General features: G+C 40.4%; 209 protein-coding genes, 46 long non-coding RNA genes, 6 other non-coding genes and 1 pseudogene across 450 annotated transcripts in view; 136 read left to right on the top strand and 126 right to left on the bottom strand.

Moving 5' to 3' along the window:
• The window catches only part of LOC124313220 (1-acylglycerol-3-phosphate O-acyltransferase ABHD5-like), a 1,977-nt gene extending 1,485 nt beyond the window's left edge, over window positions 1-492 (bottom strand). For both annotated transcript variants that reach the window (XM_046778028.1, XM_046778029.1), the window contains exons 1-2: window positions 255-492; window positions 1-188 (exon numbers count right to left, since the gene is read on the bottom strand). The exon at window positions 1-188 is cut by the window's left edge and continues 25 nt beyond it. In XM_046778028.1, coding sequence (XP_046633984.1) covers window positions 1-188; window positions 255-297 — 231 coding nt within the window. In that variant the 5' untranslated portion in view covers window positions 298-492. The remainder of the gene's footprint in view (window positions 189-254) is intronic.
• Window positions 493-1,049: 557 nt separating this feature from the next.
• On the bottom strand, window positions 1,050-4,989 carry LOC124313227 (carboxy-terminal domain RNA polymerase II polypeptide A small phosphatase 1-like). 2 transcript variants are annotated; one of them, XM_046778039.1, is made up of 6 exons: window positions 4,695-4,989; window positions 4,231-4,368; window positions 3,959-4,161; window positions 3,422-3,757; window positions 3,128-3,359; window positions 1,050-3,067 (listed from the first exon to the last, which is right to left on the bottom strand). In XM_046778039.1, exons 1-5 carry the CDS (start codon window positions 4,765-4,767, stop codon window positions 3,165-3,167), a joined length of 945 nt encoding a protein of 314 aa, XP_046633995.1. In that variant the 5' UTR covers window positions 4,768-4,989; the 3' UTR covers window positions 1,050-3,067; window positions 3,128-3,164. The 2 variants fall into 2 exon arrangements, with proteins under 2 accessions (XP_046633995.1, XP_046633994.1); XM_046778038.1 differs by having other exon boundaries at window positions 1,050-3,359.
• A 126-nt stretch (window positions 4,990-5,115) lies between these two features.
• LOC124313029 (integrator complex subunit 14-like) lies at window positions 5,116-7,291 on the top strand. The gene is made up of 8 exons (XM_046777695.1): window positions 5,116-5,401; window positions 5,461-5,631; window positions 5,721-5,984; window positions 6,046-6,156; window positions 6,222-6,485; window positions 6,541-6,652; window positions 6,718-6,941; window positions 7,013-7,291. The coding sequence occupies exons 1-8, from the start codon at window positions 5,240-5,242 to the stop codon at window positions 7,229-7,231; spliced, it is 1,527 nt and encodes a 508-aa protein (XP_046633651.1). The 5' UTR covers window positions 5,116-5,239; the 3' UTR covers window positions 7,232-7,291.
• Window positions 7,292-7,353: 62 nt separating this feature from the next.
• Window positions 7,354-10,073, bottom strand: LOC124313106 (dual specificity mitogen-activated protein kinase kinase 1-like). 3 transcript variants are annotated; one of them, XM_046777840.1, is made up of 8 exons: window positions 9,680-10,073; window positions 9,390-9,624; window positions 9,206-9,318; window positions 9,035-9,146; window positions 8,791-8,967; window positions 8,602-8,715; window positions 8,269-8,475; window positions 7,354-8,207 (listed from the first exon to the last, which is right to left on the bottom strand). In XM_046777840.1, exons 1-8 carry the CDS (start codon window positions 9,844-9,846, stop codon window positions 8,100-8,102), a joined length of 1,233 nt encoding a protein of 410 aa, XP_046633796.1. In that variant the 5' UTR covers window positions 9,847-10,073; the 3' UTR covers window positions 7,354-8,099. The 3 variants fall into 3 exon arrangements, with proteins under 3 accessions (XP_046633796.1, XP_046633795.1, XP_046633794.1); XM_046777839.1 differs by having other exon boundaries at window positions 8,269-8,453; window positions 8,517-8,715; window positions 9,390-9,621; XM_046777838.1 differs by having other exon boundaries at window positions 8,269-8,453; window positions 8,517-8,715; window positions 9,680-10,071.
• A 162-nt stretch (window positions 10,074-10,235) lies between these two features.
• LOC124313393 (60S ribosomal protein L17-like) lies at window positions 10,236-11,531 on the top strand. Its single transcript, XM_046778306.1, has 5 exons — window positions 10,236-10,344; window positions 10,476-10,558; window positions 10,627-10,761; window positions 10,944-11,081; window positions 11,262-11,531. Exons 2-5 carry the CDS (start codon window positions 10,478-10,480, stop codon window positions 11,463-11,465), a joined length of 558 nt encoding a protein of 185 aa, XP_046634262.1. The 5' UTR covers window positions 10,236-10,344; window positions 10,476-10,477; the 3' UTR covers window positions 11,466-11,531.
• On the bottom strand, window positions 11,291-16,948 carry LOC124312794 (alsin-like). Its single transcript, XM_046777259.1, has 9 exons — window positions 15,214-16,948; window positions 14,344-15,140; window positions 14,075-14,283; window positions 13,791-14,013; window positions 13,537-13,723; window positions 12,591-13,476; window positions 12,311-12,521; window positions 11,720-12,249; window positions 11,291-11,659 (listed from the first exon to the last, which is right to left on the bottom strand). Exons 1-9 carry the CDS (start codon window positions 16,851-16,853, stop codon window positions 11,615-11,617), a joined length of 4,728 nt encoding a protein of 1,575 aa, XP_046633215.1. The 5' UTR covers window positions 16,854-16,948; the 3' UTR covers window positions 11,291-11,614.
• A 330-nt stretch (window positions 16,949-17,278) lies between these two features.
• Window positions 17,279-23,515, bottom strand: LOC124312819 (serine/threonine-protein kinase MARK2-like). 3 transcript variants are annotated; one of them, XM_046777298.1, is made up of 9 exons: window positions 23,412-23,515; window positions 22,142-22,507; window positions 21,765-22,063; window positions 21,199-21,480; window positions 20,680-21,135; window positions 20,432-20,610; window positions 19,389-20,368; window positions 18,675-19,324; window positions 17,279-18,611 (listed from the first exon to the last, which is right to left on the bottom strand). In XM_046777298.1, the coding sequence occupies exons 2-9, from the start codon at window positions 22,284-22,286 to the stop codon at window positions 18,168-18,170; spliced, it is 3,435 nt and encodes a 1,144-aa protein (XP_046633254.1). In that variant the 5' UTR covers window positions 22,287-22,507; window positions 23,412-23,515; the 3' UTR covers window positions 17,279-18,167. The 3 variants fall into 3 exon arrangements, with proteins under 3 accessions (XP_046633254.1, XP_046633255.1, XP_046633253.1); XM_046777299.1 differs by having other exon boundaries at window positions 20,432-20,607; XM_046777297.1 differs by having other exon boundaries at window positions 20,432-20,613; window positions 23,412-23,514.
• Window positions 23,516-23,710: 195 nt separating this feature from the next.
• LOC124313480 (programmed cell death protein 5-like) lies at window positions 23,711-24,631 on the top strand. 2 transcript variants are annotated; one of them, XM_046778430.1, is made up of 5 exons: window positions 23,769-23,865; window positions 23,929-23,942; window positions 24,020-24,109; window positions 24,165-24,258; window positions 24,316-24,631. In XM_046778430.1, exons 3-5 carry the CDS (start codon window positions 24,020-24,022, stop codon window positions 24,522-24,524), a joined length of 393 nt encoding a protein of 130 aa, XP_046634386.1. In that variant the 5' UTR covers window positions 23,769-23,865; window positions 23,929-23,942; the 3' UTR covers window positions 24,525-24,631. The 2 variants fall into 2 exon arrangements, with proteins under 2 accessions (XP_046634385.1, XP_046634386.1); XM_046778429.1 differs by lacking the exon at window positions 23,929-23,942 and having other exon boundaries at window positions 23,711-23,865.
• A 65-nt stretch (window positions 24,632-24,696) lies between these two features.
• LOC124313052 (E3 ubiquitin-protein ligase MYLIP-like) lies at window positions 24,697-27,198 on the bottom strand. The gene is made up of 8 exons (XM_046777743.1): window positions 26,771-27,198; window positions 26,467-26,693; window positions 26,147-26,399; window positions 25,889-26,085; window positions 25,560-25,816; window positions 25,323-25,483; window positions 25,027-25,249; window positions 24,697-24,964 (listed from the first exon to the last, which is right to left on the bottom strand). The coding sequence occupies exons 1-8, from the start codon at window positions 26,870-26,872 to the stop codon at window positions 24,927-24,929; spliced, it is 1,458 nt and encodes a 485-aa protein (XP_046633699.1). The 5' UTR covers window positions 26,873-27,198; the 3' UTR covers window positions 24,697-24,926.
• A 983-nt stretch (window positions 27,199-28,181) lies between these two features.
• On the top strand, window positions 28,182-32,119 carry LOC124312872 (arf-GAP with Rho-GAP domain, ANK repeat and PH domain-containing protein 3-like). The gene is made up of 7 exons (XM_046777405.1): window positions 28,182-30,305; window positions 30,381-30,588; window positions 30,671-30,913; window positions 30,991-31,107; window positions 31,177-31,259; window positions 31,320-31,364; window positions 31,432-32,119. Exons 1-7 carry the CDS (start codon window positions 28,510-28,512, stop codon window positions 31,547-31,549), a joined length of 2,610 nt encoding a protein of 869 aa, XP_046633361.1. The 5' UTR covers window positions 28,182-28,509; the 3' UTR covers window positions 31,550-32,119.
• Window positions 32,120-32,146: 27 nt separating this feature from the next.
• LOC124312951 (E3 ubiquitin-protein ligase RFWD3-like) lies at window positions 32,147-34,753 on the bottom strand. The gene is made up of 7 exons (XM_046777559.1): window positions 34,280-34,753; window positions 34,088-34,218; window positions 33,830-34,024; window positions 33,013-33,767; window positions 32,748-32,937; window positions 32,524-32,680; window positions 32,147-32,454 (listed from the first exon to the last, which is right to left on the bottom strand). Exons 1-7 carry the CDS (start codon window positions 34,545-34,547, stop codon window positions 32,261-32,263), a joined length of 1,890 nt encoding a protein of 629 aa, XP_046633515.1. The 5' UTR covers window positions 34,548-34,753; the 3' UTR covers window positions 32,147-32,260.
• A 493-nt stretch (window positions 34,754-35,246) lies between these two features.
• Window positions 35,247-38,684, top strand: LOC124312880 (nose resistant to fluoxetine protein 6-like). The gene is made up of 10 exons (XM_046777419.1): window positions 35,247-35,634; window positions 36,016-36,493; window positions 36,563-36,857; window positions 36,931-37,231; window positions 37,321-37,355; window positions 37,417-37,610; window positions 37,675-37,813; window positions 37,874-38,069; window positions 38,134-38,394; window positions 38,457-38,684. The coding sequence occupies exons 1-10, from the start codon at window positions 35,310-35,312 to the stop codon at window positions 38,531-38,533; spliced, it is 2,301 nt and encodes a 766-aa protein (XP_046633375.1). The 5' UTR covers window positions 35,247-35,309; the 3' UTR covers window positions 38,534-38,684.
• A 230-nt stretch (window positions 38,685-38,914) lies between these two features.
• LOC124312893 (nose resistant to fluoxetine protein 6-like) lies at window positions 38,915-47,538 on the top strand. 2 transcript variants are annotated; one of them, XM_046777439.1, is made up of 13 exons: window positions 38,973-39,183; window positions 39,372-39,472; window positions 39,684-39,895; window positions 40,099-40,673; window positions 41,112-41,592; window positions 41,654-41,954; window positions 42,025-42,325; window positions 42,400-42,434; window positions 42,507-42,700; window positions 42,762-42,906; window positions 42,986-43,181; window positions 43,247-43,507; window positions 43,567-43,953. In XM_046777439.1, exons 4-13 carry the CDS (start codon window positions 40,358-40,360, stop codon window positions 43,614-43,616), a joined length of 2,280 nt encoding a protein of 759 aa, XP_046633395.1. In that variant the 5' UTR covers window positions 38,973-39,183; window positions 39,372-39,472; window positions 39,684-39,895; window positions 40,099-40,357; the 3' UTR covers window positions 43,617-43,953. The 2 variants fall into 2 exon arrangements, with proteins under 2 accessions (XP_046633396.1, XP_046633395.1); XM_046777440.1 differs by lacking the exons at window positions 42,986-43,181; window positions 43,247-43,507; window positions 43,567-43,953 and adding exons at window positions 46,759-46,957; window positions 47,025-47,538 and having other exon boundaries at window positions 38,915-39,183.
• On the top strand, window positions 44,235-54,703 carry LOC124312876 (nose resistant to fluoxetine protein 6-like). 4 transcript variants are annotated; one of them, XM_046777411.1, is made up of 13 exons: window positions 49,892-49,946; window positions 50,015-50,353; window positions 50,422-51,089; window positions 51,154-51,252; window positions 51,613-51,888; window positions 51,980-52,493; window positions 52,566-52,866; window positions 52,944-53,244; window positions 53,329-53,363; window positions 53,459-53,637; window positions 53,732-53,840; window positions 53,907-54,105; window positions 54,172-54,703. In XM_046777411.1, exons 3-13 carry the CDS (start codon window positions 50,960-50,962, stop codon window positions 54,459-54,461), a joined length of 2,433 nt encoding a protein of 810 aa, XP_046633367.1. In that variant the 5' UTR covers window positions 49,892-49,946; window positions 50,015-50,353; window positions 50,422-50,959; the 3' UTR covers window positions 54,462-54,703. The 4 variants fall into 4 exon arrangements, with proteins under 4 accessions (XP_046633369.1, XP_046633367.1, XP_046633366.1 ...); XM_046777410.1 differs by having other exon boundaries at window positions 51,142-51,252; XM_046777412.1 differs by lacking the exons at window positions 49,892-49,946; window positions 50,015-50,353 and having other exon boundaries at window positions 51,022-51,089; window positions 51,131-51,252.
• On the bottom strand, window positions 47,895-48,026 carry Trnai-uau. Its single transcript has 2 exons — window positions 47,989-48,026; window positions 47,895-47,930 (listed from the first exon to the last, which is right to left on the bottom strand). It is a non-coding gene; the product is annotated as a tRNA-Ile (tRNA).
• A 629-nt stretch (window positions 54,704-55,332) lies between the features above and the next one.
• On the top strand, window positions 55,333-134,279 carry LOC124313621. 2 transcript variants are annotated; one of them, XR_006910898.1, is made up of 6 exons: window positions 55,333-55,492; window positions 55,593-55,758; window positions 55,844-55,987; window positions 132,962-133,268; window positions 134,019-134,133; window positions 134,168-134,247. It is a non-coding gene; the product is annotated as an uncharacterized LOC124313621 (long non-coding RNA). The 2 variants fall into 2 exon arrangements; XR_006910897.1 differs by lacking the exons at window positions 55,333-55,492; window positions 55,593-55,758; window positions 55,844-55,987 and adding exons at window positions 132,225-132,328; window positions 132,431-132,605; window positions 132,691-132,842 and having other exon boundaries at window positions 134,019-134,279.
• LOC124313609 lies at window positions 58,197-59,644 on the bottom strand. Its single transcript, XR_006910876.1, has 3 exons — window positions 59,333-59,644; window positions 58,952-59,231; window positions 58,197-58,847 (listed from the first exon to the last, which is right to left on the bottom strand). It is a non-coding gene; the product is annotated as an uncharacterized LOC124313609 (long non-coding RNA).
• On the bottom strand, window positions 59,651-60,270 carry LOC124313683. Its single transcript, XR_006910986.1, has 3 exons — window positions 60,084-60,270; window positions 59,953-60,022; window positions 59,651-59,871 (listed from the first exon to the last, which is right to left on the bottom strand). It is a non-coding gene; the product is annotated as an uncharacterized LOC124313683 (long non-coding RNA).
• Window positions 61,770-61,841, top strand: Trnam-cau. Its single transcript has one exon. It is a non-coding gene; the product is annotated as a tRNA-Met (tRNA).
• LOC124313217 (inactive hydroxysteroid dehydrogenase-like protein 1) lies at window positions 61,937-63,884 on the bottom strand. Of its 3 annotated transcripts, none has more exons than XM_046778023.1 (6): window positions 63,661-63,884; window positions 63,230-63,597; window positions 63,061-63,171; window positions 62,783-63,003; window positions 62,494-62,721; window positions 61,937-62,423 (listed from the first exon to the last, which is right to left on the bottom strand). In XM_046778023.1, exons 2-6 carry the CDS (start codon window positions 63,564-63,566, stop codon window positions 62,325-62,327), a joined length of 996 nt encoding a protein of 331 aa, XP_046633979.1. In that variant the 5' UTR covers window positions 63,567-63,597; window positions 63,661-63,884; the 3' UTR covers window positions 61,937-62,324. The 3 variants fall into 3 exon arrangements, with proteins under 3 accessions (XP_046633979.1, XP_046633977.1, XP_046633978.1); XM_046778021.1 differs by having other exon boundaries at window positions 63,685-63,884; XM_046778022.1 differs by having other exon boundaries at window positions 63,696-63,884.
• Window positions 64,093-65,797, top strand: LOC124313310 (dysbindin protein homolog). Its single transcript, XM_046778167.1, has 6 exons — window positions 64,093-64,459; window positions 64,531-64,702; window positions 64,774-64,906; window positions 64,975-65,130; window positions 65,201-65,341; window positions 65,398-65,797. Exons 1-6 carry the CDS (start codon window positions 64,401-64,403, stop codon window positions 65,487-65,489), a joined length of 753 nt encoding a protein of 250 aa, XP_046634123.1. The 5' UTR covers window positions 64,093-64,400; the 3' UTR covers window positions 65,490-65,797.
• On the bottom strand, window positions 65,525-69,497 carry LOC124312941 (zinc finger protein 62 homolog). 2 transcript variants are annotated; one of them, XM_046777541.1, is made up of 10 exons: window positions 69,362-69,497; window positions 68,378-68,621; window positions 68,127-68,307; window positions 67,824-68,061; window positions 67,409-67,737; window positions 67,011-67,332; window positions 66,674-66,953; window positions 66,513-66,604; window positions 66,185-66,441; window positions 65,525-66,114 (listed from the first exon to the last, which is right to left on the bottom strand). In XM_046777541.1, the coding sequence occupies exons 2-10, from the start codon at window positions 68,605-68,607 to the stop codon at window positions 66,061-66,063; spliced, it is 1,983 nt and encodes a 660-aa protein (XP_046633497.1). In that variant the 5' UTR covers window positions 68,608-68,621; window positions 69,362-69,497; the 3' UTR covers window positions 65,525-66,060. The 2 variants fall into 2 exon arrangements, with proteins under 2 accessions (XP_046633497.1, XP_046633496.1); XM_046777540.1 differs by lacking the exon at window positions 69,362-69,497 and adding an exon at window positions 68,983-69,140.
• On the top strand, window positions 69,510-71,099 carry LOC124313099 (RNA-binding region-containing protein 3-like). Its single transcript, XM_046777828.1, has 4 exons — window positions 69,510-69,679; window positions 69,755-70,560; window positions 70,621-70,774; window positions 70,849-71,099. Exons 1-4 carry the CDS (start codon window positions 69,510-69,512, stop codon window positions 71,027-71,029), a joined length of 1,311 nt encoding a protein of 436 aa, XP_046633784.1. The 3' UTR covers window positions 71,030-71,099.
• On the bottom strand, window positions 71,030-73,698 carry LOC124312975 (negative elongation factor D-like). Its single transcript, XM_046777601.1, has 11 exons — window positions 73,560-73,698; window positions 73,352-73,467; window positions 73,072-73,291; window positions 72,891-72,998; window positions 72,654-72,806; window positions 72,453-72,583; window positions 72,191-72,378; window positions 71,955-72,115; window positions 71,459-71,899; window positions 71,270-71,399; window positions 71,030-71,199 (listed from the first exon to the last, which is right to left on the bottom strand). The coding sequence occupies exons 1-11, from the start codon at window positions 73,629-73,631 to the stop codon at window positions 71,165-71,167; spliced, it is 1,755 nt and encodes a 584-aa protein (XP_046633557.1). The 5' UTR covers window positions 73,632-73,698; the 3' UTR covers window positions 71,030-71,164.
• On the top strand, window positions 73,747-74,724 carry LOC124313340 (39S ribosomal protein L22, mitochondrial-like). The gene is made up of 3 exons (XM_046778221.1): window positions 73,747-73,865; window positions 73,929-74,169; window positions 74,232-74,724. Exons 2-3 carry the CDS (start codon window positions 73,933-73,935, stop codon window positions 74,667-74,669), a joined length of 675 nt encoding a protein of 224 aa, XP_046634177.1. The 5' UTR covers window positions 73,747-73,865; window positions 73,929-73,932; the 3' UTR covers window positions 74,670-74,724.
• On the bottom strand, window positions 75,070-81,087 carry LOC124313575. 4 transcript variants are annotated; one of them, XR_006910815.1, is made up of 13 exons: window positions 80,922-81,087; window positions 80,736-80,855; window positions 80,540-80,673; window positions 80,433-80,476; window positions 80,171-80,371; window positions 79,858-80,102; window positions 79,708-79,790; window positions 77,975-78,059; window positions 77,784-77,899; window positions 77,607-77,720; window positions 76,388-76,471; window positions 75,310-76,318; window positions 75,070-75,202 (listed from the first exon to the last, which is right to left on the bottom strand). It is a non-coding gene; the product is annotated as an uncharacterized LOC124313575 (long non-coding RNA). The 4 variants fall into 4 exon arrangements; XR_006910814.1 differs by lacking the exon at window positions 75,070-75,202 and having other exon boundaries at window positions 76,189-76,318; window positions 80,433-80,479; XR_006910812.1 differs by lacking the exon at window positions 75,070-75,202 and having other exon boundaries at window positions 76,189-76,318; window positions 80,178-80,371; window positions 80,922-81,086.
• Window positions 76,196-80,962, top strand: LOC124313146 (nicotinamidase-like). 2 transcript variants are annotated; one of them, XR_006910679.1, is made up of 10 exons: window positions 76,196-76,362; window positions 77,786-77,915; window positions 77,984-78,040; window positions 78,993-79,085; window positions 79,156-79,302; window positions 79,540-79,668; window positions 79,726-79,894; window positions 79,956-80,098; window positions 80,185-80,392; window positions 80,731-80,962. XR_006910679.1 is itself a non-coding variant. In XM_046777899.1 (9 exons), exons 1-9 carry the CDS (start codon window positions 76,196-76,198, stop codon window positions 80,338-80,340), a joined length of 1,191 nt encoding a protein of 396 aa, XP_046633855.1. In that variant the 3' UTR covers window positions 80,341-80,962. The 2 variants fall into 2 exon arrangements, 1 of the variants encoding a protein (XP_046633855.1); XM_046777899.1 differs by having other exon boundaries at window positions 80,185-80,962.
• On the top strand, window positions 81,506-84,415 carry LOC124313197 (ribose-phosphate pyrophosphokinase 1). 2 transcript variants are annotated; one of them, XM_046777988.1, is made up of 8 exons: window positions 81,506-81,608; window positions 81,681-81,881; window positions 81,951-82,134; window positions 82,381-82,395; window positions 82,866-83,089; window positions 83,152-83,325; window positions 83,394-83,553; window positions 83,618-84,415. In XM_046777988.1, the coding sequence occupies exons 1-8, from the start codon at window positions 81,577-81,579 to the stop codon at window positions 83,708-83,710; spliced, it is 1,083 nt and encodes a 360-aa protein (XP_046633944.1). In that variant the 5' UTR covers window positions 81,506-81,576; the 3' UTR covers window positions 83,711-84,415. The 2 variants fall into 2 exon arrangements, with proteins under 2 accessions (XP_046633944.1, XP_046633945.1); XM_046777989.1 differs by lacking the exon at window positions 82,381-82,395.
• LOC124312999 (protein Red-like) lies at window positions 83,866-86,713 on the bottom strand. The gene is made up of 9 exons (XM_046777647.1): window positions 86,587-86,713; window positions 86,489-86,519; window positions 86,244-86,414; window positions 86,024-86,185; window positions 85,684-85,956; window positions 85,060-85,618; window positions 84,838-84,993; window positions 84,518-84,768; window positions 83,866-84,455 (listed from the first exon to the last, which is right to left on the bottom strand). The coding sequence occupies exons 1-9, from the start codon at window positions 86,594-86,596 to the stop codon at window positions 84,425-84,427; spliced, it is 1,644 nt and encodes a 547-aa protein (XP_046633603.1). The 5' UTR covers window positions 86,597-86,713; the 3' UTR covers window positions 83,866-84,424.
• Window positions 86,787-91,960, bottom strand: LOC124312808 (flocculation protein FLO11-like). The gene is made up of 7 exons (XM_046777278.1): window positions 91,757-91,960; window positions 90,709-91,674; window positions 89,209-90,600; window positions 87,645-89,141; window positions 87,325-87,580; window positions 87,097-87,266; window positions 86,787-87,032 (listed from the first exon to the last, which is right to left on the bottom strand). The coding sequence occupies exons 2-7, from the start codon at window positions 91,651-91,653 to the stop codon at window positions 86,952-86,954; spliced, it is 4,341 nt and encodes a 1,446-aa protein (XP_046633234.1). The 5' UTR covers window positions 91,654-91,674; window positions 91,757-91,960; the 3' UTR covers window positions 86,787-86,951.
• LOC124313006 (mitochondrial RNA pseudouridine synthase Rpusd4-like) lies at window positions 92,205-94,222 on the bottom strand. Its single transcript, XM_046777664.1, has 5 exons — window positions 93,290-94,222; window positions 93,079-93,234; window positions 92,900-93,019; window positions 92,682-92,830; window positions 92,205-92,607 (listed from the first exon to the last, which is right to left on the bottom strand). Exons 1-5 carry the CDS (start codon window positions 94,110-94,112, stop codon window positions 92,260-92,262), a joined length of 1,596 nt encoding a protein of 531 aa, XP_046633620.1. The 5' UTR covers window positions 94,113-94,222; the 3' UTR covers window positions 92,205-92,259.
• Window positions 94,475-94,548, bottom strand: Trnav-aac. Its single transcript has one exon. It is a non-coding gene; the product is annotated as a tRNA-Val (tRNA).
• Window positions 94,789-94,862, top strand: Trnav-aac. Its single transcript has one exon. It is a non-coding gene; the product is annotated as a tRNA-Val (tRNA).
• Trnav-aac lies at window positions 94,940-95,013 on the top strand. Its single transcript has one exon. It is a non-coding gene; the product is annotated as a tRNA-Val (tRNA).
• On the bottom strand, window positions 95,604-96,489 carry LOC124313455. The gene is made up of 4 exons (XM_046778397.1): window positions 96,358-96,489; window positions 96,243-96,294; window positions 95,921-96,160; window positions 95,604-95,797 (listed from the first exon to the last, which is right to left on the bottom strand). The coding sequence occupies exons 1-4, from the start codon at window positions 96,400-96,402 to the stop codon at window positions 95,694-95,696; spliced, it is 441 nt and encodes a 146-aa protein (XP_046634353.1). The 5' UTR covers window positions 96,403-96,489; the 3' UTR covers window positions 95,604-95,693.
• Window positions 96,664-97,859, bottom strand: LOC124313419. Its single transcript, XM_046778338.1, has 4 exons — window positions 97,650-97,859; window positions 97,508-97,574; window positions 97,188-97,442; window positions 96,664-97,113 (listed from the first exon to the last, which is right to left on the bottom strand). The coding sequence occupies exons 1-4, from the start codon at window positions 97,728-97,730 to the stop codon at window positions 96,998-97,000; spliced, it is 519 nt and encodes a 172-aa protein (XP_046634294.1). The 5' UTR covers window positions 97,731-97,859; the 3' UTR covers window positions 96,664-96,997.
• LOC124313656 lies at window positions 98,153-99,303 on the top strand. The gene is made up of 3 exons (XR_006910958.1): window positions 98,153-98,342; window positions 98,449-98,579; window positions 98,650-99,303. It is a non-coding gene; the product is annotated as an uncharacterized LOC124313656 (long non-coding RNA).
• Window positions 99,013-99,084, top strand: Trnaa-cgc. The gene has a single exon. It is a non-coding gene; the product is annotated as a tRNA-Ala (tRNA).
• LOC124313380 lies at window positions 99,414-103,848 on the bottom strand. 4 transcript variants are annotated; one of them, XR_006910690.1, is made up of 10 exons: window positions 103,559-103,848; window positions 102,167-103,496; window positions 101,899-101,976; window positions 101,521-101,814; window positions 101,353-101,441; window positions 101,018-101,274; window positions 100,137-100,944; window positions 99,977-100,073; window positions 99,646-99,903; window positions 99,414-99,572 (listed from the first exon to the last, which is right to left on the bottom strand). XR_006910690.1 is itself a non-coding variant. In XM_046778292.1 (8 exons), the coding sequence occupies exons 5-8, from the start codon at window positions 100,278-100,280 to the stop codon at window positions 99,481-99,483; spliced, it is 591 nt and encodes a 196-aa protein (XP_046634248.1). In that variant the 5' UTR covers window positions 100,281-100,944; window positions 101,018-101,274; window positions 101,353-101,441; window positions 101,521-103,496; window positions 103,559-103,833; the 3' UTR covers window positions 99,414-99,480. The 4 variants fall into 4 exon arrangements, 1 of the variants encoding a protein (XP_046634248.1); XR_006910689.1 differs by having other exon boundaries at window positions 101,521-101,811; XR_006910688.1 differs by having other exon boundaries at window positions 101,521-101,976.
• LOC124313432 lies at window positions 104,733-107,868 on the bottom strand. 2 transcript variants are annotated; one of them, XM_046778356.1, is made up of 4 exons: window positions 107,727-107,868; window positions 107,424-107,622; window positions 105,068-105,160; window positions 104,733-104,981 (listed from the first exon to the last, which is right to left on the bottom strand). In XM_046778356.1, the coding sequence occupies exons 1-4, from the start codon at window positions 107,796-107,798 to the stop codon at window positions 104,860-104,862; spliced, it is 486 nt and encodes a 161-aa protein (XP_046634312.1). In that variant the 5' UTR covers window positions 107,799-107,868; the 3' UTR covers window positions 104,733-104,859. The 2 variants fall into 2 exon arrangements, with proteins under 2 accessions (XP_046634312.1, XP_046634311.1); XM_046778355.1 differs by lacking the exons at window positions 107,424-107,622; window positions 107,727-107,868 and adding an exon at window positions 105,466-105,724 and having other exon boundaries at window positions 105,068-105,365.
• On the top strand, window positions 109,981-110,870 carry LOC124313413. Its single transcript, XM_046778334.1, has 4 exons — window positions 109,981-110,172; window positions 110,251-110,320; window positions 110,399-110,638; window positions 110,716-110,870. The coding sequence occupies exons 1-4, from the start codon at window positions 110,095-110,097 to the stop codon at window positions 110,856-110,858; spliced, it is 531 nt and encodes a 176-aa protein (XP_046634290.1). The 5' UTR covers window positions 109,981-110,094; the 3' UTR covers window positions 110,859-110,870.
• LOC124313378 lies at window positions 111,311-112,346 on the top strand. The gene is made up of 4 exons (XM_046778286.1): window positions 111,311-111,459; window positions 111,519-111,585; window positions 111,647-111,901; window positions 111,971-112,346. The coding sequence occupies exons 1-4, from the start codon at window positions 111,319-111,321 to the stop codon at window positions 112,102-112,104; spliced, it is 597 nt and encodes a 198-aa protein (XP_046634242.1). The 5' UTR covers window positions 111,311-111,318; the 3' UTR covers window positions 112,105-112,346.
• On the top strand, window positions 112,733-113,628 carry LOC124313429. The gene is made up of 4 exons (XM_046778351.1): window positions 112,733-112,919; window positions 112,994-113,057; window positions 113,118-113,369; window positions 113,439-113,628. The coding sequence occupies exons 1-4, from the start codon at window positions 112,842-112,844 to the stop codon at window positions 113,549-113,551; spliced, it is 507 nt and encodes a 168-aa protein (XP_046634307.1). The 5' UTR covers window positions 112,733-112,841; the 3' UTR covers window positions 113,552-113,628.
• On the top strand, window positions 114,154-115,512 carry LOC124313420. The gene is made up of 4 exons (XM_046778339.1): window positions 114,154-114,472; window positions 114,534-114,603; window positions 114,710-114,961; window positions 115,038-115,512. Exons 1-4 carry the CDS (start codon window positions 114,398-114,400, stop codon window positions 115,157-115,159), a joined length of 519 nt encoding a protein of 172 aa, XP_046634295.1. The 5' UTR covers window positions 114,154-114,397; the 3' UTR covers window positions 115,160-115,512.
• Window positions 115,690-116,734, top strand: LOC124313405. The gene is made up of 4 exons (XM_046778325.1): window positions 115,690-115,844; window positions 115,917-115,980; window positions 116,051-116,302; window positions 116,364-116,734. The coding sequence occupies exons 1-4, from the start codon at window positions 115,761-115,763 to the stop codon at window positions 116,507-116,509; spliced, it is 546 nt and encodes a 181-aa protein (XP_046634281.1). The 5' UTR covers window positions 115,690-115,760; the 3' UTR covers window positions 116,510-116,734.
• On the top strand, window positions 116,979-118,453 carry LOC124313387. 2 transcript variants are annotated; one of them, XM_046778300.1, is made up of 5 exons: window positions 116,979-117,269; window positions 117,335-117,480; window positions 117,588-117,678; window positions 117,736-117,972; window positions 118,050-118,453. In XM_046778300.1, exons 2-5 carry the CDS (start codon window positions 117,400-117,402, stop codon window positions 118,214-118,216), a joined length of 576 nt encoding a protein of 191 aa, XP_046634256.1. In that variant the 5' UTR covers window positions 116,979-117,269; window positions 117,335-117,399; the 3' UTR covers window positions 118,217-118,453. The 2 variants fall into 2 exon arrangements, with proteins under 2 accessions (XP_046634256.1, XP_046634257.1); XM_046778301.1 differs by having other exon boundaries at window positions 117,331-117,480; window positions 117,588-117,663; window positions 118,050-118,452.
• Window positions 119,965-121,285, top strand: LOC124313334. The gene is made up of 5 exons (XM_046778213.1): window positions 119,965-120,102; window positions 120,212-120,320; window positions 120,385-120,472; window positions 120,554-120,808; window positions 120,897-121,285. The coding sequence occupies exons 2-5, from the start codon at window positions 120,243-120,245 to the stop codon at window positions 121,181-121,183; spliced, it is 708 nt and encodes a 235-aa protein (XP_046634169.1). The 5' UTR covers window positions 119,965-120,102; window positions 120,212-120,242; the 3' UTR covers window positions 121,184-121,285.
• Window positions 121,645-123,163, top strand: LOC124313373. 2 transcript variants are annotated; one of them, XM_046778277.1, is made up of 6 exons: window positions 121,650-121,820; window positions 121,894-122,005; window positions 122,103-122,181; window positions 122,276-122,554; window positions 122,690-122,797; window positions 122,912-123,163. In XM_046778277.1, exons 2-6 carry the CDS (start codon window positions 121,928-121,930, stop codon window positions 122,971-122,973), a joined length of 606 nt encoding a protein of 201 aa, XP_046634233.1. In that variant the 5' UTR covers window positions 121,650-121,820; window positions 121,894-121,927; the 3' UTR covers window positions 122,974-123,163. The 2 variants fall into 2 exon arrangements, with proteins under 2 accessions (XP_046634234.1, XP_046634233.1); XM_046778278.1 differs by lacking the exon at window positions 122,690-122,797 and having other exon boundaries at window positions 121,645-122,005.
• LOC124313379 lies at window positions 123,452-124,877 on the top strand. Of its 4 annotated transcripts, XM_046778289.1 has the most exons (6): window positions 123,452-123,576; window positions 123,867-123,986; window positions 124,062-124,134; window positions 124,203-124,460; window positions 124,559-124,769; window positions 124,850-124,877. In XM_046778289.1, exons 2-5 carry the CDS (start codon window positions 123,909-123,911, stop codon window positions 124,741-124,743), a joined length of 594 nt encoding a protein of 197 aa, XP_046634245.1. In that variant the 5' UTR covers window positions 123,452-123,576; window positions 123,867-123,908; the 3' UTR covers window positions 124,744-124,769; window positions 124,850-124,877. The 4 variants fall into 4 exon arrangements, with proteins under 4 accessions (XP_046634245.1, XP_046634244.1, XP_046634247.1 ...); XM_046778288.1 differs by having other exon boundaries at window positions 124,559-124,877; XM_046778291.1 differs by having other exon boundaries at window positions 123,570-123,681; window positions 124,559-124,877.
• LOC124313434 lies at window positions 125,770-126,728 on the top strand. Its single transcript, XM_046778358.1, has 4 exons — window positions 125,770-125,922; window positions 126,006-126,078; window positions 126,141-126,386; window positions 126,465-126,728. Exons 1-4 carry the CDS (start codon window positions 125,842-125,844, stop codon window positions 126,557-126,559), a joined length of 495 nt encoding a protein of 164 aa, XP_046634314.1. The 5' UTR covers window positions 125,770-125,841; the 3' UTR covers window positions 126,560-126,728.
• LOC124312958 (acyl-CoA dehydrogenase family member 11-like) lies at window positions 126,972-131,715 on the top strand. Of its 4 annotated transcripts, XR_006910656.1 has the most exons (15): window positions 126,972-127,280; window positions 127,345-127,409; window positions 127,469-127,545; window positions 127,637-127,833; window positions 127,921-128,020; window positions 128,097-128,263; window positions 128,334-128,566; window positions 128,639-128,943; window positions 129,016-129,044; window positions 129,114-129,670; window positions 129,767-129,836; window positions 130,651-130,933; window positions 131,016-131,082; window positions 131,163-131,396; window positions 131,503-131,715. XR_006910656.1 is itself a non-coding variant. In XM_046777566.1 (10 exons), exons 1-10 carry the CDS (start codon window positions 127,065-127,067, stop codon window positions 129,588-129,590), a joined length of 1,866 nt encoding a protein of 621 aa, XP_046633522.1. In that variant the 5' UTR covers window positions 126,972-127,064; the 3' UTR covers window positions 129,591-129,749. The 4 variants fall into 4 exon arrangements, 2 of the variants coding, with proteins under 2 accessions (XP_046633522.1, XP_046633524.1); XR_006910655.1 differs by lacking the exons at window positions 130,651-130,933; window positions 131,016-131,082; window positions 131,163-131,396; window positions 131,503-131,715 and having other exon boundaries at window positions 129,767-130,071; XM_046777566.1 differs by lacking the exons at window positions 129,767-129,836; window positions 130,651-130,933; window positions 131,016-131,082; window positions 131,163-131,396; window positions 131,503-131,715 and having other exon boundaries at window positions 129,114-129,749.
• A 680-nt stretch (window positions 134,280-134,959) lies between the features above and the next one.
• On the bottom strand, window positions 134,960-136,996 carry LOC124313615. Of its 3 annotated transcripts, XR_006910886.1 has the most exons (5): window positions 136,809-136,996; window positions 136,243-136,700; window positions 136,064-136,147; window positions 135,871-136,005; window positions 134,960-135,767 (listed from the first exon to the last, which is right to left on the bottom strand). It is a non-coding gene; the product is annotated as an uncharacterized LOC124313615 (long non-coding RNA). The 3 variants fall into 3 exon arrangements; XR_006910885.1 differs by lacking the exons at window positions 134,960-135,767; window positions 135,871-136,005 and having other exon boundaries at window positions 136,012-136,147; XR_006910887.1 differs by lacking the exons at window positions 134,960-135,767; window positions 135,871-136,005 and having other exon boundaries at window positions 136,012-136,143.
• Window positions 136,997-137,852: 856 nt separating this feature from the next.
• LOC124313066 lies at window positions 137,853-141,642 on the bottom strand. The gene is made up of 8 exons (XM_046777780.1): window positions 141,134-141,642; window positions 141,006-141,069; window positions 140,677-140,934; window positions 139,605-140,609; window positions 139,412-139,545; window positions 139,090-139,351; window positions 138,448-139,017; window positions 137,853-138,381 (listed from the first exon to the last, which is right to left on the bottom strand). Exons 4-8 carry the CDS (start codon window positions 139,737-139,739, stop codon window positions 138,073-138,075), a joined length of 1,410 nt encoding a protein of 469 aa, XP_046633736.1. The 5' UTR covers window positions 139,740-140,609; window positions 140,677-140,934; window positions 141,006-141,069; window positions 141,134-141,642; the 3' UTR covers window positions 137,853-138,072.
• Window positions 141,643-141,730: 88 nt separating this feature from the next.
• On the bottom strand, window positions 141,731-150,670 carry LOC124312779 (pre-mRNA-processing-splicing factor 8). The gene is made up of 10 exons (XM_046777219.1): window positions 150,559-150,670; window positions 150,103-150,356; window positions 149,708-150,040; window positions 149,028-149,646; window positions 148,667-148,859; window positions 148,283-148,600; window positions 147,352-148,047; window positions 146,378-147,085; window positions 144,131-146,142; window positions 141,731-144,053 (listed from the first exon to the last, which is right to left on the bottom strand). Exons 2-10 carry the CDS (start codon window positions 150,326-150,328, stop codon window positions 141,947-141,949), a joined length of 7,212 nt encoding a protein of 2,403 aa, XP_046633175.1. The 5' UTR covers window positions 150,329-150,356; window positions 150,559-150,670; the 3' UTR covers window positions 141,731-141,946.
• Window positions 150,671-150,770: 100 nt separating this feature from the next.
• On the top strand, window positions 150,771-151,795 carry LOC124313450. Its single transcript, XM_046778389.1, has 3 exons — window positions 150,771-150,993; window positions 151,079-151,235; window positions 151,315-151,795. Exons 1-3 carry the CDS (start codon window positions 150,988-150,990, stop codon window positions 151,605-151,607), a joined length of 456 nt encoding a protein of 151 aa, XP_046634345.1. The 5' UTR covers window positions 150,771-150,987; the 3' UTR covers window positions 151,608-151,795.
• Window positions 151,796-152,144: 349 nt separating this feature from the next.
• On the top strand, window positions 152,145-158,718 carry LOC124313022 (caspase-8-like). 3 transcript variants are annotated; one of them, XR_006910665.1, is made up of 10 exons: window positions 152,145-152,360; window positions 152,433-153,194; window positions 153,253-153,598; window positions 153,675-153,791; window positions 153,865-154,026; window positions 154,100-155,046; window positions 155,123-155,285; window positions 155,365-156,332; window positions 156,425-156,593; window positions 156,670-157,106. XR_006910665.1 is itself a non-coding variant. In XM_046777687.1 (7 exons), the coding sequence occupies exons 2-6, from the start codon at window positions 152,436-152,438 to the stop codon at window positions 154,258-154,260; spliced, it is 1,545 nt and encodes a 514-aa protein (XP_046633643.1). In that variant the 5' UTR covers window positions 152,145-152,360; window positions 152,430-152,435; the 3' UTR covers window positions 154,261-154,278; window positions 158,490-158,718. The 3 variants fall into 3 exon arrangements, 1 of the variants encoding a protein (XP_046633643.1); XR_006910664.1 differs by having other exon boundaries at window positions 152,430-153,194; XM_046777687.1 differs by lacking the exons at window positions 155,123-155,285; window positions 155,365-156,332; window positions 156,425-156,593; window positions 156,670-157,106 and adding an exon at window positions 158,490-158,718 and having other exon boundaries at window positions 152,430-153,194; window positions 154,100-154,278.
• Window positions 155,041-155,669, top strand: LOC124313787 (protein C19orf12 homolog). Its single transcript, XM_046778597.1, has 3 exons — window positions 155,041-155,046; window positions 155,123-155,285; window positions 155,365-155,669. The coding sequence occupies exons 1-3, from the start codon at window positions 155,041-155,043 to the stop codon at window positions 155,667-155,669; spliced, it is 474 nt and encodes a 157-aa protein (XP_046634553.1).
• Window positions 157,392-158,718, top strand: LOC124313444 (protein C19orf12 homolog). The gene is made up of 3 exons (XM_046778374.1): window positions 157,392-157,547; window positions 157,626-157,788; window positions 157,869-158,718. Exons 1-3 carry the CDS (start codon window positions 157,527-157,529, stop codon window positions 158,156-158,158), a joined length of 474 nt encoding a protein of 157 aa, XP_046634330.1. The 5' UTR covers window positions 157,392-157,526; the 3' UTR covers window positions 158,159-158,718.
• Window positions 158,541-159,722, bottom strand: LOC124313431. The gene is made up of 4 exons (XM_046778354.1): window positions 159,279-159,722; window positions 159,146-159,209; window positions 158,832-159,086; window positions 158,541-158,756 (listed from the first exon to the last, which is right to left on the bottom strand). Exons 1-4 carry the CDS (start codon window positions 159,354-159,356, stop codon window positions 158,650-158,652), a joined length of 504 nt encoding a protein of 167 aa, XP_046634310.1. The 5' UTR covers window positions 159,357-159,722; the 3' UTR covers window positions 158,541-158,649.
• Window positions 159,723-160,018: 296 nt separating this feature from the next.
• On the top strand, window positions 160,019-160,798 carry LOC124313436 (28S ribosomal protein S24, mitochondrial-like). Its single transcript, XM_046778360.1, has 3 exons — window positions 160,019-160,145; window positions 160,204-160,390; window positions 160,458-160,798. The coding sequence occupies exons 1-3, from the start codon at window positions 160,131-160,133 to the stop codon at window positions 160,745-160,747; spliced, it is 492 nt and encodes a 163-aa protein (XP_046634316.1). The 5' UTR covers window positions 160,019-160,130; the 3' UTR covers window positions 160,748-160,798.
• Window positions 160,799-162,394: 1,596 nt separating this feature from the next.
• On the bottom strand, window positions 162,395-174,446 carry LOC124312987 (CCR4-NOT transcription complex subunit 6-like). 2 transcript variants are annotated; one of them, XM_046777621.1, is made up of 10 exons: window positions 174,334-174,433; window positions 174,234-174,279; window positions 173,882-174,007; window positions 173,457-173,819; window positions 165,463-165,531; window positions 165,218-165,375; window positions 164,971-165,125; window positions 164,568-164,838; window positions 164,041-164,482; window positions 162,395-163,937 (listed from the first exon to the last, which is right to left on the bottom strand). In XM_046777621.1, the coding sequence occupies exons 1-10, from the start codon at window positions 174,337-174,339 to the stop codon at window positions 163,855-163,857; spliced, it is 1,719 nt and encodes a 572-aa protein (XP_046633577.1). In that variant the 5' UTR covers window positions 174,340-174,433; the 3' UTR covers window positions 162,395-163,854. The 2 variants fall into 2 exon arrangements, with proteins under 2 accessions (XP_046633577.1, XP_046633578.1); XM_046777622.1 differs by lacking the exon at window positions 174,234-174,279 and having other exon boundaries at window positions 174,334-174,446.
• A 374-nt stretch (window positions 174,447-174,820) lies between these two features.
• LOC124313384 lies at window positions 174,821-175,771 on the top strand. Its single transcript, XM_046778296.1, has 3 exons — window positions 174,821-175,018; window positions 175,089-175,214; window positions 175,285-175,771. The coding sequence occupies exons 1-3, from the start codon at window positions 174,871-174,873 to the stop codon at window positions 175,593-175,595; spliced, it is 585 nt and encodes a 194-aa protein (XP_046634252.1). The 5' UTR covers window positions 174,821-174,870; the 3' UTR covers window positions 175,596-175,771.
• On the bottom strand, window positions 175,707-177,689 carry LOC124313324. Of its 2 annotated transcripts, none has more exons than XM_046778195.1 (9): window positions 177,486-177,689; window positions 177,333-177,414; window positions 177,198-177,244; window positions 176,994-177,102; window positions 176,846-176,901; window positions 176,734-176,769; window positions 176,503-176,671; window positions 176,354-176,427; window positions 175,707-176,278 (listed from the first exon to the last, which is right to left on the bottom strand). In XM_046778195.1, exons 1-9 carry the CDS (start codon window positions 177,552-177,554, stop codon window positions 176,189-176,191), a joined length of 732 nt encoding a protein of 243 aa, XP_046634151.1. In that variant the 5' UTR covers window positions 177,555-177,689; the 3' UTR covers window positions 175,707-176,188. The 2 variants fall into 2 exon arrangements, with proteins under 2 accessions (XP_046634151.1, XP_046634152.1); XM_046778196.1 differs by having other exon boundaries at window positions 176,846-176,889.
• Window positions 177,690-178,669: 980 nt separating this feature from the next.
• On the bottom strand, window positions 178,670-180,652 carry LOC124313331. Its single transcript, XM_046778208.1, has 11 exons — window positions 180,544-180,652; window positions 180,421-180,473; window positions 180,258-180,360; window positions 180,105-180,186; window positions 179,970-180,016; window positions 179,766-179,874; window positions 179,618-179,673; window positions 179,506-179,541; window positions 179,269-179,437; window positions 179,119-179,192; window positions 178,670-179,038 (listed from the first exon to the last, which is right to left on the bottom strand). The coding sequence occupies exons 3-11, from the start codon at window positions 180,309-180,311 to the stop codon at window positions 178,949-178,951; spliced, it is 717 nt and encodes a 238-aa protein (XP_046634164.1). The 5' UTR covers window positions 180,312-180,360; window positions 180,421-180,473; window positions 180,544-180,652; the 3' UTR covers window positions 178,670-178,948.
• A 791-nt stretch (window positions 180,653-181,443) lies between these two features.
• Window positions 181,444-183,238, bottom strand: LOC124313325. Of its 2 annotated transcripts, none has more exons than XM_046778197.1 (9): window positions 183,033-183,238; window positions 182,880-182,961; window positions 182,745-182,791; window positions 182,540-182,648; window positions 182,392-182,447; window positions 182,280-182,315; window positions 182,043-182,211; window positions 181,893-181,966; window positions 181,444-181,812 (listed from the first exon to the last, which is right to left on the bottom strand). In XM_046778197.1, the coding sequence occupies exons 1-9, from the start codon at window positions 183,099-183,101 to the stop codon at window positions 181,723-181,725; spliced, it is 732 nt and encodes a 243-aa protein (XP_046634153.1). In that variant the 5' UTR covers window positions 183,102-183,238; the 3' UTR covers window positions 181,444-181,722. The 2 variants fall into 2 exon arrangements, with proteins under 2 accessions (XP_046634153.1, XP_046634154.1); XM_046778198.1 differs by having other exon boundaries at window positions 182,392-182,435.
• Window positions 183,239-184,040: 802 nt separating this feature from the next.
• Window positions 184,041-188,963, bottom strand: LOC124313333. 2 transcript variants are annotated; one of them, XM_046778212.1, is made up of 10 exons: window positions 188,493-188,963; window positions 188,208-188,418; window positions 188,052-188,133; window positions 187,931-187,977; window positions 187,745-187,859; window positions 187,602-187,645; window positions 184,867-184,902; window positions 184,636-184,804; window positions 184,487-184,560; window positions 184,041-184,412 (listed from the first exon to the last, which is right to left on the bottom strand). In XM_046778212.1, the coding sequence occupies exons 2-10, from the start codon at window positions 188,259-188,261 to the stop codon at window positions 184,323-184,325; spliced, it is 711 nt and encodes a 236-aa protein (XP_046634168.1). In that variant the 5' UTR covers window positions 188,262-188,418; window positions 188,493-188,963; the 3' UTR covers window positions 184,041-184,322. The 2 variants fall into 2 exon arrangements, with proteins under 2 accessions (XP_046634168.1, XP_046634166.1); XM_046778210.1 differs by lacking the exons at window positions 184,041-184,412; window positions 184,487-184,560; window positions 184,636-184,804; window positions 184,867-184,902 and adding exons at window positions 186,831-187,024; window positions 187,099-187,172; window positions 187,248-187,416; window positions 187,487-187,522 and having other exon boundaries at window positions 188,493-188,931.
• Window positions 188,964-189,610: 647 nt separating this feature from the next.
• On the bottom strand, window positions 189,611-198,685 carry LOC124312971. Its single transcript, XM_046777591.1, has 5 exons — window positions 198,581-198,685; window positions 192,351-192,479; window positions 191,876-192,243; window positions 191,041-191,785; window positions 189,611-190,964 (listed from the first exon to the last, which is right to left on the bottom strand). Exons 4-5 carry the CDS (start codon window positions 191,779-191,781, stop codon window positions 189,951-189,953), a joined length of 1,755 nt encoding a protein of 584 aa, XP_046633547.1. The 5' UTR covers window positions 191,782-191,785; window positions 191,876-192,243; window positions 192,351-192,479; window positions 198,581-198,685; the 3' UTR covers window positions 189,611-189,950.
• LOC124313112 lies at window positions 192,366-194,177 on the top strand. Its single transcript, XM_046777847.1, has 5 exons — window positions 192,366-192,943; window positions 193,013-193,218; window positions 193,285-193,530; window positions 193,597-193,826; window positions 193,920-194,177. Exons 1-5 carry the CDS (start codon window positions 192,525-192,527, stop codon window positions 194,091-194,093), a joined length of 1,275 nt encoding a protein of 424 aa, XP_046633803.1. The 5' UTR covers window positions 192,366-192,524; the 3' UTR covers window positions 194,094-194,177.
• A 517-nt stretch (window positions 198,686-199,202) lies between the features above and the next one.
• On the bottom strand, window positions 199,203-200,749 carry LOC124313306. The gene is made up of 9 exons (XM_046778161.1): window positions 200,654-200,749; window positions 200,485-200,587; window positions 200,379-200,419; window positions 200,220-200,306; window positions 200,107-200,142; window positions 199,854-200,034; window positions 199,659-199,747; window positions 199,487-199,567; window positions 199,203-199,420 (listed from the first exon to the last, which is right to left on the bottom strand). Exons 1-9 carry the CDS (start codon window positions 200,741-200,743, stop codon window positions 199,355-199,357), a joined length of 774 nt encoding a protein of 257 aa, XP_046634117.1. The 5' UTR covers window positions 200,744-200,749; the 3' UTR covers window positions 199,203-199,354.
• A 505-nt stretch (window positions 200,750-201,254) lies between these two features.
• Window positions 201,255-202,865, bottom strand: LOC124313319. Of its 2 annotated transcripts, none has more exons than XM_046778186.1 (9): window positions 202,742-202,865; window positions 202,562-202,670; window positions 202,459-202,499; window positions 202,285-202,377; window positions 202,178-202,213; window positions 201,901-202,087; window positions 201,751-201,839; window positions 201,565-201,660; window positions 201,255-201,478 (listed from the first exon to the last, which is right to left on the bottom strand). In XM_046778186.1, exons 1-9 carry the CDS (start codon window positions 202,781-202,783, stop codon window positions 201,431-201,433), a joined length of 741 nt encoding a protein of 246 aa, XP_046634142.1. In that variant the 5' UTR covers window positions 202,784-202,865; the 3' UTR covers window positions 201,255-201,430. The 2 variants fall into 2 exon arrangements, with proteins under 2 accessions (XP_046634142.1, XP_046634143.1); XM_046778187.1 differs by having other exon boundaries at window positions 201,910-202,087; window positions 202,742-202,863.
• A 786-nt stretch (window positions 202,866-203,651) lies between these two features.
• Window positions 203,652-205,082, bottom strand: LOC124313336. Its single transcript, XM_046778216.1, has 9 exons — window positions 204,970-205,082; window positions 204,799-204,907; window positions 204,688-204,728; window positions 204,533-204,620; window positions 204,360-204,454; window positions 204,258-204,293; window positions 204,009-204,186; window positions 203,876-203,943; window positions 203,652-203,804 (listed from the first exon to the last, which is right to left on the bottom strand). The coding sequence occupies exons 1-9, from the start codon at window positions 205,015-205,017 to the stop codon at window positions 203,772-203,774; spliced, it is 696 nt and encodes a 231-aa protein (XP_046634172.1). The 5' UTR covers window positions 205,018-205,082; the 3' UTR covers window positions 203,652-203,771.
• A 62-nt stretch (window positions 205,083-205,144) lies between these two features.
• On the bottom strand, window positions 205,145-206,439 carry LOC124313371 (myotubularin-related protein DDB_G0290005-like). Its single transcript, XM_046778275.1, has 5 exons — window positions 206,332-206,439; window positions 206,184-206,261; window positions 206,021-206,113; window positions 205,762-205,945; window positions 205,145-205,679 (listed from the first exon to the last, which is right to left on the bottom strand). Exons 1-5 carry the CDS (start codon window positions 206,371-206,373, stop codon window positions 205,468-205,470), a joined length of 609 nt encoding a protein of 202 aa, XP_046634231.1. The 5' UTR covers window positions 206,374-206,439; the 3' UTR covers window positions 205,145-205,467.
• A 725-nt stretch (window positions 206,440-207,164) lies between these two features.
• Window positions 207,165-209,112, top strand: LOC124313234 (serine/threonine-protein kinase/endoribonuclease IRE2-like). Of its 4 annotated transcripts, none has more exons than XM_046778045.1 (4): window positions 207,165-207,272; window positions 207,522-207,841; window positions 207,933-208,423; window positions 208,506-209,112. In XM_046778045.1, exons 2-4 carry the CDS (start codon window positions 207,573-207,575, stop codon window positions 208,670-208,672), a joined length of 927 nt encoding a protein of 308 aa, XP_046634001.1. In that variant the 5' UTR covers window positions 207,165-207,272; window positions 207,522-207,572; the 3' UTR covers window positions 208,673-209,112. The 4 variants fall into 4 exon arrangements, with proteins under 4 accessions (XP_046634001.1, XP_046634004.1, XP_046634003.1 ...); XM_046778048.1 differs by having other exon boundaries at window positions 207,933-208,430; XM_046778047.1 differs by having other exon boundaries at window positions 207,169-207,272; window positions 207,531-207,841.
• Window positions 209,113-209,612: 500 nt separating this feature from the next.
• LOC124313075 (1,4-beta-D-glucan cellobiohydrolase B-like) lies at window positions 209,613-211,555 on the top strand. Its single transcript, XM_046777791.1, has 6 exons — window positions 209,613-209,873; window positions 209,963-210,195; window positions 210,270-210,360; window positions 210,423-210,736; window positions 210,798-211,014; window positions 211,079-211,555. The coding sequence occupies exons 1-6, from the start codon at window positions 209,688-209,690 to the stop codon at window positions 211,430-211,432; spliced, it is 1,395 nt and encodes a 464-aa protein (XP_046633747.1). The 5' UTR covers window positions 209,613-209,687; the 3' UTR covers window positions 211,433-211,555.
• A 1,500-nt stretch (window positions 211,556-213,055) lies between these two features.
• LOC124313526 (unconventional myosin-XV-like) lies at window positions 213,056-213,605 on the bottom strand. Its single transcript, XM_046778494.1, has 2 exons — window positions 213,509-213,605; window positions 213,056-213,445 (listed from the first exon to the last, which is right to left on the bottom strand). The coding sequence occupies exons 1-2, from the start codon at window positions 213,521-213,523 to the stop codon at window positions 213,200-213,202; spliced, it is 261 nt and encodes an 86-aa protein (XP_046634450.1). The 5' UTR covers window positions 213,524-213,605; the 3' UTR covers window positions 213,056-213,199.
• A 1,022-nt stretch (window positions 213,606-214,627) lies between these two features.
• On the bottom strand, window positions 214,628-215,706 carry LOC124313305 (extensin-2-like). Its single transcript, XM_046778160.1, has 2 exons — window positions 215,599-215,706; window positions 214,628-215,517 (listed from the first exon to the last, which is right to left on the bottom strand). Exons 1-2 carry the CDS (start codon window positions 215,611-215,613, stop codon window positions 214,759-214,761), a joined length of 774 nt encoding a protein of 257 aa, XP_046634116.1. The 5' UTR covers window positions 215,614-215,706; the 3' UTR covers window positions 214,628-214,758.
• Window positions 215,707-217,826: 2,120 nt separating this feature from the next.
• On the bottom strand, window positions 217,827-218,605 carry LOC124313386 (putative eggshell protein). Its single transcript, XM_046778299.1, has 2 exons — window positions 218,491-218,605; window positions 217,827-218,386 (listed from the first exon to the last, which is right to left on the bottom strand). The coding sequence occupies exons 1-2, from the start codon at window positions 218,503-218,505 to the stop codon at window positions 217,997-217,999; spliced, it is 405 nt and encodes a 134-aa protein (XP_046634255.1). The 5' UTR covers window positions 218,506-218,605; the 3' UTR covers window positions 217,827-217,996.
• On the top strand, window positions 218,600-236,900 carry LOC124313662. 2 transcript variants are annotated; one of them, XR_006910964.1, is made up of 5 exons: window positions 218,600-218,610; window positions 236,176-236,302; window positions 236,515-236,607; window positions 236,700-236,788; window positions 236,848-236,900. It is a non-coding gene; the product is annotated as an uncharacterized LOC124313662 (long non-coding RNA). The 2 variants fall into 2 exon arrangements; XR_006910965.1 differs by having other exon boundaries at window positions 236,680-236,788.
• On the top strand, window positions 219,349-221,840 carry LOC124313093 (monocarboxylate transporter 14-like). Of its 2 annotated transcripts, none has more exons than XM_046777815.1 (8): window positions 219,349-219,477; window positions 219,925-220,067; window positions 220,134-220,247; window positions 220,333-220,476; window positions 220,552-221,047; window positions 221,107-221,336; window positions 221,409-221,509; window positions 221,571-221,840. In XM_046777815.1, the coding sequence occupies exons 2-8, from the start codon at window positions 219,953-219,955 to the stop codon at window positions 221,694-221,696; spliced, it is 1,326 nt and encodes a 441-aa protein (XP_046633771.1). In that variant the 5' UTR covers window positions 219,349-219,477; window positions 219,925-219,952; the 3' UTR covers window positions 221,697-221,840. The 2 variants fall into 2 exon arrangements, with proteins under 2 accessions (XP_046633771.1, XP_046633772.1); XM_046777816.1 differs by lacking the exon at window positions 219,349-219,477 and adding an exon at window positions 219,495-219,799.
• LOC124313435 (extensin-2-like) lies at window positions 221,883-222,576 on the bottom strand. The gene is made up of 2 exons (XM_046778359.1): window positions 222,470-222,576; window positions 221,883-222,379 (listed from the first exon to the last, which is right to left on the bottom strand). The coding sequence occupies exons 1-2, from the start codon at window positions 222,482-222,484 to the stop codon at window positions 221,903-221,905; spliced, it is 492 nt and encodes a 163-aa protein (XP_046634315.1). The 5' UTR covers window positions 222,485-222,576; the 3' UTR covers window positions 221,883-221,902.
• Window positions 223,326-224,106, bottom strand: LOC124313476 (extensin-3-like). Its single transcript, XM_046778424.1, has 2 exons — window positions 223,971-224,106; window positions 223,326-223,888 (listed from the first exon to the last, which is right to left on the bottom strand). The coding sequence occupies exons 1-2, from the start codon at window positions 223,983-223,985 to the stop codon at window positions 223,508-223,510; spliced, it is 396 nt and encodes a 131-aa protein (XP_046634380.1). The 5' UTR covers window positions 223,986-224,106; the 3' UTR covers window positions 223,326-223,507.
• On the top strand, window positions 224,352-226,829 carry LOC124313652. Its single transcript, XR_006910954.1, has 7 exons — window positions 224,352-224,414; window positions 224,564-224,641; window positions 225,209-225,263; window positions 225,329-225,588; window positions 225,792-225,934; window positions 226,042-226,427; window positions 226,538-226,829. It is a non-coding gene; the product is annotated as an uncharacterized LOC124313652 (long non-coding RNA).
• On the bottom strand, window positions 234,107-236,129 carry LOC124313625. Of its 3 annotated transcripts, none has more exons than XR_006910907.1 (5): window positions 236,009-236,129; window positions 235,740-235,913; window positions 235,505-235,654; window positions 235,122-235,424; window positions 234,107-234,291 (listed from the first exon to the last, which is right to left on the bottom strand). It is a non-coding gene; the product is annotated as an uncharacterized LOC124313625 (long non-coding RNA). The 3 variants fall into 3 exon arrangements; XR_006910905.1 differs by having other exon boundaries at window positions 235,511-235,654; XR_006910906.1 differs by having other exon boundaries at window positions 234,107-234,282; window positions 235,511-235,654.
• A 908-nt stretch (window positions 236,901-237,808) lies between the features above and the next one.
• On the bottom strand, window positions 237,809-242,963 carry LOC124313584. The gene is made up of 11 exons (XR_006910824.1): window positions 242,776-242,963; window positions 239,883-240,128; window positions 239,717-239,807; window positions 239,553-239,648; window positions 239,059-239,146; window positions 238,798-238,849; window positions 238,609-238,742; window positions 238,467-238,508; window positions 238,267-238,392; window positions 238,099-238,203; window positions 237,809-237,974 (listed from the first exon to the last, which is right to left on the bottom strand). It is a non-coding gene; the product is annotated as an uncharacterized LOC124313584 (long non-coding RNA).
• LOC124313502 lies at window positions 240,393-241,041 on the bottom strand. Its single transcript, XM_046778461.1, has 2 exons — window positions 240,951-241,041; window positions 240,393-240,876 (listed from the first exon to the last, which is right to left on the bottom strand). The coding sequence occupies exons 1-2, from the start codon at window positions 240,963-240,965 to the stop codon at window positions 240,559-240,561; spliced, it is 333 nt and encodes a 110-aa protein (XP_046634417.1). The 5' UTR covers window positions 240,966-241,041; the 3' UTR covers window positions 240,393-240,558.
• LOC124313500 lies at window positions 241,282-241,914 on the top strand. Its single transcript, XM_046778459.1, has 2 exons — window positions 241,282-241,372; window positions 241,450-241,914. Exons 1-2 carry the CDS (start codon window positions 241,358-241,360, stop codon window positions 241,777-241,779), a joined length of 345 nt encoding a protein of 114 aa, XP_046634415.1. The 5' UTR covers window positions 241,282-241,357; the 3' UTR covers window positions 241,780-241,914.
• On the top strand, window positions 242,883-243,636 carry LOC124313466 (DNA translocase FtsK-like). Its single transcript, XM_046778409.1, has 2 exons — window positions 242,883-242,980; window positions 243,061-243,636. Exons 1-2 carry the CDS (start codon window positions 242,966-242,968, stop codon window positions 243,463-243,465), a joined length of 420 nt encoding a protein of 139 aa, XP_046634365.1. The 5' UTR covers window positions 242,883-242,965; the 3' UTR covers window positions 243,466-243,636.
• Window positions 243,637-244,155: 519 nt separating this feature from the next.
• LOC124312818 lies at window positions 244,156-248,861 on the bottom strand. Its single transcript, XM_046777295.1, has 10 exons — window positions 248,371-248,861; window positions 247,819-248,306; window positions 247,559-247,711; window positions 247,060-247,354; window positions 246,451-246,923; window positions 246,008-246,341; window positions 245,465-245,943; window positions 244,991-245,366; window positions 244,422-244,897; window positions 244,156-244,335 (listed from the first exon to the last, which is right to left on the bottom strand). The coding sequence occupies exons 1-10, from the start codon at window positions 248,667-248,669 to the stop codon at window positions 244,190-244,192; spliced, it is 3,519 nt and encodes a 1,172-aa protein (XP_046633251.1). The 5' UTR covers window positions 248,670-248,861; the 3' UTR covers window positions 244,156-244,189.
• A 1,320-nt stretch (window positions 248,862-250,181) lies between these two features.
• On the bottom strand, window positions 250,182-250,911 carry LOC124313478. Its single transcript, XM_046778426.1, has 2 exons — window positions 250,799-250,911; window positions 250,182-250,731 (listed from the first exon to the last, which is right to left on the bottom strand). Exons 1-2 carry the CDS (start codon window positions 250,811-250,813, stop codon window positions 250,351-250,353), a joined length of 396 nt encoding a protein of 131 aa, XP_046634382.1. The 5' UTR covers window positions 250,814-250,911; the 3' UTR covers window positions 250,182-250,350.
• Window positions 250,912-252,522: 1,611 nt separating this feature from the next.
• LOC124312973 (zinc finger and BTB domain-containing protein 14-like) lies at window positions 252,523-257,221 on the bottom strand. The gene is made up of 4 exons (XM_046777594.1): window positions 256,881-257,221; window positions 255,176-255,998; window positions 255,013-255,111; window positions 252,523-254,950 (listed from the first exon to the last, which is right to left on the bottom strand). Exons 2-4 carry the CDS (start codon window positions 255,716-255,718, stop codon window positions 253,814-253,816), a joined length of 1,779 nt encoding a protein of 592 aa, XP_046633550.1. The 5' UTR covers window positions 255,719-255,998; window positions 256,881-257,221; the 3' UTR covers window positions 252,523-253,813.
• A 6,824-nt stretch (window positions 257,222-264,045) lies between these two features.
• On the bottom strand, window positions 264,046-264,790 carry LOC124313469 (mediator of RNA polymerase II transcription subunit 21-like). Its single transcript, XM_046778412.1, has 3 exons — window positions 264,652-264,790; window positions 264,363-264,575; window positions 264,046-264,285 (listed from the first exon to the last, which is right to left on the bottom strand). The coding sequence occupies exons 1-3, from the start codon at window positions 264,691-264,693 to the stop codon at window positions 264,124-264,126; spliced, it is 417 nt and encodes a 138-aa protein (XP_046634368.1). The 5' UTR covers window positions 264,694-264,790; the 3' UTR covers window positions 264,046-264,123.
• On the bottom strand, window positions 264,779-266,391 carry LOC124313256 (nudix hydrolase 8-like). The gene is made up of 5 exons (XM_046778085.1): window positions 265,923-266,391; window positions 265,763-265,854; window positions 265,489-265,699; window positions 265,205-265,431; window positions 264,779-265,136 (listed from the first exon to the last, which is right to left on the bottom strand). The coding sequence occupies exons 1-5, from the start codon at window positions 266,089-266,091 to the stop codon at window positions 264,957-264,959; spliced, it is 879 nt and encodes a 292-aa protein (XP_046634041.1). The 5' UTR covers window positions 266,092-266,391; the 3' UTR covers window positions 264,779-264,956.
• A 7,138-nt stretch (window positions 266,392-273,529) lies between these two features.
• LOC124313055 (uncharacterized protein DDB_G0271670-like) lies at window positions 273,530-280,531 on the top strand. The gene is made up of 2 exons (XM_046777747.1): window positions 273,530-273,979; window positions 276,669-280,531. The coding sequence occupies exons 1-2, from the start codon at window positions 273,781-273,783 to the stop codon at window positions 277,919-277,921; spliced, it is 1,452 nt and encodes a 483-aa protein (XP_046633703.1). The 5' UTR covers window positions 273,530-273,780; the 3' UTR covers window positions 277,922-280,531.
• A 1,845-nt stretch (window positions 280,532-282,376) lies between these two features.
• LOC124312912 (neprilysin-4-like) lies at window positions 282,377-286,348 on the bottom strand. The gene is made up of 16 exons (XM_046777472.1): window positions 285,612-286,348; window positions 285,449-285,543; window positions 285,207-285,371; window positions 285,055-285,138; window positions 284,575-284,981; window positions 284,402-284,515; window positions 284,159-284,300; window positions 283,981-284,098; window positions 283,820-283,916; window positions 283,573-283,749; window positions 283,395-283,501; window positions 283,267-283,325; window positions 283,158-283,209; window positions 283,025-283,092; window positions 282,837-282,964; window positions 282,377-282,765 (listed from the first exon to the last, which is right to left on the bottom strand). The coding sequence occupies exons 1-16, from the start codon at window positions 285,620-285,622 to the stop codon at window positions 282,427-282,429; spliced, it is 2,163 nt and encodes a 720-aa protein (XP_046633428.1). The 5' UTR covers window positions 285,623-286,348; the 3' UTR covers window positions 282,377-282,426.
• Window positions 286,349-286,493: 145 nt separating this feature from the next.
• Window positions 286,494-290,309, bottom strand: LOC124313786 (neprilysin-1-like). The gene is made up of 15 exons (XM_046778596.1): window positions 289,587-290,309; window positions 289,304-289,468; window positions 289,152-289,235; window positions 288,681-289,084; window positions 288,500-288,613; window positions 288,286-288,427; window positions 288,101-288,218; window positions 287,940-288,036; window positions 287,693-287,869; window positions 287,516-287,622; window positions 287,389-287,447; window positions 287,271-287,322; window positions 287,140-287,207; window positions 286,951-287,078; window positions 286,494-286,881 (listed from the first exon to the last, which is right to left on the bottom strand). The coding sequence occupies exons 1-15, from the start codon at window positions 289,741-289,743 to the stop codon at window positions 286,543-286,545; spliced, it is 2,211 nt and encodes a 736-aa protein (XP_046634552.1). The 5' UTR covers window positions 289,744-290,309; the 3' UTR covers window positions 286,494-286,542.
• A 151-nt stretch (window positions 290,310-290,460) lies between these two features.
• On the bottom strand, window positions 290,461-294,596 carry LOC124312901 (neprilysin-4-like). 2 transcript variants are annotated; one of them, XM_046777456.1, is made up of 16 exons: window positions 294,174-294,596; window positions 293,575-293,666; window positions 293,319-293,483; window positions 293,166-293,249; window positions 292,699-293,102; window positions 292,524-292,643; window positions 292,314-292,455; window positions 292,131-292,248; window positions 291,960-292,056; window positions 291,712-291,888; window positions 291,538-291,644; window positions 291,408-291,466; window positions 291,286-291,337; window positions 291,150-291,217; window positions 290,963-291,090; window positions 290,461-290,869 (listed from the first exon to the last, which is right to left on the bottom strand). In XM_046777456.1, the coding sequence occupies exons 1-16, from the start codon at window positions 294,272-294,274 to the stop codon at window positions 290,531-290,533; spliced, it is 2,253 nt and encodes a 750-aa protein (XP_046633412.1). In that variant the 5' UTR covers window positions 294,275-294,596; the 3' UTR covers window positions 290,461-290,530. The 2 variants fall into 2 exon arrangements, with proteins under 2 accessions (XP_046633412.1, XP_046633413.1); XM_046777457.1 differs by lacking the exon at window positions 294,174-294,596 and adding an exon at window positions 293,755-293,865.
• Window positions 294,597-298,546: 3,950 nt separating this feature from the next.
• LOC124312904 (inactive serine protease scarface-like) lies at window positions 298,547-301,660 on the top strand. Its single transcript, XM_046777461.1, has 9 exons — window positions 298,547-298,674; window positions 298,740-298,958; window positions 299,028-299,355; window positions 299,434-299,605; window positions 299,675-300,255; window positions 300,332-300,485; window positions 300,557-301,104; window positions 301,176-301,329; window positions 301,397-301,660. Exons 2-9 carry the CDS (start codon window positions 298,760-298,762, stop codon window positions 301,487-301,489), a joined length of 2,229 nt encoding a protein of 742 aa, XP_046633417.1. The 5' UTR covers window positions 298,547-298,674; window positions 298,740-298,759; the 3' UTR covers window positions 301,490-301,660.
• Window positions 301,661-302,543: 883 nt separating this feature from the next.
• LOC124312806 lies at window positions 302,544-307,872 on the bottom strand. The gene is made up of 9 exons (XM_046777275.1): window positions 307,422-307,872; window positions 307,072-307,327; window positions 306,635-307,012; window positions 306,444-306,569; window positions 306,151-306,377; window positions 305,296-306,085; window positions 305,114-305,227; window positions 304,815-305,042; window positions 302,544-304,710 (listed from the first exon to the last, which is right to left on the bottom strand). Exons 1-9 carry the CDS (start codon window positions 307,661-307,663, stop codon window positions 302,644-302,646), a joined length of 4,428 nt encoding a protein of 1,475 aa, XP_046633231.1. The 5' UTR covers window positions 307,664-307,872; the 3' UTR covers window positions 302,544-302,643.
• Window positions 307,873-310,608: 2,736 nt separating this feature from the next.
• LOC124312829 lies at window positions 310,609-320,609 on the top strand. The gene is made up of 16 exons (XM_046777319.1): window positions 310,609-310,826; window positions 312,300-312,642; window positions 313,716-314,119; window positions 314,752-314,838; window positions 315,073-315,300; window positions 315,801-315,907; window positions 317,173-317,718; window positions 317,785-317,979; window positions 318,056-318,145; window positions 318,237-318,450; window positions 318,598-318,746; window positions 318,832-318,918; window positions 318,992-319,449; window positions 319,526-319,637; window positions 319,719-319,853; window positions 319,921-320,609. The coding sequence occupies exons 2-16, from the start codon at window positions 312,353-312,355 to the stop codon at window positions 320,062-320,064; spliced, it is 3,246 nt and encodes a 1,081-aa protein (XP_046633275.1). The 5' UTR covers window positions 310,609-310,826; window positions 312,300-312,352; the 3' UTR covers window positions 320,065-320,609.
• Window positions 320,389-323,728, bottom strand: LOC124312962 (histone-arginine methyltransferase CARMER-like). 6 transcript variants are annotated; one of them, XM_046777574.1, is made up of 12 exons: window positions 323,475-323,728; window positions 323,222-323,347; window positions 322,957-323,159; window positions 322,785-322,901; window positions 322,545-322,719; window positions 322,398-322,488; window positions 322,159-322,331; window positions 321,861-322,083; window positions 321,590-321,798; window positions 321,388-321,522; window positions 321,082-321,167; window positions 320,389-321,005 (listed from the first exon to the last, which is right to left on the bottom strand). In XM_046777574.1, exons 1-12 carry the CDS (start codon window positions 323,608-323,610, stop codon window positions 320,868-320,870), a joined length of 1,812 nt encoding a protein of 603 aa, XP_046633530.1. In that variant the 5' UTR covers window positions 323,611-323,728; the 3' UTR covers window positions 320,389-320,867. The 6 variants fall into 6 exon arrangements, with proteins under 6 accessions (XP_046633530.1, XP_046633533.1, XP_046633532.1 ...); XM_046777577.1 differs by having other exon boundaries at window positions 321,623-321,798; XM_046777576.1 differs by having other exon boundaries at window positions 321,418-321,522; window positions 323,475-323,727.
• A 216-nt stretch (window positions 323,729-323,944) lies between these two features.
• Window positions 323,945-325,724, top strand: LOC124313222 (WD repeat-containing protein 82-like). The gene is made up of 8 exons (XM_046778030.1): window positions 323,945-324,261; window positions 324,326-324,423; window positions 324,486-324,552; window positions 324,614-324,830; window positions 324,894-325,049; window positions 325,112-325,231; window positions 325,295-325,387; window positions 325,460-325,724. The coding sequence occupies exons 1-8, from the start codon at window positions 324,083-324,085 to the stop codon at window positions 325,490-325,492; spliced, it is 963 nt and encodes a 320-aa protein (XP_046633986.1). The 5' UTR covers window positions 323,945-324,082; the 3' UTR covers window positions 325,493-325,724.
• Window positions 325,725-326,113: 389 nt separating this feature from the next.
• LOC124313298 (isopentenyl-diphosphate Delta-isomerase 1-like) lies at window positions 326,114-327,614 on the top strand. Of its 3 annotated transcripts, none has more exons than XM_046778154.1 (3): window positions 326,114-326,222; window positions 326,780-327,018; window positions 327,077-327,614. In XM_046778154.1, exons 1-3 carry the CDS (start codon window positions 326,173-326,175, stop codon window positions 327,529-327,531), a joined length of 744 nt encoding a protein of 247 aa, XP_046634110.1. In that variant the 5' UTR covers window positions 326,114-326,172; the 3' UTR covers window positions 327,532-327,614. The 3 variants fall into 3 exon arrangements, with proteins under 3 accessions (XP_046634110.1, XP_046634111.1, XP_046634109.1); XM_046778155.1 differs by lacking the exon at window positions 326,114-326,222 and adding an exon at window positions 326,521-326,615; XM_046778153.1 differs by lacking the exon at window positions 326,114-326,222 and having other exon boundaries at window positions 326,532-327,018.
• LOC124313108 (cleavage stimulation factor subunit 1-like) lies at window positions 327,600-329,600 on the bottom strand. The gene is made up of 9 exons (XM_046777842.1): window positions 329,409-329,600; window positions 329,200-329,327; window positions 328,935-329,140; window positions 328,648-328,875; window positions 328,421-328,581; window positions 328,213-328,363; window positions 328,036-328,129; window positions 327,839-327,970; window positions 327,600-327,776 (listed from the first exon to the last, which is right to left on the bottom strand). The coding sequence occupies exons 1-9, from the start codon at window positions 329,489-329,491 to the stop codon at window positions 327,667-327,669; spliced, it is 1,293 nt and encodes a 430-aa protein (XP_046633798.1). The 5' UTR covers window positions 329,492-329,600; the 3' UTR covers window positions 327,600-327,666.
• Window positions 329,601-329,674: 74 nt separating this feature from the next.
• LOC124312993 (protein cueball-like) lies at window positions 329,675-333,504 on the top strand. Of its 2 annotated transcripts, none has more exons than XM_046777631.1 (7): window positions 329,675-329,979; window positions 330,782-331,006; window positions 331,074-331,275; window positions 331,339-331,609; window positions 331,675-332,039; window positions 332,099-332,414; window positions 332,960-333,504. In XM_046777631.1, the coding sequence occupies exons 1-7, from the start codon at window positions 329,736-329,738 to the stop codon at window positions 332,969-332,971; spliced, it is 1,635 nt and encodes a 544-aa protein (XP_046633587.1). In that variant the 5' UTR covers window positions 329,675-329,735; the 3' UTR covers window positions 332,972-333,504. The 2 variants fall into 2 exon arrangements, with proteins under 2 accessions (XP_046633587.1, XP_046633586.1); XM_046777630.1 differs by having other exon boundaries at window positions 329,676-329,979; window positions 332,512-333,504.
• A 1,127-nt stretch (window positions 333,505-334,631) lies between these two features.
• Window positions 334,632-339,736, top strand: LOC124312811 (ATP-dependent translocase ABCB1-like). 2 transcript variants are annotated; one of them, XM_046777282.1, is made up of 8 exons: window positions 334,632-334,733; window positions 334,893-335,319; window positions 335,387-335,431; window positions 335,498-335,624; window positions 335,888-335,988; window positions 336,061-336,165; window positions 336,249-337,446; window positions 337,510-339,736. In XM_046777282.1, exons 1-8 carry the CDS (start codon window positions 334,637-334,639, stop codon window positions 339,607-339,609), a joined length of 4,200 nt encoding a protein of 1,399 aa, XP_046633238.1. In that variant the 5' UTR covers window positions 334,632-334,636; the 3' UTR covers window positions 339,610-339,736. The 2 variants fall into 2 exon arrangements, with proteins under 2 accessions (XP_046633238.1, XP_046633239.1); XM_046777283.1 differs by having other exon boundaries at window positions 334,663-334,733; window positions 334,841-335,319.
• On the bottom strand, window positions 334,648-353,619 carry LOC124313540. Of its 2 annotated transcripts, XR_006910729.1 has the most exons (5): window positions 353,060-353,619; window positions 352,492-352,616; window positions 351,958-352,198; window positions 351,724-351,899; window positions 334,648-334,658 (listed from the first exon to the last, which is right to left on the bottom strand). It is a non-coding gene; the product is annotated as an uncharacterized LOC124313540 (long non-coding RNA). The 2 variants fall into 2 exon arrangements; XR_006910728.1 differs by lacking the exon at window positions 334,648-334,658 and having other exon boundaries at window positions 351,589-351,899; window positions 353,060-353,607.
• On the top strand, window positions 340,608-344,787 carry LOC124312873 (DNA topoisomerase 3-beta-1-like). Its single transcript, XM_046777406.1, has 22 exons — window positions 340,608-340,812; window positions 340,882-340,970; window positions 341,035-341,088; window positions 341,152-341,517; window positions 341,582-341,621; window positions 341,687-341,710; window positions 341,771-341,954; window positions 342,025-342,116; window positions 342,173-342,222; window positions 342,283-342,409; window positions 342,513-342,571; window positions 342,631-342,708; window positions 342,773-342,955; window positions 343,014-343,103; window positions 343,174-343,293; window positions 343,370-343,420; window positions 343,503-343,671; window positions 343,748-343,763; window positions 343,838-344,044; window positions 344,120-344,275; window positions 344,343-344,448; window positions 344,518-344,787. Exons 1-22 carry the CDS (start codon window positions 340,716-340,718, stop codon window positions 344,725-344,727), a joined length of 2,568 nt encoding a protein of 855 aa, XP_046633362.1. The 5' UTR covers window positions 340,608-340,715; the 3' UTR covers window positions 344,728-344,787.
• LOC124313474 (pollen-specific leucine-rich repeat extensin-like protein 1) lies at window positions 346,570-347,318 on the bottom strand. The gene is made up of 2 exons (XM_046778420.1): window positions 347,200-347,318; window positions 346,570-347,133 (listed from the first exon to the last, which is right to left on the bottom strand). Exons 1-2 carry the CDS (start codon window positions 347,251-347,253, stop codon window positions 346,789-346,791), a joined length of 399 nt encoding a protein of 132 aa, XP_046634376.1. The 5' UTR covers window positions 347,254-347,318; the 3' UTR covers window positions 346,570-346,788.
• On the top strand, window positions 347,962-351,210 carry LOC124313538. Of its 16 annotated transcripts, none has more exons than XR_006910716.1 (10): window positions 347,962-347,976; window positions 348,118-348,216; window positions 348,287-348,684; window positions 349,489-349,585; window positions 349,642-349,756; window positions 349,823-349,939; window positions 350,005-350,101; window positions 350,230-350,460; window positions 350,521-350,642; window positions 350,866-351,210. It is a non-coding gene; the product is annotated as an uncharacterized LOC124313538 (long non-coding RNA). The 16 variants fall into 16 exon arrangements; XR_006910721.1 differs by lacking the exon at window positions 347,962-347,976 and having other exon boundaries at window positions 348,202-348,216; window positions 348,287-348,445; window positions 348,541-348,684; XR_006910720.1 differs by lacking the exon at window positions 347,962-347,976 and having other exon boundaries at window positions 348,202-348,216; window positions 348,287-348,445; window positions 348,503-348,684.
• An 864-nt stretch (window positions 353,620-354,483) lies between the features above and the next one.
• Window positions 354,484-354,955, bottom strand: LOC124313661. The gene is made up of 2 exons (XR_006910963.1): window positions 354,614-354,955; window positions 354,484-354,546 (listed from the first exon to the last, which is right to left on the bottom strand). It is a non-coding gene; the product is annotated as an uncharacterized LOC124313661 (long non-coding RNA).
• Window positions 354,956-356,461: 1,506 nt separating this feature from the next.
• LOC124312888 (proteoglycan 4-like) lies at window positions 356,462-377,113 on the bottom strand. Of its 2 annotated transcripts, XM_046777428.1 has the most exons (8): window positions 376,937-377,113; window positions 376,340-376,486; window positions 359,605-359,865; window positions 359,395-359,530; window positions 358,634-359,327; window positions 358,418-358,561; window positions 357,495-358,330; window positions 356,462-357,424 (listed from the first exon to the last, which is right to left on the bottom strand). In XM_046777428.1, exons 4-8 carry the CDS (start codon window positions 359,512-359,514, stop codon window positions 356,885-356,887), a joined length of 2,334 nt encoding a protein of 777 aa, XP_046633384.1. In that variant the 5' UTR covers window positions 359,515-359,530; window positions 359,605-359,865; window positions 376,340-376,486; window positions 376,937-377,113; the 3' UTR covers window positions 356,462-356,884. The 2 variants fall into 2 exon arrangements, with proteins under 2 accessions (XP_046633384.1, XP_046633386.1); XM_046777430.1 differs by lacking the exons at window positions 376,340-376,486; window positions 376,937-377,113 and adding an exon at window positions 360,318-360,403.
• LOC124313281 lies at window positions 361,048-363,781 on the top strand. Of its 2 annotated transcripts, XM_046778124.1 has the most exons (4): window positions 361,048-361,140; window positions 361,219-362,664; window positions 362,723-362,971; window positions 363,068-363,781. In XM_046778124.1, the coding sequence occupies exons 1-2, from the start codon at window positions 361,117-361,119 to the stop codon at window positions 362,014-362,016; spliced, it is 822 nt and encodes a 273-aa protein (XP_046634080.1). In that variant the 5' UTR covers window positions 361,048-361,116; the 3' UTR covers window positions 362,017-362,664; window positions 362,723-362,971; window positions 363,068-363,781. The 2 variants fall into 2 exon arrangements, with proteins under 2 accessions (XP_046634080.1, XP_046634079.1); XM_046778123.1 differs by having other exon boundaries at window positions 361,219-362,971.
• Window positions 364,336-365,931, top strand: LOC124313341. Its single transcript, XM_046778222.1, has 2 exons — window positions 364,336-365,069; window positions 365,154-365,931. Exons 1-2 carry the CDS (start codon window positions 365,001-365,003, stop codon window positions 365,757-365,759), a joined length of 675 nt encoding a protein of 224 aa, XP_046634178.1. The 5' UTR covers window positions 364,336-365,000; the 3' UTR covers window positions 365,760-365,931.
• On the top strand, window positions 366,629-369,167 carry LOC124312908. 2 transcript variants are annotated; one of them, XM_046777466.1, is made up of 3 exons: window positions 366,629-366,738; window positions 366,832-367,937; window positions 367,968-369,167. In XM_046777466.1, the coding sequence occupies exons 1-3, from the start codon at window positions 366,715-366,717 to the stop codon at window positions 368,992-368,994; spliced, it is 2,157 nt and encodes a 718-aa protein (XP_046633422.1). In that variant the 5' UTR covers window positions 366,629-366,714; the 3' UTR covers window positions 368,995-369,167. The 2 variants fall into 2 exon arrangements, with proteins under 2 accessions (XP_046633422.1, XP_046633421.1); XM_046777465.1 differs by having other exon boundaries at window positions 366,832-369,167.
• On the top strand, window positions 370,204-371,392 carry LOC124313289. Its single transcript, XM_046778138.1, has 2 exons — window positions 370,204-370,271; window positions 370,354-371,392. Exons 1-2 carry the CDS (start codon window positions 370,248-370,250, stop codon window positions 371,137-371,139), a joined length of 810 nt encoding a protein of 269 aa, XP_046634094.1. The 5' UTR covers window positions 370,204-370,247; the 3' UTR covers window positions 371,140-371,392.
• Window positions 373,291-374,892, top strand: LOC124313785 (repetitive proline-rich cell wall protein 1-like). The gene is made up of 3 exons (XM_046778595.1): window positions 373,291-373,409; window positions 373,516-374,548; window positions 374,753-374,892. Exons 1-3 carry the CDS (start codon window positions 373,380-373,382, stop codon window positions 374,890-374,892), a joined length of 1,203 nt encoding a protein of 400 aa, XP_046634551.1. The 5' UTR covers window positions 373,291-373,379.
• Window positions 377,114-377,973: 860 nt separating the features above from the next.
• On the bottom strand, window positions 377,974-378,731 carry LOC124313506. Its single transcript, XM_046778467.1, has 3 exons — window positions 378,642-378,731; window positions 378,487-378,556; window positions 377,974-378,386 (listed from the first exon to the last, which is right to left on the bottom strand). Exons 1-3 carry the CDS (start codon window positions 378,651-378,653, stop codon window positions 378,148-378,150), a joined length of 321 nt encoding a protein of 106 aa, XP_046634423.1. The 5' UTR covers window positions 378,654-378,731; the 3' UTR covers window positions 377,974-378,147.
• A 4,350-nt stretch (window positions 378,732-383,081) lies between these two features.
• On the top strand, window positions 383,082-387,549 carry LOC124313784. Its single transcript, XM_046778594.1, has 6 exons — window positions 383,082-383,200; window positions 383,393-383,474; window positions 383,538-383,600; window positions 383,860-384,070; window positions 387,246-387,337; window positions 387,401-387,549. The coding sequence occupies exons 1-6, from the start codon at window positions 383,180-383,182 to the stop codon at window positions 387,547-387,549; spliced, it is 618 nt and encodes a 205-aa protein (XP_046634550.1). The 5' UTR covers window positions 383,082-383,179.
• A 1,783-nt stretch (window positions 387,550-389,332) lies between these two features.
• On the top strand, window positions 389,333-390,208 carry LOC124313508 (keratin-associated protein 19-2-like). Its single transcript, XM_046778469.1, has 3 exons — window positions 389,333-389,486; window positions 389,568-389,812; window positions 389,895-390,208. The coding sequence occupies exons 1-3, from the start codon at window positions 389,433-389,435 to the stop codon at window positions 389,911-389,913; spliced, it is 318 nt and encodes a 105-aa protein (XP_046634425.1). The 5' UTR covers window positions 389,333-389,432; the 3' UTR covers window positions 389,914-390,208.
• Window positions 390,209-390,446: 238 nt separating this feature from the next.
• Window positions 390,447-392,235, top strand: LOC124313498. Its single transcript, XM_046778457.1, has 2 exons — window positions 390,447-390,650; window positions 390,733-392,235. Exons 1-2 carry the CDS (start codon window positions 390,618-390,620, stop codon window positions 391,051-391,053), a joined length of 354 nt encoding a protein of 117 aa, XP_046634413.1. The 5' UTR covers window positions 390,447-390,617; the 3' UTR covers window positions 391,054-392,235.
• A 179-nt stretch (window positions 392,236-392,414) lies between these two features.
• Window positions 392,415-396,020, bottom strand: LOC124312899 (sodium/hydrogen exchanger 2-like). The gene is made up of 13 exons (XM_046777452.1): window positions 395,338-396,020; window positions 395,105-395,281; window positions 394,781-395,044; window positions 394,518-394,714; window positions 394,193-394,449; window positions 393,910-394,127; window positions 393,634-393,836; window positions 393,484-393,573; window positions 393,352-393,422; window positions 393,005-393,235; window positions 392,823-392,934; window positions 392,634-392,766; window positions 392,415-392,571 (listed from the first exon to the last, which is right to left on the bottom strand). Exons 1-13 carry the CDS (start codon window positions 395,543-395,545, stop codon window positions 392,477-392,479), a joined length of 2,256 nt encoding a protein of 751 aa, XP_046633408.1. The 5' UTR covers window positions 395,546-396,020; the 3' UTR covers window positions 392,415-392,476.
• Window positions 396,021-398,161: 2,141 nt separating this feature from the next.
• Window positions 398,162-399,016, top strand: LOC124313570. The gene is made up of 4 exons (XR_006910802.1): window positions 398,162-398,238; window positions 398,440-398,521; window positions 398,588-398,745; window positions 398,862-399,016. It is a non-coding gene; the product is annotated as an uncharacterized LOC124313570 (long non-coding RNA).
• Window positions 399,017-399,108: 92 nt separating this feature from the next.
• Window positions 399,109-401,646, bottom strand: LOC124313685. The gene is made up of 3 exons (XR_006910989.1): window positions 401,511-401,646; window positions 400,746-400,815; window positions 399,109-400,654 (listed from the first exon to the last, which is right to left on the bottom strand). It is a non-coding gene; the product is annotated as an uncharacterized LOC124313685 (long non-coding RNA).
• Window positions 401,647-407,483: 5,837 nt separating this feature from the next.
• LOC124313060 lies at window positions 407,484-409,633 on the top strand. The gene is made up of 2 exons (XM_046777762.1): window positions 407,484-407,639; window positions 407,763-409,633. Exons 1-2 carry the CDS (start codon window positions 407,637-407,639, stop codon window positions 409,197-409,199), a joined length of 1,440 nt encoding a protein of 479 aa, XP_046633718.1. The 5' UTR covers window positions 407,484-407,636; the 3' UTR covers window positions 409,200-409,633.
• Window positions 409,634-417,697: 8,064 nt separating this feature from the next.
• On the top strand, window positions 417,698-436,963 carry LOC124313087. 3 transcript variants are annotated; one of them, XM_046777807.1, is made up of 9 exons: window positions 417,698-417,811; window positions 417,888-419,666; window positions 420,258-420,332; window positions 430,013-430,377; window positions 431,814-432,104; window positions 432,202-432,298; window positions 435,395-435,570; window positions 435,685-435,850; window positions 436,740-436,963. In XM_046777807.1, exons 4-9 carry the CDS (start codon window positions 430,030-430,032, stop codon window positions 436,925-436,927), a joined length of 1,266 nt encoding a protein of 421 aa, XP_046633763.1. In that variant the 5' UTR covers window positions 417,698-417,811; window positions 417,888-419,666; window positions 420,258-420,332; window positions 430,013-430,029; the 3' UTR covers window positions 436,928-436,963. The 3 variants fall into 3 exon arrangements, with proteins under 3 accessions (XP_046633763.1, XP_046633764.1, XP_046633762.1); XM_046777808.1 differs by lacking the exons at window positions 417,698-417,811; window positions 417,888-419,666 and having other exon boundaries at window positions 420,245-420,332; XM_046777806.1 differs by lacking the exons at window positions 417,698-417,811; window positions 417,888-419,666; window positions 420,258-420,332 and adding an exon at window positions 422,288-422,607.
• Window positions 423,726-445,499, bottom strand: LOC124313713. Its single transcript, XR_006911018.1, has 3 exons — window positions 445,309-445,499; window positions 431,040-431,052; window positions 423,726-423,737 (listed from the first exon to the last, which is right to left on the bottom strand). It is a non-coding gene; the product is annotated as an uncharacterized LOC124313713 (long non-coding RNA).
• LOC124313086 (glucose-6-phosphate exchanger SLC37A2-like) lies at window positions 437,778-440,039 on the bottom strand. The gene is made up of 3 exons (XM_046777805.1): window positions 439,881-440,039; window positions 438,596-439,735; window positions 437,778-438,497 (listed from the first exon to the last, which is right to left on the bottom strand). The coding sequence occupies exons 2-3, from the start codon at window positions 439,725-439,727 to the stop codon at window positions 438,283-438,285; spliced, it is 1,347 nt and encodes a 448-aa protein (XP_046633761.1). The 5' UTR covers window positions 439,728-439,735; window positions 439,881-440,039; the 3' UTR covers window positions 437,778-438,282.
• LOC124313115 (leucine-rich repeat-containing protein 28-like) lies at window positions 440,089-445,375 on the top strand. Of its 6 annotated transcripts, none has more exons than XM_046777853.1 (8): window positions 440,089-440,181; window positions 440,281-440,417; window positions 440,482-441,615; window positions 443,486-443,536; window positions 444,274-444,376; window positions 444,531-444,760; window positions 444,833-444,955; window positions 445,195-445,375. In XM_046777853.1, exons 2-3 carry the CDS (start codon window positions 440,283-440,285, stop codon window positions 441,607-441,609), a joined length of 1,263 nt encoding a protein of 420 aa, XP_046633809.1. In that variant the 5' UTR covers window positions 440,089-440,181; window positions 440,281-440,282; the 3' UTR covers window positions 441,610-441,615; window positions 443,486-443,536; window positions 444,274-444,376; window positions 444,531-444,760; window positions 444,833-444,955; window positions 445,195-445,375. The 6 variants fall into 6 exon arrangements, 3 of the variants coding, with proteins under 3 accessions (XP_046633809.1, XP_046633807.1, XP_046633808.1); XM_046777851.1 differs by having other exon boundaries at window positions 444,531-444,766; XM_046777852.1 differs by having other exon boundaries at window positions 444,480-444,766.
• A 120-nt stretch (window positions 445,500-445,619) lies between the features above and the next one.
• Window positions 445,620-446,760, bottom strand: LOC124313561. Its single transcript, XR_006910783.1, has 3 exons — window positions 446,660-446,760; window positions 446,000-446,244; window positions 445,620-445,933 (listed from the first exon to the last, which is right to left on the bottom strand). It is a non-coding gene; the product is annotated as an uncharacterized LOC124313561 (long non-coding RNA).
• Window positions 446,761-448,154: 1,394 nt separating this feature from the next.
• LOC124312846 lies at window positions 448,155-451,949 on the bottom strand. Of its 2 annotated transcripts, none has more exons than XM_046777347.1 (6): window positions 451,840-451,949; window positions 451,573-451,706; window positions 451,090-451,493; window positions 449,441-451,011; window positions 448,617-449,379; window positions 448,155-448,542 (listed from the first exon to the last, which is right to left on the bottom strand). In XM_046777347.1, the coding sequence occupies exons 2-6, from the start codon at window positions 451,699-451,701 to the stop codon at window positions 448,371-448,373; spliced, it is 3,039 nt and encodes a 1,012-aa protein (XP_046633303.1). In that variant the 5' UTR covers window positions 451,702-451,706; window positions 451,840-451,949; the 3' UTR covers window positions 448,155-448,370. The 2 variants fall into 2 exon arrangements, with proteins under 2 accessions (XP_046633303.1, XP_046633304.1); XM_046777348.1 differs by having other exon boundaries at window positions 451,814-451,942.
• A 284-nt stretch (window positions 451,950-452,233) lies between these two features.
• LOC124312913 lies at window positions 452,234-455,982 on the bottom strand. The gene is made up of 4 exons (XM_046777473.1): window positions 455,600-455,982; window positions 455,129-455,531; window positions 453,473-455,067; window positions 452,234-453,412 (listed from the first exon to the last, which is right to left on the bottom strand). Exons 2-4 carry the CDS (start codon window positions 455,203-455,205, stop codon window positions 452,937-452,939), a joined length of 2,148 nt encoding a protein of 715 aa, XP_046633429.1. The 5' UTR covers window positions 455,206-455,531; window positions 455,600-455,982; the 3' UTR covers window positions 452,234-452,936.
• A 556-nt stretch (window positions 455,983-456,538) lies between these two features.
• LOC124313053 lies at window positions 456,539-460,434 on the bottom strand. Of its 3 annotated transcripts, XM_046777746.1 has the most exons (7): window positions 460,312-460,434; window positions 460,079-460,244; window positions 459,573-459,976; window positions 457,961-459,501; window positions 457,169-457,889; window positions 456,788-457,099; window positions 456,539-456,722 (listed from the first exon to the last, which is right to left on the bottom strand). In XM_046777746.1, the coding sequence occupies exons 4-6, from the start codon at window positions 458,427-458,429 to the stop codon at window positions 456,832-456,834; spliced, it is 1,458 nt and encodes a 485-aa protein (XP_046633702.1). In that variant the 5' UTR covers window positions 458,430-459,501; window positions 459,573-459,976; window positions 460,079-460,244; window positions 460,312-460,434; the 3' UTR covers window positions 456,539-456,722; window positions 456,788-456,831. The 3 variants fall into 3 exon arrangements, with proteins under 3 accessions (XP_046633702.1, XP_046633701.1, XP_046633700.1); XM_046777745.1 differs by having other exon boundaries at window positions 456,540-457,099; window positions 460,079-460,247; XM_046777744.1 differs by having other exon boundaries at window positions 456,540-457,099.
• A 419-nt stretch (window positions 460,435-460,853) lies between these two features.
• Window positions 460,854-462,333, top strand: LOC124313328 (salivary glue protein Sgs-3-like). 2 transcript variants are annotated; one of them, XM_046778205.1, is made up of 5 exons: window positions 460,854-460,998; window positions 461,057-461,139; window positions 461,231-461,555; window positions 461,629-461,795; window positions 461,883-462,333. In XM_046778205.1, exons 2-5 carry the CDS (start codon window positions 461,083-461,085, stop codon window positions 462,054-462,056), a joined length of 723 nt encoding a protein of 240 aa, XP_046634161.1. In that variant the 5' UTR covers window positions 460,854-460,998; window positions 461,057-461,082; the 3' UTR covers window positions 462,057-462,333. The 2 variants fall into 2 exon arrangements, with proteins under 2 accessions (XP_046634161.1, XP_046634162.1); XM_046778206.1 differs by having other exon boundaries at window positions 460,857-460,998; window positions 461,082-461,139.
• Window positions 462,334-462,905: 572 nt separating this feature from the next.
• Window positions 462,906-468,410, top strand: LOC124312801. Its single transcript, XM_046777269.1, has 9 exons — window positions 462,906-463,306; window positions 463,403-463,643; window positions 463,712-464,083; window positions 464,160-464,303; window positions 464,365-464,591; window positions 464,650-465,442; window positions 465,562-465,675; window positions 465,745-465,981; window positions 466,145-468,410. The coding sequence occupies exons 1-9, from the start codon at window positions 463,053-463,055 to the stop codon at window positions 468,377-468,379; spliced, it is 4,617 nt and encodes a 1,538-aa protein (XP_046633225.1). The 5' UTR covers window positions 462,906-463,052; the 3' UTR covers window positions 468,380-468,410.
• A 1,610-nt stretch (window positions 468,411-470,020) lies between these two features.
• On the top strand, window positions 470,021-475,475 carry LOC124313782. Its single transcript, XM_046778592.1, has 10 exons — window positions 470,021-470,355; window positions 470,450-470,690; window positions 470,752-471,123; window positions 471,205-471,348; window positions 471,414-471,637; window positions 471,700-472,492; window positions 472,627-472,740; window positions 472,824-473,060; window positions 473,181-475,400; window positions 475,452-475,475. Exons 1-10 carry the CDS (start codon window positions 470,102-470,104, stop codon window positions 475,473-475,475), a joined length of 4,623 nt encoding a protein of 1,540 aa, XP_046634548.1. The 5' UTR covers window positions 470,021-470,101.
• A 5,766-nt stretch (window positions 475,476-481,241) lies between these two features.
• On the bottom strand, window positions 481,242-482,432 carry LOC124313693. The gene is made up of 3 exons (XR_006910997.1): window positions 482,349-482,432; window positions 482,121-482,276; window positions 481,242-481,692 (listed from the first exon to the last, which is right to left on the bottom strand). It is a non-coding gene; the product is annotated as an uncharacterized LOC124313693 (long non-coding RNA).
• LOC124312929 (serine-rich adhesin for platelets-like) lies at window positions 481,750-484,569 on the top strand. The gene is made up of 6 exons (XM_046777512.1): window positions 481,750-482,055; window positions 482,138-482,963; window positions 483,031-483,159; window positions 483,228-483,921; window positions 483,994-484,182; window positions 484,253-484,569. The coding sequence occupies exons 1-6, from the start codon at window positions 481,972-481,974 to the stop codon at window positions 484,395-484,397; spliced, it is 2,067 nt and encodes a 688-aa protein (XP_046633468.1). The 5' UTR covers window positions 481,750-481,971; the 3' UTR covers window positions 484,398-484,569.
• Window positions 484,570-485,129: 560 nt separating this feature from the next.
• Window positions 485,130-492,294, top strand: LOC124313039. The gene is made up of 7 exons (XM_046777709.1): window positions 485,130-485,267; window positions 485,320-485,680; window positions 485,743-485,900; window positions 485,963-486,164; window positions 486,235-486,465; window positions 486,533-487,006; window positions 492,216-492,294. Exons 1-6 carry the CDS (start codon window positions 485,181-485,183, stop codon window positions 487,000-487,002), a joined length of 1,509 nt encoding a protein of 502 aa, XP_046633665.1. The 5' UTR covers window positions 485,130-485,180; the 3' UTR covers window positions 487,003-487,006; window positions 492,216-492,294.
• On the top strand, window positions 487,651-491,793 carry LOC124313781. Its single transcript, XM_046778591.1, has 8 exons — window positions 487,651-487,791; window positions 487,871-488,693; window positions 488,760-488,888; window positions 488,961-489,603; window positions 489,674-489,832; window positions 489,915-490,033; window positions 491,359-491,504; window positions 491,560-491,793. The coding sequence occupies exons 1-8, from the start codon at window positions 487,738-487,740 to the stop codon at window positions 491,791-491,793; spliced, it is 2,307 nt and encodes a 768-aa protein (XP_046634547.1). The 5' UTR covers window positions 487,651-487,737.
• Window positions 492,295-493,326: 1,032 nt separating the features above from the next.
• LOC124313056 lies at window positions 493,327-495,370 on the top strand. The gene is made up of 5 exons (XM_046777749.1): window positions 493,327-494,020; window positions 494,088-494,216; window positions 494,285-494,756; window positions 494,829-494,999; window positions 495,080-495,370. Exons 1-5 carry the CDS (start codon window positions 493,513-493,515, stop codon window positions 495,246-495,248), a joined length of 1,449 nt encoding a protein of 482 aa, XP_046633705.1. The 5' UTR covers window positions 493,327-493,512; the 3' UTR covers window positions 495,249-495,370.
• Window positions 495,371-498,220: 2,850 nt separating this feature from the next.
• Window positions 498,221-502,290, bottom strand: LOC124312950. Its single transcript, XM_046777558.1, has 9 exons — window positions 502,116-502,290; window positions 501,941-502,009; window positions 500,339-500,507; window positions 500,112-500,266; window positions 499,843-500,047; window positions 499,498-499,752; window positions 499,241-499,426; window positions 498,970-499,155; window positions 498,221-498,905 (listed from the first exon to the last, which is right to left on the bottom strand). The coding sequence occupies exons 1-9, from the start codon at window positions 502,251-502,253 to the stop codon at window positions 498,364-498,366; spliced, it is 1,905 nt and encodes a 634-aa protein (XP_046633514.1). The 5' UTR covers window positions 502,254-502,290; the 3' UTR covers window positions 498,221-498,363.
• A 544-nt stretch (window positions 502,291-502,834) lies between these two features.
• On the bottom strand, window positions 502,835-504,970 carry LOC124313779. The gene is made up of 7 exons (XM_046778590.1): window positions 504,961-504,970; window positions 504,738-504,892; window positions 504,445-504,646; window positions 504,110-504,364; window positions 503,847-504,032; window positions 503,573-503,761; window positions 502,835-503,484 (listed from the first exon to the last, which is right to left on the bottom strand). Exons 1-7 carry the CDS (start codon window positions 504,968-504,970, stop codon window positions 502,925-502,927), a joined length of 1,557 nt encoding a protein of 518 aa, XP_046634546.1. The 3' UTR covers window positions 502,835-502,924.
• Window positions 504,971-518,084: 13,114 nt separating this feature from the next.
• On the bottom strand, window positions 518,085-518,716 carry LOC124313471. The gene is made up of 2 exons (XM_046778415.1): window positions 518,637-518,716; window positions 518,085-518,568 (listed from the first exon to the last, which is right to left on the bottom strand). Exons 1-2 carry the CDS (start codon window positions 518,655-518,657, stop codon window positions 518,176-518,178), a joined length of 414 nt encoding a protein of 137 aa, XP_046634371.1. The 5' UTR covers window positions 518,658-518,716; the 3' UTR covers window positions 518,085-518,175.
• An 848-nt stretch (window positions 518,717-519,564) lies between these two features.
• LOC124313433 lies at window positions 519,565-520,290 on the bottom strand. The gene is made up of 2 exons (XM_046778357.1): window positions 520,144-520,290; window positions 519,565-520,078 (listed from the first exon to the last, which is right to left on the bottom strand). Exons 1-2 carry the CDS (start codon window positions 520,222-520,224, stop codon window positions 519,662-519,664), a joined length of 498 nt encoding a protein of 165 aa, XP_046634313.1. The 5' UTR covers window positions 520,225-520,290; the 3' UTR covers window positions 519,565-519,661.
• Window positions 520,291-520,574: 284 nt separating this feature from the next.
• LOC124313696 lies at window positions 520,575-523,581 on the top strand. Of its 2 annotated transcripts, none has more exons than XR_006911000.1 (4): window positions 520,575-520,711; window positions 522,795-522,865; window positions 522,930-523,060; window positions 523,247-523,581. It is a non-coding gene; the product is annotated as an uncharacterized LOC124313696 (long non-coding RNA). The 2 variants fall into 2 exon arrangements; XR_006911001.1 differs by lacking the exon at window positions 520,575-520,711 and adding an exon at window positions 522,590-522,720.
• A 44-nt stretch (window positions 523,582-523,625) lies between these two features.
• Window positions 523,626-527,756, bottom strand: LOC124313456. Of its 3 annotated transcripts, XR_006910692.1 has the most exons (4): window positions 527,635-527,756; window positions 527,097-527,562; window positions 524,199-527,019; window positions 523,626-524,134 (listed from the first exon to the last, which is right to left on the bottom strand). XR_006910692.1 is itself a non-coding variant. In XM_046778398.1 (2 exons), exons 1-2 carry the CDS (start codon window positions 524,217-524,219, stop codon window positions 523,718-523,720), a joined length of 438 nt encoding a protein of 145 aa, XP_046634354.1. In that variant the 5' UTR covers window positions 524,220-524,345; the 3' UTR covers window positions 523,626-523,717. The 3 variants fall into 3 exon arrangements, 1 of the variants encoding a protein (XP_046634354.1); XR_006910693.1 differs by having other exon boundaries at window positions 524,199-527,574; window positions 527,635-527,705; XM_046778398.1 differs by lacking the exons at window positions 527,097-527,562; window positions 527,635-527,756 and having other exon boundaries at window positions 524,199-524,345.
• A 428-nt stretch (window positions 527,757-528,184) lies between these two features.
• LOC124313585 lies at window positions 528,185-536,159 on the top strand. 11 transcript variants are annotated; one of them, XR_006910834.1, is made up of 12 exons: window positions 528,185-528,774; window positions 528,852-528,978; window positions 529,039-529,124; window positions 529,226-529,394; window positions 533,471-533,614; window positions 533,688-534,149; window positions 534,225-534,373; window positions 534,467-534,762; window positions 534,988-535,136; window positions 535,220-535,421; window positions 535,484-535,550; window positions 535,649-536,159. It is a non-coding gene; the product is annotated as an uncharacterized LOC124313585 (long non-coding RNA). The 11 variants fall into 11 exon arrangements; XR_006910833.1 differs by having other exon boundaries at window positions 534,984-535,136; XR_006910832.1 differs by having other exon boundaries at window positions 534,467-534,845; window positions 534,984-535,136.
• Window positions 536,065-537,529, bottom strand: LOC124313617. Of its 3 annotated transcripts, XR_006910890.1 has the most exons (6): window positions 537,385-537,529; window positions 537,063-537,317; window positions 536,898-536,976; window positions 536,767-536,838; window positions 536,664-536,705; window positions 536,065-536,359 (listed from the first exon to the last, which is right to left on the bottom strand). It is a non-coding gene; the product is annotated as an uncharacterized LOC124313617 (long non-coding RNA). The 3 variants fall into 3 exon arrangements; XR_006910888.1 differs by having other exon boundaries at window positions 536,065-536,705; XR_006910889.1 differs by having other exon boundaries at window positions 536,065-536,705; window positions 537,415-537,515.
• An 8-nt stretch (window positions 537,530-537,537) lies between these two features.
• Window positions 537,538-538,201, top strand: LOC124313655. The gene is made up of 3 exons (XR_006910957.1): window positions 537,538-537,694; window positions 537,790-537,964; window positions 538,059-538,201. It is a non-coding gene; the product is annotated as an uncharacterized LOC124313655 (long non-coding RNA).
• A 1,882-nt stretch (window positions 538,202-540,083) lies between these two features.
• On the bottom strand, window positions 540,084-542,451 carry LOC124313595. 2 transcript variants are annotated; one of them, XR_006910852.1, is made up of 4 exons: window positions 542,190-542,451; window positions 541,623-542,077; window positions 541,245-541,524; window positions 540,084-541,146 (listed from the first exon to the last, which is right to left on the bottom strand). It is a non-coding gene; the product is annotated as an uncharacterized LOC124313595 (long non-coding RNA). The 2 variants fall into 2 exon arrangements; XR_006910853.1 differs by having other exon boundaries at window positions 541,245-541,520.
• Window position 542,452: 1 nt separating this feature from the next.
• LOC124313096 (F-box-like/WD repeat-containing protein TBL1Y) lies at window positions 542,453-545,111 on the bottom strand. Of its 3 annotated transcripts, none has more exons than XR_006910669.1 (10): window positions 544,965-545,111; window positions 544,626-544,828; window positions 544,353-544,550; window positions 544,060-544,287; window positions 543,907-543,981; window positions 543,667-543,824; window positions 543,404-543,608; window positions 543,112-543,267; window positions 542,555-542,674; window positions 542,453-542,493 (listed from the first exon to the last, which is right to left on the bottom strand). XR_006910669.1 is itself a non-coding variant. In XM_046777820.1 (9 exons), exons 1-9 carry the CDS (start codon window positions 544,981-544,983, stop codon window positions 542,963-542,965), a joined length of 1,317 nt encoding a protein of 438 aa, XP_046633776.1. In that variant the 5' UTR covers window positions 544,984-545,111; the 3' UTR covers window positions 542,729-542,962. The 3 variants fall into 3 exon arrangements, 1 of the variants encoding a protein (XP_046633776.1); XR_006910670.1 differs by having other exon boundaries at window positions 542,555-542,668; XM_046777820.1 differs by lacking the exons at window positions 542,453-542,493; window positions 542,555-542,674 and adding an exon at window positions 542,729-543,037.
• A 310-nt stretch (window positions 545,112-545,421) lies between these two features.
• On the bottom strand, window positions 545,422-548,172 carry LOC124312965. The gene is made up of 7 exons (XM_046777582.1): window positions 547,995-548,172; window positions 547,714-547,928; window positions 546,813-547,629; window positions 546,607-546,741; window positions 546,042-546,540; window positions 545,788-545,976; window positions 545,422-545,698 (listed from the first exon to the last, which is right to left on the bottom strand). Exons 2-7 carry the CDS (start codon window positions 547,768-547,770, stop codon window positions 545,584-545,586), a joined length of 1,812 nt encoding a protein of 603 aa, XP_046633538.1. The 5' UTR covers window positions 547,771-547,928; window positions 547,995-548,172; the 3' UTR covers window positions 545,422-545,583.
• A 141-nt stretch (window positions 548,173-548,313) lies between these two features.
• Window positions 548,314-551,419, top strand: LOC124312953. Its single transcript, XM_046777562.1, has 6 exons — window positions 548,314-548,478; window positions 548,547-549,444; window positions 549,512-549,637; window positions 549,701-550,220; window positions 550,301-550,378; window positions 550,439-551,419. The coding sequence occupies exons 1-6, from the start codon at window positions 548,437-548,439 to the stop codon at window positions 550,659-550,661; spliced, it is 1,887 nt and encodes a 628-aa protein (XP_046633518.1). The 5' UTR covers window positions 548,314-548,436; the 3' UTR covers window positions 550,662-551,419.
• On the bottom strand, window positions 551,188-554,664 carry LOC124312865. 2 transcript variants are annotated; one of them, XM_046777394.1, is made up of 4 exons: window positions 554,525-554,664; window positions 554,215-554,404; window positions 553,852-554,152; window positions 551,188-553,779 (listed from the first exon to the last, which is right to left on the bottom strand). In XM_046777394.1, the coding sequence occupies exons 2-4, from the start codon at window positions 554,371-554,373 to the stop codon at window positions 551,489-551,491; spliced, it is 2,751 nt and encodes a 916-aa protein (XP_046633350.1). In that variant the 5' UTR covers window positions 554,374-554,404; window positions 554,525-554,664; the 3' UTR covers window positions 551,188-551,488. The 2 variants fall into 2 exon arrangements, with proteins under 2 accessions (XP_046633350.1, XP_046633349.1); XM_046777393.1 differs by having other exon boundaries at window positions 554,215-554,376.
• A 286-nt stretch (window positions 554,665-554,950) lies between these two features.
• On the bottom strand, window positions 554,951-572,641 carry LOC124312805 (serine-rich adhesin for platelets-like). 2 transcript variants are annotated; one of them, XM_046777273.1, is made up of 10 exons: window positions 572,522-572,641; window positions 565,300-566,689; window positions 559,799-559,905; window positions 559,649-559,718; window positions 558,846-559,079; window positions 557,429-558,746; window positions 557,234-557,362; window positions 556,150-557,156; window positions 556,000-556,084; window positions 554,951-555,604 (listed from the first exon to the last, which is right to left on the bottom strand). In XM_046777273.1, exons 1-10 carry the CDS (start codon window positions 572,602-572,604, stop codon window positions 555,513-555,515), a joined length of 4,515 nt encoding a protein of 1,504 aa, XP_046633229.1. In that variant the 5' UTR covers window positions 572,605-572,641; the 3' UTR covers window positions 554,951-555,512. The 2 variants fall into 2 exon arrangements, with proteins under 2 accessions (XP_046633229.1, XP_046633230.1); XM_046777274.1 differs by lacking the exon at window positions 572,522-572,641 and adding an exon at window positions 570,649-571,336.
• Window positions 572,642-573,746: 1,105 nt separating this feature from the next.
• LOC124312974 lies at window positions 573,747-592,347 on the top strand. 6 transcript variants are annotated; one of them, XM_046777600.1, is made up of 10 exons: window positions 573,747-573,835; window positions 573,922-574,133; window positions 574,219-574,505; window positions 574,584-574,902; window positions 574,974-575,103; window positions 575,171-575,247; window positions 575,310-575,621; window positions 575,690-576,480; window positions 576,539-576,833; window positions 576,901-577,251. In XM_046777600.1, exons 2-8 carry the CDS (start codon window positions 574,032-574,034, stop codon window positions 576,116-576,118), a joined length of 1,656 nt encoding a protein of 551 aa, XP_046633556.1. In that variant the 5' UTR covers window positions 573,747-573,835; window positions 573,922-574,031; the 3' UTR covers window positions 576,119-576,480; window positions 576,539-576,833; window positions 576,901-577,251. The 6 variants fall into 6 exon arrangements, with proteins under 6 accessions (XP_046633556.1, XP_046633552.1, XP_046633555.1 ...); XM_046777596.1 differs by lacking the exons at window positions 573,747-573,835; window positions 576,901-577,251 and adding an exon at window positions 592,263-592,347 and having other exon boundaries at window positions 573,877-574,133; window positions 576,539-576,696; XM_046777599.1 differs by lacking the exons at window positions 573,747-573,835; window positions 576,539-576,833; window positions 576,901-577,251 and adding exons at window positions 586,101-586,398; window positions 586,472-586,714 and having other exon boundaries at window positions 573,877-574,133.
• LOC124313778 lies at window positions 576,405-888,166 on the top strand. Its single transcript, XM_046778589.1, has 17 exons — window positions 576,405-576,430; window positions 576,522-576,833; window positions 576,901-577,370; window positions 577,434-577,565; window positions 577,637-577,847; window positions 577,914-578,419; window positions 858,340-858,480; window positions 883,666-883,880; window positions 883,968-884,153; window positions 884,552-884,773; window positions 884,845-884,919; window positions 884,978-885,129; window positions 885,820-885,991; window positions 886,055-886,177; window positions 886,328-887,478; window positions 887,549-888,009; window positions 888,074-888,166. Exons 1-15 carry the CDS (start codon window positions 576,405-576,407, stop codon window positions 886,358-886,360), a joined length of 2,976 nt encoding a protein of 991 aa, XP_046634545.1. The 3' UTR covers window positions 886,361-887,478; window positions 887,549-888,009; window positions 888,074-888,166.
• LOC124313074 lies at window positions 583,289-585,088 on the top strand. Its single transcript, XM_046777789.1, has 6 exons — window positions 583,289-583,545; window positions 583,631-583,917; window positions 583,989-584,307; window positions 584,379-584,508; window positions 584,576-584,652; window positions 584,715-585,088. The coding sequence occupies exons 1-6, from the start codon at window positions 583,318-583,320 to the stop codon at window positions 585,069-585,071; spliced, it is 1,398 nt and encodes a 465-aa protein (XP_046633745.1). The 5' UTR covers window positions 583,289-583,317; the 3' UTR covers window positions 585,072-585,088.
• On the top strand, window positions 589,612-847,981 carry LOC124313335 (F-box-like/WD repeat-containing protein TBL1X). Of its 2 annotated transcripts, none has more exons than XM_046778215.1 (5): window positions 589,612-589,694; window positions 846,229-846,377; window positions 847,137-847,305; window positions 847,383-847,499; window positions 847,691-847,981. In XM_046778215.1, the coding sequence occupies exons 1-5, from the start codon at window positions 589,635-589,637 to the stop codon at window positions 847,721-847,723; spliced, it is 528 nt and encodes a 175-aa protein (XP_046634171.1). In that variant the 5' UTR covers window positions 589,612-589,634; the 3' UTR covers window positions 847,724-847,981. The 2 variants fall into 2 exon arrangements, with proteins under 2 accessions (XP_046634171.1, XP_046634170.1); XM_046778214.1 differs by lacking the exon at window positions 589,612-589,694 and adding an exon at window positions 846,093-846,164 and having other exon boundaries at window positions 847,383-847,512.
• On the bottom strand, window positions 591,253-595,296 carry LOC124312969 (MAGUK p55 subfamily member 7-like). Of its 4 annotated transcripts, none has more exons than XM_046777587.1 (11): window positions 595,110-595,296; window positions 594,707-595,035; window positions 594,494-594,628; window positions 594,378-594,401; window positions 594,086-594,253; window positions 593,878-594,000; window positions 593,690-593,763; window positions 593,501-593,625; window positions 592,669-592,932; window positions 592,372-592,574; window positions 591,253-592,306 (listed from the first exon to the last, which is right to left on the bottom strand). In XM_046777587.1, exons 1-11 carry the CDS (start codon window positions 595,129-595,131, stop codon window positions 591,989-591,991), a joined length of 1,785 nt encoding a protein of 594 aa, XP_046633543.1. In that variant the 5' UTR covers window positions 595,132-595,296; the 3' UTR covers window positions 591,253-591,988. The 4 variants fall into 4 exon arrangements, with proteins under 4 accessions (XP_046633543.1, XP_046633545.1, XP_046633544.1 ...); XM_046777589.1 differs by having other exon boundaries at window positions 592,669-592,845; XM_046777588.1 differs by lacking the exon at window positions 594,378-594,401 and having other exon boundaries at window positions 595,110-595,295.
• On the top strand, window positions 595,456-597,174 carry LOC124313267 (uncharacterized RNA-binding protein C365.04c-like). 2 transcript variants are annotated; one of them, XM_046778099.1, is made up of 4 exons: window positions 595,456-595,568; window positions 595,636-596,328; window positions 596,387-596,605; window positions 596,895-597,174. In XM_046778099.1, the coding sequence occupies exons 2-3, from the start codon at window positions 595,684-595,686 to the stop codon at window positions 596,591-596,593; spliced, it is 852 nt and encodes a 283-aa protein (XP_046634055.1). In that variant the 5' UTR covers window positions 595,456-595,568; window positions 595,636-595,683; the 3' UTR covers window positions 596,594-596,605; window positions 596,895-597,174. The 2 variants fall into 2 exon arrangements, with proteins under 2 accessions (XP_046634055.1, XP_046634054.1); XM_046778098.1 differs by lacking the exon at window positions 596,895-597,174 and adding an exon at window positions 596,834-596,866.
• Window positions 596,853-597,751, bottom strand: LOC124313464 (28S ribosomal protein S14, mitochondrial-like). The gene is made up of 3 exons (XM_046778406.1): window positions 597,580-597,751; window positions 597,360-597,521; window positions 596,853-597,098 (listed from the first exon to the last, which is right to left on the bottom strand). Exons 1-3 carry the CDS (start codon window positions 597,658-597,660, stop codon window positions 596,916-596,918), a joined length of 426 nt encoding a protein of 141 aa, XP_046634362.1. The 5' UTR covers window positions 597,661-597,751; the 3' UTR covers window positions 596,853-596,915.
• LOC124313076 (elongation factor 1-alpha-like) lies at window positions 598,017-601,157 on the top strand. The gene is made up of 7 exons (XM_046777792.1): window positions 598,017-598,117; window positions 598,875-599,061; window positions 599,119-599,298; window positions 599,362-599,710; window positions 599,774-600,013; window positions 600,071-600,489; window positions 600,560-601,157. Exons 2-7 carry the CDS (start codon window positions 598,918-598,920, stop codon window positions 600,617-600,619), a joined length of 1,392 nt encoding a protein of 463 aa, XP_046633748.1. The 5' UTR covers window positions 598,017-598,117; window positions 598,875-598,917; the 3' UTR covers window positions 600,620-601,157.
• LOC124313445 (heme transporter hrg-1-like) lies at window positions 600,730-602,313 on the bottom strand. Its single transcript, XM_046778375.1, has 5 exons — window positions 601,865-602,313; window positions 601,704-601,798; window positions 601,566-601,644; window positions 601,463-601,505; window positions 600,730-601,407 (listed from the first exon to the last, which is right to left on the bottom strand). The coding sequence occupies exons 1-5, from the start codon at window positions 602,010-602,012 to the stop codon at window positions 601,302-601,304; spliced, it is 471 nt and encodes a 156-aa protein (XP_046634331.1). The 5' UTR covers window positions 602,013-602,313; the 3' UTR covers window positions 600,730-601,301.
• Window positions 603,169-607,161, top strand: LOC124312981 (mucin-5AC-like). 4 transcript variants are annotated; one of them, XM_046777609.1, is made up of 11 exons: window positions 603,169-603,571; window positions 603,667-603,967; window positions 604,035-604,135; window positions 604,774-605,185; window positions 605,260-605,428; window positions 605,499-605,677; window positions 605,788-605,956; window positions 606,019-606,182; window positions 606,256-606,418; window positions 606,501-606,664; window positions 606,739-607,161. In XM_046777609.1, the coding sequence occupies exons 2-11, from the start codon at window positions 603,914-603,916 to the stop codon at window positions 606,889-606,891; spliced, it is 1,728 nt and encodes a 575-aa protein (XP_046633565.1). In that variant the 5' UTR covers window positions 603,169-603,571; window positions 603,667-603,913; the 3' UTR covers window positions 606,892-607,161. The 4 variants fall into 4 exon arrangements, with proteins under 4 accessions (XP_046633565.1, XP_046633567.1, XP_046633564.1 ...); XM_046777611.1 differs by having other exon boundaries at window positions 603,236-603,571; window positions 604,035-604,070; window positions 604,913-605,185; XM_046777608.1 differs by lacking the exons at window positions 603,169-603,571; window positions 603,667-603,967; window positions 604,035-604,135 and adding exons at window positions 604,359-604,512; window positions 604,580-604,683.
• On the top strand, window positions 607,296-612,921 carry LOC124312845 (eukaryotic translation initiation factor 4G-like). Of its 4 annotated transcripts, none has more exons than XM_046777345.1 (22): window positions 607,296-607,580; window positions 607,646-607,764; window positions 607,824-607,933; window positions 607,997-608,089; window positions 608,159-608,204; window positions 608,341-608,452; window positions 608,526-608,692; window positions 608,751-608,888; window positions 608,970-609,179; window positions 609,248-609,282; window positions 609,343-609,529; window positions 609,600-610,023; window positions 610,169-610,273; window positions 610,333-610,430; window positions 610,484-610,656; window positions 610,728-610,932; window positions 611,034-611,135; window positions 611,198-611,374; window positions 611,445-611,517; window positions 611,592-611,732; window positions 611,808-611,897; window positions 612,796-612,921. In XM_046777345.1, exons 1-22 carry the CDS (start codon window positions 607,460-607,462, stop codon window positions 612,903-612,905), a joined length of 3,036 nt encoding a protein of 1,011 aa, XP_046633301.1. In that variant the 5' UTR covers window positions 607,296-607,459; the 3' UTR covers window positions 612,906-612,921. The 4 variants fall into 4 exon arrangements, with proteins under 4 accessions (XP_046633301.1, XP_046633300.1, XP_046633299.1 ...); XM_046777344.1 differs by having other exon boundaries at window positions 607,297-607,580; window positions 608,523-608,692; window positions 609,251-609,282; XM_046777343.1 differs by having other exon boundaries at window positions 607,297-607,580; window positions 608,523-608,692.
• LOC124313020 lies at window positions 613,076-615,096 on the top strand. Its single transcript, XM_046777685.1, has 7 exons — window positions 613,076-613,204; window positions 613,275-613,365; window positions 613,435-613,799; window positions 613,861-614,073; window positions 614,136-614,435; window positions 614,501-614,680; window positions 614,741-615,096. Exons 1-7 carry the CDS (start codon window positions 613,097-613,099, stop codon window positions 615,029-615,031), a joined length of 1,548 nt encoding a protein of 515 aa, XP_046633641.1. The 5' UTR covers window positions 613,076-613,096; the 3' UTR covers window positions 615,032-615,096.
• LOC124312946 (eukaryotic translation initiation factor 4 gamma 3-like) lies at window positions 616,426-619,805 on the top strand. Its single transcript, XM_046777550.1, has 16 exons — window positions 616,426-616,660; window positions 616,725-616,843; window positions 616,915-617,024; window positions 617,091-617,183; window positions 617,240-617,297; window positions 617,411-617,459; window positions 617,528-617,658; window positions 617,749-617,808; window positions 617,878-618,015; window positions 618,081-618,218; window positions 618,278-618,484; window positions 618,542-618,621; window positions 618,676-618,850; window positions 618,915-619,182; window positions 619,283-619,344; window positions 619,411-619,805. The coding sequence occupies exons 1-16, from the start codon at window positions 616,549-616,551 to the stop codon at window positions 619,552-619,554; spliced, it is 1,944 nt and encodes a 647-aa protein (XP_046633506.1). The 5' UTR covers window positions 616,426-616,548; the 3' UTR covers window positions 619,555-619,805.
• LOC124312821 lies at window positions 620,595-629,044 on the top strand. 9 transcript variants are annotated; one of them, XM_046777308.1, is made up of 16 exons: window positions 620,608-620,740; window positions 624,096-624,232; window positions 624,492-624,796; window positions 624,863-625,080; window positions 625,150-625,395; window positions 625,460-625,573; window positions 625,630-626,902; window positions 627,000-627,049; window positions 627,111-627,325; window positions 627,401-627,562; window positions 627,622-627,822; window positions 627,887-627,961; window positions 628,020-628,168; window positions 628,329-628,497; window positions 628,625-628,744; window positions 628,832-629,044. In XM_046777308.1, exons 3-16 carry the CDS (start codon window positions 624,492-624,494, stop codon window positions 628,868-628,870), a joined length of 3,336 nt encoding a protein of 1,111 aa, XP_046633264.1. In that variant the 5' UTR covers window positions 620,608-620,740; window positions 624,096-624,232; the 3' UTR covers window positions 628,871-629,044. The 9 variants fall into 9 exon arrangements, with proteins under 9 accessions (XP_046633261.1, XP_046633260.1, XP_046633259.1 ...); XM_046777306.1 differs by lacking the exon at window positions 620,608-620,740 and adding an exon at window positions 623,938-624,036; XM_046777309.1 differs by lacking the exon at window positions 620,608-620,740 and adding an exon at window positions 623,951-623,987.
• LOC124312936 lies at window positions 629,338-633,177 on the top strand. Of its 2 annotated transcripts, none has more exons than XM_046777528.1 (13): window positions 629,338-629,477; window positions 630,083-630,387; window positions 630,447-630,661; window positions 630,724-630,969; window positions 631,034-631,150; window positions 631,347-631,561; window positions 631,629-631,787; window positions 631,992-632,195; window positions 632,261-632,335; window positions 632,396-632,538; window positions 632,595-632,760; window positions 632,872-632,985; window positions 633,064-633,177. In XM_046777528.1, exons 2-13 carry the CDS (start codon window positions 630,083-630,085, stop codon window positions 633,115-633,117), a joined length of 2,013 nt encoding a protein of 670 aa, XP_046633484.1. In that variant the 5' UTR covers window positions 629,338-629,477; the 3' UTR covers window positions 633,118-633,177. The 2 variants fall into 2 exon arrangements, with proteins under 2 accessions (XP_046633484.1, XP_046633485.1); XM_046777529.1 differs by having other exon boundaries at window positions 632,872-633,008.
• LOC124313323 (CD63 antigen-like) lies at window positions 636,430-638,527 on the top strand. Its single transcript, XM_046778194.1, has 4 exons — window positions 636,430-636,632; window positions 637,251-637,439; window positions 637,512-637,688; window positions 637,760-638,527. Exons 1-4 carry the CDS (start codon window positions 636,573-636,575, stop codon window positions 638,063-638,065), a joined length of 732 nt encoding a protein of 243 aa, XP_046634150.1. The 5' UTR covers window positions 636,430-636,572; the 3' UTR covers window positions 638,066-638,527.
• On the bottom strand, window positions 638,927-640,499 carry LOC124313350 (ubiquitin-conjugating enzyme E2 E1-like). Of its 3 annotated transcripts, none has more exons than XM_046778233.1 (5): window positions 640,333-640,499; window positions 639,701-639,961; window positions 639,585-639,635; window positions 639,384-639,516; window positions 638,927-639,305 (listed from the first exon to the last, which is right to left on the bottom strand). In XM_046778233.1, the coding sequence occupies exons 2-5, from the start codon at window positions 639,922-639,924 to the stop codon at window positions 639,060-639,062; spliced, it is 654 nt and encodes a 217-aa protein (XP_046634189.1). In that variant the 5' UTR covers window positions 639,925-639,961; window positions 640,333-640,499; the 3' UTR covers window positions 638,927-639,059. The 3 variants fall into 3 exon arrangements, with proteins under 3 accessions (XP_046634189.1, XP_046634188.1, XP_046634190.1); XM_046778232.1 differs by having other exon boundaries at window positions 639,701-639,964; window positions 640,333-640,497; XM_046778234.1 differs by lacking the exon at window positions 640,333-640,499 and adding an exon at window positions 640,249-640,264 and having other exon boundaries at window positions 639,701-639,964.
• Window positions 640,658-642,890, top strand: LOC124313172 (cyclin-dependent kinase 10-like). The gene is made up of 10 exons (XM_046777951.1): window positions 640,658-640,764; window positions 640,834-640,953; window positions 641,258-641,330; window positions 641,397-641,571; window positions 641,634-641,736; window positions 641,800-641,899; window positions 641,963-642,112; window positions 642,176-642,472; window positions 642,537-642,661; window positions 642,749-642,890. The coding sequence occupies exons 2-10, from the start codon at window positions 640,861-640,863 to the stop codon at window positions 642,779-642,781; spliced, it is 1,149 nt and encodes a 382-aa protein (XP_046633907.1). The 5' UTR covers window positions 640,658-640,764; window positions 640,834-640,860; the 3' UTR covers window positions 642,782-642,890.
• On the bottom strand, window positions 642,813-643,449 carry LOC124313441 (39S ribosomal protein L42, mitochondrial-like). The gene is made up of 2 exons (XM_046778372.1): window positions 643,206-643,449; window positions 642,813-643,093 (listed from the first exon to the last, which is right to left on the bottom strand). The coding sequence occupies exons 1-2, from the start codon at window positions 643,397-643,399 to the stop codon at window positions 642,871-642,873; spliced, it is 417 nt and encodes a 138-aa protein (XP_046634328.1). The 5' UTR covers window positions 643,400-643,449; the 3' UTR covers window positions 642,813-642,870.
• Window positions 643,518-644,892, top strand: LOC124313353 (solute carrier family 66 member 3-like). The gene is made up of 4 exons (XM_046778238.1): window positions 643,518-643,767; window positions 643,875-644,097; window positions 644,169-644,289; window positions 644,355-644,892. Exons 1-4 carry the CDS (start codon window positions 643,616-643,618, stop codon window positions 644,495-644,497), a joined length of 639 nt encoding a protein of 212 aa, XP_046634194.1. The 5' UTR covers window positions 643,518-643,615; the 3' UTR covers window positions 644,498-644,892.
• On the bottom strand, window positions 644,594-647,248 carry LOC124313186 (thioredoxin domain-containing protein 3-like). Of its 3 annotated transcripts, XM_046777974.1 has the most exons (9): window positions 647,105-647,119; window positions 646,991-647,045; window positions 646,441-646,548; window positions 646,262-646,365; window positions 646,118-646,189; window positions 645,934-646,050; window positions 645,813-645,870; window positions 645,487-645,748; window positions 644,594-645,421 (listed from the first exon to the last, which is right to left on the bottom strand). In XM_046777974.1, the coding sequence occupies exons 3-9, from the start codon at window positions 646,538-646,540 to the stop codon at window positions 645,040-645,042; spliced, it is 1,095 nt and encodes a 364-aa protein (XP_046633930.1). In that variant the 5' UTR covers window positions 646,541-646,548; window positions 646,991-647,045; window positions 647,105-647,119; the 3' UTR covers window positions 644,594-645,039. The 3 variants fall into 3 exon arrangements, with proteins under 3 accessions (XP_046633930.1, XP_046633929.1, XP_046633928.1); XM_046777973.1 differs by lacking the exon at window positions 646,991-647,045 and having other exon boundaries at window positions 647,105-647,248; XM_046777972.1 differs by lacking the exons at window positions 646,991-647,045; window positions 647,105-647,119 and having other exon boundaries at window positions 646,441-646,982.
• LOC124313343 (pleckstrin homology domain-containing family A member 3-like) lies at window positions 647,657-649,076 on the top strand. Its single transcript, XM_046778226.1, has 5 exons — window positions 647,657-647,859; window positions 648,071-648,187; window positions 648,253-648,414; window positions 648,478-648,611; window positions 648,674-649,076. Exons 1-5 carry the CDS (start codon window positions 647,820-647,822, stop codon window positions 648,890-648,892), a joined length of 672 nt encoding a protein of 223 aa, XP_046634182.1. The 5' UTR covers window positions 647,657-647,819; the 3' UTR covers window positions 648,893-649,076.
• Window positions 649,546-652,221, top strand: LOC124313215. The gene is made up of 8 exons (XM_046778018.1): window positions 649,546-650,313; window positions 650,390-650,721; window positions 650,800-650,903; window positions 650,975-651,046; window positions 651,112-651,228; window positions 651,290-651,347; window positions 651,412-651,667; window positions 651,736-652,221. Exons 2-8 carry the CDS (start codon window positions 650,589-650,591, stop codon window positions 651,998-652,000), a joined length of 1,005 nt encoding a protein of 334 aa, XP_046633974.1. The 5' UTR covers window positions 649,546-650,313; window positions 650,390-650,588; the 3' UTR covers window positions 652,001-652,221.
• Window positions 653,304-664,096, top strand: LOC124312810 (insulin-like peptide receptor). 2 transcript variants are annotated; one of them, XM_046777281.1, is made up of 21 exons: window positions 653,304-653,649; window positions 653,751-654,040; window positions 654,123-654,257; window positions 654,320-654,419; window positions 654,482-654,681; window positions 654,860-654,988; window positions 655,088-655,166; window positions 655,233-655,521; window positions 655,586-655,990; window positions 656,056-656,246; window positions 656,324-656,494; window positions 656,557-656,698; window positions 656,762-657,102; window positions 657,170-657,312; window positions 657,373-657,534; window positions 657,603-657,759; window positions 657,823-658,033; window positions 658,104-658,275; window positions 658,335-658,494; window positions 663,326-663,645; window positions 663,709-664,096. In XM_046777281.1, exons 1-21 carry the CDS (start codon window positions 653,436-653,438, stop codon window positions 663,913-663,915), a joined length of 4,218 nt encoding a protein of 1,405 aa, XP_046633237.1. In that variant the 5' UTR covers window positions 653,304-653,435; the 3' UTR covers window positions 663,916-664,096. The 2 variants fall into 2 exon arrangements, with proteins under 2 accessions (XP_046633237.1, XP_046633236.1); XM_046777280.1 differs by lacking the exons at window positions 663,326-663,645; window positions 663,709-664,096 and adding an exon at window positions 658,877-659,264 and having other exon boundaries at window positions 658,335-658,814.
• Window positions 660,153-662,277, bottom strand: LOC124313565. Of its 3 annotated transcripts, none has more exons than XR_006910796.1 (7): window positions 662,143-662,277; window positions 661,888-662,078; window positions 661,688-661,813; window positions 661,367-661,624; window positions 660,808-661,288; window positions 660,584-660,735; window positions 660,153-660,521 (listed from the first exon to the last, which is right to left on the bottom strand). It is a non-coding gene; the product is annotated as an uncharacterized LOC124313565 (long non-coding RNA). The 3 variants fall into 3 exon arrangements; XR_006910797.1 differs by having other exon boundaries at window positions 660,590-660,735; XR_006910795.1 differs by lacking the exon at window positions 660,153-660,521 and having other exon boundaries at window positions 660,553-660,735.
• On the bottom strand, window positions 664,985-667,109 carry LOC124313564. Of its 3 annotated transcripts, none has more exons than XR_006910793.1 (7): window positions 666,975-667,109; window positions 666,720-666,910; window positions 666,520-666,645; window positions 666,199-666,456; window positions 665,640-666,120; window positions 665,416-665,567; window positions 664,985-665,353 (listed from the first exon to the last, which is right to left on the bottom strand). It is a non-coding gene; the product is annotated as an uncharacterized LOC124313564 (long non-coding RNA). The 3 variants fall into 3 exon arrangements; XR_006910794.1 differs by having other exon boundaries at window positions 665,422-665,567; XR_006910792.1 differs by lacking the exon at window positions 664,985-665,353 and having other exon boundaries at window positions 665,385-665,567.
• LOC124313593 lies at window positions 668,021-673,022 on the top strand. The gene is made up of 2 exons (XR_006910849.1): window positions 668,021-668,157; window positions 672,990-673,022. It is a non-coding gene; the product is annotated as an uncharacterized LOC124313593 (long non-coding RNA).
• LOC124313421 (insulin-like growth factor 1 receptor) lies at window positions 668,164-668,928 on the top strand. The gene is made up of 2 exons (XM_046778341.1): window positions 668,164-668,477; window positions 668,541-668,928. Exons 1-2 carry the CDS (start codon window positions 668,169-668,171, stop codon window positions 668,745-668,747), a joined length of 516 nt encoding a protein of 171 aa, XP_046634297.1. The 5' UTR covers window positions 668,164-668,168; the 3' UTR covers window positions 668,748-668,928.
• Window positions 669,817-671,941, bottom strand: LOC124313563. 3 transcript variants are annotated; one of them, XR_006910790.1, is made up of 7 exons: window positions 671,807-671,941; window positions 671,552-671,742; window positions 671,352-671,477; window positions 671,031-671,288; window positions 670,472-670,952; window positions 670,248-670,399; window positions 669,817-670,185 (listed from the first exon to the last, which is right to left on the bottom strand). It is a non-coding gene; the product is annotated as an uncharacterized LOC124313563 (long non-coding RNA). The 3 variants fall into 3 exon arrangements; XR_006910791.1 differs by having other exon boundaries at window positions 670,254-670,399; XR_006910789.1 differs by lacking the exon at window positions 669,817-670,185 and having other exon boundaries at window positions 670,217-670,399.
• Window positions 674,908-678,219, bottom strand: LOC124312870. Its single transcript, XM_046777404.1, has 3 exons — window positions 678,051-678,219; window positions 676,395-677,989; window positions 674,908-676,333 (listed from the first exon to the last, which is right to left on the bottom strand). The coding sequence occupies exons 1-3, from the start codon at window positions 678,077-678,079 to the stop codon at window positions 675,273-675,275; spliced, it is 2,685 nt and encodes an 894-aa protein (XP_046633360.1). The 5' UTR covers window positions 678,080-678,219; the 3' UTR covers window positions 674,908-675,272.
• LOC124313168 lies at window positions 679,626-681,708 on the bottom strand. Its single transcript, XM_046777948.1, has 2 exons — window positions 680,827-681,708; window positions 679,626-680,748 (listed from the first exon to the last, which is right to left on the bottom strand). The coding sequence occupies exons 1-2, from the start codon at window positions 680,860-680,862 to the stop codon at window positions 679,627-679,629; spliced, it is 1,158 nt and encodes a 385-aa protein (XP_046633904.1). The 5' UTR covers window positions 680,863-681,708; the 3' UTR covers window position 679,626.
• LOC124312881 (mucin-5AC-like) lies at window positions 681,851-685,021 on the bottom strand. Its single transcript, XM_046777420.1, has 2 exons — window positions 684,688-685,021; window positions 681,851-684,610 (listed from the first exon to the last, which is right to left on the bottom strand). The coding sequence occupies exons 1-2, from the start codon at window positions 684,712-684,714 to the stop codon at window positions 682,241-682,243; spliced, it is 2,397 nt and encodes a 798-aa protein (XP_046633376.1). The 5' UTR covers window positions 684,715-685,021; the 3' UTR covers window positions 681,851-682,240.
• On the bottom strand, window positions 688,846-689,803 carry LOC124313370. The gene is made up of 2 exons (XM_046778273.1): window positions 689,696-689,803; window positions 688,846-689,618 (listed from the first exon to the last, which is right to left on the bottom strand). Exons 1-2 carry the CDS (start codon window positions 689,717-689,719, stop codon window positions 689,034-689,036), a joined length of 609 nt encoding a protein of 202 aa, XP_046634229.1. The 5' UTR covers window positions 689,720-689,803; the 3' UTR covers window positions 688,846-689,033.
• On the top strand, window positions 693,698-695,066 carry LOC124313392 (probable basic-leucine zipper transcription factor J). The gene is made up of 2 exons (XM_046778304.1): window positions 693,698-693,800; window positions 693,907-695,066. Exons 1-2 carry the CDS (start codon window positions 693,780-693,782, stop codon window positions 694,447-694,449), a joined length of 564 nt encoding a protein of 187 aa, XP_046634260.1. The 5' UTR covers window positions 693,698-693,779; the 3' UTR covers window positions 694,450-695,066.
• Window positions 696,650-698,031, top strand: LOC124313404. Of its 2 annotated transcripts, none has more exons than XM_046778323.1 (3): window positions 696,650-696,756; window positions 696,916-697,440; window positions 697,684-698,031. In XM_046778323.1, the coding sequence occupies exons 1-2, from the start codon at window positions 696,736-696,738 to the stop codon at window positions 697,438-697,440; spliced, it is 546 nt and encodes a 181-aa protein (XP_046634279.1). In that variant the 5' UTR covers window positions 696,650-696,735; the 3' UTR covers window positions 697,684-698,031. The 2 variants fall into 2 exon arrangements, with proteins under 2 accessions (XP_046634279.1, XP_046634280.1); XM_046778324.1 differs by having other exon boundaries at window positions 697,502-697,737.
• Window positions 701,619-702,389, top strand: LOC124313507. Its single transcript, XM_046778468.1, has 3 exons — window positions 701,619-701,724; window positions 701,804-702,135; window positions 702,242-702,389. Exons 1-2 carry the CDS (start codon window positions 701,704-701,706, stop codon window positions 702,098-702,100), a joined length of 318 nt encoding a protein of 105 aa, XP_046634424.1. The 5' UTR covers window positions 701,619-701,703; the 3' UTR covers window positions 702,101-702,135; window positions 702,242-702,389.
• Window positions 702,395-703,407, bottom strand: LOC124313390. The gene is made up of 3 exons (XM_046778302.1): window positions 703,298-703,407; window positions 703,050-703,143; window positions 702,395-702,917 (listed from the first exon to the last, which is right to left on the bottom strand). The coding sequence occupies exons 1-3, from the start codon at window positions 703,328-703,330 to the stop codon at window positions 702,475-702,477; spliced, it is 570 nt and encodes a 189-aa protein (XP_046634258.1). The 5' UTR covers window positions 703,331-703,407; the 3' UTR covers window positions 702,395-702,474.
• LOC124313712 lies at window positions 718,019-718,298 on the bottom strand. Its single transcript, XR_006911017.1, has 2 exons — window positions 718,252-718,298; window positions 718,019-718,179 (listed from the first exon to the last, which is right to left on the bottom strand). It is a non-coding gene; the product is annotated as an uncharacterized LOC124313712 (long non-coding RNA).
• On the top strand, window positions 720,595-721,715 carry LOC124313669. The gene is made up of 3 exons (XR_006910971.1): window positions 720,595-720,834; window positions 721,048-721,321; window positions 721,396-721,715. It is a non-coding gene; the product is annotated as an uncharacterized LOC124313669 (long non-coding RNA).
• Window positions 721,913-728,199, top strand: LOC124312890 (nose resistant to fluoxetine protein 6-like). 4 transcript variants are annotated; one of them, XM_046777436.1, is made up of 16 exons: window positions 721,913-722,100; window positions 722,276-722,407; window positions 722,611-722,811; window positions 722,873-722,966; window positions 723,452-723,648; window positions 724,449-724,721; window positions 724,945-725,425; window positions 725,486-725,780; window positions 725,844-726,144; window positions 726,216-726,250; window positions 726,321-726,514; window positions 726,598-726,736; window positions 726,799-726,994; window positions 727,057-727,317; window positions 727,378-727,947; window positions 728,060-728,199. In XM_046777436.1, the coding sequence occupies exons 5-15, from the start codon at window positions 723,609-723,611 to the stop codon at window positions 727,452-727,454; spliced, it is 2,292 nt and encodes a 763-aa protein (XP_046633392.1). In that variant the 5' UTR covers window positions 721,913-722,100; window positions 722,276-722,407; window positions 722,611-722,811; window positions 722,873-722,966; window positions 723,452-723,608; the 3' UTR covers window positions 727,455-727,947; window positions 728,060-728,199. The 4 variants fall into 4 exon arrangements, with proteins under 4 accessions (XP_046633392.1, XP_046633393.1, XP_046633391.1 ...); XM_046777437.1 differs by lacking the exon at window positions 722,873-722,966; XM_046777435.1 differs by lacking the exons at window positions 721,913-722,100; window positions 722,276-722,407; window positions 722,611-722,811; window positions 722,873-722,966 and adding an exon at window positions 723,002-723,254.
• Window positions 725,024-730,906, bottom strand: LOC124313682. Its single transcript, XR_006910985.1, has 2 exons — window positions 730,773-730,906; window positions 725,024-725,153 (listed from the first exon to the last, which is right to left on the bottom strand). It is a non-coding gene; the product is annotated as an uncharacterized LOC124313682 (long non-coding RNA).
• LOC124313627 lies at window positions 729,120-730,747 on the top strand. Its single transcript, XR_006910909.1, has 3 exons — window positions 729,120-729,336; window positions 730,124-730,396; window positions 730,570-730,747. It is a non-coding gene; the product is annotated as an uncharacterized LOC124313627 (long non-coding RNA).
• LOC124313014 (contactin-associated protein-like 2) lies at window positions 732,974-742,215 on the bottom strand. Of its 2 annotated transcripts, none has more exons than XM_046777674.1 (9): window positions 742,050-742,215; window positions 741,920-741,961; window positions 741,752-741,826; window positions 741,443-741,674; window positions 741,226-741,380; window positions 740,968-741,169; window positions 740,650-740,901; window positions 740,090-740,573; window positions 732,974-733,356 (listed from the first exon to the last, which is right to left on the bottom strand). In XM_046777674.1, exons 1-8 carry the CDS (start codon window positions 742,170-742,172, stop codon window positions 740,095-740,097), a joined length of 1,560 nt encoding a protein of 519 aa, XP_046633630.1. In that variant the 5' UTR covers window positions 742,173-742,215; the 3' UTR covers window positions 732,974-733,356; window positions 740,090-740,094. The 2 variants fall into 2 exon arrangements, with proteins under 2 accessions (XP_046633630.1, XP_046633631.1); XM_046777675.1 differs by lacking the exon at window positions 732,974-733,356 and adding an exon at window positions 735,109-735,614 and having other exon boundaries at window positions 740,479-740,573; window positions 742,050-742,213.
• Window positions 733,355-735,088, bottom strand: LOC124313129 (annotated as a pseudogene).
• On the bottom strand, window positions 735,822-737,944 carry LOC124313051. 2 transcript variants are annotated; one of them, XM_046777741.1, is made up of 6 exons: window positions 737,658-737,944; window positions 737,215-737,316; window positions 737,069-737,155; window positions 736,837-736,986; window positions 736,643-736,771; window positions 735,822-736,579 (listed from the first exon to the last, which is right to left on the bottom strand). In XM_046777741.1, exons 1-6 carry the CDS (start codon window positions 737,923-737,925, stop codon window positions 735,849-735,851), a joined length of 1,467 nt encoding a protein of 488 aa, XP_046633697.1. In that variant the 5' UTR covers window positions 737,926-737,944; the 3' UTR covers window positions 735,822-735,848. The 2 variants fall into 2 exon arrangements, with proteins under 2 accessions (XP_046633697.1, XP_046633698.1); XM_046777742.1 differs by lacking the exon at window positions 737,658-737,944 and having other exon boundaries at window positions 737,215-737,537.
• Window positions 742,815-746,240, top strand: LOC124312957 (phosphoenolpyruvate carboxykinase, cytosolic [GTP]-like). The gene is made up of 14 exons (XM_046777565.1): window positions 742,815-742,906; window positions 743,039-743,151; window positions 743,222-743,367; window positions 743,446-743,658; window positions 743,721-743,951; window positions 744,020-744,152; window positions 744,234-744,366; window positions 744,427-744,487; window positions 744,547-744,566; window positions 744,632-744,732; window positions 744,858-744,961; window positions 745,284-745,632; window positions 745,698-745,821; window positions 745,887-746,240. Exons 2-14 carry the CDS (start codon window positions 743,086-743,088, stop codon window positions 746,072-746,074), a joined length of 1,869 nt encoding a protein of 622 aa, XP_046633521.1. The 5' UTR covers window positions 742,815-742,906; window positions 743,039-743,085; the 3' UTR covers window positions 746,075-746,240.
• LOC124313037 lies at window positions 746,379-748,413 on the bottom strand. Its single transcript, XM_046777708.1, has 7 exons — window positions 748,233-748,413; window positions 748,077-748,151; window positions 747,770-748,001; window positions 747,551-747,705; window positions 747,288-747,489; window positions 746,970-747,221; window positions 746,379-746,902 (listed from the first exon to the last, which is right to left on the bottom strand). The coding sequence occupies exons 1-7, from the start codon at window positions 748,353-748,355 to the stop codon at window positions 746,430-746,432; spliced, it is 1,512 nt and encodes a 503-aa protein (XP_046633664.1). The 5' UTR covers window positions 748,356-748,413; the 3' UTR covers window positions 746,379-746,429.
• On the top strand, window positions 749,353-753,215 carry LOC124312854 (puromycin-sensitive aminopeptidase-like). The gene is made up of 10 exons (XM_046777363.1): window positions 749,353-749,769; window positions 749,902-750,143; window positions 750,208-750,358; window positions 750,423-750,720; window positions 750,786-750,934; window positions 751,004-751,273; window positions 751,347-752,007; window positions 752,073-752,425; window positions 752,484-752,717; window positions 752,784-753,215. Exons 1-10 carry the CDS (start codon window positions 749,449-749,451, stop codon window positions 752,907-752,909), a joined length of 2,805 nt encoding a protein of 934 aa, XP_046633319.1. The 5' UTR covers window positions 749,353-749,448; the 3' UTR covers window positions 752,910-753,215.
• LOC124312955 lies at window positions 753,578-756,546 on the top strand. The gene is made up of 7 exons (XM_046777564.1): window positions 753,578-753,679; window positions 753,818-753,935; window positions 754,093-754,391; window positions 754,521-755,082; window positions 755,152-755,465; window positions 755,585-755,928; window positions 756,015-756,546. Exons 1-7 carry the CDS (start codon window positions 753,629-753,631, stop codon window positions 756,205-756,207), a joined length of 1,881 nt encoding a protein of 626 aa, XP_046633520.1. The 5' UTR covers window positions 753,578-753,628; the 3' UTR covers window positions 756,208-756,546.
• On the top strand, window positions 757,005-766,887 carry LOC124312834 (protein MTSS 2-like). Of its 3 annotated transcripts, XM_046777327.1 has the most exons (18): window positions 757,005-757,616; window positions 757,986-758,047; window positions 758,455-758,528; window positions 760,398-760,482; window positions 761,215-761,306; window positions 761,453-761,679; window positions 762,035-762,121; window positions 762,181-762,288; window positions 762,354-762,509; window positions 762,591-762,797; window positions 762,922-763,038; window positions 763,175-763,409; window positions 763,472-763,783; window positions 764,250-764,399; window positions 764,599-764,733; window positions 764,832-764,975; window positions 765,051-765,616; window positions 765,694-766,887. In XM_046777327.1, the coding sequence occupies exons 1-18, from the start codon at window positions 757,539-757,541 to the stop codon at window positions 765,985-765,987; spliced, it is 3,129 nt and encodes a 1,042-aa protein (XP_046633283.1). In that variant the 5' UTR covers window positions 757,005-757,538; the 3' UTR covers window positions 765,988-766,887. The 3 variants fall into 3 exon arrangements, with proteins under 3 accessions (XP_046633283.1, XP_046633285.1, XP_046633284.1); XM_046777329.1 differs by lacking the exon at window positions 764,599-764,733; XM_046777328.1 differs by lacking the exon at window positions 762,922-763,038 and having other exon boundaries at window positions 757,007-757,616.
• LOC124313122 (sex determination protein fruitless-like) lies at window positions 766,971-769,057 on the bottom strand. Of its 2 annotated transcripts, XM_046777861.1 has the most exons (6): window positions 768,721-769,057; window positions 768,555-768,638; window positions 768,098-768,491; window positions 767,715-768,035; window positions 767,517-767,657; window positions 766,971-767,455 (listed from the first exon to the last, which is right to left on the bottom strand). In XM_046777861.1, exons 2-6 carry the CDS (start codon window positions 768,564-768,566, stop codon window positions 767,073-767,075), a joined length of 1,251 nt encoding a protein of 416 aa, XP_046633817.1. In that variant the 5' UTR covers window positions 768,567-768,638; window positions 768,721-769,057; the 3' UTR covers window positions 766,971-767,072. The 2 variants fall into 2 exon arrangements, with proteins under 2 accessions (XP_046633817.1, XP_046633818.1); XM_046777862.1 differs by lacking the exon at window positions 768,721-769,057 and having other exon boundaries at window positions 768,555-768,657.
• Window positions 769,571-774,577, top strand: LOC124313541. 4 transcript variants are annotated; one of them, XR_006910730.1, is made up of 13 exons: window positions 769,571-769,683; window positions 769,750-769,900; window positions 769,972-770,188; window positions 770,295-770,600; window positions 770,684-771,017; window positions 771,091-771,574; window positions 772,667-772,763; window positions 772,924-772,927; window positions 772,994-773,110; window positions 773,176-773,264; window positions 773,389-773,656; window positions 773,717-773,838; window positions 774,059-774,577. It is a non-coding gene; the product is annotated as an uncharacterized LOC124313541 (long non-coding RNA). The 4 variants fall into 4 exon arrangements; XR_006910733.1 differs by lacking the exons at window positions 769,571-769,683; window positions 769,750-769,900; window positions 769,972-770,188; ... (2 more) ...; window positions 771,091-771,574; window positions 772,924-772,927 and adding an exon at window positions 771,768-771,782; XR_006910732.1 differs by lacking the exons at window positions 769,571-769,683; window positions 769,750-769,900; window positions 769,972-770,188; ... (2 more) ...; window positions 771,091-771,574; window positions 772,924-772,927 and adding an exon at window positions 772,546-772,560.
• On the bottom strand, window positions 773,706-774,052 carry LOC124313711. Its single transcript, XR_006911016.1, has 2 exons — window positions 773,924-774,052; window positions 773,706-773,866 (listed from the first exon to the last, which is right to left on the bottom strand). It is a non-coding gene; the product is annotated as an uncharacterized LOC124313711 (long non-coding RNA).
• Window positions 774,857-776,397, bottom strand: LOC124313544. The gene is made up of 4 exons (XR_006910738.1): window positions 776,252-776,397; window positions 775,692-775,814; window positions 775,157-775,397; window positions 774,857-775,095 (listed from the first exon to the last, which is right to left on the bottom strand). It is a non-coding gene; the product is annotated as an uncharacterized LOC124313544 (long non-coding RNA).
• Window positions 777,293-784,200, bottom strand: LOC124312786 (myosin-8-like). Of its 4 annotated transcripts, none has more exons than XM_046777240.1 (12): window positions 783,923-784,194; window positions 783,633-783,851; window positions 783,486-783,559; window positions 783,035-783,418; window positions 782,784-782,953; window positions 782,569-782,724; window positions 782,158-782,483; window positions 781,585-782,099; window positions 781,304-781,511; window positions 780,189-781,235; window positions 778,462-780,117; window positions 777,293-778,387 (listed from the first exon to the last, which is right to left on the bottom strand). In XM_046777240.1, the coding sequence occupies exons 2-12, from the start codon at window positions 783,789-783,791 to the stop codon at window positions 777,371-777,373; spliced, it is 5,712 nt and encodes a 1,903-aa protein (XP_046633196.1). In that variant the 5' UTR covers window positions 783,792-783,851; window positions 783,923-784,194; the 3' UTR covers window positions 777,293-777,370. The 4 variants fall into 4 exon arrangements, with proteins under 4 accessions (XP_046633196.1, XP_046633194.1, XP_046633195.1 ...); XM_046777238.1 differs by having other exon boundaries at window positions 782,158-782,495; window positions 783,923-784,193; XM_046777239.1 differs by having other exon boundaries at window positions 782,158-782,495; window positions 783,933-784,193.
• Window positions 784,866-789,142, bottom strand: LOC124313142 (SEC14-like protein 2). Of its 9 annotated transcripts, none has more exons than XM_046777888.1 (16): window positions 789,080-789,142; window positions 788,881-789,011; window positions 788,679-788,802; window positions 788,428-788,603; window positions 787,697-787,810; window positions 787,396-787,586; window positions 786,761-786,830; window positions 786,651-786,694; window positions 786,524-786,576; window positions 786,357-786,424; window positions 786,091-786,300; window positions 785,944-786,024; window positions 785,660-785,868; window positions 785,455-785,600; window positions 785,240-785,388; window positions 784,866-785,175 (listed from the first exon to the last, which is right to left on the bottom strand). In XM_046777888.1, the coding sequence occupies exons 6-16, from the start codon at window positions 787,441-787,443 to the stop codon at window positions 785,057-785,059; spliced, it is 1,197 nt and encodes a 398-aa protein (XP_046633844.1). In that variant the 5' UTR covers window positions 787,444-787,586; window positions 787,697-787,810; window positions 788,428-788,603; window positions 788,679-788,802; window positions 788,881-789,011; window positions 789,080-789,142; the 3' UTR covers window positions 784,866-785,056. The 9 variants fall into 9 exon arrangements, with proteins under 9 accessions (XP_046633844.1, XP_046633845.1, XP_046633847.1 ...); XM_046777889.1 differs by adding an exon at window positions 788,341-788,353 and having other exon boundaries at window positions 788,881-789,128; XM_046777891.1 differs by having other exon boundaries at window positions 788,881-789,005; window positions 789,080-789,098.
• On the top strand, window positions 789,429-791,115 carry LOC124313073 (probable serine hydrolase). The gene is made up of 4 exons (XM_046777788.1): window positions 789,429-789,969; window positions 790,044-790,175; window positions 790,247-790,689; window positions 790,751-791,115. The coding sequence occupies exons 1-4, from the start codon at window positions 789,429-789,431 to the stop codon at window positions 791,033-791,035; spliced, it is 1,401 nt and encodes a 466-aa protein (XP_046633744.1). The 3' UTR covers window positions 791,036-791,115.
• Window positions 791,310-793,283, bottom strand: LOC124313082 (28S ribosomal protein S5, mitochondrial-like). The gene is made up of 8 exons (XM_046777799.1): window positions 793,030-793,283; window positions 792,837-792,962; window positions 792,548-792,775; window positions 792,446-792,480; window positions 792,187-792,382; window positions 791,903-792,105; window positions 791,670-791,810; window positions 791,310-791,604 (listed from the first exon to the last, which is right to left on the bottom strand). Exons 1-8 carry the CDS (start codon window positions 793,232-793,234, stop codon window positions 791,383-791,385), a joined length of 1,356 nt encoding a protein of 451 aa, XP_046633755.1. The 5' UTR covers window positions 793,235-793,283; the 3' UTR covers window positions 791,310-791,382.
• LOC124313573 lies at window positions 793,897-795,910 on the bottom strand. The gene is made up of 2 exons (XR_006910809.1): window positions 795,631-795,910; window positions 793,897-795,552 (listed from the first exon to the last, which is right to left on the bottom strand). It is a non-coding gene; the product is annotated as an uncharacterized LOC124313573 (long non-coding RNA).
• On the bottom strand, window positions 796,048-796,419 carry LOC124313650. Its single transcript, XR_006910952.1, has 3 exons — window positions 796,320-796,419; window positions 796,162-796,258; window positions 796,048-796,082 (listed from the first exon to the last, which is right to left on the bottom strand). It is a non-coding gene; the product is annotated as an uncharacterized LOC124313650 (long non-coding RNA).
• LOC124313090 (F-box-like/WD repeat-containing protein TBL1XR1-A) lies at window positions 799,320-803,851 on the top strand. Its single transcript, XM_046777812.1, has 11 exons — window positions 799,320-799,382; window positions 799,433-800,069; window positions 800,144-800,619; window positions 800,691-801,596; window positions 801,669-801,880; window positions 802,000-802,164; window positions 802,354-802,710; window positions 802,832-802,950; window positions 803,082-803,247; window positions 803,355-803,468; window positions 803,542-803,851. The coding sequence occupies exons 4-11, from the start codon at window positions 801,566-801,568 to the stop codon at window positions 803,707-803,709; spliced, it is 1,332 nt and encodes a 443-aa protein (XP_046633768.1). The 5' UTR covers window positions 799,320-799,382; window positions 799,433-800,069; window positions 800,144-800,619; window positions 800,691-801,565; the 3' UTR covers window positions 803,710-803,851.
• Window positions 802,008-817,214, bottom strand: LOC124313671. 2 transcript variants are annotated; one of them, XR_006910973.1, is made up of 3 exons: window positions 817,072-817,214; window positions 815,831-815,945; window positions 802,008-802,095 (listed from the first exon to the last, which is right to left on the bottom strand). It is a non-coding gene; the product is annotated as an uncharacterized LOC124313671 (long non-coding RNA). The 2 variants fall into 2 exon arrangements; XR_006910974.1 differs by lacking the exon at window positions 802,008-802,095 and adding an exon at window positions 812,663-812,789.
• LOC124313084 (F-box-like/WD repeat-containing protein TBL1X) lies at window positions 807,881-810,473 on the top strand. 2 transcript variants are annotated; one of them, XM_046777801.1, is made up of 9 exons: window positions 807,881-807,985; window positions 808,061-808,146; window positions 808,208-808,419; window positions 808,540-808,704; window positions 808,866-809,240; window positions 809,354-809,472; window positions 809,568-809,733; window positions 809,825-809,938; window positions 810,019-810,473. In XM_046777801.1, the coding sequence occupies exons 2-9, from the start codon at window positions 808,116-808,118 to the stop codon at window positions 810,184-810,186; spliced, it is 1,350 nt and encodes a 449-aa protein (XP_046633757.1). In that variant the 5' UTR covers window positions 807,881-807,985; window positions 808,061-808,115; the 3' UTR covers window positions 810,187-810,473. The 2 variants fall into 2 exon arrangements, with proteins under 2 accessions (XP_046633757.1, XP_046633759.1); XM_046777803.1 differs by having other exon boundaries at window positions 807,893-807,985; window positions 808,044-808,146.
• LOC124313088 (vegetative incompatibility protein HET-E-1-like) lies at window positions 811,994-814,740 on the top strand. Its single transcript, XM_046777809.1, has 8 exons — window positions 811,994-812,239; window positions 812,301-812,512; window positions 812,642-812,806; window positions 813,232-813,582; window positions 813,685-813,818; window positions 813,951-814,110; window positions 814,229-814,342; window positions 814,417-814,740. Exons 1-8 carry the CDS (start codon window positions 812,209-812,211, stop codon window positions 814,582-814,584), a joined length of 1,335 nt encoding a protein of 444 aa, XP_046633765.1. The 5' UTR covers window positions 811,994-812,208; the 3' UTR covers window positions 814,585-814,740.
• LOC124313091 (F-box-like/WD repeat-containing protein TBL1XR1) lies at window positions 818,165-820,858 on the top strand. Its single transcript, XM_046777813.1, has 8 exons — window positions 818,165-818,346; window positions 818,410-818,621; window positions 818,737-818,901; window positions 819,068-819,424; window positions 819,527-819,645; window positions 819,764-819,929; window positions 820,054-820,167; window positions 820,256-820,858. The coding sequence occupies exons 1-8, from the start codon at window positions 818,316-818,318 to the stop codon at window positions 820,421-820,423; spliced, it is 1,332 nt and encodes a 443-aa protein (XP_046633769.1). The 5' UTR covers window positions 818,165-818,315; the 3' UTR covers window positions 820,424-820,858.
• LOC124313079 (notchless protein homolog 1-like) lies at window positions 821,695-832,667 on the top strand. Of its 3 annotated transcripts, none has more exons than XM_046777796.1 (9): window positions 830,150-830,312; window positions 830,371-830,489; window positions 830,588-830,811; window positions 830,879-831,043; window positions 831,195-831,548; window positions 831,646-831,764; window positions 831,932-832,100; window positions 832,269-832,382; window positions 832,448-832,667. In XM_046777796.1, exons 2-9 carry the CDS (start codon window positions 830,417-830,419, stop codon window positions 832,613-832,615), a joined length of 1,386 nt encoding a protein of 461 aa, XP_046633752.1. In that variant the 5' UTR covers window positions 830,150-830,312; window positions 830,371-830,416; the 3' UTR covers window positions 832,616-832,667. The 3 variants fall into 3 exon arrangements, with proteins under 3 accessions (XP_046633753.1, XP_046633752.1, XP_046633751.1); XM_046777795.1 differs by having other exon boundaries at window positions 830,150-830,320; window positions 830,368-830,489; XM_046777797.1 differs by lacking the exons at window positions 830,150-830,312; window positions 830,371-830,489; window positions 830,588-830,811; ... (1 more) ...; window positions 831,195-831,548; window positions 831,646-831,764 and adding exons at window positions 821,695-821,895; window positions 821,960-822,171; window positions 822,305-822,469; window positions 822,634-822,984; window positions 823,097-823,215.
• Window positions 824,057-826,308, top strand: LOC124313092 (F-box-like/WD repeat-containing protein TBL1XR1). The gene is made up of 8 exons (XM_046777814.1): window positions 824,057-824,468; window positions 824,530-824,741; window positions 824,826-824,990; window positions 825,065-825,397; window positions 825,479-825,618; window positions 825,682-825,850; window positions 825,912-826,025; window positions 826,106-826,308. Exons 1-8 carry the CDS (start codon window positions 824,438-824,440, stop codon window positions 826,268-826,270), a joined length of 1,329 nt encoding a protein of 442 aa, XP_046633770.1. The 5' UTR covers window positions 824,057-824,437; the 3' UTR covers window positions 826,271-826,308.
• Window positions 827,657-828,662, top strand: LOC124313400. The gene is made up of 4 exons (XM_046778319.1): window positions 827,657-827,880; window positions 827,943-827,991; window positions 828,061-828,200; window positions 828,335-828,662. Exons 1-4 carry the CDS (start codon window positions 827,755-827,757, stop codon window positions 828,569-828,571), a joined length of 552 nt encoding a protein of 183 aa, XP_046634275.1. The 5' UTR covers window positions 827,657-827,754; the 3' UTR covers window positions 828,572-828,662.
• On the top strand, window positions 835,324-838,770 carry LOC124312909. The gene is made up of 10 exons (XM_046777467.1): window positions 835,324-835,619; window positions 835,704-836,179; window positions 836,243-836,368; window positions 836,543-836,766; window positions 836,873-837,037; window positions 837,257-837,622; window positions 837,735-837,853; window positions 838,028-838,196; window positions 838,387-838,500; window positions 838,583-838,770. The coding sequence occupies exons 1-10, from the start codon at window positions 835,372-835,374 to the stop codon at window positions 838,748-838,750; spliced, it is 2,175 nt and encodes a 724-aa protein (XP_046633423.1). The 5' UTR covers window positions 835,324-835,371; the 3' UTR covers window positions 838,751-838,770.
• On the top strand, window positions 852,811-854,110 carry LOC124313670. Its single transcript, XR_006910972.1, has 5 exons — window positions 852,811-853,027; window positions 853,100-853,302; window positions 853,394-853,555; window positions 853,650-853,985; window positions 854,063-854,110. It is a non-coding gene; the product is annotated as an uncharacterized LOC124313670 (long non-coding RNA).
• On the top strand, window positions 854,111-855,003 carry LOC124313640. The gene is made up of 4 exons (XR_006910939.1): window positions 854,111-854,191; window positions 854,289-854,460; window positions 854,522-854,635; window positions 854,709-855,003. It is a non-coding gene; the product is annotated as an uncharacterized LOC124313640 (long non-coding RNA).
• On the top strand, window positions 855,838-894,534 carry LOC124313226 (syntaxin-18-like). Of its 2 annotated transcripts, none has more exons than XM_046778037.1 (2): window positions 855,838-855,887; window positions 893,539-894,534. In XM_046778037.1, the coding sequence occupies exon 2, from the start codon at window positions 893,551-893,553 to the stop codon at window positions 894,499-894,501; it is 951 nt and encodes a 316-aa protein (XP_046633993.1). In that variant the 5' UTR covers window positions 855,838-855,887; window positions 893,539-893,550; the 3' UTR covers window positions 894,502-894,534. The 2 variants fall into 2 exon arrangements, with proteins under 2 accessions (XP_046633993.1, XP_046633992.1); XM_046778036.1 differs by lacking the exon at window positions 855,838-855,887 and adding an exon at window positions 893,360-893,474.
• Window positions 855,900-857,262, bottom strand: LOC124313714. Its single transcript, XR_006911019.1, has 2 exons — window positions 856,345-857,262; window positions 855,900-856,111 (listed from the first exon to the last, which is right to left on the bottom strand). It is a non-coding gene; the product is annotated as an uncharacterized LOC124313714 (long non-coding RNA).
• Window positions 859,491-861,147, top strand: LOC124313339 (F-box-like/WD repeat-containing protein TBL1XR1). Its single transcript, XM_046778220.1, has 6 exons — window positions 859,491-859,814; window positions 859,885-859,959; window positions 860,022-860,170; window positions 860,494-860,662; window positions 860,742-860,858; window positions 861,037-861,147. The coding sequence occupies exons 1-6, from the start codon at window positions 859,680-859,682 to the stop codon at window positions 861,070-861,072; spliced, it is 681 nt and encodes a 226-aa protein (XP_046634176.1). The 5' UTR covers window positions 859,491-859,679; the 3' UTR covers window positions 861,073-861,147.
• On the top strand, window positions 866,766-867,924 carry LOC124313344 (WD40 repeat-containing protein HOS15-like). The gene is made up of 5 exons (XM_046778227.1): window positions 866,766-866,878; window positions 866,960-867,099; window positions 867,189-867,360; window positions 867,422-867,535; window positions 867,616-867,924. Exons 1-5 carry the CDS (start codon window positions 866,798-866,800, stop codon window positions 867,778-867,780), a joined length of 672 nt encoding a protein of 223 aa, XP_046634183.1. The 5' UTR covers window positions 866,766-866,797; the 3' UTR covers window positions 867,781-867,924.
• On the top strand, window positions 868,550-871,884 carry LOC124313201 (serine/threonine-protein kinase/endoribonuclease IRE1-like). Of its 2 annotated transcripts, XM_046777996.1 has the most exons (5): window positions 868,550-868,801; window positions 868,870-869,339; window positions 869,402-869,521; window positions 871,265-871,483; window positions 871,548-871,884. In XM_046777996.1, exons 1-4 carry the CDS (start codon window positions 868,551-868,553, stop codon window positions 871,270-871,272), a joined length of 849 nt encoding a protein of 282 aa, XP_046633952.1. In that variant the 5' UTR covers window position 868,550; the 3' UTR covers window positions 871,273-871,483; window positions 871,548-871,884. The 2 variants fall into 2 exon arrangements, with proteins under 2 accessions (XP_046633952.1, XP_046633951.1); XM_046777995.1 differs by lacking the exons at window positions 871,265-871,483; window positions 871,548-871,884 and having other exon boundaries at window positions 869,402-869,852.
• LOC124313501 lies at window positions 873,511-874,199 on the top strand. The gene is made up of 3 exons (XM_046778460.1): window positions 873,511-873,691; window positions 873,868-873,923; window positions 873,993-874,199. The coding sequence occupies exons 1-3, from the start codon at window positions 873,571-873,573 to the stop codon at window positions 874,158-874,160; spliced, it is 345 nt and encodes a 114-aa protein (XP_046634416.1). The 5' UTR covers window positions 873,511-873,570; the 3' UTR covers window positions 874,161-874,199.
• LOC124313777 (mitogen-activated protein kinase 5-like) lies at window positions 887,243-888,951 on the top strand. Its single transcript, XM_046778588.1, has 3 exons — window positions 887,243-887,478; window positions 887,549-888,009; window positions 888,074-888,951. The coding sequence occupies exons 1-3, from the start codon at window positions 887,243-887,245 to the stop codon at window positions 888,949-888,951; spliced, it is 1,575 nt and encodes a 524-aa protein (XP_046634544.1).
• LOC124313098 (WD40 repeat-containing protein HOS15-like) lies at window positions 890,041-892,207 on the top strand. The gene is made up of 8 exons (XM_046777827.1): window positions 890,041-890,245; window positions 890,318-890,520; window positions 890,601-890,762; window positions 890,843-891,178; window positions 891,255-891,385; window positions 891,483-891,654; window positions 891,716-891,829; window positions 891,903-892,207. Exons 1-8 carry the CDS (start codon window positions 890,215-890,217, stop codon window positions 892,065-892,067), a joined length of 1,314 nt encoding a protein of 437 aa, XP_046633783.1. The 5' UTR covers window positions 890,041-890,214; the 3' UTR covers window positions 892,068-892,207.
• Window positions 894,533-895,648, bottom strand: LOC124313303 (heme oxygenase-like). Its single transcript, XM_046778159.1, has 2 exons — window positions 895,398-895,648; window positions 894,533-895,334 (listed from the first exon to the last, which is right to left on the bottom strand). Exons 1-2 carry the CDS (start codon window positions 895,498-895,500, stop codon window positions 894,661-894,663), a joined length of 777 nt encoding a protein of 258 aa, XP_046634115.1. The 5' UTR covers window positions 895,501-895,648; the 3' UTR covers window positions 894,533-894,660.
• A 94-nt stretch (window positions 895,649-895,742) lies between these two features.
• LOC124313329 (ubiquitin-conjugating enzyme E2 R2-like) lies at window positions 895,743-897,964 on the bottom strand. Its single transcript, XM_046778207.1, has 6 exons — window positions 897,381-897,964; window positions 897,223-897,309; window positions 897,063-897,160; window positions 896,707-896,848; window positions 896,554-896,641; window positions 895,743-896,492 (listed from the first exon to the last, which is right to left on the bottom strand). The coding sequence occupies exons 1-6, from the start codon at window positions 897,555-897,557 to the stop codon at window positions 896,368-896,370; spliced, it is 717 nt and encodes a 238-aa protein (XP_046634163.1). The 5' UTR covers window positions 897,558-897,964; the 3' UTR covers window positions 895,743-896,367.
• A 158-nt stretch (window positions 897,965-898,122) lies between these two features.
• On the bottom strand, window positions 898,123-907,713 carry LOC124312869 (long-chain-fatty-acid--CoA ligase ACSBG2-like). Of its 4 annotated transcripts, none has more exons than XM_046777403.1 (20): window positions 907,323-907,713; window positions 903,939-904,022; window positions 903,149-903,308; window positions 902,754-903,077; window positions 902,544-902,671; window positions 902,391-902,479; window positions 901,740-901,921; window positions 901,448-901,602; window positions 901,154-901,349; window positions 900,927-901,028; window positions 900,673-900,819; window positions 900,520-900,588; window positions 900,262-900,398; window positions 900,157-900,201; window positions 899,923-900,088; window positions 899,669-899,806; window positions 899,434-899,583; window positions 899,160-899,300; window positions 898,786-899,092; window positions 898,123-898,713 (listed from the first exon to the last, which is right to left on the bottom strand). In XM_046777403.1, exons 3-20 carry the CDS (start codon window positions 903,299-903,301, stop codon window positions 898,640-898,642), a joined length of 2,703 nt encoding a protein of 900 aa, XP_046633359.1. In that variant the 5' UTR covers window positions 903,302-903,308; window positions 903,939-904,022; window positions 907,323-907,713; the 3' UTR covers window positions 898,123-898,639. The 4 variants fall into 4 exon arrangements, with proteins under 4 accessions (XP_046633359.1, XP_046633358.1, XP_046633357.1 ...); XM_046777402.1 differs by having other exon boundaries at window positions 903,149-903,303; XM_046777401.1 differs by lacking the exon at window positions 907,323-907,713 and adding an exon at window positions 904,349-904,521.
• A 297-nt stretch (window positions 907,714-908,010) lies between these two features.
• LOC124312937 lies at window positions 908,011-912,940 on the top strand. The gene is made up of 4 exons (XM_046777531.1): window positions 908,011-908,396; window positions 909,758-910,205; window positions 910,968-911,416; window positions 911,531-912,940. The coding sequence occupies exons 1-4, from the start codon at window positions 908,344-908,346 to the stop codon at window positions 912,591-912,593; spliced, it is 2,013 nt and encodes a 670-aa protein (XP_046633487.1). The 5' UTR covers window positions 908,011-908,343; the 3' UTR covers window positions 912,594-912,940.
• Window positions 912,941-912,950: 10 nt separating this feature from the next.
• Window positions 912,951-927,703, bottom strand: LOC124312856. Of its 2 annotated transcripts, none has more exons than XM_046777365.1 (14): window positions 927,098-927,703; window positions 926,559-927,028; window positions 926,365-926,493; window positions 926,071-926,293; window positions 925,511-926,001; window positions 925,319-925,438; window positions 925,020-925,246; window positions 924,750-924,914; window positions 923,950-924,174; window positions 923,802-923,879; window positions 923,584-923,735; window positions 922,719-922,884; window positions 913,507-913,626; window positions 912,951-913,293 (listed from the first exon to the last, which is right to left on the bottom strand). In XM_046777365.1, the coding sequence occupies exons 1-14, from the start codon at window positions 927,382-927,384 to the stop codon at window positions 913,258-913,260; spliced, it is 2,889 nt and encodes a 962-aa protein (XP_046633321.1). In that variant the 5' UTR covers window positions 927,385-927,703; the 3' UTR covers window positions 912,951-913,257. The 2 variants fall into 2 exon arrangements, with proteins under 2 accessions (XP_046633321.1, XP_046633320.1); XM_046777364.1 differs by lacking the exons at window positions 912,951-913,293; window positions 913,507-913,626 and adding exons at window positions 922,065-922,384; window positions 922,533-922,646 and having other exon boundaries at window positions 927,098-927,695.
• LOC124312980 (rho GTPase-activating protein 21-like) lies at window positions 917,341-941,122 on the top strand. The gene is made up of 10 exons (XM_046777607.1): window positions 917,341-917,850; window positions 917,916-918,142; window positions 918,364-918,557; window positions 921,324-921,515; window positions 928,210-928,332; window positions 928,573-928,731; window positions 939,069-939,346; window positions 939,417-939,898; window positions 939,959-940,093; window positions 940,170-941,122. Exons 7-10 carry the CDS (start codon window positions 939,087-939,089, stop codon window positions 941,024-941,026), a joined length of 1,734 nt encoding a protein of 577 aa, XP_046633563.1. The 5' UTR covers window positions 917,341-917,850; window positions 917,916-918,142; window positions 918,364-918,557; window positions 921,324-921,515; window positions 928,210-928,332; window positions 928,573-928,731; window positions 939,069-939,086; the 3' UTR covers window positions 941,027-941,122.
• A 1,299-nt stretch (window positions 941,123-942,421) lies between these two features.
• On the top strand, window positions 942,422-945,632 carry LOC124313776. The gene is made up of 4 exons (XM_046778587.1): window positions 942,422-942,501; window positions 942,643-944,186; window positions 944,264-944,984; window positions 945,050-945,632. The coding sequence occupies exons 1-4, from the start codon at window positions 942,422-942,424 to the stop codon at window positions 945,315-945,317; spliced, it is 2,613 nt and encodes an 870-aa protein (XP_046634543.1). The 3' UTR covers window positions 945,318-945,632.
• A 95-nt stretch (window positions 945,633-945,727) lies between these two features.
• Window positions 945,728-947,537, top strand: LOC124313232 (cell wall protein DAN4-like). The gene is made up of 5 exons (XM_046778043.1): window positions 945,728-945,950; window positions 946,057-946,336; window positions 946,405-946,698; window positions 946,769-946,929; window positions 947,001-947,537. The coding sequence occupies exons 1-5, from the start codon at window positions 945,903-945,905 to the stop codon at window positions 947,148-947,150; spliced, it is 933 nt and encodes a 310-aa protein (XP_046633999.1). The 5' UTR covers window positions 945,728-945,902; the 3' UTR covers window positions 947,151-947,537.
• Window positions 947,538-947,615: 78 nt separating this feature from the next.
• LOC124313361 (vitelline membrane outer layer protein 1 homolog) lies at window positions 947,616-948,628 on the top strand. Its single transcript, XM_046778256.1, has 2 exons — window positions 947,616-947,938; window positions 948,002-948,628. The coding sequence occupies exons 1-2, from the start codon at window positions 947,661-947,663 to the stop codon at window positions 948,354-948,356; spliced, it is 633 nt and encodes a 210-aa protein (XP_046634212.1). The 5' UTR covers window positions 947,616-947,660; the 3' UTR covers window positions 948,357-948,628.
• Window positions 948,629-950,156: 1,528 nt separating this feature from the next.
• On the top strand, window positions 950,157-951,624 carry LOC124313649. 3 transcript variants are annotated; one of them, XR_006910951.1, is made up of 5 exons: window positions 950,157-950,360; window positions 950,708-950,938; window positions 950,996-951,070; window positions 951,170-951,477; window positions 951,538-951,597. It is a non-coding gene; the product is annotated as an uncharacterized LOC124313649 (long non-coding RNA). The 3 variants fall into 3 exon arrangements; XR_006910950.1 differs by having other exon boundaries at window positions 950,708-950,932; window positions 951,170-951,624; XR_006910949.1 differs by having other exon boundaries at window positions 951,170-951,624.
• Window positions 951,625-952,335: 711 nt separating this feature from the next.
• Window positions 952,336-953,029, top strand: LOC124313646. The gene is made up of 4 exons (XR_006910946.1): window positions 952,336-952,452; window positions 952,533-952,646; window positions 952,706-952,810; window positions 952,878-953,029. It is a non-coding gene; the product is annotated as an uncharacterized LOC124313646 (long non-coding RNA).
• Window positions 953,030-958,990: 5,961 nt separating this feature from the next.
• Window positions 958,991-960,726, top strand: LOC124313775. The gene is made up of 6 exons (XM_046778586.1): window positions 958,991-959,348; window positions 959,415-959,621; window positions 959,688-959,854; window positions 959,926-960,180; window positions 960,234-960,405; window positions 960,465-960,726. The coding sequence occupies exons 1-6, from the start codon at window positions 958,991-958,993 to the stop codon at window positions 960,632-960,634; spliced, it is 1,329 nt and encodes a 442-aa protein (XP_046634542.1). The 3' UTR covers window positions 960,635-960,726.
• Window positions 960,727-961,370: 644 nt separating this feature from the next.
• LOC124313618 lies at window positions 961,371-962,439 on the bottom strand. Of its 2 annotated transcripts, none has more exons than XR_006910892.1 (3): window positions 962,375-962,439; window positions 961,877-961,969; window positions 961,371-961,649 (listed from the first exon to the last, which is right to left on the bottom strand). It is a non-coding gene; the product is annotated as an uncharacterized LOC124313618 (long non-coding RNA). The 2 variants fall into 2 exon arrangements; XR_006910891.1 differs by lacking the exon at window positions 962,375-962,439 and adding an exon at window positions 962,178-962,364.
• A 505-nt stretch (window positions 962,440-962,944) lies between these two features.
• Window positions 962,945-965,265, bottom strand: LOC124313160 (SEC14-like protein 2). Its single transcript, XM_046777925.1, has 8 exons — window positions 964,922-965,265; window positions 964,686-964,755; window positions 964,582-964,625; window positions 964,156-964,495; window positions 963,804-964,084; window positions 963,585-963,724; window positions 963,361-963,509; window positions 962,945-963,275 (listed from the first exon to the last, which is right to left on the bottom strand). Exons 1-8 carry the CDS (start codon window positions 964,967-964,969, stop codon window positions 963,172-963,174), a joined length of 1,176 nt encoding a protein of 391 aa, XP_046633881.1. The 5' UTR covers window positions 964,970-965,265; the 3' UTR covers window positions 962,945-963,171.
• A 113-nt stretch (window positions 965,266-965,378) lies between these two features.
• On the bottom strand, window positions 965,379-967,686 carry LOC124313153 (SEC14-like protein 4). 4 transcript variants are annotated; one of them, XM_046777908.1, is made up of 10 exons: window positions 967,615-967,631; window positions 967,524-967,553; window positions 967,216-967,339; window positions 966,947-967,016; window positions 966,827-966,870; window positions 966,421-966,760; window positions 966,074-966,357; window positions 965,872-966,011; window positions 965,647-965,795; window positions 965,379-965,564 (listed from the first exon to the last, which is right to left on the bottom strand). In XM_046777908.1, exons 3-10 carry the CDS (start codon window positions 967,261-967,263, stop codon window positions 965,455-965,457), a joined length of 1,185 nt encoding a protein of 394 aa, XP_046633864.1. In that variant the 5' UTR covers window positions 967,264-967,339; window positions 967,524-967,553; window positions 967,615-967,631; the 3' UTR covers window positions 965,379-965,454. The 4 variants fall into 4 exon arrangements, with proteins under 4 accessions (XP_046633864.1, XP_046633863.1, XP_046633865.1 ...); XM_046777907.1 differs by having other exon boundaries at window positions 967,524-967,680; XM_046777909.1 differs by having other exon boundaries at window positions 966,074-966,354; window positions 967,524-967,680.
• Window positions 967,687-968,533: 847 nt separating this feature from the next.
• LOC124313774 (E3 SUMO-protein ligase ZBED1-like) lies at window positions 968,534-970,846 on the top strand. Its single transcript, XM_046778585.1, has 5 exons — window positions 968,534-968,897; window positions 968,970-969,056; window positions 969,116-969,718; window positions 969,780-970,284; window positions 970,348-970,846. The coding sequence occupies exons 1-5, from the start codon at window positions 968,534-968,536 to the stop codon at window positions 970,844-970,846; spliced, it is 2,058 nt and encodes a 685-aa protein (XP_046634541.1).
• A 703-nt stretch (window positions 970,847-971,549) lies between these two features.
• Window positions 971,550-973,661, top strand: LOC124313206 (hatching enzyme 1.2-like). 2 transcript variants are annotated; one of them, XM_046778006.1, is made up of 10 exons: window positions 971,550-971,882; window positions 971,944-972,041; window positions 972,143-972,239; window positions 972,323-972,446; window positions 972,525-972,727; window positions 972,805-972,882; window positions 972,965-973,074; window positions 973,156-973,219; window positions 973,301-973,444; window positions 973,524-973,661. In XM_046778006.1, exons 1-10 carry the CDS (start codon window positions 971,879-971,881, stop codon window positions 973,640-973,642), a joined length of 1,041 nt encoding a protein of 346 aa, XP_046633962.1. In that variant the 5' UTR covers window positions 971,550-971,878; the 3' UTR covers window positions 973,643-973,661. The 2 variants fall into 2 exon arrangements, with proteins under 2 accessions (XP_046633962.1, XP_046633963.1); XM_046778007.1 differs by having other exon boundaries at window positions 971,556-971,882; window positions 971,944-972,017.
• Window positions 973,662-974,096: 435 nt separating this feature from the next.
• On the top strand, window positions 974,097-979,453 carry LOC124312982. Of its 3 annotated transcripts, none has more exons than XM_046777614.1 (7): window positions 974,097-974,264; window positions 974,325-974,535; window positions 974,612-974,895; window positions 974,979-975,201; window positions 975,281-975,675; window positions 975,742-975,937; window positions 978,824-979,453. In XM_046777614.1, exons 1-7 carry the CDS (start codon window positions 974,178-974,180, stop codon window positions 978,976-978,978), a joined length of 1,551 nt encoding a protein of 516 aa, XP_046633570.1. In that variant the 5' UTR covers window positions 974,097-974,177; the 3' UTR covers window positions 978,979-979,453. The 3 variants fall into 3 exon arrangements, with proteins under 3 accessions (XP_046633570.1, XP_046633569.1, XP_046633568.1); XM_046777613.1 differs by lacking the exon at window positions 978,824-979,453 and adding an exon at window positions 976,052-976,433; XM_046777612.1 differs by lacking the exons at window positions 974,097-974,264; window positions 974,325-974,535; window positions 974,612-974,895; ... (1 more) ...; window positions 975,281-975,675; window positions 975,742-975,937 and adding exons at window positions 976,622-976,806; window positions 976,913-977,126; window positions 977,204-977,484; ... (1 more) ...; window positions 977,877-978,448; window positions 978,515-978,710 and having other exon boundaries at window positions 978,824-979,447.
• Window positions 979,454-981,355: 1,902 nt separating this feature from the next.
• Window positions 981,356-984,140, bottom strand: LOC124313773 (ATP-dependent DNA/RNA helicase DHX36-like). Its single transcript, XM_046778583.1, is given in 8 exon segments — window positions 981,356-981,584; window positions 981,658-981,764; window positions 981,886-982,183; window positions 982,185-982,309; window positions 982,384-982,583; window positions 982,746-983,403; window positions 983,405-984,049; window positions 984,126-984,140. Coding segments are annotated over 7 exon segments (2,259 nt in total). The 5' UTR covers window positions 984,047-984,049; window positions 984,126-984,140.
• A 380-nt stretch (window positions 984,141-984,520) lies between these two features.
• LOC124313579 lies at window positions 984,521-986,749 on the bottom strand. Its single transcript, XR_006910819.1, has 4 exons — window positions 985,985-986,749; window positions 985,178-985,909; window positions 984,959-985,118; window positions 984,521-984,879 (listed from the first exon to the last, which is right to left on the bottom strand). It is a non-coding gene; the product is annotated as an uncharacterized LOC124313579 (long non-coding RNA).
• A 4,190-nt stretch (window positions 986,750-990,939) lies between these two features.
• Window positions 990,940-995,945, bottom strand: LOC124313560. 2 transcript variants are annotated; one of them, XR_006910781.1, is made up of 16 exons: window positions 995,453-995,945; window positions 995,166-995,267; window positions 994,760-994,944; window positions 994,422-994,514; window positions 994,274-994,348; window positions 994,015-994,203; window positions 993,871-993,956; window positions 993,577-993,804; window positions 993,330-993,508; window positions 992,798-993,266; window positions 992,479-992,736; window positions 992,165-992,305; window positions 991,871-991,993; window positions 991,755-991,794; window positions 991,418-991,634; window positions 990,940-991,332 (listed from the first exon to the last, which is right to left on the bottom strand). It is a non-coding gene; the product is annotated as an uncharacterized LOC124313560 (long non-coding RNA). The 2 variants fall into 2 exon arrangements; XR_006910782.1 differs by having other exon boundaries at window positions 993,871-993,952.
• A 555-nt stretch (window positions 995,946-996,500) lies between these two features.
• LOC124313772 lies at window positions 996,501-1,007,319 on the bottom strand. The gene is made up of 3 exons (XM_046778582.1): window positions 1,006,137-1,007,319; window positions 1,005,634-1,006,059; window positions 996,501-1,005,569 (listed from the first exon to the last, which is right to left on the bottom strand). Exons 1-3 carry the CDS (start codon window positions 1,007,317-1,007,319, stop codon window positions 996,772-996,774), a joined length of 10,407 nt encoding a protein of 3,468 aa, XP_046634538.1. The 3' UTR covers window positions 996,501-996,771.
• Window positions 1,007,320-1,008,694: 1,375 nt separating this feature from the next.
• Window positions 1,008,695-1,014,916, bottom strand: LOC124312823 (mucin-22-like). Its single transcript, XM_046777310.1, has 3 exons — window positions 1,014,782-1,014,916; window positions 1,009,681-1,014,640; window positions 1,008,695-1,009,578 (listed from the first exon to the last, which is right to left on the bottom strand). The coding sequence occupies exons 1-2, from the start codon at window positions 1,014,803-1,014,805 to the stop codon at window positions 1,011,269-1,011,271; spliced, it is 3,396 nt and encodes a 1,131-aa protein (XP_046633266.1). The 5' UTR covers window positions 1,014,806-1,014,916; the 3' UTR covers window positions 1,008,695-1,009,578; window positions 1,009,681-1,011,268.
• Window positions 1,014,917-1,015,502: 586 nt separating this feature from the next.
• LOC124313676 lies at window positions 1,015,503-1,029,248 on the top strand. Its single transcript, XR_006910979.1, has 5 exons — window positions 1,015,503-1,015,583; window positions 1,015,737-1,015,838; window positions 1,016,048-1,016,258; window positions 1,028,845-1,028,944; window positions 1,029,173-1,029,248. It is a non-coding gene; the product is annotated as an uncharacterized LOC124313676 (long non-coding RNA).
• Window positions 1,017,741-1,023,804, bottom strand: LOC124312847. Its single transcript, XM_046777349.1, has 3 exons — window positions 1,023,496-1,023,804; window positions 1,018,721-1,023,419; window positions 1,017,741-1,018,649 (listed from the first exon to the last, which is right to left on the bottom strand). The coding sequence occupies exons 1-2, from the start codon at window positions 1,023,517-1,023,519 to the stop codon at window positions 1,020,423-1,020,425; spliced, it is 3,021 nt and encodes a 1,006-aa protein (XP_046633305.1). The 5' UTR covers window positions 1,023,520-1,023,804; the 3' UTR covers window positions 1,017,741-1,018,649; window positions 1,018,721-1,020,422.
• Window positions 1,023,968-1,026,641, bottom strand: LOC124312905. Its single transcript, XM_046777462.1, has 2 exons — window positions 1,026,485-1,026,641; window positions 1,023,968-1,026,401 (listed from the first exon to the last, which is right to left on the bottom strand). The coding sequence occupies exons 1-2, from the start codon at window positions 1,026,506-1,026,508 to the stop codon at window positions 1,024,197-1,024,199; spliced, it is 2,229 nt and encodes a 742-aa protein (XP_046633418.1). The 5' UTR covers window positions 1,026,509-1,026,641; the 3' UTR covers window positions 1,023,968-1,024,196.
• Window positions 1,029,249-1,030,922: 1,674 nt separating the features above from the next.
• On the bottom strand, window positions 1,030,923-1,036,664 carry LOC124313062. 3 transcript variants are annotated; one of them, XM_046777769.1, is made up of 2 exons: window positions 1,036,595-1,036,645; window positions 1,030,923-1,032,381 (listed from the first exon to the last, which is right to left on the bottom strand). In XM_046777769.1, exons 1-2 carry the CDS (start codon window positions 1,036,616-1,036,618, stop codon window positions 1,031,098-1,031,100), a joined length of 1,308 nt encoding a protein of 435 aa, XP_046633725.1. In that variant the 5' UTR covers window positions 1,036,619-1,036,645; the 3' UTR covers window positions 1,030,923-1,031,097. The 3 variants fall into 3 exon arrangements, with proteins under 3 accessions (XP_046633725.1, XP_046633724.1, XP_046633723.1); XM_046777768.1 differs by lacking the exon at window positions 1,036,595-1,036,645 and adding an exon at window positions 1,032,481-1,032,658; XM_046777767.1 differs by lacking the exon at window positions 1,030,923-1,032,381 and adding an exon at window positions 1,034,933-1,036,511 and having other exon boundaries at window positions 1,036,595-1,036,664.
• A 785-nt stretch (window positions 1,036,665-1,037,449) lies between these two features.
• LOC124313065 lies at window positions 1,037,450-1,039,243 on the bottom strand. The gene is made up of 2 exons (XM_046777779.1): window positions 1,039,123-1,039,243; window positions 1,037,450-1,039,023 (listed from the first exon to the last, which is right to left on the bottom strand). The coding sequence occupies exons 1-2, from the start codon at window positions 1,039,144-1,039,146 to the stop codon at window positions 1,037,626-1,037,628; spliced, it is 1,422 nt and encodes a 473-aa protein (XP_046633735.1). The 5' UTR covers window positions 1,039,147-1,039,243; the 3' UTR covers window positions 1,037,450-1,037,625.
• Between the last annotated feature and the right edge of the window lie 433 nt (window positions 1,039,244-1,039,676).

The following is a 1,039,676-nucleotide window of genomic DNA, read 5'->3' as shown; positions in this document are numbered from 1 at the left end:
TCTGTCTTTTGCGAGAGCATCAAAATTGAGACACCACAGCCCAATGCCTGATGTGAAACCATGCACCAATACCAAAGGTGATTTTTTTCCATTCTTGTTCACTATCAAAGTTAATATGAAGTTATCTTCTGTATCTCCTACACACCTCCCAATATTAACTAATATGGTAGAATGTGGAGTCTGGATAGCTGTAAAAAGAATAATAACTTGTGAAACAACAATATAGTTTAGTTATTTTAAAAAAACCTACATACAGTCAATAAGAATTTTTTCAGCTCCCTTAGGATCATAAGACATTATTCATGTGACAGAAATCAACATGAAGAATGAAAGAAAATTTAAGCTTCTTTTCTAATGGTGAAAAACAGTTGTCTAATCTATATACAAGTTAACCCAAATAGTAAAGAATAGTAAACAACAGATGTCTATGGTATGGTCTATGGGTGAGTATAGGGGGAAAACCGAAGCGGCTACACCGCTTTGCTGTATACTACCCTTAGGGTGTGGTCTCGACGCACGAAGCTTAGTGCTAGCTGCTTACACCCTACACCGGTGTATACCATAACGAAAAGCAAAACATAAAAAAAAACAAATCGGAATTATCATTAAGTAATATGGAATTTGGATCTGGTAACGTAGGATAATTAGTAAACAACTTATTGCATAAACAGAAGATAACAAATAAAGATTTTTAAATTATTCACGAGTCATCTAAAATGCCGCCGCCATAAATAGGTCGGCAGGGCAAACCGAATGGAAGAAAAAAGAAAGTCGAAGCTGTTCTCGTAGTGGAAAAAGGAACATTAGCACCATACACACAACATAGACCTGGATCCGGCGTGCTATTAAAAAGATTGGTTGTGTAAGGATGACTTCTGACTATATAATGCCAAAACCTAACAAATGTTACTTTCACGAGATCTGTATTTGAGACTCGTTCTCCATCATTGGAATAGACATTAGAAAAGAGAATAACCCACTCTGCTGGATGAACAGAACACGGAAATCTAGAAAACAAAAGTAATGCGTATTAATAGTAATGAGTGAAGTAATGAGTATATCTTTGTATATTTCGTGGCTACAGAGCAGATGATTAATTTATAATAAGGTATCCATCACACACACACACACACTCGCGCGCACATATGAAAGAAGTAAGGCCAGGTTCAACTTTCTATCGACAGGTTCACGATTTCTAATTAATGATCGTCGCCTAGGATCTTTCTCAGCCTTGGAAAAAAAGAAAACACACCCCTCACCTCTACCTAAACCCGGTGCCCACTACATTCTTCCTTTTTCAAACTAATGCGAGTGCCTGATATGCTGACGACGTCAAGGTAAAACTTTTCTGTTAACCAATCATCAATCGGCTCAATCAATATGTATTGCGTCGTCTTGAGCACAAAAAGATAGAAAAAAGAAGCCGGTGATGATGAGAAATCGCGGGTGCTAATCTAATAACGTAATACATGGATTGGGTGTTGAGAGAGAAAGAGGGGGGTGGTGGTGGATGGGGCAGCGAGTCCATTGATGTAAATTTTAAAAAATATGGATGATGGGCGCAGGTGAAAATTCACTGCTCTTAAATTCTCCACCGCCAGACAGTTTTTTTTTCTTCTTTTGTTTAAGATCTTATATTGGGATTGTATATGGCACACCGGTTTGTTGTTTTATTTGATGCGGTTTAATCTCTTTTTGCCGATTTTTTCAAGAGTGATGCTTTTGAAAGGCCATTTCTGGCCCACACACCTTTAAAGGATTAAATGCGCAAACGGGAAGAGGCACTTGCGGCTGAGATGAGGGGCTAAGGACAAAGGATCGTTTAAAACGACATTATTCTTGGCGTGGAAAAAGTGATACGGATGCTCCAATCAACAGAAACGGCGAAGAAGACACAAAGAAACAAACAAACCAACGGTAACAAAAGTCAAGGCGGAGAGGGGGGGAACAGAAAAATGAATGACATAACACTTTAAAGTAATATTGATGTTTTAGGTTTAGCTGGCGTGAATGGTGGATGTAACCACAAGCGTAAAAAATGGTTATAAAACATTAGCGAGAAATTATAGAAATAATAAACTTTTCAAGGAATCAACACCGGCGGATGAAATAAGTGAAGAGTGAAAGGGCGCGGGGAAAACCAAACTCACGAGACAGACCTCGTTTGTTTTCTTTTTAATAAACATCCATCGAACTTTGGATTACGTCTATACAGATTTAATCCAAGTCCAAGGTGTGTAGGGAATAGGTGAGCAAGAAAGGCGAAAAAATGATAACGGGTCTGAGTTAAGGAATTAGAAATCAATGAGGAAGGACACCTAGAAATGAAAACGGAACACGATTTTCCAATGTTACAAGAATGGATTTCTGAACACGAGTTAGTGATCGGAGCGATGGATAATTTTTCCTCACGGGAAGAACAATTTAATTATTTTTAAGAAAAAAAAAAAACATGATGAAAAAAACAAGGCACTTGACCCCAAAAAGAATTATCCAACGCAACCAATCCAATATAGATCGAAAATCTAAAGTTGGGAGTTTTTCTTATTTACAGCGAATAGTGCAGCTGTAGATTCAAAAGTTATCTACAAAATACAACCAATCAAATTATTATTTTTTTTTTCAGGAAAAAAAGTAGATATCAAAGGTCATTGAAACGATGGTCAGGTGGTTATTTTTAATTTTGTTGTTTACTATCCCCTTGTCTCTGTAAAGCTAGACGTGTGTCGCAGCAAAATCTTGTCGTTTCCAACGCGGGTTGACGGGCGGATAGATAATGAATGATGAAAGAGGCAGGCACTTTTCTCGTACGTGAAACAACCACTCAGTGGACGATGGAAATTACGCTCACAAATAACGCACAACCGTCTCACAAAAAAGTAATGGGGATAACTTGATTTAAATTTTTGGCCAATTGGTGTGGTCCGTTAACATGCACTTGTGTGAAACACGAGTCGACAAAAACTTTACTTCTTCTTTTTAAGTCATTTAGCTGCTTGGGAGAGAAAAAAAAACAAGACAAAAGGCCACACCGAAGGCTCGCGACGAGATTAAAATCACTCACAATCTAGATAAGAGTCGGCGTTACATTAGGTTAGGATTGAAATTTGTAAAAAAAAACCCCTACATTGGATGGATCGTCCGTCTTACGAGAAGGAGATGGGTTAGGGCACATTGATTGGGATCGAGTTCAAATCGACGTTGGGATTGAGCGAATCGCTACGGTTGGTCAGTGCAGCGTGATTCGAATTACGCAAAACTGTGTAGACATTGTCAACCTGGCTGAGTCGCTCAAAAAAGGGGATTAAGTCCAATAGTTCCGAGTCAGACATATCATCAAACCATGAAGCGACTGGTACCTGTAAAAGCCAGTCGATTATAACTACAGATTCGCATTGAAAACACAATAAAATTAACTTACGGCATTGTCAGGATGGAAGATATAAGAAGCAGGCGAATTGTCTATGATAACAACTTTTTGGAGTTCCCTTCCAAGTCGGCTCAAATCTTTTACGTAGTTCCCTCGATGGAAGACGCATGATTCCCGGAAGAGGCGCGATCGGAAGACGCCCCACTGATCTAATAGGTCAGCTACAGGATCAGCATATTTAGCCAAGCTGGCCGTAAACAACACGCATTCATAGAGCTCGCCCATTTTGCGCAGGAATTCATCTACGTGTGGCCGTTTGAGCACATACACTTGGTGGACTGTACCATCAATCTCCACGGGAACGATAAAATCCGCATTGCTTATGGGCTGTTAAATAAAGCAAAAATTAATAAAAGAAGAGAAGGTGGTGGGAGGGGGTCGGGTGGTCGAAACAAAAATAAACAGTTAACTAGCAGCCAAATGCTGGGGGAATGGGTAAACTTCATTCAGGGCAGGCGAATAACTTGGCACCCGTTCAAGAAACGTGTGCCAAGATACAAATCGTCGAAAAACAACGTCTATCCTTACCTTGAAGGAGCTGTGGACCAACGTTTCGTCCAGATCTATCACCATGCACTTTCTTTGACTATCCTGATAGTGAGGCACAGGCAAAAGATACTTTGCTGAAGCTTGCTGTAACAAAGGTGAGCAACGTCCATTTTCTTCTCCACTGTCAGTGTCAAAACCACCTCCGTTACCTGCTCCTCCTCCATTAATAACTAAGTTGCCACCTGAATTTCAAGAACATCAAAACGAAACTAAAAAAATTATCACACTACTTAACATTTTAATGTTTTTACCATTATTAGATGATTTGTTGCTTTGATCAGAGCTGCCTCGCCTCCCCAAGCAACAGAACAAGGACCTCAGGAAACCTCTAGCCGATTTTTTAACGCTACCAGTGGTGCTGCTAGAACCACTGACTGTTTTTACAATAACTGAAAAATCAAACAGCGAGACAATGAATGAATGAATAGGCTTACAATTGGGGTTAAGGCTATAGCTGTGGGGCACAGAGATTTCACTTGTGAGCCTCACCTCCACTCTCAATCCTTCTTTACCTAATACCCCTCCCCTTGATCTTCCCAACCCCTCCCACACCTTATAGGAACACAGAACATACACACACACAAACACAGACATACATGTACACACAGACAACACATGCAGTTTCCCTCCATTCCCGGCTGTCTATTAAGCCGAGTGGAAAGATAACTAGGGTAAAATAAATTCGGCGATCCTTCGAAAATTAAGCATAAATCACCTTTTTCTTGGGCAAAGCTGGTTATCTGATCCTCTTCACGGGTAACCTGGGTGATGATGGACGACGCCTCCATTTCAACTTCGACATTTGTCAATGGCGCCACTCTCTCTACCTCCTCCGTCGAATTTCAAGGCGCGATTCAATTCCATAAAAATTCAGCAACTATGGAATCTATTTTTGTGAAGCACGTCGGACAATCACACAATATTGGGTGATTTTCGCCCGTAACGCGGTTACACACACCAACATTCGGGACGTACACAAAACAGACAACACCAGGCAGTCAGTTTTTCACAGGCTTTCGTTTAACGAAAATGCAAAATGGCGGAGTATAGGGATTTGGTCTCAGAAACTGTACCGCGTAGCGGCTAGATTAAGAACTATATAGTTCCATAGTCGGCCGCTCCGTGGCGTAAATGTCAGGCGCAACATTGCCATAAAATCGTATAACTCAACTATTTGTTGTTTGGTCTGCAGACGACATTAATTTTTAAAATATTAATTGCTGTTGTTGATGGACGAAAATTTGTGTTAAATAACTAAAAATGCCTCTTGCGATCGTATTAGACGTATCGCTTTCCATGTCAAGGGTTGTGAGTACTCCTGAAGAAGAAGAAGAATACCAGAGGAAACATCTAGCCATTCACGGAATTAATGTTTTATTGGACCACCTCAACACTCACTCAAAACTTGAGTTTGTTTCATTGGTTGGTCAACAGTTCTGTAATTGAAGAATGCTGAATTACTAATATTTTGAAATATGTAGGTTGTCTTCTCTTCTATGTATGAGATCCTCAGCTCATTTACAAGAGATTATGATGCAGTTAGAGCCAAACTACAAAATATTGAAGACAGAGATAAGACATATTTAGAAGCTGCACTGCATGGTGTCAGTATACTGATAAATGACGAATGGGGTCAAAACACACCTTGTCATGTATGAAAAATTTCCCTAGTACCACATTATTTTTATCTGGACTTGACTGAGACACAACATGACTATCTTCATCTTTTTTTTTGGTTCAGGTACTCCTCATTACTGATGGAAGTTCCAGTCTCAACATTCTAGGTCTGTCACGTACCCTGCTGAATGGCCAGAGAGGTTCTACCAGACCAGAAGAAGCCTTACCCTTCCTACCCTTCAATTTTCCAGCCAAATTCCATGTCATAGCTATCACAAGTCCAGATGATCCTTCCTTGGCTGTTAGTATGCCAGTCTATCAGAAAATAATTGATCTTTCTGGTGCAGAAGGAAGTGTTTTTGTACCTGAAGGAGGACTCTCTTTAAAGGTTTAAATTGGTGCTAATTTGTGTAAATCAAACAACTTTACTATTTAGCCATTACTTTCAGAGTGTGCAAAACATGTTCACGAAAATTGCCGAACTCCATTACAGTTCATTCGAAGGGACTCTACGGTCAGGATCACTTTCGGATTCCATTTTGTTGTACCCTCCTCCTCGAGTAAGTAACGCAGAAAGCATTTTGCAATGTAATAGTAACGATCAAACTATTTTTAAATTTCAAAGGATCATCATCATATTGGAGACATGGAAGTTATACATTGCAAGATTTCTAAAGATATCACCATATGTGGTTTTGTCGATCTCATTGACGTAGCAAGTCCACCTGCTGTATCCAGACACTTAGTACTTCCCGTACACTCAGCTAACAAGAGTGATGCTTCATTGGTTGAGCTAAAAGCGGAAGGAGAAGGTGAAGACGATCTTTTGGCTACGCCAGAAGAAGGAAAGAATCCTTCTTTCTGTGTCCTACTTCATGGCGCCCTTAAAGTAACTACTATTCTTTATCACCCTTAAAAAAATAATTCCAACCTTTAATTTCAAGGTTGAAAATATGGGTGCTATATGCAATGTAGGAGAAAAGTGGTACGGTCTGCTATACTCTTGGGCAGACAGTAAAAAGAAATCAAATTTGATGTTATCCATCTTTGAACCAGGTAAAACAATCACAGTTTATTCAAGTGAATTTTCGGATCCTACTAAATATGGACTTAATTTAAAGGAACGAAGTGCATACCTTGGTTAGGTGATTTGAGTTTGCTTGGGTCATTCAGTGAAGCAACTTCTCCTGGCAGTTTCACCACTTTCCCCATCAAACCTAATGAAAAGCGCAGCTATGCCCAAAGCTGTGTCGTCTGGGTTCAACCTGGCAATCTTCAAGCTGACATTCAGAAAATCTTGCGCCACGCTAGGAAAATGCCCGATAAGACTCAACACTTTTACAAGGTGATGCCGAATCCACAAAATCTTTTTTAAAACCAAAAACTAGTTAACCTTTTGTTTTTATTAATTTGAAGGAACTCAACCGGCTCAAACGAGCAGCACTCTCCATGGGGTTTGCAGATCTGTTGGAGACTATGGCCGTCATTTTAGATAGAGAGTGTACACTTTTGCCGCATACTGCACATCCAGATTGCGCCATGCAGCTGACTCATGCTTCTGCCCAGCTTCGACTGTCCAGGGACGTTCGCCACAATATCACCGCACTGCGCACTAAATTCACTCACGATGATTGAGACACGTCTCTTTTTCCTTGTTTTTATTTTGATTCATGAAGAAACCTAAATCACACGTAATTCTGTGCATTCATTCTTCGTTTCAAAGCAAAGAAAAGAAAAACAAAAAAAAAACTAAACAATTAGCTCTGGACCATCTTTACTCTGCCGAGTCCAACAGCACACACAATGGCGACAATTTCTTCCACGAGTTGACACAGATTTTTTTTTCTTCTCTTCTATACATTAAAAGAAGGGATAGGAAATAGATAAAGAAAGAAATTGCAACTAATAAACGGCGCGGGCCAGGAAGATTGTAGAAAAAGAAAGAATAGGAGGATAACTTGGAATGTTCGTTTTGGGTGAGTCCACAACGCTCCAAAATCGTCAACAAGAAAATTCCAACCTCCTCATCTTTTCTTTCCAAAGCCTTGACACCAAAGATGAAAAATTCATCTTGATTGTTAACTATGCAGCTTCACGGTTTGACAAAAAGATTGGAGTGTGGCGGGGAAAACAAAGAGTAGATACACATTGGAAGAATGCTGGATCGACTTTGTGCGTATGATCGCGTCGTATGTCACAGCAGCGCACAGAAATTCTATGAATGAAAATTTGGAAAAGAAGAAACAAAACAAACAATACATCCACTTACCCTGTGGTAAATTGGGCGGATGAGTAGACAAGTAAATAGAATCCTCGAAACGAAACAGAAGATTTTCCAGCCCAAGGACTTTGGTGCTACTGTTGGATGGATAGTGTGTGAACGCCAATGTAATCTTCCAAAATATTTTTAGTTAGAAAAAGCACAAGAAGAAAAAAATGGACTTTCTTTTAACAATAAAGTTGTTAAAGTTTATCAGATGGAGAGAAAAAAAAATAAACAAATTTATTCGGGATGTTTAGTGGGTGTGGAAGGCTGTAAATCGATGATCTTGCATACCCAACCAGCTATCTCCACGTTTTCAGAGGTCCATTTTTTTACCCATTCGTGGCCCTAAAAACAGAATAATGATTTACTAATCACATCAGAAAAACAAATAAATTGTGGAACAGACCATTAGTGTACGTAGAGCGGGTCGTTCAGCCGGATTCTTCTTGAGACACCGATCGACAAAATCTTTGAATTCCACAGAGAAAACGCCGGACGGTAGTTTGGGAGGTGGTTCATTGACAATGTAATCCAAAAGCTCAAATATCGCCATCGGCCTAGGACCATTACCGACTCCTCCAGGAAATTGGCCTGCAGTTTCAAGAACGGATCTCTAAGCATTTGAAAGAAATGCGAAAAACAATGGATTATTACTTTGTCGAGGCGATCGACTGCTAGGAGACGGAGTCATGTTCTCAGGATCTTCGCTGAATTTTGCACCAAAAATGTTGGCCAATACCTGTGGATCAGGTGGGGGGATAGGGTACATGCCAATGGCCATTTCAACTAACGACAGCCCAAGAGACCAGACATCACTCTGAATCGAATAGTGTGTTCCTTGTAATCGTTCCGGCTAACAGAAAGATACATTTTAATGGTTTTTCGAAAGTGAAAATGACTTTTCTAAGCTTATTTAAAGACGACGTACCGACATGTAACTTCTCGTTCCTACAAATGAGTTAGCCATGGAGTCAATTAGCTGACCAGACACTCCAAAGTCACAAATTTTGATCTCTCCTCGACTGTTGACCAGAATGTTGCTTGGTTTAACATCGCGATGTATAATTTGATGTTTGTCTCGAAGATAACTCAACCCTTTCAAAACCTAAGCAAAAAAGCTTTTCTTATTCCAATCCCTTTGATAGATTAAGTATTAATTTAGATCATCTTACAGCAATTGTTATCTTCCCTAGATATTGTTCTGGAATACGACCCGCTTTTTTCAGGATCAAGTCTAATGATCCTCCATCCATGTATTCCATGCAAATACTTATTTCACCATCACTACAAAAAATTAAACCAAAGGTAATAAATACAGTTGGGAAAGTTTTAAATTAAGGTACCTGTAGAATGCTCCATAGAAACCAACAATATGAGGTGAATTGCACTCATGAAGCACCTTTAGCTCTCTAATTATTTGCTTCTTAATGGCAGGTTTCACTTCAAGATGTATCAACTAGGGAAACAAAATAAAACACCTGTGTTAAAAAAAAAAACTACTGAAATTTTTTCTGCTGTTAGTATTACCTTTCTGGCCATGATCAATCCAGAAGGACGATGTCTGACTTTGGTGACTACACCCCCATTTCCGGCACCTAGTTCACCAAGCTTATCAAAATCATCATCTGTCAGTTCACCGACTTCTTGCTTTTGTGAGAGAAACTTGTGCAATCTCTGTCGTTGAAGTTCATCAATATCAAGTTCCTCCAGCTGTTTTTGCAAAGCCTCTAATGTTGTGTTTCCCATGGTTGTATTTCCGCTACTGTGAAAAATGTACATCATTGAGGATTACAACTTGGTGTTTATAGTGAACTTACTCAATTCCAGAATGTATAACTACACTACTGGTCTGTGTCATTGATTTGGCAGAGTTAATAGCTGCTGCTATGTTATTACTCCTTCCTGATGTTTCTCCAGGACTGGGGGTGGAGACTGGGTCTGGTTCCACAGGAGGAAGAGTTAAATTGAATTTGTTTTTTGACATTTTGCCTTTCGTTTCCGATGTATGAAATTCGTAAGCTTTACAACTAAAATGAACTCGCTCAGCTTATGATGACAGTAAAAGTTCTTCCAGTTCCTTCTCTATATAAAAAAATGCATCAAAAGAAAACTTATGGGCCGAACTCAAACACGAATAAACAAGTAGGCTGGCTATATCAACAGATCAGAATTGCAAAATTGTTCAGCGAAAAAGTTTTGACAAGAGCCAGCCCTCGGAGAATCCGTAGTTGCAATTTTTAATATTTCAACACACATTTCCTTTATATTTGCAAACTGACATTTATATTATTTTGAAAAATAATAAATATATTTACATTTCACAATTGCAACAATAATTTAAAAATTGTAAAATTAATTATATTCACGAACATTTAAGAACGCACCCTTTGGAAGCGGAATCCACCTATTGGCAGAGAGAGGAGTTAACCTTAGTCCTCTTTCTTGGTTCGGTGTTTCTCTTGTACCCTCAAACACTTCTGAAGTAAGTCAACGAGAGTTCTCTTTCTGTTATCCAAAGATATTTAAAACATCTTTTACTTGTCGTGGTTCTATGCTGATCCATTTAATTACGTTTTTATCGTGTGTTATATTAAACTGTTCAACTTTGTGTAGAAATGGGTCGATATTCGCGTGAACCGGACAACCCGACCAAGTCATGCAAGGCTAGGGGCTCCAACCTCCGCGTTCACTTCAAGGTATTGTTTTATCATATTCTCGCGCTTGTGAAAGTTTCTTAACGTACAACTTGAATTTGATTGAATAGAACACGAGGGAGGCTGCCAACACCATTAAGCGTATGCCTTTGAAGAGAGCTGTTGCTTTCCTCAAGAACGTCATCCAGCATAAGGAGTGTGTTCCATTCCGTCGTTACAACGGAGGTGTCGGCCGGTGTGCTCAGGTTAGCAGCTCATTTCTTTTGTATGTATTAAATTGACCAAATTGTGTGATTATAACTCCAAGCATTCTAGACCAAGTGCTGACAGATTGCAATGTTTCAAGACGGATCTGACATTAAAGAAAGATCCAACGTGTTGCCTTTACACAATTGGGAGTCTAATCTCTATATGTTTTTCTTTGCAGGCTAAACAATGGGGTACCACCCAGGGACGTTGGCCCAAGAAGTCTGCAGAGTTCCTTCTGCAGTTGTTGAAGAATGCTGAGTCCAATGCTGACCTCAAGGGTCTAGATGTTGATCACTTGGTCATCGATCACATTCAGGTACAGGAGTGAATCATGGTGTTAAGTTCTTTTTCAAAATAGTGTGATTATAACCCTAAGCATTCTAGACTACTAGCTGACAGATTGCAATGTTTCAAGACGGATCTGACTTAAATTGAATTGTCAATTCAGTTTTCAAGTTTTAAGAGGAATTGTCTAAAAGTACTTTATGTTTTACAGATTAACCGTGCTCCATACATGCGTCGGCGAACATACCGTGCTCACGGAAGGATCAACCCATACATGAGCAGCCCTTGCCACATGGAAGTCATCCTGGCTGAAAAGGAAGACATTGTTTCCAAAGTCAAGGAGGAGGAAGTTACCAACAAAAAGAAGGTTTCAAAGAAGAAGTTGGCTCGCCAAAAGTTGTCCCAGAGGGAATAAACTTTTCCTGTAAACACTTTGTTAACCCTTTGTGTTGCCTGAAATACAACGTTGGTGACGCTCGAATTAAAATTGTTATTTTTTGTTTACCACGATAATTATATTTATTGCGATTGACAACGAACGCTTAAAATAATTTGATTCTGATTTCAATTAAAGGTCATCTTCTCATGCTGAATGTACTGGTAGGATGCCTAGGAAGATAACATAAATTTTAGTTTAAAAAAAGTATTCAATTAAAGAAAACAAAATACCTCCAGTGTAGTAAACATGACGTCTAGTTCACCATTTTGCACATGCTTATCGATGAAATCTTCTATTAGATGAATCTCTGTGCCGAGATGACGAATTCTCGAACGAACAACGACGAAAAGAAATACCGGGAAGAGATCATCCATGTTCATGACATAATCAGCTCCTAAATGTGCCTGTACCGAACGACTGACTTCTTGGAATGTCTGATGAATGACTTGAAGCTTCTTCCCAGGAGAAAATGTAGTGCTCAGCTGCTGTAGACAATCTACAGCTGTTGGAAAGTGACTTCCTTCCGGAGCAACTTCCTCGATAAAAAACTTGGGATCGACTCCCAGAAAATTCATTAGAGCCGAATCTGATTGTCGATTCCATTTTTGAAGTCGTTCCCAATAAAGATCGTCCAACTTTTGGTTGTGTAGAACGTACAGAGTGTAAAGTGGAGGATAAAGTCGGGGTAAAAGTACGGGCAGAAGTAGAGTATTGGCTGAAACCACGGCCTGCAATTCTTGTGGATGATCGTTCGGCGGTTCTGTGTCATCAACAAAATTTTGAGTATTTTGATTTTTTCTTGTGTGTTTAATTGTACATACCATTTGGAATCAGATGAACAGCACGGTCTTCTGGAAGAGCTGGGAAGAGAAGCCGGACAAAAGCATAAACACGGCTAACAAACGAGTGAACTTCTGAAACTGCATGAGGTAGAAGTCGAGGGTGGGCACCCACTCCGACGTAAGTAGCTCGATAGACATCTCCTATCTGGGCTGCTAATTTTCCTAATGGATGGATCTCTGATTCTAAAGCCTGTAATTGGAGCAAAGTAAAAAAGTTACCAAGTGCACCAATAATAAAACAAGAGAATCAATTCAATACCATATGTAAATAAGTTTCTATCTTGACAAACTCGTCGCCATTAAGCTGATTTCGTCCGTAGTCTGGGATATGCTGAAGAATTTCAGGGATTTCTACGGATACTGGTTGAGCGGAAGCTAATCTTTCGGACTTGATTGACTTAGACGAAATAGACGATCCCTGGCGACGATGGTGCTGTATCTTCGGGCGGATATGATGGTCGTTGGTTGTTCTCTGTTTACATTGATTAAGCACAGCTGCAATCTGGTCCCAAGCACGAAGTGAATCATCGGCTGTCCATTGCGTGCAATTCGGAGAAAGACCAAGAGTTGAGCAGCATTGTTGGAAAATGGCCCCCCATTTTCGTTCGGCTGGAACACCTGATCCGTTTTGTGGCTGAAAATGGCCAATGGACAGTCCGGTAGGTGGACTCAATGGCGATTGTGCAGTTAAAGAATTTTTGGTCAAGGTGGCGTTGATTTTAATTCCATCAGACCAAGAGCCGTGAAAAGTACCCTGAATAATATCACCGTTTGGGAACTGAAGGAGGCCCTTGCCGCCAAGAATACCCACGCCAGCCACTTCACCTTCGTAGCTCGTTCCGTCTTCTAATAACATGACGCACTGCCCAGTCATCTTGTTATTGGTAAAGCTGCCTTCAATGTAGAGACCGTCCAAAGTAACTAGAACAGCTTGACCATGCCTGGCGTCCGCTTGCCACATCCCCATGTACTTTTCACCAGTGACGATGTCGTCCATGACTCCGTAGCCACACTTTTGTCCAGCTTCCCATTGGCCAACGTAGACATGTGCGGCAGAGGTGAGAAAATGACCTCGTTTGAGCGTACCGTGTCCATGCGGTTGGCCGTCTTGAAAGTTTCCTTCGTAAACATCTCCGTTGGCGTATCTGAATTTCAAAGGCAGTTTTTTAATGAATGATCCCTTGTAACTGGAAACCTCGTTATACTTGAGAATGCCGTATCCGTTCATCTTGCCATCCTTCCAGCTGCCTTCATAAGTAGAGCCGTTGGGGCCAAATGATTCTGAAGAACCATATCCGTACTGCTGGTTCTGTCGAAAACTTCCTTTGTAAACTCGGCCGTCTGGCCAGTTTAATTCACCCTCTCCATGCATTTTGCCGCACAACCAAGCCCCTGCCGATGGAAAACGTGTTCATTTCATTCTAGAAAATTTGTAGTCTTTTTGTGTCGCATGACTCACCTTTGTACGTGACATCCTTCAAATGAGGCAACTTGGTAAAAGTATATGAGGCGGACCGTACAAGAGGTGGCGTAGTTCGTCCGCTACTGCTGGATCCTACATCGTCAATTAAAAGCGCATGCCTGATGGCAGATTGAAGAGCTACCAGCCATTCCATCTTGTCACCGGCAGTCGGACAAGCCAGCGTCATGGTCTCTTCCGGCATCGTTAATGAAAGTCCATTCTACAAGAAACCATTCTAAGAATGAGTCAACATTAATGTTTACGAAATATTTGGATGATACCTTGGTCTGGATGTTATCGCTATCTTGCATCGGCTCGACCCAAATAGTGGCCAATGGATATGTGACATGATTAGATGATCCGCTGACGTGGACAAGCACGTCAGTTAAGATAATGAACCAATGCGATGAAAAGCGACCGGAATTAACCAGAGTAATGGGGTGAGTTCGGGATTCACGGAGCAGGCGACGGACTGGAGTTCTCAAAGCATCTAAACCAGAAATATAAATGATTTACTGTATAGACAAATTTTAAATTTAAACGGTAATACCCATTAATTTCGTAGAACAACTATCCCAGAAGGTCTTAGTGAGATCTGCTGTTTGACAATCCTGCATCAAATCGGCAGCAATATTTGAACATTGTTGACTAGCATGTTTATAACAATCGATGTTTTTATCGTTTCGTTGAAGATGACTTTCAATCATTTTCTCCAGTTGTGATGAATAATCTTTGAGTCGCCCTAGAGGCTCGTTCATCAATGTGGTCAGGATATCACTGCCGGCTCGACCGACACTTCCCTGTTGGATATATTCTGGATCTAAAAGTGCATTTTCCGTCTTGTTGAGTGTCAGTGCATGGACGACAGTGGCGTTACAGAGGGCCTGACCGTAACCACGCCAAACGTGCATGAATTCGTTAATCCAACGAACGAGACCAATACTGAGGTTGGCACAATTGTCCGATTCGATCAGCGAGTGAACATTGACGGCCGTGCAGGCCATCAAGTCGCGGTATCGATCGAACAACTCTCGACGGACGGTTGAGGTAGTTGATGTTGATGTTGTTGCGGATTCCAAATGATCAAAAATGCCACGGACGACTTTCAGGCAATTTCTTAAAAATAGCTGTTCTGATAAAACAAACTCGGACCAATGGGGCCAGCAGGGGCAGCTCTGATTGCAGCGCAAACAACAACTAAGTGGTCCGGTAGCCCATACTCGACTCGGTCTACCAGTCGGGCTTTGGGCCGGTAGATTTAATCTCATCAATGTGGACTTTTGAGTGGCCATTGAGAATCCCATAAAAAGCACTTCGCCGTGACTCGTCAGCAATAACGAATGTTCTCTGTAGCCAAAAATAAAAGGAAAATGAGCCAACAATAAATTATAGAGACAATTGGATTGAAACTGATGTATACCTTCCGGCCGCAATATCTCGGATGGTAGTACGGAAAGGTAAGGATACTTCTGTCGGAACTGACATGAAAGATAGGTCTTCACCGGGCTCGACTTGTCCTTTGTTATTAGCTCCCCACGCCAGTACACGCCCATCCAACGTGAGGGCCAATGAATGCCGTGAACCGCAAACCACTTTACAGATGCCTATGCCAAGTAGAGGACGGACAGTTTGGGGGGCTTCACGTGAGACGCAATCTGATAGTCCGAGCTGGCCGACTCCTCCTTGACCCCACGTCCAGACAGACGTAAAAAGTAGTTGCCTTCCCAACGAAACGAGACGATCCGGTTGAAGTCCGGTGGATTTTTCTCGATCTGTCATCCGGACAAGCGTCGAATCGAGGGATAAACTTGACGATCCATTACGTTTCCATCGATGATGACTCTGAAGCGACTGTCGAACGATAAACCGAGGTGTTGCCGGTGCTGCGGGTGAATCCTCACCGCTGCTACTACTGGGCAAAGCGGCTGGTAGACTAAGCGTTTCACTGCCGGCGACTTCGACAGGAGCTGCAGCTGGAACGGATGGAGTTTCCTCTTGGCTGGTCCCGCTCCAATGCCGAGACATGCGGTTGACGGCATCGCCCAAGTTTCGGACTCCTTCCACAACTCGGCTGGCCACCTGTTGAGTCACGTTATTGCCACTTTCTAACGATGACGCCGCTCCTGGACTATTGTTACAGTCATCCGATTCGGACCCGGTGACCCACGATAGCTGCTTCGTTAAAAATTGTTTGGCCGCGTCAAGTTGGGGCGTCGAGTTGAGCAACAAAGCGCTTTGACGGACTAGATGATCTGCCTTGGACCAGCAAACTTGAGCTAGAGAGTTGACATTGTCTTTGAAATCTTCCTGGTTCATTCGTTGAGAGTCGTTGAGATCCAGCGTGTGCAGAGACAGAAGACTTTGCTCTCTACACTCTAGACATGAACCAACCATGCACAATCCATCCAAAGGACCTTCCTTTGATGAGTTTGCTTTGTCCAAGGAATCCCTGCTGCTTTTGCTAGAATTTGCTACACCAGGCTTGCCAATACTATCATCGTTAGAATTTTCACAGTCTTGGATGAGAGCGGTGCTAAAGTTGCTACCACACATAATACTTATGGGTACTTTGTTCTCGAAGGCTGGCAGTTTATCTGGCAGCAATGACTTGCTTTCATCCACTGCCCATACTTTGCCCGAATCTGAGATGAACAACAAGTTTTTTGAATGGGAAGAAACTTCTCTTACAAAGAGTCTTCCTCCGTCTTCTACAACACCATGGGGACAGCAGAGATTTGGTTGCTTGATGGCCAGCTCCTCTACTTTTTCAGGGGTTTCTAATTCAGACCTCAAAACTCTACCCCGATCAGTCACAAAAATGGTGTGTATCGAATTGCATGCAATACCAACCACAGTCTGGCAAGGAAGTGCCAACTCTTGCAATTTCCCACTCAATCCATCTTGTTTGAGAGTCGACAGGTACACTCTGCCGTCTTCAGTCAGAAAGAACACTTGTCCGAGCCTTGACGAGACGGCGGCCGTCATGGCTTGTTCCGGTGCCAAAAGTGCTGCAGCTGGTTCGCCTTCTTCCCAGGCTATCACATTCGCAGATTCACTCATTTTTGGTTTCTTTCCTGGATCGCTACACCAGAGAAGAAACTTTAACACCTACCAACGAAAACAACCGCACCATACAGAGTAATCATAACATCCCCTTTTTGTCAGCTGTGTTTGATAGTAGGACTGAGCCATCTAGCGATAAGATTTCAATTCTCTCTAGATCGCTAATCCGTTTTCAAAGAAAATCATCATGTTTGTTAGGTAGTATATATAATCTGTATTGGTATTTGTCCTTTACAACACACACATTTGGCCAATTATCTTTTTCTTCTTCACAAATACGCCTATGACGGCTTGAGGGATTATGAGGGGAGGGGGATTTTTCGTATGTTGTTTCCCCGCCCGTCTTCCAGTAGTTGTCGATTTTCTTAACCGGAATTGCATGATACTTTTTGAGAATCGGATAAGAATGACCGCAAATGGTAGACGGGAGTTATTAAAGTAATATTTCTCTCTATAATGTCTATAGTGAAGCTAAAACAGAAACACACAACGTTAAGATACTCTACGGCGATGGATATTCCGGGCGAGGTGATATAGGAATAGGAAGGAGACACACACACATTACAGCTTATTATTCTCTATGATGATGAATAGAACAACAAAAATTGGGTTTTGGTTTCGTGGTGTCCACACTAAATTTTTCACTTCAACGTTCTTTTTTTTCTGTTTTTGTTTTTTGATTCATTTAACTTAAAAAAAATCAAGTGGGAATTTGAAAGTTCACTTTTGACTTTGGAGAGGAAAGCATATTTGTCGAAAACTCAATATTTAAAAAAAAGGAGAGAGAGAGAGGAGTTGTACAGAGAGGATGACTTAACGTGTTGGAAGATGGGAGATATTTAGCGTGGATAGATCTCGAGTGTTCCAGCAGTCCGGTAAAGAACGCGCGCACACACGCACACAAAATTTTCAAATTAAAAAAGAAAAACGAACAGACAAGAGATTTTTTCTAAAAAACTTTTTGCACAACCAACAAAATCTGAATTGCAAAATGATTTTGGTTTCTTTTTTGTGTTGTTTTATATCACTGGCATTGGTTCCAGCTGACGAGTGATTGCAATGGAAAGGGGGAGCGCGTGTGAACACATCGAAACACGAAAATTACGTGCGCGACTATATCCATTTTTCTTTCCTCCTCTTTTCTCTTCTTGTTCTGAATTACACCAACAAAATTTTAATCGTACTTTCCTTGACGCTCGTTAGCGGAGTCGATAACTTTCAAACACAATATAAATTCTTATGATATAAACAAAAGCTAGGGAAAGGTGGGCGGGGGCGAAAGGTGGATGACGGCGAGATTTTCTTTTTTTTTTAACACGAGGTACAGTGCTGAGTGACATTGTGCACGACGGCAAGTGGGGATGGAGTGGAACATTCAGCCGACGAAGAACAAGAGGTGACGGTTGAAAGTTTGGCCGGGGTTGGCGAGTGAGTTGGTCCGTTCATGTTGACATCGCTGGGGCTCACAACACCCACATGGATGCCACCTTTACGACCAAATCGTTTCCATAACTCGTACTGGCAATGGGATGCTTCAACTAAAATTCTTTCCTTAACCAAACAGCCCAGTGAACGGGCTTTGTACAGTCGGCTTCGTAGAAAATTCATCGTTTTGCCTCGACCAGCTTCGCTGGCTGCTTCACCTGTTGAATCCGGTTCTGCTGCTCCGGGCTGTTTACCGTCAGCATCCATCGAAACATCTTCACCACTACTTCGGCCACGACTTTTACGTCCGGAAGGGCGTTTATCTGACCTCTGAATGAATAAACCGTTACTTTTTTAATTCCGTAAGGCGAAAAATGAAAGAATATTGATTACCTTGAATGACGAATTGGTTCCTTCACGACGAGAAAAGAGTTGTTTGAGCCGTTTATGTTTCTTGCCACTGGCTGGAGTGGTGCAACTACAACTACAGCCCGTGAGTGGCGGCTCCGGCTCCGTATCCATGACATCATCTTGAATGATGACGGTATCGAGAGATCCTTTCTCGGAAGCTGGATGACTAGTTAATAACGGCGATGGAGGTAAAACGAGCACCAACTCTGGGGATGTATCCAGCGAAACCGTTTCTTCAATCTTCTCCAAATTGCTGCAACTTTTGGCGGCCACTCGGGCTCCCACTGTCGACGGAAGCGGCACTTCCAGGGTGTTGGTAGTGATACGAGGGCTTTCGGGCGATTCGCAGACTTCTGTCAAACAGCTGAGTGATTGTGAGACTCGAAGATGAGTTTCGCTGCCAAGTCCAGGGCTTAGCAGAGAAAAACATGCGTTGGTATATCTCCGTCCGTGGGAGGAACCCACAATGCGATATCGAGACCTGGGATTGCGCTGATCAACGCCATCACTCGTTTGCAAATGTCGCCGTCCTCCTGAGGATCCACCACTTTGATTGCCACTATCGGAATTCTTCGGTGTTTGGGAACTCGATCCAGGTTGAGTATAACTATCCATCGAAGTTGTCCCTCCACCTAAATTAAAGTAGATATTTGACGAAACTTATTCCGCAAATGAAACAAATGATTTAAAATTTACCTCCAGATACTCCAGCACCATCATTTCCACCTCCAGGGCCATCACAACCTGGGTCACTGGAGTCGTCGTGGGAATCCCTCCTCGGTGGAAGTGTCTTGAGTTTCTCCGCTCGTTTCTTCCGCCCCTCATTATCGTCATCACTGGCGTCTGATGACGAACACGACGCCGTGCGAGCTTTGGCTAATTGGCGTCTTTGTTCGTAGCGCCTAACCAAACTAGGGGGAGATGTTGAGGTGCGGACACTGGGGCCTGCGGACGATGCCCGTCCAGACTGAGAAGGCCGATGTCTATGGCCGTTTAATGTCGTTCGAATTCTCAATCCAGGTGATTTGGCCGAAGCAATTGCTGATTCTCCCCTGCTGGTCGATTCGCTATCACTGCAGCTCTCGGCCTCCTCAAAGATTTCGTTGAGGATCAGCTGAGGAGAACTGCGAACTGAATGTAAGACGCGGTTGGGTGAGGGTAAGGTAGAGCGGCTCTTGCTGTTGACCGTCGGTGACATGACGTTGGGAGATGATCCAGGTGAAGATGGGGTAGTTGAAGGTGAGGTTGGAGAGATGGAGGCTGGCGTTGCCCGCCCGGATCCTAATCCGGCTATGATTCCAATCCGTTGGCCAGTCACAGGAGACGTTAGAGGTGAGGTTCGAGGACTTCGTAGGCCCAGGCCAATGTTGGAGGTGGTTGGAAACGGCGCAGGAACTTCCATAAACTGATCGACACTTTTTTGTGGTTCTAGCGGCTTTGAGCTCGTCGCTGTCAACTTTGTAATGGAGACTTGCGGTGTCATCTTTTCGACAAAATCAAGTCGCAATTCCGACGAACGAGTTGGGCCCTTGTTGATGGCTGCTTGAATAGGAGCGGATACGTTGGCCAATAGCCCACGAGCTCTCAAGCTCCCTGCCAAAGAATTATTGGATGCCCTCTGACTAGCTAAAGAGGTATTGGACGTCCGTTGGCTAGCCAATGAGTTGCTAGAAGATCTAAAGAAAAAAAAAAAACGATTTCATTAATATTTTTCGGTAACGCACTCGAATGAACAATACCTTTGGCTTCGTCGACTCGATTCACTGCCACTTCCCCCAGTCGCTTCATCCTCTTCAACGACATCGCTGTACTTGCGCTGACGACCCATACTTGAGGTCTGCATAGCTTCCATTACTGTTCGACTGGTAAAAACTGGTATAGTTTTGTAAGCAATTTTTTCTTCCTGGAATGGCAACTGCCCCTGGAAAAAGTAAGCACTTATTAAGTTGTTCAAAGAAAAGCAACTAAATATGATTCACGGTTATACCTTTGGGTCGGGTTCTAAAGGGGGAGGAGGGGCGGGAGGAGGAGGAGGTTGTCGACGGCTAATCATTTGTGCTTGCTCTTGTCGCTGGGCTCTCAATTTGCGCTCAGCCAACAGAAAATACGTAGCCGTGATATTGTTGTACTCGTCTTTGTCTAGCGCGTCTAGGATTTCCTCCTTGGTGGCGATGTTGCCATTAACCATCTTTTGCAATATGATGGCGTGATCATCTTCTGTGAGGTGCTCACGGGACACCAACGGCAAGTAATGTGCAGGTGGCAAAGCTGCGGCACCATCTTGTAGCCAAGGATCGTTGGCGATCTCTTCAAGGGTTGCGCGGTTAGCCGGATCACGCTGGAGCATTCGACCAATCAGTCGACGACAGCCTTCCGATACGTGAGGTGGAACCGTGTATTTGCAATCCATGATCATGGTCAAGGTTTCGCTGTCATTGGCTTCCTACAAAAAGGGAATTAAAAATCGTAAAAATCCCTTTGGCCAATTTGGGTTTTAATTTATTACCTGGAAAGGCGGATGGCCACAAACCAACATGTAAAGAATGACTCCCAATGACCAGATATCGACTGCGGGCGCATCGTAAGAGTCTCCCAAAAGAATTTCAGGTGCCGAATAAGCCAACGATCCACAAGACGTTTCTAGCTTTTGGCCAGGGTTGTATTTGTTGGAGAAACCGAAATCTGTCAATTTGACCATGCCCAATTTCTCGAAGAAGACCACATTTTCTGGTTTGAGGTCTCGATGAACCACGTGGAGCTGGTGACAGTACGATATGGCGTGCACCACCTACGTGTGACAGAAGAAATACACAAAGTCAGCGGTAATAACTTCCACATATTAGGAGTTTTCATCAATCAAGGCTGTAAATAGATTGCCCTACAAACGCTTAACTCTCCACACAACATTCCAAAGTCTTTGCCAAATTATTTATAGCGTAATCGAACAACGCCAGGCCGGCGGACAGAGAATGGATATTAATAGAAATACGCCCCTCTAGTGTAACGATCCAAGGAGGATCGTAACACGCTTATCGTCTTGGGTCTCTGGCAAATTTGTCAAAAGGCAAATACCTGTCTAAAGTAGTGTCGTGCCGACTCTTGATCGAGCCCGTTTTCATGCCGCATAATGTAATCGTACAGATCCCCACCATCGCCGAGTTCCAGGATGAGATAAAGTTTGGTCTGCGTGTCGATAACTTCGTAGAGACGAACGACATTCGGATGTTGGACCAACTTCATACAGCGCACTTCCTGGAAGAGATGCGCTCGTGATATTTCATCCAACTTGGTCTTGTCAATCACTTTGACGGCCACTTTTTCGCCAGTGAAAACGTGTCGAGCAAGTTTCACGACCGCAAAATGGCCCCGACCTTTCGACAATAAAAAAAGAGGCGATAATTTTATGTAATCCGATTAGAAACACGAACAATGTTGGATAACTAACTAACCAAGGGTTTCCTCCAAGTCGTAGAGTCCGGCGATTTTTCCATCGTAGCTGACGTTCGATAGATGAAAGCCGAAATTATTGCGTTGACCACGACCAGCCGAAGCCCGTCCAGATCCCACCCGCGTGAGTCCCACTGTCTTTTGCATGAGTTTCTCACGTCGTCGTTTAGACGACTAATTCCAACGAGACACTTAATTTTTTTAAACACACCACCAAACTCCTCTTCTAGTCACTTTCTTCTTCTGGTCAGCTCAGATAAAATATGTTTGAGGCGGTGCTTGCGCATCAAATAACATTTTCCTCCTTTTGCCGCTGGTCCTATTTCGATCCAATGACAACCCGGCGGATGAAGCAAGATGATAATAATCTGCAAAGAAGAAGAAAAAGTCTTTCAATCCTATCAGCCGTGGCATAAAAAAATGCCCCCACAAACTAAGTTAATCGGATCGATATTGTGCTCTTTCTCCCATCAATCAACTAGCGAGAAACGCCCCTCTTCTTTATTACTTTTCCTATTTTTTTTTCTTGTCAAATTTTTCTCTGACATCATTCAGCCAACTCAAGAGAGAAAAATGCAATTATGAGCTCTCTTCTCCGTCCCGAGAGTAACTTCTTCTTGGCTGATTAATAATTAACTTGAGCTTTAGAATGAATGTGTTTCCAGAGTGAATGCGTTACTTTTACAAACATGCACACATAGTATTCACAAGAGCTGGTTGTATTTTTCCTCTTGAAGGGGGGGGGGAGTGAGGTATGGCAAAGCTCTTGAAAGACCATTGCACAAGAAGACTGGCTCCTACTGTAAACAGCTTTGCCTATTAATAGCAGATACTACAAGATGTGTGGGCTGTGCTATTCATTGAACAGGATGTCAGTGTTAAGCAGGCAAAGTGTTGACTAAAAGGACGGTGTCATTCTTTTTCATTCCTTGAAGCAGCTCAAGAATGTAAAAGAAAGTCTTACGATTTCCCCAAAACAACGAATACAAAGTTATTCTGGCTTTCATGTAAAATGGATGCTTGCACAGAATTCCTTGTATCTTCATGCACATCTTTCACAAATAATATCACCAACACACGACCGCACATAAAGCTTATTTGATCGTTTGATAAACTGTCACTGATGACAATTTGGAAATGAATGGAATCTTTCTACCTGTCTGGCTTAATATCCTTTCAACCTCTTCTAGAATTTGTGGAACTGAATGAAGAACTTTATCAAGTGGAAATCACCAAACTTGTTAGAAAAAAGAAGAAAAGTATGAAACTTACCCAAATATTGTAGAGACGAAATCAATCAGATTAAAAACACAACACACAGAATTGACCTTCACTGTTCACTTCAGCCAAAAACTGGGCTCCTGTATTGAGAGATGCTGAGTTGCCTATTGGCTTAAACAAACGAACACAGTAATTCAGATTAGAACCCTAACCTAACCAACGTCCACATTTTCTGAATTCTAATCAAAATTACCAAATATTTCCTACTAAGAATAAAACTCGTTTGAATTATTAATAAGATTATTACGTATTAATGAAAAGTGTGTTGAAAAACACGTAAATGACATTTTTGTGAAGCAGACAAAAAAGGCGGTTCTTCCTCTTCCACTCCCTAATGTTTGGCATCCCAGCAGCAGACAATTCACTTTCATTTTGATACCTTATTGGGGTGTCGTGTAATTTATATCCCTCAACTTTTAACCAGAATCGTGAAGATTGGTTCAAGGTACGCCCTATTTTGAATTATTTAGGGATATAGCTTTCTTATTTGCACTCAATTTCCTTTTAGTCAGTCAAAACAACGTAGGACAATATTTCGTCACCGTTCGTCATTCGTCCTTCCTTTTAACCATGCCGGATTCTTCTTTTTTGCTTTCTAGATGGCTGATGATGAACTGCAAGCTATCAGGGCCCAAAGGATGGCTGCAATGCGCCAACAGCAACAACAGAGTCAAGGGGATCCAAGTCAGGTATATTAGTTTGACAGTTCTGCTTGACTCGGAATTACATTTCAACATTCTGCAGGCTGCGCAGAAGCAGGAAGATGAGAGGAAACAGCAAGAGGATATGAAAAATAGCATTTTGTCACAAGTTTTGAATCAGTCTGCCAGAGCAAGATGTAACAACTAACTTATTTTAATTTTTTTGCGTTATTTTATTAATATTTGTTTCACAGTAAACACTATTAGGATTGCCAAACCTGAAAAGGCAGCTATGGTGGAAAACTTGCTAGTGAACATGGCAAGACGAGGACAGATTGGAGGTCAACTTGGAGAAAATGAGCTAAAAGGCCTGCTGGAGCAAGTCAGCCAGCAAACTAAACAAGAAACGACCGTCAAATTTGACCGAAGGCGTGCAGCTCTCGATGACGAAGATGACGATTGATTGAATGCAAAGCTGTAGGTTCTTGAAAATCTCCTTTGTTCTGTATATATATACTTTCATTTTTGATTCTTTGTCAATTGAGTGAAATACACAATCTTGACCCTCTTTTTAAATAGCCCAATGACTTGTTGACACTGAAAAATTGAATCATAGCCAAAGAATTAACAGAAGGTGAAATGTAAAGCATAATTTATCAGCCTCTGGAAAAATTCAAATTGGAAAATACAAAGCCATCACATAAAGTTAGTTGTACAAATACAGAGGTATTTAAAGTAAGTGAAAACAAAAACGGATCAAGCCGCTCTTTTTCCGCCAAATTACGGATCACAGAAGTCACGTAGTTTGCATTGAAGTACGAAATATATCAAAGTTGGGTTAGGGGTAGCGCAAGTAGATAGACCGTTAGACCTCGATTTCGTATTGCTCCAATCGTTTGTTTCCTAACCAAAAAACGTATTACGTCACACATGTGCATATAGATTAAACAAAGAACTAAAAATACCATTGTTCATTGTGAATCCTTCCTTAACGACCGACAAAGGTAAAAAAATAGGCTGCGTATGATTGGCTGGAGCTCGGCACACCGGGCACTGAACGCAACGCTTTGCGCATGAAGAGCAAGCAACGGCGTGTCCGCAAGGACAGAACACTGCCGAAATATCATCATCCATACAAATGCGACAGAGAAGAGCTTCCTGCAGACGACTGAATTGTTCTCTCGTAGTCTATCAATAAAAAAAAAAGATAAATAGTAAAAATGTAATCTAAAATCGTTTAACCCAATGACCGTCTACGTACTTTGCACGAAACGTCAGAGCATGATGTAACTCCTGTAGGAAAACTCAAGGAAGGCGATGACGGAGCAGGAACTTGTGTATCCCCAGCTTGATAAAGGATCCGTCTAGCATTGTCGTAAACTTCCCGACAGGTGCGTTGAATGTCAAAGATATACTTTTTTCCTGCAAGATAACAAATATCGTGGGTTGACATAGGTGAATTGAAAAAAATAAATAAATAACGATTTCGTGGCGCTACCAAGATCTGTGTTTTCGTTGAAGAAAGACGCAATAGTTCCTTTTAAATCTCGTACGAATTGCGACGTCACGGCGCTACGTACAGTTTCGCAACTATAAAATGCATGTTTTTCAGTTATGGACCGATACAGCGCGATTGATGCCTGATAAGTCTCTAACTTGAGTGAGGCGCACTCGACTCCACCGAGGTCATTCCGATGCTTCAATAAAAATCGCACATTATGATTCGTGGCAGCTTGAATTGCACAGAACGGGACGCTATAAGGGAAAAACAGATTTTTTTTGTTTCTATTTCGATCATTTGAATAGCGAATTAAAAAAGAACTATACCTCAAGCGATGTTCGCTTTCAAGACTTGTTATGCATACACCTTGTGGGCTTACTGCTACGGTACTTTGCACCGATTCTCGCATTGATGCACTGTGTTCGGCAAGAATCCAACGTGCCCGAAACGTTTCGGTACCGTAGTCTTTTAATTGGCTGACTTCTTTCAACATCCAATACTCGGCCAAAGTGGAAGACATACCCTAAATTCATAACAACAATGTTGGTAATGGTTCCAAATGATTGCTTTAGGAGGGCAGCAACCTTTAGGGTTTGGTGTTGTTGAAGGATTTTGGCTATCCACTCATCCCTGCTGGCTTGAAATGATTCAAGGTCTTTAACAGTCACATGAGGGAAAAAACTGAGTAAGTAAGACTCTGTTTGGCAGGGCATTCCTGTTGCATCTCCCATTTCCGATTGAGCTACAAGAGCACAAATTCTAACTGTAGCTGCTGGTTCTGTTACTGATAACCTGCCTTCAATCAAATCAACTTTGGCTTGCAGATAGAACTGATGCCTAATTTTCAATCAAATTGTTCAAATGGCTGAACATATTGTATTGTGATAAAAAATATTGGTTTTGCCTTGTGGATTCCTGCAAGATGAGATGAGGTGGAACCCAGAATTTTACTTTCAATCTGAAACGGATGGCTGCAGGCTTACTTCCATCAGTGGAGGTCGGTCTGAAAGGATGAGCATGTATTTCTTGTCGGATTTCATTTCTCAGGTTCAGCCAGATTTCTTCTTTTCTGACTGTTGTGAACTGGAGGCCAAAGTAATCTGATTCAATAATTCCAAGCTTTTGACAGACCTAAAAATATTTTGAAAACAAAATACATAAAACCTCTGATCCAAAATTTTGACATTCAGAAAAGTAATTTGTTTCACCTGACTGAGGCACTCCTGCCCCGTGGCTTTGTGACTGAGTCGTACTTCTATTACCAAATCTGCATTTTTCGTTGCGTTCGGTTGGGATACCAGACACCACATTTTCTACTTCGTTAATCAGATGTGAATTGAAGAAATTTCGCAATGAATTTAAGTTATAAGGAGAAAATAAACATCAAACAGCACGCCTTGGTTTCTCATCGAAAAATAATCAAGAATAGCTTCTTCTGCTTGTTTTTTTAGGTTTTAAGGGAAAAAATGGGAGGGGAAAACAGCTGATACGGTTGCTAGGCCGTTCTCCAACCAATCACCACGGTTTATCCAGCAGATTCGGACCGCCTTAATGAACACAATTTGAAATTGCGTACACGCCCTTTATAAACGTATACACAGTGGGGAAATGGTTGTTGGAGTTATACCACAAAGGAAATGCAAGGAAATCGACAAGCATATATGGACATTACGAACGGAAGGGACTATGGTGCATTACGCAGGTCTTTTGGAAACAATTATTAAAGAAAAAGAAAACTGTTGAAATTTGCATGAAATTTTATTTTTGAATCACGACTTTCTCTAGCAATTTCCCACCTTTCACAGTGCAGATAGAAAGCTATAGGGGGAAACTTCTTGGTCCACTTCCCATTGAGGTGTCGAAAAATAAAAAGGAAGAAAAATATTTGAAGCACAATCAAAATGCCACGAAAATATTTGATCTCAATTCCATGCAGATAAAAAAAAAGGAAAGGGAATTCCCGTAAGCCCAGACTTGGATTGGTAAAAACACAAAATTCCCTTTTCCCTCTACTAATCTTCTTATCAATGATAACGTTAACCTATGAATGTTCCCAGTTCAGTAAATATATGCCAATCAGACACATATTAGTGTCACTGTCGCTACTCTTTTATAAGTATTAGCGTACACGGGGCTTTTATACTTATCTCACAAGAACGTAGACGTGAAAATGCGGAGTACATTATAAGAGTGCGATGTAATAAATCTATTTGTTTTTTTTTAAATGAGAGATACTCGAACCGGGGTTTTTCCCCTTGTTTTACGTGACAAGGGCGTTTTTAACGACACGAGATCTGCTCACTTTCATTGCCGCTCATCGTCTCTAATTTCTTTAGACATATTCATTACATATTCATTACATTTTCAGGATATAACATGTTCGTTGGATTGCTGCTACATACCATTTTAATGAAGAGTATAGCAAGGCGTTTCTCTAAGAATTTCATAATTATTGACACAATGACTTCAAGTGAAACTAAACGAAAAGCTAAAACAGCGTTTATTTGCACGCTGACGGATGTTAAAACAGATACGCGCTGATGCGCATTCTGTAGGTTGCTGCAACACCCACTTTTCTAACGCTTCTTCAGTTCCGCAAGTTTACCATTCTTTGGCAAACAAAAATAAAATGCGCAACCACTATGACAAGGCCGTATTTGATGACCAGAATCCAGAAAGTTGAACCTCGGTTTCAATGTAATATGCGTATCTATGTGTATGAATGCCCTTTGATGAATCACTCCGCTCATCTGTGTGTTGTTGAATCATCATTCCGCTCAGCATTCTCACCAGATGGCATTCGTATTCTTGTAAAAACCAAAACAAAGGTGTGGGTTAGTAACTTCGTACGAAACTTCAGATAAAAAAAGGAATTGTTTCGTGGTTAGTTTTTAACATACTAGTGTGACACCGTGATCAACGTACCTACTTAACTATTTGGCTACAAATGGCCTACGAGCAGGAAGACCTTTACGAGAATGTTGTCTTCCGGAATTCACAAATCGTTTACCCCCCAGATATGGCCAGCAACTTGACTCCAGCTACTGCTGCCGATTCAAGGATGTTTCGGCTAGATTCACGGCAAGAAACCTCCAAGCCAACACGACCTCGCCAAAGCCTTTTAGATGCTTTCGATCCAGTACTCCAGAGAAAATCAATAGCATCATCAAATCGACCAAAGCACTCTGAATTGCTAAAGTTGAGTCATATTGATTTCACAGATGTTTCTGCGCCACCTCCCTTGCCCAAAAGAAATGCCAGCTTCAAGGTTCACCAGTACGACCCTGTGGCAATTGAAAATGGACGAGTTGAATTTGAATTGAAGGTAGAAAAAGTTCCAGCTCGGGTTCTGCCAGATGGTGAGTCATCTGCCACCAGCGAAGAAGAGGAAGAATTCCCTGCTTGCCCATCTGCACCCCGAAATGCAACCCACAAGCAGAAAGTCAAAGGTCTGATGAACAAAGTTACTAACGTAGACTGGTTAACTGGGCTAAAAAGACTTTCCACTAATGTGTCACTGGCATCGAAAGACTCAGATCAGTTGGATTGCAGTAGCATTACTACACAGCAAATGAAACTAGGTTCCACAGATGGCTTAGGCCATGCCGGTATGCTTAGCTGGAGCATAACTGGAAGCAAGAAAGATCCACAGAGTTTGTGGACAGAATTGAAAAACCGTGTTTTGTACGGGTACGCTGCCCAGAGAACCGAAGCCCCGGTCTACGTGATAAATCTGGAAAAACTCGTGTCAATTGGTCTCTCTCGCGCAGAAGATTTACTCTGCTTTGAGCTAGCAAGTTCCAAGGAAAAATCCAAGATCCTCATAACGGTGAATACTGAAAAAGAACGCTTCAAATGGATGGAGTGGATATTAGAGGACGCCTTTGGACATACATTTTCTTCCGAGCTACGGAGATGCTTCACTCGCTGCGGTCGGGTATTCATCAAAGACGGCATTACGGGAGAATGGCAAATAGCTTGGCTACTCATCCAGTCGCACAGCAAAAAGCTCTGGGTTAAGAAAGCGGTCGGTCCAATCATCTGTGAAGATTTACGCAAAGTCCATTCCGTGTCTCAATTGAGCGATGGCGGAGGAAGTCCCTACGCCCTTCAAGTTGGTTCGCCCATAGTTATTCACTGGGCCGACCACACGTGCTACATTCAAAGCGATCTCAAAGCCGAAACGGAAGCCTGGTATCATTTGAGCCGGGCCGTGGCTCTCCAATCCGGTACCGATTTGGGTGATCACCAACTCACGGCTGACGATGTTCCCGTTCTGGTCGAATGCTGCATCAAATTCATCGAAACCTACGGCATGCTCACGGAGGGTATTTACAGAAGAAGTGGAGTACAATCCAAAATCAATCGATTACTGGTCGGACTCCGCTACGATGCCTGGAATGTTCATATTTCGTGTGAGGAATATACCGAACACGATGTTGCCAACGTTCTCAAACGGTTCTTGCGCACATTACCTGAACCGCTGCTCACTAATGAGCTCTATTCCCAGTGGATTGATGGTCTAGCCATGGACAGTCACGAGCATCAGTTGGACCTGTACAAGCACCTAATTAGTGGACTACCCCACGTCAACAGGCGAACATTACGAAAACTATTAGGCCACTTGCACGCCGTGCAAAATAAATGTGAGAAGAATTTAATGTCCGTTAGCAATTTAGCAGCTCTTTGGGGCCCTAACTTGATGACGGTCGAAAGCGCACGTGATCACACTTCAAATTTCAGGTAAACTACATTTGATATTGGCTTACGTGACTTTGTATAGTTGGATTGTAAAAATCGACTTTGTCTCTTTGGCAGCCACACGAACGCTGAAACGGATGTCGTACTTCAGTTGATTCAATACTACCCCTGGCTATTTGACGTTGATCGAGAGAAACTAGCCGTAAACGATCAGATCTCGGAAATGCAAGAAAGGTTGGAACAGGGTGCGTTTGCCAAAAAGACGGCCGGAGATATCCGTACTTGGATATTCAGCGAACTAGTCGACCAGGACGTCGCCGTCGAGGTTAATTCCGCTGCTGATATGTTTTTTTTTTTTTTTTTTTTTACGGTTTGAGCAACGATAAATAACTTTACTTACGCAATAGATTGGACCAAGGGTAAAGGTCTGTGACGTCTTACCTGGATTACGATCTGCCGACTGTAAACCAAGTGGCGCTATCTTGATGGAATCCATTTGCCAGGGTGATCTCAGGAGACCGCTGCACTTCAAAGAATTGTTACTACCAGCTTTACTCAAATGGGCAGACTGGTCTGAGGAGTATCGTAAAGATAACCAACTTGTTTTCGGCCGCCATCCCGTCATAGATAAGCTCTGTATGAACGACAAGGTAAACAAAAAACATTGATAACTCTTTAAAAAAAAAACATGAATTTCAATTTCAACTTTTCCCTTTCTTTTATGCAGATCCTATTATCTAAATCGATGTTCGAAGTTCACTATTCCGGTCCCAAGAGTAAAGGATTCCGGCAATGTCCTTTTGAATTCTGCCAAGCCAGATTTACAATCCTCAAAGATCTTAAGGTTCAATCCCAACTGAATGTTCAAGATAGTTTTGTGATCACTACGTTTAACCACAAAATTCAATTACAGAATCATACGGTACACGGTCGCTGGGATTTAGAGAACATTTTGTGGTACCTCGGAGGTGATTCGAAACGTAACACTCCCACAAGGTATTAACAAATTGTTTTAAACTAGAACTTTGCATTTTAACAAACGATTTCTCTTTCAAGATGGTGCGTTACCTTTATCGAGAGAGATGTTCCTGTTCCCAAAAAGTATGATGATGCATATTTCATTATAAATTACTGTTTTATTTATTCTTCTTTTCTTTTCATTCTAAAGAGGTCACCTATTTCTTGGCCACTGCATGTCTTTCGCAACCGAAAATGATTACTTGACGTTTTTAAAGTCTCTTATCCTGACCGAGTTTGAAGGCGGCATTTCTGGATTCGTCGTTTGAAAAACAAACAAAAAAAAAACGATTTTAGCTCACGCACAATTTTAGTGATCAAACAACAGATACCGATTATTTAGACCACGAAATTTAATCCTTGATTTGAAGAAATTTGCTGAAGGTTGATAATTGTTTTTAAAATTTTTGACACAACTTTTACTTACCAACGTCCAAATCCACATTTTCCTGGCGTTGTTTTTGCAATATTACTTACAAGTGAACTTTCTATTGACTAGAAATTCAGCGCACTCGCGACAAGTCGTCACACGCACATTTGATTTTTGTAATACCTTTTTCTGTGCAATTTTATCTTGCAATCGTTGCCATTTTTACCCAACATTTCACTCGAAGGACGAGTGGGAATTCCAATTCCTTTCCACTTGAAAGTCGGGGCTGAGGTTGTTCCAAAGCTTCTCAAGAATAGTTGGGACCACAAAGTGATTACTTTTTTTTCTTTTAAAAAACCTGCTCTCAAAAGCATTCTATCCTTTTTGGAAAACAATTGTTGTTACATGTTAGTCTTAGAACAATGAAGCAAACAAAAGAATCCTAATACACTTATAATTTTGGATAGAAGTTATAGCCAAAAAAAAAACGAGAAAATTTCCGGATTGGACGTGTTCATATTTACAAAATTTTGTACAAAATCTCAGAGTTTTGGTATAGAAATGACCATAGTGGTAATAATAATTAATGAAAAAGTGAAATATTCCTGGTTTATGTCCACTTGTAGAAACGGGCATTCTTTTCCGACAATGCAGCAACGAAATGGACGCCATTGACGCGGATAGGGAGGAGATCCAAAACGGGATCTGAACAGGGCAGCTTTTGAAGCACTGCCGATGAATTGACGTCCCATAGCGAAATACACTGGGCGGCCTCTTGATGGGCAGCCACCATTAGCTGCTTGCCTGATGCCAATAATTAAAACAAAAATTAATTTGTGGGTCAATTCCGGCGTGAAATAATCAATAATTTACCTTCAGTGGAGCCCGGGGCAGTAAGGAGGCACGAACGGGAGAGCAACTTCTGCTGTGATCCAGCTTGGATGGTCGTAATAGCGTGACTACTGCAAAGGCCGGTGGACGAATCGCTACCCAATGGAGTCCAAGAAGGAGCACAGACGGTATGGCGAGCCTAAATGGACGACCCTTATTACCGCCAGATTCTAATTGAAATGTCAAGAACGAATGTGAATTATTACTTGGGGATGAGCGTTGCTGGGCCTAGACGAGGCCAGAAAATGGCGCGTCTCTGGCTCAATGCAAAGCGATGTGAAGGACCCATCCAAAGGCAGTGTATGTGGAACAAAGCCGTCTGTCCGTGACTCGTGGAAGACACACGACTGCAAACGCTGAACAAAGAGTCCACCTCTGGGAAAAGTGGTCACCGGACTAGCAAAAGAAATTCAAATTCAGTCAATTATCCAGGAACAAAAACAAAAGTACATAAAACGTTAAAAGGTTCACCTGAATGGAAGGTAAGCAAGTCCAGTGACGGGCGACATGCTGTTGGGCTCTGACCAGCACTCAACGGCATCGCCGGATTTGCGCATATCGTAAAGTAAAACTTTGCCAGTGCCAGTTCCAACGAAAAATTGGTATTTGTTGTCGGCATTCCATGCGCAACTCCAAAGAGGTGCATCGCACTGGTAGGAAGTGACTGAGATGTCACTGTGGACGTTTACCAGCTTGGCCGTCTTGTCCAACGAAACAGTCAGAAGCAGGTCGTTCTGTTCCAGGTGGAAGGCCATGTCGCGGATGGGCTTTCGGTGAACGGCGATGTAACCGACAGTGCGAAATCCTCCCAGTGCGTTTACTTTCTTGATACCAGTGCCCGTCAAGTGCGAATTTGTTCCAGCATAAGACACTACGAGCAGAGTTAAATGTTCGCTATAAGACATGACGCGACACTGGCCTTCTTTACAAAGCTCCAGTGTCGAATCCAAAACTAAACGACGGCCTAGTATTCCAGGAGGTTGAGATCCAAATAGAGGACCTGCCCCCGCTAAAGGTAATTCGGCTCCCTGGCCACTGGCTGCTAAACAGGCGCCTGACAAAGCTGCACGGCACTGCTGTAACTCTTGTTGCAATCGTAAAATATCTTGCTCTTTGGCGGTTGTTTGAATTTGAAGTTTGTGATACTCTAACTCTAACCTACGACGGTTTTCTTTCTCCTGCTCTAGAGCTGACAAGGCTCTGTCTCTTTCTGTCGTGTCTATTGCCTGGAAATAAACCATTTGGATATTAGAGTAGAAAACAATTGTTTTTAACAAATTTTAGTTACCTTTAAATTTCTAACATATATAGGCCTAATATCCTTCTTTTGAGCGGACTCATTACACTGTGGACACCTGGCCCCCTTGCCACCAGAATGAACCCAACGTTCTATGCATGCTTGTCCAAACAAATGTCCACATTTTAATGACACAACTCTGTGGGACCCAGAGTTGCTCCAAACATCAAAACATACTGGGCAGACCTAAAACCATATGAATAATGCAGGATAACACAGAAAAAGTACTCCACTTAGCAACAGACTTACTTGTCCATCTTCTTCATCATCTACAGCAGTTTTGTCTTCTTTATCTGGGAGAAAACCGCCAGCAGAATCTGATTTAGATTTCCTTGAAGGAGGCCCACCATCTTCCGTTTCTTCATCATCATTATCTTCATCTAATGAATGAGAAATATAAAAATTATTAATGAGAAAAGGGAGGAAAATTCTTTAGCATACCTCTAGGTCTGCGTCGCCTGCCTCTGATCAAAATAGGGGACAATGGTCCATTACTTTCAGCTAAACTATCACGACTATCCTGATCTGTTTGAGCTTCATTCGTGATTTCCAGTTCTACGGTACCAATTCTGTTTTCAGTAGACGAAGGCTGGACAACAATAACACTTGCTCTTTGGTTACGTTGTTCAAGTGAGGGACCTGCAACTTGGACTTCTTCCGGATCAGCAGTATCTAATCTTACTGCTAATTCGTCGATGTCGCTGGCCATACTTGGAATATTTCAGCACGTTTTCATTAACACATTGGGCACGCACGGTACGAGTAATAAATTAATTGAAAAACGAAAATGGGCGAGTATATGGTCAACTTGAGTTGGTCAACAAAAATCTTCATAAAGAAATTTTATTGACTACAACTCCATCTTTGAAGCAATGGTGAATCAAATTTACATCCGTCACCAGATGGCCCTCGTAACTTTATTGGCTCATTCATTTTGACAGACGAACGCCGCGTCGCCGGATCGATTTTGAAACAAATGCATTTGCTTTCGAGTTTCGACAGAGGAAATTCTTGTTTACATTAGAACTCGACGTAAATGGCACTAAAAATCTATTATCAAAGAAATAAAATGAAAAAGAAATGTTTTCATTTACCTCGACTAGAATAATTTACTGTAAACGACTCTGCCTCGACCAATAAATTCAACACTTCAAACATTGTAGACCACGCGGTGCACCAGCAACTTAGACCATAAGGTATGTGTGATAATTTTTTATTTCATTGTGATCGGTTTGGGATCAAGCGGAAATACCATTGCGCAACGTTTAATCGAGCCATCGAGGAGATATAGTCACAAAGGATAGATAAATCGCCATGTCAATTGTCATTCCAAAGATAAAAAGTTCAAGCTTCCAAAGAGTACAATTGTATGAGACTGCTGATGATATTGATTAAGGGTATAAATACTCTGGACGTGTTCATTAGTCGTCCGTCAAAAATTTCGCAGCTGTTGTCCTTTCAGTTATTCGTTATGGGTTCCTTCTCCTTGCTGTGGAAGATTACCTTTCTTCTACTTTGGGTAGGAGGCCAGTCACAACAATTCATAAATCCGGCGTTAATCATTTCACCGGAGAGTGAACGATCCTTTGAAAAATGGAGGAACATAATTAACCAACAACTTCAGGAAAGTGGGTCCACTTTTGATTTAACGTCAACACTTCACAACGTTTTCGCCGCACTCAAATCTTCTTCATTCCCAACGGCGGTGGCTAAAAATATTAGCCAACAGTGTTTACAAGACAGCCAGTATTATGTCCATAACCTTTACGCCAACCAAAGTCTATGGGCCTTACAAAGTAAGTTGAAAAAGAAACTGCATTAATAATCATGAAATAATATTCAAGACCCATATGTGTAAAAAAATGATGCCATTGCGTGTCCTATGTACTTAATGTTTCATCGTTCATTACGATATCGTTGAATGACATGGCGGATGTGTGTGTGTTAGACCTATCTTATAATTAGTCATGTTAGAAAGGTTGAATTTTATTGATTATTATATTCTCTGTCGTATCAAGAACTGATAATGAAAGATGCAAAAGGTGACTAGAGATTGAACAATGACCTTATTTTCAATTATAAATGACATCTGGTAAACAAGATAACAAGGGATTATCACATCTTGAAATTTGGGACAAACATTGCGCAATCCATTAATATTTATTATTTAAAAACAGTGCAAGAATCTTCAGCGAAACTTCCACCGGGGTTGTTTGGATCACGTAACATTCACGCGGATGGGCTGTTCGATGAATGTCTGGCCGTTCGGGCACCCGGATTTGATGGACAGTACTGCAGCGTTTACTTTCAACCAGTGGCAGTCGATCAGTCAGAAATTCTACCTCCGAGATCATTCAATGAGAACCACGAAGGAAGAAGGAACTTTGTCACCATTTTTCAGCTTTTGGGATTTTTGGGATCGGATCGGGTCGAGCCAAAAGTGTCCGTGGCAGATGCCAGCACTTACATTTATCCTAGTACCACATTCTGCCTGCCATCATCTTGCAGTGCTGCCGACCTCGGTCAAGCGGTCGCCGAGCTCATTGGCAGTTACGTCATCGCCAATTATTCTTTAGTCACCGTGACTGACGAGCAATATTGCTTCAAAGAAAACAGCGATCCGCCGACATTTGATGGAGCCACTATCACCGTCATGTAATCTAACTCAAATGCTTTTAACAAATAACCAGACGAAATTATCAAATTTATTTTTATTGGTAACAGTGTGGTACTGAGTCTTGTCGGTCTTCTTGTTTTGATGGCGACCATTCACGAAGCCTGGCGCATGTACCGCGGGACTGACTTTGATGCCAAACAGGACGGGAAACTCCTAAGCGCATTGCATTGTTTTTCGATCTTAAACAACGGCCGTAAAATCCTGTCTATGAAAGTTGCAGCTTCGAACGACAATTTCGGCTGTATTCACGGCATCCGCTTCTTCTCAACTTGTTGGGTCGTCATAGGCCACACCTTTGGGATTGCTGCAGGCAAGATCATGAATAGAACAGCGGTAACCGAGGTAAAATATTATTGTACCAATAGTTTATTATTAAAATCGATTAAAATAGAAAATTACTCCATTATTTTTTCAGGATTTTAAAACTTTGGGCATGCAAACTATTGGCAACGCCAGCGTTTCGGTGGACACATTTTTCTTGATGAGCGGCTTACTTGTATCGTTTCTTTTGCTCCGTGAATTGGACCGTAACAAAGGCAAATTCAACGTCGGCCTTTACTATTTGCACCGATATCTGAGACTGACGATTGTTTATGCCTTCATCCTTGGCTTCATCGCAACTTTAATCGTCTACTTCGGTATTGGTCCCAACTGGTACGATGTGATTAAGTATTCCAACGCTTGTCGTATCGCTTGGTGGAGACAATTCCTATACAGTACGTTTACATTCGTAAATATAAAATTCATAAATTTAAAATGTTCATTATTTGTAATCTAACACATTGACATAATTTGTTTTCCCTAGTTAACAATTTGTTTCCTTTGAATGCTGATTATGCGGTAATAAGGTCCGAAAACGAATCAATTTTATTCATCTATTAAAAATACGTTTTTCTGGTAGTGCATGGGTCAAACGTGGTACCTGGCGGTTGATATGCAATTGTTCATCGTATCTCCTCTCTTCATTTATCCGCTTTGGCGATCGAGGAAATGGGGACTTGCATGGCTGGCCGCTGTTGCACTCACTTGTCAAGGTGTAATCTTCTTCATTTACGCCAGAGACGATCTCAGTCCTACTCATTGGGTCACGCGAGCGTATGTGCTGTTATCCCAGAACATTCTACTTTTACATAATTAATCAAACATTGTATTTATTAAGTGATGATTTGGCCACTGCAGCCGATTATAATGATCACTATTACGTCAAACCGTGGACAAGAGCGCCAGTTTACCTTGTGGGCATCTGGGCAGGATGGTTCTTGCACGTAACCAAACAGTCCCAGGGTCGATTGGCCAAGGTAAATAATTTGTATTTTAGCAATTTGCCTTTACAGTTAATAATTAATTCATTATTGAAGCCTTTGGTGGTTTTGGGATGGATATTGTCCGCAGCGGTCGGTTTGGCGATCGTATATGGTTTGGCGCCTTATGTCGACCCATCAAAAGTGCCCGAGATCAGTTCACTCCTCAAAATGACTTACGGTCCTCTGCACAGGACGGCCTGGGCTTTCGTTATAACCTGGATTATTGTCGCATGTTCTCGAGGCTATGGAGGTATTATTATTTAATTAGTTCCACCTTATTTTGACCTTCATGTATATATTTTCATTGCGCACAGGTATCGTGAATCGGTTACTATCATGGAAAGGATTCTTACCGCTTGGCCGGGTGACTTATTGCGTCTACCTGATCCACTTTGACTTCCTTGTGGCCTACTACTCTGCCATGCGGAAACGCTTTTACTACACGTTGTTTGAGCAATTCACAGTTTGTTTTGGCCTTCTCGTCATGACTTTTGGAATAGCGTTCCTGGTATCGGTCACGCTAGAAGCATCTTTCCTCAACTTGGAGAAACTTATCTTCTCTTCCAAATCCAAAAGTAACCTAACTATAATATCAAACGTGATCCTTTTAGCAAATTATGTTGTGATTGGATAACAGGTAAACCTCGTGAAGAAATAACCGCTCCTGCCGCTGACGAGAAAACAAATGCTGAGCATAAAAAAATCGAGGCGTGAATGGGATTCTTCCGGAATCAATTTCACTGATGGAATATTTCCGATTTTTATTAACAAGTTATCTGCCTAATGTGAAATATTTAGTTATTTGTATTACGTAACATTTTTTATTCGCATTTCTTTCTGAATAAAAACATTTACTGAAATACTTCATAGCGTGATTTATGCTTCAAATTAAGACACACGTACTTTTTTTAGTTTTATCTTGTCCGGTGAACGGGAACTCATTGTAACTTTGAGAATAACTTATAGATATTAAAATAATTCTGATCCATTCAGCGGATGTGACATCGGCTGAGAAATCCGTTTTTATCGTTTGAGCAGATTGGATTTGGGTAAGGGGCGATTTGATTTCTATCGATATCTTAATCTGGCTAATCCGCTAATTAGAAGGTTTGTATCGTCTGCTTAGTTTTGTTCTGACAACACGTTGCACATGTTGTGCCGTTGTGGGTTGTGTGTGTAACCAGCCATATATGGCCAGCGGCTCGTACTTTATTATCGAACTCAATAACGTTACACGCGTAACAACAAATATATGACAGCAAATAATAACCACATTACAAAAATGTGGTTGTCGTGTCAACTTTGGTCGCGCCTATCTCGTTATAGAATCCGTTAAAACACACCCCATCCATGCTGTTTAACAGGTAAATATTAAACTAACAATGAAAATAGAATGATTGTGAGAGCTTAAATAGAAGAGTTAACCTGATTCTTAGTTGTGAATGTTAGTTCCTTACTAATGTTACTATAGCACTTATCATGTAAGAAGCCCCTTGTCGATGCATATGTTAGTTTGTTTGCAGCACTGTATAATCCTTTCCTTTATACACAGATTACAGGCCTGAGCCAGCCCTCATAACCACAAGATATTCAAGTTTTGCTTGTGCTGGTGTTGTCCTGTCATCAGCAAGAGTCTCAGTGTCATCGCGTTGGGTAATGATTTTCGTTACTTGGATTAACCTGTGACCTGCTAGATATATTTCAATGATGCTTGACTTTGCTAAAATGCAGTGTATTACATGTAAACCTTAAATTTCTCCTGTTTATTAAAAATTAAGGTTTGCCTACTGTCTCATTTTCAACTTTTTCCTACTTGTTGTTTGTGCAAACATTTTTCATTACCTAATTTTTATTTTTTATTTAGATAAACAGCTTCCCATTTGAATGGAGAAACTACTGATTTCGGTCGATCTTTCTTTCCCCTTCCTTAAATCCTCTCTGTCCACATGTACACCAATGTGAGTGTGGGGGTATTCACGAGTCTGAGGTCCCTTTCCCCTATCCCGCCTGATGGATCCAACTCTTCCGCAGATGGAGCACTTGGTGATGCCTGAACTTATTTACCAGACTCTAAAGGTAGGGAAAATTATATTTCTTCTTCCTTTTTAACTATCTTGGGGTCTTTAAATGTAAATCGTTACATAGTATCGGATTGTGATTCTTCAGAAATCAATTTCGTTGACGTGACATTTCCTTTTTTCATCTAAATCTGCCTATAATTTGAAATATTTACCCTACAAATCTTTGTTAATTCACATTTCTTTCTCGATAAGACACAGCATTACCCAAATAAAGACATGCGCAGTGAAACTATTGCGCAGTACAGGTCTGTACCCCATGACGGATAAGAGATAATTTATTTTTCATAGGATTCCACACATCTCAAAGTATGTTCAAAAAGGCGAGATTGGGACAACCCGAAGCTTGCCAATATGAAAACGCTGTTCGTTCAACCGGGGATATGAGCCTGCGCTTACGAATAATCTTGTAGTAGTAGATTGTCGTCCATCTAAACGTACTGAGCTTTACTTTTTCACTATGAACTGGTTTTGGATGACGGGCCTTTTCCTGCTGCTGGCAGGAGCACAATCCCAACTGTTGATGCATCCTGGGCTGAAAATTGCGCAAAGCAGTGAAAGAAACTGGGAAAAGTTGGTAAACCACAGCCAAGAGCAAGTGAATGACACTGGAGACAATGTCGATTTCATTTCGCTGTTACGGAAAATTGTGTACGCGCTCAAATCTTCTTCGTTCCCCACCGCTGTTGCCAAAAACATTAGCCAACAGTGCCTAGAAGACAGCCAATTCTACGTTCGCAACCTCTACGCCAACCGGAGTCTTTGGGCCTTGCAAAGTAAGTTAAATAGAACGTGATAATTAGGCTTAAAAAATTACTTTAAATTAGGCTAGATATTCTTTTCTTTTTTAACGACATGTTATTTAAAGATCTAAACAGGTATTTCTTTTAAAATGCACCACAATTGTTATTACTATTTTATTTATCTTTTAAAGTGACGAAAGGTTATTGAACCCACTATGTTTCATCTACGTTTGTTTGTTACACTATCACTGTGGCTCTTGCTGATATGTAACGAACGGTGATAGAGAAATGATTTTGGCGCAATATTATAGTTCAAATTGAAACAGTCGAACGCTTTTGATAAGTATGCTATCGGTCATTGCTCTTTAGACTGCCTTTAGGCAAAGCTCAGATTACAGATTAAGCATAATTCTTACTATGCCGGATCAATGTATTAACGTAAACATGATAATTGTCGTGGTTGTGAACTAGTGCAAGAATCTACGGGGGATCTACCGCCGGGGTTATTTGGATCATACAATATTCACGCGGATGGGCTGTTTGACGAATGTCTGGCCGTTCGGGCGCCTGGATTCGATGGACAGTACTGCAGCGTCTTCCTTCAACCAGTGGCAGTCGATCAGTCTGAAATTCTTCCACCGTCAGAATCCACCAGTAATGAAGATCAGGAACGGATTAACTTTATCACCATTTTTCAACTTTTGGGATTATTGGGACCGGATCGGGTCGAGCCAAAAGTATCCACAGCAGATGCTTATACTTACACCTTGCCCAGTATCAGCTTCTGCCTGCCATCAACATGCAGTGCTGCCGACCTGGGCCAAGCGGTCGCCGAGCTCATTGGCAGTTACGTCATCGCAAATTCTTCCATCGTGACCGTGACAGATGAGCAATACTGCTTCAAAGAAAGTTACGATCCTCCTAACATCGACGGTCCTGGAATAACCGTAATGTAATTCAACATAAAAACTGTTAAATATGCTGTAAAAGATTATCTAAATTGCTTTGAACAGAGTGGCGTTTAGTCTTGTCGGTCTGCTGGTTTTGTCGGCGACCGTTCACGAAGCTTGGCGAATGTACCGTGGGACCGACGCCAGCAATCAGGACGGAAAACTTTTGAGCGCTTTGCATTGTTTCTCGGCCCTGAGCAACTGCCGTAAAATCCTGTCGATGAAAGTACCGACCGCAGCAGCTTCTAGAGATAATTTCGGTTGCATTCACGGCCTCCGCTTCTTATCAACTTGCTGGGTCGTCTTGGGACATACATGGAGTTACATCAGTTATAAAACGATGAATCCGAAAGCCGTTTTAATGGTTAGAAAGTTGCATACATTTTATTTTACAACATCTAATTGAATTTTTATTTATTTTGAAAATATTGCAGGACGCTTATGGCTGGGGTATGCAGACGATTGCCAACGCATCCGTTTCCGTTGACACATTTCTATTGATGAGCGGTTTACTTGCGTCGTACCTTTTGTTGCGTGAGCTGGACCGCAACAAAGGCAAATTCCACGTCGGCCTTTACTATTTGCATCGATATCTGAGACTGACGATTGTGTACGCTTTCGTTCTTGGATTTATTGCAACTTTACTAACCTACGTCGGTACCGGTCCAAATTGGTACTCCGTGAATCTTTATTCAAACGCTTGTCGTATCGCTTGGTGGAGACAATTTCTCTACAGTAAGTTTTCAATATTTTAAACTGCTGAAACTTTTTTCTAATTTGAATTAATTTGTGCCAATTAATTTTGACAGTTAATAATCTGTTTCCTTTTGACCTTTATTACTCGGTAAGAATTTCATTAAATCCAAATATTCATTTATTGTGATGTCATCTAATTGTTTTCAATTATTCACGACAGTGTATGAACCCTACATGGTACATTGCGGTTGATATGCAATTGTTCATCGTATCTCCTCTCTTCATTTATCCGCTTTGGCGATCGAGGAAATGGGGACTTGCCTGGCTGGCCGCTGTTGTACTCGCCTGTCACGCGTTCATTTTTTACCTCTACGTCAGAGATGACCTGCCTCCTAATTATGTGGCCACACGACCGTACATAAGAAAAACGCAAAACTAAATTTACGAAACTTTCATTTTGTTTTCTCTGTGACAGGGATAGCAATGAATACGAAAGAGTATATAGCTACTTCAATTACTACTACTATAAACCCTGGACAAGAGCACCACCTTATCTGGTTGGCATCTGGGCAGGATGGTTCTTGCACATCACTAAAAATTCTCCTAGTCGGCTGTCGAAAGTATAATTTTCAACCTCACCATTTCATCCAGTATATTTCTTGACATAATTACATCAAAATAACCATTTTCGTAAAACAGATTTCGGTGACCTTGGGATGGATGTTATCTACAGCTGTCGCTCTGGCCATCGTCTACGGTCTGTCGCCGTACGTCAATCAGTCAACAGTGCCCGAGATTAGTTTTGCTGTCAAAATTTCTTACGGACCCTTGCACCGAACGGCCTGGGCTTGTGTCATAGCCTGGATCATCTTCGCGTGCTCACGTGGCTATGGAGGTTTATCATCTTTTATCGTGTCACTATTAATTCAAATATTTGGCATAAGATTATCTTTAACGCAGGTATCGTTAACCATGTACTTTCATGGAAGGGTTTCCTACCACTTGGCCGGTTGACTTATTGCGTCTTCCTCATCCATTATGACTATTTGAACGTGTTCTACTCCGCCATGCGGAAGCAGTATTACTACACCATATTCGGACAGATTTCAATTTACTTTGGCGTCCTTGTCGTCGTTTTTGGACTGGCATTTGTGATTTCCGTCACGTTAGAAGCATCTTTTCTCAACTTGGAGAAGCTTATCTTCTCGTCCAAACCCAAAGGTAAAAAGCCTACGACTTATGTTATTTACGTGTATACTTATAACATGCTGATTTTAAAGATAATAATCCACGGGAAGAAAACTTGGCTGAAGAGAAAAGGAAATGTTGAACATGCCATCGACGTATGTAGTTTTCAGAATTATTTGGGGGAATTAATTGCGTAAATGGTTGTTGGGTTTTGTTGACAAGGGAGAAAAAGATTCAAAGATCAACTTTCCAATAGTAAAAAACATGTTAAGTCCACAAACATCTGCATCATCTTTTCTCATATTGAACTTTGTTAACATTCTGATATCCGCCTACGAACGTAATCAGTAGCAATAGACACAGACTTTTTTAAAATATTGTTGTGTACATCCGCGTCACATTTACGTGCATCGTGGGGTTGGTGTGATAGATGGACAATTGGACGGTCTGATAACAGGTTTTAAAAATATGAGGTCATATTTTCTTTATTATTTAAAAAATAAAAGAACTGTAAAAACCAGCGGTCCGTTTGAAATTGATATGGAAATATTTTTCCCGTCTGGTTACTGATTACGTACCGCCCCCACCGTCCTTGTCCCTAGATGCACTAAGATGTTCTTCCTTTAACTATAGAAATTAAGTTTCGGTTGAAAATATGGTAATTGAATTGAAATTTTCTTGATGATAAGCCGAGTTTCAAATCGGGGTAAGTGGGGGAATCAAAGTAAAATTCAGATCGTTCATTTATCGATAGAAAACTGTTTGTTTTCGATTTTCAATCATTGCGCAGTCCACCAACAATTAGGCTAGATATTGATTTCGAAAGATAATAAAGTTCCAACCTCCAAAGAGACAGCAAACAACCTTCCGAGATTGATTATGTATATCTACATAAACACCGTGTGGCTGCATGAATGTTAGTCGTCGTCGAGTTTTGCTCAACGACCCGAAGCAGTTTACTCATCACTATGAGTACATTGTACACTGTTAGTTTTCTCCTGTTAATATCAGGAAGGCAGTCTCATCAATTCTTTGATCAAGGATCCACCATTTCACCAGACAGCGAACGTCAGACCTCGGAGAATTGGTGGAATGTCATCAACGAACAGCTAGAGGAAAATGGGAAACGTTTCCATTTGATATCCTTAATTAAGAGAATTTTTATAGCGCTGGAATCTTCTTCATTCCCCACCGCTGTTGCCAAAAACATCAATCAAAAGTGCAAAGAAGATAGCCAGCTGTACGTCCGCAGCCTTTACAGCAACAGGACTCTGTGGGCTTTGCAAAGTAAGTTAAAACAATATCGTGAATAAATTAACTGCAGCTCATTCATATAAAGGTTGTTTTTTTAACAATCATCGTAGTGCAAGAGTCAACGGCTAAACTGCCCCCGGGAATGTTTGTTGATGGCACGGAAAATATTCAAGCAGACGGACTGTTCGATGAATGTCTGGCCGTTCGGGCTCCTGAATTCGATGGGCAGTACTGTACCGTTTTCTTTACGTCAGCAGTCGTCAATCAATCGGAAATTCTTCCGCCAGATAAATCCTCACTCCATCTCCAATCCCACGGAGAACGGGCTCTGATCGACAACTTTGTCACCGTTTTTCAGCTCTTGGGATTATTGGTATCGGATCGAATCGAACCTAAAGTGGCCGAGGCAGATGCCAAAATTGGCAATTACCCATCCATCCACCCCAGCACCGCATTCTGTCTGCCATCGTCTTGCAATGCCGCCGACCTCGGCCAAGCGGTTGCTGAACTCGCTGGAAGTTACGTGATAGCCAATCATTCTATCGTGACGATTACCGACGAGCGATATTGCTTCAAAGCCAATAGTGTTCCACCTTCTTTCGATAGTGTCACCATTATCGTCATGTAATATCAAATTTAACAAATAATTTTAATTGACATTGTATAATAACGAATTTCAAATTTTGTTTCAACAGAGAGGCGTTCAGTCTTGTTGGTCTTTTAGTTTTAATGGCGACCGTTCACGAAGCCTGGCGAATGTACCGCGGGACCGATTTCGATGCCAAAAAGGACGGCAAACTCTTGAGGGCGTTGCATTGCTTTTCCGTCTTACACAACGGCCGTAAAATCCTGTCGATGAAAGTGACAGCTTCGTCTTCGGACGATCATTTTGGTTGCATTCCAGGCATCCGCTTCTTTTCAACTTGCTGGGTTGTCATGGGAAACACTTTTTACGTTGTTTCCAATAGGGTTATGAACAAGAATGCTCTAGTTGATGTGAGTTTAACAAATTAAATATTTTTTCATCATCTATAAATAACGAATTTGATTCATATCGCTTTTCAGAAATTCAAAGCAATTGGTATTCAATCTACTGTAAATATCTCTATCTTTAATGACCATTTCTTCTTGATTGGCGGTTTGCTGACAACGTTCCAATTGTGCAGGGAGCTTGACAGTCACAAGGGCAGATTCAACGTCGGCCTTTATTATTTGCACCGATATCTGAGACTGACGATTGTGTACGCTTTCGTTCTTGGATTTATTGCAACTTTAATTGTCTATGTCGCCACCGGACCCAATTGGTACACCGTGCATTTTTATTCAAACGCTTGTCGCCTCGCCTGGTGGAGACAGTTTCTCTACAGTCAGTTCCAAGCTCATTTTTTAAATATCTTAATTCTCTAATCTGATTTTTAATTTCTATGATCATACGAAATGATTCGGACAGTTAACAATTTATTTCCTGTGGATCCCAATTATGTGGTATGTTAAGAAGATTCATATACTATGCAAAAGGCTTCTTTCTCAAAAGATTCGGTAATTATTTTTTTTTTTGGATGGCGCAGTGCATGAGACAATCGTGGTTCCTGGCGGTTTACATGCAGCTCTTAATCGTTTCTCCACTTCTCATTTATCCGCTTTGGCGATGGAAAAAATTGGGACTTGCTTTGTTGGCCTCCGTTGCAATTGGCTGTTACACCACAATCATTTGGGTTTACGCTGAGAAAAATACCGAAACCCACATGTAATTAATTCCTTTAAAAAAATCATGTCCATAATAATTTAATGACATATTTATTTATTTTTTAAAATCTTATTTTCGTGACGAAACTTGAACCGACCATAAAGTAATGACTATCGCTACAAACCATGGATTAGAGCACCTCCCTACCTGGTTGGAATCTTGTCAGGTTGGCTCTTGCACATAACAAAAAATTCTCCCATTCGACCGCCGAAAGTAATTTTTTTTTCATTAACATGTTTTTCACGATCAATTATCACCGTCAAATTCATTTGCGTTCATTTAGCTTTTTGTGGCTATGGGATGGGCAGTGTCCATAGCCGTTGGTGCGGCAGTTATTCATGGCCTGGAGCCTAATGTTGTCGTTCCATCGGGAATCAGCGAGTTTAGTTATGATTTTTTGATGATTTACGGTCCTCTGCATCGGACCGCTTGGGCTTGTGTCATGGCTTGGATCATCATCGCTTGTTCTCGGGGCTATGGAGGTATTGTATTGCTCAATCGTCAATCAGTTCAGAGTTTTTAATGTGATTCTATTTGACGTCCATGCAGGTTTCCTTAACCGGCTCTTATCATGGAAAGGTTTCTTACCACTTAGCCGGTTGACTTATTGCGTGTACCTGATCCATTGGGACTTTCTCAACGTGTATTACGCCGCTGTGCGGAAGCGTTATTATTATAGGTTGTACGAACAGTTCGTCATTCTTTTTGGTATCTTCTTAGTCATGTTTGCACTTGCGTTTGCGATATCCGCTTCAATTGAAGTATCTTTCCTACGTTTGGAGAAACTCATTTTCTCTTCCAAACCCAAAAGGAATTCAGTGCCCGAAACAAACGATTAACACACGCGTCACAGCCTAAAGGAAGTTTATCCTTCCAAACTCTTAGATTATTAAATCAAGGTTCGTCATTACTCTATAGCGGAGCACACACCTTTATGGGGATGGGATGGTTTATGTGGAGTTGAAAAACCATCGCTTTTTAGTCAAAATTTAATTTCAATTATGCGTCAATATTGGAATCAAAAGCACACCCTCATTGAATTTAAATAAACCATTCTATTTTGTTCTTCTTGTTCTTACTTAACCTTAATTTCATGAGACATAGCCATGTTGATTAGGGCGTTAGCTACCAATGTTGAAATGAAAGTTTGAAAGATCGAGTCTGGCTGACGGCTGACGGCTGAAGGAAAATTGCACATGATGAAACGATACTCTCAACTCACGACGGTCTTCTGAAATTCAATGACGTTAAAGGGTATTAGTTCTGAAGCACAACATGTATTTGTCGTAGTGTTCACATACAATTTTGTTAAATAGTTAATAACTAATGGGACTGGGACAAGCACCGTTGCTCATATCTTGCTATTAGGTTAATATACATGGTTAACTTTCAGCCAAATCAAATAACAGTTAAATTAAATTCTCCAGGCGAGGCTCGAACTCGCGACCTCAGCATTTCTTTAATTTCTGTAATCATCGAATGGTGATTAATTGGATATGCGTGACTACTGACATATAAGTACCATGCGCTAACCAACTGCGCCACTGGAGACATGAATTCGAGCACGTATTGTAGTAAATATGACCGCAGTAAGAAGAATGCCATTCAGAATCATGCCTTGTTCTGAATGTTCTGTGCACTATATAAACAGTAAAAATAGTTAAAGACTCAACACCCGGCAAATAAACGCCCTATTAGCCTTCAAATGGAAAATCTCCCAGGGATTTTTAAAAGCAAGTCGCTCCTAGAGCAAAATTCGATCGTGAACGAGTACAAATGATTAAGTGTAGATGGAATTCAGATTTTGCTCGATATATGAAAAGAATTATGAAATAATAAACTTGATCAATTTTTTTAAAATTATTAATCCAAGTTTTTATATAATTATTTATTCCAGATATTCATTTTTGAAAAAAAAATTTGCGTTGCGGCGGCGCGTTGACGTGGATATCCTTAAACTGGCAACATTGTACATTGGCTCTCAGTCACAATTTCTCACGAAAGTTCGTCTGTGTAATTAGTGTTTTCGTGATCTTTGACAGAAGAAGCACATGTTAAAAGGAAATTGTAATAAGCGTTTGACAAAGTAGTTGTAAAGTTTTCTTTGATTTTTCAATCAACCAATTGTCAATGTTTTATCCACTGGTGCCACTGCCCGTCTCTTACAAGTTGTTGAATAAAAAGCAGTCAAATCAAGATGTCTTAACCGCCGCAAGATTCTCGAATTACATTTGTGCAAGAAGCATTAAAGAAGTGAGCCATGTATTGTTTAACTTGTGCTTGGATTTCTAAATCTTTTTGTGATGAATATGAGACTGTTTTTCTGTGTATAATTAGTGTTTCTTTATTTACAGAATCACTTGACTGTATTGCAACAAAAAGATAGCATCTGGACCTTAAATGTTACTGTGTGGCTGTTGAAGTTGCCTGTAATTGTGAAGCACCTCCGAAAGTGAATTGAGTATTCAATGTGAGTTACTCCAGTTACTCCATGTTTCTTTTTTCTTTTGCCTCAAATTGCAGGAATTCCAATCTACATATGTTGATCAACATTAAATGTATCTCCTCATTGAACAGCAAAGTAATGTTTGCTATAAATAGCTACCCAGTGAGAAGAATGTCTACTGTGGACAGGCAGCCTAATTCTTTTCTACTTGTTCCAGGACAATACAACTACAGTTAACATTTACAACTCTTAATTGTTATAAATTTTAACACAGTCTCTAGATGTGAAGTGGAATTTCGACACTGCAAACTCTTCTTCTTCTATCCATTTTTTCCCTTTTTGGCTTGTCCTCCGTGTACATTCTTCGTTTTACTCCTTCCATCTGTGATTATTTGATTGACGCATCCATACCAAGACTGTTTCAGAATTTACGGATATTTGGACGTCAACTGAAGGTATGTTGTGGTTTCCTCTTTTGTTATTTTTTAGTACTGGGGTAGCCTGTAGCCATAAGACATGAATAAGACTGGCTAAAATGGTGGAACAATAAAAAAATAGTTCGAACTTCTTTAAGATATTTTCTGAGAACCGTTAATTCTTTTTCATTAAAATGTTTTTTTGTTCTCCATTTTTATTCTTTTCATTTTAACATTCCATAAGGGCGTACCTTTTGCCTTACTTTACCATGGGCGACCTTTTGCCACTCATTAATTAGTAACTTCCATTTTTGTGGAAACGTTTCAAATGTCGCCCTCCACGTGAAACTTTTCTGTCAATTTTTTTCCCCAGTTTATTTCTTCTTCCTTGAAATGCCATACATTAAAATTACAATAATGTTAGCACATTGTATATGCTGATGACCAATCATCGATTGTGTTGACGAATTTGATAGTAGAAAAAAAGGTATTGCTTTTTCGTTTGATTGAAGCCATTTTCAATTCCGGAGGCAACAGCAAAAAAGGACGTAAACGTCACCTCAGACTGAAAATTCTGCCATTATCAGGGAGAAGATGGAAAATCATAAGGTCAGAATAAATTCTTCTCCTTGTTTTTATATAAATTCTAATCGATCGATTTTTATTATATCGTGCAGAAAATTAAGGATCACGTTTCAGAATTGAACGCGGACCGATTGAGCATCCTGAAATAAGCCATGCATTAAGCAAAACATTTTTTTTTTAAGACTCACACTCTGATCTTTCCATCTGGCTGGATAAGAGAGAGGAAGCGTTGGCAAATGCGGATGATCCAGCCATTCACCTCAAACCGATCGATCGTCAACAGGAAGTCAACAAACTTGTCATGTCAGAAGCTGCCGAGTACAAAAAAAACTTTTGAAAAAAACTGAACAAGACAGGCAGCACTCTAGCCAAGCTACGTCTTGAGGAAGAAGGCGCTAAGTCCACAATATCATCGAATTGCACAACGCCCGGTAAAATTTTGTCAGTGGGTTGATTTTTATTAATCATTAATCACAGTTATGTTTTTATGATTACATAGGTATGCTGCTTTGCGATCAGGTGTTTGCAGAGACGAGTCAATTCTCTGACAAACTGAACGGCATGCTCACCACTTTGACTAATGCTTTCGAACAAGTGCAATCGGCTGAGCCCATCTCTGCCCACTCTGATAAGATCCAGGAAGAGATGCAAGAAAAGGAATCTATTGTTGAAGACTTTAACAAGAGCCGAACCGACGAAACAAATTCAAGAGATGGATTCCGCCTGGGATTACGTCACGACATTGTGTATTCAACGAGAGGATAACCGCAGCAATGTCATGGAAAGGTCCATGGAATACCCTGATATCCTTACGTGTGTTCATCAAGTGGCTGACCAATGCCGAAAAAACTTAAAGCGGTTTCAAACCCGTCTCCCGCGCCATGGAGACTTTTGTCTCTCTGATCATCACAATTGCCTCCAATGGGATTTTCGCTTCAGAAGATGGTGATCGTCAGCCTCAATAAGAATGGGACCCACTCAAAGTACTTCATCCAGAAGGATGTGATCCTTATCAAGAACATCCTCATAAGTGTTCAATGTCGCTTGGAGCGTGTCCTATCAAGATCTACCGAACGAACAAGGAGACTGACCACGCCTACAAAGGGACGAAAGAGTATCACGACTCGTGGCACGAACTGTATTCTTGGTTAGAGGAAGCTGAAAAAGGTATTGTCAATATTGAATTATACCCACCTTACCTAAACTAGTTATTTCGAAGGCACCTCTCAAGGAATGACGAGCCCCAACAGCTCCTTATCTGGTCAGCTTGGAAGCCGCCAAACAATCTTCTCGCCCCTTCATATATCTTTAACACCATTTCTTACAACTGGTGGGTTGATTTCTAAATTCTAAGGTCCGTTTGTTAGTTACTGCTGCATACTTTAAAATTAAAGATCGTTCCTTTATCGATAGAAAACAATATGTTTTATATTTCAATCATTGTTCAGTCCACTATCAATATTGAGCTGAATATAGATTTCGAAAGATAATAAAGTTCTAAACTCCAGAGAGACAGTAAACAACCTTCTGAGATTGATAAGGTATGCGGAAAATACATGCATAAACACCGTGTTGCTGCGTGAATGTTGGAAGTCGTCATTTGAGTTTTGCTCAAATTCCCGACCCCCGAGCAGTTTACTCATCACGATGAGTACATTGTACACTGTTAGTTTTCTCCTGTTAATATCAGGAAGGCAGTCTCATCAATTCTTTGATCAAGGATCCACCATTTCACCAGACAGCGAACGTCAGACCTCGGAGAATTGGTGGAATGTCATCAACGAACAGCTAGAGGAAAATGGGAAACGTTTCCATTTGATATCCTTAATTAAGAGAATTTTTATAGCGCTGGAATCTTCTTCATTCCCCACCGCTGTTGCCAAAAACATCAATCAAAAGTGCAAAGAAGATAGCCAGCTGTACGTGCGCAGCCTTTACAGCAACAGGACTCTGTGGGCTTTGCAAAGTAAGTTAAAACAATATCGTGAATAAATTAACTGCAGCCCATTCATATCGACGAATTATTTAACCGTAAATGTTTTTGAAATAATTATTAGTGCAAGAGTCAACGGCAAAACTACCCCCGGGAATATTTGTGGATGGCACGCCAAATATTCAAGCAGATGGGCTGTTCGATGAATGTCTAGCCGTTCGGGCTCCTGAATTCGACGGGCAGTACTGTACCGTCTTCTTTAGGTCAGCAGTCGTCAATCAATCGGAAATTCTTCCTCCAGATGAATCCTTACTCCATCTCCAATCCCACGGAGAACGGGCTCTGATCGACAACTTTGTCACCGTTTTTCAGCTCTTGGGATTATTGGTGTCGGATCGAATCGAACCTAAAGTGGCCGAGGCAGATGCCAAAATTGCCAGTTACCCACACCTCAACCCCAGCACCGCATTCTGTCTGCCATCGTCTTGCAGTGCCGCCGACCTCGGCCAAGCGGTTGCTGAACTCGCTGGAAGTTACGTGATAGCCAATCATTCTATCGTGACGATTACCGACGAGCGATATTGCTTCAAAGCCAATAATGTTCCACCTTCTTTCGATAGTGTCACCATTATCGTCATGTAATATCAAATTTGAAAACAAATTAAATTAACAAGGCATAATAATGAATTTTGAAAATTTTGTTTCAACAGCGAGGCGTTCAGTCTTGTTGGTCTTTTAGTTGTAATGGCGACTGTTCACGAAGCCTGGCGAATGTACCGCGGGACCGATTTCGATGCCAAACAGGATGGCAAACTCTTGAGAGCGTTGCACTGCTTTTCCGTCTTACACAACGGCCGTAAAATCCTGTCGATGAAGAGGACAGCTTCGTCTTCTGACGATCATTTTGGTTGCATTCCAGGCATCCGCTTCTTCTCAACTTGCTGGGTCGTCTTGGGAAACACTGCTTATATTGTTTCCGATAGGGTTATGAACAGAACTGCTATGGTTTATGTGAGTTTCCACAAATTTAACAAATTAAATATTTTTTCCTTTGCTAAAAGAATAATTTGATTCATATCGCTTTTCAGACAGCCTTACAAATTGGTATTCCAACCGCCGCCAATTTGTCAATTTTTATCGACCATTTCTTCTTGATTGGCGGTTTGCTCACATCGTCCCAATTGCTCCGGGAGCTGGACCGTCACAAGGGCAGATTCAACGTCGGCCTTTATTATTTGCATCGATATCTTAGACTGACGATTGTTTACGCTTTCGTTCTTGGATTTATTGCAACTTTAATTGTCTATGTCGCCACCGGACCCAATTGGTACACCGTGGATTTTTATTCAAACGCTTGTCGCCTCGCCTGGTGGAGACAGTTTCTCTACAGTCAGTTCCAAGCTCATTTTTTAAATATCTTAATTCTCTAATCTGATTTTTAATTTCTATGATCATACGAAATGATTCGGACAGTTAACAATTTATTTCCTGTGGATCCCAATTATGTGGTATGTTAAGAAGATTCATTTATACTATGCACGACTATGCAAATTGCTTGGACTAAAGAGATTATGTAATTATTTTTCAACGTGTGGGATGGTAGTGCATGCGACAAACTTGGTTCCTGGCGGTCTTCATGCAACTCCTAATCGTATCTCCACTTCTCATTTATCCGCTTTGGCGATGGAGGAAATTGGGACTTGCGTGGTTGAGCTCCGTTGCAATTGGCTGTTACACCACGATCTTTTGGGTTTACGCAGAGAAAAATACAGAAACCCAGCTGTAATTATTCCTTTGAAAAAATCAAGTCCATCATAATCTACTGACAAATATTTTTTTATGTATTTTTTTGGCGAAACTTAAACCGACCATATAGTAATGACTATCGTCACAAACCGTGGATTAGAGCACCTACTTACCTGGTTGGAATACTGTCAGGTTGGATCTTGCACATCACAAAATGTTCTCCCATTCGACCATCGAAGGTAAAATATATATTTTTTTTCATTGTCGATATATTATCACCGTAAAATTCATTTGCGTTCATTTAGCTTTTTGTGGCTATGGGATGGGTAGTGTCCATAGCCGTTGGTGCTGCCGTTATTCACGGTATGAAGCCCAATGTTGTCGTTCCATCGGGAATCAACGAGATTAGTTCTGATCTTTTGATGGTGTTCGGTCCTCTGCATCGGACCGCTTGGGCTTGTGTCATGGCTTGGATCATCATCGCTTGTTCCCGGGGCTTTGGCGGTATTATTTGTCCAATCGTCAATTAGTTTAGAGTTTTTAACGTGATTCTATTTGACGTCCATGCAGGTTTCCTTAACCGGCTCTTATCATGGAAAGGTTTCTTACCACTTAGCCGGTTGACTTATTGCGTGTACCTGATCCATTGGGACTTTCTCAACGTGTATTACTCCGCTGTGCGGAAACGTTATTATTTTAGGTTGTACGAACAGTTCATCATTCTATTCGGTATCTTCTTCGTCATTTATGCACTTGCGTTTGCGATATCCGCTTCAATTGAAGTATCTTTCCTACGTTTGGAGAAACTCATTTTCTCTTCCAAACCCAAAAGGAATTCACTGCCGATAACAAACGATTGACACGCGCGTCACAGCCTAAGGATATGCAAAACTTAAGTCTTAGCTATAGTCTTAGAGTAATAAAACAAGGTTCATTTTTCCTACTTTATAGCGGTACACAGACATTTATTGGTAATCGATGGGAAATGGTTGTTTATGGTGATCGAATCGATGGTGATTGTGGAGTTTATGCGTCAATATTGGAATCTAAGCACATCCTCGACATCAAACGTACTACTTGAATAAATAATGTTTACACACAATTGTGGTCTTCATAAATCTAACTTGAAACCTCTGACGTATAGATTCATTTCAGGAAAAATAGTTCACATGAATTACTGACGCTTATTATAATAATAGGGCCATAGGGGCAAGGTTTTGTTGATTAGTTCACAACTAATGGGACTGGATCAAACACGATAAAAAATCTTTGCTCATGTCTTGATATTAGGTTAATATATAAGAATAGCTTTCAGCCTAATCCAGAATTCAAATTCTGGTGGGTAAAGCGTTTTTGTGTGGGTAAAGCAATGCAAATAAAGTATAGTAGCTATGTACTTTGTTTGCAAAAATATTTTGCTTTATTATACTTTACTTTACCCACCCAAAACCCCTCTATTTCCTCGCTACGGTTGGGCTCATTCCCGCTTAGTTACTTAACTAGAATTAAAAAAAGTAAAGTAAATTTTACAATTCAGACGGTTGTCCAGTGTGCCGCTAGATGGTCCAACCAATCTATTTGACATTTTTATTGCATAATCAAGAAATCACGAACAAAATAACAAAGTAAAAAGTAAAAACTTAGCACAAAAAGTCAATTTTTAAAATTAAGGTGTGTGAAGACTCTAATCAGTAGGGATAAAGGAAAATTCACCGAAAAGTCTCCTCTAAATCGATCGCAGCGCCGCAGCGGGAGCCACGAGCATAATCCTCATTGGCTGTATAGGAGATAGTCGTCTTTCTATTCTTAGTCTGTGGCGAAAGTGTGAAGAGATTTGTCAATTTGTCGAATTTTCATGTTTTACTGCCCAAAATCCACTAATTATTTACATGTAAGCATATTGTGATTATTCTAACTACATAGTAGAAAATTTTCTATCACTCACTGTGTACTTGACCAATCGACTAATTTTGTACTTAACTTGGAATCAGGAATTCTAGAAAATGTCCGGAAAATGTACCTGCCGTCTAGTCATCAGATTAAATTTGGACCCTATTTTAAAAAACCAATTGCTCCACTCTTCTGTAACTCACACGCTCAGCTTCATCTGCATCATCCTCTCACATCTTAGACAAAACTGCGAGCTGTTATGCCCAGGTAAGCATAACCTTGCGATTTTAATACCTCAACATCCATCAATGCAATAAAATAATCTAAAAATTCACACCCATTTGTTTTACAGGTTCCTTCTTGCCTGAAAGATGTTTACACCTTTGAACACTTTTGTTGGGGTTGTTGTGTCATGAAATTCTATTGCTGCCATTCCCTGCCTCTCCCACTTCATAGCTACAAGAAACAAGTAATAGGAAGCCTAAAACAGATTGAGGTAAAGGTGTTCTTCTATGTTCTTGCTTAATCATGTATCATGGGCCTCACTGCAATGTTAAAACCTTTTTCTGTTCTTTGTTTAAGAAATTCATAGGTTGTGTGGTATACCATTGGATCCATTGGATTTCGCGAGTCAGCCGCCGATGTAAATCTACAACGCAGTTTCTTTATTGGAATTGTGTGGTCCTGGCACAGAGATCCTTGATGCTGGCCTTTGTCCATTACAGAAGAGTGACTTCTACCAACTCTCTGCTCCATCCTTATCTTCGCTACCCACACTCATCTAGCTTCTCTGCTTATTATGCTGCTTAACAATTTGCTTCACTGACGAGTTAGACCAGTCGCTTCCGTCCGCCTATCACTCTCCAAGGAATCATGCCAAGGTACCCGACGATTGACTTATTTTCTTAGATTATCTACTAGTAATTAGTAGTAGTAATAATCTACTTGCGTCTAAACTCTTGTGTCTGTATAAGAATTCCTAAATCAGTCCCTAGCTATCTTGCGCGCAAACGAAGTGTTACTTTGGCGTTTTTTTTTTCTAACGCTAGATGGCTTTTCGATAATTTTCAGCTGTCAAAACAGTCAGTTTTAGTTACTTTGCACATCTCTTTACACATTTATCGGCAGTTATTGTGTGGAAATGTTTTAGTAGTTACTGACGATAACTATTCCGCCAACAAAGCTCACTTGTTAAATTATCGATTTTTGCTTTTTTTTTCTACTTTCGGTTTTCTCATTTCAGTCAGTAGTTCAGTAAATATTCATTCGAAGCACAAACAAACCACATATTCGTGATCCTCGTTAAATTTGTGGTAAAGTTCATGTTTTTATTTTTACATACGCGTACTTCCGGTTTTGAAAATTTTCCTGAAAGTTCAGGAAAATTCTCGATTTTGGCCAAATTTTGGATTTCGTTTAAATCACATCTAATCGACCTCAAATTTCACGGAGATCACGAATATGTGGTTTAATTTGACGACAGCTCAATGGTTAAGATGCTGTGGTTACTTCCGGTATACTTCCGGAATGTTTTTTAAAAGACTAGCAAGTGAGCTTAGTTATGTATACAGTTCTCAATATTGTTAGGTTGATTTTAAGCAATTTAAAGCGGGCCTTTAAAGTTTATAGCAAAAAAAAACAGACCAATGTACACCTATATGTACTATGTGACTTGATGACTTGATGACTTGATGTATTATGTAACTTTTATTGGCATGTCACTCAGAATTTTGTTGTCTTTATTCAGATGAGACGTCGAGAAGATGGAATTCCGAGACTCGTCATCAACGTGGATCATCGCGACCGGCACCAAGACTCGTCATCAACGTGGATCATCGTATTGTTGGTATTATTTCGTTATGTATTAGTTAACCCGTTGTCTGCCACGCCTTTGTTCTCCCCTAGCTCCTTAGCACGGGCCGCGCTGTTCGGTCTCGTGGTTTCCATGCCGCGGGGTCGGACAGTCGCACCAGACCAAAATTCGCCGTAAGGCGCCTGTTAGGCAATGCACCATAGGGACTTCCCCCTTGTCGATACGGTGATGGATTCTAGAGGTTGTGCATTCCATCTTCTCCTGTCACCGTGTCAGCCCGGACTTGTCAGCAATGGCAAGTCCCTCCTTGGTCATGGATCCTTCTGACGTGGGGCGTAGAGTAGTAGAAAAACAACCTACGGGTTGTATGGCGTGGCAGCCAACGGGTTAACTTAAGTGTATATGTGTATGTATGTGACTGTAAAATGTGGTGGAATTGTGGGAGGAGGTGGGACAATAAAGCAATTCCTTTTAACATGTTTCTGCATTGTGACTTTAATAAGATGATTGCGTATTGACTTACAATTATGCATAAGTATTAAAGGAACTTAGAAAATTTATTGACAGAGTTTGAAGATCTATGTAGAATCAGTTATAATCCATTTGATACGCTAAGTTAAATAAAAATACAACAGTAAGTTTAGAACAAAAACTAACTTTTTCGTAACTTGCCTAAATGAAATTCGTCCAAGCATCAGAGTGTTCTTGTTCAAAGCGACTGAAGCAACAGTCATTCTTCTCATAAAATGAAAATCAGAATACGTTGCAATGTAAAAGTGCTTGGAGGTGTTGAGAAATCTTACAAGCTAATTACTCACATTAAAAGTATATTCATTAGGGATCAATTTCCATTTACAAAGAAAAATTTTGGATTTAGTATAAGTCTTCTTGCAGTGGTGTTGTAACTCGGGGCAAGTAATACTTCGGAGCTTCGGTGTAGTAGGTCGGAGAAGCGTAAATGTGGTATAATACTCGAATGCCTTGGTGTTGCAGTTAATAGGAGCTTCAGTGTAGTAGCTGGGGGCAGCGTAGATTATGATGCAGTTAACTGGAACCTCGGAGTAGTAATTCAGATCAAGGTAGTACGATGGAGAAGCCGCTGTGTAGTAAGTAGGTACTGCATAATACTCGGCCGCCTCAGTTGTGGGTATGTAGCTGGGTGTAGAGTAGTATTCAGGACCTTGGTGTAGTAAGCTGGAGCAGAGTAATACTTGGGCGCCTCGGTGTAGTAAGCTGGAGGAGCATACGTAGTCGCGTAGTACTGGAATTCTCAGGTGGAGTAGTGCTTGGGAGCCTCGGTGTAGTAGGCTGGAGCAGCGTAGGTTGTGGTGTAATACTCCTGTGCCTTAGTGGTGTAGAACCATGTAGAACAGGTGGGCCTCGGTATAGTAACTGGTTGTTGCGTATGTTGTTGTGTTCTTGTGTAGTTAGGCTGCGACGTTGCGGTTTGGTATCCTCCATACCCATGAGACATCGTTACAACAGTGGTCGACTCAGCAATAAACGATAACCAACGGTAGAACTAGAACGACACCACATATAACTATAAAATAAAAACTCAATATTACCATTCAGTTATAAGTGGCATGTTAACAAATTGAAAAAGTAGAATTGATATAAAACTCCATGTAAAAACGGAACATTTACCCATGAATGAGAATCGGAAAAATGCAGTTCATGACAAATAGTAAAGTTGTTGCCAGTTGCCGGGTCGGAGATGCTCACTCGACTGATCTCCATCGCCTTTTCCCTCTCCTTTTTTACGACTTTTTGTCATCCTGTTTCACCTCTTAAGCCTTACGGCTATTACACCGCCTTGATAGTGATGCAACACGTGTAGTTCTCACCCAACCTTGGTGGAGTTCGGTACACCAGTGGTCGACCCGCTATCAACGATGGAACACTCAACAGCAGCACGACGGCAAAACTGAATAAAATTTTAACATTAATTTTCATTTGTAAATTATCAATCAACATTCTAAAAAATGTGGAATGGTTCAAAAGTTAATTTAAAAGCAGCATATTTACGCATGATTGCGAATTGGTTGCACGATCAAGACTGCAATTGGTGACTAATAGAGCACTACAGCTGTTGCCGTGTGTAGTAAGGTGGAGAAGCGTAGGTTGTGGTGTTAAATTTCCTTGGTTGTTTAGAACTTTGGAGCTTCAGTGTAGTAGCTGGAGGCAGCGTAGGCAGCGCAGGTCGTAGTTTAATACTCGGGGACCTTGGTGTAGTCGGAAGCCTCTGGTAGTAGATTGGATCAGAGTAATACTTGTGGGCCTCGGTGTAGTAAACTGGGGCAGCATACGTGGCTGTGTAACATTCGGCCTTCTCAGTGTAGTAGCTGGGGGCCTCGGTGTAGTAACATAGGTGTAGTAACACAGGATCATGACACCCGAATATAGCACACACGAACACAAGGCCATCAACGACGCAATTTGCATCAGGAGCCAGGGCAACAGCAGCCAGCGCATACGGTTCTTCCAAGTGAACAACAGAACAAGAACTGTGGTAAACATCGACAACATCGACCAACCGATCCATAAATAATAATCCAGATTATCGTCTATAAAAATGCCAACAGACACACATAAATCGAGTAATTACCATATCATCAAATCTATAATTACCAAAATTGAGCACTTACCCCTAAGCGAAATAAATCGGAAAAATAAAGTGTTTTCTGTTCTTCCAATGATGACTTCAACTGAAGTTGCCTGCTCAACACTTGTTAAATGATGGCACAGATAATATGCACTAAACTGCTCAGATTTATACCAATGAGAGGACGCCAGCTGCTATGGTACCGGTCCGGAGTGAACAGCCACAACAGCATTCGTCTAATTTGCACAATGTACACCAGGAAGAAACAAAAGCTTGATAGAACAACACTTAACTTTAATTCGTTACAGAGGCAGACAGCCACGTTCCTGATGGACTTGACTGCGCCGAGACTAGCACAAGACCAAGACTGACAGTCTGACTGTCTGAGGCTGAGACAGTGAGACTCTACAATAATCGATCTCTACTTCATTCGATCGATTGTTAAAACCCAAGGTCAGATGAAACTGAAAACAGGTTTTTGAGTGGTTTCGAGGGGCGTTTCTTATGTCATTACGTCTTAATTGAATTTAGATTTTAGAGCCACATTATCGTCAGGCAAACTTAAAGAAAATATATTTACCGGTGTACAGGAACTCGGTGAAAGAGAATGTCTAAACAAAACACATGGATATTTTTACTTAATTTCAGCTTAAAATCTTAAATAATAATAAAAGAAAAAACAGAGTTAGTTATATGATGTGAGCGACGGCGATTCACAACATCATGTCATATGACGCCGTGTCGGCCCGTCGCACGGGAAATTATGCGATTTCATGACATCACCACACCATATAATATAAGTCCTATAACCCACACAGACATACCCTCGCAGTCACAATGCCGCTACAAGGCACATCCTTGAACCCCTAATTATGGGTGACTTGGATGAGGATCGAACTCACGGTGTTATCAACACTTCGCTCTAACCAACCGAGCTACCAAGACATATTCTACAAAGCAAAAATTATCATATGTGTAGACAAATTAAGAAAATCAAATATGTATATAAAAAGAAGGAATTATTTATTTATTTATCTAAAATGAATTGTTATTGTTTGTCTTTTCGGTAATCAACACACCCGCTGGGGGGCTTCTTGTCATAACCGCTGGAACTTTTGTTCGACATAGCCCCCCAGCGGGTGTGTTGATTACTAAAACTGAAATTGACGATTGGGGGGGGGGGGTCTATAAAAACATGAATAACTTACAGAAAAATCGAAAAAATAATATCAACTTAAAGTAGAAGAAACAACAAATTTAATGAGACTAAGATCGTATTTTTAGGTCGGATAGGTTACAAATGGATGGGAGAGATTTAAAAACTTTTCGTTTCCCCACAAGCGCCATGTTAAAACGCGCAAAGAAATGTTCGACGGCTCACCGATTTTTCAAAAGATTTAAATTTTTTTAAAAATACTAAATAACATTGTAATTAAACAAAAATTGGAACTTAAGTTAATCTTGTAATTCTCTTTAAACCTGTTTTTTTTTGTAATTAAAAATTTTTAATAAAAAGACACCATTTAGCGAAAAGTAAATTTTTAAACTCATTTTATTATGTGATCCCTTTATTTTTTCGTGGACGGATTTTACACAGAGTAAGAGAACATTCATATAAATAAAGCTCATTAAAAAAAAAACTTTTACAATTTGTTTTGGGTAGACTCCCCCATTTGGCTCAATTTGACCATACTAGAAAGACTGGGATCCCCTATAACCCTCTAGAAGCGATATTCCTTCAGAAGATGAAGCTGAGGGTGAGTTAACGATGTAAATCAGTTAAAAAATAGTTTTATTATCCGTACTAGAGATCAGTACATTTTATTCAATTTTTATCTTTAAAATGGAAATTATGGACAGAGCAGAGTGGCGCAGCGGAAGCGTGCTGGGCCCATAACCCAGAGGTCCGTGGATCGAAACCACGCTCTGCTAAAACATTTTTATGTAAAAAATTCGATTCGACTTTTATAACTGTCTTCAACATTCTTTTATGTTTGTTAGAAAAGTGAATGGCACGTTTCACAAGGTTATGGTTTAACGGATTTGTATTTTAACATCGGACACTATTGGTGCAAATAGATTCAAGAACGACAAATAAATCTAGATTAGGGAGCATTGGAATGAGCAAAAAATCTGGAAGAATATAAACTTTGCGGAAGAATGTCTCTGTGAGAAGAGACAAAAAGAAGTAGTTGACAGTTGATCGAGTAACAGTAATGTAACAGACCAGTCCACCAAACTAAATGTTTGATTAAGCAATTTCAGTTATATCTTAAACAATTCTATGAAATAAATCGCGATAAATAATTAGCTCACAGCTGAATTCTACATCATTACAGCGACACGCAGACATACGCTCATAAGCACACACATACCGTTCGCGAGTCAATCATAGATCATAAACTGGATGCTTGATTATTTGCGTTTTTTGAGCGCGTCGCGTCGAAGAAACTGTTGCATCATTCCACCGAAGCGGATCCAGAACCAAGTTGGTACAACATTGCAAGAGAAAAGCTGTCGGCAATTTCACAAAATGGTATTATAATTTTTAGAATAGTTCTGCGAGAAATAATAAGAGGCATACCTGTAACTCGTGAGACCAGTACCCAGTTGTCCGGTCACAGATGCCCAAGGTGGATAGGGCGCTTCGAACGAAAGTCTGAGCATTGGGCACCAATACTGATTGGCGGCCAATGAAATCACTAAACTTGGTAAGATTAGTTGCTATGTAGAAAGGGATAAGAGTTTGGACAGTGACCCCTGAATTACGAACTTCATGAGACAGCGCACGAGAGAAATAGTCCACGTAGATCTGTACAAATTTAAATACTTTTAAGTTGAAGTCATTCATGATAAAACAAAGTTGAACTCACTTTGGAAGCCGAATAAATATTCATGTAGGGCAATGGACCGACAGAAGAGCTGGAAGAGAGGTTGACAATCGCTCCACGGCGTCTCTGTAACATCTGAGGCAACACTAGCCAACACATCATGGTTAGAGATCCCATGTTGATGTTCACATGTTGCCAAATGACGTCTGGGCTAAGCTCACATAGCTCCATAGGCATCTCGTACATGACACCAACATTGTTCACTATTTTACAAAAAATGGCGATAAGTAATATTTTTTTCATGAACAAATAAACATTACCAAGCATTCCAATTTCTTTTCCACGAATAGCTTCTGCGATTTTATCAAAAATAGAGCGGCCGCCACTAAAATCTACCTGCACAACTTGTGTTTCAACATGGAATTCAGCCTCTGTAAATCAACAATGAAATAAAATTATTTGTAAATAACACAAAAAAAGTTGAATTACCTATTTCTTGTGCTACTTTTGTGAGTTTGTCAATGCTTCGACTCATCAGGATAATATTCACTCCAAGTCTTGCAAGTTCTCTAGCATATTCTTTTCCAATACCATCAGTCGCTCCTGTGACAATAGCCCATGGTCCATATCTTTCCTTAAAGTTGGAGAGGGAACGTAGTTTGGACAGTAGGAAAATTCGTACAGCACTAAGGAATGCTACAGAGGTATCCACAGCCACCTTGCCCACAACAATCAGACCCACTACAGCTAACATATCTCTTAAACGTTCTGTATTCTTGATAAGTTCTCCTGCCAAAAGGCGGAAGGAATCTGAAGCTACAGCCATCTTCAGAAACTTTTGTATAGACGGAAATACCCTAAAACGATAAAATTTAATTACGACTTTGAAAGGACTATTACCGTTAGGGTGTTTGACATACAAGTATAAATCTCTTAAAACCTACACAAATATTACTTGGTGAAATTGGGATCAGTAGAACAGGTTGACTTTCTCTTGAATAATGAGCACACGAAGTAGTGACCAACTCGTCCGAAATTTAACGGAATGTATCGTGTTTATTTCTTTTTTTTCTTCCACGATACATGAATACTATGTGTATTGGGTCAATTTCGTTTCGCACCTGTCAAGTGTCAACATGAGGTCTCTGGTAACAACCAACAGATGGGTGTGTCATCCTTTAAAACATTAAAATTATCTTGTCATTGATATTATGAATAATAAAATTAAATATTTTAAAGGTAAAATCTAAAATCTAAAATATTATTTAGCATTAGAAAAATTTATTTGATAATCTAAAAATGTTTTCACCAAAGTGGCGGCCCTGCCCTGAGTAATTTCTTAATTTTTTTATTTCGTCTGCTCGTAGTCTCAATTTTCATTTCTTAGTGTTCGCAATAACAAATCAAATCAAGATTTGAAAATAGTTAAATCAGATTTTCCCAAAGTAGTTAATCATATTTTTGTACTAAACAACGTTGAATAGCAAACAAGTTCGTTTAAGTTAACGTTATCAACTGCATGGGAGGATTATTATTACGTTATAGAATTATTCGTTGATTGAGCTGTAGCATGAAATTTTGTCTACAAATTTCTTGTTGGTGTGGTTTTATGGATCAGTGATAAATTGCAGTCAGTGGGTGTGTTGTAAATTGCGTCATTATGCTACCGGCTAATTTACGAGAAAAACTATTTCAGGTCCAGGAAGAATTAGCAAGCAGGTTATTTACTTTAGAAAATTGGTAGTGTAGATGAGAATAATTGTGGAAATTAATGTTTGTTGTATTAACAGTTTGAGAACCTTGGGTTTAACTGAACCAATTTCACCTCTGGTGATTCCATCACGCCATGGAAAACATTTTGAAGGTGTACGGCTGGATGCTGGAGCTGACCTTCTCAACCACTACCAGTTTCAATGGTGTAGAATGAGGGAAGCTTCTGATATAAATTACCATCTAGCAGAGGTAAAACACCAGTAAAATTCACAATTGTTTATCCCTATAGGTAAAAGATAAATGTACAGTTTTAATTTCAGCAAGCTGACAAAGCCATTGCTTCAGTAGAAAGTTACATCAACCAACAACATCACTTGGTGTCTACCTTAACAACCAATCTGAGTTCTGTATCTTTAATGATGATTCAACTTCAGAAAATAACTGAGTCAATGAGTGAGACACACAAAGTTCAGAAAAGTAAATTTTAACAAAATGTTTATATAATTTTCTAAATTGTTTAGGTGTAACAGAAGCAACTTTGAAGAAAACTGAGGAGCATTTGGCCTTGTTAGAAGATATGGTCAAAGATTCTCAGTTAGAATCTGAAATCAAGGAGCATGATAAAAAATTTGTATTGCTGCAAGACCAAAAATTTGCTGAGCTGGAAAGTTTAAAAAGTATATTTGATAATGAAATATTGACATGCTTATATAACAGAAGTATATTTTTAAAAATCAAATTTTTAAGATCACCTAGCAGCGACACACCTCCAAAAAGTTAGAGAGTACGAGTCCAAACAAGTATTGAAAGCCAAAGAAAGACAAGCTATATTTGAACAGGCTTTTGAAACAGAGATCCAGCAGTATAAACAATCTGGAATCATTCCAAGTAACTCGGATTTACAATCGGCTTCGAGTACATTAACTAAGCCTCGTTTCTTGTAGGAATGAGTCAGTCTAATCGACAAACAACTAGCCTTGAAGAAATTGTTGTGGAAGATGATCCGTCTTCCTTGAACCAATTTCTCGACGAGTAGAAGCTAGCAAATAATCAAATACGTTTACTAATATATACATTTAAAGTATAGTCTATTTTTCCACGTTCTTGTGTGAGAAGAAGAAAAAAAAACATCATCCAGGTGAAGAAAACAAACAAACAATCATAATGAAGGCAAACGATGGAAGGGGAAGATACTAAACAACGGAGGATATAGCAGGTTGTGGATACGATTACAAGATGTAAAAATGTCCCCGATTGTTCTTTCCCCGTCCCAAAATTAAACATTCGATAATTATTAGCGACTCCGATAGCCAAAAATAAAGGCGTTTGTCAATTTTCACATGATTCTAAACTAATGACATTTTTTTCTTATAACTAAGAATATCAAGAAAGATGCGAAATAGTTTGAAGGCAAAAGGAAATGTAATAGGGGTGCACAAATAAAAATATTAAATGTAGACAAAAGAATGTTAACGCCTAAAATAATAATAGACTCCACGATCATATTATTTCTAGAAAAAATGGTAATGCATCGCGAAGAGATCTTTCTCTTCGAAAGTGCACGACGATCCTTTCAGATTACCCAGATTTATCCCCTTTTTTACGATTCAGGCATCCGTTTCCTTTCCACACACTTTTAGGTGATAGCGCAAGTTCACCAACTGTTAAATTTTTTATCGAAATTCACATTAGATTAGTTAAAACGCAGTGCAAGTGATTCTATCGACTCACCGTATTAAACTGCTTTTGGCAGTGAGAGCACTCGTGAGGTGTCTGGGGTTCTTCGGTAGTCGAATGTGTCCGCTCGTGAACGTAACGCTCTCTAAAAGTCCGCATTTTTTCTGGGCATGAGCGGCATTGATAATTGAAATCGTTTGAGTGGATAGGCTGATGCAAGAGCAGGGCACTTTTCGATAGAAATGTTCGATCACATCCATCGCACGGAAAGATCGATTCGCGATGTTCCATAACCTTGTGCTCCTTTAAAGCTTTAAGTTTTAAGACGTAAAAATATTGATTTTAATTAACAACGACTTGACTTGTTGAATTTGTGTCAAACCTTTGATATTTGGAAATTCCATTTCACAGACACTGCACGGGATGACGGGAGTCTCTCCTGTGTGGGTGCAACGATGGATATAGAAGGCACTCCTTATAATATAATATTACATTTGTTAGCATGATACTATTTTTGTGCCATATAAATTTCGTTAATATTACCATTTGTGGTAACGCATCGGGCAAAAATCGCACTCTATAACTTGATAATGATAGTTGGCTTTTCGCGCTTTGGGTTCCTTTCTTTTCTTCCCTCCAGCTGGAACTTTTTCTTTACTCGCTTTTGGGTTAGCCGAGTCTCTTTTCCGATTCGTTTTCCCTTTAACATCTTCAAACTCCGCAACCTCCGCTTCGTTTACTGATACATCCCCCCCTTCACCATCGTCGAAACTGGGATCACTATCTACTTTTTCATCTGAACATACATTGGTTTTCGATGAACCTACAAGTGGTAGGTATAGTTTATTGTTGAGTTACAAAGGGTGAGAGTTGATATTACCTGCTAACTTTGCTTTGCTTTTCAATTTAAGTGCAATCTTAGCTTCTTCATCCTCCATTAAGTCAGCATTTTCTTCTTCTTCGACATCGGCCGTAACATCATTTTCGGCGCTTATTGCTTCTTCTTTTTCGGGATCCTGTTTAGGTTCCTGTTCCTCTTCGTCATTTTCTAAATGAATTGCTGTTTTATTAAGAACACCAATCTCGTCAGCCAAGCGGATTGAATCGGCAATCATAGGAGCCACTTCATTGTCACCAATCTCGTTATTGTCACGATGCTTCAACAAATGACGTTGATAGACACCTTGATAAGAAAATAAATCCTAAATGACGAAGAAAAAGATTTTAGAATTCACCAAATAATAATGATTTAGAAAAAACAGCGATTTGAAGGCTTACTTGGCATATCGAGCATTGAAAGGGTTTGTCACGACTATGTATCCGCAAATGGTTTTTAATGTTTCCTCTAGTGAGAAAACGTCGATTACAATGGGGACAGACGTACTTTTTCCGGGCAAATTTAGAGGAAGGCTTCGCTCTTTTAGGCGCGAGTTTTTTAAGAGTTGCAACTGAAACAGGAGCGACTGTTAACGTGCGCGGTTCTTCCAGTTGCCGTCTTTGAAGCCGTTTTAACACCTTCCCCCCACGTCCAAGCTTTCGTCTTCCTACTACCGAAGGTACAGCGACTTCAGGGGAAGGTTCTCCGTTTCCTTCTTCGACAGTCATCTCTAACCAATTAAAGTTCGACAATCGATTATTTGTTTGGTTTTTTTACCACTTCTTAGAAATTTTCTTTCTTGTAACGCAATATTACCGTTCGGAATGTCGTTGACATCGTTGGTTGAATCCAGACCTTGATTCATGGGTGGTTGTGTAAGGCTTTGCACTTGTACGATCAAAGGACGCGGGGAGGTAACGGCTACAATTTTTGGACCTACACCCTTAGCTGGACTTTTCACTGGCGAGCTGTGAAATGTTTGTTGTTGTGGATGTTGATGTGGATGGTGTTGTGGGTGTTGCAGATGGCATATCCCATTAGCTTCAGGCTCATACTTAAAAAAAAGTAATCATCATATTAATTTATACTTTTAAGTAAAAGAAAGAAAGAACTCTTTACCACTGGTGAGGCATCACCATAATCAGTCAATTCATGTATGCTTGCTAAATCATCATCATGCTCTATAGGAGATCCCACTTTGAAATCTCCAATTATCTTTTCCCAGGATGATCCTTGAATCCTAGGTGCAGAAAGTTGTCCTGTGTAGATGTAGCGAATAAGTCCTTGTACCTCATCTAACCTGCATATTTCATGAAAGAGTATGAAAAAAATAAAAAAAATAAACAGAAATTTGATCATTGAAATATTACGTGTAGCCAGCCATGATAACACAAGGATCATCAGTTAAAGGCCAATCCTTAAGAAGATGGCAAAGAACTGGGCTGGCAGCAGCCAAGACACCTTTATTTGCCCGGATCTTTCCTCCATCACAGTGAAGTGTGACATCAGCAAACAATTCCTTTTGAAGACAATCATACAACCCTCTTTCAATGCATAGGCCACGTCCCTTTGCTCGAATTAATACTCTTGTACTCTTCATTCTGCAGAATCAACCTATTGAAAAACATGATAAGATATTAATATGGGATTACACAACTATCTACAAAAAGATTATTGATGAATTCAATAGAAAAAACTGATGCAAACATTGAATATTAACCAACATTAAGTTTTAGAAATCAACACATGTGTAGATTACCAGCCAGAATTCCTAGAAGAAAGGACCTCTAGTATCAAAAACAATTTCCCCGAAAACTCTTTATCGCAAAATGGTCTACATATCTAGCACGTAGACATTTTCGTACGAATAAACTGTATCAATAACATCGTAGTCGTAGATCGTAGATTCATTACAATATCATCGATTATTATTTTTGAAAGTAGAAACGCCCTCCATGTAAATGGAATAACCTACCAAAACGAATTTAATGATCAAATGATGTGTTTTGGGTTTCCAATAGATATGCCACGTTTCAAAATTATATAAAACACCCAGGGTACAGGGCAGTAAGTGCGTGATGGATGAATGTCAATATAACCGGTAAGATTACTACTTGATTCAACGAACGCCTTGTAAAGAACGGGACTCTGAAAAAGCCCTAAACAGCAATAATGGAAAATTTAGAAATTAACAACATCAGCGCCACCAATTCTTTCTAAAGATTATTCTTGTTGCGCTCGGAAATACAAGAGTAAACTGGACTACGAATTCATCTCCTCTTCAACATTTCTATGGTTGCTCTATTGATTTCGGTTATTGCTTCATTCGAAGAAATCATCACACAAGTTTTTACCTCAGCTTGTTGAGTCACGAACATCCGTTTGGAATTACCAAGGGCAAATTGTAAGCACTGATTGAAAAGAAAAAGAGACTCAAAAGAGTTACAATGAAGTAATCAACTAATAGAGAGTGTAAAGTCGTAGTCAAATAGACAAGTAGAAATGGAACCTTGCATTACATTGCCCGATACCCCCGATACACTGATCGTGCGCCGTCTACCGGAATGTCTAACAGAGCGAGATTTGAACGATCTTTTCCGATATTTTGGTGCTCAAGCAGTGAGGAAAGAAAAACCAAAGGGAAGGCAAAGGAACAGCACTATTATTGTCAAGTAAGTTAGATATAAAATACTAATTCAAGTGAAAGAAATAATTTGTTTTCTTCATTCAACTTGATGATGCAAAAGGTTCAATTCACATGAGGATGCATCATTTGCACTAACTCGCTTGCATCAGCTGAAGGTGGTAGGTAAGAGGATTGTTGCAGAATATGCAGACTTCACAATCTTGCCAGACATTCCTCAGATGAACCTACCAGCACCGAAATCAGCTGGCAAGGATAATGGTGTTAAGTATCCTCCTGCCAATGAACAGATAGTGAACAATATTGCAGCAGAACTTCTACGAAATGATGATTTTTATCACAAAGTTTTACAACTCATGAAGAGTATTAACTTACCTCCACCTTTCCTACAAGTGCCAAAAGATCCTGTTGTTATAGTTGAACCATCTGATATTGAAGAAGTAGAAATGGAAGAGTTGTACAAAGAAGATACAGAAGAATCAGAATTGGAAACAGATTCTTCTATACCTGGAGAAAAAGAAGTCATTCCTGATGTAGCTGTCAGACATAAAAAACTTAAACCATTGAAAAGGCCTAACAAGTTGAAAATGCTTATCAACCCATCAACACCAGTGATTCCTGCTAAAGTGAAACCTGCATTGCCAACTGTTCAAACTATTTCAGAAATATTTGAACAGAAAGAAATAAGTTCAGCAAAGAAACTTGAGTTTAAGATATCTTCAGAAGTTCTTCATGCCAAAGGTGATCAGTCAACCGAAGCGCAACAAGGAACAACAGAAAGTTTCGGAACATTTGCTCCGCTTCCTCCGAGCCAAAACGAACAGCAAAGTGAAGCTCTAGAAAATCAGGAAGAAGATTACGAATTTATCTCCAAAAGAAAACTTCAGATAAACAAACTTCAAGATGAGGGTTAGAAATTAGCATGTTAATAAACAATGAACATTTTAAAAAAATCTTTGCACCTTACAGAGATCAAACTTCTTCCTGTCTTCAAGAATTATTCGGCTGGCGCTCCTAGTTCACGACTGTACGTGAAGAACTTGGCTAAAACCGTAAAAGAATCCGACCTGAAGCACATCTATGGCCGTTATGTCTTGTGGACGTCAGAAGAAGAACGAAACATGTAAGAATAAAAACAAAACATAAAACAGTTGATGTTTGAAACAAGTAGCTAAGTAGTTAATCTTTTAAATCCAGGTTCGACATTCGCCTAATGACCGAAGGTAGGATGAAGGGTCAGGCATTCATCACCCTTCCAAATGTAGATCGAGCAAAAGAAGCCCTTAACGATACCAACTGGGTGATGCTTCAAGGCAAACCTCTGGTTGTTCACTTTGCACGCTCAGCACAGGCCAACACTACGGGCAGTACCACTTGATAACCAGCAATTTCAGTCGTTTTATTTTTATGAGCACAGAAAGGATGAAAATAAAACAAATTGGAAGTGATATCCGTGTCGAACGAAACTGTTTGTTTTTATGAGTCGCAACATCCAACAATTGGTAACGCTTTATTAGGAAACCACGACGTAGTTGGCCTTACAGTACACTAGAAAAATGGAATGCCTCATTAAGAATACTTGTAAGGATTCAAATCCCGTCGAAAATGTTATAAATACCTATGAAATCAGAGACGAGGTCACCGTCACCATCGCCACGCATTGTACCAGTAATTTCTTCATTTTCAACCATCGGAAGAAATAGTTGGACGAACTCGGATGTGTAGGGTGGGGCAATCGATTCAAGTACCTTGGGAATCATATTCAAATTATTACAGGAACTTCAAAGCTACGGTGTTTGGCATTTACCTCTGTGACGAAGTACCGAATCAGTGAAATATCCGTGTCACCTCTTTGCCAGCACTGTTTGATGTACTTGACAATAGGGACGACGTAACCACGCGTTAACAAATTGACCATACGATCAAGTAACATTTTACGCATTTCCAGTTGAACGAGAATCTCCAACTCGTCCTGTCTCGACTCGAAAAGTCGTACAAGCAAGTCGAGGATATTTGAGTGGAGCAAAGGATTCACGGCGGCCACTTCATCGAGAAGCGCCAAATGAACAGGGGTGTGTTCGGTGCTCAACTTAAAGTAGGAGGGCTCTAACACAGTCGCTTCTACCCATCGAAATACGCCCATAGAGACCACAGGGAAACGGATGTACTGATACAGAGTTCCAAGCTCAGCTATTAATTCAGTTGATCCTTTTGCTGTCGTGCAAACTTGATGAGCCTTTTCGAGAGCCTAATTAATAAACATTATTTAGCTTATCCGACTGGCATTTTTAACAACAGTATACCTGCATGGTGGCCTTTAGTTCATCTCGGTTGGTGTTTTTCCTTTGATTCTTTTTGTACACTTCAGCCACGCTAGCAGCGTAAGCAAGGAGATAGTTGTATTTTGATTTGTGCTCAGGATTAAGCTTGACCCCAGGCTTAAACAATGAATCGAGGAGCAGCTCTACAAAAATTCATGAATTTAAAAATAAAAATCTTCTAGCCTATACAATCGCACGAAATAAGAATAATATCATACCCATAAACTGAGGTAAACGGATCAACTCCACCGGTGGGGGATCGGTTGCCGAATATAGTTTATACAAATTCGTGATATCGGCTGGATTCAAAGCGTTGCGAGAGAGCATTGAGGATAAAGCTTGACTGGCACGCGGATGCGCTGCTGACCCATTAAGACCCATAATAATGGCAGTGACATTGTGACCCCTGTCCGATGATAAAGCATTTGATGACTTATTGTTTCATCTAAAAAATCGGCCTAGTGGAATTTAAATACTAACGATTGAATCGCGTGACGGGTAATTTCTTGTGATAGTCTTTTGATTGAAGGGCCTCCTTTAGGTTCTTGAGACAAAACATTTAACAGTACTTCACTGTACACGAAAGTATGTTGCCCATGACAAATCATCCGCTGTCAAAATTTGACAGAGCATTAATAACAACTTCCATATTGCAACATTCAAATAATCATGTCTACTTACAGCGCATTCTTGTATGTGTTTTTGCCTGTCGTCATCATTACTTTCTGAGTACTGGCCAACCGAAGTCTTCAAAATTCTTGAAAATACTTCGATTTGCTGAGCTGCAGTTGATATACTCGTAATTTCACCTTGAAATCCTGCATCCGAAATCAACTACGAATTTACAAAAGTAATTCGTCAATTACGAAAATTATACATATTATGAAATAGAAAAATTCTAATTCTTATCAATAATACCTTAATGGTGAAATTCAACATAAGGCAATCAGGATATTCCTCAGCCAGTTTATAAACCAGTGATCTCCAGGTGGGATGTTCAATCATTTCAGTAAGCCAAGCTGGTGTCTGAATAAATAATTGAATGAATGAAAATACTGAAGGAAAATCTTAAGTTTGATATTATATATGTCCATATTACTTCTCCCTCCTCAGTGAAAATAGTATCAGCTTTCTTTGGATCAAACATTTTGATGATCATTTCTTTCAAGTGATTTTCTACCATTGACTGTACATCATTTATAGTTGCCCCAGCTAAGATGAGCCATTCTGCCATTAGATTAGCCATCTGTGCTGAGGCAGAGTAGTTCTGAGAGAGTAGTTCAATGACATGGGCTGGGCTTCCACCAACTGTAAAGTACCTGTAGGAAAAAAACATCAATCTAGCTTCTTTCATCAATAGTGGAAATGACAATAGTAACCTTTTCAGTTGATTGAAAATGCCGGGTTCCATGATGTAGTCCTGTGTTTTGAACGTTTGAAGGCATTCTTCTAAAACTTCTGCAGGATTTTCCATGTACTGGTCCTCATTGTCAGACTACACGAAAATACAAATATTCATTAACCAAAGCACTTAAAGTAAAGTATTATACTGATGTAAAGACAACAACTGAAACATGTAAAACTTACGTCTCCCATCTCAGAATCCCCTCTCATTCCCGAACTTTCTCCCCATTCTTGATTATCGTAGCCGTCATCCATTTTCAAGTCAAATTTTACGGAATCAGTAACTGTTTCATTCGATCAAACCACACGAGTTAAATATCTAATAAACCTGATGTGAAACGAAGGGTTCAAATTATAACAACAAGCGTCACGAGCGCGTCAGGCGGCGTCTGCTTAAAGATTCGTCTGCAATCAGAATTATTATTTTTCTCCCATCCATTTGCACATGTCCAGTCTAACAAAAAACTTCAAAAGAACATATTAAACTAGGTAAATAATAACAATCCTAATGTATTTTCATTTTTGTTCTAATTATTGATATTTTTATTGCAGGAAAATGGAGTTTTTGTTAAGACAATTTCAAAACAGGAACTTGCTTTCCATTTGCAAAAGCTTTCAACCAGCAATTAATCATGCCACTTCTATATCTTTAGTCAATGAAACTTTTGGCAAAGCTTTGCTCCACACAACAAATGTTTCAATGGCACAGCAGCAAAAAGGGCCCCAAAAATGGCCAATCTATAATAAGAAAATGTTTCCTCCACAGTTACCTGGAGAGGAAAGAAGACCAGCAGTAAGTTGAGCATTTCTTTTTTTCAGCAAAAACCAATAAGTTGAACTATTTAAATCTTGCAGTATGTTTGTCACATGAGAACCAACATCAAGTATAGCCCATTTAAGATGTGGTATGTTGCATCAATGATAAGAGGGATGTCCATTGATGAAGCTCTCAAACAACTTAGCTTCGTGAATAAGCTAGGAGCTGTCCATGTAAAAGAAGCCTTGTTGGAGGCCCAGAAGCTTGCTGTGGAGAAACACAATGTTGAGTTTAAAAGTAATTTGTGGGTAGCTGAATCTTTTGCTACCAAGGGACTTGTTTACAAGGGTGTTCGCAGGCATGCCAAAGGAAGAGTTGGAGTAATACATTACTTCCACACTCATTACTTTGTCCGCTTAGAAGAAGGAACACCTCCTCAACATTTCTACTTGGAGACTGTACCTAAAACAACCAAAACATTGTTATCTGAATGGGTTGATGAAATGAGGCAGAGGAGAATCCCTCTCTCATTATAGTTCTCCCAAGTGCTGGTTTCTTATAGTTGAATGAATAAAAACATGTTTAATTCCATTTTCTGGTTAAGTTTCTATCCAAATTTTAACTTTTAGCGTTTCAAGTGCGGGGCACGATTTTCTAGATGTAAAAATCCGTTTGAATAATTTTATGCGAAAAATTATGCTTCATAATTCTTTAAAAAAAAAACTTTTTTTTTAAAACAATTTCAATAATTCCATAAAAAATTTATTTTTGCAAAAAATTTGCTAAATCGTACACTGCCGCGCTAGTCATTATAAAAGAAATGTGTGAAATCGTGACTGTAATGGATGCACCGGAAGTTGCGTTCTACTTTCGTCGTCATTAGTTTTGGGCTGCCGGTGAAAACTGAAAATTCCGTCATATATTTTGTTCAACTTTGGCGTGTATTGATTCGTCCGTTCTGTGCAAGTTCTTTAAAAAAAAACACACAACTCGGTTACAAAAGTAATAGTGTAGTGCTGTGGAGTCGCGCCGCCAGCCGTGAAAATCTTTCTTCTTGTTTAACACCACGCTGTGAGAAACGACAGAGGAGAGCAACTGTTAAAACTGACATCAGGTAAAAGAAAATTAAAAAGCGAGACTATAGTATGCCGCGAAATCTATCCGCAAACTCATTACTTTAAGCCAAATATCACGTAAGAAACTCGTCGTATCAAGTCTCTGCATATCGTCGTCACACATTTTCAAAAGCATAAGATAATTACGATGATGATGCAATCGATTTTGTGGGAGCCAGTCAGCAGTTGTGCAGGACGTGACGACAAAGTTCGGGGTTAGTAGTACTGTTTTGTTGTTGTGTTACCCTTTTCTACGACCCCTGTGAGGCGCTCATATATAATTCAGGCCGTCGAAAGGGTGGGAATCTAAGTCTAACAAAACAAATAGGTGGGGTGTCTGTGTGTGTATATACGTAAGCATTAGTCTTCTTTCTCGAATCCCGTTGATTGCCATCTGGCGAGTCGTGACAGCGTTCGTGTTGTCAAACTGGGCATAGAATGTAAAGGGGGGGGGGGGGAATCGTGCTTGGGGCAATTCAATCACAATAAAGTATATACCATCCGGATGGATGGATAGAAATGTTGGTTACGTTAATATTTCCACGTCCATTTTAAAAACCCAAAAGAATTGAATAGATCTACCGAGGATATGCTAAGCGTCTCCGCCCAACTCGATTTCCCAGTTGATTCGTGAAGTTGGAGTTATTTTATCGCGATTGCAACATTTGATTCAATTATGGCTGTATAATCTCGATAATTTTATGAGGGGATCAACTTTTGTGTGTACACGGGCTTGTCACGGGAAGGAGAACAAGGAAGTCGGGAGAGAAATGGGACTGTTCTGGCGCGCACAGCCTATAATAATATACCTACAACCCTTCTGTGTGCTAGTACGTACAAGACCGCACTGTCCCGTGTGCCACGGTTACCAAAGCAACCCGAAGCTATTTACTCAAGTCGTGGCAAAAAGGTTTTAGCCTTGCCTTGGCTGCCTCTATTCCGCTCGAATGGCCGAACCGTGCAGTAGCAGCAGCAGTGACCTGATCGCCTCAGACGAAGGACAGTTGGCTCAATTGCTGGATCAGGATCAACAACATCCAGCCGTCGACGACACCAACGACGACACTCTTCTAGCAAACATGGAGGCCTGCTTCAAAGCATTCGATAAAGACAGGTGAGTTTATCTAAGTTGCTTCTACCTTGACACCTTTCTATGCGCGTCCAGTCCTTTCAAATATCGACCGTTCGGTCGCAACAACAAGCCTCCCAATTTTTGCCTAAACCTTAAAAAAAGAAAAAAACAAGATTCGATTAGTTAATTGTCTTGCATTAGTCGGTCCGATGAAACGAGCACTCAAAGTGAGCACTCAAACGTACACGAAATGTCACTCTGCTAATATTTGTGATGACACATTTGATAAGCAAAGTTTCATTGACGTTTTGCTATTTTTAGCCACTTGATAGTCGCGGGAAGGATCTAAAGGAGAGAAGAAGAAGAAGAAAAAAAGTGCATTGGGTTTGTTGAAATAGGTGCTGATGGTGAGACTTTGACCTTTGAGCCGTTGTGTGAGCACAGGCATGAAAGAGAGCAAACACCACGTTGGCAAGTTTGTATAGTAGAGGAGGGACCTGTGTGTACGGTATCCTAGCGCGCGCTTAAATTAGCACACTCTGCAGTTTCGTGTCACAAGTCCACTAGACATCCAACCTCCCCTCGTTACGTATTCTATGCAGCCCCCCCCCCCCCCATGTTTACGGAGGTTCCAGAATAGTAGGCGTCATAATAATAAAGTGACGCACAACTAGCAAACCGTGCCTTCAAACAAATCTGCAAACTTCATGTCATTGAGACAGCGCACGATGCGGGACATTGCGGCAGTTTTGTCTGACAAAAATTCGACATATTGAAAGTATTTGCTAAACAATAAAAACAAAAGTCAATGTAGTAAAGTTTTTCGCGAATAGAAAAAAGTAGGAAGAAAATTTGCATAAAGTAATATTTGAATAAGGCCGGTCTTGTCTGTCTTTTGGCAAAAAACAAAAAAAATTGTATATCCGGATAGTTTTATTCTTTTTGTTCTTGGTATAGCAATTTCTAATCACGCGATCCTTCCATATGTATACACATAATACAACGGCGCTTCCTCATCGGCAACTCGGTAGTTGTCGAGCCGTTTGTGTGTAGACCTTGGCGCTCCTCCAACCCACTAGACTTACGTCCTCTTTGAATTTTCCTTTATTTACTACACCAGTGACTTAGTTGATGGTCACGAAACGATGACGTACGCAACTTTATCGATCCCACAGTTCACACAACAATGCCACAACAATGCCTCCCTCTCACTTTCCCCCCCACTGCCTTGCGTTTTGATATCTAAGGTACAAATATAGAATAGATATACTTATCTACGTACGCACCGTCACAATTTACAAGCTGTGAATTGGCCCTTTCCACGGGGTGGTCGTTTTCACTGGATCCGGTCATTTGCGAAGGTCATTTCCCCCCCGCTCGGCCAATGACGTCACCAACACCTTGGGAGAAGAGAATTCTTTAAAACATAAAATTATTTCATTTGTTGTTGTGATGATTATTACAGTGACGGTTTGATGACGTTGTCCGACTTTGCCGCCCTGTGTCGTACTCTATTCCGCAATGAGCAGGGCAAAGCTTACGCCATCGAGGAAAGTCGGCTCCAGGAAATGTTTGACGTCTTTGATCGAAACCAAGTAATTCAATCAAAAAATTCAAAAAGTAGTTGTTTCAAAAATCTAAATTCAAAATTTACCTGTTCCAGGACGGTTATGTGGATTTCCAAGAGTTTGCCTTCTGCTGGAAGCATTGGATCAAGCCCGTAAGTCCTTTTTTGTTTTCTTTGTGTCCGTCCGTTTCCAACAATAACAAATGAAAAATGGTGAAAGTATTATTGGATAGGGAAAAGTTGCTGAAAACATGTGGTAGTAGTTATAGAGCTAGTCGTACGATAAGTCAAACTTTATTACCAAAACGCAAACACTTAATCGATCATAGATAACGGGCCTTGAAAGAGAGAGGGAGTGTTCTAGACAACAGACGGCGTAGAATAAGTAAAGTTGATCGATGAAACGGGCTGAGCTTTTTGTTGTGCAGCGGCACGAGGCACCGGTCGTAAAAGAAAAAACGACCTCGTGTATATTATAGATATTTCGAGAATAGGAACAGTAAGCGCCTGGGAAAAAAAAAAGAAAGGAAATACTATACAGAAATGGGAGAGAAAATGTGTATATATCGGACGGAAAGAAACGCAACTGTGGGGCTAGAGCAACCATCGCGTGTCTTTTCAATTGACCCGGCATGTTTATGCGATGTTGGGAAACACGCGTACTATTGCCAGCCAGCCAGCCATGAGGGGCCGAACATATAGTACACTATATTATAAATAAATACAAAAGCTACTCAATCACAAGTTCTTGGTGTATATATATAAAAGAAAAGGGGGGGGGGAAACAAGCTTTGAAATGGGGAAAAAAAAAGTTTGTTTTTTTCTTTGCCTCTCTGCTGCTGCTGCTGCGGCACACAACACTTCTGCAATATTGTGACACACCGACACGCAATTCAATCACTCATGCCTCCCACCTGCATTTTTCTAGACTCTCCCCCCTCCAATTTCGGGGAAAACGATCGTGATTGATACACCCCTTTTTATTATTATTTCCGTAAATCGGGCTAAGCAATTATTTGTAGAGTGTGGCACTGGGCCTGCGAGATGGGTGTGATCACGAAAATTTCTATTTTAAAGTGAATTTACGTTTGACGGGATTGTTTAGATCGTTCGTCCCGTGAGCGCTTTGATTATCGTCGACGTTCAAAATGATTTCATTACCGGATCTCTGTCCATATCCCAATGCCCAGCTCAGCAGGTAAAACACTTGTTTTTCTAAATAACTCAAATTGTTGACTCGATTTCTAATTCTTTCTCAATAACCGTAGAATGGTCAAGACGTCCTAAAACCTACCAACAAATTGCTGGAAACCGTACCGTTCGAAGTGGTTTTTTACTCCCTCGACTGGCATCCCGACAACCACGTTTCGTTCATCGAGAACGTTGGCAAACGTAAACTTCACTCATCCAGCCAAGTACGTCACTACACACGCAATTACTTTTAATGAGATCTGAAAGTAAACGCCGCAATTTATTTTTTACCGACCCTTACTGCACGAAAGGTGATCGCATGCATGCTCAGACTTTCTGCAGTGGACTATTTATAATTTCTCGATCCATCACACAAATTTGGGGTAGGGGGGGGGGGGAGGATATTAACGCGTTCATCCCTATGATTACCTAAGTTATTACATGCACGTTTTATCGAACAGAAAAAAGCGGAAGAAGCGGTAACGTACGACACGGTAGTCTTCGAAGGGCCTCCCTTGAACGAACAAAAACTATGGCCGAAGCATTGCGTGCAGAATTCGTGGGGAGCTGAGCTCCATCCAGCCATGAAGGTATTTTATTTCTAAGGTACTATTATGAAAGTAACTCACCAATTTATCATCCTGTAGATACTGGAAAATGGAATACTAGTCCACAAAGGAGTTCATCCGGATATCGATTCCTATTCAGCTTTCTGGGATAACAACAAAATGTCAAAAACGGACCTAGGTTCTTTGATGCAAAAAAAGAAAATTACAGACCTGTACGTTTGCGGACTCGCCTACGATGTTTGCGTCGGTAAGCAAATAATTCTTTGAAATGGATATCTGCAATTGCTGACTCGGGAAAACATTTTAAGGCGCGACAGCTAGGGATTCTCTAGAACATGGCTACAGGACGATCCTAATAGATGACGCCAGCCGGGGAATATCTGTCGACGACATTCTCCACACTCGTGACATCATAACCGAGAAGAATGGTCTTGTCGTTCACTCATCACAGGTGACTATTCATAATTACGAAAAAATGTTATATATATTACAATTTAAAAAAAACTTGATTGTTTTAAATTACATTTTACTCATCAGGTGAAGGATATGGTTGAGGGTCGTGACCGAAGGCCGGAACTTGGTTATTTTCAAGCTATGCGTCTACGTCAGATGCTGCCACAGAATGGCGGAATAAGAGATCCCAGTCCAGATGACAATGCCTCACCTCGCGATTCCGTCATCTTTCTGACTTAGCCAGCTCCAATGCAAAAACAATTCCTGAATGCTGGTTTTATACCATAAATAAGTAAAGATCTTCACATTTGATTTCATTCAGATGAACTTACAAAAAGATTTCAATGATTTGTCTCAGCAAGCAATTCAATATGATCTGCTTAAGAATAGTAGTATCAGTTGACACAAGCAATCTAACTGGCCACCTCATATTTCATACCTCTCTTGTTGCAGCTCCCACATTCAACGTTTCTTTTTTCATATTATAACCAACAATTTCAATCACAACTTGTAGACAATTTTGAGGCACAGTAATTATCAATGCATAATCCCTATAACCATTTCTAGTCCGTCCTGTAAAGTGTGAAAAAGTGATATTATTCATCCTCATTGATTGGTTTTCAAATTTAGGTTACATGCAATCTGGTTCATTTTCTTTGGTATCACGTTGGGGGTAAAGTCTGCAGTCTGACACCATTCCGATCCGGTAAAAATGTTGATAGAATGTTTATCAATATTCCCTACCAAGCTGTAGCCTGTGGGTAATACGTTTAGTCATGAATCAATTCCACTGAATTCAGGTTTTGATATATCTTTCGCACGTGGTTTTGGGTGTTGCATAATACAGTTTACTTGAACAGTTTCATGTGGCATTGCGTCATCATCAGTTTTGAGTACACGACCTTGAAGTAGCCATTTCGGAGATAAGGTGGTCAATGAACTATCGAACTCCACAGCCTCAGCCTGTCAAATGCTAGTCTGCTAGACTGGATGTCTGATGAATACAGCAGACGTTTTCCACGTGCTTCTAGCATGTCACGTACTACATATTAGCGGAGTCGATTCTCCCATGAGCCCTTGATTAGAGCATATCTGCAAGGAAATGAGTTAATATGGTTTCTTAATCAGGGATCGCAAAAATGTATCGTTATATCATAAGCTTTTTTGAGTAAAAAAGAATTAAAGGTAGGCCTAAAGAGGCCCGTTTATCAATCTTGCCGCAGGTAGAGCACAGCGTAGCCGCTTCGTCCTTTGAATTTTTAAAGATATTGACATGTCAATTAACTTTAATACATGGTCGAAAATTCATGTGTTATTAAGAAATGTTTTAATACTTTTAAGAAATCACCCTATTAATGGTTAATATAATTTGAGAATCGACACCAATTAAAAACTAGCCTGTTGAGGCATTTTCTCATATTAGCGCCACCACCATTTAGTAGCGCCACCTGGTACCATTTGGTAGCAACCCATCCAATGCCAGGTCCATACAGTGCCGACAGAAATAGGTAATTAAATCAATACATCTTAATAATTTAGAAATTACAAATCGCTCCTATTTTATATTTTAACTTTTGAAGAGCCCGGTGTCTGTTGAAAAATAAGCCCACCGCCCAGTTCTCCCCCAAGTTTTCTGTCGGGAAATATCTAGGCAGAAAGATGCCCAACATTAAGGTCTTCAGCGGCTCCTCTCATCCCGATTTGGCTCAAAAAGTGGTCGACCGTTTGGGCATCGAACTTGGCCGAGTCGTGGCAAAAAAGTTCTCTAACCTCGAGACCAAGTAATTTGTCATTTTTATTTAAATATCACATCTGTCAGTCATCATCATCACATTGTCATTCTTTCAAAGTGTCGAGATCGGAGAGTCTGTTCGAGGAGAAGATGTCTACATTGTCCAGAGTGGATCAGGAGAGATTAACGACAATCTAATGGAGCTACTCATCATGATCAATGCCTGTAAAATTGCATCTGCTTCAAGAGTCACCGCTGTCATCCCATGTTTTCCTTACGCCAGACAGGATAAAAAAGACAAGGTAATATTTAGAACCATAAAGATAGTTGAAAACATAAATTTAGATTCCTGCGTCTTCTTTGGAATGCCCGGCAGCTCAGTTGAAACATTAAATGGGTAGACCAAATTTAAAGTATTAAAAAAAATAACCTTTCTGTGTGTACAACAATTAACAAACTTAACTGCCCTCCCCCTATTTGTTAGTTGTGTTGAATAAGTTGTCCTGCGCCACAGTTTGCTCATAGCTCGTTTGTTGCCAATTTTTCAGGGAGTGCAACACACGGTAAGTGCTCCCCTTTTGGTTTGATCAAAAATAGCTGTCCTGTGTAGTTGCCTGAAATCTGCGCACCGCCTCCTCCCTATCACCTGTCCAAAATACGATCCTTCAAAGCCCTCAAAAAAAGCGTACAGTATCAGCCCTGGCTGCGAATATGGTCACTTCAAGATCTCATGATGGCGATTTGTGCAACTGATGGGATTTCTCGTGTCGATGCTTCTTCAGTAAGGGAAATGATTAGTTGCAAGGTACTTTCTTATCTTTCTTGCTGAAACCTGACGTTTCACAAATCGCCAACGCGCGAAAACACAGCTTTGCGTAAATTATGGGTATAATAATTTCAAGAAGGTCAGTGCCACGTTCCGTCAAAACTTAAATAGTTGTTAGTTGGAATCGTACATAAAGGTTTTCTTTTCGTAGTGTTTATGTCTTTTTCTCTTTTAATCTTTGATTGACTGACTTATTCTGGAGGACAGAGTCGAGCCCCCATCTCAGCCAAGCTGGTGGCTAACATGTTAAGTGTAGCTGGAGCAGATCATATCATTACAATGGATTTACATGCGTCTCAAATTCAAGGATTCTTTGATATCCCCGTCGACAATCTCTATGCTGAACCTGCCGTCTTGAAGTGGATTAAAGAAAACATTCCGGAGTGGCGCAACTGTATTATAGTTTCGCCAGACGCGGGCGGTGCTAAAAGGTAGGCTCTAAAACCACGTTTCTATTTTTAATGTTCTTGCAACGAATTTGTTTGAAAAACAGGGTGACTTCGATTGCCGATCGACTCAACGTTGATTTCGCCTTGATCCACAAGGAGCGAAAGAAGGCTAATGAAGTGGCTGCCATGGTTCTTGTCGGAGACGTCAAAGATCGTGTTGCCATCCTGGTCGACGACATGGCTGACACATGCGGCACAATCTGCCACGCAGCAGACAAGTAAAATAATAGTTTTTTTCAATTAAAGGGGAGTTATTGATTTATTGTCTTAATTTCCGTTTCTACAGACTACTCGAAGCAGGTGCCACGAAAGTGTATGCCATTTTAACACACGGCATCTTCTCTGGCCCTGCCATATCACGCATCAACAACGCCTGTTTCGAGGCGGTAGTTGTCACTAATTCTATACCTCAAGATAGACACATGAAAGAGTGCTCCAAAATCCAGGTAAACTAAATTAGCACTACTCTTTGCATTGGCTCTTTTTTTTTACATTTCATTGTCTTTTTAGGTGATAGACGTTTCGATGATGTTCGCCGAGGCCGTACGACGCACCCACAATGGCGAGTCGGTGTCGTACCTGTTCTCCAACGTCCCCTACTAAATATAGTACAATTAGCGCACCGAACACCTGCGAGCTTCATCACTACAATGATTGTCGCTGTGGCCTCCCTCTCTGGCACCAACCCTCCTTCTCTTTTTGCAGTTTAGATACATTCCACACATTCGATCATTATTTTTCTTCTTTTTTTTCCCGACTTGTCTATGTGTGGCAACCACGATATATATCTATCTATCCGCTACTTTCAAGATGAAATGGAAAACTCCTCCCAAGCAGCCTTTTTTCTTTCCATCCATTTGGCCCGTTGCGATGAGCCCCAACCCCTTCATTCTTCTTGATAGACAAGATTGACAAATAGAGTTGTGCCATAGTTGTCACATGCCCTCTTTCGATGCTCGTTGGTGTGCTTTGTGGTGACTTTCATGTGTGTTTATCCTTTTTCTTTTTATATGGGTTAGTCTTTGACGAACCACTATATACTTTTCTCACTTTCTGTCTTGTTGAATATCTTTTGGCCCACAAAATAGTTTTTGTTTAGAAAAAAAAAATGGAATGAAATTGACTGATGCTCTGGAATTGTTTCACTGCACTTGTGATGAAATATATATGAAGCTAGTGAGGGTACGAAAAACAAATCTTTTCATTCACGATGGGTACCTAAATGAATGCAGTTGATTGGGAACATTAGGAAACATTTTCGCGGTCAATACAGTAGAATTATGTTAATGAAGGAAAAAACAATGATGATGAAAAATATCAATTGCGACGAACAGACTTCTCCGGTTTTCTAAACGAATAAGAAATCATAAATTATATAAGAAAACATTTAAAAATAACTATGAAACTTACTGTGTTTCTCCCGATGGACCTCCTTTACGCTTATGTAGAATAGATTGGATCTTCTGCCATTCTCGATCCAGTTCCGCTTTCTCCGTCTTATCTGTTTTGACAACAGTCTTGTTGCGCGTCTTGCGTCCGTCGGCCATCTTGATACCATACTGATAGGCAGCTTTAGGAAGGGCTTCCTTTTTGTTCATATAATCACCATACTCTTCCGCTGTATCAAAGTCCCATCGACCGACTGGTCCTTTTTTGTTGCCCTGGGAAATAAGTTTACAAAAAGAATCTGTAAAATAAATTTTCAATCAACTTTTCCAATCATTTCTTACCAGGTCCATTTTTGAGTAATCGGCTTCATCGTCCGAGTCTTCAAGAGCGTCGTTCATTTCCTCGAAACCAGGATAGCATTCGGCATATCCTTCAGGTTCAGCGGATAGTTTAGAAAGCATTTTATCTGCCTTCTTGGAAGACCCGCCATCTCGTTTCTGTGAATCAATAGACAATCAATAACTGGTAAAAGATGAAACTCAGTATCATTATTGAAAACTTGCATCAGCTGCTCCTGGTTTTAGCAGGGCACCCAGAGTCCGTTCAGCTTCCAAAACTGCGGCGCTTTTCAAAGCATCCTTGGACTTGTCTCGATCAGCATCTCCGTCTTTATCCTTGCGGGATTTGTCGTCAAAGTAGTCACGCTTGTCACTTCGCCTTTCCCTGTCACGTGAACTACTAGAGGCAGTTTTCTCCTTTGTCGGGGCCACATAAGTCCCGATATTGCTGTAGATGGTGTCCTCTACTATTGTGGATTTGTTGACTTTCAGGCCGGGGATGATTTGCGGGGGTGGCATTTCTTTGTTTTCTTTGGGCTTTTTGAGCTTTTTGCCGATTTTTCCTTGCCGGAGATACGATAAAATTTGCGTCAGCTTATTAATGACAATGTCATTTGTAGACAAAGTGGCTAAGGATTCCAGTCCGGGGCAATCAGCTTTGCTTCTCAACACGGTCGTTGGTATGTCTGACTCGGCATTCTCATCTTCTAACTCGATAAGGTACGCCATTCGACCAGGAAGGAAATGTTCGTTTCGCTCAGGTGGTTTTGATCTGAATACGGCCCTGCATTTTAAAATAAATAAAACAATAAATTAACTCATAATCATTTCAATGATATAAAGTTTTACCTAAAAATGTTTTTCCCAATAATTGTTTTAAACTGGATCTCATCATCACCTTCCTTCTTTTTCTCGACTTCCTTTTCTCCCTCTTTTTTTTCGCCTTCAACAGCTTGTTCGAGCTGTTCGTCATCCTCTTCTTCAAACTGCTCAATTTCACTGCGTACTTTCTGGAGTAGAGCATAATCGAGACCTTTCACCAAGTGAGTGTGTTCCATGTCACCACCCAAAAACTTTGATTCTTGAATCATTTGTTTCCTTCGTTCAGCAGCATCCATTGTTCTGTAAAAGAAATTTGATTCATGTTTATTGTTTGAAGTTTTTCAGTAGAAAAGTATGGCTGTAGTACGATTTTATATCTGGTGCTACAGCACGATAAGCTCCAAGTGTCGCTAACGCATCAGGGCCAGAAGCTTCGCCTCCATCACGTCTTTCTTTAGCACGATCGCGATATTTTTTTGCAAGTTCAGCTAGAATTTCTTCTTCTTCTTTTTTCTCTTTCAAGTATTCACTAAAATTATTCAAAGGTGTTAACAATTAATAATGCATAGTTTGAATAAGTATCCCACCTTTTTTTAGCTCTTTTCTGGTCACTTTTCCCATGTGTTGTTTTACGAACACTACTCTCTCCCCGAACAGACCCCATCCCCAAATTACTTGAAGAACCTGAACCTGATCCAAATCCAGCACGAGGTGTCATCATCAACTTTCGGAAGTCATCGTTTGTCAACCTGGAGGATCTACGGATTAACAAATAAAAACAGTAAGCTCAATTAATTTGGAATATGGTTTAAATGAATGAATCATTTCTTACGCTTCCCCAGGTCCAGCGTCCTGCCCGTCTCCTGGAACGAAATTCAATTTAACGTTATTATACATTATTTCAATAAAGAATTGCATCAATGATCTTACTGTCAGGCATTATTAGGCCGATAGATAGATGAATTCACAATAAGAAAACAAAATTTACAAAAACTTTGCTTGCCAAAGCCAAACTTCGAACTTGTCGAAACAACAGTCAACAGACGAAGCTAACTAACGTCGTCTGCTAAATCTACGGGAATACTAAACAGTAGCTGAAGTAAGAACAAAATAAATAAAAACGCGGGGAGTATGAATTCTGAGCATTACGCCAGTGTATTTTTCACATCATTATTTCTGCGTTTTTGTCATTGGAATTATAACAAAATCAGTACCATGAAACGAAATCATTGTAGTATTCTTTCAAAGCCTACTTAAAAAGTAGAAAAGTTTCACACAGAGAACATATCTTCATATTAGCCATTGACTTTACACAAAGCCTCTAAATTAGGAAGCTGACAATAAGCAACTTCACCGTTGAGTGATCCCCCAACCATCTGAAATAAAATTTCATTACTTCAAGCCTCAGGATTTTCAAAAATAAGTAAACCAAAACAATACCTTGCCATTGACGATTTTCATACATGTGATTGTCTTCAAGGCCTGCCCTGGTAAAGTGATAATTCGAGACGGCTTATGCAATGTATCTATTACTCGAATAACTCCATCCATACAGCCAAGGATGAGATATCGGTTCCCTTCAAAGGACGAACTCACAGCCGCAGAGGGAACTAAAACATTTGAAAATTTTAATTACTTTATCGGAAAATTAACTCTACACGTTCTTACGAGTTTCCGTGATATACATATTATCACTATTTGTGTCGAATTTAAAGAGGTTCTTGTTGGCGTCGCAGCAGAACACAAAGTGCGAGGTACTTGACATACAGTAAAAAGAACTGCTCGGAATGTTTGAGGTCAATGTGAAGAGAGCATCTTCCGTATCCAAGTCATAAACAACGGGGTCCATTCGCCTCGCTGCCACAATGATTGCTCTTTTTCCCCGAACGTTTAGTATCTTCATACAAATGACTTCACCATTCGCCTGCAAAAATAGAAGCTTTTGAAATTGTTCAAACTCGTAACTTATTTTACCGAATCCAACTTACTTTAAACTTGTTTATCCGGATACTATTGATTTTGGGATTATAAGTGAAGATGGTTCCTTCCGTAGTGCCCACATAGAGCTTTGTGATAAATTTGTGGCCCACTGCACACGTCAAAGCATGTTTACAAAATCTTTCGTGGATTAAGGAGCCACTGTCTAATGCAAACTGTCGAATGTGTGCGTCTTCACTGCCCGTGATGAGCGTCAAGTGGTTGAGATAGTCAGTAGTGGACTTGATCGACTTCATCACCTCACCCGACGTGTTCAATGCGACTCCGTACAACCAAGTAACCGGCTTGGTGTGACCCAATATCCGCATGGCGAGCGCATTTGTATTTAAATCGTAAATGTGCACCGTCCCATCTTCTGAAGCCGTGAATGCGCACGGCCCACAGATGTACACGCACCTCACCGACGATTCGTGCGACCTCAATAGAATCGGATTAGATGAATTCGTTCGAGGGGCTGTTGTGGTAGTCGCTGGTGTTGTCTGTTTGGCAGTAGTGGAGGAACTGGTAGATTTTTGCGTTGAAACTGAGGGTGTTGCAGTAGCAGCGGCATCTTTCCCCTGGCTAGGTTCAGTTGTTCGAGCCGATAATCTACCAGCTGCTCCAGAGACTTGAGGATTGACTGGAGGACAAGGTTTTGGGGTAGTGTTTTTACTGCTTGCTTCGTCCCGCTTTGAATAAGTGCGCACATTTTCATTCGGCCGTGAAGTAGTGACTTCCGCTGACTTTTCTGTCGTTTTGGAAGCATTCACAACATTCTTTGGAGTAACAACTTTTGCTTTTTCTGCAACAGTAGCTGACTTTTTCGGCTCTACGGCTTTAGGCTCAACGGCTTTAGGCTCTGCAGGTTTAGGATCCGGTACTTTAGGCTCCGGTACTTTAGGCGATGAAGAAACACTTTGAGATTTAGCTGCTGGAATCTCTTTTGACTGATTGTGAGACTCTGCAGCAAGTGACGATTCGGACGGAGATGTGGCTTTTTTAGACTGATTGGGAAGGATGACGGGCGTCGGCGTCTTCTTCGTACAACTGATTGTTTCCACTGATTGCGCAATAACGGAAGAAATCGTCGAAGTGATCTGGTTAATTTGACTTATTGACAAAGTCTGTGGAAGAGCTGGAGTAAATTGCATAGGCTGGGCAACAGCTTCGTTTGTTTGCACTTGACCAGGCTTTTCCACAGGTGGGATATCAGCAGTACTGTGTAACGGAGAATTGGTTGGCGTGCCCTTTTTCTTCTGTTGTTTGGAGTCATCGCTGGGTATCCGCTTCCGTTTAGTTCCAATCGAAGTCGGAGTAACGGAATCTGAGGGGACAGCCTCCATATCACCAAGTGCTACTTGCACCCCATTCTCTTCCAGCTGATGCATTAGACTGAGTAACTGTGTGGAGGCTGCAGGAGGAACCGGCTGGACGGGTGAGGCTTCTTCACTGGCGACTTCGGGGATCTCTTCGTCCTTTTGGTCAGCGGACTCCATAGTAACAGGAGTCTGAAGAAAACATAAACATACAATTGAATTTCAAATAAAGCAAGGTGACTTCTAAACAGATACATACCTCGACTGGTGCAGGAACAGACTCCAAGGGGCGAGGTACAGTATCATTACCAAAAGAGCTGGATGACATGGCAGATCGTAAAAGATCGAATTGTTGTTGCTTAAGTGCAAGAACTTTGTCCGTTAGAGCTTTACGCTCCAACTGCAACTCTTCAATAGTACGGTCGATCAGTGCAATACGATCTTTGCCTTGCTGTTCTTCGATTTGCAGATCTGTCAACAGAAAATTAAGCGCACTTTTTCCACCGGCCGAATCAACAAATTGGTTCGATGTCCCAGCTCGATCCACTGCCGATGTCGCATTGTCCGAATTGTCCAAATCCACGACTTCTGCTTTTTTATTAGAAGCATTTTGCGTTGATGTCGAATCGGTCTCCAATCTAGTCTTTTCTTTCCTCGGTTTTGTTGGACTCTTTTTCCTATCTTTCTTTTTCTGTTTCTTTGCTTTCCCTTTTTCCCTTTCAGTACTTTGCTCGTTTGCCTGTTTTTCTCTTCTTTCCTTCTTCCTATGGCTTTTGCTTTTCTCCAAGAAACTTTTCTTTCCTGCCGAAACAGTAGTGATTATAGACGGAACGGTACTCGTTGAGGCAGTGCTGGGCTCTTTTGGTGGTGACGGTTGTAGTGTCACAGTCATCGTAGGAATCGAAGTATTATGTGAGAGAGGGACTGGGCAAGGCACTTGACTCGTTGTGGTCGCTTCAGCTACAGGAGTCGGAAGCAGCAACGCTTCCGGAATGCGGGGAACATCTGGAGTAGGATTCGTCAGCAACGCTTCCGGAACGCGGGCAGCATCAGGGGTCAATGCAGCAGCTGGTCTTGAAGCCGCAGATAGCTGAGAATCAAGTTCGCGTTCAACAAAATCAGCTGTATTATCATTGCGATCGGAGATAGATCCCCTTTCAGTTGGTTTGACAGGAAGAGAACTGTTGGCGTCTGGAGAAGTACTAGGAGTTGGCGAAGCTGGTTTATCGTCCAAGTCTAAGTCTATGCACAACGGAGGCACTTTGGGTGGTGGTTCCAGAACTTGAATTTCTTCCTCCTCAGAGTCCGGTTGCTTCGCCGTTTCTTCATCATTTCTCGACAACAGTTCCTTAAACTCGTCCACAAGTTCTTCTGATAAAACGACGGTATTTTCAGTTCTCGATTCGAGCTCGTTCGAACTGACTCGAAAGCGAAGAGATGATAACTGACGAGCTTTGGCCGTCTGATTTTCTTGTACTAGATGGTTAAGCATGTATTGAGAAATAATTGATCGAGGTTGTTCCACTAGCTGTCTGCGCTGCTGATTATCCATCGATCGGATGTACTTGTTCAACCGTTCCTTGGGGATGGTCGTCAACGGTTCACTCTCATGTGTCGAGGATCCACCAGAACTATTTCGAATTCTATTTGCCTAAGAAAAGTAAAAGTTCAATTTAAAATACAGTTTTTAAAAAAACTTTATTTCAATATTCACTACAATAGACTGTAATAAATGGAAGTAAAAATGAATAAACTTTACCTGACTAACTGAATCCAAATTTTCGCTATTACTTGAATTCTGAATGAAGCCAAGACCTTCAAGGGGATTGTTTTGTGTTTCGCCGTTTGCTCCAGAGTTTGAAGTCGAACTTGACTGAGAAGTACGTCGATGAGATCCTGCAGCGACTCTAATCGGGTGTCGAGCACTGGGAGAAGGTTCCGTAGTTGGTACACGAGATTCGCGCACTCTTTGGGGCGACGATGGTACAGGGGGTTCAGCTGGAGAAGAGGTACTTCTCACGGGAGCCTGGTCTTTCGTTGCGTTAATCGACTTCAGTGAAGCTTTTACTTTATTCATTAAATCATTATTAGGAGGCATGAAGCTAGTAGATTTCACAGGTACATTTGGCTTCTCAACTCCCCCAACTGAATCCTGAGTTGTAGCAGCACTAGAGATTTCATTGTTTGATGGATTGCTTGGCACTCTATTTCTAGCTGCAGAAGTCTTATCAGCTGTTTTACTTCTGACACTCTGAGGATTTTGCTTATCTTTTGCAGAATTAGGCTGTTTCGAGGAGGAAGGATCACGGGTACTTGATCCATCTCTGAACCCACTGTGACCACTACTAGATAATTCATTTAGTGGTGTCTGATTTAAGTGAGCAAGGCTGCGTTCTGAAAAGTGGCTAGGTGGAGTAAATGAATTAGGAAATCTGTGTTGAAACTGGTCAAAATCTCCACTTCTTGGGATATGATCTTCAGTATAGTAACCACCACCACGATAATGAGGTGATGGCCACACCTGATGTAAATTGGAATTGGGTTGCCACCCATATCCAGATGATGGTGGAGGGATATTCCAGTTATCCCAGCCACTTCTTAAATCTGGTATTGAAGCATTTTGATTGTAATAAGGCTGCTGATTAGGCCATCTGGGATCTCCAGACCTACCGGACGTTACTTTGCGACCACGGGAACCTGACATAACTTGTCAAAGCTCAGCATCCTGCGCGAGATAAATTGCGAAAATATAGATCTGTGTCAGCACGTTGAATTCCAAACAGTCAAAAATAACATAGTTTACTTACGAGAATGCCCAACGGGTTATAAGTCAAATATCGGAGAGACTACGATTACACGTTTATGGTCTTTTTCACTTGGAAATAATAAGAATAAATAAACAAATGTATAATACAAGAATAAGTTTTTTCCATGTACTCGTTTCACCACTTTTCACGACTTCCAAAAAATCTTCTGCAGTAAACCATTCCTTCCCACCAAAATAAGGCGTTGCCAATAGATCAAACTTGAGAAAAGAGAAAGAATTCAAGATATTCTTCTAAGTTTAAGCATTCTTGTTTGATTTTACTCGAGTATTGATGGCATATTTTATTATCTTTCGTTAAAAAATGTCTGTGAATATTTAGAGGGGAAAATATATATTTTTTCAGAAAAATACATAACTTTCCAGTGTTGCAGTTCATGGCGCAAAGTTTCGAGATTTAAAAAAAGGAACACAAAGACACCGTTTTTTGTTTTGTTTTTTTTATTTTCATTTATTTCAACTAAAAAAGACAATAACTTTAAATCATCATGTTCTCTGTTTAAACAATTTTAGTTTCTTCAATGTATATCGGAAAAACCTGGGCAACGGAGAGTTTATGCAAAGGGGTTGTCCTTCTTGGCCAAATCCAGGAATGGCCATGAAAGCCGCATGAAGATGCATGGGAATATTTCTGGCTTTTGACTGCTTGATCGCTAGAAGATTCAGTATATCTTGTGATAGCTTTTGCGGGGCGAACTTGTCGGCATGTGAATATTTATGATCACCCAATACCGGGCAATCAAGACCTTCGCTCAAATGAACTCGTAGTTGATGCCGGATTCCAGTCTCAGGTTCTAACTCTACAAAAGCGGTGCCTGCATTTGTCGTTTTTACCTAGAACCCAAGAAATAAAATTTCAATAACGAAAAAAGAAAGCATTTGAAATTACACGTAACCTATTCACATACCCTGAAATGAGTAATCGCTTTGAAAGATTTCCCTTTCGCGTTATACTTTGCGCTTTTCAAGGAATCTGGGTTATGCGACAGAACTGGTCTAAGTGCCATACGCTGCCTATCACCTATACTCTTCTCGCACATGGGAATATCAATAGTTCCTAGAAACAAGACGAAATAGCGAATTAATTTAATGACGTCTGGCACTGAGGGCCTCTTCAAATAAATACCTTCTCTGGGACTAGGAATCCCTTTTGTAATGACCATGTATTTTTTTTGTATTTCATGATCAAGAAACAATTTGTTCAATTTATTAGCCACTGTTTGATTTGAAGCTAATAGAAGTATGCCTGAAAAGAGATGTACACGTTTGAAATTGACAGATCATTTGATGTTGTCAATACAGTACCTGTTGTGTCGCGGTCGAGTCGATGAACGGTGTAAAGTTTTTCGACACGCAGGGCTTGACTAAGTCCAGGCAGAAGATTAGTGAGAACAACCTTAGCGTTTCCGTCAGCATCAGTAGTTACTAAACCGTGTGGTTTGTCTATAGCGACAATTCCATCTACAAAGAGAAAGTTAACATCATAAGAAATTATAGATTAATTTTGCTAAATTACCTTTATTGTAGAGCACTGATTTTTTTAACAAGTGGATGATTTCCTCATTTGGCATTTTAAACAAATTGGGAATCATTTCTTCATATATTTGTTTGATGCTTTGGCCACTTTCTGCTGATTCCTCATTAGAATTTTTGGAATTCTCAGCTTCTTTTGCTTGTAGGGTTCTCAAGTAGTTGTAAGCAGATACTTTCCCAACAGGTTCAGCAGGAGCTTGTGATTGACTTGAAGTGTTTTTCTTGCCAAAGTACTGATCATCAATTTGATTTTCTTTAAATTCAAGCTCAGAAGCAGAAGGGGCAGGCAATGTTCGATTACTTTTGTCTGTTTCACCTGAAGAGGGATAGAAATATTGTTGGTCTACAGGGTTTGTATCCACTGGGACATCTGAAGCTTTAGCTTTAAGACTATTTTGTTTGGTGAGAGGAGCTGTATCAGAAGACAACTTGTCACCGAAAAACTGATTGTCAATAAAATTAAATGAATTATCTTTTGATTCCTCTGATGTTTCTGGATCTTTCTTCTCCACTGCTTGATTTTCTTGATCTAATCTAATATGTCCAAATCTGGTTACTCGTATGATATCACAGTCTTCCTCAATAGGCTCGCTCTTTTTAGTTTCAGGAACATATTTAAACTCTATAGTTTTCGAGCTAGGATCAACAACTACTGATCCTTCAATATCCCAAAAAGCCTCTTCATGGCTTTGAAATCCTTGCGAACTTGCAAAAATCTTTTGTAGTCTAAAGGCTGAATGAGACACTCTACTATTCCAGCAGAGAGGGCCTCTCGAAGAAAGGATACGAATTGCCATGAAAGCCATGACGGACAATAAATTCAATTTTCCTGTTGCTGTTTGATTTGTTATTCGTTAATGCTTGACACAACCGCACGACCAAGATTGAACACTAACTCTAACTAACACGAGACCTAGCAGACGATCTGACGAAAAAGAAACAAAATACATGCCATCTATTGGACATGGGGTGTTCTGTTAGGGATTATCAGGATCCTTCATCGAGAAATTTTGGGAAATCTGCATTTTTTTTTATTTTTCTGTATTATTTAGATTAAATAGGCTTAATGTAGTGATGGTAGTTTCATTTTTATAGATTCAAAAAGACAGTATTTGAAATTATTCAACGCAAACCTTGTAGCTCTTTGTGGATAATAACTAAAAAGGTTTGTTCTCATCCAGGTTCGAACTGGAGACCTTCAGTGTGTTAGACTGATGTGATAACCAACTACACCATGAGAACATGAAAATTGTGAGTCAATAGAAATAGTAACCTGGATAAATGGCGATAAGAAAACTTGTATGTAGAGATGACCGGTTCAAGAATTTTTTTCAAATAGAAAATATCATGTGATCTCGTTTTTTGAGTACACATTTAAAACAGCCTGTGTTTTTTTAGAAAGCCAACACAAATGTTGTATTGATTTCGGTTACTAAAATCAGCTCCATCAACTACTTAATATTAATGGCTTTCATTTGACATGTTCTCATGGTGTAGTTGGTTATCACATCAGTCTAACACACTGAAGGTCTCCAGTTCGAACCTGGATGAGAACATTTCTTTTACATTTTCTTCTGCGAAAAAATAGAAGGGTTTCTTTGAATGGTATTAGATAGTTTTACAGGTTTTATAAGTTCTCATGGTGTAGTTGGTTATCACATCAGTCTAACACACTGAAGGTCTCCAGTTCGAACCTGGATGAGAACAAACTTTTGCAATTTTCTACAAAAGTTTTGAATAGCGGATACAATGAATTTCTATTAACTGATGTACTAAATCTTAAACGGGTTCAAATTGTCTGTTATAAAAAACAAACTCAAACAAAATATAAGTAACGCAAACATCCGGCAGGTTTTTACAATTGTTTTTCAAGTACGCAATCATTAACTAAGATCCAGTTTTGTTAACAGTCGTGAACGACGTCAACCAGCAGTCTCCGTTCCCTTCATAAATATGCCAGCAACACCCAACTGGTTTGAAAGACGAGTACGACCGGTAAAATTCATGACACATTGTAAGGTAGGACACTCTTCAAAATTATTTGCTGCATATATACGCATATATAGGTCGGCTGGATGAGTTCTGCCGTGATACTGGCGGAGCAAACAGGATAGAGGATACTTGCAAGAATGGCCATTCAAAAACATTGCTGAACAAGTTAAAGTTATCCAACATAGAGTACCTTTACAGCTTCCAAACATTCGCCAATTTTATTCAGCACTTTTCCTAAGTTAATCTTTGCGACATTTCTCGAGTCGCTGAGCGTCTAAATATTTAAGGATTCAACTAATGAGATGGCAAAGCTCCGACTTTATCTAATGTATTGGGTAATATGATTTCTATCGAGTGACAGCAACAGTTGATAAACTGAACAATCAATAGTTGTATTATAACGGCAGGTCGTCGGGCTGTGCTGGATATTTCTTCGTTCCAAACATCAGTTCATGGTAGTAACTGAAAACTACGAACCAGGTGCGGAATAAAATGACGGCTGTAAATAGATAAGACCAAAACGTTACAAGTTTACAACTTGTGTGTAGGAGCAAAATTCTTATGAAATTATTGTTTTGTAAATACTGGAAATGAGATTCCAAACGGTTGCTTGTTATATTACCTGCGAGTAAAGGGACGCCATACGTAGTGAAAAAGAATTTCTCATTTGTGTTAGGCTGAATTTTTTGAACGACAGCAACCATAAAAAAATAACACCCAAGAGGTATAATGAACAACTCCAAGATGCTAAAGACGATCCAAGGTATAAGGAGCTTCGGAAAGCGATTTGTCACTGCCACGACTACAACGAGAGCCGAGGAAATAATCATCGGGATAACGACCGAACAATTAAACAAAGTTCCTATGAACAATTTGAGAAAAAAAAAGAATTCAGTTTCGGTCCAATGTACACTTAAATCAACACGAAACAATAATATCTCCACCTATATCGGCTCCGATCTGCAACTCGTAACACAAGACACGAACATTTCCCAACTGAAAAAAGTTTAAATGTTTACAAAAACCTCAATACAAGACAAACTTATGTTATTTTTTTACCAATGATACGATCCCAATCACCAAAGAAAGAGTTTGAATTGTCATTCTAGATGAGAAGAAGAAACTTGTCGACCACACGAATTGAGGGTGTTTTCACTGCCCGAGGACCAACAAAAGACTGAGAGATCAGAGATCCTTGTAACCTTGTTCAATATTTTGGGGGAAGGGTACGAAAATGGCCGCCTAACATCAACGGAAGTTGAGGATTAGTGATGACGCCATTTTTTGGTCAAGAAGAAAAGAGAGAGAATAAAGGCAGGTCTGGAAGATTCCAGACAATCAGACCACTATTAACTATTACTACTATTACTAATTTGTTCATTTTATTTTAAATCAAAATACAATAAAGCTACAAAGCTTGAAAAGTCTATTAATAATTTAAGACAACATTACGGGCGAGCCAAAAATAGTGATGAAATATGTGTTCTCCTTGATCGCGTTCTATCTGGAAATAATAAATATACCCGGTCCTCATATAAAGCGCCATCGAGCTGCTCTTGACTACACGGACAGTGCACGAAATAAATAGTAATAATATCTTCATAGGCAATTATAAATAAATAATTCTGTAGTTAAGTTATCAGGTTCCTTTTATCTTCGTTTCAAGTGGTCCGCTCACTTATTCAGTCCTTATTACATCCTATGGGTATTTGATATAACTAATGGAATCAGCGTCTTCTTCGAAAGGCTGGTCTTTCTTTTCCATCAGTTGGTGGTAGTAGCTGTAGACCACCATCCAGTTGTAGATGACAAGCACTAATAGAGAATTATTATTCTTAATAATTATTTGAAATCATTTCTATATAGAAATAACACGAATGTCTACTTACTTGTTCCGATAGTTGCGGCCAGTGCAGCGCTAGCAACTTCAATGCCGGCTAATCCAATCAGCATGAAGCAAAAGATGATGACGGCATGTCCACCTGTGTTGATGATAATCCATCCAATATAGCCGAACCATCCGAGTATCAAAATGGCGCACAGAAAGAGCCAGGGCATGAGGAGTGAAGCGTTGCTATCCTTACTGGCGGCAATTAAAACCAGGATCGTACTGAAAATGGCCAGGGCCATCACAGTGACTAGGTCTAATAAATAAATAAATAAAATTATTATTTTAATAATCATCAATGGACGTTATTATCGAATTTACCTGTTGAAGAAAACAGTCCGCAGAACTCTGAAATGCTCAGATACGTGAGCGCTATGACTTCAGCCAGCTGTTGCGGTAAGTATTGAGGAGAATGTTAGCGATATTAAATAATTCAATTGATTCAAAATTCAGAATACTTTACCAGGTAAACGTTGGCAATGACTTTGGTGCCCGTTTGGAGCGTAAAGGCGCAGCAACAGAATCGGTTCAATTTGCAGCACATGATGAATTGTTAGTGTAGTAGTGACGGATGAATTGTGATTTAATAATGTAAAAAGGAAGAAGCCAGAAAATGAATGTAGAAGACTGGACTCGATCACTGGCTGGATCACACAATCACTGGTGTTCGCCAGCAGCCGGAGACTGGGAAAAAGAACCGTGTGTACAGCCTAGTTTTTTTTTTTGTGTGTTATACATATGATCTGGATATGAAATAATGCCAACAGGTTTGACCTTGTTGTCTGGGTTAACTTTCATTTTTAACGGATCTAGTTAATAAGTCAACAAACAGGTTGGAGTATATGTCAACAGACCTCCTGCTGCTGGCAATCCAAGAAAAAAAACCTTTTTAGAGTACTGATTTATTCATAATTCATCTTGTATGAATATTCGCAAAGATGTACTTTCTACTTTCTGTACAGCAGTCTTATGGAGTCTTCTGTGTGGTAACAACGCATTTCATTCTATCTAGTGTTCTATTTTTTAATTTTGGTAGACATTTATTAAGATTCAGTTTCAAAGTGAGAAAAGATATATGTTTGTTATTCCTGTCTGGTATTAGCGATTCAAACTGCTGACCTAAATAATTCCAATATCATTTTTACAGTGAACAGCGGTACGTAAAATTCCAGTTCTTTTCGGCTCCCCCGGCTGAAGCTTGTTTATAACGTTTACCAGTTTAGCATTGAACTTTATCAGCAAAATACTTGTTCCTAATAAAGACCTAGATAAACGGTTATCTTCGCATTTGCCCTTCTTCCGGATCTCAGCCGCTAATAACCGGATGCTTGATCAGCATTACTCAATACTTTGTCCGGCCGCAAAAAAAAATTGGGAGATTGAAGTACAACAGGTCTGCTTTCCCGTTTGTTAATAAGTTGTTCAATTCAACATTCTTTGTAGCTATCTATTTTTTTAAACAGACTCATATGGCCCTATAATAATCCAGCGGCAATAATCAAATGATTTGAAATAAGTGGAAGGAGGCAGGTGTGGCCGGGAAAAGTTTTTTGAAAATTACAGATTGATTTCATTTTAATTGCGCTACGTGGTTGTTGATGTCCATATGCACACTCTGCCTAACGCCTTTCGAATGTCGGGGCTTCTCGTGCCTTTCCTACTGGCGGCTTTAACGTGTCGGCCGACTTTCTAACTGGAATTGTTTGACACGAATTTTCCAATTTTGGAATTGGATTTTTTTAAATGCCTATTCTTTAGGCAATAGAAAGATCGGATTTTTCATAGCTCTTTAGGTACGATGGGAAAACAGCGATTCATATTTCACCGGGGTTGTAACTCAGTGGTAGAGTGCTCGCTTCGCATGTGAGAAGTCAGGGGTTCAATCCCCCTCAACTCCAATTGTGTTCACTTTTTAAGATCATATTTATTGAACACGATTCAATTAATTTAGATGAACAGAGTTTTTACGTGTCGTTGTGAAGATAATTCGCGATCATATTTAATATCCAGAAGATTATTCACCTCCCATCCTAACCCGTATTTTAATTTCATTATTCTAAACGATTCTAAAATGAACTTAAATGATTTAAAATTCAATCTAATGCAAAATGTTTCCTATTCCCATACCGTAACCAATATCGCCATTTTAATTTTGCCCCAACGCTATTTCGACTTAATTTCCTTCTTAATTTCTCTTTGCAGTTAGTTTTCGCAGCTGACAAGTTCGGACAAGTTCAAATTTGTATTCTTCAAAGATTAGCTCATTTAGTAAATGTAAATTAATATTCTTCGTGTTAGCTCTGGTCGTCCAGAAGCGGCTGCCTATCGTTTATCTTTTGATTCTGATAGAAGCTGTAGATGACCAGCCAAAAGTAGAACCAAATCGCTGCAAAGAACAGATATAAACATAACAAATTTTACTGAAATCTACTTCAAGACAAAATCAATCATGCGATTACCTCCTGAAAGAACACCGGCGAAGATGACTATTATTCCTATGATGTCATCCAAGCCTTCAGTTATTAGCTCAAAAACGGCCAAGTAAATGAAGAACCCAATGACGGCGAGCGACGGCACAATGTTCACCACTAGCCAAGGGACGAGAAGCCTCGGACTGAGATTCTTATAGGCCATAACGAGAACGGGAATCGAGCAAACAATGGCGACGGCCGACGTGACGAAACTTGTCATGGGTATTTTGGAATCATTTGCATTTCCTGTTTAATTAGTACAGATAATTTCAATCAAATTACATCGCTCTGAGATAACCTTGCCAACAAATGAATTTACCTAACGAATTACCCAACAAGAAATAATTCCCATGTCGCGCATTATTCAAACTGGAGATGACAGTTAGAGAATAAATGAGCACTGCCACTCCTCCTAGCTGTGAATGATTTAAATCAGTTTGCAACTTTCAGAAGAACAAGAATAAAGTTTGAATTATTACCATAGACAGGGAACCAACGACTTTGGTTCCGGTTCGGAGTGAGTATCCGCAACAGAACTGATTCAACTGACAGCCGACTATTCCATTTCCGTCTGATTGGAATGCATTATTGTTAGCTTTGACAGAGGTGTAATAAACCGGCATTATTCAGTTCACATCAACAATTTAATGCACACAACACACGTTCGCACAAGGATGGAAAAATGCTGCACTCGACAGCGAAAGTACAAGTCCGAAATACAGTGAAAACAAACACGCAATCTGTTGTCGTCTGTTGTACCACTTGCACTTGGAAATCAATTTTCTCAAATACAGTTTGAACTTTGAAGCATTACTACGACGTCTTTGTTCTCAGTTTCTCACATATAATAATACAGTTCAGGTGTGGGCTGCCTTTTCTAACGTAACAAAACAAATGCAAGCCACTACCCTTTATCTGGAATAGTCAAGGCCGATTTTCTTTTTGAGTGGGAAGTAAAAATGAAATGATTTTACCAAATCCGCCCACTCCTTTACTCTTTTGTTTCTTTTTGAATACAAGTCCGGACGACGACGGGATCGATGAACTTGGTGATTCCACGGTCACATCCTGAAACTGCCAAATCAAAGAGGGAAATTCATTTTCCTTGACGCTTCGGTTATACTTAATATATTAGATTCTCCATTGGCCATAGACTAATGCAAATGCTGAAGAGTTTTAATAAATATTGAATCGAAATTAAGATGCGTTTTTATAGCTGTTATGGTTGTGTTTCTCTCAGTCGTCGATAAAAGCTGTAGACGACTATCCAATAGTAGATTGTAAGAGCTGCAATAAATTAAAAGAGAAGAAGAACAAATGTAACTTAATTCCCTTTCACTGGATAATTCAACACACTCACCAGATCCAAGAAAATTAACAGCAGTGTTGGCGATTATTTCATTGAAAAAATTTTCTTTGCCACTTGAGTTGATTACGGATGCTATTCCGGTGCCGATTGCTATTAACGCAGTTACGATGGCGAAAATGAGCCAAGGTAAAAGTAGCATCGGTCGACTATTCTTATAAGCCGCAATAAGAAGTGGCACGGTGACTAGGATCTTGATGGCGGCAATAACTATGCTAGCTATCTCCATGATCGCCAATGTTTCTGGATTTCTGCAATTCCGATTTCAATAGTCACATCAGATTCTGTATTATTATTAATTAAAGTTATAATAGGCAAATATATCAAACCCAGTTTCCGAGATTGTCGTCTGACTCGTCTGCTCTTCAGGTAAGACTTCGACCAGCACCAACATAACAATAGCTATAATTTCACACACCTAATGAATATTAGCCGTCAGCAAGAATGTTACAGAGGCACGAATCTCTCTAAGTGATAAATAGAATAATAATTGTTACCAAGTAGAGCCATCCAATAATTTTGGTGCCAGTTTGTAGGGAGCAACCACAACAACAATGATTTACTTTCAAGCTCATATTGACGCTGCTGACTTATACAACTTTCAAGTTAAACAAACACTGGGAGTAATAATAAAGAATGGGGAACTGATTATTTTGTAGTAGTGTCAGTGGGTGCTGACTGTTTGATAATGAATTGTCTCGCAAAGCAACCTCAACATCACGAATCCAATCAGAAAGGGTGAAAACCAACCCGAGATCGCGCTATTTGGAATACGCGTATGTCATGACCTACTAAGATAGAGTTAGATGACCGTATATGAATTAGTTGCGAAAAAGTTTCCCTTTCTATTATGTTTTACACGAAGGATTCGGTACCTGTTTACCCACGTAACTACATGCAGGGTCCCAGTCACCAGCAATTCGTTGTTTGTCATTTAATGAATCTTAATGTACCTGTGGAAAGTTGTAATCAGCCAGGTAACAATTAAATTTAAATTCGGCGCAATCATTATTCTTTTTACTGGCAGCAATGATATGAATGATGAACATCCAATCCATTTCCATCCATCCAGAGAAGCGCAATGCAACAACAATTATACGAGACAGGTAACAGGGAAGGAATGATTGAAAAAAAAGAACTTACCGATTTTTGTGTCGAAAATACTGGAATCTGGAAGGAGTTTGATGGTGCATCTGTACAACTCCTTTTGGAAAACATCTTTCTTCCCTTAACACGTTCGGCCGTTCAATTGCTATAATTGTGTTATAACGTGGAATAAGCCACAATTTCTTCGGGCAATAGTTTGTAGTGGGTTAAGGTCATCGCTAGATAATTTCACTTCACTTGAGTCCATTTTCAAACACTGGAATTTTGAAAATAAGACCCTAAACCGCAAAACACGTGGGGGAACTGGTTAGAATGTAGAGCCACTTTTGTTTGGAGTTGACAATTTGGCCAATAATCTTCTGCCAAACTGGTCGCACGAATCTTTTGACTTATTTTAGAAACTGGTAGCGCAACTTTCAGGTCTGGCTCTTAAGAGAAAAGGGAAAAATCCTTAAAGATTGCTATATTCTTTACATGCGCAGCATTTGAATTTTTTGCGATATTTCTTATGACAAATGCAAACATGTCTCGATCCGTATTTTCATACTGGGCCTCTTGCTAATCAGGATCGTTGAAATCGAACTCCCATTCCAATTTTAGATCAATATCAACTTTCTCCCTAGTACAAGTTCGGTCGTTCAATTCTGTAAACGTTCTTATATGATGGGCCTTTAAGTTTTTGGGGGGGTCGGGGATGGCAGTTCCTGTTAAATCCATATTCTATCCTGAGTTTCGTTTTAATGAGAAGGGAAAGACTGAAATGGGGAAAATTTCAAAAGAGGGGCGAGAGTAGGTTCTTTTGATCGTATCCATCAAAGACCAAAGCTTCGTCGAGTTGCTGGACGGATAGCGATGAATGGCTTGCAGTCTGTCCTGAAACCAGAGATTGGGCAAGGAGATCTCGTTGTCCTAGCCAACGTTCGGCTGCAGCACGATCGCTGTCTACTGCTCTGCCCCACGAAGCGTGTTCCAGGAGCAAGGCACCGGCTAGAGTGCGAGCCAGGCCGAAAGCGAAATCGCGGGCGACGTATTCCAACTGATCGAGATTCTTCTGGGCGAAACGAAATCAATTGGGAACGGTATTTCTCCAATTGAGTGCAACACTCGGCTAAGGACGGGTTGGTTGTCGAGTCGAGAACACCTTGGATCCTCTGGTGAAACGCAACCAATACTTGGCCTTCACTTTTGGCCAATGCTCTGAGTACGTCCAAACTCAAAATGTTTGTAGTTCCTTCCCAGATTGGTGATGGGAAGGGATTGGTGAAGTGATTGCAATTCAAAGAGACTTTCTGCTAATATACTTGTAGATGTCTGTAGCTACTCGAGCTCCAAACGTTGAGAGTTCATCCTTGACATTGCTGTAAGCCTAAATCCAGACATTATAGATCTTTAACATCAAGACAAACATTCAAAAGACTGGTAACTTACTTCAATTGGTAAAATTCGTTGTAGATTTCTTTGTAAGAGTGTGTCACCCTTGAAAAAGTTCTCCAAATGCGTGGAGCATCTTGCATGAAATTCCTCTCTTTGGCCTTCGAAAAAGGAATGTGCGTATTATAATTAAGAGAGGTAAAAGATAGGAATCGAGTGTGCAATTTTTACGAAACGGACGACACAATTTTGTTTTGCACATGCGAAAAATCTTGTAAACAAGAAAATAGTAAAAACTATCGAAGAAAATTCAGCAGACGAAATCGATTCTGTTTGAATTTTACCGCTGAAGTCTTTTCCCACTCGTTTACGGTTTTAATTTTGCCAGATTTAAATGTTTTTTAATTATTTTAATTATATTTGAATATTTTTTATATTTATTATAATATTTTTAAAATTAAGAATTACGTTTCTTTGTGTTCATTTTTTATTCTTCATGCCTTTGTTTTAACAATGAAAGGGATTGAAGATAAAACCTGTTTTTAAAAAAATGCTCTCATAAAAATCCTGACAAATCCGAAACGTCAATGAAAATTTTTCGTCCGTGACGAACGGGTTTTTCCTCAAGCAGATAACCCGAGATAACCGCAGATAACTGGGTCGGTGGTCAAATTACTTGGCACAGCAAATTTAGCAATGCGCATTATTACTTGGAAATCCGATAATTTGTTACTAGCTCCAGAGCTATAGCTCTGCTAGCTCTATGGCTCTATGATACTAACACATTCAGACTTACCAATGATTAGACCATGCAAGATCGGACAGACGAAAAAAAGAATCCAAACGAAAACATTTCTAGGATGGGCTCGTTATAATCTTGCATCGAAACAAATAGAAACCACTTCCCTCATTTTCCCCGATCGTCAGCAAATGAAAGTCAATGTCGGTTTTCTTTTGGAGTGGGAAGTAAAATAAAAATGCGTAAAAATGAAATAATTTCACCAAATTCGTCCGCCCGCCCCTCCGTATTTTCTTTCTTTTTTTGTTTGACAATTGAAAATCAATTGGAATCAACGGCCCTGCTTATCTTTCCGCATTCCGGATACGGAAGTCTTTAGTGATTCATGCTGCCACAAGCTAACCATAAAAGAGAAGGGGGAAAATCCTTTTTCTTATCAACTCTCTGATACGAGATACACGCAAAGATATTTCAGAAACAAACGATCGACTATTGATTTCACTACTTGTAATTTGGGATTTCTTAGAGATTACAATCATTGTACCAATAAAAATCAGATGATTTAAAAACAAACAAAAATCTGTTGACTACCCACATTTGGCAGCGTCAAACTATAGTACTAAACATCGTTACTGGAATTGAATTTGGAAAATTTAAATTTGTCTTTTTTTGACGACGATAGCTCTTCTTTCAGCTGTTGGTAGTAGCTATAGACGACCAACCAGAAGTAGATGCCAAGGGCTGCAATAAAATTCACAAAGAAGAAAAAAAGAATAAATTATGTTACAACTTATTCCGCGCCAATTTTAAACTTTCAACATGCGTACCGGATCCGAAGGCAAAAAAGAAGACAATTCCAAAGGTAACCAATTGATTGACTTGCATTCCATATATGGACAAGAATAATCCTAGGCCAATACCTACAAGTATTAATACGGCCTTGCAAATAAGCCAAGGTAACATAAGACTGGGCCTGCTATTCTTATGGGCGGAAAATAAAACCAGGATGGTGACTGCGTTCCAAACAACCAAGCCAACCAGGACACCAATACAAATATTGGTTTCTGGATAGTCGCAGTCAGGCATCATCATTGCAAAACGAAGCATTTGTAAGAATCCACCTATCTGATAAATAATTCGGCAGCAATAATTAAAGTTAAAATCAATTTCACGCACACCATCTCACAGGAAATTATTAGAAAAACGATTGCTAAAAGATTGTTACCAAGCCAAGCCATCCAAGAATTTTGGTACCAGTTTGTAGGGAGGAACCGCAACACCAGTGATTTACTCTTACGCGCATTTTCCGTTATGTTGACTTGTTAAGAAATTTTATAAACTAAAGAAATGACGGGAGTTTGAAACCAAGACCTTGCACCGCCGAATACTTTTGAGAACTGGTTGCCAAGCTGGTTATTGCGTCGTTTATCGGCTTACTATCCGTTTGGCAATGAATTTCCCGGTGGCTCGAATGATGTACTGCTTCCAAAGTCTCAACTGAGTCTCAACCGGTCTCAACAGCAATTCATGGTGTTTTATTAAAATTTCTGATCGCTCTAACCCCTAATATGTCTTAATGAGAATAATGTGTTCTTTATCCGGAGAAAATGTCTAAATAATTTCTAAACACAGATTTGTTAGGCGAAAGTGAAAACATCTTGTAAAGCGAAAGTGCACTTTCCTTCCTACAAGTTCGTTGAACCACCAAATGAGACTGACAGCGTGAGACCCTGAGAGGACTAAAAGTAAACAAGAAAATTCCAGCAGACAAAATCAATTCTGTTTGAATTTTGCCGCTGAAGCCTTTGCTACAGATGCACGCTCAAACACTCACAATCGGAAAATTACGCAATTATTAATTGTCTTAATTGTGCATTCGCGTTTCATCACGTGAAACCACGCATTATTGAATACAACATTCTCATTTCTTTGAGATTCATCTGCTGGTACTGGTACTCGAACTCGATTTCCTCTAGCATATGTAATCAATGTTCCGATTAATAAAATCTACACAACACCTGTTTTCTTTTTTTATGTAATAAAATGCTGGCTCGAGTCGACACTGGATATAAAGGTAAACAAAACCCAAACCTAAATTAAAATTTTCGTTCGTGACGAGTGGGTTTTTCCGGGAACAGATAACTCAGTAGGTCGTCAAATTATAACTAGATTATTGCTTGGCACAGCAAATTTAGCCAACACGCATTATTACTTGGAAATCTGATAATTTTAAAATTTGATACTGCAACAACACACGATAAAATAAAAGAGCCCTTACTAACAAATGCTAATACTAATACTAACAATACATAACTAATACTACAAATACTAACAGATTCAGACTTACCAATTAGACCACGAAAAAAGATTAATACAAATTTTAAAAAACATTTCTAGGATGGGTTCGTTATATTCTTGCGACGAAACAAATGAAAGCCACTCCCCTTTTTATTTTCCGTCAGCAAGCGAAAGTCAAGGTCAGTTTTCTTTTTGGGTGGGAAGTAAAAATGAAATAATTTATCCGAATCGCCCTCTCCCCTCTGTATTTTCTTTCTTCTTTTGTTTATAAGAATTGAAAATCATTATCAACAGTATCTATCAACGGCCCTGTTTATCTATCCGGATTCCGGATAGATCCTTTTTCTTATCAACATTCTGAAATGAGATACGCGGAAGGATATTTCAGAAACAAACATCTGGGTTTCACTTCTTGTATTTTGGGAGATTACAACTCCGTGATTTGCACCAATTAAAATCCAATTGATCAGTTGAAAAACAAACAAACAAACAAAAAACACAAAAATCTGTTCGCTACCCACATTTGGCAGCGTCAAACCAGTCAAACTATACTAAACGTCGTTACTGGAATTGAATTTGGAAAATTGAAATTTGTCTTTTGTTGACGACGATAGCTCTTCTTTCAGCTGTTGGTAGTAGCTATAGACCACCAACCAGAAGTAGATGCCAAGGGCTGCAATAAAATTCACAAAGAAGAAAAAAAGAACAAATCATGTTACAACTTATTCCGCGCCAATTTTAAACTTTCAACATGCGTACCGAATCCGAAGGCAAAAAAGAAGAGGATTTCAATTTCCTTTCCAAAGCTAATAACCCTTTGGCCGGCGTCATCAAGTTGGTATTCCATTATTAAAGATATGGACAAGACTACTTCTAGGCCAATACCTACAAGTATTAATACGGCCTTGCAAATAAGCCAAGGTAATATCAGACTGGGCCTGCTATTCTTATGGGCGGAAAACAAAACCAGGATGTTGACTGCGATCCAAACAACCGAGCCAACCATCGCACCAATTAAAATATTGGTTTCTGGATGGTAAGGCATCATCATTGCAATCCGAAACATAAGCAAGAATCCACCTATCTAATGTATAATTCGGCATCAATAATTAAAGTTAAAATTATTTGTACACACAGCATTATCTCAGGTGAAATCATAAGAAAAACGATTGCTAATAAGATTGTTACCAAGTAAAGCCATCCAAGAATTTTGGTACCAGTTTGTAGAGAGAAACCACATTGATTGACTATTACGCTCATTCTGATGACGATGCTGACTTAAAGAAACTTGATAACTAGGTAATCAAATGACGGGAGTTTGAAAACAAAACCTTGCACCACCGAATACTTTTGAGAACTGATTGCGAACTTGCGATTGTTATCGCCTTACTATCCGTTTGGCAATGAATTTCCAGGTGGCGCGAATTATTTGCTGCGTCCAAAGTTTCAACTGATTCCGAACAGCCAATCATGATGATTAATAAAAATTACTGATCGGTCTGATCCCTATGTCTAAATGAGCATATCCGGAGTTTAAAGAACCTGCCAATGAATAAAAATATGTTACACAATTCGGTATCATTGATTTTTGGAAAAAAAAGTTTTACATTGTGAAACTGATTGCTATATGCAGTAGTATATAGTAGCCCCATGTTTTGACTTGCATGGCATGCTATACATACCAAATTAAGTCATTTTTTTTAAGGCTACGAGTTTCAAACAGGTTTTCATTGCTGAGTTCAATAGTCTCTATTTCTTTTGGCTCATGTACATTTTACTTCATTGGAAACTGGTTAGAAAACGAATAAAAAAAATCTCTCTCGAATCCAGACTCGTCATTTGAAGCTATGGTTTAACCTATTTACTTGTTGCTCAGGTGAAAGCTCGGGTACAGTTACGGACTCTCAGTTTAGTTTGCGGATGGATTTTTTCAGCACTGGTCGTTTCCAGGCCGTATAGAGCTTATAATTATGTGTCGTAAACTTAAAAAGCATTGCACGTGCGAATTCTCACTGAGAATTGGCACCCTAATTGTTGGTGTTCTATCCACGGTAACAAAACCTACCTGAAATCCGGGATTGACACACCCAAGTAACGATCAGATTTCATTTGATTCACTTATTTTCCCACAGTTTTTGGGTGCTATAGGACTCATAGTGGCTTCGTTCGGTCTCACTCAGATTTTGCCATACATTCCAGGTTTGTAGATCTGCTTTAAATGAATTTAAAAAAAATATGTCAAAGAATTTTACCTGTAAATTTCATTCGTCGAATGGCAGGAAACATGAAGTATTTGTGTATTTTCATGTTGGTGGTCATCATTTCGATCAATCTAATAGTTTGCTCGATTCCGCTTGTTGTGGTCGCCATAAAGAAACGTCCTCTGAGGTTCCTGATGCCGTGGCTCGGGATAGGGGCCGCGACATTCCTCATCGGGATTATTACCATTTGCATCTTGTTAAACGTGTTAGTCTACATCGCTCCCACCACCATAATCGGTAAGTCTCTACTAATTTTATAAAATATATTTTAATTAATTGGAATATTTTAATTAAAATTTTAAAAATTTAAATTAGTCTTTTATCAGCTGGATAAATAATTATTCGTCTTTTTGTTTTTGTTTTTCAAATTTTTCTCCTACTTCTATGATTTATTACGACAATACAAATTATTAATAGCCATATGGTTCTGGCTAATTGTCTACAGCTACTACAATGAACTGAAGAAAAACCACGTAGGACCAAGTGTTGAAAGAACAATTTTATGAAGGATAGAAAATGTTACGCTTTTTGTCCACAACGGAATTGTTATGCATTCCCATTTATTATTTTGCCTAACTATATACGAATGTGACTCATGCAGCAATCGGGAGATAAAACAACCACTTTTATGATTCATTTTTTTATCTAAAAAGTATGCTGAATGTAATGCAAGAAATTTGCTGTGATACGAATAAGAAAGTCGCTTTCATTTTGATCGAACTGCCAATGTAATTAAGGGAATTATTACAGAATAAAATCTAACGCGAAACCTCGTTTCCTCTTTTAAAAGTAGCCTAATGATCTAAATACTTTTTAAACCTGTGCTTGTAAAAAAAAATGATTTTAATAGAATATAGAAATTATATGGCTTACGTATTCCTTTCACTAATATCCCTATACTGACCACTCTATACCTTGAGGATCGTATGGAAGTCAAAATTTAAGTTATTTGGGTTTCCCCCTAATTTTAATTGCATTAAATTTTCCACAAATGTTCCTACCATGTTGGTTTTCAAGTCTTGGATTAAAGCGTGCGTAGGTGGTATAAAAACTAAAAAGGAAGTGGTTTTTTCAGTGTGGTAAGAAAAAAATTGGTCAGAGCCGGAGCTGGTAAAACAAATGTGGTTTTGCTATCACACTTACATTTAAAATTTGTGTAGAAAACAATGTAAATTGAGGATAAATATTCCACGCCTTTGTCACTGGCTGTCAGTTGCCGTTTCAATTTGCCACAGTAAAAAGGACAATTTCTGAGTTATTTGGCTACATTGTTAGCGCATCAGTCCTTTGCCAGAATGTGTTTCAAGTTAACTAAATGTTGTTGCGGGTCCTCACTTCAATCCGGAGCTAAAAAGATTGGCACCCTAAATCTGGTAACAAATCGACAGTATTTGATTAAGCATCTTTTTCCATGTAGCTACTAAAAATGCGTGTCACTTATTTCCCAACAGGTTGGCGGAATGACTATAGCAATCATATTATATGATTACATGACAAGTGTGGCATTCAACGGTATACGAGGTATATAATGATTATCTAACAATTAAATTTTCTCAGCTACAAATTTCCTCAGCTAAACCGTGTATAATCTTTGATTAGTTGAAACGTATGTCCAGTTCGGCGTTTCGGTGGGATCGGTTGTGGTGGCCGTTCCTCTTCTGTTTGCTGCCCACCAGAACCGCATCCCTATGCTCCTTCTGCCTTGGCTCATATTGCAGAGCTTTATTTTACCAGTAGCATTGGTATCTTTTATTTACTGTTTATCCATGGGCTACATTTCTGTCGTTAGCCAAAGTCAGGAAATCAGTTTGAGTATCTTTTCCCATATCGTTTCATTAGGTGTGTATAATGATTTATAACGAATATTAGTGCGGTCTGTAATAATTAATTGCATCTTTTTCAATCAATATCAACAGTTGCAAGTATGTACTTCTATAGGGTGATATTCAACTATTTTCATCAGTTGAGGGCAATCAAGAACCAACCGAAAACCATTGAAGAAACTCCGGAACTTAAAATTGCTCATTTGTACGAGAAAGACACGGCATATCTTTTGTGAACCATAACACTTTAAAAGGACGAGTTAATGTTGAATCCACATTAATTATATATAGCTTCATGTTTACCCACTATTCTTCTCTCTATTTCATAATTATGCTTAGTCAATACTTATGCTGAGGCGCTAATTACGTAATCATTGAATAATACAAACGCCAATGTATTTTTAATCCAGTAAAATCTTTGTTTTACTTTAATTTAGACGAGATAGAAATTGATAGAATAAAGTGGGCGATTATTCAAAGTCGCAAATTTAAATAAAGAAAGGGGTGTGGTAAGATTTTAGACCTTGAATCTATCCCTAGGAAAAAGGTCGGTAGAAGGACGGGAGACCATTTGCATATAAGGGTTTGGGACGACGAAAAATTTCCATAAGACAAATTTGCTTACCCTCCCTTTTTTCTTAGAATTTTGAGAAAACAAAAAGTCGGCCATTTCGTACGGCTCTATTCTAGCCCGTCATGGACTTGGTAAGTTTCGCCTTTCTCACGCTAACACGCAACTTAGTTACAAGAACAAACATGAAAATTCACGAATTTGACGAATGCTGTTGCGGTTGTTCACTCAGAACCGGAACGAAAATTATTGGCTTTATTTCCATGGTAAATTAATCGTTCTAACAATTAATTACTCATTTTCTAGCTGTTAAATTTATTCACAGCTCATCGAAATTGGAGTATTCGTTCTGGCTGTGATTAAAATGAAGTACAATTTTAATATCGATAATGGTATAATGTGTTTATTATTCCCTGTATCCTCTTAACTAATTATATTTGATTGCATTTGTAGAAATCGAAGAAATGCTGACAAATGATTCCATCGATCCCATAATTTCTTTGGGAGTCGGCATGGCAGCGGCCGCTTGTGTTCTGATTGCCGCCTGGAAGGATCGCAGGCCGATGCTTCTCGTTCCTTGGCTCGTGCTCGAAGGATCGACGTTGCCTGTCATGATTGGCAACTCGATATATTTTGGAACCCTGTTAACCATCAGAATGGGAACCAGTACTGGAATGGCTTTTCTGGCCGTCAGTCTCCTTGCTACAGGTACTCGTTTAAAAGTTTCCCTTGCAATTTAATTTAAACAAATTTATTTGACTTTATCGAATATTTCAGCAATTTGTTTTTACTTTTGGCTGGTGGTCTTCAATTACTATTTTGAAATGAAGACGAGCAATGACATGATCCCGGACGAGAAAAGCCCACTGATAGATTATGAATATGTAGAGAAGAATGTAATAATAGTCTAAGTGCAGTTTTGCATTAAGTGATATTTGTTCATAGTTAATAGTTGAAATTCAAATGCACATTTGGTGTTTGCATTTCGTAATTTTGTTAAAACTGGTGCAATGCAGATGTTTTTTCCCGTTATCATTGCAGTGGGTGTACAGTTATTTCATTATCTAAATTATAATCTTATCCGTGTTACTCATGTACTATTATTGCTCAAAATGTTGGATTGAATGCAAAGCGAAATAAAAAGTGAATTTTCTGTTATTTTCCAGGAAATTTAGAATGAAATAGCAGAATGATTGCTTTTCTTATTTTAATAGTACCTAAAGTTAAGTTAATTGGACTACCGAAAAACTTAAACAAAAACGAAACTTAAATCTTATTTCAATATTCTAACCCATTCCCAAGAAAAGAAATAAGGCAGGGATCGAAAGGATTTCCAAGGCAACACGTGAATGCAATTACCACCTTTTCTCATCCAAACCCAAGGGTTAGAGACGACAAAAATTGAAACGATGAAATGGTTATTTCTTTTTTCATAAAGACCAACTTCTACAAATAAGAAGATAGATTTTTTTTTAAAATTTAACCTTGAAATGTTTTTCTTTGTGGCCAACAATTTATAATGCGACATTCAATCACCAGTAGACAGCAGTGCTGTGCGGAAGCTGGGCTTGGAAGGACCGATAGTCTACAGAGGACCTGTAAGATCTTCTTCCGTCCAGCTCTGATTTATTTCTCTAGTCATACCGACATGAATTTCAAATTAAGCCAATGCTGTTGCGGATTTTCCCTCCGGGCCGGTACCATAATTATTGGCATCGTCGTTATGGTAAATTAAAATTCGATTTGACTAGTTCTGATAAGTTGAGAGGAAAAATTTAAAGAAATCAAATTTTTATTTAGTTTGCCGCCATAACTGGATTCATCGAGGCAGCAATTAGCATTTCCGGTTTGAGTATTGACGATGGTAAAAAAAATAAAAATTATTTTGGCGATTGCATTATTATTATGTATTCACGAATTGCAGGAGACCATATGCGGTTTTATTTCTACATGGGTCAGATGATCGGTTCCGGTTTCACGATCTTCGCCACGGTTCCCGTTCTGATCGCCGCCTGGAAGAATCGCAAACCAAATTTGCTGTCGCCTTGGCTGGTCATCAAATTTTTGTCCTTGGTTACAGCTGTCATCTACTGGTTTTACTTGGGAATACTGGCCATACTAGCAAACGCAGTTTACTATGGAACAAGTTTCATTTTAGGCGCTTGCATTGGAGGAGGTAAAATACTGTGACGTAATTGTTTGGTATGAAAATTAAGTTATTTTGTTTCTCTTTGAAAAAATGTAGCGATTTGTTCCTACTACTGGCTGGTGGTTTACAGTTACTATCACGAACTTAACAAGGCAGACATGAAGACCCGACCCGAAGAGAAAAATGCGATGCGGTATCACAAATGTTGAAATCAAATTATTGGCAGTAATTATTCTTTCATCAAGTTTGAAAAGCAGAGGTTATAAGATACAAATATGTGTGTTGATGTCTGGTGATTTATTGTATAGTTTTCTTATTACATTAATTTCCTTTCCTTGTTTATTATATAAGCTTAGTTATTGCTGGACAATTGTGATTTCCCGTGTTGTTGTTATTGGGTTCACATAAACACGTTTCAACACCAAAGAGTAGCCTGTTATCTCAGTTCCTTTATAAGCAGGTAAAAACTGTTAAGATTTGAACTTTGAAATGCTATATTTAGCCTAGCAGTTACAGTGATCTATGGGCGATTCCAAAACTCTTTGACGTTTGTGCTTATATTTGTACCATTGACGGAAATCTACAGATATAATCAGGGAATATTTTTATCAAATATAGACATGCGAGTCGACATGCAAGGTGATTTGGCTCACTGAAACTCTTCCACCGAGTTCCTGTACACCGGTAAATACATTTTCTTTAACGTTGCCTGACAATTTTATTTGCTCTAAATTCAATTAAGACGTAATGACATAAGAAACGCCCCTCGAAACCATTTCAAATCTTAGTTCACGTGAAATGGTGAACAAGAAAGTTTTCTTTTGTATCTTTTGTTATGCAAATGAGCCTATTTTCAGTTTCATCTGACCTTGGGTTTTAACAATCGATCGAATGAAGAGAGATCGATTATTGTAGTAGAGTCTCAGGCTCTCATCTCTCAGTTTTGTGTTAGTCTTGGCGCAGTCAAGTCCACCACAGGAACGTGGCTGTCCGCCTCTGTAACGAGTTAAAGTTAAGTGTTGTTCTATCAAGTTTTTGTTTCTTCCTGGTGTACCATGTGCAAATTAGACGAATGCTGTTGTGGCTGTTCACTCCGGACCGGTACCATAGCAGCTGGCGTCCTCTCATTGGTATAAATCTGAGCAGTTTAGTGCATATTATCTGTGCCATCATTTAACAAGTGTTGAGCAGGCAACTTCAGTTGGAGTCATCATTGGAAGAACAGAAAACACCTTATTTTTCCGAATGATTTCGCTTATGGGTAAGTGCTCAATTTTGGTAAATATAGCAGTTATGGTAATATGGTAGGTAATATGGGATGATATGGTAATTACTCGTTTTATGTTTGTCTCTTGGAATTTTTATAGACGATAATCTGGATTATTATTTATGGATCGGTTGGTCGATGTTGTCGATGTTTACCACCGTTCTTGTTCTGTTGTCCACTTGGAAGAACCGTATGCGCTGGCTGCTGTTGCCCTGGCTCGTGATGCAAATTGCGTCGTTGATGGCTTTGTGTTCGGGGGTGCTATATTTGGGTGTCATACTCATAACAGTATATGATCCATTAGTGACCCTTATCTGCATATTTTACGTATGTGTCGGTGGTGTTGTAGCAGGTATACGCTTTCTTCGTTTTATGCGTGAAACTATTGATGAATTTTGACTTTTGTTGTTTCTTCTCCTGCTGGATAGTCGTAGGATTCTACTTCTGGCTGGTGGTCCTTAGTTACTATCGAAAACTGAAGGTTCAGGCGATGATGGAACAACAGGAAACAGGCGAGAAAGGTGCAGAGATCAGTTACATGATTGATTAAGTCATTTTTCTCTCAGTGGCAAATGGAGTATGCGGGTCAAGATTTAGAGGATTGTCTTATGTGTACGTTCTTTATGTGGCAGTGTTCTGCTCTTTTGTAGGTTTTCCGAGAGGGATTGATACTTGATTCACTGCTTTTTCAATTTTGTGCTATACTTGGTTGTGTCTGTGCTCTGTGGTTGCATCACAATCACCGCTGATAATTCTTTACTGATAAAAATTTGAGTTATACGTCAGTTTTGTAAGTGGGAGGAAATTGTTTGCAAGTTTATGGCCGAAAGGCTTATTCAGATTTTGTAGAGTTTTTTTCAGATTTTCCGCGAGTCGAAATGTGATCGTGAATCCAACATAAAAATAGCATCTTCATTCTGAGCGATCATTAAAAATGTTTTATATTATAATATTTTCAAATTAGTTTTAATTCCTACGATGGCGTGAAATCATTATTATAGTCTTTATCGTATAAGATTACGAACGTGAAACACGCCTCTTAAACGGGGGTTAAATACTGCCAACGCGAAAATGAACAGCGTAGTCGCGTATCTGTGGCGATACTGAAACACACGTTATAACTTTCGTCTATAAGCAGCTGGCGCTTAATCATGAAAAAAACAATTAGAATCAATCAATTTTGTTGCAATTGCTCGCTGCAAACCGGTTCAAAGGTGGTTGGAGCTTTGTCTCTGGTAAATATATACAACGGAAAATAACAAAAATTTGACAATCAAACGAATTTTGATTCAATTCAATTTTGGCAGATACTCCAAATAATTGGGCTCGTAGTTTTTCTCATATCGGCTTCAAGCGATGCCTCTGATGTTGGTAATAACATTGAATTGTGCTATACTATAAGAGAATTGCGCTAATATAATCTGCTTGCCTGTATGTATAGAAGGCGGAATAGTCTCTTTTAAATTTATCGGACGCATAATTTCCACCATTTTCATGGTGACCGCAATCATTTTTGTTTTGGTATCTGCTACGAAGAATAACCGGCCGATGCTTTTATTGCCTTGGCTAGTCCTTCAAGTCTTGTCGGTAATTACAGGCATCGTCTCTTCATTATACATTGGCATTTGTCTTTTAATAGCCGTGCCGAACATTACGGGATTGATTTTTATGACTCTCGGTCTCGGTGCATCAAGTATGACTTTTAACTCGAATATTTTGGGTCTGATTTAATTGCCTTCAAACTATTTCTGCAGTAATCGGCATCTACTTTTGGCTGGTGGTTTATAGCTACTATCACGAACTGAAGGCATTAACGAAGAAGCAGCCCAAAGTGGAAGAGAAAACAACCATCGTGATTATTGCTGAATGCGAAAAACAATTGCTCACCACAATAGACTAACTTGTAAGATTTGTCAGCAACGACCGTCTGACCATTACGCAAAGTCCTAGAGCAACAACTTTTTTTAAATTTTCATTTCTGCCATTTTTTTAAAACGTTTGTTCGAAATTCAAATGTGAAATTCTATTGAGCCGCAAGACCGAATGTTCGTCTTCACGGGCCATTAACGACATATCACTATTTTTTTCATTTTTTAAATGAAAATACAATATTAATAAATTTGAATGATAAGATTAGATAAGTCATGAACTCAAGCGGATGCAGACGAACTACAAACAAAGACGCGGTATTTTTCAAAGGTTAAACCAGATAACTCGCAATCGAGTTGCTGTAGCTCGTTGCTCGTGTCGTAATGTAGACGAAATTTCAGATTAATTTAAAAGTGATAAGTGTAGGAAATGTAGGAAAATTTACTTATTTATGACTTTGTTGTGTTTCAATTCCACTGATGCTTGCTTTTGATTTTTAGGTATTTATAGACAGTCTGTCTTGCACATGACCCTACAGGAATGGCGATTCCATCGAGTCTTTTTAACGCTCGTTCAGATTTCGTTCAAGGTAGACACTTAGAATAACATTCGAATAGATTCAAATCTAAAAAACTACCCAAAATTCCCGTTACAGACTAACTATTTTCGTATCATTCAGAGTGTCAGATGAAACTCACCAGGAACTGAATGCAGTTTTGTTTGAATACTGTCAGGAAAAACGTATCGCTCCATTTCATTTGGGAATTTCCACCTTTGCTGTTCAAGATAAGGTATTTAGGTAACGTGATGGGTATTTTACAAGGTGATAATCCATTTTCAATATTTTATAAGCCAGTATGCCAAATTCAACTTCAGTACAGCTACCCGGCTTTAATTTGGCGACACCTGGGCGACACCAAAATGAAATATTGTCGACTCAAACAATTCTGCTGTGGCTGCTCACTCCAAACCGGCACCAAAATAGTCGGTGTCATATGTTTGGTAAGTAATTTACGAATTCAATTTTTTTTTCGGTTTTTTTTTGTACTTTATTATCCTGAAATAATGAACTAAATTGAAATGATGATGTTTTATTTTATTTTTCACAGGTAGTTGGAACTATAGGTTTCATTTTGGGTATAGTTGACAGTATATCGAATGCTGTGGCTGTCAATAAAGTAGCAGGTATTTCTACAACATGTGATTTTACCGAACAATTAATTCACTAAATCATTTTGCTTGATTACGAAATGTCAGGTGCTAATAATATCATTCGAATCGTCGGGTCAGCTTTGACCATTACCACTAGTATTTTCCTATTGATCTCGGCTTGGAACAATCACAAGTCCATGTTCCTTTTGCCGTGGATCATATTAGAAGCGATTACATTTCTTATCGTGATTGGCTACTCGTTATTCTTCGGCATATTTTTATCCATTGCTGGAGGCTATGGAATTGGAATAGGTTACCTGATTGGCTCTGTCGTTGGGGCAGGTATATACGCATGCGACTCAATTATCATTCGGGTAAAATTAGATTAAATATTGTTTGTTCTATTTCCACTTGTCAAGGGCTTTGGCTTTTCTTCTGGTTGGTGGTCTTCAGCTACTACCTGGAACTGAAAGAAGACGCGAAACTACAACAATTCTCAGATCGGAACATGATTGATTATGACTTAGTGGCTTTTAACGACGGAGTGTATCGATCGCACGAGGGCAAAATGTTTTCTCGAGTTTGAAAGTGATTGCGTTATCGATGAGCGCAGCCGTTGCTATCACGTGCCAGAGTGTTCTAGAGCTTATGTTAGTTGTTCCATTAAATGGCAAGTATTTCTTGTCTGTGATACGCTGATAATTAATTAAGTATAGAGATTATAGTGCTCTATCTTAAAATGTAGTGCCTTATTTGTACATGTTCAGTTTGTAAATTTCTATAAAAATCATTTCAATAGACGCTAAAAGACTAGGCTAGACTAGTTCAATTAATCTTTCAGTACAACAGTCACACACGGCCTATCAGTTGAATAAATGATAACAAAAGAAACTGAGAGTAACCTTATTACAGTCGCGTAGCAATGAAGCGCAATCCGTTTTTACGTCAATATCTAGCTTGCTTGGATAAGTTGGAAGTCTGATAACAGTTGCCCGCGGAAGAAGAAAACTTTTAAAAACCGTTATTTTGTTGAGGCAGTTTCATTCAGAACGGATCTCACCTGACACCGAGTCAGTTCGTCGCCATCATCATATACTCATCAGCTAAACTCACCTTCATTCTTCTCTCTTCTTGGGCGTTTGTTTCTCTTTATTAGAAATATGAGTAGCTTTTTGAAAACGTGTTGCTTCTCGCTTCAAACCGGCGCCAAGGTGGTTGGTCTCTTATCTTTGGTACGGACCAACAGAACAGTTTCCATTTCAAGAAAAGATGACACACTTTTTCGTTTAATTTTGCATCATTTCTAGTCTTGTGGTATTGGAGGATTCATTCTTGCTCTGATGACATTTGACAGTGGAAACTTGTCGGCGGATCATTTTGAAAACATGGATGAATGGAATGATCCTAGCACGGGTTAATTCAATGTTTTTTGAGCATCTTTCCGTCTAGTTAAAATAACTTAACGCAAGATTTTTGGAAAATTTTTGAAACAGATTCATTAGATACTCGTTCGCTGCTGCATTCATCCACCCAGATAATCGGTTCAATTCTCACAATGTTTTTCGCTGGTTTGGTTCTGGTCGCCTCCTGGAAGAATCGCATGCCCGGATTACTTTTGCCTTGGTTGATTTTGCATGCGTTGTCGGCGCTTACAGGAATCGGCTTCTCGCTCTACTCCGCCATTTTGCATGCGTTTGAACAAGAGATGACCATGGGAATAGGTTACGCTGCTGCGACTGTTGGTATCGCAGGTAGCTATAAACATTAGTTAAATTTGACTCATCCTCAAGCCAACTCTGTTTCTATTTTTCAATTCGTTGCTGTTCTACAGCAATTGGCAGCTGCTGCTGGTTGGTGATCTTCCGCTACTATTGCGAATTGAGGGAAGTTTTCAAGAAAATTAATACGGAAAATTTTCCTGAAGAATAATGTAGTAACGTTGCATGTGTGTGCGTTATTATAGACTGCTTTGAGCCTTTCGTTTAGCGTTTCACATTTTTCTCTCCCAAATATGAAAAGTTTTAACATCTTTTTAACTGTTGAAGCATGGATGTAACGTGACGTCACCCCCATTTCGCTGACGCGCATTTGCGTGAGCTTATGGGCGTTCCTTGTCCGTGATATCTGATAAGAACACCGATCAGTTTTTTTTTTAAATGTACATCTTATTCAGTTATACACACGTCCTTTATAAATTTCTATGCCAAAAATCACATTTTTAGTAGACGCCATGCCATGGAAACATTTTTCTTCTACGAGGAAAACAAGAAATCAAATTGTTTTTCGCTTTTATTCTCCAAACTAGGGAATGGCCCGAATGGGTTAGGCTGGCCAAAATGCTAGGGCTGTTATCTTCTTGTTTTTGATAACGATTTTTCGGCTTGTTGGCTTCTCAATTGTGTGTTGCAACAAGTCTACCAACATCGCACAAAAAATTGTCGGTTAAACTTTTTTCGAAGCAAATAAACTATGGTAAGAACAAGTATTATTATTATTATTATCATTTTAATTCTGTTTCAGTAAAGATGAAACGTGTTTTTATAGCTACATCTTGTTTTTGTTTTTTTTATTTATTGTTTAGCCATCCGCACAAGTTTCATCTCATCACCAGCATGTACCTCAAGTTAAATAAATTCTTTAGTTGTTTTTCCTTACAAACTGGAACCAAACTGATTGGCCTATTCTCTTTGGTACTTATACAAGTCAAAACTAATTTCTTTCTCCATTTTCACTAAATCATTTTCAACAACTTAGGCGTGCGGATTGCTGGGATTTAAAATGGCTTTTATCGATACGCCCTATTTAAATCCAGTAGATGCTATTATTACTCCCTTCAAAAATGGTAATTGGCCAATATTCAATTCGTACTTTGTCATGTGTATTTTATGATTCTACACGCTCACGTCATTATCAAATCGCATAGAAATAACGACATCACCTTATCTAAACGGTTGGACAATCGTTTCTTCCGTAACTATTGTCGTTACCTTGCCTCTACTGCTTGCGGCCTGGAAGAAAAGCAATGCGGGGTCTCTCTTACCTTGGCTCTTTGCGCATCCGTTTTTAGTGTTTTTAGGTGTTGGCTCCCAGTTATACGGCGGCATTTCGTCCATCATTCGGGCTGACGAGCATCCCATTGACAGCGCCAGTTCCATTGCCGCCAGTGTAATCGCATCAGGTACGCAAACGACATCTATTGAAACCAAAATGATGGAAAAATAATATAGGTCCCTTTCTTCAACGCGCATAAATTTACCTTGTTGCAGGGATCGAATTCTACATGTGTTTGGTGGTCTACAGCTACCGTAAAGAACTAACCGAGCAAAAAGAACGGGAAAAGCAAACAAAACGGTCAAAAACGGACGGGGAAATCACCGATCCTGAAACTTTATTACCGTCGTATGTAAACGTGGCGTTAGAGAAGGGAAGCCCAACGAGTACTAGACGTTCTTCCGATTTTCTAGATCCCGAAAACCATAAAGACAATGATGATAATTCGCAAGAAGTGCACTCATCAGAAGCAACCATTTATTTGAACTTGACAAAAAAATGAACAAAGAAAAAAAAATGATGTAAATACGTAATTAAATGATTCTGAGAATGTCAGTCAAGATATTTAGAATTCCCCCAATACACAAAATAATTAAAAATCAAATCAAATTAAAATCGAATTTCATATAATGTTGTTCTTCGCTAACCTCTCCCGTCCCTTCTCTAACGTTATGGTCGTTAGTTACGAAACAAAAATGACAGAAAATGACAATAGAACAGGGTATATAGGTCCTTCAATTATTCCTATTTCTGTTATAGTTGCTATAAAACGCGTATTGTGTGAAAATAACTGCTTTTAATTTAATCACTAATGCTGTCAGTGACGATTAAAATCCAAACTGATAACTTATGCCTGAACACTTATAGTTTGTCTGTATACTACATATGTCAAAATTTTGTTTCATACTATATCTGAATTCATATCTGATAACGCGTCGTGAGATGAATTTTGTTACGAAATATTTTTCACGCTCGCCAAGCCTGTCTTTTCGAATCATTTATCGTGACGATATACGAATAGTTACAGTACGATATACGAATAGATATATAGTAGTGTTTGGCGATCATAGGTAATAGCAACACTACTTTAATCGGTTGTCTACTTACATGACCGATAAACTTTGTTTTGAAACAAAAACGTGAGGAATATGATGGGAGCTAGCTAGCTGTGTCCAACCTAGTCTAGCTCACGTTCTTTTTCTTCTTCTCCAGGTCTGTTTTTCATTAAGACGTCAGTATACTAATAATGAGTATCACTTTGGAAAGCTTGTTCTACTGTTTCTCACTGCAAACCAGTGTAAAGGTAGTTGGAATCTTCTATTTGGTAAGGCATATAAAAAACTACAGTTTGACACTTTTCCATATGTCAACAAAAGACCAACGAATTCCTGGCCTAATAATCTTCGATATTATGTTCTTAGTTAACTGCCATTGGAGGACTTGTTCTAGCCATACAAACAAAGACATTCTCAAGTGAAAAACCTTTGGATGATGTTGCAGGTCATTAATTCTTTATTTAACTATCTTCTATATATTTTTTAAACATAATATATAAGCTGTCATGATTCAATTGATAATACCTTGAAAATTTTAGAAAGCCCATTATTAGATAATATCACCATCAGTGAGAAAGTCAGTGAACTGGTGAATTCCACCTTGTTAATAACCAGTTCGGTTATCACCATCTCTCTCGCTATTTTCGTTCTGATCGCCGCCTGGAAGAATCGCAAGCACCGGTTCCTTTTGCCTTGGCTGATTTGGAATCCCTTACCGATGATTTTTGGAATTGCCTTCACAATCTACTATGCCGTTAATTGTTGGACTGAAAAAGAGTTTGCCACACTCGGTTTCCTATCGGCAAGTGCTATTGCAGGTACACATTTATTGTGAAGAATTCAAAGGTCTGACTCACGTTTCACACATAACTGCTTTTACTTAATTGCGTCTCGCACATTATTGTGTCATACATAATTATTTCTGTTTCTATTTTGCGATATCCATTCTGCAGCAATTGGCATCTTCTGTTGGATTGTGATCTTGATTTACTATCTCAGATTAAGGAAAATTTACAAAAAGAAAAATACGAGGAAAAATACTAGGGAATATTCTTCCAGCGGTATGCAACTTTGAGTCTGCTTTATGAGTTTAGTGTTTAGTTATATGATCGTTATGGGCTAGGTGTTGTTTCTTTCATTAAGCATTCCTCATTTTTCTCGCTCAAATATTTTAGGTTATAACACTATAACTCCAATGCCCGATGATGCAAACATTCCGGAAAACATTGCCACGTGATTTAATTGTGGGCCGTGATAATTCCCATTTACGTCTCACATCCACCATACCGAGAATTATTCATCATTGGACATTCCGCCAATACATAAAATCACCGAATTTCACCATCGCTGCATGTTCACTGTCGTCCTTCAAAATTTTTCTGTGTACTCATTTCAAAATAAATACATTCGTGTTCTTTTTGTTTAAAGGCAGAAGACATTTTTTGCTCTCCATTGATCTTTACCGAGCGGTAACAAATTGAAGCCCCTTACTGTCATTGCTGTCGTGTATACACATGTATACGTAATGACCATGAAGTTGGACAATGGGCGGGATGGGCGTATCGTACCCACACCCTTTCCTAATATCTTTTTTTAATGATGGAGTAAAACTGGTTAATGGCAGAATAGGTCGGGTTGTTTTACCACATCTTTGAATCGATTTCTTTTGTTTCTCTACATGGTCGTTTATAAATGGGTGGAATTCAAAATGGAAATAATTTTAGTTCAGTCTTGACTTGCTTCTAGGAGAGAGAACACATAGTTTATAGGGGGTATGACAGGTCGCCCCAAACAGCAAACAGTTCAAACAGTGAAAAAGCGTGCGAGTTATTGGTCGAAGGTTAGTCAGCCGTTTCTCCCGCATGTCATGTCTACTCCTCTCCTGATATAGGGCTTATCTTGGGTAATTTAGTCCGGTACATTTTCAGTTGATAGTCACAGTCAGGTACATAAACGATTCAAAAAATTCGACACAGATAAAAATGATAAGAAAAACGCCATTTTCCCCTTCCCTTTCAATTTCGTAAACAATTGGTAAGATCAGTTGTGGTTTTCTTCTTTTACCCTGTTTAAACTCTTATTTTCTAGGAAATAATTTTAATTTGTTTTTTGTTTTGTTTTTTACAACAGACATGAATTATTTAGCTGTTTGCCTAATCAAATTTAATAATCATGGACTGCGCAGTAAGAAGCTATTCTGGATTATTTTCACTGCGGAGCGGAACCATGGCGGTTGGCACTCTATCTATGGTACTATTTACTATCGAAACGAATTTGTTTGTTCATTTAATCATTTGCGTCACGCGAAACATTTTTTAAAATAAGGCGCGAGGAGCTCTAGGCTTCAGTCTGGCCTGTAGAAATAATACGAGCTTCAATGTGGATCCAGCGGACAGTGGTTTGCGTATTTCTATTCAATTCCCTATTATTTTTCCGACTTAACACGCGCGATTAAAAATTTAATAGAAATCAAAGTGACGCTAACTTTGCCCATCATCTGGATAACGCTTTCTGCCATAACCACCGTTGTTACCCTTCCGCTGCTGATTGCCGCGTGGAAGAATCGCAATCCGGAGTATCTCTTACCTTGGCTCGTATTGGAACCTATTTTGACATTTACAGGCATTGGCTTCGCGTCGAAAGATTTCATTTTGTCAACGTTAGTTGGCCAGCAGCATCCCATCGATAGCGCAAGTTCGATTGGCGCTATTCTACTCGTAGCAGGTGCGTACATAAAAATCCAAAATTAAAAATGATCGAAAATAAAGCAGCGCCTTATTATTCGTTTTTCTTTTGATGGCAAATGAATTACTCTGATACAGTGGTCGACTTGTGCAGTGTTTTAGTGGTCTACAGCTACTTTCGCCAATTACAAGGGACACACGGACATTTGTCAAAGCCGGATGATAAAATGCAGAATGTAGTGCACGAAGACCATAGCTACGATCGACATTTCCCGGAGAAAACCCTGCCATATCAGAGCACTGAGCCATTGATTTCACATTAGAAAAAGTGTTTTTGCGGGCACGAAAAATGCTTTCAATTTTCCAGATTCGCAATTTTGTTACGAATTGCTTTTCCTATCACCCAATTTTAGCTTAATATTTGAAACGCTACGATAAATATAATGTTTGACGATAATGCGACCCCTTCTACTGGATCCAGAGCTATCATGTTCACTATTCTATACCCATCCATTTTTTAATCGCAAACGGCTGTTCCGGGCTGTTCTGTTTTTGAATATAAATATACTATTAGCTTAATAATAAATAAATAAATAATAATAATAATAATAAATAATAGCGTAATAATAATAATAAATTATACTATAAATATAATTTGTTAAATTTGACTTGCAATTTCCTGACGCCAAATTGCATCCGTTTTTGAATTTTCGTTGCTCTTCTACAGCAATTGCCATCTTCTTCTGGTTGGTGATCTTGAGCTACTTTTTCGAGTTGAGGGAAGTGAACAGGAAAGATGCAAAAAATCTTCCCTAAGGATTATGTAACGTTGCATAGCGTGAAGTTATTGTCGTTATTAAGGACTGCGTTGTTTCTTTCGTTGAGCGTTCATTTTTCTCACTTGAAATTTTAGGTTGGACTATTTTAATTCTGATATTCCATTTGACTGTGTTATTGATGTTATTCCTTTTATCTATCAAAGGACGGGTATGATATTATATAGTTCTATGCAAATCGTAAAATAGAACATCCCTTAACCAGTTTTACTTTGTTGCTATATATTTCCCAGATTATATTATTAGGTAAGAGTGTAGGTATAGAATACGTCACCCCGTCCCTTCTCCCACGTTTTGGTCAAATTTACGAAACAAAAATGACAATAAAACAGGTGAGGGCAGGGCGGCTTCAATTTTTGGTTTCGGTATGGCAGAAAAAGTCGGGTTGTTTTCCCGCATTATCATTGAATCGGTTTCCTTTGTTTCTGTAGTCGTTAAAATGGGTGGAATTTAAAATTTTTCACTTCATTCTTGTCTTGGCTCGATTGCAGGACGGAGAACGCACATTAGAGTTTGTAGTTTCGCAGAGATAGGATAACCTACGAGGGGAGTCTTCCAAGTCTACGCTCAATCCCAAACAGCAACATGATTTGTAATAAACTGAGTAAATGCTGCTGTTGTATGTCACTCCAAACTGGAACTAAAATTGTAGGAGTCTTTTCCATGGTAACAAACTAACACTTAACTAATTACACTAATAATTTGTGTCAATTTATATTGTATTATTTTTTTATGTTGTACTAAAACAGTTGGGTGGAATTGGTGGCCTTGCTCTCAGTCTGGCTCAAGTGACTTCTTTTATAAACGCCGAATATGTTATTGGTATCGTATTGAACCTGTTGAACCAAAAATTATTGTTTTTAACCCGGATTTTTGTGTTACAGGAGGTGAAATTCTCCCGTCTTCCCTCGATCGGTTGATCGGTTCGCTTGTTGTTATCGCCTTCACCGCTGCTGTACTAGTCGCCGCTTGTAAAAATGGCAAGCCGATGCTCCTTGTTCCCTGGCTCGTATTAAAGTCCATCTCGTTGTTCGTGGCCATTTTCTACTCGTTTTACCTCGGCGTCAACTCTGCGGTGACAGGCGATGATCAAGACATGCCTTACGTTTTTGGCCTCGTTATCGGAATCGGTACGTTTTCAGTTGGCCACGATTCGTGTGTAAAAATTTCCAACTTGTGTTAATAATTCATCTTTGTTTTATTGGCAGTCCTTTATTCGTACTTGTGGTTGGTGGTCTACAGCTACTACCACGAACTAGTGACGGGAATGAAGAAGGAAGCGCCACTCAACGAAAAATGTTGATTGAAAAAAAAAAATTGTAAAAAAATATGAAGATTACTTTTCTTTTCCTATATTTTATTAATTTTCTCTTGCTATTTTTCTTGCATTTCCTTTTTTTTTGCGTTTGTTTTTCTGCCCGCACACGTTCTGATTAAGTCTGAAATCTGAATATATTTATTAGAACAAACTATAGTCTTTTGTCTTTTGTTGGTAGAGTTAGTCAAGTTTCCAAAATAGTAGTGAATTACTCAATTACATGTATGTAATAATTCGGAACCAGTTTTTGTTGCCAGGTTCTCATCACAGTACCGCATTTCCCCTAGTTTTGATAATTTATTCTCTTTCTGGACAATATCTGAAATCTAAATTAAGTTTTTAATATGGTTGCAATTTTGCAAACCTAGAAGAGGGTAATAAGAAAAAGATCAAATCAAACTTTAGCGGCAAATTGAAACGTATAGTCGAGTTCGTCTGCTCTCTGCTGTCACATTATTCACAACTTCAATTTGTCATCAGCACCCATAACATGCTTTCACTTGTGCCTAACAAAATTGCGTCTTTAGTTTCGTACAAATTGCACACTCGATTCCTATCTTTTACCTCTTATAATAATTATAATACGCCCATTCCGTTTTCGAAGGCCAAAGAGGGGAATTTCATACAAGATGCTCCACATCTGGAGAACTCTTTCGAGGGTGACGCACTTTTGCAAAGAAATCTACAACGAATTTTGCCAATTGAAGTAAGTTACCTCAATCTTTTGAATGTTAGTCTTGATGTTAAAGATCTATAATGTCTGGATTTAGGCTTACAGCAATGTCAAGGATGAGCTCTCAACCTTTGGTGCTCGTGTAGCTACAGACATCTACAAGTATAGTTTGTTCGCATAGAGATCACTTTAAATTGATCTACATCTGTGTATGTATATAGGCTGGGCAGAGAGTGTGAACTAAGCCCACCTTATTTGAAGCTTCAAGATGCTTGGGCCAATCCTCAAAACAAAGTTGGTAAATGCAACCAAATTGTCTGCCATATTATTCCTGCATTTCTGAAATATTTTCTCTACTCAATTGTTGAACTTATTCATAATCCACATAGTGACTTGTGAATCGTGGAAAGAACTGAAGAGGATATCTGCTAGAGAGGGACTGATTGCTCTGGCTTATGAGAGGGATCCAAAACACCAAGGATTTAGTCGCCTCATCCAGATGTCCAAAAACTACCTATTTGCCCCTTCATCTGGATTGTATAGCTGTCCATTAGCCATGACAGATGGAGCTGCAAAAACATTGGAGGTAGTTTACTAGATATATGTAAACATGTATGATGCATTTTTAATCAATGGTTGTACCTCCGTCTAAATTGAATCTTTGAAAAACAAGGTTAGTGGGTTAAAAGACCATGGTGAATCCTTTAAAAATTTGACATCACGAGACCCAGAGAAGTTTTGGACATCTGGTCAATGGATGACAGAGAAAAGAGGTATGTCATCAATATTGCTTAAGTCTCATTTTGTAAGATGTATAGAACTTAAAAGACCAATGCTGTAAATTAACAGGTGGATCTGACGTTGCGGGAGGCACTGAAACTCTTGCCATTCAGGATCCAAACAAGGAAAATATGTACAAGCTTTATGGCTACAAGTTCTTTAGTTCTGCAACGGATGCCGATATCGCCTTGACTTTAGCTCGAGTGGTAGATCCTGCTACTGGCAAAATTACTTTGGTATTTTTAAACTTTTTCTTTTGTAATATGGAATAGTCAGTCTAAATATGTTCGTGTTATTTGTCATTAGGGTACCAAAGGATTGTCGTTGTTTCTTGTCTACGTGGACCAGCCAAGCAATTTGCATCTTATGCGCTTGAAACAGAAATTGGGAACGAAACAATTACCCACCGGTGAGCTTTTGCTGGATGGTATGGCTGCGGAGTTGATAAGTCCACCTGGTCGAGGCGTTCCGTCCATTTCTCAAATGCTCAACATCACTCGACTGCACAACGCTTCTGGTTCCGTTTCCGCAATGCGCAGGTCAGTAATGAAGGAAAATTCGCAACAGGCAAAATTGACGTTTACATCTATTTTTAATGTTAATTTCTTTAGGATTATCAGTTTAGCTCGAGATTACAGCAATAGGCGAGTGGCCTTCGGGAAACTTATTCGCAATCACCCACTGCACGTCCGCACCCTTGCCGACATGGAACTGGAATGCCGAGCTGGATTTTCCTTATTTATGGAAGCCGGTCGTTTACTCAGTTTGGAAGAAAATGGAACGCCCACCATCGAACAGCAACAATTACTCCGCCTGCTCCTCCCATTGTTGAAACTGTACACGGGAAAGCAGTGCATGAAAGTCGTGTCGGAAGGGCTGGAATCCTTTGGAGGACAAGGATACATGGAAGATACTGGTAAGATTTAATAATCGATGCATATTACTTCACACAACATCTGAACTGATATTGTTGTTCCCCATTGTTAAGGTATCCCCGTGATTTTACGTGATGCCCAGGTAACGTTTTACACCTTTTAATTATGTTGGTGTGTTAATTTTTTTGTAATCAAAAGATTTTGACGTTAGGTAACACCAATCTGGGAAGGAACTACAAACATTTTGAGTTTGGACGTACTCAGAGCATTGGCCAAAAGTCAAGGCCAAGTGTTGGTTGCGTTTCACCAGAGAATTCAAGGTGTTCTCGACTCGACGACCAACCCGTCCTTAGCCGAGTGTTGCGCTCAATTGGAGAAATACCGTTCCCAATTGATTTCGTTCGCCCAGAAGAATCCCGATCAGTTGGAATACGTCGCCCGTGATTTCGCTTTCGGCCTAGCTCGTACTCTAGCCGGTGCCTTGCTCCTGGAACACGCTTCATGGGGCAGAGCAGTAGACAGCGATCGTGCTGCAGCCGAACGTTGGCTAGGACAACGAGATCTCCTTGCCCAATCTCTGGTTTCAGGACAGACTGCAAGCCATTCATCGCTATCCGTCCAGCAACTCGACGAAGCTTTGGTCTTTGATGGATACGATCAAAAGAACCTACTCTCGCCCCTCTTTTGAACTTTTCCCCATTTCAGTCTTTCCCTTCTCATTAAAACGAAACTCAGGATAGAATATGGTCTGAAACTTATAATGCAATGGTTGGATAAAATTTTTTAATAATTTCTATTTTAGTATCGGATTGGATTATACTTATTTCATTACCTGTTTTCTTTTTGATTTTGTACGTTTTTCAGTTTTATTTTTATAGGAAAGAGAATTTGTTGTGACAGAAAAGGGCAGCATTCGGCACTACAACTTATACAGGTATTTTCAATTGCACGTCAGTTGTTGGCATTCTGCCCAAATCTCTTGTCGGTAAATAGTAACCGGAGGGGAAATTCTTGCGTGCCTTTTTTGGAACTACTACTACAACACCTATAGGTTTTTCCCTTCCTTTTAAAACAATTGTTCCTAATTTCGACTCATTGATATTTTCCTGTTTGGTTAACATTTTGCATTTAACATTTTTCCTAAAAGGCATTCAACTATTTTGTGTCCGCTTTCTTCGTATGCTCTCTTTTCGCGAGTCTTTTTTAAAAAATAGGGCACAGCATTTGAGTCCCGGATGGCAATCGGATACTCTATCCTTGCCTTCGGCCATGGCATATAAAGCCTCAATTCCCGCCGTCTCGGGTTTTTCCCTTTCTTTTCGTAACCGCAAGTATGAGGTTGCGTCACGAAAAGATTGCCAAAGCCAAACAACATCCCGCACTTACACTATTGCCAAATAATCTTTCCTCCAAAATATTCGCGAATATTTTAGAGAACTGATTACATACAAGAGTCTTATTTTCAAATTATTGTCAATATCTATTCTCTACAGCTTGGTGGATTTTATCAAACTATTCGGACTGCTGTTAAGATGAGTCGACTAATACCTGTGCCGATGATGACAACATGAAAGATTTTTAAATTATAATCGAATGAGGTGTATGTCTTAAATGATCCTGTTTAAAGAATGCGTATATTTGAATTGATCACAAGAAATATCGCCGATAAAAATAAATGGCCTGCCTTCAACCTCCCCTTGTAAGTATATTGAAAACAGGTTCACAAGGTTTTTCCCCTTTTCCCATAGAGCCAGAGCTGGATGTGTACTACCTGATAAATAAGAAAAAAGATTCGCACTGCCAGTCTCACAGAAGATTCTTGAATTTCGTGGACAACACTCAATAACCGTGCTGCTCTGCATAATAGCCGGTTCTCCCAAGTTATCCGCAGTTTATTTTGTAAAACTTCCAGTATTTAGATTGAATTTTGAAAACAACGGCACAAAAATGGAGACAAGTGTTGTGGAGCAATCCAGCTTAGACCCAAACCCGCTACAAACTGCTGCCAAACGAATCGTGGTTTATTCCATGGTAGTATAACAATCTTGCCATTATTATTTTTCAGGATTTTTCCTAAACTAAAGACATTCAATCTACTGTCTATTATAAATAGATTTGTGGACTTTTAGGAATTATTTTTAATTTTATTTGGATGTTGACGACTGCTCCATCAACAACTGGTACTGACTTACTTGTGAAGAGATTGTCTCAAATTTTGTTATGGTTTTCATAATACATTGTTTTTATAATTGAATTCCAGAACAGAGTATCTCGATCATTGGGATAGTTACAGCGTTTGTCTTCATCGGTGTCACCATCCTTCTTTATACCGCTGCCTGTCAGGATAACAATCCGATTCTGCTTTTACCATGGCTCATATACCAGGCCCTTTTGTTACCTTTATTAACAGCCTGCTGGTTAATTCTGATTGAGATGGCAATTGACCGCCATGATGTTAGAATATTTGACCTTATAATTATTCTTTTAAGAATACGTACGTAAAAAGCTTAACTCTTAGAATTTGATTTATTTTTATGAAGTGCAAATAACTAATATCATCCTTTTCTCTTCTCATTTCCAATTACGAATACTCGGTACAGTGGTCAACGCCTACTGCACATGGATCATTTTAATCTACTATCGTGCATTGAAAGAAAAGAGGAATTCCAAGAACAACGCACAGCTGGAGAGCCCCGACCCGTGAAATGATAATCTTGTGGTAGATATTTGAATTATCCTATAAAACAAAAGACGCGCTCAAACATTTATTTATTCGCCAAACACATGGAGAAATGGTTATGTTTTAATAAAATAAATAAACATTTATTATAATGAATTATTGTACTGGATTGAAATGCGAATGGGGTCACAGACTTGGAATTTATACGTGTCCACAAGCGACAATATTATAATTTTTATGTTGATAGTCTCAAACCAGCCAATAATTCCTTGTTCCTTTTAGGTTAAAAAAATAAGTGGAAGAACGTATATGAATTTTCGCAATAACGGAGTGTAAAAATATCCAAGGTCATCTTAGCCCAATACCCATTACTACTGCTTGCTTCACGAAAAATAACTAGCGTGTATGTGGGGTATTCCCTCTTTATTTTGAGTCCTGAGACCCTTGGAGATGAACACGTTTCACTGTGATTGGTTCCCTCCCAAACAGGTAGTAGTAGCCCTAGGCTATATTGTACCTGAATATCTGAGCCGTCGGCCGTAGCAGAAGTTGGGACAATTGTCTCGTCTGCATGTAGCATTGACACCATCTAGCGGTTGTTTTTAACAATTCAGACGATTGTCCAGTGTGCCGCTAGATGGTGTTGGTATTGTTTTTTAAAATGGCGAAAATGTGTGAAGAGTTTTGTCATCTTCTGTTTTCTAAATTTCATGTTTTACTGCCCAAAATTAACCAATAATTTGCATGTAAGCTTATTTTGATTTTTCTAACTACATAGTAGAAAATTTTCTATCACTCACTGTGTGCTTGACCAATTAACTAATTGTATACTTTACTTGAAATTCTAGAAAATGTACCTGCCGTCTAGTCATCAGATAAAATTTGGACCCCATTTTAAAAAACCAATTGCTCAACCCTTCTGTGACTCACAAAATCAGCTTCATCTACATCATCCTCTCACATCTTAGACAAAACTGTAAGCTGTTATGCCCAAAAGTTGTGGCATTGCATATACGATTACAAGTAAGCATAACCTTCCGAATTTACTACCTAATCAACCATCAATGCAAAACAATTATCTCAAAATTCACACCCATATTTTTAACAGGTTCCTTCTTTCCTGAAAGATGTTTACATCTTTAAACACTTTTGGTGGGGTTGCTGCATCATGAAATTGTATTGCTGCCATTCCCTGCATCTCCCACTTCATAGCTACAAGAAACAAGCCTTCTACAAAAAAAAAGCCTAGAACAGATTGAGGTAAAGGTGTGCTTCTATGTTCCCACTTTATCATGTAATTAACTTTAAATTCCATCTTGGTCGTGGGTATTTATGGGCCTCACTGCAATGTTAAAACCTTTTTCTGTTCTTTGCTTTAGGAATTCATAGGTTGTGTCATTGTGTGGTATGCCATTGGATCCATCGGATTTCGCGAGTCAGCCGCCGATGTCAATCTACAACGCAGTTTCTTTATTGGAATTGTGTGGTCCTGGCACAGAGATCCTTGATGCTGGCCTTTGTCCATTACAGAAGAGTGACTTCTACCAACTCTCTGCTCCATCCTTATCTTCGCTACCCACACTCATCTAGCTTCTCTGCTTATTATGCTGCTTAACAATTTGCTTCACTGACGAGTTAGACCAGTCGCTTCCGTCCGCCTGTCACTCTCCACGGAATCATGCCCAGGTACCCGAGAATTGACTTATTTTCTTAGATTATCTACTAGTAATTAGTAGTAGTAATAATCTACTTGCGTCAAACTCTTGTGTCTGTATAAGAATTCCTAAATCAGTCCCTAGCTATCTTGCGCGCAAACGAAGTGTTACTTTGGCGTTTTTTTTTTCTAACGCTAGATGGCTTTTCGATAATTTTCAGCTGTCAAAACAGTCAGTTTTAGTTACTTTGCACATCTCTTTAAATATTTATCGGCAGTTATTGTGTGGAAATTTTTTAGTGTTAACTGACGATAACTATTCCGCCAACAAAGCTCACTTGTTAAATTATGGATTTTTGCTTTTTTTTTCTACTTCCGGTTTTGTCATTTCAGTCAGTAGTTCAGTAAATATTCAGTCGACGCACAAACAAACACCATATTCGGGATCCTCGTTAAATTTGTGGTAAAGTTCATGTTGTTATTTTTACGTACGCGTACTTCCGATTTTGACCAAATTTTGGATTTCGTTTAAATCACATCTATTCGACCCCAAATTTCATGGAGATCACGAATATGTGGTTTAATTTGACGACAGCTCAATGGTTAAGGCGCTGCGGTTACTTCCGGTATACTTCCGGAAAATTTTCTTGAGACTAGCAAGTGAGCTTTGTTCTGTGTATAGTTCTATATGTTGCAAGCTTGATTTTACGTTAAAAAAATTGCATCTTTAAATCTTTGAGCTAAAAAACCTGTCACTTAATAAGAATTCTTTTGTCTTTCAGGTAATGCAGATGAGACGTCGCCAAGATGGATTTCTCATCTTTAAATATCGTCAGCGGTCTCCGTTGGATGTTGCCCCTGCTCTGGCATTGGAAAGGGACAATCGTGACCGGCACCGTCATCAACGTGGATCATCGCGACCGGCACCAAGACTCAGACTCGTCATCAACGTGGATCATCGTATTGTTGGTATTATTTCGTTATGTGTTAGTTAACCCGTTGTCTGCCACGCCTTTGTTCTCCCCTAGCTCCTTAGCACGGGCCGCGCTGTTCGGTCTCGTGGTTTCCATGCCGCGGGGTCGGACAGTCGCACCAGCCCAAAATTCGCCGCAAGGCGCCTGTTAGGCAATGCACCATAGGGACTTCCCCCTTGTCGATACGGTGATGGATTCTAGAGGTTGTGCATTCCATCTTCTCCTGTCACCGTGTCAGCCCGGACTTGTCAGCAATGGCAAGTCCCTCCTTCGTCATGGATCCTTCTGACGTGGGGCGTAGAGTAGTAGAAAAACAACCTACGGGTTGTATGGCGTGGCAGCCAACGGGTTAACTTAAGTGTATGCGTGTATATATATGTATGTATGTATGACTTATATGACTGTAAAATGTGGTGGAATTGTGGGTGGAGGTGGGAAAATAAAGCAATTCCTTTTCTAAGTTTTGTGATTGATGTATCTTATAACTTGTAACAAAATAATGTTATCAATATATTTTCAACTCTAAAGTTTAACATGAGTTTAGGCAAGGGACTTGTCATTTCCAGACTTGAACTTCTATGAAAAATTAAAGACTAACTCCTTTATTAAAACCAACTTTAGTTTAAATAGAAGTATTAACTTCAAAAATTTCGAGTAAACATTTAACAGTACGTCTCTTTCGTAAAAGTCTTAAAGGTGTTATGAAAAAACGTAGAAGATAATTTACCATTTAAAAATTTATTTTCTCATTTAAGATCAACGACGGTTCCCAGTGATTAGTAAAATATGACCGACATATCTGAACAAAAAATAAATAAATCAGAAATTTCGGCTCAGCCTCCCTTTAGAAAACCGGAAAAGCGAAGGTTGTGATGTAACATTCAGGTGCCTTAATGGTGTAGTAGCTCGGGGCAGTGGAATACTTCGCAGCTTCGGTACAGTAGGTCGGGGCATCCTAAGTATTGGTGAAATACCCGAGTGCCTTGATTATGCAGTTAACAGGAGCTTCAGTGTAGTAGGTCAGGGTAGCGTAGATTTTTTTGAAGTAAACTGAAACCCCGGAGTAGTATTTCGGATCAACGTAGTTAGTAGTACGATGTAGCAGCCGCTGTGTAGTAAGTAGGCACTGCATAGTACTCGGCCGCCTCAGTTGTGGGGAAGTAGCTGGGTGCAGAGTAGCAATCATTCAGTGTAGTAAGATGGAGAAGATTAATACTCGGGAGCATAGGTGTAGTAAGCTGGGGATGCATACGTAGTCGCGTAGTACTCCGATTCTCAGGTGGTGTAGTGCTTGGGAGCATCGGTGTAGTAGGCTGGAGCAGCGTAGATGATGTATTACTCGGGTGCCTTAGTTGTGTAGTGCAGGTGGGTCTCGGTAGTAGCTGAGATAATATGGAGTAATACTTGTGGACCTCGGTGTAGTAACTGTTTGATGCGTGTGTTATGTAGTTAGGCGGCAACGTTGCGGTTTGGTAGCCTCCATATCCATGAGATATCAGGAACAGTGGTCGAATCAGCAATAAACGATAACCAACGGTAGAACGATGCCATAGATAACTATAAAATGAAAACTTAATATTATTTTCAGTTATAAATGGCTTGTATTAACAAACAGAAGAAGTAGAAAAGAAAACTCGATGTAAAAAGACGGAACAATTACCCATGATAGAGAATTAGAAGAATGCAGTTGGTGACAGATATTGTGCCGCAGTTGTTGCCGGGTCGGTGATGCTCTCTCAGTTGATCGTCGCATTTTCCCTCTCCTTCTTTATGAATTTCTCATTCTGTTTCACTTCTAAAGCCTTACGGCTATTAAACCCACTTGATAGTGATGCAACACGTATAGTCCTCACCCAACCTCGGTGGAGTCTGGTACACTAGTGGTAAACCCGCTATCAACGATAGAACACCCAACAGCAGCACGACGTCAGATCTAACTGAAAATATTTAAACATTTAAATTTATAAATGATTAACCAACAATCTAAGAAACGTGGAATGATTCAAAAGTGAATGTAAAACAGCATATTTACGCATGAGAATTGGTTGCACGATCAAGACTGCACTTGGTGACTAATAGCGCACTACAGTTGTTGCTGTGTGTAGTAAGATGGAGAAGCGTAGATTGGGTTGTTCCATTTCCTTGGTGGTGGATAACTTCGGAGCTTCAGTGTAGTATCTGGGGGCAGCGTAAGTTTCAATTTAATACTCGGGGGCCTTAGTGTAGTCAGAAGCCTCTGGTAGTAGCTGGGAGCAGAGTAATACTTGTGGGCCTCGGTGTAGTAAACTGGGGCAGCATACGTGGCTGTGCAACATTCGGCCTCCTCAGTGTAGTAGTTGGGGGGCTTGGTGTAGTAACTGGTCGTTGCGTTTGATGTTGTTTTGTAGTAAGACGGCGGAGTAGTGATTCGGTAACCGCCATACCTAGGAGACATCGGTACATCACTGGTCGACACAACGATAACCAACAGCAGAACGACGCCATAATTATCTAGACAATAAATAATTTGAAAACATTCAGTTATCAGTGGCATATTAACAAATATAAATACTAAATAGAATTAATTCCACACTCCATGTAAAACAAACGAATATTTACCTTCGATTACGAATGGGAATAATGCAGTTGGTGACAAGTAATACAGTTGTTGTCGGGTCGGAGATACTCTCTTGACTGATCTCTATCGCCTTTTCTCTATCCTTTTATACCACTTTTTCTCACCCTCACCTCTCAAGCCTTGCGGCTATTCTACCTTTTTGATAATGATGAAAAACGTCCCGTTCTCACCCAACCTCTACACCACTGCATGACACGTTTTACATAATGATCTCCATGACCTTCGATTGAAATGCAAACTGGCCTTTCCTTCTGCAGGATGACGTTGCTGGGGATGGGTCTACAAAAACCAATATCAAAATGAAAACCAAATTGCTTAACCTTGCATCTATTGTACCTGCTTGATAATGATGAAACACGGGTCATTCTCACCCAACCTTCTACACCTCCGCATGACACTTTTATGTAATGTTCCTTATGACCTTCAACCAAATTCATAGGAAATGATAATACTATGCTTTTGTTTTAGGTACCTTCTTAGTGTCCATCAGGTCGCGGAGTAGACTATCGATTTGCCATTTTTCCCCAGACACCTTATCATTTGGGTAACTGTGATACAATCATACAATGATTTTGAAAAAAATAGTTGAAAGTTGGCTGCATGCCCCTTTCACATTTCCTTCTGCAAAAATGAGAAACATTTAGGTTATCCAGCACGGAACACGGAGAAGAACACATATTCAGCAAATTGAACACAAAATAAATCTATTCACCTACAAACTTATTGATTAATCTACGAAGAAATATAGCTGTGGCTAAACTTTTGACAACGAACCGCCAGTCCGACATTAGCCCAGAATAACTGACACATCATCATCACATCATCACCACACATCACCCCAATTAAAATACAAAATAGAAAAACCTTTATTTTCAGTTCTTCATACACACGCAAGTAAGGTCGTCTAAAAACCTGACCACGAAAACATGAAATACCATTACACCGTCCAACTTGTCTCTCAACAAACGGCGACACATTTTACGACTGAGTGTTTCGCCTGTGATCAAAACACAAAACAAATAACGAACGTTCCACGCAGTATATTAAGCCAGAGGTTTCTCTGATCTAGCTAGGTAGGGAGGGACGTAAGGTAACGTATAAACAGAAATAAACGGGATAATCTTCCACGCAAACACTTGTATTTGTCAGAGTTCACGCAAGAAGATGGGTAAATCAATAAAAAACACATTTTGGGGCCCATAAACTCTTTAAAAATTACTCGTGAAACGTGAATGACATGTTATTTTAGTAAGTTCCGCATGAATGAATTGTGATATTTTTTTCCGTAGGACTGAGGAGGCTAACATATTCGCAAATCTCGATGCCCCAATGGACGTAACCAATGACAGTTCCCAATTGAATGTTTTCGTTTGGGTCCGGTTCGCAGCACATGACGGTAAACTCCGTCGTATGCTTGACTCGCCACTCTCCCAGTCTGCCAACTTGGCGCATACAAAGCGCACCTTTCCTTTCGGCCAGAAACGAAAAATTGGCTATGTAAGAATAAGGATAGGAAGAAATCCTACCGGCCGTGAAAGACTTCCCACTTGCAGTCTGTGGAGAAAACAAAATACTTTAATTTCTATTCAATTAACACCATACGATGAGATACTTGCTCACCTCGGCTACAGGAGATGTCTTGTAACTTAAAGATGAATCGATCGTGCTCTGGCAGCATTCCAGAAACACCTCACACATACTAGGCGCCGCATCAAAGTCTAGATGGAAGAATATCTTAGGCTGGACATCACCGTCAATGCTTAACTGAACGTAACACAGGTTGGACCCCAGTACTTGTGCCAATGGGTCATCCCCTGTCGGTGCAATAAATCTGGTAGTCGGCAGGACTGCACAAGTTTGTTCCATTTCTTCATCCGCTACATCAACCCAAGTTCCGCAAGAGTGTACGACTATCTTGTTATCGCTGGAATTCAACCGACTAATATATTCGCAAACTCCTAGGCCTTTGTGGACGTAACCAAACACTGTAGTAAGTAGTTCTTGGTTGTCTTCTTCGTCTTTGCAGATTACCGAAAATTCGGAAGAGACGTAAACATCTCCGTCGCACTTCCTCCGCTTCATCCGGTGGCGCATACGCAGGGCACCTTTGGTTTTGGGCAAAGTGGAGCGATCCGCAAGATAAGGTTCCGCGTCCATCTTGCCACAGAAGAAATTATGAGAGTCCTCAGTCTAAATAAGAACAAGGTATAAATCAAGTGTGTTTTAAATTATCATTGGATAAAATAATAGATTGAATTATACTTTGAATATGCGGGATCCTTCGTACGTTTTCCCGTTGATGCCAAGACAGTTATTCATAAACTGAATGCTCATCTTTGGAGCCTGGTCAAAGTCGAGACGAAACACTACCCTTTGCTGGATGAGATATCCGTTGACCATGAATTGCAAGTAACACATGAGGCGTTTATTGCTTTGCATATGGGGCGATGTTGACGAACAAGTGTCGGTTGGCTGGAGTGAATTGTACGATCCTGTTGCACACGCCACTTTCATTTCTTGCTTCCTGAACAAACAAATTGACCATAACTGTAGTTGTTTAAAATCACAAAAAGCGAAAATGTACCTTTGAGCTATCGTCTTTTCAATCCTTGGCATAATGTAAAAGTTGGTCGTCAGGCTTTTCACGCCATCAGTTAATTTTGTATCTTGTCGGCAAAAGGGACACGTGATAGTAGACGTGATTTCTTTCATGGTTCCCTAAACGACGACAAGATTGAAACTGTGTTGAACACGAATACATGGGAAAGTTGGTTTACCTTCAGACAGAAAAAACAACACGAACGAAAACAACACAGAAGTTTGGGTACGCGAATGTCGGAATCGTAATACTCAAAACATATGCCACAATTAAGAAAATCTTCTTCGTCATCACCGCTTATTTTGGAAGCCATTTGTCTGCGACAAGGAACGAAGCAAATCCAATTGTATTTTACTGAAAGACACTGAAAATATGTGACGAGTTTGGTAAAACTAAAACGTTAGCAATAACAGTCGTCCGTCTGATGATACTTTTCGCAGAAACAGTAAGGGAAAAGGATAAGAAGCAAGTCGCAAACACTAACTGAAAATCACACTTTCTATTCGCAATAAAAAAATTAATTAAAATTTACAGCTAACTAGACAGACTAGACTATCTTATAAACGTATGTCGTTGCCTAAGAAAAATCTGAAAAACAATAAATTTAACACACTACACTTGCACTGAGAAACTGTAGGAATTTATTTCCAAGTTGTCTGCATGGCAATTGGGTAAAGGGGGATTATAGCAACACCACACGCTGTTAAGTTTAGTGTGTGTAGCTAAAAAAAAACATTTAAATAGAATTCGGTGCGCTGACTAAATGAAAACAATACCGGAAAAAAAACCTAACTAATGGTTTAACGGCAACCCGACACTGATAAACAACAAACTTTAACAAAAGTCAAAATGAAATACTCTAACGAAACAAACATACAGAAAAACATCGAGGAGAACAATACCTATTCTCGACTTCTTTTCTTTCAGTAATTTCAACAGAAACGCAAGGGAAGACGCATATCAACAAAGCTATTGCTATTATATCTACGTCACTATATTACCGACAAGTACTATGAATCTCAGGCTTCCATTTGGGTCAGCATTTGGTCCACTCTAATAACGCTGTTTTCGCACTCTCGAAATCGCATGACAGTCTTTTCGTCTGGTAGTGGTGGTGGCTTCTTCTTTGCCTTCAGTTGGTGATAGTAGCTGTTTATCACCAACCAGAAGTAAAACCAAATTCCTATTAAAAGAATTTGAGATATACAATTAAGTTGCAATAAGACCAAATAAATTATCAACGTGCTAACCTCCTACAATAAGACCCCATGCGATGAAACCTGTTCCAGAGCAAGTCCCTCCTTCTTTTACTGTTAGCCAATGGTCCTTATAATAGATGACGGAGGCAATCAACATAGGCAACGATAAAGCATTCAATACGAGCCAAGGCACAAGGAGTATCGGCTTGCAATTCTTCCAGGCGGCGACTAACGCAGAGATTGACATAGCGATCACCACTAAAGCTCCAAGAATAATTCCGATAGAAGAAGCTAGTTGTTCGTGAATTCCTTTAAAAAAAAACAAAAAAAAAACAAGTTATTATCTCTACTAAATCATAAATTTGTTTAAAGACCATTACCATTTTGTAAATTCAAACTAGAGACGCTGATTACAGCCAGAAGGAATCCAGTAACTCCGGCCAGCTGCAAAAAGGGAATTAAATCTTCAACTTGGAACATTCTGAATAAGCTGTGTGTTAGAGCATACCAAAGATAATACTCCAATAACTTTGCTTCCTGTTTGAAGTGAACAACCGCAACAGCATTTAGTTAACTTGCAACACAGGCTACTGTTGTTGAACGCAAAAAATAAAGCTACAGAACTGAAATAACGGGGCATGATGATAGCTGTTGGAATACATGCAGGACTACGAAACTGCCCTGCAAGTCTGCAACTGTCCGTGTTAACAAGACCACGTCAAAAAGAGAACTGTCTCAGGAGGCGGTTTTCCTAACCCATTGAAAGGTACAAAATGGGGGATAAAATTTTGTTTTAAGGTAATGGTAATCAATTCAAGGTTGCATCTTACAAAGTAATATTTTTCACCTTTGCATTAAAAGAACTATGGGTGGGGAGAGGAAGGGTTAGAAAATCAAACTGAAATTGATTAAGTATTGCTCTTGGCTAATTTCGGAGTTTTAACTTCTAGGACTTAAACTATTCGTAAGCTAATCAATTCATTAAGTTGTGTGAAGACTTCACAGTGAAGTACAAAAGGATGTTGTCTTGATCGATAATAACTTCAGATCAAGGCAGATATAGAACAGAATGGAATGGAAACAAATTAAACGTTGCAGACGGAAATAAAATGTTTGCTCTATTGTATTCTGTTTAAATCGAATCAAACAGATAGTACATTAAAACATGAAAAAACTTCAAGTTATAAGAATTGGGAAGCAAAACACAAAGCTTGATTTCATGAGTTCCCAAACATATTATTTTCTATTTTCTCCGGCTATGTATTGGGAACGGGCCCCGGATGGAAACGAAAAAAGACCATACAAAAAAAAATTAAGAAAATCAAGCGAACGAGTCATCACGATCTGCTCCGACACTGTCACCTTCCTCGATGGAGGAGAAATTCATGAAATGTGATGGCCGATGAACCTCGTGATAAAACTCCTTTGGATTGGCCAGGTGAAGTTCATACTTCATGTTAGGGTCGTGGCGAACACCCATGAAATTGTAGTTCCACGAGCCCTGGCAAGGGACCATGAAAAAGCCGAGGAATTGATCGGACAACAACATTTGCACTCGCTCGTAATGTGACGGTAGATAACCCTTTGGATTGTTGCCACGATCCGTGTTCTGTTTGCCCCATTCGAAACCGCTGGGCGTCAATTTGTAGGCCATGAGCGAACAAGAGCCAGGTGTGAAACTGCACGTAATGATCACAGTCTTCTCGCCATCCCAATTGGCATTGTCGGCCATCACTTTGGCGTGAGTTGTAATATCCTGTGGCGACAGTTGCGGCAACTCATTGGGTTGAGTGTGCATCCAGCCGAGTGGCTCCAGGTCTTTGAGGTACTCGTGCTGGGGTAGTTGGACGGGCAAGTGAATCGACTGATGGGTACCCCATTGAGGCGGCATCACAATGCAGCGAATCTCCTTCACCTGAGGATTGTCAGGTGGACTGATGCCGTAAAGGTATCCCGCGATCTGCGCTCTCAAGTCGGAAATGGTGACAAACTTCTTCAGCACGTTCTTGGGCAGAATGTAAGTGTAGCCCGTCTCTTTAATGTCGTCCGATGAAACGTAAATGTGATTCGTTCGGAGGTGGAGGTTGGTGGCCGAAATGGCTCGGATTCTCCATTCGGTCTTGGAGCTGAATGTCTGCGTCTCGTAATTGGAAGTGGTGCTCGTGATGATTTCGTCACCATGTTTGTTGACTGTTCGTGTCGTCGTAGCTGTCAGCTGCGTCTGCTCCTTAGTCTGCTTCTCGATTTCGGCAATCTGCTGACGCTGGGCCGAAGGGGCACTGATCTCCATACCGAGAATGATGTCTCGAATTTCAGACTGTGTCAGCGAAGCCACGTTGACGTTGTTCTTCTTGCCGTAATCAGCCAGGATGAGATCCTTGAGTTGCACTTCAACTTTGATCCATTGCTCGTCCGTCAGTGAGGGCCAAATGTGATGGGCTTCGGTGATGGTGGTCTTGTCTGGTTTCAGCACCACCTTGGTTCGGTCGTTATTCACGTGAAGGGCGCGCAGAATAAGGATAAGACGGGAGAATGCCGTGTAACTGGAAATGGTCTTCAGCCAATCGTCGTAGAGGTTGAACAGGACCATCTGGGGTTCGGTCGCCTTCAAAATCAAATCACCAAACTTCTCGACTTTAAGGCAGGCCTGGAAGGGAAGCTGGAGCTCAGAGCCCTTGATGACAATGTTGGGGAAATCCAGCAAATGGACTTCGAGGGGATCCAACATGCCCTTTCGTGTTACGATGATCTGTTTGGGCTGTTCTTCCACGGGCAACGATCGAATAAGGGCGGCAACTTCTTCGGCAGTTTTCCACTTCGCCAGCTGACCCAAACGCTTCTGACCGGCCCATACGGACGTGTGAATAATCTTGAGGAAAAGCTGACCAGTACGAGGATTGAAGATGAAAATGGCTCCGTTAATGGGTTTGGTCGTCAAGTTGCCTTCGAAGGTCTTGTGGATCGTGACACGGTAGACGTTTGTATCGTCGACGAACCAAATGATTTGATTGGAGAACAATTCACCGTAATTCTGCGATGACAAGTAAGGTTCCGTCGGCTCAGAAGAATACAGCTGGAGACCTTTGCGGATACGTTCGCGCAAGACGTAGAGAGCAGGATTGGCCTTCATGATCTTCGCCATGGCTTGTTGGATAAGCGGCTTGGATCCAGGGAACCAATTGCCGTATGCACTGTGCAAATTGTAGGCCAAATCCAGGGCAATCAGGACACCAGTCGGCGACGGATAGATGGACATGTTGTCTGTCGTGTAGTCGAGGAATTTAGCACGAGAATAACGTTCAATGTCGTGGGAATCGTAATCGCCCCAACGCAGCTGGACATCAATCCAGTATTTCTGTGTGGTGGTATTATCCATGACATCACGAGAGTCAGCCAAAAGGGACGGCCGAGAAACGTTCCACTTGTACCTGAAAAACAAAATGAAGAACATGTAACAAATATTACAACAAGAAAAACACAAGACAGAAAAATAAGTTCCACTTACGAGGCGAAGAGAAGGATGTCGGCGCAGGAAGAGTTCATCTTGTAAGATTTACGGGGATGAATAGTTTCTTTCTGCACAGTTTCAATCTCCAAAGCGTCAAGTTCCTGATCAAAAACTTGACAAAGATCCATCACGACGGATTCGTGGATCTTCTGCCACAAATGGGCACGGAAAATTTGAATCAGGGAAATCTTCAACGTCGGGATTTTGCCGTGCATGAAAATGCCAGTCAAATCAAGTTGGACCTGGAAACCAACGTAGACGTTGGCTCGGTTGATGGTTGGCGACCACCACAGAGTGAACCGACGGTTGGGAATTTGATTCAAACCGGAACGCTGGGCATTAGTCAACTTCTTGTACTTCATCGACTCTTCGAAACCGGACGCCTTCTCCCAAAAGAGACCTTCCCAGGTGGGGAAATAGGTTCCTTTGAAGAGAGTGTGCTCAAGGATACCTTCAACACCTCCCAAGGCTTGAATCATGTCGGTACGATAGTTGTTCAGGTTCCAAAGTTTGCCGTCGTGACGCTGATGAGTCCACCAGAAGGGATTCTGTTTCAGCACCTGGTACTGTTTGAATTCTGTGCGCACACGCCATCCTTTGTCGTAAGCCAAAGTGTGTCGATCCTTCTGGAAAAGGGTGTTGATACGAGGAATACCACGATCCCAGCTGTCTTCCAAGTCTTCAAGGGTCAAGCGACGGTTCTGTGCAGAGGCTTCTTGACGTTTGAGTGCATATTCAGCCCAGACTCGCTGGGAATCAATAAACTCGGCTTCCCACGGTTGGATGTAACGATACAAATTGGGGATGAGCTGATCTTCGTCGTGTGACATACCCGATCGGAAATGGGTAATGCCGACGTCCGTTTGCTTGGACCAACGCAAATCAGACTGAGGGATGAGCACGTGACCCATGGACAACATTCCAAGACCGCCCAACTCCTTGGGGGTGTAGAATACGACGGGAGGAAAACGCGAGGGCATTTTTGAATTCAATCCGATCTTGATACGGGTCTGGATTTTGTTCTCGCACTTCACCAGCAAGTCCAGCAATTCCTGGGTATTGACAACCGATTCACGGAAGTAGGTCATGAGACCAATCAGCGCCGTGTTCCATTTGTTGACGATCTTCGTGAAAGTGGTGGACCCGGAAGCCATCAAAATTTGACGGACACGGTTGTGGAACTTTTGCAGCGACTCGTCATCGACGCGCAAGAAACATTGGGCCGTTCGCTCTTTGGTGATCTCATTCTGCAAGTTCCAAACGCCATCGCGATGCGTAAACTCCTCGTGTGTCATACGGCACTTGGGTAAGATGCGGCACTCAAATCCGGCCATGTTGAAGAGCAAGTTGGGGTTATCTTTCGAGTAGACGCTGACAAAGCTACCCTCCCACTGAATGGTGGAAACGGAACGAGGCAACCTGTTCTTGATGTCCCAGAAAACGGCACGGCCAAGATTGACGTCGTGCTTCATGAGACGCATTCGAGCGTCACGCGGCCAACACTTTTTGTTGTTGTAACCCACAATGTTCTCGTTGTTGGGGTCAGGGTGCTCGGTCAGGTAACGTTGGATCAGGTCGCGAGCCTCTTCAGCCGTGAAGCGGAAATACATGTGGACGCGATCGACGTAGCGTGAATAGAGCCGAATGGGGTGAGCGACTTCGGTGGCCACATCTTGAAAAATGAGGAAATCGTTGGGCATCTGCGGCGGACCCGCCATCTCCGATGCACGTTGGAGACCCAGGACGAGGAGATCAAGAACCAGACCAAAGTACTGGGCCACGAAAGAGGCGAACTGAAGACCACGGATGATACCGTACGAGTTGGTATGGTTCATGTCTTTGTAATTGATGACGACGTTGTTCTTGGCTGTCATGTAATCGGCGATGTTGTGATCCACGATTAGACGCAGAAGACGATTGAGCAATGTTAAATCGATCTTTTCGTACAGCTTTTCAAATTTCGTCTCCAGCATAACGTTACATTCGCCATCCGATGTTTCCCAAACATCCTGCAGAAAAGAATAATCTTTATTGTTTGGTCACGATATATCAAATTCTTAAGTTAAGTTAGATTTGAATCAGTGAGTGCGTTGTCCCGCCCAAGTCGTCTAGCAAACGGCCAGCACCAACTCGGGCGTCCGTCCAACACCAGCGGACGGCTTCATGACCCCTGCACAACTCATCATTTCTCCGCCGAATAAACCGTAAAAACTGAACATTTGTAAAATGGACGAACAAATTTACCTGGAGATTGTTAATGCCCTGGCACCACTTGTAAACTAGCAATGGAGGTGGCTCAGCATCAGCCGGTTTGATCCAGGGTGGGAACAAACGACGCTTGTCGGCTTCATACCACAAGTACTGGTCTAGATAAGCGTCCGTGATCTTCTCTAGCGGTTCGACATCGTAGACAGGTACCAAGTGGCTGTAAAGATCCATGAACTCGATACCGACTTCTTTGAAGGCTCGCTGTGTCAACAAGTGACGCTTGATACGAGACAAGGCTTCGTGCGGGTTGTCGTAAGCTTGTTCGATCAAACCGAGCTCTTCACGTTGACTCTGGTTGAGACGCGATTTGACGCTGTAGGCTTCCTTAAGTCGCTCCAACGCCAAGATGAGCAGTTTTGTATCGTGCTTGTAAGACAGCGGAGGGAACTGAATTGGAGCAAAGCGACGCGATTCAAGCCAATGGACAGTTGTGGTGTAGATAGCAACAGCTTCTTCGGGAGAAATGTAAGGACCGTCTTTCAAGTAGTTGTGCTGACGCTCTTGTTCAGCCTTGAGGTAAAGACGGGTCAGACGTCCCAAATTCTTTTTGCACACTGTTTTGTCGACAGTGGCACCACGACGAATACGTTCACGATTGTAATGAGCCGTATTAGTCCACCAGTCAGCCTTCATCTTGACGTAACGAAGAATCATATTTTCAATGGGCGTTGGTAATCCAGGGACCTAGCATAATTAAAAGAACAGAACATTTAAACTATTGAAAAGGTAAGTATCAAATGTCAATAAAAATAATTAAAGATTAAGATCTAGATTTTAATCAGTGAGTGCGTTGTCCCGTCTAGGTCGTCTAGCAAACGGCCAGCACCAACCTAGACGTCCGTCCAACACCAGCGAACGGCTTCATGACCCCTGCACAACTCATCATTTTTGGCTTGACCGTCCCTAGAAAAGTGAAATTACATCCAACGACAATTAAAAGCTGATCTCACCTTCCACGGAATGTTGGCTTTCCAGCATCTCCAGGCCTCAGACAAATGTTGCAAGATGGTACGAGCTTTATTCTGCTTGATACCTTCAGGCATCATATCGAGGATGTCGTGCATGACAGAAGCTCGAAGTTCCAAATCGAAATGGGATTCGACACGCTGCTTGGTGACAGTCTTGGCGATACCTTTTGAGTGACGGCCTTCGAATTGACGAGACAACAAATTGCCCAACCATCTTTCAAGCAATGGGGTAATGCCACGCAAGAAAAAGAGCCAAACGCGCCATCCGGGAGCCCAAATACCGCAGCCGGGACCTTTTCCTACTGGGCCAGTGTTGAAGCGGTAGTAGATAAGATGTTTAAGATCCTTGCACATTCGGATCTGCCTCATCAACTTGTACTTGTAACGGTACATGCCAGTCAATTGACCAACGTGAGCAAAAATATACTGAAGACCATCAGCCAACTGGAAAGCATCGACGTTGTTGAGACGATACTGGACATGGGAGTCGATGATCAGCTTCGTCAAACGCAGGATTTCACGACAAAGATGGAAAGCATTTCCGAAACGTGACTTTTTACGTTCCTTGGTTGTTAGAGTCTTTACGGGTTTCAAGTTGAAATTGTAATCCAAATGTAAGTAGTTGAGGTTCTTCCTGTGAATCAACAAGTTCAACATATTCCATCCTTGGCGACAGACCTGAATTCGTGCAAACAAAGAAATGGGTTAAGTCTTTGGGAAGAGATATAAAAATATGAAATGTGAAGTTAAGAGGATTGTTAATATCAGTAAGTGCGTTGTCCCATCGAAAGTTGGCTAGCAAACGGCCAGACCCGACTTTCAATGTCTACCTAACATGGTATGGGTAATTTCATGACCCCTGCACAACTCATCATTATAAAGGACTCTTAACAGGAAAAAGTTTAATATTTACCTGAAGGCCGACTTCGACCCAATCCAAAGTTGTTTGCTGGAAGAATTTGGTCGACTTGAAGGACCGGAAAAGATAACGCTTGCGCTGGGCTTTCGGTGGTCTATGCTTAAGCGCATTCAAGACGTAGTACTTCAATAGCTTCTGGTATGAAACGCGCACCTTGACCGGTTGTCCGGGTGGGCAGTGTTCACGGTACCAGTTTTTGACCAATGGAACATCCAGTGCACGACGAGTGAATCCCGACCTGCAGTTGAACGGCCTTGGAGCCCACAGCAACGCAATTCCGTTCGCTGTGTTATCCGTATACAAGGGCCATTCCTGTCGAGAGAAATATCGATTAAAATTGCTCTTTTAACTAAAATTTCAGATGATGCAAAAATTTACTTGAAGCAGTGGTGCGGCATATTCTGGTAGTTCAAATTCTTCGCTATCGTCAGGTAGCAAATCTTGCTCAGCCATTTCTGCCAACTTGTTCTCGGTACGGCGATGCGAAATCGGATTGATGAGCGGATCGAAGTAGAAAGCCGGCAAATCGGGATCTTCTGTCTTGATGAACGTCACATTTGGGGTATGATACCTAAAAGAGAAATAATCATTGTAGGGCTCATTACAGTTTATGTAGTAAAGACTAAGAGCTCTTGGTTTTTTATCTACGACTGTTTCAGCCACCAACATCCAAGCATCTTCTGGATATCGGTGTATATCTCAGCCATTAAAGCACAATTTGAAAGCCAGTATTACTCACCAAGATAAATGAACAAAGTTGGGCATGTTGTTGTAGAGATAGGGGAAGGCAATACGATATTCTGTTCGAACAGGTTGCCGGATGATAATCTTGTTGATATCATTAAATTCATTCCAATCCTCATCTTGAGTGTTTCCGTCTTTGACAAGTGGTTCGAATTTAGGTCCACCCGGAATTGCCATATTCAGCGCCTTGGCGGTGAAGAAGGACTTGAGGTCGAAGAGGTAAAAGTAATTGTCATCGACGAGGTCAGTCAACAATTGATTCGCCAAACGGTAGAGTGTCGCCAGTTGAGGCATTTCGAGTTGCCACTTGCGATAGGTAGTGCCATTGACGAATTTGGTATCGACCAAAGGTTTACTATCGTACAGCCAGGAAGCAACTGGTTTGTCTTCGTCCGAGTCCAACTCCATCTGAATGGCTTCCAGGGGTTCTACATCCAAAATATTGTCAGCATAGTCCAACGGAGGTTCTTCATCGTCAAAAGGAGGAAAACGCATTCGTTTGAAGTGTCTACGATCTCGTTTCTCTCGACGCATCATAATCCACATAGTACCCCACTGGGCAATGTAAACAGGTTCAACGACCCACGGAATCTCGTTGACGAAGCTAATGGCACCTAAAACAAATGAATACCATTAGCGTTTATACAACATAATGAAAAGATAAGTGAAACGAACCTGTGATGTGGTAGAGTACTTTAACATCACGGATTTGTTCCCAAGGCATAGGCATGTTCTCCAAGAGCTTGAGAACAGCGTGTGGCATATATTTAAGAGCACCCAGGTACACTCTCTTGTCGTGACGGAACTTTCGGTTGGTCATATCACCATGGTCCCGAATGATTTTACGGACGTGCTCTGGAGGCATATCTTCTTTCTGAGAATCAACAAAGCCAAACTTTCTCTTGTCTGCATAACGTTTGGTTTGCAATTGCTGCCATTTGCGAGCCTTGTCTTGCATTTTTTCTTCTGTCATCTGCTCTTGTTTTGAACTAGTTATTACAGGAGGACCTAATGTAAACAAAAACTGATAAAATACCTTGTTATAATAAATGTTTGTGCTCAATTACTACCTTGTGTTGCCTGAACCTGAGCCTGCACTTGTGCATGGGCTGCTTGAACAGCATGGATCTGAGCAGCTTGAAGTTGAGCAGCTGCAGCTGCCTGAGCCTGCATTTGGACCGCAGCAGCCATTTGGGCTTGCTGTGCCTGTTGCTGGGCTTGCGCCATCATAGCCGCATTTGCCCATGGATTTGGGGGTGTGACACCAGGAATAAAAAATGGTGGGATTCCCGACATCCTGATTTAAGCTTTCTGGGCTATGGCCCTGGTAATTAAAACAATAAAATTAGAACATAATAGCTCCATCATTCAATGCTTACAGTGAGCCATGACATTTACAAGCATGTCCACTCTCATGGCAATAAACTTTTTGTTTAACCTTAAAACATTCACCAGACAGTAACTTTTGAGACACAAACTATCATCAAGAAAACAAAGTTTGAAATAGAATAAACTACAATGCTCACCAATAAAGTTTTAAAAACCTATACACAATCTAGAAACCAGTCGCAATTCCACGTTTCTTATACAATGAAAGCCACGGAAGTGTACGCAGCTTGTACGAAATAGCGCGATGCCGGTTTACTTTAGACAGAGTTGCCGTCGAAAATGGCTTGAATATTTATTTTAATTATTTTTAAATAAGCGGCAACTCTGTTTGTTATTGCATCACACGTTCGAAATTTGTCTTCTGCATTTTCATTTCGAGTTTGTTGCACGGTTTTTCGTGTTTCTTATCATGTTTACAGTTTACACATTGTTATCGTTCGATTCATTAGTAGTGAAATTGTATCGCTACTAAACCAAACTCAGTGCAAATTCTGTCTAATGATCACCATTCTAGTCTGTTTCAAAATATTTTTTGTTTCCAATTTTCGTAACAAATAGCTACTGCCATGGAAGTAAAAAGTTATATTTTCCCCTTTTTAAAGACAATATTAAAGAGGATTTCATTTTTTAAACATGTAAATGTTTTATCTGTTTCAGACTCTTGCAATCAAGTTGATTGAAGGTCTGTTGGAGGAACTGTCGAAGACAAACTCACTTTCGGTTTCCTTAGCTGGACCAATAAGAGATTCGGCCACTGTTGCTTTGCCAACCTTCCTTGGTGGCTTAGCTGGTGGTCCTCTTGGAGCTTTCATTGGTAATTTTCAGTTTGGCAGTGTTTGTATTGGTATCATGTGTTTTTTTACCCATCATTTACTTCTTGTCATCATTTGCAGGAGCTGCCGCAGGCACAGGAATCCTAGGTTTATCACACGCTATGGGATATGGCAATTACAAACCTCTGATGACAGCTTTAAGAGAGGACTTTACGGTGGAAGAGAGGAACAATTTGTATGAAAGACTATGGGGAAGACTGAGTGGATTTGTAGTCTGCCCTTTGAATCAAGCCATGGCTTATTCAGCTCTAACTGCATTGACCAGAACTGTAGAGAATAATCCAGAAGTGATGGAAAATATCAGAAATGAGCTCAAAGAAACCCTCAGCAAAAAGAATATGAGTTTGGCCTGAAAATGACATAATCACTATTTACTGTAGTTTTTAGATGCCCCTTATGATTGAACTGCCCCTATAATTTGTGATATTGCAAGAGCTAAAATCATATTAAATAATGAATTTTTCGACGCACAATTTATGCAACCAACAATTATTGTTTGAGAGTTTTGGCCCATTATTAAATACACTTAGTGCATCACCAATTCAAGGGGAACTATTTTTATAAAGTTTTAGTCTAGTTTGACCTGATGCATATCAACTCAAACTACAGTAATTTTACCTATTATACTCCCTTTAGTTAATAACAAACACCTTTTATTTTTTCCAATCCTCTTATTCCGCAATTCCCAAATTTCTTTCCCTTATCAGAGGACTTCTGAATTGGGTTTTTCCCGAACAGGTTATCTAAACAAATGTCGAAGTTCGGATTTCGTTCATTAGATGGGTCTGCTTTCAGAGGTGATGTCAGTATCCAAGGCGCTAAGGCTACCTATATTATGAAGAAGTTTCCCCGCGAGCAAACTGTTGAGAGAAGTGGCTCAAAAGGCAGTGTACACGGTCACGGTTATCTGTACAGTTCTCAAGGTTATTATCTTTTCGTCTGTTTGATGTTCTGACGTTTGTTAGTGGCCAAGTGCGCAAAACACATGAAAGTAAAATTCCCCGTGCTTAGAAACAAGTAAGATATTCACGTAGTGATTAGTTTGATATAAGAGAGTCCACTCTGGTCATTTTCCTGTTGCATTTTTACATGCAATCTCCAACAAGGTAGTTGTGTGTAGTTATTTTCCAATTTTATAACGAATATTATCCATTTGTTTATACCAATTGATACAGAAGAAAATGTTTGATTCAGTGGAATCCGATGCAACTCTCTTGTTGGATGACTTTCGAAGTCCCCAAGGGAAGATTGCAGACTCGCTCTCTTTAATTGAAAATACCTTAGAATGGTATGACCACATATCTTGTGCTTTTCTACTCTACGAGGACCCTCGCGAAGCCCTAGAAAAGATTTCAACACTGCGAGAAAGTTACAACAATAAAACGGAATGGCGTCAAATTGTTTTGACTCCGCTTTTCCGATCGGACCGGCTAAACAGTGGCAACCTGTCGGAAAAACTCGGCGAAGTCATTTTCCTGGTCAAACATTACGGGCTGTTGAACATGCTGGAAATCGCCGTCAACTCTACAGCCAACATTGATCCTCTGCGACTACAATTGTTTGAGATGATTGACAAAATGGGCGAAGAACAAGCCACATTGTGGGCTGATCAAATGTCTTCTGAGAAGGGATTTCCTAAGAATGATTCCTCCTGGTGTCTGGAAATGCACTGCCTCAGATGGATCGAAGAAGGGCAAATATCCAAAGAACATGATCTTTCAGCCCTTTTGATAGAACCTCCATCCGAGGTTGTCGCCGTTCCAGAAACACCCGAACAAGTTTTACCTTCTCCACTTAAAAGTGCCGTGGAATCAAATTTTCAAGCTCCTGCCATCCCCAAAGCCAATCCGGCCGATTCCAGCACATTTCAAATTTCGCGCGGACTTTGCGTCATCGTCAACCAGATGAGATTTTACGTCAATCCGGAGCTCCGTCACATGGTAAGACTTGAATAAATCAATTAGAAATGGTTAGGTAACACAAATGATTTTGTTTAAGGGAGTGAGGGAGAATCTTGCCTATCGCTACGGATCGGATGCCGATCGAGACAAGTTGTCGGAAACGTTCCGGATGCTGGGCCACGACGTGGAAATTTACGAAAATTTGACCAGAGAAATCCTTTTGAGGACGATGGAGAAGATTTCCAAATACGATTTCAGGCTTTACGACTGTCTCGTCATGTGTTTCTTAACTCACGGCGAACGGGGAATTCTTTTCTCTGCAGATTCCATTCCAATCGAATTAGATCAAATTAAATCGTATTTTAACGGAGCTAATTGTCCCCATCTGTTCGAGAAACCCAAATTGTTTTTCCTGCAAGCCTGTCAAGGGCAAGAAAGTCAAAGTATAAATGATCAAAAAATTTTTTAAAAATTAAATTTAATGAGATGAAATTATAATTGAATTTTTCTAAATGACAGGGCGGATTACTTACGACGAAATTCAAGATGACAGTATTGTTCGACCGTCCATTTCCAATTTTTTCGAAGCGTGGGCTACTGTTCCAGGATTTCTTTCATACCGTTCAACTTACAAAGGTACTAGAACATAATTAAAATTAAAAAGATTTAACCTATACCAAGAGATTTAACTGCTTATACTTTATCACAGGTGCTGTGTTTGTTCGCGAATTGTGCCACGTCCTACAGATGTACGCGCACCTACCCAGTTTCGGATTGTTTGATCTGACAACCAAGGTGAACGACCGCGTGAGTCGATGGGAAACGCCAGGTTTTAAAGTACAAATGCCTTGCATCGTATCCTGTCTGACACGTAAGATGCAAGCTCAGATTGATTGCGATTTATTATTCCGATTTAAAACTTTTTCGATCTGTCAATTTTGAAGGTGGAGTACATTTCAAGCGGGACGAAGATAAGCTCGTTGAAGCTGTCGTCGATCAATTAGAAAGAGAAGTAATGGATCTAGCCATCATGTCAGCTACACGTTACATGTGGAAAACAGATCCTGCTACTCTACAGAAAACCATAAACACATGGAGATCCTAACTTGTGGGACTAAACGCTCTTACAATTAATAATCTATAGAGAATTGTAATCATTTACCGCATTTACCAGTGATTTGATATCACATTCATTCGGTATGTTGATGAACCATCTTGAATAAGTGATTGCTAATGGTCTCGATTTAAATATTTCGTGCACTGTGCGACAACTATGCGTCAAAGCATTTAGTAACACATTTTACGACACCAAATACAAAATAATATTGTATATACATGTGATTAGGTTACACCGTTCGTTAAATTTTGATTTCTCAATTCCGTAAGCGTTAAGTAAACAAAAAAAATTTGAAACTCTTTTAAAATTTCCGTTGGAACGAGTTCGGATTTTGTTGAATCCGCAATCGAGAAACCAGTCGCACAATGAAAGCCACGGAAGTATAAGTTGCTGCTGGAAAAAAGCGCGATGCCGGTTTACTTTTGAGTTTAGACGGAACCAAAGTGCCGTAAAAATAGCTTGATAGCTTGAATATTTATTTGAAAATCATTTTAAAATAATCGACAACAGCTGTTTGTTACCGCATCACATTTTTTTTTTCAAATGTGCTTGCTGCAATGTTTCAGATTCAATTTCAATTTTGGCGCGACTTTTTATTACCTTTGATACCCATTGTTATCTTTCGCAGAATGATTAGATAAAGAGAAGTGGCGTTGTATCCAACTAAGCTTGAACCAAATGCTAGTTTTACATATATTATGCACTATTGTGTCTAGTTCTCTATACCTCACAATATTTTTTGCGACTACCTTTTCAACGAATACTGCCATGAAGGTGTAAACTTATATCACTCCTTTTCGAGACAAGATTTTATGTTATTTACACCCTGTAAATATTTGATACATTCCAGGTTGCCATACAGTTAATACAGTTGATTGAAAATCTGTTGAAGGAATTGATGAAGACAAAAAAAGTTTTAGTTCCTGTAGCTGGAGCACTGACAGATGCAGCCACTGTTGGTTTTACAACCTTAGTTGGTAGCTCAATTGGCGGTCCAGTGGGAGCGGTAGCTGGTATTTGGCAATTTTGGTTTATGTCTTTTTATATTTATTACGTTATAGTAATTGTTTTCTTCATTGTCATCGTTTACAGGAGGCGCAGTAGGAGCAGGGATCCTAGGTGTATCAAGAGCTCTGGGACAATGCAATTACAAACCACTAATGACGGCTTTAACAGAGGACTTAACAGAAGAAGAAAGAAACGATTTGTATGAGAGAATCTGGGAAAAACTGAAGGCGTACGGAAACTGCTCTTTAAATCAGTTAAAGGATTCAGCTCTAATGGATTCAGCTGTAATGAAGTTGAAGAAAACTGTTGAGGAGAATCCAAATTTGATGAAAAATATCGAAAATGAACTTAATGAAACTCTTGGCAAAAAGAAAATGGTTTTAGATTAAAAACGAGAAAAAAATGACTGCAGTTGTTAAATATCCCTAATTGAACTGCTCCTATAATCTGTCATATTACAAGTGAAAAATATTAAAAGTTATGTTTTGTTACTCTACTCGGTTCAAAGCCGAGAATGAAAAATGTTGGAATTCCTGGCATTCAAATTTCAGCTTTTTGGGCTATGGCCCTGACAATTTAAACAAGAAAATAGAACTTGCTGTTCCACTCCATCATCCAAAACCACAATCGAGAAACTAGAGTCGCACAAATATGAAAGCCACGTGAAAAACAAACGCGATGCCTGTTTACTTTTGAGTACAGACGGAACGGAGTTGCCGTGAAATTAGCTTGATCGCTTAAATATTTATTTGAAAATTATTGTTTTTTAAATATAAGCGACAACCCGGTTTATTACTTCATCACATTTTTCAAATGTGTTTGCTGCAGTGATTGTGATTCGCTTTAAGATTTTGGCGTGACTTTAATTTATAGTGATATAGTCATGTTTATTACCTTTGTTACCCATTGTTATCGTTCGTAAAATGATTAGATAAAGAGTAATGGCGTTGTATCCACTAAACCCAAACTTGAAGTGCATAGTATATCATTCCCTATACCTTGAAATAGTTTTGCGACTACCTTTTAAAACAATGGATAATACTGCCACAGAGGTATAGGTTTAAAACTTACATTACTCCTCTTCAAAACAAGATTTAATGTAAATTTACACTTTTCATCCTGTAAATATTTTATTATATTTCAGGTTGCTGTACTAAATTCATTCAAGTTAATTGAAAAGCTGTTGGAGGAATTGCTGAAGACAAATAAAGTCAAAGTTCCTGTAGCTGGAACACTGATAGAAGATATAGCCATTGTTTGTTTCACAACCTGTGTTGGTGGCTTAGTTCATGGTTCATTTGGAGCTACTGTTGGTATTTGGCCATTTGATTTTTTTTTTTTTTCTTTATTATTACATTAATTGTTTCTTCATATTGTCATCGTTTACAGGAAGCGCACTAGGCACAGGAATCCTAGCAACAAAGTATATGCTGAGAAAAGACAAATACAAATCTCTCATGGCAGTTTTAAGAGAGGACTTGACAGAGGAAGAAAGGAACAGTTTGTATGAGAAACTCTGGGAACAATTGAAGGAGTTTTCAACCTACTCTTCGAATCAATTCATGTATCCAGCTGTTAAGGAGTTGAAGAAAACTGTTGAGGAGAATCCTGATTTGATGGAAAACATCGAAAATGAGCTCAGTGAAACTCTTGCCAAAAAGAAAATGATTTTAGATTAAAAACGAGAAAAAAATAACTGCAGTTGTTAAATGTCCCTAATTGAACTGCTCCTATAATCTGTCATATTGCAAGTGAAATCACTAAATCATGTTAAATGAGAAATTTTTCGATGAGTGCAATTCTTAATAAATAATAATTCTATGAAAGTGTTGGCGCATTATAACATTAAATATAGGCTACTTAGTGCATCGAACGGAGTTGAGACGGAAAGAGTTAGTAAACGGAACGGAGTTGTCGTGAAAATAACTTGATGGCTTGAATATTTATTTGAAAATTATTCTTTTTAAAAATAAGCGACAACCCGGTTTATTACTTCATCACATTTTTCAAATGTGTTTGCTGCAGTGATTCAGATTCGCTTTAAGATTTTTGGCGCGACTTTAATGTATAGACATGTTTATTTGTTACCCATTGTTATCGTTCGTAGAATGATTAGATAAAGAGTAATGGCGTTGTATCTACTAAACCTAAAATTTTAAGTGCATTGTATATCACCTTCACCACTCGTGTGTGTGTGCAGTTCTCTATACTAAAAAATAGTTTCGCGACAACCTTTTACAACAGCAATGGATAATGTTGCCAAGGAGGTACGTGTAAAACTTATATTACTCCTTATCGAAACAAGATTCAATGTGATTTACACTCTTTATCCTAAAATATTTTAGATATTTGAGTCTATCATACCGTTAATTGGCAAACTGTTGGAGGCATTGTGTGAGACAGAGAAAATTAAAGTTTGTATCGATGGAGTAAAGATAGATACAGGCATAGCTGTTGCTGGAACTCTTTTGGGTACCGCAGTTGGTGGTCCAGTGGGAGGTGTTGTCGGTATTTGGCCATTTGATTGTTTTTTTTCTTTTTATCTTTATTATTACATTAATTGTTTTCTTTATTGTCATCGTTTACAGGAAGCGCAGTAGGCACCACAATCCTAGCAACAAAGTATAAGCTGGGAAATGACAAATACAAACCTCTCATGACGGTTTTAAGAGAGGACTTAACAGAGAAAGAAAGGAACAGTTTGTATGAGAAACTCTGGAAAAAACTGAATGAGTTTATAATTGGTTCTTTGGGTAAAGTAGTGAGTTCAAATGTAAATGAGTTGAAGATAATTGTTTTGGAGAATCCTAAATTGATGGAAATTTTCAAAAATGTGCTCAAAGAAAATCTTTCCAAAAAGAATATGAGTTTGGCCTAAAATAATCACTGCAGTTGTTAAATGCCCATTCATTTTTCGATGGGTGCAATTGATGCAAGTAGTAATAATTCTTTGAAAGTGTTCGCGCATTATAACATTAAATATAGGCTACTTAGTGCCTCACTAGTTCTAAAGTCAATGTCAAAATTTGAAGGAAGAATTCATTTAGAGCAAAATGAAGATAAACTTGTGGTTGAAGCTATCGACCATCAGTTAGAATGGGAATTAATGGATCTAGCCATCGGCAGCTATAGACGTTCTATGTGGAGAAGATCCTGCTACTACTCTTCAGAAACCGCAAAAACACGGAGATCCTCACTTACGTGAGTTCAAACGCAAGTGTTTCTTAAAATTAATCTATGGAGAATACTGTAGTAATAAATTACCAGTGATCAAATTCATTCGGTATGTATGTGATTAGGTTTATACACCGTTCGTTAAATTTTGATTTCTCAATTCTGTAAGCGATAAGTTAACAAAAAATTGCAAATTCACATGGAAACGAGTTCGGATGTCGTCGCACCTCTGCAGTTTGACTCGTGATGGCTGAGCTCTCTGTAGTAGCACAAAACAATCCACCACAGGTACGTTTCCAAGCCTATGAAAACAAGTCGGAAAATGAATACATACATAATTGCGAGCGCAATTTCTTTTACAATCTCCTGTGTGTTACCAATGAAGCAGGACATGATGAAGACGGTGGAAACACCATGAGAAACATTGGCGGTGAACGCCATGATAAAGCCAGAGATCAAAATGATTGTGTGAATAGATCTCATCAGCATGTCGCCCACGAGCCAAGGTACCAGCAGAATGGATCGACTGTTGCTGAACGCAACGTGGAGAAGCAAAACGCAGCAGGCAATCAGAGCCGAGCTCACAATCACCGTGGAAATGATCACGAAAGCCTCGACGGGGTTTAGCAAATCTAAACGCGAAAATGTGACAGTTTGACAACGTTTTGACGCAAAAGAAATCGTACCATACCGTCATTTAAATTCAGATTGCTCGACTGAATCATGCCGATGACCAATTGGATCAAATAGCCAATCTGCGCAACATTTTTAAGAACCGAAATATAAGATTTGTTTTGAAAAATTTTGTTTTCGACCAAAGTTACCATTGAAAAGAAGGCGATGATTTTAGTCCCCACCTGGAGGGAAAGGCCGCAACAACGTGTTTTCACTCTTCTCGTCATAGCGAACAGCACAAAAATGTGGACGTTTACAACTTTGTTGTTTGTCTCAACTGCGCAATATAAGAATCAACCAGACAACCGCGTATGTAGAAAGCACAAAAACCAGTTGATGCGTATAAAAGTTGTCGGCAAAATATATAGTTGGCGCAAGCGAGGTTTCTTCTGAGTTGCTTTCAAGACTAGTTAACACTGGGATATGAAGCTCAAAAGTGAAACTGCTGCTGTCTCTTTAAAGAGATAGTGTTTGCGTGGGGCGTTGTTAAAAACTTGTGTGACCTGCTAAATGTTTTTTAATCAGGCCAGGGTCGCTGGAGGTAATGTAACAGCCACCCATTACTGGGCCAAAAGGCAAAAATAGGCTTGACCAAAAAGGCTAAATCGTTAACTTGGGAATAAATTTACATTCAATCCGGAGGAAATTCTCGCGCAAGAAAAGAACACGCTGGGCGCTACGGCCATCACAAGCAACTCTCTCTAGGTCAAAATTATACTAACAATGTACAAAGAGTTCGGCAAGGAATCACAATACGAAACAAAAATACGTGATTTCAAAAGATAACTTTGTTCGTATAATTTACCGACTAGATTTTTGGCCGGCTTGGAGGTTTTGGGGAAAATCAGAGTTCTGCAACGCAAGTTATTTCCAAGTTTGGCAAACGCGTTTTACACTGTCAACAACAGTCGAATAAAGAAAACAGCAGACGAATTTGGTTCGAACGCGTTCGTGAATTCTACAGTATTTTATAAATTCAAGTGGAACTTTGATGAAATAAAATGTTGCGAGTTCTGGTATGCCGAATAAAAATGTCAAAAAGAAAATATTTCATAATTTTGTGTTACTCTATAGGTTCAAAGTACCGAAAAAGTAGCGGTAGTGCCTCAGTTACGACAATTCCATGCCAGTGCGGCTTGTTGTAAAGTTCAGTCGGGCAGGTACAAAATATCCCCGAAAAGAGACAAGGCTCTAACTTATGAAATGGCCAACCCACCTCACTTCATTGCTCATAGGAAATCATGGAATTCTTGGGACACAAGTATGTTTTCAAGCAATTCAAATTTCTCACCGAGTGAAATTATAAAATGATTTTTTCCCCCACACAGCTTCGTTACTAGAGGGACAGAGGGCTGCAGAGACCTCAGTTGAAGATGTATTCATTCGTCGCTTTGTGAGTGGGACTTGGCATGATCAGTTCTGCTCTGAGATTATCATCAAACGGCAACACAACCTGATCAGAATAGCTGGCATCATCAAGCAGGGACTAGCTGCCCGAAAAATGTATTTCCTGATCGGCTATACTGAAGAGTTACTCTCCAATTGGCTGCAGTGTCCAGTGAAATTGGAACTGCAAACCGTTGAGAACAAGGAAGCTACCGTTTTCAAATATATCTAGTTTTCTAATGCTGATAGTCATGTGTCTTAAATAAACACAATACAAAATGAAGACTGGGCTTCCATTTTTCAGGCAGATTTAAACTTTCAATCACTCACAGACAACTCTTAAGGAATGCTACAAAAGTGAATTTGTCAGAGACATCCTACCGTTGGCAGTTTGATGGTCACGATGAAAACGAAGCTCTTCTGGATTTATCTGCAAACGTTTCTTCTGGCTCTGAACACTTTCAACATTCAAAGTAACTAAAATACTTTTACCACTTGTAACCACACGTAAAACAACATCAGTTTTTACACATCACATCGCGTGCTTAAAAAGTAAACTCATTTTTCAGAGCAGCCGATATTTCACCAACGAGAAAAATGGCGGTAAAACTGATCCGACGAATGGTGCCAAATTCTAAATTTGTGTTTTTCTTTATTTTGGACATCAAAATAGATTTCACGTGTTTCGATGATGAGATTGATGAAATTGTAAATGAATGGAATGCAAGACACTTAATTTTTTTTCGTTTACTCACATCCGTTTTCCGCTCCATCCCATATTGGCAAAACGGAAACCAAAAAAATTTCGAAAGAGTTCCCCTCCCTTCGTACAGGCCCCATTCTTTTAAAAAAACAAAAAGAAAAAAGACAAGTTTTTCATATTATAGTTATAAGGACGACGAGTGAGAAACTCAATCAATCGATAAAGAAATAGAACACATTGAACGATGCACATATCGCAGGTGATCAACGCTACATTTACAGCCGAGATAGAAAGAAAGAAAGAAACAAAAATTAATTGAACAACACATTCGATTCAAAAAGAAAAAAATTCATGGATGAAATTTTTGTTTTTTTTCCAAAAGATTGCTCGAAGAATAAAGGTGGAGGTTTCGGGAAGTGGTGGTGGGTTTCCAAGGTGGAAAAAAGAAAAGAAATTTCTTTTAAAAAAATATTGCTAAATAAAATCGAAAAAATACGGGAGTGGGGTTAAAGCGGAAGTGAAAATGTCAACAAATGGGATTTCGCTCCTTATTATTGTTTTCCTTGCGGGTAATAAAATAGGATGTGTGTGTGTGGTGCACGTGCCAATCTGGATTTGGTTTTCATTTCACTTTAGTTAAAGTTTTTCTGCAGAGCGTTTGTTGTCGAGATGGGAGGATCGATAGAATTAGTACAAAGATATTGGAGAAAATTGAAATTCTTTTCTTTTCTCGCCGGATGATTAGTGGTGCGTGTGTGTGGCGGTATTCGTGAAGAGAGAGAGAAAGAAAAACAAGGAAACGAATGATGTATACAATCTTCTTCGTCGTCGTCGATCAAGTTCGTTCAACTTTCACAGTTTTGTTTTTGTACAATCGGATTTCTTCTCGGGGAGGAGGAGGATTTCAACGTTGTTGGGCTTCACACACATGCGCAGTGGATGGTCAGAAAAAACGACACACTCGGGCAGCAGGAGAAGAGGCGGACAAAATAAATCCTAAATTTGTTTCAATCAACCCATCCCGTGTCCCCTGTCTTTTAGCCATTTAAAAAGAAAAGCCATCATTCACACACAGACAAATGCACGGACGGGAGAAGAGGAAAAAATAAGAAGAAATGGTTTCTCTTAAAATTAAAAAAAGAAAAGTTGTTATTTTGACACGACGATTCAATAAAGTTTTCTTTCCTGCTGGAAGTTGGGTAATGAATCAGTATTACTCTACTTTTAAGGAAAAGAAATTTAAAATAAAAAAAAATTAAAATCCGCTATCGAAAGAAAATTTTAAGCTAATAGAGAGAAAAATGAATTGGCGGGAAATTTTGAATCGAAGATTAAAGAAAATGTTGGTCCGAGGATCAGATGGGCAACGTGTCAAAACCGATCGGGGCCTTCCACCCACACATACAAAAATGACATTTAGAGAGAGAGAGAGAGGATCGGCGTATAATAGTAGTGTATATATAATTTGTCCATTACTTCTTTTTTTTACTTTTAAACTTTTTTTTTTCAATTTTTTTTATTTTTTTTTATTTAAGTATTTTTGTTTCCAAGTCACGAAGTTTCGGAGAGGGACAGAAAAAAAAGCTTGAGATCCTGAGCTCTGGCTTCAAAGTTACTTTTCTTTTTTTTTTTTTTTAAATCGAATTTGTGATGAAATTTGTAAATGAATACGGTGGTTGTGTGTGTATGGGGGGGGAGGAGAAAGGCGCAAATTAAATTGTTTGCCAAGCACTGATAAAACGAACGCAAAAAGAACTCGATAAACACAAGCCAAAAAATAATAATTTGGGCAGGGAAATTTTGGACCAACTAGACACACACACACACATACACTTGAACTCTACACTTTCTTCTTCTTACTGTTTTTACTGTGTACTGATACGGAACGTTATATAACTCTCGGTCGGTTGTTTCTTTAATTTCGAATTTTTCCTCTTTTTTTCTAAAAAGTTTCCCATGCTGATCCCGGGGAGCTATAGGTCAATTTTAAGTTGATATCTAATAATCTTTTTTTTTTGTTTCGTTTGTTTTTCTATAATAATAATAATAATAAGTATAAGAGCATTCCATCTGCGACCAGGAAGTAGGGGGGGGGGGGTAGGGGAGAATTTTAAATTTAAGTTTTTCGTTACTGATAAAAATTATTGTGGGTTGGGGGAGAAGGGAAGGGAAAAGAAAAAAAAAGAGCTCGGGCTGGGCGACTGAAAAACCATTCATAGATGCACATAGAAGTTTGGTTAGAGAGAGAGAGAGAGAATAGAGCGGAGGAAAGGCTAAAATCAATCAACCAGAAAGAGATAGCAAAAAGAAAAAATGATGACGGGAAGAAGAAGCACATTAAGGAAGTCGTGTGAAAAAGAATCCTGATGATATAAAGATGGAGGAGAAGGGAGTGAACGACGGAGAGAAAAAATTAGCTGGGGGAGAGGAGATTGAAAATGGATACGAGAACCGAACGCGACACCACGAAAATCTTTTTGCAACTATTTAAGAGAAAAGAAAAAAAAAGAAAATAGACAAAAAAAAAATTATAATAAAGGGGGAAAAAATAGTGTTTTTTTTTTGTTTGAGGTCCACCAGTTTATAAGTCAGGTTCTTTTTGTTGTTGTTGTTTGATGATGATGTGACGCTAGGGGCTACCGCCTAGGAATGAAACCGTTCGAGCCCAGACCGGAGTAGGTCGGCGACATTTCCAACTCCACCAGCAACGAGAAATGATCTTTTATCCAAATAAAATTATTTGTTAAAACCCAAAATCAACAAATAAAAAATAAAACAACTAAAAATTCTAAAATAATAATAACAAAAAAATATTTGTGAACCTGATGGAATATCACGGTGAGGACAGCCGAGGACTTTGTTCTCTCTAAACCATTCGGCGTCGACGGGGCCGAGCAGGCCCAACGGCACCATCGTGGTCTTGCTGAAAAAGATGTAGTCGATGAGGCCCTTAAAGTCGTACGTATAGTTGCTGTAGGGCATCACGTCCGTCGTGTAGGCCGTCGACAGCCGGAACGGGTGCGTAAACTCGTTCGTCTTCTCGGAGAAGTTGGCAATGCCCTTCTGGAGGCAGGTCTTGTAGCCGAGCTCCTTGAAATCCGGATGGTTGGCCGAGATGCGCGACGAGTTGAGGAACTCGATGACGCCCGAATCCAGCAGCGAATTGAAATCGCCGCACAGGAGCAGCTGGGTGTGAGACGGATCGGCTTTGTTGTGGCCGGGCCGGAACGAATGGCCCACAGCGTCCTGAGTCAGCTGTTTCAACTGTTTTTTTAAAAAAGGCGAAATTAAATCTTTTTCATCCATCCATCCATCCATCCGGCCAGGAATAGATCTTCTTCGGTCATACTTCGTTCATCAGCATCATCGTCTGCACCAACTTGACGTCGCAGTACTGCGGATCCCAGTGAATGTGAGCCGTGCACACCAGGAGCGGCTGGTGGATTTGCGAAGGGTCCGGCCGGATGCCGTTGCTCCAGGCAGCCTCTTTCGTCTCCAGCAGAGCCGCCAAACCGATGTTGTCCTTGGTCATGACGCGGTTCAACATGTCGTCCGATCCTTCAGCGTTGGCCAGGGCCAATTGGTTGAACTCAATCAGGTGATCGTACACCAATGAAAACCTGTTGCGTAAGTGGGAAAAGCCGCAAAACGAAACAATATATTAATCATTGCGGCTTATCTGGTTGTGTTTGCGATGAGTATGGAGAAATCCCCAAAAATGTGCAACAACAAACCACCAGGTGACTCATTACTTGGCCGTGCGGTAAAAGATGGCGCATCCGTCGACGTAGCGTCTGTCGCTCTCGGCCATCGTTTTGGCGCGTGATTTGGGCGAGAAAATGCCGTCGTATCCGTCACGCTTCAACTCGGGCAGGAAGTAATTGTAAAACTGTTCCGTCTCCACCTCCTATATTTGTGTGCGTGATTAAAATAAATAAAACGAGACCAATGAGTCATTGAGCGTCACACACTACGATTGTTGATGGAATTTAGTCGCACCTGTAGACTGATGATGTCGGCGGAATAATGCCGGATCTCCTCCAGGATACTTTTGCGCCGGTATTCCCATTTGAGCACCCAACTTGGACAGTAGCCGTACATCTGTCTGGTGGCGTACTTGTCGCACAAAACATTATAGCACATCACCGTGAAGATACCTATACAGAAAATGAATTCAAAAAGAAAAGAAATTAATTGTCTTATTCAATAGTCCGTGACATTTACAAATGGATTTGATTATTTACAAGTCGGCTGGTTTCGGTTGGGATGGCCCAGCGGGATCCACGGTCTCATCGGCGGTAGGGGTGCCGTGACTAGAAAGAAAAAGAAAAAGAAAAAAAGAAAATCAATTTCTCAACATCGACAGAAGAACAGTTAAGATAATAATAATCAATTCAGAGAAAAAGAAGAAGAACAAAAAATGTTTTCAATTTTTAATCATGGCTGGATTCGACATTCTTTTTGTTTGTTCGCTTCAAATATGGGCACAGATGATACGGGACCCCGTCAACGATCAAAGTTGAAAACATTCAGTCGATTAATCACAGCGCACAACTTTACCAATAAATCGATATGTAAAAAAAAGAAATCAAAAAGGAATCCGGTCCCGACCATCTCTTCATTTCGCCATTGACACAACAACTACGAGAAAGAGGGGGGGGGGGGAGTAATCGATTTAACCATCTTATCCGCCCACCATAAGCTTGATAAGACTTTGTCGTTGGCAATCAGAAATAGTCCCGTTTCGTATAGTTGGAAAAAAATAAAGAAAAAGAAAACAGGACAGGACCAGTTGGGGAGAGCCAAAACTGGAAATCGACGGGCACAATGGCAAACGCACGCGATTATTCGTCTTCTTTCTTCCCCATCATGGATATTAGAGTCTTCTCTCTCTCTCTCTATTGATGATGTCATGGCCGACTTAGCACCGAAATAGGCAAAACAAAGGGGGTCTGTGACCTTTTGCCAACTAAATAGGTCATCATCTCTTTTTGGGGTCCTCCCCACCACCAACCACCTAAACGACGTCATTCAAACTCGTTAATCTTTCACCGCAAATCGATTGCCCTCCATACTGTTCCATTCCTAATCTTATCTATTGTGTCATCCCAACCGGTAAATAATAATTTCAAAAACTAAATTTTGTCAAACAAAAACCCCCCAAACTTGCACACACATCAAAATTGCATCATTTCCCACCGTCTCCGTGACGGAATTCAGTTACCGCAAAAATATAAAAATAAAAAAGGAATTTTAATTTTAAAAAAAAAACAAAAGAAGAAGGAAAAATCGTTTCACGAAAAATGAGACCGTCACAGATGCGCATTTTGTGTGAAGTCATCGTTGAAGGGAAGTCTCGTTCCAGATTTTTATTTTATTTTGTCAAAAAAAGGTGTGTGTGTGTACGCGCGTATACAGTACTACACGCAATACCGGCTAGAATAGGGTCGGCTATATAGGATTATATAGTCTGTGTGTTTCTGGCCAAACGTTTGGCCCACTGCCAGTGTCCTACATTTTCGCCACATCACCCCATTCGTCCATTTTTCTTTTCGTTCGTGCCGTGTGTGTGTGTGTCTCGTCTGGCGTCCTACTCTTTTACCTACGGCCCCTTTTCCAACTTCACTTCACAAAACCCCGACCGTCATTTGTTGGAATGTTCAACACGGGGGGATGGTGGACAATATAGCCTCAAGGCCGTTCACTTTTCTTTCTTCTTCCTTAGAAAACACGACAATGAATGACGCGTGAATAACCCGTTCAACTCCAACCGAGACCCACAACAATTTCGTCTGACTTATTTTTGAAAAAAGGTTGGACGAAATAAACGAGCGATTCGTGTCAGCATTGCGGTGCGTTATGATGACGCAAAAAAAAAATAAAAACTGTTGTTTTTTTCTGTCGGCCTAAAACAAAAAAGAAAAACGGGTTTTTATTTTAAAAGCGGAAGAAAAAGTGCTGAAATATTTTGGTTGGTGAACGACGTCTCTAACGGGTCGACCGGAAAAAAAAGGGTGGGATGAAGCAGGTAACATCAGGTGAACGAGACCCTTAACTCGACTCGGTCGTCGTCTCATTTCCAACATAAGGAGGGGGTGTAGAAAAAAAAAATAACTCTGACGTGATTCAAAACATTCTTGGGTGGAGAAGAAATGCACCGTTACGAACCGACGACCTTTGATCCCTTTCCCCCGCCCTAAAACCACGTCACAACTTTTTTTTGTTTTTGTTTTTTTCTCTTTCTACATCCCGTGAGGCTGGGCCTCTTTTGCTACTTCACCAGCACCGGGAGATTGACCTCATTTTTCTACCTTCCTATCCATCTCTCTCGTCGGCCCCTTTTTCCTTTTTACACCTCCGATACCACACAGACGGACGACTTGGCTCCAACAAACAAAAAAGAAAAACATAGTTAACGGGTTATGGATACACGTACATATCCTTCTTCCGTCTTGGCCTTAGACAAAACAAGGCCACCAGAGGATTTGTCAATTGAAGGAGAAAAAAACAAAACAGGCGATTGATGATGATAAAGCCACAAAATGAATTAACGACTCTCAACTAAATTGCCTGGGTCTAAAAAAAAAGAAAATTGATTGGCCATACCGGAAAGAAAGCGCCATTTCCGAGTCCGTTACTTTTTTTTTTACCATTTCTCAGCTTTGGAAAATGAAACGGTTGATTGTGACTGATCGGGGGGGAATAAGAAATAAGAGAAAAAGCAGCGGCATTTCGGTTCTTGTCGACAGTTTTCGGTTAGGTCGGAAAAAGGCGAACCGTAACGGCAAAAAAAAAAAAAAATAATAAAAAAAAAAGTAAATATCTAAATAATAAGTCAACCTTCTTAAGTGGTACGACCTCCTTATTTTTTTTTTCTTCTTCTCTACATTTTTTATTTTTCCTTCTTCCCCACACAACGTACGGGAGAGACTAGCAAACATCACGTGAGTGTGTGTCTGTATGCAGCCTTCCTTGCGCTCACGTCTCCCAAAAGCTCTAACGGTTTTTACCCGTTAGGTCTGGTGTCTTCTTCTTCTTCTTCTAGTTTTTTCTAACAGTCCAACAGAGAGACCCCGCCCGCCTACATACTCTCGGGTGTGATGATTATGATGAACAAAACCAAGAGCTCTTTCGTCCCAACCAAACTTCAACATTCAAAACAAACAAAAAAAAAAAAAAAACCTGTCGACATTGATTAGAATTTCCTAACTGTCTCCCGATGGCCCCATTACAAAAAGAGACAGGGCAACCGGCAACAATGAAAAATTCATCCGACGCATTCACAAAGGCGTGAACGTGATTTTTCTTCTTCTTCTAGCTGGAGCGCATCCTCTCCTTCTCTCTGCACTGGTAAATCGTTTCTTTTTTGCGGTTTCTCACCACTATAAAGTCGTACTACTATACCTATTGGTCAACTCTTAAATAGAAGAAGAAGAAGAAGTTTGGTGCCGGTCGAGCGGCGCGTTCTACTGACCGAGCGGCGTCGGTCCGCCAGTTTTGGCACGCGGGAACAAGACGCAGAAATGTCGACCGCTATTATACAAGACAACTTCTCTCTCATTCGTCCGCGTACAAATCCGGATGCAAATTTCCGACACATTTCGTCGACTTACGCACGTACGTACGTAAGACGAGAAATGTAGGTCACCTCCTTTTCCAAATACAAAAACAGATGCGTCAAAAATTGCGGCAATACCCTTTTTCTTCTCTCTCTCTCTCTACTACACCAGGTATGCAGATAGGTTAGACACACACACACACACCCACTCGTGTGTCCTCAATAAATACACACAAAGGGATGACACAGACACACATACGAGAGAGAAAGAGAGACCCCCCTTCGTTCGTTCGTTCACATTTTATTTTTCCAGCTGGAATTCCAGTTGTGTGTTTCCCCGGAATGTGGAGAAGAGAGGCCCGAGATTAAAAAAATACAGTCAACGATTCAAAGAAGAAGAAGAAACTAGGCAGCTCGACCTCCCATCGGCGGTGTAACGGCACCTCAACGATGACCTACAATCCATCCGCCCGGGTTGTTGTTGTGTGTGTGTGTGTCTTTAACATACACACCCGGGGTATCCGACGAAGAAAGATGTTCCGTTTTCGTGTGTGTGCACACGCGCATAAAGCGCCGTGGCGTTTTTAGAATGAAAAAAAAAAGGAGCCCGGTGGTTCAGCTACAACAAGTTAACCGGAGGAGGAGCCTGTTCTACATTTTTCTTTTTCCAAAAAATTACATAACCAAAAAAAAAGAAGTAGAGAATAAAAAACCGTTTGTTTTTTGTTTTTTTTTCGTCTTTAATAGACATCCCCTCGAGGAAACCACCGCAATATTCAGAAAAAAAGGAGAAACGACTCATTTTTTGTTGTGCCGTTGAAAAAAAGAATTAAAACAAAATAAAAAGGAAAAAAAGTAACAGATCAGGCCATCATGTTCTTCCGTTACGCTCGGAATCAAAACGGGTATTTTCCTTGGCGATCGGGGCCGTCTGCGAGCGAGACAACGGGCCACTTTGCGACGTTCAAGTCAACGAGAGAGAAAAAGAACTAAGTACTGTTGTTTTTTGTTTTGTTATTTGTTTTCAACAAGGCGTTTATATATAAGTCATAACGTAACATCTTTTTTCTCTGTATTGGGTTTCCTGCCCGTTTGCCACTCGATTGGGTTACCACCGAATGTTCGTCGAAACGGGCAGGCCAAAAGCAAAAAACAACACGGGGCAGAGAGAGACATTCGAGACTTACAGGCGACAACAACACACACAGAAAAACGAATGAACCAACCAAACAAACAAGAAAAAGGAAAAAAAAACCAAAGGGGCCAAACGATGATGATGTCACCGATATTTAGTTATTTCTTTTTTGATAAAAGTGGGTCAGTCGCAACCGATACGGTTTCCCGAACCAAAAAAAAAAAAACACGCGCAAACAACCGACAATACAACAAAACACACCCGAAAAAAAAAAATTCTTTGAATTTCCAAATATAGTGCTCTTTTGTTTTTCAACGTGTTATTCTCTTTTTTTGTTTATCCTACCCACCCAAAAAATTGCCTCCGGAATATTGAATCATCGTATATCTCTAAACCATCTCCTCTCCTACTCGTCTTTCTTGTTTTTTTAGTCAAGAAAATTAACCAGAAAATTAGAATTAGCAAACAAAAAAGAAAAGAAAATAGGTCAAGATTATTTGAACCCCAAACATATAATAGAAAATCCGATGGAAAAAAAATAATTCGCAACGAAAAATAATTAATTTAAATTCTCTTTCCCGCCACCCAATTCGAAAAAAAAAAAAACGCCAAACAAAAAATGAATAGACGGAATAATAATAGACCACCCCGGGAAAAAAAGAAGCGCGCAAACACCACGACAAAATGACCTAACGGGGGAAATCGGGAGAAGAAGAGACTGAATGTTCGCGACTGTTGTTGTTGCTGTTGTTAAGCAGTTGTTCCGGTCCTGCTACAACTACAACGTCTCCCATCTCTTCTGTTGCTGTTGTGACGTTGTTGTTGTTGTTATTCTGAGTGGCCTGGGCGGTCGAAGAGAAGAAACGGATTTCAATGTCGCGATGGCCGTTAAATGGCGAGGCAATTAGCTGACTGGAAACTTGGAGGTAATGGCCAAGCGGTGGCGGTGGCGAGTCCAGATGTAACTGCAAATCATTGCCCAGTAGATTGTGACGGCGGCGGTCCTCCTCCGGCTGAAAGTGTTGCGGCTGTTGCTGCTGCTGTTGTTGCATCAGTTCCGGCATTCCAGTCAGAAATGAGGACGTCGGCAAATCCAAATAAGGGACGGACGACGGTGACGTCTGAACCTGAAACTGGCCGCCGTGGTTGCGCTGGCGATCCGGTCGCCGGATGACCCGCTGATCGGGCCAGCACGACGACGACGAAGACGACGGCGACGGGTGGCCGCTACTGCTTCCGGACGGCGACCAGACGGGCGATAAGGAATGCCAACAACCCGAGCTCCAAATGTCATCCTCTACGCACGATTGACCCGGCCATAACGGCGGACTTTGAGCGGATGCAACAATACAATTATCCGAGCCTGACGTCGTCGTCGTCGCAGCCCCAGACGAAGAAGAAGAAGAAGTAGTGCTGCTGCTACTACTACTATTACAGCCCGTCTTGGCTGTAGAGAGCAGACTGGTATGCCGGAAGAGTTGGGCCAGCGAATCGCCCTGATTGGAAAGCAAATCGTCCAGTTCGGACAGAGCCGTCGACCCAGTTAAATCCTGCGCTACGATTCCACCACCACCTCCTCCATTGTTGTTGTGATGACCCTTGGTGGCGACCCTCTGGTGGTGGTGGTGGTGGAACAAGAGGGACGAGGACTCTTGACCTGGTTTCTTCCTGCGTTTGCGCGGCTTGATGATCCGCGGCAGACTGGAATCAGAGCCTCCCGACGCCAGACCCTCGTCACTCGTCACGCTACACGTGTCGCTGCTCGACGACGGGCAGCCCGACGACGAGCCAGCGTCCCCGTTCTCTGACGTCATTTCCATTGGGGTCACCACAGTCGACTGTAGTCCGGTCGACTGTTGCGACAACAAGGCGGCCACCGGAAGAGGCGACGGCGGAGTCACTGGAGTGGGCGTCAACATCGTGGGCTGGTGATAAACCAATGGACGTCTGGCAGAGACGGCTGCCATGGATGATGGACCGTGTACGACAACGGGCATGTTGTTGTTTTTCTTGTGAAACGATTGTTGTTGCTGTTGTTGTTGTTGCTGACGTGGGACACGAATCAAAGGTGCTCCTTGCAAATGACTGGAATGGGGCGCGTAACCTTCCATCGCCGTGGCCGGATGCATGATGGGCGCTGGCAGATAGACGGGCGGCGGATGCCAATTTTTATTCACTCCACCACCACCACCACCACCTCCGCCACAGCCGGCCCCGTTGTTTCCTCCGCCGTTTTTCGTCTTGCGGATCGAAGCCGCCATCGACAGGAGTGGAGCTCCCGCCCAATTGCGTGGGTCGTTGATGGGCAATTGGGGGTAATGATGTTGATGATGATGTGAAATCGGTCCGCCATTACTACCACCACCCCCACCTCCACCACTCGACACGTGCTTGTTGTCGCAATCGGCTCCGTTGGAGCTGGACGTCAGCGCAGAGGACGAGTCGTTGTTAGCAACGCTGGGACGCGGTTTGGGTTTGGGTCTGACGGCCGTCGTGATCAGACAAGGGCCCGTGTACCGCTCCACGTCAACCGTGCCCATCTTCATTGGCGAACAAGACACGAGACGACTCAAGCGTTCGCCTCCAAAGCACAAACACGACACACAACTTCTTCTTCTTCTTCTTTTCTTCGACCAGAAAAATCCGCGACGTCTCTCTCAGCACGTGGTCGAGAAAGCCACTCGGCACACACAAAAAAAGAGTCTAACGGGTTAAGTTCGTGGGGCTGCAGCGACGGCAACAGCAGCAGCAAATGAAAAAGAGAGAGATAGAGACCCGTCGCGGTCGACAGCTGAACGGCAACTAAAAAATTTTACAACGGTTTCATCCTTAACGAGTCGCCCAACGGGGCCGAGACCTGCACACAGGTGTGTGTGTGTAGACGTATTTGGGGGCTGTCTATGGGGGGGGCGCTGTCGTCGTTTGGGGTTTGTTCAAAAAAAGAGATATACACCTCGGGGCTATTGGGCACCTACTTCCCTTCGCCGAAACGGTGCCATCTTCAAAGGCCCTTCCTTAGCAACCACCGATTGATTCGCACACCCAACGACTTGGCGGAGAAAACGGGTAGAAAAATATCAAAGAAAAGAAAAGAGACGCATGTTGGTCAATAGCCATCCGCCCGTGAGAGGATTCCAAACGGAAAAAAAAATTTCGGGTTCGATGTGAAAAAAAACAAAAAATTGAATCGTGGAATCGGAGCCGATAATAATTGCGACATCTTCATTTTTCGATTCTTTCTCTGCCTTTTGTTATAAGGAGAAAAAAAAACCCATATCGCTCGGCTCTTGATCTCATTTCTTGCTCAAAGCGATTGAGGTTACGACGTGGCCCGCTGTGTGCGCCCGCCATACCAGCGCCGAGGCCCGTAATTCAAGTCAACCGTTATTGAGATCAAGCGGGCTCTTGCTATCATGATTTGAGTCAGCCTCGGCGTTGGTGGGGACGACGAGAAAAGACAAAAAAACAGCTGGGCCATGGCAAAAATGATAGCGAAATGGCGGAGAAAGTAAGATTTGGCTGTAGTGAGTTGAGTGTGGACTTACTGGGTAGATTGTCCAGCAGGTAGGACAGAATTTTGTCAGTCCCGTTGACCTCGCTGAACAGGGTCATGATATCCGTCGAGAGCGGATTGCCCTTCAAGCCCAGGATCTGCAGCTTGAAGAGTTTGCCCATCTCCAAGGGGAGGGCCCGGATGTAGTTGTTGTGCAGTAAGAGCTCACGCAGGGTCACCAGCTCCCCAATCTCAGGTGGCAGGTTACGAAGCTTGTTGCAAGAGAGGTCCAGCTGGACGAGGCATGTGAGGCGGCAGATCTCTGGTGGGATTCTAGTCAGGTTGTTGTCGTTCAGGTAGAGAGACGTCAGATGCTGCAGCTTCCACAAGTTGGGACTGAGGTTTCGTATAGTACCTGAAAGGGAAAGGAATCGTTAGACTGTGATGCAAAGATGCCTGCCATATGTAAGCTATTACCTGTTATCTCCAACTCCATCCACTGGGATTTTTTCCCTGCATTGACTTCCTCAAGAGGCATAAAGGTGTGTGATCTCCTAGGGTTGCTGGGTTCATACTTGTCTTTGTGGCGAGACATCGTGTTAACTGCAATAGAATGGCAACAGTCAGTTAGCACATCAGACTATGTGTGGATAAATGATGTAATTTCCCGGAATAGCCAACAGATTGAAAGTCCATGTGTGAACACTAATATAAAGGAAAAAAACTACAGTGGTACAAATGAAGTCCTTTTCCAGAAGGAGAGAAGTGAGAGAAATCCCAGTCGGCAAAGAGTGGGAAAAAACTGCGTCTTCGACGAGAACAAACTTACAAGGCGATCCGGGAAATTGAATCATGGTGGTGGACCGACTCGAGTTCTTTTTACAAAGCAATCAATAAACTTGTCAAATGAGTTAATTCAATCAACTGACCGTCATTTAAAAGAAATCAGCCCAGCAAAAAATCAGTAGTTAAATGACGCTGAAAAAACCTCGAATTCTGTCGTCTAGACCAGTCACAATGAATCGTTGATCGTAGTACCAATTTCAGACGTCTACGGGTTCTTGGCGCTGCCCGTTATGATTTCGCGCTTTTACGATTCTCCATCGGATTCAGCAACCTGTAGAAAAATTGAAAGTCTCTCGCTGAATCGAAATCTAATGCGTCACCATCGTTTGGACCGTTCCAATCAAGTTTGCCGAAACTTATAAACAGATTTTGAAATTTGGGGAAACTTTGATTTTATTAAATAGCTCAGAAGACATTTTTGTGACGTCTTTACCTTGTCTATCAAAATGTAATTGTTCTAGACAAGAATTTTTCTTATTTAATATTTATTTTCCAATTTCAATTACTTTCGCTGCTTTCCTGCCATCTACCGATGAAAGTGTCAGCCTTCAATGATGACGTAAGGCGCCTAAGGCTACTGGATACAAGTTTCCCTTTGCTGTCATATTTACGCAAGTTGTATGGCGAATAACAGCGACATAAATAAAACGAGTTTTTTCACAACAATCACAAATGATAATCCAGAACAAACTCCCAAAAGTCTCAAGGATACGATCAAAGCTAAAGTCAATCGGAGAAATCTGTCAGCCGCCCCTTTCTACTTGAATGGTAAAAAACACTTGTTGACATCTTGCATTTCAAATATTTGATGAGAACACAATCATTTGAATTCCTATAGGTGCCATCCAGATCCAAAATGCCAGCAATGTGCATTTGGGGAACAGTGTGTCTATCGGAAACAATTCAAACCAAGAAATTCAGAGACCTTTGGAGTCAAAACCAGATCTCACCCCAGAGATGACAGGTGATATATATGCAGTGACAGATGTTTTTTAACCGAGTCGACACATGATTATGTTATTGAAATTCGATAGCTTTATTTGAAAATGGAGATGAGGTCACCAACCTTCATAGACTAGCTGTTGACTGCCACGTTGGCTCGGGTTGGAGATTCCTTGGCAAAGAGCTTGCAGGATTATCTAATGGGCAGATGGACCAACTTGAAGAGCCTTTCAAAGCTAATCAATATCCTTTCAGAGAGGTTATCTATCAAATGCTGCTAATGTGGGAAGGTCATTGTGACACCAGCCCAACTGTTGGGATGCTGGCCACAGCATTGTGGAAATGTGAAATGTACTCAGCATTTATGTCTCTTTTAGCTGAAGTCAAAGTAAGCCATAAGTAACAAGAGTGATGAATTTAAAAACTGTGTTAACACAGTAATGTCTCATAACTTTCAATTTAAATGGCTTTATTTGCCAATAAAAAATGAATAGACTGGCCTATTCATTTTTTGTATTACCTTGTTGACTGTTGGATTTGTATTCATAAAATCATTAGTTTTTTTTTAGCTATTTGTTTGAACACTAAAATCTTTTCAAATTACATGAGTTTTTTTTTAAGTAACTTGGTCTCAAATAGTTCTTTATTGTGCTGATATTTGATCATTTAGGAGTGTGGATGAAATTAAAGTAATAGTATACCTCCCACCAGTTGTTCCAGTCAGATTTTGCCATTTATTGAATAAATCACTGGAGTTTTTAACTTGCCAAAAAAACAATAGTATCAATATGGATAGAAAAAGGTTGCTGTGCTTTCACCAACGATTGGAGTGGCGAAAAATATAATATATCTCGATATTACTGCAGACACAGCTATACCGATGATTACGTGAACTTAGGGCTACATAAAGCGTATTATATTGATTTCATAGAGGGAAAAAGTGTTCATCAATGAAAGTACTGAATTCATGGATCGCCGTCGCCGACCCCTTGGTTTTTACTGAATAATCTCTTTTGCTATGCTGGTCTGTAGTTCTTGCAAAGCCCAAGCCAGAGTTGAATTGCTGACGGAAGCATCGGAACAGCCCTGATAATTACCGGATATGAATAAAACCGTGTAGCGTGATTGCAAAAAACTTAAATCAACTCTTTAGTATCTTACATTCTTAATTAAGGAGTGTGAGTCACAACCTATAACATGGTTGGCTGTGACCAAGTTGCCAATTACTTCATTGCCTTTCAACAGCGTAAACAGAAAATATTTAGAGAAATCCAAGTGATACGTAGTTAAATGAATTTAGGAAATAATACTTGACTCAATCCATCGAACGAAGACAGGTAAGGAAGGTGTGATTAACTTGGCCGTCATGCACGAAATGAAATCGGCGGCAGCCAACACCTTCTGTTCAGAAGATAGAGAAGTAGTTTTGTAGAATTTTACATATCCGGCCATGTCAAGCTGGCTTGTCATTTCATCCGCCTGGTTGAAATTAAAATCATTACATTCATACATGTTATTTAATTCTGAATTAAATTACTGACCACACCCATTTTCTTTAAGAAACATTCGGAAGAAAGCTGAAACGACACAAGGAGAAACGAACTGCTACATTTGATAAATAATAGCTTCAAACGACCGACAAAAATGTATTACCGTGTCAAACTTTTTTTCTTCCTCTTCGAGTTTTTCTCTGTCCTCTATTTGTTGGGTTACATCAGTGTTGGCGTTTTGCGCATTTTAGTAGCAACGTTGAATTACAATAATTTCCAAGAAAAATAATCAAAGAATATTGATGAAATACCTTTTGAAGCGCCACTTTTGATAGTGGGTTTAGTCATGTTCAATTTCAATTCGGTTTCTTTCTCACAAGACTCGATCATTTTCCACTCTTCTTCTGAAATGCACTTAAACTAGAATCCAAAATTTCAGAGGGTTATTTGTGCAACACTAAGCTAAAACGCAACAAACAAAATGAGGTAAAGTTCTATCGTCCTGTAGCTATTACCAGTAAATGAGGAAATTCGGGACATTCAACTTCAGGCGGCATATCGGCTTATGATGTAACACGGATTCGAAATATTGATAGATAAAGATCAAAATTAATTAAAGGAACTCGGACAGTGTAAGGTACCACTGATACCAGTAAGTGATGTCGGCAATGCGTTTTTCAACAATCCTTCCAGATCTGCTGGACTATTTTCAGGCTGTGGATAGGCCTTCAGCTATATACAAATATACTAATTAAATTGAACTTGATAGTGTTCTCAAGCTCTAATAACAGGAATGGGTTTACCAACGTGAGGTTGAAACAAGCGATGATCGATACTAAAGTAAGAAATAATTTCATTTTTTTAAATTTCATTTTATACTTCCAACTCGGATGAAATAGTTGTTTCCTCGAAAGCTCCGGTTAAACTACTGGTGGCATTTAGATTTATACTGGCATAGATGTGCCGATTAGAGATCAATGAGACTCGTTAAACACGATGATTCATGTCCGATAAGGTGTACACCCATTAATAAAAATCAACATCCGGGTTAAACTGCGAAAACGGAAGGAAGTTAAGAGACTTTTACCTTTTATTGATTGACGTTGCCAGTCACTGTCAGCTTCCAAAGCCATCCATTCTGTTTTCCAACTGTAAATTTGTCAGTCAGTATTCGTCCAACTTTCATAGTTAACTGATGACCTTCATTGCCGTCTCCAGCCTTTCCGCTAACAAAAAGTAGAGGAAGTTCTACGCATCTAAATTCACATAAAGTTCAACGACAGCACAGATTAATACAGAGAAATAAAACGAGTTCTTTCACAACCCACACAAATGATAATCCAGGATAAACCCCCAAAAGTCTCAAGGATACGATCATGTTATTGAAATTCGATAGCTTTATTTGAAAATGGAGATGAGGTCACCAACCTTCATAGACTAGCTGTTGGCTGCCATGTTGGCTCCTGTTGGAGATTCCTTGGCAAAGAGCTTGCAGGATTATCTAATGGGCAGATGGACCAACTTGAAGAGCCTTTCAAAGCTAACCAATATCCTTTCAGAGAGGTTATCTATCAAATGCTGCTAATGTGGGAAGGTCATTGTGACACCAGCCCAACTGTTGGGATGTTGGCCACAGCATTGTGGAAATGTGAAATGTACTCGGCATTTATGTCTCTTGTAGCTGAAGTCAAAGTAAGCCATAAGTAACAAGAGTGATGAATTTAACAGCTGTGTTAACACAGTAATGTCTCAGAACTTCCAATGTAAATGGCTTTATTGGCCTATTAATTTTTGTATTACCTGCTGACTGTTGAATTTGTACTAATAAAATCATAAATTTTTTTAGAGCTCTATTTTTCTTTATTCGCATTGTCTCAAATTAAATTAAATTTTTTTTAAGTAACTTGGTCTTAAAGTTCTTATGAGAACTTTGAGAACAATTTGGAGAACAAAGTGTGTAAAACACGATGAAATTAAAGTAGTAGTATATACCTTCCGCCAGTTGTTCCAGTCAGATTTTGCCATTTATTGAGTAAATCGCTCTGGAGTTTTTTACTTGCCAAAAAAACAACAACAATAGTATCAAATATGGATAGAAAAAGGTTGTGCTTTCACCAACGATTGGAGTGACGAAAAAATAAAATATCTCGTATGGCTACATACGAGCAAATTGTCTAGCGCATTAAATTGAATTCATTAGGGGGAAAAGTTGTCATCAATGAAAGTACTGAATTTATGGATCGCCGTCGCCGATTTCCTTTTTTCTTTACTGAATAATCTCCTTTGTTATGTGGGTCTGTAGATCTTGCAAAAACCAAGCCAGAGTTGAATTGCTGACGGAAGTTTCGGAACAGCCCTGAAAATGACCGGATCGGAATAAAACGGTGTAGCGTAATTGCAATTTGCAAGTAACTAATTAACTCTTTAGCATATTACATTTTTAATCAAGGACTGCATGTCACATCCTATGACATGGTTGGCTGTGACCAAGTTGTCAATTACTTGATTGCCTTTCAAACGTGTAAAAAGAAAATCATATTTAGAGAAATCCAATAAGATATTTAAAATTAATTCAGGAGATAATACTTGACTGAGTCCATCGAACGAAGACAGGTGAGGAAGGTTTGTTCAAGTTGGCTGTCACGCACGAAATAAAATTGGCGCTAGCCAATGTCTTCTGTTCAGAAGATAGAGAAGTAGTTTCGTAGATTTTTACGAATCCGGCCATGTCAAGCTGGCTTGACATTTCATCCGCCTGATCGAAATTAAATTAATTAATCCCATTAATTTAGCTATATGTACTACTAAAGAAAAATTACTGACCAGAGCCATTTTCTTTAAGAAACATTCGGAAAAAAGCTGAAACGACACAAGGAGAAACGAACTGTTACATTTGATAATTAATAGCCTCAAATGACCGACAAAAATGTATTACCGTGCCAAACTTTTTTCCTTCTTTCTCAAATTTTTCTCTGTCCTCTATTTGTTGAGCTACATCAGTGTTGGCGTTTTGCGCATTTTAGTAGCAACGTTGAATTACAATAATTTCCAAGAAAAATAATCAAAGAATATTGATGAAATACCTTTTGAAGCGCCACTTTTGATAGTGGGTTTAGTCATGTTCAATTTCAATTCGGTTTCTTTCTCACAAGACTCGATCATTTTCCACTCTTCTTCTGAAATGCACTTAAACTAGAATCCAAAATTTCAGAGGGTTATTTGTGCAACACTAAGCTAAAACGCAACAAACAAAATGAGGTAAAGTTCTATCGTCCTGTAGCTATTACCAGTAAATGAGGAAATTCGGGACATTCAACTTCAGGCGGCATATCGGCTTATGATGTAACACGGATTCGAAATATTGATAGATAAAGATCAAAATTAATTAAAGGAACTCGGACAGTGTAAGGTACCACTGATACCAGTAAGTGATGTCGGCAATGCGTTTTTCAACAATCCTTCCAGATCTGCTGGACTATTTTCAGGCTGTGGATAGGCCTTCAGCTATATACAAATATACTAATTAAATTGAACTTGATAGTGTTCACAAGCTCTAATAACAGGAATAGGTTTACCAACGTGAAGTTGAGACAAGCGATGATCGATACAAAAGTAAGAAATAATTTCATTTTTTTAAATTTAATTTCGTACTTCCAACTCGGATGAAATAGTTGTTTCCTCGAAAGCTCCGGTTAAACTACTGGTGGCATTTAGATTTATACTGGCATAGATGAGTACCGATTAGAGATCAATGAGACTCGTTAAACACGATGATTCATGTCCGACAAGGTCTACACCCATTAATAAAAATCAACATCCGGGTTAAACTGCGAAAACGGAAGGAAGTTAAGAGACTTTTACCTTTTATTGATTGACGTTGCCAGTCACTGTCAGCTTCCAAAGCCATCCATTCTGTTTTCCAACTGTAAATTTGTCAGTCAGTATTCGTCCAACTTTCATAGTTAACTGATGACCTTCATTGCCGTCTCCAGCCTTTCCGCTAACAAAAAGTAGAGGAAGTTCTACGCATCTAAATTCACATAAAGTTCAACGACAGCACAGATTAATACAGAGAAATAAAACGAGTTCTTTCACAACCCACACAAATGATAATCCAGGATAAACCCCCAAAAGTCTCAAGGATACGATCATGTTATTGAAATTCGATAGCTTTATTTGAAAATGGAGATGAGGTCACCAACCTTCATAGACTAGCTGTTGGCTGCCATGTTGGCTCCTGTTGGAGATTCCTTGGCAAAGAGCTTGCAGGATTATCTAATGGGCAGATGGACCAACTTGAAGAGCCTTTCAAAGCTAACCAATATCCTTTCAGAGAGGTTATCTATCAAATGCTGCTAATGTGGGAAGGTCATTGTGACACCAGCCCAACTGTTGGGATGTTGGCCACAGCATTGTGGAAATGTGAAATGTACTCGGCATTTATGTCTCTTGTAGCTGAAGTCAAAGTAAGCCATAAGTAACAAGAGTGATGAATTTAACAGCTGTGTTAACACAGTAATGTCTCAGAACTTCCAATGTAAATGGCTTTATTGGCCTATTAATTTTTGTATTACCTGCTGACTGTTGAATTTGTACTAATAAAATCATAAATTTTTTTAGAGCTCTATTTTTCTTTATTCGCATTGTCTCAAATTAAATTAAATTTTTTTTAAGTAACTTGGTCTTAAAGTTCTTATGAGAACTTTGAGAACAATTTGGAGAACAAAGTGTGTAAAACACGATGAAATTAAAGTAGTAGTATATACCTTCCGCCAGTTGTTCCAGTCAGATTTTGCCATTTATTGAGTAAATCGCTCTGGAGTTTTTTACTTGCCAAAAAAACAACAACAATAGTATCAAATATGGATAGAAAAAGGTTGTGCTTTCACCAACGATTGGAGTGACGAAAAAATAAAATATCTCGTATGGCTACATACGAGCAAATTGTCTAGCGCATTAAATTGAATTCATTAGGGGGAAAAGTTGTCATCAATGAAAGTACTGAATTTATGGATCGCCGTCGCCGATTTCCTTTTTTCTTTACTGAATAATCTCCTTTGTTATGTGGGTCTGTAGATCTTGCAAAAACCAAGCCAGAGTTGAATTGCTGACGGAAGTTTCGGAACAGCCCTGAAAATGACCGGATCGGAATAAAACGGTGTAGCGTAATTGCAATTTGCAAGTAACTAATTAACTCTTTAGCATATTACATTTTTAATCAAGGACTGCATGTCACATCCTATGACATGGTTGGCTGTGACCAAGTTGTCAATTACTTGATTGCCTTTCAAACGTGTAAAAAGAAAATCATATTTAGAGAAATCCAATAAGATATTTAAAATTAATTCAGGAGATAATACTTGACTGAGTCCATCGAACGAAGACAGGTGAGGAAGGTTTGTTCAAGTTGGCTGTCACGCACGAAATAAAATTGGCGCTAGCCAATGTCTTCTGTTCAGAAGATAGAGAAGTAGTTTCGTAGATTTTTACGAATCCGGCCATGTCAAGCTGGCTTGACATTTCATCCGCCTGATCGAAATTAAATTAATTAATCCCATTAATTTAGCTATATGTACTACTAAAGAAAAATTACTGACCAGAGCCATTTTCTTTAAGAAACATTCGGAAAAAAGCTGAAACGACACAAGGAGAAACGAACTGTTACATTTGATAATTAATAGCCTCAAATGACCGACAAAAATGTATTACCGTGCCAAACTTTTTTCCTTCTTTCTCAAATTTTTCTCTGTCCTCTATTTGTTGAGCTACATCAGTGTTGGCGTTTTGCGCATTTTAGTAGCAACGTTGAATTACAATAATTTCCAAGAAAAATAATCAAAGAATATTGATGAAATACCTTTTGAAGCGCCACTTTTGATAGAGGGTTTAATCATGTTCAATTTCAATTCGGTTTCTTTATCACAAGACTCGATCATTTTCCACTCTTCTTCTGAAATGCACTTAAACTAGAATCCAAAATTTCAGTGGGCTATTTTTTGCAACACAAAGCTAAAACGCATCAAACAAAATGAGGTAAAGTTCTATCGTCCTGTAGCTATTACCAGTAAATGAGGAAATTCGGGACATTCAACTTCAGGCGGCATATCGGCTTTTGATGTAACACGGATTCGAAATATTGATAGATAAAGATCAAAATTAATTAAAGGAACACGGACAGTGTAAGGTACCACTGATACCAGTAAGTGATGTCGGCAATGCGTTTTTCAACAATCCTTCCAGATCTGCTGGACTATTTTCAGGCTGTGGATAGGCCTTCAGCTATATACAAATATACAAATTAAATTGAACTTGATAGTGTTCTCAAGCTCTAATAACAGGAATGGGTTTACCAACGTGAGGTTGAAACAAGCGATGATCGATACTAAAGTAAGAAATAATTTCATTTTTTTAAATTTCATTTTATACTTCCAACTCGGATGAAATAGTTGTTTCCTCGAAAGCTCCGGTTAAACTACTGGTGGCATTTAGATTTATACTGGCATAGATGTGCCGATTAGAGATCAATGAGACTCGTTAAACACGATGATTCATGTCCGATAAGGTGTACACCCATTAATAAAAATCAACATCCGGGTTAAACTGCGAAAACGGAAGGAAGTTAAGAGACTTTTACCTTTTATTGATTGACGTTGCCAGTCACTGTAAGCTTCCAAAGCCATCCATCCTGTTTTCCAACTGTAAATTTGTCAGTCAGTATTCGTCCAACTTTCATAGTTAACTGATGACCTTCATTGCCGTCTCCAGCCTTTCCGCTAACAAAAAGTAGAGGAAGTTCTACGCATTCAAATTCACATAAAGTTCAACGACAGTACAGATTAATACAGAGAAATAAAACGAGTTCTTTCACAACCCACACAAATGGTAATCCAGAATAAACCCCCAGAAGACTCAAGGATACGATCAAAGCTAAATTCAATCGGAGAAATCTTTCAGCCGCCCCTGTCTACATGAATGGCATTGTGGAAATGTGAAATGTACTCAGCATTTATGATTCTTTTAGGTGAAGTCAAAGTATGCAAGAAGTAACAAGAGTGATGAATTTAACAACTGTGTTAACACAGTAATGTCTCATAACTTTCAATTTAAATGGCTTTATTTGCCAATAAAAAATGAATAGACTGGCCTATTCATTTTTTGTATTACCTTGTTGACTGTTGGATTTGTATTAATAAAATCATTAGTTTTTTTTTAGTTATTTGTTTGAACACTAAAATCTTTTCAAATTACATGAGTTTTTTTTTAAGTAACTTGGTCTCAAATAGTTCTTTATTGTGCTGATATTTAATCATTTAGGAGTGTGGATGAAATTAAAGTAATAGTATACCTCCCACCAGTTGTTCCAGTCAGATTTTGCCATTTATTGAGTAAATCACTGGAGTTTTTAACTTGCCAAAAAAACAATAGTATCAATATGGATAGAAAAAGGTTGCTGTGCTTTCACCAACGATTGGAGTGGCGAAAAATATAATATATCTCGATATTACTGCAGACACAGCTATACCGATGATTACATGAACTTAGGGCTACATAAAGCGTATTATATTGATTTCATAGAGGGAAAAAGTGTTCATCAATGAAAGTACTGAATTCATGGATCGCCGTCGCCGACCCCTTGGTTTTTACTGAATAATCTCTTTTGCTATGCTGATCTGTAGTTCTTGCAAAGCCCAAGCCAGAGTTGAATTTCCGACGGATGTATCGGAACAACCCTGAAAATGACCGGATCAGAATAAAACGGTAAGCGTGATTGCAAGAAACTTGAATTAAATCTTTAGTATCTTACATTCTTAATTAAGGAGTGTATGTCACATCCTATAATATGGCTGGCTGTGACCAAGTTGCCAATTACCTCATTGCCTTTCAACAGTTCAAAAAGGAAATATTTAGAGAAATCTAAGTGATACGTAGTTAAATGAATTTAGGAAATAATACTTGACTCAGTCCATCGAACGAAGACAGGTAAGGAAGGTGTGATTAACTTGGCCGTCATGCACGAAATAAAGTCTGCGGTAGCCAATGCCTTTTGTTCAGAAGATAGAGAAGTAGTTTCGTAGTATTTTTCATAACCGGCCATGTCAAGCTGGCCTGTCATTTCATCCGCCTGATTGAAATTAAAATCATTACATTCATACATGCTATTTAATTCTGAATTAAATTACTGACCACACCCATTTTCTTTACTAAACATTCGCAAGCAAACTGAAATGACACAAAGGAGAAACGAGCTGTTACATTTGAGAATCAATAGCTTCAAACGACCGACAAAACTGTCTTACCGTGTCGAATTTTTTGTTTTCCTCTACAAATTTCTCGATGCCCTCTAATTGTTAACCCGTCAGTGTTAGCATTTTGCCCATTTGAGTGAAGTCACGTCGAGTTATAATAAATACCATGAAAAATAATGAAAGAATACGAAATACCTTTTGAAGCGCCACGTTTGAAAGTGGGTTTAGTCATGTTCAATTTCAGTTCAGTTTCTTTCTCACAAACCTCGATCGTTTTCCAGTCTTCTTCTGAAATGCACTTCAACTAGAATCCAAAATTTCAGCGGGTTATTTATGCAACACAACGCTAAAACGCACCAAACAAAATAAGAAAAGTTATATTGTCCTTTACCAGTAAATGAGGAAATTCGGGAGATTCCACTTCGGGTGGCACATCGGCTTTTGATAAAAACCGGATTCGAAATATCAATAATTGATAGATAAAGATCAAAATTAATTGATGGAACTTGGATAGTAAGTTACCAGTTAGTGATGTCGGCACTGCGCTTATCAACAGTCCTCCCAGATCTGCTGGAAGTTTTTCAGGCTGTGGATGGGCCTTCAGCTACACAAATAGAATTAAATTTAACTTGATAGTGTTCTATAAGGCTATGTAACAGGAACGGGTTTACCAACGTGAGGTTGAGACAAGCGATGATCGATGCAAGAGTAAGAAATAATTTCATTTTTTTAAATTTAATTTTATACTTCTTCCAGCTCGGATGAAATAGTTGTTTCCTGGAAGGCTCCGGTTAAACTACTGATGGTATTTAGATTTATACTGGCATTGATGTACCGATTAGTGATCAAAATAAGACTCGTGAAACACGATGATTCATGTCCGATAAGGTCTACACCCATTAATAAAAATCAACATCCGGGTTAAACTGCGAAAACGGAAGGAAGTTAAGACACTTTTACCTTTTATTGATTGACGTTGCCAGTCACTGTCAGCTTCCAAAGCCATCCATCCTGTTTTCCAACTGTAAGTTTGTCAGTCAGTATTCGTCCAACTTTCATCGTTAACTGATGACCTTCCATGCCGTCCCCAGCCTTTCCGCTAACAAAAAGTAGAGGAAGTTCTACGCATTCAAATTCACATAAAGTTCAACGACAGTACAGATTAATACAGAGAAATAAAACGAGTTCTTTCACAACCCACACAAATGATAATCCAGGATAAACCCCCAAAAGTCTCAAGGATACGATCAAAGCTAAATTCAATCGGAGAAATCTTTCAGCCGCCCCTGTCTACATGAATGGCATTGTGGAAATGTGAAATGTACTCAGCATTTATTTCTCTTATAACTAAAGTCAAATTATGCCATAATAAGTGCAAGAATGATGAATTTAACGTGACTGCGCTAAGACTATGTTTTAATGTATCATGACTCCTAATTTGAATAGCTTAATTGATCTATGAATTTTTTTATCAACATGTTGATTGTTGCACGGGAATTAATTAATCAAATCATTTTAATAATTTTAAATTCATTTTTAGTCATTTTTGCTTAGTCACATTTTCTCTAATTACTTAATTTATACAATTTGTTTTCTAGCTGTTTAGGCCACACCCTTTTTCTTGTTTTGATGTTCGACCCTATTTATAGGAATATAAAATATTTTGATACAGTATTAGTAAGAATTTCTCAAGCCAATTGTTCCAGTGGGATTTTGCCATTTATTAAGTAATATAAAACCACTGGATTTTTTTTTTACTTGCGAAAAATTTAAAATGTATAAATGTGGATAAAAAAAGATTTGTCAGGTTGCGCTTCCGCCGACAATTAGAGAACGAAAAATAAAATTCCGTTGCTACTGCTGACACGGCTGTACCGATAACAGGATCTTGGTGCGACATAATTGTTTAGCGTATTAAATTGAATTCATTAGAAACGAAACAGTTAACAATGAAAGTACTGGATTCATGGATCTCCAACCAATTGGCTATCAACCAAAATCTATTTTTACTGAATAATCTCATTTGCTATGCGGGTCTGCAGATTTTGCATAATCCAAGTAAGAGTTGAATTGCTGACGGAAGTATCGGAACAGCCCTGAAAATGACCGGATCAGAATAAAACGGTAAGCGTGATTGCAAGAAACTTGAATTAAATCTTTAGTATCTTACATTCTTAATTAAGGAGTGTATGTCACATCCTATAATATGGCTGGCTGTGACCAAGTTGCCAATTACCTCATTGCCTTTCAACAGTTCAAAAAGGAAATATTTAGAGAAATCTAAGTGATACGTAGTTAAATGAATTTAGGAAATAATACTTGACTCAGTCCATCGAACGAAGACAGGTAAGGAAGGTGTGATTAACTTGGCCGTCATGCACGAAATAAAGTCTGCGGTAGCCAATGCCTTTTGTTCAGAAGATAGAGAAGTAGTTTCGTAGTATTTTTCATAACCGGCCATGTCAAGCTGGCCTGTCATTTCATCCGCCTGATTAAAATTAAAATCATCTAATTAATTTAGCCATACGTAACAAAGAATGCTAAATCAAATTACTGACCAAAATCATTTTCTTTACTAAACATTCGCAAGCAAACTGAAATGACACAAGGGAAAAGGAAGCTGTTACATTTGAGAATCAATAGCTACAAACGACCGACAAAATTGCATATTACCGCGTGGAACTTTTTTTCTTCCTCTTCGAGTTTTTCTCTGTCTTCTAATTGTTTAGCCCGTCATTGTTAGCGATTGGTCCATTTAGCAGTCACATCACGAGTAATCACAATAAAAACCACGACATTTAAATAATACGATATACCTTTTGAAGGGAGACTTCTATTCATTATAGTGTTTCTAGTCATGTTCAATTTCAGTTCGGTTTCTTTCTCACAAGATTCTACCGCTGTCCAATCTTGGTTAGGAATGCACTTCAACTAGAATTGAAAATTTCAATGGATTATTTGGGCAGTACAATGCTGAAGGCGTCAAACAAAAATGTGTATACCAGTAATTGAGGAAATTCGGGAGATTCTATTTCAGGCGGCATATCGTCTTTTGATGTAACAAGGATTCAAAATATTGATAGATAATTAAAATAATAAGTTAAAACTCAAATAGTAAGGTACCAGTAAGTGATATCGGCACTGCGCTCATGAACGATCCCTCCAGAGCTGCAGAACGCTTTTCCGGATGTGGATAGGCCTTCATCTAAAAATAATACAATTAGAAAATAAATGTTAACGTGAGTGTTTTTAAAGGCTATGTAACAGGAAAAGGATTACCGCTGTAAGGTTGAGACACACGATGATCGATACAAGAGTAAGAAATAATTTCATTTTTTAAATTAATTTTAGACTTCCAGCTCGGATGAAAAGTTGTCTACTGGAAAGCGCCGGTTAAACTACTGATGGGGTTTAGATTCATACGGGAATAGATGTACCGTTTAGAGATCAATAAGACTAGTCAAACACGATGAATCATGTCCGATGAGGTCTACAAAATGGAAATAGAAAAAAAAATGGAAATCAACGTCCGGGTTAAACTGTAAAAAACGGAAGGAACTTAACTTTTATTGATCGACATTCATCAAATGACGAAAACGTTGCCAGTCACTGTGAGCTTCCAACACCAACACCATTCATCCTGTATTTCCAACTGTAAATTCGTCACTCATAATTCTCCCAGCTTTCATAGTTGACTAATGACCATACTCCAGCCTTTCCGCTAAACAAAAAATTAAAGGAAGTTCTGCGCAACCAAATTCACACAAGAGTTCAACAACAGCACAGACTAATTAATAAAACTGTTATGGTATATATATTCCTGTAAAAAAGAGAACAGACGGAAGACCGCAGGAACCCACACTGAGAATAATACCCATGGACTTGTTAGCCTTGTAAAAAATTTACTTTTAACGTTTTACCGGTCATATTATTTTCAGGCTACAACCTGCAAGTTTACAGTACTACATCCAACCGTGGACTGACGGTAGACTAACGTGGTTGGGCGTAATATTTATTATCTGTCTTGGCCTTGTAAATTAGGTATTTTACTTTTTTACGAGTACTAGGTACCTCTTTTGCTTTGTAACAGCAGTAAAATCAAAAAAGGGTAAGAAAACATCTGGGGGGAAAACTGGTACAGCAAATACACTACTTTTGAAAGTATCAAACCCAACCCTAATGACCCTAATACGTCTAAAATTTTACAACGTAAAGTCAGGACCACGCCCGGTATTTAATGTCTTTTGCACGGAAGATTTTAATGTAATGAGACGACGACAATGACATAATTTTAACTTGCTGTATTCAGATAACATGTTAGATGTTAGAACTTATTTCAGTTTTTACAGTGCAAAGTCAATTACTCAATTGGCTTTGAAGAGCGTCGAATAACAAGTTGAATAAGAACTTGTGTCATCTGCTTGACATATTCTGCACCACCAAGTCTCTTAAATACGACGGATCGAAATAGAAACGACATCAGGATTTTCCTCTCTGGCAACTCCATCTTGGCGCTGATCCACTCTCACGTTTTCTCTTGAGCGGCGTCTTGACGGCTGCTTCGTTCACCATCAAGCGCTCAGTTTTAGTTCGGACCTGATAGTCAACGAATTGATCTCGCCAGTGTGGGCCAGCAAACAGCACGGACCGCTTGACAAATGACAATAATGAATGTAATTGAGATCTGACCATGGTGACACCCTTTCACATCAAAACGGAAAGATCCAGTCCGTCGTCAGAATAAATCCCGAGCTAAATTCAGTCCAGGTAAAGAATTCGCAAAAGGGGAGAAATTCCGAGAGCTTTGGCTGCTCTTATTTGTGCCTCTGTGAGTAGAAGGGGTCAGTGATATTGGCTGAAGTTCCGTCCATCGATTGAATACAACACACAGCACAAAATGCACAACCACAATGCAATGCAACACTTGTAAATGAACTGACTCCGCAAGTTTAAGAATAAATTCTAAGCATTCAAGAAACTGTCTACTATTTCTGTGGCCATTTTTCCTTTCCTAAATTTAACTTAATTGGCAGGGAAATAGAGAAAGAAGAACGGGAGGAATATTAGAAATATGTTAAAAATCAGACTGGTTCCTATAGGGTAATAGTGCTCATCTATAAAATGAAAAAAGGCGACAAGTCCGCTCAGACAAAGGAACGAAAGCAACTTGTTTTGTCTCATCTTTCGGAAAACTTTGAGACCCCTCGACAACAAAAACTTGCGGAATCTTTCAATCTCTTCAGTTTGATGTGAGCTGCTGCTGGTCCATTTCGTCCATTTATCCAGCAGCCAATGCAGCCAATAATGTGTGAATCTCGTGACTGAATTGTCTCCGATGTTGAATGTATGCAACAAGCTGTTTCTTATCCAATACTTTTTGACGTGGCTTTCAAACCAGGGCACGGTGAAATTGTCCAACGCTTGGAGGGTCACGAAATGATAAAGTCTCGCAATTCCTTGCGATTGGGGATCAGCATTTTGGATCATGTGGTAACAAAGCGACAGACAACTTTGTTTCGAATGATACCACGGCGGTTTTCCAGTGATTACGAGGTTAGCTGGGAGTAAGCTACCACCAGTACGTGTACTGGTGTACCAGTGTATTACTGCTAGCAACACATCGCACACGGAAAGTTGACCCCGGATATCGACCACAAAGGTATAAGGGGTTTTACCAACAGGCACTTCTGGTGTTTTCTTATCTTCAAGGAGTTTTTCGGCCGCTTCCATAGTCACATCCGCCGGATGGATTTTGTTGTATAAAAGAAACTCTTCGTGGATTCGATTGATGGCTTCATTGGTGACGCTGCCGATTTGGTAGGTCGCAGTGGGTAGTCGATTCTCTTCGAGTTCCATGTCCCGTTTTTGATGGAAGACGAGAGATCCAGGTATTCCCTCCGTGACTGTCCTCATTTTGCCACAGTCAGCGACAGCTTCTTCCGACCAGAAGCTGATGTGATACTTGTCCGTCTGCAGAGCGGCGTGACCGTATCGGCTATTTTCGTCGGGAGACCAAATGTAAACAGTCGGCATTTCCTATAATTTTTCAAACAGTCATCAGTCAAAAGTTAATCGGTTCGTCAACCCCAAAGCAAATCAGCAATTTACCTACCGTCTTCACTGTATCAACCCATTCCATTGTCGTACTGCTGCTGGTAACGATCCCGGACGTCAAATGTTTTTTGACCACTTTTTCCAACCACGGCACTTTGTAAAACATTTGAAATGGCAAATCTGTAATCAATTGAACAGGATTCGACGACATGGGACTGGGTTGGTGGCGTCTCAGCCAAACCGTTTGGATGACGTTGAATAGAAGAGAGACGCAACTTTGCTGTCGGTGGTAGAAAGGCTCATTTGCATCCTCCGTCATGTTGCCGCTCATCAACTCAACCGAATTGTACGAGTATTCGGTTTTAGGCAGCAATTTGATTGGTTTTTCTGGTTCTTTAACGTTCCTAGCTTCTTCCGGTGGCAATAACTTGTACTCTCGTCTCTTCTTGCAGAGTTCCTCAACTCTTTCGATTGTCACATCTTCCGGATTGATCCCGTTGTAACGCAGAAATTCTTCAACGACGGAATTGACATCTTCGTTGCTGGCTTCCTCGATCACAATTTCATATTCAATGGGGTCGCAGCCTCTTTCGCAATTACGATCGATACTTTGATGTAAAACGAGACATCCTTTCATATTACCTTCGGTGATTTGCGAGACAGGAATACCATTTTTAATTTGATTGACACCCGGCAATCCCTTTGTCGGCCTAAAGCTGACGTAATATCGGTCCGTTTTGAGGGCGACATGTCCCAATGTGTTGTTTAATGTGGGCCTCCAAAATTGGAGGGACATCATTTACAAAAAAAATGATTCTAGAATTTTTAAATAAGAAGAATAAGAGTATAGCGATTGTGACATTGGAACTATTATGCAAGGAATTAAAATCTAACTAAAAAGTTACCTTTTAGCAGTGGTATAAAGGAGTCTGTAATCGGCAGTAGAGCAAAGGTAACGCAGAACAGAAATAAAACGTCACATGACCAGCAGCAATCTTATCTCCATGAATCCAATCGCCAAATCGGGAATGTTGTAGACGTTTGCCATCGGCGAACGAATTTAATGTCCTTGCATACGTTGGGTTAGGTTAGTTGATTCATTTCTTAACCGTCTAACACTGTTGGTGAAAAGTCAAAGAGTGTCAGCAAGTCTCCAACTGATCAAAAATGGCCGCCAGTATAGAACTGGCAAGAATTGCGTCAATCGGAACATCCGGCCCAAGAGTTTTCTGGAAGGGTGCATGACGCAACAACTGTGCAACTTCACGATATAAATTTCACGTTAATACTGATTAATAATAACATTTTGGCGATCACAAAAAAACAAGTCGTCTGAAATGAATCAGAATAAACTTTGAAATAACCTACCAAAAAGAAAAATGGTTAGAATTCACGCACGAAAACGAACGGTGACTGTTTAGCAGCATGCAGCATGCTGGTTGCACGCGTCTTAGCAGTTCCGCCAGTTAGAGTTGGGCTGCGGCCGTGAGTTGACGTCTGTGCAAAAAAATTGTGAACGGTTGAAAAATTATTGACTGAGAAATGGGTGAGAAGAAGCGAAAACAGGCCAAATCGGCTGATGCAGAGAATAACGAGCTTGGACAAAATTCTCAAAAGGCAGAAATTCAAAAATTTGCGAAACAATGTAAAAACGAGATTTCATATAGAAACTTGTGCCAGTCGATGGCCCTCACTGTTGTTTTTTTCATTCTTCATGTCGGCGGATTGATGTACGAATTTTATTTGATTATTCACCATTACAGCGAGAAAGATTATTGGTATGGCCGGTTCATCTCGCTGTTTGTCGTTATCACTTCATTTTTAATGACTGCTAGAAGTTACTTTTTTTATAATGAAAAAAAAGACACGTACAACGCCAGAAATTGGTTGCCAGACGAAGAGTATACATATTTCAACTGGGCAATCAAGTGGATATTGGGTGCTGTTTGCCTTATTCCTAGGTATGTTATCGATACCAATAACTCACTGAAATATAACATGACACATTTTCTTTTTTAAATGTTCCACAGGTATTTTTTTATAATTAAATTCACCTGGAAATCAATGCAAGCAAAAAAGAGAATGAATGACGCTGCCAACGACATTTATTTCGTCGCCATGATTTGGGAAGGTGCGGAGTTGACTATACTATGCCAGTTTGATTGCTTCGTGAAATCAGCCTCGCAACTTTTGCTAAACCTTTACGTCGCGGAGAAAGATGGATTTAATTTTAAACGTAGGCCTATTTCTTTGTCAAATTTGTAATGGAATTTCAATTGGATTTAATTGTCGTTTTTTTTAGATTATTCGTCTATTTTTTTAATTATATCCGCCACAAGTTTGACATTGTCATTGGTCTCTTATGACCAGAAAATCAGTTTAATGAAGGGAATCGAAGACGACAATGAAAACCAAAAGAACCGATCGAATGGCATCGTCATGGATTTCCAGACGTTTCCTGACAGTGACAATCCTACCATCAATTGCATTAAACAGATAAATTGGAAGAAGAGCTTCATTCTATTCTTCGCTAATTCATTTTCCATAGGTATTTATGTCCCGCTCATTACCTCAAATTAAGAGCATATTTAAAAAATTTTCATTTATATTATAGTTGCGCGATTCACTGCCCTAAGCTTATTTTCGTCCGTCTACGGTTGGTATATTTGGCCGTACTGCCTTTCCCACCTGATCATAACATTCATCTTGCATTGGAAAAAACATTACGGTTTCATGGACTCGTTAAGATTGTCTTTTTTGCACTTATTCGCGTACTTGCATCCACTCCAGACCCAGTTGGACCAAGAGAAACACCCTCGATTCGACCCCGGCTGGTATCTGCCTGTGAGTTAACGTTTCTCCATCATCCATATGTTATTACTAACTAATAGCATAACATCTCTAATCAATGGAATTTTTGGATTGCTCATCGCATAGATCCGCTTCATCGAGAATGTAATCCTCATGACATTGTGGAGTCTAATTTTTCTCTCATCTTCTACCTGGAACGAACCGACATTCCTAGTTCCTTGGATCGTCCAAATTGGGACGAGTGTGTTCAGTTTCGTATTTTTCTATTTCTTGAAAACGGTTCAACAGAAAGAGGCCTAATTAATTTTCTAAAGAAGAATTACCTTTAACGTGTAAAACACCAAAGTTTATGTTTTGTTCTAATAAACATTTGATGATAAAGAATATGTCAAATCTGTAATCATTTCAACAGGATTCGTAATGTGACTATATCCGGATGTGGTTAACAAGTTACAAAAAAATAGTGACAGATTTTTAAAAAGACTCGAAGTCTAAAAGCTATGCAAGAAGCGAGAAAGTTTATCTTAGTAACAGGATCAGAGCCCCGACTCTGGACTGTGTCACCAGCATTATTGACTGGAGGCTAAACACATAAAGGCGGGATTGAAGGTCCTCATGTCTGCACAGTGTCACTATGGCTACAGTTAGCTAAGAGCAGATTGACCATGACCTGAAAATGACCAAAGGGCTAAAAACTATAAAAGGGAAAGACTCGGCGATCGTAGACAGAGATAGACGACGCTTGACAATTTTTCTAATTTTCGTAATATTCTAAGCGATTTCATCGTCAAACAATTAACTGCGAAGCTGCAAAATCCCTCGTCGAAATAAAATACAATTAAAATAAAAAACTGCGCGTTGATAAATACCTGAAACGGGAGGAGTGTTATAATTTGTCGAGCGACACCATCGGCATCAATGAACCTGCACTGCCACCCGTGAAAGATTAAACGCAACAGCAGCACAATCACGAATGCTGCAACCACTTGAAGAGCGCGTCAAATTGAGAACAAGTTGAATAAGAACTTGTGCCATCTGCTTGACAGATTCTGCACCACCAAGTAATAACCCTACGAAAAGAATTCTTTCTTACGAATAAATAATAATTAATTACAAATAATATCCATGGACTCGTATGGAATTTATCTCTTACTGACTACTATCTCCTTTGCTTTGTAACAGTAAAATTTAAAAAAGGATAAGAAAACTAGTCCGGCAAATACACCACTTTTGAAAGTATCAAACCCTACCCTTATACCATCTGAAATTTTGCTATGTAAAGTTTGGACCACGTCCAGGATTTAATGTATTTGACACAGAAGATTTTAATGAAGTAAGACGGTGACAACAATATAATTTTAATTTGCTGTATTCAGATAACATGTACCGGTAGTGGGTTTAGTCGTGTTCAATTTAAATTCGGTTTCTTTCTCACAAGACTCGATCGTTTTCCACTCTTCTTCTGAAATGCACTTCAACTAGAATCCAAAATTTCATCGGGTTATTTGTGCAACACAACGCTTAAGGCTATGTAACCGGAATGAGTTTACCAACGTGAGGTTGAGACAAGCGATATGACCGATGCAAATAATTTAATTTTTTTAAATTTAATTTTATACTTCCAGCTCGGATGAAAAGTTGTTTCCTGGAAAGCTCCGGTTAAACTACTGGTGGCATTTATATTTATACTGGCATAGATGTACCGATTAGAGATCAATAAGACTCGTTAAACACGATGATTCATGTCCGATAAGGTTTAAAAAAATGGAATTACGAAAAAAAAACACTGCAAATCAACGTCCGGGTTGAACAGTGAAAAACGGAAAGAAGTAAAGACAGGTAAAGAGACTTAACTTTTTAAAATAAATTCCATGGAATTTGAGTGCTGCTTGATGACGCTATAAATATTTCCTTAAAAACATTACCGTCTATTTAAAAAAAAAAAACTTTCGACTATACTGTTACCTTCAAACTCTAAACAAATATCTTGATTGAAAACTAAACAGAAGAATTCGAAAATGCAGCAGGAACATACGACCGATTCGTCATATTTTTAAGTAACTAACATTGTTTTTGAAAGGACTTTGGCACTTTGCTGTCATGTGGACTTCTTGCTTTCGGACGATTCAAAACTTTACAACATTATGCGCATCACCGACCAAAGATCAAAGTCTCACTAAACCCAAACGCCCCCAATTTGGAACAAGAAAATTCTCTTTTTTTCGTCAATTTTACTTGAAATAAGGATCATTTGAATGCAATTAAATCATTTTGGCATTTATTCTTTTTTTTTTCCGTACGTTTTTTATGTAAATACGGTTGAGCTAAAAATAGACATAGTTCGATTGCGTTTGGTAGTTCGCCTGATTGTTTCAAGTTACTTACTGTTCCATAGAAAAGATATAAAAGATACAAAATGGTTATTGTAACTGCTAGGACAGGAAAATAGTAACTCAACAACGTTAACGATAAACTTATAAGAAAATGGTTGAATAATCGTATTGAATTTTTGAAAAAGGTAACACATGCCAAAAAGAACAAAGGATAACTCAAACCTGGACAAATATAACAAAATAGTGAAACTACAACAACAATGAATAAAATTTTTACAAATTCCATTAAAAAGTAATGTGTACCCAAGTAAGGGTTTATATATTTGTTTGTCGAAATATGAATATTTTTATTTCTAGTCAACAAATTTTCTTGAACAACTTGTTCAAACCACGGCACTTTGTAAAAGAACTTGCTGTTCTTAAGAGATGTGTCTGAAATCAATTCCGGGGGATTCGAAAAAGTAATCGGTTGATCCGGATGACGTCTCAGCCAAGCCGTTTGGATGAGGTTGAAAGTGAGAGAGACGCAACTTTGCTGTTTGTGGTAGAAAGGCTCATCCTCCTTGTCGCTCACTAACTCGGCCGAAAACGAGTACTCGGTTTTAGGAAGTGAAAATGATAATAGTTGTGCCAAGTCCACTTTTTCCAATCCATTGGATTGAATTATATCCGGTGTCTTTAATTTTGTAAGTTTAAATATTTCGTTGTATTCTTGTCCCTTCTTGTAGAGTAGGGGAGACTGGAGTAAAACGGGACACCGGGTCAAAAGGGACAGTGGGGGGAAAAATAGTAGATGTTAATAAAACTGTAAAAATTTTTAGTATGTTATGTAAATCTGTATAATCTAATTTGGCATGAAATTTGGTTGGTTTTTGTCAATAACTGCATGAGTTATTGACAAAACAAAAAAAACGGTTTTTTTTTAGAAATTTTTGTCTCCGCCATTTTATGTTTGAAGAAACAAATAAACGCTAATGGCATGTAAATTTAATATGGAAATGAAGCTGATTCATTTCTTGATCGTTTAAAACAGAAATTATAATTTTAGATCGATTAGTTTAGACAGTATGAACTTTAAAAAAAAAGTGTCTAAACCGGGAAATCGGGACAGCTGTTTTTGGCTAATTTGGGACAGTTACGGACCAATCAGCGTACAGCATTTTTAAGAGGCTCGATTTCGTTACCTAGCAACGCAGGATGTCCTACTGCTCCATAAGGGTTTTTGTATTTATAAGAAAAAAGGTTCATTAACACAATAATCAATTTGAAACATTTATAAACTCAAAGAGTATATGCAGTGGAACACTTTTTCAATTTTTTTAAATTTTATTGATGAATTTTAAGGCGAAAACGGAGGACGTCCCTCATCACCCACCCCAGTGTCCTCAATTACCCCCCAAAATAGGCCCCTCCCACAAATCTGAGGAAACTTTAAAGGTATTTTATGGGGAAATGGTTCATTATAAAATTATATAAAAAATATGGGGGGTTCATTACAATATGGAATACATAAAAACAAAATTTTAAAGAAATTCAATAATTAGTTTGGAAGATATAGGGGGGAAACAAAAACCGTCCCGTTTTACTCCAGTCTCCCCTACCTCGCTTCTTTCAATTGTCATTTGTTCCGGTTTCCATTCATTGTAATTTAGAAATTCTTCAATAACGGGATCGAGATTTTCGTTGGTGACAGCGACGCTGATGTCATATTCGACGGGGTCACAGTCGCTTTCGCATTCACGGTCGATATTCTTATGATAGACTAAACATGCATTCACACCAGTTATCATTTCCACTAAATGTAAATATTTTGCAATATGTTTGCCGTCCGTTAATCCAGTTTCCGGCCAAATGCTGACGTAATATCTGTCCGTTTTGAGGGCGACATGCCCGACCTCGTCATCAGCTTTGGGCAACCAAATGAAAATTGTTGGCATTTCCATAAGTTGATGTCAACTTTTCAAACAAGATGCTCCTTGTAATATGTCAGCAATGTGAAATGTCGTTAAAAGTTAGAAAACAAAGAAATCAGCTATAAAATTTCTAGTTACTTTTACTTTTCTCTCCATCTTATTTCTTCTATTGTAACTTCTTACGTAGTTTTTTGAACGAAAAGCTATTCTAGAGACTTATCTTAGCATAAGGATCAGAGTCTCGACGCCGGAGGCTAAACACATTAAAAGCGGGATTGAATGTCGTCATGTCTGCACAGTGTCACTATGGCTGCAGTTAGCTAAGAGCAGATCGACCATGACCTTAAAATGACCAAAGGGCTAAAAACTATAAAAGGGAAAGACTCGGCGATCGTAGACAGAGATAGACGACGCTTGACGATTTTTCTAATTTTCGTAATTTTCTAAACGATTTCATCGTCAAACAATTAACTGCGAAGCTGCACAATCCCTCGTCGAAATAAATTACAATTAAAATAAAAAACTGCGCGTTGATAAATACCTGAAAGGGGAGGAGTGTTAATTTGTCGAGCGACACCATCGGCATCAATGAACCTGCACTGCTACTCGTGAAAGATTAAACGCAACAGGCCAACAGCAGCACAATCACGAACGCTGCAACCACTTGAAGAGCGCGTCGAATGACAACAAGTTGAATAAGAACTTGTGCCATCTGCTTGACAGATTCTGCACCACCAAGTAATAACCCTACGAAAAGAATTCTTTCTTACGAATAAATAATAATTAATCAAAAATAATATCCATGGACTCGTTAGCCTTTTACATTTTACCGATAAAATTTTTTTCAGGCTACAATCTGCAAATTTACATCCAACCGTACAAATAGTAGACTAGTGTAGTTGGGCGTATTTTTCAGATTCTTTCTTGGCGTTTGGTATTTTACTTTTTTATGAGTACTAACTACCTCCTTATTCGCTTTGTAACAATAAAATATAAAAAAAAGGGGTAAGAAAACATCTGGGGGAAAAACCAGTACGACAAATCCACTTTTGAAAGTATCAAACCCAACCCTAATGACCCTAATACCGTCTGAAATTTTACAACGTAAAGTTAGAACCACACCCAGGATTTTATGTATTTGACACGGAAGATTTTAATGTAGTAAGACGGCGACAATGACATAATTTTAATTTGCTGTATTCAGATAACATGTAGGCCATAATATTGGCTAAAATAGAACATTTCAACTTTGAATGAAACTTTTCTTGTTTGCAGTCGGTACGTCGGTTATAGATGGCAGAACTAATTTCAGTTTTCACAGTGCAAAGTCAATTGGCTTTGCTTTGCTGTCGGCTGATAGGATTTCGTCGCCGTTGCCATCCTGTAAAAACAAATTCAGTTAATAATTAATATGCTTAAAATGGATGACATAGAAAATAGCAATTACACGAGGTGAATTTTCGTCGAGTGATTTGTCGCTTTCTGGGGCGACAACCAATTTTTTTGAGATGGAATCACTGAAGCAACCCTAGAAAAATGAAGCAACATTTGAAAAATTAATAATTGAATATTGAATTTTTTTAATATTTCGAATTAAGTTCATATTTATTGCAACTTGCGTTTTCAATCAGAGCGTTAGCCACGCAAACCATGATCCTCATTGGATTATTGCGGATATCATATTTCCCCAGGTTATGAAACAGTTGGTCTGTGTTTTGCATAAATAATAAAACATTATTAGAGCACGATTCCGAGCACGATTCAAGCATTCTAAAAAGAATAATAGCAGTAAGAAAATTTAAATTATTATTTACCCACTGTTGTATTCGCAGCCGCCACAAAGGAAGGAGGATCCGGAAGAGTGAAATTGGATTCGACACAGGATTCGAGGCTAGCTAAGCCTAAAACTTGTTGTTCCGCCGTAAGAGAATCGATAGACGAGAGGGTGTTGGCTTTCAGCGAGGCCATGTCAAGAAGGCCAGTAACGTTGTCCAGCTATTCAGAAAAGCGGTTATGTAACTACAAAATAATTAGCGAATGGCTTTAATTGGATAGTGTAAAACTTACTGCTTCCATGTTAACTAAGAGGCATTCAGCGGTCATCTGAATCAAAGAAAACAGAGAGATGACTTAAAAATAAGTCAATGCCAAATCAAGAACAACTACTCTACAGTACTTACTGCGGGTATGTAATCCGGTTGGCGGACACATTCAGCCTCACATTGCAGGTAAAAGTTCTTTCGATAATCTTGCGAAACACAGCTCATCTCCAAAGGTGCAATTGCACATTGCAGTTAAAACAGTAGTTGATTATGAATTCATTTTTCAATTTGACTCACCAGTTCGGACGGTGACAGATTTTGTATTTCACCGGAAACGTCTGAAAAGAAAATGGAAAATTGAGAATGTGACATTAATTACTATGTTTGGAGATAATAGGCCTACCGTCCAGAATGATTGCCGCTGCAATACTAGCAATCAAATCGATAAAGTCGTAATCATCTTGATCTTGATGGTTGCCATGGCCATGCGGGTAAGCCTGGCAAATCTAATTTGTTTTAAATAAGATGTAGAATAAGTGAATTCGAGATAACCTTAGGTGAATCGGACCTACCGAGACTGAACAAGCGATTATTACGATGGCAAGTAAATTCATCTTCAACGTCCCTGCTCGGTACAGTGAATAATAAAACAGCGTTAGCATCCACACTTATATACACTGCCCAATTCTGCTTAATAATGGCCGTCGGTGAATGGGAACTTTATTTGAGATTGAACAATTGTCGCGCCCACTATTATAGCTGTTGTTGCGCACTCATGGTGCATCCTGGTGAACTACTTTCTTTTGATTTCATTCACAAATTTTTTTTTTATTCACCTTGTCAATCCCTTTTAATCGCTTATAATTTTACCTCACGGAAAGTTAAAAAAGAATTATTCTAGCAGAGCGTAGTTTCGATCCTCGGACCTCTGAGTTATGAGCCCAGCACGCTTCCGCTGCGCCACTCTGCTGTGGATGGATATTAAATTTAGTTACTTAAAATAGTAGAATATTCAGAATGCTTAATAAATCTATACAACAGCGGTAAGAATATCTTTGAAAATTACTCAAATTCAATAGTATAGACTTATACAAAATACGAACCAATTGCCGTAACTTATACGTAATGCGGTTTGGTATAATAAAGAAAAGTGACGAAAATCAAATTTTTTTAAATGCTTTATTTTATTTATTCAGATAACATATAATTTTTTTAGTAGCCCGTAATATTGGCTCAATTTATGAAAATTTAAAAGAGTCCGAAGCAAAGTCTAGTTGATTGTTCTGCAATAAATGGCAATACACTTCATCCTATCTCTAGTTTAAACTGGTAGTCAATTGTCTTCCTTTTTACGCATACGAAGAATCACCGTAATCATCGTAATAATCGCCACCATCCTGTAAGACCATCTCAATTATCACTCGAATGAAATAAGTAATGGAAACAGAATCTTGCGTGGCATTAATTAAAAATAAGTTTATACATAATCTGAATTTCCTTCCGATGAAACAAAACTATGCAAGCCGACCGGAGAAGCAACCAAATCAGCTTTCATATCGACAGCCACGCTAGAACAACCCTGAATAGGAAGATAAGTAATAAAGATAGGATAAGTAATAATCAGATTAATTGACATCAAATAAGAAAATGATAAGATTTGATAACTTGCATTTTCGATCAGAGCATAGGCCACGCAAACAATAACTCTCATTGGATTGCTGCGTTGGCTGTACTTTTTCGTGACAGGAGACATTTTTTCTATTTAAAATTATAAATTCCATATGTGATATCTAAGATATTTGAATTATTTTGATGTTACTCATTTCACCCATTGTCATATTTTTAGCAGCCATAGAGAGTGGAAGATCAAGAAGAGTAAAATTGGATTCGACACAGGATTCGAGTTTAGTGGACGCTAATTTCTTTTGCTCCGCTGTGAGAGACGAAATGTCGATGGATTGCATTTTGAGAACAGCCAAGTCTAAAAGACCAGTGACGTTGTCCAACTGTTAAATAAAGGGCGGCCAGCAAGAATTATTAATTGTGGCGAATTCATAGTTTTTACATAATAAATTGATTATTTTGTTTTCTCTTACTGCTTTGATCATGGTCAAAACACATTCAGCGGCCGCCTTTAAAACAGCATAGAAAAGATTTTCAATTAGTTTAATTTTAATTTGAGTTGGTTGGGCTCCCCACTTACTGGTGGTGAATGATCTTGACCCGGTTGTTCGTGCAATTTCACATCACACAGTTCGTGAACTTTCGTTCGATAATCTTGCGGAATACAGCTCATCTTCAAACAAAACAAAATACAGCACTTATGTAAATTGCTGTAAACAGATTATTTGTGAATTTTTTGCCAAATTTGATTCACCAGTTCAGTCGGTTTAAAAGTTTCTGATTCGTTGGAAATATCTTAAGGAAACAAAAATATTTTGGTGAATAGGTCAATGTTATAGAAAAATAATTTGTTTTACCTTTCATCTTGTAAGCTACAATTTTAGCTGCAAGGTCTATAATGTCGTGATGGTGGTGGTGTTCATGATCGTGGTCATGAAGCTTTTCGTGAGGATAAGCCTGACACATCTAAACAAAAATTGACATCCAAATTCGTCAAGAATGATTCGTGAAAGCGTTAGGTTAATTAAAATTCTTACCCAGGCCGAACAAACAATTAGTAGAATGCCTAGTAGATTCATGCTGAAACGTGAAATCTCCGCTGGTCAAAGTGGGATAGAACGAACATCCAACCGGTGCTTTTATACTGCTCTGTTCCATCATTGCAATGTCATTTTTAGTCGATTGTCATATTCGTGAAAACTTTATTCAAATTAATAAATTGACGCGCCCGCTATGGTCATTTTTATTACCTTTTCAGGATTACATCCTGTCGAACTGTATGGCAGCATGTCGAATTTCATTCCTTATTCATTTTCAATTCGTGTCATTTCCTCTTCTGTATCAATTTGACTCTATTATTATGTTAAATGACAATTTTTAGCATCCACGGGCTGACTGCGCCATACTCGTATTTTCTAATTGTAAAAATTGGTAAACGAATCAAAACAAATTTACTCGAATTGGAATTATTACAGGTACTATTACAGTAGCTTTTTCTAAAAAAATCCTTGCATTACGTTATATTCTCTGTGGTGTCCACACGTGTCGTCGTAAACTACACGTCTTACCTTTTGGAGAGGGAGGCCGGGACTGATAACTTTCGTGAAGGTTGAAAGCGAAAAAGAGGGGGAGGGGTTAGGAATTTGAATGTCAAACCAAAAAAATCGACAAATAATAAAAACAAAAATATTTAAATGAGGGAGGTATTTCAGAAGAAACTAAAAAAAAAAATATCTAATAATGTATTTGCATATGGAGGGTGGGGCTGAAAAAATTCACTTCTTTTTACTTTTTAGGGGGGAGATACTTTTTTATTCATGGAGGAAGGGTGATCAAAACCACTTGTCTTTTCTGGACAGCCGATCTAACCTAACCTCTACGTTTTCATTTGTTAAATCGTCGGAATATAATGGAGAACACAAGATAATTTTATATTTCTGCTATAACTCAGTGTCGAATTTATTTGTTTTTATAGCGCATACGGAAAAAGGAACAGAGAACAAAAATGTTATGCAATGTATCGCAAACAAACAATTTCCAGAAGTCAGTTGGGATTATTCGGCCACTTTAATTGAACGGAACTGTTGATTCATAGCAGCCCTTTTGTATGAGAATAAAATATAAAGTTAGAGAGATAGAATAGCGTTTGAAATCGTGTTCAAAAGTCTTACATTTTGCATCATAGACTTGCCAGAGCAGATCATAGCTTTCAATGCAATGGCAACGTTATTTTTATTGGCTGTTGATCAAAAACATTGTTAAAAATAAAGATTGAATGCTTAAATTGTCGTGATAAGAATATACCTTTTTCTGGGATTTTAGAGAGTTCGTCCACTCCATTAATTTGCGGAATCGTCAAGTCGGACTCCATGCAGGATTCTAATGCAGCGGAAGCACTCATTTTCTGAGGCCCGGTCATAGTCGACCTTTCAATGATCCCATTTTTCAAAAATGTTATGTTGGTAAATCCATCCATTCCCATCTTGAAACGATTCAATTAAAATAATCATATAAGATCATACTGTTTTTAGGCTATCCTGCAATATTACTCACCTGACTTATTCCTTCCACAACACATCCAATCGTCATCTAGAAAATAGTTTCAATTAAGTCTTGGTGTTAACACACAAGTTTTAATTTTGACTGGGTACTTACAGGGAATAATAATTCAGCGATTTCGTGTATCTTTTCTGGAGAAATATTTGCTTCATCATTAACTGGTGCTGCTGCCGGGTTCATTAGTCCACAAACTAAAAAATAATTCATTTAAACATATTGCCATTTCTAGTGGAACATACATATAACATAAAAAGTAATTTGCATATTACCCGCTGGATCTCCAGTTTTGTGGATGCAACTTGCTTTCAAAATACACAATTTGACTAAGTGACGTTGTTCAGTCGAAACGCAGTTACTCTTATCGAGATAAAGAATTTTCAGTTAATTAATTTCATTAGTGGAAAATTTTATGCAAGTCTTTTACCAGTTGGGCATGTGTTAGTTCACCAATATTTATAGGAATATCTAAATCGCAATAAAAATGAGTGAAGATTAAATTAAAGTTTTATCGTGAAATGGATTTAAAAAAACCTACGGTCGGTAGTTTTCAAAGCTAAAACAAGTTTGAGGAGATGATTTAATGATTCCTGTTCCACCATTTGAAGGTGATTACCAGACAGGTTAGGTAATTCCACCGAATGAGCCTGCATAAAATGAATTAAATGACGTCATTTGAATAATTTAAACAAATGCACAAAATACTTACGGAAATGAGATAGACGAGGGACAGCACAACAGCAACAATCAGCTTCATTTCTAGAACTGTGTTGGGACAACGACAGAAAGTTTGCAAGAAGATGCGCTCCTTTTATACTGACGACAGGAAAACCCTGGCCTCGAACAAAATGGCATTGGGAAAGTGCAATAAAAAGAAGGACACAAAGCGATACAATCTTGTTTATTGCGAGTAATTGTCGTGCTAACGTGAGTAGACAGAAAATTCGCACATCACTACAAAAAACAGCGTCGTCATCCTCCAACTTTTTCCTGCAGAAGAGGAAGTTTATAACAACATAGTCTCACTCAACAAACAGACAAAGGTCATATTTGGTTTTAATGTCAACATGCAAATATTATTATACTGAAGGCTAAAAATTTAGACGATTGATTGCAATGCTGTAATGTGTTTTAAGTAGATGTGGGCCACTCACTACAGCTCCATTTTCTTCGTTGTTTAATTAGGTAGTAATTATTCAAAACCGACTTATGCAGTCGACTTTTCTCCTTGCTCACGGCTACTGTTATTTCGTTTGGTAGCAGTTGTTGTGGTGCTTGGTGTAGTAGATGGGGTAGTAGTTGGGGTAGTAGTTGGGGTAGTTGTTGGGGTAGTAGTTGGGGTAGTAATGGTGGTAAATTCAGTTGTAGTTGCCATGGAAGTTGTGGAACTTGACGTTAGTGTTGTTGTTTCATCAGATCCTATATGGACCATTAACAAAGTCCAGAAACAAAACACTTTTCAAATTCCAAGGCCATTTGGCGAGTTAAAACGGTTGTTTACCTGTTTCATGAGAATGTTTTCCGCGATGATGATGTCCGTGATGGTGGCCATGGCCGTGTTTGCGTTCGTGTGAATGATGGTGATGGCCGGGCCTTTTGCGGCCATTTTCGTGCGAATGTCTGCCGTGACCACCTTTCCGCTTTTTCGCCATACGCGCCGTCATAACTGTTGGATTTGCACCTTCCTATATAATAATGCAAATGGATTGTGCACACGTTTGCTTATTTGCCATTTGAATAATGAGTTTAGTGTTACTTACATAATCATCTTCTTCACTGTCGAATGCAGCAAAATCAAGAGCCATTTCGGCGAGAGTCAACTTTCGATAAGACGTCGGATCATCAGCATAATCCTAAATCATTTCAGCGACGAAAGAAATGAAATCACCGAATTTTCTTTGACTTATTTAAAAAAACACTCACAATTTTAGCGATGCGGTCTAGCGTGATATCCTGGAAATCGACAGCTGATTTCACTTTCGATCGAGTTAACGGACGAGCCTGTAATTGAATTGATTTTAAGCATAATCAGCAACTGAAAAATTTTCTCAATTTACGTGTTACTAATTACCGAAGCCCAGCAAATGAATAAGAGGGTGTATATCAGTTTCATCGTTCTAGATGTGTTGTGTAGGTGTTGAGTTAGTCAGTCTACTGGCTTCGATTGTAATCAGCGTTCCTTTTATATTAGGGCTTGGGAAATGGTTGATATTCCCACACATAATAAGAGATGATAGCCTCTGGTGCATGTACTCAGGTTAAAGCTCTTTGATGGCTTGGCGTCTTCTGCCGCCCAGGTATATGGGAAGGAGAAATCAAGGACAAAAAGATTATAGGATATAGCTACTATACGACGTTGCGGAAATGAATTTCAATAAAAACTTTTCCAGCCATAATTTCCGCTGTGGAAATCAACAAAAAGTATTCCAAAAATTGTTGATAGTGTGCGGTATGCAGGCGGTAGGTAAACGAAACGGTGAAAATTCAAAATTGTTCCGTCATTTCCCTTTACGTCGCTTACATTTGCCAGTAAAGTCACCAATTAATTGTCATTCAATTATTTTTCCTGGTCACTTTTGTTTCTTAGATGTGTGCCGCCAAGGTTACATTCACTGCAAAAATATTACGATTTTCAAGCGTGTCAGGGAATTAAGTGTCAACAACCTTCAGTGTTTTCTGTTACAAGGAAGATCCGAGAAAACATTTTAAAAACACTCGAAATGTTTATAGCTCTGCCGGCGGTCGATTGCCAATGGTTACGACTCCATGAACTCAAAATCAGACTGCTATGTCGGCCCCACAGGTTGTATTTCTCGTGTGTTGTTTACAGAACAGGATGCATGTGGCTTAGTGGCCAGTGTGGTCACAGGTGACAGCCTTCTGCAGCAAGCATCGGCTTCCTATTTATAATGCCCGTGTTTGTCGTCTGCTACTGTAATCTGTAAAACATGGTAAAACTCCCGCTCGATCTCTCAGTCCCGCCGACTCACGTGTCATATTTTATATAGAAAGGTATTCATGGCTACTTGTCTATATTAATCTTGGATAAATTCTAATATGTAGTCATCGCTTTACTCTGAATAATTCCCATTCCCATGTTTGACAAATAACAGCATACTTTCACTTCCTGACATATCAACTAATTCGTTTCAATATAGCACATATAAAGTGACAAACTTGAGTACTCGGATTATTAACGAGAATAAACTAACAGCAATTTCAAACACTCAGTCTTTGATGTTTACAACTATTATTTTGTAGTTTATTCAGGTAATCCCTACCTAATTGACAGTGTGATAAAAAAGGAAAGAAATGGTTGGAAGAATTTCTTTTGACGGAGCAAAGCTATTAGGCAATGGGCAATTCAGTAACATATATTCTGGCATGTTGGATGGTGTCAAACAAGTGGCTGTCAAACAAGTTTTATTAGAAGATGTCCAACGAAATCTGAGATATCATTGTATTGACGAATCAGATATTTACAAGCAGAGAAACCAAAGGGAAGAAAATGCCCTAATGAAAATACTGGACCACCGAAATGTTATAAAATTGTTTTTGGTAGAAGAGGATGCTCCGTTTAAGTAAGTATAACTTTTGCCACTGATAAATGATTATGATCCTCATCCCTAAATTAATTTTAATTCCATGAATCCAAATCCACCATATATTTAGGAATTTTGCTCTGGAATTATGCTTATGTTCGCTTTATCAGTATTGCAAGGGACAATTTATTAACTGTCCAATGCCGTCGGACGCCACCGTCCTCTTGGACATTGCCGAAGGCCTGTTATATGTTCACTCAAAAGGTCTGGCCCACCGAAATATCGACCCCAAGAACATTCTTATTTCATCGACTCATCCCGTCACCGTCATGTTGGCCGATTTCGGACTTAGCAAGCCAGTACGCATTGGTACTAATTCATTTTCCGTCAGCAGAGACCGACAAAATGCTCAAGGCAATAATCTGTGCTGGATGGCTCCGGAGTTGCTGGATCACCCAGACGACGAAGCTTTCTCTGAGAAGAGAGGCTCCGTCGCCAGCGATATTTTTTCGACCGGTTGTGTTTTCTTCTTTTACTTGAAACCTGGTTGCCATCCGTTCGGAAATGGGTCGATATCTACCGTGAAGAATATTAGTGAAGGAAATCCAGTCAATTTCAATTGTAAGTTTGAATACGAGATTTCGCTAAATAACAGAGATCATAAAAGCTATTAATATGTTATTAACTTGTTGGTTTCAAACAGCATTCCCTGAAGAACAAGGTCGATTTAAAACAATGGTGAAATCGATGATTGCATCCAAGCCTGAAGACCGGATTCGACTTAATGAAGTAGTAAATCAGCTGAAAGAAATTAAATCAGCCGAGGAAGAAGATGACCGATATAATGAACGTCTTGACTGGCTCAATTGAATATTTTTACAAATTTCAGTTAAAACATGATTGTTGTTCCATTACTTCTTATCAGTCCTCTTTTAAATTTAGCGGTATACGTTACTTGTACTCACCTGACAGTACTGGAGTCGATGTGGGAAATACGGTTCATATCTCTAAGCTGATCGGGGTTTATCCCAGCTGTCTTAATACCGCCCAGGTTCGCTAGTCCTCCCCACACAGTTTATTGTGATGAACTACATAAAATGTTGTTTACCTTTGTTGTCCAATAAGCTTTACGCTCACGAGGTGATCACGTTCTCTTATTTGTGAAAGCCTTACATGATGTGTGGTCATGTGACATGCAGCCTTACGCCTAAATTCCATGCTTATGTTCTGTACTAGTGTGTGTGTCTATGTGATAAAAAAATTGATACTGCCAAATACGGTCCGTGAGATATTACATTATTTACAATGCACATTTAAGAGCGTGCCCATATCACATACTCCTGCCGCCCTAAAATTAGCCAGCAAGATTCGTATAAACTTATTGTAAAGACAGTGACGTCTTTGTTGGAGACGTGTTTGTGTAAACATGATAAAAAAGCTGAGCCAAAAGTCAACAACATATTTACCTCTCCACACGCGCAGCTTTTTTAAAACGCATTTGAATTTTACTGAACTTTGTCGAGTGTTCTCTTGTCAAACATTCGATAAAAACTTGTCTTAACTAGGGTTCTTCGTGCTTCTGACAGCCAAGAAATCACGTAATAGCCACCCATAATTTCCCTATCTTAAAAAATTGATCCAACTGTGTACACAGTGGCGAGAGAGTACGTAGCTTCTCGGCGATTGGTCCAATTTCCACTATATTATTACCTTGATAAATAATTGATATTTGCACTGGGCTGTGTCAATAATACTCTGTCCGTTCGTGCAAACAAACGAATTCGAAAACAGTTTGGAATATAAAGGAGCTACCACACTGGGCATCCATTCAGAAGGTGTTTGGTTCTCGCTGCTCGTTTCCAAGCGAATTGCTAAATCAACCGTCATGCGTTCACTCGTATTACTTTCGTGGTGCTTCTGCCTGTTTGCAGCCGTTTCTTCACAGAACGTGGGCACTCAGGCCGCAGAAGAGCCGCTCAACTTGCCCATCTCCGTCTGCACAGCTCCTGGCAATTGCCAGACAGAAGCCGATGCTGTCGTCCTCGACGCCAACTGGCGCTGGGCCCATACGGTAATGTCGAATAGTTGATTTTGTGCTTAATTATTACCAAATAGCTTTATTAATCATGACAATTTTTTTTATTGTGACTAACGAAACAGGTCAGCGGCTACACCAACTGCTACACCGGCAATCTCTGGGACACTTCTCTCTGCCCGACCCCGGAAACTTGCACCACTAACTGCGCAATAGATGGAGTCCCGACGGCCGACTGGTCCGGCACTTATGGCGGTAGCGTCAGTGGTAATAAACTCAGTTTGAAATTCGTCACCCAAGGACCCTACAGCAAGAACGTTGGTTCCAGGACCTACTTGCTCGACTCTTCCAAAAATCGGTAAATTATTAACAATTGTTTCATCATGTTGTAATTTTGGCGGTAAAAAACTAAATTTCAAAAACAAAATTCAGGTACCGCATGTTCCAGCTTTTGAACAGAGAATTCACTTATGACGTCGATGTTTCCTCACTGGATTGCGGATTGAACGGAGCTCTCTATTTCGTAAGTTTCCCCTAAAAATCCTGATTAAAATGAACATATCTTTATTTCCGATTGTCACACAGGTATCCATGGATGCTGATGGAGGAGCGTCCAAATACTCTACCAACAAGGGCGGAGCCAAGTACGGTACCGGCTACTGTGACGCCCAGTGCCCACACGACATCAAATGGATCAACGGATTGGCCAACTCAAAGGACTGGGTCCCCAGCTCCAATGATGCCAACTCCGGCAAGGGATATTATGGTAACTGTTGCGCCGAGCTGGACATTTGGGAGGCTAACAAACAGAGCCAGGCTTTCACTACCCATCCGTGCATCCCCAATGACCAGACCCGATGTGAAGGCGTCGTTTGCGGTGACAACGACTCCGGAGACAGGTTCATCTTATAATTCATCAATCAATTCGTGATAGATTGTTTAATGTAAATGAATTACCAGATACAACGGCATGTGCGACAAGGACGGATGCGATTTCGCTTCGTACCGTTTGAACGACCAAACCTTCTACGGACCCGGAAGCAATTTCAAGTTGGATTCCACCAAGCCTTTCACCGTTGTTTCCCAATTCCTGACCACTGACGGAACTGACAACGGAGATTTCAAGGAATTCCGTCGTTTCTACGTCCAGAATGGAGTGAGGATTGAAAACTCCAAGGTTCGTTTAGGGTCTAGAAAAATCAGTTGATCAATTTATTCACACCTGAATTTTATGTTGACAGGTGAACTTCCCTGGCATCACTGCCTACGATTCAATCACCGACGAGATGTGCGCTGCCACCAAGGGACTGTTTGGTGATTTGGATGACCACAAGAACAAGGGTGGCATGAAACAGATGGGCGAGGCCATGAGAAAGGGCATGGTGCTTGTCATGTCCATCTGGGATGATCACGATGTCAACATGCTCTGGCTGGACAGCAACTACCCGCCCACTGGAGACCCCAGCACGCCCGGAGTCGCCCGTGGCCCGTGCCCGACCACTTCGGGTGTCCCGTCCGAAGTAGAAGTAACCCAAGCCAACGCTGTGGTCAGTTTCGGCAACTTCAAATTCGGACCCATCGGTTCTACTGTCTAAATTTGGAAAAAGTTAGAGAGTTAGAGTTACAGGAGAAAAAAACAATTTTGAAATCGGCTTTCTTTCTATGCATATGAAAAAGAAAATTCCAAATAAAATGAGCATCCACGATTTTATTACTTTAATGGAGTCATAAATGATCCAATAATTTAGTTTCATTTACACGGCAGACGTGAGACGTATTTTAGCTTGACTAAACTTGAAGAACTAAGCTTGATAAACTATCGATAATTTGAGTGTTTTTCCGATCGATTTGACTCAACAATTGACAATTCTCTTTTGTAACAACCTCGTGTAGTAAAAGTTTCACGGAAATTAGTTTTAACATAATTAAACACTTAAAACACTAACTAAACTGAAGCAAAACGACGTGTACGAGGTTTCATTTTTTTATCTAGACCCCCCAAAAAAGGTTTTTCTCTTCATGGGTACCAAATGATGGAAGAAAAAAGTCCTTGCCCACACCTAATTTTTTCTCTGTTCCATTTGATAGTACAAGTACTTGTTTTGGTTTAGTTTTGCACAATTTTTTCCTATTTCGGAACCCAGGCCACAAATGAAAATGAGTTGTTGAATGATGACGATGAGTCAAGAAAGCAGAAGAGAAAGAGAAAAGAAACAAAATGGCCGACTTCCCGCCGAAGGTGTCTCAGTAGTGGGCGACATGTCACTCATGTTCATGTGGTAGCAGAGGTGAGGTACAGACTACAGATAACACAGGTACAGGCTATCTGCGTGACAATTAACAAGGTAGACCATCAGAGGTTAAGTTCATTATGCTCTTCGTACGAAATTGAGTTTTGAGATTAATTGTTTTTATTTTTAAATTTTAGATTGGTGAAAACGCAATGAAGGAAAGATTAGCTCTCAACTTGTTCTCGTTGTAAACGACTGTTTTTTTTCTGCTCAATCCAATCAACAATATCAACTGAAGATGAGTGGTGGAAATTTTTTTTGTGCTCGTCAACTGGTAACGAGTGTGTGGTGACGTCAACCACGCTATGATGTAACGATTCTATCTGCAATCGCTCAGCCAAGCTCCCTCACTGACTCACTGTTGATTCCCTTTCATACGAGGAACTTAAAGTACCTTGGCAATGTTCATCAGTCTCCCCGGAAAGTTGAAGGTTAGTAATTTATCACAACCACTTGGTCTGTCAATCTTATGTCTTCAATGTTGTTCAAGACTCGTGTGCTCCATATCTCATTATATCCAGCAAGGGTATTGGTGGAAACAATTGAAGCCTGACAGAATCAAAATGGACAGGTCGTCTGGTTCTGCGATTCTCTAGTTTTCCGCGTAACCATGATTCTTAATCGTTTGGGGAGCAAGAAGGGTTTCAGGGCTTTTTGGCAGGTTTCACTGAGGGTAGCAGAGTCTGTCAATCACGGCCTTTGGAGATTATATAATCTCCCGCAATCTTGGACTGGGGGCTTCCTGTTTTTTGTGTTTCTTTTTTAGACGAAAACGACATCTCTGGAACAGCAGAGTTTCTGTTTACTTTTTGCAGATGGTAATAGTTGGTATTGATTATTTTTTAAACAACTCCGCAATTCGTCCGTTTTTTAATGGAATTAACTATTTTAGAATGGGGAGAGTTAACTAATTAAACTGGTGCGAGAAACCGTTACATTTTCATTTATTCTTTAATGATAATTTTGAGAAATTGGAAAACAGTTTTGTCGAGGTAATAAATAATCAAAAAGTTAACAATACGACCAGGCAGTGAAGCAATCAATAGATAATAAAGTTGTTCTGCATGTTCTCTAAGGTAACTCGTAAGGATCAGCGTTTTCAACATAAGGTGGATCCGGGTAATGGTAGCTGTTTTCGTGATATTCGTTATCATAAGGATATGTAGGCCCGGTGTAGTAACCCAGACTGCCAATTTGTCTGTCGTATCCGAATTGAGCTAAATCGTCGTAGGACCCGTATCCGTTGTAATCGTCATAGGGGTAGTATGGAGGATTGCCAAATGAAACGGACATGAGACAAACAAGAACCAGAAAAATCTGGGAAAACAAGGAACACTAACGTAACAATTGAAATAGATTTAATTTAAAATTACAACTTACTGCAAATTTAGCCATTGGCGAAAATGTTCTCTGATGAGAAGTTGTTTCCGAACGACTGGTAAAGTTACAACTGGTGGCAATGGGCTCGAAGATTCGGTGTGTATATATATAGGATGAGTGGGCTAGAAAGCGATATTGATAACGACCTCCCAAAGTCGCGTTAATAACTGTGATGTTTACCTTGAGGCTCTAACTGAGGACACAATTATACTTCCATTTCACAACACTTTCCAGGATTGTAACATTTAACTGCTGTGACAAAAATACTCGCCGTAAACAAGAACGATGTGATTAAAGCTAGAAAGTGTCGTGCCATAACTACTAGGGTGGTACAAAAAGATAAAAGAACCTTGAAGCGATGTTTTGTTTATAGGCTATATACTTCAAGGGAAATTGCAAAAAACCCTTCGAAGGAATATCTCAGTCAATGCTCCGTCCTTTTGCACACACAGACAGTGTTTACGGTTCCTTAGTTATATACCCTTATGAGAATTTCATTGGAGGTCTGCTCCTCGACTGAGACAATTGAAGCGGAACAAAGAATTCCGTATTATTTCTCGCTCTATATTTGGCAACCTTAATTCGGTAGTGATACAAATTATTTGCAATTATTCCAACCAGATCTCTATTCTACCGTAACTTCAGCTAAAATTCATCTGAAATTGAATGGGAGCCAACATTATTCTGATGCAATATTTTATTCGGTGTCGAAAAAGTCTCGGAGATTGAATTTTTGGCTAATTTGAGCGAATGATTTCTTTCAACTTTGGAAGAGAAAACATTTTTACTCGTGCGGAATCACTATAGCGTGAGAAACAGTTGTTTCTATTTGTGCTAAAACCAAAGTATAAGGAAAAAAGCTGTGGTATTAATTCCCAGTTTTGATTGTTATAAACTGGCAAATTACATTCACAACGTGAGAATTCAATTTTAAGATTTTCGATAACTGTAGCGAATCGAATAGCTCAGTATTTTCGATCGCCCTAATTGGCAAACAACTTTTCCTATCGTTCCCACCGAGTTCTGGACAACTGACCATGGACCTTCCGGAAAAACCCGTTCAGTTAATTAGTTAAGTGACATTTAAATCAGAAAGGTTTGCCAACTGATTTGAAAAAATTAAAGTCAGATCTTGTATTTGTCATATTACATACAGATGAGTTCGTCGTAGCTTACCCTTACTGATATTTCATAATTATTACGGTGGGGAGTTTGCTTAAATATTATTGATGGCCAGGTTGGTCGATGTTTCAGTAGGAGGCAGCAGAGTAGACTGTACCATAAGATTTGGGTTTCTCGTATTTTTCGTATCCGTAAGACGAAGGGCTGTATTCGTAGCTTTCTGGTTTCTTATTGTAACCGTAAGGCTGCTGGTATTCGTAGCTGGGCTTGGCTTCGTAGCCGTAAGTAGAGGGACGACTGTATTCGTATCTTGACTTTTGGTGCTGGTATCCATAAGAAGGTTGGTATTCGTAGCTAGGCTTCTTGTCGTAACCGTAAGATGGAGGGCTGTATTCGTAGCTAGCTGCCTTACCATAACCATAAGGAGTTTGTTGGTATTCATAGCCAGGTTTCTTGTCGTATCCGTAAGAAGGTGGGCTGTACTCGTAGCTCGGTTTCTTACTATAGCCGTAAGAAGAAGGTTGGTATTCATAGCTATGTTTCTTGTCGTAACCGTAAGACGGGGGACTGTACTCGTAGCTTGGTTTCTTGTCGTAACCATAAGACGGAGGGCTGTACTCGTAGCTAGGTTTCTTGTCGTAACCGTAAGAAGCTGCTTGATAGCCATAGATAGGTTTCCAGGGATAACCGTAGCTTGATTTCTTGTTGTATTCAGTAGAAGGTTGGTAGCTATTGTTGGATTTCTTATCGTAACCGTAAGTGGGTGCCTTGTGGGCCGTATCAGAAATTGAGGAATCATCGTAACTGTAGCTTCCTCTCTTGTAAGAATATTGGTCGCTGGCCGTAGTGGCAACCGTACTGGCTATCATCAGGGAAACCAAAGCAATCTGTAACAGCCATTGAACATTAGAATCATACGAATAAAAATTAATAGCTAATTTTTAAATGAAATTAAATTTTAGACTTACAGTGAATTTGACCATGTTGTGATTATTAATGTTGCTTTGTTTCTAAAACAGGAGCTGTTATGGTCGAATTGCTGGAATGAGCAACTGATGATAGTGGACTAGGAGACTTCAGGTATTTATAGTAGAAAAACCTGTTGGCCGTCCAACCTTGGGTGTAACCGAAGAAACTGACCGTAGACGGGTAAGCCGTTTAGTTGATTATTTTACAACATTGACCGAAAAAAAAAAAATCGTGATTTCGTCTTTCACACTTTTCCCAGCTCTCGCGTGCGGAACTGGCGAGTCCGTGGCAGAAACAAAAAATCGTAAATATCGCACGTAATTGATGTCACGGTATTACAGCAATTATAATTTGTCTATTTACGTGTTTTTGTGTTTGATCGTACGTTATTGTCATTTTTTAGGTTTTACTCCTATATCACACGTGGACACGCCTTAGCACAGATTTTGTCAAGGATGGAATCATTATCAATTTGATGGGGCTCTTGCGTCCTTTGTGGTAATAAGTGTTTTCACACAGTATATTCCAAGTCGTGTTCTTCTCCGCCCATTAATCTGAAGAAATCAAGTTAAAGACCATCACAGTCGAAATTTTAATCTCATGCTTGGCAGACTCCACCTTCATCCTCAGCATTTGTAGGCGTCAATGAGAAAAAAAAAGAACTTCTTATTTTCAATTTCCTAACCCGTTAAAAATTTTTTTATTTAGATTAACAGCATCCTGTTTGAATGGAGAAATTACCAATGTCGGCCAAGTTACGTCTCTCTTTTTCCCATTTCTTTAAATCCCCTCTGTCCTCGTGTACACCCATGTGAGTGTATTCACGAGTCTGAGGCCCTTATTCCACCTGGTGGAGTCAACTCTTCAGTGGATGGACCACTTGTGGATGCCTGGCTGTATTTCCCAGGCTGTAAGGTAGGAAACATTTATCTCTATTCTTCCTTTGTGACTGTTTGGTGGAGTTGGTTTAAATCGTGACGTAGTACTACGGACTACGATAACTCATTTGTAGAACGACTTAAGGCTCGGTTTTGTACCTCACAACTTTGTCTGTGGCTAAACGGTATCATTGTATTACAATCACGCAGAGAATTATTGAATTGTGCACTGATACGAAAGGGCTCGTGTTTAACACAAAGGGAATATTGGAGGGATAAAGTTAGGTCGACAATTTAGATGATCAGTAGCTGGGTGAGTAGTAGCTGCCGTAAGATTTAGGTGTCTCGTATTTGTTGTAGCCATAAGATGGGAGGCTGCGGCTGCCGTATTGAGGGGGGACGTAGTTTGGTTTTCCGCGGTATTCATAAGGAGAAGGTTGGTCGTATTCGTAGCTACCTTTGGGAAATGTCTCACCATAAGGTCCGTAGGTTCCCTTCCAGTTCCCGTTGTACGACGGAGAATTGGCCAAAGTGACAGTCGCGAATAAGACAAGGACTAAGGCAACCTGAAAAATATTCAAACACAAAAGACAAAAGTGCAGCTTAAGCCAATAGATCCATCGTTAAACAAATTCGAATTTGAGATCCCATTATGAACCTACAGTAAATTTCACCATGATGAGATGTTTAATATTTTTGCAAGAGGAGCTCTTATTTTCGTATTGCCGGAATCGGGCGGAATGAGCAACTGATGACAGTAGACAACCGGACGGACGGTATTTATACGAATAAACGGACGGAAAAAATAACAATCGATAAAAAAAACATGGCATTGATGACGATATGCCCTCGTATTAAACGCTATCAAAACTTTTAATCGAAGGACCAAGCAATTCTGTAGAACCACCCGAGCGGTTAATTTCACATGAGATCGAGAAACATTCATAGCGCTTATTTTTTATGACATAGGGTTTAGATAATCGACCGTGAATAGAATCGGTAACATTTCAAGTAAAGCGAATACATCGACCAATTGATTCCCGAGACATTGAATACCATAATTAATACCATTAAATTAATTTTCTATGGTCACAGCTCAGATTTACACCATACACTACACTGTGTGAAATTCTTGTCTAATTAGTACCTGTGAAAAAGAAATTTCTGTGCCTGACTTGATATTTTGTTAATAACTCTACTGCCATATGAGCTGTATAGGGCATTTCACATTTTGTGTATGGAACTTTCCTGCTAGTTCAACTTCATTGCGGACGTTGTAAAATTTCCACGAAAATCCTGCATAATGATTCCTTTGCATTTAAAGTCAAACTTTTTCTAGAGTCGGTTGATTTTATTTTAGAAAAAGTTGTTTTTATTAGTTATTCGTTCGACATTCACAGAAACTTCCAAACTCATCTTATAGTATACACAATAATACATACACTAAATGCTAAAAACATCCTAGGAATTTGAATACGTCAGGGGGGGTCAATTGCTGATGATGGGTCAGTGGAACGATTTAATAGCTTGGTGAGTAGCCGCCGTAAGACTTGGGTTTCTCGTATTTGCTGTAACCGTATGAGGGGGATTCATAGCCGGTGCTGGGCTTGTAATAGGTGACTGGGAAGGGGGCATCATAACCGTAGCTATCTTTCTTGTTGTAGTCGTAAGGGGAAGTGTAGTAATCTTTTTTGCCGGAATAGTAAGGGACGGCCTCGTAGTGGCTTGGCTTCTTGTTGTATCCGTAGTCATCGTGGGAGGCACCATAACCGTAGCTATCTTTCTTGTGGTAGGAGTCAGGGGAAGCATCGTATCCTTTTTTCTCTCCGTAGGACTCGTAGGGACGTTCATAGGAATATGGGCCATCAGCCATGGCGAAGGCTGCGAGAGCGACGAAAACTAAAGCGGTCTGAAAAAATTTCGGAAATTGTGGACAGATACAGAAGATGCACGGCGCCAAATTCAAATTTAAAAAAAAAAAGGAAAGAAAGAAGAAATTTGTTGTTAACTTACAGCGAATTTGGCCATGTCAACTGATTTGTTGTTTTTTTTTGGTGCTAAATAGCTGTGAGCTCTGCTATTGTCGAATTGCTTGAAGGAGCAACTGATAACAGTGGAACTCGCAGACAGCCGGTATTTATATGAGGGAACATGCACGGACCGATGAGCACGCGGCATTGATGACGCCCTCGTCTTAGATTTCATGGCAAAACCTTGAAGAAGGACCGCCTGCCCGGCAATAATACACGGAACGATCTTTTTATTTTTGCCGACCGAGGAAACAATTTAGTTCGTCCAAGGTGCGCGGATTCACGCACCGTAACAAACAACCAAACAACTGTAAACAAATTCGGTGTTACCGTACTAAACTTAAGAAATTTGTAGATTTTCTAAACTTAATTAGCGATAGATTTTTCTCGCAAGGACAGTCATGTGTTTAATGCCCTCACGAAATTAAAGAATGGAATGACACGTGTTCTGCTTAATGAGTTTTCCAACAAAAAAATGACGTCACTCTGGCTTGTATGGAAATCCCACCATAATAATTTGATGGTGACTCTCTTATTGGTCATGGTTCTACCAGACGATTTAGACTGATTTATCGCTTTTTGCCGGACCGGTTTAATAAGACGTTGCCTGATGATGGATGTCTTGTCAAACGTAAAAAGAAGAAACTCGAAGAGAAAGCAAAACATTCTAATCTGACCCCAAATTTTGATTTAAAAAAAATCCTTGAATAGTGTGTATAGAGCGCATGCGCATACCCCGTTCGATTTTCTTTTCACGTAACGACGCAACAACAACAAAAAAAAAATTGAATATACGCTGTGGAGCAGCACATGTGTCTTATTTATCATTTAGATTGCCAAGTTGCGTTCTAGCAGAAGACTTTGTGCTTTTCCGCAGTTCAGATTTTATAGCGACAGTTTTGTTTTGGTTTGTTTTGTTCGCTCGGCTGAGAAGCGCATGCGCGGGAATCCATCAGCAGCATCACCACCGGTATCGAGTTGCTTTTCTGCTGCTGTAGTGTTACTCCGTATCAGTGAATTCGATCGACTAACATCTGTGCTGTCCTGTTTAACGTCTCATCCCCATATAGTCTCTAGATCAGAAAATACAGTAGGACTGGGTGGGCAACATCTTTCGATTGCGTTTTTAGTTCTCTCCAGATTGTTCGGCAGAGAGTTGAGTAATCGTAAATTGCTGCTGTTGGAACTGAAGAAACTGATTTTTTTTACGTCCATGTCTGGCTTTCTAAAATTTGTTGAAACCCAGAAAAAGAAGAAGAGAAAGCAAAAGTGTTGCAAATCTTTCGCCAAAAGTAATCATTTTAGGGGGAAATTATTCTAATTTATAGCCGAATAGATAAACAAAATGGAAAATGGTTGATAGCGGGAAAAGTGTGAGTGTCAATGTGTAATCGGTGGTTTCCAATCGTTTATTTAGGAATCAACACAATAATTAAAGAAGAAGAATGAAAAAAGAAAAATTGTGTGCGATTTCTCCGACCAGCCGGAGTCCAGACATCGATGCTGGATGGGCATGGATTATTGCTGTAGCCGCTCTATTCGCATCGGCGATTTCCTCGGGTAAACTTTTCTGATGTTACAATTTGTCTTTTGCTCTGCAATGATTATCTGTTAATATACTTACAGGCGTCTACTTCACTTTTAGCATGTATTTCCCAATACTTTTGAACGAGTTCCAGGCCTCTCGGGCCGCTACCGCCTGGGTCGGATCGCTCAATAACGGCATCTACATGCTGGCAGGTTATTACCATAGAGAGAAACTTGATCCAGACAACTTTCTTTCAAATCTGTTCAAGGCCGCCTGTTATTATTATTATTACCCTAGGTCCGATAGCCACATTTTCTATACGGCGGATTGGATGCCGATGGACGGTTATGATCGGTGGCATGACATCCATGATCGGACTGGCTTTGAGCAGCGTAGCGCCCAGTCTGACTATGCTCTTTTTCACTTACGGCGGGATTACAGGTATGTAATAAAATCATTGAATTACGCTATCACGAATCTACACAACTAAACTGGATGACTTTATTGTATGTATAGCGTTCGGGCTTTGTTTGAATTACACGTCGTGGATCGTGGCCATTTCGGACAGTTTCAACAAGAAACACGCCATCGCTTTCTCGCTTAGCCAGTCCGGTGTTGGGCTGGGCATTTTCATCTTCGGTCCGCTCTTTAGTTTTCTCATCACCGAATTTGGATGGAGAGGAGCTTTGCTCATCACCGGAGCCTGCACTCTCCAGCTGACGTGTCTGGGCGCTCTGATCTTCCCGTTAAGAAGTCCGAAGGAGATAGAAATCACCAATTTGGAAAGCCATCCGCTAACCAAAGAGGCGAAATGCACGGACGAGGAAATCAAGGAGATATTACATAATCTCAACTCTGAAGTCGCTGCTGTCGTCGATGAACCCACCACCGACTCAAAGTGGAAGAATCACTGCGCTGCTATGCTTCATCTCAGCTGCTTCTTTTGGTCGGTGGCCACGTCCATTCCGTACATTCTACTGGCGGATTACGCCCGTTCTCTCGATCTGATGGAGTAATATTAATTGTTCAGATTTTGAATTTAGCGTTGTAGTAACTCTCTCCCTTTTACAGATATTACATCATCATGCTGAGCACGATGGGGATAGGAGATCTCATATGCCGTTTAGTTATAGGGCCACTCATCACCGTTTGGAAATTAGACGTCACGAAACTGTACGCCATCTCGCAGATAGCCTGCGCCATAACAATTGCTTCCTTTCCAACCGTGGTGAACGGCGTCCAGATGATTATCCAAGGTTTCTTATTCAGCGTGACTTTCGGCTGTCAGTGTTTGTTTCTCGGTAATTTACTACAATGGTCCAATGAATCCGCTTTCGATTTCGTCCCATTCAATTTAATGGTTCTATTTTTAGCTCTCGTTCCGCGCGCGCTTTTCGGAAGTGAAAATTTGAATCGAATCTTTGGCGTCTCCATGTTTTTCGGAGGAATTGGCATTCTTATTGGTCCACCGATCGTAAGTATTTGTTTATTATTTTATTTGAAATTATTGTGTCATTCTTTTTCGTAATTATTAGGCAGGACTTATTGTGGATATCACGCCAGGTCGCTCTTATTGGTTGGCCTTTGTCTTCGCTTCTGTCATGGAACTTTTATCGGCGATCGCCACAATAGGCGCTCTGTTCTTCGCTAATCGAAAATGAAGTCTTTCCAAAAATTGAATAATTTCCGGTTTGTTGAAATTAAGTGAGATTTATTTTTTTTTTCGTTAGTTAATTCGACATTCTCCACATGTTATGGACAATTACAGATTTTTTTCAAAAATAGATACTAGGAATTTTGCGGTCGTGTAAAGGCATTCGGGTCAAATAATTCCGATTATTTTTTACTGGTGGGTCTGGTGATGGAATTAATAGCTTGGGGAGTAGCTGCCGTAAGATTTGGGTTTCTCGTATTTGTCGTAACCGTAAGATGGGGGGCTGTAGTCGTAGCTTGGTTTCTTACCATAGCCGTAAGGAGAAGGTTGGTATTCGTAGCTAGGTTTCTTGTCGTATCCGTAGGAAGGTGGGCTGTAATCGTAGCTTGGTTTCTTATCGTAGCCATAAGAAGAAGGCTGGTATTCGTAGCTAGGTTTCTTGTCGTAACCGTAAGATGGAGGACTGTAGTCGTAGCTTGGTTTCTTGTCGTAGCCGTAAGGAGCAGAGTGATAACCATAGCTAGGTTTGTTATCGTAACCCTTGTCGTATCCCTTTGGGCCCTTGTAGTCCATATCGTACTTGACCGAGTACGAGGATCCGTATGGTGAATATCCTTTGCTTCCACCGTAGGAATAAGGATCGCTGGCCATGGAGACGGCCACCAAAACGACGAGAGCAAACAAGGAACTCTGCAAATGTTTCAAGGATGTGTCACTCATAACTTACAGGTATGTAGTCAAACATAAAATACTCTAGCATTTTAGTAGATAGAAACTTACAGTGAAATTGGCCATTTTGTGTTGTAGTACTGTTTCTATTTCTTCAAGAGAGCTGTTGGTGTTATTGTTGAATTGTTGGAACAAACAACTGATGACAGTAGACTCGGAGACGGTCAGTATTTATAGCAAGTGGAAAAGCCGGTCGGCATATGGCGACAGTGAGAAAGCGCAAATAAGCGGCATTGATAACGCCCTCGTTTTTTTCAGTTTCATAAAATCCTTGGAGAATGATTTACGCGACGTACTATAAAACACGAATCAGTGGTTTTCTAAATTTGTCTCACTGGACAAGTAAAAGCAGCATTTAGATTTGTTTCATTGAGCTTAAGGGCGGGTTTTAACTATAATAACGTTTAGTTGTGACCATTGGAATTCCCCCGGTTCGCTTAAATTTTTCATTGAATTTGTTAACAATTTTGTTACCACACACCACGCCCTGCTATAAGTTGTCGCCGATCAGAATGATCATGGACCGTAAGTCGGAAACAGGAAATTTGATAGCGACGATGGAGTGAAACGGTGATTGGTTAAATAGAGTAACAGGTGCAACACGAAACTTCGCATGTCTCTACCAACATATACTTTCACCTGCTGAAGATAAAAACGAAACCTCATTTTATAGGAAGTTTCTTATACATCCACTGATCTTTTCCTTTTCTAATGTAGCAACTGCAGTTGCTTAAAAGAATAGACTCGCTTCCCGATTTAATTTAAATTACGAATCTCATATTTGAGATTCGCAAATGAATTGTTAATGAAAAATTGGAATCTCGCGATCCTGATTGAAAAACGAAATTGATAATTGCAGGCGAAGGCCAGCGACGTTAGGCAAGACTGAATTAAATGTAGACGGTAATGGGGTTTACTATGCAATTTATTCATTTCCTTGAAATAATCCAACGATAATTGCGCCATGATAGTCAAAGTTAAAGAAAAATATAATAATGCACTTGATCAGAGAAATTCGACGGATTGTTGAAGAGAGAAGAGTTTTTTAAAACGGTGCGGCTTTATGGCTGGCGGTTATAGATATGACTTTCAATAAGCTGAGTAGCTTCCGTAAGATTTGGGTTTCTCATACTTGTTGTCGTATCCTTTAGACTGCACGTAAGATGGTTGAGGGTTGTATGCCTTGGCTTTCATTTGGTACGAGGGTTGAGGTGGATTGTATGCCTTCGTGTTGTAAGTTGGGGCTTGACGATACTCTTTAGGTTTCATGTAGTATGATGGAGTCTCGTAATGTTTCCTCTCGTAAGAAGTTTCGTAAGCCTTGGGCTTCATGTTGTATGATGATGGAGTCTCGTAATGTTTCTTCTCGGGGACATAAGAAGATCCGTAAGGGGCAGGCTGCTCGTAGGGTTTCCCATTGTATCCATTGGCCATTGCAACGGCAGCGAAAGAAACAAGAATCACAGCGATCTGGAGAATATTTGGGGAAACAACAAACTAAATTTAAAATCCTTGCCTGGCTTAATCAATGATAGAATTAAAGTTAACTTACAGTGAATTTGGCCATTGTGGTCTGTCTTTTTCTTGCTGTTGTTTTCAGAAAAGCTGTATTGAATTGCTGAAAGGAGCAAGTGGTAACTACCGACTTGACGTGAGTCGGTATTTATAGGAGAAAAGTATCTAGGCAGAACGGACTGGTGGGTTGGAACACGTCATTGATGTCACATCAATTCACTTTCGTGCTAACCTTGGCCTGGGGGTGTGTGACTAAAATTAGAACCACCCCATATTTAAAGACGAAGTACTTTTTACTTTAAAAAGACCTTAACTGGGTTTGCGGTTCACTGTACAGCGGTATAAAACAAAAGGAGAAAAAATTCGTTATAAATAGAAAATAAATGTGGTTCTAATTGTCAATTGAGAATTGACTGGTTTGCATACAGTCACTTAGCTGAGTTTACAAAGTTGGCGGGGCCTTTTTGCGAAACCCAACAAGGTCTTAATCAATTTTTCCAATCTTGGCACTTTTTTCTACTAATTTTTCTACTTGAACTCATCAACTATTCTCAAATCAACTGATATAATCTACGTCTACTCTATAAACTTTGCATCATTTTTGAAAAAAACCGCGTCATTCCTTTTCAGACACCTAGTAGAGAAATTTCGTACTACTTTATCGTTGTCGTTGTCGTCTGCGTTGTGTTGGAATGTTTGGTTCAAGAAGTGATATTTCTTTAATCTTCTCATGACTTTCTGTTGTAAGGAATATTTTTATCTGTTTAAATAGAGAGGGCACCGAGTAACTGTAATTTTGTCTAAGTATAAACTGTCTAATGTTAGACAGTTCTCTAACCTCGAATCCCCAGACCAGCCCCAGACCCCAATAGGCAATAGCTATTACAGTTGATATTTGGGACCTTGATATATGCACATTCAACGCTTCGTGAAAATGTATTAATCATAAATTATTGCTCAGTTTTTTTTGTTTTTCTTCACTTAGAATTATAGGTAAAATCTTCCACATTTGAGGAATAAATTCATTTATTAATTAATAGATTAACAAAGACCGATAAATCTAGTAGATTAAATCACCTAGTAGTATGCAAATTTAAAAAAAAAAAAAAAACAGAACATCAAACATTATCAACTCTCAGTTGGAATGCTGTATACTTTGGTTTTATTAAATGCATGCATATCAAGGCTTTTTACAAAAGATAGGGCTATTTTTCCAAGTTAACAACTGGTATAGAGTTTTATTTGTTAATTAATAATTTCGCTTTTTTCCCACAGGAAGATCTACGATGCTGTCATTTTTCTAACGTCCAGTTGAAGCCATTCTGAGAAGGTACTTTTCAGCCATTATCTAAAACAAAAGTATTGTACTATCATTTCCTATGAATTTGGTTGAAGGTCATAACTCATAAGGAACGTTACTTAAGTGTCATGCGGTGGTTTAAGGTTGGGTGGGATTTGAGTAAGACACGTGTTCAACATTTTGCTGCAAGGCTTGAGTTGAGAGGTAAGGTTGAAAGAAACTTTTCAATTTCCAATGAATTTGATTGAAGGTCATAAGGAAAATTACGTAAAAGTGTCATGTGGTGGTGTAGAGGTTGGGTGAGAAGAGAATGACACGTGTTTCATCATTATCAAGCAGGTACAATAGCCGCAAGGTTAAGAAATTTGGTTTTCATTTTGATATTGCTCTTTGTAGACCCATCCCCGCAGCAACGTCATCCTGCAGAAGGAAAGGCCAGTTTGCATTTCAATCGAAGGTCATGGAGATCATTACGTAAAACGTGTCATGCAGTGGTGTAGAGGTTGGGTGAGAACGGGACGTTTTTCATCATTATCAAGGAGGTAGAATAGCCGCAAGGCTTGAGAGGTGAGGGTAAGAAAAATTGGTTTAAAAGGAAATAGAAAAGGCAAAAGAGATCAGTCGAAAGAGTATCTCCGACCCGATAACAACTGCAGTACAAAATTTGTCACCAACTGCATTATTCTCATTCGTAATCGAAGGTAAACATTCGTTTGTTGTACATGGAGTGTTGAATCGATTTAATTTTTATTTATGTTTGTTAATATGCCACTGATAACTGAATGTTTTCAAATTATTTATTGTCTAGATAATTATGGCGTCGTTCTGCTGTTGGTTATCGTTGTGTCGACGACTGGCGTACCGATGTCTCCTGGGTATGGCGGATACCAAACCGCAACGCTGCCGTCTAACTACAAAACAAAATCAAACGCAACGACCAGTTACTACACCGAGGCCCCCAACTACTACACTGAGAAGCTAGGCCGAATGTTACACAGCCACGTATGCTGCCCCAGTCAACTACACCGAGGTCCCCAAATAATACTCTGCTCCAAGCTACTACCAGAGGCTGATAGCTACATCAAGGTCCCCGAATATTAAACTACAACCTACGCTGCTCCCAGCTACTACACACCGCAACAACTGTAGTGCTGTATCAGTCATCAACTGCATTCTTCCAATTCTCATTCATGGGTAAATGTTCCGTTTTTACATGGAGTTTTATATCAATTCTACTTTTTCTATGTGTTAACATACCACTTATAACTTATTCTTAATATTAATATTAAGTCTTTATTTTTTAGTTAACTATGGCGTCGTTCTACCGTTTGTTATCGTTTATTGCTATGTCGACCACTACCGATGTCTCATGGGTATGGAGGATACAGAACCGCAACGTCGCCGCCTAACTACATAACAACAAACGCAACAACCAGTTACTACACCGAAGCCCACAAGTACTACTCAGATCCCAGCTGCTATACCGAGGCTCCCGCTTATTACATCATCGAGGCCCACCTGTACTACACCACCAAGGCACCGGAGTATTACACCACAACCTACGCTGTTCCAGCCTACTACACCGAGGTTCCCAAGCACTACACCACCAGAGAATCGGAGTACGCGACTACGTATGCTCCCCCAGCTTACTACACCAAGGCTCCCAAGTATTACTCTGTTCCAGCTTACTACACCGAGGCCCTGAATACTACTCTGCACCCTGCAACTTACCCACAACTGAGGCGGCCGAGTGTTCTGCGGTACCTACTTTCTACACAGCGGCTTCTCCATCGTACTACGTTGATCCGAATTACTACTCCGAGGTTCCAGTTAACTACACCAAAATCTACGCTACCCCCAGCTACTACACTGGAGCTCTTGTTCACTGAAACACCAAGGCACCTGAGTATTATACCACTACTTGTGCTTCTCAGACCTACTACACTGAATCTTTGAAATATTACTCTGCACCGAGTTACAACACCACTACGGCATCTGATTATTACATCCCAACCTATGCTTCTCTAGCCTCTTCGTAACTTGAAATTGAAATTAATGAGAATAAATTTTTTAATGCGAGTAATTATCTTGTAAGACTTTAAACACCTCCAAGCATTTTAACATTGCATCGTATTCTGATTTTCAAGAAGAACGACTGTTGCTTAAGTCGCTTAAAACCAGAACACTCGGATACTTGAACGAATTTCATTTTCTGGTCAAGTTAAGAAAGAGACGTACAACTTAGCGTTTTTTCTTTAACTTACTCTTGTATCTTTATCTAACTTAGCCCTAACAAATGGACTCTATGAAAAATTTTATGTTTACTTCTACATAGTCATTGATCTCCGGACTCTGCCAATAAATTTTCTAAGTCCCTTTAATACTTGTGCATAACATCTGTTATAAATTATTACATTCACAATGAACAACATATTAAAAGGAATTGCTTTATTATCCCACCTCCACCCACAATTCCACCACATTTTACAATCACATACAAGTCATACATACATACACATATACACACATGCACTTAAGTTAACCCGTTGGCTGCCACGCCATACAACCCGTAGGTTGTTTTTCTACTACTCTACGCGCCACGTCAGAAGGATCTATGACCAAGGAGGGACTTGCCATTGCTGACAAGTCCGGGCTGACACGGTGACAGGAGAAGATGAAATGCACAACCTCTAGAATCCATCACCGTATCGACAAGGGGGAAGTCCCTATGGTGCATTGCCTAACAGGCGCCTTGCGGCGAATTTTGGGCTGGTGCGACTGTCCGACCCCGCGGCATGGAAACCACGAGACCAAACAGCGCGGCCCGTGCTAAGGAGCTAGGGGAGAACAAAGGCGTGGCAGCCAACGGGTTAACTAACACATAACGAAATAATACCAACAATACGATGATCCACGTTTATGACGAGTCTGAGTCTCGGTGCCGGTCGCGATGATCCACGTTGATGACGAGTCTCGGAATTCCATCTTCTCGACGTCTCATCTGCATTACCTGAATAAAGACAAAAACATTCTTAGTGACATGCCATTATGCAAATAAAAGTTACATAACAGTCACATAGTACATATTTTTTGCTAAAAACTTTAAAGGACTCTTTAAATTGCTTTAAATCTACCTAACAAAATTGAGAACTGTACAAATAACAAAGCTCACTTGCTAGTAAAAAAAAAAAAATTCCGGAAGTATACCGGAAGTAACCCAGCTCCTCAACCATTGAGCTGACGTCAAATTAAACCACATATTCATGATCTCCATGAAATTTGGGGTCGATTAGATGTGATTAAAACGAAATCCAAAATTTGGCCAAAATCGAGAATTTTCCTGAGACATAGAGCTGTATTTCACGACGGCGTGACAAAGACATATCATTATAAAAGATTAGTAGATGTACGATGAGGAATTTCAATTGACTAGGCGAAGTTAGACGAGAGATGGAACAATGGAAATAGTATACAGAGCGATGAAAAACGAGATATAATACACTACGATGCAACGATGGAGAACAAATTCGTGCGATACATGTCATATAATCACATGCAAAACCATTAAGGAGCTGGAGTATAGGCTTCCTGGTCATCCCCATGTCCGCGGATGTGGCGATGAATAATGGAGACAGATCCCTGGATAGCCATCAGACGGCACTTCCTCCGGAGGCGGCGCCAAGGAGCCGGGGGGATGTTGAGGGCGACAGCAACCGCGTTGTTTGAAGGGAGCCAGGATCCCAAGGCGCCAATAACGAAGGGGAGAGTTAACCCCAGGCAGCTGTATTTCTCTATTTTTCTGGCATGGCCAGCGTCAAGGGACTCAGGAGCGTCGAAGGTGATGGTGAGATCAATTATTGTTGGTGGGTCGGTCGAGAAGATGACTATGTCCGGCCTCAGGGTTGAGCCAGGGAAGACTCTGTTGACAGACGCTGCATGGCCGGCCCTGGTGATGGTTTTCACAATTTCCGCCAGCACAAGGTCGTGTCGGCGGCCAATGGCCGGAAGATTACTGCGGCAATGGCTGGTCACGTGTGAGGTAGTCTCGGCATCGACCTTGCATCTCCTGCACTTGGTGTTGGGAGCAGAGCAACCAGGATTCCCGAGGAGCGGAAGCAGGCCGAGGCGGCTCTTGTGGATGAGATTCCACTCGTTGAATGAGAGGCAGGTCCGATGAGATGAGAGGCGGGCAACGTCGTTAGATGGGTCAAGTAGTAGCCCCCTTGCTACCCTGCCCTGATGCAAGGCATTCGTGAGGGAGATTGTCCAGCGTTTCCGGATGACTGTGCGGAGGCCCCTTACAGCTTTCAGAGAGAGGCAGGAGACGTCGTCGGCGATCACTTTGGTCGATTCATCGCCGGATACATCGATCCTAACCTCAAGTCTTCGTGCTGATTTCCTGGCACGGGACCAGGTATTGGAGCCGCACTTGTAGAAACGGGTGTCATAGAGTCCACCTTCTAACGAGCCAGAGAGGTAGTTAGAAAGAGGCAGCGGATCAGGTGGCTTGCCGTCGAATCCCCTGGAGATGTTTTGGCTGAGCTGGGCTCTGGCAGTGAGGCGGACAACCGGATCGTTGCTATCGAGGAGTTGAGTGGCACGAGCGATGATCCAGATGTCCGAATCTTTTGCCAGTTGAGAGGCACCTAAGCCGCCAGCCCTGCGATCAGAATAGAGGAAGCCGTTATGAGCAGTGTGGGGGACGTTGGCAACGAAACGGAGGAATTCGGCACAGCGAGCATCCATCTCATTGAGAAAACCGCGAAGGACCCTCCCTGTGGCGAGATGATGAGAGAGAGACGGCAGTAGGTGGGCTCTGTAAACCTCCAGTTTTTGCCAAGGCGCCAAGTCAGAATCGGCGACCTTAATCAGCTTGTCGGGCAGATCACAGACGGGTCGAAATGTTAGACGAGTGCCCATGGGGACTCCTAAGTAGCACTCGCTCTCTCCTTCCTCCAAGCAGCGAAGAGAGGTGCCATGAATGTGCAGGAGAGATGAGTTGGTGGCCTTACCCTTGGACAGGGAGAGGAAAGAGCATTTTGCGACGTTGAACCTGAGCCCGAGTTTCGCCGCCACAGCAAGCATGGCGTCAAGAGTAGGCTGAAGCTGATCAGGAGAGGATCCAATGAGGGAGAGGTCATCCGCGTAAGCAGTGGCCTTCAGCAGGGAGCCGAAGAGATTAAAGCCTTGGTTGGTAGGATCCTTGGCGCAGCGGATGAGGGGCTCAGCGGCAAGGTTGAAGATGATGGAGCTTAGTCCATCTCCCTGACGGACACCGGACGTGGGATGAACGGTGACCAGTTCCTTGTTGACAACAAACTGGAAGATGCTGTTGGTGTAGATGTCAGTGAGAATGTCACGGAGCTCTGTCGGGATCGGAAGACTCTGAAAGAGTTGATGGAGGAAATCGTGGGGGAGCGAGCCAAAGGCGTTGGCAAGGTCGAGCCAGCAGATGGTGAGTCGGCTTTTCTTGAGCTTGGCCTGTTCGATGGCCGATTCCAGCAGCATGGTGTGTTCTTGTATTCCATGGACCCCAGGAAGGAAGCCCTTCTGTTCAAATGACAACCAGTCATTGTCGGACGCGACTGCGGTAAGGCGGGATGCTATGGAGCTCGAGAAGAGCTTGTATATGGTGGAAAGCAGCGATATGGGCCTGAAATTGCCGTAGTCGTCAGTAGGGCCCTTCTTGTATACCGGGATGGTGCGAGCCGATTTCCAACAGGCAGGAATGCCGTAGAGCCAGACCGCAGCGTAGAGGAGCTCAAGCAGCCGCCCAAAAGGGTCCAGACGAAGAATGTCTTTGTATTCAACGCCGTCAGCTCCAGGAGAAGTATTGGAGGCCCGTTTGAGCTTGTGTGCGACCTCCTGGCTCGATGGTGGAAGTGAGAGCAAGGAGAGGTCGTCATCGGACAGAGGGGCCCAAGAGCATGCGTCGTACGCCGCTTTCGCTACCATAATGTCCGCTTCCGGAGGGCGAGGCTGCTCATAGGTGGCCTTGAGGAAGAGTGTGGCGGACTCGATGGAGCCAGTGTAGCACTGCGATGTCTCGCCCAGAACCTTGCGTACGGCCCTCTTCGGGTATCTTTTGAAGAGTGCTTGGAGTTTGCTGGCCGCCTCCCATCGCTTGGCATTGTTCTTCTGACGGATTCGCTGTTGTTGCCTGGACTGGTGCCTATGCGTGTTGGACCTTTGAGGTGACGTACGAGGAGGACGAGGAGGTCTAGAGGCCTCACTGCTAGGTGGGTCGTCTTTCGAAGTGCGAGAGTGCCAGTCGGCAGCGAGATCAGATGCGATCGTGTCCAGCTCAGTCCTGGAGGAGCACTCCATGATTATGGGAGCCCAGTGTTCGTAGAAGAGGTTGGCAGGAGTTGGACCGTCTTCTTCGTCAGGCAAGCTGCCGTCCAGATCGTCTACTCCTAGTTCGAGAGAGGGACTGGAAGCGCCGGAGTTCGTGGTAGGCGAAGTCCCGAGAGGAGAGTGAGGCGAAGAAATTGGCTGGTATGGAACGACAGGGCCTTGGTGAGAGACGCATGCTGGCAGATTGATGGTAGGTGGAGCAGGAGCTCGTCTTGTCGCTGGAGGCGTTGGCTGTGGCCTAGCGTGTGAAGGGAAAAGAGCCGGATGTGGTGCATCAATGCCTGCCAGTGGGAAGTTAGCCGAAGGAGCAGGATCCCGACGGGGCCTGCCAAAGCGTGCCGTGGGGGGAGAGCAGCCCGAGTGTGGTGATGGGATCCATGAATCGTCCCTTGTCTTACGAGTAGAGGTGTCATCAGGCGTCTCGTAGTAGGTTGGAGCAGGAGTATGAGCAGGTGTAGTCCTCACAGTATCCAAAGAGGCACGGTTAGTTGCCCCAGCCAGGGCACCATTCCTGCTGGCCTGTTTAGCAGCCGCACGGGCAATGACAGAAGGGTAGCAGCGGTTGGAGCAAAACTTCTTCTTGTCGTTGTGGCAGATGAAGGTATTTCTGCAGGCACTGTTGCCACAGGCTTTCTCCATGTCGACGGATAGACGGATGGCCAGAGGCTGCCCCGATTCAGTGAAGTAGAGTCGGAGTAGAAGAGTCGGTGTAGTAGAGTCGGTGTAGTAGAGTCGGTGAAGTAGAGTCGGTGTAGTAGAATCGGTGTAGTAGAGCCGGTCAGTTGACGCGGGCCAACGAGCCGGACAAACTGACGGATGAAAAAACCACCTGACACTGGCCGGAAGGCGGACAAGCTGGCGGAAAATTAATCAGCTGACGCGGGCCAACGAGCCGGACAAACTGAGCGGAGGTGAAGAGTCAGCTGACGGGCAATGAAGCCGGACAACGATGCTGGAACAACTGGAACGTAGAAACAGCAGACGGAAACAGATGGCGGGCTGAATAGCTGGACACTGACACTGGACACTTGGACACTGGACACTGTGACAGCTGACTGGAAGGGCGTTGACGAAAGACGACGGAGTGAAACAGGATTTTGCGGACGGTCCGGCGGAACCGACCAACGCAATCGGGCGGGAGATAAAAGGAGAAATCACGGACGATCTGGCGAGATCGACCAATGAGTTCAAACAAACGGGGGGAATATCCACGGACGATCTGACGAGATCGACCAATGAACTCTCGTCACACGACACACAGCAATTATTATATTGAACAGGACAAACGGACGATCAAGAATGAAATATAATAATTGTAAATGTTGCTTTCTTCGGGTTGAAGATCTGGACGACTGCGACTGCGACGTAAACTGCCAGCTGGCCAGTTTCTTCGTGGTTATTTTGTACGTCGAATGAATATTTACTGAACTACTGAATAATTTTCTCCCTGCCACATTTCACCCAGAAGCCAATCGCAGATCACAACAGACGAAATTCCCAGGTGATGATGGACGCCAGTCTAACTTCTACTTCACTTCCAATGTCGTCCAAATTCGCCAATGTCGCAGTAGTAGGAGGGGTGGTGTAGTTTGGTCGGTGTAGTAGCTCTGGTGTAGTATGATCGGTGAGTCAGTGGGAGTTATCCCGCTAGGTGTTGGTCTGGTCACTGAGAGAAAAGGCGGCTCCGCCGGCTTGATTAAATGAGAAGAGGAACTGTATAAAACTTGACTTGCCCAATCACTCGTGCCGAAGCAATTAGGCGAGTGCCGAGTAAGCCTAGTGAGCAATTCGTCCAATTGGTTGATCAGTAACTTCCAATTCCCATATGCCAATATGGTTTCTCAATATGAAGTAGCCGTTCAAGGAACGGTGGCTACTGCCATCTAGTGGCGTTGTTGGCGTGCTGGATAGCAGCCATCTGGCGGAGAAGAGAGATGACTCGAGCCGTAGCGTGGTGCGTAGGGACGAGATTAGCATGGAATGTCAAAATAAAGTATATGCAGCAAAGTGAACAAAACTGAGTTCAGATTGAAGAGCACTGCAAGTTTAATGTTGGTGGTGGATTACACAGCACAGAAATCAAGTTTTTCCACTCTAAAAATTCAATCCAGGAGGAGCACCTCTTACACACGTCCGATCGGTTCGACAGCAGACGAACCACAATTCCACCACATTTTACAATCACATACAAGTCATACATACATACACATATACACACATGCACTTAAGTTAACCCGTTGGCTGCCACGCCATACAACCCGTAGGTTGTTTTTCTACTACTCTACGCGCCACGTCAGAAGGATCTATGACCAAGGAGGGACTTGCCATTGCTGACAAGTCCGGGCTGACACGGTGACAGGAGAAGATGAAATGCACAACCTCTAGAATCCATCACCGTATCGACAAGGGGGAAGTCCCTATGGTGCATTGCCTAACAGGCGCCTTGCGGCGAATTTTGGGCTGGTGCGACTGTCCGACCCCGCGGCATGGAAACCACGAGACCAAACAGCGCGGCCCGTGCTAAGGAGCTAGGGGAGAACAAAGGCGTGGCAGCCAACGGGTTAACTAACACATAACGAAATAATACCAACAATACGATGATCCACGTTTATGACGAGTCTGAGTCTCGGTGCCGGTCGCGATGATCCACGTTGATGACGAGTCTCGGAATTCCATCTTCTCGACGTCTCATCTGCATTACCTGAATAAAGACAAAAACATTCTTAGTGACATGCCATTATGCAAATAAAAGTTACATAACAGTCACATAGTACATATTTTTTGCTAAAAACTTTAAAGGACTCTTTAAATTGCTTTAAATCTACCTAACAAAATTGAGAACTGTACAAATAACAAAGCTCACTTGCTAGTAAAAAAAAAAAAATTCCGGAAGTATACCGGAAGTAACCCAGCTCCTCAACCATTGAGCTGACGTCAAATTAAACCACATATTCATGATCTCCATGAAATTTGGGGTCGATTAGATGTGATTAAAACGAAATCCAAAATTTGGCCAAAATCGAGAATTTTCCTGAACTATAGTTCAGGAAAATTCTCAAAACCGGAAGTACGCGTACGTAAAAATCAAAACATGAACTTTACCACAAATTTAACGAGGATCACGAATATGTTGTTTGTTTGTGCGTCGACTGAATATTTACTGAACTACTGACTGAAATGAGAAAACCGGAAGTAGAAAAAAAGCAAATATCGATAATTTAACAAGTGAGCTTTGTTGGCGGAATAGTTATCGTCAGTTACCACTAAAAAATTTCCACACAATAACTGCCGATAAATGTTTAAAGAGATGTGCAAAGTAACTAAAACTGACTGTTTTGACAGCTGAAAATTATCGAAAAGCCATCTAGCGTTAGAAAAAAAACCACGTCTAAGTAACACTTCGTTTGCGCGCAAGATAGCTATGGCTTAATTTTGGAATTATGACACAGACACAGAGTTTAACGCAAGTAGATTATTACTACTACTAGATACTAGTAAATAATCTAAGAAAATAAGTCAATTGCCGGGTACCTGGGCATGATTCCGTGGAGAGTGACAGGCGGACGGAAGCGACTGGTCTAACTCGTCAGTTAAGTACGACAAATTGTTTGGCAGCATAATAATTAAGCAGAGAAGCTAGATGAGTGTGGGTAGCGAAGATAAGGATGGAGAGTTGGTAGAAGTCACTCTTCTGTAATGGACAAAGGCCAGCATCAAGGATCTCTGTGCCAAGACCACACAATTCCAATAAAGAAACTGCGTTGTAGATTGACATCGGCGGCTGACTCGCGAAATCCGATGGATCCAATGGCATACCACACAACCTATGAATTCCTAAAGCAAAGAACAGAAAAAGGTTTTAACATTGCATTGAGGCCCATGATACATGATTAAGCGAGAACATAGAAGAACACCTTTACCTCAAACTGTTGTAGGCTTCCTATTACTCATTTCTTGTAGCTTTGAAGTGGGAGATGCAGGGAATGGCAACAATACAATTTCATGACGCAACAACCCCACCAAAAGTGTTCAAAGGTGTCAACATCTTTCAGGCAAGAAGGAACCTGTTAAACAAATGGGTGTGAATTTTGAGATTATTTTATTGCATTGATGGATGATGAGATTGTAAATTAGGAAGGTTATGCTTACCTGTAACCGTATATGCAATGCCACAACTTTTGGGCATAACAGCTTGCGGTTTTGTCTAAGATGTGAGAGGATGATGCAGATGAAGCTGAGTGTGTGAGTCACAGAAGGGTTGAGCAACTGGTTTTTAAAATGGAGTCCAAATTTAATCTGATGACTAGACGGCAGGTACATTTTCTAGAATTCCAAGTAAAGTACACAATTAGTCGATTGGTCACGTGAGTGATAGACAATTTGTTACTATGTAGTTAGAATAATAACAATAAGCTTACATGTAAATAATTGGTTGATTTTGGGCAGTAAAACATGAAAATTCGAAAACAGAAGATGACAAAACTCTTTATACATTTCGCCATATTAAAAACAATACAAACACCATCTAGCGGCACACTGGACAATCGTGTGAATTGTTAAGAACAACCGCTAGACGAGACACGAGACAGTTGTCAAGCTCCCAAGGAACTGAAATGTGGAACATGGAAAGAATTCGAAAAGTGAAATCAATATTCAGCCTAAGTTAGCAATAATGTTTTTGAAACTGAAAACCTGAAAGACGAATGAACTTGGTATTATTTTAACTTAATGTTCTAATGCATATTTACCAGTCAATTTGTCATCATTTGCCAGACGTAATGACGACCATTGTTGAAGCTAGCCAGGAATTCTAATAAGCTGTCATCAATCGGTTCAATCCTGCAGCTGTAACGCCTATACTAAAAATGAAATCAAGAATTGTAATATCACAGCAATCTTACAATTTTCTGTTCTTGTCTTTCAGATACACGTTTTGTAAATGGCGAATCTCAAATGAATTCAAGAACTGTGAGTTGTCATTTCACTTAATTGACTTTCTTTTCTGATTTTAATAATGGTGAGCTGCAGTTTGATCACATAAACTAAATAACATTTTATGCATCTACAATCAATTGTGTTTGTCCTGAAGTTTTTGTTTGATTTTTATAGGTGATATTCCAGACATACCATATTGCAAGTACTTACCTGAGCAGCTGAGTTCTTCCTTTTTGTGGTTCCTTTCAATTGATTCATTTGAGGTATTACTCGCTGTCACTGCAATCTTGTTTTAAAATTGACATCTAAATCATCTTTTTAGTTTAATCCCTCATTGCTGTTCCAGACCTTAGCCACAAGTGGAATATGCAGAGAATTATCTTTTTTTTACTGTATTCTTAATTAGTCATTTTATTTCATGTCAGGTTAACCCTTGCTACAATTTGAAGAAGTTGACGGTTACAGAAGAGCTTGCTTTCAATCAATATCAATAAATTAGGTAGATGTAGATAACTTACAAGTGCCTCTCTGGGCTCCCTTCTTTTCTGTGGCCCCGTTTCCCTTACTAATAACTAACTAACGCCCGCCGGTGGTCACTCACCCGCTCTGATAACCTGGAGGATGAGGAGGGTTCTGTTCGAACGGGGACTTGGAAGGCGCATGACCTGAGAAAAACTTTTGGATGGTCATGTGTCTAACCAGGAAGTTTAGTATGATTAATCGCTCCTAGTAAAACTGGTCTTGCACACTTTTCTCTTCTTTCTTGTCCAGAGATTTTTTCTGGGCTGCCCCCAGCTCCCAGGAATAATCCCAGATTAAGGTAGACACGTGTGTTAAAATTAAGTTAATTACCTGATTTGATTGACGGTATTTGTGAAATTTAGGTAGTAAAATGCTTCGCAATGTTTTAAAGCAATAGTTATTATTCTTCAAATGAGCAGAGTAATTAAACAATATATTAAATATTTGTCTAATAAAATGTTACGATAACATTACAATAATATATTGATAATGGTAACTATGATTTAGTGTTTTTGATACGATGACAATATTAGGAAAAAAAACGTAAAAACTTTACGTAACAGGTTGATTGGTAACAAGTTGATTGGTGTAAGTGTTTTTTGGTATAAGTTACTATAATTTTTTCGAATTAAATTTAATATTTTTTCAAGATTGAAGGGTTATTATTAATACTAAAAACTTATCATCCCCCTTCCTACTCCTCAATTACCCCATCTCGTTTATTTATTATTTTTTATATGAAAACTCCCTATTTTTTTTAACACTTAAACGGTAATTTGCAATAAAAAATGTCAATTTAACAACATAATGGTTGCAACTTTCGCAACATCACACAATCAAGGAAGAGACAGTTCCACTTGATGCAGTTTTTTACCAGCATAGGCTGCAGCATCATTGTACATTGGACATCAACTACAGGAGCATAACCTATAAACAAAATAAAATAAATTGTCAGCATCAATTGAAATATTATTTGATAAAACAAATTAATACTACTTCTTATTCCTTCAAATGGACTTAACCCAATTATTCAATGAAAAATTTCTATTACTTTTTAGGTAGCAAAGTATCCAGCTCAGGCCACGTGATCAGCAATTTATCTTGGATGGTTATTATCCAAGGTTAGACTTAGAATAACTTAAATTCCCAAATAGTTCTGTAAAAAATAGATGTCTTATACATTTAGAAATCTTAACGAACAAAAAAAAAAACAACACACCCGCTGTGATGTTTATGATGGAAAATGCTGATCACCGCAGATTAATCACGAACACCATATCCGAAATTGACTTGAAAACAAATGGTGGAAATTTGCCACGAACACTCTGACGGACGACTAGACCTACTGCAACAAAATAAACAAACAAATGTAATCATTACAATGTTTTCCAGTTAATAAAAACAAGTCAAAACAATTACCTGTTCCATTACTATTATTTAATGGGTCCGAGCCATCGAAAACTACATGGAAAAAAGACGTGTTTAGTTCGCTTTAAAATAAAGATAGATCTCCGGTAAAACCACATGTCCAGAATAGATGTGGAAAGTAGCAATGTCTTACTCTAGATTTAATGAATATTCAAACATTATTCCTTGCCCATTATGCTGTACATAAGGTGATCGGTAGAGCTAGCAGGACATATTTTCGGCAACATGAGAGATGAGACGCAATTTCAAGTCAAGTGCTCTAAGAAACTAATGTTTTTAATTACATGTTTAGGCAAGAACTAATTTAGTAGCATACTGATACCTGTCTGCTGCTGGAAATTGGTTGCATGTTTTTCATTGAGAAGTGAAAAATGCTGTGAACGGAAGAAATAATATATCACTAACACTATCAACAACAAACATTCCTGAACAAATGCTAAGGGGCAAGAATGGAACGCCGTTGTAGCTGAATGTAGCAAATGATAAAATAAAGGACAACCATGCTTTAGTCCCCATAAAATGGTAACCTTTCTTAGGATGCAACAAGGGGATGCTGACTTGAGAGTTGAGTCTGACATGATACCATACCTTATTTAGTGAGTTGGAGGACAGAATGACAGATTTCTTTGGCAGGACATGGTCTTCTATGTCTTCAAAATTGTTGGTTTTCTCTGAATATCAACCAAAAAATACTAATTAATAAAATACACACAAACATTGGGCAGACACAAAGCAAGTGAAACCATGCAAAAATTTCAACACCATAAAAAGCTGAGAACAGCAAGCACATAACATTGCTTTACCAGAGACTGCAACAAACACCAACCAGAGATTCCAACAAACACCAACCACCATTCAAAGCAAAGTGAAATCTAATTTTTTAATGTTATTAGTGTTAAGTGACACAAGCTTAAATGCTTCAAGCTTAAATTGATGAACATATTGTTCCAGTTAAATAAAGATAAAAACAATATCATCTAACTAATGGACTAGATTGAATGTATAACTAGGAAGATTGACTAGAAAACAATTCACTCAATAAACATCAAATAAAACTACGATTTCAATTGAAATGACCTGTTTGCTATAGTCTTCCCTCACAGGTAATAAGTAGATAAGGTTTACTTCAATTACCATCAACCCTGTACTTAGGTAAGACATTAATAGGAACCACTGTAATTAAGTCACAATAGATACACATTTTCAACAGGACAATAATTGACAGCTAAAATTCCAGTTACCTTATTGTAATCCACAGAGATCAGGCGAACCGTCGACCAGCATCGATCACGTGCTGGCCTGCTGGGGATGGAATGTCCTTCGCGGTTGCCACTGTAATACAGCCACAAGTTTTTAAATAAACATCTTCCATTTGATATATACTTATTTTACAAATAAGACTGTTACCTTATTAGTTTCATGAATAAACTCAACAATTTCAATACATTTTCTTCCAAAGTTTGACGTCACGAACAGCAAATTTGCATTCAACCGTTCGACGTCCTGGAAGTAAATGATCACCAGCAGACGTTCTTTTTCTTTGAATAATCTGTAATCACTACCCCCTATCGGCGAGGACTGAAATATGTGACACCACGCCCTCCACATCCCCCCGAACTCTCGAATTACCACTAGAGCTCAATAACTCAATCCCTAAACACAATCAGTCAATCATATTAAAATTGTGTTACTTGGTTCATTGGTTGGTAAATTTTTTAATAAGATTAAGCTTTTTTACTTGGATGGGCATGAGGCTAAGACTGCTATCTTGAATCCTACTTTAGTTAGGTTTATCTTCCGATGAACAACAGACTGCCAGGTATTTTGAATGTTGCAAAATTGTTGCAAAACTAACGTCCCGGCCTACACTGTCCGAGAAATTTTATTCCTTTTTTAAAAATAATGACTGGTCTGTTGTTTCCCTAAAATGCTATTGTTTATTCACGACTTACATCCAATCATTTTTCTCTTCTGGTAAATCTTTTTCAATGGATACACTTAAAAGACAACAAAACATGAAAGAAATTGATCAAAGAGTTCGACAGTTTGCTCAAGATATATGGCCGTGCGATAACGAGACAATTCAGCCTTGGTAAACATTGCCGTAAGACTTTTGCTGATGGCTACCGTAATTGGATTCCATTTTGGGATAAGACGGCTTGGCATTGTATTGTTTCTTGTTGTAATAAGTTCCCATCTCGCTTTGGTATCCAGCCATATCGTAAGTTGGGTTGTTGTAAGCTTTCTTCTGGGGAACGTAAGACGGCACTTTCGCTTTCATGTAAGGTGCGGGCTTGTGATAAGAAGCGGTCTTATGATAAGGTTGGGCCTTGTATCCACCAGAGTGATATCCATCACCAGCCATGGCGAGGGCCACAAACGAGACGAGAACGAGAGCAGTCTTTAAAAAAGAACATTACAATCCATTACTTCATTTTAATTTCAATTGGACTAAGTCAAATAAAGTGAACTTACAGCGAATTTGGCCATAGTTGGTTATTGCTTGAAGTTGCTGGGAAGAGAGACTGATGGAAATGAAATCGAAACCCGACGGTATTTATAGGAAGTATACGAATAAATTGATTTGACAGAATAATAAGTAACTGGTGGGAAAATAAGCATTGGTGTCGTCCTTGCGGGTGTGTTGAAATCCAATCAACCTTGGCTATCTGGTACAAAGAACCACCTCGGTGTTACGCAATGCCTGTAGTTTATTTTCAACTATGTAGAAAAATTGCAGAATACTCTTTACGTTTGTCAATGGAAACCATTTGTACACATCAATGTCATATATGTTCTAATCTGTCCTTTTCTCCCGCTCGTGTAAGTTTTTCTATAAATATGTCTGAATAAAGTCCTTTCTCAGCAGTCAACTGTTCAACATGGCCAAGTTCGCTGTAAGTTAATCATCAGATATTTTATTCTACATTCGATCTTGGTTACGTGTTACCTAATTTTTTTGTTTTAACTGCAGACCGCAATTGTTCTCGTCTCTCTCATTGCCATAGCCTTGGCCACTGCATATCCTCCTCGCAGAAACAAAAATAATGGTGCTGTCTACCAGCCCGCATCCTACAATGTCCCTAAGAAAGGATACGAGCCATCTTATGTTCAGGAGAAGAAATATTACAGCCCTCCCTCGCCGTACGATATGATGGGATACGCCAGCGAGTCTGTACCTTACTACCAGAAGAAAGGATACAAAGCTCAGCCTTCTTACGTTATGAAAGGATCAAACTACGGCAGCGCTTACAACACTCCTTATCAGAAACCTAAAGCATATGGTGGCTACACATCCTACTGAATTGTCTTGAATTATAATCCACGCCCGCCCACGCCATCAAAACCTATGTTAAACGTCTGCCCAGTAGCTTTTATGTTTTAAAATTATATTTTTAGATATCTATAAGGACGAATACATTATAGGAAAAAAAAACTATAATAATTTCAATCATTATTACCCACTCATACTTGAATTGATGTACATACAATAGCGCAAGTGATTACCCAGGAACCGAAACAAATTCGTCCTGATTTTCCCCTGGTCCCAAGAGCCCCCTAACTAATCGCATTTTACTTGTTGCACATAAGAAATTAAATCCCAACTTTTTTCGAGATTTGGGCTAGTAACGTTTCAAGTTGTAAAGTTACTGAAATCTCCTATTGGTATTTCCTTATGACAAAAAGCTTTTGAAGCAAGAGCTAGTAAGATTACGCCATAAGAGGATATCGGATGACCATAATAGCCTTTCAATCTAACCTTTTATGAAAAAGCTATTAGACCAGACGAGAACATTTGGGGGTGACGAATTTACGCTTACGAAAGCAAAGTATTTCAGAAATAACCGACAGGTACCTAAAAAAGAGAGCACAAAAATAATAATGAAATTGGGGGAGAATGCGGGAGAATGTACGGAGAAACGAACGAACGGGGTTTAATTAAACCGGGGAGAGAAGCACATTTGGTCGCCACCCTTTTGCTAAAAATTAACACAAAACCTTGAAGTGCCCTACTTTAAATTAAGTTTTATTTATAAATATACCAAGAGAAAATGGAACAAGGGAATTTAATCCTGATTTTCGGAAGCTAACGGATAAAATCTTAATACCAAGAGCAAAACTTCTAAAATTATTGAAAAGTAATGGGCCTACTTTTACAAACTCTGTAATTTTTGTGTTGCTGTAAATGTACGTTTAGAACGACGATGATTTCTCAAAGTCGTGAACATTTGTAAACGCTATTATGCTGTAATCGAAGGATTCTCTCGACACTTTTTCAATATTTCAAAATAGTCTGTACCTGTATTGAAAGTGGTCCTTTCTTGATTTCATATTCACCTCGCGGGAGGCCAAGATTTGCATGAATTAAACATCAGCAGCAATTGATTGACATCAATGCCATCCAGGGGTTGGTTCAACTACCTATAAATACAGACTGTAGTCCAGTCCATTTTCATCAGTTGCTCCAACAACAGTAATCCAATAACAACATGGCCAAGTTCGCTGTAAGTTCAATTTCGTTTTTGAATAATAAACTTTTCAAATATTTTAAAAAATTGTGTTTCTTACTTTAATTATGTCATAGACCGCGTTGGTTCTTTTCTCTCTCGCTGCCGTTGCTCTGGCCAATGGTTACAACAAGCCAAAAAGCTACGAGCACAAACCATACGTTCCAGCACCTTCTTACCTTCCCGAGAGGAAACATTACGATACTCCATCGTATGACGTGAAACATAAAGAGTACCACGTCCCAGCTTACAATGTGAAGGCATACACACCACCTCAACCATCGTACCACATGAAAGCCAAGGCATACAACCCTCAACCATCTTACGTTCAGAAAGATTACAACCCTCAGCCTTCTTACGGAGTGCCCAGCTACAACAAACCTCAGCAGCCTTCTTATGGAGTCCCCAGCTACAGTGCACCTAAATCTTCTTATGGAGGTTCCAGCTACGACAAACCTAAAATGCACTACCCAACCTACTGATTCGTTCGACTACGATACGATTCGTTAGACTACCCTCACGACGACGTTTAACAATTCAGATGCTTTGTGTTATCATTTAAGTATATCTATTGAAAATTGCCTATTAACAAAAAAAAATTATTTTAGATGTTTTAACAGATTAATAAAATTTAGCATTACTTACAAACAAAACTCGTCTCTTTTTTAAGGGCTTTATTATGAAATAAAGACCTGTAATTCACTTTAAAGTTATCGATGTGGAAAACGAAAAATTGAGAGTTGACGGTATTGATTGACGAACATGTGAAGATCAACCGATGAGCTCAGCTGAGTGTCTTCGTGACAATGACGAATGTTCATTGCCAACTCTCGGCCTCGTCGAGATGGATTGCTTTAAAGGCTAAACCGGTAAACCCACACTCACAACCCCAACCTTAGCTCCGCCTACTTTTTTGCATTTCCTTAGTTTTCGGGCAAGTCGGTCGTGTCTTCCTTTTTCCTCGTTTGACGATAAAAATGAATTTATATTAGACATTGCCTCATTTAATGCGAAGTCTAATCATTAAAATGAATAGAAAAACAAACAAAAAATGAAATGAAAACTTTATTTTTTGGATCTAAGGATTTCTTTCTAATCGTCATCTTTTTTCGGCTTTTTAACAGGAGGTTGCGTCTGAAAATCAAAAAAATCGAAAAAACAACGAATGGAAGTTCATTTAATCAGGTGTGTTAATAAAAAATAATTTTAGCTGACCTCTCCAGCATCATCTTCGATGGTCCGCGTGCAGATGGACAATTTCTGGACAACATCAGGGAGTTTCGACCGCAGCCCTGTATCGTTCTCTATCATCCCGTTAATGATGTAAAACGCAAAATTTATCCTCGGTAAACCTAAAATTATTTCAGATTTAATTTTTAGATTAAAACAACTCACTTAATTGAATAAAATGCATGAATTATATAACGGTTACACTTACGGTTCAAATTTAGTGGATTTTTAGCCTTAATATTGGTATGAGTATAAAATACATCACCCTCTCCAAACGGATGAACTCCGGGAACTAAGAAAAAGAAAAAGACGCACCCAAGGGCGAATATGTCGCATTTTTGACTCCCTTTAATTTTATTTTCTTGAGAAGCTGTGATTAATTCGGGAGCGAGCCAACGATCAGTTCCTTGCAGTTTGCTCCAGGAGAATGTTTTGCTTCCGGTCACCACGGCTCTGGACAGTCCAAAATCGGCCCATTTGATGACAGCCGGATTGTCGTAAGAAATCAGAATGTTTGCAGGTTTGACATCGCGATGGATCAGACCTTGCGAATGGATGTATTGAAGACCTTGTGCCATTTGAAGGAGAACTTCTTGGTCGGATGGCATAGGAATTATCCGACAGACGTTTAGTTTCCGGCAGTAGTTATCCAAAGAGGTAAGGCATTTCTCAACCGCTAATACCCTAAAATTATAATTTTCAAGTTGATTCGTTATTTTCGAGCAATGAAATCTAAAAATCAAAACATTCGAAAAAGTAAGCCAAGTGCGGACTTACATGAAAGTACTGTTTTCACCGCAATCGATAAATTTTACGATATTGCGATGTTTGAGCTTTTGAAACGAATCTCGTTCTCTATAAACAATCGATTTTTTATCCTGTTCGACCGCATCAATGATTATTCTTTTAACAGCCACTGCGGAACCTTTTGAAAAACCAAGAAAAACCGACGCTTGGCCACCTTCCCCTATCTTGTGAGATCTGGAAAAATGAATTTGGCCGATTTTTTTCAGTTTATCCACAAAAGATATTGCTGGTGGTGGCTGCAATAGTTTCATTTGCTCATTAACTTCTGACAAAGTTGATCGTCGCTCGGGTTCTACTGTTGTCATCCAACGGATTATGGAGAAATAGTCAATTTGTGTCTGCGTTTCTATTTAATGAAAATAGAACATTGTAAGTCAATTTCACAGCTGTGCTGATGTATATATTGAGATCCGAACATGTAAGTGATTTAAATCGATAACTTACCAAAATCATTTTTTGGAATTCCTTTTAAAGTATTGAGGATAATTTCGTTGGTATCCCCAAATAAATGGCAGCCTCTGCTCAGGAAATAGAAGAAAACACTTCCAGCGGAGAAGATGTCACTTTCTTTTGTAAATGGTCTGTCACCAGATTCACTTTCCAGCAATTCAGGGGCTAACCAATACCGTGAACTAAGGAATCCACTAATCACACGTTTCGTTGTGTGACCGTCGTCCAGACATGACGAGGTCAATCCAAAATCTGACAACTTGATTTGCGGATCTTCACTTGACGAAATCAAAATGTTGGTGGGCTTGATTGACCCGTGAACGAGATTTTTCCCATGGATGTACTCCAATGCGCTGATGAGCTGGAAACCAAATTGCTCGTCAGAAGGAATCGGTCCATTATATTTCTTTGGATTGTCTTCTGGAAGGAAAAGTTGGTCCAGAGATGCCACGCACAATTCCATCCCAAAATATCTGAAAGAAACATGGCCAATAAGTCAATAACGGCTTAATGAGGCAATTGCAAACACTCTTATACCTGTGATCGTTATCTTCATCAAAATAAAGGAAACGAATAATATTCGAATGATTCAATTGTTTCAGTTCCTCTAAGGATTTTGTGGTGCAGTCACGTAATGGAACTCGTTTGACGGCCAGTGACGATCCTCCAAACGTTCCAACGTGATAAACAAGGGAAAGGGTTCCTGTACTGCACAACAGATTTTTGCTGTCGTATTGCAGCAATGACAGTCGGATTACTGGTTGAAGGGGTGTCAAGTGATCAATGACCTCCTGTAGAGAAATTCTCTTCTCAGGATTGTATTCAATCATTTGAAGGAGAAAAGGATGGGCGAAATGTTCCTCTGGAATTTCTGTATTTGGATAGGAAACGATGTAGAAAGTAAAAAAACGATTTTTCAACTTTTTCTATGTCCATTTTTGCTTTAGGTTATAAATTGTTGTGTAAAAAAATTAACGAACCATATATGGGACGGTCTTCCAAAATGTTAATAGATATTTCTAACGATTCCCCAAACGGATGCAATCCACGTAACAGAAAGTACATGAAAACGCAGCCAGCCGAAAATATATCACTTTTTACAGATCCACGCCATGGTCGCGTATGGTCGGCATTCTCCTCTGACTGAAGCATTCTCATCTCTTCCGGGGACATCCAACTTTGGTTTCCTCTAAATCCACTAATTGGAAACGTTCTCTTTTCATTTAGTGATTTGCTTAACCCGAAATCTGACCATTTCATTTCAACTGGTTTCGTTAAAGAAATCAGAATAATTTCAGGTTTGATATTTCGGTGTAATATTTTCCTGGAATGGATGTGCTCAAGTCCATTAGCCAACTGGAAAAGAACTTGCTCATCCGTTGGCATCGGTCCTTCGTATTTTCCCTTAATGAAATCCTCAAGTGTAGCAGCACACAACTCCAAAACAATGTACCTGGATCACAGAAAAAAGGAGATCACAGTCTGCAAATTCTAGAGATGACAATAAAATGACCTTATATAATTTCCTCGATATACTCAGTAATAAAAGAAATACATTTTCAATTATTTATATGTTATTAATCATTTACCTGAAATCCCGGTCTTCTTCACAGTGTTTGAACTGTACAATGTTCGGATGATTGAGAAGTTGATGAAACTTTATGGATCTTTCTAAATCATTTTCTCTGAGCTGAGAGCCCATTGGATCTACTCGCTTAACTGCCACTTTTTCGCCTTTGAAGGTTCCAACGAAGACCGTTCCAAAACCTCCCTCACCGATTTTATTCCTCCGATCAAATTGCACGTCACCAATATTCCTCGTTCCAGTTTTGTCGTAATTTTCGTTTTGTTCAACAATAATAACAGGTGAAAGTGATTCTTCTCCTGTATAATAATCCACAGAATGAAAAGCAATCTATCAGTATAGCAATGCTACGTATTCTATTTAGAGAAGAAGAAAAATGAGTATGAAAATTTATTTCCTATTATTAAATATTAACTACGTGCTTTATTTAGCGTTATAAGAAAATTTATTTTTAATCTTTCTATTCACTGCGTAGTAAACTATATAATTTAAAAACGCTTTACCCGACACCGATGAAAAATGAGACCAACTTCTTAAAGTAGTATTAACATGTTTCGCAAATCCTTCAACAATTTTTGAGAAAGATGGTCGCTCTTTAGGGTTTAATTTCACCATTTCTGCAATGAGATCAGTTTTCCACGGCTCCCCGCCATATTCTGTAAATATTATGTATGTACAATGAATCAATAAGCATCCAGAATGTCGAAATTGCCGCATGTATCGACCCTAATAAAAATCGTATAACGCGTATTGTTTTTCTTACTTGTTGCATTGACTGGATTCCCATCCATAATGTTAACTTCAATGTTGAAGCCTTTACCGAAAGGATGCAGACCTCCGTTGAGGTATCGAAAGAAAGTGCATCCAGCGGCGAAAACATCAGTCGCAATTGTACACTCCTTATCTAGAACACGCCCTGTCAAGTTCCTGAGAGCCAGTAACTCTGGGGCCATGTAATATTCGGTCCCTTTTAGTCCACTCGCCAAATCGTAATGAATCCCGTCTTCGTTAAGCGGTTTGGTAAATCCCAAATCGGAAATTTTTAACATAGCCCTTTGTCCTACATTTTTGGGTAAATATACAAGAACATTTTCGGGCTTGATGTCTCGATGGATCATCTTTTTCTCATGAATGAACTTCAAACCACACGCCATCTGATAAAGCCCTTTTATTTCATCAGGCATAAGTCCGTCATATTTTGTCGTGATGAAATCTTCAAGGGTCGCTTGACACATTTCAAAGACGAAGTTTCTATTCGCAAGGAAACATAATTTAAATAAACCAAATATTTTGATGAAAATATATGAGTAAGTACCTGAAATTGTCATCGTCTTCAACAGCGAACAAACGCACGATGCAAGGATGTCGTAACTCTTTCAGCGCAACAACTTCCCGGTCATTTTTAATATCCCTGCATTCCTCTTTAAAATTGATTTCTACTCGTTTGATAGCCGCCTGTTTTACCTCACCAGAGCCTTTTCCCCATGATGTATCCAAATTCGGTTTAAAACGTCCAGCAAAAACCCTTCCGTATGCGCCACGCCCCACTAAATTATCAGCTATTGACTGGTAGTGAAAAGTTTTACCAGACTTGACATACACTTGATCTGCCATGACTGAATGAAACTCAAAGAGTATACTTAACTTTTAATAGCGAAAAGTCAGAAGAAATATTAGTTTAATAGCTGGAGTCTGTGAGGCTAACTGAACACTTGAACAGTACCGCAGACGAATTTTTCTTTTGTAGCCTTAAATTTCAAAGCCAAGCGCTATCACTTATTGTTCCATCACCTTTTGATAACGGACGTTAACTAGTGCCTGTAATATGTTATCTAACGATAGCTGCATTTTGACTTTTCTGTTTTATAGATAAGGTGTAATCGCCCATGAAAGCGCATTACCACGCAGGGCATCATGTTTTCAAACAAGTCAAATAAATTAAATAGTTAAATAAACTTTCGTTTTTCGTCGGAGGGACGTCATTGTCAGTGGAATGATGAAATGCAGCATTTTAACAGATATAAAATAAATAAAATAACCTAAAATAAACAGGTTGAAATTGAAGGATTACATGAACGCAAGTAAAGAACAATTATACTAAATTAATAAACAACACAAAAGAAAAATGGGAAGATATCACCTGGGAATCGGCCCTTTATGAAATTACACAACCTGTAAATTTTATCGCATACATATACCGTAGGTATACTCGACGAGTCGAAATTTGAATATGCAAGTTGTACAACTGTCATGCAGAGCACGAGATAAATCGAAACTTCCGGTCCTTTCGGTTAAAAAACTGACAATAACAGAATTTCTTGCCACTTTTCAAAACACTCCTTTCCTTATTAATTTTGCTTGTATAAGATTAAGTTTGAATTGCGGACCTCTAGCGAACAACGCAGAGTGCGATCAACCAAGGCTGATTGCTGTTCGTGCAAAACTAGGTGCACTATTAACAAACGGTCCACAAGTGATAAATAAATACACCGGAAGAGTAGACTAATCAGAAGTAAACAACAGTAGCTACTAGCTTTAAATACTTGTGGTGGTCACTCATCTAGAACTAAAACACACTCACGAATATCCGCAAAACTTCTTAACCCGAAAGAGAAAGAGCCCGAGAAAGAGTTCCATTTCGTCTGTTGTTGATTGCACAGCAATACTCAAAATATTCGTAACCTTCGATTTTAAGGTGGGCGTTTTTCAGGCCCATCCTTAGTTTACACGGGACCTTTTTGCTTTACCTATTGAAGCAAATTAGGGGTGGTGGAAGTGGGTGGGGGAAGCAAGTGCCAAGTGGTAAGGAGGGGAAGTGTAAGTGGCTTGTCAAATTGGATAAGAAAGGCACAAAAACGCCAATTTTAATGATCAAGATCTAGAAGAAATTAAACATGATGTTAATTTCCATAACTACTTTAGTCTGTCGATAATTACTCCTCACAAATTTTATCGTAATAGAAGGTAGTAGTATCTCTGCGGGATCGATCAAGATCAAATGCCAATTCGAATAATTTGTCCAGCTGATTCAAGGCTCGATTAATATTAAAGCTCGAAGAATTTTGAAATATTTGCGCAATAGTTATTCGGAGTTGTTATCTAATTTCAAAAATTTTGACACATGTGTTTTGTTGTTTCTTGTGCGATTTATTGGTCAAACGGGTTTCAGAATATCATGTCCAATCACTCTTTCCTCAATTTAGATAATCTTAACACTATTATGAAGGACAATCCTTTCGGTTACAATGAATTCTGATGCGTTATTATTACGGCCGTGTTTGCGTGACGATGATGCTTAATAGGACGATTGGTGGTGGCCGTAAGATTTAGGTTGTTCGTACCCATGGGATCCCTTATTATGCTCGTAAGAAGAAGGCTGATGATGATAACCATGTCCCTTATTATCGTAAGCAGCCGGCTGGTAAGGTTGGTGGTTGTATTCTTTCTTCTCGTGGCTGTAAGGCTTAGCTTGGTACTCACCATAGCCTTTATGCTCGTAAGAAGTGGATGGCTGGTAACTGTGTCCGCCCATATTGTAACCATAAGACGGTTGGGGGTTGTATTCCATCTTCTGATGAGCATCCGGCTGGTAGCCATGGCCCTTGTATTCACCACCATGCTGATATTGAGAGTTGGCCAGGGTAACAGCCAGGACAGAAACGAGAACCAAAGCAACCTGAATCAAATAACAAAAATATTTAAAAACATGGAGTTATATAAGATGTAATGAAATTCAAACTTACAGCAAACTTGGCCATGTTGTTGATGTAGTTGTGGATGTTTTTCCAAAAGGAGTTGTTCGTATTTGCTGGAAGGAGCAACTGATGACAATTGACTCGAAGATGGCCAGTATTTATACCCCGAAAATGAAAGGCTAGAAATGAAGTTTGGCATTGATGACGCCCCGTCTAAAAAGATTCCCGAAATCCTTGGGGTAAAAACCGGTAAAAACCATAATAGAAAGGGAGGGTGCTATTTAGAAAACAATTTGCTATTTTCAACTTCCATTTCCTTGCAATTCGCACTTGTTCCAATAGAATAAAAGACTCGGTCGCATTATAAATAGAACCGCCACGGTGATTTCACGCGTGAGCACTTTTCTTTCATTCCTGTCACCTTGTCCTGTTTTTTTACCAAATATAAGCATTGAGCAATGAGACCATCAGGACACAAAAGCCCAGCCCATGAACCCCCTTTGTTATCGGTCGATTGATTTCCTGTACCCCATTTTTCTGGCTGTTACTAGTTGACATTCTCCAACCGACGTCTCCCAGAATTGGGCAAACTTTCAATCTCTGGTCGTCCTATAAATTTATTATGCAAGTTGGGTAATCTGGTGTATAGTCCTTTCAATAGAAATAAGGTAAGAGAATTAGTTTTTTTTTTCAATTTTATTATTAATCTGTTTGAAACCCGACAAACGACAATCAAAGAAAATAAAACGATAAAATGTTGGACGAATCGTCATATAGTTGAAAATTGCTCTTGATTGCTCATCAACAGGCATTCAGACAAACCACACGTCTAAAATGAAAAAAAGACCATAGTCGATCGTGTAAAGAACACTTTTACACACAGCACACACACACACAGATGCACGTTTACAACAAAGAAAATTGAAACACGCCGAATCGAAATTTAATAAAAAAAGGAATTTCCTTCTCCATCAAATGAGAGAACAATTATTTTTCTTTTTCTGAAAATGAATTTCCGAAATAAAAATGAATCCCCCCATAGAACAATTTACCATCAATTAATCAATTAATAAAATGTTCTCTTTTTTTCAAAAATTTTTTGGGATGTATATGTATACAAATATGTCTATAAGCACTGGGTTCGCGGTTTTTCAATTCAAAAATTTCTTGTTTTTTTTTCCTGTACATAAAAAAAATTATAATTTTTCTTTTTTTTTCTTTGCCAAAATAAATCGATTAGAGTGAATTTTGTGTGTTTTTTTAAGGGGGGTCGAAACGGCGTACAAAAATCATTGGGTTATAAGAGCTTAGGTTTAGGTTGCTGTTTTAGACACACTCGTCCATTCGGAGAAACACACACGTCCAAACATACACACACAATCAATGAAAGTTGATTGTGAGAAGTAGAAAAAGAAAAAAAAGAGGGTTGATTGCGCTAGACATGAAAACGTGTGTAAGAGAAGACATATTTCTTTTAGCGGGTTCCTCTTTTTAGAGGCCACCACATTATGCAAAAATTAAGAAAAACACGTTGAAAAACTGGCCAGCCAAATCGCATAAACACGCACACACGAAAAATAGATTTTTCTTTGAAATAATAAAAAAATCGAAATAAAGTAGACGAAAGTGGGGCTATTTGGTGCACATAACTGGGATAATGTTGTTTTTTTTTGCCGAAATCTAAAAATTTACGTATGAAGACGAAACTTTTTCTTTTTTTTTCATATCTAAAAAACGAAGAAACAATTAATTTTTCCATTAAACAATTTTCCAATTTTTTGGGATGGGGTGAAAAAAGCAAAAAAACAAAAATTAAAAAAACAAATTGCAGGCATCGAAGTTTAAAGCTATTCGATTGTGTGATTGGAGGGTCCCGGGTCCGAAAATGTTTTTTAAAATTTTGGTCGTGAGTTTACACAAAATGAATTCAAAAAAAGAGATCTTCTGAACGCAACGGCGTTTTAGCGCCAAAAAATATCTAAACAATAATCTAAACAAATTAAGGGGGAGGGTGACGGGAAATCAATTGGATGACACGAATATAGTAACACACGAAAAAATGCAAAAATTAGAATTGTCACGGGGTCGTTAACAGGCTTCTACAGCGTCTGTGTCGATTAGAATTTTCTTGAACAAAACACACAAAAAGAAAAAATAGATTTCTTTAAGATCTAATCAAAAGTTAAATCGAATATTAAAAAAAAAAGAATCTGTGTTAAAAAATTTGGAGACGAAAAAAAAAATTTTAAAAATAGAATTTTTAGGATTTTTGTTTTAGGAAAGGAATAACCTGAATGGCATCATTGCACACTTGATTCTTTTTTTTTAGGATTGAAAAGATTTTTGCCGAAATTTAAGGAGAGGTTTTGTTTTCACAACGAGACGAGCCTTTGGTAGAAAGTGTGAACATGACCGAGGATCTTTAGCACGCAAAAAGTGAATTTCAAATGAATTTTTGTCGAAAAATTGAACACAATAAAGCCATTTTGCTTGTTTTTTTAGTAAAAAGGGATAAAGGCGGAAACAAAGAATTTTTTAAAAATGGATCCTCCGACACAACGTCTTTTGTAGCGAGTGATGGGGCGCAGGAAACCCGCACACCATTTAAAAGGGGGAGAAAAATAATGAAATCAAAATGATCCAACGATCAAACTTTTTAACGGACCCAAATAGAAATTTTTATAAATTTTTTTAAGAATTGGTCATCTTGCACACGATATTGCACGCGTCCACGCCCGTCAATCGACGATGTAACGAAAAGCTACGATTCAAAGCAGGATTTCCCCAGGTAAATGCTGAAACATTTCAGGGTCTGTCGAAAGAAAAACTATTAAAAGAAAAATTACATCTAAATTTTTTTGCAAATTAGCACACGATGATGATACTCATTTGGCGACGCTTTGAGACATAAAAACAAAAGCTAGACGATGAAGAAGTTGAAAGTGTGTTGAGTGAAGATGGTGGTCGATAATAAATCCGCTGATGTCGGAGGCACTAACTTTTTTCTTGTTGGGAGGATTTGGTCCAAGTTAATTTTTACACAATCAACAACAATTCGGTCGGTCAAGATGATTGTGCCGTCGATGAAACAACTTCGCCCACTTGCTGGGCGAAATTCAGGAGCGTCTCCGAGGCGGATTCAACGCTACTGCGGCTGCTGGAACGATTAGATGTTACGGTGGCAGAAGCTGTACTGCGGGTCGATCGCTGTTGACGGCCGCGAGTCGAATTCGAATTGCCTTGCCGGAAGAGCGACAATTCCTGCAACGCCTGCGGAGTGAGCAAATTGGGGACAGTGGGCGAGGGCAAATCAGACTGTTGTTGTGGCGTCTGTTGTTGAGAAGTGGCCGAAGAAATGGTCAATCCGCGCTGGGAGAGTGACAGGAGTGAAAAGTAGTTCATGTCGCTGTAGGGTAATCCGGGCGAAGGTGTCGTGGTCCGGTTGGAACCGTTAGGCGACTGAGGTGGTCCTGAACGAGCCGGCGCTCCTGGGAAAGCAAACTGACCCATTCCAGTCAACTCCACTGATGTCGGTGTCGGAGTTGAACTGGATGCGGATGAAGTGCTCGGATTGATGTTGAGCGGATCGTCATTCTTCTTGGCTGCGATCTTTTTAGGCCGACCGACAATCATTTTACCGCCTGTATCCCTCAGGCGATGTCGATCCATATGAAGTTTCAATTTATCCTGGCGGGAGAAAGTCTTTTGGCATCTGTGGCACTCGAACGGCCGTTCGCCCGTGTGGACACGGCGATGTCGTTTGAGATGGGCCGAGCGGGCGAATGGGGCCGAGCAAATGTCGCAGCGAAAAGGTTTTTCGCCAGTGTGGGCACGAATGTGGGCTCGCAACTCTGCAGTCCGTTTGCAATCCTTGAAACAGAACGGACAAACGGCCTGGACTACGACACCGGCGCCACCACCTCCACTCTGGTCGGAATCGGCCAGCATGGAAAATGGATACTGATCGGGATGAACAGTTTCATCCTCTTCATCATCATCTTCTTCGTCAACTCCTTGCTGTGATTGGTTGAGTTCTGAAGCTTCGCATTTGACCAGCACTGGGACTGGAGATGCCGCAATCTTCTTGTCAGATTGTTGGCCACTGGGAACTTCATTTTCTTCGTCACTGGCGCCAATCTCGCCGTTACTCAGATCCAGAGGTGTCGGTGGTGTCAATCTTTGGTCCATACATTCGTTTTTCTGATTGTTAAAAATAAATGATTGATGATTGGAACATAGAATTTAATGATTATTTTAATTACCGAATGGTGATTATTGTGTCCGTTGTTCATTGGGCCGTGATCAGTTTCATCAAAATCAGAATCCATTTCTTCGTTTTCTAGATCTTCATCTTTGGTCATCTGTTAGAATTTAAGAAACATTATGTATGATAGTTATAATAATAATTGGAAAACTTTAATTTACGGATTGAGTGGATTTCTTGGCTTTGCCGTTGACTTGTGGTGAGTGTGGAGGACTGTGAAACCCATTGATGGCTTCATCACTATTCCTTCTCTTTCGTTTCTCTGTCTCACTGGGTTTGGTTTCGTCAAATGGCTGGTCTAATTTGTCTGACAGTCCCCTGATTTCCAACAGCCTGGCTGTTTTCAGCAGAGAGGGAAGCCTGGCCTCTGGCACGTGAATCTCCCCACGATAGATGAATTGCAGAATAAAGTCCATTTCCGTGTAAGAGACATCTCTCATGATGATGACTGGGTTCTTGGAACCAGCCTCGTGGAGGACACGTCTGAAGTAAGTGGAGCAAGCAGAGAGCATGACCCTGTGGGCCTTGAGTGAGCCACCTTCGCAGGCTAGGGTCACGTCGACAAAGAGCTGCTGCTCAAGAAGGTTTTCGAAGAGCTGCTGCAAACTCTCCACATGGCTGTTCCATCGAAGGCGAAGGACGCTTTCCTCTTCAGTCGATCCTCCCCCTTCATCCCGGTTGTTACTTGCGGCCTGATGGGCCATGGCGGTTGCCTGATCCTTGTAGCTGGTCCAATGAAGCTGGCCAAGGATCCGGGCTGCATGTGGCGTGAGGGGAATGAACCTCTCTTGTTCCTTTATCTTCTTTCTCTTCTAGTAAGAGACGACAGGAGCACCGAGAAAAGTATATTCCACAGTTCAAAAAATGGAATTAAATCCTCGAATTGAATGATTTCAATGGAAAACGTCGTTTCTATTTTTCAAATGCGTGTCTTTTCGTATTGTTGACGTTGATGGCTACTCCATCTGTGAGAATAAACTGCAACTGCACAATCGAAAAAAGAACGAAATCAATATAAAATAATTCGACACACACACTCGTTCCAACCAAACAAAAAACACACTGTCACACTAAAATAATAAAAACGTGGTAATAACACAACTCATCAGCACTCAAATAAAAAGTTAAGTGCTTCTTAAATTGTAGCGTGAGACGGGAAGTTGACGGCATGGCGTCTTGACCGAAAGTGACCTAGTGGGATCACCGACATGGAAGTTTTAACTCTTTTCCCTCTTTTTAGTATCTACGTAATATTCTTTTTTTGAAAACCACCCCCTTCTCTCTCTCTCTCTCCAACCGACATGACTTTCCAGTTTTCACGTTTCTCCCCTCCCCCTTTCACGACCAACCCCCCCTAGCTTTTTTCTACCACCCACCCACCCCCTTTTTTTCAAAAATCCCCCCCAACGTCTGGCTCCTCCCACTCGGGAGAAAAGAAGGAAGCTCAAATCCCCCCTTCGGGGTAACACACACACAACCAAAAAGGTTTTATGACGAAGGTGGGGGGGGGGGGGGGAAAGAGCCCCACACATTTTAACGACATTTTCTATACAACCTGAACGAGTTCTTTTTTTCCCCATGTGTTTGCATGCGGTAATCTTCTGCAAAGATTTTTTCGGTCATAAAAACACCCTTTTCTGTCTACCTGTTGCTTTCCTGTCATCGTTTGCAGAAAAAATGGCAATTCAGACGAATTTTTAGCCGCCGCTAGATGGCAGCACTTGGTCGAAAAAAACTACCTGCTGCTGGTCAACGACTATGGCAACAACGCTTCCCCCCCCACCAAACGAAATAGATCAAGATAAAACTGGCTTTGAAAAATATAACGACTCGAAAATCAATTAGTTAAAACCGGAATCGACTTACGTTTCAACGTGTAGTAGAAAATATATAATCCCAGAGATAGACAAAAACGCCAACACACACACACACACTCTAGCGGCGTTAAACTCAGAATGGAGGGGTGGATGAAAAATATTTTTTCGAAAAAATGTTGTTGTTTCACGCCGGTAACAAATCCACACGCTTACACACACTAGACACTAGACAAATAGAATTCGCCAACTAACTGAAAAATCAATTTTCAAGTTAACATTTGTGTAAAAGATTGAAAATGTTTTCGAATATAGATGGGGGTGTGTGTGTAGAAGGGGGTTGCAGACAACCGAGGGATGTCCCTGCTGCCCACAGACTGTGAGAGACTCAACGAACGTTCAAACCCGCATCCACACACACACACACACACACGGTTAGGGGTCGCTGCACCCTTCGCCGCCTTGGCAACTCCCCTTCTCTCCCCTACTATACGTAATTTAAACCCCCCCTCGCCCAGCCAGCACACACACACACTCCCCCATCTTTTTTTCTCCCCCCCCCCCTCTCCCTGGAGGGGGAGGAGCTCCCCCTACTTCATATGTGCATTGGTTGATCGAGTACACACACACACGCGTTCCCTAAAAACTTCTTTTCTCTTCTCCCGACCGACCGACGTTTTTTAGAAGAAGTAAAAAAATATTTCATAAAAATAAAAATAAAAGATGGAGGATAGAAGAGGAACCGACCAGGGGGACGACCCCCCTCGAATATGTTGCTCATGTGTGTGTGTGTGTGTATAAAGGGAGGGAGCTGGTGGGGGGTGTGGGAGAGGAGAAAGAAGCTTTTATATATCACATGGTCGTCATGACGACACCCCTCCTCCTCCTCTACAAGAGATAAGGACCGAACGAAGGGCAGCCAACACACACACACTGGGGTAGAGAAACTTTTTAAAAAATAAAAAAATCGTGACTAGTTAAAAAATAAACGAAATATTTTATTTTTGAAAATGAAATTTTTAAAATTTTATTATTTTATTCAGGTGAATTTATTTTAAAAAAATAGATTTTATTTCATATTTTTTTTTTCGGGATGTTTCACGCACGGAGAGAATAGATTTTTGTGATCGGGAGTTACACACACACCAAAAAAAAGGGGGAATGGTATGGAAAGAGAAAGAAAGAAAGAAACGTGAAGCCGAAAAACTCGAAGGGGGGTAAAAAGAAAAAGAAGAAGAAGAGGCGAATAGACGAACAAAGAGGAAAAAGCTGATAAAAACTCTCGGGAGGAAGGAAAGAGATGGGGGGGGGGGGAATAACAAGGGGGAGAGAACGAAAGAAAAAAAAAGGGGGAGTGTGTATGTTATAAATGAACGCGGGACTAAATGGGCGGCAACGGCGGGAGTCCATACTAAAAAAGAACCTTTCACGCTGAATTTGGTTAAGACTTAAAGTTGATGGTCGTAGAATCAACCAACGAGGGGGTCACACGGCGCGCTCCGTGGGTTCCCTTTTGGTATCACGTGACACTCGTACGTCCAGAAGGAGGGAGGGGGGGGGGAGTACGTCGGGGGGTCCCTCCCCATATATAGAAAAACAACATGGCGGATGATGACGGAGGATATGGAAAAAATTCCATTGAATAACAGGTGAATAACTCGTCTCCCCCCCCCAGCAGTCTAATCCCTTTTGTATGTGTGCCCTGTATAGACTTGTGATGTACAGGTGTACCCCACCCTTATGTATAGGGGGGAAATGTACCTATAGGATAATCCCATCATTTCCTCAAAAGAAATAGACCGGCCTGTTGCACTCAAGTTTTATTTGTTTTTTAATTCCATATTTTTTAAAATGTTTAATTTTCTTTTCTTTTTCAAACCCCCTGAAGCGATACAGTGTTGCCGAGCGTGAATTTCGATTCAATTGATTCTCTTGTGTTTGGATTAGATAAGAACTGGGATAATATACTAATCCGGGATTAGTCGGCCTATAAGTTACTCATATTTCTTTAATTTGATAAAAATGGCTGTACATTGAATAGGGTGATGCGAAGGAAGTGGAACAATATGGCGGATATAGCGCAGGTGGGGGAGAACAGGTTATTATGCAAGTATTATACCAACGTCTTCTTCTTCTTATTCCATTTCCTTGGTCGACATCACGAAATAAAAAAAAATTTCTTTCAGAGTGAGAGGAGGGGGTGTGTGCATTAACGCCGCCTGCCATCTCTCCCCCCACATAACTTCCCCCCCTCGAGCAGCTGGTTCAATAATCACTCTCTTCCCCCCCACCACCACCACCACTACACACACACACCACCCCCCGACCGGTCGTTAAAAATTTTTTCTTTTTTCTTCCGTGAAAAGAGGGGTGGATCAAGAGATGGGGTGGGGCCAGACAGACATTATCCTTCTATATGTGAGAGTGGGGTGGGATTGTACTACATGGAGCTAGAGTCTTTCTTATATAATTTTTAAAGTGCCTTATGATTTTGAAACGAAAGATATTTTCCCGCGCTCTATCGCACCGTCTGGTGGCGGTCACTTGAACGATCGTTTCTCCTTTTTTTTCTCCCGACGAACGACCTTGTTCCACTTTTCGGTTGTTTCTCCTTCTTCCCTTTCTCCTCAAAATGAAAGGGGGAGAGAGAGAAAATGAATTTGTGTGAGACAACAAAATGTGTCAAGAAAATAAAAAAAATCACGTTAGGTTTTTCTCGACAGGTTGTTTTTTGGATTTAGCGCGCGCTAAAATTGCCCGCGGCTGCACATGCGCGAAAATGCGCACGGCGCCAGCGCGGGTTTTTTTGAAATTTTCAAAACGAATGAAAGAAAAAATCAAATTGACTTATAGAATTGTGTGTGTGTGAGTCACAGTTGTGTGTGTGTGAATGGGCGGTAACCAAAAACGAGTTTTTTTCTATAGGGGGGCTATTTTGTGTGTGCTCAGAAAAGACGTTTTAGTTCTTTTAAGAAAAAGAAAAATCAAGAGGGGTCACACACACACACACGAAGATTCTCCCCTACGACCCCAAACGTAAAAACGGGTCCAATGTATTTTTTTTTTCCTAATATGTTAAAATTTATTTTTATTTATTTTATTTTTAGAGGGGAAGAAGAAGAACACCAGAGAGAAAAAAGATGGCGGGGCTCAGAAGAAGAAGAAGTTAACAGTGGTGTTAGTTGGTGATGGGGGGAGTCAAATTTTTATTCCCCCCCTCCTTATTTTTCTATGAAGGGGCGACGGGGGGGGGGGGGGATTGACTTTTTGCGCCCTCCGGACAGACATTAGTAAATAAATAGGAGCATTATTATTGTTATATATGACGAATTAAAGCGTGATTAGGCTTTTTTATTCATCATTTTATTTTATTTTTAAATTTAAGCATTTCAAATTTTTTTTTAAAATTAATTCCGAGAAATATTAAATTCTATTTGAATTTAATATATTTAAATCTGAGAATAAAAAAAACGTACCCTCCTCTTTCTTCTCCTCCCTGGATTTTTTTCTTTTTTACATTCCGTAAATAAAAAGAGTCCATCGATCAAACCGTTTTCTTGGTTGTTGTCGTTGTTGTTGTTGAAATTGTTGTTTCCTTTTTTCATTGCGTTTTGATTCACTCTTTAAAGACTCTTATATCTTGGCTATTTCAATTCTAAATCTAAAATATTTAAATTCAAATTTTTGATCAACAAATCTCAAATGTACAAATTCCATCATTTCTAGAGTGTTTACGCTTCTTTTCCTTTGAAAGCGTAACACAATTAAAAGAAAAAAAGGTGATTCCGGAATTTTCATTTAATAAAAATAAAACACGGAATTCTGTGTGTCGGTGCTGTTTACATCATTCAAAACACCGTGAAACTGACTCGAATCATTTCACATTTTCCGAGAGAAAATGAACTTTTTTTCTTCCATCTCGTGTGTGTGTGTGTGTGCGGTCGATATTGTGTATTATGTGGATACATCCTTAACTTTTTGACCGACAAAGGAACTCGGCCGCGTCCCGAAAATTGTTGTTCACTTTATAATAATATTTTTTCCCCTGTGTGTGTTGTTTTCCAAAGTTTTTAAAAATATGTGTGTAGTACGTGTTTGTGTCTGGGGTTCTCTATGTGAGAACCGTGAAGACATAAATTTCATATCCCGACCCCCCTCTCTCACAAACAGAAAAGAACGAACGGAACACATAATGGGGAGCTGGATATAAGTGTGTGGGGGGGGGGGGGAAGGGGGTGAATATAAGGGGGAACATTTTGTTGAGTTCGTTCACCCCTTTTTCTTAAAAAACTTATTTCCATCAAAAAATAGATGTAGTATATATACTTTTTTGAATAATAATATAACAACCCCAAGTCAACGAACCCCTCTTATCCCGTTATACAACATCCCCCCCTTTTTTTATACATTTTTATCGTAATACCCCTCTAGGCCTATTGTCTAATCTATGAAAAACGGCGCATGTGCGACGCCCGCAATCAAAATGGGGAAATATATGGCGGATATCCTCCCGTTTTTCAAACCCAAAACAAGGGGAAAATAATAAATTTTTTCACCAAATTTTGTTAAGGCCTATTATCGATCGCCTGGAACAACCCCTATTGTCATTTCGTTCGAGTTTTTAAAAGTTTCATTAATTTAAAATACAATTAACTTGAATTCGATTAAATATAAAAGGGGTGGATTTCTCTTTTTTATAAATAAATAGGTAAAGGATGGTATAGAATTTGGAATTGGGTCAGTTGGTTACATGAATATCAAATGGAATTTCTTATATGTGGGATATCTCAGACTCTCTCGGGGGGTGGGAGAGAAATCAGAAATAAATAAATAAGAAACGATGAGAGCAAAGAAGGGGTAGTAGTAGAAGATGGTCGAATGTGATAGAGCGTTTTCTTCTTTCAGTTCCATACCCCCGCCAGCAGACAACAACAACAACCAAAAGGGTTAGATAGGGAAATTTCCCATCCTTCTTCTTCTTCTTCTCCCACCACATATGGTCAAAAAAGAAAAAAAAAACGAACGAACGAGAATGATAGTCATGCCGTTCCCCCCTCCTCCCCTCATCTCTCAACTCGTTTCTTCAACTCCATCAACAGTTTCCATCTTATCATTTCAAAATGATTTTTCTTTCTTCTCTTTTCTCCCGTGTGTTCCCAATATTTCCATTCACCTTGAAACAAGAATTTCGGGAGAAAAATAAAATAATCACGCCCGCCAAATTCGAAAACCATTGCGTGCATTTGTCTAAATCACGTTGAGAAATAATGGTTTGGAGTGAACGACAAAATGGAATGAAACCTGTTGTTGGGGAAGGGGGAGAGAAAAAGAAAAAAAGGAAAAGAAACATTTTTCGCTACTATCTACAGGTGTGCATCTAAGCTGTCTACGTCGGTATATACTTGTGAATGTTTTATATACCTGTCCCGAAACAATAAGCCATCTAGCGGCGGTCGTTGCTTTATTTTAAAAGGAAAATACTTTTCTATTTTTTAATGTTTCTTTTTAAAAACTTCTTTCTTTCTTTCTCTTTCAGAACTGAAAATGTCGGCGACAATGTCCGTAAGGGAGAAATTCACGCCCACAAAATGTTGTCCTTCTTCTTCCTCCCCTGAAGCTCTTAGCTCACTCAGCCGGACAGAGAGCTGTGCTTTTTGTGTGAAGAAGAAGAAGAATATAAAGAAAGATACAATGTCTTTCAAAAATTATTTCTTTTTTTTTTAAGTAATAAAAAACCCACCGCGTGTGTATGTACAATAACCAACACGAATATTTTTCAATAAATACACGCAGAAATAAACAAACTTCAAAGAGGCGGGAAATTCAAAAAAAAAATTCTGAAAAATTAAAAATGAAATAGGAAAAGGAATAGGAGGGTATATCTGTACAGTTCCAGGAAGTGGTTTTATTTGTATTTACAGTCGACCGTGCCACACACACACACACTCTACTGTGTTGTTCCCGAAAAAAAGAAAAAGAACAAAAAATTCACGTCCGGAGTGAAATGGAATAAAAATACCTAACCCCTCCGCCTCTCTCAACTTTGGGGTTTTGATAACGAACCCACACACAGACAGACAGACAGACTGGTATATTTATTATTTCGGCCGGAATCTTGTAAAGAAGAAAAAAATATATCGGGAAGACGAGAAGAAAGAAAGAAAGAAAAAAGGAACGAAATTAACATAAAAGTCTCGTATGTGTTAAGAATCTCAGTGGGGGGGGGGGGGGGAAGGAAGGGGTTGGGTGGGTGGGGGGAGTCAGACAGCCCGAAGAAGAAGAACTCGTTTAAGAGTTGGAAAAAAAAAAAGAAGTGAGGGACCTTTGCGAGCTGCACTCTTCCCCCTCTCTTTTCTTCATCCTCCTCCTCCCTTTTAGTATTTTTTGTTTTCTTTAAAGAAAAACATTTAAAAAAGAAGAAGAAGAAGGGGGGATATATACACACACACAGTTGCTGCCCCGAAGCGGTATGCGGCGCTTCTTCTATATAACTAATAAGACTCTATATATTCCCAGTTATCTCATATTTATCCTGAGCAACATTAAAATTTACCCCGGAAAATTCGTGAAATAAGAAAACAAATTTTTCAAACTCACCTGAAACTCTGCCAAACGTAATCTTCTCCTAAGACATAATCGCTGAACGCAGACACTGTTGTTGCATCAAAAAAGGGTTGGGGAGGGAGAGAAAAAAAGGAAGTGGGGAGACTGCACGCCACCCACTTCCAACCCCCTTTATTTTTTCCCCTTCTTACCGAACGACCGGAGATCGCCGAAAGGGGTCGGAGAAGATGGCAGCACTATATTTATACACACGGGAGAATTTTTTCTACTTCTTCTTTTAAAAAATAAAAAGCTAAACAACATTCTATCGTTTTTTCTCCTCCCGCTCCCCCCTCCTCTTTTTTTTTGTTGCACGCCATACCTAAACAAACGGACCGCGTGTTCTTTCTCTTCTTACGAGTGAACAGCAACTTCTCTCTCTCCCCCCTTCTTTCCATTTTGGGTTTTCTAAAGGAAGACAAAAAAGAAGTGGATATATAAAAGGTTGGAATCCTTTTCAAACAGTTTCTTTTACAATCTGTCACCCCATCTTCCTTCCTTCCTGAAATGACTTGCCTCACCTGTGTGTGACAAGAATGTTCACTCAATATGATTTTGAAAAGAACAGATTTAAAATTGATGGTGTGGCGGAAACCAGAAATGAAACGAAATTCTTGCAGAGCAAATTGTTTGTTTCATTTTCTTCTTTTAAATATCAAAAATAGGGAACTAGAGCATAATAATGGTTGGATTTAGGAATTTGGACCTGTGCTCTGCATGGCCAGTTGGGTCTGTGCAATGTCGTGGAGTGCATTCTGAATTTTCTCGAGCATAAGCTCTCCTTCGCTGACAACCTCCCTCAATCGTGCAGCTGCACTTTCATTTTCATTCTCCAGCCTTCTGAGACTTGCAATCTGCAGCGATTGAATTAATTTTAGTCAACTTTGTAGAACATTGCACCGACAGAAAGCTAATAGGACCAAGTTTATACCTGCAGTTCTGAGGTAGAATCTTCACTGGGTAGTGAATCGATTAGGACGTCAATATCTTTGGCGCAGCGGGCAATCAATGTGGCAAAAAGAGAAGCGTGATCTTCTTGTTGTTGTTGAGGTGTTCGATTGCCTGCTCGATCGAAACCTGGGAATGTAGCCGGTGGGGCGGTTTGTTGCAAAATACCGATGGCATTGCAGAAATTATCAGCTTGCTAGAAACAGAGAATTAAACCACGAATTTGAGACCATACACTTGGCAATTTTGTCAATGCAATTAGTTATAAATACCGCATTTATAGCGTCTTGGAGTTGTGTCAAACGATCAGCCATTGTTGATGGAAATGCACAGATGAGAAAAGCAGATGTGCCGGCTATTACGCCACCTAGCGATAAATCTGATAACTTCAATGCCAAATTTAAACATTCATAACCTGTATTTTCAGATTAATTCTACATGATTATGGGAACTGGGCAGTAATTTACCTATCTGCATATCTAATTTGTTATAACAACAATTCAAGCTAAATATAATGCGTTATCTGATTCCGGTAACAGGCACTAAAACAAAATACTAGAACGTAATCCAGAACACATTACAGTTTAAAATTTTGTTTTCCTTCAACTAAGTAAATTTGGCTATTGCTATTAGTCAATTGATGGATAGATTCCAGGCAGTTGATTGCGGAATTATCGCCATCGGCAATCGCCATTAACTGAGTAGCAAAGATTTTCCCAACTTCGAAGGCAAGCGGATGAGTCGCATATTCTTTCAGCTAAAATATTTAAAATTAAATTATACAGACTAGGAATAATTGAAAATGTTGACATTTAGAAAACTAACCGGCATCCAACAAGCGTCGCTGAGCTCACGAGGACACATTTTGATTTCTGTGCTACCTTCAACAGGTCTGAGATAAGTCACGAAATAAATGTCTGAACAGCCGAACCTTGCACTTGGATTCTTCTCTCTTGATTGCAAATGCCGCACGGCAACGAGTGAAACGAACTCTGTCTTAATACCAGTCTCCTCAAACACCTCCCTCTTGACAGCAGTAGCAATACTTTCCCCTGTAAATTAAATAATTGGTAATGATTGAATGTTAATGACAGTCTAAATATACATACCTGGATCTACATAACCACCAGGGAGTTTCCAGTGTGGTCTTTTGTAATACCTTTCCTGAACCACAAGAACCTCATTCTTATCATTGACAACCATGGCTCCAGCGCCTACCATTGTGTGTGCATAACTAGGCACTTGACAAGGTTCGTCAGAAGGCAACCATTTGAGCAACACACTCAACTCTGGGTTTGCGTGATGGAAAGAAAAGCCATTCTAAGAAAATTAATAAGGTAATGCTCATGCAGTTTTGATTAGCAATAATTCTTCTTTGACTACCTGAATTAATACTGGAATCCATTCAGCAGAGGTTGGTTCCACTTCAAACCAGACTCCACGAACTCCAGTGGTGGACCAGACTTGCAGAGATTCTAAAAACAAACAAAACAACCATTACATAAAACAAATGATGTGTTAATATATAAAAATCAATTTGTACCTTTAAGAAGCTGCTCCATTCGGTTCCTTTCTTGTGGCTCTTCGCTCGAGCGCACAATGATTCCGCCGAAAAGATCCTTGGCACCTTGGAATGTCGACATTTTAACAACAATTGATTTCGTCTTGGCCAGAGCGCTGCTCAATAAATGACGAGCAGCAGTAGCATTCATAACACCCGTACAATAAATATGTCATCACGGCCTATCTCTTCATCTATACAAAGAGTCCTTTTTATTCTAGAGGCAGGAGATATCGTCCAACGACATCGTATAATATTTATGTTGACATCGTCTGCACTTTCATGTCCCGTAGAATCCGAGTTGCCACACATTTTCCCTCTCTTTTCCGGCTTCTATTGTAAATCTCTGCCTGTCTTTCCACCAAATAAATGATAAATAAATGATACAGACACTTTACTAGAAGGGCATGAAATACGAATGCCCAAGATTATGTCTATCCATTTTCTGCCAATGTATATAATTTTTCCTCGCACCCAAACGACCTGGTAAGTTGCGAATTTCGACCGCTAGATGGCCAAATTCGTGACAAATCAACACGGGAACGGATGATTATGTTTTTCCTGCCCCTTTATCCCGATTCGTTTGACCGCCTCGCTAGGCAGCCACCACCTCCTACTCACGGTCAAACGCACAAACACGCACGCATACATTTTTTTTTCTTTTTAAAGATACACAAAGTCGTAGTAGTACACTCCCCCCACTCGCTGTACTGTATACACACACACACACTTTCTAAGTTTCTACTGTCAGCCGTTTGGGATTGCTGTGTGGCGCATTTGGCGGCCATGATCATCCATTTTATTTTTCTTCCCCCAAAAAAGCAATTGAAATCGAATCACACACAAACCCCCAGTGATGAAATATAACTTGTCAACTCACTTGTCAAGTATTGAACAAAAAAGGGAACATGAACAAGTCATGCGCCAGAACAAAACAAGAGTTAGTCCATATAATATCATGATCCATCCCATTTAATCCGGATGAGAAGAGATTTGCGTATAACTAAACCATCTGCGCAAACACACAAGTGTGTGGGGAGGGAAGAGAGCTACCGTTTTTATTATTATTATAGTGTGTGTGAGTGTGACCCTTTTTTGGCATTTCCTTCGTTATCAAAAATCCTTTGTTTGGCTTTTTGTACAGACAGGAGCGCCACCGCCACTTGATCCGTCTCTCTCTCCAACTTTTCCTTTATATTTACGAAAACTATTTTGTGTGTGTGTTCGCTTTCCCCCTCTCTGAGCAGCATATGATCGATAATTTAGACCGAGAAAAGGCGCGCGTATATAACACACGACGAGAGTAGGGCAATGTCACGCTGTGCCCACACACACACACAACTCTGACGACCAGAAATTTCGGTGAACGAGACAATTTAATTTGACCAGAGATGAAGAAATACACAGTATAAACCTTGACCTGTTTGAGATGACGTCACTCTAGGGGCTCCACATTTTTTTGTCAAGATTTATTTCCATCACTAAGAAAATATTAGAGAGACACGTGAGTGTGTATGGAATCCGGAATGAATCACTGGGATAATATCGTCCGGCTTTGGGGATGTTATTTTCTGCTGCTGCCCAGGGAAAGGAGCTCATCTTTTTCATTAGTGTAAAGATTAAAGGCTCGTGCGGGAGATAATGATGGTGACATATTGGCTGTGATATTGTATTATTATTAGCATTGCAGGCCAATCCGCACACGATCCCTGACCGGGCGCCAATGAAAACAAGGACCTTGACGCTACACTTGAATAACAAATTCGGACTGTTTAACTCGCTTGTACTTTGCGAATAATTAAATCGATTAAATTTTAATTGAGTCGAGTTTACAGTTTCGATCGATCGGAACAAAGTTCACTTTTTGCAATTTTCCGATCCGTCAATGTCGGGCCTCTATTCGAAAAAAAAGTTGTGAAAATGAACGATCGCCGTTTTTTTTTTGTCTGTGTGTACCGTTGCTTTTATGGTTTTGTGACCTTGCCCGTTGTTTTGTAGGCCACACAGCAGCACTTTGCCTGCAGCAGCGCCCAGTTGGAAAATGCCGGCGGCCATATTGCCTACATTTCGTACACACACACACACAAACTAGTCAACTGCACAGAGGACACAATCTTGAAATTCAATAGTTGGCATGAAACGAATACAGAGACAAACTCTCTACACGGGGATCCTGTCTAAAACAAACCCCAAAATATCAAAGCAACGACTTTCCGTCGTGCAATAAGAAGGTACACACGTCGTCGTCGTCGAGACAACGACGACGAAATTACTTTTTCTTATTTCGGGAGTAACGAGAAAAATCAATCACTACGTTGTTGTTGTTGTTGTTGTTTTGTGTAGATTTAACACAAATAGAAGAAGAAAAGTGGGTTCTGAAATTTTCTGACCCTCATTGGGAGAGTCGATATATTTTTATATTAAAAAAATGCCGGTTGATGTGTAGGAAAAACTTTCACATTCATTTTCTAGCCCGAGGCAATAAATTGGGAACACAAGCAGCGCTACTTGGGAAATTTTCAAAAAATAATAATCGCCAACTTCTTTCTTTTTTCTTACTTGACGATGACTGTTGGGTCCGTTCTACAAGAGGCAGTACAGAATCTTTTATGAAAAACTTTTACTTTCAATGGAAAAAAGAAAAATTAAATATATAAAGAGAAAGGAGATTCAAAGATGGCCGACTTTTTAGAAAACGACCAAAAATGGGCGCGAGAAGAAAGAAAACAAATAAAATGTATTTCTCTCGTCTGCACAGTACACACACACACGATTTTATATTATTTTCTTTTCTTTTACCGTGGAGGAGAACCCCACGGATTAGAGCGAAATTGCCAAGGGATTCGACTAGTAGTGGCTTAGTAGATATATATATAGTGTATACTTTGATACACAAAATGGCCACTTGTCCGAGAACACGTAATACTCGGAATGAAGATGTTTTAATTGCTAGCGAGTAGCGAATCGATTATTTAAAAAATCGAAAAACAACAGTTTGACCTTGCTGCTGCCTTTGTCCTTTTTTCTTTCTTTCTGTTCGCCTCATTCGTCTCGTCCTTTGTGTGGCACCGTTCATCCGTTTCCTGTTACGTTCGTTCCTTGAGCGTTTTCAGCATCTCATTAAAAGGACCCGGGAGCTGAGGGGTGGAGGGGGGGGGGGAGAAAAGTGTTTTTGACGCCCCCGTTCGTCTTAAAGTATCGTGACGTCACGTGCAAACGTCAAGCTGCTGCTTCCCCATCGTTCAATCTGGCACGCTTAGAAGATTGTGCGCGCCGATATTTTATTTATTTATTTTTAAAAAAAGAAAATGGCGAAAGGTCCCTCGGGGCTATTGTGACACGGTCGAAATGCCAAGTGGGTTTTTAAAAAAATTTCTGTTGACCGCCCACTACGTCGAGACTAAAAAACAAACAGTAGCAGACGACGATTTCTTATTAAAATAAATAATGATATTTTATGACTCACTCACTGGATCAAATTCTTTTATTTTAAGACGAAAATAGTAGCAGACGCTTTTTTGGGTGGTGCGTAGCAAAATCAGCTGATCTGGGACGAGCGACCAATTAGCGACAAATCGAGGCCTCGAAATGATGTGATTAACTTAAAAAAAAAAGTTTTCAGTATACTTTAGGGATTTGTGAGAGAAACAGTTAAATCCCTAAAAATAAAAAAGTTTGCTTCTCATCAAATTAAATTCGACGAGATTCCAGAGACAAACCCCAAAAAAGTTTTTCAAGACCCTGCTGAACTAAATATGTCTGGAAAAAAGTTGCTGCTGTTGTTTGTTTGTTGGAATATTATAAAGAATGTGTCGAGAGATCTTTCTCTGCGAATCAATGAAAAAGGAGGGACCCTGGGACCGGTGTGTGTGTGCGTACTACGGCAGAGTTGCTATGGTAACTCCTTCCTTTTGGAATCACCCAAAGGGCGAAATAGATGAAGGAGAAGAAGGTTCTACACACACAAGTGACGCAGAAAAATCCCACGCATCCGCAGCCTCCAGGCAGACCAATTAGCACCTGGTGGGTGGGTGGGTAGTATACGTACATTTTTATTCGGGTGACATACTTTTATTTTTGGCGATGGGGGGATTTTTTTCCCAAAAAATTTCGATACGACTAACCGCGTATTATTTTATTTTATTTCTTAGTCAAAAATAGGTCCGTACAAAATGGCGGGATGACACTGTAACCTAATTCATAAAACGCCAGCCGGTTTTTGTGTGTTTAGTAGAGAGAAACAAATTTTGGCATTGATCAAACGTGACTTTTTCTTCGTCAAGTTCAGTCCCGTTTTTTTAATTGCATTTTCTATTTGATGGATGCGATCAAATGGCCGTCAAACAGAGAGACACTGAAACTATTGCGAATAAAAGAAAAATGGATAATTCTTTTTGGCGTTGTCGGTCGCTCTCTCTCTCTCTCTCTCTCGCCAAATACACTTGACACAGTTCCGAGGACGAGAGAACTCGGCAACTCTGCTGCTGCTGCGTGCAGTTGCGCGGGCGGCCACTTTCATCCGGTTCGGTTGTTGTGTACGGGACATGGCATAGAACAAAACAAACGCAGACTGTATACATAATATAACTGTTATTACAGCAACAACGGCCAGGAATAAAAATATCACAAAAAGGAATTGATAAAATAAAGAAGAAGAAGAAGAAACAGTTATCGAAATTCTTGTATAGAATATTCATCTTTCACGCATACACACACAGACACACAGTAGCCGGCGACGTTTTCGAAGGCCGGCGAACGTGCAACGGTGCCGGCGTGATATTACCCCCCCCCTCCTCCTTTTCTCCTTCTCCTCTCGAAAAAAAAGAACACAACAACAAGGTTAACCCGTTCTTATTCGTGCGGTGGGGATGTTGTTGTTGTTTGATTCTGCAACAACACACGCTTTCTCTTGCGTCAGGTAAGAAAAAAGAAAAAACAAAATTATTTTTATTTTTCTTAAAAAATAAAACTTTTGAACAAAAATTTTTCTTTTTTACACTAGCGTGAGCACGGCGACGCCCTTTCTCCTTGGCAATAACACAAAAATGTGTTTCTAGCTGTTGAACGCCGGACACTATTACTACCCTACTACTACTGTGTCTCTTTAAAAGTTTAAAAAACAAAAGAAGGTCGACTTCCTCAAATGAAAAAAAACCTTTCTCTCTACTAGGCTACTAGCATCCGATTTCTAACGATTTCTAATCGATACGACTTCTGATCGACCCCCAGTTTTATCGAATGCTAATTTTTGGATTCCACACGTGCATCCTTGAAAATCAAAGAAAAATGAGGTAGCCATTTTATTTTTCGGTCGGTGTGAAAATTTACCAGAAATGGACAGTTGAAAGGTCGCAGGTTATTAAGCCGATTTCAACGACGAGATAATCAATCTGTAAGCGCAACATAAAGAGAGATAATTTTATCATACGGGAACCAAAAACTTTTAACACACACACACGCGCCTGTGTGTGTGTTTGGGATTGCTGCGGTTTTCTAGAAAAACCCATGGTGCGGTTTATCAAAATAAATGGGGGACCGAGTTTCTTTTTAAACACTGTTAAACACTCGGCCCCTCCCCATTCTTTCGTCAAATGGTTTCCCCCTAGTGGCTGATTTCCACTAATCATCCTAAACTTTTTTAATTTCGCGATTGATTAAATTGTGAGTGTAGAGACTGGGCATTATCAAGTATCTACCTAGACACACACACCAGATAACAACTCTGTGTGTGTGTATAATACACACCGTGGAGATTATCGATTAGGAGCCCTTGAACCCAATAAACACACACACGTCAAATGGTCTGGTGGGGGGACGACTATGGGGGGGAATTTCTAGATATTTGAAAAAATAAATATTCCACCAAAAAAAGTTCTCTGTCGAGTAATTTTCATTCCAGACAAAGTATTTTGAGCAGCAGGACAAAAGAGAAAAAAATATAAGAGAGGGGAACTAGAACCATCGTGTGTGTCGGTTGAGAAAAGAGAGTGTATAACATGACAGTCTCTCTCCTTCGAAAAAAAACTCCTCACCGGGAGAGCACAGTTGAGGGGGGAGATGCCCTGGGCTAATCACATACACACACACACAAAGAGGAGGAGTGAAGCTGGGGGGGAGCTGACGGTCTACGTGACCTTCTCATACATAAGAAAAGGACGGACTTTGGATTCGATACGACTATATATACGAACTCATCCCTTTTTTCGTGGCTTGTGACCCCCGTCCGTTTCAATCGCTCCTTTAATGCTTTCAGGATTAATTTCTCGACTTTTCGACAAATGAGTTTTCAATCGTGACCAGACACGAACAATGCTCATTTGAAATATTTCGCAAATTCTTATTTCATTAGCTGTTTTTTTTTAATGGATGAAACCTCCCGTAAGTGTGTGTGTGTGAGCCAGCTTGGTGTGTGTGGAAGCCGGGCACCGTTATTAATAACGACCGGAAACTTTCGCCCGGCGTTCAACAGCTGATTCAATGAAAAATTTGTTTAGACTTTGGCTTTTTTCTTCGGTTACTACAAGTCGACAGAGATAGAGAGAAAAGAAAAGAGAAAAAAGGCAACGGCGGAAGAAACTGTTTTCACCCAAACGTAAAAATAGGGACAAGGCGAACGGGAGTCGAGAAATTGAGCATTCGAACTTGTCCAACATTCTTATATTCTCCCAAAAGATTCTAAAGACTTCCGGATACACACCAAAAGAAATTTTTTAATTTTCCAACAAAATATTTAGTGAGGGGAGCAGAGAGAGACAGAGAATTTTGCTGGTCTTCCTTTCTAAAGAAGAAAAAGGGACGATTTGTGTCTCAAGGCGAAAATCAAAACCCGATGGAAAGTGTGTACACAAGAGTTGAAGAGATAGAAAACAAGTTTTGGGTGTGTGTGTGTGTCTGTGTGTGTGTGTACGTGTAAAATGAGAGAGAGAGAGAGAGGGGGCAAGGCCGCCGCGCAGCAACAATGATGACAGCCATCAGTCCTTCTTCTTCTTCCATCTTTTATTTTTCCCCCTTCCACAACTAGGAAATGAAAAAATTCGTTTCAGATAAAAAGATTGAATTTTTGCAGAAAAATCAACCGTCAAAAGATCTGGTCGGCCATTAAAAAAGATAAAAAACAGAAACATTCGGATAATTGGATTCACCGACCATGTCAATCAATTGTGAATAACGTCCAGACTTGTTTTTGTGAATCCTTAGTACAATATTGAAAATCTGATTTGAAAACGTCGTGATCGGACGCCATTACACACACACACACACGGAATTAAAAAAAAAAGAGACACATAATTTCCAAATGAGGTGACCAGATGCCCGGTGAAGCCCTCGGGGCTCTCATTTGACAAGATGTTTAGTTAGCCATTTTGTGATTAATTTAATATCTCACCGGAAAAATAGTGTGTCGAAATAATAATCAAAAGAGATAAGAGTTCATTTTTTCAACGAGTGAAACACACATTGGAAAAAATAAGAAAGAAAAGAAAGGAGAGCTCTGTTGTTTAACGGTGGTGTAGTGGTGGCGCTGCTCACACACACGTAGACAAGTCCTATAGACACTGCGGTCTCTACTCTATTGCACGTCAGTCAGTCAGTCCGCCTCCTTCGGCCAGATCAGTCGCATCTCAAAATTTCGCCCAAAATTTGTTTTTTTCATTCTCTGCGCAACCGATTGTCTTTTGTTTTTTCGTCATCTGTTTCGTTTATTAAACAGAAACCCCCAAAATAAGTTTGAACCCAACGTGAATCGCGTGTCGTGAACTCAGAAATTGTTTTTTTTGTTACTTTTATCTTTTTGATTGTCAAAAGAAAAGATAATTAGACAGTTGATTAAATCAAGTCGCCAATGCCTTTATCAGTCGCAATGCCGTGCGGATTCGAAGAAAATCTGATGGATTTCGAATGCAGTGGTGGTGGTGGAGTGGCGGGAAGTTGGGGGTCTGGCGGCCACACAGTGACGGACTTTGACCATCCCGACCCGCTCCTGATGGTCTCCCTCAACCCAAAAGATCATCACAGCAACGACGGAATAGGAGCAATTGCAGGTCAGTTTTTTTTTTTAAATTAAAAAACCCCCCTCAAACAAATTTCGATTTCCCTTTTTTTCTGTCGGTTGTTTTGTCACGTCTTGGCCCACTTTGAGAGAGAGAAAATGGCGTTGACGAAGAAGAAGAAGAAGAAATGTTTCAAGTGAAATATAACAAACGGAAGGAGAGAAGGAGAAGGGCCGAGGGAAAGTAGGGTGCCCCCTTCTCCACCAGTCGCTCTGGCGGGGGCCGTGGCCAACTAAAAATGAAACACAACCAAACTTGGGTGAAACCAAGTCGCTTGTTGGTGGTGGTTTTGCGTGGTCGATAGGTGGCGACCTTGCCTTATGAAGGCAATCACGTGTGTGTGTGTGTGTAGCAGTGACGTCACTTGACGCGCTCACACACCGGCCATTTTTTTTCGAATTCAATTCAGGTGACACAAATTTTGTTTCTTTTAAGGTCGGATACAAAATCGCACATCGAGGTCAAGGTCGAGCCAATTTTTTTTTCTTTTTCGCAGACGATGATCACGGCCGTTGCAAGAAAATTCGCCATTTGCGGGAAAGTGGGGGGTGCACGTCAAGGTTTTGAGGAAATGGGCAGATCACAAAATGGCGACCGCTACGTGATAAAGATGTGAATGCTATAACTGATTGAGGCCGCTTTGTTGATTTAAAAAAAAACAAGTTCCACCGAAATTCTCCCACAAGTTTCTCCAATAAAAAAAAAAATTCGTGAAAAAAAACGGGAAAATAAAAAACCAAAATAAGTAACACACGCTACACTACCAACGGCACAGCAGACGCACGCAGATGTTTTTAATTTGCGGTTCTCCTCTTCGCTGGTGGTTTCTTCTTTAAAAGGCGAAGGGAAAAAAATGATGTTGCCGAAACCCGTCGAACCTGATATACCGCTACGTTGTCGGCGGGAGTCTGGGTGAAAGTTTACACATTTTTTAATTTAATTTATTTTTTCAAAATGGCGAATCAAAAATATCTAAAATCAATCGTCAAATCAAATGAAATAAAATCTGTAGCCTCAAGACTTGAATTTCGAGTTCCATGCAACAACTAGATCATCCGATAATAATAATAATAATAATATTTTTGTTATCAAGCCAGAAAATAATAATAAGAAGAGAGAGAGATCGTCCTGGTTTCGTTCGTGTCTTCCAGTTTTTTACCTTAAAAAGAAAAAAAATTTTTGCACCTGGCGTTGTGATGATGACACCTGGCGCTGTGCCGACACCCCCCTCTCTCTCCTTGACTTCGTGTGTGGGGTGGAATCTAGGACTAAATAAGCCCCCCCCCCCCCTATTCTACCGAAAATATTATAATTTCATTTCAGTCACCACCTCGTTATATCAGTAAAAAGTTCATTGGCTAGTTCAAGCGTAAACAAAAATGGTGGACAACTTATTGTCGGGTTGAGTACCAACCGCTGCTCGTCTGTTAAACAAAAAAAAAAGAACCAAGGTCAATTACCCCACGATATCCCTCACTCTGTTGTGTGTGTGTGTGAAGGTAGAGAGAGAGACGTGTTTTACCTTTTGTGTCTTTGTGTTGTGTGTAGAGAAAATCTCCCGATCCAGTAGCCCGAGGGCGTTTGGAATCATGCAACCTTATCTGTTTCTCTCTTTTTTTCTTCTTTCCCTAAAGACATTACATGGCTGTTGAGACGCCGTGTGTATAGAGAGAGAGAGAGAAAAAAAGGGGGCGTGAGTCCCGATGGACGAACGACCAAAAAAAAAAAAAATAAGAAGAGATTTGAAGAGTTCCAAGGTCAATCAACCGAGAAAAACCCAAAAAACAATTTAGCATCTTGTCAGAAAAATCAACTCGAATTTCTTTTTTTTTTCAAAAAGAAATTTGATGTTGACGAGAAATTTGCATATTAAATTTCAAATAAAATGATTTGACGTAAAAATAAGATTTTTTCAAGAGTGGGAGGAGTCGAAGGAGAAAAAGGTTGAAAAACCGTGAGCCGGCCGCCCGTCACGGTCAGCCGGAAGTGGCAACAAGAAGAAGAAGAAGAAGTTAGCGTCAACGACCTCTTTTGGGTTTTCTTCTTTTTCTTTTTCAAAAAACAACAACAAAATGAATAACAAGTCGCTTCTTTTGCAGATGGGCGCGCGTGTATCCCCCCTCCAACAAATCTCACGGTCTTATTATTATTTATTATTTCTCTCCCGGAATGATCGGGTTTGACCAGGGCCGCAGACTATAGACGACAAAAAAAAATCACGTTTCCCGTCTTTCACTTAATTGACAGACGTCAAAAACAAAATCGTTTGATCATTTTTTTTTCTTTCCCATCCGTCGAAGTCATCCGCCGTGTAACGTAACACTCGCGACAACAGAGAACAAACTTGAAACCTTTTTATTTGGTCGACCCCTCCTGAAATGTCTGTGACACACACACGGAATCATCACCACAACTTCCGTTTGTCTTTTTTTTTTAAAAAACCGAACAAGTCTAGTGACGTATATTTTTTCCCCAGTTTCCAGAATAATCTCGTGGGGTCCCTCCATCGTCTCTGACGCATCCGGAATGCGTCTCTAGACTACCAGGGGGGGAGACGTACACATATGATTGACTCGACGTGACGTGTTTGTCGAACGAGAAAAGAAAAGAAAATGGCTTTTCTGTTTAACTATCGATTATTAACGTTTGGCTCTTTTCTTTTCTTTTTCTTTTTCAAAAGGATCGAAAACGGATTTGTCGTCTAGTTGGTGTCGGAACAGTAACAGCCGGTCGTCATCCATGAGCGGATTAGCCGGAAGCGGATCATCATCAACACCAGGCAACAACAGTAGTTGTAACACTAGTACAACTATTACCAGCAGCAGCAATAGTAGTACTTGCAACAGCAGCAGCAGCAGCAGCGGATTGAGTTCATCGTCCTACTGCCGCCGGCTGGGCTCGGCGTCCAACAGCAGCCGACGCAGCGCCACATTTCAGCTGTGGAGTCCGCGCTTGAGGCTGCGGGACGAGCGCAAACGCGTCCTGAAATTGTCGCTGGCCAAATTGAGGCGGATCGACGATGCGGAATCGTGTCTCAGACGGTCCGTCTTGCTCAACAACACGTTGAGGCGGTTGCAGCGCGACGCTAGAGACGAGAAATCCGGCGGCGGACAGACCAACAACCACGTCATTTCGTCGGCCGAGAACGACTGCAGCAGTCGACTCCACCAACAACATCCGGCCGTGAGACTGTCGTCGTTGTCGTCGGAAGAAGATAACAACAACCATCAGGCGGAATTGCAGACGATGCGGTCGCTGCTGAGCTGCGACGAGTTGCCGCTGTTGAATTCCGGATCGTCGATGGCCGGCGGAGATTTGTCGATGGTGGAAAACGGTGGAAGCCAATCACGGGGGCCGGCCGGATCCATCAAGCGGCGGCGGACGTCGTCTGACGTCACGGCAGACGATTTGGCTGCCTCGCTGGCCGCCGCCGGATCGTTGTCTTCATCGCTGGACTCGTCGTGCGGCGGATTGAATTTTGGCGATTTGTATCTGCCGCCCACGCCGCGCATGATCTCGTCGCTCGAGGACGAGGAAGAGGCCGCCGAAGCGTGGCAGTGCGTCAAGAGGCCAAAGATCAGCAGCAACAGCACTGCCGGAAGTGACGTCAGTGGGCGGAACCGACCCGCTTTACGTCCGTGTAACTCTTTACCGTCACTGACGACGACAACGTCATCATCATCCACCACCGCAACGAGTTCTTCTTCTTCATCTAATCAAAATAATTCGCCCATTCTCACCGGATATACTTCGTGTTTGACTTCCGGACTCTCCCTCATCAACGGATCCAACTCTTCCTCGTCGTCAGCCGCAGCCGCAGCCGCCGCCGCCGCTGCCGCCCAGCAGTCCACCTACTCGTGCGGCCAGTCTTCGCTCTTTGGAGAACTTCAGTCGGTCGTCTTCCATTCACTCATCACTTCATTAGAATCGTAAAGACAAAATCTTACAAAAAAAAAATTTTTTTTTTCATCCGCCCGGAATTTTTTTTTCATCCGCCCGGAATGAAAAAAAAAATTTTTTCACTCTGTAAAATCGCCGTTGAGTGTCTTTATTGACCGCCATCATCATATGATACCCGTGTCCTTTCTCTCTCTTTACTCTCTATTCTCCCCCTCCTCTTCTTTCCATTCTTCCGGTTATTGATTCCGGTTTCCCCCTTCTCTCTGGCCCTACCCCATTCATTTTACGTTCGAAGAGGGGGGGGGGGAGGAAGGAAAGTAAGTGAGGGGGGGGAGAAGAAGAAGATCATTCGCACTTTTTCTGGTGGAAGGTGTGTATGTGTGTGTGCCATCCATCGTTAAAAAAACAACAAAAACAAGATCCGGAATGTGTGTAGAAACAAAAATGCCAGTTCTTAACGTCGGAATTCCGGAATCCGCGCACACTGTGCCATCATTTTTGTTTTTTAATGACTAGCTCGGAATTCCGGCCATTTCTCTCCATTGATTGGATGTGTTTATCTTCTATCCTTGTAAATATAACACACACACACACATACGTTATTATTCTAATAATCTCTCTTTAAATGAAAATTACAAAAAAAAAATTTAAATTTAAATTTTCTCTCTCATCACACGTGAATAGAAAAGAGACAAATCGATTCTGTGACCATTTTCTAAGCCATTGTACATTAAATAGCGCCGCCGCACTCTTGACCCAATTCAAATTCTTTTTTTTTTCTGTTTTCCTCTTTCGTTTGAAATTTCTTTTTCGTCTCTTCTTATCGACTCACTCTAAAATATTCCAACCGCACGATCCTATAGAATCAATCAAAGGGGAAATGTAATAATTCTAAATTGATGAGAGAGAGAAAAAACCAACAACAACGACCTGTATAGCAAAAGTCACTTTTTTTTTTCAAAAGTTCCCGCCTAATTTTTCTGAAACACAAAATTTTTTTGAATTAGAAAAAAAAAATGTCCTGAATTTTTTTTAAAAATATGTTTATTGATTTCGGGAGTTTATCGCACCGTTCGTCACGGAACAATTCCACGTGCACACGTACACAAAAAAAAAATCGCCATTTTCTTTAAAAAATAAAATAAAAATAAAAAATAAAATAAATTGTTTCACCGGAGGGGGGAGTGGAAAGAGGAGGAAAGGAAATAAGAAGAAAAAAAGGTTCGACCGTCGTAAATTGGCGTGAAAGTTTCGCCCAATTTCCACTACCACCCTCTCACAATTGACACATTGTGTATTTCTATTTGTTATTATTACACGCGGGTTGGGATGAATTATCGTTTGTTTCTTTTGTTTTAATTCCTTCTGGGTAGATACGAAAATTAAAGAAAAAATAAATAAATAATAAAAAAAAAAAAAAAGAATTACCCCACCCCCTCAATTTTGTTTCTCGTCCTTGCGTGTGTGTGTGTAATCATCAGCTGAGTTTGTGTATACTGTTTTTCTCTCTCTCTTCTTTGCTGCGTATATTACCAAATATATAAAAATATATCTACTATAAAAAAAAAATAAGACTTGATGAGACTTTTTTTCTTGATGTGATTATATATTGGCCAAAATGTAGGTCGATATGTTGTTGTTGTTGCTGTTTGTTTGAAACCGACAGACGACCAACGGTACATTTTTGTGTGTTTTTATTTTAAAAAAGGAAAATGAAAAAAAAAAAAAATTGTTCAGTCTCGGCCGGATAAGTTCCCGGTTGTGACCTCCATTGCGTTCGTTCGTGTGTCTTGCGTAAAAGTGGAACGGCTAATCTTCTTTTGATATCGTACCCTCTATACTACTCCTTTTTTTCCTAGAGAGGGGGAAAAAAACTAATGAACACACGACGACACACACGACTTAAATAAATGAAAAAAGAAAAAACCAAAATGGCGCGTTTTTTGAACCAACGGAAAAAAAAAAGTTTTTGAAGTGGTAACAGCCGCTGTGTGCATATATAACGGAAGTTGTGTGTATGCCGTAACGGCTGGTATTTTAAATCATTCTCCCGCGGGAGTTTCTTTTTTTTTCATTCTTGTCTTCCTGTGACGTCACAAGCCAAAACAAATCCAAAAGGAGAGAGGGGGGGGAACTGAGAGAGAGAAAATAAAATAAAATTCAAAATGCCTTGAACACACACACACACACACACAACTGTGCGCGGGAGTGTTTATAAATAGTAAGAGGAGAGTCTTGAGGATCGTCGTCACGCGTTCGTATTTCTCGGGTCGACGATTTATTTTTCCCCCCACCACCACCAAAAACATCGGGTGTAGAATTTGTGTCTCTTTTCTTTACTCTATCGAGTGGTGGTGGTGGTGGCCAGCCCCCAACGGCTAATCGATACGGATATATACATGTGGGGGAAGAGAGAGAAACGACTAGATAGGTTGCCCCCATGTATGGGTGGCGCTCCGGTACTACATCCGCACGAAAGTATTTGATCCATCGCGCAGAAAGAAAAAGAGAAAAAGAAAAAACTTCAAAGGAGATCAAAAATTCTGTGTTCGGTAGGGGAATCATATATGCACATTCTGCGAGCTTCTCTTCTCTCTATATTTAAAAAAAAAAAAAAAAGCTAGAAATATTTTTCTATCTCCAGCTGATGTGGAATTTCACCGACTCCTGGGCTCCTGACTTTGTCTTTGATCTTTCCTCCTCCCTCCTACTTTCGTGCTGCTGCATATGTATATATATATATCCTTTGACGATGTCGTCGTTTACAGCCCCCGGCCCTCTTGTCAATGTGATTACTTGTGATTGTCGGCCATTGAAAGATATATCCCTTTCCATGTTTTGTGTGCGAGGGCTCCTGATGAAAAGGGGGGGAACGTCGTCGTCGTTTCCAGGAGAAGAAATAAAAGGTTTGGGAGAAGTAGATAGAAAACCGGGCGGTGGGTGGGACGATGCGGAACCGATTCATAGAGGGCACGACTTATCGATCCGGAATTGTGTGTGTGTGTGTCGACACACAGCACACAGCTCACATGTATAGAGAAAAGGAGAAGTCTGTGAGAGCAGATCGGCATTCAATGTGTGCATGATTATTGATCATATCGCACACACACACACACACACACTCGGTGGCTTGTTGGCTCCTTAATGACCCTCCTCGCTGCCTTTTATGTCAACACACAAAAGGGATATATTATTACGTAGTATATATATCTAGAAAGTAACCAGCATAATTGAAACGTTCCGGTCAACCACTGACCAACTGAAAGACTTGACTGACTCTTGTTGTTGTGTTATTGTGAAAAGAATCAATGATGTTGTAAAATTCATTTTTTTAAGAAATAACAATAATGAATATATAGCTTTCCTTTTTTCTTTTTATTTATTAGATTTCTTTTTTGAATTTTGTTGAATTTATTTTTTTTTTAAGATAACAAAAAAAAGATCTGTGGAGAGATTATTTGATTTGATCTGGCAACCCGCCTGTCAAAAGCAGACGAAAACTTGACTTGACGAAAAAGTTTCTTTTCTTTTGGCTCTCAAGTTCCCGCGCTAGTTGTCAACAACCCAAGGGTTTTGTGCACGGCCTTGTCTCTCATGCGGAGGTAATCAAGTGGAAAAAGAGGAATTATACCTCTGGGGGAAAAGGAAATCGATCCGTTTCCCTTTTATTTCTCTTGGGGGATTTTCTTTCTACCTGTTTCCTAGGATAGCAAGCAGGTAAGTGGTAGAGGAATTCTTGTTTTCTTTTGTTTTATATTTTGACGTCATTCTTTTTGCTCATTTGACTAATCCTGTTAGAACTTGTGCACGTTGACTTATCAGTTTGTGAAATCTCTCTCGGTCGGATAAAACAGGTATATATTTTGCATGTATTTTTAGGAAATCATCGACACGTTTCGAAACACACTTGTCCCGTTGGAACGTGAGCATTTTCTACTTCCTTGCACACACACACACACACAGGCAAATGGTGTTTCGTGGTTGGGGAGATGTGAGCAGCCAGCAGCTGCCTGTTTATTTGCGTGAACTCATAAAGTGGTGGGGAGAACACACACCATGCTGTCACCAATTTGAAAATCTTGATGCAGAATGAGGCCAATCGTGTTTCACCATGCTTGCTGATTCCAATGAAGACTGTGATGGTTGGGAGGTATTTTATTGGAAAACTGCATTCATCTTCATAATAATACCTCGTTCCTTCCATAAATCTGCAATGCTGTTTTTCAAGGTAAACTGTTGATGAGGGCCAGAGATTATTGGTGTCACATATTTTAGATTCCTAACCTACTTTCATTCTATTTTAGTTCTCCAATGGGACACAGTTTCCACATTATGACCTGCAATCAAAACTCAAGGCATTTGATTGACATTTCCTAGTGGATTTGTTAAAAACATTAAGAAATTCATTCAATGGAATCTGGAACTAGGGCACATTATAATTGAGCTATTGTCAGACAAAAAAAAAGTTGATGGCCAACAATTTAGCAGTGGTTGGTAAAAACAGTAATTTATTCTTTTTCAATTATTCAACAGTGAATTTACCAAAGAATACATTTATTTAGACGATTCATTGGAGTGCCGGCGCCACATTTGAATTCGCGGACAAAGTCTTCATTATTTGACAGCGTTCCTATGACGCGGAAGCGATGCGGACTGTGAGGATCCGTTTCCACCATGTTGCTCAGCCCTTCGGGAGTGTTAACTCCACAGAAGCTGTTGGCATAGGCCAAGAAGAAAACTTGTTCGGGAGTCATATTCTGGAATTGACTGGGATCGCTGCCTCCGTTTGCTGCCACATAGTAGCGGTAAGCCCTGAAAGCTTCTCTGACTCCTCCGTTATCCGCAATATTCTCGCCCTGGGTGTTGATTCCGTTTAACTTGAATTTCCACGAAAGGCAAATTAGATTTATTGAGGCTAAATGTTTAAATTTGAATATCAAGAAGTTACTCTGGTTCCATTGAGGACCGTGTAGTTGGAGTATTGATCTATGAAGCATTTGGATCGCACTTGATATTTTTCCAGCGTTGTCTCCGTCCACCACTGAACCGTATTGCCGTTTTTATCGCTCTGCCGACCTTTTCAAATCAATATCGAATGAGCGTGGGCTATTCTTTTTAAAGTTGATGGCTATTTACCTTGATCATCAAATCCATGAGTGATTTCATGACCAATCATGCTACCCATAGCACCGTAATTTATTGCTCTGTTTAAAATATTTATTTAAAGCATTTTAATTTTTGTATCCTAAGTACTAGGATTTTGACTTACGCTGATCGTCCCTTTGCGAAATTAGGAGCTTGTAGAATCGCAGCTGGAAAAGCTTCAAGTAAATTTTATTAGGCATGTTTTCATTAGGCAATGACATCAATCAACTTACTAATGGAGTTGGTGGTGCTAGCGTAAAAAGCGTTAACAACTGTCGGCTCTTCATCCCATCTAAATATTTTTTGTTCAAATCAATGAACATTACATATTTTTAAAAAATTTGAAATTCAAGATCTTTACTCATTGCGATCAGGTTTGCTGCGAAGAGATGCAAGTTCATTTTTGTTGACCGATGCGTAGACTTGTTGAACGTTGCAGAAATGGCAACCAGTCGATGTTATTGGAATCTATAAATAGATTTCGTTTTTATTTGTTGTTATTATTATACGAACAGTTGAGCATGCGCCGTATGTTTTACCCCGTTATAATAATTTTCAAGGGATTTTTTATTCTTTATCCATGGTGGGTAGCCGACAAATTCGATCATGGCGTCGACTTTGTCTTTGGCTATTGATTTTGTGTCCGAATCCATCCACGTTGCGTCGCTGACAAGAGATTTAAAAGCCGTTTTCAAATTTGCGATCATGGTTTTAATCTGTAAAATTCAATCAGTTCAATATATAAACGGTCCCAGACATTGATTCTTATTAGATTAAGAAAATAACCTCTTCAACGGATTCATCATCAAAAACATTTTGCACGTAAACTGAACCGAGGGCGTAACCCATGAGATCGTTTATGACGTCGACGCATTTACTTGACCTTTTTCCAACCAAAAACATTACTCAGGCTAACTGAATGACGTAATTTTTTTGAGTTTACAAACCTGGAAGTGGATATCAAAATTCCTTCATTTACTTTTTCGAATTCAAATTGTAAATCAGCCATCCGTTGATTGGTGTATGTTGCTAAATTATTGACTATCCGCCAGTGGATGTAATTAGCTGTGAGTGTAAATGATTAGATATGCGTAAACTTTTTGACAACCAACCAAAAACGTGTACCGAGTACTCGTGTAGGTGTTTTATCGAGAAGTTGGATGAGCTGCTTCAAATAATCCGTTTCGACTACAATCAGTTGCTCCGTCTCCGGAATGGTGATGTTAGCCACCGAATAAATGTCGTTGAGGTATTCCAACCAGTTAATCTTTTACACATACAAATGAATTAGGAGTTTAACGTCAATTCCGTGAAATCTTGATGTGTCTGCTTGATCAATTTGCTTGTTAATATTTAGATATGGTGTACCTTTGCTTGAGAACTCGTGGTGTTGCCTTTATCTGTCCAATTTTGAAGCTCAGCCAAAGACATTGGATTGTACATTCGTGTGCTATTTCGACGATTCTCCTCAGGAACTATAATCTGTCAGGAATTGATAATCAATTCAAAAATACTTGTTGAAGAGCATTGATTAATTTTACCATGGCCAATTGTGATTCGAATTGTAAAACGGCATGAGCTTGGGCTTCGATTTCGGCATCGCTAACGTTGGTACGATGCCAATCTCGGACGGTTTTAGCAGATTCAATCATCAGTTCAATGTATGCCGTTGCAATATCGGGTTGGTCCTCTAAATCGACTAGAACTGAACGCGGTAAAATGTTGAGCGACTCCTGGTCGACGTAAATGATATTTCTCTGGGTATTTTGGTTGTCTAAATTGTTGTAAAAGTCGATCAGTAATGCCAAGTTGTAAGTAGTGAAAGCTGATGCGGATGCTTTTTTCCAATTGAAAGTTGACCCGTCCCAATGATCCAATGTCATCGGCCAGCCGCCAAATAACGACAGGTAGTCGGTCAAGGGTTTCAGCCCAATTTTCTCTATAGCAGCTAATATCAAATGCGTTTCCATTAGGAAATCAGTAAAATTTTGCAAATTTTTTGCTTTTTAGTTTTTACAAACCTGTGTTCATACAATCATTGTACATCTCTCGCGAAAACTTTAATGGAATCGGGTCTGTGTCTACGTTTGTCTGCGTCAAAATATCTACATTTTTAAAGTAGAAATTTCGGTAACAAAAGGTTGAAATTCGAAATCAGTGTTTCCCAGTTCACCTTGTAAAATGTTCACTAATTTTCTATTCATCATGTCAAATTGAGACCAGCTCGATTTCGACGCTGGGATTGGATTCTTTTTGATCCAGCCCCCGCAAGCGTACTGGAAAAAGTCTTGACACGGATCAACTGTCGTATCCATGGCTTCGAGAAGCTCATTCGTGGCTGTTGTTATCAATTCAAATTTCAGCCAGTAAAATCTTAAAAAAAAAAACTCTTTTTTAACTCGAATTTGATTGTACCTGTCATGTCGGCATCTTGGGAGTACGCAGGTAGACCATGGCATATGAATGATTCGAGAACAAAAGACGCAATAACAATGTGCAAAAGTGCCAATCTAATTTCAATTTGAAAAACAAAAAATTAATGATCATCCTTTCACTTTTCTCTAAATTGTAACAATACTTGTTGGCCATTTTTTAAGAATTTGCTCGGAGAGTGTTGTGAGGTACCAATGATTATCTCTGCCACCCACTGACTACTAACGCTCGTACTTTTCAAGTCCGAAGTCTGAGCTTTTATAGTTTTGCTTTCGTGTTGAACACACACGCGTTGAAAATGTTGAGAAAATGGTCCGTCATTTCGAATTCCAGATGCATAGAATCAGCGTGAGTCTGGTAGAAACTGGACGACAATCGGAGACGGTACCAGGATTGATTGTATGCAATTGGTTGTTCACTAATAATTCTTCTCTGATTTGGGGGGGCAATAACTTAACTCCGATGCAAGTCATGCCAGTACAAAAAAAAATGCAGAGACGTCGCCGGCTGTCACCTATTCTATTTCATTCAAGGTCGACACAACCTTTTGCCCCACCTGTTTTTATATGGAGTTGCTGATTATTTCCAAATCCAATCTTTTGACAAACACTTGAGAATTTGGTTTTGAATAATTTAGGCGAGTCCATAGGGCATGAAAATGACACGGAAAAACTGGAATGACCCTTGTATCTGGCATGCCCTGATTCAATATTTGTTCACCTGATTTTTTAGCTTAGCCTACGAACGGCGTAGCCTAAAAACACCACAATGCACACTGATGAGAGTCCTTCGTGTGTTATATCGTTATAATGCATCACGCGTTCTCGATCCAGATCGAGACTGAATATTACAAAATTGTCGTTAGTATATTATACACGAATATCTCGTGCGTCAGGTGACCGCCATTGGATTTCACAAGAAATTCGCCAGAAGGTTCGGTTTTTGCCTTGACCACTTTGTTGCGGTTGAACGTTTCAGTGGAAGTATTTTTCAATAATTAAAAAAAAAATAGTTTACATTACTGGGATTACTAAAGAAAACAATCCTTTAATCTATCCAATCATTCAACACCGAATTTACCAAAGAACACATTTATTTAATCGATTCATTGGCGTGCCGGCGCCACATTTGAATTCGCGTACAAAGTCTTCATTATTTGACAGCGTTCCGATGACGCGGAAGCGATGCGGACTGTGAGGATCCGTTTCCACGAGGTTGCCTAACTCTTCGGGAGTATTGACTCCACAGAAACTATTGGCATACGCCAGAAAGAAAACTTGTTCGGAAGTCAGATTTTCAAATTTACTGGAATCGCTGCCTCCGTTTGCTGCCACATAGTAGCGGTAAGCCCTGAAAGCTTCTCTGACTCCTCCATTATCCGCAATATTTTCGCCCTGGGTGTTGATTCCATTTAACTTGAATTTCCAAGAAATTCAAATTAGATTCTGAAACTAAATGTTTACATTTTGATATCAAAAAGTTACTCTGGTTCCATTGAGGACGGTGTAATTCGAGTATTGATCAATGAAGCATTTGGCTCTCACTTGATACTTTTCCAGCGTTTTCTCCGTCCACCACTGAACCGTGTTGCCATTTTTATCGCTCTGCCGACCTTTTTCACATTAATATTGAATTATGTTGTGCTACTTAATTCAAAATTGATAGAGGTTTACCTTGATCATCAAATCCATGAGTGATTTCATGACCAATCATACTACCCAAAGCGCCGTAATTTATTGCCCTGATTCAGATTAATTTTTGAGTATTATTTAAAAAAATAGTAGACCTTTTAAGAAAAGCTTACGCTGATCGTCCCTTTGTGAAATTAGGAGCTTGTAGAATTCCAGCCGGAAAAGCTGCAAGTAAAGTTCATGATTAGAGAAAGTGACGTGTTGATTACTCAATTACATAATTCAACTTACTAATAGAGTTGATGGTGACCGAATAGAAAGCGTTGACAATCGTGGGTTTCTCTTTCCACCTACACATTTTGATAAAATTAATTAGAATTTAATATTGAAGTAACAGTTTGTGATAGTCGATTTTTACCGGTTCCGGTCAGGTTTGTTGCGTAGAGATGCAAGTTCAATTTTGTTGACGTAGGCCGAAACTAGTTGAACGTTACAGAAATGGCAACCAGTCGAGGTTCTCGAAAGCTATATCGATTTATTGGTTGAACATTATTATACAATCGATCATGCGACGCATAACGTTGTATGTTTTTACCCCGTTATAATAATCTTCAAGGGATTTTTTATTCTTTATCCATGGCGGGTAGCCGACAAATTCGATCATGGCGTCGACTTTGTCTTTGGCTATTGATTTTGTGTCCGAATCCATCCACGTTGCGTCGCTGACAAGAGATTTAAAAGCCGTTTTCAAATTTGCGATCATGGTTTTAATCTGTAAAATTCAATCAGTTTTATATTTAAACGGTACCAGACATTAATTCTTATTAGATTAAGAAAATAACCTCTTCAACGGATTCATCATCAAAAACATTTTGCACGTAAACTGAACCGAGGGCGTAACCCATGAGATCGTTTATGACATCGACGCATTTACTTGACCTTTTTTCAACCAATAACATTACTCAGGCTTATTGAATGTTTTTAAATATTTTAGCTTATAAACCTCGAAGTTGATTTCATAACACCTTCAGTAATTTTTGCGAATTCAAATTGTAAATCAGCCATCCGTTGATTAGTGTACGCGGCTAAATTACTGACTATTCGCCAGTGGATGTAATTAGCTGTGAATGTCAATGGTTTAATAAGAGCGAACTTTTGATCGACCAAGCAACCAAAAACGTGTAATACCGAGCACTCGTGTCGGCGTGTTATCGAGAAGTTGGATGAGGTGCTTCAAATAATCCGTTTCGACTACAATCAGTTGCTCCGTCTCTGGAATGGTAATGTTGGCCACCGAATAAATGTCGTTGAGGTATTCCAGCCAATTAATCTTTAGAAATAAAAATATTTAAAGAAAAGAAATTTGAATATCAATCCCATTAAATCGGGATTTGATTGATACCTTTGCTAGAGAACTTGTTGTGTTGACTTTGTTTGTCCAATTTTGAAGTTCCGCCAATGACATTGGATTGTACATTCGTGTGCTATTTCGGCGATTCTCACCTGGAACCGTGATCTGTATGGAATTTACAATGAATCGTTAAAAACAATAAGAAATGGACATTTCTGATATTTATTTTTACCATGGCCAACTGTGATTCGAATTTTAATACTTCATGAGCTTGACCTTCGATTTCGGTGTCACTAACGTCGTTACGAAGCCAATCTCGGGCAGTTTTGGCAGACTCAATCATCAGTTCAATGTATGCCGTTGCAATAACTGGACTCTCGTTTAAGTCAACCAGAATTGAACGCGGTAAAAAGAGCGACTCCTGGTCGACATAAATGACAGTTCTTTGAGTATTGTTGCTGTCCAAATCGTTAAAGAAGTCGACTAGTAATGGCAAGTTAAAAGTAGTGAAAGCTGATGCGGAAGCTTTTTTCCAATCGAAATTTGACTCGTCCCAATGATCTAATGTCATCGGCCAGCCGCCAAATAACGACAGGTAGTCTGTCAAGGGTTTCAGTCCAACTGTCTCGATAGCAGCTTATATCAAATGCGTTAACGTTAGAACTAGTACAATTTTTCAATCTAGTAATTTTTAAAAACAAACCAGTGTCCATACAATCGGCGAACATCTCTCGTGCCAACTTCATAGGAATAGAATCTGCTTTCGATTTGGGTTCTTGTAAAATTCCTTCGTTGTTATAACATTTGTTTTAAATTAAATATTCAAATTGAAAATGACCTGCGACATAATTTTACCTTCTAAAATATGCAGCAAATTTTTATTCGTGATGTCGAACTGCGACCAGCCGGATTCCGATGTCGGAATTGGATTGTCTTTAATCCAACCTCCGCACGCATACTGGAAAAAGTCTTCGCAGGGATTCGCTGTCGGATCCATGGCTTCCGCCAGCTGTAACGCGGCTGATTTTGTTTGAAATATCAGACGAAACATGTTAAGTAAATGATATCAATAGTAATGTGATTACAGAAACGTAAAGCCTATCCAACATGCGAACGTTTTGACGGTGTTGTATTTTACCTTTTGTGTCGACATCCAAAAGGATACCGTCAAATGTCGGCCGACCATCAGACAATGTTAAAAACATGAAAGACGTGATTGTCCAAATGACAAGTTTGCACTTGCTCGCCGTTTGATTTCGCCAAGTTAAAAATGAATCTGTGAATTTGTTTGCCATTTCTGTCGGAACTGTTGAGGATGCCACTGACAATCTCTGCTGTCGACTGACCACTAATGCTCATCAGTCAAGGAACAGTCTAGCATTTATATCAATGTTGACATTTTGAAGGACAGCATCAATCTGTTTTCAGTTCAAATCAGCCCTTGACAAATAACCTCAGAAACGCTTGTCATTTCTCGTTTCCAACTCTGAAGAATTAGTGGGCGTCAGGCAGAAATTGGAAGACAATCGGAGACAGGCGTATCTCTTTGTGTTATTCAATTGAATCGTCACCGTCACACGATCAGCGATGACAACTTACTCTATAATGCACGTCATCCTAGTATATAGGCACTTGATTCAATATATGACGTCATTGGCTGTCACTTATATCAACACCCCTCCTTTGTATAACTAAGACTTGAATTCAAGGGAAAAGGTTTGATAGTTTCCTCGATGCTGAGCCCAATATTAATTGAATTGTTTGTTTACATTAGCATCCGAAACGTCAAAAAAATACGTAATCAAAACAATACCGCCGATAAACACATCAGCCTTTAATGATATACTTATGAAAATTATTTTTTTTTTTTAAATATGAGCCTAATCCCGATCAGACTCATCCTCGAAAATCCTTGAAAATGGTCAATGTTATAGCCACTCACGGATGTTTGTCTATTACGTCGACCTCTGGGTGTTAAACAAATATTGCGTCACTTTGCTACAGAATTTTCAGTTGCAAGTTTAGCGTTGTGATTAGAGCTTTTTTTATTCTTTCAATATCTGTCGTGCAAGTGCGTAAACGTTACCAAAGAACACATTTGTTTAATCGATTCATTGGAGTGCCGGCGCCACATTTGAATTCGCGTACAAAGTCTTCATTATTCGACAGCGTTCCGATGACGCGGAAGCGATGCGGACTGTGCGGATCCGATTCGACGAGGTTTCCCAACTCTTCGGGAGTATTAGTCCCGCAGAAGCTGTTGGCGTAGGCCAGAAAGAAAACTTGTTCGGGTGTCAAGTTTTGAAATTTACTGGAATCAACGCCTCCGTGAGCCGCCACATAGTAGCGGTAAGCCCTGAAAGCTTCTCTGACTCCGCCGTTATCCGCAATATTCTCGCTTTGGGTATTCACTCCGTTCAACTGACATTTTTCAAACGAATTAAATTTTTTTTTTTTTTAAAGAAAGAAAGAAAGAAAGGAAACGTTTAAAAATTTTAAATCGTTTTTGTTTACTCTGGTTCCGTTGAGGACGACGTAGTTGGAGTATTGATCAATAAAACATTTGGCTCGCTCTTGATACTTTTCCAGCGTTTTCTCCGTCCACCATTGAACCGTGTTGCCGTTCTTATCGCTCTGTCGACCTGCATTTCCGTGACAAGATTTATTCGAGCTTACATTTTGAAATATCTCAAATTTTCACCTTGATCGTCGAATCCGTGAGTGATTTCGTGGCCGATCATGCTGCCCATAGCCCCGTAATTGATGGCCCTATTGTTTGTCACGATTTAGCGAATCTCTTTCAAAATTATTTATTGACGAAATCATAAATAACTTACGGAGAGATCCCCTTGGTAAAATATGGAGGCTGTAGAACGGCAGCTGGGAAACCTGCAAAAGCATCACATCGGGTTTCTATTTGATTCGCCCATCATTTCAAAATTCACTTTGATCGCCATACTTATCGAGTTGACAAGTCCAGAGTAGAAAGCGTTAACGGTGGTGGGTTTGTCGCTCCATCTAAATATGTAGTTCAGATCAAATTCAATTTCTGACAATGCAAATAATCTGCAATTGGGAAACGACTTTACTCGGTGCGGCCAACGTTGTCGCGCAAAACTGATAAATCATTCTGGCTTAGGTAGGCATTGACTTGTTGAATGTTGTTGAAATGGAAACCAGTCGAGCTGTTCATAATCTATTGTCAAAAATGGTTTAATTCATTTTTTGGTTTATCGACCAAATGTTTTGTGACTGAATTATACTCCATCGTAGTATTCTTCTAGGGCCGTCTTATTTTTGATCCACTGCGGATAGCCAACAAATTCAATCATGGCGTCGACCTTTTCGTTGGCAGTTAATTTAGTCTCCGTGTCCATCCATGCGTCCTCGATAACCATTGATTTGAACGCCCTTTTCAAATTGGTAACCATTTCTTTAACCTGGTAATTATTTTCGTTGATACTTAAATGCAATCAAAGAATCAAAGATGAATCAGATTGACCAGAATCACCTCATCAACGGCTGCGTCGTCCATCACTTTTTCCACGTAAACTGAGGCGAGTGCGAACCCCAGCAGGTCGTTGACTACATTCACGCACTTAAACGATCTGCCCAACGGTATGTAATATAATATGCTAATTAGGTCATGTGTGTTTTTTGCAAAATTAATTTGTCTGATAACCTCGGAGGGGGTTGCGAAACTCCTTCGTAAACTTTGGCAAAAGCAAATTGTAGGTCAGACATTTGCTGGTTGGTGTACGTTGCCAAAGCATCGACAATCCGCCAGTGGACGTAATTAGCTGCAAATTGAAACGAAATTAGCGCACACTTTTTAAAAATAAATAAATATCAGGGGCATGTATACCGAGCACTCTAGGCGGAGTTTGATCTAGAAGGTGAACGAACTGCTTCAAATAATTTGTTTCGACTACGATAACTCGTTCCGTGGCCGGAATGGCGATATCCACTACGGAATAGATTTTGTTGAGATACTCCTGCCAATTAATCTAATCCCAAAAATCAGGTGTCATGTAAAATTTATTGTTTAAAATTTAATTAAATGGGACATGTTTACCTTGGCTTTGGAATTAGATTTACCGGTGGGCACACTGTCCGTCCATTTTTGAAGTTCCACTAGCGACATTGGATTGTAAATCCGGGTGAAATTATGGCGTTTCTCATCTGGAACTGTGATCTGTCGGGAATTGAAAATCAGTACGGGAAAGCGAACCGAACATTTGTCCGAATACCATCGCCAATTGTGACTCGAATTTTAAAACAGCGTCAGCGTCCGCTTTGATCTGGGCGTCGGTGACGTCACTTTTTAGCCAGCTCCTAACGGCTTTGGCAGATTCGACTATCAACGTTGTGTAAGCTGTCGTTATTTGTGGATTATCCGCAGGATTGACGAGAACTGAGCGCGGCAAATAGAGAGAATCTTGGTCCACGTAGATTGAACTCGCGTCGGTATTGTTGCTATCCAAATCATTGAAAACACTCATTAGTATGTGCAAGTTGAAAGTAGTCAGAGCCGACGCGGTGGTATTTTTCCAGTCGAATTTCGATTCGTCCCAGTGTTTTAACGTCATTGGCCAACCGCCGAATTTTCCCAGGTAATCCACTAAAGGCGTCAGTCCTAGAGTCTCGATGGCATCTGGATAGAATTGAATAACAATTACGTAACCATTTTCAATTTAATATTTCGATGTCTTCCTACTGATGTTCATGCAGTCGGCATACATCCCCCGAGCCAGTATCAACGGAACAGGATCATTTGGCGAATTTTTTCCTTGCAAAATCTCTGCATTCGTGTCACATTTAAATAATGTTAAACTGTTGTGATTGGCACAAATGTTTTTTAAAGTCTCACCTCTTAGTTCTCGAGTCAGCTTTTGATACATAATTGCAAACTGAGACCAGCCCGATTTCGATGCTGGGATCGGATTGTTTTTGATCCAGCCTCCGCAAGCGTACTGGAAAAAGTCTACGCAGGGATTGGCAGTTGGATCCATGGCTTCCGCCAGTTGTATCGCCGCTACATTGTTTTTTTTTAAATTGCAAAACACTTTTCTTAGTAAAAAGAGAAAAGTTCAAAAAACTGCTTTGAATACAAATTGCGCGTTTACCTGCCGTGTTGACATCCACAGAGATGGGCGATCCGTGAGTGAATGATTCAAGTATCACCAACCCGACAGCCAAGTAGAAATGTAGTCCGTACCTGAATTAACCGGAGGAACAAAAAAAGAAGATGGTTGGGAATAATCTCGAAATGAATATGCGCCTTTTTTTAAGATTTTGTCGCTCACTTGTTTGATGCCATTTGAACTCCCGGAGACTTGTTTTGAGTTGAGGGTCCAACAGACCACTAACGCTTTCCGTTCAACAGTCAGTAGTGTATAGCTTATATAAGTGACATTTTGAATAATAACATCAATCTCGGATGCATCAAACAAACATTTTTTTTTTCTTTTTTTTTTTTTGGGGGGGGGGAAACCATCGACAATAAAAAAATCTAAACGCCGGTCATTTCCAATTCCACCTGCGTAGCTATATTGAATCGTCCGAGAGCTCATCCGGTACAAACAGGAGGGGATGGATAACAATCGGATGGCTTTAATCGAGAACAACTGCCGTCCAATACAAAATAATAATAACAATGCATGGCGTGTTCATCCGTCAATAAACAGACGTCACCGCTATTGAACACGATTCAAGGTTGACTCACCGTACAGGCAAACAGAAATATTCCCGACGCGTGCAGTACTTGAATGAGTATAGAAAGTTTTGATGCATCACTCCATTGTCGGGCATTGTTGTCCACATCATTTCCACGACTGAAGTACTATTCCGTTTTTTTGACTAAGTGACAGCTAGTATATAGTCGAGAGTTCACCGAGAACGGTGACTTTTGTGGTTTTTTCTGGGCTTCGATTTCCTCATCAACACTTTTATTTTTTTTTTTTTCTAAACTCCCGTTTGAACGAATAACCGAATTAAACCAAACAAAAAACACAAAATTAGTTCTGACAGACCTTGGCGGAGTTGAAGAGTCCGTTATTATAACTTACAAGTAGTACACGATGGCACGGGCTAATATACAACATATATGCTATTCGCCGGTGTTTTGCCAACACTCACGAATCACGACGGTTCACGACATTTAACAAGGTCATTAGCGTACACGAATGAAGACCGTGTGACCCTCGGGTGTTTGCTGTTCCGTCGAATTGTTTTATGAAAGCTCTCGAGTATATATAAGAGTCGCTTTGCTGCATCATTTAAAAATTATAAAATGAAACAACACCGGATGTGTGTTGCAAGCAATAACGATGATTCACTTATCCCTGACCGGTTTTTGGGTGACAGACTTTTGATTTTCCTTAATAGGAGATTTTTTTGATTTTTTTCGAATGGAATGAGAGTGAATCGTGACTCGCAGCTTCCATGTTTTATATTTCGTGTAAATGTGGGATCAGAAATGTGATGCACGACCTCGCATCTCAAAATGTAAACGAGCTGAAATGGTCCTTTAGTGTTTAGTCATGTTGGATAACGATTTTGTGCATGAAGACCAATCAGAAACGAGGCTAAGTGAGAGGAAGGAATCGTTCTGACAGTCCCATACGACACCAGTTTAGAAACTTGTATAACAAAACAGGCTCAGACAATTGCAAATGAATCAACTTCTTCATTATCCATTTTCGAGAAGAAGTCCTGATTCCAGTCAAGGTTTTGAGATTGCATCTTCACCTTCATTCAAACAATTACAGTAATGTGAACGTCTGGGATGATGCTGGCACACGGTTAAGTGGGTAATTCTGCACGGGCACTCAAGGTGATTCTCCCATGAACGTTACGTCATACACCAGTCCATTCACTTGTCGGCTAATTATTTGTTAATCGTTCAATTGATTTCAAATTGATCATTTTTTCTACTGTTATAACGCGCTATTCGTTTGTACGGCCCACGCATCAATTGTTGGGCTACCAGGAAGTGGACTCGGGGCTCTCCTCGGAGGCTTTCAACAAATCGTATTTATTTTAATTAACAACGTTTGATTGATTGCGTCATAACGTTCGGAAACCTTTCCCGCTGGCGGATGACGACGATTTCCCACGTCAAACTCGGCCATTATTCGGGGTAAGGGTTTGCTTCAATTATTTGGGGATATTGAGGTTCGAACCTTTTTACTATAGATCACAAAAGAAACTGAACAGTTCATAGACCCATTATTATTGCTCTGTATGCTGTGTACGATTAAGAACCGCCAAGCAAAAGGGGGGAGGCTTTTGAAACGAACAATATATGTTTGAGAGGTAAGAGGGGCAGCAGGAATAGGTGTACTACTCGTCGGTCATGGGATAGTTTGCTATCGGCCACTAAGAAAAGGATCGCCCATGACAATAGGAACCGCCGCCGCCCCTACATAAAAGATTGGCCGTTGTATAAGACTGTTCAAACTAATATATAATCTACTGTTCGCTGTATACTCAGTCAAGCTGATTGAACTTTTGTCTACCGCGGGACAGATTGATATCGAGGGATCAAGTTTTCTATACCATTCACAATCACGCCATAGCAAATCCGCCATATATGAATAATCAACTAGCTAGCGGCGGCGGCGGCGGTCGGCCCTGTAGTCTATATAATCTGATGGCCTGTCAAGTCTGTTCATATCACATAATACACGACTTGGACTTTTAGGACTACAACTCTCGAGGGCCGTGTGTGTGTGTGTTTGGCTTTTGCCCAGCCAACTGTGAAGTTGGTGGCGGGGCACAAATGTGCAACGAAAACTTTGAAGGGGGGAGGGGGGACTGAATTGATCATCAAGACGCAAGAGGCATGATGAAAATATCATTGTCAAAAGTTTCACAGTTTCACGATTCAGACGATGCGCGTCGTAAAAACGGAACTTTTTTCTAAATTGTCTGAGAGACTCGCTGCTGGCGCTCTCGATTGTTAATAACATTTCAGATACATCCGCATATAACGACCGAATCACGAGAAAATGTTATGGATCGGGGAGACGAAACGAGTTTTTTTTCTGAACAAACAAAAGTTGGGCTCTGTCATGTGCACCTGGACTCACCTATTGTCGAGTTGGTGAAAGTTGGTGAATATAGATTAGGCCTACCATCTTCTTCTTCTTCTAGGAATTTTTGATGGGTCTAAACAACCAAAACTGGTTTATTCCATCGCCCCCCTTTTGTTTCATTGAATAATAATCAATTGAAAAGAGACGCCACCAAATCAAAAAGGGAAAAAACTTTCGCTCTCGTAATAGCGTCGAACAACAAACAACTGTGCAGACGATGCGTGACTGACAGAGATGCGTGCAAAAAACTAAAAAACTAAAAAACTAAAACTAAAAATAATATCCAGGAAGAACCCGGATCCGAAAGAAGTTAAAGGTCACGAACACAATTTTCTATAGGAGGGGGCGAAGAACTCACGGGAAGCGAAACAAAAAAAATAAAATAAGAGTGGGCGGCCAAAAGAGCGGTCGTGACTGCTTTTTTTTCTTCTTTCTATCGGAGCAATTGCGTCACATCATGTCGGCTTCCCGGCGCGTCGTGCAACAGCGTCTATATAGCATCTTCTGCCGTGAGTGCGGTTATTTGCAAAGTCAGCTCTTGTAGGAAGGAAGAACAAGGGGCGAATAATCGTTTGTGCTAGAGTAGTGCAATTATGAGTTAGGGACCTTGAGGCGACATTAAATTACTTCTTCTTGCCACTTCTTTTTTTTAGCGACTTTATAGTCTAACCTTAAAAATATAAACCAACTGTCAACGGGGACCTTCTGGTTGGATTTATTTGATTGGATATCCTTCATCGATCATTTGTTGCGACCTCGGAATAGAAATAAAAAAGCAGCCGACGACCAATCGAAAACTCATCAGATGATAATTAGAGAATTCGATCTTCCGTGATGCGGTGTTTAATAATGGGATTAGAGACGCCAGCAATGAATCTTAACTGGTCGGTATAATAAGTGCAAGTATAACCCGCAACCGCATCCTTGGAGAGATGGTCACAAGTTTGACTTTGATGGTGATGACGATACTAAAAGATCATTCTTTATTATGCGAAAGTGATGAAGAATTCATTCTCCGGCTTACATTCCTGTAGAGATAATCAGGGAATTTGTATAGAGACTAGTGTTGACACTTCCGCTGCGACATATGTATCGCAACCGAAGGAAAGTGATTCAAAAGCTAAATAAGGCGAATGTTACTTAAGTTTATGATTTAAGATTGGGAAAAACCCTATCCCCCGCGCTGTCATGAGACGCTAGATCCTGGTGTGATCGTGAACTGAGATTAGCGTCACGCCTCGTTGTTGTTCAACAACGGGACTGGTTGCCTGGATAGTTGCGAGCAGACGACAACGTCCGTAACTAAATCAAAAGATTACTCTATTAGTTGTGTGAGCCAATTTAGGTCACTGCTTCATTTATTCTTGTGCGCGACTTGGGTTTCCAACTGCCCCGGAAGAAATAAGGGACGTCATTTCCTCCGCACTCTTGGTTCCGTACGCAGAACCGCCAGGCGGCAATGAAAAATCCGCTTCACGGTTGTATTATAGTGGCGGTTTTTGTCAAATGCCATTTCGCCACAGTTGTTTCGCATCAACAATCGCCGAAATAAATTTCGGCTTTCTCTTTCAAGGTGACGCTTATTATATCATTCAGGTGGAGGATTCCGCAAAAAACTATTTTATGTTTTTAAAAATGGGCGAAAAATCGCCGAAAATGACATTAGGAAAATCGTTTTCAGATGAGGACGGACGGCCCTTCAAGAAAAAGAAATAAGTGCCAAGTTCACGCAATCGTGACGTTGCTTCTTTTTTTAGACAATCTCCGGGTTGCTTCTTCTAATTCTTTTCATCACCCTGACTGAGAAATCCAAACTGGAAAATCCCTTGACTCCAATGTTTTTTTTGCATGGCAATTTTTCAGCCGGGGTGGTTAGAAACAAAACCGAGAAGTAAAAGGCGGAGCACAATTGAAAGTGAAGGCTTGCGGCCGCGGAGAAGAAGAAAAAGATCGACACTCCGCCCCCCTTCAGGCTCAAGGTGGCCCAGCAGTCAACGGAAGAGTATTTAAAGCGTCGACTCACCATCCAACATCAACCAGTTGAATCTTAAGGTTTTTTCCAGGCGCTTCTAGTCCGGTCTCTATTGTTCCGGACTATTTTTGAGTGAGAACTGTACCCTGATCAAGGTAATAAGAACATTTTTAAATTTTTAAAAATCCAATTGAAATTAATTTTAATTTTACTATTTTAGGTAAACGGAATTATTACAGAATGATTTCGCCCAGTTTGGCAACATTTGTTTGCCTTTTGATCTGTCTTGGCCAGTTAGCTGACAGCAATCCTTACAATCATCGTCAACATTCCTTCTCGTCCCGATCCAATTCCGGCCCTAATGGAAACAGTTACAGTGGAGCAAGTTATCAATCGTTAGGCATTCAGGCTGCAGCATCTCATCAACAACCCCAGCAAAGTAATTTAAAAAAAAAACAAAAAAATCAAATTTCGAAATAATTCATTGATTTTAAATTCCAAATTAAAGGTCGCGGTAATAACGAGCAATTCTGGTGGCAAGGATCTCAATCACCTTTTAGTGAGACCGCAGCTAAAAACAGAGGTGTATCTGCTGGCGCCAGAGCTATCGACACATCCCGAGCTCACGCTCGTCCGCTGGTTCCCGGTTGCGGCGGAGGGAAATGTTTCGGAGCCGCAGCTCATAGCGTTTCGGCAACGGCCGTAGCTTCCAGCCACAGCAATGGACAGCATCAGAATGCTCTCAACCAGCACTACCTTCCCCCACAAGCTTCGGCTGCATCATTTTCTCATGGGTCACAAGCTAATAACAACAACCATCAATCCCAACCGAATTTGTAAGTCAATGATTATTCCAGCGCTTGTTTGTCAAACAAACGTATCATTTGAACGATTTGGTTTTTTATATTGTTCAGTGGTGGTGTTGGCGCATCTCAAGGACAAGCCGCTAATGTTGCGCCATTCCCCGGATGCGCTGCCGCCATGAAATGCGTGACGGAAGAATTCTGCAGCGTTGACGGCGTGATGATCAACACACCCGTCAGACTTTCTGATTACGAAAAGGAATACCTTCGCGTCCCGTTGATGGTACGATTTGTTTGTTTTTAATTAGAATTATTGTTTAATTTTATTTATTTGTTTGTTTGTTTTCAAAAGGAGTGCACCAATCCGGAAACGAATCAAGTTGGATTCTGCTGCCGAGACCCTCTTTACGAAGACCCGTGGCCGGCTGATATGCCCATGCCTGGCATGATGAACAAAGTTCCAGCACCTTCAGGTCCGGCTCCAGTGCATCGCCCAACCGTGTCGACATCCAACAACGTCCGCCCACCAGCGGCTTCATCCTTTAACAACTTTGCGGCCAATGGCAATCGTCCAACTGTTGCAGCCACAGCTGCCGTGTCTTCCAGCAGCAACGGAAGGCCACCAGTGTCTTCTGTAGTAGCCGGAGCTTCGTCATTCTACCAAACGTCACAAGCCCAGCAGCCATCTCAAAGTTACCTTCCACCCACTCCAGTTCAAACACAACGACCGGCCATTAACCTCCAACCGGCTGCTCCGGCCTATCAACCTCCCGCTCCGGCCTATCAACCTCCAGCTCAGGCCTATAAACCAACTCCAGCACCAACACAGAGACCTGTTCAGCAGGCTGTTTCGGTCCAGCAACCTTCCCGTCCAGCCTACCAACCACCAGCTCCTCCTGCGTTCCAAGGATCTCAGACTCAGCAGCAGACCAAGTAAATAAACTTATAAAAATAATTGCTGTCCATTTTCTATGACGCAAACTAATTCGTGAATTTTTATGGTGAGCAGCATCGCTCAAGGTCCTCCACCTCCACCATTTGCCGGATGCGCTGCCGCCCTGAAATGCGTCACGGAAGAATTCTGCAGCGTCGATGGTGTCATGGTCAACACACCTGTGAGATTATCTCCTTACGAGAAGGAATATCTTCGCGTTCCGTTGATGGTATGCAATTCATTTTACGACTTTTCTGTCGCATCCGCTAATTGATGGCCATTTGATTTGTCTTTTGACAGGAGTGCACCAATCCCGAAACCAATCAAGTGGGTTTCTGTTGTCGCGATCCCCTTTATGAAGACCCTTGGCCAGCTGACATGCCCATGCCAGGAATGATGAACAAAGTGCCAACAGGTCCGGCTACAACATCGGTGAATCGACCCGTAATCTCAGCATCTGCTGCTGCCGTTTCGACATCCAACAACGCCCGTCCACCAGTTTCGCCGTTTAACAACTTTGCAGCAAACGGCAACCGCCCAACTGTTACCGCCACAGCTGCCGTGTCTTCAGTTGGCAATGGACGGCCTCAAGTTGCTGCTTCTTCATTTAATGGACAACAGGCCAATCCGTTTTTCATTCCGTCTTCACCGGCTCCAACACAGCGACCGATCGCCCATCAACCCGCTTACCAACCGCCATCGCAATCCTACCTACCACCACCTGCACAGAAACCTACCACGTCTCATCAAGTGACTCCTGCCCAGCAACCTGCCCGTCCTGCATACCAACAGCAAGCTTCATCTGGTTTTCAACCTCAATATCAAGCATCTCAGAGCCAGCAGACAAAGTAAACATTATACAAAACTAAATCGCCTGTTAAGGATTGTCAAATTTATAAACAATTTGTTTTGGTTGTAGTACCATTCAAGGGCCTCCAGGTCCGTCTTTTGCTGGATGCGCTGCCGCCCTCAAATGCGTCAAGGAGGAATTCTGCAGTGTTGATGGCGTTATGGTCAACACACCTGTCAGACTCTCGGCTTTCGAGAAGGAATACCTCCGCGTCCCGTTGATGGTAATGTTCGTTTATAAGCGCTAACTATCGGGAAGGATTAACAGATGATTTCTTTATGTTTCCGCAGCCTTGTTTGAATACGGAGAACAACCAAGAAGGATTTTGCTGCAGAGATCCGTTGTATAACGACCCGTGGCCTGCTGGTATGCCTATGCCGTAATAACATCTTCCATGCTGACAAAATTCGATAAGGATAACACGATAAACATTAATAAGTTGTATTGTGAGCCCAACGAAGCCTATTTTTTACTAATCCGCATTCCCAGCGCATGAAATTTACTTAAGCGCTCCTGTACTGTTACGAGGTATACACGATTGATTGATTCCTTTACTTGGTTTTTTGTTATTTTTTGTTAGTTTAAGTTAATCTTACATAAGTCGTATGTTGGACTTGATAGTCTTAGTTCTTTTCTAACCTCATAGAAACTGTTGATTAAAGTTGGCATCGTCGTTGGGTCCTTGGAACATCTGTTCTTCAGGCAGGACTCTCCATTTTGCTGACCTTAGCCATCTCAACTAAGGCACGACAGTAGGGGACGATAAATTTAAATGTAAATTTAATTGGTAGTTCGATAAAGTTCCAACCATCTTTGACCCTTTGTCACTAGGCAGATCGTCTTTGGTACACACATATTTTAAGGGCTTTTAGTATGTTGTTATGGCTTTCGGCTTTATTCTTTTCTTCGTGTTTAGGCTATTCTTTTTCCCTTTTCTTTAGTCTCAAGATTTTGTTTATTTGATCGCTAGGTGACGCTTTAAAACTTACCAAATTGCTCACCAGAGGTCACGCTGGCGGTTGTTGGTTTTCATTTCGGATCAGACGAAAAAGATCGGGTAGACTCTGCATGTGCTCTGCGTACACGTGCGTTCAAAAAGTTGCAAAGACACTTTTTTTCCATGATAATGAACTTCAAGGAATGGTTCAGTTAGTAAATGGTATTGTTGAAATTTTTCATTTTCTGCTACTGGAGTACTGGACAGTTATTCTGCGAATGGTAGTCAAACTTCTATCATTTCGTCGAGGGAACAGGCTGTTAACATGCTGTTTATTTTCGCGCCTTTATTATTATTCACGACTCTGCCCAATTGCCCATGGAAAAATCTGATATTTTGGGTAAGTTCTCTTCTCCATTTCAAGTATGTTGTACTTGTATTTAAAGATTTTATTGTTAATGTTGTTTGTCCACCTAACGTCAAGCTTTTTCCACTTTTAGAAATTAATTAAAAGAACAGTGAATAATCAAACTTGTAAATTTCACAGTTGTATTTGGTAGTGCCAAATGTGCAGCTGTTGATTGCACCACTTTTCTTATTTTACTTGAAAAAAATAGGATACAAGAACAAAAACATGTAAAGAAGCAGAATTATAACTATCGCTACAAACAGTCCAACTGGAACTTGCTTGAGCAAATCAATTATTTGAAAGAATTTATGATGAATGTTTTCTTCGATTGCATTCATTTCCGGGCTCCTCGTTTGGCGAAATATTTTTAAAAGGTGGGCTTTTACTTCGGGCAGACAATATTCTTTACTTCCGAACCGTGTAGCAAGGGCGAATGGCGTTATTCCTTTGTTACCACATTTATTAATATTTCCACCATATTGTAACAAAAGCTTCAACACTTTCAGCGAATTGTTTCTTTTGTCGTAAACGGCATAATGAACTGGTGTCCAACCTTCGCTGTTAACAGCGTTCGGATTTCCACCGTTTTTCAACAATTGCGAAATAATTTCTAATCTTAATTTGTCATTGGAATTTCTGATGGCCAACTCTAGAGGAGTCTGTTTGAATGCGTCAACTACGTGAGGATTCCCTCCATGTTCGAGAAGAATTTTCGTCAGATTAGGTCCGTGACATCCTTTATTCTTGGCGGCCAGATGTAATGGAGTAAGTTTGTCTTTATTAGTTACATTTGGATCTCCTCTGTTGTTTAAAAGGATCTTCATTTCTTCTGTTGCTGTATCACTAAGACTGGTGGCCACGCAGTGAACAGGCGAACATCGGAGTTCTTTGTCGAGAAGATTAGGATTTCCCCCTTTAAGAAGTAACAGTTGCAAAACGGTTGTATTGTCGCTAGATGGGTTAATCACGGTCAAATGAACAGGTGAGCGTCCGAGTTTGTTTTGAATGTTAGGATTCCCTCCGTACTCCAGTATAAGTTGAACATGATCAGTTTGAGGTTTTCCCCTACTTAAAATGTGATGAAGAAGAGTGTTTCCGCTTTTGTCAAGAGGAGTGTTTATGTTTACTTCTTTAACATCAACTAGTTCTCTCATCTTGCTTCCATGAATCCCTGTATTCAGCAGTGCACAATGAATAGGAGTAAATCCGTTTTTGTCTTTGACCTTAACACTTCCTCCGTTGCTAAGTAAAAACTTCAATGTTTCAAGGGCATTTTCTGCGTCATTGGCAGCTGCGTGGTGAACGGGCGTCTTTCCCATTTCGTCAATGGCATTCGGATTGCCACCATTTCTTACCAGAATCTCCAGAATCGTAGTTTCCTGGTTGGAAGTAGTGTTGATAGCAAAATAGTGGAGTGGCGTTTGGTTCAAAATATCACCAACATTAGCTTTCCCTCCGTTTTTAAATAATTTTTCTAGGATATTTTGTACACATTCTCCGTCGTTGAATGTAGCAAAGTGAACTAATGACATTCCTGTTTGTTCACAGATGACGTCGGGACCTGTTTTGTTGAGGAGTAACTCTAATAATTCCGGTGCAGAGTTACTACTGTTCATCGTCGCTATCTGGATTGGTTTTAAATTATTTCCGTCTTCCGCGTCATAATCGCCTCCAAAGTCAAGTAAGTGCTTCAAAATCTCAACTGCATATTCTCCTTGATTAGCTGCTGCCCAGTGAACGGGCATGGAACTGTCACTAGTTGAACGGACGTTTGGATTTCCCCCTCGTTTGAGAAGAAGTTTCATGATTTCTGGTCCTAAATTAGATTCATTTCTGGCTGCGTAGTGAATAGGAGTCAATCCAGTTGAAGCGGGAGCGTTCGGGTCACTTCCATGATCTAAAAGTACCCGTGTAATCCCAGCTGCAGTGGTTCCTTCATTGGAAGCCGCCCAAGCCAGCACCTCTTTATCCTCAGTAGTTCCATATCGTTGCAGAATTAGTTTAGTTACTTCAGGGCCATTGTAAGCGTTGCTTTGAACTATCTTGTAGAGTAGAACACCGGCGTGTGCTCTTCCGAATCTATTCAGTAATTTTACCCATACCTTGGCTGTAACGTTACATTTGGCTACTATGCCAATAATTTCGTTGGGCATTTCTGAAAAGTTCTGGAATTTGCTCGAATACCTGCCATTCCATAGTTCATCGATGAGCTCGTTTTCTTCGAAGTACAAGCTACTCCATTCCATTTCAGAAATCATCTATAGGTATACGTATACGAATAGGGTTGACGATTTCAGATTGGAATATGTAAGATCATTAGCATGCATTATCAATGAAAGCGTGAACATGTAGATTGGCCTACCGTATTTTTCGTGAATGGTTTTGTTTTACTCGATTGACGTCTTGTTCGGACAGCCGCTGTCTGTTTCTGTTGTACGTTTTTATGCTCCTTGACGACTGATGTCCGCAACAAGTTTGTGGTATGAACTAATTCTAGCAAGTGGGACCAGAAATACGGTACAAGAAGCTTTGGCGCCTGATGAACTAACTTGTACAAACGATACCGGGAAAGGTTTTCATTCGAACTCATCTGAAAAATGCGAAATGTAAAATACTATAGATTTTGATGTTCACATTTTCGAAGTCAATCTTATGAGATACCTGGTGGATTTGACTTTCAATATCATCATCGTAATCGGATGAGATAGCTTCCTTGATTTTTTCGGCGTATTCTTTCGCTGGATAAAGAGTATCGGTTCGAATGTCATTTTTACACTAAATGTAACATGTTTAATTAACGTTGTTAATTCTTGTTATAATTCATTTTTGTTTAAAATACTTACATCTCTAAACCGCGATAGGCTTTTCGCATTTTCTTCGATTTCCTCGGCCGTTTCTGGCTCGTTTCCAGAAAGCGTATTATTGTACCATTCTCGGAAATTGTGGTCGTTAAAGATTTTTTTCATCTGCTTTGCTCGATCCTCATTTGAAAGTAACGCAAAAACGTTACAAAGTTTATCGGCAAAGTACCTTTTAGTCCTGTCGTTCGTCAAGACAAAATAAGGATGACACAATACGAGTGTCATCTCAGGACGTTTTCCAGGATCTTTGTCCGTTAACTTGACGATCAAATCGATCAGATCCCAGCTGAATCCTTGAAGCTCTGGAGGAACTAGTCCTTTGACCATAGAAGCCGTCCTCAAAAGCTTGTACAAACCGAAAGGGTGATCCCCTTTCTTGACTATCCGCGCAATTGTTATTCCCAGTGCATAAACATCGCTAGCAAATGAGGCTGGGTAGGAGCCTTTAGAAGCAGTGAGAAGTTCAGGCGCCATATAATTTTCTGTTCCGGGGTGCGAAGTCTCACTGAATTCGGCTTTGCCTGGTTTCAGTTCCTTGGCGAATCCAAAATCAGCAATTTTGGCTAAAACTAGACGGGGCGATTGGCGTTTTAGTAGAATATTTTCGAGTTTCAAATCTTTGTGAATGATCCCTTTGTGATGGATGTAGGCCACGCCGAGAGTTATTTGACTCGCAAGGATTTTTTCGTCTAAAGAGTCTTTGGGGATTCCCTCCAGCATTCCGTCGACGTAATCCTTTAGAGATCCATCACACAACTCCATCACGATATACCTGTTGTTTCATCAATCATTTCAAATTCGCTGTGGATTACGACACATAATAATCGAATCTTATACTTTTTGGAAGAATTTTCGACCACATCCAAATACTTGATGACGAACAAATGATTCAGTTGACTAATTGTTTGGATTTCTCGGTTAAAAATATCGTTGCGTTCCCTTTTGGTATTGCACCTTTTGCATGCAGCCGGATATCGTTTTCCATCTCCTTCGGTGTAATTACATTTGAAGACTTTTCCGTAATTGCCTTTCCCCAATAATTCCAAAATCTCAATGGATCGAACCTATGTAAAACACAAGCGATTTTAGGTACGCAAAATTGTTGGATAATGTCTAGTAGAACTTTTTACTTGATTAGTTTCATTTGGTACGGCAAAGTCAGTGGTCATGTACCAAATGTATTCCGCGAATAATTGAGGAGTCGTTCTCAAAGCTTCAGCGACTAGTTGGCTGATATCCTTTGTTTCTGAAAGAAGCTGTATGAAATTTCAGAAAATTTGAATTCCATGATCGCCTTAATCATTTGATATATAATTAGTACAATGTCTGCTAAATCGTCAAAATCTCCACGTTGCAGCTTTTTCCCCTTTATCTTAGACGCCCTCCATTTTTGAAGCTTTTTCTTGCTGTTCCAGTCGTGACACATTTCCCCATCCGTCAACTCCTTGATCAATCTCGCTTTACCATCCTCGCTGGAACGGATAAACAATGGGTGTCGCAGGAGAGTGGCGATTTCCAGTTTCAATCCATCTTCGCCTTTAATAAGAAGGTGTATCAAATCTAAGGCGAGAGATCTGTGGTTCATTTCAATTTCGGTCAAACTCTCCAGAGAGATCAATTCATTTGGTTTGGCTTCGTCCTTGGTAGCAGCAGAATAGTACAAACAACCCAGCTGGTAGAGATCGTCCTTGATATTATTCTTGTAAATGAATAAGTGTTTATTACATTAAGCTATATGTCTTTAATTCTGAGATATACCTGATTTTGAAATAGCTTGTATCCGTAGCCCGCTAGTTTTACGACAATTCTTTTCGAACTTGAATTTCTTTTCCAGAACAGCACATTTTCCAGCATTAGGTTTCCATGGTGGATTTTATGACGATTGAGGTAATCCATGCCACATGTTATTTGCCAGATAATGTCAATGCCTTTAACAAATAGTGTCACATTATCGTCTAAATTTTTCCGGCAATAGTCCAGCATCGATCCCTCACACAAGTCCATGACAAGGAGTCTTGTATCATAAAAAATCCGATTTAAAAAATTGTCCTTTAGCTAATGTAGTATAAAACACAGGTATCATATTGAATAAGTGATAAAACCATCACCTGGCTTCTCCTTTGATGCTACACTGGTGGTATTGAACTAAATTGTCGTCGCGCAAATTGATCAAATGTTTCCAATGCTCTTCATTTTGAAAAACATCCGCGTCACAACTGTCTAGTAAAAGTTCACTTGTACCGACAGCTTTATCTTTAAACATTCCCCTGCTGCTCCCATGTCTCATTACATCACACTGGCTAAATTTGAAGTTTTCCAAACAAGACGAATTCTTATTTTGTCCTTCCATTCTGTGCAGACGAATTTACTGTCCGCTAAGAAACGAAGATTGTCAACAACTAACCAACTCGTTTTTTCCTTGTTCGACTAGACAAACAATATCTTATCTTGCGCATTCAAACAGTTTTTGATAAAACTTGTTGCTATCAATCGTAGTATGCAATCCTGAAATACCCCGACAACTCAAGTAGCTAAGCCCATGAAACGAAATTGTCAAAAACTGTGATAATACAAACAGTTAGTTAAAAAATTAAAATTTACTTTTGCTTGCCAGTGGGAACGACCGTCGAGATAAATATGGGGAAGACAAATTACGTAATAGCGTCGTTAATTTATTACAGTCCCAAGAATTTTCGTTCGCCAGGTGATTCCGAATTTTATTCGAAGGTGAGGGGGGACGAGTAATTTCAATCGGCAATAAATTCACACAGCGCTAGACAAACACTATCCCTTTTATGTATTCGTCGTCACATCCAGGAGGCTGATTTTTCGAAGGGAATAAAAATATCTCACGGACTGTATAATTTAACTTCAGCGCTGGTTGCATATTGGTTCGTAATGCACCTCATGTCCTCTTCCCATCCAAGGGTACTATAAAGCCCGTTCAATTGTATTTGCATTATTATTATGGGCTGTTTACAGTTTCCAGTTGAATGAAATTCCCCCCTCCGTCCGTCCGTAAGATAACAAAAACAAACAGAAAATGCAGCAGAGCGAACAGCAAAACCCATTTGACGTCACGGACGGACTGATATATTATCGCTAGCCCATCAGACGTAACCTTTAGGGAGCAATAGAATGTTTTGAACTGATCTTTGTCTCTATTTACATTTCCCCTTTGCTTGTTTGTTTGTTTGTTTTTTTTTCCCCTAAAAAGGAAAAATCGAAATCGCTGGACAGTCACGGTCACGCACACACCTCGGTTCCGGCTCTTTTGTGAGAGATGACATTGATTCGAAAAATGTCAATTCTCTTCGTTCTGGAAGATATACAACAGCCAGTAACCGTTTTACGCGGTCGGGGGCCATCAAATAGACATCAAATTAAATCATATGAGACGGGAAACATCATCAGACAACGACGGGAAAATGGTTGGGGGGGAATTCACGGCTCGGGGTTTTTCATCACTCGACAGATTTTCTCTCACACGTCTAGATGCAGAACCGGTCAAACCTGGGAGAATCCTTCCAGCACACACACACACACACACACACACACCGAACCCCAGAAGAAGAAACATCTTAGCGACGAATTATAATAAAAAAAATGGTTTCACGGCGTCGCGTAATATAATAGTTCCGAATAGTTCCGTTGAAAGAAAAACAATGTAACGACCATTTGCTCAGTTTGATTGTTTTGTGTCCGTAATTTTTTTGTCTTTTTCCCCCACCCATGCTCGGTTATTATACAGTTTTCTTCGCCGTTCAGTTTTTTTTTTAAGCGTCATTGCGTCATCTTTGATTATAGTCCCTTGGGAAATGTCTGGCACACACTCTGTCTTTTCCTTAATATATTGTGGCCATCGTACGCAACACTCTCTCTCCACCGTTCTTTGCTTATTAGAGAATGGGTAAGAGAAGAACTAACTTTTTTTTAAAAAAGTGTTTGCGGAAATTGGTTTGGCTGACGTCGGACGAAATCTTTTCCAGACGCTCACTAAAAAACCCAACCACCACCGCCGGCCAGAATTATTATTATTATTATTTCTTTCCTCCCTGCAGAAAAAGTGTTTCAGATTTTTTGGCGGCCAAAAACTAAAAGATTGTTTTAGAGAGAATCTGTTTTCGTGCTACGCGTTCGTAGACGCCCCTCATCTCGTAACTCGTCATTTAATGATGACTATCTTGCACGTCTGTAATGGCAACCTTGTTTTTTTGTTCTCATTAAATTTTTGGAAGAAATTTACGAGTGCGATAAGCAACTTCCCCTCCGGAGGAGTACACACATCCGGGGTTAAAAAACGAATTGCACTTTAGATGATTATTATTTTGCTATTTAAAAAAATTTCATCTTTATGACAAAAAGGGTAATGGTTGGTTGATGGGGGCCTTTTGACTTTAAATATTCCGAGTCGGTGTACCGTTGATTGCTGTGCGCTAGGGGAAATGATATTATACAAAGATTTCATTAAGAAACACAAAAGCAGGAAAGAGACAAAAAAGTCTCATGATCTGAACCTTATAATACAATAATCACCACGGCCACCATCACAGTCAATTATAGCGGAACAACAACTAAAATCCAGCCGGGATTCTCAACATTTCAGCCCCCCGAGTGATGTGATTTGGAAGCGACACGAACAATGAAACATCCCCGGCAACAATAATGACAACAACAGCAACAACAATATATTTATTACACAAGCGTTGTGTTGTGTGACTGTGTGTGACTGTGTGTGACTGTGTGTATCTGAAGTGGGTAGGAGGCCAGTCAACCTGAGCGAAATAAAAAGGGGCTTCTTTTTTTTCCCCGATTTTGATGTGATTGTCCGTGCGTGTTCGTCTATCCTTAAACCAGTCAAATCCACTCAGAAGATGAGTACTACTACATGCAGGTTGGTTGGACGTCAGTTTTTTTCCCCCTCAAAAGATGTACATACAAGACAAACGACGAGAACAATGGCTGCCGAGAGAAAAGAATATTTAAGACGCGGGCAGAGAGCCAGCAGCCAACAGCTGACGTTCTTTTTTTTTATTTTATTTTATTTTTTTCCAGATAGTATAGCTGCTGCTATCATCATCATGTAGGATTTTACCTATACCTGGGCTGCTCTCGGCTGTTGGTTCTCCCGAAAAAAAAAAACAGTCACGTGACTTGCACCTGCCACAGTTGGGGCCCACCCACTCCAGCGAGAAACAACACACGATGAAAAAAAAAAGGACAACAAAATTCCAAGCTCAGCTGCTGCGCTTCACCGTGTTGTGTTCAAAGCGGTTCCACGCTCAGTTCACCTCCGGCTTCGAGCCCGACACGACGCACCTGGAACTTTAAGCGAGCGCATATCCTTTTTAAAAAATATCCTTTGATTATAACGAATCAAAAAACTCAATCGACGAGGATCGTATGTGCCAATTGTGTTTTCTCAGCTGAAAAATATCCCAAGTGAATTTCTTATCGACAATTGCCTTTGATAAGGAGAAAGGAAGAATTGGACGAAATTAATCCGAAAACAGGTAAATCATTTTTAATTGTATTAATTTTAAAAGTTGATTCGAATGTGCTGTGTAGGGGATGTCGAGGAAACGGGTAAGAGAGGCAACTGTCAGAGAGACAAAGAGAGTGGTTAGAGGGTGGAAACAACCGGAAGTCTTTCATTATTTCAGTCGGGGGGTATAGCAGGCAAATGTGATGTTTCCAGGTGCGGTTGCTGGGGAAAACGGGGAATGGCAGAAAAAGAAATGGAGACATCGGTGTCCATACATTTGAGACAATCCAGCTGTATAGGGTGAGAAAAAAGGAACAAGACAGGTAGAAGAATAATGTCTAACCCCCGGTGCAAGTCGCAGATATAATTATGACTCTTGACTAGCTGACTGATGCCGTTCCGTCTGAAAGCTGTTTCCGGTTGGAATCAGTTCCACCGAATTTTGGTCGTCGAAATATGAATTGATGTAGCATTCAAATGAATTGAAATTAACAGTTATATGTGGAATGACGTAATAACTTTCTTTTCTTTTTTCCGAAATGACATTGACATTTTTAAACGAAAATTGATATCGTATTCATTCCAGCCACGCCGCAGCTGTCCTAATTTCCCCCTTTTACAAAGTCACTGAATGAATTCATTAACGTAATTCAAATATCCCGCGTGATTTAGCAAACGTTATTTTCTTCATTTAAAAAAACAAACAAACAAGATTTACGGTGCGATTTTGTTTGTTGCAAAGGTGCAATAAATCCCGATGGAAGGGCGGAAACAATTTGCATTTTACAACGTTTCCTGCCAATAATGAAAAGCTGGGAGGCGGCTGTGGGAACTACAGTATAGAGCTTCTACACTGCTGCCGGCCACACACACAGCAGCAGCAGCAGCAGCAGCAGCGGGTAATAGTGCGTACGCGTGAGCTGCTGGAAGCCAACTGCAGATTTTTCGCACATTTACCACACAAAAGCCGAGGTTTAATGCGTTCGGGGGGCCAATCTTTACGACCGTTTTCCTCCTTCCTTTTAGATTTTCATCCATTTCTTTTTTTTTTTATGTCGTTTCATTTCGTTCGGCTGAACTCCTGTGAGAGATGAAAGAAAATAAAATAAAATAAAAAGATGCGCGTGGAATGGCAGAAGCGCAGCAGCGCAAAAATCTAACGGAACTCGAACCGCAGTGTTTCTTTTTCGTTTCGGAGGCGGACGGGGGGATGTACGTACGTAAGAAGAAAATGAAACAGAAATAAAAAGAAATGTACGAGGTGCCCTTATAGCTCCTGTAGAGAAGGAGAGAGAGAGACCGTGGTTATTTCCGCGGGCGCTCATCCGGAAAATTATCCCGCAGCAGACAGATCATTCCACTCGCTCTCGGGTTTACCGTTGGTTTATGTCTGTGTGTGTGTAAAAGTTTTTCGTGAATTTTTTCTCCCGAAAACCGAAATTGTAATCCACGAGGGACGGAGTGCGTTATTTTTGGTTTTTTGGTTTTTCATTCCGTCCAGATTATTGGCATTAGACTTTTAGACGACGAGAGGAGCAGAAGCGAATCACGAAAATGGTGGTCAGCACGGAATCCAGCGGTCCGCCCAAGAGCAGGAAAAAGAGGCCCGCCGGAAGCAAAAGTCGTCGATCATCCTCATCCAGCGCCTCCGCTGATAAGCAGCAGCCGGAGGCTTACCTCTACGACCAACCGCGGAATATCACCGAATCGCTTCAAGTTGTCAATGAAGAAGATCATCTCTATGACGTCGTCAAGCCCCGCGGAGAACCCGTTGGCGATAACACCTACCAGAATGTGGTCCTGTCGTCCGACAGCCGGGCAGTTTACCAAAACATGGATGACATGTGCGTAAATTAACTTTCTATTAGCGTTACACATTTCGTTCTGACCATATCTAGTTTTATTTTATTATTCGGTTTATTTAGTTTTATCTAGTTTTTATGACGAATTCGTTAAAAAAACTCGATGATTAAATTAAATGTTTTTGAGTCAGACTCATTTTCGCAATCTGGCAAAATGTAAAATCGCAGTCACAGATTGCAGACTACAATTTAGCGATCGACACGTGAATCGTTTTTCCATTTTCTTTTTCGAGACAGTTAATGGGTGTGTTGCCTGCTGATTGAGTAAAATTAAGAGCTTCGAAGTAAGTAATCGTTATTATAGACACAATTTAGAAGAAACTACTTTGTGCTCTTTACAACTGTTACTTTACTATTTCAGATAAGTTGGTATCAATGACATAAACCAGAGTTTGCATTTTGAAAATAGCTTCTCTTTTTACTTCAAAAGAACTGACAGACATAGCTTTCTCTCTTGTCAAAGGCAGGCTAACGTAGAAGAGTAAAACTTTGAGATGCCTAATATGTATGCAACATTTTCTTTAGATATCTCACAACTACGTTCACCAATTTATTTGATTTCGTTTGTTAAGTTGTTTCAAAACTAAATTTGCATTGCTACTTTCTATTCCAAACTAATTTTTCTAGAGTAATTATTGCAACAGCTGTTTGATGAGACATTAGTTTGAAAATCAGGGAAATAATCAAAACAAAAACTTGTTGGGTTTTTACCTGCTGCAATCTCAAATGCCACGCTATTGTGTTATCCTCTAGTTGAGTTCATTTTTACTTCTCCCAGAGTGAAAGTGAAACCACATTTCAAGGTCTGATGCTTTATTCCGTCGATTGTGGTTCTCGATGAGCCTTGATACCTATTCCAGCTATCATCAATTCATTTGGCCGGAACGATCCAATTAAATATCATATGACGATATACTTTTGTGGTGGTTTATTGTTTTCTTTTCGGTCAAGAAATTTGAAACTTCCAAATGTCATTGGCATGTGAAAAAAAAAAACAACAAACACAAACAAAGAAAAGAATTTGATTTGATTTTAAATGTTATCTCTTTTTACAGTTACGACAAGCCCGTTCGCAAGAGCAAGAGCAAGAAGGCTTCCCTGGTGGTCCAGTCGCATTATCAGAATTTGACGTTCGACGATCACGACGGGCGCAATCAGCATGAAGCCGACGAGGAAGATGAGGATCACACATACCTCAACATCCGCACGTATGACATTCCGCGTTCCGCCACCAATATCTACGATCAGCCGCGAATCAACGGCGGCAGCAGCGCCGCCAACGCCGCTGGAGGCAACAACCTCAATCACGTCAACAACAACAACAATCTGCCGCCTCTGGACAGTGATTACGACTACCCCAAAGGCTTGATTCCGCTCTCTGCACGTCTGCTGCTCAACGCCAGCCGCAAGCACCTTCACCATTACGACGCCGATTCGCTGGACGGCGATCAATCACCCGGTAGGACATAATTTTAAATTAAAAAAAAAACTAGTCTAGTTTAGTTTTTAAAAATGGAATCAGGAAAAAAGAAAGAAAAAAAAAACCTTAAAACAACAAATTGGATCAACATTTACGATTTTTAAACCAACGAGTTGATGTTTTGGCTGACGTAAGGCGGGAAAAAAAATAAATCCAGATGGAAACTGGAAGAAGTTTCTGCCCGGTTAGTGGTGCAGTAAGCGGTTGAGAGCGAAAAGAAGAAGAAGAAGAAGAAAAAAGAGGCGGGTCGTTGGCCAGTAATATACTTTTCGGTTCGTTGAACTGAACTGCTTCTTCTTCTTCTAAGAAGAAAATATTTCTTTATTGCTGTCGGCTGCGACAAGACACTCAGCGGTCAGATATATATACTCGTTCTTCTTTTCTTCCCTTTTTTTCCTCGGTTGTACATCAAAACAGCATCTGTTACACTCTGGCAAGCGCTTAGGAATAACACAAGTTCGTTGTAACATGATTATGAATAAGCTAATCACCTGGAGCCATATTCCTCTTGCATTTCTTCTGCAAACCGCACGCAACACTAGACACATCATTGAATCATATTTCTAAAATGCTAAAATCTTTCTTCTTTTGTTATTCCTCGTGCTCAAAAGACCATGATATCGACGACGGACTAACTGAACTGCGGTCGGGATCATCGCCCGACGAAGGCATCGGTACAGAACTGGATTCCCCTAAAGGTATTATGTATAACTAATATACATGCGAGTTTCATACATTTTATAGCCTATCGGCATCTTTTAGCTCTCCCAATCAGCCAGCAGAGTTCCTTGGGATTTTTCTTAGATATTAGTCATAATAACTGTTTTATATTATAAAATACGCAATGGCTGGGACTAGACATGTAATATAACTTTTTTTTTTTCGGGACTAACGGATATTTTCTTGTTTTTATTGATGGAACGCACAAACAGGATTGGGGGTTATCACCGAGGAGGAACAGGACGAAGAAGGAGAAGCAGCACTGGGGGTGGTCGACTGCCCCGAAGAGAACTGCTACTCGAATGTCATGATGATCCAGCCGAGGAAGAAGAAGAGCCGAAACAAGTCGAGCGGCAAGAGCAAGACACCTCGCGAACAGCCGCCGATACCCGTCACCGATGAAACGGTTGTCCTCCTAACGACAAACAGCGTTTTACCAGGTACGCATGATTTTTTTTTTTTTTAATTTTACGATGAGAATTTTCTTTTTTTTTTGGGGGGGGGGGGGGGAGCCGGGGAGGATACAAAATGAGGAAAGAAAAATATATACATGGTTGTGCTATTGAAAATCGAGCCTTGTATTATCTATACGGCTGGTTGCCGATGACGTGCTGTATAGAACGCCGGATGGGAATCATGGCACTTGGACGGCCTTGGGGCATATCCTCTTTTCTTTTCCTCTTTGGCTTGTTTCTTTTTTCTATTATTGACTTTTGTGCTTTCCCGGAATTGAACGTTTTCCATTTTCATTCCCATGAACCGAAAAGAAAAATAAATAGAAAATTGCTACTTTTTAGAAAAACGATTCCTGTCACGAAGAAATGTTTCTTGCCAGTCATGTTCGGCGCTCCAATCCATTAGCTTCCTGCTGCTTCTTCCTCCTCTTCCTTATTTTGTTTGAAATTGAAATTTTTTAACGATTTCTTCTCGTGTCGATTAGTAAAAGAAGGGGATCCAGCCGCCCAGGAGGAACGAATTCAAAAGGACAGATGCATCGAAGTTTATTGCGAGACACTGCGACAGAGAAACAGTCACAAAGCCTCAAAGGTAAAAAGAAAAACACAATTTCGGATTTAATTTCGTTCCGCTACCGCGTGGATCTAGTGTGTAAATAACGATAGGGCCCAGCCACCATCTGTCACCACACTCTGCGCTATCCTCCGTCATTCACCTCCTCCTCGGTTTCCTCCATCCGTCAACAAACTCTTGTCATTTGTTGGTTTTGGTTTTGTGCGTGTATAGACTGCAACACCAAATCACCATTAGATTTGACGTTAATAACCCCAGCCCCCCCCCCTCCCATAGACCAACCGGTGTACGCGCGCTTGTGTGTGGAGACTCCGCCGTGAGTCACGCTCGCCTTGTCGCGTTCGCCGCGTTCTTTTTATTTTTCTCTCCCATTCTTTTTCAATTGGATTCACACGTTTTCATTATTATTTAAAATGCGCCAGAGGTTCTCATTTATTTTTATTTTTCTTCTGTCTTTTTATTTATCCTGGGTACACTATACAACTCGTGGAAAAAGTGACGTCGGACCAATTTCTCGGAGCATTGGTTCGCATCGGCGGGGGGTGGCTTTTATTATTGAAAGAAAGAAAGAAAAGGGATTTGAATAATTTTTTTGTTACAACCAAACAATCGGAGGCCAATTCAATTCAATAGAAGAAAAATAATATCCCAGATGTCATTGAGAAGTAAAAGCTGAACTAACTAGGGTGAAACAGACCGGCGAAAATATTTTTTCTGTGAATGATTGACAAAGTCGAGTTTAAAAAAAAAAAAAAAAAATGGGGGCGTTCGTGATTCAAAATAGTTGGCGGCATGAAGAGAAATTGAAAATTCGTCTACCTTGCTAGTTTTTTTTTTCTCTGTCTCTTTCGATTTCAACGTCAACTTTAACCGGTTCGAAGATTATTAAGTCTCCCACCCTGACACTGTTTTCAAAGTGAAAACCAACCCAGTTGTTGTACGGTTGACCCGTCTGAAAAACGAACAAAGTAATAAGCGCTCAGTTCAATTATCTGCTCGAAAGATGCAACAACTCGGTTGACAATTGCTCCGCCATTTTCTTAAAAAAGCAAACAAATCCCATGGAATTTCGGCTCTACAGGTACATTTCGGTAAGATGGGAAGTCTATTTTTTTTATTCCCCGACTTATGTTAATGACACTGTGCGGTAACAGTAAATCAGTGGCAATAGCGGAGTTAATAACACGGTCTGGTTTGCCCGTTGTTTTTCCTCCATCCAAACGAATTTTTGAATGTTTCACGTTCGTGTATTTCACCATTTCATTTTTCTTTGCCACCTGTAGGCCAATGCACGCGAGTTGGTGAGCGTGCAGTCATCCAAGGACCACAACATGGATTACAATTCCACAATCCGCCGAATGAAGAAATTCCTGCCGTCTGTCAAAGTTTTGCGCCACCAGTTTGAATCGAAAAATGTCCTCATCCAAAGTGAAGTGAAATTGAAACCTGGGAAGAATGCTGCCAAGCTGAGCGAGGCTGTTAAGGATCCGTCAGCATCCGTCCGCAAGTGGAAATCGACCAGCAACTTTCATCAGCAAGATTCCGCGTCGTCGACGGAAGCGGAGCGCAGCCGGAGCAGCAGCCTCGGCAGCCTGGACGAAATCACCAGCACCACAAGTTCGGCCAGCAGCTCGGGACAGGGTAGTTCCGGCAGCTCGACCAGCGGTCACCATTCGTCCGCCACTATTCCGGAAAATGCAGCCCCCAAAAAGGATCATTCCTCATCGGTCATCAGCCTCATCCAGCCCATCATTTCAATTGACTCTGACGACAAAGAAAAGGATTACGACATGTACCGACCTCGTCATTCGACCGCCCTATGGAATCCGGTGAGTGGGGAAGAATATCCGTTACATTTTTTAAGACGGTAAACATGAAATTTTTGATTTTATTAGACATCCCTGCTGGACGATTTGTATAAAATCCAAGAACCTGCGTCGGATGAAATGAACGCAGACGATCAGCAGAGTGTCGTGGCTATCGAAGGCGCTCTGGATAAATTGCCATCCGGACGCCGTAAGGCGACATTCTGGAATGCTTGGAAGCGCAGATTCTTCCAAGCCAAGGATGGTTACCTTTATTGTCACCAAGTACGTTCAGGACTATTCGTTTGTTTCTAAAAATAGGATCGTTGAACTAATAATTCCATTTTTCCGCCGAGCGCAGAACAGTCAATCGGAAAAGCCCAATATCATTTTCCAGCTGGTTGGCGGCCAAGTTGAAATCGATAATAACATGATCAGCATCGATGACGGGGTACGTAGAGGACCGTTAACTTGTTTTTCTCGTGAAAGGATTGCTCAATAACTCGCTCCAAAAAAATGAAATTTGTGACAAATTTTTACAGAAAGGACATTACATGGTTGTCAGGGGAAGTACGAAAACGGAAGCGGAACGCTGGTACCAGGCGCTATTGACTCACGTCAACTACAAGGGAAACTCTCTGCTTCACGCTTACGTCCGACCGCAAGCCATCCCCAAGGAACCGAAACTATTCAAGGACATTGTCGTTCTCGATTTGGGCTCATCGTCCGTTAGAGCTGGCATTCTCTCCACTCAGGGTAATTCTTCTTTTCTTTTGTTGCTGTTGTTAGCTAAATCTAATTATAATGCGTTCACGCAATCAATCACGACTTGGTGAGAGTGCGGGTGGAATAGTGAAAAAAAGATTTTAATTTTTTGTTTCCTTTTTCCTTGTTCGTGAGTAGCCACTCTACCTCAGGTGTTCTTCCCGTCGGTGGCGGCCATCGACAAGACGAGCGGTCACTATGTGGCTTTCGGTGCTCAGGCCGTTCTGCCCGATGTGAGGGCCAATAGCACACTCGCCCATCCATTGCGTTCACCCAAAATCTCCAAGGTATGTTTTTGTTTTGTGTTAGAACAAAAACAATTTAGATCCCACCCACCAAATGATGCCATTAAATTCTAATTTATGTTAATAGTTTATGCTCGATATGGAAGGAGTGGCCGGTCTCATCCGCATGGCTTTCAAACAGCTGAACATTGAGCCATCCTCTTACGGAATTCAGGTTAATGACTAGCCGCATCCATTTGAAAGTCGTCAAATTTTTTAACGATTCCACTTAAACTGTGTTTTTACAGGTGAGCGTACCGAAACATCTGAACCACGCCACTCAAGCGGAATTGGTCCGCGTTTTATTCGACGATTTTGGTCTTCAGTCGGTCAATCTGACCCACCAATCCGTGTTGAGCATGTTGTCGTACAATTCCACGTCGGGAATTGTTGTCGACATCGGGGAGAGGATCGACATCGTGCCCATCATGGACGGCTACATGTTGGAGTCGAGCGCTTCGCAGGTGCCGTACGGAGGCCAGCAATTGGTCGATCACTTGCGCCATTTCCTCGTCCAGCAACGCTGCTCCCTTTTCACCGACGTTGAATCTTACCTGATCCGTCACGTGCTGGAGAAACTGGCTTACGTGGCCGGGCCGGACACTAATTCCTACAACGCCGAACTGAATAAAGCAAAGAGTGATCCATCCTCCATCAGGGATTCCGTCGATTTGAAACCTTTCAGCAACGGCCAACTTCCCTGGGAGTAAGTTTAGAAACGTTTTCTTGGTATGTAAACTATTTCTGGATAACATTGTCTTCCTTTTCTTGTTAATGATTAGTGAAATTTCACTGGAACTGGGTCGTTTCCAAGTAACCGAAGGTCTTTTCCATCCCGAGGCTTGGGGTTTGGACAATCCCGGAATTCAAAAACTCGTTCACAAGGCCATCCAAGTAAATAAAAATAAAAAAAATGAAACAAAATGTAGTTAAGAGACGATTTCCAACTATTTCTAAATTGTTCAACCGAAACAGGATTGCAGTGTGGACATTCGTAAAGAAATGGTGCGCAGTATCTTTCTAAGCGGTGGCGTCACCCTACTGCCCAACTTTCCCGAACGGCTCGAGGCTGAAATAGATCGAATCACTCCATCGCATCTCATTCCAAAAGTAATATTGGGCCCATTTCATTTTTATGTTGGACTGTACTTAAATTGTAAACCACTCATTGACACAGGTCCACGCTTCGCCGTATCGCTACCACGCTGCCTACCTGGGCGCTTGTGTTTTGAGTAACTCGTCGACCTACGAGCAATCGAAAATCAGCCGAGACGAATGGCGAACTAACGGCCCCGACAGTGTCCGTAAATGGAAACCTTAAAACATTTCTAAAATAGTTTCACCCTGTTGGTTTTTTGTTTTCAAAATCCCATTTCAATTTTTAAGTATATATTTAAGAAAAGCTAAGAATCGATTCGTGCTGGTCTTTACCCGTCCGCGCCCAATTTCCCTTTGTTTAAAGATGGATTATTATACAATCGAAATATGAACATCGTACTCGGTAGAGGTGGGCGGTTTCCTCCACAAAGAAAAATGAATTTTTTTTTTTTTTTAATGCCGATTACAGTCTGAATTTTCTACCTTCTTTTCCTGCAGAGTGTATCATACATACCGCTTCGTTTCTATTGAGAGGGAACAAATAAAATTGCTTTCGAAAAGGCTGCACAACCCTTTGATTTTATTCGTCAAAGAAAATGAACAGACTTCCTTGTGAGTGGCTGAAGAGGATAATGTGGTTTTGTTGAATGTGAAAGCAAACAAACGGGTGGAGACAGTCGCAAGTCGGCGGTATAAAATAAAAACCAAGAAAAAGACCCATTCTCCTTTCTCGGAGAAAATAGTGTGGAACAAAGGACCGAAGGATGATTGGAAAACAAAATACTACAGGAATTAAGAGAAATGTAGGGACGACAGTTACCAATCAAAATAAGACAAAAAAAAAAACATGATGCGAATGTGTTTTTTGTGGGTTTCGCGTGAAAAATGTTTTGAAACGACGCGGAATGCGAAAAAAAGACGATGATAAGTACTTGCGGACACATCCAGCGGAGCTGTCCCAGGTAACGGAGTTGTCACGTTTCTTTTTCTCTTTAACTCGTTATTATTCTTCTTAACGCGGTTTATCTAGGGCTGGAAGGTTTCCATGTTGGCCAAATGAGCGGCGGAGGGCAAGATCACGCTGCCGGGCGTGACGTAATCGCCGATCATTAAACTATTGCTCAACGGGTAATGGGATGTAGCCCCCAATACGAGCTGCTGCGTCTAAAATGGGTTTCAAAGCAATAAAAGTTATTGCCTTTTGTGTCCAGGACGAGGTCGTAAATTTAGCATGACGTACCGTTGTGTACGAGTTGCCTCCAATTTGCGACGTTGGGTAAGTGTTAGCTACCTGAGGTCTGCCTCCCCGCGCACCGACTTGATTTTCTGACGAGTGGGAAGATCCGAGTGAAAGGAGACAGAAAGAAAAAGGAGGAAGTTACTTGACACGTTCGCAACCACACGTCAAACCAAATAGTTACCAACTCTTTTTCTCTTTTTAACAACTTTTAACTGGCCTTAATTGGAGGAAAGGAAAGAAAAGAAAAAGGAGAGGCTGTAGGAGATGGGGATCCATAGCGGGAAAGACGTGGCAAAAGTTGCGTACCTAAAATCAAGTAGTGGGTGAGCTGCTTACCCAGACCCAGCAGCGACGAATTAGAGTTGTTGACGCCCGTCACGTCGCTCATCGCAGACACTTCTCCGAGGCCGTTGACCGTCATGCCGTTGACCATGGTGACAGCTGAGAACATGATAAAAAACCGTTTAGCAGATGCAAGTGGTGTTTCATCATTGAAGTGTCGACGTACGAGAAAACGGGTCACACTTACCTTGCCGCGCACCTTGAACGTCGAGCTGGGCCCAGTAGGTTTCACTAGGTGATGCACTGCTGTGACCCGGAGGTGGCTGCGCCGGTTGTCCAGCATAACGGAAGTATGGGTTTTTAAGGTCGAGGGTGTTGCTGCTGGTCAGACCAGATCCCTCCACTCTCAAATCAATCGTAACATCGTAACTTTGCCTAAAGGAAAGGGTTAATTGAGTTTCAAGTTTGCAAATAACAGTGAGGGTTTCGAGACAAACCTTTTGTTGGCCAAAAGTAGGACGGTTCCGGTGAGCAGCTGACCCTGCTTGACGAAAATTGGAGTTTCAAGCAAACAGCGCACTTGGTACCAGTGAGTCAACGGTTCAGTGGGTGCAGTGGATAACCAGACAGAAGTCGATGAGCCAAAGAACGCAACGTCAAACCAGAAGGCTAACCCGTGAACTAAGCCAGACTGTAGGGCATGAAATTCGAGCGGGATATCTAAGAACGAAGAAGAAAAAAATACTTTCAGCAACTTGACACCTACCACAACAAACCAATGAAAGTAATACATACCCATTCGGTGAAGATCGGATTCTGACGCAGTGTGAAAGTCTACAACGTGCCTGACGGACTTGGCGGTGCAAATTCGAATATCAAATGTATCAACAATGGGTTGGCGAAAGTATTCCTTCATAGCGGCCGCTCTCAAGCAACTCAAGTCGACTCCGTGGAAGCTTTGCTGGTACCTGGAAATGAAAATGATCCGATTATATATACATCATTTTGCAACGCATGAAAAATATTGATTTTACCAAAAGTTGGCTTTATTAAATTGTTCCATGTACAGGGTTTCATCATTAAAGGGAGCTATGTGCAGATCACCTCTTGAGGGGAACATTTTACCTAGATACAAAATTGGTAACTGGAATTCGAGTGAAAGCAATCATGACTAATCTTACCACCCGGCTTGAGCCACTTCTTAGCGTGAAGAAAAGTTTCCAACATTCTTTCATTGAAAAGCATGTAGCCCATGGGTTCAGAAATGATAATATCAACTTTTTCTGGTAATTCAATCTCTTCTATCTTGCCAGCCACCACTTGGATCTGTTCAAGGGAATTGAACTTTGCCAAGGACTACATAAACAAAATGCAATAGTTATTAGACAGTTAATAATTAGAGAGCATGAATTGTGAAATACCTCAGCATGTTGAGCCATGGTAGATGCTTCAACAGCATACACTTTAGAAGCTCCCGATTGGACAGCAAAAAATGACAGAATGCCAGATCCTGCACCAACATCTAGAACTACTTTATCCTAAAGAGAAATTGTCTTAATGAGGTTTCAAACAGTTTTTAACAAAGAGACTTACTCTAAAATCATCCAAATTGGATAGAATGGCTCTTTGGTATGTGCTTGTTCGTATGTAGTCCTGCATCATGTTCTGCTGCTGAGATAAATATCCATAAAATTGAAAGTACTGTGAGGCTGAAGAGTCTTCTGTTCTTTCTGTGAATACTGACAAATCTTTGCCCAGTTGTAACTTGCCCAATGACTTGTGAAAATTGGATGCATCTGTGTAAAGAAAACTTTTAAAATATGAACAGAAATGCAGGGTACAAAGGAAAGCAACTGACCTGTGTCATTTTTGAATGTGAATAATATAGTTTCATAGTCAAATTCAAACAGGTAGCCTTTCTTGCCTACTTTTGAGTATTCTGAAGTTCTTGTGACTGGAAACTCAAATAGGTCTCGTCCAGTTTCTGTGTCACAATAGATGTATTAAGATAAATGGGAATTTAAGCTCTACTAATTAACATGTCCCACAACAGAACACATGTCCGTCGTCTGGATTCGAACTGTCATCATTGACAATGACGTTAACACTACCTGATTGAACGGTGATGCTGATTCCATTCGGATCGTAGCAAGATTTCAAAATAACAGGTTCTTCATATTTGGGCTTAGATTGACCAGAGTCTGACAGGGACGAGACAATCACACCGCTGAACGCGTCAGCCGCCATTGTTACACTATTGAATAGGTACTAAAATGAGCTGCAATGCCTGCAAAAAAAAGCGAGTGCCGAGTTCTTTGCGCGTCCCTCGAGTACAGACGACAGTAATGAAACCGTTACTCAAGTTGCACTAGAGCTGGAAAAATCAGAGAGATTTTCGCACGCGGTCGACTCGTTCTTTCTCCGTTGCCAGTTGCCTTTGCCACTTACTTGTTTAATCACAAATAAGACAAGATTAAAATTTTGCATCAATTAAAATCGATTTTTTAAATACAAAATCCATTTCAAGATGATCTTAGCGCAACTTAACTTACTTATTCAACAAGATTGCAACATGCATTTTGCACACTTCAGTGCATTAGCGCCACTGTAAACAATAACTAGGAACACTAGAAACCCACAAGACACCGCCAAAATAGTGATTCGTTTCTTATTTTCCTTTTCCTTTGCGAATAATTTGCTGTCTATCATATCGAACTGAATGCACATTAAAGGCGAGATGAAACTGACTGAGCCAGTTGTTCGAAGTTTCAGGGTCGCAAAAGTTTTTAAGGAGAACACAGATCGGATCAACAACATTGACTTTTCTCCTACGGGAGATACGCTTATTTCGAGTAGTGAAGATGATCAAATTGTAATATACGACTGCGAAAAGGGAACGTAAGTGATTAGACTTTTATCATTACCAATGAACAGTTTTCAGTTTTACTATAATTTCATGCAGACAAAAACGAACAGTAAACAGCAAAAAGTATGGTGTTGACCTTGTACACTTCACTCATGCAAAAAATACGGCTATCCATGCATCAACAAAAGTTGATGGTAGGTCTTGTTCAATCAAATTAATCACAATGAACATTTAAACACATTTTATTTTTCAACAGACACTATCAGATATTTATCGTTACATGACAATAAGTACATTAGGTATTTCCCTGGACACACTAAAAAGTAAGTTCTGTGATACTAAAAAATGATTTAGGAATCTAAATGATCTTTATATGTTGATCAGGGTAGTAGCATTGTCAATGTCTCCTGTGGATGACATGTTTCTGTCTGGCTCATTGGACAAAACTTTGAGATTATGGGATCTTCGGTCCCCAAACTGTCAGGGGCTAATGCATTTAACAAGTAGACCTGTTGCAGCATTTGATCCAGAAGGACTCATTTTTGCTGCTGGAGTTAATTCAGAGAGTGTGAAACTCTATGACCTTAGATCATTTGACAAGGTATTTATAGTCTAGTTAAAGTTTTCTATTTTTGTCTATATTCATGGTTTGTTTCATTTTAAGGGTCCCTTTGCTTCGTTCCGGCTTAATACAGAGAAAACTTGCGAATGGACTGGATTAAAATTCAGTCCAGATGGCAAAACAATCCTTCTTTCGACCAACAGTAGCATCATTCGACTAGTAGATGCTTTCCACGGCAACCCAACCCACACATTGACGGTATGAATCCTTTCAGTATTTAAGAAAAAACATGTGTTCATTTTATTTTTGTACTTTATCAGGGTCATCTTAACGATAAGAAAATTCCACTCGAAGCGTCATTCAGTCCCGATTCCCAGTTTGTATTCAGCGGTTCAACGGACGGCCGAGTTCACGTTTGGCATGCTGAATCGGGTCATAAGGTAGCAAAACAAAATGAAAGATGTTAAAATTCAATAAATGTTGAACTTCTATTTCCTGATCAGATATGCGTTTTTAATGCTGATCACAACGGCCCAGTGCAGTGTATTCAGTTCAATCCCAAGTATATGATGCTTGCCTCTGGATGCAACAACATGGTAAGAGCAGATTTTTGAAAACATTTCATTTTGAATAATACATATTTATCTTTTCCTGCTTGCTTTTTCTAGGCCTTTTGGCTTCCTTCGGAGGACAATTCATAAAACGACAGTAGCATAATTTATTAAAGTGTTACATGTAAAGTCGTATCCTTAATTGTTTATCATTGTCCAGCTCATCCTTGGGCTCTTCATAGCCATCATTCTGAAATTTAGTTGTGTTTGGCTCGTATCTGTGGCAGTTCAATTTTTGCTCCTGTCGAACTTGCCAATCGCGATACTGGGCCGTGTTCTTATGAAAATTTGATGATAAAGCATAAATAAATGTTTTTTTGAACCCGGTCGATTTTTATCTGCAGGTAGCACAAATGTCAAAGGTTGACGCGGATCATTAAAGACCATATGCGTTTGTGTCACATATTTCTTGATATCCGATATTAAATAAGGAGTGCTGTAAGTCAAAGTTGTTTTTGTATGTATTTATAGATGGGGTCACCAACGTTCCCGCCTGCTGGGGTTTGAATTTGAGAAAGCAAGCGAATACTAGGCTGCCTTATACACACATACATTTCTCTGAAAGTTTACCTTTCATTCGTTACGTCCTAATTTTCTTAAAAAAGAACGAACTTGCTAACCCTGCCACGCCACCAGATGGTATGGAAATTTATCCCTGTCATCAAGACAAAGTTTCTCATCTTTAAAAAAACCTTTCAAACAATATTTTTATTGTTATGAAAGAAACTTTTTAGATTGTTTGAAATGCGCCTTTATAAAGTCGCGCCTAAATGGAGAAATTTACTTATTTAACAACGAAGAACGAACCTTGCCACTACTCGTAAGTAATTGAAAATTCTCCGGTTATTTAATAAAAGTTTATTTGAAAAATAATTGTTTCTGCCACTATAGTCATAAGACTTAATTAAAGAGAACGAATGGAATTCTCTAAGTGACACATATCACTGGATCAGTACTCAGTAGCTATTACTTTCCAACTGGTGTCATTTTTCAGGTTTCATAAAATTATACAGAAAACTCGTTTGCGAAAAAGTAGATAAATATATAGCTTATGCTTTTAAAAAAAGTAATTGGAAAGTGGGTTTGTAAAAGAGTAACTATTATCCTACATCGTGAATCCGTGATCCCGATTCCGATTAGTTGATTACTGTAAAGCAGACGTCTCACTCAGTCAGTCTCACCATTACGCTCACGTGGGATAGTTTGATTTTCTGTTAGTTCTCATTTCCGATTATTTTTTTTCTATTAGCCACTTTGGTATTCGTTTTTGTTGATATTTTAACGAATGGCAGGAAAAGTCCTCAGAAAAATTTCTTCTAGTATTTTGAATCGTGCTTCAAATTGGCCTATGTTAAACGAACTGTCATCATTTTCTAGTGTCAGAATGAACCAACATCTAGCTATGGATCCTACTCAAGCTCTCCTACTTCAGGAGCAATGCATTTCCGTCGACACTAATGATAAAGCAGTTGGGAATTTATCAAAGGAAGCAGCTCATTTACTTGGTCCAGATGGTCAACTCCCACCTCTTCATCGGGCCTTCAGTGTTTTTCTCTTTAATACCAAAAATGAGCTACTAATGCAACAGAGATCCAATCACAAAATTACTTTCCCTGGTAATTGTATGACTACAGCAAAGTAACTATAGTCTAGTAAATGTGTTATTTGTAATAGGTTATTATACAAATTCCTGTTGCAGTCATCCGTTACATAATACAACACCTGATGAAGCTGAAGAAGCTCACCATGTAGGGATCAGAAGAGCTGCTAGAAGAAGACTTGAAATTGAACTGGGCATCAGTCCAGACAGTATTGAGCTGTCTGATTTTAAAATTCTCACCAGAATCATTTATGGTGCACCTTCTGATGCCAAATGGGGTGAACATGAAGTGGATTATATCCTGTTTTTGAGGAAAGACGTTCCCGTAAAACCCAACCCGAACGAAGTGAGCCGCGTTGTTTTCGTCTCCCTATCCGGCTTTCAAGAATTTCAAGGCTACCTCGAAAAGAATAACATCCCCTTTACACCGTGGTTCAAACTTATTCTCAACAGCCATCTTAAAGTATGGTGGAACCAATTAGATAATCTCGAAAGAATAGAGTATGACCCTGTTATACATAGCCTCTAAATGCACTGACGTAAATCACGTCATTTGTAGAAACTATACGGTTTCAATCCAAACAAGAAACAAAATTATTTATTCAGATGAAAGTGTAGCTTTTCTCATTTATTCAATTATTCATGTACAATTTGACAGCTTAATCTAATGTGGGTTGCGACGGTACCAAAACCTGGCGCGGTAATCGTCTGAGCAGGTGAGAAAAGCCGCCGTACTAGGCGCATGGATAATGTAACGGACCGCACCATTGTGACCTAAAAAATGTTAACAAGATATTAAATGAACTATTTTATCCGTTGAATGTTTTCCTCTTTACCAAGCGACAGCAACTGTTTGCGTTGAGCTGTCCGAGCATCCCAACAACACAAAGATGTTGTTGCTTCGTCGGGGAACATGACAAAATCTTCCGAATGGTTAAATAGAGCTTGAGCACGGTGCTCTTGTTTGCCTTCATAAACCATAATTACGTTTGATTATTGAATATAAGCCTCATACTTGTAATAATCATCTTACCCATTGTGCCAGCTCCAGTGTAGGCTATAATGCAGCGTAGTGAAGAGAGCTCCCAAAGTTTAACAGATGAATCCGTGCCAGATGAAAGAACATACTGATTAATTAGAGAAAAAAAAAAACATTCACGTACAGTTAAAACCAGTTATAAATATGGGTAAGAAACGACAGTGTAAATACTTTGCCACTGCGAGAAAATGTAACAGATCCAACTTCCGCACCATCGTGGGCTTGGCTAATGGTACCGACACACTTGTTAGAAACTCCGTCCCAGAGTTTAATGGAACCATCTCGAGAACCGGATACATAAAGTTTGCCATCAAAAGAATACCTATGATAAACACATTATAATTTGTTTAACAAATGCTTTCTTCCAATTAATAAGTACTTGAGTGAGGTAATAGCGTTGGTGTGATACTGAGACGGAAATGAACAGACATAGCATTGAGCGGTGTTGGTGTCATACAGACGTACAACGGGCTGATTTGTACCAACAACCAAATAGTCTCCGGTAGGATGGAAAGCCATGCAACGAATTTGATCTGAATCCTATTAAACAAATAAAATAAAAATTCAATAAGAACTGTAAGGGCCACGAGAAAAGCTTTTTGTTACTGATAGTGTTTTGAAAGCTTTCTTTGCCGCTGCTTTACTGAAGTCAAATAATTTAACAGTGCAATCGCGAGATCCAGATGCGAGAATGGCGTCACGAGGATGGAATTCCAGACAGGTCACTTCTTCTACGTGGTCATATAAAGTTCTGATAACAGGATGGCCTTGCTGATCAGTTGCCATTTCTCCATCTGGGGATGATTTAGCCAACATTCGATCAACATCAAGGATCTACAATTGAACTTGTTATTATAGGTAATGAAATTGTAGAAAGGTGCTGCTCGTGTCACCTTGATGGATGCATCAACACTTCCAGTGGCAACTAACTGACCGTCAGGGCTGAAGGCCCCAGATCTACATTGTGCTTTGTGGGATGTTACATATGCAGTTTCATAAAGTGCTGGTTCTGGAGCTGAGGTTTGAACATCAGTTTCATATTCCAAATCCAGTCCTGGACCCAAAAGCATCTCCACTTTATTTAATGGTTTCTTCAATGCTGTGAAAGATTAAACATGGTTATAAAATTGTATTTCCTATCATTGAATATCGAGTTACTGTGTTCATGCTGAAGTCCTAGCGAGACAATATGATTGAGTCGATCAGATGGGGGGCATGTTGGATGTGCCTGAACTGCTGATGATAGACTGACAGCCAGCGATTGGAAACCATCATAAAATAATTGGCTACATAAAGAGAAAAACACGTCAAGACAATATAACCACGCGTACGATGACTCGAGTACAAATTTAACTATGTTACACTACCTGATAATGAGTCGATAAATTTGTTCTTTAAACTTTATCGCATTTTTAGATTCCATCGCTTCCAAAATTTCGGAGTCTTTCATTTTGTGTGAATTTTAAAAATATTCAAAATTGAACGAGAAAAATACAGGAACAAGATTTTGTCTTTCTCGAACCAGTGTAAACACAGAAAATGCCGACAGGCGACAAGTATGATACGATTTCAAGAAAACAAACGAGATGGCGCATTGCCGGAAGTTGCATTGTTAGCCACCAGAGTGTTTAGTGTTGCACCAGCCACGAGACACGGCAGTACAAAGTAGATCAGGGAATAAGGTTTCATCGCGCATGATCTCAAGAATTTCGGCCGGACTACATTTAGTTGGTTTGGCAGGTTTCCCGGTACATGGTGTCTCGGTGGCCGGTGAAGACAAAGAATATTACTCATCATTTGTTCAACTAAGATCGTTTCTTTTTATCAATGAGTATTTTATAAATTTGTCCTCTGTGCCTACGGATCGAGATATGATTTCACGATCCTTATTAGTGTGGATGTTCTTCGCACTTGCTACCGCAACCAAAACCTACGACGGTAAATATACACATTTTTCATTTTTGCCTACCATACGATTATTAAATGGGAAATGCCGAGCCAAGTCACGTAGTCCATAGTAGCAGACGACACTGGTATCGAAATATGACTATTGCTACAGCTGACTACACAAAAAATTCTGCTCTCACATAGGCCTTAAAAGAAAATAAAAATCCATTGACAACATAATAAAAACAACCCAACGAGCTTTCTCTTGTAATAAAAATGCAATTCTCACGTGATATCCGGGGAATACCTTAGGAAACGTGTTACTTCTCATATTGACTAAATATCGTCTGCCGGTAGTTGGTCCTTGAAACTTATTTTTGTCTGTATTCATGTTTGTCGATATTTTGCTATTTTCTCCTTGAGCACAGTCATTAGTCGACCTTGCTATTTGTAGGAAGTTATTAATAATAGTAAAATGGAAAATTTCGTGCATAAGATATTAACTAGTTATTCCACGAATTTCCGAAGTGGAAACATTTGGATGCAAGACAAAACTAAACAACCACTAGTTTACCCTTTTGATATCGGTCGGATTTAAACCAATTCTTGAGTTTAATAACGTGTTCTGTTTTTCGCAAAATGTCGGAAAGAAACCTAAAACATCCGTTATCATTTCATCGATTCGGTCACGTAGACTCATTCTGTAGCTGTGACTTTGGTATCGCTCCCATCTAGAACTTGTAGCACGTAGACTTTATAAGAGCATATCGGATTGCCAGCCCATTGGTCGCAAGGCAGAATCGGATAACTCGTTCCGGAAAAGCGTCTCTTAACCACTTATTTCCATTTCCAGATTTAATTGTTGCTGTCGGCGATCAAATTGAAATCCTGACCAATGGATCTCAAAGCAATCCACTCAAATTGGAGAACTACAATGCTTCCGTACTGGTCGCCCTGGCTTACGATCCATCTTCACAAAAACTCTTCTTCTCGGACAAGCGTAATCGACGAGGGCACGTGTTTAGCGTCACATTCGATGGGATCAAGGCTCAAGGCTCTGTCCATGATGTCGTAGAAAGTAATGTTTTTATTTTGCGATTTGATATCTGTCCATACATGCTAATGTTTGTGAACGTGATGCGTAGGAGGAACCAACGAGTCGGTTGAAGCTTTGACCTATGATAATCTGGAGAAAACACTGTTATGGACTGACGGTACCAAACAGTCGATTCGCCGATTCGTAGTTGAACGTGAAGACCTTCATGTCTACGAAAACAACACGATTGAACTAGTCCATCTGCTCCGAGGAGATAAACCAAGGGGACTGATGTCTGATCCTTGTACAAGGTATTTTGTTAATCAAATGTTTGTAGTTATGTAACATTTTTAAATTATTCTATTCTGTTTCAGAATGCTGTACTGGACCAATTGGAATATAGATAGACCTACCATTGAACGATCCTATCTCAATGGTAGTCACCGCGAGGTTATCGTACAAAAAGGACTTTTTATGCCTCACGGTTTGGGATTGGATGTTAGTCAGCAAATGATTTACTGGGCCAACAACCTTCGTCATGGAACTTTTCAAATTGAAAGAAGCAAAGTTGACGGATCGGACAGAGAGCTCTTGTACGAAGGCAAAGGCCATGAAATGCGAGGGCAATTTATTTTCGGTCTTTCGGTATTTATTTTTTCTTACTCGCGTTTGACATAAGATTTCTTTATTTTCCTTCTTAAATTGACAAGGTTGGAGAACATGACATATACTGGACAGACTGGGACCAGAAGTCTCTCTGGTCTCTGCCCAAAGAAGGATCTATCGATGGACCCGTTTCTCTACGTCGTTTCCAATATAAACCCATGGCTGTCATCATACTCCAGCGCCAACCAGTTCATTGTTCGATCGATATCCAACATTCAGCAGCTACAACAGAGCTAATTCATCATTCGGAACACCGATCAACACCGGCAATGGATTCTTCTTCTGAATTAAATAATACGCCTCAAGAGTTCCATGTTATTCCAGTTCCCGAAATGGAGTCCGGATTGTGTATCGGCTATTGCCTCAATGAAGGACATTGCTTTTTTGTCAACAACGAAATGAGTTGCAGGTAATTACAAAAAATAATAATTTTGCGTTGGCAATAATTTTAACGGAAGTCTTATACAGTTGTGCAGAGAACTATAGTGGTGACCGCTGTGAAATAACAGACGCTGATGATACGTCTCGAAATAGTTGCGGGAGGTCATCTTTCTCAACAGCTACTGAGGCTGAGAACAGCGAAATCTTCATAGCATTGATGAGCACATCTGTCATGTGCGTCATTCTAATAATCGCTGTTATTATCCTGAGTTTCCGCGTATGGCGATTGAGCTCTGGACGATCGCGTTTCAAGAGGCGAGTCATCAAGGGGAAGAACTACCGACCAGCAGCTGAGCGTGTCATCAACATCGAAGATTGCTGCAATATGAATATCTGTGAAACGGTACGGTATTTGTTGATTTGAATTCTTTGATTTCCAACTTTTTCACTTATTTTGTGAAAGAGTTTATGTTGAATTTCTTCGTTTCATTCTTTGCTAGCCGTGCACTGAACCGCCATCTGGTGCGTCATTTCCGGGCCAATGGAGCGACAAAGTCAATTTACTTAACTGCCAATTTTGATAAAAATGGGATTCGATCGTTGTAACCCCCTTGCCCTTCGAACCAATAATGCTTTTACCGGAAGCATTATTATTCTCATGTGATGAAAGCTTAATTGTAGATTAACGCGAAAGACAGGGAAGAATCTACTTAAAAATACGACCATCTCATCAACATAGTATCTCTTAACGAGTGGAGCCATGAGCTCTGGTAATTTTTATTTTCCAGTTTTTTTTTTTTTTTTTTTGTGTCTTGAGTTCCCATGGCTCCACTTCGCCTTATGGTGTATAGCTGTGTATAGCCGGATAGCTGGCCCTATTGCAACTCGTGATCCCTCTAAATGCCTTTATTTTTTTTTTATTCATTTTTTTTCCTCGAATTATTCAAGACGAAGGCGTAGTTGCACGAGAAATCCCCACTCCCAATTTACGCACAGCCACCAAACCAACTGCTCATCAAATCCAGCAACATCATCCAGTCAAGTTACGTATCAAACCTGCACTCTACTAACAGGTTCAAAACCAAATTGAAAGAAAGTGCAATAATATCTTACTAACGAAGTTATAATGATTATAACCGAGTGGAGCAACAAAAGCGGCACTCACCCGTAAGAAGTGGGTAGTGAATTTTTGGCCTTTATTGCTTTACTCCTGTTATTCTGATTGGTATGCTATAGCGAAGATTCGCACTTTTTCGTTTTATTATTTGTAGTCTTTTTTTTTGGTGGTGCCCGAATGCCCCCATTTATTGTCTTATTTCTTCAATTTTGTCTGTGGATTCTCTAGGAAAGTCGTGATAGGTACCAATTCCAGTCCCTTTTAAGTCTACCTATATACTTACCATCATCCCAAGGATTTCAAAGTGACTGGGTTGTTTATTGTGTTCAACATCTTCTTCTTTTTCTTATTTTTAAAAAATATATGAAGAAGGGAATTTTTTTATTGGGTTTTTCCTGCTTTCTTTAAATTCTAGGTGATTTGATCTGGAAATTTCGTGATATTGGATAATATTGTACCGTTTGTGTTGACGAGAAAAAGGTAAACTAATACTGAATGTGGATTATATAATGATACATTAATTAACTATTTTATTTTTTTAACGTAACTGAAAATAGTATTACGTAATCCTGTAATCTATGGTTGCCACCAGATCGTTTAATCAGTCATAAGCTTTTTATTATCTGGGAACAGTAAAGAATTTCAGCAGCAGTGTAACTACAAACAGGTAATTTTTAATCTAAGTTTCAGCTAGCTTATTTAAAATGTAATGAACTTAGCGATATCGAATATTACGTAATAGTGCTGACTAGACAGTTTCGGCGCGAGTTACAGTAGAGTTCACCATATGCCAGATTCTGTGTCATGTGTCCGCTCCGTGTTGATAAAAATGTGAAATGTTGATGGTCACTGACCCCTTTTCACTGCCTCCAAAAAGAAAACAAATAGTTTTGTTTATGCAAGAGTTTATGTAACGTAACGGGCTAACGGCTTAGCATTTTGGAGCAGCTCAATTGCCCTAAACAGGATTTGGTTTTTATTTCATTTTTATTCTCCTGATGTTAGTCATAAATTACTCGGCAGAATTTTAAAGACGCCAAGGTGCATCGATAAGATATGGTCCTTGGGAGTTGGGATTCAAGGCTAGAAATAGGTTCAGACTATAGCCCCCCGTATGGTTAGTTGTTGACATGACATAATTGTGATGTATCTGATATCGAACGAATTTGATTTTCTGTTTGTTTATTCTTTAGATTCAAAAGATCGAATTGCTTCATTGTTTTCTTTTTAGTGTTAACACCCTTTTTCTGCAGTTCTAAGTTTTGATCGATGAAATGTTTTGTATTTAATTAAATAAGTTGTTGAATTTGAAATTTCAATTTGATAACAAAATGATTGGTAAATAATGATGAACGAGCATAAAATGAATTGCCTATTTCTGTTTGTCTATTGCGCCAGCGCGCCCTGTTATCTTAACAGTGCGACATAAGTTGCCGGTTTCGTCAGGTATCCCTTAAACACAGCCGGTATTCGGTATCTCAAACACCTATCGCTATATAAAAGGTTGGATGGCAACAGAAATTTTTCATTCTAGGACGAAAGTTGGTCCGAGCGAACAGCAAATACCGGTCGGGTTAAAATTGGACAGTTTTTCAACAACAACAGGTGATTTTTTTAAATAATTGAATTAATTTAAAAGTATGGGTGTCAACCTTATTTTCAATTGATTTATCATATTTTATTCACCATGACTACGTTGCTATGGGTTTCAGCTTAGCGCCAGACCAAAACCATTTTAATAATTGACATCCGCTTGCGTGACAGGTGACAAAATGGCGCCAAATTTGGATCGCGAGGAAGTCAAAGGACAAATCAACGAAGCTTTTAGTCAGGACGAAGATGAGCTCAAAAAGAAAGAAGAGGACACGTCCAGCAGCTCGATACCGAGTATCTCCGACGATGGCAATGGCAAGAAAAAGAAGAAAAAGAAGGATAAAGAAAAACCACCGCCGCCCGAAATTCCACCCGTGCCTTTCTTCGACTTGTTCCGATACGCTTCCCCCACAGACTTTGTGCTGTTGTGCTTTGGTACTTTAGGTGCCGTAGGTACGGGCGTCTGCTTCCCGCTCATGTTGATTCTCTTTGGTGACATAACCAACGCGTTCGTCGGTGGAGGTATGGATCAGGAAACGATCAATGAAATCAATTGCAACATTTCTACCGATCCAAATTATACATATCCTTATCCCCTGTAAGTTTATTTGTATTTCATTGAAGTTTAAATCAATTTGAAAATGATGGGTTCTTTTTTCATTTAGTGGTCCAACTTGCAACCTCACTGATCCAAGTGAATACGCCAACTCGTAAGTCGCATTAGAATTTGGTTTCTCTGTATTTTAAATTTATATTTTTCTTCTGTGAAAATCAAGTCCGCAGGGTCAAGCCATTCAAGACGAATTCACAAAATTTGGTATTTACGTTGCCATTATTGGCGCCGTCCTTTTACTGCTCGGTTTCATTTTCGTGACGGCGCTTAATTTTACGGCTGAAAATCAGGTAATTATGCAAACAACAAGCGTGACTTTACATAACTTATATGAAGTTTTAGATAACGCTATCTATGGAAATCCAGTTTACAGTCTGTGGCAATTGTTTACGGTTTTAGTCATCTGGCGGACCAGCCAGACGATAAACACCTTAAACATGCACTGTATAATATGTATTGATAAATGACCTTGTTGATTAGTGAATGTGCAAAGTCACAGTCTCCTGATGCACGAAATTCATTTCCATTTTTATTTCTTTACTGCTGTATCAAGGTCTACCGGATTAGAAGTAAGTTCTTACAAGCCGTTCTGCGACAGGATGTCGGCTGGTATGACACTAAATCATCCAACGATTTTGCTAGCCGCATCACAGAGTAAGAGAGATGCTATTCAATTGTTTTTTTCCACGATGACTTCTTAATCCAATTTCTTATCTAAAATATCAGAGATTTAAATAAAATCCAGGACGGTGTTGGAGAGAAGATTGGCATGTTTATCTTTTCAATGACATGTTTCATTGCATCTATCATCAACGCCTTTATACACGGATGGTAAAAAAACTACAAATAACAAATAACGTTAACATATCAGTTTAAAGGTTACACAAAATCTAATCAGAATATTTTTACCTTAGGGAATTGACTCTAGTCATGTTAGTTTCAACACCGGTTCTAGCCGTTTCTATGGGAGTTTTGGCCAAAGTTCAAGCTTCTTTGACGGAAAATGAACTGAAAGCTTACGCCAAAGCCGGTGGTATAGCCGAAGAAGTATTCAGTTCCATCCGAACCGTCATGGCTTTTGGTGGCCAAAGAAAAGAAATCGATCGATTTCAAGATGATTTGGCGTATGCTAAAAAGGCTGGTATCAAACGCGGTATGGCAACGGGTATCGGGGCTGGTCTCGTCTGGGGGATTATCTACGCCAGTTACTCGCTTGCCTTCTGGTACGGGATTACTCTCATCCTGGCCGCTTGCGATGGAAATTCGTATTCCTCTTCCGATCTCTTGATCGTCTTCTTCAGCGTCTTGATTGGCGCTATGCAAATTGGCCAAGCAGCTCCTTACATGGAAGCCTTTTCAGTCGCCAGAGGAGCTGCCGCTACTATTTTCTCCATTATAGATCGAGTTCCGCCCATCGATAGCTCATCCAACGAAGGATTAGTCCCCGACGGAGTTGATGGCAAAATATCTTTCCGCGACGTCTTTTTCAACTATCCATCCCGTCCGGATGTCAAGATTCTTCAGGGAATCAGCTTCGACGTGACACCTGGACAAACCGTCGCCTTGGTCGGCACTTCCGGCTGTGGTAAATCCACCTGCATCCAGTTACTCCAGCGCTTCTACGATCCACTCGAAGGCTCTGTCACCATCGACGGAAATGAATTGAGAAATCTCAACTTGGGTTGGCTGAGAGACCAAATGGGTATGGTCGGACAAGAGCCCGTTCTCTTTGGCACATCCATCGGCGAAAATATTTGCTACGGTCGAGATGGCGTCTCCAAGGAGGAGATGGAACGTGCGGCCAAAGAAGCCAACGCTCACGACTTTATCCAGCGACTTCCGCGCAAGTACGACACCCTTGTAGGAGAACGAGGAGGGCAATTGAGTGGCGGTCAGAAACAGCGTATTGCCATCGCCCGGGCCCTTGTTCGGCAACCCAAAATTCTCTTGCTGGATGAAGCCACATCCGCTTTAGACACACAGAGTGAAGCGGTCGTGCAGAAGGCTTTAGACAAGGCTAGACAAGGACGTACCACCATCATTGTCGCCCACAGACTGACAACCATTCGCAACGCCGATCGTATCATAGTCATGAAAGATGGCATTGTCCAGGTAAAAGATCTAATTGTTAATTTTTAATTATACGACTAATCCAATCTTGTTGCTGCATTACAGGAAGACGGAACTCACGATAAACTGATGGCCCTAAACGGAATTTACTATCAACTGGTTATTGCACAACAGGGTGGAGAGTCGGACAGCAAAAGTTCAATCGATGACGAATCCGATTTTGAGGACGAAGAAGAAAAGATCGAAAAAGCTAAATCCTGGATTCCAGATGAAAAGGATGAGATGATGGATGCAGTAAGTCTGGCCGGAAGTCATCCGCTCGGAAGGCACAATTCCGTACGGAGTGCTCGTTTGTCTGTGGCTAGCTCTGCAGTGTCTGCCCAGTCGGAAGACATCGATGTCAGTTTAATGGATATTATGAGAATGAACAGGAAAGAATGGCACTTCATCGTCGTGGGAGTCATCGGATCAGCTATCGTCGGTCTAAGCACACCCGTTTTCGCCATCCTCTTTAGCGAAGTTCTTGGAGTCTTGACACCTGGAGGATCGCTTGAAGAACAGGAAGAAAAAAGAGCCCAGGGAAATTTCTATGCACTCATGTTCTTGATCCTGGGTATTGTCGTCGGATTCTCCGCTTTCGCCCAGTCTTTCTCATTCAGCATAGCCGGAGAATCTTTGACGTCAAGACTTCGAGGATTGACATTCCAGGCCATTTTGAAACAGGAAATTGGCTGGTTCGATCGTAAAACGAACAGCGTCGGAGCACTTTGCGCCCGGTTGTCTGGCGATGCTGCCAGCGTTCAGGGTGCCACAGGATCTCGTATTGGCGTCCTTTTCCAGGCATTGACCACCATGATCGCTTCAACCGTTCTGGCTCTTTATTTCCAGTGGAAACTGGGATTGGTAGCTCTTTGTTTCGTCCCACTTCTCCTGGTTTCAACTTATTTCCAAGCCAAAATTATCATGGGACAGTCCGCACTGGAGCGCGAAGCATTGCAGAAATCAGCCAAAGTCGCCATGGAAGCCATCAGCAATATCCGGACAGTAGCCAGTCTTGGTAAAGAAAGGCAATTCCACACCATCTACATGGAGTCTCTGCGAGGACCGCACAAAGAAGCCCTGAAAAAATCCTGGATTCGTGGTTTCATTTTCGGATTCGCCAGCTCTATTCCGATGTTCGCCTACGCTGTCACCATGTACTACGGCGGATGGCTTGTCGTTAACGAATGTCTCGATTTCACCAGCGTCTTCAAAGTCAGCGAGTCGCTTCTCTTCGGTACGCAAATGATTGGCCAGGCAGTGGCGTTCGCTCCAAACTACAACAAAGCCAAAGTGGCGGCCAACCGAATCTTTGCTTTGCTGAGACGTGTGCCACAAATCGACGCCTCATCCAACAACGGCCTCGTCCTGCAGAACGTTGACGGAAATGTCAACTTTGAACAAGTTCGTTTCCGTTATCCCACGCGTAAAGACGCTGAAGTTCTTCAAGGATTGTCGTTGGCCGTCCGAGCTGGCCAGACTGTCGCTCTTGTCGGACACAGCGGATGCGGAAAATCAACCTGCATTCAACTACTGGAACGCTTTTACGATCCGGATAGTGGCCAGGTGCAACTGGACGGCCAGGACATTAATCCCGTCAACATTTCTTCACTCCGTTCCCAAATGGGTATCGTATCCCAGGAGCCGATTCTCTTCAATTTGACCATCGCTCAAAACATCGCCTATGGCGACAACAGCCGAGTCGTCCCCATGGATGAGATTATCGAAGCGGCCAGGAAAGCCAACATCCATGTGTTTATCCAGTCGTTACCAAGCGGCTACGAGACCATGGTCGGAGAGCGAGGAACGCAACTTTCTGGTGGCCAAAAACAACGCGTAGCCATCGCAAGAGCGTTGATTAGGAATCCTAAAATCCTGTTGCTGGACGAAGCCACTTCAGCGCTGGATTCAGAGAGTGAACATGTCGTCCAGATGGCCTTGGATGCCGCAAGGGAAGGCCGAACATGTATAACAATCGCCCATCGACTTAGTACGATTCAGAACGCCGACAACATTATCGTCATTAACCATGGAACGATATCAGAACAAGGAACGCACGAAGAACTAATCAAATTGGGAGGTCTCTACTTTGAGCTTTGCTCCGTCCAGGGCATCGCGTTGAAACCAGTCAGCTCTTCCGCCAACTTGGAAGATGCGCATCTCTAAATATTTTACACGGAAGTCGGATGGTTTCCCAAACTTCGATTTCAAGTGATTGAATTGATTATGTATAGTGTGTATCAATTATCGAAATTATTGGCTTGGTTTTATTAAAATAAATTTGGTTTACTTCCCGATAATTTTACCTCAACTCGATAACAGGCGCCTCCACCCAAGTCAACCGACTATAAAGATGGCGCTGTTTCTCTAAGAGGCATAGCGCATACGCATAAAACGTCAAAAATCGAGGAGGCCTCATTCTTATTTTATACATTTTTTGGTCGTTAAGTTAGAAATTTAATTTATGTAAGTTTGCAGAGGGTACCTACAAAATATTACTTTCCTGTAGCTTTTGTGACAACGTAGTGCTTGTAACGCTGCAAAACATGGGTACAAGTGTAAGTTTCAGACAAGTTCATAAATAACTTCCGGTAATTTAAAAGGGATCATATTTTCTTAAATTAACTTCGAGTTTAGTTTATTAGCTTCTCACAATAATCCAGAGTCTTCAGATAACGTGGGTGAACGTAAATAAGGTATTCACTGGAAACAATCTATTACTCTGTCTCTGTGTGAAGTGTGAAAGTTCTCTGATATTTGACTGATTCAGAGCTATAGAATACTTATTAAGTAATTATAAAAGCTCTGATCTGAGACTGATTTGAATTTGAGTGATTTCTGATTTGACATTTATTTTAAATATACGAATCTGGCATCGTTGTCAGTCTACATTTAAAACCCCTGGGCTATGTTAAAAAAACCGTCTTTTTTTTTAATTAAAAAAATTTTTTTATGAACTATGAAGGCCCTCTCATAGCTAGTCTCATTGTTGAAATCCTTGGATTGTTAAAAATTAGTGGAGATATTTTTATGTTGTCTTCACTTTCAGCACCAGCAGCAGATGTTCTCTGTGGTGTTTGAGAAGGTTGATAGAGTAATCCATTACTCTGCTTTGATGAGACATTTTATGTGGAAGGGTGCAAATTGTAATGCTGTAATTGCCGCGAAGAGTTTCGTCTGCTACACCGTTGGGACAGCAAATGAGCTGATTGTTTTCCTTTTCAATATCCGATTTTTTATGTCAAGTGAAAGATCAAAGATTATTTGTTGAAATGTCAAAAAATGTCGTACTTATGGTGGCAGAAAAGCCAAGTCTTGCAGCGAGCTTGGCTAAAATTTTGAGTAACAATAGTTGTCACACAAGGAAAGGTATTGTGTTTTTCCCTCATGTCTTTCAGTCAGACTAAAAAATCTCAAGGTTTAACTCATAATTTACAGGTTTCAATGGGGCATGCTCTGTACATGAATGGAATGGATTATTTAAAGGCCAGAGTGCATACTTCAAAATGACATCTGTTTGTGGCCATGTATAACATATTTTCTTCTGTACCACATTTGTTTAAAGTCATGTAGCTGTTTTGTTTCCTACAGGTTATGTCTTTGGATTTCACTGGTCGTTATAACAACTGGGATAGTGTTGATCCTGTAAGTATTAAAATTGACATATTATTCCACATTTTTCTTGGATTTTATGACATTATTATTTAGGTTGAGTTGTTTACATGCCCAACTGAAAAGAAAGAAGCAACCCCTAAATTGAAAATGCCCGCGTTTCTATCTCAAGAAGCCAAAGGTTGCAACTATCTAGTTCTTTGGCTAGATTGTGATAAAGAAGGAGAAAATATTTGCTTTGAAGTGATCAATGAAGTAGAGCCTGTGATGGTAAGATCTCAGAGAAGAGAACAAACCATTCTGCGAGCCAAATTTTCTGCAATCACAGAAAAAGACATTAAAGCTGCAATGAATTGTCTAGTTTCTCCAAATGAAAATGAGTCCAAGAGTGTGGATGCAAGGCAAGAAATAGATTTGAGAATTGGATGTGCTTTCACACGATTTCAGACAAGGTTTTTTCAGGTACATTTGATTTACTGTTACAGACAATGTTTTCTATTAATACATCTCAGTTATTTTTACTTAGGGAAAATATGGTAATTTGGATTCCACGCTCATTTCTTATGGTAAAACAGTTAAATAATAATATTGGTGTACTTTTTGTCTAATATTGGTTAAATTTTTTTTACAGGTCCATGCCAAACACCCACATTAGGTTGAGGATTGACGTTTTAATATTCCTGTCGAATTCGTAATTACGAATGTTTTTGGATAGGGTTCTGCGTTGAACGGCACGATACTATAAAAACTTTCCAACCGGAGCCGTTTTGGGTAATTCAGGTCTCCATTCAGGCCACAGAATTCCGGAAACTTACCCTTGAATGGGAACGAGTTCGGCTATTTGATCGTGAAGTTGCTTCAGCTTTCCACCAAAAGATTAAAGACTGCAAACAGGCCAAGTATAATTCTGACTTTTATACTTAAAATTAAGAGGATAGTATTAATGAGTTAAATTTTTCGTTTCATTAGAGTTGTAGGTATTTCTCAAAAAGAAAAGGCAAAGCAACGCCCACAGGCTCTTAATACCGTTGAACTGATGAGGGTCGCTAGTTCTGGTTTAGGTAAACACACCTTAACCTTTCCTTTTGCTAAAATTTAATTAAACTAAACTTTTTAGGAATGAGCCCTCATAGTGCTATGATTATAGCGGAAAGATTATATACACAGGTTGTTGTACAAAATCATTTTTCATTGGTTGTTTCGTCATAAAATTTTTTTGTCGTTTAGGGCTATATTTCTTATCCGCGAACGGAAACAACACAATATCCTGAAAATTTCGATATTATTGGCGTGTTAAAGCAATTCCGTCAGAGTGCTGAGTTTGGAGCCGATGTTCGAGACGTCCTTTCCCAAGGTTTGTAGTTCTAACGCTGTTAATACTAATGCAATAACAACCTCACCCGCCCCGATATAATACGCAATTGCCCATCGTTATAATATCCGAATTTTGGAAACAGGATCTGTCCACCCCCGTAAAGGCCAAGATGTCGGAGACCACCCTCCGATTACGCCAATGGTAACTTTTTTGGCCCGTAATTAATGTGCACTTAAAAATCTGTTTGTTCCAATTTTCAGACTTTGGCTTCCCGAGAGTCGTTTGATCACGATTCCTGGCGCCTCTATGATTACATAGTGCGTCATTTTATTGGATCGGTATTTTGTTTTCACTTTATGTGTCTGTGAGAGCAAGTTAACCATTATTATTATGCTCATATAGGTGTCATCGGACTGTAAATATCTGGTTACGCGAATAGATTTTGATATGGGGCCTGAATCATTTTCCGTCAGTGGTAAAAAATTATTGGATCCTGGTTTTACTCGCACTATGCATTGGCAGGCTCTCAGCCCCGACGAGCACATGCCGGATCTAAAACTAAACCAAATGGTTCCTATAAATGAAGTTTGTTTACATTTACTAATATTGTTCAATGGAAATTGTCTAATCAAATTTGTTTTAGGTTAAACTGAACGAACGCTTGACTTCTCCACCTGATTATTTAACAGAATCTGAGCTGATTACTTTAATGGAAAAGCATGGAATTGGAACTGTAAAAAATGATTAATCATGTTTTTCTTTTACCTTGATACATTTTAAGGTGCTCCTTATCTGTTCTACAGGATGCATCCATTCCAGTTCACATTAATAATATTTCGCAGAGAAATTATGTTACTGTTGGCAATGGAAGGAAGTTGATTCCTACGGCACTTGGCATTTCGCTAGTCCACGGATATCAGCGTGTAGGCACTAAATTACTTTGTGTTTCTTAAGAGGTGATTTTTGTTAATGTTCGTTTGTTGAAACATTTTCTCGTAGATTGATCCTCAACTGGTATTACCCACAATGCGTTCGGCCGTGGAGGAACAAGTAAGTGAACAAAAAAATACATAACGTTGAGTTTTTAGATGTTGCTTGAGAACCATTTCCTTATGATTATTTCTTTGATTAGTTGAACCTTATTGCCAAAGGAAGGGGAAATTACGATGAGATCCTTCGCCACGCTTTAGAAATCTTCCGGTTGAAGTTTATTTACTTCGTCCAGCACATCGAGGGTATGGATCATCTATTCGAGGATACGTTTTCAACATTGTCGCAGACAGGGAGAAATTTCAGTCGATGTGAGATAAATTAATGCCTTATTTAATGGATCAGAATTTTATTGCTTATTTGAATCTTATTTCTTTATTTGATCAGGTGGGGCTTGCAGAAGGTAAAATAGAATTTCATTTTGCCATGGGTCCATGTTTCCTACTAATAATATTTGATTATGTTATCCTTCTTTAGATTCATGAAACTAGTAGCTTCAAAACCAGCTCGACTCCATTGTCCGAACTGCGATGCGACATATTCCTTGCCGGCGGGTGGAAGTTTCAAATTATTCAACGAATTGAAATGTCCACTTGACGAATTCGAATTACTGCTGTGGGTTGGAGGTCCAAACGGAAAAGGATATCCTTTTTGCCCTTACTGCTACGTTTTCCCGCCATTCAGGTATCCTCGAATTCGTGATAGTAAAGTTGACTGAAATCGAGCATTTACCGATAAATAATACGAATTTTTCAATAGAGAAATGAAGAAAGGCAGTGGATGTAATCAATGCACGCATCCATCGTGTACTTATGGTTTGAATGCAACTGGAGTTGCATCATGCGGAGAATGCCCCAACGGTATTCTTGTCCTGGATCCTACTTCAGGGCCAAAATGGCAATTGGCTTGTAATCAGTAAGAAATATTTGTTTACTGTCTTTTGTGTATGAGCATCCACATGAATGTGCCTATTTTATTTCAGATGTCAAGTGGTGATTAAAGTTTGTGAAGATGCCAACAAGCTTAGCGTTGCTAGTTCTACATGTCCTGAGTGCGATGCTCGTCAAATCAATGTGGAATATCGACCGGTAAACTCTTAACTTCGTTTATCATTCTAATGGATTCCTTGTCTTCAAAACACATTTGATCCATTTCAGGAAAAAAATAAGTTAGCCAATGGACTCACCAAGGTGAAGGATGCTTGCATCTTTTGTTCACCGGAACTGTCAGAGCTGGTGGAGAAGCGTTATGCATCACATGCGAAAAGCAAACGAGGAGGTCGTGGGCGAGGTAGAGGGCGTGGTCGTGGCCGGGGCCGTGCAAAGCCTAAGGATAAAATGGCACAGCTTGCTGCTTATTTCGTGTAAAAATTTAACACAACACAAGCACATGGAGGTATTTAATACAAGACAAATCATTCGTCTGGACTCCAGTCTTATTTTATGATCCATGCGTAACATGTTTTAAAATGGGATCAAATTTTAAAATGTGGAACTTGGAAGATAATTAATGCAGGATATCGAGAATAACATTTGATTTGAGTTAGCAAATTTTATTTAGTAGTGTTGATTCCGGTTTATAGCATTGCCGACTGCATTTTCTCCACGATTTTCTACTTGGGTAATTGTTGAATGCTTTAGTTGGGGTCCTGGCTTATACTGGTCTTTTGGGCGCTAACTGTACTATGTAATTCTCTTCACGTAACGTATAGTTGGCTTGGGACAATATTCATCAAAATCAAAGTTACGAAATGTGAGTCAAGTCGAAGTTTTTCAATTCGACTTGATTTTCACCTAATGGGAAATTAATTCAAACTTTCGACCAGACAATGCGCGAAACATTTTTTGACGTATGCAAACGATAAAACAAGATACTGAAAATCCTGTTCAATCGAGTTTCGTCAGTAAAATTTGTCAGCTTAGCTCTTAAAACTTATGGCACAAAATCCCATTCCCCATGTACCATTGCACCTAGTGTACACCTGGTTCAACTGCTGTACAGCTGCTTCTAAAAAGCTGTACACCTAATTTTTTGTGTTAAGCTCACCCCTCCCGCTCTCTAACTATTACAGTCCTACCATTTAACATTTCCATTGGATACAATTTAATCCTAAGAAATGAGAATAATGAGATGGATGTTTTCCCCCTTATTCCATGCGGCCAATATGGGATGTAAAAATTAAACTTGGTTAAGCATACTGATACGGAATAACCGAATTTTTCGGAGATTTAGATTATTGATATAGATTTAGATCATTGACGAAACTTATGATTGTGTCCGTTAAATTTGCAGGTTATCCGCTTTGTGACGTTTTAGTTGTTTTCGCTTTTTTCAGTTCCAGGTTTCTGTGTCCCTTTTCTTCCAGGTTTATCTGTTCCCCTGGTTCCAAGCTTTTCACTTCCCTTGCTCACAGGTTTCCGGTTCCCTTGGTGGTGGTGCTCGGTTTGTCAGTTCTATTGGTATTTTGGTACCCTGCTTTTCAGTTCCCTTTGGTCGAGGCTTCTCCGTAGGCTTCTTGCTTGTTGAATTCTGACGGATTTCTTGCTCTCCAAAATCGGATCTGTTGTTAGATATGTAAAATCCAAATCCGTAATTTATATACCTGGTAAAGAATCGGTTTAAATGCTTCAAACCAATTTTTCCATGGCGCACTCCCATGCGAAGTCTGGTTCATGTGAGTGCACTCAAATTCTCAAAGCTTCATATAGACTGTGTGTTTGACACAGCTGCTGGAAAAAAAAGCACCAAATGGAAGAGGTGTGAGTATTTTTTTTCTATAACAAATACTTTTTATGTTGTATATATCAATATATGGTACCAGAGTAGAGTTCCAGCGCTTCTCTCGTTACTTTTAAATCTTTTTTAAATGCACTATTCCACAAATTTTCTCCTAAACTCTTCATACTGTAGGTTATTACCGTTACAGTAAATATGGCCCAGGAAAATATTCCTCAGTCAATTTCGTCAATTTCATTTTCCAATTGTTTTTTGTTATCGTGTTATCGTCAATATCCTAAACTTTAGAAGGAACATCATTCATTCCAAAATTTTAACACAAGTGAGCAATTCCCTTCCGCATAAAGAATGCTGTCTTGAACAAAATTCTTTAGGTTCTGCACTTCTGCTCGAGTTTCTGAATTTATGGAAGTATAAAGTTTTTTCTTCGACTTTATTTGCTACTAATAATTGAAAAGTGCGTGATCGAGATATAATGCTGCTAATAATGTGTGTATTATGTTTATGATAGAAATTTTTTTTTGCCAGGTCATTCCATTTCCAATATATAGGCTATTATAAAGTAAAATGATTTAGAATAGAAGAAAAAGCTCGGAAAAAAGATTCATCGTATTGTAGGGACATTTCAGTTATCGTAGTAGTGGTTGTCGTCATGGATGTAGGTTTCTCCATTCACTTGGAGGATTTTCTATCTATGGTTTCACTGTCTTTGGTTTTTCGGTTTTCGGTTTCTCGGTTTTTTCCGTCTTGGGTTTTTCCGTCTTCGGTTTCTCAGTTTTTTCCGTCTTCGGTTTTTCTGTCTTCGGTTTCTCTGTCTTCGGTTTCTCTGTCTTTTCTGTCTTGGGTTTTTCGGTCTTCGGTTTCTCGGTTTTTTCTGTCTTGGGTTTTTCGGTCTTCGGTTTCTCGGTTTTTTCTGTCTTCGGTTTTTCGGTCTTCGGTTTCTCGGTTTTTTCTGTCTTCGGTTTTTCGGTCTTGGGTTTGTCTGTGACTGCTCTCTCTTCTTCCTCGATACCGTTGGCCAGTAAAGGCTTAGATTCCTTTATTTCCATCCAAATGAATGTGTATATTTTCTTATACTGTACCTTAAAAATTAAATTTCTTACCACAATAACGGCGAAGCAGACAGCAACCAGGACGAAAATGGGTAGGAACTTCATCTTTTAGCGTTGTCGATGGGACCTGAGCTTCTGTAGAAGTGGATCGTCAACTGCGACGGGGGCCCTATTTTATAGTCATTTTCATCAGTCTGTTTTCAACGTATGTCCAATAGAAACCTGTTGGTTATAACACAGTAATATGCATTGAAAAGAAATCTGACGTGTCATATTGTGAGCCGGATCTAGTCTCCGTTCTATTGCATGTCACTTTTTTTCGTTTTTTATATGAAAAACAGATATCTGCCAGATGTAGGGTGTTTTTAGAAAAAAGCCATAGTGATCTAGCACGCACCTGCACTTTGACGCACCGTTGTTCGGTTTTTGAGAACGAGGTAACAGGCAACGTCGAAGCGTTATTAATGCGAAACATTCCGAAAGTGACTAAGACTCAACTATAGTCGCTACAAAATTTCATTTTAACGGCGATATCGGCGATATGAAAGTGTGTACGCAGAAATAAGCTGGTGCTTGCTGTAAATCTGAGATATAGTTATTTGTTGTAAAACCTATAGATGTAATCTATTTTCGTATCGCAAGCTATCGGTTTGAATTGTGAATGATGATAACCTATTCGACAAGTATATGCGTTATAAAGGACCATCAGCATCGAAATTTGTTAATTTAATCATAAACTAATTGAAATATTTAAGATCCAGGTGATGGCGAGGTATGATACCTGATATCCGGTTTCTGATCTCTTGCAACAGTTGGCTTTGATGCATGGTAGGTACTTGTTGCGCAAGATTAGGAATCTCCTAGTCTTCTTCCTAGAATCTTCTAGTCTATAGTCTCCGAATGAAGTTTTTGAGCCACACTGATCTTTCCGCACCCGGACCTAATATTTATGCATATATGCCTATTCAGACACGAAGAATATTTGCATTGTTACGTCATGCAGCCATGCACGACGCTTTTATATTGATACCGCTACGGTGTACCATAATTGCAGCCTTCATTACTCAGGTATTCTTAAATGCTGAAATGGCAGCATTTTCATAGTCTTATCAAAAGCTTTAATGAATATTTTTTTAAGCATTTCAGGTTACTAAATCCCAAGTAATTTCCTAGTTTCCCAAGAGGATTCTATTTAGAAGGGTATTTGGTCCAGACAAAGCTGTTGCATTCCTATGCTGCTCACCAATTATCAATGGTCATCGGAACCTACAGAGAAAAAAAGAAAGATTTATCACAGGTACACAGTGCAAATTGACAGAAATAAAGCTATAAGGGTAATACCTAGATGTAGCAGAAGACGATTTTTCGTCAACAATCTGGAATCACTAACAGATGCCATAGAAAAGGAACATAAGCGAATGTCAAGCTGCCTTCTCATTGTTGAAGCATCATCACCTTGGGATTTCGTCTGTTGTGTTGCTGCGGTGGTGGCTTTTTGGTTAAGACTTGATACAAATTTGGAGGGGAGAATATTACGTGAGTATCAAAGTTATTTGCCTTTTATTGTTAGTTATTGACTTATTTCAATGAAGTGTGTCAACAAGCTAGAGCGGACATTTTTTTCATGTTATTACTGATAAACGTTTCTTTTTGAGTCCTGTTCTACTTCCGGTTTTGAGAATTTTCCTGAACTAACCAAATTTTGGATTTCGTTAAAATTACACCTAATCGACCCCAAATTTCACGGAGATCACGAATATTTGGTTTATTTTGTCGGCATCTCAATGGTTAAGGCGCTATCGCTTACTTCCGGTATACTTCCGGAAAATTTGCATAAAACTAGCAAGTGAGCTTTCTTCTCTGTACTAATCTCAAGATTTCAAACTAGGTTTAAGCAAATAAAAGTGCACCGTTCAAGTTATACAAGTAGCTAAAGAACTGAATTGCTTTAAGTTACATGGCAGATACAGAACTGCAGCCCGATAACCAGTGCGGTGAAAACATTTTTTATATCCCATATATGTAATAGTTTTAATTCAAAGCAATAATGTTTTTTAAGATCTTCAATATCACTAGAATTCAAAAATTTTACGTTGTGTCTCACAAGGCGCGTTTTTGGGACTTGAAGTGTCAAAGGTGTCCAATAGATGACAGGTGTTCTTGTTTATCATGTTATGGCGGATTGTTGGGTGGTTGTCAAAAGTTTTCCTTAATTTTTCCATGAAAGTTACCGATGAATTCATCAGTAAATTCAAGTTTATTTCTGTGCAACTTGTTTGTAATGTGATTTATTCCGTATGTGTGTCGGATCACCTTACATATTTCTATTATAACGTGTAGGAAGGAACGCGAAAGGCAACTGAAACTACAAGTAGCCTACCATCAATTCTTTGATTAAAATCGCCGTTCTGCTGAATGCTTTATCCTGTTGATGCAGGTAAACACCTATAATAGCTTAGTCACAATTCTTTGAATAACTCTTTACAATTTAAGTTCATATTCTATTGGTAATCTGGAGTTTCTAATGATGTTGGTAGATCACTAACCCCAGCGTGGACAACACATGTTGTTTTTTCAGGTTTTCTACAAATAATGCATTGACAGACAAGTATTATTCTTCCTTGAGAAATTTGTAACTTTTATTTCATGCTATCTATTATTTGACATAATACAGGCCATGGGTAATCTTCAGGTTAATTGCAGCAACTTGGGACTTGGGAGAAGTCCTGTGAAAAGACACAGGGCACATGACCAGATTTGTGTTTTTCTGAATGTTCTATTCAAGTAGTAGGTAACAACTAACTTTACCTTATTGCATGAATGTGAATATTAATTGAAATATTTCCTATGCCAAAGTTAGTTGGATGGTTGGAACGCTAACTCAAACACAGACAACACATTGCTGCTGCCTTACGGCCACAGGCAGGAAAATGATTCTTTTCTTCAGAAAATTGTAAGTTGTGTTTGTAGTCTTAAACCCCCCCCCCATACTTTTTGTTACTATTATAGATTTTTATGTTGAAAAAGTTACGGAAAATGATCGGAAATGGCCAAGTAAATAATTAGTGTGTTGTCTCATAGGGAAAGCTGTTTGAGTAATAATCTGGTATTCATCCTGACTTGATTCATTTCGTGCCAGTTAGTGAAAGGCGTGAAGAATTCAAGTTTAGCTGCTGCGTGCTGTCAGCAAGCAAGCAATCCAATTGATGTCCACCAGGTGGCGCGAGTGTCTTCAAGGCCCCAGTTCGGCCATTTTGTTCCTTGACGTAGCAGAAGTGAGATGCCGGTCGTGACGTTTCCCAAAATGAAAAGGTATTTCTTGTCAATTAATTAGGTTAATGGAATGTAAAATTTCGATGTGTCAATTTTCAGGTGATTGATCTTACCACTTTGCCATCTGAATTGAAAATGCCTGTACATTTGCCGAAATGTCGTGCCTCGTGTGTCTCGCTGCCTGTACCCAGTCGTACGTCTCATCCCATGCAACAGCAAAAGTAATTATTTTCTTCAGATTTCCTACAACTATTTGGTTAATATGACACTAGAGATCAATTTGCTTTGCTACTGTAGAAATTTGAATACCTTTCCAACTATTACTTCTTTCCTAAAAATTGCAGAAATCAAAGCTATTCTGTTTTGTCTTACTCCTTATCTTTTGTCGTAAGAGTTCAGTTAACTTGTGTATCCTGATGGTAATTTTTGTATTTTCTTCAATAGGTCTAACAACCACGCTGCACGCTGCAGCCAGATGGTGAAAGGTGTGATGAAGAAAAGTGCAACCGTTGTATGCAGGATGTGGTGCCAGTGTTATCCAGAAGTAGCTGTGCTGGAGTTATTCCGAAGCAGCTGAGCCAGAAGTTGTCCAAATTGCTGACTTTAAAATTTTAACTGCTTTCATTTGTGTTTTTTGCTTTGCAAGTGGTATCTGTGGTGCTGATTTGAAATATTTTTATCCCCTTTTATTTGTGGTTTTGCTCTGCCAGTGAGTTGCTGACTTGAATTGGTTTCATATGTTGTCTTTTTTCCTTTTTACTTGGGCAGTATACGACTGTGGCAAACTGATTCTATGTCAGTTTTGATACAGTCGACAACTGCTAGATTAAATTCCGGCTTTCCGCACCAACAAAATAATGACGGCACATGTTATTATCGCGGTTGGGAAAGTCACAGGCCCCCCCCTCCCTGGGGGCCATAAAATATATATGTGGTTATGTTAAAAAAATAAAAATTGTAAAATAATAAGAAAGTTTTAAATTTTATAAACAAAAAAAACAGGGATGCATATCGCCAATTTTTTGCGAAAAAGACAAGTAAAATAGTAAAATAATAAATGGTGGTTGTTTTCAGCAAATTTTAAAATTTAATAAAAATTTGGGCTGGGTATTATTTCTTAATATTTGTTTAATGGTTTCATGATTTAAAAAAAGCAGTAGTCAGTAGTTATGATTTCAATAATTTATTTTATAACAAGGTGGTATTTTTGATTATTTCAGGTTTGTTATGGTAGATGTAAATTAATCTGTACACAAGATTTTTATGGTTTTAAGTTTAACTGAATACATATAAAATCTTAACGCAATTACCCATCCACACAATTACCTAAGAGGAAATTTTGTTTACTTGGGGAAAGAGAGAAGAGATATGAATTTGAAAATCTCTAAGACTAAATAATTTATCAATCTCTTGAAGTTCAGCAACCTCTTCTTAGCTTCACCAATGGATCAAGTCCGGAACGGCGCCGTTCGATTGAACTGAAACGAGAATAGAGAATTAGTTATTAATTGAATAAAACTTTTCATCAAGCATTACCTCAACATAGATACAGGTAGCAGAAGAACACACCAACAAATTACCAGAAAGCCATGAGGCAACACCTATTATTTTGCACAACAGCTCAACTCTGCATCGACACCAACATGGTAAATTGAAGTATGATGTTGGACTGCAAGTCTGTAGAAGATCCATTTCAGTGCAACTCTCTATCAGAAAATGACTGCCACACCAAACATCACAACCATGAACAGCTCAAACTTTCACTAACCAATGAAACCTGCAAAGCAAGAGCCAAAAGTACATTAATAAACCAATAAAATTTCAAAATTATAAAATAGATAAATTGAGCTGTTTAATAAAAATTCTCAAATAAACCAAATTGTAACTCTTCCCAAGGTGATCAAAATTTTTTCACAAATGCTTATTTGAAACAGTTGGTAGTTGTCAAATTGCTTCTAAATCATGAATTTTAGGCCCAACTCAAGTAAATTCTAAACAAAGAACACAAATGGACTAAAATTTAACAAGATGCTAACCCACTGAAGTTGTCATATTACAAGTAGATGTTACCATTTCAGCTTGCCTAGTGTGCACATTTTCATATCGCAACATGGTAGAGGCCTCTTCACAGAGGCTTGGCATCTTATCTTATCTTGTTGATTTGGCATTCCACATCGAGAACAATCTCCACCAACCTGTCACAAAATAAATTAGATTAGTTATTGACACTTTTCAAATCATTTTTAATGAAAGTTCATATCTTCTCAAGCTCAATTCAAGGGCATCTCTCAATTGAAAAAATTCACATAACAAATCACAGAAAATATTCGCAAATGACACGTAACTTTAGTTTACTAATGTTTGATAATTGTTAATAAAACAGCTCAATTTTCTATCAGAAACCTCATCACAGAATTTTAATGTGGTAACAGTCATAGGACCATTAAGTTACTCTACATTATTACTTGTACTGTTCTAAAGTACTTTGACATGACGAAGCGTGCAACACTCAGCAAGAGACAGACATTTTAAACAAGTGTACAACAAGCATGGTCACATTGAACTGACTAGTATAAATTTAAGGCCATGTTTCCGTAAACTGACCGTAGAAAACATTAAGAATTAGAGTAGCAATTACCTTTGTTTATGAAGAACAATTTCGGGAATGAAAGTACCCAGCAATAATGACTAGAGTAACCTTCTCGGTCAGCGTCTCGGAAGAAAAGGAATGACAAATGGTTTCTCGTCTCAAAACTGTGGTGACCCCCCCCTCCAGTACATCCCTCTACCAAGTACCAACACAGGCTGAATAGTTCAATCCCTAAACACACTGAAATATTTAGCCACCTAGTGACAGCCCTTACCATCCACGGACGATAGTGGGACGGAAAACGAAAATATAAACCAAAAATGTTCGTCATCTCCGTGAAATAGATTTAGTAGGGAAAACAACAATTATCAAACAATTAACAAGTGATCTTTGTTGGTGGAATAGTTATCGTCAGTCATCACCAAGAAATTACCACACAAAACTGCCGATACATTTTTACAGGATGTGCAAAGTAGCTGAAAAATAAAGCCATCGTTAGCCAAAAGAAACGCACAAGGAACAGCGAGTTCGTTTGCGACTCGCAAAAAGGGCCTGATTTAGAAATTATTACACAGAAACAGAGTTTAAAGCTATTAGATTATTATTAAATACAATCTACGAAAATAAGTGAAACAATTTGATACGATTTAAAAAAAAATAGTTTCTAAAAATATAGCCTAAAAATAAAAACCTAATCACCCATTTTATGTTTTAAAAAGAAATGCTGATTTTCTTTGAATTTCACAAGACGATTAGCATTGGCATTAGGCTAACGAGAGGTCTTTCTTCCTTGGCGCCCTAACAACTAATGCGGCGGTTATGCGGACTGTACCCTGGTGGAAATTTTTTTACACTTACTTTCGACAGTTGGGAACGCACACCCTCTAGCATCCATCACCGTATTTAATTAAAGCTCCTCTTTTCTTGATGCTTTTGTTATCCTGCTGTTCTTCGGGGAGGATGACGATAACCAAACAGCGACATTGGCCCGCAGCTACATCCGAAACTTAAAAAATATTTATGACAAAACGATAATCGAAAACTTTCGCACCAATTAATTGAAAAAAAACGATTACAATTTTTGGAACAACAAAACAATTTATTAACACATCCCAAAACGTCTTAATTTCTTTAAGTAGCAAATCACTTGAATTAATTAGTAGACACAACATTCTCTGTATTTACGTAACTCGGACGGCAGGATCAGCTGAGAATTGGTCTGTGTTTTCTTTTCAGTTTCCTTTAGTGGATGCTGAGGTAAAACGGTCTCCAAGTTAGTTCCCGAAAAACTCCAGGATTCCTTAATAGAATAAATATTCCTTAGTGCCCGGATCCTTCGGTTCTCGGAAAGCTCCGACTGATCACAAGACTACTGCTGATTGATGTTCTGCAGGGACTCAAATTCAGATACCAAAAGCATTTACTCTAACGGTCAGTTCTTCAACTCGATTAGAAAGATTATCTTTTTCGTCTTTCAAAAGCCGATGGCTATCAATAAGGACCTTTCGTTCTTCTCGTTTTTCACTTAAGGTGGTCTATAGAGAGGAAACAACAACAAAAAAATTAATAGTGTTCTTCAAATTTTCGAAGAAAAGTTATTACCTGAAATTTGATAACTTGGCGCTCCGCTTCTTCTAATTGCGTTTTCCGACACTAGAATTATGTTTCCAGGACTGTAGATCGTGATACTGCATTATCCTTTTCATGACGGAAACAGCGCACCATTTTCAGAAGTTGGTCCATGACATGCATATCAACTTCGCTATCAGAGGACTTGAGTGTTGAATCGGTATCTTTCCCATTTCAGCGTTCTATAATCAAAACACAAATTAAGAATTGGAACATTTCAACAAACCAACAGTTTGCACTTCATTGAGACATCGGTTCGCTTCAGTTATGTGAGAACTGCGAAAAGCGAAGATGTATTGCGGATTTTCAATACGTCATGTAGGGGAGACCGGGGCTATGTGGGACATGGGGCTACATGGGACATCGCAGTTTTGAGCATGTTCCCGTAATTTTTTTTAAATAATTTTTTTACTATATTTGAGCATTTACCATGCCCCATGTTGGGTAAAAAAATTAAGGGAACATGCTCAAAACTGCGATGTCCCATGTAGCCCCATGTCCCACATAGCCCCGGTCTCCCCTACTGGCCATCCATGACCAACAAAACATCAACTGTCGTCACAGTTAGTACAGGTGGTTTTGATTTGGAGGGGGGAGGGCTGCCACTCCTGTTTTCCTTGATATTGACTCCCTCAGAAACAGAAGTGCGCGCCACAACCATGCCAGTCTCATAGAGTTCCGTTGGCTGCTGGTTTCTTTGTTTTCAGTACTTCGATTCATCTTCTTTTCGCAAGTATGATGGCCATCTGAAAGGATTTGTTCCTGCCTAAAAAATAAAAGTATTACCTATTTTATGACAAAATTGTTGAGTTTTATGTTGTATGTATCTCTGTGTACTTTTGTCAACTGGATCTATGAGCCACATGACCCATTTGACAAAGGGACTTTTAACATTTTGTCTTGGCCCCAGCTGCAAGCAACTGCTGTTCAACTTGATGGGGTTGCTGATCCGTCCATCAATTCAAGTCCTGTCCGACAAGACTTGAGATTGGAATTCTTGTTATTTCAGGCTAAATAGTTTTGACAGTTCAAATAATAAGTAATAAATAAGTGAATCTGACGCTAAGCATTAACTGCATCAGGGTGCTTGTCCAGATAAAAGTCACATAGAGAAAAATTGTCTTGCATCACTCACTCTTTTACAGCACGGTGAGATTGCATATCCAATAACGACGATACAACTCTTGCCTCACTTCTGGCACCCATAACGGAATCCTTGGAGGTTCTTGACTTCCTTAACTTGGCTGCTTTGTTTCAGCCATGCGCAGGGGAACAGGACATCACAGGAAAACAGACCTGCAATCGAGATATAAAAGAAAACTGAAGTGACTGAAGTGCGAATGGACTCATTCAGTTATTAAAAAATACTTTAATAAGGCATACAATTACTTTCAACTTGGCGACTCAAAACTTATGGAGAATAGGGAGACTTTACCGAGATTGCTGTCGTAAAATCCTATAGAAAAACTATTACTAAAAGCCAGGTAAGCACAATTAATATTAAGCTAATACCAATTGGACGTCTAGGAAAGTATCCCTAAATAATCTTGGGTTTCTTGAGTTCGTCTGGACAGTTGCTGCATTCAGGCAAGACAATTTTTGATTTTAGACAATTGAAACAATGCCAAGAATAAGCTATAAAGCTATTCTGAATCACAACACAATATGCTTTGAAGATCAAGCTATGGTATTTATAGCTTATTGGAAAAGAAAATGCCGGAACTTGGTAATGTTTGTCATCGCTTTTTCACCTATACACGAGTTGGTATGTTGATAAAAAAAACCTTACATAAAATAAAAATATAATTAGTATTAAATGTGTAACTTGTTGCGAGCAAAAATAAACTTTCGCGACCATCTGTATTTCCAAATGCGTTCGTATGTACATTTTTGGCAACACATCTATTTTGCCTAAACATAAATCCGATAAGCCTTTGGATTTGAACAAAAGAATGACAAAACGTAGTACATGAGAAACCCGCAGATAACAAAAATACATGGAATTACTTGGTACTTGCTATTTTAAACGTGAATTTCTTTATGAATACAAAGCATATTGTAAGCACTTGTTAGGCTGAATGCGATGTATGATATGATTTTACGGAATTCAAATATGGAAACGGAATTTCTCTTAAATCAAGGGGAAACGCAGGGTACAACATAATAACCAAAATGCCCAATTTTACCTGCGACTAAAATAGTTAATGAACTTGAAACAAGGATGCTTGAAAAACGAATCAATGACTATTTGTGTTCCTTCTTTGCTTTCCGTCTCCATTCGTACAATTCGGGCGGGGTAGTGGTAGGAAGGAGTAGTTCGCATTCATCATTCAATAATAATTCGTGGCATAGGCCAGAGTATTCCATGTAATTCTTAACAATACCTTGCCTTTTCATCATCTTGTAACAGTCTTCCCACGAATCCAAGGATGGTATACCTTCGTCGATGCAAAAATTCTCCATTTGGTCGAGAGTAAAGTCGAACCATTCTCCCACCAAGCCGTGTACAGCATCCAAAGCTTCTTTCGTCACTTTGGTGCCTGCGTAGAAGCGGAAATTTGCTTTATTGAATGCCACACTTGTAATGTTATCTTCTTCTTTCTTTTTGGTGCTAACTGCACGGGGCTTTTTCTTAGCCGCCTTCTTTTTCGCTTCTGCTGCCGCTTCTTCGGCTTTTTGGGCTGCCACTTTGGCTCGCTGATACTTTACTTTCGCTTGAAAAACAGGATCTGCCTTCAGTCGTTTTTCTAATGGGACAAAATCCTTGCTTCTATCTTCAATTTCCTGAACACCGCGTTAGCAGAATTAGTTAACGTTTAAGATATTACTGTGTATCCCATTTAATTAAATTTACCTCAAATGCAATAGCAATGCAACGCGGGATCGGTCTTTCTTGATCATCTTCCTCGTCTTCCCATTCTGTACCAGAAGATTCAGCTTTCTCATCAAGTGCTGACTTAACTAATGACTTCCCTTTCCCAGGATTTAAAATACTTATTCCTTTGGATGCGATATTGGCTACAGACGCTCGTGAAAGAGCAGGTGTAGTGGAAGTCAATTGTTTTTGATCCAGAGCAATTTTCGATACCAAAACGCGTGAAGCAGCAGGAGTAGCTGAAGCAGGAGCTGGAGTAGATGGAGTCGAAGGCTGTGGATGCTGAATATTGCTTATAGCTTTATTCACAGAAGACTTCATCAAGTTCACGAACATTGGGCTTTGGGTTATGGAATGCTTCCGTTTTCTGGCGAACGGAGCAGGGGTAGACGGGTGTAAAGGAGTCTTTTGAACATTCTTTGACGTAGATGATGTTAAGTTCGTACTAGCCGCTGTTCTAGCTTTAGAGGATTCTGATGCATTCGATTTTGTTGTTGAGATAATCAGTGTAGGAGCACCTTGCTCACTACGTCTGATTGGGGACATGCTGAGCGGACCTCCACCGAAATCTGCACCTCCTGCTACTACCGTAGAGTTTTTAAGAGCAGGATATCGGTTGGTTGGACTCATCCCAATTTCTGATTTGCGGGAACTAGACTTGCTGGACCCATGCGAAGAATGCGTTAGTCTTCTCGACTTCGCAGATGACTCTTCGTCCATTTCTTCATCCTCAAAATTGAAATTTCTTCGTGAGCGGCTTCTTGGAGGAATCGCAGATGTACTGGGCAGGATGCTGTCATCGGAATCACTGTCATCTATTTGAAAAAAGAATAAAAACCCCAAAGTAACGAATAATTAAATAAAATTAAAAGGAAAGAAAACTAAAAAGGAGCAAAACTAACCTAATTTTTTAAGTGGAGTGGTGTTATCATTGACCGTTTCCGTCGTTGTTTTGTTGGAAGCTCGACTGGCATTGCGCACACTTCTGTTAATTTTCTTAATTACCGACGAAACTGATTCAGCATCAGCTTCTTCGGGATCATTATCTACCAATACACAGAAAACAATAATGGTAATTATTGCACACACAAAAACATTTGGTATTTCCAGTGTAGAACCTTTAAGAGGGGATTCTGATGATAAAGGAATGTCATTCTTTTGAGGACTGAGTGCGACCAAGAACCCTGTTGTAGAAACCCTTTTCTTGGGAAAAGTGGGTCCAGGATAAGGTCGGTTATACTCTTTAAATTCCTGTGGACTGTTCAAATTAGAAGGGAATTCCACTGTTGAATTATTGATGCTAACAGATGAAATACTGGTGGGAACAGTTATCTTCTCATGAAATTTGGTTTGATGAGTTGGTCTGTCAGCAGTTTCTCTTGGCTCCACTGACGGGCCAGTCATTGGTGTAGAAGGAGAAGAATCATCTGAGGATACCAGTTCTGACATGTCACTATCATCAGACAAATCAGAATCACTAGCTTTAGTTTGGGTTTCTAAGAGTGTTTTTGATTTCTTCACCAAACCAGGATCAGGTCTTTGAGGTCTTTGAGAGAGTAACTTATCTGGGCTTCCTAAATCAGAAGGAAAAGTTGATTCACCCAGGTCATCAGAGGTATTGACCAACTGTGACTGCTGACTTTGGATTGCTTTGGAAAAAGCAGAAGCTGGCACCCGTTTCTTGTTTTTTTTGGTTGGTATTGGTCGAACATCTAAACTTGGACTTCCTAAGCTTGACGGAAACTCAGAGTTACCAGAGACGGAATTCTGAAAGCTGTGTGTCTCATCAACACTCTTGTGTGGAACAAGTTTCTGAAATTAAAAAAAAAAAAAAAAAACATTTATTACACATGTTGGGCCAACAAATTCAAAAAATTACCTTTGGAGGTTCAAAACTTTCATCCATCTCAGGAGAATCAACTGGTGTGGCGCTTTTAAAGAACTTGTCCATTGCACGTCGTGGTGTCATCAATTTGTTCATCTTCTCATAATTCGCCATTTTATACAAAATATATCTGAATGTGAAAACCTTTTATCAGCATCAACGCCACAAAGCACAAAATTGTGGGAAATTGGAGGGAATACATACAAAATAACAACTTCTGGACTGCAAACTGCAAAAGCCAGTCAATTGATAGACTGATGGACTGTAGAAGAAGAAGACGTAGTCACGTAGAAGCACTAGAAGAGGTCAAAGTACAAAGTCGCTGCTTTTCACTGCAGAGCAAATCAACGAGGAGACGCAGCAGACGAACTTTTCATTGTAAGCAACGAGGACATCAAGCGAGAAGAATGCGAACTACACTCTGCCTACCGACTCCCCAATTTGGCAATGTCCATTCCACACAATCTAATTTAAAAAAAAACAATCAGATTTTTTAAAAAATGTTTTAAATCCATACAGATAATTTTGTTCACAGTTAAAACGCTTTACAAGAGAATGCTTGTCGCAATCAGTCAAGCTGAACGATCCAACCTTGTTCGACTCTGCTAATGATAGACGACACACGACAGCCGCGCCCAAGAAGTTGTCTTGGACCACCGGATTCATGCCACTAATCTTTTTTTTTTTTTTTTTAAGGCTTGTTAATGTCAACTAGCGCTTACACTTTCCTTTTTTTTCCCACCTGATTCTTGGGGGACCACTATCCTGTTCACTACAGCATCACTTTTGTGTCAGACAGACAGCAATAATATGTTATGTTAATAACGCTTCACAAAGAAAAAAAAAATTTTCACTGGTGCTCTGTGACAAATCAAAAGAATTCCAAAAGAGGTCAGATTCAACTGGATAGGACTCACTGGATGCTTTTCTTCAAATATAATATTGGGCGCGGCTGTCTGGTTCATTCCAACTTCCTGTTTGGTAATTCTTGCACCTGCGTTGGTTTCGTCAAATTCAATGTCACAGTTGAATCCCGATGACTTTTCCGGTGTTGGCGTGTCTGGGTCCAAACCATCCCAGCATTGGGATATGATCTGTATTTGGCGCTGTCGTGAGACACGCCTAGTCGAAATTTACATCATTCCATAGTTTCATTAACCTCGCGGTTATTTAGACGTTCGCGAACGTAATTATTCAAAATAATAAATTGGAAAGTCATAGAATCCACCATATTACAAAGTTATCCAGAGCTGGTTTTTTTGGGGGGTTATGCCACTGTAATATGGACTTGTAGTATAATTAAACAAGACAATTTCGTGTAGCAAACTCGTGCCAGCTCTTCGGAAACAGGAAACTTATTGTCATTCCAATTTAAGATTCCCTTTGCATGTTGTATCCTTATTTGAAAAAAATGAAATTTCTTCGCCGATTGGACAAGGCCAAATTTAATTGAAACGCACGTGGAAGTCACAAAAAGAAAACGAGTTTCTGGACACCTAATGTCGTCTTCCTTGGGTTGATTGGGCTTGGTTACCATTTGATTTGATTTGGTGGTGTAGAAGAGTGAATGAAGATAACCTTCGTTGGCCACCCAATGTCTTTGGCTGTGTAATTCTTTCCGGACTTTTCGAATCGTATAAATAAGCCATCAAACAGGAAACTTGTTATTCTTCTCCCGACGTTAGTTGAAGCAACTGCTACAAACCCAAATCTGCAATGCGCATTCTCAGTTATTTGATGGTAAAGTATATTATTGATTATTCACTCTTTGAATATACGCACTAAAAAAAAAATGTGACCAAACTTTCAATTTTATAGCTCATCGGAGCGGCTATAGTAACACATTTGAGATCAGGAGCCGACGCCTTCACGCTCGGTCGCCATAATTCGACCCTCGTCATCGACATTGACGATTCGCACGAGACGGCTAACTTTCTCGACAGTGCGGAGAGCAACCAGACATCGATAGAGAACGATTCTTTAGAAGTCATGGGCACCCGTTTAGTAGTAAATACCAGTCCTATCGGTCATCACCAGCAATCGACGCCCATTGCGGACCAGCAACCAGTTGAGCTCCGTGTTGACAGAGATTATTCGTGGGAAGACTTGATTGATAATATCTCAGAGTTGGATCGACCTCAACCGCCAGTCGGTAGTCAGCCCACCGGGGTGGCCCAGTTTGCTGTTGATCAGGACGACTCGTTAGAAGATGTGATTGAAGATCTAGCCGCCCAGCGAATCATTCTTGGGACTCCCCATCAAACAGTTGGCGAAGTTGTTGCCCAGCAAAACGTCCCTGCGGCTGTTGGTCCGGTTGCCCAGTCAACAAACCTTGGAACACTAACAGATAGAAGCAGCTTCGGTCTTTTGGCTGTCGAGGATGACGACGATTTCTCGTTGGAAGATTACGCCGATTTCGTCAATCCGCACGCCATTCAGCCGACGGCAGCCAATAACTTTCACCATCTGCCCGACACCTTGTTCAGCACCCACCCAACGTCCGACGACTGGTTCCTCGTCAAGCATTTCATGGACGACCATTACGTTTGGGAACTGGGCGATGAATTGGCCAAAGAATATTTCTGGCAGCCGGTAAAAGCCCCAGGTGGGGTGTAATCGACTGGACAACATCCCGCTGTGAATGAAAGAAAAAAAAAAGTGATGGAAGAGCGAACATAAAAATTAGAGATACACAAATTATTATAGTATGATCTTTTCCCGGCCGCACTGCTTTCAACAGCTCACCGTTCCGTGTACGGTGAGCTCATTTATACTAACGGGTAGCTATAACAGTGTAAATATCGTTTTTGTTTTAAAAAATACAATCCTGTTTAATTGTGTTGAATTGTTTTCCTTTCTAGCAAATACATTCAACGTTGCGCAATTATAGCATCACACAATAAATGGCAATGGCCAAGGTTGTGCAAACGAGTTGTCGAGATGACGTCAACAGCTTTTTCTCTCCGAGAAAACAAACAGGAAGTAGAGACGCACACACAAAACCAAAGACACAACATAATAGAAAAGGAAATAGAGTAGTGATTAAAAAAATTCCGGCCTCTATTATATACAGGCTGTGATAATAGACGTCAAAGTGCAAAACAATTTTGGAAATTTCTTTCTTGCTGATGCATCGTTCCCCGGTCCGCAAGGTCTTTTTTGCCCAGGCTTTCATTTCCTGTGTGTCGGCATTCGAATCTTGTGTCCTTAACTTCCTCCCACACGAACCTTCATCATTAGTCAATTCCTTATAAAACTGCCGGGGTAAATATTCAATTCGTGAGATTGTCGTTCATCTTCCGCCTTATTATTCATACAGTAGATATACAGTATACGCTGTTGAGAAACTTGTGATCTAAGCTGTTGCACAACAAAACAACAAAAACAAATAACCTTCCCGCGAGGCATTTCGCGTTGGCGTCTACGTATTTTTTCTTTTCCATTCGTCGAATCACGAAACGCATAAATATTAGCGACAGCCAACGCCAGCATTGTTATTCTTCCCGCGGTAGTTCACACAACTAGTATTACAGAAACACGATCCTCCATGAGAAAATGGCGCTATTTAATGGTACCGTATTAAAACCATACCAAAATATCATCAGGCTGTCCAACAATTTGAGTTTAATTTGATATTCCAATGTCTTTTACTATATTGTGAGAGCAGCTCGTCGGAGCAGCAGTGCTCGTGACTCAGCCCAGAGTCGCCAACTCCTTCAATCTCCTTCGTCCGTCTTCCAGCAACTCGCAGGAGACGACCCATTTTGGTAGTACGACGCGGAAGGACGGAATCCACATGGAAGATTTGAATCGCCATCCAGCAGCAACTGTCCTGATGCAGAATATCCAAACCACCACGGTGTTTCCCATCATCAAGCAAGAGGACGACTATTACAACGATTATTCAGATGAAGGCCCAGCCGAGTTTGTCGATTTGGACGCCATCATCCAGCCAATGTCGTTTGATCGCACGCCCGTCACCGGACTCTTTAAACTGGCCAATTCCAACGACTGGATCGTCGTCGACCGTTATTACATGGACCATTTTTACTTTGGGGACTTGGGAGATGATTTGACAGCCAAGGAACATGTTTAACAATCACCTGGAAGGTAGAAAATCACCGGAAGGTAAAAAAACAGTTTTGATGGCGACCCTGACGGGAATCACGACGACTGGATAAAATAATAATACCGCTGCATTATCAGATGATCGGTTTGTTTTCTTATTTACTATAACTCTGATGCCATTTAGAAATTTAGAAAATATTTAGCGCCGGGCCTGTCGGTTTTTTTTTTTTTTCAAGTATTGCAATGTCATTTCAGACCAGTTGTATATACTCAGTATCTCTGGACAAAGCCAAATATACACTCATGTGCCGTATATGATTTATAACAAAGTTGCAATTGTGTGGTAATTTCGTAATTGATTGATTTCTAAATAATAAATATGTCCCCCCCCCATTAAACTAACGAGACGATTGTGCTATTTGATATCCTTGCCTTGGGATGTTGTCGAAAAACCAGTAGCCTTCAACAAGTCAAATCCTAATTATTTATGTATTGCACATCTCAATTTCAAGTAGAGAATAATAATAAAAAATGATATGCCTAGTATCATATTTAGTGGGGGAAAAAAAACCACGGGAAAATAATCGATTGCGAAATGATACACGTACGTCGCCGTTCGAATTCGTCAATTGACCATGAAAAAAAAACTGTGGTTTCTCGCAACTCCCGGCTTGTTTTTCCCCCGATCCGCCATCATCTCGTTTACCTTCGCCATCGTATAATAATACTACAAGATACGCACGCACCCGTGTATTTTTGTGACCCGTCAAATAGCGAGTGAGACATTGAATGATAACAACTGCGCGTGCTGTGTCTACTTTTATTCTCATGATTGCCATGTGAAATTCTACGAAAAAGGAGGTCAGTGTACCAAATTTTCTTTCACTCTACGCCGCCGCCGCCGCAACAGCGTGAAATCAAAATTGCCTGGTCGTCTGCACGGCTCTCTCTACACGGCGTTATAAAGACGACAGTTTTACAAAGGCCGTCGAGTTCTACTTTCGTGTTTTTCTCTATGATTCGACTTCCTTTTTTCCCCGACATTGCCCTCAATTCAAAAGTCTCAAATAATTCGGATCAAGTCATCAGTCTTTGATTGATATATTTCCAGCCGTGTCAAAGGAAAGAAACGCGTGTTTACACCTTTATCAGCACTCTAGACTCGATCTGATTAAATGACTATACCTTGCTACTCGGTTGACTTCCGTTAAACAACAACTCCAAAAAAAACTTCAAGTTCGGAGAAGCAAAAAATTTTACGTTTTCTGTTTAGTCAAAGTTTTTCCAAACCAGTTTAGACTCAGAAAATACACTTATAGGTCACATATATAACGCTGCCTAGCCAGCAAGACTATAATTGCCAGCCTTGTGTGGATATATACCATACTATGAATTTGATACGGAGTATGCAAGGACTTGTGTAAATTTGGTTTGATGCTAAATTGTTTTTTTATACCGTGGCCATTTAAGAACCGCAGCATAAAAACCCAGTGACGCTGGCCCCAAAGCTTTTATTATTCTTTCAGCAGCACATGAAACGACTAGTGGATATTCAATTCTCGACCATCATCATGTCTAGTGCGCTGAGCTATTACACGCTGGTAAAATAATTTGTTTTACGTCTAATTGCCATTCATCCATCACTCATCTTTCGGTTTTTTTTTTCTTTTTCCTTTGAAAAATAGTTTGTCGGGGTTGCAGTGATCATGACACATTTAAGAGGGGCGGAATCTTTCACTCTCAGGCGGATCGCTTCCAGCAGCGCCAGCGTCAAAGATTCCCACGAAAAGTCAACCGCAGCAGCAGCAATCGACCGGCCGGAACGCAACAGCAGACAACACACCCAGATCAAATCAACTGAAGGTGATCTGGCTGCTGCTGCTGCTCCTATCGCTGATGGTTATGTGGGAGGACGACTAGTCACCCAGCGGTCCCCTGTGACGGACAAGCGTCGTGCTCATTCTGACGGCCATGCCCCATCTGATTCATTTGACCTTAGCGATAGCGACCAAGTGGAAGCAGTTGTCAGCATCCAGATCGTCAAACAAGATCTCCCATCGGCTGGGATCGTTATCGAAGATAACAACATTCACTCCCATTTGGAAAATAGACCACGCAAGATTCATCACCTGCCGGCCAATCGAGTCCCATCACTAGGTCAGCAGTGGCAGCTCGTCAAACAGTTCATCGTGAGCGACTATTATTTCGGAGAGCTGGACGAGTTAGCCAAGGAACATTTTCTACAAAAGATGTTGAAGGGTTTAATTTCCCAGCAAAGTCAGAAAAATTAGTACAAATATCGATTTTTTTTTTTCAAAGAGATCCTGTGTGTCCGTTCACGTACAAATTTGTGTCTTCCATTTGCATAATAAAATATTTATGAAATGTATCACCTTCACTGGCGATTTAATTTATGTATAGTATAAAAATACATGACTGAAAAATATACCGTTGGGCCACTTTGGTTGACTCGTTCCAGTTCTTCACGAGCGCATAGATATAAACGATTCAACCTCCAAAGGGGAATAATCGAGCGAAAAAATAACAACCGACGCGGGTTCTCCACATTTGATTGAGATGGCGCTGCTCATTTTTCCGTATAGGGGACGAGGTCGACGAGTTAAATTCATTTCCCTTTCCACTTCCAGCCCAGCCCAGCTCAGTCCTAGATATATCTACCGGAATCCGGCTTGTCCTCAATCCGGTGGCCGTCAAACGTTGTGAATCATATCAGCAGCAATGCGACGGCCACACTATATGTGTCGCCTCACATCATAAAAACTGCCAATGAAATTAAGGAAATCATTAAATTAGCCCAACGATTTCCGGATGGCCGATGGGAATAATTGGCCCATTATTCCGGGCGATCCGGAACGATTCCGTTATAGATCGACTACATTGACTGAAGGAGAAAGTCTCTACTTGCGATCGATATTATACCCTTACGCACAGATTGTCGACTGATGGAATAGCAGCAGAGCCATTCCAAATAGAAATGAAGAACAAAAAAATACACACGCGGGGAGCAGCAGCAGTACCTTCATCTTGTCGTTCTAATCCGCCGAAAGCACGCAACTAGGAATCTATAACCTTGTGGAGAACACAAGGTCTTGGTTGGTAATAATAAAGAACAGCTGGAAGGCACTCGGTTTGGAAAACGAATAAATACAACAAGACTCACGCAATCTGGGATTACTCTCGCACCAATAATTGAAGCGACTGGTAGACTCACATCACACGATCCTCATGCACCTCTCAACTTATCTACTGGTAATTTAAAACAAAAAAATGTTTGATCCAAAATATCAAACGTGTGTGTCTATCATTCAATTATATTCATTTTTTCTCTCTCTGTGTGTACAGCTGGTCGGAGCTGCTGTGCTCGTGACACAATTAAGCGGGACAGACTCGTACGCGATTAAAACTAAGCAAGTGGAAGATCACGAATCGATTGAGACTCTCAACCGAACCTTGTCATCGGAGGATTCGGCCCAAGAAGAAGAAGAAGAAGAAGATGGCGTCGAAGATTCATCGGAGGAAAAGGCGAACAAAGTCGAGAAGCGAAGTGCCCAGTTTTCCAGGAATTCCGACGAATTTGATAATTTCTCGTTCGAGAACGACAACAGGCGACGGCCAGTTGTTGGCCCAGCCCAGCCGACCAACGTCCGCAATCCCGTTTTCAGGAACTCGGACGAACGGATCGACGCCTCCGACGAATTGCGGTCCATTTTAGCTTCGCGCGTCCGGCCAAATGTCCCAACTCAAACGGCATTTGCCAACTCGGACCGACTGCCGTTGGTACCGATGAGCTTCCGCAATCTGGCGAGGCAGCAGCAACCGGACGACGATTTTGATGATGACATTTCTATCGAAATCAGAAATCGAGTCTCAGTCCCGCAGCCAGCAGTCATCCAGCAGCGAGTTGTTGCAACTTCAACCGCGACAGTCGGCCAACTCCCATCAGCGGTGACTGGTCTGAGAAATCCGATTTTGGTTAGGCAGCAATCGGACGACGATTTCGACGACGTTTCTTTGGAGATTGTCCGCCAAGTTGCGCCCACACCTGTCCGGCAGGTGGTACCAACCACCCAAACGGCCCTGCCTAATCGACTCCCCGTACCCATGGGTTTCAGAACTCAACTGGTCAGGGAATCTGACGGCGATTTGTCACTGGAAGTTGTCAGAGTGGCACCCAACCAGCCGACGGTTCCATCGCCAAATAATAACCAAGCCGCTAACAGCAACATCCGGACGGCCGTTTTCAGCCAGTCGGACGAACGTGATGACGTATCGGTCGAAATATTTGGCAGCCTTCTTAATCGGAATGCTGGCCAACTCCTCCAGACGGCACCTCCTGCTGCCCAGCAAACGTCGGCCATTCGTCCTATCCAACAAGCCAACAACAGACAACAACCCATTCAAACTTTCAACCAAGTCAACATCGTTTCGGCTCGCCCAGTCACTGTCAGGCCTCAAGTCCAGCCACAAGTCACTGCCAGGCCTCAAGTTCAGCCACCAGTCACGACGGCCACTCAACCGGCAGTCGCTTCTTCTTCGAACCGATTGCCATTGGTACCCATGGGCTTCAGGAATACAATTTTGGTGAGGCAATCAGACGATTTCGATGATGACATTTCCCTCGAAATCATCAGGGATCGAGTGGCTCCAGCTACATCAGTGGTCCAGCAAGTTGTTGCAACCCAAACGGCAACATCCGACCGACTGCCGGTACCGATGAGCTTCCGAAATCCGATTTTGAGACAATCTGACGAATTTGACGACGTTTCCATCGAGATCAGAGATCGTAATGTTTTCACCGCACCCCAACAGGTTAACCAGCCAGCAGCCAACAGTCCAGCAGGAGCGCCAGTCAATGCCAACAGACCGGAATTTGTCATCACACAAGATGCTGATGGTGATGTTAGTTTGGAACTCGTTAGCCGCGTGCAAAGCCAACAGCCAACAGCAGGTGTCCAAAATCAATCGGTTCAGCAGCAAGGCTTCTCCATCTCACCCGTCCGGCCATTGGTTCCACCCCGACCGGTGCTGGCGGCCGGTAGTTTGGTTCAAACAGGAAACGAAGGCCAGCGAGTGAATGTCTTTGACGACTATTCCTTGGAGGATAACGACGACGACAACGACGACTTCTTCCTGGAAGATCAGTTCGACAATGTTGACGGATTCCGTCTACTGGCCAGCGACTTTTTCGCCCAGTCGACCGGCAACGGATTCCCGGTTGAGAGGAGCGTTGAAAATCAGGGCGAAACCGACCAAAAAGATATGCAGGATCGCGCCGAGGAGGATAATTTAGCCGAGCCCGTCAGTCTAGACGATTCCGATTTTCACGTTCCATCAGCAGAGTCGGACGATTGGTTCCTGGTCAAGCAGTACATGGATCACGACTATTCCTCCGAGGAATTGGAAGGCGAATTGGCCAAGGAATATTTCTGGCAGCCAGTCAAAGACGCCAAGAAGGTCAAAACAGACCAGGATAAAATGGCCGAATTGAAACCAGCCCGATCCTAATCATTTAATCCTATACGCCATAAAACAGACCCCCGCTAACTCAATTTTGAGACCGAGATCAAATATTATTTCCCCCGAGATGAGTGACGTAATTTAAAAACAAAAGAATTCAGTGTTGTCTCTTTGTAATAATAATAATAATAATAATAAACCGATTATTTTTTCTCCCAAAATTCGAATGTGAAATTCTATTTGCGCCAAGTCACACTGTACAGGAGGTTCTCGCCGTTTGATTCAGATGGCGTTGGCCATTTTCTAAATGCGGGGCGAGGTCGACGGGTTGCCGATTGCAGCACATTTCCCTTTCCACTTGTTACCTACTAGGCAACTACTAGTAATACACAAACGTGTCCTCAATTTCTATCCCGCGTGCCAATCTATCTCCAGGCCACAACACGTTTTGACTCGACGAAGACGTGATTGCTATTTTTTTGGCGATTGATGTTCCGTGAAAAATTGAAAGTAATCGAAGTGAGCGGCGCAGCCCAGCGCAGCACCAAAAGTCCCCCGCTCTCGCCCGCTCGCTGGAAATGAATTCTCGTTTGATTAGATTCGCCGAATAATCTAACGAGCTAGGGAAAGTGTTTCTGCACACGCCGGAATGATTATTATTATTGACACGAAAAAAAGAAATCAAGCGAAATCGACCAAATCATTTGTTGGGTTAGTTTCGTTGTTTGATCAATTTGACCTACGGTGAGAGTCTCACGAAACGCGAGATTTTTGTGCGTACTCATCCCCATCGTTATAAAAGTGGAGAACGCGTAAAGGGTGGGAACGTGAAAATTGCCGTTACATCCAAGTCCAGCAGGTTCAAAAATTTCAAAAACAAAATCGGCGAAAAAGGGCACAGACTTTCACTCTCGGGAGCGGGAGAGTGTGCCCGAACGTTTGTATTATTATCTCTATGATTTATTCATGAGATAATGATGACGAGTCAAAAGGAATCAAAGAAAAAAACCAGTTGTTGTTGTTGCCTGTTGTTACTTACAGGTCGTCCTCCTCCTCCTCTGCTGTTATGCATTGGCCGGCGATTTTGTAGTTTGCGGATAGGCCGCTAGCCGGTCCGTTTTGATTTAGCCTTGCACACGACACCCAAGGCCCCCCCTCGTACCCGCTTAATCATTTGCCGTTGTCTTCCGTTGGGGCTATAGACGACTCGCATAAATAGACGGTCGCAGTCGGCAACGAGACCTTATTCGCACACAGGGAATAGCACAAGTGACTCTAGTGTTTGCCCAGAAGCGATCCTGATGCATCCTTTTATCTGTTTTATGGTAAATGAATTTTAAATCAAATTTCAAATTCAAATTTCCCTTTTTTTATAAACAACATTTTTTAATTTTTTAAATTTTAAAGTTGGTCGTGATGGCGACACATTTCAGCGGAATTGAGTCGTTCAATCTCGGACGGAATGTTTCCATTTTGGTCAGCCGGGACGATTCCCGGGAGTCGTCCATCACCAGCAACGACGGGACTTTAAAAAAAGGAGACGTCATTTTACAAGTGGAAGGACGGCATTTAGTGAACCAAGAAGCCCACAAGATATTCGACGGGCCCATGTTCAGACAAGTTGTGGAGCAAAACGGTTTCTCCAACGAAATTCTGGGATCTCAAATCGCCAACTTTTTGGCGACGACTCAAAAGCCGCCCACCCAATTAACCCAGAAATTACACCCGACACCCACCGAAAACGACAACAGGAAATCAACTGCTGATGCTGGGCCGTTCGCTGGAAACCTTGATGACATTTCCTTCGAGGTCCGTGATATCAGCGTTCCGGTAAATCCGGTTATGCTAGCTGGAGGCCAGCAAGTATCGACAAACAACGTCCACCATTTCAAACAGTCGGACGAACGTGAGGACGACGACGACAATTCAAACGAAGTCAGATCGAGTATCTCGGCCAGCAGCAACAGAGATGGCATCCATTTGGACGCCACGGATTTCCACAAACGCCCGCAAGGCGGAATGCTGATCCAGCCGGAATCCGAGGATTGGTTTCTCGTCAGGCAGTACATGCACGACGAGCAATTTCGAGGAGCTGGCAAAGAATTGGCCAAAGAATATTTCTGGCAACCGGTTAAAGGCCCCAAGGGTTTAGATTCCGAATCAGAAGAAGACGATTCAAACGAGTCCAGCTAAATTAATGATGCGCCACACCTTCTTAATTATTATTATAAATACGAACAGTGCCATCGTGGTCATTGCTCGACTCTCTCACCATTCTCACTCCCGACCAAAGTCTATACTACTCTGTATAATCTTAGACGCCCCTATAATTATATGATTACGTACTGCATGACGTCTAAATTAAAAGAGTTCCGTTGTGTAAATTACAGATTTCCCTTTTTGACCGGTTGTACATTTATCACACAAATACAGTCTTCATGTCATTGTTTGTCTATTAAAAAAATAATTAATTACTAATCGACTAATAATACGACCCATTAACAAGACCGCCCATTCATTAATAAAACGTTCCATCCATCAACAGATTCAGCATCGTTTGGCAATGTCCATTCTCAACAACAACAACAAAACTCGTCATCGTTTAGTCTTTTTTTAAAAACAAAACAATTTAAAAAAAACATGAGATGAAATCTTCTTCTTTCGTGTGAATATCAAAGATGGGCAACGAGAAATTGCATAATATTAAACTCTAGCTGAGGACCGGTTGTTATGGACAAATCCGGTTCTCTACACTATGAAAAATAAATAAATTAAAATCTTGTTTTTACAATCGCCTGCACACGGGGGCTGTTGATGGCGTTCGTGTCTGTCGAGACGTTGAGAGATATGAGACATCAACCAGAGACCTTGTGCTTCTTCCACATGTAGCACAAGTGATCGATACCAGAATGGCCAGCAACACTATGTTCACTCCAGCAAACGGGCGGGCTTGCTCGCTTGCTCACCTGCGTTGCTCACTTTTCCTTTTTTTTTCTCTTGATGCCCCCGCCCAACAACACTAGAGGCGAATTAACTCATTGTGTGTCAGGGTTCTTTCAACTCTTTGATTAACTTTTTTTTTCTTTTTTTCTTTTCGATTATTTTTCTATTTTTCACTTTCATCGTCTTTTAAGAATGAAAAAAAAAAGGCGATCAATAATTTCTTCGCTATCATAGTGTCCGACGGATAAATGACGAGAGCGAATTTTTTTTCAAGGTTGGACGACGCAAGAAGAATTTTCGTGAACGAAGGCTAAATAGTGTTTACGTGTTTGGCCTTTCGTGGCTGTCGAGATTCTCGCCGAGTCTATAATGTCCATGTTAGGGCGTTGCCATAACGTATATAATAGTCAAGGTTTGTTTGTTATGTATAGTCTAAAGTTCGGGAGCATTTGAGTGGTAGGTCGGCAATAAGCGAGGGCCGACCGCATTCTTATTACAATGCAACATTACAAAGCTCCCGTAATGGAAAAATTGATGAACTGGAATTTGAAGGATTGAAAAGACATCCCCCCTTATGGTGGTCGTCGGTCCAACTAGGAATTATTAACCTACTTAAATTTTAGGGTTGATAAAATCCCTTTGATTTCTTTTCAAAAAGAGCGCCGTCCAAAATTTCGGGTTCGTTTCACCGCGAAACATAAAATGGCCATCCAGCGGCATTCATTTATTTGCCTAGATACGACATGCTGTTTATTACAAGCCTGTGATTTTGCATGCACGCGCGTTTCACGAGCGTTTTTGAATACATCCAAAATCGGCTTTGAAAGGTTACTGATATACATCCATCAGAAATCGTTGGAAGTCCTTCGGAGCGATCTAGAAAATTGGGCGGGTCCGCCTAACCTAGATGATGTTTTGCTCAGCGTCATAAAAATTGATAAAACAAAACCGTTCCCGACCTATTTTAAAATTTGATACACTTGTTACAAATTTTTCATCAGCCATAAACTACGCTGGTGAGGTCAGCTTCTTTATCGGGTGTCACGTAAGCACAAACATCTCACCTGTCTCCAATGGACATGCCAAAAAATGAAATAAAAAAAAACCGGAGTTACACATTTGGTCAAATTACCTTGGACGGCCAAGTCTGAAATTCGTTTAGACTCTCGCCGCCCAGTTCGAAAGGTAAGGCGCGCTTTATCGCCCCAGTGTCGCTATAAGGTGGGCAAAAGTGCGGAGAGAGGGAGGTTGCTGGTCCAGCGTCCAAGGCCGGTAAAAAGCAGGTGAACCGCTTAACGAGTTTACAGGTGACAACAAAGTCAAATGTATGTGTAACAGAAGCAACAAGCCTAGCCCCCTTTTGGGCCAGAATGCTGGGCAACTTATAAAAGTAAGAGTGGCCCTGCCCAAACCAGATCAATCGTTTTGGCGTTGTTGTGTAGTTATCACCTGTGTGAGAATTCAGTCTCGGACTTTTTAGCTCAAGCGAAATGTGTCGCTCCTTCAGCTCCGCGTCCATGGTAAAGTATACACGGAATTTCATCTAATCTTTCATTCAAACTGGTTTTTGTAAAATAGGTTATTAATTTTCTATTGGGATAAACATTTGATCCTCCGTTTGTCTAGTTGTTTTTCATAGGGATGATCGTTCTGTCTGGGTTGATTGTCAACTCGGCAGACGCTGCCGCAGCCAATCGGACGGTTTACCCGAAAACTTATTTCAAAAACAAGTCCGGCTCCTCCACTTATTCCGCTACAACTTACAGAACCAATGCTGTACCACCTGCAACAACCTACAAACCAATTGTGCCAACAACAACTTACAAACCAGCCGTAACAACTTACAAATCACCTGCGGCTCCTACAGTCACTTACAAGCCCGTGGTAAGTGTCCCAGTAACGACAACCTACAAGCCAGCCGTTGTTCAAGCAGTTAAAGTAGGATCGTACACCAACACTTTCTTCAAATCCAAATCGGCCCAACCGTCTGCCACTTACAACAGACCAGCAGTGGTCCCGTTGGTCCCAGCCTACAAGCCAACAGCACCACCAACAACAACAACAACCACTTACAAACCCCCTGCTGTGGCACCAGTCGTCACGTACAAACCCGCAGTTGTCGCACCGGTGACTTACAAGCCTGCGGTCGCCACACCAACAACGCTAGCAGCAGCTCCGGCCAAAGGATTGTACAAAAACACCTTTTTCAAATCCAAAGCCTCGGTACAAAAGTACAACAACGACAAGCCAACAACAGTTGCACCTGCCACTACCTACAAGCCATCGGTGGTCGCCCCGGCTAAAATCCACAAACCCCAAAAAGATGCAGCCGAAGAGAAAAAGGACAAGAAGAAAGAATTGTACACCAACACTTATTTCAAAATCAAATCGACCGAGAAACCGACTGTGGAGAAACACGTTCACAAATCGCATTCCAACGATTCGTCGTCATCTGAGGAATCGTCGGAGGAAGCGCACGGATTGTTAGGCGGATCGTCCGAGTCGTCGGAGGAGTCGTCGTCCAAGTCGTCGGAAGAAGAAGGGTCGGGATCGTCGGAAGAGAAAGAAGAAGAAGAAGAAGAAAGCAAAGAAGAAGAAGAAGAAAATGAAGAAGAGGAGAAATCCAAGGAAGGCGAAGAAGAAGAGGAATCGAAAGAAGGTGAAGAAAACGAAAAAGATGATGAAAAGGAAGAAGAAGAAGAAGAAGAAGAAGAGGAAAATGACAAAGACGAGAAAAAAGAAGAGGACAAGAAAGAAACAAAAGTAGAAGACAAGAAAGAGGACAAGAAAGAAGAAGAGAATAAAAAGGAAGATAAGAAAGAGGATAAAACATCCAAATCGGAAGTGAAACCCGTTCAAAAAGTCGAAGCCGTAACCACGACAACCGCCCAGCCAGCAGCTGTTAAGCAAATCGTCGTCCCAGTCGCTCCCGACGACAAGAAGAATACCAAACCAGTGTTTTTGGCTTTTAAAAAGATGAAGAAAAATTTCGTTCCCGCATGAATTACCGATCCCCCTGATGGCAATAAAGAAGTTCGACCACAAATTATCTTATTATAGTTTTAACAAACAACGCTCAATTTTTTCGACAGATTCGCTATTATTGTACCTCACCTGGATAATGACTTTAATGTTTTAACTACCCAGGCAAGAGGAACTGTGTCTCGTCGATCATTCGATAGTAGGCACTTCATTACTGAAATCAGAACCACTTCAACTAATTTAATTTTCAATTCAATAATTTAATAATGAAATGGATAAATAGGAGAACTGATCATCTAAATAAACTTATATGGCAAAAAGAGCTTAATTTAGTCGCCAAAAACGACGCCTGTATCTGTCGGTATGTAATCGTCACTCTTGTTTGTTTTTTTCGGTCTATTATTATGTACATGATAGCGCATAACCCACAAAAAGAGCCCAAAAAATTGTCAATACATTATTTGATCCCCCAAAAGAATTTCTCTACCGTCAATGCAGGACAGCCGTCCATCCCGATTCAAGTAATGGGTCTATCCTTGACGCATTACTTCTGCGACATTCGTACCTCATTTGGTTATTCAAAGAATGTTGCGTCGTAGAATACCGTTGCGCAGCAGACAGCACGATAAGAACCCTTTTTGTTCAAGCCCCTGGGCTCCATTACATTATGCGCTACCTTGTTCATGTATCAACGAATTCTGTATACGGCGATCGTACGAAAAAGGAGTGACACGGAATAATAATAGGAGTGAAGTAATTCTGCAGAAATATGAAGCGGTAAATCAAATTTTTAACAATGGCAAATACTAGCGTCTGAGTAGGTACACACCTATTCTATTTTCTTGACAATGTAGTCGCTGAGTGGCCCACATCGCGCTGTGGAGTGAACGCAAACTGGTCTGGACGACTAAGTTGAAATGTTCGTCCGAAAACGGCCGCGTAGAGATGAAATACAAAATCAAATGCGGCCAACCAATCTTTCAACATGCAATATTCTAATTGGGATTCATGTGGTTCCATATTGGCTTATCTTCGCCATCCTGTATAGCTCCGGCAAGGCAATAAATGGAACAATTGTCCGACTTTCGGCCGGTGCGCCGCCACGTCTGTCCGCTGCTGAGCAATTTCAGTTACGCGCCAATTTGGTTTGAGCTTGTGCCAAGAGCCCAATACCCACAATTAAACTTTCCCACGCAATATCCCACTAAAGGAGGAGGTGCCGGTGTGGCGGCAGGTTTCTCATGGTCAAACAATTTTCTAGTTACACTTTGCTTGAAGTTACGAAGTGTTTAAAGTTCAAATAGTTTTGGATACAAAAAAAAACAAAAAAACAAGCCTGATCTGCAGTCGAATGAGTCAACAAAAACGACAAGAGCTCAAACAGTTCCAGTCAATCGCCTAGCTCACGAATAACCGTACGACCCCACCAACTAGTCAAAAAAGAAGAATAGGGAAAGATGTTTCCTACCTTTAAGCCCGGGAAATACAGCAATGCATCCACAGGTGTTCCATGCGTAGATAAAGTTTAATGGCGGGAAAACGGCGCCCTCGTGAATACTCCCACACTCACATGGGTGTACACGAGGACAGAGTTTTTTCAATTAAACAATGGTTGCTGTTAAAAACAAAAAAATAAGTTATGACAAATATTTACAGAAACATTGAACAAGTGAGGAAAAGTTGAAAATAAGATAATTGAAAAAGTGGGTTAACCCTGATTTTTATAAATGGGAGAATTGAAGGTTTCCATGATACACTCATTTGTGCAATTCATGCATCATTTATACATCTAGCATGTCCAGTAATACACATCCAAGCGATGAGATTGTTGCTGATGACATGTCAATACCAGCACAAGCTAAACCTAGACATTGTGTTGTTATGATGACTGGCCCAGGCCTCAAATATGCACAAAGCAAAGGGTTACAGTGCAAACAAACTTCCATGCATCAACAGGGGGCTTACGTAATAAATGTCTAGTTCAGCATATTCACAAAATTGGAACAGGTTTCTCTTCTATAAAAGCTCCCATAATCATTCCCTTTGTAATTTTAGTTCTATTTACCTGCTATAAACAGCATTGGGTAGAGATCAAGGAGATCTGCGACACCAGAGTTCACACGACGACCACAGTTTTGAAATTTTATTTGTTCTGCTGCCACGAACGTTTCCAGAAAAGTGTTCGTTCTGTTTTCTTGTCTCCGTCACTTTGTCTCTTTTTCGGAACTTTACTCACTTATAAAACGAACTAGAACTCTTTTTGAACTAGAACAAAAAGAAGCAGACGACATTAATCTTCTAATTAGCCTAAACAGCTAAAGAATATAAGATATCGATAGATACAAAATCGATCCTCTCACAAATCCAAACCGCTCAAAAAGGATAAAGAAGTTTTCTACTCGCGTTCGACATCCGCTAATTTTAAAAAACGGCGGATGGGGTTTATTTAAGCTGTGATCTAAGTATCTAGTAGTTCATCTCATCAAGTTACACTGAGCCGTGAGCCCCCCCTACACTCTCGAAGAAGATAAAAGTAAGAATTTTCATGTAACCAGCAGATAATTACTTTTGGACTGAAATTTGATTGACATTTGAAAACTTTTAGACTGAAAATCCAGGACCCTCTTAAAGCCAAGGTGGAATAACAAGCAATTGTTATCATGGTTTCTAGATGGCGTTGAGGTGTTGTATGCTGTAAAAATTTGAAAAAGAAATCTGGCTTACCCAATAACCATTCCATGTATGTATTAAACTTTGTCACTACACTACAAATCATTGGCCTGGACTCAATTACTTCAGTCACCATAAATCTTTAACTTTATTTGTTTTTGGAAACTGGTAGATAAAACGAAAGCAAGCCCTATTCGAATTTTGAGCATGTAAGTTAAGTTCCTACTGGCAGTAAAATCTGTTGAAAGCCAGAGAAAAAAAAACCAGGTATTGCTACGTATGTCCACCAAAATGCGCCAAAATGGACAAAGTTACAATGACAAATTTGGCTAAGTTGTCATCGCTGTTCACCAACCCACTAATCGTTCTTCAAATAAACATATATCTTTCTTTCGAATTGCAACACACTGAAGATAGCCTGCTGTCTACTACTTTTATATATCTGCAAAGCAATTTGTTGTTGTATTTATCAAAACAGGTTGTTTTTAATACAATCAACGAAAAAAATAAATGAAATTGAAACACATTAGGGAGAGCCGAGGGTCGTCAGAGAGAGAAGCGAAGAATACAACCTATAAGCGGTGGACTAACTTAATAGGCCGCCGCCTAAGCTGCTCTCGGGAAAAATTTCGGTTTCTTGCCATTACTGGCTTTGATGGGTACTGCTGGGGTTTCTTTCTTGTGCTGCTGGGGGGCAGCTTTCGCTTCACGGGAATGTTTGCTGGGCTCGTGTTTCTTTCCGTCCTTCACTTTTTTGACGTGATGAGAGTGGGCGGAATCGGCTTTTCCAGCAGCAGCATGATGATCCTCCGAAGCGTGTTCAGATTTTTGGGCCATTTCGGAAACTGAAATGCGAATAAACAAGAATCACCCAAATAGTAATAGTACAAACCACCGCGGGAAATAACGACACAAATAATATAAGACGTTAAAATCAGATTTTACCATCCTCTGCTATTACGGCGGTTGTCGTGAAGACAAAAACCAGGGCCATCAAAGCCAAGACGCTAAATACCTACAGGTGACATGATTTGCAAAATGATTGAATTTCTTATGACCATATAAATTGAAAAAGACAAAATTAAACTATTCACTTTTACCTTAAAGTTCATGATGAAGAGTTCAGCGAGTGTATTAAACTGTTTGAAGATCAGAAAATATCTGTGAAATTAACGGGACGGCACAGCGACTTTTATAGTGGAATATTGGTCATCGTGAATCATTACTGACGTGGCTGTTGGCCATTGGCATTTGAACGACATGTCCAGAAATCTCAATTTCGGCAGGTGCCAATGGTTTCACATTATAGCAATATGAACTACAGTTAGTCAAGTAGATGGCGATTGCGAATAAAACGATCCCATCATCAAATATCTCGAACGTGACTTTCGATTAATTTGCGCAATTCAATTCGATCAGTTGGCCACCAAGAGCGACATTCGATCAACTGCTAACGTGGCAATTTGGGTTAGATTTGGATTGAACTGGTTCCTACTGGATAAATCCGATGTCTAATGGTATAGTTTTAAAACCTAAATAACAAACCATATTTCAACACGGCAAAAAAACGATCCCCTATGTAATAATATACCTATATAATATGATATCTAGCTGACTAAAAAAATCTGAAGGAAAAATAAGAATTTTTATGATCCCTCGATGCTCCGGAGTAACACTCCGGCGGAACAACTGTGACTTAGGGTACATTTATTAGAGTCCAATCGCCGATCGGTCTTCTTATGTACTATCTTTAATCATTTAATGCCATGGATATGAATTGACAATAGAAAAGTTAGGATGTCCACCGTTCGAATTCTATCCAACAAAAGTTTGAAAATAATTGTGATATTTGAAAATAATTTGAAAATCTCATTTAATCTGATCTAGCCGAATTATAAAAGTCACGTTTGAGCTATTTTTACAGGTAATCGAGGTCGTGGAGTACGAGTAACAAATATGAAACCAAGTAGCGCCAATAATCGATAATCGGCCTCTGCTGTGGACGTGTACAAAAGCGATTGGCCAACCCCACTAACATTTCAAAACGCACGATTTCAGTTCTAGTTGACTTCTTTTCCCCACTATATAAACCGGTGCATTGGCTAGTTCAAGTCACAGATTGTTCTAGTCTTTAAACAATTTTCACTCGCTCAAAATCACATCATGAGTTTCAAGGTAAAAGTTATACACATTCATTTTAAAATTGTGGTCATAATAATTTCAATCATTTTGCAAATGTAACCTGGAGGTATTGAGCATCTTGGCGTTTGTCGTCCTGGTTTGCGTCCTCACGACGGCCGCCAATCCAGCATCAGAGGAAAATGGTAAAATCAGATTTTAACGTTTAAATTATTTGTTTCATATTAATCTCCCATGATGAGTTACTTAAATTATTTCCCCTTTATTTCTTTGCATTGCAGCTACGGAAACGGCCCACCGCAAGAAATCGGAACACGGATGGAAGAAGCATGAGGCGGCTGAGAGACACAACTCCACCAGAACTCACCGCTTCTACCCGAGGAAGATGAAGGAAGACAAGAAAGCCGAGAAAGAAACGGTGAAAACCCAAAGAGACACCGAAAGCAGCAGATTATACTTGTTGTGGCGGAAAAAACTTTGAAGCCGCCATGAAAGCTGCTCGTCTTCCGGCTGATGAGGAACCCACTACCCTGGAAGCGGTCCAAGTTGTTGCTACCCTTGCGGTTGTGGAACCCGCCCCTCTTCCGGCCGAGGAACTTTCTACCCTGGTAGACCTCGAGTCTGTTATAGTGGAGCCGGTTGATCCCGATTCTCTTGCTGTGGAAGTCGAACTCGCTCCCGTTCCGCCTTCTCACCTGTGGAAGTGGTGGTGGTGGAAAACATATGACGAAGACACTACCGAAGTCGAGGCAGCAGTTGACACCGTCGAATAATGTTTGACATTATAAGCTCGTTTCGACGCGTACTGATGATTGCGTTCAATTTCGTTTTTCTATGATTTAGGTGGCGATCTGTGTAAGCTGTTGTCCAAATATATAATCAATGAATTGCAGCAGAGATAACGAAAGCTATTCTTATGATTGACTTCGTCCTATACATCGATACACAATTTTACCTGTTGGATTTCACGTGCATTTTTACTAGATTTTAATTGAAATATCTATTCTTTTCTGTGGCTCATACTATAACCCACATGACTATAGGAGAGAAGCTTCTTATTTCGGACTAAAAATTGACTCTTTCTTAGCGTTTGATAACGTGCAGATTTCACTCATGACAGTTTAAATGCGAATGTCGATAGGTGCAATGCAACTTATTACACCTTGAGAGCATTTGACATTTTTCAGGGTTTTCTCACCTCACCCGTCACAGAGAAAATGGTGAGGTACAAAACTAAACAAGCCTGATCTGCAGTCGACTGAGTCAACAAAATCGACAAGAGCTCAAACAGTTCCATTCAATCGCCTAGCTCACGAATAATCGAACGACGCCACCAACTAGTCAAAAAAGAAGAATATAGAGATAGATGTTTCCTACCGTTAAGCCCGGGAAATACAGCCAGGCATCCACAGGTGATCCATGCGTAGGGATAGGGAAAACGGCGCCCTCGTGAATACTCTCACGCCACACTCACATGGGTGTACACGAGGACATAGTTTTTTCAATCAAACAATGGTTGCTGCGGGTTGCTGTTTGTCTAAACAAAAAAATTTTAATTAGTTACGAAAAATATTTACAGAAACATTTTACAAGTGAGGAAAAGTTGGGTTAACCCTGATTTTTATAAATGGGAGAATTAAAGGTTTCCAAGATACACTCATTGAAGCAAACCATGCATCATACGAATATTTAGCATTTAGCATGTCACTAGCACGTCCAGGAACGCACATACTTATCCAAGCGATAAGATTGTTACTGATGACAAGTCAATATCATCACAAGCAAAACTTACATATTGTGTTGTTATGATATAGCTGTCTCAGGCCTCAAATGTGCACAAAGCAAAGGGTTGCAGACTTGCAGTGCAAACAAACTTCCATGCATCAACATCAGGGGGCTTACGTGATAAATGTTAGTCAGGAACTAAAAATTGGAACAGATTTTCTCTTCTATAAAAGCTCCCATAATTGTTCCATTTGTATTTTTTTTTTTTATTATTCTATTTACCTGCTATAAATAGCATCGGAGGGAGTTCACGAAGATCCGCGACACCAGAGTTCACACGACGACCAAATTTTTGTAATTTTATTGATTCGTTCACTCGTGCATCCACGGTTTCCCCAAAAAGTAATCGTTTTGTTTAGTCGTCTCCGCTCCGTTACTTTTCTTTTTTTTTTTGGAAACCTGGAAACCAACCAAATGAACAGCCTGGATGATGATTAAAAAAGTGTTGACACAGAGCGGACAGCGCCAGCTGTGTGCACATGGAATTGCCATTGCATGAATCCAAAACGAATGTCAATTAACGCTCAGCATGATATAGATTCAACGACGTACAGCATGTGTTGAATGTGTGCGTTGGGAATCAGATATTCGATGGCTCATTATCGAAAGCGGACAAAATTTAATGAAACCACATTTCCCCACAATACGAATGCGACCAGGTTTATTGATAAAGACTCTATGAAAAATAGCTGCCGATACCATCCAGCCATTCTATGCCTGTGTGTTACTTGTACGTAATGAAAACGAAGAAACATTTCACCAGATTTTCTTTGATGTGCTGCACAAGAACAGTTATCCGCGACACCAGACTTCACACGACGAACACATTTTTGTAATCCAAAACAGTGGTCGTTCCGTTTTCTTGTCTCTGGTAGACAATACAAAAGCAGACGACATTATTCTTCAAATTAGCCCTGCCTGAGAATTTAAGATATCGAAAGAAAGAAAATGCCCCCCCCCCCCCTCTCAAATCCAAACCGCTCAAAAAGGATAAAAGCAGTTTTCATTTTTCAAAGTTTTCTCACTCACGATCGACATCGGCTATACGGATTGGGATTATTTTAGCTGTGATTCTAGTATCTAATAGTTCATCTCATCAAATCACCACCACCATTCGTTATGTAACATAAAATGTATACCACACCCCAACTAAAGTTAGTTAATTTTAAGGAAAAGTACCGGTAACCTATTTTCTTAATCGTAGCTGTTTTCTCGTAATAAGTAACTGCGCTTTTAGGTTCATCATAAATTAATGTAATTCTTTTCGCGAATCCTATCAGGATGCCAATGTCACCGCGCGCTTACCTCAATCGCAAGCCCTTTAAATCAATAAAAATTCAACCTGGGAATATTGGGATTCTGTTTAATCGTGAGCAACACCTGCGGTGCGAACGGGTGCGAATAAATATGGCTTTGCTAACTAGACACCGTCAACCAACGAATGCACAGTGGCGACATGCTTTCGACCATGAGCAAAGTCAACAACTAACAATATTTCCATTTCTGGGTGCACCTGTTTAAAGCAGAGTTTGAGCAATTACCGTTTGGCAGATGTACGTACACCTACGCTCGTCCACGTGTCCTCAATCAGCAGCTCAACGTGACAGCGTCCGCAATCCGAGTATAAATAAACGTCGATGAGATGTGAAAGGGCCTCGAGCTTCATCATTCGCTTTCCTCTTCTTCCAGCAGCAACAACACATCGCCCTAAAAAATGAATTTCATTATTCAGATGGTAAGCAAAACAATTTGAATTATTTACCTGCTTCTGTGTCAAAGTCTGTCTAGTTTTGCATATACTTGTTATTTCTGACACTGGGCAGGCTGAGACACTGATTCTGTAAAAATCAATAATAAGCCATGTTGTGCCTTTATTAGTTAACTCTAAATAAGATATGAAATTGACTTGGTTGCTGTCTTAAATCAGGTCTTGTTCGTCGCCATTTGCGCTGCCGTTTTACCCGGCTCATCTGCTGTTCCAGTCGACAGTGAAGTACAAGGAGAACAAGGTATCGCTCATTTTTGATCAAATTCAACTATCGCCTGACACAAATGATTTGATTTCCCAACAGCTATTTCGATGCGCGAGGGCGACGTTGTCGATAAGGTGGTAAGGGAAGAAATGGACAGCAAAGGTAAAAATCCTGGTAAAGGTGATGGTAAAAGTACTAAAAAACCAAAGGGTAGTACTAAAAAACCAAATCAGAACACCGGAACCAAATGCAGTGAGACATGCAAAATAGAAAAAAACAAAGTCGAATGTGAAAGAAAATGCGCGAGTAAGGGTACCGGCAGCAAGAACTAGGTATATGCTCTCTCAAACTCTTTACCCGTTGAAATTACCATTTTCACTGGCATTTTAGACAGTCAGTTATTCTTATTTTACTTTATTAGTAATGACTTTCAGCATTTCATCCAGAACCACCCGACACCCACAAGTACCCGGACATTGCAGTTTTATCGACCCAGTCCAGTCCACATTTCCAATGACTTTTTTTTGTTTCTTTCTTAATTCCCTGTATGACCAATACACATATAGCATCAACTGTGTGTATAATATGGTGTTATTCAACGGTAGCGACTTTAGTACGCCTTTCTGCAAATTGTTACTAACTGGGAAATTTAAAAAAAAAGTGGCATGACGGAAGAAACATTATTACCGTTCCTCGTTAACGAATGGACAAAGAAAATTGCATGATCAAAAATAATCCAAAGGGAAAGAAGGCAATAAAATTTGGGCCGTGGCTTTTGTTTCTACCCCACCGCTCGACTTCACTGTCGACGAGAAAATGTCTTGTTTGATTTAGTGTGATTGGCATCGGTGCTAGTACATCCGGCATTGTATGGATAAAGTAACGACGAACTGTATTTATATATCCTAAAATAGAGCGATGAGTAAGAGGCCAACAGCAGTAGGCCTATACATTTATATAAATAAAGAAAAAAAAACCTGGTGGAATCAGGGTTTTTACCCAATGTTTGACGTCAAATTTAATCTACAAATGATCGTCGCGTGAAATCTGAAATACTAACATTCAACATGTTAAATTGTGTACGTATGAGCTAGACTTGACTCGTAGCCAACAATAAAAACTTTCTAGCGCCTCAAGGCCTTACCGCGGACGGAAATCCTGTAGATTTTACATTGTGGCATTGGACTCCGCTGTACATTCAAACTGCCGACTAGCGTTGCAACACCGAGCAACCGTTCCCAAGTTATCCGCTGATGCCGTCGCCCCATATTGTTACACGAAAACGTTGGCATTCACGCTGCAGCTTCAGTAAAAGATACTCCTAAGCTATATGTGGATCGAGTGGTATATACTTCGTTTTGACAGTCCTTTTTAAGAGGTAAGGGATAACTGAGAAATTCATTTTGTGATTCGCGATGTTTGGTTTGTGAAATGTGCTTGTTTGTTTTTAACCGTATGCATCGAGTAGTTGCTTGATTAATTGCGTTAATTTTGATGATAATTTGATTAATGATAATAAATTAACTCTGATTAAACTCGTTTCAACAATGGTCAGGGTCTAACATGATCCTTTAACCAGCGTGGTCGGTTGTTATTTTCATATTTTGCTTTTGGGGAACAGAAAAATCGAAGAAGAGAACTAGAGAAGAGAACGAAAAAGGAAGAAAACAAAAGAATTACTTGACTCTCGCTAGAAGCAAGCGGAGTTGCTAATTTTGAACTGAAGGACAGCGCAAGATATACACTGATTTTACAGTAAACTTCCTTTTAGGATTCAGAAAAATAGAGATTGCGGACTAAGAAGAGTTCATTGTTGAATGGATCGAAAAATGTGTTACATCACCTAAAGCCAAAATGAAAAACGTCGTCCAAAAAATGGAGACGGAATCGATGAGACAATTGAGACATGGAACATGGAACATGGAATCGGCATTCATCCAAAGAAACTATGTTCAAGTCGTACTGAAATTATGGACGGACAAAAGTCTTGAGAAAGTTGACAAGGAATCGAGTCGACGTATATGGGCAAGTAAATGTCTGCCTTACTGAATCAACTGGAGTCTATTCGGGGCAGTTTTCGTAGAGTTTGTGGAAGTGAATAACAAATGCCGATCACACGAAATAAAAATAAAAACTGATACAACTTCATTTTCAATTGCTTATTACAACAGCGAAGGCAATTCAATCATCCAGCCATAGACCAAATGAATACAAATTTGTCATTTTATGACAGAGAAAGAGCAAAGGACTACCACGACTTTCGTTGTTGATCGGTTACTAAGAATTTTTTTCCACTCTACAGCTAAAATAAGAAACTGGATAAATCCATTCCGACCTGTTTCAAGTGACCGACGTCCCTATAGTTACTGGCGCTCAGAATAAACTAGACGAATGACGCAACCAAGTTGTTCGGAAATGGGCAGTTTAAAATTCGGATTGCGTGTGGCATCCGTTTTATCGCACAAAGGCACAATACATTTATGCAGTCACGCATCAATTCCACCAATTTGCAGCACTGCTGTCGATGCGTCAAATTAGATACAACTCGTTAATATAATAGAATTGCGAAACAATTAATAAACGTCGACTATTTCACTAAACGGCTAAACATTTAAAAAAGTAGGCGATGCTGGCCGGCCGGCTTGATAACCACCATTATTCGTTATCGACACAATTTAACGTCTGGCAAATACAAAAATTGGCGTTGAACTGACAGCGGCAACGCCCTTCGAAGTTTTGTTTCGACTTTGTTTGTCACCCCACACTTTCTTGTCAACGTTGAAAATTGGGGCGAATTAAGAAGAAAGGGAAGACATTTGGAAGCGTTGCTAGGAAGAAACAAAATTTCAGGAACGAAATATTGAACTTTGCAACTCCATATTAAAAAATGACCTTCAGCAAAAAACAAACAAACAAAAAAAACATTACATCACCACCATTCGTGATGTAATATAACATGTATACCGCACCCAAACTAAATTTAGTAAATTAAGGAATAATAACCCATTTCCTTAATTGTTTAGTTTCCGCTCAGTTGTTCGAGAACAGTTCAGCAATAAGTATGTACGATTTTACGTAATTCTTCGCGAATCCAATAACGGCGGACGTAAGCGCCAGCGTCATAGCACGCGTAGGCTATTTTAATCGCAAGCTCTTTAAATAAATATAAATTCAACCTGGGGTTATTGGGATCCTGTTCAAACATGAGCAACATATGCGAGTGCGAATAAACATTGCCCTGCTGACTAGATACACCGTCGACCAACGGATGCCCAGTGACAACCTGCTTTCGATTATAAGCAATGTCAACATTGCCACTTTTACACATACTTTTTTTATTGATTTAATCTTATTAGCCTTCGAAATTACGCACCTGTTTTAGCAGAGTTCGGCAGAGTCTGAGCGTTTACACTAGTCAAAATAGATATCGACGGATTGACAGATGTACACCTACGCTCGTCCTAAATTACCAGCTTAACGTGACAGCTTCCGCGATTCGAGTATAAATAAACGTCGATGAGATGTGAAAGGGCCTCGAGCTTCATCATTCGCTTTCCTCTTCTTCCAGCAGCAACAACACATCGCCGTAGAAAAATGAATTTCATTATTCAGATGGTAAGCAAAACAATTTGAATTATTTACTTGCTTCTGTGCCAAAGTCTGTCAAGTTTTGTATATCCTTCTTGTTTCTGACACTGGGCAGGCTGAGACACTGATTCTGTAAAAATCAATAATAAGCCATGTTGTGCCTTTATTAGTTAACTCTAAATAAGATATGAAATTGACTTGGTTGCTGTCTTAAATCAGGTCTTCTTCGTCGTCATTTACGCGCATTTGCGCTGCCGTTTTACCCGGCTCATCCCCCGTTCCAGTCGACAATGAAGTACAAGGAGAACAAGGTAACGCCCATTTTCGATCGAATTCAATTTTTGCCTTACACAAATGATTTCATTTCACAATAGCTATTTCGATGACCGACGGCGACGCTGTCAAGGAGACGTTAGTGGAAGAAATAGACAAATCTGCCCGGTGCTCCGAGTGCATCCGGAGATGCTACTATGCTCCTAACAAGTATTTCTGTATCACTAATTGCAGAACTTCGTCTTGTTAGAAAACCAAAGTTCATGCCCCCTCAAATTCTTTAAATCCGCTATATTATCTAAAATGACAATGTAGACAGTTAGCTAAATTACTCAATTGTCCAACTAGAATAATTAAGGAGTTCTTCTTTTACTTTACCAGCGTTGAGATAAACTTCCGGCATTTCAGGTAAGACCACTCGACCCACCGAGCATATTGACATGGCAGTTTTAACGAACCACTTTTCCAATCTCGTAATTTTTTATTATTATATTTATTATCTATTATATTTATATATATGCTTGGTGTGTCGGGTGGTCTTAGTTGAAATGCCGGCCGGAAGTCCATCGCATTGCTAAGTATCAAAATAGAACCACTTAATTATTCGACTTGTTGATTAACAATTTGACTGTCTTCAAAGCCATTTTGCGTAACATGAACGGGTAATAAAACGTGCGAGTGGGTCTGTACCTTTGTAATCTAACAGTACGAAGATTTGCATACTCTGATACAGACAGCCTTGTCAGGAGTGTAGTAGCATTTCTGCAGGCACGCAGTGCACACGGTAACTTTGTCAATTTCTTCCACTAACGCCTCCTTGATAGAGTATTTCGGCGACCAGTCTGTTTTTCCCCAATATCTTGTCCAGCAATACTAATATTTTCTTACTCCCAAGCTTCCTTACTCCCATGGCCTACTCTAGTAACGGCCTATAGGCTGGCCATCCCTGTGTTGCCGAATGGATCCAGTCTAACTGGGCAAGTTAGACAAGTTCTTTTGTAGTGAGAGACCCAAGGCAGCGACGGGATAAGAGCAGCAACGGCGCGGATGCGAAACGTCTAAAAATATAGAAGATGGTTGTTCCACCCCGATGATGACTGAAGTAGAAACAAAATGAAACTCTAGAAGAACATGTTAAAATAAATTCTCAAATTCAATAATTTGACACCAAAGGAATAAAGTTTCCGTAATCATAGCTACGTGAAAATCCAAGTGTAGGCCTTACAGGCAGAATGGAAAAACCCAAAAGTCACATATTGAACTGAATTGGTTCTTCAATGTGCTGGCGAAAACCAGAAAATACCAGTTGAACGTGGGTATTTATATAATGTCTATACTCTTGTTAGTCGGTGAATGCGGGTGTGAGAGAATTTTTGCGGGATATTCTATATACTCTCATTCTTGTTTTGTCGTCTGTTAGAAGAGGACGCATTTCGACAAGAGGTTTTCAAGTAAAAAACTTAAAATTGTCTAAACATTTCAAGTTCAAGCGAGAGTACAATAACTTGTTCAATTACCCAATAAAAATCACGCGCGTTATGTTCTCCGTCTTACAAAACAACTTGAAAAAATACAATTTCAAACCATTTCTATTGCTAAAACATTTTTAAAATAATTTGAAAATAATAATTATTTCCTCATGCCTTCCTAAGAGGTTTCATGCAAATTTATACTTTCGTAGTACTTTCGCTTAGATATTTATTCAATGGAAGTGAATTTACTAATATAATACCTGCCCGTTCTGATAATATGCACCACGGTGTGTCCATGGAATAAAACAGATGGTATTTTTTACAGAAAAAAATGTAACAACATGTGGCCCATTTTTTTCCTTAACTGAGAACGAAAAAGTGTTTTTGACGAAAAGGGGTTCCTGAAAGTCGGTCTGGCGGTTGGTCGGGGCAATGAACTCATCAGTTGCCTCGCATTTTATCTACGTCAATGCAATTCTGCACAGATGTAGCCTAGATACAGTATATAATAATTCCATGTAGTCGATAGTTCTAGCTAGATCTTTCTCTAGTATATATTATACTCTTTGGAGCTCCAGGTTAGGGGCCCATAAAAGAGCCATCCATTGGCAGTTGGCTCTTCACTGAATCGGCCAGCTCCGTTCCAGCACCACTTTGAAAAATGAAATTTCTCGCCTGCTTCGTCCTGACTGTCGTCTGCTTCGTCGTTATCGCGGTAAGAAATTATTAAAAAAAACTTTTTGGTTTGATATCATTAGACTCTACTTTCAATCTTTTCTCCAAATGAAATACACAGGAGTCGGCAGAATTGCAGACTGCTGAAGCAGTTGCACTTAAACCGGCGACTGTAGGAGCAACAGGATCGGCTAAGGGCCAATTTGGACGTCTCATCGGATCGGCCTTGGGAGGAGGCTACGGCTGGGGCAGACCTTACGGTCACGGAGGCTACGGAGGCGTCGGCCGACCTTCCGGCTATGGTGGATATGGTGGTGGATATGGAGGTGGATATGGACATGGGCATCGTCCATACCACGGACACGGGTAACACTTTGATTTCCTTGAGAATGCAATTTTGAGTCGCTGATTTCAAAGTGATGTTTCTTTTATTGAATTGATGAATTAGCTATGGATACGGAAGATAAATCGTTTGACCGCTCAACTGTCGATGTCGAGCTGTCGTAAAAACTACGGTGGATATGGGTATGGTGGACATCGCCATCATCAGTTTCTTTCTCTATGATTTTGATGGTACTACTTGTATAAAATATATAATCAATGAATTGTAGCAGAGATATGGAGGCTATTCTTATAACAGCAAAAACATATTATGTCTTGAAATGAAATGTCGGAAATGGAATGACACCGGATACATTTGCTATCAGCATATTCGTCTGCTTACTAATACACAAACCGTATTTTTCTCGTTCTGACTGAAAACGAAAGCTGTTTCTGTCAAATTGCCGTTTCTTTTCTTTTTATCGACACGAGATATAATATAGTGCGTCACCAACGTATTTCCTATTCACCGATGTCTATAAAAAAAAACATCCGACCGTTTATTTAAAACAGCCAGAAATCTACTGTATAATATTCAAGCGCCTGGCACTTGACTGACGTCAGCAACAATAATGGCCGCGCCGAGTGGCTCTGCACAGATGTCTATTTCGTGTCTGAATCCAGGGAGCGCAGTTTATTTCCATTGCTAGGGGAGCATAGTAGATTGGTAGTCAGTTCGAATAGTACACTAGTTTGAGACCTACATAAGGTGAGGTGTCTATAAAAGAGCAATCTGTTGGCAATTGGCGATTCATTAAATTGCCCAACTCTTATTCCTTCACTTTGAAAAATGAAATTTCACGACTGCTTCGTCGTTGTTGCGGTAAGAAATTATTATTGTCCAATGTCATTGGCTGGTATAATATAGGCTTAATGTTATTTTTTCCGAATGAATATAAATGCAGGAGTCGGCAACTATCCAGTTGGAATCTTCAACACCCGGCTCCAAAAATAATTCCGATGTAGTATCACCTTCGCCATTCCCCGTAAATGATCCTGTATCACCTTCGACGTTTGGACTCAATCTTCTTTCAATTGATTTCTCTATTCCACCTGACGAAGACGTGGATTCCGATTACCTGCCTCCCGATGTGCAACCCGATCCGTTTCCCTTTCACGAACTCAATTACTTTTATGAAGAGGAGGGAGACGAATTCGATCCGTACGCGGATTTCATTGTGGAAGACGTCCGCGCCGCAGTCGAGCCAGTTGACAATGTCGAATAATTATTCCAAAAATTTTACCTGTTGGATTTCGCGTGCACTTTTACGAGATTTTAATGGCAATATCTATTCTTTTCTGCGGAAAATATATACGACTCATACTATAATCAGTGACTATAGGAGAAAAGCTTCTTATTTCGGACTAAAAATTGACTTTTTCTTAGCGTTTGATGACGTAAAGATTTCACTGATAATTTCATTTCACTGCGAACGTCAATTGGTGAAATGTAACGATGAGCTCTCCTGACCTTCTGCCTTTATTTCAACTTGAAAGCATTTGACATTTTTTAGAGTTTTCCCACCTCACACCCAGGGAAAATGGATTTAATATTAAAATTGATGACATAAAACCCATTTCGACATGAATTAGGCATTTATTTGTTGCCGAATGTTTCAATGTCGCTCGGATTTCCCCAAGAAATAAAAAGGAAAAGGAGATTAAATTAAATACGACTATTGTGCTACCCATCAGCTCTACGGTCCCAGGGAACTCTTTCCCCGCCAATCCTATAGGACTCTACAGTCTACCCGGCCGCCTAAACTTTCTTGGTTTTCAAATGGTATAAAAAAGCCGAGGACCAGTCCACTCTGCATCATTCGACCTACATTCGACATTCATCCAACTGAAACGTCATCAACAACAACAATATGAGTCGTTCTATTTTTGTAAGTCATTCAAACTGTTCGTACAGTTCTGCTTCGATTCGCATATACTGTAGATCATTTCTCAATTTAGATTAATTTTTTTTTCTTTCTATAATTAATTGATTCCGTCATCATTATTCTGAAGAAATATACTAATTGCTTTACTCAAACTGATTCTCGTATTTCGCAAATTGATTTAAATAGCCTGCCTCACCGTTACTCATTGCAGTGTCAAACGCCCTCAGCTGAAATGCGATTCAGATGTTAAGAGTTTTTAAGAGAAAATAGTTGCAGTCTAGCTCAGGAATAATCATACGACGGCACCAACTAGTCAAAAAAGAAGAATATAGAGAAAGATGTTTCCTACCTTGAAACCCGGGAAATACAGCCAGGCATCCACAGCAAGGGCTCCATTCACAGAAATCAGGTGAATGACGGAAAAATGAGGTCCGCGTGAATACTTCCACACTCACATGGGTGTACACGAGGACAGAGTTTTTCCAATCAACTATGGACGCTGTTCTATCTAGCAAAAAATTAAATATGGGCTATGAAAATATATTCACAAAAACAATGAATAAGTAAAAAAAAGTTAAAAGTGAGACGAACGGTATCCTGCTATCCTTACAGTTGATTATTCCCGATTATTCCCACTAATGATACAATAATTATAAAAAACGAGTCACAGCTTGATCCAATCAAATAGCCAAGTCTAGATCTAATCTTCTAGTCTTTTAATTAGGATGTATACAAAATATTTCCGTGATAAAAAATTTGGTTATTATTTTAAAAATTGAGCAGAGATGCGTGAATTAGCGTTCGGTTCGCACGATGCAGAGGCTGACACCGTTGAAGTGCTTTGTTGTTCTACTCCATCTACGATGAATTAATAAGAGTCACAAGGCAATTAAATAGCACAAAGCAAATAAGGTATTTACGTGGATTGGAGTCTGCGGAACGAAATAAAACTTGGTCTTCTACGTCGTCGTAACCACGATTCGTTTTTCCTTTCGGATTGAGATCGCAGTCACGACTGACGACGTGACGAGAACATCTTGAATGCCCAACGCTCTAAACGGAACAAGATGATCAGGACTGCACAAATTCATTTGTTGGTTTCATCTCACCTTGCAACGATAAAGTTTGCAGGCAACGTGATGATGGCACACCTCAGCAGGATCCCGAATTTTTGCCGATGGTTCGCGCTTCGATGTGTTCAAATTGCGAGCTGCACCCTCCCTAAAAACAGATCATTTAAAAATTGTTTTTCTAGTTAAGGCAAATCGTAAACGTAAGGAAATCACGATACATTGACTGCGGCGACAATTTTCTCGCTACAAGGGTGCTGCTGCTGCACGAACGGTTGGAATTAGCCAAGGAATCGGAACCAGACTGCGTCGTGTTCGTATGATTGCGTACGGTTAATTCTGTTGCCTCGAGAATTGTCAATGCCCAGTAGGTCTCCGTGATTTTAGGTTCACGGTGTCTCTTTCCACGGATCAGACAAGGGCGGATGTAAGCGTAATCCCACTGCTTGAACCTTTGTTTAACATGTTAGTCGATGAATAACAGCGCAACCAGATTCGCATGAATGTCAACACATTTTAATACTATGCCTATGTACATTTCTGGAAGTAAAAGAAAAAGTAAACTCACTTGTTACGAATTTTGATACTATTGCATTGACCCAACACATCTGAGACTCCCGCCATCGTATAGTCAAGCATCTAGTAATGATTAAAATGAATTTATTTCAATGCTGTAATAGTCAAATTGAAAATATCTAACCCTTTCATGAAGACGTTCGTTCATCGTTTTCTCCTGGTGTTCTTCTTGTTTCACCTTGAGGAATCTCACAAGCGGTCGGATGGTGATGCCCTGTTGATGAAATTCGATTACGGCGTGGGAAAGTGGCAAGCCAAATCGATTCAAACTGACCTGGAAGAAAATGGTGAAGAAGACGACAGTGATGGTTGCGGTTACAAAAAGCGGCTGACGGGGGATGCGACTGGGATCGATGAGGAGGACCAAAGCGAAGGCGATGGCTCCGCGTAATCCGCTGTAAGACATGACCAACTTTTCGACGAAATTCAGTTTGTGAAGGCGGAAATAGTTGGCGATTTCCGACAGAAGAAAAACGCCTGCAACCAACAATTCAGAATGAGTTAAACGATACTGATGTTTACCATACAAAAGAGTTTAGGGGATTTTTACCAATTGCTCTGTAGAACGTGCAGAAAAATACGGTGAGGAGAATGAAGGCCGTGTTCCACTCGTGATGGTCGTTGACGGTAGTGATGCCTAGGAACATGAATATGATCGATTCAGAACAATTGCTCATCGCCTTCAGTCCCTTGTTGATGGTCGTCAGGGAAGCGGGCGACACATTCTCTGCCACGTAGTTCTTCATAGTGATTCCACAAAACATGACTCTAATGGATAATGGATAAAATTTTACATAAATCTGATTTAGACGTAAAGTAAAAATGTGACCTACGAAAGAATGCTTGACAACTGAAAGGCTTCAGCATTAATTAGAGCTGCATAGCTCATAATGAACACAAAGACGGGCTCGATGACTGGAACACGGTGGGTAAATTTGGTGACGAAACCGGCCAGGAATCCCCAAACGATGCCGATTATCGTTCCGCCAACAGCCAAAACAATAAATTCGGCGAATCCGGTCAAAACGTCTGCCGTTTGGATTTTGTCGGCGCCAAGAGTGACGTAAGAGTCACAAATGTTATACAGAACCTAATTGAATAACCATGATTATAGAAAGAAAAGAAAAACTGATTTTAGATAAAGAAAAAAATAATTACCACAGAGACAGCATCATTCATCAATGATTCTCCAAAGACAATAATGTAGAGAACTTTATCAACGTGAATTTCTTCGAGAACTGCCAGTACAGTCACTGGGTCGACGGCGGATATGAGAGATGAGAAAAGGAGCGTTTCCAGCAAAGAAATCTCGAAATCGTACAGACCGGACAAACCGCAGACCCACAGACTAACACCTTCAATTAAAATAATGACACAAAATGAAGTAGTTGTCCAGTAACATCGTTAATTTATCATCTTACCTATACAAATGGCGTTGAATATTGTCCCCACCACGGCAAAGAGGAGAATTGTGCCGAAATTGTCGAAAAAGAGTCGATTGGGCATAAAATAACCGGCATCCAAAATGATGGGCGGCAGCATACAGAAGAAGAAGATGGTCGATGACAGTGGGGACAATACGGCCGTTTTGGTGGCGTACAAAACGCCTCCGACGGCGAACCCGACGACGATCAAGCAACAGGTTTCGGGGAACCAGGCTAACAGTTTCGGCCAACCGTTCACAACTGACAAGGAAAATGTGGGAATAATAGAAAATATAGTAAATAGAAAATGGTTAATTATACCTGTCTTGACTATGCAGATGCCAAGGACCCACATGCCAATAGCAAACGGAACGGCCACTCTTGGGAAATTGGGTTCGGCAATGGGAATGTGAGGACGTTCGGTTGGAACTGTCGGATGAAACGCATCAGGTGAATAAGAAGAAACTGCACTGACATCCTGCCCATTTTCGTTTCTCTCTGCAGGAGTTGAAGGTAATTTCGTGATGGAGTTTTCAAATGACAAAATATGTTACCTGTTGGTGAATGAATCAACTTCTGGTGTTCACTCGTCGTCAGCCCCACGAGTTGATTATTTATTTTCGTCATCTCTGACAACGGATGCTCGTTAAAAATATCTTCAGAAGGCTGAGGCAGTTGGCGTAGAGTTTGCGGAAGTGAATAACAAATGCCGATCACACGAAATAAAAATAAAAACTGATACAACTTCATTTTCAATGTCATTTTGTGACGGAGAAAGAGCAAAGGACTACCGCAGCTTTCGTTGTTGATCGGTTACTAAGAACTTTTTTCCACTCTACACCAAAAATAAGAAACTGGATAAATCCATTCCGACCTATTTCAAGTGACCGACGTCCCTATAGTTACTGGCGCTCAGAATAAACTAGACGAATGACGCAACCAAGTTGTTCGGAAATGGGCAGTTTAAAATTCGGATTGCGTGTGGCATCCGTTTTATCGCACAAAGGCACAATACATTTATGCAGTCACGCATCAATTCCACCAATTTGCAGCACTGCTGTCGATGCGTCAAATTAGATACAACTCGTTAATATAATAGAATTGCGAAACAATTAATAAACGTCGACTATTTCACTAAACGGCTAAACATTTAAAAAAGTAGGCGATGCTGGCCGGCCGGCTTGATAACCACCATTATTCGTTATCGACACAATTTAACGTCTGGCAAATACAAAAATTGGCGTTGAACTGACAGCGGCAACGCCCTTCGAAGTTTTGTTTCGACTTTGTTTGTCACCCCACACTTTCTTGTCAACGTTGAAAATTGGGGCGAATTAAGAAGAAAGGGAAGACATTTGGAGGCGTTGCTAGGAAGAAACAAAATTTCAGGAACGAAATATTGAACTTTGCAACTGCATATAAAAAAATGACCTTCAGCAAAAAACAAACAAACAAAAAAAACATTACATCACCACCATTCGTGATGTAATATAAAATTTATATCGCACCCCAACCAAATTTAGTAAATTAAGGATAGTAACTTATTTACATATTTGTTTAGTTTTCCTGTCAAGACTGATAACCACTATTAACATTTGGTAAAAACTCTGATTCGATCAGCTTTTTTAACACTGCTGTTGGCATTTTACTCATTGCTTATTTCTTAACTTCCCAGCAATAAATTGCAGGAGGGTGCACAAAGGTGAGCTGCCGTAGAATAACGCCATTGTACACGTAGTTTGTGCTATCTATTATATTGTATTGGCCATACAAGGAAAAAATAAAAATAATGAGAAGTCATTGGAAAAGTGGACTGGGTCGGTGTAATTGCCATGTCCGGATGCTTGGTGTGTCGGGTGGTCTTAGTTGAAATGCCGGAATTCCATCGCATTGCTAAGTATCAAAATAGAACCACTTAATTATTCGACTTGTTGATTAACAATTTGACTGTCTTCAAAGCCATTTTGCGTAACATGAACGGGTAATAAAACGTGCGAGTGGTTCTGTACCTTGGTAGTCTAACAGTAATAGCGTCTGCATGCAGTGACACAAACAGCCTTGTTAGGAGCGGAGTAGCATTTCTGCAGGCACGCGGTGCACACGGCAGCTTTGTCAATTTCTTCCACTAACGCCTCCTTGATAGCGTCGCCCTCGCGCATCGAAATAGCTGTTGGAAAATCAAATCATTTGTGTCAGGCGAAAATTGAATCTTTCAATCGAAAATGGGCGATACCTTCTTCTCCTTGTACTTCACTGTCGAATGGAACAGCAGATGAGCTGGGTAAAACGGCAGCGCAAATGGCGACGAAGAAGACCTGATTTAACACAGCAATAACCAAGTCAATTTCATATCTTATTTAGAGTTAACTAATAGAGGCACAACATGGAACAACAATATTATTGATTTTTACAGAATCAGTGTCTAAGCCTGCCCAGTGTCAGAAATAAGAAGGAAATACAAAAGTTGACAGGCTTTGACACAGAAGCAGACAAAAAATTCAAATTGTTTTGCTTACCATCTGAATAATGAAATTCATTTTTAGGGCGATGTGTTGCAGCTGTTGGAAGACGATGAAAGCGAATGACGAGCTCGAGGCCCTTTCACATATCATCGACGTTTATTTATACTCGGATCACGGACGCTGTCACGTTGAGCTGCTAATTTAGGACACGTGGAGGAGCGTAGGTGTATGTACACATCTGCCAACCCGTCGATGTCCAATTTGTACGCATTTAGACGTGTAAACGCTCAAACTCTGCCGAATTGCCGAGCGCCGTGCCGAACAGGTGCGAAATTTTGAAGGTGATTCAGATTAAATCAATAAAAAAAGTATGGGAAAAATTGTCGGATGTTGACTTTGCTCCATACGCGAAAGCAGGTCGTCACTGGACATCCGTTGGTCGACGGTGTATCTAGTGAGCAGGGCCATGTTTATTCTGACTCGCAGGTGTTGCCCACGATTGAACCGGATCCCAATAACCCTAGGTGGAATTTTTATTAATTTAAAGGGCTGGCGATTAAAATTGCGCTAACGTCTGATTTTGCTAATGCGTGATTTGACGTTAAATCTTTTCGCCAATCCAATAACGGTGGACGTTAGCGCAACGCCAGCGTCATAGCGCGCGTCCGACACTTTTTCCCAACCTTTTTTTTTTTATTGATTTAATCTGAATAGCCTTCGAAATTACGCACCTGTTTTAGCAGAGTTCAGCAGAGTTTGAGCGTTTACACGTCTAAATGCGTACAAATTGGACATCGACGGGTTGGCAGATGTGTACATACACCTACGCTCTTCCACGTGTCCTAAATTAGCAGCTTAACGTGACAGCGTCCGTGATCCGAGTATAAATAAACGTCGATGATATGTGAAAGGGCCTCGAGCTCATCATTCGCTTTCATCGTCTTCCAACAGCTGCAACACATCGCCCTAAAAATGAATTTCATTATTCAGATGGTAAGCAAAACAATTTGAATTTTTTGTCTGCTTCTGTGTCAAAGCCTGTCAACTTTTGTATTTCCTTCTTATTTCTGACACTGGGCAGGCTTAGACACTGATTCTGTAAAAATCAATAATATTGTTGTTCCATGTTGTGCCTCTATTAGTTAACTCTAAATAAGATATGAAATTGACTTGGTTATTGCTGTGTTAAATCAGGTCTTCTTCGTCGCCATTTGCGCTGCCGTTTTACCCAGCTCATCTGCTGTTCCATTCGACAGTGAAGTACAAGGAGAAGAAGGTATCGCCCATTTTCGATTGAAAGATTCAATTTTCGCCTGACACAAATGATTTGATTTTCCAACAGCTATTTCGATGCGCGAGGGCGACGCTATCAAGGAGGCGTTAGTGGAAGAAATTGACAAAGCTGCCGTGTGCACCGCGTGCCTGCAGAAATGCTACTCCGCTCCTAACAAGGCTGTTTGTGTCACTGCATGCAGACGCTATTACTGTTAGACTACCAAGGTACAGAACCACTCGCACGTTTTATTACCCGTTCATGTTACGCAAAATGGCTTTGAAGACAGTCAAATTGTTAATCAACAAGTCGAATAATTAAGTGGTTCTATTTTGATACTTAGCAATGCGATGGAATTCCGGCATTTCAACTAAGACCACCCGACACACCAAGCATCCGGACATGGCAATTACACCGACCCAGTCCACTTTTCCAATGACTTCTCATTATTTTTATTTTTTCCTTGTATGGCCAATACAATATAATAGATAGCACAAACTACGTGTATAATGGCGTTATTCTACGGCAGCTCACCTTTGTGCGCCCTTCTGCAATTTGTTACTGGGAAGTTGTGAAATAAGTGGCATGACGGAAGAAAAAATATGCCCAATCCTCGTCAGCGAATGGACCTATAAAATAGTAGGATCAAAAGGATCGTAAGAAACCCAAAGGAAAAGAGGGCAATAAGATTTGAGTTTTGGTTTTTGTTTCTTCCCCACCGTTCGTCTTACTGTCGACGAGAAAATGCCTTGTTTTATTTGGTGTTGTTGGCAAATGATGGCAACCGATGCCGACCGGTATCAGTGCTAATACACATCCGGCATTGGATGGATAAAGTAACGACGAATTATATGTGCATAACCTAAGAAAGAGCAATGAGTAAGATGCCAACAGCAGTATAAAAAAACCTGATCGAATCAGGGTTTTTACCCAATGTTTGACGTCCAATTTAATCTGCAAATTATCGTCGCGAGAAATATTTAATAATCAACATGTTAAATCGTGTACGTATGAACTAGACTTGACTCGTAGCCAACAACCGCAGACGGAAATCCTGGAGATTTTAAATTGTGGCATTGGACTCCGCTGTACATTCAAACTGCCGACTAGCGTTGCAACACCGAGCAACCGTTCCCAAGTTATCCGCTGATGACGTCGCCCCAAATTGTTACAAGAAAGCGTTGGCAATTGGCATTCACGCTCCAGCTTCAGTAAAAGATAGTCCTAAGCTATATATGAATCGAGTGGTATACTTCGTTTTGACAGTCTTTTTAAGAGGTAAGGGAAAATGGGAAATTAATTTGTGATTCGCGCTGTTCGATTTGTGAAATCTGCTTGTTTGTTTTTAACCGTATGGCGTATGCTCGGTAATGCCTGTTTATTTATATTAATACGAAATATATATATTTCACTCGGTCAATGAGAATTGGCTGAAACCCATTTTCGAAAGGCAGCCGCTAAAAGTGATGGCAAAAGTTTATAAACATTTAACTGCCGACTATTTGAGGTGGGTTTTAGATGCCAATATAATTGCCCATCACGAAGTCGAATACTTTGAGAGGAAAATTACTCAAGAATACAACGAAGCTTTAAAATCCAGAGGACTGGTTGAAAGAGCGCTTGCGGAAGCGTAAAATAGGGGGGGGGGACGCTTTACAGTATAAAAACCTTCAAAGGGAATTTTATGAAAACAGCGAAGCAATCGAACACAGATGGGTTAAGCGCAAAGGCAAACGTCAAGACCAAGAAAGTTAAGAACCATAGTTAAAGAATATTATGATTGAGAATTTCCTGATTTACAAATGAAACTTTCAAAATCAGTTGAAACTAACCAGTTGTTACCAAGCAGTGCAAATCTTTTTCCAGTGTTGGGGAACAGCTGATTAATTATTACAACATGACGTCATTTTTTTTTCTGTTACATGCATTATTTCATTTTTGAAGAGTTGAAATACATAAAAATAAAATAAGCTGTGCTTACCTGAGAAATGATAAGATCACGATCCTCTCATGACATTTTCTTCAAGACACGTCGCCGTAAATACACACTGTAATCAGAATGAACAGATTGGCTTTTGCTGCGTGACAACGTAGCCGATGGCGCTCGCTTGAAGGTGCACTTACGTTGGAGCACTTCTAAATAATTAATAAAAAATTACTAGCCTAAATATGCGTATACAAGCAGTTGGGTTTGTTTTTAGTTGATTATTTCCTACTTTTCACTTACTCACAGCACGCGCCATCCCGTGGTTACAAGTGGCTGACGTCCCTGTAGTTCATCCGACGATCAATATAAACTATTCAACGAATGACACAAAGTTTTTCGGACATGGCAGTTTAGAATTGTGATTCCGTGTGGCAGACGATTTACAAATACACAAAAGACCTGTATAAGTAGTCCCGCACAAATTCCACCGATTTGCAGAATTGTTGTCGAGGCGTCAAATCCGTTTCCGATTTACAACTCGTTGAGACACTAGAATTACGGACACAATAAATGAACGCCGACTTTTACACTGAAAGGCTTTACAATAACGCGCAAGGAAACGGAGCTGGTCGGACCAGCACCAACACCATTGTAAGTCTGACAAAACCGAAAATCGACGTTGAACTGAATTCTATTTAAACTTTTTTTTTGTCCCCCAATAACACTTTCTTGTAAACGTTGAACTAAGGGGCGAAGTAAGAAAAAAGGGAAGGCGCTGCTACGGAGTAACGAAATTTCTAACAATTTAATTCAATTAAAGACGATCTCTCAGTAAAAAAAACGAAATCCCAGCGTCATTAGCACGCGTACTTATAATACGTAAGCTCTTTAAGTTCATAAAAATTCCACCTAGAAATATTGGGAACCTGCAATCGTGAGCTAAACACCTGCGATTCAGAATACACAGTTCTGTTGACTTAGACACCGTCTACAAACGAACGCTTTCAGAAGAAGAAGAAAAAAAAAACAATTGATAAATAAAACAGGGTAAGTCAGATCGATTACCTACGTGGGACGTGGGAAGACGTGTGTCAATCTGAAGAAACTAGCTGTTGAGGCACATGGGCTCGCACATGGGAACCACCACTGGCAGATTCTGCGAAGATCGACCGTGACGACGAAGATCTTCATCCATGTGTTTCCAGGTCGTGTAAGAAAAATAAAATGTTCATTGATAATTAAAATAAATCAATATTTGTTTTCTATTACTTGATGCCTTGGTTGATGCATCTCTTTTTCTGGTGTCACTGCTGTTTTCCTTGATAGGTGTCTCCCCCAGAAACACAGCAAGTGCATGCCACAATCATGCCAGTTTCGAAGTGTGTGGATTGAGTTCCGTTGGTAGTGGGCTGTTCTTCAGGCTCTACTTTGGATTAAGATTCCACATGAAACTGTAGCATGAATTCATAATCCACTTCTACCAGCTGCACCTTCTCACAACTTCCTCTGTTTCCATTTTGTCCTTTGTTTTCATTTTTTTGACCAAACTTCTTTCTCAAGTTTACCATCTGAAAGGATTTGTTCTTGCCTAAAATAAAACAAACTATAAGATATTTTATTTAAAAAAACTAGGTACTTTATTGTATGTACCTCGATATTGTGTAGGACTTGACAAAGGGCCTTTTAACATGCAAGCAACTGCTGTTCGAACTGATGGAGTTGCTGCTGCTGACCTAAACTTGATATTGGAGTTCTTGTTTTTTTCAGATCAAGCAAGAAGTGTATGGCAGTTTGAATAGGTAGGTGAGGCTGACACTGAACGCTTTAGTTCATTGCCTCAGATACTTTGGCGATTAAGAGTTAAGACACAGAACTAAATTGCCTTGTATGCCTCACTTCTTTTCAGCATGGTAAAATTGCATCCATAAGGGAATCTTTGGCTTTTGAAACAGTATCTTGTTTTGGCTGCTTTGTTTCAACCACGTGTGAGGGGGCACAGAGTGGATAACCCGATAACACATGGCAATAGAGATATGAGTAAACTTTGTGCGAATTTTCCAAATGCTTAATATAATCACGTAACACAAGGGCTGAAGAATTTGGCATTTTCGACACTGTTCTGCGCAGGCAACAACTTCACTAAATTTTAAGTTTGAGCCATGGTGTTTGGGCATGCGCCGGTGTTTGAGCTGCAACTGAAATAAGGCGCCAAATAGCCGCCCGCCGACGTGACACGTGAGTGGGGATTGAAATACAAACACGAAAACACTGCAGAGTGCAGACGAACTTCCGGTTGTAAGGCCCTCTAGTAGTCTAGTGGTCGATTATGCTGTAAGAATCGGGGACATCTAGCGGTAGGAAGATGAACTACACCGACTTTCCTATTCTCAGCGATTAGTTAATTCCATTGATGACACAGTGTGGTGGGCTTCCCGCTGTGAAAGTGTGAATAAATAAATTCCGGTCGTCGGCAGTTGGCCAATCACTAACACAGCTAGGAAGAAGAAGGTAGGACGTTGTTTCTGCAGGAAAATAGCTGCTCGGTATCTTTGGTTGACATTTGAAAAACAAATGATAAATACACTCGGGGCCACCAACATCAGAATGTAAGCTCTATATTCTTTATTGATACCTAGTCTGGGATCAACAGAAGTTTTCTTTTCTTGTGTTAACGGTGTTTGTTGTGAACACAAGCGATGAAATATCTAGCTGGCAGGTGGAAAAAAAATAAAAAATGAAAGGGAAAGAACGTATGAATGATCCCAACCGAGATTATTATTTTCACCCACGAATAGATTTCGTGAGATCCAATTATCAGGCGATTAATACGTGCGGTCGTGTTTCGAGTCATGTGATTATGTGAACCACCGTCGTATAAAACCAAGTGCCGCCGTCGAGTCTTTCAGACGCGATTAGTTACAAGACGCACACGATTTTCGAGAAATCAGAAAATCACTCAACTCCGTGATGAGAAATTGAATCTTTTTCACTCTGCCAGCCAATCAATCAATCTGTTATACCATTCAATCTCCTTTCCTCACATCATATAAAGATGGTGGTCCTCCCGGGCAGTAGCCTATCTAAACAAATAAATGTAGTCCAGTTTGATGGACGTCAAACAATTATTTGCCTGTTGCTGAAAAGCTAGTTCGACTTGAACATCCGAATCCAGTTTAATCAGCAGCTATCCTCCAGACATTTACATATTTCAGAGTGTGTCGGAGAATTTAATTTAGAATTATGTACATATACCGTCTCGAATTATTTTTCTTTTAGCGCCTTGATCTTGTTATGTTGATTGCGTTCACTTTTGGGTCATTAGCGATGCGAATTCCAATCGATTGACACACCCCAAATCAGTATATTTTTCAAATCCACAAATACGTTTGCCGTGGCGCCCGAAAGATTTGAAAATTTATGGGTCAATTGTCCCGCCCTTTCAGACAGCACGATTGTCCCGCAAGCCAAAAAAAGGCTGCCCTTATACAAGCAAGAAAACAATAGAAAACGACCTAAGATTTATAATAACCGCTTAAAAGAGTGAGTCGATACACACGCAGAGCGATTCACCGCAGCAGCACATATTTAGCCTTGGCTTCCGTACTAAAGGTCAAAGTCTAGGCGGGGCATTTGATTTTATTGGAACAAGCAGAGCCAAGATTACGTCAAAATGATTTCCAATCTGATCTTGAAATTGAGCATCTAAAAATAAAATCTAAAAGGTCTATCACCGAACATAACAAGAGCAATTGCAGCACAAAGAGAAAAGGAAAAACGCCGATCAAGTCATACGTCGACTATCTCCTTGAAAGGTGAAAATGAAACCGAAAAAAACGACACTATTTGATAATATACAGCGTCAGAAACGTTTTCCTTTTTTGAGGTCGACCTGCCGCCAAAATATGCTATCAAAAGTCTGTTGCATAATAAGAATAAGTATATAGTATATCCAACTTATACTAGGCTGCACACACACACGCTTCTTCCAGTGAATCCTGCGGTCTAACCGCAGGGGCAACGACAGCCATCAATTCTCCGCGCTATATTCGCCGAGTCATGTCAATCCCGCGCGCCGACTGCGCTGTCTAATCATATATTCACGATTGAATCGTTAGATATTTTATATTCAGCCCTTTGAGTGTCCCCATCGTTTGCCGTCAGGCCTGCAACTATTATCTAATATTTCGGCGCATGATGATGTGGTCAATTACACTCAATTATCTCTTCTCTCCGTTCACTGCAGCATATAGGCGGGACCGTTTTGTGCATTTCGAAATGAGTTCGGGGCTCCCCTCGGAACGCCGAAAGGAGTGAACGCGTTCATTGTTCGTGATTGCCCCCGTGTGTCTGCTGCTCTGTGCATGCGAAACGAATAGTTTCGGGGTTTTTTTTTCGGCTTATGTATAACCTTGGAATTCCAAACGAATCTTTTCGTCCGACGTGTTGATTGCGGCTGAATATAACGCAACTATATACATCAGGCGATTGCCGTGTGGGTGGGTCTACTCTCTAGGAAGTGATGAATAAATTTACACTATAACCATCTCTCGGTGAATTTGGACACAATTTGGTTCCACATCACGTATACCTATACCGTCAAGATGTTGTATTAGACGCGTCACACATATATCACGACCTTGTGTTTTTATTTTATTTTATTTTATTTTATTTTACTTTTATTTTTATTTAATTTATTTTTTATTTTTATATAATGAACGATGGGGTTTGTTCTGCTCCTGGGCTCTCCATTTAATTCTTTTGTATACCTTAGCGCAGCACGATTTGAATTAGATTTTCAATGTCACCGGACGGCCGGGAGTGTGTGTATAGTACTGCTGTCATCATTTTACAAGGGGAATAAAAATGTGTGTGTAGCTATAGAACCTTCGTGTCGTATTTTTCTTCGTTTCACTTTTTGGGGTGATGTAATAATAAATAAATATAAATTATAAAAATAAAATTGGAACTTTCGAGATTTGATTTTTGATGCCGGTTAATTTCATTGCGGTTCTTTTTTTTTTACCCGTATGGCAAATCTCACAACCAGGTCTTAAAAATAAACGTGCCGGGTAGCCAAAAAAGAAAGAATAAGAGCCGGGTTGTGTCTATTAGTGCCGGATTGGTGAGTGATAAAAATGGTTCACATTTTTCAATCAAATAGACCGCGGCAGCTGCTGCTGGACAAAACACTTTCACCCTCTCGATCCCGCGGCCACGCAATTATTATTATGACTATAATAATAACACACACACGTTTATATGGACTGAAACCAGTTGGATGGGATACAAAAACAAACAACGTGAACGAATTGAAAAAGACGCGTGATGTTTTTACCCCTTTTACACGTCAAAAGTGCACAACACATCAAAATGAGGAATGCGTTGAAATTGCTCGAGCTCGGCATGGTACCTCGTTGGATGTGTGTGTGCCCGTTAACTCTTTTGAATCGCAGCCAAATCGGTAAAATAAAATTTTAATGTACATTTGTTTGCCTTGCAGCAAGTTGTCTATAGTCTAGTATTAGCATAAACCTTCGTTGCTGGAGACTGCTCGATGCATCACACGAAATTGTTTTGTTGCTGGTATTTGGGTGGGGCGATATGTAACAATGGCAGCAGCAACAACAACAACAAAAAATGACCCAGTTATTATCCTGCACACGGTGAACTTGATGATAACAGGTTTTTGGGATAATATATTTTTCGGTTGCCGTAAATGGAATCCATTGGCTCCCATATTCCGTGCATATATGGAACAAACATGTACATAATACATACAGGAAAAATGCGAAATCATTTTTGATTATATTCACGCGAGGGGTTTTGTTTGGAGGTGACTGGACAAACGACAAGTTTCATGGACGACTGCCGGGGATGATGTAACGTTTGACAGCAAACAAAGACTTTTTTTTTTGGTCAAAAACGTCTTGATTATTAGTGGCTGTTTTTACGTGTAAAAATAAAAATCGAGTTTCTTATATTATCGCGTTCAGTGTCCGCAATAATGGACGAAGGCCTCGCTTATAATCTACACAGAGACGGAGACCACACCGCTGATGTGGTTTTCCTTGTATTTAAATTCAATTGAAAAAAAGAAAAGAAAACAAATGCTAATAAATGGCATTGAATAGCTCAACAAAATAAAATAAAGTAGAGGTCGAAAAATTGGCGTATTGTATAATTATGTTTGAATTTTTCTACCAGCAGCAACAAAAAGAGTCTAACAAAGGGCGTATATAATGTTCACTGGAAAAAAAAAATAAAATGATTTTTCCTTTGGGCGATTAAATCATATTCCAAAGTGGGGGCCATCATAAAACATAGTATGGAGCCAACTATATTGGCTATATTATCAATCACACAGTAGTCTACTGCTGTGCATAATATCCAACACGGTGCAGAGTTCAACGCAATAAAACAGATCAAGGTGCAGCAGCCAGCCAGCCAACGATAATAATATCAAGACCTTTCCCCCTTTTTTTTTCGTGTGTAATAAACGAAGAGTGGCCTTCTCATTTTTCGAAATCTTCAAAACTCTCATGGGAAATAGAATTTTGAACTAATTATCATCGAACTATCATATTCAGCAAATTTCCGGAAGGGAAATTATAATCGAAAACTATACGCGCACCAAAGAATGTCGAATTGCGCCAATTTCTAATCAGTGGAAAAAGAAAGGATCAGGTTTGGCACACGGAGCCGCGGGAGTTGGCGACGAAATTTTACCTAAAAAGCAAACGCAATTTATCATAGGGTATAGCTGTACACATTACGTATGTGTATAGCTTTTTGTTCGATTTGTAAACCCGACGACGACGACGACGCCGGAGCGCCCAACTTTGCTGCGTGCAACCAAATAATAGAAACGGGACGGAGAGAGAGAGAGAGAAAGGGTTTGTGTTGGATGATGAAGCCAAGGACATGTAATGCACGCCGATTTTCGGCCGCAACGGCGGCAGCAGAACCCGGCCACACCGCAGGCCCCCCTCTTCGTTGGCTCCCGCAAGCGCGTGACACACGACGGTACTTGATAAAAAGCAGCCGCTTTCAACAGGAATGTAATCAAACGCTCTTGACTTGCCGAATTCAACGGCTGCCGTGCAAAAGACAAGTGAACAAAGCTATTCAACTATTCTTCTATTATATACCCAGTTGTTTTATTAGCCCAGTAGATAATACACTCCCATCATCATGGTAAAGTATATTTAGAAACATTTGAAAATTCAAGTTTACAAATTCACAATTGCAGATTCCATTTCGTACACGGATTATTTGGTTTTCCCGTTTTTTCGTCTCTCTTTTGAATTTGATTTTTAGTTGATGATTACAAAAGTGCTGGGTCTTTCGGTCCTACTGACGGCCGTCACTCTACATGCCAAGCCCGTGTCCCGTCCGTCTCCGGGATTCTCCTATTTCAGCCGGAGCAACAAGTTGCTCTACAATCACGAGATGGTGCCCACGACGGCCAAACCGTGGCCAGGATCATCCGCTCAGAGGCAAAGCAAATCGATCGGCCCCTTGGGTAAAGATCCAGCAGTTATTGGCAAACCCAAAACGAGTCCCTACGGAATGACCTTCTTCAAAGCCAAGCCCAAAATCTTGTCTTTATCCATTGCCGAACGCGCTGATAATAATAACAAAACATCCGCCTCATTAATTTCAGCACCTGTTGCGGAAACTAAACCTGCCAAATCGGGTCATTACGATCGAAAGATTAGCCATTTCAAAGGATCGCATCATCACCACCACAGCCAAAAAGAACATTCTGAAATTGCAGTCGATCATTCCAACAAGAAATTATTAGAACCATCAATGAAATCTGTCGGTAATTCAACTGAGAAACAATTGAATGCAAACGAAACTTTGACGGAAAACCAATCGGAGGAAGAAGGTCAAGGAGGTGAAGATTCTTCTTCGTCGGAAGAATCTTCGGAGGAATCGTCGGAAGGATCGGGTGATTCCTCATCGTCGTCGGAGGAATCCTCTGAAGAATCATCGGAAGAATCATCGAAAGAAGAAGAATCATCCGGCGATTCTTCCATCGAAGGCGAAGAAGAAGAAGAAGATGAGAAGAAGAAAGGAGAATCGGGTAAGAATATTAATAAGACGCCAGCCGGAACGGTGATGGTCGACTCGGCGGATGTCTTCCCAGAGATGCAGCGCCTCCACAAGAAATTCGGAATCACCACCAAAGGAACTCAATTGCTATTCATTTCTGGCCACCAGCACCAGGCGGATGAGGCTAAAGAACAACCAACCACCAATCAAACCACATCCGGCGATGCCACAAAAAATAAATCTTCCGTCAAAACGGCCACTGTGGCGTCAGCGGCGGTGGAAGTCACAACGAAATCCGCAATCGTCCAGGAGAAACCGAGCCGAGTGACGACATTGGCCGGCACTCGACGCACCGACTGGTCGGCCATCTCCAAAGTCAACAGTCAACCCAAGGCGACGCCCAGCATCCCGTCCAGCATCAGCCAACCGCGCAGTCCGCACTTGTTTTTTTCCGGAATGAATAATAACAAATCCGGATCGAATCCTGCTGCTGCCTCCGCTACTCCTCATCGATTTGCGGCCAATAAATCGAAATCGTCAGTACCGCTGACGCCAGGTGGGACTCAATTGGCCAATTGGGACGACGACAATTTCTTTCCAGCCGTGTCCAAGCCGCTCAATCAGAATTCCCTGCGATTTTTTCGCTCATCAGCGGCAGTGGCGACGGCCCGCACGGCCGTCAGCAGAACTGGTTGAATAATAAGACAAGGTCGACTTTCACCGAACCCCCGTTATCATCATATATCCAGCAGCACCTATACTACTACCTTCGTATATAATATCTAGGACAAATTTGATTCCCATTGTGCGCCCAATTGTTTTCCCTTTTTTTTAAATTTCTGAGTAACATTTGTACGATGTATATTTATATGTGGAACTGCAGGTCAATTTGCGTAATCGGCAGTCCTGAAATTTTCTTTAGACGACACCCAAATCTCCACACACATGACATTCCCTGTAGTAGCACATTTCCGTAAAAGACAAAAGTATTATTCGTGTTATAAATCGTAGTCGAGTGTCAATTTCTAGATGGTCGGTTATGTCAAAATATATAGGGAGTCCCATTTTTGTGTGTAATCATCCCCCCTCCCCTTAAAAAAAGTTCAAAAATAAACGGTCAAATTTCGAAAGAATGTCCAAATGTCTTTTGTCTGTATATGCACATTTTCACACGCTATGTCCTTGGTTAGTCAAGAAATTAGGGCTGTTGCACTCACCGACGAGCTTTCGCTCACAATAAAGATTGTCGTCATTGAGGGCAAGTGTGTGCTTTTTTTCATTTGCGTATTATTATGTACACAAAGTGAAAAGAATATCTATCGAACCCGCCGAACGGGTTGCGCAATCAGCCGAGAAATATATAGACACCCGATCGATCGATTATCGTCCAGCAATTCACGAAAAAAAAAGGCCAGCAACGGCCAGCAACATGTACATCACAATTCATTTGGTTTGAGATTTCGACATTCCTATGTGTGCCAGCCAGTCCATTCAATCAATTAGTCGTCTAAATAAAAACCCAGGAAAAAGCTGTTAGACGAGGGGAATTCTTTTTCCATCAAAATGAACGTCAAACCTGTTCTATAAACATCATCCAACAGGTCCAAATTAATTGACACTGGCGGGGACTGTGGAGGAATAAAATATCCAACAAATAGCCAACGCGAGGGAGTCCTGTATACAGCAGCAGCCTAGGGAGTGTCTATTATTGAATGTTAATAACTGGGAATGTGTGCTCTCATTAGTATTCATTCGATTCGCGAGAGTTATTTATCTTTCACGGACGAAAGCAGCAAACTGGATTGCCGGGAAATGCCTGAACGCGCGATGACTATCTCGTCATTATTCGATGAGATCACGTCGGCTCTATAATAATAATACATTTCTCATTCTTTTTATTGGGTATATAGTTATTTCGTTCCTCTTTAACCTTGATCCTTGTTTGGTTTTTTTCTTTGTAATTTTTTGAAAGAAAGAAAGAAAAGAAATTCGCCACGCCCTTTGATGTTTTATTTGAATTTTTTGAAAAAACCGCCTCCCGCGAAAAATTGACGCAAACACAAAATGGTTTTCCATTGCGAAACGGCATTGAGAAAAATAGTTCGTTCGTTTGACACACACACAATAGCTAAATGAATGATGTATTGTTGCCCAGCCAACTCGGAAAAAGGTTGGCTGGGAATTTCTTCCAGATATAGTTGCTGTATAATATAATATAATCGGCGCTTCGGCCGTGACATTGGGTGTGTCCAGACGGGCCATGTCCGGTTTTCTTAACTTCTTTTGTTGTTTTTTTTCTGATTTGCTTCTGGTGACGATGGTCCCGTGGGCTAGATTCGCATTGTATCTGGCCGGCGTGCACCGTTTGGTATACGTAGGATTATATAGACGTTCACAGTCTATTAAGCAACGGCGTGACGGGCGATGTGCTGCTATATAAAAGCTATATGCGCGAGGAAGTCGACTCTGCACCATTTTAGAATTTTTGTATCTTGGGGGTTATAATATAATACAATAAAGAGGGGCGTGTCGAAGGGTATTTCACGACCCAATGACTCTCGTCCGTGTCTAAAGCAATTTCTTCTTTGGCTGAGGCTCCCAAAAACTATGACGAAAGATAGATAAAATGGCGATTTGTTTTTTTGGATTTATTTCTGGGTTTTTGGCAATCGGTAGCCGATGATGACGACATCTTCATTATTTCGCCGCTTCTTTCTATCTCTCTCCTATGTAGTCCCGCATTTCGTGATTAAATGCGCCACGTGTCGATTACAAGCCGAAAACTTTGTGTAGAGCATCAAATAAGTGTCTCTATCCTGTGTTCAGCTGTATATTATATGTACGTTGTCTCGTCTAATTGGCTGCGTAATAATATTCGCCGACGCCGTGTGAGCGCCAGATGTGTGCCAACACTTTCAATGGGAAAAGAAAATAATAAAGACCGTGAACTGCTTTGACGGCTGATTATAGACCATCTTCACACAATGACGTATATGTCATGGTGTTATTGTCAAATCGATTGTGTTTAACATCGTTTTGAACAGCAATCCTGTGCAAAGTGTGCTGCATGTTGTCAGAGCTGAGAGAGGAGGTTAAGGACAATGCGTCCCAAATCAATTTGATGCAATTCCTTTTTAGGGAAACCCAAAAAGCCCCAAAAAGATTTGAATCTATTCACAGAATGAGAATCTAAATGTCGCCATGGCTAACAAGAAGAAAAAACCCGAAAAACCCGAAAGAAAAACAAACCAATTTCGAGATAAGAAAGTCGGACTGCGATATGCATTTCCGGGAGGACAGAACTCGAACAAAAAACTTGGTGCGACCGTCGGAACCCAACGTCAGCATTGGCTGCACTGCACACAAAAAGGGACAGCCTCGAGTGTGTTACACATTTTTCAGAATTGAAAATAAACGACAATACCTTTTTTCTCAAAAAAATCACGTCTAAGCGCAGCACACTGGCAGTATATAGATAAAAGCCAAAAGGTATAATATCAATCTCTTTTGGGTTTTTGATTTTTTTGTTTGAGTGTGCTGTTCAAATGGACGCAAGTGCAAATAACCAGAAAAACGACCAAGGAAAAAGAGGAGAAAGGTTCAGTACCAAGGCCGAGGTTGCTGCCGGCCCGGCCCGGGTGCTGGCCAACAACAAAACCAACCCTCCCTCCTCCTCCTTAAAAAATAAACAAACAAAAGTAGCGGACGCCATATTTATTCCAGGTATATCCTACTGTTATATAGTTTGGAATTTCTATAAAAGTCTAAGCGCCGGATGAAAACGAGATCAATCGTTCTCTGGTTGCGGTTTCCATCGGGTGTTGGTTGTGTGTTACATCACCGGAATCAAGGAAAAGTGTCTTGTCAAATCGCATCATGGTATTTATTTTAATTCAATCCCATTTGTATTAATTTCATTATTTTAATTTGTTTTTTGTGGGGGTTTCGATTTGATTTGATTTCCAGTTGTTCACCAAAGTGCTGGGCCTTTTGCTCGTGTCTGCGATGATGGCGGAAGCGATTCCGCTCAGTCCTGCCGCCGGCATTGCGGATGCAGCGGATGCCAATGCCAATCAAGTGGCACAAAAGATGAAATACCGTATGACCTTTTTCAATCAAAAGTCGGCGATTGGTGACTCGAACAAAACCGCCGAAGTGACGACGCCGTCGGGACCCAATCTCGGCGGAGTGAATAATATTAACGCAACGGGGAAAGGTGCTGAGACTGCTGGCGCTGCTGCTGTGATTATTCCGGCCGGATTGTCGTCGTTGGAAGATGATTACCACGACATGGCGGTGGTGCTGGGCGGAGGAGGCGACTGGTCTCGCAAGTTGTCGAAACTCGACGGCGGCGAGGACTCGTCGTCGGAAGCGGAGGATTCATCTTCGTCGAAGGAAGATTCGTCGTCGTCGGAGGAAGATTCGTCGGAGGAATCTAGTGAAGAGGCGGAAGGATCCGGGGATTCGTCGGAAGAGTCTTCTGAAGAATCATCGGAAGAAGAAGGATCGGAAGAGGAAGGTGAAGAAGAAGAAGGATCGGAAGAAGAGGAGGAGGGAGAAGAGGAAGAGGAAGAAGAAGAGGAAGAAGAGGAGGAAGAAGAAGAGGAAGAAGAGGAGGAGGAGGAAGAAGACAAAGAAGAAGAAGAAGAAGAAGAGGAAGGTGAGAAAAAGGAAAAAAGTGAAAACGAAGAAGAAAGTGAAAAAGAAATAGAAAAGGAAGAAGAAGAAGAAGAAGAAGAAAAAGTGCTGGATGAATCCGTCAAAGTGTCGCCGGTCATCAAGAATCCAGCATCCGGAATAACTCCGGCCGGAACTCAACTGATGGACTCGTCGGACGTTTTCCCTGAGATGCAGCGGCTCCACAAGAAATTCGGATTCACCACCAAAGGAACTCAAATGTTATTCACGGCCGGATTGTATCCCTATTACTTCAATCACCTCATCCAGGACAATCATTCCATTCAACCTCCGGCAGCCACTGGTAATAACCAATTGACCAGCGACACTGATATCACCTCTCCATCCAGCACATCACCGCCATCCATCGACCAACTCTACAGCGATTGGCTGAAATCCTTGCCGGAAATGAACAAACCCATTAGCACCGTCGCCCCTAAAATGCATCCGCATCACCCCCAACATTTGTTCTCCTCATCCATAAGGAAGAAGAAGAACCACCAGAAGAAATCGAGCGGAATCTTATTCAAAACGCCGGGCGGAACCCAATTGGTAAGCAATTGGGATCATCAGTCATCAGACGTGCTGGATGATTTCCCGTCGCCCGTCTCCGTCCAGCCCTACGGCGGTGGTAACAGCGTCCAGCAGCAGCAGCAGCGTCGTTTTTTCCGCTCCGCTGCCGCGTTCCGCACATTATCACCACAAAAATAATAAAAAAACAACAAACTGGACAAAACACAAAAAAGGACCAAACGGAATAAAATCGCATCAAGTTGGTGGGCGGGCGGCAAGGCCGTCGTCTTCTGCCACTTCCTACCTACGCAAGCACACACACCCCTCCCCCCGGCATTCTCTATTATGACTTATTATATTCTAATAAGATTAATTTGTAACATATACATACACGAGGATTTTTGTATAAAAATAGGACATCTCAAACTGTGTACACATCTTTGGCTATTTTTCTTCGGTGTGTTGTTTTTCCCAATATTTCATATGTGTCATGGCAGTGCAGAAAATAAAAGCAAAAAGTCACTTTTTAATTGATTGTTATAGTCGCCGAAAAAATGTATCGACGTCGAGTGATAAGAAATGAAAAAAGATTTGAATAGATAAGACGACAAAAGAGGCGACTGGATGATATGTCACGGTCTGCTTAATAACAAAAAGGCCAGTCAGTTGTATTATAGTCGGCTGTATTTAGCCTGTGTATACCTTCACTGTATCTTTGTGTGGACTTGTCAACCTTGAACAAACATCTGCGCGTGGGTATATCAACAAAAAAAGGGAAAATGAAAACCCGACCCAGCACAGTTGTCGAATTTCTTCGATCGAAATTCCACTAGTACCTGCAATGGCAATACCATGGCGACTAGCGAGGTAGACGCGCGGGCGGCCGAATAACAGCAATCAAATCGGGAATTCAAATTGAAAAAGAAAATACTTCCGTGATGATGTCATTCGATACGGTATCAGGCGGATGAATGTATATTATATAGACGGACAAATTCTTGAGCGAGGTACGCGAGCGAGCGATTCTCTGTGTTATTCTGCTGTCACAGCATTGCGACTATTTCAAATGTCCTCGGCGACACGGGCAATTACATACTGTGCGCGTCTTACTGCTATATAATATATATCGCTCGATTAAGCTAGCGATTCGCCACTCTTGATTAACTCCCGTCTGTTGGTACAAGTCGACTGCTGTTGTCGTGTCTATAATTTATTCGTCATGCGCACAGGTATACATACAGTGCAGCACAATCGACTTGATTACGAATTCACCAACTTGTGTCTGCTGCCTATTCCTGGTTATAATATTCCTTTCCGCTAATGGTGGTCCCCCCACCGTACACACATCATCTACTATAGCGTGTGGTTACACATTGAAAACTATACATACACGCACTTGGGGGGGGTAACTAGTCTATATAATCATCGATCTTGGCGTTCTTGGTAACGGTACATATATGAGTGACATCTTGGTGGCTTATTATGAACGCTGTCGTGGCTCGTGAGTTTCGATAACTATCCGCATGGGTTGTGCCATTCCCCATTGCCTTTGTACATAGACTCTGTGGCCGCCATGTATCCAACAGCGTGTACAGCAGAGAATAATCAAACATCAAAAGAGTTATGCAGAATCGAAGTCCCAACAGTTGGGGGGAATCAAACTTTCAATGCCAACCGCTGCTGTACAGTGTAGGCTACAAATCGAGCGAAAATATAATGCAAGAGGGGGGGACCTCATTTCTTTTTCATTTTTTTTTGTATGGGTTTTTTTGGTCTCGGTTGGGCGCACGTCGGTATTGCTCATATATTCCCAATTTGAGATTATGTAACCTTCGTCGCTCTGAATTTAGAAGAACTGAAAGATCGTTAGATGTATAGGTTTCCTGGTTTTTCACCAGCTGTTTTGAATATTTATGCTGATATCTCTCCAAGAAATTTCCGATATAATACCGCGTCGATTATTATGTCAAGATCGAAACCTTGTTATATGCTAATACACCAAAGAGTTCGCCGAATGAACGTATTATAATATACGGAACCGGTCTCTAGATAATATTCCGGCGAACTATATTCTGAAAATGGTAGTATATTCCCGGCACAACTCGCGTGATTAAATATGCAAATATACTACATGAGTTGCGTACATGCGGATATATGTGTGTTATGTCACTTGGTAGACATAAAAGGTGAAACAGATCGCAACGGGAAAATAAACTGGGTGGGTTTTTTTTTTAAGTCTTATAGTGTCAAGGTGCGGAACTTTTAAAATTCCAAAGTTGATTATTTGTCAACATTTTAAACGTTTGATTATATATTTTTATGAGCATATCCGGTTGTATATAACAACACTATTGTGTATAGATATATTATTGGAAAGTCCCGTTCGATTGATAATATTAAGCCCGGCGGATCATAGAAATCGATTTGAACCCAAGGATATCCGTAGGAAGGCGAATATTAATCTAACGGCATATCCTATACATTCGCGAAAATTGTTTGATTGATTTTTGATGATCGATTCTATTAGATATCTCCCGTTGTTTAACCTCGCGCAAAAATAATGATTAGTTTCGCCAAGCTTTTTAATTATTTTATTCCCGAATAAAAAAGAAAAAAAAAAGAGAAAATTCACGTTTGAAAATATTTGTGCGCAGTTTTTTAAAAATTAAGATTTTTTGTTTTGTCCCTATTATTTTTTTCTGGGGGGGGATTATTCCCCCATCGATTTGATTTTTATCGTCGTCGGCCTCTCGGTGAGAGAATCCGACCCGTAAAATGTGTGGGCGAAATTGACAGAACTTGCTGCAACTATTTATTATTAAACCAGATGGGGACACGCACATATAATGTGAAACGAGATCAAGGACCATGTCAAATCATCTGGAGGAATGTCGACCCGTATTTTCGGGACCCGGGAAAATATATATCGATAAATGCAGCACTCGTTTAGTGCTGGCTATATAGTCAAAACAGATTGCCTGTAAATGATATGCTGCTGCTGGGCCAGTCACTCTGTGAAAATATCCAACAACGGGGGGGGGGGGGCCTATAAAACACTCGGCATTACATACACGACCTTCTCCATTTGTCTCTTTGGAGGAACATTTTTTTGAATTTTAAAATTAATATTCGCCCCCTCCTGTTACGTATACTAGACTATATATTCGTGAATTCTTTGAATTCGAATATTGTACTACATATGCGCGCTGGGAATTAATGAGCTTCCGTTCGTTTCAAATCTAAAAATTCGTCGTAGTTGAGAAACTTTCCAAATCCTTGAGCGCTATAGTCGTCGTTGGCGCCAGATATTTTTTTCTTCTTATTCTTCTACCCCCTTTTACTTGTTTTTTTCTCCTTCATATATCACGGCAATTCCAACATTTTACGCGCGCCTGTGATGACGGCCATGTGAAAAACCGGTCGGATTTCCCCGTCTCTAATCACAGAGCGCGTTTTGATACACCTACAAGACTCCGCTCACATATACGGCAGTGTAAATATATACCGGTATATTATATGTATGCTGCAGCTCACATTGTTTTGCACATAACCTTTGTTGTTGTTGTTTTTTTATTATTATTTTATCTTTAATCAAAAAATAGTCGACACCTTTTTTTTATTTTTATTTTAATTCCAAATCAGTGCAATCAATGTAACGGGTCGCACCTTTTATAATTCTCTCTCAAGTTCGAATTTTAATGAATTCAATGGAAAAATGTCAATTACTCGGCATCGACTTCGATACACGATAAATAATGAAAACGTTTGAACGTTTTATAGGGAAAATGTGAATGAATATGTAAAACAATGTCTTGTCATATCCGACCGGTTTTTTTTTTTTAGTTTTTGGGATGACGGCCGTGTGATGGTGGCAAATCATCATCCGAAAAAAGATGAGGGACCTCTTCTTTCAAGGATTTGGAAAGTTCACACGCTATATAGATTGAAATTTTTTTGTCGATTGCCCACCTAAGGTTTATATACGGAAGTGTCGCCTACGCAGGATTATTCATTCCGTCGTCCGCCACCCAATCGTTCACATCATACTCAATAACTCTACTCGCCTCGACAGTCGATCATAAATTATTGGTATTATGACTCGCCATCTGATCTTTGTGGTTAGTTATTTTTAAAAATCATTTGGGGTGTAAAAATGGTCCTAAAATAAATTTTATTTGTTTGAAATTTCTCGAGGTGTTGGTCGGAGTGTCCGTCTGGATGATGGAAGCCAAAGCTATTCCGGCCATCAAGCGTCGTCCGTCGTTGCAGAGTAACATGCGCTCCTTGTTCAGCTCCTTGGAGGTGGACGACATGGTTCATTCGTCGGCCGTTCCGGCGATGATGATGATGCCATCCTTCGTCTACTACCACGTCATCTCGCCCTTTCACAGCCCCTTTCACCGGATGGCTAAATCGATGATGCCAATGTGGTCGAATTTCGGGTTCGAGTCATCTGAGGAAGATGAAGAAGAAGAAGAAGAAGAAGAAGAGGCTGAAGAATCAAAGAAAATTGAAGAAATAGCAAAAGTTGAATCAAAGAAATTAGTAAAAGAATCCGGAATCAATCAATCATCCAGCGCGGAAGAGAAAGAATCCAACGTGGAATCACCACAAGAAGAAGAAGAAACTCAAACTGAAAACGAACAACAATTCACCACCGAAAGTGTTACAGAAGAGACGCAATCCATTGATGGAAACGAGGACCAAGTTCCGACGACGGAATTCCCAGCCGCCAATACGGAATCGACCGATCCGCCAGCCACAGAAGAAGAGAATTCGATTAATACAGAGGCAACAACCACCGAATTTCAACAGATGGACGATAAGGCTATTATCGTAGAGGATCAACTCTTGATAACAAAATCGCCCAGTCATCCGGTGCAAACGTCATCCGGAAGGTTGTCGTCGACGACTTACGTGTGCAAATTCGGCAAGTGCCAGCACACGATGGAAGCCAAAAAATTACTGGAACAAGAAATCGAAGCCGAATTATGGGCGAAATTGTAACCACCCCATCAATCCAAATCAATTTTTTATTTAAAAAAAGAACTGGCTTATATATAATAATCCTAACTATCAAATTTTAGATTTATCGACAAATGAATTTTTATAACTTGACTGATTGACTATTTTGAAAGACAACAACAACAACAACAAAAAATGGTCTGTGGTTTTTGTCCTAAATGGTTTCGCTCGAAATATCTTTCCTGTGCATTATTCATTGTGACACCTGTTGTCCGATTATTAAAATGGGAACTTGCGATAATTACATAATGGGTAAATACCCTTGCACGATCTTGAAAACGTCGGCCCCCCTCCTTTTGTGGTGTTCCTCTCTATGAATTTGTCAACCTTGGATCGAACGAAAATAGCTGGCTGATTATGGCAATGCACGTTTCCTATACTGGCATTTGATTGCATTCTTCTCTTATTTTTTTTTATTGTTGTTTTCAACTGCCGTTGTTTGTTTGCTGAACAATTATTTAGCGTGGTTAGACGAATGCCTCGGTTTGGCCTTGGGAAACATCTTGCCATTCGATAATTAGAGAACTTATTGCGTTGTTGTCTAATTCGACCATCACGTTTCGTGAAATCGTCCGTTTCCATTAGAGCTGATGCGCCGTCACGAATCTCACGATCAACTGACGTGCGGTCACGAATTATTTATTCAGCATCAGCTTTTGGTTGAGTTGGCCAGATGGCGCTGACCGTCGTCTGCATTCCGAATTCAAAAAATTTGTTTTTGGTGGCTGCTGGAAAAGAATTTAGGAATTGCATAATATAATAGACGTGAATACAAATCTGTGTACACCTCAGCCACACATGACAATTTAAAAAGGAAATCAGATTATTTGTGTGCATTCCTTGTTTTACTAAAACAACGAGGAAAAGTTCCTAGAAAATGTGAATCAAGCATGGCTGGTGTGTCTGGAGTGTCGGCAGCGTATCGCATCAAATATCCGGTAACCCCAGGTAAAAAAATGCATCGTAATAGCAGATCTGACGTATTCTAAAAACATCCTTGAGAGTGACGAGAGAAAAATGTCGAGTAATTGTCACGTTGTTTGTGAGAGAAGAACTGCTGGTTCAAAGACCATGAGATCTCATTATCCCTGGGCTCTTTAAAAACTTACTTTCATGTGTCTCGTCACTTCATCAGCTACCCTTTCACCAAATTTGGCATTCCCCCCTGCTTGTTAATTTAATTCCATGTTGAGCCTTGATTTATCGCTGTGCATGAGAATTTGCAATGCAGGCATGTTGAAACAGCGACAAGGTCATTCAGATATAAATGAATTCCTCCACCCTGTAATTTTCCAACGAAACAAAAAAAAAAAAAGCAACAGCAACATGGCTGTTGATAATATTCTCAGTTGTGGACGAGAGTTGATTTGAAAAGTTGCCTGCAGCCAACTTGGTTTTTGAAATGCTGTAAATTGTGAATGTAGCTGAGCAATTCGGCAACTTGTCTGGGCTCAACTTTGCCATGTTTCAGCATCAAATGTGATAAGAGACTCTTGTGTGACATGTCACCTCTAACAAATGTATGCAACTTTATTTCAGGTCTGCTGGGTCAATAACTCTATATACGACCACACACACGACGCTGGGGGCCTGCAAAGTCACAGCAGCTAAAAGGTAGGACAAATATTGCCCTGTGTTATGTAGCGCACATGTTTCTCTCTGCTCAACTGCTGCACGATGAGCTGCTAGCCAGGCAGCAGCTGCACGCATGGTTATATGTACATTGTTGTATCATCTCTCCCCCCGCCGTTATTATGACCGTGGGTAGTATAAAGCATCAAATCAAAACTTATTGAGCCGACTGCTGCTGCTGCTGCTGCTGCTATACTGTCGTCGTGAATCTTTGAATAAGTTTGTAGGACCTCGTAGCCTCTCGTCGACCCCCCATGGCTGGCTGATAAAATATAGAGCGACTCTCTACTACATCATATATTGCCCGCACATATGCGAGGAGAGCCCATCTCCAGTCAGCATGTAAAAAAAGGAGAGCAGCAAACAAGATGGCCAAAAAGAGATGGAAGGGAAAAAAGCTATTCGCACACAGCAGGCCCGGGACTATAGGAAATAAGAGCCGTCGTAAAAATAAAGAAAATAAAGAGGAAAAAACAAACACACACACAACTCTTGGTTGCTAAATAAGTATCAGCGAGCCGGGGAGAATAATAATAACAGCGGCACAGCCCAACACTGACAGCACAACTTTCGAGTGGGGAGTATAAAAGACTCTCTCTCTCTATAGTATATTTCCTTTTGCTTTTTTCTCTGTTGTATTTTTCTAGGCATGTTTTATGTAGGCCTAACTCTGCGTACGGGTTCGTAAAAAAAGCCGAGTTTTATTTTTTTAAATACAAAAAGGGAAGATTTTCTCATTAAGACTCGACTGAATAGTTTGCTTGCACGAAATGCTGCATCAATTAGGAATTCTTCTTGTTGGCCGACCCAAAGTGCTTTCTTGCCGGTATATCCCCCAAAGGGGATCACATTCGTCTTTTGGCCCAACAGGAAAGAAATGGGATATTCTTTTTTACTTTTTTGTTTGATTTTTTCATCGGGTAAATGTTTCCCAATGCATATGCAGTTTGGTAGCTATAGAGACTATGTCTATTCTCTCTTTTCTTTCTGGTTGTGTGTGGGGTCGATGGCCATTGGGTGATTCCGCACCGTTAACTAAGATGAACAGCTCGTGTGAAAATAAGTGTCCTTCTCTCTATAGCCTGGGATCTATACATTTTTCTTTTCTTTTTTGGTTTTGTCCAGGAGAAAGAGAAACTCTATCTGTCTACTACTGCTGCTGATACTGGGGTGGTGGTGGTGGTAGGGGGACTATTGGATTGTCAATCGATTAGACTGGTGGATATGGAAGGCATCGGTGCGTATCCATTGAGAGTTTCAGAGAGAAACCGGCCAGCTGCTCTCTGCTGTGTAGTCTCTTAGCTGTGTGGCCCCCCTTCTCTATGTTGTGTAAGTGACGTCAAGAGCTTCGCTCGCGTCCGTCCCTCTATGTCCCCAGTGTATCCTGGTGTTGTGTTATAACTCCCTCTTCGTTTCCATTTCACAGTTGACCGACTGTCTCGGCCGATAATGGGTCCCAGCCCAGAAAACTTGACGACCTTTTTTGTCTTTTCATCTCGTTTGGTTTCTTCTTCTATTTTCTCCACTGAAGAGGTTTTGGAAAAAATGGTTGACGATTGGCAAATGTCAATTTACCCGATTGGGTGTCACCTTGACGATAGAGACTCGGGAGTGGCTGATTTTTCTTTTTTGTGAGTCGGATGACATTTGCGCCAATGTCACTGATGAAAGGTACATCAAAGACTGGTGGGGGGTGGCCGTTTGGGATGGATGAGCGCAACTCGGCGTGAACCGATCGGTTGTGCTACACATTTGACGGAAAAGTTTTGATTTTCTGCGAGTTGCGTTTTGATGGCAATTGGCGGACGGGATGGGTTGGTTGTGTCGCCCAACTCTTGATGAAAAAGTTGGCCATCCTCGTTAGTTTCATACCCACCCCACCACCACCCCGGTTCAAGCGGAGGGGTTGCCGCTCTACCGTTTCACGGCGCCGCGTTAGTGTCTGCTGCCACTTCCGTCCGTCCACACACAGTCAGTCGTCAACGTGACGCAGTTGAAACCGGTCGCTTCTTTTACCCGTGTCTTCTTGTGCGAGTGGAGCCAAAGTGTTTTTCTAAATTTCTGGCTGAAAAGTCTCAAAAAGTGACGCGATGGATGTGCCGTTCATTTTTTGAAAGTTGGGAAAAAACCAAATTTAATTTTTTTGCTGATTGATTTGGAAGAAATTTTAAAAATTTGATTTAAAAAAAAAAAACGATGAATCGATGGTCGTCTTCGCTTGGATTCGCCCTACTGCGCCTCGCCTTCATCTTATTGGGTCAGTCGCTCGAATGTATTCAAATATGCCCCCGTCAGAGTTGAGTTGAGTCGAAGCGAATCGAGCACAGATGGACGTTTGCAATCAGACACTGAAGAAGGGGGATATGCGCTTGCATTAAGAGTTTTTTCGGGATTGGATCCCCCCCAGCAGCTGTGATTGACCGGAAGTTGCATGTCACGACGGGCGGCGGGTTGGATTGAGAAAATCCATTCCATCGGGAAATGGAAAAGAGAACCGCAATGCGTGGCGGTGATGGCCTATTCCATCAGGAATCTTTCCGTTTTCTCCCTCCAGTACAAGTCGAATGAGATTTCCATATTTTCGTGATTGAACGACATGATGGCGGGTCAAACAAATTCCCTTTTGGTACGCCTGTACCCCAAATTTTCCCCCTTCGGTCGATCCATCGCCTCGTTGTTGTTTTCCAGGTAAATAACTGGGTCTGGGTAGGTGGTGGTGGTGGGTGGGTACCCTTTAATTAGTGTTGCACACCCACACGAACTCTGCGAAGAACAAGGAAGCAGATTGAACGGTGTGGTCCTTTCTGAACTCGGGATTAGACTTGCTTATTAAACAGCAGATTGGGATGAGGGGGGATTTTGAATTAGTAAGGCCGTTGGGGATGAGGTCATCGTGAAATATTAACATCCTTCCGACTTCACCACCGGGACTTTCTCTCTCCCCCACACGAACACAAAAGGGGTGATTGTGTAGCAAGGATCTATTGAATTGGGATTCTGGTTGATTGTTGTCGTGACAGAGAGAGAGCCATGGGGGGTGATGGGGTCTTGGCTCCTTTTTTTTTCTGGCGATGGATGGATGGATGCAGTTGTTGTTGTTGTACAACAACATGTGTGGTTTGTGTGTCTGTGTGATCGATGAGTGACATGGGGTGGATAGAGAGAGAAGAAGATGGTCATACGACTGCCGTGTTGTACTATACAGTGGAATAAGCCGTTTTTGATCGATTTGCCACCCTCGACGGACATCAAGTGGCGCCCCTTTTTTCCCTCCTTGTAAACAATAGAGTGAAGAGAGAGAGAGTCTAAGGTAAATGTTATCGCTAAAGCCCCCCTCCACTTGTGTTCAATATACGCTTGTGCAACTTTTTTTCCTATCTCTCGTCTCTTTCCCCGTGTGTTTGGGCTGCCCATCGCGCGGTAACTTGATTATCTTCTCCGAACGGCCAGTCACTCGGAAAACTCCATTTGCAGTCGTTGTGTGTGTGTGTGCAGCACTGCAAAGTCCCCCCCCCCCCATCCCTAAGTATCTTTATTGGATTACACTTAATCTAGACATTTGTTCTTTTTCTTTTCTTCTCCAGAAAATCGGCTTTCCTTTTCCCCCCCTGTTGAAAAATTGAGATTGTCCGATAAAAAGTCACTTGAAAAGAATTTCCAACTTGCGTCTTAAGGGGCGTGAATTAGAACCGGACGGACCTTTTCCCCCCCATTTGAAGAGCAAAAATTGTTTCTTATTAATTTTTTCATTCGGTATTGAATACGTAGTCAACTGCTTGGGTTGCCGTTGACTACGACGACGACTTTGCTGTTACCTGGCGGATTATATATTTTTTCTCCTCCAGATGCGAGTCGAGTTACTCCCTAAACTGGAAACTTTTATCCCCCCCCCCCTCGGGTCGGTACAGAGAGAAATGCCATGAGAGGAGAAATGGGCTTCCAATTTCTCATAACTACAACCAAATTTCTGTTCTGGATGAGAAGAAAGTTGAACAAGTCATCCGATCAACAAGTTGCCCGGCCAGAGATAATTGGAACAGTTGCCGGGAGGACTCAATTCCGACCCGTCCTCCCACATTCGTCTAGTCCCCGTTAGTGACTCGATTTCTATATGTAAAACGCGTGGGAAAGAGACACAAATAATAAAAAAAAAAAGAAATTGAACCAATTTATTCAATTCTGTTTCGCCTTTCGTCGTTGTCGGATGGTGAGACCCTTTATTATTAGATGATGATATGCGGCTGGCACCACACGTCGATTCGATTTGGGCTTTTTTTTTGCAGACTTTGACGCCGTGTTATTTTCTCTCCCCCCCACCAGTCGACCCATCCGACAATGGCAAATCGCATTCAATGGCAGTTGACGCTAATGCACGGCCCTCCCGTTTTCATTTCTGACAGTTGTGAGAAAAGAAGAAAGAAAATAAAAAAAAAGACAAGAAATGATTTCGCCCAGCGTGTGTATGGAATCGTCGATATTATCGATCCGTTTTGGATGGAGGCAGCCGTGAATCGAGTACGAGAAAATACCATCGATCTCTTTTTCTTCTTCTTCTTCGTTTGGCTATCGGGAAAAAAAAAATAATAAGAAGAAACGCTGTCGACATCAAGGTCCCTTATTCTCTCTGCCCCTTTTTGCACGAAGCTCGTGCTGCTGCTGCCGAGGAGGAGCAGACAGAGTCCATCTAATGCACTTAGATGTGCTCAACTAAATAAACCAGACGGAGAAGAGAGGACGAGGAGAGATGGTAGACACATTTTTGGCCAAAGGTTTAACATCCATCAGGGTCTGAAGCTGCTGCTGCTCGCTATCATCCATCACATTCAATATGAAAGATGAACGTGATGGATCTTAGGACAACCTTTTTACTACTACTACTACTGTCCTTCTTCACCTGAGATGATGTAGAGGACCGTCTTAACTCTCTTTTGCGCTTGCCATCAATTCGTTAAGAGCTGCCTACTCTGGTTCCATGATACACGGAAAAATGAAACACTAGCCTTCCCAACCTCGTAGATAATAAAAGTCGAGATATATATCTAATATAATAAACTGAAATTCCGTGTAAGCCGGAAAGGGAGGGCCGGGAATCATTTCTTATATCCAATCCTCTTACATGCAAAGAGTAATACCCCCTGCTCTTTTCCTCCCCATCCACTATATGTAATATTTTGATTATAGATATCATGTGAAACGTTGTTGTTGTTGTTGTTGTTGTTTCTTCGCTGCCGGACAACACACAGTGTCTTCCTGTTTGTGGTCGATCCTCTTTCATGTCGCCCTGGAAACGGCGTTTCACTTTCCGACATTGGACACCATTTTCTTTTTGTCTTATTCTTTAAAAAAAACAAGAAATTCCCGCCGTTTCTTTTATTTTTTTTAATTCGAATTTTGTCAGTCCCGACGGGTTGTCATAAGAGGGAAATGATTGGAAATGTTGTTGGGCGCAGATGGCGGATCCTTCCTCCTTTTTCTTTCAGGACATTGGCGGCCGCGGGAGATATTGGACGTGAGTTGTGCGTACGTGTGTGTGTGTGTGGCGGGTTCGCTATTTTATTGATTGATTCCATTTATCTTTGGCGCCCCGTCGGTCCGACTTTGCCCATCTCCGTAGTAAAAGATCCCGGATAAATTCATGGCGTATTTATGCGCGCGGCCATAATATTCCGTTATTCATCCGACCGTGTGATGGATTAGACCAGCAAAACCAGAATCCCGGCCGTCTAGAAATAAAAAAAAAACGGGGTGTGGAGCGATGGGAGGAGCTGCTGGGCAGTAAACATATTACACATCAATATTATTTAGAACCCGGAGCCGGAGCGAAAGCGGAGGGGGTATCCATCAGTGCTGTGCCGATCTGTCACCACCAGTGGCAAGATCGGATCACGCGCAACATTTGCTTTCGTCTTTTCTTCTTCTTCTTTCTCCATTTGATTTTGTTTGCCAGTCTAAACTGGGGTGGGACCATCGAAATATCATCCGTCATCTTTTTTCCGGGCAGCAGCAGCAGCCGGCTCCTTTCTTTTTCACAGATGGATCGATGGATGGGATCCCAAAGTTTTTTCCTTCTTCCATCCAGGGGTGTGTGTGTGTATACAACAACTCCGGATGAATAGTTGCATTTCTTTTGCCTTGAAGGATCTTTTAGCTGCCGCTCAGTCGACTGCGCGCCTTTCTTGGCCAATCGAATTAACGCAAGTTTTTTTGAAATCATTTTATTCCGCCGTTTTGCCGTTGCCGCAAATCCGGATCCAGCTCTTCCATCTATTTTTCTTCTTTGCGGAGATTAGCTCCTGTCGAAATCATTTGTCTTCCGGGGGAGGGCTGGAATTTTTTTCCCGTTTGTATTGGCCAATGTTTTTCTTTACTTTCTGCTCGGATAGGCGACTGGAAGGTAAAAGCGTAGAAGAAGGGATGGATCGGTTGCGTCGATATCCGGTTCCGGTCGATATCCACCGTCTATGCTATGCTATGCTGGAAGAGCCATGGTCGTTCTGGCCTAGTGATCAGTGAATTGTGAACGCTACACTACACCAGACTATAGGCGGACACACAACAATTCCTCCTCCTCCTCCTTCTCCTATTTTTCGCCAAAAGAGACTTGGGTGGGTGAATGTCGTCGTCGTTTACGTTTCCGTTCGAATGGATCAAAATAATAAAATAAAATAAAAAAAAAAAGTAGAAAAAGGGAAATATCCTGCGACTGTCGCACTGGAAAATGTTTTTCCGCCGCGGGTTTTCTGTGTGTTGTCTTATATTCCACTGCTGATGTTATTATTACTGCTGCGAGGATTCCCGGGCGCAGACACAAAATTTGAATTGGAAATGTTTCAATACATTCCATCCGCTTTTCTACGCACACAAAGACTGAGGGGGGTTGTTTGTTCATCCGCCTAGAAATCAGGAAAACAAAAAGGATCCTGTGCTTCTTGTCTTTGCGCCACTCGACGACAACAGGAAATTCGAAAACTAAATTTAAATCAATTCAAATCCAAATCCTTTTTGTTTTGTTTTGTTTTGGGTTAATCACTTGAGAATCAGGATCTTGTGATTATTTTTGCTTATTCCGTGGGATTTTCGTGTAAAAGCTCTCGCCGCCGACGATGATGATGATGATGATGAAATGTTATTCCGGTTGAGGGAACAAAAACCGCCTCTTGGGGGGGAGGAGGAGAAACGGGGGGCCGCCGCCGGTCCGCGCGAGTTTTTTAAGGCCGTCAAACTTGTGTGTGTGTGTGCGAAGGCAAAGAGGATTTGCTCGTTGCCGCGCTTTTTACGCTGACGATGATGATTCATCATCATCTAATTTGAGGAGGGGGAGCCGCTCCGTTAAGGAGTCGATCCCGTTGCCCTGGAAACCTTCAAAAACCCACGACTTACATTTCTTCTTTTTTTCCCCTTCAAAATGATAATCAAGATCCTTTGCCATTCTTTTTGTTTCATCAATCTCCTCTTTCCCCACTGCTTTTTGTTTACTTGCAGCGGGACGAGTTATTGATTACGTCAGCATTTTTTACTCGTTGGGATTTTAAAATGAAATAAAATATAAAACAAGAAGGCGGAAAAGTTTGTTTTTGTATTTTTCGGGTGTCTGACTGTTTCAATTATGTTATCTGCAGTCTCATCGTCTGCCAAACGGGACAAGACAGGAGGAGGAGGAGTATTTTCAATAAAAGATCCTTCCCAACTCCCCACCCGTTTGGCTGTCGCTCCCGGGTCTGTCTTGGTCTGTCGTGCATTTTTCAATGAGACGAAAAACACAAGTCGAGACTGTCTGTCTGGTGGACTTTTCTCCAAAAATAAAAATAACGACGCTAACAACCGTGTTTGATCTTTTTCAATCAGAAATGACATTGTGATCCTGCCATCAGATACATGCAGGATGCAGAGATGACATTTCCCCCCCATGTCGCTCCTCCTCTTCTCATTTTTACATGGGGGCCCCCAAAAAAGCAAAGAAAATCCTGTTTTTGTTTCTCTCGGACGGGTTAACGGCTGGGAATATTAGACGATGCACATTGCCCGTCATGTTATGTGAGCCCCCGCCCCGCCGGAGGTCACGTGACGGCCAAACAATTTTGACTTTTTCTTTCTTGTGTGTCGTGAAAAATGTTGTTGTTGTTCTTTGCCGGGAGCGGAGAGAGAGAGTCTTGCCCTCTGGGCGGATGATGATAATCATCTCGGATGCAACAACAAAAAAACAAGAAGGAAGAGGAGGGGGACCGGGACTCCTGTCGGTCGTAAACAACTGGAACGATTTTCCTTCTTTAGGAGAAAAAAAAAAAAGGAAAAGTTTTACGTATGACATTCTTCAGGGATTATTCTTTTCTTTTTGTGATCCTTCGTCGTTTGTCCCGTTGGCCTGTGGTTGTACGATCCTTATTTTTTATTCGGTGGCCTATCGATTCCTTGTTTTTTTTCATCTTGTTTCAGCCCAAGGATCGCCTTCCTATTTGTGTGTGTAAAGATGTTCTCAGTAAAGAATGAGACGCAATCAAGAGGATCGCATTGGAAGTGGTAACAACGTGTTATTTGCTGTTGGTCCACGAGCTTCCAAATTCAATTGAAGACACAAAAAAAGAAGTTGCAAGGATTTTTTTTTTACTTCTTTCCCACGGGGCGGTTGGCCTTTTTTTTTTTCCCCGCGTGTTTGCTGTTGGTTCGCCCGTCAATGTTTGTCGACTCGCCGATCCTTCATCTAAATTTGATCCCGAATTTGATTTCCATCTACAGCGCCTAAACTCTTATTAGTATACATCAATCCTTTTTGATGAATCCTTGCCGATTATTTATTTTTCTACATTTCCTTCGCTTGATTTCGTATTTTCCGCCGTACGTATGCCCAGCCAACCGCGGCCATTATAATGAGTCGTAGCCTCCTCCTCCCAGCACTCGCCCTTAATGATGGATCGATCCTTCGCCAACACACACGACTCGGTTTTCTATTTATAATATCTCTCTCATTGTTTTCCATTTTATAAAGAGCCAGAGGAGAGAGTCTCTGCATGCGAGCGCGCACGTCAAGAAACAATAGACGCAACAAACTTCTTTTTCGGCCCAGGATCGACAAAAATCGAACTTTTTTGGGGGGTCTTTTTCAGAATTCTTTTTTATTTGTATTCTTCTTCTTCTGTGTGTGTCGATCCCAATAATTGAGGAGGAGCTTATCGAACTTTTTCTTTTATGCCGTGGAGATTATTCCACACTAACCTTTCAGGGTTCTTCTTTTGGCGTTCAGACCCCGACAGAGAAAAACTTTTTGGCCAGGAACGGAAAAAGGAGAGGGAAAAAAGTTGGATGGTGATTCGCGTGACGGCCCATGGTGTAGGACGGCCGTTTCCAGCAATCAATTGGCCGGCGAGAGTCCGAATTGAATGGCAATTGATTTTTGGCCCATTTTTCAGTGATTCCTTCCCCAGTCCAGGGGAGTCTGAATTATTCATGAAGGCAAAGAGTCCTGGGCACGGAATTTGTTGTCTACGTGGGAGGCATGTCGAATGAAGGCGATTTGAATGTGTCAGTCGAACGGCCAACGAGATTTTGCTCTTTCCTCCTCGTCCTCCTCAATCGGCAATTGGCCAACGGTGTGACGTCACGTAGGCAAATGAGGACTAGAGAATTGATTTCAACCATTTCTTTCTTCTATTTTTCTTCTTCCGTAGGATTCGACTGGCACTTGATGATTGAAGCTCACAAGGGTCGCCATCACAGCGCCAAAGGAGGAGGAGGCGGAGTGGCCAGCACCTTGCTGGGCGCGTCACAGCATTGGGATAACAACGTGGACAAGAGTTACAGTGGCAGCAACGCCAGCAATGAATCAGCGGCTGGCCATCAGCGAGCGCCGCTCTTTGACTGGGAATCGAACGCCTCCAGTGCCGGACCATCGGCCACTTCATGGGCATCGTCATCGGATCAACCAAAGACGGGCGACGCCGGCCAGCATCATCACGGCATTCAAGAAGTGACGACCACCCTGGGCCAAACGGCCTTCCTCCATTGCCGAGTCCGTTACCTGGCCGACCGCAGAGTAAAAACCAAATTTGAAATTTTTTCCTGGATCGATGACGCCACTAACCGCCAAATTTGAATCAATCGATTTTTGATTCCGGCCGGAAAATAAAAAAAAGGGGGTGTCGGCACCACATTGAGAGTGGGGTGGTCCCAGCTGAAGCAAGTGCTCAAGTGTAATAGCACTAGGAGCTCTCTATAGGTGATAGCACAAATTGAAGCTCATTCGTAAGCAGTGCACTGCGCCGGCAGAAGGAATCAAAGGATCTTCTTCTGGGTGGGGGCTAGATGCACTCCGCCGGATGGATGGGGGAGTCCAAGGTAGAGAGAAAGATGCAGCTGCATTTATTTTTTTATTGACACAAGCGGGCGAATAGGAAGTAGAAGAAGTACATGCGACTGTGTGTTATTTGATCTGATCCATTTTTATATATTCCGTCGATTCCGCTTACTCCTCAATGTGCACACGCACAGTGCTCGTGTGGGTGGGTGGTTGGGTATCAGCATAAAAGATTACACGCATAAGAAAAAAAAAGACGAATTGGAAGAGTAGGATTTTTTTATATTTTTTCCAGTAGGATCTTAGATCCTGCTGAGCAACCGAGAATAGTCAACTTTGTCTAAAGAAGAAGAAGAAGAAGAAGAAGCAATCTTCCTCCAGAGAGAGAGAGGCTTCTCAACTTTTCTCTTTTGCCTCTTCTTTTTTTTTTACCTTTTTGCAGACCCCGGCCGCCGAGTCTATATAGGATCCCGTTCATGTAATATTCCGTCTGCATTTATGATTGCCTGCAGGGATCAAAGTTTTTGTTTCCAACCGTCACACATTTTCTTCTTCCTCCTCTTCTTCTTTCCCCTTTTGGGACTGGCGGAGGGCGCCGGCATTGTGTCGGCCGGAATCAATTTGCCCGAGCCCGGAACAGATCACCGATGCCTTATTATTTTTAACCTCAATCGGCTTTGACTGCTGCTGCTCCGGTTACCAGGAGCGACCGTTGCTATCACGACCCATTTTATCTTTTTGTCTTTCTTGTTCCTGTTTCGTTATTTCTCTTATTTCTCCTTTTCTTTTTCACTTGGCTGTGAGCTGATGTGCGTGTCTAAATAAATGGTCCGCCGCTTTGACTCCAGCAGCACTCGTTGGCGTGCCGGCCCCAATGAAACCCTATCAAATCCTCTTCACCTGGCCAGCCCAGCAGCGTGACGTCAAACTGCCGTGATTGACGATTTATGGATCCCCCCACCTCCCAACCACCCACCAACTCTTGCTAGGATTTTTTCTCGTTGTTGAGGCGATTTTGTGTGTGTAGTTTGTATTATATTGACCTCCCCTTCTCCTTCACCTGGCGCGGCCAACTGCCTTTTTTCCCACTCGCTCTGCTGGCGTGTCTAATCTCTTTCTTTTTTAAATTTGATTTGATTTGATTATTTCTTTTTATCCCCAAAAAATTGGATCAGGTCCTTTGGATGCGTCAGAGGGATCTCCACATTTTGACTTCGGGTCTTCACACGTACACCAACGACTGGAGGATTTCGGCCGTCCACGTCACGGTCCGCCAGCCTCCGCATTCCGGCCCAATCAAATCCAGCAGCAGCAGCAGCAGCAGCTTTCCTGCCTCGCCGTCGGCGGCAGTGGTGCCGCCAACGGGATTCAGGTCGGCAGGATCGAGAAACTCTTCGTCGTCGACTCCTGGTGGCGATTCTTCCGTCTGGGACGACGAGGAAGGCGTCTGGAGTGAATGGACACTGGTATGATACACTGGCCGGATCTCTAATCGTGATAATGTGACGTGCTAGGATCTCTCGCGTTCATCATTTCCTTGTTGTTGTTGTTGTTGTATTGCAGAGGATACGCTCGACAGAGGCCAGAGACGCCGGCCTTTACGAATGTCAAGTGAGCACTGAGCCGAAAATCTCCAAGATCTACCGACTGCACGTCGTCGGTAAGCTACCCACCCCTCTTTCCCGGCCGATTTTCTTCTTTTCCTTTTCCTGGGTCCCGCTGTGAAACATGGCGACGTTTTATTTGATTAAACTCGGGAGGGATTTGACAGTTTTCTGGCCGTTTTTATTTATTTTACGGCAGTATCAAAATAGAAGAAGAAGAGAAGCGTCGAGGCGCGTCGTTTGATGTCGAAATTTTTATAGACGCGTCTAACAAATAATAAAAAAAGTCACAAAAAGAAAACAACCGGGCAAAGGATCGATCCTTGTACACACTAGGAAGTGGGGGGGGGGGGGGGTGTGGATCCCGATCGTCGCGTGCGGGATTTTCTCTTATTTGCTTTTGATTTTCCAGAGTGGGTGAAAGAGTCGGTCGGTCGTTTTGAGCTGGACGCGATTTCGAGTTATTACCACCCCAAAGTCGTTGTCGACTCCCCTCCGATTTTATTGATAATCACCCGGCGGCAACAGCAGTCCCGCTGCTGAGCGTGACTTTGAATCCGACACGAGAATTTCGGGTTCCCGTTTTTTTTTCATTTTCGCAATTCGCCCGCCTTTCTTCTTGTTTCTTTCAGGGAGTCGATGCAAATAACGATGATGGCGTGTTACGATGTCGACGTGACATTTTCGGCTGTTTTTATTGATAAGCGTCTCCGTTATAATATGGGAGAACCGGGTGCCGTTGCGATTTAACGTCCGACTGGGGACTCTTTTCATCCAGAGAGAGAGAGTCGAATCTTATTTTTCAATAATAAATAATCCGCACACTGTTGTACACACACACACACACACACATCCCAGAGGGGCGGGAAACGCTCGTGAATGATTCAACAGTGTCGAGCCACTCTGCACCCATCAAATCGCTCACCAAATAAACAGACGCCCGTCGTCGACTTGTCTAGAACCAAAAACACAGACGAATGAGAGAGAGAGAAAAGCTGCCAATCCTCTTTTCTCTCTTCTGTTTTCCCTTTTTACAGAAGAAACATAAATATAGAAAAGGATCGGGCGGATGGAAAAAACTGTTCTTGGTTTCTTTTTTATCAATTCCAGTAAAACGAGGATCCATCCGTCACTCCGAGACTTCTCCTCTCCCGCAACTTGCCATCCAACTGTGCTCAACGTTAGTCATTTGTCAAGAGGCGTAGGGGGGGGGGGGAGCTGTGAGTGTCGAACATTTTGGGCCGGGTGTTAATGCGATCCATATCGAATCGATTGTTATCTTATATCAAAAAGAAATAAAATAAAAAAGGAACATTTTTTTTTGGCTGGGCTACAACAAATTCCACGGGTGGTTTGAGCTGCGTCTGTCGTGTTTCTTTTTGTCTACACGTTACACGATTCCTCCTTACTCTTGTCTTTCTTCTTCTTCTTCTTTTTCTTTGTATTTTTATTCTTTTATTGATGACCCCAGGCGGATACAATAAACCCATTCGATCCACCCCCACGACTCTTTAGGGGGTATATATATAATACGATAAGGCTCCCGGGGCCTCGGGGCTGCCAAGTCCCTCGTCACAACATCAATTTTACAGCTGCTGGCCTGCCCGGTAGAGCTTCTTCTTTCTTTTGTTGCTGGGATTGTCGGTGGCCGTCATCATTATCACCGCACGCTCTTTCCGATTGATGATTAACGCGTACTCGACACACACAACCAACCCATCGGATCTCGAGATTATATTCCCCGCATTGAATTGGAATTCACTTTCAGTCTCATTTGTTTTGTTTCGTTTTGTTTTCTTAGTCGATTTGATGGTCGGCCATTTGCCGGGCCGGCCAAAAGTGCTCTTTGTTTATACGAGCTCTTATCTTTAGTAGTTGAAATTGATTGGATCCCGCACCTTATCCCTCCTCTCTCTGCTGTTGTTGTTATTTGTGTCTGGGAAAGGAAAGAAGAAGAAGAAAGAGACACACACACTCGGTCGGTTTGAATTGGTTTTGATATGGATGAAGCGTCGGGAGCTTTATGAGCTAATCATATTCGCCGGCTCTCTCGAAATAGTCTGAGGGGATTTTATTCCTTCCTTCCTTTTGTGTCTTCCGCCACTGCTGTCGGGCTTCCACACACACACTCGGCGGTGGCCGGCTCTTATTTATTAATGAGGAGTTTTGCCCGCCGGAGCAAGTGATGCTGCTGGCTCGCTCCTTGCCCGGCTGGCCCTGGCTGGCTGGCCAACAACACACCAAAAGTTTGGGCGCAAAAGTGACTCGTTCTCTCACTTGTTCTTCTTCTCCTTTACAGGATCTAGGATTCTAGGAGTCACTTTCTTTGAAGAGTTACTTAGGAGAAGGAGCGACTCTTATAAGTAATGCCATCACGTGTCGGCTCCTCTTATTCTCCTTGTTCATAAATGCCAATTGAATTGAATTCACTTTGGCGCCCTTTCCTATTTCAAAAACGTCAATGGCGTGTTTCTCCCCTTTTTGGGAGACTTTTCTGAACGGCCCGGGTCGTCAGACGGGCCACAAATTTTATTTTTATTTTTTGCGGCCGGTGAAATGTTTGGGTTCCAACCCCGTCAGTTTTTATTACCCGTCTCTGTCACGAATCGATTCCGGCTATAAAAAGGAAGAATTTCTTCCACCTTTTCACATCCAGTTGGGAAAAATTGCGTCTATGTTTAGACGGGCGCGGGAAGTACGGCGGCGTTGGCATTGTGTTATCCAGTTATTCCTGGAAATTATTTTTTCCAACGAGTGCAGGAGCACAAAAGTCGATTTCACTCCGCCATCGTTTCCGGCTGCGGAAACGTCTGAGAAATGATGGAAGAATAAAAAGAGCCGACATTTTTCTTTTCACTTTTCTTTTTTGGGTGGGGTTGTGAAACGTGTGGGAAGGTTAATTGGATCTTCCAGGAATATTCAACCGTTGGGCTTTTCTAGGGAATAAATCGATTTCGATCCGATCCTATCCAACTCGTTAAGTTTGACACGTCAAAACTTCTTGCCTTAGCTATATTATCTCCCTGCAAGATAATTCCGGCCGAATTTCGTGGGTGGTGGCCTATAACGTCGTTGACCTCCTCCCCCTCATAAAATAAAATTGCCAATTGATTCCAATTTGACGCCATTTTTGTTTTTGTAATTTCCGCCAGTGTCGAAGGCGTCGATCCTGGGCAGTGCCGAGTTGTTTGTCAAAAAAGGCAGCGACATCAATTTGACTTGCGTCACAGTGACGGACGAGCATCAGCAGCCGCCGTCGGGGCTTCTGGCCGCCAGCCCGCCCGGCAACAAGACGCCGCACTACTTCACCTGGCACCACAACGGACAGGTAAATGACAAAATAAATAAATCCAATTTGAATAATTGCGTGTTCGGCCGTGTTCAGCAGATTAAAAAATGTTGTTCTTTTTTTCCGTCCGTCCGACGTTCGATGTTCTTTTAGGTGTTGAATTATTCGGCCCGCGGCGGGATGAGCGTGACGACGGACACAATCGATGGTCAAAGCCGACTCCTGCTGGCCAGAGCGGGTCCTCGTGATTCTGGCAATTACACGTGCGTGCCCGGACCGGGAGCCACACCGGCCTCTGTCACCGTCCACGTCCTCAACGGTAATGGATGAGCCAGACAATATCGTGCGCCCAATTTTCCTTCCATTTTTCTCTTTCTTGTTTCACGTTAATAATCGTAACTTTGCCGGGAATTGAATCAGCGCTATAAATCAATTCGCCAAATAAGAAAGAAGAAGAAGAACAAATGGGAGGAGCCATCCAGCAGATGGCTCTGACCCTTTTGACTTGATTTACAATTGATAAGTTTTTTACGGGGAAGGATTTTTTAGCCTTTCTTCTCGGCAGTTGCCGGGATTCTTGGCGATAATCTCTTTAATCGGTTATACGATCGGCAATCAGTGAATGCCGCCGCCGCCGTGACGCAAGAAGCGACTAATGTTCAGGTCAGATGAAAACAGCCAACAAAAAAATGGGAGGAGTCGACTTTTTTCGGGGTATTGGACCGTGAGTGTAGCAGTCGACGATCAATACGACGGTCCAAATCTTTCAAGAAAATAATGTACACGGCAGAATCACAGAATCAAAGTCGAGTTTTGAAAAAAAAAAAAAAAAAGATGAAAAAAGATTTTTAAATTTTTTGAACCAGTCGCTCCGCTTTTTTCCTCCTTCCTTTTTGGTGGCGACGGAATAAGGAAAAAAGGGGGAGGAGGTCGTATCCTCTTGATGGATAACGACACCATTTGGACGTGAAACAGGCACTTTGAGCTGGATAGTTTTTCCGCGATCCGTCTTAGTATACAACATCTCATTTTTATCGCCCACATTTCCATCATTTATTCCTTCACAAGAGTTGATCATCATACAAATGGTTATTCATCGTTTATTTTCTTCCCCTATTTTTTTAAGGGGGTGTAACAAGCAAAAAAATAATAATTCCGGAATCAATTCCGGCCGGAATTAAATTTTTTTTTTCTTAATTTTTTTTCAGGTGAACAACCAGCGGCGATGCAGAGGGATAACGCTGGCTGCATGGCGACACCTTGGTGGAGTTCTCTGCCTGGCCTGACCACGAAATCAACTACCGGCAGTTCCTCCACGTCCTGCTGGACGGCGCTCGTCACATTGGCCGTTTCATCGTCGTGGTTGACTCGATTTCAGCTCTGCCACGTCACTTGACCACTTTGACCACTTGCCACGTGAACCATCACCTCCTAAAATAAGAAAAAAAAAGTTCAATAAAAAAAAAAATTAATTTTTTTTCAATGTCTTTTTTCTTATTCATTTTTTTTTAGTCTAAAAAAAAGTTTTGAATAATTTAATTGGAAACTCTTGTCGATCAAAACCCAAACAGTCATCGATGGCAAATTTCTTTCAACAACCAAAAAACCTGTAATAATATTATTATTGTCTTTTTCATGATCTCTTTCTCGTCACTTAACCTATTATTATTATTATTATACTATACATACAAATTCCTTTTCCTTTGTGTTCCCTTAACTGTCCACTTTGTTTAACGTCCTTCAATATTAATAGCAAAAGAAACTATATCTCACCCTCACCCAACTTACAAAACCACAACCCATCCAATATTATATAATGATGAATATGAAATGAGCTCCTTTTTTTTAACATTATTCTGTTTTTTTTTTTCGGAACAAATTTGTATTTGCCGGAGGAGAGATGTTGTGAAGAAGAAAAAACCCAACCCCGCCCACCCAAAAAAAAAAAAAGGAGAATGCGATAAAAGATAATTTCTAACCATCTTCTTTCTTTTCATTTGATTTGCCTTGTCGACTACCAACCGATGCCATTTCCAAATGGCAGGGAATAGAAACGAAAAAAAAAAAAAAAAAAATGGGCGGTAGACTGTGTGGAAACAGCCTAGAGCTATTGATATGGAGATCATCTTTATTGTGTGATATTCAAATCGAAACGTATTATACGACCCCCGAGATGGGAATAGAAGGAAAAAAAGGGGCCGTCTGCGATCTGTTGGGTTTCGGGCACGTGCCAAGTCTTGGGAAAGAAGAAGAAAAAGGCAACTTTATTTCGACTTAACTTCCATACGTACATACATTCATACGTACAAACTGTACACACATACAACAACAACAACAAAGAAAAACATCAAACAAAGACCCTCTCTCTCTCTCTCTATCCTTTTTTATTATGCATCACATTCAAGTTGCTCTTTTTTCTTACCCTCCGTGTGGGGTTTCTATAAGCGAAATAAAGAAAAGTCGATTTTTTCTTCTTTTTTTTTTTTTTAAGTTTACCTTCTTCGTGAATAATTGAAAATGGCGTCGTGAAAGATCCACCGAGAAGAAACTCTGGGAGGCAGCTGAAAAGAATGGATCTATTTTTTTCTCCTATTGTCATGGCAACGGGCGGGGCTCCATTGTATCGGGTAATTGTTGTCGGTTGTGTTCTTTTATTTTTATTCTTTACTTGTGCGATGGATATATTTATAGATTTTTTAAAGGTGCCTAAGGTGCCATTATAGTGCGGTTGTAGAGGAGGCAGGAGAAAAGTCAGACTGGGCGGCTTGTGGGTTCGTCGTCGTCGTCATCGTTACTGCTGGCCTGACTCGAATCGCTCAAGGCGGCACGTAACAGAGCCACAGCTCCTAGCGATGACAGCACCACCATTAGCAACAGAACGCCCATCCATCCCCAGCGATGGGCAACAAGACCAATGATGGGGCCCTCGATGACCGTGCCTACACTCCCGGCTCCGTTTACAAGTCCTGGACAAACAAACAAAAAAAAACCCAGAAAAAAATAAAAATATCCAGGTCAAAGTTTAAATTACAAACAAACAAACCAAAAAAAGATAAAATCGAACCTGTCAAAGCAGCTCCGGCTCCTAGTCCGTTTCGTTCACCCAATCTGGCTGGAATGGATCCACTGAGAAGCGAGTCAGGTCCGGCATTGGTGGCGCCGGCCAGCACCAGGCAGATGATATTGATTGCGGCTCCAAATTGGGCCGTCACGGCAAACAGGAGCAAAGACAAACTGCTCAAGATGGTCAATAGACACAGCGTGGGAAGCGATCGGCCGGCGAAGAGTCTGGGCGTCAGGAAACCGACCAGAGCGCTGCCCATTCCGCCGCCCACTTCGAAGGCCGTCGACATCAGGCCGGCTTGAACTTTGTCGTAGTTCAAATAGTCGAGCAGGAACAGCGGCAGCCACATGTACATGCAGTAGCGGACGACTTTGAGCGTGAAAACGGCCAGCGTGATCTCGGGGATCAACGGAATCGCCCACAGACTCAACCACGATTTTATCGTCGACGTCTTTTTACGAGCGACGATTATTTGACTGGACGACGACGACGACGGCCGAGCTGGGCCCTGTCCCATCTCCTCGGGACTGTAAACCAGCCCCAGCGTTAACAGGGACATCAAGATGGAAAAGCTGGACGGTATCAGATAAGACAGTTGCCACCCGTAAACGCTCAATGTCCAGACGGCGAGCCCAGTCCCGCATATGCCGCCCACAGAGCCGGCCGTCGAGAAAATGCCAAAGATGGTGTCCCTCTGCTTGTCAAAGTAGGAAGCCAGACATTTGGAACAGGCCGGCCAGGTGGGAGCCAGGCAAGTGCCGCAGAGGAACAGCATCAGGAGGGAGAAGTGAAACGAGTTGGCCAATCCAAAGAAAGCCATGGAGAGTCCTGCCGAGAAGAGACAACAGGCCATGGTCTTCCTTGGGCCTTGGTGGTCGGCTAGAGGTCCTAGAAAGACTTGCATCACAGCATACGGTAGCAGCAAAGCAGTGTCCAGCATGCCCAGTTCAAATTTTGACAAATGCAAATCCTCGGCTATGTCTGATTTGATGACACCCAAAGGTTTCTTCAACAGGTATGTTGAGCCAAAGCCAAGCCACAACACAACAAAGACTAGAATTCGGTAGGATTTCTTGGACATGGACCGCAGAGGGTGGACCAGTGCCCAATGACTCTCTGCCAGGATATCCATGGCTTACCCTGAAACATACAGGGAATGAAAATGGACGACATTAGGTTCGTGTACGAAAATGCGAACTCGGTGGCAAGAACTGACGTGAACTCAGCAACTGCATTGCTGTGACAACTAGAAATTGAGCAACATGAAACACCATATGCAGCTTACCTAATGCTGTTGACTAGATTTTTACGGAAGGAGGAACAAGGTAAATAAATACTATTTTACAAAATGTTCAAGGAACTATTCACATGTTAATAATGTTGAAACGTTTAGGAACGTAAAAAATCTCTTTTTAGTGACATTTTTGGGCAGTCGGATTACAATCAGCTGATTGCTGTCGTCTGCATATGAAAACAAACGCAGGCGCCGTAGCAACCATACGCGTCGAATCGAACGAACGAACGGATTTATTTTACGAATATCTGTAATCTAAATTTAGCACGAGAAAATAAACAAAACCACCGAGGTAAATATAGAGATTTTCGCTTGGCCACTTGACGATTGGCCAAGATATTCAATAGAGGTTGTGCACATTGTCTAATCACCATGTATTGCTTGGATTTAGAAATGGTTCAGGAAATCTCAGAAAGACTTATCCTTCATTGGAACTATCGTGGATTTTCCTCATTTCCAGACGAATTGTGCGTCTGTGGTAGTCATGTGTGTGAGCTGTATCTGAAATACAACAACATTACACGCCTGGTGAGTACACACAAAGTGGTGGCCTCATTTCCCCGTTTAGACTAATTTTTCGTTCTTCTCACAGCCAGATTGGATTGATACCATGACAAATTTGACAAACATCTACCTTCAAGCCAATTACCTGACAGAGTTGCCTGAAGCGATTCAGTTTCTAACCAGTTTAAAGACGCTGGATGTCAGCCAGAATCATCTGTCCCAAATTCCAGCATCGATAGGGAAACTTGTGGAACTAAGGAGCATCATACTGACTCAAAACAAACTAAGTTATCTGCCCAACTCACTGGGAAATCTTCCACACCTCACAACACTACTTTTGAGTAGCAACAGATTAGCTCAGCTGCCAGATTCATTGCACCAGTGCCTCCATTTGGAGACCCTCCAGCTTGACTTCAACAACTTTACTAGTTTACCAAGTTTCCTGACACGCCTTCCACGGCTCCAGCGATTATCAGTCTGCTCTAATCAGCTTACACAACTGCCTCACCTACCCTTCGCCAGCTTGGAGCGTTTCCTCTGCGATAACAATCCCAACCTAACTTACCTACCTTACCCGCTGGCTTGCCAGATGAATCGACCGCCAGCCCTGCCGCTGGCCACCCGTAACGTTCTTCACATTTCTTGCCATGGATGTTTCAAGCCATCCGGAAAGCGAAGAGACCAAGTGCTGGCGCCCAATGTTCTCGTCAAAGATTCACCAGAAGGAATAGCTCTCCGTTTCCTGCCGGATATTATCGACATTCATGGCTCCAATGCGCCGCCCAGTTTGCTTGAGCTCACTTTGCGGTCCATTTGTTTGCGGATCTTTAACGAACCGCTCGACACGAGTTTCGACCGGAAGAACCACCTCCACCACTTCCAGTCCAACTATCACCTCGCCTACGACCGGCGGATCGGCGAATTTTGTCTACCGTCGACTCTAATTCAACTTTTGCGGGACGGCCCAGTCGCCATCTGCTTGGCATGTGGGGCGTTCATCTTCCGCGGGCCGGCACATCCGGTCTTTCTGTCCAAATTCATCGTTGAAAACGAACGTGCCGTCCAGGACCTCCAGTCGGTGGTCTGCTCTTTACTATTCTGCTCGGCTTCCTGTTTCCGGACGGCCGCCACAACTGCTGGCGCCGTGGCAGCTGCCGGACTTGAAGACCGACTCGATTGGGAATGCATCACACATCTCGCGACAAGTACCAATTAGTTGGTGGTAAGATATCTTTGTCGAAAATGTGTTATTTTTTTTTCTTTTTTGCTCCCCCCTCTCTTTCTTTGACTTCTATTTTTACTCCAGCCGCCGCCCCAAGTGGTTCCGAGTACATACACTTGAGTGATGAAATCCCGGGGATATTTTATCCACGGCCAAAGGAGAGGAAGAAGGATGGCATCGGTCCCTATAGACAGATATATTGCGTCATTCGTGCTGGGGGGGGGTCGGGTGCTGCTTGCCGGATTAATGTGAAAACAGTTCGTCGTTGTTTACTTCTCCAAAAACACACAACTTTAGTCTCTCTACTTTATTTGTTAGCTTTACCTCCCGCCAGCTAATCTAATTGGGGCCCCCCCCCCCCCCAAGTACAGCATTGTCGGTGTGCTGCTGCTGCTGCTGAGAAACGAAGTTGTAGTATCGCACTTGTATCGCCGAGCGAGATGAGAGAAAGTTGAAAATTGAAATTGCTTCAGGTGCGCGCGCGCAACTGCGATCGATAGCAAACGACTGCAACATCTATATATCCGAAACGCTGTCTTGGTAATTTGCTTTGAAACACAATAAATAACGATTTGTTGGCCGCCACCACCCCTTAGTCTCTATGTACGGGAGTTAGCTATTAGTATTTTAGGTTTTATTTTAGTGGGCGCTTGCGGCGCAACATCTCTCCCCAACCCGGAAGCAAAAATGTGTGCGATTCCCCTGTCGGTGTGGCCGACATTTGGCGGCCGCTTTTATGGCCGTTGTAAATCATTTTTAGGACCGCTCAAAGTTCGTGTCAAAATGTCAACAACATCGGTCGTTGTTTTTCGCCACTGAGCATGTAAGAGCTCTTCCAAAGTGAAAAAAAAGAAAGTTGGATGACGGAAAAAGAAAATTCTACTTAATAAAAAATAATAATAAAAAGAGGTGCCATCCGATAAATAAGCAACGCAATCACACCCCGTAATAGTTTCTCATTCATTTCAAAAGGCAGAAAAAGAAAATATATTTGATTTCTCCTCTTTTTTTTTCGGGGGGTTGAACGCTCGTCCTGATTGAACTCTTGTGATGTACGACATGTAGCCCGTGTATTGGCCGCTAGTAATTTCTTCCACGTCGATGACAATGTCAAAGCTGGAAAAAAGAAGAAAAGAGAGAGAGAGAAGAGCTGGGCTTCATCCTCTTACGCTTCTCTCACTGGTGCAATCTTTTCGAACATACAATGCCCCACGTAATGGCCCAGAAGGGCCTGTACTTTTATAGCGTCGATCGATCTGACTATATATATATATGTGTGTTTGCTGTCCCGCTCGTCGCTGTGTAATAGTTATTGCCAAAAAAAGTGATTTAAGTGACTTGCACAATAGAGCTGCAGCAGTACAGCTATCTCGCCTTGTAAATGCAATAACGTCGAAATCGAATTTATCTCCTTTTTTTCTCGGTGATCCGCCAAAATGTTGTTCCAAAAGTCATTCGCAGTGCCCGTCCCCCCTTACATTTGTATCACAATGCCAAATGGGTACAATAGACAAATCTTGATTGATTTCCAGACCTGAGGGTATTAGACTATTAGCCTACTTTCGATTGAATTTCCTTTCCGTAATCTGTTTGAATATTCATCCACTTGAGATGGACGAATTGTTTCCTTTTGGGCTCGTTTGGAATTTGTAGATAACCTCGCATTGCTGCATAGCAATTTGGTTAGGCTTCACCTGACCCATTTTCTAGGTCCGTCTCAAAGAATTCTGAGCAGACAATCGACGAGGAATTTCGACTTTGACCTCTGTCAGTAGTGGGTGTAACTTGCATTGTGCCTGTAATAATAATATGGTAACGTGATTCATCAATTTTTCAGGGACAGATTCAACCGTTACATTTCTTTTTCTAGGACGACAGCATTGGACAAATTATTCATTGTACAGCGAACAGCTGATTGCAGGTAACGTCTTTAAATAATAATTACAAAAATCTAATTCTAATTCATCGGTCGAGAATTGAAATATTGAATAATTTATTTCAAAATTAACAACTACAAGGGAGTAAGCGGATAAAGAATTTTTATTTTTCTACCCACATGGTTCAGTCGAAAATGCACAATTAATGACTTAACTCATTTATGCCAGGCATCGTCATCGACAATAGAAAGTTTCTCCAGTGCCCGACAGTAGAACTCCACTACATACGCGACAATAGAACTCCAATAATTTTTTAACTGTCGGGCACTGGAGTTCTGTCGGGTATTTTTAACAATATCTACAAAAGGAGTTCTTATGTTTTTGGAGTTCTACTATCGCCATACCGATCACACCAGCGGTGAAAACATTTTTGGTACTGAGGTACTCTATATATGTAATATTTTTAATGCAAATCAGTAATGTTATTTAAGATCTACAATATCACTAGAATTCAAAAATTCAATGTTGTGTCTCAAAAAAACTAAATTGCGTTTTTGGGACTTGAAGTGTCAGAGGTGTCCAATAGATGACATAGGTGTTCTTGTTTATCATGTGATGGCCGATTGTTGAGTCAGGGGTTGTCAAAAGTTTTCCTTATTTTTTCCATGAAAGTTACCGATGAATTCATCACTTCAAGTTTATTTCTGTGCAACTTGTTTGTAATGTGATTTAGGCCTATGTGTGTTGGATCAGCTTACATATTTCTTATTTTAACGTGTAGGAAGGAACGCGAAAGGCAGCTGAAACTACAAGTAGGCGAAGTAGCCTACAATCAATTCTTTCATTATAAATCGTCGTTCTGCTGAATGCTTCTATTAATACAGGTAAAAACCCATAACAGCTTAGTCACAATTGTGTGAATACCTAGATTTACATTTATAGTTAATATTCATCGTAATTATTTGGAGTATCCATTGATGTTGGTAGTTAGGAGAATGATCTGAAATTGCTAATTAAAGAATTTGTGTGTTGGGAAAGCTGCTTGAGTAATCTAGTGTCCATCCCCACTTGATTCATTTCGTGCCAGGCTGCCAGCTAGTGAATGGCGTGAAGAATTCGAATGAAAAGTTTAGCTGCTGCGTGCTGTCAGCAAGCAAGCAATCCAATTGATGTCCACCAGGTGGCGCAAGTGTCTTCAAGGCCCAAATTCGGCCATATTGATCTATAACGCAGCAGAAGTCGGTCGTGACGTTTCGCATGATGAAAATGTAAAGGTATTCTTTGTTAATTTCTTAGGGTTATAAATATTTATTGTTAAATTTCGATGTGTAAATTTACAGGTTCAATACCAATTTTTCAAATCATCTAACTCGGATTTGAGTGCCTGTTCATTTAGCCGAAATGTCGTACCTCGTGTGTCTTGCTGCCTGTACCCGTACGTCTCGTCCCATGCAAAAGCAAACGTAATTATTTTTATCCAATTTCCTAGAATTCCTACTTAAGTACTTTGTTAATATGACTAGAGATCAATTTGCAATTTGAATACTTTGCCAATTCTAACTTCCTTTGTAAAATTTGAGATATCGGAGAGATCTGTTGGACTGCGTAGTTTTGTCTTACTCCTTGTATTCTTTTGTCATAATGAGTCCTGTTTGTACACACTGTGTTTCCCCAATGGTAATTTTTTTATTTTCTTTAATAGGTCCGCTGTTGGTTACTTTGTTGCAGCCTGATGGTGTAAGATGTGATGAAGACTAATTGAACTGTTGTATGCAGCGTTTTTATATATTACACAGCGTTATATTATATTATTTACTTGTGCAATGTGCAGTATACGATTGTGGCATTCTGACTCCATGTCAGATTTGACATAGTCGACAACTGCTAGATTAAATTCCGGTTTTCTGCACCAACAAAATAATAACGGCACATGTTATTATCGCAGTTGGGAAAGTCACAGGCCCCCCCTCCCTGGGGGCCATAAATTATATATGTCGTTATGATGAAATAAATTAAAATAAATAAAGTATGGAAAAACTGCATTTGGCTGGATATATTGATTATATAGATTTTATTTGTTAGTAAATTATGGTATTTATAATCGTACAGCAGAAAGTAATTTTGATTTCAATAATTTATTTTTTCGAACAGTCAATAGCGAAATGTTATGGAGACACCGAGGCGGTTAAGTTAGAGTGACTCGATATTTTCGTGGTTTAACTTTTTCTCATAGGAAATAGAAAACCTCATTACAATTTCCCATTCCATCTTAACATTTTCACACAACTAGCCAACAGAGGTCATTCTGTTTTTAGGGAAAAGGGACAATAGATTTGCGTGTTTTTACTTGTCTAAATCTAAATAATTTCAGTCTTGAATTACAGCAATTTCTCCTCAGCTTCACCAATGGATCAGATCTGGAACGGCGACGTACGGTTACACTGAAACGAGAATGGAGATATAGTTACAACTCAATAATATAAATAAAACTATTAATCCAGTATTACCTCAACATGGGTACAGGTAGCAAAAGAACACACCAACAAGATGCAGTCAGGCGATACCGACTATTTTTCACACAACAGCTCAACAAGGCATGGACACCAACGTGGTAAATTGAAGTATGATGTTGAACAGCAAGTTTGCAGAAGATCCATTTCAGTTCATATCTCAATCGGAAAATGACTGTCACACCACTGCACACCAGATATCACCACCATTAACAGCTTCAATACCCAACTGATCAAGGAATCTAACAAAACAAAAGAACATTAACCAAGCACATTTTCATGTAACTTTTTAATGCATCTCTCAAACAGAAAATGACTGCCAAAACCAGACATCACCATTAACAGCTCAAACTTTATCTAACCAAGGAATCCTGCAAAGCAAAAGAACATGAATAAACCAGTAACATTTGCAGAAAATGTAAAAAAGGGAATTTCAGCTGTTAATAAACAAATTTTATGAAATAAAAAAAATTGCAACTCTTCCGAAGCTAATCAAAATCTTTTCACAAAGGTTTCTTAGCAGTTAGTAATCAAATGTCTACTAGATCAAACATTTTATGCCCAACAAGTAAACTCTAAGCAAAGAACATTTTCATGGACTAAAATTTAAGCAAAATGCCATCCCACTGAAGTCGTCTTATTACAAGTAGATGTTACCATCTCAGATTTACTGTTTTCTGTACATTTTCATCTTGCAACATGATACATCAGAGGCAGCTTGTTGACTTGGCAATACGCATTGAGAAAAATCTCCACCAAAATGTCAAAAAGTAAATCAGATTAGTAAAAGAAACTTCTCAAATTATAATTAACTAAATCGGTGTTTTCGCAAGCTTGATTCAAGTTCATCTCTCGACTGAAATAAATCTAATTTCAGAAAATAGGTCATGCAACTGATGTGTTGCTTCAGATTACAAAATGTTTGATAATTGGTAATTTTAAAAAACTCGATTTCTATCAGAAATTTACTACTTGTACTGTTCTAAAGTACTGTGACATGTGACGAAACGTGCAACACGCAGCAAGAGACGACATTTTGAAAAAGTGTACTGGCCACATGGAATTGGCAAGTATAAATCTAAGGCCATGTTGCCCGTAAATTGACTACAATATAAATTTAAACATAATAAACTGAAAGTAAAAAACCAGGACTTACCGTTTTCATGACGACAAATTTCAGGAGAGAAACTATCCCGCAATAACGAGAGTAAACATTCTCGGAACGCGTCTCGAAAGAAAAGAAATGGTGGGAGGAATGTTGACATGTCGTATGTATAATGTATCTCGTGTCTCAAAGCTTAGATGACCCCCCCCCCCATTACCAACATACTAGGACTGAATAGTTCAGTCCCTAAACACACTGAAATATTTAGCCACCTAGTGACAGCCCTTTTTTCGAATTTGGAAGGGTTTTTTGTTTGCCAATTTTTTTTTCATCAAAAAATAAATCAAGACAGCACATCACCTACAAAAGTCTGAAAATAAAAAACATCATATTTTCTAGGGTTGTTTTAGAACAAGATTAATATATTTCTTTCTAAAACAACCCTTCAATTCGAAAATAGGGCTGTCACTAGGTGGCTTTTAAAATTTAACAATTTTAACAATTAAACAATTTTTTAAAAGCAAACTATCAAAAATCTGACAAGTGAACTTTGCTGTTAACAACAGCAGCTTTAGGCTGTTGGCACCGTTATGCGTTATTGACAGTTATACCATCCAAAAAATTTGTTTTAGGGTGCAAAGTAAACGTACCTGAAGCTAATGTATGAAGTAATACAGACTACTTCATGTAATGCTTCTGAGTTCTGACAGCTGGCTGTGTTATAGAAACAGGAAATTGTTTGGCACGAAAATGTAAAATTCCAACTAGTTACATCAAGCGTCAGACTCAGACATCAGGCGAATAAGTTACCGTTACCGGCCGTTGAAATTCTAATGAGAAATGGTTTGAAGAAATGTAGTGTTTACAAACTTTAGTTTATAATAGTCCTGCCACAATAATAAGTAACAAGTTTTAGTGATAAGTTATAGTTGATTATTTCAGTAGATCAATGTATAAGGAGGAAAGAGAGAAAAGGAAACTTCATGTGACATGAGGAAGTGAAAATAAAGATGGAGGCTCATCAATTTTGAAATAAAAGTCAAAAACTGAAAAACCACTTCTAAGTTTATTTATCAATTTCATTCATTTACTTTAGTAACAATTGAATTATATTCATTATTGAAAAATCAAAGTTAAAAATCAAAAACACTTCATGTGATATTAAAATAAAAATAATTGTGTGTACGCACAAATCAGTCATGTTGGTATCCCATGTTGCAAAATATCCAATGGTGGACCGCAACGACATCAACACAATGTATCTTACATGAGACAACATGTTTCACTATCCTCATTTTCGGAACTCTCCTCGTTAATATCACCATACATTGATGGAGAATCCAGATAGAGTGGAGAAAGGAAAGTGGCTAGCCAAGGACTGTCTTCTCCCAAGTGAAGATTGTACTTTTGCCAAGTAATTGGTGAAATCTTCAACCTGAATAACAACAAAAAACAGGGTAATTATTAACATTGGAGAAACGTATTTTCAAAAACATAATAGATTATTACGAATTGAGTCTTAAAACGTAGCGAAATAATTCTAAACTTTCGGAGGTTTCAGCTTCAACCGTCATGGTTTCCTCGGGCTTCAGAACGGAAAAAACTCGAGAGAAATTCTTTCCAGCTTTGAGCTTGCTTGCTTCCTGTTGAGTTTCCAAGGTTTTTGCAAGCTTACTGTCAAAAGCAGAGATGATAAGCATTGGGCTTCCCTCCGGAGAGGTGCGAATCGGTTTATGCACTCGGAGGTACCAATCAGGATTTTCGGCAGACAACCCTTTTAGATAAATTCGCACGAAGTTTGTGCGAGCTGCTTTGCGGCTAGTGAAACGTTGAAAAATGCCTCTGATGATGCAACGAACTAGGTTCAATGGAGTTTTTTTCAATAACGATGGCGTCTCAACCTGAGGAAGTTTAAACTGGCACAAAAGATGAAGCATCGACGAGTTCATGCAAGAAGAAGATAAAGATGGACGGGCAATTCCGCTGTCATGCTCCACCATCACTTGTTTCTCAGCCCAGAGGTTCAATCGGTCCGCATTCCATTTCGTATGCTCTGCTTGAAACTCATGTGGCCATGGCTCAAGGACAGCTTTCTTCAAAACTAAATTAATGAAGTGGTCTTTGCGGTGGAGCGTAGCACGAACACCATCAACAAGGATCGGAAAGGGAAACGTCATACTCAGAGGCTCCAAGTCATTTGGTTGACTAAGTGAAACGGTGATTTCATGAGCAGAGTCGCATGGCTTTCTCTGATTCGTCGACACGGCCAGACCTAATATTCAAAATAAAAACGTCAAAGCAAATTAGTTCTTTAATTCACAAGAAAAACTTACCAGAGACGTTATCACTGCATGAAATATCTATTCTCAGCAGATATTGATCTTCAGATTCGATACAGCTTTTGACAGTCATCATTGAAGATTGCCCAGTAACAGAAGCAGCTGAATGGGCAGGGATTTTGGCGGCAAACGGATGTGGTTCAACAAACGTTTCAGTCCGCATAAACTTGAGAGCTTTGAATATATAAGTCGGAAATCCATCCGAAAGATCCATAAGGAAAGCAAGGTGGCTTTTTTCGAGACCGTGATCAGGAACCAATAAAAACGAAAGTGACACTGTTTCCTTTCCATTACGATTCTTCTTAATTTCAAACTGAAAGTTATCGATCATATGGTTCCCAGGGCCAGACAGATCATAATTATCTTTGAATGCCATGGATTCGTTGAACACTGAACAAGGAATTAAAATCAAACGAAGCACTGGAGTTCCCTTAAGAGGACGGAAGGGTATATCGGCATGGGCTGTCAGCTTCAGAACTGGTCGACCATTCTTCCAGGCTTTTGTTGTTCGTTTCGCTAAATCAAATGAGCCACATATCCAATCTTTGCATCTTCGTTCTTCATTGAACCAGTTGTCCCCTCCAACGCGTTGAATCATCGAGCTGACTATATAGTCATACGTTAGCGCAGTGTACAGCATCATACCACAATTATCCCCGGGTTGAGGCCTAACCATACGACGAGGGAATAAAATATCAAAACATTTGTCTGCTATTTGATCCAAACAACGGTCCAACAACGGCGAGGGAGCCAATGATACGTTCCGAAAGGAAGGTGCTTTCTTCCATCTTAAGCTCACCGGATGTGTTCTTCGACGTCGCAAGTTGAGAATTGCTGAAGCTCCAAGTTCCACGTGATTATCCAATCGCAATCCATAAATGGTGGGGACCATGTTCAAAGGGACGCAAAGAGATCCTTCGACGTATTTCTCCACTGTATCCCCTACATCCTTCCATTTCACAGATTGAGTGAATAAAGTAGATTGTTCATTGTCGGATAATCTTGACGTTGCAGCGTTGATAACGTTGGCTAATCCAATCGGGTCGGGAAGATTACTACAATCAATGACGTCGAACTGATTTGTGTTGGCGTAGCAGAACTCCAAGAAATCCTCCAAGTGCACAGAAATTTTGACTACCCGAATGCGACTTCGATAAGAAATAACGAATTTCTTGAGTATTTTCTGACACGATCGGACTAGCAAGTTGTCGTTGGCCGAAATTTCGAACTCTTCTTTAGTTAGCGGAAGGTAACCATCAAAAGGGGTTATTAAGAAATGAACTTCCCATCGAAGAGTTGTTGGGTCGAGCATGGTTGGATTCACGCAAACTACTCCGGTTTCGCTTTGAAGGCGACAGTTGCCAGTTGCGAAGAAGCGAAGAACTTCATCTCTATTCTTTTGCATCACAGGATTAGGCAATTCTTCAATACCAACAAAATTGTCCTCGTGCAAATGTTTAGCGATCTCGTCCACCGCTGTAGAAAAGTGGTCAATGCTGTTCGAACGTGCCAGGTCACGCAATCCTCCAATCCAAATGCTGTACTCTTTCCAGACAAATGTGGACCTATAACAATAAGGAAATCAATTTCAACTCTTGAAGACACTATAACCTGTTCTGTAAAACCCAATAAATTTTCTTTACCGTTCTTTCTTGATTTCTTGCATGAATGATGTCAATTTTGATTCATCTCCCGAACAAGTTGCTAACCAAGAGCTCCACACTTGTTTCAAACTTTGCAGTTGTTTATTATCAGGAACAGAAACATTTTTTGGTAATTGTCCATCCAAGATATCCCTCAAGACAACCAAGAATCTTATTCTGGTGAGCTCAGGCCATTCTGCATTATACCAGACATCCCACAGAAAGCTCAAATCCTCTTCTTTTTCAGGATTAAAAGATTTATCTGACAGGATTTTCAAAATTGTTATGTTTCGAGCCAAAATTGATGGATTATTGTCGTTGAGAGAGATGAGAAATCCTTTTGCATTTTCATTAGCTGTTGCCTGAAGTGTGTTTCTTAAGTCACCACATCCAAGAAATAGCATCTAGTCAATTTAAAGATGGTTAAAAAACAAAATAGGACATGAATGGCACAAAACAGTGTTCGGTTACACAGTCAGTTACCTTTATGCCATCGTTAAATCCAATTCCACAGTTCAAATCTTTCAAAATGTTGCGGAAACGAGTAATTCCAAAAGGATAATACAATGGGTAATTTTCAACCACAGATCGACGCACTGGGGTTCTCAACATTTTTGCTGCAACGAAAATGTGAAAAGTTAAGACAAGGCATGAAAAAAAAAATACCTCACACAAAACTCTTCCCTTGCTATGGTAACATACAAATGGAAAACAAAATATGTGCATTTAACCACGAACAAGATAAAATACCTCGCTAAAGCTCGCTATGAGCTGTCTGAACAAACTAACGTGTAAAACAATGGCGAAACGAGTAACAAGTGCTAGCTGCTAGTTGTGAAACAAAGCAAAGTACTGTACAAACGTAAAGCAGACGATCGATTTGAAGCTGCGGTGGCGCTGCAAACCTCCTCTTTTTCTTCCCCTTGACGACAGCAAATTTTCGATTGATCGGGGCTAATTTAGGCCAATCTTTTTACATTTGAGAAAAAATCCACTTAAAATAAAATATCTGATTTACTGCATTGGACTTAGTTGTACAACGTTTTAAACTTCAAACTATATTTTTACTCATCAAAAAGTAGGGTTATTCATATTCTGTTGCTGTGGCCCCGTGATTGAGTTAATAACGACGAGATTCTTTGTCTGAATGAAAATTTTATTCTGAATTGAACAATTTAAACCAATTTCCATGAAAAAACAGTCGGCATCAACAATCAAAACACTTGCTTATCAACATTCCAATAAGATTGTGGTATGAAAATTAAATTTACCGCAAAATTAACAATGAAAAATTGAACAAGAACGGACTTGGGATGTGCTGGTTTGTTTTTACTAGTTGCGTTTACACAGCAGTTTGTGTTGCGGCCAATTACTGCGCTGACACTCGACACTGCAATAAACGATGGAACGGCAGCGACTGCAACGCTTCGGAATTTGGGGGTCTTTCTTGCAAGCTCCACAGCGATTTTCGTCGGCAAGTGTAGACAACACCGCGCGGATACTATTTGGATGAGCAGGAGCATAGGCGTAAAGCGGAGACATGAAGGTAGCAAACAACCAAGAGCTGTTCATTCCCGAAGGAAGGAGTATTGTTTGCTCTGAACCGGGCACGATTTTAGTCGAGTTGAGTCTCAAAATCAAGTTCCATAGCAGCAATTCGTAGGGTTCAACAGAGATCATTTCGCCCGTTTTTCCTGTAATACAGCCGATAATTCCATTGTATCCCTTCGCGTATGTCTCCTCATTTAACATTTTCTGTTCCATAAGGACATTAGCCATCTGTTTGTCAATCACAGTCAACAATCGAATCGGACTGCCAAGAGGAGATATGAGAAGGGGCTTGTGGATTAAAACCAAGATGCACCAATCCGTAGTTGACGATTCATAGCTTCTCTCTCGTTCAATTGCTCAGCCCTTAAATTCCAGTGGGAAGGTTCTATGACTGGAGATACATCTCTTGGTCTTGGATCGTTCAATTTAAAATCCAAGATAAATTGCGATTGGAGATGGAAATTCAACGTGGTGCAGTCAACTCCCGGAATGGAACGGCTCACATAATTTTTCCAAGGTTTCAAAGAATCAACATTCCATTTCCATTCTTCGTTCGATTGGAACTCAACCGGCCACGGCTCCCACCATCCTTTCTTCAATATAAGGTCAATAAAACGGTCTTTAAGATGAAGAGTACAGCTGAGTCCAGGGACAAGAATAGGATAAGGAAATGACAAAGTCAAAGAATTCGATTTGGAAGGCTGGTTTAGAGATAGAGTAACTTGATGTGCAGACTTGCACGGTAGTAATTGATCGGTGGAAAGCGTTAGTCCTGAAATCGAACGAAAAAGAATTTAAATTATTAGCTTAGCGATACGCAACAAAAGTTTACCTGTAACAGTTTCGTTGCAATTGAAGATTATCTTCAGTTTAAATTGATGCTCGCACTCGGTACAACTGGCGACTTTCATGAACGATACACCAGGACTGGGAACAAACACAGGGGAAGGTGTTGGACGAGAAAACGGGTAAGGAAGATGAAACTTTTCAGTGTGCATGGATTTCAGAGAACCGAAACTGAGCACAGGACAATGATTCACACTTTCAATCACGTATCCACTGTACACTTCAGGAAGGTTGTGATCAGACGCAATTAAAAAGGTAGCGACAATTTTCTCGCTTTTTTCGTTAATTTCTAGTGAGAAATTGTCGATGATGTAAGATCCAATAGTACCGGAAAAAGTGATGTTTGTATACTTGCGAGTGATTCCGTGAATAAAATGGCTTGTAGAAGGACTACATGGCATAAGAGCCAAGCGAAAAGTGGCTAAACCCAATTGCGGAATTAAAACCTTTAATGCATCTCTATTAATAGAGTTGATGGGTATTTCTGCTGTCATCTTCAAAATTCCCAGGCCCTTTTCCCAGGCCTCCGATGTACGTCTTGTCATGTTGAAAAGGGGAGAAATTTCCGATAGGAGAGCATATTTAATCCAGTGATCTCCTCCAAGGCGCTGCCTCATGGAGCTGACGATGTAGTGAAATGTTAACGGAGAGAAATGATGCCTCTCTGACAATGCCATTTGGTAACTTAAAACCTGACTGGGGTTTGGAAAGCGCTCGCCAACAAAACATTTCTGGGCCAGCTTGTTCAAAAAATCCGTCAAAGTGGAGGAAGAAGACATAACAACGTTTTGAAAAGGAATTGCTTTCTGCCAAGAAAGATTTGCCGGGACGGCAAAATGCAAACTGGGTGGACACCGAGATCCAAGTTCCACGTGCTCATTCAGTTTTAATCCATAAATCGTTGGGATCATCCTCAAAGGGCAGCAAAGAACATGCTCGACGTACATCTCTACAGTAGGAGCGAATTCGGTCCAACCCCTACTTACAGTAAACAAAATGGCTCCCGGATTATTCGACAATTTTCCACTTGCAGCGTTGAGGAGATTAGCAAGTCCGACACGATCCACGAGGTTAGAACAGTCGATGACGTCAAACTTGTTTGCGTCCGTGAAACAAAATTCCAGGGCATCTTCTAAGTGGAAAAATACTTGGATGTCTGCAATACGACTTCGGTAGGAAGCCAGTGTGTTTTTCAGAATTTTCTGGCAGGTGGGTAGAAGAATTTTGTCTTTGACTGACGTTATTAGTTCTTCTTGCGATAATGGAAGATAGCCAAGGAAAGGGCACGATGAGTAGTGGACTTGCCATTGCTCGGTGTCAGGATTTAGAAACGTCGGATTAATACACACCGTTTTCAATTCATTTTTGAATCGGCAGTTGCCTCTTTTGTAAAACGCTTGAAATTCCTGCTCAATTATCCGCCCCACAGAGTCTTCCAGGTCTCCAATCGCATTTCTCTTCATTAAATACTGGGTGATCTCGTTTACTGCTCTTGAATAAGCTTTGGCATGGGTTATTTTTTCATCTGAATTGCGAGGGGGGTTAACGGTAAATTCGTGTGATGTCACAAGAAGTTCAGATCTAGAGTGTGAATGTTTTCAATTTAGATATAAGTTAAAGAATGTAATTGAAATTGAGTTACCTCTTTTTCTTGGCTTCACACAACAGCGTTTCAGAATCTGATTGGCTTCTTGAAGAATAGTGTGCCAAACTTTCCATATTTTCTTCAGACTTTTGTAATGGTTTGGATCAGGAACAATAACATTTTCTGGTAACTTCTCATCCAACAGATCATTTAAAACAATGAGAAATCGTTTTCTAGTGATCTCTGACCACTCGGTATTATACCAAACATCCCACAGAAAGCTGAAATCTTCTTCCTTATTGGGATCAAAACCTTGAGCTGACAGAATTTTCAAGATCATGATGTTGCGAGCCACAATTGATGGACAATTATCATTAAGATGGAAGTGAAAATTTTGGACATGCTCAGCTGTTGTTGCCTGAAGAGTTTCCCTCATGTCCCCAGATCCAAGAAAGAGAACCTAGATAAATTAATTACGGTCAACATGGTAAGACTAAGACCACACTGAAAGCATGTCAAACAAAATACCTGAGTAGTTTTACTATTAGTCTTCTCACCAGAGCTTTGATCTTTGAAATATTTCAGAACGTTTCGAACTCGAGTGCTTCCAAATGGGTAATAAAGAGGGAAATCTTCCAGGGGTTGGCATCGTGTAGGACTAATCATTTTTGTTTTTGTCTAAGGTTAAGTAAATTAAGAAAACTTGGATTGGAATAACAATCAAACACGACCAAGGAAAATGGCTTCTATATTAGGCGCCTACTGCGTTTTGACTACGAAAATGATTTCACACCTAACGTTTTTCTATTGTTAACGAAGGCGGAGCAAGGAAAACGCCACGCTATCGTTTGATGTAACAGCGCTCCAGACGGCAAAGGATGAAGATAGCGTCAACGTCAGCGAAACTCCTCCAATGTCAAGATATTGGAGCCCATAATCAGAACCACTCTAATAACGGCAAAAAGTGCTATTGGAGTCCGTAAACCTAGACACTACACTAGTTAATAAACCCCCCACCTAGACACGGCCGGTCATAGCTGTTGCATTATACGTATTCGGGTTTCTTTACCATTGTTTGAATTGTGTAAGTAAATAAAGGAATGTCAACCGGATTATTTTTAATCATTATGAAATGCGGAAATGCGCTTACGCTATTACAGCAGATAAAACGGCGGTACTATTAGCTGCTGAACCAATCGAATCAAAACAAATGTTTTAAGGACGGGAAGAAGAAGAAGAGAATTGGATTTCTCCGTCAATAAGACGCGTTAATTAATAATAAGACTTGATCTTCTCCCGATCATTACAGCAGCATATAGCGCTCCGCGTCTAAAAATAAAGTTACAATACATATATTCCGTATTATTCGGAATCCAATAGATTATACCAAAGGGCGTTGACGGAAGCTCGATACGTTCGGAACGCAAATTTCGAGGAAATTTTGCATTTACTGCACTTTTAAAAATCAAAATTTTTTTTTTAAAATATTAAAATTGTTACAATATTAAATGTAATCTTGATTTTCAATACAAAAAAGTTTAAATGATGCATCAAGAGTTGTTCATGAACTAATCCAACCCAAAAAACAAATAAAAAAAAAAAAAAAACTTGCTCATCAATAATGCAGCGATGCTTTTGATTACAGCAATATCTGAATTTTTAAGTTTAACAGGTCAATCAGTTATCTGGCCATTCAATAACTCAGAATAAACTCACGGATGAAGCTGCTTGATCAGAGTCTGGATGAAGTTTTGGCAAAATTACAATTTCTTGCAAATGAGTTTGTGCATTGGCCAATGAGAATGTTGACACTCGACACTGCAGTAAACAGTGGAACGGCAACGACTGCAAATCTTCAACTTCTCAGGGATTTTCTTACAAGCGGCACAGCACTTCTCGTCAGCTGGTTCATCCTTGATGCTTTCCGTCGATACAGAATCCAGGTAGAGAGGCGAAAGGAAAGTAGCAAGCCAAGGACTGCTACCTCCTAGAGGAATATTCTCCTTCTGCCATTTGCTGGGCTCGATTCTGAATAGTGTGTAAGCAGAAAATCAGTTATGTAGGAACGAACTTTAAGTAAGCTAGTAAGTCGATTACCTAGTTGAGTTCAAACGCAGGAGAAAACGAAACAATTGAAACTCTTCTTCGGTCTCGGCATCCAAATCCAACTTGTCCTTGGGTGTGCCAAGTGGAAAAACTTTCTCGTAAATCTTAAAGTGATCCATAACTTCTTTAAGCACAGTTGGGTTTAGAGATATTTTCTTCGAAATATTTTTTGTATAGTTATCATCGAGAGCAGTAATCAGCAATATGGGGCTTCCCATTGGTGAAGTAAGAAGTGGCCGATGGAGTTTCAACAGGTACCAATCGTCATTTCGACCGTAACTGACAAACTCAGAATTATCGAACATCAATGCTACAAGCTTAAAGCGCAAGCTTTCCAAAGCAGAACTCTTCGAATCAAGATAATGGTCTACATCGAAATCCTTAGATAAAAACTGGCTGCTCAGATGGTGTTCCACACTGTTGAACACATTTTCAGACTTGAGTGACTCGTTTTTCCAGGGAACTAAATCATCAATTATCCATTTAGACTTTTTAGTGTGAAACTCGCATGGCCAAGGTTCCAGCAGAGATTTCTTCACCAACAAATCGACATGTTGACTTTTTCGATGGAGCGTCGCTTGAATATTTTTCGCAAGGATCGGAAATGGAAATGTTAAGGACAACGGTTTGATTTTGTTGGGTTGAGTCAATGAAACTGTGACGTCATGGGAGGATTCGCAGGGGGCCTGCTCGTTGGTGGATATCTTCAATCCTGTAAAAATGGAAAGATTAAAAATGGGTACTTACAACATCAATACCCATTTGAAATGTAAAATTATTCACCTGAAACATTTCCATTACATTCAATGGTCATCCTAAGAGTGTACAGTTCTTCTGACTCGATACAACTTTCAACCTTCATGTACATTTTTTCTTTAGGATCCAGCGAAATTTGAGATTTGTTTTGTTCAATCGGGTACGGTACACTATATTCCTCTACCCGCATCGATTCAAAACACTCTAAGAGTAGGAGTGGCGTTCCATTCAACGCATTGAAAATAAATGCTCCGTACGAATCATCGAAACTATGATCATGAGCCAGTAAAAACGACACCGCCTCCACTGTTGTTCCTTTTGAAGAATGTTTCAATTCAAGTTCGAAATTGTCGATGAAATGAACATCAGGTCCGGATAAGTCAGGATTAAGCTTATAAGAAGCTTTTCGGACAAAAACTAGCCGAAGTAGAGTGGTAGATTTTTCGCTAACTGCAGACTTCACTGTGGACACAAAACCAGCAGAAAATTTCTTCATTTTCTTCCCGTTCTTCCAATCCTCCAGAAATTTTCGAGCCAGTCTGAATTGGGGAGCGATTTCAAGCTGACATATGTCTGGTAACTAAAAATCATGTCCCAGTCTCTTGATCATTGAATCCAAAATATAGTTGAATGTTAGGGGAGTGTAGTAGATTTCACTTCCAGCACTGCTTGTTAGAGAGGCAGGTTTTGGAAATGTTGTTAGATGGCAGAATTTGGCCAGCTTTGTTAGGCATCGACTTAAATCAGGAGAAGGAATCAATTTGATGTTCTGAAAGTGTGGTACTTTTTGCCAGCAGAGATTCACTGGGCGTCCTCTTTGAAGGGTGATGCAACGTAAGTAATCTACGGCAGAATCCCTTAATTCAACATGGTCAGCCAATCTTAACCCGAAAATGGTGGGAATCATACTCAATGGGGCACCAAGGGATGTCTCGACGATTGTGTTGGCCGAATGATGACGGTCAGTCATTATTTCGGTATAAAAAACTGCATTCGGGTTATCTGACAACTTTTGGCAGCATGCAACAACTATATTGGCTAACCCAACATGATCCACGAAATTAGAGCAGTCGATGACGTCAAACTTGTTTGCGTCTGAATAGCAATGTTTTATGGCTTCTTCCAAGTGAAAAACGATTTCGATTGTTTCAATTCGTCTGAGATAGGAAGACACCAATCTCTTGAGTATTTTGGAGCAGGATTGGTTCATGATTTCTTCAACTGAAGTTATCAGCTCTCCTTTTTCCATCGGCAGATAACCTTCAAACGGAGTTAATAAGCAGAAGAGTTTCCAATCATGGGTCTCGGGATTCAGCATAGTTGGGTTGACGCACACCAGTTTGTCGTCATTTTGAAGGCGGCTACTGCCATTTCTGTAGCATTTGAGCACTTCATTGTAAATTTTTTTTTGAACACAAGGAGCCAATCCTGTAAACCCTTCACGATTATGAAACTGTTCAGCCAGTTCATTTACTGAGGTAGTGTAGAGATCAAAATTTTTTAATGTTGCTTTTTCTTGTTAATATCCTGGATACAAGACTTCCCACAAGTCCAACAAGCACTGATTCCTGATAAATAATATGTAAGTATTAGTCTTATGCCACTCATAAACCTATTCAGTTATTTTTAATAAAGTTACCTTTGTCCCCAGATTTTTTTCATGAGTGATTCACCATCAGTTTTGTTCCTAGAGGAAACAGAATGCCAGTTGCTCCACAAATTCTTAAACTTTTCAAAGTGACTATTGTTGGGAATTGAGACATTATCCGGTAATTTCTCATTCATCAATTCCTTTACAACAGTAAGAAACCTCTTCCTGGTTTCTTCTGTCCAATCAATATTGTACCACACATCCCACAGAAAACCAAAATCTTCATCATTGTCAGGATTGAAATCACGTGCTGATTCAATTTTCAAAATTATGATATTTCGAGCCAAGACAGAAGGATGAATATCATTGAGATGAATCTCTAAATTTTTAGGATTCTTGGAAGTTGTTGCTTGAAAGGTATTTCTTAGATCACCACAACCCAATAAGAGAACCTAAATAACAAACGTCGAGAGTAAATTGGTGACTGCCTCAACAATAAAGTCTAAAGATATACAAGAAATTGATAATAGTTGGTCACAAAGTAAATACCTTACCTTAGTCACTTTATTCACGTTACTATAGATTTTCCCTCCTAAATAGAAATCCTTGAACACGTTTCGAACTCGCGTGTTTCCAAAAGGGTAATATTCCGTATTACAATCGCTGCTCATCAGCTCATTTCTAACCGTAGTTAACATTTTCTCGACAAATTCACATACACTGCTGATCAAACAATATGACCCGAGAATAGTAAATAACTAAAATTATATCCTTTGCCTTTATATACCTTAGGTTTTTATAGGGTAAATTCAGAACTCTTTAACTCCATAAACGTGGTTTTTGCTCAACATGCCGAAGCCGAACATGTTTTTTTAGCAGACGATTCTGGAAAAACGGTGAGACTTGCAGCATACCACATTCCGCAATTTGGTATGTGTGGCGTTGCGAGTTTGCTAAGGTATTTCACTTTTTGAACATTTTCATAATTTTAATTTTTTTTTAAATATTAACAATTAAAGAATAAATACTTCAACGAAATTTTCGAAAGTTTACGAATGGCTTTGTATTTCAAATAACTGAAGGTCTTATGAGTTATGACTGGCAGTAATTCATTATTCTCATCTTTCATATTGAACGTCCACTACGAAAAAATTCGTAACAAAATTAAACATAACAGTGAAAAAAGTGTTTCATTGCCTTTGTTGGGCCACAGATAGTGTTTCTCCATATGTTACGAATAGTTTACGCTTCGTTGGTTTGGTTGCCACATTCGAGAGCGACATATGTAAGTTGCATCTGTATCTGGTTGAAGTTGACTGCAAGTTTTCGTCTTTTTTCTATTTATTAGTTAGAAAGACATAGGACGTTTTGCTGTTTAGATGCTAGAACAGTTACAAGCCAAAACCTATATCCGCTTTTAGAGAGAAAAAATAATTTGACGTCATTTGCGCTAGCCTTGATTGAATCGAAAAAGGTTTGCAGTTTTTGATATTTTTTACTTTTTAATCCAATTAGCCTAATTCCTTTCTCAGTTCTCACTATATTTTTCGTGGATAGAATGAAAGTGATCGCGATATTTGTCCTGTTTGCCGTCATCTCTAATGCTCCAAGTGGGGTATGTTCCGTTCACTGTATAGTTTGATATTGATATTCTACCTGCCTATATAATCTGAATCACGAAAGAAATTTGCATTTGTATAAAACAGTACGGACAAACAACGCTTAAGAAGACAACTTTGCGATCAACAACCCTTAAGGCAACAACTGTGAAACCAACGACAACTTTGAAGACAACTACCAAGCCAACAACCATTCTAAAAACAACTAAAAATCCAACAACTTTGAAAACCACAAAACCAACAACAACTCTGAAAACAACTACAAAACCAACAACTCTAAAAACAACTACAAAACCAACAACACTAAAAACAACTACAAAACCAACAACCACTCTAAAAACAACAGCAAAACTAACCACAAAAACAACTATTAGATCAACAACTCCATTCCCGCCATTATCTACATCTAGACGTCATTATTTAAAATGTTTAAGCACATCTATACGCTTCATAATAACTTGACTTTGTTAATTTTTAATTTTCAGTTTGCGTCGATACGAATTCTACGGCTAGCAACGGCGACATTCAACCGTATTACAACGCAACAACCGGTGGGACGAGTTCTTGCCTATTCTTTATCTTTTCGCCGACTGCTACGCGTGTTCAAATCTCTTGCTCATCGCTCAATATTACTAGCGGTTCGTCGTTGAATGTAAGACCATTTCCATAATATGATAGTATCTCTGCATTCAAAATCTTATGTTTTTTTAAGTCCTTTGAAATACTTCTTTCTTTTTAGTTTTACGAGGCCATTGAAATGGAAAATGTAAGTGAATGTAACTTGGGAGAAAAGGTCGCTAACTCCAACACCCCAGTCGTGAACACGGTGTACAATTCAACCTCCAATAAGATGGCCGTGGTGTCTCAATTCGGTAGCAAAGACTGGTTTAGATGCAAGTGGGTGATCATGTGAACAGCTTAACATTTCAATTTTAATTAAGAAACTGATCCACATATATTCCTATTAACTTTATCTGCCGGTATTGGATTTAAAATTTGACTAAATTTAACACATTAATATTACACGGGCCAATGTTGTAGTCTGAGACTTCAATATCAGTGTTTCATTTCAGTAAAACTACAACGGCTATGTAACATTCACGCGATGATATGAGGCAACTCCCCAATTATTCTGTCGTTCAAACAATGAAAAGTGAAATACAATTTTGGCTCATAGTGAGATCCCAAGGGATTTTGGAAAAGAGAAATACGATTCATCTTCAACTAAAGGGAAAGATGAACTCCGTGTGCAATATTGGTAAAAGGGTTCAAAGTAAAGAGAACTTAACCTAGTATTTGTGAGGGTAGGATCGCTGTGGTAACCTTTGGAGTGTTTCTCATTTCATGTGACCAATCCAAGAGAGAGAACCTGAATCCATAATTGAAAAGGAAAAATATGGTTAATACGGTAAAGCCGGTAAGACTAAGAGGGGAAATTTGCCGTACGCTTAAAGCATGTTAAACAAATAATACCTGAGTTGTTTACTGGCAGTCTTCTCACCAATTGACATGAATCAAGGACCACCAAGTTCTTCTTAAGTGCTGCTATTTGACTTAGAAAATTATAAAACCATACACTAGAATTCACAAAAATTCCCAAACGTATTCTATCTTACATGGAACACTCCAACGTTCACCTTGCGCTATGCTATGTTTCAAAATAATAATTAAAAAAAAGATAATTTCAATGCTGGATTTAAACGAATTTAAATTACTGATGCGAACATGCATACATAAGATAAGATCTTGGATAAGATGAAGATAACAACTGAAAATAAGGATATGTTGCGTTATCCAGCCTTATCTTCCATGTCTATATTTGATATCAGTTTCAATACCGCGGTCACTTACAGCGGACGGCCATGTACGGAAATTCTAACGTTCTGTATTCTTAGGTAATTAAGAGAAAATGGCAGAAATTGGTTTTGGAGATTTACAATTCAGTGCGTCTTCAGCCAACCTTTTGGGACGTGATGTTAACGGCCGAGGAGTCTTCAAAGGAACTTTTAAAGGTCAACCAGTCGCTGTGAAACTATTTTTAGTGAACAGCACGGCTAGTCAGATAAGTGGGCACCAAGATGAGCAGCACTGGAAAAAATTGCTCAACTTGCGTGATAACAATCTAGTTCAGTACTTACAATGTAGCATCCAAGACGATATCCGGTAAACAGTACTATTTCTACTAGCATTAATTAATAATGTAATTTTAAATTCTGAAATACGGGCTCTGAAGGATTTTCTTGATGCATATATTTACAGTTACCTTGTGATGGAATTATGTCAGGGATCAATGCTGGACTATTGCCGCAAAACACTTGACGAGAGTGTTGCATCGCATGTCAAAGCAACTGATGTCATGTGGCAAATAGCCTGCGGTCTTGATTATCTTCACCGCCAAAAATTCCAGCACGGAAATTTAAAGTTGGAAAATGTCCTGTTTTGGAAAAGAGATTCAAAATCCAAGCGGGTTGTTGTGAAATTAGCAGGATACGGATGCAAGGTAATAATTTATTGACACTCAGCAGTGTAGTGATAGGGTACAATGCTCTTTACCTTTAATAATTGCAGGATGCCAAAACCGATCTCTTCCAACTCGGTTGCTTGTTTTACTCTGCTGCAACTAAAGAAGAAGCCGAGCCAAATGAATCCGTTCCTCTTGACAGTCTGACTGATATCGATGTTAACTACAGAGACCTAGCCTTGGATTTAATTAACCTTTTTGTTAATGGATGCCTTTCAAACAATGTCGAGGTGGGCTCAGTACTTCGACATCCGTTATTTACCCGTTTTACAGACGAAGGACGATCAAAGCTGATCCAAGATTTAATGGATGATAAAGTGGGTTTGATATTGAACGATAAAGAAAAGCTGCAGAAATGGTTCGAGTCACTAGAAGAGGGGAAGTTCCAAGATGAAGAATTTGACGATTTAAAGGAAATTGTAAGTCAGAAGATGGGATGAAAAAATTTTTGCCATTATTTACAAATTTGTATGCTCCTAAGTTGTTTTTTATTAGCTTCTTGAATCAGAAACTAGAGACAGCTTCAAAATAGTGGGTGAAGCTTTCAAAACCACACCTCGATTATTCTCTGAATATATTTGGCACAACGCCATTGGAACTGGAGAAACGCCCATCGTCGTGCCCAAAGAAAATAATAAAGTAAGAACTCTTGTTACGTTGTTCACTGATTGTTTGTTTTAGGGAAGACTACTTTTTTTAGCCCCATTCCATTGAAATACAAGAAGAACTGGGAAAAGGAACTTATGGCAAAGTTTACAAATGCAAATATACTGATGGAAACGGAAACGTATTTCCGGCTGCTTGCAAGAAGTGCAATCCAAAGCCAGAAGCCGAGGACGTGTTTAAGAGAGAAATTGAGACCCTTCGTAAACTAAATCACTTGTTCGTCGTCAAATATCTTGATGTCACCGAAAAAGATTCTAAAAAGTATCTACATTTTACCAGCATCAATAAGTATTTAAATCGCAATTGGAACTTAAATTAGGTTCATTGTGATGGAGTTGTGCGAGGGATCTTTAAAGGATTACGTCGAAGGAAAATTGGGTAGCATTCCTAAAGACTCGTTGGATGAAAAGATCCTGATTGGTCAAGTTGCCCATGGTCTGGCTTACATTCACGACAAAGGGATCATTCACAAGGATTTGAAATTGGAAAATATTCTCCTCAAGCGCCAATCGCCTCGTTTGGTTTTAGCCAAAATTGCCGATTTCGGTTTCGCCAAAGAACTAAAACCGGGCAGATCAGAGTTCAGTGAAACTGAACATCCCGGCACAGATACTTACATGGCCCCCGAACTACTCAGTGCTCCTAATGGTGCCTATCCAGCCTCTTTCGCTAGCGATGTTTACGCTTTGGGAATCACAATCGCGCGGATTGTTTTAAAAGGAGAACACCCTTTCAGTTCTAATAAAACCTGGCGAAACATATCCATGATTAAAGGTCTAGTTCCACCAAATCTTCAAAACCTAAGTTGGGATCTGATTGATCTAATTCTCAAGTTAACCGAAAATGATCCTGGGAAACGCCCTAACATGTTCCTGGTGTTGTATCATCCGCATTTTATTTTGACGAACGACAGAACCAAAAGGCATTTCGTCGATCAGATTTGGACCAGCTTTCAATTAGTTAGTACGGAAGAGAATAAAAAAAAGCAGATGAAAAAAATATTTAACAATCGAAATTTCCGAGAATGGTATGAAACTCTCTCCAGAGATAAACAGGATTCAGACGAAGAAATGGAACAAATGACAAAAACCCTTAAGTTGTTTAGCAGTTTCGTAAGTATAAATCAAAGAATAGTAGCCTAGAAACGTTTGGTCTCTTGCGGGATTGGAAACGTACACGACTGTACGTACGTATATCAAAAATAATAATAAATTTGTATGAAATAATTCAGTTAGGGTCTGACGTTAAGGTCGATACTCTTTATCCAACCAAAGGATACAAACAGACAATTAAAGAAGCCATCACATCAGAATACAACGACAGTGTTGGAAATAAAATAACTCGGGTTAAATAATTGACTTTATCCCGCCCTGCTTCTGATTTTGTTAATTTTATTTGGGTTTCCTCTTTTCAGATGAATCAAATCTCTAGTTACAACCGCTTTTCTCGGTATCGCTTGTACCAGTTGATTCAGCGTACACCAAAACTTCTTGTGTCGTATTTCTGGTCTAATTTACAAGAACTAGACAACGAGTCACTCTCATCAGTCGTCAGCATTTTGGGAACCACAGCAAATCAGAATTCCACTTGCAGAAAAAGTCGTCAGTCAAGCCAAAGAAAATATTCAGAAGCGCCACACCATGGAAGCAGAGTAAATATTTGAGCATACTTATACAACTTCCTTATAACTGAGTCTATACCTAATGATTCATTTTTGCGAGTTTATATAACTTGCATCATGAACTTTACTTTTCAAAAACTTTCATCTTACAGACAAAAAACATCTAATTTATAAAAATTTTTTGTACTTGTAGGTTATTTCCGAGTTAGAATGGATTAGCTATTACTACGGTGACGAAGAAATTGTTGACGAGCTGTGGAATATCAAGTATACAGGAAGCTACGGAGAATCTTTAGAGAACGTCGAAGAAATTGTTAAAACAGTGGCCAAATGTAACGTTTCAATACGAATATGGTCAAACTTGCTGGACAGATTCGGATACAAATTGGGATTGAAAAAATTGCTCCTTGAGGCAGTTAAAAGCTATGCACTGAATGCTCCAAAAGTAACAGACATGATTCTTCATCGATGTCATGTTATTATCAAGGAAGAAGTTTCATCAGTTCTTGTCGCTGTGTTTGAGGCAGCTTGTAATGAAGGAGACTGGGCTACTGAAATCATGCAACTTCTTTTGAAACATGGAGGACAACCTAACGTTGTCAATTCCGCTGGATATACCCCAGTTCATCGCGCAGCCATGAACGAATCCCATTCAGCACCGAAAATCGTCAGACTTCTTCTTCAGTATGGAGCAAATCCAAATAGTCCCTCAATTCCAGATGGGATGACACCGATACACTTGGCAGCATTTAATCAAGGGGACTACGCAGCAGAAATTTTGAAGCAACTCCTCGACAGTGCAGGTGCTTGTCATGCGATTGAAAATTCAAATATGTTCGAACCTATTCATTACGCAACCATAAACAGTGGTGACTCTGCGCTGGAATTGCTGGAATTGCTCCTCGAAAAACGAGGCATTGACGTCATCTGGGGTGAAAATGGTATGACGTTGCTTCACTTTGCAATGGTGAACGAAGGACATTGCGGACCAAAAATTCTAAAAAAGTTGCTTGAAAGTGGAATGAATCCAAACGTTGTTGACAAACATAACAGAACACCTCTCCACGTGGCGGCATTATCACTCGACTTAGAGAATCAGAATATATCCCTTATGAGGGATCTGCTAGAAAATGGTGGTGATCCGAATGCAGTTGACGAAGACGGATGGACACCAGTTCATTTCGCAGCCGGTGATTGGGGAGAGTACGGCTATGAAAAGCTGAAGCTTTTGTTTCTTTATGGAGGCAATGTATCTATCAATGGCACAGGTGGTCTAACTCCTCTACATTGTGCGATCTTAAAGAGAAAAAATTCTGGATCGATGACGAGGGGAAACACCGATAACGACGAAGCAAAGCAAAGAATCGCGACGAAAAAGGATCAGATTAATCGTGTTCAATTGATACTGGATAATGGTGGGAATCCCAACGCTCAGGACAGCCTTGGGCGCTCCTCTGTACACACGGCCGTCATCGAGAACGAATTAGACATTTTACAGTTGTTGCTTCAAAAAGGGGGAAATCCTAATCTCCTTGATAAACAACAAAGCGCTCCTATTCATTTTGCAGCCGATAGCATCTGTGAAACAGGACCTGATATGATGAAGATCCTCCTAGAATTCGGTGGCGATGCAAATTTAATTGGTGGTGAACAAGGGGTCACTCCACTTCATTATGTCACAAAAAATTTGGGCAATTCCGGAAATCATGGGCTCCGGCTAACAGAAATCCTACTTGAACGTGGCGGTAATTCCAACGCTCAGGACAACCTTGGGCGCACCCCTGTTCACGTCGTCGTCGCAATTAACGAATGCAACATCGGATTAGACATTTTGAAGTTGTTGCTTAAAAAAGGAGGAGATCCTAACCTTCTCGACAAAGAAGAACGTTATGCTCCCCTTCACTATGCAGCCGCCGGTCATAAAGAAAAAGGTCCTGAAAAAATAAAGATCCTCCTAGAAAATGGCGGAAACCCAAACTTAAATGGTGGTGAAGGTGGGCTCACTCCACTACACATAGCCTGTGTGAATTCGGAAATTCATGGTCCAACAATAACGAGGATTTTACTTGAAAATGGAGGTAATCCGAATGCTCTTGATCTCCACAAGCGAACACCTCTCCATTTGGCCATCCAGCAAAACGAAAATGACCAGTTAAGATTAGAAACGATCGAATTATTACTTGAAAAAGGTGCAAATCCAAACGCTGGGGACATAATAGGAATGACACCAGTCCATTACGTCGTTATAGATAATCGTAGCAACACGTTGAAATTGCTAAAACTTGTGTTGGAACATGGTGGAAATATCTTGCAGGAAGACAATTTCGGAACGACACCGCATCGTCTAGCCACCCAAATAGGAATCAAGCAATATTGCCAGCCAGAAGTAAAAAAATGTATCGTAAGAACGTACCGTAAAATGAAATGAATTAATAATTTCGTAAGCTCCAAAATGAATGCAACAGATTGAAAACAAAAATACTACCAGTAAACCAAAGAGTCCTGGTTATAGTTGAATTTTTTAAAGAAGAAGAGCGAGTTTTTTTATAATCGATTCCTACGCTCAATATTACCAACGACCTTTGAAATTTATCCACTGAAAATATAACTAGCAATACAAATTGTTCTGAAGCGAAGTAATTCCCTTTCGTTTGTTTACTTATTTGTTGTTGTTGCAAACAACCGCGGATGCTAATTTAGGAAAACGACGAAGAATCATTTATTCATTTCCAATTCTGAAAAATTTGTGTCGGGTTTAGACGACCAATAAACTGAATGAAACGAGAATTCGATTCTGTTAAAAGAAAATAAAAAGTGAAAAAAAAACGACGACGACCGGATCACGACGGACTTGGGACTTTTCACATGCAAGCTGTTCTATAGGGCTTACAATTTTCGTTTTCCAAAGTGTTTGGGGCAAAAAATCATTTAAGATTTAGTTGTGGCAGTTCTTATCCTACTGTTTAGGGGCCGGAAAACTGACACATAAAAGAGAGAGAATGGAGAGAGAATGGAGAGAGAATGGAGATAGATAGTGACAGATGATATAAGCAAGTGATGGGCTGATGGCGATTTCACTAGCCAGCTTCTGTATAACGACAACTAATTTTCTTTAGGACGATTACACATTAATTGAAGGAAGGAATAAAGACAATTGATTAGTTGGTTTACATGGGGCCTTGGATTATAACGCTATTTCAGACAGTCCCTGCTCTGACTCAAGTCACAGAGTGACAGGAAAATGGTTTCAGCGTAAAGTGTGGACTGAAACTGTATGGTGTAAAGTGAAACCACAAAAAAAAATAAAACAAAACAAAAAGTAAAAAACAATTATACAACAATTCAACATTCAAGACTATCCAGAATTGAATTGATGTTTTCTTCTGCAACCAAAAAATTGTCTACAATGAAACTGACAGGAACTGGTTAAAATCCTAGCACTGTTGTTAATACTGTTCCTTTCTTAATAAGTCCTCTTCTGTGATCTCACTATTGCTTGTTGAGTCTACAATTAAGTTTTCACTTACTTTTCAAATTGTGGCAGCTGCTTTTCTTATTGGGCTCCATCGACCGAACAGATACTGCTGATATCGGAAATTGCTTACATTCCGGATAGTTTTCTTTAAATACCCCCGCACAATGTTTTCAAAGCCTCCTAAAGGGTGGTCCTTAATAAAGTGGAAAAATGACACTAACATCCATGACTGTGTCGTGTATCATCTGTACAGAAAGAAAAAGAAAAAAAAATTAGAAAAAAAAACTTCAAAAAAAAAACTTGTTGGATTGCTTCTTCTACCCCGAGAACCCTCAAGTTCCATCCAAATTATGTCCGATCAGTAATGGGTTTTTCTGACATAAACAATGTCTCGTAAACCGTTTTCCCATCTGATGAAACCATGGCGATTCGGGCCGGTTCACCGCCTCCAGTTGAGTAGCACATTTCGCAATCAATGCTGGATTTAAACGACTTTAAATTGCCGTGCGTAGCATAAGATAAGACGAAGATAAAACTGAAAACCAACATATTTTGCGTTATCCAGCCTTATCTTCCATGTCGATGTTTGATATCAGTTTCAATACCGCGGTCCTTTACAGCGGACGGTGATCTACTGGAATTCTAACGTTCTGTATTCTTAGGTGTTAAGAGAAAATGGCAGAACTTTGTTTTAGAGATTTACAATTCAGTGCGTCTTCAGCCAACCTTTTGGGAAATGATGGCAACGACCGAGGAGTCTTCAAAGAAACTTTTAAAGGTCAACCAGTCGCTGTGAAAAAATTTTTAGTGAACGGCACGGATAGTAAGATAAGTCGGCACCAAGATGAGCAGCACTGGGAAAAATTGCTCAAGTTGTGTGATAACAATCTAGTCCAGTACTTACAATGTAGCATCCAAGACGATTTTCGGTAAAAAAATACTATTTGACTAGCATTAATTAACAATTTTTAATTTGCAATTTGAAATACGGGACTTGAAGGATTTTCTTGAATATATTTACAGTTACCTTGTGATGGAATTGTGTCAGGGATCAATGCTGAACTATTGCCGCAAAACACTTGACGAGAGTGTTGCATCGCATGTCAAAGCAATTGATGTCATGTGGCAAATAACCTGCGGTCTTGATTTTCTCCACCGCCAGAAAATTCAGCACGGAAATTTAAAGTTGGAAAATGTCCTGTTTTGGAAAAGAGATTCAAAATCCAAGCGGGTTGTTGTGAAACTGGCAGGATACGGATGCATGGTACTAATTAATGATTTATGCAGTAAGGGTCCGATTCCATTTACCTTTAATAATTGTATAGGATGTCAAAACCGATCTCTTCCAACTCGGTTGCTTGTTTTACTCTGCTGCAACTAAAGAAGAAGCCGAGCCAAATGAATCCGTTCCTCTTGACAGTCTTACTGAAATCGATGATAACTTCAGAGCCCTCGCCTTGGATTTAATCAGCCTTCTTGTTCATGGATGCCTTTCAAACAGTGTCGTCGAAGCAGGCACAATACTGCGACACCCTTTTTTTACCCGCTGCACAGATGAAGGATCAAGGCTGATCGAAGACTCGGTGGACGTTAAAGTCGGTCTGATATGGAACGATAAAGAAAAAATGCAAAAATGGTTAGAGTTTATGGATGAGGGAAAATTTCCAGATGAAGATTTTGACGACTTTAAGGACATAGTAAGTGTGATGACGAAATAAAAATATTGTAGTCATTATGAAGATAATTAATCTGTTGATTTTGCACTTGTTTTTCATTAGCTTCTTGAATCGGAAAATAAGGACACACACAAAATAGTGAGAGAAGCTTTCAAAACCACACCTCAGTTATTCTCTGAATATGTTTGGCACACCGCCATTGGATCTGGGAAAATGCACATCCCAGTACCGAAAAGGAATAGCAAAGTAAGAATTCGTTACGTTCTCTACTGAAGTTTGTTCTAGCAAATTATGGGTGGAACTCTTTTTAGCCCCACTCCATAGAACTACAAGAAGAACTGGGAAAAGGAACTTATGGAACAGTATACAAATGCGACTATACGGCCGTAAATGGAAACATATTCCCGGCTGCTTGTAAGAAGTGCAATCCAAGATCAGAAGCAGAAGTGTTAACCAGAGAAATTGAGACCCATCGTAAACTAGATCACTTGTTCGTCGTCAAATATTTTGATGCCGCCGAAAAGGATTCAGAAAAGTATTGACACTGACCAGCAACTTATTTAAATCGTAATTGAGACTATTGGTTTCTTGAATTAGGTTCATTGTGATGGAGTTGTGCGAAGGATCTTTAAAGGATTACGTCGAAGGGAAGTTGGAACGAATCCCTAAAGACTCGCTAGATGAAAAGCTCCTTATTGGTCAAATTACTCTTGGTCTGGCCTACATTCACGGCGAAGGGATCATTCACAAGGATTTGAAATTGGAAAATATTCTTCTCAAGCGCGATTCGTCTAGTCTGGTTTTAGCCAAAATTGCCGATTTCGGCTTCGCCAAGGAACTGAAACCGGGCAAAACCGAGTTCAGTGAAACTGAGCATCCCGGCACAGAGACTTACATGGCACCCGAACTACTCAGTGCTCCTGGTGAAACCTACCCAGCCTCGTTCGCTAGCGATGTTTACGCTTTGGGAATCACAATTGCGCGGATTGTCTTAAAAGGAAAACATCCTTTTAGTACCAACGAAATCTGGCGGAAGGTTTCTATGATCAAGGGTCTAGTTCCGCAAAATCTCGAAGGACTCAGTTGGGATCTGATTGACTTGATTCTCAAGTTAACCGACAAATATCCAGGAAAACGACCTAATATGTTCCTAGTGTTGCTTCATCCTTATTTTGTCCTGACGAACGACAGGACCAAAAGGCATTTCGTCGATCAGATTTGGACCAGCATTCAATTAGTTAGTACGGAAGAGAATAAAAAAAGGCAGATGAGAAAAATTTTCAACAATCGAAATTTCATAGACTGGTATGAAACTCTCTCCAGAAATAAACGGGATTCCGACGAAGAAATCGAGCAAATGACAAAAGCCTTTAAGTCGTTTAGCAGTTTCGTAAGTATTTAAACCAATGTACGGTAGCCTAGAACGTATTTTTCTGCTGGTTATCGGAAACATAAACTGCAATCTTGATTAATGAACTTGAGTATCAAATAGTAATCAATCACATTAAACACGAAATATTTCAGTTAGGGTCTGACGTTAATGCCGACACTTTTTATCCAACCAAAGAATATGACCAAACAATCAAGGAAGCCATCACATCCGAATATGACGCCAATGTCGGAATTAAAATTACTCAGGTTTAAAATCGTTGATTTTTTTAATCTTATTTAATCTTATTAAGATTTAGTTCATTTATTATGTTGTTTTTCATTTTTTTTAGATGAATGGAGTCCTTAGATATTACCACCAGGCCTTCTCTCGCTATCGTTTGTACCAGTTGATTCAGCGTACACCGAAGCTTCTTTTGTCGTATTTCTGGTCGCATTTACAAGAACTAGACAACGAGTCACTATCAGTCAGTATTTTGAGATTATCAGAATATCAGGAATCCACGTGTAGAAAAAGGTGTCAGTCAAGCCAAGGAAAATTATCAGAAGCCTCACAACGCGGACACAGAGTAAATATTTAAGAATATTTATACAACGTTCTATTAATTGAGTCATGACATTATGACTAGTTTTCAAAAACCGAAAAGAAATTAGTTTCTCTATATTTACGAACAAATTTATACCTGTAGGTTATTTCCGAGTTAGAATGGATTAGCTATTACTATGGCGACGAAGAACTTGTTGACGATTTGTGGAATATCAAGTACACAGAGAGCTACGAACTATCTTCTGAAACCATTGAAGAAATGATTAAAACAGTGGCCAAATGCAACGTTTCAGAACAAGTATGGTCGAACTTGCTAGACAGATTCGGAGATGAATTTGGATTGAAAAAATTGCTCCTTTTGGTGATTAAAAGCTATGCACCGAATGCTCCAAAAGTAACAGACATGATTCTACATCGATGTGATAAGGGTATTATCGAGGAAGAAATTTCGTCAGTTATCGACGTTGCACTGTTGGCAGCAGCTTGTAATGAAGGAGACTGGGCTGCTGAAATCATGCAAGTACTTTTAAAACATGGAGGCAATCCGAATGTTGTCCAAAGTATGGATGGATACACCCCAGTGCATTACGCAGCTTTAAACGAATCCTATTCAGCGCCGAAAATCATCAAACTTCTTCTTCAAAATGGAGCAAATCCAAATTCTCCCTCAATTCCGGATGGGACCACACCCGTACATTGGGCAGCCCTGAATCAAGGGGACTATGCAGCAGAGATTTTGAAGCAACTCCTCGACAGTGGAGGTACTTTTAATGTGGTTGAAGGGTCAACTCTGTTCGAACCTATTCATTACGCAACCATAAACAGTGGTGACTCTGCGCTGGAATTGCTGGAATTGCTCCTCGAAAAACGAGGCATTGACGTCATCTGGGTTGAAAATGGTTTGACGTTGCTTCACTTTGCAATGTTCAATGAAGGAGATTGTGGACCAGATATTCTAAAAAAGTTGCTTGAAAGTGGAATGAATCCCAACGTGCCTTATAACAAGAAATTGACGCCCCTTCACCTGGCGTCAGGATCACTCAACTTAGAGAATCAGAATATATCCCTTATGAGGGACCTTTTAGAAAATGGTGGTGATCCAAATGCAGTTAACGAAGATGGATGGACACCAATTCATTGCGCAGCCGCTGATAGAAGAGAGCATGGATATGAAAAACTTAAGCTTTTATTTGATTATAAGGGAAATGCATCCATCAATGACAAAAATGGTATGACTCCTCTACATTATGCGATTTTTAATAACCGAAAATTTAGAACGGAGACGCGGGAAAATACCGGTAGCGACGAAGCAAAGCAAAGTATCGTGACGCAGAATAATCAAATTCAACGCGTTCGACTGATACTCGATAATGGGGGGAATCCCAACGCTCAAATCACACTCGGCCAATCCCCTGTACACTTCGCCGTTTGGGCTGCCATCCTTAACGAATTTTCGGAAGACATTTTGCAGTTGTTGAAAATAAAAGGAGGAAATATTCCTGATGAAATACTGTGGGCTCCTATTCATCATCCTGCCGGTAGCAGTCAATTCAGTGAAACAGCAATTGAGATACTGAAGATTCTCCTAGAATATGGAGGAGATGCAAACTTAAGTGGTGGTGACCAAGGGTTCACGCCACTCCATTTTGCCTGCAAATCTGGAAGTCATGGACTTCAGCTAACAGAAATCCTCCTGGAACATGGCGGGAATCCCAACGCTCAGAACAAACTTGGGTGCTCTCCTGTTCACAATGTCGTCGCCTTCAACGAAGGCAATGTTGGATTAGACATTTTGAGGCTGTTGCTTAAAAAAGGAGGAGATCCTAACCTTCTCAACAAAGAAGAACGTTATGCTCCCCTTCACTATGCAGCCGCCGGTCATAAAGAAAAAGGTCCTGAAAAAATAAAGATCCTCCTAGAAAATGGCGGAGACCCAAACTTAAATGGTGGTGAAAATGGGCTCACACCACTACACATAGCCTGTATGAATTCTAAAATTCATGGTCCAACAATAACAAGAATTTTACTTGAAAATGGAGGTAATCCGAATGCTCTTGATCTGCACAAGCGAATACCTCTCCATTTGGCCATCCAGCAAAACGAAAACGACCAGTTGAGATTAGAAACGATCAAATTATTACTTGAAAAAGGTGCAAATCCAAACGCTGGAGACAAAGAAGGAAGGACACCGGTTCATTACGTCGTTCAAGACAATCGGAGCAATTCGTTGAAAGTGTTAAAACTTTTATTGGAACATGGTGGAAATATCTTGCAGGAAGACAATTTTGGAATGACACCGCATCGTTTAGCCACTCGAATAGGAAGCAAGCAATATTGTCAGCCAGAACTTAAAAAATTAATTGTAAAAACGTACCGTAAAATAAAATTAATTAATTATCTCGTGTGTAATAAGCTCCGTTATTATGGTAGCAGGTAGAAATTAGGTAGGTAGCAGATAGAAAACAAAAATTCGACCAGTAAACCCAAAAAAGCCCTGATTTTTTTTAGTTCTTTTAGAATTGATTCCTATACGCTCTATATTACTAACGACCCTTGGAATTGGTACACTGAAAATAGAACTAGCAATACAAATTGTTCTAAAGCGAAAAAATTCCCTTTCGTTTGTTTATTTCTTTGTTGTTGTTCCGTGGATGCTAACAGAAAAAGGAGGGGGTCCTGTCGCGACCACGGTGGAAGCTAGACGTGCCTTATTCTCACTCCGAGTTTTCTTTGTGCTATCTCCAGCAGTCCGGCGCGCAAATTCATCTCCGCTCCTCTATTATCTCAAAAGCTAAGTCCATCGTAACCCTTTCCCCCCAGCTCACTCCCCCAGAAATGAATCAAGTTTTCTCCTTCGGGTCCAGCCCGCCAAACAAAAGACCTTTTGTAAAGCCCGCATCTGATTTCCCAGTTCTAGGTTCCCGCTCGCCCCCTCCCAGTACTCCGCATATCCCCCCAGTCATTATTTCGATCTCCGGTAACTCCCCCAATTTCAAAAATATGAAAACCGCGGAGCGTGACGCTTTCCATCTCGCCCTCAAAGAACTCGTTGGCGAAGTAGCCCATTCTTATGTTATGTTTGGAGGCGACCTTTGCGTCTTCCCAAACTCAATTGATCAACAAAAAACCCTCCTCTCCACCTACCAGCTGACAGACAGAAACTTTACTTGCTCCCTCCCTTCTTCTTCCGCCTCCAAGAGTAAGGGTGTCATTTTTGATGTCCCTGTTGATGACAAGGAAGAAGACATCCTCGCGGCGCTCTCCAACCAAAATGTCATCGCTGTTAAAAGGCTACCCATGAAAGGCCACCCTGAAATCCCCTCCACTACTGTTCTCCTCTCTTTCTCGTCCACCCTCCCAGATAGAGTCAACATGGCCGCACTCATGTACAAGGTCCGCCTGTCCATCCCTAACCCATTCCGTTGTAACAAATGCTGGCGTCTCGGCCACTCCTCCTCTAGATGCAGCTCGAGTCTTGATAAATGCAAAAAATGTGGGTCCCACCATGCACCAGATTTTCTCTGTATCACCAAATGCGTCAATTGCAGTAGTCCTTCCCATGAGTCCGACAGTGCAGACTGTCCCGAATTCCTTGAGCTCAAAGCCATCCTAAAATTCGCCACATTAAACGGGATCTCTGTTCAGGAAGCGCGTTCTAAACACAGGAGCCTATACAGCCAAGCCACCCTCAGAGCCAAACGTAGCTTGCCTCACTCAGACCCAAGTAATTCGAACCTCAACACCCCCGATCCTTTGAGCTCCCAAATTTCCTCTCTTCAAGACGAAATCAAACAGATGAGAGAGATCACTCTCCCTGGCCTAAACGCATCCATTGCCGCCTTAACTAAGGACCTCGACAACACCAAAAAGAAAGTAGATAATTTTGACCAGCGCTTCGATAATTTCGCCATAAAACAAGACTCTCGATTCGACTCTATCGAATTCTTATTGCAACAACTCACCGCTGCCATCTCTCCACTGACATCTAGCCATTCTCCTTCCTTCATTACGGGCAAAAACGTCAACCCCAACCCTGCTCTCCCCACCCCCTCTTCTAACCATAGACCAATTGTGCCTATGACCAATCCCTCCCTAAGCAGTGTCAATGACTATTCTTCAGAAAACCACCTCGCTCTCTCCAATAACATGTCTAATGATTAAGAACCTTTCTTGCCTTCAATGGAACGCCCGTGGTTTAACTAAATCCAAGCTCGAGGAGTTCCGTATCCTCCTTAATCAATTTAATCCCGACCTCGTCTTTTTGAGTGAAACTCACTGGTCCCACCATTTTTGCGTTAAATTTAAAAATTATCATACCATTAAGAAGGATCGTCATATGCGACGAGGAGGTGGCGTAGCCCTCCTTATAAAGAAATCTCTTCAATTTTCAGTTGCCAACCCCCCTATTCAAAGCTCCCTTGAAATCATCAGCGCGAGCGTTTTCACTCAATCAGGAGAAATCGAATGTTTTTCAGTTTATTGCCCCAAAGGTAACTGCTCCCAAGAAGAAATTAACCTTCTCATTTCAAGACCAAACGACTTTATCCTGGCCGGCGACCTTAACGCCCACCATCAACTTTGGGAATCCTCTCCCACTGTCAACACAGCTGGTCACTCAATCAGTAAAGCCATCATCGATCACCCCAACGCTTCTCTCATTACCCCCCTCGACTTAGGCACCCGAATCGACCCTAGCTCTGGTAAACCCTCCACTATCGACCTCTTCATCACGTCATCTCAATTCGTCTTGAATTCTAACATCAGCCTTGGCCCCTTCTGCGGGAGCGATCATCTACCGATCTTTACTACACTGAACGCGGACCCCATCCGCCTATCCTCCAAACCCCCATCATGGATTTTCTTAAAAGATAAATGGCCCAAGTGGAACGCCGATCTCGAGAACTGTCTTACTTCATCCTCCTTTCACGTTCTATCTGACCCCAAACAAATGTACGACTCTTTCAAAAACTCCATTCTATCAGCCAGCCACTTGAATTTCTCTATGACAAAATCCTCCCCAGAGTCTCTTAGGGAACCCCGTCGCCCATGGTGGTCAAACGAATGTCAAGCCGCCGTTGCATCAGCTAAAAGAGCCGAAAAGACCTGGCGTAAATCCCCACTCTCATCCGAGAAGAGATTAGCTTGGAAGAAAGCTGAAGCAATCAAGAAACGACTTATAATCTCAGCCAAAAAAGCAGCCTGGTCAACCTTCATCAATAACCTCAACCCCCAATCCAACAACAACCATGTATGGCCCTTTATGAGAGCCATGAGTGGCCAAGGAAATAACTGTATACCCATAGCCCCTGTAATTAAGAAACCAAACGGCGTCTCTCTTACTTCTCCAATAGATATTGCAGAATCATTCCTCGATTTTTTCAGCAACCCTCTTGACTCCCTATCCGACCACTCAATCGATGAAGCCACCCTCTCTCCTATCATCAATTCTCGTATAGCTGATAACTCTCCTAATCAACTTAATCTTCTCTTCACACCCTATGAATTAGAATCCGCTCTAGTTAAAATCAAAAGTAGATCCACCGGCCCAGACAACATACATAATGAAATGCTAGCCAACTTATCAAACAACAATAAACGCAGCTTACTCCTCTTGTTCAACTCCCTTTATCAGCTCTCTTTCGTCCCAGAAGACTGGAAGAAGGCAATTGTAATTCCCCTCCCCAAACCAAACAAACCATCAGATGTAGTCAGCTCCTATCGCCCAATTAGCCTCACCTCCTGCTTATGCAAACTTTTCGAACGTATCATCACAAACCGCATCTCCTGGTATGTTGAAAGCAAAAATTTGATCTGTCCAAACCAGGCCGGCTTTAGAAAACGGCGTTGTACTACTGACCACCTTGTCCAGCTAGACCTCGACATTAAAAGGAGCTTCAAAGAAAAACAGTCTACGGTGGCTGTTTTTCTCGACATTGAAAAAGCATACGATTCGGTATGGATTACCGGCCTCCTCTATAAACTGTCGAAAATCGGCATTCACGGCTCTTGTCTCGCTTGGCTATCCAATTTTCTCCAAAATCGCTCCATTTGTATCCGCCTTGGTAGTCACTCTTCAGCATTCAAACTCTTAAAAAATGGCGTTCCCCAAGGCGCCGTTATCAGTCCTCTACTGTTCAATATCATGCTTTTTGATTTCCCTCTCCCCTCTATTAACTCCAAGCTCCTACTCTTCGCCGACGACGTCACCATCTACTCAAAAGTTAAACGCCCCATTGATGCCGAAGTTACTCTCCAACCCTACTTAGATAAAGTCGCAAAATGGGGGAAAAAATGGAAACTTAAATTCTCAGCAGCCAAATCGTCCGCCGTATCCTTCACCCGTTCATATAAACCCGGGGACGACCCGCTTTTATTCATCAACGGCCGCCGCATCCCAAATGTATCAAAAGTGAAATTTCTTGGCCTTACTCTCGACTCAAAGCTCCTATGGAAAGACCACATAGCCCAAGTAGTAAACAAATGCATTAAAATTAAAAACGCCTTTTCGATCATCTGTAAAGCCTCCTATGCCCCCTCTCTCCGTTCCTTGTCATCGTTATTCAAAAGCCTAGTGCGTAGCCGCATTGACTACGGCTTAATTGTATACGGCTCAGCCAGCAAGTCCCATCTCAACAAAATCGACGTCGCCGCTAGATCTATTCTCCGCATCATCCTCGGTTCAAAACCCTCTTCTCCTACGGAAGTCATTTACGCCGAATCAAATACTGAGCCCGTCGCCTACAGAAGAGAATGGCTCGCCTCCAAATATGTGATTAACCTCAGCTCAAACCCCAGAAATTTAACGTTCAACTCAATAAAAGCTTTGTTCTCATCCTCCGACCAATGGCCAACGAGATGCTCCCCATGTCTGCTCTCAATCTGCTCCAATCTTAAATTAAAGAATCACAACCTGTTTAGCCTCTCCTCTGACATCACCTACCCGTCTTCCATTCCCCCTCCCCCATGGTCTCCCCCTCTCTTTGAATCTAAATGGTTCCCTCTCAAAAAATCAGCCGCCTCAATTAATCCACAGCTCACCTCTATCATCTTCAACTCCCTCGTGGAAAATATACCCCCGCCCGACATCATCATCTTCACCGACGGCTCTGTCAAATCAAGCCCTCCTCGCTCTACATGCGCCATCTTCATTCCCGCTCTTAACTGCTCTAAATCCTGGCTCCTCTCCCAAGGTTCCGGTATATTCACCGCCGAACTCTACGGAATTCTAAAAGCACTCGAATCAATCTACGCTCTAGACCAACTTCCTCCTTGCATCCACATTTTCTCAGATTCCAGCTCCGCCATCAAGGCCCTCTCGTCCCCCATATCCCCAATTCATAGTTGCATCTCGGAGATCAAAAATCTCCTCAATTGTCTCCTCTCTAGTGGCACCAAAACAATTATTTACTGGATTCCCAGTCACTCCGGTATTACCGGTAACGAAATAGCGGATAACCTTGCCTCCGACGACAGCGACCCCTCCTCCAGAAGCCTAATCGAAAATTCCCTATCAACAGGGGAACTCATCTCGTCATTGAAACATTCTTGGGAACAATCGCTTCTAGCTCACCTTCACAAATGCAAAAAGCCTTGCGTTCAAATGAGAACCAAGCCTGGCTTCATCCCATGGCACCACTCCAAAGACAGAGCAACATCAACTTGCCTTCACCGCTTGAGAAACGACCACAACCATCTAAACGCTTTCGCTCACCGCATCGACCAAGATGCTGACCCGAGCTGCCGATTTGGTTGCCCAGCCATCGAATCTACAAAACATGTCTTAATTGATTGTCCTACCCATCACGCTCATCGCCTTAATCTCATCCGTTTCCTCAACTCAAATCGTCTCCCCTTGAACCCTCAAACGCTCCTGGGCCTCGACCCCTCAATCAGCCCAAAAACTCAATTTAAACTCAACAATCTCCTGTCATCATACCTAAGCAAAACGGGCCTCCGACTTATCGCATAATTCTCAAACCTACCTCATCTCCTCCCCCCCCCCCTCTTCATCTCCACCTAAAATCAAATCCAAAAGCTCCGAAACACAGTATTCATCCTCGCCGGTGCATGAGGGTCCTCCAATAATTTATTCGGAAGACCAGATGTCAGCCTTAAATCTGGCTCCCCTGGATCCTAGATGCCAAGGCAGACGCACCTAAATTCTCACCAACAACCACCAACAGAAAAAGGAGAGAGGGTTAGAAGGATCATTTCCAATTCTGAGAAATTGTGTCGGGTTTAGAAATGTAGAACACCAATAAAATTATTGAAACAAGAATTTGATTCTGTTAAACGAATGTCAACGAAATTTAAAATTGAAACTATTATACGCAATAGAAGAAATCGCACCTTCTAACAGGTCTAGTTTCGTGAGAAAGAAAATAAAATGTGGAGAAAAACAGACACGGATCAACACGGATAAGACTTGTGACTTTTCACATGCAAGCTATTCTTTAGGGCTTACAACTTTTGTTTTCTTAAATGTTTGGGGCAACAAATCAATTAGGATTTTCTTTTGTCAGTTCTTATCCTATTGTTTAGTTGCCGGGACAATGAAACATAAAAGACCTCCGGAAAGAATCGAGATAGTGACAGATGAAGCAAGTGATGGCGATTTCACTAGCCCAGCTTCTGTGCGACGACGACTGACTTTCCTTTGGGCGATTACAAAACAAAAGTGGAGATAAAGACAAAAATCTGTTGGTTCATAACTTCATATAGCTTGCTTAGCTAGCTTGGAAAACACTATCCCTGACAATCCTTGCTCTGACTCAAGTCACAGAGTTACACAAAAATTGATTTCAGTGTAAAGTGTGGACTGAAACTTAGGGTGCATAGTGGAACCACAGACGTAAAAAAAAATAAAACCAAAAAAAGGGAAGAACAATTCAACATTCAAGACTATCCCGAGTTAAATTGATCTTATCTGTTGCATGGTGAGCAACAAAAATTTGTCTACAATGAAACTGACTGGAACTGTTCATCATTCTAGAACTGTTGTAACTGTTCCTTTCTTTGTAAGTCCACTTTAACGTGATTTCACTACTACTTATTGAGTCTACATAATAAGGTGTTAACTTACTTTTCAAATTGTGGCAGCTGCTTTTGTTATTGGGCAGCATCGGTCCAACAGATGCTGTTGATTGCGGGAATTGCTTTTGCAGTGAAGATGTCGTCACGGGTTACCAGAACGTTATTTGCCTTGGAGTTCCTTTCACAGAGATACAAAACACCTTTACTGCTGGAAACACGGGATTTGTTAATATTAATCGTTTCGATATCGTACCGAAAATTGGAGACACTCAAATACCTGCTGGACTGCTGGGCATCCATAAAGCACTTATCATTCATCTTGCCAGTTGCGGAAATAATCTCATGGAAATCGATCGCAATGCTTTCCAGTCGTCTGCTTCCACCATGGAAGAGTTTGTTGTCTACGATTGCAACGTTGCGTCTTTGGTGTGGACATTTTTGGACAGTTTTACTAATGTAAACTTGTTGCAATTGGAAGGTGCCATCAATATCCAATCCCTGGGAAATTTACCTTCACTTCCCAGTTTAAAACGGCTGTCCATCACCGATTGCAAAGGATTCAGTTCACTCAATTTCCCTGGGTCATCTCTCGGTGGTTTGCAAAACCTCATCATGACGGAAAATGTGGAACTGACTGATGGAAAAGCCGAGTCGATCCTAGCAACGTTGAATGGGGCTAGTAAATTAGAAATTGTGTCTTTGAAAAACAACCCGTCTATCACCGCCATTCCAAATACGTTGGCCAATTTAGTCGCTTTACATTCGTTGGATGTTTCCTTGTGTGACATAAATTCCATCTCTTCCGGCTCTCTTTCCTTCTCCGCCGATGTCAAATTGCTAGACCTCACGAAAAATTCTCTATCGGACATCTTTGATGACTCTTTCGAAAAAGGTATTTAATATTAAGTTCATAGAGATAAAGTAAGTCTTTTTTAAATGTTATTCTATTCCATATCAAGGTTATTATGGCAACGCGAACGTTTCACTCGATGGTAACCAGTTGACAAAATTCAGTTCGACCGTTTTCCTGAAAATCCTGGCAGAAATGCAAACTTCCCAAACACCTGGCAGTGTCTTCATTAGAAACAGTTAAAACTTCTTACATATGATTGCGTAATAACATCATAATTTAAATTTCTATGCATGAATTTTACAGACCCCGTAAAATGCGACGATTGCCAAATGGCCTGGCTCATCCGCGACTATCGAGAACTGCTGCCATTCGTCTCCGGACAATGTTCCAACGCAACGGAATTTCAGGATCTCAATCCCAGTTGGTACGATGATCAACTCTGTGAAGCCTTGACTACCACCGAACAACCGACGACAACATTTGAACCCACAACAACATTTGAATCCACAACATTTGAATCCACAACGACATTTGATCCAACAACGTCTGATTTGATTACAACGTTTGAAACGACTCAAGAAACTGAATCAACAACAGAAATTATACCGTCAACAATATCTGAATCGACCACCCAAACTACTGCAAATAGCACAATATCTACCGACACGACTGTAGTTCAAGTGAATACTACGTCATCATCGTCAATGCCAACCGATTCACAGACAACTACAAACCCAACAAGCCTCAGTAGTGGAATGACAACGTCTTCCACAGGATCCTCAACAGCGACTAGTGATGTTAACTCAACAACGACGACTGGGAATCCCAATAGTAGCATAACTACGACATCGACTTCATCCAGTTCCGGTTCTAGCACCACCCCAGCGCCGGATCCACCCGCCGAAATTAATTACGACATTTTCTTTTACATCCTTTACGGAGTTTTGGGCGGGATCGCCTTAATTTTGATTTTTGGATTCATCTTTCTGGATTACAAGTCAGTTTCCTTCTTCATTAAATGTTCCTTCAATAACTTAAGATTTTAATCCAATATCCAATCATTGCACAGGAGAAGGAGAGCATTAAGGGCAAGGACAAGTTTCAATAATTCTTCTTCACGTGACTCATCCTTACCTCGACGGATGGATCCTGAAAACTACAATCCTCGTTCCCTGGAGCAAAGAAATTTTGATCCTCGTGTCTCTTACGTCCGAATGCCGGAACCTCGTCCGCCAACATCTACCGACAATTATTTGAGGTGAGTTTTCGATATAATGTTGTTATTTTTAAATTGGGTTACATCGAATTAATTATTGGTGATGGATCAGAAATTACCCGCAGAGTGGAGGACAACCCTTCAGAGGTCCTGCTACGATTACCACGCCCTATCAACAGCCGCCATCCGCCAAGAATCAACCCCCTCCGGTTCCGCCAACTGGTCGAGTACGAGGATTAAGAAGAGCTGGATTCTAATTTTCCACAACATCTAAGACATCTAAAACAAACAAAGAAACGTGATTTATCACGCCGTGTACATAATCACCGTGTAATAAAATTTATCCTATCATCAGTAAATATCTAACGTGCGTGATGAAGCGTATGATACAGTAAAAAAAAGTTACACCAGCAAAATTATATCCGGGAATAAAAAGGTAACAGGCAACAAGAAAATGAAGCAATGGAAGAAAATTAATTTGTGCAATTAAGGTTTCCGGGTACGTTGGTTGCGCTTGTGCTTTCTTTAATGTTGCACATGCGTAGAAAATAATTTGATAAGCACCAACAATAAACAACCTAAAATTGAACTCTTACAAGAAATAAACTATAAAACATTTTTTCTTATGTCCTAGAATTTCATTTCAAAACGACACGTAACATATTGGTCATTCCAAAACAGAGGTAATATACAGGTATAGGCCAGACATCACCTGGAGACCTTTTTCCCATATAATACCCAGTGTATTTGTCCAGCCGGTTTGGTTTTTTCGATTGATAAGGGCAGTTTTGTAATCCGACGCTTGACGGCCTAACATTTCACTAGGGATCAACCTGTGTGGTCGGCCGTCTTTGTTGGGCACAAAGTTTTAAGCCAGGCTTCTCTTTGACACACAAAGCTATAGTGTTGATAGCATATTTACAGAAGTATGAACCCCAGCATGTTGAAATAACTTTTTCTAATTTTCCAAGTTCAAATTGATTACTACACACGAAAAGCGCTAGCATAAAAGGCATTTAGTTCCAAACGTCCAGTAGACAATGTTGGTCAGAATTTTCGTCAGCTGTTTGGTGCTGGTGATTTCCAGCGCTCAAGACACACCCTACGATTTTCAGCCGCATTATGACGTAAGAATAATTTTATTACCAAGTCGATTTCCATTGCTACGATAAAATTTAGGAATCTTTTCAGAGCACAGTCATGGCCAGATTGGATCAGCTGGAAGCCAAAGTTCTGGACCAAGAACTTCAACTCAATTCCGCCAACGATCAAATCATTTCCTTAAAGGAGCAGGTCCAGCGACTCGAGTCCGTTTTGCTGGTCGACAGTACCAACAATTTCAAGTCTCGAATAGCGGAGGATAAAACCAGTAAAGTAATTGGTGTCTCACCTTATTCGGCCATATTCTCCCCGAGGACGTGCCTGGAAGCCCGAGACAGCGGATTGCCGGAATTCAAAGAGTCCGGAATGTACTGGATCGATCCGGATGGAATCGGCATAGGCGACGGAGCCATTTACGTTCACTGCGACATGAAAACAGGTGAGATAGTGGATGACATTTAAGAAGTGACAAATTTAAATTGAGGTGAATTGATTATTCAGGAACAACTTCCCTGGGGCACGATAGTGAAGAAACAATTGACATACCGAAATGCACCGATCCTGGTTGTTATTCGAGATCGATCCTTTACCAAAACACAACTGCCAAACAAGCGAAAGCTCTGGCCGAAATTTCAGCAGAGTGTCATCAAACTATTCAAGTGCAATTGGATGCAATAGAATTTCAAAATTTTTTGGTTCTTATTTAAATAATAAATTGCAGGTGAATTGTCTTGGGGGACCCTTTACGGTAGAAGGCATCGACTACGCCTGGTGGAACGATGTGGATGGCGAAATTCAAACCTTTTGGTCTGGTTCTGACGCCACCGTTCACACCTGTCAGTGTGGCATTGATGATTATTGCGTCCGTCCCGATCTCGAATGCAATTGCGACGCTAATGTGGCTGTCCCATTATCAGATAACGGTATCATCTTTTAGCTTTAATATGTCCAGAGATATACTTAATATCTTAATTTTCTACTGATTTAATACAGGAAGAATTACGCTTAAAAATGTTCTGCCGGTTACCAAATTGAATTTTGGACGAACGATTCATAACGGAGGGAGCCACACCCTGGGAAAATTGATATGTTCCGGCAAGTCGATTTCTCCTGTTTATCCAAAATCTTGTACGGATTTGTGGCGGATTGGCCACACCCTGAACGGACTGTATCTCATCCAAGGAGACAAACACGTCGAATTAGTCCATTGCGATTTCACGTTAGGTATGTTGATGATGATGGCATACTTTTATCTTCTCTTACGTGTAACCTTATTCCCAATAACAACCAGGGCAAAATTTAGCGCAAAAAAGAATTGGATACGTGGACGTGAAATCGGAACCTGTACAGTTTTACGTGCAAAGTTCGACGAGCGTTTCTGCTTCAGAACCGACAGTTGGTTCCCCGATTTTATTTGATACAGAGACGCTCAATGAAGGAGACGCTATGAACATTTTAACGGGCATATTCACCGCCCCGAAATCCGGCACGTACTTGTTTGACTTCTCGGGAGTCAACGACCCTGAATCGGGTGCTTTCAGTGTCATCTTTTATCTCAACGATAATAAAAAAGGGTCGACGTTAGCTGATGGTTCTTTCCAATCGACTCTGACCCTTCCATCTATTTGGCATCTGAGTAAAGACGACCAGGTGAAATTGTCCATTTCCCCGACAACTGGAGTACTTTACAGCGATGTTAAGGACGGAATCTATACCCACTTTACAGGAATACTGCTCGAAGAAGACATTTTCACAGCTTAATACATTTATAACTCAATTTGTACAGAAATGGGATCGCAGATAAACAGAGAAATACACAATTGAATGAAAAAATACATTGGCTTAAAATTTCGACCATTCCGACAAATGTTATCACTCTCAGCATGCGAGAATACTTATTGCACTCTACTTTTAAAAGCTAACACAATTTCGTTTGGAAGAAATAATGTTTTTCTTTGACAATTAGACGTACGGGTTATTTGTTTTCGCGAGCAACAATGAAAATTGGTTTTGGTTAAAATGTTTGGGGCAATAACGCATAGGCACAAGATTTATTTTTTCAATTCTCATCTTACTGTTACTGTTTATGTGCCGGAACACTATCAATTGTATAAAAGGCATCCGCAGAGAACCGAGATAGCGAGATAGCGAAGAAATGAAGCAAATTTCGGCAAATTTATGACGATCCCGCTATAGCCGGTTTTTGTATGACGACGATTTCATTTTACTTTTTTTTTTATTTCGGGCGATTACAAAATGTAAGTGGATAGATTACGATATCCAATTACCTAGTTTTATATAGGGCCTATGAAACGTCGTAACTTGAAAATTCCTTGACTTTTAAGTCGCTGAGTTGCATGAAAATAGTTTTCAGTAGTTCAAGTGGACTGCAACCGTTAACAGGTGGACAGCGAAATCTCGAACTTTAAGTAAATAAAAAGTGAACATTCAAGACTATCTCGAGTTGTGCATGTTCAACACCAAACATCGTCCATAATGAATTTGAAAGGATACGTCCACTTTCCCAGCACTGTCGCTGTTCCATTCTTTGTAAGTATTCTTTAACGTGATTTCACTACTACTTATTGAGTCTAATTAAAGTGTTAACTTACTTTTCAAATTGTGGCAGCTGCTTTCGTTATTGGGCAGCATGGGTCGAACAGATGCTGTTGATTGCGGAAATTGCTTTTGTAGCGCAGATGTCGTCACGGGTTACCAGAATGTCATTTGCCTTGGAATTCCTTTCGCAGAGATCAAAAACACATTCGCTGGAAACACGAGATTATTTAATATTAATCGTTTGAGTATCGTACCGGAATTGGGAGACACTCAAATACCTGCTGGACTGCTGGGCATCCATACAGCACGGATCATTCATCTTGCCAGTTGCGGAAATAATTTAATGAAAATCCGTCCCAACGCGTTCAGATCGTCTGCTGCCACCATGGAAGAGTTTTTCGTCTACGACTGCAACGTTGGCAGTTTGACCTGGTTATTCCTAGAAGGTTTTACTAAAGTCAACCTGTTGCATCTGGAAGGTGTCACCAATATCCAATCCCTGGGAAATTTACCTTCACTTCCCAGTCTCAAACGGCTCTCCATTACCGATTGCAAAGGATTCAGTTCACTCAATTTCCCTGGGTTATCTCTCGGTGGCTTGGAAAACCTCATCATGACGGAAAATGTGGAACTGGCTGATGGAAAAGCAGAGTCGATCCTTGCAATGTTGAATGGGGCTAGTAAATTAGAAATGGTGTCTTTGAAAAACAATCCATCGATCACCGCCATTCCGAATACGTTGGCCAAATTAGTCGCTTTACACTCGTTGGATGTTTCTTTGTGTGACATAAATTCCATCTCTTCCGGCTCTCTTTCCTTCTCCGCCGATGTCAAATTGCTAGACATCACGAACAATTCTCTATCGGACATCCCCAATAATTCATTCGGAAAAGGTAATTCAATTGTTTTTAAAAGAGTTTAAAAAAAAGATATGAAATCTGTTGTCCCATCCTCTTAAGGTTATTATGGTAACGCGAAAGTTTCACTTGACGGCAACCAGTTGACAAAATTCAGTTCGACCGTTTTCCTGAAAATCCTGACGGAAATGCAAACTTCCAAAACACCTGGCAGTGTCTCCATTAGAAACAGTTAAAACAATTTTGCATCTGATTGCGTAATAATAACATCATAATTTTAATTTCAATGTATGAATATTACAGACCCCGTCAAATGCGACGATTGTCTAATTGCCTGGCTCATCCGCGACTATCGAGAGCTGCTGCCATTCGTCTCCGGACAATGTTCCAACGCAACGGAATTTCAGGATCTCAATCCCGGTTGGTACGATGATCAACTCTGCAAATCCCTGCTAACTGCAACTACCACCAGCACTAGTAGCACCATCTCCACTAGCACCACTACCCCACAATCAACCACAACGTTTAATCCAACAACAACGTTAAAACCGACGTCACAAACTGAACCACCAACAATGTCTACTGCAAGTGCCAGCGTACCTGATAAAAGCGAAATTCCCACCAGCACCGGCAGCACGACGGCCGTTCAAGTGACCACTACGTCGTCCGCTACAGATTCAACATTGACAAGTAGTGGGACAACGATGCCCTCCACAGGATCGCAACCAGAGACAAGTGATTTTAGCTCAACAACGACGACGGCTAAGAATCCCAACAGTAGCACAACCAGCACGACAAGGACTTCTTCCAGTTCCGGTTCTAGCACCACCCAAGCGCCGGAATCACCCGCCGAAATTAATTACGACATTTACTTCTACATCCTTTACGGCGTTTTGGGCGGGATCGCCTTGATTTTGATTATTGGATTCATATTTCTTGATTACAAGTCAGTTTTCTTCTTCATTAAATGTCCCTATAACAACATGAGATTTGAATTCAATTTAATTGGCGCCCAGGAGGAGGAGGGCGTTAAAGGCAAGGACAAGTCTCGATGATTCCATCTCTCGGGGCTCGTCCTTGTCTCGACGGATGGATCCTGAAAACTACAATCCTCGTTCCTTGGAGCAAAGAAATGTGGATCCTCGCCCGCCAGCATCCCGCCAAAATGATTTAGGGTGAATGCCGATCATGTTGTTAATCATTTCATTTCAAATCATTAATTAGTCATTTATTTTTGGTATGATGGGGATGGATCAGAAATTACCAGCAGAGTCGTGGACAACCATACGCAAATCCTGTTTCGATCACCACGCCCTATCGGCAGCAACCGCCTATCAACCAACCACCTCCTGCTCCGCCAACTAGTCGCGGACGAGGTTTAAGAAGAGTTGAATTTTAAAATCCTACAATAAGGAAAATTGACAAGGATCAAGAAGAATTAAATTTTAAGTATCTGCTTTAAGGAAGATCAAGCTACGTATGTGTAATAATCACCACGCAATAAAATTCATGCTATCAATAAATATTCAAAGCTAATAAAGCGTTAATAAAAAGTATGCCAATAAATGAATTTTGAAAAAAAAAAGTTGACAAAAAATTAAGCCATATCGAGATTAATACGTGTAATTTGTGCAATAAAGGTTTCCAACTTAGGTTGACCAGGTGCACTGTATATGAGAACGCCCCAAGAAAGAAATCAAATAAATCTTATCTATGGTCCTAATTTTGTTTTCAGAACTGCACGTACGTAATTACATCCTTGATCTGAATTTCTTTGCATTTTGCGTTGTCTCGATCTACGCTTGTTTGTTGGTGTACAGGCCAGATGTCACCTTTTACATGCCCAAATTTTCCTCGTGTATAACACAAAGTACCATTTATCGGATTCCTTTTTAAATTGCGAGGCTGTTTTGTTATCCGAAGCTTAACATTCCTTTATATTAGCATCCTGCATTTCACAAGGAATAAAATTTTATAGCGGCATTTATGGATGTGGTATATGGATACCAAATTTTAAGCCAGGCTTCTATTGGTGTTGATACAGTGAGATATTTACAGAAATACGAATTCTGTGCTGTTGAAATAACGTTTCCTTGCTATCCCAAATTGATTAATGCACACGGAGAAGCGCTAGCGTATAAGTCGCATAGTTGCAAAAGTCCAGCTGACATTGTTGTTCAGAGTTTTTGTCAGCTGTTTGGTGCTGGTGATTTCCAGCGCCCAAGACACACCCTACGATTTTCAGCCACAATATGACGTAAGAATATTTGTATTGCCAAAACAATTTACTCTGCTACGATAAAATTTAGGAATCTTTTCAGGGCACAGTCAGGGCCAGATTGGATCAGCTGGAAGCCAAAGTTCTGGACCAAATAAGAACTTCAACTCAATTCCGCCAACGATCAAATCGCTTTCTTAAAGGGGTTAGTCCAGCGACTCGAGTCCGTTTTGCTGGTCGACAGTTCCAACAATTTCAAATCGCGAATGGCGGAGGATAAAACCAATAAAGTAATTGGCGTCTCACCTTATTCGGCTATATTATCCCCGAGGACGTGCCTGGTAGCTCGGGACAGCGGCTTGCCAGAATTCAAAGAGTCCGGATGACATGAAAACAGGTGAATTTTGAGACAAAATGCATGACATTTTAGAAGTGACAAATTTAAATTGAGGTGAGTCTATTATTCAGAAACAACTTCCCTAGGGCACGATAGTGAAGAGACAATTGACATACCGAAATGCACCGATCCCGGTTGTTATTCGAGATCAATCGTTTACCAAAACACAACTGCCAAACAAGCGCGGCGAAAGCTTTGGCCGAAATTTCAGCAGTGTCATCAAGCTCTTAAAGTTTGTTTTGAATATTTTAATCTATGTTAATGGTTAACTAAATAATTGATTGCAGGTGAATTGTCTCGGAGGACCTTTAAGCGAGCCTTTAAGTATCAATGATGGTAGCGAAAAAATTGACTATGGCTGGTGGAACGATGTGGATGGCGAAATCTTTTTGTCTGGTTCTGACGACGTCGTTCACACCTGTCAGTGTGGCATTGATGATTATTGCGTCCGTCCCGATCTCGAATGCAATTGCGACGCTAATGTGGCTGTCCCTTTATCGGATAACGGTATCATCTTTTAGCCATAATATGTTTGCAGAGACTTAATATCTTAATTTTCTACTTATTTAATATAGGAAAAATTACGCTTAAAAATCTTCTGCCGGTAACGAAATTGAATTTCGGACGAACGATTCATAACGGAGGGAGCCACACCCTGGGAAAATTGATTTATTCCGGCAAGTCGTTTTCTCCTGTTTATCCAAGATCTTGTGGCGATTTTTGGCGGATTGGCCACACCCTGAACGGACTGTATCCCATCCAAGGAGACAAACACGTCGAATTTGTCCACTGTGATTTTACGTTATCTAACATACTGAAAAATGGCTGAATAAGGGCGACGAGGTGAAATTGTCAATTTTTCCGACAGGCGGAACGCTTTACAGTGATAATTTGTACGGGAAGTTGCTACATTTTACGGGCATTCTGCTTGAAGAAGACATTTTCACAAGCATAACTTAATTTGTATCTAAATTCGATTTTCGCTTCTGGACGGAAAAAAATAATACACGATGAAAAATGAATCGTATTTTATGAGTCATTCCTCCTCGAGCAATATGACAGCGCGATAAGGGTCGGTCTCTTCCACCCCTGCGAAATTGCGGCGGGTTGAGAAGGCCAATAAACTAATACTGCGCAAAAAAAAATTTGGTTTTGTTGAATGATTAACAAGAACTATAAAGTTTAGGCTACTGTGCGCAATAATAGAAGGCATCGTCATTTTCCGACAGGACCAATTCCGAGATAAAGGAAATAAAAATTGGAGAAATACAAACAGACGGATCAAAACGGATAAGACGACCAAATTTTTTTGTGTTAGACATTTGGAGCAGCATCCACCTAAGGTTTGGTTTTGACAGTTCTCACGCGCGGTTTAAGGGCCGGAATACTAAATAAATAAAAGATTCCCGCTGAGAATCGAGATATAGACAAGCTTAAGTGATGACGATTTCACTATTGCCAGTTTCTGTATGACGACGACTGACTTTCTTTAAGGCGATTACAAAACGTACAAGTGGAGATAACGACATCGAATTACCTAGTTTTATAGCGAGGGCATTGGAAACGTTAACACCAGTCAGTAATCCTTGGCTTAAGTTCGCGGTGATACGAACAATAGTTTTCTGTGTGTGAAGTGGACTGAACTAAAACCGTAACAAGTGGATAGTGATACCAAACGGACTTGAAAAATTCAAAGTGACTTACAATTGCACATTCAAGATTATCCCGAGTTGGAGTCTGGGTCGTTTGTGCTGCATGGTCAAAACCAAAACCTCGTCCATAATGAATGGGAAAGGAAATGATCATCTTCCCAGCACTTTTATTGCTGTTCCATTCTTTGTAAGTATTTCTTACGTGATTCCACTACTAATTATTGCTTCTAATTAAAGTGTTAACTTTACTTTGTTAACTTACTTCTTTTTTTTTGTTATTGGGTAGCATCGGTCGAACAGATGCTGTTATTGATTGCGGCAATTGCTATTGTAGCGCAGATGATGTCACAGGTTACCAGAATGTCATTTGCCTTGGAATTCCTTTCGCAGATATCAAAAAGACATTCGCTGGAAACACTGGGTTCGATAAAATAAATAGCTTTAATATCGTACCGGAATTGGGAGAAACTAAAATACCTGCTGGACTGCTAGGCATCCATACAGCACGGATCATTCGTCTTGCCAGTTGCGGAGATAATTTAATGACGATCCGACCGTCGCAACGCGTTCAGATCGTCTGCTAACACCATGGAAGAGTTTGCCGTCACCGATTGCAACGTTGCGTCTTTGATGTGGACATTTTTGGACAGTTTTACTAGTGTAAACTTGTTGCGGTTGGAAGGTGCTACCGGTATCCAATCCCTGGGTACTTTACCATCACTTCCCAGTCTCAAACGGCTATCCATCACCGATTGCAAAGGATTCAGTTCACTCAATTTTCCTGGGTCATCTCTCGGTGGCTTGCAAAACCTCATCATGACGGAAAATGTGGAATTGACTGATGGAAAAGCTGAGTCGATCCTAGCAACGTTAAAAGGGGCTAGCAGCTTAGAAATAGTGTCCTTAAAAAACAACCCGTTTATCACCGCCATTCCAAATACGTTGGCCAGTTTAGTTGCTTTACACTCGTTGGACGTTTCCTTGTGTGACATAAATTCCATCTCTTCCGGCTCTCTTTCCTTCTCCGCCAATGTCAAATCACTAGACCTCACGAAAAATTCTCTATCAGACATCTCTGATGACTCTTTCGAAAAAGGTATTTAATATTAAGTTCATAGAGTTCAAGTAAGTCTTTTTAAAATGTTATTCTATTCCAAATCAAGGTTATTATGGCAACGCGAAAGTTTCACTCGACGGTAACCAGTTGACAAAATTCAGTTCGACCGTTTTCCTGAAAATCCTGACGGAAATGCAAACTTCCAAAACACCTGGCAGTGTCTCCATTAGAAACAGTTAAAACTTCTTACATCTGATTGCGTAATAACATCATAAATTTAATTTCTATGCGTGAATATTACAGACCCCGTCAAATGTGACGATTGCCAAATGGCCTGGCTCATCCGCGACTATCGAGAGCTGCTGCCATTCGTCACCGGAAACTGTTCCAACGCAACGGAATTTCAGGATCTCAATCCCAGTTGGTACGATGATCAACTCTGCAAATCCCTGTTGACTACCACTACCAAACAACCAACGACTAGCGTCCAGCTGACCACTACGTCGTCGACTATTACTAATCCAACAAGTCTTAGTAGTGAATCAACAATGGCCTCCACAGGATCGCCAACAGTGACAAGGGATGTCAGCCCAACGACGACTGAGAATCCCAATAGTAGCATAACCACGCTATCGACTTCATCCGGTTCCGGCACCACCCAAGCGCCGGATCCACCCGCCGAAATTAATTACGACATTTACTTCTACATCCTTTACGGCGTTTTAGGTGGCATCGCCTTAATTCTGATTATTGGATTCATTTCTCTGGATTACCAGTCAGTTTGCTTCTTCATTAAATGTTCATTTATCAACATAAGTTTTTAATCCAATATCCAATCATTGCACAGGAGAAGGAGGGCATTAAGGGCAAGGACAAGTTTCGATAATTCTTCTTCTTGTGGCTCTTCCTTTTCGGGATTTATGGATCCTGACATGCACGATTCTCATTCCGTGGAGCAAAGAAATTACGTCCGAATGCCGGAACCTCGTCCGCCAACATCCCCTTACAATTATTTAGGGTAAATGATGTAAATAATGTTCTTGTGTTGCTTTCTGTTATTGTACAAAATAATTATTTACTGTATGGCGAATGGATTAGAAACTATCAACAGAGTGCAGGACAATCCTACAGAGGTCCTGCTGTGATTACCACGCCCTATCAACAGCGTCAACCCTCTAGAAATCCTCCATCCCCGGATCCGCCAACTGGTCTGTCAACTGGTCGCTTAAAAGGATTTAAAAAAGTTGAATTTTCAAATCTGCCGTAAGGGTTAAATACCAGGATCAAAAAGAGCTGTTACCTGTCATAAGGTAGAAACAAAAACGTGTTCTATCTCGCCAAGTCGCCATGTGTATAGTCGCCATGTAATAAAATTTATGACTATCAATATAAATATCCAGCGCTTGGTAATTAAATGTATGTATGTATGTATGTATATTAACATTTATATACCGCACTTTCTCATATAATAACAATACGTTCAAATGACGGTTTAAAAGTGAGCTGTGCTTTAGTGACGGGCAGTTAAAAAGGGGTATGACGAGGTAAAAAAGTGTGTCTTAAGGAGTTTCTTGAAATCTTGGCGACTAGAAGTTGACCGGATAGCTGGTGGAAGTTCGTTCCAGTAGTGCGGTGCATAAGAGATAAACGACCGCTTTTGGTAGGCTGGCTTTGGTGGAGCGTTCTTCTTCCCCCGAGTTCTAGTGGAGGCCACCACACGAAGACTCCTCGCCTCCGCGCGTAAACCTGCACGGCCGGGTACGTGGAGAGCAACGCATTCTTGTAGGTAGACTGGTGCAGTTCCTTGCAGACAGTCGAAGACAAGAAGTAGGACCTTAAAGAGAATCCTGTAGTGGATAGGGAGCCAGTGCAGTCGAAATCTTGACTCTTCGGTGGAAAAAACGCCTCGGTGAATTAGGCGGGCGGCTGAGTCCTGCACCGATTGAAGAGGTCTTAATTTCTCCTTTGAAAGTCCAGCCAGTAAGGAGTTGGCGTAGTCAAGATGTGATATGACAAGCGAGTGCACAAGAATCTTCGTGGCTTCCGTTGTCAGATGACTTCTTATTTTGCCGAGCCGATATAAATTAAAATTTGCGGCTCTTGATATGGCCGAAATTTGACGGTCCATCGTCAGATCAGAGCTTAGGTGAACACCGAGAACTTTCGCTGATGTAGTAGGTGTGACAAGGTTGTCACCAACACGAAATGGCAGTGGAGCTAATTTTCCAGCCAGCTCGGAGGGGGCAAAGTAAAGAACCTCACTTTTTGAGGGATTCAACTTGACCCAGTTGAATGAGAACCAGTCGATTAAGTCGCCGGCGCACTCGGACAAGATCCTAAGGGCGTCGAATTGGTCGAGACAGTCACGTGAGAAACCGAACTCGAGGTAGATGGCTGTATCGTCGGAGTACTGCTCGATGCTGATGCCGTACCGCTCAGCCACCAGCCGTAAACAGTTCACATAAATGGTATAGAGTTTAGGACCAAGGACAGATCCTTGGGGGACTCCATACTTTACTTGAACCGGGTCCGATTCAACACCATCCACGATCACCGATTGAGTCCGGTTTCTTAGATATGAAGCGATCCAGGCAAGAGGCTTTCCACCAATGCCACAGTGGGAAGAGATTCGATCCAGAAGAATTTCATGATCGATCGTGTCAAAAGCGGCGGTCAGATCGAGAAGAAGAACGACACAGCCATGTCCCTGACTAGCAGCTTGAAGTAAGTCATTCTGAAGTGCCAGTAGCGCGGTCTCGGTCGAGTGATTAGGGCGATAGGCATACTGAGTCGGTGAAAGGATCTCATGGCTGGCCAGATGAGCATCAAGCTGGTGGGCTGCTAGTCGCTCAAGAACTTTAGACAAGAACGAGAGATTAGTTACTGGTCGATAATTGGAGAAAACTTCTTTATCGAGTGCTGGCTTCTTAAGAAGAGGCGTAATGAGACCGTGCTTGAAGTTCTGAGGGAAAACGCCGGTCTGGAAAGATAGGTTGACTATGGACGTGATCGCTGGAACGAGCAGTGGGGCCACCTTCTTAAGGATACCAGTGGGAATAGGATCCAATCCGCAGGATTTTGTGGGGGAGGCAACGATCACACGATGGACTTCCTCGATACTGACGATGGAGAACTCAGTGAGCAGATCAGAGTCTGTTCGAGTGTCCAAAAAGTGGACCGAGCCAATGACACTGGTTGGATCAATCCTAGCTCTAGAACCAATAAGTTCATCCTTAATTGCGTTAACCTTGTCGCTGTAAAAGGAAGAAAAGGCGTTGGCCAAATTAGCTGAAGACTGATGAGTCGGGAGTGATCGCTCTTTAGAACGACCAAGCCATGAGTCAACAATCTTGTATAGTTTCTTCTGGTCGCCAGAGCAGTCGGCAATAGTAGAACAGAGATAGTCGGCCTTCACCTTAAATAAAAGTCTTCGATACTCAGAGCGAAGGCACTTGTATGATTCAAAATGGCCTTGAAGGTATCCACCACCACGCCAGATTCTCTCAGCTCTTCGAAGTTTGTGCCGAAACACAAGAATGTCGGAGTTTATCCACGGGGCAGGGTCACGAAGCACCGCGACACTAGTCTTCAGCGGGGCGTGCGACTCCACGACGCCACGAATCTCCTGAAACAGGTAGACAAGCGAATCCAGAGTCGCTACTTGGTCTTTATGAACGAACGCCGGAGCAGTAATTAATGGTAGTTGGGACAGGTCAGCTCGCAGAGAATCCAAGTCGATGGAATTGTAGGTACGGAAAGAAAATGACTTTCTCTCCGTCACCGGACGGCGAAGCCCGACGGAACAGATCACGAGGTGGTGGTCGCTGACGAGGCCAGCTACCTGGACGTCGGAGACGAATTTGCTTCCACTGCGAGTGAGAATGAGATCGAGTGTATGAGCCGCACTATGAGTACGACCCAAGACAAGCTGATTCCAGCCCAACTCTTCGACTAGCTGGTTAAAGGATCGAGCCTTGTTGCAGTTAGAGTCGTCAACATGAATGTTGAAATCGCCGACGATAACTGGCTCCTCGTTGTTGTCGACCGCAAACTCAAGTAGAGTACGAAACTCTGATAGAAAAGTCGAAAATGTTGGAAAACCAGGGCGCTCTGGCGGACGGTAGATGACGTAGAGTCGGATAGTTTTGGTAGAAAAAAGTGTACACGCATAGTAATTTTATGCAATAAAGCGCAATAAAGGTTTCCGTAAATATTTTAACGGCTTTGTTGAGTTTTAGTTTATCCGCTGAAAGAATTTGTTTCATTATCAAAATAAGACTTGGGGTTTGCTTGTGTGTATTTGTTATTTGGATAATCATTCAAAATTTTATGGAAAGAATATAATCAAATAAAAAAAAGGGTGATCGAACCTTAACGTTAGTCTATGCATGCCGATACAATCCGAAAGAATCACCAATGTCTTCTTGCAGCAATATGCCAATAAAGTGAGTGTAATGCCTAGGGTCGTCGTACAATGTCGCCACAGGCGAAGAATATTTAGGATCGATATGAAGCCAGACGGTTTCGCCCTTTTTCAAATCGAGCGTCGCTTGAATGGAAAACGTTTCCGAGTCTTTGCTGGTTTTATCTCGCCTCTCCATGTCGACCTCGCCCATTGCATGTCCAATTCCACCAACAACAGAGCTTCTCTCCAGGAAGATACTGAATTTGCACGTCAGCGCTCCCGTCCGGCACGTCGCAATACCGGACACGGAGAAAAAGTAACGACCTTTGACTGGGGCCTCGAAGCGATCTGAACTGGTCTTCCAGGCGTTGCCGATGTTGAGCACATTCTGATTGCTTACACTGTTTGAAGGGACGTCGAACGGTATGCTGCCGTAGGTGGTGAAAGGAGTGTTCCGCTGTCCATAGAAAAAGGTGGGCTTTGATTTAACATCAACAATTCCAATATTTCTCTGGAGACCTAAACACACGTGATGTTTTAACGTAATCAAAGTAGATTGATTTAAACCGAGCTTATCAATTACCTATCATGATCGATGGTTTGTCAAAGTCGCAGTAAACCATCTCGACGAATTTCTCCCCGAAAATGGGATACATTCCGCTCGAGAAGGTCGTGTGTCCTATGTCCTTCAAATCAGCACAGGACTTTGGCACTCCCGAGTACCTGGGTTCCGGCTTGAGGTCAGCGTAGCCCATCCATGTCTGGAAACCTGGAAACGAATAGAAAACAAATTAATTGATTTGAGATGGTTCTAATGAAAATTAATATTTCATCGAAAATATTGGAGTATAGACCTTTATCGTCCTGGGATTTGGTGAAATCGCAAAAAACCACTTCCACAAACTTCCTTCCCATGATGGAATACATTCCGCTGGAGAACGAAGTGTGTCCTATTCCCCTCAAATCGGCACAGGACGTTGGCATTCCGGAATGAGTTGGTTCCGGCTTGAGATCCGCGTATCCGACCCAAGTCTCAAAACCTAAAAGGATGTTATAATAATGATATAATATTAGATGAATTTCTCATTATTTCTTTTAATATTTTTTAGACCTGCTTCTGTCAATAATTTCGTGAATTCACAGTACACTGTTTCGATTTTTTGGGTTCCTTGGATGAAATAAAATCCGCTTGAGGCATGTCCCAATGCTCTCAGGTCTGCGCATGAGGTTGGTATTTTATTAACGATTTGATTGGCCATCTGTCCCGAACACTGGAATCTCCCCAGAGTGTGTCCGCCGGAGCCAGTCGAAGTATGCCCGAAATGTAGACGTTTGATTGGTAAAACGCTCTTATCCGTGATGATTCCTACATAGTTTAATTGAGTACATAATGGGCAAGTAAGATCGACAGACCAGAGCAGAAATAATTCTTTTCTACATTTAGGAATTAAGTTACCGTGATCGGACTCCGAGTACGATAATCTTGAGTCGCAATGGCATTTTTTGGTTGACCCACCAATGCAGTTTCCGTTGATGCCACAATCGCAGGTGTGACCACTTGTTTGTTTTCCGGACCAAAAGTGTTGCGGGTTTCCATGTCGGTCGTCCCACCACGATACCTGTTGGCCGTTAAACTCGAACGGTGCTTGAATGCAGTCATACTGAATTCATTTTAAAATTTTAAAAGATTGGCAGAATTTTTGAAAGTAGGATAGAGTAACATACTTTAAAGTACTGGTGACATTCGTTGGACAACTCGATTAATTTTATTATCTGTCTGTCACTTGCTGAATAGTGAATGTCCCTGCTGTAGCATCCGGGATCGAAACAGTTATCCACTTCCACGTATTCTTCGCTGTCGTGTAAAATGCTAGTGATACCTAGAGTTTAAACAATTTCATATTTTTATTTTTTGCTGAACAATTAGAGGGGTTATTTGCATCAATGAATACCTGAAGTCATGTCACAGTGGACTTCGATGGGGTCGTCGCCAACGTCTTGGCCGTCCGGATCGATCCAGTACATTCCTGAATTCAGACCAGGGTTTGCAGATTTGATCTCACTGCACGATCTTCTCATGTCGGTTTGAGCCCCTCGAGCTTCTGTCTTCGATGATGTTTCCTTGGAAATATTCAAGGATTATTCTGGATTTATTGTCGATTTTGTTTCTACCGCGCCAATAATTAGAAGATTAGTGTCGTCTGCTTTATTCGTGCCTTTGTTTTGTTTACCAGTTTTCGAAAAAGTTGTGAAGTTTTAGTTATTTAAGATTATAAATAAGCTAGAAGGCAATGTTATAAAGAACAATAAAACATAATTTTTTTTCGAAATGTACATGGCTGTACATGTAAAATTACATAAATGTGTTTGTCGTTTCTACTCTGGACTCTGGTACGTTTTGCGTGGCTCTTCATAGAATTGCTTCAGACACACTCCATGTGTCCATACTGTTTAACAGGTAAATAAAACTAAGAATACTAATACTATGATTATGGGAACTTTAATAGAAGATAAACCTGTTCTACATTAATTAGTTACCTGACTAGCATTTAATATAATGTAAGCCCCTTGCCGATACATATGGCAGTTTATTGTTTGCACTATGTAACCTTTTCCATTTTGCAGATTTAAGGCCTGAGCCAGCCATCATAACCACAAGATATTGAAGTTTTGCTTGTGTTGGTGTTGACTTGTCATCACCAAGAATCTCAGTGTCATATCACTTGTTGGGTTATGATTTTCGTTACTTTATAGATCTAGACCTGTCACATCAATATGTGACAAGTCTAGATATTTGAATGATGCATGACTTGCATTATAGTATCTATCACATGTAAACTAATACTTCCAAGTACCAACAACCAACAACAACAACTCATTTTCAATTTTTCCTTGCTTTTTGTTTCTGTCAATATTTTTCTTTTAACAATTGTTTATTTTTTATTTAGATAGACCTCATCCCTCTTGTTTTAAGAAACTGCCACCCATGTGAGTGTGGGTGTGTTCACGAGGGCGTCCTTTTTCCCATCCCGCCTGTAGGATTCATTTCTAGCGGACGGAACACTTGTGGATGCCGCTGGCCGTGTGTCCCAGGCTTAAAGGTAGGAAAAATGTTGGAAAAATCTATCTATTCTTCCTCTTTGACTATTTGGTTGCGTTCAATATAAATCGTGACATACTGCTATTCCTGACGAATCCTGAGCTAGGCGGTTTTACATGGGACTGTTTTCTCTTTCGGTGTTTTTTTTTTTTTTTACTTAGTTGGGGACAAGGACTTCATTAAATAACCAATGGAAGTGGGAAACTTAAATTTTAAATTTAGATATAACTCATTTGTAGAACGTCTACAGATCAGGACCGGTATTGTACCACACAAGTTTGTCTGTAGTTAAACAATCAAATAAAAAAGGTTTTGACTTTAAACACTTCAATCGCTTCAATCAAGGAGTGCAAGTATTTAAGCCAAAAATTATTACCATGAGGACCCTGCCGCCACACCGTCACCTCCTCGTTTGAATCATTTTAGCTTAATTTTATAAGAAAGAATAACTCACTTTAAGAAGTTGTTTTTCCAATTGGGTTACTTTCGCCGTCAGGTCACCGACTTTTGCTTCCATGCGATCCTTTATTCAAAAGAAAATAGAAGAAAGAAAATCAAATGTTTACCCAAATGAAGGTAGGATTTTCGTTTTAGTAGGACTGAATTGGTTGCCAAATATAGCTACTTACATAGTTTCCTCTTAAGTGTTGGATTTGTTCTAGTAAGTTTTTCCCATCGGCGTCAAACGAGTAAGAAGTTTGACAGTAAGCCGACGAAATAACTAGAAAACAAAAAGGAATCCAAATTGCGTCAAACAAACGAGCCATTTCAAACTTTCATCGGGAACAAGCCCGAATCCAAAATTTCCTGTTGACTCGACTGCGTGTCGAATGTCGAGGCTTCCTCTATTTATGAGAGCGATAAGGCCGCAATAAATTGGCCACAGAGCTTAAAAGAAACCGACAATTCGTGCATGTGTTATAAATCAATATGCAGTACTAACTGATTGTTCAACTCGTACGATTATATAATTCATACTCAGGAGGTACACAAAGTCGTGTGGATACAAATTAGATGTGGCATATCGGATAAGTATTTGAAAGGAGCTGGGTTAATAGGATTTATTATGGCGGATTACAATAAAGCGGTGAATACTAAATACGAAACAAATCCCAGAAAGTGACGGTTTTATTTGTACTGACCCCGATGACTTTATCAGGAATTTTTTGTGTTGGTGTACAAAGCACGAATGTACAATGAAAAATTAACGAAAACAACTGAGATAAATGTCTTGTCAGCAACACGCACTTATCAGTTAAATATTTGTATTGGCATTTTGGTAAAATTCGGGTTTCCCCCTTATACTATGTGAATTTATGCACGCTTATGTGGATCAACAGTTTCGTATAGTTAGCGTCCCTTTAGTCATTTGTCAAGCAGGTGAATTAAATTTAATAGAAAATTTATAAATGGTCTCGGAGGCGCTATAATGCTGTATCTACAGATACAATTCCAGTGAATCGATTATGTCTTCCTGTAGCAATATTGCGGTGAAATGAGTGAAATGTCTGAAGTCGTCGTACAAATTTGCTACGGGCGAGGAAGTCAGCAAGTCAACTTCCAACCAGATTTTATCGCCCTTGTTCAAATCGAGCGTCGCTTGAATAGAAAACGTTTCCGAGTCGGTGCTGGTTTTATCTCGCCTCTCCATGTCGACCTCGCCCATTGCACTCCCAACCGTGGATGGGTCGACACCTGCGGTAGTTTTTTTCCTCAGGGATGCGGTGCACTTGCATGTCAACGTAGCGGTTCGACAAGTTGCAATTCCGGACACGGAGAAAAAGTATCGACCTTTGACTGGGGCCTGAAAGTGGTCGAATAATGCGTCCCATCCACTACCGATGTTGAGCACATTAAAATTAAGTGGGCTGTTTGGGGGAGCGTCGAATGGTATATTCGGAGTAAGGCCAGGTTTTGGGACGTATGGGGTAGTTCTCTGACCGTAGAAAAAGGTTGAGTTTGATTTGACGTCAATGACTCCCAAATCGATCTGGGAATCTAAATGGATTTTATAGGAACACAGATTGAATACGTGTGCATATGTACGTAAATTAGTAGAGGCGTATTAAATTCCAATTGATCTTACCGATGGTACTTTTTGGTGATGTGTCAAAGTTGCAGTAAACCATTTCGACAAACGTCTCCCCCAAAATGGGATAAAATCCACTTGAGAAGGTCGTGTGTCCTATTCCCAACAAATCATCACAGGACCTTGGCAATCCAGCGAATGTGGGTTCCGGCTTGAGATCCGCGTACCCCATCCATTCCTCAAGCACTGAAAAAGAATTTAAAAAGAATAATTTTTTATTTATTTATTTTTATTGAGTTAACAGGATTTGATTGAAAGAGTTGTAGTAGACCTTCTTTTTGTGGAGATATGGGGAATTCGCAGTAAACCATTTCCACCAACTTCTCCCCCATAATGGGATAAAATCCGCTGGAGAAGGATGTGTGTCCTATTCCCCTCAAATCGGCACAGGACGTTGGCATTCCGGAATGAGTTGGTTCCGGTTTGAGATCGGCGTATCCGACCCAAGTCTCAAAACCTAAAAACGATTTCATTATAAAGTAATGAAAACATATCCCCCAGCTAATTTTTAATAGAACAATTTATCAATTGAACCTTCTTCGCTCTGTAATTTTGAGAAATCACAGTAAACAGTTTCGACTATTTCGGCTCCTTGGACTAAATAGAATCCGCTAGAGGAATGCCCCAGTGCTCTCAAGTCTGCACATGAGCTTGCCATTTCGTTAACAATTTCACTGGCCGTCTCGCCCGAGCACTGGAATCTCCCCAGAGTGTGTCCGCCAGATCCGGTTGAGGTATGCCCGAAATGAAGACGTTTGATTGGTAAGATGCTCTTGTCGGTGATGATTCCTACACAGTTATCGAATAGAAAGGTACGACATTAAATTTCAATTAGGAAATAAATCTTATCGTTATAGGCAATCAATTACCTTCATCGGATTGCGGGGATGATAATTTTGAGTCACAGTTGCATTTTTCGGCGGAATCCAAACAGTTACTGTTGATGCCGCAGTCACATGTGTGACCACTTGTGTGTTTTCCGGACCAAAAGTGTTGCTGGTCTTCATGTCGGTCGTCCCACCATGAAACCTGTTGGCCATCGAAATCGAACGGTGCTTCGATGCAATCGTACTATATTCACACATTCATTTAAAATAAAGGAAACAAATTCCTCTGCTTATGTGTAGGTGGTCTTCTGAAATTGTGATAGAGTTATACATACTTTAAAGTACTGGTGACATTCGTTTGACAGCTCAATTAACTTTGTAATCTGCCTATCGCTGGCTGAATAGTGAATGTCCCAGCTGTAGCATCCGGGATCGAAACAGTTATCCACTTCCACGTATTCTTCGCTGTCGTGTAAAATACTTGTAATGCCTAGAGTATAAACAATCTCTTATACTATTTTGGGGCAATTTAAGGGGTTTTTGTGCATTAATTGTCACCTAAACTCATGTCACAATGGACTTCAATGGGGTCGTCGCCAACTTCTTGGCCGTCCGGATCGATCCAGTACATTCCTGAATCTATTTCAGGGTATGCTGATTTGATCTCACTGCACGATCTTCTCATGTCGTTTTCACTCCCGAGAACTTTAGTCTTGATTGATGTTTCCTTGGAAATAAATTATGAAATCACTTTGAACAAGATTTGATAAGAGTGAGGAAGTTACCTTATGAAGTTGGGTCTCCAATTGGGTGACTTTCTCCGTCAGTTCACTGACTTTTACTTCCATGCGTTCCTATTACGAATAACAAATTGAAAAGAAGCACACTTATTGATTACTTGCTTTTATGCTGAATTGTATGGGAAGAAAAAGTAAAAGTGACTTGGCAAGAGTTTGACTGAGAAGGTACACTTACATAATTTCCTCGTAATTGTTGTATTTGTTCTTGGAGATTTGTTGCGTCAGCGTCAAACGAGTTAGAAGATCTGAAACAGCTCAAAATCAGGAAAGAGAATAAGCAAATGAAAGTTGCGTCTAATAAATGCGCCATTTCAAACACGCCCGGCTTACAATTTCCCGAACTTGACTCGATTATTGAGTGTTTATACCGAGGCATCGACTATTTATGTAAAACGATAAGGCAAAAAATATATTAGATTCGCCAGATGATCTCATATCCAAACCAATAAAGTAAACAATCAACATAATCTTGTAGTGAACCATATAGGCTACGACCAAGCCGATAAGTATTTGAAAAGGTGTTGCCGTGTTGGGTAAATGAGATTGTTAGTGCTGATGGTCATCAGAGCGGATTGGTAAATGTAGTAAATTATAGCCGAAAAATAAAAAACACATGCAGCAAGTGACGCTTGGATTTGCCCTGATGCTGATATCATGTTGGTGTTGGCAAATAAACAAATAACGCACAACTACGTACTACATGATGAAATAACACAGACAGCTGAGATACGAATATCTCCTCATCACTATACATGTACTAAGCAGATATATTTGTTACCTTTTTTATTGGCACCTCGGGAGATCCCCTTCAAATTATCTACGTGACATTTGTTCTTTGTTTATCATCAGTTTTGTGTGGGTAGCAGCGGAAAATTGGTCTCTTCACACTTGTTGTTGTTGTTTTCCCCTGCTATAAATTTTGATACATGGTGCATTTATGTAATTATGATATGGTCTACACTTTTTCCATGGTACACCATGCTTTTTCTAGATTTCGATTCGACCGGTGCAGGCGTTGTTGCAGAAACCAAAGTTGCAGAAACCATTTCCCTATCCCCCCCCCCAACCTTTTAGAAATCCATGATGGCCGCCTTTTGGTCGCTGGCCAATAGGAAGCAATCAAAGGAAATGAGGATGGACGTTAAAATGCAAAAACGAAACGAGAAAATTATGCCCACTTGCCATGGTCGCTAGAGAAACTATTGGTAATAATACTACTGCTTTAACAGTATTGCTAATAATTTGTGATAGTGCTGTAAAGAATCGGCTAGAGCCGTAGCAACAAGCAAGGTCATTAACCGACCAAAGTCGACGACCTCCGTTGCCCTCGATTCTTCGAGGTCAACCTAACGGTTTTAGGCCGGAAAAGCCAGCCTATTTGGAAAAACCCAAGCTTGACCCCCAAGCGAGGTTGACCAAAATGCCACGGCGTACCCCCCACAACTGACAGAATGAGAAAGGCATTAAATAGAAGAGTAAAGTGGGGTCGCGAGCCAGTAGAGTTTGAGTGACTGAAGTGGAAACTGTCGTAAAACAGTGAAGAGACCGAGTGACGTGGCTGACCAGACCTTCTCTTGACACGTCCCTTGACCAGACCTTCTCTTGACACGTCCCTTGACCAGAACTTCCCTTGACGTTTTGTTTGACCAGACCTTTCGTGGACCCCTTACTTTATCCCCTGATTGTTGAGATGCACGGATCACCACGGTAAATACATAATTCTCGGTTTATTCTTCTTTATTTTGATTTCCTTATTCTTCATGCTGGTAAATCACCCTTACCAGGTGATCTACCACATTGGTGGCAGCGACTTTACGGAATCGCGTGCTTTCTTTTTCTCTTTATTTTTGCATGCTTTTTGTCTTGTTTTTTTTTTTGTATGTCGGGGTAATGTGCACCACACTTTGCATGGCAGTTCTGTCGGTAATCAGCCGGCTCTGCTACTCGCTTTGATTTTTTTGTATGGCAGTTCTGTCGGTAATCAGCCGGCTCTGCTACTAGCTTTTATTTTTTTTTTTTCATGGCAGTTTTGTTGGCTTTCAGCTGACTCTGCTCATAAATTCATGTCTGTGTAGCAGCCCTTGGTGTACAGCCAACCTGCCTTTTTTCATTTTTCATTTTCCTTTTTTTCGTCTCCTCACTGCCTATACATTCCGTGACCAGTTCTGCTGCGCAGTCACAGCGTTTTTACCGAATGGAAGGTATTTCCGTCGACCCTCCTAAGGAGAAATTAGGCACACCGGGTTTTTTGAAATCCATTCAGACCACAATATTGCACAAATTATCCCCTAAGCAATTCAAAAGACGGCCTAAAGCGCCAAAATCGGACGATCATTTAGACGTTTACGGGTCCCAGGAAGGGTACGAGGAGGAGGAAGACGTTTATGAAGAGGGCGCCGCTGAGGTTCCAGCAAATTGCCGTTCGTTTGAAGACCAACGGCACGGGTGGGCGCATAACAAGGGAAAATCGCTGGCTCGTACGCCGGTGAACAAACCGCGGACTTACCCCGACCTAACCCAGGAGGTAGAAGGAGAGGGCCCAGTCGACGACGAGTCCGACGACGGCGACGACGAATCCGTAGACGAGGCTGGCCCAAGCAAACCTATTAAAAAGACGCGTCGGCTCCGTGTGAAAGGGCTAGCCCCTACTCGCCAGAGCAATCGCCTTAAGGAAAGAACGGCGACCAACCCAGATAGCGCAGTAGTCGAGACACCTCCGTTAGACGATCGGGCCGTAACACCGATGCAGGTATCACCCTCGTCTGACGACGACGACTACATCAGCCCCCTCCCGCCCGCAAACGCGGGCGAGGAACAAACTTGCCCCGAGGATAAACTAGATACTATCTCTGTTTCCGTGCCAGCTCAGCCGTCTCCAAAAGTAGACGTGAAGCCGTTACCACGGTTACCACTGGTCCCTCCTCCACCCCATCCCCCAGTCGATTCGAAACGACGGATAGTTCCAAAACCACCATCTGAGCCCACCAAACTCGAGCCCAAAGAATTCAAAATGGAGAAAAAAGAGACCCCAAATCCAGTCGAGAGGTCGACATTAACTTATCAACAGCATTTTCACAATATGTATCGTTATTTACGCGACGCTGGTGCTTCAAAGGAAGACGCAGCGTACGGCGCCAATCTGGCTGCTAATCAGTTACTGGGCACTCTTAGTGGCCAAACAGCCAGGCCTACGACTCCGGATGCCACCCCAGTCTGTCCACCTGAATCGAGTCAAAGCTATTATAACAGTCGGAAGTTATTATTGAGTCAGCAACAGCAAACCATAGCTCTTTTGGCGCAGGTGCCCGCCTTTAACGGGTTGGGTTCCACTAAATTCGAAGATTGGATACAGCACTTCGAACGAGTGATGGACACGTCTGAATTCGAAGAGGGAAGGAAGATAAAAATGCTCTGTTCCAAACTTTTTGGTACCGCAGGGGACTGCGTCTCCACTTTTCAGTCACGCTATCCGAAAGAAGCTCAGTCTTTTCTTAAAGTTAAACAATGCCTCCACGACCGTTTCCATGGGGGGGATAGCAGAAAAATGTATTTGACTGAGTACAACAATTGTGTCCGCAACCCCGGAGAGCCAATAAGGGACTATGCTTGTCGCCTTCAGAAACTTTTTGCATTTGCGTACCCAGCGAAAGACGGGAAGACTTTAGATCACGAGATTAGAGAACAGTTAATAATGGATAAATTTTTGGGGGGACTCAAATCTAATCTGCGTGAACGCATGAGTTTCAAAGAGTACAAGACTTTTGACGGACTAATTAAAGCTACAGAGCACTGCGCAGCGGTATTAAATGAAGCGAAACTGGAGAGGCGAAACGTGGAATTCATTAACGCAGTTTCTTCAAACCCGAATTCACAGGCTTTAAATGAGACAAAAAGCGAGATCGAAGCGATCAAAATAGATATGAAAGCCAACCAAAAACTACTTAGCGACCTTATGCTACAGGCCAGAGAGACCACAAAAATCATCAATCAGGTTGCTCGTGCACAAATCCAACCTGCCGTCGCTCCTCAACAGTCGTTACCAGCGCGACCTCAGCAAGGCCACCAGGGACCGAGTCATAACAACCAGAATCAACAAATGGGTGGGAATCCTTACGGGGGAAGCAGGTATTGCGTACATTGTAAATCGTCCACTCACAGCACAGAGAGATGCGGGTTTGGGCCGGGTGGCCCTAGGTGCTTCAAATGTAGGCGGCAAGGTCACCTTGCTCGCGAATGCCCTGAACATAACGGTGATGCTTCTCAGAGGTATGGCCAACACGATCAGAATGGCGCAGGCCAACTTAACCCTTTTGACCAGGGAAACTAAGTCCCACCGTTTGTAACGTTGGGCAAAACGGTGGTCCTTGTCCGAAAAAACCCCGACAGTACGTTAATGAGTTTAAGGAAAGTAGAAAACACAAAGCTCCCCGACTAAATCTACAAGTCGGCGAGGAGAAATTTCGCGCCCTGTTGGACAGCGGCGCGGGTAGAAGTTTAATTAGCACAGAAATTTTTCGTAAATTAAAAAAGGGTATCAAAAATTTTGTAGCCGAAGCCCCGGTCAATTTATATGGTGTCGACAACACCCAACTGAACACGAGAGGGATAGTGACCCTCGAAATTTTTATACTGGGCGATAATCTTCTGCAGGATTTTATCGTCGTTGACAGTATCAGTGAAGATTGTATTTTAGGCCTTGATGCTCTGTACGAGCACAAATTTGTCATAGATGGGAGTGAGAAGAGAATTTACCGGGTTAAGACGACTACGCCGGACTTCTTACCGACCATTATGACAGGCAAGAAGATCACGATAAAGCCTTTTAGTGCCACTGTCGTCGAATCTGAAGGGGGAGGCGGCCAGCTGCCCCCAAATCTTGCGTGTTATTTAAATAGAGGACCGGGATTACAAAGCGGCGTGCGGTTAGATCCCTTTATTACTAAATCCGATAACGGAACAGTTTTTTCAGTAGCAGTAGTTAACGAAACCAATAAACCGATTACTCTTTCCAAATATCAGGTGATTGGCACGTTGGAATTCAGCAGAGTAGAAAAAGTGAACATTAACTTTTGTAGTACAGCAGTAAATTCACCAACCACCTTAAATTTTGATGGCAATTTGCCTCTGGCTATGCCAGAAGTGGATCGTACGTTAATAACCCAATTTTTGAACAAGAGAAACGACATGTTTGCCTCCAAGACAGGGGAATTAGGTAAAACAGGACTAGTTAAACACCACATTAACACGGAGGGACAAGGACCCATTCGATTAAGACCCTATCGAATACATCAGAATAACAAGAGCGAATTAGAAAGTATTTTACAAGAGTTATTAGTTAACAAATTAATCAGACCGTCCGTGTCCCCATGGGCGGCACCCGTAGTGCTCGTTAAAAAGAAAAGCGGAGGAATCAGACTCTGCGTGGATTATAGAAAATTAAATAGTATAACAAAGAAAGACTCGTTTCCTCTACCTCGCATCGACGACGTTTTAGATTTGCTTCACGGGCAAAAGTATTTCTCAACTCTGGATTTAGCGTCAGGTTACTGGCAAATCGAAATGGACGACAGCTCCAAAGAGAAGACAGCATTTATTGTAGACAATAATTTATACGAGTGGAACCGTCTAGCATTCGGTTTAACAAACGCGCCTGGTACCTTCCAGCGCTTGATGAATTTTGTTTTAAGGTCAGTGATTGGTAAAACCTGCTTAGTATACCTCGACGACATTATCGTGTTTTCGAGAACAAGAGACGAGCATTTGATTAATCTAGAACAGATTTTTAACCTTTTAACAGAGGCCAATTTGAAACTTGGCCTCTCCAAATGCAAATTTATGTGTGAGTCCGTGCACTATCTAGGGCACGTGATTTCAGCAAATGGCATCTTGCCAGACCCTGACAAGGTTGAGTTGCTGAGAAATTTCAAAAGTCCCACAACCATCACCGAAATCCAATCCTTTTTAGGGTTGGCATCGTACTACAGGCGTTTTATTCGAAACTTCGCCGATATTGCCCATCCGCTGATTGAGCTTACCAGAAAAAAGAAAGTGAAATTAGATAAAAAAGACAGAAAGAAGGGTCTCATTGTCAAGGAAGACAGTAACAGTTCGGAAAAATTCGTTTGGGGTGACAAGGAACAGGCCGCTTTTGAGACACTTCGCGAATGTCTCATCACGCCGCCTGTCGTCGCCTTTCCCGATTTTAGTAAAGAGTTTCTAATTTTTACTGATGCCAGCAATTACGGCATTGGCGCTGTGTTAAGCCAGATTCAGGATGGGAAGGAAGTCGTCATTGCCTATTCCAGTCGTCACTTGAATAACGCCGAAAGAAATTATTCCACCATCGAGCGGGAAGCTCTGGCTATAATATTTGGCATCAAAAGATACCATCATTATCTACAAGATGAACAATTTGAGATCATTAGTGACCACAGACCTCTGCAATGGCTGGAATCTCACAAAAATGAAAACAGTAGGTTGGGAAGATGGGCGATTGAATTATCCGCCGTGAAATATAAGATCAGTTATAAACCGGGAAGGGAACACGGAAACGCGGATTTCCTTTCGCGTATTCAAGTCGTGTCCGAAGAGGAGCGACCAGATTTTATGAACAACATTATCACTGAGCAATCAAAAGACAAATTATGTTCCAAGATCATTCTTTACTTGACAGAAGGAATCCTGTCCGAAGAAGATGAGCTAGAAAACGCTGTTTGGGTGAAAGAGATCGGGACTTTTCGTATATCCAATGGCGTATTAAGGAGGGAATTCCACCCTTCTTCGACGAAACGGAGAAAATTTATTCAGGAACAAACTGTGGTACCGTATTCATTAAGGCGAGCTGTCGTCAAAGAATACCACGACTCCCTCTTAGCAGGACATTTAGCCTTCCTGCGTACGTATTTACGCGTGAGAGATAAATTCTATTGGCCAGATATGTTGTCAGATATTAAAAAATATTGCATGTCATGCGAAGTATGCGCCTTGCAAAGGAAAGTGGTGACCAGAGCTTTTCTTCATCCGCTGGAGATAGCTACCGCTCCATTCGAGGTCATAGGCATGGATTTTCTAGGGCCAGTCAAGCCCGCCTCCTTGAGTGGAAATAAATATGTGTTAGTATTAACCGATGCTTTTTCTAAATGGACAGAGGTCGTGGCGTTGCCTAACCAGACCGCCGAGACGACCTGTCGTGCCTTAATGGACAAGATCGTCTTGTATCATGGGCCGCCTAAAGTCATAATTACCGACAGAGGGACAAATTTCACCTCTCGACTTTTCAATAATTTATGTCGCGAATTAAAAACGAAACACAAGACCACAACTGCTTATCACCCTCAGTCTAACGGGATGACTGAACGTTTTAATAAAACTATGGTTGAGATGATTAGGAAGTATATTGCAGATGGCTTTGAACGATGGGAAGAGGTTCTCGGCCCGATGGCTTCTGCGTATCGGAACTCTGTACACGCGTCAACCATGGAAACGCCTTATTTTTTAATTACTGCACGAGATCCTAACATGGTCGTCGATAGATTTTTAATACCCGAAAAGGAACTGATCACTCCAGAGGATTACAAGAGCCAGACGCTGAGGCGCTTACGTGAAGGCTTCACACTGGCTCGGAAAAATTTGTTAGACGCCAGGTTACGGCAGAAAATCCAGTATGACAAGCGTGCGAAGATAGGTAAATTCAAGTTGAGCGATAGAGTTCTGTTAGATGTCCGAGTCAGTCAAACAGGGACGAGTAAAAAACTTAACCCTCGCTATCAAGGACCCTACAGGATTTCAAAAGTGTATGACAACGATACGGTAGAGATCCGCTCTTACAACGGTGCTGCAACTCAGTTGACTCACGTCAATCGATTAAAAGCCCTAACAGAATGTATGGTGTGGCGTGATGAAAAGTGTGTCGACTTTGATGATCTCCGAAATACTGCACTAAATGCTCAACTACCAGAGACTGACGAGACGTCCGACGAAGAATCAGAGGACGAATTTAATGAGGACGTTGACGAAGAGTCCGTCCATCACGAAAGCAATGAGGAAAATGACCCAATTACTGTAGATGACAGTGGAGCTCAGAGTCAAATCCCACCCCCGATCAACGGCAATGACGCCTGCGTAGACAGCAACGGAGCAAGGCACGGTCCGGTCCGTGAATGCACACGAGAGACCGCCGCAGTTTTGGCCCAACCTCCAATCGCCCCACATGCCGACGGTCACCCGGGTGGTCACGTCATCGAAGAGGGTAGACGAAGGTCCCCCAGAACGCGACGCCGACCTGCACGTTACAATGAAGGAATCGATGAGGCCCAATTAGACCAACTCGAGATTGACGAGGAAGTCCGACGACAATAGCGACCGTTGCCTGGTCGTCGTATTAATACGACGTCTCACACCGATCAATTACATACAACTTATCGATGCCCTCGTCCACTATAAATCCGTACCCATCCCCAATTTTTTTCATACTATTATTCGCCATTCACCCATTATTTCTCAATTCGTAATTTTCACATTGATCTCCTCACAGCTTATCGTTAGTATATTCGTCCAATCATTCAATATCCGTTCCTTTCTCCAGTTTCTTTTTCCTAGTACTCTTCACCTGTCTCCGTACGGCAATGGCGATGAACGTCACGGTCTGCGACTGTAGCCAGGCGAGGATGCAGGGATTTCTTAATTTTGGTGATGAAGACTGCATCCTTGGAATGGAGGACCCTGCCCCCCCAAAAACTGTCGTGTACACCCTTCTATCCCACTTACCCGAGGTTAAGCGTTTTCCGGGCCACCTGTGTAGTGTCTGGGTTTCGAAACGTTCTGTTACCACCGATTTTTTTGGATGGTTTCAGCAAAGCGAAAGTAAGTGGCCTATTGCAGCCACGGAGGAAGTCTGCCGAGCGATGAAAGAGTTCCGAAAATGCGGCAACAACTCCATGAACCCCGCAGGTCCCCATAAATTCACGTTCGACAGATACCCCTTTGTTCAGCCAGCTTGGTTGAGGACAGTAGAGGACACCATTATGAACTGTAAAATTGAGGAGGTTGCTCTGGAGACCGAGTGCGATAATTGCACGATCAATTCTCCATTGGGCACCCTTCCGGGAAATTTGAACGGTTCATCGACTTTAAATCTCATTACCCTAATCTGGGACAATTCCTATAAGGAAAACAAAGATTGCGAGCTGAAGTTAGTCAGAAAGGGTAACGGGCTCCTGTATAAAACAAGCAACCCTAAAGTGAGACGTTTGCATGACCGCACGAGTCAGACTGATTATCTAATCAATACAACCTTGCTCTCGTATTGCGGGAGAGACCAACTGCAAGGCGTGATGGGAATGGACAAGATCCTTATTGCCATCAACAGAACCCTCTCTACAGAGACATTCGAGATCAACGAATCCGCAGTCGGACCAGAGGCAGAAGCTGGATATAATTCGACGACAGCGACAGAACTGAAGGTCCCTTCCACGTTGAAGGCTGAAATTGAAGCGGCTGCTCATGTCCAGTACACTAGAGACGTAGCGTTAGAATACGAGAATCGTTTGGCACGGGAAATTCGACGGTTACAATGTGAAAATCGGAAAATGAATCATCACAGCGTAATCGTCAGCGCCCAATACAACGGTTGGCTAGCGGCGGCTCACATTAACCTTCCAAGATGCTCCAAGCTTATTGCTAATGGGGTTCAAGCTTCTGTGTTACAATGTCGGGAATACAACGTTACTTTTGAGACTCAAATTACAAAATGCGGCCCTCAGCCACGTTATCTGAATTCCACAATTTCCATTGAAGGGTGGGAGCTCACGCCTTTTACGGATTGTTACTGGTTTTCGAATTTTGTGAACTTCAATGGGAAAACTCACGCTTATAGGAATGGGGAATGGACTCCGGTTTTTGCTAATATTCAGGTCCAAGGGCGACAACTAATCGAACCCGAGAAACATGAAGCCGACAATACGCTGAAAACTCTATTACAGATGCACCCAGCAATTCAGAATAGCCCTCTCAGTCATGCATCGGTGATGGCGGACATTCTGGCCACCATTCACGAACATCACGCAGCGGACAACTCCCGCGACCTCCTTACTTCTAACGTCCTGATCCACCACAGCGACGCTCCACATGTCGACTTCGTAGCCAAGGTGGGGGGATGGTTAAAGAATTTTGGGGCAGTTTCGGGTTTTGGTATGATTTCCGTGATAGCTGTTCGGTTTTGTGGCGTCGGTTCCTTCCTCCTCAAAATATTCCCAATCATGTCAAAACTCCTGAACATCAGCTGTTTCAAAAGAGCCCCACCGGCCATTGCTGCAGCTCCATCTCGACCACCAGTCATCATCTTGCCCCGCGCTGACACCTATTCATCCCAATCCACCGCCTCGGAACAGTCCGCTGCTCCGCCACGCCAGAAGAGACCGCGGCAGCCAAGACCACAACGCCCTCGCCTGACACCAGAAGACGAGGCCTTCCTCCCCAGACGACCCCGCCCCCTATAATCCTTATTGATGCCGTACGATTTTTGCCATGTCCCTTTTTTTCCTATTTTAATTTGACCTTTGTCGTGCAATTTTTACCTCCTTTTATTGATTACTACTCCGTATGATGCGTTTTTTCCCTCGTTTTATTAATTCTCGCTTCGTATCGTGCCATTTTTACCTCCTTTTATTGATTTACTACTCCGTATGATGCATTTTTCCCTCGTTTTATTAATTCTCGCTTCAAATCGTGCATTTTTTTACACCTTTATTGACTTATCGCCGCGTATCGTGTGTTTTCTCCTCGTTTATTTTCTCTCATTCGAAATTATTGATTGGCCTTTCAACTTTTACATTACTCTTCGTTTATGCTCACACCTGGAACGACGGTTCCGATATTTTTTCTTACTCAGCACCACTCCCTTTTTCCTTCAATGCTCCCCTCCCCCGTTCCATTTCGTCAATTTGCTATGTGCCTTTTATCCTCCCATCCTTATGCCTCATGCACCTTCCTTAGTTTCCGTCATTCTCCGTCGTGCGGCTGGTCTCGGTTAAGCCTCGTCTCCGGTCTCTCCAAACAACGTTCTAATTCGCTCGAATATCACCACAATCCTATGAGTTGTCCTCCTTGGAAATGCCGTGCGGACGTTTTCCCTTGGGTGCACGATTACGGATGAAGCCCGTCGCGAAAATTTTTTCGTCGCTTCGTGCCCCTTGTCGTCTAAACGGGATTCACATTCCTTGGTTGGATGTTGTCGCTCTAGCCTCGTTGTTGTTGCGGGACGCAACAAGATGGGAGGGGGAGTGATGTAAAGAATCGGCTAGAGCCGTAGCAACAAGCAAGGTCATTAACCGACCAAAGTCGACGACCTCCGTTGCCCTCGATTCTTCGAGGTCAACCTAACGGTTTTAGGCCGGAAAAGCCAGCCTATTTGGAAAAACCCAAGCTTGACCCCCAAGCGAGGTTGACCAAAATGCCACGGCGTACCCCCCACAACTGACAGAATGAGAAAGGCATTAAATAGAAGAGTAAAGTGGGGTCGCGAGCCAGTAGAGTTTGAGTGACTGAAGTGGAAACTGTCGTAAAACAGTGAAGAGACCGAGTGACGTGGCTGACCAGACCTTCTCTTGACACGTCCCTTGACCAGACCTTCTCTTGACACGTCCCTTGACCAGAACTTCCCTTGACGTTTTGTTTGACCAGACCTTTCGTGGACCCCTTACTTTATCCCCTGATTGTTGAGATGCACGGATCACCACGGTAAATACATAATTCTCGGTTTATTCTTCTTTATTTTGATTTCCTTATTCTTCATGCTGGTAAATCACCCTTACCAGGTGATCTACCACAGTGCCTTTTCTATTTTAAAGGACAACTGTATTTGAAACGTGTGAAGTTGTGAACCGATGTGTTTGAAAACTTTGAAACGATGTGAAACAAAGACGTGTGAGGTGTTGTATTAGTTTTAGAAGTTCTTTAGTTAACGCTGCACGTGCAGGGTTTATGTTTACACAAGGTGAAGCAGTTAAAGAAACAATTTCCATTATTTTTACTGCATAACCTGCATAACTAAATGTCCAAACCAACTGACAAGACTTAATTGATGCCTCAGGTCAGTCACAAGAAGAATGAAAATCATCCTTGACTAAATTTCTCCATGATTGTGAGGTATTGAATATTTTAATTTGTTTTTTGTTTTGTTTTTGATATTAAAAATGACTTTTGGTTTGGTTTGATTACTTTCGAAAACAGTCCAATGGCCTTTATGTTTACCTTCCATGGAAAACAGCTGCTTTTAGGTGAAGTGATGGAGACGACATTACTGAATGCAAATTGTTTGCTCATTTCCAATGATTTCAAGGTAATTACTTAGAACACAATAAAGATTTTAAACAAATTTATTTATTGTTCAATTATCAGGGAAGAGGGAAAGCAAGTGTTGGTGTGTGGGGACAGAAATGGTAGGAACACTTTTTGAAGCATCATCGGTTCGCTCGCAACAAAGTCTCATTCGTGAAGAGAATAGACGCACGAAAGTGCCAATAATGGTGTCGAATCGCGATCTCACTGCAGGTAAGCATCTTCACATGGACCCCCGACTGTTTCTTTAATTTAATTTAATTTATTCACTTGACACTATACAATTTCATTAAATCATTTCCTTCGAACCATCTGCAGGATGGCAGCAGAGCAGCGTATGAAAAGTGACTTCGGGAAATATTCATCCGCTACCGCTTGATTGAACTTCCACGAGATGATCAAGGTAGTCTTTTTTTCTCTTCACCAAAATCAGAGATTCTTCCCAAAAAATTTGCTTTGTATGGCCTAAATCTTTCGTACGACGGGTAATTTTCTGAACAGCTATAGAAACGCAGAGAAGTAGGAATAACTGAGAATCTTAATGATTTATTTTAAGAAATATTGTTTAGCAGTTTGTACAAATCAGGCATATTTTAATAAGTTCTGTGAGGGTATGGATACATAGAAATTTGCACATTTATTGGGATGAAATAGAGACTGCTGAAGCAGAGGCGGAGATCCCACCTGATGCGTATCCGGTGGGGGCGAATCCAGACATTTGTTTCTGAACTGGATTTCCAACGAATCCGCCACTGGTGGGGATATTCATATTGAACATGGAAGCGAGAGCTCGGTGTGCGTCAGCTCCTGGAAAATTAAGCTCATCTACTGGGATTGTGTTGTCGTAGGATGGACCGTTGTTGTTTCCGGCCGGATAAGATCCAGTGGCAATCGGGTTGGAATAACCAGCGGTCTGCTCCGGTCTGTTAGGATAGGTGTTCACATTTTTCTGGCCGGTGGTGGTGTTGGGTGTGACGGGTGATTCAGCCGGCCGGGCAGTGACAACGTAAACTGACACCAAAAGGATAACCTGATAAGTGAAACAAATGTATCGTTAGCAATTGAAAGTAGAATGGGAGAGAAAATTGTGAAACTTACCACAGTGTTTAGAAAGTACATTTATTTGTGTATAATTATTTGCTTTGATTGCTGCTGAGAAGAGCGAACAAGAGACTGATGCTCCATTCAAAATCTTCCATGCCTTTTATACCAGAACTTGAACATGCAAAGTGCGTTCGCTCCAAGCCTTCACGTTGTTTTGTTGTAGCTCTAACCGGTTTCATCTGGTTATCTTGAATGCGCGCAATTCTCTTGTTCTGGGAATGCCGCGAATGTTGGGCCTTTCCTGGATGACGACGATAAAAATCTTAAAATATCAAAATCGCAATAACTTTGGGTGTGGATATTCCGTTTGTTGGATGGCGCAATAATCAAAACGTTTCAATTCGGGGAGCAAATATTTCTGTAAGGAAAATCGGGAATGACCCTGGGTGCATCGATACCTCGTGAAATAAATTGAATTGTAAATCATGAGGACGTTCACATGTATATCAGCCGACGCTTATTTCCTTTTCATTGTGCCGATTCGTCTCTTATACCTTTCTTTAACTTATTTCAGAATTAATTTTTCGGGCAAAGTATTTTTCGTATCCAGTTTAACAGTTTGACACTTTCCTCGGTCTTTTATTGCGCATCTTCAACGGATAACAAAATTACCTGTCGTACGAAACGTTTAGGCCATAAAAAGAAAATGCGAGGAACTCAAATTATCATAGTTCATAGACCTGATTTACAAAAATGTCGACGATTTCAAATCGCTAACCTATTGTCAGGCCTTGCATTCCAATTTATTGAGTCCAAGTTTAATGGCCAGCCCAAGCGAAAAAAATTTTTTCGATTATCTCACATAACCGACTATTAACCGGTTAATTTGATACCGAACAAAAAAAAAATTAAGGACAATTTGTAGACTTATCGACTCATCGATAGAATATATCCGTCATAGTACAGCAAAAAATACGAAATCGATATAGAATGAAATAATTTATTAACGTTCAATTTTATTTTTATACAGTTCGTACACGCAGTGTTACATTTGCAAGCTCATTGCTAATTGGAGAAAATTAGGATGAAACAGACACAGCGGATGCCGAGGCGGAGACGCCACCAGTTGCTTGATATCCAGAAGGAGCGAATCCAGTCACTTGATTCTGAACTGGATATCCAACAAATCCGCCCTGGAGTGGGATATTCATGTTGAAGATTGAGGCGACCCCGCGGTGTGGATCGGCTGCAGAGAAGTTCACCTGATCTGGGAAGGCATTGTCGTAACCGTATGATGGGCGGCTGTTGCTTCCGGCCGGATAAGATCCAGTGTTGGAATAACCGGTCCCGATTTGCTGACTGTTGGGATAGGCATTCACATTTTGCTGGCCCTGATTCCATCCCTGACGAACATCGACAGACTCGGTGGTAGCGGCTGGGGTGGACGATTCAGCCGGTCGGGCACTGACAGCGTAAACTGACACCAAAAGGATAACCTGGAAAGGTAAGTAAATTTATCGTTAGCAAATTGATTACAAAAACGAAAGCAGTGTGAAATTACCAAAGTATTAAGTCGGTACATCTTGTTGATTTTGATTTGCTTGTTTCTTGTCGATGAGCTGAAAAGAGACTGATACTCCATTCAAACTCTTCTTGGCCTTTTATACCAAAATCGGAATCTGCAAAGTGTGTCCCCTCAGGGCGTTCACGCGTGTTTTTTTCTTTTTACTGAGCCAAACCGGTTTCGTCTGGTTGCCTTGCGTGTGCGTAATATTCTTTCAATCTGGGATTGCCGTCATCGTTTGGGATTTTCCAGAATGACGACGGTTAGGCTTCACCGAAATCGCAACACTCACGTTGAGGGATCATCTGTCTTTGGTGGGGGGGGGGGGGGGGGGATATGTCTATGAATTTAAATTTTTACCTTTCTGTTTGTGTAATCATTGAACAAGCCGTGAATTTTTGATTTTTTCTTATTTATTCAACAGAAGTATTTGAATGGAAAGTACAGACTACTACGTTGAGGCCATTTACCGAATACCAGGCGACATATTAATTTTTAAAAATGGATCCGAACTGACACTTCCAGCCGAAATCACGATTTGATTAGTGATGATCCTATCAAACAGGTAACTCTTATTTCACCCATCTCTTAACAGCACCCAGTACTATAGTTCAGCAGCATTCAGAAGTAAGGTATAAAGAACTCGACAAGGGAAGGATTAGCGGCTAACAAACTGGGCAACTGCTAACGGCTGACAGTGACACCATGGGGTCGTTAGGGACGGCTGCCATAGGACTACTGCCCCACTGTGGGTTAGGCCGAGTAACCGCGTACGTGATTCTTATTGTGGGAATGTCCTTCGAATCTAGGGGAGCCACCATTGTAGTTGCCTATAATCATGAAAAACAAATGAATGATTAAACAACTTCAATTTGGGATGAGCAATTATTTCGTTTACCACCGTATCCGCCTTGAATATGGAATTTGCCGTAACCACCGTAACCACCTCCATGGTAGCGGTAAAATAGAAAATATTCAAAGAGAAAATCGTGTTAGTATAATGAGATAATCGGAAACGGATACAATATTTCTGTTTTACCGCGATAGCCTCCGACAGCTCTGCCAATCAAACTACCTAACAGTCCTCCCACTTGGCTGCCGTGCTGTTTGATGAGCGACGCCTGATCTGCTGTAGCATCCGAACTGGCCGCATATTGCGTCACCAATATTAGGAACTGTTTGTCAAACCAAAAGAAATTTAAAATTTGAGATGAATTAAAAAAATCAAGAGAACGTATACCACTATACCGTGCATATGAGAAAAGCCTTTGTCATCTTCAAACCTTACAATCTTTTGATGGATGTTAATGTGGGCTGATACCTCGACTAGTTGCCGCAAACGAATGATCGCTACATTGCTACATCGTAGAACTTAATATGACTTAAAACAGAATTAGGGACACATCTGCTCTGGGTTCTTTTCTTTTGTACTAAACTTTCATTCGCCGACACCAGATCGGTGCCACGACACAACACACCTGCTAATGACGCACGTTCAGTGCGATCACCAGGGTGTAAGGGGTTAGGATCGTGACCGAAAAATGCAAGCATACCAATTCTAGTTCCTTGATCTTTCCTGATCAATAGAAATCTTTAAATTACAGCTCTAGTCCACTTACCTAGCCAGCCAGTGTTTGCTATCGACTTAGGTTCTAGACTATTTCACGTCACCATCGCATTTTGGGAAATTATGAAAAGGGGCATAAATTAAAAAAGGGAATCGCCTCGCTTTTGTCGAACGAACGCAAGGGAAAGTGGGAAGAGCGTCGTCTAAAGTCGTGTGCATGTTAGTCCAAGTTTAGTAGGTGCCCCATTCGAAAAAAATTTCTAGAGTAAAAAGAAAACACTTTCTTATTACAGCAATCGTATCAATCGTGAATGTGTAATGCTTGAACTACGGTTATGATAGTATTTTAGTAATACTAATTTTATAATTATGAAACGAAATCTCTTAAAATAAATAAATGTGCAGTCGGCTAAATTGCTGTCGTCAAAAAGATCTGGGAGAAGCACGTTAATAAATGCAGAAAACTCTTGACGTATTGACGTAAGCTGACATGACATAAGTAAGGCACAAAGAGAGGTCCAAAAAACGGGATATTTTAACCAGAGCAGGCCGCACTAGTGTTGTAATAAACCGTATTACCTACCGTACTAAGTTCATAACATTTAGGGCTACTTTGAATTAATTACCTTAATAAAAAAGAAATTTCAAATAATGCGCGGCCCTTCACCTGTCAACGCTGTAAATATATTGAATTACTTTTGGAAAATTGGCATCACTACACTCGCGATCTAAAACAATCGAAAACAATTTGGCCAGTTGGCCATGGTTAATCATGAAGGCATTTCTATCAGTAGTTCAAAGAAAGCAGTGAAGTAAGAATTGTAGAAAATTGAATCAATAAAGTAATTTGATGACTCAAGTCTGTACGACAAGTAGGGTACAACCTAAATAGAGTTAAAAGTGGTACTTGAATGGACATCACGTCCGTTCATACGACCACGGTTTATCAGGATTTACGAATTTTGGGTTCTATTTTTGGCAAGATTTTTCTGGAATGCGTCGTAACGGTGTTGTATATAATAAGCAGAATGTTTTTCTAAATTGTCAACTGGGCTAAAGTATTTTAACTTTTTGATTACAGTGATAACCAGTTAACTATTCAAAAGCAAGCCAGGAACAATTCAACATCATACTAGTGAAAATCTGGATAAAGTAATGAATATTTATTATAAATTCTTTCCTTCTTTATATTTGTATTTTTTTATTTTTTGTTCAGATAAAACCTTTAAAAAAACACCTACCTGGGGTACACAATGTTCATCTGAATTTTTTTGTGAATGAGGAATCTACAAGACAAAGATATGTCATCACATTTATGTGAGCATTCTTTAGTAATAACATTAAGAGGTGATTACCAACTTGGTACAAATTTATTGTCATGTTGTTTTATTGATTATTATCTGTATTTTTTATTTTTTTAATTTGTACACTTTGTCAATGTAAACCAGAAATTAATTTCAGGTGGGGTGGGGGGGGGGATTAATGGTTGGTTGAAAGCTGGAGATTTGCTGATATCTTTTTCTTCAAACACAGTCCCAGTGATTGACACCGACCTTTCCGGATGTACTGAAGATGAATCGAGAACGGGTCCCTAAGGCGCAGGAGACTCGACTTCGAGAAGGATTCACTCTCTTCTGTCCCTTTCCTTTCGCGATCCATAGCGGTTTGTGGAACGATACTGAAATGATGGCTCAATTACCACTGTGCTATCTGATAAAATGACTGAATTTCTAGGTATTTTAGTTCAGTAGCTTGTCAAACTTACTAAAGTATTTAGTCGGTACGTGTATATGCTTGTTTCTTGCTGATGAGCTAAAAAAATCTGATACTCCTTACAAAAGGTATTCTGGTTATTGTGATGCTTGGATAGAATATTTCTCTTATAGAAAAGTTACCAATACCGCAAGGATAGAGAATGAAATAATTTATTGACGTTCAATTTTATTTTTATACAGTTCGTACACGCAGTGTTACATTTGCAAGCTCATTGTTAATTGGAGAAAATTAAGAAGAAACAGACACAGCGGATGCAGAGGCGGAGACGCCACCAGTTTCCTTATATCCAGTAGGAGCGAATCCAGTCACTTGATTCTGAACTGGATTTCCAACAAATCCGCCCTGGAGTGGGATATTCATGTTGAAGATTGAGGCGACACCGCGGTGTTGATCGGCAGCGGAGAAGTTCACCTGATCTGGGAAGGCATTGTCGTAACCGTATGATGGGCGGCTGTTGCTTCCGGCCGGATAAGATCCGGTGTTAGAATAACCGGTCCCGATTTGCTGACTGTTGGGATAGGCATTCACATTTTGCTGGCCCTGATTCCATCCCTGACGAACATCGACAGACTCGGTGGTGGCGGCTGGGGTGGACGATTCAGCCGGTCGGGCACTGACAGCGTAAACTGACACCAAAAGGATAACCTGGAAAGGTAAGTCAATTTATCGTTAGTAAATTGATTACAAAATGAAAATAGTGTGAAATTACCAAAGTATTAAGTCGGTACATGTTGATTTTATTTGCTTGTTTCTTGTCGATGAGCTGAAAAGAGACTGATACTCCATTCAAACTCTTCTTGGCCTTTTATACCAAAATCGGAATATGCAAAGTGCGTCCCCTCAGGGCGTTCACGCGTGTTTTTTTCTTTTTACTGAGCCAAACCGGTTTCGTCTGGTTGCCTTGCGTGTGCGTAATATTATTCTTTCAATCTGGGATTGCCGTCATCGTTTGGGATTTTCCAGAATGACGACGGCTATGCTTCACAGAAATCTCAACGTTTTTACTTTTTACTCACGGCAAGGGCTCACTTGCTTTTGGGAGTAATATCGAACAGATTGAATTTCAAATTTTACATTTCTATTTGTGTATCCATTTTTACGTGCTGTGAATATCTGATCTTTTCTGATTAATTCAACAGAAATATTTGAATTACAGAACATCAACCTGAATTACAACAGCATCCTGAGTGAATTACTGTCCTCACCTTCTTTTACCATACGATCCGATGAGGATGGCCACCATGCTGGGGGTAAGCACAGTTAACGTAATTCTAAACAACAAAAACATTGATGAATAGAAAATCCAATCTGGTATACAAAATCTTTTTAACGATAAAGTCTGCGGGTCTGCCGTATACCAATTGATTGTAGCCAACGCCTTTAGCTCAAAAAATTTGAATACTAAGAAAACTGCGTAAGAAGTGAGTTGAATGAAAATGGATAGCTCCCAAAAGCCCTCCAACTTCGCTGGTTAACAGTTCGACGAATCCAATTCAAGGCCGTTGGATTCATCCGACGACAACTCTCCTTCTTGTTCTTGTTTAAATATTCTTTCTCCTGGAACGATAGGCACTGGTTGTTCAATAGCTTCATCACCGTGTTCCGGGCATCATTTGGCAATTGCTCGGCATTGACAACAAACTGTCCCTCAATTTTGCTCTGCTTTCCCGACTGTAGTTTAGTCTTGTATTATCTCTTTAATTGTCTTTCTCCAACGACCGGTTCACCCTTGACAGTCTCTTTCTTCTCGTTTGGATTGACTCCAGTCACGTCGCTTTAGTTCTCCAACTGGCCGCGTTTAACTGTTGCACTGTTACCCTGCACCATGCAGGGTAGAAGGCTTAAAGACGAGTGAGTTTGACAAAAAAATGACCGAGGGAAATAGTAAATGTTATCAGTTTCTACATCGGCCCCGCCCATTTCCTCCACTCAAATGCAAGGAAATCTCTAGAATCCCTCCCAAAGGAAAAACCAGCGAGTTTGAGGTGGGTATTCCCGAAGCTAATACGTTTCTCTTTCTCTTTGAATTGTGGACTGCTGCAGACGCCCCTTCCTTCCCTGCGTCAAGAGGGAGGTCCGAAAGCGAGTTATGTCGCTGGCCTTCAGCTGATGCGCAAAATGCATGAATCGCATGTATACGGTTGAAAATTAATTCAAAATGCCGGAAACTCGTTTGCCTTGTAATTCTGATTTTTTTTTCCCATTGTCCCTTTCAATTTTATTTATTACTTCACTAAAAGTTAAATAACTTACCACAAGGCCATTCGTCTGTGGCGTCTTAACTAGATTTTACGGGATTCATCATTCAAGTGTGTTTTGTCATCTTGGGAACAAGACAAGCGCGAAGTTTTCGTTTGCTTTTGCGTTCAAGACGATTCTGCGTTACAATCACAATTTGCGAAATAATTAGATGCAGGCGGAAATTGTTGTAAGGACATCACTTTGCTTTACGCCGAACAAAACGTACGAAGAAGGAATTGTGGGAAGGTTCCCGTGGGATTTTTTTTAAGGCGTTGTAATATTTTGTAATTCAATTTCGATCAAGAGCTATCGAGAATTACAGTTGACTCGCGACGGTTAAAAAATTTCGTATCTATTTGGGCGTTGACTTAAAATTTTCAGACAAATTGATTCAAATAATTACAAACTGAATGTAATACCCCCATCCCCATTATGTGCCTGTAGATTAAAACAATTTGATTTCGTCGTTAGCCACTACTAGACACGATAAGCCGAGTCCAAAATACATCTAATGAGCGCTAACACAATAGCTAGATATAGGCCTAAAGCTGAATTTTAATTTTTAACCCATTAGTATGATGGGAGTACGATATAACATTTTAAGCAGAAAAAAAGAACATTAAATTCACCAGAAAATGAATTTATTCAGCGTTTTGATTGAATTCAAGCAATTTTCAAGTTAAAATCAGTTTTTGATTACGGATGTTTGTAGCCGACGGGCTTGACAGATACTAGCCGTGCAAGGATTTTACTGGAGATTTTTTAAAACATTGGTTTAAAAACAAAAAACCAACAAGTTGATTAAGTTGATAGTTGAAAAAGTGGAAGTTTCCAATGAGCACTAACACTATAACTAGATATAGGCCTAAAGCTGGATTTTTAACCTCATCAGTATGGTGGGAGTAAGACATAATATTCTAGGCAGGAACATTAAATTGCCAAAAAATGAATGTATTCAGCGTGTTAATTGAATTCAAGCGATTTTTCAAGTTCAAATCAGTATTTTTTTAACGGAAATTTGTGGCCGACGGGAATGACAGATTGAAGCCCAAGGATTTACCGGAGATTTCTTTAATCATTGAATAAAAAAGACATAGAATTGATTCTTACCCTCTCGAAATTAGCCGATTCTTTCCCTTGTTTAGGGTCTTTTTCTTTGATAATTTTTAGGTCTTTAATTTTTGTTCGGGCCATCGAAACATTTTAAGTGAAAAAAAAAAATCGTGTTTGCCACTTTCCCTCACCCATCTTTTCGTCTTTTGTCGGCGGTAACACTTGTCGGTTGCGTCCTGAAACGATTTTCGATTAGAAATTGACCCAAAATGTGATTAATTATACCAGTGAATGAGCGACGATTTTTAGCTACCGTTAACAATCCATTGGCGGCCGATTTAGGAGAAGATTACTCTTACAATGTAACGGATACAGGCGCGACAGAGGCGAAAATAGTAGTGCTTGCTTGGCATCCGAAGGGATAGTGACGAGGAAGAGTGGCGAGGAAACACTCGACGGCGAGGGAATTCTTTACTGGGAATATCCGGCCAAGTTTTGTGCTGGATGTCGACATCGGAAAGGTTTACTACCTCATAGGGGACGGCGTTGTCGTAACTCCGCCATCCGTTCGACGGACGGCTGTTGTCAATTCTTCCTTCCGGATGGAATTCAGAAGCAACAGGAACGAAATAACCGGTTCCAGTCTGCTGTTCGATCCCATAAGCGTTTGACTTATCTTGATTCCATCTGGGACGGATGCCGGCAGAGTCGGTGGAACCCGGAATGAATGATTCCGTTCGGGCAGCATCAGTAAGGCAAGCACATAGTAAAAGAGCAACCTGACGAAAAAACTAAATATTAAAGAAATTCACGGACTTGACGGCAGTAGTGCGCCACAGGTGAGACCTTACCTTTAGAGTGTTGAGTTGGGACATGTTGGCATTGTTTGGCTTCTGCTTTCCTCTTTTCTGCGGCTGCCAAGATGACTGAAGCTGAATCGAAAGTTTCCTCGGCAGTTATATAACCGCACCCCAGCAGCGCAGTTAACGAGCCGCTTGTGATAGTTTGTTATATTAATAGTCAAGCTGGTTCATTCTGGTAGTTTAGCCGACTTGTTTCCTGGTTGGGAATGCCCACGATACTTATCCTCCAAACACCAAAATCAGCAAAGGCCAACGATAAATTGAACGCTACACTGGATTGGACTGGAAAATTTATTTTGAGTCATCTAAGAAGTCTTTTCAAGGTCGTATGCTAGTTAGACCAGTAGTAATAGTGCCCCCTTTCGACAAATACTTCTACAGTAAAAAGAAAGCACTTCCTTATTACAGCAGTCGTACCAAACATACGCGAATGTGGAATGCTTTAAGCCTTTAACCAGTTTAGTCAAATAATAATTCTAGAAAAGTGTATGATAAATTTCATCGTTTTTTTTTTTAACTGTGAGGTTGTTGTTTTCACGATTTACAGCGATTATTATTTCTTTAATTCAATTAATTCAAATTAATAAATGCACAGTCGGCAATGGCTATCAGCAAAAAAAATCTGGGAGAAACAAGTTAATGAATTTAGAAAACTGAGAAAGTTGACATGAGTACATGACCTAAGTAAGGCAAAAATGGATTTAAAAGAAATGGGATATTTTTACCAAAGAAGGCCGCGCTAATATTATATTTAAACCGTATTACCGTAAGTCCGTAACATTTACTTTGAATCAAATTGCCTTAAAAAAAAATTTAAATAACGCGCGACAAATATTTTGAAGTTGCATTTGGAAAATTGGCAACACAAGTAACGACTTATAACAAAATGGCCACGGTTAATCCATTCACGAAACATTTCTGCCGGGATTTATATGTTATACTTGTAATTAAAAACCATGGTGATTGGTGAAGTCGGTGAAGTAAGAATTGTAGAAAAGTGAAATAATGGGATCTTGAGATAGTTTTACGACTTAAAGCTGTACGGCAAGCAGGATATAAGCAATAAATAGAGGTAAAAAGTTATACTTGAATGGACTTCACGTCTCTTCATCGACCACCTTTTATCAGGTAACGACATTTGGTTTCTGTTTTTGGCAAGATTCTTCAGTAATGCATCGTAACAATGTTGTATATATACATCTTAGTAGCAGAATGTTTTTCAAAATTGCCTGTTGGATGACAGCATTTGAACTTGTCAATGAAACCAATGGACTGTTCACAAGCCAGTCAAGAGTAAATCAATCTTGCACAAGGAAACCTGGGTAGTGTAATGTAATTCAATTATATATTCCTTTCCTTTGTTTGATTTAAAATTTACATTTTTTTGTTCAGATAAAAAACTTTATACCCAGCACCTATCTGTGGCACATTATGTCACTAAACTTTTGTTTACGGGGCCATACTCAATTCATCACATTGTGAGTATTCTTTAGTAACAACATTAAGTGGTGCTTGCCAACTTGGTACACATTTATTGTTATCCATTGTCTTGTACTCTTGTTAATTATTATCCATATAGGGAAGAAAATTAAAGGTTCTAAGTTGGAAATTTTCTGAAACCTTTTTCTGCATTTGCAGCACCTGTGATTGGCACCAACCTTTCCGGATGTCAGTAAACACTAAACACACATTAAAATCGTTCTAATCTAATGACAGATGCTAGCAATGAATACCAAGTCCCGTCATAGGTAGGTTTTTTTTAACTTTGAACTCTGTTGGAAATGGAACTCTTGTTGGCGGTGTCGACCGTTCAACTTCCAAGAATGAGATAAGAGAGATGACACCTTTTTTGTGTTGTTGCTAGTAGATCCTTATATTTCACACTGATCTATATACATCATTTTGGGATTTCGATAGCTAGTTTAGGGTTGAGTAGGTTAGGGAACAATAGATTGAGTGGGAAGAGTGGGTAAAATTGGGGCCCTCTGTTGAGGTCCCTACAAATTACACATAATTAACAATAGTAAAGTGTCGATCACTGTTGGGAGTCATTATATTCCCAACATGCTCCCCGGCAGAGCCCGTTCAATTGGCTCGACATCCTGATCGACTTGATTATCCGTTGGATGGGAGAGCTGTGATGAATTGAGAATTTGAGTGAACATGGATGGCCTGGATTACGAGGAGCTGTTTCGTCAACTGGCTCCGGATTCAGTCAATCGTCCATTCCATTTGTTTCCGAGTGAGATTTTGTTGACTCTCTTTGGAAGTTTGCCACCAGGATCCCATACCGATTGGTGTGCGCTAGGATTTTCTTTGATGGCTTTTAACACAAGAATAGTTTTTAGTTGGAGTGAAACGTGTTTGTTAGGTACCTGGGTTAACCATTTTGAGAACAACGACTGGTTGATGAAATCTTCTTCTTTGATTGGTGACCTTGTGATGCGTTGAGGAGCTGGTTTTACTGGCTCCAAGCGTTTCCGTTTCAGTAAATGTTGATGGGTAGCGAATTCCGGAAAGATGGATGCTTGACTGCACGGTGATCTAAACTTCGGAATTATTTCTTGGTTACTTGCTGCGCTTTTTGAGTTGACAAAAGCAGCGTCTTGTTGAGGATCTTCTTTCAATGCTTCCAGCGATGCAGCTGGCCTTCCCGGGGAAAAAAAAAGAACGGAATCAGCCTCTTCTTTTGAGTCGGCTGGCGTAATCCTAATGCATGAATCTTTAGTTATTAGACAATGGATTGTGCAAGGAGCTTCTGCTTGGTAAGTTGGAGCTTCTTGCTGAATAAGAGATTGAGGAGCTTCTGCCGGATTGGCTGGAGCTTTTTCAGAGATGAGAAAACAAGGAGCTTCTGCTGGTGTAGCTGGAGCTTCTTGAATAATGAGAGAACAAGGAGCTTCTGCTTGATATGCTGGAGCTTCTTGCTGATTGAGTGTACAGGCAGTTTTTTGGTTGCGAGAGGAGCTCGAGAGAATTTTGGGCTCCACTGCTTCCATACCATCTTCAATGGATACGACCGGAACATCTGAGATTGATAGTCCTTTCTTTGGTCGTTGTTGGACACTGGTACTTCCAGCCTCCTCTTCCATTGGGATTTTTTCTGCTCCCTCCAGTTCTGCTGTGTATTCTGATTTCAAAACAAAAGAATTATTTTCTTCGATTTCATCCCCTTCAAACCTTTTGTTGTCTGGATATCCTTCTGGCCCATCCGGAAACTCCGAGAGTGAGTCGCCTTTTTTCGGTGGGTGGGGGAGACTGGTCGTTCCAGTCTCCATTCCTTCCTTCTGGATATTTTCTTTTGACTGGTAAGAAGGGAAGTTTGAAACACAACAGCTTTCTGTCGCAAGCGACGACTTAACTGGTTGAATTGGGTCTGGAATATACGCTGCTGCAAACTGAGATGTGGTGAGGTTTAAATCGGATGGTTCTATTTTAAATTGAAGGTTTCGCAGAGCTGCGACATCCTTCAGATCAATCACTGGTTGTAGTGAGTTCAGATTTTGAAAGGCGGCTGGCAATCGGTTGACAGCTCCTGGAGTGAATACGGGCACTGAATAGATGGCTGTTATTTTCTGAATGGCTATGTCACGAATTAGTTGATCTTGATTGACTGTTGGGTTTGCTGCCTGGTTTGCCATCAGTTGTTTGGTTTCGAGAACTATTTTCTCGCATTTCACTCTGCGGGCTTCGAGTTCGTTGCGCCATTTTACTTCTTCAGCTTCGTTTTTGATTCTTTGTTCTTCCTCACGTTTTTTCACTTCTTCAGCATTTGACCATTCCCGCCGTCTCGTCTTGACGATTATTCTGGCGGCTCTAACCTCGTCTGCTGTTTGTTCCATGGTGTTGACGTCTGCTTCGAACGTTGCTTCGTCTATATAATCTTCTTCTTCTAGGATCCTGATTGAGAATATCTCATAAGTCTTGTGGAATCCATTTAGCTTTTTTTCTAGTTTTTCGGCTTCGCTGAATGCTTCCGACGTCATAACGGTTGTTTCGTACGCTTCGGCGAGGTTGATAATGCGGGTGAGATGCCTTTTGATTATAGTTCTTGCGAATTTCGGAGCCATTCTTGATACAACTGGCTCCACAAGAGCTGTTGAGTACGAGAAGAAGGAGATAATTAAAAAAAATTTTTGATTGAGTTGATTAGCCTTTTTTGTTGTTCTGCTCGGTCTTCGGAGATTCGTGGTGCCGAATTATATCCTGCTTTCTTTTCCACTTTATTTGAATTTCTTTATGTGAAGATATCTGCAAGAACTAATTGATTTATGGAGCTAGGGTAATTTCCAAGCTCCGCACAATTGTACAACGGCATACTAACAATTCAGAAAAAGAATGAAAGAGTTTTTGACGCAAGAGGGCGTCTTTTAATTCCCAATTTTTTGTTTGTACTCAGAGGGCGCGTTATGCCTTCTGAGAAAGAGGGAAGGATTTTTCTTTACGCAAAAAAAAATGCAAGAGCGTAAGAATGAGTGCGAGATTTGTTTTGAAAATGGCGGAAGGCCTTTGAAAAATAGAGAGAGAGAGCTTTTAGTTTTTTCACCCTAAGGCTCACACGAGGCGAACACGTTGAAGGGGTAGGGAGAGTTCCCGCTTTTTCTAGTTTTAAAGGGGAAGGGAAGCAAGCCCAAATTGAGAGAGAAATTTTCTTCTTTTTTTTTTTACTCAGAGCAATCGTTGTGTCTTCTGAGACAGAGAGATATTCACGCACCAGTATTGAAATTAAATAATACAAGTGTAAACAATTATGAGAGAGAGAAAGATTTGTTTCGGTAAATGGCAGAAGGCCATAGCAAGGAGATCGAGAAATTATTAAAGTCTTTTCACCCTGAGGCTCACACGAGGCGAACGCGTTGAAAGGGTAGAGAAGTTCCCGCGTTTGCCCAATCTAAGAGGCAGGGAAGCAAGCCCCCCAAAAAAATCTTGAAAGGGGAGAGATTCCCGCGTTATCCCAGTTTAAAGGAACGGGAAGTAAACCCAATCAGCTGAGATTAGTTTTTGCAAATGCCGTGGGGCCTATCTAGAGATAGAGAGGGAGAATATCACCTAAGGCTCACACGAGGTGAACACGTTGAAGAGGTAGAGAGCTCAATTAATGAACGAGAGAAATAGAGAGAATAATCAACTTAGGCGATGAAAGTTTGCGTGAAAAAATTTTCACCCCTCAAAATTTTGACTAAGAAAATGTGTTTTAAATTTTACGAAATTTCTGAAAGATTTCAGCTTTAATTCAAGAGAGAGCAAATTTAATTTACTGTCTGAAGGGGGTCTATTTACTTACTAGACCCCGAGAATAATTAAGTTAAAGTCAGAGAAAGAGATAAGAATTCTAATAAATGATTGACCAGCCATCATAAAAAAAAATTTACGGGAGATGACGGCGATGACAATCAAAGTGAAGAGAATGAGAGAAAATTTTGAATGTGATAGGATAAACTTAACACTGGTTGGAGAAAACAAATGTTCGAAGGACCATGTTGGAAATGGAACTCTTGTTGGCGGTGTCGACCGTTCAACTTCCAAGAATGAGATAAGAGAGATGACACCTTTTTTGTGTTGTTGCTAGTAGATCCTTATATTTCACACTGATCTATATACATCATTTTGGGATTTCGATAGCTAGTTTAGGGTTGAGTAGGTTAGGGAACAATAGATTGAGTGGGAAGAGTGGGTAAAATTGGGGCCCTCTGTTGAGGTCCCTACAAATTACACATAATTAACAATAGTAAAGTGTCGATCACTGTTGGGAGTCATTATATTCCCAACAAACTCTGTTACTTGAACTCTGTTTATTTCGTTTTCTATTGCATGCTATTTGAAGGCAACGAAACGGATTCGTCCACATTATCTATATCAATGTGGCTTCAGCTGCCAAATCCATCTTCAGTACATATCGCCAGACCTAATCTTTAGAGTAAACTCCCAACTAAACTCATATATTTATTATTCTTCAGCTGACAACACGGTAAGGCATAGCATTCTTTTGTTACAAAACTTACTGCACATGTGATTTATTTTATTTTTTTGTTACTTTACAGTTGACATGAGTTGATATTGATAGGTGCCGCTGAGGTCTGAGGGAGTAGGTGACGCATTTATCTAATTTAATATTTATCCATACATTTTTTTAGAGAGCCTTTTCAGTAGTTTTTCATTAGCTTATTACACGAAAATTGGGGTGGGGTAGACCAATAGCACACAAGATTAGTTGAATTCTTTCAGTAAGTTGTGTTTCCAAGAGGAAGATGATGAGATAGAGCCGTAGGGCGCAATTTTACCTTCAGTGTGTATAGAGATTGGGCTTTTGAACCCTCGTAGTGTTTCGTAATTCCAAGGTATGTGGAGGGGAGTAACGGATAAGTTTTTCTTCTACTTAAGTCCTCGCTGGCTCGTTATTTTTTTTTTCAACATCAATATTTAAAATTGTTATTGTTTTTTAAGTGGTCAGAGTGGCTTAGAGTTTTCATAAGAAAAGAGTAACACTAATCATCTTTTTAAAGGTTGGTTTACTAGTCTAGTCGTCAATTTTTTAAAATCTGTTCTTATGTCTGTGCCTTCTCTGTTGATAATTCCAGACATTTCAGCAGCCGGACAGCAGCGCTTGGGCATGGAGATAGATGTAAGGAAAAATACCCATTCGGTAAGGGTGAGGCCAATCTGCAAGTTATTATAAAAATTGTTATATTGATGCATCGGAAAAGAGGAACAAACTGGCCGCCTCACGGTACTTGAATGAATGTTTTATTTATTTTAGAAATATTAGTTTTTTCGTTTTTTTTTTTTTCATTTGTTAATTTTCATCTTTCATTCAACTCAGAATTTTACCTGCAAGGCTGCAACTACGCGTGAATTTTTCATTCAAATTCAACACACCCCACACTCAACCCACCTACCTTTTCAGCTCAGCCGGCTCAGCTAATCAACGCCACGTTCCTTTATTTGGTGACAGCCCAGTCGAATGTTAGCTGCATTACGATTAAAAAGAAAACACAAATCCGAAATCCCCAACAACTTATCGTTTATCCTGCCTCTTGGTTGTGATGTTATCACGAGAAGTTAATTATTGTGACAGCAGTCCCGGAGCAAGCCCAGAATGGATTCTCGTTTCTGCCGGTTTGTAGAATGTATTTTTGATTTTATGTTTTTGCTTTGCTGAAAGGAGAAATGGAATGAGGAACTGCCACTTCACCTCATAGGTATTCCAGTTGCTGCTGCTCTATAATGGGCAACCCAATTAATATTTTTTACTTTACTCTTGTGCCTTGTCAATCCAAATCAGTTCAAACGTCTGACACTATTTACGAAATCTAACATCTGAACTTTTTATTCCCAAGACAGAGAAAGGCAAAGCAAGCAGCCATAAAAATGTCTCACCACGATCACCCTTAAACAAGTTTCAACAAACTCGGTATTTACCAGGAGGTGGTTTGAAGGATGTTGACAAACAGAATTACATTTCAGTTACATAAATGAAGTGTAGATCAAAGGTAATTGGTTGTTAATTGATCTATGAAGAAAATTCTTGTGAAACCACTTCCCAACCCAATTTTCCAATTCCAACTTTATCCAGGTTTCAGTCCTCAAGTCAACCACCTGTTACACTGTCGATGACATCACTAACATGATTTCTGCCACCCACCGCAACGGCCAGGGCTCCTGTTTATTGTGTATCTGAAGCAGTGATAAAGTTATTGAAATTCTATGGGTGCCAATCCCTGCAGTTCTCGCCTCTCAAAAGGAAGCACTCAACAAACCTCCAATGACAGGAGTAGGTAAAAGTGTGTTGTTATTTTGTTCTTGCCTTAAACATAATGAAAATAATTTGTTTCTGTAGTTAATTTCAGCAAGCATCAACAACAACAAAGAAGTTCCAGTTATTCTTCAATAATTGCTATTTAGAAGTAAGTTGCTTTTACATTGAATTTAGATAATTTGTCATCTTAATTGCAATGTTAACGATTTGTTGCTTATTATTAATTCCATTTCTTTTTTGTTATAGGTTTATCTTCCCGTAGTTGCTATCCGATGTGGCATGCTGTTGCAGCCTAAGCTGATGAAAGATTTTTTTGCATCGAAGTTAACCAGTGGCTGTTCCTTGTTACGGAAGTTGCAACCAATATTTTGTAAATTCTGCAGTTTACCGTTTGTATGATAAGAAGGAACAGAAATATGGGAGTGTTTATGTCGAGCAAATAATAAACATTGCTTCGCGATTGGGAAAGCAACGAGGGGAAAGTTGGGAGGTGGGTGGGAGATGTGATAAATAAAATAAAAGTTTTGTGTTTATCAAAGAAACTGACGCGGTAAGTAGAATATCAGTTTCTAACCATTAACCGTCCAAAAATGAAAAACTCCTCATCCCAAAGAAATTCCTTACACCACATTCATAATTAGTTGAAAGTGAAACCATACATGTCTATGAATTTTTATTACATCATAACTGTTATTACTAAATATTTGTATTAAAAACATACTGTTATATTATTTAAATAAATAATAATTCAATAGCGTCTGGTACTAAATAAATCTTTTTGTTCCGTGCAAGATATTAACAAATATTCCAACATCAATTGATACAAAAATATATAATTCTTTAAAACTACCTGACGCAGATTTCCACGCTTTTCTCATTCATTGCTTTAATTGCCACATACAGTCAATCCAGAGAGGGGGAAACTCTGCCTTGATCGACTGTGCCCAGGGAGATTACCTGGACAAGGAAGAAGAGGGAAGAGTTCGAGGCAAGTTTTACTAGGGAGCGATTAGTCATAGTAGGCTTCCTGGTTAGACTCATTACCCTCCAAAAGGATCATGCGCCTTCCAAGTCCCCGTTCAACCAGAGCCCTCCTCATCCTCCTGGTTTCACAGCGGGTGAGTGACCACCGGCGGGCGTTGGTTAGTGGTTAGTTAGGGAAACGGGGCCACAGAAAAGAAGGGAGCCCAGATATGCACTTGTAAGTTATCTACATCTACCTAATTTATTGATATTGATAGAAAGCAAGCTCTTCTGTTACCGTCAATATCTTCAAATTGTAGCACAAGGGGGAAGGGTTAATCTGAAATTTAACAAAATGATTAACTAAGAATGCAATAAAAAAAAAGATTTTGAGAAGATACCTGGTATAAGTTCAACATCTCTCGGCATATTCTACTAGTGGATAAGGTCTGGAACAGCAGCGAGGGATTAAACTAAAAAGATTATTTAGATGTCAATTTTAAAACAAGATTGCAGTGACAGAAATCAATACCTCAAATGAATCAATTGAAAGGAACCACAGTTCTAAAGGAAGAGCTCAGCTGCTCAGGTAAGTACTTGCAATTTATCACCTAGAAAAATTAAACAAAAACCTCAAGACAAACACAATGAATTGTAGATGTAGAAAATGTTATTTAGTGTTCAAACTGCAGCTCACCATTATTAAAATCGGAAAAAAGAAAGTCAATTGAGTGAAATAACGACTCAAAGTTCTTGGATTTGAGATTCACTATTTACAAAACATATATCTGAAAGACAAGAACAGAAAATTAGTAAGATAGCTGTGATATTACAATTTTTATTCCATTTTTAGTATAGGCACACTACAGCTGCAGGATTGATGACAGCTTATTAGAATTCCTGGCCAGCTTCAACAATGGTCGTCATTACGTGGCAAATGATGACAAATGGACTGGTAAACATGCATGAAACATTTAGTTAACATACTACCAAGTCAAGTTAGTTTTTCAGTTTCAAACATGGTAACTTATGCTGAATATTGATTTCACTTTTCGAATTCTTTCGATTTTCCACATTTCACATTTCAGCTGTACTCTGTCAGCTCCTAACTCCCTCCTTGGGACAATCGTCTCGTATGGCGTCTGCATCATGGTCTGCATGAAGCACTGGCATCATCTAGCGGTTGTTTTTAACAATTTAGACGATTGTCCAGTCTGCCGCTAGATGGTGTGTATTGTTTTTAAAATGGCGAAATGTGTGAAGAGTTTTGTCATCTTCTGTTTTCGAATTTTCATGTTTTACTGCCCAAAATCAACCAATTATTTACATGTAAGCTTATTGTTATTATTCTAACTACATTGTATCAAATTTTCTAGCACTCACTTGACCAATCGACTAATTGTGTACTGTACTTGAAATTCTAGAAAATATACCTGCCGTCTAGTCATCAGATTAAATTTGGACTCCATTAAAAAAAACCAATTGCTCAACCCTTCTGTGACTCACTCGCTCAGCTTCATCTGCATCATCCTCTCACATCTTAGACAAAACTGCAAGCTGTTATGCCCAAAAGTTGTGGCATTGGATATACAGTTACAGGTAAGCATAACCTTCCGAATTTACTACCTCATCAAAGTCATCATCCATCAATGCAATAAAATAATCTAAAAATTGACACCCATTTGTTTAACAGGTTCCTTCTTGCCTTACACCTTTAAACACTTAGTGGGGTTGTTGTGTCATGAAATTGTATTGCTGCCATTTTTTCTGCATCTCCCACTTCATAGCTACAAGAAACGAGCCTACAACAGAAAAAAAGCCTACAACAGATTGAGATAAAGGTGTGCTTCTATGTTCTTGATTTATCATGTAATTAACTTTGGATTCCACCTTGGTTGTGGGTATTTATGGGCCTCACTGCAATGTTAAAACCTTTTTCTGTTCTTTGCTTATGGAATTCATAGGTTGTGTGGTATGCCATTGGATCCATTGGATTTCGCGAGTCATCCGCCGATGTCAATCTACAACGCAGATTCTATATTGGAATTGTGTGGTCCTGGCACAGAGATCCTTGATGCTGGCCTTTGTTCATTACAGAAGAGTGACTTCTACCAACTCTCTGCTCCATCCTTATCTTCAGTACCCACACTCATCTAGCTTCTCTGCTTATTATGCTGCTAAACAATTTGTCGTATACTTCACTGACGAGTTAGACCAGTCGCTTCCGTCCGCAGCGACACACCTTCTGTCACTCTCCACGGAATTATGCCCAGGTACCCGACAATTGACTTATTTTATTAGATTATCTACTAGTGATCTACTTGCGTTAAACTCTATGTCTATGTAGTAATTCCAAAATCAGGGCCTTCTTGCGCGCAAAGTATTATTAGACGTTTCTTTTTTCTAACGCTAGATGGCTTTTCGATAATTTTCAGCTGTCAAAACAGTCAGTTTTAGTTACTTTGCACATCTCTTTAAACATTTATCGGCAGTTATTGTGTGGAAATTTTTAGTGGTAACTGACGATATCTATTCCGCCAACAAAGCTCACTTGTTAAATTATCGATTTTTGCTTTTTTTTTTCTACTTCCGGTTTTGTCATTTCAGTCAGTAGTTCAGTTAATATTCATTCGACGTCCAAACAAACCACATATTCGTGATCCTCGTTAAATTTGTGGTAAAGTTCATGTTTTTATTTTTACGTACGCGTACTTCCGGTTTCGAAAATTTTCCTGAACTATAGTTCAGGAAAATTCTCGATTTTGCCCAAATTTCGGATTTCGTTTAAATCACACGTAATCGACCTCAAATTTCATGGAGATCACGAATATGTGGTTTAATTTGACGACAGCTCAATGGTTAGGACGCTGTGGTTACTTCCGGTATACTTCCGGAATTTTTTTTTTTACTAGCAAGTGAGCTAAAGTTGTTATGTGTACAGTTCTCAATATTGTTAGGCAGATTTTAAGCAATTTAAAGCGGGCCTTTGAAGTTTTTAGCAAAAAAGAACAAGATCAATGTACCTTATTTACTATGTGACTATTATGTAACTTTTATTGGCATGTCACTAAGAATTTTGTTGTCTTTATTCAGGTAATTCAGATGAGACGTCGAGAAGATGGAATTCCGAGACTCGTCATCAACGTGGATCATCGCGACCGGCACCAAGATTCGTCATCAACGCGGATCATCGTATTATTGTTGGTATTGTTTCGTTATGTGTTAGTTAACCCGTTGGCTGCCACGCCTTTGTTCTCCCCTAGCTCCTTAGCACGGGCCGCGCTGTTCGGTCTCGTGGTTTTCATGCCGCGGGGTCGGACAGTCGCACCAGCCCAAAATTCGCCGTAAGGCGCCTGTTAGGCAATGCACCATAGGGACTTCCCCCTTTTCGATACGGTGATGGATTCTAGGGGTTGTGCATTCCATCTTCTCCTGTCACCGTGTCAGCCCGGACTTGTCAGCAATGGCAAGTCCCTCCTTGGTCATGGATCCTTCTGACGTGGCGCGTAGAGTAGTAGAAAAACAACCTACGGGTTGTATGGCGTGGCAGCCAACGGGTTAACTTAAGTGTATGTGTATGTATGACTTGTATGTGACTGTAAAATGTGGTGGAATTGTGGGTGGAGGTGGGATAATAAAGCAATTCCTTTTATTATGTTGTTCATTGTGAATTTAATAATTTATAATAGAGTATAGACTTACATTTTATGCATAAGTATTAAAGGGAATTAGAAAATTTATTGGCAGAGTCCGGAGAACAAAGACTATGTAGAAGCAAACACACAATTTGTCATAGTCTATTTGTTACGCTAAGTTAAATAAAAATACAAGAGTAAGAGAGTAAAAAAAAAAAAACACTAAGTTGTACGTCTTTTTCTTCACTCGACCAGAAAATGAAATACGTCTAAGCATCCGAGTGTTCTTGTTTTAAGCGACTTAGGCAACAGTCGTTCTTCTCAAAATGAAAATCAGAATACGATGCATGGATGCAATGTTAAAATGCTTGGAGGTGTTGAGAAGTCTTACAAGATAATTGCTCGCATTAAAAAATTTATTCTCGTTAAATATCAATTTCAAGTTACAAAGTGGCTGGAGAAGCATAGGTTGTGATGTAACATTCAGGTGCCTTAATGGTGTAGTAGCTTGGGGCAGTGGAATACTTCGCAGCTTCGGTACATTAGGTCGGAGCAGCCTAAGTAGCGGTGTAATACTCGGATACCTTTGTGTTGCAGTGAACAGGAGCTTCAGTGTAGCAGCTGGGGGAAAGCATAGATTTTGGTGTAGTAAACTGGAACCTCGGAGTAGCAATTCGGATCAACGTAGTACGATGAAGCAGCCGCTGTGTAGTTGTAGGTATGTAGCTGGGTGCTGAATAGTATTTGGTAGTCTCGGTGTAGTAAGCTGGAGCAGAGTAATAATTGTGAGACTCGGTGTAGTAAGCTGGGGCAGCATACGTAGCCGCGTAGTACTCCGGTTCTCTGATGGTGTAGTGCTTGGGAGCCTCGGTGTAGTAGTCTGGAGCAGCGCAGGTTGTGGTGTAATACTCCAATGCCTTGGTAGTGTAGTTTTTGTGGGCCTCGATGGTGTAATAAGCTGGAGCCTCGGTATAGTAGCTGGGATTGGAGTAGTACTTGTGGGCCTCGTGTAGTAACTGGCTGTCGCCTATGTTGTGTAGTTAGGCGCTGACGTTGCGGTTTGGTATCTTCCATAACCATGAGACATCGATACAACATTAATAGACTCGGCAATAAACGATAACCAACGAACGACGCCATAGTTAACTAAAATAAAAATTGAACATTAATAATCATTCCAAGTGGCATGTTAACAAATAGAAAAAGTAGAAATATAAAACTACATGTAAAAACGAAACATGTACCCATGATTGAGAATTGGAAGAATGCAGTTGATGACCAATATTGTGCTGCAGTTGTTGCCGAGTAGGAGATGCTCACTCGACTGATCTCCATCGCCCTTTCCCTCTCCTTTTATACGACTTTCTCATCCTGATTCACCTCTTGAGCCTCACGGCTATTGCACCCACTTGAGAGTGATGCAACACGTACAGTCCTCACCCAACCTCGGTGGAGTTCGATACACCAGTGGTCGACCCGCTAGCAACGATAGAACACCCAACAGCAGCACGACGTCAAAACTAACTGAAGAAAATTTAAACATTTAAATTTATAAATGATTAATCAACAATCTAAAAAAATGTGAAATGATTCAAAACTGAATGTAAAAAAAGCATATTTACGCATGATTGCGAATTGGTTGCACGATCAAGACTGCAGTTGGTGACTAATAGAGCACTACAGTCGGTGCCGTGTGTAGTAATGTGGAGAAGCGTAGGAAGGTGTTCAATTGCCTTGGTGGAGTAGTACTTCGGAGCTCCAGTGTAGTAGCTGGGGGCAGCGTAGGTTGTAGTTTAATACTCGGGGGCCTCGGTGTAGTCAGAAGCCTCTGTTTGGTAGTAGCTTGGAGCAGAGTAATACTTGGGCCCGTCGGTGTAGTAAACTGGGGCAGCATACGTAGCTGTGTAATATTCGGCCTTCTCAGTGTAGTAGTTGGGGGCCTCGGTGTAGTAGCTGGTCGTTTGCGTTTGATAGTAAGACGGCGGCGTTGCGGTTTGATATCCGCCATACCCAGGAGACATCGGTACACCACTGATCGACACAACGATAACCAACAGCAGAACGACGCCATAATTAACTAGAAAGTAAATAATTTGAAAACATTCAGTTATCAGTGGCATGTTAACAAATTTAAATAAAAAAAAGAATTGATCCAACGCAACACTCCATGTAAAACAAACAAATATTACCTTCGAATACGAATGGGAAGAAAGCAGTTCTTGGTAACAAATATTACAGTTGTTGTCGGGTCGGAGATGCCCACTCGACTGATTTCCAGTGGCCGTTTCTCTCTCCTTTTATACGATTTTTTCTCACCCTCACCTTTAGAACCTTGCGGCTATTCTACCTTCTTGATAATGATGAAAAACGTCCCGTTCTCACCCAACCTCTACACCACTGCATGATACGTTTTACGTAAATTGATCTCCATGACCTTCGATTGAAATGCAAACCGGCCTTTCCTTCTGCAGGATGAAGTTGTTGGGGGTGGGTCTACAAAAACCAATATCATCCAAAATGAAAACCAAATAGCTTAAGCTTGCGGCCATTGTACCTGCTTGATAATGATGAAACACGTGTCATTCTCACCCAACCTCTACACCATCGCATGCCAATTTTACGTAATGTTCCTTATGACCTTCAATTCTGTCTGGACAAACTGGCCGACCTGTAACTAAATATACGTATTAGGATATTTTTTAAAAATAGCGATACATAAGTTTTAAAATTAATTAAAAAATATCTATTTTGGTCTCTGGTTTGGAAACCGCATGGCTACAGCGACAAAACTAAGTTTTCAGAAAAACCAATTTTTTTCTTAATTAAAAAGCAAGTATACACGATTTCAATTTTCTTAGTAAAACACGATTAGCAAAATTAAAAGAAAAACGTCATGGATATAAATGAACGAAAGAACAGCGGGATTCGACAAAAAAAAATAACAAATTAAGTTTAAACAGGTTCAATTTCTAGCCCTCTTAGCCCTCTTGTGTTTGAAACGTGATGTTTCTGCGCCGACACATTCAAACACATGAATCTAAAAATCCAATAAGACAAATTTCGGGAAATATCAAAGAATGATTCATGTATTCCCATGGTTAAAAGACTTACCTTATTATCGATTGAAGAGTAAGTCAATTTGTTCACACCCGCAGTTGTTGAGCCCAAGGCCATCCAAGACAACCGACAATTGAACAAAGGCCGACTTTTCAAGAGCTGATCTTGAGTAAATTTGTTATACTGCGAGACAAAAACGGGCATCCAAGTCTAATAATAGTTTGATTGAAAACGAAAACAAATAAACCATGTTTAGTTCACAACATACATTTTACAAATTCTAAACTTTCTGGTTTCGAAATCCAATCATTAAAATTGGATGGCGTAATATTAATTTGTAAATTACCTCGGTCGACCAGATGATAACATCTATTGCATCCGACGACGCAAGAAATTGTCCATCAGGAGAAAAGGCAAGCGAGGAAACCGAACATTTGTGCTTTTCAAGGATTCGTTGCTGTTTAGACTCGTCTCTTTCTAAAGGATTCCAGATAACAATCGGTCCTGTCGACCCATTGGATGACTTCTTACGGGTGATGTCTCTCAATCCACTGTGCAAAACTCATGATGAGTATAACAACAGAAGAAACTACGCATATCAAAAGTCACCAAGCTACTATGAAGTTTTCCGGTGATTTTCTTTCTATGTCAATTTCGGCGTATGTTTTCCTGTTTGTACGCCAAGCAAAACTGTAAATGTAACAACTGGAGTTCACATGTAATCCGTGGATAAGTTCCCCGTTAAGACCGTTGTCCACAGACCAAATCTGCAAATTGTGTTGAGCAAAAATAAATGACACCTGTTAATTCAGTTCGTTATTTATTAAATGACATCAAAAATAGCATTACCTTGATCGTATTATCCCATGAAAAAGAGGCTAAATATTGCGTCGTACAGCTCCATTTCATATCTCTAGCGACACGCTTCATTCATCATACGCAAACCAAGAACAACTTTGTTAGACTAATAAATTATCCCAGAAAATTCAGTAAATAACTCACATCATGTTTTAATTTTCTCGTTATTTGTGGAGCAGTCACAGGATGGCTTTCACTAATTCGATAAATCTCAATCGTGCCGTTGTTGAGTCCAAGAGCAACTTCGCTTTCAGAGATCCACTTTACCTTCATGATAAATTCACGAAAACGATTTTCACGATCAAAATCAAATACGTAGAAAAGGTTTCTTTTCAGATCTTTGGTGGTCCATAATGACACAAGTGGGTCACCCTGAATGAAGATTTTTTTTTAAATTTTTTGAAATTCAAGAATGAGATCATATTTGACCAACTTACAATATTATAGGTAGCAAAAACTTCTTGTCTAAATTGATTCCATTCAATTTCATGGACTACTTTGAATTGCTTCTGTTGAAAGAGGATATCACATGTTGGATAATTCCAAACAATTATTTCACCACTTTCGTCACCACAATCATTCACAAATAACTGATGAGGATCAGCTACTGTAGCAGCCAATTTTGTTCCATCTACCTGAAAGACATGAAAGAATTTTCCATCATGCAAACCATTTGGCTACTCAAATCGATTATATAAATTGTAACTTACATTCCATTCAATTGAGCATATAGGTTTTACAACATTCCCTTTGAGTTTACATTGCCTTTCATTCCAATTTGAAAATTGAGTGATGACATTTTTGGCATCAAAGAATGTCAGGTGAGTTGATCCAGAAACCAAAACAGGTAATGTTGGATGAAAACGATTGATGCAATTTTCATGTATCAACTTAACAGTTTCTTCAAATGTGTCTAAAATATTCAGAGTACAAACATTATAATTTAAGAGCAAAAAAAAAATCAGAAAGAAGCTGCATGTGTTGAAGATAGAAGCATAGAAGTGTAAATTTGTACAAACACTCCAGACATCAAAAAAGATAAAACTAACCATTAGACGCCAAAGCCATGATAACGACGTATGGAATGTAGTATTAAAAATAAATGTGATGAAAAAATATGGGAATTTCTTGACTCATAACCAATAAACCGCCAACAAGTTCATATTTTACTGCAACAGCAACACGATGCGACTTGTTGTTTTGTTATTTCTGTCGACTATCGAGTATCGACTACCTAGCGCCAATCTATCGCCTTGTGGCGACAATAAAAACCTTTATGTTTTGGTTCTTTTACTTCTTTTTTATGGGCAGCTATTTATTTGTCGTTTTGTTTGCATTGTTTGTAAAGAATTTCTGTAGTAATAAATTGAAGTGTGTTATAGAATAGTGGAGATAAGAAATAATGTTGACCACACGTCCTAGCAAATGCGCCATTTGAGCCTACCCATTTATGTTACCTTGACTTTTCCAAGGTTTTTCCCCTTTTGAAATTGATATCATTATTCATTATTGTACAGATAATTTATTTCTTTAGTTCTTACAACTACACAATCATCAAAAGGTTCAGCTAACTAAAAATATATATATACATGGCACAAATTGGCACATCTTCGTCTAAGAATTGTTATTTTTATTATTGGTAGCTAGAACTGCGAAGCAATAAGTAATTTAAAATTGAACTCTTCTTAATCCTCGTACTCGGTTAATCGATGGTGGTGCTGATGTGTTCCTTTTAACTGGATCTTGTCGATAGGGCGTGGTGATCCGAACCGAATTCGAGTCCCTGAAATTAATTGTATACATGTTATTGTTATTATAGGGTCATTATTTCTGGCATCTAAATAATGATAACATCACTTAACCATCACTTACCTGACGTTATTGACTGGTGGTGGATGAGGTTCCGGCATTCTCAGGTAATATGCACGAGGATCTAACGCTCGAGGGTCCAAAGGACGTAGCTGGTCGCTATAAACTGAACCGAGACGATCTGTTAGATGAGAAGCGGAAGACGACCTACGAGAAGAAACTTCCAGATCCCTTGCCATCGCCCTTCGCCTCCTATGATTAAACATTATTTAAAAATTACTTACATCACATGAACATGTTTACGAAATGAAACTAACTTTGCGGTATAATTAAAACACAGGTAGACGAATCCGGCTATTAAAATCAAAGCAACTAAACCCAATAGGCCGTAAAGGATGTAGAAAAAAATGTTCATATTGCTGTCGTTTGTCGGCGGAACACTTTCAGTAGTAGTGGTCGTGATGGCCAATGTCGGAACAGTTTCTGTAATGCTCGGGGTCGTGTTATTTTGACTGGTTGGAACTTCACTTGTTGTTGGTACAGAAGTTGTTGGATTAAATGTCGTAGTCGGTTGTGTGGTGGGGGTGGTTGTGGGTGTGGGTGTGGTAGTTGTGGTAGTTGTGGTAGTTGTGGTAGTTGTAGTAGTTGTAATGGTTGTTGTTGTAGTTGTACTAGTCAAGGCGACGCACTGTTCGTACCAACTGGGATTGAGATCCTGAAATTCAGTTGCGTTAGAACAAGTCCCGGAGACGAAAGGTAGCAGTTCTTTAGAGTCACGAATGAGCCAGGCCATTTGACAATCGCAGGTGATTGGGTCTAATATTAATATAGCAATAACAATTTTACACGTTATTACGCAATCAAATGCAAAATCGTTTTTACTGTTTCTAATAGAGAGACTGCCAGGTATGCCAGTTTGGGAAGTTTCCATTTCTATCAGGATTTTTTTGTAGAGGGTCGAACTGAATTCTGTCAACTGGTTGCCGTCGAGTGAAACCTTCGCGTTGCCGTAGTAACCTTGATAGAAAAATAGTATAGAATGTTAAAAAGCTTTTTTTTTAACTCACTTAAAAACACAATTAAAATACCGTTTTCGAATGAGTTATCGGAGATGTCTGATAGATAGATTCTGGTTAGGTCTACTTTGACAACCGGAGCAGAGAATGAGAGAGAATCGATGAAATCGATGTTGCACAAGGAAAGATCCAACGAATTTAGAGCGGAAAAGTTTGCCAATGTGTCCGGAACACGTCTGATAAATGGGTTACTTTTCAACGATAACATTTCTAGACCATTGGCAGTCGTCAGTGTCGCAAGGATCGACTCCACCTTTGTATCGTTCAGTTCCACATTTTCCGTCATGATAAGATTTTTCAAACCCCCGAGAGATGATCCAGGAAAATTGAGTGAATCGAATCCTTTGCTATTGGCAATTGACAGCTGTGTAAGACTGGGAAGCGAAGGCAAAGTTCTCAAGGATTGAATATTAGTTGCCTTTACCAGCTGCAACCGGTTGACTGTAGTAAACCCCTTCAAAAATAACCACGTCAAATTGCCAACGTTGCAATCATTGATGAAAAACTCCAGCGTAGTTGTAGTTGAGGCTTTGAACGCATTGGGATCGATCTTCATGATATTACTTCCACAATTAGTCAAGTTAAAGACACGGACTTGATTGGTTCCCAGCAAATCGGCCGGGATCTGAAGGTCTCCGTTTAGTGGAATAACTCTAAACCGATTGACATTTTCAATTCCGGTATTGACACCGAATGTAAGCTTGATCTCTGCGAAGGGAATTCCATTACAGTCTATGTTCTGGAATCCTGTAGCGGGATCTTTACTGCACGAGCAACGACCACACTCGATGGCGTTCGCTTGATCGATGCCATCAAACAATAACAGCAACTGCCAATTATTAAACAAAATTAGAATACGCGTCATTGCTTAGTTAACGAAGATTAGTTATTTTTCTTTTTTTTTTAAACTTACAATGAACGGCACCACAATTGAGCTGAGGAAATGGTGTAGAAGGAGCCCTGGTTTCATGGTGTAGACGGACAATGTCTTCAAACGCGCAAAGGATTTGATTCGACTTTAGATACTGTACGGCTTTATTGGTCCAATGATGCACCTAAACTGACTCGACCGTTTTGGTGTAGTAGCTGCGTGACTCCGGTGCTGGACAAAGGATAAGGCTGTGACGACTATTAACATTACAATATCAATAAGGTGTTTAGTTAAAATCTATTTGTAAAATGTCTTATCTTCACCTGATCTTTTTAGTCGGTAGGGGAAATTGAAGGACGCGTGAGAGCTCTGTTAAATTGTTCAAGGGCTTGCGTCATTATTTGATATGGCTTCACAGCTTTTCTTTTTTTTCCTCGTTCATTTCTCGTGTCAAGGGGAAAAACTGTTTACGAACGGAATCAATCTTGTTGCTATCAGTTCACAAATACTCAAAGATCCATTTGGCTTTAGTGACACGACGGTAGGGAAAGTTCTATCAGAGGGAGGCGTAAAGCTTTTCTGGACGCTTTCTAGCGATAAGTTAAAAGAGTGTGAAGAAACTGATACAAGGCAAAACTTTGAACGAGAGCAGACGTTTCAATAAGCCAAACCGTCGATCAATTTTTAAAGATCACGTCACTTGATCGGCAGCCACGACAAGCTAAACATCGCACATTTCGGATTAATTCGGATTAGTTGGGCGCAATGTGGACATTTGTGTTCTCTCCAAAGACAGTATTCGGTTGGGTATGCATTCTAAAGTCAATTTTTTTTTTTAACTATAACGAAATTACTAATTTGTTGTTGTTGTGTAGGTGTTGTTTATGTGCTTGTGCACTTCAAATTACGCCCAGCAGTCAGGATGTTTTTATGAATTGAGTGTACCCATTTACTCACCGTGTTTTTGCGAAGAAACTGAGCAAGGAAGTCTGAACATTACATGTTTAGGAGATTTAGTTACGAACCAGGAAATTCAGAGGATTTTTCAGGACTCGACAGCGCCCGAAATAAATCGGTTCGCTTTAATACCAGCTGTCACCACACCCGGTCAACCAGACGGTCCAGACTTGATTGAAGTTATTGACAACCTGCTGTCTGACAAACGCGCACGGATCATTGAAATTGCCAGCTGCCCACTTGGGTCCACCCTTCGAATTAGTCCAAGCGCTTTTCGAACGTCGAACGTCTATGCCCAGGAATTTTCCATCACCGATTGCGACATCGATCAGCTTGACTGGAAATTTCTCCGGACCTTTTCGCGAATCGTAAACGTCCGATTCACAACTGTGAGTGGAATTAACTCCATCAGCAATCTACAAATTCTAAGAAATGCCGAACAGTTAACTTTCGACAACTGTTTGGGTTTTGGTACTCCGCCACTGGATTTCCCAGCGGCTTCGCTTCCGGCGTTGAAGACACTCAACTTTGTCGGAAACACCGACCTCGACAACCCAGTGGCTGACAACATACTACTCGCATTAGCCACCGCCAGCGTCCCACTTACATATTTGAACATCCTCCAGTCGCCGTTGATTACTCTCGTCCCTAAACACATCGGCGATATCTCGAGTTTGACCTCGATCAACTTGTCGAATAACCAGATAAACTTTGTCGACTCAAACGCGTTCAGCTTTGTAAACGATCGCTCAGTCCGATTCTTAAACCTGTCTAATAACGCGGTGAATACCATTTCATACAACGCCTTCAGTACAGGTAGCAACGCCAGATCACCTTGGGGTAAATTTATCCTAACACTAATCACGCCACGTTCTATTTTTAGGCAATTACGGCGGAGCAATCGTGCCACTTGATAACAACTTGTTGACTTTGTTCGAATGGGAAGTTTTCTTGGACGTCCTTGTCGAAATGAATCAGACGGGCTCTGGACTTGTTTCAATTGCCGGAAGTAAGAATCTGACATACGATTAACGGAGAGTTTCACTAAAAATTTGGGTTCTGATTATTGAAGATGGCATCACTTGCGATGACTGCCAATTGGCTTGGCTCATCCGAGACAACCCAACATTATTGCAGTATGTGTCTGGCGGAACTTGTGCGGACCTTGGCACTACCTTTGAAGAGCTCAATCCTGACGACTACGGCTCCATCTGTGCTGTTATCACGCCCAGCCCTGCAACTACTTCTACGACTGAGCCCCCAACCACTACAACACCCCCAACCACTACAACACCCCCAACCACTACAACGCCCCCAACCACGACTGAAATTCCAACTACAGAAATCCCAACCACGACTGAAATTCCGACCACTGAAGCCCCAACAACGACAACTACTACAACAATTTCGACGACTAGGACGACCGCCACAACTTCAACTAGTACCGAAACAATTTCGACGACTATCGGACCGTCTAATAACGACACAAACACTCAACTCTTGTTGTACATTACCTGTGGTCTTGTTGCTCTGATCGTTTTGATCCTGATCATCGGATGCATCTACATGGTCATCGCCAAGAATTCACGCAAGTCAGTACATTAACAACGTTCGTTAACTTCAATATCTCAACAAGTTCAATTACCATGTTTGATATTCCTGAATAATGCAGGCGTAGGAGAGAATATTTGGCGTCCGTAAGATCCGACGCTTTCAGTGCTCGAAGTGGTCCTCCTCCGATCCCAGTGAAGTATGTGCTCGATTAAAAAAAAAATTAGATTTTGTTGAATAAATGATTTTCTTTTGACAGTAATACCTTAACCGGAGTGCCTAGAACGAATTACGGCCTCACTCCTCAGGTACCTACAACATTGCCTCGAGTCAATATTCCAGCCATTGTTCAAGGACCTGGAGGCAAGTTGTACGTGCAGTCTACGGGGGCCGCTTACACAAACCCCGCAAATAACACAGTAAAGTCCAACAAGCAGCCAACTCAAGGCAAATCTACGACTACAACGCGAAAGGGTTACTGACAGACAAGTCAAAAACATCACACCATGATTTCCAATGTTAATATCTAAAATCAAATAGCATGTAGAATTCGATACTTACACTTAAAGCATACAATCGACAGCATCATTGTTTTCAAATAAATTTAAAATTATATAAATAAAGAAATTGGTCGTCTTATCGAGACGCCATTACATCAGTGGCTTGTGTATGCACAAGATCCAGATAACATCCCTTTGCTGTAATGAAAGTTCTTATCATCCCAGATAATTCCAGCGCTAGTAAACACACCGCGCGAGTTGTGATTGACACATTAGAAACCAACAGAGTAGCCAAGTTCCTACTGTATAAGTGATGTCGATTTGTCCTCCCCGTCAGCGGTCAGTTCCTATTTACACAAGAAAAAGTCTGGCAAAAGATAAATCACTGATGGCTGACACTGATGGCTCCCACTTGACATTTCATCTTTATCGCTACACCGATCAACCAAAGTCCACGGCATAGACCTGAAATAAATGTCAAACTTTTGAAAAACCCAAATCAATGAAATGTGGAAAAGTTTTCTGTATTCCCCAAAAAGAAAGAAAAAAAATCTGTTGAAACATTTTCGCTCCGGCGATAAAAATCAATTTCAATTATTCGCGACTTTTCTAACCAAGGATCGCAACTGGGTTCTCATCAACACACCAAATTAAACACGGAATAAAACAATTAGACACAAGAAAACACAAGATACTTTTCAACCAACTTTCCGAAAAGAAAAAAAGAAATAAGAGAAAAATACAAACGTGAAATGTTAATGACGAGATAAGAAGAAGCGATTTTGAATTCATTTCCTTAAAGGCTGCTGTCACATACGGCGGAGTCGTTTGGAAGGTGGAAGAGATGAGGCGCGCGAGGTAGATTCAGATTTCATCGAATCGTTCAGAGATATTGTGACGACGTGAACTTTGGATTCGCATTCTTCGGCCGGCAGTCGGCGGAGTCGTCGATCCCGAAGCTCCAGCAATTCGGTGCGCGATTCGTGAAACAACTTGACGTGATGCCAATGCAAATCGCGAGTCTTGATGACAACGCATTCAAATTTCGCGCCTTGGCCTTTGATTTCCGTTTTGGCGCTGTAACCGTCTTCCAGCTGATCGGGTCCAAAGTGCTCCTCGCACCACGCCTCCGCCGCTTGTTGGCTGGTGAATCCGTGGAAAGTGAATCTGGCCTCAGAGGAATGAAGAAAATTCTTCAAGGGATGGAAATCATCGACGATGGCATGGTCCTGGATCCAACTGAACACGGGCAGGCGCATCCTCTCGAGGTGATTGATGCGAGTAGAGACCAGCCAGTTGAGCGCCCATTTTCCGCCCGTGGTGGCTAAAGCTTGGTTCCAGACGTCAGGGGAAGCGACGATCATTTTGATGGCGTCAAAGTTGCTCTGGTAAACAAGTTCTTGAGTAATTTTCTTGAGTAAAATGGTGTCGTTCAGTTTGAGATAAAAGAACATGATCTCGGCAGCCAAGGCTTCCGGGAGATAGTAGGTGAGCAGCTTCCTGTGCAGACCCTGCTGCATTCTCTGGCATTCTTCGTTGCTGTCAAGGTAGGATCGGCAAGTCGTCTGAATTCCATCGATGACGAAGAAGAGCATAGGCAGAGGAAGCAACTTGAGGCCATCGCTGAAAGTGTAGAGCGTGAACCAGCCACTGACGGGATTCTCCTCGTGCATGCGGATGACCATGGCGGCACAGGTAACGAGTGGGGAGACGGACAGGCTGGGCATCAAATTTTTAGACTGGGAGTGGAGAAAAGTGACACATTTGCTGCCGAGGTTTTCTGCCATGTCTTTAAAGTCGACGTTATAAAGTTCCATGACCAAGTGAGCGAAATTTTCGATTTGCTCCAAGGCCCGACGCTCAGAGACGAGCTCGTTGGTGACATCCGAAGCGGTCACTCCGATCTTTTTGATCAGACGGGCCACTTGGATGGCAACCGCTTTGCTCCTCAATCCTTCGTACTGGATAGGCTGTCCGGGGAAGTTGTTGGACAACACACGCAGTAACCTCAGACCGTTCAATTTGGCATTGAGTCGAAGGCACATGGACACAAGACGCCGTGTTCTCTCTGCCCGGTCGACAGCCTCCAGCCAAACTTTGTCTGGAGAATCCTCGCAGAATGTTATCACTCGACTCAAGGCAAAGATGCTCGGGTTGGCCTCCAGTTGGTCCAGTGCAACGGTGAAATTGCAACTGAGCATCAGGTCCAAGGATTTTTTTGGGCTAATCACAAGGACGGATCGAGTATGATAGACATAGTGCAAGTTACTCGGGTCGAAAAAGTCGCCACTCATTTCCATGAAATCAGAATCCACTAGAGGTCCTTCAGGCTCGAGCGTGTAGAGACTGTGATTAAAAGGGATCACATCCGCATCGACATCGACGTTAAGGAGGGGGCTGCATTCTAGGATTCGCCCGTCGAGACAGGTCAGACTCGTAATCTCGACATCGACTCCTATATCGGGAAGGACGCCGTCAGAGACTGTCTGTGAGTCGTGGCGTAGACATTTGCAACGTTTTTGAAGGCAGCACAAACAGTTGGCAACGGGACGCTGCGTCACCGAATTCTCCTCGTCGGTTTCCATGCTCTCCTCTTCCGAGAGAGTCTCGTTATTAGACGATCCGCAGGCAGATTTCCGCAAGTGGGCCAGATACATGTCGACAGTGCCAACGGAGAGAAGGAGCCGAACTAGAATGCGATCTTTACCTTTCAAGCGGCCAAAATTGAGCTCAGACGTGGCGTAGCGATGCTCAAGGAGTAAGACCAATTTACTAGGATTCTCCGTTGGGGCCCACTGGGCAAGAGTCTCTTGAACGTCGTTGACGGCTAGAAAGGTGTGGAGATCCGCAGACGGCGATAAGGAGGATAAGAGAGGGATCGTTTCGAGTTCCAAGTCGAAGATCATGGCCAATCGGCAGCCAAACTTGACCTCTTCGAACGTGTGATCGCAATCCGAGTAAAAAGTAGTCAGGTGGTAATAAAGATCACTTCCATCGCCAACGTTGAACAAACGAATTTGATCATTGAGTTCCACTTTGATTCGACCTCCTTCATGGCCACCTTCAACTGGGATTTGTAATATCATTTTCATGAATCCTCCTTTAAGCAAAATAGAAAAAAATTAATTATTCGTTTTGGACAGTAAATTAGGGATAGAATTTTAAAACATACCTTTGTCTTCACTGAAGGAACCCTTTAACGAGCTACCAGTTCCACAAATGATGACAGACTGCAAGGTTGATTTCACTTTAAATGCTAGAGGGTCCAGGCCCATAAGACGTAACATTTTGTTGGTTAATTCTGGCAGAGTCTCAGAATACTTTTCGACTAGAGCAGTAAATCCATTTGCTTTTAACATTTCTTGTCCACTAATCTGCCACAATTTCTTTAACTTCAACAAGTGTGTGTATCTGTCTGTTGGGTCTGGTTTAGTACTTCCTTTAGAAATCACATGTGCTAGCTTTTTCAGCTTCTATTAAATGCAAACAATTTTGTTGAAATTTCCCTTAGAACAACATCGTGTAAATCACTTACTTCAAGGGAGACAGGTATAGGCATGTCTTCACAGTTTGTTTTGTTGGCAAACTCATTGTTATCCAGCCTCAAACTCGCTGCAAACTGACTATTCGTTGACAGTGAATCAAGTTTGGAGTGTATGGCCACCTCCACAACATCTTTAAAAGTCTCAGCCATTTTCTTGAAATGAGAGAAAAAGAAAACAAGTCTGGTCAAGGAGAGAAATACGAAATTGACATGAGGTGACTAGAGGAGGAAATTCACGTAGATAAAACCAAGGTTTTATGAAACCCTAACTATTTCACTGAGATAAATTTTTATGACTCACCTAAAATGTCAAGCACCCCAGTAATTACTCAAAACAAGCTCAAAATTAACCGATACATTATTTTTTATTATTATTATTTGTCGAGTCGACGTCCTGCCATTGATTCAGAGTTCAGACACCTTCGTCCAGCACCTTGCTCCTTGCCGTTATTCCCAAATAATCCCGCCCACGATGATTCATGATTCTGTACTACAGCGCCTCTGACGATGAACATCGCAATCAATTTTCCCGCTCAATTCAAAAATTCAAATAGAAGTTTAAATAAATACGAAGCAGCACACTGTACAATCTAATAAAAACCTGGTTAATGAATAAAGCAAAAAAGTAAAGATATATATGAATATAATTAAAGAATGGAAATGAATTCAATCTTATTATTACTTTTTCTTTTTAAAATCGGGAAAAAACAACAACAAAGAGACGCAATCATGTTCACACATTCACTTGTTCTATTGTTTGTGCTTGTTTTTTGGATCAGTAATTACACTTTTTGTACACACTCTGGCCAGCTGCGTTTGAAGGGATGGCCGTGTTAATATAAAAAGAAATTCATGTAACGAAAATAATTATAAGACAAGTATCACAACGACAGACGACATTATGAATTGAATTTCGCGAGAGGAAGAAACAAATAGAAATATGAAGGTGGTAGGGAAGAAGGGGGGAGAAAATACAAGTTAAGTTGCAACATAACTTGTAACAAGAGAAAAGGAAAACAAAATCACAAACAGGTACATTCTTTAATTTTTGTCAATTATTTATTCTTCCGCACCCTGTGACGAGACGACGACGAGTTATTTGTCTTATCTTCAATTCAATTTGTTAATCATTTTGGTTCATTTTCAATCAAATTGAAGCCGATGAATTTTAATAATAGCGCGAAATGATTTTTTCTTCTTCCAGGTTCACAATTTTGTTTTTTCCCCCGCGGGTTAATTGTTTGCATTGTGTTTGTTCTTTTGTTTTATTTTGTTTCTTCTTCTTCCGTTTAGCATTGACTTTCCTCGGTCGCTGATGGACTGGCAATGGGTGGCGGACAAGAATCCTCGCTGCTCTCGACATTTCCTCGCCCTTCATTTCCTGCAACGCAAGTGTTGACTTGAATTAGATAAAAGAACTTTGTAAATCTAATTCATACAATAAAACCCACTACATTTAACCAATTGAATCATAAAGTGAACTGATTGTTATGGATCGAAAATTCGTTTAAAATGAAATGAAATTAATTCCAACCGTATTGTCTTAGCAAACCAAATTCTCTTGAGTTGATGAAATAACAAAACGTAATTACACGAAAAAATCCGTCAGTTTGTACTTTAGAAACCTTTCCAATCCAATTGCGGAGGAACTTTGCAAAAATAGTCAACGGGGGAGGTGCATCATGAACATATTCACGTCAAAACAAACAAAAACAATTTGGATCCAATATCTTGTTGCGATTAAGAAGCCCAGGGATAATTGAAATCATCCAATACCTTCGAACGAATCGGAAGAACTGGACTCGTTCAGGCTGGAACTGGACGAAGACCGGAACAGCTTCTCCAACATCGAAGCTCTCACCTGCGTCAATTGTCAAAATCCGCCATTAATTGAATTGAATTTAATTAACAATTTCAACTACGCACCTCGGCGTTGTTCAAATCGACAAGTTCCACCCGGCTGCCGTGGACGGGCATCCAATTGGTCGAGAATCCGCTGTGGAGAACAGCGCCGTCTCGGCCGATGGCTCCTTCGTCGTCGCTGCTGTCCTCCTCCCTGGAACTGTCGTCGTCGGCAATCAGGTGACGCAACTGAAGCAGCGTGCTGCTAGCGATGGATGGATGATCCTTATCCAGGCCGTTGGGGTGCGGCAGCTCGGGAGTGACGGCGTCGGCCGTCTCGCGGATGGCGCAGTAGCGCTGCTGCTCGGCAATAAAGTCCAGCACCGTCTGCAGGGCCACTTGCCGATCGGGCGGAGGCAGCAGCAATCCGGCGGCAGACGAGTCCGACGAGGCCGTCTCGGCTCCCGGCGGGCAGTGATCGTATTTCTCAGAGTTGGCCAGACTCCGGTTGGATTCGAATTTGACTAGTCTGTAATAGTCGCGGGTGAACTCCGTGTCCAGACTCTCCTCTTCCGCATCGTCGTCGTCTTCGTCTTCATCCGCTTCCGCTTCACTTTCAGCCGCTTCCTGCTCCGCCAGGTTACAGGCCGGACTGTAAATCTCGGGGACGAAAAGTTCTTCTTCTTCTTCTTCCTCCTCCTCCTCGTCATCTCCGTCCGACTCGTAACTGTTTTCGCTGATGGCCGGCAAGGCCGTCGCTCCGTTCGTCTCCTCAGACTCGGAGGGCGAAGGTTCGTGTTCCCGGTCGTCCAGGATCCAGTCCTCCATTTCGTGCTCGCTGTAATTGGGCGGCACCCGCCCACGTTCGCCGCGGGGCAATGCCGGAACCGAACTGTTGGCACCGGAAGACGCCGGATCGGTGGACAGTTGAACTTGGGCCCGGCTCCTCCTCAGCGGATGTTGCGAGTCGTGTTCCGACTGCTGCGATTTGTTCCTCAAGTCCAGGGTCTTCCAACTTTCTTCACCGGCCACCACGTCCTCCTCTTGATCGCCTTTGTACAATTCGTCATCCGACTTCCACTTGGGCAAACCTGGGACAACCAAAATCACTCGGTTAGAAAAACAAAAAACAAAATTTGTCCAGTCAAATCCTGGTGGAAATGTTTACCTTGTTCTTCTTGGTTGGTGGCACGTGAAAACAATCCGTCCCTGTCACTTTCGACATCCTCGGAATCGCTAGCCACCGAGCTGGGCGACCAGTCTTCACACAACGTTCCCAACTGGACACCTGGCCATTCTATAAGATCGTGTCAAGAATTTTTAAAAAATTGTTCGTCTGTAAATTAATTGAATTCAAAATTACCACGTTTGAAAGAGGATGCGCCGTAGTCGGAAAATTGGCTGCTGGATGGCGCCACCGACGAGTCTGCTGGACATCTGCCGCCGCTGCCGCTGCCACCGGCGTCTTCGTTCGTCTCGTCCGACGCTTCTTCTTTCAGCTCTTCCAGTCCAACGGCGCCGGAATGCGTTTCCTGGAGGGAAATGGAGCGATTGGGTTGGGATGGACGCGAGTCGGAAGAGGAGGAAGACAAGGACGACGAATAGGCCGAGGAACTGGAACTGGAAGACGAGTTGAGCAACGTCTTGCGTTTGGCAATGGGCAGTGAGCGGGTGGTCGAGCTGGGCGTCGATCCGCTGGCGCTGCGGCGCAGCGTGGCCGGCGACGAGCAGCCGGAAGCGATGAAAGACGACGAGCTGGAAGACGAGGAATCCACCTGGACGTCACTGGACATGGTCGAGTAGCCTTCGTCCTTGCTGGCCGGACTGTCGTTGCTGCTGTCGCCCGAGGTGGCGGCCGCGTTGCGGATGGATCGAACCAATCCGGGGGCCAGGGGCAGAGGAGGTCGAGGGGACTTGTCCGGCTTCTCCAAACTGCTGCTGCTGCTGGACGGAAGCGGATTGCCCACTCGTTTTTCAAGGACTTGGACCAAGGCGCGGACCGACGGAGTGGACGGATCGTTGGCGGACGTCACGACGCCCGTTTCTTTATTGCTGACTGGGGCGCTGGGACAGAAAGACAAGGTGCTAGGCCGGGCCGGAAGGGCCGCTTCTGCCGGCTGTTGGCCGGGCATTACGAGACTCCGGCGTATTTCGCTGCTGTTGCTCTTAGGCTGCATGCGGATGCTCTTGTAACTGTTGAGCTGGGCACTGAAAAGGCGATGCTTGAGAACGGCCAGCAGCTTCTCGGCCCGCTCGACCGGATTGCTCTGCTCCGACGACTGCTGGACGGCCAGGGCGGCCTGCGAGGCCGTGGAAGACGCTGAACTGCTCGTCGACGACAATGTCCAGTTGGAATCTTTCGAGACGAGCGGCCGGACCCCCGAGCCCGTCTCAAAGATGGACGAGCTGCTGCTCATGCGGATTTCGCTGTCGCTGACTGTGGAGCAGAGCGAGTCTCGCTGGTTGTTGCTGCTGCTGGACGTCGGCGGGAGGTCGTACGAGTTGGATTTGACCATCATCCCATCGGCCGCCGGAGTTGTTGTTGTTGCGGCTGTCGGTTTCTTGTTGTTTTCCAGCATGGAATCGCGCAGGCTCTGAGTCAGCAGCAAATTCAGGGCCACGTTTCGCTGTTCCAGGTCCGAGACTTGCGATCTGAGCCGTCGGCATTCCCCCTGGAGGTTCTGTTTCATTTTTGATTTTGATTTGAATTGAAAAAGAATTAGAAATTGGTTGTCATTTGGGTCGCTAGATGGCGGATGGCGGGTGGGTGACGGACTCACCTTTTGTGAGATGAGAGCCTGGACGACGTGATTGGCAATCTCATCGAGGCACTTGTCGAACACGAGCCGCTGTTGTTCGTGACTGGCGGCCATGGACGACTTGTCGGCTTCCAGCTGCTGGATGACTTGACGGCCGTCGACTTCGGCCCCCTCACAACGAGCCAGCCGCTCCTTGAGCTGGGCCACTTCCGCTTCAGCTGCAGCCAATCGCGTCTGGGCCTCACTCAACCTCTCCTTCAAGACAAAATAAAAAATAAAAATAAAAATAAGAAACGATTACAATCAAAAGGGAAAAACTGGAAAAAAGAAAAAACAAGACGGACAAAAAAAAAAGTTCGTGTTCGGATGCAATTCAAACTATTTCGTTGTTGTTGTTGTTGCTGGTCCTCATTAAATATATAAAAGAAAGAAAAAAAAAGAGTCTTCATTTGCCCCGTAATGGCTGGACACACAATGATGGGCTCGTTAATGAAACTATTTTCTCTCTTATTTTTATTTTTATATTTTTTACAAGCCATCGTCATCATCACGCACAAATTGAGACTCCCCCCCTTTTTTTTCATAATCTTGTAATTTCGACTTGTAAGATATAAAGGAAAAGAAAGACGGAACAACCGAAATTTCCTCATTTTTAACGAGTTAAACGTGACGCGCTTCGTTTAACTCGCGGCGGTGCAACGACAAGAGGCAAACGTGTCCGACGGGCTAATAGCCTTTCGGTTCAATGAACAAATTGGCGGGTAATCTTTTTAAAATTTTAAATGTAAAAATAAAAAGAAAAAAATATAAATGTTTTTTAATACCTCGTACGATTGGATGAGCGCCGACTGTTGGTGACGTAATGGCAACAGCGTGTGGACCGTTTCTTCCAGCCTAGAAATAAAATTGAAAAAAAAAAAGTTGACATTTTTTCCTGAACTAAATTGAAAAAAATTTGGTCAAATTGTGTTAACCGTTTGACTTCGTAGTGCAGGTTGAGCAGCTGCATTTGATTGTCGCTTGCGGTGGCGGTGGAACCGGTCGGCTGGGCGTCAGCTGGCGTCGTCGATCCTTCATCCACCTGATGGACAAAGAGACAAGAGCGTCGTCAGTCTCCCAATCGATTCGAGATATTTTTTCGGTCCAGTCTCAAAACAAAACCCCCCCCCCAAAAAAAAAAGATGACACACGCACAAAATGGTGAAGAGAGGGGTGGAAAAAGTCAGAAGAAAACTGCACATGAAATATGACCAACTGCATTTTACGACCGAACCAAACCGTGGGGGAGAGAAAGAAGAAGAACTTGTCCCTACGCCATCATTTCCCCCCCCCCACCCGAGATAAACGCCCGGGCGTCGGCAATAACAGACACACACAAGAGCCACTCAAGGCAACGAGTTTCTTCTCTTTGCCCAGGCCCTGGAAGGGAAAAAAAAAAAGAAGTTGAGCTGTGAAGATGAAGGCCCATCGCCATCAAGTGAGTTTTATGTTTCTGTGAGCGACTCGTCGGTGCGGAAAAAAAAAACGAAACGGAAAATATTCGGATCCATGTCGATAACGACGGCGGCCGGGGGTCCCGCGTGATTGGATTGAAATCTGGGCGACACACGAACGTACGAAAAAAAAGGAAATAGAAAAAATGTGAAGAGGGAAATAGAAAAAGAAATAGAAGAAATGGAAGAAGAAGAGTTATTTATCAACGCCACGAAATCGTGTTCGTGACTTGTCTCTTTGTTCGGCGACATCTTGATTCGATTGTTCAACCCAGAAGAAAAAAGGAGAAAGAAGAAATAGTTTTTCTTTTTTTTTTCGCTTCAACGAAATCAGAGAAATGGAGGAATGAGATAGTTTTGTGAGTTTGTTTGAACGAGTGTAAGAGAATCTCTTTCTCTCCTTTTGATGGAAAGAATTTCAATTTTTTTGTCCGTCCGTCTCGTCCGTCCGTGTGTGTGTTTTTTGATCCATGATGAAACGATAGCTATCTCTCTCTCTCTCTTTTCTCCTATTGGCTAACGCTAACAATGTCTTGTGTAAACACACACACACACTCCAGAAAGACTGAATTCGTAGTAACTGGATGCTGAGAAATGTTGTCATTCCGCCGGCGAAATGGACGCGGCCAGCAACCAAAACCCAACAAAACCAAAATTATTATTTATCCATCATCTTTTTATTCTTTTCTTTTTTAAAGCTTTGTGCAAAGGGCGGGAAAAAGTAGAAGAAAACAGATTTATTTCACATTTTCGGCGTGACAAAAGAAGAAGAAGAAAGGGTGTCCCTTATATAATAATTCCCCCCCCCCCCATTTTCACGATGGGGTGGAGGAGGAAATCGTGTGAAAAGTGGCGGGAACGTTTGAAAAATCGTGAAACCACGTCGAACGGAATATAAGTTCGTCCGGTCGTAACTACGCACGCCCCTTTTTCTCTTTTTGAAAAAACCCACTGGGGTGTTGTTTCTTCTTCTTCTTCACATTTTCAAAATGAAACAAACTTTAAGAGAGAAAAATGTTGTCACACATTCCCCCCCATTGGAACAATTTCAGAAGCGGGTGGCGGAATTTTCGCATTTAGAAAGAAAACAATAAGAATTAAAAAAGGTCATCGACATCGGTGGCAACTGGCAATAAAATTTAAAAGAAAATGGAGAAAGATCGACGACCTTTTTCAACTCTTCTTGGGAGGGAAAAAAAAATGTTTTAATTTTAAAGGAAACGACAACAACAACAAAATCCCCTCGGCAATTAAAAGTTAGAAAACCAGAAAAAAAAAGAAATTAAATACGCACGAACTCACCCAGTGCACCCGGAAAAAATGTGGGTCGATATTAAATTTTCCCACACATTTTCTCTAAAAAAAAAAAAATTACCACAACTCGACATTGAATTTTCTTTTTTTTCCTATTTTCTCTTCGTGACCCAATTTCATTTAATTTTCTTTAAAAATTTTTCTCTGGTCCCGTCTTTTTTTATATTTTTATATTTATTTATTTATCAAATACATAAACACGACGGGTGTCTGTAAAGCGTTTGGGTCAAGGGGACGACTAGAGAAAAAGAGGGAAGAAGAAAATTCAAGTGTCATCTTCTTCTTCTTCTTCCTTCCCACGAAAAAACAACAAAAACTTTTTTTCTTTTTCGACTAAAAGGTCAACGGCGCGGGGTCAATGGCGGCCATTACCAGTCCACCCGGAGCCCCTCTCTATCTCTTTATAAATAAATAAATAAAAAGACACACACACACACACGACACGACCGAACATCTCTCTACTACACACCAGCCAAGCACACAAGTTGAAAGAGATAAAAAGAGCAGCAAAACCCCCCCTCAACCATTTCCTCGGTCGCCCATTGTTCTCTTTTTCCATTTTTTCTATTCTTTTATTATATTTTTCTTTTATTTATTTATTTTTCTTTTATTTATTTATCCTCTACAAGAAAATCTTCACGCGTCACTTCCTCTTCACGAAAAAAAAAAAGATTCTTTCATGATGATTATTATTATTTTCGAAGGTCGTCTGCTAGCCGCCAATTATCGCCACTAGATGACTCTGATTGTTGGCATTTTTATCGATCGGACCCGCACGACCAAACAAACAAGAGAGAGAGTTAGACAACAGACAAAAATCTGAATAAGGACATGCGAGAGAGAAAGAAAAAATGTCGCCCAATAGAAACAACAACAAAAATCCATTCATTCATTTTTTAACCAATTTACTGAGAAGAATGTGTACGATTTTATCGCTAGCGAAAATATTTTTTCGAGGAAAAGCAAAAAGCCAATTTTTCATGGGAACGTGGAAAAGTGGCCAGCCCAGCGAAACGACAAGGAAAAAAAAATCAAATAGAAAATGTGCACAACTAGCATAGATTTTTAGTAGTAGTAGTAGTAGTAGCTCTGCTATAATATGGCCGTCCCGGCTCGTATCGCCCAGTCTATATTAGTTTATACTCTTCTCTACTAGTCCACCACCACTACGAGGGGCAATAACAAATCACGTCCTAATATAATTCCATGCGTGTGTGACGAGGAGGATAAGAGAAATGAAACCCATGGAAAGGGGGGAGAGAGAGAGAGCGTGTCTGTTGGATTTAGATATTAAAACTGGATAATAGTTTCGGCTTCGGCTCTCTGTTGTAGAGTAGAAAGCCCCAGCCGAACACACACAAAAAGAGAGGGGAGTTTTTTTTTTACTTTAGAAAGGGTCCAGCCAAAACTATTTAGGAAAATTCTTTTTTCTCTTTTTACAAAATGGCCCAGTCAAACTTCTCTCTCTCTCTCTTTCTCGGCATCACAAACAAATCAGATGATAGTGATGAAACAATCAACTTTTGCCTTCCACACGGAACATCTTCTTAAAAATCTTTGGTGGGAAAACAAGGTCTCGAAAAGTTTCGGGCCGGCGGCCCAACACCCAAAAGGAGCTGGAACAAAACTTGTGTGTGTGGACAATAGACTTCCGTTTTGCGCCATGTTGTAATACGTCCAGATGGGGGTCTCTCCCCTTACCCAAACAGCATCCGCACACCCGGAGTCGTGGGAAAAAAAGGAGAGGGGGGGGGGGAGGATCGATCCTCTCCCCCCCCCCTCCTCTCTCCTTTTGACCGACATTTTTTGGCACGCGTTCGTCCAGCTCGCAAAAACGGAAAAGAATGTCGGGGGGGTTCTCATTTTCATTTCAGTTGATGGCGGGTGGCGGTGGATATTTATAGAAATCGATCAACTCCTTTGAGTTTTCTCTCTCTCTCTCTCTCTGCCGGTCGGCCGGCGTGTAACATCCCAATTTGTTTCTTTTAAAAAAGTCGTCGTCGTCGTCGTTGTCGGCGGTGCTAACAGGATAAATATAGCGCCTCTAGCCATTGCCCATAAGATGTGATGACCAATCACTCACGGAGCCGAGAGCTTCTTTCATCTTTCCCTGCAAAAATCTAACCAGAAGAAGAAGAAGAAGAAGAATCTTTTATCTTTTTGTTGTTGGTTGATCAATGCCATTTAGTTAGTGTGGGCTCTTTTGGCCGACAGTGTAATCATCGTGTCCCGGGGGATTGTCAGCTGAGCGACCTCGGCTGCTGCAGAGAATTTTCTTCTTTTTCTTGGCAACGGCAACGGCAAAGAAGAAGAAGAAGGTCACAAAGGAGCTGCCGGGGGAATATCTTTCACTGTGCATTTGATTCCCCCCTACTATTAAAAAAGTTTTTTTTTTTCCAACCACAAAAGAAGAAGAAGAAGAAGCATTTCTTTGGCATGACGTCATCTCGGTCGCCCTATATATACACTTACACCGGGGGGATTGGGATATGTGCGTACTACTACTACTACACCGGGGCTGTATTATAATTATTATGATTATTTATATACTAGACGCCTTTTCTTTCTTTTTCTTTTTTTCAAAAGGTATGTTGTTGTTGTTGTTGTTGTCGAGTGCGTGCAAAGGGGGATTGCGTGTCTTTTGTTTTGTTTTTCTCGACCACCAACGAGGAGGTGGAGTCTCTCTTGTGTTTTTTCTTTTCTGACCAAACTCGCGTGAAATTCGATAATCCCGAAATGATATCGCGTCACGGACATTCAACTCTTTTTCCTTGACTCAAAAGAAAAATCAGAAAATAAGAATAGAAAAATGTTTCTTATTTTTTTTTTCCAAATTTTCTTTTGGAATGTGCCCCCGCTGGATTGTCGGTGGAGATGAGGCTGCCGACAATCCAGCGGGGGGTTAACGTCTCTCTCTTCCAACCCCCTCCCACTGTGTGTCTTCTTATTGATATTTCTTCTTCTTCTTCTTGTCTGTCTATTCTTCTCCCCCTGATGAGACCCCCAAAAGAAAAATCTTTTTTTCTATTCAGAATAAAAAAGCGACGACAACAACTTTATTGACATGGAAACTACCCCCCTCCCGTGAGACGGGCTACGGCTGGCCACATTTTTTGGCGTCTGCGCTCCTGGGAAATCTCCTCACCGAAATCTCTTCTTCTTCTTCTATTTTTTCTACCTGCATCGATTCGACTTAAAACATTTATTTTTTTCCCTTTTTCTTTTTTTTTCAATGACGACAAATAAGGAGCCCAAGGAGCCCCTCCCACATCATCTTTTCGACTCCGTTCGAAATATTCCCGTGCAACTCCTTTTTGGAATGGAAAAGAAGAAAGAAAGAAGAAACCCACCGGTTTGGGTTGTGAGTTGGTCGGTTGGTTGGGGGCACACCTCAACATTTATTCGTTCGCTCTTTTCCAGCTCGGGTATTTATGGATGAGCGTGAGTCTGGGTCGTTCAAAAGTTCTCTCGTGAGAAAAAGGAAAAAAGGAAAAAAAAAAAAAAGGAAAACATTTTTTTGTTTCGGGGTTGGGCCCCTCCGGATGATGTCATTCATTCATTCCATCAATTCTGCACACACACACACGAGAGAGACCCTAAAAACCTATTTACCCAATTTTGGTTGGAGAAAGAAAGAAAGGAAGAAAATTTGAATTGAAATTGGATACCTGGGCAACAGCAGTAGTAGTAGGAGCAGCAACAGCAGGAGCAACAACAGTAGATGGTGTCGGTTTGCTGCTGCTGGCGGATGACGACGATGAAGGACAAGATTTGGCTCCGTTGCCAGACAATTTCACCACCAGAGCTGCCCCTATTCCTCCCAGCGTCTTCTTAGGATGGCTTCCGGCTATGGACGAATTATTCGTCGTCGTCGTTGTCGTTGCAGCTGCAGCTGCAGCCGCCGAGACATTCAAATTCAAATGATTCGTGACACAGGGACCACTGGAACCGGAGAGTTTGGCCCTCCAGCGAATCAGATTGGGACTGACCGGAACTGCCGCACCACTGACACCACCACTAGCACCGGAGTTGTTGCTGCTGCTGCCACTTTTGGATGGAGGGGCAGACGGAATCGACGAAGGTTTGGCACTGGAACAAGAAGGAGAAGAAGAAGAGGATTGCTGGGGAGACGGACTCGTTTCACGCGATTTATTGATGAAGCCCGGACGGGGCAGGAGATTCCGGCCGTTGCCACTGGCGACAACGTCCGGAGTTGTCGTTGGATTGGGCTTCCGCGTCATTCCGGATGGAATTCGCGAGGATTCGGGCAGCGGCGGAGTCGATTCCCTGGTCGAATTGAATTTGGGGCTGGCCGATCGATCGCGAAACGAAATGCTTCCGCCGCCGCCGCCGGAAGGAGTGGTCGTCTCTTTCGATTTGGGGTGATGGTGGTGACCTTTGGGCGGCATCTCATCCGCCAGAGCTACTAAAGGAGACGATTCCGGCAGGGTCGATTTCTTGGGAGAAGGTGACGACGAGGTTGGCGGCCGGAATATTTTAGTGCCCATTTGCAATTTGTGTTTCTCTGTCGTTAGCGTCGGGATCGGAGCATCCGCCGCCACTGGCACCAGTGGAGGAGGAGCACTGGGACTGGTGGCCGTTTTAACAAATTCAATGCGTCCCTTCTCGACGATGATGTTGGGCGGAGGGGCGCCGTGGCGAGCCGAGACGACGCCCTGGCGCATCTTCAACGGAATCGACGACGATTTACTCAGCTGTGACGGAGAACTCGGCGCCGAAAGGGAACCCCCTCCGCCCGTGAGGAGGTGATGGCCCGTGGCAAGTCGAGGGTTCAACCCTCCACCGACGCCACTACCGAAACTGTGACTGGCCGGTCGGCTCGAGTGGCTGCTGCCGACGACGCCGGAAGAAGAAGAATCGGGGCGAGTCAAGACTTCCGGAACGTGTTGGGGCAGCGATCGAGCCATGCGGGAAATCCTGGCAGACGACGAAGAAGAAGCTCCGCCGCTTCCACCGCTGGTGGATGAGGATGTCCCAGTTGTCCCGACGAATCTTTGGTATCCGGCCGATGGAGCGTGTAGCATCTCCTGATTTCCCCTAGAGAATAATAACAAGAAATTTTCGCAGACGTTGGTTATTTATTATTTGGTAGTGAAAGATGAAAGAAAAGAGAAACGTGCGCACAGTGTCTGTGTGCGCGAGGAGAGAGAACATCATCACGAACGACCTCGGCTGTGGGGGCCTCGGCCGTGAGTCACGAGCTCATTAAAAACGGTTATTCGATCACTAGGAGCAGCTCACCAGCCTCAGACTAGACGGGCAAGGAGAAGAAGAGAAGCGACTTTTTCTCTTTTCTAGCTGGGAGAAAAAACAAACAAGAAAAGTTGCAGCCGCCAGTTTGAAACGAGAGTCTCAATCACCTGTTTTTCGTTCCTCCTTTTTGTTTTCTTCTTTTTATTTTTGATTTATTTTCTTCTTCTTCTTGTTCAAACAGACAAAAAAAAGGAGAGAGAGAAAAAGAGAAAAACGACAGCTGCCAAACGTTGGAGTCGGGACCCTCAAGTCTCTCTCTCTGAACTGAGAGAGAGATCCCAAATTGGGCAGCCCCAGCCGTAGCCCAGCAGCAGCGGGAGCAGTTCAGTGCGGGAAACACAGTTTTTTCTTTTCTCTCTCGGTCGAGAGAGAGAATAGATCGATAGATAAAGATAAGAAAATAAAAGAGGGGAAAAAACTGAGCAAACGCTTATGTATCGATAGTTAGATTTGGTTGGTAGCAGCAGTAGACTGACTGGCACGTTTATATATCGGCCGCTCATTACCCAGTGCCTTATACGGTCACGTACGGCACCAGGTCTTTCACGTTTGAAAAAAAAAAAAACATCTCCTTCTCTCTCCCGTAATAGAAAACAAAAACAAATAAATGGATAATAAATCTCTCCGCTTCAATCCCCCCCCCCTCCATCTCTTTGGTTAGGTACTACCATTCAAAGTTATGATTATTTCCCACTTGGGAAACACACTCCCAAGTTGTTTGTGGCAATTAAATTTGATGAAAAGCCCAAAAAAGAAGAAAAAAAAAAGTTCACGGGTTCAAAATCAACAAATCACCATCATCATCTCCCATCTGGGTCTCGTTTCAACATTTTCCCAGTGTCTATAATATCGACGATGATGACGTTCAACATAAACACACACACATATATAAAAGCGTCGAGTTATCTTCCATTTATTCTTCGTGTGTGTCAATAAACTCAAAGGATTCAAAAAATGTACTTTTTCCCGCGCTTTTTCCTTCTTATCCGGAAATTGTATTTATTTACTCGGCGCGTGTGTGTGTGTCTATTGACACGAGTCTGTGACAAAATAAATAAATAATCGCATCATCAAAGAGAAACGAAGAAGAAGAAGAGTCTATCAAAATAAAGAGCTTACACACATCCACACACTTGAAATAAGAAAGAAAAAAGAATTTTAAAACATTTTCTTTCTTTTTTATTTAAAAACCGGTGGTAGTGTAGTAACAAGCGATCGCTAATGACTTGTGTCGAGTCACGCCACACCATATCGGGATCAATCACACAGCCCCACCGAAATCAAAAATTCCCTCTCCTCCTCCTCCCCCACTTACTCCCGCAAACATCATTACATCATTTTGAGCATCCACCAAAAAAAAAAATGATCATGTTTTTCAAAAGAATCAAATAATTCAAGAAAAAAAAGAAGAAAAAGCCCCTAGTCAGTTGGGAAGATGATGACTTACCGGGTGTATGACTCACTGGGCCGAAAACCAGAAAAAAAAAGACGACAACCTTGGCCCAGGTGTGTAAACCCAGGAGAGAGAGAGAGAGACTTGTTGGCGTGATTCTTTCATTCGTCTCTCTCACGTTAGCTGCTGCTGCTGCTGCACCGGGAGATATGACGGGGCCACACCAAACAGCGGCTGGCCAGTGAGAGAGATCCAGGCGCTTTCTAAAAAAGGAATCTCTCTCTCTACCTGGGCCACTCACGCTAAAAAGACACACACACACAAGAGAAGGAGAGACACGTTGCCGCCAAATAACAGCAGCCCACAAGGTCGGACAGACAGGTGGTGGTGGGTTCGACGTTGTACAGAAGAAATTGTGCACCACGAAAAAAGAAAATGGCCAACACACACACACGTCCCTGGGACGACGCTTGGGCTTGACGTTTGCACTCGACCAAAAAATATGTGTCTGCAATCTCACCCAGGTAATCTTTGAAAAGGCAAATAATCGTAAAAAAGAGAGCGACTTCCTTGTTGATTCAGAAAAAGAAAAAAAAAGTTGAAAAAAGAAAACGGCGTGTGACTCACTCAACTCACGCTCACTCCAAAATTTTAAAATAAAAAAAAGGAGAGACCAGGTGCATAGAAAGAAAAAAAAAGCCTCGGGATTTTTAGATTTTTTTTTTTGCGACGGACGATGTGACCTCCAATGTTATTTTACTCTTTGAAAGAGCTGCGCAGTGGCTGCGTGGCCCAGGATGATTCATCGGGACCTTCTCTCTCTCTCCCGATGGCCTTCCTTCCATCTCTCTCTCTCTCTCGACTCCCAGAGTCTAAAAACACACACACACAGAAATGGCGTTAGGGAGCAATTGGTTAGATCCAATTAAGGTGCGATCCTCTAACGCGCCCAACTTGCTGCTTTTTTCCACCAGGTTATTGATCCCCCCTCACACACTTTGGCACTGGTGGCGGTCCAGTTTCTTCTTTGAAGAGCTATTTTCGGGTTTGTCTCCACCATAATTGGTCAAATCTTTTTTTCTTCTTCCTAGCTGAAGGAGGGGGAATTTGCATAAACACTACGCCACAAAGTATTTATTTATCGACCAGCTAAGAAAATGCTTTTTTTTCTCCGTTTACGTCTTGGGTGGTGGCCGCCTTTAAAACCTCAAAAAAATAAAAAAATAAAATCCCGTTCCACCCATTTTCTAATCGATTGCGTGTCTCCCATGATCGTTTCCGTCCACGATTTATCGGCTTGGCCCATCTCTCTCTCTCTGATTGCGTCACACACCTGTTCTTTCTCCACACACACACTTGTTATCAAACAAAACCGTGTGTGTTACCTGTTGTGGTTGTTGCGGTTTTCTTTTTCAATCAAACAAACAGACAAAGTCAAGCGATGACCACGGGAAAACTATCGGACGGACACGTCAATCGTCCCCATAATTATCCGACGGTGGGCTGTGTGTGTTTAACTTACGTGTGTGTGTGTGTGTGTGTGTGGGAAATTATTTAAATTTTCGTGCGAGTGGTGGGGGGGATGGAGAGAGAGAAAATGAAGCGGTCAAAAAAGAAAAGAAAACCTCCCAAGTGGATCTGATTAGGTGGTCAAACCATTTTTGGGACGAGACCTAATAATGAATCTTCTTCTTCTTCTTCTTGTGCTGCTGCTCATTGCGCCCGAGGGGCAGAGCAGCAGCAGCAGCAGCCTGGCCAAAAAGTTGTGCACACGACACCCAGGGAAACAAACTGAATTATGAATGAATGACTCACGCGCCCAGGTAGAGCCTCTAGGAGCCTCTCCGAGATAGAGAGAGAGTATGAGTAAGAGAACGACTAACCTTTTGGCCAATTTAGGAAGTCGGTAGACACACAACAACAACAACAACAACAAGCCACACACATAAAAGGTGCAGCCTCATTTCAATATCTCTCTCTCTCGACTCTTTGTGCTCCTTACCAACAACAACAACAACAACAACTCGACAAATGAATTGTGGCGGTCGCCTTACCCAAACAACAACGGGAAAAAATATACCCAGGGCTTCCCAATTTTCGTTTCGACTTTTGGTGGGTGGTTTTTTTTTTCTTTTAGTGAATGAAAAATTCACGCTACCGTATATGGGTGTGGGTTCTACACACACGATAACCATCTCTCTCCTTCGTCGTTTTTTTATTGTGTGAGGGGAGAGAGAAGGAGAGATACGACACGTCATGAAAAACACCCCGACAGAAAATTAGATTTTTCAGTCGAATAAAAATCTGTTTTTTTCCTCTTTTCTATTCTTTTATTTTTTGGTTTTGTTACCTGGACTGGTGGTGATTTTGGGTGCGGTGATGGGCGGCTTCGTTCTTGCTGGCCAGCGTTTTAAACAGGTTGAGCACCATGTTTTTTTTTCAGTGGAGGGGGAGAAAGAGAAAAAGAAAACAAAAGGAAAGTCGTTCACTTGTCAAGTCACGCACACACCTGCGCGACGACCGAATAAAACTTGTACAACGGTGGCGGCCACCAGTCTCTCTCTCTCTCTCTCTAACGCTTTTCCCACAGGGGTCGACCCTTCCAGCCAACAACAACAACAACAACCAGAAGAAATTCCACGCAACGCGCACACACACACACACACACAACACTCCCGACAACCTTTTTCACACCCGACCAAAACTTCTTCTTCTTCTTCTTCTCTCTCTCGTGTGTGGATAACAAATCAACACGCTGCAACACACTCGGAAACTGTTGTCTGGGTTGTTTCCAACAACACCTCGGCCATGTCTTTTTCGTCCCACCCCGCACGCAACGATAATTTTACTTTTTCAACTTTTGGATTCGGTGGAGGAGAGAAAAATCAGAACAAGAAAAATTTGTTCGTTTTCCTTTTTTTGTGTGTTGTTTCGCTTTCTTGGCTCTACATGGGGGATGTTGTTGTTGTTGCAGAGGAAACCGGATGAAACACGGTCCTCGTTCGACGAGAGCCCAAAGGCGACTGAACTGAAAAAGGGAAGGGAATTCAACTGAATGTTGTTGTGAGGGGGCAGACTACCAGCGCCTCTGTTGGCCAGTCCACAAAACTAAAATTTAAAAAGAAAAATATAAACCATTCAAACAACAGAGCACACACACGCACGACTCTCAGACTTCCGGGCACGGCGCCAAAAAACCCCTTTAAAAAAAAAAAAAAATCAGAAAATTTTCTTCATGCGACGATTGATAAATCGTGTAGAAAAAAAACGAATGCAACTACTTAATAAAAGTCAATGGATCTATAATAAAATAATATGATTCCTCCTCTTTTTTTGGACTGATTATTCCGTACCCTACGAAAATGGTGACGAGATCAATCAAAGATAAACGCATCATCATCGTCTTATGGTCACATAGTCAAACAGCCGAGTCCATCCATCAGACGACGACGACACTGTTCACCGTTCACGTGAATTCATAATCGCCATCCAATCGGCGCGCCAAAAAAAGAAGAGAATCTGTCAACCTTGAATCTCTGCACGATCGCCTTTCTTAGTCGCTGGGCTCATTCGACTCACGTAAATGGAGAACCACGGCGCCCATATATAGAATTCGTCAAAAACAGCTAGAGAGCTAGAGCCCATTTTTGCACCACCAACTTTCATCTTTTTTAGCTATAATAATAATCAGCTGATCCCGTATAGCTTGTTTTCTCACGCCCGGGACTAGTGTGCACACACAATTCCCCCTCCTGTGTGTGCGTTACAATGGACGCGATTTTTTTCTTTGTTTACTTTGTCGGCCTGCCGACCTGAAATTAAAGTCGCATTAGCTCGTCTCGGTGTGTGTGTGTTTGACCTAGTTGAACAGATGTGTGTTTCTCAGTTCACTTCAACTCTTTTTTTTTTCTTCTTTTGCTTTGAGTAGGATAACATTCTTGGGACGTCGTCGCCCCGTGATTTATAAGACGTGCATAATCATTTCGATAGATTATGCATAGCTTCGAGATGGGCGTGCATAATCTCATTTCATCACGCGTCGACTGCACCAGCAACGACGACCTTTTTTCCCACCCACACCCAAAACTCCACCCGATGCTGGTCGTTTTCCTTTTTCCTTCTCTGAGAAGATGCAAACGACAAGGGCCGAGTCTAATTGAGCTGTTGACGACCACGAGAGAGAAAAGTGGCTAATAATATATCTGAAGAGATGATATACTCACACACACAAAACAGCTGCTAGCTGCTGCTGCTGCCCGGCTGATTGTTGATGAATAATTCCGTAGAGGGTTTGGACTGCTGCCATTCATCATCATCTCTCCTCTTCGAGTTCCTGCTGGACTTGATTGCTCAGCTGACTGATGAAGAAATCTACAATCAATGGCTGATACCTCAACGATGATGTGGAAATGAAGCATGATAAGCTAGCGGGTTCAATTGCCAGTGTAAATCAATCTAAAGGTGGGGGGAGAAAAAAACAACAAAAAGGATCACATTAATAATGCATGTTTCAATAATCAGTTTTTTGTTTCTCTTCCCCGGGAGTGAATTTATGGACTTGTTACATTACATGGGTTGGGGTTGTAAATCAATCGTGACTGATGGGATTCCAAGAATGCATCACAACACAAATACCGGATCGAAATCTCCCACAACATAAAAGTATCGATTGGCCTGCTTTTTTTTCAAACGGAATGGATTGGTGTTACAAGGTAACCTAACGGGTCAGACATATCTGCTGCCCACTATCGACTCGTACACACACAGCACAACAGGTTATCATTATTATTATTATTACATACCTTAGAAAACCTGATCCCACGATTTGGGTTGCCATCGACGAGTAGATCCATTAGACGGGACCTGTTTTTACGTAATCAATCAACACCTACTACTTCTTCGACGTCGTGGAGAGGTAACCATTTTTCAAGAGAAACTTTGTACTCGTTTACCCACATGGCGATTATGCAAATTTTTTCCCACCATTTTCTAAATGAAAAAGTTGACTATTCTCACCGCTAGATGGCGAATAATTAAGTTGTTAATTTCATCATCAGATGTCACCACATTTTCAGCAACAACAACAAAGACGAAATAATTCAAACAAAACATCCGGAATTCCTTTAACGGACAGATGAGCGCATTAAAATATAAAAATCCCGCGTGATATCTAGAAAAAAAATTCAAAAATCCTGAGAAAACGGTGGCGCTGCCGTCAGCTTCTTCTCACCTCCACCAACACACAACAACAATTTCGTGCTGCAAAAAAGCCAAAAACCTCGTGAAAGCCTTCCCCCTTTTTCTAAAAATACGACCGAGCGAGCAGCCATCCATCCATCCAGCAGCAGCAGCGTTCCTACATTGCACACATCCTTGTTTTAACTTTGAGAGGCGCCAGTATTATTGCGTCCGCTGCAACAACTGGAACAACGCAGCAGCTGCCAGCACTCTCAACCGAAAAACAACACGCACGAAAAATATGGCCGCCGCCATCCGTCGTTGAGGAGGGCGGAAGAAAAAAAAGAAAATAACTTTTGGTGTGTGTGTGTGAAAGTGTAGAGTGTGTCCTGGAAATAATTCCTGCCTGTTATTATTGTGTGTGCTTCGGTTGACAACATGGCAGCACAAAGATCCAGTCTGGGTAATAATGACGTGCCACCGGTGGTTCCCGGCCGAAGTCGTTCACCGTCCTACATCCGGAGCATTTCCGCTTCTCAATTGCCGACCACCACCATGTCCTCAACAAACAACAACAACAACAACAACAAGCCGCCACCCGTTCCCAGGAATTCGCTCATCAGGAGCAAAAGTGCTCAACTCTACCAACAACAACAGGTAATGACACAACAACAATTCTTCAAATGAATTTATCAAAATGAATTCTGCGAAATTTTTGATTGATATTGTAATTGATTTCAAGGCTAGTCAAGTAATGACGCCGTTACCTCATCCCCCAATTCAAGTGAAAAACAACCACCACCACCACCCACTCAACGATCCTGTTGGAACAGCTGGAAGCCATCACCACAACAACAACAATAACAACATGAAAGATTTGCCCGAATCAATTCCGGCTGAATCTGTTTTGATGTCCAAAAGTTTTTCGTTCGAGTCGCCCAATGGCGTCAGACGCAAAATTCCCGTCACGCCCGTCCTCTCCACCGGCCCGAAAAAATCCAGCCAACATCACGACACTCTTCACTATCGGTTTTAATCTATTTCAATTAAAATTTGTCATTAATTATTAATTATTAGATTCGATTACAATTGAATTGCAAATATTAGACATGGAACTCTGGTCTTTCCGTCCGACTCGTCGATTGGCCAGCCCAACAAATTCATCGACACTATTCCCGTTCATTTGAATTCGCCCAGTCAAGGTCCGTCGGAGGCTGTGATGAGTCCAGCAGCAGGGCCAGTCATCCACCACCACCAGTTCAGCCATCCGGCAACGATTTTCAATCAATTCGTCGTGTCGCTGGTCGATCATAGCCTCTTGAAATTATGCCAGGACGGTGACGTCGGGACTCTGTCACGATACCTCGCCCTCCATCACGAAAAAGTTCCAGCCAGGAGCCTCAACGCCATCGATGCCACTGGAAAAGTAAATAAAACATTTTTATAATCAACACAGATGGTGGCTAATTGAGAATTAATTTGATTTTACCAAATCAGTCGAGTTTGTTACACGCGGCAATGACGGGAAATGTTCCCATCGCCCGTCTGCTCGTCAAATTACCCGGACTGGACGTGAATTTGGCGGATAACGAAGGCAACACGGCCCTTCACCTGGCCGCTCAAGCAGGTATAAAGAAATCTAATCAAGCACTTTCAATTTGTAATTGGTTAGACATTCACGAGATGTCGTGCAGGTCATGCCGATATCGTCAGTCTACTCACGTTGTGTCCCAATCTGACCATCGACATCCGCAACAACGCCGGCCTAACCGTAAATCATTTCCTATTAGATAAGAATTAAATTAAATTAACTGGGAAATTATATTTCAACAGGCTTTAATGAAAGCTTCGCTTCAGGGGCGTGTCCGTTGTACTCGACTGCTGCTATTGGCCGGTGCTTCGCCCGTCCTGAGAGATTTTGGCCGGGGCTTGTGTTCGGTCGAATGGGCCCGGCTGACGGGCCGCAGCAAATGCGTCGAAATCATCGACAAGTACATGGACAAGATGCAACTCAATCCGGGACTGGGATTGAAATCCTTCCATCACGGCGGCGGAGTGGTGGCCTCATCCGAGCCCAGTCTCCAGCAATTCTCCAAACGATCCTCCCTCGTTCTCCTTCCCTCTTCCAAGACCAAAGATTCTTGGGTTATTGACATTTATTCTAATGAAATCTATACTCGATTAAATTAAATGAATTTAAAATTCAAATTCAGGTGAAGAATACTTTGAAAAAAGCTATTAGGATCGTCAGCGGAGGATCGGATCCACCCAGCAATAAAGGATCGACTTTCAGCGTCGCATCTCAATTGACTGGAAGTGGCGTGATGAGCGCCAGTGTCTTACTGCCCGGCGATCCTTCCAGGCGATCCTCAATGCCCGTTTTACCGACCAGTTCCGGTGGTGCTGGTGGAGGAGCTTCTGGATTTGTTGCCGAACTTTTTGATCGCCACCGATCACAATATCATCGATCATCATCGCATCAGCATTCGAATTTCGTGGTCCCGCGGATTCAAGTTTCCTATTGGAGCAACACGGCGGGCGGCAACATCCCCCCACCACCTCCGGGGACTCCTAAAGTCATCCCGCCCGAAATGAGACCGAGCCACAGTCGGCAGCGATCAAGAAGTTCCATTCGATCTTGAATCTTTTAAAAAATTTAACTTTTAAAAATGGATAATAACTGAAAAGAAGTAAAAGAAGATGATGTTAATGTATAATAATTAATGAGAGCTATTTAATAAAATTGAACGAATCGAAACCTTTTTTTTTTTGTAATCTAAAAGTGTCTAAACGAATGTTTGTGAATAAATGTGATATTGTTTATCTTAATGTAAAGGATGTGGCTACCCACCAAATGATGAAACTGACAAACATGACGAAAGAAGAAATATAATTATAATCCCTAAATATCTCGAAGCGTGAGCGCCAATGTGGGTCTCTTGCTGCGTTCTAAAGTGAGTTACGCCCCTGACGTGTATTCGTAAGTCATTCGTCTAAAACGGAGGTAGGTCTAAAGATATTAACTTAAACAATTCGTTGATTTAGCCCTTACACACTTTTAGATTCCGTTGATGGTATGGAGCCCCATCATAGCGAAGGGAATCTTCTCTTCAAAGGAAACAACATCCATTGTAGAAAAAATCCACTTTTCGAAGGGTTGGGCGATTCGTTGGTGTATCGCGGGTATTTCAAAAAGGCGAATGATCCTAAAGAAGAAATTGTAGTGAGGAAGATTAAGGTAATAGATTGTTGCGATAAATGGAAAGATATTTTCGACAAACATACTCGAGAGAAGGATCCCATCAAACACGAAAATGTTCTCAGAACTATTGGCTACGAAGGAACGGATGAATGGAGGTGATTATTTTTACAGCGATTTCACGTTTTGTTATGTAACAAAATAAAGCTGATTTTATTCGTGCAGATTTTTTGCTCTGGAACCTTACGACGCTACATTGGAGCAGTTTTGCAAAGGAATTTATAAAGGACCGATGCCATCTGATGCCCAAGTTCTTTGCCAAATCACCAAAGGGCTTTTGTATCTTCACGGAGAGCAATGCTCACATGGAAATTTGACGCCCCGAACAATTCTAATCGCTTCATCACAACCCGTGCGGATGATGATCAAATTATCAGAGTTTGGGTTGAGCAAATTCTGCGACCAATGCGACGGGGAACTCGGGCAAGAACAAGAAGATCTTTGCCAAAGGAAATATTGGATATTAGATGGAACAACCGAAAATAACCAGACCCCTACAATAGATTATAATCAAGATATCTTTTCAGCAGGCTGCCTCTCTTTTTATTTCCTCAAACGGGGTTTGCATCCCTTCGGTGACGAATCGTCGTCAATCTTGGAAAACATTCAAAAGCGAAATCCTGTCAACTTGAAAGGTAATTTCTTTTGTCTAATCTTAATCAAAACAAAAAGATTTACTGTTAATGTCCATTTCTCAGCTATTACACAACAAGAAAAAGGCGTATGGGAATTTGCCTACGAGCCCATAGAAAACATGATTGGAGATCCACCAACCGACGGCAAAAGTTGGTTACTGATTGCCAAAACTTGTTTTATGAAGGCCCTTCCTCGTATGTTTGTTGGATAATCAATTTTTAAATTTGAACCTATAATTAAACGCGTTATTGTGAGTAATTTGCAGTAAGATTTGAAGAAAAAAAGGAGAACGAACTCGGCAGGGGGGGATTTGGAGTCGTGTACGGAGGAACGTTCGATGGAAATGCAGTTGCTGTTAAAGTGCATTTGGATGATGCAATAAAACAAGAACAGAAACGGGAAATGGAGGAACACTTCCGGTTGGACCACGAAAACGTCCTGAAACTTTTGCACGTCGATGAATCACGGGATAAAACGTAACGTAGTGGAATTTAATTCATTTCTATTTGAAACATTCATTTACTTTTCAATTTCATTCGCAGGTACCTTGTGCTCGAATTATGTGCGGGAACACTCACCCAATGTATTGCTAAAGAATACAAAGGACCGGAATTACCGCCAGATGGCCTAGTTTTATATCAAATCGCCAATGGATTGCACTACATCCACTCCCGAAATTTAGTTCATCGTGACGTTAAACCGGACAACATTCTCATCTCAATGACGACACCCGTCAAAATGAAATTGTCCGATTTTGGATTTGTCAAGAAAATAAGTCCTCGGGGGACATTTACTCAGAGTGGATTGAAAGGAACTGAAAAGTGGATGGCACCCGAAATTTTGAAGCTTCTGATTAAAATGGAAGAGTCAAGTCTTGACAGCACGTCTGAGGAACTTCCGCACGGAACAATCCAAAGCGACACATTCGCTGCCGGTTGCGTCTTTTTCTACTTCCTGACACGCGGCACACATCCGTTTGGCAAATCTTATCAAATTATGACAAACATCTTAAATGACAATCCAATAGAGCTGAATCAACACAATGAAAGTAAGTATTTCACTTGTATTTGTATCATGGTATTTACAAGAGCCGCTCACCATTTTTCTGATCACAAATTTGCAATTGCAAGGTCTATACGAACTGATCGGGAAAATGATAAAGCCGGAAGATAAAAGAATCTCATTGCCCGAGGTCATCAAACAATTGACAGCCAAAGTAGATGCGTCACGTAAATAAAACATTTTTTTCTGTTGATAGAAATCAGTTTTTTTTTAATATTATGCTACATTAAACATTAATGGCACAGGACAATTTAAGGAATTTGAGATGGTTATATCGGAATGGAGCCGTTGCGTCACCCGTTTCCACCCGACCGAACCGGTTCTCGCGTGTAGCGTTGTCGATAAAGTGATTTTCTTATCTGCGGATAATTCGTCCATTCCTTTTTCAAATTGGAAGGAAATGGAAACTCAACTTCAACCTGATGGGATTTTTTTAAAATTTTACGCAATAGAATGGATTGTAAGTGGAGCCTTTGAAATATTTGAATAGATTGTACAGCCAGACCAGAAGCAGCCTTAATAGATTCAATCAACAGGTTGCGTAACGTCGAATCTCTTTAACAAAAATAATTTTCTTTGTCATTCAATTATTTAGGCGGGTGGAACTCAATTGGCTGCCATCGGTCATCGTGCTATCGTCAATGCTGATGATAGCGTCATCACTGAAAATGTCATCGTGTGCTGGAGTTATCCAAGTAGCGAAATTCTCTTTCAAGAGAAATTAAACGATGAAAATATGAATCAAATCGAGTGGAATCCCTTCAGGCTGAACGTGTTCGCCACTTTTCATGTGGAATCCGTAATTTTTTTTAAATTTCTTCTTTGTTTATTCCGCGTTGATGACCAGTTATTCGGCTAATTAGAGATATTAACGTTACAATTAAAAATGCAACAAATGGACAAGTGAATTGAACAAACTGCAAAACGCAACTGATTTCAATCATGGCGTGCGCCATTCAAGGAAGAGAGGGTTTAGTCAAATCCTGGTCAAATCATTAAAGATTGGCACAATCTTCTCATCCTTTCCCTTGAAATGACCAAGTCTCTATTAGGCCTATAGCTTCCCCCAATTCTTCTTTTTAGTTCTCTATTGGAAAACAAGTTTTCTTCTTCAATTCCTGCCCTGTCGACCAACGGCCATTTCATTTCTGCACAATTGAATGTGAAGAGGAGATTGCGAGTGTCCAGTGGATCTCTGAGAATCGAGTCGCTATTTGCTTAGTTGACGAAGGAATCGAAATTTGGGAAATTGACGAATCGGCAAATTCCACAAAAATCGTTGAACGATTCAAACATGAACGCGTGAAGGTGAGTTTTTTTTAAACCATTGACATGAAGTCATTGCACATTCTCGATGATCTATTCTTTGTAATTTCATTAAGTGCCCAATATTAATTATGGCCTGGGACGAAAGGACGAAATTATTGGCCGCTTGTTCTGACGACGGATGGATGGCGGTAAAATTGTCGTCGTTCTCTTGAATGAGAATGTCATGTTGAACTTGTCGTTTTCCGTATAGATTTGGTCAATGGACAGCGACCAACCCATTCACGCCACAAAGGTCGATGGCACATGTTTTAGATTGGCTTGGCGTCCAAACGGGAAACAAACGGACGACGCGGGAGTGGACGCGGTCAGGAAATCGGCCGACAATTTCATTTTGGCTTGGTGAGTTGCTATCAACGGACGAATTTTTCCCAATTTTTGTATCTTTAAAAATTATGCAATTGATGAGTTGCGGATGGATTGAAGAAGGGATGGGGTTTCCCTTTTTCCTGAAGCGGCAGAAATGGATTCGCATTTTTGATTTCATTTTCATTACAGTGGATTGGTGAATGGGGAGATTGTCATTTGGACTCCGCTGGAAGAGGAAAAGATAAGAATTCTCCGTCAACATTCACGTTGGATAGATTCGCTGTCGTTTTCACCCGACGGGCGGTTTCTCGCATCAGCGGACTCGCATGGGAAATTGATCATCTGGTCAGCTGAGGTAAACATGAAAACGGAACGGATAAAAATGGAATGTTATTTGATTGTACTAACAATTCAAATCTATTCAACGTTATTTCAGAATTGGCAACCCGTTTACATCGGCGAAGAGGGAATCATCCGCTACAAAAGTTTCTCGTGGATGTCTACGGATGTCCCTGATGACTACAAATTGACATTCGACTCATACAGTGACAAGGTATAAACGCGGGATATTGGTTTTTTTAAAGAACACCTATTAATTATTATACAAGATAATTCTCCCAAGTTCCTCCTTTTTATACTTCCTTTACAACAATGCACCAACAGTTCATTCGTATTATTTTTAATCCACATGTTTATATTATTAGGTTCGTGTCGTAGAATACGCCGTCGGACAGAATGAAAAGTCAAGCGAAGACGGAAGCCCCCCCGGCAAATGGTCAATCGGACCCAGTGTTGACTTGAAATAAACGACGCAATGAGTTGAATATGCATTCTCCGTCGTCAACGAATATAGTGTCAACGTGCGACCCTACAAATATCGGTCCAGCGAAGATACATTTTCGTGAAAAAAACCCTTCCCACAAAACAATTTTAATTACTTAATTTTAGCCACAAATATCAAATTTTTTTTATGCGCTAGCAAAAGATGACGACGGGGCGATTTTCTAGTTTTTTTTAAATTTTAACTCCATCCAGTGGATTGGTGAAAAAACTTGGAAAAAACGGCTTTTTGAAATTCCTTTTTGGCTTTTTACTCCTTTGTTTCGCCGTCAAAATCACGAAAAGGATCACTTGGCAACGTTTCAAAGATTAAAGTACATTTAGATAAATGTGTTAGTTTGTTACGCTTTTAATTTACCGCATTACCACTTAATACATCACGCCTTTTCAACCCGTTGTTCAACCACCAAAAATGGGATCTTATCTTATTCTTTAGTTTTGGCTGGTGCTGACTGCTGATGTTGTTTCCAATTGACGAAATATAATCTCAGCCGGCTATTTCCGATGGAATTTGAAATGAAACGCGAACGCGCCAGCAACTGACAATTTCCTATACATTGAATGGAAAATGGCGCAAATGATACAAACGAGATGACGAGGGGGAACAGAATGCAGAGGAATTTTCGGGTTAATTTATCTCGTTAATATTTTTACTGGTGAAGAGAAGCAAATTCAAATTTACCAATGACTCATTTGCTTGAAAGGTCAAAAGGCCAACACACGGCATGTAGACATTGGGACTAATAACCACAAGGACTAATCGAATGCGTCACTAGAACGCGACACTAGAACGCCCTTCCACCACTAGAACGTCCATATTTTAGCCACGACATTAGAACGGAAAAACCTCTAAATTCCGCAGCGACACTAGAACGTCCACATTTAAGTAACGACAATAGGACGGAAAACCTCTAAATTTCTCTGCGACAGTAGAACGGATTTTGCGACATTAGAACTTTCATATTTTAACAACGACTCTAGGACGGGAAATCATTTATAATTATTGCGACACTAGAACGGCTATAAAATAATCTGCTGCAGGGAATGATTCTTTACCGCTAGATGGATTTGGAATGCGTCACTAGAACGCCTGCCCGACACTAGAACGTCCATATTTAAGCGATGCAACTAGGACGGGAAAAACTCTAACGACACTAGAACGGCTGTAAAAGAATCTGCAGCGGTGAATGATTCTTTATCGCTTGATGGATTTCGAATGCGTCACTAGAACGCCCGCCCGACACTAGAACGTCCATATTTAAGCGACGAAACTAGAACAGGAAAAACTATTGCGACACTAGAACGGCTATAATAAAATCTGCGGTGGGGTCTCATTCTTTACCGCTAGATGTAGGAGTTGTATAAAGTTTCCGTTTAGGTTGCGCGAATTTTAAAACATCGCATGGATAGACTGGTACAACTTACAGACCAAAAAGACAGGATAACAACGGCAAAGTATAGTAAATCCTGTATATTAATCCCTAAAAAAACTATTCTTTCTGAAAACCTACATATTATCCTTTAAGTATTATTAACGAGTTTTCAGTTTCATATCTGTCTTTGTAAAATAGATCGTATTAGGTTGAAACAAAATAATAAAATAACAAAAATTGTAATTAAAATGTGTGTATTACAAAATATAACAGTAATTGGGAGACGCATGAATTTCGTTATCGTAATAAAAGAAATAAAAATGCAATCGTCTTTCCGACCATATCCAAGAGTTCGTTTGTCTTTCAATCTTTCTAAACGTGATCTGTGTTTCCATACGTAGCGAAAATGGAGTACAAGTGAAATCTTGACCAGTGTCCATCTCGCCAATCCAACTTATTTAATACTTCTCCTAGGGCTTGGATCGCTTCCTCACAACTTTTTTTACGACATTTAGTGCTTTGATTCTTTGCACAACTCATCGTGTCTTTCTACACCCAAAGATCGATCTGAAATCCAGTCCTGAAGCAGACCCAAATTTATTTTCCGTGTAAACAGGACGGTTTCTCTACAAAATTTTCTGTGAACTTTTGTCTGTATGGACGGGACAGACATTTACTCTTTAAATTTTCGATCCTCGGGGCTGGAACAATCCGACATCCATTGGTACTCGTTCATAATTTAATTGTGTCGATCAACAAGCTTCTCTCGGAGTAAAGTCTCGTCCGATTGAACGTAGCTGCGAATACGGTTGGAGGCACCTCTCGTCATTCTTCCCAAGCTCTTTTAGAATTCCTTCCGAGTCTATTGTACTACTGGTGACGATGGTCGTTATGTCACGTGAACTTGCGATTCGATCCACGATATACTTTGTTGGAAGAAAAAAGAAATAACTTTTGGTGTGTGTGTGTGAAAGTGTAGAGTGTGTCCTGGAAATAATTCCTGCCTGTTATTATTGTGTGTGCTTCGGTTGACAACATGGCAGCACAAAGATCCAGTCTGGGTAATAATGACGTGCCACCGGTGGTTCCCGGCCGAAGTCGTTCACCGTCCTACATCCGGAGCATTTCCGCTTCTCAATTGCCGACCACCACCATGTCCTCAACAAACAACAACAACAACAACAACAACAACAACAAGCCGCCACCCGTTCCCAGGAATTCACTCATCAGGAGCAAAAGTGCTCAACTCTACCAACAACAACAGGTAATAGCCCAACAACAATTCTTCAAATGAATTGATCAAAATGAATTCAGCGAAATTTTTGATTGATATTGTAATTGATTTCAAGGCTATTCAAGTAATGACGCCGTTACCTCATCCCCCAATTCAAGTGAAAAACAACCACCACCACCACCACCCACTCAACGATCCTGTTGCAGCAGCTGGAGGCCATCACCACCACAACAATAACAACATGAAAGATTTGCCTGAATCAATTCCGGCTGAACCCGTTTTGATGTCCAAAAGTTTTTCATTCGAGTCGCCCAATGGCGTCAGACGCAAAATTCCCGTCACGCCCGTCCTCTCCACCGGCCCTAAAAAGTCCGGCCAACATCACGACACTCTACACTATCGGTTTTAATCTATTTCAATTAAAATTTGTCATTAATTATTAGATTCGATTACAATTGAATTGCAAATATTAGACATGGAACTCTGGTCTTTCCGTCCGACTCGTCGATTGGCCAGCCCAACAAATTCATCGACACTATTCCCGTTCATTTGAATTCGCCCAGTCAAGGTCCGTCGGAGGCTGTGATGAGTCCAGCAGCAGGGCCAGTCATCCACCACCACCAGTTCAGCCATCCGGCAACGATTTTCAATCAATTCGTCGTGTCGCTGGTCGATCATAGCCTCTTGAAATTATGCCAGGACGGTGACGTCGGGACTCTGTCACGATACCTCGCCCTCCATCACGAAAAAGTTCCAGCCAGGAGCCTCAACGCCATCGATGCCACTGGAAAAGTAAATAAAACATTTTTATAATCAACACAGATGGTGGCTAATTGAGAATTAATTTGATTTTACCAAATCAGTCGAGTTTGTTACACGCGGCAATGACGGGAAATGTTCCCATCGCCCGTCTGCTCGTCAAATTACCCGGACTGGACGTGAATTTGGCGGATAACGAAGGCAACACGGCCCTTCACCTGGCCGCTCAAGCAGGTATAAAGAAATCTAATCAAGCACTTTCAATTTGTAATTGGTTAGACATTCACGAGATGTCGTGCAGGTCATGCCGATATCGTCAGTCTACTCACGTTGTGTCCCAATCTGACCATCGACATCCGCAACAACGCCGGCCTAACCGTAAATCATTTCCTATTAGATAAGAATTAAATTAAATTAACTGGGAAATTATATTTCAACAGGCTTTAATGAAAGCTTCGCTTCAGGGGCGTGTCCGTTGTACTCGACTGCTGCTATTGGCCGGTGCTTCGCCCGTCCTGAGAGATTTTGGCCGGGGCTTGTGTTCGGTCGAATGGGCCCGGCTGACGGGCCGCAGCAAATGCGTCGAAATCATCGACAAGTACATGGACAAGATGCAACTCAATCCGGGACTGGGATTGAAATCCTTCCATCACGGCGGCGGAGTGGTGGCCTCATCCGAGCCCAGTCTCCAGCAATTCTCCAAACGATCCTCCCTCGTTCTCCTTCCCTCTTCCAAGACCAAAGATTCTTGGGTTATTGACATTTATTCTAATGAAATCTATACTCGATTAAATTAAATGAATTTAAAATTCAAATTCAGGTGAAGAATACTTTGAAAAAAGCTATTCGCATCGTCAGCGGAGGATCGGACCCGCCGGACCCGCCGGACCCGCCCAGTAATAAAGGATCGACTTTCAGCGTCGCATCCGGTCGCATCTCAATTGACTGGCAGCGGCGTGATGAGCGCCAGTGTCTTACTGCCCGGCGATCCTTCCAGGTGATCCTCGATGCCCGTTTTACCAACCAGTTCCGGTGGTGCTGGTGGAGGAGGAGCTTCTGGATTTGTGGCCGAACTTTTTGATCGCCACCGATCGCAATACCAGGGTCGATCATCGCATCAGCATTCGAATTTCGCGGTCCCGCGGATTCAAGTTTCCTATTGGAGCAACACGGCGGGCGGCAACATCCCCCCACCACCTCCGGGCACTCCCAAGGTCATCCCGCCCGAAATGAGACCGAGCCACAGTCGGCAACGATCAAGAAGTTCCGTTCGATCTGGAATCTTTTAAAATTTAACTTAAATGAAAAGGATTTGAAAAGGTGAAAAAATAATTAATGTTATATAATATATAATGAGAGCTATTTAATAAAATTGACCGAATCAAAACATTTTATTTTGTTACAATCTAAAAGAATGTTTGGGAATAAATGTTATGTGTGTCCTAATGTTCCGATGTGGCACTGTCGCTGCCGACCAAATGACGAAACAGGATGAAAGCGAAAAGCAATAAAAATCACGAAGCGTGAGCGTCTCTTGCTGTAGTCAAAAGTAGGTCTCTGTCCCGAAATTTCATCATCACGAACGAGCTTTGGTTTCTCTTTAATTGTTTGTCTTCACGTTGTTTCTTCCCAGTTGTTATTTGTCCCCATTGTCAAACGGGTTTCGAAAATTGAACAGTCGAGCAACAGTTTAAAACGCATTCGTCTGCTAAACGGAATTCTGTGCTGACGTGTATTTCTTAGATTTTTCATCCAAAACGGAGGTACCGTAGGTCTATTATAATAACCTAATCAATTCGTCTATATAGCCCTTTAAATAGCCTCAGATTCCGCTGATTGTATGGAGCCCCTATTGCGTCATAAGGAAGAGGATCTTCTCTTCAAGGGGGAGAACATCCACTGTAGAAAAAATCCACTTTTCAAAGGGCGGGGTGATTCGTTGGTGTACAGCGGGTATTTCAAAAAGACGAAGGATTCAAAAGAAGAAATTGTGGTAAGGAAGATTAAAGTAACAGATTGCGACGATCAATGGGAAGATATATTCAACAAACATACTCGAGAGGATCCCATCAAACACGAAAATGTCCTAAAAATTATTAGCTATGAAGAAACGGATGAATGGAGGTGATTATTTTTAACGTGATTTCACTTTTCATGTATAATGGAGTTATATCAACAGCTTAATTAATATGTGCAGATATTTTTCTCTGGAACGTTACGACGCTACACTGGAGCAATTTTGCGAAGGAATTTATGGAGGACCGATGCCATCTGACGCCCAAGTTCTTTGCCAAATCACCAAAGGGCTTTTGTATCTTCACAAAGAGCAATGCTCGCATGGAAATTTGACGCCCCGAACAATTCTGATTGCATCCTCACAACCGGTGCGGATGATGATCAAATTATCCGAGTTTGGGTTGAGAAAATCTGGCGACCGTTTTGATGACAGTCTAGCGGAGTCAAACGACCAAGATGGAAACTCATTTCATAGAGCGGCAAAAAGATTGAAATACACCGAGGAACAGAAGGAAGAACAAGATATTTGCCAAAGGAAATATTGGATATTAGATGGAACAACCGACACTAACCAGCAGACCCCTACACCTAATCAAGATACATTTGCAGCAGGCTGCCTCTGTTTTTATTTCCTCAAACGGGGTGTACATCCCTTTGGTTCCAACTCGTCGTCAATCTTGGAAAACATTAAAAAGCGAAATCCTGTCAACTTGGAAAGTAATTCTTTCGTTTATAATATTAATGAAAACAAATAGATTAATATCCATTTCTCAGCTTTACAACAAGAAAAAGGCGTATGGGAATTTGCCTACGAGCCCATCAAAAACATGATTGGAGATCCACCGACCGACGGCACAAATTGGTTGATGATAGCCGAAGACCGTTTTATGAAGGCCCTTCCTCGTAAGTTTGTTGGAGAATAATTTTTTTTTAAATTTGCCCTTAATTGATTGAGTTGTTGTGCACATTATGCAGTGATGTTTGAAGAAAGAGAGGAGAACAAACTCGGCGAAGGGGCGTTTGGAATCGTGTACAGAGGAACGTTCGAAGGAAATGCAATTGCAGTAAAAGTAGCAGTCAAGGTGCATTCAAATGATGAAAGAAACAAAGAACAGAAACGGGAAATGGAGGCCCATCTCCGGTTGGACCACGAAAATGTCCTGAAACTTTTGCACGTCGATGACTCACGGGATAAAATGTAACTTAATAAAATTGAATTCATTTTTATTTGGCACTTATTCATTTCATTGACTTTTTAATTTCATTCGCAGACGCCTTGTGCTCGAGTTATGTGCCGGGACACTCACCCAATGTATTGCTAAGGACTACAACAGACCGGAATTGCCGCCTGATGGCCTAGTTTTATATCAAATCGCCAATGGATTGCACTACATCCACTCACGAAATTTAGTTCATCGCGACGTCAAACCGGACAACATCCTCATTTCAATAACGAAACCCGTTCAAATGAAATTGTCCGATTTCGGATTTGTCAAGAAAACAAGTCCTCGTGAGACATTTACACAGAGTGGATTGAAAGGAACTCAAAAGTGGATGGCGCCCGAAATTTTGGAGCTTATGGAGGACGACGAAATCACTGAATATCCGCGCGGGTCAATCCAAAGCGACACATTCGCTGCCGGCTGCGTCTTTTTCTACTTCCTGACCCGCGGTAAACATCCGTTTGGCAAATCTTTTCAAATTCTGATGAACATCGTAGGTAACAATCCAACAGAGCTGAATCAACACAAACAAAGTAACAAGCATTTCACTTGTATTTTCATCACGATGGTATTTACAAAAGCTGCTCAACATTTTCTGATCACAGATTTGCAAGGCGATGATCGTGTCTTATACGAACTGATTGGAAAAATGATAGAGCCGAAAGAGGACAGAATCTCATTGCCCGAGGTCATTAAACAATTGACAACAAAATTATATGCGTCACCTATGTATAAAACATTTTCCTGTTAATAGAACTCATAGTTTTTTAAAATAAATTTTACATTTACATTAAACGGCACAGGACAATTTAAGATATTTAAGAAGTCTGTGTCGGGAATAGGCAATTACGTTTGCCGTTTCCACCCGACCAAACCAGTTCTCGCCTGTTTATTTGAAGATGAAGATGAAGATGTGACGAAATATGAAGTGACCTTATTGTCTGCGGAAAATTTGTTCATTCCCTTTTCAAATTGGAAGGAAAAGGAAATTCAACTTCAACTTGATGGGAATCTTGGAAGACCTTACACAATAGAATGGAATGTAAGTAGAGCCTATATATTCTTATATACTTGAATGCATTGTGCAGCCATACCAGAAAGAGCCTTCATTGATTTAATCAACAAGTTGTGTAACGTTGAATCTCTTTCATTCACATAGGTCACCTTTTCTTTATTATTTAATGTTTGTTTAGGTGGACGGAACCCAATTGGCTGCAATTTGGGTAAAGGATGACTCAACGTATGACGTGAACGTCATCGTGTGGAGTTATCCAAGTGGCGCAATTCTCTTTCAAAAGACAAGTACAAACTTCCTAATGAATCGAATTGAGTGGAATCCCTTCAGTCCAAACGTGTTCGCTACCTTTTGGGATGAATCAGTAAGATTAATTAGCTTATTTCCGCTTGCGTCATGCGTCATGTGATCTCGTCCCCTCTTTCTACAAAATATTGGACCAACCTTTTATCATTTGCATTATGTTTCAATTAAAACTATAACATATGGACAAAATCCAATCGAACAAAATGCAAAACGCAATTGATTGCAATCAGGGCCATTCAAGGAAGAGAGGTTGTTTTTCGCTTTTTGAATTGCAGACTGCTTACCCTTTGATTGCAACTGTTAAGTTGAAATGTTTTTAAATCTCAATGCAGTTTTTTTTACATGATTTCACCTCGTTTTAGCAAAATTATTTCAAATTTGCGCAATCTTATTCTCATCCTCCCTTCTCTTCAAATGACCACGCCTCTTCCCACACTTTTAACTCTTGTTTTCTTTTTAGGAGGGACTTGGAAGAATTTTCTTCTTCAATTCCTGCCCTGACGACCAACGGTCATTTCATTTCTGCACAATCAAACATGAGAAAGAGGACGAAGAAGAATGTACTGATAAATGGATCTTGAGTGTCCAGTGGATCTCTGAGAATCGAGTCGCTCTCGGCTTAAGCGGAGACGAGGGAATTGAAATTTGGGAAATTGGCGAATCGGCGAATTCCGCACGAAGACTCGATAAACAATTCCAACTTGAAGACGTGATTTTTGTTTACCTATTGACATGTCATTGAACATTCTCATTATTCTTTTTTTTTTTTAAATTTCATCAAGGATACGGTAATAAGAGAAATGGCCTGGGACGAACGGACGAAATGTTTGGCCGCTTGTTCAGTCGACGGATGGATGAAGGTAAATTGTCGTCGTTCTTTTGAATGGTCGTGTCATGTTGAACTTGTCGTTGTCCGTTATAGATTTGGTCAATGGACAGCGACCAACCCATTCACGCCACAAGGGTCGATGGTTGCGTGGATCGATGGACAGCATATGTAGGAGTTTGGCTTGGCGTCCAAACGGGAAACAAACGGACGACGAGGGAGTGGACGCGGCCAGGAAATCGACCGAAAATTTCATTTTAGCTGGGTGAGTTTATTAACGGACGGGTTTTGTGAGAAATGGAATTGAACAAAGGTTGCTTCCAATTTTTGATATTTTCCATATTTTCCCAAAGCAAATTCTTCGGTTGTCTTTTTCTCACGCAAGAAAAATGAATCGGGACGGAAGGCTTTCGCGCGCAAATTTTTTTTCGAATTTTTATCTTTATTTTAGTTGCGGATGCGGACCCCTTAAGATCAAAGGAAGAGATTGTGGTTTCCCTTTTTATCCGTGGCAGGAATGGACGAAGAGGAAGGGGAGAAATTCCGCAATTTTTGATTTTGATTTTCATTTTCATTCAGTGGATTTGGCACGAGGAATATCGTCATTTGGACTCCGCTGGAAAATGAAACGACAAGAATTCTCAATGAACATTCAGGTTATGTAGTGTCGCTGTCGTTTTCACCCGACGGGCGGTTTCTCGCATCACGAGGTGGAGAATTGATCATCTGGTCAGCTGAGGTAAACAAGAAAACGGAAAAGATAAAGAAGGAGTGTGGCGAAGGAGTGGTTATAAAACAATAAATATATTCAATGTTATTTTAGAACTGGGAACCCGTTTACATCAACAAAAATGTATGGAACGGACGTTTCTCGTGGTTGGCTTCGTCTACGGATGTCCTTGACTACAAATTGACATACGACTCAAACAAGGTATAAACGGGATATTATTCCTTTTTAAAATGGCACATTATAACAATCATTCCCCCGAAAAATAATTTATATTTCTAACTAACGACTTTTTAAACCATTTCACCTTCAGTTCATTCTTATGTTATAACCATGTTATTTATATCATTAGGTTCGTGTTGTAGAATACGCCGTCGGCCAGAGTGAAATGCCAAGCCAAGATTAAAACACGATTAAAGGATCGTTCTCATTCAGGATAAGGAATAAGATAAATTTGCGTTCATGTTCATTCAAATGTCTAGTTTTTTCATAGTATGTGATGGAAAAAAATGACGACCATTTTGGCATTTTCTAGTTTTACATTTTAATACCATTCAGTGGATTGGTGATAAATGTGTATTCTTTTTGCACAATAAAAATGATCGCCCTTCGCCTTCCCTCTTTTCGCCTACAAAGTTACGAAAAGTTGCACTTGTCTTGGCAACGTTTCAAAGATTGAAGTAAATTTCGATCCATTTGGAGCCTACGGCTAATTTACCGCATTACCTTTTCAACTCGTTGTTTAACCACCCAAAATTGGTGTGTTGTATTATTTAGGTTTGGCTGGTGCTGATTTCCAAATGAAGAAATATAATCTTAGTGGCTATTTCAGATGGAGATTGAAATGAAACACGAACGCGCCGGCAACTGACAATTTCCTATACATTGAATGGAAAATGGCGCAAATGATACAAACGAGATGACAAGGGGGAACAAAATGCAGAGGAATTTATGGGTTAATTTTGTCTCGTTAATATTTTTACTGGGATTTTACTGACCATGAGAGGGGCGACACACAAATATTGTAACCGAACAAAAGGAAAAACCAAATGAGAAATTTGGTTTTTTGACAACCGTTAAAAATCGTGTGGGACACTAGATGAGGCGAACGATAATGGCAAATTTTAAATTATTGATTCATAAAAGAAGAGATTTCTATTTCTGGGGGTGGGATCAAAGAGTTGGGGGAGACGAGACATTGAAATATTGGGAAAATGCATAGTCGGGCAACAATCGAAAGAGAAGAAGAAGATTTTTGAAGAGACAACGGCGACTAGAAATCGTGAAATGTTTGTTATACTTTGAGTCTCTGCACGCAACTGAAATCATCTCAACTGGGACGAGGGGCGGGCGAAAAATATAAATTATAAAATCAATCAGTTTTTTGTCAATAAAAAAGGGACGGGAATGGCAGGTTCAACAGTTATTATGTATAATATATCAATAATTAGCTAACAGATCTATCCGAGTATTTCTCACTCATTTTCCTCATCAGCTCTTCCTGTCAAAAGTCTAAAAATTGTCTCGTCTGTATCCTTAATTGGGGGAATGCCTAATCAAATCGAAATGAATTTAAAAAGAGAAGAGAAAAGAAACGGTCGTCAGACGACCCAGGACACGGGGACCCACTGGGACTGGGTGTCGAGTTTGCGGGCGACGACCAGCAGCTGCTCAAAGGCCGTCGACAAGTCGCCGTTGACGATGACGTCGTCGAATAGGTGGCCGTAATGGAGTTCGATCCGCTGGCCGCTGCGGATCATTTCGGTCAGCTCGTCGTCGGTGAATCCGCGCGACGAATTCTCGTCGAACGTCGAACGGGCGTAGGCGGCCGAACGCGTTTCACGCAAAACGGCAAAGCCCGGCGGTTTGATGTAGACGACGTGCGGCTTAAACTCGCCCGTCCTCAACGTTTTCAGCGCCTGTTTAAAAACCAATTGTTATATACAATTAAAAGACAATTGACTCGTATTAAAATGTAAATGACCTGATGGTGAGGATTGAGGATGCAAGTGTAGCCCAGTTCGATAATTTCCTTGATACTCCGATTGGCCGTCCCGTACAAATTGCCCTTGTACTCGCCGAATTCGACAAAGAGTCCGTCGTCGATGTCGCGCTCCATCTGCTGTCGGTCGAGGAAATGATAATCGACTCCGTCGGCTTCGCCCGGTTTCGGCAACCGCGAAGTATCTATATGTCATGTCACAAATGTCAAATAAAAGTTGAGCCAGAGTGTCGACGCGACTATTTTTCGACAGCGAAATGTTTTTGGTCATCTTCTCACATGGAATTGTTGTGCGGAATTTGTCGGGGTCGAGGGCGATGAGGCGCCGTTTCAGTTCGTTGCGGCCAACACCTGGGGGACCGATGAGGACGATGGGCCGGGGAACGGCCGGGTACGGCATCAGACGGGCCACTTCCTCGTAAGTGACAATCTCTTGCCGGTCGAAATCTTCGTTCTCTGCCAGAGCGTACATGACTTTTTGAGTGGGACTGCTCCTTTCACTTTTCAAGGAGCCCATCGAGCGGGCCGGACTGCAACCCTTTTCTTTTTCATTTTCATTTTTTGGTAGGGGTCAAAACAGGGTATGGAAGCAGCAGCCAAATAACCGAAATAAACACACACGGACAAAAGAATAGACGGATCATAAGCAAAAGGGATGAGAATCAAATAGAATCGATCAAGCGTCAACATCAGCCAACCCGCAAACCGAAATCAAACAAACAGAGTCTCTCTAACGTCTAAATCTCTGGTTAAACAAGGAGATTTATCGATTTTTCTTGGATCCCAAACATCAAAGGTATTGATTTCTATTGGATGACAAGAGCAAAGGGAGAGCGAGCCGACATCAATAAAAACTGTTATGATGGCAAACGTAAAAAAGAGAAAAAGAGGTCGGTCGAATTCAATAATCAAACAACTGGCTGGTCCTTTTTTTATGGGTGGGTCTACAACTATTCAAATGGTCGAAATGGGTACACCAAAAGTTTGGCAAACGGTCACAATCCTCTTAACTATTTCGTGCACCAGGCCAAATCTGTTTTCTATAAGACTTTTGTCCTTTTTCATTTAAAAAAGAAATCGATAACCATCGCAATGAATAAAAGAGACTCACCTTGCTGATCGGCGTTATTATTAGCCGAGTGGGCCCGTTCGTAAGCGATGCGTTTCTCTTGCAACATTCGACTGGGAATTAATCCCGCACGCATCTGTTTATCGCCTTCATGTCTCGCCTGCCACCTATTCAACCAATGATTTATTTTGTCAATTGTCTGTATAATAAGACAAAGTAAAAGTTTTTTACCAGTAAGGATCGTCCTGACTAACGATATGAATAATATCTCCTCTTCGGAAATCCAGTCCGGCTTCCTTGCACGGCTTCACGGGAGTATACAGACAAAGACAAAAAAAAATGATTGTGCAACAACCACGAGGCGGCAATTCAAAGCCACAAAGCTAATATAATTGATTTATTCGATGCCCAAAACTTACAATGTATCGATCGAGGGCAGCCGTGAAATCAAAAAGCGCTCGAACTCGTACGCGGTTCTCCCTCGACGGCCTTTGACTTTCGCTCGGAATTAATTTGAATGTGATGGTTCCTTCGGCGTTTTGCTGCCAAAAAGACAATCGGAAGGAATTGAAAAGTTATCGAAAACGCACGAGCCAAAAACTGATGGGGGATCGATCGATAACTTACGAGAATCTCGAGGACATCGTTGGGCGTTTTGCCCAATACATCGATGCCGTTGACCTCGACGACCTCGTCACCGGGATGGATTAATCCGGACCGATCGGCAGCACCGCCATGCATCACACGAGCGATGACAATCTTCCCCGTCCGCTCGTCCGTCTTGATCGTCGCTCCCTATATTGCCACAATCGATTTCAATATATTTTTTCAAATTTCCAATCATTTCTTTCACGATCAATTGAAGACTGTCGCATTGAAGGATTGCGCTAGTTACAGACACGGAAAAGATGCTACTTACCACTATAGGCTCAGCAGTTTGAGCCTTTTCCAGAATAAGCATTAGGAAAGATAATTGTTCATAACATTATGGAATTGAATTAAACTAGAGTGAAGATGAATGGGAAATAGATTTACCAATGGTTCATTGCTTTTGACCAGCTGAACAATCTTGATAGTCTCTTCATCTTCATCAACAGTGTCAAATGGAGGTTCAGGTAATTTGGGAACATAATCTTTCTGAGATATGGTATCGTGGACCAACAGGAGACTCTGCAATATTTAATAAAGATAGCAATAATTTACTGAAAAGCCAAAATACAAAAGCTAGACTTGTTTTAGCACACATACTTGGAAAGCTGGGCGTTGGAGCAGCAAGATGAGCTCCCGGGAATCCCTGCTTCCACTACGCTGCACAAAGCTCTGAAGGATTTCAATCACTTCACAAGAGATGTTGAACACATTTGAGACGATGGGAACAATCATCTCTGGCTCGTATTCCAGACCACCATTGGTGTCTGAGGCAGAGTTGGGCTTGCCCACTATAGCACTGATTTTCTTGTGCACACGAAGCAAGTTTGTCATTCCTTTGGAAGTCAAAACCTGGCTGAGGAAGTTTATGTCTTGGAAATCATCGCCGCCTCGAGTCTGGTGCAGCGTAGCCAGCAGTCTCGACAAATCTATAAGCAAATGAGGTTAATTATGTGCAAAGAGCTAAAAACAGGAAGAGCTAAGGAGAAATGTTGCAGCTTACCTTCACTAGGGAGGGACGTCATTTTCACAACGACAAGCTCACGCACAATTGTATCCAATGTATTGCAAATTTACTTTAATGGTCCATCAATACACGGGGAAAAACAAACAAATCCGGTCAAAATATCCTTCAGGCTTCCCTCCCCTCTCAATCCCAATTTTGACAGGCCAAAACTCAATGGCCGAATCGTGCTTGCCGTTTTCACGCAATAAAATTTACTTTCTCTTGAAATATTTTCAAACAATATCATTATTTATTTTTTAAATATTAAAGTTGCACTACGTCTAAATTTGGTTGATGAAAACATATAAAAATAAAATGAAAGAAATTTGACAGCGGTCTCTTCAAAGTCGATTCACAATAATCGATAGTACTTCATTTCTCAACCACGCGTATTTTCGTTCTCTTTTAAAGTGTATTGACAATTTTTGGTAACAAATCAAATTTAACTCAATTCTGGTAATAAATAAAGGTTTTTAAAGTATTTTGTTACACTTGTTTATAATACGTATATTAACTCTCCCAGATCCCTGCATCTGTGCAACAGTAAAACCGAAAAATATTCAAGGTCAACATGAGCAAGGCGCAGAAATTCGCTCAAAACAATGCTACAGAGTGGAAAGCTAGAGGATTCAAAAACTCGAATGCTTCAACCACAGAAAGTGCTGGATCCTCGTTTGATAGCTTTGGCGGTCAAGAACGTGGAAGGTTTCAAAACAGTTTCGGGTTCAAAGCAGATTCCAGTAGAGGTGCAAAATCTACCTATAATTCTCGCAATTCAAGACAACAAATAGAATATGCTGAAGAAGGTGAAGATAATCAAATTTTAAATAGCCCTATTCAGAAAAAGAAATTTAAGACGAATGAAAAAAGTGATGAGCCATCCACTCATCAAGATTCTTCTGCTTCCCAGCCAATTGAAGGTTCATCCGAAACACCTGTAAAGCCTCCAAAAAAGAAAAAAAAGAAAAATGTAGTTGGAGGTGAAACAACTGGTGATGCTGAGGCTACTGAAGAGTCTGGAAAAAGAAAGAAACAGAAATTTCAAGGCTACACCCTATTTATTGGTAATTTGTCGTACGACACTACAAAAGAAGATATCCTCCGTCATTTCGCCAAATGTGGGCCTATCAAGAATGTCCGGATTCCATTGGAAAAGGAAACCAATCAGCCCAGAGGATTTGGTTACATTGAAGTTGAAGAGCATGTTACCTACGAGGTACCTTCCTAATTCTTCCGTTATAGTAAAGCCAAGCTGATTTATTTTTTTCATTTAGAATGTTTTGAGTATGCACCACACCTTTCTCGCTCGAAGACGAATCAATGTTGAATGTACCTTTGGCGGCAGCAAAACTAGTCAGAAAAGAATGGCCCTGATTAAGGAAAAGACACTAAAGCTGAGGTTCCTCTCGAGAGAAGGCAAAATTAGTTCGGCCAAGCAGCGACCATGGGGGAAATTTACTCAAAATCAATCCTTTGGTTAAGACTTTAAAAAGGTAACATTTCTTTCGTTATCAGAACCTCCTTTTTTTCAAACCTAACCAGTTACACCCTGGGCCGTTCCTGACGGCCATTTGGTAAGATTGGCTAGTCAGCTTGGAACTGTGTCCTTCCTTAATACTGGGAGATCAAAGCAACATTTACAAGATGTAGAGTGGCTTAGAGTAAAAGTACACTTGTTACTTGTGATTGTTTACAAAACCTCTTTTTGTTATTACATACAGGTGTGTGGAGCAATACAACGACTATTAAAGAGATTTATTGTTTTGTTTGAACTTTTTCTAGAATTACACTTATGTTACGTGATCACCACATTGCTCGCTGAACCCCAGATAGTTTGTTGTAATCCGCTAAACTACGCCAGACAATTCTGCTCAATCTCCATCGTGTGACGATGCCTCTTGGTCGAGATGTGATGGCGCAGCGGTTGCGGACGCGAGTTATGCCGGAGTCTCGGGGAAGTTGTTCAAGCATCTTTTGTCCAATTTCCTTCAAATAAAATCATTAATGAATATTTCCTTGGCTTGTTTTGTACAGTACTGAATACACTGAGTTCATTTCTGAATTAATATTAAAACATATATACTTAAGGAACTCCCAAATAAATTGGTTGGTCCATTAAATGCTTTAAAAATCAACCTATTATCATAGATATGGTATAGTTAGGAGATATATTAGCTGTGAAGTTCTTTTACTCGATATTGGGATGTAACTCAAAGCTAGAATCGAATGAAGATAAATAATAATTACAATAATTTCAGCTGGCAAAATGTCGTTCTTTTTAATTGCTTGCATACGGAGACGATCAGGTGCATGTTGGACTAGTAATTTTCGACGCTTGTTATCCTTGATCATTCTCCAATCAGTCCAATTATTTCTAACCGGCTGGTCAAGTTTCACTGCGTTATTTGCCTAATGAAAAATAAATTACAAAAAACCACAAACTATCGAAAAAAAATCAATGGATTACCCCATTTTTAAGTAGTTGAGCAGCATTTTGACAAATTAAGCTGGGAATATTGAAAAGTCGGTTCATGATGGTGGTGGCCATCTTTCTCAAGAGTAAACAAGAGGGTGTCAAATCAAAATATTTCAAATCTCGAAATTCAATAACATTAAAGTTTACTTCTATTAAAGTAAAATGTACCTAAAATTAATAATTCATTGGGGAATGACAGGAATTTTAACAGAACTTAGAAAATAACCTTATAGAAAATCCCCAGAGAACAGCTGAAAAACCCGAAGTTGAAAAAATTGTCCAAATAACCTTGAAAAGCCCCCATATAATTTAAACTAGTAAATTTAAAAAAATTATAACTGATTTTCTACTAGTTTTTTGCATAAATTACTATTAAAAATTTAAATTAAACATGATTAATCGAGAGGCAACTCTGTAGTCTTTATTCCCATCCTCCAGCAAGCTTCTTCTATTGGCTGCCCAGCTACCAAGCTTCATTCCAACAGCTCCCTTTCCGAGTTCGTTCTCTTCTCTTCCACGGAACAATCAGGTAAGCACACGTTTTGACGTGTCTCTCGTATTTTATCCTCGGAAATCGTTGTTTAGTTTGTCAATCCGTTTATAACAATGTCTTAAATGAATAGGGTTTCGAATTCTCTTCACAATATAGCTATTTGAGGATTAATATTTTCAGGAAGTGACAGTTTTTTGCATTCGAGAAAAAGATGGTGCAACTGTCAAGTGGGCCGGTTCGCCTCGACATGTGGGCTTGGTCGCCATTGCTCACAGTTCTCGTGTTCACTATTTCATTTTGGATTTTAGGAAACAAGTAGTTCGGATTTATTTACGTCAAGTGTTCAGTGCAATTCTCTTCCAGATTTAATTTTAAATACGAGAAATTTTTGTAACAGCTCTTAGGCGTGGCGTTTCTTTTGTTGCTAGTGTGTCCAAGTACCGTTAGCAAATGGCCGTTCATTCCTATGGGAAGATTTAGTTTCCTTTAACTTTGGATATTAAATGTGTTAGTAGTCCTTGAGAATATCTCAGCAATTCTTTGTTAAGTATATTTCAAGGTCTTGGTGGGCGAATTTCATTTTGGGGTGATTAAACTCCTGGTAGGTGGGGTGGGGGGTTTGGTTAACCCTTGTGGGGATATTTTTGAGAGGGATGGTGTATTCTCGAGGTATAAATGGGGTGACAGCTAGTTCATTCTTTCATTCCTTTCAAGCTTCTAGGTCGGTTAAGATTGAAATTGTTTCTTTGGAAGTTTGCTGACTGTCTTACTAATTCCTTAAATTTTTTTCTAGCTGTTTCAGTTTGTTCAACAAATCCTCCTAAACTCAATCAACAATGGGCAAGGAAAAGACTCACATCAACATCGTCGTCATCGGTCACGTAGACTCTGGCAAATCGACCACTACTGGTCATTTGATCTACAAATGCGGTGGTATCGACAAGCGTACTATCGAGAAGTTCGAGAAAGAAGCCCAAGAGGTAAAAATGCTCTATTGTAATTTGATTATTAAAATGCTAAATTTTCTTTCTTTGTAGATGGGCAAGGGCTCTTTCAAGTACGCCTGGGTGTTGGACAAACTCAAGGCTGAGCGCGAGCGTGGTATCACCATCGACATTGCCCTGTGGAAGTTCGAAACCGCCAAGTTCTACGTCACCATCATCGATGCCCCCGGACATCGTGATTTCATCAAGAACATGATTACTGGTACCTCCCAGGTATAAATGGAATTTTCTGCAATTTTAAAATCTTCCTGTATTAATTTTTCAATTGAAATATAGGCTGATTGTGCTGTCTTGATCGTTGCTGGTGGTGTCGGTGAATTCGAAGCCGGTATCTCCAAGAACGGACAGACCCGCGAGCACGCTCTCTTGGCTTACACATTGGGAGTCAAGCAGTTGATTGTTGGTGTTAACAAGATGGATTCCACTGAGCCACCTTTCAGCGAGGCCCGTTATGAGGAAATCAAGAAGGAAGTCAGCAGCTACATCAAGAAGATTGGTTACAACCCCGTCACTGTTCCCTTCGTCCCCATCTCTGGTTTCCACGGAGACAACATGATTGAGGCTTCCAGCAACCTCCCCTGGTACAAGGGATGGGCTGTTGAGCGCAAAGAAGGCAAAGCCGATGGTAAATTTTATTTTAATTATACAGTCCAGAATTGTTTTTATTAATCTTGAATTTATCTTGTAGGCAAGACTCTGCTTGAAGCTTTGGACGCTATCGTCCCACCTTCCCGCCCTACTGACAAGGCTCTCCGTCTGCCCCTTCAGGATGTCTACAAGATCGGCGGTATTGGTACAGTGCCCGTCGGCCGAGTTGAGACTGGTGTCATCAAGCCCGGTATGGTCGTTACCTTCGCTCCTTGCCAGCTGACCACTGAAGTCAAGTCCGTCGAGATGCACCACGAAGCCCTCGAGGAGGCCGTCCCTGGTAAATTTCAAACAAAATTTTTACTTACTGTCAGCTAATAATTATTTAAATATTTAGGTGACAACGTCGGTTTCAACGTTAAGAACGTCTCCGTCAAGGAGTTGCGCCGTGGTTTCGTCGCTGGTGACTCCAAAAACAACCCACCCAAGGGTGCCGCTGACTTCTTTGCTCAGGTCATCGTGTTGAACCACCCCGGCCAGATCGGTAACGGTTACACCCCCGTGTTGGATTGCCACACCGCCCACATTGCCTGCAAATTCGCCGAGATCAAGGAGAAATGCGATCGTCGTACCGGCAAAACCACTGAGGAGAACCCCAAATTCATCAAGTCTGGTGATGCTGCCATGATCACCTTGGTTCCCAGCAAGCCCTTGTGCGTTGAGTCTTTCTCTGACTTCCCTCCTTTGGGTCGCTTTGCCGTTCGTGACATGCGTCAAACCGTCGCTGTCGGTGTCATCAAGTCCGTCAACTTCAAGGTGCGATTTTTAATGAAATTAAGGCTCGTTTGGTGACATTCTAATCTTATTGTTTTCCTTATCTGTGCAGGATTTGGGTGCTGGCGGTAAGGTCACCAAGGCTGCCGAGAAGGCCGGCAAGAAGAAGTGAATGGAGGTAGTTATTCCATCCAACCGACAGAAGTGTTATGTACCGGGTCCGAAGCATCTACAGTTCGAAATTCTTCATTTAGTTTCCGTAAAAAAATTTTTCAATCGGCATAGAAAAGAGTTCAGGAGAAAAGCAAGTGTTTGGTTGGGACTTTATCAACTTGTTTCGACCTTGTTATCCACCAAGTTGTCTTTTGACAGCTTGTGCTCGCTTGTATCTTGTTGACTTCTATTTGTGCAGATTTTTCTTCTCTTGCAACACGAAATTTTAGCGCGTTCCCCACTATTGGATGATACCCGGAGAAGAACTACGATATCTTAGTTTAATCTTTGAAGACTGCGCCCTCGTGTACTATTTCTCTTTCAGAGTGCACTCTACCTGTGACGTTCATCTTGTACATTAGTGAGATGGCTTTATGGGTAGAATGTAATCTTTCCACTTGGTTTATTCGAATCGTTTTTACTTACCCATTGTTTGTGTAAGGGCTTTGGTATATGCACCTCAATCAAGCGCCAATACAAGAAAATTTGGTCTGATACTCCACCTTAAATTGTTTTGTCTTCATTAAAGAGAAAGGTTCAAACAAGTTAAATTAACAACTATTAAGTTGTTTAAGAGATTAAGTATATTTGTAATGAATATTAGGTTAAACATTCAGATCAGATAAAAACAAATAAAAATCTCAAGTACTATCACTGTCAGAGGTAAGTTCATAGTCTTCTTTTTCCCTGATTGCAAGTCTTGCAAACAACCAAACAAGAAAGGTCCATTTGGCAGTCATGAAAACCCTGTTGGAAGAAAATTATTAACTTTATTTAATTTTTTGGCTTACAATTCACTTACCATACAGAGGTGACAATAGCACTATTGTCAACTGGCACCATGGCTGATTTTAATGAGAAAAGTTAGTTACTATAAATGCCTCATATTTTAATTTTTTACTTACGAATTTTGTAATAAGCTGCATAGAATAGATACCATGCGAAGACTGCAATACTAATGTCAGTCAGTAGAAAAGCTAAAAGCTGTAAAACGATTTAATATCTTACTGAAAACATGAATTGATGATGCCAAAATAATTTACCTGAATATTCCTTAAATGCAAAACTGTATACCAACTATGTATTGTTTTCTTGTGGATGAGAATTGCCAAATGTAGGGCAGCCGCTGCAAATACACCTGAAACATTCAGAAGACGAATGTTAATAATACCTGTCAGAGAAGGAGTTTCCTATGGAAATTTACCTGATGTAAGTGCCCAGCCAGCTGCTTGAGCATTTCCAAAATTGTGATAGAAAACAAAGGCTGTGGAAATGCCAATAAATATTCCAAGTGAAGACTGAACGATTCTCCAAATGGAACAACAACGATCCCTGTTTTGACAGCAGCCCATGGTTTTGGTTGGATATCGACTGATCACCAAGCAATATTTATTTCCAAACTTTTCTAGAAATGTCAAAAACTTGTATCCAGTCTGTCACACCAACACTATTTTAACAAAAAGCAAGGATGTTTTGTGTTAGGCTTTAAAGACACGTGTGTGTTTTGGGCTGTTTAGGAGGGACGGGGGTGTTTTTCATCGTCTCTGTTGCCAACTGGTTGTTTACGTTTTTGTATGCCCTGGCGTTGGCGAGTGGCGACTCGGCGACGGACTCGGTTTCCTAACTTTTGACTTTGCACTCTCACACCACAGACTAAGAGTAAGAGGGGAATCTAATCCTAGTCTGTGCTCACACTGTGCCCCTAATGTTTTTTTGTTTTTTTTTAATGATTCATATTACAAAGCTATTTTTACAGTAGTTCCAGAGTCTCGGTAGTTCACAAAAAATTAATATTGGTGAATGTGAATGCACTGACGAAACGTTTGATAACATAAATCAGTATGGATGGATATATGTATACGAAACGCCCCCTTTCACGTCATCACTCTTCTCATTTTTGAGTAAGTTTAACGTGCACGTGCAGTTTAACCTGATAGTTGTGCAAATTGAAACCGAATATGCTCACGATTTTTCTAAAATATTTTATTTGCAACGTAGGTTGCACTTTTTTTAACGCATATAATGTGAACTGTACCGTGACAAATAATCTTTGTTCTGCCTTCATCGTGTTAGCGTTCATAAATGCAAGTAATCCAAAAAGATGTCTTGCTTGATCACAAAACTCATTGCAATCTCTGAATATCAACTATCTTCAACAACATGGGACTTTCCAGTTTCAAGTTCATTGATCGTAAGAAATTTTAAATAGAAACTTATGAGATTATGTCAGTTAACGTCCATGTGGTTATTTGTTTTATAGTTCGACGGGACCCTCGACCTTTACCAAAAGAACGTAATCGTACCAAACAGGATTTAAAATTACAATGGCTTTAATTTATCGAGTCGTCGACGCAACGGACATAAATTTTAAGATTGCAATTGAACAACAATTCAGGCGCCCACGGCAATGAAAGATCTCAAATGTGATTATCATTTTTATCGCTTCGATCAAAGAATTCCCAAATAATCCCCGAAATTTTAATTTTTATATTTCATGGTGTCAAGATGTTGTGACGACTGCAGCCAATAATGGATTCATTAAAACTCTCTGTGGATCAGTAGAAAATGAAAAAAAAAAAAACCTATGACGCGGATATAATTGGACTATATCTCTTCTTCATCAACCAATCGCCCAATTCAGATGTCTTGTCCAACAATCTACTATAAGTTCAGCTATAATTAGTTCTACAAATTCGATGATCTGACATATTTTCGACCAAAATTTAACAAGACAGCAGCAAATGGAAAAAAATTAAACTGCTGTTGGTTACAGACGCTCCAATTATTTTGACTGGATGACGACAACAACAACCGAGTGTTTCTGTACAGTGTTCATAAAAAAGCGGTCGCACATATTCTAACCCCGATAAACGAAAAGGGGCAACGTACATCCGGAATAACACTTGTCGCGGTAAGTTCCTGTGCAAGGTCTGACGTGTTTCATTTTTCTAATTTTCTTGCATGTGCATAAGAATCAGTAATGCATTCTACCGTTAATTAGCGCAGCCTTGTATCCAGACTTCGTGCGTCAATCCAATCTGCGTGTCTGGTTCGAAACTATACAGCTGAACCCAACAGATCCTTCGAAAATTGTGCGACTTGTACAATGGATATTGTCGTGCAAATGCAGTTTTGTAATACGTGTCCATTCGCTTCCATTTACTGGTGCAAGGTAAGGATGCAGATAAATACCTCGCTGGTTGCTAGAACTTTTTCAGAGCATTTCTTGCCATCATTTCGATAAGGTTGGAAAATGAAGTCGCTCCTAATTTTTGTTCTCGTCTTCTGCTTGATCATTATTGCCGTGGTAAGTTTGTTTCAATTCGCCTTGTTTTTTTATTATTATGCAAATCTCTTGTTTACGTTGATTATAGGAAGCTCAGACTAAAACAACTCCCAAGGGGCAAGTAACGTCTACAAAACCCAAACTGACAACTGTCAAATCAACACTAAGAACCACAACTCGTATTAAATTGTATTAAATTAATTATTTAATAATTATATTAATTATAGATTTTAAATTGTATTATTAATTATTTAAATTAAACACAAACGGTACTGCCAGACCGACAACCCCACCGAAAACCAGAACGACAACCCAACGACCGACAACCCGACAACCCGACAACCCGACGACCGACAACTAGATCGACAACCAGACCGACAACCAGACCGACAACCAGGAAGCCTGCATTCACTTCCATTTACTGGTGCAACGAATGGATGCAGATAAATACCTTGCTGGTTGCTAGAACTTTTTCAGAGCATTTCTTGCCATCATTTCGATAAGGTTGGAAAATGAAGTCGCTCCTAACTTTTGTTCTCGTCTTCTGCTTGATCATTATTGCCGTGGTAAGTTTGTTTCAATTCGCCTTGTTTTTTTATTATTATGCAAATCTCTTGTTTACGTTGATTATAGGAAGCTCAGACTAAAACAATGGCCAAGAGGCAAGTAATGTCTACAAAACCCAAACTGACAACTGTCAAATCAACACTAATAAGAACCAAAACTCGTATTAAATTGTATTAAATTAATTATTTAATAATTATATTAATTATAGATTTTAAATTGTATTATTAATTATTTAAATTAAACACAAACGGTACAACCAGACCGATAACCCCACCGAAAACCAGAACGACAACCCGACGACCGACAACCAGACCGACAACCAGACCGACAACCAGACCGACAACCAGACCGACAACCAGACCGACAACCAGACCGACAACCAGACCGAAAACCAGAACGACAACCAGGAAGCCTGTTACCACAACAGTCGCCACAACTATTAAATCCTTTAAAGTTTGTCAGGACACAAATTCAGCAGCGGCCAGTGGATCCATTCAGCCATTAGACGGGCTAAAACCAGTCGCAATGGGATCGCCGAGAACGTGCAGCTTTTCCATTGTCGTACCTTTGAATCAACAAGTTCAGATGTCTTGCTCGGTCGCAAAACTCACTCCAATAACAACTGTCTTAGACAACGCAGGAGGAATTGAAATAGTTTCAAGCTCATTGACCGTAAGAAATTTTAAATAGAAATGTACGGAGATTATGTCGATATTTAAACGTCCATGTGGTTATTTTTTTCATAGTTCGACGGAACCCTCGACCTTCAGTCTTTCAGAAGAATCGTACCAAACAGGCTTTACACCTCTTACAGCAATGCAATGACTGTCACTTATCGAGTCGTCAACGCAGCAGACACATTTAATTGTAATTGGACAACAATTCTGGCGCCCACGACAACGACAGATTTTAAATGTGATTATCATTTTTATCGTTTCGCGATCAAATAACTGTTCAAAATAATCGTCTTAATATTTTTTTTCAGGGTGTCGAGATGGTGAGACGACTGCAGCCAATGGTTCCATTAAAACTCTGCGTGAACCAGTAGGAAATTCAAATGTGAACGAAGAAAGAGAATGTTTCTTCTTCATCAATTCATCACCCAATCGTCAAGTTCAGTCGTCTTGCTCTTTTGGTGCTTCTAAAAATTTTGATCTATCTACAGTAAGTTTAATTATTAGATTAATTTATTATTTTAACAAGTGAGCTGCAATTTTTTTCGTGCCTCTTTTTATTAAATTATTCATTTTTCTTCATTCAATACTTCATCACAGGTTAGAAAATTCAAATTCTTTAATTTGTTTCAACCTAAATTTAACAAGACAACAGTAAATAGCAATCAAGTAGATCTACTGATGTCTTATCAAGTTACCGATACAGATTTTCCAATTGATTGTAATTGGATGACAGCAACACCCACCACGGCGACGAGTGATTTCAATAGTAATTTCAACCATCATTATTTATAGAACCCAAATTATGCATTAATTTTTTTTTATTTTCAGACTGCGTTAACGTACAATCAACGACCACAAAGGGGACTATTACATCATTAGCCAATACTGTGAACCACTTGAAAACTTGTTTATTCTCCATTTTCGTTTCTCTTGGTCAGCGCATTCAGATGTCTTGTACGGATGTCGACATCGGTTCTGAAAGCACTCTGATAGTAGGTGTAATATGATTGCATTTTTAAATATTGGCCAATAACAGGTTAGGAGTATTCTCATATTGTTCTTTAGTTATTTGAAACTGCCGAAATTCCAAACTCTCTTGCATCCAGGAAGGTTTACACATCGATAAACAATCGATTAGACGTTTTATCTTCTTTAATATCAAGGCCAGGTGAATCCTTTCAGTGTAATTGGACGACGATAACAATTCCACCAACGAAGGACTTCAAAGGTAATTGTAGTTATAAGGAAAAAGTTTCATCTGTTTCAACTGTTAGCAAATATTGCTAACACTACTTTTGTTTTTTGTATAGTTTGCCGAGATGGAGAGGCAACGGTAGACTCTGGAACGGTCACCCCACTTGAAAACACAGAAGCAGATGTACTTGGAAGTATCTGTCGCTTTACCATTACCGCACCTGCTAATAAGCGCGTTCAAATGTCGTGTCCGGTTATCAATGAATTTACCGACATTTTTGTAAGTGAATCTAAATGTCTATTCATAGCACTCTTCTGTTCTTTATTAATATGGACACTTTTTTACTTAATTAGTTGTATGAATTCGACACCTACATCTCCTCTATCGCTAATGAACCTATCGTCAACCAGATTTACACATCAAAGGGAAATCAAATGTACCTTGATTTGAACCTGATGGATTTTTTTGGCTTACCTTCGTTCAATTGCACTTGGAAATTCGTGTAAGCATGTTTGTGTAACGGCCCCTGAATGTGTGTCTCCTTCAATAATTGTTGGAAATGAATGACGGCAAGTCTATGTATTTCATTTCGTGCTTCCGAAATTCAACACCGTACAGGCCCTAACCCTACTACTGACATCTAAAACATTTTCAAATTTCATTTTCTTCAATTAATTGTTTGTATTCAGGTGCAAGGTATTGAGTGGTATAATCCAGTAATTCCACCCTTAATTGTTATGTGTGTGTGGGTTCAATACACTATTATGCCCTAAGCACCGAAGGCTTCAAGTTCCTCATATCCACTTCCACATTATTTTTAGGCCCCGCCCTTCTCAGAAATAAACTGCATCCCACAGTTTACCCCTTCAGCCTTAGGGCAGCCGGCACTCGGCAGCTAGCCAGCTTCAGTGAGGTAGTCTGCACTGATTTGATTCCTTTGGCATGTATGTGGTGTTTTCACACGTAGCTGTGGTCACGTGCTGGTTGTTTAATGTTTTTTGTTTTACATGTTACCCACGCTTAACTTATTGTGTTTTGATGCGAGTTTTTGGTTTAAATTACTTATAAACCACGATGGCAACTCTAAACTCTTTGGAATCACTGCCATCATTGCCCACGAATCTGAAAGACATCCAAAAGTATTTGGACATAGCTAAGGAGTACGAGGCCGTTGATTTGACTGTGACCTATTGGTGTAATGCATTTTTTAAACTTAAGCTTCAATAACACTCTTTCCTCATAAGTGTTGTATCATATAAGGTCAATTCTATGCCCTCCTGAAAGGTTACACCTTGTACGAAGGATATGAAGACCTGAGATTTTTGCATCAGCTAGATGAAAGGCTTTTAAAACATAAGCAAGAATTCAATCCTTTGAAGGTATTGAAAACATTCCATTGGAGTTATCCTAGTAATATCTGTTCTGCTTCTAATTTCAGGCAATCATTGATCATGTCTCTGCTCGAGATCATGTTCAAAACGTGGCTCTACAGCATTTTAGCTGGGCAGATATGGGGTTCAAGTTTTTCGCTACCAAACATTCTGTCAGGTAGGTGATTGATTTTGTATGATGAAACACTTATTCCATTTCATTTTTTGTGTGGACTTGCAGTCTTATAATTGAAACACTTGAGTCTACTGAAACTCTACTGGATGTTTGTTCTTCATTCTGGGGGACAAATGAAGAGTTAGCTGAAAAGAAGAAGTATTAATGATTATAATCCAATTAGAATTTTTAAAATCTACAAAAATCAAATGTGCTTCTTTGTTGCAGTTTGGCCAAGTTGAATGGGGCTGTCTTGAAAACCAGATTATCAAAAGTATGTATAAAATGTTATTAAGTTTCCATTGTATTTTAGTACTGTCAATGCAATTATGGTGCATTAAACCTAGAAATGAGAAGATTTATTATATGCTAGAATATTATCAGTTCTTAATAGTAATTAAATTGTGCAGGTAACAGCTGAAATTAACCAACAAAACAGTGTCGATTCGTCTTGTGTCATCGGGGAAGTGACAATTTCATCGCCTTATGAAAGTCTGTCGCTAACGAACACACTGAAGGACAGTAAGCTAATAATTTGAATAACTATGTGTGTATCTCGCTCAATCTAAGTGGCTTTAACTGATACTTTCAGTAGATCGAGTAGGCACAGTAAATCCCGAAGGAGTCAAGCGATATGATCGACAATTCCTACTAGAACTTCGATATTATCCTGCATCCCTTAAGAAGCCGCAACAGTTGCCCGAAACGTTTTGCGTCCACTGTCCAGACGATCAACGAAATAAAAATGAACAGATAATTTCGGTTTGTTTATTAATAAATGTCCCATCTAAAATTAACTCCTTTTTTAATTGAACTTCAGGCCTATCCGATATCCTTCGAAGATATTTTGAAAGGATTAACGTGGGCTAACATTCAACAAAGAAAAGAACAAGTTAAAGCGTTAACTATTGATACTGAAGAAAGGTTAATAGAAATGTCCCAGCTAATTTGTAAAAAGGTATGTAAATAAATGTATTGTTGTACTATTATCCTACGTTAAATTTCTTCCAATCAATTAATTTGTCTGTTTTCATTTTAGGTTCTGGTTGAAAAGGCTTTTTACCTGCCGTTATTAGCAAAAATTTGTTCTGCCTTGTCGCATAGAAAAGTTGCATCTGCTTTAAACCCAGCTAAAACAACAAATTTCCGTGCGCTGCTGATTTATCAGTGCCAGAAACATTTTGATCGGGAAAGACACTCCCCGGTCGATGTTGTCGAAAAAAAGAAAGAAATTGAGAACGCCGAAACGGTAAAAAGAATTTCAATGTACTATTTGATAAAAACATATCCGTAATTCTATTTTTTTTTTTTACGAAGAAGCAAGTGTGGAATAAGTCAACAATAATCACAAGGTAGCCTAAATGTTGAACCGCGGGCAGTTTTCTGAAAATCTATACCACTATTTCTGTCAGGTTTATCGGTGAATTATTTAAGTACCGCGTTGTTTCAAGCAACTTTTTGAATAGTTGTATGTGTCGGCTATTGACTCGAGCTGAAATCGAAGATGAAGAGTCGCTGGATTGTCTTTGCATATTATTGTCTACGGTCGGCAAGGCAGTAGAGTATCGGGTGGAAATGAAAGAGTTCCCTGCTATCTCGGTAGGCCAATATGCTTTTTCTAATACTTCTCTTCTCAATTGTTTTTCAATTTAAATTTCTTTGAATGCAGAACCTGGAAAATTTGAATATCGCATTCAATTTTTTGGAATCCGTTGTTACCAAAAGCGGAATATCAGACTATCTTCGTTCCCGAATTGAACACGTTATTGATGTACGCAATCACGACTGGATCTTTAAGAAGCAAAATCTAAAATGCTTGGATTCTTTGAGGCGAGAAACGTCTAACGAGGAGTTCCAACCAACGACCGAGAGCTATCCTGGTGCAACTCAAGATTTCCAGTTCAAATCCTACCCGATCCGGGAACAGAATATCTGCGACTCACCTAGACAGCAACAAAATGTGGATGAATCCCTGGAAGACGGTGACAATGTTGAAAAAGACGAACCGATGACGCTTGCAGCCTCAGAAAGTGCTTTCTTCCCGCTCCAGGATGATCATCTCGAACAAGATTCGCATCCCTCACAGACATCTGGTATTTAACAGCGTTTTGATGTCGATAAATAGTGCTGCGATGTAAATTTTCTATGATGTTTATGTTATTTCAGTCTCAAAGCAGATAGAATTTCACTTCTGAACATTTTTCGAATTATATTTCTAATTTATTTGTTTTCGAATAGATATCCCTGTTTGTTCATCTAGTCAGCAATCCCATGAAAACTCCGCTGCTGATCCCGTACTTGAAAGTCTTGAATCGCCACAGTTAACTCGAGAAATCTATCAAGGTAACATTAGAAAAATTGCGATGTAAAAGCCTAAAACTTTGATTGCTTTGAATATTTAGATGTACCATTGGGCAAATTTACTCTAACGAACGACGAAATTGCACTAAAATCACTCGTCCTCCTATGTACATTTTTCACCAATGATAAAAACATCGAGGTAAAAACGTAAATGCATTCTTCTTTTATGTGTGTTATAATAATTCTCTTCAGGATGCAGTTCTTGGCGTGAAGGAATGGTTGCATCCATCAATCGTAGCCAGATTTATTAACCAGTGCTTGCTTCTCGTTAATGAACTTGGAAGAGAAGAACGTAGGGCGACTAGCACTTTGTTCAAGGAAATGGTTAAGAGAAACCTTTTTAACACATCGGACCTTAAAGAAGGGTGAGTTGAATTCTGCCAATGAATTTTTTTGTGGTTGAAAGACTTTTCAAAGCCAGGTTGTCTTCTTTCAGATTTACAGAACTCCTCCAAGGGGCTGAAGATTGGATGGTGATTTTCCCCAAGTTACTATGGGAATCAGCGGTTGAACTGGTCGAGCCTCTGTTTGAAGAAGGCGTGATCAATTTGAAATTTCTTCCACAGTTGTCGTCGGTACTGAATTCGCCCTTGGCTGCCGATTTTGTAGCTGCGGTCCTGAAGGAATTAGTACTTGTCCAGGTAAAATTTTAACTAGTTTTTCTCTTCCGTTGATGATTATTATTCTTAATATTTTGTGATAAGTGTAATTAAGAGAACTATAAACATCTATTGTTGTATAGGGTGTTGCCGAAGCTGAAAGATTGTTTATCTTTTCGAACGCATCCCTTATCAGTGTTCTGCCACATGATGTTGATCTGATCGCATTCCGCAATCATCACAAGGTAGCTTATAATGCATGTGTTTCATCAATCCTGTTTTTATTAATCTGAAATTTGTTGCTTAGGAACTGGAATTTCTTTCCAAATTTGATTCTTTACCAAAGGATAGTGGCTTTGCACGCATGCCTAACAGTAACCCAGTTCCTACCTGCCAAGTTAACATCGACTTCCAGTGTAGCCTGGAAAAGTTCTTGAGAGATGCTAATCAATTGACTGATAATGAAGTCTACACATGGATCCAGGTCTTGATTTCATTTTTTTAAATTAATTATCTCATTTATCATCATTGTTATCATTCCAAACTTTTAACAGAAACACAATTTTGAGGTGAATTGCGATTTTATCCGTACCTTGACCAACGCACTCTTTAAATGTTCCATGGAAGGCAAGATAACTTTTACCCTTTTCTCTCTTTTCAAATTAGAGTTGTGTGGTTTATTTCCGCTTAATTTAATTCAGAACATGACTCGGAAATGAACTACATTACTTTCGAACGCTGGACCAACTTGCTAAGACACTATGTTTGCAACAGCACTGACTACGAACTGGAAGTCCTTTTTACAATTCAAAAATGTTCCAACAAACAACAAAATTTCAATTGTAAGGTTGCCTTTTGCTTTCATTTTTTTCTATTAAACTAACCGCAACATTATTTTGACTTCCATTTCATCACAGGCATTATTCTGATTCTTCTCCATAGTGGCGTCGTCTCCCCTTCGTCTTGGGAATTATGGCGCTCCATGGATATGTTGTTTGCAGCAACATGTGAGTAAAGCTTTGCGCGCATCATCTATAACATTCTTCGCGTTTTTCTGACCCATTTTTCTTAAACGTCAAAGAACCAAACAAATTATTTGTTCACGGCCCTTCGCAAATTATCCCTTTCCAGTAGCGCATTTGTAAAATTCCGTTGTTCATACTTGTCTAAGATCGCAACTAAATTTATTTTGTTTCACCGTTGGTATTATACGATTTGCTCAAATCGAATTGAAGTACGTTGGATTTTTTTTTTTTGTGTATTTTCTTCTACGTGCGTAAATTAAGGCCTTACAAGGTCCAGGGAAATCGTGATATTCTTTTTTGTTTGTTAATGGATGTTTCAAATTTGGTTCTCCCTATTTTTAGTAGGTTTAAAAAAATTATTTCACACACTTTGGAACATCAAAATAGGAAAAATTATCGATTTGGTGCAGTGCCCTGGTTTTAAAGCTATAAATTCCTCTTGCTGTTTGATATCAAACTGATCTTGGCTAACTGGATCTTAGCACGTCGTTTATACGTGTAGAATGGGATGATCATCAACAGCTCACCAATAATAATGATCGATCTTTGCGGATCGAATAGGCCACCAATTGGCTTTCGACATTTTCAAATTTGTAAGATTTTCTAGAGGGATTGTCTAGAACACGAATTAAAATCATGCACAACACCACGGAGTGACAGGTGAAGGCAAATGGCTTGAAAACAGACAGTAATTTTTTAAACTGCGTTTGTTGACGTTGGGTCCGGATGTAAGTACTTCGTGCGCCCCTTAGCGCTTACTGAAAGTGCGCGTTAATCAATTAATGTGCTCAAACATTGCCAACTGTGAATACGGAATTCCGGGTGAACGGGTTGTATTTCAAAATAGCTTCAATGTAAACAACATTATTCTTTCTATTAGGTTATAGGTGCTGCACATTTGCCGAACACTTGTCGAACGAAGTTGACTCTGCTCACAGTGCACACAGTTCATCGTCTGTGTTTATTTTATTCGTACGTCAGATCAAATAAATTGACCTGATTTGCCCAATCGGAAATCCGCAAATATGGCGACTTGACCATCTGGTTGCCATTTGGCATCGTCCCACGCCCAATTTTCACATTAACCCATCTGCTACTGTCGCATGATTACCATATAAAAAGCCACCCATTTCATTCGCACTTCACTTTGGTGTCTGATAGGAATCATCACACCTACAGCCATGAAGACTAATTTCGTTTTATTTGCCTTGGTGGTGCTGGCTTGCTGTAATTTTTCACTGAGTCAGCGATCGACCAAGAAGCCGACGACAAAAAAGCCGAGTAAAACTGTAAGACAAATTTACCAATTTAGCTGATACGAACTGGTTTTATACTTTTATTTTACTGATTTTCATTCAGGCCAAACCAGGGAAATCTACTGAACGCCCAGGTCCATCTAAGCTTTCCTGCGATCAAAGCACACCCCTAAAGTTTTCTTCGCTGGGAACTGGTAAGTCAACTTCTTTATTGAAAATGTAAGCGCATTGGTTAGTCATTTTCTCTCTCTGAATTTGTAAAGATAAAGATCTACTGGCTAATCCTGAGAGAGGCTATTACCATCACCACGATATAGAACTGTCCAAGTACAGTAAACTTAGTGCCGAGGACATGAAACGATGGGCCAAGGAGGGTGTGACCCTTGCCTTGATGATCTTCAACATCGAGCCGTTCGTGAAGCAAAATTTGAACGACGTCGCACTAAATAACATAAGGAATGATTTTAAGGCTCTCCGCGAGGGCGGAATGAAAGGCATCGTTCGATTCAGCTACAACCAGACCGATTTATCAGATATCGACCTCGCTAATTACAATTTTCCCCAAACAACTGATGCGAAAAAAACTCAACTTTTAAGCCACATCAAGCAGCTGGCGCCCATTTTCAAGGTAGTACATGAATACAGCTTGCGCATAAAGTGTACTGTGAATTTCTATTCTTGATTAACAGGAACATGTCGATGTGATTAACGTCGTCCAAATTGGATTCATCGGTCACTGGGGAGAATGGTATTATTCGAAGAACTATGCGACTCAAATTCAGAAGGAAGAATGGAAGCCGAACCAAAATCAGCAAAAAGATCGCGATGACATTGTTAGGGCTTTGATGAAAGCCGTACCGAAAAGTCGAATGTTGCAGATCCGCTACCCAGCGGCCAAAAAGGTACGGCCCTAATTGTTACTTCACTGTAGGTCTAATTTATTAATTGCCTTCTAAATGTGCAGAAACTCTACGGAGATAAAAATTTGAAACCTGGAGGTGATAGAACGAGCGAAAGCGCTCGTCTGGGAATTCATAACGATTGTTTCTTGACCGATTATGGAGACTCAGGAACTTTTGAAACAGAAAACAAAGAAAAAGAAGCCGCCCAGCGGAAATGGCTGGAAGAAGAAGGACTTAGCGTCATGATCGGTGGTGAAACTTGCAAAAAGTCGAAAAAGAACGACATAACTGGCTGCCCCGAGGCGAAGAAACAAATAGAAAAACAGAGGTTCACCTATCTCAATACCGATTACATCAAAGCAGTACATCACTAATTAGTATTAATGGCTATCAATCTTATTATAATCAATTATTTTTTACAATGAAGGTGATTGATGATTGGAAAAAAACTAAATGTTACAATTATATCGGCAACAAAATCGGTTATCGTTTCGAACTCGTCAAAGGAAGTCTTCAGTCAACGGTGAAGAAAGGAACGAGATTCTGTTTGTCGCTCGATATTAAGAACTCGGGTGTGGCTCCTCTCTACAATGAGCGTCCCCTTGAGGTATCTGAATCCGGTTTTCTAAATTAATTGTGTGCTAATGAATGTTTTATGTCTTTGTAGATCATTTTGAGGGATCAGAAAACAAAGCAGTCAAAATCTGTTAAGCCGATCCCCTATCAACCAAAAGTTGATCCTCGGTCGTTTTTGCCCGGTAAAATAACCTCCATACAAGTCACCGCCCAGGTTCCGTCTGAACTTCCTCCCGGCCAATACGACGTTATTTTGAATTTGCCCGATGGATCACCTACCCTTAAAGACAAAGCAGCGTACCGAATTCTCTTTGCCAATGGGGGGAAAGTCCAGGACAAGGAGAATCGCTTCAATATTATTGGTAATATAACCGTTCAGTAAAAATTTATACATGTTTGTTCATGACAAAACTTATTGGAGGAAGGAATAAATGGCAGCAAATATAATTTGTCTCTAAGGTAACACTTCGACGCTTGCAGTTTATCTTTAGCATTAACGTATATTCGTATGATGTAAGTGAGGGTAAAGGTATAACGGGAAACTTTACAAATAGGCAAGTGATCGCTAATATCTCTTCCGCCATGGTGGGTGTTCTAGCTTACCCTGACTGAAATTTTATTTTCATGACCTAGAAAGTCACAATCGGACAGTTTATCGTGTCAAAATTAAGTGTCATATTTTTTCAAGAATAACAAATTTTGTAACCGTCGGGTGAGTCTCTTTACTTCTTTTATCTTTCACATTGTTTGTAAACTAACCATTGTAGTGATTGCCTTCATGTCTGTGGCGTGAAATTTCTATAGTCAATCGACTCTGAATGATGTATTCCTATTTCAGTTCGTCAGTTATCATCTAAATATCTCAGCCAGTTATCCTAGTTCTCTCATTTGCCTTTCTGTTGCTCAAAACGTAATTAAATCTCTCCAATTATAGAACAGCCCAAGCATATGTCTAAGTCTGAGATCACCTCAAAAGGGCTTTTGTCCATTTGTCCTGGTGATCCAGGACAAATGTCAGCTAAAAAGAAAGAATTCGGACATGACGTTCACCAACCATCCGACCACTCCATCGATCCGTGCATTTCATTCATTGTGTCACAACGAGCGATCGTCCACTTCCGGCCATGACGAAAGACGAGCAAATCTATTAGCCTCATCATAGCTTTCGCTTTCCTTTTATCATCGGAATTGATTTTCGTAAAGTAATCATAAAGCATCATAGTTTCAGTCGATGTTACCAGCGAGAATATTCTTTTTCGAAAATATGTTTTTTAACAATGTTTGCCCTATGACGTGATCTTTTTATTTTTAATGAGCGCATTCTTATACAGCTGGAATGCTGGACACCTTAAGGACACCGCATTTGCTTCTAGGAAGTACTTTTCTATCTTTAATTTTAAACGATTTATAGTGACAAACTAATTGACATATTTTTAAATTGATTACCATTTATTTGCTACCGAACTCGTGCTGAAAATAAAGTATTGACCTGCATTGTATGAATGACGTATAAATAATAAATTTTAAAAAGGATTTTAAAAAATGGAATCAGTAGAACATATTTTTATCATTTTATTCCAACCTTGTTACAATTTTGATTTTAATGAAAGTTGATTTTTAAATAATTTCCGCGTAAAATCATCCGATTTCATTTCTGGTGAAAAAATTCAGAACTATTTGCAGCCTTGCAGGCCAGACCAACCACTTGTCCACCAGAGTGCTCCCTTGTTATCGCTTAAGGGCATTAGTAGGCACTTGCCTATGCTCGTGACAAAATTCTTCAGCTTCATTTTGTTCAAACCGCTCAAACGCGTGGCATCGAATGGTGTTCATAGATCACTCTCATTTTCTACCTAGATTTAACTAACAATACTTGATTTCAAACATTTTAACACAATTATGGCGATTCCGTTTTCTTTGGGCTCGTTGCCAGCGAATTTGAAAGAAATGGAACAGTATCTGGATATTGCTTCCGACTATGAATCGATAGACTGTGCTGTTAGCTACTGGTGTATGCATTTTGAAAGCATGGTATTTCTTCCGGCGTTAATATCCATCTTGTTTTCCCTCTTTAGGTCGATTGTACGCTCTTCAACAAGGTTTTATCCTTCAAAAAGGAAAAGAAGACCTAGATTATTTGCTTGATCTCATGGAGTGGCTTGGGTTGAAAAAAGAAGAGCTGAAATCCCTGAAGGTAACAAGATTTTAAGGTGAATTGGTGAAAATTTGTAATTTTCTGTACTATTTATTTCGTTTCAACACCAGACTGTCTCTGATTTGCTTGAGGCCCGAATTCATTTGGAAAATGTGGTTCTTAAGTTCATAAACTGGGCGGAGACAGCGTTTAATTTATTCCCATTCAACCAATATAAAAAGTGAATATTAAAACGATCTTTTTCTTTGAAATTACATAGCAGTGTGAGCATATTATTTATCTGCAGGATTGTTCTTGGGGCCTTCTCCTCTGCCAGGACATTGTTGGACGTGTGCTCTGTGTTTGGGGAGCTAAGTGAAGAAATGTCTTCAAAAAAAAAGTATTAAATTTTTAATACTAAATGAATCTTTTCATTTTACACTCATTGCATTGTAGGTATGTCGATCTCCATTTGGCTAGCATGAAAACCGGCCAATATCTCTTCAGCTTAGAGGTAATATAATCTAAAGACTGTTAAACAACTGTATTCACTGGAGAAATTATTTTCTATGTTCTGTTTTGGAAGATCAACTACTTTGTAACATTAGCGCTCATTGTTGATTATAGGTAACAGCAGGACAAACAACTTCGGTTGTACAGGATCTGAGCTCCCAAAGTATGTCTGAAAATGTGAAATATTTTTTTTTTTTTTTATAATGTTCTGAAAAAATTGATTTATTACAGAGCAATGGAGTCCAGAGGGGAAAAAGATATACGACCGAGTTTTTCTTTTGGAATTGCGAAACAACCCGACATCCCAAATATTACCTGAAAAATTGATCAACGAAGAAATCACCCGTGGGTCTCCGCTAAAGGTATTTTTGATTTTTTTTTTTATTATTTCTTTAAAGTTAGCTTATATCATTTTTTATTGAGTAAATTTTTTCACCATTTATTTTGAAAAGGAGGACGTTTCCAATAATTCACCAGAACGCTTGATTGTTCCTAAAATTTCGCAGCCAAAGGTACTATTTGTTTCCCTACTTTTTCAAAGTTTCCAAGTGTCACGTTTATTCTTGGTTTAATATTTTTAGAAATTTTCAAATAAAGAACCTTTGAAGTCGAATAGGATTGTGCGTAAACGATCTGAAGAAAACTTACGCAAACCCGAAAACCGTTTTAAGTTGAGGGAAAAGAAAGACATGTATATTCCCGATGGAGTCGGTATAGAGGTAAATGGGAAATTAATGACTCTTTATCTCATTAAAGATTTTGCATTTCTGTTGTTGGATTGCAGGAGTACCTCAAGAACGTCGTTAAGATTTTGAATGAACTGACTCCTTTAACGTTTGGGAGAACATTGCCAAAATTCAAAGCTTTGAATCTCAACACTGAAGAACGTTTGTTGCGAGTCTCTCAATTGATTTATGAAAAGGTTTGGTGGTTTATTTGAACTGATGTCGTCCTATCATTTAATTATTTTACTTTAAATAGGCTCTTGAAGAACCCAATCTCTCGTTGATGTACGCCAAAACGTGCCAATCTTTGTCGTTAAAGAAGGCAGAGTGCGATTCGAATTCAACTGAAACGCCGAACTTCCGATCAATGCTGATGGATCGTTGCCTGAGTGAGTTTGATAAGACAAGCACCGGGCAGTACGACGTTGAGAATAAAAAGAAAGAAATTGATTGCGCTGAAACGGTAACGATAAGCTCAACTTGTTGATCATAAAATTCTGTACCAATCTTAATTTTCTAGGAGGCAAAGAAGGCTGAAATGGAGATGGAACTAATAGAATTGCAGAATAACCGAAGGAAATATGCTTTTGCAAACATCAGGTACAACGATTGTGTGATTGTAATATTTCGAAACTTATTGGGCAATTTTTTCAGGTTTATGGGAGAATTGTATAAAATCAAAGTGGTTCCTCTGAGATTTGTACATGAGTGTATCGTCTGGTTGTTGAGCCAAGATAAAGATGAAGAAGCGCTCGAGTGCCTCTGCTTTCTTCTGATTTCCATCGGCAAAGATTTAGAGGTTCCCAACAAGAAACCAAACCCGAACCCGGTTGGTCCTTTTCCCCCTAATTTAACTCAGGATAACGTGTCAATTTTTTGTTTTGGTAATTTAGAAAAACAGGGAAATGATGACTACTTACTTGAACAATTTGATGGTGATCGGTAACAAGGCCGAAATTTCCGACCGTATCCGTTCCCTTATTCGAGGTGTCATTGATCTACGCAATATCGGGTGGCTATCTCACGAAAACAGCAACGTCGTTCAAGCCAATGAGATTCCCAATAAGCGTGAGGGACACTCCAATGGCCATCAATTACCCCAGGACATTAGTGTCAGCAATGGCATTTGTCGTGATGTTGTCGACGACAAAGGGGAATCAGGTAAACCGTCAAAGTGCCTTTTACATTTTAACAGTTCAATCTATAATCGTTATTTTAACCTGTCGATTGTCGTTACCCCATGGAACTTTTATTTGTTTAGGTGACGTGAATGATTCCATCGAGAGTGAAGGTTCAAATTTGCTGGAGAAGGAGAAACTTAAGGTATCCACAACTTCTTGTATTTTAGAAAGTTAATTGTTTGTTGATAAATAAATTGATTTCGTTTAGGCGTCTGAAGATTCTCAGGTGGTGACAATGGCCGGAATTGGCGAGGATTTGAGTTCCTTAATCTTAGGAGCTTTAAACGAAGCTCCGGAGTTGATTGTCGAAAATGGTGTTGTTGCAAGTGAAACTTTCTTGATCCGTCTATAAGATTGTTACTGAAGCATGAAGATTGAGAATGATGAAGAGAAAAGTTGTTTTTGTCTAGGGGCAGTAGACCGAGATAGGCCGCTACAGCATGTAAATGTGCTCATTTAAGTGAAGAGCTATTTGAATTGTTGGTTAATCGCTCTCCCTTTCCATTTAACCTAGCCTTTCCTACGTTTTCTGTTTTTACTTTTTATGTGCTTGAAGCAGTAACATGGATTCAGCGAAATAAAACCTTTTTTTGGATTTCGAAACTGATGTGGGAATTCACTTTAATCAGAGCTTAATGGGGATGGGAAATATTTATTGCTTTAAATCGTATCTAAGAAAGAAATCTGCCAATTCTTCTGGCTGCGGAAGAATTGTCCAGGATTCGTTTTTTTGTCTTCACACCGGCATCACCAATACGTCTAGAAATCCGTTCCAAGATTTTAATCAATGAATTGGGAAGAGGGGTTCTGAGTCGGTGGAATATAAATTAAATTACTTCCTGGAACGACGCATTTTGGTTTGACAAAGGCCATAGAATGTCGACTCTTGTAGAAAACTGCCCATCCTTGAATCATCTTCGTGGAAGTTTATTTTGTATGGCTAGATGTTTGTTACATCACTTACAAATAAAAATAAAACCACATTGGTTTCAGCAGTTTCAGTATGACGTGAAAAAAAAATTCACCGGAATTACAACATCGGCCAGCATTCTGAGCCTTTCTAGAAAATTTAATCTTTATTTTTTTCTGCTATGCATATGGAATAAATACCTCAATTAGTATTGGGTAAGGAGGTACAATCCCATAGACATGACTTGTTAGGATCGAGGAGCTTTAGGGTTCAGGCCGCATGTCTTGATCGTTGGTATTCGCTATTGGACTATTGGTGTTGCGTTAGTGTTGATCACACGAAATTAAAGGTACTGATTGCTACCCACGTTGGAGTTAGATTAATTTATTTCGCGCTTTGGATGCAGGGCTCTTTTCTTTTGTAATTTGGAATAAAAACAAAACATAAAAAACACAATTCAAATGTTAAGTGCCAATCGCCACCGCTTTTAATCGAATCAGCACAGCAGACGACCTAAATTTCAGTTAACGCCTAGAACTGCAGCAGTACAGAGATCAGCACTCAGCAGATAAACCAGCTAAACCCACGAAATTATGTACTAAATAAAGTTCTATTTGAAGATTTTAAGGTAATATAAGTTTTTTACAAATTCAAATTTCTCAAGTCTTATCTTGTTGACAAATGCAATGGCTATTTTCCACTGCCAAACAAATAGTTTTTTTTTTCTCCATCCAACAAATATAGTAGTTAGCCATATATTTTTAAAAAATCACAGACTGCGGTATCGTTAATCAAGACATCACGTTTCTGATTCCTTACCTTGAAATTAATTCACACATTAAGTGTTAGTTTACTTTTTTATGGAAGATAAGACCACAGACTCAAGGTTAAAATTCTGCTTTAGAACCATTTCCTTTTATTGTCTTGATAATATTATTCTTTTCCTACTGAAACAATAAAATCATTTGGTGACCATCATGCCCAATTAATTTACGTGAAAATTGATCAATTGATTAAGTATGATGACATTTTTCAGTAAACATAAAATTGAAGCAGCAGAATTATTTCATTCATGCTTATTCATTATGATGCAGATGGCCAGTGAAGAATATTTGGGACCACAACTGAAAAAGGTGAAAATTGAGAAGGAAATGCTCTTTACCGGAAAAAATGTGCGTTGCCAAAATCCGTTACTCCTGAGCCAAAGTTGGTGCGGCTTCTTGTTTCTCGGATATTGGCGAGACAATGAACACGAGAAAGAAGTTGTGGTGAGAAGAATTCAGAAAACTGACTGCCGAGAGAACTGGAAAAACATCATTGATCGTCATCTAGCAAATTCTCTAAACCACGAAAATGTTTTGAATATTATCGGATATGAGGAGGACATGGATCGCTGGAGGTAACTCCTTTATTATATTCTTCAATTTAAACCAGTTATTTCCAATACGGTTTGTTTTAACAGATATTTTGCTCTTGAACGGTTCGACGCCACTCTGGAACAGTATTGTAATGGGAAATACACGGGACCTGTGCCATTGAAAGCCAATGCCCTTTTTCAAATATCCAACGGACTAAATTATTTACACGATAATGGGATTTCACATGGTAATCTAAACCCTCAAGCAATTTTGATTTTTGGTTCTCAGCCATTGATGATGAAGGTCTCGGATTTCGGATTTTGTAAGCTCTATTACTTCTGCAGAAAAAAAAAATTTGTATTAAACTCTTCTGTTTATTATTGTGTTTTAGACGGTGAATCCATTGGTTCGAATACAAGTCTGTGTCATCCGAAATATTGGATGTTGCCGCGGTCTTGGTCAACTATTTTAGATCAAGACGGCCGTTTACTGATAAAATCGACTGCTACGGTTTACGGAGACGTATTTGCTGCTGGCTGCCTATTTTTTTATTTCCTAAAACGTGGACTGCATCCATTTGGCGACACGGAATCGATTCTAAACAACATCGCAGAAAATAATCCAGTTAACCTTCATAGTATGATGGATATTTGTAGATCTCTTGTGTCTGTTTAAAGAAAACATTCTTATTTAACTCTTTTGATATATTTTAGGATTATACGAAGGCAACTTTGCCTATAAATTAATCAAGGATATGATCGGAGAATTTCCTCAAAATGGGACCCAGTTTCTGCGTATTGCCACTACACAATTCAAAAATGTCAAATGTAAGTGAATTCTTGATGGTTGTTGTATCACAATAATTAATTATTTTTTGCAGTACCAGAAATTGTCGCTTTGGAACGTTTGTGTAATGAACTCAAAGCTGAGAAGGAAAAATCAACGGAAGCTCAACTTGCCATGGTTCAGACCATTTCCGATTTGCACCGTTCCAGTGAGAGTAGCAAACGCGAGCTGGAAGCAGTTGCTGCTAATCTAAAACATGATCTCGACGTCGAAAGAAAGAAAACAATAGAAATCACTGTTACTCTGCAGGACACTGAAAAGCTTGCGGAATCCTTCCGTCAAAAACTATTGGCTTTGAAAAATGAAAAAGACTTGAATGAGGCAACACTTAAGAACGAGAAGATCAATCTTGAGAAGCAGCTCCTGGAACGTGATTCAAATTTGAAACGGACCATCGAAGAACTCCAAACAATTGACGTCACGTCTCTACAAACTGAAAGGATGTCTTTTAAAGCCTTGTCTGATTTGAAGAGCTCCAGTGATAACGATCGACGCAAGCTGGAAGGTACAATCACCAATCTTCAGCAGGAACTGGATGCCGAGAAAAAACAGACATCGGAGCTGGTTGTCTCTTTGCAAGAATTAACGAAAGAGAAAACCGATGCAAATGAGCGTTCAGAATCCTTACAGCGGCAGCTATCAGTTATGGAAAAGAAAGTCGGATTGATCCGCAAAAAACACGAGAAAGAGAAGCGTAGTCTTTTGAAGCGACTGCAGGATCGTTCCGTCATTGCCGAAACACATACTGCGATAGCAAAAGTAAAAAACAATCCGTCAAGACAAGTTCCTACTTTGGCGGTTATGGCCGGTTCTAGTGACAACACCCATATCCAAATGGAAGCCATCGTTGCTAATCTGAGACTTGAACTGAAAGTCGAGAAACAACGGACTTCGTTGAAGGAGGTTTCGGTTCAAGCGCTAACCCTGGCCAGAAATGAAGCCAACAAGCTTGCGGATTCGCTCCAACGTAAACTATCGGACATGGAGATTCAAGTAAAAAATTTTGCCACATCTAAAGGAAACCCCACAGCCCAGTCTAAAGAATCCAAAAATTTGTTAGCGGACACCCGAAAACGATTTGAGAAAGAAAAACAAGATCTTTTGCGACAACAAATGGTCATGGCCAGTGAAAAATCCAAAATGACTCTGGAAATTCAAATCCTGTCATCGTTAGTTTCGGAACTAACAGACGATTACAACTCGACTAAAAAGGAGAAATTACAGATAATGGCGCACCTGGAAGAAGTTGAGCGTGAGTACCAATCCCTTCGGAATAAACTTGATCCTCCTGTAGTTGAACTGTCAGATTCGGATCTAGAAGATGATAGGTAAAAGTATTACCTTTTTATTTGTTGCATATAAAGTGGTGTAATTTTTGAAATAGAATCTTTGAATACACATAGGAAATTGGTTTTTAACATATTTGATTTGCCATTGTCCGAGACTTCACCTTCATTAACACAAATGTAGAACGTAAGATATATATGGTTATCTAAAAATGTATCATACAGATGATTTTGATGGAATATGAATAGGACTTAGGACACGGAAGAAGTCAACAATTAAAATGTTTAGTGCCAATCGCCACCGCTGTAAATGCTATTAGCAGACAACCTCAATTCCAGTTCTTACTGCAGCAGTACAGACTACAGACTAGCAACTAATAAACTGGTAAACCCACGACTAATTATTAAATAAAGTTCTATGTGAAGATTTTAAGGTGATATAAGTTACAACTTCAAATTTCTCAAAGTCTTACTTTGCAATATTTAATATTAGGTGTAAGGTAAAATCGCAGACTGTGGCATGGTTTAGGTCTTTAGGAGTAACTCCTATACCATCCATGCTGTGGTATCATTAATCAGGACATCAAGTTTCTGATTCCTTTAGGATTGAAATTGATTCCCAGATTTAGCGTTAGTTTACTTTTTTTTATAAAAGATTAGACTACAGTGTAGGTTAAAATTCTGCTTTAGAACCTTAAAAGCTTAGCTTTATAAATTTCTTTTTATTGACTTACTGATAATACTTTTCCAAGAACATCAATTTGTGATCAACTTGCCCACTTAATTTACGTTAACACATTCTATCTATTGATTTTTGCCATCAACATAAAAGTTAAGCATCAGAACGATTTCATTCATGCTCTTATTTATTATGAATTTTATGATGCAGATGGCTAGTGAAGAATATTTGGGGCAGCAACTGAAAAAGGTGAAAATTGAGAAGGAAATGCTCTTTACCGGAAAGAATTTGCGTTGCCAAAATCCATTACTCTTGAGCCAAAGTTGGTGTGGCTTCTTGTTTCTCGGATATTGGCAAGACAATGAACACGAGAAAGAAGTTGTGGTGAGAAGAATTCAGAAAACTGACTGCCGAGAGAACTGGAAAAACATCATTGATCGACATCTAGCAAACTCTCTGAACCACGAAAATGTATTGAATATTATCGGATATGAGGAGGACATGGATCGTTGGAGGTAACTCCTTTATTATTATACTTCAATTTAAACCAGTTATTTCAATAATACGGTTTGTTTTAACAGATATTTTGCTCTTGAACGGTTCGACGCCACTCTGGAACAGTATTGCAATGGGGAATACACGGGACCTATGCCATTGGAAGCTAACGCCCTTTGTCAAATATCCAACGGACTAAATTATTTACACGAAAATGGGATTTCACATGGTAATCTAAACCCTCAAGCAATTTTGATTTTTGGTTCTCAGCCATTGATGATGAAGGTCTCGGATTTCGGATTTTGTAAGCTCTATTACTTCTGCAGAAAAAAAAAATTTGTATTAAACTCTTCTGTTTATTATTGTGTTTTAGACGGTGAATCCATTGGTTCGAATACAAGTCTGTGTCATCCGAAATATTGGATGTTTCCTCGGTCTTGGTCAACTATTTTAGATCAAGACGGCCGTTTGCTGATAAAATCGACTGCTACGGTTTACGGAGACGTATTCGCTGCTGGCTGTCTTTTTTTTTATTTCCTAAAACGTGGACTGCATCCATTTGGCCACATGGAATCGATTCTAAACAACATCGCAGAAAATAACCCAGTTAACCTTTATAGTAAGATAAATATGTTTGTAGATTCTCTTATAATCTTATATAACTCTTTTGTGATATATTTCAGGATTACATAAAGGCCACTTTGCTTATGAATTGATCAAGGATATGATCGGGGAACCTCCTCAAAACGGGACCCAGTTTCTGCGCATTGCCGCTACACAATTCAAAAATGTCAAATGTTAGTCTGAATTCATGATGGTTATTGAATCGCAGTAATAATTTCTTTTTTTGCAGTACCTGAAATTGTCGCTTTGGAACGTTTACTCAAAGCTGAGAAGGAAAAATCAACGGAAGCTCAACTTGTCATGGTTCAGACCATTTCCGATTTGCACCGTTCCAGTGAGAGTAGCAAACGTGAGCTGGAAGCAGTCGCTGTTAATCTAAAACATGATCTCGACGTCGAAAGAACGAAAATAATGGAAATCACTGTTAGTCTGCAGGACACTGAAGAGCTTGCGGAATCCTTCCGTCAAAAACTATTGGCTTTGAAAAATGAAAAAGACTTGAATGAGGCAACACTTAAGAAGGAGAAAATCAATCTTGAGAAGGAGCTTATGGAACGTGAAGCAATTTTGCAACGGACAATCGGAGAACTCCAAACAATTGACGTCACGTCTCTACAAACTGAAAGGATGTCTTTGAAAGCCTTGTCTGATTTGAAGAGCTCCAGTGATAACGATCGACGCAAGCTGGAAGGTACAATCACCAATCTTCAGCAGGAACTGGATGCCGAGAAAAAACAGACATCGGAGCTGGTTGTCTCTTTGCAAGAATTAACGAAAGAAAAAAAAGAAGCGAATGAGCGATCAGAATCCTTGCAGTGGAAGATATTTGTTTTGGAACGCGAAGTCGAATTGAACCACAAAAAGCACGAGGAAGAGAAGCAAAGTCTTCAGAAGCAATTGCTGGTTCTTCAGAATCAACTGCAGGAACGTACCGTCATTGCCAAACAATTTAGTGTAAGTCCAAAAGTGAACGATCCGTCAATACAAGTTCCCACTTTGGCGATTATGCCCGGTTCTAGTGACAACACCCAAATCCAAATGGAAGCCACCGTTGCCAATCTGAAACTTGAACTTGAAGTCGAGAAACAACGGACTTCGTTGAAGGCGGTTTCGATTCAAGCGCTAACTCTGTCCAGAAATGAAGCCAACAAGCTTGCGGATTCGCTCCAACGTAAACTATCAGATCTGGAGATTCGAGTTAAAAATCTGACCGCATCTAAAGAAAAACAGGCCAAAGGATTCAAAAGTTTGTTAGCGGACACCCGCAAACGATTCGAGAAAGAAAAACAAGATCTTTTGCTTCAACAAATGGCCATGGCCAGTCAAAAATCTAAATTGACTCTGGAAAATCAAACCTTGTCAGATGAATGCAACTCGACTAAAAAGGAGAAATCACAGATTATGGCGCAACTGGAAGAAGTTCAGCGTGAGTACCAATCCCTTCGGAATAAACTTGATCCTCCTTTAGTTGAACTATCGGATTCTGATCTAGAAGATGATAGGTAAAAGTATCACCCTTTTATTTGTTACATTTAAACTTAGTGTAATTTTTGAAATACAATAATTGTATACAGACAGAAACATGTTTTTTTTTTTCAGAGCTGATTTGCCATTGCCTGGGACTTCACCTACATCAGCACCTGTTGAACGTAAGATACATATGGTTTTTCCCTAAAAACGTTTCAGACGGATGATTTTGATCGACTACAGGACAATTTAAAGAAACTTTGAGATATGTACCGGGAAGTGGGAATTTCATAAGCCGTTTCCATCCATCAAAACCGCTTCTCGCTTGCGTCTTCCTGTCGAATCAAGTGACATTTTTCACGGGGACTAGTGGGGCTGCACCCTTTTCGACTTGGAAAGAAAATGCCGTTAAGCTTCGAGGGCACAGTATGATGGAGATTAAAGTTCTTGAATGGAATGTAAGTAAAACCTTGTTTTCAGTTTATATTAAAAACTGAGTGGCGTTGATTATTTAAACCTTCAATAACGAAAAGGATGTAGGTAATCAGTTGGCCGCTGCCTACAGTGACGGTGTTGTGATCGTCTGGAGCTACCCAAGTGGAAAAGTCCTCTTTCAAATGAAGAAACACTTGAAGCAGGTCGATCAACTAGAATGGAATCCATATCGATCAAACATATTTGCTTCTCGTGAAAATGTAAAAAGGTCTTGTCGGTAATTGTTCGCTGAATTAATTAATCTCCATTTCCAATCCAGGGCCAGAAAGTAGTTTTGCTGTGGAATTCGACAGCCGTTGGCTCAAACACAAATCATGTCTCCACAGTCGAACACGGGAAAAATGTCGAATGCGTGAAGTGGATATCTGAGAATCTCATTGCGCAGGGACTAGTCGATGGAACAATTCAAGTATCTGAAATAGGTGGAAACAAAACGAAAACTTGTCTAGTCAAGCACAGCGTGAGTTCTTACTCTTTACGATTTCATTTTATTATTTAATTCTTTTGGTTTTGATTGATTTTAGAATACTGTTACTGATTTACAATGGAATGACACCACGCTATATTTTGCTTCTTGTTCGGATGACAAATGGATCAAAGTAGCACAATTGCCAATCGCTCTCGTGATTTACTGATAAACTCGTTTCATATTCACAGATTTGGTCATTCAACACAACCATCAAAGAGGCTATGTATGAGCTGAACGTCATTTCGTATTGTTGCTGTTTAGCTTGGCGTTCGAACGGTACCACGGACGATGGAATTGAGGCAGCTAGGAATTCTGCAGAAAATTTCACTGTAGCCTGGTAAGTAAGTTAGATCGCGTTTGATTGAGCTAAAAATTAGATGTTTAGAAGTTAGGGAAAATTGAGTAAAGAATTCATATTTGAGACTTAACCCAATTTTTTTATCATAATTTTCCCAGTATGATTAACCGAATATTCCATGGTCCATTTATTTGTTTAGTGGCTTAGAGAATGGATCAATTGTAATCTGGAATCCGTTGGCAAAGGGCCGAAAGCATAGGATGTTAATGAAACATTCAGAACCGGTCTTCTCAATCTTATTTTCACCCAACGAACGGTTTTTGGCATCAGTGGATTTGAAAAGTGAACTCATCATTTGGTCCACTAGGGTAAAAACCTTGCATTTATTCAATTACTTAATCGATATAGACCCTAGTGCTATCCCGTTTGTGCAAATAATGTCTAATCTTCGACCTTCGTTGACTACATATCTTGTCTGTTTTTTTCTTCTTGCAGACTTGGATACCCCTATTCACAGGGAAATGTGACAAAAATTCCACTGGTTTATCGTGGCTGGCTACCGATTCATCGGACGATGCTGCTTATAAGTTAGCCGTTAACTCTAAAGATGGCCAGGTACAGCATTGTTTGTAGACTATTGTTGTAGTTCAAATTGTCCTTTCTATGCGAAGCACGTAATGAATTAATTTGATTTTATTCTAGGTTCGCGTTATTGAATTCGCTATTATTGAAATGGAATAACCGCTGCTTAGGAGGAATAATTACCTATAGATGTGCGGTCAGATAAATTATCCAGTTAATTTTTTCACGTATGATCTTTTTTGCAAAACACTTCCTTCGTTTCATGTTCTGTTATTTCAAACCAGAAGACGTTTAGTTAAATTTAATTTGAATATACATTATTGTAATTTCTAATTTGGGCACCTAGTTATGGCACGCTTTTACTTGTTTTGCTTTTCTTTTTTTCTTATATTGATACTGAGGAAACAATCAATAAGTTGCCTATGGGAAAATCGGGCATTCGTTTAGTGGGCTATCTTAAGAATTCTTTGCATTGATACTTCTTATCGAAATTCAAGTCAAGGAAGTTCAAGTTCTTATCAAATCTTACCAAAAATTTGAAGAGGACCATCTACTCCCGCGTAGCGATCGGCGCTAGGTGGCTGTAAAAATGTATCCACCAGATGGCTCAGTTGATCACCTTCTTCGACCTTCGTCGTTCGTCGTCGTCCATGCTTTCTTATTTGTTTTATGGTTTTTAACTTGTGAACACGTGAAATAGTTTTTCACGAATTTTTCAAAATATTTATCACTTAATTTTATCGTTATTTCAACATCAGTGATCATCGTAATTTAATCTTTAAACTTCATAATTTTACGAAATATTTAGTCCTATTCTCATGGTTATTGCTGTTGTGTTGAAAACAGCAAATGACCAAGTGCCCATATTTAACATACATGCCATCTTTTGAAATTAATTCACGACCTCACCAATCAGATATTCAGATCTCATCTAAAAGTTTTAAAGATATTTTGATACAAGTTTTTCTCTTTCTCTTCATACCATATACACATAAATTAAGCTTATCACATTTTGTGAAAGGGGTGATTTATAAGGGATCATCAATCAGGACAGCAAGTTGCTGATTGCTCATTGAAAGCTGATCAGTCAGTGTTGTAGCTGTAGGTTTGCCGTTGTATACATGCATTATACAAGAATGACTTGTCTTTCTTTCAAATCTTATGCTGTATATTTATTTGCATTTACCAACATTTAGTTCGCAGAATTTTTGTGATTTAACATCAGTGTGGGAACTATATGCTCACAAATTAAATCTAAGTTGTGTGCAAGAAAAATTTTTTTTATTGATTTATGAAGCAAGATAATTTTTTTCACAATGGAAGTGCAGAGCTTCCAGAACCATTTAACTATTTTTCTTTGTTATAATTTAGATGGCCAATCAAGAATGCATGGAACCACAACTGAAAAAGGGAAGAATCGAAGAGACACATTGCTTTACTGGGAAGAAGTTGTGTTGCAAAAAACAGTTACTATTGATTCCAAGTTGGTGTGGCGTCTTGCATCACGGGTATTGGCGCGACAATGATCAAGAGAAAGAAGTTGTGGTGAGAAGAATTCAAAAAGTGGACTGCCAATTAGACTGGAAAAACATCGTCGATCAACATCTAGCAAATTCTTTGAATCATGAAAATGTATTGAAAATTATTGGATATGAAGAGGATGTGGATCTCATGAGGTAAAATTCTGTTGCTTTTTTATTGAAACCAGTGATTTCCAATACAGATTGTTTAACAGATATTTCGCTCTTGAGCGGTTTGACGCTACCCTGGAACAGTATTGCAATAAGCAATACACGGGACCTATGCCATTCAAACCAAACACCCTTTGGCAAATATCCAGCGGACTAAACTTTTTACACGACAAAGGACTCGTACATGGACAACTTAATCCTAGTTCGATTCTGATTGTTCGGTCTCAGTCGGTTTTAATTAAGATTTCAGATTCCCTTCGTAAGTTCAAATTAAAACAAAATCATCCACCTAGTCAATGGGTAATACGTATTGTGCTCTAGATGAAAGTTTACAATACTCGGGAAATGATTGTCTCCTACATCCAAAATACTGGATGTTACCTGACGTTTGCTCACCTAATAGGCAAAGTAGGAAAAAAATCACGTTTGCTTTTACAGTTTACGGAGACGTGTTTGCAGCTGGATGCCTTTTCTTTTATTATTTGTCCCGAGGGTTACATCCTTTTGGGAATGTAAACGCATCCATTCCTGTCAACATAGCAAAAAATATGCCTGTCAATTTAAACAGTATGCAGTATTCTATCTCAGCTTGTTATTAAATTTGTTTGTTACGAATTTCTTTTATGATTAGGATTAGGCAGTAATCACTATGCTTACCGATCAATCAAGTATATGGTAGGAGAACCATCCCAAACCGGAACCCAGTATTTGCGTATAGCTGCTGCATATTTCAAAGATTTCTCTCCATGTAAGTTCCATCAATAGGCCTACTATTAGTCGCATCATCAATGTGTAGTGGTACCAATCTTACCAAAACGCTATTTTCAGCTTATTTGTTCAGTTTAGCGTTGTATTTTTTTTTTTTTTTAAATTATTTTCTTAAACATTTCTAAAAATATTTTGTCATTTGATGTAATTATTAATTCTAAATTTCTATAACGAAGATGAGTTCAAGGAAGTTGTGAAGTCGGTGCCTGAAATCAACGGAGAAGTGTTTTTCCACTTTCACCCAACGTTACCCATTCTCGCTTGTTGCAAATGCAATAGATTGACTATTTTCACTGCTTCCAAGGTTTCCATACCTTTTTCGAGCTGGAAAGAAGCCGAATTGAAATTTGAGGGGCAAAACCTTAAAAAAATTACGGCGCTTCAATGGGATGTAAGTTCTCTTTTTATTGTTCATTATTATGAATTTCATTGTTTTTGATCGTTCTTTTTTTAATAAGCATAAGGGAGACCATGTTGCAGGATTCCAAGATGGTTGCGTCGCTGTGTGGAGCTATCCAGTCGGTGAAATGGTCTTTCGAGTGAAGCAGCATTTGGAAGAAGTTATCGCAATCTACTGGTCTCCTTCTAAACATGAGTTATTTGCCACTTATGATCGCGTAAGTTTCAAACTTCCTTTCTTATTTTTTTTTTTTTCGTTTACTAATCATTTATCATTTGAGAGCATAGTTTTACCTCTAACTTTCTATTGTGTTCCGTCTGGTACTTTTTAAGGAACTCTTCTATAATTTATGAAATTTCTTTCATTTTCGCTTGCCGCCTTACATATTTTGTCTTCAATGCTGTTTTGATTTCTCATTTAGAATCGGCAGCAAATGTTACTTTGGAATTCATACCCTACACTTAAACAGAAAACTCTTTTTCACACAATTATGTGTGCTGAAAATATTGTTAATATGGCGTGGACGAATAACCAGCAAATCATTGTCGGGTTCGACAATAGCACAATCAAAATTTTTCAAATTGACGAAATCGAACCATTCCTTGTTAAAATATTTCAACTCAAAGTAAGTTTCCATTGAGAATTGTTTCTATTATTTGGGTCTTAATTTTGCCATCTTCTAACAATAAGGACAGTATCATCAGGAATTTATTTTGGGATGAAGCCACACAATATTTGGCATCTGTATCATTAAACAAGTTGAACGTAATCTTGTAACTTGCCCTAATAATTATTCTCCAATTAATTCAATCTTTACTTTTTTAGATTTGGTCTTTGAATAGCGAAGGAATTATTCACTCATTTAAGATTGACCCAAAATGCAATTGTTTTGCATGGCGTCCGAATAACAAAACAAGTGACGAAATTGACGTGGCCAGGAAATCATCAAACAATTTCAATTTTGCTTAGTTAGTAACTTGTAATTATTTATTTGTAAAAAATTTAAGTCAGCTTGTTTTGGTAGTGGACTGAGCAGTGGTTCGATCGTCGTCTGGAATCCCTTTGAAGAAACAAAAAAGCCTCTCATTCTTGATAAACATACAGATTGTGTACTTCTCCTCGTGTTCTCCCACGATGGAAAATTTCTGGCGTCAACTTCTAAAAACGAAATAATTATCTGGTCCACTGAGGTATGAGAATAATTAATTAGCCAGAAGGCGAATCGTCTAGAAAAATATCATTTCTTACAAATTCTTATTTAAACATTTCCTAACGTTTTATACGATTCTTTCACATTCCAGTCTTGGTCCCCTGTGTTCGTCGGAGAATCTGATTATTACGGATTATCGTGGCTAACTGCAGTTTCAAATGGGGAACCAGTTTATAAATTGGTTATTTCTTCAAGCCACAGCGTGGTGTGTATACTAAATTAACTTAAATAGCAAATCCTCAAATTGTTTAAATATCTATTTTGTTTTTAATTGAATTTGCAGATTCGCATTGTTGAAATTGCTGACAACGAAGTTGAAATTTTTAATAAGATGTAATTGATTTTAATTGTTGAAACTATGCTTTACTAAAACGCAGATATACCCCGATTTCCATTACCGAAGTTCCCATTCATTTTACGTTTCGACGCAAAACAACCACTAATCATTTAATAGCTAATTAGTTGCGTGCAAACACAATTAGCGATTGCTTGCCCATTGATAGTATCGACCCCCTAACTTGTTTGTTGGAGAAAAAGCGCACCATGGATTTTATAGCTTGATGTTGATTACGACCGTTCGTGCGCCTCAAAGCGAATCAAACTGAGACATCTTCCGGCGTGCGATGGCGTTATCAGCGTTTCCAGACATCTCTCTCTCTCTCCGAACTTTTCATTTCTTTTTTCAGATCCTTGTTTTCGGCCAACACGAAATGCAACCGGGAAAACCATGCCGGTTTCCTATTTCTCATGCACGTGTGTGAAGAGAACGATGTGTGCAAGTTCGTGCGTGCAATTGCATCAGATGCGACGTGAAATGGAACCCCAAAAAATACCAGCCTCGGCAGGACGGACGCAAAAGGATCCACGACACACACAGTACACATAATCTAAAATGCTATGCAGCCATTATCATCTAACCAAGTTATCCCGTTTTTAGAAAAAAAGGCCATAGGATCTCTCCTCCATAAACCATCACCGGAATCGAGCGGAATTAATCTGATATATCCACACAGAGTCTCTATATCTTTTCTCGGGGACTCAATCGATACCGTAGCAGAGGAGTTAAGGGCTATATCTATTTATCTCTCGCAATCAAGTTGTTGTGTCCGCAAACTGATTGGATCCACGCAGCAGCACGGAGCGGGAAAACGAATCGTGACGGGGGGTTAGAAAAAAAAAGAAAAAAGCAAGTTCCCGCCGCCGATAGGTTTTACTTTCTTTCTCTTTTTATTTCGAGTGGAATATAGAACAAGCACGAGCCTTGACACAGTGGATCACGGGGACGAAAAGCGGAGCTGATTGCTGAAGATTCTCTATCTCTCTCTTTGCCCCCCCCCCCCCCTCGGGGATATGATGACTGACTGGGTGTCCCTCCCACCCACGACTGAGCGAAGGTACAAAATAACTCGTAGACACGCGATTTTGTATATCTAAAGATATGCAAAGAGCTGGGCTGTTGAACGGTTTTATCCTTTGGTGTATTATTCAAGAGGGGGTTAGGTTCGTGCCGTTGGATCCGGAGGGGAGGAAAAAAAGCGGAAGTGGATAGGAAGGAGAAAGTTCGTCCGGTGGGAGATGGCAAAGATTAGCCGCGTGACCGAGCAAAGAGGGAAAAAAAAGAGACAAAGCCTCGGGGTTTATAGCAATAACGTGCGTAAACTGCTGCTTGCTTGGCCCGTTTCGTCGATCGATAATAATTCGTGTGTTTTATTTAGTCGGAACAGGTGAAAGTCAAACAATAACCCTGACACACGATAGAACGGGCGTAAGTGTAGGTGTAAGTAGTTTCTTGAATTGTCCCATAAGATTTCATGATGTTTCTTTATTTTTATTAGATTTTCCTTGAAATGAATTTCAGTTTGGAGCCAGCGGCGGTACAGCTGCTTATTGGATGAAACTGATTAGAAACGTCAACAAGGACGAGAGAAAAGGAGAAAAAACGTACCCCAACTTGACGTCAGATCAAATAATGAAAGTCGTAGAAAAAGAAAAAAACTGCAAAAGTAAAAGAAGTAACTGAAAGAGAAAAAGAAAACTATTGTGTCGTCCTACACAAAAGTCCAAAGTTAATCATCCGAGAAGGGGGGGACCATCATCAGGCAAGAGCAACAAAAAAAAATCGGGTAAATGATTTGAATTCTTTCCTTGTATATCCAACGAATGAATTAATTATAGCCGAAAAACTTAAAAGACATTCTGATGAAAGGTTCTTTCATGTTTGTTTTTCCAGGGGTCGTGTAAAAATGCTTGAAGAGCTGGTAATCTAAAATGGAAAAAAGTAGAAAAATGTGGGCGGCCATTAGGCAATCAAGAAGCGTGTATACCCAAGCTCGCCTGCCTGCTACTTGAAGTGCAGCTAGCTGTCACTCTTTTGGCACAGCACGCTCTCCCCTACCCTATTAAGTGTGTATAGGGATTCTAAACACATCCACCGGGGTCCGAAACTCGACTTTTGTTTTACAAACAAGAGAGCTGCTGCAGCGCCCATTTTTGTTTTTTAGTTAAGTCAAAAATCGTTAACGCTGAGCTGTGTGTGTGTGTACTCTTAAGGTGATTTCGCTGTATAGCCGACGAAAGTTGGAATAAGTAGTAAACTGGGAAGAAGTTAACGGGTGGAAATGATTCCAGATGTTCATTTTATTAGCCCTCCACGCTGTACTACCTTCCCGTGTGTTTCTTTTACGGGAGTTTGAGTGAGGGATCGATAATCGCGGGATTGAGTGCCATTATCTGATGGGATTTTTCTATGATGAGGGTATAAAAGCCAAGATGATTCACTTACACACGCGCGTCAGCTTTGGAATAGAGAATTTTTTGGTGAATCAGCGTGTGCAAGTGGGGAAGGATCAACATCCGGGATTTCTTCACTGATTTTATCTCCCCTTTTTTTTCCCGGGACGCATACGATGACGCTGGCGACAATTCATTTGACCACTTTGTCATCACGACACACAAGAGACATCGATTTTATCGATTGAATATTTCTCATACGAAACCTTTCGCGGTGACATTGTATTATTAGCCCTGCTGGGAAAATGTGAGTAAGATTGGTTGCCGAAACTCAGCCAGACGCAATAAAGAATTACAGAAAACTGAAGGTCCAATCAATATATAAAATGTGTACTTTTTTTTATTTTATTTATTTTTTGGGAAGGACAGGAAAATAAAACTCAGGGCCGACTTGTGGCAATGTACGTTCTTGCATTTGTGCAAGATATTATGAACGTGACGTCACGGATGATGAATCCAGGTGGCATTCCATGCATACACCAACAACGTGGCGATGAAAGGAACTATAAAAGACGGTTAAAAAATAAAAATGAGTCACCGTTTCTGTGTGTGGTGGCCCCCATCCGTTTGCATAAATTTCCGCTCCATTCAGCTCTCTAAGCCGCTTATTATTATAGTCAAGTCTTGGATCGAATAAATAAAATGTACCCGGATCTGAACAAGCGGATACAGAGCACGACAACAAACCATTTCCATGTTTCTAATCAATATGGATTTCCCTCTTTCACGTACTTTTCACGTCGTTGTCGCTATTCCACCATCGGATCTATTTAGTTTTTTTATTTCTTTTACACAATTTGTAAATTGTGCCGCTAGAGGCGCTGCGACCCATTCGTCTTGATAGTGGAGACGCAACATTTTACCGTTTCAGTCGTTGAGAAGTCGTCGTATCCTAAGGACATTAGTTGCACCATCTTCCTGTCGCTTCGAATTCAACAGCCAACTCTATTCGCTAGGTTTTGGTTTTACTTCAAAGTTTTATTTGCTTTTGTATAGTTCAAAATGGAGACGGGAATGAAATTCATCAAGTATTTGCTCTTCATCTTCAATCTACTGTTCGCTGTGAGTAAAAAAAATTGTTTCTAAAGTTTTTATCAGTTCCCCCAAAAACGCCCCTCGTCATTTGCTACATGGCGTGTCTGAATGTTAACGTGGTTTTTCCCCATTGTTGCAATGCCCAATTTTTTGTTTCGTGTTATTCGACATTTTATCTGATGCTCTAACGCATGACGGAAAAATGGAGCCAGACTTTTCTTTTGTTCACAGGCTGGTTTGAAATCTATAAAACTTGGGGCTTACGTATATTTTTTTCCTCGAATAACGGGGGTGATAACTTCTTTTTCTGGGAAAAGAAAAACGAATGGCTCGACAAATTTCCATTTGCTGCCACGGGCAACCGTGTCAACACATCGAACTCTTTTTGAAAAACTTGTTTCAACTACCTTTCTCTCTTGGGGATACAGTTTTCTTCTTTTTTAGTTTTATATATGTTCCCTTTTTTTGTTTAACTACTTTTGCGGTAGTGGGGTTGCGTTCAATCTTGTGGCGTGGATGATATTCTCCTTTATTGTGTTAGGGGGTCGTAAATTGTGTCTGGGATCCTCGTGTCTGCAGTCGACGACCACCCCCGTATATTATTATATCGTGTTAATAATCTTTTTATTGCTTTTCTCATCTCAGGTTTCGGGCATTACGCTCATCATCACGGCGGCTGTTATTCAGGGACTCTATGCCACGTATCTGGATTTCTTGGGAAATGAATTCCTATCTGCTCCCATGCTTTTCATCATTGTTGGTGTGGTCATCTTCCTTGTGGCTTTTTTCGGATGCTGTGGTGCAGTCAGAGAAAATAACTGCATGATGATTACAGTAAGAGTGACCTTGATTTTATTATGGCAAATGGTGGTTTGACTAACAGTTGGAAATTTTGTGTGTGTGTAGTTCTCAGTCTTCCTTGCAGTCATCTTCATCTGTGAACTTGCTGGGGGTATTGCTGCCTATGTTTTACGAAATGATGTGGATGTCACTTTGACTGAAAACATGTACAAAGCTCAGCAACAGTACAATGTCACTGGTCATGAGGGAGTCACAGAGACATGGAACATCATGCAGAATGAGGTAATGTGATTATAATTTTTGCTTACAAAGACTTTAGAGAGTTAACCCATTTTCTAAAATCAAATTTTCAGGTTCACTGCTGTGGTGTCAAGAATTACACTGACTGGGCAAACACAACCTTCAGCCATGGCATCAATGTCCCAGACAGCTGTTGCAAGGAGTACACAGTTGGCTGCGGATCCAATATGATCTTGAGTCCCGACGCTGACGAACGACTCTGGACAGTCGGATGCGTCCCTGAGCTCGCCGAGCAAGTCAAACACAAGGCAGGTGTGTTTGCCGGTATTGGGGTTGGCATTGCCTTCATTCAATTGATTGGTATTGTCTTTGCTTGTCTCTTGGCCAAGGCCATTCGTGGCAGTTATCATTCCGTTTAAAAACAGCTATACTTTTTTGGCTTTTGTTTTGAGCATCTGAGAAAGATATTGGGTTAATGGAGCACTAATTGAACCGCACTTGAAGGCTCGTTAAATATAATACGGGCACGTTTTAACATGAGGGAATCCGCCTGTCTTCGATATATCTTCTATAATTCTTGTTGTGTCTTAATTAATGAGTCTAGTTCATTTAGCAGGTGAAGAGATAAAATTATCTATATTGAATTTTTAATTGTTCTCTTTTTGAATTCGAATTCGGTCAAATGGGCTAAAATAATGGAATTTTCTTGATGAACTTAAGTCATAGTCGGGATGTGATTTTTGCGTAAAACTTTTTCGTTCAACATGTTTCCATCCCGGTATCATATTTACCTTAACCTTCCCTCAAGATATTCTTTCGCGTTTCTTACAAAAAAATGATACAATGATTGTTGTAGATATATCAATACAAATGAAATTTTACATCAAATTAAAAAATTTGAATTCGTGGGATTTTAAACAAAGTCGTGTATTTTCTTCTACCTCTGCAATTCCAAGAGGGCAAAAAAACCATTAATAAGAAATTTCGAATTATGACACGAGAATGGTGTGGGGTTGGGAAAGGGGAGCGGGCGGGAGTTACGACGGGACGTTGAGAATTTTTTTTTTGTTTTTTTGCGTAATTTTTCCAAACAGAGTCCTTATTCCAAACAGCGAGATGTGCGTCTTTCAATGGATAGGAGGGAATTTCTTTTTTTACTTTAAAAGAAAAAAGTTTTATGTGGACCAGACTAGAGCTTTAAGAAAAAATCCTCTAGGTGTGCCGAAAATAATTAGATGGGGGGGGGGGGGAGTAATGATAAGGAAAACAACCAAAACAAATCAAATGAGGATGTTGTTTTTTATGTAAAAAAAGAAAAGAAAATTCCATGAGTTGTGGCGGATTTTGACAGATTTTTTTCAAAGGGGAGTTTTTTTTTAAGAAATGAAAAAATTAGGAAAGAAACAAAAAGAATCACGTGGCGTAACGCTTGGTCCAGAGCCGGGCAACACGATCGTGTTCTTCTCGATTCTGCAAGTACTGTGTGGCGATGCTGCCGACAAGTGGATCGGCGGGGTTGCAGTCCGTCAATAGCGAGCAAATTGACAGCAACACTTTGGAGATGGTCAACGCTGGGGACCAGTTGTCTTTGAGGATATCCAGGCAAATAACACCTTGGCTGTTGATGTTGCAATGATAGATTCTCGTCCGAAATGTTACCTGCGAAGAAAAAAACCCCAGTCCTTAAATAAAGAAAGAAGACATAGAAATGTTGTGAGGTGAGTGAACTCAAATTACCTTGGGTGGTTTAAATGGATACTCTGGAGAGAAGTGAATGTCAAGGAAAAAGACCCCACCCTCATAGACTGATCCAGGAGGACCCAGAATGGTTGAAACCCATTCATACAAATTATCACCTTTGGGTCCAGCACTGAAATATTTTTTCAAAAATGTTTAGATTTTTAACTTTTGAATTATCACTGCAAATTTGTGGCATACCTGCAGTTTGGAGGGGGATCCAGTGTGATTTCTGCCAACTCTTTCTGTATTCTGCGTAAGAAATGAAAAGTTGAAGATTGAAATGTCAAACTGGGATGCTGCAACAAGTAACATACCTTTTGGCTGACGTGCTGAGTGCTTTAGACATCTTGGGGTTAGGTTTAGCTTCTTTGGCTTCTTTTACAGGTGGAGTAGCTGTGGTGGCTGGGTTGGTGGAGGACTGAGGAGGAGGTGAGGGTGTTGTATTCCCGTTAGCCTCAGTCTGACCACTGCTGCTATTAGAGCCCTGTTGGTGTTGGACTCTATTGCTGGATGACGGACCTGCTCCAGATGTGGACATGGAGCAGCTGATGTAGTAATGAGATCTCCAGATCAATCTGCTATAAAAACAAACAAACAAAATTAAAAGAATTGGCAAAATAAAGGTTTTGGAAGCTTTCCAACTTTTCATGGACAAAGTACAATCTTATCCATTAACTTATTATTAGATAACAGCACTCAATTACACAGAAATGATTACTGGGAAAGTTATTAAATAACTCATGTAATCCCTATGGGAAAATGTGTTGCTAACTCAAGTTTCAATCCTGGGACTACAATAATGGAAACCCATTTCTAGTTTTTTTTTTTTTCTGTGTGTCTGAGTTTCTTAACCCATTCTTACCCAAGCAAACACACAAAGCCTGAAGGGGACAAAGCCGACGACAGAAAATATAGAGATCAAGCTTGTAATAGAATTGAAACGTACCACAGAAAATGACTGACTTCAGCTGCGGAAGGAACGAATTGCTCCTTCGAATTGTAATTCCTCAATGGCAGGAGATATATTTAAAATAAAAGGATTGTTTTATTGGGGCGTTCTGACTCTCCTGCGAACGATACAGCAGCCACCGTCTAAGCGAATACATACAACATCCCCAGTTTAGGTTGCCAATTCTCACCTTGATTTAACCATTTTATCTTTTATCTTTTTATCTCTCCCTTTCCTTTGATTATATTTCGGATTATATTCATGAAATTTTCATTTCAACTCCGGTTAAATCTAAAAATATCGCATCAACATTAAAAATAAATTCTCTTTCTGTCACCCCGGCGAATTTGCCGCCACTGCAATCTCAGAAGGCATGACTATTGTTGTCGCGTGTTTTTTTTCCCCCTCAAGCAGCAACCTTTTTTTTATGTAATTTTATACGAATTGATTTGTACCCTATTCAATTTATGTGACATATAATTCTTTATATTTTTGTAGAAAAGACATTCAAGTCGATCGTAAACCATGATGCAGGATCCAAGCATTCCAGTCAACAAAAAGGGGGTTCTGACATCTTTCCTTACCGGTCAGCCCATGCCGATTCCGGAAAAAGATAATGTATTATTACTTGTTCCTTATATTTGCATGTTTATTTAGGGCTGTAAACGTGACTCGCATCCGGATAGTTTGACAATAGTAATAAATAGAAACTTTTAAGGAGTAATGAAACCTATGCAACAGGAAATCTGACGTTGGATATAGTTGCACTACAACACATCCTGTTCTCTTGAGTCACGTAGTATTAGTTCTATAAATAATGTTTTTCTATTGCTTTATCATCGTGTTCATTATATCGTAAGACTTTACTCGAAATTTATTGAGTGACTTCATTAACCACTAATTTCTTTGTTTGATGGTTTAGCTGGGCAAGTGCAGATCTGTCTCTGAATTTGAGAAGCTGAACCGCATTGGTGAAGGGACCTATGGCATAGTTTGTAAGAACATCAACTTTATAACACAGCATTCAGATGAATATTTTAATAATGTATTTTAATTTTTAGATAGAGCAAGGGATACCCGAAATGGAGAAGTTGTCGCGTTGAAGAAAATGCGTATGGAAAGAGAAAAGGATGGACTTCCACTCAGCGCCATACGTGAAATTACTTTGCTGTTGAATTGCCAACATGAAAATATTGTGGCCATCAAAGAAGTCGTGGTTGGCAGAAGTCTTGAAAGGTAAACATAATCAATAAATTTCATAGGCAACTGTATCTTGATTCCCGTTTTATTTGGCGTAGTGTTTTTCTAGTCATGGAGTACTGCGAGCAGGATTTGGCTTCGATACTTGACAATATGCCAAACCCTTTCACTGAAGCTCAAGTGAAATGCATTGGTCTCCAAGTATGAGATTTATTTTCTTGGCTTTTGGTTTTCAGAATTTCTAAATTTCCTTTTTCTCTTTAGGTTTTCCAGGGACTTGCGTACCTTCACAAGCACTATTACATCCACCGTGATCTGAAAGTTTCCAATCTTTTAATGACTGATCGAGGATGCGTCAAAATTGGTAAAATCAAATTTTAATGGAATTCCTTATCTGAATTGATCTACTCACCGTTTTCTTCATTAGCCGACTTTGGACTGGCACGTCGATTCGGTGAACCAATTAAACCGATGACTCCTCGCGTCGTGACTTTGTGGTACCGAGCTCCAGAACTTTTACTCAATTCTCCAACTCACACAACAGCCATTGATATTTGGGCGGCTGGTTGCATTCTCGGTTCGTGTGTCCTATTGTAAATGCGTTTCCTGTTTCGCTGAAGGCTCATTTTTAATTATGCAGGAGAATTGCTGCTCCACAAGCCTCTGTTGCCCGGCCGAACTGAAGTTCAGCAGCTGGATATGATTATCGAACTCTTGGGGACTCCCCATGCTGCTATTTGGCCTGAAATGGACCAACTGCCCGCTTTGCAGAATTTCACCCTCAAGTCACAGCCGTACAACAATCTCAAGAACAAATTCCCGTACTTGAGTCCAGCTGGTCTCCGGTTGCTAAATTTCCTTTTCATGTACGATCCAGCCAAACGAGCCACTGCTGAGGAGTGTCTCCAGAGCTCCTACTTCAGAGAACAACCCCTCCGTAAGTTTTCTCTTTTGCTTGACATTGTTATAGTCCTAATGTGATGTTTTATTGCTTATTGCAGCATGCGATTCCAAGTTGATGCCGTCATTTCCGCAGCATAGAAACATGAAATCAAGTCGAAGGGAAATGAACCAGCAAGATCAAAGGCAGCAAGAAAGTCAGTCGAACGACGGTCTCTCAGATTTGGTAAGTTTTTATTAAGATTTTATAAACTGTATGTGATTTATCTAGTTTGTAATTGTTTCTTTTTTCTTAAATTTATCTCTTGTCTAGCTCCAACTGCCGAAGCGTAATCGTGTCGATTAAAGTCAAAGAGGAAAGAAAACCTTAGACTTTCTCATTGTTTTGTCTTTTTTATTTTTTTTTACTTAACTACACGCATTTTTCACGATGCATTACAAAAATTCGCGATCTGGCTTATTTTTCTTTCCAAATTTCTTTCCTAGCCTGGGGAACCAACGATGTTTGGTTGTGGCGGTCATCTTCATTAAATATTCCCTTTGCTGCTGTGGCTTCTCGAAATGAAATATTTCTGCTATGTCTTCTTGTTCTGACCTGAGAACTTGGTTTACATCGATTGTCTTTGTTGGCATGGGAAGACTACATTCGTAAGGGAATCTGTGGGAACAAAAATTGGATTAATGGACAACAGTTTTTTTATTTTTAGACAAATCAAATAAGAATCAAGTATCAAATAGCAAAATTAATTTAAATGAGAGAAAATGCTTACTTTTGTTGGGGATGCCAGCACACAATTGTGTCTCCATTATCAGCCATGACAATTTTTTCCTCTGGATTTTCCTTTTGGATGATGTGGTTGCTTCGTATAATTCCATAGCCGAATAAGTTGGCATGCCTAGCACCAAAATTCAACAAACTTTTGTTTTGAGCAAGGCCGCTCAAAGTTTTTAAAGATGCGGCCATGTTTCTCGAAGAAAATGTGTTTGACAGTCGAGCAGACGAACACGACAGCGTTGCCATTATTTAAAAATACAAAGAAGAAAAATGGGTCAGCATGATCTCGATTGATTTGCCAGACGTCATGTAACTCTGTAAACTCATCAAAAGTAGTTTTGAAAAATAGTCAGTCTTCTGCTGGACTTTGATCAGATCAGTCGATCAACCACGTCACTCTCAAAAATGACTGACTTGTATTCTTTATCAATTGGCTTTGCCAACATTTCAACAATTGTGCTGTGTATTGTTTTAAAAGTGCCGCAGATAATTAGTCTCGTGAAAAGCAAAAGCACCACTGGACTGAGTCTACCCGGTACTTTACTGGAATTGACTTCGTAAGTGTTTCATCTCTCTATTTCTATTGATTTCTCTGAATAATTATAGTATACCTCGTCACGTTTAACTCGGGAGAGAATTAAGTAGGCCATTGTATCACATGTAGGTTTACTATTGGCCTGTGCTACAGTGTATCTAGCGGTTACGCACTTTCATCTTATTTGGAGTATCCATTTCTGGTCGGTCAGGATCTCCTCCTTTTGGCACTTGTCCTTCATTACAGTAATCAAATCGGTACGAAATGGTTCGCCGCATTCGGTGCCTATTCGGCCGTCGTTTACGCCTTGACCTCGGGAATGTTTCCTGGCGCCCTACTAGTCACGCTAATGGTAAAATTATTTGTTTACAATGTCAGAAAAATAGATTAGACAATTGAACGATTTGTTTTTAAAATATTAAGAGCCTTTGCACTCCGATATCTGCGGCGAGTAAACTGGCCCAACTTCGAACTATGCACGCCTCTCAAAACTCAGAGTCGGTTAGTGTTTTAACCTGGTCCATTGCCGTCTACACTTGCGTCAGTAAGTGTTTTAAACGATTCATTCCCTTGTAGAATTCGATTTTTATCTATTTTTGTTTTTCCCAGCGAGGATTTTTACAACTTTGGATCGCGGTTTCGACGCCCCATTGTTGGCCAACTATTCGGTTAGTTTGATTCTCAATCTGGCCATTATATTCTTGGCATTGAAACTGAGAAGGCCTTCGAAGAAAGTCAAGAAAACCGAGTGATTAAAGGACAAATCAAGGATGGCACACAGCAATGGGGTGGGGATAACCGCGGTTGCGTGTCCCGCACCAGAAATAAAATAAGTTAAAACCATCGCGTGAGACTGTGTGTGTGTTTATTTTTTCGTTTAACTTTTTTTCCCCTTTGCCACACCGTACACTTTAGATTTCCCAAGCGGGCAGTTTCTTTCTGCGAGTTGCATACAAAAGTTTTCTTGTCTATGCGACTGTGTGCTGCTTTTATAGAGTTCTTGTCACTCACACACGCCATTGTGTTGTTCCTCCGAATGTTAATTTACTCCACAACTTGTTCCGTACATACTGTCCGTCGTGCGCTCAATTTCTTTTTTGATGATTGATGTATAACGAACGTGATTAAACGGTGCTTTGTAGCTGAAGCTCTCGGATCGCTCCCTCTATATAGCTGGTGGCCCTGGATATAGTCCGCAATAAGCAGTTATACCGTACATTTTAAGCGGCTACGTAGAATGTTTTACATCTACGACTGAAGGTGACGTTTTATTATGGGGGGGGATATGTCGAGACTAGGTCGATTCGACTGGTTCGGCAACGGTTTCAGCAACTTCTTCGATTGCATCTGCATTCTCTTCCGCATTTTCAACGGGCAATTCTTCCGGTTCTTCCGGTTGTTTTTCCTCTTCTTCTTGGGCAGCTTCTTCAACCGTTTCATTTTCAACTTGTTCTTCTTCTCCTCCTTCCTCTGCTGATTCCTTTTCCAATTGTTTGATTAGCGCTTCTTTTTCGTCTGGGTCAGATATCAGGTGGAATTCGATCGGTTGATAATCAGATTCTTCATCGGTGACTTCAGCGGCTGCGTTTTCATCCGAATTATCCGGTTTTTCCTCCAATTCTATTCCTTCAATCTTCTCCACCAATTCATCTTCGTTCTCTTCTTCTTTGACAATTCTTCAATTTTAAAAAAGGAATGAATGAATTAATTTTAATTATAAGAGACAGAATTTAGAAAATACTTTGGTTCCACTTCGGCGATGAGACTTTTGATGGTAACATCGAACCATTCGGCCAGGGTTTCATCCTCCACCGACGACGGGAACCACAAAATGAGACAATCTTTTTTGTGGAGACGGACAGACGATCTGGCGGATATTTCCATATTCTTTTCTGCCAATGCTTCCATCAGTTTATCGATGATCAATTGATACGATCCTTTCAAAGTCAATCCGTCCAGCTCCAGCCAGTTATCCGGCGCAGTCGTCAATTCAATTTCCTTGTCTTTTATTAACGCAAAAGAATTAATTATTGATATTATTTAATTGTAAATAGTTGTTGGACTTACGGTTGGTTTCTTCGGTCTCGGGATTGCTGTTGGGTAGGTCGAAACTATCCCACGCCATCTGTTTAGATAATTATAATTGCAATTAAAATTGTAAATTAAAATGTTAGATAATCAACTATACCGTCATCCGTTGGCGGGTTCCTTCTATAACTTCCTTTTCTGTTTGTAATTCAGCCAATAAAGTTTTGCGGATGAGCGGAGCATTAGCGCCTCTGATTAACGCCACAGGTTCACCACCCTTTTAGACAAATTAGCCAGTAATTTCATCTAGAATTTGCGTTTTAAAATAATTTTGATCCACTTACAGCCACAAAAAGCCAAGTGGGTTCGCTGCGACCCCTGAACCTGCCGAGTTGGCTGATACAATCCGCTTTAGCCTTAAAGTCGAGTTAATTATATTATCAGCTGGATATACGCACGCAATCGAGTAATAATGATGATGAACTTACCAGGGCGCAATGAAGGAAATCGTCCCCTAATTGTAATTTAATCTCTTTCAAATGGCTGGCCATGGCCGTGCACGGACCGCACCACTCGGAGTAGACGTCCACCACTTCCGGATAGGAAAATTAACTTTTAGATGGTGCGGATAAAATTTTTAGACGAACAATTTTTAACAAATTTTTACCGACTAGTCCTTGAAGTTTGGTGAGTTCTTCCCATTCTTCGTTATTGGCCACTTCGATTTGCCAGGCGACATGATCCACTCTCTTCTTTCCAGCTGCCATTTTCCTTGCTAACAAATTACCCGCCATGATGATTATTATAGTTTAAGTACACAAAATTAAATCTAAATATTTGAAATTTCACAGGAGCAACATTTGACTAGAAAGAGGAGCCGGTCGGTGGTAGACTGAGCTTCTCATTTCCCTCACGTTTTTATTATATACAGCGTATATATACTGTAGGTGGTGGGAGCCTATAATAATTCTCAGCCATCGAGAACAAGTGTGAGGTTACAAAGAAAATCAGCGCAGTCGCTATCGGCAGGCACGTGAAAACATGGTCACACACGAACGCACGTACATGTACTACAACCTTAGAAACTCACTGTGAAAGTAATTAGCTATGCGATGCGTCTGATTACACCTGCAATGTTTTCGCTATATATAGGTGACACGAATCGACTTGGGAGGAGCCCGTCATGTCTATTTCTGCTATAAATTTGGCTTTATTACCTTTTTGATCGTTAGATAACGAGCTGTGCGAAAAAGAAAAGAGAAATGGAAGTACCTTGAATATAAGAGACTGTGATTAATCAAACGGATAACAAGGAATTGTGCTGTGTGTACCTTTTTAGTGTGAATGACTTTCCGGCCGCTTTCTTGTGCGAGTCTTAAAAAGAAGGGTTTGGCTGATCTGGTAGGTAACGAACGAAGATATGTTGATTCGTTGCTGTTGGTAACGCGTTGCGACGATTTAGCCTAGCTGCGACAATCGTAGTACCAACTTCTTTTATTCTCGCTTCCTTTAAGTAATCGTTTTCATCGATCCGTCGACCATTTCCGAGAATAAAAGATTACGCCGCTTAATTTTAATTGCTTATTTGATCTTTGAACTATTATGTCATCAATATACGAGGATCCTTTATGATATTTCCTTATTTTGATCGTTAATGAATTTGTTTTTGTTTTAAATCGAAGAACTTGCGCGCCATCTCGTATCGTTCTGCTTAATAATCGATTACCAGCTCGAAAACTTGGAAATTTGATAGCAATTTCGTTGAACATTAATCGTGCCGCTATCTTTCCTCGTCGTTGACGTTATCTGAAACGTGAATTATGGGTCCTTGATGTAAAACGAGAAGGAAAACAAAAGGTGCATTTGAAATACAGGGCAACGGGCATATCTCGGCCTGCAGCTGCCGACGTAAACAACGAGTGAAAAACACAACATTGCTCGGGGCATTTTTCAATACGTGTCACTTGCAAACAAGTACATCTATATAGGCTCTGGTTTATATAGCGCCACATCAGCAAAGATTCAGCACGGAAATTGAAGTCAGACATGGAGGGAGTCCTGTGGAAATGGACAAATTATTGGACAGGTTCGTACTATTACAGACTCTATTACTTTAGTTTACGACGTCAACGCCTGACTCTCGCACTCTTGTGAGTGTTTGTTGCCATGGCTTCAGCTCCAATTCGGCCGATTTTGGAAGCCTTTGTTACTCTTTGTCGTGTGACTGTGATATCAACACTTGCCTGGATGTGTTAGTTGTTGGTTGTGTGTGATTTCGTGCCATTTATTGATTCCAGGCTGGCAACCACGCTGGTTTGTGCTGGACGATGGAGTCCTGGTCTACTACAAATCTCAGGAAGAAGTTAATCAGGGTTGCAAAGGTTCGCTAAAAATCACTGCTTGCGAAATCTCAGGTGAACGACAATGCTTTATGTGTATTATCGTTGAAGAAACTAACTTTTGTTCCAATCTTTTAAAGTGAGTCAAGCAGATCCTCTTCGTCTCGATGTTACTGTTCCTGGGGAACAGCACTTCTACCTTAGGGCTTCCACATCACAAGAAAGGCAGCAGTGGCTGGTAGCACTTGGCAGTGCCAAAGCCTGTGAAGGCCTCACAACAAAAGATACATACAGTGAACCAGGTGAATATTTCAAAAACCAATAGTTCTCGAATTTGTCTAATGCCAATATTTTCTTTCCCCCAGTATATATTTCAGTTCCCGAAGAAAGAGACAGTTTGAAATCCAAACGAAGTGAATTGAGGCTCTACTGTGATTTATTGATGCAGCAAGTTCATTCTGTGAAAGATGCAGCTACACAAGCACCTCCAGATGTTGAAGTATTTTATCCCAATCGATACAGTTGAACGTGTCTCACCAATATATCTTTTGTTGTGTATAGAAACTGGACGAATCCACGCACTTGCTCTCGGCCACTTGCGACACCTTCATATCGACCCTAGAAGAGTGTTTGCGGCTTGCCAAAGCCGAGTTTAACTACCAGTTGCCCCATTCTACGATCGACAAAGCACTCAACGGCTACAATCACGACCCTTCCCATTCTCCCGCGCCCATATCGCCGTCCGGTAGGAAATCCTCACGTTCTAGTTCTAGAATGTGAGCCCAGTGAAAGCTAAACAAACCCCCGTTAGACTATGAAAGAAATCTCTCGCAGCCTTGAATTCGTTTGCCAACTATTTCACCATTCCAAATGTTGTGAACAAAATTGCGAATCTAAGACAACCGACAAAAGACACTTTTTAAATTATAATATTAAAAAATCTTCCCTCTCTAGTCATCGAATATGGCATGGGGCCGTTCACATATGACGTCACGGACTTTTTGACGATTTTACACCCCCCCTCCCCCCTTCGTCACAATTCATCACAGTAGGTATACCCCCCCTCTAATATGACGTCACAAAGTCAGATACCCCCCTCCCTTTTTAAAAATTGTTTAAGCCGCTAAAAATTCTTTATTTTCTGTATTTTCTGCAGTTTTTAATATAGAACACAATGTTGTTCATTATTTTCTTAGTTGGTCAAGCAAACGAGGTGCTGACAATCACTTTGCTCCGTTTGCTCTAGCGATCCAGAAAAACTAAAAGAAATTTATGTAGTTGCCAACATATCCCACTTGGTGGCGCTTGTGTAGTGCCTTGTGACGTCCCACTGTGAATACCCCCCCTACCCCCCCTCGTCACAATTCGTCATACAAGGTGCACCCCCCTCCCCCCCCTCGGCCCGTGACGTCATATGTGAACGGCCCCCATCTTTATTCGGCCAATATTAAACTTCTCTCTTTTTTTTTTAAACTCTATACAATTACGTTTTACAAATACTCTTAAGGAATGAATAGAATTTTGAACTTTACATTATTGACTCGTTGGTTTGTTTACTATTGTGACGTCATCGGTGAGCTCATGTTTCTTATTTTATTGCTTTTCTTTTATTACCCCGTGTGCGCAGCTGTACAAACAACTAGGGAAATGTTTGTACAACAGTGTCGCAATGGGGTGTCAAACAACAATCGATAGATCTCCACACGGGATACCGCAGCTGTGTCCACTTTTGAGGGGGTTTTTCTGTCCATTTTTTCACGGTCATATTTAACCGGATCCAATTGCCAAATAATATTTTTGTTTTTATCGCCAAGCGGAGCGGTTTATGTAAATAACATTTGTTTATTTATTTTTTAGTATTTGTATTGCGCCATCGATTAGACAATCGTTAAATGGCGCATCCCAAAGGAAAAAGTTTGATAATTGTGCTTAGCAAGCGAGTGTTGTGTGATTTAGTCGTACCGTGTCACGCGATCGTCATCCGTTTTCTTTCGATTTAAGAAACAAAACAAAAAAGTCAATCGGGAAGTTGACCAGTTTTTCGTGATGGGTCGTACTGTCCTATCCGACTCTCCCCATTTCGTCGACATTGTTTTGGTAGTAACCCGAGTATCAGAAATGCAATCAACCGCCCGAGGTTTAACAGAGTCAACTAGACGAGTGCGTGAGTGAGCGGGAATGCAGCGTTCTACACAAACGAGGTACGTATTTAAAATTTTAAAAATCAAATTCGGATGAATGGAGTACGTGGTTTCTAAAACTTAAATTGGGATACAGCGCATGTTGGTAGGACGGACCCGATTACTTCTTTCCCTTTTGTTTTGTTTAACTTGAGGAGTTTATAGGACTGGAAGAAATGGTATAAAAACCGGAAGGAAATCATGTCATATCGTTCAGTCGTTGTGACGCTCAATGGATGTGTGTCCGTAGTATTTTTTGATTCATTGAAATTGTTGTGATTTTATTTGTCGTCATCATGGCCGATATGAGCGCATTCGTCCCGAAGAAGATGGCCGAATGGGAGAGGAAAGTGGACCATTTAATTTGGCAAATTGAAGTCACATCCGATGAGAAATGGGAGGAACTCACCAAACTTCAAGGCCTTATCGGTAACTTATTTGATTTAAAATTGCAGGTTTTATTAAAAGCAATAAATAAAAGTTTCACCTTCTAAAATGAACACCCAGTGGTGGACGTCTACTCCGAGTGGTGCGGGCCGTGCACGGCCATGGCCACCTACTTGAAAGAGATTAAACTTCTCTTGGGCGATGATTTCCTTCATTGCGCCTTGGTAAGTTTCATCTTTTATTACTCGATGGCGTGCAGCGCGTGCAGAGTCTGAAACTTTTAATCTTCTTGCAGGCAAAAGCGGATTGCATTAGCCAACTGGAAAAGTTTAGAGGCCGCAGCGAACCAACTTGGCTATTTTTGGCCGTAAGTTGATCATTTAATTTGATTCAAATTTTCCATGGAATAACGGATTATTATTTTAAAATAAGGGTGGCGAACCAGTTGTGCTGATCAGAGGCGCTAACGCCCCACTCATCCGGAAAACATTGTTCCAGGAATTACAAACAGAGAAGGAAGTGCTGGAAGGAACCCGCCAACGGGTTACGGTAATTAGACATTTTACACAGTTGAGTGTTTTGTTTGAAATATCACTTCTTTTTTAAATAGATTTCATGGGACAGTATCGACTTGCCAGTCGTTAAACCTGAAAACGAGAATTACAACAGCAAGTTGAATCCATTTTCTCCATTCAAATAGTTGAGTAATTGTTTTTCTTAATTTGTGAACAGATGCTTTATTGACGACTGCGCCGGATAACTGGTGGGAGCTTGATGGGTTGACATTGCAAGGATCGTATCCGTTAATCATAGATAAATTGATGGAGGGATTTGTCGAACGAAATTTGGAAATTGTCGCCACATCAGCCGTTCAAGTCGATAAGAAAGATTGCCTCATTTTATGGTTCCCCACTTACGTCGATTATTTAAGTTTATCGGATTGGTTCGAACACAAACTGAAAACTCTCATCGCCGAAGTTGAACCAAAGTATTTATAATTATGAATTTACAAAGACAATCAGATTTTTAAAAATAGTTTACTTATTCATTTTCCAGGAAGGTGATAATTAAACCAGCACGTGACGAAGATGAACTAGAAGAACAAATCGAAGGGTTGAATTTGGAGGATTTGATTGGCATTCCTGACGATAATTCTCCCGTAATCGAAATCGATCCGGAAGTATCAGATTACGAACCCATTCAATATCGACTGATATCGGACCCCGACGAAAAAGATTCGTTAATCAAACGAATAAGTAAAAGAACGACAGAAGATGTCGAGTCTAGTGTTGAAGTGGACGAAGACGAAGAAATTAATTAAAAGCAGGAGCTTAAGTTAATTGATTAAGGGTAGAATCAGTTGTAAATAGTTTACCCACAAAGTCCCACCTCAGGTTTAGCTTCCAATAACAGAAGAAAAGATGTAAGGCCTACAAATAAATGTTCTATCCGCCTGCAAAATCTAGCAAAGGTGTACGGTGGCAAGATACTAAAAGTAATAATACACTCGGCACGGCAGTATCTGCACGCTATAACTTTTTAGCACGCAACTGTCTTTCCATTTATGCATCCGAACTATTTTTCCCTGCCCCAGATAACCGAATTTAATATCAAACTGGCCAGCAAACAGTTGCCGGTAATAAGGACCGAAGATCTTTTGTTAAAAATAAGTTTGAACTAGAAATCCATGGACGAACGCGGTTAGAAGTTCACGTGGGCTCTAAATGTTCAACCGACATGTGAGAAACTTTAACTTGGAATATTTATACCTGTGCACGGACTTTGTCTCGATTTGACTGTGTGCATAAGCAACGTGGCAATCAACCGTCATGCAAGCGGAAGTAAACCGAGTGCATGGCTATACTCACGGTCTTTATTCCCGCCTCTTTGCTGTTTCCCTACACGGTAAAAGCACTTTCACCCTTTTAGAAAAAGAAAACACAAATCCCCCTGAGAAGTGCTTCGTGGTCGGTTGTGTATCGGGAGTGTAATGGGTAATGGCGGCCAAGTTCTTGCGACCGCATGTGATCACGCCTCCTCCAATAAAGTGGAAAAGCCTATAAAGTTGGTGGTAAAAATAAATTTAAATTAAAACTCTATTTAAAGCGTTGCCATGGTTTCGTGAAAGCAGAAATTGAAATTTCACAACCACTTTATGTCAACATTGCGCAGTGGTTATTTATTATTGCAAAGCGGCAACATTTGTGTTGTTTATTGGAACTCCGAGCGGTCGATGATCGGATGATTCGGATCGCTGAGTAGTTCAAAGTTTCAAACTCGTGTAGAGATAGAAATAGAATATCTCTGGTTCCAGTTGCCAGCCAGAAGAGCATAGAGCAATGGTATGTTTTTTTTTAATTATTTTACTTCCTAGAATGAGAAGCAAATCAATTTACGGAAATGCTGATCGATGCAACTGACTACGTCTAAGTCAAATGAAATTCAAGTCCAATGCACAAAGGCACTTGGTTTTCCCATGTTTTTCGGGCAAAGTCTACATCATCGACTTGTTTACAACAGTCCAGTTGAAATCAGAGACTGTGAAGCAACCATCTGATATTTGGCACTTATTTGCATGAATATCCCCTATCTTGATTGATTCCACGACTCAATATAATAACCTTGGCTGGTAGGAAGAACCACCAGTTGTGGCAGGAACCTCATTCATTACTGCTGTGAATTATTTTCTAGACATTGAAGAAAAGGGGGCCCAGTAAATACCAAATGTTATACCACTTGGCACATTTAATTCTAGAATGTCTGCGGAATTAAGAATTGCTTTTCACAATTCCTTTACCAATTTGATCATTTTCTTGGTCCTTTTTAAAGTGATTGAAGCATCAATGCATCAATTACCCTTAAGATTAAGAACTAGAGCTAGAGCCGGGAACTTAGAAACTAGAGCCCCATTTATACTCGCTCCTCTGAGTTCGTCCATCGACGCCTATCAGCCTCTTCGAGAGAAAGAGAGTAAGTATTTGACGACACGTTTTTATCCATTCAATGTTATGCTGGGCACAATACTTTCCACCGGAATTAAATTTTGTTGATTTATTTCTTGATTCAACCAGTTTGTCGCAGTATAGAAGTTAGAAATGGCCCCCAACAATTTTCGGAATTGGAGGGATGCCGAGTGGTGGAAGGTTTCCTTCACATTGTTTTGATGGAAAATTTGGACTTTGCCAGCGACTTGAATAATCGCAGCTTCCCGGCCTTGCGGGAAATCACGGGCTATTTGCTCTTTTACCGCGTCTTTGGCCTACGCTCCATCGGCCAACTGTTTCCCAATTTGGCCGTCATCCGCGGCCAGCAGCTCCTTTTCGATTTCTCATTCGTCGTTCATGAACTCATGCACCTACAGGTACGTTCGTTTTCTTTTTCTTTGGTTTCCATTGCGTCGATTTCTCGCTAACATTTGAGTGATTCTCGGATTCACCCAACAGGAAATTGGACTGAAATCGTTGGCGGAACTGCAGCGCGGATCCGTCCTCATTGAGAAAAATCCAAATCTCTGCTACGTGGAATCGATCGATTGGGATCGAATTGGTTATTCCGGTCGCCTTTATCATTCAATCCAGGTTAGTACGTCAGTTTGTTGTAATCTGATAAAAAATGGTTGTTCTATTCTTTCTGTTTATAGGATAATGGAAAGATCAGTGAATGCCCAAAATGCCAGGATCGTTGCCCAGCCGGTGGAGATGGCCAGAAACTTTGTTGGAACAACGACGAGTGCCAGAAAGGTCAATTAATCGCCTAACAAATATCTGTAATATTCCATTCAATTTTTAACAATCGTTGATAGTGTGCGACCAATGCGGTCAGGGCGTCAGTAGAGCGTGCAGCGTGATGACAACAGAAGTTGGGCGTCCGTCCGAAATGCTCTGCTGTCACGAGGAGTGCGCCGGCGGGTGCAGTGGTGGTCAGAGCAACCAGTGCGACGTTTGCAAACACGTCATCCACAACGGCGAATGCCGATCCGCCTGTCCTCCTGGTTATTTTTTGGTAAGAAATCTCATCTTCCAGGAATCTTTTTCTTTTGCCCTCGTTCATAGTTTCAATTGTTGACCGGGCTCACAATCCGCCGTCGCTAATTGGTTATTTGGAACTATTGTTAGAAATCGACTAGATTTGATGAGATCGCCGTAACTTAAATAAATGTTCTTCTTTTCTTTGTGTTTAGTTTATGGAGCGACGATGCGTCACCGACGTCGAGTGCATCACCATGCTACCCCCACGCCAATCTGTCCAGGTATATCCGTACGTCAAAAAGAATTGGAAGGTCTTTGCTGAGTCGGGGGAATGCATCTTGGTAAGTAATGGAATTTCCGGCTGTAAATTCTTGTGATGCATTAAACTATTGCATCGAATTGATTGATTAATTGTTAAATGACTGTTCATTTAAATCCAGGAATGTCCGCCTGGCTTTCAGGAACAAAAAAGACATCACAATGATACTCTACATTATTTTACCTGCGTTCCCTGTCAAGGTAAACTTCTCCATAGTTGGCTTACCGATAATTATCTCAGTTTCTCTATTATTCGATTACGATTAGGCACTTGTCCGAAGGTGTGCCATGGATTGTTCGTTAGCAACATCGAAACGGTCCAAAAGTTGCGTGGATGCACAACAATCGATGGCGACCTGGAAATGCTTATCAAAGGAGGCGACAACATCATCCAGGAACTGGAAAGGAGTCTCGGCAGCATCGAAGTGATTAAAGGAGTTCTCAAAATCACGCGCTCCTTTCCCATCTTGTCGCTCAGTTTCTTCAAGAGTCTCAGGACCATTACCGGGAAACCGGAAACGATACATTCCAGTGGGAGCAAAAATTTCGACGACGAGTAAGTGCCAACCAATGAAGTTGCACAGTTATCAAATGTTAATATTATAATGGCTTTTTTGCAGATACGCGTTGATTGTTCAGAATAATCAAAACTTGCAGAATCTATGGCCCAAGACACAGAATTTGACGATCCATAAAAAGATGTTATTCCATTTCAATCCCAAGTTATGTTTGAATTTAATAGAAGAACTGGTCAACTCAAGTACCGTACCAGGAACTTTGTCTGTTAAGCATTCAGACGTTGACATTTCGCCTTGGTCCAATGGCGATAAAGCGACTTGTGACAAAAAAGTTCTCAACGTCACTATTGTTCACAAGTCGGACAAAAGCATGCTATTAAGTTGGAACAATTTTGGAGCGACATTGGCTGACAAACGTCAGTTATTAGGTTATGTAATCTCATACATTGAGGCGCCTTATAAAAACGTCTCTTACTTTGACCATCTTGACGCTTGTGGTGTTACCGGGTACGTTTAATGAGTTGATTATGTTTACGATTTTAGTCACTCATGTTTTTTTGTTTTTTTAACAGGTGGACCACAATTGATGTCGCTGCTTATCATGACGCTGAACCCGAAGAGAACGAAATGACCTTTATTTTTTATCTCAAGCCTTACACTCGATACGCCGTCTTTGTAGAGACTTTCACAGTAGAGCTTCTTCAAACTGACAAACGAATTGGCGCACGTAGCCCAATTCTATACGAAAGAACAAGTCCAGCAGGTAAATGAATAGTATACTGTATTCGGTAGTTTAGGAGAAATAATTTTACATGGATTTGATGGATCATTTTCTTTTAGAACCCGATCAACCGGAGGATTTGAGAGCCTATTCTAATTCCAGCTCTGAACTTCTTATTGAATGGAAACCACCACTTAATCCAAACGGGATTGTGACGCATTACATCGTCACTGGCAGTTGGAGTAAAGACGACCAAGACTATTATGACAGTCTCGATTCTTGCCCTGAACGTAAACATTTTCACTGCCGTACAATTGGTTGAAATTGGTAAAATTTTTAAAATTTTTAATAGATGCTGTTCCTTCAGTGAGCGACAATAAAAAGAAACCAAAGGCTTTAGAACCCAAATCAAAAGAAAAATTAGAAATGGAACAAATATTCAAAACGGAATTCGAAAACTATCTTCATGATAAAATCTATACCAGAGACCCCGTGTAAGTCTCTTTTCTTACTTTTTCGGTAATGGAAATACAATTAATATTTCGTTTTATGTGCAGTGTACTCGGTAGAAGGAAACGACATGTGGGCACGACTACTGAAACTGGAGATCATGAAAACCACGTCATAGACGAATTCCCCGATCACACAATTACTTCTTCTCACGACCAAGCAATTGGAATTGCGGCCGGTGAAAATCATTCGAACATGTACGATGGCAATAATCGGTTGATCACATTTTATCAAAAAGTGACGGGTACGAGTTACACTGTGGTCGGTGTACGACACTACGCCGAATATACCATACAGGTGATGGCTTGTCATGATCACGATCCCGTCAGGAATAGGACCCTATGTAGTCCGACAGCTGCTATGACTTCCCTTCGCACCAAAAAGAGTGGTATGTTTTAATTCGCACATCATTACCGTGAATTACTTGTTAATTTTGGCTTTTCTATTTGAAACAGATTTTGAGGATGATATCGTTGGTGGGATAGTGAGATACGAATCGAATTACACGTCTCCATCAATAAAAATCGGTTGGCATGAACCGGAGGATCCCAACGGACTTGTTATAAAATATCTACTGGAGTACAGACGATCAGACAACGCAAGTCTTATTATATTTTTATGAGGTCGAATAATATATTTATCAACATGTCTCTTAAAGGACCAAATTGTTAAAGAATGCATTCGCCGGAAGGACTTTGAAAATAGCCAAAGGACTAAAATAATGACCAATCTATTACCGGGCAACTATTGCGTTCAAGTTCGAGCGGTTTCATTGGCCGGAACAGGAAAACCTACGAAGGAATTTTGCTTCCTTATCGAGGTGTGTTTTATTTTCTCTCATTGTCAAAAATTTACTTTTAATTCCCAGCGTCATTTGTTAACAAACAGGGAAATGTTAACGGATTTGACCTTGGTTTGATATCCGGCATATTTATCCTCGTCAGTTTTGTATTAATATTGTTGGGTTTTGCCATTCGATACTTGGTAAAGCACAAAAAGACCAGGAAAAACTACGGAACTGTCTTAGGAAATCGAGATCATCGCAGTAATTTAAAATTGTTTATTGTATTTTCGTAATTTTTGTAATCACAATTCTGATTGGTTAAAGAAAAAGTCCCCAAAGAATGGGAAGTAGCACGAGATAATGTCGTCTTCATCCGTGAAATGGGTAAGGGCTCTTTCGGTATTCTCTACGAAGGCCTGTTGCGTAACACAGTGCCCAAACAGCCGGAAGTCAAATGTGCCGTTAAAATGGTCATTCCAAGAGCCATCGTCAAGGAGCACATTGAATTACTTGAAGAAAAAAATCTTGTCATCAAGTAATAACTAAACTGTCATTTAATTTCAACTGTATTTATTTTTAGATAACATTTGATACAATTACCATAGGAACTTGAACGCTCACCACGTCGTCCAACTTTTGGGAGTCGTCACTATAAACCAGCCGATGTTGATCGTCATGGAGTTAATGGATAATGGAGACTTGAAATCCTTTTTACGTTCCCATCGTCCCGATCACGAAGAATACGCCAGTAAAGGTCGTCAACCGCTTACCCTTAAGGTATTAGACCATCATCTTATAATCTTCATTGCTTAATGAATTTCGTTGAATAATTTCAGTCCATGTTGAAGATGGCGATCGAAATTGCCGATGGCATGATGTATCTGTCGGAAAACAAGTACGTCCATCGCAGTTTGATTGCACAAGATTGCATGGTGGCCAGTGATCTTACCGTCAAGATTGGCGGTTTTAGGTTGACAAGAGAAATTTCTGAAGAAGGTTATTATAAAATGAACGAAGAAATTGAACTCCTTCCCATTCGATGGATGGCACCCGAGTCACTATGTGATGTTTTCTATACCTCCCAATGTGATGTCTGGAGTTTTGGCGTCGTGTTGTGGGAAATAGCAACTCTCGCATCGCATCCCCATCAGGATTTGACTAATGACCAGGTTCTCGAGTACGTGAAGGCTGGCGGAGTTTTGCAACGGCCGGAAGGTTGCCCAGACAGACTGTTTAATCTTATGGAAAGCTGTTGGCAGTTTCAACCGAATAAACGACCCACCTTCGCTGAAATCATCGAAAATATTTTGCCAGACGTAAGTTTACAAATTCACTTAAAAAAAAACCAATGGGGTTTAATAAATTTCCAATTTTTCAGCAACAAGTTCCTCTGAAGTTCACCACCGTTTCGTATTACCATTCGAACGCCGGAGTAAGCGCGCGTAAAGTCCGAAAGGAAAGAGAAGCTCAACTTGTAAACGATCTGTCGTCTAAGCAGCTTGCATGTAGTGAAATCTACCTTTCATCGCAAAATAATTGCCATTTTCAAATTTTGCCGAGTGACAATAATGTAGCTAGAGTGTAGAGAAAAACGAAATCAGCGATCCACCCCACCATCCTTCTCTTATAATAATTTGTAACGGCTTATACTGCTGGTCAACCAAAATCAAGTACATTTTCATTTCACTTAAATAATGTTGGTAAGTTACTTAAATTTTAGAACTCATTGGCTGTATCGCGACAATAGAACTCCAATAATTTTTTAATAATTTTTTAACTGTATTCATTTTAATATTATTATTTGTTGTCTTAAACCCCCATACTTTTTGTTACTATTATAGATTTTTATGTTGAAAAAGTTACGGAAAATGATCGGAAATAGCCAAGTTAATAATTTCTGTGTTGTCTCATAGGGAAAGCTGTTTGAGTAATCTGGTATTCATCCTCACTTGACTCATTTCGTGCCAGTTAGTGAAAGGCGTGACGAATTCAAATTTAGCTGCTGCGTGCTGTCAGCAAGCAAGCAATCCAATTGATGTCCACAAGGTGGCGCGAGTGTCTTCAAGGCCCAAATTTGGCCATATGTTCCTTGACGCAGCAGAAGTGGGGTGCCGGTCGTGACGTTTCCCAAAATGAAAAGGTATTTCTTGTCAATTAATGCTGGCACCCCGTTCCGGTTTGCGAGGTTCCCGTAGGAAATATCAATTAAAACATTAAAAAAGCAAAAGTAAACATGAAATGCAATTGAATCTGATTCGGTATAGTGAATCAGGAGTGGGAGGGGGGGTGGGGCTTGGGTGGTGGGCTTCGCCCGCCAACCCCGCCCTCCCCCCCCTTCATGCTTCGTTTATCGCTTAAATTAACGTGATACTTTAACTTTTTTAGTATAGATATCAATCAAACATATCGGAACATTCAATGAATATCTGTGAATCATTAGGTGTGCGACTTTTAGTCGCCACCCCGCGTCGCACTTTTTTAAAGCTTAAGGCTTAAGTTACAGCAAAATTTATTATTAGCAATATGGAATTAGAAGATATTTGACTTTAACATATATCTTTGTTTTTGTTCTGTTTCTAATTAAGATTTGAAAAAGCCACCAGCCGTTGGTTGCGCCGAGTGGCCAAAAATAAAAATTAGCAAAAACAAAAAAATAAAATTAACAGTTTTATTCACGCGTTATTCAGTCCTTTTTTAATACATCCACTATGACACGATAAGGCGAGGGTTGAAGTGTTACCTATGACATTTGCTCTAGATTTGGGTTAGTAATGTTTAGTTTACATAAGAGTATAAGACGCAAATTCACAGTCGATCCCGAGGACAATTTTAAAATAAAAGAAAAAAATACAGGATCTTTTTAACTTGGCACCTTTTGAACATTCAAAACTTTCGAGAAAGTACGCACGAACAACGTTGTTAAGCTCTTAGAGCGAGTAATCCTGCGTCGCATGAAGCTGACGGAGTTATGAAATTAGGACAGAACGAGGGTGAACTACAATTTCCTCTGATGCGCTGACCGACTAATAGAGATCAAATAAATTTGAGCTGAAATGACCAGGAATTTTTTACTTCAATAAGCAACTTTAACTGGAGTCCAATAATGTTTTTAAAAATTTAAGCCGCTTTCTGGGCTATTTCCGCGCGAACAAGCCTATGCTTGGTGGAGAATACGAGAAGAGAGGACACCAACTTGCAGAGATTCTATAGCTGCATTTCCTTTTCACTGGAATTATCCTGCGTGAAACGAATTTCAATTTACAGATATGGCCATAATCAAAGAAAGAAAAAAACAAAGTATTCTCTTACCTGCTTTTAAATTCCATCTACGTGTTTTACGACTGCGATATAATTCCAATGAACTTTGCCCCTATTGGGTACCAATCGGCAATCGTACTGAATCGTTCCGGGTCAGCCAAGAGAGCCAAGAGTTCCTCTAACTCCAGATAGGTTTCAGACAGGATAGCTTCCGGAGCAAGTTCATCACAAATTACGTCGTGTGCTTGGCTGTAAAGTTCAAGGTCGGCAAGCAGGGACGTGGCCTGAAGTTTCGGATGAAACGCATAGAGCGCCTTAACTGCCCGACATTTATCAATCCACTGAGACGGAACGCAAAGTTTTTCGACGAGGAAACGCTCGCACTGCTCGTGTTTTTCTTGTCCGATATGACGGCCGAGGATGTCTTCCACAAACGCTACGCGACAAACGCAAAAGATGGTGACGAAATCAAATGCATCGCGACAAAAATGGCCTAATGCCAGAGGCTACAATTTTCCAACTCTCCAAGTCTCTGAAAAATGAAATTTTAAAATCTAAATGGCCGTTCCAATGGTTAATCAACGAATAAACGGCGAGATAAACGGCTTACCTCAACGAAGTACATGTTGATGAATAGGAAGGAGATGGCTCATTGGCAGAGATTTGACGATATTCCACAAGAGGCCTCGTACTCGAGCAAGGTGATGGTCCCAACCGGGGAAATGACATGCCATAGATGATGGGCCAACGCCTTGATCCATTCCTTCACAGTTGTTGATCTTGCCCTTAGTGGTTTCCCAGACATTTTCTCACTGCCAATACTGGGAGAAACCAGTGTAGATGTATCCAATTTCCTAAACCAACAAGCCTATAGATGATAAATGAGACAATTAGACTTGTTTCCGAGAAGAATATCATGGCTAAATTTTACCTAATAACTTTATCAGCAATGCCTTCAAACAACCAGTTAACCAAAATTATGAAGAATATATGTAATGAGGACAAATTTGCTCAGATAAAAAGCAAAGGGGTGAGTTTAAAACAGAATAATAGAGCACTGAAAAAGAATAAAAACATAAATATTGATGAGCGATAAATTAACTTTAATAAACATTTTCAACAGACAAATACCTGAATTAGTTTTTAGGGCTTTGACTCTTTGATCTAAATCCCAGGCCTGTTGGAGTTCATGACTAATTTGTGTAACTCATGAGACAAAGTCATAACCATCAAAACTCAAAAGTACCTTGTGTTCACTCACATGCTCTTAAAATTCATCCAGCTGTTGTAGCCTGTGTTTGATTTGTCCAATTTAACGACCACTAAGAAACAAATTTTGATCAACTTCTGATTTTAAAAAAACTATTTGATTCAGTTTTACATTACATTTTTCTCCTCCTTGAAGGAATCTGGATGTGACGGATAGTTTTTCAAATTTAGTACACTTCCCTGAAATGCAAATTCTGTGAGCCACTCTTCTTGTGATTCACTGTATTTCTGGATAAATGTTAATGGCTGGACGCTGGACTGGCTGGAGAGTATAGTTGGCTGGTGGCTGGAGTGGCAGTATATAAACCATGATATAAACAAAAGCTATTTGGCTATTTGCTAATAACATTTACCGGTTTTAGCCGATTCAAGCAAGATACATGCTCGAACTCGACTCGACTAGGTAGCATAGAGGGGGAAACTTCTAAGCGCGTAGTTCAAACTCACCCCAATCAAAGCCGCCATCTATTGGTGAAATTTGAAATCAGAGCCACCTATTGGTGACATTTGTGAAACATTCGACCGACCCACCATCTTTTGCCGAAAAAGTAAATCACAAAGCCATCTTTTGTTGAAATTTCGAACTAACCCTCCGTGTGTGCAAAATTCCTCCCGTATACAAAAAAACCTGTATTAGGTTAATGGAATGTAAAATGTTGATGTGTCAATTTACAGGTGATTGATCATACCACTCGGAATTTAAAATGCCTGTACATTTGCCGAAATGTCGTGCCTCGTGTGTCTCGCTGCCAGCTGCCTGTACCCAGTGGCCAGTACGTCTCGTCCCATGCAACAGCAAAAGTAATTATTTTGTTCAGATTTCTTACAACTATTTACTCAATTCAATTCTCACCAAGAAAATGTTGAACCGCATAAATAAAGTGTCATTTTGTTTTTAAAATAATTGTATTTGTATATATTAAGTTTAATTAAGTTTAAAAGCCACTTTTCCATTAAAACACAATTTACAGCCGGGAATTTAAGTAAACAGATGAGCAAGTTGTCTTTGCACTAGTTGGGAAACGTTGGTGTCATTATCGCTTTGTAGAGTAGATCTAGTCCGTTGTTTAAAAGTTGAGCGTGAAGGTGTTTGAAGGAACTTTAACGCACGACGGTAATTCTCGTAGATGGCTCCTGGATTTTTCGATTGGGCCGGTGACAACAGCGGCATAGGTGACATATTTTGGCATAGGTGACTATCGTTGTCAAGGGAGAAAGGACTGTCTAATGCTAGAGACTTGGAGCGACGTTTTCGTGTTTTGGCGGGTGTGGGTTCGTGAACGAAGAGTCTACGTTGAAGGTTATTATAAAATGAACGAAGAAATTGAACTCCTTCCCATTCGATGGATGGCACCCGAGTCACTATGTGATGTTTTCTATACCTCCCAATGTGATGTCTGGAGTTTTGGCGTCGTGTTGTGGGAAATAGCAACTCTCGCATCGCATCCCCATCAGGATTTGACTAATGACCAGGTTCTCGAGTACGTGAAGGCTGGCGGAGTTTTGCAACGGCCGGAAGGTTGCCCAGACAGACTGTTTAATCTTATGGAAAGCTGTTGGCAGTTTCAACCGAATAAACGACCCACCTTCGCTGAAATCATCGAAAATATTTTGCCAGACGTAAGTTTACAAATTCACTTAAAAAAAAAACCAATGGGGTTTAATAAATTTCCAATTTTTCAGCAACAAGTTCCTCTGAAGTTCACCACCGTTTCGTATTACCATTCGAACGCCGGAGTAAGCGCGCGTAAAGTCCGAAAGGAAAGAGAAGCTCAACTTGTAAACGATCTGTCGTCTAAGCAGCTTGCATGTAGTGAAATCTACCTTTCATCGCAAAATAATTGCCATTTTCAAATTTTGCCGAGTGACAATAATGTAGCTAGAGTGTAGAGAAAAACGAAATCAGCGATCCACCCCACCATCCTTCTCTTATAATAATTTGTAACGGCTTATACTGCTGGTCAACCAAAATCAAGTACATTTTCATTTCACTTAAATAATGTTGGTAAGTTACTTAAATTTTAGAACTCATTGGCTGTATCGCGACAATAGAACTCCAATAATTTTTTAATAATTTTTTAACTGTATTCATTTTAATATTATTATTTGTTGTCTTAAACCCCCATACTTTTTGTTACTATTATAGATTTTTATGTTGAAAAAGTTACGGAAAATGATCGGAAATAGCCAAGTTAATAATTTCTGTGTTGTCTCATAGGGAAAGCTGTTTGAGTAATCTGGTATTCATCCTCACTTGACTCATTTCGTGCCAGTTAGTGAAAGGCGTGACGAATTCAAATTTAGCTGCTGCGTGCTGTCAGCAAGCAAGCAATCCAATTGATGTCCACAAGGTGGCGCGAGTGTCTTCAAGGCCCAAATTTGGCCATATGTTCCTTGACGCAGCAGAAGTGGGGTGCCGGTCGTGACGTTTCCCAAAATGAAAAGGTATTTCTTGTCAATTAATGCTGGCACCCCGTTCCGGTTTGCGAGGTTCCCGTAGGAAATATCAATTAAAACATTAAAAAAGCAAAAGTAAACATGAAATGCAATTGAATCTGATTCGGTATAGTGAATCAGGAGTGGGAGGGGGGGTGGGGCTTGGGTGGTGGGCTTCGCCCGCCAACCCCGCCCTCCCCCCCCTTCATGCTTCGTTTATCGCTTAAATTAACGTGATACTTTAACTTTTTTAGTATAGATATCAATCAAACATATCGGAACATTCAATGAATATCTGTGAATCATTAGGTGTGCGACTTTTAGTCGCCACCCCGCGTCGCACTTTTTTAAAGCTTAAGGCTTAAGTTACAGCAAAATTTATTATTAGCAATATGGAATTAGAAGATATTTGACTTTAACATATATCTTTGTTTTTGTTCTGTTTCTAATTAAGATTTGAAAAAGCCACCAGCCGTTGGTTGCGCCGAGTGGCCAAAAATAAAAATTAGCAAAAACAAAAAAATAAAATTAACAGTTTTATTCACGCGTTATTCAGTCCTTTTTTAATACATCCACTATGACACGATAAGGCGAGGGTTGAAGTGTTACCTATGACATTTGCTCTAGATTTGGGTTAGTAATGTTTAGTTTACATAAGAGTATAAGACGCAAATTCACAGTCGATCCCGAGGACAATTTTAAAATAAAAGAAAAAAATACAGGATCTTTTTAACTTGGCACCTTTTGAACATTCAAAACTTTCGAGAAAGTACGCACGAACAACGTTGTTAAGCTCTTAGAGCGAGTAATCCTGCGTCGCATGAAGCTGACGGAGTTATGAAATTAGGACAGAACGAGGGTGAACTACAATTTCCTCTGATGCGCTGACCGACTAATAGAGATCAAATAAATTTGAGCTGAAATGACCAGGAATTTTTTACTTCAATAAGCAACTTTAACTGGAGTCCAATAATGTTTTTAAAAATTTAAGCCGCTTTCTGGGCTATTTCCGCGCGAACAAGCCTATGCTTGGTGGAGAATACGAGAAGAGAGGACACCAACTTGCAGAGATTCTATAGCTGCATTTCCTTTTCACTGGAATTATCCTGCGTGAAACGAATTTCAATTTACAGATATGGCCATAATCAAAGAAAGAAAAAAACAAAGTATTCTCTTACCTGCTTTTAAATTCCATCTACGTGTTTTACGACTGCGATATAATTCCAATGAACTTTGCCCCTATTGGGTACCAATCGGCAATCGTACTGAATCGTTCCGGGTCAGCCAAGAGAGCCAAGAGTTCCTCTAACTCCAGATAGGTTTCAGACAGGATAGCTTCCGGAGCAAGTTCATCACAAATTACGTCGTGTGCTTGGCTGTAAAGTTCAAGGTCGGCAAGCAGGGACGTGGCCTGAAGTTTCGGATGAAACGCATAGAGCGCCTTAACTGCCCGACATTTATCAATCCACTGAGACGGAACGCAAAGTTTTTCGACGAGGAAACGCTCGCACTGCTCGTGTTTTTCTTGTCCGATATGACGGCCGAGGATGTCTTCCACAAACGCTACGCGACAAACGCAAAAGATGGTGACGAAATCAAATGCATCGCGACAAAAATGGCCTAATGCCAGAGGCTACAATTTTCCAACTCTCCAAGTCTCTGAAAAATGAAATTTTAAAATCTAAATGGCCGTTCCAATGGTTAATCAACGAATAAACGGCGAGATAAACGGCTTACCTCAACGAAGTACATGTTGATGAATAGGAAGGAGATGGCTCATTGGCAGAGATTTGACGATATTCCACAAGAGGCCTCGTACTCGAGCAAGGTGATGGTCCCAACCGGGGAAATGACATGCCATAGATGATGGGCCAACGCCTTGATCCATTCCTTCACAGTTGTTGATCTTGCCCTTAGTGGTTTCCCAGACATTTTCTCACTGCCAATACTGGGAGAAACCAGTGTAGATGTATCCAATTTCCTAAACCAACAAGCCTATAGATGATAAATGAGACAATTAGACTTGTTTCCGAGAAGAATATCATGGCTAAATTTTACCTAATAACTTTATCAGCAATGCCTTCAAACAACCAGTTAACCAAAATTATGAAGAATATATGTAATGAGGACAAATTTGCTCAGATAAAAAGCAAAGGGGTGAGTTTAAAACAGAATAATAGAGCACTGAAAAAGAATAAAAACATAAATATTGATGAGCGATAAATTAACTTTAATAAACATTTTCAACAGACAAATACCTGAATTAGTTTTTAGGGCTTTGACTCTTTGATCTAAATCCCAGGCCTGTTGGAGTTCATGACTAATTTGTGTAACTCATGAGACAAAGTCATAACCATCAAAACTCAAAAGTACCTTGTGTTCACTCACATGCTCTTAAAATTCATCCAGCTGTTGTAGCCTGTGTTTGATTTGTCCAATTTAACGACCACTAAGAAACAAATTTTGATCAACTTCTGATTTTAAAAAAACTATTTGATTCAGTTTTACATTACATTTTTCTCCTCCTTGAAGGAATCTGGATGTGACGGATAGTTTTTCAAATTTAGTACACTTCCCTGAAATGCAAATTCTGTGAGCCACTCTTCTTGTGATTCACTGTATTTCTGGATAAATGTTAATGGCTGGACGCTGGACTGGCTGGAGAGTATAGTTGGCTGGTGGCTGGAGTGGCAGTATATAAACCATGATATAAACAAAAGCTATTTGGCTATTTGCTAATAACATTTACCGGTTTTAGCCGATTCAAGCAAGATACATGCTCGAACTCGACTCGACTAGGTAGCATAGAGGGGGAAACTTCTAAGCGCGTAGTTCAAACTCACCCCAATCAAAGCCGCCATCTATTGGTGAAATTTGAAATCAGAGCCACCTATTGGTGACATTTGTGAAACATTCGACCGACCCACCATCTTTTGCCGAAAAAGTAAATCACAAAGCCATCTTTTGTTGAAATTTCGAACTAACCCTCCGTGTGTGCAAAATTCCTCCCGTATACAAAAAAACCTGTATTAGGTTAATGGAATGTAAAATGTTGATGTGTCAATTTACAGGTGATTGATCATACCACTCGGAATTTAAAATGCCTGTACATTTGCCGAAATGTCGTGCCTCGTGTGTCTCGCTGCCAGCTGCCTGTACCCAGTGGCCAGTACGTCTCGTCCCATGCAACAGCAAAAGTAATTATTTTGTTCAGATTTCTTACAACTATTTACTCAATTCAATTCTCACCAAGAAAATGTTGAACCGCATAAATAAAGTGTCATTTTGTTTTTAAAATAATTGTATTTGTATATATTAAGTTTAATTAAGTTTAAAAGCCACTTTTCCATTAAAACACAATTTACAGCCGGGAATTTAAGTAAACAGATGAGCAAGTTGTCTTTGCACTAGTTGGGAAACGTTGGTGTCATTATCGCTTTGTAGAGTAGATCTAGTCCGTTGTTTAAAAGTTGAGCGTGAAGGTGTTTGAAGGAACTTTAACGCACGACGGTAATTCTCGTAGATGGCTCCTGGATTTTTCGATTGGGCCGGTGACAACAGCGGCATAGGTGACATATTTTGGCATAGGTGACTATCGTTGTCAAGGGAGAAAGGACTGTCTAATGCTAGAGACTTGGAGCGACGTTTTCGTGTTTTGGCGGGTGTGGGTTCGTGAACGAAGAGTCTACGTTGAAGGTTATTATAAAATGAACGAAGAAATTGAACTCCTTCCCATTCGATGGATGGCACCCGAGTCACTATGTGATGTTTTCTATACCTCCCAATGTGATGTCTGGAGTTTTGGCGTCGTGTTGTGGGAAATAGCAACTCTCGCATCGCATCCCCATCAGGATTTGACTAATGACCAGGTTCTCGAGTACGTGAAGGCTGGCGGAGTTTTGCAACGGCCGGAAGGTTGCCCAGACAGACTGTTTAATCTTATGGAAAGCTGTTGGCAGTTTCAACCGAATAAACGACCCACCTTCGCTGAAATCATCGAAAATATTTTGCCAGACGTAAGTTTACAAATTCACTTAAAAAAAAAACCAATGGGGTTTAATAAATTTCCAATTTTTCAGCAACAAGTTCCTCTGAAGTTCACCACCGTTTCGTATTACCATTCGAACGCCGGAGTAAGCGCGCGTAAAGTCCGAAAGGAAAGAGAAGCTCAACTTGTAAACGATCTGTCGTCTAAGCAGCTTGCATGTAGTGAAATCTACCTTTCATCGCAAAATAATTGCCATTTTCAAATTTTGCCGAGTGACAATAATGTAGCTAGAGTGTAGAGAAAAACGAAATCAGCGATCCACCCCACCATCCTTCTCTTATAATAATTTGTAACGGCTTATACTGCTGGTCAACCAAAATCAAGTACATTTTCATTTCACTTAAATAATGTTGGTAAGTTACTTAAATTTTAGAACTCATTGGCTGTATCGCGACAATAGAACTCCAATAATTTTTTAATAATTTTTTAACTGTATTCATTTTAATATTATTATTTGTTGTCTTAAACCCCCATACTTTTTGTTACTATTATAGATTTTTATGTTGAAAAAGTTACGGAAAATGATCGGAAATAGCCAAGTTAATAATTTCTGTGTTGTCTCATAGGGAAAGCTGTTTGAGTAATCTGGTATTCATCCTCACTTGACTCATTTCGTGCCAGTTAGTGAAAGGCGTGACGAATTCAAATTTAGCTGCTGCGTGCTGTCAGCAAGCAAGCAATCCAATTGATGTCCACAAGGTGGCGCGAGTGTCTTCAAGGCCCAAATTTGGCCATATGTTCCTTGACGCAGCAGAAGTGGGGTGCCGGTCGTGACGTTTCCCAAAATGAAAAGGTATTTCTTGTCAATTAATGCTGGCACCCCGTTCCGGTTTGCGAGGTTCCCGTAGGAAATATCAATTAAAACATTAAAAAAGCAAAAGTAAACATGAAATGCAATTGAATCTGATTCGGTATAGTGAATCAGGAGTGGGAGGGGGGGTGGGGCTTGGGTGGTGGGCTTCGCCCGCCAACCCCGCCCTCCCCCCCCTTCATGCTTCGTTTATCGCTTAAATTAACGTGATACTTTAACTTTTTTAGTATAGATATCAATCAAACATATCGGAACATTCAATGAATATCTGTGAATCATTAGGTGTGCGACTTTTAGTCGCCACCCCGCGTCGCACTTTTTTAAAGCTTAAGGCTTAAGTTACAGCAAAATTTATTATTAGCAATATGGAATTAGAAGATATTTGACTTTAACATATATCTTTGTTTTTGTTCTGTTTCTAATTAAGATTTGAAAAAGCCACCAGCCGTTGGTTGCGCCGAGTGGCCAAAAATAAAAATTAGCAAAAACAAAAAAATAAAATTAACAGTTTTATTCACGCGTTATTCAGTCCTTTTTTAATACATCCACTATGACACGATAAGGCGAGGGTTGAAGTGTTACCTATGACATTTGCTCTAGATTTGGGTTAGTAATGTTTAGTTTACATAAGAGTATAAGACGCAAATTCACAGTCGATCCCGAGGACAATTTTAAAATAAAAGAAAAAAATACAGGATCTTTTTAACTTGGCACCTTTTGAACATTCAAAACTTTCGAGAAAGTACGCACGAACAACGTTGTTAAGCTCTTAGAGCGAGTAATCCTGCGTCGCATGAAGCTGACGGAGTTATGAAATTAGGACAGAACGAGGGTGAACTACAATTTCCTCTGATGCGCTGACCGACTAATAGAGATCAAATAAATTTGAGCTGAAATGACCAGGAATTTTTTACTTCAATAAGCAACTTTAACTGGAGTCCAATAATGTTTTTAAAAATTTAAGCCGCTTTCTGGGCTATTTCCGCGCGAACAAGCCTATGCTTGGTGGAGAATACGAGAAGAGAGGACACCAACTTGCAGAGATTCTATAGCTGCATTTCCTTTTCACTGGAATTATCCTGCGTGAAACGAATTTCAATTTACAGATATGGCCATAATCAAAGAAAGAAAAAAACAAAGTATTCTCTTACCTGCTTTTAAATTCCATCTACGTGTTTTACGACTGCGATATAATTCCAATGAACTTTGCCCCTATTGGGTACCAATCGGCAATCGTACTGAATCGTTCCGGGTCAGCCAAGAGAGCCAAGAGTTCCTCTAACTCCAGATAGGTTTCAGACAGGATAGCTTCCGGAGCAAGTTCATCACAAATTACGTCGTGTGCTTGGCTGTAAAGTTCAAGGTCGGCAAGCAGGGACGTGGCCTGAAGTTTCGGATGAAACGCATAGAGCGCCTTAACTGCCCGACATTTATCAATCCACTGAGACGGAACGCAAAGTTTTTCGACGAGGAAACGCTCGCACTGCTCGTGTTTTTCTTGTCCGATATGACGGCCGAGGATGTCTTCCACAAACGCTACGCGACAAACGCAAAAGATGGTGACGAAATCAAATGCATCGCGACAAAAATGGCCTAATGCCAGAGGCTACAATTTTCCAACTCTCCAAGTCTCTGAAAAATGAAATTTTAAAATCTAAATGGCCGTTCCAATGGTTAATCAACGAATAAACGGCGAGATAAACGGCTTACCTCAACGAAGTACATGTTGATGAATAGGAAGGAGATGGCTCATTGGCAGAGATTTGACGATATTCCACAAGAGGCCTCGTACTCGAGCAAGGTGATGGTCCCAACCGGGGAAATGACATGCCATAGATGATGGGCCAACGCCTTGATCCATTCCTTCACAGTTGTTGATCTTGCCCTTAGTGGTTTCCCAGACATTTTCTCACTGCCAATACTGGGAGAAACCAGTGTAGATGTATCCAATTTCCTAAACCAACAAGCCTATAGATGATAAATGAGACAATTAGACTTGTTTCCGAGAAGAATATCATGGCTAAATTTTACCTAATAACTTTATCAGCAATGCCTTCAAACAACCAGTTAACCAAAATTATGAAGAATATATGTAATGAGGACAAATTTGCTCAGATAAAAAGCAAAGGGGTGAGTTTAAAACAGAATAATAGAGCACTGAAAAAGAATAAAAACATAAATATTGATGAGCGATAAATTAACTTTAATAAACATTTTCAACAGACAAATACCTGAATTAGTTTTTAGGGCTTTGACTCTTTGATCTAAATCCCAGGCCTGTTGGAGTTCATGACTAATTTGTGTAACTCATGAGACAAAGTCATAACCATCAAAACTCAAAAGTACCTTGTGTTCACTCACATGCTCTTAAAATTCATCCAGCTGTTGTAGCCTGTGTTTGATTTGTCCAATTTAACGACCACTAAGAAACAAATTTTGATCAACTTCTGATTTTAAAAAAACTATTTGATTCAGTTTTACATTACATTTTTCTCCTCCTTGAAGGAATCTGGATGTGACGGATAGTTTTTCAAATTTAGTACACTTCCCTGAAATGCAAATTCTGTGAGCCACTCTTCTTGTGATTCACTGTATTTCTGGATAAATGTTAATGGCTGGACGCTGGACTGGCTGGAGAGTATAGTTGGCTGGTGGCTGGAGTGGCAGTATATAAACCATGATATAAACAAAAGCTATTTGGCTATTTGCTAATAACATTTACCGGTTTTAGCCGATTCAAGCAAGATACATGCTCGAACTCGACTCGACTAGGTAGCATAGAGGGGGAAACTTCTAAGCGCGTAGTTCAAACTCACCCCAATCAAAGCCGCCATCTATTGGTGAAATTTGAAATCAGAGCCACCTATTGGTGACATTTGTGAAACATTCGACCGACCCACCATCTTTTGCCGAAAAAGTAAATCACAAAGCCATCTTTTGTTGAAATTTCGAACTAACCCTCCGTGTGTGCAAAATTCCTCCCGTATACAAAAAAACCTGTATTAGGTTAATGGAATGTAAAATGTTGATGTGTCAATTTACAGGTGATTGATCATACCACTCGGAATTTAAAATGCCTGTACATTTGCCGAAATGTCGTGCCTCGTGTGTCTCGCTGCCAGCTGCCTGTACCCAGTGGCCAGTACGTCTCGTCCCATGCAACAGCAAAAGTAATTATTTTGTTCAGATTTCTTACAACTATTTACTCAATTCAATTCTCACCAAGAAAATGTTGAACCGCATAAATAAAGTGTCATTTTGTTTTTAAAATAATTGTATTTGTATATATTAAGTTTAATTAAGTTTAAAAGCCACTTTTCCATTAAAACACAATTTACAGCCGGGAATTTAAGTAAACAGATGAGCAAGTTGTCTTTGCACTAGTTGGGAAACGTTGGTGTCATTATCGCTTTGTAGAGTAGATCTAGTCCGTTGTTTAAAAGTTGAGCGTGAAGGTGTTTGAAGGAACTTTAACGCACGACGGTAATTCTCGTAGATGGCTCCTGGATTTTTCGATTGGGCCGGTGACAACAGCGGCATAGGTGACATATTTTGGCATAGGTGACTATCGTTGTCAAGGGAGAAAGGACTGTCTAATGCTAGAGACTTGGAGCGACGTTTTCGTGTTTTGGCGGGTGTGGGTTCGTGAACGAAGAGTCTACGTTGAAGACTTTCAACGTCTTCCCTCTCGGCTCTAACTTTCAAAAGCTCCACCATAAGCTCTCTCTCTCTTTTCTTTAAAGCTTCAATTTTAAGTGCGTAGATGGGGAATCGATTTTTCGGGACTGGGATTCTCGATTTTTCTTTAAGAGTTGTCCCGGTGAACTTTCCTTGTACCTTTGAAGATCTCACCCCTGATTCCACTGAACGTACGGGTACTGGTAGGCGAGATTGGCTCTGCCCAGCTGTTAAGTAAAACATAAAAGTTACTACACAATAGTCATACAAGATTGATGTACTTTACCTTTTTTAGGTTTGATTGGGAAAATTCTAGCAGCGTGCAATGGTTTCTTCTTGGGCACGGGCTCAGATAAATGAACTGGTTTAAGCCCACATGGTCTCCTATCGTCTGTACAGCAAGCTGAAATGAAACATGCACAACCGATAAGGCGATAAGTAACAGATTCAGTGAAATGTGTCAACTAGAGAAATCATGTAATAATCTTGCATCGGTGCTCATCACGAAACACTTGGAGAAATCGGCGTACTGGTGTTCTGGTGTACTGGTGCGTACTGCTGTGTACTGGTGTTCAACAGCATAAGCCATTCTGCATAAGGTTAAAGATTCTTAAATAGTTAAATTCTTTTAACAAAAAGTCACTGTCGAAAGCAGGCAAGCACACCTGCTTGCTGTCAAAACTTACTTTTCCAATTAGTAGTGCTTTTTTAAATATTGAAATCTGTATATTACTTTTATATGTCTTACTAGAACTCAATTCAAGGGCATCTCTCGATTGCTAAAATTCACATAACAAATCACAGAAAATATTTGCAAATGACGTGTAACTTTAGTTTACTAATGATTGATAATTGGTAATAAAGGTAATAAAACATCTCGATTTTCTATCAGAAACATCGTCACAGAATTTTAATGTGGAAACAAAGTCATATGATCATCAAGTTACTCTACATTATTACTTGTACTGTTCTAAAGTACTTTGACATGACGAAGCGTGCAACACTCAGCAAGAGACGACATTTTAAACAAGTGTACAACAAGCATGGCCACATTGAATTGGCTAGTATAAATTTAAGGCCATGTTACCCGTAAATTGACCGTAGAAAACATTAAGAATTAGAGTAGGAATTACCTTTTTTGATGAAGAACAATTTCAGGAATGAAAGTACCCAGAAATAATGACTACCTTCTCGGTGTCGGAAGAAATAGAACGACAAATGGTTTTCGTCTCAAAACTGTGGTGACAAGTGACAACTGACAAGTGACAAGGCCTCTCCAGTACATCCCTTTACCAACACAGGCTGAATAGTTCAATCCCTAAACACACTGAAATATTTAGCCACCTAGTGACAGCCCTTACCATCCACGGAGGACGGAGAGTGGGACGGAAAACGAAAATAAACGAAAAAATGTTCGTCATCTCCGTGAAATAGATTTAGTAGGGAAAAAAACAATTATCGAACAATTAACAAGTGATCTTTGTTGGTGGAATAGTTATCGTCAGTCATCACCAAGAAATTACCACACAAAACTGCCGATACATTTTTACAGGACGTGCAAAGTAGCTGAAAAATAAAGTCATCGTTAGCCAAAAGAAACGCACAAGGAACAGCGAGTTCGTTTGCGACTCGCAAAAAGGGCCTGATTTAGAAATTATTACACAGACACAGAGTTTAAAGCTATTAGATTATTATTAAATACAATCTACGAAAATAAGTGAAACAATTTGATACGATTTAAGAAAAAAATAGTTTCTAAAAATATAGCCTAAAAATGAAAACCTAATCACCCATTTCATGTTATAAATAGAAATACTGATTTTCTTTGAATTTCACAAGACGATTAGCATTAGGATAACGAGAGGTCTTCCTTCTTCTCTCAACAATGAGCATTATAAACATTATCAACTTGAGGAAAAATATTACTGTATTTGACTAAGATGTGCAACGTTTTTCCAGACTCTATATTCTTACTCATGGAAAAAGTAGGGTCATTGTTGCTGTTGCCGCGTGTTGGAGTTCGGATATATCAAACTTACAGTACTGTAACGGCTGTAACCATAAGATTCTTTTTTCTGAATGAAGATTTTACTCTGAATACAACAATTTATACCGATTACAAAAAAACAGAAAAAACAAACAATAGCCGGCAACAATCAAACACTTGCTTATCAACATTCCAATAAGATTGTGGTATGAACAATTAAATTTACCGCATAATTAACAATGAAAAATTGAACAAGAACGGACTTGGGATGTGCTGGTTTGTTTTTACTAGTTGCGCTTACACAGCAGTTTGTGCATTGGCCAATGAGAATGTTGACACTCGAAACTGCAATAAACGATGGAATGGCAGCGACCGCAACGCTTCGGATTTTGGGGGACTTTTTTGCAAGCTCCACAGCAATTTTCGTCGTTAGTTGTCGTGCGGACGTCATTGTAATTAACAGGAGCATCGACGTAAAAGGGAGTCATAAACGTAGCAAACAACCAAGAGCTGTTCATTCCCGAAGGAAGGAGTCTTGTTTGCTCTGAACCAGGCACGATTTTAGTCGAGTTGAGTCTCAAAATGAAGTTCCATAGCAACAATTCGGAGGGTTCAACAGAGAAAATTTCTCCCGATTTCCCTGACACACTCTTCATCGCTCTTGATTGTTCCTTCGTACATGTCTCCTCGTTTAATTTCCCTTGTTTCTTAAGGATATTAGCCATCTGTTTGTCAATCACAGTCAACAATAGAACCGGACTGCCCAGAGGAGATGTGAGAAGGGGCTTGTGGATTAAAGCCATGATGCACCAATCCTTAGTTAACGATCCAGTTGATTGAATGCCAAAAAAATCGAGATCCTGTGTAGTTTGGTGAAGAAGCGAACTGAACCTTTTCCGGAGAGATTGTAAAGCTTCTTTCTCGTTCCGTTGCTCAGCCCTCAAATTCCAGTGGGAAGGTTCTATAACCCGAGATACATCTTTTGGCCTTGGATCATTCAATTTAAAATCCAAGTTAAATTGCAGTTTGATATGGAAATCCAAGGCGGTGCAGCCAATTTCCGAAATGGAACGGCTCGCATAATTTTCCCAAGGTTTCAAAGAATCAATATTCAATTTCCATTCTTCGTTCGACTGGAACTCAACTGGCCACGGCTCCCACCATCCTTTCTTCAATGTAAGTTCACTAAAATTGTCTTTAAGATGAAGAGTACCGCAGAGTCCGGGGACAAGAATAGGATAAGGAAATGACAACGTCAAAGAATTCCTCTTAGAAGGCTGGTTTAAAGAGAGAGTCACTTGATGGGCAGACTGGCAAGGTTCCGATTGGTCTGTGGAAAGTGTTAGTCCTGAAATCAAATGAAAAATAAATTTTAACTCTTAACTTAGGAATAAAACCAAAAAGTTTACCTGAAACATTTTGTTTACAATCGAAAATTATCTTCAGTTTAAATTCATTCTCGGACTCGATACAGCTGGTGACTTTTATTGACGATTCCCCAGGACGGGGAACAACAACAGGGGAAGGTGTTGGACGAGAAAACGGGTAAGGAAGATGAAACTTTTCAGTGTGCATGGATTTCAGAGAACCGAAACTGAGCACAGGAAGATGATTCACACTTTCAATCACGTATCCACTGTACACTTCAGGAAGGTTGTGATCAGACGCAATTAAAAAGGTAGCGACAATTTTCTCGCTTTTTTCTTTCATCTCTAGAGAAAAATTATCGATGACGTAAGATTCCCTCGAATAGGAAAAAGTGGTTTTTCTATATTCTCGAACAATTCCGTGAACAAAATTGCTGGTTGTCGCACTACAAGGCATGAGAACCAAGCGAAAAGTAGCTAAACCCAATTGCGGAATCAAAACCTTTAATGCATCTCTATTAATAGAGTTGATGGGTATTTCTGCTGTAATCTTCAAAATTTCCAGGCCCTCTTCCCAGGCATACAATGTACGTCTTGTCATGTTGAAAAGGGCAGAAGTATTCCATAGGTGAGCATATTTAATCCAGTGATCTCCTCCAAGGCGCTGCCTCATGGAGCTGACGATGTAGTGAAATGTTAACGGAGAGAAATGATGCCTCTCTAACAACGCCATTCGATAACTTAAAACCTGACTGGGGTTTGGAAAGCACTCGACAACGAAACATTTCTCTTCCAGATTGTTCAAAAAATCCGTCAAAGAGGGGGAAGGAGACATAACAATGTTCTGAAAAGGAATTGCTTTCTGCCAGGAAAGGTTTGCCGGGACGCCAAAATGCAAACTGGGGGGACACCGAGATCCAAGTTCCACGTGCTCATTCAGTTTTAATCCATAAATTGTGGGGATCATCCTCAAAGGGCAGCAAAGAACATGCTCGACGTACATCTCTACAGTAGGAGTGAATTCAGCCCAATCCCTACTTACAGTAAACAAAATGGCTCCCGGATTATTCGTCAATTTTCCACTTGCAGCGTTGAGGATATTGGCAAGTCCGACACGATCTACGAGGTTAGAACAGTCGATGACGTCAAACTTGTTTGCGTCCGTGAAACAAAATTCCAGGGCATCTTGTAAGTGGAAAAATACTTGGATGTCTGCAACACGACTTCGGTAGGAATCCACTGTGTTTTTCAGAATTTTTTGGCAGGTGGGTAGAAGAATTTTGTCTTTGACTGACGTTATTAGTTCTTCTTGCGATAATGGAAGATAGCCAAGGAAAGGGCACAATGAGTAGTCGACTTGCCATTGCTCAGTGTCAGGATTTAGAAACGTCGGATTTATACACACCGTTTTCAATGCATTTTTGAATCGGCAGGTGCCTCTTTTGTAAAACTCTTGAAATTCCTGCTCAATTATCCGCCCCACAGAGTCTTTCAGGTCTCCAATCGCATTTCTCTTCATTAAATACTGGGTGATCTCGTTTACTGCTCTTGAATAAGCTTTGGCATGGGTTATTTTTTCATCTGAATTCCGAGGGGAGACCACGGTTAATTCGTGTGATGTCACAAGAAGTTCAGATCTAGAATGTAAATGTTTTCTATTTAGATAAAAGTTGAAGAATGTAACGGAAATTGAGTTACCTCTTTTTCTTGGCTTCAACCAACAGCATTTTAGTTTCTGATTGGCTTCTTGAAGTAATAGTGTAGCAAACTTGCCAGATTTCCTTCAGACTTTTGTAATGGTTTGGATCAGGAACAATAACATTTTCTGGTAACTTCCCATCCAACAGATCATTTAAAACAACGAGAAAACGTTTTCTAGTGATCTCTGGCCACTCGGTATTGTACCAAACATCCCAAAGAAAGCTGAAATCTTCTTCCTTATTGGGATCAAAATCCTGAGCTGACAGAATTTTCAAGATAATGATGTTGAGAGCAACAATTAATGGACAATTATCATTAAGATGGAAGTGAAGATTGTTGACATGCTCAGCTGTTGTTGCCTGAAGAGTTTCCCTCATGTCCCCAGATCCAAGAAAGAGAACCTAGATAAATTAATTACGGTCAACATGGTAAGACTAAGACCACACTTAAAACATGTTAAACAAAATACCCGAGTAGTTTTACTATTAGTCTTCTCGCCAAAGCTTTGATCTTTGAAATCTTTCAGAACGTTTCGAACTCGACTGCTTCCAAATGGGTAATAGAGTGGGAAATTTTTCAGGGGTTGGCATCGTGTAGGAATAATCATTTGTGTTTTTGTCTAAGGTTAAGTAAATTAACAAAACTTAGATTCAAATAACAATCAAGCACGACCAAGGACGCTTACTTCTATAGTAGACGCCAACTGCGTTTGGACTACGAAAATGAGAATCAAGGGATAGAGGAGTCGGCACGAGTCGGCACTCTTGTACAGCCTTTTATTATTGAACTACGACTACACGATTCTACGAGGGGACGACCATGCTCCCCCTGGTACGTACAATCCTTTGTTCGACAAGCAGACGGTTCTCGAACAAAGGATTGGGCCTACGTTTGGTTTCAAGCGTAATAAGAAGCTTAGTTCTGCTATCGGTCGCAGTGGTGCGCATCGGCGTAAACTGCGCACGACTTTTTGCTCAGACTACAATTTTTTGATTGGAATAACAGTACCTAGTGACATTTTAATTTATAATGGCGGGCTTGTTTTCAGATTCAGATTCAAATAGCTCAAGCCCATACCATTAAAAAAAATCATAACAAAAATGAACAAGAAGAAACGTAATTCTTGATTCTATAATATAATAATAGTTTACAATATTTAATTAAAAGATGCCGACGCACGACGCTCAAGATTGTACTAGAGGTCAACATCGTTATCACATCGACATCGTTATGGAACAAACCAACAAAGTGCACCTCAGCCATGGTGTATTAGTGTGTATTACTAATAAACCATGCCTCAGCCAATAAACTTCACGTCGGCCATATGTTGCATTAGTTTGTTTTCCTTTTTCTAGTGGTATCCACCATTTTCTCTTAGTTAAAAATATTATACTTTTTAAATAATTTATTTTCGAGATGTTATCAATCAACATTTACTGATCTATGGATATTGCAAATAACATGTACATGGTGCATAATGATTGAATTACGAAAAGGATTCCAAAGTCCCCGAAGGCTAATAAGTCGACATGGCCGTTTACTTTGCGGTGGAAACGACGTTTGGTTTTTCAGTTTATATGCTGGTAACCGGTTTTGTGGATACTTCTACTGCTGCTGTTGAAGCTGTCGGCATCAATGGTAAAGGTGTTTCTTTCAAGAGTTCCCAAAAGTTCAAATTCAAAATTGAATCCAGCGAAATTTCAGTAGTCGATTCTTTTTTCCCGGAATCTGTAGTTGACTCTGAGGAAATCTTCAGTTCCTCAACTTTCGTCGATTCTTTTCCCCTGGAATCTGTAGTTGATTCTGCTGAGGAAATCTTCAGTTCCTCATCTGTCGTACTGTTCGATTCTTTTATCCCGGAATCCGTAGTTGACTCTGCTGAGGTATAAACCTCCAGTTCCTCAACTGTCGTACTGTTGGTCTCCTTATTCGGTTCGAAGAACTCATCAGATTCAGTGGAAATTTCTCCTGGAAGTTCGAGACTCTCTGTACTGTTGGCGTCGAAAGACAACTTACCTGACGCTGGTGCTTGCAGAAAATGCAAAACGGCTTCTTTTAACGGTTCCCAGGATACGCCTTTGGCTGCTTTACCGATAGGCTCCAAGGAGAAGTCATTTTCTCCGGAATATCCGAAAAGTCCATCAAAGGAAATATTAGAAGTCCTCAATTGTTCCCCCGCTACTGTATCATTTCCTTTGAGAATCCGCATTAAATCTTGAAAGGAATACTTTTCGTATTTCTCAGCAGGCGATGTCACAGGGACCCGATTGAATTCATAGTCGTTGAAATGATTCCTATTGGACATGATCGGGAATTTAGCGAGTAGTTCAGGGGGAATTTCCGTTGGTTTTGTCAAGTCCGGTCTGATTTGAAAAACAGTCTCCTCTTTATTTCGACTGTTGAAAGAATCCAAGAGGTAGACCGTGCTTCCATTGGTGTTTCTCCGGACAGGGAAAAGTAGAGGTTTAATCCGAACAGGAGCTTTTGTCGTCAGCGTTCTACTTCTTATAAAATCTCTCAACGCCATTTGTCTTCGATGGAATAACGATGCTCGAGTTGTAGTTGCAACAGGTATAGTTAGCAAGCCTTCATCTGAGCCGGCCTCCTCAGCAATTTCTGCGATTACGTCAATGTTGGAAATAGGGAGAGCATCAACTACCCCGAAATTGGCAAGCACCAACGCTCCGGCAAGAATCTTATAATTAGTAAAATCACAATTATTGTAAATACATAACAATTATACTGTGCGACAATAAGATATAAGATACTTTACCATAGTTGTGCGGATGACGAGATGCATGGTGTCCATTGGCGAAGCACTGCTTCTATTCTGACTGAGGAAATGGTATATCTTCCTCTAATGGAGGATTGGCTATTTATGCGAATCGCACGTAAGTGAAAACCTCACGGATATTTCAAACTTATTATTATGCAGCAAGGTTAAATTTACCAAAGGGAGTTTTTCAGTCGACCAGAGTTTAGGACAAACAGGAAAGACGAACTGGTATTTAATCTGGGTGTGTTCCTTTTGTTTTCCCAGGCAGGTTTTCTTGTTTTTGAGATAGTATCCACCCTCTTTGAATGCACTTCAATTAAAAGCAAGATGGCCACCGAAATACCTTGATGAAAATCGAGTGTTATTGACATCCCATTTTTGTCGGTAAAGTATAATTGTTTTAATTAAATTTGCTCTGGGCCATTGAAGTGGCTGTTGATCTTTGCGGAAGAATTTTTTTGTGGATTCCTACTTACAAGATCAAACAATGCGGATTGGGCAATGAAGGGCATTTTTCCGTTCAACACCATCAAATTCCCTGAGATGAATACATTAATTATCGACCTTGCTCCACCCATCTCAAATCGAAAAATAGTGCCCCCAGGGGGAGGAAACCGCCTCGCTCTTCTTACATAACATCCAATCCACCCTTGAAAAAATACGGAAAGAATTTGAATTATCCAATCATCAAATTAAATACCAACTCTATTCACCAAAGTGGTGTTGCGACTCACAGATTTTCTCATATAGATGCGCCAACGATTTCTCGATAGAGCAAATGTCAAGATCAAATAAGTTGCGCGGACGGTACATTGTAATTAGATTTGCTATCCACGTCAGAATAAATAATAAAACTGAAAATGGAAATATTGCGCAAAACGTTCCAATCGAATGTCACCCACCCGCGGGGAAATACAGACGTGCGCTTTCGTGGCAATCACACGAGGTTATTGCATGCGTGACTGCTGATTCGACTTGTTGCCACGCCAGCCCAGACCCCAATAACGAGTGACTATGAAGGTCGCAGACATTGTGTGTATCGTCAATTGGCTACGCGCGTTGAGAAAGAGACAAGAAATATTAATTATTCAATCGTCAATGCGCTATTTCCACATTAAATAAACTAAATTACTTTCACTAAACGAGAGAGAGAGAAAGATAAGAGTCCAGCAGAAACGAACATAAGGGAATACTACGGTAATCTAGACGGACTGACTTTTTGGTTTTAATTGGAGTACTTGTAATAGCGACAAGATTTCTCAGATCCGTATATAAACAAATACATATGGATACTAAATGGGAAATGTTCAATTACACACACTCGACAGGTTTATGCTAGATTTTGATAAGGGGGTCTAGGAAACGTATCGTCATCGTTTTTGACTATGGTCGGGCTGCCGGTTTTGGTTGTTCAAATTTGGGAAATGGGTTTTCGATTCAGCCGGCCTCGATTAACGACCTTCCTGGTCCTCGTTTGAACTACTGGAAGCTCTTCAGACTCCCTGGAAATGGGATTGACGGTGGTCGTCATGGGGACGACTACAGCGGGGATGATTTCATCACTAATGTCAGGCAAGTCGACCACGACTGCAACTGGCGATCCAGCAGAATCCACAACCATAGTGAGGTCATCTTTTTCGGCAGACTCGATGGAGATGGGATCTAAAGTTGTTGCGGATGACATTTCGTCGCTGACATCCACCAACAATGAGCCTCCTGGCACAGGAACGATGACCAGTTCGTCAGAGTGGACTGGTGCAACAATCGCCGCATCGGATGGACTGTTGATCTTCATTTGCTCGGCTGATGGATTGATCTTGAACACTAAGTCTTCCAGGGACACGTTTTCTTCTCCAGAGTGTCTGGATACAATCGGCCGGGCTGTCGTCATTCTGCCGCGAACCATTGGATTCCTCCTGGACGCCGCCACCGGATTGCGAACAGCTGCCGGAATCGCCTTCGTCACATGTGAAATTTCGTCCGATGAGTCGATTGCGACAAGGACGACATTATTGGCCTTGTTCACTTTCATAACTTCACCAATGAGAATGGTGTCCTTTTCGCCGGAATCTACGGAGACGCGGACTACGCCCGGTCTGGCATTATTGCCAAATCGACTTTTCTTTTGCTGGGATTTCCTCGGGGCAGAGTCTTCCCTTTCAACGGCTTTGGTGGTTGTTGGAACGGCAGTTGTGGTCGTCGTCGACGCCCTGAAACGGCTGAAACGATTTCCCAATAAGGGACTGCGGGTAGTTGTCGTTGCTGCTGCCGCTGGCGCTTCTTTCTGAGCATCTTCGGTTACTGCAGGACGAACTGTTGACGCTCTCACTCGACTGAATCGACTTTTTGAGACTGGAGCGCTGGTAGTCAAAACTGCCATGATAATCGAATCCTTTTGCTCGTCGGAATCTCCGGAAATCTTGGGCGCCATGGTTGTGCGGATGCGATTCACTCTAGAAATTTGATTAGGGGTAGAGATGTTCGCTTGCTGGAATTTACCTCTTCCTCTGGATTGAGGTCGGGTGACTACCGGTGCGGCTGTAGTAGTTGTAGTTGTAGTTGTTGTTGTAACAGCTTCTGTTGTAGTTGGTTCTAGAGTTGTTGCGGCCATTTCTGGCGTAGTCGGTGCTGGTGTTGTTGTGGCAGTTGCTGTTGTCGTTGGAAGAAGGAGAATGTCATCTAGGTCATCCCATTCGTTAGATTGCTTGGCCAGGATAACAGTCGTACCGGTGAGTTCTTCCGACTCGACCGTGGTAGTTCCCTGGATGGCGACTGTTGTCAGCATATCGTCAAGTTCCGTTGATAAATCGATTCTCTCGTCAGATTGTTTGGAGATGATAAAAATGGACGATGTAGTGACTTCATCACCAATGGTCGTCGTTTCGATTCCGGCTGGAGCCTGTGTGGTTGTGGGCAAGATAGCTACATCTTCAAAGGATAAATCGACTTCTTTAGAATCGACAAGAATGAAATTGCGGGTTGTTGTTGTAGTTTCCACCGGCGTTTGGGTGCGGTTCAATCGATTCATTATTTGGCGTCCCCTGGACGCAGTTCTACCTCGATTCAACGCAGGTGATGCCGTGGGATTGACTCGAACGACTTCCAAGGAAACATCGTTGAGTTCCAGCGAATCTCTCGAGATCAATTGAGGGGCTGCTGTGGTCCGGACGCGGTTGAAACGACTTTTAGGCATCGCTGGTTTGTTCACCGCCCTGCCAACCGCCGGAACAAATCCGTCGTCCTTGACTTGTTCAATCGAATCTCTGGTAACTACTGGAGTCGGGGCCGGGGTCGTACGGAAACGATTAAATCGATTAACCGGCAGTACGCGATCCGACTTGATGGGCAGTGTCATCTTCTCCGAGGATACAGTGTCGTCTTGCTCCTTGGAATCGCTGGAAATAATCGGACTGGGCGTCGATGAAGTCCACCAGATGACTTTCGAAGTTGTCGTTTTCACTTTCTGGTCTTCCAGCGAGAAATCTTTTTCAGCCGAATCTCTTGAAATTGAATTGACGGGGGCTTCGGTCGTTCTGACACGATTCAATCGAGTTCTCGGAACCGGATTATTGTTAGCTTGTGCAGCAGCGGCAATCATTATCGACTTTGGCATTGAGAATTTAACTTTACCCCGATTCTTCACCAGCGGAGCTGCTACGCTTTCAGACGCAGACATCTCAGAATGTTGTTCTTCTTCTCCTGGCATTGTGTTACTTTTGCGGACGCCAAAGGCGTCAACTTCACTCAGATTGGTGGCCATCACCAATGCTCCAACGAAGAGCTAAAAACAAAAACAAAATTAAGAATATTAGTTGCACACAGTTTCACTTTACATTGAATTGTAAAATTTTATTTTACCATTGTTAAGCTGCTAAAAAAACGCATGACGATGTTTGGGTTAGTACTTGCCGCTTCAACAATAACTGGGAGAATAACATCAATCTGTTTTGGGTGACCGCCTTTTTATGCGACTTGTTGCTACACACACATGTGTGTTTCAAAAAAGTGGGAAAAATAAAAGAAACAAATCTCTAAGGCCTTGTACTACCAACCACCCCCCTGCAAGGTTGTTGGTTGCGCGTTGTGCTCTGAAATGTCCCTTTTACTCGGCTGCTTGGTTGTTCCAGTCCTTTGAGGAACAATGACTTGGGCATGCAATTTGGATTTTGTCGACTTTCGGACAGGTTTATTTATTCGAAAAATTTTCCTTCATTAAAAAGGCGTTCCCTTTTAAAGACATTTAAACATTTAAAAACGAGATTTTTTTTGAAAAAGGAGAGCCCTTATGCCTTGACAAATCCTGTACAGTTGACGTGAAATAAACTTGACACAGTTAAACATATTTGCCAATCAAGTAAGAACAGCGGGATGAACTCGTTTGCCCATGATGGACATTGCACCAGTTCTAATGAAGGTAATTGTAGTTTGGTAACCCAATTCACACCTAGCCCATGATTTCATGCTCAACCCATAGAGACACACCTGTGACTCGAGAGCGACTATAAGACATTCCCACACAGTCGATTGTCGATCAACCGTGTTCCAATTGTTTTGGAAGAGAAATCCCTGACCTGCATTTAATATTCACTAGTAAAAAGAGGATAAACGGAAAAATCACCATAAATGAGTTGATCTCGAGTTGAAGGCGCTTCGTTCTCAATCAAATATGAAAGGAGGTGGAATCGGGAATCAGGTTCGCGCCCATATCAAATGCCAAACGTGACTGACTCTTATTTTCTGACGGGTTAAAAGCTCCAAATTCGCTCGCAGGCTATCCCCCCCCCAAAAAAAAGATTTCCTTCTAGGAATTAAAGCTTTTATTATTTGGATGCTTTTATTGCCTTCCGTTTTTTAAAGGTGAGTCGTGAGTGTTGGTCGATTTTTATCTGGCTACACATTCGAAATTATCATATAGCCTTCAACTTCAAGCTCTTGACACACTGGGCGATTGTTTTTTTAAGGCGGAATCGGAGATTTAAACCAAACAGAGATGTTAACTGGGCTTCTCCAACTAAGTAATAAGTGAAAGGCAACTAGAACTAGAACTAGCTCTATTCGTGACCTAAACTTCAGAAGCTGGAAATGAGTTTTAGCCTGTGTCATGGGTTCTTCGTAACAGCACACAACATTTATGGGCTCGTAGAGAGAGAGAGATAGCTGTGGTGTTGCTCAATGCCAATCAAATTCTTTTGAAGTAACCCATGTGTCACACACGTGACCCACACCACACACAAGTTCTGCATGAAATCCATTACAGCACACAGGAAACCCCAACGGTTAGATACGCTGGACTTAACATAAACAAAGATTCAAATAGTGTCCAACCTTCAGATGAAACAGGTGTGGTGGTGACTTCGAAGGCTTTCTCAACGTGGGAAGTTGAGAGTTCTCATTACGTCAACTGTTTGCGGGGGGGGGGAAAGAATTCCAAGATTAGCCAATGGATACGATTACGGACGTTTTTTACTATTTAGTAACAAATTATCATTTACCTGATGGTGACATTTTAAAGTTTCTTGTCACCGTTCATCATTTCACTTTCAAAAACCTTTCATTTCTCACACCTAAACTTGGTCTCATTTTCGTAATAACAAAGAACGAACGAAAAGACAATTGACAAGGATGACAAAGCAGACGACACCTGTTTCCCCTAATGAATCGATGTAATTAAGAACCGATCTTTTAATAAATCGATATTATATTCGCAATAGAAAATAACAAAACCGTAAACCGGTGATAAATTCTTTCATATTTCGCCCATTAACCCCAGATTGAAAGCTAAAAGGGAATATAAAACAAATTTTATTGGGCGTAATCTCTTTTTGGGAAGGACGCCGGAATGAAAATTCGAAAAACGATCAGCTTTCTGTTTTCCCATAGTTTTTCAAACTTCCTACATGACAAAATATAACAACGACACAGCAAAAATTATTACGTGGCATTAAAAAGTAGGTCGCGGTTGCATCGGTTGAAAAACTTTCTGACTGCGCAAAATTTTCGACAGCCGGAAGGCGAAATAAAATGCGCAATCATCCTGCAGGTAGTAGTAGTATACAATGTCTTTTATGTAAAAATAGCAGACGGACTATAAACAGATTATGAGCTATCGTCAAAAGAAATCACCAAACCAAGGAAAAGTGGACAGGGTGGTCTGAAAGGAAAACTGGGCAAATGCGCAAACAGATGTAAAAATAAATAAGTAGCTCAAGTACACGAACCTATTGAAATTCCTTTGTCAGGCTTCATCAGCAGTCACCTTGCGTAACTTTTTGTCACGGTGGGTGACCCTAGAGAATTTTGGACAACAAATAAGCCGCCACCGTGTTATTAATTGAACCCAACACGGCATATATGTGCAGGTGATTTGCTCGCCTGATTGAATAACTCGTGATTGGTTTGGTTTTTTCTTATTCCTACGAGAAACCCAGCGGCTATCGACAATCGCAACAACCGGTTCCGAACAACAACAGACGAAATAGAAAAACAGCTGATTCGTTATCCGTTCAGCCAAAGACATTCAAGGCTACCGCGGAATAATTCATCAAAAAATAAAGGGAATTTATGAATTTTCGGGTAATTTGATTAAATTTGCCTAATTCAAAAAAGTTTCGAGCGCATCTCGTTATGCCCGTCGGCAGTTTAGCATATGTAACGGCAGCAGCTCAGACGGCGTGATAAAGATACTTCCCACGTATGACGTAGGGCGGTGTGCATAATGAATTCAAATGAAAAATCTTTTGTTTTTAAAAAATTCATTGATTCAAAGTTAGCATTGATACCGCCGCCTGCGAGCCGATTATTCGTGTCGATCGTGAGTCATGAACATTCAAATCAAAAGTTACGTCACAACTGGCAGTATTATAATATTTCAAGAAGCCATCTGTTTATCGAATTTTGTACTCGACTACCAAAACCGAAAGTTTCCTTTTCTCTTTCTAACATCAAATGTTAATAAAATAATAGAAATAAAAATATAAAACAAATGCTAATTTAATTTGTTTCTGTTATGTAGGGTATAATTATTACCCAACAGACCTTGAATTAAAAAACATAGGTTAGCGCTACCGGTTTAAAGGTGGCAGGGTTCATTAAATTGATTACTTAATCATCTTAAAAATCTTCTGTGTACCCGGTTACCTATATCCAGCGTTTAAGTCGAAATAAAAAATGAGGGGGTATTTTATTTTTAGATTTGTAACCTTCCGAGTCACTGCAAAAGTGCAAAGGCTAAGGCTCGTTGAGAAAATGACGATTGAAATTTTATGCGGGAGCGGCGTTCAAGTCACTACACAAAAAAAAGCATCGAATGAAAATAATATTATTTTTTTTACGTCAGATTAATCGATGTGCGGCTATACCTTGACGATTGTCATTGGACACTCCCTTTCTACTCAATTTCCGTCTTGTATTTTTTTTTTGATCAAATGTAAATGTCTGACGTTATGACTGGCCAGATTCGCCTCACGTGTGTTCCGCCGAATATAGAAAATTTCAATAACACAGCAGTTGGCATCGACAACTCTTTGGCCGATAGCCCGGAGCGCACATCCCCTTCTACAATTGAATGAAAACCTAAGATAGTCCCTTTCATTGTCTGATTATTACTAAGGATGAATTAGAAAAATAAAAAGTTTTGTTATTTCAGAAATCCGCTGCGCAACCTCATGCCGAGTCACGTCGGTTCAAACGAAAGTAAAAATTTCGCCCGCCACTTTTTAAATAATTCTCGTGTGTGGAAGCGCATTTTGGTTAAATAAGAGAAACGGAATATTAAACAAGTGAGCAATCGCATCCTTAATCAGAGAGAAAATGCGCTTGATTGATATGCATCGCCGATAGTTGATGGCCAGCAACAACCGGCAATATCGTTACGTGATTCGTTAACACACGGCAAAGTTAATCGCCGGACCCTTCGTGTTGTGTTCGTGTCTTCTTTCACGTGCAAATTTTCGCAAATATAAACACAACAAAGTCTCTCCAAAAAACGATCCGATCAAAATAATCTAAACGCAAAACAATTCGTGAATTTTCTGTATTCTTTTTTCGAATGGTGCGCGGGAGATTTGAATGTGCATTTGCATAAAGAGAATGTGCTCAGGCGGTCTACACCCAATAGCAGACTGTACAACAACGATAATAGGATATCACACAGGCATATATGTACAACAATAAAAGAAGACGAAATATTGCGCGGTTTTATCCTATTAAAGTGTTGCAGCTGAGCCGCTATTAGATGATGATGGGTGGTGCCTTTCATCCCACGCCAAAGTTTGAAGTTGCGTATTACGAATCCAATCTTCAATCAAGTCCTCGGTGGACGTGTGAGCAAACTGCATATCCTTGACCGACTCCCAAGAATTTCCGAACAGTTTCTTGAGCAGCTCGACGTTCTTCCACGAGTCGTCATCGTCTTGTTCCAGCTCGTCGCTGGCATCCCAGTCCAACTGCTGACGACGAGTCGATGGGATTATTTCACCTCCGACGTTGGTGGCTGCTGGGCGGAGGATCCACTCGTCGGACGAGTCGACCATATGGTGACCGATCATCTGCTGCAAGAGGAGTTGCCACTCGGCCGCCGTGAGTTGAGGCTGCTGGGCCGGCAGGACGGCAGCGCTGCGCTTGAATAATTGATGTTGGGATGACGGTTCATCGCCGGAGCCGGTGGCCGTCGCGGGGTTGGCGTCGGCGGAATCTTCGCGGCGTTCGTTGTTGATATTGTCGAATCGGTGCAGAGTGAAACAGCTGCTTTCTTTGAATAGCATTGCCAGAACCATCAGGGCTCCGGCCAACTAGAAAGAAAAATGACGCAATACTTTTAATTAAAAACGGTAGAATTAAAATAGAGTTTATTTAAAAATGATCTTACCAATGTGTAACTAAGACGGCACATTTTAATGGTGAACTGGTCGCTTTGGAAAACGGTGTGGTTATAATTTCCAGTCAGCACCCGACCGGCTATTTATACAAATCTGATACCCAGTCTGTTTCGAATTGGCGCATTGGAGTGTGTGTGCGCACCAGGAATGAAATGGTGAACCTTGGATTATTTATTTTTTTGGCTATACTACTATTACTATATAGCGCACAAGGTTGTCATAGTACCTTGTTTCAATTTCTATACAAGTGATCTTGGTCTGGTTATTTTTTATTCCTTCACGTTGCTGATTGGCGATGACCTAGGCACAGGCCACAATTCGTCCTTTCAATGAGGAATGAAAGCAACAACAAAACAACTCCGGAAAAAAAAAATTGGCACACGCTACAACACCTTTTATAATGAATGCAAAAATAAAAGGGCTGTGCAGGATTATTTTAGTATTATTATTGTTCAGATGTTTAAGATTCCCGCTGTTTGATTTTGATCAGCCTCTTTATTCAAATGATGAATCTTCGTCTTGCGTTTCCAACTCGGCTGGAGACTCAATTTAAAGGAGCGCCTAAATTTCCTACCAAAGTTAAATTCATATACCTTTTATGAATAATCGTTGTATAAGAAAAGGTAGAACTTTATGGGAGCATCTGGAGTATTAAAAACAAGTAAATAACAGACAGCGATTTTCTGAGAAATTTGGACGACCGTCCTCTCCATCACTGTCGCCCAGTGGGTTAAAATTCGTAATTTAATCAAACAACCTGAATTAGATTTCGTTATAATGGCTACAAGTTATTTAGCTTGAATTAATTTGCGAATACCAAAGTTCCGATTTCACTGGCATCTGTTGTTTATGCTCTGCTATACTTGGCTCGTACACGTAAAAGTGAAAGGACTTTGGCTGGACGCGGTGAATATCTAAGCCAAACGAGAACACGGCGGCCTCGTCAGTCCCCCCAACCGATGCGTCAAAACTTAATTAGCATATAGGAAAAATTAGGCTCGAATCATAAATGATGAACAACTCTTATCTGAATTTCTCACTTGTTTCTCAAAATTAGCAGAAATATGTAACGAACGAACGCCGGGGACGATTTTTATTGGAGAGCGAAGGTTAGACGGCAATTAAAATAAGGAAATAGATTTCAATTGGCTCAGAATGTCCTTATAAAATGACGGTAGCAGTAGAACCCCTTTCACTTCCGCCCTATAATTTAATTATGTGTTCCACATTATTTCATATTTGTAGATCTTTGGCGGGAGGGATGGTTATGGGTTATAACCCTGGGTGATACATACCTTAAAAATATATACTCAATTTATTGATTGTGACCTTGTTCAAACGTGACCGGTTAAAAATAAAACAAGAGAAATAAATCGTGATGAACTGTTTCTACTATCTCAGCATCGGCCATCCATTCAGCGCATTGCAAATCCATAGGTATACAAAAGACCTTCAACAAATCTTTCCTTTCGGTGTCACCCCGTGACAGGATTCACGAGGCCATCGCCGAGTGAAAAATAACGAAAAGGTACATACATTTTTGATTGTTTTTCCAAAATGTTTTACGAGGAAAAACAAAAGGCGCTAGATGATTTCAACTGGTGATGTATGGACGGGAGTATATCTCACCGTGATGATGAGGCAACTGCTGGACGATGAGGATCAATCCGTCAGTCCATAAAACCAACCAACAAACAAACAAAACGTGCCAGAAATGGACATGAGAATTCCGAGGTTATATCAAAGTTGCCCCATCCCTATTTGAAATTCAACTTTAGCGCCAAAAATGTATTTTTAAAAGTACATTAAATGAAATGCGGGAGTTCAAATAAAAAGGAAAACCGACTGTTGCATCGTCAATTGACGGCCCGTCGGGAGCAATTACAACGTCTACCGCAAGGACCCGCAGTACTTTCAATTTTAATTGAACAGATGCAAACCGGCTATATGGGGAAAAGATAAAGAGTTATACTGGTTTCGTACAGTACAATTAAAGGTTTTTAATACGCTGTTAGCATACAATAGAGTCGATACCCAAATATGGGCTCAGAAAACGAGAAAAACCGCTCGCAAACATTCTTCATCATTCGAAGAAAGTTGTATAATACCTTACACATAATCTAGACAAAAATTAAAGAAAAACAATCAAATCTAATTCTTTTATTTTGCGCTAGAACTTTCGACTTGGTAAATGCTCATCGCCCTTGTTTTCTGAGTTGTTAATGTCGTCCCATTATTCTTCACCTTTCCATCTTATCTGTCGGGGTTTTTCCGCCATTATGCAAACCGACAGGGTTCCATCTTTGTGCAGACAAGATTTTTTGAATGTCATCATCCGGCGGTACCGGATAGACGAATTATTTCGGGCTCACGCTCTACTGGCTGCACGGTATGCGACTCTCCGTCTAGTCACGTGCGCTCAAATAACTCTTTCTCTTCCTTTTAAATGGCGGTATTATTCGGTATTATTATTTAAGATTCAGTCATTTCGCCATCACATTTATTATTTACATGTATCATTGCGCTCATGAATATTCCAACAGCGACCTCGATAAAGAAAAACTGAATAATAATAATCTTCTCCACCGCGCGGGAAATTCAAAAACGGGTGGAGTAAATTACAGACTTCTACTAGGATGTCCTTTTTTACACACGTACGAAGAGTAATTACACCTGGTATTGCGTTATACCCACTGCACAACAATACAATGCTCCAAGGGTTGGATTCTATAAATCATTCGGCGTCATTAACAAATAAGTTTCGCCACTAGATAGACGCCATATAATACTAAACACCCTGTGGGAATACAACTCGTTTCCACGCTCAAATTTCACACGGTTCGTGTTACAATTCTTCCCACGTCAATGTCGAACGTCGATGGCAGTCCCATCCCATAAGGATGACCTTATTACGTCAAGAATAAAAAAATATGGTCAATGTGCTATTATAATTTCTACTTCTCTATATAAAGGCTACCTTGAAAACTTGGCCCATCAAATTCCTTTCTATAGAAATTCAAATTTTTAATTTTTTCCTTATAAAAATTCTTTGGGTGATTCACAAGAATAGAACCTTCTCTCTACACAAAGGCTGAGATAATCGTTGCGGTAAACCAGCCTCAGCGGATGGCCAATGGCTCTACGTTTTGGCGGGACAATCGAAAACAAAAAAATGTTACAAACCAAACAACAATTCCAGCTAGAGAGAAGAGAAGAGAGATTATCAAAAGCTGAACTTGTTGACGTCCTTGGAGATGAACAGACGAGTCATGCATCTTGTGTCGTGTCATCGTGATGCCAAAGTCGAAGGCAGAGAAAGAGAGAACGGAGAACTTCCTTGAACGACAGCGGAAACTCTCGTCACATCATCACGATGTTTCATTGTTTCAATGTCACAAATCGTCACTTGTTTGGGGGAGGCCAGCGCCCAGTGAAAATGACGACACATATCGCAGCCTATCGCGCACGTAATTGCCAACACCTGCTGCTCCCGACATGACCCAAATTAGATAAACAATATCATTTTTCAAATACAAAAGAAGAATCTGGCGGATGTGTAACTTTTTTCCCGACATCGTTTGGGGTTTTTTCCCAGGTGCATCTTTGCAATCACGACCCTAACCCGATTGCAAAAGTTGGAATATACCCTCACGCATTGGTAGCGCAGAGGTCGTTCGGCTTCCATCGCAGCTGATGGAGGGGGGCACTCACGAAACGGCCTTACACGGAACTGCGTGAATAAGAAGGAAGATGATGAAGAAGAAGAAGAAGAAGAAGAAAGAGAGAGGAGAGTCTCATGTCAAATTACCGCATCACCCACGCCAATGTGTATACGTAAGGAAAAAATAAAATTCCCCCTCATCAGGCCCAGCACGCGGATCACGGCGGAATCTTCTCAAGGATGTCGGTCGTGTGTGCAGCGGGAGCACCGCGAGGTCTCAGCGGTTGACTATACGACTCCCCTCCCCCCCCCCCCCCCTCTTCGGCGTTTCCTATAAAACGCGAGGAACGGCGACGAGTAAGTCATCAGTCCAACTGTGCATTTCAATCCAAGCGAACTTCCCCAGAAAAATCATGTCGAGCTACTCATTCGCGGTAAAAAATTCAAATCTAATAATCACAAAAAAATTTCTGATTCAGCCGATTGAGACCGCCACAACTGGAAAAGAAATAAAATTTGATTTTGTATTTTTAAAATTAGCTCCTCTCCTGTGTGGTGGCGGCTGTGATGCTGATGGATAACGGCGCCTTGGCGCAGAACAACTATTATTACCGCAACAGCATGCCCGTCAACCGCTACAGACCGATGCAGAGCAATTCCATCCATGCCAGTACGCAGTACAAGCCCATCAGCAACCCCTGGACAGCCAACAACAACAACCAGATCAATTCCCACGTCCCCAGGAGCAACAACATCAACAACAACTGGGGCTGGCAAGCAGCAGCAGTGAAGCCACAACAGCAGCGATGGAAGCTGGATTTCGACGACTCCATCGAAGATGATTCCATCGAGTCCAGTTTCTACCGACGCCCGTCTGCCGTTCCACGTAACCAGAGACAATCCATCATCAACAGCAACCCGCATACCGTCACCAACAACAACAACAACAACCGCGCTTGGAGCCGGCCATCACCGGTTACAGCCCGGCCAGTCCAGCAGCATCAACAAATCAGATGGAGCAATCGATTCGACGATTCGGTCGAAGATCATTCGGTCGAATCACGTGAATTTAGACGCTGGTAATAATTAGCGGTGCTGGATTAATAATTATCATATCCTGGCCAATGTATCAAAATAGGCGGGGTCGGATAGATATTATTCACCCTATTAATTTTTTGATTAGAAAGCCCCAATCAAACTCGAACCAAAAAAGAAAAAGAAAAAGATGTTTTTAAACTGCGCTCAGCAGTGTGGAGAAAAACGCAGAGTCTTGTATTATTCGTTGGCGGCCATTTGTTTTTCACGAAGAAGAAATGACCTGGCGAATATGCACAGACGAAGCGCAATTGCCTTTCTCTTTTTTGTTTTCTAACTTGTTGGTGCGGATAGAGAAGATTTTTTTGGTTTTTAAAAAAGGTGCTCTGTCTTTGAACTATTATATACCTGACGACCCAGTAGCGCGTTTGGTTGCGTGGGCAGAGCCTAAATTCAGATCTGCGCATTGATAGACGTGCGGAGGACGAAACAATTTCGCCAGTTTTTAATAATTATGGAAGAAGTAAAGAAAAAAAAACGTTTAATTGAAGTGAAAGTCCCCCCCTCCCCCGCCACCGATTAATTCACTGCTGTGTAACTCGTATGTTGTTGTTTAATTGCCCTGTCGGTCGTATTTTAAATATAATACACAATTTTGATAATAATTACTATATACTTGTTATTATTATTATTTGAATTTCCCGCCATTGTTCCTTTTTTTTTTTCAATTCTACTCCGACTGTCACACAGTCGCGTTTTCAAACGCAAACATGTAAAAATAATTTCCTGCGAGAAATCACGCGATTCTTCGGTTGCGCAATCAAAGATTGCGGGATGATGGTCGTCTCTTTAAAACCTCCAATCTTTTATAGATTCAGGGACAAATGTTTTAGCTGTGCATCATCATGTGGGTCCTCTTCTCTGACCAAAAAAAAACATCGAAGATTTCGCAATCGGCTATTGCATATAAACACGTCCAAAAATCAGATTATTATTGGCTAAAAACGTTGTAGACTTTTTTTCACGTCATGTCGTGATTTTGTTGTCCATTACCTTGAAACGCCGATCGTATAAAAAACAGAACTTGTTGGATTTCACGTTTTCTATTACATAAGAGACTTGACATTCTTCTCTGCATATGTCAAACTTTTACCGCCATCTGCTGTGCCTTCCGCTTTCTGATGATGGCGATATGATTCAAACTAGCTAAGAGAGAGAAACCTGATTTGCGTACGTACGTTCATTTCTTTCTGTTGCAAAGAGAGACGGATGATGTACCAGCGCTTGTGTGGAAGCCAAAAGTTATAAGAGAGATAAGAGAAAATGTTGCGTCTCGTCTCCTGCCCATTCACGTCAACCATTTTTAAACGAATCTCGCGAGTGAATCCTCTTATCTCAAAACGTGTCCGAATTCGACGAATGATGGGCCCCCGTGTTTAGACGTGAAATTGTTGAGAAAAACCAAAACCAGTTCTCGGTAGAAATTCAATTCACAAAAGTAAAAAAAAAACCTTAAAAGGTGCGAGATGAAATTAAAAAATTGATGACCAATTAATCGATTGGCTGCACGCCATTCTTGAATTCGAGAGTTGCGCAATTGCTATTCCATATTGCGCATTAACTTCCCGAAAAAAATTCAGATCAGTGCCCATTTTTCGTGCCTTTCACGATATGATCAATGGCTAGGAAAGTGCTGAATCAATTGATAAAAATGCCTAGATGATAGCCAAGTCTTAAAAAAACAAACTGGAAAGGCTGAACGATATTGAAACAGACGCCCAGTTGGTGACTTTCCAGTGAAAAAAAGCTGTGCGGTCCGCTATAGCTGGCCCATCGACAATCTAACCTTCCCGTTAAATGCTAATCGTTTCATTACACGCATCAGTTATACCCAGCACGGCAGGTCATTAATAACGAACCCAACGTTTCTGATGGCGTCAAATCAATTGCGCTCTCATCCGCCGGTGTGTGCAATACCGGCGCGCGCAATTTGAAAAATATTCAAAAAAAAAAAAAGAAATAACTTTGGTGGCACCAGCCAAATTTGACAGGTGAGGTCGTTGGGAAATCATCTCGGTGGGAATTCAAAAATGCAAAGAAGAAGAAGAGAGAGGAGTCATCCCCCCGCCTACTGTAGTGTATACCAACACTTTGCAGGGGTCGCCAGCTAGCGCTTGTTCAAGGAGAGTTGCGTGGTGGTTCATGTTTTGGTTACTTGTTTGTAGCTGAAAGAGAAGTCTAGTGCCTAGCCCTAGCCTATAAAAGAGAGTCGCCATCCACCAGCCAGTCTTCATTCCCAGAGTGCATTTCCAACCGAACCCAACTAGCAAAAGAATGTTTCGCTGCTCCTTCACGGTAAAAAAACAAAACAAAACATTAGACTGGGCAGGGAATCATTCCAGTCGGCACACAAAGTGAAAGTTTCCACCTTTCCGTTCACTTTCCTTTTGAGATTTTTGTCGTCTGTTTTGTTTCACGAATTTATTTGTTTCATGTCTGATTTGTATTTTATAGCTCGTCGCCTGCGCGGTGGCCGTCATGGTGATGGAGACGGGAGCCCAAAACACATACTACTACCGCCCGTCCGCCCTGTCCAGCCGCTACAAGACAGTTCCAGAGAAGAAATCCATCAATTCAATTAATTCCATCGACGACGACGATTACGATTCATTCAAGCCCGACTACAACACCTTCATCAAACCATACAACCCGTTCGGCAACAACGGCTGGGCACGGCCGGCAGCAGTGCAACAAAAGCCAACAACAATGACGCAATACAAATGGAAATTCGACTCGATCGAATCGGATGAATCGGACGAATATTATCGGAGACCATCGACCAGGCCGGCCAAACCGGTGGCCAATAAGCCCCCCGTCTCCTATTACCACTCGGATTCCAGCGAGTCGGACGAGTTTTACTACAGACGACCAGCCTCCAAGCCCATTGCCAAAAAGGCGCCGAGCACTTATTACCATTCCGACGAGTCCGACGAGGATATTTACAGACGATTCTTGGCGTCCTATCGCAGCAAATTCTAGGTGAGTTGCGTTCACACGCTGCCCATCTTTTTTTGGTTATTATTCCCCCCGTTCACTTTAGAAAGCGCAGTTAATAGCGCAACAACAACAACAACATCGAAAAACACGATTCAGAGACGCCATTTTGTTGTTGTTTAAGGACGGCCTGACGTGATGCGCTCGCCTCTCTCAATTGTTCCCATGCGTGACGGTTTCCCTTTCACTTTTTAACAAAATTCTTTTTTGTATTTTTTCGGTCGACAGGTCACAGGTGTATACTACCCAACTATTATGTATACCCTATAGCTGACACTGGGAGAAAAAAACAACAAAGTAGAGTGTGTGTTTGTGATTTGCTGGCCCAAACTGCCCCCCAAAAGTTCGGACAACAATTTTATAGCCACCGACTTTATCAACCCCAAAAGAAAAACCACGAACCGACAACAAATTTAAAACAATTAAATTGTGTTTCGTGTTTAATTCGAAACAGTTGAATGCCTCAATTCATGTATAACAACAGCAACCCAGTGCTATTACTCGTGTATCAATTTTTTTTTCTGCCAGTTGTATTGTATAATCTATTGTATAATAATACACGAAATTATCTAATGAGTAATGAAACACTTGCGACGGAAATAGATTTTTTTATTGACAGTTGTTGCGTGTCCGTCGATGCGCTCGATTACGCTCGTCCACGGTCCAACAATAAAATTCGAGGACTCGCCCTTGTCGCCCATCAGAGGCCAATCACTTTTATTGGCATTAAATGAATGCGCTCCATTTTCTATTAGTGAATTATCCCCTTATTTGTCATAATTGGACTGCAGTTCATTTTTTAAAGAATTAAACGATTTTTCGCACCGGATCGAACACGTCATCGTAGCACCTGCCAATCATTCGACCAATTCGATAATTGCCAAATTTGACCAACTATTGCGGTTGTTGTTTCGATAAGAATCAGCGGCGTATTTTAAAATGTCCTAGAACGACAAGTCAAGTTTTTGGATAGTTAAACAATCATTAGCGCATTCCAGTGCGCAGCTACATCTACAGGTGCCAATAAAGTTGCTGCAACAACCGCAAACGTATATGGCCTTCCGAAAAAATAAAATCGTGACGGTTTTATTGTTGTATAAGACTCATCACTGGCACTAGACTCTATTCCTCCCGGCCAACACGAGGCCAACTTAAGGTCAAAAGGTTTTTAATTAGTCGCTTCTAGACCCATCAGCCCAACCAAAAAAAAAGGCCCCAGAGACCCTATAACACACATATAACTGCATTTGATAAGGCCATATAAAGACGTCCGCCTTGAAAGCTTCAAAGAATAAAAAAAAAGATGGGCGCATATGAATACGAGAAAGAAAGACGTGTGTAAGGTACCTGAGTTGTTGCCAGCAATCAGTTACTGTCACTACACGCAACAACAACAACCAACACAAAAAAGTGGCGGATAGGAGAAATAGCCAAGGAATTCCAACGAGTTATCTCACTCGGAATTGAATAGAACAGTGTACCATCGACGTTGTAACTTTCTATGGCAGAAAAAAGTACATATAGAAATGTGAAGGGAAAGATTTGATCACCATAAGATTTTAGAGTTGAATGTGAAATCAGATATAAATAATTATACAAGTTTGGGGTGGCTGAAAAAATTTCAGGAAGATGCTGCCACTTTTGGTGTGGCGTATTTTCCAAATTTAAATATGCCGCCGTCGTCTGTGCGTGTTTGTTTGTTTTTTTGTGTGTCCGCTATCATTTCAAATGCCAATCACGACCCTAGTGCGTGTCGTGTACATAGTGGCGGAACTCTTCTTCTGGAACTATACGGGCGGATTCACCGCATCTTTTTTCCCTTGAAGTGTCGATCAATAAACACGTTTTTTGTCGTTCTTTTTTTGTTCAACAATAAAACGCAATCAAAATACTTGAGTGGACAGACTAAATCTTCTTTAGTTTGTATCTGATTTAAGAAAGAGGAAATGCCGGTGTGGTGGCAGGTACCGACAGGGTACCGATTGGACAACAAAAAATTCTAGTTGAACTTTGCTTCAAGTGTTAAGTTCAAACAGTTTGGAATTTGATTAGACAAAGATGTGAGGTACAAAATAAAACAAGCCTGATCTACAGTCATTCCACAATTGAGTTATTTAATGAACCCTGACTAAGTTAACAAAAATTGCAAGAGAAAACAGTTGCAGTCAATTGCCTAACACAGGAGTAATCGTATTCCGCATGTCTCAAATCAACGCAGTCAACTAGTCAAAAGGGAAGAATAGATAAACATTTGTCCTACCTTCAAGCCCGGGAAATCCACAGCCAGGCATCCCCAGTTGCTCCATCCGCAGAATCCACCACCAGGCGGAATAGGAAAAAGGAGGGTCCTCGTGAATACACCCACACTCACATGGGCATACACGAGGACATATTTGATTTAAAGAAAAAGGAAAAAACTCGGTCAACATCGGTAGTTTCTCCAGTTAAGGGGGATGCTGTTTATCTAATAAAAAATAAAAAATTGATTACGAAAAATGTTGACAGAAACATTTACAAGTTAGGGAAGGTTGAAAATGAGATGGTAAGTAAACCAGAATATTGAATAAACAGGACAATTTAAGGTGTGCATGAAATGCACTGCATTTGTGCAAGTCATATGCTTCACTAAAATATCTCGCACATCACAGAGTCAAAAAGTAACGAAAATCCTTACCTAAGTGATGAGTTTGAGATTGTTGCTGACAACATGTCCATCACTAGGAATACTTGCAAATCTTGTGGTTATGACTGGCTCAAACTCTGGCCTGGAATCTGCACAAAGAAAAAGGTTACAAAGTGCAAACAAAACTGCCATGCATGACAAAGGGGGGCTAACATGATAAATGATTAAATGCTAGTCAGAAATGAATATTTCACTAATCTGGAACAGGTTTATCTTCTATTTAAGCTCTCATAAACACTTCATCGGTATTCTTAATTTTAATTACCTGCAAAAGAGTATGGAGTGTGTATTAAGCTATTCCATAAAATTAACCGACCAGAGTTAACAACATTTTCACTTGTAATCATCGAGACTCGAGAGCAGACGACACTAATATTCTAATTAGCCTAGATATCGATACTAGAAATGATTAAAAATCGCGAACCAAAAGGGAATAAGTTATTTTTTAATTTTATTTCTTTTATTCCGTTTGAGATTGATGGATGGAAGACATTGTCACAGCGTAGTCAATTGTTTAGTCGGAGAACGGCCTGTTGGGTCGACATGGCCCCTGCTGATTTGGTGTTTTGAATCCATGAATGTCAAATCAATCTGGCGAAACACCTTGTGTCAATTGACGGATGGCTTCACTCAATTCACATCGTGACGACGACGGCGACGACAAACAAATGGAGCGCGGCAGAGAATCTGAAAGTAGGACGTCATTTACTATTTTTATCTAAAAGAAATTCGACACTCACTCACGATTTTCGATTATGCGAAACATCTGATGATTGTAGCCCAAGGCTGAAATAATGTACCTGATAACCTCATAATATTTGTTACTCGAAATGATATCGTGATCCGCAATATTCGGGTTCACACGAAATTAGACTGCACGCCATAAACTATTGAATTCAGCTCACGACGTCATAAAAAATAATTCATTTAAAAAAATAGAAATTAAATTGAAAAAAAAATTCGAGGGGTGAAAATAATAAAATGATGAATCGACAGTGTTGATGGCCAAGATCTATGGACACCTCCGTATGGTATAATTACGAGCTACACCCTCAATTGCCCAATCACACACGGAATAATCAACTAACCGTGAAAACCTACAACTCTCAAAATGGGCAAAAAAAAAAGGTGTGTATTGATGCTATCTCTCTCCTATACTCCTCCTCTGCTTTGTTTTGATAAACTGACGCAACAACAGCAACAGAGACTCTCATCAGCTAGTGCGCAGATACCAGTAAAGTTTACTACGTGTACATGCGGGTCGAGGGGAATTTTTCTTCTTGCGGTTTCAGGTTTTTTCTGAAGCGTGAGGGCGTTTTGGAAGATGGTGGCAATTATAATAGACGCAAGGCGCATCACGGAAATGCGAAAGAGAGAGGAGCCGATAAGCGCCAAATCGTCTCTGCCCGCCCACAACGAGTTCTGGAACAATTCAAGGATATCGCACACATGAGCGAACAACAATGGGCCGTCTCGTGTGTTTCTATTCCGCTATAAAAACTGGAGTCCCTGGCTGTTGAAATTCATTCCGTCTTGTGCCTTCCAATCCAAACCATCTCCTCAACATGTCTCGCTTCATCGCCGTGGTAAAATCCAAATTAATTAACACATTTATCTTTAAATTAATCAGCTGAATTTTATCTGAATTTTTGTTAAATGTTTTAGCTCGTCGCTTGTGTTTTGGCCGTGATGCTGGTGGGTGTCGATGCGCAGGGCCGTTATTATTTCAGCCGCAACGCCATGCCGACCATCGTCCGCTACCAGCAGCCAGTCCAGCAGAGCTATCCGGTCCGCCAGAACACTTACGCCGCCCAGCAGCAGTACAACCCGTACGCTGGCAACTGGGCCCGTCCGGTTGTCTCAGTCCCTCAACAGCAATACCGACCCAGCAACTATTACGGCTACAACTCTGTCGAAAACAATTCCGGCGAATCCCGTGAAGTTTACCGCGGATATTGGTAGATAATACACCCAATCAATCATCAAACAGATTCCAGGTAAATAATCAAAGTCAATTAAATCCAGAACTTTATTTAATTGCGCTGGAAAGAGAAGGGCATCAGTATAATTCTAACTACCTTTCTCTTTTTTGATTCGACATAGGTGTATTACACGATCCATCCCTGAAGCTGTGCGGATTGCTGGACCAATATCGCTGCCTTGAAAAACAAACTTTGCGATCCTTGACGGTGGTGGCGGAGTAAATTCATTTTTGTATTCGGAAATTCGAGCAATAAAATTTTAAAAAATACGGAAAACATTTGGCCTTTTTTATTCTCATTCATTCAATCTAAAATTAGTCACTAAATAAAATATGTTGTCAAATTAAATTGGGGCTAGTATTCGGCGTGATCGTCGCTAATGTCATTATTAGCCAGATGAGATTCCGTCCGCACCTGGACGGATGAAATGGAAAACGTTTCAAACGGGAAAGAGAATGGATATTGGTGGCCGTAGCCCATTCCGCCCAGCGTTCCTGGCAGTCCGAGATCGACGCCAAAAGCCACGACGCCGTTGCTGTCGTTATTTCCTCTGGTGGTCGGCCGTTTGACGACGCCCGTCTCCGGTCCGCCGAACCGGGCCGTCGCCTTCATCATCTCCTGGTTGTTGGCCGTCACGGCTGCGAATAATTTGCGCCGGAACGGGTAGACTTTCACTTTGAAGAGGAACGAGACGTTGGTGTCGTCGACGGTCAGGGTCGTCGTCGTTGTTGTTGTTGTCGTCGTCGTCGTGGTCCCGGTGTCCATTTTCGCTTCCGGCGGCTGATAATGAAAGTTCACTAATTGGAAACGTCAGCCTATTTATTATTTACAGTACCGGTACACTCTTTGTATACATACGATCAAAGTTTATATTCTAAATGTTTAAATGTCTAATTTGAAATTCAAATTTTGAACAAATTCTCACGTACGCGCCGGTTGAAGAAATCCGGAAGCGGCCAGAGTCGTCGGCGTGATGAGGCAGAAAACGACCATCGACGTCAAGGTAACCATGCAAATGAGTTCCTGTTTTTTGTTTGATGAGGAATAATAACAATAATTATTCGACCAGTCAGCTGGGAATAACAAAAAGATTAACAAAACTGAAACTGCGGTACTATTCCACCGCAAATGATACGGTTTTGCCTACATAATTATGAAGTAACGAATAACACAATACCTGCAGCTTTTCTCCAGTTCTATCAAACGACATGGTCGACTTTATTCTAGTTCAATTTCTGGGGGTCTCGGAGATGACGGACAGACGGACAAGCGGTCACGAAACAACTGCGACACGATCGCACTTTTTATACGCTAGTGACGACGCCAAGTGCAACTCAAAGGTAGAAGCCGACTAAAAGTGCAAAGTGGCGGGTGTAAAAGTCGAGTGATTTTGTGTACATAAATTGCCCAGTGTGTCGATTGCTGCTGGACACACATTCGGGCTGCCGTGCACGTACTATCTTTTGCCTAGATGCACATACATGGTTTGAATTTGCCGCCTCTCTCTCTATCTCCAAAGTTCATTGAAACCAATACCACACCGACACCATTAAGATAGTCGGTGGTGGAGTACAGCGGGGGATTGTCTATTCGTTTGGCTGTGCGCTTATCGGCGGGGTCATCGTCGTCTGCTGTTGCGACGCCGTCCGCGTTTATTATTCACGGCGCGGCGGTCAGCGCGCAACTGACCGACCGACCGAGTTATTCGATAGCTCTTCGCCTGTGTACAACTGCCGATGATTGCGACACATCCAGCAGCTAAAGAGAGAAGGTAGTAGTGTTGATTAGCATATGCAAATGACTGTCTGATTGTCTATTCGGTCGTGTGATCATCTGCATAGCGCAGATGAAGATTGCAGCGCAAACTCTCGTTTCTTGCGATGATTATAATACGTGCGCTGAGTCATCGATCGACAGTTGGCGTGTGTGTAGCTGGACAACAGAATCACGACCTTACAGCAGCAGCAGACAATGGGCCATCATCATCATCATCTCTTCTTCTTTCCACGTGATTATCCAAACTGTCCTGTCCAAACGAATTCAAATTGACCCTCGACTATCTTTCTTTCTCTTTTTTCAAAATGTCCTCATGTGTCTAAACGGCCACAGCAGCCGGATAAAACGTGCCAACAACATTCCTCGCTCATCTCAATGTACTATAAACAGCTGACGACGTATATAAATCTTTTAGCGCTGTTCTACTTATCAAGGTGACTTTGAACGGACCTTGTTTTATCCAAATTTCATTTTTTGATTCCTGGAAACCAAAGAATGAAATGGATTATCTGTTGCTGGATGATGATGGAGGACTCTTCTTTTTTTATGGCGTCTGGTCGAATTGTGATAATAGTTATACAGCGGATGATTGGGTACGAATTGGGTATAATACATGGACGAAGGTCTTCACGGTCGGACGATTCTGGAACATGAATATTTAATCAGGAATAATTTCAAGAATTCCAACCAAAGAGAAATCGAAAGTATTCCGGAATAAATTAAAAAACATGTGTACGGTCCCGTTATAGTCTTACAGACATGTTTTTTCTCAAAAGAGCCGCTAGTATATCTTCGTCAAATGCGTGTCGTCCTATAACCTTTTCAATTCATCAAATCTCTGCTCCGAGAAAAATCGGAAAAGGTTCTTCCAGCATCCGGAATAATATTAAAACGTTATCGAGATGGTTATTCTTGTTATAACTGAAGGTCAAACACACAAAATCGGAATCCACTTTGTTGTAGCGTATATTATACAACAATAAGATGAATGGAAATCAACCCTGTCTCAATCATTCAATTCCGGATGGATGTGTGTGACGAACGAGAAAATAAAAGATGAGACTGTGGGATTCCCCTTTTCCCTAGTACATATTTTTTGTTGTTTGTAATCAGCTGTGCCAAGGTCATGGCTGAAAACACTTTCGCAACTTCTGCTGGCAGGATTCTCCGCTTATAACAACAGACAATTTTGACAAACAAAAAAGAAGAAACAGGGAAATAACCTGAGCCAGTCATATTCCTGTAGATAGCAGCAGAGAATCGTGAAAGTTGTTTTCTTATGTTTCGTGTGAGAGAGAAAAACCGGATGCATCCGGCTTCGCGAAACCCTTGACCCTTGAACTAATAGAAGGGCATGTCGTGATACAACATTCGCACCTTATAATACTACCTACAGTAAAATGAAAGGTCAAAATAAATCTAAAGAATAAAATTTTCAAACAATTGGCGACATTTCTCAATAACCGGATGCGCTGGATAATCACAACAGTTAAAAATAAGAAAACATCCTGTCGACAGAATTTGTCGCCCATTTATTTCCTTGATCGATGGAAAAGTAAAATTCACAAATGTATTCGTACGACATGATATTGTTTATAGCGCATTCATGTCTATCCAACATGTTTGCACAACCCCACATTGAAAAATTACCGCCCAATTTATCCGTGTTACATTCACTGACAGGCAATCATTCAGCTCGACCGCGATTGTTAAAGATTATGTGTTTGATTTCAGGAAACTTCCAGGAAATTAAAATTGATGATGGTAACCAACGGCAACCACGCCTTCCTGTATGTAGTTGCCAAAATATGCAGGACGACATCTGCTACAAACAATTAATGAGATGCAACGACAGTTCCGGAGTATAGTACATCTATCATTTGACGGCTGTTGTTCTGCTCAAGAGCATTTCACCACTTGTCAGTTGTCACCTTGAGAATTGATCCCTTTGACAGTAGGTACATGTAACTTACACACACATTTTGCAGTTTCAGAGCCGGCCCTCGGGCGATACGACACACGAGATCGTCGTCAACAGAAAACAATTCATCCGCGAGAGATTGATCAATGGAGAGACCCAAATGTTCTCGTTGGATAAATATTAAATAATGATGATAAATTCGAATAGTGAACAAGATAGCAGGTATTTTGGAGAAGTGAAACTTGAGGTAATATTCAAGACCAATTAAGCGGTTTGCATCGCTCATAAATTGCTGGTCGTGCTACCAAGTCAACGGGCTTTTAGAGGCATTGATTTTTAAATTCTGGGAGTTAACGCCAGTACGATTTGTACGAAAGGTATGAATGAATGTGGAGATCATAATTTCACTCAAATGGGACAGACATTCTTCTAGTTCTTCAATCCTTAAAAGACAAGCAATCATATCTTCGTCATACGTTAGAAATATAAAAATTAATGTTAATTTATAATTCTATTCATAATCAATAATGAATTAGTACACTCGTAAAGCGAAATTACGCTGTGATTAGCTCATTCCTGCACTGAATTTTTAATAAGCGACTAACATCGAAGCCCAAGCTTCTCATTATTCCGCATTATTCCAGTTCATTTATTAATACATTAAAACTTTCAAATGGGTTATCGAAACAAATCACCGAAAAGAATTTCACTAACGCCTGCAGGCTCCGCCAATCGTGTGCCAATCGGTGGCAATGAACTCTTAAAGGCTGCTGCGTAATTCAACCGTTGAAACATAATTGAAAATCCAACTGCAACATTTGATTCGATCGACGGTATATACCGAATAGCGGCTAATCGGATAGAAAAAACGGCCATAAACGAATTCAAATATTTCCATCAGATAAATAGTCATTTCCAAACAATGAACGAGACCGAACGCCATTTGGAGATGCCGAATATTGTGAATATTTCGCAGCCGTTGCAGCTATGTTCATCGTGCCATGATAACAGGTCGTAATGTTTAGTTAGTGGACTTTTAGGTGTGAATCAGTTCATATTCTGGGAGTTTTCTCCAGTTAGATAGACAGAGTCCAACGAAAGGTCGTTGAGTGGATAAGCTGGTTGTAGAACTCAATATTACAATTGATACTCCAATCTACAATTCCTTTCCTTTCGGTGGATAACCTTAAAAAGATAAATCAAATGTGTGTTTATGTAAATTGCATTTTCCAATAACGAAGTGGTAGTTATGGAAAGCGAAATAGCGCTACAGTTTGCTCATTGCTTCACTGGTTTAAGAATGGATGACGAGCATCGACGCCCAAGCTTCTCATAATTCCAGTTCATTTAATATTATTTTAATAATTCTTAATGGTTCGATAGTTGTTAAAAGAAATAACGAAAAATTAAGAATTAAACATAATTCACTAGCACTTGCCAGTTTCTCTCCCACACTGGCAACTTATGTAACTTATGTTGGGCCCAGGTCATCCAAGGCGATAATTAAGAAAAATTATTATTTATAAAAGTAAAAATCGGTGTGACGGAGTTTCTTGACGGGCACGGGGCACGTTACCAAGGCTCAAAAAGCTCCATGAAATTTAGTAAACGATAAATGTGAAGAAGAAAAAGAGTCCTGGTTTAAAAACAAAAGCGCGTGAGAATTTTTTGTTGGTATAGTCATCGTGAGAAAAACGATAGTTTAGAACTAAACTTTTACTATTTCCGGCTAATTCATATCCAATTGGTGTAGGAAATTCATTTTGCTTTCGAGAACTTTGAATGCATCACCAATGCGCATCAGCAAATGCAACTATAAATGGGTTAACTCAATAGTCTCTCCAGATGTATTGGCATATGTTTGACACAAGTTATTACCAATGCGAAGAACCAGGTAACATAATATTTACCTTGAATTTCTTTAGAATATGTATGTAGTATCAGTTAACACAAGAAACAACCAAAGCCAAACTTGATGTATGCTGATTGACGACACGAACGTTTCGGTAGATTGTAATCCATTTTTTCCAATCATTCGTAGTCTCGTACGTTCAAATAGATCACTCAATGGCTGGTACGCTGTGGACTTGTAAATTAGATTTTCAACATAAGACTAAAAGACTTGAATGGGATCGGAATTGAATGGTGTACCAGTCGGACACTTTTCACACATCCGTCCTGAGTTCACTGCATTCATTTCTTAAGAAATGGAGAGCAACTGGTTGTTCACGCTGACTTAAGTACAGTTCATTATAATTAATTAAGATGTTAGGTAAACCCGCGACCTCAAAAAGTTTCAAATAATCAATTCACAATGCGACCGCCCATACTAAAGGCGGCCCCCCCATTTACTGTTTTTCTTTCTAACCCTTAGAAAGCGATCGATCCTTCACGCCTCTATCGCATGAATACAATTTGTAATCAAAGAAATTTAGTAAACGATAAATTTGCATATGACATGACATGCCAGGACGAAAAAAAATACCCATCCTGATTCTTTATCACAATCAAATCACCCCAAAAAATTAAACTGAAGCGCGTGAAAATATCTTCGTTGGAATAGGAATAGTAATCAAAAATACGGATGTTCTTATAAGGAATATAACGCCCACGGTTTGTAGAGCAGTAGATTATCATAACTGAATTAGCAATCTTTCAAAGCAAAATTACGTTGTAGTTCGCTCACATCTTCACTATTTTCGAGTGGGCGACAAGCATCGACATCCAAACTTTTCATAATCCAGTTAATTTACCACATGATTTTAAAGTTTTCAAACGGGTCGAAAGCTGTAGAAACAAAGAACTGAATATCAAGAATTAAACATAACTCACTAGCACTTGCAGGTTTCTCTCCCACACTCGCAACTTATGTAACTTACACACAGATCTTTTGCAGTTTCACGTTCACCGCCAGCCCGAGGGCGATACGACACACAAGATTGTCGTCGATAGAAAACAATTCATCCGGGAGAGATTGCAATGGAGAAACGCTAATGTTCTCCTTGAGTGATTACATTTCCTAACAATGAACAAGTTAGAACGAAATTTGGATATAATGAAAATTGCGAAAATGGACACGGCCAAGTTATCGATTTACATCGTTCAAAAATTCCCGGTTGTGATTTAAGTCAATGGACTTTTTAAGGCAATGTATTTCATATTCTGGGAGTTTCACCAGTTACATTAGAATGAACTAAGTATGAGATTGTCCGGGTTTTCTTGAAAAATAAGTCCCATAGTTTTCGCCGGACTAACCGGCCTAAATTATGGATATAATCTTTTTTCATCAACTCCCAACAACTAATACTTTAGTTGATGTATTCATATAAACTTTAAAATATTGTTAAAATAAATTCCTATAGTGTCCTATAGTGATATACGAATCAGTATTCACCAAAAGCGAAATTCGACTGTAGGTCCCTCATAACTTCATTGATGTTAGAATGGGAGACATTCTTTGACGCACAAACTTCTCAATATTCCAGTTCATTTATAATTATTAGAATTCATAAAACTTTAAAGCTTTCAATTGAGACGATGATTGAAACAAGTAACTAACACTGAAAGACTAAGTGCCTACAAGCAGCCCAGTTCTGCCCAGCAGCTTGTCACTTGCACCGGTCCCTTTGTTCCAACATTTAAGTTGTGACGCTGCGCTCGGTATTAATATAGACGGTCCGTTGTCCCTCCTAATCACTCACCATTGCGTCATGGCAACTTCGATACAGGTAGTGTACGTACACGTATAATGTACACCTTTTGCAAGTTTCACGTTGCCCTCCAGCTCTCGGGCGGTACGTCACACACGAGATTTTCGTCAATCGAAAACAATTCATCCGAGAGAGTTCGGTTAATGCTTAATGGAGATCACCAAAATGTTCTGTTTGAATAAACAATGATGTCATTTCCTAACAATGAACAGGATGGAACGCCATTCGGAGATGACGAAAATTGTGAAAATGTTCACGGGTACTTAATTGGATTTCATCGTACGAAGATTGCCGATCGTGCATCCACGTCAACGGACATTTAGAGGCAATACAGTTCATATTCTGGGAGTTTTCTATTGTAAATTAGGCAGAGCTTAACAGTTCAATTGCAATGAATGTGAGATATGTTGTTCGTAGGTAACTTCGATGAGCTTGCAATATTAAATCAGAATTATGTTACCTACTCCAACAACATGTGCAATATTCATTGCCTTTACTACGTCAGCTGTTGATAATGAAAAAATTAAATTGTGTTATATAGATTACAATAAATAATAGTGGAATCACAATAACACTAAGTGATTTCACATTGTAACTCGCTCATTTCGCCACTGATTTTGAAATAGGCGAAAAACATCGACGCCCAAATTCCTCATTAAATCAGTTCATTTATTATATCTTACAACTTTCAAATGAGTCAATAGTTTTTGAAACAAATAACTGAAAATCAAGAATAAACCATAAAAATTCATCTATCACCTGCAGGTGTACAATTCATTATCTCTCCGCCACTCCTGTGACACTCGATCGCAAAAAACAAAACAATTGAAAATCCAAACTCGATCCAAATATTTGATTCGATCGATGGTTAATACCGAAAAGGTTCCTAATCGGAAAGGAAAACGGCCGGAAATAAAAATTGACGATCGTTTTTCTTACGTCATAGATTTCCAAACAAGTGCTGCGAGAGTGTGTTGCGTCATTGCGTGTGCAAATTCTAATAAACATCAATCAACACACAGTCATCAGCTGTGGGGTGTCTAAGAAAGTTGTCGACGGATTAAGTTGGAAATGTCAACGCCACTTTGACTTGCCAACTTAACATAATGAAGATCGTTATTTAGATGTGTATATTCTAGTCTGTGGGCTGTAAGCGGAACGACTCGAACAAGAGGAAGGGCCATCCATTCTCGTAGGCAAACGAAACAAAACAAGCCATTTGTTATACAGTTTGCGTCCCTGACTTGTATAAATGCGGCCAACTTGGCGGTCATTTTATGCAGTCGCCATTACTCTTTTGAAGCAAAAGAGAGAACACTCCACGGTAGATAAATAAAAGCCAAAAGTCCACACACACACACAGCACAGCACAAAAGCCGACGAGATTGAGTGTATAGAAAACCTTTTGTGTCTTTTATTTTTCTTGTTCCATGTAGTTGTTGGACTATTTCTATTTTTCTTTCTTATATATATTCTTTTGAAACAGTATTCCTGGTTTGCTCGGCCGCTGACTGATGAACGCTCCCGCACCGGAACACAGCAGCAGCGGGATCGAGCAGGCGGAACTTATTCCTTTTCATTTACACACCTTGAATATTCAATTTCTTTTGGCTTATTTTTTCTTCTTTTATTGACGTTAATGTGTAAGCAAGTTACAAACAATATAAACAGTAGCCGCGGCTTTTTTTTAAATTTTAAATCCCGCCGATGAGAGAGAGGCAACACCGCAGCAACGCGGCTGCTGATGGATTGGCCATCACAGCAGCAGCATCAGCCGCTGCTGCTGTCACTTTGGCTGCCCATTTTTTCTTATTTAAGAAGCCGGGCGAACGCGCGCGCGGACGACGAGAGAGAGAAAGAGAAAAGACGTTTCAAAGTGAGCGAAAGGGCGTGGCTGCTGGCGTCCGTGCCTTGTGTGCTGTGCCGTCACGGCTTCTTAGGTTTTCCCGATTTCGACACCTCTGATGATGCTCGCCGAGCCGCAAAGTCGATTTCTCTTTCAACAGCAGCAACCCCGAAAATCAAATAAGAAAAGACGCGTGCTGTTATATACAATAACAACACGCTTATCTCCTCCGATTCACGTAATCAAATCTTTTCGGCCTACATCAACATATAAATAACTTGTTGTTATATACCAAATTGCACCGGGCCCTTTGTGTTCCGAAATTTAAGTAGTTGGCGCTGCGCTCGGTATTCAAGACATACCCTCCTTATCAATCGCCATTGCGTCATGGCAACGTCAATACAGGTACAGTGTAGACGTATTACACACACCTTTTGCAGTTTCGCGTTGCCCGCCGCCAGCCTCGGGCGAGACGACACACACGAGATTTTCGTCAATAGAAAACAATTCATCCGAGAGAGATTGGTCAATTGGAGAGACCGAAATCCAAATGTTGTCCTTGAATAAACAATTATATCATTTTCAATCAATGAGCAAGATAGAAGACTATTAGGAGATAACGGACCTTCTAAAAATATTCATGGTCAATGTAGTACGATGCGACTTTTCACAGTTTCTGGTCATGATCTCATATCAACGCACTTTGAGACGTGGTGCAATTTATATTCTGGGAGATTTCACCAGTTAATTTAGGTATAGCTTGAATAAAGGTCTGAAAAATGATTCATTAGTAACACTCATTGCGACCGAGTTACCCTTCAGGATTCTCCAGCGACCGATACTCAGCCTACGGTAATAAAAGAAAGAAAAAATGCCTTGCCATAAGCATTTCAATTATCTAACATGTAGTAGTAATTACGTCAAAAGAAATTACGCTGCAGTTCGCGCATTTCTGTTTTGAACTGTGAATGGGCGACAAGCAGAGACACTCAAATTTCTCATATATCCAGTTCATTTATTATTATCTTAAAAAACTTTTAATGGATCAATCAAATAACTGAAAATCAAAAATTAAACTCATATTTCACTAATACCTGCAGGTGTGCAAATCAGTTTCTAGGCGTCACTCCTACTGGGCCGATCAACTCTAATGGCTGAAATCTTTTCCGGCCTATACCCACATCACCATATAAAATGAAAACGTGGTGTACGGTGGTGTACTAATACTATTCCAGATAATTGTCTTGCAATATAATTCTGTCACCTCCTCCGTCAAAAACATTTTCCAGACATATTTTATTGCTGAAGTTCTACATAACAACCGCGAATAGAACTAAATATGCTCCTGTTGGTTATGTATAGTTGTTTCCACAATCACCCTGATTGGTTCTATAGAATAGACCGATTTCTTACGTTTTTCTTAGCTCTTTGAAGTCCCTCAAAATGGCCGCCAAAAGTGGCGCTTCTTCTTCTTGATAATCTTTCGTGATTTATTTGTGCTACGCGAGATAAATACCCCCCTTCAAAAAAAGTTGAAAGGAGAGCACACAGCAGCAGCAGCAGCAGCAAAGAGATGAGGAAAAAGTTGCGCGGCGGCCGCAGAAAAATAATATGACCGCTGCTGAATGTTGTTGTTGTTTGGTCGCGGTCGGTGTTGGGCGCCGGGTGCTTATTATATGCTAAGGCTTTTTTAAGCTGATTTTTTATTTTCCTTTTTGATTATTTCTTTATTTATTATTATTCCTTGCGTGTGTGTAACATAGTTTAGGTTTCCGCTTGTCTCACCGTATATAGCGCGCGACTTCGTTGGTATATTTTGTGCGATGTGATTGTGCTCGCGTGCGCTGCTCACAGCACACATCAGACCAGCAGCACCGGGACGGCGGCGTTGGCGTGGTGTGCATTTTATCAATAAATGACGTGCTGACTGTTTGCTGAGGGGCTTTTCAATTTAAAGAGAGAATCTTTTGTGCCAAAAATCGCGTTGGCCCGTTTCTCTCGCTCTTTTCTTATATAATATTACTGTATTGCTGGGCCCCTGCGTCTTATATAGATTCAATCCGGCAGCAGCATCCAGCATCCAGCAGCACAGTTTGCCACCGCCGCCATCCCAAAATGCAGCAGCATGGGATCCATTGATACAGCCAAATGGATTTTCTCGTCTCTCAAAAAAGTCTTAGAGACGAGAGAAGAGGCGCGAGCTAGAGGGGCGAAAGCCTATATACTGCTGCTGCCGTCGGTTGCCTTATTCTTTTTATTCCCCGTCTAACTTTCTTCTTCTTCTTCTTCTCTCGATGGAGATATATCTCCTATATATTATATTGGGTCGTATGAGGCCGTGATTCCTTGCTCGTTTTCGTGAAAGTGACGGATCGGTCCCGCACATCAGGCCGGAGCTTCTAAAAGTCAAAAGCTCCAGCACCATTGTCGCATTGATCTGTGAAGCAGCAGCTAAACCATCCAGCACAGCAGCAGCACACACAGACGCGCGCGCGGAAGAATCTATATAACATCAGAACACGGCAGCACATCACAGAAGAACACGGCAGCACCAAAAGCCCGGGAGCTGTGCTGGCTGGCTGGTTGTGCTCCTTTGACACGAACGCTCCCGTTCTTCTGTTTTTATAAGGATATATATATATACCTAATAGAGACGTGCGTCATTAAGGAAGGAAAACGGCCCATTTTGCAAGCGGGCAAAGACTCGGAGTTAACAATCCCGAACGATTGCGCCATAACATTGCAGAAGGTGAATAATATAAGCTCACAGCGTGACAAACAGCAACAATAGAAAAACGACACCCGCATATGGTTGGGTCGCTGTGTGTCAATGTCACACATTGCATCCCGACACTCACGTTGATATATGCAAATCACCTGAATATACGTATATAACCGTGCGGCTTTTGCGGCTATATAAGCCCACAGCCACTTGACGTTCGAATGAATCGAAATGTCTTCCATGTAACAAATAAATAAGACAGAGGAATTCTATCAAATGTCGATGCAACAAATTATGCATTTATCCATCGATTGTCAATGGCGAATGTACGCGTCTATACTCGGCTAGCAACACGGGCTGTTTAATGGCGGTGTAGCGAACAACCGCAACAACCAGACTGAAATAGTTGTTGTTTCATTCACACAGAGCAAACCCACCAAGAAGCAGCACCAGCGGCCAAAAATAAGGGGAAAACCCAAAAGAGCACGAATCATTTATTAGCAAAACATCCTGCGTCACCCCCAAGGAAACGCGTGCAAGCGACGGTATAATAGTGGATGATCGTTTCAATGCGATTTCAGCAGGTCATCAATTAAGATCTTCTATCCGGGTACATGGCCCGTCAAGAAGTCATAATAATTCTGTCAGGGAAAATTGCACAAAAAGTTTCACTCACATTTGAACGTTGGGCGATTGTTAGTGACCTTAACTTTTGGAAACGTTTCGATTATTAAAAAAACAAACAAACAATATGACTTTTAAAATCTCAATTATTTTTTAAAAATAAAGAAATTAATCGTTTTTCTATTAACGTCTGGCGTCTGGATGTCTCGTCTTTGTATCGCACTCATCTATACCGACCATAACACACACTTTCCTATTTGAATTGACTCAATTCACAGAGTCATATAAAATATAAATAAACACCGGGGAAATAACGCCAGGCCCAGGATAAATAGCACAATCTATTATACACAGTCCAGAGTCCAACACGTATTTTCATATGGCTTTGTAAAGGCTATTATAGTAATACTACTATATTTGACATTTTACTACAACAGTAATCGAAAATTCGAACAATAACAAATTTCAAATAAATTAAAAATATAAAAAAAAAACATTTCGGTAATCGTTGTTCTGTCAACATCCTATGTGGCTTCTAGATACACAAGTTAACAACGTCTACATCAATTTAATTTACTGATAATAATGGTATTCTTATTTATTTCATTTTTAAAATTTTGCTCATACTACAAGTTCACTCTACTCGCACATTGCTTCATACAATTTTATTATTTGATTTTATTATTTATTTTGCTTCTATAAAATAGTTATTTTTCTTTTTTTTTAAATTTTATATCTTTTTTGTCCCCCTTCAGAAACCTTTCTAGGATTTTAATATCCTGTTGGGCACAACACACTATTTGCATTACCATAGGATTGGATTACATTCTTCGCCCGACGGAGAATGCATATTCAACTCATTGTGTCGTTTATCTCAAGTTAGTATAGTCGTCGCTAGTTTTTTCAATTTCTTGGCAATCTGTGAAATGAAAGCTTCTGTCTTTGCTTGTAATTTCACTCTGGCTGACGGCGTATTCTATAACACGAACCTAATAATATAAATATATTAGATTTAAAATAATACGAATGAACTGTAGGTGCATTGTTGTAAAGGATATATAAAAACAAATTCCCTGGGAGAATTATCTTGTAATTATAATTAGTGTTCTTTTGGAACGAATATCCGTTTATATACCTTGCTGCCATCGTCTGAGTCGAATGTCAATTTGTAGTTAACATCCGTAGACGAAGACAACCACGAGAAACGATCGCCCCATATTTTTACTTCAAAGTTGATGTAAACGGATTTCCAATTCTGAAATAACGGTTAATATATTCAATATTGTATTACAATTAAATATCACTGCCTCTTAATCGGTTCCGTTTCCTTGTTTACCTCAGTTGCCCAGATGATCAATTTGTCTTTGTAATCCGCTGATGCGAGAAACTGCCCGTCGGGTGAAATCGACAGCGAATCAACACAACATGAATCTTGACTGATGAGAATTTTCGTCTTTTCTTCTGCCAGCGGAGTCCAAATGACAATCCGCCCGTCCCACAATCCACTGAATAAAAATCAAATAAAAATCAAAAATTGCGAAACTGCTATCCATTTCTGCTGCGGGATACCCCATCCCTTCCTTCAATCCCAAGGGGTCCGCATCCGCAACTCAAAGATAAAAAAAAAGAAAATTTCGAAAAAATGTTTGCGCGCGAATGTGCGTGACTTCTTGTCTCCACGCCCTATTACTTATTTACTTTACTATTACTTTTATTTTGCTTGCGTGAAAAAAAGACAATCATTGGGGAAAATATCTACATTTAGATGTAGACCCCTTAGTTCAATCCCATTCTACACAATTCCAGTCCGTTGATAGCAACTCACCAAGCCAAAATGAAATTGTCGGCCGATTTCCTGGCCGCGTCCACTCCCTCGCCGTCCGTTTGTTTCCCGTTTGGACGCCAAACCAAACTCCTACATTCGCCATCGACCTTTGTGACGTGAATGGGTTGGTCGCTGTCCATTGACCAAATCTACGAGAAAAAAGACAAGAATTCCACATGACACGCCCATTATCCAATGACAAACGACAATTTACCTTCATCCATCCGTCGACTGAACAAGCGGCCAAACATTTCGTCCTTTCGTCCCAGGCCATATCTTTTATCGAACCCTTAATGAAATAACAAGAGAATAAATTATTTAGAATGTGCCATGACATGTCAATGGGTAAAAAAAACTCACTTTTTCATGTTGGAATCGTTTGACAATTTTTGCGGAAGTTGTCGATGCGTCAATTTCCCAAATTTCAATTCCCCCGTCTCCATATAAACCGAGAGCGACTCGATTCGCAGAGATCCACTGGACACTGGAGATCCCTTTCTTTTGTTCGATTCTGTAGAAATGAAATGGCCGTTGGTCGGCAGGGCAGGAATTGAATAACAAAACTTTTCCAAATGGGAACTAAAAAGAAGAAAAAGCCGAGAAAAAGATAAATTTGGGGAAGAGGCGCGGCCATTTTAATAGAAGGGAGGATGAGAAGAGCTTTGGGGAGGGGGGGGGGACACAAATGTAGAGGGAGGGTTGGCCACACCCAGCACTAGGGCAAACATGGTTTTTTTTTTTACAAAAGCTTAAAGATTTATCTGACACGTTATTTCTTCTCGAAAAACAATGGGAGGAGGGGGGGGAGGGTTGAGCATTTTGTGACGTAATGAAAGGAAGGGGTATAACTTTTCGTTACGGGCTGTGAACAAGGGGGGGGGGGGGTAGAAGAAAGCCCCGAAATTGCGTGACGTATTACGTGAACGCTTCCAGATTACGGTCAAACAAAAATGATTTTACTAAAACGACGTGAAATCATTTGAAGCTAAGAAGGTGTAGCTTGAAGATAAAAATGTTGCGGTTGAAAAATGTCAACAGGTTGGACTTGGCGGTTTTTGGTAGAATATTTTGCAGAAACGAAACGTGAAGGGAGATCACATGACGTTTATATGACACGTGGAAACAAATTAGAAATAAAGAAACAACTTACTCCATCCTCAAAAGTAGCGAACAAGTATGGTCTGAAGGGATTCCATTCGATTCGATCCATCCATTTGTCTAATTTCGCTAATTTCTGTTGAAAGAGAATTTTTCCATCCGGATATCTCCACACGATGACGTCACCTTCACGGGAGATGGCAGCAAATTGAGTTCCGTCCGCCTAAACAAACAATTAAATAATAAATTAAAAGAAAAATCGAGAAAAATCAGGAATTTAATGTAACTAAATGGTTTAATCTCTTTCTAATTAACTTATTACTTTCCATTCCATCGTCCAAATTCCTTTTGTATGTCCAATTTGAAACTTTTTTTCGTCCTCTTTCCAATTAGAAAAAGGAATCGACGAATTCTCGGCAGAAAAGAAAATAATTTCATTTTCAATGCCGCAGGCGAGAACTGGTTTCGTCGGGTGGAAACGGGAGACGATGTCTCCGCCTCTCTCACGCACTAATCGCGCAACTGTTTTGAACTGACCTGTTATTATAGTATACAAAGTTACTTAATAGAAGACTGCGATTTAAAACATCAGAGAAAATTTTGATTTACGTAGAGCAGTTAACTTTGTCGTCAATTGAATGATAACCTCTGGCAATTCGATTCTTTGCTTTATCGGCTTTAATATCATTTTCCCGATCAGTTCGTACAGGGCATGATCATCGCCTAGCAAGTCTGTGATCAGAAAAATGGTTAGCAGCTCTTGTAAACACCAACACGATGCGAATAACTATAAATGAAAAACTTCAATGAAATTTTACTTACTTTTTTTTAGTTCGAAATCAAGCGCTGTTGGCTTGTTATTTAAGACGTTTTTCCTAATTTGCTCATCCGGATGCCCGGACGAATGATGTGTTCTGGTAGGTTCGTCAAACGGATGTCTACCGCGGGTCAGGAAGTAGAAAAAGACGCAGCCTGCTGCGAATGAGTCGCTTGTTTGTTTGGGTTCTTCACTGATTGACTTGCCCACAAGCTCCAAAATTTCGGGCGCCATATAATTTCGAGTTCCTTTCACTTCACTCTCTGAAAATATCCCCTGATGGTTTTTTTTCTTGACAAACCCGAAATCGGAGAACTTCATTTGGACCGGCGTAGTCTTTGAGATGAGAATGTTGGCCGGTTTGATGTCGCGATGAACTAAATCTCGTGAGTGGATGTAGTGCAATCCATTGGCGATTTGATATAAAACTAGGACATCTGGCGGCAATTTCGGTCCGTTGTATTTTTCCTCGCAAAAATCTTTCAGTGTCCCGGCACATAACTCGAGCACAAGGCATCTGCCAATGAAATTCAAAAGGCAATGAATGTTTCTAATAGAAATAGAAATACATTTTAAAATTCTATTTAGTTACGTTTTATCATGTAATTCATCGAGGTGAAAAAGTTTCAGGACATTTTCGTGTTCCAACGGGAAATGCTCCTCCATTTCCCGTTTCTGTTCTTTTTTTATTGCATAATTTGAATCCTTAAATACTTTAACAGCAACTGCATTTCCGTCAAACGTTCCTTCGTATACGGTTCCAAACGTCCCCTCGCCGAGTACTTTTTTTTCATTAACTTTCACTGGGCAATACATACAATAACGGAAATAAATTAAGGTAAAATTTAAAAAAATTATTCTCCAACAAACTAACGAGAAAGGGCCTTCTTGAATTTTTGTTGGGCTATCAGTAACCAATTAGTGCCGTCGGTCGGTGGATCTCCAATCATGTTTTTGATGGGCTCGTAGGCAAATTCCCATACGCCTTTTTCTTGTTGTAAAGCTGAGAAATGGATATTAACAGTAAAATCTGTTTGTTTTTATTAAGATTAAGCGAAAGGATTACTTTCCGGTAGGTTGACATGATTTCGCTTTTGAATGTTTTCCAAGATTGACGACGAGTCGTCACCAAAGGGATGCACACCCCGTTTGAGGAAATAAAAACAGATGCAGCCTGCTGCAAATATATCTTGATTAGGTGTAGGGGTCTGGTTACTGTTGGTGGTTGTTCCATCTAATATCCAATATTTCCTTTGGCAAAAATCGTGTGGTTTCCGTGGTTCCTCATCACATTGGTCGCCAAATTTGATCAACCCAAACTCGGATAATTTGATCATCATCCGCACGGGTTGTGCGGAAGCGATAAGAACTGTTTGGGGCGTCAAATTTCCATGTGAGCATTGCTCTGCGTGAAGATACAAAAGCCCTTTGGTGATTTGACAAAGAACTTGGGCGTCAGATGGCATCGGTCCTTTATAAATTCCTTTGCAAAACTGCTCCAGTGTAGCGTCGTAACATTCCAAAGCAAAAAATCTGCACTTATAAATCAAGCTGGTGATTATATACTCCGTTATATAAAAAACGTGAAATCACTTAAAAAATTATCACCTCCATTCATCCGTTCCTTCGTAGCTAATTATGTTGAGGACATTTTCGTGTTTGATGGGATCTTCCTTTCGAGTATGTTTGCTGAAGATATCTTCCCATTTCTCGTCGCAATCAGTTTTCTTAATCTTCCTCACTGCAATTTCTTCTTTTGAATCCTCGGCCTTTTTGAAATACCCGCTGTACAAAAACGAATCGTCCCAGCCTTCGAAAAGCGGCTCTTTTCTGCAATGGATGTTCGTCCCCTTGAAGAGAAGATCCTCTTCCTTATGACGCAATGGGGGCTCCATGCATTCAGCGGAATCTGCTGAAAGTATTTAAAGATTAAATCAATGATTAAATCATGATAATAATTAAAATGATGATAATGATTAAATCAATTAAATAATTAATCAATTAAATTGAATAAGCTAATATCTTTAGGCCTATACCTCCGTTTCAGATGAAAGATCTATAAGTCAGCACATGATTCCGTTAAGAAAAATGCTGCAACCGTTTTGAACTGTTGCTCCGTTATCAATTTATGATCGACCAAAAGTTTGACAAATATCAAGTTGCTCAATGCGGACAAATAACGACTGGAGGCCAAACGAAGACGAACAAAAGATAACAACTCGAAATAAGGAATTTTTGTGCTTTACAGACACTTACTTTCGAACGCAGCAAGAGACATTGACGGTCAGGCTTCGGCGGGCTTCGGGATTCGACTTGCCAGCCAACTTGGTTTGGCAGCAAACGGTATCACGTCGCAATCCCAGATAGTGACCAAGGTGATGTGGTCTTTTATCTGATAAACGCTGCGGTCTCTATCTGCGTCGTAACATTTAGCCTATTCACGAACAATGTTTAGATTATAAGGAAAAAATGTTTGATTCGTTCAATGATGATGAGAGCTATTTTAAATAATAAGAGTCTTATTATTTATTAAATAACATTAATCGTTTTTTCTTCTTTTAACATTAATAATCTTTTCACCTTTTCAGTTCGTTTCCATTCAAGTCAGATTTAAGATCGAATGGAACTTCTTGATTGTTGCATGGCTCGGTCTCATTTCGGGCGGAATGACTTTGAGATTGCCCGGAGGTGGTGATGGGGGGGAGGGGGATATTGCCGCCCACCGTGTTGCTCTAATAGGAAACTTGAATCCGCGGGACGACGAAATTTAAATGATGCTGTGAAGATAGATTTTGATATTTCAATCAAAAATTTTGACAATAAATCCAGAAGCTCCTTCTCCTCCTCCACCAGAACTGATTGGTAAAAAAAGGACATAGATGCATAAATGGCACAATCTGAAACGTTGATTGAAAAAAATGTTTTGACTTTCCCAGTGGCATCGACGGCGTTGAGGCTCCTGGCTGGAACTTTGTCGTGATGGATGGCGAGGTATCGTGACAGAGCCACGACGTCACCGTCCTGGCACAATTTCAAGAGGCTGTGATCGACAAGCGACACGACGAATTGATTGAAAATCGTTGCCGGATGGCTGAACTGGTGGTGGTGGATGACTGGTCCTGCTGGCCCGGCTGCTGGACTCATCACAGCTTCTGACGGACTTTGACTGGGCGAATTCAACTGGACGGGAATAGAGTCGATGGATTTGTTGGGCTGGCCAATCGAGTCTGACCGAAAGACCAGAGTTCCACGTCTATTTTCAATTAAATCAATCACTATGCGATAATTAATGATACATTTTAATTGAAACAAAATAGATAAAAACCGATTGTTTTTTGTTTGAGCGGTTTGAATTTTTGTGGGATTGACATTTTTTAAATCGATATTTTATTTTTAAGGCTAACTATTAGTGTCGTCTGCTTTGTGTTCTTTACTTTTTTTGTTTCGACAAAGAAACCACGTTAAAGCAGAGACTGCGGTTAATTATTACAAAGAAGATGAGAAATTTTTGGAAACAAACGTGGCTACACGTAAAATAATTACAACAATTAAAAATAAAATCGCAAGAATGTGATCGTCGATTCATCATGTTATTAACTCTGGAGTAAAGGGTCTTTCCAATCTCCATGCTGTTTTGACAGGTAAATAAAACCTATAATACAAATGGAATCATTGTGGGAACTTAAAACAGTTGAATCTGTTCCTAATATGTGCAATTTTAGTTCTTATGAGCATTTATCATTTAAGCCCTAGCCCCCTGTCTATGCATGGCATTTTTTTTGCTCTATGTAACCGTTTCCTTTGTCTGTTACATAGATTTGGGTCCTGACCTGAGCCAGCCATCACAACAAAAAGGTATTCAAGTTTTGCTTGTGCAGCACCAATCACATGTCATCAATCACCTGTCATTAGCAACAATCCCAATCTCATCGCTAATGGCAATGTTGGGTAATGGTTTTTGTTACTTTTATTCCTGTGCCCTGCTAGATATTTTAATGATGCATGACTTGCATCAACATAGTGTATATGTAAACCAGCATTACTTGTAAGCCCTAAATTGTTATTATTAACAATTACGGTTCCCCCAGTACCTATTCAAAATTTTCTTATTTTCCATTATTTGTAAAAATGTTTCGTAAACCTTTATTTAGATAAACTGCATCCCGTTCGAGTGGAGAAACTACCGATGTTGCTGGTCGAGTTCTTTCCCTTGTCTGTTGTCTTTAAATGTCTCCTCGTGTATGCCCATGCGAGTGTGGGTGTATTCACGAGGACCCCCTTTTTCTTATCCCTCCTGGTGGATTCATTGGAGCATCTGTGGATGCCTGACCGTATATTTCCCAGGCTTAAAGGTAGGAAAAATGTATTTCCTTTCTTCCTTTTCGACTATTGGGTGGCGTTGTTTACTGGCAGGTGGGGACGCTGTAGTCGCTGCCAGACCAAAAGTATTCCGCATTTCCGTTTTTGTCGTTCCACCAGGCATAGGAGACGCCGTCAGATTTAAAAGGTGCATAGTAACAATCGTACTATTGAAGGACAATTCGATTCGAAATCGATTTTTATATTGACTGGGGGGAGGGGAGGGAGAGAGTTTCCACTTTGTTTTAATTGTAAAAGGGTACTACAATTCAGTAAAGTGAGTGAAACCGGGGAAAATTTATAATTTCCCTTTCGAGATGCGGTGAATTTTCCCGACCGTAATTGCAGGGCTTCCACAAGATATGCCAGTTTTGCTTGTGCTGGACCTGTCATCTATACAACAATCTCAGAGTCATCGCCAGTTATCGCTTAATGGGTACTGATTTTCCAACCTGCTTGATATTGTATAATGCATACGCTGCACAAATGCAGTGCATTACATGAAAACCTTAAATTCTCCAGTTTATTATAAATAAGTCAAGGTCAAGGTTTACCCATTGTCTCATTTTCTTCCCTACTGTTGTTGTTTCTGTCAACATTTTTCGTAACCCATTTTTAATGTTTTTTTATTAGATAAACATCATCTCGTCGGATTGGATATATACCACCGATGTCTGTCGAATTCTTCTCCTTTCTTTAAATCCCTTCTGTCCTCGTGTACACCCATGTGAGTGTGGGTGTATTCACAAGGACGGAGGATGCACTTTATTCCGCCTGGTAGATTCTGCGGATGGAGTGCCTGGCCTGTGGATGCTTTTCCGGGCTTCACGGTAGGAAAAAATTCATCTCTATTCTCCCTGTTTGACTTGATCGACTATTTTACTGTTTGTTTAGCGTTGATTGTAAATTGTCGCATGTAGTGGGCTACGGACAATTGTTATTCCTTATCTAGGCGGTTAGAGTTTAGTTGATTTCTCTTACTTTTTTTGTTGATTAAGTTAGGGTTCATCAAATAACAATTGGAAGTAGGAAAATTAAAATTTAAAATTTTAAAAAATTACTCATTGGTCGAACGACTGCAATTCAGGGCTCGGTTTTGTACCTCACAATTTTGTCTGTGGGTAGAAATAATCAAATTCCAAAATATTTCTCAATTAACCTTGGAGCTTTAATAACATTATATGGGGATCGTAATTAAATGACATTTTCCGGCTGTAAAATAAACGTCAAAACTAGAAAAATTCGTTTGTAAAGAAATTAAATGAAAAGAAAGATTTCATTTACCTCGACCAACACTTAAGACATGGCAGACCTCGCGGTGCACCAGAAACCGATATCATTCAAATCTGTGTGGTAATTCTTGATTTAATTTTCATGTGATTCACCAAAACGAACATTGCGCAACGTCAAGTCAATTAGATACAAGACAGAACGGATGTAGATCTATCGCCGTGTCATATTCCAAAGATAAAAAGTAGCATGGACTGCTGAGATTGATTAGGAGTCTATGTAGTCTGGACGTGGTGTCGTAGGTCGTTCATCTAAAATTTTGGTGCTGCCTGTTGTCCATTGTAGTCACTCATTATGGGTTCCATGCTGTGGAAGATAATCTTTCTTCTACTCTGGGTAGGAGGCCAGTCTCAGCAATTCATAAATCCGGCGTTAATCATTTCACCGGAGAGTGAACGATCCTTTGAAAAATGGAGGAACGTAATCAATCAGCAACTTCAGGAAACCGGGGCCACTTTTGATTTAACGTCAACAGTTCACAACATTTTCGCCGCACTGAAATCTTCTTCATTCCCAACGGCGGTGGCTAAAAACATCAGCCAACAATGTTTACAAGACAGCCAGTTCTACGTTCATAACCTCTACGCCAACCAGAGTCTCTGGTCCTTACAAAGTAAGTTGAAATTGAAACTGCTGTCATTTATATTTTCTATGTCGTATAAGAACTGATAATGAAGGACCATGCAAATAGGAGACTTAATATATTGAACAAATGAACTTCAATTGTTTTCATTTGTTTTAGACAAGATAACGAAAAGTGAATATGTCACGTCCCGACATTTGGGACAAATATTGTGCAATCCATTCATTATTAAAATTGTTATTACAAAATCTAGTGCAAGAGTCTTCAGCCAAACTTCCGCCGGGATTGTTTGGAACCAACAATATTCACGCGGATGGACTTTTCGACGAATGTCTGGCCGTTCGGGCACCTGGTTTTGATGGACAATATTGCATCGTCGCTTTTAAACCGACGGCCGTTGATCCGTCCGAAATTCTACCTCCGGGATCATTCAGCGATAACCACGAGGAGCAACGGGGCAACCTGATCACCATTTTTCAGCTTTTGGGATTATTGGGGCCGGATCGGGTCGACCCAAAAGTGTCCGTCGCGGATGCCAACACTTACATTTTACCCAGCACCACATTCTGCCTGCCGTCATCTTGCAGTGCGGCTGATCTCGGTCAAGCGGTCGCCGAGCTCATTGGCAGTTACGTCATCGCCAATTATTCTTTAGTCATCGTGACTGACGAGCAATATTGTTTCAAAGAAAGCAATAAACCACCGACATTTGATGGAGCCACCATCACCGTCATGTAATTTAATTCAAAAGCTTTTAGACGAAACTATTTCATTTATTTTTTTTTTGTTAACAGTGTCGTACTGAGTCTTGTCGGTCTTCTTGTTGTAATGGCGACGGTTCACGAAGGCTGGCGAATGTACCGCGGAACTGATTTCGATGCCAAGCAGGACGGGAAACTCCTAAGCGCATTACATTGCTTTTCGGTCTTAAACAACGGCCGTAAAATCCTGTCGATGAAAGTGACAGCTTCGAGCGACAATTTCGGATGCATTCATGGCATCCGCTTCTTCTCAACTTGTTGGGTCGTCTTGGGTCACACTTTTTCGATTGCTGCAGGCAAGATCATGAATACGAAAATGATAACCGAGGTAAACTAATTATACATGCCGATAGTTTGTAACAGTCAAATATTATTCAAATTCTTTTTTCAGGATTTCAGAAGTTTGGGCATGCAAACCATTGGCAACGCCACCGTTTCGGTCGACACATTTTTCCTGATGAGCGGCTTACTTGTCTCGTTCCTCTTGCTCCGGGAGTTGGACCGTAACAAAGGCAAATTCAACGTCGGCCTTTACTATTTGCATCGCTATCTGAGACTGACGATCGTGTACGCCTTCATCCTCGGTTTCATCGCCACTCTGATTGTTTACGTCGGTATCGGTCCTTACTGGTACGATGTCAACAAGTTTTCAAACGCTTGTCGCAATGCCTGGTGGCGACAGTTTCTCTACAGTAAGTTTGCATTTACTGGAAAAAAAAACATTTCATTATTTCTAATTTCTACATATTTTGTTTTCCTATAGTTAATAATTTGTTTCCTCTGGATCCTGAGTATGGGGTAATAAGATCCACAATTGATTTTAAAATTTACAACATCTTCAATTTAAAATTGACATTTCTTGGCATAGTGCATGGGTCAAACGTGGTACCTGGCGGTGGACATGCAACTCTTTTTCGCCTCTCCTCTCTTCATTTATCCGCTGTGGCGATGGAGGAAGTGGGGACTCGCCTGGTTGGCCGCTGTTGGACTCACTTGCCAAGCTGTCATCTTTTACGTTTACGCTAGAGACGATTTGCATCCTACTGTTTGGACCACTCGCCTGTATGTGCTGGCACAGCAAATTTGACTTTCTTCTTTATCGACCGGTTAAAATGAAATTTTGTTTTTATTATTATTTATTATAGTGATGGTTCGGCCACTTCTGTCGATTATTTCGATCACTATTACGTCAAACCATGGACAAGAGCACCACCTTATTTTGTGGGCATCTTGGCAGGATGGTTCTTGCACGTAACCAAACAGTCCCAGAGTCGATTGGCCAAGGTAAATAATTTGTATATTGTAGCAATTTGCCTTTATAGTTAATAATTTATTCATGATTCAAGCCTTTGGTGGTTTTGGGATGGACATTGTCCGCGGCGGTCGGTTTGGCGATCGTCTACGGTTTGACGCCGTATGTTGACCCGTCTAAAGTGCCAGAGATCAGCACACTGCTCAAAATGACTTACGGTCCTATGCACAGAACGGCCTGGGCTTTTGTTATAGCCTGGATCATCTTCGCCTGTTCTCGAGGCTATGGAGGTATTTATCCAATCAGTTCCATCTCATTTCGACCTCTATTTAGCTTGTTACATTGCGCACAGGTTTCGTGAATCGGCTGCTGTCATGGAAAGGATTCTTACCACTCGGCCGTATGACATATTGCGTCTACCTGATCCACTACGACTTCCTTGTGGTCTACTACTCTGCCATGCGGAAACGGTTTTACTACACGCTGTTTGAGCAGTTCACAGTTTGTTTCGGCCTCCTCGTCGTGACTTTTGGATTGGCGTTTCTGGTATCCGTCACGCTAGAAGCATCTTTCCTCAACTTGGAGAAACTTGTCTTCTCTTCCAAATCCAAAAGTAACCTAACTATAATATCAAACGTGATCTTTAGCAAATTATGTTGTGATTGGATTGCAGGTCAACCTCGTGAAGAAATGACCGCTCCTCCCGCTGACGAGAAACTAAATGCTGAGCGTAAAAAAATCGATGCGTGAATAGGATCTTTCAGAACCAATTTCTTTGATGGAATATTTCCAATTTTCATTCAAAATTTCTGTCTAAATTGAAATATTTGCATTAATAAGCTTACGTAACATTTTAAATTCAAATTTGTGAACTGAATCTTGCTAATATGAAAAAAAATTTCGTTCAATCGGGGGTCTATGAGTCTTTGCTGACGAATGATTATGTCGTAGTCGCTCCGTCTAGCTCACCTTTTTTCACTGTGGGCTGGATTTGGATGGTAGTTATTATCGTGCTGGTTGCAGGAGGACCAACCCAACGATTGATGAATCCTTGGTTGGGAATTGCACAGGACAGTGAAAGAAACTGGGACAAGTTGGTGAACACATTCAAGAGCATTTAAGAAATTTCCGTCACACTCAAATGTTCATCGTTTCCCCCACCACTGTGGCCCACAAATCTACCGACAGTCAAGTCTACGTTCGCAACCTCTACGCCAACACCGGACTCTTTGGGCCTTTCAAAGTGAGTTAAATGAAGCGTGATATTACGCACCAAGTAAAAATGCCAATTATGTTATTCCTGATCGAGAGAAATATCAAGTTACTTAAACTGTTTATCCCTTTCTTTTGAACAGCGTGATGTATGAAGATATTAACAGGTTATCCCCTCTTGGCTTCCAATAGAGTCCCAGGGTCTTGTTGTGGCGGTTCCCCTAGCTGTCCTCGTGTTAACCCGTGTGAGTGTGGATGTACGTATTTCCCAGGCTTATTAAAGGTAGGAAAAACGTTTTTTTTTTCTTCCTTTTCGACTTGTACGACAATGATGACGTTGTTTTCTCTTGCTTTGCTTTCGATGCCGCACTGACAGGTGTGTTGGTCGTCGCTGCCGAACCAAATGTATTTCGAAACCCCATTTTTATCGTTCCCCCTGGCATAAGTAGTAGGTGACACCGTCATTAAAGTTAAAAGGTAACATATAGTAACAATCGTACTTAATTGAAGGACAATTCGATGCGAATTCGATTTTTATTTAGAATGGGGGGGGGGGTTGTAAGTGCAAAAGTAAAAGTGAGTTTTCCACTTTATTGTCTGTAATTGGGTGCTACAATTTTGTTTTTGACATCATTTATCTTTAACTTCCCATCGTTTTCAGAGTCCAGAAAAGAAGTTTTTTTTAAAACATGGACCTTGGAATAGTGAAGTGTTAAAAAAGAAGTATTTTGTTACTCAATCAATACTCAGCGTTTTTGTAAATGTCTTCTTCGAGAAGCCAGCCAGTAAAGTGAGTGTAACCCGCCAGATAAACTCCTGATGGCATCGTAGTAATCTCTAGCCAAACTTGGTCTTTCGCTTCCAAATTTAACGTTGATTGAAGGGGAAAAATTTAAAATTGATAATCTCCGTCACTGAATTCATCATCGATAGAAGACCCCCACCGTTCCTTGAGAGACATATAGTGAAATATCGCTCAGAAGATATTCCAAAACATTCTCTTCCAGATGCAGAAGTTTGGATGAAGATGCGGAAGTTTTGAAAAATCACAGTTAACACTTTCCACCATCCCACGATCGAATTCAATCCGATCCAATACAATCTAGGGTGTAACCAACTTTCCACAAGTCTTCGCAGGAACTGGGCATCTCGATGACGGTCACCCTTTTTTGTAACCCATTTTTTATTTTTTTGTTGGATAAATAGCATCTCGTCGGATGGGAGAAACCACCGATGTCGGTCGAGTTCGTCTCCTTTCTTTAAATCCCTTCTGACCTCGTGTACACCCGTGTGAGTGTGGGTGTGAGCACGATAAGTGACGCCAAGTGACGCCCTCTTTCTCTTTATCCCGCCTGGTAGATTCTGCGGATGAACTGATGGAATACCTGTGGATGCTTGGCCGTGTTTTCCGAGCTTCAAGGTAGGAAACATTTATCTCTGTTCTCCCTTTTTACTGTTTGTTTAGCGTTGATTGCAAATTGCCGCATATAGTGGGCTATGGAGTACTGTTATTCCTGATCTAGGCGGGTAGAATTGATTTCTCTTGCCCTTTTTGTAGATTAAGTTAGGGTTCATGAAATAATAATTGGAAGTAGGAAAATTAAAATTAAAAATAAAAGAAAAATAACTCATTTGTCGAACGACTGCAGATCAGGGCTCGGTTTTGTACCTCACAATTTTGTCTGTGGGTACAAACAATCAAATTCCAAAATATTTGAAAACAGTTTCTCAATTAATCTTGGAGCTTTAATAACACTTTACGGGAATCTTAATTAAATGAAACTTTCCGGTTGTAAAATAAGCGTTAAGACTAGAAAAATCCGTGTGTAAAGAAATTAAATGAAAAGTAAGATTTCATTTATTCCGGCCAACACGTCAAACATGGCAGACCTCGCGGTATGCCAGAAACCGATATCATTCAAATCTGTGTGATAATTCTTGATTTAATTTTTAATTTGATTCACCATTACTAAAATTGCGCAACGTCAAGTCAATTAGATACAAGACAGAACGGATGTAGATATATCGCCGTGTCATATTCTAAAGATAAAAAGTAGCAGGGACTGCTGAGATTGATTAGGAGTATAAATATTGTCTGTGTGATCGTTGGTCTTTCATCTAAAATTTTGGTGCTGCCTGTTGTCCATTTGAGCCACTCATTATGGGTTCAATGCTGTGTAAGATAATCTTTCTTCTACTTTGGGTAGGAGGCCAATCTCAGCAATTTTTAAATCCGGCGTTAATCATTTCACCGGAGAGTGAACGATCCTTTGAAAAATGGAGAAACGTATTCAACCAGGAACTTGAGAAAACTGGGGCCACTTTTGATTTAACGTCAACACTTCACAACATTTTTGCCGCACTGAAATCTTCTTCATTCCCAACGGCGGTGGCTAAAAACATCAGTCAACAATGTTCACAAGACAGCCAGTTCTACGTTCATAACCTCTACGCCAACCAAAGTCTCTGGTCCTTACAAAGTAAGTTCAAATTAAAACTGCGTCATTATATTCTCCATGTCGTAAGAACTGATAAAAATGAATAGGAGATTTGAGATATTGAACAAATGACCTTAATTATTTCTCATTTGTTTAGACAAGATAAAGCAAAGAAATTATACCGTCCTAACATTACTTTTTGTTAAAAAATCTAGTGCAAGAGTCTTCAGCCAAACTTCCGCCGGGATTGTTTGGATCCAACAATATTCACGCGGATGGACTTTTCGACGAATGTCTGGCCATCCGGGCACCTGGTTTTGATGGACAATATTGCATCGTCGCTTTTAAACCGACGGCCGTTGATCCGTCCGAAATTCTGCCTACGGGATCATTCAGCGACGAGGCTCAACGGGGCAACCTGATCACCATTTTTCAGCTTTTGGGATTATTGGGACCGGATCGGGTCGACCCAAAAGTGTCCGTCGCGGATGCCAACACTTACATTTTACCCAGCACCACATTCTGCCTGCCGTCATCTTGCAGTGCGGCTGATGGATCTCGGTCAAGCGGTCGCCGAGCTCATTGGCAGTTACGTCATCGCAAATTATTCTCTAGTCACCGTGACTGACGAGCAATACTGCTTCAAAGAAAGCAATAAACCACCGACATTTGATGGCGCCACCATCACCGTCATGTAATTTAATTCAAAAGCTTTTAACAAATAACCAGGCAGATTTATCAAATTTATTTTTACTTGACAGTGTGGTGCTGAGTCTTGTCGGTCTTCTTGTTTTGATGGCGACCGTTCACGAAGCCTGGCGAATGTACCACGGGACTGACTTTAATGCCAAACAGGACGGGAAACTCTTGAGCGCATTACATTGCTTTTCGGTCTGAAACAACGGCCGTAAAATCCTGTCGATGAAAGTGACAGCTTCGAGCGACAATTTCGGCTGTATTCACGGCATCCGCTTCTTCTCAACTTGCTGGGTCGTCTTGGCCCACAATCATGCTTGCTGCAGGCAAGATCATGAATATAAAATCGATAACCGAGGTAAACCAATTATTCCATGCGAATGATATTATTCAAACTCTTTTTTTCCCCCAGGATTTCAGAACTTTGAGCATGCAAACGATTGGCAATTCCAGCGTTTCTGTCGACACGTTTTTCCTGATGAGCGGCTTACTGGTGTCGTTCCTCTTGCTCCGTGAGTTGGACCGCAACAAAGGCAAATTCAACGTCGGCCTTTACTACTTGCATCGATATCTGAGACTGACGATCGTGTACGCCTTCATCCTCGGTTTTATTGCAACTCTGATCGTTTAGATTTATACATTGCGCACAGGTTTCGTGAATCGGCTGCTTTCATGGAAAGTATTCTTACCGCTCGGCCGGATGACTTATTGCGTCTACCTCATCCACTACGACTTCCTTGTGGTCTACTACTCTGCCATGCGGAAACGGTTTTACTACACACTGTTTGAGCAATTCACAGTTTGTTTCGGCCTCCTCGTCGTGACTTTTGGATTGGCGTTTCTGGTGTCCGTCACGCTAGAAGCATCTTTCCTCAACTCGGAGAAACTTGTCTTCTCTTCCAAATCCAAAAGTAACCTAACTGTAATATCAAACTTTTCTGTTATTTTCGGTATACTGTGATGTGATTGGATTGCAGGCCAACCTCGTGAGGATATGATCGCTCCTCCCGCTGACGAGAAATTAAATGCTGAGCGTAAAAAAATCGATGCGTGAATAGGATCTTTCAGAAACAAATTTATTTGATGGGATATTTCCAATTTTCATTCAAAATTTCTGTCTAAACTGAAATATTTGCATTAATAAGCCTACTTAACATTTTAAATTCAAATTTGTGAACTGAATCTTGCTATTATTAAAAATTGTTCGTTCAATCGGGGGTCTATGAGTCTTTGCTGACGAATGATCTTGTCGTAGTCGCTCCGTCTAGCTCACCTTTTTTCACTGTGGGCTGGATTTGGATGCTAGTTATTATCGTGCTGGTTGCAGGAGGACCAACTTTAACGGCCCAACGGTTGATGAATCCTCGGTTGGGAATTGCACAGGACATTGAAAGAAACTGGGACAAGTTGGTGAATCACATTCGAGAGCATTTAAGAAAGAAGGAGAAAATTTGGATTTGATGTCGCTTCTTCGGACAATTTTCGTCGCACTCGAGGCAATTCTACGCTCGCAACCTCTACGCCAACACCGGACTCTTTGGGCCTTTCAAAGTGAGTTAAATGAAGCGTGATATTACGCATTAATTAAAATTGCGATTATGTTATACTGGATCGAGAGAAATATTATGTTAATTAAACTATTTACGACTATTTATCCCTTTCTTTTGAGCGACGTGTTGTATGAAGATACCAACAGCTAGGTCATTCCCTCTTGGCTTCCAAGAGAGTCCCAGGGTCTTGTTGTGACGGTTCCCCTGTACCCTCGTGTTAACCCGTGTGATTGTGGGTCTATTCATGAAAAACTATTCCCTATCGCGCTTGCTGGATTCAACTCTTCAGCTGATGGATATGGAGCACTTGTGTTTTGCCTGGCTGTATTTCCCAGGCTTAAAGGTAGGAAAAATTTGTCTCTATTCTTCCTTTTGACTATTTGACTGCGTTAATTCGTGAAATGCGGAGTACGATTATTCCTGATTGAGCTAGTCGATTGACTTTTCTCTTGCAGTTTTTGTTGACTCAGTCAGGGTAAAAAAAGATAACCTAAAATTTGTATAGAACGACTGTAGATCAGGCCAAGTTTTGTTTTGTACTTCACAACTTCGATTGTGGGTATATTGACTATATTCTAGCAAGAATCAAATTCCAAACTTGTTGAACTTTAAACCCTTCAAGCAAAGTGCAATAAGGAAATTTGATGTCCAATTGGGACCTGCCGCCACACCGGCACCTCCTCGTTAATTCAGGCTAGTTATTATTATTGTATTAAAAACATTGTGGGCATGTATCTAATGTGTAAAATCCAGCTTAGACACGCTTAGACATTTATAGAGACGGAAAATTGTCTTGTTCTAAAATCCATCCGGTGAAATGGGTAAAATGACGGCCATCATCATACAGATACACCCCTGCTGACTGGTAAGAAATCTGTACCCAAACTTGATCTCCCGCTTGCAAATCAAGTGTCGACTGCAGAGATGGTGTGTGAGACAAAGATGTGTTGGCCTCCTCAACCTCTGTACTCCCGATGTTATTTCCGTTTAAATAAAGTGTGATACGAAAGTAGCGTGTAGTTGCAGAATTTGAAAAAAAAACCCTTTGCAATGAAAGAGAAAAAATATTTCCCCGTCACAGGAGCCGTAAATTTCCCCGAAGGCAAATTCATGGCCCCTCCAGTGTTGAGTACTTCAACTTCAAACGGAATCGGAGTATTCGTTGAGTTGTAAGAAGAACTTCTTTGGACATAGAAATAGACTGGCGAGGATTTCACATCCGTAAATCCAATCCATTTCTGGAAATCTAAAATGAATTTAGATCGAGGCGAGGCGTTATAAGCTCGATATCCCAGCAGATTTGAAATTATCATTTTTTATTACCCGTGTCACCAGGAAGTTTGGCAAATTCGCAGAAAACTGTTTCAACCTTTGTTGCTCCCATTACGGAATATAATCCGCTCAAGGTATGTCCACCTCTCCACAAGTCTTCGCAGGAACTGGGCATTCCAGTGATGGCCACCTGGCCGGAGCATTCGAATGGACCCAATGTGTGAACACCGGAAGAGCTTTCCAGTTGGGTGCGGCCGAAATTCAGGCTAGTGACGGACAGAAGATTCTTATTAGAGATGATGCCTGCGTTTCATTTGAAAATAACAACAATATTTGTGATAAAGAAATAATTCCAATTGGAGTAATTATCTTATATACCGTTATCAGTTAACTGGACTGAGGCCGCAGAGTCGCAATTGCATTCCAACGAAGGGTCAACGCAATTCCCATCGATGCCGCACTGACAGGTGTGGACGCTGTCGTCGCTGCCGGACCAAAAGTATTCCGGATTTCCGTTTTTGTCGTTCCACCAGGCATAGGAGACGCCATCAAATTCAAAAGGCGCAAAGTAGCAATCGTACTTCATTGAAAGACCATTAGTTATTAACAGAGGTTTAATTTTTACAAAAAAAAAATTACTTTAATGGATTGGTGACATTCGGCGGACAGTTCAGTCAATGCTGACATTTGCCTACTGGATGCGTTATAAGCTATGGCTCTGGAATAACATCCAGGATCAGCGCAATGACCGACATTCATGGACGATTGACTGTCGTGGGGAATGGAAGTGGTTCCTGTAAAAGATAATTGCGAATTTTGATTTCCTTTTTGACTGGGGTTTTTTAAGTATACTAACCTGAAATCATGTCACAGTAAACGTAGATGGGAGCATCACCAACGGCTTGGCCATCTGGATCGATCCAGTACATCCCGGAAGCCAGTGATGGATCAGCTAGACGAGCTTCTCTGCACGTCCGTGGCATGGCGCTCCGTCCAGAAGTCATACAAGTAGCTCTTTCGTTCTTTTCGGCCAATCGTTCCAGTCGAATAATTTTTTCAGTCAAAATTTCCTATCCATTTCCAAAAATTCACATCAATTTCATTTGCCTCCATTACCTTAAAGTTCGCAAGGATTGGATTTATACCTGTTGCCGATCCTTGAGCTCCATCATCTCCTCCAGTCGAGTAACTTTTTCTTCCAAAACTTTCCTCATTTCATTCCTCATTTCCTCGCTCAATTTGTGGAATTGTTCCTCCAAGGTGAAGGTCACGTCGGCCGAAGTGGTTGTCCCGGACAAAATAAGAACTAAACCTAGCGCGATTGCGAATGTGAACATACGAGCCATTTTGTAACGTGAGTACTAAGTAGCAAATGATGGCCGTTCGACTTTAAGGAGATGCCAACAAGTGCCAACATATTTAAAAGGACGCGGAAAATAGGTTAAAACATCTAATCAAAATGCAAACACTGATAAGTAAATTTAATAAGATCATTTTCAAATTACACAACCAGTGCATAAGATAACTTATGTACATTTGTCTCAACCGAGGTGTCAATAAAATACGAAGCAAAGGTTATAGCTACTTGGACGTGAACAAGTGAAAGCACAAATTGACACAAGAAAAACGCAACGAAATGCATTAAACTGTCAATATCGTCAATAAACTTAATCGATTCTTTCCACTTTATCCTCGTTACAGATCTCAAAGTTGGCGCTCGGGGAAAACCTAATTAGGCATATGTCGGAGTAGATATATAATTTTTCTGGACATAGAAATAGACTGGCGAAGATTTCAAATCCGTAAATCCAATCCATTTCCGGAATGAATTTAGATCAAGGCGTTATAAGCTCGATTTACCAGCTGAATTGAAATTATCAGAAATTTTGGCAAAGTCGCAGAAAGCTGTTATTAAAAAGTGTTGGAGACAAAGAAATACTTGATGAGAATTTTGTGAAAGGTTTTTTGTATTTGTCTCATTGGTCATCAGATGTAAGACAGTTAGCAGCAGTTACCGAATCGGATACAACGCTGGGGTTTGCGTTACTTAGGCAACAACAGACAAAAGCGATTTTATCAAAATGAGGAATGTAGTCTTCGTCGCGTGCTATTAACGATACTGGTGCTTCATCTCTTAAAATTCCGAAAGTTTTTCGCAATCTTCCAATTACTTTCACAGGAATTTCCTTATTTTTTAAAGTTGGCGTTGATTCAACTAAAGTTTCCTTTCTGGGCCGAACCATAAAGTTCAGGGATAGACGATCGTACATTACGTCAAGCCATTTCAATAAATAGGAGGAAACTGCCGCTTGAGAAATGTGAAAGCGGTAAGCTAAGTCTTGTTCACGTAAATTGAGTCGCAACCTCATTAGAACTAGAAGGAATTGCTCTTCCGTTGGAAGTGATCGTTTTGTAAGCCAACTTAAGTCTTGAATTCCAGGCAAAATTAATTTGTAAGTGATTTCAAAAAGTTTCCATGACTTGAGTCCAGTGTAAAACTTTGTCATTCTATCATTATCTTTGAGTCTGTTAATAAATTTTTCTTTCCTGGCTAACTCTCTTAAAGAAGAAATTGTTTCGTTCAGCTTTGTAGACTCCTCTACCCTCATTGCTTCTAGTTGTTCATCAACTGAATTTCTACCTAAGTTAATGTCTTGTGACTGAATGGGAGAAACTTGAGTTTGTGGATGCGACACCTCATCAGATTCTGCATAACAAAAACGAATAGCTTTACATTTATCCTAATCACCATTTACAATAAATGTAATACCTGTTTGAATTGTAGAATGAAACGTTTCAAAATGTGTCGTTATTTCTCTTAATGTGCGTTCTTCCGGATTAGTAATTCCAATTTTTTTCAAAAGATTAACAAGATTTTGGATTTCAAAAAGGCATTTCCCTATAAAAAGAACATGATTTAAAGTAAATAAGTTTGCCTAATGACAAAATAATGAGCATTATCACCTTTAGAGGTATCATTATGTTCCAAGTTGGAATCCACAGTAGTGTCAGCCATTGTAATGTCGTTACTTTGAAATGTGCCAGGCAACACATTATTATCATGCACTGTGCTGTCATTAACTGGTAATCTGTCTTCACAACTTGAATGTGCTTCTAAAAATTAATACAGTAATATGAATGATGACTTTCTGAAACTAGCAGCAAAAGATGTACTTGATAAGTCTGAAATCATTACCTTGTTCTTCCTGTTGATCTATTTTTGTTAAATTCTTTGATGGAACCCAGTCCACATCATTTTCAGAAAACATGTATGCTGGTTTGCCTACAGAATGTAATGTAATTAACTTACTCGGTAACTTTGAGTTTGTAAGGACTGTATACCTGAATGAAAATGTAAAGAACACACAGATGGTGCACCATAGTACTTATTAATATTAGATCCAATAGCTGCCATCCAAGCTGCAATTCTTCTTTCAACTAACTCTATATCACTTTTAGTTTGTAAGTTTTTATGTAGTTTAGGGATAGAAAAAAAAGAAACTTTTCTCGACCTTTTGTATTCACCGCAAATAACACAAACAAAATTAGGCATCTTATTATTATTATTAACTCTCAAGTTTTTACGATGTGTCTTAAAACTTGTGGAAAACTATAACTGTCAAGTGTTACAAACATATCCTACTGCTTGTCGAACAAAGGACTTGAAGTACGTTGGGAGTCAAGCGTAATAAAAAGTTTAGTTCTGCTATCGGCCGCAGTGGTGCGCATCGGCGTAAACTGCGCACGATTTTTTGCTAACTACTACTTTTTCATTGGTATAACATCTATATCACTTTTACTTCTCAATTTTTTATCTTTTTTAGGGATTGAAAAAAAAGATAAAGAACCTTTTGTCGACCTTCTTCGATATTTACCGCAAATAACACAAACTTTATTACTGCCAGACATATTATTATTAATTATCAAGTTTTTACGGTGCGTCTTACAAAATGTGCTAAACAAACAATTGTCAAGTGTTACAACCAAAACCGTCTGCTTTTTGAACAAGGGATTGGCGGTCCGCCATCCATCAAGCAAAATAAAAATTTTCATTCTGCTATCGGCCGCAGTGGTGCGCATCGGCGTAAACTGCGCACGACTTTTTGCTTGTCTGCTACTTTTGGTTTGCGCGCGCTGTGGCCCAGTTCACATTTCGGGCTAAACGGTTATGGAAATAAAGCAAGCGGAAATCTCCGCGGGTTTTCTCCTGTGTTTACCTTTCCCCTCGTGATCGCTTTTGTTTTCGTAGCAAAACAAAGTGCTTATTAAGGATATAGGTGTACAAAGGAGAAAAGCCGCCAAGATTTTCGCTTGCTTTATTTCGGGTCGAAAACGGGCTGAAAACATGAACCGGGACACAGCCCTTTAACATCTATCTGTTTACAAATATATATATATTTCCTTCTATTCGTCTGGGTGCGTTAAACACTTAACTCTAAGGCTGGCAGATGTGTCCCCTGCGGAAGAATCGATTCAAAAATATTAATATATCCAATCGCGTTGGTTCTACCTAGAAAAGTCGAATGAAATAAACAGCTGATTTCTTCATTCAAGGTATAGCCTACTTGACAATCATTCAAGGATACGTTTCTTCTTCAACATCGACTTGCTCCGGCTAACGTTTTCCGTCTTCCATCATTAGAGGTATTGACAAAGCCTGACAAAGTTTGATAGTGGCTCTCGTATCGAGTATCGACCTACATCTCATTCAATTCAACATTTTCTTAGGTTTTCTCATTTATAACTATTGAGTAATAACCTGAACTGAATCAGCAATGAAACTCGTCAGTTTCAAAGGAGTTCCGGTGGTTCGCGGGAATGTCGATTCTCTCCCGAGAAAGGTCAGTTCCATCAACCTCATTTTAATTACTCGATTCAAATTGAATTAAATGTTCCTTTAAAATGATGAAGGTGTTGACTTTTCTCGAACACGACGTGGAGTTGTGCCAGCCGGCGTTCATCCACATCTGCGATGGATCCGATTGAGGAACTTTGGTGAGATCGACTTTAAAGAATATATATAGATATCTTATTTCTCATGGCTAATTAAGTCGCAATTAGTGTCGTCTGCTTCCGTTTTCTTTATTTTTGTTTCGGCTTGTTGTTTCGGCAAAGAAACCGTAAGATTGCAATTCCATACTCACGCTATTTAGCAGCGTCATGAGAGCTTGAATATAAAAGAATTTAAATCTGCGTGTGATACACGAAATCTGTGAAATGTTAATTCCTGGTTAGCAATTATAGTGTAAGCCCCCTCTGTCGATGCATCGGCAGTTTGTTTGCACTGCTGATTGTAACCTTTTCCTTTGTGCACAGATTTGAGACCTGGAACCAGCCATCATATCAACAAGATATGCAAACTGTTTTCTTCTGCTGGTATTGATCTGTTATCACCAATTCACCAAGAACCACAGTGTGATTGCTTCGATGGGTAATGATTTTCATTACTTTTGTACTTTTATTTACAAGCTAGATATTTTATGCATGACTTGCATCAGTGCAATAAATTACATAGACACTACCTTAAACTCTCCTGTTTATTAACAAAGAGGCTTTATCACTCTCTCATTTTCTTCCTTATTTGTCATTGTTTCTACAAATACTTTTCATAACTAATTTTTTATTTAGTTAAACAGCATCCCATATGTGAGAGAAACTACCGATGTTGATCGAGTTTTTACCCTACCTTTAAATGTCCTTGTGTATATTCTCGAGGACCCCCTGGTGGATTCTGCGGATGGAGCAACGGTGGATGCCTAGTTGCATTTCCCAGGCTTAAAGGTAGGAAACCTTTATCTCTATTCTTCTTGTTTTCCGACTATTTGATGGCGTTTTTTTCTCTTGCTTTTTGTTTTCGATGCCGCACTAGCATGTGTTACGTCGGACGCTTTTGTCGGTGCCTATTTCAAAACTTAATTTTTATAGTTCCACCAACTATAGGTGACGCCGTTAGATTCAAATATAGCGATTTTGCGATTTTGAATTTTATTCGAAAACTTTTTTTTTAAGTTAAGTAAAAAGAAAAGTAAAAGTTTTCGACCCGTCAAGAAGCATCAACATTTATCTCGCCAGGGAAAAATTTTATGCAATTGAAGTTCAGTTTGATTTAATCTTAAAAATAGAAATGTAGTATGGATTAATTGATTATTATACAATCAGGTTATCACGTTTTAGTGTACTTAAGAAATTTTGGGGCATCGCTGTTTAGAATCCAATAGTCATTTATAGAGACGGAAAATTGTCTTGTTCTAAAATCCATCCGGTGAAATGGGTCACATGACGGCCATCATCAAACAGATACACCCCTGCTGACTGGTAAGAAATCTGTAACCAAACTTGATCTCCCGCTTGCAAAGCAAGTGTCGACTGCAGGGATAACGGCGTTAGAAGAGACGAAGATGTGTTGGACACATCTGTCTGTGCACTCCCGATTGAATTTCCGTTTAAATAAAGTGTGATACGGAACCAGAGTATGGTTGCAGTATTTAAATAAAGACCATTTCCAGTGAAAGAAAAAAAATATTTCCCCGTCACAGGAGCCGTAAATTTCCCCGAAGACAAATTCATGGCCCCTCCAATGTTGAACACTTCAACTTGAAATGGAATCGGAGTATTCGTTGAGTTGTAGGAAGAACTTTTCTGGACATAGAAATAGACTGGCGAAGATTTCACATCCGTAAATCCAATCCATTTCTGGAAATCTAGAATGAATTAAAAGAAGGCGAATCGTTATAAGCTCGATATCCCAGCAGAATTGAAATTATCATTTTTTATTACCCGTGTCACCAGGAAGTTTGGCAAAGTCGCAGAAAACTGTTTCAACCTTTGTTGCTCCCATGATCGAATATAATCCGCTCAAGGTGTGCCCAACTCTCCACAAATCTTCGCAGGAACTGGGCATTCCAGTGACGGCCACCTGTCCGGAGCATTCGAATGGACCCAATGTGTGAATACCGGAAGAGCTTTCCAGTGGGGTGCGGCCGAAATTCAGGCGAGTGACGGGCAGAAGATTCTTATTAGAGATGATGCCTGCGTTTCATTTGTAAGTAAAAATGACACGGATTTTTATCTTCGATGAGAATAATTCACTTATACCGCTGTCAGTTAACTGGACTGGGGCCGCCGAGTCGCAGTTGCATTCCAACGAAGGGTCAACGCAATTCCGATCGATGCCGCACTGACAGGTGTGGACGCTGTCGTCGCTGCCGGACCAAAAGTATTCCGGATTTCCGTTTTTGTCGTTCCACCAGGCATAGGAGACGCCATCAAATTCAAAAGGCGCAAAGTAGCAATCGTACTAATTGAAAGACAATTATTTATTAGCAGCGGTTTAATTGTTTTAAACATTTTTACTTTGATGGATTGATGACATTCGGCGGACAGTTTAGTCAATGCCGACATTTGCCTACTGGATGCGTTGTAATTGATGGCCCTGGAATAACATCCAGGATCAGCGCAATGACCGACATTCATGGACGATTGACTGTCGTGGGGAATGGAAGTGGTTTCTGGAAAAGATAATTGCGAATTGGAATTGATATCGACTGGAGGTTTTTAAAATTGCTACAACCTGAAATCATGTCACAGTAAACGTAGATGGGAGCATCACCAACGGCTTGGCCATCTGGATCGATCCAGTACATCCCGGAAGCCAGTGATGGATCAGCTAGATGAGCTTCTCTGCACGTCCGTGGCATGGCGCCGGATGCAATTTCACCGACTACCTTTGACGAAGTCGTAGTAGCTCTGCCGTTCTTCTCGGCCCATCGTTCCAGTCGAATAATTTTTTCAGTCAAAATTTCCTATACGTTTCCAAAAATTCACATAAGTTTCAATTGCCTCCATTACCTTAAAGTTGGTAAAAATTGGATTTGTATACCTGTTGCCGATCCTTGAGCTCCATCATCTCCTCCAGTCGAGTAACTTTTTCTTCCAAAACTTTCCTCATTTCAATCTGGAAGAAATATTGTAACAATGAAACCGATTTTAATTTAGCGAGTGTAGTTTACCAAAATGAAAAGAACACGGGATATATAATAAGGCTTACGTGTTGCTGATCTTTCAGCTCTGCGTTCTCTTTGAATTGAAGCTAAAAGAAAATGTTTAAACAAAAAACAAGTTATTCATTTTGATTAAGATTTTTGGGTTGCGAGAATCGATGTGTAACATTTTCTTACAAAATTGTCGCTCAATTTCTGGAATTGTTCCTCCAAGGTGAAGGTCACGTCGGCCAAAGTGGTTGTCCCGGACGAAATCAGAAATAAACCTAGCGTGATTGCGATTGTGAACAGACGAGCCATTTTGTAGTTCGTGAGTCAGTAGCAAATGATGGCCGTGTCCTGTTCGACAAGGAGATGCCAGCATATTTATAAGGACATGGGAAATAGGTTAAAACACATCATGCAGAATGCAAACACTTGATTGAGTTATACGATCATTTTCAAATTACAACCGGTGCGTAAGATAACTGATGTACACATGTCTCAACCGAAGTGTCAATAAAATAGATAGCAAAGGTTGTCGCTACTCGGTTGTTCACAAGTCAAAATACAAATTCTACTCATGAAAAACATGCATTAATCTGTCAATGTATATGTCAGGCGATCTCAAAGTTGGCACTCCGTGAAAACCCAGTTAAAATAAGGCTTTTGACAATATTTGCTTTTTTTCACAACTAGCGCTGGAAAAAACCGAAAAATGAAAACAGATAAGAGATAATATCGCTGACAAACAAGCTCTATTTCTGCCTTGGCAACACGTGATACAAAAGTATTTATTATACATGTTAGACTTGATTATAATTCTAGAGCGAAACAATGCAGCATTCAAAAGAAATACAGGACACTAGTACACAAATCTGTTCCAAAGATGTCCAGAAACTATTCCCGTCTATTCTTCTGCTGGGTGCGTTAACCTAGTAAATCTGGGCAGATGTGCCCCCTGTGGAAGAAAAGGACGTAAAAAATATACCCAATGGCGATGATCATACCAAGAACAAGTCGAATGAAAATAGAGGGTAGATTTCTACGAACAGGTACATGTACGTTTCTTCTTCGACGTTGACTTGCTCCGGCCAACGTTTTCCGTCTTTCATCATTAGTGGCATTGACAAAGTTTGAGTAGCTTCGTATCGACCTACATCTCATTCAATCAAACATTTTCTTAGGTTTTCTCATTTATAACTATTGAGTAATAACCTGAACTGAATCAGCAATGAAACTCGTCAGTTTCAAAGGAGTTCCGGTGGTTCGCGGGAATGTCGATTCTCTCCCGAGAAAGGTCCGTTCCATCAACTTTATTTTAATTACTCAATTCAAATTGAATTAAATTTTCCCTTAAAATGATGAAGGTGTTGACTTTTCTCGAACACGACGTGGAGTTGTGCCAGCCGGCGTTCATCCACATCTGCGATGGATCCGACGAGGAAAATCGGCTCATGCTGGACATTTTGATCGCCGAGGGGATCGTCCAGCCGCTGCCTAAATACGAAAATTGGTACACATACGAAAATTTAACGTTTCTCATTTAATTTAACACCGTTTAACACGGAATGATTCCGGTTGGAATATTTAGTGTGCTGGCACATACCGATCCTCGGGATGTGGCCCGGGTGGAATCCAAGACGTTCATCTCCACGGAATCGCAGCGTGAGGCAGTCCCAGTCCCGAAACCGGGAGTCAAGGGACAACTGGGCAATTGGATGTCGCCGGAAGACCTGGACGTTGCCATCAAAAAGCGATTCCCCGGATGCATGAAAGGCCGGACGCTTTATCTATTGGCTTATTGGTATAAATTCAATTGTAATTTTATCATTTGATTATTTTTTCCTAAATTCGTTTGTTAATTAGTATGGGTCCTATGGGATCGCCGTTGTCTAAATTCGGCATCCAGGCGACCGATTCCGCTTACGTCGTCGCTTGCATGCGGATTATGACCCGTATGGGGATGCAGGTGCTGGATGCGATGGGCGACTCTGATTTCGTCCGTTGCCTTCACTCGGTCGGCTGCCCCTTACCCCTGAAGGAGCCACTGCGTCGTGACTGGCCCTGCAATCCCGAACTGACTCTCATAGCCCACAAGTTTGATTTAATTTATTCCAATTACGCCTATAAGAATTAAATGTTTTAATCATTAAACAAAAATTTAGGACGGCGACTAACGAAGTAATGTCGTTCGGGAGCGGATACGGAGGTAATTCCCTGCTGGGCAAGAAATGTTTCTCTCTCCGCATAGGATCGGCTATTGCCCGTCGTGAAGGCTGGCTGGCCGAGCACATGCTGGTAAGTTTGATAAGACGAAAAATAGATCCTGGCCGTTAATTGACTTGCATTGATTTATCGATCGTTGTTTTTTATTTATAGATCGTGGGGGTAACCAATCCGGAAGGAGTTAAACGTTACCTGGTAGCCGCGTTTCCCAGCCAATGCGGGAAAACAAACTTGGCCATGTTGACGGCCTCCTTGCCGGGATACAAAGTCGAATGCGTCGGAGACGGTAATTAAAAGTTGATATAAAATTAGATGGAAATAACAGTTGAAAGATTGAACTTGACAGATATCGCCTGGATGAGGTTCGACGAAAAGGGACAGCTCAGAGCCATCAATCCGGAAAATGGGTACATCATTCTTCAAAATTAAATTAATTAGATAACAATTAATTTTTATTGATTTCCAGATTCTTTGGTGTTTGCCCAGGTTACACGTGAAAACAGTTTGTTAACCAACTGAGCTTTTTAAATTAAATGATGTTTTTATTTTAGGGACTAATAACAAGACGAATCCCATCGCCATGGAAACGATCCAGCGGAACACGATTTTCACAAACGTTGCCAAAACATCTGACGGCGGTGTGTTTTGGGAGGTAAAATCAAAACGGCCAAATTGACAAAGCAGAGCGTTACGAACCGAAAGCTCTTGTTCGGCATGAACCGGAACAAATGATATGACGATGCCTTTTGGCTGTTTATTAAATTGTTTTCTATTCAGGGTTTAGAGGAGGACTTACCAAAAGGCGTTACCATCACATCTTGGCTAGGCGAGGAGAATTGGCAGCCGGGCTCTGAACGTCCAGCCGCTCATCCCAACTCCAGGTAAAAAAAGAAGAGAAAACCACAGGGAGGATAGAAAAAGAGGCTCTTAATGATCATTTTATCCCCCCTTAACAAAATACAAATAATCCCATCTCTTTCCTGTCGACCCAAAAAAAGATTGACGATCTTTTGTGCTTCTGAAATCTAAAAATAGTTGGGAGAAACAAAAGAGTTTACCACCTGGGGAGCTGAGTGTCAATTACGGCCCAGATTAAGCCCCCGTCCGAAACACGTCTAATTCTTTTTACAAGCTGATTTTTCTATTTTGTATCTTTTTTAATACTATCAGAGTTAAGTTATTAAGTCCTCGAGCTGTTGTTAGATTTTGTGTTCCGGCTTGCCAATGCCCGACGATCGATCCGAACTGGGAAGATCCCGCCGGAGTGCCGATCGATGCCATCATTTTTGGCGGACGCCGTCCGGTTGGCGTCCCGTTGGTTTACGAATCTCTCAACTGGCAGCACGGCGTGTTCGTCGGTGCCACTGTCAGCTCGGAGGCCACAACGGCGGCTGAATATTCCGGCCATGAAGTCATGCACGATCCTTTTTCATCCCGGCCGTTTCTCAGCTACAACGCCGGCAACTACATCGGACACTGGCTGGAAATGGAGAAACCCGGATGCAAAATGCCCAAAATCTTCCACGTCAATTGGTTCCGTCGCGATTCAAAAGTAAATTTCGAAAGAAGCCATTAAAGATGATCAATTGGACAATTTGATATCATTTCCGATTTTAGGGCAAGTTTTTATGGCCCGGATTCGGTGATAACATCCGAGTTCTCGATTGGATTCTACGCCGCTGCTCGGATGAGAAAGAAGATATCGCACAGATGAGCCCCGTTGGATTCATCCCGAAAAAAGGTATACACACCCACTCAAGTTGAAAATCTCATCAGAAAATTATGTTGGCGTGTGTTGTAATTTAGGATCGATCAATATGGAGGGATTGGAGAATCCGGTCGACTGGAATGAACTCTTTGATTTACCCAAAGACTTTTGGATGACTGAGGTGGACAACATTGAAAAGTATTTGACGGATCAAATAAACGAAGATTTGCCACCCGAAATGCTGAAGGAAATTCAAGATCTTCGCCAGCGCTTTAGTCAATACTGAAAACATTTTCGGATAATTTCTTAGATTTTTCTTTCAAATTTTGCCGGCATTCAAACTCGGAATAGGCTAAACAGCATCTTTGATGTCTCAGCTGACCGGCTAAAAATTTTCGAATTTTTCCACTTTATTGTCTGTAATACAGCTCGGTTTTTTCCGACATAATTTTTTTAAACTTTCCAGCTCGAGTCCAGAAAAAATGATGTCATGAACCCAAGGAAAACCCGATATTAGAGAGAGTCGCTTAAATAAAAAAAGTCAGGTAAATAATAAAGATGAGGTAATTTGAATATCGGTATATTTTTTTTCACTAAAAAAGTATTGATGTTAAAATAACGATTGTTTGATCAATTCACGATTAAACAATATTTAGTGTTTTTGAAATGTCTTCTTCAAGAAGCCAGCCAGTAAAGTGAGTGTAACCCGCCAGATAAACTCCTGATGGCATGTAACTACTTTCTAGCCAAATTTGGTCTCCCGCTACCAAATTTAACGTTGATTGAAGGGAAAAAATTTCATATAGATAATCGGTGTCACTAATTTCATCACCATGAGAAGACCCAATTACCGCACTGTTCTTATAAAGACCAATAACGAAATATCGCCCCGAATTTCTCCCATAATATGTTCTTCCAGATGCCGAAAAATGATATTTTCCCGTTCGGGGTACGGTAAATTTTCCCGACTGTAAGTTCATGGCTTGGCCGACGTTGAGTTTTTCACTATCGAATGGAATCGGAACACCTTGTGTACTAAAATCTGCATTTCTCTGGACGTAGAAGTAGGTCGGTGAAGATTTTACATCTGCAAATCCAATCCATTTCTGGAAACCTATAGTTCAACAAACTGGGTGCCATTAAAACATTACTTTTAAGAAATAATGAGTTTAAATATTTACCGGCGTCATCGGGAAGTTTTGAAAAATCACAGTAAACACTTTCGACCATCAGGGACCCCACGATCGAATATAATCCGCTCAAGGTGTGCCCACCTCTCCACAAATCTTCGCAGGACTTGGGCATTCCGGTGACGGCCACCTGTCCGGAGCATTCGTATGGACCCAATGTGTGAACACCGGAAGAGCTTTCCAGTTGGGTGCGACCGAAATTCAGGCGAGTGACGGGCAGAAGATTCTTATTAGAGATGATGCCTGCGTTTCATTTGAAAGTAAAAATGACAAGGATTGTTATCTTCAAAGAGAATAATTCACTTATACCGCTATCAGTTAATTGGACTGGGGCCGCCGAGTCACAGTTGCATTGCAACGAAGTGTCAACGCAATTCCGATCGATGCCGCACTGGCAGGTGTGGACGCTGTCGTCGCTACCGGACCAAAAGTATTCCGCATTTCCGTTTTTGTCGTTCCACCAGGCATAGGCGACGCCGTCAAATTGAAAAGGCGCAAAGTAGCAATCGTACTTAATTGAAAGACAATTAGTTATTAGCAGCGGTTTAATTGTTACTAAAACAAAAATTTACTTGAATGGATTGGTGACATTCGGCGGACAGTTCAGTCAATGCTGACATTTGCCTACTGGATGCGTTATAAGCTATGGCCCTGGAATAACATCCAGGATCAGCGCAATGACCGACATTCATGGACGATTGACTGTCGTGGGAAATGGAAGTGGTTCCTGTAAAAGATAATTGCGAATTTGAAAATCCTTTTTGACAATGGGTTTTTAAAATTGCTACAACCTGAAATCATGTCACAGTAAACGTAGATGGGAGCATCACCAACGGCTTGGCCATCTGGATCGATCCAGTACATCCCGGAAGCCAGTGATGGATCAGCTAGATGAGCTTCTCTGCACGTCCGCGGCATGGCGCCGGATGCAATTACACCGACTACTTTTGACGAAGTCGCAGTAGCTCTGCCGTTCTTTTCGGCCAATCGTTCCAGTCGAATAATTTTTTCAGTCAAAATTTCCTATCCGTTTCCAAAAATTCACATCAGTTTCAATCGCCTCAATTACCTTAAAGTTAGCAAGGATTGGATTTATACCTGTTGCCGATCCTTTTGCTCCATCATCTCCTCCAGTCGAGTAACTTTTTCTCCAAAAACTTTCCTCATTTCATTCTGGAAGAAATTAATTGTAATAATGAAACAAATTAAAATTTTCAATATTAAAAAACTTTTAATAATGAAAGATTTTCTTACAAAATTGTCGCTCAATTTCTGGAATTGTTCCTCCAAGGTGAAGGTCACGTCAGCCGAAGTGGTTGTCCCGGACGAAATCAGAACTAAACCTAGCGTGATTGCGATTGTGAACATACGAGCCATTTTGTAGTTCGTGAGTAAGAAGCAAATGATGACAGTGAGTGTCCTGCTTTAACAAGGAGATGCCAACATATTTATAAGGACACGGGAAAGGTTAAAACATCACCAGCAAAATACAAACAATTGATAAATAAATGATAAGATCTTTTGAAATTATTGCGCAGTTGTTTGAAAATAGAAGCGGTGCATAAGATAATGTGATAGCTCTCTTACGAGGTGTCAAAAATATATTCCAAAGTTTGTGCTTGGACGGGAAAAAGTGCAGGCTTACATGTAAAAATTGTGCAAGTATATGCATTAACCTTACTATCGTAAATAAACTTTATCGATTCTTCCTTTTTATCCTCGTTAGCGATCTCAAAGTTGGCACTCGGGAAAAAACCGATCAGGTAATTCCAAGGGTAATTCAGTATTTGCTTTTGTCACAACTAGCGCTAAAAGCAAACAGAATAAAAGCAGATAAGACATTGAATACTCCATGATACAAAAGTATAATTAGACTTGGTTGGTGATTCTCTTGCGTTCTGTTGCTAGGCCCAAAATAAATGTTTATTGGATTGTGAAGTGTTGTAGTAGGTATTGTGAAGTGTTGTTGTAGGTATAGTGAAGTATATATTTGTTCTGTGTTGTCACTTGGGATCTGCTAGATGAGCGATTAGAGAATCTAGTCGACTTTGATCTACCCAAGGCCTTTCTGATGACTGAGGTGGACAACATTGAAAAGTATTTGGCGAATCAAATAAACGAAGACTTGCCACCCGAAATGCTGAAGGAAATTCAAGATCTTCGCCAGCGATTTAGTCAATACTGTAAACATTTTCGGATAATTTCTAAGATTTTTCTTTCAAGTTTTGCCGGCATTCAAACTCGGAATAGGCTAAACAGCATCTTGATGTCTCAGCTGACCGGCTAAAAATTTTCGAATTTTCCACTTTATTGTCTGTAATACAAAATCTGTTTTTGAAATCATTTTGTCTTTATGTAACGGCGAGATAGAATGAGTCTACTGTTTTATTTGTCGAAAGCGTCACGGTTGGGTTTAAGTCGAAATAGAATTTTAGCCTCAGGGGAATTATTACAAAGGTTCCCTTCCTTTATGAGCTTTATCTCTTCGTCGTCGTCGGCCAAGTCAAATCAGCTGCTGGCCGTTTTTCCCATTGGACTAACCTATCGTTCTTGTCAGCTTGTCAGCGAGAGGTTCTCAGCCAGCCGTGAATTTGTGACAGGTAGATCAGCAGAAAATAGAGAGACGAGAGAATTCGAACAACAAGGACAAGAAGAGCTAAATAGTAAAATGCTACCTGTCAAAGCTTTTGAACGTTTGCCCAAGAGCGTTGTACCCGTCCACTACGAAATCACCATCAAGCCAGATTTGGTTAAACTAGTCTTCGAGGGACATGAAAGTGTCACGTTGAAAGTACGTGCATTCTTAATTTGATCGTCTTGCATAACATTTTGACTATTAACAGTTGCCAGTGCATCATGTACTCAGCGATTCCACAGCATGCTTGGAATGCACTTTTTAAGTATTTGCTCTCATTTGAAACAGGTAGTTGAGCCTGTGGACCAGATTATCTTGAACTCTCTGGAATTGGAGCTCGACAATGTCAAACTGGCTGACGAGGCTGGGCAGGAAACCACCATCAGCCAAGTGGTTCTTGATGTTGAAAACGAAAAGGCGGTATTCAAACTCTCTTCTGTTCTCCAACCTGGACAGTATCACTTGAAATTGGAGTTCAAAGGTGTCATCATTGACAAACTAAAAGGTTTTTACTGCAGCAAATACCTCAGGTGAGTTCTCGTGCCATTTACATGTTTAAATGTATAAACTAATTTAGTTATTACTCACCTACAGTGCTGATGGAGAAGAACGGTACAGTGGTATCACTCAATTCGAGCCCACAGATGCCAGACGTGCTTTCCCCTGCTGGGATGAACCAGCTGTCAAAGCCACTTTTGACATTACCTTGGTGGTGCCCAAAGATCGTGTGGCCTTATGTAACATGGTATGAAAATTTGATATAACTAAACAAATTGTCTCAACTCTAATTGCCACTGATGTTTACACAGCCAGTGGTGTCAGAATTGCCTTACGAAGCCGATCCTAACCTGCGAGTCGTCAAGTTTGATCGCACACCCATCATGTCGACTTACTTAGTTGCCTACGTCGTTGGCGAATTCGACTATGTCGAAGAACGCTCAACTGACGGTGTTCTGGTTCGCTGTTACACTCCGGTTGGCAAGAAGGAGCAAGGTCGTTTCGGTCTCTACGTCGCCGCAAAAGTCTTGCCCTACTACAAAGAATATTTTGGGGTTGAATATCCTTTGCCCAAAATGGATCTCGTAGCAGTAGCCGATTTCGCCGCTGGTAATTCGATTCATTTTCACAATATTGTGCCGTTCTTTAGCTCATTTTTACATTGTTTTCATTAGGCGCCATGGAGAATTGGGGTCTCGTGACCTACCGAGAGACTTGCCTTTTGGTGGACGATCAAAATACGTCTACACAGAGACGCCAATGGGTAGCCATCGTCGTTGGTCACGAACTTGCCCATCAATGGTTCGGCAACCTTGTCACCATGGTATGAAATTTGCTTTAAAAAGAATCTTGTTACTTGAATTTTCAACTCTTATTTTATTAATTGTGACAGGAATGGTGGACTCATTTGTGGTTGAACGAAGGTTATGCTACGTTCGTGGAATCCCTTTGTGTCGATCACTTGTTCCCCGAGTTCAAAATCTGGACGCAATTCGTCACAGACACTTCGACACCGGCCCTCGACCTCGACAGTTTGAAGAATTCGCATCCCATCGAAGTGCCCATCGGCCATCCGGATGAAATTGACGAGATTTTCGACGACATTTCCTACCACAAGGGAGCGGCCATCATCCGCATGTTGCACAACTACATTGGAGATGACGTGAGTAGCTAATTATCGTCTTTGTAATCAGTGCGATCGATGATTTAATTGGGATGAGCATTCATTCGTGCAGGATTTCCGGCGTGGGATGAAGTTGTATCTGACCCGTCACAAGTACGGCAACACTTTCACCGAGGATCTGTGGGCTGCGCTGAGCGAGGCCAGCAAAAAGCCTGTGGGGACCATCATGTCCGGCTGGACGAAGCAAATGGGCTTCCCAGTGATTCGAGTGTCTGCCCGTCAGGATGGCGATAAGCGAATCTTGCAGTTGAGTCAGCAGCGATTCTTGGCTGACGGCACCAAGGACGAGAACAATACCATGTGGATGGTACCGATCGAAATCGCCACCTCACGCTCGCCCACCACGCCCAGCATGTCGTTCGTCTTGGAAGGAGAGAAATCCGAGATTGTTTTGAACGATATCCGACCTGACGAGTGGTTCAAAATGAATCCCGGCCAGGTTGGCTTCTACCGTACCTGCTATGAGCCTGAATTACTCAAACACTTGGTCTCGGCCATCGACCAGCAAACTCTTCCGCCGCTCGATCGCCTGGGTCTCTTGGACGACCTGTTCGCTTTGGTCCAGGCCGGCCATTCTTCCACAGTCGAAGCCTTGACGCTGCTGGAAGCTTTCGCCAACGAAGATCAGTACACGGTGTGGAATCGCGTCTGCAGCGCCTTGAGCAAATTGTCGCATCTGCTGGCCTACACGGACCACCACGAATTGTTGAAAAGTATAAAGAGAACAAAGATTGTAACATTATGTCGTTATCGGTCTGATTTTGATGTGGTTTTTTAGGTTTCGGACGCAAATTGTTGGGCGGCATGACCCGTAAACTTGGCTGGGAATCAAAACCAGACGAGGAGCACTTGACAAAGCTCTTGCGCAGTTTGCTTTTGGGTCGGATGGCCATGTTTGACGATCCGGAAGTGATCGCCGAGGCCGAGCGCCGCTTCCTACTGCACATCAAGGGGGAGGAACAAGTCCCAGCCGATTTCCGTTCGACCGTCTACAAAGCCGTTTTACGGACGGGCAGCCGATCCAAGTATGACGATCTATTGCGAATTTATCGCGAGGCAACTCTGCATGAAGAGAAGGATCGCATCGCCAGCGCTTTGGGTACAATCAAGAACGAAGATATCCTGAAAGAGGTTAGTCCTTTTTGTTCCAGTAAAGGAGAAAACCCATTTGACGTTTGATTTCATTTAGGTACTGGCCTTTGCCATGTCGAATGAGGTCAGGTCACAAGACACGGTATTTGTCATCTCGTCTGTGGCGTCCAGCAAACTTGGCCGCGATTTGGCCTGGAACTACTTCAAGGATAACTGGGATCTCTTCAACGAGCGCTTCAAAGGCGCATTCCTTTTGGTGCGGCTGGTGAAATCTTTGACGGAGAATTTCGCTTCCGAAGAGAAAGCCGTTGAAATTGAAAACTTTTTCAAGGTTTGAGTGAATATAAATTTTTTGAAAAAAACGAAACAAGTGTGCTGACTCTTGTTATTTTTGTAGGAGCACCATTGCGCCGGAACGGAACGCACCGTCCAGCAGAGCGTTGAATCCGTACGGTTGAACGCCGCTTGGCTCGCCCGCGATGCCGAGTCTGTTGGCCGTTACCTGACGAGCAAATCCCAATAGATATTGAAAGACAAAGTTTATAGAAAAATCCTGTTAATTCCGGTGCTTTCTTTTCCTTTCTCCCCCCTCACCCGTGCTGCTGTATCGCTGGAACAAACAAACAAAAAAAGAGAATTGCAACCAGTCAACCCGTTGATTATTGATCCTCTCGTTTCTTTTTTTTCTCCTTTTCTTTCCATCCCTCAAATTGGTTTCAGTTATTTTTGTTTGTTGTTGTCATTGAATTTGTTTTTTTGAGAAATATTTTTCCTTTCACCAACGGAGACGCTCAGATTTAATTCGGTTCAACTCCACCCCTCATCAAAGTGAAAGAAAAACAAACAAAAAACAACAAAAAAAAAAAACAACAAATGTTCGAAAATACAATTTCGTTTTTTCGTCTTTTAAAAAAGTCCTTTCAATTTATTGTTGCGTAAATTATTATTTTTTTAATGTGAATAACTTTGAAATTCTTTTCCCCCTTTCCAGCTGCTTTAAACAGGTTTTTAAAAAAATTCCCGCCCGCGGAAAGGCCCAGCTGCTAGGGTGAGTCACTCAGTATTATCTCTTGAGATCCTGTTATGCCGATAACGTCCTTAAAGATAAGAATGTCAAATATTTTTCCTTTTCTTTTAAAAAGTTCTTTTCCATTTGTTTGTTTGCTATTTTTGCTTGACCGTTTCATGTCGCATTCAGGTGGACTTTTGATCATTTCTCCTCGGTAGTCACGACCGAGTAGAATGCGTAACGAATTCTGGCTCGCCCTGTGGCTGGCACTGCTAATAGGACAGGTATGAAATGTTTGACATGTTTTTTCTTTGTGCTTTGTTTGAGAGAGTGTATATGAATATTTGTCACATCTCGCCAAACTATCGACAACTTTTACTTTCTTATTGTTATTTGTGTCAATTGACCAAACTACAATCAAGGCATCTACTTCAACAGCGAAAACTTATTCTCCCAGTCGTTCCAGTGAAACAGGAGGACATGAGCGGCTAGCCAAGAGAAAGTTGTCCACCCAACAACACCACCACCAACCGACATCAGGTTTTTGTTTTATTCTTATTTTTCCTTTTCTTTTGAGAAAAGAGCTCCGATTTTTGGGCTTTTGCCAGATTGTTTTTGGGGTTGACATTGGACCTCTTATCTTATTAACTACTATCCCTTTTTCTGTGACGTTTATGTGTGCTGTTGCTGTGTGCAGTCGATTACGATCCTAAGAGACGGACTGCGCTCCTGGACATCAATCTCGAGCGGACTGTTTTAGGCTCCAACTTCACCAGGGCTGGCTGGCGCCGTCGATCTGTCAACAATTTCAAAGTTGAAGTCTTGAGATGGCCGGGCGATGGTAGCGACTGCCCGGCTGCACGAGTCACTTGCTACAGTCATCCGCTGACGGTAGAAGCCGCCACTGTCGTCCAGTCACGCCGAATTTGCTGGACACGGTTTCTCGACTCGACTACTGGAAACGTCAAATGCGACCAAGACGTTCCAGTTGACTGGGTAAACGAAACAAATCTGATAAAAAACATATTTTTCTTTCTCTTTAACCAAAACAAAACCCAAAACAAATGAGGTCATAAGATGAGAGTTGTGCGCGTCTAAAGTAACTTGATGATGACACACACACAGAAGCGGGCGTCAGTGTTGCTGGAACATATCTATACCGGATGTTACTGCTTTCGTTTGGCGTTTTACCACGACGACTCGATTCGCATCGCCCATCAACTGCTGGAGCGGCCGATTTATTTGCGGACCGACGTCACGGAATACGACGTCTTCAAGTGGAACTTGAGCCTGGATTTATCGGCCAGCGGCCAGCCGGGTGACCTGAGTCTGTTTATCAAACTGGACGCCGATGCGGACGCCGCTGGATTTCTCTCCTATCACGTCGAACTCTTTCGACACGACGACATTGACGCTGACTTGATGGTCTGTCACGAAACGGACGACCCCATCAATAACCGACACTTGACCGTCACGTTCGAGGATGAAGAAGAAGAAGATGACGACGATGAGCCCTCGTCCATCATCGATTATCTCTGGCAGGAGGAATGGAGCGTGATTACGTTCGCCAACTTATCCGCCGGCTATTATTGCGTCGTGGTGGTCCCCGACGACGATCGATGTCATCCGCCGTTGATTGACCCGGAAAAGACGTGCACTCGTTACAGCAACATAGTCCAACTCTCCCGTAATGAATTCAATCACTTTGTCCTGTAATCATGAATTATGAATGATGGCGTGCGTGATTCATTTATAGGAAATCCCGGCATGGTGCTGACGTATCGCTCCAACTTTTCCACAACGTTGGCCTACTGGGTGACGGGCTCTGTCGTTATTCTGCTGGCCTTATCCGTCGTTATTTATTTGCTGTTAAGACGGAAAATGTTTCCGAGACTATCGCTCGACGATTTCAACAGCACTGCAGAATCCGGTCTCTTGAGAGAGAATCCATCGTCGTCAACAGGAGTGATTCCCATTCTATTCCTGTACAGCAGCCGATCGATGAGCCGATTAGCTCGTCACGTTTCTCATTTGAAAGAAGCCATCCGGAATTACGTGCCCAACAGTCTGGTATGTATGTATAGAGTAGAAATAAAAATAAAAATACATTTCTAATCTAATCGATTGACAGCCGCGGGGATTTGTTAACAATCAAACGTCCTTGACGTGTTTTTTCCTTCTCCAAAAAGATTCTAGATGATGCAGACGATGAAGATTTGGCAATCGTCGAGGGAGTTGAGTGGTTCTCTAATCACCTCCAAGTGGCTGCTGGTCTATCCAGCAGTAGCAGCAACAATATCCGAGTCGTGATCATCTTGTGTCCGGAGATGTTGCGTTGTCAGGAAAGGTTTCTCAGAAGTAGAAGAATAACGACTACTACTACTACTACAAACAGGCTACTAGGAGATAATTGCCATCGAGACGGCCAAATGGATCAGGACGATGATTTGGATCCTGTTTGCTGTTACCGGCTCAATCAGCTCCTCCATCACATTGATGGCAGCAACGTCTATCGGCAAGTTTTTGCCGTTCGGTAAGCTTTATTTAAAAGAAGAAATAAAAGAAAATAAAAAAAGAGGAAATCAAGTTTCTCCATTTTGGATTTTGCTTCGTTTGCAGATTTGACGACGACGTCGACCTCGATATTCCAGGAGCAGGAAACCAGAGCGGTTCTTTTTGTTTGCTGACGCCCTATCGATCGTATCATTGGCCTGGCGACCAGACTGCGTTACTGGCGGAACTCGGACGACAAGGATATTCAAATGGCCATCGTCAAGATGATGACGTTTGTCAATCTCCCTCGACAAAATGATCTCTCTCTCTCCTCTTCCCTTTTAAATCCCCTCCTCCTCGTCATGCAATTTTATTATAGAAAATCAAATTGATGATTATTCCCACCTCCCCTGAAACCCGAGTGGCAACGTCACCCGATCTCGTCAAAAAGAAAATTCATTCGCCAATTTCAGACTCACATTTTTATTTCCCTAGTCATAATATCTCAGCTAGACAGTCAAATAGGTCACGTTGCTGATACCCAACCAACACCCGAGTCGTTTTTATTTTTGCACAACAAGAATTGTTTGGCAAACGTTAACACTTTTCTTTCAAATCCGCAAAGTGTGTCGAGATTATAATAGCAGGGGAAAAAAGGGACAAGTGTTTTTTATTGTGTAGTGTTGGGCTTTTGTTTTTCAAGTGGTTTTTCACTCATCCGTAGTGTCCGTTGTTGTGTGTTCAAGTTTTTTTCGTTCCCTTTTTATATTTTTCGAAAAAAATGGCGTCCTTGAATACAAGGAGCAACTACTACTCCACTCGAATAACAAACACGCACGAGAGATCTCGGCGTTGACGATGTTATCACGCTGGCAACCAACACATTTTTCAGCCCGTCGTGCATATGGTCCTACGCTAAACATGTGCGTTTTTTTTTTTCTACCTCAAAACTTTCGCCCGAGAGAGAAATTTAAAAAAAGAAAAAATGGTTGGTAGTTTTTATTCCAACCGCTAGATGTCTAAAGAGTAGGCGGAGCTTCGATTTTTCTCCCCCCTCCCCTTTGATAGGCGAAACTGTTGTAGTAGACCTCCCGTGCGGCAGAGTTCTATCAAGTTAGTAGCCCCCAACGCGAGCTTCCCACCACACCGACGTGTTTGTGCTAGCCATTTTCTAAAATAACTCTATCTCTACCAAAGGAAAAGCTTGGTTTGAGTTGGGGATACACAAAATTAAGATTTCGAGTGGTGTGTGTCGATGAAGTAGGAAAGAAAAACTCGGTAGTAGTCTTCATCAAAGAAGCTGTGTGGTTGTTTCTGGTGTGTAACGGTGAAAGAAAAGTGTCGCCCTTAGGCTTTTTGTGTGTGTTTGATGCCGAGTGTGTGATAGCCCTAACTGTTTTGGACACAACACGAGGCGACTTACAGTTAAGTTGGCCATATATTTCTCTATTTGGGGCCCCACGCTGCCATCCCAAAAAAGGGGGGAAAAGAAAAAGCTGTTGTCGGAGTTTACTAACCAAATGGAGAGAACTGGAGTGAATTGGTAAAGAAATGTGGCCAACGAAAGTACAAGTTGTTTGACATTCCCCCCACTGGAAGGACGTTCGTAAATCTCAATTTGGAAAAAAAGAAAAAAGAACAACATTTATTATGGAGACACTAACGGTGGACAAGGAGTTTGGCAGCGCCATGGGTGCTCTCTTCCACCAAATCATCACCGACATGAAGGTAAAGAATGTTCTTCTTCTTCTTTTTTAACATGTGTGGTCGATATATATATTGTAACGGGAAGAGAAAAAGAACAAAAATGGTGGGTCTGCCGAGTTGTTGGTATATACAACAACGGTGGTTGTGTGTGTGTGCTGGGGTAGTTGTAGTAAACTTCCGGTGAAGCAGATGTTTTGAAGGGTCTTAAAAACTAGAACCGCCTCGGGCACTTAATTGCCCGCGCTCAGAAAAACACAATTTTTTTTCAAAAAAATTATCTTTTATGGGTGCGGTGTAGACTTGTGTGTTAGTTAAATGTTGTTTTTTTGTGTGTATATCAAGTTTTGAATGGAGAAAACAAGTTTTGATGGAAATTGATTATATTTACAGGTTGGCGCTCCACTCTGGGAAGATTTCTTATCGAAAGCCTCGAAACTTCACACTGCGCTCAAGTGAGTCTGAAACATTTGTGTCTTCTTCTTTGTCTTTGTTGTGTAAAATAAAAATTGGTCAATAACCTCCAACTCTTCCGGTCGACTGGATTTTTTTTTTTTATTTCCAACAATTGGACCCTGAAGGATTCAGGGAGGGAAGGTATTGATTTCTGCGCACAAAATTTTCATTCCCTCCCACGAAAAAGAAAAAGTTTATGGAAATAATAACAAGAAACATTCTCAATGTCATGGACTCCGATCGTGTTGCGGTTTAGACCGCAATGCCCCATCGGCATTGTGAGGTGTCAAATTCTCTTTCTGTGAAAACTTGAGAATGTCGTATCTTCTTTTCATCATTTTTATTTTTTAAAAAAGTTTGGTTATCTTTAATACGATATTTGATTCTTTTTATTTTTTACAAACAGATCGACGTTATCAGTCATCGCCGCCTATTTGGATGCCTTTCAGAAGATTGCCGACTCGGCTACCAACGCCAAAGGTAAAAAACCCAAATAATTTCCAGACAACAAACAAATTTCTTTGATGATATTACTGATAAAGAATCTTCTGACACCTGTTGAGACCACCTTGGCGAGACAGGAAAAATCAGTTTTTCCGCAATTTGTTTTCTGGGTTTTCCCGTTGTGTAGTAGTTTTGACAAAAAAGAATTGGCCGCCAGAGTTACATAGTAGCCAAGGTAGAGAGAGGCCGACGCCCCCTAGACGACGCTCCAGGGTTGCCGACGTTCCAACAAAACACAACAGAAGAAGAAAGAAGATGGGAAAAATGTAGAGTAGCGACGAAAGTGATCGATGATCATGACGGAATGCTGAACAAATAAAAAGCCCCCAAGGCTCTCTCCCTTATGAATAAATGCGATCGATCACGAACGAACGAACGAAGAAAAAAGGCCAAGCGAATAAAAGTCGAATCAATTTGTTTGACCTCAAGGCGATCTTCTTATTTGTATTGGGGGAAAAGAAATTCGATAATCTTTTTGGTCGTGTGGAATCGGTGGAGATAATTGCGAGAATTCACGCTCTCGTGATCGCCCATCCATCCGTCATTTTTTCTCTCTTGTGTCGTGAAGAAAATGTCAGCCGTGTATTAGCGCCAAGACTCTCTCCTGGACAATGTTCTAACCCCCCCTATAATATCTCCCGTGTCCAGTGGCTGCCTCCTGCGCGTGCTGGAAACGTTCAGGAGCCAAAAAAGAAGGAAGGAAAAACTAGGAGCCCCTGTGTGTGTAGGGACTAGGGACAGATCAATAACCTTCCCCCCTCCTGGTTTGGATCCATCACTTTCATTCACCCTCGTCTCTTGCTTTTCATCCGGAGCTCCTTCATTCCACGACTATTCTACACAGACCCTCATCCGCCCCCTTTTTGTTAGCCGAAAAAGTCTCTAGCGAACGAGAGAGTGAGGAAATCTAATAGAACACGACAAAACCATCTGCGAGTCAGGCCAGAGATACACTCGACTGTTGAATTTATTGATCACAAGGAGAGAGAGCCACTCGACGTGTATTTTTCTTGTCCATCAAATTTGGTTCGTGCACCAAAGAAAGAGGAAACCGCAATAGGGGACCACCTCATGTCAAACAAAACTCTTTTCTTTTAAAAAAGATGATGACACAACCTCTTTTTTTCTTATTGGTTTAATGATGATGGTACCAACAGCAAAAAGAAGAAGAAAGCTCCTAGTCTTCTTCTCACCAAAGCCACTAAGGAGCCAAGTTCTTTCTGTAATTCAATCAACGACATCCTCCGGAAGTACTACTTCTTTTCTTGTACATGGCGGCCCTTTCTTTCTCTCTTTTTACAAGGAATTTTTCCTCCTCCTTTGTGTGTTTCTCATTGCCGGATTCCGTGTACGGATGAAAATTGAATCAGTCACGATGTTCACCTTGTTCGGATGTTCAAATGACCCAACACAACTTTTTTGTACGATTTTTTAAAAAACAAAACGTGTAAAAGTTAAGATTTTTTTTTTACTCTCTCTCCCCCCTTGTCGTTTCTCTCTCTATTTATCCAGCCACCATTTTTGTGTGTGTACATTCTATTTTCGGTTTCTCTCTCTCTCCTCAACACCCCTCTGGTGTGTGTGGCCCCCTCATCTGAAACGTCAAAGTCTCACCCTCTTTGCCACGCGTGTTATGTAGCGTTCATAACAAACGCCCTACTTTTTTCTTTTATATATATAACTCTCTGGTCATCAGCTGTTTTTGATCTTTCATCCGGATGTTCTTCCCTATTGGGGCAGACATCAACAACCATCAAAAGAAAATATCTGTCGGTTTTGTCTTCATTGATTTTCCATTTATTTATTTTTTCTTTCTCTTTTGTTGTTGTTGTTGTTGTTCCGCAGGAGCTACCAAAGATATCGGCACGGTCCTCACGAGAATCTGCCTCCGCCACAAAGCCGTCGAAGCCCGGCTTAAAACATTCACCAGGTAAAAATAAAATAAAATAATAATAGGTGGCCAAATAACCCAACAACGACTTTTGGACAGCTTCACTTATTTTGTGTGTGTGTGTGTCGTAAAATGATAATACCCGTACGTCGTCCCTTCTTGCACCCCCCTCCCTCGGCGGGTCCACCTCGTGTAAATTGGGTTCCACATCACAGTCGACTGAACCAAATGTGAAACTAACAAAATGAAATTCCTTATAGAGAACCAAAGGGGGGGGGGACTGTTTTTCGTAGAAGAGCCCTACAATAGTTGGAACAAAAAAAAAAAGCCCGGTAGCAACTTTTGTTTCCTCGTTTCGTGGACTCACGTTTCACGCGTGAACGGTCCAGTAACGAATTTTTTTTGAACCCCGCCCGGTTTTGTTACTTTTCACAAAATGATGATGAGGAGGGAAAATTTTTTGTTTTTTTGTGTGTGTTCCAGGTAGGAAGGGGGTGGGGAGACGTGCCTGGTCATAAAATTAAAAAAATAAAGGTACCCGGGTTATTGACACACGCACGCATACGCACGATTCCCTCAACAAGCTGCAAATCCATATGATTATAATTTGATTTGGAATAATTGAAAAGGACAGGTTGGAAATATATTAAGTGTTTGTTGTGTGGCAGACGACGTGATCCTTCATACTAAACAGTTTTGAATATTTTAAGAATTTATTTTTTGACTTTATAAATTCCTGGGAATTGAATTTTTTCTGATGACATTTTCTAGCGCCCTGATGGAGTGCCTGGTTCTGCCGCTACACGACAAACTGGAAGAATGGAAGAAAATGGTGGTCAACCTGGACAAAGAGCACTCAAAAGGTACGTGAGAGAAATGGGGAAACAAGAAGAATCGGCCGTGACTTGGCACAATCCCCGCACATGTTTTGTACATTTTCTTGATCGAGTTTTCTTCTCCTTTTTGTTTTTTCCGTTCGTCCCTTGGGGGGGGGCTGGATCTTGTGCAGAGTACAAGAAAGTCAGAGCGGATATTAAGAAGAGAACGGCGGAGGCTCAGCGATGGCAGAAGAAAGCCAAAAAGATCCGGAGTGGAATGGCTGGATCGACGAACCAGCAGATGAACGCCGGCAACACCACCGTTGGCGACCGTCAACTCAACGCCGCCAATCAGGAGCTACTCCGTGCAGCTGACGCCGCTCAAATCGACCTCAATTCACGTCTAGCCCTCCTCCAGGTAAAACATTATTTCTTATTTATTTAACTTTCCCCTCCTCACTCTCTTCAAACAGAGGGGGGAGATTGAAAAAACAAACAATAAGGAGATTATTATTGAGTCAAAGCTCATAGAAAAAGAATCCTAGTAGACGAAAAAAAAAGTTGAATGAAAATCCAAATAAGGACTTATTCGGTAATCTGACGCTAGAGGCTATCCTCCCCCCTTCTTTTATTTTCTCCAGTCACTGGACTATTGATTATTGGTTTTTCTCCTCCTCCTTTTAGTGTTCTTCTCTTTAGAAATTCCCCCCCCCCTGCTGCTTCCCAATTTGATTTGAATTTTCTCATTTAAATTTTCTGCTATTTTGGAACAGGAAACGGAGAAACAGGCCCTGAAATCGGCCCTGGTCGAGGAGCGCAGTCGCTATTGCCTATTTGTCGCCTGCCTCAAGCCCGTCATGGTAAAACAATCAATTCCGGCGGAAGGAAAATGTCTTGACAATTTGTTTTATTTGTACAGAGTGAAGAAATGTCCATGATGGCTGAATTGAGTCACCTGGAGGAGATCATTACTCAACTGGACAAGCACACGGCCGACCCGTTCTCATTGCCGTCATCAACCGAACAAGTAAAAAAATTAAACTTAAAAATATCCTCGTGTGTCACACATTTTATTTGGTCGACATCCGTCAGATGATTTCCGAGTTGAAGGGCACGACAGACCACAATCACTGGGCTCTACAGACGCCACCCAGCAGTCCCAGTTCACTGGGGTCACGCAAGTCTTCCATGTGCAGTTTGGGTTCGATCCACAGCTCGTCGAGCGGAAGCGTCGCTTCTCATTCTCAAGTAACGGAAATGGAAACAAAAATTGAAAAACTTTTTAAGAAAAGCTAATTGAATTAAATTAAATTAAATGAAATGAAACAGAACCAATTGATGAATTCGCCTAGTCATGCGATGCAGCAACAGCAGCAACATATCCGGCACCGATCGCTTTCTCAAGTGGCCGGAGTCAACGCCGGAGTGAGACTGTCTAGCGTTTCTTCTCAAGATTCCGGTTTCACGTCTCAGGACACGCTCGTTCTTTACAGACCCAACTCATCACCGCCCTCTAATCAATTGCTGGCCCAGGAGGTACTGTGCCCCCACCACCAACAACTTTTTTTCTCTTATTTCTTTTTGTGTCTGTGTGCGTTTGTTCCAGCAGCTTTTCTTTTCTGTCGATCTATCATTTATATCTTCTTGTGAACACAAAAAGGTGGTACTGGTTTCTTCCAGCAATTCCAGCGGAGAGTGTTCGAGTTCCAACAGCAACTCGAGCACGCCCTGCACTCCTTATCCACCCGGAATGGGCTCCACTTGGCCAAACCTTCAAGTATATTAACACTGGGCTAACTAACTTTTGATATCTCTTCTTCTTTTGCTTTTGCTTTTGTTCGCTTCTTCTATCATATAACTTTGATGAAACGGAATAGATTTTTAAATTGATTTTTTTCGGGGGATATTATCAGGAGACTGTGCAGTTTGATCGGACGGCCAGCAACAGCAGCCACATGGTGATGATCAACGAGAGGCCGCACACGATTTCGACGGCCTACGAGAAAGGCCACCACCAAAGAGCGGCCCTCTCCGTCTACACATTCCAGCCGCTGGAGCAATACTCGTCGTCGTCGTCGACCACCGGACAAAGTTCGTGCGCCAGCAGCACCGACAAATTCGACCGGACCAACAATTCGACGCCAACTGGTCAGTCGAATTCAACTCATTTTAACTTTTTTTGTTTTTAAATTTAAAATTTGAATCAACAGAATCGCCGGAATACGAAACGTTGAGACGTTGTCGCGAATTAAAGGCTGGAGGCAACAACGGAAGCGGGAGCCAGGAGAGTCTGGGAACGGGCGGTAATCAGAGCACCGCTGGGCGCCCGCCTTTACCGCAGCGCTGCTCGTCGCTGGAACGTCCTGTCGTGCCGCCGCCGACGGCCAAAACCAAACCGGAGAAAGTCAACAAGAAAAACTCTTTACTTTTACAGCAGCAAAAGCAGAAGCAGCAGACGGAGGAGAATAATCAGCCGGCATCCTCAATCTTGCCCGACTTTCATCAAGCAGCGCCTGATATGAGTACGTGTGTGTGTGTCCCGTCTCTATTATACACAATGCCCTCTAGGGGGGGGGCCCCGGCCAGGCCACTTTATTCTCCTCTTCATTTTACGCTCGTCGTGCTGCTCCCTATGTGGATCCATCATCATCCGCAGGGGCTATAAATATATAATTATATATCCTCCATTTCTCTGAGCTGGTGGGGGGTTAATTCCGTGTGTGTATTCTTCCTTTTTTAGTTGGGCGGCCATTTTGTTTCCAACGAAAAAATCGATTCAAAATGCTTCGTTAGTCCGTAGAAAACTTAACCGCAATCAAGTGTGAACAAACGCAACAACACAAAAAGCCATTCGCCTTTTTTTCGGACGTCGTTAAAGGAGTCCGTTCTAATTATTCAAACAATTGAATCACGAAAAACAAAAGAAAAATGGTTTCTTTCTTTCTTTAATTTCTAATTTAAAAATTTCCTTTTTTTGTTTTGTTGCAGTTGTCCCTCAACCGGTTTATATGAACGCCAGTGAACTTCGCCAGCAACAACAACAACAGGCGGCCAACTGTGCGATGAACGGAGACGATCCGGCTTCTCACGCCATCTACACATCGCTGGCATCGTGCACCGTTTATGAGGACGGTCAAGGTATTTAGACTAGCTCACAACGACCGCATCATCTTCTTTTGTTTTTGTAACTCCGCCCACCTACTCTGTTCCGTCTTTAATTGTTTTTGGCTGCTGTTATATGTAGATGATCGTCGTAGAGCTTTTTTTCTGTTGTTGTTGTTGTTGATTATTATTTTATTTTTTTGTTTTCATTCTACTCCCGCATTGGACACGATAGCATGTTCGTGTCATGGCCCATCAAGAGACTCGATGTGGCGCCATCCTCCGTACCAACAATCCCTTCCTCTTCCTCCTCCTCCTACGGCTTGTAGTAGTTCAAGGCCAGTTTTGCGCAGGCCGGCCTCATTTTCAGGTACCCCAACAACTTTGTATTCCGGTTTTTTATTTTTGTTGTTGTTGTTGTTGTTGTTGTAGGCGCGGGAAATTTGAATTTTGATTTGATTTTTCAAGGTTATGGCGATCAAGGATCGATGGCCGGATCGGATTGGAATCCCAGGGGTAGTGTGCGCATGTCGACCATGAAAAGGACATCCATCCCGTCGTTTGCCACTTTGCATGAAGTCAGTAACGTCGACGAAGCTCATCACACTGATGGTAACACAAAAAAAACAACATTTGCCAAAATAACAATTTTTCCAAATGGATTTCATAATTCAATCCATCACGTAGACGTCGTCGTGTGCGCTCCGCCTCATATTCCGGAAACGAATGCGCCCCTGTCGTCATCCGTTGACGAGATTGATTTGGCCGCCTTACCTCCTCCGCCGGATTTCCTTCTGGAAACGGCCGAAGAAGATGTCGGGAGTAGTGCCGCCGCCACGCCGGCAGCGGGGGCGACGACAGTCACGAAAGAGGCCATCATTCCGGAACGCTCGCTGAGCGTGGCTGACGCCGTCAAAACGTTGAACGAAATACGTCACCAGCCAGCCAGTCCGGGCGTGGTCCGCCGTGCTCAGTCGATGCGGGTAACTAGCGATTCATCATCGTCTGCTAGTGCTGGTGGTGGTGCTCCGCCGATGATGATTCCGCTGCAAGGGCGTGGCCATCCACCGCCCGTATTGGCTAAAACGCTGGGCACCACGCCCAAAGCTCAGCGCCATTTGGACCAGCACCACGCCCACCATCATCCGACGTCCTCGTTCACTTTGAATACCAAAAACATGACGTCAAAAGCCGGGCCGGCCAATCACAATAAAACGCTGCCCAAACATATGCCCAGTCATCCTTCAAATTCCGTAAGTTGCACAGCAGTTTTACCATTCAAAAAGTTTAAATCGATTCTAATTGATTTCCTTCTTTTATTTTGGCGCAGGATTCCGGCGGCGGGAGTAAAGTCGTTTCGGGATTGTTGTCCAAGTCGAGTTTCGTCCATCAGCTGAACGCCAAATTAGCGCAACAGCAGCACGGGCACTCGCCAGGTGGCCCGGCCGAGTCCATCTCCCAGCAATCACGCAACGCTCGCAATCACCACGACGGGCAGCAACACCAGCAATCCGGCGGAAGCGATCACCACCGCGAATCGCTCATGGATCAAATCCGTCGTGGCACTTCACTCCGCAGGGCTCGATCCACTTCCGATCGCTCATCCCCCCATTTTAAACATTGAGAAATAACCAAGTACGGTGCGGAATTATTTTTTTCAAATTTTTTCGTTTCTTCTCGTGCGGATGTGTTTGTTTAAAAAAGGCAGCAGCAGCACAGTCAGGGATTTACCAAGTGCCACTAGAGCCCCCTATAACCCACCCATCCCATTTACACTTAATCACCTTTCCTGCCCACCTCCCCTAACTGGAAATTTAGTTATTAGGACGGTTTATGATTTAATCTCTCGCCCAATTTTGTTTGTTTAATTGCCGTAGATCTCCGCACGTTTCTACCCCCCTTTAAAAAAAAAATAATCCTTTTGGGTTTCAATGTAAACGTGTCGTTTGTGCGTGTACACAGAAGAGGTGCGCTATTTCTTAATCGATATATTATTAAAACAAAAATTGTTGAAAGATGAAAAATTCTTTCAACTTTTTTTCCAAACTATTTTTTTCCGGTAATTGTAGATTTCTCTTTTTTTTTGGAAACAATTTCATGTCTGGTGTAAAACAAGTCTCGTCCTCCTATGGAAACTGCCCTCCCCCATCCATTTATTCATATCCATTTCACACATTTTGATAAAAATTCGCATTGGCTTAGAAAATTTCGTTTTCCATCAGTCATGGACAATTTTTTTTTTACACTCCCCCCAATCATCTGTCGTGTTTGTTCTTCATTTAAAAAAAAAAAGAGGCGGCGTTTATTAATTTAAATTCATTTTTTTTTGTTTGTCATCTAATCGCAAAATTTCTTTGCGCATTTAAAAACTAAATTCATTTAATTATTCCTTTCTTTTTTGCGTGTGTTTCACACTATGTTGTATAACCCCGAGTCCACTCCCCCCATTTAATTTCACAAAATTGAAAAAACAAAAAATACTTACAAAAAAGGAAAACAAAAAATACATTGTTTTATGACAAAATTTTTATTTTCAAAATTAGGTTTTTAATGTTTTAATCGAAAAAAAAAATTGGGAGAAATTCTTTACATTTTATTTTATAAGGATGAAAATTATCTGTAATATTTTTAAAGTTTAGTTTTCTTTTTTTAAGTGAAGGAACGTATTTTGTTGTAGAGAGATCGCGTGGGTGTTGAAAGTAATTACGATTAAAGTTGATAGTGCGGATGATGGATCGATGATGGATGGTCGTTCTCCGTGTCGCTGTTGTACGAGTTGTGAGCGTTTTCCGCAATGCACAGTCCCGGCTCGTCGTCAGAGTCTCGGTCGTCGTGATCCGGATGATGTGACGGCTCCTGAGGCGAGCGGTTGAGCGACGGCGGAGTAGTTGATTGTTTCATTCGCGGAGCAGTCGACTGAGTTAGATCCAGCGGATTTCCACTGTTGCTCTTTTTAGTCCGGCGAGTTTGACTCCGCTTGACTCGCTTCTCTTCAATCTCCGGATGAGTATCCTTCCGGCGGCGGTTCTGGAACCAGTGCGACACGTTCTGGGCAGTCACCGACATTGAAGTCCGAGATTTGCCACTTTGATCTAATAACATTTGATTATTTTTAGTTGGACATTTCATCTCTAGTATTGCGGATGAATTTACCTGATTGTGGGACTCTCGACAGCTGATTGGCGTAAGCTTGGCACTGGACAAGATTGGGATAACGAGTTTCTTTTCCGTACCAATTTTCCAGGTAGACAATGTGGGCTGGATCCCAGACGAGTCTCGATCGCAAAGCTGGACCTGAGTTAAATGAATTAATAACGAAATTTTCGAATAAATAATTAAGATTTTAATTACTTGGTCCGACAGATGTCGATGTTGTCTGTTTAGTCGATTGATTTAATGGCGTCTGCTGTGCCAAAACGGATAGGAAAGCGGCCAGTTGCTGTTGTTTCTGTTCATCGTAATTTGCATGTTCGGGATTTATTCCGCCATGCGGCGTGTGAAATCCTTCGTGATCGGAACCCATTTCATCTTTGATTTCCTGGTGAGATTTGATCACATCTTCGACAACATCTTTCTTCATCCGCTTACGAATGGGTTCGCCAGTTGGTTCCGGTGCAGGTGGTTCACTACATCCACTCGATTCCGGTGGTGAATCAACCGGCTCGTCAATATCTACGAAAAAATAAAACTTAACCTCTACAAATTAAAACTAGAAAAATTAAAAACAATTTTACCAGGATTGAGTCCACGAATTTGAAGGATTCTGGCGGCGTTGATGATGCCCGGAAGCGTTTGGTAAGTGACAGTCATACTCCCGCGGTACATGAAATCGACGAGCACTTCCAGGTCTTCAAAGTCGATGTCGTTAAAGTAGAGCATGGGATTGGTGTGCGATTGAACGGGCAAATGGGCCGGTGAGGTCAGCAGGTTTTCCAAAAGGGCCGAACAGGCGCACAAGACGAGTCGATGGGCGCCCAAAGTTCTGTGGCCGCTGGCCAACGTCACGTCGAGAAACAATTTCTTCTCCCAGGCTCGTGTCATCGTGTCGGCCAATTTCACGTCGTGATGATGCCAACGAAGTGTAAATTCAGTCCCGTTCTCTCCAGCTGGAGACGAATCTTCCCTCCTCTGCACAGCCATTTTGAGCCATTAAAGTTAAGTTTATAAAAGTTAAAAATGATTTGAATTTACCTCTAGTTGCATGACGGTATAATTCCCAACAAAATGGAGATGATTTTCTTAGAGTGTCTGTACTAGTCCACGTATAAACTGCAACTAAAAGAAAACAAAAGTGTTTGAACTTATCTGTGTGTGACACAAAGGTTTTTGTTCTCCCGGAGGGGATGCAAACACATACGACAGATGAAAATGACGTAGCCAATCGTCTGCCACTTGTCTGGCGGCCTTGAGGGGGCTAACTATCGAGTAGGGGATTGGCAATGAATTTTGGTTCGTCAAGAAATATATATCTCTGTGTGTGATGTGTGTTATTAGGAAGAAAGAACCATTTCCCCACGTCACTCAAACACAACCTTTTGTCGACCTTGTCTAAAAATTTCAAATTTATCAAAGGGGGCGGATTTCTTTTGGAATTTTGTTCGAATGTCATCAACGTTGATGGTCGTTAGTTGCGTGTGTGTGTTAACCCTCACCCCTGACATTTTTCTGACAAACAAAAGAGCCTAAACCAAGGCCGGTTTGTTTCAATATTGCACAATATTTCCACGTAAATCTGCAGTGAGGCGCAGTGAGGTCAGCCATTTTTCTTTTTCTTTTCCCGCCAATTAGAGAGAAATCTCATCTTGATGAAACATTTTTTTTTGTTTGTTTCCGTTTGGTTACGTTGTCAAAACGCTGAAGATTTTCTGCAACTCAAAAACTTTCTAGATGATTTCGAAATTTTCAATTTCCTGGAAATCGATTTCGAAATTTCCAAGAAAAATTTATTACTGGCATCTGTTAGTGGAATTTCGTTAATTTGATTTGTGAAACCCCAAACTATTTTTTTTCAAATGAAACCTTTGTCATACGTGGGAGACATTGACATTTTAATTTTAATTGATTGTCGCGAATTCCTTAAAATATCGATACTTAATTGGATTGTTTATTTGTTTGGAAATCGATTGCAGTCATTGACGTAGCGCTTTCACTTGACCGATTACTCACGCCAAACCAGATTAATAATTGTGTTATGGGAATTAGATATTTTAGAACTTGTGCCGTGCGTGCCTGGGCACGCGATGCACACGCTTCCAGTCGACTGGATTCCCGTTGCTCGTCGTCACAAGCGGATGAAAAATGTCGCCGTCATTCTACTTCGGTACTTTTTATACCCCCTTCAAAAAGAGAAAAAATAGTAAATCTTAATCTTCTTTTTCTCTTAAAGATTTCAAAAAAGAAATTCAGTTACGCCATTTGTAATGATCAAACAAAGTGTTATTATTTGTTCACCATTTTTCTCTGTGATTAACGTTCGTTTCATTCGAATTAATTGAATGTTGGCAATCAAGTAGAAATGGGCGACTACCACAGTTCAGGTATTTAAAAAATTTGTTCAGGTAATTTTGTCTAAAAGTGTCTGGACTTTCACTTTGATGGTATCCGACAGAGCATCAGCACCCGGATGTTTATTCTAGTGTGCATTATCCTTGTTGGCAGCGCTAACAGTCGATTAGCTACAAGATTCACGTTGCGGTGACGAGAGAATTCATCGACATGGTCCTGCAGTCGGTGTCAGGTAGTTCAAAGGTGTTTTTCTGATGAAAACGAATGACGACACAATTTTACGCCGACGGGGACAGACGGAACCGGATTTTATTACAAAGGTAATCTCACCTTTCACAGTCACGGAACATTGAACTCCCAAATTTTAATTATTAATCAATTTTTTTTAAGTTTTAATTGAAATTTGTGCATCAAGTAATGAAATAGAATTAAATCTAAATAGATTGAGGATGTGTCGACCGATTAACCGGAATCCGGATCGTCGGTGTCGAAAAACATGTGACCCATTGCCATTTGTATCCTTTTTAACCCGTAGAATATTTTCACTTCTAATTGGATTCTGCTCGATTCACACCCTAAAAGGATATTGCGGCTATTTTGGCCAAGTTGGACACAACCTGGCGACAGACACAACCGGGGCTTCGCTTCCGGATCAACATTTTTATTACCAAAAAGTTATCGATTGCCGACGATGAAGCCATCAAAGAAACCGAATATTATGACACGGATAAGGTTTGATACGCATACCCGTGTGTCTATAATCTTGTTATTAATCGGTTCCTCCTCTCTAATTTTTGTGTAATTCTTTTGATTAGGAAATATCGATCCCAAATCTATTTCGTTCAAAATTACTAACAAATGGCGGCCAAATTAGACAGGACTTTTTGTCGACAATCACCGATGGTCACGGTGGGGCAGCACCGGCTTCAAGTGAAAATCGATTCGCTTTAGTGGCGTAACAATTTTGTGTTATTACACAGCGGAGAAACGTGATGACGCATGAAAATTGTCCGTGATTACCATCAAGCAATTCCTTATACACTCAGGTGTGTCATTATGAGTTAGCTTATTATTTTGTTAGTTAAATCCAAGACTATGGCTTCGTCGTATCAGCTGAGGATCAAGGCCCAGCAACAGCGAAGGCTTCAGGTAATACTTGACAAAATCCTAAATACCTTGTTAGATCGATTCGGGTTTATTTTCACCAGACATTTTATTACAGGTACACGGATCTGGCGATGTCGTTATGAAATTCTGTGGGGGGGGGGGGGGGTAAGCTGGAGGATGAATTTGCGATTATCATTGGAATGTCATGAAATAATGCGAAGGCTATTGTCATCAGTGTTGATGATCTTTCTATTTTTGATCTCCTCATCAGGTAATTATCCGTAATCAATAGCGTGACAGGTGTGTCAATAGGCAATTAATGGAGAACCGCGGCCTTCTCTCGAGGCTATCTTGATGGCTTCTTTTTCTTCATGGCCAAGGACAATTTCATGGATGTAATCCTTCAAACTGGTGATTGATAGCTCGGATTAGATGGTACTAATTTTCTGGTCGAGAAAGATTTCACTTTTTAAAGGACGGAGAGAATCTATTGCCGATAATTGCGCCATTTCGATACGAATAGAACTTCCGACGGCTGCGGTGGTGGCTTTTTGGATTTTGATGAAGACTTGATACAAATTTGGAGTGGAGAATATTACGTGATTATCAAATTACCTTTTATTGTTAGTTATTGACTTATTTCAATTAAGTGTGTCAACAAGCTAGAGCGGACATTTTTTTCATGTTATTATTGATAAACGTTTCTTTTTCCTGACGCTAGACGGCATAGCCTTTGATCATTTTCCACTCAGTTTTATTACGTTTACTTTGCACATCTCTGAAGAAATTTCTCGCTGGAAATTTTGGGTAATGGCTGTCAGTTTCTGTCACATCAAAGCTCACTTGTTAGATTTTTAATAATTTGTGTTTTTTTTTTACTTCCGGTTTTCTCATTTCTGTCAGTAGTTTAGTAAATATTCATCTGACGCACAAAAGAACCACATATTCGTGATTTTCGTCAAATTCTTGGTAAAGTTCATCTTTTTTTTTCTACGTACGCGTACTTCCGGTTTTGAGAATTTTAGTTCAGGAAAAATCGCGATTTTGACAAAATTTTTGATTTCGTTAAAATTACACGTAATCGACCCCAAATTTCACGGAGATCACGAATATTTGGTTTATTTTGTCGGCAGCTCAATGGTTAATGCGCTATCGCTTACTTCCGGTATGCTTCCGGAAAATTTGCATAAAACTAGCAAGTGAGCTTTATTCTCTGTACTATTCTCAAGATTTCAAGCTAGGTTTAAGCAAATAAAAGTGCACCGTTCAAGTTATACAAGTAGCTAAAGAACTGAATTGCTTTAAGTTACATGGCAGATACAGAACTGCAGCCCGATAGCCAGTGCGGTGAAAACTTTTTTGATATCCCATATATGTAGGCAATAATGTTTTTTAAGATCTTCAATATCACTAGAATTCAAAAATTTTACGTTGTGTCTCACAAGGCGCGTTTTTGGGACATGAAGTGTCAAAGGTGTCCAATAGATGACATAGGTGTTCTTGTTTATCATGTGATGGCGGATTGTTGGGTGGTTGTCAAAAGTTTTCATTAATTTTTCCATGAAAGTTACCGATGAATTCATCAGTAAATTCAAGTTTATTTCTGTGCAACTTGTTTGTAATGTGATTTATTCCGTATGTGTGTTGGATCACCTTATATATTTCTATTATTACGTGTTGCATGCGTGTAGGAAGGAACGCGAAAGGCAACTGAAACTACAAGTAGCCTACCATCAATTCTTTGATTAAAATCGCCGTTCTGCTGAATGCTTTATCCTGTTGATGCAGGTAATAATAGCTTAGTCACAATTCTTTGAATAACTCTTTACATTTTTAGTTCATATTCTATTGGTAATCTGGAGTTTCTAATAATGTTGGTAGATCACTAACCCCAGCGTGAACAACACATGTTGTTTTTTCATGTTTTATACAAATAATGCATTGACAGACAAGTATTATTCTTTCTTGAGAAATTTGTTACTTTTATTTCATGCTATCTATTATTTGACATAATACAGGCCATGGGTAATCTTCAGGTTAATTGCAGCAACTTGGGACTTGGGAGAAGTCCTGTGAAAAGACACAGGGCTCATGACCAGATTTGTGTTTTTTTGAATGTTCTATTCAAGTAGTAGGTAACAACTAACTTTACCTTATTGCATGAATGTGAATATTAATTGAAATATTTCCTTTGCCAAAGTTAGTTGGAACCCTAACTCAAACACAGACAACACATTGCTGCTGCCTTACGGCCACAGGCAGGAAAATGATTCTTTTCTTCAGAAAATGGTAAGTTGTATTTGTAGTCTTAAACCCCCCATACTTTTTGTTACTATTATAGATTTTTATGTTGAAAAAGTTACGGAAAATGATCGGAAATAGCCGAGTTAATAATTTGTGTGTTGTCTCATAGGGAAAACAGCTTTGATTGATTTTATTTGATTTCCGAAAGCTATTTGCCTATTTGAGTAATCTGGTATTCATCCTCACTTGATTCATTTCGTGCCAGTAGTGAAAGGCGTGAAGAATTCAAGTTTAGCTGCTGCGTGCTGTTAGCAAGCAAGCAATCCAATTGATGTCCACCAGGTGGCGCGAGTGTCTTTAAGGCCCAAATTCGGCCATTTTGTTCCTTGACGCAGCAGAAGTGAGATGCCGGTCGTGACGTTTCCCAAAATGAAAAGGTATTTCTTGTCAATTGACTAGGTTAATGGAATGTAAAATTTCGATGTGTTAATTTTCAGGTGATTGATCTTACCACTTTGCCATCTGAATTGAAAATGCCTGTACATTTGCCGAAATGTCGTGCCTCGTGTGTCTCGCTGCCTGTACCCAGTCGTACGTCTCATCCCATGCAACAGCAAAAGTAATTATTTTCTTCAGATTTCCTACAACTATTTACTACTACTACTAGAGATCAATTTGCTTTGCTACTGTAGAAATTTGAATACCTTTCCAACTATTACTTCTTTCGTTAAAATTGCAGAAATCAAAGCTATTCTGTTTTGTCTTACTCCTTATCTTTTGTCGTAAGAGTCCAGTTAACTTGTGTTTCCCGATGGTAATTTTTTTGTTTTCTTCAATAGGTCTAACAACCACGCTGCACGCTGCAGCCAGATGGTGAAAGGTGTGATGAAGAAAACCAAACGTTGTATGCAGGATGTGGTGCCAGTGTTATCCAGAAGTAGCTGTGCTGGAGTTATTCCGAAGCAGCTGAGCCAGAATTTGTCCAAATTGCTGACTTCAAAATTTTAACTGCTTTCATTTGTATTTTTTGCTTTGCAAGTGGTATCCATGGTGCTGATTTGAAATATTTTTATCCCCTTTTATTTGTGGTTTTGCTCTGCCAGTGAGTTGCTGACTTGAATTGGTTTTATATGTTGTCTTTTTTCCTTTTTACTTGGGCAGTATACGACTGTGGCAAACTGATTCTATGTCAGTTTTGATACAGTCGACAACTGCTAGATTAAATACCGGCTTTCCGCACCAACAAAATAATAACGGCACATGTTATTATCGCGGTTGGGAAAGTCACAGGCCCCCCCTCCCTGGGGGCCATAAAATATATATGTGGCTATGTTAAAAGAATAAATATTGTAAAATAATAAAAGGATTTGTTTTTAATTTTATAAACAAAAAATATGGGCTCAATTAACATCGCCAATTTTTTGCGAAAAAGACTTAGTAAAAATAGATGTTAGCAAATATTAAATTAATAAAAATTTGGGCTGAGTAAAATAATTTTTCAGAATAATAATATTTGTATAATGGTTGCATGATTTTAAAAAAAGCAGGAGTCAGTAGTTATGATTTCAATAATTTATTATTTTATAACGAGGTGGTATTTTTGATAATTTCAGGTTGTTAAGGTAGATGTAAATTAATCAGTACACAACATTTTTATGGTTTTAACTGAGCATTCTCACAGAAAATATAGAATCTTATTGCAATTACCCATCCACATAACTACCTAAGAGGAAATTTTGTTTACTTGGGGAAAGAGAGAACAGATATGAATTGGCAAAATCTCTAAGACTAAATAATTTATCAATCTCTTGAAGTTCAGCAACCTTTTCTTAACTTCACCAATGGATCAAGTCCGGAACGGCGCCGATCGATTGAACTGAAACGAGAATAGAGAATTAGTTATTAATAATTGAATAAAACTTTTCATCCAGCATTACCTCAACATTGATACAGGTAGCAGAAGAATACACCAACAAATTGCCAGAAAGCCATCAGACAACACCTATTATTTTGCACAACAGCTCAACTCTGCATGGACACCAACATGGTAAATTGAAGTATGATGTTGAACTGCAAGTCTGTAGAAGATCCATTTCAGTGCACCTCTCAATCAGAAAATGACTGCCACACCAAACATCACAACCACGAACAGCTCAAACTTTCTCTAACCAATGAAACCTGCAAAGCAAAAGCCAAAAGTACATTAATAAACCAATAACATTTTCAAAATTATAAAATAGATAATTTTAGCTGTTTAATAAAAATTCTCAAATAAACCAAATTGTAACTCTTCCCAAGGTGATCAACATCTTTTCACAAATGCTTATTTGAAACAGTTAGTAGTTGTCAAATTGCTTCTAAAACATGAATTTTAGGCCCAACTCGAGTAAATTCTAAACAAAGAACACAAATGGACTAAAATTTTACAAGATGCTACCCAACTGAAGTTGTCTTATTACAAGTAGATGTTACCATTTCAGCTTGCCTAGTGTGCACCTTTTCATCTCACAACATGGTAGAGGAATCATCAGAAGCTTAGGATCTTATCTCATCTTGTTGATTTGGCATTCCACATTGAGAACAATCTCCACCAACCTGTCACAAAAAAAATTAGATTAGTTATTGACACTTTTCAAATCATTATTAATGAAAGTTCATGTCTTCGCAAGCTCAATTCAAGGGCATCTCTCAATTGAAAAAATTCACATAACAAATCACAGAAAAATATTCACAAATGACATGTAACTTTAGTTTACTAATGTTTGATAATTGGTAATAAAACAGCTCAATTTTCTATCAGAAACCTCACATAATTTTAATGTGGAAACAAAGTCATAGAATCATTAAGTTACTTTACATTATTACTTGTACTGTTCTATAGTACTTTGACATGACGAAGCGTGCAACACTCAGCAAGAGACGACATTTTAAACAAAGTGTACAACAAGCATGGCCACATTGAAATGACTGGTATAAATTTAAGGCCACGTAAATTGACCGTGGAAAACATTAAGAATTAGAGTAGGAATTACCTTTTTTTTATGAAGAACAATTTCAGGAATGAAAGTACCCAGCAATAATGACTAGAGTAACCTTCTCGGTCAGCGTCTCGGAAGTAAAAGAACGACTAATGGTTTCTCGTCCAAAACTGTGGTGACCCCCCCTCCAGTACATCCCTCTACCAACACAGACTGAATAGTTCAATCCCTAAACACACTGAAATATTTAGCCACCTAGTGACAGCCCTTAGCATCCACGGACGATAGAGTGGGACGGAAAACGAAAATATAAACCAAAAATGTTCGTCATCTCCGTGAATGAAATAGATTTAGTAGGGAAAAAACAATTATCGAACAATTAACAAGTGAGCTTTGTTGGTGGAATAGTTATCATCAGTCATCACCAAGAAATTACCACACAAAACTGCCGATACATTTTTACAGGATGTGCAAAGTAGCTGAAAAATAAAGCCATCGTTAGCCAAAAGAAACGCACAAGGAACAGTGAGTTCGTTTGCGACTCTCAAAAAGGGCCGATTTAGAAATTATTACACAGACACAGAGTTTAAAGCTATTAGATTATTATTAAATACAATCTAAGAAAATAAGTGAAACAATTTGATACGATTTAAGAAAAAAATAGTTTCTAAAAATATAGCCTTAAAATAAAAACCTAATCACCCATTTCATGTTTTAAAAAGAAATGCTGATTTTCTTTGAATTTCACAAAACGATTAGCATTGGCATTAGGCTAACGAGAGGTCTTTCTTCTTCGGCGCCCTAACAACTAATGCGGTGGTTATGCGGACTGTACCCTGGTGGAAATTTTTTTACACTTACTTTCGACAGTTGGGAACGCACACCCTCTAGAATCCATCACCGTATTTAATTAAAGCTCCTCTTTTCTCGATGCTTTTTACCTTTTGTTATCCTGCTGTTCTTCGGGGAGGATGACGATAACCAAACAGCGACATTGGCCCGCAGCTACATCCGAAGCTTAACAAATATTTATGACAAAACGATAATCGAAAACTTACACACCAATTAATTTTAAAAAAAAAAAAACGATTAAAATTTTGGGAAAAACAGAAAAATGTATTGACACATCCCAAAACGTCTTGATTTCTTTAAGTAGCACATCATTTGAATTAATTAGTAGACACCAAATTCGCTGTATTTACGTAACTCGGACGGCAAGATCAGCTGAGAATTGGTCTGTGTTTTCGTTTCAGTTTCCTTTAGTGGATGCTGAGGTAAAACGGTCACCAAGTTAGTTCCCGAAACTCCAGGATTTTCCTTAATAGAAGAAATATTCCAACCCTTAGTGACCGGATCCTTCGGTTTTGTCACGTACGCGATGTTTGCAAATGCTGAATTAATGCTCGCATTGGTTGTACTAGCAATCATCCCGTTCAAAAAATTACAAAACGGCACTGTACAGTTGTTTCTAGGATAATTTAACTTGGGGCAAGAGTGTTTGACATGATAAATAATTAACACAACCAGCTGACAGCAAAAAGGGCAGCCACTGATCTCGCATTTATGCATGTGTTTGACCGCAATCTTCATTCTGTCACAAAACAAATAATCGCAATTTAGTTTGTCGCATTTCAACGAGTGAGCCAAAGCCAGGATTCCACGCGCAACTAGATCAATTTTATGGGAGTGTGTCTGTTCTGCATTCGAGGAACAAACATCCAAACCGAATCCCATTTCATCCATCTGATGACAATGACCGTCTCTCTTGTAGCAGTGGACGCACAACTCGAAAACAGGGAATGTACAGACGTTACAACGGAATCGAGTTTCCACTTTCGATTTGCAGTTATTACAAGGGTAAACAAACTTGTTTTCCCAACTGTTGTGAAGCTGGGTCAACATAGCCATCGCTAAGGATTCGAAGCGCTGTGATGGACAAAATCGTTCATCCATAAGCTTCTGCAACGGACTGCGCGGCGGATTGTTATCAAGAACTTCAGACTTGTCTGCTTTCCGGCTTACCGATCGATTAACGTAACACAGCGGACAGTTTTTTTGTTTACATAATTTCCAATAGGGAATTATCTTTTGAGAAGATAAACAATGAGCTTTTCGGCACGATGCACCCGCCTTACATTTCGTTATGTGATCCAAAACGGCAGCCAATTCTAAGCAGAGTGGAACGTGACACTTGATCGAGAAAACAAAAGAGAAGCTTTTTAGAAAATTAAACGTTCAGTTACTTTAAATAAATGATTGAATACCTTGTCTTTTGACTTTTTCATTCTTAAAGGACATTTTCGAGCGTGATTCAGGACATTGTGCCGTGTAGTAAACAATTTCCTGCTGATCGGATTGTCCTCAACATCCAAACTAACTGGCTCTCTTTCACTATCATCAATTCCGGTCCATCGTGTCGTCATTGTTCCGGTCCAGGGTGGAACGACAGCCGCAGTAGGTGCTGCCACAAAAGAAGTGCTAACCGATTTTTGCTGTTGACTCTTGTTTGGAACCTTGTTGCATGACATCAAAATCGATGATGTCGCCGTATCCATCACTGAAACGTTTTGTTGATCCTGTTGATGCGGTGTTTGCTGATTTGTGTTTGTCTCCTCCGTTACAACAAGAAGACGAGGTTTTTTACGTATTCTTTCATCCGCTTGACTTTCTTTTTTGGTTTCTTCCAATTCGATTGATAGTTGATCAACTTGCTGGCGAAGATTTTCCTTTTCTTGAAAAACACTTGCGAGCTCCAGTTTTCTCTTATTGTAGCAATTCTTGAGTCCTTCATACTTAGCCCCTAATTCGCGTAAGCGAGTAACTTCTTCGAGAGCTTCGTTAAGTTGCTTAAGATCAGTATTCATTTCGGAGAGCAACTTCTGTGACTCTTCTTCAGCTGCGCGAACTTTTCCCTCCAATTCCATCTTTGCTTCCATTAGTTGAGTGTTGGTTACCTGAGATTCGGTAAATTGGTCGACTAATTCGTTTTTGAGTCGCTTTATTCCTTCCAGTTCCAATTGAAGCATCTCTTTGTGAAATTCCATTCTCTTTATTTCTTCTACAGCAGTGTGATTTTGTTCTTCCAATTCCCGATTTGCTGCAATCAGTTGTGTATTGCTTTGTTGAGAATTCGCTAACTGTTCAGTCAATGAGGTGTGAGACTGCTTCATCTGTTCTAGTTGCGTTTGATTCAATTTTTTGTAAGGCCGCAGTTCTTTTATCAATTCTGTGGCTGCACGAACTTTGCCCTCCAGATTTTCTTTTTCAGCAACCAACTGCGTGTTGATTTCCTGAGATTCTTTTAACTGGACGGTCAATATGGTTTGAGAGCGTTCTAATTGTTCTTGATGCTTTTCAAGTTTTTCTTTGTGAGATTGCAGATTCTTTATCTCTTCATCAGCTACGCGAACTCGTTCTTCTTTTTCTTCAATTTCGGATTTCTTCAAATGTTCCACATTTTTCTTGATTTGTTCCACTTCTTTCTTGATTTGTTTCAGTTCAGTTTCAGCACTCTCTTTGCCAGATTGCAGATTTTTTATTTCGTCGAGCGTAGCTCCACTGTTGAGTTGTTCTAAGGCAACTGTTAGCTGAGAACGGGTTTGCTCCAAGTCACTTTTCAGTTGCTGAACTTCAGCAGTTCGTCGTAACAACTCGTTTTCGAATCTTTCATGATCTTCCATAGCACGCTTCACTTCATTCAAAGCTTGTTGATGTGCAGCAGCTTCCGATTCTTCGGCTAATTCAGCTTGTTCCACCACAAACAGCAGATCAGATTCCAGTCGGGCGATTTTAGTGGAAACCTCTTCCGATTGATAGGAGAGTGAAAACCAACAATCAGGTACTGGACAATTTTCGCCAGCATTACATGAAGTTGAGTGTTTCAACATTATTTTCAGCGGATGACAGAGGCAAACGGTGCGCTATAATAAAGAGAAGAATGTAAAATGTGATTATTGAAGGCTATTAACCTAATATCGAATAAATAATTTACCTCTCCATTGGGCACCTTCCTTCCATGCTGGCAGTTTTGAGTGTGAACGAGAAATTCAAATTCACGATCAAACAAATTGTCTGATTCCTGATTGAAAGTGGCTTCGTCATTGACGGCTTCTGAATCGGGAGACGTGGCAGAAGCAAGAGGAATAATATCAGGGCGGGACGCTACAGCCAGATGAGAGTTGATTTCTTCTAATGATGAATTGAATTGCTCCTGATTTTTCTTCAGAGGACGATCAGTTAACGTGGCAGATGGTAAAACTGGTGTAACGTTTATAGGGACGAGCTGAGGCATTTTGTTCAAATTCCGATTACTTGAGCTTCTTTCTTCCATAAGAAGTCGAACTTTTCCTCTGAACTTCTCTTGAACTAAATTTTTCTTCTTGAATTCCTCCAGTTCTTCATTTATCTTGCCAATCGAAGCACCCAGTTCCTGAATTCGTGTCGTCTGGACAGCGCAAATCTCTTCGTGCTCTTTTATCAAGTTGTCATGTTGGACTTTGAGGTTCTCATACTGCGTCTTGTATTCGAGAGCAATCTGCTGTAGCTGAGTGACTTGTTCGGATTCACTGGCTGTTTTTTCGTCAAATTTGGCAAGAGCTTCAACCAACCTTGATTTTGATTTCTCTGAATCCTCTTTGGCTACTGCAGCTGCTTGCTCTAATTCAAGTTTTACAGTGATCAATTGCATATTGAATTGTTTCATTTCTGCCAACGTCTTGATATCTTTGCTCTGTTTTTTAATTGGTTCTTCGTTGGATTGCTGTTTACTAATCTTTTCAGCATTTTCTTGCAACATGTCAGTTTTCGCCTTCCATAAAGAAATTTGGTGATTTAGCATTTCATTCTCCTCGGTGAGCTCCTTCAGATCGCAAGACGACTGCTGATTGATGCTCTGCAGCGACTCCAATTCAGATACCAAAGCATTTACTCTAACGCTCAGTTCTTCAACTCGATTAGAAAGATTATCTTTTTCGTCTTTTAAAAGCCGATGGCTATCGGTAAGGACCTTTCGTTCTTCTCTTTCCTCACTTAAGGTGGTCTATAGAGAGGAAACAACAACAAAAAAATTAATAGTGTTCTTCAAATTTTCGAAGAAAAATTCATTACCTGAAATTTGTTAGCTTGGCGCTCCGCTTCTTCTAATTGCATTTTCAGACGCTGGAACTCTGTTTCCAGGACTGTAGATCGTGATACTGCATTATCCTTATCATGACGGAAACAGCGCACCATTTTCAGAAGTTGGTCCATGACATGCAAATTAACTTCGTTATCAGAGGAATTGAGTGTTGAATCGGTATCTTCCCCACTAAGCGCTCTATAATCAAAACACAAATTAAGAATTGGAAGATTTAAACAAAAAAAAAAAAAAAAAAAAAATCAGTTTGCACCTCATTAAAATTTCTTGACATCGGTTCGCTTCAGTTATGTGAGAACTTAGGGAAGTAATTTGATTTTGCAATGCACCGATCAGTCTCTTCCTTTTAGCACATCTCTGATCTTTTTCAGCGCTTTCCTTTTCTAAAAGATCTTTTTCAGCCTGCCAGCTAGTCCGATCACTGATAAATTCAGTCTCCAGTTGCATGGAAGTTTGTTGGAGCAAGGCAAGTCTGGCTTCAAGTTGAGAATGATTCTGTTCCAACTGCTCCATCTCTTCTCGAACAGAATTCAACTGCTCAACATCAGCAGTATGCCGTATTAATTCTTTTTCATACTTCTCTTGTACTTCTTTTGCATGTTTCAATAAATTGGATGTTTCTTGTCTTGCTTTAGCTTCTGAGTTTTCGGCCAATTTGACCTTTTCAACCATTGCGGCCAGATCGGCTTCAAGTTCAGCGATGCGATTCGATAATTTCTGTCGATTCGCCTCTTCATTTCCTAACGTAATCGCTCCCTCTTCAAGAATCTGCAAATCTCGATTTAGTAACAATAAAACAAGACAATAATAAAACATTTTAATATACCTTCAGTCTAATCTGAGCTTCTTGGAGATTCTGCGCTAGATCAGAACGGACTTCATTGAATTTGCTAAGATAATTGCCAACACTAATCCCAGAACCAATCACGGCACCAGCTTCTTTGCTGATGGTATCAATTGACGTGGTGATTGTATCAACCGACGGTGTTGATATTGGATGACTTTGATGGCTTTGAGTTTTGAAAGAAGAAGTTCGCACGTGTTGATCATCGGCAATTTCTCCATTAGAAAATCCTCGTCTTTTCTTATAAATCCTGGCAGTATCCGATTCTGGTTCTTCATCTGCTCGTCTCTTGGGATGTCCTTGACTACCTGAGCACGATGCTATAATCCCCGGAATGAAAATTAATTAGTTTTAAAATGTAAACTCTAAAATGTAAATATTAGAAATACGTACAAAGTGGATCACAGTTTCCGAGAATTTCATCAATTTTTTCTTGGATGTTTTCGCCTTTTTTCTGATTCTCAGTTTCGATGTTCCTCAAATCCAATTCAAGGTCATTTTTAGGATTTTCTTTTTCTTTCAACAGTGAAATTAGGACATCAACATAAGCTGAGGGGAAAAAAGTATTAAATTGATTGAATTGACTGGAAAGCAAGCTGTCTCTTTACATTTATTGTTGTGGTGTAAGGCAGTAGTGAGTTTGTTAATCAGATCGGGTGAAGATTCCCCATTTGAATATTGTGAGGATTGACTGGATTCTTGTTGAATGCTACATTTTTCGAGGAGATTACGAATTTTCGATTGAGCAGCTTGGACTTCAGTTGATCTATCAGTGAAACTGCAAGTGAAAGAAGTGAAATAGCATACTAATGTTAAGGACCAAACATATTGATTAAACAAACTACAGCACTATACATACTGAGTGGTAAGCTGACTGACGTAACTTAGAATGCCACTGTCTTCTTCTTCTGCCACATGAAACACTCCAGCTGTTTTAAGAGATTCTAACTGAGCGATGAAAACTTGACACTGGAAAGAGGCATCAGTGCTAGATGAATCTCTTTGAGTCATTCCAAATAGAAGTACTCTAATCCAAGCAATAATGGCTTCAACAGCGTTTTGTGTTTTCTGACAATCTTGAAGTGCTTCATCACATGCCAAATTTGTTTGTTTGATATTGGACTTTATCAATATAGATTGTGCATGGTAGTAATAATTATAGTTTTCAATGTCATGATTATCTATATGGCAATTAAGGGATGCAAGATTATTGCAAATGTAACACCAATATCGGTCCTTATTCCTAAATATACAACAGATTTTCTGTACACTATTAACAAAAATCTTTCAAACTTTGCTCAAGTACTTACGCTGCTGTGTCTGAATTCGCCAATGTACACAAAATGCAATTTAAATCTCTGGTTCCACTAGGATCGGTTAGAGACTGCAATTGATACAACACAGGAATGAAGTGAGGCAAAATCACAGAACATTTTGTTAGGAGGAATGTGCAGTACCTTATTGATACAGGAAATACAAACATAATCACGACACTTCTCCACTTCTGAGGAAGGAACATTCTGACGAGACGCTTTTTGGCATGGTGTTATCTCTTCATCGTCAGACACTAAGTCAATAATATCAATAATGTCTTCTGAGGTTTCAGACATTTTCATGGACAACAGTTGTTATCAGGCAAAATGTCTACAATTTTTCCAGTAAGTATGCTGCCAACCCTAAAAATAAAAGTCAAAATGTAAACTAAATGCGTGGAAAGAAATGCAAAATTTCTCCTCAAGTGGCCTACATCATAACACCTGATAACACCTATTAACACGTGGTCACGTTTCCCAGTCGTTTCGTTTCTCTTTTGCTCATGTGTGCAAGCAAACTTGCAACCTGTTGCAACTGATCTACTGTTGTTCTTCAAGGTAAATTGGCAAACTCGCCATGAAGTACACCGAAGGATTCAGAGGTGGCAGCACTTCTAGGAGGGAATTTTAAATTGTTTTAAAAACAAAGTATCCGACAATTTTTAGTATTAGTTAGTGCAACAATTCACAAACCATTATCAGGCCATTGAAGCTATATTTGAATAAAATTACAATTAACTACCTTAAGATTTGGCTAAAGCATGGAGTCTACCTTGTTGCGAATGTTTGCGCCTCAGATAATAACTAATCGAATGCGTGGTAAAATGTCATAACTTTTTTTTTAAACGAGGGTAAAGTCGACAAATTTCTGTGGTAAGGTAGCGTGATTAACGTTTGCGGTCCTAATCTATTAAGTAAAGGCGTAAAAGGGGCGAAGGGATGAAAAATCGACCGGAAGCTGAGCAGGTTAGCGTCACCATAGCCGCAGGCTAATGTCGCGCTCGCAGTTCTAAATTACAGTTTCCTGACATTTTTGGCGAACTTATTCGACTGATAGCTGCAGTTACGATGCAGACAAAAAAAATTCAAATAAGTTGAAAGCAACCGAAACAGACTCGCACGTTCACCGCTACGACTAAAGCTGGCTTCCGACTAACGGAAATAATGAAACCAAGAGCTTTTCATATGAGAAATAACTTTGTGCAATCTAAATAGATAGTTTCCTTGACTGTTGATTGCAAGGACTACCACACCCACCTAAGAAATAACAGCAGGCACATGAATACAGATGGGTGCTAATTAGAGTAATGCAAACGTTAGATCACGAATGACTCACGAGATTGAGAGGAGGAGAAACGATAAATATGCGACTCGTCATAAATCTCCACTTCTTTTTTCCAAGTTAAATGATAAAAATGCATGCAGATTACACATTAAAATTTTTGTTTAACACAGCTGACATGAACAAATCATCATGAAATATATCTCTCATCACCCACACCCAGTCTCTAAAAATTCTAATTAAAACCGCTCCACTGAAAAACCTAATTAAAAACCCTAATTGACTCTCACTGATTGAATTCCTCGAACGAAACTGCCGGGGTAGAAGATGGTAGATCAACAACCATATGATGCCAAACTGTCTTGGAGCGGAGGACGCTGTAGCTGTTGTCGAATTCCAAGACATCTGCAACAAAAGTAATTTAAGAAAATTAAACGGTAAAACTAAACGACTAGAAGAATCAACTTACAGGTACAGGTACGGGTACACACAATTTGGCCTTCTTCCATCACTAAATGGCTCTGCATTCGCTCGTTCATGAGATCTACCCTCTTCCCATCGTCTTCCATGTAATAAACGCTAAATCCGATGTCACAGTCCTCCGTCATGAACTCCCATCTACACATTCCCCATGTTGGGAATAATTGGTTTAACCACCAAGCGAATTCGTTTCAAATAGTATACCTGAGAATGGAATTGACTTGAGTAATTTCATGTTCAAATTTGATTTTCTTCCTCTTTGGCACATCCAGAGAGATCATGTAGTCCTTAGGGGTGGGTTTGACTTTGGCAAGGTAATAAGACTGTGGCACTTCTTCCCCTATTTTCTTCTGACAAAATAGCATAAGTAATATTAAATTGATTTTAGAATTCGTTATAATTTGTGTACTTCTACGAAGCTATAATTGTGATTCCATTTTGGATCGCTTTCCTTCATTGTACCACCATAGCGCACCGGTAGTTGATTAGCATCCATTTCCTTAAGCAAAGCGGCACTCCATTCCTTTCTGTCAAATCCCAAGACGCTTATCTTTTCGAGCGTCACAGGATTAAGAAATGGTTTCACCATAGCAAACACTAAAGTGAACAGTTTGGGAGCTATACACAAATAATGTTGTTATGGAAGAAGATAAGTTGCTGAGCTATCCATGGGCCAATGTAGTCTATATTTACCGTTGATGATAATAGTCTTTCGGAGATCCTCAGGGTAGTTAGCCTCAAGTAGTTTTACGGTTTCAAGTCCAATGTCTCGAACTTAAATAGAAAATAGAAAAGATTAAAATTTTGATTAAATTTCCAGGGTTTTAAAATAGAACTCACATGGTTTGTAAGACATTTGCTTCCCAGATAAGCCCTCCATATCTATGATAAACATGGAACCAATTATTGGTTTTTGAGCAAGTTTTGAATTGTTCACGATTTCCGTCATCCCCATTTCTGCTAAATAGCAAATGTAGCGCAAATAATCACGCTTGCTGACCGACTGTAAAATTCCTCTCCAATCAGCCTGTCCAAATGGCACGATGCATACTGTTAAGAGAATCAATTGAAATAAATGATGACGTGAAAAAAATATTCGTTTTTACTGGGGCAGCCGAATTTATCCACCCCACATAGTTCTACAGGATAGTATTTCTGTAAGACCTCCGGTGGCCTAGAAAAGAAACAATGTTATGACGACATTATCATTTTAATTAGAGTAAAAATAACAAATGTCATCAATTTAAACAGGTTGTAGAAAAAACATACTCACTCCCACTGGTCTAATATTCCGTCGATACGATTCGCTCGGCGCCATTCTATGGACTTTTAAAAATAGTAAAGAAATCTTAAAAATTCTCGAAACAATCACAGGTTGATCTTAACGTTAAGGAAATCACCTGCCGTAGCATTTTTTCGGCTTGATCAATATCAAAACTACGAGCTGTTAAACAATACAAAATCAATTTATTAATGACCGTGCAAATATGAAACAATTGAGAGTATTTACCAACGAGCCATTTGAGGATGTAATTATCATCTGGATTGACAAGTTGGCAGTCTTTGATAGCCTCTTTAAACTGTCGAAAATAACACACTTTATCACAAAATGTAAACAATTATTTGGGTCAATCAATGCACTGCAAACAAAAGCTAACAAACAAGATTAATATGTCTATCAAGGATTGAACGGAGCGTTCATTGATCAGCACTTTATATTCAGCACCTTTACTCCCAACCTTGACACCTCCTTATACGATAGAAAAAAGAAATTTGTACAAGGTACACCGCAAAGTTACTGAACTGCTTTTTTTTTGGTGTAGTGTGTTTCCTTATTCGTAACTGTTTCAGCTGGAGGCAGACAGGTGTGCAACGGTCAATCTTCGTAACTCTTATACAATTATTCAATACCCCTCGAGGTTGAAAAATCTTTGGTGTAATCAAACCGTTTTTTTTTTCTTCATTTGTTTTTCGCAAATAGAAAGTTTGATTTCGCAGAAGTTCGAAATAAGCTACTAAATCACAAAAATGTTGGAAAATTTTTAAATCCAGAACTATTCAGAAAATTGACCAAGCTAGAAAATTTCGTCAAGGGCACCTAGTTTGTTTTTGTACAGCAAAGAATTGTTAAAAGTAGACACTGACCTGCTCAAAAGTTGCTCGTTGGGTTTCGTCCAATTGTGAGACAAACATCTTGGTGTTGATTTTGAAAGTTGCAAGTCTGAAAACTCAAAATTTACGTGAAGTGACGGCTTTGACGCTTTGACCAAATGTCCTTGTCTTTTTCCGGGAGTCCTGCTAAATTCTACGAATTTTCCACTTAGCCGTCCGCATAACTACAGAAATAGATTTTTAAAGATTACTTAAACCTACAGTTTAGTTCCGCGTGGAAAAATAATCTTATCACAGCCCGTTGGAGAGTTTGTTGTTAGTGTACCGCTCTTACCTGAGATTTATTCGTACTATAGTATATTGTTCACGTAGAGGGTTGGAAGTTGAAAATACGATGCTCTTGAAAAAAGTCAGAATCTTGTAAGGGCGATCACATACGGAATCCAAACTGTTCAATAAAGCAAAAAGATTTAAAAAAAACTGGCGAAAAATTCACATTCGAAAAATAGTCATTAATGGGATGCTTAAACGTTTGCAATGGACTTTCACCACGGAGAGCAAAGATATAAATGGACTGCTCAGCGTAGAAAAGGTGTCACCCCGCTTCACGAAAATTGCTGTAGGCTAGGCATTTAATATATTCCTTCTTTCCCGCCGAAGGCTACACCGTCCAAAAGAGGAGGAGTCAAAATTTCAAATATTTGGAGGGAAAATCTTATGTAATTCAAAGCGATGGAATAACAAGTCTAGCAGACCTACCTTGTTGAAGCATCTACAAAAGGGTATGGCTCAATTTTCATAACATCACATGATTATACGTATGTGTTTTTTAGCCGGTCGATTGATATCAGGGACTGCGAACCAATAGTGTGCGCGCGAATGCTTACATAACATGTTACGCTATCTGGCCTAGTTGTAATCATTTAATCACCACTGCTCAACTTACAAATTTGGGTTGAACAACATGACATCGTTCACCTGTTTATCATTCCTAGTGACAAAATTTTTTGTTTAAAGAAAAAAACTTAACTGAAAAAAATTGAAAGACAAAAATCAATAACTAACCGGTTTCTTGGTTCGAAGTGACATGATAAAATTCACGACTTCTTCAATCTTATTCCCGGTCAAATTCAAATTTCTCCTGCGCTGACCGCTGAGTTTGAAGAAGTCACATGATTTTGCATCAACTTTTTGAACGAAGATAGCTGAAAGCCTGAAACTGTTATCAAATTCTAGAAAATCTAAATCGAGTTAAGAAAAATTATATTAAACACACGCTAATTCAGCGCAAGTTTACTAATTTTAGTTTAACTTACTTGCACAGATACGAGTTAAAACAACATCGCCTTCTTCCATCATCAAATAGCTCTGTATCCGCTCGCTTCCCATGAGATTTCTCCATTATTCACTACACAATCTTCAGCAGTCAGGAAATGTCACCTATTTTGGTTCAAGATCAGCTACATTGAATTATTCAATCAGATAACTTTGTTGCCAAGCTCTTCGATTTTTTCTTACCTAAGAATTGAAGGGACTTCATTGATTTGGAACTCAAGTTTCGGTTCATTCTTGTTCCTAAGCAATGTCAGCGGGTTTAGTTGCCGGTTTCACCACTTCAAGATAATAAGACTGTGGTACTTCACCTCCATCTATAGAAATGTTTTCTTTATTAGCTCAGCAAGAAATTGAGAAAACAACATTGTTTGGTGTTACGCACTTTGCTGGAACATTTGGAGTCGCCATACTCGTCGGTAATCGTCCCACCGTTAAGCTGGTCAGCCTGTTAATTAGAATGTTGACAGCTGTGAATCTACATGAATTTTGTGATTGATTAAACTATAGTACTCATACAGGAAATTTTCCCTTGTTATAGCTGCGTATCAGTCTAGATCTCTGTAAAACACGCCCATATAAAACCTTACGCCTTCAACTGCTGGTCGAGCAACTGTTCCGCAGTCGGGTTCCGTACTTATATAAGCATGGTCTTCTGTTCATTTCCAGCCGGAGATTTTTTTGAATGATTCGCGTGAAAGGTATTTCAATTTTGATCGTAAGATGGCGCTTGCATGGAAACATTATGTAGACATTTTTCTGACGTAAGGGACCCAGAGACCTACTCACCTACATTTGCACCTAGTCATGAAGTGATAGGATTAATTGCGAAATTTCTCATTCTTCGTAACAGAATTTTTTATACCTCAATGGCGGCTGTATCATGTGGAATAGGTGGCGTGAAGAGATTATTGATCGGGATAACTTTATTGCCGAGCAGGCTCAGTAGACGGCAAGTCTCCGGTGTGTACCGCAACGTCCGGGATTCTCGAAACATTTGGCAAGCTACGATCAATACGACAAGGAGATACCAGTCGGTATCATTGGCGAGTACTTTCTCGAAGCCGGCAGTCGCACCCATCTTCGTTCCCATCCGGTCGTCATCCTCCTCCTCATTTTGCAAGCTCAAGATGGTAAATTCAGTAGAAACCGCTTCAGTTGGAGCAGAATCTAATGGTTGTGACAATGGGCACAGTGCTGGCCAAGAAGTTTTAGTTGACACTGCAGCATCATTCAAAGAAATTCAGATTCCTTTGTCTTGGGGACATTTAGCAGGTATGTACAGGGTGTGTTCTTTTTTCGTTGGCAATGAATGAATTATTCATACTGTGTCAATACCTTATTTCCAGCTAAAGTATGGGGAAAGCCAAATGATCATCCGATTCTGGCTCTACATGGTTGGCAAGATAATGCTGGTACCTTTGACAAGCTGATTCCTTTACTTCCAACTGACTTGTACGTGGTGTGTCTGGATTTCTGTGGTAAGTTTAAAATGCACATTCCTTACACCAAATGCGAGGATTAATTAACAGCAGGTCTTGTCTTTCTGTAGGTCATGGTTTGTCCAGTCACTATCCTAAAGGTATGATGTACCATTATTGGGATCACATTGCTCATATTCGCTTGGTGGCCGAATATTTCGGTTGGTCTCGCTTTTCCATCCTGGGTCATAGCCTGGGTGGAATTGTTGGTTCCATGTTCACAGCCATTAGTCCACACATGGTTGAAAAGCTTGTGATGATTGACATTGTCAAACCTATCTCAACTCCTGCACGGTTCCAGCCAGATAAATCTGCCAAGGCCATAGAAAGTTACATTCAGGTGCTAAAAAAACTGGAACAAAGTCCACCCTCTTACACGTACGAAGCAGCTCGTGAGAGACTTGTTCAGGCCAATAATGGATCGATTGATTCGGTAGCAGCCGAAGTCTTGATGCGCCGAGGTACTAAACAGCATGAAGATGGTAGTTACTATTATTCTCGTGATCTCCGCCACGTAAGAGTCTACCTTATCAAGTTCACTTATGAATAAGTATTAATGATCTAATTTTGTCTAGGTAATTCCCACTGTGGCCTCTTACACTGCTGAACAACATGCCGAGTACGCCAAAAGAGTCCATTGCCCGTTGCTACTCATCACGGCTAAAGGTGGACTAATCTATGAAGATAAGTCGGTCATCGAAGATTTTATCAAGATATACAGGGATGTCAGCAAAGGAGGATTCCAGCACGCACACGTTGAAGGAACTCATCACGTCCATCTCGTCAATCCAGAGAATATCGCACCTGCAGTCTCAAAATTTTTCTGCGGTGATGCCGAGCAAGTCGAGTCATCCACCTAACAGAATAGACGATAGCAAATCGATAAACTGTACCGATTAATTTTTACGTTAGGAAACAATTTTTGAATTTGAATGATTTACCGGGCTGTAATATGTTTCAAAAGTCTGTCTAGTTCATTCCTTTCTCGAAAGCACTTGCATCAATATGCAACGATCTTTCTAAAGGTCGCATTTAAGCGCAATTATTGTAAACATTATTACTCTTTCAAGTTATACAATTAACCCAGTTAAAAATACAAATTTCGTTGTTACTCAAAAAATAATTTTCTCACTAATGAAAAATTTTCAAATTGTACTATTCACTCTATAGACTCGGTAAACAAATGTTGTTTGACTTTTAAACTCAATTAGCTTTCTTCCCTTTTCTTGACGAATTTGATTTGTCGACATTCTGGATATCTATCAGCTAAGAAGCTGCGAACTTCGCCGTGATCTACAAGCAGGTTCACTCTAACTTGCTCGTGATTACGAAATCGTTCCGTCTTCGCGAGATGATTTTTCCAGGTCGGGTCTGATTCATTGACCTGATATTTCTTTTTCTTGGTAGCAACTTTGCCATCATTGAGATACTTTTATGGGAAAAAATAAGCATTAATATCAGAAAATCAGAAACAATTTAGAAACGGAAACTAACCAAATTCAAATCCATGTCATTAATGGATTTAACTGTCTTGACTTCGGATGGTTTAGCCATAATTTGAGGAAAATAGTCGCGTTCTTTGCGGAATTCAACAACGTGCAGTTTGGTTTCTTCGGCAATCTTTTCAAACGATTTCTGAAAACCACAAATTGGTCGAATACATTAAAACATTTAGAAAATCGATACAGTAGAGGAATGTATCCCAAGCGTAATTCATGTGCAATTACTTGTTGGAGCAAGCCAACCATGAAGGCCTTGGCAACGTGCTGGACATTCTTTGTTGATCCTTCGACTTTAGCGTAGATATCTTTGATACCAACAGCTTTGCAAATTTCCCTGATGACTCGGTGGCACACCAATCCGTAACCTTCAGGTTTCTTTTGCACAAAGACCCTTGTCTTGCCAAATGCAGTGAAGAAGTCATGCATCACTAAGAGAATAAAAAAAAAACGTCGTTTACTTGTGATTAATTACATGTTGGGAGGACAACAAACAAACAAAAAATGCATACCCGTGTGTTCGTTGTAGCGCTCCACGTACATGAGTTTCTGGGCAGCACGATTTTTTGCCTTCCTCAGGGCAGTCATACCCATTTGCGCTTTACCAATAGCGAAACCAGCAAGACCATTACCGTTTCCGGTGACGACGAACGCGCTTGTTCGACGAGTACGACCCAAGTTTCCTTTCATATTACAAACTATTTTGAACTAAAATAAAAGAGATTGTTGATTATGTCTCCCATCATGAAAACTACAGAATTTAAAGCTTACTTCTAACACAATTGTGTCAAATCCCTCGAAATCATCTAGAAAAAGAAAAATTTGTGTCGCTATTTAACGCTTCTAGACAAAGAATATATAAAAAGGGGTTACCTTCCCCAACAGGATCAGGACGTCCAACACTTCGACCAGGCAACTTTGGTCCAGACCAGCCTCTATCAAGAGGGCTTAATCTCAGTAACCTAAATGCTCCCATTTCATCACGTAGCTTCAGCAATTTGGCTTCCCTCTCTGGATCATCAGGTAATTTTTGTTGCTGGATAAGTTCTTTACCCTGAATGATTGGGCTGTTCAATCCAGGCCACAGCATGTTTGTTTTACCTTTGAATAAAATTTGATTATATCATGTATGCCTATGTGATTGATTTATTAAGAGCATTACCAACACCAATAACTTGGCCTCTATTCAAATTTTTGGCAGTCTTTTTGCCAACTGCTCTGCCTCTTCCACGTTTTTTGCCAGCATTACTGACACTCGTGACTCCTTTCCATAGCTTATCAGCTGGAACTGTATAAAGCAAAATACATTTTTTAAAAGAGAATTGACAAATATCATAGAAAAATAAATTACTGACGTTTGGTAAAAAAACTTGTATGCCGCACAGGCGAAACGACAGGATTGAACATTTTGGAGGAAACTAATGGTGTAGTCATTTTCACTGTAGATAGGTGGTTGATGGATTGCATTGTGACTGCTATAGATCTTAAACTCATTTTCAAATATGCAAAATTTGGGGATAATTGAACAAGACATTTCGCGGCATTCCAAAGTCCTGCCATGGTGTATTTTTCATACACACTTTTTTAACTGAACGATTTGTCGTGATGTCGTCTGCTGGAAGAACAAGAAACCCACAATTCCGTGAAGTACTCATTTTTCTTTGCAGATGGCGTTGGATTTTGCCGGAGCGGGACTTTTTTTTCGGGACGGTACAAAACGGTACAAACATCCATGTATCGGTCAAGATGATTTCAAACTGACATATCAGTACAATAATGCTGTACACTGATTAAAATTTTGGGTTTATGGGCTCAAACCAGATATGCCTTAAACAAGGAAAATGTTTCACATTCTTTATTTGAAGAGAGAGGCAGAGAAATGGACGAGGCTCAGAAATCTACTTCTCCGTCGACTACAACCGAACATTTTTTTAACGACGATCTAGTTAAAGGTAGATAATTGAAATGGCTCCAATATTGCGCTAATAAGAATTGTTTTTATTTTGGCACATTTTTCATTTTCCAGATTTGTTCAAAGAGGTTGAACATTCACAGCTCGAAGAAAGAGGGTGGCGAAATTTAAGATGCGCTAGTTTTCATCCTAGCGATCCCGTTTTGGCCTGTGGGCTGATGGATGGTGACGACGGACGAGTGGTGCTGCTGAAGGGGCTCAATCATTCTGTTCCATTTTCAAATTGGGAAATCGAACGGCAACTTGAATGTGAGAAAGAATCAATGTATTCTCTCGGGTGGAACGTAAGTACGTCAATGGCATTACAAAAATCAATCCTGTATTTATTACACTTTTGGTTACGTAAAGTTAGACGGAACCCAATTAGCCGCTAGCTGCTGGTTAGGCAAAATCTTTGTTTGGCGCTATCCCAGTGGTGAACTTTTGTCTGAGAAGAAACATCCGTCGACTCACCCGAAACTGTATTGGAATCGATTCAATCGGGACATATTGGCTACTTTGTACGACAACGGAACGAAGGTTTAATCAAAAGAAAAATTAGGATACATTTTTTAAAATTCTGCTAATTATAACAACAATTAAATTTAGGTGGTTGGTAACGGCAAAGAATTGTTGATTTGGAATACTGCACTAAAAAATCCCAATACCCACAATATAGCATCAGAATTTGATTTCTGTTGTATTGACTGGATGTCGTATAATCGATTCGCTTGTGGCTATGATAATGGGACGATTGAAATGCGTCACATAAACGAAGAATCAATGAAGAACAATCAACAAGGAATAACGTCAATAATTTTCGGGAAGAAGCAATCGATAGTAAGATCAACTAAAGTTCTCAAAACCTTCATCCACAATGTGAGTAAATCAAAGTAGAATATTTAACCGACGTCTAATTATATCACATTTCAACTTACCGTATTAAGTTTATCGGCGAAGTACGGTGTGTGGCTTGGAATGAGATATTGAAAATTTTAGCTTCGTGTTCATGGGACGGATGGATCCAGGTTACGTTTGCAATACATGTCTTAACTTACTTCTACTAATTAGATTCAAATACTAATGCAGATTTGGTCGAAAGAAAGTGACAGCCCTATATATAGTTTGGAGGTGAAATGTGATGCTTTCAGTTTGGTTTGGAGTCCTAGAGGAATCAGAATGGACGATAGAATAGAAGCTCCAGAAATACCTTTTATCGCATGGTTATTATAGAATTCCTCTTCTATTTAAATGACTTAATTGTGTGCTAGTCAATTTACGTATTTTAATGATTACCTCGTTTCTATCAATTTAAAGCGGATTAAGAAACGGATCGATCGTTCTCTGGTCTCCGTTGGAAAGTGAAATGGAACCCAGGTATCTCGAAAAGCATACTAGTCAAGTCCAGCAAGTTTTGTTTTCACCGGACGGAATGTTCCTCGCATCTGACGCCTATTTGGAGAAAGCGATTGTCTGGTCCACAAAGATAGCACCAATTACTTAATCATAAAACAACACACTATGAATATTATCCCTTATTTGAAATCGCAACGGAATTTTTCGGTAAATAAGAATTGGGAGAACCTGACTGGCAGTACCTTCTCCAATCCAGCAGGGGATTTTCCATATCAACTGTCGTGGGATGCAAGCAGTCGTAAGTTGGCGAGTCAAGATCTTCCAGATGTGGGCGATGATTTATTCCGACATTCTAGGGTAACAACGAAATTATTTACTAATCATTTTAAGAAACGAATGACAGGCGTAATTAATCCATCCACTGTTCCACTCCAGTTACGGCTGATTTCCTACGTTACCGAAAAAGGAACCTAACATGTGTTTCGAATATGTACCTGTACCATTAATAACTCGAAAGGCAATCGTGAGTATTGCTTAAGTAGCTACATGGCTTAACATGGTTAATTTGTGCCTGTAATAAATTTTAGAAGGAAGCTAAACACTACAGAAATGATTTATTATTTAAAAACTGCAACATGATTAAGTTTACCTTATTTAGAAAGTCAACTAGATCAGATAAATAGATTTACTCTGCAGTAAGTATTAAAGTCTTTTGTATTACAAAGGCTGGAGGTTTGGCCTGTTGTTGCATAAATTTGTATACTACAATGATGCATCAAATAATTCAGGACTACAAAACAAACCTAAATGAGAATCTGGTTACACCTTCTCTCATACAGTTTGACGATGTTGAACAACATTGTTCCTGACTGCATCCCAAATGAAATACTAGTGACTGTACATCAAGAATTCTCTTGGAAATTAAATACCTGTGAAGTGGAATAATAGAGTTGTTACATAAACAGTTGCAAGATTATAAAATAACAACCTACCTTTATCGTTAACCATGATTCACACTAAATATTGAAACCTAGTTTCCTCATACATGATAAATGATCCTGAATTAAGGTAGTACAATTTTCCTCGCCGTTTTCGATGATACTATAGAAAACAAAGTAAGATATTTAGGTAAAATGACTAAATTAGTACCTAAAGCAGAAAACGTAGCCGGCATACGTACCACTGGTCTCTAGCTCTCTTAGTTTCAGGACAAGCACAGCATGGTTTCAACTTTTTCTGACCTTCAGCTTCAACTGCTGCTTCTTTGATATTCTCACCTTTAGGCAAATTTTGTTGGTCAGACATTTTTTCGTTCTTCAATTATTAATTTTTTCTTACAGCACCATGCACCAACATGGAATACCTGACAGGAATTCGAGCAGAAAGCACAATAAGTCGTCTGCAACGTTATGATGCAATTCGACCGTGCCTCTAGCGATACGTTTTAGAACCATCAAACATTATCTTTTTCCGTCTTTTTCTCGACAAACTCAATTGATTTCTCCACGCCCGAGCTTCATAAATTATCGGCAACGTTTGTACGTTGTAATTTTCCGCAAATCCCGCACCTATAGCGATATGTTACAGAACTCCATTAAACAACTTGGAATAATTCTTCACAGGTCTTATCTAGTGAGTCAGATCCTTCCGTAATGAGTCTAGACTGCCAGCTGCTAGAGGCAATCGTACTTATTAGGTGAATAGCAATGTGGATTGCGGATTGCGTGATTCCCTTCCATTTTCCACAATCCACAATGCTATTCCCCTAGGGACGATTGAGTAGGCTATGCTTCGGTGGCAAATGGGGACATTCCGACATTGGGAATCCACTGAGTGAGTCGTGGTTAGAAGTGCACGTCAAACTTGGCTCAGATAGTCTTATCGAGTCTTACCAAGGAAGCGTAGCAATGAAATCCAAATCAGCCTAACATTTTTATTATTTTTCCGAATAACTCTCCAAAATAACGGATAATAATTGGTACTTGGTGCGGATGATTTGAAGTAAAATTTAAGATTTTTTTTTATTTTAAGAAAATAATTGACAATGAAGAAGTAATCGAAAAGATGATTAGCACAGACTCCATTACTTCTTGGCCTTGATGGCTAGAAATCTGTTGGATTTGTTTATACATGGAAATCGGAAGAAACATTGGACTTTGCGTCATACAGATAGACGCAAGCAAACAAACAGAGGCAGTTAAAGCAGTTTCAGAGTTTATGACTAGTTAGTGACGGCGCTTCATCTGGAGTCATAACATCTTGTGCAATGCAACGATATTTCGGTCACTCCGCCAACACTGGCAGTTTTTTTATTTGATTTTTTAAATTTAGGTGACTGGTTTCAAACGTTATTCAAAATTATAAAACAATTCTAGCCTTAGAATTATTATAAAACGAATGGAACTTTACAGATCTTTTATTCGGTAAAACAATTTAAATTCTAGATTTATTATAAACAAAAAATCCTGCGAAAAATATACATACCATTATAAACTAGATGGAGCGATTCTATATTGATTACCAAACACTTTCAGTATTTTTTTAACTGAAACATTGACTTCTGGCATCATATGACATGAGCGATCAGTTATCTTACAGTGGAAGAAGATGGCTAACGCAATTTCTGCTTCCCCGAAACGCACTTCGATTAAGAATCAGTTTGATAGAAAATGTGTGCTCGGTGAAGGCGATTCAGTTGTGTATAAAGGTAAATACCAACGGAAATGTGTTGCTGTCAAAAGGATTGAGTTGATTCCGAGCAACAAAGGAAATGGTGACAATTGCGAAGCCCAAATGAAACTAGACCACGAAAACGTTTTAAAACTTCTAGCAGTTGAAGAGGATGATGATTTCAGGTGAAAACGCTCATTAATTGCTTATCATTTTTCTCCAAGTCAATTTTGTTGTGTATCGTGTAATAGGTACATCGCACTGGAATTGTGCTGCGGAACACTTTTCGAGGTCATACAAAACACGTATACAGGGCCAGCGCTGCCGACCGACAGAGAAGTCTTGTACCAAATTGCGGCTGGCCTCGTATACATCCACTCGAAAGAATTGGCCCATCGCGACATTAAACCAGAAAATATTCTGATATCCAAAGAGAGCCAAATTAAATTGTCGGAATTCGGATTGAAAAGACGAACCAAATACAAGTGTTACATAACCGGACTGAAAGGGGCTCTGTTATGGATGGCACCTGAAGCTATCCACGAAGAAACGGATATTGAAATCGCACAAAAGAGTGACGTTTTCTCGTGTGGTTGCGTCTTTTTCGTTTTTCTCATGCGAGAAAACGACGGGATGCATCCGTTTGGCAACATCACCGACCATCTCCAGATTTATGCCAACATTCAAGATGGTAATTCAATCAACATTCACAGTAAGTTCAGTAAACGTTTTATGTCAAAACAACTTTATAACCGATGCGACTAAATGAATTCATTTTCTAGAAGTAAAGGATAATCATCCTGAAGAAGCTCAACTTATTCAAAAAATGATTCAACGTGATCCAGTCAAAAGAATGACGTCAGAGGACGTTAAAAACAAGATTGGCGATTTGCTTTCGAACCGCAGCAACAGCACAATCAAACCTCTAACACAGATAGGTCAGATAGGTCTTTGTAATCAAAGTGAAGCTGCTGTCTCTCACAAAAAGTTGACTGTTGATTGTGGAAAGACTGTTGCAAAATCCCTTCGAAAAAGATATTTTAATCCGGAATTTGAAGCTGCAAGATGCGACGGCGAAAGCGTGAGCACGTCTTATACAGGAATTCTACCCATAGGCCAACAGTCGGTAAAGAAGTGGAGCACTTTTGCACCACCTGCGAAACAGCCGCGCTATGACTTAAGGGATTTGACCAGTGCGGGAATTTCAAACAACCGCAGAAATCCGGATGCTTTGTCTTTGGTTCAATCACAAGTGAGAATATGGGGAAAAACTCCAAATTCATTTTTAACTTCAGTCAGCATTTGCTGTAATGACAAACAACAATTTGCAAATCAGCCAAAGTAATGACTGCATAGTGCATATAACTCGAGACATTTTTTTTTGCGATTTTTTGTGTCTTGTTAAAATCTCAACCTATTTTGAAAATCAATACACAATTTTTCAAAGGTTCGAAGTAGTTTTGAACAGTAAAATTTAACTTATTGTGAGCTTATAAAACGTTTCTTCAGTTTAATTAAGTAAATCGAATAAAGAGCGCAATCACATTGTAGTACAGTGATGAAAATACGTAATATTAATAAAATGGCACTGCATCAGCATCACCGTAATAGAAGTACACTACATGAAAGTGAATGGAAGATATTGATGATCAGTTACATTGGAACTGTAATACGGCCACAGATCTTTTTCTTAAATAGCCCGTTAATCAGGGTTTTTAATAGTAACCTACGGTACTCTTTTGTTACACAATTATTTTCTCCTAAATAATTTTGTGTTTCAGAGTTTTCTGTTTAGAAGTTTGCCTAAGCAGCGGAAGCAGAGTTGCCAAAAACGCTTGGAAATATAATACGTGTTATCAATCAACCGAATGATACGTTCAATAAGGCGTGACTTAATCAGAACGATTTTCTTCGTAAAACTTCTTCTTCGTCGCCATCTTCTCGCAGTGTAAAAACGACCGGGATGGCGAACACATTTTGTTTGCACCGATAGCGTAATAATATTATTCAGTTAAAATTTAACTAATCAAAAGCAACGAGAAACAAATTTCGTTCTCAGCACGCATCAGACTAAACTTTTTTTTTTGTAGCAGTAATTTGAGTTTGTTATGTGATACGTTGTTATCGCACAACGACAAAATCTGTTCACATTTCAGTAAACCAGAAAATGGCCGACCCTATAATTCCTCGCCGAATACTATTTTGTTCAAATGAAATATTCAAATATAGTAGAAACAATTTCCTCGGTCAAGGGACCTATTCAAATGTGTTTAGCGGAACTTTCTGGGTGAATCAAGTCGCATTCAAGAGGATTGTGTTAACACCGTCGCTAACAGAGGACGAAATAAAACATCACAAGAGACTGAACCACGAAAATGTTCTAGAACTTCTGGCAGTTTTAGACAATATTGATTTCAGGTAAATTAAAGCATTAGTATAGTAGCTCTTTTAACTTTTAATTTAATTCAGTACCTGCTGTGTCGATATAAAAGGTTCATGGTACTGGAACTGTGCTCCGGATCCCTTTTCCAAGTTATTCAAAACACGTATGATGGACCAGCGCTGCCGTCCGATAGAGAAGTCATGTACCAAATTGCTGCTGGCCTCAATTACGTTCATTCTCAAAATTTGGTCCACCTTGATATCAAACCTGAAAATATTCTGATATCCACCAATGGCCAAATGAAGTTGGCTGATTTTGGATTATGCATGGAAACTAAAAGAGGAGTTTGCATTCTAAATGGATCAGTCAGAGGGACTTACTCGTGGATGGCACCAGAAGTTTTCCCAAGAGATAGTTCAAACATGAACAAAGTATCAGCCATGGCCGATGTTTTCTCTTGTGGGTGCGTCTTTCTGGTTTTTCTCAGTCGAGAAGATGGCGGGATACACCCGTTTGGCGACAGGAATAGCCATCATGAAACTATCCAAAACAATATCCGCGAAGACAATCAAGTCAACATGGCAGGTAAATTTAAGCTATTCAAATTATGTCAACGGTTGCAGATCTTGTTAGGGAATTAATTTGGTTCATTTCAGCCTTAGGACGTCTACTCTTCGCAAATGTTGTACTCCCGATGATTGCAAACAGACCGGAAAACCGAGGATCTCTCGAGGAATTGATGGCACATCTCTGAATTCCGGCAGTATTACATCTAATATGAACACAAACACGCGATCCGTCGAGCACAACAGGAACAAACACTCGCTCGTCTGTGTCCGATTATTAAACAACAATAAAGTAGATATGTACTGTACCCTGTACGTCATTTATAATTATTTTTCAAGCTAGCCCTAATTCCTCTTCTGAATCTCACGAGATAATGTTGATTGTTGAATAATGAAATACCCAACAATAAAACTTAATCATCTTTAAAAAAGAGTGACTTTTTTGGTCTAACAGTGAGGACTCTGTGATCAAAAATGGGGGGGGGGGGTAGGTGGAGGAAAGAAGTAAGGGTAAGAGAATTTTTTGACGAAGCAAAGGATTAGTCGAATGCGTAACGTTGCAGCTGCGTAACATGAAAATTGTTCCTCAACTTGTTTGCAAGTTGAGCAACCAAGAAGAGGTGGGGTAAATTTTTGAACAGATCCACATCCACCCCCCTCTTCTTACCCCTCATCTTTTCCCCTTAAACGCTTCTCTTTTGTTTTCTTCTGTTTCATCTTTCACTCGATCACTCCTCAGTCCTCAGTCTCAGTTGCAAAAATCAAGGCAACAAGAAAGGTTGTCGTTCTCGTTCCCTCAAGTGCCGCTGATGCTCATCTTATCGCGTCATCGGTGAATTATTTTAAGATTCGAAATACAAAAGATATTCTCTCATCTAACGACTCCATTCGAGACTACGAGTTTACCGGTTTCGTTTATTCACAACGTGCTTTTCCATTTCTGTCCGTTGCCAAGGAGAGAGAAAATGGCAGAGGCTGTGAATTCACCAAAGTGCGGTAAGACGAATTTAGAATAACCTGCCTTCAACAATCTCTTCTGTTTTAACCAATGTCCAATGTCTCACCCAGGTTTGTTCAAAGATGTTAAGTTCTCAATTACAAACAAACTGGATGTGAGAAGTGCCGGTTTCCATCCGGTCGAACCTGTTCTGGCGTGCGGCTTAGTTAGTGGAGAATTAGTTTTCATTCGCGGAACTGATCACTCGACACCGTTTGAAAATTGGGAGATGGAACCCAAAAAATACCGATATGGAAGGATAATCTTATCCGTTCAATGGAACGTAAGTTTGCGATTAAAATAATTCTGCCCGTTCAACGTAACAATCTTAGGCTAAATCTGATGTTTTTTTTTTTTTTTTTTTTTTTTTTTTTTTATGTTTTAAACATTGTTTCGTTAAAGGCTGATGGAAGTAAAGTGGCTGCTGGCTCCGACGATGGGACTGTCATCGTTTGGTCTTATCCAGGGGACGGCAAACAAGAATTTCACAGAAAAGGACTATCAAACTTTCCATTAATTGTTTGGAATCCATTCAACCGAGATGTGTTGGCTAGTTATAACAATGCGGTAAGTGGAGAAACATTTAACGCCATAAATATACTCATGTGTTTAGTTGGAAGCAGAGTAAAACAATTTGAAGGAAAAAATCTTAATAGGAGTCTAACTTTTCTTGAACAAAATGTAGCGTACATGGAAGACATTCAAAATAATTGTTATTCGGCAGAATTATTTCAAGTTTCTCAATTTTATCTTTAGGTGGACACTACACATGTGATGATTGGCGATTCAGCAACTGAAACCCCCCTCACCTATACCATCAAATCAACCTTGAACTGTGAGACCGTGGCCTGGATGTCGCACAATCAACTCGCCTGTGGTTACGACGATGGGACGTTTGAAGTTCACGAAATAGAATCACGTAACAAGCAATTGAAAGGCAAAATGGTCCAAAAAAACCGGCACGACCTGGGTGATCATGAACACGTTTGTATCACTGTTACGATTCCCCAAAATTTCAACCTTCAAGGCGGAATACGATCTGCTGTAACGAGTATCGCCATGAACAAAGAATTGAATCTCTTGGCTTCAGGTGGAAGTGATAATCGATTGAAGGTATTTTTAAAAACAAAATCTGTTCTTCTACTATTCCAATGCTTTGGTTATCTAGAAAAAATTGTAATCGGCCGAGATTTCAAATTGAAAATTATCAATTTCTTTTATTTCTCAATTACAGATTTGGTTTTTGGGTAGCAACGATCCCACTCGTGTGTTGGACCTCGATTCCGCTTGTAAAAGTTTGGCATGGAGTTCTGACATCAAGGACGAAAAAACGAGAAAAACTTTTATCGCATGGTCAGATTGCCTAGCTTATTTTAATTCATTTCTTCTATTAGAACTAAAACGTCTTTCAAGTCTAAGAATATTTAAGTTTTAATTAACATTCTAACAACCATTTTCCCCTCTTGTCATTGGCTTGTATCCAGCGGATTAGAAAATGGAAACGTTGTGATTTGGTATCCGTTTGAACGTGGAAATCAGACTCGAAAACTAACAGGAAATGATCAGTTCCATCAATTATTTCTTTCACCTGACGGACGCTATCTTGCATCAACTGATTATTTCAAGAAACTGATTATCTGGTCTACCAAGGTAAAAGATTTTAGATAATAACTTTAATAAGTGGATCAAACGTGAAACATGCACTAGCCGTCCACATATTTTCCGCCAATTTTAATAATGTTTCTTGCCATTTTCAGAGTTGGAAGAGCATATACGTCTTACCTCCATCAGGGTTTATGTATCCATACATGATGACATGGGATGCGGCCAGTTCCAGGTTAGGAATTTCAGAGCGGAAAGGCCAGAGACAGGTAAAAGAAATAAATCAATTTCCAACAAACTTATTTTCTACATTAAATTTTTCCAACTCTGCGATTCAAACAGTTTAAAGTGATTGAATTTGTCGAGGCCGAAAAATGCTGTGCCGGTTGCAAGAAAACTTCTCCAGATCTGAAGCTATGCGCCCGCTGCAACTCAGTCCTGTATTGCAGCAAGGAATGCCAATGTTCACACTGGCCTCAACACAAACTTGTTTGCAATAAACACGAATAAGTTTGGCCGAATTTCACAAGGAAAAGATTGGATTCGCTCAAGAAAATTTCAAAGTGGTCTTAGTAAATGTCATAAATGTTGTAACAACAAAAGAGCTGGGAAATACATTGAAACTTAGAATACGAACAACTCCAGGGCCATGGCGCCCGCCTATTTAAACAATGATTCCGCGTATATGTTAAGTCGGTATGAGATACTATTAAGTAGTTTATTTTCTTTATAACCAAATTTATTGAATGATGGATAAAAAAGAAAACCGTAACGAAATAAAACAACTGAGACTACGTCTGAGTTTAACTGCTGAAAGTAATTCACGAGGGAATTTTATTTAGCTACATTAGACCTTGGGTTTTATGATGCAGTAAGGAGAATAGTTCGAAGCGCACAACGGTGTTCTGTCAAATCCAAATAGGACTCATGAAAGGAACGATTGTATGATTAATGTAGTAAAATATGCTTCTAACAATAAATATCTTTAAAAATGTTTCCTGCAATAACAAAAGTGTTGGAAAGTATATTCAAATTTTGAAAACGCTCAACTCTACGCGCTCGCCTGTTTTCAACAATACTTTCGCGAAGATTCGTATTAGAATGACAGATAAGAAGATGCTACGTATGCTACGAGGTTGGATGCTACGTCTGAGTTCAACGTAACTTGAGAGAGGGAAGTGCATGACTGTAAAATGCAGACTTGAACCGTAAAATCGACTGAACCGTTGGCAGCCTTGTCAGTTTAATAAGGCAATCGCATTCGTCATAAAATCTAAAATCCGATTTGCCATCGTGCTCAAGAAGACGCAGGGCCTGATCAAGTGACGGAAGCTCAGAAACAATCAAGAATTTGGCAATTCTCAAACAACTGATGGCCGAATTCTATTTAAAAAGCACTCCGGTCTCAAACAAGAGCAAGAGAACCAGACTGATCAACAAACGAGGATTAGCGCCCAGTGCGCTACAGCCAGTATCATATTCGTTATTCAATTCAAATAAAATTAAATCAGAAAGGAGTCTGGAATAGCGGAAGTCAATTCAGAGCATGTGGTAATCGAACAAGCACGTCCAAAAATATGGGAACAAAATTCAAAAAAGCAAACTTATAGACCAAACTGACAAGTGAAAGAGAGAAAAACGGACCTACCCTATCTCTATTTCTACTTCATTGCTAATCACACAAAAATACATTTTGTGATTCGAAATGGATGATTCCCCACGATTAAAAAAAAAAGGTATTTCGAGAAGCGGAAAGATTCTTCAATGGTTCTCTCTAAAAAAACTCAACTGATTTCATCTTGTCCACAAATTGAAAAAAAAAGCAGTGATATTGTGAACGAATAAAAGAAAGAAACTCCTCAAAAAGAAGTTTATCGGGAAAACTCACAAAACTGAAATAGTTCTGAAAAAACCTGACAAAAAGGACTTCAACGAAATAGTCAGTTAATGAAATCCCGTCAATAACTTTATCGTGTTCAGCCGGCCGAATGGCCAAAAACAAGGAAAAGAGATTTCAAACAAAGATAGGAAAATCTTTTCCTATTTTAAAATGCCTGTCGTTAAGAAACGCAATAACTTCAAAAACAGTATTCGAAAACCTTTCGAATACTCTTTCTTTTCGACGAAAAGATTCTCTATAGTTGCAACACAACAAGAAAATAGATGTATAAATTTGACTTACATTATAAGCAAATCCGAATAACAATTGGGGTCTAGAAGGTAGATCCATCGTAAATTAACGACTGGAGTGGCGGATGCCAAGAATTTTGTCATTCCGGTAATGACGACTGGATGAAGTTCTGTCAAAAAAAAAAATAGTTTAATAAGCATGTTTCAAAACTTCCTTGAGAGATAAACATAATAAACCGAATACCCATTTAAGTCTGGGTTGAATTGGATTCGCTCATTTGTGGCTATGATCAAAGGAACGGCTGAAATTAAACGAATAGAACTAAACCATACGTCAACTAGCAAACTATTCAAGAAACGTTTGGTGAGTGCCCGACTCTCGCACTCGTAAGACCCATACAGTTTGTCAGAAGGAGATTTTGGATATAATGTATCGAGTATTGTCTGGAACGAAGAATTAAAACTGTTGGCCACCAGTTCAGACGATATTTGGATCAAGGTGTGTCCCAGAATTTAAATGGTTATTTAGAATTGAATGTTTAACTCCTTCTTTTTCAAATAATTGAACGCAGAATTGGTCATTGGAAAAAGAGGATCCCATACGCATGATAGAATCCAGTTCTTCTTGTTGCGAATAAATTTGGAGTCCAATTCCCATCCAGCGGAATCGTGCAAAGAGCGAAGGAAAAACCTTTTTTAGTCGGGTCAGATTTCATTCATCTAATACCTCACTCCTCAGTGTCCCAAATCGATTATTTAATTAAGCGTAAGAGCTCAATCGCCTCTTTCTGATCTTTTTTCAGAGGGTTAGATAACGGATCAATTTTAGTTTGGTCGCCAACGGAAAAGAGAATACAACCAAGTTTGTTTTTCGATTGACATTCCCACGATTTGCATAAAATCTTATTTTCGCCAAACAGACGCTTTCTGGCATCGACCGGCTATGAAGGAAAATTGGTTATCTGGTCCACCAAGGTAAATTTGAAGGTAAAACGAGTGAAAGACTGGATGTCTTAAATTTCTCGCAAGGTGTTTAGAACTGGGAACAGATCATGACACCTTTTACCACCATCAGGGTTTCACCACCGGTGCCCAAGCCCAAAACTCTCAAACTAAGCCTGCTCAAATAAAACAAAAAACAAAAGTAATATCCACCAACAACGTAAAAATAATAAAATTAACTTTCACGAGGAAGCAATGTAGACTCACCATGAAAAGAAACCTCATGGGATGCATATTCTGATGTCTGTCGAAAAAAGATATAAACTGACTGGCACTGCATGGTGCAAAACCCTCCTACAATCCTTTTGTGCCATAGTTGATATTGTCATTTAGTGAAACAGTTCACAAATAGTTACCTTTCATCAAGTACCCAATACGTTACAATAGAATAAGTTAGGCGCCATATTTTTCGTACAAACACTGCAGACAAAGGGATGTTTACCTCATCAGCATGTGTCTCACTTCCAGCCTGAAGTGCAGATTCAATTCACCACCGAAAATGTTGGTCACAGATTTTGCAAATGAATCACAATGAACAGTACAATCTTTAAAGTAATATCACCTTGCTCAACACAAATTAAGACGATGGATGCACACTTTCGAACACTGTGCAGTGAACTAGTGAAGTAATGGTGACCTCGAAGACTCGAATAGCTCGTTGTTCATGGGAATGGCGCCAAAGAAAAAATACATTGCAACGAACTTGGCAAACGACTGGTAGATGGCGGACTAGGTTCCACAACAAACTGACGAGGACGTCTGAAAAATAGAACGGCTGTTGAGTGGAGGAGTGGAGGCAGGTTTTTGCTCAAAAATCATTATCAAACGGTAAGTAACGAATAAATTAGAAAGAATATACATTCCTGTATTCAAATCAAATTATTTATTGTAGGAAACACCTATCATTATGGATATGACGTCCCTGTTCAAGGCCTCCATCAAGACGGTCCGGACACGCAATAAAGCTCTGGGATTAAATAACAAAACTGAAGACCCAAATCGCATATTTCCACGACCATCCAAAGATTTTTCCAAATTCCAAACGAAAGCCAAAGAGATTGTCTCAAATGTGGCCAAGTTGAAAGAGTTTTAGACAGAATTGAAAGGCAATCACGCTCGTGATGTGAGTGAACAGATTAGATGAACAAAATCCCGTGATATCGGCAAAAGAAATGCCTATCAATGGACTCAAAGTTGTTCTAATGTAACATTGGTTGTTGAAAGATAATTTAAATCAATTAAGTTATCGGGAAAAAGAAAAAACACGAGTTTTTACTTTCTTTTGGGGTTATTTAAGTGAAATATATAGTGGGTATGGAGAGGAAAGTAGTATGGTGTGAGGTAAGGGGAGTGAGAAAAGATTTTTGTCAAAGGATTAGTCAAAATGCAGTTGCGTATCGAAAATTACAGCTATTTTAGCAACCTCGAGACAAGTTTGAAAAACAAAAAAGATTCCAGACAGACGAAGTCAAGGTAAATTTTCCTACGACCCCGTTCAAATCCACCCCCTTCTTAACCCCCTTGAACGTTTCTCTTTTGTTTTTCAGTTTTACTTTTCCAGTTCCATCTTCTTTAATCGCCACTTCAGTTTCAACATTCTTCGAAGCATCGTGCTGCCACTCTCTTAAAATATTACTCATCTATCTGCGCATCGGTGAAATTTTTAAGATTCTAAACTCTTTGGATATTCCAGCTTTAACGCTGTAAAATAATGTTTCGTTCATTTTAGTTCGCTACTTCTAAACGTGGTTTTACACTTCCGTTCGTCACTAAGGAGAGAGAAAATGACAGATGCTGTAAACTCACCAGGGGGAGGTAAGACAAATATTTATAAACTTGTCCATCGTTTTTAACCAATGTCTGATGTCCCATCCAGGTTTTTTCAAACCAGTTGAGTTCTCAATTACAAGTAAACTAGATGTGAGAAGTTCCAGTTTCCATCCAATCGATCCTGTTCTGGCGTGCGGCTTAGTTCAAGGAGGATTAGTTTTCCTTCGCGGAACTAATCACACCACACCGTTTGAGAATTGGGAGCTTGAACCCGTTTATAACCGATACGAAAGGACAATTTTATCCGTCCAATGGAACGTAAGTTTGTGAATAAAATAATTGTGTCCGTGTTTCAACCCATCAAAATCGTGGGCTAAATTTTACAGTGTTAATCCTAAACCTTGTTTTTACTTTGTTTGTTCCTGGATGATGTTAAAGGTCAATGGAACTAAAGTAGCTGCTGGCTCCGATAATGGGAGTGTCATTATTGTGTCTTATCCAGGCTGTGGCAAACAAACATTCCGAAGAAATGGACGATCGAATTTTCCGTTAATTTTTTGGCATCCATTTAACCAAGATGTGTTGGCTAGTTATAACAGTGCGGTAAGTGAAAACAAATATTCACACTTGTGTGCTAACTTGAATAGTTTGTTTAAGTAATGCAAGTAATGGGGAAAATCTTAATGGGAAAAGGGAAATTTCAAACCAAAAGTCGGGTGTAAATGATAAACATTCACGTTAAAAGTTTTAAATTTTATCTCTAGTTGGACACCAAAGAGGTGATGATAGCCAATTCAGCAGCTGAAAACCTCCTCACCCACACCATCAAATCAAAATGGAACTGTCAGACCCTGGCCTGGAACTCGCACAATCAACTCGCCTTTGGTTACGACGATGGAACGTTTGAAATTCACGAAATAGAATTGAATAATAGTCAAATGAAAAGCCGAATGGTCCAGAAAATCCGTCACGATCTGGGTGATCATGACAAAGCTGTTCACCATTTTTCGCTTATGAATTCCAGGGACAATTTTTCGCTTATGAACTACCAGGGCCAAACACGAACTTTCGTATCGAGTATCGCCATTAACAAAGAATTTGAACTTTTGGCTTCAGGTGGAACAGACTTTCGAGTCAAGGTATTAGAACTACATACGTTATATTTATTGGATTTTAATAGTCGATAGACAATTATTATTGTCTTAAGTTTTTAAATTTAAATGAGTCAATATTTAAACAATTTTAATTGCAGATTTGGTCATTGGGCAGTAAAGATCCTATTCTTGTGTTGGATGTCGATTCCAATTGCAGAAATTTGGTATGGAATTCTGGCATCAAAGAAGAGATGACGACAAAAACTTTTATTGCATGGTTAGACTGCCTAGATTATTTTAATCAAGTTTTAAAAGATGCAAGTTTAAATTGACATTCTAATAACCATAGCTTTTTAATTGGCTTTTATTCAGCGGATTAGAAAGTGGAAACGTTGTAATTTGGTATCCATTTGATCATGAAATTCAGACACGAAAACTTAAAGGACATGATCAGATCCATCAATTAATACTTTCACCTGACGGACGCTATCTCGCAACAACAGACTATTACAAGAAAGTGATTATCTGGTCTACAAAGGTAAAATATTTTTGATAGAAATTCTTAGTTGGATCAAACGCGACTCACGTACATTCTTTTCCCGCAATTTCTTTTTTAAATGAATTTTCAGAGTTGGAAGAGCATATACATTATACCCTCATCAGAGTTCATGTATCCATACATGATGACATGGGACGCGGCCAGTTGTAAGCTAGCAATTTCAGAGAGAACAGGACAGAGACAGGTAAAATAATGCGTTTCATTCATCCAAATTTCAACAAATTAATGTTAATAAATAACTTCTCATCTCTGTGATTCAAACAGTTTAAAGTGATTGAATACTTCGTTGCCGAAAACTGCTGTGCTGGCTGCAAGAAAATGACTCAAAATCTAAAGCGTTGCGCTCGCTGCAATTCAATCTTCTATTGTAGCAAGGAATGTCAGCGTTCACACTGGCCCCAACACAAACTTGTTTGCAATAAAAATGAATAAGTTTTGATCGAATTTTCCAAGGCAAAAGATTGAATGTAATCAACAAATTCTTCTCTTAGCAGTCCCCCTTTATGGCATGTATCTGAATTAGGAATCCGAAAAATAATCCCCCAACTTCTTTCTCATTTATTTTTTGTTTTCTGTTCAATCAATAGAGCATCAGCAATCAAGGAAACAACAATTGTTAATGCTCTCGTGCAGTGTTGCTCATATATCTTGGAATATGAAAGGTTAAGTTTGACATTGGTGAAATTTTGTTAATTCTAAATACAAAAGTTATTACGTCATTTGTCATGACTAACTCAGCAATTAACAAATTCTTTCGAGATTGAAAACCCGAGTATACATCTTCAACACGTGTTTGTACATTTTTATTCGTTTCGACAGCGACAAAATGGCAGAAACTTATATTTTATTATCCAGGAAAAGGCTAAAATACCAACAAAATAATAATTATTTGATATTTTCAAACAATTAAGTTATGAACAATAGGAAATAATAAATAAAAAGTAAATTTCGAATATAATTTTTTTTTAATATTCAAGATTTGAACCGCTATCTGGATATTGTTAAATTTTGTTACGTCCATATTTTTTGGGGTTATTAGGGAGAAAATCACGAGCAACAATAATTTTGTTAATAAATAAAAAATTATGAATTTCTGACTTTTTATCAGATGAAAATTGTGTTAGACGATGACGAATCCTACTAGCTTTCGCTCCTTCGCAGCATCGAGAATCTACTTCCCGACGGTTCCATACACGATCTAAGTCATACCGGGTTTCTAAATCCGGGGCCGTCACTCTGTAACGTGCCACGTGACGGGTAAAGAGCATATGCAAATACTCATTTCCTCATATTTCCTTATGCGCTTGTATACACCGTATGGTACGCTTTCGACTGTTCGTGAAGGCAAGTGATCACTTCGTCACTATCAATTCGCCAGACGCGCTAACCACTACACCATGCGCGTCCAAATTACTTTCAATATTGAAGGTAACACTTTTATGGGATTCGGAAAGTATCCCAATTGCACCGTGATAAAAACAAAATTAAAATATTCAGCATTTTATGAAATTATTTAAAACAAATTTTTCGTCAACGCAAAGCAGAATAGTCTACAAAATAATAATTATTTGTTATTTTCAAGCAAATAACATGTAAGCGATAGGAAAAAATAAATTTTAAGGTAATTTCGAATATAATTTTTTTTTTTCAACATTCAAGATTTGAACCGCTATCTGGATATTGATAAGTTTTATTGAGCCCGTATTCTTTTGGGTTTGGGAAAAACACAAACAGCATTAATTTCGTTAATTAATAAAAAAATTATTAATGTCTGAACTCGGGTATGGCCTGACATTGCAACAGTCTAGTCATAATTCAACATCTTTAAGGCATCAAAGAAGAAAACTAACAAACAATATTCACACCATCGACCTCAAAGAATGTAATAACACCGATAAATCCCTAATTTTTATGCTCGTTACATGCAATAAAACTTAATAATCTTCCCAAAATGTGAAAATGACGCTTTAAAAAGACTGAAGAATGTCTATCAGTGTGGACTCAATTGGCAAAGGGGGGCGAGTGAAATGATGAGGAAAGAAGCAAGGGTAAGAGACAGAATTTATTGGCGGAAGCAAAGGATTAGTCGAATGCAGTTGCCTAACATTATAAAGTATGGCTAAACTTGTTGGCAAGTTGAGCAATCAAGAAGAGGTGGGGGTACATTTTTTACCCCGGAGACCAGATCCATCCGCTTTCTAAACGCTTCGCTTCTCTTTTGTTTTTCTGTTTCCTCCTCAGTTGCAAACTTGCAACAATCAAGGCAACACGAAGGTTTGTCGTTCTCGTGCTCTCAAGTGTTGCTGATGCTCATCTTATCGCTCCATCAGTGAAATTTTTAAGATTCTAAATACTAAAGATATTCCCTCATCTAACGACTCCTTTCGAGACTCCGAGTTCGTTTCTTGACAACGCGCATTTTTCCATTTCTGTTCGTCGCCAAGGAGAGAGAAAATGACAGAGGCTGTACATTCTTCAGAGAGAGGTAAGACAAAATTAGATTAAACTTGCCCATCTTTTTGTTTTTTAACCAATGCCACACCTAGGTTTGTTCAAAGAAGTCGAGTTCTCATTGACAAGCGGAATGGATGTGAGATGCGCAAGTTTCCATCCAATCGATCCTGTTCTGGCATGTGGCTTAGGTAAAGGAAATTTAGCTTTTCTTCGCGGATCTCATCACTCTACACCGTTTGAAAATTGGGAGATTGAACCCAAACAATACCGATATGGAAGGATAATTTTATCCGTCCAATGGAACGTAAGTATGCAAATCAAATAGTTCAACATCAAATCCAATAGCTCAACATAACAATGTTTAATAATCTTTGGCTAAATCTGTCAAATTTAATGTTGCAAAATTGTGTCGTTTGTTTTGTTTGGTGTGAAGGTCAATGGAACTAAAGTTGCTGCTGGTTCTGATGATGGCACTGTCAGCGTTTGGTCTTACCCAGGGGATGGCAAACAAGTATTCCGAAGAAATGGACGATCGAATTTTCCGTTGATTGTTTGGAACCCATTTAACCCAGATGTGTTTGCTAGTTATAACAATGCGGTAAGTTGAAAAAAATTATCACATTAATTTGGTCATTTGTAGTTTGTTTGAGTAATGCAAGTAATGGGAAAAATCTTAATGGGAATTAAGGTGCATTCACACTGCCACTAACGCAGCGTTACGGAGCGTAGCGCAACGTGGTGTGACGGAAGAATTTGTACTGTAGCGTAAGGGTGTCTTAAGCTCCTCCCCACTCTCGTAAGGGTGTTGAGCGTGGGGAGGAGCTTAAAACGCCCTTTTACGTTACAGTACACATTCTTCCGTCACACCATGTGGCGCTACGCTACGCTACGCTCCGTAACGCTGCGTTAGTGGCAGTGTGAATGCACCTTTACGAGCAAAAATGGGTGTACATGGAAAAATTTCCCATTGATTTGTATTGGAAATTTTTAAACAAATTTTAAGTATCTCAATTGTATCTCTAGTTGGACACGAAACAGGTGATGATTGCCAATTTTGCAAATGAAAAACCCCTCACCCATGCCATCGAATCATATTTGAACTGTCAGACCGTGGCCTGGATCTCGTACAAACAACTCGCCTGTGGCTATGACGATGGAACGTTTGAAGTTCATGAACTAGGATTGTCACAAATTGGGTTATTGAACAGCGAAATGGTCCAAAAAATCAGGCACGACTTTGGTGAGGATGAACATGATCGTGCAACTTCTTCGCATCCCGACTTTCAAAGCGAATTACGATGCTCTGTATCGAGTATCGCCATGAACATGGAATTGGGTCTATTGGCTTCAGTTGGAACAGACCGGCGAGTCAAGGTATTCGAACAAAATGTGTTTTTAGCACTCCCTATACAATTATTATTAATAACCAAGATGTCGAATTGAAATAATCGATCTTTTTTTATTTCTCAACTGCAGCTTTGGTTTCGGGGCACTAACGATCCCACTCGTATAGTAAAGTTCCCGCTTCAACTTAACGATCTAGATTCCAGTAGTAAAAGTTTGGTATGGTGTTCTGACATAAAAAAACGAAAGAAAGCTTTTCTTGCATGGTAAGATTGCCTTGATTATAATTATTTTTCAAAATTAGAATTTCAAACGTCTTTAAGTCTTAGAAGATGCAAGTTTATAATATCCTAACAATCTTTTTTTTCCCCTCTCTTGATATTTTGTTTTGTATCCAGCGGATTAGAAAATGGAACCATTGTGATTTGGTACCTGGGTTCAAATGAGACACTAAAACTTTCAGGACTTGATCAAATCCATCAGTTATTACTTTCACCTGACAAACGCTATCTCGCATCGATTGATTATTTCAAGAAAGTGATTATCTGGTGTACCGAGGTAAAAGATTATTGATTGAAACTTTAAGCTTAATAACGAAATGGATCAAGCGAGGAACATGCATTAGCAGTCCACAATTCTGCCACCATTTTTATATAATTTTTCATGCAATTTTCAGAGTTGGGAGGCCATATACATCTTACCCTCATCAGGGTTTAAGTATCCATACGTGATGACATGGGATGCGGCCAGTTCCAAGTTAGGAATTTCAGGTCGAAGAGGCCAGGGACAGGTAAGAGAAATACATGAATCCCCAACAAACTTATTTTCTACATAAAATGTTTTCCAACTCTGTGATTCAAACAGTTCAATGTGATTGAATATGGCGTGGCTGAAAAATGCTGTGCCGTTTGCAAGAAAACTTCTGAAAATCTGAAGCGTTGTGGCCGGTGCAGATCAATCTACTATTGCGGCAGGGAGTGTCAGCGTTCACACTGGACCCAACACAAACGTGTTTGCCATAGACATGAATAACTTTGGCCGGAATTTCACAAGGAAAAAGTTGTATCCGATCGAGAAAATTTCAATGTGGACTGGTAAATGTCACAAGTGTCCTGTAATAACAGAAAGAGTTGGAAAATACATTCAAACTTAGAAAACGCTCAACTCCAGGGCCTTCGCTCCCGCCTATTTACAACAAAGATTTCACGTAGTTAGGTTGGTATGAGATATTATTAAATAGCCTTCTAACTGGTAGTGTTCAACTGCGCGGAGTAACTTATGATGCAACAAGGAGAACAGTCTGGAGTGCATGACTGTAAAATATGGACCTGAACCGTTAAATCAACCGAACCGTAGTCGGATATTTAAAAAAAAAAAAGTTTAATTGCCATCGTGCTCAAGAAGTCGCAGGGCAATTAAGTGTCGGGAAGTTCAGCAAGAATCAAGAAGCAGCAACCATTTCAGCACTTCCAGTGATCCCATATACATGAGCATTGATGATCAGTCTGAGTTGGGAAGACGCTTGCCGTACATATTCTGATTGGCGAATCCGAACGATTGGTGACAGAACTTCAATGAAAAACACTCGGGTCTCCAACAAGAGCAAGAGAAACGAAGAGAACCTGACTGATCGAATTGTAATCGAACGGAAGAGCAAACTTCGATTGAACGAACAAGTGGAAGAGAGAGAAAAAACGGACCTACCCCATCTATTTCTACCCTCATTGCTAGTATCCACACGAATGCAATAAATTATGTGATTCGAACCAAATGGATGATTCCCCACGGTAAAAAAAAAAGATATTTCGAGAAGCGAAAAAATTCTTCAATGGATTTCTCTACAAAAAAAAAAATGACAGAACTTCAACTGACTTCATCTTGCCAACAAATTGCAAAAAAAAGGCAGATATTGTGAACGAATAAAAGAAATAAACTCCTCAAAAAGAAGTTTATCGGGAAAACTGAAATAGTTTTGCAAAGTTCTGCAAAAACATGACGATAAAGCGCTTTCAATGGAAGAGTAAGAGTCAAAATGAAATTCCGTCAATAACTTTATCGTGTTCAGCCGGCCCAATGGCCAAAAGAACATAAAAAAGAGGTTTCAAACAAAGATTGGAAAACTTTTCCTATTTCAACATGCCTGTCATTAAGAAACGCAATTACTTCAAAAACAGTATTCGAAAACTTTTCGAATACTTTTTCTTTTCGACGAAAAGATTCTCTATAGTTGCAACACAACAAGAAAATAGATGTTTAAATGTGGGTGAGGGTGACTTACATTAAAAGCGAATCCGGTTAACTATTGGGGTCTAGAAGGTAATCCATCCATCCAACGACTGGAGTGACGGATGCCAAGAATTTAGTCATTCCGATGATGACGCCTGGATGAAGTTCTGTCAAGATAAAAAATAGTTTAATAAGCATGTTTCAAAACTTCCTTGAGAGATAAACATAATGAACCAAATACCCATTTAAGTCTGGGTTGAATTGGATTCGCTCATTTGTGGCTATGATCTAGGCACAGCTGAAATTCACGAAATACAACTAAACGATAAGTCTACCAGCAAACTATTCAAGAACCTTTTGGTGAGTACTTGACTCTCGCACTCGCCAGACCCAAACAGACTATACAGGACCCAAACAGTTTTCAGAACTAAGAAGGGCATATGAGGTAGAATGTTTCGAGTATCGTGTGGAACTAAGAACTAAAACTGTTCGCCACCAGTTCAGAAGATAGTTGGATCCAGGATGGATCAAGGGATGCCCCAAAATTTAAACGCTTAGTGGAAAAATAAATATTTAACTCCTTCATTTTCAAATAATTGAACGCAGATTTGGTCATTGGAAAAAGAGGATCCGATACGCATGATAGAATCCAGATTTTCTTGGTGCGAATTAGTTTGGGGTCCAACAAAACTCCCATCCAGCGAAATCGGGATCGTGCAAAGAGTGACGAAAAAACCTTTCTTAGTCGGGTCAGATTTCATTCATCTAATTCTCCTAAATCGATTACTTGGTAAAATTGCGTAAGAGCTCAATCGCCACCAAGGTAAAATTCAAAGTAAAACGCGTGACAGAATGGCTGTCTTAATTTCATCTAAAGTTTTTAGAATTGGGAGATGATCTGCACTTTACAACCATAAGGGATTCACCACCGGTGCCAAGCCCAAAACTCTCAAAATAAGCCTGAGCTCAAACAAAACACAAAAACTAAAGTAATAACCACCAAGTCACCATCAAAGAAATGAAATAAAACTTCACGAGAAGCAATTTAGACTCACCATGAAAAACCCCACAAGGAATGCATAAATGATGGCTGTCGAAAAAAGAAACTGACTGGCACTTCATGGTGCAAAAAACCACTACAATTCCTATGTGCCATTGTTGATATTGTCATTTAGTGAACAGGGTCACAAATAGTTACCTTTCATCAATCACCAACAAACATGTTACAATTTTATAATAAAAGTCAGGCTCCATATTCTTCGTAAAACAGACTGCAGACAAAAGAATTTTTACCTCATCAGCATGTGTGACACTTCCAGCTTGGTCCTGGTGTAGATTCAATTCACCATCGAAAATGTTTGTCACAGATCTTTCAGTTGGATTACAGTGCAAAGTGCAATTTTTTAAGTCATGTCACATTGCTCAACACATATGCAGTGAACTAGAAATGTGTGTGGTTCTCGAATAGTTCGTTGCTGATGGCGCCAAAGAAAAAAATAAAATGCAACGAACTTGGCAACCGACTGGTAGATGGCGGACTACGTTCCACAACAAACTGACTTTCAAATCAAATAAATATATATTTGATATTTGAATTTAAAAAAATAGTTTAAGTAAATAGATATTTTGTAAGAAACACCGATCATGATTGATATCACGTCTCTGTTCAAGGCCTTCATCAAGACGGTACGGACACGCAATAAAGCTCTGGGAAAATAACAAACCTGAAGACCCAAAAAATCGCAAAAAATGCATTTTCCCACGACCATCCAAAGATATTTCCCAAGTTCCAAACGAGAGCCAAAGAGATTGTCTCAAATGTGGCCAAATTAAAGGGGGTTTAGACAGAGAATCGAAAGGCAATCACGCTCATGAAATGTGAACGTGACGATGAACAAAATCCCGTTTCGGCAAAAGAAATGCCTACAGGCTCTAAAAAAGTTGTTTTAATGAGACATTGGTTGTTGAAAGATAATTGAAATCGTTTAAGTTGTCGGGGAAATGAATACTCGACGCGAGTTTTTTAAAGGCTATTTTTGTTTAAGTCTTCCCTGAATGACGTTCTAAAAAAAGACCGAAGAGCGAAGAGTTAAGACTTTTTAACTTTTGGTCTACCACTGAGGTCGAACCCACCCCTCTTTCCTTCAAAATTTTTGACGACACAAAGGATTAGTCAAAATGCAACTGCGTATTAAACATGAAAATTATTGCTCAACTTGTTGGCAAGCTGAGACTGAGCAACCAAAATCTTTAGCGACCCAGACCGCCCAGACCACAGTTTCCACTTTCCACCCCCTTATAACCCCCCTCTTAATTACCCCCCTTAAACGTTTCCATCTCGTTTTTGGTTTTTCTGTTCCAATGTTCCATCCTCACTCCTCAGTTTCAACAATCACAGCATCTAGAAAGGTTGTGCTCAGTACTATCTGCGCCATTGGTGAAATCTGTTAGGTTCTCTCATCTCTGAAATTACGCCTTTTCCGAGTTTGTTTCTTCAAAACGTTATTTTCAAAATAAAATCACCAAGGAGAGAGAAAATGGCAGAGGCTTTAAATTCACCAGGCAGAGGTAAGACGGAATTTGATCAAACTTGCCCATCTTTTTCGTTTTTAACTAATGTGTCCCACCCAGGTTTGTTCAAAGAAGTTGAGTTCTCATTAACAAGCGAAATGGATGTGAGAAGTGCCAGTTTCCACCCCATCGATCCTGTTCTGGCGTGCGGCTTAGTTCAAGGAGGTGTGGTTTTCCTTCGCGGATCTAATCACACCACACCGTTTGAAGATTGGGAAATTGATCCAAAACATTACAAATATAGAAAGACAATTTTATCCGTCCAATGGAACGTAAGTTTGGGAATTATATGTTCATCTATAAAATCGTTCACTTAATCTGTGTTAAGGTAAAACTTAAACCTATTAAGCAATCTTTCGTTTTGGTCTTTTCTGTTGGATTTTGAAGGCCGATGGAACTAAAGTGGCTGCTGGCTCCGATGATGGCAATGTCATCATTTGGTCTTATCCGGGGGACGGCAAACAAGTATTTCACAGAAATGGACGATCAAACTTTCCGTTAATTGTTTGGAATCCATTCAACCGGGACATGTTAGCCAGTTATAACAGTGCGGTAAGTGGGAAAAAAAAATTCGCTTGATTAGTTTAGCATCGGAGTTAACCAAAAGAAAGGTGACAAATCTTAATGAGTAGTCCAAACCAAAAGTGGTGTACATGGAAAACATTCACATGAATTTATTATTCACCAGAAATCTTAAGTTTCTCGATTTTATCTCTAGTTGGACACCAAAGAGGTGATGATTGCCAATTTGGCTACTGAAAACCTCGTTACCCTCACCATCAAATCAAAATTGAACTGTCATACGGTGGTTTGGAACTCGCACAATCAACTCGCCTGTGGTTACGACGATGGGACGTTTGAAATTCACGAAATTGAATCCCGTAATAGACAATTGAAAAGCAAATTGATCAAGAAAATCAGACACGACCTAGGCGAACACGGACAAGTTAATTACGTTTTGACGCTTACCGACTTCGCCAACTTTCAAAGGAAAAAACTAAGTTTTGTATCGAGTATCATTTGGAACGAAGAATTGAGTCTTTTGGCTTCAGGAGGAACAGACCAACGAATAAAGGTATTCTGTTAATTATGTTTTATTTACTGATTGTTAGAAGATTGATAGAAAACTGTTACTGTCAAGATATTGAATATTAAATAACTGATTTCTTAATTACAGATATGGTCGTTGGGCAGTAACGAACCCATTCACGTGTTAGAACTCGATTCCGTTTGTAGGAATTTGGTGTGGAGTTCTGACATCAAGGACGACAAGACGAAAAAAACTTTCATTGCATGGTCAGATTGTCTGTTTTTTTTAAATTCATTTTTTCAATTAGAACTCAAACACGAAATAAGTTTAAAATTATACCATCAACGATAACTCACTTTTTTTTTTTCATTTTTTTGTATCTAGCGGATTAGAAAATGGCAGCATAGTGATTTGGTATCCGTTTGAACGTGAAAATCGGACACGAGAACTCACAGGACATGATCAGATTTATCAATTATGGCCTTCACCCGACGGGCGCTTTCTCGCTTCAACTGACTATTTCAAGAAATTGATTATCTGGTCTACCAAGGTATAAGATTTTTGATAGAAATTCTTAGTTTGTTGCGTAACGGATCAAACACGAAACTGCACTAGTCTCTCGAAATCTCTCGTAACTATTTCATTTTGTTACGGAATTTTCGTGTCATTTTCAGAGTTGGGAGAGTATATACATCTTACCCCCATCAGGGTTTAGGTTTCCATACGTGATGACATGGGACGCGGCCAGTTGCAAGTTGGCAATTTCAGAGCGAACAGGCCTTGAGCAGGTATAAGAAATGAATTCATTCATTCATTCAAGTCACAACCAACTTATTTTACACATAATGTTTTTTTTCAACTCTGTGATTCAAACAGTTCAATGTGATTCAATATTTCGTGGCTGAAAAATGCTGTGCCGGTTGCAAGAAAACTTATGAAAATTTGAAGCGTTGCGCTCACTGCAATTCAATCTTCTATTGCAGCAAGGAATGTCAGCGTTCACACTGGCCCCAACACAAACTTGTATGCAATAAAAATGAATGAGTTTGGCCGAATTTCAAAAGAAAAAGATTGGATCCGATCAAGAAAATTTCAAAGTGGACTTAGTAAATGTCATTAATTTGTAATTTCCTGTAACCTCAAAAGAGTTGGAAAATATATTCAAACTTAGAATACGCATAACTCCAGGGCCATCGCTTCCGCCTGTTTAAACAATGATTACGCATAGTAAGGTTAGTATGACATTTTATTAAGTAGCTTACTAACAAGTAGTAAAGCGCCGGTTAGACGTGACGCCTTTAGTTGAGTTTATTTCTTAAAAAACCAAATTTATTGAATGATGTAAAAAAAAGAAAACCGTAACGAAATAACACAATTGAGACTACGTCTGAGTTTAACTGCTGAGAGTAACACACGAGGGAATTTTAATTAGCGACTAAAGACCTTGGGTGTTATGATGCAGTAAGGAGAATAGTTCAAAGTGCATAACGGTGTTCTGTCAAATCCGATTGTATGTTTAATGTTGGAAAATAAAAATATAATCGAAATTTTAAAAGTCAATAAGTTTCAACTGATTTTGAGGGATACTGTAAATCAAGTGGACAGGTTAAAATTAAGTGTCAGTTTAACAAGGCAATCGCATTCGTCATGAAATCTAGAATCCGATTTGCCATCGTGCTCATGGAAACGCAGGGCCTAATCAAGTGACGGAAGCTCAGCAACAATCAAGAATTTGGCAATTCCCAAACAACTGATGGCCAAATTTCAACAAACAGCACTCCGGTCTCAAACAAGAGCAAGAGAACCAGACTGATCAACAAACGAGGATTAGCGCCCAGTGCGCTACAACCAGTATCATATTCGTTATTCAATTCAAATAAAATTAAAAATCAGAAAAGAGTCTGGAATAGCGGAAGTCAATTTAGAGCATGTGGTAATCGAACTAGGACGTCCAAAAATACGGGAACAAAATTCAAAAGAGCAAACTTCGATCGAACGGACAAGCGAAAGAGAGAGAAAAACGGACCTACCCTATCTCTATTTCTACCTTCATTGCTAATAACCACACACATGCGGTTACGGATTTTTTTTTTAAGACTATTTTGGTTTTAATTTTTCCTAATAAACTCTAAAAAAGACCAAATAAAAAAAGTATGGGTGAGAAAATGCACAGCAAAGGATTAGTCCACATGCAGCTGCGTATTGAACTATTGCTCAACGATTGTTGTCGACCCAGACCAGTTCCACCCCCTCAACCCCCCACACCCTCTCCCCCCCCCTCTTAAACGTTTCTCTTTCGTTTTACTGTTCCATTTCTTTCAGTTGTTAAAATCGAGGCGACTAGAAAGGTTGTTGCTGGGTGCTCATTTATTTGCTTCGCCACGTTGAAATTTGTAAGGTTCTACATGCAAGGATACTCTCTCATCTCTGAAATTCCGAGTTTACTGAGTTTGTTTCTTCCAAACGCTTTAATATCATCCCCAGAAAGATAATGGCTGTACATTCATCAGAGAGAGGTTAAGACGAAATTTGATAAAACTTTCCAATCTTTTATTCGTTGTTAACCAATGCCACACCTAGGTTTGTTCATAAACGTTGAGATGTCATTAACAAGACGATTGGATGTGAGAAGTGCAAGTTTCCATCCAATCGAGCCCGTTCTGGCGTGCGGCTTAGTAAGAGGAGGATTAGTTTTACTTCGCGGATCTAATCACACCACAGCGTTTGAGAATTGGAAAATTGAAACCAAACAATACCGATGTGAAAATACAATTTTCTCCGTCCAATGGAATGTAAGTTTTTGAATCTAATAATTGTGTCCCTGTTTTAACGCATCAAAATCGTCTGCTAATTGTGTGTTAATTGGCTAAAACTTAGACCTATCAAGTAATCTTTAGTTTTGCTCTTTCTTGTTTAATTTTGAAGGCTGATGGAACTAAAGTGGCTGCTGGCTCCGATGATGGGACTGTCATCATTTGGTGTTATCCAGGGGATGGCAAACAAGAATTCCGAAGAAATGGACGATCAAACTTTCCGTTAATTTTTTGGAATCCATTCAACCGGGACATGTTGGCCAGTTATAACAGTGCGGTAAGTGGCATAACACATTTACTTGATTAGTTAAGCAGAGTAAACCAAAAGAAAGGGGAAAAATCTTGATGGTTAGTCCAAACAAAAAGTGGTGTACATGGATTCACACTGGACTCGCATGAATTTATTATTCATCATTTTAAGTTTCTCAATTTTATCTCTAGTTGGACACAAACGAGGTGATGATTGCCAATTCAGCAGCTGAAAACCTCCTCACCCACACCATCAAATCAAAATGGAACTGTCAGACCCTGGCCTGGAACTCGCACAATCAACTCGCCTGTGGTTACGACGATGGGACGTTTGAAATTCACGAAATAGAGTCACGTAACAAGCAATTGAAAAGTCGAATGTCCCAGAAAATCAGACACGACCTGGGCGATAATGGACGAGTTTACAGCCACATTTTTACGCCTACCGACTACCAAGTCAAAACATTTAGTTTTGTAACGAGTATCGCTTGGAACGAAGAAATGAATCTTTTGGCTTCAGGTGGAACAGACGAACGAGTCAAGGTATTCAGATCAGATTAATGTGTGTTACTGGATTTTTAGAAAATTAATCGACAATTATTATCGGACAAGATTTCGATTTTTTAATAACTTATTTTTTATAACTTAATTGCAGATTTGGTCGTTGGCCAGTAACGATCCCATCCTTGTGCTAAAGCTCAATTCGAGTTGTAGAAATTTGGTGTGGAGTTCTGGCATCAAGGATCAAAAGACGAGAAAAACTTTTATTGCATGGTTAGATCTTTGGTTATTTTTATTTATTATTTCAATTAGAACTCAAATTGTCAGTATAATACTATAAAGCTTTAGAAGTTTTAAGTTTTGTAAAATGAGTTTTAATTTATACTCTAACAACCATAACTAATTTTTCTTTCTTTTCATTGGGTTGCATACAGCGGATTAGAAAATGGAAGCATAGTGATTTGGCATCCGTTTGAAGGTGGAAATCGGACAGAAAAACTCATAGGACATGATCAGATTTTTCAATTATTACCTTCACCCGACGGGCGCTATCTCGCCTCAACTGACTATTACAAGAAATTGATCATCTGGTCTACCAAGGTAAAAAGATTTTGGATAGACACAAGTTTAATAGCGAAAAATCCCAGTTTATTACGTAATGGATCAGCCTCGGTTTAGTGCATAGACGACCTGCCGCGTCCAAAAATCTCCCGTAACTATTAAATTTTTTTTTTACGGAATTTTCATGCAATTTTCAGAGTTGGGAGTGCATATACATTTTACCCTCATCCGATTTCATGCATCCGTACATGATGACGTGGGATGCGGCCAGTTGCAGGTTGGCAATTTCAGAGAGAACAGGCCAGAGACAGGTAAAAGCAATAAATGAATTCCCAACAAACTTATTTTCTATATAATGTTTTCCAACTCTGCGATTCAAACAGTTCAAAGTGATTCAATATATCGTTGCCAAAAACAGCTGTGCCGGTTGCAAGAAAACTTTTCAAAATCTGAAGCTATGCACCCGCTGCAACTCAGTCCTGTATTGCAGCAAGGAATGCCAGCGTTCACACTGGCCCCATCACAAACTTGCTTGCAATAAAAATTGAATAAGTTTTGACAAAATTTCAAAAGGAAAAGATTGAGCCCAATTGTTATCAGCTTTCATTTTATATCTGAAATTTGAATTCCGGAAATTTCGTTTCTCACCCCCTTTTCCATCCCCCCCCCCCCCACTTTCTAAACGCTTCTCTTTTGTTTTGTTCTACCCCTCCCTCAGTGTTAACAACCAAGGATACAATAAAGGTTATCGCTCTCGTGCTCTCCGATTTATCCATAAATATCAGAGGTTAAAGTGTCACATCGGTGAAATTTTGTTAATTCTAACTACAAAGGATATTCTCTCATCTGTCACGGTGGAATCAAGAATTAAAAAAAACCCTTCTGTATTTCTTCAACACGTGTTTGTACCTGTTCGTCACCAAGTAGAGAAAAAATGGCAGAGTCTGTAAATTCAACAGGGAGAGGTGAAACGGAATTTGATTACAATTGCCCATCTTTTCGTTTGTTAACCAATGCCACACCTAGGTTTGTTCAAAAACGTTGAGATCTCATTGACAAGCGAAATGGATGTGAGAAGTGCATGTTTCCATCCAATCGAGCCTATTTTAGCTTGTGGATTGTTTAGTGGAGGGATCATACTATTCAAGAGTTCCTGGAAGCATTCTACTTCTCTTTCAACTTGGAAACCGCAATGTCAATTTCGGTCTGAATATTCGGCGCTGTCCTTAAACTTTAATGTAAGTAATTCAACTTGTGCAGATGTATTTCTCTTGATCTAAACTGTTTGTTTGTTTGTATTTTTCGGTATTTTTGCTGTGTAGAAGAGCGGGACTAAACTAGCTGGCGGATGCATTGACGGAACTCTAATTGTTTGGTGTTCTCGGACTGGCCAGAAACGAGTTTTACCCGTTAGTAGACGATTAGATTTCCCCTTGACCGTTTGGAATCCATTCGATTTAAACGTTTTGGCCAGTTATAACAATGCGGTAAAGATGTCGACACAATCAGAATTCTATCAATCCATTAATGTATTATACACACTTTCCTATTTCATCTTCAGATGGAGGGGAAACTAGTGGTGATTTTCAACGCAGCTATCGGCCATTTCTATTTTCTCCAATCAAAAGAAAATGTCTGGTGCGTCGATTGGATTTCGCGAAACCGACTCGCTTGCAGTTACGACGACGGCACGGTCGAAATTCACGAAATAGAACTCGGCTTTATCTCCACCAGCAATCTAGTCAAGAAACTCGTAGTGAGCACACATTTCACGTCACAGAACCAAGTGTTCCCTTTTCCAAAAAACAGGGGAATGAAATCTGACGTTTGGAGTATTGCCTGGAACGAACAGTTGCAACTTTTAGCCACCAGCTCACACGACGGTTGGGTCAAGGTATTTCCCGACACGCTAATAACGTTTAATTGTAGTTGGTAATGAAATTTGTTAAGTTCTAATTTTTGTTATTTTTCGCAGCTTTGGTCGATGGATAGTCAAGATCCTGTACACATGAGGCACTTTAGCTCGTTTTGTTGCCATTTGGTTTGGAGTCCAATGGAACTTCCATCTTCAAACAAGGATCCATTGGAAGGAGAAAGGGAACCTTATCTTGCGAGGTAAGCTACGTAAGTTACGATATAAAATTCGTTTGCTATAATCGCGTTTTCAATTAAATCTAGCGGAATGGAGGACGGATCAATTTCGATATGGGCACCGGGGAGAAATATGCGGCCGTTTTTATTATTCGATGGACATACAGAGCAGTTGCATCAAATCTCGTTTTCCCCTAACGGACGTTATCTCGCGTCGACGGATTACGACAGAAAACTGATTATCTGGTCAACTAAGGTTAAATCATTTCGAATGTTTTTAAGCGATCAGATCAAATTTTCCTACATTTCGCATTTAGACATGGAACATTATCTACACCCTCCCACCATCAGGATGTCGATTTCCTTACACCATTTCATGGGACGCGACCAGTTCAAAGCTATGCATTACAGAAAAAACTGGTCTGAAACGGGTAAAGAAAACAATAATAATCAAAATAAATGTTACCGAATTAACCATACATGTTTCATGCAACATTTGTGCCATCAACAGTTCCTAACGATTGAATTCGTCGCAGCTGAAAACCAATGTGCCAAATGTAAGAAAACCTCCCATAATATGAAGCGTTGCAGCCGTTGCCGTTCCGTCTTCTATTGCAACGCGGAATGCCAATTTTCGCACTGGTCAAATCATAAAACAGTTTGTCAGAAAAAGTGAATTTTATGTGCGACTATTCAAACGGCCCGTCCTGCGAATCCCCTTTTTGTTTAATGTAGAAATGTGAAATTAACTTTGAGGTGAATGTCTCTAATTGTCAGTTTGTAAATTCGTCATGCATTTCAAAGTGACAGGACATAAAATTAAGACATTTTTGTTATGAATTATTTCGTAAATACAAGTAGCCATTGAAAAGGACAAACGAAACAGCGAGTTTAGAAGTTACTTCAAATTTTTCCGAATAATTTAAGAAAAACGACAGATTATTTTCGGGTTGCAGCAGAAGAGGAATAATTAACCGGTGTTTTGATTGCAACGAAACTTGATAATATCAACGCGAAAATATGGAAGTGACTGACATGTTAAAATTAAACATTACGAGCTGATATGACGAATTTACGTGAGCGACGATTTTGGATAAGCCAAGCTACTAAAACATTGAAAAGTTTTAGATTGTAGACCACATCAAGATAGTCTGATTTGTTATCAGTCAAATAATAATCAACATGATATCGCAGCCTTGTTTTTCTCCATCACTACAGAATGTAGAATGTTGTTGGCGATTTCTAACATATTCATTTTTTCTGGTGAAGAATTACAACATGGCGGCCTATAAAAAAATTGGCGACACCGGAATCCAATACTCTAAAGAAGATGTGCTAGGTAGAGGCACATATGGTGATGTCTACCTTGGTATTTTCAACCAAGAAAAAGTTGCAGTCAAGAAAATTTTATTAAATCGATCGGAAAAAGAAGAGCGCGAGGTCGATTTACAGAAAATTCTTGACCATAAAAATATTTTGAAAATTCTCCAAGTGGTTGCAGACGACGACTTCAGGTATTTCATTTCATTCATTCACTGCCTAACAAAAAAGAGATATTCTTTCTAACACAAATCATCCCCCCAAGATACATCGTACTGGAACTGTGTGCAGGAACACTTAGTGAAGTGATTGAAAATACATATAAAGGACCCGCCCTGCCATCTGATCAAATGGTTTTATACCGAATCGCCGATGGCCTTGACTACATCCACTCACAAAAACTTATCCATCGGGACATCAAACCTGACAATATTTTAATTTCCATGGCAGGCAAAATGAAACTATCAGACTTTGGATTGAGTAAACAGATCAGCACTCGAGGTACGTGTTCCATGAGTGGAATTAAAGGGACTCTTTTATGGATGGCACCGGAATTGCGCGGCAATAACGGAGTGAATAACAAAGCAACTCCGAAATGTGACGTTTTCCCATGCGGTTGCGTCTTTTTTGTTTTCCTGACTCGCGAAAATGGTGGGATACATCCATTCGGCGATTTGAGCGATCATCTGGAAGTGCAGTTTAATATTCGAGAGGGTAAACCAATTAACATCCAGGGTAAGTTCATTACAAAATTAAATTAACAAACATTCCATTTGCGAGTCTACTGTAACCTTTCCAGAATTGAAGGCTGATCACTTTGCGGTTCCTGTTATTCGAGAAATGATCGAGGCAGATCCTTTAAAAAGAATAAATCTTACGGATGTCAAAGAACGACTCCTTCCGTATTACATCCGCAATGGACATCATGGTCGCACCACAGACAACAACCTTCTTCCATTACAACTGGTGAAAAAACATCAAACAAAAAACCGGCCGTTGTAGACAATTTTATGGTGTTTCTGTTTTAGGCCAAGCAAGGAACAACCTGTTATTTAAACTGGCCTATCTACAAAGATGGTTATTAAATAATAAGACTACAGATTTGTAATATTTGTTGCGGCATGAACTAACAGATCTATACGGTAGGTCAATGGAGCCCAGGAAATTCATGTGGGGCAAAAGTATACGATCGCAAATTTCTGCTTAACTTATGGAATCATCCGATATCTCAGAAAAAACACAAAGATTTGCCGATTATGGAAATTGTACTTGACAGACCAAACAAGGTAGCTGAACAATAATTGATGCAGAAAAGATATTTTCCTCAAACTATACACAGCACGCATTGATAATTTAATTTACTGTTTCATCCATTCAAATGTTATGTTGCTCGATACCGCTGTGTCACCGTGTGGCACAGAGAGTTATGGATACGGTAATCGCTTCTTTCATTAAAAGCACGCAAAAGGGTTTCCTGAAATCCGGAACAAAGCGACCGACTACGACTGCAAGAGAAAACAACACAAAAAAGCACAATTCCTTAAAATTTATCAAAATCAATCAAAATGTTGGAAGGGCGTTGATTAAAAAATCCGCAAAAAGTGCATTAAAAAAAAAAAAAAAGATAAAGCATTGTGATTTTAAAGAGGAAGTTTAAAATTTGAAAACGAATTTGCATTCAATATTCCAACATGTACATTTAAAACTGACCACTGGCCACTGGCCACCACAATAAAAGACGAGAAATATAAGAAGATTGCATTAATTAATCGGGAACAAAACAAAATTGACTGATAACGTTAGCTTTTCATAATCCAAATAAAATTCCTATTCAACTCTGCTACTTCCTACTGCTACCTCTGCTCTGCTTTACTTGCTAAATGATTGACAGACAGCCGACGAAGTAACGCCAAAAAAAAAGGAAAAATAATCTCTCTACCTCGAACACCACGTCCCGTGAATAGGAAAAGAGCCCGTCAAGAGTTTAGGACATGCTGATCCTGTTATCATCTCGTACTGCTGGTAAAAAATAACCGCGATATTGACTGACGATACTAAATTCATTTTATCTCATCTCAGGCTGACGAAAAAGAATGGCTGCAGCAGAGAGCTCACTTCAATCTTTTTTTAACAAACGAAATTGAGAAAGTAGAAAAACAAATATGAACTCGGAAAAGTTAATTCTGTCGCTTATTAGGGTAGTGTAGAACACAATCACGTTAACGTATTATTCACCAAAAATATTTTAAGTTTCTTAATTCAATCAACTCAATAACCGATCCCATTATCATGTCAACTTCCAAGGAATATGGACCAACAGACCTCGGTGACGAAGGGGTTTCTACCTTCTTTGCTAACCACACGTGCAATAAATTGTGTGATTCGAAATGGATAATTCCGCACGATTAAAAAAACATTTCGAAAAGCGTCAAGGTTCTTCAATGGACCTCGGTAAAAAACTTAGGAAAGCATAGGATTCGCAGAATTCGCTATGAATCTATGCATTATGCAGAAAGAATTTTTTTTTTAAATCATAATTCATAACCGAATTGCCCCATTTATGTGCAACCTTTTAAATAGTTCTTAAAGATTTATAATATGGTACATCGTTGCGAAAGCTGCTGTAGTACCTGTAAGAAAACCTTCCAGCGACGCGTTGGAACCGCTGTTGTTGCCATAATGTGCGACTATTCAAACGCGCATACTCGACGTGCGACCCTACGAATTCCCATTTTTTGGGGGTTTAATGAAAGAAGTGTGAAATTGTCTCTAGTTTTCAGTTTCAAATTTGCCATGCATATATAAATGTTGAGACATAAAATCTAGACATTTTTATTGTGAACAATTTCATAAAAAACGGTAGCCATTTCGTTCCTGAGGAGAAACGAAGCAACGAAATGCAGAGACAAAAATCAAACTTGAAACTAATAATTGCTATGATAGCGCGCAACGCCATGTCTTTCATGGCAAAAAAACCACAAAATGTTGGAGATTTTTTAAATGATTATTATTCTTACTGGTAAAAGATTAATACATGGTGCGACCCATAAAAGAGGTGGTGACGAATACTAAAAGGAGTTACAAAGGAAAAAAAGTAACCTGTGCTTGGTTACTACACACCTACAGACAACAGTTACACAGTTATTTGGCACATGTAATAGCCCAGCGGCAGGAAGGTCAGGAAGGAGGAAACGACGACACGTCGACAAGGCAACGGCGGAGAAATCGAATTGAGCAGACGAAAACGGCCGATGTTGACAGACAAAAGTGACAAGCCCTTCGTGAATCAACTTGGAACACATCCAACCCTCAGCTTTACGTCGATTCTCTCCAGCTGACACGTCACGTCCCCGTGAATAGGATAGGAGTCCGTCAGAGTTAACGCGCCTCAACTGCTGGTTCGGTTGTCAACTCGTACTATTCCACTGTTAACAAGTAACCGCTTACTGTTAGTAGTTCATTTGGTTTCATCTTATGCTCACGAAAGAGAAAGCTGACGAAAATGGCTAAAGCAGAAAGCCCTAAATCCTTAACAAATGAAATCCGTCACGATAGGAAAGATGAGCTCGCAAAAGGTAATTCGATTTGCTTATCACGGTACCCACGAAGTTGCTGTCAAGAAGATCGAAAAGTTTGAATTACTAAGAACTTAAAAAATTGTTTAGTCTCCCAGGATTTTTCAAAGACGTGGGACAAGCGTTTAAAGAAATGAGAAGGGGCCTGAATGATGTGAGGAGTGCAAGTTTCCATCCAAACGATCCCGTTCTAGCGTGTGGCTTATTTCACGGCGGAGTGATTTTCCTGCGCGGATCTAGTCACACCACTTCGTTCGAAAACTGGGACATTGAACCCAAACATTATCCATATGAAAGGGCAATTTTGTTCATCCAATGGAACGTAGGTTCGTCATTAAAGACTAAATCCGATGCTTTTAGATTTTAATGTTTTCTGTTTGATTTTGAAGGTCGATGGAACTAAAGTGGCTGTTAGCTCCGACGATGGGACTGTCATCGTCTTTTGCTATCCAGTGGACGGCAGAAAAGTATTCCAAAGAAATGGACGATCCAATTTTCCGATAATTGTTTGGAATCCATTCAACCGAGACATGTTGGCTAGTTATAACAATGCGGTAAGTGGGAAAAAACATTCAGCGATACAAAAATGTGATAGGTTCAATAAAAGTGATGAGAGTAAAAAGTGAATGCGGAAAACATTGGCATTAACTTATTATTCACCATAAATAGTTTAAGTTTCTCAATTCTATTCGATTCTGTCTTTAGATAGACACTACACAGGTGCTGATTGTCAACTCGGCAACTGAAAAACCCTTCACCATGAAATCAAAAACGTACTGCGAGACAGTGGCCTGGATCTCGCACAATCAACTCGCCTCTGGTTATCACGATGGAACGGTTGAAATTCACGAAATAGGATCACACAACAGGCAAATGAAAAGTCAAGTGTTCCAGAAAATCAGACACGACCTGGGTGATGACGGACGATTTAAAATTTTTTCGCCGTTCGAATTTCCAACGTTGCATGGCCAAACGCAATCCGCTGTACGGACTATTGCCTTCACCAGGAACGAAGAATTGAATATTTTCGCTTCCGGTGGCTCAGACCGACGGGTCAAAGTATTCAAAACAAAAATGCGTTATATTTACCGGATTTCTGGCAAATTATTCTTGAAGACTTCAATCAGAAGTGACATATTTAATTACTTAATTGCAGATATGGTCGTTGGGAAGTAATGATCCCGTTCGTGTGCTGGAGCTCGATTCAGTTTGTACCCTTTTGGTGTGGAGTTCTGACGTCAAGGACGATACGGCAACAAAAAAATTTATGGCATGGTCAGATTTCTTTCTTCAATTAGAACTCAATTTCTCTGTATCACATTATGTAAATATAAAGCTTCTATCTTCTTTAAGTCTAAGAAGATACAGTCTTTATTTATGTTTCTAACGACCACGAATAATTTTGGTTTTCCTATAATTTATGTTTATTGAATTATATCCAGTGGATCACTTAAGGGAAGCCTTGTGATTTGGTATCCGTTCGAACATGAAAATCAGACACGAAATCTTCCAGGACACGCAGCTCAGATTCACCAATTATTATTTTCACCCGACGGGCGCTATCTCGCATCGACCGACTATTTTAAAAAATTGATTATCTGGTGCACCAAGGTAAAATAAAAGTAATTCAAAGTTTAATAACGACAATTCCCCCTTCACTATACGTAGTGAATCAAATTCGAGTCATGCACTCGATTTAGTGCACCTGCCGATTACGAAAATTTCAAACGGTCTTCAGTAGTTAGTCAATTTTTAACCAAATTTTAATTGAATTTTCAGAGTTGGAAGAGCATCTACATCTTAGCCCCATCCGAGTACATGTATCCGTACATGATGACATGGGACGCGGCCAGTTGCAAGTTGGCAATTTCAGAGCGAACAGGCAAAAAGCAGGTACAAAAGTCCTTACAAACTTATTTTATACGTAATGTTTCCGTCCTACTCTGTGATTCAAACAGTTCAAAATGATTGAATATGTCATGGCCGAAAACTGCTGTGCCGGTTGCAAGAAAACTGCTCAAAATCTGAAGCGTTGCGCCCGCTGCAATTCAATCTTCTATTGCAGCAAAGAATGTCAGCGTTCACACTGGCCCCAACACAAACTTGTTTGCAATAAAAATGAATAAGTTTTGACCGAATTTTCCAAGGCAAAAGAGGGTGGCGGGGATAAAAAAATTTTTTTACTAAGAGTAAGTCTACGCACTTCTTCTGTGACGACTATAAGGGTGGTGCTGACAGTCACTGGTTTTCGTATTGCAATAAAAAGTAGGCTATAAACTATCTCCTATAAACTAACAACTAAAATAAATATCTTAAACTGTATCCTGGGAATCTGCAATAACAGAAGAGTTGGAAAATACATTCAAACTTTGAAAACGCTTAACTCCATGCGCCCATCTATATCAACAATGACAATTGACAATGCAAATTTCGGTTAGTGTGAAATTAAGAAGTTGTCAAGTTTAACTAACAAGAAAATAGCGCCTGTTAGACTTGACAACTGAGATTGAGTTTTCAATATCAAGATGATACAGCTACTCCGGTCTCGAAATCTTGCAAGTAGTGCATATTACACGTAGCAATCCCCAACAGTTGCGGGAAACATTGCTCCGTGTTCAAAAAAGAGTAAAAGAACCGGAAGCCGGATGTCAATAAAAGAGGATTTACGCTCATTACGCAATGTTAAGCCACAAAATGTGATATTGTGCACCCATTTTCATGTTATTTACCATCAACTCCGATAAAAAAAAGAAAGAAAATAATAAATCCTCGAAAGGTTTGACTTGACGGCAAGTGTTGATAATCGAACTAGTTTGTTCATAAATACAAGCTAGACAAAACAAAATTCAAAAGAGCAAATTTCGATCAAACGGACAAGTGAAAAGAGAGAAATAAATCGACCCATTCCTTCAAGGAATGCCGAATGCGAAGTCCGTAGGATAAAGAGATAATAAATTATGTTCTGGAGAATGGCAAATTGTCGACCGCCCATTGTCAAGTGACTAAACGGTTTGGATACACAGAGCTAACCGCACACATGCAATAAGTTTTGTGATTCGAAATGGATGATTCCGCAAGATAAAAAAAAAATGGCTCTCTCTACAAAACTGTCAGAACTCAAACTTGTCAACCAAATTCCACAAGACATCATTCTTGGAACAAATTTACGAAGGGTAACTGTAACACTTAAAGGAGGACAAGTAAAGATAAATGAAGATTATTATACTTCATTCGTCCTTTCTTATGTCTCCAACTACATTACTCTGTTCTAACTTGTTACATCTAGACTGCAATTGTTGAAAGATGTAAATAATTGAAAAAGATAAATAAGTTTAAAAAATGTAAATAAAAATGAAAGATAGTGCAACGACGGTACTACTAATTGCGAAAATGAGTACAAGAAGTACAGTCTTCTTTTTATCACACCGACCAATCCGGAAGCTAGATTTCAAAGTCGAGCTTTAGTAATATTACACCTATTTGCAACCATTTCACGCTCACATAAAAAAAAGGCAGTGATACTGTGAAAGAATCAAAGAAAGAAAATCCTTGAAAAGTAGGGGGAAAACTGAAATATACCCCTGCAAAAAACATGACGATAAAGCGCTTTCAACGGAAAAGAGTTAAAATGGAATTCTGTCAACCACTTGTTCGGCCGTCCCACAGGCCAAAAATATAAGGAAAGAGATTCCAAATGCCTGTCACTATGAAACGCAATTTAACCAATAACTTCAAAAACAATATTCGGTAAGGTTCCCTAACAAAACACTTTGCCGATTAAACACAAACACTATAGAAAATAGACGGATAAATTTGACTTACATTAGCAGCAGATCCGGATAACGATTGGAGTCTAGAAGGTAATCCATCGTCAATTAAACACTGGAATAGCGCCCAGGATTCCGAGTTTTGTCATTCCGGTGGCTGAAAATCCTGGCCCTGTCAAGATAAAATAATAGTTTAATTTAAAAAAGAAAAAGTTTCGAAACTCGCTTTCGAAATAAACATGATTAACTAGACACACATAAATTTACATTGACAAAAGACAAATACACAAAAGAGTAAAAAAAAATTATGCTGAAGAAGAAACAGCAGCAGAAACCAGAAAGATATTCCGACGAATACATCAGGAAAACGGAGAATTCGGGAAATTCCTGTGGGCTAAAATGCCGACCTCAAATACCATTTGGCTAGTTATGACGACACGGTAATGATGTTGACACAAGCAGAGCTCACAAACGCGGCCAGTTCAAAGCTTTGCATTATACAAAGATCCTGTCCAAAACGATTTGTTTTAAATCATAACCGAATGAGCCCATTTATGTGCAACCCTCAACAGTTCTTAAAGGTTTCATAATGCGGTACGTTGTTGCGAGAGCTGCTGTGCCACCTGCAAGAAAACCTCTCAGCGACGCGTTGCAACCGCTGTCGTTCCGTCTTTTGAGTTATTTGGGTGTTAATGGACAGCAATAAGTACAAGGAATTGTATCTCAAAAGTGATGGGAAACGACGGATAAGAATTAACAAAATTTAGAAAAGCAGGGGTCGAGTACACGGACCTAATGTCGGTCAAGCAAAAGACGGGAAAGATCGCATACGACCAATTTTTTAATAAATCTACTTCAGAGAAACAAGGTTTGTTATATCGTTAAAAAAATAAAAAGCTCCAAATGTGGGACGTCTTTTGGTTGTCTATCTATTTAGCTTCGTACAATCAGTTTATTGGATCTGTGGCTACGTAGGAAGTTTTGATAATGTATACGTTTGGTTTACCCTGACTGTGCATGCTGTGCTGCTTATCAACTCATTTTTTGTTTCACTGATTACAATAGAAGATCTAACCGTGAAATTCAGTTTGTTTCAGTTTCGCTAGTGGAGGAAAATGGCTGCAGCAGAAAACTCCCCTTACCCCAAACCTTTTTCAAATAAAATCCAGTACGAGAGGAAAAATGTTCTCGGTGAAGGAAATTCAATCGTTTATCGCGGTACTTACGAAGACAACGCAGTTGCCGTCAAGAGAATCATGATACGACCGTCACTGAATGAAGACCGCGAGTTCAATGCCCAGTTGAAGCTCACTCACCAAAATATTCTCAAAATTCTGACAGTTGAACAGGATGCAGATTTCAGGCAAGTAGAACGAATCGGAACGAATGCATAATTAATCAATATTTTTAAAATAAATTCAAGTGGTTGTCGGGTTGTCTCCTACAGGTACATCGTACTTGAACTATGCGCAGGGACACTAAGGGAGGTTTGCAATCAAAATTATAAAGGACCCGATTTACCCCCGGATCAAACAGTTCTGTACGAAATTGCCGATGGACTCAATTATATCCATTCGAAGAAATTGGTACACCGAGACATTAAACCTGAAAACATTCTCATTTCTGGGAAAGCTCAAATCAAGCTGTCCGATTTCGGCTTGAGCAAGGAAACCAGTACAAACCACACGTTTGTAGTCAGCGGACCATTCAAAGGAACTAGGCAATGGATGGCGCAAGAATTTCTGAATTTTTCTGTCAACCAAAACCAACCAAATGAAACTCCAATGAAAGGTTCAATTGAAAGCGACATTTTCTCAGCAGGATGCGTGTTTTTTTACTACGTTACTCGAGGATTGCACCCTTTCGGGGAAGACAATTTCATCATCGCCAACATTATCAAGGACGACCAAGTTCACATCGATAGTAACAGTTTAATTCTTTCCTTTCAACGTGAATTTATTTTATTATTTGAAATTAATATTTCAGAATTAGAATTGGATCACTTTGCGTCAGACGTCATTCGTGCAATGATTCAATTTGAACCAAAGAAAAGAATGGCTCTCAAACAAGTTCTGAATTTGTTTTATGACACATCCATAACGGCATCTCCAGGTAAAGATGTTTCACTTACAAAGAATAGGTTTTCGTATAAATTTCTTGGTGGGTGCACCGTACTAAGTAATGAATTAAATAAGAAATTTTGTGGTTTTCAAGTTCAAATTTTGGATCTACAAGGTTTTCTACAGTTATAATACTAAGAACCTAAATACTACATTTTTCACACAGGGATTTTCAAAGACACCGGACATCCATTTCAAAAAAAGTTAAGAGGGCTACATGATGTGAGAAGTGCAAGTTTCCATCCAATCGATCCTGTTCTGGCATGCGGCTTATTTAAAGAAGGATTGTTTTTCCTTCGCGGTTCTAGTCACACCACATCATTGGATAATTGGGAAATTGAACGTAAACATATTTTACGTAATGGGACAGTTTTATCCATACAATGGAACGTAAGTCCGTGAATACCATAATGCTACCCATCAAAGAATAAATGTGATGCTTGTTTTTAAGATTTAAACGTAGAAAATTTCTTTTAAATCTTTGTTTGGCTTATAGGCCGATGGAACTAAATTGGCTACTGGCTCCGATGATGGGACTGTCATCGTTTGGTCTTATCCAGGGAACGGAAAACAAGAATTTCGAAGAAATGGACGATCCAATTTTCCGTTAATTGTTTGGAATCCATTTAACCGGGACATGTTGGCTAGTTATAACAAGGCAGTAAGTAAAAGTAGCCTTTAGCGACACAAATGTATACAAAGTATGCTCAGAGCCTCAGAGTCATAAGTAGTAAATCGCACAGCATAAAGAGCATATGAAAGGAGAAAAAATGGAAAAGGATAAACTAACTTTTCAAAAACTAAAAGTGGTGTTTGAAACACATGCGCACTAATTTATTATTCCCAAATAATATTTCAAGTTTCTCAATTCTACATTTAGGTAGACACTACAGAGCTGCTTATTGTCGATTCGGAAAATGAAAAACCCCTCAGCTATACCATGAAATCAAACTTGAATTGTTATGCAGTGGCATGGATCTCGCAAAATCAACTCGCCTGTGGTTATGACGATGGAAAGATGGAAATTCATGAAATAGAATCACGTAACAGGCAACTGAACAGCCGAATGGTTCAGAAAATCATACATGTCCAGCGTGAAAATGGCAAATATGGTTTTAGCATGCATTTTTCCGACTTTCCAACGATGCAGGCCATTAGCAAAGAAACGTCTTATTATGTAATGAGTATAATCTGGAACGAAGAATTGAATCTTTTAGCTTCAGGCGGAACAGACCAACGGGTCAAGGTATTAAAACAAAATGCGGTTTATATAATGAAAGGATGTCATTAGAAGATACTCTGCCCTGTCTCTGCCACAGTTTCAATAAAAAATGACATATTTTATTTCTTCATTGCAGATTTGGACATTGGGCAGCAACGATCCCATTCACGTGTTAGAGGTCGATTCTCCGTGTGAATGTTTGGTTTGGGGATTTGACACAAAGGACGAAGCGAAAAGAAAAACTTTAATTGCATGGTCAGATGTCTTGAATTATTTTGATTCATATTTTAATTAGAACTATATGTCTCTGCATCTACTTTAAATCTTATTCATGACTAGAAGATATGGGCAAATTTTTAAATTTTCACGGTCAAAACTTTTTTTTTTTTTTGTAATCACATGTGACAATATCCGTTGGGTTTTATCCAGTGGATCACTTAAGGGAAGCCTTGTGATTTGGCATCCGTTTAAACGTGAAAATCAGACACGAAATCTTTCAGGACATGAAGCTCAGATTCACCAATTATTGTTCTCTCCTGACGGACGCTTTCTAGCTTCGACTGACAATTTAAAGAAATTGATTATCTGGTCAACCAAGGTAAAATTATTTATTATGGTAAATTTAAGTTTAATAACGAAAAACCCAGTTAATTACGCAGTAAATGAAACGCGAAACATGCACTTATAGCCTCGGTCAAGTGGTTTAGTGAAGATTCATAAAATTTAAATTATCGTAAAATATCTTCCGTAATAAGTCAATTTCAACCGAAATTTCACAATATTTTCAGAGTTGGGAGAGTATATACATCTTAGCCCCATCCGAATTCATGTATCCATACATGATGACATGGGACGCGGTCAGTTGCAAGTTAGCCATTTCAGAGAGAACAGGCCAGAAGCAGGTAATAGAAATGAATTAATTCCTGCTGAATCCTAACAAACTTATTTTATTCGTGATGTTTCCCTACTCTGCGATTCAAACAGTTCAAAGGAATTGAATATGTCGTTGATGAAAAATGCTGTGCCGGTTGCAAGAAAACTTCTCAATATCTGAAGCATTGCGCCCGCTGCCGTTCAATCTTCTATTGCGGCAGGGAATGTCAGCGTTCACACTGGCCCCAACACAAACTTGTTTGCAATAAAAGTGAATAAGTTTAGCCGAATTTCACAAGGCAAAACACTGAATTCAACCAAGTGATTTCAAAAAGGGTGGGGGGGGGGGGGATAGAGCCTTTTTTTCTTAGGTAGACATAACCAATTTTTGCCATACGACTATAAGACTAACCATCACTAATTTGCATTTTCCAATAAAAGTTATTTCCTATACAAACGTATTTATTGAATGATGACAAAAGAAAAATCATCGTACTTAAAAACATGTTAGATGCTTTACGCCCAACTCGTACGAGTTTAACTATTGAGAGACTGGGAATAACTCACGAGTGGCTAATAATGAGCAACTGGGCACCTCCTTAAGGAGACGCAGGGCCTAATCAAGTGACTTGAGCCCAGCAACAATCAAGAAGGGCAACCCTTTCAGCGCCTCCAGTAATCCAATACCTATACGAGCATTGGTGATCACTGTATGCGTTTTCAAGTAGTGCATATTCAACATGGAAATTCCCGACAGTTGATAGCAGAAGTTCAACAAACAGGGCTCCGTAACGTATCCGGAAACCACGGACAAGAGGCGGAACACAATTCAAAAGAGCAAGATTCGATCAAACTGACAAGTGAAAGAGAAATAAACCGACTGATCCCATTAATTAAGAGATAATACTAAGCCAAAAGACAACTCATGTTTTGGCGAGTGGCGAACCGAAGTAAACGGTTCGAAACCGTTTGTACAAGTAAAGTTTGAACGATTGAACATTTCATTCAGAAATATATCGCATTCACAAAAGGACCTAACTGTTCATTTTTTAATTCAAAATTGCCATTCAACCTATTCGTTTGTTTCATTTTAACCTCCAAAAAATTTACTAATTTAGTGGATGGGACAAGCTGCGAACCGCCACCAACTCCATTTAAAATTAGTTTCTTCAGTTCTCAGTTAAGAAGTCCTAAAATACAGTCAACAGTCCATCAACCTAGATGGCGGTAATTCAACTGGGCCTCGGCCGGTTTTCTAGACTGTGACTGAAATGATAAGAGAGGATCAGAGGATCACAATAGCGTTATCAACAGGTGTGTTACAATAACTGATGGCAAATTTTCCTAGCAGACTACTTTAGTCTGTCAAATTGTGTTACATTTACTTCGCTTTTGTTTTCGTTTTTACTTTAAAATTCGCGATGTAATTTACGGGATTTCTCGTGACGTGTCAACTGAAACTGCAAAACTGTAATGGCTGATGGCTCAGCCTGAAAACATGTCAGTGTGTCAAGCAACTTGTATCAAGGGAACTGAAACGAGTTATCTGAGAAAAGATAGACTTGGGAAAGGCGCTTATGGAATCGTTTTTCTTGGTTCTCACCAAGGCGAGGAAGTTGCGGTCAAAAGACTCGAGTTAGACAGATTGGATCAAGAAGACCGTGAAATCAAATTGCAGATAGAACTTGAGCACGATAACGTTCTCAAAATTTTAGCAATTCATGAAGATGATAACTACAGGTAATTCTTTTTGAAATTACACTAGTGTTACGTTCCATTACAGAAATACAATGATGCCATTAACAGATACATCGTACTGGAATTATGTGCGGGAACACTTAGCGATGTCATTGACAAAACGTATACAACGGTCCAGCGCTGCCGTCCGATTCCCGAGTCTTGTACGAAATCACACCTCCTTCACGCCATTGCTCTTAATTCAATTGTTTAAACCACCATCGGCCATCCTTGTTTTCACACTGGGAAGACGACGTCTTTATCGCTGATGGCTCATTGGGGCCAGGCATGATTGAATTGAGTCAAACACTGGCATCCAGTGATGATTTCATGAAAGAACATGGAGGCGTGGCTTTTTCAAAAAATCTTGATTTCAAAAATTTCGCCCCTTGTACCTTCAAATGCAATTTCTTTTTTTTATGGCGCTCCTATAATGGCGATTCTACGTTCTTATTTTCATTCTAAAGTTCTATGTGTCAACCACCACCACCTCCAAGTTCATAATTAATTTAAATACGAATATTTCCATCCCTTTTGCAGAGACGGAGAAATCGCCTGCCGACGTGGACAAGGAAGGAGCCATTCTTTCCGAGATGCTGGAGATCGTGGAGCACAAAGACTCGCTGCGCAGCATGCTCGAAGAGGACCGGCAAAGGTACCGTGAAGTAGACAAGGACCTGGAAACTCAAATGCTTAAGCTTCGGCTGGCTACGCTTCGCCAACGAAAGGAGTCCCAAGTCAGATGATAATGAAACCGTCTAAAAACACCACGTTTTTAAAAAGAGGAGGATGTTTGTAATAAACATTTAAATTTTTTTCCCCCTTTTTTTTATTCTTATCCTCCTCTCTGATTATCGAGTCTCTTCTGTCCATGGGATTCCATCCGTTCTGCGTAAGAACACATCGACTTTTTAAAAAACAAAAGTAGTCAAATTTTTTTACGACATTTTTTCATGAGAGGCCGCTTCCAAAACGTTGGTTAAATTGCTAGTCATTCATTGAAATTAATTGAGATTTGTGCCTTTGGACTGAAAAATGAGATTCACGCAGTCTGCGCTACTTGGTGGCTGTCTTTAAAAAAAACACATAATCTTGTTTGATGGAATAATAACTTTGTTAATAAAACATTTTAATTCTTTCCTTCCAAATAAAATGTATACTTTATTATTTTAAATTAATATTTCAGAATTAGAATTCGACCACTTTGCGTCAGACGTCATTCATACAATGATTCGATTTGAACCAAAAAAAAAGGAATGGCTCTCAAACAAGTTCTGAATTCGTTTTACGACGGACGGAAACGGTATCTCCAGGTAAAGTTATCGCTTACAAAGTATAGGTTAATACCGGATAAATTTCTTGGTGCATCTTACAAAATAATGAATTTAAAAAAAAAAATGTGTGGTTTTAGTTTCATTGCGTTGCTGAACCTACAAGTTGTTCTACAGTTAAAATACTAAGAACCTAAATACTACATTTGTCACACAGGGACTTTCGAAGATGTCGGACATGTGGTTCAAAAAATTGGAAGAGTGCTAGTAGTGCTGTTCCGTTATGCTTTTGGGGGTTTCGTTATCATGTTCGCTAATATTTTTGTCGTAATTTTGTTTTTGGAGAGGTTTCAGCCTCGTTAGTTTAAACGTGTCGCATTTTTTTCGATTTTTGCAATACATTTTTTGTACAACCCTTAACTTTAATGCACGAAAAAAAAAAGAAATTTCAGTAAGCGGTTAGGTTCTTCAATGGATCTCTCTACAAAAATGACGAAACTGAAACTTGTCAATCTAACTCTAGAAGATTTCATTTTCTGAAATCGAAGACTGTAACACTAAAAAGTGAACAATTCAAGAAAATATGAAGCTTGATTATTGAACTTAATTCTTCCTTTGTTATGTCTCCAACTATGTACATTGCTCTGTGCTAAATTCTAAACTGCAATTGTTGAAAGGTAAAATTTGCTAAAAAACGAAAATCTAAGACTCAAAATAAAATTCCGGTAGCCTGCTCACTTGTAGAAACTAACGCAACTTCAAAAGCAAAATTTGAAAAAAAAACTCTCTTTGCCAAACACAAAAAACAAAAAAATTTAATGATCACTTACATTGAGAGCAAATCCGGATAATATTTGGAATCTAGAAGGTAATCCGTCGTCAATTAACAACTGGAATGGCGGCCAGGATGCTGTCATTCTTGTGGTGGAAATGCCGGGATCAGGCCCTGTCAGAATAAACAAAAATAGTTTAATAAACAACTATAAAGAGAGATACACAAATGGTAATGACCAGGCAGCGATATAATTTGGATCGGCAATTGTGGGAAATGCACCAAAGAGTAAAACCCATTTGTACTAAAGGAGAGGCAGAGGAAAGATATTTCTACGAATAAATCAGGCAAGCAGAGAATTCGCGGAATAACGGAGGGGGGGACGCTCATTTATGACGCGTACATTATCAAGGGAACGAGGAACATATTCCTAGAATTTTTTTTTTTGTATTTCTAATAGTTTCTCTACCTCTATCTACCATCTTCCCAGACTCAAATGCAGAGACGTTAGTCATCAACAGGAACTTGCGCAAATACGACGTGTTCCAAACGGAGCAAAATAATCGAGTTAAATTGTTACAGTGTCGCAGCACTGAATTCAAATTGTGCAGTTACGACGTCGATTTAATTACAGTTAATTTGTGTACGTAGCTTCGTTCCCCACGAGAAAGAGCTAGGGTTGCCAACGAGATGGCCAACGTTGAAAATTCACTGGACAATGGTATGTAAATTTTGAAGAACATCCAAATATTTAACCCAAAATGCTCCATTGTGTGTCCAGATTTTTTCAGAGAGGTTGAGGTCTCATTAACAAGCGGACTAGTTGTGAGAAGTTCAAATTTCCACCCAAGTGAGCCCGTTTTAGCCTGTGGGTTTAGTGAAGAAATCGTACTACTCAAGGGATCAAGTCATTCCACTCCAATTTCAACTTGGAAAATCGAACGTCGATTGCCGTGTGAAAGTTCAGTGCTGTCCTTAAAATGGAATGTAAGTAATCCTACCTGAAATGATTCCCCCTTACCCAAAACTAATTTTCAGATTATTAGACGAACGGGACTAAACTAGCAGCTGGATCCCCTGACGGCACTGCCGTTATTTGGAATTATCCAACTGGCGAGAAACGACTTTTAGTTCAAATAGACGGCCGTTCAAATCATCCAGTTGTCGTTTGGAACCCACTCAACTGTAATGTATTTGCCAGTTTCTACGAATCGGTAAGTTTTCTAGAAGCAAAAATTGAAAATTGCGTTCTAAAAGATGCGCAGGATGTTAACGTTTTCCAATCAATATTTAGGCTGACTCTAAACGGGTTTTGATTTGCGATGCATCCGACGACTCTTGTTACTCCTATGATTTCAAATCGAATCAAAATGTTTCGTGTGTTGAATGGATTTCACGCAACCAACTCATTTGCGGCTATGTTAAGGGAACGGCTGAAATTCACGAAATAGAACTAAGCGCTAAGTCAACCAGCAAATTAATCAAGAAACTTGTTGTGAGTGCACGAGTCTCGCACTCGTCAGACCCATACAGTATGTCAGAAGGAGGTATGGGTTATAAGGTTTCGAATATCGTCTGGAACGAAGAACTAAAACTGTTGGCCACCAGTTCAAAAGACAGTTGGATCAAGGTATGCCCCAAAATTTAAACGCTTCATGTGCAAAAATAAATGTTTAACTCCTTCATTTTCAAATAATTGAACGCAGATATGGTCATTGGAAAAAGAGGATCCCATACGCATGATAGAATCCAGTGCTTGTTGTTGCCAATTGATTTGGAGTCCAACGGACCTACCAAATAGCGGAATCGGGAGCGTGGAAAGAGCGATGGAAAAACCATTTTTAGTTGGGTCAGATTTCATTCATCTAATTACCTCAGTGTCCCAAATCGATTATTTAATCAAGATTGCATAAGAGCTCAATCGACTTTTTCTGATCTTTTTTCAGTGGGTTAGAGAACGGATCTATTTTAGTTTGGTCGCCAACGGAAAAGGAAATACAACCAAGTTTGTTTTTCGATGGACATTCCCACGAATTGTATCAAATCGCATTTTCGCCAAACGGACGTTTACTGGCATCGACCGACTATGAAGGAAAATTGGTTATCTGGTCCACCAAGGTAAACAAAGCGAAAAAAAGAAGGTAAAATATTTGACAGAATGGCTATCTTAATTTTATCGCAACGTTTTTAGAATTGGGAGATGATCTGCACCTTACCACCATCAGGGTTTCACCACCGGTGCACAATGTCTTGGGACTCGGCCAGTTCCAAATTGGCGATTTCAGAGGGATCTGGTCAGAAAGAGGTAACTGTTTTGTACTTGGCAAACAAACAACTGATATCTTTATGTAATTTAACGATCCTCTTGTCAATTAACAGTTAAAAATGATTGAATACGTCGTAGCTGAAGGCCGCTGTGCCAACTGCAAGAAAACCTCACCAAATCTGAAGCTTTGCAGCCGCTGTCTCTCCATTTCATATTGCAGCAAGGAGTGCCAACTTTCGCACTGGTCAAATCATAAAACTGTGTGCCACAAAAAGTAATTTCTTTCCACTTTAAATGAGTTCAAAATCGAATTTACAAAACTCCTCCTCTGGCCTTTTAAAAATCTCGTGGGATTGAGAGAGAACCCTCTTAAGTGTTCTAATCTAGACAAAGTAATCAGCTGCTTAATACAGACAAATTTTTAAACATCCTTCTTTAATTCCCTTACCAACAAAATCTGAAAAATCTGGGATGGCAGACGTAAAGATGAGGCATGTCAATGTTCTAACTAGCATGTCTTGAAATGCCAAAGTGACCACTAGGCAACGACCAAGAGACAAAGAAATCGAAAAGTGAAATGAGTCTAATAAACGGATTCAACAACAGAAAAATAAATCCCTTCAATAATAGGGGAATGGGCTTCATCTCCACTCCAGCAAAGAGATAAATCCCGTAAATTAAAATGACAAAAAAGAAACGAGTGATACAGCTCTGAAAACCTGACGATTTTTTAAAATATTTCTTGGTATCTTAGAAAGGACATTTAGATTTTGACACCTATCACCTCACCTTGAATCAATAAACTAAAAATCGGGCGCCATATTTTTCGTACTCGAGACTACAGACAAAAGAATTTTTACCTCATCAGCACGTGTGGCGACCTGATTCCAGCCCGGTTCCTCTGTAGTTGCAATTCGCCAACGAAAATGTTCGTCATAGATTTCTCAGTTTCATCACAGTACACACTACACAGTATAATTTGCAATGTCATATCACATTGCTCCACACATATTAAAAGTTAAAACTGAGTTCTACGTACGCGAACGTAGATACTGATGGATACACACTTCCGAACATGATGCAGTGAAGAACTAGTGAAAATGACAAATGATGTTCCCCCCCTCGAATGGCTCTTTGTTCATAGCGCCAAAAGAATCCATGGCAACGAACTTGGCAAACTGACTGGTAGATGGCGGACTAGGTTCCATAACAAACTGAAGTGGACGTCTGAAAATTAGAACGGCTGTTGAGTGGAAGTGGAGACAGATTTTTGCTCAAAAATCATTGTCAAACGGCAAGTAATAAATAGATTATAAAGATTTTACATGTTTGTATTCAAATCCAAATATACAGTCATGCCTGAAAGTTTCTTGAACAGGCAAATGGCTCTCTATGTTTTCAGTTTAATTTGACGGAAGGGATACTACGGTGCCTACCGTACCCCCAGAATTTTGCGCCCTTTTCTCTTTTTCTTTATATTCTTCTCTTCCTTTACCTACGAAAACATTTACAAAACATTTACATGATGTTATTGCACATTCTCGATAATCTATTCTCTGTTATTTCATTAAGGATTGGATATCACATATGGCCTGGGACGAACGGACGAAATGTTTGGCCGCTCTTTCACTCGACAGATGGATGACGGTAAATTGTCGTTGTTCTTTTGTTGAATGGGCGTGTCATCTTGAACTTGTTGTTTTCCGAATAGATTTGGTCAATGGACAGCGACGAACCCATTGACGCCACAAAGGTCGATGGCGAATGTTGGAGTTTTGCTTGGCGTCCAAACGGGAAACAAATGGACGGCGAGGGAGTGGACGCTGCCAGGAAATCGACCGACAATTTCATTTTGGCTTGGTGAGTCGACGGACGGAACAACGTCTTTGAAAACTTCTATTAAACTAAGAGGATCGACTGGATCTGATATTGATGTGGATTTTGATATTCGCCCCGAAGCGAATAGCTCGATTGTCTTTTTCTCACGCAAGAAAAATGGGTATGGGTAAATTCTGAGGATTGGGAATAAGACGGCAACAAGTTTTTTTTTGTTTTTACTTTCTCGCTCACATAATCGCCAAACATTCCCCCCTTGATATTGAAGGAAGGATAAGAGTTTTCCTTCCTTTTTCCCGCGGCAGGTTTATCAATCAACCGACGGGGTTTGGTGAAAAAAAAAGGATTGAACTAAGAGTATTACATCATATTGATACTTCCCCCTCCACTGCCCAATAAATTACGAATGGAGAATGGAGGCAAGAAGCCACGCACTTTCACGCGAAAACAGAAATTTCCCGAATTTTTTCCATTTTTTTTTTTTTTTTTTTCCATTTTTGAGCAATTGGGTTGCGCGGAAGCGATTGCAGGGATTGCAATTCGTTGCCTTGAGTTGGATTGAATTGTGAATTGCGTTACGTATGCGAATCTCTTGGCCTTGAGACTAGAAGAATTTCCTTTTTCCCGCGGCAGGAATGGACAAGGAGGAAGGGCAGAGCAATTTCGCATTTTTTATTTTGATTTTCTTATGCACGTTTGTGCCTTTTTTCCCCGCGGCAAGAAAGGATAAAGAGGAATGGGAGAAATTTCGCATTTTGATTTTCATTTCTTTTTTCATTTCAGTGGATTGAACGAGGGGCGGATTGTCATTTGGACTCCGCTGAAAAAGGAAAAGACGAGATTTCTCACCAGTCAACATTCAGATCGGGTAGATTGGCTGTCGTTTTCACCCGACGGGCGGTTTCTCGCATCAGAGGATATGAATGGGAAATTGATCATCTGGTCAACTGAGGTAAACAAGCAGAAAACGGAACGGATAAAGTCGGAGTGGTTATCAAACAATATTGAATATATTCAACGTTATTTCAGAACTGGCAACCCGTTTACATCGACGTTGAAGTAAAAATATGGCCCAGAAGTTCCTCGTGGTTGTTTTCGTCTACGGATATCCCTGACTACAAACTGACATTCCCAAACAATGGCCAGGTATATATAACAGGTATATGAACACATATACACACGATGGCGAGGTATAAACGGGATATCCCCTTTTTAAAATGGCACGCCTTAACAATCATGACCCCGAGCATATTTCTCCATTTTCAAATAACGCTTTTTTTATTAGTTAATGCACCTTCACTTCATTCTTATGCTATAATCACATTTCATATAATTAGGTTGTTGTCGTGGAACACGTCGACGGCCAGTAAGAAATTCCAAGTCAAGATTGAAGATCACGAGACGAAATGAGGATTACGAAATGAAAAAAGAAACTCGCGGAAAATGGTCAATCGGATCCAGCAGTTGGGACTTGGTATTTGTTTCATTCGTTGTTGTTTTATTTCTCCATCGGACGAACGAACAATAAAATCCCGTCCAGTGGCACTGCAAACAGATGCGGATTCAGCATCAAAGTAGTCTATTGGTTAAACCAAATCTTAAAAAGGTTTCTGAAGGGGAACATAATAATACAAAATAAAATTCTAGATTTAATAATAATAGACATGTTATTCAAGAATGAGTTGATTCAATCGAAATAGGAATGTGCATTGTGGTCGCTAGTAAGTGCGATACAAAGACGACATTCAGCAGCCAGACGTTAATTGAAAAACGATTAATTTCTTTAAAAAAATATTATTTGAGATCCGGTTCCGACCGGAAGGCTCACTGACGTTCCAGTCCTGGAGTCGATTGTATTGCCGTTTCTTAATTCCCTCCTTGACGATTCCAATAACGTAGGGCAGAATTTTAACAAACAGTGCAACGTACTAAAAAAGCAGCTAGAGAACCGGAAGCCTGATCACAAAAACGAGGATTACGCTCAGTACGCTAGGTTACGAAACGATTGCCCATTTCATTGAGAAATGTATCGTATTCAAATGAACCTGACTGTTCATTTTATAATTTGAAAATGACATTCAACCAATTCGTTTGTTTTCTTTTCATCTCCAAAATGTAAATTTAATTATTCATTGGATGGAAAAATTTCAGAAAAATTTGTTGCTTTATTTCTCAGTTAGGAAATCCTAAACAGACTTAAAGTTACTCGTCAAAGCCAATAAGCGTCAATCAGGTATTTTGCAAATTTATTCACTTACAGATTGCACACATGTTGGAAAGACATTATGAACAACTCTTATAAAGTCCGCAAAAAGTGCATTTTAGGAAAAGAAATTTAACTAAAAAAAACAAAAAAAAGATTAAGCATTCGTTAGTTGAATATAAGGTGATTTTAGCGGAAGTTTAAAATTTGAAAACGAATTTGCATCAATATTCCAACATGTTAACAATATCAAACTGACCACTGGCCACCACAATAAAAGACGAGAAATGTAACAAGATTGCATTAATTAATCGGCAACAAAACAAAATTGATTGACGACGTTAGCTCTTCATAATCCTACTCAACTCGATTGATAAATGATTGACAACCGACGAAGTTCACTGGAAAAGATTTGAACAACACCCTACAGCCACGGTTACCGAGCTATTTGGCACATATAACCCAGAGGGCAGATGCACGAAGAACTGGAAGGAGGGAACGACAAGGCAACGGCGAAATTGAATTGAGCAGACGAAAACAGCCAATGTAATCCATGAAAACGGACATCCGTGAATCAACTTTGAACACATCCTATCAGCTTTACGTTAGCTTACATTCTTCCTCTCTAGCTGGCACGCTACGTCCCGTGAATAGGAAAAGAGCCCGTCAAGAGTTTACGGGCCTTACATAATGATCCGGTCATCATCTCGCACTTATTCCACTGATAACAAATAACCGTGATAGCCTACTGACTACGACCGAGTTGCATTTTGTCTCATCTCATGCTGACGAAGGAGAATGGCTGCAGCAGAGTGCTCACCGAAAACTTTTTTTGACAAATGAAATTGAGAAATGAGAAAAGCAAAAATAAGCTCGGAAAAGTTAATTCAGTCGCTTATTAGGGTAGTATAGAACACAATCACGTTAACTTATTATTCACCAAAAATGTTTGAGGTTTCTCAATTCGAACTTTAGTTGGATACTTTCGGGTCGGAAACAACGATCAAAAGGAAATTTAAAAAATGACAAGATTGAATCAAATGGAGAAGGGAAAGAGAGAAATCAACTAACCCAATTCTTCAACAGATGAGACGACCTAAGCCCAAAGATAAATCTTGTTCCTGGTGAATGGCGAACTGACTGTCAGATGAGTAAACGGTTCTAAATCCGTTATACAAACTGATAATGAAGTTAAACAATTGTTCCTTTCATTGAGAAACATAGTATTAAAATGTACCTAACTTATTCGTATGTTTTAATTCTCAGTGAAAATATCCTAGAAATTGTCAAAAAAATCAACGTAGATGGCGGTAAAACGGCTGCGCCCGCGACCAGTTAACGACTAAAAATTGATAAGAGATATATCGTACAATTGCGTTATCAACAAAAATTGTTACAATAACCGATGGCAAACTTCCTAGCAGACTACTATATTCTGTCATTCTGTGTTACATTTTCTTCCTACGCTTTTGTTTTCATTCCTACTTCAGAAATCGCCATGTAATTTACGTGATTTCTCCTAACGTGTCATCTGAAACCGCGAAATTAGAATGGCTCAGCCTAAAAACTTTTCACTGTGCCAAAAAACTATTATCAAGGACACTGGTACGTGTTACATGAAAAAGGATGTGCTAGGTAGAGGCACTTTTGGTATCGTTTTTCGTGGGTCTCATCAGAACAAGCAAGTAGCTGTCAAAAGACTCGAGTTAGACAGATTGGATCAAGAAGACCGTGAAGTCAAGTTGCAGATAAAACTGAAGCACGAAAATGTACTCCAAATTTTAGCAGTTGATGAAGACGATGACTACAGGTAAAGTTTTCTATGAACACTGCTTTACGTTCGTTTCCATTTAAATAAAATTATGTCATCAACAGATACATCGTACTGGAATTATGTGCGGGAACACTGGGCGACGTTATTAACAAAAATTACAACGGTCCAGCGCTACCGCCGGATCAAGAAGTCCTGTACGAAATCACGAGAGGCCTTGATTACATCCACTCGAAAAAACTTGTTCATCGGGACATTAAACCTGAAAATATTTTGATTTCACGGACAGGCCACATGAAATTGTCAGACTTCGGATTGAGTAAACAAATCAGCACCCGCGACACCTGTTCCATGAGTGGAACAAAGGGAACTCGTTTGTGGATGCCACCGGAATTCTATGACAATAACGAGAAAGCAACTCCAAAATGTGATGTTTTCCCGTGTGGTTGCGTCTTTTTTGTTTTCCTCACTCGCGAAAATGGTGGAATCCACCCATTTGGTGATACAAAAGACCCCCTACAGGTACCCTTAAACATTCGAGAGGGTAAACCAGTCAACATCGAGAGTAAGTCGATTCTTTATTTCCGATTTCAATTGAGACTCATGTACAAATTTCTTCTTTTTCAGAGTTGAATTCTGAAAACTTTGCGGTTTCTTTTGTTCGCAAAATGATTGAACGTGATCCGTTAAAAAGAATATCTCTTCAGATGGTTAAGAACAAGTTACGAAGCATTGTCATGGATTTTCCCCAATTGACTACGAATTTTGCAAGAGAAAACAATGCTAGCAGGGGACAAGTAGATCGTACAATGTACGCAAGTGGTTCATTCAAAAATGTCTACAAAGGAAAGTATATTGACGGAGAACGAGCCGGTGAAGACTGCGTTTGCAAATCCTTCAAACTAGGTAGCGTCTTTGATAAATCCTACTATCAAGTAGAACTTCAAGTGGTGGAAACAGCACTGGAAATCATCAACAATTTCAACAAGCAAAAAGTTATTGACCAAATTTTATGGCTCAACAATCCAGAAATCTGGACCTTTGCCCCAGGTTCAGAAAGAGAAGGTGAAAAAGCGTTAATTGAGCCCATGATTTCAAATTTCGAAAAATTCAACTCAAATACGGGATGGACTCCAGAAGAATCCTCTCCTTGGACTGATGTGATGCAGGCACTAAGTCACTACTCATATCACTCAACTAATCGGCATTTGCTCCTTTGTGATCTCCAAGGTGGAAAGATTGAAAATGGCGCTGTGATAACTGATCCCATTATCATGTCAACTTCCAAGGAATATGGACCGACAGACCTCGGCGACGAAGGTATTTCTACCTTCTTTGCTAACCACACATGCAATATATTTTGTGATTCGAAATGGATGATTCCGCACGTTAAAAAAATATATTTCGAGAAGCGGAAAGGTTCTACAATGGACCTCTCTAAAAAAGTGACAGAGCTGAAACTTGTCAATCAAACTCCAGAGGAAATGAATTTCTGAAATCAGAAAAAAGTAACTGAAACACTTAAAAAATGAAGTTAGGTAATTGTAATAACTTCATTCTTCCTTTCTTATGTCTCCAACTATGTTACTACTCGTTACAGCTGTTAAGTCTAGGCTGCAGTTCTTGAAACGCAAATTTAAAAAAAAATACGTATGATACAATTTAATTATTAATAATTGCAAAATTCAACACTAATTTCATCACACCGGCCTTGATTGACTTCACACACACATATTTAAAAAAAGGCAGTGATTCTTTGAAAGAATAAAAGAAAGAAACTCCTCGAAAAGAATTTGACGGGAAAAACTGAAATACATTGCAAAATCGTGACGATAAAGGGCTTTTCAACGGAATATTAAAACAGTAAGAGTCAAAGTGAAATTCAGTCAATAATATTCCTTTTAACGTGTTCAACCGGCCCACTAGCCAAAGGAACAAGGAAAAGAGTTTCAAAAAAGGTTGGTAAATTGGTATAGATCCCGAACAAAACACTTCGTCGATTTAACACAACTACAAAATAGACTGATAAGTTTGACTTACATTGACAGCAGATCCGGATAACAATTGGGGTCTAGAAGGTAATCCATCGTCAATTAACGACTGGAATGGCGGCTAGGATGCTGTCATTCAGGTGGTGGAAATGCCGGAATGAGGCCCTGTAAGAATAAAACAATAGGTTAATAAACAATTATAAAGAGAGATAAACAAACGGTAATGAACCAGACAGCAATATAATTTGGATCGGCAATTGTGGAAAATGCACCAAACAGTAAAACCCATTTGTACTAAAAAGGAGAGGCAGAGGAAAGATATTCTACGAATCAACTCAGGCAAGCAGAGAATTCGGGGAATAATGGAGGGGGGCGCAAATTTGTGACGCGTACATTACCAAGGGAACGAGGGCCATTTTCTAAGAATTTTTTTTCGAATAGTTTCTCTACCTCCATCTCACATCCTCCCAGACTCAGATGCAGAGACGTTAGGACGTTAGTCATCAACAGGAGCTTGCGAAAATACGACGTGTTCCAAACGGAGCAAAATAATTGAGTTAAAATTGTTACTGTCGCAGCATTGAATTCAAATTTTGCAGTTACGACGTTGATTTAATTGCAGTTAATTTGTGTACGTAGTTTCGTTCCCCACGAGAAAGAGCTAGGGTTGCCAACGAGATGGCCAAGGTTACAAATTTACTGGACAAAGGTATGTACATTTTGAAGAACAACCAAATATTTAACCCAAAATATTTTATTCAATCCCCCATTGTGTGTCCAGATATATTCAGATCGGTTGAGGTCTCGCTAACAAACGGACCAGTTGTGAGAAGTTCAAATTTCCACCCAATTGAGCCCGTTGTAGCCTGTGGGTTTATTGGAGAAATCACACTGCTCAAGGGGTCAAGTCATTCCACTATTTCAGCTTGGAAAGGCGAACATCGATTTCATTGAGAAAGTCCAGCGCTGTTCTTAAAATGGAACGTAAGTAATTCTACCTGAATTTGTATACTTTATTTCCCCTTACCCAATACTGATTGGCTAATGCAAACAAATCTAATTTTTTGATTATTAGACGAGCGGGACTAAACTAGCAGCTGGATCCTCTGACGGCACTGTCGTTATTTGGAATTATCCAAGTGGCGTGAAAAGACTTTTATTTCAAGGCCGTTCAAATCATCCAATTATCGTTTGGAACCCATTCAACTGTAATGTATTTGCCAGTTTCTACAAATCGGTAAGTTTTCTAGAAGAAAAAATTGAAAATTGTGTTCTAAATAGATGCATTAAAAAGATGCACAGGATGTTAACTTTTTCCAATCAATATTTAGCCTGACTACAAAATGGTTTTGATTTGCGATACATCCGACGACTCTACTGACTCCTATGAGCTCGAATCGAATCAAAATGTTTCGTGTGTTGAATGGATTTCACGCAACCAACTCATTTGCGGCTATGATAGGGGAACGGCGGAAATTCACGAAATAGAACTAAGCGATAAGTCAACCAGCAAATTAATCAAGAAACTTGTTGTAAGTGCACGAGTCTCGCACTCGTCAGACCCATACAGTTTGTCAGAAGGAGGTATGGGTTATAAGGTTTCGAATATCGTCTGGAACGAAGAACTAAAACTGTTGGCCACCAGTTCAGAAGACAGTTGGATCAAGGTATGCCCCAAAATTTTAACGGTTAATGTGCAAAAATAAATGTTTAACTCGCTTCATTTTCAAATAACTGAACGCAGATTTGGTCATTGGAAAAAGAGGATCCCATACGTATGATAGAATCCAGTTTCTTGTTGCCAATTGATTTGGAGTCCAACGGAGCTCCCATCCAGCGGAATCGGGAGCGTGGAAAAACCATTTTTAGTTGGGTCAGATTTCTTTCATCTAATATCCAATTATCCCAAATCTATTACTTGATTAAGATTGCGTAAGAGCTCAATTGCCTTTTCCTCATCTTTTTTTCAGGGGGTTAGAGAACGGATCTATTTTAGTTTGGTCGCCAACGGAAAAGGAAATACAACCAAGTTTGTTTTTCGATGGACATTCCCAAAAACTGTGTCAAATCTTATTTTCGCCTAACGGACGCTATCTCGCATCGACCGACTATGAAGGACAATTGGTTATCTGGTCCACCGAGGTAAAATTGAAGGTAAACGTGTGATGGAATGGCTATCTTAATTTTCTCGCAACATTTTTAGAATTGGGAGATGATCTACACTTTATCACCGTCAGGGTTTCACCACCGGTGCTCAATGTCTTGGGACTCGGCCAGTTGCAAGTTGGCCATTTCAGAGGGATCTGGTCAGAAAGAGGTAACTATTTGTACTTGGCAAATAAATAGCTACAATTTCCATGTAATTTAACGACCCCCTTGTCAATTAACAGTTAAGAATTATTGAATACGTCACTGCTGAAAACCACTGTGCTACCTGTAAGAATATTTTACCAAATCTGAAGCTGTGCACACGCTGCAGAACAGTCTCATATTGTGGCAAGGAATGCCAACGTTCGGACTGGTCAAATCATAAAACTGTGTGCCACAAAAAGTAATTTCTTTCCACCTTAAATTAGTTCAAAATCGAATTGACAAAGCTCCTTCTCCAGCCTTTTAAAAATCTCGTGGGATTGAGAGAAAACCGTTTAACTGTTCTAATCTAGACAAAGTCATCAGCTGCTTAATACAGACAAATGTTAAAACATCTTTCATTATCTGATCCAAATTCTTTAATTCCCTTACCAACAAAATAGAAAAATCTGGGATGGCAGACGTAAAGGTGAGGCATGTCAATGTTTTAAGAAAGTTCTAACTTGCATGTCCAGAAATGACAAAGTGACCACTAGGCAACGACCAAGAGACAAAGAAATCGAAAAGTGAAATGAGTCGAATAAACGGATTCAACAACAGAAAAATGAATTCCTTCAAATAATAAGTAAATGGCATTCATCTCCAGCAAAGAGATAAATCACGTAAATTAAAATGACAAAAAACGAAACGAGTGAGACAGCTGAAAACCTGACGATTTTTTAAAATACTTTTTCGTATCTAAGAAAGGACATTTAGATTTTGACACCTATCACCTCACCTTGAATCAATAAACTAAAAATCGGGCGCCATATTTTTCGTACACGAGACTACAGACAAAAGAATTTTTACCTCATCAGCACGTGAGGAGGAGTTTTTTTGCAATTCAGCAATTCGCCAACGAAAATGTTCGTCACAGATTTCTCAGTTTCATCACAATGCGCAGTATAATTTTCAATGTCATATCACACTGCTCAACAAATATTCAAAGTTAAAACTGAGTTCTACGTACGCGAACGTAGATACTGATGGATACACACTTCCGAACATGATGCAGTGAACTAGTGAAAATGACAAATGATGTCCCTCCCCTCGAATGGCTCTTTGTTCATACGCCAAAGAATCCATGGCAACGAACTTGGCAAACTGACTGGTAGATGGCGGACTAGGATCCATAATAAACTGAAGTGGACGTCTGAAAATTAGAACAGCTGTTGAGTGGAAGTGGAGACAGATTTTTGCTCAAAAATCATTGTCAAACGGCAAGTAGATTATAAAGATTTTACATGTTTGTATTCAAATCCAAATATATTGCAGGAAACACCGATGTTATATGGTTCACCAAGGTAAAATTGAAGCTATTAAAACGGGTGATAGAATAGCTGTTCTATTTTATCTCAATGTTTTTAGAACTGGGAGATGATCTAAACTGTACCACCATCAGGGTTTCACCACCGGTGCACAAGTCCAAACGCTCAAAATAAGCCTGTTCAAATAACACACAGAAAAAAGTAATAACCACCAAGTCAACACAAAAGTAATAAAATGATTTTTCACGAGAAGCAATGTAGACTCAACATGAAAGAAACCTCATGTGATGCATATTCTGATGTCTGTCGAAAAAAAGATATAAACTGACTGGCACTGCATGGTGCAAAACCTCCCACAATCCTACATGCCACAGTTGATATTGTCATTGAGTGTATCACAAATTGTTACCTTTCAGCTTTCAGCAGGCACCAACATGTTACATTTAACAAATAAAAGTCAGGCGCTATTTTTTCGTACACGAAAAAATCACGGCAGCTTCATGGCCTGTTGCATCATCGTCAACACGGCCGGCGGGATCTTGATGAACCATTGCGCTTCGATTTCCTCTGGTCTTACCTGAAGAAATGGTTTAGTAACTTTTGACTAAATAAAAATTTTTTCTCAATTATCTCAAATTATTTTCTTTTTAAACAAATGATCGTTTTTCGATTAGCGTCTGGCTTCTTTGTATCGCACTTAATACCGACTACAATACAACTTAACATTTCGAATTGACTTAATTTAATTCGGCACATTTAAATAATAAAACCAAGGAAAACGATGCAAGGATAACACATCAATCTATTGGATTAAGAGTTTAACAGCCGGGTAAAAAAAAATGGTGGTGAATTCAATCCGATTTAGTAACTTTCAAATTGCGTAGCTTTTTGTTACAACGCAGATAAAAACCATTAGGCTATCATATAAATTTTTATTATTATATTATCAAATAAATGACAACATCACCTTGGTCACTATCTGTGCTGATTGCGACATGAAACCGTTTGCTGCCAACCAAATGACGAAAATAAACGAAACTGAAAGGCAAGTCAAATCCCGAAGCGAGAGCGTCATAGTGGGACTCTTGCTGCAATCAAAAGTTTCTGTAGAGCCCTTCAAAATTCTTATCTCGAGTTTTTATCTTTTGTTCGTCTTCACCTTGCCTTCATTAGTTATTTGTCCGCATTGTACAACTGAATATTTGTCAAATTTTCGGTGGAGAAAAAATTAATAACGGGGCTGCAACAGTTTAAAACAGTTGCATTTCGCAAACGGAATTGTGTGCTGAGCTGACGTGTATGCCTATTTATAGGTATTTCATCTAAAACGGAGGTAGGTCTAAATAAATAACGTAAACGGTAAACGATATTTCTTTCGTCTAATGTTAACAAAAATAAATAGATTTACTGTTAATGTCCATAGCTCTACAAGAAGAAGAGTTCTTCATGAATTGGTTTTCGGCTTTTGTCTCTCCTCGTAAGTTTGTTGGACAATGAATTGTTAAATTTGACCCGAATTAATCGCGTGATTGTGTACATTATGCAGTGACATTTGAAGAAAAAGAGGAGAACAAACTCGGCAGGGGGGCGTTTGGGGTCGTGTACAGAGGAACGTTCAAAGGAAATGCAGTTGCTGTTAAAGTAATAGTAAAGGTGCATTTAGATGATGAAAAAAACAAAAAACGGGAAATCGAGGAACAACTCCGGTTGGACCACGAAAATGTTTTGAAACTTTTGCACGTCGATGACTCACGGGATAAAACGTAACGAAGTGGAATTTAATTCATTTTAATTCGAAATTTTCATTGACTTTGCTGATTTTTTGAATTCATTCGCAGATACCTTGTGCTCGAGTTATGTGCCGGAACACTGACAGATTATTGCGAGAAGAAATACAACGGACCTATGCCGCCAGATGGCCTAGTTTTATATCAAATCGCCAATGGATTGCACTACATCCACTCACGAAAATTAGTCCATCGCGACGTCAAACCGGACAACATTCTCATCTCAATCACAACACCCGTTCAAATGAAATTGTCCGATTTCGGATATGTCAAAAAAACAAGTCCTCGGGGAACATTTACTCAGAGTGGATTGAAAGGAACTCTGCATTGGATGGCGCCTGAAATTTTGGAGCTTTTAAACCACAGTCGTGATAGCACGACTGAGGAACTTCCGCGCGGAACAATCCAAAGCGACACATTTGCTGCCGGCTGCGTCTTTATTTACTTCCTGACCCGCGGCACACATCCGTTTGGCAGCAATTCTTTTGAAATTCCGGTGAACATCTTAAAAAATAATCCAATAGAGCTGAATCAACACAAAAAAAGTACAAGCATTTCACTTGTATTTTCATCACGATGGAATTTACAAAAGCTGTTCAATATTTATCTGTTCACAGATTTGCACGGCGATGATCGTGCCCTATACGAATTGATTGGAAAAATGATATTAAAGCCATTGAAAGTAGAGGAAGGGAGAGAGATAAGAATCGCATTGCCCGAGGTCATCAAACAATTGACGACAAATTTAATTGCATCACGTATTAATCCAATTTTTCTATGATTTTTTAAATCAGTCTTCTATTTTTTAACTTTGTATATAATAACAGGTAAATTCAAAAGAGTTGCGCGATTAGTGCGTGAGAGAGGCAGAAAGTGCGTCTCCCGTTTCCACCCGAAGAAATTAGTAATCGCCTGCGGCATTAAAAATGAAATTATTTTCTTTTCTGCCGAGAATTCGTCCATTTCTTTTTCTAATTGGAAAGAGGACGGAAAAAAGTTTCAAATTGGACATGTAAAAGAAATTACGACAATAGAATGGAATGTAATAAGTTAATTATGAAGAGATTGAAGCATGAAGTTGCATTAAATGTTTGATTCCTTTCATCATTTATTGTATAATTTAAAATTGTTTAAGCGGACGGAACTCAATTAGCTGCCATCTTCGATAAATATGACGTCATCGTGTGGAATTATCCAAGTGGTAAAATTCTCTTTCAAAAGGAATTAGACGAACCGATGGATCGAATCGAGTGGAATCCCTTCAGGCCAAACGTGTTCGCTACTTTTCAGGGAGTAAGTAGTTTCTTTATTTCTAATTTGTTTCCATCACGTATCAGATAAATGTCATTTGATCCCCCCTCTTTCTGCAAATTATTCGACCAAAAACCGCCAAGTCCAACCTGTTGACATTTTTACAACCACAACATTTTGTTATTCCATTTTCAAGCTACATCAGGCTTCAGATTATTTCACGTCATTATAGTAAAATCGTTTTTGTTTGACCGCAATCTGGGAGCGTTCAAGTAATACAACTTCACGCAATTTCAAGGCTTTTTCTAACCCTCCCCCCCCCCCCTTGGTCACAGCCCGTAACGAAACTTCATTTTATTACGTCACAAAATGCTCAACACCCCCACCCTTTTTTTCGAGAAGAAGAACTTGTTTTTTGTAAAAACAAATTTTGCCCGTCCTAGGGTGGCGATGGCCAAGTGACGTCATATTTTGGCCTTCCCCCATGTCACATTTTTGTTACCCCCCTCCCCCACCTCGAAGCGTGACGTATTGAACGCTCCCTCTTCTCATCCTCCCTTCTATTAAAATGGCTTCGTCTCTTCCTCCAATTTTAACTTTTTCTTCTTTTTAGTTCCTGAATGAAAAAATTGTTTTCTTCTTCAATTCCTGTCCCGTCGACCACCGGCCATTTCATTTCTGCACAATCAAACATGAGGAAGACATCATGAGTTTTCAGTGGATCTCTGAGAATCGAGTCGCTATTTGCTTAAACAAAAGAGGCAGAGGAATTGAAATTTGGAAAATTGACGAATCGACAACTTCCACAAAAAAACTCGATAAACGATTCCAACATGAACGCGTGAGTTTTGTTTACCCATTGACATGTCATTGAACATTCTCGATAATCTATTCTCTGTTATTTCATTAAGGATTGGATATCACATATGGCATGGGACGAAAGAACGAAATATTTGGCCGTTTGTTCTGACGACAGATGGATTAAGGTAAATTGTCGTTGCTGTTCAAGTTCAACATAACACGCCCATTTTGCCTTTCTTTCGAATAGATTTGGTCAATGGACAGCGACAGACCCATTCATAAAACAAAGGTCGATGGCAGATGTTGGAGATTGGCTTGGCGTCCTAACGGGAAATCAACGGACGACGAGGGAGTGGACGCGGCCAGGAAATCGGCCGACAATTTCATTTTGGCTTGGTGAGTTTATCACTACGGACGGATCAACGTCTTTGAAAAATGGGATTGAACTGAGAGTTTTGCACCCACTTTTTTATATTCGTCCCCGTAGCGAATTCTTTGATTATCCTTTTCTCAAGAAAAACAAGAAAAATGGGGTAAATACTGAAGGTACAATAGGAGGGCGTGGAGGCAAGATTTTTTTGTTTGCGCATTTTCCCTCGCAAACCTTTAACTTCTTGGCTTTGAAGGAAGGATAGAGTTTCCCTACCTTTTTCCCGTGGCTGGAATGGACAAGGAGGAAGGGGAGCAATTTCGAATTTTTGATTTTCATTTTCATTCAGTAGATTGGACGAGGGGGAGATTGTCATTTGGACTCCGTTGGATTTAAAGGAAAAGACGAGAATTCTCAGTCTACATTCAAGTATTGTACATTCGATGTCGTTTTCACCCGACGGACGGTTTCTCGCATCAACGGACGAGGATTGGAAATTGATCATCTGGGCAACTGAGGTAAAACAAGAAAGCGGAACGGATAAAGAGGGAGTGATATTTGGTTGTAATACAATTTATATATTCAACGCTTTTTCAGAATTGGGAAACCGTTTACATCGGCGAAGGACAAGGATGGGGCAAACCTTTCTCGTGGTTGTCTCCGTCTACGGATGTCCCTAACTACAAATTGACGTTCGAATCAGACAGTAAAAAGGTATAAACTTATTTGTTTTTTAAAAGGCACACCATAACAATCATGGCCAGAGCATATTTCTTTATTTTCAAATAACGAATTTTCAAATATATATATTCAAAAATAAATAAATATTTATTAGTTAATGCACCTTCACTTCATTCTTATGCTATAATCACATCACATCTCATATGATTAGGTTTTTGTCGTGGAACACGTCGACGGCCAGTGTTAAATTCCACGCAAAGATGATGATCACGAGAGGAAATGGGGTTGCGGATTGCGAAAGAAAAAGAAGTTCATTTGTTTCATTCGCATTGATTGTTTTAAATCCGATGTGGCACTAGCTGCAAACAACGGATCCAGCATCATTCCAGAAGTCTATTGGTGGAACAAAATCATAAAAAGGTTTCTGTAGGAAAAAATAATTCTAGAAAATATAATTCTTGATTTAATAATAAAAAGATATTCAAAAGGTAGTTGAGTTCAATTCGAAATGTTAAGTATATTGTGGTCGGTAGTAAGTGCAAATACAAAGACAAGACTTCCAAACGCCATCGAAAAATGATTCATTTCTTCATTTTAAAAAATCAATTTGAGATAGAACAAATTGTTATTTAGTCAAAAGTTAAATTGGGTTTTTAAGAAAATAAGTAACGAAACCTTGTCAAAAGTGAAGGTCACTAACAATCGCCCTACGGATGCCAAACTAAATTGATGATTACTATTTTCACTAAATCAATTGAGTTTTGATTTGTTTTGTCATAAAAATTGTCCCCAACCTTCAACCCATCGAGTTGATGATTGGCCGGTAGAAGCGATGATTGTGCAACTCGCGGGTGAATTGGTAACTGGACTTGTTGTCGACGTGCAAAACGGTCGCCGGGCACGGCTCGATGGCCGGCAACATAAAACTCTTTTTGTAAAGAGATCCGTCCGCCTCGTGATGTTGGCCCGTGTGCTGCTGGCCGCCGCCCAGTGAGAACGACGACTCGGTGGCCTGGTGCTTCCGCCTCGCCTGCTGGGCAACCACTTGGTCCCTCGTCATTGGCTGCGAATATTTATGTGCATTGTTCTGATTGATGGCATTCATCCGGTTCCGGCCGGAAGGTTCACTGACGTTCCAGTCCTGGAGTCGATTGCTGGTGCGGGGCCTCGTCATTTGACTCTTCTGCGCTCCATCCAGCGGAATAAAAGAATCATGGGCCTCGCTGGTCATGGCCGGCGAATTTCCCGATCCGAATTGAATCGACGACTCCATTTGGCGGACTCGGTTCATATTGGGTCCCGTCTGGAAGTAGCCGATCCCGGCCGGCTGTTGTCCGTCAAACTGTTGACTCACCCGACGGGCTCCGGCCGCCGGCCGGCTGTTGTTATTCCCCCAGGAGGAATCGTTGCTCTGCAACTGGCCGACCGGTTTGGCAATGGTCGGCCGCTGGACGCGGTGCTCCGGGTAATCCGCTTTGACCACCGACTCGGTGGCGAAATCCCCTCCGACCACGGCCAAAGTGCTGTGCATCCGCTTGATTTCCGGTCGGACGGGCTCGGCCTTCTGGACGTAGGATTGCATGTAGGCCGTCTGGAGGTCGACGTCGCCTTCCATTTTGAGATTGTCGTGCAACTTGTTGATGATGGGCCGTTTCGACTCGAACTGGTGGCCGTAGTCGCGCTGGGTCGATTGCGGCTGCTGGTCGCCGGCCTTGTAATAGGCCCGTTGGTCGGATGCACCGGAATGTTGTCCTGCAATTTCTTGATGATGGGCCGCTCGGCGTGAAATTCCACGTAATCCTTGCGTGACTGGCAGCGCTGAATTTCAATGTGTCCTCCATCCTTTGAATTCCGGGCCAATTTTTTATTTGCCTCCCCCCCTCGATATCCATCACCCAACCCAAAAGAAAATGTACGGGGATGGATTCCTTTATAACCAAACGCATACCTAATTTGTGTTATAAAAAGTCACCCGGCTGTTCACGACTGTTGCCCTCACTTTAAGTTCCTTGTTGCAGTTTCTGTAAATTCCCGGCAGTCCAGGAAACGTTTGGAGACTGGTTAAAATGTTTCATCAAGAAGCTTCGAGTTTTATCAAGAAAGGCGGCGACAACGACCGGAACACATCTGTGTTAGATTTCGAAATGACGAAACGAATAACTATGAAATTAGGGGAAATGGGGACCGTTTTGGGTGGTGGACGTGGAAAAATATGTTCGGGACCTTTTTGAGGGTGAAAAAAAAATCAAACCATTTCTTTACCATAAAGTGTAACTTCTACGAGAATCGAACTCTCGTTCGTCAAACAGGCGCCTGTTGTTATGCAACTAGGATGCAAATTCCACGACCACACGCACACCGAGATTTGCATGAACCCCGCCAATTCAAATAAATCAAATACCAACATGAAAAAGGAGGTGCCGGTGTGGAGGCAGAGCCCTCCTTGTCACAACACTTTCTCTTTGTTTGAGGTGTTTAAAGTCAAAATGTTTGTTTTTACGTTAATTGTTTACCCACAAAGTTGTGAAGCACAAAAAAAAAACAAGCCTGAACTGCGGTCGCGTTCAACAAATGCGTTGATTCAAAATGAACCCGGACTGAGTTGAAAAAAAGAAGTTGCAAAAGAAAAACAGTTGCAGTCAACCGCCTAGCTTACGAATAACCATACTCTAGGGATCAACGTCTCCCAATAGTCAAGTAGTAAGAATGTGGAGATCAATTTTGTCCTACCTTAAAGCCTGGGAAATCCACAGCCAGGCATCCACAGGTGCTCCATCCGCAGAATCCAACTGGCAACAGGCAGGATGAGAAAAAGGAGGTCCTCGTGAATACACCCACACTCACATGGGCATACACGAGGACATTTAAAGAAAGGGGAAGAAGAGATGAGTCACCCGGCATCGGTAGTTTCTCCAATCAAAAAGCTTTTTATCTAAATAACAAACGATAACAAATTAAAACAAAAAAAAATGGGATACAAAACAAAAGAACAGAAACAACAAGTAAGAAAAATCCAAAAAGTTGAAAATCAGACAGTGGGTAAAACCTAATTGTAAATCAAACAGGTGAATTGATGATACACTGCTTGCCGATGACAACACCAAACCAAGAAAACTGGCATTTCTTGTGGCTGGCTCAGGCCTCAAATCTGTGCACAAAGGAAAAGGGTTACCAGAGGTTACCAGAGGGACCTGCAACCGACGTTAAACTTGGTTTTCCGTTAAACTTGGTTTTCCTAGTAATGCCAATGCAACAGAGGATATTTAAAGGCAAGTGTTCTAGTGGTAGTCGTCGAGGAAGGTTCTCGTGTGTGCTGTGGTGTTGAATTTTGTTTTACTTATTAGTTATTAGGTGCGACTACTGAAACGCATGTCCGGATTGTGAAAAGTCTGGGATGGTGGACGTCAAGATAAGGTATGTCGGTGGTCCAACAATCATGTTCAAAAATGAAAAAATGACCACTAGGCAACGGCCAAAAGACAAAGAAATCGAAAAGTGAAAAGAGTCGAATAAACGGATTCAACCACAGAAACGCTTACCGACTTCGCCAATTTTCAAAGCAAAAAACTAAGTTTTGTATCGACGAGTATCATTTGGAACGAAGAATTGAGTCTTTTGGCTTCAGGAGGAACAGACCAGCGAGTCAAGGTATCGAGATGAATGTGTTTTTTTCTTTCTGGATTTTAGAAAATTATTATTGGTCAAGATTTCGAATTTTAAATAACTGATTTCTTAATTACAGATTTGGTCGTTGGGCAGTAACGATCCCGTTCGTGCGTTGGAGTTCGATTCCAATTGTAAAAGTTTGGTGTGGAGTTCTGAAATCAAGGACGAAACGACGAGAAAAACTTTTATTGCATGGTCAGATTGCTTTTTTTTTGTTCAGTGCTTCAATTAGAACTAGTAGTATATAGTAGTATACTAGTAGTAGTATAATACTATAAAGGTTCTTTTGAAGCTTTAAAAGTCTTAGAAAATAAGTTTTAATTTATATTCTAACAACAATTTTATTCTTTCTTTTCTTTTTTATCTTTCTTTCTTATATTCTTGAATCCAGCGGATTAGAAAATGGCGGCATAGTGATTTGGTATCCATTTGAAAGTGAAAATCAGACACGAGAACTTTCAGGACATGACCAGATTTATCAATTATTACCTTCACCCGACGGGCGCTATCTTGCCTCAACTGACTATTACAAGAAATTGATTATCTGGTCTACCAAGGTAAAAAGATTTTTGATAGACACAAGTTTAATAGCGAAAAATCCCAGTTTATTACGTAATGGATCAGCCTCGGTTTAGTGCATAGACGTCCTGCCGCGTCCAAAAATCTACTATTAAATTTTTTTCCCCGGAATTTTCATGCAATTTTCAGAGTTGGGAGTGCATATACATTTTACCCTCATCCGAGTTCATGAATCCGTACATGATGACATGGGACGTGGCCAGCTGCAAGTTAGCAATTTCAGAGAGAACAGGCCAGAAGCAGGTAATAGAAATAAATGAATTCTTATTTAACCAAAATCCCAATAAACTTTTTTTACACGCTATGTTTTCCTACTCTGCGATTCAAACAGTTCAAAATGATTGAATATGTCGTTGCCGAAAACTGCTGCGCCGTTTGCAAGAAAACTGCTCAAAATCTGAAGCGTTGCGCCCGCTGCAATTCCATCTTGTACTGCAGTAAGGAATGTCAGCGTTCACACTGGCCCCAACACAAACTTGTTTGCAATAAAAATGAATAAGTTTTGCCGAATTTCACAAGGAGAAGATTGAGCCCAATTTAGAAATTTTCTTGTCATCAGCTTTCATTTTTATTTCCGAAATTTGAATTCCGGAAATTACGTTTCTCACCCCCTTCTCCATCCCCCCAATTTCTAAGCTTTTTTGTTTTGTTCCATCCCCTCGCAGTGTAAACAATCAAGGTTACAATAAAGGGTTGTCGCTCTCGTGCTCTCCGCTTCACCCATGAATATCGGAAGTTCAAGTGTCACATCGGTGAAATTTTGTTAATTCGAACTACAAAGGACATTCTCTTTATCTGTCACGGTGCAATTCAAAAATCCATTCTGTATTTCTACAACACGTGTTTGTACCTGTTCGTCCCAAGACGAGATTAAATGGCAGAGTCTGTAAATTCAACAGGGAGAGGTGAAACGGAATTCGATTACAATTGCCCATCTTTTCGTTTGTTAACCAATGCCAACCCTAGGTTTGTTCAAAAACGTTGAGATCTCATTGACAAGCGAAATGGATGTGAGAAGTGCAAGTTTCCATCCAATCGATCCTGTTTTAGCTTGTGCATTGTTTAGTGGAGGGATCCTACTATTCAAGGGTTCCAAACATCCTACTTCTCTTTCAACTTGGAAACTGCAATGTCAATTTCGGTGTGAATATTCGGCGCTGTCCTTAAACTTTAATGTAAGTAATTCAAATTGGGTAGATGTATTTCTCTTTACCTAAACTGTTTGTTGGTATTTTTGCTGTGAAGAAGAGCGGGACTAAACTAGCTGGTGGATGCCCTGACGGAACTCTAATTGTTTGGTGTTCTCGGACTGGCCAGAAACGTTAGTAGACGATTGGATTTCCCCTTGACCGTTTGGAATCCATTCGATTTAAACGTTTTGGCCAGTTATAACAATGCGGTAAGGATGTCGACACAATCAGAATTCTATATCAATCCATTAATATATTATACACGCTATCCTATTTCATCTTCAGATGGACTGTAAAGTGGTAGTGATTTTCAATGCAGCTATCGGCCATTTCTATTTGCTCCAATCAAAAGAAAATGTCTGGTGCGTCGATTGGATTTCGCGAAACCGACTCGCTTGCAGTTACGACGTCGGCACGGTCGAAATTCACGAAATAGAACTCGGCTTTATCTCCACCAGCAATCTAGTCAAGAAACTCGTAGTGAGCACACATTTCACTTCACAGAACCAAGTGTTCCCTTTTCCAAAAAACAGGGGAATGAAATCTGACGTTTGGAGTATTGCCTGGAACGAACAGTTGCAACTTTTAGCCACCAGCTCACACGACGGTTGGGTCAAGGTATTCCCCGACACGCTAATAACGTTTAATTGTAGTTGGTAATGAAATTTGTTAAGTTTAAATTTTTGTTATTTTTCGCAGCTTTGGTCGATGGATAGTCAAGATCCTGTACACATGAGGCACTTCAGCTCGTTTTGTTGCCATTTGGTTTGGAGTCCAATGGAACTTTCATCGTCAAACAAGGATCCATTGGAAGGAGAAAGGGAACCTTATCTTGCGAGGTAAGCTTCACAGTATATAACCAAATTAATGGCATAATAGTTACGATATAAAATCCGTTTGCCATAATCGCGTTTTCAATTAAATCTAGCGGAATGGAGGACGGATCAATTTCGATATGGGCACCACTGGGGAAAAAGATGCGGCCGTTTTTATTATTGGATGGACATACAGAGCAGTTGCATCAAGTCTCGATTTCACCTAACGGACGCTATCTCGCATCGACGGATTACGACAGAAAACTCGTTATCTGGTCAACTAAGGTAAAATCATTTCGAATGTTTTTCAGCGATCAGATCAAATTTTCCTACATTTCGCATTTAGACATGGGACATTATCTACACCCTCCCACCATCAGGATGTCGATTTCCTTACACCATTTCATGGGACGCGACCAGTTCAAAGCTATGCATTACAGAAAAAACTGGTCTGAAACGGGTAAAGAAAACAATAATAATCAAAATAAATGTTACCGAATTAACCATACATGTTTCATGCAACACTTGTGCCATCAACAGTTCCTAACGATGGAATACGTCGCAGCTGAAAAACAATGTGCCAAATGTAAGAAAACTTCCCAGAATGTGAAGCGTTGCAGCCGCTGCCGTTCCGTCTACTATTGCAGCAAAAAATGTCAATATTCGCACTGGTCAAATCATAAAACAGTTTGCCAGAAAAAGTGAATTTCATGTGCGACTATTCAAACGGCCCGTCCTGCGAATCCCCCTTTTTGTTTAATGTAAGAAACGTGAAATTAACTTTGAGGTGAATGTCTCTAATTGTCAGTTTGTAAATTCGTCATGCATTTCAAAGTGACAGGACATAAAATTAAGACCAATAGGAAAATTGCCTGCCCAATAGAACAGGTAAAAATACGTCTGGCACAGGAGCTTAATCCACTGGTTGGGGGTTGCATACAATACGCGCAAGCACGCGCGCATATACGTAATGCGCATCGCGTAAGGATTCCGGCAGCTGGATCCATTTATTGTGACAAAAATCGGATAGATCATAAAAGCAATTTTGTCATGACATACAGTCCTAATCCAGCTCCCTTGCAAAATAAAACGAAAAAACCATGCTGCTAACTACAAAATCATGCATGTCAAGCTGAGCGCTAGATGGCTACGTATTAAAAAAAAAAACTTTAAAATAAAAAAATTTTGAACCAGTGTACATAGGAAAAGCCCAAGAGGAAAAAAAACAGTCGGGAATCAAGAAAAAAAAATTTTAGGGGTAGTTTCCAAATTTGACCGATAGATGGCGGTGGCGTTTTTTTTTAAATTTTTTATTATTATTTTTTTTTTTTTTGTGATGGATTCGGCGCGCCATAGTGTACTACGTCCTGCTCCGGGCTGCAATCTTATCGTTAGGGCGTTTGTGGCTAACCACTGATAAAATTTGATAACCAGTGTACCAGTAAAAAAAAATTCATGTCAGTCAATAGATATAGATGGCTAACGCAGTTACTCCGGTGTCGAATCGCTTTCCACATCAAATTCAATTTGATAGAAAAAAAGTGCTGGGTGAAGGGAATTCATCAGTTGTGTATAAAGGTTCTTACGAAAACCAAAATGTTGCCGTCAAGAGAATTGTGTTGAACCCGAGCATAAATGGCGATGATGAAAATTTCGAAGCCCGAATGAAACTGGACCACGAAAACGTTTTAAAACTTCTAGCAGTTGAAGAGGATCGTGATTTCAGGTCAAAACGCTCACACATTTCTTATCATATTCTCTATTGTATCTTTATTATCGTTGATCGTGTAACAGATATTTCGTACTGGAATTGTGCGACGCATCCCTTTCTCAATTCTTTGAAAAAAAATATAATGGACCACAGCTGCCGCCCGATGGAGAAGTGATGTACCAAATTGCTGATGGCCTGGAATATATCCACTCGCAAAAATTGGCCCATCGCAACATCAAACCTGAAAATATTCTGATATCCACCAAGAGCCAAATGAAGTTGGCTGATTTCGGTTTGAGCCAAAAAATCGAAAGTAAGTGTTACGTAACTGGACCGAAAGGGGTTCTTTTATGGAAGGCACCTGAACAGTTTCAAGCTGATCGCGAAGATATTGAAATTGAAATCGCACAAAAGAGTGACGTTTTCTCGTGTGGTTGCGTCTTTTTCGTTTTTCTCATGCGAAAAAACGACGGGATGCACCCGTTTGGCGACTTAGTCGACCATCTCCAGATTTACGCCAACATTCAAAAGGGGAATTCAATTAACATTAACAGTAAGTTCAACAATAGTTTTATGTTTTAAACTCCATTAAAACAGAATGAATTGATTTTCTAGAAGCAAAGGATAATCACCCCCTAGAGGGTGAACTCATTCAAAAAATGATTCAACGTGACCCGATAAAAAGAAAAACGTCAAAGGATGTGAAATACGAAATAGAAGTTATGCTTCCGAAACGTAACAGCAGTTTGGAACCTTTAACACTTGTTAACCCTTTTTGTAATCAAGGTGATCCTGCTTCCTCTCCCCAAACGTTTATTAATTATGAAAAGCATGGCGCAGAATCACAAGCAAAAACATTTTCAAATCATGATTGTGAAGTTGCAAATTGTCGAAGCGATTTCGTAGGTCTTTTCGCGACATTCACGGGGCTCTCCCCAACAAACAACAGTCAGTAGTGCAGGGCAAAAGTTTTCCCAACACCTGCGAAGCATCGAGATTCACGACGTTATTCTCTTTAGGCATTTAAATTTTGGTATCATCCCACTTTATTCGGACTTTATTTTATCTTGCGCAAAAAGATTAACGCGAATGAAACTGTTTTATGAATGAAACTTGAACTTCTCATTTACAATTTATACATCAAATTTTAACTGATTTGTCTCAACTGTCGTTTTCAATTTTTTTATATAATATAGATCCTCTCGTGAGTTCGTGTTAATTGAAAATGGACAATTCGTGAGACAATACTTGAACTTACTCCTTTGTGTCTAGTTCTTGAGCAATGAATGGAGTCACCTTGATCTTGTAGTCGCAGGAATGATTTTCTCTCAAACTAAATTAAGATTTCTGTATCTTTCTGCTCAAGATCAATCGCCGATAGAAAAGTTCTAACTGGAGTTGCAATTTCTTTCACATGGAGCCCATGAGCCATCACTTTAAATAACTTACAATGAACTCACGAGAGGATCTTGACTTAGGATTTAGACAAGACTTATTGGTCGTAGATCAAGTTGAAATAAACACCAAACCAAAAACGCGTTAAAGTGTTTCGAAATAAGATTTCACAAGTAAGAAAATTGACCAGTTGATAGAAAAAAAAATTATAAAGTCATGTATTAGAAAATTCGTTAAAAAGTTAATATTATTTAAAAATTTGTTTTATAGTATTAAAAATAACGCTGGATTTTATTATAAAAATTGGCAGAAACGGCGTTCCATAGATTGCAAGATATTTTTATATTAAGGTTCAGGTAAAAATCAAATTAAATGCGATTAAATGTGAACTCTCCATTTATAACCAATAATCGAATAAATAGCGCTAAAAGAAAAACAATGCAGCCTGTCAGATAATGGTATATAGATACAGCTGATATATAATGGTAGATACAGCAAAGTATTGCAGTATTTGAAATAACGTAATTTCAAATAAATATGGCACTGAGTATAGTGTTGTATACACTGCGTAGTGTAGTACACTGAGCCCCTCCCAGGAAGAAAAAGGGGTAGACCAAATGTTTTTAATAATCGATTTAATGAAAACCTCATCAACACATTTTAATTACATTTATTATTATTTTTATTATTATTATTTTTTAAATAATCATTTGTTCTAAAGTTTTCCCATTCAGAAATTTGCATTAATTGCATTGACCAGAAATCGTTAAAACCAACCAAGCCAGAAATCGCCATTTTTTTTTGTTATTTCAGCAGCAGAACACATAACAGTATATACATTATACATAGTTACATACTACAGCAGCCGTGCCGGTAGCTATTGTTTGCACTGGTAACATAATAAGCTTTACTCAAGTACGTTTAATTAATCGAAAGTTCTGTTACTTTTATTTTGTTAACATTTCAATGAATCATTTCACTGAAAAAATGGCGAAAGCAGTTTAGTTTGATAGAAGTCATACACGATTTCTTTGTTCACGCATTAAACATTCTTTGTTTATTTATTTATTTTTTATATTTCAGTGAATTAAAAATGGCGATATTTGAGATTGATAAAGGTAATATCCTTGGTGTAGGACAATCAGCATGTGTTTTCTCCGGAACTTTTAAGAGTAGAACAGTCGCCATTAAGAGGATTGTATTAACACCGTCGTTAACCGAAGACGAACTCAAGTCACAAAAGGAACTTGATCACAAGAACGTTCTATCAATTCTGGCAGTTTTAGACAATATTGATTTCAGGTACATTTCAGCTTTAATAACTCTTTTCACTTTCAGTTTAATTTAGTGATTCGTCTCGATAAAGGTGCATTTTACTTGAATTGTGCTCTGGATCTCTTTATCAAGTCATTACAAAAACTTTCAATGGAACACCGCTATTACCGTCCGATAGAGACGTCGTGTATCAAATTGCCGATGGTCTCGACTACGTGCATTCAAAAAACTTGGTCCACCTTGATATCAAACCTGAAAATATTCTGATTTCCATGAATGGCCAAATGAAGTTGGCTGATTTTGGATTGTGCATGAAAACTAATGAAAAAGGAATTTGCATTCTAAGAGGACCAGTTAGAGGGACTTACTCGTGGATGGCGCCAGAAGTATTCCCATCAAGAGACAGCTATAAGGATCAGTCCAAAGTATCAGACGAGGTATCAGCAAAGGCTGATGTTTTCTCTTTCGGTTGCGTCTGTTTCGTTTTTCTCACCCGAGAACATGGCGGGATACACTAGTGATGTTTCGTTAACGATAACGGATAACGTGAAAAGTCCGTTAACGGACCTTTTTTGGGGTTCGTTAACTTAACGGATAACGCTAACGTTTGGCATTTTTCAGACGTTATTTTCAGACGTTATTTTTGTTTTTAACAGCGCTGCCAAATATGAAATTTTTGGATTTTTCAAAATGAAATTTGTATTTTTTGCGCGCTTCCAACATTTTACTGTAGTAGGTTGACTATGAAAACGAATTTAAATAGCCAGTGACAGTGAGCAGTAGTCTTCTTAGCTTCTCTGAGGTTTTTTTTTGCTTTCAAAACGTGGCAAACGAAACTGTATAAGTAGAGTAGGGAAACAACTAGAATCAGAGTGTAAATCTTTAATGTCAGATTCAGACTCTGATGCTCCTGTTGACAGTGAATAAGCGTGGCATCTGCGATGTTAGAAGATCTCGAAAGAACATTTAATTTCATGACAGATTAAAGAGATCCTGATTTCGACTGCTCCTACCTTCTAGCCACTTCCCTCGACTGCATTGAAACTGAACTTTTAGACTACTTCCACTTTGCAAGTCATGAATTTGATCCTTCTAAGGATCCACCAGTTCAAGATGTGATCTCTTACTGGAAGGATTTGTCTGGTCGTTTCCCCTAATTATCCAAAATGGCCTATAATTTACTGGTTATACCAGTTTCTTCGGCATCATCTGAACGCGAATTTTCCATTGCCGGATGGCACTGTGTAGGACACAAAAATAGGACGGCGGAAGAAGTTTTGGCCGCAAAAGTCTTCCTCACTTGCAATAAGGATTTATTGAGGCCTTTACTTTTTTAGTTGGAACTAGTTTTTTTTCTTTTGTCTGTGCGTTTATTTAATCCGCAGTTTCTGTTTTTTTTTAGTTGATCATTGCTTCATTGTGACATTGTTCAACGCCAGCAGCAATTTCAATATAAGTAATCAAGACCGTGACTGATTTCAGTGATTTGATAGTGCAATTTTTTTATTAAATAACGGTAAAAATAACGTCGAATTTTCGTTAACGGAGACATTTTTAACGGCGTTAATTAACGGCGTTAACGAACGTGAAAAAATGAGACATCGTTAACTTAACGGATAACGCTAACGTTTAGAAAAAGCACTAACGAAACATCACTAGGATACACCCTTTTGGCGATTGGAATACCCCTCGTTTGAGGGCTCTAGTCCAATGCAATATTCGTGAAGGCAAGCAATCAAACGTAGAAGGTAATTTCATTTTATATTAATGATACCGGTATGATCTGTTACAGTTCTTATTAAGGAAATAATTTGATTTATTTCAGAGTTGAAAAATTACCCCTATGCTACTTTCATTCTCCCAATGATTGAAAAGGAACCGGAAAAACGAGGCTCTATCGAACAATTGAAGAATTATCTCAGAGATCCTGCCTCGTCATCTAGCATTCTTTCTAACATGAACACAATTACGTTCCATCAAGCTCACCAGGTACAAACACTCGCTCGTCCACATCATCTGGTTATAAAAAAAAAATACGAAATAGATATGTACGTCATTTATTATTAATTTAGGCCCAGGAACAACCTAATCCGTCCACTGAATCTCACGAGACGATGTTAAATAATGAAAAAACCACTAACCCAAAAGTTCCTCAGAAATGTGAAGTAGAATTAACAAGCCTTCAATCCCCTAAAGGTTCCAATGGTTTTTCTCGTAACAATCTAATGGAAGAAGGTAATGCTTCAAAAGTACATGCTAAAATTAACTTTTAATAGTCTTATTAATAATCTTATAAGCCACTTTTGGCATTATTAATCATCGGCATTATTATATCTTTATCGGTCAAGAATATCTCGTTAAATTTTTCACTTGGTATTAATTTTGGCTTATTTAAAAAAAAATTTATCTAGATACGACTGAAGCGGACAGCGATGGCAGTGCCACGTTTGACACAGTCCCAACCGAAGTATTCACTATACCTTTTCGTTAACTTACGAGAAAAATAAAGACTAAATATATTGGTTTTCTGTTATAGTCAAATGGAGAAGAGTCTCGAGAAATGGTTGGAAACGGTTTCAGCGGAACCAGCAAGGACTATATAGTGATCTATCTGGCTGCAGATCAACTCAACCGTCAGCCATCGGTTGGTCAAACCTCTGAACTGCAGAAAAAGATTGTAACTAAGGGCGATTACGAAGAATAGGATGAAGACGTCCCCAAAGTATTGCTCAATGTTTCAGACGAGCAATTCCAACTGTTCTTTTAGAATTTGAAAATTTCCGAAAACTCCAATTTTTTTTGCCATGAATTTGTCATCAATATTCCAACATGTTAACAATATCAAACTGACCACTGGCCACCACAATAACAGACGAGAAATATAAAAAGATTGCATTAATTAGGCTAATCGGCAACAAAACAAAATTGATTGACAGCGTTAGCTCTTCATAATCCTACTCAACTCGATTGATAAATGATTGACAGCCGACAAAGTTCACTGGAAAAGATTTGAACAACACCCTACATCCACGGTTTCCGAGCTATTTGGCACATATAACCCAGAGGGCAGATGCATGAAGAACTGGAAGGAGGGATCAACACGGCGACAAGGCAACGGCGAAATTGAATTGAGCAGACGAAAACAGCCAATGTAATCCATGAAAACGGCCATCCGTGAATCAACTTTGAACACATCCTATCAGCTTTACGTTAGGTTACATTCTTCCTCTCTAGTTGGCACGCTACGTCCCGTGAATAGGAAAAGAGCCCGTCAAGAGTTTACGGGCCTTACATGCTGATTCGGTTATCATCTCGTACTTATTCCACTGGTAACAAATAACCGCGATACTGACTGACGATACTAAATTCAATTTATCTCATCTCAGGCTGACGAAGGAGAATGGCTGCAGCAGAGTGCTCACCTAAATCTTTTTAACAAACGAAATTAAGAAAGTATGAAAGCAAAGATGAGCTCGGAAAAGATCATTCTGTCGCTTATTAGGCTAGTGTAGAACACAATCACGTTAACTTATTATTCACCAAAAATGTTTGAGGTTTCTCAATTCGAACTTTAGTTGGATACTACTCTGTACTGTGACTCTGTGAAACCGTGGGAACTGGATATCGCATAATCAACGTGATCAAACATGCGAGTATTGCATATTCTACGTTGCCATTCCCAACAATCGATGGCAAAATTTTAACAGACAGCGATCTGGGCAGTACCAAGAGCCAGAAAACCGAAAGCGGAAGCCCGATGTCAACAAATGAGGGTCGACGAGGATTTGCGGTAAGGTGTGCTTGGTTACGCCATAAGATATCAAAATGCCCACAGCATCTTATTCATTATTCGACTGAAATAAAACAGCAGCAGTAAAAGAAAGAGCCTGCCATGGCGGACAGCAAATCGGAGCATGTGTTTAACTGATAGTGATCCAGCACGTTTAAAAATATGAAAGTTTCGGGTCGGAAACAACGACCAAAAGGCAATTAAAAAAATGACAAGATTGAATCAAATGGAGAAGTGAAAGAGAAAAATAAACCGACTCATTACTTCAACAAATGACCTAAGACCAAAGATGAAATTTCAGTATACGGTATTTAGTGGACGGGAAAAGCTACAAACTTTTGAAATGAGTTGCTTTTAAATTCTCAGTTAAAAAATCCTACAAATTGTAAGAAAAAAAAAATCAACGTAGATGGCGGTAACACAGCTGCGCCCACGACCAGTTTTCTTGACTACGACTGTTGAAACGACTGAAAAATGATAAAGAGATAAATCGTACAACAGCGTTATCAACAAAAATTGTTACAATAAGCCAATAACCGATGGCAAACTTCCTAGCAGACTACTATATTCTGTCATTCTGTGTTACATTTTCTTCCTACGCTTTTGTTTTCATTCCTACTTCAGAAATCGCCATGTAATTTACGTGATTTCTCCTAACGTGTCATCTGAAACCGCGAAATTAGAATGGCTCAGCCTAAAAACTTTTCACTGTGCCAAAAAACTGCTATCAAGGGAACTGAAACGAGTTATCTGAGAAAAGATAGACTTGGGAAAGGGGCTTTCGGCATCGTTTTTCGTGGGTCTCAACAGGACAAAAAAGTAGCCGTCAAAAGACTCGAGTTAGACAGTTGAAGTCAAGTTGCAGATAAAACTTAAGCACGAAAATGTACTCAAAATTTTAGCAGTTGATGAAGACGATGACTACAGGTAATGTTTTCTAAGAAATTACACTGCCTTACGTTCCTTTCCATTTAAATACAATTATGCCATTAACAGATACATCGTACTGGAATTATGTGCGGGAACACTTGATGACGTTATCAACAAAAATTACAACGGTCCAGCGCTACCGCCGGATCAAGAAGTCCTGTACGAAATCACAAGAGGCCTTGATTTACGCAAGTGGTTCATTCAAAAATGTTTACAAAGGAAAATATACTGAAGGAGAAAGAGCCGGTGAAGACTGCGTTGGAAAATCCTTCATATCCGGTAGCGTTTTTTAAAAAAGATCCTTCTTTAAATCAGAACATGAAGTGGTGAGAAAAGCACTTGAAATCATTAACAACTTCAACAAGCAAAAAGTTATTAATCTAAATATCTGGCTAAACAAACCAGAGATCTGGACCTTTTTGTCCCAGGTTCAGAAAGAGAAGGTGAAAAAGTGTTATTTGAGCCCATGATTTCAAATTTCGAAAAATTCAACTCAAATACGGGATGGGCACAAGAAGAATCGTCTCCTTGGACTGATGTGATGCAGGCACTAAGTCACTACTCTTATCACTCAACTAATCGGCATTTGCTTCTTTGTGATCTCCAAGGTGGAGTGATCGAAAATGGCGCTGTCATAACTGATCCCATTATATCATGTCAACTTCCAAGGAATATGGACTAACAGACCTTAGCCGTGAAGGGATTTCTACTTTCTTCGCTAATCACACATGCAATAAATTTTGTGATTCGAAATGGATAATTCCGCACGATAAAAAAATATATTTAAAAAAACGGGAAGGTTCTTCAATGGAACTCTCTACAAAACTGACGTAACTGAAACTTGTCAACCAAATAACAAACCAAATTCCAGAAGAAGAATTTTCGAAAACACATTTATGGAGTAACTGAAACCCTAAAACGGGAACAAGTCAAGAAAAAATGAAGCTAGATGAATGTACTTCATTCTTCCTTTATTATGTGTCCAACAAACATTACTCTGTTCTAACTTGTTACTTCTAGACTGCAATTGTTGAAAGAAGAAAATGTAAATAAAAATAAAAGATGATGCAATTTGCTTACTATTCATTGCGAAAATGAGTACGCTAGTTTTATCACACCCATCAATCTGGAAGCTAGATTTCAAAGTCGAGCTTTAGTCATACAACCCCTCTTTGCAATTATTGATTTCAAGAGATTCCTTTTAAATTTTAGAGATTCCAAACACAGATTGGAAAAACTTTTTCTATTTTAACATGCCTGTCATAAAGAAACGCAAGAACTTAAAAAAACAATATTTAAAAAAATTCTGGTTGCCAAACACAACTAAAAAATGAATGAATTTGACTTACGTGGGCAGCAAATCCGGATAACATTTGGTGTCTAGAAGGTAATCCATCATCAATTAATGACTGGAATGGCGGCCAGAATGGCCAGAGTGTTTTCTATTCTGGTGGTGGAAATGTCTGGATGAGGCCCTGTAAGGATAAAAAATTGTTTAATGAACAAATATAAAGAGATAAACAAATGGTAATGAACCAGACACCGATACAAATTTGGATTGGCAATTGGAAAATGCAAAAAAACGTAAAACCCATTTGTACTAGGAGGAAAGATAATTTCTACGAATACATCAAGAAAGGAGACAATTCGCGGAATTCTGGAGGGAGGGGGGCTCATTTATGACGCGTATACATTATCCAAGGTAACGTAAGGTACGTAAGGTAACATTCCTAGTATTTTTCAGATTTCTAATGGTTTCTCTACTTCCATCTCACATCCTCCATCTCACACTCAGAGACGTTAGTCATCCAAAAGAGTTTGCGCAAATACGACGTGTTTCAGACGGTGCAAAACTAGTTGACAGTTTACAGTGGCGCAGCATTACAGTCAAACTTCACATCGCCCGTTTTTTTTTTTCAGTTATTAGTTATTACAACGTCGCTCTATTAACATTTAATTTGTTTACGAAGTTTCGTTCCCCACGAGAAAGAGCTAAGGTTGCCAACGAGATGGCCAAGGTTGAACATTTACTAGGCAAAGGTATATAGAATTTTAAGAAAACAAATTTGAACACAACATTTTTTATTAAACACCCCATTGTGTCCAGATTTCTTCAGAGAAGTTGAGGTCTCATTAACAAGCGGACTAGTTGTGAGAAGTTCAAATTTCCACCCAATTGAACCCGTTTTAGCCTGTGGATTGTTTAGTGGAGAAATTGTACTACTCAAGGGAACAAGTCATTGCACTCCTATTTCATCTTGGAAAATCGAACGTCGATTGCTGTGTGAAAGTTCAGTGCTGTCCTTAAAATGGAATGTAAGTAATTCTACCTGAATTTGTATATTTCCCCTTACCCAAAACTGATTGGCTATTGCAAAAAAATATAATTTTCGGATTATTAGACGAACGGGACTAAAATAGCAGCTGAATTCCCTGACGGCACAGCCGTTATTTGGAATTATCCAACTGGCGAGAAACGACTTTTAGTTCAAATAGACGACCGTTCAAATCATCCAGTTGTCGTTTGGAACCCACTCAACTGTAATGTATTTGCCAGTTTCTACAAATCGGTAAGTTTTCTAGAAGAAAAATTGAAAATTGTGTTCTAAAAGGATGCATTAAAAAGATGCACAGGATGTTAACGTTTTCCAATCAATATATATAGGCTGACTCTGAACGGGTTTTGCTTTGCGATGCATCCAACGACTCTTGTTACTCCTATGAGCTCAAATCGAAACAAAATGTTTCGTGTGTTGAATGGATTCACGCAACCAACTCATTTGCGGCTATGTTAAGGGAACGGCTGAAATTCACGAAATAGAACTAAGCGCTAAGTCAACCAGCAAATTAATCAAGAAACTTGTTGTGAGTGCACGAGTCTCGCACTCGTCAGACCCATACAGTTTGTCAGAAGGAGGTATGGGTTATAAGGTTTCGAGTATCGTCTGGAACGAAGAACTAAAACTTTTGGCCACCAGTTCAAAAGACAGTTGGATCAAGGTATGCCCCAAAATTTAAACGCTTAATGTGAAAAAATATATGTTTAACTCCTTCATTTTCAAATAATTGAACGCAGATATGGTCATTGGAAAAAGAGGATCCCATACGTATGATAGAATCCAGTTCTTCTTGTTGCCAATTGGTTTGGAGTTCAACGGAACTCCCATCCAGTGGAATCGTGCAAATAGCGACGGAAAAACCTTTTTTAGTCGGGTCAGATTTCATTCATCTCATATCCCATTATCCCAATTCGATTGTTTGATTTAAGATTACATAAGAGCTTTTTCTGATCTTTTTTCAGCGGGTTAGAGAACGGATCTATTTTAGTTTGGTCGCCAACGGAAAAGGAAATACAACCAAGTTTGTTTTTCGATGGACATTCCCACGAATTGTATCAAATCGCATTTTCGCCAAACGGACGCTTTCTCGCATCGACCGACTAAGAAGGAAAATTGGTTATCTGGTCAACCGAGGTAAAATTGAAGGTAAAATATATGACAGAATGGCTATCTTAATTTTATCGCAACGTTTATAGAATTGGGAGATGATCTACACATCATCACCGTCAGGGTTTCACCACCGGTGCACAATGTCTTGGGACTCGGCCAGTTCCAAATTGGCGATTTCAGAGGGATCTGGTCAGAAAGAGGTAACTGTTTAGTACTTGGCAAACAAAAAACTGCTATCTTTATGTAATTTAACGATCCTCTTGTCAATTAACAGTTAAAAATGATTGAATACGTCGTAGCTGAAGGCCGCTGTGCCAACTGCAAGAAAACCTCACCAAATCTGAAGCTTTGCAGCCGCTGTCTCTCCATTTCATATTGCAGCAAGGAATGCCAACTTTCGCACTGGTCAAATCATAAAACTGTGTGCCACAAAAAGTAATTTATTTCCACCTTAAATGAGTTCAAAATCGAATTGACAAAGCTCCTTCTCCAACCTTTTAGAAATATTGTGGGATTGAGAGAACCCTTAAACTGTTCTAATCTAGAGAAAGTCATCAGCTGCTTAATACAGACAAATGTTTAAAACATCCTTCGGTATCTGATCCTTCTTTAATTCCCTTACCAACAAAACCTGAAAAGTCTGGGAATGGCAGACGTAAAGATGAGGCATGTCAATGTTCTAACTAGCTTGTCCAGAAATGCCAAAATGACCACTAGGCAACGACCAAGAGACAAAGAAATCGAAAAGTGAAATGAGTCGAGTAAACGGATTCAACAACAGAAAAATGAATCCCCTCAATAATAGGTGAATGGCCTTCATCTCCAGCAAAGAGATAAATTACGAAAATTAAAATGACAAAAAAACGAAACGAGTGATACAGCTCTGAAAACCTGACGATTTTTTAAAATACTTCTTGGTATCTTAGAAAGAACATTTAGATTTTGACACCAATCGCCTCACTTTGCATCAGCACCAACAAGTTACAGTTAAATAAATATCGGGCGCCATATTTTTCGTACACGAGACTGCAGACAAAAGAATTTTTACCTCATCAGCACGTGTGGCGACCATCTTCCAGACCGGTTCTTCTGCAGTTGCAATTCGCCACCGAAAATGTTCGTCGCAGATTTCTCAGTTTCATCACAGTGCACAGTATAATTTGCAATGTCATATCACATTGCTCAACACATTTTAAAAGTTAGAACTGAGTTCTACGTACACGAACGTAGATAGTGATGATGGATGCACACTTCCGAACATGATGCAGTGAACTGGTGAAATGACGGTTCTCCACTTCTCCGGTTCTCCCCCTCGAATGGCTCTTTGTTCATGGCGCCAAAAGAATCCATGGCAACGAACTTGGCAAACAGACTGGTAGATGGCGGGATGGGTTCCACAACAAACTGACGTGGACGTCTGAAAAATAGAGCGGCTGTTGAGTGGAGGAAGATTTTTGCCAAGGTAAAATTGAACGTATTAAAACGCGTGATAGAATAGCTGTTCTATTTTATCTCAATGTTTTTAGAACTGGGAGATGATCTAAACTGTACCACCATCAGGGCACCGGTGGTGAAAACCACCGGTGCACAAGTCCAAACGCTCAAAATAAGCCTGCTCAAATAACACACAGAAAAAAAGTAGCCTAATAACCACCAAGTCAACACAAAAGTAATAAAATGATTTTTCACGAGAAGCAATGTAGACTCAACATGAAAGAAACTTCATGGAGTGCATATTCTGATGTCCGTAAAAAAAAATAGATATAAACTGACTGTCACTGCATGGTGCAAAACCCTCCCACAATCCCTCCGCCTAGTTGAAATTGTCATTGAGTGTATCACAAATTGTTACCTTTCAGCTTTCATCAGGCACCAACATGTTACATTTAACAAATAAAAGTCAGGCGCTATTTTTTCGTACACGAAAAAATCACGGCAGCTTCATGGCCTGTTGCATCATCGTCAACACGGCCGGCGGGATCTTGATGGACCATTGCGCTTCGATTTCCTCTGGTCTTACCTGAAAAAATGGTTCAGTAACTTTTGACTAAATAACAATTTTTTCTATCTCAAATTATTTTCTTTTTAAACAAATGATCGTTTTTCGATTAGCGACTGGCTGCTGGATGTCTCGTCTTTTTATCGCACTTAATACCGACCACAATACAACTTAATATTTAGAATTGACATAATCCGACACATTTAAATAATAACACACCGAGGAAAAAGACGCAATGATAACACATCAATCTATTGGATTAAGAGTTTAACAGAGGAGTCAACAGCCGGTAAAAAAAAAAATTGTTGTGAATTCAATCCCATTTAATAACTTTCAAATTGCGTAGCTTTTTGTTGCAACGCAGATAAAAACCATTATCATATAAATTTTTATTATTATATTATCAAATAAATGACCACATCACCTTCCGGTCGCTATCTGTGCTGATTGCGACGTGACACCATTTAATGCCAACCAAATGACGAAAATAAACGAAACTGAAAGCAAGTCCAATCCCGAAGCTTTAGCGTCATAGTGGGACTTTTGCTGCAATCTAAAAGTTTCTGTAAAGCCCTTCAAATTTCTGATCTCGAGTTTTTATCGTTTGTTCATCTTTACCTTGCCTTTAGTAGTTATTTGTCCGCATTGAACAACTGAATGTTTGTCAAATTTTCTCGAAATTTTCGGTTGAGCAAAAATTAATAACGGGGCTGCAACAGTTTAAAACAGTGGCATTTCGCAAACGGAATGGTGTGCTGACGTGTATGCCTATTTGTAGGCATTTCATCTAAAACGGAGGTAGGTCTAAATAAATAACTAAAACGGTAAACGGTAATTCTTTCGTCTAATGTTAACAAAAATTAATGTCCATAGCTCTACAAGAAGAAGAGTTCTTCATGAATTGGTTTTCGGCTTTGGTCTCTCCTCGTAAGTTTGTCGGAGAATGAATTTTTAAATAATTATATAATCACGTTATTGTATATTTTGTGCAGTGAGGTTCGAAGAAAAAAAAGAGAACGAACTCGGCAGGGGGGCGTTTGGGGTTGTGTACAGAGGAACGTTCAAAGGAAATGCAGTTGCTGTTAAAGTAATAGTGAAGGTGCATTTAGATGATGAAAAAAACAAAAAACGGGAAATCGAGGAACAACTCCGGTTGGACCACGAAAATGTCCTGAAACTTTTGCACGTCGATGACTCACGGGATAAAACGTAACGAAGTGGAATTTAATTTATTTTCATTCGAAATTTTCATTGACTCTGTCTGCTGATTTTTTGAATTCATTCGCAGGTACCTTGTGCTCGAGTTATGTGCCGGGACACTGACAGATTATTGCGATAAGAAATACAAGGGACCGGAATTGCCGCCAGATGCCAAAGTTTTATATCAAATCGCCAATGGATTGCACTACATCCACTCACGAAATTTAGTTCATCGCGACGTCAAACCGGACAACATTCTCATCTCAATGACGACCCCCGTCCAAATGAAATTGTCCGATTTCGGATTTGTCAAGAAAACAAGTCCTCGAGGGACATTTACGCAGCAGAGTGGATTAAAAGGAACTCTAATTTGGATGGCGCCCGAAATTTTGGAGCTTTTAAACCACAGTAGTGATAGCACGTCTGAGGAACTTCCGCGCGGATCAATCCAAAGCGACACATTCGCTGCGGGCTGCGCCTTTTTCTACTTCCTGACCCTTGGTAAACATCCGTTTGGCAGGAATTCTTTAACAATTCCGATAAACATCTTAAATAAAAATCCAATAGAGCTGAATCAACACGTACAAAGTAAGTATTTCATTAAGTATTTGCCATCATGATGGTATTTACAACATTTTTCTGATTACAGATCTTAAGCAAGGCGATGATCGTGCCCTATACGAACTGATCGGGGAAATGATAAACCCGATAGGGCAAAGAATTTCATTGCCCGAGGTTATCAAACAATTGACAGCAAAGTTATATGCATCACGTATTAATCCAATTTTTCTCTGATATTTTAAATAAAACTTCTATTTTGCAACTTTGTATATATTAACAGGTCAGTTCAAAAGAGTTGATCGATTAGTGCGTGAGAGTGGCGAAGATATCGTCTCCCGTTTCCACCCGAAGAAACCATTAATCGCCTGCGGCATTAAAAATGAAATTATTTTCTTTTCTGCAGAGAATTCGTCCATTCCTTTTTCTAATTGGAAAGAGGACGAAAAAAAGTTTCAAATTGGACATGAAAAAGGAATTACGGTGATAGAATGGAATGTAATAAGTTAATTATGAAGAGTTAATCATTAAGTTGCATTAAATGTTTGATTCCTCTCATCATTTATTATTTCATTGTTTGTTTAGGTGGACGGGACTCAATTGGCTGCCGCATTTCATAAAGATGTCATCGTGTGCTGGAGTTATCCAAGTGGCAAAATTCTCTTTCAAAAGAAATTAGACGAATGGATGGATCAAATCGAGTGGAATCCCTTCAGGCCAAACGTGTTCGCTACTTTTAAGTATGGAGTAGGTGCTGCTGCTTTTAGGGAAGTAAGTTGTTTCTTTATTTCTATTTTGTTTCCACCTGTCAGGGACACGTCATCTGATCTCCCTTCAAGTCCAACCTTTTGTCATGTTTAAAACCGCAACATTTTCTAATTCCATCTTCAAGCTACATCACACTTCACGTCGTTTTTATAAAATCATTTTTCTTTGACGCAATCTGGGAGCACCCCCTCCCTATCCTCTCCCCTTCGAAATCTAAACAAATAACCAATTTTGCCCTAGAAGGAAATGGCAAACCCCTCCCCCTATGTCAAATTTTTGTTACCCCCCCCCCCCCAGCGTGACGTATTAATGTGAACTCTTCTCATCCTCCCTTCTCTTACAATACCCACACCTCTTCCCCCAATTTTAACTTAACTTAACCAATTTTAACTTCTTTTTAGGTTGCAAAAAAAGTTTTCTTCTTCAATTCCCGCCCTGTCGACCAACGGCCATTTCATTTCTGCACAATCGAACTCGATAATTGGATCTGGAGTGTCCGGTGCATCTCTGCGAATCGAGTCGCTCTCGGCTTAATCGGAGACGGGAGAATTGAAATTTGGGAAATTGACGAGTCGACGACTTCCGCCAAAATTGTCAAACGACTCGAACATGAAGACGGGAAGGTGAGTTTTGTTTACCCATCCACATGTCATGGCACATTCTAAATAATTTATTCTCTTGTTATTTCATTAAGGGTGGGATAAAAGATATGGCATGGAACGAACGGACGGAATGTTTAGCCGCTTGTTCATCCGACGGATGGATGACGGTAAATTGTCGTTGGTCGTTGGAGTGGGCGTGTCATGTTGAACTTTTGTTTTTCGTAGATTTGGTCGATGGACAGAGACCAACCCATTCACGCCACAAAGGTTGATAGCACATGTTGGAGATTGGCTTGGCGTCCAAACGGGAAACAATCGGACGACGTGGGAGTGGACGCGGCCAGGAAATCGGCCGACAATTTCATTTTGGCTATTGGGTGAGTTGACCAACGGACGGATCAAAGTCTTTAAAAAATAGGATTGAACTAAGAGGATTGACTGGATCCACTTTTTGACATTTACCTCGAAGCGAATTCCTTGATTCTCAAGAATATGGATAGGGATAAATTCTAAGGGTATAATAGGAGGGCGAGTGGAGGCTTTCTTTTTTGTTTTGTTTTTTTCGCTTTCGCTCGTAAACATTTTTTCCCTTGGCATTGAAGGATTGGATTGTAGTTTCCCTTCTTTTTTCCCGCGGCAGGTTTATCAATCAACCGACGGGGTTTTGTTAAAAAATAGGATTGAACTAAGAGTATTACATCATATTGATATCCCCCCCCCCTCCTCAATAAAATACGAATGGAGAATGGAGGCAAGAAGACATGCACTTTCGAGCGCAAACAATGCAAAAATTTAAAAAATTTCAATTTCATTTGATTTTTTAAAATTTAAAACCAATGGCAAAATTTCCCGAATTTTTGCAATTTTTTTTTTAATTTTTTAGCACATTTTTTTTGCGGATGCAAATCCCTTGGCTTTGGGACTAGCTAAAGATAAAGGATAACTCAAGTTAAAGAGAAAAAGAACTATAGAAAGTACTAGAAGGAAAAAGTTTAATTTTTTAAGCGGCAGGAATGGACGTGGAGGAAGGGGAGCAATTCGCATTTCTGATTTTCATTTTCATTCAGTGGATTGTTCGAGGGGCGGATTGTCATTTGGACTCCGCTGGCAAAGGAAAAGACGAGATTTCTCAAGCAACATTCAAGTTATGTAGATTGGCTGTCGTTTTCACCCGACGGGCGGTTTCTCGCATCAGCGGAGACAATTGGATTCTCTTATCCGATCATCTGGGCAACTGAGGTAAACAAAAAAAAAGGAACGGATAAATTATAAAACAATGAATTATATTCAACGTTATTTCAGAATTGGAAACCCGTTTACATCGGATTAGAAGTATATGAATTTGAAAAACATTTCTCTTGGTTGTATTCGTCTACGGATGTCCCTGACTACAAATTAACATTCCCCTCAAAGGACGATGGCCAGGTATATAAACGGGATATTCTCTTTTTAAAAAGGCATATTATAACAATGATGGCCACGAGCATATTTCTCTATTTTCAAATAACGCCTTATATATTAGTTAATGCACCCTTCAGTTTATTCTTATGTTATAACCACATCTCATATAATTAGGTTGTTGTCGTGGAACACGTCGACGAACAGTAAGAAATTCCAAGCCAAGATTGAAGATCACGAGAGGGAGATGAGAATTACGAAATGAAAAGAAACTGGTGACGAATATTCAATCAGATCACCCAACCCAAAAGACTCCAAATGTACGGGAATGGATTCTTTTTATAACTAACGCAAACCTAATTCGTGCTATAAAAAATCACCGACTGTTCACGACTGTTGCCCTCGAGTAGCCCTCACTTTAAGTTTGCAGCTTCTTATAATATGCCTGATAGTCCACGAAACGTTTGGGTCGTTTGGAGATTGGTTAAAATGTTTCATTGGAAGCTTCGAGTTTTATCAAGAAATAAAAGCGACAACGACCGGAGCACATCCGAATTACATTTTGAATTACCACACGAATAACTATGAAATTTATGTTCGGGACCTTTTTGGGGGTGGAAAACAAATCAAACCATTTCTTTACTAAACGCATGCATTAAAGGACAAACGAAGCAGTTAGATGCAAAGTCGCTAATACTCAAACTCTCCGAATAATTAAAAAATAACGACGATTCTTTTCGGGTTGCAGCAGGAGAGAAATAATTTACAGGGAATTTGATTGCAAAGAAACTTGATAATGTCAGTCCGATCCAAACAATATGGAAGGAACTGACTGATGTGATATAAAAAAAACATGAGCTAAATGATGATTTTACGTGGACGACGATTTTGGATAAGAAAGAAACCTCCAAAAATATCAGAAAATTTTAGATTTTAGACCATGTCAAAATAGTGATGAGACATCTATATCTGATTTGTTATCAGTCATATAATAATCAACATGATAGCGCAGCCTTGCTTTTCTACATCGCTACAGAATGTTGTTGACGATTTCTAACGTATTCATTCTTTGTGGTGAAGAGTTACTAATACATGGCGGCCTATAACAAAATTGGTGACACCGGAATCCAATACGCTAAAGAAGAAGTGCTCGGCAGAGGCACATTTGGTATTGTCTATCTTGGTATTTTCAACGAAGAAAAAATTGCAGTCAAGAAAATCTTATTAAACCTATCGGAAAAAGAAGGGCGCGAAGTCGACTTACAAAAAAACCTTAGTCACGAAAATGTTCTAAAAATTTGCAGAGTTGTAGAAGACGATGACTTCAGGTATTTAATTTACGCTTGTATAATGTGCATAACAAAAGAGACATTCTTTTTCAAACAAATTTTCCCCAAGATACATCGTACTGGAACTGTGTGCAGGAACACTAAGTGAGGTGATTGAAAATTCGTACAAAGGACCCGCCCTGCCATCTGATCAAATGGTTTTATACCAAATCGCCGATGGCCTTGACTACATCCACTCGAATAAACTGATCCACCGGGACATTAAACCTGAAAACATTTTGATTTCCATGGCAGGCAAAATGAAATTGTCAGATTTCGGTTTGAGCAAACAGATCAGCACTCGAGGGACGTGTTCCATGAGTGGAATAAAAGGAACCCTTTTATGGATGGCACCGGAATTTTTTGAAAATAACGAGAAAGCAACTCCGAAATGTGATATTTTCCCGTGCGGTTGCGTCTTTTTTGTTTTCCTCACTCGCGAAAATGGTTGGATCCATCCCTTTGGCGATACTAACGATCCTTTGCAGATACAGTTCAACATTCGAGAGGGTAAACCAGTTAACATCGAGAGTAAGTCTATTATTTTTTTCAGCTGTGAATTGAAACTGATGTACAAATTTTACTTTATTGTCAGAGTTAAATTCTAATCAGTATGCGCTTTTCTTTGTTCGCAAAATGATTGAACGAGATCCGTCAAAAAGAATATCTCTTCAGATGGTTAAAAACGAGCTAAGGACTATTATTTTCGATTTCCCTCAATTAACTAATAATTATACAAAAGAAATAGAAACTACAGAAGAAACCAAGATAGAAATTTACGAACCAGTTTTCGCAAGTGGATCATTCAAAAAAGTCCGAAAAGGAAAGTATGTTGAAGGAGAAAGAACTGGTGAAGACTGCGTTGGCAAAACCTTTATATCTGGCAGCGTTTTTGAAGATTCCTACTTTCAAGAAGAACTCAAAGTGGTGGAAAAAGCACTGGAAATCATCAACAACTTCAACAAGCAAAAAGTTATTCACCAAATTATATGGCTCAACAAACCAAAGATCTGTACCGGTGAACCGGGTTCAAACGGAGAAGGTAAAAAAATGTTAGTTGAGCCCATGATTTCAAATTTCGAAAAGTTTAATTCAAATACGGGATGGACTCCTGAAGAATCGTCTCCTCGTAGTGATGTGATGCAATCTCTAAGTCACTACTCATATCACTCAACTAATCGGCATTTGCTCCTTTGCGATCTCCAAGGTGGAGTGATCGAAAATGGCACTGTCATAACTGATCCCATTATCATGTCAAGTACCAGGGAATTTGGACCAACTGACCTCGGTGACAAAGGGATTTCTACCTTCTTTGCTAACCACACATGCAATCAATTTTGTGATTCAAAATGGATGATTCCAAACGATAAAAAAAAATATTACGAGAAGCGGAAAGGTTCTTCAATGGATCTCGGTAAAAAACTGACGAAACTGAAACTTGTCAATCAAACTCCAGGAGAAATGATTTTCTGAAAACGGAGTGAGTAAATGAAACACTAAAACGAGAACAAGCCAAGAAAATATGAAGCTGTAGAAATGAACTTCATTCTTCCTTTCTTGTATCTCCAACTATACATTACTTTGTGCTATCCTGCTGTTATTACATCTAGGCTGCAGTTATTCAAACGTAAAAATGTTAATAACAATAAAGATGATGCAATTCAAATCTTAACAATTGCGAAAATAAACACTATTTTCATCACACCAACCAATGCGGAAGCTAGATTTCAAGGTCGAGCTTTAGTAATTATAAACCCTTTTAGCAGTTATTGTCTTCGCACACACATCTCCAAAGAAAAGGCAGTGATATTGTGAACGGATAGAAGAAATTCCTCGAAAAGTAGTTAATCAAGAAAAACTGAAATAAACTCCGTCAATAATATTCCTATTAACGTTTAGCGGCCCACTATGCAAAAGAAAAAGGAAAAGAGATTCCAAACATGAGATTGGAAAAGCTTTTCCTATTTTAACATGCTTGTCATTAAGATGCGCAATGGCCAATAACTTCAAAAACAATATTTGCTTATGTTCCCGAACAAAATACTTTGTCGATTAAACGCAACTAGAAAATAGACGACTAAGTTTTACTTACATGGTCAGCAGATCCGGATAACAGTTGGGGTGAAGTAGGTAATCCATCGTCAATTAACGACTGGAATGGCGGCCAGGATGCTGGCTGTCATTCTGGTGGTGGAAATGCCGGGATGAGGACCTGTCAGAATAAAACAATAGTTTTAATATAAACAACTATAAAGAGAGATAAACAAATGGTAATGAACCAGACAGCGATATAATTTGGATCGGCAATTGTGGAAAATGCACCAAAGAGTCAAACCCATTTGTACTAAAGGAGAGGCAGAGGAAAGATATTCTACGAATACACCTCAGGCAAGATGAGAATTCGAGGAATAATGGAGGGGGGGGGGGGCGCAAATTTGTGACGCGTACATTACCAAGTTACCAAGGGAACGAGGGCCATTTTCTAAGAATTTTTTTTTCGAATAGTTTCTCTACCTCCATCTCACATCCTCCCAGACTCAGATGCAGATGCAGTCATCAACAGGAGCTTGCGCAAATACGACGTGTTCCAAACGGAGCAAAATAATTGAGTTAAAATTGTTACATTGTCGCAGCACTCAATTCAAATTGTGCAGTTACGACGTCGATTTAATTACAGTTAATAATTTGTGTACGTAGTTTCGTTCACCACGAGAAAGAGATAAATTTGCCAACGAGATGGCCAAGGTTACAAATTTACTGGACAAAGGTATGTAAATTTTGAAGAACAACCAAATATTTAGCCCAAAATATTTTATTCAATGCCCCATTGTGTGTCCAGATGTATTCAGATATGTTGAGATTTCGCTAACAAACGGACCAGTTGTGAGAAGTTCAAATTTCCACCCAATCGAGCCCGTTGTAGCCTGTGGGTTTATTGGAGAAATCGCACTGCTCAAGGGGTCAAGTCATTCCACCATTTCAACTTGGAAAAGCGAACATCGATTTCATTGTGAAAGTCCGGCGCTGTTTTTAAAATGGAATGTAAGTTATTCTACCTGAATTCATGTATTACACCAAAACTGGTTGGCTAATGCAATAAAATCTAATTTACGGATTATTAGACGAGCGGGACAAAACTAGCAGCTGCATCCTCTGACGGCACTGTCGTTATTTGGAATTATCCAAGTGGCGTGAAACGACTTTTATTTCAAGGCCGTCCAAATCACCCAATTATCGTTTGGAACCCATTCAACTGTAATGTATTTGCCAGTTTCTACAAATCGGTAAGTTTTCTAGAAGAAAAAATTGAAAATTGTGCTCTATAAGATGCACAGGATGTTAACGTTTTCCAATCAATATTAAGGCTGACTACAAAATGGTTTTGATTTGCGATACATCCGACGACTCTACTGACTCCTATGAGCTCGTATCGAATCAAAATGTTTCGTGTGTTGAATGGATTTCACGCAACCAACTCATTTGCGGCTATGATAGGGGAACGGCGGAAATTCACGAAATAAAACTAAGCGATAAGTCAACCAGCAAATTGATCAAGAAACTTGTTGTGAGTGCACGAGTCTCGCACTCGTCAGACCCATACAGTTTGTCAGAAGGAGGTATGGGTTATAAGGTTTCGAATGTCGTCTGGAACGAAGAATTAAAACTGTTGGCCACCAGTTCAGAAGACAGTTGGATCAAGGTATGCCCCAAAATTTAAACGCTTAATGTGCAAAAATAAATGTTGAGCTCCTTCATTTTCAAATAATTGAACGCAGATTTGGTCATTGGAAAAAGAGGATCCCATACGTATGATAGAATCCAGTTCTTCTTGTTGCGAATTGATTTGGAGTCCAACGGAGCTCCCATCCAGCGGAATCGGGAGCGTGGAAAAACCATTTTTAGTTGGGTCAGATTTCTTTCATCTAATATCCAATTATCCCAAATCGATTACTTGACTAAGATTGCGTAAAAGCTCAATCGACTTTTCCTCATCTTTTTTTCAGTGGGTTAGAGAACGGATCTATTTTAGTTTGGTCGCCAACGGAAAAGGAAATACAACCAAGTTTGTTTTTCGATGGACATTCCCAAGAACTGTGTCATATCGCATTTTCGCCTAACGGACGCTATCTCGCATCGACCGACTATGAAGGACAATTGGTTATCTGGTCCACCGAGGTAAAATTGAAAGTAAACGTGTGATGGAATGGCTATCTTAATTTTCTCGCAACATTTTTAGAATTGGGAGATGATATACACTTTGTCACCGTCAGGGTTTCACCACCGGTGCACTATGTCTTGGGACTCGGCCAGTTGCAAGTTGGCCATTTCAGAGGGATCTGGTCAGAAAGAGGTAACTGTTTTGTACTAGGCAATAAATAGCTACAATTTCCATTTAATTTAACGACCCCCTTGTCAATTAACAGTTAAGAATTATTGAATACGTCACTGCTGAAAACCACTGTGCTACCTGTAAGAATATCTCACCAAATCTGAAGCTGTGCACACGCTGCAGAACAGTCTCATATTGTGGCAAGGAATGCCAACGTTCGGACTGGTCAAATCATAAAACTGTTTGCCACAAAAAGTAATTTCTTTCCACCTTTATATGAGTTCAAAATCGAATTGTCTAAGTACTCCTCTGGCCTTTTAAAAATCTCGTGGAATTGAGAGAAAACCCTCTAAGTGTTCTAATCTAGAAAAAGGCATCATCTTCTTAATACAGACAAATGTTTAAACATCCTTCGGTATCTGATCCTTCTTTAATTCCCTTATCAACAAAATCTGAAGAGCCCGGGATGGCTCATGTTAATGGTCGAACTAGCTCAAAATGTTTAGATCCAGAAATGCCTAAATATCACTGGGTGGGGTCATAAAAGAAACTAGCAAAGCGAAAGATTTTTCTTTTTTCCTGTCGGGGATCCTCGTCATACAAATCAGTTAACAGCTGATGCACAATCGAAACAACTCAGATAACGGAATACGATTTTTTGTCGGACCATAACTAACGAGTGAAGCAGCTAAAAACCAGACGATTTTTTTCGGTACTTCTAGAGATATCTAGGGAAGAACATAATTTAGATTTTGACACCACTCAACTCAAAAGATTTCACATGGGCTTTTACTAATTTAGTGTTGTTGGGGGCTAAAAAACTTTCAAAATAAGTCTATTCAAATTAAACCCAAAAACAAGTGAGATAATCACCAACTTATATAGTAATAAAATAAAAGCTTCAAGATCGAAAGCAATACAGACTCAAAATGAAAAACTCATGGAATGCATGTTCTCATGTCTATCGAAAAAATATGGACTGACCACCACTGGAAACCCCCTAACAATTCAATTCTAAAATTGAAGGTAAAATGTGTGTGGGCTTTCTTAATTGTATCGCTATGTTTTTAGAATTGGGAGATGATCTACATTTTAAAAAATGGCACTGTATGGTGCAAAAAACCCTACAATTTCTACGTGGCATGGTTGATAGTCATTTTCATCAAGTACCTTACATTTATAGAATAAAAATCAGGCGCCATATTTTTCGTACATGAGACTCCAGACAAAGGGATTTTTACCTCATCAGCACGTGTGACGACCGGCTTCCAGCCCGGTTGGACCTGGTGTAGTTGAAATTCGCCAACGAAAATGTTCGTCACATTCCATCCAGTTGGATCACTGTGCTCAGTACAATTTATAATGTCATGATATCACATTGTTCAACACAAATTAAGACTGAGCTCTATGTAAGCGAACGAAAATATTGATGGACACACTTCCGATCCGAACAAGGTAGAGTGAATGAATAGAGCCCACGAAAGAATGGCCGCTCCAACTAACTCCAAGGCAAAAATGGCGCCAAAGAAAAACATACAATGCAACGAAATTGGCAACCGACTGGTAGATGGCGGACTAAGTTCCACAACAAACTGACGTGGACGTCTGAAAAATAGAACGGCTGTTGAGTGGAGGCAGATTTTTGCTTAAAAATAATTGTCAAACGGTAACTAACAAATGAATTATAAAGAATTTACATGTTTATATTCAAATCAAAATATATATTGTAGGAAACACCGATCATGATGGATATCACGTCCCTGTTTAAGGCCTCCATCAAGACGGTCCGGACACGCAATAAAGCTCTGGGATTAAATAACAAACCCGAAGACCCAAATCGTATTTTTCCACGACCATCCAAAGATCTTTCCAAATTCCAAACGAAAGCCAAAGAGATTGTCTCAAATGTGGCCAAGTTGAAGGAGTTCTTGACGGAGAATCGAAAGGCATATCTAGATACAAGTGTTCAACTATTCAACCAGGTCCCCAAGTTAAGTCAAGCTGATCGAGCAGAGTTTGACCATACCACCCAACTCATCATCAAAACAAGTAACCAATATTTGCAAGAACTAAAACGAGAAAATGCATCTCAGACTCATGCCAACGCCCAGACAAAGGAACACCGCACCATTGTGATCAGCATTATTGAGCAATACTTTAAATCTGTATGCAAAACTTACAGCGAGCTGAAGGAGTTGTACTCCAAGCGCCAGCATGAGCTCAACAAAGTCACCAAACTTGAAGGAGATGGAATGGCCAGTTTCCGAAAATCCAGCCTGGGATACGAGAGCCCCACCGACAGTCCCAGGGTCTACTCCAGTTACGACGACGATGACAAGAAAGCCGACGAGGAGAACGTGAACTTTACCGTAGCCGAAGTTCAACTGTTTGAAAAGGAGAATTCCCTCTTGTTTAACGAATTAAATAGTCTAACGGAAGAAGTCAACCAGATTTCAGGGCGTGTCGTCAAGATTGCCGAACTGCAGCAAGTTTTGACAGAAAAAGTCCTGGACCAGGAAAAAGATATTGAACGAATCGCCACTACCACCGTCTCGGCTACTGAAAATATTCGCGAGGGCAACGAACAACTACGACAAGCACTGCAAAGCAACTCTGGTTTTCGAATCGCCATCATCTTTTTTATTCTTGTTCTATTCTTCTCCATACTTTTCCTCGATTGGTACAATGATTGAATACAGAAATATGAGATATTTTTTCTCACTGGACTCGTGGACTGTAGTTGTATTTATTGACTATCACAGTTCGTGGTGTTAGATCTGTTAAAATTGGCGCAAGTTTTGATAAGATATATATTTGTCATGCCTTGACAGCGGAATCACTGAAAGATGAGTCTACTGATTATTATTAATATTGCTGATCATTTTATAGCCGAAATAGATAGCCGCAGCTGCAGGGACAACTATCAAAGCAAAGTTGCAGAATTTTTTCAAAACTATCTTGTTGGTGTTGATTGTTCGTATCACCTTGTTGTTCATCCGGAAGACGTTTTTACTCTCTTCGATTAATTTCCACCTGTCTTCTTCTCCCAGCTGCTCCGCGATATGTTCCATGGCGTCGACCATTTGTTTCTTCAGTTTAAAAATAGGAATTACACCGAAATCGGTGACCGATTCACCCTGTTGGTTACTGTTGTTGGCAGGAGGTGTTTGGAATTTCAGACTAGCTTCGAGAGATCGCTTCTTGCGTAGGATTTGTCCTCCAGAAAAAAGGCCCATGAATAAATGGTAAATGTAGGCAGCTAACATGTTGGGATTATCCCTCTCAATGGACGTGAGGTAATCAATGTAGGCAGTGACTGCAGTACTGGGTTGGTAATCGTTTTCAAACCACTGTCTTCCATAATAGAAATGCAGGTCTTCTTCGAAGGCTTTGGTCCTCCTCATACCTTTGATGTCAAGTTCGCTCAGCAGGGTGTGGTTCAGCCGATCAAGAGCCTCTTCAAGATACTTGAAGATTTCATAGAAGCAAAGTAATCCCTCCGCCCAGATCGAGTTGTCACTCATAGCTGTCGATAAAATGAACATGAATTCGTTAATTGACAATGCAACAGTACAACAGCGTTAGTTACCTATTCCGAGTTTAGCATTGACAAGTGCATCACTAATATCGTGGATTTCCCTCGTTGCCTTTCTCATTTGTTTGGTAAACTCGAGTTTTCCCTCAACTGCCATTACGATATTTATATAAGGACTAAACAATTTCAATAATCACAAGAATGGAATTTAGTACAAAGAGACGGGTCACGGGGGACGGCCCAAGTAAGTCTATTTGTAAACAAAGCGAATCTAGAAGATTCTACCGATCTAGGAAGCCTCTTCTCACCCACAAACTGCGTATCACAAAAGAAAAATTACGTTCTAAATTTTTTACGACGCACTAGATGACATGTATTTTCGGTGAAAACCCACAAGAGTAAATAGAGGACAAGAATACCAGCACAAATACAAAAAAAAAAGAACTCGAAAGAGACATATTATTGAATAGCCATCGGATTTTTTTTTCTCAACTTTTGTTTTAGTTTTTTTGTCTTTTTTCTCACAAAATTTTGTTTGCTCAAAATCGGGGGAAGGAATTACATATTTTTGTTTTTTAACTGCGCGAACCATTGTCAGTTCAGAGAAACCCATGAATACTCACCAAGAATAAGGTGACATTTGCTAATATATATACGGGCGGAACGACGAAACACGAATGCGTGTCGAGGTCAGTATAAAGGGATCAACTGAAATCAAGGAGGAGGAAGTTTTTCGTTTTTTGGGAGGGGCTCACATCCGTTCAGAGCAAAATTTTTCGACGAAAAATAAAAATAATAATAAACCTCTGTTCGGCTGTTTGAACTGGGAAACTTTTCTGATGAATTTTAAGATTCCAAACACTAAATCACTTTCGGTCATTATTTGAGAGAGAGAAAAAATAAAGATGAAGGTGGTACCAAAAGGTGTTGTGGAAGAAATGGGAGGTGAACGGATGTTGATTCCAAACAAAGATAATAAGAGGTGGTGGTGTGAAGGGAGATCCGTGGGGCTATAAGAATCACTTTAAGCATTCTCGTTTCCGCTATCGTCAGCTCCATCGGCCTCGTCGTCCTCGACGTAGTCGGAATCCTCATCATCAATATCATAGCAGTCGTCGTAAAAGTCGTTCATGTCCAAAGATTCCGTCACTGTAAACATTTGGAAAACATATTAGAAAATAATCGCCATATTAAAATAAATTAAAATTACCTGGAGGCTTGGACTTGATGCAGTAATCCTCTATGGTCATCGGGACCACCACATTGTCCTTCTCCGCCTCTGCTCGGGAACCAGCAACCTATAAAATATCAAACGAGTTATATAACGTTGGCTTCATCACGTACAGCAATTGAAGTCATTTACCTGCTTCTTGATGATATTGGCGTACTCGGCATCTTTGCCTTTCGAATCCTTCCATCTGCGATACATGACCGAGGCATCGACGTTGGCTGGGCTGGATGTGTTGGGCTCGTTAAACAGAGATATCACCGAGAGCAATATTGTTCTGTACGGGGAAAAGGAGAGAAATACCAATTATATAAGAGCTGGGTTGAAGATGTGGTCGGGAAACCATAAACCGTATTATCTGTATCCAACCGAAACGATTGGGAAGAGGCCATTCAAAGTCACCAAGTGACTTAATTGAATATTATCCCAAATATTCATCTGCACGCAGCTAGAGTCCTTGAGGCCACACAAAGAAAGTTTTGAAGGTTTACCTGACGTTCTGGGTAGGATTCCACCTCTCGCAAGGCAGCTCTCCGCTTTGAGGGTCATCCACTGGTGGGTGAAGGATTGAAATGCACAAATCTCCATTCTAAAAACACACAAGAATGGTTAGATGAGAGAAAAACATTTCACCGAAAAAATAAAACTCACCTCATACACATTTGGGTGCCAGACTTTGGTAACAAATCTCATAGAGGGGGGCGAGTAGGGATAATCAGGTGGGAACTTGAGCTGAGCCTGAACGAGAAAAAGAGAAAACACTGAAATGAGAAAGCAGATCGAGAGTGTTTGCTGGACAATGTAAATACCTTAAAATATCCTCCTTGATACAGAGTTTCTGGTGGGCCAAAAATGGCGACTTCCCAATCGAAAAGTATATCGTCGTTTGTCAATTTAATTCTGAATCCTTCAACAGGCTCATCCTGAATAGTTTTGTACTCCAAGGCCAGGGCCCTGACAGCACTACTACTGGGCTGGGCAGCCATGTTCTTTTGTGGGTTTATTAAAAATTAAACCAGCAAACTTGCAGTCTCAGTAAAATCGTGAACGGGTAGAGTGCAAAGGAGTGAAAGAATAAAACAATCCAAACTCTTGTTGAAATCCCGAGTAGTGATTAATTCCTTTGTTACTACTGACGACGAAATGTATACGACCGACGACACAAAAGGACAGGAAATAATCGCAAGGTAGAGAGCTCAGTCCGTTCTACATAGACTTTCCACAACAACTGCCGCAGCACAGGGGAGAAAAAATGGAAACCAGAAAACGAAATAGAAAATGTGTACAATTAAGATGCGAAAAAAAAAGGAAAATGAGGACAGTTGGGGCAGTTGGATTTCCTCACACTGAGAGAAGACTTTTAATTGTTTGTTTCTACGTCGAGCAGCTAGAGAAAATACCCAACTATCGATACCTTAGTATTAAATCGATTCTACGACGCGTGACGTCATGACTTTCACCCTTGATTCGACTGGCACGTTTCATTTTTATTTCGTTTTACAACTTTTACCATTTCTAGAGGAAAATCAATGACACTTTCTTTTTATATAGTCTGCTCATGTAACGTTTGTATTCAAAAAACGGGTTTTTATATCAACAAGTCTCTCAAAAATAAGGGAAATCTTTTGCAACGTTATGGAAGATTTGGGAAATTAACGGGGGGTACAAAAACTTGGTCATGGATAAAGAACTGTCGAGAGGAACTTGTAGTAACTAGACGAATTTGCATAATATTTTTTTGTGCTTGTAGTAGTATATAGGGACATCATTGCAACATATTTTTCAAGACGACACTATTGAGCAAACCCTCTGACGTGTCTTGACGGACTAGAAAAACCTTGGAACAAAAAAGAGAAAAACAAATATATTTATATTAACCACCCGCGAGATTGGCACCCACCAATATCCTGGAACCCTTTCATAATAATGACGCAGGTGTGTGACACATCCATAAATTTCCCCCCTATCAGAAAAATAAACTACATTTGTAAATCAAGGCTAGTAGTAGTGTAAGATTAGTTGGTAGTAATCCGATTTCCCCACCCCCGCATGGCAGATTATTATTATTTTAGTAGTAAAAACGTTCGATGACGTCAGCGTATTTTTTGGCAACACAACTCCTCTTCATCTTCATAGTGGGCCCTGAACAAGAGAAAAGATATTAACGATTTCACACCTATAGACCGTGAAAATGGCCATTATTATTATTATTACCTAATTCTCCACCTGGAATGGAGAAATCGACAGGCAAGATGGTCCATTTCTGAACGCGCTGGGCAGCCGAAATGGCGTTACGGTTGGCCCTTTCGATGGCAGCATCAATGACTTTGACAAACTTGACAGCTTCAGCATCTTGCCCAGTCAGAGCGGCCATGGGATCACGTTCAGCCATGCCTCGCTCTGCCGCACAGATGACGTCCGTCACCGTTTCAGCCAGCGAAAGGCCATAACTTTCACAGATATCCCGGGTCGGCCGGGTCAAAATGGGCAACGGCTCTTGCGTATCCGGATCCACTTCAGTCTGGAAAATACCCCGAAAAGAATTACAGCAAAATTCAACATAGAAAATAAATAATTTTTAAAATTACTCTCAAAGTCAAGAGAATGGAAAGGAATTTTCGCCTATCACCGACAACCATAGCGTGACTGACTATGGGCAATTCCGCTTTAATGTTATCTTCAATGAGAACCGGAGCCACGTTTTCGCCTCCAGCCGTAATGAGAATTTCCTGCGATTGCCGCCGCCACACGTTGAAATAAAAGAAAAAGAAAACAAAGTGTTAATAATCAACACGAAGAAAAATAGAAAAGAAAAAGATTTGCGCGACGTGATGGATGAGGTGTGGAAATGTATCTACATACTTTAATGCGGCCAGTGATGTAGACGAAGCCAAACTTGTCGGTATGACCAACATCGCCCGTGCTCAGATAGCCGTCAGCGTCCACAACAGACGAAGTGTTGCCAGGGTCATTCAAGTAACCCATAAACACATGCCGTCCGCCCATCAGAATCTGAACAAAACAATAACAAACCGTGAAAATGCATTCTAAAACATAATATTTTCTTTAAAAAAAAATTGTTGAAATAATATCAGACCTCTCCATTGCCGTCCTTGTCCGGGTTAGCAATTTTCGTGAGGCAGCCCGGTACCGATTTTCCAGCGCTGTTGAGCTGGTAACCTTTCGTGATGTTGTTGATGGAGTGCGGTCCCGTCGACTCGCTCATTCCGTAGACCTGCGCCGGGTAAGAGAAACATAAAACCATAAAAATAAAAATCTCAAAATGCTGCTCTCCCTGCCCCTTGTTGTTGTTGTTGCAAGTCATAATAATACGTTACTTATGCCACATACCTCCAAGATGGGAATATCCAGACTCGTAAAATATTCGGCCACTTCTTTGGAGAGAGGCGCGGCACCCGACAAGATCACTCGGGCCTTATCCAAACCCAATCCTTCACGCACTTTTTTGAAGACTAGCGCATTGGCCAGGGCGAATCCAAACGGTTTCGAAGACCTCCTGCGTGTTACAGATAAATAATTTTAGTTCTTCCGACTTGATTTAGTTGTAAAAATAAAAATCGTTACCCTTCCATTCGGCGTCGGTTGTAAGATAATCCAACGCTCTTTGACCTAGAAAATGATTCGTTTTTATTATGACGTTCAAAAAAGAAAATTTTAAAGAAAACCCACCAAGTAGCAATCGTCTTTTTGATGCCAGTCGTCTGTTTGCCGATGGCTTGCATCTTCTCGTAGATTTTCTCCCAGACTCGAGGCACGCCGAAAAAACATGTCGGCCTCACTTCACGCAACGTCTCAGCCAGCGTTCCCTGTGTTGAGCCAAAAAATATGTTAACCATCACACATTTTTAATGACCCCGTAATCAAAAGGAATGCGCGCTGCCAAACCCACTCGATGAACGGTTTAACTTGTACAACACACACACAAACCTTCAAAACATCAGGATCGGCAAAGTAGACCGTCCCGCCTACAGATAGCGGAGCGTAGATGTCGGTAATCTAAACAAATAAACCAAAAATTCCAACTGCAATTAAAAACCAAAAGAAAACACAAATTCCAGGCCATTATTTAAAAGTACAGACCTGAGCTGCGACATGACTTAGCGGCAGGTAACTGAGAAACGTATCCTTGCCGTCTCGCAAGTTCATATAAGTGGCCAGGTTGTGGGAAATCCAAGTCAGGTTGTCGTGGTTCAGCATGACGCCTTTCGGAGGTCCCGTCGTTCCAGACTGTTTGGTAATAAGAATTTAAAACGAAAAACGGTATTATTTAGTTATTAGTGAGAGCCGGTATCGCCCACCCTCCGGAAACTGTCAAGGAAACTACCACTACTAACCGTGTAGATTAGTGTACAACACTGATTGACGGCCAACTTCTTTAAACGATCCTCGTAGACGTTGTCAGGCGTGGCGTTGCCCAAATGCATCAATTGCGACCACTGAGGGAAAAAAGAAGAAAGATAATAAATAAGAGCACACGACTTTCTTTTGCGGTCGACGGAACACATAAGAAAATGATATGGAAGGAAAAATAGAGATGAAGGTGCCGCATAAGTCAACTGACGGTGATGACTCCTTCGACGTGCGGTTTTCCGGTGTACTGGACGATCGCCTTCAAAGTCGGAATTTGGTCCTTGATGGAAAGGATTTTCTCCAGCTGTTTGCGGTCCTCCACCACGATGATGTCGGCCTGCCCGTTCAAGGCGCAATGCAGACACGCCTCGGCCGAATTCGTAGTGTAAATGCCAGCGGCGAAACCACTGTCAAAAGATAAATCACACCGAGACAAACCTCATCATCGACACGAACCCCACCACCAGCACAAAAACGAAAAATTTAGGCCAAAAATCAAACATACCCAGCGTGAATGGCAGCCAAATCGGCGATGATCCATTCGGGTGAATTAAAACCCAAAATACAAACCGAATGGAAACGTTCCAGCCCCAAGCGGATGAAAGCCTTGGCACACACCCTCACATCGTGCAAGTACTGCTTGTACGTCCACTTGATCCACTGTTTAATTCATTCAATCCAGCAGTTGGCACACGCACCCAAAGTGATTACATGAAAAAAAGGGAAAGTTAAAAAATTTTTAAATAACAAACAACTGTGAAATAAGCGAAAAATCGTTTGATTGCACGCGTGTATACCTTTCCATCACGTTTGACGCAAAGGGCAGGATGATCCATATGTCTGGCCACGGTGCGCTGCAGCAAAGTCGGCACCGACAGCGGTGGAATCGACGCCATGCCTCGTTCATCAATCTTGAGCTTGACAGCTCCAGTCGCTGAAGTCGTCGTGTACGAATCGGCCGGGAAAAGTTGGTCGGGACCTACAGAAAAACATAAAATAATAATAAAATATACCCCCCTCGGGCCAAGGGTGAAAAACCACCAGAGTTGAAAGTCTCTTAAATTTTTAATAACACGCTCAAGTCTCATTCGTTATTCCGACTTTGATTATTAACCATTACAACAACAACTACAACAACAAGAGCAAAAAAAAGCCCAAACACTGTCCTTTTTCTCAAGGACCTGCCTAACTCGGTTAAGACACGATGTCATCGCATAGCAGTATTTTCTCATTCCTGAGCTAAGAAGAAAAATACATAAATATTTAACCAAGAGAAAACGCTGGAGGCCATATGTCTACAATGATGAATGACTCTTTTATCATCGCCCCCGTTTTTCTAGTAAGAAAAAAAAGCCAACCTCTTTATTAACTCTCTACTGGTTATGTTACGCTACGACCGAATATGGCACTCTCAAGAAACTTTTCAAAACGAAAAAGATTAATAATACCTTTATTCAATTCCTTGGGTTGCTGACGCATCTCTCCGACAGATTTGCTGGAATCCTTGGCTTCCAACACGCTACTCGTCCGTCTTTTGCTGTTGGAAAATTGTTATTGTTTATACCAGTGAATGTACAAAGAATGTCGATTATTTGAAATACCCTAAATCTGGGCAATCTCTGGCGACTTCGGCACTGACGATGGACGGCAACGGAGTGCTGTGCAAATGTTCCAGCAATCTGTGCTCCATCTTGCAAGGCGGCGTGATGTTAATCACGGTCGTCCCACTCTGAATGTTGGCATAAGCGAAACAATTTTTATTTTTCAAAGCAACGCCCTCCAATCACATAGGAGTGAAGGGGAATATCTACCTTTTGGGTCGTGACCGTCATGTCGGCGGGTGCGGCGGCGGCGGCGGCATCATTGACGGGAGCGGGGGCGATTATCTTGATGCTGGACGAATCGGCATCCAGTTGAAAGCCGCTATCTTCACTCTCCACTCCATTGTTGCTGTCCTGCTCGTCTTTCACCATCGTCAAGTCCCAATCAGATCCTCGAGATTTCGACGAAATCAACACGACCCGTTTAGAGTCGCCAGAAGGAACGATCGTGTGGATCTCAGGATCCTCGTGATGAATTCGCCGAGATTCAAACGACGTCTTGTTGTTCATTTCACTGATGACGTCGCCGTAAGCCTGAAATTTTATCATCAAAGAGAAATTTCACACCTTTTTACTTAGAAAAATGATGCTCAATCATTTTTTACCTGTTTGCGGCGTGGAGTCATCTCGACAACAGAAGACATTGGCTGCTGCTGTAATGAAAGGTCGGCTGATGAAATGGCGTCTAGTTGATGATGATCGTGACTCGGCGTCAAGGAGGGCATGCTGCTCAACTGCTGCTGCTGATGCCTGGACATACCTGTGCTTATTGTTGTTGTTGTTGTTTTCGGTACACAAAGGAAATAAACGCCAGAAAACCGCAAAATCAGATCGTGACACGCAGGAAAATCTTTTTTTTTTAAACAAAACCTCCCGTAGTGATGGGAGAATATCCACACAACAAGAGGGGAAATAATAAATATAAAAATATATATACGGGCTTCGATCTCAATTAAACGCTGATCGCGCTCCAGGTGGAATAACAATAACCAGAAAGAACTTTCTTCCCCTGGCGTCTGAAAATATTAAAAAATGGGCGTGGATGACGCCATCACGCCAACCGTCGATACAAACAAAAAGATTCCCACCAGAAAAATTACTAAAACAAACCTCACATCTTTTGTGTGATTAACATCTTAAGAAAAATGACACAATGTTTTAAAAATTTCGATTAAACAAAAGACCGACCCCACACAAGACCTTCAGCTCCCAACAATTAACCGACAAACCGTCACGTGGTTTCTCAAAAAAAACTAAAATAATTATTACAATCGTTAAAACAAAGAGACCGTAACAGAGAGAGAACCCGATCCCCACATAAAAATTCCGCCATCTTTTAACGAGAAAAACACATGCAACAAAATCCACCCGAGTGTCGAAAAGATTTTTCTTTACCTTAGGAAAAATTCGTGTAGACTGTGTTTCTTCGTTTGACGTCAAGCTCTGTTGATCTTCCACCAACTGGCAAACAAGTTCCCCCTGTTTAAGTCGTAAAAAGAAAAAATATTGGATTATAAATTGCATCACACACAAACTCAAGACGAAAATATGATGTCGGCCATGCTGGATTTCACACACTAGCGCAAAGTAGTAGGAGAGATAAAACAAAAAAGAAATACGATCGCCCATATCTCTGTGAAATTATACAACGAGGTGAGAGAGGGAAAAAATAATATCCCAACCACATATATGGATAGATTAATAATCTACCTGGCGGCCATATAAAATCCCCACGTGGTCGTCACATCAATTTCAACCTACTGACACACAAATTGATTGAGAAAAAAAGGGTTTTTTCTAGTTACCACGTGATTTTTTCTTTTCAATCGATCAAACAATGGCCAGCCAAACTCTGAGACGATTAAACACACGATCCAACTCTAATCCCGCAGCGCGTGAACGTGTTTTTTTGAACAGAAAATAACAACGAACAACCAACAGCTCTCGGGACGGGATTCCGACTAGGACTGAAGCCGAATTGGAAACGATTGAAGGGAAGTGAGAGACACTTGGAATTAAATTTTAAAAATGGCAACGTTGCACATTTTTCTTGTTCATCCCCCGCCAAAAAATTCCAACGGGAGTGGTGGTAAATGAAAGAAAATTTGACTCAGCTGATTATGGGCGACACGTGTCAGTGGCCTTCGGCTATCTACATCCCAAATCCACCTTTTTTTTATTATTATATTTTTATCTTTAATTGCAATTGTCTATTACAACCAGACCCCCTCACAGGGGCGTCTCTTTCAATTGGATTTTTTAACGACGTGTGAGGGCCGCCACTGCGTATAATCATTCGACACGATCACGTTCGAAAGTGTGCGCGAGCTTCGTGAAATAAAATAAATGGCTTAGACGTTAATTCGATATCTCTTGAAATGATCTTCCTACTCCGTAAATGGACAGATTTATTCTTTACAGAGAAATAATAAAAAGAAGATTTGCGTCTCGTGTGGGTGACTAGACGTCCGTGACGCCACTCACGGTGTGATTATTAATCCCGTTGGAATATAATAAGATTACGACCGGCGTGCAACACTTTCAAGTGACGAAAATCACGAAAAAGTCATCGCTCGTAAATCAATTCAACCGTGAACAAATAAAAACAGCAGTCGGGAGGAAGAAAAATATAAAACTGGAATTTTGGGGTTGGAGAATGTGCGGCGCGCGAAGATTTGAATCTGCCGAGATTATATCAGAATTTTTTCCTATATATATCTGATCAAGATAAATATTGAGACAATTTTCTATCTACCAAGTTATATTTGCCGACTATATCTTAATAATAAATTCCCTTTCACCTCTTTATAATATTGTAGCTAGCTAGCTATAGCTCTTAGATTGTGTGTACGTCAAATTCGGTTTGTCCCGCAGGTATATAAATATACGATATTATATAAGAGAGAGAGAGAAGAATCATTTTGCTAGTGTACAAAGGGGGGCGGGTCAAGGCCCGTCCAGGTTGATTTGCATTGCAACATATTTTACGACTCTGCTGGCTGTGCTGGCCTCTTGATAATATTTATACTGTGTACATAGTACTACATTATATTCCGTGAATAGCTATACTCGACTATTGAGAAATTCTAGCCGCGGTTAAATAACCACTTTGGTGTATAGTAACTTTCTATTTCTTGTTTGTTTAAGCGGATGGCCTCCCGTTTATCTATCCGATTTTCAATCAGAAGACGATCTATACTTAGCATAATTATTTCCATCTATAAATATAACGATGATTTGAATATATAGTTGCTGCTGGCTCTATTGTCTCTACATCTCTTGCGTAACATTTTCACGAGGAAAAAAAAAACACAAAATCAGCCGAAAGGCAAAAAACACAAAACGATGTCGAGGAAAAAAAGAAAATATTATTTTTCCAGAGATAATGACGAGAGCGTTGCTGCTGCTGTCGGGAATTGATTTTGTAAGAATTTTCACGTGGACTCGTTTCTTCCCTCCCGAAGAAAAAAAAGAGCCGACAAAAAAGAACCAAAGTGCCGCCATCAACTTAAAAAACCAAAATCACAGAGTACTAGTAATACACCATTCCACTTTACTTATGTGATGTACACGTAGGCAATATAATGAAGTTTTAACTGATTCCCAACGCCGTCATAATAACAAACGAAAAAATAGAGTTCAGCATTAGAGTTAATGACGTCAACAAAATGAACGACAGATGGTGGAAAGTTCCAGAACAAAATGAAACCAAAAGGTCGTAGGTTATTTCGATTTGAGTTGAGTGACTCACGGTCCCAATTCTAACCCCCATCATCTAGTAGGCTATAGAAGAATAGATTTTAATCTAATCAGAGATGACACACATTTCTTGTTATTTTTCTCGGTCAAACTATACTCGATGGCCTTGTGCGCGACTGTCCAAGAAGAAGAAGAAGATTCCCGCGCGTGTAAATTAGATGGGCAGCGCAGGTGTGTTCCTCAGAGCGTAGAGAAGATGACAACAAAAGCCGCTTTTATTAGATTTTACAACTGCCAGAAATAAATATATAGAACTGTGCACTCTAGAAAAATAAAAAATGTTTTCTTTCTAGTTTATCCTTTAGAAAAATAAAAACAAAATGGCCGACTGGCCATTTATAAATTATTGAGGTTATGTGCTCCAATTTTTCTTTTGACAGCCACTATTTTTTTGACATGTTTGAATCGTATCGATAGTATATACATACACATATAGGATATGCAATCATTGTGTAAAAATCTGTTGTAACGGGTTTTTTTTCTTTCGTTCCGTCCCTTTTCGGGACAGAAACTCATTAACTCCCTCCCACCTCATTGATATGCGCAGAGTCGATAATGTTGTTGTTGTGTCTGATTATATAAGGAACACACACGACCGCGTGTGACGTCACGTTTAACTAACGCTATAGCTATACACGGATGAAATTAGGAAATAACTCGGTCGAATAAATAAAGACAAAATATTTTTAAAAAATTTAATCTTTTTATAATTTAATAAAGAATTATAAGAAGAAAAAGAATAAAACCGGATCGACTGGATTGTTATCGCAATAAATGTCTATAGACCAACCAAAATCAGAACATTTTTGAAGGTTTTATCGTGTGTAGGATATACTTGGAATCATTTCACTCACGATCAAATGATTATATAACGTTTGCCATAGTTATCGAATCAATTCTCAATCAAGGCAAAACATATCAGTACTCACGAACTCACTTATTATATCTAATTTTATTCTTGCATACTAATGAGACTGATGTATCGTTTGTGAATTTTTTCTCTTTTTTTGTGTTTGTTACCTGGTGGGTTTTTATTTGATGATGATGGAAGGGGGGCCCGGCTGTTATTGTTCTATAACGAGCGTTCCGCACAGCACACTCGAATGAAAAATAATTGCCAATAGATTTCGCAATTTTCTCCCGCTGCGCTGCTGCTGCTACCCGCACACACTGGTAACATGAAATTAGACACAACACGGACAACACACAAAAAACAATCACGGGCACACGTTGATAACTTGCGGATGCTGTGGGCGACCGCGACAACACCCCGGGAAATTAGACACACGGAAAAAAAAAGAAATAGCGGGAAATTTGAAATTGAATTTTAAAAAAAAGAGGAAAAAGAGAACGCGATAGGCACCGTTTCCTCTCTTGCGGAACTTTTTCGTGATTTTGTGAGGCGGTGGCGATGTGGCGATGGCTCATTTATATAGTCACACACATAACCAAAAAGTGGATGGAGCTGCCCAGCAGCAGTAGGCGGGACTGGCGGGCTGCCATCTAGCGTCATCAGTTATAGCCGTACAACATTTTTCTTTTCTTTTATGATTTTATTTCTTTTGTTATCTATAGACACGCAGTGGGAGGGTGGGGAGGGGATTAGGGCGCATGATCCGAACCGGACATGTTCTACACACATCCGGTTGTATAGTGAGTGCTCAGCTCACCGTGACTGCAACCGAGTCAATTGCCGAACGATATAAATCGGGGGGTTCAGTTGTCAGGTGAGTTCAGTCGAGTTGTTTGGCGGGGGTTCAAACAATTCCAGCAGTCGCCGTTCAAACATCTCCCAAAAAATCATCGTGAGCAAACTGTTTGGCATATGCGTGTCACCTTAGCGTAGACTGAAAATCGGTTATTGATCGCGACAGAACAATTCGAGGTCCGCACGAGAGTAAAAAAAAAAAGAAATTGAGTCCTCAAGTTGCTGCTGTTGAATTTGGTTGAACTCATGCCAAAATAAGCGTTGGAACGTCTCTCCTGTTGTCGAAAAAGACAGAAGAGAGCGTGACAAAAAAAAAACGGGGCGGGGTCGTTTATGGAACCACCAACTGCCCAGGAGAAATGCATTTGCCAAATCTGCACTTGCGGGTAAGTTCATTTGAATTTAGTACGTAGATTTTAATCATTTTTTGGGGGGATAAATTATAGAATTTAAATGGAGAATTTTCTGGATGATCACGAGCCTGTCACGATGTACATTTTCCGAACTCTGTCCTCAGTGACACTCGATCACTTGAAAGATAAATTTCAACTCTGGAATCTTCTGGTTAAAAATATATGTGTTGTCGTCTTTTTAGTTAGACCTTGTCACCCTCAAAGTTATCGAAAGATCAAGGATTCTCAAATTTCCAGCATTTCTTATCTAATCAGCAGCCCATGTGCAATGATAGTTTCATATTTTAAAATAAAATAATAAGACTGTTGGGAAGAGTTTATTATTAATACAATTGGCCTTATAGACTGGCGACACGGTTTGATCGATAAAGTAGATGGAAATAGGGGGGAATATAGGTACCAATTTCGTCTGTATTAGATGGGGGAAGAAGAAGGAAAAAATGAAAGTTGTAACAATAAGGGGGGTGGATTGGTGGTCCGGTTGATTGAGAATCCGGCGTGACACACACAGCAACAACAGCACAGCAAGAGCAACCGACTGAATTATTAGGAAACGCTATGGCGAGTTGGTGACCGTTTCAAACATTTGATATCCTTCCCCCGAAACTAAAAAAAAAATAAGAAAAAGAAAAAAACGATAAAACAAGACGAGGATTTTCTTATTTCTTATCGTCGAGGGAGCCACTATATAACGCTCGTCTCACGCACGACAGCCAAGTCTCACGCAATTGCATTTCATGCCAGACTTGCGTGATGGTCCTCACGGCACGATGATGATGATGACGGCCCACAGAGAACCAACCAACAAAAAAGAACTTTTTTTGTATTTTATTTCATTTATTTTTAGAAACAAGAAAGAAAGAGAAATCCCAGTAAAAAAGTTCCCCCCCTATGTAGCACCTCTTCAATTGTACAGCGACCCAATAAAATATAACGAGCCTCTGAAAATGTGTCTATACTATTCAAAATCCATTTTATATCCAATATAGAAAGTTGATTTAACTTTTAAGTCCTATCGAATCTGCTGGAATTGTTTCCTTCGGTTAGCGCATAGAAAGTTATTGGGTTGCAGATGAGCTCATCCACCGCAGTCTGGGCAGTCGCTTTAAAAAATTCACGCGGACGTCAGCAAAGAGAGTCTCAGGGACATCTACTGGACGGCCATCATTGATTTATCGGTGGCCACTAGTCGATTTGATATTATTCCAGATGACAAACCTGTGATGGCGGCCGTATTGGTTGCTATCTCCCTTTTGGAAATAGACTCAACAGACGATTGAATTTCATTTGAACTCTTGCGACATTTAAAATTTCAACTGCGTGTATACATATAGACGCCATCGTTGTCGCAAACATCCCCAGCAAGCGACTTTGGATTTCGGACCCGCTAGTCGATCCGCCGAATTGCTGATGAGCTCCAGTCTGGCCCAGAACGACTACGCCCAGCCGGCCAGGCCGGCCGAGCGGCCCGTCATTAAGAAACTGGTGGACAACTTGCAGGTCGGCGGTCCAGGCGTTGGCATGGAAGCCAAACCGTCACTCCGGACGGACTATCCGGAATTCCAGGTCAAGAGGCCAGTCATCCATCGGTTGGTGGATCAGTTGAAAACATCCGGCGGAACCGCTTCCTTCGACGGGGATCCATTCACCGCTACAACGCTCAGCCGTGACCAGTACCGGCCGTTCAGCAACGTCAAACGGCCGGAAGGCGGACGCAAATTGCGGTCCTCGTTAAAAGTCAGGGGCAACCTGGACGCCGTTTCAACCAGTCGGGACTACCAGGTAAACCCTGGACACGATTCCGCGGCATTAACAAAGTCATTTTCCCTCGTCACGAATAAAAAATCAAAATTGTCTCGTGAATGTTAAATTAATTCCGTTAAAAAATTAAATAATAATTTCAATATCATAAAAAATCCATTTCGGTGGTTTGCGGCGGCAGCTCATTTGCGTATGGGAAAGTGGGAGAATATAACGAGTTCAATTAGGTCAAGTTCACGCAACTTTGACGTGAGTCGTGTGGTAGTGGTGGTGGTGCTGGCCAGTGGGGGGCTGGCTGCCCTTGGGGCCAACTTGGCAACTGCTGATCCCAGGGTCCTTTTTTTTCTATTCGTATCTTGGGGCTCAGAGGCTATCTGACGTCTAGGATTTTTTGGACAGAGTGAATTTGAGTTTGGCCATAACAGAGTCACGCCAATCAATTTCCCGACAAACAAACATTAAACAACGTATATAGGAATTGAGAGACGCAATCCAATACACGGGCGACCTCGTCCTACTCCAATAAACACCGAGGGACCCATCAACCGGTTCACTTCCACCTCTATCGATAACCCCGCAGCCCATATCATAATTAAACTAACATTTTTAATTTTAAAAATAAATTTCTAATTAAAAAAAATTAAATTTCTAAAATTTTAGATTAAAAAAAAAGAATTAATTTTTAAATTTGTAATTTAATTAAATAAATTTTTAAATAATAAAAACAAATTTAATTAATTTTTGTAAATTAAAAAAATTCAATGCAATTTTGTAAATTAAAAGGATCACGAGAATTACGTGCGGCCGGCCAATCACCGGATCCCGGACAGCATTCAATTGGAGAGCGGCAACGTGGTGGACTCGTCCGTGTCCAACGCCGATTTCCGCCAGTTCACCGTGGAGCGGCCGACGATCCGGCGGCTGCAAAGTTCATTGAAAATCGCGGCCGGATCGATGGAGCAGAACGAGTCGCTGTCGCAGGCCACCTACAAGGAGATGCCCGTCTCCAGACCCAAACGCCATCTGCTGGCCGATCAAATTACCACTGGCGGCAACGGACAGGAAATGGCCAAGGCCGGCCACTTGCACGAGGACTACAAACAATTCACGGCCGAACGTCCAGTTATCAAAAAGCTCCAGGACAATTTGGCCATCCCTCACCTGGCCAAATTCGAAGCCCACAATGCGGAATATCCGGAACACCTCGACTACGCCAAACCCATCCGCAAAAAGTAAAAAAAATTCCAAATTTGACTCCGCCCATTTTTCCGGGTTGTTGCGGAATGCCGGAATGGCGTGTGTTGATGGATCAACTGGTGATGTTGAATTTTTGTTTGATTCCGCAGGATGGAAGACACGCTGAAATTCAGCGGTGCCATGGAACAATCGTCTCAGTCACGCAAGGATTACGTGGAATTTCACGCCGAGCGGCCCATCATCAAGAAATTGCAGGACAACATTCCGGTGCATCCGACCAACGGGGCCTATTACAAGGCTGGCGACCAGCAGCCGCAATCGACCCAGCGTGACTACGGCCACCAGTTCGAGTCGAAACGGCCCATCATCAACAAGTTGCACGACAATCTCAAAATGGAAGGCGACGTCGACCTCCAGACGGCCTACATGCAATCCTACGTCCAGAAGACCGATCCCGTCCGCCCGGAAATCAAGCGGATGCACAGCACTTTGGCTGTGGCCGGAGGCGATTTCGCCACCGAGTCGGTGGTCAAAGCGGATTATCCGGAGCACCGCGTCCAGCGTCCGACCATCGCCAAACCGGTCGGCCAATTGCAGAGCAACGATTCCTCCTGGGGCAACAATAACAGCCGGCCGGCGGCCGGGGCCCGTCGGGTGAGTCAACAGTTTGATGGACAACAGCCGGCCGGCATCGGATACTTTCAACCGGGACCCAATATGAACCGAGTCCGCCAGATGGAGTCGTCGATCCAATTCGGATCGGGAAATAATTCGCCGGCCATGACCAGCGAGGCCCAGGATTCTTTTATTCCGCTGGATGGAGCCCAGAAGAGTCAAATGACGAGGCCCCGCACCAGCAACCGACTCCAGGACTGGAACGTGAACGAGCCTTCCGGCCGGATCCGGATGAACGGCAACAATGCGCAGCAGAAATTGTCGCATCAGCCAATGACGAGGGACCAAGTCGTTGCCCAGCAGGCGAGACGGAAGCACCAGGCCACCGAGTCGTCGTTCTCACTGGGCGGCGGCCAGCAGCAGACGGCCCAAAATCACGAGGTGGACGGATCACTTTACAAAAAGAGTTTCACGTTGCCGGCCATTGAGCCGTGCCCGGCGGCCGTTTTGCACGTCGACGACAAATCCAATTATCAATTCACCCGCGAATTGCACAATCATCGCTTCTACCGGCCAATCATCAACTCGATGGGCTGAAGGTTGGGGACAATTTTTATGACAAAACAAATCAAAACTCAAATGATTTAGAGAAAATAAAATTATAGGAATGATCAATTAATTTTGCACCCGTAGGGCGATTGGTAGTGACCTTCACTTTTGACAAGGTCTCGACTTATTTTTTATGTTTTTTCGTCTCGACTTATTTCCTAAAAATCCAATTTAACTTTTGACTAAATAAAAAAAATTTTCTATCTCAAATTTATTTTATTTTATGTTTTATTTCAGAAATTAATCGTTTTTCGATTAGCGTTTGGCTGCTGGATGTCTCGTTTTTGTATTTGCACTAACTACCGACCACAATACACTTAACATTTCGAATTGAATCAACTCCTGCTTGAATAATTTGTTTATTATTAAATATCTAATTTTATTTGTTATAATTATATTCTCCTATAGAAACCTTTCAGGATTTTGTTTAGTTATGATTAGACTACTGTGATGCTGGATCCACATCTGTTTGCACTGCCACAGGATTGAATTTTATTCTTCGTGTGTCCGATGGAGAAATAAAACAACTGAACGAATGAAATAAATAACGATGATTATTTCAAGTCGCAATTGGATCCGATTGGCCATTCGCCGCCGGTTTCTTTTTTCTTTCGCAATCCTCTCGTGATCTTCAATCTTGACTTGGAATTTCTTACTGGCCGTCGACGACGTATTCTACGACAACAACCTAATAATATGAGATGTGGTTATAACATAAGGATTGATAAGGATGAACTGTAGGTGAATTGCTATAAAGGACGATTTATGAAAATAGAGAAATATGCCCGGGGCAGCATGGGGTTAAGGGTTATTAAGGTTATAGTATTATATTATAAGTTATATTTGTGTTATTACGGTTAAAATAAATTTTATTAAGAAAACGAATTTCCCGTTTATATACCTTGTTGCCATAGTTTGAGTTGAATATAAATTTGTAGTCCGGGACATCCGTAGACGAAGAATACAACCACGAGAAACGTTTGCCCCAATCTCCTTCGTCGATGTAAACGGGTTCCCAGTTCTGAAATAACGTTGAATATATTTAAATTGTATTACAATTAAATATCACTCTCTCTTTATCCGTTCCGTTTTCTTGTTTACCTCAGCTGACCAAATGATGAATTTCCCTTCAGAATCCGCTGATGCGAGAAACCGCCCGTCGGGTGAAAACGACAGCCAATCTACCCGATCTGAATGTTGACTGAGAAATCTTGTCTTTTCCTTTGCCAGCGGAGTCCAAATGACAATCTCCCCATTGAACAATCCACTGTAATGAAAATGAAAATGAAAATAAAAAATGGGAAATTTCTCCCCTTCCTCCTCGCACATTCCTGACGCGGGAATAATGAAAATTGAATTTTTGAGCGCGAAAGGCTTCTTTTCTCCATCTTTTGAGAAAAATATGTGGATGCAGACTTTTTTAGTTCAATCCCATTTTTCACAATTCCCGTCCGTTGGTCAACTCACCCAATAGCCAAAATGAAATTGTCGTCGTCCACTCCCGCGTCGTCCGTTTGTTTCCCGTTTGGACGCCATGCCAAACTGTTCCAGTGGCCATCGACCTTTGTGACGTGAATGGGTTGGTCTCTGTCCATCGACCAAATCTACGAGAAAGAAAGACAAGTTGGCAACATGACACGCCAATTCAACAAAAGAACAACAACAATTTACCGCCATCCATCCGTAGTATGAACAAACGGCCAAACATTTCGTCCTTTCGTCCCAGGCCATGTCGAATATCCGACCCTTAATGGAATAACAAGAGAATAATTTATCGAGAATGTGCAATGCCATGCCAATGGGTTAAAAAAACTCACCATCGCGTTTTCATGTTTGAATTGTTCAACGATTGTTGCGGAAGTCGTCGATTCGTCAATTTCCCAAATTTCAATTCTCCCGCCATCCCATAAGCCGAGAGCGACTCGATTCGCAGAGATCCACTGGACACTCGTGATTTTTTTCCAAATTTGTGTGTGTGAAATTGTGTGGAAATGAAATGACCGTTGGTCGACAGGGCAGGAATTGAACAAGAAAACATCTTTTCCATGTTCAAACTAAAAAGTAGAAAAAGTTAAAATTAGGGGAAGAGACGCGCGGCAATTTGAAGAAAAGGGAGGATGAGAAGAGGTTCACATTAATACATCTCGCTTCGGGGGGGGGGGGAGGGGGGGGTTAAAAAAATGACATAGGAGGAGGGGTTTACCAAAATCAAACCAGGAAAGGTTGGCCAAAATATGACGTCACTTGGCCAATCGCCACTCCCTCTAGGGCGAAATTGGATTTTTGTTACAAAAGATTTCTTCTCAAAAAATAGTGGGAGGGTTGAGCATTTTGTGGCGTAATAAAAGGAGTGGGGATAACTTTTCGTTACGGACCAAAGGGAGGGGGAGAAAGAAAAAAGCGCCGAAATTGCGCGATGTTGTATTACTTGAACGCTCCCATCAGATTGCGGTCAAACAAAAATGATTTTACTAAAACGACGTGAAATCAGGTGAAACTACCAGGAAACTACATTTAGCTTGAAGGTAGAATTACAAAATGTTGTGGTTCTAAACATTTTAAAAGGTTGGACTTGGCGGTTTTTGGTCGAATAATATTTCGCAGAAAAAAGGGGGAGATCACATGACGTACATAGGTATATCTGACACGTGATGGAAACAAATTAAAAGAAAAGAAACAACTTACGTGAAAAGTAGCGAATATGTTTGGCATGAAGGGATTCCACTCGATGTGATCCATCCCTTTTTCTAATTCCTTTTGAAAGAGAATTGCGCCACTTGGATAACTCCACACGATGACATGTTCACGAAAGATGATAGCCAATTGACTTCCGTCCGCCTAAACAAACAATTAAATACAAATTAAGAGGGAAATCAAACATTTAATGCAACTTAATGATTCAATCTCTTCATATAAATGAGCTTATTACATTCCATTCCATCCTCGAAATTCCTTTTTCATATCCAATTTGAAACTTATTTTCGTCCCGTTTCCAATTAGAAAAAGGAATGGACCAATTCTCGGCAGAAAAGAAAATAATTTCATTTTGAATGCCGCAGGCGAGAACTGGTTTCTTCGGGTGGAAACGAGACACGATAATTCCGTCTCCCTCACGCACTAATCGCGCAACTCTTCTGAACTGACCTGTTATTATATACAAAGTTACAAAATAGAAGACTGATTTAAAATATCAGAGAAAATGTTTGATTTTACGTGTGGCAGTTAAATTCGTCATTTGTATGATAACATCGGGCAATGCGATTCTGTCCTCTTTCGGCTCTATCATTTTTCCAATCAGTTTGTATAGGGCACGATCATCGCCTTGCAAATCTGTGATAAATGAAAAATGTTGAGCAGCCCATAACTGTGCTAAACACCGTGATGGCAAATACAAATGAAATACTTACTTTTTTCGTGTTGATTCAGCTCTATTGGATTGTTATCTACGATGTTCCCCGGAATTTTAAAAGAATTGCCAAACGGATGTTTACCGCGGGTCAGAAAGTAGAAAAAGACGCAGCCCGAAGCGAATGTGTCGCACTGGATTGATCCGTGCGGGATTTCCTTAGACGGGGTACTATCAGGACTGTGGTTTAAAAGCTCCAAAATTTCGGGCGCCATCCAAATCAGAGTTCCTTTCAATCCACTCTGCGTATATGTCCCTTGAGGACTAATTTTTTTGACCAATCCGAAATCGGACAATTTCATTTGGACGGGAGTCGTCATTGAAATGAGAATATTATCTGGTTTGACGTCGCGATGGACTAAATTTCGTGAGTGGATGTAGCGCAATCCATTGGCGATTTGACATAAAACTGCGCGATCTGGCGGCAATTCCGGTCCCTTGTATCTACCCTCGCAATAATCTTTCAGTGTCCCAGCACATAATTCGAGCACAAGGCATCTGCCAATCAAATTTAAAAGTCAATGAAAGTATCATATAAAAATTAATGTTGATCCATTTCGTACGTTTTATCAGGTGAGTCATCGACGTGCAAAAGTTTCAGGACATTTTCGTGGTCCAACTGGAAGTGTTCCTCCATTTCCCGTTTCTGTTCTTGTTTTCCTTTATCATCTAAATGCACCTTAACTGTTATTTTAACAGCAACTACATTTCCTTTGTATGTTCCTCTGTACACGGCTCCATACCCCCCTCTGCCAAGCTCGTTCTCTTTTTTTTCTTCAAATCTCACTGCATAATGTACACAATAACGCGATCAATTAGGGTCAAATTAAAACATTAATTCTCCAACAAACTTACGAGGAATAGGGGCAGTAGCGGAAAACCTTGAAAAATTCATGAAGAAATCTTCTCCCTGTTACCTGGACAAAACAGTAAATATATTTGTTTCTATTATTACATTACACGAACGGATTACCGTTTAAGTTATTTATTGGGACCCACCTCCGTTTTAGATGGAGATCGACAAATACACGTCAACACACAATTCCGTTTAACCAAATGCCAAATGCCGTTTTTAACTGTTGCTCCGTTATCAATTTTTGATCGATCGAAAGTTTGACAAATATCCAGTTGCTCAACGCGGACAAATAACTACTGGAGGCAATTTTACATGACGAAACGCAGTACGCAGCAAGAGACCCAAATTGATCCTCACGCTTATAGGGATTTGACTCGCCAGCCCATTTAGTTGCCAGCAAACGGTGTCACGTCGTAATCAGCACAGATAGTGACCAAGGTGATGTGGTCTTTATCTGATAACAACGCAGTGGTCTTTATCCGATGCTGCACTCATCACATCCTCTGACGGACTTTGACTGGGCGAATTTAACCGGACGGGAATAAAGTCGATGGATTTTTTGGGCTGGCCAATCGAGTCGGACGGAAAGCACCAGAGTTCCATGTCTAATATTTCCAAATCAATTCAATTACTCTAATATAATTAATGATACATTTTAATTGAAACGAAATAGATAAAAACCGATTGTTTTAGTGTTTGTTTGTTGCGGTTTTTAATTATTGTGGGATATTGACTTTTTTTAAATCGATATTTTATTTTTATGGCTAACGATTAGTGTCGTCTGCTTTTTCCTGTTCTGTACTTTTTTTTTTCTCTCGACAAAGCATGAGACAAAGAAACCACGTTTAAGATCACAAAGAAAATGGAATTTTTTGGAAACAAATTTACACGAAAGATTAAGAACATCACAAAAATGTGATCGTCGTTTTCATCATGTTAACTCTGGGTGTCGCGGCTCTCCAGTCTCCATGCTGTTTTGGCAGGTAAAAGAAATTTACAGTACAAATGGAGTCATTATGGGAACTCAAAACAGTTGAATCTGTCTCAGATTTGAGAAATTTTATTACCTGACTACCATTCATTATGAAGCCCACTGTCCATGATTGGCAGTTTGTTTCCACTGTTATAACCCTTTCCGTTGTCATCAGGTTGTCATAGATTTGGGGCCTGAGCCAACCATCACAACAAAAAGATGTGCAAGTTTTGCTTGTGCATCACGAATCACATTTCATCAATCACCTGCCATCAGCAACAATCTCTGTGTCATCGCTAATGGTAATGTTGGTGATGGTTTTCATTACTTTTATTCCTGTACCTTGCTAGATATTTTAATGATGCCTGACTTGCATCAGCACAGGTATGTAAACCAGCATTACCTGTAAACCTTCAATTCTCTTGTTTATTAACAATTATGGTTTACCAATAGTGTCTCATTTTCAACTTTTCCTTGTTTCTGTAAATATTTGTTGTAACCCATTTCTAATTTTTTTATCTAGATAGCCAGCATCCCGTTTGAGTGGAGAAACAACTAAATGTCGGTCGAGTTCTTTGCCTTTCCTTACTTGTGGACATGTGAATGCCTGGATGTATTCACGAAGACGTCCTTTTAACTAACTTTTCTGGTGGATTCTGCAGATTTGGAACATCCATGAAATATGGATATGCCTGCCTGTATTCCCCGGGCTTCAAGGTAGGACAAATTTGTCTCTACTCTTTCTTATGCCTAGATAAATCGTGACATAGTACGAAGTTGTCGCCGCCTTTCTTGATAAAACTCGAAGCTTCTCATGAAACATTGTAACCAGTCTCCAAACGTTTCGTGAACTATCAGGCATATTATAGAAGCTGTGAGGGCTAACTTGAGGGTAACAGTCGTGAACAGTCAGTGACTTTTTATTTTTCCGGGATGAATCCCATCAGTGTAGTGACACGCCATCGATGGCTAGTGAGATTCCTGCCGGTCTCATAATTCACTTCAATAATAGCTCAGATTTATTGATTTATTTTTATTTTATACAAAATGTGAACTATTAGGCTGTGTGCTGGATAGGTGTCAGCGCATCTTCAAATTTTTCAATGGCTTCGCGCCACCATTTGAATGTGTTTGGTGGTTGCCGGATCATGTTGTCAAGGGCGTCTTTATACAAATCAGCTTGTTTCTCGTTCAGTTCTAAAAAAAGAAAAATATTTGAAGTAATGAAGCAATGAATTAAAGTTCAGGGAACTTACTTTTCAAGTTGATTGGATTGTTGTTCTTCAAGTTATCTTCAATGGCTTGAAGATCATCACCAAATGGATGAACGCCCATTGTTAGGAAGTATACAATTAAGCATCCCACAGCGAATATGTCTTCCTTTTCTTCAGGATAGACATTTTCATTGTCGGTAACAAATTCACTGTCTTTCCCCAAAGTCCATTTCATCCAATATATCCTTCGACATATTTCCGGAATTCCGGATTCAGTCGAGAGATCATCGAGTTGGTTGGATTTGGTATAGCTAAATTTGCACAATCCAAATTCGGATAATTTTATCCGCCCGTCTCGAGAGATGGTAATGTTGAGCGGATTAAGATCCCCGTGCGGATACTCCAAGGAACGCAGGTACTTGATTCCGCTGATTAGTTGATGAACGACTTGCGGTTCGCTGGACAGTGGTGGTCCCTCGTATAGGCCACTACAGTAGTGGTACAAAGTAGAGAATGGCTCAAAGGCAAAATACCTGTTGAAATAAATTTAAATCATTTTTTTTAAAATCAATCCGTATGAATGAAACCGGATTATTTGATTTACCTCCAACCATCATTGTCGTCCTCGTAAGCGAAAATTTGCGAGACAATTTTCAGGTCGAAATCTGTTTTCATTCTGTATTGCGTAAGTTGCATAAATTTCTTGGCCATTACATTCCAGTCGTCAAGACAATCCGTTTGCCTCATTCTTCTTATTGCAGCTTCTTTTTTTACTGTTATTGATCTGCCTCCAAAGCCCCGATCAAAAACAATGTCGTCTTCTTTAAAATATCCAGCATACACCAATGATCCTTGAGCCAGCAACTCCTTTTTACATCCTAAATTTTTACCCCTGAAGATAAACACTTCTTCCTCGTTGGCGTCGGCCATCTTTTTTAATAACCTGAAATGGTTTTTTTAAATCGTAAAATAAGTTAGGCAACACATTTTTATCGGTTAAAGATTGATTGCGTTACCTTTTTGTTATTGCTGGCTTGTACCGAATTTGAAATCTCCAATCTAACCAGAAAAAGATGTCACAGATTAATCTCTTTTCACCCCTTAGCTGACGAATGCTGTATTCATGCGTTTCCTTTTAAAAATTTCAATGAGACTATAGGGGCTTATAATCAAGCCTACCCAAAGCCCACCCAAGGTCTACCCAGAACCAAAAAGCTGTTTACATGGAATTTTCTTTTCAGGGCGTTCACTGTATCAAATAATTTCATATCAGTGTCTATCGCAAATATTATTAAAGTTGCTCAATCAAAGGAACTATAAACTTCATTTTTTTAAATGAAACATATAAGGATCCCCTCAATTTTCAACCTTGGTCACACAATAAGTTCTTGTTATTTACACAACAAAACATTCGTTATATTATCACGTTTGAGATTCTTAGCGTAGGGCTAGACTTACACAATCCGCAGACGAGCGTTTTAATAGTTGAGACGAGACTCTATGTTGATTAAACCGAGAAAATCAAAAAGTCGCGCAGCTATTTATCACAAAACTCAAAACCACAGCACAGACAAGAACCTTCCTCGACGACTACCACTAGAACACTTGCCTTTAAATATCCTCTGTTGCATTGGCATTACGAAGAAAACCAAGTTTAATTGCGGGTCCCTCTGGTGTTTTTTTTTTCCCTTTTTGTTTCTTTTCTTTTGGGTTTTTCTCTTGGTGAATTAAGTGAGAAAACTTTCATCGTTTTTGAGCGGTTTAAATTTCGATGGGATTACTTTTTATTTCTAGCGTTACTTCAGTGTGGCTACTGGCTAGTAATATCAATGGTAAATCAATTGGAAGACTAGAGTCGTCTGCTTTCATTTTGTTAATTTGTTTACTCTCCTCGCTCCGTTACCTTGCTTACTGCTTCGTCGCGTCAATTCGTGTTGCGTCTCTTTAAAGATTCGCTTAGTACACATTCCCTGCTGTTTAGCAAGTAAATATAATTTAGGATTCAAGTAGAATCATCGTGGGAGCTTAATTAGAAGAGTTCAAGTTGTTTCAAATTGGTGAAGGTTTTTTCGTTACTTTTATTCCTACATGATGTGCTAGATATTTTAGTGATTGCACGACTTGCTTCAATGCAGTGATGTAGTGTATCTTCACCTGTTTGATTTACAATTAGGGTTTACCCACAGTCTAATTTTTAAATTTTTCCTTACCTTTTGTTTCTGTTTGTATCTTTTGTGTCCCATTTTTTAAATTTTATTTTGTTATTTAGATAAACAGCATTTTGATTGGAGAAACTACCGATGCCGGGCGACTCATCTCTTCTTTCCCTTTGTTTAAAATGTCCTCGTGTATGCCCATGTGAGTGTGGGTGTATTCACGAGGACCTCCTTTTTCCTATCCCGCCTGCTGGATTCATTGGAGTGTCTGTGGATGCCTGGCTGTGGATTTCCCGGGCTTCAAGGTAGGAAAAATCCATCTCCTCTTCTTACTACTTGACTATTGGGCGACGTTGATCCCTAGAGTACGGTTTTTCGTAAGCTAGGCGGTTGGTCTAGCAGCAACTGTTTTCTTTTTACCGTTCTTTTTAACTCAGTATGGGTTCATTTTGAATCAACGCATTTGTAGAACGCGACCGCAGAGTTCGATTCTTTTTAGGAGTTACACTTTTTGGTAAAGAAATGGTTTGATTTTTTTTTTCACCCCTCAAAAAAGGTTCCGAACATGAATTCGGTTTCACAGTTATTCGTGTCGTCATTTCAAATTCTAACACGGATGTGATCCGGTCGTTGTCGCCTTTATTTCTTGATAAAACTCGAAGCTTCTTGTTGAAATATTGTATTAAACCAGTCTCCAAACGTTTCGTGGACTGCCGGGCATTTATAGAAACTGCAAAGAATATAAAGTAAGGGCGAGTGAGGGCTAACTCGAGGGCAATAGTCGTGAGCAGTTGGTTATTTTTTTATTTTTGAATGTATCCCATCAGTGTCTTAAAATTCAGTTAAACTCCCTCTTAATTATGCTATCTTTTTATTATTATGTAGAGAATTATTTTAAAGAAATTTGTTCAACTTCAGAAACTTTTCTATATGTTAATTTCAAAACTAATTTTATTGTTTTCGTTTATACTGTGCTGAATCCGCGGTTTGCACCGACACACGATGGGATTTCATTCTTCGTCCGATGGAGAAATAAATCAACTACGACGATCATTTAAAGTTGGAACTGAATCCGATTGAATGTTCTCCTCGAGTTTCTGTAATTCCTTGGCAATCTTCATTCACTCCATCGCCATCTCCATCTTTGGCCGACGGCGTATTCTATGATAAAAACCTAATAATAGAAATGTGAGGTTATAACATAAAAATGATCTGAAGGTGCATTGATTAAAATGGGCCGATATAAAAATAAGAATATGCTTTGGGGGGTGGTGGGCATGGTTGTTATGTTCCTTTTAAAAAAACGAATATCCCGTTTATACCTCGCTGTGGGATTTGATTGATGCCAATTTGCCATAGTCAGAGACGTCCGTAGACGAAGACATCCACGAGAAACGATCGCCCCGAACTACTGCTTCGTAAATGGGTTTCCAATCCTGAAATAACGTTGAATAGAATTTATTATTTTATAACCGCTGTCTCTTTATCCGTTCCGTTTTCTTGTTTACCTCAGCTGACCAGATGATCAAATTCCTATCAAAATCCGTTGATGCGAGAAACCGCCCGTCGGGTGAAAACGACAGCGACACTACCCTATCTGAATGTTGACTGAGAATTCTTGTCTCTTCCTTTGCCAGTGGAGTCCAAATGACAATATTCCCCCAGCCAAATCCACTGTAATAAAAATGAAATGAAAATGAAAAATGCGAAAATGATCTACCACCCTTCCTCCTTGTCCATTTCTGTCGCGGGAAAAAAAAAGGGGAACCACGATCACTTCCTTCTAGTCTCAAGGCCAAGGGATTCGCATCTGCAGCAACGCAATCCACAATTCAATCCCTGTCAAGATAAACCCGAAGGCAGCGAATTGCAATCCCGCAACTCAATTGCTTAAAGATAACAGAATTGGGAAAAATTCGAAAAAATAAATTGCGCGCGGAACTGCATGGCTTCTTGCCTCATTCTCCATTCGTAATTTATTGGGGAGGGGGGGGGGATATCAATATGATGTAATACTCTTAGTTCAATCTTATTTTTTCACAAAACCCCGTCGGTTGATTGATAAACCTGCCGCGAGAAAAAGGAAGGGGAACTCTTATCCTTCCTTCAATGCCAAGGGAAAAAATGTTTGCGAGCGATAAAGTAGCCTTACAAACAAAAACTTGTTGCCTCCACGCCCTCCTATAGTATTTATTATTATATATATAATATAATATTATTATTATATTCCCTCAGTATTTACCCCCATCCATTTTTCTTGAGAATCAAGGAAGGCTTCGAGAAAAATATAAAAAAGTGGCGCTAAACAAAAATCGATCCTCTTAGTTCAATCCCATTTTTTAAAGACGTTGATCCGTCCGATGATAAACTCACCAAGCCAAAATGAAATTGTCGGCCGATTTCCTGGCCGCGTCCACTCCCTCGTCGTCCGTTTGTTTCCCGTTTGGACGCCAAGCCAAACTTTGACAAGCATAACCATCGACCTTTGTGACGTGGATGGGTTGGTCGCTGTCCATTGACCAAATCTACGAAAAACGACAAGTTGGCAGCATGGCACGCCCACAATCCAGTAAACAGCAACGACAATTTACCGTTATCCAGCATCCGTAGTATGAACAAGCGGCCAAACATTTCGTCCTTTCGTCCCAGGCCATATCTGTTATCGAACCCTTAATGAAATAACAGAGAATAAATGATCGAGAATGTGCAATGACACGTCAATGGGTAAACAAAACTCACGGTCACGTTTTTATGTTTGAGCCGTTTGACAATTTTGGCGGATTTTGTCGATTCGTCAATTTCCCAAATTTCAATTCCCCCGTATCGTAAGCCGAGAGCGACTCGATTCTCAGAGATCCACTGGAAACTTGTGATATCTTTCCCACGTTCGATTGTGCAGAAATGAAATGACCGTTGGTCGAGAGTGCACGAATTGAAGAAGAAAACAACTTTTCCAAGATCGTCCTAAAAAGAATAAAAAGTTTGAATTTGGGAAGAGACGCGGCCATTTTAGAGAAGGGAGGATGCCTCATGAGAAGAGGGAGCGTTTCACATTAATACATCACGCTTTGAGGGGGGGGGGTAACAAAACTCCGTGTGATGTGGGGGGAGGGGATGGCCAATATATGACGTCACTCGGCCATCGCCACGCCCTCAGGGCAAAATTGGTTTTTTGTTACTTAGATTAATCTGACACGCACGTTATTTCTTCTCGAAAAACAACATTGGGAGGGGGTGGGGGCATTTTGTGATGAGCAATGACCAAGGAGTGAGGGGGTAGAAAAAAATCGCCGAAATTGCGTGATGTATTAATGTGAAGGCTCCCAGATTGCGCCAATCAAAAACGATTTCACTATGAGGTGAAATCATGTACGAAGCCAGAAGATAAAATTACAAATGTTATGATTCTAATAGCGTCAACTTAACAGGTTGGACTTGAAGTTATTGGTCGAAAATTTCGCAGAAAGAGGGGATCACATGACGTGTCGCTGACACGTAGAAAACAGTGGAAACAAATTAGAAATAAAGAAACAACTTACCGCTGTTTGTTGCTTGCAAGTAGCGAACAAGTTTGGCCTGAAGGGATTCCACTTGATTAGATCCATCGTTTTGTCTAATTTATTTTGAAAGAGAATTTCGCCACTTGGATAACTCCAGCACACGACATTTTTATTGAAGATGGTAGCCAATTGAGTTCCGTCCGCCTAAAAAAATTAATTAAAACAAAATTAATTAAATAATAAATGAAGAAAGAAATCAAACATTTAAGGCAACTTAATGATTCAATCTCTTCCTGATTAACTTATTACATTCCATTCCAGCGTCCTAATTTCTTTTTCATGTCCAATTTGAAACTTGTTTTCGTCCTCTTTCCAATTAGAAAAAGGAATGGACCAATTCTCGGCAGAAAAGAAAATAATTTCATCTTCAATGCCGAAGGCCGTGCCGCAGGCGAGAACTGGTTTCGTCGGGTGGAAACGGGAGACGCACTTTCCGCCTCTCTCACGCACTAATCGTGCTACTCTTCTGAACTGACCTGTTTAATATACAATTACAATTTAATAGAATGATTGATTTAAAATTTCAGAAAAAAAACATTTTTATTTACTTAGAGCAGTTAAATTTGTCGTCAATTGTTTAATGACCTCGGGCAATGAGATTCTTTGCTCTTTCGGCTCTATCATTTTTCCAATCAGTTCGTATAGGGCCCGATCATCGCCTTGCAAATCTGTGATCAGAAAATGTTGAGCAGCTTTTGTAAATACCATCGTGATGAAAATACAAGTGAAATGCTTGTTACTTTGTTTGTGTTGATTCAGCTCTATTGGATTGTTATTTAAGATGTTCATCATAATTTGATAAGATTTGCCAAACGGATGTTTACCGCGGGTCAGGAAGAAGAAAAAGACGCAGCCGGCAGCGAATGTGTCGCTTTGGATTGTTCCGTGCGGAAGTTCAATGATATTGTCGTCCATGTTTTCCACAAGCTCCAAAATTTCAGGCGCCATCCACTTTTCAGTTCCTTTCAATCCACTCTGAGTAAATGTCCCCTGAGGACTTATTTTCTTGACATATCCGAAATCGGACAATTTCATTTGGACGGGTGTCGTCATTGAAACGAGAATGTTGTCCGATTTGACGTCGCGATGAACTAAATTTCGGGAGTGGATGTAGTGCAAGCCATTGGCGATTTGATATAAAACTAGGCCATCTGGCGGCAATTCCGGTCCCTTGTATTCCTTAGCAATACATTGGGTGAGTGTCCCGGCACATAACTGAAGCACAAGGCATCTGCGAATGAAATTGAAAAGTCGGTGAATGTTTCAAATGATAGAAATGAATTTAGATGCCTTTAGTTACGTTTTATCCCGTGAGTCATCGATGTGCAAAAGTTTTAGGACATTTTCGTGGTGCAACCGGAAGTGTTCCTCCATTTCGCGTTTCTGTTCTTGTTTTCTTGCATCATCTAAATGCACCTTAACTGTAACTTTAACAGCAACTGCATTTCCTTCAAACGTTCCTCTGTACACGACCCCAAACGCCCCCCTGCCGAGTTCGTTCTCCTTTTTTTCTTCAAATCTCACTGCAAATTATTCACAATAACGCGTTTAATTATAGGTTCAAATTCAAAAATTAATTGTCCAACAAACTTACGAGGAAGGGCCTTCTTAAAATGATCTTTAGCTATCATCAACCAATTAGTGCCGTCGGTCGGTGGATCTTCAATCATGTTTTTTATGGGCTCGTAGGCAAATTTCCAAATGCCTTTTTCTTGTTGTGTACCTGAGAAATGGACATTAATAGGAAATCTATTTGTTGTTGTTTTTCAGATTAGGCGAAAGAATTACTTTTTAATAAGTTGACAGGATTTCGCTTTTTAATGTTTTCCAAGATTGACGAAGAGTCGTCACCGAAAGGATGCACACCCCGTTTGAGGAAATAAAAACAGATGCAACCTGCTGCGAATATATCTTGATTAGGTGTAGTGGTCTGCTGGTTACTTTCGGTGGTTGTTCCATCTAATATCCAATATTTCTTTTTGCAAAGTTCTTGTTCTTCCCCGAGTTTCCCTTCGCATTGGTCGCCGAATTTGCTCAACCCAAACTCGGATAATTTGATCCGCATCCGCACCGGCTGTGAGGAAGCGATCAGAATTGTTCCGGGTGTCAAATTTCCATGTGAACAGTGAACTTTGTGAAGATACAAAAGTCCTTTGACGATTTGGCAAAGAACTTGGGCGTCAGATAGCACCGATTCTCTATAATACCTTCTGCAAAATTGCTCCAATGTATTGTCGTAACGTTCCAGAGCAAAATATCTGCACAAACAAAATTAGCAGTTGATTATATTCTTCGTCTAAATAAGAAAACTTTAAATTTCAAATAACCTCCATTCATCCATTTCTTCGTAGCTAATAATTTTGAGGACATTTTCGTGTTTGATGGGATCCTTCTCTCGAGTATGTTTGAAGAAGATATCTTTCCATTGATCGCAACAATCTGTTACCTTAATCTTCCTCACTGCAATTTCTGCTTTTGAATCCTCCGCCTTTTTGAAATATCCGCTGTACACCAAAGAATCGCCCAACCCTTTGAAAAGCTGCTCATTTCTGCAATGGATGTTCTTCCCTTTGAAGAGAAGATCCTCTTCGTTATGACGCAATAGGCGCTCCATTCAAACAGCGGAATCTGGGACTATTTAGGGGCTAACTAGACGAAGTTATGTCCTTCTCGGCCTACCTCCGTTTTAGACGAAAGACCTACACATACACGTCAGCACAGAATTTCGTTTGCGAAATGTAACTGTTTAAAACTGTCACTCCGTTATCAATTTTTGATCGACCGAAAGTTTGACAAATATCAAGTTGCTCAATGCGGATAAATAACGACTGAAGGCAAAGTGAAGACGAAACGCAGTACGCAGCAAGAGACCCAAATTGATCCTCACGCTTAGGGATTTGACTCGCCAGCCAGTTTAGTTGCCAGCAAACGGTGTCACGTTGTAATCAGCACAGATAGTGACCAAGGTGATGTGGTCTTTATCTGATAATAACGCAGTGCTTGATCTTTATCCGATGCTGCACTTATCACATCCTCTGACGAACTTTGACTGGACGAATTTAACCGGACGGGAATAGAGTCGATGGATTTGTTGGGCTGGCCAATCGAGTCGGACGGAAAGACCAGAGTTCCATGTCTAATATTTTCAATTCAATTCAATTACTCTTATGTAATTAATGATTACATTTTAATTGAAACAAAATAGATAAAAACCGATTGTTTTAGTGTTTGAGCGGTTTTTAATTATTGTGGGATTGACTTTTTTTAAATCGATATTTTATATTTATGGCTAACCATTAGTGTCGTCTGCTTTGTGTTGTTTACTTTTTTTGTTTCAAAGAAACCACGTACCACGTATTTAATATTTATCATGTAAGCCCCTGTCGATTCAATTCATGGCAGTTTGTTTGCTCTAGGTAACTTTCTCCTTTGTACATAGATTTGGGGCCTGCTGCTGGGCCAACCATCATCACCACAAGATATTCAAGCTTTTCTTGTGCAGCACCAATCACATGTCATCAATCATGTGTCATCAGCAACAATCTCAATGTCATCGCTAATGGTAATGATTTTCATTACTTTTATTCCTGTGCCCTGCTAGATTTTTTAAATTTTAATGATGCATGTGCATGACTTGCATCAACGTGAGTATGTGTAAACCAGCATTACTTGTTAACCGTAATTTATCTTGTTATTATTAACAATTATGGTTCGTTTACCCAATGTCTCATTTCAACTTTTCAGCTTATTTCCATATTTTTTGTAAATATGTTTTGGAACCCTATTTTTATTCTTTACTTAGATAAACAGCATCCCGTATGGGTGGAGAAACTACTAAATGTCCTCGTGCACACCCATGTAAGTGTAAGTGTATTCGCGAGGACCCCCTTTGATCCCTTCTGGTGGAGTCTACGAATTTGGAGCACTTCTGGATGCCTGGCCTCATTGTCCGGGCTCAAAGGTAGAAAAATGTTTCTCTACACTTCCTTTTTGACTACAGGATAGGGAGATAAATAGTTACATAGTACGGTTATTCCGGATTATTCCTGAGCGACTTTTTGGTCTCTTGCCGGTTTTGTTGACTCAGTTAGGTTAGGCATTAAGTAAGACTTTTGCATCTCTGTTTGTTTTCTCACCCCCATAAAAGTCCGCAACATAAATCCCACAGTTATTATTCATGTCGTCATTTCAAAATCTAACACGGATGTACTGCGGTCGTTGTCGCCGCATTTCTTGAAAAAACTCTTATTTTTCATGATCAAAATCACGAAGTTTCTTGATGAAAAATTGTAACTGCCAGGCATAGAGTAGCATCGACTTGCATCAAGAAACTTAAAGTGAGCATTTACTCAAGTGCAACAGCAGTGAACAGTCGATACTTTTTAGTTTGCCAGGATGAATTCCATCAGTGTCTTAAAATTCAGCTTAATACCATTTCAGACTTGCAATTATCAATGACAACACGTCATAACACGAATTAGGTTTGCGTTTGGTTAAAAAAGAATCAATTCCCGTATATTCAGAGTCCTTTGGGTTAGGTGATGGATGATCGATCGGATGTGATCGGGTTAGATGACCAAATCGAAACGGCCCATCATCAACAAGTTGCACGACAACCTGAAAATGGAAGGCGACGTCGACCTCCAGACGGCCTACATGCAATCCTACGTCCAGAAGGCCGAGCCCGTCCGTCCGGAAATCAAGCGGATGCACAGCACTTTGGCTGTGGCCGGAGGGGATTTCGCCACCGAGTCGGTGGTCAAAGCCCATTACCCCCCATGCCCTCATTACCCGGAGCACCGCGTCCAGCGGCCGACCATCGCCAAACCGGTCGGCCAATTGCAGAGCAACGATTCCTCCTGGGGAAACAATAACAGCAGGCCGGCGGCCGGGGCCCGTCGGGTGAGTCAACAGTTTGACGGACAACAGCCGGCCGGCATCGGATACTTTCAACCGGGACCCAATATGAACCGAGTCCGCCAGTTGGAGTCGTCGATCCAATTCGGATCGGGAAATAATTCGCCGGCCATGACCAGCGAGGCCCAGGATTCTTTTATTCCGCTGGATGGAGCGCAGAAGAGTCAAATGACGAGGCCCCGCACCAGCAACCGACTCCAGGACTGGAACGTCAGTGAGCCTTCCTGCGGGAACCGGATGAACGGCAACAATACACAGCAGAAATTATCGCAGCCAATGACGAGGGACCAAGTGGTTGCCCAGCAGGCGAGGCGGAAGCACCAGGCCACCGAGTCGTCGTTCTCACTGGGCGGCGGCCAGCAGACGGCCCAGCATCACGAGGTGGACGGATCACTTTATAAAAAGAGTTTCACGTTGCCGGCCATCGAGCTGTGCCCGGTGGCCGTTTTGCACGTCGACGACAAGTCCAATTACCAATTCACCCGCGAGTTGCACAATCATCGCTTCTACCGGCCAATCATCAACTCGATTGGCTGATGAACGTTGGGGACAATTTTTATGACAAAACAAATCAAAACTCAAATGATTTAGTGAAATTGGGAATCATCAATTAGTTTCGCATTCGTGGTGCAATTGTTAGTGACTTTAATTTTTGACAAGGTTTGACTTATTTTCTTTTAAAAAACCCAAAAATTTTGATTCAATTTTCTCTCGATAATTTTTTCAATGTAAACCAAATCGTTTTTTGATTAATGACTGGCTGCTGGATGTCGTCTTTGTATTGCACTTCATAACGACCACAATACACTTATCCATTTCGAATTGACTCAACATTTTCTTAAATATGTTTATTTGATTATTGTTATTTGATTTTTCCCCTTTTTAAATCTAGGAATGCAGTGCCACAGGATTTCTTCGTCCAAAATAGTAATAAAACAAGTTCTACAATTGAAACAAATGACGACGATTATTTTTAGTCCCAAAGCTGGATCCGATTGACCGTTCGTTGCTCCAGTTTCTTTTCCTTTTCCGCAATCTCCTCATCTCCTCTCGTGATCTTCAATCTTTGCTTGGAATTTCTTACTGGTCGTCGCCGTATTCTACGACAACAGCCTAATGAGTATGAACATGTGGTTATAAAATAAGAATGAACTGAAGGTGCATTAACTAAAAAGCCGTGATTTGAAATAGAGAAGTATGCTCGTGGCCATAATTGTTGTCGATTGTTGTAATGTGCCTCAAAAAAAGAACATCCCGTTGATACCTTGCCATCGGATGATTTGAATGTGAATTTGTATTCAGGGACATCCGTAGACGAAGACAACCACGAGAAATATCGGCCGACCGATCTTTCTTCTTCGTCGATGTCAACGGATTTCCAATTCTGAAATAACGTTGAATAGATTGATTGTTTTATAACCACTCCTTCTTCATTCGTTCCGTTTTCTTGTTTACCTCAGTTGACAAGATGATCAATTTCTGATCCGGGTCCGCTGATGCGAGAAACCGCCCATCGGGTGAAAACGACAGCGACGTTGCCCAATCTGTATTTTGACTGAGAAATCTTTTCTTTTCTTCTGCCAGCGGAGTCCAAATGACAATCTTCCCCCCGCCAAATCCACTGTAATGAAAATGAAATCATAATAAAAAATGTCCTGAACTCCCCTTCCTTCTTGTCCATTCCGGCAGCGGGCAAAAAGGCAAAAAGGGAAACCACATTCCCTTCCTAGAATGGCCGAGGGAAAAAGTGCGCAAACAAAACCCGATTGTCTCCACGTCCTCCTATTCTACCCTCAGTATACTATAGAGTAATAGTAGGCTATCCATTTTTCTTGCGCGAGAAAAGGAGAATCAAGGAATTCGCTTCGGGGGCGAATAGCAAAAAGTGAGTCGATCCTATTAGTTCAATCGCCAATTTCTCACAAAACCCAGTCCGTTGATAAACTTATACCTGGTGGCCAAAATGAAATTGTCGGCCGATTTCCTGGCCGCCTTCACTCCCTCGTCGTTCGTTTGTTTCCCGTTTGGACACCAAGCAAAACTATAACATCCATGGACCTTTGTGGCGTGAATGGGTTGGTCGCTGTCCATTGACCAAATCTATTCGGAAAACGACGAGTTCAACATGACACGCCCATTCCAATGAACATCAACGAAAATTTACCTTAATCCATCCGTTGTCTGAACAAGCGGCCAAACATTTCGTCCTTTCGTCCCATGCCATATGTTTTATCCAATCCTTAATGAAATTAAAGAAAAAAGAATAACCATAATGTACATGTCAATGGGTAAACAAAACTCACCTCCCCGTCGACATGTTGAAATCGTTGAACGATTTTTGCGGATTTTGTCGATTCGTCAATTTCCCAAATTTGAATTCCCCCGTCTTTGGTTATGCCGAGAGCGACTCGATTCTCAGAGATCCACTTGACACTCGTGATCTTTTTACAAATTTCGATTGTGTGGAAATGAAATGACCGTTGGTCGACAGGGCAGGAATTGAACAAGAAAACTTTTCCAGGTTCCATCTAAAAAGAAGAAAAAGTTAAATTGAGGGCGTGGGCGTGGCCATGTTAAGAGAACTGAGGATGAGAAGAGGGAGCGTTCACATTAATAAATCCTACCTTACCTTCGGGAAGGGGGAAACACAAATGTAGGGGGAGGGATTGGCCAAAAAATGACGTCACTCGGCCATCGCAACCCCCTCTAGGGCAAAGTTGGTTTTCGTATATATGATGTATTACGTGAATGCTTTCAGATTGCGGCCAAACTCAAATGATTGAACTAAAACGACGTGAAATCATGTTTAGCTTGAAGATGGAATAACAAAATGTTGTGGTTCTAAACATGTCAACATGTTGGGCTTGGCAGTTTTGGGTCGAATATTTTGTAGAAACAGGGGTAGATCACATGATCTGACACGTGGAAACAAATTAGAAATAAAGAAACAACTTACCTTTAACCTTAAAAAAGCAGCGAATGCATTTGGCCTGAAGGGATTCCACTCGATTCGATTTACCCATTCGTTCAAGTTCTTTTGAAAGAGAATTTCGCCACTTGGATAACTCCACACGGTGATGTCACGTACATAAGAGACGGCAGCCAATTGATTTCCGTCCGCCTTAACAAACAATTCAATAATACATTTTGAGAGAAATCAAGAATTCAATGTAACTTAATGATTCAATCTCTTCATAGTTAATGCATATGGTGTACAGAATTTTAAAATATAAATTATTGAAAGGCTCAACTTATTACATTCCATTCCATCGTCCTAATTCCTTTTACATGTCCAATTTTAATCTTATTTTCGTCCTTTTTCCAATTAAAAAAGGGAATGGACGAATTCTCGGCAGAAAAGAAAATAATTCCATCTTGAATGCCGCAAGCGAGAACTGGTTTTTTCGGGTGGAAACGGGTGACGCACTTTCCGCCTTCCTCACGCACTAATCGCGCAACTCTTTCGAACTGACCTGTTTAATACAAGGTTGCAAAATAGAATCAAATTTACTGATTTGAAACATCACAGAAAATGTTTGATTTACGTGTTGCAGTTAAATTCGTCGTCATTTGAATGATAACCTCGAGCAATGCGATTCTTTGCTCTTTCGGCTTTACCATTTTCCCAATCAGTTCGCATATGGCACGATCATCGCCTTTCAAATCTGTGATAAATGATAAATGTTGAGCAGCCCATACTGTGCTAAATACCGTGATGCAAATACAAATGAAATACTGACTTTTTTTGTGTTGGTTGAGCTCTATTGGATTCCTATTTACGATGTTCAGTGGAATTGTAAAATAATTGCCAAACGGATGTTTACCGCGGGTCAGGAAGTAGAAAAAGACGCAGCCGGCAGCGAATGTGTCGCTTTGGATTGATCCGCGCGGAAGTTCCTCAGTCGGGGTACTATCACGACTGTGGTTTAAAAGCTCCAAAATTTCAGGCGCCATCCAATGCAGAGTTCCTTTCAATCCACTCTGCGTATATGTCCCTTGAGGACTTATTTTTTTAACCAATCCGAAATCGGATAATTTCATTTGAACGGGGGTCGTCATTGAGATGAGAATATTATCCGGTTTGACGTCGCGATGGACTAAATTTCGGGAGTGGATGTAGCGCAATCCATGGGCGATTTGATATAAAACTGCGCGATCTGGCGGCAATTCCGGTCCCTTGTATCTACCCTCGCAATAATCTTTCAGTGTCCCGGCACATAACTCGAGCACAAGGTACCTGCGAATGAATTCAAAAAAATCAGCAGACAAAGTCAATGAAAATTTCGAATGAAAATAAATTAAATTCCACTTCGATACGTTTTATCAGGTGAGTCATCGACGTGCAAAAGTTTCAGGACATTTACGTGGTCCAACCGGAGATGTTCCTCCATTTCCCGTTTCTGGTCTTGTTTTCCTTTATCATCTAAATGCACCTTAACTGTTATTTTCACAGCAACTTCTTTTCCTTCGAAGGTTCCCCTGTACACGGCTCCATACCCCCCCTCGCCGAGTTTGTTCTCTTGTTTTTCTTCAAATGTCACTGCATAATGTACACAATAACGCGATCGATTAGGGTTAAATTAAAACATTAATTCTCCGACAAACTTACGAGGAATAGGGGCAGTAGCGGAAAACCTTGAAAAATTCATGAAGAAATCTTCTTCTTGTTACCTGGACAAAACAGTAAATATATTTGTTTCTATTATTACATTACACGAACGGATTACCGTTTAAGTTATTTATTGGGACCCACCTCCGTTTTAGATGGAGATCGACAAATACACGTCAACACACAATTCCGTTTAACCAAATGCCAAATGCCGTTTTCAACTGCAGCTCCGTTATCAATTTATGATCGACCGAAAGTTTGAGAAATATCCAGTTGTTCAATGTGGACAAATAACGACTGAAGGCAAAGTGAAGACGAACAAAAGATAAAAACTCGAGATAAGGAATTTTGGGACTTTACACAGACTTACTTTTGATTGCAGCAAGAGACCCACCAATGTGGGTTACGTTATTCCGGTTTCGGGATTCAACTTGCCAGCCCATTTGGTTGCCAGCAAACGGTGTCACGTCGCAATCAGCAAAGATAGTGACCAAGGTGACGATGTGGTCTTTTATCTGATAAACGCTGTGGTCTAAATTTATTCACAAACATTTTTCAGACACTAATTATTTAATTAATGATAAAATAATTGATTTAATGAAATTTTAATGGAATAGAAATAGTTAAAAAGTAAAAACCGATTGTTTTTGAGCGGTTTAAACTTTGGCAAGATTGACTTTTTTCGAAATTCGAACGAAAATGATAAATTTTTTAACGATATTATATTTTCATGGCAATCGTCTAGTCCTGTCTCGTCTGCTCGTCGTCTTTCGTGCCTTTTACTTTATTGTTTCTTTAAGAAACCACGTTTTTAAATTACAAAGAAAATGGGAATTTTCTTGGAAACAAACGTGGCTACACGAAAAATAGCACATAAAATAAAATCACAAAAATGTTATCGTCGATTTCATCATGTTAACTCTGGGTGTCGCGGCTCTCCAATCTCCATGCTGTTTTGGCAGGTAAATAAAACTTACAATACAAATTATGGAATCATGTGGGAACTTAAAACTGTTGAATCTGTTTTGAAATTTGTGAAATTTTAGTTCCTTCTGGCATTTATCATGTAAGCCCCCTGTCGATTCAATTCATGGCATTTTGTTTGCTCTAGGTAACTTTTTCCTTTGTGCATAGATTTGGGGCCTGCTGCTGGGCCAACCATCACTACCACAAGATATTCAAGCTTTTCTTGTGCAGCACCAATCACATGTCATCAATCACATGTCATCAGCAACAATCTCAATGTCATCGCTAATGGTAATGATTTTCATTACTTTTATTCCTGTGCCCTGCTAGATATTTTAAATTTTAATGATGCATGTGCATGACTTGCATCAACGTGTGTATGTGTAAACCAGCGTTACTTGTAAACCGTAATTTCTCTTGTTATTATCAACAATTATGGTTTGTTTACCCAATGTCTCATTTCAACTTTTCAGCTTATTTTCATATTTTTTTGTAAATATGTTTTCGAACCCTATTTTTATTTTTTACTTAGATAAACAGCAACATCCCGTCAGAGTGGAGAAACTACTAAATGTCCTCGCGCACACCCATGTGAGTGTAGGTGTATTCGCGAGGACCCCCTTTCCCCTATTCCTTCTGGTGGATTCTACGAATTTTGAGCCTGGCCTCATTGTCCGGGCCCAAAGGTAGAAAAAATGTTTCTCTACACTTCCTTTTTTACTACAGGATTGGGAGATAAATAGTTACATAGTACGGTTATTCCGGATTATTCCTGAGCGACTTTTTTCTCTTGTCGGTTTTGTTGACTCAGTTAGGTTAGGCATTAATTAAGACTTTGGCATCTCTGTTTGCTTTCTCACACCCATAAAAGGTCCCCAACATAAATTTCACAGTTATTCGTGTCGTCATGGCAAAATCTAACACGGATGTACTGCGGTCGTTGTCGCCGCCTTTCTTGATAAAACTCGAAGCTTCTGATGAAACATTGTAACCAGTCTCCACACGTTTCGTGGACTGCCAGGCATTTATAGAAACTACATCAAGAAACTTTAAGTGGGCAGAACTAGAGTGCAACAGTCGTGAACAGTCGGTGACTTTTTATTTTTCAAGGATGAATCCCATCAGTGTCTTAAAATTCAGCGAAATAACATTTCAGACTTGTAGTTTTATCAGTGATAACACAAATTAGGTTTGCGTTTGGTTAAAAAAGAATCCATTCCCGTACATTCAGAGTCTTTTGGGTTGGGTGATGGATGACCAAATCAAAAATTGTACTAACCCGGAAGTGGAGGTAGACACTTCCAATTGTACAAACACGGACGCTTACGACGTTTCCATCGACATTGGTTGGTTCGAAGAATGGGTCGTGTGGGAGGGTGGCATCGCCTTCAATTGCGTTTACTGGACACTCATTCTCATCCTCTTCTTCGCTCTTCTCTACCTTTTTCGTCAGAAATTCAAGTGGCGACTCCTCACCGAGCGGCTGGACGGATTGGAAGACCCTCCGCCACAATTGAAACGATCCGGCAGCAGCTGGATCGACTGGCTGACTCTCAAAATCGACGAGGAGGCTGTCGGGAAAGATGGCGCCACTTTTCTATGGTTCCAATTCCGGCTGATTCAAGTGCAAATTCTCATGACGGTCCTCGGGATCGTCTTGATTGTGATGCATCACAACGGCGACAAGCTGGGCGAGTGGCCCAGCAAAACTCTGCGATCCACGGGACTTTACAACATTGGCGTCAACGGAGCTCACGGTGTCATCTGCAGTGCCATCCTCATCACTTTGGCCTGGTTGATGAGACAACATGGACAGGATCGAGGTGTCAGATCGCTGGCCAGCCACGACGTCAACAGTTTCTCCACCGTCTGCAATCGACGCTGGCTGATGATCTCCGGAATTCCGCTGACGACCACGGCCGATTCCCTCCTGGAATATTTAATGTGCAACCTCGATGCCAAGGGAATCCACCAGGAACAAATCGTGATGGCCAAAGATGTCAGCAAATTATTACCCGTCCAAAATCAGTTAAATTTCATTCGAAATGTCAAGCAGAAATTGAACGGCAGAGTCTTGATGGGCCGTCGATTTTGGGATTTGAAATCCTGGTTGAAACCAGCAATCGGGGCCGTTTCTTATTACAACAACAAAGAAGAAACTCTGTCCGTGAAAAAAGATGAAATAATTAATCAACTCAAATTTACCGGAACGGTTTTTATCCGTTTCGACAGTCCGGTCGAGGCTAAAGCCACAAAATTTGCCATTCGACGACAGCAATCGAATTGGCTTTGGAAATGTGAGGAGACCAATCAGAACCGACAATTCCGGCCGTCAGAGTGGGTGGTGCGATACGCTCCTCCGGGCTCCGACATCAACTGGATGCATTTAAAAAACCCGCGCCCACCTTTTTGGAAGACACTTCTAGTCTGGCTGAGAGTCCTGGCCGTTTACTCGATTTACATCTTCCTGATGGCCGCGCCGGCCACCATTGTCCATTGGCTTCACTTGGATGGACAGGAACGATCGTTTTTTTGGAAGAGGTTCACCCTACCCACTCTGGTGTCGTTATTCACCACCAAATTGACCAACTGGGTCACCGGGCAAGACCGACTCAGACATCATTTAACTCTAACCAAAGCCAGTCTGGCCAGTTTCCGATCCATTTGCTTCCTGGAAATTCTCCTCTACATGATCCGGATGATGGCGAGGAAACCACTTCCGCTGCTGCTGGCCGGCGAGTTCAACAGCGACGACATCCGGCTGGCGTGCGTTTTCTTTCCCGTTCACGGCAGCTTCCTGGCCTGTTGCATCATCGTCAACACGGCCGGCGGGATCTTGATGAACCACTTGCGCTTCGATTTCCTCTGGTCTTACACGAAGAAATGGTTCAGCTTCCGGTCGGAAGAGGAGAAATCAACTTACATCATCGCCTACAGAATCGACTACGATTTCGCGTCCAACTACGCCGAATTGATCACCAATTTCGCTCTAACGAGTTTCTTTATCGTCATCTTCCCGGTGATCAGTTTGGTGTCGTTCACCTGTTCGATCCTCCGATTTATCAGCGATCGATCCGCTTTGACTCGCATTTACCCCGTCGGCCGGATCGGCCACAATTTACACCAGGAATCCATCAACATGGCCATGAGATTCGCCATCGCTTCGCCGTTGGCGTTGCTGATTTACCGTCGAATTCAACTGGGTCACGCAGTGAAATTGCTCGATCCCGGCATCGTCGCTCCGTCCTGTTTGCTGATTTTGTACGCCACTTATTTGCTCTACGCCCACGTCAAATCCTACGGCGTTTTGCCCACTTGGTTCTGCCGATTGACCAAACTCCGATCGAGAAATGACATTTCCAATATCGAAGACGACGAGGAAGATGTGGTGGACTCGTTGAGCAACATCCAACACGAATACGATCCTCTAGCCCAAATCAGAGAACAAGAAATGTGCGAGTTCAATCATTCCAGTCATTCAGTGTTGTCGACTGCGTGCAAAGATTCCGTTCCCGCCCAGCTAGTCGTTTGTTAAACCCTTCGGGCTATAAAATTGCGCAAGTTTATTCTTCTATTTAACTTCGTGACTGTGTCAAATTTAACGTTTGAGAAAAGATTCACGTAATTTTTTTGCTCATATTTGTTCTTCACTTCCATAACTCGAACGATAAACAGAGATGACAATCGTTATCGCTTTACAACCCTCCAGGCTGTATCAGCCAACTGATAAACAATGACGTGCACTTTTGCCTAGTAAAATTCCTTTCCAAAATTGTCATTCTATCCGTGATTTACTACCCGCGCAGGTGTTTTAAGTTGAAGTGATGGCCCAGGCCTCGTCCGAAACGACCCATTTCAAAACGTTGTGCAAGAAAACTGGGACGACCTACAACAAAAAGGACGTCCTTGGCATGGGCAGTTATGGCATCGTTTACCGCGGTTGCCATCGCGACCGTCAAGTGGCCGTCAAGCGGATCGAATTGCATCGGCTCCACCCGGAAGAGCGTGAAGTCAAACTGCAGATGAAACTGGAACACGAAAATGTTTTGAAAATGTGGACGGTGGAGAAGGACGACGATTTCAGGTAATAGAAATTTCATTTCATTTCCATAACTGACTATTGATTGTTCTTTTGTTTTCGCACCTTATCTCAGGTACGTCGTTTTGGAATTATGCGCGGGAACTCTCGACCAAATCTGTGAAAAGGGCAAAGTCTATTCGGGACCCGTTCTGCCATCTGATCAAAGAGTTTTGTACCAAATCGCCGACGGACTCGACTACATCCACTCGCACAAACTGGTCCACGGCGACGTCAAACCGGCCAACGTTTTGATTTCAACGACGGGCACAATCAAATTGTCCGAATTCGGACTATGCAAGCAAATGCCTTCGGCGTTGGACACGTTTCCGGTGAGCGGATTCAAAGGACCCGCCGTGTGGATGGCGCCGGAATTATTATTGCCGGACAGCCATCAGATTATTATTCCGGCCAAAGCTACTCCGCAAAGTGACATTTTCTCTGCCGGTTGCGTGTTTTTCGTCTACGTCACGCGCGGAAATTTCAACCATCCGTTTGGCGACGACCACGGCACAGTGCAAAACAACATCCGGAATAACCAGCCAGTCAACATCGACAGTGAGTTCATTTGTGCCAATGTAATTTGATATTTGTTTTAACCCTTTTTTATTATTTTAGAATTAAATTCGGATCACTTTGCGGCTTTTGTTATCAAGAATATGATCGAGCACGATCCGCCGCACAGAATACCACTGGCGGAAGTGAAGCAAATGCTCCGACAAATCATATCCCGTCAAACGCTGAGCTCTTCCGGTTGGAAACGAAAAAACGCGCGAAATTTAAAAATCAAATTATTCTAATTTCATTTCTATTTTTTCGGCTTGGACAGGTTCGATCGAGGAAGTGCTGGAACATTCGCCATTATCAAGGAATAGCAGCGAAGAAATCACAGCCCGAATTTCGCCAATGACAAGGCGACGTAACCGGAATCACAGTGAACGACGCAAACAAGCGGCCCAAGAATTCAAAGACATCCAGCTGGCCAGCTCTCCCAAGTCGGATGCTTCTCACTTCAGTTTGACGCCGCCCAAAGGGGCCAGCATCGGCGTGCCCTTGGAGAATTGCCCGCGTTCTTCAAAGTACGAGAATATTCCAAGGATCGTGGAACAGTGCGTCGAGATAGTGGAAGCCCACGGGCTGGAAAATGTGGGAGTCTACCGAGTGCCAGGCAATTTCGCCGTCATCAACGCCCTGACGGAATCTTTCAATCGCGGAGATTTCGGCGAATCGGATTGGCGCTGGAACGACGTCAACGCCATCTCATCGGTGATGAAATCATTTTTCCGCAAATTACCGGATCCGCTGGTGACGTCCGAACTCTACGGCGCCGTGATCGAGGCCAGCAAGCTGGAACCGGAGCAGGAGCGTTTGAATTGCATCAAGCGGCTGGTGGACGATTTACCCGATCCGCATTACTCAACTTTGCGTTATCTGGTTGGCCACCTGTCGCGCGTGGCCGGTAGCAGCGACGTCAATAAAATGAACGCTCGTAATCTGGCCACCGTATTTGGGCCGACCCTCGTTCGTTCCGCTGACGACAATATGGCCACCATGATGGCCGATATGCCGCATCAATGCCGTATCGTTGAAACGCTCATAGACAAAATCGATTTCTTTTTCCCATCTCCAGGTCATAATCAGGTGATTACTGCTGACGCCCAGCAGACTGAAGCCCCGCCTAATTGATACTTTGTACTCAATGTGTTACGTAAAAGGCTCCTTAACCTTAAATGAATAACTGTACATATCAACGATCGAAATGAAGAAAAATACAATGTCAGAAAGCAGATCTACGTCGTGACTCTACGTTCCAGCATACTATCCTTGGCAAACAGCTGATAAGCTCAAGTGTAAAGTACAAACGTGTCAGATAACGATGAGCACCTCTTATAATTTACGCACCTATAACTAATAAATGTAATACAATAATCCCTACCTGTCTAGCAGAGTTAAGCGCGGGCGAGAAAACCGCTTTTATCGTTTTTGGTGGCTGTGTTTAGGGATCGACTTTTTATGGTTTTGATTTTTCAAAGACGGATACGGATAGCATAGCAGAAAAGTGTCGTCTGCTGTTGTTTCCATTTTCAAAATAACTTAAGCAAAACGGAATGATGGAATCAGAGAGAGGTTTGCGTTAGTTAACTGGTAAACAATGATACGCCATTATTTTTTTCCCTTTTTTTCTCTATTTTTGGTGTAAAAGTTTTTTTTGCTATTAGTCTATTACTGATTACTGATAGTTAACAAACTAATGACTTAATGAGTAATGGGCTAATGGTTACACTTTTTAAACATAAAAGAAAGTAAAATACATTTCTATGGTTTTTTTTTAAAGGTTCTTTTGTTTTTCGGGGTTTTTTCATTAATTATAAAGCAGAATTTTTTTTTACTTGAAAAATAACCTTGGATTAGATTTTGTGGCAACGTCGCGGCGTACCAGAAACGAAATGACAAAATGTGCAAGCACAGCGATAGCGAAGCATAGCAAAACGACAAAACCAATTGAAAGCTTTATTTCAGTATTTTACCATTTTTCATTCATTCTTTATTAAACAAGTTTATTTGGTTTTGAAAATAGAAGAAAATGTTGTCTACGGTCAGACGTGATGTGATGACTCTGTTGACCAGCGATTGTAGGGCAACATATACACTTTTTGGTGACTCACAAGTTCGAAACGTTCTCAAGGATTTCTGTTTCGAAGGGAATATAAGCGACGTGAATGTAGTGACTAAGGTATTTGCTTGCAACTTAATTTCTTATATGTGTTGGGACTAGTTATTGTTGAGGCAATTACAACCTTACTCATGATGTTTTTCTATTAGGTTCTCTTATTGGGTTGTGGTGATATAAGAAATGTTTTTCAAGCAACAACTTCAAAGAATCCTCAAAATTTAGAGATTCATCTCAATAATTTTCATCCTTCTATCTTGGCTCGAAATATCATAATTTTGAAAATTGTGTCAGCACATGATTTCAATCCTGATAATGATGAAGATATTGGTTTTCTGTGGGATGTGTGGTACAATATTGATTGGCCAGATGAAACCAGGCAGAGGTTTCTTTCTGTTGTAAAGGAATTGATGAATGAGAAATTACCAGATAATGTCTCAATTTCAAACAATAGTCACCTTGAAAAATTTAAGAGTTTGTGGACTACCTGGTATTTTGTTTCCTCTAAAAACAAAACCGATTCTGAATCGCTCTTGAGAAAAGTCTAGGGAAAAAGGTAACTTTTAATGAAAGTAATTAAATAGGTTTAAAAATAATGGTTCAGACTAATTCTTCCAAATCTATTTATTAGGAATCAATGTTTGTTGGACTTGTGGGATGTAATCCATCCAGGACATTTACAAGAGAAAGCACTACAAAAAAATGCTGATCTCTTCACTATCCCAGTAAATGAACTGGCCGAGCAGTTTCTAAGTTATGAGGAGTTCATTGGATTGGCTCTTTGTGTTCGAAAAAAGATTTACTATGAAGTGCTGAAATGTTACACAACCGGCAGCAGTCGCCTCCAAAATGACGACAAACTGGTGGGCGTCAACCCAACTTTGCTGAACCCCGAGACCCATGATTGGGAAATCTTCTGCTTAACTCCGTTTGAAGGTTATCTGCCGATGAAGAAAGAAGAGCTGATTACTTCAGTTGAACAAATCATGACCGAATCCTGCTTCGAAATACTCAAGAGGTTGGTGTCTTCCTATCGCAGCCGAATTCCAACAATCAAAATCGTTTTCCACTTAGAAGAAGCCATAAAACATTGCTATTCAGACGCAAACAAGTTTGACGTCATCGACTGCTCTAATTTCGTGAATCATGTTGGGTTAGCGAATTTAGTTGTTGCATGCTGCCAAAAGTTGTCGGACAACCCAAATGCAGTTTTTTATACCGAAATAACAACTGATAGTCAACATTCGGCCAACACAATCGTTGAGGCATCCCTTTGCGCTCCATTGAGTCTGATTCCCACTATATACGGGTTGAGATTGGCTGACCGTGTTGAATTAAGGGATTCTGCCGTAGATTACTTGCGTTGCAATACCCGTCCAAGAAAACGTTCAGTGAACCTCTGCTGGCAGAAAGTACCACCCTTTCAGAACATTAAATTGATCCCTTCTCCTGATTTAAATCGATGCCTAACGAAGCTATCCAAACTTTGCCATCCAACATCATATTCAAATCCTGTAGCTCCAGTGGTGAAATGTAGAGGAGGTGAAATCTACTACACTCCTCTAACATTCAACTATATTTTGGATTCAATGATTAAGCGATTGGGACATGATTGTTGGTCACCAAGTATTCACCAGCTTGAAATCGCTCCCCAATTTAGTCTGGCAAGAAGAATTCTAAAGGATTGGAAGAACGGGAAGAAAATGAAGAAATTTTCAGCTGGTGTTCAGTCCACAGTGGAGTCTGCAGTCAGCAAAGAATCTACCCTTCTACTTCGGCTAGTTTTTGTCCATCGGGCTTCTTTTGAGCTTAATTTCAACTTATCCGGACCTGATGTTCACTTTATCGATAATTTTGAACTTGAATTGAAAGATTCTTCTAGAGGAATAGAAGTGGAAACGGTGTCGTTTTTACTGCCTCGTGGTCATGTTTTTTTTTATGATGAGTATGATGCGATTGTTATCAATGCTTTCAATGGAATGCCACTACTTTTCTTAGACCCTTTTGAATCAATGCGGGTGGAGAAATATGGTGTACCTTACCCGATTGAGCAAAACAAATCTCAACTTCCGCTGGATCCTAAAAATAAAATGTGCATTAAGGTCGAAAGTTGTATTGAGTCAGAAAAACAGTACACTCTTAGGATTGCTATTGAATGTGATGGAAACGTTTCAGGTGACTCATGTTATATTTTAAATCGGTACATTTATGTTGTAAGAACCCTTTATTAATCCTCACATTTCTTTCTACAGGATTGAAGATATCCACTAACGAGCAGGCCCCCTGCGAATCCTGCCATGACGTCACAGTTTCATTGACTCAACCCAGCCAAATCAAACCGTTGTCCTTAACATTTCCATTTCCGATCCTTGCGAAAAATGTTCAAGCGACGCTCCATCGAAAAAGTCGACATGTCGATTTGTTGTTGAAGAAATCCCTGATGGAACCTTGGCCTTGCGAGTTTCACACTAAAAAGTCTAAATTGATAATAGACGATTTAGTGCCCTGGAAAAACGACCCACTCACCTCTGAAGATGGATTCAACAATTTGGAATACCATATGTGCAGTCAATTTTTATCTAAGGATATCAAGTCAGACTATCTTTATTCAAGATCAGCTTTTGATAATTTGCGTCTCAAGCTTGCAGATTTGATGTCCCGTGATATTGAGTTTGTCCGTTATGGTCGAAATGAAGATTGGTACCTACTGAAACTCCATCGGCCCCTTCTTATTTCCCCGATGGGAACCCCAATTTTGCTGATTACGGCTCTCCATGATAATCATACGTTAAAATTTATACCAAAATTGTTTACGACTAACCTAACTGTGCTTAATGAAGAAATGGATCAGTTTAGGATTGTTTTGAAAGTTTTTCCACTTGGCACATCCAAGGGCATTAAGGTGAAAATGGATGCCGAGACCGAAGAAGAGTTTGAATTGTTTCGTTTTCTCCTGCGTTTGAACTCAACTAGGTAATTGACTTACTTACTTACTTGAACTTTATTACATAACTGATTTTCTGATTAATTGCAAACAGAATGGAACCCAGCAAATGGCAGAAGGAGAATATTCCTCTAGGAGGTAGCAGTCCTTGGCTTGCTACTTTCCTTTCGCCTCTCTACAAGGATTCCGTATCGACGGAAAGCATCAAGGATGAACCAGCTGACGAGAAATGCTGTGCCGTTTGTAAGAAAATCCCTGAGAAGTTGAAGCGTTGCAGTCGTTGCCGTTCTACTGTTTACTGCAGCGTGGAGTGTCAACAGTCTCATTGGCGAATTCATAAACCCATTTGCAAGAAATTGTAATTTGGTCGGAATTTATTGCAGCTTAATCCGTGAGTTACTGATTAGCCTAAAACTTAAAAACAAATTCCATTATTGTTATCAAGTGTATTGAGAATTTGAGTTTCTTTTTTTTTGTAATTCATTTGATTATTGGGATTGGCTTTAGTTCACGGAAAACTCTTGAAGTCTTGATGCACAGTTAAAACTTTTTTGTATTGAAAATCAAGATTACATTTGATATTTAATAAACCATTCCTCTCTCAATTTTCTAATTCAGTAGCAGCAGTAGGCAAAGTAATAAGTGCCAGTTATAATAAAATTCATAAATGAACAGTTTTTATGGCGTACATAGTAAAACAGTTTGTACCGGTACTCTGAGCTACCTGTGAGGTCGTGCACCATTAGCTATCCTAGAATACTTGCTATCGATAGCAAGTAGAGCACGCTAAAGCTACTGGTGGGGAGGATCATCCCGCTGGTTTTCGCGGTCTGGTTGAGGCAACAAACCTGTGCGTGAATCAGTCTCGTGAGTGGACGACACAAGATAACAAGCCTTAGGACTACTTCAAGGATTTCTTGTTAAAATCTGTCTCTTGTGCAATCATCATGCAGGAATTCATGTGTACGAGACGCATTATTCAATTGGCGTTCATGGTAATTTACTATTTGTGTTCACTTTAAAATTATGAGTTTTAAGATTTGTTAAAATTTTCAACTAATGTGTTTATTTTTGTCTCGTATTATTCTTTTTAAAATCAAGGTTTTGTTCCCCAGTCTGCTACAAGCTTCTTCCCTCTGGATGTCCAACAACAAGCGCCGAATAGATTACGACCTGTGGACAGACCACACCTCCAACGTTGTGGATGACTATCAATATGTTGGCCAACAAATTCTTTTCCTCGAAAAGCTCATCAGCAAAGTGTCTCAAACGGCAGACAACAAACGAGTTGGATACGAAGACTCGCAAACCGCTTGGTACAACGAGGTTCATTCAAATCATCTTGAGAATAAAATTAGCCCAGATTATGACGACGATGAAGGTTTGATTAGACTGTTTCCATAGTTAAGTGTTCTGGATTGTTGTTAATTTTTTTTTCACCATTTTCAGATAAAAAGTTCGAATATAAAAAGAAGATTGTGCAGGCGAGTCTGATTCTGGGTTCAGTTGGCTGGGCCTTTGGCAAATTGGGTCTCATTTCAGTCATTTCGCCACGTGTGGTCGTGCAGGATACCGCAACATCAACATCAAGTACTTCAATGCTAATAACATCAACACTATTGACCACTACTACCCCGAGGAACACTATTATTAATATAACACCAAGGAAGACCACGACGCCAGCAACAACAACTAAACCAACAACTGCAACAACTACAACGAAGACGACAACCATTGCTCCAGGTATTCATGTTTGTTTCGTGCATCAACACTTATCAGAGCTCATCGAGACCTTAATTCTTTTGGCCACCAGTCACGTGTTCTACCACAACGTCCGATGCAACTGGAACTTACAAAACGATCCGAACTCCAGGGACACAAGTGACGCAGTGCCTTTCCATCACAGTGGCTGTTGGCAGTAGAATTAAAATTACTTGCAGGGTCGTCTATACGCAGGCCGGCACTTACACGACGGTAATTCTTTTTCATAAGCTATAGCCCAACTTATTTAATAATGCATTGAATTCCGTTGAATGTTTGTGCAGTTTTATGATAAAAGCGGCACAGCCATAGTCACTACTTCGCCCGTCGTAAACCAAGTGTACACGACGACGGACAACACGCTGATTATCGAATCCCTTGCCGACAGTTCCGCTTCCTCACCGCTTCGCTGCAAATGGACAACTATTCAATAAAACGAACTGTAGAGCTCAAAGAAAACCTTTTCGTTGGTGGGTGATTATCAAGATTCCATTTTAATTTTGCATTATCTTGCAGTCACAGTTATGTATTTTTTTAAATGAATAGTTCATTATGAAGTAGCAGGTGACAAAGTATCTCGACATTTATTCATGTTGGCTATTACTCGTAAAGAAACGGGAAACATTGAAAAAACGATTGTGAACGAAAAAATTTGTAATTGTTTGTCATTGTGAAATCCTTGTTATCTTGGCACTTTGGAATGTTGACTAACGTTTCTATGCTGCATATGGTCACAGGCTTACACACGGAAATGATAAATGTGTTTGTTGTCAATGACTAACAATTTCAGGTTCCTCGTCAACGTCAAATGACGGTCAAATGATGTGTCAACTTGTAACTAATCTTAAAAAAACGCTGCTGTTGTAATATACGCTGCAGTATATAATAACCAAAAGTAGCAAATTGTTTCAGTACAGTTTCACCTTTCTCTGAGCAGCGCGACAATGTTGAATATTCATTCCAGCTCCTTCTTCTTGCTACTGATCGTGCTGGCCATGGCCAGTAGTCAAGCTATTGAGAAAGTCATCACGGTAAGCAACGGCGGGACGGAAGGCGAATGGGGGCCGCTGGAGCGGTGCCCACCCGGAGGTAAAGCGATTGGTTTCCAGACCCGAAACGAACTGGCCACTCCCGTATTCGACGACACCGCACTCAACACGATCATCCTCATTTGCAATGGCACCAATTCCGATATTGCAAACATCACCTCCACTAAAGGATTGTAAGATTTAATTTAAAAGTTATTTTTTAGACCCACATCTTCTGACTTATTTGCGTCATTTAGCGCTGGAGATTATCAAAGAGTTCAGGTTTGCGCTACGGCCTTTGCCATCTCGTACATGACAAGTTTCTCTCTGCGAGTCCAGCTGCCGTTCAACGAGACGGAACAAGGCGACAAGACGGCGGCCAACAATATTCGGTTCATGTGCCACAACGATCGCGAAATCGATGGGATCGGGAACACCGACGGCGTCTGGAGCGAGTACAGCGAGAGATGTGAAAGCGGAATTTGCGGATTGGAGACCCGCGTCCAGCCGTACGACGGCGGGATCGGACACTACGACAACACGGCATTGAATGACGTCCGCTTCACTTGCTGCCCCGACGAACAAGTGTCCACAATTTCCGCGCCAAAATAATTTTAAAAAAAGTTGTTGTGTGACGGCGATTATTAGATAAATTAATTATCCCACGATAGAAATAGCTGTAAAAAGGACTTGTGACTAATAAGAATTAAAATTATCTTGTTAAATTGAATCAAAGATCGGTGGAGTGAATATGAAATCATTGCGGAATAAAACCGGAATTTCTAACTGGTCTTTATTGTAATTTAAATAATTTAAGATAAATTGATTCCATAATAATAAATAAAAGTACAAAACAAATCGTCCAGTTGTAATTCAACAAGTTAGTCTGCATTGAGTCTACTTCATTTCCCCGTAAAATTTAAGATGTGTTGGCAACCGGGTGAGTTCGGCCTACTGATAAACGCGCAAATATTCTTCAGCTATGAAACGGTTAATTTTGTCATGAAAATGACAACCCTTGATACTCAACGGTCAACGCCAAATTCATTTGATTTGAGATAGAAAAACGCGTTTAAAGTAGGACGTGGTTTCGTGCAAAGGGATGTTTTGAACACAGATGCCAGATTCATTTACTTCTGCTTGTAATGCTTCAAGTCATTTGCATCTCCATATCTTTTAGACTATATGAATTATTTAATTTTACCATTTCAATATTATTTATATTACAACTAGAAAAAGGAAGGAAGAAAGTGAAAGAAAATCTTTTAAAATTTTCGCACTTACTTGGCAACGCTACGATCCCAACGAATATGTCTACCGTCCAGTCATCAACCACGCGAATCGGGGATCCACGTAAATCTTCTGCAATGAATTGAAGTTAAGTATAAGAATTTTAAAGATAATAGGCAAAACCTTCATAATTATTTTCCGACTTAAAACCAAAAAAAGACATTGACTGTTGTAACAAAGAGGATATTAGTCAAATGGGTAGAAAATGAAAATGGAATCTAGTGCATGATTGTTTTTCGGGTCTAACTCTAATGGTTCCAAACTTCCAACGACATTAGCCTAATTTTTTTTTTACAGAATTGTCTTGTTCTGGTGAATATCAACTTATTTGTAGAATGTTACCCATAAATGCCAAGTTGAACACTGCAGGGGCGAGCAAGAGTATTTTCCAGTGAATATCATTGGACTTTTTAGCGAATAAGTTATGAGGCATTATTTTTCTCCCTCTGGAAAATCTGAGCAATCTAATGTTTTTTAAATTCACTTATTGCCAAATGTTCTTTCTTTCTTTTTTAGTTTTTTGTTTTTAACAGAATCAGCATTAGGTTTGCCTGCCATAGTCTTAGATTCCTGATTGTGTCCTAGCATAGCATGTTAAAGCATCCTGCTGTTGATAATATTTGTCTTTATTTTTTTCTGATTTTCTAACTATTGCAACACTTAATTTTATCATTACCATAGTATTGCTGATACTTTACTAAGAAAAAAATAAGCTTCACTAGATAATGAAATAAGCTACTGTAGTGGACTAGTGGAATTTTCATTATGCATGTGATGCATTACTCTAAATTTGAAATGTTGTCCATTTAGGGTTTGCCATCTCTCGTGCCGGTCTATTAGACGATAGACTAATGTGTTGAAGTGTTACTAGATTTCAATCCTTCGCTTTTGTTTGGTGTAGGGAATAGAACATTATCAGAACTTTTTTTAAACCACTGGCAAATAGTTCAATGTCAGGTCATTTCAAATCAAATAGTAATACTTTCTACCTGGCAGATAGGTCCTTATTTGCCAAGTTAGAAAGTGATGTAGATCTTTCCTTTGAATAAGCTCTTTTATCAATTCGACTATATTAGTTACTTGCATAATTAATTGTGACTCAAATTTCTACTTAACAGTTCTATAATGAGTTCCAATATTGGAAGTCATATGAATGCTGCCAAGCCAAGCAGGTCCACTCAGTGGATGTCTTAACCTCAACTCTACAACTTTCTGGAGAAGGTGAAGTCGTGATCTTATCATGTAAATGGTGCTGGTGTTATGGCATCCCGGTCTTATCCTGAGGTGTGGAAGTGTAACCTAACTGCAAGAGGACTTCTTGAAATGGTAATTCCCTTAAGATTACTGGTTGTAATTTGTAAATTAGAAATCTCATAGTTGGTTTAAACAATTTGTTAAACTCCGATCTGTAATTCAGTTATGACTAATCTTGCTTCTAAATAAGTTTCTTTAAAAAGATGATCTTCCCTTCCCCAATATTTGTGTTGACGTTCATTTGGCTCGTTGATCTGCTCTCACTTAGTTATAAATTCAATTTGATTAAACTAGAACACAAATTTTCACTTCAATTTTACACATTTTTAATGAAATCTTGTAACATCATTTGTATTCAACAGATTCAATCAAAATTTAAAGTTAACTTGTCATAACCATGGAACCTTTGAAAAACATAGGTTTTAGGTGTGGGGAAAGGAAAAATATCACTTAAGCCTTCTTTCTTGACTTGCTTTACATGATTCCTGCACGCGCTCAACAATACGGCTAGTTCTCCCCTATTTTGGTGCATCTGAAGCATTGATTAAGTAAATGAAATCAATTCTATGTCCTATGTGTGCCAATCCCTGCAGTTCCCGCCTCTTAATAGAAAGCACACAACAAACGTCCAATGACAGATCGAGGTAGAGGTGTGTTGTTATTTTTGTTCTCGCTCTAAACGTAATCAAAATAATTTATTCCTTTAGTTAATTTCAGTAAAGGCATCAACAACAAGGAAGTATTGACAGTTATTCTTCAATATTTATGATGCTATTATAGGAGTAAGTTTCTTTTACATAGAATTTAGAGAATTTGTAATTTTAATTGTAATGTTAACGATTTGTTGCATTATTATTAATTCGATTTCTTTTTTGTTATAGGATCATCTTCTCGTAGTTGCTATCCTATGTGGCATGTTGTTGCAGCCTAAGCTGGTGAAAGATAATTTTGCATCGAAGTTGACCTGTGTCTGTTCCTTGTTATGGAAGTTGCAACCAATATTTTGTAAATTTTCTTTGTGTCTGCAGTTTACCGTTTGTATGATCAAAAGGAACAGAAATATGTGGAGTTTTTATGTCGCACAAATTATCTTAACCATTGGGAAAGTAACGAGTGAGGAGTTGGGTTTGGGAGACTTGATACACAACATAAGAACTTCAGGTGTTTTGTCTTGAAAGAAACTGATGCGGTAAGTAGGAATTATTACCGAATAACCGCATAATCATGCATCTATACATTTATTCCTTAGATAAAAAGTATAATCCAATCATTCCTTAAAATTTTTATTCAGTGAATTATTACATAGCACACATAAAAAACAATTCAATAAACAGAGCGTCCGGTTCAAAACGAATCTTTTTTTTTCGCACAGGTTTTAACCAGTAGTCTAGCAGCAAATAAGACATAACTGGATGATATCTTTCTAGGATCTTAAACTATTTTACTGCAAATTCCGTGCTTTTATCTAAGGCGACACTGGCGACAACTGGTAATGAGTTTGACAGTTGCACAGTCACAGTTCAAATTATTGGAGTTCTATTGTCGCGACATAAGAACTCCATTTTTAAACAATAAAATTACGGTAAATACCCGACAATAGAACTCCACTATGCGACAATAGAACTCCAATAATTTGAGATGCGACTGTGCAACCAACTTAATGTTCAAAACATTACCAGATGTCGCCAGTGTCGCCTTTGTTGTTGTTACATGAAACGAGGCCAAAAGAGCGAAACAAATTAATTTATACTTATATTCCTGTGATTTCATATACCAAATTGAACTTCGTAACTTACGTAGGTTTATCTTGACCTAGTTACCTTATTTTTATACTGTACTAACTTATTTCTTCAAATTATAGATGAATACTGTCAGTCATTCTAACAATGATGACTTAGCATTTGACAGTCAATTTCCATCCATTAGGCCCATGTTTGAAGCACACATAGATTGGAATACAAATGTACGTGCCGAGATAAGGTATTTCCCCAATATTACTACCAGACCATTACAATTCAGATTTTCATTTAACATAGGTATTCTTGCTCATGAACCATAGGATCTTTTCTGCATCTCGGAATTTTGGTGGCGCACCCTGCAGCAGCATGTTTGTTGTTATGGCTGTTTTTGCTTTGGTTTAGAAGGAAACCCAGCTAAGAAATAGGTAGAGTTTTATTTCTTATTGGTAAATCTGTGTAAATTTGTTAATAACATTGAGAATTTCCTTGTCCCATTCCAACTTAGAGTTTCAGAGACATGAAGAGTGTGAAGTGAATAACCTGCCATGTGTATGTACATGTATCAGATCTGCTTGATGAAAGTCAAATGTCTTACTAAATTCATCACCCATATGATAAGGTAAGCATCAATACCACCTATCACCACGCTACTGCAATACTTCATGACACTTTCTTTAGCATCAGGAAATTTCTCTCAACATATGGAGTAATGCTGTTGGTTGCTATGGATTCCATTTTTTTACGGTTATTTCATGAGTGCTTTCAGTGTGCTTCTTAGAAAAGGTAAAGATTGATATTCTTTATTCATTGTTTTATTTTCATTAATGTAAAACATTTTTTTTTATTACAGAGCACGCAGTTTCTTTATGGATCGTGTGGTCCTGGCACGGAGATTCTTGTGCCAATGCTGGCCTTTGCCCATGACGGAAGAGGGACTTCCACCAACGTCCATCGTTATCTTCGCGACGCACGCTCATCTAGCTTCACTGCTTCTAAACACAATTTGTTTTTCACTGGCGACTTGGCGAGTTTCTGGACCACTTCATGATCGCTTCCGTCCGCTGTTAGTCTGTTACAACCCTTCAGTCACTCACCACGGGATAATGCCCAGGTACCCAACAATTTGACTTATTTTCGTTGGTTATTTATCAATAGTCTAGTTGCGTTAGACTCTGTGTAATAGTTTCCAAAATCAGGGCCTTCTTACGCTCAAACGAACTTTTACTTGGACGTTTCTTTTTTCGAACGCTAGATGGCTTTTTGATAATTTGCAGCTGTCAAAACAGTCAGTTTCAGTAAATTGCAACTCTCTTTAAACATTTATTGGCAGTTATTTTGTTGAAATATTTAGTGATAACTGACTATTACTATTCCCCCAACAAAGCTCACTTGTTAGATTTTTAATAATGTGTTTTTTTTTTCTACTTCCGGTTTTCTCTTTTTAGTCAGTAGTTCAGTAAATATTCAATTGACGAACAAAACAACCACATATTCGTGATCCTCGTCGAATTTGTGGTAAAGTTCATGTTTTTTTTTGTACGTTTTCGTACTTCCGGTTTTGAAAATTTTCCTGAACTATAGTTCAGGAAAATTCTCGATTTTGGCCAAATTTTGGATTTCGTTCTAAACACAGCTAATCGACCCCAAATTTTATGGAGATCACGAATATGTGGTTTAATTTGACGACAGCTCAATGGTTGAGGCGCTGTGGTTACTTCCGGTATACTTCCGGAATTTTTTTTTAAAGACTAGCAAGTGAGCTTTGTTATGTGTACAGTTCTCAATATTATCATGAAGATTTTAAGCAATTTAAAGCTGGCGTTTAAAGTTTTGAGCAAAAAAACCAGAACAATGAACCTATATGAATTATGTGACTATTATGTAACTTTCAATAATAATTGTTTTCTCTTTATTCAGGTAATGCATTGTAAACGTCGAGAAGATGGACACTAAAACGTCGCCGGTATCTCCAAAATGTCAGCGCGGATCATCATTTGTTGTTGGTAATATTTGTGTTTGTGTTAGTTAACCCGTTGTCTGCCACGCCTTTGTTCTCCCCTAGCTCCTTAGCACGGGCCTCCTAGAGGCCTCCTAAAGCCGTGCATTCCATCCTCCCTTGTCACCGTGTCAGCCCGGACTTGTCAGCAATCAAGTCCAACCTTGGTCATGGATACTCCAGACATGGCGCGTAGAGAGTAGAAAACAACCTACGGGTTGTACGGCGTGGCAGCCAACGGGTTACCTAATTGTATGTGTGTATATGTGTATGTATTTATGTTATGTTTGAAAAAAGTGGAGGAATTGTGGGTGGAGGTGGGACAATATACCCTACTAACACATGGGATCCAAATAACATAATATGAATGTACTTCCATCCGTTTTCCATACTCATCCGTGTGGGATGGCCACGGAATATAACATAAATGTACAAAATTGAACGAAATAAAATAAATTTCGTACATTCTACTTTGTATATTCGTATTACGTTAGATGACTGTAAAATAGCGGATGTAGTTTTAAAATTTTTTCTCATCCAACTATGGATATGATGGGTACATACAAACTCGGATGTTAAAACAGTGAATGCGATTGGATCACTATTGTACATGCTCGTAATGTACAATAGCGGATGTAGTTTTAAAATTTTTTCTCATCCAACAATGGATATGATGGGTACATACAAACTCGGATGTTAAAACAGTGAATGCGATTGGATCACTATTGTACATGCTCGTAATGTACAATAGCGGATGTAGTTTTAACATTTTTTGTCATCCAATAATGGATATGATGGGTACATACAAACTCGGATGTTAAAACAGTGAATGCGATTGGATCACTATTGTACATGCTCGTAATGTACGAAATTGGATTATGAATCCATGACCCGATTAATCCATTTTGTATATCCATGTTATACTGTTTGTATATGGAATATAGTATTCATTTTACGTACAAATATGGACATGAAAATAGCTAGTCTTCTGTCCTGTTTAGGACAGAGAACGAATGTTAAGTGCACATACACATCTGTATGTAGTCTGATTCATTTTACTACATCATAGTTGGATGACGCCAGTATATAAAAAATGGTACCAAAAAACATGCATTGGCTAAATTGTTAATTAAATTATCAAATTGCGTAAGTTAACGTTCAAACCATCAATTAATTGATGGTTTCAAATCGACATTCAACTCTACGAGGCTTTTAAATAGCGTGAGCTATATTATTTTTATGCATTCCAAAATTGAAGTACAGAGAGGCGTTTTAAATCACGATTTGTATTGATACAAAGCAGACCAACATATTCAATACAATTTCAATTTACATTAATATTCATTAAAGGATTTACCAAGAACGATCCAGTTTCTGGAAAAGTTGTTGGAACGTGAACGGCTTTAAATTTTACAGATGTTAACGAGTAACACTCCAGGACATTTGACAGACGAGAAACCACTATTTCGTGAAATTGCGATGAGGGAAGCGGATAAGTATACAAGTCTTCATGTTTCAAGTATCTCCTTCCCATTAAAAGAATCTCCCTGTTACTTGTTCTTATCCAATTTTGTACTAAAACAACTTTGAATGAATTACTAGCATCATTGATAAACACGCAGTTATCTGGTATGACGGAACTAATAAAAGTGTTTTTGAAAGAAAGTTTTTTAAATTGTTCCACACAAGTCAAACCTTCTACAATTGGACCGCAACAATGACTGTCTTGTAGTGTAAACCGATCTAGATTAATGCAGTGTGATTTTCTTAATGACGATAAAACGCGATTCTCTTCGTCCAACCTACGCACGATTTGCTGTAACGGTCTACCGCTTTTTTTCAACATGTTTTTTATCAGTTGTAATTTATTTTCATAACAAAAGGCACTGAATTCATCAAGAGAACCGTGATTTTTGACGTCTTCCGCCAAATGAATAAGACAGTGCACATTGAATGAAACAAATTTATCACCATAAATTTTAGAGCTAACTCTTACAAAGAGTCGCAAGAGATCATTGGCGTAGTTCGCATATTTATGACAAAGATCCTGATTGGACAGCAAACGAATGGCTACGTGAAGCAAGATGAAATGGTCGTAGCACTTTTGATTAAGGTATAATTTATATACTATAGGTCCTAGATAATTCAGATCAAGTCTATGTTCTGTGGCTTTCCAGCTTGGCAAATCTTTAACGGATCTAGGTTTTCGAACGAAGTCAGATGGAACATATTGGCGAAGCCATTCACGAAAAATTGAAATATTTGAAAGGTGTTCTGCTGACATTCTTACGTTATCGAAAGGATGGTTAAACCATATTCCCACCAGCTTCTTGTGCACACCAATGTACACGCAGTGCATTGGATCTATGACGACAGCTTTAACGATATCATCAAAAAAATCCTCAATAATAGAACGAATACCATTTTTATCGTGATGTTGAATCTGCGACCTATTACGAAAAGAGCTATCTGTTCGTAGAATTTCATCAATATCCGGGTATGTTACTCTACCTCCCTTTTTGGGTGCTAAATCTTTATAAACGTTACGAACCCAACTGCCCTTTGTTGTACACTTCCGACAACCATAATACGCATTGTGAGTGGCAATATTTAGCAAGAATGTAGTGGCAGGGGCATCACAAGACATACCGGCTACTGAAACTGCAACTTGTGTACCCATAACGGTGAGGCCTCTTGATTTCAAGTCCATAATGTCCTTCCAAAACGACGAAAGAAATTGATTAACATCCTTTGGTTTTCCGGGGCCATGGTAGATACCAGCAACAAATACGTTAGGGAATCCTAGTTATAAAACGTTTGTCAATTAAATAAGTTTTGTGAATAAATTGTTATTATGTTCACACTCACCGACTACACGGAAAAGAATAGGCCAGAATTCACTGGAACTACTTTTACTCAATGGAATCCCATCAACATTGAAGAATAAACGTATGTGCTTTGGAATTGGTATTCCTTGTGACTTCAGTTCGAGCAGAAATGAAACCAACAATTGTTCTACTCCTATGTGATAATACTTTCCGGGGGGCACATCAATGAATGTTAGCTTTCCTCTCTTCGACTTTAGCAGAGTCCTGGTATCCAGAGGAAGGTATTGTAGGTTCGCTTCAGTTTTTAAAATTCTCAACAGAGAATTGACATGAACATGTGGAATTCGACAACTGACGACCCATTCTGCGATCTTGTTTTTCACATCAGTTTCACCGTCTTCAACAGCAACTGGTTTCGTTTGGACTGATGAATCTTCTTCTTCACTATCAGCGTAGGAATCCCAGTCAATTGCACTTTGGTATTCTAAGCCGACTTCATCTTCTTCATCATCCGACAATATTATTTGAGAAATAGCGTCATCAAATTCGTCATCACTACAAGGGTCTTCCTCTAAAAGCTGATCAACATCTACAAAGATAAGAAGAATTAGTTAACATTTCATGTTACGTCAAACTTTGGAAATGAATTTGAACAGTACCTGCTGACATACCAGAAATATAGCAAGTATTTTCTTTGGAGGCATTCAGACACACAACAGGATCAACAATTGCATCTACGTAATCCAGATATGTCAGCACTGTAGCAGCAGAAGTGTCATGATTTGCTTCAGATGTCGTAACATCTGCAAAGAAAAGAAGATTTAGTTAACATTTCATGTTACGACAAACTTTCATAATGAATCTGAACAGTACCTGCTGACATAACAGAGATATGGCAGGTGTTTTCTTTGGAGGCATTCAAACACACGACAGGATCAACAATTGCATCTACGTAATCCAGATAATTCAGCACTGTAGCAGCAGAAGTGTCATGATTTGCTTCAGATGTCGTAATATCTGCAAAGAAAAGAAGATTTAGTTAACATTTCATGTTACGACAAACTTTCATAATGAATCTGAACAGTACCTGCTGACATAACAGAGATATGGCAGGTGTTTTCTTTGGAGGCATTCAAACACACGACAGGATCAACAATTGCATCGTGATCCAAATAGTTCAGCACTGTAGCAGCAGAAGTGACAGGATTTGCTTCAGATATCGTAACTTTTGCTTGGGTTGAGTAACTTTGCATTTCTGAATTAATTCTATTTCTGGTTTGTCTTTTTGACACTACATCTTTCTGCCGCCGCTTCCTTTTTAGTTCGATCGGAACACTCATTTTAACGCAATTAATTCAAATATTTCTAATTATCACTTGTTATTTGTCAAAACTTTACTATAGATGCTTAGTTGCGTTAAATAACGTCATCGAATCTGTCCATGGCGTCTACTCAACGGCGTTGCATGACGGGAAGTGTGGTTCATTTAGATTCATTTAACAATTAACTTTTTGTAAAGAAATGTTTGGAAAAATATTAACGTTTTATTTTTGTGTTGAAACTCTTTTATTGTCGTAAACAAAAATAAATGTTTTTGCAGTTTTTCAATCAAATTGATTTTATAAAGCTGGCAACCACCTTCGCTGTAAAAAAAACCAAGCGTCGTAGTCGCCATTGTTCCATTGTCCATTGTCAATCCATCTTTCTAGTTTCTTTCTCTACTGAAGAGTGAAGATCTTATTTTCACAATCTTATTTTCACCTTTTGGCAAATCACCAGATCAGCCAAGTGTTATGTTCTTCGAAGATGTAATATTTTCTTTTAATTTAAATTGTTTGTGCTACTTTATTTAAAAAAATTCATTCTGTTTTCAGAAAGGGGAGTTCTACATTGTAGACTTACACACACCTGAAGGATTACAAGTATGTGTGGTGCCAGATATCTGGTGTTACTACGTAGACGACAAATTCTGCTGTGTTTGGCCACATTTTCATCAGACAAAGGAAATCAAGAGTAGGACTCAACCCAAGAGAGAGTGGGCCTCATTCTATGCGGATAAGAGAAATAAGACTTTTGGTAATTCTATACAGATAGACTTTTGGTGATTGGTCTATTAAAATTATTTTAGAATATTTTGTAATGTCTCGTTCAAATCTCCTTTTAGGAAGCTACAACGAAGCTAAAGCCAAAGAAATTTCTGCCACTCAAAAGACAGATTTATCTTCTGAGCCCGAAGATCTTGGAAGGGGTAAGAGGGTTCGCAGGATGAGGAGACCCTTTTCTCCTGCAATTGACTACCATTTTGACTCATCTTCGTGTAGCGAAGAAGAAAGTGCTTCACAACTGATGAAAAATGGATTGCCTCCTGCCCCATTCCTATTGCCGGTCGCCCAGTCAACGGCCCTTTCAGATGAAGGTACACCAGGATATTATAGTTCGCTACCAAACGAAGAGAATGCAGTATCACCAACTCAAGAGATCTGCAGTGAGTTAATCAGTAAGTGTAAATGGTAGGAAAATGCCCAACTTTGATATATTTTAACATATTGGATTACAATTTCAGGTACACCAATCACTTCTCCACAGTCTAGCAGTGAAGTTGAAGATCGTTCTATGCAAATCCATGGACAAGTTCAACGCAAGAATTCAGGCGCTGCTGGCTCAACTTATAGAAAAAGAATCAATGAAAGTACATCAGGATATTGTAGTTCGCTACCAAACGAAGGGAATGCAGTGTCACCAACTCAAGAGATCTGCAGTCAGTTAATCAGTAAGTGTAAATGTTAGGAAAATGCCAAACTTTGATATATTTTAACATATTGTTCTTAAATTTCAGGTTCACCAATCACTTCTCCACAGTCTAGCAATGAAGTTGAAGATCGTTCTATGCAAATCCATGGACAAGTTCAACGCATGAATTCAGGCGCTTCTGGCTCAACTTATACAGAGAATGTCGTTGCTGGGTCCTCCGGCACTCCAGCATGTGGTTCATCTGGGACAATGGTAGTTTCCGATTCCAAAGGATGTTTAATTCTCTCATGATCTAGTTTCAAATAATTGTGTTCATCTTGCAGGGAACGTTTAACCGTTATGTAGTATCACAACAAGATTTTCACATTCTTCGTGCCCTGAAGCAAGTCAATGCTACAATGAAGGAGATGGATCGAAAAATTTTATCCATAGATAAGAAGGTGGAGAAGACGGCAACTGAAGAAACTACTTTTGCTGACATCGAAAATTTACCAGTATCTTTTCCGCTAGCAAACGTTGAAGAATTCATTAAGCTTGAAGACATACTAAATGAAGACCCATCTAAAGCTGCAATTGTGGTAATAGTTTACGTCAAGTTTTACATAACAAATTTTTACATGTACTTTGGCAGTATCAGTTAGTAAAGTCGTGTGGTGGGATGTCGGAATCGGATGCGATTTGTCGGGCGTGGATCAAAATTACTTCCATTGAGTGTCGCTCTGACTGCAATTGGAAGGGTGTCAAAAGAGGCACTCACCAGAAACATGGGCTAGAACTTTCATCGATTAAGGATGCTGTATTAAGTAAGGCTTTTTATTCACTTTTTCGCTTATTATATTAATTGTAATTTCTATCGTTACAGAGGGAATCAGAATGAACGCTACGTACGCAGATCTCAAGGATGCGGTGTTTGAACATGAGACCAGGAAGTTTTTCGTCCGCGCTCCTGAAAAAGTTCGCACTAAGCTTCGCGCGAAGAAGCGCCCAGCAGGCACGGCTGATCATCCACAACTTCCCAATGGTGTGGATTGAAAATCGTCGTTTCAGTTGTGAGTTAAGGACCATCATGCCTTACCCCACTTAGTCAAATTCAATTTCAACCAATCAAGAATCACTTCTCATGGATTATTGAAAATCCAAATTCAATTTCAACCAATCAAGAATCACTTCTCATGGATTATTCAAAATCCAAAATCAAGATATGTTGAAGAATCAAGAATGTCAAGTTGGCGCGCCGTGCCGTGCAGAAACCCCTAGTTGCCTAGTAACTTTATTACATTCACGTGTATTAACATGTATGTCTGTCCTTAATTAATAAAGTTGGTTACGAGAATTTTTAAGCGTTTTTATTCGTTCGTTATCGATACACATTAAATGTACTGGGTCCATTCAATTTACATCCCAATATCCAAAAAATGAACTCATTATTTTTCAATCGAAATCTGTATATACCTGGTATGTAAAACGGTACATACCCTCTGGATACAAAGGGTATGTACCGTTTGATTCAATGTACATCCGATTCATATAGAATCCGATTTGAATCGGATGTACATTGACGTACGTTTATGGCCAATTTATTCCTTTAATCATTGTTCTTCTTCGTACATACATACAACGTACGCATCCCACATCGAACGGAGGGGTAAATTGGATGGTTAGGTTATGTCCATAGAACGTACGAAATCTATGTCGCACATCCATTAATGTACATCCATGTTACATTCTATTTATGTAAGTGTGCTAGTAGGGTAAGCAATTCCATAAATTAATATAAATGTTATTTATTATTCACTAACCAATCAAACCTCACCATAAAATCAAACAAACAATCATATGTATAGGAATGAGGATACCATGATATCAGTTTGGAATAAGTTCTACTATTGAGGCAGACAAAATATATTTGATATCTGTTAGAATAAGCAGCAGCTCACCACACCAGCACAATGCAGCAGCTCACCACACCATTTATCAGCTGGCTGCACTAAACCATGAGCACATTAGACAGCACTGCAGAATCTCGGACTTCATCTGGCTGTGAAATCTATTGAACAAATTTCTAATTACTTCAGATGAACAGATTTTAGAGGAACAGATAGAATCTAACGTGTAAAACAACACCAAGACATGAGTAAAGTTAAACTATGTGGTGAATAACCTAAAGTAAACAAAGTCAAGTGTAAATGTAAAGCGCGTGTAGAAGCTCGCTAGGAAAAAATTGAAAGAATTTAAAACAGACTTAGTTATGATCTAGAAAAGGCTAACATTTACCACTACAGAAGAAATGCTGGAACATATTTGAATCAGCAATCTGCTTCTGTAGTCCTCACTTCCACAACACCAGGAAAATCGTCAGTCAGGAATCTAGAGGAAACAGTGAAAAGTAAATTGATTATTTCAAACATCATTCAGAATGAAAAAACTGTGACGGAATGGTAAAGAATGAAGACAGACCACGCAATTCCCTAAAAACAGCTTACAAAGTTACAATTATCCCAACCAACCAAAGGAAAGAACAAATGGTTTGAAGTTCAATGTATGATGACTATAACTACACCCATTAACTACTTACAATCATTTAGCATGCTGGATTAGAATACACACCACACATGTGACAAGCACAATTCCTTAAAAAAATCGCATTGCCTGATCTGAGGAAGAGATAGCCAAAATTCTCTGAGCTAGACTTTAAGATTTCACATCAGATCGGTTTTTACATTTTAAATAATGTTTGCAGGAGAACATAAAGCGAAAATTAATTTTACCAACCGGGAAAAGCCATCACTCCTGTATCAATGCCAGCAGCCATCTTGAAAAGAACGGGCAACATTGCCAATTTGCCATTTGCAAATATGCAATAAACGTCCGCATCTCCGGGACTCTGGCAACTCTGCAAACTTCAAAAGCGGGAAGCAAGTGGCTAAACTAAACATGAATGCGACTGTGAACTAAATATGAATACAAAATGTTCATCAGTATAACGACTAATTTTTCAAAATGATTTTAAAATGGTGTTAGAAACTTGAATAAAGCAAATGCCGTAGGCAAGTAGCAGATCCGAGAGCGACCTAAGACAAGCACAAGCCAAGACTGTCTATGATTAACAAACACGCCAATTTCGCGCACCTTCTCACCTTATTGGTGTTCCGGTAGACTTTGTCTTCTAACGAATTAGAAACAAGCGACAGGACCTCGTTAAATGTGACTTCTTTGTTCGTCGATTTCTTTTGGGGGATAAGTTTCGACGATGAGAGGATGTGGCACGGACTAGGCCAAAGTTTTCCAGTCAAAGGATTGGTCGAGAACTTAAGTGATGTGGCTAGCAGATTCACAAGGAGGTGATATCTTACTGATATTGTTCCAGTTTATTTCTAGACTTGCATGCCCGCGCGTATGTAACATATACGTAACATATATACATGTATTTTTTAATAATGATTGCGTTAGTGTCGTGCGAATTTGTAAGCGATTCTAAACTAATATCTAATTATCACTATTTGTTATTCCTTTTAGTCACTTTTCAGCTCCACCAGTGTCACTGAATCAAATTCGGACTTTAATTCAAATTAGTTGCCGTTCTCACAGACCCCTTTGCTTGACTCCATCGTAATCGAATACCAAATCTTCTTTGAGCGGAAGTAGCTGAAGCTGTTGTCGAATTCCAGCACATCTGAAAGCAATTTAAGAGATACCATTGTGTTCTTTTCATAGTAAAACGAAAAAAAAAACCTTAAAAACTATAGCTATATCCTTACAGTGGCCAGCATATTCACAATGAATTTCTCCTTCTTCCGGTGACATTTGACAATCGACTCGGTCATAAGGGACGACAGGAATCAATTCGCCGCTTTTCTTCCGGTACACGGCGAATCCAATGTCACCCTCTTCTGATTGGAAGTCCCATCTGCATAGGAGCAGAGGTAATAGATGTTAACACACCACTCAGTTATTTACTGAAAGGACTTGTTCAAGTACATACTTTAGGAGGGTATTAGCGTCCTTAACTTGAAATTGTAATTGCTCCTTGGATCCGTTAGCAATCGACAAATACTTCTTGTAGTTCGTATCAGGTTTGCTGTTTAGATAATAGGATCGCGGAACTTCTCCTCCCATATTGACCTGTAATTCATATAAAATTAATTATTTAGCATGACAATTTGTAATTTGTTCAAATATCAGGAAACTGAGGAGGAATCACCATGGTAACGCAGTTAGGATTTCCGTCAGGATCGGTCTTAGTTCCGCCGTAGCAAGCAGGCAACTCTTCAGGATCAATGTCTTCCAAAAGAGCTGCTTGCCACTGAGCGGAATCGTAGCTGTAAATTTGAACTTTATTCCTGGTCTTCTCGTGCATGAACGGTTTGATCATCGAGTAGAGGAGCGAAAAAATCTTGGGCGCATTGATGACAAAGACACGACGAAGAAATTCCGGGTAGTTGGCCTCGTAAAACTGGACTAATTGCAGAGCGGTTTCCAGAGCTAAGCAAATGATCAAAAACAAAAATTATAGCCGTTATTCAAAACTTGAACTGCAACAATGTTAAAAATACCTGGTTTGTAGGTAATGTGGCGCATTGAGAATCCGGCCATGTCCATGATAACGCAAGCCTGGTTGATGGCGTCGGGGCGTCGCTTGTATTTTGCTTGATTATTTCTAACAGTTCTGATGCCCCTCTCCACCAGTTCGATGACGTGCATCACGTAGTCCTTCTTCTTGACCGATTGCAGAATGCCCTTTAAATCCGTCGCTCCGTATCGCACCACCATCAGGTAACTGCTGAGCTTGTCCACGCCTACGTGGCCGGCGGAGTAGTACTTGGTCAAAACTTCCGGCGTTTTATAGTCTTCTTCCAGCGTCTCGATTTTGTACTTGCGACGCCATTCCATCGACTGGTTATGCGATAAGAAAATATAAAATTTAAATTGTTAGTTAAAAAGGGTTAAATTATGTATTTATTTTCTTGATTTGCACTTACATTCCGGAACATCTTCTCAGATTTGGCCAAATCAAAATCACGGGCTGCAAATAGAGCAATAAATATGTAACTGTGTCATTAATGTTTGTCATTCATACAGTTACCGATTAGCCAGCGCAACAGGTAAACATCGTCCGAGTGCGGGGGTGTGCAGTCCTTGACCGCCTCGCGAAACTGTTGGTAATACGAGGGAAATAATTCAGCATAGAAAGTTAGTTAACGCAATATCTATACACAATCCGCCACACAAATATTTTTAAATAATCCGTTTGAACATATAGACACGGACGTTTGACCCAGATCCGACCAATAAGGAAGAGAAACTATAACACGAAAATACCTGTTTCAAAACCGCCTTCTGGTCATCGTTTAGCTGGCCAAGATCCATTTCGGGAATGAAACAGTTAACTGTGGCAGGAATTAATCAACTTTAAAGAACGAAGTTTAATGATGGCAGCAGCGCCTCAGTGACAACAGCAGCGGTAACTGATTAAAATTGGCGACGGAATCCCAGGATAAATGTCGCTAAACAATTAAGGCCTGCGCAAACACTTGACACGAGCAACGCACGTCGAAGACGTCTAGAAAGACGGAAAGCGCACTACAGACTGAGCTCAACATTTCAATTTCCTGTTTTACTGATGATCGAAAATATTAGAGCAAGAAAACACCTGAATGCGGCAGCTGTTAGTTTGACCCACTAAAAGACTCGTATCCCATCTTGAAAATCCGGTTTTTTCAAATCTTACTATTTCATCAGTAATATCCTTTTTGATTTTTTGTGTGCAAGTTCGAAGTAAGTAAGAACGCGGATTTCATGTACTCCACATTTTTCTACAATTCTTTAATTAAAAGCAATCGAGTATTTTTGCTTTAAGGTTGAAACGGTTCCGTGTTCTCTATTCGTTCGTTATAAACCGTGATGGAAAACCAAATCTTCTTTGAGCGGAAGTAGCTGTAGCTGTTGTCAAATTCGACCACATCTGTTTTGGCAAAAGAAATTTGGGTATTAAAAACAAAATGTAGCCAACAGAAGCAATCGCTTGATAGATATGAACAACTTACAGACACCAGTGTAATCGCACTGAATTTCACCCTCTTCCGGTGATACGTCACAGTCTATCCGGTCGTGAGAAACGATCGGAATCAATTCGTCGTCTTTTTTCCTGTACACAGCGAATGCTAGATCTCCTTCTTCCGTATAAAAATCCCATCTTCAATAAAGGAAAGTAAAATAGTCTCTTTTTCAATTGATAGAGAGTGACTAAATGTAATTTAAAGGCGGTATACTTAAGGATTGCTCCGGCTTGTTTAATTTGGATCTCCAATTGCTCTTTGGATCCCCTGGATACGGTAAAAGTTTTCTTATTGGTCGGATCAGGCTTGGCATCGAGGTAGTAAGATCGTGGAACTTCTCCGCCCATACCGACCTGCATCGTAGATTTTATTATTAGCAAATAATTGACACTTTTGACTGGAAAAAAGAAATTACTTTTGTCACGCAGTTTGGATTTCCATCGGGATCGGTCATGGTTCCCCCGTAGCAAACGGGTAACTGATCGGGATCGATTTCCGCTAAAAGAGCGGCTTTCCATATGGAGGAATCGTGACTGTAGATTTGAACCTTGTTTTTGGTTTTCTCGTGCATGAAAGGTTTCATCATCGAGTAGAGGATGGCAAAAATCTTGGGAGCGTTGATGACAAATACGCAGCGGAGTAGTTCCGGGTATTTCGACTCGGATATCTGGAGCAACTGAAGGGTAGTCTCCACGGCTATTACAATATTAAATCATAACATGATATAGATTTTCGGATTACTATTACTGGCCGATTGAATACCTGGCTTGAACGTAATGTGACGCATTGAAAATCCGGCCATGTCGAAAATGACGGTCATCTGGAAGATGAAATCGGGGGATCGCTTGAATTTGGTTGGGTTATTCTGAGCTGCCCTGATGCCTCTCTCCACTACTTCCACCACGGTCATTAGATAATCTCTCTTTTTGGCTGATAGCAACATGCCCTTCAGATCCATTGCTCCGAATCGAGTGATCAACAAGCTGCTATTCAGCTTGTCTACGCCAGTGTATCCAGCTGAGAAATACTTGGCCAATACCTCCGGAGAAATGAAGTCGTCCAGCAGAGTGTTGATTTTGTGCTGATGGCGCCATTCCATCGCCTTTGAACATTGAATCAGTAGAATCTTAAAAACAATTTAGATAATGCATTTTCTGTAAATACTTACATCACGGAGCATTTTTTCCGACTTGTCCAGATCAAAATCGCGAGCTGACCGCAGAAATTTGACGCAATTAAATATTTAGATTTATTTGAAAGAAAGGAAAATGTTGTGAATCATTATTACCAATGAGCCATCTCAGAAGGTAGGTGTCGTCCGAGTCGGGTAATTTGCAGTCTTTGACCGCCTCGCGAAACTGTGAACGAGAGAGAAAACACACGTTATTATGCAAAAAAAAACGACAAAGTTCCGGTTTCTGACAGAACTTATTCGACATAAAATCTCATAAAAAGTGAGCGAAACGGGTTTGTTAAGATTGCCTTATAACATTCTCCCATTAGAAACGAACGTCATAGCTTATAAGGAGGAGAAATAAGAGGATGCAAAGTATATACCTGTTTCAAAAAACCTCTCTGGGCATCGTTGAGCTGACCGAGATTCATTTCGTGAAAGTAGCCAATTCAAACGTATATCGACGCAAAAATCTTGGCTTGTGCAGTTTTCTTGTGCAACAACAAACTAACCATAAAGATAATTGAATAAATGTTAAATGTTAATGTGACAACTTGGATTTGGGAAACGAAACCGTCAAAGATCGTGAAAAACAGCCAAGGCACAACAAAATAAAATAACTAAAAAGATTAAAAGAAAGTGAAAGACGAAAAGAAAATCGAAAATCGAGACCGAGAGACCGAGAGTTTACCTGCCGTAGACCATGGACACCGTAATACATCTGAAGTCAGGAGAACCAAAACAGCCAGAACAACATTCTCTAAATTGTCTTGAGAACAAACCCAAGGGATCACCCCATTAGTCTAAGCTGCAGCCTGCAGTTGTAAAAGAACTGTCAATGTTTAGTTTGGCATATAATCAGGTCGCCAAAATGGCATGGCGAAAGGTAAATATCCTGACTGACTGAGAGCACAATTTCATCTACGCTGCGACCAAAACAAAAGATATTATTGTGTCATCCACAGTGACTCAGTGTATAAACGAACGGAAAATAAGGCGGATATGGTATTATCCGCGTATTGCATCATGCTTGCCTAATCTAACTGCCTAGGAATCATAGCTCCTTCTTTCTTCTGTGAGTGTTATTCTTGGAAATGAGAAGATTGGCAACAAAAGCTTAACTGAGTTGAGGTAAAATATCTTTGACTGAAAAAAAAAGATTTCAGTATCTTTACTTATACGAATGTAAGGAAAGTGGTTTGAAAATGCGTAGCCTACGTAATTTCTTTGATGGTGAAAGGCGTCCAAGTCAAAAGAAGCCAAAGATTTTTGGAAGTGTCTTGGGTTTTGACGGTTTTAATGGCCATTTTGCAAGTAGTGAAACCAACCTAATACAGATCTATGTTCGAACACGACGTACATAGCGTGCACATGTAACTGACACTTAGAGTTTGTAGACGAAGCACCACCTTCATCATGTTACGAGAGAGAGACTTAATGGACGTGAAGGCTAGGGATGGCGATATTTAGACCGCGATATAGATATATCTGAAAAACCGTAGAAGTCTATATCGATTGTTTCGATTCAGATATATCTAAATATCTGTATAACGCCATCTAGCGCTCAGAAAACCAAGTACACTGTTTAAAAATTGCAATAAAATTCTTCGACGGATAATTCCTATTATTCCGTCGGGCGGCAATAACAGAGTAATCAGGTTACGTCAGTCATTTGTTGTGATTCATACGTCAGTGATTGCAATGGGGCGAAGAAAATCGAGTGCCGTCTGGGAGTTTTTTATCGAATACGAGGTTGATGATAGAAAAGTTTGGGAATGCAATTTGTGCAAAGAAGTAGGAGACAATAAGGGAAATACTTCGAATCTATGGAGTCATCTTAAGAACAAAAAGGGTAAAGATGGTAAAAACGATAAAACTCATACGGAAGCGTTTGACAGCATCAAAAGTGCCATGAAACCCCCTCGAAAAAAGGCTAAGGTGTCAACAACGCAGAGTAGGCTATGCAATGAGTCGACTGATAACGAGACGGCTAACGAAAGCCGCGATGAAGATGATGCACCTGCCACGGTTAGCACAGATGGAAATTCGTCGTCGTCTAGGCCTAGTGAGTTTTAAATCTATTATTACCAATATGAATGAAGTATTACGAATCTTGGCTTTATTATTATTTAATTAGACACTTCTGAATCTGCTGGCTCATCCCGCTATAGTAGCGTTGCATCGGGTCATACGGTTTCATCTGAAACTTCCAATGCAAGCTCGAGTAATGATCTACATTTTTTTTAAAAATGAGATGAAGTTTTAAAAAATATTTTTCTGTAGGCACTTCAGAAGTTCCTAATGGGAATTTGCCATACTCTTTCAGCGGAGTAAAAATGAAGGCATTTCTCCGGATACTGACTCTTTTCATAGTTCGATCTATGCAGCCACTGTCGATTGTTGAGGATGTGAACTTCCGAGCACTAATCCGTCATATCGATCCACGTCTTTTACTACCAAGCCGCAGTACACTGACTCATTCTCTTATACCCGAGTTGTATAGGGAGGCCAAATTTAAACTTATGCAAAAGTTATCAGCCGTTAAATGGGTTGCTCTCACTGCAGATGGTTGGACGTCAATTACCAATGAAGGTTATCTAACGGTAACAGTTCATTACATATGCGACAAAATGAAAACTGTCTCCAGGGTTCTATCAACTTGGTGCATCGAAGTCAGCCACACTGCTGAAAATCTTGCTAAAGAGCTCAGAGATTTGGTGTCCGAATGGAAATTGACCGACAAAATAGCTGCAGTCGTAACTGACAATGCTAATAATATCGTCAAGGCCGTGAATGATATTAATAAGTGGAGGCATGTACCTTGTTTTGCCCATACTTTAAGTCTCGCAGTGAAAGATGCTATTAAGAAAAATCTTTCTTTGTCAGGTATTAGATAAAAATTTTTGGAATTAACTTTGATATCAAACAATAACAAAAATTTTTTTAGGCCTTTTTACCCAGTGCCGTGACATCGTAACTTTTTTTCACCATAGCAATCCAGCCACTGTGAAACTTACGAGTCTTTGTGCCGCAAATGGCAAATCCAGGTCAAAGCTCCAGCAAGAAAATAACACCAGATGGAATTCACAGTTCACCATGATCGAAAGCCTGTTGGCCTTGAAGGACGAGGTTGATGCGACTCTTTTGCTTATGCATCGTCCCGATCTGTTGTTAACTGAATTTGAATGGACCATTCTGGCTGGAGTGAGAAACATCCTCAAGCCATTTGACGATATAACGAGGGATCTCAGTTCACAATTTTATCCTTCCCTCTCCAAGGTTATACCTTCTATAAGGATTCTTCTATTTAATCTTGGAGCGATGCAACCAACGCCACGCAACACGGAACTGGAAAAATTGATAAAGGATCTGACTGACAACTTAACGTCCCGTTTCGATCAATCACTCCGGAAACTCACGTCGACCCTTGTTACTACCTATCTCGATCCTCGGTAAAATTATTTTATAAGCATTCAAGTGTTCCTCTTTTAATCGCCAAATTTATCTTTTCTTAGCTTCAAGAAAAATGGAAAGTTTCTGACGGAGGGGAGGGGTCTGTCAGCTGAAATTGCCGAACTCCGTGTTGAATCGGAACTGAGAGCAGCAGCTAGTAGATGTCCGTCTTCGGCCATCCAGAGCTCTGCTGCAGTTCCATCGACTTCGGAGAAAAGCATTTTTGAAAGCTTTCACGACCAGTTCGTTAGCCTTGAAAATGCTAACACGTCAGGTCAGAACGCCAACATGACTGCCAACATCATCATCAATCTCAAAGATTACTTATCGCAACCTTACATGCCATGGAGTTCTGACCCGTTGGAGTACTGGAAGTCGAAGCAATTTGACGGAAGTCTGCTACCTTTTATCGAAGTTGTAAAGAAATTCTTCTGCATCCCGGCAACTTCCGTACCTTCAGAAGCAATTTTCTCAGCAGCTGGTGACTTAATTAACGAAAACCGGAGTCGGCTCAACCCTCGACATGTTGACAAAATTTTGTTTTTGAACCGAAATGCCTGACGTTTCCTTCAGTTATTGTTCTTTTTGTTCTTATGAACAGTAAATAGATTCTTTTTGCATCTACTTAGTAATTTTAACATGTTTTGCTATCTTTACCATGAGGTCATCGTGAAAGAAGTTGAGGAATATTTTACATTTGCTAAAGGGTACTCATTCTTCTCCTAAAAGACTCTTTATCCTTCTCCTCTCTCTCCACCTGGTTCTCATCAACCTCCTACCAGTGGCTTCTACCAGTAGCTGCTTGATGGTTGCTTCTACCAGTAGCTGCTTGATGGTAGCAAGTTGCAGCTTCCTTCTTCTTATATTTTTGTATACACATTTTCCTATTATTTTCGCAAATAGTTATAAAGAATAGTTTTTATCTTCACCGGGAATCGAACTCGGATGTGCCGCATTGAACGTGAATGCTATGCTAACACGCCATGTATGAGATTTGCATTAGTAGAAATACAAGCACAAATCGCGCCAATTTCCATTAATATCGATACTGAGCAGCGATATATCTAAAAATATAGATATAAGATATCGATATATCTGAAATCTGTAATTGACGATATATCGCCATCCCTAGTGAAGGCAAGGGTTTTAAGCGATAACAAATTAGACACGAGGATGAAGTAATAACTGACGGTGCGATCCTTTTGCCTTGAACAGCTGTCCTGTTACCTTACTGACATCCGTCGTCTGCTCCTTTCTGGGTGGCCATCTCGTGACAACCTTTTATTGCCATAATAATACTTCATCTTAAAAATAAAAAGATATTTTCGGTAACCTTGATGGAGATTTCAGTCCGTGAACATTGTTTGTATAGCAGCACACGTGTACAGGTGGTTAGTTATTAATCAACTGAATCTACATTTGTTCAGTTGCATCGTTTTAGCATGCCAAAGCCTCAAAAGTTTACACATTCTGTTCCGATTGATTGACGTCATCGCGCAGCAGTGCTGCATCGTTTACATTTCCGGTATTTCTACCTATATATAATCATGTCGACTGTTCGTAATATATTGGCAGTTATGGAAGTTCGCTCTTATGCGTAAGTCTTAATTAAAAGTGTTCATCAAAATCTAGCGCTAACTTGATTTTTATCTTTATAGATCGTAAATCCTATAAAATGTTTTGCAGCAGGCTAATTTTACTTGTAGTTGGCTGCACTGTTTGCTCTGTGAAGGTATCTTCGATGGGAATTGACCGGGTATACTTCATTTAATTGAGGACCGGCCGACCGGGCAATTTAATCTTTTTTCGCTAAATGAAAAAGCGCATATTAATTGATCTTTTAAATTATTTGCATAGGGATTAGATTTCAATTCTTCAACCCGTCAAGCGAATGGAAATGAGGCGTACCTTTGGCCTAATGGGATCGTTCCCTATCAAATAAGCAGTCTATACAGTGAGTAACACATTCCGTTAAGCGTTGAGTTTCTTTCCCATAGATCTGATCTGATAAAGAAATTAATCAACTGTTTCCTGCAGGTTTCGAGAGCAGAGCAAAAATCCTTGATGGCATAGCAGAATTTGAAAAGTACACCTGCCTTCAATTTGTTCCCCAGACAACAGAAACAGATTACATCTTCTTCACAGAGCATTTAATTTCTGGGTAACATTTAAACTGAAAATTCGTACAAAACCAAGACACGTGTAGCCTTTAAATCATTATGGTTGTAAATTGACATAGAACGTGCTGGGCTGGCAAATGGGAGGAACAACAGTTAGAGATCGGTCGGCTGGGAGGTGTCCAATACGTGTCTCTCATTGTGGCCAAGGATTGTTTGCAGTACGTGATGCACGAGATAATGCACGGTATCGGTTTCTGGCACGAGCAACAGCGTGAAGATCGTGACCAGTACGTCAACGTCTTTTACGAAAATCTCAATGCTGGTAAAAAGTTCAAATTAGAAATGGTCAGGCTATTATAGTCAGGTTATTATATAATAATTTTTGTTTTTTTATTTCAGATGTGCACGAGGTTTCGTACGGTATAAGGTCAACAGCTACAGGACTGGCTAAAAACCTGAACACACCTTACGATTACAGTAAATCTAATTAACTAGATCTCAATAATAAAGCGAAAATAATAACAGAATTGATTTGAATGAAATGTTTCGAAAACGCTAGATTCCATTACGCATTACCACAAGGAGGCTTTTCAAATTGACAAGTCGAAGCCGACGATGGCCGCAACCGACGGCTGCTCTCTATTTGGAAACCAAAAACAATTAAGCAAAGTAAGTAATAAAAAAAACTCATTATTCATTACGTAAGCAGAATTGTATCGATATGGGGAAATCTCCGGTTTGTACTGACAGATTGATGCGTTGCGAATAAATCAACTCTATAACTGCCCCACTCCCTACAAACCACCACCACCAAGTAATAGTTTCAACCACCTAAGAAATTTAGCTTATTAATCTTGAATTAATTTCCCTGCTTTTTATTTTCCTCGAAAAATAGAGGTGACTTACGATAACGTGGACGACAATGCTAAAACTGAATCTTGTCAATGGTGGGCCAGTGTAGGTGAATGTACCAAGAATCCGAGCTTCATGAACGCCAATTGCAAGAAATCGTGTGGAATCACAGACAACTCGGTTTGCCGTAAGTCAACTATAAAACAATTGTGAATGACATGATCTACAAACTGTTAATTAAATTGTCTTACAATGTCAATTTATAGCGTCATGCCAAGATAAAAGCTCTTATTGTCCGTCGTGGGCAGCAACTGGATATTGTACCTATTCAGAAGCAATGGCATACATGTACATGCACTGCAGGAAATCTTGCGAAGTTTGTTAAGGCAAATCCAGGACTTGGCACTGCAATAGTTAATGAAATTATAATTGACATTGCAATATTGTGATTGGTAAATACATTGGCATTATCATATTCATATCCTCAAAAAACCTTTCTATTTTATTTTACTGATGAAGCATCTGTTATACTTAAAATGTTAAAATGCGAAAGCCTAGTCAGAGATACTGTCTCGATATCAATTAATACTTGAATTGAATTGATTGGGTCATACATTGACATGCTATAGCATGTTATCTTTCAACTGTTGATTCTGGCTTAAATATAATAAGGCCAACAAACAGCGAAACATATTACTTTTGAAATAAAGAGAGATGCGTAACATAATATCACTACCTTTGTACTTCAACCTTCTTTTGGCTACAACATTTACAACTATCCTTATCTTCGAGTGGGCGCTAACACCACTAGTAATAATTGGTTAACGTGTTATCGTGCTCTAAACATGCGATAAGTAGTCATCAGGTAGGACAGGTGTCAAAAAAGCAAATCAGTCAGTTGAAAACAACTTAGAGAAACCATGGAGAAATTTAGACAAGAATGTTTGGAAGCTCACAACAGCTACAGGAAGATACACGGTGTCCCTCCTTTGGTTATCGATCCACAGGTAGCTATACACCCATAATTGTTTTTATGCAAATACAATTCACTAAACGTGCGTGTATAGGTTAATAGCGAAGCTCACAAATGGGCTTTGCATTGTGCTTTCGCCGAAGAAGAAGAAGGTGACGACGGTTGGAAGTTAAATCACGGCAACGCCTATGCGGAGACTCTTCACGTATCCCGCGATTTCACGAGCGGAACTGAACTTGTCGACGAATTCTATCAAGAAGAGAAACAGTACCGCTACGATTCCATGGAGTATAATCCTTTAACTGGTATGCATGTTTCAAAGCAAGATTATTACGAATGTAGAATAATGGGGGTAACCGAAATGTATTAATACCGATTTAGCTCGTTTTATCAACATGATATGGAAGGAGAGTACCAAAATGGGAATTGGACGAGCTGAAGCTCCATCGGGCAACATCTACGTCGTAGTTAACTATTCACCGGGGACAAAAACGCAAGAAAAATTCAAATTTAATGTTTTCCCGCCAGGAAGCACGCCTGAGACAACCTCAACACTGTCGGAAGTCACATCAAATAAGTTAGACAACTTTATACAAGAATGCGTGGATGCACATAACCATTACAGGAATTTACACGGCGTTCCTTCTTTGGTTTTAGATGCTCAAGTATAAAATTTGTCATTATAATCACAGAAATTCCGGATATTCCTTAAGTTAATTTAAAAAAAACTGTGGTCATGTTTCAATAGGTAAAAAGTGATGCACAGCGTTGGGCTGAATATTGCGCACGCTGCGATTCCATCAAGGTTAGCAACGAAGAACAAACCAACGGCAATTATACTAATTATTCTATTCAAAGCTACGATGTTAGCCCCCATAGCTGGAGTGGTAGAGCCCTTGTTGACGAAATGTACACAGAGGGGGAAAACTATCGATTTGATTCAACGGAAAATTGCTTCCAGACGGGAACAGGTATATTTTGCTACAATACGATATAGCTAAACTTTGGATAAACTAGCAATGCAAATTAATGGCTTTAAATCATCAATAGGTCGTTTTGCCAATTTGGTGTGGAAGGCAAGCACCAAGATTGGAGTCGGAAGGGCAAAAGCTCCTTCGGGAAACGTTTACGTGGTAATAAACTACTACCCCGGCGAAGTCGGTAACACCCAATTCGACGCGAAAGAATACAAAGAAAATGTGCTTCCAACAGTCAGCCAGCAAAAGGAAGCCAAATTAAAAGAAACTCAATGTGCAACCCCTAATAAAACTGCAGAAGTTGTTGAGAAGAAGGAGACCGCAGTAGTCGCAAAACCAGCCGAGAAGAAAGAAACTATAAAAGTAGATGTCAATAGCAAGTTTGATTCATTCAGCCGAGAATGTCTCGACGCTCACAACGTGTACCGTAAAAGACATGGATCACCACCACTGGTTCTAAGCGAATGGGTAGGTCTATACGAGCTAGGAAATTGCTAAACGGATATAATTAACAAGCCATTTACCCCTTAATAGTTGATGGGCGTCGCACAAGACTGGGCCAACAACTGTGCTGCTCGCGGAATGATGTACCACAGCAATCATCCAAACGACCAGGAAAATATCTACGCAACTAGTGGGAGAGTATCCAGCGGAAGAGAAGCGGTGGATTGCTTTTACAAGGAAATACAATACTACAAGTTTGGAAGCATGGGCTTCACAATGCAAACTGGTAAGCGCTTGATAGATAGTCTATGCAGTATGGCTGTTTACCTTTTCTTGTTCACATAAATCAACAAAGATTTTTTTGATGTGATTAATGACTGTCATTTGTTTCCCCCCATAGGTCATTTTACTCAAGTAGTCTGGAAATCTACAACGATGATGGGTGTCGGAAAGGCTACAGGCAGAAACGGTTGGACCTATGTCATTGTGAGCTACTCACCACGGGGTAACATGCAGGGACACTTTAGCGCTAATGTTTTACCGCCGAGAAGCTAATAGTTGGCCCACTTTGGTAGCGAATTGATAGCTATTAATATTTCGTTTGAATTAGGGATGAATGCTGGTTCTAGATTATAGTTTAATTTTTAAAAGGGATTTTTATTAAAGTACTACACCATACGCATATTTTTGATGCGATGATTTTGAGAGTTGGCTAGCTTGTTTGAGTTTATATTAAAGAATGACAAAATAGTAGTGAAAAATACAAATTTTGTGGTGCATAATGTTATGCTGATTGGTCCCCTCTATTTTGTATTTTTATGCAGAAAACTCTTACCGGTATTCCTTTACCAACAGCAGGGTGTACAAAGTTCTACCCCAGAACTGCCCAGTATTTATTTACGGTTGCGCTATCTTCCTCTAAATATCAGATAATAACGGATAAAGTCTACGTATGTTAAGCTCCGGTATAATAAACTGGACACGTTCGTCTAAGTGTCGAGAGGTGACTGAAATAAGATAATAACCGAATCTATCATCAGTTGGGTTGAAAACAACTTACAGAAAACAATGGACAAATTTAGGAAAGAATGTGTGGAGGCTCACAACCGCTACCGAAAGATACACGGTGTCCCCCCTTTGCGTCTCGATCCGCAGGTAATTCTCACTGCAATCCCGACTCATATCTTTATGCTAAAATACATATTTAACTATGGCAAATAGTAAACATGGTGTGTAAACATAACGACCGCACATTTCTTAGGTTAATAGCGAAGCTCAAAAATGGGCTTTGCATTGCGTTTTCGCCGAAGAAGAAGGAAAAAGTGAAGTTGGATGGACTTTTAACGACAGCAATGCGTACGCAGAGACTATTCACGTATCCCAAGACTTTTTGACTGGTACTGAGCTAGTCGACGAGTTTTATCAACAGGAGAAAGACTACGTCTACGATTCAGAGGAGTATAACCCTTTAACTGGTACGAGTTATTTCCTCATACATTTTAGTTTAAAAGAATTCAGCAATTTGAGTAATCAATGCCTTAAACATCATTAGCTCAATTTATCAATATGATATGGAAAGGAAGCACCAAAATGGGGATTGGACGAGCTGAAAACGTGTCGGGTAAGGTCTATGTCGTTATCAATTATTCACCCGGCGGAAAACCGAATGGACATTTCAGCGCCAATGTTTTCCCGCCTGGCACTAAGAATATTATCGCAAAAATTAAGTCGGAAGTGGGATCTAAGCTCGATAAGTTTACACAGGAGTGTGTAGATGCTCACAACTATTACAGAAAAAAGCATGGAGTACAACCGTTGGTTCTCGATTCACAGGCAAAGATAATAATTAAAACCACATTCAAATTGAGCCCTTATATACTTAACCGCAAACTTTAGGTTACTAGAGATGCCCAGAGACATGCTGAGCATTGCGCAAGATGCAATAAAATGGAATATCAGGCCAGCAACGAAGAAAGTACATATGAGTATACTAACTACGATGTCAGAATTTACAACGGCTTCCATAGTAACCATGGTTACCTGAGCGGTACCAAGCTTGTCAAAGAATTCTACAAGGAGGGGAAAGACTATTGCTATGGATCACCGGAAGACCAGTCAGCAGGTAGTTACATACAAACAAACATTTACATCTTGCAGTAACTTTAACTCTTGAATAGTGTTACGGCTTGAGTTATTCAGATCTATAATATCAATATCATTCATAGGTAATTTTCCAAATATGATTTGGAAGTCAAGTACCAAGATTGGAGTTGGACGAGCGAAAGCTCCATCAGGAAACGTCTTGGTGGTAGTTAACTACTACCCTGGCGAAGCACAGAATAACATATCTGGTGAATATGAATTTAACGCAGAAGAATACATTGCCAACGTGCTTCCGCCAATTGAACAGCTTGAGAGCTCTGAAATAAAGGATGAATTAGAAGAAGACGACGAGGATGACGAATGGGAGGATATAGAAGATGAGGAAGAAGGGAAAGCAAAAGATCATGCGAACGAAAATAGTTCTAAAGAAATTACGAAGAAAGAGAATATATTAGTCGCAAAGCCAGAAGAGAAGAAACAAACCGTAGTTACAAAACCAGAAGAGAAGGAGACCGTAGTTGCAAAACCAGTGGAGAAGAAGGAGACCGTAGTTGTCGCAAAACCAGCCGAGAAGAAAGAAACAATAAAAGTAGATGTCAACAGCAAGTTTGATTCTTTCAGCCGAGAATGTCTTGACGCTCATAACGTGTACCGTAAAAGACATGGATCACCACCGCTGGTTCTAAGCGAATGGGTAGGTCATTACGCGCTGGGAAATTACTAAACGGATATTATTAACAAGCCTTTTCCCATCTACTAGTTGATGGGCGTCGCACAAGACTGGGCCAACAATTGTGCTGCTCGCGGAATGATGTACCACAGCAATCATCCAAACGACCAAGAAAATATCTACGCAACCAGTGGGAGAGTATCCAGCGGAAGAGAAGCGGTGGATTGCTTTTACAAGGAAATACAATACTACAGGTTTGGTAGTATGGGCTTCACAATGCAAACTGGTAAGCGCTTGATAGATAGTCTATGCAGTATGGCTGTTTTCTTTTCTTGTTCACATAAATCAAAAAAGATTTGTTTGATGTGATTAATGACTGTCATTTGTTTCCCCCCATAGGTCATTTTACTCAAGTTGTCTGGAAATCTACAACGATGATGGGGGTCGGAAAGGCCACAGGCAGAAACGGCTGGACCTATGTCATTGTGAGCTATTCACCACGGGGTAACATGCAGGGACACTTTAGTGCTAATGTTTTACCACCGAGAAACTAAGTGGCAAACGGGGTGGCAATTTTCTAAGGCAAATTGACATCAAGATTTGTAATTGAATTTACTCGAGGCATTCCGTTGCAAGATCGTTACATTTTAAATTGAATTTTATTAAAGTTATAAAATTCAATTTGAAATTTTTCTTTTTGAAAGAAAGAAAAATTTAGTGAAAAGAATACCAACGAGCCTTCTCAGAAATGAAATTGTTAGCGAATGAGAATGAAAAATACATGTAGTGTTATCCAATAGAACGAGAAATTAAAAAAAATGACAAGATTTCGGTTTCTGCCTTTTGATTTCATAAAACGAGGAGATGCCGATGTGCCCATGCCCACAGAAAAAGTTGTGAGTTCGCAAATGAGCTTTTTGTGAATGTGAATCCTAACTGAGTTAACAAAAACGCTAAGAGAAAACAGTTCCAGTCAACCGCCTAGCTCAGGAATAATTGTACTCCGTGTGTCACAAATCAACCCAGTCAAATAGTCAAAGAGGAAGAAAAGAGATACATTTTTCCTACCTTTAAGCCTGGGAAATACAGCCAGGCATCTCCAGGCACTCCATCCACAGAATCCACGAGGCGATGGGAAAAAGGGGGTCCTCGTGAATACAACCACATTCGCATCCATGGATGTACACGAGGACAAAAGGGACTTGGAGATAAGGAAGAACTCGACCAACATTGGTAGTTTCTCCAATCAAAATGCTAAATAAATAAAAGATAAAAAATGGGTTACGAAAAAGGAAAAATATTGACAGAAACAACAATTGAGGTAAAGTTGAAAATGAACATAGTGGGTAAATCCTAATTTTTAATAAATAGGAGAATTAAAAGGTTTCCATGTAACACACTTCATTGGCAAGTCATGCATCTAGTATCTAGCATGTCACAGGTTAATTAAAGTAACGAAAATCATTACCCAAGTTACTGATGATACTGATGAGATCGCTGCTGAAGACATAGACAACACCGGCACAAGCAAAATTGGCATATCAAGTGATTAAGATGGCTGGCTCTGTCCTTGAATCTGCACAAAGATAAAAGTTAAACAGGTCAAACAAAGTATCGTGCATCAACAGCTTCATGATTAATGCTAGCACTGTCTAAGAGGGTCTGTTGATCACCGGAGTTGATCGAGAGAAAAAAAACAAAAAAGAGGATCTCCCACGCGTCCCCAGAGTGTGCTATGATACAATCTCCCCCTCTGGGATCCCTCCTTATATTCCAGTACTCGAATCGAGAGGAGCAGCAGCACTGCTCAGAGTTGGACTATAGTTACTACGGAATACTACTTTGTGTATATGTATGGGGGGGGGGGGGCAGGGGCAGGGGTTGGCAGGATCATTTTCTCCTGGAAATCCCGTAGTTCATCGTCTCCCTAACGTTCACCGAGAGCCCGGTGTTAGCGGGGGGTGATCTACCGGAGTTGATCGAGAGAGAGAAGGAAACAAAAAAATGGACAAAAGCTTTTCTGGGGAAAAGGGACAGAAAAGCTGGAATACTTTTTGGACAAGCTAAATGGCTAAGAAAAGATATGTCAGTAAGTAAAAGGAGCAGACGAGAATCAGGTGGAAATGATGCGGGATAAAACAAGACAGAAAAAAAAAGGGAAGAAAATGGAATAAAGGAACAGGGAGCCCCTGGACGGCCAGGGAAAAACCCATGACGGCATCAGGGTCAAGAAGAGAATACAGCCAGTGCAAGTGTATATAGAAAGGAGCTAGGAGAGTAGTAGGCTCTAGGGGGGAGGAGGAGGAGGAGGCGGAGGCGGATGGACGATAGGATCTATTAGTTTCTGGACAACAGCCGCTTCCGATTGCTGTTTCTGTACCATCAAGTCAGTAGGCTACTTCCTCTTATATTCTTTCTCTCTCTCTCTGAAAGTATATTTATCTAACCATTCCCGGACCCATTTTATATAGAGAAACTGTTGTCGGTGTGTGTGTACGTTTCCCTTCTCCTTCTTTCCTGTCTTTCCCTATTTCAAATGGTTTCTTTTCTCTTTCTTTCTTTTTATCTATATCTTTGACCCTCCTGCGCTTGTACACAAACCACCACGAACGTGCTGCGTGGACGTGAAGAACAATCTCAGCTAGCAAAAGTCTCTTAATGCCTGCTTTCCTTCCTGTATGCCTTGAGAGAGAGAGAGAGAGAGAGGGAGTCTGAGTGGCGTTGGTTGAAGTTGGCCGCCTCTTTATATTTATTTTGGTCTCTATCAAAATCGAAAATCAATAATAAGCAGACTGAAAAAAATCAATGTTCAATTGCGTCATCTTTACCGATAGACTAAGGCTAGAATGTTTAGCATCATGGCAACATCGGGGTGGTCGTGACCACTCGTTTTCTCCAGATCTTCTAGCGCCTGTTTACACAGTGGGACAGCTAATTCGTAGCGTTCTTGTGAAGCATACTGATAACTAAATTGTGCAGTGTCCTAAGTCGAGCGGGAATCTCATACCCTGCATTCGCTTGCTGTGCTAATTGCGACGGTGGAGTAGGTGACATTGCTGCTGAATAAAAATTGACTGGTTGTTTAAAAGTATTCACTACGTCGAAATTAGAAGTAACTATTGCGCGGTGAGGGAATGGGTTTTCTGGATGCTTGTCCATTCTTTAAATTAAAAAAAAAAAAAAAATGTCTTAAATGGGATTTTAAGGTTCGAATTCTCTAAGTTTAAATTTACCCTTTAAAAAAAGATGAAAACTCAAAGGTGAATCCCATTCCCATCTCTCCTAGGTCCAGTTCTTGAAGCTGTGCCATATCGACCGGTGAAAGGGTAAAGTCGAATATCTGTTTATGAAATTTAAGTAGAATTAAAGTTATTGCAAACAAAATTGTAAATAAAAACTAGACTAAAAAAATTAATCTTCAAACAATATTAAACAAATACGCAATTCAATGGGGATTTTACCTGGAAATTAGAACGAATTCGTTCAGACGAGACGCTTTTAGGAATCACGGATACAGCAGTAAGGCACTCGGCGTCATCTAGGGCCCCAACTTCGTGAAGAAGTTCAAGACTGATTTTAACAGTGCAGTCGTCAGGCGGTTCGGGTACTTTGCGAAGGAAATCTTCCACCCAACCAAGTTTGAGGATTTTTACTCGTAGTATGAGCTCTTCTAACCGCGTCCTCTTGATTTCTGGTATTGGATGAGGAGGGAAAGTCGACTCACGTCCACGGCTGTATAGTTTATAGCAAATTCTCGGTTCGACCAGCGCGCCCTTTGCGTTGGGAACCGTTAGCCAAAGTAATCCATTCGGAATTGAGCGTATTCAATTTCGTTTGCGGATCAAAATTTGGTAGTTTAGCTTTTCCGCAATCGATAACATACACCTGAATGTAAACAAATAACGATGAATGCCAAACGATCATATTTTTACAAGAAAATAATAAAGTAATCTACTCACGACATCGTCGATTGTAAGGCTTGTTTCGGCAATATTGGTTGATAGAATTAATTTTCTAACTCCACGGGGTGGCTTATCGAAGACCTGGCGCTGGTTAAAGGTAGGCAACATGGAGTGCAGGGTAAAGATCAAGAACTTTCTGCTGGAGAATTGTCGGTCGTTAAGCAACAGTTTGTTCAAACTTTTTATCTGCTCCCAGCCTATATTTCGATTTCAATTTAATTAATTCAGATAAATATTTTTATTAGACGTTTAACTGAAATTACCAGGTAAAAAGATCAGGATCGCTCCGTCAGCTTCCCGCGCAAAAATATGTTTGAGCAGCGCCATGATCAATATTTCAGGAGCCTCTTCAGATTAGCGCTTCCGTAATGATTTAAACACGTGGAGCGGGTAGCTGTGTTTGGCCTCCATTTCTTCTATCAATGGGATCATAAGTTGATTGTATTCAAGGTCCAATTGATTTGATTGAGCATCCGATCCGCTTTTGCTGCGAGTAGAACGAAATCGATAGTCTAATTTGCTGAGGATATCTTCCAAGTAAAAAACTTGCACTGGGAAATTCCTGCCGGAAATATTGAGCACTGGACAATTATTAAAGTACGTTGACAAAAGGTCCGAATTAATGGTGGCACTCATAAGAATCACACGAAGTTTGGGGCGCTTGGGAAGTAGATCACGTACAATGGTCAGAATGAAGTCGGTCAATAAGTCTCTTTCATGGACTTCATCTAGTAAGATGTGGGAGTAGTTTTCTAACAATGGATCGGATATCAGAAGCTGGACTAAAATTCCAGTCGTGCAGAATAGAATAGATCCTCTTTCTCGAGGGTAAAGGCGTTCCAGACGTATCTGATAGCCAACGGAGCTTGTTGAATCGCCACAGGTTTCATTGCGTTCTTCAGCAACTCGACGAGCAACAGATATCGCTGCCAATCTCCTCGGCTGAGTACATATAGCGTGAAAAGTTGATCCACTTCCTGTTTCAATGGCCTCGTCTAGCAGAAATTGTCCAATCTGCAGTGGTTTTTCCACACCCAGTTTCACCACACATAACTACAACTTGATTGTCTCTCACAGCTTTCAGAACATCTTCTTTTCGGCTCCAAGCAGGTAGTGTTACTCTTGATGCCAGCATCTGTTGAAATTCTTCATTCGAATCTTTTAACAAGAATTCTTCCAACAGCTTTTCATCCAGATTAGGGATACTGGCAAGGACACTATTCATCTCAATTTTGTTTGCACTTGCAGTAGAAACTTCATTCCCTTGCAGAATTTCCAGGAATTTTCTTTTAAATGAACTGTCGTTTAATGTTTCATATTTCATTCTCCAATCTGCATCACTCCTTACATCTGTGACTGGTACACAGTTTTCGAAGAATCCCTCAAACTTTTGATTTTCTGGCTGGGACACTTCTATCATTGATTTCTTATTTTCCTTTTGGTTAGTTTTTGTTTTGGCAGCATCCCACAAACCTTTGGCTTTTCCATCAAGCTGTTTCTTAGGTTTTTCTTCTTTTTTCTTCCTGACATTCTGTCTTATGATTTTCAAGTTTCCCAGTGTGCTCTCTCTCCCACTTTCTTTTGGCAATGATCTTCTTCCCAGATGATCAGAAGAAGCCACTGGACTAATGTCTTTTGCTGCAATATGTTTCATCTCCATTTCCTATTTTAATTCAAATTGAATGATCAATTAACCTTAAATTTAAAGCACCAGTAAGCAAATTGTAAGGGAAACTTACAAAGGATTACAAGTTGGAAAACCTTACAAGTTTGTCACATATTAGCTGTTAATATGATTTGATTATCTTCACATTCCTCAAATATCAAGAAGAGAAATGAATTTTCTGTTCAAATGTAAACAATTAAACATAGCAGAGGATAGCAGAGAATAGTCTACGCACGTCACGTGACCGTAATTGTTGTTCCCATGACAACGATTTTCAAATTGCTTTGCCAAATATGCTAAAACAGTAAGTGTAAAAATGTAAATGTAAAAAAAAACTCAATAATTCATATGAAATTGAGATTAAATATAATTTTAATTAAGAAAACTAAGCAATAGACAAAAAAAAATGCACAATGTAAATAGTAGAAATGAAATTGGGAAAGAATTTTTTTAGCGGGGTAAATTTGAATACAAAGGCAAAGGAGGCAAAGGCAAGTTTCGAATTAGACGTGCAATAAATCTATATATTAAATATAGGAACTGATGTAAAGATTTTAAGGAATTTTACCGTGAACTCAGATTACAGTGTTTAGGATTATTTCAGAAAAACACAACATTTACACTAATGACTTTTAGTTATCTAAACGTTCCTTGTTTCAGAATTAGTTTTGGGTGGTGGAGTAACGAGCATTTGTGCTGGAAGGGGGCTATAATGAATATCCCGGCCTTTTTGTAACAACGTCTTTCTTTTTCTGCCAAATCGATGAAATTTATACGACTGTGCTTATCAGTTACGTGCGGTCGTCCGTCGATTATTTCTTGGAAACCTACAGATTTTAAATAAAATTGATACGTATTAAATATAAACAGGTTTATAAACATAAAAGTCTATTCAAAAGAGCTCACTTTGCGACAGCGTAATGCTGAAGATTATGTGAGAACGGGAGCTGTGCTCGTTTTGAGAAGTGGACGCTACAACTCGTTTTCGATTGCCAACAGCGAGCCAACGTTGCACTTCTTCAAGCGAAGTAACCAGACAATTGGTAAGATTGACCACGTAAGGACCCTGTATATTGAACGAATGAAAATATAAAATTGAAAAGGGCAACGCTAATTCGTCCTTACGTTTTTTGGATGTTCTCGAACAGACAAGTTTCTTCTTGTTGAGCACAAAAGATCCTGGATTTTCTCCTTGTAGATTTGAAAATAACTGATTTGAATCTCGATGGAGAGACTCACAGAAGTTTCAGAAGCATAGTTTTTGACCAGATCGTCGACGTGGATGAACGAGGGATAATGCCGGACGCATCATCAAGTTCACTTTTGCTACCAATTTTCCCCATCATACTGTAGCTCTTGCCAGAACCTGTTTGCCCATAGGCAATCAAACAAGTGTTGAATCCTTGGAAAGCTTGTGATAGTAATGGTTTAGCCAAGTTTTCGTAAACTTCTCTTTGTTGCTGATGTTTGTTCTGGGCAACAGCTGAGATAGAATCAGATGAGAAACATCCATCACATGTGAAAAAAAAAGTTTCTCCTATGTTTGTTAAAAGTTGTATGTTGCTTCCATCAACAAAAATGACAGGTTCTTCTTTTTCAGCCTCTTCTTTTGTGGTTTTGGGTCGAAGTCTCACAGCAACTTTTATACGACTGTTGAAACTTGGCTGCACTTTTGTCTTCTTTTTTCTTTCCTTACTTGGATCAATCTTTGGGTCTTTTGATGCTCCTGCTGAAGCAACTTTCTGTTTTGTCCCAGTCATCTTTGGCTTTGATGATGTTGGTAACTTATTGAGGCTGGTTGACTTGGGACTTTTGGACCTTGATGCAGAATTCGGCAGAATTTAACATTTTGATATTCTGCAAACAATTAAAAATCGATGTTTGAGTTCAGTTGAATTCAGAAATAATACAAATATTAATATAGTGTAGTACTTATTTATCTTATTTATGTGTAAACTAGGTCGAACTACGACATCACAGCTTCGGCGTCTTCATAATACTTTCCTTGCAGCACAGCACAATTATTTCTTAAACCTCCTGTGACTCAATCACATTATTCCACAATACAAAGTCCAGTAACAACAGACGGAAAATTCAAAAAGACTGATTACAGCATGAAGGAGGAATGGAGGAGGAGCTGGAGCTGGAGAAGAACAACTGACACTCTGACAGGTAAATAGCTGTCTTTTGTTCTATTATTTGTCTTCTGAAGACTCGGTCCAAAAGTCCCAAGTCAACCAGCCTCAATAAGTTACCAACATCATCAAAGCCAAAGATGACTGGGACAAAACAGAAAGTTGCTTCAGCAGGAGCATCAAAAGACCCAAAGATTGATCCAAGTAAGGAAAGAAAAAAGAAGACAAAAGTGCAGCCAAGTTTCAACAGTCGTATAAAAGTTGCTGTGAGACTTCGACCCAAAACCACAAAAGAAGAGGCTGAAAAAGAAGAACCTGTCATTTTTGTTGATGGAAGCAACATACAACTTTTAACAAACATAGGAGAAACTTTTTTTTTCACATGTGATGGATGTTTCTCATCTGATTCTATCTCAGCTGTTGCCCAGAACAACATCAGCAACAAAGAGAAGTTTACGAAAACTTGGCTAAACCATTACTATCACAAGCTTTCCATGGATTCAACACTTGTTTGTTTGCCTATGGGCAAACAGGTTCTGGCAACTCTGAGTAACTGACACTCTGCCAGGCAGGAATACCCAACTGCTTTTCTACAGCAGAGACTTTGGGAACGGTGCGGCAGCTTTAGGCGAACGCCCTCTCTGGGCCACTCTCCGATTGGGGCCCATGCCACCACCCCTCAACCCAACTACTACTAGTACCTACTCCTGTTGTGGCTTGACGCTATGCCCACCTTCTTTTTCGCCTCCCACTTTTTTTTTTTTTTCAAATAAAATTATTTTTTTTTTGTTTTATTATTTCCCAACTTTATTTTTTTACACGCCGTAGCCAATGGGACCTATAGGGTCGAATACACGGCATATATTTACATGGCCTCTACGGTCATATGTTTCCCGTAGTGACTACAGCACATAAAAATAAGCCCAGCAGAGAGAGGGAAAAAAAAACAACCAAAGTCCAAAGTCTTTTTTTGTTTCTCCCCCCACAAGAAAAAGCTGCTGGCCGAGACTGTTGAGATTCCCACTTCCCAGATAAGGACATGTATAATACAAAACCCAGACTATATAGCAGGGCACAAGGCCGCTCTCTCTCTTTAGGGTGGCGTTGTTAATATACACATTACACACAGAGAGCCGGATAACACGCTGGGCAATATTTCCTCGGCATCTATGATAGTGGAATGCCCAATGCCCAATGCCCAAGATCTATCCCCCCCCCTTTCAACTTTCTGACACGTTTAGAAAAGTGTAAGAGACGTCGGAGAAAACAACCGCCTACACTTTTCCCTTTGACAGACTTTCTTTTCAAAAAGAAAATTAAAAGGGGGAAAATTTTGTTTAGAAATTGATTTTTTTAGCTGACAAAGTTGTCGCCGTGTCGAAGGGAGATCCGCTGTGTTGGCTTGTTATCGTCGTCTCATCTCACACGTTTAGCGCCTATTTCACGATTTGTTTTGTTATTTGTTTGTTGCCTCATTCTTTTCATTTTTTTCAATACGAAACTATTGAAAAGATTCATCATAAGCTTTCCGAGAAATCGACGAGCTGCTATCTGTCGTTTCCTCGTGTTTTTTGTTTTGTTTTGTTTTGTTTTGTTTTTTTTGTTTTTTTTTTTTGTTTTTTTTTTGTTTTTTTTTTTTTGTTTTTTCTGTTTTTTTTTGTTTTTGTTTTTTTTGTTTTTTTTTTTTTTGTTTGTTTTTTTTTTTTTTTTTTTTTTTTTTGTTTTTTTTTGTTTTTTTTTTAAATTCTTATTTATCGATCGCTAAGTTAAAATTTGCAATCTGGGATTGTCAGATTAGGCATTTGCCAGATTGCAAAAAAGAGAGTCGAAAATTGATATCGTTATATATATCTACCGTTCATTAGAAATCGGATGAAACGAGGTGCCGTGTGATTTACTGTGATGACACACACACAAAATTTTCTCCCCCACCCAAAAAACAGATCAAAAATTTCCTACCTTATTGTGGTATATTTCCTCTAAGGTGGTCTAATCGTGAAAGACACTCAAGAATTGACTGAAGGACTGACTGAAGGACTTGACTGCCGGTAACTGAAAAGAAATGACAGCCGTAATGGTGTGCACTGAGTGTGGAGTGGTGTAGAGGTTGGGTGAGAACGGACGTGCGCATCATTATCAAAATGGTCGCAAGGCTTAAGAGGTGAGGATGAGAAAAAATCGGATAAAACGAGAGAGGAAAGGTGACAAGAATTTGTTGACAAATATAAAAAAAAAAACACAATTCTTACACCACATGCATCTGGCTAGCGATCCCACCCGAATTGCATTTGATTCGAATCGATTCGAATTGATTCGAATCGATTCAACTTGAATTGCGTTTTTTGAGATTTTTCGAATATTCAGTTCAACTCGAATTGGAAAAATCAAAATTCATATTCATTTGAATTGTGATATTTTTGGGTAAATATTCATGAAAATTTACCTGAATATTCATTTCCCGATTCATGAATATTCATTGTGAATATTCACGAATATTTGGGTCAATTCGTGTCAAATTTGACAAAATTTTTGCAAAGTTGGAATATTTTTAGTTTCAATTTCGACCGCTAGACGTGCCACCTCTTCGTTTCGATAAACGAAGGGGATGGATATTGTTTGGGTACTTTCAAATGGACAACTATTCTACTATTATTGAATTATCACTAAATCCAGTCGATTTAAGTGATATTCTCCTGCAATTATATAAAACAGTTAAAATTATGGATGTTTTAGTGTAATATTTCTTGCCTAATAAACATAAACAATTTTTTTTTTATTTTTCTTGATTTCATTCGAATCGATTCGAATTCCATTCGAATTGATTCGAATTGAGTTTTTGTCAATTCAAATCAATTCAAATTCAACTCGAATTGTATTTTGAAAAAAATTATTCAACTCAGATTGCGTGAAATACCTCGAATTGATTCGAGTGGGATCGCTACATCTGGCTAACATGCGAAAGGCACATTTAGCAAAGCAGTGGGTCCAGCACGAGTCAAGGGTAAGGCTTTAACAAAAAATTAAGGAATAGTTAACAATAAGAATTTTTTTGTTTTTTGTTTTTTTGTTTTATTGTTTTTTTTTTTTTGCTTTGTTTTTTTTTTTTTGTTTTTTTTGTTTTTGTTTTTGTTTTGTTTTTTTGTTTTTTTGTTTTTTTGTTTTTTTGTTTTTTTTTGTGTTTTTGTTTTGTATTTTTTTGTTTTGTTTTGTTTTTTTTTTGTTTTTTTAAATAAATTAATGTAAATAGTAAATAAAAAAAGGCTTCTACTCAATGGAAAGACGCTGATGGATGAGATTGATTGAACAAGATTATTAATAATGCTGCCGATAAATCACTTTAGTTTGATTAATAACTCTTTCAATGATGGGCCATTAAACAAAACGAATGGAACGATATGAATTCAACATGAGTCATTAATCGCCGCGCGCGGTGAGGTGAGGATGAGAAAAAATCGGATAAAACGAGAGAGGAAAGGTGACAAGAATTTTTTGACAAATATTAAAAAAAAAAAACAATTCTTACACCACATGCATCTGGCTCACATGCGAAAGGCACACTTAGCAAAGCAGTGGCCAGTGGGTCCTGCTCGAGTCAAGGGTAAGGCTTTAACAAAAAATTAAGGAATAGTTAACAATAAGAATTTTTTTTTTTTTTTGTTTTTTTTTTTTGTTTTTTTTTTGTTTTTTTTTGTTTTTTGTTTTTTTTTGTTTTTTTTTTTTTTTTTGGGTTTTTTTTTTTTTTTTTTTTTTTTTTTTGGTTTTGTTTGTTTTGTTTTTTTTTTTGGTTTTTTTTGTTCTCTCCCCTCCACCAATAGCCCTCACGATTCTCTCTGCCCCGTTGATAGAGACAAGAATTGGAAAAACTGCACGTTCCCAACGGTACGCCACCGTCGTGCACACAACACGCGACTTTCACAATTGAGGAGAAAAAAAACAGAATGGACTAAGGCAGAGAGGAGAGAAAGATTTACTTACAAATCTGAATGACGTGGAATGACGGGAATGACGTGGAACGGAATGACGTGAACGTGAACGTGAACGTGGAACGGGAATGACGTGAAACGATTCAATTAAACGAAGGACTGACTGGAGAGCTTGACTGCCGGCAACTGAAAAGAAATGGCGGCCGTAGTGGTGTGCAGTGTGGAGTGGTGTAGAGGTTGGGTTAGAACGGACGTGGCATCATTATCAAAATGGTCGCAAGGCTTAAGATGTGAGGATGAGAAAAAATCGGATAAAACGAGAGAGAAAAGGTGAAGGAAAATCAGTCGAGTGAGAATCTCCGACACGGCAACAACTGCAAACTCAAAGTACTACACCACTAAGGCATCGGAATACTACACGACTTCGTATGCTGCCCCGAGCTACAACACCGAGCCCCCTAATTACTACACCACCCAAGCGCCAAATCATTTACACAAATCATTTAACTAAACCTGATGATCATTTCTTTTTTACCTTTCTTGTGTGTTTTCTTTTTTTTTTTATTTACAAAAGAAAATTAAAAATGACACACACACACAGGCCGAAAACATTTGCAGATTAATACAATGGCGGGTCGTTCCCTCTCTTCCGATGTATTATAGTACCTTTTAAATCAATAATAATCTAATGATGATTTATTCTTCTAAAAACAATAGCGCTATTTTTTTCTTCCACCCCCTTGCTTTATTCAATAGTTTCGCTGTCGTGGACAAAGAAACCTGGATTAATTTTAAACAAAATAAGCATACGCTGATTTTTTCCTTGTTCAAATACTTTCATGACAACCTCCGCATCCTCCCGCTCCTTCTTCCACATTAATTATTATTTTGTTTGTTTTCGTGTTTGGAAACATGGCCAGGTGTTCACATGGAGAAACGAGAAGAAATATAAAAGATAAAGAATAGAAAACCCATCTTGTGTATGAAAAAACCAACGATTCATTTAAATATTACAGTGTTAAAAAAATTACGATTGCCTGGTTATAAATGACATTAAGAAAAAGGGTGAAAAAAATTTGATTTTGACTCGAATTGTCCGAGTTCATCAACTTCTTCAGCGAACTTTCCACAGCCTCGACCAGAGCGGGGAAATTAGGATCCATTAGGCAAGAACGTAGGAGGTCCGGCACAAGTTCGGGAGACTCACCAATATCCGCATAATCTAAAATGTGACAAGATTGAAAATCAATTAACCAATAAACAAGTCAAAGGAGAACAAAGGTCGTTTTTTTCTCTAAATAACCCACCCGAAGGCCATTTGGAATTTTGAGGATCCAAAACGGCGATGGACAACTACTCGATCGAGATGGTGCAAGAAGGTGGATGGTCGTCGTCTTGACCTTGTCGATCGGCGTCGTGCAAAGTGAAAAAGCGGGACAGGTAACAAGCGCAGGCGTAGGCCACGGTCGTCGGTTCTTCCTGGTTGTTTGGTTGAAAGCGAATACGAAATTTGCGGCTGCTTTCCTGGTGCATGACAGAATTCAATAAGCATTTATAAATGTGTGAATAAACAATAAACCTCAAATAACAAACAAATAAACAAAAGCCGAGGAAAGTTTGACATTTGGCCAACCAGCCCCATACCTTGCTATTGGAAACGACGAACAACATGTTGGGTCCCCGTCTTTAAAATAATAAAAAATTTTTAGTTATTGCTTATAACGAAATGATTCATTTGGGTGTCGAGATTTGTGTTTTACCTGATGTCCTTCCACCCTCCCTGGGCCTCCGACAAGTTGATGCACTCGAGTAACACGTCACCGTGAAGAATCTGAATGTAACGACGCTGTAACCACACACACAAAAAGAAGGAAAGTCCAAATCTGAACAAATAAAAAGACAAAAAAAAACAAAAAACAAACAGACGGTTAAAACTTGGTCGAGAGACACGGAAAAGCAATCAAAGATGATGCTGGAATGTGGGCCATTCGTTATTCCAGTGAAAGAAAGAAGAAAGAAAGATGATCGTTTTTTTCCCCACTGTGTATGAATACCTTGATTCAGGTTTGCCTACGAGCTTGACGTAGGTCGTATCGGCCGTCAGACCACCGTCGGGCGGGTTGGAATAGACGTAGACGGATCCGCCCGCTTCTCGGTCGTAGTAAAACGGAGCGCCAACTATCAGATCGGCCCGGCTGGAGAGAAAGAGAAAGACAATCAAATCAAACAGAACAAAACGAGAAAATGGTACACAAATTAACCAACAAGATGCACGTCAAATTTGGATGTTGCATCGCATCCACAATTCTCCGAAGCTCAACCGAAATCTGCCTTAGTACCACTGCACAAAAGAATCGACTGTACGTACACATTCTCGCTATCATTTTCGTCATCAACATGTCTGAGAGAAAGAAAGATGGGGAAGGGGGCCCGTTTAGATGTTCGTAAGGTTCCCAGGTGTTGTCTTCTTCACCGTAACCTTCCCATGAAACGAGGTACTCGTAATCTTCTTCTAGTGGATTGAAATCTTCAACTTTGTAAAGCAACCGACGATCTAAGATCTTGCCAACAACAAACTCGTTTTCGCTTAACGGTTCATCCGCAGTGGTATTATTTTCCCACGCGTCTGTCAAAAAATTATTGAAAGTTAATGAAATAGGCGCAGAAATGTTAAGAATTCAATTTACCAGATGCGTTATCAAGATTTTCAAAACCTTTGGCGGCTTCTGCGAGTAAGTCAACATCAGGCACTCCTCTGACTAAACGGTCCAATTCGTAATCCATTTCGGGTGTAAAATCTACTCCACTGTATGTTATGGGTGTCGTAACGGAGTCTTCTCTACTGTTTGTTAGGCGGGACTGTTCTGTCGCATCCACACTGGGAGGCAACACTGGCATCACGTCTATTCCATGGTCGGACACGGGCGTTTCCGGAGTTAAGTAATACTGAGTAGTGTTGCTGCTCGTCTCATCCTGATCATTGAGAAGTCCTCGGATGGCAAGATCTGTTTCGGTTGTCTTTTTGGCGTTCTTACTGTTTGGCCTGCCACAAATCTTTCTCTTCTTCCAGACAGATGATTTTTCAGATTTGGATGAATTTGGATCTGCGACTGACTGATCCGTGTCAGAATCAATCTTGACACGCTTTTTCGGTTACTGGAGAATAATAGACTAAAAATGAATGCAGTGATATAATTTCACTAGTGGTTATAAATCTACCTTAGGTTTAATTGCTCTGACACGATGAAGTTCGTTGGCGACAGCGTTCGTAACCCACCTACGAGAGACTATGGCTACAGCAGCTCGAATAAAAATTTCCCGACATTTAAGCATGGGCTCAAAAGACCCAGATAACCAAATCTGATTTAGTTCGTTATGCAAGTGTCCTTCGTGTTGCTCTTGAAAACAAAAGGGGAAAATAAAATTATGAAGCACATTCTTAGGGAAAAATAGTAATGCAATTTACTTAAATTTTGCCCGATTGGCGTATTCTGTAATTCTTTTAAGAAAACAGATTTCCACAAGGAGCGGGTAAGCTGATCCATGGCAGCTTGATCCATTTTTTGCTTAACTTCAACTCCTGGCGGAGAGCAGCAGGTCTGAATGTGCACTTGAAAGGGCGATATGTCTTCAAAGAGTTCATGACAAAAACTGCAAATAAGCAACGGGGACTTGCGGAGGTGGTCCAAACAATCTGGAGGATGAAACAAAACTGAGATTAGTGAACATATTAATAGTTATTTTTTATTTATTGCCTTACGTTTTAGTGTGTCAGCATCCAACATGACAAGAATTTCTTTTTCTGCTGCTTGACTATAGCAACTAAAAACATTTTGGAACGCCTATCTTTAAAAATTAATTAATTAAATGAAGGAACAAATCAATGGGAAGAAACTATATATACCAATCTCTTCATCTTCATTTGGATCTTCCGAGTGTAACATTTCGGGTGCATGCGGAACCACACCATTTACAACCCTGTTTGGCTCGCTAGTCACACCCTCGTAGTTTTTACTGGTACTAGGCGTGGCCATCAGTTGGTCTTGGCCAATCACTGATATACCTCTACGGATGACAGTACCCAATGGTGGTTCTTTTGTGGATAAACAAGGATTAAATAGGAGAATGCTGTACGTATGATAAAATAGCAAAACAATTTTTACCTGGCCCACTTGTGCCTTCTTCGGGTTCTCCGATTCGAATTTGAAAACTCAGCGAAGGTGTACTTGTTGATGAATCTACCATTATACAAAGTTGAAAATGTACGATTAGATTACGAGCGAGCAGCAGTTTAAATATCGTTGAATTTACCGTGATTTGAAGATGGGCAGTCTTGGTTATTGCTGGTGGATGGACAGTGGTTATTGGACTGATTTATCTGAAATATGGTATCCCCATTATGACCTAATAATTACAAGAAAATGCATTAAGCCTGATTGTTTTGCAATAATTGAGAAAACCGCCCACAGAAAAAGTTGTGAGTTCGCAAATGAGCTTTTTGTGAATGTGAATCCTAACTGAGTTAACAAAAACGCTAAGAGAAAACAGTTCCAGTCAACCGCCTAGCTCAGGAATAATTGTACTCCGTGTGTCACAAATCAACCCAGTCAAATAGTCAAAGAGGAAGAAAAGAGATACATTTGTCCTACCTTTAAGCCTGGGAAATACAGCCAGGCATCTCCAGGCACTCCATCCACAGAATCCACGAGGCGGGATGGGAAAAAGGGGGTCCTCGTGAATACAACCACATTCACATGGATGTACACGAGGACAAAAGGGACTTAGAGATAGAGGAAGAACTCGACCAACATTGGTAGTTTCTCCAATCAAAATGCTAAATAAATAAAAGATAAAAAATGGGTTACGAAAAAGGAAAAATATTGACAGAAACAACAATTGAGGTAAAGTTGAAAACGAACATAGTGGGTAAATCCCAATTTTTAATAAATAGGAGAATTAAAGGTTTCCATGTAACACACTTCATTGATGCAAGTCATGCATCTAGTATCTAGCATGTCACAGTCACAGGTTAATTACAGTAACGAAAATCATTACCCAAGTTACTGATGATGAGATCGCTGCTGAAGACATAGACAACATCGGCACAAGCAAAATTGGCATAACAAGTGATTAAGATGGCTGGCTCTGTCCTTGAATCTGCACAAAGATAAAAGTTAAACAGGTCAAACAAAGTATCGTGCATCAACAGCTTCATGATTAATGCTAGCACTGTCTCAGAGGGTCTGTGATGCTAGTCAGGAACTATAAAAAATTTTCTAAAGTTCTATTAAAGCTCCCTCATCATTCTATTTGTATTATTAGTTTTACCGGGTTTTACATACCTGAGCACCACAACATGAAGTGTGTATTAAGCTATTCTATGAAGAGACATCGGAATCCACACGACGGCCACATTTTTGAAATTTCATTTTTTTGTGCTATTTTTCGTGTAGCAACGGACACGTTACGTTTCCCAAAAAATTATTGTTTCGTTTTCTTTGGAATCTTTAACTGGTCTTTATTTCGATAATAAATCGGAAAATGGCAAAACAAAGACGACAGCAGACGACACTTGTCTTATGCTCGAGTTTAAGATATCGATAGAAAACAAAGAATAAAAATCGACCCCCCAAAAAAAGATAAACACGGTTTTCTTACCTGCGCTCGAAATCCGCTAAACGGATCAGAATAATTTTAGTATTTAAAATAGTTCTTATCAGCAATTTAAAATCCACTCTATCACTCTCAAGATAAAACATAAAAAAAAGTAAAAATTGGCGCGATGTAAACCGTCACTATAAAACCCTCATGGAAGCCAAGAGTCAGACCTATAGAATACAGAATAATTAATAAATCATTATTTTATAGCTCTTCAAAATGCCAAGAGGGAATAATCTCAATATTAAATATTAATGTTATTTAACAGGAAATCTTATAGCGTCTGACAACAACGCTTCTTTTCCTCCTTACTCACTCCTTCGTTTTAGTATTTTCCCTGATTGGCTGATTCCCTCCAATTTTTTGTTTGTTTCGAGAGCGGCCGAGTGAGCGTGAGGGTCATACACATACACGACGTTGCTGGCGTCGTTCAAAATACAATTATCGGATTAGTGTTTGTTATTTCTGATTTTGCAACTCATGGCAAACTTCAGAAATTAAGTTATCTAATAGCAAGAATATATTAAACTCAGGTAAATTCGTAAGAGAACGTATTAAGTTGCCCAAGTACGAACAGAGTTATAGTCAATTTTTCTGATCCATTTCAACTGTTCCAACATCTTAATTTTATAGAAATATGTCTTCCCTGGTGAGTTTGGTCCAAACTTGTTGGAATTTTCTTTGCTGAAGCCACATCATCTTACTTTTCATATAAAGTGATTAAACCGTTCCTCTGGTAAGCACATCTAATTTTATTACAGTAAAGGTTTGTTTATCACACTAACAATTCAGCGAACAGAAAGAATTGTGTTTTGTAAGTTACAACTCGATAACAAAAAATTAAAATCCAAATGAAAATAATAGGTAAAACTGGGTTAGTTGCTGGCTAACAAAAACTGTACGACAGCTTTGCACTGGTTAGTTACATTTGCTTTTCCAATTTTCATATTTTGACAGACAAATTTAAAAACTTGAAGAGAAAAAAAAACCTTAAGCTGTCCCCCTACTGTGCACGTTTTCGGGCTTTTATAGCCAGAGCTTCGTTGTATATTTTCGTAAATTCTTTTTTAAGATATTCTACTCCGTCAGAGTCAATGATGTTGGCGTTAAAAGCAGTGTTCACATAATTGGTGATCAAATTTTTATAAACTTTGTCTATGACTTCTGCCGACTCCCTCCCGAAAATTGGTTGTAGCCAATTGTTATAGACCGCGTGAAACATGGCTTCCTTGTACTTGCCTTCCCGCATGAATTTCTTTTGTTGCTGATTGAATTTACTGTTTATTTTCGCTTTTCCAGCGTAGTTCAACGTTTCTTTATGCAGCTCTCTTGGGATACTCATACTTGGGAAATCGTTCTCGTCCATGTTCTTTATGCCGGCATCTTTTGCAAATTTCCACATAGATTTAGCGGGCTGATGATCAGATTCGACTATGTCCTTCTTTGAATACTTCTTAGTCTCTCCGTGCCGGTCGCAATATCCATAAGAGTGTTTTAAGCTTCTGTAATGTTCACCTCCTCCGTAAAATCCCTTGTCGAGAGTATACTTGTGCCAGCCGTTGCGGATGGCCTGAGAAACAGATGGATCCTTCTCAACCATTGAGGCAGCGACTTCACGCAACTGGGTCGGATTCAATTCTACATTGTGGTTCGCTTTAATTTGATTCGCCAGACAGTGAAACAAGCAGTCGTAACCATTTCCAGAACTAGGACCACTGCCATCATTGCTGTAAAAGTGACCCATTGACTGGCCATCGACTGCTCGTTCTACTTTAATGACAATAGCATTGGAATTGGCAGGATCACTTTCGTGAACAAAGTGGTCGTCGGAACTCTCAATTCGAACGGCCACATCCGCGTTAGCAACACCCAGACTCTGCAACACAGCCGGCAATGCGCTACAGAGCGCGTTGACACAGAATCGGTCAGCTGGAACTCCTTCGCGAATTAGGGCAGCAAAGAGTCTTGGATCTTTGGTCTTGCGCATCAGCGCCAAGCAAGCTTTGACGTGGGCCTGGGTCTGTGGAGATCGAGTCGCTTCATTTGATCCTTGATGTTCACCTGAAGATTGGCTAGCCTTTTTTCTTTCTTCTTGAAGTTTTTGCAACTCTTCACGGTAACCCTTTTCTTGGTGGTCTCGATAAACTTTTTTGATTGTCCGTGCCGTTGACACGACAACCTGTTTAGCTGCACTTTGTAACATTTGTGTCGTCCACGATTCGATCATTTGACCAGCTTCCCTGCCCAGTGCAGTTTTCATTTCGTCTTGCACCTTTTTTTGAAAGCGTTCCACTTCTCTAGCGTCGAAATCACCTAGTTCTTTTGTTGATTTATTATTGCACTTTTTGAGTTCCGAGTGAAACTGTGTGGTGCGCGTGAGCAACACGTCGACTAATTTGATAACAATGCTGAATTTTTCCACACACATGCTGATAACTTGCATCACTTTGGTTGCTATTTTAAATACGTTGTTTCTTGCGGCGCTAAGCATGCGTCTTTTACTAAGAGCTTCACTCAGTCCCGACGAGACGGCACTTAAAACTTTTGAAAGACATTCTTGTCCTGTCTGGACCCAGCCGGTAGTGACCTGTTGCATTTTTTCAGAGACAAGACGCTGCGCTTCAGCTGGCCCGTGCAACCTGTAGAGGCGGTTCAACGTCTCATTCATATTTGTGAAGTTTTCGACGACAGCTTTATTGATTTTTGCTATGAGAGTTGTGCCTAGTTTACGGCAAAGTTGTGCAAGTTGCCTGTTAACAATTGACTCTATTTGCTTGTTGAGCAGCCCTAAAGCAACGCCCTGGCCGATTTTGATGCAGGTGGTTTTCACGACTTGGTTCACGATGGTCCCGGCCGTCAATTTCATTGCACTTGCGCTTTGAGCTGCTACTTTCCCACCTTCCTTGAAAGCAGGACCCACTGTTTTGTATCCGTATTTGAAAAATTTCACACCTCTGGAAAAGACAGCAGCGATTCCCATGGTCCCGACAGTCATAGCGATGCTCATTAGTTTGTGACGACCGTAATCAGCCCAAGTGAAGTTGTTTCCAGACCAAAGAGCTGACACGGCAAAAAGAATGTCGGATACGCCTTCGGACATCAGTCCCGAACCAACGTGAGTCATTAGTCCAGCGAATTTCATTTGGATGAGTGCTCCAAGAGCGACCTGAGCGACACCAAAAGCAATGATCAAGGAAGCTCTTAGAATCATTTTCCACGACCTATTTTCCTCCTTCATTTCAATGACATGATCAAAGCCAAGGAGACGAAAAACGTATAGTTCCGTCGAAACGTTGTTCATGTCACTTCTCTGACGGATGGAGGTTTCGATGGATTCCAGTGCAGCGTCGGGCGTCTCCAGGGCGGCGTAAACGGCTTGGTGGTTTTTCAAGAACGTAACAATTCGTCCGCTATCCTGTTTGTCTTTCGTGATTACCTTAACAGCCTTTTCCAAATCGCCCGCTTTCTTTTTTTCATTCACTCTGGCACCAGAGATTATGTGTGCTCTCATTAAATCCGACAGCATGTCTTGGTAAGTTTTTAGTGCTAAACCAGCTATCGCCTTGAACCGGTCACTATCTTTTTCGTTAAGCCATCGGCGCCTAACCGTTTCGGCTAAAAAAAATCTTTTTACTAAACTCCCGACAGGATTTTCGTAAATAGGACATTTAGGGTAACAAAACTGTTGATCCTTGTAATCTTGAGCAAGATTCCCTTGATCGTCAATGATCCCTTGCACTTGTAGAGCATTCCAAATGTGTTGGCAGTCTTCCGGATGTATTCTGGTGCTGTAATTCAAAGCTTCCAAACTTAGCTGGCCGAGGGCTCTCAGATCGACCGTTTTGAGTTTCTTGAAATCGACCCAGGCAATTTTATTAGATTCGAAGCTTTTCTTCCTGTGGCGATATTCTTTAGTAGAGAGAATAGATTTAAGATAATCTTTGCGAACTAAAACTTTCTTTTTATCGAGCAAGTCCGTCTGACTAGAATATGTAGGATTGTAAAGAACGTAATTGGCCATTCCAATTTCATCGTTAATCTTTTGACTTTGGTCGAACCCAGAAAGGCCATCGCAATCGGAAACAGACAGGATGGCACACTTGTGAACATCGTGTAAGACTTTGTTCTTGACCAGCAAGTTCCAAAATGCTTTTCTGGTGCACTGTATCATACCACTGTTTTTCAATTTTTTCTCAATTTCTTTTTCAGTTATGTTGGTCAAATGTTCATTTGAGTTTAGAAATTGGATAAGGGAATTTTTTTTAACTCCATAAACATCTGCTACTTGTTGGATGGCGGAATCTCGATTTGGTACAGAGCCGGCGTCGTTAACGTGACAAACGACGCTGGAAGAGTTTTCTAGATTTTCAAAATAGACATCCACTTTGATTTCGTCGATTCCGGCTTCTTGGAGACCTGCCACGGAACAATGATTGCCAAGCAAAGAGCGAATCGAACTTTGGAAGTGCTCCATTATCTTAATAACATTTTCCTTCTGTCGCTTATAGGCCTCGATATCACAAAAGGAGTTTTCTGCGCCAGACTTTGTCATTGTTAAACTAACGATTTGCGAGTAAGACATTTGCAAATCAACATGCTGTTCAAGAATGGCTTCAGCGGTGCGTAAAGATCGAAAAAATTTGTTTTTTTCCCGCCTGAATTTTCCTTCCTTGACGATCACTAGAGCGCGATAATAATGGGCCGCTGGATAGAAGAAACTTTGGTCTTTTGATTCGATTAGTCGATCTAAAAGGGTGGCCGCCATTGACACGTTAGGTTTTTCTTTGCGTGTGGCCAGTTGTTTAGCAATAACAATTGAACGAGCAGGAGTGACCCAGCTGATATCACTTGACACTTCCAATTGGTCAATCAGTTCGTCTTTCAATCTCTTCAACACTTTTTCGATGGACTGAGACTCGAAAGTTTTGCCATCATCGATCGAGTCAAGCCATAAAGCCCACCTGTCAAGAGCGCTTAAACAAATCATGTCGATTTCAACACTGTCCCTCTGTCCGTCCAATTGCCGCTTGAGTTTCGCGTAATGCCTGGAAAACTGCTCAAAACATTTTTCCTGTTTGTCAATATTTCGGTAGAAATCGTCAGCTAAGTTCGATATTCTTTGCAATTCTTGACGATTTCTCTCTTCTTTCATGTCAAAAATCTTGCAGGTTCCCCAAGAGCCAGTCGTGTCCATTGTCTCTGGTGATTCACACAAGATGAGGATTCCACTTCCGGGCGCTCCTTTTCGACCCGCACGACCTAGTGCTTGTTCCTCGATCCGCACGTTATCCGGCAGGTAAGTCAAACATATGTGTAATCCTCCATTATCGCGCAATGTTTGGCTAATTTTGATATCGGTGCCTCGTCCGGCCAAATTGGTCGCCACTATGACGTGACCAACGTCCAGCTCGTTGCTTTCAAATTCAAATTTTTCGTAGTCGCGAGTGTAGTGATGAATTTTCATTTTCTTTGTCGAAATTTCTGTTTGAAAGACCTCTCTTAGCCGTTGATGAGTCATTTTCACGTCGTTGATTGATTTACAAAATATGACCATTGAACGAGCTTTTTCATTCAAAATAGTCTGACGCGTTTCATCCGCAATGGCATCCAGCCATTTTTCTTCCGTCTTGACCACTTTTGCTCGCTTGACAGTGAAAACTTTAGGATAAGCCGTTGGCAAAGTAAAGTAATCACATTCGTACGTTTGTTGTAAAAAGTCCCGTTCCGGTTGCGATCCTAGCGTGCCAGTAAGACCGGTCAGTTTGTCGTAACGTTTGATGTACGTGACGTTACTAATGAAAACCGCTTTGAGACTCTGCAACGAAATTTGACATCCTTCTTTGAGTTGCAAAAACTGATGAAGCGAACCGTCCCACTGAGACGTTGTCTGGTCGGTTCCGGTGTCGGCATCGATGATAATAACCTGGGGATTGAGGTCGGGACTGGTCCCTGATCTGTCCTGATCGACGACATAGTGCTCGTCGGCATTCAGTACTAGTGCTTTCACCGCGTTCGCCAGCCAGCTTTCCAGGTGTTGGTCAACAAAGGACAAAAATCTCTCGGGTATCCGGATGCGGCGATCACGTTCAATGACGTTCCTGAGATAGTAATTCAATTTGTGGTTTAGACAGGAGTTGGGATAATTGATCTTTGGAATTTGTTCCACATCTTCTACTTTCAGTCGCCCTCGTTCGTCCAGTATTTTATTTTCGATCAAGTAAGCCCATATCGCGTTCTTCTTTGATGGATTGTTCTTTAATGAGGAATCGATAGCTTCAAAATCGTCTTTGGTAATAGTTCCAAAGAGATCGTATAAAACATCCGACTTGATTTGTTCCAAACTGGCGCGTGAAGTTCGAATCTTTTCCCAAACAAAGACGTAGAGCGATTCCAACATCTCCATACCTGGGATGTCGTGCGATAGGTACAGCATGTTGTTGCCTCTGTCTAGCAACATGCAATCGACTTCGTCGACGATGACGCAATCAAATCTTCGATCACCGCGAATGTTGCGTCCGTAAAAAGTGTCCAACAAATAATCACGTTGGAAATTCGACAATTCTCCGTAAACGACTGAACAATCGTAGCACCGGACGCGATCGTCATCTACTTCACTGCAATTGTTCGAGACGGAGACGCCGAAAATTTCGTATAGATCTCGTAATCCTCCTTCGGCCACCGAGGTGCTAGAATCACGAAGGGCCAGCACGCTATTGCTTGTAATGATGTCGATTTTTAAGCCGTGAAGTGCGCGGTAGATGGCCACTCCGGCGACAATCAGCGATTTGCCTTCGCCAGTTGATACTTGAGCCAGCGAACTAGTGTAATTGTACAATAAACTCGTGATGGTCACTCGTTGAGTGTCTCGTAACCGGAATTGCATTTTCAATTGGACGGCGCGATCGTAAATGAAGAGAAACTCGTATAGCGATAAGCCTCTGGCTTTAAATTTCGTTTCCTTCAAGGCCCAAGACTTGATGTCTTCTAGAGATAGACTGTCGAATCGTCGAATCGAGTCCATTTTTTCTAGTGTAATCTCATTGCATTTGCTCATGAGAACATTCAATTCAACATCTTCCAGTTGAGATTCAACGCCAGTCGATGTATTTCCGTCTTTTTTCATAACTCGTATGATGTCTTTGAAAGTTCTCTCTTGTCCGGAATTCACCAGAGAGGATCCGTCCGAGTAAAGTTTTTGCTGGAGTAGTTTGGCAATGTGTGATCCTCTCTTGATTCCGACACTCCGACATTCTTTGGCCAATTTGTGGCAAAACTCTTCTCCTTTTTTGTTTTCCAGCTCTAGCAACAAGTAGACAATTTCCTTCTTGTCTTCAAGTCGCACCAGTGATGGATGTAAATTATCAACTAATTTTTCCCACATTTTGCTCTTGAGTTCGAAATACCAGTCATTGATCGTCAGATGACTAAGGCGGATTATATCGTCTTCCGTGAAACGTAAATCTCCAGCCAACATTTTCAAGGTTTTTCCCAGTTTCTCGGTTGTAAGTGAAGAATTTCTTTCTGTGGAAGCGACAAGACGGTCTCGTAGTAATGATATCATCCTACCACTCAACTTGTACAAAGCGCATCTCCAAGATTTTCTCTCTTCGGGCTGTAGGACGACCAATATCTTCTCTTCCATTTCTTGCAATAAGAATTCGTATTTCCAGCGATGCGGGCAAAATTTGTCGACGATGTTCAAGTAGAAAATCGGATCCAAGTCTCTGATATTATAATCTAAAACTCGTTGCGATAGTGAACAAATATCAGAGGCCAATTCGTCGACTAAACTGACGTCAGGATCGATAGATCTGTGACCTTTTGGTGTCAGATGACGCCTGAGTAACTTACACAGTACATCTGGTGTGTCAACGTATTGAGGATTAAGCATAAGGATGGAAGTGATGACTTGTCGATTTTTAGTGTAATACTTTTCAAACCATGACGATAATTTTTTGAACTCCGCATCTTCTTGCGTTGATTGACTGTTGGAATCTGTGGATACTGGATTCATTCCAGCATTAACTGGTTCGATTTCAGTCTGTTGCCGCAAATTTGCAGCTTGACGAGCCCGTTGCTCAAAAAATTGTCGTAACTTAGGATTCACTTCCAGCTTTTGCCATGCATCTTTTTCGTAAAGAATAAAATGCTCCTCGCTGCCATCCGCATTTAGTGTCTCGTTGAATTTAAATGGCGGTAAACTGTCGTCATTGTTGTTTTGGTTATCTATAACGTAAATGTGAATTTTCTTATCGTAAATCAGAGCGATCAATTCCAACTCCGATCGGCCCAGAGTAGTCAGCGACGATTGAACATATTTCGCATACTCTTCCATCAACGCCTTAGACTTGGCAACTTCTTTCCAATTGAATTTTTCTTTCAGGCTCTTGACAATTTTTTTGAAATTTTGACCACTCGAAGACCAAACTTCCTCCCAAGCTTCGGCGTCTTGTCGATTGCCTTCATCAGACAAGAAACGGTTGATGACGTAATTCACCTTGTCCTCTAGCGTTTTTCCATACTTATCCAGCACTTTAATCAACTTCTCATTCTCAGACTTGACGATTTCTTCCTTCAGCTCATTTTGAACACGCTCCATAATCTTCCACAGTTGATGATCATCTTTGAACTTTAAGTATTCTTCTCTTTTGATATTAGCAACAGGGAAGTCTTTGTCGTCCTCTTTTACTTCAAAAACGAAACGCTTAATAAGGGAGGAGAAAGTGTGATAATTTGTTGTGCCATTAGCTCGAATGTAGTTGGAGATTTGCTTCCGGTATGGCTCTGTTTTTCGGCATAAATAAGAGCCGAACGATTCTTTTTGACCGAAAATGCAATGCAGGATGTTGTCGACTCCGTCCGTTGTCGACAATCGTTCCAAGCAGCGAAACAGGGCGTTGGGACTCAACCTGACAGCTGTACTGTTTTGAATTGGCAGATCTTTGGCTTCTTCTAGTCTTTCAACGAATTTACACTTTAAACAAATTGTGCAAAATGTGCTTTCCTGTACTCCGTTTTCAGAGTAAAATGGGTCGTAAATGTCTTCAGCTAGACGAGTATCTTTTGCTTTACTTTTTGAAGAATGAGAAGTATCTTGTAATCGTTGACTGTCCAATCTCCGGACGAATGCCGACTTGATTTCACATTCAATTTCATTCTCCTGCTCAACTATAGCCCGCTCACTCATATGGACATCCCTGTTCAAACTCGATTCCATCGTAGAGGCCATGTTGGCTTGAACACTTTGGCTCACCTGCTTGCGTTCAAGTACTTGAGTGACGTGCTGTCCAAGACTCTGGCGAGTTACGGCTTTCTTCTTAACAGCCTCTGTTTCTCTTTCCGTCCGATTGAGTCGCCCTTTGGTCGTCTTCTCTTCCTCTTGGGTCTCGACGTCAGTGTTGGAGCGACTGCTATATTCGATTGTGGCGTATCGTTCTCCTCGGCCGTGCGGATTGCATCGAACGTACGGTTCGTCGTCTGGTTCATTTGACGAATAGCTGATGTCCAGCGCGACATCATTGTTAAAACCGAAGAATCTTGTTTCGTATGCCCAGTTCCAGGCCATGGCCACTTTGTCAATGTAGCCAACATCACCGGCTGATTTGCCGTGCTTGCCATGCGTGCCGCCTTTTCCGTCTTTACCTTCGCGACCAAAAGTTCCTCTAGTTTCCTCGCAGATCGGACCCAAAAGCGGTTCTCCGAAGAGGTTTTCAATCGTGATGGAACCACCGTATCCTCCTTGCCCACCTTTGCCTCCTTGTCCACCTTTGCCTCCTTTTTGACCAACTTTACCCCTTGCACCTGAATTGTCATATAAACCAAATTTAGCAGCCGTCTAAACATACGAGTATACCTATTTACAAACCTTTGCACAAGACCATAGAGTGTCTGCTTATTCCGTTTTTATACGAAACTGTTATAGTACCACCGTTGTTGGGAGTGCCCTCAATGAAAAATATGTCTGTATCGTCTCCAGGTTTTATAATATCTTTTCCATAATCTCTATTTTCTCGAGGTAATATGCGTTTAAGTGTGCGCAATGTTATGGTCACGGCTTCACCTGCTGAATAGCCACTCAATTTGGACATAGTTGGAAATTTTGATTCGAAATCTGATTGGCTCCATTTCGAGGCTCCGCTTTCACCATCTTTTCCATTTTTGCCGTCGCCACCGTTCTGCCCGTTGCTTCCAAAGCCTCCGTGGGATGAAATTGTCCATCGTTCAGCGTGAAACATTTCGTTGCAAATGACGGAAACGTTGCCGCCACTCTCGCCCGGTAGACCGTGGTTGCCTTTATTTGAATAACCGTCGAATCTTTTTAATTGTGCATTTGACCAAAAAAAGGATAACAACAACACAATCGCTTACCAGCCAGACCGTCATCGCCTGGAAGTTGACCACTAGATGCGGTGCCTGATTGAGCACAACAGTGCTGACCCGACACATCCCAGCTGAAATACCCGTCGACGAAAAGTTTGTCGGTGACGACGACCAGGTTGATTCCGTGCCAGATGTCTCGCTCCAGGTCGCAGTCGACGCGAACAGTTACCAATCCAATCATTTGCACTTCTTGGGCATTGCATTCGTCCTTCAACTCTATTATTTGCTCCTTAATTTCACTGACGAGGATGGCGACGCCTTTGACAGTAACGATCCTTCTCTCTCCCTCCGTCGTTATTTTGGCTGTAACGAGAGGTAATAGCAGTTTCCTGCAAGTCTCTTCTGTTAGCGATTGCAATCTTGGTGTCCATTCATCCGCTGCTAATGAATTGGCCGATGCCACAAACTTTTCTACCTCCACCGAAGGGTCGTCCTTAAAATGAATCCCGCAACGTTCTACTAGTCGTTCGACCAACACTCTTCCGTTGCTACTGTCGTACTGGCACTGGCTGTCAGCGATATCTAGAGATATATCGCTATACAGATATGATCTATATATCATACCAGCTATATCTCTGTGTCCTATCTCGTTGACGACATACTTTATTAGGAAAAAATCATCAAACACCTTCGACCTTCTGATGTCGAGATTGACAAACGACAAGAAGTCACTCAGAGCCGAAATGAAATGCATGTGCTTCTCGGCGTTGTCTCTATCCCTCAAGCATTGAGAAAACATCTTTTTGGTGCAAGATATCTTGAATTGTTTGAAATAGTTGTTGACTAAAGTCGAGGAATATGGTGCGAATTCAAAAACGTCGCGTTGACTGAGAATCAAACGCAGGCGTTTACCATCACACCAAATTTTCAATTTTGATTCTTCGTCTAGAAGAGAAATGTCTCTGAGGCACTGGATAGACTCCAGTTCCTTCAATGAGGTAGACATTTCCGTGCTCGTATCGTCTTCGTTAGCCTTTTGAAGACTTTCCTCTAGCCATAATTTAAGAAAGACTTCGAGGTATTTTCTTTGGACGAAAGCCAATTCTACGTTGTTTAGTTGTCGTCTCAATTTCGTCCTGATTTTGTGTACGACCTGTTTCAGTTTGGTGCTGGGTGATATTAAACGTTCTTCAATCCATTGGACAACATCTTCTTCGTTGGTGAAAGCCATCTCTACTTTATAGAAATTTACAATAATTAGTATGTCTGATGCTGTTGAGGACTTTCATTGACTGATCAATAAAAGATTTAATTTAATTTTAAAATCAGCAGTTTAATAACCATAACTCGGCAAGTGAACTTCATACTTTTGCATGGCCTGTCTTAATTGAAATGTAAATTACAAAATTCGTGAGTCACGTATGGGTAAACAGCGTTCTAGTCAATATTCACTTACCGTAACCGAAAGGAATTGTCCAAACAAACTATATTACAACGAGATCCGATTAGTTTTCGACAGTTTTTAACTGGAGTTGCAGCGCGAATGACATCCGCTTTCCTGGGTTGTGGGTGTAACTTGAACGGCTGAGAACGAAATTGGGAAACGGAAAAGCCATGTTGCTATTCTTGTCTCCAGCTCCTATCGAGAAATGTGGGTCTAGACGTAGGGTTTTACGATTGTCTCGTCCATTTCCCTGCTCACTACCAATGTGTCTGCGTGATGACCTTGATGACATTGTAAAGTTTATTATTGGTTCGGAGAAGTCCAGCTCACATAAATACGATACGGATACATTTATGCCCCATATTTCGGTTGTGTTGGACTCATTCACGCGACGATTTTGTGGTTCTGTGCAGTTTTCATATTGCATTTGACGTGAATACAAGTTAATTCGATGAAATTAATACTGCTGCTGTTAAGACGATTGGAAACGGATGGGCTGGGACTTAGCGTCCAGTTCCTTCCAGTGTGGTTTATATTACGCAAATTAATATACAGCATCATATTGATGACAAAAAAATTATAAACAATGTTATTTATATCTTTTATTTTGCAGGTTCTCTCTTGACCATTTTTTTTTTTTTTTTTTTAAATCTAGTTTAATCCAAAGGAAATGTAAACGGACGGGTGGAATGGGGAACTCGAATGCGGAACGGACGGAAATAGAACATTTTTTCTCAATCCATGCTATACACCAGTAACAGATAGACTAGTGGTTAATTTATTGATTGATTGATGAAAGTGAACATCGAAAACTACAAGGGAATTTTTAAAAATCATTTTCCGGTGATCGTTATATAAATCGTGCGAGCGTACAATCCGACTTACCCGTTTCTTAAATTTTATTTTATTCGAGTTACGCTCTTTTTTTTTCTTTATAATGACAGTAAAGATGTTCCGATACCAAAAAAATCTGATTTTCTCGTTTTTCTTAGGTTACTGACCAATGCGTTTAATACCATCCCCATGCGCTATTCAGCAATGCACCACTGATAATGTATAAAAGGTGAGAAGAAAAGTTATTTAGAAAAGAAACATTAAGAAACAAAGAATTATTATGAAACTGGGATATGTGATACCTATTTTTAAAACTGAAACATAAAAAAAAATGTAATTGAATGTAAGTATGGAAATTAAACATATAAAGTTAATTTTGATTCTTCCCAATGATACGATTTTGCGTTTCCAACCGTCGTCAAGATATCTTGTAGAATAATTTCATTTTATTCTATTTTATACTTGGTGTTCAGCATTCGGCTCCATATGACACTGATTATCCGGCAAGCAAAAAAATAACATTCACTTTTTCCACAGGCATATTCTACTGTTGCAGCCAAAACTTTCGGAAACTTGTTCGCCTGGCGTTAGAATAACATCTTGGTGGGCAGATGCGGGCGCTTGCCTCGGGTCCTCCATGACGGCGGGCGGGTATTGAGGATAGCCGTCGTAAATGTTTGGATTCGATCGAGGAGCCAATCGAGTGTTAACTAATTGCTTCACTCGCGCCAGCCGAACAGCGATGGGAACATCAGTGACGGGAGCCATCACTCTGTCATCGTAAAAGTCTTCATCCGTAGTGTCCTCTTCCGAATGCTGGTAATAATATCCTCTGTCGATGGGCGTTGGCGTTTCGGGTGTGCTTGCTCGTCCAACTAATCCAGTAAATATGTTTGTCAGAGATCTTATCACATCGAAGAAGCCGACCTGTTGATGGCTAGGATTCCCTGTAGCCTGATCGGTCGTCTTCCACTGATTGGCTCCTTCTCCGGGCCAAACTGACGTCGTCCCCATGTCGGCGCTGGCAGATTCGCTCACAATTTGATCACCGGTCGTCTGTGGGTAATAGACATTTTCCACTCCGGCTCCAGCGTAGGCGAAGTTTGAATCTCCGGTCATCAGTGGTTGCGAATCTTCCCCGGCCGAATTGGCGTTGGTGACGAACGAATCAGCCGCATCCAAAATGGTCACAATCACCAATGCTCCGAGGAGCTACAAGAGTCAAGCGAGAAAACACAAAGGTAACTTAGAGAAAAGCTTTTAAAAAGCAAATGCGTATTTCCAAATAAAGGCTTTAGCTATATAGCTGATTACCATAAAGTCAAACTGGAGGCGCATGATGGAACGAACTAGCTGGTGAAGTAACACGGATGAAATAAGATCCTTGGGTTGCTGGCGGACGGACTTATAGTAGTAGTACACGTACATAATGTTGATGCGCCAATTTAGCTGCAAAGAAAACAGGAAAACCTTCGCTGGCTATATTAAAACACAGAGTGAGGGGGGTCCACGGATATCTTTCCTGCAAGGTCATTATTTTCTGCTCTTGCCCAACTTTTGAATCAAATTCAACATTTTTTTTTATTTTCGAAAAAGAAAAAGTTCCTTCTTGAGATTCATCATAACCTTGCTATGGAAAATCCAAAGAGACAACCGGGTTTGTGCAACCAAATTCTATACCGGCACGCCTACGGACAGGTATTTGAATTGCGCCAGTGTAAACGAAAAATGTTAGCTCGGTGAACGGACTGAACCATATCGTTGCATCACCCCTTTCTAGATCAGAATAGAATTTTCAGAATTCGATGGAAAAAAGTAAACAACAGCGCATCTAATCAATCGCGGCGAAAGAGGAAGTGAAAGGGATTCAATTCGAATCAAAGCGGTCGGCCTTGGTACAATCGGGGTGTGCACATTAGTCTGGGCGCAACACACTGTCTGCTCACATCACACGTCAAAAAGGCTTACAGCCAACGAACAAGGACAACCGGGGGATTGCGTGGCAAAAAAATAAAACAATTTCAAACAGGTTACGTACGTACGTACGTCATCCGAGAGCAAGAAAGACCTTGTTAAAAGAACGCGGCTAGATGTGTATATAATGGCGCATTAGAATGCCATTTTTCTGGGCGAGGAAATCGTAAAAGAAAATTATTTTAGTCAACACCACCGCGCCTTTTTACCTTTTTTTATTATTCTTCACGAAAAATATGGTTATACAACTGATGTTTTCAAACAGACATTCCCCTATGGCCAAATTCAAAAGCTGCACGCAATAGCTTTTAAACGTGATACCGGGTGGATATTAAACAATGGCTCTCTCGCAAACACACCGCATCCTTTTTTAGATGGGCGTTGCCTTATACGAAAAACAAAAAACAGAAATTTGTCCACGCATAGCCAAGTAGACATTCTCTTCTTTCCAACGACTACGCTGCCGGCAATGACTTTCGAAAACCAATTTGGGAAAATCAGTACACACGTACACCTATTGTCGCTGCTGATGACTTGACAAAGCCGATCGTCACACGAGAAAGGATGTATAGTGGAGAGCTTTTACTCGTCAATGAACCTCGACGAAATGCGCGAATTGTCGTATCTGTATTTTTCCACTTTTTCTTTCGTGAGGGGGGATATAGGAAAGAGAATGCAATTCTGTTATAATATAGAGAGAGGGAGAGAAACAATGGGTGTGGTGCGGGATTGCGTGGGTGGTTACACTGACCGATAAAGGTACACCGTTTTTATAATAGCTAAAAATAGAGAGAGATGTTGAGCAAAATGTTTTTGCGGATACGACGATTATCTTTTGATGGGTTGGACACAAAATGATGATCAAACTGGACAGCAATATACAGGGAGCATATTAGTTGCTCGACACAATAAAGGAAGGTGTTCACGTTCACGAAAACCCAAACAGAAAGCAGGTGATTAATAATGGGATGAAGATGGAGAAGCTGCTGACGGATGCGCTGGTGCCGCTGGTGGATAACTTGGCCAGAGCTGCCAAGTATTTCTCGATGAGACGCTTGACTCGGGCGCTTTTCGTGCTCTTCAAACGCCCGTCGATGGCTTCAAGTCGCAGCTGGACCACCGGATTGGCGAGAAGTTCCTTCAGCTTCATGGTCACTTCATCGCTACTGACGGGTTGTCTACTCAGACTATCGTTTTGACTTCTCGCCTCCGTGACTGGGACTGGGGGGATTGTCGTCGTTAGATTTTCAGTTTCCAAAATTAATTCGACGGGTTTTGCATCCGTGAAAAATTGTGGCGTCTCGGTTACAGTTACCGGTGAAACCCTCGGCGATAAAATCACTTCTTCCGTTTTGATGTCTGTCAAAATGCGCTGGATATCCGTCAGTTTGCTCAGGTCGATTTCCAGCGAAGAGTTATCGTCGTTTTCATCCGAATTCTGGGGGGTCTCATCAACTTTCATTGTTGTGTTACTTTCACTCATGTTGTTCTCCTCTGGCACTTGGCCATTTGTTCCCTTCTCCATTGAGGCTTCATTGCCCTCATCCGAGTCCTTCACCGGATTAGTCTCTTGCTGGATGGCTGTTGTTGTGCTGTTTTGACCGTTGGTATTATTCTCTTCTAGGACATCTCCCGAGCCTTCTTTCTCTTCAACCGAGCCCTCATTGCCCTCATCGGACTCTGCTGGAACGAAATGGACGCCATGCTGAGCCATTCCCGTTTGATTTCGGACATCCTGCTGGTACGGCTGGTTGCTGGCAACGCTGAAAATCACCTCCACGGAGACGTCGTCGTCGTTCATGTTGGGGTGCAGGTAAACAGCATGCTGGACGTCACTCACCTTGGTTGGAACCATCTCGGCCATGGCCACCTCGGAGCTGTGGTCATCGGGCTTGGCAGTGATGTTGAATTCCAATTCCGAAGAAACGTCGTCGACTTCCAGTGAATTTTCCTCCAGCGGCGATGGGGGAACACCTGCCGGAGTTTCTCTCAGCGGGACGCCGTAATAGGGGTCGAAATAAGGTGCGCGACTTGCGTCATCATCATCATCCTCGGAGGTATCGTCCATTTCATCTGAACTCCCAAAAGCGTAAAATCCGTTTGTTGTTGTGGTCGTTGTTGTTGTTGTTGTTGCTGCCGAGGTCGTCGAAGGAATTTCCACCTGGGCGGTTGAAACGGTCGACGTCATCAGTTGATTATCTGATTTGGCTGAGCTGTAAATAATCGCCCGGTCTTTGCGGCCCAAGTTGGAGGTCTCCGAGGACTGGCTGGCCGGGGCTGTGAGGTTAGTCACCGGAGGAATCGACGCTGCGGCCGTGTGGAGGCGATTCAAACCGTTTGGACGCGGTGTCGGACTTGTTTCGTTGATGATTCGATCGACTCCTTCTTCATCGGAGCTGCCGGAATGATCTTGGCTGGCCTTGGTCGTCCGGTAGCGGTTGAAATATTTCAGAAAAATCGAAGAACCAGTTGTGGTGGCTGGCGCTTGAGTGGCGTTGTTGTTGATAACCGAGTCGATTTTCTCGTCCGAATCCAAATTACGCGCCGTCGTCGTTATCAGCAGCGTTCCGTTAACGAATTTATCGTCTTCGCCCGAGTCGCTGGGTATTAATAGAGCGGAGATTGTCGTCACTTGGGTGTGGTTACTCGCCGATGTCGAATTCAATTTAAGAGTCCCGTTTTTATCGTCCACGTCCTCTGCACTGGAATCTTTTGGCGTTGTGGTGGTTGTGACACGAACCGGTTTCGTCCGGATGAATTTGTTTCTCAAATTTGAATTGCGAACGGTTGTAGTTTGGATTCCGCTCACTGGATCGTCTTGTTCGTCTGAACTTTTCGAAACTTGAGTTGTTGTTGTTGTTGGAGTGGTTGTAGGTTTCAAGCCGCTAAAGCGGAATCGGTTTCCTCTTGTTAAACTCCGGACTGTCGTCGTCGAAACAATTCCGGAATCAACAACTTCATCCGAATCCTTCGCGACGGTTGTTGTACGAGCTGTCGTCGTCGATCGAACCCGACCGCTAAATCGGTTGGCCGGCCTCAAACTCCTGGGCGTCATCGTCGTCACCTCAATTTCTTCATCCGAATTTGCGATTGTTTTAATTGAAGTTGAAGTGCTGCCGATTGTTGTCGTCCGCAAACGGGCGAATCGATTGCCCGGAACGAAATTGCGGGCCGTCGTCGTCGTCGTCTGGATGGCGTTCACTTTTTCCGTTTGCTCGTCAGAGTCCCTCGCAACGGGTTTGCTCGTCGTCGTACCTCGGAAGCTGTTGAATCGATTCCTGGGCAAACTGCGAGGCGTCGTCGTGGACGGCGACGGGGTAACAATCTCCACTTGTTCGCCAGAGTCTTTCAAAATTGTGGTTGCGGCTGTTGTTGTTGTCGCTCTCAGCCGACTGAAGCGATTAACTAGCGAACTCCGGACGGTCGTCGGCCGGGCTGTACTTATCGTATCTTCTCGTTCGGAAGACTCGCTAGCCCTGGCTGTTGTTGCACGAACGGTTGTTGTCTTTGCTGTTGTTGCACGAACGCGGCTGAACCGGTTGTCGGACGGGGAATTGCGAACGGTCTTGGTTGTTGCGACAACAACATCTTCTTTGGAATCTTGCGCGGTTGTTGTCGTCGGACTTTTGACTGTCGTCGTTCGGATTCTACCGAAAACACGTTTGCCCGAATCGCTTTGCTGGGCCTGAACGCCAGCAATTTTCGCCGGTCGAGTTGTTGTTCTCCCGGTCGAATCGCTTTCTTCGTCCGAATCTTTCGAGGTTGAAACAACATTGCGGACGGTCGTCGTTCTCAAACGAGTCAACCGATTTTGCAGCAGTCGATTGGCGATTGGGTTCCGATTGGCGATTGTCACCTGCTGGGTCGTCGTCGTCGTCTCCACTTCATCACTGGACGCCGTTTCATTGACGGCCTGCTGCGCTGCAATTGCCTCAACTGTAACGGTCTCCTTACTAACTGGAACAATCACTTTTGTCTTGCCATCCAGTGAACCCATTTCCAAGGAGACGTCGTCCGGTTCCTCGGCGTTGGCCGTCACGTTGACTCTTTCACTCGTTTTAGGTGAATCCTTTTCGACCGACGTTTCTGACGAAATCGACAAGCCCTCGGTTGTCGTCAAAATGAGCGTGTCGATGGCCTTTTCGTGAAGCTCGGCCGAATTAGCCGTTTTGAATTTCTCGTTGCTATCTGGCTGTAATTGGTCGTTAGACGTACTAGATTGCTGCTGCTGCTGCTGCTCGAGACTTTCACGTGTTTCAGCCTGTCCGAAAGCGGCCACGAGCACCAATGCCCCGACGAGCTGAAAACATGGGCCACCACATACAACAGAAAAAGCGAAAAGAATTAGAAATGATCGAGTCACTTACCCCGTTTTTGTTAGTTTGCGAATTTTTGAATGATCCGTTTGTTTATTAAAGAAACTGCGAATAAAATACTTTACCACTGTGTGAATAAGACGGCGCATGGCTATTGTGAACGAACTAGCTGCATCAAAGATCACAGAGGAAATAAAATTGTTGCGCTCATGCCCACATAGTGAGCGCCGATGCAATGACCAAAAAGGAAAAGTGAAAACCTTGGGGGCTGCTGCTGCTGCTATAGCCAAGCCTGTGCATAGTATATGCTGGGCAAAATGGCCAGCAGCTCGCAAGGTTTTCCCCTTCCTTCACTTTCAATATTTTTTTTGTGTGTGTGCGTCCACCCAACTAACGAATAACAATGCATGTGTATATGTTGTTATACACACAGCGCCAAACTGGTTTGAAATAGATTTCTGTGGCCCGGTATTTGGAATATATTAGAGTGCTGCGGCTGCGATTTCGGCTGGTCATGCTGGGAATTTGACTTTTCTTTGACTGTATTCAAATGACAATTAATGTTGGACACACACTGACAGCTACGCGTTTTCTTATTTGTAAGAATTCTGGGTCGATATTTGTTAAAAATAAATGTCGATCTTTTCTATACGGGACGGCACTTTTACGACTCACGAAGGACACATATTTTTAAAGATATCTAACTTCTTATTCTCTTGCAACCGCTTTTTTTCGTTTTTGAATGGTTTGGATTTAGGCGCGATTAAGGCGAGGAGGGAGTTTGATAATTTCTATCGATATCTTAAAATGACTAATTAAAAGATCTGTGTCGTCTGCTTTGTTTACCACTTTCGAAATCAAATAGAAAAGTTGTCGTGTCGTATCAACTCTAGTCGCGTCTCTTTATAGAATCGTTTAATACAGCAGGTAAATAAAATTGAGGATACAAATAGAATTATTATGGGAGTTTCAATAGAAGCTGTTCCAAAGTGTGTGAAATGGGACTAGCATTTATCATGTGAGCCCCTTGTAAATGAATGCAGTATGTTTGTACTATCTAACTTTTTCCTTTGTGCACAGATTTGAGACCTAACCCAGCCATCATAACTACAAGATATACAAACTGTTTGCTTGTGCTGGCATTGATTTACCATCAGCAACAATCTCAGCATCACCACTTAGGTAATGATTTTTGTTACTTTTATTAGCCTGTCACCTGCTAGTTCTGTTAATGATGCATGACTTGCATCAATGCAATAAATTACATGGACACCTTTAATTCTCTTGTTTGTTAACAGTTAGGATTTAGACACTGTCTAATTTTCAACTTTTCCTTCCTATAGTTGTTTCTGTTAATATTTTTCGTAATCCATTTTTTATTTTTTATTTAGATTAAACAGCATCCCTCTTCATTGGAGAAACTACTGATGTCGATCGAGTTACGGATCTCTTCAATTCCCCTTTCTCTAATGTCCTCGTGTACTCCCATGCGAGTGTGGGTGTATTCACGAGGACCCCCTTTTTCCTATCCCACCTGCTGGATTCAACTCTTCAACGGATGGAGCACCTGTGGATGCCTGGCTGCATTTCCCAGGCTTAAAGGTAGGGTCAAATATTCTTTATTCTTCCTTTTGATTATTGACTTACTTTATTCGTGGCGTGTTTATTCGTAGCATGCGGAGTACGATTATTCCTGAGCTAGGCAAATGACTGGAACTATTTTTCTCTTGTCGATATTGTTGACTCAGTTAGAGTTCATTTAATAACTCATTTTTAAAACGACTGCAGATCAGGCTTGTTTTGTTTTGTACCTCACAACTTTATCAGTGTGAACTTTTTTCTGTAAACAATCAAATTAAAAAATATTGAACTTTAAAGTTTAAACACCTCAAGTTGCCCGAGCAAAGTGCAACTTAAAAAATTCTATGACCATGAGGGTCATGCAGCCACACCGGCACCTCCTCGCTAAGGTTATCTCTGCGCTTGCACATATCTCTATTGCACCACTATTATGCGACTTAGTTTTATTTTTTTGGCACTTGGACTGTAAAGATGTCGGGTTTATTGTTGCTTTGATTTATTTCATTCGAGATGTCACGTCAAGGATAGGCGATGGGGCCTCTCCCAAGAATGTGCCAAACAAAAAATAAAGGACAGAACAAAAAAAATCAAAACAGAATGGGCGTCGAAAAGAGACTGACAGGCTGATATAGAACTGGGCTGACATTGAATCATTGGGATTGCGAGCAGGAACTGGAATGAAAAAACCAAAAGTAGGCGGCCTCGCCGAGAATGCAGAACGTGATTAGGGCTATGCCTTGAGATCTCTTATTATTCTTGATCGAATGATACATAGAAAATTCCTTTTTTGTTTAGTTTTGTTTTTAGTTTGGTTTTCGTAATCAATTGAATCGAACGAAGGTGTCCTCCAAAGTGCAAGCGCACCGAAGGCGAACGTGAACGAATTTAAAAAAAAGTTAATGATAGGCTATATGGTGGGAATTAGTTTGATTGTGCCGATTAATTACAGTGTATAATCGGCAACTAATACCAGCAGCTACTTGGTACTACACGGTTACAATCTATTGACTTGACATACCAGGCCAGCCACCAGAATTGGGTGGGGAAAAGGAAAGCGTGAATGTGTAAATGTGAACTTTCAGCCAGCCCCAGCATGTATGTACCAATGTAGTCGAAAAAGGGAAAGTTTTGTATTTTTTGGTTGTTGTTCTCAATTTGATTGCAAAGAGAAAATCAAACGCTGAGGTAACTTAGAACGGCAACTTGTAACACGAGATTTGTATCGCGTTCATTGACTTGCGTGGATTCCAGGTCAAAAGCCCCTCACCCAACAACTGTGTGTAGCTGCTGCTGAGACTGCCAACCCGACGAAGCAATTACTATTGTTTAAACCGCCGTATAAAAAAGTGATGCGAATTCGGATAACTCGTTATGGTACCTCACCGTTGCGCGGGATAGTTCGTTCGTTTCAATGAATACCGACAAAACCCGTTTTTAACTAGGCAACATCAGATAGCGTCACCGACTAATTTTCATGCTGAACGAATTGAAAAATGACAGAAATTTGATAAAAAAGAAAACCAACTGTATAATAGTAAGCAGAAACAATTTTGTACAAACAGGTAATAACAACACAGAATTTGACATTTTTTTGTACAACGAATTCATTCGCCACCGAATCAGGTATAGAGATGACTTAAGATCTTAAAATGCAGCCGGCAGAGATCTCACGGGTGTAAATTGAGTAAATTGGTCGGCATTCACCTTGATTGGCGTCTCGAAGAAATCAAATGTCGTCGTGTCTTTGACCGTTTGCGCGAAATAATTTCTGGCATAATCGTCACCCATTTCCCAAAAGTAATAATCGCCCATATACTGCTTGACAAAGTACAAATCGTCGTCAGCCGGATGAGAGAAGACTCCGATGACGGGCAGGTGGTTCAAAATTGACAGCGATGGCAAAGCGGGAGCAGCAGCGGCAGCAGCAACGGGGTTAGCGATCAGATCGTCGTTCGTTTCCAATGAGGTGTCGTTTGGGCTGTCGAGAAGATCCTCCGTGCTGTTGACCAGGTCGTCGTAAAGATCATCATCGGGCGTCGTAGCAACCTGAATGAGGTTAGGAGTGACGGTGGTTTGCGGCTGCTGGCCCATCAGTCCGGCTTCAAGAATGTCCTCCAGCGAGACGTCGTCGACGGTGGTCGATTCGATCGAATCCTGATAAAAATAATCGTAGTCGCCGACGACAGCAACTGTAGGCTGGACATTGCGCTTCACTTTCTTGGCTTCCAGCGAATTGTCTTCGGTCGAGGTTTGATTGATGTGTTCCAGACTATTATCTAAGCCGCTATCTGTGCTAGTCTCCAGAGAATCCGTTGTAGCCTCAAGAGAATCGTCTGCGTCAACAACATTGCGGTCGAGAGTGAAGGAGTCAGAGCCTTTGAAATGACTCAAGAGCACCACAGCTCCGACAAGCTAAAAATTTGAATAAGAAAACATTGTGGTTATAATGTTTTTCAGAATTTTTTAAAAATTGAATACTTTACCATGATATGACTGAAAGTGCGCATGTTGAAATTTGTGTTGTAGTCACTTGAACTATCGCTGAAAGAATATGCTCCTCTACAGTGACGCCAGCGTATTTATTCGATTCCTGACACGGAAAAATCGAATTATGCAAGACCTTGGTAATTGGGCAAGGTTACCTATACTCTCGGGGAAAACATGTTGTGTTGCGTGATTCCGAAGGTGCTACCAGGTGGTATCAATAAGAGAACTTGTTTATTTCGCCTCACGAATCAAACTTTTCCAAAGTCGAAATCATTTTTTTTTGCCAATGACTTTTGAAATTTGGCCAGGAAATCAATTTCCTCTTTCCGTCAATTAATCTGACTGCGCTACATATAGGGTATGATGCAGCACGTTTGATTCAAGGCAAATAGCATCACGAATATTCCTTGAGACTTTTGGCCAAAAAATATGGAACGAAAAAAACAAAAAAAAATGTAACATGCACTGGAAACGTATCAACAAGAAGTCTGGCAGCTTAAAAGAGCCATCGGACATACTTGTAGCTTATTCCTTTTTTAGGAAATGAAACAAACAAGAACTATAACGATAGAGGAACTAGAACTGGATGACCTCGGAAACTCAGAGAGTTTTCTGCTGGCATTCCTTCAAGTCATTCGTCAGTTGAGACGCCAGCTGCTGTGCTCTTTACGATTAACCTTAGACCAGTTCGGCTGCGCACTACACGCCATACAATAGGTGTAAGTCTGGCAATGAAATCAAAAGTATTTATTTTGACACGCTACATCGGAGGTGTAGTGGGGGGGGGGGGAGTAAACAAGACAAATAAGCAAAGGGAATAGCGCGAGGCTGAAAAATGTAGAGGCGAATAATAATAGTAAGGTCGAGTGATGAAATAAATACGAGAAAAACAAGATGAAATTTGTTTTTCTGTTGTCTCGTTTATTTCATTTGTACAGTCCTCAATTCGAGAAGGTCGTTTTGAATGAAACAGTGACTCCACCCATCGAGTGTGTACTTGATCCTGTCGAAAAAAATTTGTCTATTAATCGATGAATTCATAAAGGCAGGAAGTCACGCCAAAATGTAATAATCCAATTTTTTTTTTGTACGCATAACTAAAGTAGATCAAGCGAAACGATCAATACAGAGGACAAGAACAAAAGGGGGTGAATAATTCCGCATTCTGAAACCTGCGCTCAAGCGTCAATCATTTACTTTCCTTATCCATGGCTGCGCCCTGTAGCGATCGAGTTTGGTACTTTGAAAAATATGAAGTAAATATGCGTCATCCCCTGCCAATAATCGCGCTGCGGTATATCAGAAAGTATCATTGATAAATCTGAACTTTCTTCCTGCAATTCAATTATATCATTTCTCTTTCTCGGTTGCTATTATAATGTTTAAAGGTAAAAAGAATTAAAATTATGGATGTCATGGCTTTGATTGAAGTATATTTTCGAACGTACGCGGAACACATAACTGGATCAATCAATGTACAATAATTAGGACTGCGTTCAATATAACCTTCCTTTCTCCGAATAAAAAAAAATGTAATTGTAAATTAATCAAATGCACCTTCAACATAATTTATGATATCTTGCCCAATGCTTTCTTCCAAGGTGAAAAATATGGCGATAGAGATATTCTTACAAATGACAAAAAATACTGTAAAAATAGGACAATTATATTAAGTACAGATAAATAGATTTTACTATATTAAAGTACGACCAAAACACAAGCGACTAAGAATAGAACGTAACAAGAAGCTTTGACCAGTGCGCTTGAGTTGGTGCCATCTTGGACGTAATAGAAATAAGGGGAGTCCCTCACTGGCACGTGATTCCGCCGGGTATTCCAATCAGTTTCTCTTATTTCATCATCCGCGTCGATATTCAATTTTGGTTTCCGGTTGTCCGCGTTCGACGGATCTTCATCATTGGCGTAGCGGAAATAAAAAACGCCGTCTTCGCTCGAGTGGCTGAAAATCGGTTTGCGGCCGTGAGCTGTTCGATCACGATGATTGTTGGGCACCACCACAGTCCTGATGGGTGGGGCCGCCGCGTTTTTATTTGTTTGATCGGACGATGTAACCGCGACGCGTGTTCCCGGTACTTTCACGCCGGAGAAAAATTTATCGCCAACTTTTGGCGTTCGGATTTTGCCATTGCGTTCGAGAATTCGACTTAGTACTTCCATGGTGAGCTCATCTTGTTCTTCATCCGTCAGGAGACTTTTGTCAGATTTTAAAGTCCCGTCAAAATTATCGATAGATACAAGTGGTTTTGGGGTTGTTGTCGTCAACAGGCGAACGTTAACGATTTCTTTTGTGGTTGGATTCACTTGAACTTCGTAATCGTGTCTTTGCTCCCATGGAAAGTCTTCTGTTGGATCAGAAAGTTCCGGTATTGGACTGGAGGTAGTTGTCGTTTGAATGGGAATTCCGGAAGCAGTTGACGTAATGGGTTCGACTTCTCTGGCGGATTCCAAATTAATTTTTTCAACGACGTAGGATTCCTTATCTTTTTCCTCCATGCGATGTATTGATGGTGGAATAATAGCAGGTCCCGATTCTGTTGGAATAACCTCCGCTATGGATGTATTCCTGTAATTATCTTGGCCTTTTTCAATTTCAGCGCTGGAATAAATCTCTGTCTTTTGTGAATTTTCCGGAATCGTCGTTTGCTGGACAGAAATTGTAGTAGCCGATTCAGTAAATCCATTAACTACCTGTTCGGTTGTTGCTTCGCTAGACAGTGTAACAAGTTCTGGCTTTTGAGTAGTGGACGTTGGGTTATCGGCAAAAATCGCCGTTTGCTCCGGTTCAACGATTTCCATGGGTCTAGCCGGAATAATAACAATTTCTCGGCTTGGCTCTATTAAAGGAGTCTCGACTCTATCCGATTGCGTGCCATCTATTGGCTTCCTGCGGTTTAACGGTATAGGTAGTTTAACAGTAGGAGTTATTGTTACCATTTGTGTTGGGATAACCGTTGTGGCTGGTATCTCCAAAGTAGTTGCGGCAGTTCCCAACTCGACATCCAAGTTATCTTGTTGCCCTTGCGGTTCGTTCAAACTTGAATTATTTCCTTGTTCCTCGTATGATTTAGTAACTGGATTATAAGATGCGGTAGTCGTCGTCGTTGTTTGTAGCAGTCGAATATTGACTACTTGTTTTGATTTTGGGTTGATTTGATATTCAAAATCGCCAATCTGTTCCCATGGAAAGTAGTCAGAGTTTTCAGAATTAATAGGAATGGGATTCTCTGTCGTCTCGATGGGGACACCAGTCTCTGTTGGGTTCAGCACAGTTTCCTTCGTTGGGTTTAGAATAGTTTCCTCAATTGTTGTAAGATCCTCACTCATCGACTCTAAGGGAATCTCTGATACCGGCAGCCCTTGCGTGACATTATTTTGTATTGATTCTATTTTGAGTTCGTCCAACTGCGTGACATTTGACATTATTCGGCGGTTCAGTGGTATCGGCATCACAAAAATAGTGTTGCCGACTGTTATTGGTGTGGCGACATCTTCCGCTGCCGGGGTAGTCACATTGATTTCGTCGGCGGATACATTCTTCTTGTGCTCGACCGAATCTCTGAAAATTGGCACATCGAATTCAAACGTCACATTCGAATTACATTCCGGTTTGTTCGTGCGGCTGATATTATTAGCCGTTTGAACTTGACTTATTTCAGTCGTTGTTGTTGGAATCGATTCATTCGTTCCAACGCTGACGTCAGCGTTATCTGTTACTTTTTTCCTGTGAATTCGAGTCGTTTGAAATCTGGTTAATAGCGCCGACGGGGATTTTCCTTCTTTTTGTCGTGCCCTTGATTTATTGGGGCCATTTTCGTTTCTTTTCTCCGAAAACAATACCAATTCTTCCCTTGAATCTATGGAAAGTGGATTATTACGTGTCGCAGCGTTCGTTCGAATTTGACCGAATCGGGTTGCGTTGGTCGGAATTCGTGTCGACTGGTAGCGTCCAACACCCGTTCTTGTTCTGTTCAACACCTGATTTGACACTGATGGTCTATTAGATGCTGATGAAGTCCGATAATGGCGGGTTGTTGTCGTCTCTATTTTGCTTCTGCCGAGGACCGGCTTGATTGATGAGGGTGATAGCACCGGGTAGCGGGTTGTAGTCGCCTGAGTGCGACTAGCTCTCAATTTGGAATCTCTTTTGGCAGCAGCAGCAGGTGTGATTGGTATTCTCACTCGACCTTGGCTTCTGGTTTGGTTTTGATTGGCTTCTTCTTCTTCTTTTTTGATTTCGCCACTTGAATCGACCGCAGGTTTCGAGACTTGTTTCAAAAGTTCAAGTTCCATAGCAAAGTCGCAGTACTCGTTCTGGCAACTCTTGGAAATGGCTTGACTTTGGACTGGCCCTCCACCTGTGCGGTGTCGACCAATTTTAGTTACCCGGGGTGGGACTGCTACTACTTGTTCCGCTGGTTTAACACTGACAATTAAGTGTACAGTAAACTTTCCATCAATTGTGGCTGTGAGTGCCGTTGGCTTGGCTCTGGCCGCCGTTTCTCCGCCATGATTAGCTTCTTCGAGTTCTTCTTCAACATTTTTTATGGATATAGTTTTACCAGATAATTGAATAACGTCGCCGTCGTGATAGTCAACATTTCTTTTCTCATTCGTTTGCAGAGCGAATGAATCAGCCTCCCTTAAGTGCTGCAGTAGCACCAATATTCCGACAAACTAATATAATCATAGACAGAAATTAGATGATGTGTTCTTAACAATTGACATTAAGAAATGATGACGTCCACTTTACCGTGATGTAACGAAATCCAAACATGATGGCACTGATTGCTGTCTTGTCACTGTATCACAGACGAAATACTAAATAAAACTGTGCGCTCGACATTTACAAATTCTCAAAGACAAAAAAGTTTCAAGACCATAGTGTTCGTGCTGGTCGCTCAAAGTTTCGCAGAGGAATAAGAAACAAACCCGTTCGCTGCGACTTGATCTTATAGTTATAGACCCGATTTCACGAACGCCCGGTGCCAATGTCCAGACGAAAAAAAAAAACTCGAGATACCTTCGGACTTCAGAAGAAAACGCCAAGGATTAGAAAGGTTCAACTCTGTTTCTTTGTATACTACCGTCTATACCCATAAACATTGACACACTTTCTCAAAGTTTCATCAACGGTTATCAGCGAATAATAGCAGCAGGTGGAATTATTATGATGTTTGAAATATCGGTCATTTAAAAAGAAAAAAATCGTTACGCACACACAGTTCCAAAGTATACCGTTTATTATTCGTATGACAACTTATACAGCCGATTACTAAAACCGAAAAATATTTCTGAATATGCGGTTAAACAAAAAGTAAAGTAAAGTAGACCGACCAAAATTACGGAAACGGAAAATGTTTTGATTTTTTTCTTTTTTTAAAAAAGGTAATAATGTATTCAACGAGTAGAATATGTGCGCTAAAAAATCCAGTCGTAAAAAAAAAAAAAAATCTAAGAGAACCATTTAACCAAAAGACATGCGATTAAAAGCGGGAAATACAAAGAAAAGTTAATCGTTGCGGCGGCTGCGGATGAGGCCGACATGGCCAGAGCTTCGGCGTATTTTTCCATGAGGCGCTTGCCTCTCGCCTCTGGTGCCGATTTGAAACGCTCGTCCATTTCTTGTAACTTTCGCTGGAAAACGGGATTCGCCAAAATGTTATTCAGTTCAAAGGCGTCATCGTCTTGCTCGTCGGAGTGATGATGGAAAAAGACCATTTTGGGATTTTTGGGTTTCTTTTGAAATTGCCGCCTCAATATGCGTTTGATCTGAGGAAGTACATTGAAATCAACTTCGAGCGACATGTCATCATCCTGTTCGTCTGAATGTCGAGATAGATTGCTGGTGCGGATGTCCGCTTTCTCTACGGATACATCGACGTCGATTTCGCCAGAATTATCATCTCCGTTGATTGTATTCGTCGGTTGAACTGGGTCAATTCTGACCGATTGTACCACCATCGGGCCGTTCTGTCGGTTTTCACCGTGACTGGACACTTTGACCGAAGATGGGCGTGAGAGAAAGATTGCTTGGCTTCCATTAAAGCGGCCCAGCTCTTCGGCTGATACATCGTCAAACTTGACCAAAATTGGCCGTCGAGACTCGACAACGGTCTGATTATTTACTGGAAGTTGATTGCGGGGAATGAAACCGATTATCTCTAACGAAATGTTATCGTCAACGGCATCGTCGATGTGTCCGCTGTTGATGACTGGGGGGCTGGGAAGGCGGCCATCGTTGATTTGCTGGGCAGGATTCGGTACGATTGACAGCGAAGCTAGTGCAGATCTCATAGTTCTGTCATCGGTAACGACATTTGGAATTTCTGCCGGTTGTACTAACAACAGCTGATCGCCAATTTGGGCGGTGTCGATGGTGAAGGTATCAGCAGGAGTAGTGGGCGTTTGATTGATTTCGCCCAGGATAATCTTATCGATATCGAAAGAATTCACTTGGGCATCGCTTGGTACTTGATAGACGGGGCTTTCTGTCGATCCGCTAGGAATGGCGATTAAATCAGGTAACTCTAAATCGATGTCTTTAACCTGAGCCACTTGAGGGAAATTCGGCATCTCCGTTGGGGGTTGAATCGCAGGTACGCCAATTTCAATGTCCAGTAAATAGTCCTCAGGTTTCTTGACGATTCTGTGAACTGCTGGACTTGTCGGTGGTGACGCCTGAACGTGAATGTTGAAAACGGCGTGCTTAATTTTTGAATTAATGAAAATCGGAATTTGTTTGGCCGCTCCTGAGAAGTTGACGCTGGTCTGCATTTTATCGACACTCTCGTCGGTGTTCGGGTTGATTGTGTGTTCTATTTTGAATTCACCGGGCTCATCTCCAGAAGGCCAGAAAATCGGTATTTGGGTTGTCATTTGATCGACTACACCGACGATGGGCGTTTCACCCATCTCCTGTACTCCCTCCAAATTAATTTGAAATCCGTCTCCGGCGATACCGGTATTACTCGTAACGATGTCTGCTGCGGTCACGGATGGAGCGGCTCCTCCATTCATTGTCTCTTGCTCGACTTGAAAAATTTTACTATCGACCATTTCGGTTGGAGGTTGTAATTGGTCCGTTTCACTGGCGGTAAACGAATCCCCCGCAACAATAACAGGTCCTCCGAAATTGTTTGTCTCTGGCTGGACTTGAGTTATGAGTTCATCAACTTGTTTTACCGTCTGCTGGATTCCTAATTCTCCAGCTCCGATGGCAATGCTGTCGATGGTCGGTGGTTGGCTGTCGATGGTCGGTGGTTGGCTGTCGATGGGGACCGCCAAGGAATCGAAAGCTGTGCCGACATTTGCTTCTTGCTGAACTGGAACGACTGGAACCTGTTCACTAATCGTTTCCAATTGGGTTACCATTACCCCGGGTCCACTGTTGGAATCCTTACCGACGGAATCAGCTTTAGCTTCTCCAAAAAACAATTGCGTAATTTCGTCTCCGATCACAATTTCTCTTTGGGTTTTTGCTCCGGTTCCATTGTTGGTAATAGTGAATTGAATCGTGCCGTTTAGTCCAACACTTGTTGGCACTGCAATGGTTTCATTAGCGGTACTCGACACCGTTTGATTTGGTTTTACCTCAGATCCGATAGCAATTGCGTCACTTTCTCCAAGATGCGACGCGAGCGCTATCGCCCCCATCAGCTGTTGCACATTTAAAAAAGGAATAACATTCATTGTTAAAATGACATCTTTAAAGAGACTTTAAAAAAATGTTTATACTTTACCAATAAACAAAGCGTTTGGCGCATGATAGATTGAAAGCGAACCAGTTACGTCTGATATCACGGAGCATATAAAATCGGTTGTCGGTTGGGTTTCGCCAAGTCGCGCCTCGTTTTCAAACGCCAATAGAGAAAACGTCAAAACCTTGACGGCGCGCGGAACAGCTTTGGGATACAGACTGCAAGGTTATTATACTACAAGGCAGATATAGCCCAGTTTCTTTTCTTTTTATCTTTCGGTATTATTCGCTGGTTATTTTTAAGATTTCAAACATTGGCATGTATTGCGCAAATGGCTTATGGCGCTTACCCGTGAATTTTTTCTATTAGAGGAAATAATTACAAGTGACCGTGAAAGAGCTATACTCACGAGCAAAAAATTCTGAATATTTTAGCGCGCAGTTCGAAGGAAAAATCCTTTTTTTTTTTATCGCGCTCAACTAGATAACCTCCTAGGTAGACTTGTACAGAAAACAGGCTTTACACGATATTTCACATGTCGCTGGTTAGGTTGTTTTGTTTTTGTTTTTTTCTGCAATTTAGGACACTGCCGTTTTCAAGTTCATTTTCTAGGATTTCGGCTCCCTTCTATGACATGAATGAATTATTTGTCTATGTCGTGTTGGCGTCAGTTTCAAACAAATAACGCCAAAATGTTTGCTACATTAGTCAATGTGTCCATACATTTCAGAGAATTCTCTCATTTGTTGGAATTTACCGTACCACCCAGTTTTTGTAACTGTTAATGTTGATTCTAATGATTTTCCCTATAGTATATAGTCAATTGTCCAAATATTCAATACGACATGATGCTTTATGAAGAGTGTGAAATTTTTTTAAAAATCAGCTCACCAGCAGTTCAAGTGAAAGGAAACTCGTCGTTACTCGAAAGTTGTTTATACCATGTGGCAACTGATGCCAGATTTCTATCTCGACGCAGCACAACACGTCAGCCACTCCAAAATCCCCGTAATGGCCTTTCATACAAGGACAATGACGAAAAAATAAGTGAGATTACCATTTTCATGAAAAGGGCGGAAAGGTGTTCCCATATCATAATAATAATCCTGTGATATGGATTTAAAAAAAAATGAAACATAATTTTTAAAAATTTTAGAACCCAAAAAGACAAAAAACCCTACTGTGCATTTTAGGAAACTCAAGGCGCTTGGTCATATTGGGTTTTACTGCATATCATTAATATATTCTAATAAGGAAATTCTCATTTGTTGAAATCCGCAGAACCTGTTTGTTTTGTTTGTTTGTTTGTTTTTTTTTAACTTTCGACGCTGTTGATTCAAACGGTCCCAATCAAGAGTCCAAGAATTTAATAAATAAACTGTGAGGTTTCGTTGAGAGTAAAAAAAGCTTGTCCTCAAAGGGTTTTTCCATATTACAGCGATGTGAAAGGAAATCACTCGTTAGCCGAAAGCGTTTATCCTCGTCGCCAACCGACGAGAGTCGTGAGATTTCCATCTGCAGATTACCTCATGCAAAACAGTCGCAGTCGTCAAGTCCCCGCAATTGACTTCCGTAAAAGGACAATGCCGAAAAGATTTGGTAATCCTTAGACTGTTGTATTGTATACGACGAGTCGGGTGGGGCGCGACATACAAAAATAAAATTAACCCATATGAAGCAATAAAAGAGAAGGTGTTTTTATCGATCGGGGTACACGACCGTACTAATTATCGGGTTACACACTGGGTATGAATTAGACCACCATGAGTCCATAAGTCCATAACTAAGTTAAGTGTAAGGACTGATGGAAACAACTTCGGAGCATGAGCCGAGCTAAGGTAACGAGTTGAAATGGTTATGATCTCTAGAGGGTCTTATATTGTGGCGGTTTCAATTTTCAAAGTAATTATCTGTGGGTTTTTTTTTTTCAAGAAAATTAACTTTTATCTCGATTGTATTAGGAGGTGGGCTCAGTGTAACGTGATGAGACGAACTATAAGATACTCAATTAATCCCGATCCGTTTAGTGGATGTCGAGCGCGGATGAGAAATAACCGTTTTTTTTTTCCGTGTGTGAACGGTTTAAATTTTGGCGGTATGAGGCCGATTAATATTTCTATCGATATCTTAGCATGACTAATTAGAAGATTAGTGTCGTCTGCTTACTTTTTTGTTGTGATCGTCATCGTGTCAACTCCAACAATCCCATGCTATTTTATAACAGGTATATAAATAAGAATACAAATAGAATGATTATGGGAGCTTAATTCAACTAGAGATACCAATACCTGTTCCAAATTTACAAAATGTTCCTGGTTATCAACTGTCTTTCCAGGAAATCGAAAAGGCAATGCATGTCAGTTTTTTTTTTTTGCACTGTTGTAATCTTTTCCATTTTGCAGATTTGAGGCCTGAGTCAGCCATCATCGTCACAAGATATCCAAGTTTTGCATGTGCTATGTGTCATCACTCATCACCAATAATTTAAGTTTCGTCACTTGGGTAATGATTTTCGTTACTTTTATAAGCCTGTCACCTGCCAGATATTTGAAAGATGCATTTCTTGCATCAGTGCAGTGTTTTATATGGAAACTGCAATTTTCCTGTTTATCAACAATTAGGGCTTACCCACTGTCTTATTAATTTCAGCTTTTCAACTTTTTCTTACTTGTTGTTGCCTCCACAAATATTTTTCGTAACACATTTTATATTTTTTTGTTATACTTACAGCATCCGGCATCCCGTTCCATTAAAGAAACTACGCATGTCAATCGAGTTACGTCTCTCTCCTTCCCCTTTCCTTAAATTTTCTCGTGTATGCCCATGCGAGTGTGGGTGTATTCACGAGGACCCCCCCCCCCCTTTTTTTTTTCCTATCCCGCCTGCTGGATTCAACTCTTCAACGGATGGAGCACCTGTGGATGCCTGGCTGTATTTCCCGGGCCTTAAAGGTAGAAGAAATCCATCTCTATTCTTCCTTTTTGACCATTTGACTACGTTGATTGGTTGATTCGTGACCTGCGGAGTTCGATTATTCCTGAGCTAGGCAATTGACTGGAACTGTTGTTTTCTCTTGGCGTTTTTGTCTTGGTATAGCAAAGATTTCTTCGTTTTTAACATCTAAAACTTAAATCTCTGGTGTATAGCTAACAATCGTACAAAATTAGCGCGACAATGGTTTCGGCCGCTGAGCATTTCTTTATTTTTATTTTTGTTTTGTTTTGTTTTTTAAATATTCTATTGCGAAAGAATATGATGAAATGCTCTTTGAGCACGACCATCAAATGGTCGAACTCTTTTTTGATTCTCTTCAAGGAAATTTTTTTTTAGAATGCGACATCTCCTCGTTTTAAAGCAACAGGCCACCGATCAGATCGGTAAGTGCGTTTAGAATTGATTTGACAAGGAATCCAACAACGGTCTTGTTGCTGCGATGCATTGATGATGACCGGTGAGCGATGAGTGCCCATCTTATGTGAATTTAATCAAATCACATCAGATCTACACTGACGCAAACAGACTATTGTAATGGACAATCAAATTGAGGGGAAATATAATTGAATGAAGGTTGTCTCTTTGAACTTTCACCAATTTTGGATAGTGCAACCAAAGCGATACACATTTCAGATTTTATTTACCTAGCCAAATAGTAATCAGCTTATCGATAACGCTGACGTCGACATGTCTGAATGCCATGCCCAGGCCGATCTCAACTTTCCAATCAACTTGACATAGAAAATTTACCGACCAAACCCCCAAAAAATGACTGGCGTAAACGCTGACGCTGGTAAATTATATTTCCCTTCCCCCATAGGATTTAGTTCCAGGGAATGGAAATAGTAACTCCTGTAGACCTACCCTACCGGCAAGGTCTTTGTAATAACTTGTTTTTGAAAAAATGTAAACGGAACGACATTTTGCCCCCGATCAAGAATATAATATCACTCATGTACCTCTATACCTCCTCGGTCGCCATTAATCCGTCAAGTCGTCAACTCGTTATTTCTATGGATAAGAATTTAAAAAAAAAAGCAAAATAATAATAATAATGGAAACGTTGTCTTCATAAAGCAATGGTTTCTTAACTCTTATAATCTAAAACTCAAATCTCTGGTAGCTGACAATCGTGCAAAATTAGCACAGAAGTGGTTTCGGGCGCTGAGCTTTTTTTTGGCAACATCATGTTGTGAAAGAATATTAAAAACGTAATTCCTGGAATACGACCAACAAAAGGTCGACCTTTTTTTATGATTGTCTTCAAGGTGATATTTTTGTTTTCTTTAATGCGACATGTTTAAAATTTTTCTAAACTAGTTTATTTTGCAACCGGTACGCGCTTGAGCTGAGATTTCCTGATTAAATTCTTAGTATAAATTTCTAGGAACTGAAAATTGAAAACTTATCATTGCGACCCAACCCATTTTGATTATCGCAATATCAATGATTTTTATTGTTATTATTATTATTTTTATGCATGGAATGAAATATAAATCTGTGTATTAAAGTAGTCTAAACAAGAAAAAGAAAGGGCTATCATACAAATGAGTCTAAATTGGCCTAGAGAATCAACGTGAAAATTTCTGATATTGTACACGAAACCCAAGAATAATCAAAGTAGCGATCATGTTTGCCTAAAAAGAGAATCCATGTCCAAATTATAGAATAAGTCCAACCGAAATCCAAGTGATTAAAAGTGACAGGAAAAAGGAAGAATTGATCGTTGCGGGTGCGGTATTATTAGTCGATGATGATGACAAAGCGAGAGCATGGGCGTATTTTTCCATCAGACGTTTGCTTCTTGCCGCTGGCGCTCTTTTCAAACGGACGTCGATTTCTTGAATCTGTTGCTGGAACACTGGATTCGTCAGAATTCCTTGAAAATCCAGCGACATGTCGTTGTCTTGGTCGTTGTGTTGAAAGAAAACCATTTGGGGGTTATTGCTTACCACTTGGTGCTGGGTTTGCAATTGATTATTCAGAAGGCTTCTTATCTGTGGCAGCAAATTCAAATTGACTTCGAGCGATCCGTCGTCGTATTCGTTTGAATCCCTGGAAAGTTGAACTGTCGATTGAATTCGACCGTCCTGGCCCAAAACGAAGCTTCTTTCCACCGAAATATCTTGAGATTCGTCGGAATCCCTGAATATGTGAGCGATTCCAGCCAAACTTGGGGCAATTCCGCCGATTGTATTTTGAAGTCGGCCCATTTGGGGAGGATTACTAGGGAAATTGACAGGTCCTCCGATGGCTTGAAGGCTATTCTGCTGGTTTCCAAAACCACCTTCAGTCCTGAAAGAAGGCTCGTTATCAGGCTGGACATCTGTTTGCTCTTGGAAATTCTGATCGCTGGGCACACTGCCAAGGTCACCGAAAGTATTAGGCGATCCGGCAAATTCATTGGGTCCGTTATCTGGCTGGGCATCTGTTTGCTCTTGGATGTTAGGATTGCCGGGCACACTGTCAACTCCGCCGAGATCATCAGCCGATCCAGCGAATCCGTTGGCGTCCACTGTTGTTTGGTCATTGGGTCCTGCCATCTGATCTGGTGGAGAGAAATCGGTCATAGCAGTTCCAGCTACATTAGATAACGAACTTTGGTCGTCTGCCGATGGGAGAACTTGACCGCCGTCATTCACCGATTGCATCATTTCTTGTCCGTTAGCTTGAATGAAATTATCCGCTCGTCTGAACTGAGTTGCTGGCGGAGTCTGAATTCGGGTTCTCTGTCGGTTGGGAACGAAGCCGATCACTTCCATAGAGATTTCACCGCTCTCATCAGCTGCCAGAGAAAGTACGTGTCCGTTGACGGTGCTGAAAATGTGGCGATTCATTGGGAAGCGCGATACTCTAGATGAGCCGGAATTCATGTTTGGTTGCATCCATAGGCCCTGCGCTTGCGCAATGCCTAAGTTGCTAACGAGTATCAGTGCTCCGACCAGCTATAATAAACCCGGAAACCAAATTGAATTAATTGTAAAGAATATGTGCAGGAATAGAAACAAGAATAGAAAGAAAGAAAGGTGAGACAATTAACTTACCATATTGTAAAACAAAGGACCCATGGTGATTTTTTGATCCTACCGTCTGCGCGGATTTGCGACTAATGTCTGGCATTAAGGAAATGGTTCCTTCTTATCCACCCGAAAAAGTAAATACCAGAATAGCTCGAGACTTTTTTGTTCGCTAGGGCGGTGATCTTACAAGGTCAAGCAGCAAACGGCGGCTGTATGTGCGACTTTGAATTCAAATGATTAACTCTTTTGCGTCACTTGACCAACGACAAAATAAGGAACTTTTTGAAAGGGGGGGGGGGAGAATTAATACTGAATGTAAACAATTTGACGTGAGTTGGTGAAGTATTAACCCAATCAAGGATATCGTTCGATTTATCCGAATTATAGAAACCCTTCGATTTTTCAACAAAATGGTTGGTTTTATAACGCAAGGTCAACTTGTTTGAGAATTACGCTACTATACCGAATAAATATTGTATTGTAATTTTTAAAAACTGTATTCCAAGAGAGGGGGGCCGGGGGGGGGGTTAACAAAATAATGCCATTAAGGAATCAATGATAAAGAAAGAAGAAATAAAAGCTGATTGCAGGTATCGTAAATATTTTCAACATGAAGGAATATTAGAGTTTGTGGAGGGAAAGTTTGTGCTCGAAAGGTGCCCAAGAAATTTTAAATATTTGACTATCTATGACAAATGGCGTGCCGTTGATTTCCCGGAAAGCCACCGAGATTAATAGTCTCATGTTGTCTGAGAATTTCTATCAAATTTCCAATAACCGATCATTGCCGACCGCTGATTAGCCTGGTGAACTTGATATCGATTATATTGATATTATACTTGATATTTACCCGCTGTCTAATTTTCAACTTTTCCTTCCTTGTTGTTTCTGCAAATATTTTTCGTAATCCATTTTTTATTTTTTATTTTGATTAAACAGCATCCCTCTTCATTGGAGAAACTACCGATGTCGATCGAGTTACGGATCTCTTCTTCCCCTTTGTTTGAAGTGTCCTCGTGTATCCCCATGTGAGTGTGGGTGTATTCACGAGGACCTCCTTTTTCTTATCCTGCCTGCTGGATTCTGCGGATGGAGCACCTGTGGACGCCTGGCCGTTTTTCCCAGGCTTAAAGGTAGGAAAAATGCATCTCTATCCTTCTTTTTTTACTATTGGACTGCGTTGATTTGAGACATGCGGAATACAATTATTCCTGAGCTAGGCAAATGACTGAAACTGTTTTCTCTTGGCGTTTTTGTCTGTATTCTGTTGCGAAAGAATATGATGAAATGCTCCTTGAGCACGACCAGCAAATATGGTCGAACTTTTTTTATGATTCTCTTTAAGGTAATTTTTTTAATGTGACACCTCGTTTTATAGCAACAGGCCACCGATCAGATCGGTGAGTGAGTTTAGAATTGATTTGACAAGGAATCGAACACGGGTCTTCATAATGCGATGCGAAGATGATGTTCGTTGAGCGATGAGTGCACATTTCATGTGAATTTAATCAAATCACACCAGATGTGCACTGATGCTAACAGACTATTGTAATGGACAATCAAATTGAGGAGAAATATAATGGAATGAAGGTTGTCTCTTTGAAGTTTCGTTTCACCAAATTTGGATAGTGCAACCAAAGCGATACACATTTCAGATTTTATTTACCTAGCCAAATAGTAATCGGCTTATCGATAACGCTGACGTCGACATGTCTTAATGCCATGTCGATCTCAACTTTCCAATCAACTTGACATAGAAAATTTACCGACCAAACCCCCAAAAAATGACTGGCGTAAACGCTCACGCTGGAAAATTATATTTCCCTTCCCCCATAGGATTTAGTTCCAGGGAATGGAAATAGTAACTCCTGTAGACCTACCGGCAAGGTCTTTGTAATAACTTGTTTTTGAAAAAAATGTAAACGGAACGACATTTTTGCCCTGATCAAGAATATAACATCACTCATGTACCGGTACCTATACATCCTCAGTCATCATTAATCCGTCAAGTCGTCATTCTTTTTTCGGGCTAAACTCGTTATTTCTATGGATAAGAATTAAAAAAAAAAAGATTGTAATTGAAACCTTGTCTTGGTATAGCAAAGGTTTCTTCACTCTTACAATCTAAAACTCAAATATCTGGTAGCTAACAGTCGTGAAAAATTAGCACAGAAGTGGTTTCAGGCGCTGAGCTATTTTTTGGTAGCATCATAAAATATAATTCCTGGAACACGACCAACAAATGGTCGAACTTTTTTTATGATTGTCTTCAAGGCATTTTTTTTCTTTAATGCGACATGTTGAAAATTGTTCTTAACTAGTTTATATTGCGAACGGTACACACTTTTGAGCTGAGATTTCCTCATCAAAACCTTGGTTTAAACTTCCGCGAGCCTATTAACAGTTTTATCATTGCGACCCCACCCATTTTGATCACGACAATTTCAAATATTTTTTTTTTCAAAAATGCATGGAATAAAATATTAAACCGTGTATTAAAGTAGCCGGACAAGAAAAAAGAAAGGTCTATAATGCAAACGAGCCTAAAGATCCGGTGGAAATTGCTTGTTTGATGATACACGAAACCCAAGAATAACCAAAGTAGCCATCATTTTTGCCCGAAAGGAGAACCCATGTCCAAATTATAGAATAAGTCCAAACGAAATCCAAGTGATTAAAAGTGACAGGAAAAAGGGAGAATGAATTGTTGCGGGTGCGGTATTAGTGGAGGGAGATGACAACGCGAGAGCATGTGCGTATTTTTCCATCAGACGTTTGCTTCTTGCGGCTGGCGCTCTTTTCAAACGGACGTCGATTTCTTGAATCTGTTGCTGGAACCACGGATTGGTTAGAATTCCTTGAAATTCCAGCGACATGTCGTTGTCTTGATCGTCTTGGTGGAAGAAAACCATTCGGGGGTTATTGCTTACCACTTGGTGCTGGGTTTGCAATTGATTATTCAGAAGGCTTCTTATCTGTGGCAGCAAATTCAAATTGACTTCGAGCGATCCGTCGTCGTATTCGTTTGAATCCCTGGAAAGTTGAACTGTCGATTGAATTCTTCCGTTCTGGCCCAAAACGAAGCTTCTTTCCACCGAAATATCTTGAAATTCGTCGGAATCCCTGAGTATGTGAGCGATTCCAGCCAAACTTGGGGCCATTCCGCCGACTGTATTTTGAGGACTGACGATTTGGGGAGTCAGTTGGGGACTGACTATTTGGGGAGTCATTTGGGGCCTGACGATTTGGGGAGTCAGTTGGGGACTGACGATTTGGGGAGTCATTTGGGGACTGACAATTTGGGGAGTTATTTGGGGAGGATTGCTTGGGAAATTGGCACGTCCTCCGTTGGCTGGAAATGGGCTACTCTGCTGGTTTCCAAAACCACCTCCATTCCTGAAAGGAGGTTCGTTATTAGGCTGGGCACCTGCTTGCTGTTGGAAATTCGGATTGCTGGGCATACGGCCGAGATCACCGAAAGCATTAGGCGATCCAGCGAATCCATTGGGTCCGTTATCAGGCTGGCCAGGTGCTTGCTGTTGGAAATTTGGATTGCTGGGCATACTGCCAACGCCGCCGAAATTATTAGCCGATCCAGCTAATCCGTTGGGGCCCATTGGTGTTTGGTCATTGGATCCTGCCATCTGATTCATTCCTGGTGGAGCGAATTTGGTCATAGCAGTTCCAGCTACATTAGAAAACGAACTTTGGTCGCCTGCCGATGGGAAAACTTGACCGCCGTCATTCGCCGATTGCATCATTCCTTGTCCGTTAGCTTGAAAGGAATTATCCGCTTGTCGGAACTGAGCTGCTGGTGGAGTCTGAATTCGGTTTCTCTGTCGGTTGGGAGCGAAGCCAATCACTTCCAAAGAGATGTCACCAGTCTCATCAGCCGACAGAGAAAGCAGGTGTCCGTTGACGGTGCTGACAATGTGGCGATTCACTGGGAAGCCTAGTGATACTCCGGATGAGCCGGAATTGATGTTTGGTTGCATCCTCTGGCCCTGCGCTTGCGCAATGCCTAAGTTTGTAACGAGTGCTAGTGCTCCGAACAGCTATTATAAACCAAGAAACCAAATTGAATTAATTGTCAAGAATATGTGCAGGAATAGAAAGAAAGGTGGGGCTATTAACTTACCATATTGTAAAACAAAGGACCCATGGTGATTTGTTGATCCTACCGTCTGCGCGGATTTGCGACTAATGTCTGGCATTAAGGAAATGGTTCCTTCTTATCCACCCGAAAAGTAAATACAAGAATAGCTCGAGAGACTTTTTTGTTCCCTAGGGGGGTGATCTTACAAGGTCAAGCAGTCGGCGGCTGTATGCGCGACTTTGAATTCAAATGATTAACTTTTTTGCGTAACTTGACCAACGGCAAAATAAGGGACTTTTTTGAAAGGGGGGAAAAACTAATACTGAATGTAAACAATCTGACGTGAGTTGGTGAAGTATTAACCCAATCAAGGATATCGTTCAATTTATCCGAATTATAGAAATCCTTCGATTTTTCAACCAAATGGTTGATTTAATAACGCAACCTTGGTCAACTTGTTTGAGAATTACGCTAATACCGAATAGTAAAAATAATTTTTTAGATTGTATCCTAAGGGGTAATAAAATATTGCCATTAAGGAATCAATGGTGAAAAAGGGAAGAAAATAAAATAAAATTGCAGATATCGTAAATGTTTGCGACATGGAGGAATATCAGAGTTTGTGGGGGGAAAGTTTTGTGCCCTGGAAATTTTCAAATTTTGAATATTCGACTATCTTTTGTCTGGTACCAGAATATTCAACTTTAACAGACAAGCTTATTTCTTTAGGTTCTGGTACCAGACCGGTACGCGCTTGAGCTGAGATTTCCTAATTAAAGTCTTAGTATAAATTTCTAGGAACTGAAAATTTAAAACTTATCATTGTTACCCCACCCATTTTGATCATTGCAATATCAATGATTTTTATTGTTATTATTATTATTTTTATGCATGGAATGAAATATAAAACTGTGTATTAAAAGTAGTCTAAACAAGAAAAAGAAAGGGCTATCATACAAATGAGTCTAAATTGGCCTAGAGAATCAACGTGAAAATTTCTGGTATTGTACACGAAACCCAAGAATAATCAAAGTAGCGATCATGTTTGCCTAAAAAGAGAATCCATGTCCAAATTATAGAATAAGTCCAACCGAAATCCAAGTGATTAAAAGTGACAGGAAAAAGGAAGAATTGATCGTTGCGGGTGCGGTATTATTAGTCGATGATGATGACAAAGCGAGAGCATGGGCGTATTTTTCCATCAGACGTTTGCTTCTTGCCGCTGGCGCTCTTTTCAAACGGACGTCGATTTCTTGAATCTGTTGCTGGAACACTGGATTCGTCAGAATTCCTTGAAAATCCAGCGACATGTCGTTGTCTTGGTCGTCGTGTTGAAAGAAAACCATTCGGGGGTTATTGCTTACCACTTGGTGCTGGGTTTGCAATTGATTATTCAGAAGGCTTCTTATCTGTGGCAGCAAATTCAAATTGACTTCGAGCGATGCGTCGTCATCTTCGTTTGAATCCATTGAAAGTTGAACTGTCGATTGAATTCGACCGTCCTGGTCCAAAACGAAGCTTCTTTCCACCGAAATATCTTGAGATTCGTCGGAATCCCTGAATATGTGAGCGATTCCAGTCAAACTTGGGGCAATTCCGCCGATTGTATTTTGAGGTCTGCCCATTTGGGGAGTCATTTGGGGAGGATTGCTAGGGAAATTGACTCCTTTGGCTTGAAATTGGCTATTCTGCTGGTTTCCAAAACCACCTTCAGACCTGAAAGGAGGCTCGTTATCAGGCTGGACATCTGTTTGCTCTTGGAAATTAGGATCGCTGGGCACACTGCCAAGGTCACCGAAAGTATTAGGCGATCCGGCAAATTCATTGTTGGGTCCGTTATCTGACTGGGCATCTGTTTGCTCTTGGATATTAGGATCGCTGGGCACACTGCCGAGGTCACCGAAAGCGTTAGGCGATTCGGCGAATTCACTGGGTACGTTATCTGGCTGGGCATCTGTTTGCTCTTGGATATTAGGATTGCTGGGCGCACTGTCAACTCCGCCGAGATCATCAGCCGATCCAGCGAATCCGTTGGCGTCCACTGGTGTTTGGTCATTGGGTCCTGCCATCTGATCTGGTGGAGAGAAATCGGTCATAGCAGTTCCAGCTACATTAGATAACGAACTTTGGTCGTCTGCCGATGGGAGAACTTGACCGCCGTCATTCACCGATTGCATCATTTCTTGTCCGTTAGCTTGAATGAAATTATCCGCTCGTCTGAACTGAGTTGCTGGCGGAGTCTGAATTCGGGTTCTCTGTCGGTTGGGAACGAAGCCGATCACTTCCATAGAGATTTCACCGCTCTCATCAGCTGCCAGAGAAAGTACGTGTCCGTTGACGGTGCTGAAAATGTGGCGATTCATTGGGAAGCGCGATACTCTAGATGAGCCGGAATTCATGTTTGGTTGCATCCATAGGCCCTGCGCTTGCGCAATGCCTAAGTTGCTAACGAGTATCAGTGCTCCGACCAGCTATAATAAACCCGGAAACCAAATTGAATTAATTGTAAAGAATATGTGCAGGAATAGAAACAAGAATAGAAAGAAAGAAAGGTGAGACAATTAACTTACCATATTGTAAAACAAAGGACCCATGGTGATTTTTTGATCCTACCGTCTGCGCGGATTTGCGACTAATGTCTGGCATTAAGGAAATGGTTCCTTCTTATCCACCCGAAAAAGTAAATACCAGAATAGCTCGAGACTTTTTTGTTCGCTAGGGCGGTGATCTTACAAGGTCAAGCAGCAAACGGCGGCTGTATGTGCGACTTTGAATTCAAATGATTAACTCTTTTGCGTCACTTGACCAACGACAAAATAAGGAACTTTTTGAAAGGGGGGGGGGGGGAGAATTAATACTGAATGTAAACAATTTGACGTGAGTTGGTGAAGTATTAACCCAATCAAGGATATCGTTCGATTTATCCGAATTATAGAAACCCTTCGATTTTTCAACAAAATGGTTGGTTTTATAACGCAAGGTCAACTTGTTTGAGAATTACGCTACTATACCGAATAATATTGTATTGTAATTTTTAAAAACTGTATTCCAAGAGAGGGGGGCCGGGGGGGGGGGGGTTAATAAAATAATGCCATTAAGGAATCAATGATAAAGAAAGAAGAAA

The sequence above is a fragment of the Daphnia pulicaria genome, chromosome 9 (genome assembly GCF_021234035.1).
Source record: "Daphnia pulicaria isolate SC F1-1A chromosome 9, SC_F0-13Bv2, whole genome shotgun sequence".
Classification (NCBI taxonomy): Eukaryota; Metazoa; Arthropoda; class Branchiopoda; order Diplostraca; family Daphniidae; genus Daphnia; species Daphnia pulicaria.
The sequence above is the reverse complement of the archived record's forward strand: the minus strand, read 5'-3'. Positions and strand labels throughout refer to the sequence as shown.

Bases quoted from the DNA above. Each gene is read 5' to 3' on its own strand.
- LOC124313222 (XM_046778030.1), top strand. From the start codon at position 324,083: ATGCACATTAAAGGCGAGATGAAACTGACTGAGCCAGTTGTTCGAAGT. The intron at 324,262-324,325 runs GTAAGTGATTAG...AATTTCATGCAG, and splicing joins TACGACTGCGAAAAGGGAAC to ACAAAAACGAACAGTAAACA. The intron at 325,050-325,111 runs GTATGAATCCTT...GTACTTTATCAG, and splicing joins ACCCAACCCACACATTGACG to GGTCATCTTAACGATAAGAA.
- LOC124313474 (XM_046778420.1), bottom strand. From the start codon at position 347,253: ATGAAGTTCCTACCCATTTTCGTCCTGGTTGCTGTCTGCTTCGCCGTT. The intron at 347,134-347,199 runs GTAAGAAATTTA...ATGGAAATAAAG, and splicing joins TCTGCTTCGCCGTTATTGTG to GAATCTAAGCCTTTACTGGC.
- LOC124313390 (XM_046778302.1), bottom strand. From the start codon at position 703,330: ATGTCGTTTGATAGAACTGGAGAAAAGCTGCAG. The intron at 703,144-703,297 runs GTATTGTGTTAT...AACAAAAAACAG, and splicing joins GAACTGGAGAAAAGCTGCAG to GAACTCATTTGCATGGTTAC. The intron at 702,918-703,049 runs GTACGTGAGAAT...GTTTCCAATTAG, and splicing joins CGGATTTCTTCAACCGGCGC to TGAACTTTCATTATCAGCCG.
- LOC124312974 (XM_046777596.1), top strand. From the start codon at position 573,915: ATGGCAGCACAAAGATCCAGTCTGGGTAATAATGACGTGCCACCGGTG. The intron at 574,134-574,218 runs GTAATGACACAA...ATTGATTTCAAG, and splicing joins AACTCTACCAACAACAACAG to GCTAGTCAAGTAATGACGCC. The intron at 575,622-575,689 runs GTTATTGACATT...ATTCAAATTCAG, and splicing joins CCAAGACCAAAGATTCTTGG to GTGAAGAATACTTTGAAAAA.
- LOC124312929 (XM_046777512.1), top strand. From the start codon at position 481,972: ATGGTGAGCAACAAAAATTTGTCTACAATGAAACTGACTGGAACTGTT. The intron at 482,964-483,030 runs GTATTTAATATT...TTCCATATCAAG, and splicing joins TGATGACTCTTTCGAAAAAG to GTTATTATGGCAACGCGAAC. The intron at 483,160-483,227 runs GTTAAAACTTCT...TGAATTTTACAG, and splicing joins CAGTGTCTTCATTAGAAACA to ACCCCGTAAAATGCGACGAT.
- LOC124313065 (XM_046777779.1), bottom strand. From the start codon at position 1,039,146: ATGGGTCCTTTGTTTTACAATATG. The intron at 1,039,024-1,039,122 runs GTAAGTTAATTG...GGTTTATTATAG, and splicing joins GTCCTTTGTTTTACAATATG to CTGGTCGGAGCACTGATACT.
- LOC124313508 (XM_046778469.1), top strand. From the start codon at position 389,433: ATGAAATTTCTCGCCTGCTTCGTCCTGACTGTCGTCTGCTTCGTCGTT. The intron at 389,487-389,567 runs GTAAGAAATTAT...TGAAATACACAG, and splicing joins TCTGCTTCGTCGTTATCGCG to GAGTCGGCAGAATTGCAGAC.
- LOC124313206 (XM_046778006.1), top strand. The intron at 972,447-972,524 runs GTAACATTTAAA...AAATTGACATAG, and splicing joins ACAGAGCATTTAATTTCTGG to AACGTGCTGGGCTGGCAAAT. The intron at 972,883-972,964 runs GTAAATCTAATT...CGAAAACGCTAG, and splicing joins GAACACACCTTACGATTACA to ATTCCATTACGCATTACCAC.
- LOC124313091 (XM_046777813.1), top strand. From the start codon at position 818,316: ATGGCAGAGGCTTTAAATTCACCAGGCAGAG. The intron at 818,902-819,067 runs GTAAGTGGGAAA...TTTTATCTCTAG, and splicing joins TAGCCAGTTATAACAGTGCG to TTGGACACCAAAGAGGTGAT. The intron at 819,646-819,763 runs GTCAGATTGTCT...TTTTGTATCTAG, and splicing joins AAAAAAACTTTCATTGCATG to CGGATTAGAAAATGGCAGCA.
- LOC124312876 (XM_046777410.1), top strand. From the start codon at position 50,960: ATGTCGCTTGGAGCGTGTCCTATCAAGATCTACCGAACGAACAAGGAG. The intron at 53,245-53,328 runs GTCAGTTCCAAG...TGATTCGGACAG, and splicing joins GTGGAGACAGTTTCTCTACA to TTAACAATTTATTTCCTGTG. The intron at 54,106-54,171 runs GTATTATTTGTC...ACGTCCATGCAG, and splicing joins TTGTTCCCGGGGCTTTGGCG to GTTTCCTTAACCGGCTCTTA.
- LOC124312821 (XM_046777301.1), top strand. From the start codon at position 623,913: ATGCTATTAGCAGACAACCTCAATTCCAGTTCTTACTGCAGCAGTACA. The intron at 627,050-627,110 runs GTAAGATACATA...GATCGACTACAG, and splicing joins TACATCAGCACCTGTTGAAC to GACAATTTAAAGAAACTTTG. The intron at 627,823-627,886 runs GTGAGTTCTTAC...GATTGATTTTAG, and splicing joins CTTGTCTAGTCAAGCACAGC to AATACTGTTACTGATTTACA.
- LOC124312909 (XM_046777467.1), top strand. From the start codon at position 835,372: ATGGCTGCAGCAGAAAACTCCCCTTACCCCAAACCTTTTTCAAATAAA. The intron at 837,623-837,734 runs GTATTAAAACAA...TCTTCATTGCAG, and splicing joins GAACAGACCAACGGGTCAAG to ATTTGGACATTGGGCAGCAA. The intron at 838,197-838,386 runs GTAAAATTATTT...CAATATTTTCAG, and splicing joins TGATTATCTGGTCAACCAAG to AGTTGGGAGAGTATATACAT.
- LOC124313782 (XM_046778592.1), top strand. From the start codon at position 470,102: ATGGCAGAACTTTGTTTTAGAGATTTACAATTCAGTGCGTCTTCAGCC. The intron at 473,061-473,180 runs GTAAATATTTAA...TTATACCTGTAG, and splicing joins CCTCACAACGCGGACACAGA to GTTATTTCCGAGTTAGAATG. The intron at 475,401-475,451 runs GTAAAAACGTAC...GTGTGTAATAAG, and splicing joins CAGAACTTAAAAAATTAATT to CTCCGTTATTATGGTAGCAG.
- LOC124313022 (XM_046777687.1), top strand. From the start codon at position 152,436: ATGTTTGATTCAGTGGAATCCGATGCAACTCTCTTGTTGGATGACTTT. The intron at 153,792-153,864 runs GTACTAGAACAT...ACTTTATCACAG, and splicing joins ATACCGTTCAACTTACAAAG to GTGCTGTGTTTGTTCGCGAA. The intron at 154,027-154,099 runs GTAAGATGCAAG...TCAATTTTGAAG, and splicing joins CATCGTATCCTGTCTGACAC to GTGGAGTACATTTCAAGCGG.
- LOC124313444 (XM_046778374.1), top strand. From the start codon at position 157,527: ATGGATAATGTTGCCAAGGAG. The intron at 157,548-157,625 runs GTACGTGTAAAA...AAAATATTTTAG, and splicing joins TGGATAATGTTGCCAAGGAG to ATATTTGAGTCTATCATACC. The intron at 157,789-157,868 runs GTATTTGGCCAT...CATCGTTTACAG, and splicing joins TCCAGTGGGAGGTGTTGTCG to GAAGCGCAGTAGGCACCACA.
- LOC124313336 (XM_046778216.1), bottom strand. From the start codon at position 205,017: ATGAAGCTGATTGTTGCTGTTGTGCTGTCCCTCGTCTATCTCATTTCC. The intron at 204,908-204,969 runs GTAAGTATTTTG...CATTTTATGCAG, and splicing joins CCCTCGTCTATCTCATTTCC to GCTCATTCGGTGGAATTACC. The intron at 204,621-204,687 runs GTAAAAGACTTG...TATCTCGATAAG, and splicing joins AACTAACACATGCCCAACTG to AGTAACTGCGTTTCGACTGA.
- LOC124312794 (XM_046777259.1), bottom strand. From the start codon at position 16,853: ATGAGTGAATCTGCGAATGTGATAGCCTGGGAAGAAGGCGAACCAGCT. The intron at 14,014-14,074 runs GTATCATCCAAA...GGTTTCTTGTAG, and splicing joins GCGATAACATCCAGACCAAG to AATGGACTTTCATTAACGAT. The intron at 12,522-12,590 runs GTATTGAATTGA...CTCCAATTACAG, and splicing joins TAGAAACTTATTTACATATG to GCTTTAGAATCAGAGATCCA.
- LOC124312869 (XM_046777403.1), bottom strand. From the start codon at position 903,301: ATGTCCAGGCATCAGCAGCAGCAGTTGAGCAGCATGCCCTCCTTGACG. The intron at 901,922-902,390 runs GTATTATTAATC...GTTTTTCTGTAG, and splicing joins ACCCAAGGAATTGAATAAAG to GTCCCGACCAACTTTTCCCG. The intron at 899,584-899,668 runs GTCTGATATTAT...TGTTTTGTTCAG, and splicing joins ACAAGGACGGCAATGGAGAG to ATTCTGATGGGCGGACGGCA.
- LOC124313074 (XM_046777789.1), top strand. From the start codon at position 583,318: ATGGCAGCACAAAGATCCAGTCTGGGTAATAATGACGTGCCACCGGTG. The intron at 584,308-584,378 runs GTAAATAAAACA...TTACCAAATCAG, and splicing joins CCATCGATGCCACTGGAAAA to TCGAGTTTGTTACACGCGGC. The intron at 584,509-584,575 runs GTATAAAGAAAT...GATGTCGTGCAG, and splicing joins TCACCTGGCCGCTCAAGCAG to GTCATGCCGATATCGTCAGT.
- LOC124313122 (XM_046777861.1), bottom strand. The intron at 768,036-768,097 runs GTAAAATTGTTT...ATTTTTTCGTAG, and splicing joins AATTCGTGGACTCAATCCTG to ATATTGACGAGCCGGTTGAT. The intron at 767,658-767,714 runs GTAATTAAAATC...CATTTAACTCAG, and splicing joins ATCGACATCTGTCGGACCAA to GTCCAGCTTTGCGATCGAGA.
- LOC124312805 (XM_046777273.1), bottom strand. From the start codon at position 572,604: ATGGCAGCAGTCCAAACCCTCTACGGAATTATTCATCAACAATCAGCC. The intron at 559,080-559,648 runs GTATTAAAAAAC...TTTGTCTTGAAG, and splicing joins CGCTCATCCAATCGTACGAG to GAGAGGTTGAGTGAGGCCCA. The intron at 558,747-558,845 runs GTGAGTCCGTCA...AAAATGAAACAG, and splicing joins AGGCTCTCATCTCACAAAAG to AACCTCCAGGGGGAATGCCG.
- LOC124312946 (XM_046777550.1), top strand. From the start codon at position 616,549: ATGGCGATTCCGTTTTCTTTGGGCTCGTTGCCAGCGAATTTGAAAGAA. The intron at 617,298-617,410 runs GTAATATAATCT...TGTTGATTATAG, and splicing joins AATATCTCTTCAGCTTAGAG to GTAACAGCAGGACAAACAAC. The intron at 617,809-617,877 runs GTACTATTTGTT...TAATATTTTTAG, and splicing joins CTAAAATTTCGCAGCCAAAG to AAATTTTCAAATAAAGAACC.
- LOC124312870 (XM_046777404.1), bottom strand. From the start codon at position 678,079: ATGCTGTTGGTTGAAGCCAAGAAAAAGAG. The intron at 677,990-678,050 runs GTAACTCAATTT...TTTACATTCTAG, and splicing joins GTTGAAGCCAAGAAAAAGAG to ATCTGAACTTCTTGTGACAT. The intron at 676,334-676,394 runs GTAAACTTTTTG...ATTTGATTTCAG, and splicing joins TTGTAAACAAAATGTTTCAG to GACTAACACTTTCCACAGAC.
- LOC124313787 (XM_046778597.1), top strand. The intron at 155,286-155,364 runs GTATTTGGCAAT...CATCGTTTACAG, and splicing joins TCCAGTGGGAGCGGTAGCTG to GAGGCGCAGTAGGAGCAGGG.
- LOC124313098 (XM_046777827.1), top strand. From the start codon at position 890,215: ATGGCCAAGGTTACAAATTTACTGGACAAAG. The intron at 890,246-890,317 runs GTATGTAAATTT...TTGTGTGTCCAG, and splicing joins TACAAATTTACTGGACAAAG to ATGTATTCAGATATGTTGAG. The intron at 891,830-891,902 runs GTAACTGTTTTG...GTCAATTAACAG, and splicing joins AGGGATCTGGTCAGAAAGAG to TTAAGAATTATTGAATACGT.
- LOC124313090 (XM_046777812.1), top strand. From the start codon at position 801,566: ATGGCAGAGGCTGTGAATTCACCAAAGTGCG. The intron at 802,165-802,353 runs GTAAGTGGAGAA...TTTTATCTTTAG, and splicing joins TGGCTAGTTATAACAATGCG to GTGGACACTACACATGTGAT. The intron at 802,951-803,081 runs GTCAGATTGCCT...GCTTGTATCCAG, and splicing joins AGAAAAACTTTTATCGCATG to CGGATTAGAAAATGGAAACG.
- LOC124313076 (XM_046777792.1), top strand. From the start codon at position 598,918: ATGGGCAAGGAAAAGACTCACATCAACATCGTCGTCATCGGTCACGTA. The intron at 599,062-599,118 runs GTAAAAATGCTC...CTTTCTTTGTAG, and splicing joins TCGAGAAAGAAGCCCAAGAG to ATGGGCAAGGGCTCTTTCAA. The intron at 599,711-599,773 runs GTAAATTTTATT...TTTATCTTGTAG, and splicing joins CAAAGAAGGCAAAGCCGATG to GCAAGACTCTGCTTGAAGCT.
- LOC124312941 (XM_046777541.1), bottom strand. From the start codon at position 68,607: ATGAAGAGTACAAGAGTATTAATTCGAGCAAAGGGACGTGGCCTATGC. The intron at 66,442-66,512 runs GTTTGACACAAA...TAAAACTTAAAG, and splicing joins GGAATTTCCAAATATCAAAG to CTTTAAAGGAGCACAAGGTT. The intron at 66,115-66,184 runs GTGAGTCGATAG...AAAATTTAACAG, and splicing joins GCCAAAAGCAGTTTAATACG to TTGGTGAACTTGCGCTATCA.
- LOC124313092 (XM_046777814.1), top strand. From the start codon at position 824,438: ATGGCAGAGTCTGTAAATTCAACAGGGAGAG. The intron at 825,398-825,478 runs GTATTTCCCGAC...TATTTTTCGCAG, and splicing joins CACACGACGGTTGGGTCAAG to CTTTGGTCGATGGATAGTCA. The intron at 825,619-825,681 runs GTAAGCTACGTA...AATTAAATCTAG, and splicing joins AGGGAACCTTATCTTGCGAG to CGGAATGGAGGACGGATCAA.
- LOC124312881 (XM_046777420.1), bottom strand. From the start codon at position 684,714: ATGCGTTTTTTTAGCAGCTTAACAATG. The intron at 684,611-684,687 runs GTAAAATAAAAT...TTTTGTTTTTAG, and splicing joins TTTTTAGCAGCTTAACAATG to CTCTTCGTTGGAGCATTGGT.
- LOC124312955 (XM_046777564.1), top strand. From the start codon at position 753,629: ATGCGTAACGAATTCTGGCTCGCCCTGTGGCTGGCACTGCTAATAGGA. The intron at 753,936-754,092 runs GTTTTTGTTTTA...TGCTGTGTGCAG, and splicing joins CCACCACCAACCGACATCAG to TCGATTACGATCCTAAGAGA. The intron at 754,392-754,520 runs GTAAACGAAACA...ACACACACACAG, and splicing joins AAGACGTTCCAGTTGACTGG to AAGCGGGCGTCAGTGTTGCT.
- LOC124312801 (XM_046777269.1), top strand. From the start codon at position 463,053: ATGGCAGAAATTGGTTTTGGAGATTTACAATTCAGTGCGTCTTCAGCC. The intron at 464,084-464,159 runs GTAAGTCAGAAG...GTTTTTTATTAG, and splicing joins TTGACGATTTAAAGGAAATT to CTTCTTGAATCAGAAACTAG. The intron at 465,982-466,144 runs GTAAATATTTGA...TTGTACTTGTAG, and splicing joins CGCCACACCATGGAAGCAGA to GTTATTTCCGAGTTAGAATG.
- LOC124313142 (XM_046777888.1), bottom strand. From the start codon at position 787,443: ATGTTTGTCTCACAATTGGACGAAACCCAACGAGCAACTTTTGAGCAG. The intron at 786,831-787,395 runs GTCAGTGTCTAC...TATTTTCGACAG, and splicing joins AACGAGCAACTTTTGAGCAG to TTTAAAGAGGCTATCAAAGA. The intron at 786,301-786,356 runs GTAAAAACGAAT...TTCTCTTAACAG, and splicing joins GGATAAATTCGGCTGCCCCA to TATGCATCGTGCCATTTGGA.
- LOC124313053 (XM_046777746.1), bottom strand. From the start codon at position 458,429: ATGAAGAAATTTTCTGCTGGTTTTGTGTCCACAGTGAAGTCTGCAGTT. The intron at 457,890-457,960 runs GTGAATAATTTT...CCATTTTTACAG, and splicing joins ATGTAATGGAAATGTTTCAG to GATTGAAGATATCCACCAAC. The intron at 457,100-457,168 runs GTAATCGACTTA...CACACTATTCAG, and splicing joins CTGCGTTTGAACTCAACTAG to AATCGAGCCCAGCAAATGGC.
- LOC124313431 (XM_046778354.1), bottom strand. From the start codon at position 159,356: ATGACGAGAAGAGTGAAAACACGTTGTTGCGGCCTTTCCCTCCAGGTG. The intron at 159,087-159,145 runs GTATGGTACGAT...TTTCGCGTTTAG, and splicing joins CAATCTGAATTTAAATGACG to ATTTGCTAAACCCCGTCGAG. The intron at 158,757-158,831 runs GTAACACACAGG...TTGTTTTCATAG, and splicing joins CATCATGTCCTGCTTCATTG to GCTTGGAAACGTACCTGTGG.
- LOC124313329 (XM_046778207.1), bottom strand. From the start codon at position 897,557: ATGGCTGCCCAGCCCAGTAGTAGTGCTGTCAGGGCCCTGGCCTTGGAG. The intron at 897,310-897,380 runs GTATTTACATTG...TTTCTCGTTCAG, and splicing joins ATCAAGGAGGATATTTTAAG to GCTCAGCTCAAGTTCCCACC. The intron at 896,642-896,706 runs GTAAATGACTTC...GATATTTTATAG, and splicing joins CCAATATCATCAAGAAGCAG to GTTGCTGGTTCCCGAGCAGA.
- LOC124312834 (XM_046777327.1), top strand. From the start codon at position 757,539: ATGGAGACACTAACGGTGGACAAGGAGTTTGGCAGCGCCATGGGTGCT. The intron at 762,798-762,921 runs GTACTGTGCCCC...GAACACAAAAAG, and splicing joins ATCAATTGCTGGCCCAGGAG to GTGGTACTGGTTTCTTCCAG. The intron at 764,734-764,831 runs GTACCCCAACAA...TGATTTTTCAAG, and splicing joins CAGGCCGGCCTCATTTTCAG to GTTATGGCGATCAAGGATCG.
- LOC124313333 (XM_046778212.1), bottom strand. From the start codon at position 188,261: ATGAAATTATTTCTTACTCTTGTATCGATCATCGTGTGTCTCAACCTT. The intron at 187,860-187,930 runs GTATACACATTT...TTTCAATTCTAG, and splicing joins CCGAATTTCCTCAATTACTG to TTGAAGTGCATTCCTAACCA. The intron at 184,903-187,601 runs GTAATATGCAAT...GTGTCATTTCAG, and splicing joins AAGAAAAAAAGTTCCACGCG to TTTGCTTGCGAATGTTTAGT.
- LOC124313340 (XM_046778221.1), top strand. From the start codon at position 73,933: ATGGAGTTTTTGTTAAGACAATTTCAAAACAGGAACTTGCTTTCCATT. The intron at 74,170-74,231 runs GTAAGTTGAGCA...TAAATCTTGCAG, and splicing joins GAGAGGAAAGAAGACCAGCA to TATGTTTGTCACATGAGAAC.
- LOC124313772 (XM_046778582.1), bottom strand. From the start codon at position 1,007,319: ATGGCTTTCACCAACGAAGAAGATGTTGTCCAATGGATTGAAGAACGT. The intron at 1,006,060-1,006,136 runs GTAAGCGATTGT...ATTCAAATAAAG, and splicing joins AGGCGATGACGGTCTGGCTG to GCAACCACGGTCTACCGGGC. The intron at 1,005,570-1,005,633 runs GTTTGTAAATAG...ATGACAATTCAG, and splicing joins CTCTATGGTCTTGTGCAAAG to GTGCAAGGGGTAAAGTTGGT.
- LOC124313464 (XM_046778406.1), bottom strand. From the start codon at position 597,660: ATGGCCACCACCATCATGAACCGACTTTTCAATATTCCCAGCTTAATT. The intron at 597,522-597,579 runs GTAATCCATTGA...ATTTTTCATTAG, and splicing joins CTCAACTACTTAAAAATGGG to GCAAATAACGCAGTGAAACT. The intron at 597,099-597,359 runs GTAATTATTATT...TTTTATTTGAAG, and splicing joins TTTTGCCAGCTGAAATTATT to GAAATTGGACAAAAGATGCT.
- LOC124312847 (XM_046777349.1), bottom strand. From the start codon at position 1,023,519: ATGTTTGGATTTCGTTACATCACG. The intron at 1,023,420-1,023,495 runs GTAAAGTGGACG...TGATTATATTAG, and splicing joins TTGGATTTCGTTACATCACG to TTTGTCGGAATATTGGTGCT.
- LOC124313306 (XM_046778161.1), bottom strand. From the start codon at position 200,743: ATGCTAACGCTGTTTTATTATTCACTGTACCGAGCAGGGACGTTGAAG. The intron at 200,588-200,653 runs GTAGGTCCGATT...AAAACAAATTAG, and splicing joins TAATCGCTTGTTCAGTCTCG to ATTTGCCAGGCTTACCCGCA. The intron at 200,420-200,484 runs GTAGGCCTATTA...TTTTCTTTTCAG, and splicing joins AGCGGCAATCATTCTGGACG to ACGTTTCCGGTGAAATACAA.
- LOC124312904 (XM_046777461.1), top strand. From the start codon at position 298,760: ATGATTTCGCCCAGTTTGGCAACATTTGTTTGCCTTTTGATCTGTCTT. The intron at 300,256-300,331 runs GTAAATAAACTT...TATGGTGAGCAG, and splicing joins CAGACTCAGCAGCAGACCAA to CATCGCTCAAGGTCCTCCAC. The intron at 301,105-301,175 runs GTAAACATTATA...TTTTGGTTGTAG, and splicing joins TCTCAGAGCCAGCAGACAAA to TACCATTCAAGGGCCTCCAG.
- LOC124312890 (XM_046777434.1), top strand. From the start codon at position 724,403: ATGGGTTCCATGCTGTGGAAGATAATCTTTCTTCTACTCTGGGTAGGA. The intron at 724,722-724,944 runs GTAAGTTGAAAT...TACAAAATCTAG, and splicing joins GAGTCTCTGGTCCTTACAAA to TGCAAGAGTCTTCAGCCAAA. The intron at 727,318-727,377 runs GTAACCTAACTA...ATTGGATTGCAG, and splicing joins CTTCTCTTCCAAATCCAAAA to GTCAACCTCGTGAAGAAATG.
- LOC124313086 (XM_046777805.1), bottom strand. From the start codon at position 439,727: ATGGATATCCTGGCAGAGAGTCATTGGGCACTGGTCCACCCTCTGCGG. The intron at 438,498-438,595 runs GTTCGATTTTAT...TTGTTTGTCCAG, and splicing joins AGCCGGAGCTGCTTTGACAG to GACTTGTAAACGGAGCCGGG.
- LOC124313501 (XM_046778460.1), top strand. From the start codon at position 873,571: ATGTTAAATAATGAAAAAACCACTAACCCAAAAGTTCCTCAGAAATGT. The intron at 873,692-873,867 runs GTAATGCTTCAA...AAATTTATCTAG, and splicing joins TAACAATCTAATGGAAGAAG to ATACGACTGAAGCGGACAGC. The intron at 873,924-873,992 runs GTATTCACTATA...TTTCTGTTATAG, and splicing joins TTGACACAGTCCCAACCGAA to TCAAATGGAGAAGAGTCTCG.
- LOC124312913 (XM_046777473.1), bottom strand. From the start codon at position 455,205: ATGGAAAGTTTGGCACACTATTCTTCAAGAAGCCAATCAGATTCTGAA. The intron at 455,068-455,128 runs GTAACTCAATTT...TTCACACTCTAG, and splicing joins TGTGAAGCCAAGAAAAAGAG to ATCTGAACTTCTTGTGACAT. The intron at 453,413-453,472 runs GTAAACTTTTGT...GTTCGATTTCAG, and splicing joins TTGCAACGAAACTGTTACAG to GACTAACGCTTTCCACCGAT.
- LOC124312936 (XM_046777528.1), top strand. From the start codon at position 630,083: ATGGCCAATCAAGAATGCATGGAACCACAACTGAAAAAGGGAAGAATC. The intron at 630,388-630,446 runs GTAAAATTCTGT...ATTGTTTAACAG, and splicing joins GAGGATGTGGATCTCATGAG to ATATTTCGCTCTTGAGCGGT. The intron at 632,336-632,395 runs GTAATCTTGTAA...TTACTTTTTTAG, and splicing joins TATCATTAAACAAGTTGAAC to ATTTGGTCTTTGAATAGCGA.
- LOC124313066 (XM_046777780.1), bottom strand. From the start codon at position 139,739: ATGGCTTCCAAAATAAGCGGTGATGACGAAGAAGATTTTCTTAATTGT. The intron at 139,546-139,604 runs GTAAACCAACTT...GTCGTCGTTTAG, and splicing joins GTTGTTTTTTCTGTCTGAAG to GGAACCATGAAAGAAATCAC. The intron at 139,018-139,089 runs GTATAATTCAAT...GTTCTTATTTAG, and splicing joins AAGGATCCCGCATATTCAAA to ACTGAGGACTCTCATAATTT.
- LOC124313777 (XM_046778588.1), top strand. From the start codon at position 887,243: ATGGCGGCCTATAACAAAATTGGTGACACCGGAATCCAATACGCTAAA. The intron at 887,479-887,548 runs GTATTTAATTTA...ATTTTCCCCAAG, and splicing joins GTAGAAGACGATGACTTCAG to ATACATCGTACTGGAACTGT. The intron at 888,010-888,073 runs GTAAGTCTATTA...CTTTATTGTCAG, and splicing joins TAAACCAGTTAACATCGAGA to AGTTAAATTCTAATCAGTAT.
- LOC124312980 (XM_046777607.1), top strand. From the start codon at position 939,087: ATGGCCCAGGCCTCGTCCGAAACGACCCATTTCAAAACGTTGTGCAAG. The intron at 939,347-939,416 runs GTAATAGAAATT...ACCTTATCTCAG, and splicing joins GAGAAGGACGACGATTTCAG to GTACGTCGTTTTGGAATTAT. The intron at 940,094-940,169 runs GTTGGAAACGAA...CGGCTTGGACAG, and splicing joins TCAAACGCTGAGCTCTTCCG to GTTCGATCGAGGAAGTGCTG.
- LOC124313112 (XM_046777847.1), top strand. From the start codon at position 192,525: ATGGGTGAGAAGAAGCGAAAACAGGCCAAATCGGCTGATGCAGAGAAT. The intron at 193,219-193,284 runs GTAGGCCTATTT...CGTTTTTTTTAG, and splicing joins AGATGGATTTAATTTTAAAC to ATTATTCGTCTATTTTTTTA. The intron at 193,827-193,919 runs GTGAGTTAACGT...CTCATCGCATAG, and splicing joins ACCCCGGCTGGTATCTGCCT to ATCCGCTTCATCGAGAATGT.
- LOC124313014 (XM_046777674.1), bottom strand. From the start codon at position 742,172: ATGGCTCGTCTGTTCACAATCGCAATCACGCTAGGTTTATTTCTGATT. The intron at 741,381-741,442 runs GTTGTAGCAATT...TATCTTTTCCAG, and splicing joins TTACTGTGACATGATTTCAG to AAACCACTTCCATTCCCCAC. The intron at 741,170-741,225 runs GTAAAAATGTTT...TCTTTCAATTAG, and splicing joins AATGTCATCAATCCATCAAA to TACGATTGCTACTTTGCGCC.
- LOC124312854 (XM_046777363.1), top strand. From the start codon at position 749,449: ATGAGCTTTATCTCTTCGTCGTCGTCGGCCAAGTCAAATCAGCTGCTG. The intron at 750,359-750,422 runs GTATGAAAATTT...ATGTTTACACAG, and splicing joins GTGTGGCCTTATGTAACATG to CCAGTGGTGTCAGAATTGCC. The intron at 752,426-752,483 runs GTTAGTCCTTTT...GATTTCATTTAG, and splicing joins ACGAAGATATCCTGAAAGAG to GTACTGGCCTTTGCCATGTC.
- LOC124313378 (XM_046778286.1), top strand. From the start codon at position 111,319: ATGGACTTGGTAAGTTTCGCCTTTCTCACGCTAACACGCAACTTAGTT. The intron at 111,586-111,646 runs GTATAATGTGTT...TTGCATTTGTAG, and splicing joins CAATTTTAATATCGATAATG to AAATCGAAGAAATGCTGACA. The intron at 111,902-111,970 runs GTACTCGTTTAA...CGAATATTTCAG, and splicing joins CGTCAGTCTCCTTGCTACAG to CAATTTGTTTTTACTTTTGG.
- LOC124313507 (XM_046778468.1), top strand. From the start codon at position 701,704: ATGTCTCGCTTCATCGCCGTG. The intron at 701,725-701,803 runs GTAAAATCCAAA...TAAATGTTTTAG, and splicing joins TGTCTCGCTTCATCGCCGTG to CTCGTCGCTTGTGTTTTGGC.
- LOC124313393 (XM_046778306.1), top strand. From the start codon at position 10,478: ATGGGTCGATATTCGCGTGAACCGGACAACCCGACCAAGTCATGCAAG. The intron at 10,762-10,943 runs GTTAGCAGCTCA...TTTTCTTTGCAG, and splicing joins GTGTCGGCCGGTGTGCTCAG to GCTAAACAATGGGGTACCAC. The intron at 11,082-11,261 runs GTACAGGAGTGA...TATGTTTTACAG, and splicing joins TGGTCATCGATCACATTCAG to ATTAACCGTGCTCCATACAT.
- LOC124313774 (XM_046778585.1), top strand. From the start codon at position 968,534: ATGGGGCGAAGAAAATCGAGTGCCGTCTGGGAGTTTTTTATCGAATAC. The intron at 969,057-969,115 runs GTAATGATCTAC...ATTTTTCTGTAG, and splicing joins AACTTCCAATGCAAGCTCGA to GCACTTCAGAAGTTCCTAAT. The intron at 970,285-970,347 runs GTAAAATTATTT...ATCTTTTCTTAG, and splicing joins ACTACCTATCTCGATCCTCG to CTTCAAGAAAAATGGAAAGT.
- LOC124313325 (XM_046778197.1), bottom strand. From the start codon at position 183,101: ATGAAATTTAAAAAAATGAAATTATTTCTTACTTTAGTATCGATCATC. The intron at 182,448-182,539 runs GTATTTCATCAA...ACACTGATGTAG, and splicing joins CAAAAGTGGCGCTTCAAAAG to CTCAACAAATAGAGGACAGA. The intron at 181,813-181,892 runs GTAATATGCTAA...GGTCATTTTCAG, and splicing joins TGCAGTCCTTGATTAAAAAT to GGCTGTTCCGAAACTTCCGT.
- LOC124312808 (XM_046777278.1), bottom strand. From the start codon at position 91,653: ATGTCAGGTTCCCGTGGTCGCAAAGTAACGTCCGGTAGGTCTGGAGAT. The intron at 87,267-87,324 runs GTAAGAACGTGT...CAAATGTTTTAG, and splicing joins TATGTATATCACGGAAACTC to TTCCCTCTGCGGCTGTGAGT. The intron at 87,033-87,096 runs GTATTGTTTTGG...ATTTTATTTCAG, and splicing joins TGAAAATCGTCAATGGCAAG to ATGGTTGGGGGATCACTCAA.
- LOC124313088 (XM_046777809.1), top strand. From the start codon at position 812,209: ATGACAGAGGCTGTACATTCTTCAGAGAGAG. The intron at 813,819-813,950 runs GTAAGATTGCCT...TTTTGTATCCAG, and splicing joins AAGAAAGCTTTTCTTGCATG to CGGATTAGAAAATGGAACCA. The intron at 814,111-814,228 runs GTAAAAGATTAT...TGCAATTTTCAG, and splicing joins TGATTATCTGGTGTACCGAG to AGTTGGGAGGCCATATACAT.
- LOC124312811 (XM_046777282.1), top strand. From the start codon at position 334,637: ATGGCAACAGAAATTTTTCATTCTAGGACGAAAGTTGGTCCGAGCGAA. The intron at 335,989-336,060 runs GTAAGAGAGATG...CTAAAATATCAG, and splicing joins TTTGCTAGCCGCATCACAGA to AGATTTAAATAAAATCCAGG. The intron at 337,447-337,509 runs GTAAAAGATCTA...GCTGCATTACAG, and splicing joins TGAAAGATGGCATTGTCCAG to GAAGACGGAACTCACGATAA.
- LOC124313099 (XM_046777828.1), top strand. From the start codon at position 69,510: ATGGAACCTTGCATTACATTGCCCGATACCCCCGATACACTGATCGTG. The intron at 70,561-70,620 runs GTTAGAAATTAG...TGCACCTTACAG, and splicing joins AAACAAACTTCAAGATGAGG to AGATCAAACTTCTTCCTGTC. The intron at 70,775-70,848 runs GTAAGAATAAAA...TTTTAAATCCAG, and splicing joins TCAGAAGAAGAACGAAACAT to GTTCGACATTCGCCTAATGA.
- LOC124313334 (XM_046778213.1), top strand. From the start codon at position 120,243: ATGTACCTCAAGTTAAATAAATTCTTTAGTTGTTTTTCCTTACAAACT. The intron at 120,321-120,384 runs GTACTTATACAA...TCAACAACTTAG, and splicing joins TGATTGGCCTATTCTCTTTG to GCGTGCGGATTGCTGGGATT. The intron at 120,809-120,896 runs GTACGCAAACGA...ACCTTGTTGCAG, and splicing joins CGCCAGTGTAATCGCATCAG to GGATCGAATTCTACATGTGT.
- LOC124313429 (XM_046778351.1), top strand. From the start codon at position 112,842: ATGAATTTCAAATTAAGCCAATGCTGTTGCGGATTTTCCCTCCGGGCC. The intron at 112,920-112,993 runs GTAAATTAAAAT...ATTTTTATTTAG, and splicing joins TTATTGGCATCGTCGTTATG to TTTGCCGCCATAACTGGATT. The intron at 113,370-113,438 runs GTAAAATACTGT...GAAAAAATGTAG, and splicing joins AGGCGCTTGCATTGGAGGAG to CGATTTGTTCCTACTACTGG.
- LOC124313498 (XM_046778457.1), top strand. From the start codon at position 390,618: ATGAAATTTCACGACTGCTTCGTCGTTGTTGCG. The intron at 390,651-390,732 runs GTAAGAAATTAT...ATATAAATGCAG, and splicing joins ACTGCTTCGTCGTTGTTGCG to GAGTCGGCAACTATCCAGTT.
- LOC124313413 (XM_046778334.1), top strand. From the start codon at position 110,095: ATGTGTTTCAAGTTAACTAAATGTTGTTGCGGGTCCTCACTTCAATCC. The intron at 110,173-110,250 runs GTAACAAATCGA...ATTTCCCAACAG, and splicing joins AGATTGGCACCCTAAATCTG to GTTGGCGGAATGACTATAGC. The intron at 110,639-110,715 runs GTGTGTATAATG...CAATATCAACAG, and splicing joins TTCCCATATCGTTTCATTAG to TTGCAAGTATGTACTTCTAT.
- LOC124313331 (XM_046778208.1), bottom strand. From the start codon at position 180,311: ATGAAATTATTTCTTACTTTTGTATCGATCATCGCTTGTCTCAACTTC. The intron at 180,187-180,257 runs GTAAACCTATTC...ATTTGTATATAG, and splicing joins CTTGTCTCAACTTCACGTTG to CTGAAGGCCTATCCACAGCC. The intron at 179,193-179,268 runs GTATTATCTCCT...CACGTTTGAAAG, and splicing joins CGTTCGATGGACTCAGTCAA to GCAATCAAGTAATTGACAAC.
- LOC124312829 (XM_046777319.1), top strand. From the start codon at position 312,353: ATGGTGGTCAGCACGGAATCCAGCGGTCCGCCCAAGAGCAGGAAAAAG. The intron at 318,747-318,831 runs GTATGTTTTTGT...TTATGTTAATAG, and splicing joins GTTCACCCAAAATCTCCAAG to TTTATGCTCGATATGGAAGG. The intron at 319,450-319,525 runs GTAAGTTTAGAA...GTTAATGATTAG, and splicing joins AACGGCCAACTTCCCTGGGA to TGAAATTTCACTGGAACTGG.
- LOC124313146 (XM_046777899.1), top strand. From the start codon at position 76,196: ATGGCCGAACCGTGCAGTAGCAGCAGCAGTGACCTGATCGCCTCAGAC. The intron at 79,086-79,155 runs GTAAAACACTTG...CAATAACCGTAG, and splicing joins CCCAATGCCCAGCTCAGCAG to AATGGTCAAGACGTCCTAAA. The intron at 79,895-79,955 runs GTAAGCAAATAA...AAACATTTTAAG, and splicing joins CGCCTACGATGTTTGCGTCG to GCGCGACAGCTAGGGATTCT.
- LOC124313784 (XM_046778594.1), top strand. From the start codon at position 383,180: ATGAATTTCATTATTCAGATG. The intron at 383,201-383,392 runs GTAAGCAAAACA...GTCTTAAATCAG, and splicing joins TGAATTTCATTATTCAGATG to GTCTTGTTCGTCGCCATTTG. The intron at 387,338-387,400 runs GTAACGCCCATT...ATTTCACAATAG, and splicing joins TGAAGTACAAGGAGAACAAG to CTATTTCGATGACCGACGGC.
- LOC124313084 (XM_046777801.1), top strand. From the start codon at position 808,116: ATGACAGATGCTGTAAACTCACCAGGGGGAG. The intron at 808,147-808,207 runs GTAAGACAAATA...TGTCCCATCCAG, and splicing joins TGTAAACTCACCAGGGGGAG to GTTTTTTCAAACCAGTTGAG. The intron at 809,939-810,018 runs GTAAAATAATGC...TGATTCAAACAG, and splicing joins AGAGAACAGGACAGAGACAG to TTTAAAGTGATTGAATACTT.
- LOC124313186 (XM_046777972.1), bottom strand. From the start codon at position 646,567: ATGGCGGGTAATTTGTTAGCAAGGAAAATGGCAGCTGGAAAGAAGAGA. The intron at 646,190-646,261 runs GTAAGTTCATCA...CTCGACTTTAAG, and splicing joins ATTTCCTTCATTGCGCCCTG to GCTAAAGCGGATTGTATCAG. The intron at 645,422-645,486 runs GTATTTTCTAAA...TTAAAATTGAAG, and splicing joins ATCGCCGAAGTGGAACCAAA to AATTGTCAAAGAAGAAGAGA.
- LOC124313289 (XM_046778138.1), top strand. From the start codon at position 370,248: ATGCATCCTTTTATCTGTTTTATG. The intron at 370,272-370,353 runs GTAAATGAATTT...TAAATTTTAAAG, and splicing joins ATCCTTTTATCTGTTTTATG to TTGGTCGTGATGGCGACACA.
- LOC124313441 (XM_046778372.1), bottom strand. From the start codon at position 643,399: ATGGCCGCATCTTTAAAAACTTTGAGCGGCCTTGCTCAAAACAAAAGT. The intron at 643,094-643,205 runs GTAAGCATTTTC...TTGTTCCCACAG, and splicing joins TGCTGGCATCCCCAACAAAA to ATTCCCTTACGAATGTAGTC.
- LOC124312893 (XM_046777439.1), top strand. From the start codon at position 40,358: ATGAACTGGTTTTGGATGACGGGCCTTTTCCTGCTGCTGGCAGGAGCA. The intron at 42,701-42,761 runs GTACATAAGAAA...TCTCTGTGACAG, and splicing joins AATTATGTGGCCACACGACC to GGATAGCAATGAATACGAAA. The intron at 43,508-43,566 runs GTAAAAAGCCTA...CTGATTTTAAAG, and splicing joins CTTCTCGTCCAAACCCAAAG to ATAATAATCCACGGGAAGAA.
- LOC124313350 (XM_046778233.1), bottom strand. From the start codon at position 639,924: ATGTCCACATCTGGAGCAGGTCCGTCATCCAGCAATAGAGTCCAACAC. The intron at 639,517-639,584 runs GTATGCCACAAA...AAAATATTTCAG, and splicing joins GATCCCCCTCCAAACTGCAG to TGCTGGACCCAAAGGTGATA. The intron at 639,306-639,383 runs GTAATTTGAGTT...TTTTCTTCGCAG, and splicing joins ATCCATTTAAACCACCCAAG to GTAACATTTCGGACGAGAAT.
- LOC124313455 (XM_046778397.1), bottom strand. From the start codon at position 96,402: ATGACAATTCAAACTCTTTCTTTGGTGATTGGGATCGTATCATTG. The intron at 96,295-96,357 runs GTAAAAAAATAA...AACTTTTTTCAG, and splicing joins TGATTGGGATCGTATCATTG to TTGGGAAATGTTCGTGTCTT. The intron at 95,798-95,920 runs GTAATATAACAA...ATCTATTTACAG, and splicing joins TGGCGTCCCTTTACTCGCAG to CCGTCATTTTATTCCGCACC.
- LOC124312899 (XM_046777452.1), bottom strand. From the start codon at position 395,545: ATGACATTGAAAATGAAGTTGTATCAGTTTTTATTTTTATTTCGTGTG. The intron at 392,935-393,004 runs GTATCGTGATTT...ATCTGTTTTTAG, and splicing joins AAATTGTCGCCGCAGTCAAT to GGAGGGTGCAGCTCGCAATT. The intron at 392,572-392,633 runs GTAAATACCTTA...AATTCATCGTAG, and splicing joins TTCCGCAGACTCCAATCCAC to ATGGAGTAGAACAACAAAGC.
- LOC124313450 (XM_046778389.1), top strand. The intron at 151,236-151,314 runs GTAATTTTCAGT...CATCATTTGCAG, and splicing joins TCCTCTTGGAGCTTTCATTG to GAGCTGCCGCAGGCACAGGA.
- LOC124312975 (XM_046777601.1), bottom strand. From the start codon at position 73,631: ATGGATGACGGCTACGATAATCAAGAATGGGGAGAAAGTTCGGGAATG. The intron at 72,999-73,071 runs GTAATATGGACA...TTATTTATTCAG, and splicing joins TTTTCACTGAGGAGGGAGAA to ACACCAGCTTGGCTTACTGA. The intron at 71,200-71,269 runs GTATTTATAACA...CCATTTTTCTAG, and splicing joins CCTCGTCTCTGATTTCATAG to TGTACTGTAAGGCCAACTAC.
- LOC124313344 (XM_046778227.1), top strand. From the start codon at position 866,798: ATGAAATCTGACGTTTGGAGTATTGCCTGGAACGAACAGTTGCAACTT. The intron at 867,100-867,188 runs GTAAGCTTCACA...AATTAAATCTAG, and splicing joins AGGGAACCTTATCTTGCGAG to CGGAATGGAGGACGGATCAA. The intron at 867,361-867,421 runs GTAAAATCATTT...TTTCGCATTTAG, and splicing joins TCGTTATCTGGTCAACTAAG to ACATGGGACATTATCTACAC.
- LOC124313056 (XM_046777749.1), top strand. From the start codon at position 493,513: ATGGAAGAGTTTGCCGTCACCGATTGCAACGTTGCGTCTTTGATGTGG. The intron at 494,757-494,828 runs GTCAGTTTGCTT...ATCATTGCACAG, and splicing joins TTCATTTCTCTGGATTACCA to GAGAAGGAGGGCATTAAGGG. The intron at 495,000-495,079 runs GTAAATGATGTA...CGAATGGATTAG, and splicing joins TCCCCTTACAATTATTTAGG to AAACTATCAACAGAGTGCAG.
- LOC124313785 (XM_046778595.1), top strand. From the start codon at position 373,380: ATGTGTCGCTCCTTCAGCTCCGCGTCCATG. The intron at 373,410-373,515 runs GTAAAGTATACA...CCGTTTGTCTAG, and splicing joins CCTTCAGCTCCGCGTCCATG to TTGTTTTTCATAGGGATGAT. The intron at 374,549-374,752 runs GTGAAGAAAACG...CCGTTCAAAAAG, and splicing joins AGAAGAGGAATCGAAAGAAG to TCGAAGCCGTAACCACGACA.
- LOC124313226 (XM_046778037.1), top strand. From the start codon at position 893,551: ATGATGGATATCACGTCCCTGTTTAAGGCCTCCATCAAGACGGTCCGG.
- LOC124313227 (XM_046778038.1), bottom strand. From the start codon at position 4,767: ATGGAGGCGTCGTCCATCATCACCCAGGTTACCCGTGAAGAGGATCAG. The intron at 4,369-4,694 runs GTGATTTATGCT...TTGATTTTTCAG, and splicing joins CAGCTTTGCCCAAGAAAAAG to TTATTGTAAAAACAGTCAGT. The intron at 3,360-3,421 runs GTAAGTTAATTT...TGGCTTTTACAG, and splicing joins TCTTCCATCCTGACAATGCC to GTACCAGTCGCTTCATGGTT.
- LOC124313075 (XM_046777791.1), top strand. From the start codon at position 209,688: ATGCGTTCACTCGTATTACTTTCGTGGTGCTTCTGCCTGTTTGCAGCC. The intron at 210,196-210,269 runs GTAAATTATTAA...AACAAAATTCAG, and splicing joins CTCGACTCTTCCAAAAATCG to GTACCGCATGTTCCAGCTTT. The intron at 211,015-211,078 runs GTTCGTTTAGGG...TTATGTTGACAG, and splicing joins TGAGGATTGAAAACTCCAAG to GTGAACTTCCCTGGCATCAC.
- LOC124313420 (XM_046778339.1), top strand. From the start codon at position 114,398: ATGTGCAAATTAGACGAATGCTGTTGTGGCTGTTCACTCCGGACCGGT. The intron at 114,473-114,533 runs GTATAAATCTGA...AGTGTTGAGCAG, and splicing joins CAGCTGGCGTCCTCTCATTG to GCAACTTCAGTTGGAGTCAT. The intron at 114,604-114,709 runs GTAAGTGCTCAA...GAATTTTTATAG, and splicing joins CCGAATGATTTCGCTTATGG to ACGATAATCTGGATTATTAT.
- LOC124313339 (XM_046778220.1), top strand. From the start codon at position 859,680: ATGAGTTTTCAGTGGATCTCTGAGAATCGAGTCGCTATTTGCTTAAAC. The intron at 859,815-859,884 runs GTGAGTTTTGTT...TATTTCATTAAG, and splicing joins AACGATTCCAACATGAACGC to GATTGGATATCACATATGGC. The intron at 860,859-861,036 runs GTATAAACTTAT...TCATATGATTAG, and splicing joins TCGAATCAGACAGTAAAAAG to GTTTTTGTCGTGGAACACGT.
- LOC124313456 (XM_046778398.1), bottom strand. From the start codon at position 524,219: ATGTACCGACTTAATACTTTG. The intron at 524,135-524,198 runs GTAATTTCACAC...TTACCTTTCCAG, and splicing joins TGTACCGACTTAATACTTTG to GTTATCCTTTTGGTGTCAGT.
- LOC124313392 (XM_046778304.1), top strand. From the start codon at position 693,780: ATGTCGAGCTACTCATTCGCG. The intron at 693,801-693,906 runs GTAAAAAATTCA...TTTTAAAATTAG, and splicing joins TGTCGAGCTACTCATTCGCG to CTCCTCTCCTGTGTGGTGGC.
- LOC124313370 (XM_046778273.1), bottom strand. From the start codon at position 689,719: ATGTGCCGTCTTAGTTACACATTG. The intron at 689,619-689,695 runs GTAAGATCATTT...TTTTCTTTCTAG, and splicing joins GCCGTCTTAGTTACACATTG to TTGGCCGGAGCCCTGATGGT.
- LOC124313052 (XM_046777743.1), bottom strand. From the start codon at position 26,872: ATGTGGTGTCTGGTATCCCAACCGAACGCAACGAAAAATGCAGATTTG. The intron at 26,086-26,146 runs GTTGCTGCCCTC...TTATGAATTTAG, and splicing joins AACAACACCAAACCCTAAAG to GGTATGTCTTCCACTTTGGC. The intron at 25,250-25,322 runs GTACGTAGACGG...TTTTATTGATAG, and splicing joins GCTCTGACGTTTCGTGCAAA to ACTACGAGAGAACAATTCAG.
- LOC124313335 (XM_046778214.1), top strand. From the start codon at position 846,105: ATGGCCTGGGACGAACGGACGAAATGTTTGGCCGCTCTTTCACTCGAC. The intron at 846,378-847,136 runs GTGAGTCGACGG...TTTTCATTTCAG, and splicing joins GACAATTTCATTTTGGCTTG to TGGATTGAACGAGGGGCGGA. The intron at 847,306-847,382 runs GTAAACAAGCAG...ACGTTATTTCAG, and splicing joins TGATCATCTGGTCAACTGAG to AACTGGCAACCCGTTTACAT.
- LOC124313319 (XM_046778186.1), bottom strand. From the start codon at position 202,783: ATGAATCTACTAGGCATTCTACTAATTGTTTGTTCGGCCTGG. The intron at 202,671-202,741 runs GTAAGAATTTTA...ATTTTTGTTTAG, and splicing joins TAATTGTTTGTTCGGCCTGG to ATGTGTCAGGCTTATCCTCA. The intron at 201,840-201,900 runs GTAACATCAAAA...AATTTTAAATAG, and splicing joins TATGACAATGGGTGAAATGA to AAAAAATGTCTCCTGTCACG.
- LOC124312999 (XM_046777647.1), bottom strand. The intron at 85,619-85,683 runs GTAAAACTTTAT...TTTAAAATGCAG, and splicing joins ATTGGGAAAAACATTTTTAG to GGCCGTATTCAGATCAAAAC. The intron at 84,456-84,517 runs GTAAGTTTCATA...TTATTCGTTTAG, and splicing joins GGTCCATCGGGAGAAACACA to AAAACCGGAGAAGTCTGTTC.
- LOC124312806 (XM_046777275.1), bottom strand. From the start codon at position 307,663: ATGGAAGGACAAAATAAGAATTCGTCTTGTTTGGAAAACTTCAAATTT. The intron at 305,228-305,295 runs GTAAGTATTTTA...TGTTACATTTAG, and splicing joins GCCTATCGCGGTTTAGAGAT to TGTAAAAATGACATTCGAAC. The intron at 304,711-304,814 runs GTAGGCCAATCT...GTATACCTATAG, and splicing joins AACCATTCACGAAAAATACG to ATGATTTCTGAAATGGAATG.
- LOC124312810 (XM_046777281.1), top strand. From the start codon at position 653,436: ATGTCTGCGGAATTAAGAATTGCTTTTCACAATTCCTTTACCAATTTG. The intron at 654,989-655,087 runs GTAAGTAATGGA...ATTTAAATCCAG, and splicing joins AGTCGGGGGAATGCATCTTG to GAATGTCCGCCTGGCTTTCA. The intron at 658,034-658,103 runs GTAATAACTAAA...CAATTACCATAG, and splicing joins GAAAAAAATCTTGTCATCAA to GAACTTGAACGCTCACCACG.
- LOC124313106 (XM_046777838.1), bottom strand. From the start codon at position 9,846: ATGTCAAAAAACAAATTCAATTTAACTCTTCCTCCTGTGGAACCAGAC. The intron at 8,716-8,790 runs GTACGTCGTCTT...TCTTTCTGTTAG, and splicing joins GAACGAGAAGTTACATGTCG to CCGGAACGATTACAAGGAAC. The intron at 8,454-8,516 runs GTAATAATCCAT...TTGAAACTGCAG, and splicing joins CAGTCGATCGCCTCGACAAA to GCCAATTTCCTGGAGGAGTC.
- LOC124313471 (XM_046778415.1), bottom strand. From the start codon at position 518,657: ATGTACTTTCTAAACACTGTG. The intron at 518,569-518,636 runs GTAAGTTTCACA...TTCACTTATCAG, and splicing joins TGTACTTTCTAAACACTGTG to GTTATCCTTTTGGTGTCAGT.
- LOC124313384 (XM_046778296.1), top strand. From the start codon at position 174,871: ATGGCGAATAACAGCGACATAAATAAAACGAGTTTTTTCACAACAATC. The intron at 175,019-175,088 runs GTAAAAAACACT...GAATTCCTATAG, and splicing joins CGCCCCTTTCTACTTGAATG to GTGCCATCCAGATCCAAAAT. The intron at 175,215-175,284 runs GTGATATATATG...GAAATTCGATAG, and splicing joins TCTCACCCCAGAGATGACAG to CTTTATTTGAAAATGGAGAT.
- LOC124312901 (XM_046777456.1), bottom strand. From the start codon at position 294,274: ATGATGTGGACAACAATGCCCGACAATGGAGTGATGCATCAAAACTTT. The intron at 291,467-291,537 runs GTAAAGTCGTTT...CTACATATTTAG, and splicing joins GACAACGTTGGCCGCACCGA to ATGGAGCGACAAACCCACCA. The intron at 291,338-291,407 runs GTATGGCGATCA...ATGCTTTTGCAG, and splicing joins TGGACTTGTCAACTCGATAA to GTTTCCCAGCTGCCGTTCTA.
- LOC124313341 (XM_046778222.1), top strand. From the start codon at position 365,001: ATGAAACGACTAGTGGATATTCAATTCTCGACCATCATCATGTCTAGT. The intron at 365,070-365,153 runs GTAAAATAATTT...TTTGAAAAATAG, and splicing joins CGCTGAGCTATTACACGCTG to TTTGTCGGGGTTGCAGTGAT.
- LOC124312981 (XM_046777608.1), top strand. From the start codon at position 604,459: ATGAAGTCGCTCCTAACTTTTGTTCTCGTCTTCTGCTTGATCATTATT. The intron at 605,957-606,018 runs GTAATTTCAACC...TTTTATTTTCAG, and splicing joins GGCGACGAGTGATTTCAATA to ACTGCGTTAACGTACAATCA. The intron at 606,665-606,738 runs GTAAGTGAATCT...TTACTTAATTAG, and splicing joins ATGAATTTACCGACATTTTT to TTGTATGAATTCGACACCTA.
- LOC124313082 (XM_046777799.1), bottom strand. From the start codon at position 793,234: ATGGCAGGACTTTGGAATGCCGCGAAATGTCTTGTTCAATTATCCCCA. The intron at 792,776-792,836 runs GTAATGCTCTTA...TTTTATTCAAAG, and splicing joins AGGCCAAGTTATTGGTGTTG to GTAAAACAAACATGCTGTGG. The intron at 791,811-791,902 runs GTAATTGCACAT...TGTGGTTTTCAG, and splicing joins TGGTTGGCTTGCTCCAACAA to AAATCGTTTGAAAAGATTGC.
- LOC124313433 (XM_046778357.1), bottom strand. From the start codon at position 520,224: ATGGAGTATCAGTCTCTTTTCAGCTCATCGACAAGAAACAAGCAAATC. The intron at 520,079-520,143 runs GTAATTTCACAC...TTACCTTTCCAG, and splicing joins TGTACCGACTTAATACTTTG to GTTATCCTTTTGGTGTCAGT.
- LOC124313234 (XM_046778045.1), top strand. From the start codon at position 207,573: ATGGTTGGAAGAATTTCTTTTGACGGAGCAAAGCTATTAGGCAATGGG. The intron at 207,842-207,932 runs GTAAGTATAACT...CCATATATTTAG, and splicing joins GAAGAGGATGCTCCGTTTAA to GAATTTTGCTCTGGAATTAT. The intron at 208,424-208,505 runs GTAAGTTTGAAT...GGTTTCAAACAG, and splicing joins AAATCCAGTCAATTTCAATT to CATTCCCTGAAGAACAAGGT.
- LOC124313197 (XM_046777988.1), top strand. From the start codon at position 81,577: ATGCCAGGTCCATACAGTGCCGACAGAAATAG. The intron at 81,882-81,950 runs GTAATTTGTCAT...ATTCTTTCAAAG, and splicing joins TTCTCTAACCTCGAGACCAA to TGTCGAGATCGGAGAGTCTG. The intron at 83,326-83,393 runs GTAAAATAATAG...CCGTTTCTACAG, and splicing joins ATCTGCCACGCAGCAGACAA to ACTACTCGAAGCAGGTGCCA.
- LOC124312908 (XM_046777465.1), top strand. From the start codon at position 366,715: ATGCACCTCTCAACTTATCTACTG. The intron at 366,739-366,831 runs GTAATTTAAAAC...CTGTGTGTACAG, and splicing joins ACCTCTCAACTTATCTACTG to CTGGTCGGAGCTGCTGTGCT.
- LOC124313298 (XM_046778153.1), top strand. From the start codon at position 326,688: ATGGCAGGAAAAGTCCTCAGAAAAATTTCTTCTAGTATTTTGAATCGT. The intron at 327,019-327,076 runs GTAATTGTATGA...TATTTGTAATAG, and splicing joins TCACAAAATTACTTTCCCTG to GTTATTATACAAATTCCTGT.
- LOC124313256 (XM_046778085.1), bottom strand. From the start codon at position 266,091: ATGAATGCTACTGCTGCTCGTCATTTATTGAGCAGCGCTCTGGCCAAG. The intron at 265,700-265,762 runs GTAGTCAAAGAA...TAATTTTCTTAG, and splicing joins GGATTCCAGTATTAATTCAG to AATGGCTTTTCTTTCCATCA. The intron at 265,137-265,204 runs GTTAGTTTTCTA...TAAATATTTTAG, and splicing joins GCGACGCTTGTTGGATGCCG to CTGAAAGAATATGCGACTCA.
- LOC124312937 (XM_046777531.1), top strand. From the start codon at position 908,344: ATGGAACCACCAACTGCCCAGGAGAAATGCATTTGCCAAATCTGCACT. The intron at 910,206-910,967 runs GTAAACCCTGGA...GTAAATTAAAAG, and splicing joins CAACCAGTCGGGACTACCAG to GATCACGAGAATTACGTGCG. The intron at 911,417-911,530 runs GTAAAAAAAATT...TTGATTCCGCAG, and splicing joins GCCAAACCCATCCGCAAAAA to GATGGAAGACACGCTGAAAT.
- LOC124312818 (XM_046777295.1), bottom strand. From the start codon at position 248,669: ATGGCAGATCAAGTGTATGTCAAGTCTGGTAAAACTTTTCACTACCAG. The intron at 245,944-246,007 runs GTATAAGAGTGT...TGTTTCTTTCAG, and splicing joins GATGAAGATAACGATCACAG to ATATTTTGGGATGGAATTGT. The intron at 245,367-245,464 runs GTAAGTTATCGA...TTCATTAAATAG, and splicing joins AATTCCAAAAAATGATTTTG to AAACGCAGACACAAATTGAC.
- LOC124313172 (XM_046777951.1), top strand. From the start codon at position 640,861: ATGATGCAGGATCCAAGCATTCCAGTCAACAAAAAGGGGGTTCTGACA. The intron at 641,572-641,633 runs GTAAACATAATC...TATTTGGCGTAG, and splicing joins GTTGGCAGAAGTCTTGAAAG to TGTTTTTCTAGTCATGGAGT. The intron at 642,662-642,748 runs GTAAGTTTTTAT...TCTCTTGTCTAG, and splicing joins ACGACGGTCTCTCAGATTTG to CTCCAACTGCCGAAGCGTAA.
- LOC124313419 (XM_046778338.1), bottom strand. From the start codon at position 97,730: ATGTGCTGCAAATTGAACCGATTCTGTTGCTGCGCCTTTACGCTCCAA. The intron at 97,443-97,507 runs GTAAATTCGATA...TTTATTTATTAG, and splicing joins CGGACTGTTTTCTTCAACAG to ACCTAGTCACTGTGATGGCC. The intron at 97,114-97,187 runs GTAAGTAGACAT...ATTCTCTATTAG, and splicing joins GGCCGCAACTATCGGAACAA to TGCTTGTCATCTACAACTGG.
- LOC124313217 (XM_046778023.1), bottom strand. From the start codon at position 63,566: ATGGCTGTAGCTTCAGATTCCTTCCGCCTTTTGGCAGGAGAACTTATC. The intron at 63,172-63,229 runs GTAATTCAACTT...GTTGATTTACAG, and splicing joins AAAAGTAGCACAAGAAATAG to AGGCTGAATTCCATGTTGAA. The intron at 62,424-62,493 runs GTATGCCTCTTA...AATTGCCGACAG, and splicing joins ACTGGTCTCACGAGTTACAG to CTTTTCTCTTGCAATGTTGT.
- LOC124313323 (XM_046778194.1), top strand. From the start codon at position 636,573: ATGGAGACGGGAATGAAATTCATCAAGTATTTGCTCTTCATCTTCAAT. The intron at 636,633-637,250 runs GTGAGTAAAAAA...TTCTCATCTCAG, and splicing joins TCTTCAATCTACTGTTCGCT to GTTTCGGGCATTACGCTCAT. The intron at 637,440-637,511 runs GTAAGAGTGACC...GTGTGTGTGTAG, and splicing joins ATAACTGCATGATGATTACA to TTCTCAGTCTTCCTTGCAGT.
- LOC124313029 (XM_046777695.1), top strand. From the start codon at position 5,240: ATGCCTCTTGCGATCGTATTAGACGTATCGCTTTCCATGTCAAGGGTT. The intron at 5,402-5,460 runs GTTGGTCAACAG...TGAAATATGTAG, and splicing joins AACTTGAGTTTGTTTCATTG to GTTGTCTTCTCTTCTATGTA. The intron at 6,653-6,717 runs GTAAAACAATCA...CTTAATTTAAAG, and splicing joins GTTATCCATCTTTGAACCAG to GAACGAAGTGCATACCTTGG.
- LOC124313062 (XM_046777767.1), bottom strand. From the start codon at position 1,036,618: ATGGGTCCTTTGTTTTACAATATG. The intron at 1,036,512-1,036,594 runs GTAAGTTAATAG...GGTTTATAATAG, and splicing joins GTCCTTTGTTTTACAATATG to CTGTTCGGAGCACTAGCACT.
- LOC124313400 (XM_046778319.1), top strand. From the start codon at position 827,755: ATGATCGAGGCAGATCCTTTAAAAAGAATAAATCTTACGGATGTCAAA. The intron at 827,992-828,060 runs GTTATTAAATAA...TCTATACGGTAG, and splicing joins CTGGCCTATCTACAAAGATG to GTCAATGGAGCCCAGGAAAT. The intron at 828,201-828,334 runs GTAGCTGAACAA...CGTGTGGCACAG, and splicing joins TACTTGACAGACCAAACAAG to AGAGTTATGGATACGGTAAT.
- LOC124313387 (XM_046778300.1), top strand. From the start codon at position 117,400: ATGAAATATTGTCGACTCAAACAATTCTGCTGTGGCTGCTCACTCCAA. The intron at 117,481-117,587 runs GTAAGTAATTTA...TATTTTTCACAG, and splicing joins TAGTCGGTGTCATATGTTTG to GTAGTTGGAACTATAGGTTT. The intron at 117,679-117,735 runs GTGATTTTACCG...ACGAAATGTCAG, and splicing joins AGCAGGTATTTCTACAACAT to GTGCTAATAATATCATTCGA.
- LOC124312786 (XM_046777238.1), bottom strand. From the start codon at position 783,791: ATGAAAATGTCTGAAACCTCAGAAGACATTATTGATATTATTGACTTA. The intron at 782,725-782,783 runs GTAAAGAGACAG...TTTTCCCCTCAG, and splicing joins CTTACACCACAACAATAAAT to CTTATGTTGATGTCCTAATT. The intron at 782,496-782,568 runs GTACGTATTTCT...CGGGGATTATAG, and splicing joins CGGAAACTGTGATCCACTTT to CATCGTGCTCAGGTAGTCAA.
- LOC124313469 (XM_046778412.1), bottom strand. From the start codon at position 264,693: ATGGCTGATCGTTTGACACAACTCCAAGACGCTATAAATGCG. The intron at 264,576-264,651 runs GTATTTATAACT...CTCTGTTTCTAG, and splicing joins TCCAAGACGCTATAAATGCG to CAAGCTGATAATTTCTGCAA. The intron at 264,286-264,362 runs GTATAAACTTGG...CAATCGCTGCAG, and splicing joins ATTCTACCTCAGAACTGCAG to ATTGCAAGTCTCAGAAGGCT.
- LOC124312888 (XM_046777428.1), bottom strand. From the start codon at position 359,514: ATGGCGAATTATGAGAAGATGAACAAATTGATGACACCACGACGTGCA. The intron at 358,331-358,417 runs GTTAGTTTTGCT...TTTTTCAAATAG, and splicing joins CACTCCACTTAAAAAATTAG to ATGACAGTGATTCCGATGAC. The intron at 357,425-357,494 runs GTAAATTTAATT...CGCGGTGTTCAG, and splicing joins GCATTGCTATTGCATTTGAG to GAAATTGAAGATAGAAGCAA.
- LOC124312965 (XM_046777582.1), bottom strand. From the start codon at position 547,770: ATGAAACCAGGGCTCCTTCTACACCATTTCCTCAGCTCAATTGTGGTG. The intron at 546,742-546,812 runs GTATTTTAATTG...TTTTCTATCAAG, and splicing joins CGATAACTCATTCGAAAACG to GTTACTACGGCAACGCGAAG. The intron at 545,977-546,041 runs GTTAGTTTCATT...GTTTAATCATAG, and splicing joins TGTTTTAATTATACCGCAAA to GAGGCGAAGGGCGATGGCAA.
- LOC124313379 (XM_046778289.1), top strand. From the start codon at position 123,909: ATGGACTGCGCAGTAAGAAGCTATTCTGGATTATTTTCACTGCGGAGC. The intron at 123,987-124,061 runs GTACTATTTACT...TTTTAAAATAAG, and splicing joins CGGTTGGCACTCTATCTATG to GCGCGAGGAGCTCTAGGCTT. The intron at 124,135-124,202 runs GTTTGCGTATTT...AAAATTTAATAG, and splicing joins TGTGGATCCAGCGGACAGTG to AAATCAAAGTGACGCTAACT.
- LOC124313781 (XM_046778591.1), top strand. From the start codon at position 487,738: ATGAATTTGAAAGGATACGTCCACTTTCCCAGCACTGTCGCTGTTCCA. The intron at 488,889-488,960 runs GTTAAAACAATT...TGAATATTACAG, and splicing joins CAGTGTCTCCATTAGAAACA to ACCCCGTCAAATGCGACGAT. The intron at 490,034-491,358 runs GTTTAAGAAGAG...CAACTTCCCTAG, and splicing joins GCCAACTAGTCGCGGACGAG to GGCACGATAGTGAAGAGACA.
- LOC124313353 (XM_046778238.1), top strand. From the start codon at position 643,616: ATGACTGACTTGTATTCTTTATCAATTGGCTTTGCCAACATTTCAACA. The intron at 643,768-643,874 runs GTAAGTGTTTCA...TATCACATGTAG, and splicing joins ACTTTACTGGAATTGACTTC to GTTTACTATTGGCCTGTGCT. The intron at 644,290-644,354 runs GTAAGTGTTTTA...TGTTTTTCCCAG, and splicing joins TGCCGTCTACACTTGCGTCA to CGAGGATTTTTACAACTTTG.
- LOC124312905 (XM_046777462.1), bottom strand. From the start codon at position 1,026,508: ATGCGCCAAACGCTTTGTTTATTG. The intron at 1,026,402-1,026,484 runs GTAAAGTATAAA...AATGTGCAACAG, and splicing joins GCCAAACGCTTTGTTTATTG to CTGATGGGGGCGATAGCGCT.
- LOC124313436 (XM_046778360.1), top strand. The intron at 160,391-160,457 runs GTATGTTTTCAA...TCCCCCACACAG, and splicing joins ATGGAATTCTTGGGACACAA to CTTCGTTACTAGAGGGACAG.
- LOC124312982 (XM_046777612.1), top strand. From the start codon at position 976,720: ATGGACAAATTTAGGAAAGAATGTGTGGAGGCTCACAACCGCTACCGA. The intron at 977,774-977,876 runs GTAGTTACATAC...TATCATTCATAG, and splicing joins ACCGGAAGACCAGTCAGCAG to GTAATTTTCCAAATATGATT. The intron at 978,449-978,514 runs GTAGGTCATTAC...CCCATCTACTAG, and splicing joins CGCTGGTTCTAAGCGAATGG to TTGATGGGCGTCGCACAAGA.
- LOC124313778 (XM_046778589.1), top strand. From the start codon at position 576,405: ATGTGGGTCTCTTGCTGCGTTCTAAA. The intron at 577,848-577,913 runs GTAACGTAGTGG...TTTCATTCGCAG, and splicing joins GATGAATCACGGGATAAAAC to GTACCTTGTGCTCGAATTAT. The intron at 885,992-886,054 runs GTAAACAAAAAA...ACGTTATTTCAG, and splicing joins CGATCATCTGGGCAACTGAG to AATTGGAAACCCGTTTACAT.
- LOC124313506 (XM_046778467.1), bottom strand. The intron at 378,387-378,486 runs GTAAAATCTGAT...TTCGCATTTCAG, and splicing joins CGCCGTAATAGCAGAGGATG to TTTCCGAAATGGCCCAAAAA.
- LOC124312872 (XM_046777405.1), top strand. From the start codon at position 28,510: ATGGCCTACGAGCAGGAAGACCTTTACGAGAATGTTGTCTTCCGGAAT. The intron at 30,306-30,380 runs GTAAACTACATT...TCTCTTTGGCAG, and splicing joins GATCACACTTCAAATTTCAG to CCACACGAACGCTGAAACGG. The intron at 31,260-31,319 runs GTATTAACAAAT...TTCTCTTTCAAG, and splicing joins AAACGTAACACTCCCACAAG to ATGGTGCGTTACCTTTATCG.
- LOC124312958 (XM_046777566.1), top strand. From the start codon at position 127,065: ATGCTTTCACTTGTGCCTAACAAAATTGCGTCTTTAGTTTCGTACAAA. The intron at 127,410-127,468 runs GTATAGTTTGTT...GTATGTATATAG, and splicing joins GTAGCTACAGACATCTACAA to GCTGGGCAGAGAGTGTGAAC. The intron at 128,021-128,096 runs GTATGTCATCAA...GTAAATTAACAG, and splicing joins ATGGATGACAGAGAAAAGAG to GTGGATCTGACGTTGCGGGA.
- LOC124313324 (XM_046778195.1), bottom strand. From the start codon at position 177,554: ATGAAATTTAAAAAAATGAAATTATTTCTTACTTTAGTATCGATCATC. The intron at 177,415-177,485 runs GTAAACCCATTC...ATTTGTATATAG, and splicing joins CTTGTTTCAACCTCACGTTG to CTGAAGGCCTATCCACAGCC. The intron at 177,245-177,332 runs GTATCAGTGGTA...TTACATCATAAG, and splicing joins ATTGCCGACATCACTTACTG to CCGATATGCCGCCTGAAGTT.
- LOC124313779 (XM_046778590.1), bottom strand. The intron at 504,033-504,109 runs GTTCAATTGATA...AATCGTTTTTAG, and splicing joins AAAATTACAGAGCGAAGAAG to GTTTTGAGACTTGGGTCGGA. The intron at 503,485-503,572 runs GTAAGATCAATT...AAATCCATTTAG, and splicing joins ATCACCAAAAAGTACCATCG to ATTCCCAGATCGATTTGGGA.
- LOC124313232 (XM_046778043.1), top strand. From the start codon at position 945,903: ATGCAGGAATTCATGTGTACGAGACGCATTATTCAATTGGCGTTCATG. The intron at 946,337-946,404 runs GTTTGATTAGAC...CACCATTTTCAG, and splicing joins AGATTATGACGACGATGAAG to ATAAAAAGTTCGAATATAAA. The intron at 946,699-946,768 runs GTATTCATGTTT...TTTGGCCACCAG, and splicing joins GACGACAACCATTGCTCCAG to TCACGTGTTCTACCACAACG.
- LOC124313115 (XM_046777853.1), top strand. From the start codon at position 440,283: ATGGTTCAGGAAATCTCAGAAAGACTTATCCTTCATTGGAACTATCGT. The intron at 440,418-440,481 runs GTGAGTACACAC...TTCTTCTCACAG, and splicing joins ACAACAACATTACACGCCTG to CCAGATTGGATTGATACCAT.
- LOC124313776 (XM_046778587.1), top strand. From the start codon at position 942,422: ATGAATGAGAAATTACCAGATAATGTCTCAATTTCAAACAATAGTCAC. The intron at 944,187-944,263 runs GTGACTCATGTT...TTCTTTCTACAG, and splicing joins ATGTGATGGAAACGTTTCAG to GATTGAAGATATCCACTAAC. The intron at 944,985-945,049 runs GTAATTGACTTA...AATTGCAAACAG, and splicing joins CTGCGTTTGAACTCAACTAG to AATGGAACCCAGCAAATGGC.
- LOC124313775 (XM_046778586.1), top strand. From the start codon at position 958,991: ATGTCTCGTTCAAATCTCCTTTTAGGAAGCTACAACGAAGCTAAAGCC. The intron at 959,349-959,414 runs GTAAGTGTAAAT...TTACAATTTCAG, and splicing joins GATCTGCAGTGAGTTAATCA to GTACACCAATCACTTCTCCA. The intron at 960,181-960,233 runs GTAATAGTTTAC...GTACTTTGGCAG, and splicing joins CATCTAAAGCTGCAATTGTG to TATCAGTTAGTAAAGTCGTG.
- LOC124312953 (XM_046777562.1), top strand. From the start codon at position 548,437: ATGTGGACATTTGTGTTCTCTCCAAAGACAGTATTCGGTTGG. The intron at 549,638-549,700 runs GTAAGAATCTGA...TGATTATTGAAG, and splicing joins ACTTGTTTCAATTGCCGGAA to ATGGCATCACTTGCGATGAC. The intron at 550,221-550,300 runs GTCAGTACATTA...TGAATAATGCAG, and splicing joins ATCGCCAAGAATTCACGCAA to GCGTAGGAGAGAATATTTGG.
- LOC124313380 (XM_046778292.1), bottom strand. From the start codon at position 100,280: ATGCCGGTTTATTACACCTCTGTCAAAGCTAACAATAATGCATTCCAA. The intron at 100,074-100,136 runs GTAATAATTCAA...AATCATTCACAG, and splicing joins TCGTTGGTTCCCTGTCTATG to CTAGGAGGAGTGGCAGTGCT. The intron at 99,904-99,976 runs GTAAATTCATTT...CTAATTAAACAG, and splicing joins CTTGTTGGGTAATTCGTTAG to GAAATGCAAATGATTCCAAA.
- LOC124313480 (XM_046778429.1), top strand. From the start codon at position 24,020: ATGGCTGATGATGAACTGCAAGCTATCAGGGCCCAAAGGATGGCTGCA. The intron at 24,110-24,164 runs GTATATTAGTTT...AACATTCTGCAG, and splicing joins GTCAAGGGGATCCAAGTCAG to GCTGCGCAGAAGCAGGAAGA. The intron at 24,259-24,315 runs GTAACAACTAAC...TTTGTTTCACAG, and splicing joins TCAGTCTGCCAGAGCAAGAT to TAAACACTATTAGGATTGCC.
- LOC124312823 (XM_046777310.1), bottom strand. From the start codon at position 1,014,805: ATGCGCCGTCTTATTCACACAGTG. The intron at 1,014,641-1,014,781 runs GTAAAGTATTTT...CCATGTTTTCAG, and splicing joins GCCGTCTTATTCACACAGTG to CTCGTCGGGGCATTGGTGCT.
- LOC124312969 (XM_046777587.1), bottom strand. From the start codon at position 595,131: ATGACGTCCCTCCCTAGTGAAG. The intron at 594,629-594,706 runs GTATGTGTGCTA...TAAATATTGCAG, and splicing joins TCCAACGCCCAGCTTTCCAA to AGTCTCCTGTTGGTCCACGA. The intron at 592,307-592,371 runs GTCATTTACATT...GTTTTTAAACAG, and splicing joins TCCTCAATCCTCACCATCAG to GCGCTGAAAACGTTGAGGAC.
- LOC124313215 (XM_046778018.1), top strand. From the start codon at position 650,589: ATGGCCGATATGAGCGCATTCGTCCCGAAGAAGATGGCCGAATGGGAG. The intron at 651,229-651,289 runs GTAATTAGACAT...TTTTTTAAATAG, and splicing joins GAACCCGCCAACGGGTTACG to ATTTCATGGGACAGTATCGA. The intron at 651,668-651,735 runs GTATTTATAATT...TTCATTTTCCAG, and splicing joins ATCGCCGAAGTTGAACCAAA to GAAGGTGATAATTAAACCAG.
- LOC124313371 (XM_046778275.1), bottom strand. From the start codon at position 206,373: ATGAAACTGATATACACCCTCTTATTCATTTGCTGGGCTTCG. The intron at 206,262-206,331 runs GTAATTAGTAAC...ATTCAATTACAG, and splicing joins TATTCATTTGCTGGGCTTCG to GCTCGTCCGTTAACTCGATC. The intron at 205,946-206,020 runs GTAAGTAACACT...ATTATTATATAG, and splicing joins ACAGTGAAGAAGATGATTAT to GAAGGTGCAAATCCAACAGT.
- LOC124313303 (XM_046778159.1), bottom strand. From the start codon at position 895,500: ATGGCAGTTGAGGGAAAACTCGAGTTTACCAAACAAATGAGAAAGGCA. The intron at 895,335-895,397 runs GTAACTAACGCT...TTTTATCGACAG, and splicing joins CAATGCTAAACTCGGAATAG to CTATGAGTGACAACTCGATC.
- LOC124313108 (XM_046777842.1), bottom strand. From the start codon at position 329,491: ATGAAAGACTCCGAAATTTTGGAAGCGATGGAATCTAAAAATGCGATA. The intron at 329,141-329,199 runs GTAACTCGATAT...AATCTTTCACAG, and splicing joins AGGACTTCAGCATGAACACA to CATTGAAGAAACCATTAAAT. The intron at 328,130-328,212 runs GTATTTACACTG...CTAATTAATCAG, and splicing joins CATTTTCTCGCAGTGGCAAA to TATGTTCTTTCATCTGGCAC.
- LOC124313079 (XM_046777796.1), top strand. From the start codon at position 830,417: ATGGCTAAAGCAGAAAGCCCTAAATCCTTAACAAATGAAATCCGTCAC. The intron at 830,490-830,587 runs GTAATTCGATTT...TTAGTCTCCCAG, and splicing joins GAAAGATGAGCTCGCAAAAG to GATTTTTCAAAGACGTGGGA. The intron at 830,812-830,878 runs GTAGGTTCGTCA...TTGATTTTGAAG, and splicing joins TTTTGTTCATCCAATGGAAC to GTCGATGGAACTAAAGTGGC.
- LOC124312987 (XM_046777621.1), bottom strand. The intron at 165,126-165,217 runs GTGCGACTAAAT...ACACAAATATAG, and splicing joins CCGACATCATCAGTCTACAG to GAGGTGGAGACGGAACAGTT. The intron at 164,483-164,567 runs GTATGACCGAAG...TTAAAAAAACAG, and splicing joins CGATGATGCTGATGAACGAA to TTGAAACAGCTGACTCAGGA.
- LOC124313310 (XM_046778167.1), top strand. From the start codon at position 64,401: ATGCTACCGGCTAATTTACGAGAAAAACTATTTCAGGTCCAGGAAGAA. The intron at 64,460-64,530 runs GTTATTTACTTT...TTGTATTAACAG, and splicing joins CAGGAAGAATTAGCAAGCAG to TTTGAGAACCTTGGGTTTAA. The intron at 65,342-65,397 runs GTAACTCGGATT...CGTTTCTTGTAG, and splicing joins ACAATCTGGAATCATTCCAA to GAATGAGTCAGTCTAATCGA.
- LOC124313445 (XM_046778375.1), bottom strand. From the start codon at position 602,012: ATGGGCTGCTGTCAAAACAGGGATCGTTGTTGTTCCATTTGGAGAATC. The intron at 601,799-601,864 runs GTAAATTTCCAT...TGAATGTTTCAG, and splicing joins TGGCTGGGCACTTACATCAG to GTGTATTTGCAGCGGCTGCC. The intron at 601,408-601,462 runs GTAAGTGAATTG...TTCTTCCAACAG, and splicing joins GCTATTGTCACCTCTGTATG to GGTTTTCATGACTGCCAAAT.
- LOC124313373 (XM_046778277.1), top strand. From the start codon at position 121,928: ATGAGTATCACTTTGGAAAGCTTGTTCTACTGTTTCTCACTGCAAACC. The intron at 122,182-122,275 runs GTCATTAATTCT...TGAAAATTTTAG, and splicing joins ACCTTTGGATGATGTTGCAG to AAAGCCCATTATTAGATAAT. The intron at 122,555-122,689 runs GTACACATTTAT...TCCATTCTGCAG, and splicing joins ATCGGCAAGTGCTATTGCAG to CAATTGGCATCTTCTGTTGG.
- LOC124312973 (XM_046777594.1), bottom strand. From the start codon at position 255,718: ATGGCCCATCAGGCCGCAAGTAACAACCGGGATGAAGGGGGAGGATCG. The intron at 255,112-255,175 runs GTAAATTAAAGT...AAATTCTAACAG, and splicing joins CCAAGAAATCCACTCAATCC to ATGACCAAAGATGAAGATCT. The intron at 254,951-255,012 runs GTAATTAAAATA...TTTAACAATCAG, and splicing joins GACACAATAATCACCATTCG to AAAAACGAATGTATGGACCA.
- LOC124313343 (XM_046778226.1), top strand. From the start codon at position 647,820: ATGGAGGGAGTCCTGTGGAAATGGACAAATTATTGGACAG. The intron at 647,860-648,070 runs GTTCGTACTATT...TATTGATTCCAG, and splicing joins ATGGACAAATTATTGGACAG to GCTGGCAACCACGCTGGTTT. The intron at 648,612-648,673 runs GTATTTTATCCC...TGTTGTGTATAG, and splicing joins AAGCACCTCCAGATGTTGAA to AAACTGGACGAATCCACGCA.
- LOC124313267 (XM_046778099.1), top strand. From the start codon at position 595,684: ATGAGCAAGGCGCAGAAATTCGCTCAAAACAATGCTACAGAGTGGAAA. The intron at 596,329-596,386 runs GTACCTTCCTAA...TTTTTCATTTAG, and splicing joins AAGAGCATGTTACCTACGAG to AATGTTTTGAGTATGCACCA.
- LOC124312865 (XM_046777394.1), bottom strand. From the start codon at position 554,373: ATGGCTGAGACTTTTAAAGATGTTGTGGAGGTGGCCATACACTCCAAA. The intron at 554,153-554,214 runs GTAAGTGATTTA...TGCATTTAATAG, and splicing joins CTATACCTGTCTCCCTTGAA to AAGCTGAAAAAGCTAGCACA. The intron at 553,780-553,851 runs GTATGTTTTAAA...TTTTGCTTAAAG, and splicing joins TTCCTTCAGTGAAGACAAAG to GAGGATTCATGAAAATGATA.
- LOC124313160 (XM_046777925.1), bottom strand. From the start codon at position 964,969: ATGGATCTTGGCCAGCTAAACGATGACCAGAAGGCGGTTTTGAAACAG. The intron at 963,725-963,803 runs GTGATTCCTCCT...TATGAATTACAG, and splicing joins ATCCTAACTGCGTTACCATG to GTCAATATGGGAGGAGAAGT. The intron at 963,276-963,360 runs GTAAGGATATAG...AATTGCTTTCAG, and splicing joins TTGTGAATATGCTGGCCACT to ATGTGCTGGAATTCGACAAC.
- LOC124313087 (XM_046777806.1), top strand. From the start codon at position 422,547: ATGAATCGATGGTCGTCTTCGCTTGGATTCGCCCTACTGCGCCTCGCC. The intron at 422,608-430,012 runs GTCAGTCGCTCG...CTTCTTCCGTAG, and splicing joins CCTCGCCTTCATCTTATTGG to GATTCGACTGGCACTTGATG. The intron at 432,299-435,394 runs GTAAGCTACCCA...AATTTCCGCCAG, and splicing joins CTACCGACTGCACGTCGTCG to TGTCGAAGGCGTCGATCCTG.
- LOC124312880 (XM_046777419.1), top strand. From the start codon at position 35,310: ATGGGTTCCTTCTCCTTGCTGTGGAAGATTACCTTTCTTCTACTTTGG. The intron at 36,494-36,562 runs GTAATCTAACTC...TATTGGTAACAG, and splicing joins GGAGCCACTATCACCGTCAT to TGTGGTACTGAGTCTTGTCG. The intron at 37,356-37,416 runs GTAATAAGGTCC...TTTTTCTGGTAG, and splicing joins CTTTGAATGCTGATTATGCG to TGCATGGGTCAAACGTGGTA.
- LOC124313281 (XM_046778124.1), top strand. From the start codon at position 361,117: ATGCGCATTCTCAGTTATTTGATG. The intron at 361,141-361,218 runs GTAAAGTATATT...TCAATTTTATAG, and splicing joins GCATTCTCAGTTATTTGATG to CTCATCGGAGCGGCTATAGT.
- LOC124313786 (XM_046778596.1), bottom strand. From the start codon at position 289,743: ATGGCAAACAAATTCACAGATTCATTTTTAACTTGGCGAAATCAAACG. The intron at 287,448-287,515 runs GTAAAAATCGAC...CAAAATGTGTAG, and splicing joins AACAAACCTGACCGGAACCG to GTGGAAAGAGAAACCCACGA. The intron at 286,882-286,950 runs GTAACTTTTTGA...TGGAAATTCAAG, and splicing joins CCGTCCTCAATGGAACCAGA to TTAAATGGAATCAACACCCA.
- LOC124313093 (XM_046777815.1), top strand. From the start codon at position 219,953: ATGAAAAAAGAAAAATTGTGTGCGATTTCTCCGACCAGCCGGAGTCCA. The intron at 221,048-221,106 runs GTAATATTAATT...TCCCTTTTACAG, and splicing joins CGTTCTCTCGATCTGATGGA to ATATTACATCATCATGCTGA. The intron at 221,510-221,570 runs GTAAGTATTTGT...CGTAATTATTAG, and splicing joins TTCTTATTGGTCCACCGATC to GCAGGACTTATTGTGGATAT.
- LOC124313168 (XM_046777948.1), bottom strand. From the start codon at position 680,862: ATGGACACCATGCATCTCGTCATCCGCACAACTATG. The intron at 680,749-680,826 runs GTAAAGTATCTT...ACTAATTATAAG, and splicing joins TCGTCATCCGCACAACTATG to ATTCTTGCCGGAGCGTTGGT.
- LOC124313096 (XM_046777820.1), bottom strand. The intron at 543,825-543,906 runs GTAATGCTATTT...CACAATTTGCAG, and splicing joins CATGGGATAATACGATCAAG to ATTTGGTCTGTGGACAACGG. The intron at 543,268-543,403 runs GTAATTTACAAA...AACTATTATTAG, and splicing joins TTATCATCTGGTCGACCGAG to ACTTGGATGCCCGTTTTTGT.
- LOC124312845 (XM_046777343.1), top strand. From the start codon at position 607,460: ATGGCAACTCTAAACTCTTTGGAATCACTGCCATCATTGCCCACGAAT. The intron at 608,693-608,750 runs GTTTGTTTATTA...ATTGAACTTCAG, and splicing joins AAAATGAACAGATAATTTCG to GCCTATCCGATATCCTTCGA. The intron at 611,733-611,807 runs GTAAGGTTGCCT...ATTTCATCACAG, and splicing joins CAAACAACAAAATTTCAATT to GCATTATTCTGATTCTTCTC.
- LOC124313201 (XM_046777995.1), top strand. From the start codon at position 868,551: ATGGCTAACGCAGTTACTCCGGTGTCGAATCGCTTTCCACATCAAATT. The intron at 868,802-868,869 runs GTCAAAACGCTC...ATCGTGTAACAG, and splicing joins GAAGAGGATCGTGATTTCAG to ATATTTCGTACTGGAATTGT. The intron at 869,340-869,401 runs GTAAGTTCAACA...TTGATTTTCTAG, and splicing joins GAATTCAATTAACATTAACA to AAGCAAAGGATAATCACCCC.
- LOC124312779 (XM_046777219.1), bottom strand. From the start codon at position 150,328: ATGTCGGGAATCCCACCATTTTTTATTCCTGGTGTCACACCCCCAAAT. The intron at 148,860-149,027 runs GTGAGTAATACT...TTTCTCTTTTAG, and splicing joins AACTTTGTTCATTTATCTTG to GTATCATACCCCAAATGTGA. The intron at 146,143-146,377 runs GTAAATTTGTTC...TCTTTTCTGCAG, and splicing joins AGGGCATTAACAATCTCCAG to GATGTTTGGGAAACATCGGA.
- LOC124313006 (XM_046777664.1), bottom strand. From the start codon at position 94,112: ATGGCTTTCATGGCAATTCGTATCCTTTCTTCGAGAGGCCCTCTCTGC. The intron at 93,235-93,289 runs GTAATTTAGCAA...TTCTCTTTGTAG, and splicing joins ATCAGTGCTCTACAATAAAG to ATGGAATTGTCGCTATAGAC. The intron at 93,020-93,078 runs GTACTGTATTGA...ATCTCTTTTCAG, and splicing joins ACTCGACCGCGACACAACAG to GCATACTTCTATTAGCTTCA.
- LOC124313434 (XM_046778358.1), top strand. From the start codon at position 125,842: ATGATTTGTAATAAACTGAGTAAATGCTGCTGTTGTATGTCACTCCAA. The intron at 125,923-126,005 runs GTAACAAACTAA...GTACTAAAACAG, and splicing joins TTGTAGGAGTCTTTTCCATG to TTGGGTGGAATTGGTGGCCT. The intron at 126,387-126,464 runs GTACGTTTTCAG...TTTTATTGGCAG, and splicing joins TGGCCTCGTTATCGGAATCG to TCCTTTATTCGTACTTGTGG.
- LOC124313020 (XM_046777685.1), top strand. From the start codon at position 613,097: ATGAAGACTAATTTCGTTTTATTTGCCTTGGTGGTGCTGGCTTGCTGT. The intron at 613,366-613,434 runs GTAAGTCAACTT...GAATTTGTAAAG, and splicing joins GTTTTCTTCGCTGGGAACTG to ATAAAGATCTACTGGCTAAT. The intron at 614,681-614,740 runs GTATCTGAATCC...ATGTCTTTGTAG, and splicing joins ACAATGAGCGTCCCCTTGAG to ATCATTTTGAGGGATCAGAA.
- LOC124312856 (XM_046777364.1), bottom strand. From the start codon at position 927,384: ATGGAGCGCCTATTGCGTCATAACGAAGAGGATCTTCTCTTCAAAGGG. The intron at 924,175-924,749 runs GTAAGTTGTTTC...TATTCTTTTTAG, and splicing joins CTTGCAAGCAACAAACAGCG to GACGATCTTGGAAAAGTTGT. The intron at 922,385-922,532 runs GTATAAACGGGA...TTCTATTATTAG, and splicing joins CAATCAAATCCCACAGCGAG to GTTTTTATCATAGAATACGC.
- LOC124313361 (XM_046778256.1), top strand. From the start codon at position 947,661: ATGTTGAATATTCATTCCAGCTCCTTCTTCTTGCTACTGATCGTGCTG. The intron at 947,939-948,001 runs GTAAGATTTAAT...TGCGTCATTTAG, and splicing joins ATCACCTCCACTAAAGGATT to CGCTGGAGATTATCAAAGAG.
- LOC124312819 (XM_046777297.1), bottom strand. From the start codon at position 22,286: ATGCAAAAGACAGTGGGACTCACGCGGGTGGGATCTGGACGGGCTTCG. The intron at 21,481-21,764 runs GTATTTGCCTTT...TGTCACACGTAG, and splicing joins CACGACACTACTTTAGACAG to GTGGTGCACGCCATATCGTA. The intron at 19,325-19,388 runs GTAAATTTTAAA...ACTTTAATTTAG, and splicing joins TGGTGCTGGAGTATCTGGAG to GTGGAGGGACAACTTCGATG.
- LOC124313405 (XM_046778325.1), top strand. From the start codon at position 115,761: ATGAAAAAAACAATTAGAATCAATCAATTTTGTTGCAATTGCTCGCTG. The intron at 115,845-115,916 runs GTAAATATATAC...CAATTTTGGCAG, and splicing joins TGGTTGGAGCTTTGTCTCTG to ATACTCCAAATAATTGGGCT. The intron at 115,981-116,050 runs GTAATAACATTG...CTGTATGTATAG, and splicing joins AAGCGATGCCTCTGATGTTG to AAGGCGGAATAGTCTCTTTT.
- LOC124312957 (XM_046777565.1), top strand. From the start codon at position 743,086: ATGAAACTCGTCAGTTTCAAAGGAGTTCCGGTGGTTCGCGGGAATGTC. The intron at 743,368-743,445 runs GTACACATACGA...TGGAATATTTAG, and splicing joins CTGCCTAAATACGAAAATTG to TGTGCTGGCACATACCGATC. The intron at 744,488-744,546 runs GTACATCATTCT...ATTGATTTCCAG, and splicing joins GCCATCAATCCGGAAAATGG to ATTCTTTGGTGTTTGCCCAG.
- LOC124313421 (XM_046778341.1), top strand. From the start codon at position 668,169: ATGAACGAAGAAATTGAACTCCTTCCCATTCGATGGATGGCACCCGAG. The intron at 668,478-668,540 runs GTAAGTTTACAA...CCAATTTTTCAG, and splicing joins TCGAAAATATTTTGCCAGAC to CAACAAGTTCCTCTGAAGTT.
- LOC124312912 (XM_046777472.1), bottom strand. The intron at 284,982-285,054 runs GTTTGTAAAAAC...ATTTGATATTAG, and splicing joins CAATGATTGTATGAACACAG to CTGCTATAGAGAAAATTGGG. The intron at 284,301-284,401 runs GTACACCATATC...TATGTGTAAAAG, and splicing joins CCACGAGTTCTCAAGCAAAG to ATTAACTGGTTGGAATACCT.
- LOC124313037 (XM_046777708.1), bottom strand. From the start codon at position 748,355: ATGGCTCGTATGTTCACAATCGCAATCACGCTAGGTTTAGTTCTGATT. The intron at 748,002-748,076 runs GTATAAATCCAA...GGAAACGGATAG, and splicing joins AGCAAAAGGATCGGCAACAG to GAAATTTTGACTGAAAAAAT. The intron at 747,706-747,769 runs GTTGTAGCAATT...TATCTTTTACAG, and splicing joins TTACTGTGACATGATTTCAG to GAACCACTTCCATTTCCCAC.
- LOC124312971 (XM_046777591.1), bottom strand. From the start codon at position 191,781: ATGATGTCCCTCCAATTTTGGAGGCCCACATTAAACAACACATTGGGA. The intron at 190,965-191,040 runs GTAGGTAAATTG...GAAAAATTATAG, and splicing joins GGGTTGATACAGTGAAGACG to GAAATGCCGACTGTTTACAT.
- LOC124312846 (XM_046777347.1), bottom strand. From the start codon at position 451,701: ATGTTGAGAACCCCAGTGCGTCGATCTGTGGTTGAAAATTACCCATTG. The intron at 451,494-451,572 runs GTAACTGACTGT...TAAATTGACTAG, and splicing joins GATTTAACGATGGCATAAAG to ATGCTATTTCTTGGATGTGG. The intron at 448,543-448,616 runs GTAATAATCTAT...GTTGTTATTCAG, and splicing joins TACGTTTTAAGACTCAATTC to GTTGAAGATTTCACCAATTA.
- LOC124312950 (XM_046777558.1), bottom strand. From the start codon at position 502,253: ATGGCTCGTTTGTTTGACGCAATTTGGATTCCTTTTTGTTTTCTAGTT. The intron at 500,508-501,940 runs GTGAGTTATTCT...AATATTTCCAAG, and splicing joins TGGAAAAACAACTTCTTAAA to GAAACATCATCGAAGACAGA. The intron at 499,156-499,240 runs GTCTATACTCCA...ATTCGTTTCCAG, and splicing joins CAAATCCCAGGACGATAAAG to GTTTCCAGACATGGATGGGC.
- LOC124313051 (XM_046777741.1), bottom strand. From the start codon at position 737,925: ATGAAAATTTTTATTTTGCTTGATGGATGGCGGACCGCCAATCCCTTG. The intron at 737,317-737,657 runs ATGTTATACCAA...AAAGTGATATAG, and splicing joins GAGAAGTAAAAGTGATATAG to AGTTAGTTGAAAGAAGAATT. The intron at 736,772-736,836 runs GTGATAATGCTC...TTCTTTTTATAG, and splicing joins ACATAATGATACCTCTAAAG to GGAAATGCCTTTTTGAAATC.
- LOC124313039 (XM_046777709.1), top strand. From the start codon at position 485,181: ATGTTGGTCAGAATTTTCGTCAGCTGTTTGGTGCTGGTGATTTCCAGC. The intron at 485,268-485,319 runs GTAAGAATAATT...GATAAAATTTAG, and splicing joins ATTTTCAGCCGCATTATGAC to GAATCTTTTCAGAGCACAGT. The intron at 485,901-485,962 runs GTGCAATTGGAT...AATAAATTGCAG, and splicing joins AGTGTCATCAAACTATTCAA to GTGAATTGTCTTGGGGGACC.
- LOC124312873 (XM_046777406.1), top strand. From the start codon at position 340,716: ATGTCAAAAAATGTCGTACTTATGGTGGCAGAAAAGCCAAGTCTTGCA. The intron at 341,089-341,151 runs GTAAGTATTAAA...ATTATTATTTAG, and splicing joins ACTGGGATAGTGTTGATCCT to GTTGAGTTGTTTACATGCCC. The intron at 342,117-342,172 runs GTAAACACACCT...TAAACTTTTTAG, and splicing joins GGTCGCTAGTTCTGGTTTAG to GAATGAGCCCTCATAGTGCT.
- LOC124312951 (XM_046777559.1), bottom strand. From the start codon at position 34,547: ATGGCCAGCGACATCGACGAATTAGCAGTAAGATTAGATACTGCTGAT. The intron at 34,219-34,279 runs GTATGCTAAAGA...CTCATTCATTAG, and splicing joins CAGGCGACGCAGACCTAGAG to ATGAAGATAATGATGATGAA. The intron at 33,768-33,829 runs GTAACTAAAATT...GTTTATTTCCAG, and splicing joins TATATGTTAGAAATTTAAAG to GCAATAGACACGACAGAAAG.
- LOC124313073 (XM_046777788.1), top strand. From the start codon at position 789,429: ATGGAAACATTATGTAGACATTTTTCTGACGTAAGGGACCCAGAGACC. The intron at 789,970-790,043 runs GTATGTACAGGG...CCTTATTTCCAG, and splicing joins GTCTTGGGGACATTTAGCAG to CTAAAGTATGGGGAAAGCCA. The intron at 790,690-790,750 runs GTAAGAGTCTAC...AATTTTGTCTAG, and splicing joins ATTCTCGTGATCTCCGCCAC to GTAATTCCCACTGTGGCCTC.
- LOC124313404 (XM_046778323.1), top strand. From the start codon at position 696,736: ATGTTTCGCTGCTCCTTCACG. The intron at 696,757-696,915 runs GTAAAAAAACAA...TGTATTTTATAG, and splicing joins TGTTTCGCTGCTCCTTCACG to CTCGTCGCCTGCGCGGTGGC.
- LOC124312962 (XM_046777574.1), bottom strand. From the start codon at position 323,610: ATGGCGGCTGACGCGTTCAGCGGTGTGATTGTCTCGTCCCTGTCAGAC. The intron at 322,084-322,158 runs GTATGTATTACT...CTTCGTTCTTAG, and splicing joins ATCCGATCTTCACCGAATGG to ATATCCCGCTCGAATTTCAT. The intron at 321,523-321,589 runs GTACGTCGACAC...TCATGTTCTCAG, and splicing joins TAAGTGTGACCCGTTTTCTC to CTGTCACCATGGTCAACGGC.
- LOC124312993 (XM_046777630.1), top strand. From the start codon at position 329,736: ATGATCTCAAGAATTTCGGCCGGACTACATTTAGTTGGTTTGGCAGGT. The intron at 331,610-331,674 runs GTATTTATTTTT...TAAATTGACAAG, and splicing joins AATTTATTTTCGGTCTTTCG to GTTGGAGAACATGACATATA. The intron at 332,040-332,098 runs GTAATTACAAAA...AGTCTTATACAG, and splicing joins AACAACGAAATGAGTTGCAG to TTGTGCAGAGAACTATAGTG.
- LOC124313328 (XM_046778205.1), top strand. From the start codon at position 461,083: ATGAAAGTGATCGCGATATTTGTCCTGTTTGCCGTCATCTCTAATGCT. The intron at 461,140-461,230 runs GTATGTTCCGTT...TGTATAAAACAG, and splicing joins TCTCTAATGCTCCAAGTGGG to TACGGACAAACAACGCTTAA. The intron at 461,796-461,882 runs GTAAGACCATTT...CTTTCTTTTTAG, and splicing joins CTAGCGGTTCGTCGTTGAAT to TTTTACGAGGCCATTGAAAT.
- LOC124313153 (XM_046777907.1), bottom strand. From the start codon at position 967,263: ATGAATCTCGGTCAGCTCAACGATGCCCAGAGAGGTTTTTTGAAACAG. The intron at 966,871-966,946 runs GTAATAATGATT...TTCTGCGGTCAG, and splicing joins CCTTCTGAGATGGCTCATTG to CTCGCGATTTTGATCTGGAC. The intron at 966,761-966,826 runs GTAAGTATTTAC...CAATGTTCAAAG, and splicing joins CGGAAAAAATGCTCCGTGAT to GCGATGGAATGGCGCCATCA.
- LOC124313055 (XM_046777747.1), top strand. From the start codon at position 273,781: ATGCCTTTATCAGTCGCAATGCCGTGCGGATTCGAAGAAAATCTGATG. The intron at 273,980-276,668 runs GTCAGTTTTTTT...CTTTTTCAAAAG, and splicing joins CGGAATAGGAGCAATTGCAG to GATCGAAAACGGATTTGTCG.
- LOC124313432 (XM_046778355.1), bottom strand. From the start codon at position 105,543: ATGCGCGTAAGAGTAAATCACTGGTGTTGCGGTTCCTCCCTACAAACT. The intron at 105,366-105,465 runs GTAACAATCTTT...ATTATTTATCAG, and splicing joins TTCTTGGATGGCTTGGCTTG to ATAGGTGGATTCTTACAAAT. The intron at 104,982-105,067 runs GTACGCATGTTG...ATTTTATTGCAG, and splicing joins CTTTTTTGCCTTCGGATCCG to CCCTTGGCATCTACTTCTGG.